Source organism: Pipistrellus hanaki (assembly GCF_964339955.1).
Source record: "Pipistrellus hanaki genome assembly, chromosome: 2".
NCBI classification, from domain to species: domain Eukaryota; kingdom Metazoa; phylum Chordata; class Mammalia; order Chiroptera; family Vespertilionidae; genus Pipistrellus; species Pipistrellus hanaki.
The window spans coordinates 111,368,574-112,522,006 of NC_140504.1; the positions used below are offsets into that span (position 1 = coordinate 111,368,574).

At 40.6% G+C, this 1,153,433-nt stretch overlaps 4 protein-coding genes, 1 long non-coding RNA gene and 2 pseudogenes across 7 annotated transcripts in view; 4 read left to right on the forward strand and 3 right to left on the reverse strand.

Annotated features, from left to right (window-relative positions):
- LOC311617111 overlaps window positions 1–895 on the reverse strand; it is a 36,412-nt gene extending 35,517 nt beyond the window's left edge. The window contains exon 1 of the long non-coding RNA XR_014794057.1: window positions 406–895. This is a non-coding gene — a long non-coding RNA (uncharacterized lncRNA). The remainder of the gene's footprint in view (window positions 1–405) is intronic.
- Window positions 896–1,055: 160 nt separating this feature from the next.
- FOXF2 (forkhead box F2) lies at window positions 1,056–7,213 on the forward strand. Its single transcript, XM_084873316.1, has 2 exons — window positions 1,056–2,645; window positions 6,318–7,213. The coding sequence occupies exons 1-2, from the start codon at window positions 1,472–1,474 to the stop codon at window positions 6,482–6,484; spliced, it is 1,341 nt and encodes a 446-aa protein (XP_084729442.1). The 5' UTR covers window positions 1,056–1,471; the 3' UTR covers window positions 6,485–7,213.
- A 78,418-nt stretch (window positions 7,214–85,631) lies between these two features.
- On the forward strand, window positions 85,632–100,154 carry LOC311615438 (leukocyte immunoglobulin-like receptor subfamily A member 6; annotated as a pseudogene). Its single transcript, XR_014797033.1, has 9 exons — window positions 85,632–85,665; window positions 85,785–85,820; window positions 86,012–86,270; window positions 86,416–86,708; window positions 86,926–87,220; window positions 87,473–87,756; window positions 96,791–97,077; window positions 97,231–97,536; window positions 99,345–100,154. The product of XR_014797033.1 is annotated as a leukocyte immunoglobulin-like receptor subfamily A member 6 (transcript).
- Window positions 100,155–105,922: 5,768 nt separating this feature from the next.
- Window positions 105,923–125,491, forward strand: LOC311615449 (paired immunoglobulin-like receptor B; the record flags this gene model as incomplete). The annotated part of the gene is given in 16 exon segments (XM_084870844.1): window positions 105,923–106,427; window positions 106,546–106,581; window positions 106,743–107,027; window positions 107,172–107,474; window positions 110,037–110,169; window positions 117,030–117,121; window positions 117,338–117,550; window positions 119,491–119,669; window positions 119,673–119,748; window positions 119,751–119,804; window positions 119,946–120,251; window positions 120,473–120,720; window positions 120,983–121,728; window positions 122,095–122,159; window positions 123,210–123,326; window positions 125,424–125,491. Coding segments are annotated over 16 exon segments (2,976 nt in total). The 5' UTR covers window positions 105,923–106,372.
- Window positions 125,492–254,778: 129,287 nt separating this feature from the next.
- Window positions 254,779–258,685, forward strand: FOXC1 (forkhead box C1). The gene has a single exon (XM_084872831.1). It carries the CDS (start codon window positions 255,291–255,293, stop codon window positions 256,929–256,931), a length of 1,641 nt encoding a protein of 546 aa, XP_084728957.1. The 5' UTR covers window positions 254,779–255,290; the 3' UTR covers window positions 256,932–258,685.
- Window positions 258,686–268,294: 9,609 nt separating this feature from the next.
- On the reverse strand, window positions 268,295–877,556 carry GMDS (GDP-mannose 4,6-dehydratase). Its single transcript, XM_084873318.1, has 11 exons — window positions 877,255–877,556; window positions 731,498–731,542; window positions 717,233–717,320; window positions 715,634–715,743; window positions 605,126–605,318; window positions 604,209–604,313; window positions 567,870–567,997; window positions 381,073–381,191; window positions 362,408–362,504; window positions 268,951–269,019; window positions 268,295–268,734 (listed from the first exon to the last, which is right to left on the reverse strand). Exons 1-11 carry the CDS (start codon window positions 877,354–877,356, stop codon window positions 268,672–268,674), a joined length of 1,119 nt encoding a protein of 372 aa, XP_084729444.1. The 5' UTR covers window positions 877,357–877,556; the 3' UTR covers window positions 268,295–268,671.
- Window positions 801,729–807,182, reverse strand: LOC311617422 (PEST proteolytic signal-containing nuclear protein-like; annotated as a pseudogene). Its single transcript has 2 exons — window positions 807,084–807,182; window positions 801,729–802,612 (listed from the first exon to the last, which is right to left on the reverse strand). The product of its transcript is annotated as a PEST proteolytic signal-containing nuclear protein-like (transcript).
- Window positions 877,557–1,153,433: the final 275,877 nt, after the last annotated feature.

Sequence of the window (1,153,433 nt, forward strand, 5' to 3'; positions counted from 1 at the left end):
CCCAGAAAACATACCTTCCCCATAATTTTGTTGGTGGACAACCTGAGACTGAGAATGTAAATTTAGTTGCAGTAACACACCCCATTCTGGACGGAATATAAATACGGCTATCTCACCCATCTCAGCACCAGCCTTCTTTTTGCATTTTTTTTTTTTTACAAAGCATCAAGTGAAAAACACAAAGGAAGTGCAAACAAATGCAAAATGAGTCCTATTCGACCTGACTTCCAGCTTCTCTAAAGTTTTCTCTATCTAAATCCTTCTTCTCAAAGTTCAACAAATGCTCATGATTGCCCCAAGCCATAACCCTGGGGCGATAGGGCTCCCAGGCTCCTCGCCCCCGTCCTCCACTAACAATTGTGGAGCCGGCAGGTCCCGTCTGAAAAGAGAGGACTGGCACGTTACCTTGGACTTCTGGCACCGCACCCTGGCGTGCTGAGTGCTGCAATGTCTAAATGAAGTTGATAGATGGTGTCAGTGCGGGCACCGGAAGAAGACAGCTAAGAAGGCTCCCAGCGGCGGGCGGCGGCACCAGTGGCCGCACCACCCGGCCGGGGACAAGCGAAGAGGAAGAGGAGGAGGAGGAGCGGGAGGGGGCAGAGTAAGGAGAAAGGGGAGGGTGGGGGGAAGGAGGAGAAGGGGAGGAGGAAGGAGAGGAGAGGTAGGTCCAATTCACTAGTGTCAGCTAGTGTCTGGGATAAGCGGCCAGGGTGCTGTAATGGGCAAAAGGAATATTTCTAAAAATCATAGGTGATCGAGGTTTGCTTGGGGTGGGGGTCATCCTAGCAAAAGGGAGAATAGTCTGTGATCGTCTCCTTTTAAAGAGTGTGTGGGGAAGAGGGAAAGAGGCCTAGAGGAATTAAAAGACCGAGTGGGACCCGGTAGGGCCAGAAAGGAGATAGGAGAGGAACCCGGCCGCCAGGTTGGAGGGGGGGGGGGGGGGGTTTGAGGGCCTAGGAGAGCGTGCCCTCCCCCAGGCGGCGGCGCGAGGAGGGGACAGGGCGGGGTAGGGGTGGAGGGAGGAAAAGAGGGAGGGAGGGAGAGAGGGAGGGCTGCCGTGGGGAGCGGCAGGAGGGAGGAAGTCTAAGAGACAGAGCGAGGAGCGCTCCTGAAGGGAGGCATCGGGTTCGTCCCCCGGGTCCCCGCACAGTCCCTGCTCGCGGGCTCAGCTGCCCGGCTCCCGGCCACTTCGGCTCTGCAGCCCGGCAGGCCCTTGCGCAAGGCAGGGCACGGGGCTGGGGAGTGATGCACCGGGCGTTGTCTCAGGCCCGCCGCCGCCGCCGCCGCGGCTGCCAGGAGCCCCAGCTGAGCTGAGGGAGTCGCCACCGAAGCGCTGGCTCGGAGCGGTCACGGCTACAGCCCGGGTGGCGGGCTAGGGCGCTCGCAGGACTTCTGGGCCACCCCGGCTCCGGCGCCTCCGCTCCCGGCCCCGGGCCCGCCCCCGCGGCCCGGCCTCTCTCCGGGGTCCCAGATGACCACCGAGGGCGGCCCGCCGCCGCCCCCGCCGCGCCCGCCGCCGGCTCCGCTCCGCCGCGCCTGCAGCCCGACCCCCGGCGCGCTCCAGGCCGCCCTGATGAGCCCGCCGTCCGCAGCTGCCTCCTCAGAGACCACCTCGTCGTCGTCGTCCTCCTGCTCTTCCTCCTCTTCCTCCGCCTCCAACCGCGCCAGCGCCTCCGCGGCTGCCTGCAAGAGCGCGGGCGGCAGCGGCGGCGCGGGCGCCGGGAGCGGGGTCTCCAAGAAGGCGAGCTCCGGGCTGCGGCGGCCGGAGAAGCCGCCCTACTCGTACATCGCGCTCATCGTCATGGCCATCCAGAGCTCGCCCAGCAAGCGCCTGACCCTCAGCGAGATCTACCAGTTCCTGCAGGCGCGCTTCCCCTTCTTCCGCGGCGCCTACCAGGGCTGGAAGAACTCGGTGCGCCACAACCTCTCGCTCAACGAGTGCTTCATCAAGCTGCCCAAGGGCCTGGGGCGGCCCGGCAAGGGCCACTACTGGACCATCGACCCCGCCAGCGAGTTCATGTTCGAGGAGGGCTCGTTCCGCCGCCGGCCGCGCGGCTTCAGACGGAAGTGCCAGGCGCTCAAGCCCATGTACCACCGCGTGGTGAGTGGCTTGGGCTTCGGGGCCTCGCTGCTGCCCCAGAGTTTCGACTTCCAGGCACCCCCGTCGGCGCCGCTCGGCTGCCACGGACAAGGCGGTTACGGCGGCCTCGACATGATGCCCGGGGGCTACGACGCTAGCGCGGGGGCGCCCGGCCACGCACACCCGCACCACCACCACCACCACCACGTCCCGCACATGTCACCCAACCCGGGCACCACCTACATGGCCAGCTGCCCCGTACCCGCCGGGCCTGGGGGTGTAGGCACGGCCGGGGGCAGCGGCGGCGGCGGGGACTACGGCCCGGACAGCAGCAGCAGCCCCGTGCCTTCGTCCCCTGCCCTGGCGAGCGCCATCGAGTGCCACTCGCCCTACACGAGCCCAGGGGCGCACTGGGGCTCTCCCGGCGCCTCGCCTTACCTCAAGCAGCCTGCCGCCCTGACGCCCAGTAGCAACCCCGCGGCCTCGGCAGGCTTGCACTCCAGCATGTCCTCCTACTCGCTGGAGCAGAGCTACCTGCACCAGAACGCCCGCGAAGAGCTGTCAGGTAATGGATCGCGCCCGCTGGGGGCGTCGCCTCTAGGCCTCCGGGCTCCGAGGCTACTGCAATTTGCGGAGGATCGCGGCAGCCTGGGGGGACTGAAGGCGCTGGGGGAAGTTGATGCCGGGGGAAGCTGGCACTTTATTCTTGGAGAGGAGAGGATTAGGTTCATGCAGTCCTCCCCTATACCCTTGGCCCAGAGTTGGGCCTCTAGAATTTTCATTCCTGGGAGGATGGTGCAAAGCCAACAGCCTAGGTTCTCTGGTGACCTTATGCATCTCAAGTCTCAGGCTTGACTTAGCTTAGAGAGAAAGCATGTGGTTTTGGAGGACTTTGGCCAAGGAGCTGTATCTGCTTCCTCTTGTCATTGGTAAATTTTGTTTGGTTATATTTTCGCCCAACAGTAAATATCAGAAGGACAGTTCTGTATCCTGAGAGTGTAGGTTGGGAAGAGTTGCAACTGAGCAGGTGTTGCAAGGAAGAGGACAGAAAGGAAAGCAGCGGGGTGCCAGGATCTTTCACAGGCTGTTGAGTCTCCAGCCTCCCCACACAGACTGAATCTCTTGACCCACCTTGGTGACACTTAGGTCTGTCTTAGGGTCAGCAGGACCTGAGGTCCACATTATGACTCCCCTAAGAAATGCCTGCCTCTTAGACACCACTTGTGTTGCTGATGTAAATTGTGTTTGTCAAGGAATATGAAAATTTATTGACTTGCTAAAATGGTCAGTGGGAGGGGACAGATAGGATGGGGAAGAACTTTGAATATTTAGCCAGGTTTATCAAGAAACTGGAGATAAACTCTCTTATATTAACCTCCCTTGGGGCACCGGGCTGCAGATTAAAATCGGGCTGGGCTGCCCATCAACTGGTGCTCTGGTTTACATTTGCGTCCCCTACCCCCAATTAGAAAATGAAAGGAAGGATAATGCATACGTTATATGTTCGTGAATTGTGTGCCATTAGAGCATCAGGGGAGAAGGGAAGCCCAGAAATGGGCAAAACATGTTGATTCCCTGAATGGTGAAATTTCCCAAATAGGCCTTTTAAATGCGGGTCTCAGAGGTTAACTAAACAAAGACAGTCTCGGCAGGACCACACCGGAGAGGATTTTAGCCTGACTTAACCCACTGAAAGCAGAGTCTTGTTCAATTTTATGGGAATTTCTACAAGTAACCAATACAGACAACCCCCCACTCCCACCAGCTCTTATTTTTTTAATCCCCGCGGACTGGCTGTCAATCACCGCCCACCCCCGGTTGTTCACTGGTGTCCTGGCAGGGCCTACCCAACCTGAACTCAGGCAATGAGGCTTCGCAGCCGCAGAGAAGTACCTTAAAAATAAAACAAAAACACTCAGGAAAGAGATTTCTGATCTTTCTGAGTGGCCATCCTCTCCCACCCCACACACAGGGGGCACCCAGAGGCCCCAAGAAATGCGGGAGCGGGGAACACATCTCTGTCTTGGAGAGAACAGAGAACGGAGCAAGCGGGCCTCGCCTACCCCGGGAGCCTCCTACGACCTCTATGAATGCCAGGGAGGCCATGGCTCGGCCCAAGCCAGAACCGGACGCTCTGCACCTTCCTCCCTGGCCTCTGGCTCCCATACCTCTGGACTATTACCCGCTGCCCCAGTGCTTGTTGGCATCTCTAAGGCAGCGGTGCGCGGCGGCCTGCGGCCTGCGGGGTGGGAGTGTGCCGCCTTACCCGCGGCGGCGGCCTACTGAGAGGCCAAGCGCGGAGCAGCGGGGAGGTCAAGAAAGGCCAAAGCTGTGGGGCCCAGGCGCACCCTGACCCCAGCCCGCGCGCGCTCACACACACACACACACACACACGCACGCACGCACGCACACACACACACACACACACAGGCGCACACACACACAGCACGATCTCCCCAGCACACACACGCAGGGCACGCCCTCCCTCTGGGGATAGGGCAGCCAAAGCCCGTGTGCTCAGAGGCTCTGCACCCTTTCTTAAATCCTTTGAGCCTTTCTGAAAGGGTTGAGGGCTTTTATAGTACCTCCCATCACCTGAACGCGCGGGCCGCGTTCTTGCCCAGAGGTGTGAGCGCTCAAGGGTTCAGCTTGGGCCAGCGCTGCTCCGAGCAGGGCGAGCGCACCTGTGTGCCGAGCCACACGCGCACAGCGGGGACCTGTCGCTGCTGTGAGAGCATTATAGCGCATGTTTGGCAACATTAGATGTCATCGGGCAATAGCATAGGCCGAGTTGCCAGCTATTTAGCAACCTGGCTTCTCATAGAGCTGGGATGCAGCCAGGCCCAGGCGATGCGAGCAGGCCACACGCTCACAGGCGACAGTTTGATTTTCAAGAACGCAAAACCGGAATCAGGTCTAGCACCAATGTGCACCTTACAGTTCCCACACTGCATGGGTGACTAGAAAGGCTCGGGCCAACAGGCTTAATCCAACTTGGCCCAGAGACAGGCTGGTACGAGAGGAACCCAGGTCCCAGCTCCAGACTGACACCCCTTGCCCATTGCACCCAAAGCTCTCACGCAAGGAGAAAGCAAAAGTAAAGGGCGGCGGCTGGTTGGCGCCCAGTGGCTTCACTCTTGGACAAGGAGCAACCCCAGGGAAGAGTAGTGCAGGCCTTCTCTGTCCTCTCTGAGGGCCTCCCGGCACTGCTAGAAGCCTTGAGTAGCAGGGTCTCCAGCTGAGCTCTTATGGAAGGTCTTTTTCTTCCTGGAGTGTTGGTTTTCTAGAGGAAGTATAAGGCGTTCAGGACCTAGGAAGACAAAGATGTATGCTTTCTTTTCCCAGCCTTTCTTTAGCGCTGGGTTGTTTTCTGTCCCTCCTTCAGGCACAGGAAATATCCCTGCTGTGGCCTGCTTTTCTGACCAGGCCAGTTGGTTGGGAAACAAAACGTGAGGGCGACACTAATGTTTCTGGTGTGGGGGGTTGGGTTCTGGAAGAAGCCCTGTGCTCAGAGACCTGGTACAAGAGACTGGGTCAGATTGTCCCAGTGTCCCTGCTCCTGTGAGTGAATCACAGACTCCAGAACTAAAAGGGGAATTTAGGCACAGAACCTGGTGAAGCCCTGGCCCATGTGACTCAGTTGTTTACAGCACCCTCCCATGCACTGAAAGGTTGCCAGGCACTTACCTAGCTTTCCGGATTGCAGTTGGACCCCCAGTGAGAGCCCATACAGAGGCAACTGATGGATCTCTCTCTCTCTCTCTCTCTCTCTCTCTCTCTCTCTCTCTCTCTCTCTCTCTTTCTCTCTCTCTTTCTCTCTCTTTCTCTCTCTCTCTCTCTCTCTCTCTCTCTCTCTCTTTCTCTCTCTCTCTCTCTCTCTCTCTCTCTTTCTCTCTCTCTCTCTCATCCCCTCTCTCTAAAATCAGATGATGATTTTTTTAAAAGAGAGAGAGCCTGATTTATAGGGAGAACAGGCACTCTGTGGCTCTGTATTTGTGGGTACATCAAAACAAAACTTAATGGTTCCAGAATTGTCCTATGACCTATTGTTTAAAACTTTGAGAAACTGCCAGAGCCAGGTTTCCTCTACCAGTTTTATGGAATATACCTTAATAAGATTCCAATTAAATTACCAATTAAAATATCAATTAAGTTAAAATTTGAAAGTTAACAGGCTCCAGCCTCACCTGGGCAAATTTGTTTCTGAAAAGAGTTTTTATTTTCTTCCTTCTTTCAGTGGGACTGCCTCGGTACCAGCATCACTCTACCCCAGTGTGTGACAGAAAAGATTTCGTCCTCAACTTCAACGGCATTTCTTCTTTCCATCCCTCTGCTAGTGGGCCATATTATCACCACCACCATCACCAGAGCGTCTGTCAGGATATTAAGCCCTGTGTCATGTGAATGGAGGGAGGCAGGCCATGTCAAAGCCACTTTCTCCATGGGGAGAGGGGTGGGGAGAGGAGGACTGAGGTGGACTCACATAAAGTGCACCCATAGCTGTAAGTAGCACACCATTCACTTAGAATCCCCAGGCCTGTGTGTTCACTGACACTTACCTACTATTGGTAGAAGGACAAGCCCTGGCATGGTAATGTCCTAAATGTATGCAGGCTCCAACGAGGGGAAGAGCTGAGAGCTTACTAAGCCAAGATGGTAAAAAGTTACCACATGAAAAACATAAGCATGTAACTCTGGGATCTTCATTACCTTCAGAAATCAGGGTCTGAAAAATGCAGACAAGTTGTCTGTGTGTTTTTCTTTGTCTATAAAAATGTATGTGCTTTTCAAAAAGGCAGTGCTAAACACAAGATTTCAAGAAAGCTGCATCTCATTGCCTACCTAAGGAAGGAGTTCTGTTTCGCTGAACACTACCTTTGGATATAGATGCCAAAGAACAGTATTAAGAAAGTATTTAGAAACGATGCATCTTGTTTAAGAACATGGTTTTCAGTATTCTGACAATACAATGTTTTTTACAAGGTTATTTTTTACCACGGTATTTTAAAGATTTTTATCTCATGTATACTCACACTTGTATTTTAAAAGAAGGATATATTTGCACTTATGTATACTTTTACAGTTTGCCAAACTATTTTGATGTAAAATGTTTTCAATAAAATGTATGTAACAAACAGTCATTTTAGGGAACTATTTCCTCCGAGACATCCTGAAATCGCCAGGTTGTCTCCACCAGGCTGCAATGCAACTCTACACTTCTCCCCAACAAGGTGTGTAATTGACATGGTGTGGGGTCTGCACCTTGAGTAACACAGGCCAGATTCTGATTGTGGGTCTTCTCAGAAGAGAAAGAGAAGAAGGAATCTTTTCTTTTCTTTTCTCTCTCTCTCTCTCTCTCTCTCTCTCTCTCTCTCTCTCTCTCTCTCTCTCTCTCTCTCTCTCTCTCTCTCCTTCTTTCCTTCACCCTAGCTCTTTCTGACTAAACAAAAACCAGAAGTTGAAAGGAAGCTAAAAGAAAACTAGGCAAGATAATGAAAGGCAAGAGCTTGCTGGATTTGAAGCAATGAAGTGCCCCTTTTGTTCTCTTTCCTGTGCTCGGAGAGTTTGTCTTTTGCTCTTTCCTTTTACTTACCAGCATGGAGTGACAGGCCAGGCTGAGCAGCCAGCGATGATTAGGTGCCAAAAAACACGACCTGCTTCCCCTTTTCAAGCCAAAGGTTTGAGTGGATTCGGAGCCCACTTTGTTAGCAGTTGGTGGTCAGATCCTAAAGAGCCCAGAGGGGGAAGGCAGTGGGCAGAACCCAGCATCCTGGTTTCTTTTCCTTCCTTGGAGAGGAACAGAACCTGGCTCTTACAAGATGTCCTGTACCAGCTCTCTGTCTCCACCCTCCAATGCAGAGCCTTGCTCACCCTGCTTAGCTTTGGCACCCACTAACCTACACTCTTCTCTCCTTTATGCCCTATACTCCCTCCTTCCTTTTCACAAGGGATTTGATGTTTTCCCTTGGGGATCCCCTCACAGCCCTTTTACTTTCTTAAGCAGCCTCCCAAGGCTAAGGGCAAGGCTGTAAAGCTATGAATGACAAAGAGAGAAAAAGGGCTCGCTCAGCAGGCAGACTTGTTCTTACATAGCCCACCTCCTCTGGTGTGACCAGGCGGTGGTGGTGGTGGGGAAGGTAGAGCTGAGCAAGCGTCTCCCACAGTCACTCTTTGGGTTTCCTCTCCAACACCGGGCTGGGTTTTTGTTTTGTTTTTGCTTTCGTTTTTGAAAACTCTCCTCTGTCCCTGGTTCTCTAAGAGGTCTTTCTCCCAAACAATTACCAGGCATTTAATACCATTCAGTAGATATCTGCACACAGATTTTTATATTCCAAGTGAATTTCAAGCCAAAGAGTCTCCCTAGTCAAACCTCTTGTCTTAAAAAGGCTTAACTATCTTCCTAATCCTTATGCTTTTTTTTTTTCTGTATTTCACAAAATTAAGCAGTGACTTAAGCTTTTTTGTGTGTCTCCATTATCATATTTGCAGTTAAATAGGGCTTTTTTTCTTTTATACTGAGCTACTCAGGGCCTGCTATAAATTATGAAGTCAGTTTCAGAGTTTGCTCCGACCACAGTGCTGTGTTTACATTCCTTCCGAGGCTGCCGGCATGGTCGTAATTTATATCCTAAACACTTGAACGTAACTTGTTTATACAGAGAATGACAGGACCTCAAAGACAAAACTCTGCGTCTCTTAGTGACCGCATTGGAAAGGCCAGCACGCCCCCTAGTGGCGTGAAGAGACACAGCTCCTTTTCCCCCTTTCCCACTTCAGGGTTCTTTCAAGATGCCTCAGACCCATTTTGTGGTGCTTTTTCCATAGCCCTATGATGTAGGGATGTTGATCCTATTTACAGATCTGCACTAGGTTATGGCTATCAGGGGTGTCCGTTTATTTTATACGGTTTTCCCAACATCACATATAAGAACTTTGCATCTGACATCGCAGGCATAAAGGCGGCCTTCACTCTGAAGCAGGAGTTCTTAACCAGAGTGTGCATAAAATCACTTGGAGGGCTTGTTAAACATAGAATCCCAGGCCCACCCCTGTTTCTGGTTTAGTCTGTATAGGACAGAGCTCAAGTTAGTATTCCTAATAAGATCCGAGGGGACACTGATGGTGGTCCAGGGACCACACTTTGAAAACCACAGTCTAGAAAGGCAGTTTGAATTAAAAATATTTCCAGATTCAAACGGGTGGATGTTAAGGCTTATCTATTAATTAGTTAGGCAAAGATATAAAAAGGTTTTTCTAAAATAGCTTGCTCACCCAAATGTCTCTGTGATTGATTACTGGCCCCTGGGGAAATGCAAGGCCTAAATTTGAACCTTGCACCAGAAAACAGAACTTCTCTGTTTTTATTCAAATCAATGAAGCCTCTTATTTTATTCTAGTAAACTCTGCAAAGAAAAGTCAGATAGGCTCTAGCTGGTTTGGCACATTGGTTGGAGTATGGGCCCTCAGACTGAAGGTTCGATTCCTGTCAAGGGCAGGTACTTCATTTGCACGCTCCATCCCTTGCCCTGGGTGCCTGCAGGAGGCAACCAATCGATGTGTCTCTCTCACATCCAAGTTTATCCCTCTTTGTTTCTCCCCCTTCCTTCCACTCTCTCTAAAAATCAATGGAAAAAATACCACTGGGTGAGGATTAAGAAACAAAAGGAAAGAAAAGTCAGGTAAAAATCATTGAAGTCTGCCTGCCTCAATGGAGCAGTAAGTCAAGGTACTTAGACCCAGCAATGTCAGAATCCTCAAGACAAAGGAGGTGGTGAGTTTAGCAGGTGAGAAAAGAAATACTTTCATTGGTTATAAAATCTTTTGAGGGCAGAAAAGAAAGAAGGCAAAGAAAGGGGTGCTGCAGTCTCACAGTCTGGGTGTATACAAATGATGATCCCTAGATACACAAATAGGTAAGGCAGAATCATGGCGGGGAGGAAGAAAAGAAATAAACAGAGGGAGAGATATGGATGGGGGAGCAGCAGGAGGAAGGAGGGAGAGAGAAGGACAGGTGAACAAAGAAAGATAAAGAGGAGGGAGAGAGGAAATGGGGGAGAAAGGGAAGGAGGAATGGAAGAAGATAGTGGAGAGAGGTAGGAAGAGAAGAGGAGCGAGGGAGAGACAGAGAGATCTAGAGGGGAGGAATCCAAAAAATATCTCAAGAGTTACTGTCCCAAAGTTAGCAAAGCAGCCTTTGAAGCTGGGCTGCTGTCCTCTGAGGCCACAGTTATCTCACGGAGTCTCCAATGCCAGGCACTGGTTGAAAGGGGAACGTACTTTTGTTTTACTTGGCTTCTGCTTGGATTCTGGGAAAGTAAGAGAATTCTCTATCTATGCATGCTCAAAGTTTCTGAACTGCTGCAGCAACTTCTAGAGAATTTAGGGAGAATAAGAGTTAACATTTTAGAAAGTGGGAAAAATCTTCAGGCCCATAGAATATGCTACTGTGCTATGTAAATAGAATTAATACTTTCTTCCTGAAAGACAAACTCTCTTCTTTATTAATTACTTTGTATCAAGGTGATTAATTCAAAACAGGCCCCAACTTATTTAGAATGGAAATATATTTTAATATATTTTATCGCAGCGGAAATACATTTTACCAAACCTGCTTCTATGAAACACTATCTGAGCAAGGAAAAACACTACAGACATAGACACTGGGCCAGGGACAGCCACAGCATAGTTGTCACAATCATCTGGGAAAAAGAAAAGTCCTGGAAGTCCTTTTGGAGTTCAGAGCGTCCTGAGTCCACAGCAATCCAACTAATAAATATTCAGCTCCCAGTTCCTAGGGGACCTGTCCATCCTGGCCCTGAGTCACCAGTCCTGTTGGCATAAGTTTGTGCAAAAGACCAGGGGATGTCTGAGGAGCAGCTGGGAGGCCAGTGCCCTTAACAGTGCTCCTTCCGGAAGGCTCCATCCTGCCCTTTCAGCCTTGGAGCGGCTGTCTCACAGATAAGAAGACACCCAAGGGGCCTTGGCTAGAGCCCAGCAGAGACTTCACTCCCCAGAAAATGCACATCACCTCCCAGGACTTTGAATTTGACTGAGTGTGAGCCCCAGGACATGTGGAATGGAAGACCTTTTCCTCTCTCCCCTGGTAATCTGTAGGGTTGCCCTTTCATCTTTTTCTCCTGAAAGGAAGCTCTTGTCTACAGAGAAAGTTTAGTTTATCTCCCACTTCACCCTCTTATTTATACCCCAACCCCGCAGTCACTGGGATCTCTAGCCATTGTCATTTGTACTTTATCCAGGACCTCCCCACTCCCATTTCTTTCTTTCTTTTTTTTTAAAACATATTTTATTGATTTTTTACAGAGAGGAAGAGAAAGGGATAGAGAGTTAGAAACATTGATGAGAGGGAATCATTGATCAGCTGCCTCCTGCACACCCCCCACTGGGGATGTGCCCACAACCAACGTACATGCCCTTGACCAGAATCGAACCTGGGACCTTTCAGTCCGAAGGTCAACGCTCTATCCACTGAGCCAAAAAGGTTTTAGCCCCACTCCCATTTCTTAAGCCTTCCCCAAGTGTCCCTCCCATGGCATGAGAAGCCATTATTGTCATGCTTACAATGCTTCCTTATGGAGGAGATGGAGGTGAGGCTTAGAGAAAGCCCTCAGCAGAGGCCTGGTGAGGCAGTGGTACTTGTCCCCTTGCTTGAGTGGCCTGGAAACTAGGTTTTGTTTCCTTCAGCCAGAAAGACTCCAGAGCCCCAGCTGCAGCCAGCCTGCACTCTTTTGGGCAAAGCCTCTGAGGTGGCTCCCCAGTCCCCTGTGAAAGGCCTTATTGCTCCTGAAGCTGATCAGACAAACACCCTGCGTCCAGGATCACACCTCCCAAAGATAAGTAAGATAGGGAGAAAGCTGTTTTCCTTTGGAGCTGTTTCCCATAGTATTATCAGCATTGAGAAGCAGCTCTGGGTGGGTTCCCATTGCATCAGCACTCTGCTAACTTTCATGCAAGATCCGTCAGTTCTTCAAATCCTATATAATGAAAGGGTAATATGCAAATTGACCTCAAAGACAGAACAACCAGGAACAACTTGTCACTATGATGCACACTGACCACCAGGGGACAGACACTCAAAGCAAGAGGTGGTCAGTGCACTCCCACAGGGGAGCTCTACTCAAGTACAAACTGAGCTGACAGCTGTGAATGCAGGGGTGGTGGCAGGAGCCTCTCCCGCCTCCTTGGTAGCACTAAGGATGTCTGACTGATGGCTTACCACATGTGTCAAACACAAGGCCCGCGGGCCAAATCCAGCCCGCCAGGCCTTGCAATGTGGCCCGCACCGCGCTGTCATCACTGCACTCCGCTGTCAGTTTATGACATTGTCAGTTTATGACTGTTCATTAAACCATTCGGCCCCTCGATTTAGGCTGGATTTTAGATTTTGGCCCCTTCTCTGATTGAGTTCGACACCCCTAGCTTAGACCACTGCTCCCCGGGGAGGAGTGAGCCTAAGCCATCAGTTGGACATCTCCTGAAGGCTCCCAGACTGAGAGAGGGCCCAAGCCAGGCTGAGGGACCCACCAGTGCACGAGTTTTCATACACTGAGCCTCTAGTAGTCTTATAAGGTTCATATTGCTAATGCCACTTCCTAGATGAGCAAACTTGTTCATCACTACACAGCCAGTAACAAAGAGGGTCAAAACCCTAACCCAAACCCATTGAACTTTATGCATCTGAATGGAGTGGTCAGGAGAGGCTGGGATGGCAACTGAAGTGGGAAAGGCTTTGCTGAAAGGATAGGCATGCCATGCCCAATGCACCAGGGTGTCCCTGCCATCCACCCTGGTGAGGCATGAGATGCACACAGCATGTATCAGGGACCCATGAGTCAGAGCATCCATCCAGGGACCCACAAATCACCCAAGGCTCAGTCTATACCACTGGAACCTCGCTGCAAGCCTGGAGGAGACAGGGTCTGCAGGCCCCTGGAGAGGGGCCAGTGCTTGCTAGGACTGCCGTTTTCCTGGATGTCCATGTGCATTTAAAGCCAGGCCTTCTCCCAGGGTAATGCCCCTGCTGATCTTGCAGGACTCTGGCAGGCAGAGACTGAGTCATTGAGGGATTTTAATTTGGAAAACAAGATTACAAAAGAAAAAGAGAAACCACAATTCTATTAAAAATTACATGTAGAACAGGCTGCAGTTACAACTTTCATTTTCCTCCCCCACATTCAGTGCTGACATTAGATGAGGCTTTGCAGAATTCCCCAGCTCTGCGGGCAGGACGGGGAGGTTTGGTTCTGGGACTTCTATTTCCTTTACCTTCAAAGCCCAGGTGAAATGTTAAATCTGACTGAACTACTGGGGCAGGAGAGAGCATGAAGAGACTTTTTAGAATAAATTAGGGTACAAGGATGCTCTCGAAGAAATAGGCATTAAATAGCTAAGCAAGTGTGCCCCAGTGAAAAAGAACTGGTAAGAGAAATTGAAATTTTTTTTTTTTTTTTTTTGACTGTGGAGGAAGGGTGGAAGAGCTCAACCCTTTTTGGACTGTGGCGGGAAGACCACCCTGTGTTCCTGCCTCTGCAGTTTTTAAACACAGCCCTGGAGTCTCAGGGCAGATGCTCAGCAAGGGGCGGCGATGGCCTTTGTTGTCCTGTCTTCCTGCCAGTCCTCCTCCTAGCCCACTGCCTCTGTCACTGCTTGTTTGATATTTTCAAATCCGGCTGAGGCAGATGATGGGGCCACAGGAGGAGAATCCTTCAGGGCGTCTTGTTTGGTTTGGAAATATATAAATGTCTGCTGCATTTCCTCTGAGAGGGGAGAGTCAGCGCCTGTGGGAGAGCCCTGCCCTCTGGCCACAGCCCTGCAGGGACCTGGCTCCGCTATCCCTGCTCTAGGGCCCAATTCCCCAGGCGCCCCCTCGGCACCATGAGAAACTCAAGACCAACCCAGACATTCCCCACGACCTGTTTACAGTCCAGTGATGCAGCTTGTCACTCTATTTTTAAAAAATATATATATACTTCTTTATTGATTTCAGAGAGGAAGGGAGAAGGAGGGAGAGATAGAAACATCAATGATGAGAGAAAATCATTGATTGACTGCCTCCTGTATGCCCCCTACTGGGAATCTATCCCACAACCCAGGCATGTGCCCTTGGCCAGAATCTAACCTGGGACCCTTACAGTCCACAGGCTGACACTTTATTCCCTGAGCCAAGCCGGCTAGGGCTTGTTACTCTCTTTAAGCAACTGCAGCAATTGTCCATGATCACAGAAACCTCAACTCCTGGGAAGATCATCAGGCACTATTTATTTATTTATTTATTTGTTTGTTTGTTTGTTTTTATGGATTTCAGATAGGAAATGAGAGGAAGAAAGAGTTAGAAACATCACTGATGATTGGCTGCCTCCTGCAGTCCCCCTCCTGCAAGGAACTGAGCCCACAACCAGGGCATTGTGCCCTGATAGAAATCAAACCTTGACCTCCTGGTTCATAGATTGACAGTCAATCACTGAGCCAAGCCAGCTGGGCTCGTCAGGCATTAACCTCCACTGTGGGACATGTGTTTTCCATGGAATTGAGTGCTAGTGGTCACCACTGACGAACATAGCCTTTAAGAATGAAGAGCATATCATTAGGCCACTAACTCCTCTGCTTTGTGATTTATGAAGCAGCAAATGGCTGCACAGATTGATTAAATTCTTCAGCTTTCTTTTGGCACATAAGCATCCCCCAAAGCTCTTGAACCTCCCTGCACTCTACAGGCAGCTGTGACCCTCACCACGTTACAGCCTGTGGCCAGGTGGACTTACAGCAAAATGCACACCTCTCCTTGGGTCCCAGGCACCTGATAGTAGATCTGAGAGATACTCACACCCACCTTCAGAGCATAGCCAGACTGACAGAGGAACGTGGGAAAGCAGGAAAGGATACTGATTAACTGATATGGAGTGGGCTTTGCTAAGTCAGAATATTGATTGATGTGAGAGCTTGTAGTCTAAGGAGATTTGATTGTGTAAACACATGGCTCACCATTGAAGCTTCCTGCATCAGGCATAGGCCTGCCTCCTCTGGGAAAAAGCATAGCCCAGCTTTACAGGTTGTCAGGAGTTTTCTGAGACCTGCCCTGGACAGGTTAGAAAATGGAACATTTTTTCCTTTGTGCCTCTCTATATGAGGGAAATCTCATCCTGTTATAATTCTCTGTGCAGATAGCTGACATGGGCTGTGGCTGATCATTCAAGTGTATGGAATTGACCCTTATGAACAAGTCAGGGTCACTACACTGAGGTTTTTGCCAGAGATTATAACTTTCATCTCTGCTGTTCAAATCTTAGCAAAAGCTATTTTGTTTTCATTTTAAAGATTTAAATTGATTTTTGAAGAGAGATAAAGGGAAAGGGGGAAATAGAGAAACATTGCTGAGAGAGATACATCAATAAATTGCCTCCTGCATGTACCCTACCAGGGACCAAGCCTGAAACTCAGGCATGTGCTCTGACTGGGAATAGAACTGGCAACTTTTCCGTGCACAGGTTGACACTCAACACACTGAGCCACACCAACCAGGACAGTAAAAGCCAGTTTTTAAAAAATAACATTTATAAGAGATTACCCGGCAACACACAGTCTATCGATTCTACATTCCATCCTTAGCTCACTAGCCCATCAGAAAGCTAAGAACTTGGGAAAGAATTTTTCACACATACAAAGTTGCCCCTCTGTGTCATATTTGAGCATTAGCCTGAAGCCCACACTGAGAGACCTTACAGGGAATAGCTACTCATTCTCACTAGAATGTTTACTGGAGAAAGGTTGTTAAAAATATGTCCTGCTCCATCGTGGCATCCTTTAAGTACCGATTTAAGCACCGGTTCTAACCAAGGGCTCTGAGTCACATAAATGATGGTCACAGCTCGCTCTTAGCTCTGGCCATAGGAAAGTTTTTAAACTCAAGTCCACCCTCACCTCTCCATAACCATGGAGCTCTGTTTAGTATTCCTTTTGCATTCTGGCTCTACCCATCTTTCCTCACCTGGCTTCCTCTCTTCAGTTAAATGCAGGGTGGGGGCAAAAGTAGGTTTACAGTTATGAGTACATGAAATACAGTTTATTCTTGTATTATTATTTATTAACTAGAGGCCAGGTGCATGAAAATTCATGCACTGGAGTGGGGGCAGTCCCTCATCCCGGCCTGCCTCCTCTCACAGTCCGAGAGCCCTCAGGGCAGGAGGCAACCTGGCAATCAGGAGAAGGTGACTCCCGCATCACACCTCTGCTGCTGCCACTGCTGGCAGTGCAAGCCTTGGCCAGCCCTGGTTACTTGAGCCTCGGGTGACCCTGGGTGGCTGGTAGCTTCCATCCAAGGCTTTCCTGTACCTTGGGCATTCACAGGGCAGCCACCATACGAGGCTTGCCTGCACCTCGGGCCAGCCCTGGGCAGTTGGAGTACTCAGCCTGGGGACCCACTAGAACACAGCAGCAATCTGGGCAGCCTCTTGTCTGTGTGGTCGAGGGGAATGCATTACTGTAGGGAAACCGCAAGTCATTGATTTGAGGCTTCAAACACAATCTTGTGGCTTTGGGATTTTTTATGAGAATCATAAAAATAAATACATTTTCTTTATCTATAGAGGCAGAAGCCATTGAACTGTATTATAAAACTTGAGGCCTGGTGCATGAATTCGTTCAGATGGTTGGCCAGCTGGCCCCGCCCCCTGATTGGAATCCCAGTTGAATTCCCAGTTGAGGGGACAATTTGCATATTAACCTTTTGTTATATAGGATGGCAATCTCAGGAGTGTGTGGGTGGGTGCGAAGACAAGCCTGGGCCTAGCTGATGCCAAGTGCTGGGCCCAGGTTCTGAGTCTTCATGTTACCATTCAGGTGAGGTCAGGATGCAGTCCTCACTCTCTGAGTTTATAACAAATCTGGCCAGTTTTGAGGAGAGAGGAGTACCAGATGTCCTTATCTGGATCGCCCAGTAGCCAAAGTTAACTTCCTGAAGTTGGAGACAGGACACTGTTGTTCCACTGTTGTGCTTGAACACAAAACAGATCCTTCTGTGTAGGAGCTGACAGGTGTGCCCAGGGGACAGTCATGAGAAGAACCAAGCACTAAGACATAGCAGCCAGTTCACACATAATATCTCATTTAGTCCTCAGTGAGCCTTAGGATTTAGGTCTTCAATCTATACCAATAAAAGGGTAATATGTTAATTAGACCGGGAGACCTTCTGGACAAGCTTTCAGACTAAGTGTGGGGCCAAGGCAGATGCTGTTAGGGGAGATCAGGCCAGAAGGGAGGGCAGTTGGGGGCCAGGAGGCCGGCAGGGGGGAGGGTGCAGTTGGGAGCAATCAGGCTGGTGGGCTGGGGGCAATTGGGGGTGATTAGGCCAGCAGGAGGGGAAGTTGGGGAAAATCTGGTTGGGAGGGAGCAGGCCAGCAGGCAGAGTGGTTAAGGGTAATCAGGCAGGCAGGCAGGCAGGTGAGCAGTTAGGAGCCAGTGGTTATGGATTGCAAGAGAGATGTCCTGTGGATCGGGCCTAAACTGGCAGTCAGACATCCCCCAAGGGGTCCCAAATTGGAGAGGGTGCAGGCCGGGCTGAGGAACACCCCCCACACCATGCACAAATTTCATGCACCAAGCCATTATTTATTTATTTATTTATTTATTTATTTATTTATTTTAATATATTCTATTGATTTTTTTACAGAGAGAAAGAGAGAGGGGATAGAGATTCAGAAACATCAATGAGAGAGAAACATCAATCAGCTGCCTCCTGCACACTCCCTACTGGGGATGTGCCCACACCAAGGTACATGCCCCTGACCGGAACCGAACCCAGGACCCTTCACTCTGCAGGCTGACATGCTATCCACTGAGCCAAACCTGTTTCGTCTGGGCCACTAGTTACTTTACTAAAAGGGCAAGAGGCTAGAACTGATGAAGTGATTCAACCTGAGGCAATAGGGCAGCTTAGCAAAGACACAGGAGAGTAAGCGGGGTCTCCGCTTTGATTTTGAAAGTGTGTCCATTGCCCTTTAGAGGTCCAATGAGGGAGCACAGTTTTGAGATCTTGGAAGAAAAATCTGAACCATTCTGGTAAAATAACAAGATCTCAGAGCATAAGCATCAATAGTTCTCAACCAGTGGGCAAAATTTTGCTTGTCACACTGCAGGGGCGGATGCTCACTATGGTGGCTAGTGGATAGGCTCCAGGTGCCGGGAAAAGTCCCGCAGAGTGCAGGCAGCCTCACAGCAAGGACTTACTTACCCAGGATTTCATACAGTTGACAGAGGTTAAGAAACTCTATGCTAAAACTAAAGCTAAAGATGTCAAACTTTATAACTGTTTCAACACTTTTTAAGAAGTCTTATAAATTTTTAAGAAGAGCATGCTTCTCTACAGTCACTTTGTATCCCCCCCAGTTAAACTTTATGTGTCTTTTGGTGACTGGTATACTCCTTTTAGCAGCTATCATGGGAGATCTTATTGCCCAAGTAAGAGTACTTGCAATACAATCTACCTAAAGAAATATTCCTTGTTTTGCTTCAGATCTACACTCCAAGATGAAGGAGAATATTCGAGTGAATTTGGATACCTCTAGGCCAGGTCTGCACTGCACAGCAAGAGAGAGGATGGGATACTTAACAAGGCAGCAGGGCACTTCTTGTGCAGGAAACATACTGACTTTGAAAACATCTAATAAATGAAAGCAATTAGATGAAATGAAAGCAATTATTAAACGTTAGGGACGTTTAATAAAATGATCCTCCCAGAGTTCCCTGGGTTTATCATGTATTTTAACATCACTTCTTGATGGCAGCAAGTTTATCATAATTCCACAACTCTCAGATGCAGGCTGAACAAACCCAAGGGACTCACGAGGGTCTCAACATAGTGATGGCTCATCCTCCCCCAGATGAAGAAGGAGATGTGTGTAACAGGACTGCCCCCTTCTTTACTCCAGAGCATTCTTACATCTGGCAATACTAAAAACCACAAGTCAAACACAGAATAACTCAACTAGCTAACAAAGAAATGAGCAAGAGCGTCTCTGGCAATCTATTGTAAATTGCTATCATTTCATTTCTCTTCTTATTTTCCATTAGAAAGTTTTCACTAATTCTGGAAGTACCATTTGACTAAGAAGAATATACACAGATTAATTATTAGACATATAACAAGTTCCTCAAAAGTTATTGCTTTTATTCGTTAGTATAAAAATATTTTTGAAATAACATTAATTAAAATTTGCAAAAAAGAAAACAAACCACTTATAACACTGCACTTTCAGGAATTTAAACAATAAATACAAAAGCAGTAAGAAGGGCAGAGTGAGCCTGTACCTGGAGCAGGCATGGCTTATGGAAGCCCTCAACTGCAGTCTGTGTGGACCTATAGGGTGTGTTGATTTTCACAAATCCATATTATTACATAAAATCTCCTAATTTTTAAATATTGTCTCATACTTTTTAAGGTACTGTGCTGGCTAAATAAAACACACCGATAGGTTAAATTCAAATGACAGCCAACCAGTTAGAAAACTTTAATATATAAGTTTGCACCCAAATATGAGTGAAGAGAAGACATTGGTGTGAGTTTATATATTTTTATAGCTTTATAATCAGAACACATTTGAAATAGTTGCAATAATATTAATGGTTTTAGGCCTCTGAACTTATTAAAAGGCTACTGAAATAATAATGTAGTTAAAGAAAATGTATTAGTGATCATACATTTAATCAGAAAAACATGTATTAATCCACCATAGTTGCATGCATGTAATTTATAACTCATCTTTACCAAGAGAAGTGTCTGGGTAACATAAGTGCAAATCAACTGAGGGTGAAATTGAGGAGATTCTTGGACAAGCAATGAAGTCACTATGACACTAGACACAACTGCAAGGACCACTTTTGAAGGATAATTATATTCTTAAGAATAAGAAAAATGTGCCCTTTTAATGCTAACACTAAAGGAATTAATTTGTGACACATATCATAAGTGGAAATAACTGTGGACCATTGTATGCCCACTTCTGCAAAGAGATTTCCACCTTTACAGTAAGAGGAAAGGTTGACAATTTCAAGCACAGATATCAGAGTGTATATGCCATAACTTGGAGTTATGTGTTTATTTATTCATAGCTCAAGGGCTAATATCTATCCATTCATTATTGTTTGAGCATCCTAAATCTTAGGAATATAGAGATCAACAAAATTAACATAGTCCCCACTCTCATAGAGTACATGGCCCAGTGGAGGATACATAACATAAACACAAGTATCCAAATCTATAGATATAAAAAGCCAGTGACCAAAACACCAGAACGACCAGAATGACCGGTCACTATAATACCCACTGTGGCCAGTGAACTTGTCCAAGTGGGAGGGGCAGCTGGCCAACCTCCGGCAGACCCTATCCCCACCCGGCCCCATCCAAAATCAGCCCCCCTGCAGCCCCTCAACCCAGCCAGCCCTGATGGGCCCCTACCACTCAATTGGCCTGCATCCTCTTCCCCCAGCAAGCTCTGCCTTGATCTTGCCCACCCCCTTCCCACTCCAATCAGGGGCAGGACCAGTTGGCCAGCCAATCAACCATGGCTCCTCACCCCAGTTGGTCTGGTCCTAATAGGGCCCTAATCGGGATGGTCCAGCAGGCCAACCTCCGCCATCTCCTCCTCCCATCAGGCTTGTTCCCAATGCACCCTGATTGGGGCCAGGTGGCTGGACCCCACTCATGCACAAATTTGTGCACTGGACCTCTAGTGTCTATAATTGTAAAAAAGTGATAAGCACAATGAAGATGTTAATTGGCCTATGGAAATTACTGTGGGTTCTTTCTGCCATAAGCAATCTGAAAATACTTGGGGGGGAATCAAAACAATTGACTATTAGTCTATGATTAGCAGCCAATTCATAGCCCAGAACTCTTGCCTGAAGCAGTAAAGACATTAAGGTTCTTAGGGGGAAAACCTTGACAGTATGAAGGTGAGAGCATAGGAATATTTAAATGCTGTAATTAAAAGCAAATATACATTTGAAAGGAGTAACTCATTACCACATTAAGACAGAGTTAGGATGCCCTAATCAGACCATATCAAGGACAGTCACTCCTCATAGCAGTGACCTTGCACATCAAGGGTAAGGAGGCAGAGCCTTGGTAAACCCAAACAGTCTGGTATTTCATAATAGACTGCTAGTTCCTGAGGGAGACTGTGAGATCATTCCCCATCCTCAGTCTGAGAAGACCTTCATTGACCCCCAGATGATTTATTAAGTACCTGCTCTTCCGAGGCAATTTCAGCTTGAGCTTATGATCTTCCATCACCACAAATGATTTGCTACTGAGAACACATAGACAAGCATGACTGTAAGACAGGAGCATCAGCAAATGGAGGTTTATTTTTCTTGCTGTGCAAGCTTTGAATAAGGACTTGTCAGTGAGGGCTATCAGTGTGAGACCAGCAGTGTCCTAAAGCTAACTCCTATTCTGTTGGAGAACTGAATGCCAAGTTTTCTTTGTCATTTTTTCCCATCTTCTTTATGAACGGCGGGGAGTGAACAGAAGTGGGAATCAGGCTGTGTGGTTTTCACAGGCAACACAAGTCCTTTTTTTAATTATTATTTTATTCATAAGGTCATTATATTTAGTTTTCAAAGCAGAGATAAGAGGTGATCACAAATTAATCCATCCACTCATGAGCTGGAACTCCAAGTCTCTAGCTCCAGCCAGCAGGTCAGCAGACAGGGCTGGGGGCGGGGGACCAGCACGGGTGGGGCTCCTCCTCTCTGAGGTGGTCTGGCATCAGGAGGGCCTGAGAGCCTGCTCAGTCTGGGCATAGAGAGATGTGAGTGTCGTGAGGTCAGGACTCTTAGTTGCTGGGTTCATCCTCATCGCCCCCAAAGCAGCTGTTGACTTCCACCTCGACCTCGCCATCCTTGTTGTGGTTCGAAGTCCGAGCTGGGCTGGGCGGGGGCCTTGGTCTCCACGCAGCGCTTGGCCAGGGGAGCTCACCTGTGTGTGGACAATGTGCACTCCCGGCACAGCCTTTGCTCTTTCCACTTCCTGTAATCCCGGAGGCGTCCACTGTCACCCATCTCAAACAGTGTATCCTCCCTAGCTGACGTATTGCCAATCACTGCATGGTCCTGGCGATGCTGCCAGAAAGCGTGCAAATAACACGTCTGTAGACAGAGAATACAACTCAAGGAGCGGAGAGGAATGTGAAGCGCAGACAGCTGCCGACACAGATCCTCACACAGGTTGTGAAGACTGGCAGTGTGCAAGTCCCTTTCATACAGCTGGGGAGAGGCGATATTCGTGGTGACAAAACCGGTGAGTTGAAGACCAAAGACTTGAGCATATCTATTTGTTCATCAGTAAAAATGGGAATGAAACAGGCTGTTGTGAAGATTAAATAAGATAATTTAGTAAAAGGTCATTTACTCTGTTAATTCAGATAATTCATAGTAAATGCTCAATACATTTAGTCATGTTTGTGATTTCCTGTTCACCTTCACTGACTACTTCTGTCTGGGCCTGTCATGAAAAGCAAAGGAGAGAGTGGGTCAAGAGGTCTCTCAACTTCTTCCTGGCCCTGAACCTCTGTAACCAGAGGACAAAAACCCATTTCAGGGGCTTTCAGAACAGAAATCTCCTCTGAAATTATAGGGCCCAAGTAAGGATCTCAAGTAACAGAACAGAATGGGGGCATGGTTCAAACTGTATTTGATGCCAAGGTTTGGTACAACCCCAGATTCACATGATCACAAGTGCTTTGGCTGATGCAGGTGACAGAAAGAATCTACTTTCACCTGGAAAGAAAAATGAGTAATTCACAAGTTGTTACATATAATTTTATGTTTACACTATTCACAAGTATTGAATACTTATATGTGCTAGATATCATAGTAGGTGTTTTATATACATTTAAAAAATGCTTTCCAAATAACTCGGTCAGGTAGATTTTTATGAATAAGGAAAAACAAGGCTCAGAATGGGCAAGTAACTTGCCCAAGGACACAGAACTCTTATTTCCATTCTCATTGGGGGTAGCCTGGAGTTGCACCCAAGCTTGTGAGACTTCAAAGCCCATTCTCTTTTCATCATACTACATGTTCCAAATATCAGTTGATTGTTTTTACAGGAGGAACTTTTATTAATGTGCATAAAACTACAACACCCTGACTGACAAGTTACATCAAGGAGTCCATGTGAGTGAGGGGTCAGGCATTGCATGAGCTACCCAGTCTGCTCAGACCAGGCACAGAGAAGCAGCCAGGGGTCAGCAGTGTTTCGGGGAGTCACTGTCCATAGTGGTAAACAGGAAGGCAGTTGATGCTGACTGTACAGCAAAGAAAAGCCACTCTCAAATTTCTACCGCCTGTGGCTTCCCATAGCTGGAAAAACCAAGCCTGCCACTGTCATCTACCACCAAAGAGAAAGGAGCCCTGAGGCCCTGGAAGATGGACCACCCATGAGAAGTCTAATCAAGATCAGGCTTCCCAGCACTGGAGAGGACAGGGTGCACCAAGATGAGACAGCCATCACTGTGAAATGCTTTCCAAGCCTCCCCTCTAAGCAGAAGTCCAAGTCTATCACTCTAGCCGGGAGAGGGCTCTATAGGGTCATTTAACCAGGTCCTACCCCTGCAGCCTTCAGGGAACCTCCACGTGAGGCACAAAGCATGGTGTCTTCCAAAATGCCCAGCTTTCCTTCCAAAATGCCCAGCCTCCAGCTCTACACTGTAACTTATCCTCCCAGCCAGAGTCCTATAAGAACACCTAAATGACCCTTACAGAGCAGCTATTCTGTAGCTGGCACTGCTGCCACCCAGAGGTGGGTTTCATCAGCTGGTTTTTACAGATTAACTAAGTGAGGCTCAGAGTGGTAGCTAGCTGCCATGGCCACAGAGCAAGTTAAGTGCTGGAACTGGGCTTCCAGGCTATGACTGTGGGATGCACCTTGCTTTCTCACCTTTACACCAAGGGAAAACAGATACAGACAAAAGCTAAATAATAACAAAGGACAATCCAAAACCAAAGGCATGCCCAGGGCTTGGCCCAGTACTTCTCTGAAATTCCTGCAGCGCTGAGCATCCAGCTGATGGCATTTGGGGAACCCATTTCAAGGGTTTATTTTGCAGAAAAGGAACATTTCTGTTGCTCTAAGCTCTTTCTTATCTTCATTGGTACTGCTGACAGCCTTCCAGGATTTCCTCTACTATTGCCCACCCTGTCCATAGCTAAGCAACATCCTCAGATGCCCTAGGTCCTCTGCATGGGGCCTCCTCTAGTATTGAATAAAAGCAGTGAAAGTGAACATCCTTTCTTGTTCCCAATCTTAAGGGAAATGCATTTACTAGTTGTTTTTATCCATTGAGTATGGTGCTGGTTGTGGGTTTGTGCTATATACCCTTTATTACATTGAGGTATGTTCCCTCTATTCCCACTTTGCTGAGAATCTTAGTCATAAACAGATACTGGATTTATAAAATGTTTTTCCCCCCAGAATTTATTGATATGATCATGTGATTTTTATCTTTCATTTTGTATATGTACTGTATCACATTTATTGATTTGTGGATAATGTAATAACCTTGCATCCTCATAAATCCCATTTGATCCTGCTATATGATCTTTTTAATGATTGTCAGATGCAGTTTTCTAATATATTCTTTTTTAAAAATATATATTTTATTGATTTTCCACAGAGAGGAAGGGAGAGAGATAGAGAGCTAGAAATGTCGATGAGAGAGAAACATCAACCAGCTGCCTCTTGCACACCCCCTACCGGGGATGTGCCCGCAACCAATGTACATGCCCTTGACCGGAATCGAACCTGGGACCTTTCAGTCCGCAGACCGATGCTCTATCCACTGAGCCAAACCGGTTTCAGCATCTAATATATTCTTGAGGGTTTTAGCATCTATGTTCATCAGGGATATTGGCCTATTTTTATTTCATTTTAGTGTCTTTATCTAGTTTTTGGAATAAGGATAATGCTAATTATCCTACTAAAATGACCTTGGGAGTCTTCCCTCTTGACTTTTTTGGAATAATTTGATAAGGATAAGTATTAGTTTTTCCTTGATTGTGAAGCCATCTGGTCCAGGACTTTTGTTTTTTGGGAGTTTTTTTTAAATTACTGCTTCATCTGTTGCAGTCTGTTTATTCAGTTTCTGATTCTTTCTGATTCAGTTTTGGAAGATTGTATGTTTCTAAGAATTCATTCATTTCATCCATATTATAAAATTTGTTGGCATATAGTTGTTTGTAATATTTTGTTACAATCCTTTGTATTTCTTTGGTGTCACTTCTCTTTTATTTCTGGTTTTATTTATTTGGGTCCTCTTTTTTTTCTTGAGAAGTCTGGTTTAAGTTTTATCAATATTGTTTATCTTTTCAAAGAATCAGTTCATGATTTCATTGATCCTTTTTCTTTTTAAATCTTATTGGTCTAAACATTGCATTTGGAAGATTTTTTTCTTTTTTAAATAGAATTTTATTGATTTCAGAGAGAGGAATAAAAGGGCAATAGAGATAGAAACAACAGTGATGAAAAATAATAATTGATTGGCTGACTCCTGCACATCTTCAAGCCCACCACCAGGTATGTGTCCTGACCAGGAATTGAACCAAGGCCTCCTGATTCATGGGTTGACACTCAATCAATGAGCCACACTGGTAGGTGGTTTCATTGATTTTTTTTAACACTATTTTATTTATTTCTGCTCTAATCTTTATTATTTCATTTTTCCTACTCATGTTTGTTGTTCTTTTTTTTTTTTAGATTCCTTTAAGTGTAAAGTTAAATTGTTTGATATTTTTCTTTTTTTGAGATAGATCTGCAGTGCTATGAATTTCCCTCTTAGGACTGCTTTTGCTCTGTCCCATAGATTGGAATTGTTGGGTTCTCATTTTCATTTGTTTCAAGATGTCTTTGACTTCTTCCCTGATCTCATTGTTAACTAATTTATTGTCTAGTAACATATTATTTAGCTTCTATGTCTTTGTGTATTTTTCAGTTTTTTCTTGTGATTGATTTCCAGTGTTTTGTTTGCTTTTATTTTAAAAAAATATATATTTTATTGTTTTTTTTGTTTGTTTTTTTTTTTTACAGAGAGGAAGGGAGAGGGATAGAGAGCTAGAAACATTGATGAGAGAGAAACATTGACCAGCTGCCTCTTGTACACCCTCTACAGGAGATGTGCCTGCAACCAATTCCCTTGACCAGAATTGAAGCTGGGACCTTTCAGTCTGAGACCGACGTTCTATCCACTGAGCCAAACCAGTTTTGACTAGTTTGCTTTTAATATTGCCATTGATTACAGAAAGGAAGGCAGAGGGAATGAAAGATAAAAGCATCAATGATGAGAGAGAATAATTGATCAGTTGCCTCCTGCATGCCCCACACTGGGGATTAAGACCACAACTCAGGCATGTGCCCTGACCAGGAACAAACCATGATCTCCTGGTTCATAGGTCAACACTCAACCACTGAGCCATGCTGGCCAGGCTGATTTCCAGTTTTATATGGTGAGAGAAGATGCTTACTATGATTTCAATCTTCTTAAATTTATTGAGACTTGTTTTGTGTTCTAACATGTAGCCTATCCTAGAAAATCTTCCATGCACACTTAAAAAGAATGTATATTCTGCTGCTTTGAATAAAATGCTCTGAAGATATCAGTTGAAACCAACTGATCAATTATGTCATGAAGGTCCATTATTTCCTTGTTGATTTTCTGCCTGCAAGATCTATCCGTAGATATCAGTGGGGTCTTAAAATCCCCTACTATGAATGTTTTACTGTTGATCTCTCTATTTATGTCCATCAATATTTTATATATTTAGGTGCTCCAATGTAAAAAATATTTACAAGAGTTATATATTCACATTAGTTATATCTTCCCTTTATTATTATGTACTGTCATTCTTTGTCACTTATTATAGTCTTTGTTTTAAAGTCTTTTTTCTCTGATATAAGTATTGCTACCCCAGCTTTTTTCATTTCTATTTGCATGAAATGTCTTTTCCCAACCCTTTAATTTTAGTCTGTGTGTATCTCTCATTCTGATATGGATCTCTTGTATACAGAATATACGTGAGTCTTGTGTTTTTATCCCTTCATCTATTCTATGACTTTTGATTGGAATACTTAAGTCATATACATTTAAAGTAGTTATTGCAAGAGACAGATTCTTTATTCTTTATTCTATGTTCTATTTTTCTTTTCTCTTTCTTAAAAAAAAGACCTCTTTTCTTCTTAAAAACAAATCCTCACCTGAAGATATGTTTTCATTGATTTTAGAGAGAAAGGAAAGGATGGGAGAGAGGGGAGGGGAGGACTGATGTGAGGAAAACATTAATCATTTGCCTCCTACATGCACTCTGACTAGGAATCAAACCTGCAACTTTTCAGTGTATTGGATGATGCTCTAAACAACTGAACCACATTGGTGGCCAGGGCCTTAAAAAAGACCCTTTAACTTTTTTTTCTAAAACTAGTTAAGTGGCAATGAATTCCTTTAGCTTTTTTCTCGTCTGGGAAGCTCTTTATTTCTCCTTCAATTTTAAATTATAGCCTTGGTTTTAGATCCTTGCTTTTCATCACTTTGAATATTTCATGCCAATCCCTTCTGGCCTGAAATGTTTTTGTTGAGAAATCAGCTGACAGTCTTATAGGCATTATCTTGTATGTAACTAACTGTCTTTCTCTTGGTGCTTTTAAAAATCACTTTTTGTCTTTAACCTTTGTTGATTTAATTATGAATTGTCTTGATGTGGGTCTCTTTGGATTCATCTTTTTTGGGATCCAGTGGCATAGTCTCCTTGATCAGCTAGCAGGGTGCTCTAGGTATTTCCCTTATATGGCATACATGGGCCCTCCAGTTGTAATTGAGTCTTGATTGCTATTATCTCATTTGTGGGCTGACCCTCAGGCTGGCTGACTGTGAGGATCAACCTGAACCACAGTGCAGATGCTGACTATACTAAGTGGAATTCACTTCATCAATGTCTGGTTCCTGCCAAAATCTCCCTGTGGATATGCTGCTTATGAAGCTATAATAATTGGATCCTGTTTTGATGCTGGCCACTGAATGTGTTAGTCCTGGAGCCTCCTGGAGGGACTCTGGTGCAGGCCAATGTCAGACATTGCCTGTTACTGGCTCTGGGCAACTTGTTTGGAGCTACAAGGTGACCCACAATTTGTGGCTACTTCTACTGGGCCTGGCTATGAGCTGGAAGGACCTAACCGTGCACCAGGGCTGACTTTTACCAGCATCAAGCTCAGGGGCAGGTTAGCAAAAGTTCCAAGTCATGCCGAGATCTGCCGTCACCTGCCTTCACCAGCTAGCTGACTGTTAGGCTCAGGCACTGAAAGAGCCTCAGTCACTGAAAGGTGGTACTCAAGTTGCATGAAGTAGGTTCTTAGTGAGTCACTAGGTAGGGGTGATTAGCATTCACCAAGTTAATATACATGCAAACTCTGTGCCAGTACTGCGTATGTAGTCACTTAGCTAAAGTTCCAAGGTATACCAAGTCTAGCTGACCTCCTCTATAGACATAGAGTCAACAGAATGAGCTCAGCAAAGTTTATTAGGCCCAAACTGACCAAGATTTAGCCATATGAAGGGAAGGTTTTATATTGGTTGGGCAAGCAAGAGTAAATCGCCCCTGTGCTAGAGCCACACACTTTAATCTGTCCAAGATTCTGCCATGAGGCTGGGGCTAGTGGATCTCCCATGAGGGAGAGGTGTTGGTCATGCTTGGGGGAAGGTGAGAAGAGTGTCTCCTACTCTAGAACCACACTAAGTCTGTTCTGAATTCTGCCCAGACCTCTGCAGAGTGGAGCCACCAGGGAGCAGTAGGGTGATGCTTCTTGGGAGGCTGGAGAATAGGGTCAGCAGATCTCCTGTGAGGGGATGGTGCCAGTCAGATTCATGGAAAAGTGAAGGAGTGGCTCCCAACACAAAGGTACAGAACTCAGTCACCTAAACCCCCTGAATCTGCCCAGACCTCTATACCTTAGCCCAGGCAGCTGACTCCTTAGCAGGGCTCAATCTCCACAGGGTGGTTTGAGAGTAAGTCCAGAAGGCGAAGCTATTACTTTCCTCCAGGCTGGTGCCATATGGAGGGCAGTGGGCCATCCAAGAAAAAACATGTGGTGTGAGAGAGGGTCTCACCACCAATATTCTGGATGTTGTCCCTTCAGGTCTGTCCCCAGAATCACAAACCTCAGTCTCTCCTTATGTGATTCTAGTCCATTCTGCCCTTTGCTTAAGCCCAGGGCAAGTGGCTGTGAATGATATTTTGTACATTAGGCCTTTAATGGTGTCTCAAGCTGACTCCCACTTGCGGGGGCCTGAGTTGGTGGGGATCTCCCTTCTCTGCATTTAGCACCAGAAGAGAGATGAAACAGGTTCTTGGAACAGGCAGTCGGGGATTGAGAAATATATGAAATAAAGAGAGCCGACACAGAAATAGATTCAAAGCTGGGTCCCGGGTGGGTCACTGAGACCTGAGTCATGCAGCACATTTATTTATTTCCAAAAGAATAAAGGGAAGTTTCCCTGAAAAGCTTAGGATCAAAGAAGGTTTGGATGTGCCCAGGTCCTATTCATTCCCTCATTCCCAGTATTAGGACTGGATTTAACATATCAAAGCCTGTGTGGGCCAAGGTCCTATTCAAGCACATGGATAAAGATAGGAAGTCAGTACTGATAAGTCTCCCACCATTTGTGGGGAGGCCTTTTCTGAGAAACGGCCATGCTAGTCACTTCGGACTCAGCTGACATCAATTTAAAGAATATTCATGTGCATTCCAGGGGGCCCTCTACACCAATTTCTCTGTGGTATACAGAATCCCTATTATTTTTCATATCCATATTTTATGTGGGTACCTCTTCCCAGCTTTGGTACTCTTGAATGGGGAGTACAGCTTGAGATTGAGACCCCACACTCCTCATAGGAAACCCCCACAGCTGAAATAGCCCTCCAGAACCTCAGTTGCTACCCATGGGAGTGGGGCAGCCCTTTTTTGGTCTCTGCCCTATCTACCAGTCTCAATGTGGCTTCTCTCTAAATCCTTGGTTATAAGACTTCTCTTAAGCTAGTCTTCAATTGTTTATTCAGGTTGCTTGTTCTATATTTTAGTTGTAATTCCAGTTTGGTCCTCATCATTCCACCCCAATAACCCCAGCCCAACCCTAGGCAACTACTAATTTGCTATCTGTCTCTATGGATTTTTCTGTTCTGGACCTTTTCATATAAATGGGATCATATATTATATGGGGTGTTTGTTTTGGGGGGTGAGTTTTTTGTTGTTGTTGTTGTTTTTGCATCTTAAAATTTATTAAGAAAGCTAACAATCTGAACAGGAGGGAACATTTTTTTTTTTTTTAAATAACATCTACAGGAAAACAGCCAACAAGGCACAGAGTGATATTATGCCTCCCTACATCAGAGAGCAGCTGGAAAGGCAGCCTGGGAGACTTATGCTAACCAGGAAGGCTTTACACCTCCTCTGAATTCCTGAATTCTAGACTTCATTATACAAAATGCCACTTGAAACATGCATCAAAATCCTCCATTGAAAACATTTTTTTTTCAAACCTGAGGCCCCTTAAAGAGGTGCATTTTGATGGCTTCATAGTATAGAATCTGTGCCAATCATGGAGGGAAGCAACATCCAAGCATATGGGATGTCCACACTCACACCATCAATCACAGGAGCCACCTCTGTGAAGGCACTAGGAGTGGACTAAACCAAAGGGTGCACTGAACAATGGCAAAAAGGCACAAGGCCCTGTCCAAGGTAATCATTTGAATTTTGGTTCATTTAGTGTTTTCCTTTACTTGTGAAATCAAGGACAATTGATTGAACTTATCTTAGAATGAATGTCTGGAATAAGAATGGAAGATTCATTTCACAGATCTGCTGTTTTCATGTTCAGTAACTTAAAACATCGGTGGCTTTTATAAACATCTCTTCTAGTAGATCACTGAGTCTATAACAGCAGGGAATTCGCCAAGAAGAGAGGCTGCATAGAATAGACTCACTACAGAGTTTAGCTGCTTCTTGTTGTGGTCAGCTAATAACACTGTTCTAGTTCATTAAATTAGCATCTCATGATAAATATTTTTACTGTGAAGACTACATGTTTACAGACACAAAGGCATTTTCAAATCCAGTAAGTGGTGATTACAGGATGTAAACAGAGCTATGAGCTAGAAACTTCTCAAGACTCTTTAATTTCAGAGTTTCTGTCTATAGATTTAAGGATTTCATCAACAAGGTTGAGCATTTGGGTTCCAGAAACCAGCTGCTTAATGGAGGTGTGCCCGTTGTTTGTGACCATGAGCAGGTTCTGCAAGGCCACGTCCCTGTTCTGCTTCACCACCATCAGGCTGGTGCTCTGGTTCAAGCAGGGCCATTCTCTAGCTTGAGGTTTTAGATCTGCCCTTAGAGCAAGCTTATGTCTTGTTTGTTTCAGGACATGACTTTATGCCTTTACTGCACATTCAGTCATCAGCTCCAGGTTCTGCTCCACCTGCTGAACCGCGATTCCAGGTTGTAGTAGTCACTCTCCTCCTTGATCATTTCTGCTTCTAATTTCCACTAAAATGTCCTTGTCATTTATGTTTGCATCTCAGAGAAGCTCTGCACCTCCATCAACTTTCTTCTTAGCTTTAAATTCTCATCTTTCGGTGCTTACTAACTTATCTGTAGCATCTGAAGGTGCCTGTCCTCCAGAAACACTCTATGGGCTGCAAAGTCTATGCTTGGGCTCGCCACTGGAGAGACTCCAGAATCAGAGTCACTCAGTGTCCGTGGGGGCAGGGCTGGTCCTGCCAGCTCTGATGGGCTGGAGAAGAAGGAAATATTATGTGCTGTAGGGTGATGAGCTGGCTGAGACCCTCGAAGAATGGGTCTGCTCCACAGCAGGTAGGCCCCATTACACCCATCCTCCTCCTCCTCCAGGAGGTTGTCAACCCCTATCGGGTCTTCCAAAAACAGCTACTAGTATTCCAGGCTGAAGTTTACGGGTAGGATGCTAGGGATCTGTAGTTGTGAGTGCCTTGTGGCTTCCTTTGAGTGAAGTCTACCGTGTTGGCTATATCCTCTTTCTATTTTTTGATTTTTAGAAAAAAATAATTTTAATGTTTTTCTTTAACCTCCTATATCCAAAATATTAACATTTCAAAATGTAACCAATATAAAAATTATCAAGGAGGTATTTTACAATTCTGCACTAATTTAAAAAAATTCTTTATTGTTTCAAATATTACATAAGTCTTCCCCCCCCCCCCCCCATTCACCTCTGGCCGGCTTCTCCCACCCCCACCACATACCCTAACCCCCCTACTGTCTATGACCATTGGTTATGCTCATATGCATGCATAGGAGTGCTTTGGTTGATCTCTTACACCCTCACAACCGCACTCCACCCCCCACCACCACCTTCCCTCATAAGTTGGACAGTCTGTTCCATGCTTCTATGACTCTGGTTCTATTTTTCTATATCAGTTTATGTTGATCATTATATTCCACAAATAAGTGAGATCATATGATATTTACCTTTCACTGATTGGCTTATTTTTCAAATGCTCTCTAGTTCCATCCATACTGTTGCAAATGGTAAGAATTCCTTCCTTTTTACAGCACTGTAGTATTCCATTGTGTAGTTGTATCACAGCTTTCTAATCCACTCATTTCCGATGGGCACTTAGGCTGTTTCCCAACCTTAGCTATTGTAAATTGTGATGCTATGAACAAAGGGGCGCATATATGCTTTCTGATTGGTGTTTCAGTTGTCTTGGGATATATCCCTAGAAGTGGGATTACTGGATCAAATAGAAATTCTATTTTTAATTTTTTGAGGAAACGCTGTACTGTTTTCCATAGTGGCTGCACCAGTCTGCATTCCCACCAGCAGTGCAGGAGGATTCCTTTTTTCTCTGCATCCTTGCCAGCACTTGTTGTTTCTTGATTTGTTGATGATAGCCATTCTGATAGGTGAGACGATACTGCATTTTTGTTTTGATTTGCATCTCTAGGATGATTAGTGACTTTGAGTATGTTTTCATATGTCTCTTGGCCTTCTGTATATCTTCTTTCAAAAAGTGTCTATTTTGATCCTTTGCCCATTTTTTGATTTGGTTGTTTATCTTCCTTTTGTTAAGTTGTATGAGTTCCTTGTAAATGTTGGAGATTAAACTCTTATCAGAAATAGCATTGGCAAATATGTTTTCCCATGGAGTGGGCTTTCTTGTTGTTTTATTGATGGTTACTTTTGCTGTACAGAAGCTTTTTATTTTGATGTAGTCCCATTTGTTTATTTTCTCCTAGTTTCCATTGCCCTAGGAGCTATATCAGTAAAGACATTGCTATGACAAATGTCTGTTATTTTGCTGCCTATGGATTCTTCTAAGACTTTTATGGTTTCCTATCTTACGTTTAAAACCTTTATTCATTTTGAGTTTATTTTTGTGTATGGTATAAGTTGGTGGTGTAATTTTATTTATTTATTTTTTTGCATACATCTGTCCAATTTTTCCAACACCATTTATTGAAGAGATGGTCTTGACTTCATTGCATGCTCTTGCCTCTTTTGTCAAATATTAATTGAGCATAATGGCTTGGGTCAATTTCTGGGTTCTCTGTTTGGTTCCATTGGTCTATATGTCTGTTCTTGGGCCAGTACCAGGCAGTTTTGAGAACAGTGGTTTTGTAGTATACCTTGATATCTGGTATTGTGATCCTTTCAACTTTGTTCTTTTTCCTCAAGATTGCTGCAGCTATTCAGGGTCTTTTTTTATTCCAAATGAATTTTTGGAGAGTTTGTTCTAGGTCTTTGAAATATGCTATTGGTATTTTAATGAGGATTGCATTGAATTTATAGATTGCTTTTGGTATTATGGACATTTTAGTGGTGCTGATTCTACCAATCCATGGTTTATTCTTCCATTTGCTTATGTCTTTCTCTATCTCTTTTTTCAGCATCTTGTAATTTTCTGAGTATGGGTCCTTTACTTCCTTGGTTAAATTTATTCCTCGGTATCTTAATTTCTTTGTTGCAATGGTAAATGGGATTGGATTTTTAAGTTTCTCTTTCTGTGATTTTATTATTGTATATAAATTAAGCCATAGATTTCTGAGTGTTAATTTTGTATCCTGCTACATTGCCAAATTCATTTATTAATTGTAGTAAATTTTTATGGAATCTTTAGGGTTTTCTATGTACAATATATGTCTTCTGTGAATAATGAAAATTTTACTTATTTTTTCCAATGTGGCTGCCTTTCATTTCTTTCTTCTTGACTGATCGCTATGGCTAGCACTTTAAGTACTATGTTGGGCAGGAGTGGTGAGAATGGGCATCCCTGACTGTTCCTGTTCTTAAAGGAAATGGTTTTAGTTTTTTTCCATTGTGTGATGTTGTCTGTGGGTTTGTCATATAAGGCATTAATTATGTTGAGGTATGATCCCTCTACTCCCACTTTGCAAAGGTTTTTTGTGTTTTTTTTTTGTTTGTTTGTTTTTTTGTTTTTGTAAATCAGGAAAGTGTGTTAGATTTTGTCAAATGCCTTTTCTGTATCAATTGATACGATTACATAATTTTTGCTCTCAGTTTGTTTATGTTATGTATCACATTTATTGATTTATAGATATTGTATCATCCTGCATCCCTGGAATAAATCCCACTTGGTTATGGAGTATGATCTTTTTAGTGTAATGCTGGATGTAATTTGCTAGAATTTTTTCGAGGATTTTAGCATCTATGTTCATTGGGGATACTGACCTGAATTTCTCTTTTTTTGAAGTGTCTTTATCTGGTTTTGGGATTATGGTAATGCTGGCTTCATAGAAAGAGCTTGGAAGTGTGCCTTCCTCTTGAACTTTTTGGAATATTCTGAGAAGGATAGATGTTAATTCTTCATTGAATATTTGGTAAAACTGCACTGTAAAGCCATCTGGTCCAAGTTTTTGTTTGCTGAAAGTTTATTTATTTATTTATTTATTTATTTATTTATTTATTTATTATTACTGTTTCAATTTCATCAATAGTTATCAGCCTATTCAGTTTTTTTTATTCTTCCTGATGGAGTTTTGGAAACTTGTATTTTTATAGGAATATGTCCATTTCGCCCAGGTTGTCCAGTTTGTTGGAGTAGAATTGTTCATAGTATTTTTTTTTTTTTTTTTTTTTTTTTTTTTTGCAATCCTTCGTATCATTGTGGGGTCAGTTGTTACTTCAACTCTTTCATTTCTGATTTTGTTTATTGAGTCCTCTCTATTTGTTTTTTGGTGAGCCTGGCTAGAGGTTCATCAATATTGTTTATCCTTTCAAAGAACCAGCTCTTGGTTTCATTGATCTTTTGAATTGTTTTTTTTGGTCTCTATGTCATTTATTTCCACTCTGATATTTTTTATTTTCTTCCTTTTGCTTGCTCTGGGATTTTCTTGTTGCTCTCTTTCCAATTCTTTAAATTGCAGGGTTAGATAATTTATTACCATTTTTTTTTTTTTTTTGAGGTAGGCTTGTAGAATCATGAACTTCTCTCTAAGGAATGCTTTCACTGTGTCTCATAGATTTTAAATTACTGTGTTTTCATTATCATTCATTTTCAGGATGTTTTTAATTTCTTCTTTGATTCTTTGGTAACCCAGTCATTTTTTGTTTGTTTGTTTATTTGTTTGTGTGTGTGTTTTGTGTTTTTGTTTGTTTGTTTGTTTGCTAGTTTTTATTATGAGAATGAATGGGAAGGGAGTTGGAACAAAATGTGCTTAGCTATCTTCTGACTGACACAGTGTCTAAATAACGTTTCTTTTTCTTTTTGTTTTTTTAAATAAATCTTTATTGTTCAGATTATTACAAATGTTCCTATTTCCCCCCCATAGCTCCTCTCTACCTGATTCCCATCAGCCCCCTTCTCCCCCTTCCCCCCCACCCCCCCCGCCACTCCATACCCTTACCTCCAGCCACTGTCCTCATCCATAGGTGTAAGATTTTTGTCCAATCTGTTCCTGGACCCCTCACACCTCCTTCCCCCTGAAAATTGTCAGTCAACTCCCTTTCTATGCCCCTGGTTCTATTATTTTTTCCTTCTTCTTCCTCTTCTTAAAGAATACCCTTCAACATTTCATATAATCCTGGTTTGGTGGTGATGAACTCCTTCAGCTTTTTCTTGTCTGTGAAGCTCTTTGTCTGACCTTTAATTATGAATGATAGCTTTGCTGGTAGAATAATCTTGGTTGTAGGTTCTTGCTGTTCATCACTTAGAATATTTCTTGCCACTCCCTTCTAGCTTGCATAGTTTTTGTTGAGAAATCAGCTGACAGTCATATGGGTTCTCCCTGTAGGTAACTAACTGTTTTTCTCTTACTGCTTTCAAGATTCTCTGTTTGCCTTTTGTCTTTTGCCCTTTGACACACAATTATGATGTGTCTTGGTGTGATTCTTTTCGTATTCCTCTTATTTAGAGTGCTTTCTGGTAGTTTTTGCACCAGGTAGGGAAACTTTTCTGTTATTATTTCTTCAAATAGGTTTCTAATATCTTGCTCTTTCTCTTCTTCTGGAACCTCCATAATTCGGATGTTGGTATGCTTGAAGTTGTCCCAGAGTCTCCTACACTATCATTATTTTTTTGGATTATTTTTTCTTTTTCTGGTTGGGTGTTTTATGCTTCCTTGTATTTCAAATCTTTTATTTGATTCTTGGAGTCCTCTAGTCTACTGTTGAATTTCTGTATATTATTCTTTATTTCAAACAGTGTATGCTTAATTTCTAACTGGTCCTTTTCCATTTTTTATTTATTTATTTATTTATTTATTTATTTATTTATTTATTTATTTTTGGCATTCTCATTAAGATCCTTAAGGGCCGAAACCAGTTTGGCTCAGTGGTAGAGCGTTGGTCTGCGGACTGAAGGGTCCCTGGTTCAATTCCAGTCAGGGGCATGTACATTGGTTTCAGGCACATCCCCAATGGGGGATGTGCAGGAGGCAGCTGGTCGATGTTTCTCTCTCATCAATGTTTCTAGCTCTCTATCTCTCTCCCTTCCTCTCTGTAAAAAATCAATTGCCATATTTTTCGGACCATAAGACGCACTTTTTTCCCCCCAGAAGTGGGGGGAAAAAAGTCCCTGTGTCTTATGGTCCAAATATAGCCTACACATATACTTTAAAAAAAAAAGTTTTTTTACTTGCCCGGCTCTGTGTGGTCTCTGTGTGCTTGCCCGGCTCTGTGTGCTTGCTGCAGCCACTGTCCATTCCTTCGTGCCCAGAGTGTCTGCCCCGCTCTGTAAACCCCGAGTGGTAGAGGATTTCCCATGTATGGTAGTCAGCCTCCATGCCCTCGCTGCAGCCATATCTCCATGTCAGCCCAGGTGCGGTGTACGGTAACTGCGTAATCCAAACCGTAATCATCGCCTGTACCCCTTGCTGGCCCGTACTCCATGCCCGGAAGAATGCCGCGTCTATTCCCCCAATCATTCCTCTCTGCCCTCTGTTGCCGTGCTTGACTACTGGGTAGGCGTACTGTAGATCTCAGCAGAACCTTTACCATAAATCTTCAACTTTATTCTAATTTATTACTGAAGTCTCTCGTTATTGTGTTTTACAGTACATTTTGTCTTTTGCTGACTGTATTTGTTAATAATGGTTCTAAATGGTTCTAAATGCTGCTGTTTACTTTACAGGGTTGATTACATGTGTTTATGACTGTGATGTTGGGTTTTAATGCACATAAAATATTTTAGGACACTATTTGTTTCAGAATCTTTTTTTCTTCATTTCCCTTCTCTAAAAACTGGTGCGTCTTATGGTCCGGTGCGTCTTATGGTCCAAAAAATACGGGTGTGTGTGTGTGTGTGTGTGTGTGTGTGTGTGTGTGTATATATATATATATATATATATATATATATATATATATAAATTTTATATATATATATAAAAATATATATATATATATATATATTTTTATTTAAAGATCGTTGAAGGTCTCACTAAGTTCCTCAGAGGTCTTACTAAGTTTTTCAGAGGTTTTTAGAAGATTCGTGAGTAACCTTATAACTGTGGTTTTAAACTCTATATTCAATAGTTTGCTTTCCTCTATTTCTTTCATTTGTGACATGTTTCTTTGCCTCTGCATTTTGGCTGCTTCTCTGTGTTGATGGAGTGGCTTTGTGTAGAAGGTGTCTTATAGGGCCTAGTGGCTCAGCCTCCCTAATCACCTGAGGTGGACACTATTGGTGCACCCCTTTGTGAGCTGGGTGCACAGTTTTGTTGTTGTTAATCCTTGAGTGTTGTTAGTATTACTGGAGGAATTGACCTAAGGTCAACTGGCTGTGAGGACGAACTGTCTATAATGGAAGAACTGCTGTGTTTGAGATACCCTTATGGAGCAGAACTTGCTTCAGTGGGGCTTTGGTGCTCACTGAGTCTGCCTCTTGAGTGTGTCACTTATGGATGTGAGAAGTTGAAATCTGGTATCATCTCACACTGCCCCCTAGGTACACTGGCTCCTGGATTTCCAAGGAGGTGCAAAGTCAGCTACTGTCTGAGGCCACCTGGCAGGAGATACAGCGATATCTGCAGATTTCTCCTCTTTGGAGTTTGGAAGTTTTGGAGCTCTCTGACCCAACTACAGTTTGTTAGGTTAGGCTGTAAAAGGACAGGCTATTCATATGAAAAAGCCACTGCTCACAGCTTGGGTGGGACGGGGTCTCAGGGAATCACTTGGACGTAGCAGACAGCAGTTGCTGCCTGTCAGCTGTCTCTGCATTTCCGAGTCTTCGTGTCTCCACATCTCCATGTCTCCCTGTCCTCACATCCCACACCCTTGTGCAGTAACAATGATATCTGCGAGCACCTCTATGAGAAAGCCACCCTCACTTTCTGACCCAATGTCAGACAGTACAGTTCTCCCTGTAGGAGTCTGGGTCCCCAGAGTCTCGTCAGAAACTGGAGTTCAGAGCAATCGGGAGCTTATATCTTCCTTCCAATTAAAACACACACACACACACACACACACAAAAAAAAAAAAAAAAAAAAAAAACCCACAAACAAAAACAAACAAAAAAACACCAACAACAACAAAACAAAAAACACACACAGCACACCCAGATGCCAGCCTGATTCATGCACCTCCGTAACTCTGCTCTTCTGCACCTCTGAACCTCAATGTGCCTTTTTCTTTCATTCTAGTTTGAGAACTTCTACTCAGCCAGTTTTCTGGATGATAGTTTTTTGTCTTTTAGTTGTAGTTTTGGTGTGGTTGTGAGAGGCAGCATGTACAGGTGGTTACCTATGCCGCCATCTTTGTTTTTTCTCCAGTCATTGTTTAATAGCATGCTATTTGTCCTCCAAGTGTTTGATTTTTTTTTTTGCATTGTTTTTATTGTAGTTGATTTCTAATATTATGCGATTTTGGTCTGAGAAGATGCTTCATATGATTTCAATCTTCTTGAATTTGGAAAGACTTTGCTTGTGACCAATATGTGGTCTATCTTTGAAAATGTACCATGTGCATATTGAAGATGTATATTCCATATCTTTGGAGTGAAATGTTCTAAAGATGTCAATTAAGTCCATCTGATCTAGTGAGTAATTTAGAATTGCTGTTTGTTTGTTGATATTTTGTCCAGGAGATTTATCCATTAATGTTTGTGGGTTATTAAAGTCACCTACTATGATTGTATTGTTGTCAGTCTCTCCCTTGATTTCTTCCAGAAATTTTTTTGTTTTGTTTTTTTAATGTATTTGGTACCCCTCCTTTGGGTGTATATATGTTTAACAGAGTTATATATTCTTCTTGTATTCATCCCTTTAGTGTTATGAAGTGCCTTCTTTATCTCTTGTTATCGCCTTTATTTTGAGCTCATTTTGTGTGATATAAGTATTGCTACCCCAGATTTTTTTTTTCCATTTCCATTTGCCTGAAAGATATTTTTCCAGCCCTTCACTCTCAGTCTGTGACCCACCTTTGTTCTTAGGTGGGTCTCCTACAGAGAACATATATATCAGTCATGTTTTCTTATTCATTCAGCCACTCAATGTCTTTTGATTGGAGCATTTAGTACATTTACATTCCAGGTTATTATTAATAGGTACTTGTTTGTAGTGATTTTTATTTTTTGTGCTGGTGTTCCCTCTTCCCTTTTTATTTCTTTTGTTTACAATAGTCCCTTTAGCATTTTTTTTGCATGGCTGGCTTGGCAGTGATAAATTCTCTTGGGTTTTGTTTGTTTGTTTGTTTGTTTGTTTTTATCTGTGAAGCTCCTGATTTCCCCTTCAATTTTGAATGATAGCCTGGATAGACAGAGTATTCTTGGACTCAGTCCCCTGCCCTGCATCATTTTATATACTTCCTTCCATCCATTTCTAGCCTGATTTGTTTCTGTTGAAAAATCATTTGATAATTTAATAGGAGGTCCTTTTTTAGGTAACTCTGTCTCTCTCTTATAGCTTTTAAGATTCTCTCTTTGTCATTAATGTTTGCCATCATAATTACATTGCATCTTGGTGTTTTTTGGTTCATCTTGTTTGGGACTCTCTGTGCTTGTGTGATTTTCTTCTTCCCAAAATCTTGGAAGTTTTCTGACATTTTTTCTTTAAGTAGGTTTTCTAACCCTTGCTTTTCTTCTTGTCATTCTTGGCACCCCAATTATGTGGATGTTATTCCATTTTATGTTGTCCCAAAGCTCCCTTAAGCTCTCCTCCTGCCTTTTAATTTTTTCTCCACTTGCTGTTCAGATTGGATGTGCTTTGCTGCCCTGTGTGCTAATTAACTAATTCAGTTCTTTGCTTCTTCTAGTCTACTGTTGAAACCTTCCATACTGTTTTTTATTGTATCTAGATCACTCTATATTTCCTCTTGATGCTTACATAAGTTGTTGATTTTTTTCATCTATTCAGTTTATGAACTGTGACCCTTCTTTTGGATTCTTTTTCTCAAAAATAGCATGCCTCCATTTCGTTTAGTTCTTTTTCTGGTGATTCCTCCTTTTCTTTCCTTTGGGGGTTGTTTCTTTGGCCCCCAATTTTGCTTCCACTGAAGGATCTAGGTATTAAGTCATACTGGGCCTGTGACTGCAGATGTGAGCTTGGCAGCGGGTTACACAGTCACCAGGCCCAGTGTAGATGTGTCAAACTTGGCAGCAATTTGTGCAGTTCTGGGGTTGCTGAGTAGGGCTCGGCTGCTCACATTTGGGTACAGTATTAAGGGTTCTTTGTTGAGCTTAGTGGTGGCTAGTGTGGTTGTGGCATCTGGGGTTGCTGCATAGTCTGTGCTGTTCATGTGCAGATGGGGTGCCTGGAGTTGCTGCATCAGGCTTGGCTTCCAGGGTTGCTGTGTAAGGCTTGCCTCTTCATGTGCAGACAAAGTACCCAGGGTTGCTGTTTAAGGCTTTGCTGTTTTCTCGCATGATCACAGAGCTTGTTGTTGCTGTGTAAGTCTTGGCTGTTCATGAGGTTGCGATGCCCAGGGCTAAAGCATCTTGCTGGCAGGAGGGGAGTGCACTCCAGAACTCACAGGAGCCTGTAGCTGGGGATACTGGAGTCTCCATGTTTGTGGGTCTGTAGCCAAGGCAGCAGGTCTCTGACCAGAGGGGCTGTAGGTTCCTGGGTGATGTCAGAGCGACCCTTGATGAAGGTGGGATTGGGTTCCCATTCACAACAGTTCTCCCCTTTAAGATGGCATGGCCTCTGTGGCAGAACCGGCTACCTGGGAGAGGTTGCAGTGGTAGCAGAGGCTGCCTGGCTAGCGGAGCCTGTTCCACCAGCTCCCAAAAGTCCTGCAGAATCTAACTGTCTTTCACAAACACATACACATGCTTCTATGAATATTTGTGTAGAATAATCTGTGTGGACATATATCTTTATTTATCTTGGGTAAATGCCTAACAGTGGAATTGCTGGGTCATTTGGAACTTTGTTTAATCTTTTGAGGAACTGCCAAAAGTTTTCAAATGAGGCCTCCCCATTTTATGTTCCCACTAACAAGGCATGAGAGTCTTTATTTCTCCACCTTTTTGTCAACACTTGTTGTCATTTATCTTTTTATTTAGAGCTATTCTTCTGGGTCTGGAGTGGTATCTTATTTGCATTTCCTTAATGGTTAATGATGTTAAGCATCTGTGCATGTGCTTATTGGCGTTTCTCTCTCTCTCTCTCTCTCTCTCTCTCTCTCTCTCTCTCTCTATATATATATATATATATATATATATATATATATATATACAGTGGTGCCTCACACAACGAACTTAATTCGTTCCAGGAGCAAGTCTGTTATGCGAAAAGTTCGTTATGTGAAACGCGTTTTCCCATAACAATACATGTTAAAAAAAATAATTCGTTCTGTAGCATAAAATATGCTAAGATGACATAAAAAAAGATAAATTTTTTGTTATTATTTTTATTTAGATACATCTAAAAACATAATTTAAAAAAAAAACACACATTTTTTTAATTTTAAGACAGACTAAGTAGAGTCTACCGAATCTTGCACATCTTCATCCATTTTCTGCTTTTTGGCCGATGGTTTCATGAAAAACCTGTCCAAAGTTGTTTGTTTTTCTCTTTTCTCCAACATCTGCCGGAAATAACGAACAAGAGTATCGGAGTAAAGATCGTTGATCCTGTTTGCTTCAGCTGAATCCGGATAGTGGGCATTGGTAAACTCCTGAACTGCTTTCCATTTGACCAGGATGTTCTTGATGTCAGCAGTTGGGATTGGTTGATTGTTTGATTGTTGCTCCTCGTGTCCTGGCAATTTCTTCTCCTCTTTTGTAATGAAGGTTCTGCTCGGCATTCTTTTCCAGAAAAGACCCGTTTCATCGGCATTGAACACTTGTTGTGGGCAGTATCCTTCATCCTTAATACATTTTTGAAAGTTAATAGAGAACTTTTCTGCTTCTTTCTTGTCAGCACTGCCAGCCTCACCATGCATAGTAACGCTGTGGATTCCACACCTTTTCTTAAATCTAAAAAACCACCCCCTGCTGGCTTTGAATTCTTCTTCATTATCTTGATTGCTGCTACTTCCAGGGACGTTTTTCTTTAGATCGTCATAAATTCTCTTGGCTTTGTGACAGATAATATCTTGGGTTGTTACGTCACCTTTCACCTGCCTGTCCTTAATCCAAATCGCTAATAGCCTCTCCATTTCCTCGTGGATTGAAGACCTATGTTTTTCATGAAATAGTTTTGATACTCCTTTGGCTACTTTGGCTGATTTGATTGCATCCTTATTTGTCAAAATGGTGAAAATGGTGGTCTTGCTGAGGCCAAACTCTTTGACGAGGTCACACTGTTTTACCCCACATTCACTCCTTCTAATTATTTCCTGTTTCATTTCAACAGAAATCACCTTCCTGCTTTTTTTAGAAGCCATGATATAAAAAAATATTGAGTTTAACTTAAAAGGACGACTGCCGTGATACGTGCGTGATTTAATTCGTAATGAAGAACGATTGCCGCGATACGTGCTTAAGTTAAGCGCAGTGACTAACGACTGCCTGCAGTGCCTGCGCGGAAGGATGCAATACATCGGCAGCGATCGTGGAAGCTTGGGCGAAGCAGTCGTGGAAGCTCGGGCAAAGTGGTCGTGGAAGCTCGGGCGACTTCGTTGTGTGAAACGAAGTTCGTTGTATGAATCATGAAATGAAGTTCGTTGTGTGCAGCGTTCGCTGTGCGAGGCGTTCTTTATGCGAGGCACCACTGTGTGTGTGTATATATATATATATATATATATATATATATATATATATATATATATCCTATATAATGAAAGGGTAGTTTGTAAACTGTCCACTTGAACAGAGTTTTCCTGGGAGTTCAACCAGGGGGTGGGCCAGCCAGGTGAAGAGAGGGAGGCCCCAGCCAGAGGCAGGCAGCTGGAGGAAGAGAGGGAGGCCCTGGCCAGCAGCCAGAAGCTGCTAGGGACCCTACCAGTGCATAAATTTCATCCCCTGGGCCTCTGGTATATATATCTTCTTTAGATAAATGTCTATTCAGATCTTTTGTCCATTTTAATCCTTTAATTACATTGCTGTGCTTCTTTATATATTCTGGCTATAAGATCCTTATTAGATACATGGTTTGAAAATATGTTATCCTGTTCTGTGGATTGTCTTTTCACTTTCTTCAGGGTATTATTCTCAGCACACACAGAAGTCTTTCATTTTAATAAAGTCCAATTCATCTATTATATATTTTCTCATATGTGCTTTTAGTGTCATATCTAACAAGGGTTTCTTTATCCCCCAAATCACAAGATTTATACCTATATTATTGTCTAAAGGTTTTATAGTTTTAGTCTTACATTTATGTTTTTTATTTATTTTCAATGCATTTTTATGTGAAATAGGGGGTACAACATTATTGTTTTACACCATTCAATGAAAAGACTGTTATTTCCCTCAATGAATTTCCCTTGGTGGAAATCATTTAGCCATGATTGTAGGGTTCTCGACTCTGTTTCTATAGTCCATATGTTTGTCCTATGTCCTGATTATTGTAGATTTGACATATAGTTTTAAGTCAGGAAGTATAAATTCTCAAACTTTTTTTTCCCAAGAATATTTGACTTCTCTGAGTCAGTCCTTGCATTTCCATAGGAATTTTAGGATCACCTTGTCAATTTCCGAAACAAACCCAGCTGTAATTTTTATAGAGACTTCATTTAAACTGTAGATCAATTTGAAAAGTATTAGCATTTTAACAATATTACATCTTCTGGTCCATGAACATGGGCTGTCTTTCCATGGTTTAGGACTTCTTTACTTTCTTTCCACAATGTACTATAGTTTTCAGTGTACAGATATTGCACTTCTTTTGCTAAATTCATTCTTAAGTATTTTATATTTTTAATTCTCTTTTAAATAAAAATGTTTTATTAATCTCACTTTCAGATTATTAATTGCTTATATATAGAAATGTAATTGATTTTTGTATATTGCTCTTTTACACTAAAATCTTGCCTGAATTTCAAGTAAAAAAAAAAAATAAAAGAAAGAAAGTAGAATGTATTATGAGGAGATTGAAGAGCAATTTTGTATTTATAGATGAAGAAAGGACTTTGGAATGAGTCACTGAGCAGAAACTGAGACAGTCCTGTTGCAGCAAAAGAATAGAAAAATTCATGCATTTATTTGTTTATTCATTAAACGTGTATTTATTATGGAGCTACTATGAGCCAGTTTGCCTGGATTTAAGTACTAGTTGTGCCACTAAACAGAATTGCTAAACCTGCCTATGACTCAAATTCCCTTATCTATTCAGTGGGAGAATAGTGCCTATCTCCTAAGGTTTTTTGTTAGGAGTAAATGAGACCCTAAATAGCACCTGGCTGAGGATAAGTGCTTTGCCGGTCTTAGCTATTGCTTTTTATTCTTGCTAGACACTACACACAAAAGTGGACAAAGACAAAAATTCATGAAGCTTGCATTTTAATGGCAGGGAAGGGTGACTAGGAGAGGAGACAAATAAAGAATTAAAGCAAGTAGTGATAAATATTATGAAAAATAAACAAAGCATGGGAGAGAAGAGGAGGGTGGGGCCAAGCATTTCAGGTGGAGCCAGGCCTTTCCAATGAAGGCAGGTTAGGTTTCTTAGGAAAAGTGACCTAAGAGTAGGTCCTGGAAAGGGTGAGGGAGCCAGCCCAGGAGCAGGGTATTACAGAGAAAGGAGCAGCCACTGCAGAGCCCTTGAGCAGGAGCATGTTTGTCATGGAGGGGTTGAGGGACAAAATTAAGGCCAGGGCAACTAGAGCTGAGGCAGAAGGGTGAGGGAGTGAGGCAAAGAAGGGACCTAAGTTAATGTCCTGCTGGGCTTTGGGAGGCAGGGAAAAGTTTTTTATACAGACTTCCTATCTCACTAGGTAACAAACCACACCAAAACAAAGTGGCTTACACCAACAATATACTATTTTCCACAGTTCTGAAGGCTGCCTCCCTCACTGGGTAAGCTGCACTCAGCTGGGAACTGGGTCAGGGCCAAAAAGCCTTGTACATGGGAGTTCTCATGACTCAGTTTGTCTAAGTCAGTGCCTCCATCCAGGGCAGCAGGAACATTCCAGAAGGGTAGGCTTTAAAATTCAAACATCATTTATGCTAAAATCCATCATCAAAGCAAGCTCCAAGGGCCAGCTCAGATCCAGGAGGTGGGAGAGCAGGCCTCCTTCAAAGCTCTGCACCCCATCTTCCATCTACATGGGGAACTGCTAGATGTGGTGAGTGGCTGGTTCAAAGTATGTTCTAGGGAGTGGTATGAGCAGCCCTCAGTTTCCTTGGAGTTAGGTCAGATATAACCTGAAGTCAGGCCATCTTTTCACCTAGACATCGTCGGTGGCAAATTATGCCCAGGACATTTTTTCAGCCTTTCATGGATCAAAGTGGCACTGTTTGCATGGGGCTCCTTGAAGAACATGTTGTTTCCTAAACCTATTCTTTCCTTTTGAGGTTTTGACATCTTGTATTTTGCTTTTTCCCCTGAGCGTAGTGGTCTGCACTGTGCTATGGAAGTGATTCTGAATGTTTGGGTTGGAAGTCTGGAGAAATCCTCACTGCTAAGACAGACAGGAGCTGTGGTGATTTCTGGAAGGGCCTGTGCTGCTTCCTAATGAAGGACTCCCTGAGACTTCTGTTTGATCTGCTTCAGTGCAGCCTGAGTGGGAGGAAAACAGATCTGGTGTCTTGACTGCCATCTAGTGGTAGTGCCTTAGGTGATCAGATTAAATTTAGGTTGGTGTAATCCAAATTAGAATATAGAAATTGGTTGTTTCTGTGTTTTAGTTATTGTGAATAATATTGCAATCTATATATCTTTACAGATAAATATTTTCAAAAATTTTAGGTAGATACCCAGAAGAAGTATTGCTTGTAGCTCTATTCTTAGTTTTTTGAGGAACCTCCATACTATATTCCATACTGGCTGAATCAATTTATACTCTCACCAGCAATGTATGACAGTTCCCTTTTCTTCCCACATCCTCTCCAACACTTGTCATTACTTGGCTCATTGATAAAAAACCATTCTAACAGGTGTGAGGTTGAAACAACCTAAGTGTCCTTCAATAGATGATTGGATAAAGAAAATGTGGTGTATACATAATGGAATACTACTCATCCATAAAGAAAAAATGAATTATTGCCACTTGTGACAGCATGGATAGACTTTGATAATATCATGCTATGGAAAAGGACAAGAACCATACGGTTGCACTCATATGTGAAATATAAAACAGACAGCAAAACAATGAACATACAAAACTAACAAACTCATAGACACAGACAACAGTATAGTGATTACCAGAGGAGAAAGGGAGTTTTTGAGGAAAAAAAGAGTAAAGGGGGTTGGATAAGGTGACAGAAGGAGACTAGACTTTGGGAGTGATCACCAATACAATATACAGATGATATATTATAGAATTGCACATTTGAAACTTATATAATGTTATTAACCAATGTCATCCCAATAAATTTAGTTTTTTAGAACATGGAAATTGTGTTTAGAATTTATATTTAGGTTTTTTAAAAAATCATCTATTTCTTTTAAAAATTACTTAACATTTATATTTATTGCTAAGAGTATTACAGAGGCAGTACAGAACAGTGGTTGATAACCTGGGCCCTAGAGTCTGACTACTGGGTTTGATGCCCAGTTTTGTCACGTAAGAGCCTCACTGTGGCTCAGTGCCCTTGTCTATGAAGTGGGTTGGTAACAGCTGTGCAGATTACTGACTTAGTTCACACTAAAGCACCCAGAACACTGTTTGCACAGAGTGCTAAAAAAAGTATTGGCTATTACTGTTAACTAGGCCAAGTGCATGAAAATTTGTGCACTTTTTTTTTGGGGGGGGGTGGAGTTCCCTCAGCCTGGTCTGCACCCTCTCACAGTCCGGGAACCTTCAGGGGATGTCCCACTGATGGCAGGGAGCAGGCCTAAGCCTCAGTCTGGCCTCCCTCTGCAGGAGGCAACAGGGTGGCCAATCAGGGGACAGTGCCTGCCAGCATGGCCCTGCCCTCCCCATTACCCATCCACCATCAATCACCCTACTGATCACTCCTCCCTCTCCCCCCAATTACCATCCCCTTCCTCTGTCCACTGACATGTGCCTTGGTTGGTCTGGTGCCACCTGCACGCCGGCCCCACCCCAACCCCCCACCAACTGGTCATTCTGCTGTTTGGTTGATTTGGTATTTCACTTTTATTATATAGGATGGTCTTTAAAGTCCAGGGGGAGCTTCTGTGTGGAAATGTAAACCTTTACTGGCATACTCCAGAGATCATGAATCAGGGCTTGGTTAGGGAGGTGAGGAGGAAAAGAAAGACAGTGGAATCACATGGGACAATGACAAGCCGTATTTGTGTGTTTACAGTTTTCAAAAGCACTGTTACCCACATTATCACCACCAGTAATGAGGAGGAAAAGGAGAAGAGGCTTTCAATTGCCAGAAGCCAATTCCAGCACGTCATAATTACAAGAGTTTTATCAAAAGATTGATAAAACTTGGGGGTTCAACAAGGGCTGAGTCACATATGTAATTACCTGTTGGAATAGCTAAAAGGCACTTAACCCAAACCTGAAGAGGATGATTGCTGGAACCTTTAGCTTCTTTAGCTGAATCTCCTATGACCCCCAATGCCTTTCAAAATTATCTTTCATTTTGGACTCCTATTTAATCTAAGCACAGTCTTTCTTCAGATTGCTGAACCCTTTGTAATGCTGGAAAAGAACCCTGGCATTCAATGAAGGCAGATCTGAGGTGAATAGATATCTATTTCCTGGGTGTCGTCCTTCCCTTGTAGGATTGCTGTGTGTGAGCTAATACATTTGACAGTTACCATGAGAGCAAGAATGTACTGCATTGTTAGAGATTCTGTGCCCATGAACCTGTGTTTTCAGGGAAGATGAGCTGAATCCTTTAAACTAAAAAGAGTTGGCATCTGTTAACCCTTGACTCCCCCAATCCTCATTACCTGCATGAATGTCTGCTTTTTATAAACAAACAAAACAAAAAAAAACCACAGTTGTAATCATTTATGAGTTGTTGTTGTTACTGCTTTTAGGACTATATGTCTTCCAAGGGCAATAGATATAAGACAGGTTTTTCTCTTTTGGGGCAGAATACTAGTTTTACTACACAATTAAAGCAAAATTGAATATTTTTAAAAATATATTTTATTGATTTTTTACAGAGAGGAGGAGAGAGGGATAGAGAGCTAGAATTGTCAATGAGAGAGAAACATCGACCAGCTGCCTCTTGCACACCCCCTACCGGGGATGTGCCCACAACCAATGTATATGCCTTTGACCGGAATCGAACCTGGGACCTTTCAGTTCACAGACTGATGCTCTACCACTGAGCCAAACCGGTTTCGGACAAAATTGAGTATTTTAATATAGGAATAAGGTAACTCCACTGTGTCTCTATAGGCCAACTTCACTCTTTAGAACACATTCATCTCATGTACTCAACCATCTCTGATTTAATTGTTTTATCTGTCTTACATTTTAAATGTCTACTGAATAAATCTATGGGGGGAAAATAGCCTGAATCAATAATGCCTACTGTTACAAATGTCTGATATAGATTATCATAATGAAGTGTTGTTCTCTGTCCACTTGGCCAAAAACAAAAGGCTCTTGCTTACATCAAACTCAATATCCAATAGGCTATTGTTCTTTGCATGGAACCTACTCCAAAATGAAGTCATTCTGGTGGGACAGTGAGAAGAATGTCTCAGGCCTTGGCTGATTTTCAAGGAACAGCCCCTGACAACTCAGACCCCTTCAAAAACTGCTAAGTTTAAGGAAATAAGAGAATCTATCAGTTTCTTTAAATATACCTTGGGGATTAGGAATTAATGATTATGTTCCCCAATCACACTACAGCTATCACCCACTCTCTCAGAATACTAATACTACCTTACTATCTGTCCTCTAGGTAGAATATTAAGTACATTGTATCATCAAAGACTTTGCAAACATTATTTCATGTAATCTTCCTTTCACGTCTTTTGGCTTAGAGCCCAGAGAATTTAGGCAAATCTAAAGTTTCACAGTGAGTGGAAGGAGTAGAATTCCAAACTCAAGCATTTAGGAAAAGTCTCTGTAGAAAACTGTAGGGGAAAAAAGAAGCTCAGACATTATCCTGTTGTGTGAAAACATTCCCTCCTCCTTCGTGTGTTACTTATCAAGTACAGAGAATGCTCACACTCCTGTTGGCCTCATCTTTCTTAGCCTATCCTCACCAGGGCACATATCCTAATTTTGAACACACAGCATTTCAGGAGTGAGAAACAAGAAAACTGAACTACCGACCAGAACAAAAACTCCCCATTAACCTCTGCACAGTGACACACAATTTAATGAAACATCTTTTACATATGTTGCACAGATAAGAGATGTTCTTTAAAATTACATGTTCTAATGTAGGACTATAAAAGGAGTGCTATGCCTTAGCCAGTTTGGCTCAGAGTGTCAGCCTGTGGACTGAAGGGTCTTGGGTTCCATTCCAGGTCAGGGCACATGCCCGGTTTTCAGGCTTGATTCCCCAGCAGGGGGCGTGCAGAAGGCAACCAATCAATGATTCTCTCTCATCATTGATGTTTCTATCTCTTTCTCTCCTTCTCCCTTCCTCTCTGAAATCAATTTTTTTTTTAAAAAGTATATACATTTTAAAGTGTGCTATAATATCAGGACTCTATTCTTATGCACAAAACAAGCAGAGTTTGTTCTGCACACATCTTATTTTGGTATAATGTGCTCCTTGATGCCATCTCTGGATGCTCATTTATAGACAATTAGGGGCCAAGAGAGAGTCCCCAAGAGCAAGTGGCTGCCTTGAGCAGATGCACAGGAAGACAAGCTGGCCATGCATGCAAGCTGAAGACATGCAGTCATCCACATGGAGGGGACTATAAAATCTTAACTCTGCAGTTGACTATATTTCATGGAAAATATCATTATTTCAGTAAGAAATGCTATTTCTCCCCCATAGAATTCTTGCAATGAGGGAAAAGAACAAAACTAAAAGTAAAATTCAGAGCCTAGATTTTTTGATAATATAGATAAAACACTACCTATATGAATTTTCCATAATTCAGATTTTGTATTTACTAAAATTTAAGAAATAGGAGTTTAGGATACCTTTCTGCACCCTAGAGATCAATCCAGGAATACTGAGCCAGAGCCTTGGAGTCAGCCAACCAAAGTTCAATCCCATTTTGTTGTCTTGAGCTCTGAGGCCACGTTCCTTTGCCTCTCTGGACTGTCTTCTCCTCAGTGGAGAAATTGGAGCTATGATACTCACCTCACCATTTGGCCAAAGAATCAATAGAATATCATTTGAAGTTATTCCTTTCATTCATCTCATCTACTTTCAACAATAAGTCCATAGAACTCCACAACACATTCCTGACAAGAAAAAGGTTAGTGGGGGATGGGGGGGGGGGGGGAGATGGTGGCCGAATAGACAGACTGGTCATGAGTCTTGTCCCAGAGCAGAAAGAAAGAACAGCAGAAGGTAGCACAAGGAGTATTTGTTGGCAAGTTAAGGGACAGCTATATTCCAGGAGAAGGTGGGGGACTGCTGGATGGGGTTTGCCTGACCGGGCAGCCCCCACTGCTGTTGGATCCCCTCCTGGAGTTATGGGCTCGACACGGAGACCATGCCATCTTGAAGGGGAAAGTGGATGTTATTAGAAGCCTGAAAATCTACAACTGAAGCACTCATCAAACAACTGCAAACTCCAGAACACCAGTCCCCAATTGGTGCAAACACGCAGATTCAGAGGAGCTCTACACTCCACCACAGAAAGAGCTTCACAGATAAGGAGTTCATCACCACCAAATCAGTATTATATGAAATGCTAAAGGATTTCCTTTAATAAGAGGAAGAAGAAGAAAAAGGTAAAGATAAGAATTATGAACAACAAATACATATCTATCAACAAGCGAATCTAAAAATCAAGTGAATAAAAAAAAATCTGATGAACAGAATAAACTGGTGAATATAATAGAATAGGGGGCATAGAAAGGGAGTAGACTGACAATTCTCTGGGGTAAATGGGTGTGGGGGTGCGGGAAGAGACAGTATGAACATCGTACACCTATTGATTAAGTCAGTAGAGGGGAGGTAAGAGCAGAGGGTGGGGTGGGAACTGGGTGGAGGGGAGCTATGGGGGGAAAAAGAGGAACAATTGTAATAATCTGAATAATAAAGGTTTATTTAAAAAATAGAAAAGAGAAATACTCATCAATAGTTCTGAGTAAGGAACTGCTGGGAAATTAATTTTTCCACATTAGGTTAGGTGTGTATAATCAGCAGTGCTCAAAAGAATGATCTGAGCCTGGCCAGTATGGCTCAGTGGTTGAGCATCAACCTACCAGTATGAACCAGGAGGTCACAGGTCACAGGCTTAATCTCCAGTAAGGGGCATGCAAGATTAATGATTCTTTCTCATCACTTATATTTATCTCTCTCTCCCCCTCTCCCTTCCTCTCTGAAATTTGTTTTTTTTTTTTTTTAAAAAGAATGATCTGAGCAAATGCTGATAAGGATGCAAAAAACCCAAAGCTATTGTGTGCTTCAGGGAATGTAAAATGGTGCATCTGCTGAAGAAAACTGCATGATGATTATTTTTTAAATTAAGAAAAAATATTACCATATGATCCAGCAATTTTATTTCTGGGAATTGTTAACTGATGGTCATTGGTGCCAATTCAGTGCCAGTAGGAATTCCCAAGGTGGGGTGAGGTGAAAAAGGAATCAATGCAAACAGCTCAGTTATGACATAGCACTGCTGTGAGGACAGCTCACTAGTGTTGCAGCTCAGTTACTAATCAGCACAGCTGTGGGACAGCAAGGCTGGGAGGTGGCCCTGGGGGGAGGCATCTCTTGGGTGCTCTGATTGGCTCCACCAGCTCCAGTCTTCTCTGTCCTACTCTGCCCTGCTCTATTCCACACCACGTTGCTCTGATCTGGTGAGACTTAGGTATTCAAGCTCCAACTCCAGCTGAGGAAACCCAGTCTTCTGTCTTTAGTAAAAAGGGAAAGTGCTCTCTGAGCCAGAGGGGAGGTGACTTAAAAAGACAGAAGTCCCTACTCCTGATCTCTGATTGGCCTGACCTCATGTAAATGAAGACTCCAAATCCCCACAGTTTGATATATCCATAAAGCACTGTCCTGATTGGTTGAAATGGAGCCACCCTGGTCAGTAAAGTTTCTGATGTGGATATATCTGTGCAGCTCTGATTGAATGGAAATATGACTGGTTGAATATGTGTTCTATTAGTTGAAATATGACTCCAGAAATTATTTTATACAGGTTGGCTTGGATGGCAGAAACACACTGCAGGCAAGAAGTTCAGTGTAGGTGACAGGCAGTTCAATGTGGGAAGTAGGTAGTTTAGTGCAGGCTTCTCCATCAAGCATGGCTTGTGTCAGAAGTTCCTGTATAGAAATGGCTGGTAGGAGCTGTTTTTAAATTTGAGCCCAGATAGCCACTAGGAGCCCTTCTTGGTAAGTATCTTCTTTCTCAGAGTCCACAGTAATTAAATTAAATTAAAAGTAGATCTAAAGGAGATATTTGTACACCCATGTTTGTAGCAACATTATTCTCAATAGCCAAATGGTGAAATATTTCAACTCTATCAGCAGATGAATGATTAAATAAAAGTTGGCATATACATACAGTGGAATATCATTCAGCTTTAAAAGGAAAAGAAATTCTGATATCCTATATAATAAAAGCCTAATGCAAATTGTCCCCTTGGGCGGTCATTCAACTGGGAATTTGACCACCCGCTATGATGTGCACTGACCACCAGGTGGCAGCGTGGAACTTGGCAGTGCTGGCAACAGGCACCAGTGGAGGTGCTGCCGGCCCCAATGGGCCTGGATGAGAGTGGGACTGCGGCAGGTGACCGGGTGGCACCAGGCCAAGGCAGGTGTGAGCGGGACCCAATCGCCCACAGACAGCAACCAGTGGCGATGGTGGAGGGCCCTATGACTCAGGCAGAGGAGAGCACACAGGAGCCAGAAGGCCCAGGTATTGCCCAGGGCCCAGACTTCAGCTGGGATCTGCCCTTCCATGCCAGAGGCTCACGCTTCAATTGCTGGCAGGACTAGGGACCACACCCATGCATGAATTTCGTGCACCGGGCCTCTAGTATTTTATAATGGATGAACTTTGAAAATATTATGCCAAGTGAAATAAACCAGTCACCAAAAAAAGCATACATTGTTTTATTTCACTTACACAAAGCTTCAAGAGCAGTCAAATTCAGAGACAGAAACTAGAATGGTGGATACCAGGTGCTAAGGGAGGAGGTATGAGGAGTTAGCAGTCTGTGGGCACAGAGTTTGTATTTGGGATGAAGGTAATGGTAGCACGGTTTGAATGTACTTAATTCCATAGCATTGTGTATTTGCTACAATTTGGTTAAAATGATAAATTTAAGTTGTTTGCCACAATAAAAGACAATGACCTATTGTACAGGAGAGGGAATGCCCACTTCTCAGAGCCCTGCCACGAAAAGGCCATTCTTCTTGGCTTTGGCCTGGGCCATGACGATAACTCTGCTTTTAACTGGGACCCCTTGGCCAGGTGAGCTCTGTGGTGCAGTGGGAGTCTAAAGCTCTGGATAGCACAGTAAAGCCTGCCATCCCCTGCACACCACCCCAGAATTATTTTCATGAGGGCAGATAGCCAAGATTAACCTCAGAAATAAAACAGGAGCAGATAAGACATTGAGAAAATGATAGGAATACACACTTTGCAAACAACTGGATTCAAGAGAACATGTGCAGTATAAACATTGGAAGGAAGCCATCTGTCTGCTCCAAACATGAGGTTGGAAGAGGGGGAAATACTCTCCTGGTTTTCTGGGGAAACTTGACTGTGTGGCAGAGGGAGAACTGTCTTCTTTTCTTCCAGCTTTATTCAGATATAGTTGACATATAGCACTTTGTAAATTTAAGGTGTACAAAGCACCACAATAGCGTTAGAAGTACCTCCATCACCTCGTACAGTATGATTGTTTCTTTTTTGTGGTGAGAATATTTAAGATCTACTTTATTAGCAACTTACAAGCATGTAATACAGTATTATTAACTATAATCACCATGTTGACATACAACATGGAGCAACAAGAAATTATTCGTGTTATAACTGGTATCTTTAAAATGGTTGGGTTTTCAGAGCGATAGTAAAAGGGAACTTTTCTTTTGTAGCACAACATCGCCATCTCATGGACAAAACTTAGGTGATGCAAAGTTTCTCTAAACTGAACACTCCCTAAAAGCCTCTGCCAGGAGCTTTTTTGCATCCGCCAGAGCCGTCCAACTCTGTACCTTAATGTCCAATATTCTCAGAAGTGGTCCAGAGAGAACTGTTCCATTGTTAAGGCAAATATTTAAGGCAAAGATCCAAATTTCATGATGTTTCCACTTTGTTCTTAAGATTAAAATGTCAGTTTTGGAATTTGAATTTCAGATGAGGGTCTGATCACTAGCATTAGTTTTACATTGAAGACTCCCACAAAAGTAGACCCCACAGAAACATTTGATCCTGCCTATAGGAAAAGGCAAAAGTTAACGGTCAGATGAAACAGTCTGCAAAGAAAAATACCCCTTCCAAGTCAAATCGAAGCTCTCTCATTTCTTACTTTTAAATTTCATTAGGATAGCTCCAGTAGTTTCTGATGTGGCTCCATGCTGTTATCCAGTGCTCTTCGTTTAAAATAACTGTGTAAAAATTTACTTTGGAAGTATGGGATATCTTGGATGTTTCTCCAATTCAAGGCTTAAATGGGGAAAGTAATTTTTTAAATTATATATATTTAAGGTGCACAACAATTATTACAATCAAGTTAATTAGCATAAGTATCTTCTCACAGTGATCTTTGTGTGTCATTGAAATCTCTCTCGGCAAACTTCCAAAGTCAGTACAGTGGTACTAACTACAGTTGTCACAATGTATGTTAAATCTCTGGACTTGTTTGTCATACACAACTGCCAGTCTGTGCTCTTAACAACCATCTCCCATTTCCCCACCCCTCTGCCCCTGATGATCACATTTTCACCCTCTGCTTCTATGAGTCTGACTATGTTGAAGTTCACATATAAGTGAGATCATGCAGTTTTCTATGTCTGTCTATTTGCCATAATTTCCTTCAGTTTCAACCATGTTGTTGCAAATAGCAGGACTTCTCTCTTTTTTAAATCTTAGTATTTATATTTTTAATTATTCTTTCATCCATAGATATCATTTTCATGTCGTGGTTGTTAATAATGTTGCAACAAACATGGGAGTGCAGATATCTCTTCAAGGTACTGATTTCATTTCCTTGGGATATATACCCAGAAGTGGATTGTCTCTGGACTCAAGGTGTTTGCCACTGGGGTTACTCTATTAAAAAATGAGACATGGTTGTTGTAAGGTAGTTTTACTTACTTGCAGCAAGTAAAGAAGACAAGAGATTCGTATCCAAAGCTCTGTCGCCTTGACACCTTGAAGGGGGGCTTAGCCATGGCTTATATACATATTTGGTCAATTTTATATTGATTTCTTCTTTGCAGTTGGCTACTTTTATCCATTGTGTTCTGTACAGCTGCATTTGCAAAATATTGTGCTATATTTTAACATTTAGCGAGAAATAGCTCTTAACACTTCCCAGACCTTGAAACCCTTATCTTATCTAACAGGCTGCTGGATCATAAGGTAATTCTATTTTTAATTTTTTGATGTTTCCCAGAATAGCTGTTTCCCACCAAAAGTGCATCAGGGTTCCTCTTTCTCTACATCCTCATCAGCATTTGTTTTCTTTTCTTTCTTTTTTTTTTCTTTTTTCTTTTTTATTTTTTATAACCATTCTGGCTGTTTCGGTTTGCATTAGGGAAAATGACTTTTTAAAGTGAGTCTTGGCACTCATTAGCACACATTGCTCACTCCAGCTATGGAGCAATCACCCTGCAAGCTCCTAGAGATGCAACTGTAACTGAAAACAAAGACCTGGCAGCCTCCTTGAGAAAGAGATGAGGGGGATTTGTCCTCCTGCCTGCTTCCCTCTGCAGGATAAATGTGGCCCAAACAATTTTCTTGTTGATTACAGGAAACAGCCTAGGAGGGTGGGGGACTTGTAGTGTCTTGTGAAGGCCTGGCCTTTGAGGACCTCAGATGTGGGATTCCGGGGAGGGAGGAACAACATTTCTGGAGATATTAAAGGATCACCTGTGCCCTTGAATTACTTCAGTGATTCTCTTGTTCTAGCTGGTTTTGTACCCAGTCTCTCTTATCCTGGCTTCTTGAGTCAAGGGAAGTGAGTGCAGGTGAGACAGAATCTTCTGATTTCTGCCTCTCCGGCCATTGAAATGGTAAAAGCTCCATGTGTCCCACAGCAGGACTCCATGTAGCATCATTAACCCTCCCTCTCTATGGGATCATTCCCATCAACAGACAAATATGCTTTCTCCCATTTTCTTACCACCTGTTCCAATTGTCTGCTCCTGTCTGCAGCAGAATGTGGATCATGGCTGTTTGCAATCTCTGTCCTCACTTCCTGTTTATTAGAACTCTCTCCTCCACCACCATTGAGGCCCAGGACCTTCTCAGCAGCTCCTGACACAGCCAACAAGGCCACTCCCTTTTAGAAACCTTTCCTCACCGACCTCTAGGACTCCACCTCTCCTGCTTTTCCTCCCACCTCATTCACTCCTCCTTTGGGGTCTCCTTTTATCTTCCTAACCAATAAGTATTGGAGAGCATCCTGGATCAGGCCTCCACCCATCTCATCCAGGTCCAGGCCTTTAATACAATCTAGATGCTAATGACACCCCAATACCTTTCTCTTAAACACCTACTGCCTCCCTGCACCTCTGCTGGTATGCCTAATAGACAACACCAAATATAGACTGCCCCAATCCAAACTCCTGGCCTCACCTACAAAGCCTGTGCCTCCCAATGCCTCCCTCAGAACAGTACCTGCTCACTCCCACCGGCCCAGGCCTAAATCCTCAGAATTATCTTCAATATCTTCCTTTTCTCACACATCACATCTAATCCATCAAAACATTCTTTTAAGTTTATTTTCATAACAGACCTGAATTAAACTGCTTTCACTATCACTACCCTGGCCAAGGACCTGAATTATCACCAGGACTCTTCTCCTGGTCTCCCGACTCCTTTGCAATGTATTCTCAGCATGGCAGCCAGATCATATCACCACCCTGTTCAAACCCTCCAGCAGCTTCTACTCTCATGCAGAACAACCCAGAGCCTTTGCTTTATTTACAAAGTTCAACATGAGATGTTCCTGAGCACCACCTCTCAGCTCTCCCTATGTTACCTCTGTCCTTATCCCACTCTGTCCTCCATCCATTGGCTCCCCCCAGCCACATCTGCCTCTGTGCTATTCCTCCACACATATTGGCAAACCTCCAGCAGGGGCACACTTGTCTTCAGGTGTGCCCAGCTCACACTCTCACTAACTCCAGGCCTTCACAGAGCCTTCCCTGACCACCGACTTCCCACCCCTTCTCTGCTCTGTCCTTTTCCCCAGCAGGCATTCCATGGTGGGTTTCTATTTAGTTCTCTCCTATTGGGATGCAATGTGCTCTATCAAGGCAGACAGACACCTCTGTTTCTCTTCGCCTCTCAGTGATGGGGAGGAGTCATGGCTCCTGGTAGAAACTTGATCAACATCTGCTGACAAATCAATGGGTGCAACATAGGTAATGGAAAGCACGTGGCCTTTGGAGCCAAGGTAAAGGTTTGAGCCCTGGATTTGACTTTTATTAGTCAAAGATTTCTAAGACACAACACCAAAAAACACAATCTATAAAAAAGCAAATTAATAAATTTGATTTCATCAAAAGTTAAAAACATCTGCATTTAAAGAAAGACTATTTTCATTCATTTATAATTAAAATACTCAATAAAATGAGTACAGAAGGAAAGTACCTCAATAATAAAGGCCAAATATAACAAACCCTCAGCTAATGTCATACTCAATGATGAAAACCAAAAGCTTTTTCTCTAAAATCAGAAGCAAGACATGAGTGACCACTCTCACCAATTATTCAATACAGTACTTGAGGTCCAAGCCAGAGCAGTCAGGCAAGAGAAAGAAAAGACATTCAAATTGCAAATAATGAAGAAAAATTGTCAGTTTTTGTAGGTGATGTGATTTTTATATAGAAAACCATGAAGATTCCACCAACAAGCTATTAAAAACATTACAGGAATACAATAAAATTACAGGATACAAAAATCAATGCATAAAAATCCATTTCATTCCTATATACTAACAATGAAATTTCAAAAAAAGAAATGGGAAAAAAATCTATCTGAAGTTGCAATGAAAAGAATTATATGCCTAGAAATAAACTTAACAAAGGATTTGAAGGACTTTTACACTGAAAACTACAAGATATTATTGAAAGAAATTAAGACAGCACAAAGAAATGGAAACATACTCTGACCATGCATTGGAAGAATCAACTCACTTAAAATGGCCATATTATCTAAAGCAATATACAGATTTAATGCAATCCCCATCAAAATTCCAATGGCATTTTTCAAAGAAATAGAACAAAAAGCCATCAGGTTTGTATAGAACCACAAAAGACCCTCAAGCCAAAGCAATCCTAAAGAAAATGAATAAGCCAGAGGTATTATGTTTACTGATATAAAATTATACTAAAAAATTACAATAAAAAAATATATTGGCAGAAAAACAGACACACATACCAATGGAACAGAATTGAGAGCCCAGGAATTAATCCACATACATATGGGCAACTAATTTTTCAACAAAAAAGACAAAAACATACAACAGAAAAATGAAAGCCTTTTTAATAAATGGAGTTGGAAAAATTAGAAAGCTCCATACAAAAGAATGAAACTAGAGTTATTTGACACCACATGAACAAATTAACACAAAATGGATATAAAAACTAAATATAAGACCTAAAACAATATAATACATACAAGAAAACATAGATATTAAATGTACAAACCTTGGTCTCAGAGAGAATTTTATGAAATTGACCCCAAGGTAAAAGCAAAAATAAATGAATGGGACTATGTCAAACTAAAAAGCTTCTGCACAGCAATAGAAACCATTAATCAAACAAACAAAAAGGCAAGCAACCAAATGGGAGAAGATATTTGTAAACAATACATCTGATAAGGGGCTAGTATTCAAAATATATAATGAGCACATACAGGTCAACAACAAAGCAATCCAGTCTACAAAAAACGGGCAGAGGACTCGAAAAGACACTTTTCCCAAGAAGTCAAACAGATGGCTAAAAAATATATGAAAGATGTTCCACTTCACTAGCTATAAAGGAAATTTAAATCAAGACCACAGAGAGATATAACCTCATACTTGTTAGAACGGCTTTCATCAATAAATCAAGAAATACAAGTGTTGGAGAGGATGTGCGTGTGTGTGTGTGTGTGTGGCGGGGGGAAGAAACCATCATACATTGCTGGTGGCAATGTAATTGGTATAATCACTATATAAAACAGTATGAAGGTTTCTCAGAAAGTTAAGAATAGAGCTACCATATAATCCAGCAATCCCTCTTCTACGTATCCACCCACCCCACACCCCTAAAAAAATACCAAAAACATGTATTTGCAAACACATATGTAGTCCTATGTTCATTGCAGAATTATTCATAGTGGCCAAGTCATGGAAACAAGCACAATGGATAATTGGATAAAGGAGAAATGGGGAACATCTGTAACAATGTCAACAATAAAACAAACAAGCATGTGACACATTTATATAACGGAATATAACTTAGCCATTAGAAAGGGTAGAATACTGCCATTTATGACAACCTGGATGGATCCAGAAAATATCATGCTAAGTGAAATAAGTCAGACAGAAAAGGTCAAGAACCATATGATTTCACTCATATGTGGAATATAAAATAGAAATCAATAGATAAACAAAATACTCATAGACACCTACAATAGTATTTTGATTACCAGAAGAGAAGTGGGGGTGAAGAAGGTAAAGGGTGTCAAATATATGGTGATGGAAAGAGACTAAACCATCAGTGGTGAGGACACAATGCTATATGCAGATGATGTATTATAAAATTACTAGGGGCCCAGTGCATGAAATTCATGCATGGATAGGGTCCTTAGTGGCTGCTGACTAGGGCCTTCCTTCATTCTATGCCACCCCCTGGTGGTCAGCACACATCAGAGTGAGTGATCAAACTCCCGGTCTCCAATTGAACTCCCAAGGGAACACTTTGCATATTAGGCTTTTATGTATATAGATACACATGAAACATATATGTCACTCCAATCAATTTAATTTTTAAGAAAGACTTATGAAAATGACAAAACAACCACAGACTGGAAATTATATATGTGCTAAAGGACGTCCCCAAACTCAAAAATAATAAACAGAAAACCTAATTTATGAAACTGGACAAAATACCTAAACAGACTTCCACCCAAGAAGATATAAGTATGGTGATATGCAATGAAAAGATTTTCAACAGCATTAATCACTCTAGAAGTGCAAATCAAAACCACAGTAAGGAAGCACTACATACCTGTTAACCAATTAGACTGACCATAGCCAGTGTTGACGAAGAAAATGAGGAGTTGCAACTCTCATACTGTAAAAGATTAAAAAAATGGTGCTTTTACTTTGGAAAAGGGTTTGATAGTTTAAAAATACCTTTAATTTTTCTTTTTCTCTATTTTTTTCTTTACTGATTAAGGTATTACATATGTGTCCTTAACCCCCATTGCCCCCAACCCCCCATTTGTGCCCTCACTCCCCTGGTGTCTGTCCATTGGTTATGCTTATATGCATACATATAAGTCCTTTGGTTGATCTATCCCCTTTACTCCTACCCTCCCCTGCCTTCCCTCGAAGGTTTGACAGTCTGATCAATGCTTCTGTCTCTGGATCTGTTTTTGTTCATCAGTTTATGTTATTCATTATATTCCACAAATGAGTGAGATCATGTGATATTTATCTTTCTGTAACTGACTTATTTTGCTTAGCATAATGCTCTCCAGGTCCATCCATGCTGTTGCAAATTGTAGGAGTTCCTTTTTTTTATTTTTATAGCAGTGTAATATTTAATTATGTATATGTACCATAGTTTTCTCATTCACTCATCTGCTGATGGGCACTAAGGCTGTTTCTAAATCTTAGCTATTGTAAATTGTGCTGTTATGAATACAGGGCTTCATATATCCTTTTTGATTGGTGTTTCTAGTTTCTTGGGATATATTCCTAGAAGTGGGATCCTGGGTCAAATGGGAGTTCCATTTTTAGTTTTTTTAGGAAACTCCATATTTCCCAAAAACAGTTGACAGACAATATTGTATTAGTTTCAGATATATAGCATGGTGGTTAGACTTTTATATACTTTACAAAGTAATCACCCTGATAAATCTATTATCCATTTGATACATAGTTATTAAAATACTAGAGGCTCGATGCATGAAAATTCATGCACTGGAGGGGGGATCCCTCAGCCAGGCTTCCCTCTCTCACAGTCTGGGAGCCCTCAGGGGCAGGACAAAGTGATCAGGGGAAGGCAACACCCTCATCACACCTCTGTTGCTGCCACTGCCGGAAGCACAAGAGTCAGCCAGCCCTGGTTACCTGAGCCTTGGGCGGCCCTGGGCAGCTGGGAAGCCACCATCTGAGGCTTGCCTGTGCCTTGGGCTAGTCCTGGGTGCCTGGGAAGCTGAGGGGACTCAGGGACTCTGGAGGCAGGTGTGCAGAGCAACCAGGCCCTCCTGCCACTCTGGGGGGGGCTGAGGGGAATGGGTGCCGCCATCTTGTGGCTATGGGTACTGCCATCTTGGAGTGTGAGACAGTCAATTGGCATATTTCCTCCTCATTGGCTGAGGGAGCCACCATCTTTGTGACGGCATGAGGGTCAATAGCATATTCCCTCTTTATTAGATAGGATTGTTGACTATATTTCCTATGCTGTACTTTATATCCCCTGTTTTTATAACTGGCAATTTGTACTTCTTAATTCTTTTACCTTCTTCACCCATCCTCCAAACCTCTTCCAAATTTAAACATATACCTATCATATGACCCAGATATTCTACTTCTAAGTTTTTATCCTAAGGAAATGAAAGCACATATCCCCCAAGGCTTGTACATGAATGTTTATAGCAGCTTTATTTGTAAGAACTTCAAACTGAAAATAAATTAAATGTTCATCAGTGAGTAGATAAATAAATAGTCATTTACACACATAATAGAATACTACCCAGCAGTAAAAAATAAACAAACAAACAAATAAATAAATAAATAAATAAATAATAACTATTGATTCTTGCTACAAAATTGGTAAATTTTGAATAATTACAGTGAGTGAAAGGAGCTGGAACCCCTAGTCTGTCCCCCAAAAAAGAGAGAAAGCAAAGCATGGGTTGCCTGGCTGTGGGAGGAAACTGGGGTTGTGGTGGCTAGGGGACTGCAGAGTCACAAGATAATGAGGGGGGTGTACACCTAGACTGTGGTGATGGTTTCATGGGTATATGCATGGGTCAGAAATTATCAAATTATACATTATAAAAAACATGTGCAACTTATTTTATTTGACTATACCTCAGTAAAGCTGTTAATAGCCTTGGCATGTGTGGTTCAGTGGTTAGAGTGTGTCCCTCTGACTAAAGGGACTCAGGTTTAATTCCCAGACAAAGGCACATAACTGGGTAGCAGGTTCTATCCCTAGCTCTAATGTACTCACACTAATCTTTCATTCTACTCTCTTTTTTTCTTCTTCTTTGTTTTATTTTGTATCGGTTTTAGGTGTACAACTTAGTTGGTTAGATATAATCATATATACTTTACATAGTGTTCCACTAGATATTTCCAGTATTCCATCTGGTACCATATACTTATTTATAAAAATATTATTGACTATATTCCCTATGCTTTACTGGTACTAACATTCCTGAGACTATTTTGAAACTACTAATGGGTTCTTCTTCTTCTTCTTCTTCTTCTTCTTCTTCTTCTTCTTCTTCTTCTTCTTCTTCTTTTTAAATATATTTTATTGATTTTTACAGAAAGGAATGGAGAGGGATAGATAGTCAGAAACATCGATGAGAGAGAAACATCAGTCAGCTGCCTCCTGCACACCCCCCACTGAGACGTGCCTGCAACCAAGGTACATGCCCTTGACCGAACCAAAACCAGGGACCCTTGAGTCCAATGGCTGATGCTCTATCCACTGAGCCAAACCAGTTAGGACATAATGGGTACTTCTTAATCCCTTAACCTCTTTCACCCATCCACAACCCACTCACATCTGGCAATCATCAATTCACTTGCTGTGTCTGTGAGTCTGTTTCATTTTTTTGTGTTATTTTATTTTTGTTTTTTGGATTCCACATATAAATTAAATCATTGGTATTTGTCTTTTTCTAACTAACTTATTTCAAATAGCATAATACCATTAAGGTCTATCTATGTTTTCACAAGGAGTAAGATTTCATTATTTTTTTATGACTGAGTAATATTCCATTGTATTATGTACCAGCACTTTTTTATCCACTTTTCTATTGGTGAGTACCTGGGTTGTTTTTATAGCTTGGCTACTTTAAATAATGCTGCAATGAACATAAGGGTGCATATTTAATTTTAAATTAATGTTTTGGGTTTCTTCAGATAAATCCCTGGAAATGGGATCATTGGGTCATAGGCAGTTCCATTTTTAATGTTTTGAGGAAACTTCATACTGTTTTCTAAAGTGGCTGCACCAGGGGCATTCCCACCAACAGTGCATGAGGGTTCCCTTTTCCACATCCTCCTCAGCACTTGTCATTTGTGGATTTATTGCTGGTAACCATTCTGACAGGTATGAAGTGACATCTCTTTGTGGTTTTAATTTGCATCTCTTGACAATTAATGTTGTTGTCTCATGGTCCTCTTTCTTGCAGCACTTCTAAATCATCGTATGGGAGCAGTGAGATACGGCTTCCATGCACCAATCTCATACTGTTTCCCAGAGATACTCAGCCTGGCCTCCTCCAAGGGTGATTCTGGTCAATGGAGGGGACATGGGATGGTGGCATGGTGGGTTAGAGATGATGAGAGGAGAGGAGCCCTCAGTCCATAAATGGCAGCTCTCCAGTGAATTTAAGGTAAAATGTGTCAGTATGGTTATTAAGGCAATGATTTGAAGATCTCAGAAGAAGCTCCATGAAGGCTAGATTAGGAGATTCATGCAGAAAGAATCCCTGCCTGCTACTCTTTTAGGGATCAGCCTTGCCCACCTGGACCTCTCTGGGCCACAGCCACAACCCCTCCCCAGGTGAGAGATCCCTTAGTAGTCCTTCACAAATGTGAACTTAAGCACTCAAACTTCTGAGGAGTGGGCAGTGGAGTTCAAGGTCCTAAGCTCTGGTGAGAATCTCAAGTTATCAAACATTTAGCATGGCTCTGGTGGTGACAAGTCCGGCTCCCTCCCACAGCTCTGGTGGTGGTTCACTGCATCTACAGCTCTGCATAGTCTCAGCTGCTCCAAAGCAGGGCCAGTAGGTTCGTGGGCCTGATACCTGCCCAGGGCCCCTTGCTTAGAAGGCCTAAAGGTGAGCTAAGTTCAATGGTATCCTTTTCTGCAGCTGTAGCAGCAGATGAGAAACTCCTATTTAGTCCTCTCATTGCTGATACAAGGGTTCTGTTCATTACCGCATGCTATATGTAAATTGCCTCTGTCTGATAAAATATGCTTACAAACACTGACATACACTCACTCACATGGTCTGTTTCATCAGCTCAGGCCCGACATAGCATATAATCAGGTGGTTTAGATGCTGCTGGTTAGCAGACCACACTTTGAGTAGCAAAGCTCTAAAATATACTTATGGAAGGTGTATATAACCTCAAAGAAGGTTTAGGTCTGTCTTTCCAGTTTATACATTGCTCCGTCGTTTAGTGACTGTGTGATCCAGAGAGAGTTACCTCATCTCTTTGAGCCTCAAATTATTCCAAGTACCCAAGATACTTTACCTATAATTTTTCAAGCAAAGTATTTTCACTCTGATAGTCTCATTTTAACTACCACTCTGTGAGTGCAGTGAGGTAGATATTATGATTCCCATTTTACAGGTCAGGAATCAGAGGTTTACAGAGGTGAGCCTTTGTTCAATGCTACTAGCAGGTAAGCCACAACGAGGACCTGGACCTTCATTTTTGGACCCTGAATCTCTTGCTCTTTCTTCACTAAAATATTTACAGTGTCTATTACACATCAGGTTCTTCTCTTTACATTAAACCAACTAATGAAGACATTTGCTTTACAGTGAAGATTTAAATTATGCTTCTTCTACACACACTAGATTGTTTTTCTTCATATTGAAAAGCTTTACTTTTTTATCAAAATGATCAATGTTTATAGTTTAAAGAATTCAAACAACACAGAAAAGTACAAGAAGCAAGTACAATCTCACCATTTTAGATGTGACCTCTGTTAACATTTGAAAGACTATCCTTTCAGTCTCCTCTTTATGATTTACTAGTGAGGGCCCTCGGGAGGGTCCCTCAGTCTAGCCTGCCCTCTCTCGCAGTCAGGAAGCCCTCAGGGTATGTCCGACTGACAGCTTAGGACTGCTCACTGGTGGGAGCGGTCCTAAGCTGTCAGTCGGACACCTTTTTGTTTTTTATTTTTTTTATTGTTTAAAGTATTACATATAGTAGTCCATATATCTCCTTTTTCCCCCCATTGACCTTCCCCCAGCCTCCCCTACCCCTGTCACATGCCCTCATCCCCCCACCCCCATTCTCTTGTGTCCATTGGTGTGCTTATATGCATGCATACAAGTTCTTTGGTTGATCTCTTTCCCCCTCCACCCCAACACTCCCCAGTCTGACATCTTTAGTGCTGTTGTGGAATAGGGAGAGGTTCCTGCCACTGCCTCTGCACTTGCCAGCCATGAACCTGCCTTCTGGATGAGCAGTGCTCCCCCTGTGGGAGCGCACTGACCACCAGAGGGAAGCACCTGCATTTAGCGTCTGCCCCCTGGTGGTCAGTGCACATCAGAATGACTGGTGATTCCACAGTTTGGTAGATTTGCATATTAGCCTTTTATTATATAGTATGGGAGGCCAATTTGAGGGGAAGCAAAAAGGAAGTTCCTTTCATCAAAACATTCTGAGAACCTCTGTGTATTATATTCTCCACCTAAGGTCACAGAAAGCAGAGGCATTTTAAAGGCTCATAAAACTGCAGTCACAAATTGTGACAGTATAAACAGTGTTGCAATAAGTAGTATTTTGTACATAAATTTAAAAAATTTCCTTAAGAGAGATTGAGAAAAATGCTAACCAAATAGGCAGACCTGTCATGCACTTCATCCCAGGGCCAGAATGGAAATACAACTAAATTGGAGGACATTCACCTGGAATTACTAATTGAGGTCCAGTTGAGGTGGAGACACATATCAAGGAAGAACAGAAAAACACCTGGAGACTGCTAGGAAGGGTAAGGTCACAAGAGAAGTGGATCCCAGTTCCCAGGGGCATCAGGCAGGCAGGCTGAGAGAGGAGGCAGTGCTGGGCTAAGGGAGGGTCTCTTCCCTCAGAAGATAAAGGGCTAGGTACAGGCTGGGCTCCATAGCCCAGAGCACCAAAGCCACAAACCATGGCCCACATAACATCCAGCCGTGAAATGTGGCAGGGTTGCTGGCCAAGGTGGAATCTGGAGCTGGCTGACCAGAGCCAGTCAGAGAGAAAGCTATAGTTGTGTTTTTGTTTTGTTTTGTTTTCTCTAAATCCAGGACACAGGAGTTTTCATTTGCAACTACTCACCTGGACTTTGGTGTATAGAGGAAGGTGCAGACTTGAGGTGTCTGAGGAGAGGTTGAAGTGAGAAACAGGGTAGAGAGATATGGAAAAGCAGTAGCCAGGAATCCTGCATTTGGTCATTCATACATGTCCAAATGGTAAGGGCCATTTTTCCTGAGAGGAGCTATCCCCTCCCAGTGGCCTCAGGACAATTGATACAGCCTGTCCCACCCTCAGGATCCCAGAATTTTGAGCTTTTCAGAGGAAACAAAAGCAGAGGCCAAGCTTATGGGTCTGAACAATCTCAAGGAGCCCACAGTGACTGGATTGGAAGAGGGCCATCCGCCCCATTATTCTGGAAATCAGACTGATAAAAACTCCAGATTCATGGCCTACCCCATTAGTATTCAAGGACATGGATCTCTATCCAGCCAAAGACAGAGTAATATTTTGATCCAGTCACAGAGGAGGAACTCTAGGGCAGGAAAACATACCCACCATATTTTCTTAAAGCTAAACAGCACCTTCCTCACCTAAAGCTCTTTCAGAAACAGACTTTTGATTAAGATTGACAGCTGGTAGACAGGCAAAGGTGGACAGAGGTGGAAAATAGGGAAATGGGAATTGCTGACCCAGCCTTGGGCCCCATGCTGCTAACAAACCTACTTTAGAGGGCAGATTGGCTCATTCTGCTTGCAGCCAAGGCCTGTGCAGACAGACACAAGCAGTGGACTGGTGGGTCGCTTGGAACTTTGAGTAAGTTGCCAAAAGCCAAAGGACAGTGTCTGACACTGGTTAGCTCCTAAGTACCTAGCATAAAGTCGAGAACTGGCAGACAGGACAGAAGAATGGGTTCCAAAGTGAGCTCCCCTGGAACATAAAACTTGGCCAAAACTAATACCACTTCACTTTCCCCCCCCCCCCCTTTTACCTTTTGTTCTCCCTTTTTTATTTTTCCCTTTAGTACTTTTTCTCTTTCCATTCTTTTTTCCCCTTTTAAAATGTATCTTCTTTGTTTATCTACTTTATTGATTTGATACTATTCTAGTCTCTGTTGTTCATATATTTAATTTTCTTCTTCCCTCTCCTGCTCAGTTTTTCTTTTCTTTTTTTACTAGTCAGTTTTCTCTTTCTCCTGCTTTCATATCTTTTTAATTTTTTTCTTATTTTAGGTCTATCTGCTTTCTCCTCTATTTTGATTTTCAATTTTTTTTCTTGTCTTTTCTCCCTTCTTTATTCTAAATGGTTTTCATTCCCCTATTCCTCTAATTCTTATTTTCTTTATTTAAGCTCTGCATCTTTATTTTCTGCTTCTTCTTTTCTTGTATTAGTTTATGCTTTTGGTTATTTGTTTGTGTGGTTTGGTTTGTTTTCTCCCCATATTTTTTATTTCTTTTATTATATCATCATTGTTTTCTTTTCTCTTTCCTAATTCTCTCTTCTCTCATGGTTGCTTTTGTTGGTACTGTAGTGGCCTTGTTTAAATTCTTATTTTATTTCTTCTGTGCCATGTTTTGTTTCGTTGCATTTTGTTCTGTTTGATCCCATGATGTGTTTAGGAGTGAGCCACATAGTCAGCCACACTGGGAAGAGACTCCATCCACAAATGCAGCAATAACATTCAAGACACAACTACAACAGAATAATCCAAATAACTCAAATATGGTACTTTCCTAAAACACCCAGCTCAGGATATTTAAGAAACTGCATCACTGGGTCCCACAAAATACTTACTATATATTGTATGATACCCCACAAAGACTTGGAGGCATAGCAGTTAATACATAGAAACAAATTCAAAGGGAGAGCAAAAAGGGGAGACAAAGAAACAACCTCCAAAAGGAAGAAAAGGAATAATTGCCAGGGGGAAAAATGAAATAGAGGCAAGTAATTTGTCATATAAGGAATTCAAAGTAATGTTTTTAAGGATGCTCAAACATCTGAGTGAGAATTATAAACAACCCAATGAGAATTATAAGGAGTTGAATGATAAATACACCAACATGAAAAATAATCTAAAGACTCTGGGACAAGATGGCGGCTGAACAGACGGACTTGTTCTGACCGTAGTCCAAGAACAGATAGAAGCAGCATCTGAGTAGCTCAGGGAATATTGATTGGGAGCTAAGGGACAGCAGAACTCTAAAGGAAGATAAGGAAGGGTCCGCTGGACAGGATTTCCTGACCAAGCAGCCAGTGCTGCAGCAGCAGAGACCTCTCCCGGAGCTACGGGCTCAGAGGGAAGGCTGAGCCATCTTACCAAGAAAGGAGGATCTTATCTGAGGCCTGGAAAACCCACAGCAGAGGAGACCATCGAGCAGCTGTGATGCACCAATTGGCACAAACACGTGGATTCGAGGGAGTTCTTCAATCACCCACGGAAAGGAGAAGGAATACCACATAACCAGACATCCTGAAAAGAGAGACCATGGGGAGACAAAAAAAATAAAATAAAAAAAATAGCCCGCACATGAAAGAAAAGCAGGCATCACCAGAAAAGGAAGTAAATGAGTTAGAGGCAAGCAACCTACCAGAGCAAGAATTCAGAGTAATGATCATAGGATGGCTAAAAAGAATGGAAGAGAAATTTAATAATATGAATAAGAAACAAGAGGAAATGAAGAAGAACCAAGAGGAATTAAAGAAGAACCAAGAGGAAATGAAGAAGAACCAAAAGGAATTGAAGAAGAACAAAGAGGAAATAAAGATGAACCAAGAAGAAATGAAAAATGACATAGTTACTATGAAGAACTCAAGAGCATCAAGAGTAGACTAGAAGAAGCAGAGGATTTCATCAGTGAGCTAGAAGACAAGATGGAAAAAAACTACCCAATTAGAGCAGCTTCTGGGGAAAAAAATTAAAAAGCAGGAGGAGAGCCTAAGGGAAATTTGGGACAATACAAAACAAAAAAATATTGGAATAATAGGGGTTCAAGAAGGAAAGGAAACTGAGGAAGACATAGAAAAAGTATTTCAAGAAATAATGACAGAAAACTTTTCTGAGTTAGAGAAGGAAAAACCCACACAAATCCAAGATGCTCGCAGAGTCCCAAGCAAAATGAATCTCAGAAGACCGACGCCAAGGCACATTATAATTAAATTGGCAAACACCAATGACAAAGTAAGAATCTTAAAAGCAGCCAGAGAGAGACAGAAAGTTACATATAAAGGAACCCCCATCAGACTAGCAACTGATTTCTCAACAGAAACTCATCAGGCAAGAAGGAAATACAAAGTCATGCAAAGGAAGGGTCTGAATCCAAGAATACTGTACCCAGCAAGGCTATCAATCAAAATTGAAGGTGTAATCAGGAGCTTCATAGACAAAAAAAAAAGACTAAAGGAATTTATCTCCACCAAACCAGCAATGCAAGATATACTAAAAGGTCTACTGTAAAAATAAAGAAATAGGAAGTGAAGAAAGAACACAAGGGTATAGAATAAAAATGGCATCAAATGAGTACCTATCAATAATACCTTTAAATGTAAATGGATTAAATGCTCCAATCAAAAGACATAGGGTAACAGATTGGATAAGAAAACAGGACCCATATATCTGTTGTCTACAAGAAACCCACTTCAGAAAAAAAGACGCACACAGACTGAGGGTGAAGGGATGAAAAAAGGTTTTCCAGGAGAATAAAAATGAAAAAAAGCTGGGGTAGCAATACTTATATTTGACAAATTAGATCTCAGAGTGAAGGACATAACAAGAGATAATGAAGGCCACTTCATAATACTAAAGGGAGCAATCCAACAAGAAGAAATAACCCTGGTAAATATATATGCACCCAATACAGGAGCACCCCAATATATAAAAAAAAAAAAAAAACTGCTGGAGGACATTAAGGGAGAGATTAATAGCAATACAATCATAGTAGGAGATTTTAATACACCACTGTCACCCTTGGACAAATCATCTAAACAAAAAATCAGCAAAGAAATAGCAATCCTAAATGACTCACTAGACCAGATGGAATTAATTGGCATCTTCAGAACATTCCACCCCAAACCCACAGAATATACATTCTTCTCAAGTGCACATGGGACATTTTCAAAGATAGACCATATTTTAGGACATAGGCAAAGTCTCTTCAAGTTCAAGAAGATAGAAATCATATAAAGCATATTCTCAGATCATAGTGGCATAAAACTGGAAATTAACTACAATAAAAATAATCCAAAGAAATAAAACACATGGAGACTAAACAGCATGTTATTACACAAGGACTGGGTTACCAGAGCAATCAAGGAAGAAATTAAAAACATCCTGAAAACAAATGACAATAAAAACACAATAATCCAAAATCTATGGGACACATCAAAAGCAGTTTTGAGAGGGAAGTTCATATCCCTACAAACCTATTGCAAAAAACAAGAAAAAAAATGGTAACAAATTATCTAACTCTAAAACTCAAAGAGTTAGAAAAAAATCAAGAAGAAAAGCCCAGTGTAAGCAGAAGGAAGGAAATAACAAAAATCAGAGCAGAGATAAATGGCATAGAGACCAAAGAAACAATACATAAGATCAACAAAACCAAGAGCTGGTTCTTTGAAAGGATAAACAAGATAGATGAACCTCTAGCCAAGCTAACCAAGAAACAAAGAGAGAGGACTCAAATGAACAAAATCAGAAACAAAAGAGGTGAAATAACAACAGACCCCACTGAAATATAAAGGATTGTTACAAAATACTACGAACAACTCTATTCCAACAAACTGAACAACCTGGAGGAAATGGACATATTCCTAGAAAAATACAACCTTCCAAAACTCAATCAGGAAGAATCTGAAAATCTCAATAGACCAGTGACTTGGGAAGAAATTGAAACAGTCATCAAAAAGCTTCCAGCAAACAAAAGCCCAGGGCCAGATGACTTCACAGGAGAGTTTTACCAAACATTCAAGGAAGAACTAAAACCTATCCTCCTCAGACTATTCCAAAAAACTGAAGAGGAAGGAACACTTCCAAACTCCTTCTATGAATCCAGCATCACCCTAATACCAAAACAAGATAAAGACAACTCAATGAAAGAGAATTACAGGCCAATATCCCTCATGAACATAGATGCCAAAATCCTCAACAAAATTCTAGCAAATCAGCTCCAGCAGAACATCACAAAATCATACACCATGACCAAATAGGATTTATTCCAGGAATGCAAGGATGGTACAATATCTGCAAATCAATAAACATGATACATCACATAAACAAGATGAAAGATAAAAATCATATAGTCATATCAATTGATGCAGAAAAAAGCATTTGATAAAATCCAACACCCTTTCCTGATAAAAACTCTCAACAAGGTGGGAGTAAAAGAATCATACCTCAAAATAATAAAAGCTATATATGATAAACTCACAGCCAACATCATACTCAATGGGCAAAAACTAAAACCATTCCCTCTAAGAACAGGAACAAGACAGGGATGCCCACTATCGCCACTCCTGTTTGACATAGTACTGGAAGTACTAGCCATTGCAATTAGACAAGAAGAGGAAATAAAAGGCATCCAAATTGGAAAAGAAGTAAAGTTATCCTTATTTGCAGATGACATGATATTGTACATAAAAAAACCCAAAAGACTCCATTAAAAACTAATTGACTTAATAAATGAATTTGGCAATGTAGCAGGATACAAAATTAACGCCAAGAAATCCATGGCATTTCTATACACCAACAGTGAAATTACAGAAACAGAGACTAAAAAAGCAATTCCATTTACCATCGCACCAAAAAAATTAAGATACCTAGGAATAAATTTAACTAAGGAAGTAAAGGACCTATAAGTGGAAAACTACACGACACTGAAAAAAGAGATAGAGGAAGATGTAAGGAGATGGAAGAACATACCATGTTCATGGATTGGTAGAATCAACATCATCAAAATGTCCATACTTCCTAAAGCAATCTATAGGTTCAATGGACTCCCCATTAAAATACCAATGGCATATTTCACTGACCTAGAAAGAACTCTCCAAAAGTTCATTTGGAACAATAAAAGACCCCGGATAGCCACAGCAATCCTGAGAAAGAAGAGTAAAGTTGGAGGGATCTTAATACCAGACTTCAAGCTGTATTACAAAGCCACTGTACTGTTCTCAAAACAGCCTGGTACTGGCACAAGAACAGACATATAGATCAATGGAATGGAATCGAGAACCCAGATATCAACCCAAATCACTATGCTCAATTAATATTTGACAAAGGAGGCACGAATATACAATGGAGTCAAGACAGTCTCTTCAATAAATGGTGTTGGGAAAATTGGACAGATACATGCAAAAGAATGAAACTAGTTCACCAACTTACACCATACACAAAAATAAACTCAAAATGGATACAGGACTTAAACATCAAACGGGAAACCATAAAAATATTATAAGCATCCACAAGCAGCAAAATCTCAGACATATGCCAAAAGAACTTTTTCACTGATACTGCCCCTAGAGCAAAAAAAGCTAAAGAGAAAATAAACAAATGGGACTAAATCAAAATAAAAAGCTTTTGCACAGCAAAAGAAACCATCAACAAAACAACAAGAAAGCCCTCTGTATGGAAGAACATATTTGCAAATGTTACCACTGATAAAGGTTTAATCTCCAACATCTACAGACAGCTTATACAACTAAATAAAAGGAAGATGAGTGATCCAATTAAAAAATGGGCAATGGACCTAAATAGAATATTTTCAAAAGAAGACAGAAGGAAGGCCAAAAGGCACATGAAAACATGATCAAAGTCACTAATTATTCGAGGGATGCAAATAAAAACAACAATGTGGTACCATCTCACACCTGTCAGAATGGCCAACATCAACAAATCAACAAACGACAAGTGTTGGTGAGGTTGTGGAGAAAAAGGAACCCTCGTGCACTGCTGGTGGGAATGCAGACTGGTGCGACCATTGTGGAGAACAGTGTGAAGTTTCCTAAAAAAAACTGAAAATGGAACTCCCATTTGACCCAGTAATCCCACTCCTAGGAATGTATCCCAAGAAACTAGAAACACCAATCAGAAAGGATATATGCACCCTTATGTTCATAGCAGCACAATCTACAATAGCTAGGATTTGGAAACAGCCTAGGTGCCCGTCAGCAGATGATTAGATCCAAAAACTTTGGTACATCTACACAATGGAATACTATGCTGTCATAAAAAAGAAGGAATTCTCATCATTTGCAGCAACGTGGATGGAATTGGAAAACATACTGAGTGAAATAAGCCAGTCAATGAAAGAGAAACACCAGATGACCTCACTCATTTATGAATAATAAAGAACATTATAAAATGATGAACCAAAAGATAGATATAGAGACAGTAAAGCAACAAGCAGACTGTCAAATTACAGCGGGGAGGGTAGGGAGATCTGGGGGAGATAATAGATCAACCGAAGGACTCGTATACATGCATATAAGTCCAACCAATGGACACAAAACTCTGGGGAGGGAGGATATGTTTGGGAGGGTGGGATGTTAAAATATGTACACAGATAATAATTTAATTAAAAAAAGGTAAAAAGAAAAAAAAATAATAATCTAGAGGAAATAAAGAATGACATGGCTTTAATAAAGAATGCCCTGGAAGACTTCAACAGTAGACTAGAAGCTGAGGGAAGAGTCAGTAACTTAGAAGACAAGGTAGAGAAAAAGCACCCAATCAGAGCAGCAATGGAAAAACAAACAAACAAACAAAAAAAAAACACACACACACACACACAAACACACACACTAAAAAAAAGAATGTAAGGGAGCTTTGGAACAACATAAAACAAAATAACATCCATACAATAGGGGTGTCAGAAGGAGAAGAATCTGATCATTGAAAAGAAAACCTGTTTGAAGAAATAATGACAGAAAATTTCCCTGACTTGGGGAAGAAAAATGTCACACAAGTCCAGAAATCACAGAGAGTCCCAATCAAGATGATCCCCAAAATACTCACAACAAGGTACATCATAATTAAAATGGCAAATGTTCAAATCAAAGAAAGAATCTGAAAGGTTGTGTGTGTGTGTGTGTGTGTGTGTGTGTGTGTGTGTGTGTGAGAGAGAGAGAGAGAGAGAGAGAGAGAGAGAGAGAGAGAGAGAGAATTACTCCCATTAGACTATCAACTGATTTCTCAGTAGAAACACTTCAGGGCAGAAGGGAGTTCCATGAAATATACAAATTAAAGAAAAACAATGCACTGAACCCAAAACTACTCTATCATTCAAAATTTAAGGTGAATTTAGGAAATTTGCAAACAATAAAAGGCTAAAGGAATTCATTAACACCAAGCCAGTAATGCAAAAAATGCTAAGGGGACTGTTGTTAAAAGAGTAAACTTAACCAAAAAGGTAGAAGACTTGTACTCGGTAAACTACAAGACATTGAAAAAAGAGAAAGAGGAAGATATCAACAAATGGAAGAATATACTGTGTTCATGGATTGGTAGAATCAATTTCATTGAAATGTCCATACTACCCAAGGCAATCTATAGATTCAATGCAATCCCTATTAAATTGCCAACAGCATATTTCACAGATCTAGAACAAATACTCCAAAAATTTATATGTTACCAAAAAAGACTCTGAATAGCTGTGGTAATCTTGAGAAAGAAGAACAAAGTTGGAGGGAATACAATGCCAGATACCAAGTTATAATAGAAAGCCAATGTACTGAAAATAGTCTGGTACTGGCACAAGAACAGGCATATTGATTAATGGAATAGAATAAAGAACCCAGAAATTGATCCAAAACATTTTGCTCATTTAATATTTGACAAATGAGGTAAGAATATATGCAAGAATATTCAGTGGAGTCAAGATAGTTTTTTTCAATAAATGGTGTTGGGGAAATTTGACAGATACATGCAAAAAAAAAAAAAGTAAAAGAAACTAGACCAATTTTACATCATACATAAGAATAAACTCAAAATGGATAAAAGACTTAAATGTAAGTTGTGAAACCATAAAAATCTTAGAAGAAACCTTAGGTAGCAAAATCTCAAACATCTCTTATAGCAATATATTTGTGGATACATCTCCTAGGACAATGGAAACTAACGAAAAAACAAAAGAGACCACATCAAAATAAAAAGCTTCTGCACCGCAAAAGAAACCATCATTAAAATATCAAGAGAGCCTACTGCATGGGAAAACATACTGTATTCTCCAATGATACATCTGATAAGGGGTTTATATTTAAAATATATTGGGAACTCATACAACTTAACAAAAGGAAGACAGACAATTCAGTTAAAAAAATGGGCAACAGCTGAAACCAGTTTGGCTCAGTAGATAGAGCATCGGCCTATAGATTGAAAGGTCCCCAGTTCGATTCTGGTCAAGGGCATGTACCTTGGTTGCGGGCACATCCCCAGTAGGCAGCTGATCGATGTTTCTCTCTCATCAATGTTTCTAGCTTTCTATCCCTCTCTCTTCCTCTCTGTAAAAACTCAATAAAATATATATTTTTTAAAATGGGCAACAGACCTAAATAGACAATTCTCCAAAATGACATCGAGAAGGCTAAGAGGCATGTAAAAAAATCCTCAAAGTCACTAATCATACAAGAGATAAAAATCAAAAGGACAATGAGGTAACATCTCACACCTGTTGGCTACCACCAAGAAATCAACAAAGGACAAATGCTGACAAGAATGTGGAGAAAAAGAAGCCCTAGTACACTGCTGGTGGGAATGTAGACTGACACAAACACTGTGGAAAACAATATGAAGTTTACTCAAAAAATTAAAAATGGAACTTCCATTTGACACAGTGATCCAACTTCTAGGAATATATCCTAAAAATTCAGAAACACCAATCAGAAAGAATATATTCACCCCTATGTTCATAGCACAATTTACAATAGCTAAGATTTGGAAACAACCTTAGTCCCCACCAGCAGACAAGTGGATAAAAAGCTGTGGTATATTTACACAATGGAATACTATGCAAGTGTGAAAAAGAAAGAACTCTTACAGTTTCAAGAGCATGGATGGACATGGAAAGTATTATGCTAAGGGAAATAAGCCAGTCAGAGAAAGATAAGTATCATATGATCTCATTCATATGTAGACTCTAATGAACAAAATAAACTGAAAAACAAAATAGACAGAGAAGCATGGAACAAACAGTCAAACCCCGATGGATGGGCAAGTGGGAAGAGAGCAACCAAAGAACTTATATGCATATCCTATATAATGCTATATATCAAAGAGGTAAAATGAAAATTGTCCATCACTCCAACACACAAGATGGCTGCCCTCATGTTGTAAAAGATGGCCACCCCATGTGGACACAAGATGGCTGCCACAAAATGGCTGGCAAAGGAGCACAGTTGGGAGGAGTCAAGCCTGAAAAGGAGGGCAGTTGGGGAGAACCAGGCCTGCAGGGGAGGGCAACTGGGAGTGACCAGGACTGCAGGGAAGGGCAGTTGGGGGCAACCAGGCTAACAAGGGAGGACAGTTAGGGGTGACCAGGCTGGCAAGGGAAGGAAATTAGGGGTAACTGGGCCAGCAGGGGAAAGCAGTTGGAGGCAACCAGACCTGCAGGGGAGGGAAGTTGGGGGCGACCAGGCCATCAGGGGAGGGCAGTTATAAGCAACCAGCTTGGCAAGGGAGGGCAATTATGAGCAACCAGCTTGGCAAGGGAGGGCAGGTAGGGGTGACTGGGCCATCAGGGGAGGACAGTTGGAGATGACCAGGCCTATAGGGGAGGACAGTTAGGACAACCAGACCAGCAGGGGAGGGTAGTTAGGGGTGCTCAGGCTGGCAAGGGAAGGAAGTTAGGGTGACTGGGTAAGCAGGGGAGGGCAGTTGGGAGTGACCAGGCTTGTAGGGAGGACAGTTAGGGGCAATTGGGCCAGCAGGGGAGCAGTTAGACATCAATCAGGCTGGCAAGGGAGTGGTTACGGGATGATCAGGCTGGCAGGCAGGAGTGGTTAGGGGCAATTAGTCAGACAGGTAAGCAATAGGTTGTGAGCCAGCAGTCTTGGATTGTGATTGCTGGTCACCCCAACTGCCCTCCCCTGCAGGGCTGGTTGCCCCCATCTGCCTTCTCCCAACTCATCTGTCTGGATGTCCTCCCCTTCAGGCGTGGTTGCTCCCAACTGCCTTGCCCCCAACTCATCTATCCTCGATGTCCAGCTGCACAGTCAGTGTGTGGAAATGGTGGCAGTGCAATGGGGCTGCCAGCATATAGGGGACCAGGGGCCATGGGAAGAGCTGGGCAGGGGCGAGGAGGAAGGGTCAAGATCCACTCCTGTGCCCACCACAGCCTCGTGGCCCACAGTTCCTTTCAAGGTGCATGAATTTGTTCCCTGGGCCCCTAGTATTTATATTAACCCATGGGCACAGAAAGTAGGGTGATGAAAGCCTGGAGTGGGGGTTGGGGAAGGCTGGAAGATGCCAATGAGGGAAAAAGGAGACATCTGTGATACTTTCAACCATAAGTATTTTTTAAAAAGAAATGGAGAAAAAAAGTAAATAAAATTAAAATTTAAAAATTTCCTTAGGAGGAAATTGCACTTTAGAAAAGGTATGAGAATTTATATTTCCACAGATTGTTCATGAGAGTTATAGTACCTAAATCATACTGTAGCAGATTTTATTACCCCTTTCCTTCTTATTATTCTGATACACAAAATAAAACTGTTTTTATTTTTTAATTTGTTCATTAAGGAGGTTGAACATCTTTTCTATTGTTCATTGGTTAATTTGTAAGTTTCCTTTTTTATTCTCTCCAAATTTTAATTTATATTTTAAGTTGTGTAGGTTTTTTTTGTTGTTGTTGTTTTGTTTTGTTTTGGGTTTTTTTTGTCAATGAGAAATGCAATCCTTTACCATGTGGGTTGTAAATATCTTCACCAATTTAGTTTCAACATGCTTACTTTATTTGGCTATCTAGTAGTTTTAAGTTTGTACATCTTAAAATTCCAAGAACCAATTTCAGCATGTAATAATTACAAGAGTTCCATTAAAAGGTTGATGGAACTTGAGGGGTTCAACAAGGGTGAGCCACATATGTAATTTATCTGTTGGAAAAGGCTAAAAAGCACTTCCCCCCAATCTGAATAGAATTGTTAGCTGCCAGACAGCTCAGGGCATTTTATTGCCTCCTGTTGGCCAAACACCTGAACAGCTGTAGGCTATTCTCCAAACTGATAATGCTTCTGTATTCTATCCTTTGATATCTTACCCCTTGAAGTGTATATTTCCACCTTGCCTTGGAACAAATTGTGTTAGAATAAAAGCACAGGTCCTTGGTCAAGGTAGGAGTCTTCAGTTCCTTTTGCTGAAGCTCCTCTGACCCCCAATGTCTTTCAAAACTATCTTTTGTCCTTGAACTCTTTAATCATCTTCACGTAGCCTCTTTCTCCAGAATGCTGAACCCTTTGTAAGATGGACAAAAGAACCCCAGCATTATAGTGCCCTAAAGAGGGACACCAACATTTAAATACATTGGGAATTTCTGACAGGGTTATTTGAAAGATTTTCCCCAACTAAGATTATAAAAATATAACCCATGTTTTCTTATAATTTCTATATTTACAATTAAATCCTCAATATCTCTGGACTTTATTTAACTTAAGGAAGGCTCTACTTTTATTTTGTCTAAATCACTAGTCTGTATAACACCCCATATATTAAATAATTAATTTTTATTCAAAGATAATGAATCTTTAAATATTTATTTTATATTGCACTTCCAGTAACATTAGCTTTTGGTGTGTGGATGTGGGATTTTTGATAAATGTTTAATTGTGTAACCATCATCACAAACAAGATATAGAATAGTTACCACCCCCTCAAATGTTCTCTCACTGGTCCTTTGTTCAGACCCCACCCATCCCTAACTGTGGCAACCACTGATCTTTTCTCAGTTCCTGTCGCAGTGCCTTTTCTAGGGTGTCATCTAGGTAGGACACCACAGTGCACCTCTGAGTATGGATTCTTAGCAGAACACATTTGAGCTCCATTTGTTGTCTTGTGTGTGTGTGTGTGTGTGTGTGTGTGTGTGTGTGAATAGTTTTTGTTTTCACTGTTGAGAAGTATTCCATTGTACCAGTTTGTTTCCATTCACTAGCTGAACAGCATCTGGGATGTGTTCTGTTTTTTATGATTATGAATAAAGTTGTATGAATTGTGTGTTTGTGCCCAATGTGATGGTACTAGGAGGCAGAGCCTTTGGGAGATTAGGTTATGAGGATGGAACCCTTGGGAGATTAGGTTATGAGGATGGAACCCTCATAAGGGGGATTAGTAACCTTATAAAAAAGGACCCAGGGAGCTCTCTCACGCTTCCCTCCTGGAAGGATGCAGGGAGTATGTGGCTGTCTATGAGGTGCCAGACACTGAGTCTGCCAAAATCTTAATCTTGGACTGCCCAGCCTCCAGAATTGTGAGAAATTAATGTCTGTTTTTCTCTGATCTGTGGTGTTCTGATATAGCAACCTGAGTGGACTAGGACATCTGCCTATACCATTTTGTGAGAACATCCGTTTTTATTTCTCTTTGGTAAACACTGAGGGGTGGGCTTACTGGATCACATGGAGCACTTCTTAACTTCACAGGAGGCTGTCTCACTGTGTCCACTGTGGCTGCACTACTTTGCATTCGCAGCAGCAGTGAGGCAGTTCCTGCTGCTCCCCACTCTCATCAGCACTCGCATTTTCAGGTGTTGTTTTTTTTAATTCATTCTGACAGTTGTATAATGGGGCTCTCATTGTGACTTTAACTTACATTTCTCTAGCAACTAATTTATCATGTGCTTATTAAATATTCATATATCTTCTTTGGTGAAATGCCTTTTCAAATCTTGTGTCAATTTATTAGGTTGTTTTCTTATTTTTGAGTTGACTTGGTAACTTCTTTTTTTTACTCTCTATCTTATTTTATTATTTTAAAATCTTTATTGTTCAGATTATTACGTTGTTCCTCTTTTTATCCCCCATAGCTCTCCTCCACCAGATTTGCACCGCACCCTACCCAATGCCCTTAACCCTGCCACTGTCCTCATCCATAGGTGTATGATTTTTGTCCAGTCTCTTCCCCCCACACCTCTCCCCCTTGAGGATTGTCAGTCCACTACCTTTCTATGCCCCTGATTCTATTATATTCACCAGTATATTCTGTTCATCAGATTTTTTATTCACTTGATTTCTAGTGAAACAATGCAAGCTGCTGTAGGGCCTTGAGCCTTCTTTTGGATGTTCTGATTCTCTCTGACTCAGCTGCAGTTTATAGGTAAGTTTAGATTTCAAAGTACCAGGCCATTCACATGCAAAAGCCTCTGCACACAGCTTGGGTGGGGCGGAGTCTCAGGGCAAAACAAACAGCAATGGCTTTCCCTCAGCCCTGCCTTAAGAAGTCCCTGGATCTCAGAGTCCTTTGGTAATTGCTGCAAGCTCCTCTGAGAGAAAGCTGCCCTCAAGTTCTGCCCACTTCCAGACAGTCCACTTTCTCCCCATATGAGTCTGGGTACCCAGAATCTCACCTGGTACTGGAGTTAAAAGCTGTTGGGAACTTGTGTCTCCCTCTAGCTTGAGAAAGCCAGCCATGTACTCAGTTGCCAGCCATGTACTCATTCCGTGTGCACGCCTCCATACCTCTGCCTTCCACACCTGCTCTGAATCTCAGTGTCTTTTCTCTTTTCTTCTAGTTGCAGAACTTTCACTTAGCCAGTCTTCCTGTGTTTCTGGATTATGACCATTTTGTCTTTTAGTTGTAGTTTTGAAATTGGTGTGTAAGGCAGCAAGTTCAGGTGTTTACCTTTGCCACCATCTTGGTTTCCTCTCCTGATAACTTTCTTATACACTACAATTTCAAATTTCACATTTCTGGGTCCTCTGTTTCAGTCATTTAATCTACCTGTCTATTCCTGCCCTGAACCACACTGTTTGCATTACTGTGACTGTTTTATTACAGTAAGAAGGTATTTCATTCATATAAGACAAGTCCTCCTTTAATTTTTTCAAAATATTCTGTTATTTTCAAATTTTTATTACCATGTTTACTTTAGAATAATTTTATGCATATTCTCCCCAAATTATGCTTAGATATTTACCTGAAATGATAATGAATTAAATAAAATTATTTAGGAAAAATTATCCTTTTTACTATTGCCTTCCAATTCAAGAAAAGACAGGTCTTCTGGATTTATTCCCCCCCGCCCCCCAGATATTTGTATTTAGTCTGTTTTAATAGGCAGCACACAGCAACATCAGAGAAAAAAATCAGAAATGAAAATAGGACACAGAACATTTTGGCAGAACTCTGATTCTGTTCCAAACTGAACAGGCTTGGGACTGACCTGTGACAATGATGTTCTTTACATTTGTCCTATGTTAGATATTTGTAAAATGTACAGCATTAAATTTGAGGATTAGAAAGCAAACAGCCCCAGTTACAGTTAAGACTCCACTTCCTTGTGCAGCTCATAACTCTTTACAGTGAATGAAAACTCTTTCAGTTCTTTTTTCACCCAAGGGAGAGCTGACCTGTTATAGAAGCATTCTAAAGGAATCTACATGGCCACTGTGGATTGCAGCCATCATCTGTAGCTACACATTTATGACACATTAAAAAATGTCACTTTCTTCATTTTTAGAATAAACATAAGCCCATGTGAACATTTTTTTTCCTTTTGAAAAGCACTATTTAGCTTGATGTACAAAAGAATTTTTGTGAATAAAAATGCAATTCATCAGCCCACCTGCCAAGCTGTCTGAACTCTCCTTAAGTGATCAATTGATCAGTTCTATTTACAGGTTTCTCTTCTTGACATTACCAAGCCTAGCCTTTGCTTCATTTTCAATACACTGGTTTCTATAATAGACAATTTTGAAGGAAGAAAATGGATGTTGTATATCTGACTTAAAATCTTTTAAAGTTTTAATAAGAGTGTTCCCAGCTTCTATGAAGAAGCTTGATCCCACCCTGGCTGGGTGGCTCAGTTGCTTAGAGCATCTGCCCATCTACCAAAAGGTTATGAATTTGATTCCTAGTCAGGGCACATACCTAGGTTGTGTGTTCAATATCTGATCAAGGCCTCATGGAGTGGGGGACAACAGCAATAGAGTGAGCTCCCTGATGACAGGGATTTATTCTCAAATAATCCACCGTATCCACCTATCAAGTGCATGCCAGTGTCTAGCTCTGAGGGATTGAAAAGAAACATGGCCATGGTCTCAACCCTCCATGACCTTTTCTTTTAAAATTATTGTGGTATTGCCAAAACCAGTTTGGCTCAGTGGTAGAGCATCGGTCTGTGGACTGAGAGGTCCCGGGTTCGATTCCTGTCAAGGGCATGTACTTTGGTTGCTGGCACATCCCCAGTGGGGGGTGTGCAGGAGGCGGCTGCTCGATGTTTCTCTCTCATTGACGTTTCTAGCTCTCTATCTCTCTCCCTTCCTCTATGTAAAAAATCAATAAAATATATTTTTAAAAAATAAAATAAAATTATTGTGGTATAATCTATATCATATAAAATTGACCATTTAAACCATTTTTAAGTATACAGTTCTGAGACATTAGGTAACTCACATTGTTGTATAACCATCACCACCATTCATATTCAGGACTTTTTCATAATCCCAAACTGAAATGCTACACATATCAAACAATAACTTCTCGTTCTTTCTCCCCCAGCCTCTGACAACCACTGTTCTCTTTTCTGTGTCTATGAATGTTATGACCTCAGGCAATACCTCATATAAAAATGGAATCATACAATATTTGTCCTTTAGTTACTGGCTTATTTCACAAAACATAATGTCCTTTTGTTGTAGCATATATCAAAATTCCCTTTTAAAACTGAGTAATATTCCATTGTCGGAAAATACATTTTTTAAATTCATCTATCAATAGACACTTGAATTGTTTCTACTTTTCCTATTGTGAATAATACTGCTATAATTATGTGCAAATATCTGTTAGAGACTTTGCACCCAATTCTTAAAAGTGGAATTGCTGGGTTGTTGTGTTTTTCAAGATGGCAGTAGAGTAGGTGGATCTTTCTTGCACCTTCTCCCTGAACCAAACTGGAAGTAAAATTAAATTGGAGAACATTCACCCTGAACTGCCAACTGAAGGCAAGCAAATAGGATACTTTCAACAAGGAAGGGCAGAAACCACCTTGAGACTGCTATGAGCTCCTTATATAGTTTGGAAATTAACCCTTTATTGATGTATCAATGGCAAATATGTTCTCCCATGCAGTGGGCTCTCTTTTAACTTTGTTGATGGTTTCATTTCCTATGCTTTCCCTCCAATGCCTCCCACAGATTCTCCTCAGGTAACTCCAGTCCCAACCACCCTCCCTCCACAAAGCCTTGGTGAGTAGCAGTCTCAAGGTGTTTTCTGCCCTTGCATAGTTAAAATGGCCATATTATTCAAAGCATGGATAATGGAATCCCCATTAAAATATCAATGGAATTTTTAAAAGAAATAAAACAAAAAAATCATCAAATCTGTATGGAACCATAAAAGACCCTGCAGCCAAAGCAATCCTGAGAGAAAAGAACAAAACTGGAGATATGACATTCCCTGACTTCATGTTATACTACAAAGTGACAATAATCAAAACAGGATCTATTTCTTGCTTCACCATGGAAACCAGATGCGGGCTCTGGGAAGGGAATGTTCCTTTTTCAGTGGGGCAGCTGTGGTGAGATCCCTGTGACCTGGAGGGCCCACCTCCCAGGGCCACAGCCTGTGTGTCTGTCTGTGGCCTCCTCCATCAGTACAGTAGGGTGCAGAGAGAGGAGACACCATGACCCCCACCCTCACGGTCCTGCTCTGCCTCGGTGAGATTGGGGGGGGGGGGCAGCCCTGCTCTGTCAGGACCCCAGGACTCAGGGGGCTCATGGGGAGGAGGGTGCTGATCAGGGTTCAGAGCAAATCTCTCACAGGGACTCTCTTCCAGGGCTGAGTGTGGGCCTCAGGACCCCAGTGCAGGCAGGTGAGTCTCCCCAGGTGTCCCAGGTCCCACTCCTCACTCTGGAAGAGGAACCACACCACAGGCAGCCTGGGATGGAGAAGAGAAGAGCAGTTCTGGGCTGACAAATGGGAAACATCAGGGAAAGTTCTTGGCTGAGAGCTGGGGACTGAGGGTGGGAATGTCTTAGAACCCAGCTACTGGTTTCCTTCCAGGGACCCTCCCCAAACCCACTATCTGGGCTGAGCCCCGTGACCATCTGGTGTTAGGGCACCCCAAGGGCTAAGGAGTACCATCTAGAGAAAGAGAGAAGCCCATGATCATTGAAAAAACAGGAGCAACTGGAGCCAGGGGACAGGGCCAAGTTCTCCATCATATGCATGACAGAGCGTGATGCAGGGAAGTATGGCTGTCTCTACCACAGCCCTGCTGACTGGTCAGAGCGCAGTGACCCCCTGGAGCTGGTAGTGACAGGTGAGGGGACCCTCAGGGGTCCCAGCCTCAGGCTCTGCCCTCAGGAAGGGGGTCTGCTCTCAGGCTGTCTCTCTCTCACAGCTCAGCCCTGGGGAACCTGAAGGAGGTGTGAGCTCATTTAACATGCTATCTCCTCTTCTCCTAGGATCCTACAGCAAACCCAGCTTCTCAGCCCTGCCCAACTCTGTCGTGACTTCAGGAGGGAATGTGACTCTCCAGCTTGGCTCATGGTAGGGATTTGACAGGTTCATTCTGACTAAGGAAGGAGATCACAGGCTCTCCTGGACCTTGGACTCACAGCCACAGTTCAGTGGAGAGTCCCAGGCCCTTTCCCTGTGGGCCCCATGACCCCCAGCCACAGGAGGACGTTCAGATGCTATGGCTGCTACATGAACAGATCCCACGTGTGGTCATACCTTAGTGAGTTCCTGGTCTCAGGTAAGTCTCATTATTGTCTCATCCATGAATTGAGGCACCAGACTCATTGTTGGCATCTTTGCTGGGAGGGGAGCCCTTGTGAGAGATGGCGGGGGGCAGGGGGGAACAGAGGCTCCTGGACCAGAGACACAGAGAGAGACAGTGAGGCCTGGCACCAGGAGAGACAAAAGGGTTTATGGGAGGAGCCACTCCTTTAATTCACATCTGGCCTCCCCAGGTGAGTCTGGGAAGCCCTCCCTCCTGAGCCAGCAGGGCTCCATCGTGGCTTCTGGACAGAGCCTGATCCTCCAGTGTCGCTCTGATGTTGGCTATGACAGTTCGCTCTGCACATGGAGGGGGACAGGACCTCTCCCAGAGCCTTGTTCTGCAGCCCCAGACTGAGCCCTCTCAGGCCCACTTTCCCCCTGGGCACTGTGAGCAGGTCTCACGGGGGCCGGTACAGATGCTACAGTGGATAAACCTGTCCTCTGAGTGGTCAGCCCCAAGCAACTCCCTCGACATCTTGGTGGCAGGTGAAGAGCCAGTGGGTCCAGTCAGGGACCCAGACTCTGCACAAGCCCTGCTGGGGGTCTCAGGTGGTGAGACCAAAATGAGAGTGCAGGCCCCAGGGAGGGAGAAAGACAGAGAGGCAGGAGGTGTTAGGTGATAGGGGGAGACTCAAAGAAATAGAGACACAGAGAGGAGGGTTCTCAGAGAGAGGCCTGATCACTCTCAGGGCAGAACAAGGTGAGCAGGCAGCGCTCACCCTCCCTCCATCTCTCTAGGATGGCTGTCTGACACACTCTCCCTCTCAGTGCAGCCAGTCCCCAGGGTGGCCTCAGGAGTGAATGTGACCATGCTGTATCAGTCACAGAGCCAGAGGGACACTTTCCTTCTGTCCAAAGAGGGGGCAGCCAATCAGAGCACCAAGCTTGGCAGTACCAGGCAGAGTTCTGCATGAGTCCTGTGACCTCAGCACACGGGGGAACCTACAGGTGCTACAGCTCATGCAGCTCCTCCTCCTACCTGCTGTCACACCCCAGTGAGCCCCTGGAGCTCCTGGTCTCAGGTGAGGGCCCCTGAGCCTGTCTGCTGAGCTGTCAGCTCAGAATCCCATCCCCAGAACAAGCATGGGCTGGAAAGGAGTGGAGATACACTAGGGATGGTCACCCAGAAGATATTTATACTTCAGAGACCCTCCCCAATCCCACATGCATCTCTTCCCCTCACCTGAATCCTGAAGGTGCCAGGTGGGCAGTGAGAGGGTTTGAGTGGCCACAGTGTAGATGCAGGAGGAGTTTGAGTGAGGTGGGGACTCCAGGGTCCATCCCAGATTCTTACCCTTTTCTGACCTCCTTCTCAGGAACCTCTGGGACCCAGAACCCTACCCACAAGCCCCATATCCACAGCTGATAAACCCCTGGGTCCCCTCTGCTCAGAGGAAGCTAGAGCACCCCAGGGCGGTTCTGAATCTCTCAGAGGACCAAATGCCCTCCTGACACCTAAGATAGACTTGTGTCCCAGGGGAGGGATGCAGGGGGTGGCAAGGATTCCAGGAGAATTTCAGAGGGACTACAGGCCTCCAGGGACTCTGAGAATTCACCCCTCCTCCACCACAGAATCAGGCCTAAGAGGGGGAAGTGAGGCAGGTAGGGTGGTCATGGCAGAGGGAGATGTGGGGGCCCAGTCTCAGGAGGGAGAGCTGTACTCAACTGGGGAGAAGGCAGCATCAAACCCTCACCCATCCTGATCCTTAGGAGGCTTTGAGGATTGGACCCCTCTGCCCCACAGAGTTGGGCCCACAGAGGCTTAAATGAGGGTCTCTGTGGGGAGGTTGTGGGTGCCTCCATGGGGAACAGGGCCTGAGCTATGAAGGGGTTTATATCCCTCAAGGGACAGTGACTTGGACACACATTCCCTGTCTGAGCCTCAGTGTCTCCAGGTTTAAAAGGAGAGAATCCTTCTCCAGAGTTTAGATTTCCTGTTGGTCCTGGTCCTGACCTCCTGGAAGAGGGCCTCACAGGGAAGCCCCCAGGACGTGATGTTATGGGGCCTGTCCCCTCTGTCTCAGTGACAGTGATGCTGTACAGGGAGGGACAGGCAGGACAATGGTCCGAGCACCCAGTCTTCCCCCTCAGCTCAGGCTCAGCTCAGAGGCGGGATCAGTCCTGGGTCAGCTCCTGGCACTGCTGCTCTTGCTGTGGGGCTGGGCGGTCCCTTCTCTCCTCTGAGTGTCGAGTTCTTGTCTGCTTATCCCTGATCCCATCCTGCTCACAGGCTGCTGGGAGATGAGGTGATATAAGGGCCTCACAGAGCTCAGGAAGGCAGAGCCCCCAACCTAGCCTGACCTTCCCCAGAGAGCATCAGGGTGTGCAGGGTGGAGATGGAACTGAGAGAGACTCAGAGTCCACCCCTCACTCTGCCCCTCCTGTCCATGTTGTGCTGGGGGCGAGTAATGAGAAAGGACCCTCAGCTCCAGGTGAGACTTGGGCAGGAGCCTGCAGAGGAGCCTGGAGTACAAAGCTGGTGTCCCCCTGGCAGGGGGAGGGGGGACAGCATGAGGACAGCACAGGGAACTCACAGTCCTGGCTTCCAGCCCCACCCCGTCCAAGCGGGGTGGCCTGGGGCACTTGGTTAACCTCTCTGAGCCTCAGTGAAATGGGTGGTGGGGTCAAGCAATCCCTGGTGCATGACTGATGTGAGGTGAGAGGAGACGAGTGACAGACCCCAGCATGCACCTCAAACACAGTAGGTGCTCATTCAATGGCATCACTGCCTCATTCATGATGTCACTCATGTCCAAGGTCCCGAATGGAACATGAACATTCTGATCAGAGTCTCAGTTGCTCTGTTCTTCTGCTCTCCCTTCTCCTCTTCCTCCTCCTCCGACCCTGATGTCAGACCAAAGGCAGGACATCAGGTGGGTAGGAAACGGGGTGACCTGGGTCACAGGATGGAGAGGGGTTCAGAGCATCTGCCACAGGAAATCAAATAGATGGAGAAGGTGAGTTGGGAAAAGGATTTCTCCAGAAGCTCAATCAGAAAATGTAGAGAGAAAACACTCAATGTCAGCACAGGAATATGTATCTAAGATAATCTTTCATTATTGTCAATGCCATGAAATAGGAAACTTGCACACAGTGTACGTATGTTAAGGTAAGGTTCCCTCATTTTCAGTGGAATCACAGGGCTGGGCCAGGGGAGAGGGTTTGTTTCTAACCTCCCAAGGCTGACACTGTCCCTCTTGACCAGCCCAGAGAGGGGCTCATGTCCAACCTCCTTCAGGGACCACACACCCAGAGCCCAAGGACAGAGGCCAGCAGATCAGGTAATTCCTGCCCCAAAGTCCCCAAACATCCACATTCTATGGCCCAGCTCTGCCCCTAACTCTCCTGTCTCCACCCCCAGCTCCAGCCCAGCTGTGGACACCCAGGAAGAGCACCTCTGAGAGGAAGAGACAGCTGCTCTGGATGGGGGTGTTACAGGGTTTTTGGGACATGATGGGGGAGGGATCAGATGGGAGGGTGTGGGGCCAAGAGTGAGAAGGAATCAGATTGTACACTACCTGACCTGGCTCTGCACCTCACCCTGGGTTAGTGGACCATTGGGGAGCAGGCATGGCCTGCAGCCCTGTGATTTTGGGGATCTGCTAGGAGACACCCCCCTGTTCTGCCCCAGCAGATGCTGCTATGAAGGACCAGCCTTGGGAGAGCGTGGAGCTGGACCCTCAGGTGAGACCCCTTGCTCCTGTCCAGGCCACCTGTTTAATCCAGTGGACACTTCCCTGTCTCACCTCATCTGGGTCTCAGCAGCATCCACACTGACCTTCCCTCTGGACCCCCAGGTCGTCCGGCTGTAACTCACTCCTGGTTTACCTGTAACCTCATGGCCCCTCCTACAGGGTCTCCTGCACGCCCCACGCCCCCCACCCCCTGCCCCCCCTCCCCTTGCGGATCCAGCCAGAAACCCAGGTATGTGCCCTTGACTGGAATCAAACCAAGGACCCTTAAGTCCTCAGGCCAATGCTCTACCAATGAGCCAAACCAGCCAGGGCAATGGCAGAGATTTTACGGCTGAATCAGCAAGTTAGAGCCAACTATTTCTGGTTGACAAGAGGTTAACTTTATTTTTTTATTTTTTTTCTATTAATCCTCACACATGGAGATACATTTTCATTGATTTTGAGAGAGAGAGAGAGAGAGAGAGAGAGAGAGAGAGAGAGAGAGAGAGAGAGAGAGAGAGAGAGAGAGAGAACCACAGAGAGCTTCTGGAAGCAAGAAGAAGCAGGGACACTTTCTCAACCCCGTGCAGCCCAGTGAGACTGACTGTGACCTTGTGACCTCCAGAACCCAGAGATAAGAAATTATCTCCAGAACCCAGAGATAAGAAATTATCTTGTTTAAAGCCATGACATTTCTGGTCATCTCTTACAGCAGCAATAGGAAACCAACACAGACACTTCTGCTTCCTCTTGGCTAATGTTTGCATCGTATATCCTTTCATCGTTTTGCTTTGAACTGATTGGCACCATGTATTAAAGTGAACCTTGCCCTGGCCCAGTGGCTGAGTTTGTTGGAGTGCCATCTGGTGCACCAAAAGGTTGTGGGTTGAGTTCCAAGTCAGGTCACATACCTACATTGTGAGTTCAATCCCCAGTCAAGGGTGGGAGTGGGAACTAACAGATTCTCTCTCTCTCTCTCTCTCTCTCTCTCTCTCTCTCTCTCTCTCTCTCTCTCTGACTGCTATTATGGCAAGGCATGCTCTGCATCTTCCATCTCTGGACTGCTTCTCTTCTATCTTCATGGTTGGAGTAGTCCTGTCAATTCCTCTCCATTGCCAGAATCCACATGGTCTCAGAGTTGTTTTCTGAAAATATACAAACATATTCTCAACCAAAAGTTAATAAAAGAATATTTTCTATAAATTTGACTTGGGATCCTTTTTCATTTTTTTGCCCAAATGATTTTCCTCTAGCTTGTTCTGACACCATCTGTGTTTTTCATGGGTGTCTTGCTATTAATCCAGAACTGAAATATCATTGCTGACATGTACACATAAGGAACTGTTTGACTTTGAAATTGGGTCTCAAAAGAACTGTTGGCCCAGAAAGAAACTCACTACAGACTGATTCATATGCTTTCAGCATAATGATTATTGCTTGTCTCATTTTTTATTTTTATAAGTATATTTTCAGTAGGACATGATCTCACTCATCTAGGAGAAATGGTGAACAACATAGACTGATGAACAAGAACAGACCCAAAGATAAGGAGCCATGGGTCAGACTGTTGGACCTCAAAGGGAGGGTGGGGATAAAAGGGAGAGATCAAACAAAGGACTTACGTGCACACATATGAGCCTAACAAGTGGTCAAGGACAATAGGGGGGTGGGGGCTTGAGTAGGGAGGGGTGGGGGATTGGAATGGGGGGTTGAGGACAAATATGTAATACCTTAATCAATATATATATATATATATATATATATATATATATATAGGAACTTATATACTTATATGCATAGCCCATGGATACAGGCAAAGTGAAGACCTGGGAGAGTAGTTAGGGGCTGGGAGGAGGGGATAGAGGAGGAGAAAATTGGATATATCTGTAATACTACCAACAATAAAAAATATAATTTAAAAATTAAAAAATAAAAATATCATATTTCTATCCTTAAAAAATATTTAAAAAAATATCTGCCATTTAACTGCTTTCAGCATTTATATTTAATATGATTATCAGCATGTTGTTGTTAGGTGTCCCATATTATTCGTTGTTTCTGCATGTCACCCCTGTTATTTGATCTTCTGTTTTTTCCCTTACTGTTCCTCTTTTTAGTTTTTTTTAGTTTTTTGTTTGTTTGTTTGCTCTCTTTTTTTAGTATTCCATTCTAATGTATTTACTGGTATTCTAATTATAACTCTGTGCATGCTGTTTTTTGAAGGGGCTGTGGTATTACAATATAGATACCCAATTTCACAAATTCTACACAGAGTTCACATTTTACTTCTTCAAGTAAAATGCAAAAGCTTTACAGCCATATAGCACTTTATGCTATAGTTGTGACATGTATTACTTCTACATACATCACACACCCCACCAGACTTATTATTTGCTTTCAGCAACCATGCATATTTTTTTAAACATTAGAAGAGAAAAATATGTTATGACGTTTACTTAGCTATTTATTTAGATAGTTTTGTTCTCTGTTTATTCTTGAATTTCCAAATATCCCTCTAGGATCATTTCTTTTCTGCCCGAATAACTTATCACCGCTTTTAAGCACATCTGCTGGCAATAAATTTGCTCAGTGTTCCTTCCTCTGAGAATATTTTGCTTCCATTCCTGAAGAATACATCCAGAGGAATTCCAGGTTGGCTCTTCTCATCTCCCAGGACTTTAAAAATTATTTCACTCATCTAGGGGAAATGGTGAACAACATAGACTGATGAACAAGAACAGACTCAGAGATAAGGAGCCATGGGTCAGACCATTGGACCTCAAAGGGAGGGTGGGGATAAAAAGGAGAGGTCAGCCAAAGGACTTATGTGCATACATATATGCCTAACCAGTGATCAAGGACAATAAGGGGGTGGGGCATGAGTGGGGAGGGGTGGGGGATTGGAATGGGGGGTTGAGGACAAATATGTGATACCTTAATCAATAAAGAAATTTTTAAAAAATATTCCAACCACAATGGTTTCTGATTAGCAATCTGTAATCACTCCAATCATCTTTCTTCTGTATGATATGTGCCATTTTTCTCTGGACCTATGCAATATATTTCTACTAGCTTGACAGTTTGATCATGACCAATGTCGCCATGGACATGAAGATATATAACTGGGTTCCTTATGCATGTAAATGTATGACTTTCAGCAAATTTGTGAAATAGCTGATTATTTCCTCAAACCTGTTTTTTTTTCTTCATTGACATCATTGTCCTTTGTTGGGAGATCAATAACATGAATTGTGGCACAGGTCCCTGGGTCTGTCTGTGTCCATGTTGAAATCTGGGTTGCCTTCTATGTGGGTGCTTGCCCAGTGCTGGAGATGGAATTATCAGTGTGAGGGAGGAGCTCTGCTCAGGGGAGAAGGGGCCCAGAGGAGGCAGCAATGACTCAGAGGTTTCAAAGAAGAGCCATGAAGAAAAAGATGGTGCTGACCTACAGAAACAGGAAGTCAGTGAAGGGAAGTGTGTGGGGAAAGTCTACAGTCCCAGTGGGGCCCTGCTTTCCTCTGAGAAATGGAGATCAGTCTCCTAGGCATCTCCCAGGCCTCCCTCTTCCCTGGGGTGTCCTCCCTGGGACGGCCCCACTGGCTCCTCCAGGCACCAAGGAGAGTGGAGCATCCTTCACTTCCTCAATGGAGCACTTCAAAGAGACCATCAACTCACTCTATGTTCCTCATTGAGCGCTTCTGAGCAGTGCCCCCCACCCACCACAGATTCAAGATGTCTCTTCTGTGTCATCCAATCAGCCTCCTTCCCGGTACTCCAACCTAGACCCTACTTTTTTCCTCTTATCTCTTCTCCCCACCTCCTGAGGATCCTTCCTATAGCCCCATCTGGTCTGAGTCTGTCTGCTTCACACCTTCCACCAGTTTCCACCTTCAAAAGAGATCCAAGTTGTACATCTGATATTCAAGGCTGTGAATGGTCAGGTTGAGCTAAACTCACCAGCCCCCACAAATAGGACTCTCCCTCCACAACCCAACTCACCCAGTTACCCACACTCCCCTCCACACCAAACCACACTCCGAAATGGAGCTGTTGGAAAATTCTATGCAGTCAGGTGATTCAGTTGGTTGGAGCGTCATCCTGATATCCCAAGGTGGCAAGTTCAATCTCTGGTAAGGCCACATAAAAGAATCAAGCAATGAATGCATAAGAGGAACACACTCTCTCTCTTTCTCTTTCTCCCTCTGAACAAAGCCACCTCCTTTCCAACCTGTGGGACCAAGACCCATCCTGTTTCATCTGACTCAACTGAAAATAGACTTTGTGTTAAAGGTTTGTGTAAGAGTTATACGCAAAAACCACATCAATAACTTAAGACACTGACCAATAGACCATCCAGAGGCCAGGTGAAAGTTGGAATTTTATTATCAATAGCATTAATAATAAATAGAGCTGTTCTGCATGAAATTTTCATAGAGTGGTGGCCTTTCTAAATCAGAAATATTTTTGTACAATCTGTTAATTCAAGTTTATCCCATTGACTTGGAGCTAAAATCCCAAATATTTGCGTGGTTCACTAGACCTGTATGACTAGCCTTCACCTTTGCCTGACTGCTCTCACTTCTGACCACAGCTCGAGATTTTTTGGTCAAAGAGGATCACCCACCAGCACCACCACCTCTGGGCTTCTCCTTGCTCATGCCTTGGGTCAGTCCATGCCTGAGAAGGACACCCAGAATGTGGGTTGCATGGCATCTACCTGTCATTAAACCTCATATCTCATTTTCTTTATTCTCCCAATGGGTATATGAGATTGTAACTGAACTCTTTGTCACCTAAATATCTGTAACATCTGCTTCATTCACCTCTGCCCCATGAGTCCAGGGAAGGGATCCCTGATCTTCAGCTACTCGAAGGCCTGTAATACTGTCTAATTGCCTGACCAATGACGGCCCAGGGTTATTACTCCGTAATACTAACAAATTGCCTGAGCAATGACGGGCCAAGGTTATTTCTCAGTAAGTACTGCTTGATTGCCTAGCCAGTGGGAAAAGGGAAGAGAATTTCACTGACAGAGGTTCAAGAAAGGGAAGTGTCCAGAGGTCTAGAAAAGGCAGAGTCAGAATTGGGCCAGAAATTGGGTGGGGTTCTCTCCTGCCCTGTTCCTCCACCCTCCTCACCTGGGACAGCTGTCTTCCTCTGGATTTGCATTTGGCATGAGGTGGAGGCAGAACCTGTGATGTCTGGTGAGACTCGGATTAATCTCAGAGGTCTCACAGCTTGCTGTCCCCTACGGCCCACACTTCAGGGAAGTGCTACTTCCCTTCCTGTGAGGTCACTGATGAGGAACCAGTGACTTATCATTGGGGAGTGGACCTTGTCACACCTCATTTTTGCCTTTGTACCCAGGCTTTGTGGAGTTTATGTTCTCTGCACACTGGGGACCATGTGAGGAAGCACCCTGACCCAGAACCTTCCTGCCTTTCTCAGCCTCGGTAAGCTCCAGGGAAAGGAGGGATGGGGCAGACACAGCCCGTGGCCGTCACTGGGCTGACAGAATGGTGAAGGGAAGGGAGAAAACGTGTATGTGTGGAGTCTCAGGAAAGACAAGGGCATTCCCAAGTTCACACAGACTCTGTGAGAGGGAGGGGCTACTGATTCCTTCTGCTCTGCCCTGCACCCTGCACCATCATGTACTAGGACCAGGTTCACCCTCTGGATTGGGGTTGGAAAGAAGGTGGAGGCAGAGTATGGGGTGTCTGCTGAGACTTATATCTGGTCCTGAAGGTTCTTGGACCTGTTGAGTCCTCAGTCATCCTTCAGGGAGAGCAGAGTGAGGCTGATGAGGAAACAGGGACTTGTCACGTGGAACCAGAGTTCTGTCACATCCTTGCATCTGCTTGTCCTGCTGGGCTCTGTGGACTTTATCCATCATCAATGCCACTGGGGACCATGGCAGACAGCACCACAACCTTGACCTTCATTGTCTTCCTGGGCCTTGGTGAGTTTGTGGAGAAAGGAGGAGGGATGGGGACCTTTCCCTCCCAGGTCCTGACCTTGTGAGACCCCAGGACCCAGGAGATTAAGTTGGTACTGGACTCCTCAAGGAGGAGACATGCTCAGCCCCAGGTCTGTCCCCAGTGCTCAGGGGCCCAGACCAGGCCTGGGGCTTCTGTGTACGATTGGGGACAGTTCTCACAGGGACTCTCTTTCAGGGCTGCGTCAGAGCCCATGCAACCAGGTACAGGCAGGTGAGTCCACCCACACTTCCCGCTGTCCTCCTGCTTCAGGACAAACCCCCAGGGCAGCTTGGGAGACACGAGGTTTGGAATAATGGTGAACAAGCTGGAGAGGCCTGGACATGAAAACTGGGGAAGGTGGGAAGAAGAACGTCACAGAAATTTCAGGTCTGATTCCTTTCTAGGAGTCATTCCCAAACCCTCCATCTGGGCTGACCCAGGTCCCATCATCACCGAGGGGAGTCCTGTGACCATCTGGTGTCCGGGTCTCTGCAGGCTAGTGCCTACATTCTGTATAAAGAGAGGGGCTCAGAGCCCTTGGATACGAGGATCCCACAAGACTCCAGCAACAAAGCCGGTTTCCTCATTGAAGTCATGACATCACCTCACGCAGGGCTGTACCACTGTGCATATAACACCACTGGGGACATACTGTCAGAGCCAAGTAATCTTCTGCTCCTAGTGGTGACAGGTAAATGAGACAATGGGTCCCCTCCCCAGTGTGGGCTCCAGATCACAGGCAGAGGTTATAAAGTGTGGCCTCAGGGGACCCCACCACTCATAGTCCACAACTGGGGCATGAGAGTGATGGTCTCTTTAACACAGACCCTTTCTCCTCCCTCAGGATTCTATGGTGCACCCTCCCTCTCAGCCCAGCCAAGCCCTGTGGTGGCCTCAGGAGGGAATATGTCCCTCTCCTGTAGCTCACTGTTCACATGGGGCACATTCCATCTGCTGAAGGAGGGAGGGGCTGACCTGCCCCAACACATGGAAGCAGAACCCAGGATGCATGCTGGGACATGGCAAGCCATTTTTCCTCTGGGCCCCATGAGCCCCTCCCATGGAGGCACCTACAGATGCTATGGTTCTCCCAGCTCCAAACCCAACGTGTGGTCACAGCCCAGTGCCCCTCTGCACATCGAGGTCACAGGTGAGGGACAGGTCGGGTGTTTCCGACTGTTTCCTGGGTCCAAAATGACAGTGCTTTGTGTTAATTGGGACCCTAGGCTCAAAGGGGTCAGAGACACTGGCCTTTTGGGGAGAGACCCACAGGCGGGAGGCTTAGGGAGGGACATGTAAGACAACTATTTGTAAAGTTGAGTAAATGCACAACCCTTCAGAGAATTGCACACCTAATCTTGTAATTTGTGAGTAAGTGGTGTGATTCCCGTAAGTTTTCTAAATGGTAGTAAGAGCACATAGGAAAGCTCTTGTTTGGACACACTTATATCATGACCTGTGAGCCTCCCAAAGACTCTCTTCCTGTGGGTTTTTCAGATGATCCTCTGATATAAAATTATAATCCCCAACAGTCAAAGGAAATCCCACCTCTTTATTCCCGATGACATACCAATTTTTTCACTCCAGGTCTCATAGGATGGAAAGACGGACCAAAATGGGCCACTACTTCCCCTCCGGAAAACAGCTTAATTCACACCCAAAGTTATGTCAAGGAAAATCCACTTACAATTTTGCATTTTATATTGGAAGCCCTATGGCCACTATGTTCCTATCCATTCTCCTGTTTCATTAGGGTTTACTAGGAATGCTCTCTTTCCTGACAGATGCACGTCCCCCCATAATTATCTTTTCTCTGACCTTTAACCACATGACACACATTACAAAGGCTTCTTGGTGTCACCCATTTGGATATTAACCCAACTGTGGATCATCCATGTGCATTTTCTGAAGGTGACATTTACAGTTTTTGCATGGGTCACTGTAATGAGGAGAAGTCCATAATTTTTGTTTATATCTCAAGTTTTATAGCAAAATAGGGTAACAGATTGACAAGATTTCCAACTTTTGGGTGCTCACTCAATAATTAAATTAGGGGAGTTTTCTCTGTGACTGAAAGTTTTAGCCAGACGTGTGGACGTACTTGGTTATGACCTTTGTTGTACTTTGAGATAAAGCAAAAACTCACACCATTAGCATCAATATGCCCACATTTCTCATTTGGAGAACATATCTACACTGTATGTATTCATTTGTATAATTGTAGAATAAATGAGTTAAACCCTAGTTGGTTTGGCTCAGTGGATAGAGCGTCTGATATGGAATGAAGGGTTAGGCCCAGGTTCAATTTTGGCCAGAAGTACATATCCGGGTTGCATGCTTGGGGTGTGCAGGAGGCAGCTAGTCAATGATTCTCTCTCATCATTGATGGTTCTATCTATTCCTCCCTATCCCTTCCTCTCTGAAGTCAATAAAAATATATTTAATAAATAAATAAAGGAGTTAATGAAAGAATAAATAGATGAACAATCCAGGTGACGATGACTATGCAGAACCCAGAGAGGAGATGCCTGGGTGCTGTCAATATAAATTACTAAGTGGATTTGCCTCAACATAACTTTGGGTGTGAATTAAGCTATTTTTCGGAGGGGAAGCTGTAGCTCATTTTGGTCCATCATTCCAATCTATGGGACATGAAGTCCAGATAGCTGCTCCATGTGGGAATCTCTCAGCTATAGGGGAATAAGCTCAAGGGGTCTTGAGTATCAGGCTGAACACAGAACACACAGCTCTTAGTTATTTCTGAATTGGGATCATTTTTCTACCACCCTCAGTACTTGGGCACAGCTAACTCTGATAAAGGTGACTAAGAGCAGGTGCTGAGTTCAGACATCACAGGGACGCTGATGTCAGTGGGAGGTGGGAATCATGGTAGACACCAGAACCCTGGAGATTTGGGTCTTCCCTGACCTTTGTGACCTTTGTATCCACATTTTCCAGCCTCCAAACCCCAAGACTACACAGTGGAGAATCTCATCCGGATGGGTGTGGCTGGTTTGGTCCTGGTAGTCCTTGGGGTGCTGCTATTTCAGGCTCGAAATGACACCAGAAGAACCCATGATGCAGCCAGGATGTGAACACAGAGCTAACAACGCACCATTCAGAGTGGGGCAGCCCTGGAGCCCATCTGATGACCCCAGGAGGTGCTGAAAGACAATGTGAACCATAATTGGGGAAACTTTCTGCTGAGAATGACCAGTCGAGAGGACTTGGTAGGTTTGGTTTGGGTGCAGGAAAACTTGGGCCATGTCCCAGTAGAAGATGCCTCTTCCATCCACATGGGGTTCTGTCTCTTGCTCCCTGTGCTCTTTGACTCTCTTCCACTGCCCTTCCATTCTATACCTCTGACATGAGGGTCCATCTCACATGGCTGGTTTGGATTCACATCTATACATCCCTTCATGCTGGGTCACATCCATCCCAAGAAATTGTGGTATCTTCATAACCCTGGGATTGTTTTTAAACCAAAAAGAATAAAGTAAAACAAAATAATAAAGCCCTGATACCTGTTCCACGTGGTTCTGCCCATTGCACATCTCCACCCCTCCTACCATCTCCAGGTGGCTGCTTCTTTGTATCCTTACTTGAGAACTTCTGTTTATCTAGATTTCAGGTGGTTTTGAATGCTGATTGTTCTGTAGTTTATTGTGATTTTGCAGTGATCATGGGAGGATTTGAGTACATCCTTTACTTTTCCGACTATCTTGAGCAGAAGTCACAATATTTTGATAATAAATAAGTAATTTTGAATTGTTTGCATCATTGTATTTAATAATATATAAGGTTTGTTTTAAGTTGCTTTTCAAAAAATTTCCAAACCCATTTTAAATTGATTCAGATTTGTTTGTTTTATACACTTACATCTATCAGTTTGGAGGTCACACATGCATTTTCAATATGAATAATTACCACCATTGTTAATACAGTAAACAGGTTTGTATGCCAATCACTATCTGCAACAATAACTGTCCACCTGGAGCAATAGGATCACTGTGCCTCGGTGTTTCTACCCAAGGGTCATTGCTGATACCAGCTGCATGAAAGGCTCTGCAGCAGATGTGGCCACAGGGTTAGGAGAAGATTACTTGAGAAAGTTGTCCTATGAACGTGGATATGAACTTTTGAAAGGTCCACCTTTACATAGACCAATTTCCCTAAAAGGATAGGCCTTGGAAAGATCACTGACCCCCAATCCGCCCCCCCCAAAAAAAAATCAAACTAAAAAAATCCTAATCTGTAGCAGCACCTGGATCTGCCAGTGACCTTGATGTTACGATGGGTGTGCCAAGCCACCATGGCCATGGGTGAAACTAAGAGAGGGCCGTAAATGATAGAGAAAAGAGACAGGGGAATAAAGTTGGGGCTAGGTGGGATGCTGCTCTCTCTGATGGAGAAACAGCACCAAGTCCTGCAAACCAAGTTTTTATTTTATAGCCAGATTCCAGGAGACAAAGTAAGGGCGTAGTCAAGATGTTTATAGTTGTCCCTTGGGTTTGGAATATACTCAGTTACATGCACCTGATCAAGCTGTGTTTACTTGTTTTACCTCCTGCAGCCCATATCACTCAGCCATGTGGGCCCACAGGTTCAGACAATAAGGTCAAGCTTACAACTATAGCCTTTGGCTGTAATTGTGCTGGGACTGGCACATGCCTTTGCGAGGAGAGGATAATGCCCTCTCATTAGTCCCAGACTTGAACCTATCCGAACGCTGTAGCCACTCTCCACACATAGGTCTTCATCACTATTGAATTCAGGACAAACTTTTTATTGGCAACTGCATCACCAGACCATTCTCATGAGCTAATGCTCCCCACAGTAATGTCTGTGTCCCTGAGCTGTGCATATGTGCATATAAGTCACCCAGTTAATTTCTCCTCACCAACCCAGCCACCTCCTCCTTCTCTGAGTGATTCCATAGTCTGTTCCATGCTTTCATGTCTCTGTTTTATGTTTCAGTTTATATTGTTCCTTAGAATCCACATACAAGTGGGATCATGTCATAGTTCCCCTTTCTCTAACTGGCTTATTTCACTTAATATAATAGTCTCCAGGTCCCTAAATGTTATCTCAAAGGGTAAGAAATCCCTTTTTTTCTACAGCTGCATACTCTTCCATGATGGAAATGTACCAGGTTTTTTACCCACTCATCTACTAACGGACCCTTGGGCTGTTTCCAGATCTTGGCTATTGTGAATTGGGTTTCTATGAACATAGGAGTGTCTATGTTCTTTTTGACTTCTGTTTCAGGGCTTCTTAGGATATCTTCTGAGTGTGGAATCAGTAGAATAAAGGCAGTTCCATTTTTAATTATTTGAGGAAACTCCACACTGATTTCCACAATGGCTTCACCAGTCTGCATTCCCACTAGCAGTGAACCAGGTTTCCTTTTTCTCCACATCCTCACCAATAAATGTCATTTGTTGATTTGTTGGAGGTAGCCATTCTGATGGTTGAGATGAGACCTCCCTCTGTTTTATTTTGTGTCTCTCTGATGATCAGTCACTGCACCAATTTCATTGATTACTGTGCTTTTCCAGCTCTTTCCTTTCTATCCCTTTCCTTTTCATCCATTAGCATTCAACTGATTTCCTATTATGAACCATGCAGGTGCCCCTGAAGAGGTCCCAGCTGGCCCTTCCTTGACTCCACACTCTGCCTCAATCCTGCTGTTTCCTTGTCATAGGCCACTACACTCTTCCCCAGCTTGGCCAGTTCTTCCTCAGAAGTGCAGATCTGCGACTCTTGACTAGTTCCTTCGACTCCAGGGATGTGACCACCTGGGCCTCCTCAGCGCCTTTTCTTCTGATTTCCCTGAGTCGCTCATGCAGCTAGACTTACTTCTTATGCAGCCCATTAAGGAGACCCTGTCCTTGCTGTTTCTGAGCCTATAGTTTTAGCAGATTAGCATTTGCCCTTTGAAGTTCATCCTGAAGACTCTGGCCCACAGCATTCTCTGTTGAAGAGTATATCTTTCTCCCAGCTGGAATGGCCCAGTTGTTTGAGCATTATCCTGTGCACCGAAAGAGTGCTGGTTCAATTCCAGGTCAGGACACAAACCTGGGTTATGGATTCAATCCCTGGTCAAGGTTCATGCAGAAGGCAACTGATCAATGCTTCTCTTTCACATCCATGTTTCTCTGTCTCCCTCTCTCCCTCCTTCTTCCTAAGCATGTCCTCGGATGAGAACTTTTAGAAACAGATTAACCTCTTTCTTCTTAACCTCTTTAGAAACAGATTAACCTCTTTCTTCCTCTTGCACATTATTCTTTTCTCTCTTTAGGTCAATGGTGTCATTATTAAGGGCATCTAGCTCCTTAAAAACAGAGAAATCTGAGAGCAGGATTGGGTCCTATGTTGCTTTTTGGTAAACTAGCCCTGTCTGGTGGTGGCAGCATCTCAGAAGTAAAAATGAAAGGAAGATCAATGCCCTTTATTAACATATGATTTACTGTGTGAAAAGCCAAGGAAAACATATCCTTTGAAAACTTCCCACAGGGTCACATAACACTCAAAGGTAGGCTAATCAGATAGAAGCTAAACTTGTCTTCAGGAAAATCTCACAAACTTTCAATCAAGACACAAATTTGCTCTAACCGGTTTGGCTCAGTGGATAGAGAGCATCAGCCTGTGGACTCAAAGGTCCCAGGTTTGATTCCAGTCAAAGGCATGTACCTTGGTTGCAGGCACATTCCCAGTAGGGGGTGTGCAGGAGGGAGCTGATCAATGTTTCTCTCTCATTGATGTTTCTAACTCCCTCTCCCTCTCCCTTTCTCTCTGTAAAAAAACAATAAAATATTAAAAACAAAAAACAAACAAAAAAAACACACACAAACTCATCCATGTCCTTATCAGTGTCCAGGAATATGCCTTCCTCTTTAGCTTTTCTGCGGGGGATCCAACCCACGCTTTCCTCTTAGCAGTTGGCACAAGGCTGGAGGCCAGGACATGAGCACATGTGCTTTCTTCAATGTGCCCTTCACAAGCACATGGCACCTACAGACTCATCTCTATGAGCTTTGCCCCATGGCCAACACCACTCAGCTCACAAATGCTTCCAAGGGCAGTCACAGGCAGCTTCGAGGTGAGTGACACTGGTTTCCTTTTAGCACAGAGAGAAATCCATGTATGAGGCTTAAAACGATATAAAATGGCACCATGCCTGTCCTTGTCTTCAGACTTTACAGCCCATGGGAGCCCATTGCAGAGGTCTCGCTGTCCACCAAGGGAAGTGTTTGTGAAGGAATAACCAGGTTCAAGCTCCTCAGAGTACCTGCAATGCATCCTGGGTACATGCACAAGGCACAGAGCAATGAACAATTGCCCTTTGCTCAGGATACCTTTGCCTTCTGGGTCAGCTAAAGCCCAAACCTTCCCAGTGTTAGATCTGGGAGCCTGATATATTCAGGAAAGCAGCAGCATCAGAAGTCAACACCCTCAGGGATGGCCCCCACCACTCTATCTGTAGCATTTTCCATATGAAGGGGTCCCACTTGATGACTGTGTCAGGGAGAGCTGGGCCAGCACAGCCATGGTGCCCTATCCTGTAGGGGAGGGGAAGGAATAACAGGAAGATAGGAGTGGGGTGAGGAGGAAGGAGAGGTTGCATGGGAGGCAAGGCCTTCCCTCCCATCACGCCCTGGGATTTCCGTTCACGTCCATTCCTATTGTATGCTCCCCTCCCACATGCCTGCTTCTCCACAGAGAGTCCCTCCCAGGACTGTCCTGATGTTCAGGATACAAAGAGGTATTGAGTGAGATCAGCCCTGCCCCACGGTCTCCTCTCTCCCTAAGTTAGCATCTGACTGTGATGTGCCCAGCAGGGCCCACACCAAAGGTGAACCTCACTCACACCTGGACAGATGCCCATGCCTGGCTAGAATGGATTGAATCCATTTCACACACACACAAAGGACATGGTTCAGTGCTGAACATGGGCTGGGTCTATTGGCAGAGAGACACAAGTGCCCATATCCAAAGCATGAGGAGGGAGCAACCCTGTCCCAACTTTCACCTTGAGTCTAGATCCCCTCGGTGTGTGTGGCCACCCTGGGTCCCTTTCTTGCCCACACAGAGGCGGAAAACTCCAGGCTAATGACTTCTGGCTGCATCCAGGCACAGTAGCTACTCAAGGTTGACCCCCTTTGTCTATTCTGCTTCCCTCTCCATCTGCGGAACTTCCACTTCCCTTTTTGGGCATTGAGGATGACCACATGTTTCAGAAACAGTGTGCATAGCCTTTTTTTAGTATTAGGAGCAGATGGGGATTTATACGTGGGCTTAGCAATCATCCAATTCTTGCAGAGTCCTGAATAACACCGCTCAGGGCTCACCTCACAGGCTTAGTCAGGTGTGGAAATAAACCAGGGTGGCCCCCACCAGGTCCCAGAGCACCGACCTCACAACCACTCTAAGGAGTTGGGTTCTTGAGGACATGCTGCATGAGAAGAAACTGGGACTCAAGAGATTGTATATTAAGGGTGAAAGTTACACACCTGATGGACAGTGGAGGACTCTACATAAGAATCAGCCCAGCCAACATGGCTCAGTTATTGTACATCTATCAACCATTCCTGGTCAGTGCACATGCTGGGTGCTAGGCCAGATCCCCAGTGTGGGGCTTATACGAGACAGCCTATTAGTCATTTTCTCTCATCATTGACATTTCTCTATCCCTCTCATTTCCTCTCTCAAATCAATAAAGATATGAATATATATTTTCAAACTTGTTGGGGGGTAAAAAAGGATAAAGAAAAGTATGGGAGTGGTGCTCCCTCCACTGGACATGGGGCCCGCTGGGAGCAGGACTGCTATGTGCACAGATATGTGTGGGAGCTGTGGTTCATACCAGCTCTGCCAGTTGCAGGCGGGTTCTGAGGGCAGAGGGAGCTCACAGGTGTCCTTAAAACTGAAGGTGTGTGTGTGCCAGGTGAAACTGAACTCTGTCTGGGCAAGAGATGTGCTCCCTGTACAAAGCAAAGGGCAGTACAATGACTCCTGATGGCAAACTCCACAAACCCAGTACTTGGGGAGAGGAAACTTGTGCTCGTGGGGACAGTGGATGGTTCCTGCCAAATTCCAGAGCAACCATCAAGCTAAGACCATTGGGCCCTGAATCTCTGTAATGACGTGACCCTCCAGGAGTTAAAGTCATTGAAGAGTAAGTAAATTACAGAGGTTGTGTTCTCTTGTAACCTGATCGAGAAATTACTGCTCAGTTCACAGAGGAAGCAGGTTGGATACCTGTATAAAAAAAAAAAAGGGAGGGGGTTTCCTCAACAAATCAAAATCTAGATCAAATTACTATCCTTTATTGTCTAGGATAAACCATAGCCCCAGGGGGATAGCTCTGCCTGAGGAATGAGGAGGCCTGAGGGGAAAGTGACCCTGAGGGTTGTTCCCAGGAAGGAGGGGCTGGAGGCTATGGCTGAAAAAAGGGAAGTTCATGAAGAAACATTTGAAAGAAAGAAAACCCAGATTCTGGGGCCACAGGGCTTCCTTCCCTCATTGCCCTGCATTTCCCTCTGTGCTCACTGTCACAGGGACATACCCCTGAGCTGCACAAGGAGAAGGTGAGCGTGTCCCTGCTAATCTGAGCTCTGCAGGCCACAGGGACCCATGTCTTCCTGAAGTGTCTCCAAGGCCCATGTGGCACTGTCCATGGTGAGGACCACAGGGAGGTGCTGATAGAGGGGCTGAAGAGGAAGGAGGCTCCATGGGGGAGGCTCTGACAGAAAAGGATGTGGTCTGGGTCACATCACCAGCAAGGGGCATCTCCAGAGGCTCCGGGTTTATTTCCTGCTTCACCATGAAAATGAGAGCCAGGCTGCTGGAGAGGCTGTGTCCTTGCCTGCTGGCTGCTAATGTAGCAAACCCATGACTGGAAGGAATGGACTCCAAGTGACCATCACTGGTGTGCCTCGGTGTCCATCCTGCTGGCCCAGTGGCCTCCTCCATCTTCTCAGCTGATGCCTCTGGGAGAAGATACCATGACCCCCATCCTCAGGGCCCTGCTCTTCCTCGGTGAGATGGGAGAGGGGAGGGGAGCCCTGCTCTATCAGGACCCCAGGACTTGGGGCTCATGGGGAGGAGGGTGCTGCTCAGTGTTCAGGGCAAATCTCTCACAAGGATTCTCTTCCAGGGCTGAGTGTGGGCCTCAGGACCCCAGTGCAGGCAGGTGAGTCTCCCCAGGTGTCCCAGGTCCCAATCCTCCCTGGGGACAAAGACTACCCTCCAGGCACCAGGGGCAGGATCTGTCTAACAGATGGGGGGCATTTGGGACTGGGAGCTGGGGACCAGGTGTGGGAATGTCCTTTGATCCAGCCTGATTGCTTCCAGGGCCCCTCACCAAACCCAGTCTCTGGGCTGAGCCAGGCCCTGTGATCCCCTGGGGGAGCCCCATGACCCTCTGTTGTGAGGGGAACCCAGGGGCTGAGGAGTACCGTCTGGATAAAGAGGGAAGCCCAGCACCATGGAAAATACAGAAGCCACTGAAACCCGGGGACAAGATCCAGTTCTCCATCTCACACATGAGAGGGAGTGATGCAGGGAGATATCGCTGTTACTATCACAGCCCTGCTGGCTGGTCGGAGCACAGTGACCCCCTGGAGCTGGTAGTGACAGGTGAGAAGCCCTTAGTGGTCCCAGCCTCAGACTCTGCCCTCAGGAAGGGGGTCTGCTCTCAGCGTGTCTCCCTCTCACAGCCCAGCCCTGGGGGACATGATGGAGGTGTGAGCCCATTTAACAAGCTGCCTCCTCCTCTCCTAGGATTCTACAGGAAACCCAACCTCTCAGCTTTGCCCAGTCCTGTTGTGACCTCAGGAGTGAATGTGACCCTCCTGTGTGACTCAGGGCAGGGATATGACAGGTTCCTTCTGACTGAGGAAGGAGATCACAGGCTCTCCTGGACCCTGGACTCACAGCCACAGCCCAGTGGGCACTCCCAGGCCCTGTTCCCTGTGGGAACCTTGACCGCGAGATACAGGTGGATGTTCAGATGCTATGGCTCTTACAGCAACAGGTCCCAGGTGTGGTCACACCCCAGTGACCCCCTGGAGTTGCTGGTCTCAGGTGAGCAGCCCTGGCGCCGTGCTTTCTTTGCTCCTCAGCTCAGGGCCCTGTTCCTAGGAATGTGGGTGACAGTAATAAACAAGGAGGGGAAGGAGGTTCCACAGAGCAGGGTCCAGCTCATGAGAGAGTAGAGACAGACAGGCACTCCCACTCCTGAACTCATTTCTGAACCTCAGCAGAGATGAAGGGTAGCACAGGCGAGTGAGATGTGAGTGAAATGAGCAGGAATGTGAATAGACTGAGCAGAGAACACAGACCAAACCACCACTCACCTCTTAATGTCTTCATCTCAGAATCTGGGTCCCTGTAGTCCCAGCCCCACTGGACTCTACGCTATAGAAAGAAGCATCCTGCCCATCTGCATCACCCTGCACAGCCCCCAGTGCTCACCTGAGAATAAGGAGGGACCCTGAAGGGCTCGTGGGACCTGGGGCCTCCTGCCCGGACTCTGTGCCCTCACCTCTGCTCAGGGTTTCTGTGCACAGGGGTCTATTATGGCTCTTTTTAGAGAACTTTCAGGCAATACTTCCATCTATAAACTCACTATTTAACTTACATTAAATGGAGTCCATACTTAAATGTAAACATTTTATTCATATTTTCTATGAGAGTAAATTAAATCCAGACATTTGTTATGGAGAATAACTTCTTGTTTATATAAAATCTTCTTATCACACACATTTTCAAATAAGCTTTATGAAGGAATTTTAGATACATTTTAACAGCTATTTGTAAAATTTAGTAAATGCACAGCAACTTACTAGAGAATTGCACACCTAATATAGTAATTTGTGAGTAAGCAGTTTGATTCCTGTACATTTTCTAAATGGTAGTAAGTGCACATAGGAAAGCTCTTTTTTGGACTTATTTATATCATGACCTGTTAGCTTCCTGGAGATACGCTTCCTGTGGACTGTTTTTCAGATGATCCCTCTGATATAAAATTATAATCCCCAGCAGTCAAAGAAAATGCCACTTCTTTATTCCTGATGACATACCTATTTTTCTCACTCCACGTCCAATAGGATGGAATGAGGGACCGAAATGGGCCACAGCTTCCCCTCCAGAAAACAGCTTAATTCACACCTTATGAATTTACAAATTTGTGTTTAATATTGAAAGCACTATGGCCACTTTCTTCCAATCTATTCTTCTTTTTCATGAAGGTTTACTAGGAATGTTGTCTTTTCCTGAATGATACACATCCCCTATAATTATCTTTTCTCTGACCTTTAACCACATGATACACATTACAAAGGTTTCTTGGTGTCACCCATTTGGATATTAACCCAACTGAGTGACGTAGATCTTCCATGTGCATTTTCTGAATCATGGAGCTGACCTTTAGCATTATTGCATGGATCACTATATGAGGAGAGGTCTATAATTTTATTTATATCTTGGGTTTTATAGCAAAACTAGAGGCCAAATGCATGAAATTTTGTGCAAAAGTAGGACTTTCTTTCCCTGGGTTCTGGCACCAGCTTCTCTCTAGCACCCAGGACCCAGTCTGACTTCCCTCTGGCTACCTACAGGCACCTGGGACCCAGACTTTACTCGGTCCTGGCTTCCTCCAGCAGGATGTTCAGAATGATGTCCAGTGTAATTAGCATATTGCCCTTTTATTATTATAGGTAGGGTAACACATTGACATAGTTTTCTACTTTTTTGTGCTCACTCAATAATGAAATTCAGAGGGTTTTCTCTGTGACTTAAAGTTTTAGCCAGAAGTGTGGATGTCCTTGGTTATGACTTTGTTGTACTTTGAGATAAAGCAAAAACTCACACCATTAGCATTCATATGCCCACATTTCCCATTTGATAAATATGAATACCACTGTAGGTATTCATTTGTATAATTGCAGAATAAATGAGTTAAACCTTAGTTGGTTTGACTCAATGGATAGAGCAAGGCATATGGACTGAAGGGCCCCAGGGTTGATTTTAGTTAGGGGTACATGCCCATGTTGCAGGCTCTTTCCCCAGTAGGAGGCATGCAGGAGACAGGCAATCAATGATTCTCTCTCATCATTGATGTTTCTATATCTCTTCCTCTCCCTTCCTCTCTGAAATCAGTAAAAATATAAGTAATAACTAAATAAAGGAGTTAATAGAATAATTAATAGATAAACAATTTCAAGTGAGGATGAAAATGTGGACCCCAGAGAGGAGAGGCCTGGGTGTGGTGGGATAAAAAGGACACAGCCCAGTCTTTCACCCCTTCGTGCTCCTAAGATTCAGGAGCCCTTGACACCACCCCTCCTCCAAGCTGTTGAGAATAGGGGATCTTTCAGCTTTAAGGGAATAAGTTCATGGGATCTTGAGTCTCAGGGTGAACACAGAACACACAGCTCTTAGTTATTTCTGAATTGGGACCATTTTCCTCCCACTCTCAGTACTTGGGCACAGCTAACTTTTATCAAGATGACTCAGAGCAGGTGCTGAGTTCAGACATCACAGGGACACTAATGTGAAGAGGAGGTGGAAACCAAAGTAGACACCAGAACCCTGGATATTTGGGTCTTCCCTGACCTTTGTGACCTTTGTATCCACATTTTCCAGCCTCCAAACCCCAAGACTACACAGTGGAGAATCTCATCCGGATGGGCGTGGCTGGCTTGGTCCTGGTAGTCCTTGGGGTGCTGCTATTTCAGGCTCGAAATGACACCAGAAGGACCCATGATGCAGCCAGGATGTGAACACAGAGCTAACAACACACCATTCAGAGTGGAGCAGCCCTGGAGCCCACCTGATGACCCCAGGAGGTGCAGAAAGACAATGTGAACTATAATTGGGGGAACTGTCTGCTGAGAATGTCCAGTTGAGAAGTCTTGGTAGGTTTGATTTGGGTGCAGGAAAATGTGGGCCATGTTCCGGTAGAAGATGCCTCCTCCATCCACATGGGGTTCTGTCTCTTGCTCCCTGTGCTCCTTGACTCTCCTCCAGTGCCCTTCTGTTCTCTATCGCTGACATGAGGGTCCATCCATATGGCTGGTTTGGATTCACATCTATACATCCCTTCATGCTGGGTCACATCCATCCCAAGAAATTGTGGTATCTTTATACCCCTGGGATTGTTTTTAAACCAAAAAGAATAAAGTAAAACAAAATAATAAAGCCCTGATACCTGTTCCACGTGGTCCCGCCCATTGCACATCTCTACCCCCTTTACCATCTCCATGTGGCTTCTTCTTTGTATCCTTACTTGAGAACTTCTGTTTATCTAGATTTCAGGTGGTTCTGAATGATGACTGTTCTGCAGTTTATTGTGATTTTGCAGTTATCATGGGAGGATTTGAGTACATCCTTTACTTTTCCGACTATCTTGAGCAGAAGTCATAATATTTTGATAATAAATAAGTAATTTTGAATTGTTTGCATAATTTTATTTAAGTAATGCATAAGGTTTGTTTTAAGTTGCTTTTTAAATACTTTCCAGACTTGTTTTAAATTGATTCAGATTTGTTTGTTTTATACATTTACATCTATCAGTTTGGAGGTCACACATGCATTTCCAATAGGAATAGTTTCCACCATTGTTAATATTGTAAATGGGTCCATGTGCCAATCACTATCTGCAATAACAACCGTCTACCTGGAGCGATAGGATCACTGTGCTTTAGTGTTTCTACCCAAGGGTCACTGCTGATGCCAGCAGCATGAAAGGCTCTGCAGCAGATGTGGCCATAGGGTCAGGAGAAGATTACTTGAGAAAGTTGTCTAATGTACATGGAAATGAACCTTTGAAAGGTCCACCTTTACATAGACCAATTTCCCAAAAAGGATAGGTCTTGAAAGGATCACTGCCAAAAAAAAAAAATCCTAATCTGTAGCAGCACTTGGATCTGCCAGTGACCTTGATGCTATAGTTGATGGGTGTGCCGAGCCAGCATGGCTATGGGTGAACCTGAGAGGGGGTAGTGAAGGATGGTGAAAAGAGACAAGGGAATAAAGCTGGGGCTAGGTGAAATGCTGCTCTCTCTGATGGAGAGACAGCATCAAGGCCTGCAAGCCACGTCTTTATTTTATAGCCAGATTCCACCAGACAGAGTTAGGGCTTAGTCAAGATGTTTACAGTGTTCTCATGAGTTTGGAATCTACTCAAACACATGCACCTGATCAAGCTTTGTTTACTTGCTGCACCTCCCGCAGCCCATATCACTCAGCCATGTGGGCCCACAGGTTCAAACCATAAGATCAAGCTTAAAACTATAACCTTTGGCTATAATTGTGCTGGGACTGGCACGTCCCTTTGCCAGGAGAGAATAATGCCCTCTCATTAGTCCCAGGCTTGAACCTGTTCAAAAGCTGTAGCTGCTCTCCACAGATAGGTCTTCTTCACTGTTGAATTCAGGAAAAACTTTTTATTGGCAACTGCATCGCCAGTCTATTCTTATGAGCCAGTGCTCCTCATACTAATATCTGTGTCCCTGAGCTGTGCATATATGCATATAAGTCCTTTATTCTAGTTAATTTCTCCTCACCAACCCAGCCACCTCCTCCTTCCCAGGGAGATTCTGCAATCTGTCCCATGCTTCTATGTCTTTAGATCTGTTTTATTCTTCAGTTTACATTGTTCCTTAGAATCCACATACAAGTGAGATCATGTCATACTTACCTTTCTATAACTGGCTTATTTCACTTAGTATTATACTCTTCAGGACCCACAAAGCTGTCTCAAAGGGTAAGAAATCCTTCCTTTCTATAGCTGCATAGCATTCCATCATGTAAATGTACCAGCCTTTTTACCCACTCATCTAATGATGAGCCCTTGAGCTGTTTATCGATCATAGTTATTGTGAATTGGGCTTCTATGAATATAAGTGTGTGTATGTTCTTTCTGACTTCTGTTTCAGGGATTCTTAAGATATCTTCTGGGTGTGGAATCACTAGAATAAAGGCAGTTCCATTTTTAATTATTTGAGGAAACTCCACACCGATTTCCATAATGGCTTCACCAGTCTGCATTCTCACTAGCAGTGAACCAGGGTTCCCTTTTCCCCACATCCTCACCAAGTATCATTTGTTCATTTGTTGGTGATAGCCATTCTGACAGGTGAGATGAGACCTCACTATTTTTTATTTTGTGTCTCTCTGATGATCAGTCACTGTACCAATTTCATTAATTATTATGGGTTTTCAGCTCTTTCCTTACTATCCCTTTCCTTTTCATCCATTAGCATTCAACTGATTTCCTGCTATGAACCATGCTGGTGCCCCTAAGGAGGGTCAAGCTGGCCCTTTCTTGACTCCATACTCTCCCTCAATCCTGCCGTTCCTTGCTGTAGGCCACTACACTCTTCTCCAGCTTGGCCAGATTTTCCTCAGAAGTGCAGATCTGCGACTCTTGACTAGTTCCTTCAACTCCAGGGATGTGACCACCTGGGCCTCCTCAACACATATCCTTCTAACTGTACGTGGGTATAGCAATCATACAATTCTTGAGGAGTTCTGAACAACACCTCTCATGGTTCACCTCACAGGCTTTGTCAAGTGTGGAAATAAACCAGGATGGCTTCCGCCATGTCCCTGTGGCACAGATCCCACAACTACTCTAAGGAGTTGGGTTCTTGAGGAGGTGCTGCATGAGAGGAAACTGAGACTCAAGAGATTGTACGTTGATGGTGAAGATCACACACCTAACAGACAATGGAGGACTATTTAAATAAATATCAACACAGCTGGTGTGGCTCAGGATAAGATTGACACATGATGTGTGAACCAAGAGGTTGAGGATCCATTCTCAGTCAGGGCACATGCCATGATTTCAGGCTAGATCCCCTATATGGGGTTTGTAGGAGATAGCCAGTTAGTGATTCTCTCTTATCATGGATATTTCTATATCTCTCTCCCTCTCCTTTCCTTTTTGAAAAAAAAAAATTTTTAAATAAAAATTAAATAAATAAATGAGAATCAGTTTTGTTCCCCTAATCAGAGCAATAACACACTTATTGTCACTGATTGTGAAGACAGGGATCCGGGACCAGAAGGAGAGATCTTCCTGAGAAATAAGGCACTGAAGGGAGGAGGGACTCAGAGACCTGTTCCCAGGCCCCTGGGGTGGTTGCAAGGAAGGGGAATTAACCAGGGGCTGGGGTAGGAAGGGTACCACACTTTGGGCCCTCCCCTTATTTTCCTGCATTTCCCTCTGTGCTCACTGTCACAAAAACATTGCCCTGAGCTGCACAGGGAGAGGGTAAGCTTGTCCCTGCTGATCTGAGCTCTGCAGGCCACAGGGAACCACTTCTTCCTGAATTGTCTCCAGGGCCTGGATGACATTGTCCATGGTGAAGACCTCAGGGAGATGATTGATGGGCTGAGGAGGAAGGAGACCCTGGGGAGAGGGGAGGAGGCTGACGGGGTCACCTACCTACAAAGGCCTCTCAGGAGGCTTCAGGTCTATTTCGTGATCCATCATAGAAATGAGAGCTAAGCATTGGAGAGACATAGTTCCCCTTCCTGTGGGTCCTGAGATGACAACCCTGAGACAGGGATAGCCAGCCTCCCAGTGACCACACCTGTGTGGGTCTATTTTGATAGCACCTTGGTCTCCTCCATCTGCATAGCCAGGAATCGAGGGAGGAAACACCATGACCCCCATACCCTTAGGTCCACTTTGCCCCGGTGTTATGTGAGGACTTATTTTTCAAGACGGCCTCTGGAATGAATAGAAAATCTGAATCATCATTGAAGTATTAAAAATTTCATCTGAAAAGTAAAATCATCGCACATAATTAACTCCAGGCCCACCAAGTATGCAGTGAGGTCTTCTGAACAATCCTGGGACATTGGACACTGGTGTCACAGACACTGTGACAGAGCAAGCACATTCAGATCGGCAAGACAAACGTCGGAGAAGGATATTTCGAGTCAAAACCCACACAACAAGCTTTTAAAACTGGAAGAAGAGCCTGTCGTGATGGCTCAGAGGTTGAGTGTCGACCTATGAACCAGGAGGTCACAATTCAACTCCCAGTCCAAGAACCTGCCTGGGTGGTGGGCTCAATCCCCAGTGTGGGGCATGCAGGAGGCAGCCAGTTATGATCAGTTATTCTCTCTCATCATTGATGTTTCTCTCTCAACCCTCTCATTTCCTCTCTGAAATATATAAAGTTTTATTATTTTTTTCAAATTTGTTGGGGAAAAAGGAAGAAGAAAAGTATGTGTGTGGCACTCCCGCTGCTGGACGTGGGGCCCGCTGGGAGCAGGACTGCTATGCACACAGATATGTGTGAGAGCTGTGGTTCAGACCAGCTCTGCTGGTTACAGGCAGGTTGTGGGGGCAGAAGGAGCTCACAGCTGCCCTTAAAGCTGAAGGGTGCAGGAGTTGAAACTGAACTCTGGGTAAAGACGTGTTCCAGGTACAAAGCAAAGAGCAGCACAGTGACTCCTGGTGGCAAACCCCACAAACCCAGAGTCACCTGAAGAGAGGAAACTTGTGATCGTGGGGACAGTGGATGGTTCCTGCCAAATTCCAGAGCAACCGTCCTGCTAAGACCATTGGATCCTGAATCCATGTAGTGCTGTGACCCTTCAGGAGTTAAACTCATTGAAAACCAAGTAAATTACAGTGGACATTCTCTTGTAAAAAAGAAAAAAGAAGGAAAAAAAGAAAACACCTGATTGAGACTTTACTACTCAGTTCACACAGGAAGCAGGTGGGACACAAGTATTTAAATAAAGGGGTTTAATCAACAAATCAAAGCTCTAGGTGAAAATATAGCTTTTAACTGTCTAGGACAAGCCATGGCCCCAGGAGGAAGTGACCCTGAGGCTTGTTCCCAGGAGGGAGGGGCTGGAGGCTGTGGCTGAGAAAAAGGGAAGTTCATGAAGAAACATGTGAAAGAAAGAAAACCCAGATTCTGGGGCCAAAGAAAGGACCTGTTTCCTTCCCTTATTGCCCTGCATTTCCCTCTGTGCTCACTATCACAAGGACATCACCCTGAGCTGCACAAGGAGAAGGTGAGCGTGTCCCTGCTAATCTGAGCTCTGCAGGCCACAGGGACCCATGTCTTCCTGAAGTGTCTCCAAGGCCTGGGTGGCATTGTCCATGGTGAGGACCACAGGGAGGTGCTGATGGAGGGGGTGAGGAGGAAGGAGACCTCATGGGGAAGGCTCTGACAGAAAAGGATGTGGCCTGGGTCACATCACCTGCAAGGGGTGTCTCAGGAGGCTCCGGGTCTTTATCCTGCTTCACCATGAAAATGATAGCCAGGCTGCTAGAGAGAAGCTGTGCCCTCACCTATAGCCTCTAAGTGACCACACCCATGGGTCTGTCTGTCCATCCTGCTGGCCTGCCATCTCCTTCATCTTCTCAGCTGAGACCACAGGGAGAAGACATCATGACCCCCTTCCTTAGGCCCTGCTCTGCCTCAATGAGATGGGAGAGAGGAGGGAGCCCTGCTCTGTCAGGACCCCAGGACTCAGGGGGCTCATGGGTAAGGTTACCAGACGTCCCACTTTTGGTGGGACAGACCCGATTTTTAACAATTTGTCCCGCGTCTCGCTGCGTTTTAAAAAAGTCCCAATTAAAACGCCGCGGGACGCGGGACGCGGGACAAATTGTTAAAAATAGGGACTGTCCCACCAAAGCAGGACTTCTGGTCACCTTACTCATGGGGAGGAGGGTGCTGCTCAGTGTTCAGGGCAAATCTCTCACAGGGACTCTCTTCCAGGGCTGAGTGTGGGCCTCAGGACCCCAGTGCAGGCAGGTGAGTTTCCCCAGGTGTCCCAGATCCACCTCCTTACTGGGGACAAGGGCCACCCTCCAGGCAGCAGGGGCAAGATCTGTGTGACAAATGGGGGGTGGGGGGCCATCTAGGACTGAGAGCTGGGTACCATGGATTGGAATGTCTTATGACCCAGCCTCTGATTCCTTCCAGGGATCCTCTGGGCTGAGCCCCTCCTCAAGCCCACCATCTGGGCTGAGCCAGGCCCTGTGATCCCCCGGGAGAACCCCGAGACCAATCCCTTAGGTCTCCTGACCCCTGTGTCAGGAGAGACCTAAGGGATTGAGGAGTGCCGTTTTGAGAAAGAGGGAAACCCATCAACATGGAATAGCCAGAAGACATTGCAGCCTGGGGACAAGGCCAATTTCTCCATCACACACATGACAATGATGCAGGGATATATCATTGTTATTATCTCAGCCCTACTAACTCGTCAGAGTGCAGTGATCCCCTGAAGCTAGCAGTGACAGGTGAGGGGACCCTCAGGGGTCCCAGCTTCAGGCTCTGCCCTCAGGAAGGGGGTCTGCTCTCAGGCTGTCTCTCTCTCACAGCTCAGCCCTGGGGAACCTGAAGGAGGTGTGAGCTCATTTAACATGCTATCTCTTCTTCTCCTAGGATCCTACAGCAAACCCAACCTCTCAGCCCTGCCCAGCCCTGTTGTGACCTCAGGAGGGAACGTGACCCTCCACTGTGCCTTAAGGGAGGGGTTTGGCAGGTTCCTTCTGACTAAGGAAGGAGATCACAGGCTCTCCTGGGCCCTGGACTCACAGCCACAACCCAGTGGGCAGTCCCAGGCTCTGTTCCCTGTGGGTCCTGTGACCCCCAGCCACAGGAGGATGTTCAGATGCTATGGCTGCTACAGGGACAGGCCTCAGGTGTGCTCACACCCCAGTGATGCCTTGGAGCTGCTGGTCTTAGGTGAGTCCCATTATTGTCTCATCCATGGATTGAGGCACCAGACACATTATTGGCATCTTTGCTGTGAGGGGAGCCCCATGAGAGAGGATGGGGTGAGGGGAGTACAGGGGCTCTTGGGTTAGGGGCACACAGAGAGACAGTGAGACCTGGGATCCAGGCCAGGAGAAGGGGTTTATGGGAGGAGCAGCCCAGGTCATTCATGTCTGCTCTCCCCAGGTGAGTCTGGGAAGCCCTCCCTACTGAGCCAGCAGGGCCCCATAGTGGCTTCTGGACAGAGCTTGACCCTCCAGTGTTGCTCCCATGTTGGCTGTGACAGATTTGCTCTGTCCAAGGAGGGGGACGGGACCTCCCCCAGAGCCTGTCCTGTAGCCCCAGGCTGGGCCCTCTCAGGCCCACTTCCCCCTGGGCCCTGCTTGGGGTTTCACGGAGGTGAGAACAGAATGAAAGTGCAGGCCCCATCGAGGGAGGGAGAGAGAGAAACAGGGTGTTGGAGGGGAGAGGTGAAGACTCAGAGAAACAGAGACAGACAGAGAGGAGAGTCCTCAGAGAGAGGCCTGGTGACTCTCAGGGCAGAACAAGGTGGGCAGGCAGCCCTCACCCTCCTCTCTCTCTCTAGCACACCTGCCTGACAGACCCTCCCTCTTGGTGCAGCCAGACCCCAGGGTGACTTTAGGGGAGAATGTGACCCTGTTGTGTCAATCACTGAGCCAGAGGGACACGTTCCTTTGTCAAAGGAGGGGACAGCAGATCTTCCCCTGCATCTGAGATCAAAGTACAGAGCTTGACCATACCAGCCAGAGTTCTCCATGAGTCCTATGACCTCAGCCCAAGGGGGCACCTACAGGTGCTACAGCTCACACAGCACCTCTCCCTACCTGCTGTCACTCCCCAGTGAGCCCCTGGTGCTCCTGGTCTCAGATAAGGGCCCATGACCCTGTTTGCTGAGCTGTCAGCTCAGGGTCCTGTCCCCAGAAGGATTATGGGCTGAAAGGAAGTGAGGGGCTCTAGGGATGGTCACCTAGAGGAGACTGAGACTCAGAGACACCCCCCTCCCCCTTCACTTGGTCTAGAAGGTGCCAGGTGGGCAGTGGGAGGGACTTAGTGAGGACTCCATGAGATGGGGGCTCAATGGTTACCCCCAGAGTATCACCCTCTTCCTGTTCTTCCCAGGACCACTGGGACCCAGCCCCCATCATACGTGGTCCCCTTTGCTCAGATGGAGACAGCACCCCAGGCAGTTCTGAGTCTGAGGATCTAATGACGCCCATGCACTGATGGCAGGCTGTCCCAAGGCTGCTTGGGTTGGGGACAGATTTCAGGGAATGCCAGGCCCCAGAGGCTCTGAGAATTGGTCTCCCCAGCCCAGAGAATCAGGCCACAGAGGTGAGAGGTGATGAGTACTTCCAGGGAGACAGGAAGTGAGCCATGAGTGGGTTCAAGCCCCTCTGATGTCTCTCACTTGGACACACCATTCCCTGCCTGGATCTCAGTGTCTCCAGGTGCAAAAAGAGAGAATCCTTGTCCAGAGCTTAGATTTCCTGTCCATTCTGGCCCTGACCTCCTGGGAGAGGAGTCTCACAGGGAAGCCCCAGGACGTGATGTTATGGTGCCTGCCCCCTCTGTCTCAGTGATGGTGACACTGTACAGGGAGGGACAGCAGGACAAAGGTCCAGGCACCCCATTTTTCCCTACCCCCCTCAACTCAGGCTCAGCTCAGAGGAGGGAACAGGGTGGATCAGCCCTGGGTCAGCTCCTGGCTTTGCTGCTTCTGCTGTGGGGCTGGGCGGTCCCTTCTCTCCTCTGAGTGTCAAGTTCTTGTCTGCTCACCCTTGGTCCCATCCTGGTCCCAGGCTGCTGGGAGATGAGGTGATATAAGGGCCTCACAGAGCTCAGGAAGGCAGAGCCCCCAACCCAGCCTGACCTTCCCCAGGGAGCATAAGTAGTAGAAGGGTGGAGAGGGACCCAGGAAAGACCCAGAGTGCACCCCTCACTCTGTCCCTCCTATCCGTGCTGTGCTGGGGGCAGGTAATGAAGAAGGACCCTCAGTTCTACAATAGATGAGACATGGACAGGCCCCTGCAGAAGAGGAGGCCAGAGCTGGGGGCAGCATGAGGACAGCACAAGAAACCTGCAGTCATGGGTTCCAGTCCCAGCCCTGCCCCTTCCAGACTGGGTGACTTGGGGCATGTGGTTAACCTTTCTGAGCCTCAGTGAAGTGGGTGGTGGGGTCAGCAATTCCTGGTGCATGGCTGATATGAGGTGAGAGGAGATGATTGGCAGACCCAGCATGTGCCTCACACACAGTAGGTGCTCATTAATGACATCATTATCTCATTCATGACATCATGAGGGCGAATAAGAGCCCCCAGGACCTTTCATGCCTGATTCCTTTCCAGGAGATGTCCCCAAACCCTCTATCTGGGCTGTCTCAGGCCCCATTGTCACCAACAGGAGCTTTGTGACCATTTGCTGTCAGGGGTCTCTGCAGGCTAGTGCCTACATTCTGTATAAAGAGGGGGGCTCTGAGCCCTTGGAGACGAGGATCCCATAGGACTCCAGCAACAAGGCCAGTTTCCTTATTGGAGTCACGACCTCACACATTGCAGGGCTGTACCAGTGTGCATATTACACCCTGAGGACATATTGTCACGTTGGAGTGACACTCTGCCCCTGGTGGTGACAGGTAAGGGAGACACCATGTCCCCTCCCCATTATGGGCTCCAGGTCACAGGCCGTGGAATAAAGTGTGGCCTCATGGGGACCCCACCTTCACAGAACACACCTGGGGCATGAGGGTGACTGTCCCTTTAACACAGACCCTCAGGATTCTATGGTGCACCCTCCCTCTCAGCCCAGCCAAGCCCTGTGGTGGCCTCAGGAGGGCATGTGTCCCTCTCCTGTAGGTCACAGGTCACATCAGGCACTTTCCATCTGCTGAAGGAGGGAGGGGCTGACCCGCCCCAACACATGGAAGCAGAATGGAGGAAGCATACTGGGAGGTGGCGGGCCATCTTCCCTGTAGGTCCCGTGAGCCCCTCCCATGGGGGCACCTACAGATGCTATGATTCTCCCAGCTCCAAACCCAACTTGTGGTCACAGCCCAGTGTCCCTCTGCACATCGAGGTTACAGGTGAGGACAGACCCAGGTGCAACCCCATCTGTTTCCTCGACCTAAATAATTGACCTGAGCTGTGTGTCCACTAGGCCCCAGCATCATGTGGGTCAGTGACACTGGCCTCTTGGGGACAGACCCACAGGCGGGAGGCTTGGGGAGGGATATTTAAGACCACTAGCTGCATCTCAGTGGGCAATGTGGGGTGTCCTCTGGGTGCCACTATCCCCTCCTCCCAGGTGTGCACAGGGAGCCTGCCCTCTTGGCCCAGCCAGGCACGCTGGTGCTGCCTGGACACAGCCTGACCCTCCAGTGCCACGTGGAGGCCAGCTTTGACAGATTTGTGCTGACCAAGGAAGAGGGGCTCACACACCCCCAGCGCCTCAACGGGCAGCTCAGCCCCAACTTCCCCCTGGACCACGAGAACCACACCCACGGGGACTGGTACAGATGCTATAGTAGACACCACTTCTCCTCTCTGCCCCCAGTGCCCCCCTGGACATCCTGATGGCAGATGAGGAGCCAGCCCTGCCCCTGTTCAGAGTCACCTGGGGGTGATGGGGCCCAGGAGAGGGTTCTGGAGCAGAGGCTGAGCTGGGCAGAGGTATAGGGGAGGGAGGGAGAAAGGGGGTGAGGTTATGGAGATAAAAGATACCTTCCAGGGGACTGAGAGGAGCTGAGAGAACTCTGGAGAAGGACAAGGTCCCTCAATTCAGGGTCAAGGGCATGAGGGGAGGAGTGGCTCTCAGTACATCACAACATTCCTCTCCCCAGGAATGTACACCAAACCCTCCCTCTCAGCCCAGCCAGGACCTTCAGTGGTCAGGGGAGCAACTGTGACCCTGCAGTATGGGGCTGAGATCTGGTTGGACACCTTCCACCTGCACAGGGAGGGGTCATTGGATCCTCCCCAGCACCTTTGTCTGCAGAACACATATGTACCCTCTCAGGCCAACTTTACCCTCAGTCCTGTGACCTCAGGCCACCAGGGGACCTACAGGTGTTATGGCTCACACAGCTCCTCCTTATACCTGCTATCACAGTCCAGTGACCCCTTAAAGCTGGTGGTCTCAGGTGAGAAACCCAAGCCCCCCCCACTGTCCTCATGTCAGTCAGGCCCTCGTCCCCAGGGGACCTTGGACTGCAATGGGCTGAGGGAATGCCAGGTGGAGGGTCACCCAGAGGGTACTCTCACCTCCCAGAGGGATGGAAAGAGCCAGAGTCACTCCCATCTCTGCCTATTCCTCATCCTCCTCCCTGAGGTCCAGACATGCTCCCATGGACAGAGGGAGGCTGGTGAGCTTGGGGCTGACAAGAGGAGAAAGGCCAGAGGCACACATCCTGACCCTCCAGTCCCCAGTCCTGTGGCCCCAGCCAGACACCAAAACAGGAGTGTGACCTGCAAAGGCCAGATCCCCAAAAAGGGCAGGACCCCTGCTGGGGCTCAGCCTATCTCCCAGAGGGGTTGGGGGGTGGAGATGCTCAGGGCACCAGGGCTCTGAAGCTGACAGGTGACAGGCACGGTGGTCATGCAGAGGGAGATGCTGGGGAACCACCAGGGAGGAGCAGCCCCCACCCCTCTCCTCCCTTCCTGCTTTAGCAGCCTCTGAGGATGGGTCCCCAGTGGGAAGTCAAACCCGCAGAGGACTAAGTGAGGGTCTGGGGGGAAGTGGTGGGTGAGAGGAGCTCAGTGTTGGTCTTGGCTCAGCCACTTCCTGGGTAATGGCCTGAGAAAAGTTCCTTTTTCTCATTGGGACCAAGTTCTCCAAAGGCTCTAGGACACTGTGTGTGCATGTGTGTGTGTGTGTGTGTGTGTGTGTGATTGTGTGTGTGTGCATGTGTGTGTTTGTGCCTTCCACAGAGCAGCTGTGGAGTCAGGAGAAACCTCAGCCCTGGCTGAAGTCCCAGCTCTACCCCTGCCCACCTGTGGGACCTTGAACACATCTGATCCTCTGAATCCTAGTCCATGGGCTGTGGGCCAGGCCCCACCACCCTCAAAGGGAAGACCCTGAGCATGCAGCCTGCCCTGGTTAGAGCTCAGGAAGGACCAGTCCTCCCTCCTGCCCTTCCCATAGGCACCCCAACTGCACAGGTCCCACTGTGGGAGGCAGGGTGGCTGTCAGGCTGCAGCGTGGGACAGGGATCTGGGCTGGGATGGAGAGGGGTGGGTCTACCTGCAGGTACAGGGACAGCATCAATAATAATAATAATAATAATCTATAATAATAAAAGGTTAATATACTAATTAGACGGGATGTGTTTTTGGAGGAAGCCTGGACTATCAGTGCCCAAGGGAAGCCAGTGCCGTCAGCCAGGGGAAGGAAGGCCTGCTCTTGCATGAATTTTGAGCATCGAGCCTCTAGTAAAAAAAAAAAAAAAAAAAAAATAATAATAATAATAACGCCCTGACCAGTTTTGCTCTGTCAGTTAGAGCGTCAGTCCTTAGGACTAAAGAATTATAGGTTCAGTCCCCTATCAAGGGCACAAACCTTAGCTGCAGATTCCATCCCCCACCCTGGTCAGGGCACATGCAGGAGGCAACAAGTCACTTTGTCTCTCTCACATCAATGTTTCTCCCCCCCCCCCCCTCTCTCTCTCTCTCTCTCTCTCTCTCTCTCTCTCTCTCTCTCTCTCTCTCTCTCCTTTCCTCCTCCCTGACTTCCACTCTCTCTCTAAAGATCAATGGAAAAAATATCCTTGGTTGAGGATTAAAACAATAATAACAGTAGCAACAACACACAGGGATCCCTCTGTCCCGGGTTCCAGTCCCAGCCTGCCCCGCCCAGGCTGGTGACCTGAGGCATGTGGTTAACCTCTCTGAGCCTCAGTGAAATGGGTAGTGGAGTCAGCAATCTCTGTCACATGACTGTTGTGAAGTTAGAGGAGATGAATGACAGACTCCAGCATGGGCCTCTCACACAGTAGGTGCTCAGTTATTACATCATTGGCTCATTCATGACATCACATGTGTTCAAGATCTTGACTGGAACCTGATCATCCTGATCAGGGTCTCGGTGGCCCTGGTCCTGCTGCTCTCCCTCCTTCTCTTCCTCTTCCTCCTATTCTGGTGTCAGAGCAAAGGCAAGACATTAGGTGAATAGAGGTGGCATTGGTCACAGGAAGGGGGCCTCAGAGCACCTGCCACAGGAAAACCAAACAGCTGGAGGAGGGCAGCTGAGTGGATTTCTCCAGAACCTCAAATCAGGAAATGTGGAGCCCTAGCTGGTTTGGCTCAGATAGAATGTTAGCCTGCCCCAAGGATCCCAGGCTTTCCCTAACCTTGCTCCCCCTTCTCCCTCCCCCCCACCCTAATTTTCCTGTCTCCTCCCCCAGCTGCAGCCCAGCTGCTGACACCAAGGAGGAGCCCCTCTGTGAGAGGAAGAGACAGCTGCCCTGGGGGAGGGGCACAGGGATTTCAGGAGGCGATGGGGATGAGATGGGCTGGGAGGCTGTGGGGTCAGGGCTGAGAAGGACTGAGACCCACACTGTGTGACCTGGTGCCTTTCCTCACCCTGGGTTAGTGGCCCATCTGGGAGCAAGCGTGGCCTGCAGCCCTAAGATATCAGGGACCTGCAAGGAGACACCCCCTGTTCTGCCCTAGCAGATGCTTCTGTGAAGGACCCTCAGCCTGGAGAGATCATGGAGCTGGACCCTCATGTGAGACCCTTGGGCCTGTCCAGGCCACCAAGGACCTTCTGTTGCCTAATTTAATCCAATGGACCCTTCCCTGTCCCACCTCACCTGCTTCTCAGAAGCGTCCAAACTAATCTCCTCTCTGGGCCCCCAGGTCGTCCTGCTGTGACTCACTCCTGGTTTCCTTGTGACCTCATGGCCCCTCCTATGGGGCCCCCTTTGCTGGCCCCTCATCCTCTGTCTGAGCTTGTGCAGCCCCAGGTCTCAGGAGGAGGCGGGAGTGAGTGACACACCCACAGGTCCCTAGGACCCTTTCATTCTTTCACCCTGCAGATGTGACAGGCTCACTGTATATCGGCTCCTTTTAGAAGCCACAGTGCAGCCCTAAGCCAAGCTGTCTCCACACACCTAGAGCTCACCTTGGGCGAGGGAGACAATATGCAAACAAGCAGATAGTGTCCCAGAGAGCAAAGTGCTGTGAAGGAACATAAAGCAAGAGGAGGGGATAGAGTGCATGGTGGGGGGGCAGGGAAAGAGTGGGTGCAGAGGTCCTGAGGCAGGACCTTCTTCTTCAGGAGGAGGGGCCATGAGGGTGAAGCCCAGTGAGCAAGAGAGGCATTAGGATGAGAGTCAGAATCACAGAAGCATCCAGAGGCCCCAAGGCTTGGGAAGGCCCTGCAGGTTCCACCAGGAGAGGGACCCGGTCTATTTAAAGTGTAAACCATCTCTCTGGCAACATGTGGATACGTGACAGGAGGCACTGTCTCCAGCAATATGGGCAGGATGAAGACCCCCAGGGAGTGACGTACACCCAGGTGAATTGCTCAAGGTCAAGACCCAGGCAGGGAATGGCCACCTCTCCTTCCTCTCTGTCAGAGGAAGTGCTGGACACAAAGGGCAAAGAAGCAGAATAGGACAGACAGATAGATAGTCCGTGAGTCCCATTCTCTGCAGACCTCCAGGTTTCCCCAACCCCAATCAAGTGTCATCTCAGCTCCAGGCTTCACCTGACGCCCCCAAGGATGTGACCTACACCCAGCTGAACCTCTTGGCCTTTAGAAGGTAGACAAGTGCACCCCCATCCTCCCCATCAGAGGAGCCCCCAGAAGACCCCAGCTTGTATGCTTCTCTAGCCTTCCACTAGCCCAGGAAGGACCCAGACCCCACACTCCAGGGAGGGGCCTATGGAACCCCAGAAGCCATGGGTACTAGTGACTGCAACCAGACGTGTTCCCCAGCAGCTCCTGGGTCCCTCTGGGAGTCACCTGGTTCTTTAAGCAATATGCCTACATTTTGGAATCAAAGCAAGACTTCTCAATAATCAAGGTGTGAACTTAGAACAAAACAGAAGCAAGAGAACGCTTTAAGTGAATGATGGGCAGCAGCTGCCTACTGCAGCTCTCCTCCCTCCCCCTTCCCGCCTCTAGCCTCACTGACTGACCTGCAGGTCCCCTGGAGCCTAGAAACCCCTACAAGGCTGTGGCTAACCACGCTGCTGTGGTCCTCTTCCTTCAATTATTCCATAGGGCCTCCTGACAACTCCCATGTTAACTGCAGATGCAGATTTCGAGGTGGAGGCAGAGTATGTGGAAGCACCTCCTTCTAAGACCAACCTGGAATTATAACAAATGAAGGAGCAATCACCCTGAATAACCACCTGGAGACTAGCTGAGGAGGAGTCACAGAGCCAAGGATTTACAGAAGAAGCTACATGGTGTCTGGCAGGAGGGGCAGGCACAGGAAAAGGGCCGCCCTGTCTCACAGGCAGGGGCTGACCTTGGCCTGCACCAGTCCCTCCCAAGAGGCCCAGAACCAACCCACCAGTGACCAGCCTCAGAGGACATCAGAGCAGGACCCAACTAGCCTCACCAGTGGCACATCCAAAGGGAGATCTCCAGACAACAGACCTGCTGAGGCGAATGCCGCTTCCTGTGGTCAGTGTCTGCCCAGCAAGTTGCAGGCCATGTTTGGGGCTAAGCCCACCAGTCAGCCTGCCTGAGGGCTGATCCCACGCACAACACAGCCATTAAGACTCAATTACACGGGGTCCGAGCGGAGAGCCCTTCGTCCTGGGAAACCGAGTGCAGTGGAAAGGGGGCCACCCCTTGCCATTCAGCAATGCAAATTCCTGGGGAACCTGGTGCTGAACCATTGGTAGATGACCTGCTTCTGGGTCAGGGTTTCGCACTTAGCAGAGCAGGTCCCTTGCTTTGATCTATTGAAAGTCAGCCCTGGTTTGTCTTGTTCTGGCCTCTCTCCTTCCCCAGGGCTGCTGGGTGGGCGGTTGAGGAAAGGAAGTAGGAGGGAGGGGGGGGGGGGAGGGGAGGGGGGGAGGGACCGAGCACATGCGGAGCTGAAGGTGGCGGAGCTGAAGGTGGCGTCCGCTTCGTTTCCTTCCTTTCCCTCCTGGCACCCGGACCTTCGCCTCCTTTGGCGACCCTGCCAGGGCCTTCGGGCTCCAGGCTGGGACGGGGAGGTGGGGGTGGGTGACGGGGGACACGGCCCCTTTCCCAGGGGGGCTGAGGGCTGGCTCCCTCCTCCCATGTTTTCCTTCCCCTCCGAGGAACCCACTAACCAGCACTACCAAAACTGCCTCTGCAAGGCGGCCTCAGGGACGGATCTTTGCCAGGCTCCAGTCGACCAGATGGCCGGGCTGGTACCAAGTTTTGAGCAGCAATGGAGAACACAAGAGATTAGGTCAACCAGATGGCCGGCCCAGACTTTTTCTCTCTCTGGGAGTAGGTCAGAGTGATAGGGTTGACTAGTTGTCTGTGCAGATTGAAGACAAGGGCCTGGTGATTGGGGGGGGGGGGGGGGGGAGGGGTTGGGGGGGGAGTCGGAAGGTGGAGAAGGGGCATGCTGAGAGCCAAGCCAGGGGCGGGGGTGAAGCCAGGGGTGGGGGCAGGGAGGGGCCGAGCTCAGCCCGGGACTAAGAGCAAATAAATATAAATGTTGACAGTGTGTGTGTGTGTATTTTTTTTTTTTTTAAGACTCAATTACAAGAGGAGGGCCCACATAATCCACAAAAGGGACATCCCTAGAGCACCCAGCTTAGGTGATCAAAGCGAATAGCCACTTGGTCTCACAAGACACCTACCACATTAGGCCACCCCACCAAGCTGAGAGTCATGGCAGATCTAGCTCATACACAGAAACAAGCACAAAGAGACAACCAAATAGGGAGACAGAGAAACAGGCCCCAAATGAAAACTACAGTAGAAATCTCCAAAATAATAATAATAATAATAATAATAATAATTAAATAAAATGGAACCAAGTAGTTTATCAAATATAGAGTTCAAAGTAATGGTTGTAAAGATGTTCCAGGAACTTACACAAAGTTATAACAGCACACAAAAAAAAATTTTTTTGAAGTCAGAAATGAAGAATACAATACAAGACATTATGAATGCACTGGCCTGGGCTAGGTGATTCATTCAACTAGAGCATTGTCACATACACCAAAGGCTGTGGGTTCAATTTCTATTCAGGGAACATACCTAATTGTGGGTCTGGTCCCTGGTTAGGGCATGTACAGGTGGCAAACAATCAATGTCTCTCTCTCTCTCTCCTTCTCTCATTCCCTTCCTCTCCCATAAAAATCACTTTTAGCCTTGGCTGGTGTTTGTAGGTAGAGCATAGGCCCCTGAACCACAGAGTCTCAGATTCAATTCCAGGTCAAGGGCATATACCTGGATTGCAAATATGATCCCCAGCCCCAGTCGGGGCATGAGAGGGAAAAAACCAGTCGATGTGCCTTTCTCACACTGTTTCTCTCTTCCCCACTCCTCACCCCCAACCCCCACCATTCCACTCTCTTTGAAAAGCAATGAAAAAAATATCCTCTGGGGAAGATTAACAAAAATAAAATAAACTTTTAAAAAGCATATCCTCAGTTGAGGATTTTGAAAAAGAATACACTGGAAGGAATAAACCATAGGTTAAATAAAGCAAAAGATCAAATGAGTGGTTTGGAAGACAAGGTAGAAAAAAACAATAAGAACAGCAAAAAGAAAAAAAAGAAAAAAACAAAAAGAATGAGGATAGCTAAAGGGACCTTTGGGACAACATGAAGTAGAACAACATCAGCATCATAGGGGTTCCAGAAGGAGAAGAGAGAGAGCAAGAGATTGAATACTTATTTGAAGAAATACTGACCAAAAACTTCCCTAAACTAGTGATGAAAAAGACACAGAAGTTCCAAACAAGAAAAACCCAAAGAGGCCCACACCAAGACACATTATAATTAAAAGGGCAAAGGTTAAAGACAAAGAAAGAAACTTCTTAAAAATACATCTTTATTGATTTTAGAGAGGAAGAAAGAAGGTGAGAGAAACATCAAAGATGAGAGAATCATTGATCAACTGCCTCCTGCATGCCCCACACTGGAAATCAAGCCCACAACCAGGCATGTGCCTTCATCAGGAATGGAATTATGACTTCTGGTTTATAGGTCAACACAACCATTGAGCCATACTGGCTGGGCTTTAAATATTTATAGCTGAGTATCTTGTCTGTGTAAATGTATGACTAAACAAATTTGTGAAATAGTCACTATCTAATTGTTCAAATCTGTTTTTCTTCATTGACATCATTCTCCTTTGCTGGGAGATCAATAACATAAATTGTGGCAGGTCCTTGAGTCTGTCTGTGCCCATGTTGAAATCCGGGTTGCCTCCCATGTGGGTGCTTGCCCAGTGCTGGAAACGGAATTATCAGTGTGAGGGAGGAGCTCTGCTCAGGGGAGAAGGGGCCCAGAGGAGGCAGCAATGACTCAGAGGTTTCAAAGAAGAGCCATGAAGAAAAATATGGTGCTGACCTACAGAAACAGGAAGTCAGTGAAGGGAAGTGTGTGGGGAAAGTCTACAGTCCCAGTGGGGCCCTGCTTTCCTCTGATAAATGGAGATCAGTCTTCTCAGCACCTCACAGGCCTCCCTCTCCCCTGGGGTGGGGTCCTCCCTGACACCTCCAGGCACCAAGGAGAGTAGAGCAGCCTTTACTTCCTCATTGGAGCACTTCACAGAGACCACCAACTCACTTCATTGACCCCATTGAGCCTTCTGAGGAGTGACCCCCCCACCCTCCACAAACTCAAGATGTCTCATCTGTGTCATTCAATCAGCCTTCTTCCTAGTCTTCCAACCCAGGTGCCACTCCCTCTCCACTCCTCTCCTCTGCCCACCTCCTTAGGACCCTTCATATAGCCCCATCTGGTCTGAGCCTGCCTGCTTCACCCCTCCACCAATTTCTACCTTCAAAAGAGGTTGCACATCTGATATTCAAGGCTGTGAATGGTCAGGTTGAGCTAAACTCACCAGCCCCAGCAAACATGACTCTCTCTCTCCACATTCCAACTCACCCAGTAACCAACACTCCCCTTCACACAAAACCACACTCAGAAACTAAGCTGTTTAGGAATTCTGTGCAGTCAGGTGAACGTTGGAGTTTTATTATTAACTAGAGGCCCAGTGCATGAAATTCATGCACAGGGGTGTGTGTCCCTCAGCCCAGCCTGCACCCTCTCCAATCTGGGACCCCTTGGGGATGTTTGACTGCCGGGCTTAAACAGGCAGTCAGACATCCCTCTCACAATCCTGGACTGCTGGCTCCCAACTGCGCACCTGCCTACCTGATTCCCCCTAACCACTTCTGCCTGCCAGCATAATCAACCCCTAACCACTTTCCTGCCAGCCGGATGGGCCCCAACTACCCTCCCCTGACAGCCCAGTCACCCCCAAATGCCCTCCCCTGCATATTCCCTCTTTATTAAATAGGGTTTTTTCTTTAACATATTGGACAGCCCCAACTGATTTGGATCAGTGAATGGAGCAATGGCCTGCAGACTCAAGGGTCCCAGATTCGATTCCATTCAAGGCCTTGGACTTTGGTTGGGGGCACAGACCCAGTGGGGGCTGTGCAAAAGGCAGCTGATCAATATTTCTCTCTCATAGATGTTTCTAGCTCTCTATCCTTTTCCCTTCCTCTCTGTAAACATCAATAAAATATATATATTTAAAAAAGAAACATTTAAGATTCCTTCATATTGCTTGGCTGGTGTGACTCAGTGGCTGAGAACCCAGGCTGGGCTGGGAGGGGATTTTTGTGTGGGTCCACATGCCTTTGCCAGCCTGAGTCCCCAGGCTGGGGGCATGGCCAGATCACTGCATGGCTGCTGGCCTGAGGCCACTTGGTGCTGGAGCATTCCCAAGTGGCTGCAGGCGGGATAGAATGTCCCTGCATCACTATGATAACGTGGGGACATTCCTGCCCCACCCTCAGACACTTGGCGCCTGTACTCATAGGCTCCAAGTGGCCAGGGGGCATTCTGGGACCTCTGCCACTCAGGGCCTATGGGCCTACCAGCTATAAACAGCCTGGGTTAGGATGATGTTCCTGTTGCCTGGGAAATCCAAGCCTCCTTCCTACTCTCTGTTGCCATAGCCATCTAGATTGGGTTTATTTACATACTCGCTCTGATTGGCTGGTGGGTGTGGCCAGTGGGCGTGACTTGTAGGTGTAGAGGGGTGATGGTTAATTTGCATATCACTCTTCTATTAGGTAGGATAGAGGCCTGGTGCATGGTTTGACCTGAAGGGTGTCCCGGATCAGGGTGGGGGTTCCCTTGGGGCATGGGGTGGCCCATGGTGGTTTGCAGGCCAGCCATGCCCCCTGGTGTCTGGAATTTATTTACCTTCTACAATTGAAACTTTGTAGCCTGGAGCAGAGCCAAGTCTCCTGCTCACTCTGTGGCTGCCACCATTTCTGTTTGGATTTGTTTACCTTCTATAATTGAAACTTTGTAGCCTGGAGTGGAAGCCTAGGCCAGCAAGGGCAAGCAGAAAGCTTGGCTTCCTCCATTGCCTGGGAAACCCAAGCCTCCCTCCTGCTCTGTGGCTGTAGCCATTTTGGTTGGGTTTATTTGCATGCTTGCTCTGATTGGCTGGTGGGAGTGGCTGGTGGGCATGGCTTGTGAGTGTCACAGAGTGATGGTTAATTTGCATATTACTCTTTTATTAGGTAGGATATATATTCAAATATGGCAAATCTGTAGAATCAGAAAGATTAATTATTGACTATGGCTGTGTGGGAGCAAGGACTAACTGTAAATATGTACCACACACAGAAACTTTTTGGAGAGATGAAAGCATCATAAAATTGGACTGTAGTGATAGCTGCATAACTTTATAAATTTACTTTATAAAGTCATTAAATTATACTTACAATAGGTAAATTTAAGGTATGTAAATTCTATTTCAATAATTTTATTTTTAAAAATATAAAAAAATTATAAAAAGAAACTGAATAACAGGTACATGAAATTTCACGAGCTAGTCTAGGTGAAAAGCACACTGAAGTTTCTTGTGTTTTTTTCTGACTTACATTTTTATTTTATTTTTAAATTCTTTATTATTTAAAGTATTACATATAGTATTACATATGTCTACTCCCCCCCCGCTTGACCTCTCCCTGGTCATCCCCACACCCCAGCACATACCCTCATACCCCTAGTATATGTGTCTATTGGTTATGCTTAAGTTTTAAGCCAGATAGGAATCAGAGCAATAATAATACCTGGTGCTGTGATTACAGAAACAAACAAACAAAAACAAAAATAAAAACAAAACAAACAAAACAAAAAACAAGGACTGTACCAATTTAAGGTAAATTTAGCAACCAGAGTAATTTTGGTTGGCCATAGAGAAGGATATCCAAAGTTTTTATGGGAAAAATAAATCTTTTAGCCCTGGCCTGATCGCTCAGTTGGTTTGAGCTTCACCACTGAACCAAAATGTTGTGGGTTCCATGCCCTGTCAGGGCACATGTAGAAGGAAGACCATTAATGTTGTTATGCTCTCATATGGATGTTTCTCTCTCTCTCTCTCTCTTCTTCTGAGTCTCTCTCTCTCTCTCTCTCTCTCTCTCTCTCTCTCTCTCTCTCTCTCTCCTCTCTCTCCTTCTAAAATAAAAAATGTTTTAAAAAAAAACACTATTTAAAAAATATAGGAAAAAAAACATATCCTCAGGTAAGGATTTAAAAATTGTAAAAATAAGCCAAAACCGGTTTGGCTCAGTGGTAGAGCATCGGTCTATCGGTCTGTGGACTGAAAGGTCCCAGATTCGATTCCGGTCAAGGGCATGTACATTGGTTGCGGGCACATCCCAGGTAGGGGGTGTGCAAGAGGCAACTGGTCGATGTTTCTCTCTCATCTATATTTCTAGCTCTCTATCCCCCTCTCCTCCTCTCTGTAAAAAATCAATAAAATATATATTTTTTTAAAAAGATGAAGCTAACAAGTGAATTCTAAAATAAATAAATAAATAAATAAATAAATAAATAAATATCGTAAAAATAAGTAAATAAAGCTTTTAAAAATATTTTTTATTGATTTTAGAGATGTATATTGGCCACCTATGTTTCTCTTTGGAGAGTGTCTATTCAGGTCCTTTGCCCTTTTTTTAATTGGAGTGATGGTCTTCTTTTTGTTAGGTTGTATAAGTTACTTGTATATTTTGAATATTAATCCTTTATCAGATGTATCATTGCCAAATATATTCTCCCATACAGTGGGCTCCTCTTTCATTTTGTTGTTGTGCAGAGCTTTTAATTCTGATGTAGTCCTATTTATTTATTTTCTCCTAAGTTCCCTTCATCCTAGGAGATATGTTGACAAACATATTGCTATTAGAGATGCCTGAGATTTTGCTGCCTATGGTTTCTTCTATGATTTTTATGGTTTCACAACTTACATTTAAGGCTTTTATACATTTTAAGTTTATTCTTGTGTGTAAGTTGGTGGTTTAGTTTCTTATCTTTTTTTTTTTTTTTTTTGCATGTATCTGTCCAATTTTCCCAGCACATTTATTGAAGAGATTGTATTGACTCTCTTGTATATTCTTGCCTCCTTTGTGAAATATTAATTGATTGTAATAGCTGGGGTCACTTTCTGGGTTCTCTGTTTTGCTCCATTGATCTATCTGCCTGTTCTTGTGCCAGTACAAGGCTGTTTTGATTAAAGTGGCTATGTATTACAACTTGATATCTGATATTATGGTCTCTCCAACTTTGTTATTCTTTCTCAAGATTGCTGCAGCTATTCAGAGTCTTTTTTGGTTCCATATAAATTTTTGGAGTACTTCTACATCTGCAAAATATGCCATTGGTATTTAATAGGGATTGTATTGAGTCTGTAGATTCCTTGTGTAACATTTTAATGATGTAATTCTACTAACCCATGAACATTGTTTCCACTTGTTTATATTCCTCTATCTCTTTTTCAAAGACCTTTAATTTTCAGAATACTAGTCTTTTACTTCATTGTTAAAGTTTATTCCTAAGTATCATAATTTTTGTTGCAATAATAAATTGTATTTTTAGTTTTTTTGAGAATTCATTATTGGTGTATTAAAATGTTATTGGTGTTAATTTCATATATTGCTAGATTACTGAATTCATTTATTAAATCCAGTAGGTTTTTTATAGAGTCTTTAGAGTTTTCTATATGCAATATCTGTCAACTACAAATAAAGACAGTTTACTTTCTCCTTTCTAATTTGGATGATGCCTTTTATGTTTTCTTCTTGTCGGATTGCTGTGCCTAGGGCTTTCAATACTATGTTGAATAAGTGTGCTAACAGCAGACATTTCTGTCTTATACCTGTTCTTAGGGGAAATTGTTTTCATTTTTGCCTATTGAGTATGATATTGGCTTGTAGGTTTGACATATATAGAGTTTATTATGTTGAGATATGATCCCTCTACTCCCACTTTGCTGAGTGTTTTTATTAAAAATGGGTATTGGATTTTGTCAAATGTTTTTTTCATCACCAATTAATATGATCATGTAATTTTTGTCTTCCAATTTGTTTATATGATGTATCACGTTTATTGATTTGCAAATATTATACCAGCTTTGCATCCCCAGAATAAATCCTACTTGGTCATGGTGTGTGATCTGTTTAATGTAATGCTGGGTCTGACTTGCTAATATTTTGTTGAAGATTTTAATATCTATGTTCATCAGGGATATTGGTATATAGTTCTCTTTCTTTGTAGTGTCTTTATCTGATTTTAGAATTAGGATAGTGCTGGCCTCATAAAAAGAGCTTGGAAATGTTTCTTCCTCTTTAATTTTTTTGAATAGTTTGAGGAGGATAGCTTTTCTTTGAAGGTTTGATAAAATTCCCCTGTAAAGCCATCTGGGAGTTTTTTGTTTGTTTGTTTGTTTGTTTGTTTGTTTGTTTAATTATTATTACTGCTTCAATTGCATCAGTTGTTATTGGTATAGTCAGGATTTCTGATTATTCCTGATTCAGTTTTGGAAGATTGTATTTTTTTTTTTCAGGAACCTGTCCATTTCATCCAGGTTGTCCACCTTATTATATAGTTGTTTACAGTATTTTTCTTACAATCCTTCATATTTCTGTGATGTCAATTGTTACTTCACCACTTTCATTTCTGACTGTTTTTATTTGGGTCCTCTCTCTTTGTTTCTTGATGAGTCTGGTGAAAGACTCATCAATCTTGTTTATCTTTTCAAAAAAACAGCTCTTAGTTTCATTGATATTTTGTATTCTAAGTCTCCATGCCATTTATTTCTGCTGTGATCTTTATCATTTCCTTTCTTCTACTTACTCTGGGCATTCCTTGTTGTTCTTTTTCTAATTCTTTAAGTAGTATGGTTAATTATTTTATGATTAAAATTTTTTGAGGCAGGCTTGTATTGCTATGAACTTCCCTCTAGGACTACTTTAGCTGTGTGCAAGAGATTTTTGCTTGTTATGTGTTCATTTGCTTTGTTTGCAGGAAGTTTTTTATTTCTTTCTTAATCTCATTGGTAGCTCATTCATTGTTTAATAACACGCTATTTATCCTCCATCTGTTTGAAAGTTTTTGAGTGTTTTTACTGTAGTTGATTTCTAATTTCATACCTTTATGGTCTGAGAAGATGCTTGATAGCATTTCAATATTCTTGAACTTTTATAGACTTGTTTTGTTACCTAACATGTGGCCTTTCTTTGAGAAAGATCCATGTGCACTTGAGAAAAATGTATATTCTGCAGCTTTGGGGTGAAATGTTCTGTAAATGTGAATTAAATCCATCTGATCCAGCATGTCATTCAGAGTCACTATTTCCTTGTTGACTCTTTCTAGAATATCTATCCAATGAAGTTAGTGGGGTATAAAAGTTCCCTTCTATGACTATATTGCTGTTGATCACTCCCTTAAAGTCATCCAGAATTTTTGCTATATATTTACATGTTCCTATATTGGGTGCATATATGTTTACCAAGGTTATATCCTCTTGTTGGATCAAACCCTTTAGTATTAAGTAGTGACCTTTACTGTATCTCATGGATGCCTTCATTTTGAAGTCTCTTTTGTCAGAAACAAATATTGCTACCCCAGCTTTTTTTATTTGTTTGCTTCCATTTGCCTGGAAAATTTTTTCCATTTCTTCACTCTCATCCCATTTGTCTTTTTTTTTTCTGGTGTGGGTCTCTTGTAGACAGTATATAATTGGATCATAGTGGTTTTTTTGTGTGTGTTTTTTGTTTGTTTGTTTGTTTTTATCCGTTCAGCTACTCCATGTCTTTTGATTGGAGCATTTAATCCATTTACATTTAATGTTATTATTGATAGGTACTTATTTGTTGCCATTTTACTAGTGATCATTTATGTCTTTATTTCTCTCTCTAATTCTTCTTATTATAACAGTCCCTTTAGCATTGCCTGCAGTGTTGATTTGGTGGTGATTAAATTCTTTAGACTTTTTTGTCTGGGAAGCTCTTATTTTATTATCTACTTTGAATTATAGCTTTACCAGATATAGTAATCTTGGTTTCAGATATTTCCTTTTATTGCTTTGAGTATTTCATGCCATTCCCTTCTGGCCTGTAGAGTTTTTTATGAGAAATCAGCTGGAAGTCTTATGGGAGTTTCTTTGTAGGTAACAGTTTGCTTTTTTCTTGCTGCCTTTAAGATTCTCTCTTTGTCTTTCATTTTTTGGCATTTTAATTATGATATGTCTAGGCATGGGCCTGTTTGAGTTTTTCTTGCTTGACTTTTTCTTTCACCATATGAGGGAAGTTTTCTGCCATTATTTCTTCAAACATGTTCTCTATACTGTGCACACTTTTTATAACTTCTGGTACTCCAATAATATGGACTATGTTACACTTCACGTTGTCCCTTAAACTGTCCTCATTTTTAAAAATTCATTTTTCCTTTTGCTGCTTTGATTGGGTGTTCTCTGCTACCTTGTCTTCCAACTTGCTGATTCTATTCTCTGCTTCATCCAACTTACTATTTATTTCTTCTAGTATATTCTTCATTTTGGATATTTCTTCACTTCTGAATGGTTCTTTATTATGGTTTCTATATATGTGTGTGTATGTTTTCATGCTGTTGTATCTCTCACTAAATTCCTTAAGCATTCTTATAATGATTTTTTTGAACTTTATGTCTGATAAATTGCTTTCCTCTAATTCATTTAGCTCTTTTTCTTGAAATTTCTCCTGTTCTTTCATTTGGGACATGTTTCTTTGTCTCCACACTTTGGCTGCCTCTTTGTTTTTGTTCCTGTGTGTTACATAGATCTTCTATGATTCCCTATCTTAGTAGGGTGGCATTATGTAATGCGTATTCTGTAAGATCCAGTGGCACAGTTTCCTTGATCACCTAAGTTAGGTGCTTCAGGAATGTCCCTTGTGTAGGTTATGTAAGTCCTCCTGTTGTACTTGAGTACTGATTGCTATTGGCCCACTCATGTGTGAGGTTGACCCTCACACTGTGAAGAGCAACATCAACCACAGTGTACAAGCTCCTGAGGAGTCGCTGACTCTATGAAACAAAATTCTAATCAGCAAGGTCTGGTGCCTGCTGAAATATCCCTTCTCCCTTTGGATACGCCACTTTTGAAGCTAATTGGATCCTGCTCTGATGTTTTCTGAAGCTGGCAAGTGGGTATCTGTGTGTCTGGGGCCCCTTGGGATGAAGCGAGTTAATATCAGACACTGCCTGTGACTGGCCCTGGGAAACTTGTTTGAAGCTACAAAGAAATCTACAGTTTGTGGCTGCATCTTATGGCATTGATGTTCATGGGAAGGACCAAGCTGCTTACCAAGTTCCACTTCCACCAGTACCAAACCTGAGGGCAAGTCATCAAAAGACCCAAGGCACCCAAGATTCACCTCTGCCTTCCTCCACCTGCTAAGAGAGTTTTTGGCAGAACTCAAGTTGCATGAGGTAAGTTCACCAAGTAGGGGAGACTCCAAGTAGGGGAAAGTGGTATTCAGCATATTGATACATGTTCAAACTTGGTGCTAATGCTGGGTTTGAGGACACTCAGCAAAAGACCCAAGGGATATCGAGTGTCTCTGTCCGCCTCCTTGTGCCCACAGATCTTTGTGGTAGGGTAAAATCTTAATGAATCATAAGGGTAAAACCTGCAGAGTTTATCAGACACAAATAGACCAGGATTTAGCCATGTGGAGGGAGGCTTTACACTAGTTAGTCATGTGAGAGAAAAATGGCTCTTACGCTAGAGATACACAACTCTGTCTGTCCCAGATTCTGCCACGACCCAGAGCTCAGCAGAGCGGACAGCCTGTACTTGGAAGGTGTGGGTAGTGAATCTCCAGTAATTGGGAGCACCAGTCAGGTTTGGGCAAAGGCAGGAAAAGTAGACTGTGCCCCAGAACCACATAACTCAGTCCTTTTCAGATTATTCACAGACATCCTAGGGAGCCTGAGGCTCAGCAGGTCTGATCCACCTGGAGTTGAAGTGTAGAGCCACCATAAACCCAGAGGGTGAAGCTAATGGATCTATTGAGAGGGAATGATGCCAGTCAGGTTCACAAAAAATGGGGGAAATGCCCTCCCAGAAGCCACATAACTCAATCATTTTTTTTTTTTTTTTTTTTTTTTTTTTTTTTTTTTTTTTTTTTTTTTTTTTTTTTATGTCAGGGTCCACATAGTACTGAGCTAGATAAAGGACCCATTAGTTTTTTTTTTTTTTAAATAAGTTTTTATTTTTCATATTATTACAAATGTTCCTTCCCCCCCCCCCCCACCATTGCTCTCCTCCACCAGGTTCCCACCCCACCCTCTGCCCTTTCCCCTCTCCCCATTGTCCTCATCCATAGGTGCACAGTTTATGTTCAGTCTCTTCCCACGCCCCCCTCTCCCCTTTTCCCCAAGAATCGTCAGTTCACTCCCCTTCCATATCTCTGATTCTATTATATTCAACAGTTAATATTGTTCATCAGATTTTTTTAATTTCCTTGGTTTTTAGATTCACTTGTTGATAATTACGTATTTGTTGTTCATAATTTTTATCTTTGTTTACTTTCTCTTCTGAAAGAACCCCCTTCAGCAATTCATATAATTCTGGTTTGGTGGTGATGAACTCCTTTAGCTTTTTTTTATTAGTGAAGCTCTTTATCTGGCCTTCGATTCTGAGTGATAGCTTCGCTGGGTAGCTTATTTTTGGCTGTAGGTTCTTGCTATTCATCACCTTGTATATTTCTTGCCATTCCCTTCTGGCCTGCATGGTTTCTGTTGAGAAGTCAGCTGACAATCGTATAGGTGCTCCTTTATAAGTTACTACCTTCTTTGCTCTTGCTTCTTTTAATATTCTCTCTTTATCTTTTGCTCTTGGAATTTTAATAATGATGTGTCTCGGTGTGGTCCTCTTTGGATTCCTTTTGTTTGGAGTTCTGTGCACTTCCTGGACTTGTAAGTCAAATTCTTTCACCAGGTGGGGGAAGTTTTCTGTCACTATTTCTTTCAGTATGTTTTCGATATCTTGCTCTCTCTCATCTTCTGGAACCCCCATAATTCTGATGTTGGTTCGCTTGAAGTTGTCCCAGAGGTTTCTTACATTATCTTCAATTTTCTGGATTCTCTTGCCTTCTAGCTTCTGTGGAGGAGTGTCTTCTGGCTCTTTTTGTTCCAAATCTTTGACTTGATTCTTGCGATCTTCCCTTCTGTTTTTAGGACTCTGTAGAATATTTTTTATTTCAGACAATGTATTCTTTATTTCTTGTTGTTCCCTTATCATTTCTTGATGGTCTCTTTTCATATCCTCATAGGCCTTATCCATCTTTTCTAGGAAATTCTTGAAAAACCTTATAAGCGTAGATTTGAACTCTATATCCAGACGCTTTTTGTCCTCCATTTCTTTCGTTTGTCATAACTCAATCATTGATACCCCCTGAGTCTGCCCGTACTTCAACTTCCTGACCCAGGCAGCTGACTCCTCAGCAGGGCTCAAACTCTGCAAGATGGAGGGAGAGGAAGTCCAGAGGTTGTAGCTGTTGCATTCCCCCAGGCTAATATTATAGAAGAGGAGTCCTCCACCCAAGAAAGTTGAGATCTGTTGTGGGGGAGAAGGACATAGCACAGGGATCCTGGCAGCTAACCCTTCAGCACTCTCCCTAGTGAGCCACAAACCCCAGTTTCTCCTCATATGATTCTTCCCTCTCTTCATCTGAGATCAGGGTTAGTGGCTACAAATGAGATTTTGTGCATTGGCCCATTAAGACGGCACCTATGTCTCTAGCAGAATCCTTTCTCTTCCTGGTAGGCAGAATCTCCATTGATTTTCACAGTGAGATGTTATGTGGTCACCCCTTCCTGGCTCTGGTTCTCAGGGAACCCACTCCTTAGAGTGTACCTCTGCAGTTAAGTGTCCCTCTAGAACCTCAACTGCCACCTGTGGAAGCAGAGTCAGTGCTTTTCAGGTCTCCACCCTTTATATTAGGCTTCTTCTATAAATTCTTGGTTATAAGACTTCTGTTCAGACAGTCTTCAGTTGGTTCAGTCTTCAGTTGATTATTCAGGTTGATTGTTTTATATTTTAGTTGTAAATCCAGCTTGATCCTGGAATCAGGTGAGTGTACCTTCCACCTACTCTATAATGGTTTTAATTTCATCTTGACTTCTCAGTTTCCAGAGATGATGAAAAAAGTGAGTACCAACAAGGCCTGCTTTCTTGCTTTAGGTTTTAGGGTTCCCCAGCCACCATTAGAGATGTTTACAGATGGCTTTGGCTATTTGTCAATTTTGTTGTCCAGCACCCATTCTTTCCTCCTCTTTGTGTTTATTTCCATTTTCCTGACTTTTATGCTTTTAGTGTATTTGGTATATTTTTATGCATGTTATTCATTTACCCTTTCCACTCACCTAGTCCAATCTAATTGCAGAGGACCCTGAAGAAGTTTTCTTAGAATGGTGGGCATTTTGGGAATCAAGTGGGTGCAATGCAGGGAAAGAAGCTGGCTGTGAAGTTCCCATGAGCAATCACCAGCCCTTTATCTGAGCCTTTCTCTCAAGATGAATCCCCCTTTCTCTTCTCTCATGCTTTTTCCCTAGAACCAAATCTTCTTTCTTAAGGCCCAACACCTTCTTCCTTAAAATATTTTTTTTACTAAGACTTTCTCCCTCAGCCATCCTACCTGGAGAGACTCAAAGATTTCCGACAGTGGAAATTCAGATTGAATTTTTCACCTTCTCTCAAGTGTAACAAGCATAAGAACAAAGAAAAGGACCTACTGATTTGACATTTCTGTATTTTACTAGAGGCCCAGGGCATGGATTCCTGCACCAGTGGGGGTCCCTTGGGCTGGCCTATGAGGATCAGGCGGAAACCAGCTTCCAACATCCCCTGAGGGGTGGTGGTAGCTATTGTTGCTATTATTAAGGGTTAGTCTTTGCTCTGACTTCTAAAGTATTGCTCATAACAACAGCCTAGTCAACAGATGCACTGGGCAACCTCAAGCCTATATAACATTTCTAGAATTCAAGACATTTCTAGGCCCATGAACAGCCAAGCATTGATACATTTCCCCCCACATCCATGCCCAGAATTCTTTCTAGTTCACAGACCAGATCTTTGTTTTCTTTTGCAGTGAGTTGAACTAGCAGAAGCTAGAAAACTATAGCTATTTTATAACAATGGTATTAAACAGCTATTGAAAAGGAAATGTTAAATTATTCTATTTTGATTGCTTGTTAGTTTATGAAATACTATGTGACAATATAAAATTCTGGAGAATGAAATTCATGTTTTGCTCTCCCATAATTTTATAAAGATTCCATTGCAATCAAGACATCAAGTCTACATGCTGCTTGCTTGGGAGGGATTTATATCCCAGGACTGAGAGAGGTTTCCTAAAGACCACCTCTCTTCCTGCCTTTGTGAAAATCTATTCTGGGTGGTCAATTCAAAGATCTACAGAGGTTGCCCATAACAAAGGAAGGAAGCAACTAGAAGGCCAAGTCCATGGGTGGCTATCCAATCACCTAGTGCCCATTAGGAGAGAGGTCATGAAAGATACTCAGCTGTCTACTAGTATGCATCTAGCTACTTCTCCATGGTATACTTTCTCTTGTAGATGTAGATTTTAATTACAAGAGCTAAGTTCTGCATGAGACAATCAAAACATGTTTGTAAACTGTATCCAATTGCAAAGCCCAGTTTGTGGCCTCTGGCCTGAACTTGCTGAGAATATTGTGTGCCATGCCTGGAAGTTTCCCTCCGTGGCCATGCTTTAAGATGGTGACATAAGATGGTGACAGTCCCTCACAGGGTGGCTGCATGGTGCATCTAAGGAGGTCAGGCCCTTGTCCTCTGAAGATTCCCATGTTTTGGTGGCAGCAGTGTTGTTGGACTACCAGAGACCATGCCCATTTGGAACAGGGCCACACTGCTGACTAGAACAGCCTGCTGAAGCTTTGGGGCTCTGTAAACTCCTGTAACCTTTGCAAAATCCTTGGAAATAGCTCTATGAATGACTGAGATGGCTTTTCTACCAAGTCAGCAGAATAAGAACCCAGGGTTATATTTGATTTGATTTGATTTGATTTGATTTGATTTGAAAGAAAGAAAGATAGAAAAGTGACAATTCTTACCTATTTGTGTTTGTATCTTTATAGTCATACAAAATATCACAGACTGGGTGTCTTAAACAACAGAAATTTATTTTCTCACAGTTCTGGAGGCTAGAAGTCTGACATCAATTTTTAATGGTTAAGTTAATTGTATATAATTCTGTTGTCAAATTTGGTTCCTTCCAAAGCCTTTCTCCTTGGGTAGAGTCTTGGCCCTGTGTCCTCACAAGATCTTCCCCTGTGTCTGTGTCCTAATCTTCTCTTCTTACAGGAACACCAGTCATATTGCTTTAACTTAATTACCTCTGCAAAAACCCTCTCCAGTACAGTCACATCTGAGGTACTGAGGGTTTAGGACTTCACCATATGGGGGTGGGGTGAGGAACACAATTCAGCCCATAACACAAGGACATGGGGATCTGTGTCCACAGCCATGAAAGCCTTTTCTGTTACACAAATTCAGATCGTGTTGTTTCAAATTCTATACCAGCTAATTTCTTAAGGTTTTAGGCTTCTGAGCTTGCTCCCCAGACTTCCATACAATGGAGAGGCCTCTTCAAAACTTATGGCATATTCACAACAAATGTTTCCCCAGTAAAATGTTCATAGTTCTAAGGCTGATCTTATCAAAAAGCTTTCTCAGCACAAAGCCTTCTGGATTTACATACAGGACTCTGGAGAAAGCCACATGGTGTCAAGGAGAAGCTGGACTGGAGCCTCCTCTTTTGGTAACCAGATTGATATCTAATCCCCTTTATAGTCTTGTTTTTCAACTTAAACTGTATATTCCCCAAGTCCTCTGCTGAATAAATAAATTGAATTAGGGGTGGGGGTATTCAACTTTGAATAATGCTGGCTCACATCTGTGAAATTCTATATGGCTTTGTCTAGGACTTAGACTAGTTATTTCTGCCCAGCAATAATGGTTTGATTCTCACATTAAACTCATTAGTTTGATAGAAGGCCAAAAAATGCAGACTCAAGAATCTAAAATGACTCCTTCTCCTAAGCAAGGCCCTGGCAAAGCCAGCTACCTGTGGGTGATGGGCAAGGGCCCTGGATTCTAATTTTGTGGTCTCCCTGAGGAACAAATGTTTCTCTGTGTCTGTTTCTACTTTGATGTAGAAATAAAAGTACTTATATATCATAGATGCTTTAGAATAAACATTTTATAAGGAACATATGTCCAGATATTTTGAACTTTGATACCATTACAAATCAAGAAAATGAGGGACACAAGCAGGCCAGGGACACTTAGTGGAGCCCAGTCTTCCCCCATGACCTGCACATATGCAGCCACTACATCAGCCCTGGAGGCTGAGCCCTGTGGCAGCGAAGTCCTGACACAGACAGAACTCATCCTCATTCCACAGGCAGCACTTGTAAGAGCATAGCCTATGGCAGAATTTCCAGGAAATGAGAAGGACGGTCTTTTCTGTGAACTGCAGGCCTGATCCTCCCTGGGGTCTCCATTCATGCATTTCTGTGAATTAAGGTGGAATCTTGAGGAAGGGGCAGAAAGCTGCTCAAGTCAAGAGCCAAGATGTGTAAGTGCCTTTTATTTGCAGGCTGAGCAAGACTGTGTGCAGAGTGGGCCAGGTCCTGGTCTCCAGGCCTGCTGACCGGATCCTGGTTCTTAGCTTGGGCGTGGAGGTAGGGACAGAGATTGACAGGACACAGGGTGAGGATGAAAAGACGAGTGAGGAAGCCTCAAGCCTCCCGATCCCAACAGTCTTCCAACCAAGTATCATTTTCCCTTTATGCTCCTTTCTTCTGTGAATCTGTTGCAGCCCACAGCTGCTGCTATAGGCAGGGCTAAGACCACATACCTCAGAAACCTACTGATCTGTGCTTGAATCTATTGAGTGTGTAATATTAAGTATTATGCCCCATATTGACTCTCTTTCTCTTTAAAACGAGGCCAACTGCACCTCTCTCCAGCATTGCCATGTGGATTAGTAAAGTATGTAAAGAACTTGGTGCCTAGTATTGTTATTATTGTGCTTTTTGAAACTCCAGTGTCAGTTTACCACATGATAAGCTCATTAGAGAAGAAAAAGAAACACCTTGTCTGTCCCTCAAGGCCTCTAGAGCCATACCTTCCTATGGGCGCTGCCCTGACAGCCATGCCATAGATGGCAGAGACCTCTCACTCTTTCCTAGTTCATCTTAGGAAGCTCTGCATGGCCACTGGCCTTGGTCTGAGCACAAGAGCCTGGAATAAAGAGGCCCTTGGAACAGGGAGGAGAGGCACCCTCTGTGTGCACATGCCTGCATCCCAGAAAGGAGAGGCACAATTTTTAAAGCATTGACACCAGAACCTGAGATTCTTTCTTTTATGAAAACCCACCCAAAGCCAATAGGGCACTACTTACCAAAGACCATCCTCCCTGTTCTACAAATGAAAGTCAGATTTCCCAAAGTAATGCTTAGGGAACCCTAGGGAAAAAAAGTTTAATCTTTAATCGGTTCTCATTTCCCAGACTGAGTTTATCTTTAAGGAGAAATAATAAAGGCTGTTAATGTTTGTATCCATAGAGACTATCAATGTCTGGCACATAAAAACCATAGTAACAGTACAACAAATGTTTATTGAATGAACCTCTATTCAGATTAACATCAAAGTCTTTATTTTATCATCCATAAAATGGGTATATATATATATATATATATATATATATATATATATATATATATATATGGCTAATATGCTGTGTCCAACCCTCTGATCAGTTGTTATGACGTGCACTGACCACCCAGGGGCAAATGCTCAACACAGGAGCTGCCAAGCTGCAGTGACTTGACAGCGGTGGTTCTCGAGTAATGCACCCTGAAACTAGAGGGGAGGAAGCCCGATTCCTCACCAGGCCATGTGATTCCACCTTCAGCCGTTGGTTATGTTGTTGTTGGAACACTGTCAGCCTCAAATCTAGTTTACTGCACACTTGAATTTGAGTTTCACACCTTGTTCATCAGCAACTTTTCAGAATGCCCTCTTGCATTCTGGGACCCATCAGGGGATGTCAGAGAGCTGGTTTCAGCCCGATCCCCACAGGCCAGACTGAGGGACCCCAACTGCCAGAGGCACCCCACTCATTCTGCAATCCCAGGGATGGACCACAGGAGGTTGGCTCCAGGGCTTGTCTGGTCCATTTCACCCAGTCCCACCCCCCCATCTCAGCCACCTTCTAATTCATTTCCTTTCAATGTGCACGAATCTGTGCACTGGATCACTAGTACTTAAATATTAGGATTTCCTTCAGAATTTAATCTACAAGAAAAGTGTTTTTAAACATTTGTGGGTCACAGAATCAATTTAGTGAATTGTGGCCAGCACTGTTTTATAATGAGGTAGAAAATAATTGGACATAACAGAAAATGTGATTGGAAATATCAAAGTAAATGGTCTGAAGTAAAAGTATTTTTTATAAACCTATGTTTAGTTACATATATGCATGAGTACTGGGTTGAAATAAAAAATGTATTTCTTAATGTTTATTGTGAAACAAAATGTTGAAAGTCACTGTGTGGGAGCAGGCTCACCAGCCAGCTCTGGGAAGATGACATCCGAGGCCCATGTTGCTCTTCAGAGCCTGTCCATCCTGGGAGCAGCAGTACAGCTTTTCTCAGGTGTGTGGAGCTGCTACTGGAGTGTTGCCACGCCCTCCAGAATGCATTCATTTTATCATATTGCCAAGGTTTCACCTAAAGAACAAGTTTCCGAGTGAAAAGTCCAGAGCCATGCAAGTCTGACTTTTGTTGTTTGAATGTGAAAACAAAACAAAACACACAATTAAGACTAAATTGGTCCTTCCAGAGCTCCAGAACCTTTTAAGAGGAATTATAGAAGGCCTGCAGGTCCCATATAAAGTCTTAGATCCAAAGAAAATACCAGGAAGAGGAAAAATGAAGCTGGAAATTCAAGAACCAAGAGCTCCTATAATAATAAAGGTCTGGGAGTCAACTGAGCAGCCCCACATACAAGTTCTGCTTCCTTTCAGGAAAGTGCATTTTGTCTTGACTGGCTCTAATTGTTCAAATGTCCTCCCTTTCATCCAATACAACCTCGCCTGTCACCTTCAATCATTCTTCCTGAAAGCTAAAGAAAAATAATTTCTCTATAAAGTCCCCAAATTGACTAATTCTAAAAAATTTATTGATAAAAGAAAAAGTTTGATAGCCAATGGCTTATATAATCCTCTGGATTAATCAAGCTCAAATATTCTTGAGGGACTTCATCATCATTCACATAATTCTTTGGTCAGCTTATTTTTGTCATTGATTTGATTTTACAGAAAACAAAATGAGTCACAAAGCCAAACTATTATATGAATGTAAGGGAACCAAATACCCTTTAATAGAAACATTACTGATATTACCAACATGCAGCCTCTGTCTCCCTTATAAAGAATTGAACCTCTGGGATCTGAGCAGAGAAAACCTGTCTCCAGGTGGGAAGGGGTGCTGACAGCGTCCCCCCACCCCCACCCCCATGGGCACCATGTTGATTTATGCAGAAACTTCCTCTGGTCTCCAGACAGGTACTACCCCTCCATTAAGACTCCACTTAAGCAGGTTCAAAAACAGTCTTCACTGGGATGTTCTGAGCACAGCCAATGTGCATTATAATTTGCAGCAAAAAGGTTATTCCAACTATGTTAAAACAAAAAGAAAAGCAGCCTTTGGGCACTTCTGTTGGTGTCATGGAGTCTCAGAGTTCTCAAGTCTGCCTGGGACCCTCCTCTCCAACATGGAGCATCCACATTAACCCTGGGGAATCTTGATAAGGAAAGCACCTCCCTTTACAGCTTTCAAGATTCCACCTTGGGCTCCAGGATTTCTCACTCAAGCCCCTGAGTCACTTCTCCTTTCTTCCTCCCTCACTAGTTGGGTTGACTCCTCATGAGCCTTAGCCAAGCAGGACCTGGGTTTTATCCCCTGGTAACCTCAGGATCCCAGTGTCCACCCAGCACTGTGGTCCAGCAGTTTTGTCACTCCATGTCAGTCCTCCACAGAAAGTCAGAGATTTCCTTCTCGTAGTTAAACAGTACTACTTCAGTTCCTATGCCCACTCAGAGAGCCCCATTAGGTACTCAGTTATTTTTTGAAGTAGAGATGAATTAGTAAACACCAAACATAAAGAATAATCAGTCTGAGGCCACCCACTCAGGTGTCCCCAAAGGCCCAGTCCAGTATCTCTTCCATCCCAACCCCACCAGTCTAAATAAAGGTCATCAGTTCACTCCAAAAACTTTTCTGGGACTAAGATTGGCCTCGTGCTGTGTCCCAGGGTCCCAGACATTCTGGTGGAGTCAAGGGTTGGCTCCCTGCCTTCTCAATAGCATATCAGCTACTAGATCTAGAGAGAATCAATGGCAGAGTCTGCTTAGAACATAGTTTAGATACTCATTCATACACAAACACAAAGCAAAGTACATTCTGCCATTGACTTCCCATAATATGCTTTTTACCCTAGTATATCATTTCCATAGGACTTTCCTGGATGTGCATGTTATTTCTATCCTAGTGTTGGAAAGAACTCGGAGGTCCTATGATCACACACTATCTTTTCACAGGATGGTTATACAAGCCAAAATAATTCAGCTTGTTACTGAAATAACAAAGACTATGCACTCTGAGTACTAACATCTGCCCATGGTCTTCCTGATGTACCACCTGGAGCAGTTGTAAAATATGGCCACAATTCTTCATTCTTCCTTCCATAAAGATGCAGGGCCTATCCACTCACCCTTTAAAGCTGAGTTGGCTTCTGGCTGCTTTGACCAGTGGACTATGATGGAAACGATGCTATGTTTTAAAGTTAGGTCATAAAAGTCCATGTGGTGTCCCTTTGATTGCTGGAACACCTGCTCTTAAATCATTGAGCAAGAGTATAAGAAGTCCTACTGAGCTGCACATGTAGAAAACCAGGAGTACATCCTCTAGTCATCTAGCCCAGAAGAGTCAGCCTTCCTGCCATTCCTCTACAGCATGAATGTCAGACCATCCAGATCACCCCTTTTATCAGCAGATTACCTGCAAGTGACCTCAGCTAATTCCACTGAGCAGAAGAGCTTGCCTGCTGATCCCTGCCTTAATACCTCACTCACAATGATGTAAACTTAAAAAAAAAGAAAAGAAAGAAAGAAAGAAAAATAAAAATGTTGTTATTTCAAGCCATGAGGTTTTGAAGTAGTTTTTGTGCATCAGTAATTACTAGAACACTGCCTGATTTCCTATATTAATTTGCTAAGGTTGTGTAACAAAGTACCACTGAGTGGCTTAAATAAGATTTATTTCTCAGTTCTTTAGGCTGGAAGTCTGAGAACCAGGCATTGGCAGCTATTTCTTCTGAGGCCTCTCTGCTTAGCTGGTAGATGACCACCATCTTCCAGTGAGCTCACATGGTCTTCCTTCTGTGTGTCTCTGTGTTCTTATCTTCTTCTAAGAACACCAGTCATATTAAATTAGGGCCTACCCTCATGACTGCATTTCATCTTAATTACCTCTTTAAAGACCTTATCTCCAAATAAGGTCACATCCTGAGGTGCTGGGGGTTAGGAGTTCAACATATAAATGTGAATGTGGCACAATTCAACCCATAACACCCTTATAGTGTCTGATCACTAACTCCATGGTAGAGATATGGGGCTATCCCCACACCTCTCTGAACACCAGCCATCTTACAATTCAACTAAGTTCTGACACTATATACCCAGAGATAGAATCAAATTCCATAGGTTAAGGGTTCAGTCCTACAATTCTGCACACCACTCCTCCCATACCCAGTGCATATCATATGCTAATCGCAAGCTCAGGTTGATACCTGTGCTTCTGACCTACTGGCTGTGAATCAGAGGTTCCCATGATTCCCTCCTGAGGTTTGATTAGTTTGGAGAACAGCTCACAGAACTCTGAAAACCTATTTACTTACTAGTATTAAAGAACAAACACTTAACCAAGTAAATATGAAGATCTAAGTGTTTTTCTTAAGCAATTCAAGAATCAGGCAGCATCCTATTTAGCAAGCAAAGAGGTGCTTTTAAGGAACTGTACAACGTGGAAGGTTTTTATAGGCAGGAAAAGGGTGGGGGGAAAAAGTTTTTAGTAAAAGGAAAATAAAGGGTTGTTTCAAGCCAGGACTTTTTTTTGAAGGGGGTGGGGGGGAGTGTTAGGGAACAGTAGAGGTGTTAACATCTTTATATATAAAAGCCCAGCAACTGAATGGCAGAATTGCCAGAATGACCAGTAGACCAGTTGCTATGATGTGCACTGATCACCAGAAGGCAGATGCTCAACTCATGAGCTGCCCCCTGGGAGTCAGTGCACTCCCATGGTGGGAGCAGGAGCTGACCAGGATGAGCAGCACTCTCACAACGGGCTGATCCCTGCAGGCCATGACGCCCTTCACCAGTGCACAAATCCATGCACCAGGCCTCTAGTACAAATTATAATAGTCACATTCCTGGGAGAGGTTAAAACTGCAATTAAGCCTTGATTTGTTTTTGTAAAGGCAAAGGATCCCAATCTGGGCCTATTTCTTTTTTTAGCACGAGATTACTGGCTTATTACAAAAGGATATTAAATGATACAAATCAACAGCCAGATAAAGAAATACATAGAGCAAGATTCCAGACAAAGGAGCTTCTGTCCTCATGGGTCTGTGTCCCAATGTGGTGGCATGTAGGTGTGTTTTGGTCCCCCAACCTGGAAGTTCTCTGAATTCCACACATAACAGGATCAGGCACAAACAGATGGAAATGATGTACAGGGCAGGGCATGGGGCAAGGAGACAGAGCTTCCATACCCTCTCTGAGCAGGCCACTCTCCCAGAATCTTCATCTGTTCACCAACCTGAAGCAATCTGAACCCTTCCTTTTGGGTTTTATGCAGGCTCTGTTACACATGCTAGACATTAAATCATTGGCCATTGGTGATTGATTTGATCTTTAATCCTTCTCCCTTCCCTGAAAATTAAGGCGGGGGGAGGGGGAGGAGGGGAACTTAAAGTTCCAACCCTCTATTCTGACAACTAGCCCCCAACTTTAAGTGCTTTCCAAAAGTCACCTAGTTAACATAAACCCAGTTGTGGTAGAAAGGGGTTTATTAATAAGATGTCCATTTTACTTTGATTACTTTAAAGCAATTTCAGGAATGAGGAGAAGAGACCAAATATTATAACAAAAAATGTTCCAATTGTTCTTATACTCAGAAAATTCCAAAAAATTTGGGAGCTGTAAGCCTGGTACTGTGGACAAAAACCAACATATATGTATTATAATAAATCACAATCTCACAGCCTTCTTAAAAGAAAAAATGGCCCGTATACCATTCCCACCCTCAAATATTCAGTTCTCACTGCTCTAATAGGAACAACTTGCCTAAGTCACTCAATATGAATACATCCTAAATGAGTTGAAATTAAATACATAGACAAGAATGAAAACTGGTATGATTATGTGAACTCTTTTTTTATGTACAATGGGAAACCAGGGCTTACCTCCCATGATGGTGGGAATAAGAAAAGCTTCAGTGCTGACAACTGGTCAAACAGGCTATAGTCCTCACTCACACTTGTGATGCTGGGACCACTGGACGAACAGTCAGGCTTGGTGGGCAGGTACCATTGGGAGGTCCAAGTCCACCAGGCTTTCTCAGGCACCCACACAAACCGCTCCCCTGTGAGCCTGAGTCTGCAGCCAGGCTGTTAGTTTAGGCACAAATCCCACCTGCTCAAACACAACAGACACATACTCAGTGTTTCATTAAGGAGCTTGTATTTCACTCCCGACTCTGCGAGAACCTGTCATCAACTCTGGGTGTGACGCTGAGGTGGGCAGAGTGGACAGCAGACTGGTGTGCTCACCTTTCACTCTCCTGGGCCTGGACTCGAGCCTCAGCCCCAATTCCACATGCAAACATGGCCTTGGCAAGCAGATCTGCAGCATGCTTTATGTAGAACAAGAAACCATAGGCAATCAGCTCAGTTGGTCGGGCTGCAGAACTGGTCCAGGCCCGACTGCAGGGTGTCCGGGAGGAGCAGGGAGGGACTTGGCAGCAGCTGCAGGAGTGCCTCCCCTTGGCCTTTGTGAGGCCATGCAGACCAGTGCTGTGTCCAGCCCTAAACCCTCCTGCCTCCAGCTCCTCTTGGTAAAATCTCTGATTCCTCTGTCAGGCAGCCTCTCAGCATTGGACCTGTCGCAGTAGTTTTCAATAACCAACCCTCCCCAGGTGGCTCTGCTGCTGAGCCTCTGGGTCTGCCATATCCTCACAATGCTACCAAACTGCATAACCAAGTGAATTTGAGGGCTATAATCTCAGCTCCATGTCATGCCATGGTCTCTCTCTCTCTCTCTCTCTCTCTCACCAGTAAACATATCCTCAGGAGAGGATTAAAAAAAAAAATTGCTGCCCAGCCAGTGTGGCTCAGTGATTGAATATCAATCCATGAACCAAGAGGTCACTGGTTTGATTCCCAGTCACTAGGTTGCCAGCTGGATCCCTAGTAGGGGGCATGCAGGAGGAAGCTGATTGATGTTTATCTCTCATTAGTGTTTCTATCTCTCTATCCCTCTCCCTTCCTCTCTCACTAAAATCAATAAAAAATGTATTTTTAAAAATTAATAAGTGATTTATGTCTCCTGATTGGATCCTGGCTGACTTACCACCTCAAATAGCTATAATTTCCCCCCTGAAAAGCAGCATTTGTTTTCTAGATCCTGAGGAGGGAGACCAGGCCAATGAAGGATGTGGAAATCATGCCATATTGGGCATCATGTAGAATCAAGGGCAGTGGAAGGAAATGTTGGCCAATGTGATCTTCTGCCTTTGCATTCCTGATAGCTGGCTGTGGAAATGGGCTTGGACCTGTTCTGCTGGACCCAGAAGTCATATAGAGAGATTACCTACAGGCAAAATCTATGGGAGTAAGAGAGGGCCTATCCCAATTCAACGTAAGTAAGAACCTCATAATCATTCTGATTGTTTGGGCATAAAATACTCTGCTTCCACCAGGCCTGGGTCTGCCCTAGCTGGCTGAATAGGGGAGTGCAGGCTAGATAACTGCTTGGAGGAAGTTATGGAGGGGGTGGGGTATAATGAAAAAGATTTCTAAGAATCATTATTCTGAAAGATTTTAACAAATAAAATATAGAGCAGAACATTGCAAAGATAAAACAATAAGAAAGAGCCAAATAATAACATTAGACACCTTTACTGAAAACCTGGGTCTCCATGTCATTGTCACATGGTATAACTAGTAAAGTCATTATTAAAAAGTTTCTCTTCAGTTTTTAATATTTTGTATAATATTTTTAACTGAATAAAAGCAATGTGTGAATAATTACACTGAAATCATAGTTATATTGGTATTTTACATATATTTAACCATCTGAGTAAGTTACATTTTCAACTAGGGTAAAAACAGTATTGCCAGTATGTATATATTGTATAGTTCTATAATTTAATTTTCACTTTAATCATAAAACTCATTTGCTGTTTTTTATCCTAGGAACCCAAGGGCTGTTTAACGTAGACATTTATGGTGCACTAAAGTTACAGTGAGACTATTTAAATAGTTACATTAAGTGCACATAAATTTATGGTTCTATAAATGTCTTCCTCTTGAACTGTATTAGATATAGTTCTCTGGAAGCCTAGCTAAGAAATTCAAACCTATTTTCATAACTAGTTTCTAATCAGCAAGTAACATTTTTATCTTCATTGCTCTAAGTTAACGAGCCTAACAATTACACAGAAAAGTTCTGACTGATCAATCCAGTATTTTAATAAATAGCTATTACTTGTCTCTTCCAGCCTCCCAATAGAGCAATGAGAAAGACAAATGTGGCCCTGCCCCCACAAAGGGAAAAAGTCATGTTTCCTCATATAAGAGGTACACTGAATCCTGAGGGTGATGGGGGTGTGGGAGAGTCTGGGAGGAAGGTGAGTGAGCAAGGCCTCCTTGAAGAAGGGACATTTAAGCTGTGTCTGGAAAGTTGGAGACAAGAGGCAAGGGAGTGGGAGGAGGGGGTGAATATTGTTCCTGGTGGAGAAGACATCATGTACTCACTATGTAAGAACATGGCAGGAGCAAACATTTAAAAATTAAGGGCACAAGGTCTTAGGGGAAGTGGGATGGGGAGGAAGTCAGGAACCAGATCCTTGTGGATCTCACAAGCCACATTATAGATTTGGAACTTTATATTTAGCTTAATCATCTTTATTCTTTTTAAAACAAAATTATCTTTATTATTGAAAAAATTACAGATTCCCTCTTTTCCCCCATTGTCCCCTCCACCCCACTCCTGCCCCACTCCCGGCCTTCACTGCACTATTATCTGTGTCAATGGGTTATGCATATATGCATATAAATTCTTTGGTTAGCTGAAACTGGTTTGGCTTAGTGGATAGAGCTTGGTCTGTGGACTGAAAGGTCCCAGGTTCGATTCAGGTCAAGGGCATGTACATTGGTTGTGATCACATTCCCGGTAGGGAGTGTGCAGAAGGCAGCTAGTAGATGTTTCTCTCTCATTGACATTTCTAGCTCTGTATCCCTCTCCCTTCCTCTCTGTGGAAAATCAATAAAATATATTAATAAATAAATAAATTAATTAATTAATTCTTTGGTTAATCTCTTTCCAACTCCCCTCCCCGCTTCCCTCTGAGATTCAGCAGTCTATTCCATGCTCCCATGTAATAATGATGAATACTGAAAATCATTCTTAATCTTAATGTCATAACCCATCGAAGTGTGTGTGTCTGAACACATGTGAACACATGTGAACAGATGTGAATTAGTGTATATATTTATTGGGTCTAGATGTAAGAAATATTTCTTACCATTCACCCTCATCAAAATGTAGAAAATAGTACTATATTATGTTTGCACTAAGAAAACATAGAAGGCTTTTAAATCACAATGATATGACCTGTCTACATTATAAAATTTCATCCTGGTGGCAGAAAAGAAATGCACTGGTGAGGAGTGAAACTAGAAGCAAGAGAAGCACCTGCAGTTGAAAGAGTTCATTCTGCCTTAGATCTGGGGATGGAAGAGATAAACCTGAAAAGCATTTGGAAAAAGACACACAAAGATTTGACCATAGAGTAAGTGTGCAAAGTGAAGGACCAGAAGAGTCATATCTGCCATCTGGGATCCTGGCCTGAGCAATGGCTTGGATAGTGAAGCCATCTTCCACCAAGGGAATCATGTGAAGGCAGCACATGGGTCTAGGGCGAAAAGGGCTCTGTTTAAAAATGTCCAGTTTGAAGTGTCTGCAAAACATCAATATGGAGATGTTGAGTAAGTAGCTATATGTAGAGAGCACCTAGGAAAGGCCCCTGAGCTGATTGTCATCTGAATCCAGCGGTGCCCAGCAGAGCCATGTCCTGGAAACATACCTTCCAGAGGCAGATGTGTTGTCAACCTGATCTTCAGCTCAGTTGCCAGGGGGTGGGTTTCAATATCTAAATCTAGCCAAGTATCAGGAACAAACACAATTATCTGGGCCCACTCAGAAGTGACGATTACAAAGAAGCCACAAGAATACACATAATCTCCTTTGTTTTGGGCTTTAGTAAAACTTCCTGGTATTTTGCTGTATAAAATAAATGCACTGTATTGGCTCTGGGTCACTGTCTCTCCGTCAGAGGACAGCTGTCTCACCCAGCCCCAGCTTTTTCCTTCTATCTCTGTGTCTGTCTCTTTCTTTTATTTTCTCAATCCCCAACCACCCTCTACTCAGGAAATGGACAGCTCTCTAGCAGCGCTGGATGCAGAAAAGAGAGAAATATTTATAGCTGGATATATGGATCTGGAGCTTAGGAGAGAGGTCAGGATTGGGAATGAATATTGATTCAGGCATTTATTCGGCAAATATTTCTTGAGCTCTACCCATGTACCAGGCACTGTTCTATGTTCTAAACATACTTTAGTAAGCAGTCGTTAGCACTGCCTCCTTGGAACTTAGAGCAATTGACAATTAAATGAAAATCTAAGTCAAGGGAGTGGATATGCTTGCTGAGAGCAAGAGTTTTAAATAAAATTAAATAGGTTTAGAATTTCAAAATATAAGATTGAAATAAGAGTAGCTGAGAGACACAAAATAACTTCCAAATAGGTAGATGTGTTCTGAGCCTTATCCAAAAGCAGATAGAAGGAGCATCTAAATCAAATGACACCCACCTGGAATGGCAAATTGGACATAGATAGTGAGACAATTTGCAGTCAGGAAGGGCAGAGGACACCTGGAGAATGGTAAGATCGAGGATCAGGGCTGGAGAGAGTTGAGAGACCTCTGAGCCAAGAGAGTCAGAAGGAAGCTGCATGGCACCAACTTCTCATCCCTTGGGGACAGGCATAACATCCGACTATGAAAACCAAGTCAACAGGGCTGCTGGTGGCAGGGGATTCTAGATCTAAGTCCACAGCCCATAAAAGGCTGAGCCTAGAGGGGGTGGCCTGAAGAAATGCCCAAGCCACACGGTGCCAAGGGGAGAGAAACTTGCAGTGGTGCAGTTGTTTACCCTCTTTTTGGTCTTTGCTTTAATTCAATAACCCCAATTCATAGGACCTTTCAAATACAAAAGTCACCTATGACTGAGGTGCAGGTGGGAGTGTGGGCTTGCAGAGTCTGGGGAGAGGCTGTGGAGGAGAACAGGTTGGGGAGAGGTGACTGGGAGTCGTGCACTGGGACATTCCTGACACTTGGGACCTAAGCAGCCATTTTCTCTTGAAGAGCTAGCTCCTTCCAGCACTCTCCAGACAACCAATACAGCCACAGCCAGATTACACCCTGAGTGGTACAAAGGACACAAAAAATCTGAATAGCCCCAAAGAGCCTTCAGGGAATGGGTTGAAGAGAAGCCATTCAGTCCTGGAAAGCAATACAGTAACCTCCCTAACTATAGCCCTTAAAGAAACAACCACTTTAGCCGAAACCGGTTTGGCTCAGTGGATAGAGCATCGGTCTGCAGACTGAAAGGTCCCAGGTTCAATTCCGGTCAAGGGCATGTACCTTGGTTGTGGGCACATCCCCAGTAGGGGGTGTGCAAGAGGCAGCTGATCGATATATCTCTCTCATCGATGTTTCTAACTCTCTATCCCTCTCTCTTCCTCTCTGTAAAAAATCAATACAATATAATTTAAAAAAAAAAAGAAAGAAAGAAAGAAACAACCACTTTAGAGATTAAGATTGACAGGAGGCAGACAGGCTAAGTGGGCAGATTGGTCTTGCCTACTGGCAGTCAAGGCAGTGGAGAAAGAGATAAACTGAGGATCAGTGGATCTCTTGGAACTTTAAAACAGTGCTAACTACCTAACAGGAAACTAATAAGTGGCAGATAGTACAGAAGAGTGAGATCTTAAACCAGCCTCCATAGGGCATTAAAACTCAGCTGAAACAAACAACATTTCACTTCCATTTTAATCTTTTATCTAAAATTTTTTCTTACATTTTTTTTCTTTTTGTTTGTCTCCTTATTTTTTTTATTTTTCCTCATTATTTTTTCTTTATTCTATTTTTATTGTTATTTTTTCTTATTTTTATTTGTATTTTTTTATTATTTATATTTTTCTTCTTTCTCTTTCTTTTCTTCTTATCCACTCATCCTCTTTCTACCTCCTCTATACTAAACCGAGATCCTCCCCATATTCATTCAATTCCTTAACCTTACCTTCTGTATATACACTCTTCTCTACAGATTCTGCCCCTCACCCTCTTTTCTGGGTGGTTGTTGTTTACATTATTTGGTTTATCTGTTTGTTCTGTGGTATTTTCTCCCAATATGTGTGTGTATGTTTGTGTGTATGTGTGTGTGTGTATACATATATTACGTATATGTATATGTATATGTATATGTATAATTTTTTCTTATTCTTCCTTTTCCTTCTTTTTCTTTTCACACTTACTATTTTTTTCTTTCCTCTATATAATTTTTACTCTCTTTTTTATTCCCTAATTCTCTTTTCTTGGGTATTTACTTATATTGGGATTATTAATTTCATGAATACATTCATTTGTTGTTTCCTTTGTGTCATGTCTTGTTGAGTTGTATTTTGTGCTGTTTGGTCAACATGGTAGAGAGCAAGCCACATAGCCAATCACCCTGAGAGGATACTCCACCCAAGAATGGGACAATAACACTCAAAACCCACCTAAATCAAGAGAACCCAAATATCCCAAGTAGGAGGCATCCTATATTGCCCATCCTAGAAGACTGGAGAGATTGTATCACTGGGTCCCACAAAAACATCTACTTACTATATAAGACAAACTAAAAAAATCTGGGTGCAGGGGATGGAGAGGCATAGCAATTTAATATGATATATAGAAACAATCATAAAGGAACAGAAAAATGGGAGAAAAAGAAACAACCCCCATTTGAAAGAAAAGGAGAAATCACCAGAAAAGGAAATAAACAAAATGGAGGCAATCAATTTGTCAGAAAAAGAATTTAGAGTATTGGTTATAAGGACACTGAAAAGGATGGAAGACAAATTCAACAATGTGTGTAGGTATTAAGATGAAATTAAGAATAATCAAGAGAAAGTGAAGAATGACATAGCCATAATAAAGAACACAATGGAGAGTTTTAACAGCAACCTACAAGAAGCTGAAGACCACATCAGCAAGTTAGAAGACAAGATAGAAAAAAAAAAACACATAATCACAGCAGCAACAGGAAAGGAAACTTAAAAAACAGGAGTATAACTTAAGGGAGCTTTGGGACAACACAAAATGAAACAACAATTTCATAATAGAAGAACCAGAAGTAGAGGAAGCAGAGCAAGAAATAGAATACCTGATTGAAGAAATGATAAAACTTTCCTGATGTTGGGAAGAAAAAAGCCACACAATAAGCATATAGAGTCTCAAATAAGATGAACCCAAAAATACTAACACCAAGACACATCATAATTAAATTGTCAAACATAAACAACAAAGTAAGAAATCTTAAAGGCTGCTAGTAAGAAACAGAAAGTTTCCTACAATGGATCTTCAGTTAAAATATCAACTGATTTCTCAACAGAAACACATTACTAGAAGGAAATGGAATGAAATATTCAAAGTGATGCAAAGCAAGAGAGTGAATCCAAGAATACTATATCTAGCAAGGTTATCATTCAAAATTAAAGGGGAATTCAAGAGCTTCACAGACAAAAAAGAACTAAGGTAGTTTATTTACTACCAAGCCAGCAATGCAAGAAATGCTAAAGGGACTGCTGTAAAAAGAACAACAGAAAGGGAAGAAGGAATACCAGCATAAAGAATTAAAAAAGCAACAAACAAGTACTTATCCTATCTAATAAAATAGTAACCCCCCAAAACCTTTCTCCCCATACTCAAATGCAAATTAACCTTCACTCCACTATACCCACAAGCTATGCCCACAAGCCAATTAGGAGCAAATATGCAAATAAACCCAACCAAGATGGCTACAGCCACAAAGAGCAGGAGGGAAGCTTGGGTTTCCCTAGCAATGGAGGAAGCCAAGCTTTCTACCTGCCCTTGCCAGCGTAGGCCTCCACTCAAGCGTACAAAGTTTCAATGATAGAAGATACACAAATCCAAACAGAAATGGCAGCATCCATGGAGCTGGAAAGAGCAGGAGGCTAGGGTTGCCCAGGCAATGGAGGAAGTGAAGCTTTCCACACACCCTGGCTGGCCCAGGCCTCCACTTAAGGCTACAAAGTTTCAATTATAGAAGATGCATAAATCCCAACAGAAATGGCTGTTGCCATGGAGTGAGCAGAAGGCTTGGCTCTGCTCCAGGCTACAAAGTTTCAATTGTAGAAGATAAATAAACCCCAGATGCCAGGAACTCCACTTGAGTCGCTGGGGGCATGGCTGGGCTACAAACCACCACAAGTCCCTTGCCCAGGCTGCCCTACACCCCAAGGGAACCCCCACCCTAATATGGGACATCCTTCAGGAAAAACCAGACAGCCCCCACCCATGCACCAGGCCTCTATTTTATCAAATAAAAGAATAATATCCAGATTGACCATCACTTCAACACACAAGATGGCTGCTCCCATGTGGTCAAAGATGGCTGCCCCTATGTGGACACAAGATGGCCGTCACAAGATGGGCAGTCGGTCATCCCTTGAGGGGTCCCAGATTGGAGAGGGTCAGGCTGGGCTGAGGGACATCCCCTCCTCCCCCATGCATGAATTTTGTGCACCAGGCCTATAGTCAATAATAGCCTTCAATATAAATGGATTAAATCCTTCAATCAAAAGACTTTGGGTAGCTGAATAGATAAGAGAACATGACCCATATATTTTCTGTCTACCAGAGAGCCACCTCAGAACAAAGGACTCACAAATACTGAAAGTGAAGGGATGGGGGAAAATTTCTCAGGCAAATGGAAATGAGAAAAAAAGCTTGGGTAGCAATACTTATATCTGACAAGATAGACCTCAGAGTGAAATCCATAACAATAGATAAGGAAAGCCACTTCATAAACTAAAGGGAGCAACTCAACAAGAGGATATAACACTGGTAAACATACACTGAGTAGACAGATTATTATGATCTCAGTACAGTGTATATACTGTACACTGAGTGGCCAGATTATTATGCGTTCAGAGATCATAATAATCTGGCCACTCAGTGTATATGCACCCAATACAGGAGTACCCAAATACATTAAATAAAAAAAAATAAAAAAAAAAACTTCTGGAAGATATCAAGGGAGAGATCAACAACAATGCAATAATAGTAGGGGAATTTAATACCCCATTGACACCATTGGATAAATTCTCTAAAATAAATAAATAAATAAATAAGCAAAGAAACATCAATTCTAAATGACTCACTAGGCCAGATGGAATTAATTGACATCTTCAGAACATTTCACCCCAAAGCCACAGAATATACATTCTTCTCAAGTGCACATGGAACATTCTCAAAGATAGACCACATATTAGGACACTGGCAAAGTCTCTTAAAATCTGAGAAGATAGAAATCATATCAAGCATCTTCTCAGATCACAATGGCATAAAATTAAAAATCAAAGACAATAAAAACAATGAAAAAAATCAAACACTTGGAGGATAAATAGCATGATATTAAGCAATGATTGGATCACCAAAGAGATCAAAGAATAAATAAACAGCATCCTACTAACAAATGACAATTAAAACACAACAATCTAAAATCTATGGAACAGAGTGAAAGCAGTCATAAGAGGCAAATCGTAGCTCTACAGGTCGACCTCAAAAAAACAAGAAAAAAAGAGTAATAAATTACCTAACCCATCAACTTAAAGAACTATAAAGAGAGCAACAAGAAAATCCCAGAGTACACAAGAGGAAGGAAATAATAAAAATCAGAGGGGAAATAAATGACTTAGAGACCAAACAAACAAACAAAAATACAAAAGATCAATAAAACCAAGAGCTGTTTCTTTGAAAGGATAAACAAGATTGATGAACTTCTAGCCAGGCTCATCAAGAAGCAAAGAGAGAAGACCCAAATAAACAAAATCAGAAATGAAAGAGGTGAATTAACAACAGACCCCACAGAAATACCAAAGATTATAAAATAAAATAAAAAAAATATTCTGAATAACTTTACTCCGACAAACTGGACAACCTTGACAAAATGGACATATTCCTAGAAAAATACAAGCATCCAAACTCAATCAGGAAGAATCAAAAAACCTGCATAGGCTGATAACTACTGATGAAGGTGAAGAAGTAATCAAAAATCTTCCAGAAAACAAAAGCCTGGGGCCAGTCAACTTCACAGGGGAGTTTTATCAAACATTCAAAGAACTAAAACCTCCTCACACTATTCCAAAAAATTCAAGACAAAGGCACACTTCTAAGTTTTTTCTATGAAGCCATCATTACTCTAATTCCAAAACCAGATAAATACAATACAAAGAAAGAGAACTATAGGTCAATATCCCTGTTGAACACCGATGCTAAAATCCTCAACAATGTAGCAGGATACAAAATTAACACCCAGATATTGATGGAGTTTTTAAACACCAATAATGAACTCACAGAAAGAGAAACTAAAAATAAATAAATAAATAAATAAATAAATAAATAAATAAATATTTTAAAAATCCCATTTACCATTGCAACAAAAATAAATAAATAAATAAAATACCCAGGAATAAACTTAACCAATAAAGTAAAGGACTTATACTCAGAAAATTACAGGACACTGAAAAAAGAGTAGAGGAAGATAGAAGCAAATAGAAGAATATACTGTGTTCATGGATTGGTAGAATCAATACAATGGAGTTAAGACAATCTCTTCAATAAATGGTGTTGGAAAAGTGGAAAGAAGAAGAAGAAAGAAAGAAAGAAAGAAAGAAAGAAAGAAGGAAGGAAGGAAGGAAGGAAGGAAGGAAGGAAGGAAGGAAGGAAGAAAGAAAGAAAGAAAGAAAGAAAGAAAGAAAGAAAGAAAGAAAGAAAGAAAGAAAGAAAGAAAGAAAGAAAGAAAGAAAGGGGGAGAGAGGGGGGGGAGAGAGGGGGGGGGAGAGAGAGAAAGGAAGGAAGGAAGGAAGGAAAGAAGGAAGGAAGGAAGAAAGGAAGAAAGAAAGAAAGAAAGAAACTAGACCACCAACTTATACCACACAAATACAAATAAACTCAAAATGAATAAAGGACTTAAACATAAGATGGGAAACCATAAAATTTTTAGAAGAATCCATAGGTAGCAAAATAGCAGACATATGCATAGCAGTATCTTTACCAATATAGCTCCTAGGGCAATGGAGAAAATAAACAAATGGAAATACATCAAAATAAAAAGCTTCTGCACAGCAGAAGAAACCATCAACAAGACAAGAAAACCTACTACGTGGGAGAACATATTTGCCAATGTTATTTCTGATAAGGGTTTAATCTCCAAAATTTATAAGAAACTCATACAATTTAACAAAAGGAAGATCAACAATCCAATAAAAAAAAATGGGCAAAGAACTTAAGTATATATTTTTCAAAAGAGGATATACAGAAGACCAAGAAACACATGAAAATATCTTCAATGTCACTAATTATCTGAGAGATGCAAATCAAAATGACAATGAGGTACCATTTCATACCTGTCAGAATGGCTATATTCAATAAATTAACAAACAAGTGCTAGCGAGGATGCAGAGAAAAAGGAACCCTCTTGCACTACTGGTGGGAATGTAGGTTGGTACAGTCACTGTGGAAAACAGTATGGAGTTTCCTCAAAAAATTAAAAATGGAACTTCCATTTGACCCAGTAATCCAATTTCTAGGAATATATACCAAGGCAATAGAAATACCAATCAGAAAGGATATATGCACCCCTATGTTCAGAGCAGCACAATTTACAATAGCTAAGATTTTGAAGTTGCCTAAGTGCCCACCCGCAGATGAGTGGATTAGAAAACGGTGGAATATCTACAAAATGGAATAATATGCTTCTATAAAAAAGAAGAAAATCTTACCATTTGCAACAGCATGGATGGATCCGGAGAGTATGATGCTAAGTGAAAGAAACCAGTCAGAGAAAGATAAATATCACATGATCTTACTCATTTGTAGAATATAACAAACATCATAAACTGATGAACAAAAATAGAACCAAAGACATAGAAGCATCGAACAGACTGTCCAACCTATGAGGGAAGGTGGGAGGGTGAGGGTGTAAGAGATCAACCAAAGGACTTGTATACATGGATATGATCATGACCAATGGACACAAACAGTAGAGGAGTGAGCGCATGTGCTGAGGGGGGTGGGAGCAGCTGGGAAGAGGTCAATGGGGGGCGGGGGGAGGTAACTCGTGTAATACTTTAAATAATAAAGAATTTAAATTTAAAAATAAATGAATAAATAACAAAAGCAAGGAGGAGGAGAAGGAGAGGAAAAAGAAGGGTAGCTGGCACAATAGACAATACATAGAAAAACTAGCACCATGTTCTGCCCTAATTAGCAAAGAAGAAAAATAGATGCAAAGAGGAGGATGTGGGTGTCAGAGTCTACGCAAATCCAATTGAAAGGACAGAGCCATATCTCCTGCTCAGGAGCGGTGCTCAGCTCTCATACTTCCCAGGTAAGAATGAACAAGAACACAGACATGAAACTCTGTGAGTCCCAAGAGACAAAACTACTTATAAAATGTCAATTTTTAGTATAATTATCATCATAAAAGTCATGTCAAAGAACCCACAATTGCATATACTTAAAATGTCACCACTCAGAATTATCTTTGTGTCAGAGATAGAAACAGGACAAAGGCTATGCAAAAAGATAAAATAGTAAAATTTGAAAAGAGAAGAAACTGGAAAATAAAGCAGATGCTTTTTCCTGGCTTTCCTAGCAAACTGTAGTTATTGGTATTGACTTGTTGATATGATGACTTATTTGCTTGTCTCTGTTTGAAGGTGTTCAGAACACATCTCTGATATCAGAGCCTCACAAATTGAAGAGACCCCAGTCTCTCCTGATTGTTGGCAAGTTTCAGGGAGTCACAAACAGCTTTGAGCCAGAGAGGGTACCCCCGAGACCATCCATTGTGAGGTAGAATCCTAGATCCCAGGTATGAAGGATTGTGAAGCATCTCAGAAATGTAAAATGTTTTACTCTCATTATTATCAGTTTACTGTGATGATTGGAGGAAACTAAGGAGAAATGACAACTTAACAGCAGTTTAGGGTCCTGGATTTCATCCTGGAACAGAAGAGAAAAAGGACATTAATAAAAAACAAAACAAACTAACAAAAAACAAAAACGAAAGAAAAGGTCTGCACTTTAAAGTATTGGACCAACATTAATTTCCTGAATTTGATCATTATAATATGTGTACTTGAGGTGATAAGAGTACTGGATGCTAAGAGTGAAATCTGGGTGCAGGATATCTAGAAATTCTCTCTACCTTTTCTTCTTCATTTTCTTTTCTTTTCTTTTCTTTTTTCTTTTTTGCAACTTTTTCCTAAGTCTAAAATTATTTTACAACTTTCACTTTCTACTGAAATTCAAAGAAATATTTAAAACCACTAAATAAAAACCTAATTGAGATTCTCTAAACCCTCAAGACAGGTCTTAGAGTCTGAATTTCTTATAAAATAGTTATGGTAACTATTTTATAATTTCATTGTTTTGGTTCTTGTGATAAGCATAGGTGAGGATAAATTCACATCTGCAGCACCAGTGTAAGTGTCAACACTATTTTGTCACCTTAATTGCACAACAAACCATCCTACCGGTCACTCTAGGGAAAGGCTAGACTCCACACATGAAACTATCTTTATTTTATTGTTTTAAATTTACTGCCTATTATTCCAATAAAAGATTTTTGTATACTTGATTTTTAATATATTTATCAAACTATTCTCCACACTTAGTCACTTTCTTTCCATCATTTTCAAATGATCCAGATTAGTATATAAGCTATCTAATTTGTGAAATATTTATAAATGCACAAACCAAAACCCTTATAACATCCATCCCCAACTGCTACCAATTCATTGGGCAAAAGCATATTATTGACACAATGCATGGTGAGAAAAACATGTGATTGTCTCTTATTGAAATAATATCTTAAGCAATGAAATCTGACTATATCATCAGGAAACACTTGCTCTCCTGTCCTCATCATTCTATTATTTGCACTGTGTTGTAAGTGAAAGAGTTTGCCAAAATCAGCATAGTCAGTTAGAAAAAAAAAAATCCTGAGTATTTGGCTCTGGAAATCTTTTTGTACTAGATCCTTGCATCTTTTTCCCAATTCAGGACTTGAGTGATAACCACAAAGGATCTGGGGACCCTCAGCATTAGGGAGCCTTTTTGCCTAATTTCCCATATGTAAGTGCAATACATCCCTGCACAGTCCACAGGGATATCTGTGTCAATAGAGAAAAAATGATATTGATATCTCGTGTCAATAGAGAAAAAATGAGTTCCACAGGGCAAAATAGTACTCAGAATGACTGATTGAACAGAATGGTTTCATTAAAAAGGACAATTTACTCAACAAACCCACCAATAAAGGACTTTCAAAACACTAATGAAGTAAGATAGGGGACTGTGTCATTTGAGACTATGAATGTACTAAAGCAATATTCCCTGGAGACCACACCTTCCATATGAATCCCTGAGTGCTGGGGGATGTGGCTTTGGTATATCAGCATGTCCAAGCCATAAATGAAGGAAGATATCAACTGACCTGTAAACTGTAACATGAAGTTTACTTTACAAAGCTTTTCAGGGCTCGAGTCTCAGTTTTCTAACTAGCAGAAAGGGTCGGTGCTGCACATTTGACATGACTCATACTGTGGGATAACCTTGTCCACTCAGAAACTTGTCATTTATTTTTTATTGAAACTTACAAAAGTGAATCATTCTCAGCAACTTCATCTTTAACATCATGGCTCCTCAACGGACAGGCAATGTGCTCAAGGATGGTGGAGAAAGGTGCCAATGAAGATGAAATTGTGTTTAAGCATGTTATGGAAAAGCTATTACAGTCAATAGTTCATATTTGAATCCCTAAAAAGATTCATTTAGTTCTAGCTGTGTAAAGATAGTCCATTCAGAGTACAAGTGCATAGCATTTGTTGAAAATAATACCAAATAAACTAGACTGTCAGAAATGGAAAAATAGGGCACTAACTTCATCCTATCTCCTCCCAGACATCCAGTCTTGTTGAATGAGGAAGAACGAGGGTTACCTGGATCCTTTAAATCAGACTTGGGGTACAGAGAGCCCAAAAGTTCCCAGGCACTGCTGGGACAACAGGGGGCGATGTTAGTCTGCACTGTGGACAACCCAGCCACTTGCTTGCTGCTAAGAGAGCTTTCTAATCCTCAACTGCTACGCTGGTTCAGCAGATAGGACTGGAAAAGAAAGTGAGCACAGATAGTGCCCTAAAAGTGCAGGGGAAATTTTCCTGCTGTCCAGACATGAGGCATGGAACACAAGGGGACATACCGACATTCCCCCCCACACACCCCCAATCAGTTTACTTTGGTCAGTTTAAACAAAGAAAACAAATCACGGTTATCAAGGACATAAGTTAAGGTTACATGTAAATACCTGAGAATGGTCAGTAGCATGAGATTTAGGGATGGAGAAGGGCATCAGGACTGTGGCTCCACGTCAATGCATCTGATCCAGTTATCCCTCTATTCTGAATCAGAGCCTTTCTTCTCCTTTTTCTTTCTTTCTCCCCTCCCCCCCCCCTTCCTTCCCCTTCTCCTCCTTCTCTTCTTCCATCTCCTCCTTTTTTTTTTTTTCTTCATTTATTTAGAGAAACATCAATTTGTTGTTCCACTCATGTATGCATTCATTGATTAATTTTTATATGTGCCCTGACAGGGATCGGACCTTCAACCTTGGTGTATCAGGATGATGCTCTAACCAACTGAGCTACACAACCAAGGTTCTTTTTTTTTTTTTTTTTCTTAATGAGCCTGCAATCTTAGTCTTCAGATATCATTTATTTTAATGTGAATGTCTTCCTCAGCCCCAACCAGCTGAAATTATATTTAATGGGATAGGACACAAGATGAGTTTTTTAGTGTTTAAGGGAGGTCCTATCTACATAAAAAGAGGTTCTATGGAAAGTAATCTCATAGGGTGATCTGGTCATTATATGCTTTTATTGTTGACAGTATTACTGATGTTTCCCCAATTGTCTCCCTGCCCTTGGCCACCCTGCCCCACTCCAGGTCTTCACCATACTATTGTTTGTGTCCACAGGCCATTCATATCTTACCTAATAATAGAGAAACATGTAAATTGACCGTACCTCTGCTATGCCCACAGCCAATCAGAGTGAATATGCAAATTGACCCAACAAGATGGTGGTTAATTTGCATACATAACTGGGTCACTCCCAGCCGGCCATCCAATGGGGGTGGAGGTGGCAAGCCTCAAGCCTGGGGCTTGGGAAGGGGCCGAGCCTGCAACCAATCACAGACCTGGAAGTCAGTGCTGGGTTGCCCAGATGCAGCCTGGCAACCCAGCACTGATTGCTCAGGTGGCTGAGACCCAGAAAGGGAGTCAGGTCTGACCTGCAGCTTCAGTGGAAGCTGTTGATCAGTGTACTTACCTCTCTCTTTCTCTACCTCTTTCTGATCTTTGCCATCAGCCAGGCATTTCTTTCTCTCCTGTCCTCTGTCTTCCGGGAGGGCTGATGTTAAGCCCTGCCTCTTTGATCAGGTCCAGAGATAGGCTTGAAGATGCTGACTGGCATAGGAACCAACCAATCAGAACCAAAGGTGGGTGCTGTGGGGAACCAAACACTGATTAGCATAGAAACTGACCAATGAGAACTAAAGGTGGGTGCTGTGGGCAGCCAATGGCTGCCTAGGAGATGAAGCTTTTGATGTTGATTGGCATAGGAACTGACCAATCAGAACCAAAGGTGGGTGCTGTGGGGAGCCAATGGATGCCTAGGAGTTGAAACTTTTTATGCTGACTGGCATAAGAACTGACCAATCAGAACCAAAGGTGGGTGCTATGGGGAGCCAATGGCTGCCTAGGAAATGAAGCTTTTGATGTTGATTGGCATAGGAACCAACCAATCAAAATCAAAGGTGGGTACTGTGGAGTACCAATGGCTGTCTAGGAGGCAGAGCTTCTGACGCTGACTGGCATAGGAACCAACCAATGAGAACCAAATCTGGATGCTCTGGGGAGCCAATGACTGCCTAGGAGGTGGAGCTTTTGACACTGTCCAATGAGAACCAAATTTGGGTACTGTGGGGAGCCAATGGCTGTCTGGGAGGCAGAGCTTTTTATGCTGACTGGCATAGAAATTGAACAATGAAAACCAAATCTGGGTGCTATGGGGAGCCAATGGCTGCCTAGGAGGTGAAGCTTTTGATGCTGGCATAGGAACTGACCAATCAGAACCAAATTGGCCAGCAGAGGAGGGCATTTGGGGGCAAAATCAGGCCTGCAGGAGAGGGCAATTAGGGGTGATCAGGCTGGCTGGCAGAAGCAGTTAGGGGCAATCAGGCAGGCAGGTGAGCAGTTAGGAGCCAGTGGTCCCAGATTGTGAGAGGGTACAGGCTGAGTTGAGGGAATGCCCCCTCTGTGCACAAATTTCATTCACCAGGCCTCTAGTATGCTTATAAGTCCTTTGATTAATCACTTCCTATCCTGAACACACCCTCTCCCCTCTGAGATCTGTCATTCTATTCCTATATCCATGCCTCTGGACCTATATTTTTGTCAGGTTATTTTGTTTATTATATTCCACATAAAAGTGAGATCATGTGGTACTTGTTATTCTCTGACTGGCTTATTTGCTTAGCATAATAATCTCCAGGTTCATCCATGCTATTGAAAAGGGTAAGAGATCCTTCATTTTTACAATATAGTATTCTATTGAATAAAGTACCACAATTTTTTTATTCACTCATCTACTGATGGACAATTGGGCTATTTCCAAATCTTAGATATTGTAAATAATGTTACTATGAACTTAGGGGTGCATATATTCTTTCTGTTGGTGTTTCAGAATTATTAGTCTAATTCCTAAAAGTGGGACCACTGAGTCAAACAACAGTTCCATTTTTTAACTTTTTGAGAAAACTCCATACTGTTTTTCCATAGTGCCTGTACCAGTCTGCAACCCTAGTACAGCACTGTACTAGGGTTCCCTTTTCTCCACATATTCATCAGCACTTGACATTTGTTGATTTGTTGATGGTAGCAGTTCTAACAGATCTGAGGTTAGACCTCATTGTCATTTGAATTTGCATCTCTCTAATGATCAGTGACTTTGATCATTTTTTCATATGTCTATTGGCCAACTGTATGTCCTCTTTAAAGAAGTGTCTATTTAGGTCCTTTGCCCTTTATAAAATTGAATTGTTTGTCTTTCTTTTAAGTTGTACGAGTTTCTTACATATTTTGGAAATTAACCCCTTATCAGATGTATCATTGGCAAATATGTTCTCCCATACAATGGGTTCCCTTTCATTTTGTTGATAGTTTTTTTGTTGTTGTTTTTGTTGTTGTTGTTGTTGTTGTTGTTGTTGTGCAGAAGCTTTCTATTTTGATGTAGTCCCATTTATTTATATTTTCCTTTGTTTCTTTATCCCTAGGAGATGTATAGGTGAAAATACTGCCTATGTTTTCTTCTAGAATTTTTATACTTTCATGACTTACATTTAAGTTTTTTAACCATTTTGAGTTTATTCTTGTTAATGGTGTAAGTTGATGGTTTAGTTTCGTCTTTTTGCATGTATCTGTCCAATTTTCTCAGCACCATTCATTGAAGAGACTCTCTTTACTCCATTGTATGTTCTTGCCTCCTTTGTCAAATATTTAATTGACCCTAATGGTGTGAGGTTTCTATTCTGATCCATTGTTCTATATGTCTGTTCTTGTGCAGTATCAGAACTTGTGCTTTAATTACAATGGCTTTGTAGTATAGTTTGATATCCAATATTGTGATACTTCCACCTTAGTTCTTCTTTCTCAAGATTGCTGCAGTTATTTGGGGTCTTTTGTGCATATGTTTCATATACATTTTTTAAATATTTGTTCTAGATCTGTGAAATATGCTATTGGAATTTTAGTAGAGATTGTGTTGAATGTACAATATAAATTGCTTTGGTTAGTATGAACATTTTAATGATATTAATTCTTCCAATACATGAACACAGTATGTGATTCCACTTGTTTGTATCTTCTTCTATTTCTTTTTTCAATGTCCTATAGTTTTCTGGTCTTTTACTTTCTTTGTTAAGTTTATTCATGGGTATCTTTGTGTTGTTGTTTCAATGGTAAGTGGGATTTTTGTTTTAAGTTTCTCTTTCTGAGAGTTCATTATTGATATGTAAAAATGCCATTGATTTTTGGGTGTTAATTATGTATCCTGCTACTTTGCTGAATTCATTTCTTAAATCTAATAGTAGGAGTCTTTTGGGTTTTCTGTTTATTGTATTATGTCATCTGCAAATAATGACAGTTTTACTTTCTCCTTTCCAATTTGGATGCCTATTAATTTTTCTTCTTTAAATTTTTGGAATAGTTTGAGGAGGATAACTGTTCTTATTTGAATATTTTGTAAAACCTGCCTGTGAAGCCATCTGGTCCAGAACTTTTGTTTGCTGGGAGTTTTTCTATTGCTGCTTTAATTTCATTAATTGTTAGCCCATCCAGGTTTTCTGATTCTTCCTGATTGAGTGTTGAAAAATTGTATGTTTCCAGGAATTTGTCCATTTCACTCAAGTTGTACAATTTGTTGGAATATGGTTGTTCATAATATTTTCTTACAATCATTTCTATGTCTGAGGTGTCTGTTGTTACTTTACCTCTTTCATTTCCAATTTTATTTATCGGTATTCTCTCTTTTTGTTTCTTCATAAGTCTGAGTAAAGGTTCATCAATCTTCTTTATCTTCTCAAAGAACAAGTTCTTGGTTTCATTGATCTTTAGTATTGTTTTTTAGTCTTCCTGTCTTTATTTCCACTTTTATCTTTATTATTTCCTCCCTTCTACCTACTCTGGGCTTTTCTTGTTGTTCTGTTTCTGGTTCTTTTAGTTCTAATGTTAGATTTTTTATTAGAGATTTTTCTTGTCTCTTGAGGTAGGCCTTTAATACTATGAATTTCCTTCTCAGAACTGCTTTCCCTGTGTACCATAGATTTTTTTAATTTTATTTCCAGGAAGTCTTTTATTTCTCACTTCATCTCATTGGTAGCCCATATTAATAACATGCTATTTAGCCTCCATGTGTTCGAATATTTAAAAAATATATATTTTTTAGCCCTGGCTGGTTTGGCTCAGTGGATAGAGCATCAGCCTGTGGACTGAAGAGTCCCAAGTTTGATTCTGGTCAAGGGCACATGCCTGGCTTGTGGGCTGGGTCCCTGGTGGGGGGCATGCAGGAGGCAACTGATCAATGACTCTCATCATTGATGTTTCTATCTCTCTCCCTCTCCCTTCCTTTCTGAAAGCAATAAAAATATATTAAAATATATTTTAATTGAACTTGAGAGAGAGAGGGGGGGGGAGGGAGAGAAACATCGATGTGAGCATGAAACATTTGCCTCCTGCAGGCTCCCCACTGGAACTCAATCACTCAAGCCCACAACCCAGGCATGGGCCCTGACCATGAATTGGACTAGCAACATTTTGGTGTGCAGGATGATACCCAACCAACTGAACAATACTGGCCCATGCAATGTTTGAAAGTTTTGAGTGTTTTTATAGTAGTTGATGTCTAGTTCATGCCATTGTGATCTGAGAAGATACTTGAACATATTGAGACTTATCTTGTGTCCTAACATGAGAATGTCTCATGTCCACTTGAGAAAACTATATATTCTGCAGCTTTAGGGTGAAATATTCTATAAATGTCAATTAAGTCCATCTGATCTAGTGGTTCATTTAGGGTCACTGTCTTCTTTTTGATATTTTTATCTGGAACATTTATCCAGTGATGCCTGTGGAGTAATAAAGTTCCCTATTATGACTGTATTGATGTTGATTTCTCCCTTAAAGTTCTCCAAGAGTTTGTTTACATATTTAGATGCTACTATATTGGGTATATATATATGTTTACTGGGGTTTAATCCTCTTATTGGATCCACCCCATTAATATTATGTAGTGACCTTCTTTGTCTCTTATGACCTTTTTGGAAGTATATTTCCTCAAAATAAGTATTGTTATCCTGGTTTGTTTTTCTGTTTCCATTTGTATGGAAATGTTTTTCTATCCCTTCACTTTCATCCTGTGTGAGTCTTTTGTTCTGAGGTGGGTCTCTTGTAGACAGCATACATATGGATCATGTTTTTGTATACATTCAGCTACCTACATCTTTTGATTGAAATATTTAACTCACTTACATTTTAGGTTTATTAATAATAGGTATTTATTTATTTCCATTTTTATTCTTTATGCTTTAGGTTCCTCTCTTTCTCTATTTATTCTTATTACAGCAGTTCCTCTAAAGTTTCTTGTAATGTTTTTTGGTAGCAATAAACTTTTTTAGTCTTTTTTATTTTTTTGGTCTGGGAAGCTTTTTATTTCACCTTCAATTTTAAATTATATTATTGCTGGATAGAGTAATCTTGGATTCAGGTCCTTGCTTTTCATTACTTTGAATACTTCATGTCAATCCCTTCTGGCCTGAAGCATTTCTATTGAGAAGTCAGCTGACAGCCTAATGGGAACTCCTTTCTTGGTCACTGACTATTTCTGTCTTGCTGCCTATAATATTCTTTCTTTTTCTTTACCATTTGACATTTTAATTATGATGTGTCTTGGTGTGGGTGTCTTTGGGTTCATCTTGATTAGGACTCTCTGTGCTTCCTGAACTTATGTAACTTTTTCCTTTACTAGGTTGGGAAGTTTTCTGTCATTATTTTTTTAAACAGATTCTCTATCCATTACTCACTTTTGTCTTTCTCTGGAGCCCCTATGATAGGTGTGTTGTTTCATTTCATGTTGTCCCAAAATTCCCTTAAGCTGTCCTCATTCCTTTTAAGTATTTTTTTCTTTTTCTTGTTCTGATTGAGTGGGTGTTTTTTTTGTTTGTTTGTTTGTTTTGTTTTTTTCCTTGTCTTCATTGATTCAATCCTCTGCTTCTTCTAATCCATTATTAATTCCATTCTAGTCTTTATTTCAGCTATGTCATTATTTACTTCTGACTGGTTCTTTTTCTTGGTTTCTATGTTCTTTCTCATGCTGTTGAGCATTCTAAAAACCAGTACTTTATACTCTGTTTCTGATAAGTTGCTTGTCTCTATTTTAAGCTCTCTTTCTAGAGATTCCTCCTATTATTTCATTGGGGGCCTGTTTCTTTGTTTTCCCATTTTTGTTCTTTCTTTGTGTTTGTTTCTTTGTATTGGATAGGATTACTATGCCTCACAGTCTTGATGAAGTGACCTTCTTGTGGGACCCAGTATGTAGTCTCTTTGTTCTTCTGAGCTGTGTGCTCTAGGAATGGCCCTTGTGTGGGTTATGTGGACCCTCCTGTTGCATGTGGGTCTTGATTGCTTTTGTACCACTTGAGGATGGACTTGGCCCTCAGGCTTGTAAGCTCAATCCTGACTCTATTGTGCCAGCTGTTATACAAGTGTTAGCAAAATAAAACAACACAAAACAAGGCCAAACTGAAAACAACACACACACACACACACACACACACACACACACACACACACACATAACATCTGACCTGAGACAGGCTGGTAAGCCAGGACAAATGGAATAGAAAAACTGAGACACAGTTAAATGGCCAAACAGTTCACAGCCATCTAGTGACTTGCCAAATCCTATTTTCCCTAACCAAGGACAGTTAAGAGTAAATGGTTTATACTTTTCTCCAACCAGAGAGTAAATAGCTTAGGTCACCCTACTCAGGAAGACAGATAACAGAAATCCAAATTTGCTATAAATTTCACTTATTTTGTTAAACATTGTTTCACTCAACCAGAATGTGAGGACTAAGAAGGCAGGAATTTGTTTATTTTATTCAATGGTGGATCTCTAGAGCCTAGAGCATGTCTGGTACACTGTTGCTCACTTATTCATTCACTGGGGGATGAATAAATATTGAATGAGTCACACAGATCAGGAAGGGTAAAAGCTCACCAGAGGACGAAGAGAGATTTTGAGAACCCACTGGTCATGCCATACATGCTATTTCCTAGTCTATTAGCTAAGAGTGGCCAGAGGAGTCCTCCTGTAGTGTTTTGATCCAGCAAGTACCCATTAGTATCATGAGATCATTTCAGTGGCTGTGACCATTGATATAAAAATTATTTTAAAAATAAAATAGACTTTTAAAAATTAGGGTACATTATGTACAATAATATAAGTATTATTTCATGAAATTTCTGTTTTCAGTGGGCATACACATATGAACTATTGCAATATAAAATATATTGCTTATCATAGCTCTCAGTCAACAACATTTGAGAAACCTGTTATAGATGCCCCCTAGAGTGGCTAAGATAATCTTGTTTGAATGGTTCTACAGAGAACTATTCCACAGCTTTCTGGAACTCCCATTATATGCATGTTGGTGTGCTTCCATGTCCAATATTGCTCTGAGGCTCTGCTCATGTTTATTTATTCTTTCTGTTCAGATTTCATAGTTTTACCTATCTACTAGTATCTTCCAAGTTTGCTTACTCCTTCTTCTTAACAATTCATATCTACTGTTGAGCTTCTCTATTGAACTTTTCAGTTTTGTTTTTCCACTCCAGAATACCCATTTGGTTCTTCTTTATAATTTCTACTTTTTAGTGATATTCTCTATTTATCTTACTTTCCTTTAATTATTTAAACATGGTTTTCTTAGTCCTTTGAACATTTTTATAATACCTGTTTTGAAGTATTTATCTACTTAGTCAATGTCTGGGGCCCCTCTTAGACAGGTTTTTCCTTTTTCTTCACCGCATGTTGGCCACATTTTCTTATTTCTTTGTGTGGCTCATAATTTTTGTTGAAAATTGAATATTTAGATAACATATTGTAATCAAGATACTGATTTTTTTGTTAACTTGGTTGTTTGTTTAATTGGTTAGTGATTAGGCTGAGCTAAACTAGTATGCAGTTTCTGATGTTCCTCCTCAGATATTTTTTCTTGCTTATGCCCACTCCCCTTTAAAAAAATATCCTCAACCAAGAATTTGTATTTTTCTGTTTATTATACAGAAAGAAAGAGAGAGGCAGAGACAGAGAAAGAGAGCCATCAATTGATTGCCTCCTGTATGTGCCCTGACGAGGATCAAACCCATAACCTAGGTATGTGCCTCAACCAGGAATCATACCTGCAACCTTTTTATATATAGAATAATGCTCCAATCAATGAGCCACAGTCAGGGGCTCCCTGCTTATGTCTTTTAAGATGACTTCCTAGGAGTCACCCTGGGTCCACATAAGCAACTTATTGGTCAAAAGTTGTGCTTAAGCCCCCTAGCCATTTAGATTTTCATCCTTTATTGTGTGATCTGTGTGTAACTTGGAAACATTGTTACAGTTCTTATGATGTTGTTCTGTCTTCAGCTTGGGAATGGTAGCTCAGAGTATCTATTTCCTGAAAAGGTGCGGCTTTGGGCATGCATAGTCTTCCAGACAACCAGAAATAAATGATATTTCATTTACACCTGCCTTCCTAGGAGTCACCCCTTTTGTTTAGCCAATGCTTGGTCAGAGGTTGTGCTTCAGCCCTTGTTGATAGGACTGTGTGTAGTGTGGGGAGTGCTTTCATGTGCAGACACAGAGAAAGGGATGATGGTCCCTGGTCTTCTCAGGAAACCTGTCTCTCCTGAGGCAAACTGCAGTCTAGATTGTGAGCTAGGAAAGTGAGCCCTATGCTCTTTGCGCCTCCTGCCTGGGATAGACTACATCACACAGAGCTTGAATTGGGAATACAGAGAGCAAGCCATGTCTCAAATGCTACAGACACTTACTATTCTTATGGAGCTTCAGTAGATTTTCTCAAATGACTTTCCCTTTGCCAAGTGCCTTTAGAATAATAACTACAAGCTTTAAATGCTTGTTAGGTTGTGTTTGTTTGTTTGTTTGTTTATAATTTTATCAGTTAAATGGTTGTTTCCCTGAAGTCAGGTTTTTCCAAGTTCCTCACACCATCATTCTGGATGTCCTGCCCCCTGGTCTTTTTTTATAATCCACACCAAGGCATTACTCTATGAAAATAGCTTTCTATGTGAAATTCAAAGACACTTGTGCATGGCGATATCCTTCTACCTTTCAGCCTTGGAATGGGGTCCTTTCAACCTAAAATCTCAAAGGACCAACTCAAAGAGAAGCCACAGGAGAAGAGGAGAAATTCAAATACCAAGCACCTGTTTGGGAGTGGTAGTACCCACTCGTGGATAATCCTGTTCAAGACAAACAAATATGTACTGATGGAGTCATACACATCAGTTCCCATAGCTGTTACTTTCCACCAAAATGTAAGGACCAAGGTAGGAGGGATGTGTTTATTTTATCCAATGCTGTATGTCCAGAGCCTGGAACAGTGCTTGGTACAAAGCAGGGAACCCATTGACTGAATGCAGTTCATGGCCACCACCTTCAGCTATGAATGGGGACAAGATGGTGATGAGGCCAGGATTCTATAGGAGGTCCTGTACCTTCTCATTACATGGCTGTTTAGCCCACTCTCTCATTTATCATCACCCCAGCTCCAGTCCAGAATGGTTCCCACCCAATCCCAAGCAAGTTGGACAAAGTGCCTGTGATGTAGCCAAAAACTGACAGAGCTTTTTTGAGAATCATCCTTGAGACAGATGATTCCTCATCACTCTGTCACTCTTGCCAGTGTCCCATCTGTAAGAGGGTAAGACATGAGGAGTGAGGTCTATTTTGACTCCATCCCAGGGAACAGGGAGTCTATCCAACACATTTTAAAAAATAATCGTTTTGTGCCGAAACCAGTATGACTCAGTGGATAGAGCTTGCAGGCTGAAAGTTTCCAGATTCAATTCCAGTCAAGGGCATGTAACTTGGTTGTGGGCACATCCCCAGTAGGGGGTGTGTAAGGGGCAGCTGATCAATGTTTCTAACTCTCTATTCCTTTCCCTTCCTCTCTGTAAAAAAAAAAAATCAATAAGATATATTTTTAAAAAATAATAAAATAATAAAAAAATAATCATTTTGTGTCACGTATAAATGGTGAAGGGAGGAAAGTCTCTTTCTATTTTATGTCTTAAGCCTTGTAGCCATCCCAGGGAGTAAGGAATATCAGATCATACTTAAGATGAGGAGATGAGGCTTAGAAAGGAAGTACAATCAGCATTCTGTATCCAGTGTATCCAGTGGTTCTATATTTTTGGGTTTAACCAATCATGGATTCAAAATATTTGGGGACAGAGAAAATGGCAGCCAAACAGATGGACCTATTCTGCGCCTAGTCCCAGAACAGATAGAAGGAGCACCTGAGAGTCGCTCGGGGAGTGTTAGTTGGCAAGCTAAAGGGTAGCCAAACTCTAAGATAAGGTGGGGGACAGCTGGACAGGATTTCCTGACCAAGTAGACTGCACTGCGGTGGAGACCTCTCCAGGAGCTAGGGGCTCAGAGGGAAAACTACCCCATCTTACATAGAAAAGAGGATCTTATCTGAGGCCTGAAAAACCCACAACAGTGGAGACCACCGAACAGCTGTGATGCCCCCAATCAGCATAAACACGTGGATTCAAGGGAGTTCTTCAATAACCCACAGAAAGGTCAGAGTTTTCCAGGGATAATGTGAGGGATCTGGGTCCCCATTGCGGCAGCGGTGGCTGTAGTGGCTGTGCGGCCAGGGCTGCTCCAAAAGTGGCAGCGGCTGCAAATAAAATCGCGCGCTACAAAACCCACTGTTGGGTCTGGCATGATCTTTCCAAAAATTGGGATTTTTTTTTAAAACACCAAGGGACACGGGACAAATAGTTAAGAATTGGGACTGTCCTGACAAAAGCGCAGCATCTGGTCACCTTGGCTCAGACCCATCCTGCGCCTGTTCCCCGTCATCCCCTTGCTTCGGAGTACTAGGCAAGGATTTCGCAGTTTGGCATATCCTGGGAGACTGCAGGGGGAAATTGCCTTCCTGGAAACAGGGGATCAGAGTGAGAAGAGACCATCTGGGAGCCAGCATTTAGGCAGCCCACCTCAACAAACCATAGAGAGTGCCATAGAGAAGGAAGGCTAGAGCAGCCAAAAATATGGGGAAGTTAATCCAGAAACACTGCCACCTAAAAGCTGAATTACAAACTGACTTTTTTATTATTCCTTTTAATTAATCAAAAATAAATGGATGCAAATAACTAAGAAATAGCCCACTTAAAATTAAGGACTAGCTTACAAAACTGAGGTGCAGTGGAACACAGGGTACTGCAATACTGTCTGGACTGAGAAACAGGAGTGCCAAATAGAATAACAGAGGAAGTGAATGACCTTTATTTCTGGACATTTTTATGGTAATTTTTCTATTTTTTATTTTATTTTCATTTTTTTACATCTTTTAGTTAAGAAACAATTTTTTTTCTTTTTTCTTCACTTGATTTTACCTTTTCAATTATTACATTTTTTAGTTTTGATAATCATTATTATTACTGCTATTTTGCATTTTGTTTCCTTTTTCTTTTCTTTCTTTCTTTTTAAGTACCATTTTATTTTCTCTTTATTTTACATTGGGATTAGTGTTCTTCATTCTATTTTCATCTCTACTATAGCATCATTCAACCCTATCTCAACTCGACCTGTACGCCATCACTCTACTCCTAACCTTTCCCCTTTTCATGTCCTATTTATCTTAACCCTTTCCTGCTTTAGTTTTTCCCTATTCTTTCTGTATACCCCCTGTTAAAATTTTCACCCTACTTATATACCTAATTTCCAACCCCTACTCCAAGTGCATACATACCATTCTCTTAGCTATCTTAACTAAACAAAAACAAGCAAACAAAAAACTGTTTTCCTCTCAGTCCTTTTGCTGTTGTTTGAGTGAATGTTGATTATAGTGAATGTTTATGCCTTTTAGTGAGATTGATTTGCTTATTCTTTTGTTGTTATTGTTGCTTAGTATTTTTTAATTGCTTTGTTTTTTCACTTCTGTTTATCCTTGCCTTGCTTGATATTAGTGGGTGTTGTAGTTTATATTAATCTCCAAGTACTGTTACTGGCATTTGCTGGTTGTTCTATTGGAATTTTCTCCACATATAGTTTGTTCCCCCTTTCTCTCTTAGTCTATATAGTCTCTCTCTCTCTCTCTCTCTCTCTCTCTCTCTCTCTCTCTCTCTCTCTCTCTCTCTTCCTCTTTCTCTCTTTTTTTCCTGTTTCCCAATTTCATTTCAACACTACTTTTTTCTTCCTCTTTCTTTTTTCCTTTCTCTTTTTTTTTTTTAACTTTTCTTCTTTCTATCTTATCCATTAATTTGCCTTTCTCTAGTTCTCACCTTTATTAGAGGTTATTAATATCGCAAATATATTTCTCTTCAGTGCCTTTTGTGTTGTACCTGGTAATGTTGTATTTTGTGCCTTTAAATCAATGCAGGGGAAAGAGAACTACATAACCAGACATCCTGAAAAGAGAGACCATGGGGAGGCAAAGAAATAGCCCACACATTGCCGAAGCCGGTTTGGCTCAGTGGTAGGGTGTCGGTCTACAGACTGAAAGGTCCCAGGTTCGATTCCGGTCAAGGGCATGTACCTTGGTTGTGGGCACATCCCCTGTAGGGGGTGTGCAAGAGGCAGCTGGTCGATGTTTCTCTCTAATCAACGTTTCTAGCTCTCTATCTCTCTCCCTTCCTCTCTGTAAAAAATCAATAAAATATTAAAATTAAAAAAAAAAGAAAAGAAAAAGAAATAGCCCACACATGAAAGAAAAGCAGGCATCACCAGAAAAGGAAGTAAATGAGTTAGAGGCAAGCAACCTACCAGAGCAAGAATTCAGAATAATGATCATAAGATGGCTGAAAAGAATGGAAGATAAATTTGACAATATGAGTAAGAAACAAGAGGAAATGAAGAAGAACCAAGAGAAAATGAAGATACACCAAGAGTAAATGAAGGTGAACCAAGAAGAAATGAAAAATAGCATCACTACTGAAAAGAACTCAATAGAAAGCATCAAAAGTAAACTAGAAGAAGCAGAGGACCAAATCAGTGAGTTGAAGACAAGATGGAAAAAAATACCCAGTTAGAGCAGCTTCTATATAAAAATTTAAAAAGCAGGAGGAGAGCCTAAGGGAACTTTGGGACAATACAAAACAAAACAATATTAGAATAATAGGGGTTCCAGAAGGAAAGGAAACTGAGGAAGGCATAGAAAACCTGTTTCAAGAAATAAAGACAGAAAACTTTTCTGAGATACAGAAGAAAAAATCCACAAAAATACAAGAAGCCCACAGAGTCCCAAGCAAAATTAATCCCAAAAAGACTGATGCCAAGGCACATTATAATTAAACTGGAAAACACCAAGGACAAAATAAGAATCTTAAAAGCATACATTGAGAGACAGAAAGTTATATATAAAGAAACCCCCATCAGACTAGCAACTGATTTCTCAACAGAAACACATCAGGCCAGAAGGGAAGGGGATGAAATATACAAAATCATGCAAAGGAAGGGTCTGAATCCAAGAATACTGTCCCCAGCAAGGCTATCAATCAAACTTGAAGGTGAAATCAGGAGCTTCACAGACAAAAAAAAAAAGACTAAAGGAATTTATCAACAGCAATGAAAGAAATGCTAAAGAGTCTACTATAGCTGAAACCAGTTTAGCTCAGTGGATAGTGTGTCAGCCTGTGGACTAAAAGGACCTGGGTTCGATTCTGGTAGGGGGCATGTACCTTGGTTGTGGGCACATCCCCAGTGGGGGGTGTGCAAGAGGCAGCTGATCCATGATTCTCTCTCATCGATGTTTCTAACTCTCTATCCCTCTCTCTTCCTCTCTGTAAAAAATCAATAATATATATAGTCTTCTATAAAAATAAAGAAATAGGAAGCAAAGAAGGAACACAGGGGTATAGAATAAAAATGGCGTCAAATAAGTACCTATCAATAATAACTTTAAATGTAAATGGATTAAATGCTCCAATCAAAAGACAGGGTAATGGGTTGGATAAGAAAAGAAGACCCATATATTTGCTGTCTACAAGAAACCCATTTCAGAAAAAAAAAAATGCACACAGTCTGAGGGTGAAGGGGTAGAAAAAGGTTTTACAGGCCAATGGAAATGAAAAAAAAAAAAGCAAAAACAAAAGCTGGGGTAGCAATACTTATATCTGACAAATTAGATCTCATAGTGAAGGACATACAAGAGATGATGAAGGCCACTTCATAATACTAAAGGGAGCAATCCAACAAGAAGAAATAACCCTGATAAACATATATGCACCCAATACAGGAGCACCAAATATATTAAAAAAAATGCTGGATGATATTAAGGGAGAGATTAATAGCAAAACAATCATAGTAGGAGATTTTGATACCCCACTATCACCTTTGGACAAATCATGTAAACAAAAAATTAGCAAAGAAATATCAATCCAAATGACACTAGACCAGATGGAATTAATTGACATCTTCAGAACATTTCACCCCAAAGCCACAGAATATACATTCTTCTCAAGTGCACAGGGGTCATACTCAAGATAGACCACATGTTGGGACATAGGCGAAGTCTCTTCAAATTCAAGAAGATAGAAATCATATAAGCATCCTCTCAGATCATAATGGCATAAAACTGGAAATCAACTACAATAGAAATAATCCAAAGAAATCAAACACATGGAGACTAAAAAGCATGCTATTAAACAAGGACTGGGTTACCAGAGAAATCAAGGAAGAATTAAAAACACTCTGGAAACAAATGACAATGAAAACACAACAATCCAAAATTTATGGGACACAACAAAAGCAATCTTGAGAGAGAAGTTCATAGCTCTACAAGCTTACTGCATAAAACCAGAAAAAATGGTAATAAATTATCTAACTCTACCACTCAAAGAGTTAGAAAAAGAGCAAGAAGAAAAGCCCAGTGTAAGCAGAAGGAAGGAAATAATAAAAAATCAGAGCGGAGATAAACGACATAGAGACCAAAGAAACAATACAAAAGATCAACTAAACCAAGAGCTGGTTCTTTGAAAGGATAAACAAGATTGACGAACCTCTAGCAAGACTTAACCAAGAAATAAAGAGAGAGGAACCAAATAAACAAAATCAGAAATGAAGGAGGTAAAATAACAACAGACCCCGCCAAAATACAAAGGATTGATACAAAATATTATGAACAACTCTACTCCAACAAATTGGACAACCTGGAGGAAATGGACATATTCCTAGAAAAATATAACCTTCCAAAACTCAATCAAGAAGAATCTAAAAATCTCAATAGGCCAGTAACTTTGAAAGAAATTGAAGCAGTCATCAAAAAGCTTCCAGCAAACAAAAGCCCAGGGCCAGATGACTTCACAGGAGAGTTTTACCAAACATTCAAGGAAGAACTAAAACCTATCCTCCTCAGACTATTAAAAAAATTCAAGAGGAAGGAACACTTCCACACTCCTTCTATGAAGCCAGCATCACCCTAATACCAAAATCAGATAAAGACAACTCCATGAAAGAGAATTTACAGGCCAATATCCCTCATGAACATAGATGCCAAAATCCTCAACAAAATTCTAGCAAATCGGCTCCAGCAGAACATCAGAAAGATGATACACCAAGACCAAGAAGGATTTATTCTGGAAATGCAAGGATGGTACAATATCCGCAAATCAATAAACGTTATATATCACATAAACAAATTGAGAGATAAAAATCATAGTCATATCAATTGATGTAGAAAAGATTTGATAAAATCCAATACCCTTTCTTGATAAAAACTGTCAACATGGTGGGAGTACAAGGACCATAACTCAACATAATAAAAGCTATATATGATAAACCCACAGCCAACATCATACTCAATGGGCAAAAACTAAAACCATTCCTTCTAAAAACAGGAACAAGACAGGGATGCCCATTCTCACCACTCCTGTTTGACATAGTACTGGAAGTACTAGCCATTGCAATTAGACAGGAAGAAGAAATAAAAGGCATCCAAATCGGAAAAGAAGTAAAATTGTCCTTATTTGCAGATGACTTGATATTGTACATAAAAAAACAAAAGACTCCATCAAAAAACTAATAGATTTAATAAATGAATTCAGCATGTAGCAGGATACAAAATTAACACCAAGAAATCTATGGCATTTCTATAGACCAATAGTGAAATTATAGAAATATAGACTAAAAAAAGCAATTCCATTTACCATCGCACCAAAAAAACTAAGATACCTAGGAACTTAACTAAGAAGGTAAAAAACCTATATGCGGAAAACTACACGACACTGAAAAAAGAGATAGAGGAAGATGTAAACAGATGGAAGAACATACCATGTTCATGGATTGGTAGAATCAACATCATCAAAATGTTCATACTTCCCAAAGCAATTTATAGGTTCAATGCACACCCCATTAAAATACCAATGGCATACTTCACAGACCTAGAAAGAACTCTCCAAAAATTCATCTGGAACAAAAATAGACCCCAAATAGCCACAGCAATCCCGAGAAAGAAGAATAAAGTAGGAGGGATCTCAATTCCAGATTTCAAGCTGTATTACAAAGTCACTGTTCTCAAAACGGCCTGGTACTGGCACAAGAACAGACATATAGATCAATGGAATAGTATAGAGAATCCAGATATCGACCCAAACCTCTATACTCAATTAATATTTAACAAAAGAGGTATGAACATACAATGGAGTCAAGACAGTCTTTTCAATAAATGTTGTTGGGAAAATTGGACAGATACTTGCAAAAAAATGAAACTAGATCACCAACTTACACCATACACAAAAATAAACTCAAAATAGATACAGGACTTAAACATAAGATGGGAAACCATAGAAATACTAGAGGCATCCACAGGAAGCAAAATCTCTGACATATACCAAAAGAACTTCTTCACTGATACTGCCCCTAGGGCAATGGAAGCTAAAAAAAAAAATAAATAAACAAATGGGACTACATCAAAATAAAAAGCTTTTGCACAGCAAAAGAAACCATCAACAAAACAAGAAAGCCCATTGTATGGGAGAACATATTTGCAAATGTCATCACTGATAAAGGTTTAATCTCCAACATCTACAGACAGCTTATACAACTAAATAAAAGGAAGATAAATGATCCAATTAAAAAATGGACAATGGACCTAAATAGAATATTTTCAAAAGAATACAGAAAGAAGGCCAAGAGATACATGTAAAGATGCTCAAAGTCACTAATTATTCGAGGGATGCAAATCAAAACAACAATGCTGTACCATCTCACACCTGTCAGAATGGCTATCATCAACAAATCAACAAACAACAAGTGCTGGTGAGGATAGGGAGAGAAGGGAACCCTCGTGCACTGCTGGTGGGAATGCAGACTGGTGCAGCCACTGTGAACAGTATGGAGTTTCCTCAAAAAACTAAAAATAGAACTCCCATTTGACCCAGTAATCCCACTTCTAGGAATATGTCCTAAGAAACTAGAAACAAAAATCAGAAAGGATATATGCACCCCTATGGTCATAGCAGCATAATTTACCATAGCTAAGATTTGGAAACAGCCTAGGTGCCCGTCAGCAGATGACTGGATCAGAAAACTATGGTACTTCTATACAATGGAATACTATGCTGCCATAAAAAAGAAGGAATTCTCATCATTTGTAGCAACCTGGATGGAACTGGTGAACATTAAGCTTAGTGAAATAAGCTAGTCAATGAAAGAAAAATACTACATGATCCCACTCATTTGTGGATAATAAAGAACATTATAAACTGATGATACAGATAGATAGATACAGAGTCAGTAAAGCATTAAACACACTGTCAAATTACAGAGGCAAGGTTAGGGAAAGATTGGGGAGATAAGAGATCAACCGAAGGACTTGTATGAATGCATATAAGCATAACCAATGGATGCAAACCACTGGGGGGTGTGGGCTTGTATGGGAGTGGGGTGGGGGCGGGGGGCAATGGAAATATAATACCTTAATTTAAAAAATGGAAAAAAGAAAAGAGAAATGAGAAAAGAGTCTGGCTTCTTTCACATTAAGGGAAAGGGGACTGGAAGGTGTAGTCTTTGTAAAACTCAAGTCTCAAGCAGAATTTCTCTAATGATTAGCATGATTATATGTAAGACTAAGCAGAATCTATTAGCCTGAATTAAGCAGCAGTTTTAGGAGGTGGACGGAAGCACCAGATTTATGGAGCCCTCCCTGCTACCCAGCCCTGCTGCCTCTCCCAGGGTGCCCCCAGCCCGGGGGTAGGTTTCCCAAGGCCTCTCCTGGACTGGACTGGCATTACAAACACCTGAAGTAGCTCACAGAAGAGGGAGAAGGCAAAGGTGGGAGCAGCCAGCAGTAAGCCCACAAGGGCCAGGGAAGCCCTGCAGCAAGTATGTTAGTTGGTTCTCTGTCATCGTGGAGTGAATGTCCAGAGAGTGGAGCCTGTGAGCAGGACAGTTGTGTTGTGAACCCTTAAGGACTGTGACATGGCTGGGTCCCAATTTACAGTGATTTATAAACTAATAATCACAATCTTCATTCCCCAACAAAATAAGAAAGGTGATTTGGTTTCTTAGAAGCTACAACCCTGCTCGGAACCAGGCCAAGCATCCGTTCTAGTGCAGCCTTCAGCCCAGGCCAAAGTCATGCCAGCTGCAGGCGCGCACCTGTGCACCCACTAAATGAGAGTGGCAGGCTCTCCACATTCACAGGATGGAAAACCATCACATTTATTGTCTGCTCTTGTGTGGTATTTCAAGTATAACTTTGAATGTGTGCAGATTTTTAAATGTTATTCATTCATTTGGGTTTTCATTCATTTGTGTTTTTCCTTTTTCTTTTCTTTTTTTTTTTAAACCAGGCTGATTCTGAGCCAGACTGCATCTGTCCACATTGAAAGAGACCATTCTTTCCTCACTGCTCCCAGTCCTGGCTTCTCCCCCATACACCCTTATTTAAGTGAAACCCAAGTGTTTCCTTTTTCCGTAAGGCTCAGCCCTGGGCTCGAGAAGGCCTCCATGAGTCTTGAAGTATTAACACAGGTCTCAAGGTGGAAAACCATCTGTCAACAGTCTCCATATTTACAACCAGAAGGCCAACCTGGTCTCCTAGTGAAAAGCCATTATTCAAACCACCAATAGTGTCAAAGAGTTGCTAGATCTTTGGTTTTCTCTTCCAAAAATTCTCTTCAGCTCTGAAGACACATAATTTCCTCTGCCATTTTGTCTGATGATCACTCTGATTAGGGCGTTCCAGGGAGAAGGGGCCCATAGCACACGTTCTCTCTGCCTGAGAGAACTCCCCTGAAGGAGCAATCCTGGCAGTTCCCAGAATTACCCTCGGTTCTCACCACTATAATCTGAAGCCAGAGCTCCATTTTTATACACCAATAATGAACTCTCAGAGAGGTCTCAATGAATTCTAACTTGCTTTCAAATTTGAAAAACTTGCAATGCCATCTAGAGCAATCATTTTTTTTCTTTTTCTTTTTTTTTACTGAAGCCTGGCAAAGTAATTAAATTAGTTTTGCTGGCCTAGTAATTAAAAAATCATACACTCTAGGATCTGCTTCAAAGCAAAGAATGCAAGGGGAAAAGAGGAATGGAGAGCATCAGAATGGCTGGGAATTGACTTTCTAGTACAAATTACTCACTAAGAGCTCTTTCAATTAGGACAGAATGAGAGATTGAGCTGGGAGATCTGGGATGCAAAGAAAGAATTCCCAGGGACAGAGAATGTCGCTGGCCATTTCTCTCGCTGTCCTGGATGATGATGGGTCCCATGCTGCCTTCTGCTGCCTCCTCAGGGCATGCACCAAGAGTGTCCACCTCAGGTAACTGGGAAGCTGACCCATTGAACCATATAGGACAATTAGCACATAAAGCCACCCTACCAACTCAGGTAAGCAACGAAAATGAGGAGACATGAAACAGATCACAAGAACAAACAACTGGATACAGAGTTCAAAACCATGGTTATAAGGTTTTTTAAGAATTTCCTAGAAAAGGCCAATAAATTTAATGAGACCCTCAAGGATATAAAAAAGGACTAACTAGAAATTAAACATACACTGACTGAAATAAAAAATTTATACAGAGACCCAACAGCAGACTAGAGGAAAGCAAGGTTTGAAATACAAAGAAGCAAAGAACAATCAACCAGAAAGAAAAAAGAAAAAAGAATAAAAAAATATGAAAATAGTGTAAGAAGCCTCTGGAGCAACTTCAAGTGTACCAACATCAGAATTATGGGGGCGCCAGAAGAAGAAAGAGAGCAAGACACTGAAAACCTATTTGAAGAAATAATTACCGAAAATTTCCCCCACCTGGTGAAAGAAATAGATTTATAAGTCCAGGAAGTGCACAGAAGCCCAAACAAAAGGAATCCAAAGAGGATCACACCAAGACACATCATAATTAAAATGCCAAGGCAAAAGACAAAGAAATAATATTAAAAGCAGCAAGAGAAAATAATTACCTATAAGGGAACACCCATATGATTATCAGCTGATTTCTAATCAGAAACTATGCAGGCCAGATGGGAGTGACAAGAAATATTCAAAGTGATGAATAGCAAGAACCTACAACCAAGATTACTCTACCCAGAAAAATTATCATTCAGAATTGAAGGTCAGATAAAGGGCTTCACAGATAAGAAAAAGCTAAAGGAGTTCATCACCACCAAACCAGTATTATATGAAATGCTGAAAAGTATTATTTAAGAAGAGGAAGAAGAAAAAGGTAAAGATAAAAATTATGAAGAACAAATACATATATATATCAACAAGTGAATCTAAAAATTAAGTGAATTAAAAATCTGAGGAACTTAATAAACTGGTGCATATAATAGAATCAGGGGCATAGAATGGGAGTGGAGTGATTATTCTCAGGGGGAAAAGGGTATGGAGGTTATAGGATGAGACTGGACAAAAATCGTACACCTCTGGATGAGGACAGTGGGGTGGAGGTAAGGGCAAAGGGTGGAGTGGGAACTGGGTGGAGGGGAGCTATAGGTGGGGGGGGGGTAAGGAAAAACAATTGTAATAATCTGAACAATAAAATTTTATTAAATTAAAAATAAAATCTACTCTTCTAAGAACTTTCAAGTATATAATACAGCATCATTAACTATAGTCACAATGCTGTGTATTAGATCTCCAATATTTATTCATCTTATAACTTGAAGTTTATACTCTTTGGCCCCTTATTTCCCACCCCTCAGACCCTGGGAACCACTATTCTAGGTTTAGTTTCTGTAAGTTTTGCTCTTTTGTGATATAACATAGTGTTTGTCTTTCTCTGTCTGATTTATTTCACATAATGCCCTCAAGTTCCATCCATGTTGTCACAAATGGCAGAATGTTCTTCTTTCTCTTGACTGAGGGGTATCCATATATATCACCCATTTATCACTGCAACAACAACAACAAAATAAGATACCGAGGAATAAACTTAACCAAGGAAAAAGATCTGTACTTGGAAAACTATAAGACATTGAAAAAGAAATAGAGGAAAATACAAGGTGGAAACACATGCTGAAATCCTCAACAAAATATTATCAAATTTTATCCAGCAATACAAATGGAAACATATGTTATGTTCATGGATTGGAAGAATTAACATTAAAATGTCTATACTACCTAAAGCAATCTATAGGTTAAATGCAATCCCTATTAAATTAACAATGGCATACTTCACATAACTAGAATAAATACTCCAAAAATGTATATGGAATCATAAAAGATCCCGAATAGCCACAGAAATCTTGAGAAAGAACAAAATTGAAGAGATCACAATACTGGATATCAAACTATACTATAAAGCCATTTTAATCAAAACAGCCTGACACTGGCAGAAGAACAGGATGAGCACAGTGTCTCCATCAAAGGGCCTGGATTAAGGCCAAAAGTTCTGGAGCTGTGCCCAAATGATGTGGTCCAGGTGACTACCACTGCCCCTGCATATCAGGTCCCATCCTGAACGTAACTGCTCCCATCCGTGAACAGTACCTTGTCGCCTGTTACCTCTGTGCAGTCATGAATGGGTTCCTCCATCATCATCTGGAAGCAGGCTGGCAGGGCTGATGGCCAGAGTCTTATGAATCCAGACACAGGGCTGGTCCAGGAGAAAAGCTTAGCTCCTGGCCCAGAGTCTGCTTATCTGCCTCCTTCGCCAGCAATGCTGTGGTGGCCACTGCCTGGAAGCACGCTGGCCACCCTGCTGCCACAGGGTCCAGTCTCTTATATAGGCAACAGGTCTCTTCCAGGGACCTAGAGTCTGAGTGAGAACCTCTTTGGCAATGCCTCTTACCTCACTCACATAGAGGTAGAAGGGCTTCTCGATGTCTGGCAAGGCTAGGGCAGCTGCTGAGATGAGAGCCTTCTTTAGCTCCTCAAAGGCCCATTGTTCCACTTTGGACCAGTTCAACAGCTGCATTCCCCCAGTACGTGTTCATTCCGAGGACCACAGTCCTTCTTGATGTCCAAGGAAAACAGGCAGTTTGTCCGGTGGCTTCCTGGGCTGATGTATGGGTCCTATCGGCTCTCTCAAGACTAAATAGGGTGTCCCAATGCCCATCAGGAAACTAACAGGCTTGCCTCTCCTAGCTAACCTGTCAGGACATTCTCTTTATAACTTTTATAAAAATCTTATCTTCCAAAAATACATAACCATGCCTCAAATTTTAAAGAAAAGGTAAGGGAGGGGGGAGCAGGTCCAGTACCTGTTCCCAGGCCTCTAACAGCTTGAAATTTAAAATGCCACATTTTTCCTACAGATACAGATTTATCTGCATTTCTAAGCCCTCCTTTACTCTCCCCCCCATGAAAATTGTCCAAGGAGTCGCTGGGGTTAAATCATACAAATAATTGTTTTCACATTGTTTTAACACAATTCTAAATAAATTATAAACCTTTGTGATGAAGTCTACTTAAGTCTATAAAGTCTTAAGATGAAGTCTATAGACACACATGACTGAAACCAAAAATGATTCCCAAAGTTTAAACAACCGAATGTACAAATACAAGATGCAGGTGCAAGCCCAAATTCAAGCTTACAATGTGATTACAAATGATAACATCAATGGCATATGAGAAAAGCAAAACAAAACAAATTAATATGGCTATCACTTTTTCTACATTAAGAGAAAAATATATGACTTGGCCTACTTCTTCACAAGAGGCACACTATAAATTCCCAACAAATTTACTTAGGTCTGTATGAAACAACCTGGATAGGGCTCAAGCATCATATAAATTCCTCGTCTGACAAATGAGAATAAATCAATCCTTGAGATCTTTGATCATTACTGCTTGTTCTTAACAGATGTAATACAGTTTAGCCTGCCATATTCTAGGCATTTGGTTGCTGCAATTAACTTTTCCTAATTCAATTTATACTTTGAACTTTTAAAGCTGGCAAATCAAATATATTTGGCATTTTTTAGATTAATAACATTACATTTCTAATACATCCTGCTTACTTAGGGTAAAGTTTCAGCAACAGATCTGGTCACACATTTTTTCAAATCTCAAAAAATTTTTTCCTGAAGTTCAAACAAAGCACTGAATAATCTCTTTCCAGGAGAGCAAATAGTCTTGCCCTCTCCGGCCTCCCCTAGACCTCTCCGCACCAGAGGCAGTTTACTAAGATTTAAGACAATGTCAGAAAAGGAATGAATTTTGTTCATAGGTCAATCACAATTCATACTTAAGTAGCTATATGACTCTGCTTAGCTGATACCAATGACAAAGACTAAACATTGTAAGCAAGGCCATCTGGGCAGCTTCACCATGGAATCACCTGCCACTCCCTGCAGATCACTGGAGTAGCATTCAAATGCAAATCAACACATTCTTTAGCTGAAGACTCCCAGCCCTTCATGTAAACTTGTTAACATTAACATCTAGTTTCCACCTCACGGCGGGGAATTTCAAAAGCTGCTTTCAATGACTTGAGAAACCAGTTTTAATTTATCTCCCAGTTAATCTCCACCATTTTTAAAACTCATTCTGTACACAGAAAAGAGTTTTAAGCACAGCCCAAAACTATGTGCACTCGTTTTGAACTTGCCTTTTCCCTTTACTGAGCACAGAAATTCGCCCTTGAGCTCTTCTCCCGTACCCGATGCCTCCACGCCACCCCAGGAACCCCCCCCCCCCCCGCCTGGGCCCAGGCCCCCGGAGCGAGGCTGCTGCCACCGCTGCCCCAGCACACTACTCAGGTGGCCCCCAAGGAGGAAGTGCGGGTCACCCCAGTGGCTTCCCGGCTCCGCCTCCCCTTCTCCAGGCAGCCAGCAAATTAACCCAAATGCCTGCTCCCTGAGCGAGGCCACCACTGCCCAGCTGTGCTCCAACGTGCAGACTGAGCCCTGCGGGAGCCCCCCCCCTCCAATCCAACGCCGTCAGGGGGCCCCGCACCACCATGCTGGCCACACTTCACTGGCTCCATCCTGGGGCGCCATGTCGCCCGCAGATACCAAACTCAGACCTGGGAAAGGCTCACTTTCGGTAGGTGAGGCAACAGCTTACGCCACTCACCTCATCCTGGAAGAGGCTATCATCCCTCTCCTCATGTGAGGGTCCCTCTAGGGCCCTCCTGGGAGGTCAGAACGTCTTCTGACCTCCTGCCCGTGGCCTTCATGGTGCATCCACCAGGCATATTCGGGCACCAATTCCATGAGGGGTTTTATGTCCCTCCAGAGTGCACACACAAGGACACACACACACACACACCTACCGCGGCCAGTCAGACTCTCCAGATCGGGGTCCCTCATGTTCCTGGCTGGGGATCCCGGACGAGCCCCCATATGTTACGCCCAGACTTCGTGATCCCCAAGAACCACCAGGGAGCCGAGTCCGATGCAATAAACAAAAGAGCCTTTTCCATGCTAGCATGAGCTCTGTCCCACTCACGCCAGCAGCGTGGCGGAAGAGAGAGCGAATTTCGCCCAGTCCAGGGGTTTTACTCCGGTCAGTGGTAAGGTCACTGCCTCAGCTAACCCTGATTGGTTGGGTGAGGGCTAGGGTTCAATTACAGAATGGAGGATAACTCCGCCCTGCCCCACAGTGGAGTCAGGAGCCCATCCTTGCCCCACCCTGCCCTCTCAATAACCTGTTAGATATTTAATTTTCAAACCATCTTCTGTGGTTATCTTAGGTCTCTGGGTTTGCAAGACTGCCACGCAGGCCTTCCCTGAGCTTGTCAGGTTAGCATGTGGCTCTTTTCTTTCACAGATATAATCTAAGTGTCCATCAATGGATGAATGGATAAAGCCAATGTGATATAAAAATCCCATTAATTTCTGGATGTTGATTTTGTATCTTGCTACCTCGCTAAATTCATTTATTAAGTCTAGTAGTTTCCTAATGGCATCTTTAGGGTTTTCTATGTATCATGTCATCTATAAATAATGAGAGTTTTACTTCCTCTTTTCTAATTTGGATGCCTTTTATTTCTTATTCTTGTCTGATTGTTGCAACTAGGACTTTCAGTACTATACTGAATAAGAGTGGTAAAAATGGACATCTCTATCTTGTTCCTATTCTTAAGGGAAACACTTTTAGTTTTTGCACTGAGTATGATTTTGGCTGTATATTTGTTGTATATGGCTTTATTAAGTTGAGGCATGATTCTTCTATTCCCACTTCACTGAGAGTTTTTATCAAAAAAGATTTTTGTCAAAAGATTTTCTGCATCAATTGATATGATCCTGTGCTTCTTATCTTTCATTTTGTTTATGTGATGCATCACATTTATTGGTTTGTGAATATTGTACCAACCTTACATCCCGAGAATAAATCCCACTTGATCATGGTGTATGATTTTTTTAATGTGTTGCTGAATCAAATTTGCTAATATTTTGTTGAGGATTTCCAGCATCTGTATTCATCAGGGATATTGGCCTGTAATTTTCTTTCTGGGTAGTGTCTTTATTTGGTTTGGTTTTATATAATAGCCGTCATTGCAGGTGTGAGGTGATATCTCATTGTGGCTTTAATTTGCATTTCTCTGATGATTAGTGATGTTGAATGCCTGGAACTGAAACCTAACATTGTCACTGGTAGTAAAATGTAAAAAGAGCTAACCAAACTTGATAGCTCTGAATGGTTGGAGCTATTAACTCATCATCTAGTTGAGATAGTGGTGGTTGAGGTAACTTTAATTTGTTAATCATATGTAAATTCTTGTTGATTTTCTGTTGTTGGAACTTCCCGCCTAAGAGATGTCTTTGTCTCAGAATCTCAATAAAAGGAATGGTAAAAGGTCAGAGCAGAGGTTAGTCTTCCCACTAGAGGTGGACTTCCTGCCTGGCCCCCATTTTCCAAATTAACTCTTTTCCAGTCTTTTCATTTTAGTGTGCGGCCTTCTCCAGAAACCGGACCCTGAGTGGGCCCTGAACCACGTGGGTCATGTTAAGGGATCCCACAGTTGAACCTTTTCAAGAACCCATTAGCCACCTACATGTCTTTTTTGGAAAATCTTTCTCTTTTATGAATGGGAACCTTAGGACCATGGGCTCCAGGGCTAAACTAAACTAGCAGCCCAGCCGGAGCACTGCTTTTTAAGTGCAGGCTGCTTTGAGACTCTAATAGAAACTTGTACTCAAGCCTCTCAGAGACATGACCCACACATACCATATGGCGGTCCCAGAGTGTCTGAAGTATTCCCCAATTTAAGGTTAGAAACCAAGTCCCTTAGGAGCCACCAGGAACTCATGCTGGGAAATTCTCTCTTGAGCTGGTGAAGGCATTGGTGCTTGATTGCAGGCTTGTGCTCAGGCCATCAGGAACATGCTGCTATCTGATGAAGAAGTTAAGAGACAGTTTTAGATGATGAGAAAGAGAAACTTGGGGAGAAATTTTGGGCATGGATGTTGAGCATCCAAAGGTCTTTCTACTTGTAAAGATCCAGATCTTATCTTGACATTAAATACCCTTACTCTGATCTTAAACAGATCTCCCTCAAAAACTTTCCCACTGTCCTAGAAAGATATTCTCCCTTATAAGCCATTAGGTTTGGTTCTTGGAACAATATCATTCCTGAACTTCCTGAGGTCTCTGCACTGTGCCATGTTTTTCTCCCTAGCACAGCAAGAACCACCTACATTGCACTTGTCTGCTCATCTATCTGTCTCTCCCATTAGACTCTCATGTCTGGAAAAACAAGAGCATCTCTTGATTCCCAGAATGTGTTGCCTGATAAAAGTATTGGATGAATGACTGGCTTTGGACACTCAGAACCTGACCCTGACTCTCCTTGAGTAAACAGATGACTTCAGAGTTCAGGCAGTAACCTGAGTACAGAGAAGGTAACAGCACTGAGACCCTTTGCAACCATTTATACAAATAGCAACCATGCCCAGTTTCCCACAGAACCTAAGCAGAGCCCATAGGAATAGAACCTTTGGAATCAGCTTCTTGAGAACCAGTCACCATTAGAGAATGAGGTCCTACTAATAGTGGAGCTTCATCACCCCAGCAGAATGCTCGCACCCCCAGGTGGCTCTTTGAGAGTCAGCAATAAGTAAAAGCCTGATAAGAAAAGTATTGGGGTCTGGTTGGAACAAGTTTCTCTAAGGATCCTAGCCCAGTCCTTCTCTATGGGTATTATCACGTAGTTCAGGTCCATTTATTTTTATTTGGTTTTGGTTCATTTTACTACACCCAATCCCTGGAAATATTCAGATCATCATCTGCACCTTGTGCTTTGCATCAGCTTTGTATAGAGTCTGCTTTGTATTTAACAACCCTGCATAAATTTTCAAAGATATTTTACATATATCTAAAATGGTCATGTGGCCCAGCCAGCATGTCTCAGTGGTTGAGTGTTAACATATGAACCAGGAGGTCATAGTTCAATTCAGGTCAAGGCACATGCCAGGGCTGTGGGCTCAATCCCCAGTAGGGAACATGCAGGAGGCAACCGATCAATGATTCTCATCATTGATGTTTCTAACTCTCTCTCTCTCTCCCTCTCCCTTCCTCTCTGAAATCAATAAAAGTCTATTTAAAAATAAATAAATAAAATAAAATGGCCATGTGTATAGCTTTTATTTTTCACATCAGGTAGGACACTGCTTGCTTTGTTCACTTAATATTATGTCTTGGAGCTCTTTCTGAATCAGTACATCTGAAGTTCTTTTTATGGCTTATTCTTTTTCATGGTTGCGAAGTGTCCCTTTGTGTGGAGTTATCATAACCTATTTAACCTGTCCCCCAATGGTGGATGTTCAAGTTATTCTTAATCTTCTGCTGTGGTAAGTAAGATTGCATATTCTTGTAAAATTATACCTGTAGGATATATTCCTAAAAGGATTGCTGCATCAAGGGGCATGTGCATTTTTTGTATGGGTGGCAATGTCCCAATTATTCTGCACAGATGTCAAGCCAGTCCACACTTTTGTTAACAATGTATGACTATGCCTGCCATCACTCACACATGATATTTATCACTTGTTTAATTTCGTTTGTTTAAGTGGGGGGAAAAAATCTCATTGTAGTTTTGACTGCTATATGAAGTATATTATTTTTTTTCTTCCTTTTAAATGTATCTTTATTGTTGCAAGTGTTAGAGATGTCCTTTTGTTTGTTTGTGTGTTTTTTCCCCATTGACCCCCTTCTCCCCATACTTGTTCCTTCCAGGCCTTCACCACTCTAGTGTCTGTGTCCATGGGTTATGCATATATGAACATAAGTTCTCCAGTTAATCACTCCTCTTCCATTCCTTAGCCCCCTCCTCCCCTCTGAAATTTGTCAGTCTATTCCAGCTTCTCTCATCAATGATGAGTGAGAATCTTTGATTGCCCATCTCCTGCAGGTCCCACACTGGGGACCAAGCCCATAACCTGGGCATGTGCCCTGACCAGGAATTGAATCATGACATCCTGGTTCATAAGTCAACACTTAACCACTGAGCCACACCATCAGGGCTCAAATCATTATTCTTAAGTGAAATTAGTGAAGACCTTAGTTTCAACATACTCCCCAAAATAGGTGTTTGTATGGGAAGACATTTTGAGGCCCTTATAATTAATGATAGTGGCAGAATTATTATCAGTTACTATGCTGAGCATTTGACTTTTTGCTGGTCTTGCCCTTCATCTCACAATTGAGAAGAATTGATCTTAAGTGCCCTGGAGTATGGAGAGAAAGAGCAGCAGCAGCATGTAATCCCTGGGATCCACTGCCTCTGCACCAGCCACACAAGACTGCTGCATGTCCTTATACTCTCCTGTCTCAATCATGGGGCTAAAGACCCTCCAGAATTAATATGAAGTTTTCACCTCACGAGTGACCTGAATCAGGATAGGAGTTGTTCCTCAACAGTCTTTTCATTGGCCAATGTCTTGCATCACCAAAGCCATTTTAGAAGAGTTGTAATAGCCCATTGGGATATCTTGAGAATCCTCAAACAATGATTATGTGGAAATCAAAGTTCCATTTCCTGGAACAGAGACTGTCTCATGAAAAATAGCATCTGATGTTTCACAGACTTAACTTACATTAATATGCCATAATGACTATGGAGGAGGAATATTCATGATTTGATCCTGAGTGAAAACAAGATTTTAAAAATAGCAGAATATGCACTAAAATCTCAAGTTTTTAATACATGTATATACAAAAAAGAAAAAGAAAAATTACTAAAAAATTTATAATGATTATAGCTAATAGTGGGTTATAAGTGATCTTTTTGTTTTGTTTCTGAAAATATTTTTTAATAAATGTATTCTAAATTTTTAAAAACTGTCATTTAAAATAAATAATAGTGGTATCTCATAGGTGGTCAAAGGATGGCAGCTAATGCTATTCTATTAGAATTTTATCCTCTTTAGACAATTTTCCAGAAAAACAATCAACTGGACCTTAATATGTCCACATGAGTAAAAAGTGTACTATCATCCTACTGTATTATTTATTTAAAGCTTTATTAAGTATTGGACCTAGATATTTCCCCTACATAGCCAGTGTTTTCTGTTTTTAGTTTTCTTATTGCTCACCCTGTGATATGATCAAGACTCCTTTAAAAATAAAGAAATCTGGGTAGGCAGCTCAGTGGGTTAGATCATTGTTCTGATATATTAAGATTGCAGGTTCAATCTCTGATCAGGGCACACATAAGAATCAACCAATGAATGCATAAATAAGTGGAACAACAAATCTCCCTCTCTCTCTAATCAGTTTTTGTTTTGTTTTGTTTTGTTTTGTTTTGTTTTGTTTTGTGTTGTGTTGTTTTTGCTTTTTAAAAAAAGAGAGAAAAACTAGGTAGGTAGCTTGAGATCAGCCAGGAACAGATATGCCACTAGTTTTAATAGTATCCTCCACACAGCTCTCATTTCTCCGAGGCCTATCTCACTAGATAAGTCTGATGTTTCTGTTGGATTTATCCTCAGCACTGCTCACAGCCTGGGGGCCCACTCCCACTACTTGTTGACCCACATTTTAAAAACACTCCTGTGATAAGACCATCTAGACAAATGTAGGAATATGCATACATACCCTAATCCTATTTTGTTTTGAGGAGTTTGTAAATTTTATTTTAATTTATTTTTAATTAAATTTTTATTATTGAAAGTATTATATATCTTCCCTATTTTCCTCCATTGACCCCTTCTAACCCGCCCCCACCACCCGCTCCAGGCCTTCATCCCTCTATTGTCTGTGTTCATGCACCTAATCCTATTTTGAAAGCTGCAAAATAGGTGGGCACAGACATTTGACATTCCTTTGTCAGTTATCATAAATAACTGACAAGAGAGCACATGAAGTTTGCAGATGCCTTGCTTTCCAAGACCAGCTCTCTGCCCTCCACAAGCACAGCGCATGCAAGCCATAATGAGGGCCTGTGGACCTGTCCTGTAGCTGCTTTTGTATACAATCTGTACTCTGTTTCCCAAATACATCTCACATTGATTGTGTCTGCTATTGTTTCAGAAGCAGTGGTGTTAGATCAAGTTCCAGAACCACCTTAGGACCTAAAGAGAGCACAAACCCTCCAGGTCAGGGAAATTCACCTGTATAAGTCACTTAGATACCATTTAAAGATAAATAAACCAAGATATAACAGATATTACTAAATAATTGACCTTCTCTTAAAGAACAACTTTTCTGTGGTCTGACGTAATGACGATTTGGTTTTTAAAAAAGAAGGAAATGAAGTAATTTGGTTCTCCTCTCAATAACAACTGTGCCATTAATAAAACCAAAACCGAAAATAACCAGAGACCTCAAAATTGTTCTGAGCTCATGTGTCTGGGACACAGCAGCAGGTTTCAGGGCACTTGGGTGGTCAGTGCCCATGCAGAGGAGGGAGGCAAACCAAGGGGAAATCCCAGGAGGAAGTGTGCTGTCCAGACAGGGCGGTGTTATTTAGGGACATTATGAGGAGTTATTTGGTGATAATGAGTTGCACTTAAATCAGGCCATATTTCTGGGAGAATTCAAATGTCCTCTAAAGAAGCTCGTGAGCTTTTTTAAAATATTAAGTGAAGTATTTGGGGCCCATTTTGCAATAGAAGTAATACATTTTCCCACTGTCTGCCAAAGCACAGAGTAGATTTGATAATTATGTTTCATTTGAGTAGTCTGCAATTGCAAGACTGTTCATTTGGACAACATGTATCGGTGGACTACAGATAAAAATGAATGGTTGATCTCTGCCAAGTTTTTTTTTCCCTTCTTTTTCCTTTAAAAAAAACCCAAACAAACTTTATGTTCATTGGTCATAGCTTTGGAAAACTAATTTCTTTGTGTCTATTCAATAATGGAGCAAAAATACTTTTATATATACCTTACCAATTCCTTAATTTGTGAAAGCAATGAGTAGACATAGAGCAGAGGAAGAGCAAGAGCAGTGCACTTTGCATCAGCCCTCTCTTCCTTTGTCCTGCCAGCTCCAATTCTCACTGCTGACCTGGCCTCCCTGACAGGGGAGAAACTGCTGTCATGTGTATGTTGCTGTCTCTGGTATCAGGTGAACTTTGTAGCAGGAGCTTAGTACACACTGTAGACTAATTTCCTAAGATGAGTTTCTCTTTGTTGGTGCAAAGTTTTGAAGCAAATGCCCAAGATGCTGTCCTCGAAATCTCCATGGGCCGTGGCCATAAATGATCCACTGGGACAGAGTCTCCTGAAAAAACATGGGCTTGTAGCTTCCTATACCAAACTTCCTGCCCCACTGGGACCTTTAATTTTTCTCAAAGCAATGACTAATTTCTGCAGAATCATCGCTGTGAGGGGCTGCTTGGGAAGTGCTGAAATCAGCTGAGCTCCAGCCTCAGAGCCCACAGTTGCCAGCTCTGAGCTTCACACAAATGTGCTTTCTGTTACCTGGAAACCCCAGTTGGGCTCGGGCTGCCTGTTGCTATGTCCAATAACGAAGGTGGGGATGAATCATATGAGACATTTATTGATAAGGCTAGCCAACCAACAAGACAGGACTCTTACAAGCATTCAAATTCTGTCTTCCAGCAAGGTGCAGGGACAGGACTTTAAAGGGGAAGGGGGATGCAACTGCATGCAGTCCTGGAGGTCCACAGATGTCAGCTATTGTCCCGTGATGAGACAATATTGATGAGATGATGTTTTCACCCTCTCTTAAAGGAGGGGGTGGTGGGTAGGGGTGTCAGTCTGACCATGCTTATCAGTTCTGCTTACTGGATTCACAGCTGAGTCACCTCCTTAATTGCTTTGCACAGGCCTTGTAAAGGAAACTTAAGAAAAACTTAGCCCTAGCCAGTTTGGCTCAGTGGATAGAGCATCAGCCTGCAGACTGAAGGGTCCCAAGTTTGTTTCCAGTCAGGGGCACATGCCCAGGTTGTGGGCTTCATCCCCAGCACAGGGCATGCAGGAGACAGCCAATCAATGTTTCCCTCTCATCATTGATGTTTCTGTCTCTCTCTCCCTATCCCTTCCTCTCTGAAATCAATAAATATTTTTTTAAAAAAAGGAAAAGAAAAACTTAGCCCCCATTCACATAAGTATATGTATTCTAAGATTTAAAATAATATGATTATTTTTTCAGATTAATTCAGGTGCCCCTTATTTCCCTCTCTAGATAGTTTGGTTGATATCTATCAACTTTATACTAGACTAAATTTTATTTTTAAATTTATTGTATTGCTGTAGTGCCACTAATTTTACCCCTGCTACACAGTCATTACCCCCTTTTAAGTCTGATGAGTTGACATGCACTAGAAAAGAGAGGCATACATTGAATACAGTGACAAATTACAATAATGAATAAAAAAAAATAAAGAAGATTTCCTTTGCAAAGAAGCTTTCCCTTTTAACAGACTAGGAAAGAACCAAACAAATTCTGTATTAGTTTACTTTAGCTTCATTTCTCTAGTTAGATTTATTACTCAGTATACTTATAATTTCCTTTTAAGATGTTTCTTCTACAACTTTCACAAACATTTCTTCGTTTTTATCTCTATACATAATGCTTTCTACTACCAAACAACTTCTTTTCTATTCCCTTCTTAAGTATTCCTACTCTAATACCTTTTCTTCCTGATATATCACTTTTTTTATATCCCTTCTCACATTTTTCTTTAACTTGCACAGACCCTCTGCAACTTCTGCAACTTACACATACCTTCTCCAACTTTCCTAGTCCCTTTCAGTTTGTCTTTCTTTTTCCTTCAAAATGGATCTCTATGCCTTATGCTTTTTATTATGCCAACACTATAAATTTTTTCCAATTGGTTAATAGAAAAATTCTATATATTATCAATAGGTGTCTCAACTCCTACTCTACAAAATAGAAAAGTCAGTTCTAGTCAGTCCATTGCCAGCTTCAGAGCAGTTGGAGTACTGAGAAGCTCATCTCAGAGCCCTATCTATTTCTCCTTCAGTTGGCCCATCTTCCTTGCTCTGCTTATGTTTATCTAACTGCCTGCCACATCCCTCCCCCCCCACCAAGGATCTTGACTCTGACTTCTTTCAGGGAAAGGAGGTATCTGGTCTTTTAACTGCTTCCTGCTGATGGGGGACAGAGTCCTTTCCTTCAGAGCCATGAGATCCTTGCTCTCTGTCAAAGGGATGATGAGGCCTGGGCACAGGAGGTGGCACATATATATATTAAATATATATATATGCTTTGTTGGAATCTTGAGAATGCTTACTCTCAGGGTAAAGAAGCCATGCCACACAGTTGCCATTAGGCTTTGCCTGCAAAACCTACAGAATTGGGGTGCATTCCTCAAGTTGGGTCCCCACAGGTGTCTTGAGGTTCCCTTCATGCCATCTCTCAGGAAAGTAACCTTTGCTCCTTACCTGGAAAGACCACATGACGAAGCAAGGTACCAGGCTATTTATTCAAGGGGCTTATTGGCTTCAAAGTCAACCTTTATTCCTTAGTGCTCTCTCAGGCATGACATTCCAGTAAAGTTTTGGTTAATTAAACCACAATTGGAAACTGACTTCTGTCCTATTATGAAGAAACCAGATTCTTATTGGATTTATGCAAACCAGCACATTGACATGAGAACAATAATGCTTACTCATTAAGAGTTTCCAAACTTTGGAGAGATCAGGTGCAGAAAAAAATATAAATGATATAATACTTCTTATCAAGGTACAATTTACCAAACTTCCTTAAAAAAAAAAGGAAAGGTTTTTTTTTTTTTTTATGTCTGAAAAACAAGGTTAAAAATCAGTAAAAATTACAAAAACAAACAAACACACACACACACACACACACACACACACACATATGCACACACACACACAAAATAAATAACACATACAATTATCCTTAGTTCATTCAGGCCTATAATCAAATCCTGGTGTGTTTTTTGTGTGTGATTTTTTTCTGCTAGTATTTATACAAATTCAGATACTCTATAGAGTTCTAATAATTTTCACTCAGTTCAAGGAGATGATCTGAAAGTTTATTCTCAGAGAAATGTAGCTTAAAATAAATGAATCTTATCTATGGATCTTTCAGATGTCTTACAGTGCCAGGGACTTAGAGATCTTACAGTGCCCGGGATTTACAGCCTGAATGTGTCCCTGAAGGCTGCCAGGTAGGGTTGCCAGTGAACACCCACAAACAGAAATAGAAACTGAAGGTCTCGGAGATAGACCAATCAGCCAGAATGCAGCCCCGAGGGCTGCCAGGTGGGGTTGCCAGTGCATTTCCCATGATTTTTGATTATTCAATACCCACAAACAGAAACAGAAGGTACCTTAAATATGCCACTCCTGGCTTACAGTGCTTGAGACGTACAGATAATAAGCATGCAAACAGAATGCCAATTCAACCAATAGCAAAGGTGCCTGAGAAAACTTGTAAACACTTAAGGAAAGTCCTCAAGTTAAATAATTCGGCAGCTGCGAGGGAGTTTCCACAGGTGCCTGCAAGAAGTTTCCCAAGTCCAGGCAACCACCCCGAGTCCTTTGGCACTCCCTAAAGGGTCTTAATTTAGGACTCAGAGGAAGGTGTCACCAAAATATGTTACCGGGAAAACCCTCGGTTAGGTTCAGGCTGCCTGTTGTTGTGTCCAATACCCAAGACAGGGTTGAGTCATATCAGGCATTTATTGAGAAGGCTAGCCAACCAAGAAGACAGTGCACTTAGAGCACCAAGATGGTGGCATAGATAAGCACTTGTACTTGCTGCTTCCCACAACCATATCAAAATTACAACTAAAATACACCATCACAACTATTATCCAAAACCATGGGAAAGCTGGCTTAGTGAAAGAACTACAACTAGAGAAGTAAAGAAGAAAGCACATTGAGACTGGTAGGAGGTGCGGAGATGCGGAGGTGCAGAGGTGCAGAGGCGGAATGGGCTGGCACCCTGGTGTGCCGCTTTTTTAATTGGGAGGGAGATACAAGCTCCTGCTTGTTCTAAGCTCCAGTGCCAGGCGAGACTTTGGAGGACCCAGACACATACAGGGAGAGACTATACTATCTGACATCAGGGCAGGAATGCAGGGTCAGTTTTCTTTCTGATAGAGGTGCTTGCAACATTCATTGTTCTTGAGCTGGGACCTCCCTGGTACAGGGCGACTGGCAACCATTGCTGTTTGCTCCACCCTGGAGATTCCCTAAGACCCAGCCCCATCCAATTTGCAACCCTACCTACGCTGTGTGCAATGGCTTTTGCATATGAATGGCCAGTCCTTTTTCAGCCTAAAACCTGTCAAACTGCAGCTAGATCAGGGAGCCCCAAAGCTATCAAAAGAAGGCAAAGGCCAGCACCCCAGCAGCCTGCCTTGCTTCACAGCGGGCCTCATCTGAGCACTTCCAAACCCCATACAATGAGGAAGAATCTGAAGAACTCTCTGTAGCTCCTGCTGGATGGCCCCAGGCAGTGACTGACTTTGCACCTCCTTGGAGATCCAAGAGCCAGTGTACCCAGTGGTCATTGTGAGACCATACCAGATTACAATTCGTCGCATCCATAAGTGACACAGTCAAAGGGCAGACTCAGTGAGTACCAAAGCCCCACTGAAGCAAGTCCTGCCCCATAAGGGTTTCTCCCGCATAGCAACTCTTCCATTGTAGACACAGTTGGTCCTCACAGCCAATGGGCCTGGAGGTAAACAAACATAGGGAAGCAGCGAAAATGCAGAGACAAAAAAACATGTCACAAATGAAAGAAATGGAAGAAAGCAAACTACTGGATAGAGTTCAAAACCACAGTTATAAGGTTACTCAAGAATCTTCTAGAAACCTAGTGAGACCTTCAAGGATCTTAGTGAAAATGCCAAAAAAAAAAAAAAAAAGGAAAAGAACCAGTCAGAAATTAAGCATAGACTGACTGAGATAAAGAATAACATACAGAAATTCAACAGTAGACTAGAGGATCCCAAGAATCAAGTCAAAGATTTGAAATACGAAGAAGCAAAAAAATACCCAACCAGAAGAGAAAAAAAGGATCCAAAAATATGAAGATAGTGTGAGGAGTCTCTAGGACAACTTCAAGCGTACCGACATCCAAATTATGGGAGTGCCAGAAGAAGAGAGAGAGCAAGATATTGTAAACCTATTGGGTCGGCAGCTAAGTAATTGCGGATTTTTTAAAGAAAATCAAAGACAATTTTTTCATGGAACTAAATAACTTTATTCTGTAATGTATTGCCCATTTTGATCAATGACCTTTTGCCATCTTTCAGGCAGCATCATAATCCCACGTTCAAAAAACTTCTGTTTTTTATTAGCAAAAAACTGAATCAGGTACGATTTGACATCATCATCATTATTGAAATTTTTACCATTCAAGGAGTTTTGTAAAGATCGAAACAAAAAGTAATCAGATGGTGCAAGGTCAGGACTATATGGTGGATGTGGCAAAACATCCCAACCAAGCTCCATTAATTTTTGCCGAGTGACCAAAGATGTGTGTGGCCTTGCATTGTCATGATGGAATACAACACCTTTTCGATTTGTCAATTCGGGCCACTTTTCTTCAACTGCATTGTTTAATTTCGTTAGTTGTTCAATGTAGACATCAGAATTGATCGTTCGGTTGGGTGGTAAGAGTTCAAAGTAGACAATTCCTTTGTAATCCCATCAAACTGATAACAAAACCTTCTTTTGATGAATATCAGCTTTTGATGTTGTTTGAGTTGGTTCACCTGGCCTGCTCCACGATCTTTTCCGCTTGATATTGTTGTAAACAACCCATTTTTCATCGCCAGTTATCAGTCGTTTTAAAAATGGATCATTTTCATTACGTTTCTTTAGCAAATTGCAGCTGCTAATGCGTTGCGTTAACTGTGATTCTTTCAGTTCGTGAGGAACCCATGTATCGAGTTTTTGAACATAGCCAAGTTGTTTTAAGTGATTTTCAATGCATGTATGTGATACATGAAGCTTCTCTGCAATCTCACGTGTTGTACTGTGACAGTCCGAATTGATTATTGCTTTGATTAGGGCGTCATCAACTTCAACTGGACGACCAGAGCGTCTTTCATCTTTGAGTGAAAAATTACCAGAACGAAATTTGGCAAACCAATTTTGACACTGCTGTTCTTTTAAGGCTTCGTCACCATAAACAGCACATAACTTTTTATGAGCTTGTGATGCGTTTTTCCCTTGCGGAAATAAAAAAGCAAAATATGACGAAAATGTTCCTTTTGATTTTCCATTTTTCAACGAACGCCAAACAAAAACTACAAAACAGATCAAAAAACTTTTTTTACTGATTAACAGCTGAATAGCCAACTATCAAATACAAAATGTGTTTTACATTTGTACTACGTCTGCAAACCTAAAAATTCAACTGAAGCCATATGTGTGTGTAACCCGCAATTACTTAGTTGCCGACCCAATATTTGAAGAAATAATGACAGAAAACTCCCTCTACCTGGCAAAAGAAATAGACTTACAAGTCCAGGAAGTGCTGAGAACCCTAAACAAGAGGAATCCAAAGAGGACCACACCAAGACACATCATAATTAAAATGCCAAAGGCAAAAGACAAAGAGAGAATCTTAAAGGCAGCAATAGAAAAACAGTTAGTTACCTACAAGAGAGTACCCATCCATATGACTGTCAGCTGATTTCTCAACAGAAACCATGCAGGCCAGAAGGGAGTGGCAAGAAATATTCAAAGTGATGAATAGCAAGAACCTACAACCAGGATTACTCTACCCAGAAAAGCTTTCATTTAGAATTTAAGGTCAGATAAAGAGCTTCACAAACAAGAAAAGGCTAAAGAAGTTCATCACCATCAAATCAATATTGCATGAAATGCTGAAGGGTATTCTTTAAGAAAAGGAAGAAGAAGAAAAAGGTAATGATAAAAAATTTATGAACAACAAAGCAACAACAAATACATATCTATCAACAAGTGAATCTAAAAATCAAGTGAATAAAAAATCTGAGGAACATGTAATTGAACCAGGGGCATGGAAATGGAGCAGACTGACAATTCTAGAGGGAAAGGGGGTATGGGAGTGCAGGAAGAGATGGGACAAAGATCTTATATGTATGTATGCAGTACCTATGGATGTGGACAGTGAGGTGGCGATGACCTGTGGTGGGGTGGGAACTGGTGGAGGGGAACTATGGTGAGAAAAAAGAGAGACATTTGTAATAATCTGAATAATAAAGATTTAAAAAAAAAAAAAAAGACAGGGCAATTACAAGTATTCAAATCCTGTCTTCCAGCAAGGTGCAGGGGACAAGATTATAAAGGGGAAATGGAATGCAGCTATGTGAAGTCCTGAAGGTCCATAGAAGTCAACTATTGTTAAGAGATGAAACGATATTGATTAGATGATAGTTTAACTCATGGTTGGTCAATCTGACCATGTTTATCAGTACTGCTTGTAGATTCACAGCTGAGTTACCTCCTTAATTGCTTTGCACAGGCCTTGAAAAGGAAACTTAAGAAAAATTTAACCCCCTATAATAAAGCAGTAATATGCAAATTGACTGTCACGCCCTCACACAAGATAGCCAACAGGGAAGGGGAGTTGTGGGCAATCAGGCCAGCAGGGGAGGTAGGGGCAACCAGGCCTGCAGGGGAGGGCAGTTGTGGGTAATTAGGCCAGCAGGGGAGGGCAGTTAGGGGTGACCAGACCAATGGGGAGGGCAATTGGGTGGGGCCAGGCCTGCAGGGAGGGCAAGTGAGGGAACCTGGGCCTGCAGGGGAGAGTAGTTGGGGTCACCAGGCCAACGGGGAGGGCAGTTTGGGGTGACCTGGCCAACGGGAGGGCAGTTGGGGCAGACCAGGCCTACAGGGGAGGGAGGGCAGTTGGGTGGGGGAGGGGAGGCAGGCCTGCAGGGGAGGACAGTTGGGGGCAATCAGGCCAACAGCGGAGCAGTTAGATGGTGTTCAGGCTGGCAGGGAAGTGGTTAGGGGGTGATCAGGCAGGCAGGCAGAGGCAGTTAGGGGAAATCAGGCAGGCAGGCAGGCAAGCAGTTGGGAGCCACAGTCCCAGATTGTGAAAGGGATGTATAACTGCTGGTTTAGGCCTGACCCCTGCCCAAATTGGCCTCCAGTTCACATATAAGAAACTTAACCCCCTATTTACATAGGTAAATGTGTTCTAAGATTTAAAATAATATGATTATTTTTCTGATTAATTCAGGTACCCCCTGTCATTTCCATTGAGTGAACCAGGATTCCTCCACTTACTAGTGATATATTCTGGGAAAGTGGATGGGGAAGTATTACATGCACCTCACATGGTTACTGGGCAGCCTGAGTAGGCTTTGTGCTGATACACTATCTCTGTACTATTTTAGAACCTCTGGATAAAATCTTTGTTAGAGCCCTGGGCTCAGCTGTGAGCACACAGGAGTGAGCCCAGGGGCAAACCAAGCCACATCATGACCACAGTTGCTACAAAGGAAGGTAAGGTATTTTCATGATTATTATTCTAGAGAAGAAAGGCTGCTCAAAGTCCTCAAGGCCATGTGTGGCTTGGAGCTCTCTCTACTACTACAAGAACCCAAAGAATTCACTTAACCTCTCTGAATTTCAATCTATACAACGTCAAACTCCAGATGTGCCCATGTATGAAATTTTAAACTATGTACACGATGGTGTTATCTCAATAGCCAGATGCTTTGTTGAACCTGGAAGTATTATGCTAATGAAATAAGCCAGTCATAGGAAGATATATGATTTCATGTGATTTTACTCATATGTGGAATTTAATGAACAAAATAAACTAACAAACAAAATCAAAACAAACTCATAGATACAGAAAAACAGTCTGAAACTGTCAGAGGGGAAGAGGTTTGGGGGGATGAATGAAAAAGGTGAAGATATTAAGCAAAAAACAAAACCTCATAAATACAGACCACACTATGGTGGTTACCAGAGGGAAGGGGGATGCAGTAGGAGTGGAAGAAGGTAAAAGAGGCATAAATAGTGATGGAAGAGATATGACTTGGGGTGCTGAACACATCATATAATATACAGATGATACATTATAGGATTGTACACTTAAAACCTATATGATTTTATTAACCAATGAATTCAATAAAAAGGAAGAATGCAGTATAGAAAATATAATGTACAACTTATTTTAATAGTTCCAGGTACTATTTGTTGAGGAACTACTAAGTTCCAAAAACTAAACTAGGTACTTTGCTTAAATATTATTTCTAACCATTATAAACTTGTGAGGCAGATACAGTTACCTCCATTTGTCCTTTTCCTATGTCAGTCCTATGGATTAGAGGTTTTATGGAGATAAAACTGAAGCCACCTTGGGTCAAATTTGACAGGGGAACTGGAAGGCAGATCTGCCCAACTCCAAAATCCACTCTGCCTTCATCGCTCAGAACCTGTTTCCTCATTGGTATCATGAGAATAGTGCCATCTTTGAAATGTTAAGAAAATAATATACATCGACCAGGCGGCCACAAACTCAAGGCCTCTGTGACTGGTTTAACAGAAATATGTTTGATTTGAGGAACACAGTACTTTAAAATTTTTTCATCTGAATCAAACAGGCAAGTGATGTTCTCTTCAGTTAAGCACCAATCCCTCTATGCCCTGTGGGACCCACCCAGCTGATTCACTTATTGGCCTTTCCCACTGGCCCCTAAAGCTACATGTATATGTAACTCCCAAACAGTGGAGTGGTAAGGGAGGAAGTGAAGAGGTCACATTCTGATCCACAGTGATCCAGGGGAGCAAAAAAACATAGATGAGGGATCGCAATAGGAAGGAATCGATTCCAGATCCTCAACTCACCTGAGCTAATTCCCAAGAACATATCCAAGCTGAGAGTTCTTGTCACCTTCTTCCACTTTACAAAAGAGGATCATCTCTTCTCCTTCCCACAGGACTTCAGGAGCCAACCCAGGAAGCCTTTGTTAATAATAAAACAGGCAAAGGACTTTCTACTTCCCCGAACTTTCCCCAGGATTTTCCATCTCATGCTCTGTGAAGGGTGAGGCTGGTTGGACAAAATGTGGGTTCCATTTCCAGTTAAGGGGGGAGGGTATAAACAGATTGGTGTTTTTTTTCTCACATCTATATTTCTCTGTCACTCTCTCTCCCTTCCTCTCTATTAAAAATCAATAAAAATTTATTTTTAAAAAAATAATAATAACTTTACTTCTTAATTTCTTCAACTACGGGTAAGAGGAGGAGTCCTGGGAGCCAAATTCCTAGGACAGATGAGGTCCATAAACTGAAAACTGCTGAGGAAATAAGCCTGAAATGAAAAAGGAGGAGGGAACATGTGGCAGAGGTGCCTACTCCATCACTTGGTATATTTATTATATTTTTTTATTCCCTTGGCTCTGGCGTCTGGGGCCTCACTGATGAGGAGAAATTGCCCCTCCCAGGGTCAGCCAATTCTTAGGGATGGTAAAGGACTCACCTGTGAGTGCACCTTTCATATGCAAGCCAACCAATCCAGAGCCCACAACCCCATCACCTCCCATATGCCCCAATCACCTCAAGGCCAAGTACTAGACTGCCCCAGAGCCCACATAAATTATTCAAAATAGCCCTTCCTAAACCTGCCTACCCTACCTTGCTCAACTTTTCTGTTGATACCACAGCAAGGAATGGCCCATGCACTCCTCCCATTCTGTCTGCCTCATGTCCAGCACTAGTGCTTCCTCGTGTGGCCCTACATAGGACTTGTGAATAATAAATTATTTCCTTAATGGCAAGTATCTCCTGACCTGTTGGCCTCATAATACCTGAATAATAATAAAACCTACATTTTAAAGCACATAGGATCCAATCTATCTTTGGTCATAGGACAAATATTCTCTCCCCCCCACTTTTTTTTTTTTATCTTCAACTGAGAATATGTTTTTATTGATTTTAAAGAGAGGAAGAGAGAGAGAGAAAAACATCAATCAGTTGCCTCCTGTATGCACCCCGAGTGGGGATAGAACCCACAACTTGGTATGTGCCCTGACATGTAATAAAAATAAACCCTATAGCCTTTTGGTGTATGGGATGGTCAATGCTCCAATCAACTGAGCTACCAGGCAAGGGCAAAAATTCCCTATTTCTGGGTCTCCAATGAAAAGACCATAATCATCCAATTAATTGAGTAGCAGTTGGCAAATATGTTGAGATTACTTCCAGTGCACAATCAGTTTTCTAGGCAATATGTTGGTAAAAAGAAATAGACCGGTCTCGGGCCTCAGAAGCTTACAATCTGATTGTTTCCACTCCTGTTGTTAAAAGGACATTGAGATGTCCTTCCCAGGGCCCTGTAACCTACAAGGGCATTTCACAAAGTGTGCTCCATGGAACAGTAATTCCAGGAAATGTTCAGAGGGAAAGAGCTCAGTAGTCAAATGCTTTGGAAAATAATTTAATATTGGCATATTAAAATCTGGGAGAAAACCAATTGGGAAGTTATTTGTTGCTGTAACTGTTTGTTGTTGTTGTGTTGTTTTCTTGTCAAATTGTATCTGTGACAACTATTCAAAGCTATTGACTGCCCATGAAACTCTTTATCAGAACATACTTCAGAAAATACCAGCCCAGAACATACTTAAGAACCGTTCCTTATATAAGTTATGTGGAAATTTCAGAATTTAGGGCCAATACACCATTTACCCAATTAATAACTTAGTATGCTTTGTTATTTCTGAATATATAACTTTATGCAATAACCATCTCATAGACAAAAGATGGAAAAAGCAATGCGGTAGAAGGTGTTAGTTGCCTCAAAATATGCCTTCTCCCCTTACTCAGTCACAGAATCCTGATTTTATTGTGAGTGACAACATGCCTAATTAACAGGCTACCTTTCCCAGCCTCCCTTGTAGTTAGATATCTTCAAGAAACTACAGTAATCAGTGATGGTGGGATTTCTGAGAAGATTTCTTAAAGAGAGTTAGCTCAGTTAGACCATGAGCCTATTTTGCCCATTCTCAGCTCTTCAGTCCTGCTGTCCAGAATGTAGATGTGATGGCAGGAGCTCCATCAGCCATTTTGGACTTCAAAGCTACCTTAAAAGCAAGAGGTATGCACTGAGGATGTATGAGCAGGAAGGCAGGAGAGGCCTGGTCGCTGCTGATTCTGAGAATGGGTCACATCAGCTTAGGAATGCCTGGATGTGCTTTCCATAACAAAATAAACACATATGTTTAAATCACTGCTATATGAGGTTTTCTTTTGTAAGCAATGAAGCCAAATATTAACCAAGGAAAAGAGAGTAACCACTTGAGAGAGTGGTACAGGATTTATTGACCACCTTTCCAATAAACTTCCACCTTCCCAGCTGTTGCTCCAAGGAACACATGATCTATTACCTACAGCAAAATTCCCTTTCCATCCAGGGATTTGTTGTCACCCCAGAATCTTAGCCTGTGGCCCTTTGTCCTTTCTGCAGGACAGAAATTGTTTTCTTGCCAGATTCCTTACAGAGTTACACCATGTGAGCCTTCACTGGTCATTGCTTTTCATGATGTGAATCTATCCTGTAAATCTTATTCTCACTTTCTTGTGATCATCTCCATTCTGGATGGAGCCTCTCACCATGAGGTTGCTATGTCATTCAGAGGTGATATTTTCTCCAGGTTCCTCCATCTGTCAGGAATTGAGTTTCCAGTAAGAAGAAGTTTCTTTTAGATTCAGTAAATTGATGTAAGAAGAGAAGCAAAACTATTTTGATGAGAATATGTTTGCTTTTCCAGATGTCTATACAAATTCAAAAGCTGTTTATTTACAGCTCTGTGTACAAAACAAAAATGAAGGAAGGACCACCATCAAGAAACAAAAGGCTTTTCCAGAGTGAAAATATTGATTCTTCTTCATCTTAGAGATAATGTCATCTTAAGAAAATTCTAAAAGGTATATTTTCTTATTTTAAGCTAACAACAACAAATAAAAGAAATGTAAGAGTTGAATTTTGTGAAAATTATCCAATTTTTTAAACTGTTATAACAAGAAGAGGAAATAAAAGGCATCCAAATTGGGAAAGAAGTAAAGTTATCCTTATCTGCAGATGACATGATATTGTACATAAAAAAACCAAAAGACTCCATTAAAAAAACTAATTGACTTAATAAATGAATTTGGCAATGTAGCAGGATACAAAATTAATGCCAAGAAATCTATGGCATTTCTATACACCAACAGTGAAATTATAGAAACAGAGACTAAAAAAGCAATTCCATTTACCATCGCACCAAAAAAATTAAGATACCTAGGAATAAATTTAACTAAGGAAGTAAAAGACCTATTTGCGGAAAACTACACGACACTAAAAAAAAGAGATAGAGGAAGATGTAAACAGATGGAAGAACATACCATGTTCATGGATTGGTAGAATCAACATCATCAAAATGTCCATACTTCCTAAAGCAATCTATAGGCTCAATGCACTCCCCATTAAAATACCAACGGCATATTTCACTGACCTAGAAAGAACTCTCCAAAAGTTCATTTGGAACAATAAAAGACCCCGAATAGCCACAGCAATCCTAAGAAAGAAGAGTAAAGTAGGAGGGATTTCAATACGACTTCAAGCTGTATTACAAAGCCACTGTTCTCAAAACAGCCTGGCACTGGCACAAGAACAGACATATAGATCAATGGAATCGATCTGGCCTTCTTTCTCTATGGCTCTAGCTGCCAGGTGCCAGCTGGCTCCCAGACTATCTCTTCTGGCTCTGATACCCCCATTTCCAGGAAGGCAATTTCCCCCTGCAATTTCCCCAGGATATGCCCAACTGGGCAGTCCTTCCCTAGTATTTAGAAGCAAGGGGGTGAAGGGGATCAGGTGCCAAGGTATCCAGATGTTCCGCCCTTGGCGGGACAGCCCCGATTCTTAACAATCTGTCTCATGTCCCTAAAAAAAAGTCCCGCTTCTGGGGAAGATTACGCCAAACCCAGCACTGGGTCTTGCAGGGCAGGATTCTCGCTGCAGCCTCAGCCTTCTTGTGGCGCAGCTCGGCACTAGGGCCACTCAGGTGCTCCGCGGCTGCAGTTGCTGCCGGCGCAGCGGGGACCCAGAACCCTCACACTATCCACGCAAACTCTGACTTTTCCATGGGTGATCGAAGAACTCCCTTGAATCCACGTGTTTGAGCCGATTGGGGCATCACAGCTGCTCGATGGTCTCCTCTACTGTGGGTTTTCCAGGCCTCAGAGAAGATCCTCCTTTCCTGGTAAGATGGCGCAGCCTTCCCTCTGAGCCCGTAGCTCCGGGAGCTGATAAAGGTTTAATCTCCAACATCTACAGACAGCTTATACAACTAAATAAAAGGAAGATGAATGATCCAATTAAAAAATGGGCAATGGACCTAAATAGAATATTTTCAAAAGAAGACAGAAGGAAGGCCAAAAGGCACATGAAAACATGCTCAAAGTCACTAATTATCCGAGAGATGCAAATCAAAACAACAATGCAGTACCATCTCACACCTGTCAAAATAGCCAACATCAACAAATCAACAAACAACAAGTGTTGGCAATGTTGTGGACAAAAAGGAACCCTCGTGCATTGCTGGTGGGAATGCAGACTGGTGCAACCACTGTGGAGAACGGTGTGGAATTTCCTCAAAAAACTGAAAATGGAACTCCCATTTGATCCAGTAATCCCACTCCTGGGAATATATCTCAAGAAACTAGAAACACCAATCAGAAACGATATATGCACCCCTATGTTCATAGCAGCACAATCTACAAGAGCTAGAATTTGGAAATAGCCTAGGTGTATTAGTGCTGTCCTTAGGTAGCAGGGCCTCACACCACTGCCTGCCATGAGGCATGCAGGCACATCATCACCAGATCATCTATCTTTTGGAAGAGATGCTAGAAATCCAAGTTTTAATTTTTAAAAATTAATTTTTAAAAATTAAATCCTGATTTTTAAAAAATAATGACTCCGGATGTTTGGTAGTACATGTGGATCCAACACAACACATTCTCAGAATGGACTCCTAGTTTGCAACCTCTGGGTGAAAGTCAGGTCTCCTTATGATATGTGGACATGGTCAGGCCTGCTCACAGAAAGTCCCCAGCTGACTATAGAGGCAAACTCCTGGACCCAGAAAAGGGAAGGCAACCCAGCACTAGCATACATTCCCCACAATGCCCTCATACCAAGCTCAGGTGACATGCTCTCTGAGGAGCTGAAGTTTTGCCTTCTATGGTTGTATATGTGGCTTCTGGTACTGATGACATTGTAAATAGATGATGCATGAGCACACAGGTCAGCATTCCTCCCAACTGCCAGATGACCCATGCCAAGAAGTCTGCCAAGGAGCCTGCCAAGGCCAGAGAACTTAGGTCTGAGAGGTGCTCAGGGGCAGAGCCCTCATTTATATACTCTTTTCACTATTTTTTATGTCCTTGGAGAGCAAACTAGAGTAAAGCAACCTTACATTAACTAAGTCCTATGTCCTATGCTTGCCCATCCCTAAATCTGAGCCCAACTTCACAACCTGGAACAGGAGGTGGCTTTAAGTAATCCTCACTCAGGCTGTTTCTTTCCCATTAAAGTTCTCTGGGAACACCCTATGGCCCCATCAAAGGCCTGTGGGCAATACCTATAGCCCCCAGGCACCTACTCCCCACTGTGGATACTGCGGGCCTTGCACAAACAGTTGGCCCACATCAAAACAAGCAGCCTTGACAAACAACCATGGCCCTATCCTTCCCCAGTAATGAGCTGATGACTAGAGCCTCAATTTTCTAGAGCAGTCTCAATCATGAATGATGGGTTCCTTCATTAGATCATAATGGATGTTGTTGTTCAGGAATTTCCTCAGTGGATGTAGATACAGGGGTCCTCAAACTTTTTAAAGTGGGGGCCAGATCACGGTCCCTCAGAGAGCTGGAGGGCCGGACTATATGAACTACTAATTCCTACTGTAACACCTCGGCTGCGCTCACTGCCCAAAAAACCTGGCGGGCCGGATCAGACTCCTCTGCTGGCCGCATGTGGCCCACGGGCCGTAGTTTGAAGACCCCTGATTGTAGAACATTTTCTTTCTAATAGCCAGAAAAGCAGAGTCTTAGGATTTAACAAACCGGGGCAAGTCCCAGTCTTTCCCAACTTGTGTCCCTGAATGTCACTTCTACTGGAGTCTCAGGTTTCTTGCCTGTGGAACAAATACAGCAATCCCTTCCCAGGGTTTTTTAAGAATCTGGAAAATGCAGGGAGGGTAACTTAGCACTTGTGCTCACTAAGTCTCTCCTCCCTGCACCTGGAAGTATTAATCATGGTCCTTAGTTAGAAACTCAATAAACACAAGTTCCCTTCCCTAATCCCTGCCAATAGATTTATCTCAACAAAATTCCCCACTGGTCACTCAGGGCAGAGCTCTGTGAAGGCCTGGGGTTTGCCATGTGATGTCAGGATGATGACCACCTATCAACACAGCAAGGAGCCTGGGGTCCTCCCTGGGCCTCTGGGTCTGAACGCTCCCCACCCTGGGCCTCTTCCCCTTGTTCCTGTCCTCCCTGTAGGTGTGGGAACTGAGGTTCCTATCAGACCCAGAATGTTTCACTGAGGGAGTGGGGCAGGGACTATAAAAATCACAACCTCTGAGTTCCCAGGCCCTGTGTCAATTCACCAGCCACGTCACCCCATAGCCACCGCGCCTGTGGCCCAGCGTCCCCTGGGTCATGTTAAAAGGACAAATCTCGCTTTCAGAAAACAGGAAGCTGACTGTTCTCCCACACTGGCTCTGTGAGCAGCACAGGGAAAAAGAAGAGGGGAGAAAGCTTGATGCCATTTCTACCTGGGAAACCAGAAGATTCAAGTCTTCCTGATTTTGCTCTATCAGGAAGAAAGCCATAATCCACTGCAACCTCACCCCCACCATAACACTGACTCCCCACAGACCCCAGAGGCCCAGGGTTCCAGACTCCATTTGTTTGCTTTCAAAAAGGAAAAGACTCCAGGAACACCCAAAATTCTCCTTTCAGAAGCAGCAGGCCCGGAAGCCTTGTCTGAAGCCTGTCCTCACACCCAGATGGCGCTGGCCCATCCTGCTCCCTGTCAGAGATGAAAGGCTCGCCTTGTTCTGATGGGAAAACAGGGCTGTGGCTCCCCACTATTGGAAAATACAGTCTGGATGATTAAAGTGTGCATTTTGACAGGCTTTGTGGAAGACATTCTGGGTGAGGTTTGAAGAAAGCAGGCTGCCAACGCACTGTCTGCCAGCCATGTTTTCTCTGAACTTCTGGCCCCAATGGAAAAGGATATTAAAAGTTCATTTTTAAATTTTAGTCATGATCCACAATGCTCAAGAGTCATGGCCTGGGGTTTAGAAAACCTATCCGTGAAAAAGATCTGAAATGCTATAGTTAAGGACTCCTTCCACACATAAGCACCAGAGGTATAATCAGGATGGCAAAAGTGCTCTGCACAACAGTGACTTGTACAGTTACACATATCTAAAGTCAAGAGTTCATATCTATACCTCAATGTGCAAATTACCTAATTATTTCTCAGGACTCTCACACTTGCACATGAACCCTGACTTGATGGGCCTTTGTCTCTCAAATTCTACCATACTGTCATTCCAATTGTAATAATCCACGGTGCTTTTCCTGTGTACTTCTTTGAGGCCAGTTTATAATGTGACATGCAAAATAATCAATCCTGACAATAAAATAAAGAAGGGACATTGGAGAAATAAATGGCCTAGCTCAAAAATCAATCATTTCTCAATGGATAACTTGATTACTGGTAACTTGGGGGAAAACAAAGCTACTCGGGAATGAGCAGCTAGTGTCTCTCATTGGTCCCATGGAGAGATTCTAGTGAAAACTGTGACGACAGGAAAGCAAGCAGATCCCACACAGTCTTGTTTGACTCTCAGAGCTTTCTTCCTTCGTTTCTTCCTCCCTTTCCTTCCTTTGTTTCTTTTTTTATTTTCTTTGTTTTTAATTTGAATTACTACTTATATTAGGTACAGTCTCAAATTCATAGAGACAGGAAACAGAATGGGGTTGCCAGGGGCTGAGGGCAAAGGAGGGCAGTTGTTTAATGGGCCCTGCATTGCAGTTTTGCAAGATGAAGAGCTCTGGAGATCTGGTGTACAACAATGTGAATATACTTAATACTACAAATGTACACTTAAAAATGATTAAGATGGTAAATTTTATATTATGTAAATTTTACCACAATAAAAAAAAAGAGTTGAATTAGTTGCTAACATTTAAAAATCAAGACATCACACTTACACATCTCCATTTCCCTCTCCTGGCCTATAACTGGACAATGAAACTGTACTGGGCCCACCATCCCGCATGGCAACATGCTGCGAGCGGCTGTCCCCTACATAAGCTCCACTCATCCCAGCCGCCACAGCAGGCTGATTTTAGGACCCAGGGCTGGAACAAATGGGACATATTCTACACATCTGATTCAAAACAATTAAGTTGCAAACATTTTATATAGACTTCAGAGTCCTATGAGAAAATTATGTAAAATGCATTCTTAGTCATGCTGAACAATAGATTAGGGAAATAGCAAGTGAAAGAGACCACGGGTTCAGTGGGAGAGCTGCATCAGTGGCCAGCACCCACACTCATCCCCATCTCGCATTGGCCCAGCTTCCCTCTGATGGATGCTGTGCTGGGCTGCTGCTCTCCCAGCTTCTGCAGAAGACTGGAGCTAGGTGCTAGTACTTACCTCCTGCAGGGATAGAGGGCCATCATCCTCCTCCCAGGACACTCACCACCTGGGCCTCCTCAGGCCACTGTGACCAGAGCCCTGAAAGGAGACCAGTGTACGATGGCAGAATGCATCCTTGTCCACCTCAGGCTGCAGGAGGCTAGGCCACCAGAGGCTGACTTTGGGGAAGATTTGTGATGTGAAAATCTCTGCCATGGAAACAAAGTTGAGTTATATGCCATCAATCATGAGCTACTGAGAGGCTCTAGAAGTGACAACAATCTGAGACAGCCAGACCCCACCCCCACCCACCTCCAACCCAGGGCAGCCGCACAAGCTCACCCTCCTCTCTGGATCTAGAGCATTTCCCAGGCAAGGTGTCTGCAAGAATCCAGAGACAGGTCAAAAGTTCCAAAGGAGGAAGAATATCAGAAAATGGGCACCAAAAGGAAAGGAATAAGTAGTTATAAAGTTGAGTTTTGGAAATGCCTCAAAACCCAACACTGGTTTTCAAATTGTGTTCTTTATAGGGTAAGAAAGAACCATACTAAGTAAGGACAGTGAGAGCCTTGGATACCATTTGTGTCTAGATGTCCCTGGGAAGAAGAAGCAGTGAGTCCTGAGGGAAATGAGGAAATAAGTGCCAAGAGACAAGTCCAGATGCCCAGCACTCAACAATGGCTCAACAGTGACATTGCACTTTTAGAAGGGAAGCTAGCACCTGGGCACAGAGCAACCAGATTTTAGAAACCATCTGTGTTTTTTGTCTTTTTTATTGTTGTTGTTGTGTTTTTTTTAAATTTATATTTCATTATTTTATGTTGAAAAATCATGGTTTTAAACAACTTAAGGACAGAATCACAAACAGAAATGTATAAGATGTGAGAAGGGCAGGAGGGATTGAAACACTAGCCATGTTTTTTTTTTTTTTTTTTTTTTTTTTTAAACCCTACTGTTCTGTTTTCTGCATTTCTTTGCTGGAATTTATTACTAACCCAAGCACAACAGATAATTGAGTGGGGTATTCAACCATCTTTCCAAAAACAATAATGCCACATGTCCAAAATTCCACTGTTTAAAAACTTCATATCCAACAAATCGTTGAGTCCCTCTATGGTAACCATCTCATACCAAATAAATCCTGCTGCTGTCACAGAATGGCATGGTTCTTTCCATTTCTTATGTGGGCTTCGAACAGACCATAAATCCACTAATGAGTTGCTCATATTCTGACCACAGTTCTTTCCACAAAGGTTAGGCAAGGTATGATAAATTTAAGCCTGATGGCCATGCACAGGAAAAACCATACCAATTCCCTCTTTATAAATTGAGGATGAGACATTAGGGGGAAATGCCCAGCAATGTCTCACATCCAGATTCATTGACCATTATTAGCTGTTTGGACAAACAGCATGTAAAGTTCATCCTTCCAGGGTTCTGGTCTAGTCCACCAGTAACTAGCCATGACTGGCTCAGGTGCCAGCCCACCGAGATTAGTTCCTACAGACCTCCTGCAGTAACACTCCAGGTGATCTACAAAAGGCTGGGAAAGAAGATCAGATAGTGTCTTGGAAGAGATGGGCAGAAAAGACTGAAGAGAAGTTGATGGAGAAGAGAGCAGACAGATCAACCTCCCATAACCCGAGGGAAGAGGGACTCCCCCCACTCTGTGCTTTGAAAGCAGAATTCAATCTTTCCAATTTCTAGAAATGTCACTGCCTACTTTTAACATCTCTGTTAGACAGAGTGTGGTCTGAAGTACACTCTCTCCCAAGATGGAAAGAGACCCTGTGTTAGGCAAGTCTTCACCTGGGAACTGTGTACCTTACTACCACATTAAAGGCCCCTGGACAGGGGAGAGCACATTACTATTAATTCCTGCTCTTGTGACAAATGTAGAGAAGCAATTAGAGGATGATGTGGGAAAAGCAAAGATTCCAGGAAAGGCCTAGGTGTATCAATGAATAGAGAAGTACTTATAAATATATGATGTAATAGAGTCACACACAAAATTTCTTTAACCTTATGATACACTGGGTGTCTACAGAGAGGATAAGCACTGTATGCTTGCAAGATAACAAGGCTTTCTTTATTCTGTAGGTGCCAGCCCTTAGTTCATCCTTAAAGGAGACCACAGACAGTGTGGAGCACCCCAAGTTCAGAGGAACTGAGACACTGGAAATCTTCCAGAGAAGAGCCACAAAGTTGAGTTACAGGCTGTGAAAGTTGAGCAATGAAGGGAGGGTCAGAAGCATGAAACAATGAGTAAGTGCAACAGCTATAAGTCAACCAGGGCAAGAAACAACCTAAAAATAATCACAAAGCCTCCCCCATGAAGAAGGTTTCCATTCTCCTGAGAACCAGGACCTGGGAAGTTGCAGACCATACCTGGGCTCTTGGCCAAAGAACCAACAATATATTTATAACCTGCAGTTTTCTGGGGTCTGTGATGGTTCCCCTGCCTGTATTGGGATTATCAAAGTCAGCTGTCATAGACATGGTCCCCTGGAGGGGTGGCAGGTCAAGCAGAAGCAGTCCCAGGAGCAGTGTGAGGGGCCTCTTATTGGTATTGGTGTGCTCACATCTCCCTGTCTCTCCTCTCATCAAGCTCTGTTCCTTTTCTCTCCTCCTTTCCTCTCTTCCTTGTGGCTTCTTTCCCTCTTTCTCACTGCAGTGGTCCTTGGTGACCTTCTGTTATGTCAGCTTCCCCAGTCCAGGAAGAAAATGAGACTATAAAACAAACCACCGTTGAGGTCTGAGTGACTTTCCAGATTAACCTCCAGGATTAGACGGTATATAGTTGGAGGGTCTAGCAGATGATTGGTGGCCGTGGGAGTCGGTGTAGGTCACTGCCAGCCTCCTCCAGCTCAGTGCTGCCCTGCGAGCTGTTCTCCAGCCTGGACCACTAGAGCAGCACAGGCCCATGTTTGGTATGGTGTGTCAGTCCTTCTCTTCCACTCAACCAGCCTGAAATTATCCTTCCCTAAAACACATTTCTTACTTTAAACAAAACAAAAATTTAAAAAAATCTATCAGCAAGAAGACATAGGAGACTCACTTGCCATTTTCTGTCTTTGAAACAGATGATCCAAGGAAAGGGCTTTACATACACTAATGAGGCCATTACTTATCAATGATTATGGTTTAGCAATGAACCACTCATGCTTCAGCTAAAAAAGCTCTCCTAAATTTTCTACTTTTTTAAAAAGATAATACTGTATTGATTGAGAACGGTACAATCTTATATTAAGTGATGAAACTAGTGTAGACAAAACTTCCTTAGCCAGCGCACTGGAGGAAGAAGTGTGGAGGGATAAGGGTCCCTCTGGGCTAGAAGGGCAGTCCTGTTAAGTATCATCATGCTGCTGTTCAAAACAGGGACACCTTAGGGCCCTCACACTCTGGGAAGCTAAGATTCCCCCAGAATCTTCCTAACTTGTATTCACTTTCCTGCCTTAGGAAGAAATTGTCATAGACATGACAATCATTCTATAATTTAAATTTGGTCAAGGCTGCAGGTCCATTTGCTATGGTCTGTGGTCATCTCTGATGTAAGAGCACAAGACAGACTATCTGCCGACCCCAAACATAGAATGGGGATAAGTGGGAGAGCAAGCAAAGCAGCCAAAATTTCATATTTGGTTGGAGTGTGTGTGAGTGTGAGTGTTCCTTAACAAAGTTTTGAGCTGCCTCTACTACTTTGTTTCCTTTATCTGTCCTGCAGCAATCCTATCCCACCCCCAAAAAGCCCAAAGTGCTTTTCTCCTTTTGTCATCTGGATGCCAGTCCTATAGAGTCTGTAGCTCAATATGAGGGCCTACCACTCACCAGGGGGCAGTTGGGCAAAGTTGAAGAGAAATTCAGGCACATGGTGGCTAAGGGCTGATGTCCTATGGGACCATGGAGAGTAAGTAGGTGACCCCAAGGACCTAGAGAGGACATTGACTTCTGGAGGTGCCCAGGACATCTGATAGCTCAGGAATCTGAGTCCTGAAGATCCCAGGTGGACACCATAGGCTGAACATTCCCAGGGATCTTTCAGTCACGGAAGGGCTAATTCACCCTATAATGCAGCCAAATGGGGGCAGGGAAAAGTGCCCAAGCCTGGCATAGAAAATACTTTAAGCAAACAAACAAAAAATAATTACCTGGCTCCTGGGCAGCCTGCCAGCGTGTCTCCAAGGCAATGCAGCTCTCCACAGGAGTCCTTCCTCTTTTGGTCTGCTCCAGATGCTAGCCACCACACTGACTCCCACTCTTTAAATGACTCTGCATACCTAGGTCATTGGCCTCACTGAGAATGTAGCTTTTAGGCTGATGTAAAGGATGAGGGTGCTCAGCACCTCAAACCAGAACAGGGACATCTGTTCTGGATGCAGAGAGGAGAAAAAGCTCAAGACCTGGGAGGTGGGGACTCAGTGAGTGGAGGCAAACAGAACTTTCGCTTGGGCAGGTGAAGGCTGTCAGGATCACTCCTACACTGATGAGAACTCAATAATTCCACACTGAAAGGGATTCTTAAATAGAAATAAAATATGTGAACATGTACATAATGAATCAAGTGCAAGAATTTCACAGAAACTGGTCTTAACCTCCCCAAACTGGGAACAACTCAGGCATTCCACAAAAGTAAAATTAATAATCAATAAGTGTAAAGGAATGTTACAGGCAGTGAAAATAGTGAAGTATAGCTGCTTGAGGGAGAAGCATCAATCCCACAATCATGATGTTGAAGAGAAGCAAGACTGAAAAAATAGGCAACACGACTCCATTTACATAAAAAATTCAAACAGGCCAAAACCACACAAAACATACATTGTTTAGGGATTATATGCAGGTGGTAAAACTATGAAAAGAAAAACAAGAATCTCCAGAGAAGTGAGATAAAGGTTTAATTGGGAGAGCCCATGGCTTGCTCACCAGGGGTAGATGAGGTTGCGAGATATTGCAATGCTTTATCTTTTATGCTGAGAATAGCTTCACTAAGGGGAAGGAAGAAAGATCATTGAATTTGGAGACAAATCCATGGGTCTTATTCCCACCTCTGACAGTTTTAAACCCTTAAGTTAGTCATATAACCTCCCTAAACCCCAATTTTCCTACCTATCAAATATCTAAATGGTAAAATGGAAATAATAACTCTTACCTCAAATGGTTGCTGTGTAGCTAAAATGAGTATATTTTTTTAAATGCTTTAAATCCAAAATAGCAGCATATACATGGAAGATGTAAGTTTATAAACTCCTATCTCACAGTTTTACCTGTGATATTGATTTGTTAGCTGCCCTCAGTACACATCTGTTTTGTGCTTGCAAGGTGCCTGACATTGTGCTAGTCACTATGCAAACTGCAGTAAGCAAGAGCTGACTTTTCACTGAGGATATTTGCATCAATATGTAAAAGTAAAACTTGGATGCATCAATAGATGAATGGATAGACAAAAAGTGATGCATCCAGACAATGGAATGTTACTCAGCTTTTAAAATGAAGGAAATTCTGATACATGCTATGGCATGGATGCACCTTGAGGACAGTGTACTTAGTGAAATAAGCCAGTTACAAAAGGTCAAGTATTATATGATTTCACTCATACGAGGTTCCTAGAGTAGGCAAATTTATAGTGACAGAAAGTAGAATGGTGGCTGCCAGGGGCTTTAGGGAAGGGAATGGGGAGTTAGTGCTTAATGAGGAGATCAGTTTTTTTGTTTTTTTTTTAAAGTTCTAAAGATGGATGGTGTGATGATTGTACAACAATATAAATGTACTTAATGTTACTAAATTGCACACTTAAAAAGGTTAAAATTGTAAAGTTTATGTTTTGTATAGTTGACCACAATTTTAAAAATGGTTAAGATAGTCTTTAAAAAGTGAACATAAGCAAACACTGGAGGGCAAACAAGGATATCCACCATCATCACTACTATAATATCATACTGAGATGCTAGCCAAAACAATTAGAGATGAGAAAGAAATGTATAAAAATTGAGAGGGAGGTGAGATTCTCACTGTTAATAGAATCAATCAGTAAACCTTAAGACAATCAACCAAAACTACTACAAGCAATACTTCAGGAAAGTGGAAGCAGAATCAACACCAGCATATACCATATCTCTGCATTTTCTGGTGGTCACGGCCCCATGATCATGTTGCCTGAGCAGGGAAGGGCAAGCTGATTTCTAACATAATACTCTCTCAGCTGAAAGCCTTGTGCAATGGAATAGGTACACAAATGTCTCAGTAATAAGACAGAATATTAACACATAGAAATCAACAGCTTCACATATGCCAACAACTCCCTTTTAAAAGATAGTGAGAACAGCAACACCTTTATGGAAGCAATCACAAGGACAAAACATATAAGGGAAATTTAATAAGAAATGTAAAAGCCTTTACATAAAACTTCAAAATCTCATGAAAAATGTGTGAAAAAGGACCGGTCAGAAATTAATCATACACTTACTGAAATAAATAATAATTTTCAGGGATTCAACAGTAGAGTGTTCTGATAATCAAATAAATTATTTGGAATGTGAGGAAGCAAAAAACAGCCAATCAGAAGAACAAAAAGAAAAGAAAAAGAATCCAAAAATAGGAAGATAGTGTAAGGAGCCTCTGGAACAACTTCCAGTGTACCAATATTTGCATTATGGGAGTGCCAAAAGGAGAAGAGAGAGAGCAAGATTTTGAAAAATATCTATTTTCCTATTTGAAAAATAATGACAGAAAACTTCCCCTACCTGGTGAAAGAAATACACTTAAAAGTTCAGGAAGCACAGAGAGTCCCAAACAAGAGGAACCCAAAGAGGCCCACACCAAAGCACATCATAATTAAAAAGCCAAGGATTAAAGACAAAGAGAGAATTTTAAAAACAGCAAGAGAAAAGCAGTTAGTTATCTATAACAGAGTGCCCATATGACCATCAGCTGATTTCTCAACAGAAAACTTTAAAAAGCCAAGAAAGGAGTGTCTCACATACACCCAAGCTCACTCAGATACAGCCAAGGCAAAAGTAATGAATAGCAAGGACCTACAACTAAGATTACTCTACCCATCAAAGCTATCATTTAAAATTGAAGGCCAGATAAAGAGCTTCACAAACAAGAAAAAGTTAAAAGAGTTCATCACCACTAAACTAGTATTATATGAACTGTTGAAGGGTATTCTGAAAGAAAGAAAGAAAGAAAGAAAGAAAGAAAGAAAGAAAGAAAGAAAGAAAGAAAGAAAGAAAGGAAGAAGAAGAAGAAGAAGAAGAAGAAGAAGAAGAAGAAGAAGAAGAAGAAGAATATGAACAATAAAATGGCAATAAATAATATCTATCAACAATTGAATCTAAAAATCAAAATAAATGAACAAAAAACCTAATGAACAAAATATCGTATTTTTCAGACCACAAGACGCACTTTTTTTCCCCCAGAAGTGGGGGTAAAAAGTCCCTGCATCTTATGGTCCAAATATAGCCTACACATATACTGTAAAAAAAAAGTTTTTTTACTTGCCCGGCTCTGTGTGGTCTCTGTGTGCTTGCCCGGCTCTAAAATGGTTCTAAATGCTGCTGTTTACTTTACAGGGTTGATTACATGTGTTTATGACTGTGATGTTGGGTTTTAATGCACATAAAATATTTTAGGACACTATTTGTTTCAGAATCTTTTTTTCTTCATTTCCCTTCTCTAAAAACTGGTGCGTCTTATGGTCCGGTGCGTCTTATGGTCCGAAAAATACGGTAAACTGATGAATAAAAAAGAACCAGAGGCATGGAAACATAGAATAGACTAACGAATCTCAGAGGGAAGGGAGATGGGAAGAGATTAACCAAAGATCTTATATGCATATATGAATTACCTATGAACACAGACAAAAGGTGGTGAAGCCCTGGGATAGGGCAGGAAACAGGTGGAAGGGGGCAATGGGAGGAAAAAGGGGGACATCTATAATTCTCTCAACAATAAAATTTTTTTAAAAAATGCAGAGAAAAATGAAAAGGGGCCAGCATTAAAAAGTATCAAACATACTCCAAAGATATAATCATTAAAACTGAAAAGAGTTAGAGCCTTGGCTGGTGTGACTCAGTGGCTAGAATGTTGGCCGTCAGACTGAAAGGTTGAAGGTTTGATTCCCAGTCAAGGGCATATTCCCTGGGTTGCAGGTTCCCTCTCTGGCCCCAGTCAGAGTACATGTGGGAGGCAACCAATCAATGTGTCTCTTTCACATTAATGTTTCTCTCTCTCCCTCTCTCTCTCTCTCTCTCTCTCTCTCTCTCTCTCTCTCTCTCTCTCTCTTCCCCTCCCTCCCTTCCACTCTCTCTCTAGAAATCAATGAGAAAGGAAAAATTATCCTCAGGTGAAGATTAACAACAAGAAAAGGGTCAGAAATAGAATCAAGTGTATATGTGAAATAAATTTATAACAGAGGATACATTTTAACTTTGAGGTTGTAAAGATGGACTTCTTAAAAAAAATGTAACCAGGCAGCCAGTCAGAAGAAAGATTAACTGGACCCATTCCCTACAGAATATACCAAACTAAACTCCAAATATATCATAAACTTACGTGTAAGAACATGAAACCATAAAAGTACTGGAAGCCCTAGCTGATTTGGCTCAGTGGATAGAGCATGGACTGAGGGGTCCAGGATTTGATTACAGTCAAGGGTACATGCTCGGGTTGTGGGCTTGATCCCCAGTAGGGGGCATCCAGGAGGCAGATGATCAATGATTCTCTCTCATCATTGATGTTTCTATCTCTCCCTTCCTCTCTAAAATCAATAAAAATATTTTTTTAAAGTACTGGAAAATTCCAGGCCTTTATAACCTTGAATGGGAAGGTCTTTTTAACTGAGACTCAAAAAAATCAGTGGTCATTAAAAAAAAAGATTCAGGGATTGGTTAATCAAAACACATAAAAATAAAAAGATGTCTATATGGCAAAGACATCATGGGCAGTATGAATATAGTGATATTAGGGAATTATTATTCATTGTTTTGGGTGTTAATAATGATACAATTGTATAAGAGAATGTCCTGGGTTTTAGTAGGTGCATGCTTAAGTGCTTGGGTTTCATCTTACGTGTGTAGGGCTCATGTTCACATATGAATGTGCTCACACAACCACAAGCTCACACAAATACAGCCAAGGCAAAAGTGGTAACTGCTATCAATTGTTAAATTTAGGGGTGGATATATAGGTGATTGGTGCACTGTTATTTCCATGATTTATTTATTCATAATAGAAAGTTGAAAAAATATCATAAGCTAAGTCAAAAGACCAATGACAAACTAGGAAAATGATTTGTAATTCATATCATAACAAGGTTAATCTTTCCATCCATAAAAAGCGTCTATTGATTAAGAAGAAAATTTCCAATAATGCAAAGGAAAAGTGGACAAAGGCAGGACTAGTTAATAGAAAAAGATATATGAAACATGACCTTGCTGGTAGGAAGGAAAATGGTGAAATGACAGTGAACTGGTATTTTGTACCTATCAGAACAATGCATTTGCTTTTGATTTAGCCATCCTGACTTCTAGGCACTTAGCTATGGATACCTGCATACATATGGAATAACAGACGTCCAGGTTGAATTATTGAGTCATTGTTCATTATAGTGAAAGACAGGCAGCAGCATCTCCATGGGCTGTTACATGAACCTGGGCACGTCCAACACAGAACATCAGGTGGCTCTAAAAGAGAAGCTCCCTTTGGACTAAGGAAACATCAACAGGATATAATGTTAAGTGAAAAATATAAGGTGCTTTTGTTTATAAATAGGAGAAAGATTAGAATATATATTTCTTTTTCTACAATGAAACACTAGAGGGACACAACATGCCTCTTCCCCTTCCCCTTCTCCCCCTCCCCCCCCTCCCAAACACGCACCCACAAACTAATTAAAGTCGCTCCATTTCGGCTGTGTTTGGGGAACAGGAGGACAGCGACCCCCCGGGGAAGACTTCTCGGTGTCAGCCTTTTTCCGCCTTTTCTCTATGTAGCCATGTTCATGTACTGCCTATTCAAACAATAAAAATTAATTTTTAAAAGTCCTCAAGAACTCCAGAGTTTCAAATAAAAGATTTCTTAAATGGTGATGATACTTGTTTTATAGATTATTTTATGACTTGTCTGGTCAACAACTTGATTCCCAACATTCTCCATGACCTCGGTCATCTCTTTTAAATTGTACCAGTTAAGAGCCAACCACTTACCTGGTGAATGCCATCCCTGTGCAGAGCTAAGCTCAATAATTCAGTATAACAACAGCAAGTCATTTCTTCAGGTACTAGCAATGGGGACTTGCTCTGAGTAGTCCCAGCAGCTCTCCCACGTGGTTCTGCTTGTGCAGACACAGCCTGGCTTCTCCCATATGCCTCTGGGTGCTACCCATCTCAGTAAGCTCATAAATTCCCCTCTCCAGATAATTCATAAACAAACACAAAGGTGAGAAATCGCGCTGTGCAAGAGGCTGGCTGTTGTTCCAGACAGTGGAACTCAGCATTGCTCCACATGTGTCTCACCCAAAACCCAACCCAAAACACACCCCACCCTCTGAGCCGCCCAGATGCCAGAGGCCACATGTGCTGACTATTCTTTCGGTCTATTCATAAGGGAGACCAGCCAGCGTATTTGAAATGGCTGCACTATGTGCAGGAAACTCCGAACCATTTGAAACCCACCACCCTCTCCCAGAAGCTAGTTGCTCAGCAATTTGGAAAATACTATTGAAAATAGTACTTTGCAGATGTAGCAGGGTTGGGAAGACATTCTGGACTGCTATTCCAGAATGTCCTAGGGAGTTGCTGTGGGGAAGGGGGCTCAGGCAATTCTGCTGAGTGTTTCCCAATCTCCCGACACTCTCTCTCTCTCTCTCTCTCTGTCTCTCTCTCTCTCTCTCTCTCTCTCTCTCTCTCTCTCTCTCTCTCTCTATATATATATATATATATATATATATATATATATATATATATATATATATATAATTGATTTCAGAGAGGAAGGGAGAGGGAGAGATAGAAACAGCAATGATGAGAGAGAATTGATTGGCTGCTTTCGCATGCCCCACACTGGGGATCAAGCCTACAACCCAGTCATGTGCCCTGAAGGGGAACCTCCTGGTTCCTAGATGGGCACTCAACCACTGAGCCATGCAGTGGGCCCTACTGTGTGCTTTTGTGCAGTTGAAATCAGCTCAGAAGAGAAAAATTGTGCACCCAGGGTGGGGGTCCCCCAGCTCAGTGGCAGCACATCGGGCCTCTGAGCTGTGGTCTGGACCATTCACCCTAGTTGGTCACCAGCTCAGGGTGAACCATTCCCAGCATTCTGATTCCAGAACAGGCACAGACTGCCTGTCCCAGCAACACACCAGTGTCGAAAATTTTTCTTCTTCAATTTTTCTTCTAAGTCCTCTGGCCTTTCCCTCCTGTGTTTTTGGCTTCTTCTGTTTTCCTCTCACAAAATAAAATGACACAGGGCAATAAGATATTTAAATACAGAAAGTGAGAATTCAGTGTTCCCCAAATCAGGCACTGTTAGTGCCAAGTTACCATTCAGAGTCTCGAGGAAAGCTCTGGGTTGTGAAAGGGCTATGAGAACAGCTTAGTCCATTCTTGCTCTGCAGAACCAGCACCCCCGCTGACTGGTGGCACAGATCAGTGGACTGTGGGAGGGGTAGGGACACCCAGAACAGCGCCCCTGCATGGGCACACGGAGAGCAATGCCCCTGTGTGGACATGGAGAACAGAGACCAGGCTGGCTGTCACCTACCTCTTACTCTGACTGGCCATAAGGATCTGCTTCCATCCTCTTGTTTACAAGAGCAAGTCCTTTCTCCAGGGCACTCCATGCAGGTTCTCTGTGACTAGAGAAGGCAGGGCAGAGGTCAGGATGGGAGACCCCTGAGTTAGATCATTCATGAAAAGAGATCAAGCCCCGCAGGAGCTCCCTTCTCTCCAGCTAAGACAAAAATGTCTGAGTTAAGACAAACATGACTCAGAAGTCAACCTTCACTCCTGCTGTTGCCTTAGCAAGGCCTTCAAAGAGCCCTTTCTGATTTGGTTCATACTTCTGGTTTTGAAGTAGTGGCATATGAGTGCATTTGTTTATGCTTAAAAATCACTGAGGCCTGAGAAGTTTGTCCCGCCTTAATCACACACATACAACCAAGCACAGAGCGGCTTTCTCCAGGGAAAAGTGACCTCTTGATTCAGGGTTTGTATCAACCCGACTGGCAGTATAGGCCCCTGTGTGAGCGAATGTGTGAGTGTGTCAAGGTGGGGCTACGTGTTGAAAGAACTTGTGAGTGTGCAACTGTGTGTGTGAGTGTATATTTGGTGTGTGTGTTGGGTGTGAGTGTGTGTATGTGTACATGAGAGAGAAAGAGACAGAGCGAGAACATCTCTTGTGTTACATTTTGAATTACTGGTGAACTGGAGCCAACCAATTCAAATGAAGAATTTTTTTCACTGGCTCAATAAAGGCTTAATAGCTCTGGCAGAAACTCTCCAAAATAATTTACCTTTGGGCATACATGGCCCGGCACCAGACAAGAGGTTTCACCTCCAAAGAATTTGGCGGAAAGTTATGAGCAAGTGAATAAAGCGGCTGTGAAATGCAACTCCACTGCTCCCTCTCACTAGCCTGCTCACTCCTGCTGACCGTGGGAGGCCACACTGCGGCCTCTGTCCAGGTGCAGCAGCAGGGCGTGGCAGCTGCAGAATCAAGTCCCATAAAGGTTTCCGTGAGCCTGTGGTAAGCAACCTTTATGAAAATAGTGGAAATAGCATAGATTGTAGGCCTGGTAGAAAAGTCTATATACATGTCCTAAAGCTATCTCCTCTATAAAGAACTTTACATGCCTAAAATACCATGGTAATCCTTCCAATAAACTACACACATAAAAGAGCATTTTTGTCATTAAACTCGTGGTAGAAATTTGTAATGTTCCAGAACATTTGCCAATGCATAACATGAAATAAATGGAAAGTGAGGCCCTTCCTAGATAATATGTGACCCCAAAATGCTGGCAGCTGAATGATGTGGGTGAAGCACAGCAGTACATTTCCCTGGCTCCCAGTCTGACCAATTCTTCACTTCCATGTGCATGTGCCACTAGTTCCCCAAATGATAAAAAAGAAAAATGATTCTAAAAACAGAGTACAAAAGTGACCTCATATCTACTCTGTTTTATGGAGTTGTCAACTGTCATTTCTTTAAACCATTTAACAAAAGTTTATTGAACATCTGTTCCAAGGAGACAAAGGTGGGTTAGGCACAGACACTGCCCTGTGTGACAATCAGAGTGAGCAATAAAGACCACTTTTCCCACTATCCCAGCATCGCTAGGCACTGTCCGGGGCGCTTTCATTTCAGCCTCAACCATTACAGTTAGCTCCATTGACAACCTTCTGTCCTGAATATGCCACAACGTCAGGGTTACTGCTCAGAGCCAGCAAAGAAAGTTCCAGTGTTGGGCACGGAGTATTTGAGAACTGGTGACTGTAATTGTTCCTATTTATACTAATAATAGAGGAATATGCAAATTATCCAGGAGGCCAGTAACATCATAAGGTTTTAGCAGGGTGGGCGGGGCTCCAGGGCTACAGGGGCGGGACTCTGGGTCTGGCGCAATTTTGTCCCTCTCAGGCATGCTCCCCCAGGCCCCACAGCCAAATCCTGACGCGGACTGACAGGCAGGCCAGGAGAGCTAGTGGGGCAGGGGCAGCAGGGACAAAGGAGGGGCGGAGAGGCCAGAGCCAAGTTCTTGGGGTCTGAGGAGAGCACCTGCCAGAAGCCCGGACTGCAAAGAAGGAGGAGGAAACGGCCACGGAGTGCTCTTCCAATTCCCTGCACGGACACCCTACCTCAACCTCCACACCCCCAGGGGACGGGGAGGCTTACCTGACAGGGACAAAACCCAGCCTGGGGAGTAGCGCAGCCTGCACCTCCGGCTCCCAATCTCTTACCCGCCACCCCCGCCAGGGGCGCCCATAATAATAGCATGCCAGCGAGGACCCATCAGCGCCCCCAAGGTACCCTGACCCACAGCCCGCCACTGCCAGGCCCCCTCCAATGGGGCCAAGCACGCCTCTCCTCCCTACAACTCCAGACCCGGGTGCAGACAGGCCTAAGCGGCCCCCCAGCGTCAGACATCTCCTCCCCCCCCACCCCCACCCATAGCGGCAGAAGAGCACTGAACCTTGCAAAGGCCCTGGCCAAACCCGCTGTCCTCGCCCTGCCCTGGCCCAGCCTCACACCCCTTCACCTCCGGGGCCCTGCTCCGCTCCAGGAGATTGGAACCCCGCCCTGAGCTCCTACTGCTGCAAAATGGCCACGTGCAATTTAAAGAATAGCACCAAGTGGGGAGGTTTCACTACTCCCCCTTTGGCCTTGCACCCCACTAGTGCCTTGCCACCCCCTTGGCTCCCTGCTGCCCCTGCCCCACTAGCTCTCCCGGCCTGCCTGTCAGGAGGTTGCCAGGTGTCCTGCTGCAGGAAGCTTGGTCCTGCGTCAGGGGGTGGGGGTGTGGGGAGCAGCTCCAGTGAAGTTTAGTGAACCCCGGTCGTCCGCGTCAGGATTTGGCTGTGGGGCCTGGGGGAGCATGCCTGAGAGGGACAAAATTGCGCCAGACCCAGAGTCCCGCCCCTGTGGCCCTGCAGCCCCGCCCACCCTGCTAAAACCTCATGATGTTACTGGCCTCCTGGCTAATTTGCATATTCCTCTATTATTAGTATAAATAGGAACAATTACAGGCCCCTTACTTCCCCCCCCCTCCTCCAGCGCCTCCAGGGATGACCACCGCTAGGGGGCTGCTGGCCAGAGCCTGCCCCTCTGAGGCCTGCAGAACCCTCTGCAAAGCTTCCATAGCTACAGTCCCAGGAAACAATCATGCCCTCCTCCCTAATCAGCACCTGCCACCTGCGAGGGTACCTGTGAGTTTAAAAATAGCAATCCCTTCCTGTTTAGACATCACTTACTTGAAGAAACATTTCTAGGTTTATTAGCTTAGAACCTCCTCATGACAACCCAGTGAGGTAGGCGGAGAAGAGATTACAATTCCCATGTAATATGCGTATGTATTCAAAAATGAAGCTCAGAGAGAAAAAGTGTCAAGCACAGTGGTTCCTCAGGTGCAGCACATGCTCTGGGGTGGGCGATTTGATTTTAAGTGGGGACAATTTGAGAATGAGTTAACAGTGAATTTTTTGCATTTCTTATGGTTCTAGGGAGCCTCATCTACAGGGATCCTGATAATAAAAGGCTAATATGCAAATGACCAGATGGTGGAATGACCACCAGGGGGCAGACACTCAATGCAGGAGCTGCCCCCTGGTGGTCAGTGTGCTCTCACAGGGGGAGCGCCGCTCAGCCAGAAGCTGAGCTCACAGCTGGTGAGCACAGTGGCAGTGGTGGGAGCCTCTCCCACCTCTGTGGCAATGCTAAGGATGTCCAACTTATGGATTAGTGGGCCTAAGCCATCAGTCACCCATCCCCCCAGGGCTCCCAGACTGTGAGAGGTGAAGGCCAGGCTGAGGGATCCCCCCCCCACCAAAGTGCACAAATTTTGTGCAGCAGGCCTCTAGTTTAATTATAAATGCAAGATCCTCTTGCAACAGAATCAGAACCAAATCTCATTGATGGCTATTGCCTAGCGCCTAGCACGTGCTTGGCACATACTAGATGTTTAATAATAATGATTTCATGCTTTTCTCATGTATAGAGATGATCAATACTGAGCTTCAAACTAAACAAAGTAAAAGAGAGATGTTGAGAATTTTTAAAAGCTATTGTCATTATTCAGTTGTTGTGCTGTCTCCATAAGAAATGGAAAATTAAGAGGAAAAGTCACAGTAGTCCAACAATAATAGTACACGATGGCTATCAGTTCCCATGTGGTTAGCCGGGTTCAAAGAGCAGTGTGCGTCTGGAAAGCACTGCCTGAAATATTTGTACTTGGTAACTAAGGTTGAGATCAAGCATGTCAAACTCAAAGGTGAACACGGGCCAAATAACCAAGGTTTAAGTTTATGTGGGCCGCAAAAAAAACAAAAGCTTCAATTTTCATAGAAACACAGGTTTATTTCAATAGAGACATGCAGAATACAAAGGGCTGAAATGAGTAACTGTTAACATAAAAATAATAGAACATTTTAATAAAAATTAATATTTTTTCTTGAACATTAACTTACCAGACACTGAATAACTGCACAAATTAATAAGCATATGCAAATAACCTATTTTTCTTGTTCTTGGAAAGCGAAATATATCCTGTTGGGCACACACCAAACAAGTCAGTCCAAGACTAATGACATGGCAATCAGCTGCTAAAATATTTGCTGTTATCATTAGTAGAGAGAAATGCTGTGCCTGTGTGTAAGGCGTGTAAAGGAAATGAATGCAACATGATTATGGTAATCAGTCATTAGCATATGTTGTAGTTCATTATTAATAATTATATAATAACAGGATATTGTAAAAATTAAGTTATGAAAATTTTATTAAAAATTTTCTTAAATACTGTTATATTGTCTGGGATGCAAAAATATTTGTTGTGGGTCGCATGCAAGTTTGACATGCTTGGTTGAGATGATTATTGATGCAACATTAAAAACAAGATCCAAGAGAAGTCACTATAGTTTCTCTTTTCTTTTGGCAACTCAAAGTCCCATTCATTGCCCTGACTGGTTTGGCTCAGTGGGTAGAGTCAATCTGCGAACTCAAAGGTCCCAGGTTTGATTCTGGTCAAGGGCATGTACCTTGGTTGCGGGCATATCCCGAGTAGAGGGTGTGCAGGATGCAGCTGATTGATGTTTCTCTCTCATTGATGTTTCTGACTCTCTCTCCCTCTCCCTCCCTCACTGTAAAAAAATCAATAAGATATATATATATATATTTTTAGAAGTTTTCTTAATCTTTGCATTACCCACCCCCACTTATTGCAGCCTCTCTCACAGTGGGTGCTCAATAAATGCTTCTCACACAATCACATACAGAGAGCAGTATGTCCATGTCAGTATCTATTGGGTCGGCAGCTAAGTAATTGCGGGTTTCACACATATATGCTTCAGTTGAATTTTTAGGTTTGCAGACATAGTACAAATGTAAAACACATTTTGTTATTTGATAGTTGGCTATTCAGCTGTTAATCAGTAAAAAAAGTTTTTTGATCTGTTTTGTAGTTTTCGTTTGGCGTTCATTGAAAAATGGAAAATCAAAAAGAACATTTTCGTCATATTTTGCTTTTTTATTTCCGCAAAGGGAAAACGCATCGCAAGCTCATAAAAAGTTATGTGCTGTTTATGGTGATGAAGCCTTAAAAGAACGGCAGTGTCAAAATTGGTTTGCCAAATTTTGTTCTGGTGATTTTTCACTCAAAGATGAAAAACGCTCTGGTCGTCCAGTTGAAGTTGATGACGCCCTAATCAAAGCAATAATCAATTCAGACTGTCACAGTACAACACGTGAGATTGCAGAGAAGCTTCATGTATCACATACATGCATTGAAAATCACTTAAAACAACTTGGCTATGTTCAAAAACTCGATACATGGGTTCCTCACGAACTGAAAGAATCACAGTTAACGCAACGCATTAGCAGCTGCGATTTGCTAAAGAAACGTAATGAAAATGATCCATTTTTAAAACGACTGATAACTGGCAATGAAAAATGGGTTGTTTACAACAATATCAAGCGGAAAAGATCGTGGAGCAGGCCAGGTGAACCAACTCAAACAACATCAAAAGCTGATATTCATCAAAAGAAGGTTTTGTTATCAGTTTGGTGGGATTACAAAGGAATTGTCTACTTTGAACTCTTACCACCCAACCGAACGATCAATTCTGATGTCTACATTGAACAACTAATGAAATTAAACAATGCAGTTGAAGAAAAGCGGCCCGAATTGACAAATCGAAAAGGTGTTGTATTCCATCATGACAATGCAAGGCCACACACATCTTTGGTCACTCGGCAAAAATTAATGGAGCTTGGTTGGGATGTTTTGCCACATCCACCATATAGTCCTGACCTTGCACCATCTGATTACTTTTTGTTTCGATCTTTACAAAACTCCTTGAATGGTAAAAATTTCAATAATGATGATGATGTCAAATCGTACCTGATTCAGTTTTTTGCTAATAAAAACCAGAAGTTTTTTGAACGTGGGACTATGATGCTGCCTGAAAGATGGCAAAAGGTCATTGATCAAAATGGGCAATACATTACAGAATAAAGTTATTTAGTTCCATGAAAAAATTGTCTTTGATTTTCTTTAAAAAATCCGCAATTACTTAGTTGCCTACCCAATAGAAGCCAGGAGACAAATCTCAAGTAGTACTGAGAGAAAAGGAGGTAGAGCGTCATTTCATTTACCAACACAATGGAGAGATTGAGTCAGTCCTCACTGAGGCCTGGCCCCCATTGCTTTCATCTGCCCCCCACGGGAGCAGCTGTGAACCCACACGCCAGCTCAGCTCCTGGGCTGCAGAGATGCCTGCATATTCTGTACACCTCCAGTCTCTACAGTAGGTGTTTCCCAAGAGGGCGGCCAGACAACCATGGTCTGGGAGATAATTCCCTGGTCCACAATGTGGAATTTTAAAATGTACTTTAGCACCTAACAGCTTCACGAAGGCCTGTGATAGGGGAACAAGTTTGACATTGCTCAGAATTTCCAAAATGTATGCAAGTGCATAATCCACGTCACTACTGTTCTGTGACACTCACTTCAGGAAATGTGCCCTAGAGAGACAGCTTCATAATCTCACTTTGGAAGCCTTCTTTATCATTAAAATATAAAAAGGACATTTGAAAGTGATCCTTTACTTGAAATATTTTTTCCCCAATAGAGCTCCAAAGGTCAAAATCACCAACTAGCTCCAAACAAAATAATCTATCCTATTATATTGAATGCACTCATCTTCAATAGTTCAACAATGGTAGAACTCTGGTCTTTAGAATATCCCCAAACTCTATCACTGGGCCTGACAGAGAAGGGTTATACCAGGGCCAGTCACACCCAGAAATGCAGCCAGTATTTGATGACTGACCTTCCTTGGCCTGGTGCAGAAAGATGAGACAGAAAGAAATCATTAACTTCTAATGGAGAGAAGGGTAAAGAGTGATGTTAAAAATAATGAGTCTTTATTGATAAGACTGTATAAATGCAGTTAATTTTTATGTGAATTAATTTTGTTCTGACATTAGATATGACCAAAAATTAAATTCCTAGATAATATAACAATCACTAGCTGGAATCAACAGATCTTAAAAATATACATTGAATTTATCAATATATAGTCAATAATCATTACTCACAAATTCCATATTTGCAAATTCTCCTACTGGCTAGAAGTTATTTATAACCCAAAATCAATAGTCTCATTGTTTCTCCGGTTATTCAAGGACATGTGCAGAGCAGTGAAAAGTTTAAGCCGCCCCACACCTTCCCAACTGAGGATGAGCAGGGCTCTGGCTCCTCGTTCAGCTCTCACCCTGCAAACAAGTGTCCTATTCACAGTCTAGTTAGCGCCCCAGCCATGAGTTCAGCTGTGTAGAATATGAGGTGTCTTTGGACAGAAACACACATAAAGCAAGGTTATGTTCTGATCCGTTAAGGAGAATGTAACCAGAGGCTCACAGGAACCCAACCCTGCATTTCCTCCAGGAGCAATGGTCCCATATTTGCTAATTTGGAGTTCATGGTAACCTTATAGAGCTTAGCATCCATGGATAATGAGAATCAACTGTAGTAATATTTGGGGAGGAAGAGCAAAGTTTCCTTTGAGGAAGGCTTAGTGGATAGAGCAGGATCACTGCAGGAGGGTGACAGGCTGCCTGAGTTTGTGCTTCATGGTGGGAAAATGCAGCACTAGAGAGAGGCAGCCAGCACCAGGAAGAATGAGCACACAGGAAAAGGTGTCCTCTGCAGCAGTTTGCTGACTCAGCACCATGCGTGAATCCTTTTACTTACTCCTGCCTTCAGCAAAGTTTTCTTTCAATTCCTGGTTGAAACAACCAACTTTGCCCTAGAAGAGAGAATTTATTCACAGCTTGATTCTGCTACTCTGAACGTAATTCTTATCTGAGCTCATTTACAGTTGAGATCTGTGTATAAAATGCAACTGTTATAACTTCATAAAAATCTGCTGATGTGATCAAACATTTTTTTCAGACATTATAGTGTCACCCTTTTCTCTGAAGAGTGCCAGGAATGGATGAGGCCTGATTGGCTCTTCTCCCCAGCTGTGTCACCCATAGCCTGTGTGGTCGGTTTGGCATACTGCTTCCACTGACGTCAAAGAGAGCTCGACACCACATAGGGTCCCCAGGACAAAGCTCATGGCAACATCAGTTGTTGCAGTTCAACCATCATGCAGTTTCAGAGCCCACAGTGGCCCACGTTCTGCTCTGAAGAGAGAAGAGTTCAGCATCTGTTCTCCTCCTTCTTCTCCAGCACACATGCTGGGCCCCTCCACATCAACATACACACAATGCCTTCAGCAAGATTAAGTTCCTTCAGTCCTTGAAAAGGTGCATGCTGCTGGAGTCAGCCCATGAATAGAAGGTTACAGGCAAATAACTGATTTTACAGTGTGTCCAGTGGGAAATGCATGCCTAATGCAGCCTGATGGTCAGGCGCCCGCCCCAGTGCAGCATGCTTAGTCCGTGACGCGATCATTCTATAGCTAAAAAGAGATACGTTTGCAGACTGGAATAGCACATTTTTCCTTTGAACTGATGACAAGATCCTTGGGCGATTTTTGAGAACTGTGCCGAATATATGCAAGGAGCAAAGTGATTCACAAGGGATTTTGCTTGGCTTGTGCAAACACATTGGCACAAGAAAAACAGGCATGAACGCCATCTCCTCAGCTCCATCTGACTCCAGAGGAGCTTTTCCTGCCTGGGTGAACGTTCTGGAAGCCCCCTGACAAAGCTGCTTTTAACACATGAACACCTCCAAAGAATGGGTTGCCTGTGGTAACCTGCCATGTTTGTAAACACCTCATGGTCAAGCCAAAGTTAGCCAGACCCTGAAGTCCATGTCCAGAGGAGCTGGCCTCTGAGGGCATGCCAGACTGGAGCCCTGCATCGTGGAAAGAAGTCCCAGTGGTGCCTTAACCAGTCCTGCCCTGACCTGGCCATTCCAAAGAGGGAAAAGAGATACATGACAAAAAAAAAAAAAAGAAAGAAATTACTTTCCTTTCTTCCTTTGGAGTTTTAATATAAGCAGATTCCTTGAGTACTGGGGTACAGTCATAGGAAAGGAAGCATTCCTCATCTGATTGGTTTTCGTTTTGCTGTCACTTAAACCTTCTTGGTCACTGAGGGCCATGAAGGTTGTAAAGCTTCCATAGATGACTGCAGACCTGTGTGTGTGTGTGTGTGTGTGTGTGTGTGTGTGTGATCTGATTTCCTTTTAATATTTTTGTTTTGCTGTTTTGGGAGAGAAAAAAAAAACACAGACAAAGGCACAAAAATTACTGTCTGGCCAAAGAAGAAATTGCTGACAAGCAGAGGGTTATTAACCTAGATAGCAGCTTCCTTGCAGCAGCTCACCTGTCTGCAGAGCACCTCACCAGGCCACCAGGGGAACTTGCCTTCTGGCTGGGACTCTCCCAGAAGGTCTGCTGAGTCAGCCCCATTCTTCCCCGCTCCCTGACCTCCCTCCCACTGTCTCACCCCCCCCCCCCCAAGTTACAAGACTATCAGCGGCGTGAAAATCAAGAGAATGAAGCTGAAAGAGTGCCTGGATTTACAGTCTCCCTTTGAACATAACTGGACACTTCTGATTAAAAAATAAACTTTCAGGTTGTTTTATGAATTCTCTATGATTCAAAAAGTATAGGAAACTCGTGAAGGGTTAGTCCTTTATAAAACCCCTTTTTAAAAATTGTGGGGAAGAGAGAGAGAGTCCTATTTTCTCTTTCTTTACGAAAGGACTTGAATTCTGTTGTATAAAAACTGCCTCCCTGAAGACCATGGAAAATCTGCCGGTGGAAATGAGACAAGTTGCTGAGCGCTCTCAACAGACAACTGAGCTGAGAGTAACCCACAGCCAAAGAAAAACAACGGGCTTTATGTTCTTCCAGAACAAATCACAGCTTTCCCCAGCTCATAAAGACTTTTTATGTAGCTTCACTCAGGCAACACTTGGGCAGGGAGGGTCTGCAGAGAGATAACCACAAGCCTGGGACAGCAACTGCCCGGGTGCAGCCACCACACATTACCAAGGAGTGTCTCCACCTGGCACCCTGTGCTTCCCTGGGAGCTAGGGGGGAGGGGGGAGCAAACCATAATGCCACAGGGTCCACCAGACGCCTCGCTCCCTAAAGAGTCCGTCTCACCACTGAAGAAAGCACAGGACTTAGAGGTAAAATTCAAAATATACCTCAAAAACCTCCCAACAGAATCCCAGCCTTCTCACATTAAATCGTCCACATGTACCACCACCAGCACCGGCTGCAAGCACTGCCATCCCATCCTCTGAAAATGTCTGCGTGCCCCACGCCCAGCACAGCTGCGGGGGCCAGGCCTGCGAAGGAGGCCCAGGAGCAGCAGCGCTGAGTCCAATGAGCCCAAGACCAAGACCAAGTTAATGCACTCATAGGCGAGCGCGAGCCTCCCACCATCCAGGGAACTGTTCAACACAGTTATGATGCTGTGTTTTATTTATTTCATTAACACATCAATATTATTCTCAAATACTAATCACTATTTGTTAATTATTTAAATGAACTCATCTGGCCACTCATCTTTTGAACCTCTCAACATAGAAAACAAGGTGATTTAAACCTTTCATAGTTGAAGTATTTCCAAGGGCCAGACCTTAAGGTAACAAATCCGAACCCTCAGGACAGTTAGAAAATATCAACTAGCTGGGTGGGCGTGGGGTCTCCCCAAGGAGTGGCTGCTCCCCAGCTGCAGCTTCATTCCCTGGAATGCCTTGGGGCAGCCCCTGCTGGGGCGGCCAGGCAAGGGGAGGCTCCGCCAGGCCTGGGCACCTGTCTCCGGCACAGCAGCCTCTGTGCCTGCTCTGCCTGCTCTGCCTGCTCTGAATTCAGATGCTCAGTGTGGTGAGCCCGCCACTGACAGAGACTTTCTAGCAGGTGCCAGAGGTGGAGAGCTTTAGGGAACACAGAGGTTTGATTCCTTCAGTTCACTACATCTGCCAGGGCTGCTCCTCAGGATGCCACTATCCCCTCCCCCAAACAAAATGCGGGACAGCCTTCTTCAGGAGTGACCAGTTAAAGGAGCATGTGGGCGGAAGTGCAGGAGGTGCAGCCCTCACACCCACACAGAGCTGGGGAACCCACCATGCATCCTGGACACATTCTCTTTTGCCTCTCATTCATGCATTTGGGTTTGGAGTTGGATGGGCCAACATAAAAAGCAAGATAATTCAAGTTCATTTATGGATTTTTGCCCTCCTTGGGGAAACAGACCCACCAAACAGACCTGAATTTGACAGTGAGACTCAGCTGCTCCTTTAATGAGCTGGAGTCGGTCTAAGAAGGCAGCAGTAAAACCCATGTGGTTACACCGCCCTCCAAATCCACTGGGAAGCTCTTGTCTGGCGAATATTTAGTCATAAAGCTCAAGGACCTACACTTGGCAAACTCTTCTCCCCTTGCTGGTGTGAACCTCCCATGGCATCTTTGAAGCCCCTTAGTGCACTTCCCGTTGTTGCCACAGGATGGCAATAGAGATCCATCACAGTCCCTGCAGACTGTTGTATTAAAGACCCACAGTCTGGATTCCTAGAGGAAAAAATAAAAATAAAAAGCCAGCTGAGGATAGGAAGTGGGAAGGAGGGTAGGGAGAAATTCGGAAATATATTATTATGGATTCAAGAAGTAATTTCCATCTTCAAAACTGAGGTTCCAGTCTAGTTTACTGGGACTCATGAGAGAACACTTAGCATCAATACATAAAAACTCATAACTAAAGTTGCAACAAATAAATACAAAATATGAAATCTACCTTTAATTTTTAACTAAATATAAAAACCATTGAACACATTAAGTATGACTGAAACAAGCTGATCGTGGATATTTTAAAATATATTTTATTGATTTTGTACAGAGAGGAAGGGAGAGAGATAGTTAGAAACATCGATGAGAGAGAGTCATCGATCAGTTGCCTCTTGCAAACCCCCTACTGGGGATATGCCCGCAACCAAGGTACATGCCCTTGACCGGAATCGAACCCGGGTCCCTTCAGTCCCCAAGCCGATGAGCTAAACCGGTTTCGGCTGATCGTGGATATTTTAATGATTTCCTTTTTGTAAATGATAAAGTGCAACGGGAATTGTCTGGGCTGTTTGTTATTGAACATAGAAAACTTCTTGATCCTCCTCACCCTTTCCTCAGAACCTCTCTTCTGTTTAAGGCTGACATCACCTAAGAACTCAGCTCTTCTTCCCCAGGTAACAGAAGCCAAGGGACTGCATCCTCATGAAAATTCATCTCTTCATCTCTCACTGGGGAGACAGCCATTTGCCCTGGAGCTGCCTAGGCACCCAAACACACACACACACACACACACACACACACACACACATCAGCCAAGCATAGCCCATCTGCAATCATCTCAGCTATCTCCTTCACCTGCCCTTCTTTCATAGCACCCAGCCTTTTCCCCTTCCTACACCTCCCCCACACCCAAGCCCAATAGATAAGATTCATACAAAATGAGAGGGAAATCAATACTTTCCAAAGCTTTTTTCCCATTATCCATCTATCATTTTATTTTCTTAAATTTATATTTATTGTTGAAAGTATTACATATGTTCCCCTTCTTTCCCCCAATGACCCCTTAACCCCACACCAACACCCTCCAGCCTTCACCACACTATTGTCTGTGTCCGTGGGTCATGCATACATGCATATAAATTCTGTTAATTTCCCCCTGACCACCACCTTCTCTCTGAGATTCATCAGTCTGTTCCATGCTTCTATGTCTCTAGATCTATTTTGTCCATCAGTTTATTTTGTTCATTAGATTCCATATATGAGTGAAATCTCATGAAACTTGTCTTTTTCTGGCTTATTTCACTTACCATAATACTCGTCATGTCTCTTCATCCTATCTCAAAGGATGAGTTCTTTCTTCTTTTAAAGCTGCATAGTATTCCATGGTGTAAATGTACTTACATTTTTTTTTTATCCACTTGTGTACTGATGGGCACTTGGGCTGTTTCTAGATCTTAGCTATTATAAATAAGGATGCTATGAACATATGGGTGCGTATATTCTTCCTGACTGGTGTTTTGGATTTCTTAGAATATATTTCTAGAAGTGGGATCACTGGGTCAAATGGCAGTTCCATTTTTAATTTTTTGAGGACACTTTATACTGTTCTCCACAGTGGCTGCACTAGTCTGCATTCCCACACCAGCAGTGCACGAGGGTTCCCTTTTCTCCACATCCTGGCCAACACTTGTTTGTTGATTTGTTGATGTTAGCCATTCTGACAGGTGTGAAATGTCCTTTTAATTTCCACCTCTGGTAATCAGTGGCTTTGGGCATTTTTTTTATGTCTCTTGGCCTTCTGTATGGCCACTCTGGAAAAGCTTGTTCCCCTGAGCTGCTCCACTCCACCTTCATGTCAATTTGCAGCGCCTTCATTTTGTGAATCAGCAAATGTTATTTAAATGATTTACCATTTTAAAGGTATGATAACATCAGAGCAGAGAGAGATAAAGGGCTTTATGTGAAACTCAATACCATGGTCCTGGGAGTAGCTGAGCCTGTGCTTCTTTGCCTTCCCAGGGGCTTTAGACCCCTTGTTTATCTCTTCCTCTCACCAAATACTTCAAGCCATTTATACCTCTTCTCCCACTGACCCCACTTCTTTTCCTTCCCACCTCTTTCTCTTCCAGCCTCCCCAGGAGTCCTCTGCCTGCCCCACACTCTACACTGGAATTTCCAGGCCTGGCTGCCAGTTGGATTTTTTAGAGAGGCTGCTCATGATGTGATAATGGACCTCAAATCGAAAACGGGCTTTTCCAAATTCTGTTTTCCCACTTTATAATTTATAAACCTGTATAACCAAGCATGCACTAAAGAAATGGTTAGATAAAAGAGTCACCCCCCACCCTAACAGTCACTTGCATTTTTTATTTTCTTTGATGTTCTTTGTGTGAAAGGGTCCAGCAGTGGGTTTGTCACAGTCCACAAGGGCCTCGTGATTATGATTCTTCGTGATCATATTAAACAATCTTTTCATTAATGGACATCAAATTTGCTTCCAAAAGTATCTTCAAGAAGTTTTTGCTTTGAAGTTTGCACTATTAAAAACCTCTTTTGTGTTTAAAACCCAATTTACACTGGAGTAGACTGTATAACTTATGTATATTTACAAGTCAAAATCTTAATTGCAATGCAATTCGTAAAGGGTTTTTTTTTCCCAGACTTTATAGCTCTCTTTGTTTCCCACGGTAACACAATTTTTTCTAAAGCTCAGTGAGCCGGTTCATACACAAACGGCTGCCAACAATGAGGTGCGGGCCAGGGCTCTGAGAACAGCGTTTCCTTGGGCCCTTCCAGCCCTACCCATGTCTCCGTGATGCTGTAAGTCTCTTTATTTGCAGCTTCCTTTCTCAGCAGAGTCAGACGTTAACTCCTAACTCCTGTCAGCGTGCGCTGGTCAGGGTGGAACTCCAGTGATGTGGCACTCCCTGGCACTTCGGAGCAGCAGCATGCTCTTTCACTTGCTTTTTATAATCTTCATTCCTTAAGTTCCTGCATCTACAGATTCCTTTTCCAAAAGCATGTCCAAGGTTCTTCACTGAGATCAGCTCATAAAAATCCCTCTCTTAACTTTTAAGTTAAGAGATATTATTCTCTCCTTTGAAAACAAGGTAAACTGAGGTAAGGCTAAGTACCTGGTGCCGGACCTCCTGAGGACACTTAGAGCAACAGGCCTGGCAGTGTGTGGCCAGAGCCCCGGGGCCCCGCTGTGTGCCTGAGGCCTCCGCCAGGCATGGAGGAAGGTTTCGTTTCTGTCAGAGTTCCTTTGCAGAGCCTAGCCATTTAGTTCCATTGAAGTAACCCGGGGGGATGTTATCTTTATTCCCTGTGTATCATTTGGGCTCCATTTCAAAAAGAACTATGGCCTTTCCGAGTGTGTGCTGAACGTGGACAGAAACTTAACCGGAGAGGCATGTCCTCAGCATGGAGATGGAAATGTTCGTGGAGAACACCCACTCTCAGCTCAGAGAGGGGAGGGCAGCGGCAGGCTGAAGTCAAGTGGCCCTCCTCCCCAGAGAGAGCCGCCCACCAGGAAGGGGCCGGACCCAGGCCAGGCAGGTGGGCTGCAGACTCCTGCCGCCCAGCGGGTGTGATGGCTTCTCCTCCAGGACCGCCTTTCTCACAGGCTTTCCCCCTCTTTGGTGGCTGAGATGAGAAGGTCCCAGAGGTTCCCAAACAGTATGGGTACTGCTGCCGCTGGCTGGGACAGCCTCTGTGCCTGTGTTTGGTGGGGCAGCTGGACACAGAGGCCTCATCCTCTCCTTCCCCTCTGCCCTGGAGGAGGCTTGGTGCCATAGGCCACTTCTCCACACACAAGGTTTCCGTGGCATCCACACCATGGCCCTGAGCTGGCTGGGCTCCACACTGGCCTGCTGTAGGAGAGGGTGAGGGGGTGCGACCTCTTCAACGCTCTTCCTCCATCTGTGACCTCTTTGCCCCTCATCTTCCTTCCCCTCTCCAGCGGCACAGTGTCTCTAATGGAGGAAATGGGTGCTATAGAAGCAATTTGCACTGAAGTGTAACAAAGCTCACTTACCTTTAAAAGTTTTTTTAAAAAGGACACATACTTGAACGAAAACAATCTTCCCCCTCAACACACACACACACACACACACACACACACACACTCATCACCACCACACACACACACATACACACATACACACACACAGCCATCAAACAGAAGCTTTGTCTCTGCCTCTCAGCACAGCTGTGGGCTCCCATCAGAGTTTCATACTTAACCCAACCAAGTGGACAGGGGAGCTTTCCTGCATTGTCATGTGGCCTCTTTGCCCCCATATAATCATTAATATGACCTTTAATTTTTATTTCATTAATAAGACAGTTAATAATTATTTCAACCTGTGAAATAATTTATACCCACAATCATGCTTCTAAGAGAAAGTGGTATCAATAAAAGACCCATCAAACTTTTACTTCAAAAATTTGGTCCTGGGTTCAATCTCTTTCCTGAGTCCAGCTCCATTCTCTCCCCATGCCCCACACTTCGAACTTTAACTAAAATATTAAATAGCCAGAAATGGGGCACAGTGGGGGAAGATGAATTGAATCTATCAAGACTTACATTACAGTGAATTATTCAACATTCAATCTTTCCCTAAGAGAAAGGACAAATTATGCATCCGTCATTTTCTTACTCCATTGAATATGGCCACTTAACAGTCTTTGGTGGATAACACTGAAAGCTATGCTAATATTGGAAAAGCAGATCTGGGCACATCAGAGATATTGAAGGGACATTGCCAAAATCTTTGAATCCAGTGCTTGACCTGTATTTAATATTTCTCTGATCTGCTAGGAGACACTTTTTGGATTCTAAATACCTATTTAAAAAATGTTTGGCACTGTCAGAAAACAAAGAAAAACTCTCTTTGTATGAGATTTACTGCCAACACCATTCTATAATTGAATCTCCCTGCTATCAGCAAAGCTGTATAGATATCATCAAGAAAGCTGATGTACAGACCAGCAAGAGAAAGGAAACAAGAGCAAGAAAAATGTTTATTTTTTCCAGTTAATGCATAGTCAAGGGAAAATCAAACATGCCAAACTTAGGGGAAATATAAAACACATATTTTTCTAAATTTATTTAAAACTAAAAGAAAATGTTACTGCAATGCACTAGACCTCTGCTTTAAAAATATCCAAAGACAAACTAAAGTGGGCAAAGTGTTGGGATCTAAGCCTGAGATAATTCCAGAAAAAAGTTGATATTGATGACAGTGATGTTTACTAGAAATCTAACCTACATCCAGCAGACAGTTGACAAGGTGATGACATTAAACAAACGTGGGACTGAGTTTGCCTCCATATGAAGAGGGTGGAGCCCTGTCAGTTTTCCTGTTATGTAGAATCCCTGCCCGGCTCCTCCCAAAACATTTTCCCAGTGACACCTTTGCCTGCCTTTGGATGGGCACCTCACTAAAACAAATACACCTAACAATGACCTTTGGTAGCAAGAGCTCATAAACGCAACAAAGAAGACTATGCCCGGTGCTCCTTAGCACGGCACCAGGCACTCTGGAATTACCACACACAAAAGCAGAACAGTCTGCCTCGATGGCTGGGCCAGAAGTCAGCAACTTTTAGAAACTTGATCTTTCTTGGCACGTGACTAATTTATGAGTGGTCCTCTCCCTAATAAGTCACAGTGTGTATATATGTTGTCTACTTTAGAAGACAGAGAAGTAGAAAACCAAACTATGATTACAAGCACACTCACAAATAAAAAGAGAAGGTCTCCTCAGTCGATACCAACACCTTATAAAAGTGTCATTTAACCTTATCTAATCTGGAACCTGTTTCATCATTGGCATAGCCCACAATGCAAACCTTTGTGCTGGAGAAGGAAGCACGGGGGCGGTGGGCGTGCCCTGCCTCTGCTGGAGCTGCCTCGGGACTTTCTGCTGCCCAGCAGTCAACGCAGACCTCGCAGTCCCAGGGACAGTGGGTGAGAAAATGATGGATGGGCTGGGGTACAGTGAAGGCAAAAATGGCTAAGAGAATAGTTTCCTTTTCCCATCTGTTCAGGAAGGACGTCAGTGAGATAGACTAAACAAGGCCCTGGGTCGGGATTCCGTGTGTGAACACAGCAGCCCAGCCTTTAAGAGAGCCTTCCTCCGCAAGCTGCGGGGACAGACAAAGGCAGACCAGACGCCCACAATGGCTGGTCTGAGGAGAAGCAGGACAGTCCCAGACTGTCGCCGTGATAGCGTGCGGGGGCTGGGCAGTCCTGAGGGAGTCTGGCCCATGGAGCCCGCTGCCTGCTGTGGCCACCAGCTGATGGGACCCACTGGCCAGGACTGGATACACCAGGCATTCCTGGGAAGATTTGGGAAGTCCTGGCACAAGAGGGTCCTCTGGGCACCACTGAGGGGTCTAGGACACAATGTTGTCCTGTCCCCTGGGTGAGCAGAACCCTTGGGGCCTGAGAGGTAGCCCCACCCTTTGACCTCCACTCCTTGCCCTGCTCCTACTCCCTCCTACCTCCCCCCATCCCCACACACAGGACAAATGCCTCCACTGCACTGGATGCCAGGGCCTCCATAGGACTTCAGGTTGAGGAGCCAGGGTGACCTGCGGAGGGAAGGCTGGCCTAAACTTGGCAAGTCCTGGGTGGGAGCCTCCACCTGAGAAGGAAGACCTCATACCATCTTTCCTCAAGGGAGCCTCAGTTTCCCCCTGTGACATGAAAAGCCTGACTGCCAAGCAGTCCCCTCAAAAGATCCTGCAGGTTACCAAGCCCGAAACCCAACCCTGCTGCCCAGTCCCACCCCGGCATCTTGTGACGGGAAGGCAGGAGAATGTTTGTTTCCTCGAAGCACTCTAAGCTTTGCTAGCCTGCCACGTGCTATGTGTCTAGTCCCTTTGAAAGCAGGGACAGGGGCTGAGGGGGACAGGTCCAGCATGGGGGAGCGGGGGGAGGGAAGACATCCCTAGCCTGTATTTCCTGGACAACCTTCCTTGGGACAACTCAATAGAAGGGAAGCCCTGGAGAGGAGCCCTCAAATGTCATTCAAGATGAGAGCAAGCACATCAGCTGGCAGACCTCTACTTGTTTGCATAGCAATGCCCGAGCCCACATATATAGCATTTTCCTGTCCATGAACTCAAGTTGTTTCCCCTGCCATCACTATTGCCAGCATCTCTAGAAATATGTGTGTTAATATACCAGCCCAGTGCGATTCAAGTATGTTTACACACAGGCAGTAGCTCCAAGCACTGATGGGGTGGCTATTAGTATTTACTTCACAAAGATATCCAGCAAAGTGTATGCTCCTCTATATGCAGCTGTTAGAATAATGTTGAACTTAAAGACAGTCTCCATGCAGTTGTTGATTAAATGGATTAGTCAATGTACCATTGATCTGAAATTCATATTTTAACATCAAAATAGAGATGAGACCCCTGATGGTGTTTAATAGTTTAATATTTTCCTTCTCTTAGTGACAGAGCAGAGTAAAATGGTGAAGGTTATGCAATCTTGGGCAAGCTACTTATTCTCTTTAAGCTACCCACCCTTTATCCTCCCCTCCTATGTCAGATGCAGATAAGAGTATCCATATCAGGGATCTGGCGAGCATTCAATAAAATCATTTCTTAATGGCAACATAAATGTTCCATGCACCCCATTTTTGTCATTTAAGGGTCTGTGGTTAACAAGAGAGGAATGTCACATCAAACAAATTCGCCCTTGGTGAGTATTCACACTCTGCCCCAAACCAAGTGTCTGCAGGGGGAGTCAAACTTTGGGGAGAACCAAGAGTTGTCCCACTTGGTGAGCGGAGAGATGTTGTAATTCCAACTGGGGTACTTGTGACCCCAAGCAAAAGGGGACCTCAGTAAAAGTCCATTCTGGGTTGGTTTTTCTGTTACCCTTAATTTATAGTTTAATTCTACCCGGGTTTCCCTGAAAATAAGACATCCTCCGAAAATAAGACTAGTGCATGGAAAGATAAGACATCTCCTGAAAATAAGACCTAGCGCAACTTTGGGAGAAAAAATTAATATAAGTCACTGTCTTATTTTCGGGGAAACAGGGTAGTAAACTATTGGCCTTAAAAATTATGAGGGCAACCAGAACTACATACTACAGAGCAAGTACCCTTTTTCCTTTCATACATTTCTATTTAACATTCTGTGGAAATTTGCCTCCCTATTTGCCATAGTTTATCTTTTCTTATATCTCTGCTTCCAAACTAAATAGCACTAATCCGAATGCATACCTTTGCAGGCCAACGTCTAGCCTGTGTCTGTGTCTACAGTGTATGTAAATATTGGCAAGTCTCTCCGTGGGCAAAGCTACAATGTGCACTGTTGGTGTTGTCCTATGGTGTCTCTGGGGTGTGTAAATGTGTGTGGGGGTGTGAGACCGCACTAGCAGCCACCATCACTACCACTCAATAGTCCTGTTCTCTAAACCAGTTCTTTGGGGGTTCAGTTTTTCATAATTAAGACTAAGGAGTGGTTAAAAAACAGAAGTACATTTTCCTGGAAACCAGCAGTTTTCATTTGCAACTTTTATTGGCAAATCTGGCTGCCAGTAAATACATTCCTTGGCATCTCCCAGAATGTAATTCACTTGATGAAGCAGCCCTACTTTTTCTGTAATGTGCACATCAATTAAAAGGGGTCGCCTGTAAGGAATGTAGTCAGTGGCTGGCTTTCAGTACCGGGTCATCTCTGGCTCCAGGAACCAAAACGTCCCTGGTCTGTGTCCAGGAGTCCTAGCTGGTCTCCCTACAGGATTTCAAGACCACTATCCCCTCCGGACACTGGTAGGTTGCAGGGTGTGAGAGCAGGAGTCAGCCCCTGCGGGGTCTCACTCCAGCAGCATGGTGGTCTCCAGGGATCTCTCTCTCTCTCAGAGCCCTTTTCTCTGGGAAGGCCTGGGGCGTGCTGGGGGTCTCCCATCATCGGCAGAGGGGCAACGAGATGAAGCTGCGGCCGGCAGGGGGCGCTCGGAGCCCGAGCAGGGCCGGGTGTGGGTGTCCAAAATGACTGGCGGACTCGCGACCCCAGAGGTGTGGGACTGGACAGGAACCGGCGCCCCCATCCCAGGGCTGTGGAGTGGCCTCGGGACTTCCCACCCCTCCCCTTTTCTGCCCTGAGCTCACAGGGAAGAAGCAGGAAGCCTGTGGAGGACAGAAGGGGCCTCGGCCACCGGGCTACCACTTCCAGCTGCCAGCGCACCGAGAACAAACCGCCCTCCGGGGGACCTGTTGCGCGGAGCAAGTTGGCCAACCTTGTCCCGGTCCCGAAGGGCGCAAACCACTGGCTCCCTCGAAGGTGCGGCTGGTTCACACCAGGCCCGGGTGCCCGCACCTCACGCACACAGGCTCAGCCGCGTCTGGTGACGCCCGGATGAGGGATGAGGGACTTGGAGAGGCGCCTCTCCGAGCCTGATCAGGTTCCCTTCCCGGACGTCGAGGCTCAGACTCAGTCAAGACCGCTCTGGGGTGGGAGAAAGGACCGGCAGCGGCTCCGGCGTGCAGGCCGGTGAGAGACGACACTGGACCCCGGGGAAGGGCCCGCCGCCCGTAGGGCACGTGCCCAGCAACCAGCAAGGTGCTGCCGGCCTCACTCCGCCTGCGGGTCCAAACTGCCTGCGGGTCTGACCGCCGATCAGAGCTAACAAGCCTTAGCCCAGGCGCCTCTGTGCGGGAGCGAGCGCTCTGCCCTCGTCCCAGGATGGCGTCGGCCCCTCTGTCCTCGACAGTCCGCACCCGCCTCGCCCGCAGCCCCTGCTCAGCGCCCGCAGCCCCGGCGCCTGAGCCGCGCTGGCAGGATTCGCGGCTTGAGGGCGCCGGCCCCGCGCGGCGCGTGTCGCCAGGAGTCCAAGTCCCGAAGCGGGGAGGCGGCGGCGCCTCTGCCTTTCGAGGCCCCGCTTTGGGCTTTGCCTGAGTCAGCCGGAGACCAGGGTGGGAATAAACACGCACACAACTAATCTGTTCCGATCACCCCGCCCCTTTACAAACAGTAAGCTTTTCCCTGATTATTAATGAATGGAGACGGTTCAGATCGCCTTTTGCTGATACCTGTATAAAGAAAGCCCCCGTCTTTCTAGCCAGGCACCAAAATTGAAAGATTTACTTCCCCCAAGCCCCGTGGCTCTTTCTTGCTGGTCAGCGCGGCTCTGAACCCCCAGGAAAGCTCCGAGAGACTGGCTTTCCTCAGAGCCAACAGGTGGGCCGACACCAGGGGATAACCACGAGCAGATGTTGGCACGTTCTCTCCCTCGTAAGTAACTAGCGGGATGGCCCGTGTTGGGGACTCGGGGATGTCATTAATTAAACCCATCTTATAAACTTCCAGGGCGGGTTCTCAACGAGGCCGACTACCCAGCTAGTTAAATCATGGAGACGGGCAACGGGCAACATGGATCACTTTGTCTTTAAAACAGAATCAAAAAGTAAACGCTCTTTTTATTTATTGTAGGAATTATTTTTCTGCGAAGGAGGGGGCTGAATGAGAGGGACTGCCGCCACAGAACCTCTGCTCAGAAACCCCCAACTAGGCGAGAAGAAGGAAATCCATCGGATGCGGTCGCCCAGGCTTTGGTTCCCGCCTCCTCACTTAGCTGAAGTAACGCTGATGACAAACGCTACCTCCCAGGCTGACAGCTTGATAACCAAGAACCGTTACTGGCACCAGGATGTGCCCCCTACCCCTGGGGTTCTGGTCCACATAAATGAGGCCGCAGGGGAAACTGGAGCACTTCTCTGAAAAACTCAAACACAACCCAAAACGACTTGCCCCAATTGTCTGTGATTTCAGTCTAGTGAGGAGTTTTCCATCGCATTGTCCTGGCAATTGCCTCAATCTTCCCATTCCTCTCAGAGCAGGAAAAGATAAGCAGGAAAAGATAAGCTAGACGGCTGTGGACTCGCAGGCTCCTCCTGTGCGTGCAGAGCCCCCAGAGCTCACTGCACCATCTGGAGTCGGAGAAGCCCTTCCCTCACCTTCTATGCAGAGGTTCCTTTTCCCAGAGCTCCTGGGTCTAGCGCCTCTCATTCCTAAGCAGCACCAGCGCGCGTCCTAGACGCCCCCGCCTCGGGTTGGCGTCCTGGGCACACACAGCTCTGCCGAGAGGGCGCATAAGCTGGCCGCGGGCGGCGGGAAGAGGGTCTGGGCAGGCCATGGGGCGATTTGGCCGGCCAGGGCTAAGGGACACACTGGGAAAAGTTCCCCAAGGGGTCTGTGCACTCTGGACTGGGCTAACGCTCCAGGCGAGTAATTTCCTGGACTGACCCCCTCCCCCTTCTGCTCTTACTTGAATTGAAAAGGAGCGCCTGCCTCCCAGCGACCTGCGTTAGGGCACCATCTCTACCCCACCCACCCACACACACACACACACACCACACATACACACACACACTGAGTCCAAGTTCCCGAATCCCCGAATCCGGCAATTCCCTAATCCGGGCACGTCCCCCTCCTCGTGTTTTTCTGCTGTAAGGGCCCTGGAAAGCCTTGTCTTAAATGTCGCCATGACGTCACGCCCCTCCTCAGAGCAAAGAACCCTATGTTGGGCCCCTGGGATTTAACCCCGCCAGGCCGGTCAGGGAGGGAATGGGGGTCGGGGATTGGCCAAGCGACAGTCCCACCGAACATCTATTACCGCTGTCGCCTGCGGGCATTTCTGCCAGTGAAGTCAAGGGTTGTGGGGGAAACGAGTAACTGAACTAACCCGTGGAGAAGGAAAAAGGCATCAAAAACTTTAACCTGGAAATAAAAAGTTTAACTCATACCCCCAAAAACTTCATATTCACACCTTAATGTTCAGACAACGCCTCTAGCAACAATAATTACTTGAAATACAATCAAACCGTTTACTGGAGGTTTGCTTCCTAGTAAGCTTATAAATACAAATGCAAACATCTTTTCCTGGCTAATGTCCAGAGCTAAACCAGTGGAAAACTGATCTTTATAAAACTGTACCCCTCTATTTTTTCCCCTGCATGCCAGAGACTAATTTCACAACTGTAACTTTTATATCTGAAGCAGGGAGCCCAGACCTCCACTTCTATTCGATTTGCAATTTACATAACAGGCTGTTTACACTCTCCCGCTCTGGGAGAGAAGGGGAGACACTACAGAGCAGGGCTGTCTATTGCAAAACCTGCCCCTTAGGCATTTCCCACATTCGGAAAATGAGCGAGTTGCCGTCGCTGTCTGCCCATGGACACCACAAGCACCGGAAAAGTATTTTAAAGACCAAATCCACCAAATGCTGAGGTGTTTAGGAAGAACACTTCCTTAACTGGCCTCCGTGCTGAGGATAGAGAGCCCCATACAGACCGGCCAAAGGAGCTAAGTCAGGCTATTGGGCTACGAATTCCTTTTACAAGTCTGGGGGTTTCTCCTCCCTTATTCTCCCCACAAGTGTTTAGGAATCACCAAGAACTGAGTCTCCTGCTGGTAAATCAAGTGTTTCTTCCAACCCATCAGCAACTTGGCCTTGGAACACCCTGGAAAAGTAGTTTAAGTGGCCCAAAGTGCAAAGCAGGTCAGGAGGCAGTGGCCTCAGGAATCGGAGTTTCTGGGCAGCCCTCCTCCAGGCTTCTTCTGGAAGGAGCAGGTCCTCCTCTTCTCTCCACCAAACGCCCATTATGAAAGACAATATATATTGTTTAATGTTCAAGAGACACGAAGCTGTGCTTGCAAATCAAGTCAGCACTCTTGGCATCAACCAACTGAAGCTGCAATTAGATATTTTGTGCAGAGGAAGCTGAGATTCCAGCCGGGAGGCCAAAAGGGACTCCCAACACGTCCTTGCAGTTAAAGATGGTCAGAAATCGGGCGAGTGGAGCTATTGCATCCTGGTACTTGTCTTCACAGTCTCCTACACTTGCCAGTTTCTGCAGCTTCTGGTCAAGGATCCAGTTAGTGCTCAGTCTCCAGGAGGGCCTTTTCTGGGGGTGCCCAAATACAGAATCGCGCTGCCAGCAGAGCAAGGCCCATATCTTTCCTGCCCCTTCATTCCTTCCCCTCTCATTTCTCTCTTCCCATTCTATCCCACTCAGCAGAAACTTCACATCTCAGGCATGTTCGCAAGGATGCGCCGTCTGTACTTATCCCTCTTCCCCCCAATCCTTGAGCCCTTTGGGGGTGATTCTGAGCATTTCTCCCAAACATCCGTTATCTCTGCGAGTCCGCAGCCCCGCGTGTGAGCGGATGAAGACTGAACCGGGACGCGTTAAATTCTTGGATTTATTTATTTGCTCCTTGTTATTACACTTGCTAATGTCACTGAGCCCAAAGTCTGACGACCCCTCCTCTGAGCTGGGCAGGGCAAGAGAGGATGGCGCGCCACGAACCAGAGGGACCCCGCTCTCTCCCCAAAAGGCATCGCCGGGAAGCCTCCTGGCTTCAGCAGCCCGCAAGCGCCCTGGGGCAGCCAAAGGCTCTAGGGGGGCGAGGAGCAGGGCGTCCCGAAATTGGGCAGCCGCAGCCTACCTGGGCGAGCCACCGACGGAAGCTCCCGGCAAAGCCCCCTTTCCTCCTGTTTATACTGGGGAGGAGTCGCGGGGACGGCGATGTGGGGAAGGTGGGGAAGACAACTCCTTCCCCACCATACACAGAGCACGCCTGTGACTGAGCCCACACAATCTGTAACTCCGCTCAGGACAAAACCTCCAGGTGGGGAAAAACTGGAGACGTCAGTGAACTCAGTGAGTGCACGAGGCGATCGGGAGAGGAGGAAAGTGGCGAGAGAGGAAAGGTGAGGGGGAGAAATAGGAGGGCCCGGGAAATCCCAAAGCTGGAGCAGGCCAGATCGGCTAAGAAATGAGGGACAGCCAGCGCGCGTTGGAACTCCAGGACTCGGCGGTGACATCTGTGAGCAGTGGACGGAGGAAGGGTCTGTGTGGGGCCCGGGAGGGCTCAGGAAATCTGCGAAAACAATGGACGTCGGTGCGGAGGGCCGGGGTGAGAGTCGGTGCCGGCGCCGGGCGGGCGGCGGAGGGGTGCGAGCGCAGGCCGGGCCCGGGCAGGGACTGGGGCTCGGGACCCCGCCGGCCGGCTGCGTGTGGCCAGCGCGGCGGTCCTCCCACGGCCCCGCGCGGCCGGCGGGCTCGGCCTCCCGCTCACTCAGAGGCGGTTCTCGCTCCCCATTGGCTGCTGCCGCAGCGGGAGGGCGGGGCTCCGCTGCCCGGAAAAAATGTAACTGCGTAAAAAAGTCCTCGCCTGGGTGACGGATGCTCAAAAGTTCAGAAGTTTTCCAATGCTTCCTTAAGCGGCCCGCGCGCGAGAGACTGAAAAAAAAAAGAAAAAAAAAAAAGGTGACGCGGGGCCCGGGAAGGCGGCCGGCGCGGCCCCCCGCCCTGGTGATCTGGCCGCCTTCGCCGGCGGCCCGGCAGTCTCCGGGAAGGAGCCAGCGGTGTGGCGAGAAGGGCGCCTTCTTGTTTTTCCTTCAGTTCGGGCTCTTTTTTCCGTTCTCGCCTGGAAGTGGCTCCGCGAGTTCCTTCAAGGCCGTTTGCCGCGTTCCGGTCCGGCCCGCTCCCCTAGCGCCGGCCCCGAAGTGGCCGGAGGCGCCTCGGGAGCCGGAGCGAGCGCAGGGAGAGGCCGCGCGCAGCTGGCGGCCCCGGGCGGCGGCGGCCCGGCACCCGCTCCGCGAGGCCCGGACTCGGACTGCGCGGCCGGCGCGGCGCGGCCGACCTGAGCGAGGGTGGGGGGCGGCGGGCGGCGCGGGGCGGCGGCGAGCTGGGGCCATGCAGGCGCGCTACTCCGTGTCCAGCCCCAACTCCCTGGGAGTGGTGCCCTACCTCGGCGGCGAGCAGAGCTACTACCGCGCGGCGGCGGCGGCGGCCGGGGGCGGCTACACCGCCATGCCGGCCCCCATGAGCGTGTACTCGCACCCGGCGCACGCCGAGCAGTACCCGGGGGGCATGGCCCGCGCCTACGGGCCCTACACGCCGCAGCCGCAGCCCAAGGACATGGTGAAGCCGCCCTACAGCTACATCGCGCTCATCACCATGGCCATCCAGAACGCCCCGGACAAGAAGATCACCCTCAACGGCATCTACCAGTTCATCATGGACCGCTTCCCTTTCTACCGGGACAATAAGCAGGGCTGGCAGAACAGCATCCGCCACAACCTCTCGCTCAACGAGTGCTTCGTCAAGGTGCCCCGCGACGACAAGAAGCCGGGCAAGGGCAGCTACTGGACGCTGGACCCGGACTCGTACAACATGTTCGAGAACGGCAGCTTCCTGCGGCGGCGGCGGCGCTTCAAGAAAAAGGACGCCGTGAAGGACAAGGAGGAGAAGGACCGGCTGCACCTCAAGGAGCCGCCGCCGCCGCCCCCCGGCCGCCAGCCTCCGCCCGCGCCAGCGGAGCAGACCGACGGCCAGGGGCCCGGCCCGCAGCCGCCGCCGGTGCGCATCCAGGACATCAAAACCGAGAACGGTACGTGCCCCTCGCCGCCCCAGCCCCTGTCCCCGGCCGCCGCCCTAGGCAGCGGCAGCGCCGCCGCGGTGCCCAAAATCGAAAGCCCCGACAGCAGCAGCAGCAGCCTGTCCAGCGGGAGCAGCCCCCCGGGCAGCCTGCCGTCCGCGCGGCCTCTGAGCTTGGATGGCGCGGAGCCCGCGCCGCAGCCGCCGCCCTCGCAGCCCGCGCCGCCGCCGCACCACAGCCAGGGCTTCAGCGTGGACAACATCATGACCTCGCTGCGGGGATCGCCGCAGGGCGCGGCCGGGGAGCTGGGCTCGGGCCTCCTGGCCTCGGCGGCCGGGTCCTCGCGCGCGGGCATCGCACCGCCGCTGGCGCTCGGCGCCTATTCGCCGGGCCAGAGCTCCCTCTACAGCTCCCCCTGCAGCCAGAGCTCCAGCGCCGGCAGCTCGGGCGGGGGCGGTGGCGGGGGCGGCGGCGCGGGGGGCGCAGGGACCTACCACTGCAACCTGCAGGCTATGAGCCTGTACGCGGCCGGGGAGCGCGGTGGCCACTTGCAAGGCGCGCCTGGGGGCGCCGGCGGATCGGCCGTGGACGACCCCCTGCCCGACTACTCTCTGCCGCCGGTCACTAGCAGCAGCGCCTCCTCCCTGAGTCACGGGAGCGGTCAGGAGGCCGGCCACCACTCTGCAGCCCACCAAGGCCGCCTCACCTCGTGGTACCTGAACCAGGCGGGCGGAGACCTGGGCCACCTGGCCAGCGCGGCGGCGGCGGCGGCGGCCGCAGGCTACCCCAGCCAGCAGCAGAACTTCCACTCGGTGCGGGAGATGTTCGAGTCGCAGAGGATCGGCTTGAACAACTCTCCAGTGAACGGGAACAGTAGCTGTCAGATGGCCTTTCCTTCCAGCCAGTCTCTGTACCGCACATCTGGGGCTTTCGTCTATGACTGTAGCAAGTTTTGACACCCCACCGCCTCAAAGACGAACTGAATAGAACCCCAGCGCAAGAACAACCAAAAGAACCATCAATGCAAAATCGAAACCAAAAAAAAATTACAATTAAAAAAAACTTGAAAAATATTAACCAAATCAGCGAACAGAATCCCTCCAAAAGTTCAACTCACCAGCACACAAAAAACTATTTTCTTAAAAGATTAATTGAGAGCCACCTCCACTTTGCCTTATCTAAATAAACAAAACCATAAACCATTTTACACAGAGACAGCAAAATCATGGTTTATTAAAGGACAGTGTTACTGCAGATAACACGTAAGTTTCTTCTTGCTTTTAAGAGAGCACGCTTTCCTTTTCCTCCTCTCCCCCATGCCCTTGCCCTTTTCCTTCCCTCACCTCTCACCTGTAAGATATTGTTTTATCCTATGTTGAAAGGAGGGGAAAAGTCCCCGTATATGAAAATCGCTTTCTTTTTATTCATGGACTTGTTTTTAAATGTAAATTTCAACATAGTAATTTATTTTTAATTTGTAGTTGGATGTCGTGGACCAAACGCCAGAAAGTGTTTCCAAAACCTGACGTTAAATTTCCTGAAACTTACTTTGTGCCTTTTTTTCATTATAAGAAGGGAAACTGTATTAATCTTATTCTATCATCTTTTTCTTTTTGTTGAACATATCCATTGTTTGTTTATTAATAAATTACCATTCAGTTTGAATGACACCTATATGTCTGGATATTTCAATACAGCCTTAATTATTATAAGAAAAAAATATTTCAGAGCTTAAAACACTAGGAATTACCTGTTCTCCTCCTAAGTTTCTGAAAAAATGGAGAAACACTATTTCCTATCAAATTTCACATACAAGTCTTTTTTGGTTTACTTTTCCCCTTACAGCATCTGCAAAATTGTACTATATAGTTAGCTTGCTTTGTGGCTAGTTAAAACGTATTTCCCTAAACAGATCTGAGTTGGCACATACACAAATACATTTTCTCAGTAATGACAGAACATGATTTGGAAATTGTATGCCCATGAATCAGCAGTCTTTACCACAGTGATACCTGTGTGTCCAGAGAGGTGAACGTGCCTCCAGATAGACACACACATATTTGGCTTGTGTAGCACATAAAAAATAGGATGTGTATTATACATCCCTGTGAACCAAACACAAGATAGATTTTTTCCTATTTTTCACTCCTTTATTAGAGGAAAAATAAACCATTTTAAATGTATGTATATAAGACATCCACATTTACAATCCTCTATGTGTTATGATGAAGGATTATTTTTTTAAAAATGTACTGTGTGTTGGAAAGGGGAATTTAATCTTTGGGAAACTATTTTAGAAGATATGTTCGTAGAGCAATTATTTTTTGAAAAGGCTATAAAGCAATAACAAGAAAGGAGAGAGGGGCAGTGTATTTTAGTCTAGGGTGTTGTTTTTTTTTTCAATCCAATTTTTCTTGCTAATTTACAGTTAAACGTAGGGGGCAATCGGATTGGCCCTCCCCCTTTGTAAATAGCCCAGGAAATGTAATAAATTCATTATCTCAGGGTGATCAGCCCTGTCAATCAGACTTTAGGGAGATGGTGATTTGATTACAGACATTCAGGGCCTTTCAGTTTGTTTTCGAGATAATACAGTTTCCTGCTATCTGCCGCACCTATCTAGAGGCAACACTTAGCAGTAATTGCTGTTGCTTGTTGTCAAAATTTGATCGTTGTTAAAGGATTGCTGCAAATAAAAACACTCTAATTTCAGTCAAAAGTGCTTTCCATGGCCTCTGATTTACTCGGGTCTTTTTTGCTCAGAGTTGTAACTGAATAGCCAGGGAAGACCGCTGCGGCGCAGGGCACGGTGTCCCTGGTCAGGCTGCGGACTGGCCGCACTGCTGCTGTGAGCCCCCGCGGCCGTCGCAGCGCTAAGTCCCCGGCTGCCACGCGCTCCCTCGAGGGCCCCCGCTTTGCGTGGAGGATGAAAGGAAAGGACCCATTGACAAGGCTCGTAGAGTGTGCGTTGGTCCACTTTGACGAGCCGAGCGTGGAGCCGGCGTCTGAGGACAAAGGGTCTGGTGGCCGGAGCTGGGTGTCCAGGCCCGGGAGGAAAGCGGCAGCAGGTGACCAGACGTCAGCCGTCCCTTACGCCTGGGTGACCCACCTCCAGACCAGGCCGCTCTACCAGCGGAGACGGCTCCTTCTCTGACGTGCCTGGGTCAGCTTTTGGAACCGGGACGCCTGCCGCTGTCGGCCGGCTTTCCGAGGGGCGACGCGGCCTCCGGACGCCGCTCCCCCCGCAGCCCGGCAGCTAATTAGCGGTAATTACCGCCGCGGCCCGGCGCTTGTTTGTGTTTGGAGCTCCTTCCTCTCCACCTCGCCCCCGCCCCGCCCCGCCCCTTCCCCGGCTCCTCGCTGCCTCTCCTGAAACCTGCTGTTTGGGGAGAAAACAGAGCCCACGAAGACCTGGGCTGGGGGCGCGGGTGGGAGCGCGGGCGCCGGGCAGTGCTGTACGTGAGGCGGACGGCCCGGCGCCCAGCTGGGGAGCCGCGGGAAGGCGGCGAGTTCTGCTCCTCACACTCTGACCACCGGGCACAGCGCTTCCCGTGCACACTGCTCACCGCCTTTGTTTTGAAGACACACGTATAATTGGGAGCTCACCCAGAGTGGGAAGGTCACAGGACTCCGTTGCTCCCCCGCCAGCCCGCAACCCAGGCAGCCACGGGTTTGCAGGAGGACCAGGCCGGGGCCCCTGGGCCTGGCCGCGCGGACCTGCCCGGTTCAGCGCTGGGGCTCTAAGCGAGCCTCCCCGGCAGGGCTGCGTCCCCTCGGAGTGTGAAGTCAGTTGACAGAGGCCACAAATCACTTCGCAGTGGCAGAGGAGGGAGTCGCTTGGCCGAAAGGATGAGAGGCGTGCAGGCGGGCCCCGGTTCCGAGTGCCCTCTGTCCACGTGCCCGCTACCCTCTGCAGCCCCGACCTGGGGTTTGTGGCCCGAGGGCATCGAGGCTGCAGTCAGCCTGAGGCCTAGATGTAGTCTTGGCCCTTGAAATATCAATTCTGCTGCCCAGAGCCTTGGGTCACAGGACATAGAGGCGGGCTCGCAGGAAAGGTTGGCCCTGGCGCCCCAACGGAGCGCTGGTGGCCTGAGCTGGAGTGGAAGCGCTGGGTGAGTTCTTCCTGGTCCCGCCAGGATGTGGATTGGGCTTCGGAGGCCCCTTGGTCCTCCTTTCTGGGTCTCCAGTCCCTGTGGCTGGAGAGGAAACCAGTAGGAGTATTCTGGCATTAGTGGACCAAGGGCAGCGTTTAAGTGCTTGCATGGGGAAGGCTTCTGAGTTTTGCCTCTTGGTTTCCAGCGTTTGAAAATTAGGCATGAAGACATATGTGTCCAGGAAGGTGTGTGTGTTATACCTTTATAGCAAAGGTAGTAATTTCTACAGGAATTGCTATGTTTGAGTGGAAGGTCAAATGTTCTACTCATTATTCTGACTTTTGAAACCACAATATAATGGTTTCTACTATCACTATATTTGCACTTGGATTCTTATGTCCCATTTAAGAAAAACCAACTCCTGCCAGACTTATTTAATCTGGAAGAACTACTGATTCCTTAGTGGTTTGCACGTTTGATCCGTACTTTTCAGTAATAAGGATATGTTTTTCCTGTAAAGTATTAGAAGAAAACTCCTTGGTATTTTAACTAACAAATAGTACATTTTGAAATTAGCTGGCAACACGAAATGAACAAGACCCAACGATAGGGACTTGGCTAATTTTGAAGTTAACCTCTGTACGTGGCTTGAGGATAACATTTTGTCATTTATGTGGCAGTGGGCACATTTATTTTCTTAGCAAATGCCAGCGTGATACGTGCATCTGAAAGTTTGCATTTGGCATATTGCATGGTAGGAATGCTTGCTGCTTCCAAAGTTGTGTAGTTCGCCGTACTTTCTTCATGCGATTGCAAGCAAGCATGCATTTTACTATTTATCATTCCACACAGTTTGTGTCATTAATAATCAATGTTTGCAGAGAAATAAGGCTCAATTGTGCTGGTGGCCCATAAGCTCTTGGCTGTTTCCTGTGGGGTCAGAAACAGGGGTCAGGAAACAAGAATGCCTTATAGCCTTGCTGGGCTCCCCTGAACTTTGGTAGGTAAATAAGGGACATAAGACCTTTTCTCTCCCACTCAGCTCCCCAGAGGAGAGTCAGTTTTTAAGGTGGAAGGCCATTTGTTTTGTTCTTAATGATGCAAAACTCCACAGAGGTCCTGACCTCTCTACTGGTCCAGGCTGCCTGGACAGACGGTCCAAGAGGGCCCAGAGGCATCCACAGGGGCTCCAGGCTTTGGATACCAGTGTCTTCCTCACTGTTGGTGGCACTTGAAGCAAGGCTGGTTGAAGTCACAGTTGCTTTCTACCTCCATGCAACATCCGGAGTTCCTGGGGAGGGATCCCATTTCCTTCTGAGACCAATTCCCACCACTGGATCCTGTCTGGTGTCGCAGAGTGTTCTCTTCAGACTCCTCTAGACTCATTTCAGAGCTGGTTGATGAAGCCATTAGCCCTTCCCACCCAGTCATAAACAAATGTCACTTTAGGGGCAAGATTGATGGTGGCCATGTAATAAAGCTGGCCAGGCAGAATACATTCTGCAAGGGCAGTCATTCTGCAGCAAGCAGTGCTCTGGGGGGAGGCAGGGAGAATAGGGATCAAGAGATATTGTCAGAGTGCTCACCCCACCAAGTTGTAGGGGGCAGAGAGCAGGGAGTCCTCAGCTCAAGAGAGCTCCCAAAAAGCAAAGATAATTTATTTAGACAGTGGCCACAGGTATGAACCACCTCCCCCCACCCCAAAGATTTGCCATAGACCCTCAATCCAGCTTCAGAAACCCCACTTTTCTGAAAGCTCCTGTTTCAATTTATAATGAAGCCTAGAGGTTCCTTGCAAACAGCTTTTATTAATGGCTTCCCTTTGGTATTTGGGCTCTATATTCATAGCCAGAACTTTTGTGGCCGGATACCTCTCTCCACCTCCCCTTTCTGAGTGTGAATCCAATATAGTCATTAAGTTTTGTGTCTCTTTGTGTCTCTGTCCCTCTGTTCTCTTCTTTTTCTCTGTCACCTTTGCTCACCATTCTTTCTCCCTGGTTCCCACATAAGCTTAAGGCACTGAAGTTTCTCCTTATGTCCCACTCCAGTTGAGCCCTGGCCTACAGGCCCAGGCAATGAGAGCTCTGGGTGTTGGGCTGGATGCAGCGGACCAGAGCTTATTCCCAGTCCTCAGAAAGACTCGGTGCCCTAAGGGAGCTGGATTGGCAGTTTCCAAGTCTGAGTCAGCCTGGGAAAGGAGCAATACTTAATTAAATGAATTCCAACTCCAAAATCCATTCAGGAGAATCAAAGCAGCTTCTCCACCACGACACTCTAAAAGTGATTAGGAGTGGAAAATTGAGCAAAGTGTACCATGTCCACATTATTGGAAACCAAAATATGGTGTGGAGAGCAAAAGGCTGGACTTAGGACCTTTGTTGTGCCCCTTTCCCATCAAACCCTGGCTCCAAAGAAACCCTCTGTTTTATATTAATTTTTTTTGTTGTTTACTTTATTTTTCCCCTCACTGATTTTTAATTTGCAGCATATTGAGCATATTATAGGAGATGCAGTAGGATCTGGAATTTCTATGCATATAGGCCCTGGTCCTCCAGACAGGAGAGAAGGGTGGGGCATCCACACAAGCACAGCACAAGAGCAGAGGTGGGTTCTGCGTGGCCCTGACAGGGCCTAGCATGGCTGACAGCTCATAATCTCCCCACCCAAAAGCTGGGTGACCCCAAAAGCCCCAGGGTTGCTTCCCAGGACTCTTGCTCTTCCAGATGGTACCTCTGTTCTCCCAATGAGCATCATCTTTCTCTGGTCAGTCTTTAGGTTCCTCAAAGCCCACCAGTTAGCACTGTTGGTCATATGAACAAAACTGCCCTCCCCCCCCCAGCTGTCTCTGCAAGTTGCTCCTAGGGAGACTCAGTGAGCTGCCCATTTGCCCACTAAATCAACACAGCTTGGTGCTACTTGGGTGGGCAGGGGAGTGCAATTTGGGAGCCCAGGTTTAGAGCAGTGGGTGGGCAGCCAGGGCCAGGCAGTGCGGCCTGGATGGTGGAACTCCAGGCAAGCCCAGGAGCACGGAGGTGCCTCGGCACATAGGACATTAGGGCCTAGGGACCCGAAGGAGCTCTTCTGGGACTCAGAACTGGAGATTGTGGAATGAGGGGGCTTACAGGGTTTTAAGTAGAGAGAGACAGAGAGAACTTCTTCCCCCATTACCTACCCCAGGGAAAAAGCAGGAAAACCAACACATTTAGCGCCATTAACCCTTAAGGCCTCTGCATCTCCTTCAGCATAAAAGTAGGTCAACGGTACAAGTGCTGGGTTAGGGTCTTGTTAATGGCTATAGATGTGAAACCGGACATGGGTAGTGAGTGGGGAGCATGTATTTAGGCAGCCATCAGATTCCTAAAAATCTGCCAGGAGAGGAAAACGAAAACTTTGTCCTCTTGAGTAGAGCAAAATCTGCATCCTGATGGTGCTCAGGGAGAGCCCTGGAGGCTGCACAAGCTTTTCCCCCAAGCCAAGCCTGTGGCGCTGGGCAGCCTTCCTGGGGCTCGCAAAGCCTGCAGCGCCCAGGGGGCCTTTCTGGAGCCTGTGCCCTCCGGCGGCCCTAGCTTCCTTGCATTTCTAATGGGGATCCTCATTATAGCTCTGTTGGAGGACACCCGCCTTTAGGGTTGGCCAAGGGGAAGAGTGTGCATTAACCAGAATGGAGGTGCCACCAGAGCCTCAGTCCTGTGTCCTGGGGAGAGCCAGGGGAATTTGACCCCACCACTGTTCCCATAGCCAAGGGCTGTCTGTCTAAGTGCGAGAAATTCTCAGATAGAACTCGGTGGGGTGCTGCCCTGGGTCGTCAGTCAGTCCTCAGACTCCCTCCCCCCCTCGCCGCATCCTGCATGCCCACTCCCACTCCCTCTCTGGTTCCAGGGAATATCCGGGAGTGCAGGGCAATGATGTACAGTGTTTGGTGATCGGGAAATAATGGGACATTGCTCTGCGTTTGCCACCTGGCTTCTCTGCGGCCTGTGATCCACTCAGTCCTGAGGAAAGAGTCGGAGCCAGGGGCCTCAGGGTGCGGGTGCCGCCTGGATCACACCTCCCTTTCTTCCTGGCGCTGCCGCAGGGGAGAAGTGGCACAACAGGAAAGCCTCGCCAGAAGGCCCGTCCCTGGCGGCTTCCTCACCATAAAAAGTCAGGCTCCAGCCGAGGTCCTGACCCCTTCCAAATATATATTCCCGCGTCGGCTGCCACTCCAGCCTGGGCCTCGGGCGGTGCTACTTCCTCACAGGTTAGTTGGCCCCAGGGCCTCCCGTCAGGCTGGTGGGAGTCGGGAGCCCCAATTTCAGTTGTTGCCCCAGGTCACCAAAGCTCTCATGTTTTGGACCTTAAGCTTTTCTAAGTGTCCATCCCCGCGCACACCCTGAGTGCACCAGAGCATTGGCAAGGCCAGGACTATGGCTGTGGAAAGTGTTTTTGTTGTTTTGTTTTGTTTTGTTTTTCTTAAGGATACCTGACACCTGTCCATCCCCTCCTCAGCTCCCTGCAGGTGTGCCTGGCGGGGAGGCGAGATGTCAGCGCCCCTAGACATGCGGGGGCTTACTGCCCAGCCTGGCGGAGGGAGGGCGCAGGGGGCTGCAGTTTGCCAGTCCGGAGACAGGAGACCGGGAGGTCCGCCCAGGGCTCAGAGTTAGGGAGGGGGGCCGAGGGTCACCGGCGGCCTCCGCAGTCGCCTTAGGGCCCTGCAGCACCACAGCAAAGCGGTCCCAGTGAACATGGCCTGACTCGAGGGGCTTGCACACAGGCAGGCTCCTCAGTTCCAGAGTTTAAAGATCAAAAGGGGCAGCTAAGAACCTGGCGTCCAGGGCGTCAGTTGTGTGTGACCCCTGACCCCGGACGAAGCGGGAGGAAGGGCGGGAGACGGAGTAGGCGCAGGCTTCGGCCCTGGGGTCAGCCCGCGGTCGTCGGCCTCCCAGCAGAGACTTTGGCTGAGGAAACCCGTGAGGGTGGAGTGGGGCCCAGGGTGGAGTGGGGCCCAGCCATCGTATTCCTAAAGAGGCCTTGGAAGGCCTCGGGGATAAAGCACACGCTGGAGTAGCGAGGGTGCACTCTGGCTGCCTGCAGAAAGGCCCGCAGCTTGGGTCTGCGAGAGGGAGCGATGGCCACATAGGTTTGGGACATCAAATGGCCGGAGGTCCAGTCTTGGTAATAATCCTGATGTCACACACCCTCAAAATGTGCTTCCCGCTTTCGGAGCGTGCAGCAGAGGGAGCAAGGAGGTCACAGGGAGGTCCTGGCCTGGAGCTGCTTGGGGAAGGGCAGCAGCACCCCCATGACTTCTGGGAGAAATCCGGCCCAGACCCTGTGGGTTGGAAAGGACACTGTGGACTGTGGCAAACCTCCCGCTGCAGAGGGTGGGCTGGCCTCCACAGAGGCTGCGTGTCCCGGTTGTCACTGCTGTTTTTGAAAATTCCCAGTGACTAAAACCCACAATTTCTGGAGATGTCGGTGGCGTGTTGGACTATGTTTGTAACACATGTGCACACAGAGACAGGATATTTTTTAAAACCCAGTGTACTGAAGGCTAGGTCATGAAAAATAGATGAATGTGAACTTGGACTTTTGGGATATATCTTAAAACTGAGAATATCATAATACTTTCAACAATAAAGATTTAATTACACACACACACACACACACTCACACACTCACACACACACATATGAGAATACCTGATTGGAATCCCCACAGCAAACAAGATGCTGGGGATGCTTTGAGGCTTTTTGGGGGGCTTACATATTTATTTGTAAAGTTTAAGGTTATTTTGAAATGAGATTTCAAAGTGCTATCTCCTGCCACAACCTTTAATAACACAGGGAAGATCTCATTTGCCAGCAGCCAGCCAATGTGGCCCAGGTTGTAGGGAATCTTGGTGGTTGGTGTTGGTGATTAAAGGAGACAAGAGGAGCCTGAAGCAGTTCCACAGCCTGAAATCAATGTCCTGAGGAGCCGGCTTACAGGGAGCACCATCTCCCAAGCTCTCTCCCTAAGGGTCCTGCAGTCTGCTACCGGCTTTGGTTCTCAATAGCTGTGGAGGTGTGCCAGGCTTATTATGCCTGACCCAGCTCCCTTCCAATTCCCTAATGACAAAGGGCAGCAGACAAAGCCCATGACAGTCTGGCAGGCAAGTCTGATGGGAAGTGAGGCTGCTGGGTGTTGTTGCTCACCTGGGGCACCAATGCAGGGTTGGACGGCTTTGCTATTGTATTTGAGTGCACTAAAATTATAAGTGTCTGAGTTTTTAACTTAAAAAATGGAGATGGAACATATTTATCCCATCTAAAATGAATAGCCAAAGCTGGCAGAGCAGAAAAAAGGGGAAAATAAGTTCACTGAAATTGAATTGATATTTAAGATAAAATAGTCTTGAAGGATGTCCAAATGAAACTCAGCACAAAAAGACTCAGATTTGTTCTGTTTTCCTCCTTGAGGTTTAGAAACCAAGTAGACCCCCACTTCCCCATAGAGAGAAGATTGCAACAAAAAATACTCTGTGTCTTTCAGAAACTCATTCTCCAGACCATTTTGGGAAGAACAGTTTAACGTTATGGCTCCACTGGACTCCCATTACACCCCTACCTAGGATCTGTCCTGGTCTTCACTGAGGAGCTCAGTAGGCCTTTAGGCTAACAAGTCACAAGACACTGAATTGAATGGGGTCACTGCAAGCCCTAGAATGGTCTCTATGCCTGGGTCTGGGATGAGGTGGAGGGTTCAGGGGATCAGAGGAGAAAAGGAGGTGTCAGTCTGTCAGGTCAAGGCTAAAGGGAATGTGTGTGAATGTGTTTATCTGTGAGTATGTGTGTGACAGTGTGATAGCAGGTTTGTGAGTTATGTTTGCAAGTGAGTGAATGTGTGTGAGACGGCGTGTTGGTAGGTGTGTATTTGTGTTTGTGAGTGTTTGGGTGTGTGTATGAAGTCTGTGAGTGACATTGTGTGAGCATGTAAGTGTGAGTGTGTGTGTATGTGTGCCCACCAGCCTGCCTCATCCTGAAGGCCCAGTCTGCCAGGGACCATCTGTTTCCAATTAGCAGCATCCCGATTGGGAGAAGGCCCCATCCTGGGGCAGCTTCTGAGAAGGGGGCCGCTAGCTAGCTCAGGCCACCCTAGTTCTGCTCCATCAAAGCTGAGGCTGGCCCTGACTAGTATGCTGTCACAGCAACTCTGGGCAGCCACACAAAGAATCCTCTTTCCTGCCGCCAGCCTTCGGAGCCTGGGTCCTCCCCAGACCGTAAACCTGCTAGAGAATACATTCAGAAACAGCTCGCCTGCATTCACAGGGTATGGGAAAGGCTGGAAGTTCTTTTGCTATAAAGTTTTATTTTATTTTCCTTGGAGGGAAAGTAAGGGGAAGAAGAGCCCTGATTTAATTTGTTCTGTAGCAAAATATGGCATTTCATGCAGAGGTCTCCACCTGTATGCAGTTCCTTGCTTGCTGCTGCAGATTCCATATGTTTGTGTGTTCACCTGCCATGGCTGTGTTCACACTGACCATGGCTCAGGAGCCCATGCCTGTGGTGCAAGCCAGGCCACCTAAATGATGCACTCAGTGAAACTGGTCCGTGATCCTAGGCCTAGACTTAAAACTCCTAATTATAATTTCTAATTAATGCTGATATAGTTGAAGGGCACAGGACTTGGCATATATTAGGCACTTAATGTAAATTGGTTGAATGACTAAATCAAAATTAGATTTAAAAAGTGATCTAGCACTGAGGAGAGGTTAGAAGTGCATATTGTGTAAGATTCTAGACCACAAGGGAAAGCATGGGCTCACAGACCTCTGGATAACCCAGGGGCTTCAGCTGGAATGTTCCAACAATATTTACTTACCTTCAAGTTTCTTCTCCTAGCCCCCCTCTATTTCTGAAACCTTCCTTTGAGATGACTGGAGCCCCGTGGGTTCTAATTATAGTCAGCAGAGAGCAGAGCAGTGTGAATGCCTCCTTTCTGCAGGAACTGGGTTTCCAAATGGACTGGAGAGAGTGGCTTATTGTCACTGGGAGGGAGACAAATGTCCAGGCAAAGACTTAGGAGGACACATGGCAAAGTCAGCCTGGGCCCCGCAGGGGCTGCCGGCAGGGGCTCTCTCAAAAGCCAGCAGGCCTGCAGGGAGATATTTCACTTCAAGCCTTGGATAGAGGTTTTCTGTTTTGTTTTGTGGCCCTTATAGCTGCTTTTATAACTTGCAGAAAACATGGACATCAACTCCTCCTGCTGGTTTATAGAAAGGCCATTTTTTTAATCAGAAAAAAAGAAAAATCAGTTGAAAGCCTCACAATTTCAGCTAATGACATAATTTCAAGTAAAGTGAACATGTGATTAAAACATCTTTTTGATTTCGTAAAACCGTTCAGAGAAGGCCTCGACAAAGGAAGAGTGGGCCAAACGGGAGCAATGCGTCCTGTCCCGGCTGCTGCAAACCCGATCCACCGCGGGCCGCTGGCAGGACCACTTCGCAGTGGCTGCCGGGTCTCTGGCAGCTCTGGAAGGGCGCGCCCCTCCTCCTCCCTGGACCCCTGGTGCGGCCCCAGGGGCTGGTTCTGCCGGGCCAGGGGCCGGTGGCGGCTCGGCGGGGCGGCCACGCTCACGCTCAGGCATTGGGGTTGTTCCTCATGAGCTCCACGTCGGCGTCCACCATCTCCCGCACCAGCTCCTGGGATCCGAGACAAAGGGTGGGCGCTGAGGTGGGGTTTCTGTCACTCTCTCCTGGCGACACCTCCACCCTGTGGCGGCCTCCCTTGCCCCCTCGCCCTCCGACCCGGCACCCCCGGCATCCAGCTGCGGGCCAGGTGGCCGCCTTCCCGCGGGGCCCATCGGACTAGTTCTGCGGCCAGGGAGCCCGCGGGTCCCGCCGCGCGGGGACACTTACATCAAAAGCCACCCGGGGCTTCCAGTTCAGCTTCTGTTTCGCTTTGGTGCAGTCTCCTTGCAAAAAGTCCTACGGGTGGAGAGAAAGAGGGAGAGAGGGAGACAGGCGTGGTCAGGGTGGCGGTCCCGAAGTTCAAGGCTCCCGTTTCCCTCCACCAGGTCCCCGCGGGGCCACCGCCTGGGCTCTGGGAGCCGTGAATCTTGCGATGGTCCGTCTAAGCCGGCGCTGCCCCGGGGGAGGGGACAGCCGGCCGTGCGCAGCCCGCGTGTCCCCCGTCCACAGACGCCCCGTGATTTAACGGCATGTACAGGAGGCTGACAGAGACACTAATGTGTGAACTGTTTGGAAACACTACGGTTCTCAGGCAAGAAGAGGGAGAAGTGAGTGTCACTGTCCCTCAGCTCCTCCCGGAGCCGCCGGACGCCGCGCGCCCGCCCCTGCCACCAGCTCGCCGCGGAGCGGGGATGTGGCTGGGGACTCGCGCCAGGCGGGCGGCCGCCCTCTTCTGCCCGGCCACGGTCACTCCGGCCGCGGTCCTTCCCGGCGGCTCCCTGCCTCTCTGGCGCCCGCGGTTCATACTGCCACCCGGCACACCCACAGGCACATAAAGCGAAACCGAAGCTTCCCGAAGCAGCCCTGCCTTCCAGGGGCAGTGCACACAGCGTTTCCTCTCCCGTTCGTTCCGGTCTGCTCCATAGAAAGGCTCCTCTCCACCCACTAATGATGCGCACCGCACCGGGCAGTTTGCAACGCTGCCTTGCTCGCCTCCCTCTGCAGTGTCACCTAACCACTCCGCTGCAGGATCAAGTTAATTTTCAAACAACTTCCAGCTCCAGTGGCAGAGGCCTGGTCCGCCATTTGCTTGATACTTAAGTTTCTCCTCCTATCGGAGGGGGTCTTATCAAAATACTAAAAAGTATGAAACAGTGTGCCCATGGCTCTGGCAGTCTGCTCCCCCAGCCGCCAGGGCAGAGCGGAAACCAAGCACACCAGGGCTTCTGAGAGTTTCCATCCATTTAAAACACTTCCTTGGAAGGAAAGCTTGCTAAAAGAAAACCAGAGGAGAATAAATTAATCCTGCATCTCAGCCCTCACTCACCAATTTCTTATTACAACTCTCTAAAGAAAATTGAGATGAGGATTTCAAGATGATTTGCAAAAAGGGAGGGCGGAAAGAAGGAAAGAAAGAATGAGATGGAAAGAAGAAAAAAGAAAGAAAAGTACTTGGCCATTTTGGGGGTAAGATAAACATTTAGCTTTTCCATATACAAATGTATTTATCAAATTACATTTTTGAGTACTCAAAAGTATGAAAAACAGGAGAATGTGAAGGCAGTATGAAAACAGTCCAACTTTAAACAAGATAAGTATCTCATGAAGACACCACTTTCCCTACACGTGATATTAAAGAACAACTTAAAACCAAGTTATAACAGATAATGGAGCTACAGCTGAGGGCCTCCCCCACAGACTTTCCTGGGAGTCCCCTGAGAGGAGCAGGCTGGGTGTGTTGTAGACCCACAGTGGGCAGGCCACCCTACAGGGCATCTGTGCATTCACCTTCACTGGAAAACTACTTCTGAATATCTATACTGTTTGCTTGAAATGGTATGCTAACAGGGTACATTCAACAACTCTCATTCTCAACCATCCATCATTACTTGGGGTTGAATAAATCAAACTCCCAAAGGCTTTCCATTTTATAATACACTGAAGTACCGATTTCCTCTCCGGTGTATTAATAATAGTGAAACAAGTTATTTCTGCTGGCCCAGGCGTCCATGTACAGATTCTTCAATAAAAGTAGGGTACAAAAATTAATACTTAACAATTTAACACAGTGCTACATGGAAATGGATATATAAGTGGAAAAAACAAATCAATTTATTTCTCTTTCTCTTCCTTAAATAAGCTTGTCTGTACTTCTACCATACTTCTGCTTTCCTGTGAGAGACACAATGATGTTCATTCTTGTTCCCCAGAGGGAGCTGTGAGAGGCAACATGGCCCTCGAATTCTACAGCAGCTACACAGCCTGCAGAAACACGGTTATTGTTTAATCACGAAATGCTTATTGTAAATCAACTAGCGCTGCATAGGATGCAATTCATGACTCTGAACTTATAGTTAGCAAAACCTTAAAACCAACCCTGGCTTCAAGTAATCTCAGTAGGCTTGGGAAAGGGACCTTTGTATTGTAATTATGTTTCCTGTATTTTTCTACAAGTAGCTCATAATATAAAAACAACTAGGGAACTACAATTAAGGAAAAAAGAAAAATGGTTTTCAAAAGCTTAGAAACAGACATTGCTACCATGCACTGTAAAAGTATTTCATTGAAACCGGAGACGCACCCAGTTAAACTTCCCAATTTAGTTTTGAGCCCAACTCCTACATTCCAGTCTAGCAGCTTACTTTAACCTCCTGCCAAGGCTCTGTCTCCCTGAAATTTAATTAGACCAAAAGACCTTGTGAAGGAAAAGGATGAGGTTCCATCAAAACAAAACAGCGGCTCACTGTGCCAGCTGCAACTGAGCTGACATCTAGACCATCCATGCGCTGTGCCCAGTCAGCGTAGGGGAAGACTAAGGACACTTCACTCCTCCCGAAGGACTTTACTTGTTCCTGTGGCATCCTTCAAAGAAAATGTAAAGTGAATGATTTAGTCTGTAAGGTTTGGGGCGCAGGGGGTCCTTAAAAGGGGCATGGGAAAGGCCAGGCGTGGGAGTGCACGTGGCTCTGATTGACAGGGTGGGTGTGGAAACGCTCCTTTAAATAAGTCTTCTGCTAGCCCCAGAGATTGAGATTTGGAAGCTGTGTTCTTACAATGACACCAGGAACTGCTCTCCTTATAGGACTGTGTGGAGCCAGGGGGAGGGGAGAGGAAAATAAGGCTGAAACATGTTTTACTTTTAGACTTCACAAACCCTCTCCGCTAGGGTGTGATCAGCTCCTGGGGATTAGGGAAGAGTGAACTCATCTGCTGTGCTCTTGTCTTCTTTTCTGAAAGCTCAGTTCCTTTTTGTTTATGGGCTTAAAGCTACAGGATGACAACGAAGGCAGAGCTGAATTAAAGTGATGATTTTATGTGCAGTTTCCAAAGTGGACCTGAGCACTGGGTGGTCTGGAACCTTTCTGTAGAAAAGACAATAAAGCTCTGGGAAAAATTTAAAGCATTTCTATATGAATATGACATTTCCTGAACTCCAGCTTCTGGTGTCTTCACCATTTCCATTGCTATGCCTTAGGTGAGCTATATGGTTTCAACATGTGATTTATTATTGTCAAATTCAATTAGGGTTAGCTGAGCATTTCATAGCAGCCAAACAGCGTGAGCAAGAGAAAATGGATGTGTCCAGATGCCCAGAGCCTCCTCTTTTTTCTCAGAGTCCCTGACTACTGTCGACTTGTTTGACCTTTAGGAATTGTCCTTTAACTCTTTGTCCAGGCATAAACCCCAAAGGCCAAGGCCGGTGGTCAAAGCAGCGAACAGCAGCCCAGCAGAAGGAAATGTTTTGCTGCAGCAATTTTTCAGGCTCTCCTGGCTTATGTTCTTGTTTCAGTGAACTGATAAAGGGCCAGACTGAATCCTGGAAAAATCATTAAGCCAGTTTCTGAGCCCACAGAGTTAACACAGAGTCCAGAAAAGTAGAGAGCATGCCGTGCCACTATCTTCTACTCTGACTATAATTTCCTCTCCTCACATCCTGGCACCTTTTCACCTCCATCAAGATAACAACACATCTTTAAATGATGCTGGCTAGTTTTCTTTCCTTCCTCCCAATCTTATTTTATTTTGATTATTATTTAACACATTTAATCCCTTTGAAACTCACCCACTTCTGAAATCATTGTAGGGAATGTTATTAAATAGATTATATCACATATCTTTTCAAAGTTCACAGTCTCATTTTTTTTTCTTCCTCTTTCACTGAGGTTGCATTGGGAAAATTTTAATATTTATTTCAAATTATGTGTGGGATACCACATTTCCTACAGGTCTGCTTGTAAAGTTTGCAAAGGACATCTGTTTAGGTGAAGAAACATTTTTAAGAGTGTGAGCTCTTTGGGCAGGATGTTAAATTTCTAATGTGCACACAGAGATGGACTCCGTGCTGTAAACAAGGAGATGCACAGACAGGAGGATGTTAATGAGGAAGATTAAGACTGGGGAGAACCTGCTTAACACCGTCAAGAAGCCAAGCTCTGCAGAAAGGAGCAGCACTTTGCATTCATTTCTTTCCTGCCACTTTTCTTAAAATAGCAAAATTGCAGACTAGCTCAGGCTCCAAGGAAATAAAAGAATGCCAATGAATTTGGTTCTTGATCTAGCTTTATGATAATGGAGAGTGAGCAGGAAAGATTTACTTTAGTGAAATGCTTCTTTTTAGATAGACAAAACTACTAAACAACAACAACCCATACCCCCAAAACTTCAGTAAAATGGAAAAAGTTTCAAAGCACATCCCACCCACTCAACATTCAAGACATGCAACTGAGAGTAATACTGGGGGGGGGGGGGGGCCAAGGGTGAGGTAGGGAGGCTGGGGGAGGGGTGGAGAGAAGAGTCGGAAAGTTCCCTAAGAAACTTTGCTATATAATGTTTCATTGCGCAGCTTAAACTCCATCGCTCACAAATGAAACCTCCCTAGAGGGGGTGAGTCTTGGAGCAGCAAGAAGCACAGTGGCCTTAATAACAGTGATGAGCACTTCCCTTCTTTCTCCCTTTACTGCTGTATTTCAGCACAAATTGAAGTTGAAGCCAGGCATCTCCTTTAATGACAAGGGGCAATAAGAGACACGGAGAAAACAGCGGGCCTGTCTGGTCTGCTCAGGAAGCCGGACTCAGTGGGACTGTCCATCAGCAGGGCTGACAGAATGCCGTCAGAGCACGGAGCAGGAACAATGTGAGCTCAATCTGAGGGAAATGGAGTCAGTCAGCACCAGCTCCAACAGCAATCGGACAGTGCAGATAAAGTGGCAAAGGGAGGAAAGCGGAGTGTGCAGGCTCTGCATCCTCCCCGTCCTCAGTTATCTGGCAGTAGCCACTGGGAGCCGGGGCACAGGGCTTCAGAGGGATGCTCTGGACTGAAACCCTGGCTTAGCCCTCATGTAGTGACACTATCACCTCTGCTGGTGGCCTCACACATGAGCCCCATCAGTTAGAACTCAGAATGTGCTGTCCTGACCTCCTAGGAGTGCTTGAGGGGGGTCTCTAGATCCTGTGACCCCCTGGCTTGATATCATTTTTCCTTGCTGGGAACCACTTATTTGCAATTGGTAGAATTTGTCAATTGGTAGCCATTTAAGAGCTACCAAACAAAGGAATAGAAACTCATGCACATGTGCACCCCGGACGTTGATGTAAAGGCCTGCCTAACACGGTAGAGTGTTCTTGGAAAGTGAATGAGAACATTATCTTCCTCATGTGTCCACTTGTAAATAAAGCCTAATGTGGTTTGCAAAAAGTATTTACTTTACAAAAGGAGAACCTGGTGAATGACATGTTCATTGCAGCCTCCATGTAGATAATCTTTCATTCACTTGTATTTTTAAAATGTAGTTAGCATAAGAAGGGAAATATAATCAGGCAAAAAGGGCTCTATAATACATACTGACAACACAAGTATATAGGGGAATTGTAGGACACAAACACATTGACTTCCTTTTAAAAATATTCCAGAGAAAGTCCTTTTGAGCAGACATGCTTGAGATGTGCAGAGATGAGGACAGGGGTCTGTTCCCTTCTGTGGACACACAGGCTGCATACAGATGCCACTACAGCCCAGCATCTGTTCCTGATGGGACAGAGGAGCAGGGCATCCCTGGAGCAGAATCCCAGGAATACACTGGCCAAGGGCGCCTTCTGGCCTACAGACCTTGGGGCCTGTCCTGTCCACCAGCCTTGGGCCCAAGAGCTGAGCAGAGAAGAGCATCTCTCAGAAGCTGTACCTCATATCTTTGGGGGAGCTCTCTACTCATAGATGGTGTTTAATAGGTTGATTTAAATAAAATAAGCAAATGAGATTGGGGGGATGTAGTCTTGCGCCATACACATTTATGTGGTGCTAGATCTTTCTGTACCTACTCTGCATCTATAATTATAATTGTAGAGTTGAATTTCTTGGTCCCTGGTGCTCACGGGAGTATCAGCCTGGGGAAGGCTAAGTGAAGTACCATGGTGACCAGGGCCCCTTGATTCTGTTTCTCCCCTGATCTTCACCCTGCCCAGCTGACAAGGCGCTGACTAACAGCCGCAGAGCAGGGCCAGTTAATGAGGGGAGATAAGACTGTTAGTGACCTCAGTGTTCCAGGCTTCAAAGCCAGCACCATCTTTGTCGGAAATTACTGGTTATGTTAATGACTGGATCAGGGTGTAAAGCTTTGCCCTGTTGGTAGGAGGTGGCACAAACCCTGAGGAAAGGAGATAAAGCACCTGTAAGTGGACTGATTGAGATCATTGTGACATAATTGGCAAGTGGCAATCTGGAGCCTGAGAGGCAGGCTGCTCCTCTTTTGCCACTTAGTGCTTTTATCCTCAGAGCATTTCACATACATCAGCTAATTGTCACACTCACACTGCAACTCAGGAGTTCTGCATGTTCAGGTGCCCTCTCTGTAGGATGAAAGCACCTCACAAAGTGACTGAGGGGTGACAGCCACGCTGTCCTTGGCTTACCTGGAGCCTGTACCAGAGGGAAGGCCGGCTGGGGCCACAAGTCACCCCCAGACCATAAGATGAAGGCGAGTTTCTTTAAGCTTGTTTCCTTCCAGTTGCTTAGGAAATCTGCCCAGCCTTTAGAAAAGCTTTCCCACTCCTTTTGAACATTAGTTCTAAAGAATATTGTAAATAATATGAGTGCTTCCGTAATATTGATGGGTTATTTTTTTCCTTTGGGGTATCCCTCAATTTATATAATAAATTAGGCCATTCAAATTCAAGAAACTGCACTTCAGTAATCCTCCCTCCTACCTCTCATCCTGCCATTCACCATCCTTCTCCCCAAAACAGAAATGACACGACAGGGTCATTCACACGTACATCCGTATGTTCACTCAGTACTCATTCCCTCAGTAACTTCTTAAACTGAAGGACTAACCAGACAATGCATCACATCCAAATTCTTGATTTTAGGTTGTTTCTCTGGGCACTTTCATATCTAAGGGAAAATTAAGACAGCTACTATGACATTGGTTAGTAAGACTTTTGAAAAATCAAGAAGAAAAAAAGTGAGAATTGAGATGAATTTTTAGGTTTCCTATTATTTTATTTATTCATTCAGCTGGTTTCTTATTGTCACAGTTAATAGAGAGTTTTACCAGGCTGTTGAGTATCTGTGCTACATGTCTACCTCGCATTCTTTCTTTCTTTAATACCCTATACCTGTCTATAGAGATATTTAAATGAAATAATTTGATTAATGTCATAAAGTAGGATTTTGGGCTGAAAGCCAGGATTTCTGGTGCTTAGTCCAGCACGCCTAATGCTCAATAGGACAAACCCTCCCTTGAAAGTACTTAAACAAGATATTCTATGCTACATTAATGAGTAGCAAACAGATTTCTACTTAATGTAGACATATAGAAACATCAACATGCTCCAATGCTGAATAGAAGGGATGGACAGAGAAGAACATACACTGCATGATTCGAATGTAGGAAGTTGTAGGACAGGCAGTCAAGTTGATGGTGATAGAAATTTGGTTGGGGTAGAGGATTAACAGGGAAGGTGCAGGAAGGAACTTTTGGGTGAGTTTTTATACTGATAGGTGTGTAGGGTTCATGAGTGTATGTATTTGTCAAAGTGGATCAAACTATACAGTTAAGATCTGTGCATTTTACTTCACATCAATTACATGTCAATAATAAAAGGTGAGTCAACACTATGAACACAGAGACATCACTGGAGAGATCTGGCTTTATGTCATGGCTCTACCACTAGCTGTGTGACCTTGGCATCCTCTTATAGGGATGTTGTGAGAACTCAAGGTTACCCAGAGAATAGCTAACAGTGGTTCACTGTCGCTGCATGCAGGAGTTCTGTAAAGGCTAGCTATTGGTGCTTTGCTCATTAAGTTGCAGGAAAATTTAATTTCTTGTAGTAACGATATGAGTGAAAATGTAATATTTTAAATGGGTTGTCTTATCTTTTTTCTTTTCTAGTTATATGATACTTTTACCCTGCACTCCAAACCAACTCTATTTCAGATCATTATTTTTTGAATAATGATAAACAGAGTATACAGGACTTTGCATTCTGCTTTCCTTCAATTATTGTAATCATTACGCATGCTCCTGGTTGTTGCCAAACATTTACTGCTTTAGATGCTGGGGAAGCTACTGTGGACAAGATGTGGCCTTTCTTGTGAGTTTGCGTTCTAGTAGGGAGAGACAGCCAAGAGCACAGGACACACGAATAAGACCATTTCAGCGGTGGAGGAGTGCCAGGTAGAGGACTTCAGAGGAAGTGAGATCGATGAAGAGTGGGAGGGTTAGAGGAGGGTGGGGAGGCTTTCCTAAAGAGGTAACATTTGATCACAGATTTGAATGACAAGAACAAGACCTGGGGTAGGAGGGTCTTCGGTGCAAAGGCTTTAGGGAGCAATTTACTCATCTGAGTAGCAGAGAGAAGGCCACTGTGTTGGGACATGTGATCGAGGGGGGTCTAAGCAAGCCAGGCTGTCATAAGACTTTATTCTCTAGTTACCAAATGTCTCTTGAGAACATGTGGCTGGTAGGGCAGTTATAAACCAGCTAAGTCAACTTGACGGAGCTAAAAACTCTGATTTTCTTACCCTAATGTAGATTTTGAAAGTAAGAATGGGACTGACTTCTAGCTATGTTTTAAAAAGGGTGGATTACTTAGTTTTGCCCAACATGCTCCACCTCTAATGCACAATTCTTTCCTTCCTGAAAACTTGTCACTCTTTGATGTGGTCTGAGCTGCCCAATCTAGAATCATCTGTTACTCTTGAAGGGTTGAGGTCTGGGACACAGAGCTCAAGATTCTGGGGCCAGAGGTCAGGGGCCTGTCCTGCTGCTCTGGCACCTCCTGGGGTGTGAGGTGGAAGCACTATTGCTCATATGGCCGAATGAGGACACATTGAGCTTCCTGAGAGATTCTGAGACTGTGTCCACCTTGCACCTCCTCCTGCATTAGCAGGATCCTGGCTGAGTAAAATGGTAACCACAAACTTGCTGACAAAGGAGCCTCTCTCTTCTCTACTAGCTCTCAAAGGACTGGACACAGCACTGACACTTGCTTGGGTGTTTGAAAGGCTTTTAAGCAAATCCTCTCTCTCTCTCTCTCCCCCTCTCTCTCTCTCTCTCTCTCTCTCTCTCTCTCTCTCTCTCTCTCTCTCTCTCAGTGTGTGTTGTATACAGATCTACTCATCTACAGAGAAAGACCTGCTTTACTTCAACACTCAGGCCTCTCTTGGGCCTTTCATTGCTAACTGAAAACTGCAGGCATATACTTTCTAGCCATTATCAGACTCACTCTGGGTGCTGTGCTGGGAGAGAGATGGGATGCGAGGACAGGGGACCAGAGACAATGGTCATAGAGGTGGGGAGGGATGGTGGCAGTGGGAGTGTTGAGAATGGGAAGATGGAAAGAAATGGATAAACTTGGAACCTATTTGGAGGCCCAATGGAAAGAGGACTTGCTGATGGACTAGATATGGGGTGAGGGAAAGAGAATTCATAGAAAACTAATCGGATTTTGGTTTGAATGAGAACCTTTTTATTGTTTTTAAATACACTGTATGAATTTACAATGTTCCAGCAAAGTATTAGAATAACATTCTATCACAACCCACCGGCATTTGATACTATCTTCTTTCTAAGGAAACCTTTTATTTTTATGATTATGAAAGAGACTCTTTTAAAAGAGTCCTTTTATAACATTACCTATGATCTCTTATACCACTTCACAGAACACACTGTCTGGTTTTGAATCTTGACTTGATGCCAAAGCTACTTAGATGAGGAAGTCCCATAACACAGAGAAAGCCACCCAATGTCCACAGACCAGCTTTATTCTTGGGAAAGGCAGGTGTGGGAAAGGAAGGTGTGGGAAAGGCAGCTGCAGGAAAGAAAGTCACCTGTTCCCTGACCCTCGCTAGTAGACAGCCTTGACCATGTCTTAGGACAAGCAAGGGAAGAGTTAAGTCACACTGGGTCCACTCTGCTTTTAATCTATGACTGCTGTGGGAGGAAGTCCGAGAGGCAGCCTTTCACATGACATCATAAAAGCCTGATTTATCACCAGCCACCAAACATCTAGAAAATCATAACATCCTTTTAGGAAAACACAGTGGAAAATAATCAGGCTGGCTTTGATTAAAGCTCTGGTAGGGACTCCCAAGTGTGACACTGTGCACAGTGACCTTGGGCAGGTGCCCTGCCAGCTCTCAGGGCAGCCTGCGCTGACAAGGCCAAGAGGCCCAGCTCCACAGTTGCCCAGAATGAAGTGTGGCCTCATGTCTGCAGATAAAGCAAGAGCCCAACCCACACTCTCTGGCTTGCCAAAAAGACACTTCAGGGTGTATGAGGATGCTTTGGAAGTCACAGCTCTGTCCAGATATGAGAAATAATTGATGGCAGACTATATAAATCACTCTTGTTTCATAATCCACCACCACAGAGGAAATGCCAGGCACCTGGATTTGCTCCGCTCTGCCCACTCCTGAGACTGTGCTCAGGACACTGCTCGGCAGTTAGCAGTAAGCCGCTGCAAGTCACTCTTTAAAAAAAAAAAAAAAAAAAAAAAAAAAAAAAAAATATATATATATATATATATATATATATATATATATATATATATATATATATTATTGATTTTTTACAGAGAGGAAGGGAGAGGCACAGAGAACTAGAAACATCGATCAGCTGCCTCCTGCACACCTCCTACTGGGGATGTGCCCGCAACTAATGTACCTGCCCTTGACCGGAATCAAACCTGGGACCTTTTAGTCCACAGATTGACGCTCTATCCACTGAGGCAAACCAGTTTCGGCTGCAAGTCACTCTAAATAACTATGGGGAATAAGAGTTGACAGAGAAGAGCCGGGACTGGTTTGGCTCAGTGGATAGAGCGTTGGCCTGCGGACTGAGAGGTCCCGGGTTCGATTCCCCTCAAGGGCATGTACCTTGGTTGCGGGCACCTCCCCAGTGGGGGGTGTGCAAGAGGCAGCTGGTCGATGTTTCTCTCTCATCGACGTTTCTAACTCTCTGTCCCTCTCAATTCCTTTCTGTGTAAAATCAATAAAATATAGTAGTTAAAAAAAAAAAAAGAGTTGACAGAGAAGAGTCACCCCAAAGTGTCAGAGGAAATAGAGGGGTGAACTTTCTGCCACAGGGAACTGGCCCAGGAATATTTGCATCTCTACATTGTTCATCTTGCTCAGTAATTTGATAAAACCACCAGGCAGGAACTTTGTCTTCTTTGATGTGTGTGATGTGCTTTGCAAATAAACACAGGAAAGAGAGACAAAGGCAGACCGGAGTCTTAGATGGTTCTAGAATTCTGGTCACACCACTCCTACAAAGGCCCGTTAGCATAGATGTAGGACAATCTCTGCAAAATGACACCAGCTGTGACGTGTTAGGATCTTGAGTTTGCAGAAGAGCGATGCTCTGAAGACTGAGCCAGGACTGACGAAGGGTGGGCATGGGTTGGAAGGATGTTTTACTGCTGCATCTCACACACAGAGTCTGTGGGTAGGATCATATACTCGTGTGAGTAGCCCCATGAAGGCTCCTGGGAGGTAGGAGCTCAGTGTGGCCTGAGGAGGGAAGAGCCTCTAGGCCGGAGGAGCTCAGAGCGTGGGCCCTGACATGACCAGCCTTGGAGAGCGGCCACCCGCTGTCACCTAAAGCAGCTCTGACCACACCGCTGTCCATCATCCCAAGTTTGATTTATTTATTTTACATATATTTTACTGATTTCAGAGAGGAAGGGAGAAGGAGAAAGAGATAGAAACATTAATGATGAGAGAGAATCATTGATTGTCTGCCTCCTGCACATCCCACACTGGGAATCAAGCTCGCAACCTGGGCATGTGCCCGTGATTGGAATCGAACCTGGGACCCTTCAGTCCACAGGCTGCCACTCTATCTACTGAGCCAAACCAGCTAGGGCCCAAGTTTGATTTCTTAACTGGAAAAGCCTGCCTGTGCCTGATCTCCCCCAGATTACATCCAGGAAACAGGAGGTTAAGCCTCACTGTGGCTCTGCAGCTCGAGCTCTCCTCATCTGGACACCTGGAACCAGCCAGACCAGGAGAATCTCAGGCTATTAATTTTCGAGGCTTCCAGTGCCATCAGGAATGGCCATGACGACACCTTTGTATTTATGAGCAGCTGACACACCAAACAGGGTCCACCTACTCAGAAAGGATTCTGTACTCTGTTGCCTTCAAAACCACGAGCCCAAGAGATGCTCAGGACTCTCCCCTGGCAGATCCGGGCTTCGGGCGGATTCTTCCAGGAACCACTGCTTTCTAGGATGGCAAATTACAGCAAGAGACTTCTGACATGGGAATTTTGTGAGCTTGGGAAAGTTCTGAAGGACCTTTGCTCAGAACACCCTTTTCTATGAAAAGACTTCAACTCACAGAATTCAAAAGAGCTGTCTGGTCTTGTTTATGCCGCTGCTATGATAGCTACTAACAGAAAATAGAGAGGCACCATTCCTCAGGGGGCATAGCTTTCAGTCCCAGGGCCTCGGCATGAAGGAGACCACTTGCAGTGATACAGAGGAGGGAACCGCAATCCAGCAGGGTCCAGAGCAGATACTCCCTAACCTGGGTCATGAAGCATGAGTGAGAGGTAGGAAGGCAAAGTGAAGGGCATAGAATGTTAGAAAATCTTCCAGAATTGCAGTTTGGGATGGCTGGGGGCAGGTGGAGTAAAATTCCCCCCTCTGCTAGGTGCAGACCCCCAGTCACCCACAGTCAGAGTTTAGCCTGAAATTTGAACCTAGCTGAGTCCCCATTCCACCATTTATTAGCTGAGGTTCAGTTTCCTTGTTTATAAACTTGTTCAATTTTATCCACTGATAATACAGATTAGCAATAATATAAGTGCTTAGAACAGTGCCTGATTTTGAGCAGTTACGGCTCAATCAGGGCCTGAGGATCAAGCAGGATCCCTCAGATGGATACTGGAAGCCTTTGTGCCAATTCTCCAATGCCACTGCCCACCATCCCCGCTCAGAAACCTCCAATGAGAGCAACTGGCAGCGTCTTTCACACACTCTGTTCCCATAGCCTCCGATATTCTTGTTCCTCCTCTTTCTTTATTTAAACTATACCCCAAGAAAAGCACATAGGGTTTGGGAGTCACAGAAACTTAGGCAGAAATTCTATTGTAGATTCACCACTGGCTAGATGAGTCTCAGTCACCTTTGTACCACAACCTAGAGCTGTGGCAAGGATATGGTGTGTTGAGCGGTTGTCACTAAGGTTTCCACATATGCCCATTATCCTTCCCCCTAAAATCCATCTTCAAGTTTCAGCCCTCTCCCTACACCCTGAACTGATTCCAACCTTCTTCTTGGTTATACCTACTCTCCCTTTGCATTCCCACAGCACTGGCAAACCTGCCAGCACAGCTGTCAAGGAGATCAATGAACAGGCAGCTCATGCCTACTCTGGGTGCTGGCAGTAGACCTGCCAGCTGGGAAGAAGCTAGGTCATGATAAGAGCCACAGTGAAAATAGAACCGTGTAAGGAGGTCAAGAGTGTTGACAAGGTAGTGGTTAAGCAGCCATGATTGACAAGGAGGAGCCATCTATAAGCAGCGACCCAGGGAATGTGTTGGTGGGAAGGGCGTTGACCCTCGGGGCCGAGGGATGGCTGGCCAGAAACCCCAGGATTTCAGTCATCCCTGAGGAAGGGCCCAGGGAAGCTGCTTCAGGTGGGGTGAATTTAAGATGCTTCACCAGGAGACCATCTTCCTCTGGGTACTCATCAGATACCTCTGCTCATACGTGTCCTTAGGAACCTGTTGGCTGTGCAGGGGCTGGTGATTGGATTGCCTGGGAAAGGGCTGGAGCCAGAGCAGCATAGACACTTGCTGTTAACAGTTCCAAAGCCCAGAGGCCTAGAGGAAGCTCACTCAGATCCCCTTACAATGCTCAACATCCACTCCCAGTTCCTGGAGGAGGGGGTGGGGTCTGACATATTAAGTTTATCAGGGATAACAAATCACTGTCACATGTTAGCAGAAAAAGATGGAGGGGAACATGCTCTGCTCACTGACGGCTCATGGAGCACTGCTGGAGGCTCTGCTGGGTCACAAATGGAGGCTTTCTGGAGAATGACTGACGTTCCTCCTGTCTGAGGAGGTGGATGCCTCAGCTGACAGACAGCTGGGGCACCTCCTTGCCCAGCACGGGCCTGCCGGACCACGGACTGTGGGAACTGAAGGCCTACTCTGATCTTTACCAGGTGACTCAGCCCTTGCAGCACATCTCTGCCTAGAGCTCTGGGAAAGGGCTCAGGATCCTGGAGCTTGGAGGCTAAAGATGGAAGTGACCCCAGCAATGCACCTTGCACAGCTTCTCTCTTCTGCCTCCTTTTTTCTCTAGTCCTCTCCTGAAGGATTCGTGTTTAGGTAAAGGCTTTGGACTATTGGTCCACCTTCTGTTTAATATTCTGCATGCGTCTCTGGAGGCTCACCATCACGAAAGGGAAAGAGATGCTGTCAGCAATGCAGCACACCCTCCTCACCCAACGGTGCACACGCTAGAAAGTCCTGAGAACCAGGATGAGGACCTGCCTCACCTGCCTCTGGGATCTCCATTTCCTTTCTCAGCGGTCTCTGTGCCCTGGCACCTCAGACCCCTGCACTCTTCTTTCCCTCTGGCCTTATTCTCTCTGCTTGCCCCTGATATTGGTGGGCAGTAACAAGCTTCATTTCTGTGGAAACCTGACTAGTTTCAGCCTTTAAAACCAACCCAAAGTCACCTGTACAACAACAGGTCTGCCTGACAGTTTGGTTTTGGGGGTAAAAAATGATTTCTTCCTTTTATACATTCAAGGTACTCCCCTCTCCTAGAGTTAAGGCCAGTCTAGCCCTGTCCTCTAGGCTAGAGGGATGTCTTTATGGTGACCAATTTTAAGCTATAAATAAAGTCTGTTTTCATCCTTATGAATAGAAACACAGTGTAATGTTTTGACTTGATAAACCTGCCTTCATGATGTTTGCAGCAACCACGTGCACTGGCAGGAGGAGCTGGGACCAACAAGTTCTGTTCCTCAGAGTCCACCAGGAAGTCAGGGGACTTGGCAATGCCCAGAGTGCTGGGGGAGGTGGGAAGGGGGTGAAGGGATGCTGGTCTCCTGTGTTAATGCTCAAGGATCAAGGAACGGCTGGCCAAAGGCATTCCTTACCTTTAATTCTCACCCCGCACACAGAGCTTTTCATTGTTTTTCTGTCATTTCATTGGTTCCAGTTTTGAAATAGCTCCACCCTCACCTTTGTCCCAGGTTTCAGTCTGCATTGTCCCTGCTTGCTTGGCAGCTGCCGCCCAGTGCCCACAAGCAGCTCAGCCAAGGCACTGCGCACTGCACATTGCACTATGAGAGCCATTCCCTCAAGCCCTCTCCATGGACAGCCCTGCTTTGTTCTGCCAGTGTCCTCTCAATGTGCCCTTCTGGACCTTTTCTCTAGTTGTCAATTAGTTTATTGCTCTCTTGTCTGCCTCCCTGGAATGTAAACTCTGTGAAGGACTGGAATCACCTGTCTTATTTACCTCTCTCTTCAGGGTCTAGTACTGCCTGGAACACAGCAGGCATCCAATAAGTCTGTGTTGAATGGATAAAGGAATGCTTAAACCTGAAGTCAAAACATTCCCCACCCCCCACTTTATATTCCTATTCCCCTACCTATTGCATTGTTTCTATTACCCTCCCCTTCCACACTCGACCTCAAAATTATGGTCACCTTTAGCTCCTTCCATATTTCGCCCTCATTATTCATTCCCTAATCTTTTCCAAAACCGTTTGCCCCCAGTCTTTCCTTTCCTGGCCTTTAGCTCGCATGTACTTGGCTGATGAGGGTACTCTTCTTTTTCATAAACCACCCCTTCCTGCTCCATGGCACCTTCTCTATTGGGATGCTGCTTGCTCATCCTGGAGTCCCATGTGACATTCATCCAATCAGAAGCCTTTATTACAGGCCAAATAAATCCAAACTCTGACCCACACTTTCAACATCTTTTACAATTTGATCTCCACTTACTTCTCCAGGTTCTAGCCACACCTTGTACCCAGGGTAAGTGGGAGTAACCAGGAAGCTCACAGGTGCTGAAGACCCTCTTCTCCCTTCCCATATCTAGACTCAATGAAGAGGCTAAATCCAATGCCTATATAGCCCAGGTTCTAGATACTGGACACACACACACACACACACACACACACACACACACACACAGCTAAAAGTCATGGGTCTGGAATGGGGAGTTCAATGCACAAGTCAGGTCAGGGAGAACTGGTCAGTCCATCCCTTAAGCAGACCAACTGCTGGCTCCCTTGGGTGTGGGAGGTCATGCCTGTTGTTCCCTTGGCCTGGCTGGGCAGAGGGGATTTGAGTAGGAAAGGGCTTTGCATAAAGGTGACAACCTGGTCCGGGAGCTGGGAAGGCGCCAGAGGGAGAGAAGCCTGACCCCTCCTCTAAGCGGCCCAATGTTCTACAGAAATAAGGACCAGGACTTTGAAGAAGGGGCCTATGTAATGGGTGATGGTAATTGGCTCTACTCACTAATGTGTAACTCTCTACCAAATCCTTACAATTATAGAAGATATTATTTGTTATGTGATATGGGAGGTGGAGGAAGGAGATCCTGAGCAAGAGTGCAGAGTTCAGTGGAAGCTGGAAACTCCCGGAAGCCAGGTGATTTGCAGGGATATTGGGTACATGAGTCAATCACTGTGATCAGTATGACAAGAACACCAACAGGCATCATTAGGCAGGGTAAAAGGGAAGAGAGGCAGGCACTGGCTCTGTACTGGAGATGGTACCTGGGATGGGTCCCAAGGAGTTCTAGAAACCTCGCATCAGCGTGGGAAGCACAAGCCGCTCCTTGTAACACCCTTCTCTGCACCTGACCTACCAATGTCGGACCCTTTTCCTCAAGAACCAGCTGGGAAGCGTCTCCTCCAGAGCTTGCTGGCCCCAAGTGACCTGGTTTTCCTGTGAACTCAGGCAGCTCTGATCCTCACCAACACAGGTTCTTCCCACAGCCTTGATGCACAGGCCCTCGGCCCTTACAGCACGTTCCCGAGGGGAGAGAAATTCATCATTATCCACCCCATTCACTCTTAGTATGTGTTTTGCCTACAGTGACTACTGAAGACTTATTTGTTGAAAGAGTGACCACATTCCTTGTTTCAAGCCCTCTTCCTTGATTTGATGAGAACAGATATAGTTCATCTATTTTCAAAATGTTTCTACTACCATTTTGTGGAAGTGACAGTAAACACAGTGCAGTTATTCTGAGTGTAAGAGAATCATAGGGAGTTCATTTGGATGGGATTTCTAACAGGTCTGCACATTATAGGGTCACGCTTCCTGCCTCGAGCACTGTTGAGAGCTGGGGTGGAGCTGCGTGGCAGTGTGGAGGCTCTAAGGGCCATTCTTACATGACTAGTGAGGGCTGCTCCCTTGGGCACAGTGTCATTTCACAACTAGCAACACAATGTGACTGAATTTATGGGAGAAAAACATAGAAAAAGAACCACTTCTGCTAAATCCCTGTTCCTTGCTATTGTAGTAAGAAATAATTTTGAACACACGTTAAAAATATACAATTACATTTCCCTTTATACAAGGGAAAGTGTGGCTATTGCATCCTCAATAAAAATGCAGTTACTTTGCATAGAGAATTTTCAGATCTGTTAGTTTCATAATACTTTAATTCCTAGTTAGTTTAGCTAATTACCACTCCCAAATGACAAAACACTATATTTATTAACAATTTTAAATGAAATATTTTTTTTGCAAAAGGTGTGTTTTATTGGTCTAAGTGTAAAAGCACTGCTACCCCCATTTAGTTTTCCTGCTGGCTGAAGCAGACACCTCTTGACAAAAGTTCTACAACCTGGACAGTCTCCTCAGAGCTCTTCTTTGAATTCATTGCTCTAAATTTCTAGACATACTAATGGCTGTACAGGTAACACTATACAGAATAAAAAAATAAAAAGAACACAAGCTTATTTTATGACAACCTTTTAAAATACACAAATGTAGTAACAATTTTTTATTGTCAAAAGTATTAATTTATAATACTGTCTACAAAGTGCTATCCACATGCAAAGTTCCCGATTACTCTGAAACTCACTGGCCAGGAGGTTGGTCTCACAGGTGTGGGAGGGGCACATTAACCATTTCTAGTTACAGGTCCTGTTTTAGGATGATATTGTGGTGCACTCTCAGGACATAGACCTGGGCATTAGGAAGAAATGAGGTTGTTGCTCTGTGGGGTTTTATATGGTCTTGCTACAACAGGTATGTGTCATCCACTCTTAACAGACAGGAAAACTCAGTCTCAGAGGTCAATTTGGAGGTCAGAACATCTGATCACTTCCCTGTCTTTAAATCTAACACATACTTATGTCACAACATTATATATGTTTGAAACACCATGCATCTATCCTTTTGCAGAGTACATTAAGTAATACATTTTAATTTTCCTAATAATAATTAAACTGAAATCCCAGAGGAGCAGAAATCCTCTATGATTGCATCTTGTCACATGAAAGTGTGTTACACAAGGTACGGAGGCTTCAGGTCCAGATGTTTTTGCCCTGATTACTACACCTCCTCTAGGTGCAGGCCAAAGGGCAGTCTCCTTCTGCTGCAGTACACCTTGCTTCCAGACAACAGCCAGTAACCCCAGCTTTTTCTTTCCAAACCATCCCTTCTTTGTTTTGAAGACAAGTCTATTGAATCTTTCTCTAATAAGGACACATTTACCATGTGCCAAGAATATTGCTTAGGTATTCTGGTCCTAATGGCTCTTTAATGAAATACTCCTCACATGTCTAACTTCTCTATGTGGGTGACCAGTTCCTGGTCTCATAGTTTTCCCAATGCATCCCTGAGAGAGCCTTGAAAAGAACAGACTGGAACTTTCCAGCATGGTAAATTTGTACTTTACCTTCTGAAAAAGATCAACAGTACCCACCCAGCTGTCTGACCTTGGACAGTAACACCTTCTGTGGCCTGTTTTCATGCAAAGTGGCGGCGGAATTGGATGTAATGGCCGAGGCCTCTCCTGGCTCTGCAGCTCTGAGACTGCAGCCTTTCCCTCCTTCATCTCATTCTGTGAAGACTAGTGTCAATAATGCCCATGCCTGCACTTGCAGCACAAAGAATGGCAATCACCAAAGCAGTAGAGGCCCAGTAAAGATGGAAAGGCTCACCTATGCACATGCTCTAACGACTCTCCTTGGCAGCATTCTTAAGGGTCAAACTCCATGCCAAGAAGAAATAACCCATAATTATACATTAATTTCTTTTTTTTAAACTTGGAAGAGGCTCCTTTAAATGCTGTGACACTCTCACAGAGTGTCCCATCAGATGACTCATGACAGTGGAACCTACTTAAGAACCTGTGAGGTATGCTATAGTCCATTAGTAACCAGGTCAAACCGGAAGCACTCATAGGATTCTCTTACAATTCTGATTTCATTTCTATTACCAATTAGGATAAATTACAAATACAGGGTGGAAAGCCCATCTTAACTCTTGTTGTCTACTGATTAAATGGTTTTTAAAAAATAATAACCATCTTCTTAGTTACAAAAAAGTGAACAAATGAATGAAAGAGAAAAATATTCTGCAATCCTGTCACTCCTTCTGGGGAGGCAGGGCCAGCTTCCTGGCTTGTGACAGAATCAGATCAACATGAAGACAGATGAGTAGCTTTCTTAGGCTCTTCATGGGACGAAAACTAGGCTTCGCATTCAACAGGTGCACGTTCCTTTTTGAGTACCTTCTCTAACTAATGATGGCCATCCTGGTTTCACCACCACTAGCAGTGTGTACACTTCCCTAAGGTTTCATTGGGCAGGGAGCCACTTTGGGTCTGGTGGCCTTGAGCCTCCTATGGCACGTAAGCAGCAACCCACACTTACCCCATGGCTTATTCTCATCGTGTTTATCTCACACCTGTCATACAGGTTAGAAACACTTGAAGACAAGGTCACAAAGCCAGACTGATCTCAGAGACCATGCTGGACTAAGTAGCTAAGGCCCAGAATGGTGTTCTTGTGTGCTATCCTTAGCACATGCTCTTTTTTAAAAAAAATATATTTTATTGATTTTGTACAGAGAGGGAGGGAGAGAGATAGAGAGTTAGAAACATCAATGAGAGAGAGTCATGGATCAGCTGCCTCTTACACACCCCTACTGGGGATGTGCCCACAACCAAGGTACATGCCCTTGACCGGAATCAAACCCGGGACCCTTCAGTCCCCAAGCCGACGCTCTATCCATTGAGCAAAACCGGTTTTGGCAGCACATGCTCTTTAATTTGCATTTCTCAGCAAGGGACAGACAGGAAAGAACTCCCTTCTAAGATCCTCTGTGAGCCTCAATTTCTGGGACCTGAGTCACCAAGGTTCCAACTATGCGATATGCACAGCTTCTTTTAAGAAAGAGCAGTTGTGGATGTCTGGGCTTAGAACAGACTTGGATCTGAAGCTGGATTTAGTTGAGGCCAGACTTGCTACCCCTCCCAATCCCTGACCTCGGAGAAAGTGAATGCAGGCATGGGGCATTAGTGTTTTTGGACAGGGCAGACATTGTTCAAGGTCTCATTCTGTCTGTCTATATCCTGTTTTTGGAGGTATATAGGCTGCTACATACACACATAGGAAATGCTTTGGCCTTGTTCTGCCCTTTGCTAGGTTACCCATTTCTATTTAAGCTCCCCCTTTTATCTTTCAGGTTTGCCTGACTTTGCTTTGAGCCTTCTGGTTCACTTTCAGTCATTCAGATTACCAATCCATTGGATTCTTGGGCTTTCTGGACTCATTCCTTGGTTCATGCCACTCATATTGGTCTCCCCTGGGTCCTCATGCTAGTCAGATGCTCTCTTCCTGTGACCCTCATGATTTTATCCCTGATGCACTTACCTGGTGTCAATTCTCATTTATGATCTTGACATATTTGTTTAGTTTGTCATATCATTCTTATTGGACTTTATGTACTCTAGGGAAAGTTTAAAATTTTCTTTTTTCTGTGATCAAATATGGTGCTCTGCTTATAATGGGCCTTCAAAAACAAATGCTAAAGACAGATAAGTGGAATGATCCTATGTTAATGAATTAGAAGATTTAATATTGCTAAGATGACAATACTATAAAAAAATGTAGCATCCAATGCAATGTCTACTAAAATCCCAATGGTGTTTTCTATAGGAATAGAGGCCCATTTTAAAGTTCACATGGAATTTCAAGGGATTAGAAATAGACGGAAGAATCTTGGAAACAAAAAACACAAAGTTGTAATTCTCACACTTTTTGATTTCAAAACTTATTGCGAAGCTATTGTAATCAAAGCAGTGAGGTATTGGTATAGAGGCTGATGAACAGATCGATGGAATAGAATAGAGATTCTAGGAATAAATATTTACATATTTGGTCAAATGATTTCGACAAGGGTACCAAGACCATTCAATGAAGAAAAGACAGTCTTTTAAACAAATGATGTTGGGAAAGCTGGATATCCACACATAGAATGGAGATGGACCCTTACTTTACACCACACACATAATCAACTCAAAATAGGTCAGACCTGGAGGGTGAGCAGATAAACTCAGAGGTTACCTTTTCTCAAGGTCACATCAAAATCACAACCATCTGAAGACTAGCTGACCAGAATTCCTATAACTGAAGATATAAAGAAGCCCATTGGGACTGGTAGAGGGGTGGTGACACAGACCAGGCAGGTTTATACCCGTGGCGTGACAATTAAGAAATGGGTGGGTTATATTGGTTGTGGAAGTCCCCCCGATGCCTGAGGGGCCATAGCCCCAAATTGGGCTCCACATTCTGATGCACCAGTGCCAGGAAGAGGAGTCCCCATAACATCTGGCTGTGAAGAATAGGGGAGATTGCATCCCAGAGAGACAACAGACTATGTGAAAGTGAGAATGCTGTTCTTAAAGGGACTGCACACAAATGCACTCCCTCCAGCATAGGGGCAACAGCTCAAAAAGTGCCAGGAATATACAGGAAGGAGATAAGTTGATTAATTTCAGGGTGAGGGCTGGGAAAATAGAGATCAGGGTAACTCTCTCAAGGACAAAATCATTGGCAGGTTCCATTGTTCCTTCGTGTTCTCTCCCCAAGCTAGCCCAGTACAGGTGGACGCCAAATCTGTGCTCTCCATTAACTCGACTAACAGCATTCATCCTGCTCCTGTGACTTCCTAAGATCTCATGCCACTCAATTCTCTCCCCAACAGAGTTTCTTCTGGGGGCTTTTCCACACAAGCAACCTGCCTTGACTCATGGTGCAGACTTTCTCCCAAATCCACAAGGCCCACAATTCAGCAGAATCTTTCACAAGTCTACAAACCCACATAAGAAGCAGCCGGCCACAGCTCACACTGTGGGACCATCTAAGGGTCGCAAGCCCAGAATAAGTAGCAGCCAGCCTTCACTCAAAGGTTAGTCTCTCCCAAGTGACTCCAAGTCCAGCACATATAGCAACCAACCACCTATTCTTTGTAGCACCTACCAAAGGTTAGTCTCTCCCAAGTGACTCCAAGTCCAGCACATATAGCAACCAACCACCTATCTCTTTGTAGCACCAGTGGCTGACTTGCTCCATGCCCAAGAGACACACCCATGGCCAGCTTTAGACCACACCTGAGCCCCACCCAAACAGCTCCACACCCAACATACCTACAGTGCAAACCCAGCTGTCACCAGACCCCCGTGAAAGTGACTCCTGCTCTGGCCCTGGGTGGGTGTCTCAGTTGGTATCTGAGCCCTAATTTTTGTAGTATAACACTTAGCACAGTGCTAGCTATATCATGGGACTCAACAATGAGTTAAAAGAGTACAGAAGTGAATATATAGATTCTGATTAATCTTTCCTTAAATTTCTAGAGCTACTCATTCAACTACTTCATGTTCAAACTGACATATGTCTATATGTATGTATATGTATATATTTCTTTAAAAAAAGATTTTTAATTGATTTTACTTTTATTTTTATTTAAAAAATATTGTTGAAAGTATTACATATGTCCCCTAATCCTCATTGACCCCCACTAGCCTGCCCCTACCCCAGGCCTTCACTATACTTTATTGATTTTAGAGAGAGAGGAAGGGGAGAGAATGAAAGATAGATTTGTGGCCTCTTGTGCACACCCAGACACAACCGGGGCATGTGCTCTGAGTGGGAATCAAACCAGCAACCTTTGGGGTGCACAGGATGGTGTGTGTCCAACCAACTGAGTCACATGAGCCAGGGCTTTTCTTTTTTCGGTGAAGAATTTTTCTGTTTCTATAAAATATATACATTAGCTTTTCTTCTTCTTCTTTTTTTTTTAGGTTGAAACTCTATAATATTTTTTAAAATTTATTTTGAAAAAGAAAGGGAGGAAAGGGGGAGGGAGAGTGAGAGGAAGAGAAACATCAATGTGAGAGAGGAACACCAATCAGTTGCCTCCTGTATTTGGCCCTACTGGGGATTGAACCTACAACCTGTTATATCTCTTACCTTTTATCCTGTTCTCCAGGCAGATTTACAACCACTAATCACAAGTTCAGGCTCAAATGAGGTAACATATGCAAAGAACTTTGTAGATAATGAATCAGTACATACAGTAAAGCAGACTGATTGGCTTATTAGAAAACATCCTTTCTGATCTGGGTTTGGCTCCTGGCTATATACTGTGGCCTTTTCTATCCATGTAACTGAGATACTACTGAGTGAAGAGCTGAGGTCTACAGGGTACAGTACACTGGGCTGAGTGGTCCTTTATATGGCTACTCACCAGGAAACAGTCTCACAATTACGTTTACAAGGCACAAGAACAGACTGAAGACTGGCTCCTCAGAGGATATGCTAGAGGTTCCTCAGGGGGCAACAGACACAGGGAAAGAGGTACAGGTGAGCAGTGCTGGGACCAGGGAGTGACACAGGAGACAACTCACTGAGGCCCTCTGCTCCATTCAGCACTCTATCTCACCGAAGTCATAATTACATTCTATTATATACCAGGCTGACCACAGAGAAGAAACTTGTTTTGAGGGGTGAAAAACCATCATGACACTGTTAGAGACTCGAATAATTACAAATGCTGAATTAATTCTTTCATGTAATGGTCACGTGTCAGTGTGATTGTGGATGGCAGGCCACCCTTCTCCCTGTGGAGCAGGTGGGAACTGCTCCAGCTGGCCCTTCATCTATCCCATTGGTTGTGGTAAAGTGGCTCATCCACAGGATGTGAACTGTCCAACCACACGGAGCTCCTCTGGTGACGGGGACACTGAGAGGGTTGGTGTGGCCACAGGAGAGGCATTGGCTCCCGGACCCTGGTTCTCTGGCTGACTCAGAGGTATCTGACCAGGACACTATCAGACTCCTGACAAGAGCATGGAGGCTGGGTGACATGCCCGTGGACATGGAGATCTCTGCCTCATGGTGATGCGGCATGAGAGGCAGAGTGGGGCTGGCTTGCCTGGCACAGGTGAGCAGATAGGGCCCACCAGTCCCCCATTGGCAGGCGCACTCATGCACTTGGGCAGGTGCTGAAATAAGACAGGCTGAGCTCAAAGATGCTGGTGGAGCCTCCAGATGAAGGCTACAATGGGGATCATAACAACTAGATGAGCCAGTGGATAAGTGCTACATGGTGACTCGTGCACAATAAAAACATCAGTTTTCTGTATTATTTTACAGCATCGACTTGCTTAGGAATGCTTTCAGGCAGGTCATGGATACTGTGCATTGCTGAAAACAGACCAAGGCATTTATGAACTGGTATTCACATGGCCCTTTCACTACCTGAGTGTGTGAAATGAGACCACTTTTCCTGTCCTTAGTACTCCTATAGGAGCAGCAACCATAGGGTGCTGCAAAATGTTTCAATCAAGAGTGACAGTTGAGGGCAGGCACTCGCGTTCACTTATTCCTGTCCCAACTACTTTCTCTGTCCCTTGAGAGTTAAGCAAAATTCTCTTTCATTAATTTTATTCTTTGCTCCTTAAAAATATTCTTGTAACAAAGATCCACGTCCAAGCAAACAACTCACATAATAATTAGAGTGTCTCCCTGCTGCCTTTTTAAAAGTGTGAGGTGAGCTCTGTGGACAGAGGCATGCCCGCCCAGGGCCAGGACGCCAGGCTTGCTTCAGCCGTGGGGCAGGTGCCCCAAGCCGAGCCCAACCATTCTGGATAATTCTGGTGAAACAGTTCAGAGGATGAGATTTCAAAGGGTGTGTGTTTGCAAATAAATATCCAAATCGTGGTCTAGAACACGTGCCCTGAATTCTAAAGTGAAAGACATTATTTTGAGGCCTGTTTCCCTTTCATTCGGTAGTTCATCATGAACTGATTTTGAAAATATTGCTGTCCTTCATGTTAAAGGTGCACATGGTGGTTTCCTTATGGGGATTTAGTGGAAATGTCAGTTATTACCCAGCACACTTCCAATTCATTTACTGTTTCAAAGCTGAAGCCACAATGTGTGAAATCTCGTTTCATTTAGCTTTTCCACCGCAGAAGGACAGTGTGCTTTGCTGACCGCTGGCCCTGCATGTCCTGCCTCAGGGAGAGGGTAGAGATATGGTCACCTGCATGAGGGGGGCCGGTCACAGGCAGCAGGTCTGCTCTCATTCACCCATTGCCTCATCTACTTTATGGCACACTCAATCATGTCAGCATACTGATCATGATGAAAAAAGCAATTTATTTGAAAGATTAATTAAATTAGTTTTTATTTTACTTTTTTGTTAATCCTCACCCAAGGATATTTTTTCCCATTGATTTTTAGAAAGAGTGGAAGAGAGAGGGAAAGACAGAGAGAAACATCGATGTGAGAGAAACACATTGATTGGTTGCCTCCTGCACAAGCCCTACCCAGGACCGGGCCCCGGGAGAATCCTGCAACCAAGGTGACTTGCCCTTGAACAGAATTGAACCTGGGACCCTTTGGTTCACAGGCTGATGCTCTCTCCATTGAGCCAAACCAATTAGGGCTTAAATTAGTTTTTAAAAAATAAAAGTACAGGCTAAAAAACAAACAAACAAAAACATATGTGGTCATAATTTATCATCTCAAAACCATAGAATCTGGAATATTTAAAGCATCTGAGAGATCTTCAGATTGATGTTCCTCTTTAGATCAGAAAGTGGGGCACTCACCCCAGGGAAGTCATTGTCCTGACCCAAATCCCCTTGGCAGCATGGTGCTGCCATCCAGCCCAGCCTGCTGTTAAAGATGTCCAAGGACCGAGGATGGGGAGGCACAGTTAGGCTTGCTTAGGGGAGAGCTTTGGTCTGGGTGGGGCCTGAGAGTTGTACTTTGACATCTAATGACTCATAGGGGTGAGGGTTTGGAATTGTTAGAGGAAATAAATTTAGAAGTTTCATGGAGGCAGTTTTGGTTTTAATAGAAAAATATAAGAGTCTAATAACCTCAGCTTTCTGAAGGTGGGATGAACTTCCTTGTGAGCTGGTGACCAAATCTTCATCAGGAGCAAACAGACCCTGCCCAGCCTCTGAAAGGCTCTGTGGGGACCTGGGCGGTTCTGTGGGGACCTGGGCATTGGCAGGAAGCCAACAGATACCACTGTTCAGCTGGGCAGGAAAATGGGGATCGCATGCTGGGAGTACTTTTAAGGAAGGTTTCTCTCTCTCCACACCCTCCTCTTGCTTTTTCTTTCTTTTACAACTTCACTGTTGCTTATAATTCACCCATTTCAACAGTACGATTCAATGTTCTTTAATTGCTCTACCAAGTTTTACAACCATCACCAAACATCAGTTTTTAACAATTTGCCCCAGTAGGATCCTATAGGGGCAGTCATTTTAACTAAAGCTCATCTCTAGTGAGGTGCCAATATCATGCCCACCAAATCATGATGTATGCATCACAGCCCGAGCACCTCACAAAACAAAACAAAACAAAACAACAACAAAAAACAAGGATGAGAAGGGGCTGAATGAAGAGGAAGAGATTGGCAGATGAGTGACAGAAAGCCCATTAGTGAACCAAAGGGCTAGTTGCATTGTGGTGGCAACAAGAAAAGAGAATACTCCTTTTTCATTGGTCCTCAGCTCTATATAAGATTCCAGCTATAATAAATCTGTTTAAGAAAGTGGACAAACATTCTCACAGTTTGACATAGTGCACTTTAGGGGGCCTTTAAGAATACTTGATCACTTGAAAAAGACAGTAATTCAGGAAACTAAAGCTAGCAATAAAATGAACATAATTGTAATGTCCATTTAAAAAATAGTAATACCCATTTTAAACCACTTTTAACATGTTAAAATCGTCAGAAAAAGGGAATCCTTACCAAGCCGGGGCTCCTGTGGTGTTTTTCGAAAGGCATTGTCAGTGCCCTTCTCGTGGACACTCTGAACATTATGTGGGCATGTGCTAGCTCTGTACCCTGAACATGCATCACATTGCTGCTGACCCAAACACCTGAGTGCTCTTTATTTCATTTTATGCTTTGTTATTTTCTATTACAGTTGACAGTCAATGTTATCCTGTATTAGTTTCAGGTGTAGAGCACAGTGGTTAGACAATCATGTACTTTACAAGTGCTCCCCTGATATTCCCAGTAGTCACCCTGCTTGTGCTCTTAAGGCTGGCTGGTAAGTGACACCATGAGGAAAACTACGTGCATGCTTTTTTTTGTGGACACGCTCACATTTCCTGGCTTCGGCATGCCTGGGAAGCCCCAGGTAATCAGCCTACACAATCATGGAAAGGGTAAGGTAAAGCCACCAATCCACGTGCCAATCAAAATCCAAGGGCCCTTCATGGGACGGTAATATATTTTTTAAGGTTATGTCTCAGACTTCAGGTATGAGAATGTGACCATCTTACTTGAGATTTAATTCTTTATACAAAACTTGGAAGTGTGGGCTCAGAGTCACTAGGTTTCTAGCACCTAACATCTGAGAGGGAAAAAAAACAACACAAACTGCCTGGGAAACCTAAGAAAGCCATTCCAGTTCCCTGAACCTGAAAATATTGTAACACAGCATGTAAGTCTCAGGAAAGCTGAGGGGAAGAGAATGTCAGGGGTCCCAAGTGGCACTTCTAGTCGGATAAGATGAAGATGCATGTTCCATCAAAGCTGTAAATTGTGGGGATATACTCTGCTTTGTTCACCTCTTCAGTCAACTGGATAAGAACGACCTCTAACCAGGCCGGCAATGAATTCTATCTATTCTGATTATTAGCTGACTGGTTCCTGAATTCAAATTATCTACTTATTTTGTAAGATGTCGGCAATATGACATTATATGGGAGGAGAGCAAATATAAAATCCAAATTCTGCTAGAGTCTTTTAAAAATAGACACAACTACAAAATCCGGGTGGGAAAAAATATCCGTGCACAGCACGTGGAATTGTTTTGAGAGCTGCCAGAAGACAAGCATATCAGGACCTCTCATTCCTTCAGCACAGCTCCATGGATCTGTAAATCAGTGATGGTCACACCAGACAGTCTCCCTTTTCTCCCATCTTGACCTTGAGATATGGTCTGAGGAGACCACAAGTCCCAGCAAGCAGCTTTCAGTCTGCACTTGAGCAGTGCCACATAAAAGATGAAAGCAATTCCAACAGGCACCATCTGCAGCAAATGCCACGATGCAACCCCTAGACTTCTGGAACATTACTAGGAATCCTGTAACTGGCCCCATGTTTGGGCACAGGCCTCACTGACATCTTTCAGTGGGGATAACTTCTTAAGGGCTGTTCTTGGACCCCTGAGTGGAGGGCACAGCAGTGCTGTTAAGACCTTACAGTCATCAGTGAGCGATGATCCGGGAACCCGGGAAGGCTCTAATAATAAGTGAGAACTGTCATCAGGGTACTCAAACACTTACCCAGCTATACATCTTCAAAGCACATTACAAACATTAATTAATTAATGTACACTACACGCCTGTGATGTCGTTAAGTATTATTATCTCCACCTGACATATAAGGAAACAGGTTAAGTGGCTTGTTTGAGGCCACACACAAGCCCCGAACGGGGCTGGGAACTTACATTAGAAGCCTGACTTGCACCGCACCCAGGTGTGCCAGTGGTGTGGTGGCTGGCTCACTGGCTGTCGGAACCCTCCAGTCCGAGAGAGAAGCCTCTGACTGAGGGCCTGTGGCCGCAGTAGACTAGCTGACCCGTGTCAGAGGAGGCAGCCCCCAGGTGGCTGTCAGACCCTGTCCACCAGGCAATGGTGATGCCACTCCTTATTACCAGAATAGTAAGGGTTTGACTGGGAGAACGGAAGAGCCAGGTAGCTGTACTCTGGTTAACTCATCACAGGGTCTGATGCAGGGGGTGGTGGAGGCCAGTCTGGCTTCATATTCCTTCATCATAGGGGAAACACAATGACAGGTCTAGCTAAGGGAATGTGAGCAGATAGCCACCCTCTCTTAGCCAAGTGTCACATCTAAAGAGTGGGCATTGGAGGGAGGAGAAGATGGAAGAAAAGAGCAAGCATGGACAGGGCGGGCCCAGTGTCTGAGAGTCATTGAGAACAAGGGCAACATTTTGGGAACTGCACTAGGAAATGGGGGAGAAAATTGAGAGTGAAGAGAAACACCACAGAAGGGAGACTGAGACCGGGGAAGAACTACCCTAGCACCTGGAGGTGGGCACAGGGGAGAAAGCTGGGTGGCAGACAGGAAAGGGGGGGACTGGGTCAAAAGAGAGAGGAAAGCCAGCACTATCTTGAACACCTTATGAGTATCCAGAGCTTCACAAAACTCACTCATTTAGTCCTCAAATCAGCTCTACCAGGTGAATATCACATTATTTTTACCTTCATGTTAGGAATGGGAAATTGAGACACCAACGGTCTATTTTCCCTACACACCTCTCTACCTCCAGCTCTTGCTTACTCTGCACCAGACGCACTGGCCTCTTTGCTGTTCTTCAACCAGCAAAGTACCCCTCACCACAGGCTGTGCACTCATAGAGGACCCTCCTCCGAACATCTGCATGGCCTGCCCCTCACCTCCTCAGCACTATGTTCAAAGGTCTTGTTCTCAGAGTGGCCTTCCTGATTGCCTTTTCCTACTTCCTTTTTCCTCATAGCACACATCCCCCCTAATATAGTCATTTATTTATTGTTCCCATGTCCTCCCATTAGGAGGTAAGCACCCTACATGCAAGGACTCTGCACCCACAAGGCCAAGAGCAATACTTGGCACACAATGAACACCAGTAAGAACGTGTTGGACAAATGCTTCATACTTGCATGTACCACCTATCATAGTTTCTTAACAATAATTATGCTAACTGTCGCTTACACAAAAAGTAGTCCAGCAGTTTTTCACTTTGGCAATTATTTTTATCAAATGAATCCTGAAATGTTACACATTCTTACTCCATAAGACCTACTTTGGATCTTAATAATATTTTTCAGATCAAGAATCTGCTTTTTCTTACTTGAACCTTGTCAGCCTTCAGTCAAAACCAATGAGAGCTGGGGCCACAAAGAACTCTGAACCATGCATGCATTTCCTTTATCCCCATGACCCGCCTCATCTGTCAGTCCCACTTAACCACTGACATGTCACCAAGGATGATGGCCAGGTGTGTTCTTCTGACTTCATTGCTCAGAGGACTGGGTCTTCCTTCCCTCTCCTTCCCTCTCCCAACAGGGAAAGGAATCCTTTCTTCTTGGAGGGACCTGGGATGACTAGTGTCCATCTGAGAGCTCTCATTCCACTGTGTCTGCTCAATTCTTCATTTACAAAACAGTATTGAAGGGTTGGTGCCTCGTGTAAACTATTCCCTGATCAGCTGCAGCTCTGACCTAACAATTTGAAGAAAAATACTAATATTTACACGTAATACTTAATTTAGCAAATCCCTGTATACAGTACAGAGACTGTATACATGGGTGGAGATTTCTTTAGCTCACTGATATCAAAGGTATAGGGCAGTACAAACATTGTGAAATTGAAGTTAAAACAGTCCTAACTGTAGGACTAACATGCTTTACTTCAATAGTGTTCATCATAACTGCTTATACACGACATATGTGCTGTGTAAATATGCACATCCTTCTACATACCCTGTCAGCTTTCCTCATCCATAACTCCTATGGATGGAGGAGGAGTCATGGAATTGGCAGTTGGTTGGTTGTTTTTAACAATGTATTCAAAGGTGGCTTAAACTTTCAAGGGCACAACGTGTATAATCATAATTACTTTAAAGGGTTTTAATTCCATGTCCTACAGAGACCATGGGCCAGCCTAGAAATGGAAAGTGATCATGAAATTCTATATAATAAAAGCCCAGCGACCATAACGGCATAACAATTGAAATGGCTGCTCAAACAGTAGCTATGAGGTATATTGACCATCTCTCAGTCTCCCTCCATCCTCCACTCCCCGTAGGCTTCGATTGTAGTATGGCGAATGGGGAACCATGGGGAACTGGGTGGATGGTGGCAGGATGGGACTGGGGACTGGCGAGCAGGTGGAACGGCCGACCTCTTGGTTCCTCCCTCCAGCCTGCATGCTCCAATCACAGCATGGTGAATGGAGAACCACGGGGAACCCCGTGGGTGCCGGCCTGGCAGGACTGGCGAGAGGGTGGAAGATGGCCCTGATCACAGGCTAAGTCTAGGGACCCTACCCACATATGATTTTGTGTGCTGGGCCTCTAGTATGAATATTAAAGGGAAAGGGGGGGGGGGGTAGACCCTTGACTTTTAGTGCAAAGAATCAGACTTATCTTAGTCTCACTTTGTATTACTTTAACCCATGTTTCTTCTATGGTAGGGGTGAGTATCTGGTAAGGAAGCACAGGGTGCAAAGTATGCTGTTGTTTTTGGTGCCTTGGTTTTCCTCTTGTATTGCAACTCAAGCAGAACGCCTCCATTCTCTTTTTGGTGACCATATATTACTGGTCTGCATTTCATCTGGACATGTGCTTTGCTCAGTGGCTGCTGAGTGAAGCATGAAGTAGAGGCAAGTGAACACAATAATGCAGGTTGAAGGAGAGGGGAGGGAAATACACATACATGCCTTGATTCATACATAGTACAGCTCTAGAAAAACAGAACTTTTATACACACAATCATGTCTGAAATGTCACGAGGAAGCTTGCTCTCTAAAATAAATCTCACTGAGCTAAAATAGGACTACTTTCTAAATATCCTCTTTAATTGTATGTTTCGGTTTGTTATAACAAGTTGAGCTATATAACTGGTAGATTATTTCCTTCTGAGGACCTTATTTCTACTTTCAGTGACCTACAGGATTAAACTTGCCATCCGGGGAGTCAGCCAAATAGACTATCAATGGAGAAGTGATAATGTCACTTCCATTCAGGGAGGGTGGGACTCTACAGAGGGACTTTCACATGTTCTGCTATGATTCTCATAAGCCACAGGTGGTAGATATGTAGTAAGTAAGTAGAGTAGACATCTGTCCCATGTTATGGATAAAGGAACAAAAGCTTTGGGGGATTCCTCCAGTCAATAGCTAAGAGCTCCTAGAACTGGAAATCAGATTTGTATCCCAAGGGCCTCTGATCTGTGCCACAGTGAGTGGTTCTCTTTCTACACTATGGATCTGGTGGACTAGGGCTCCTCTCTGATTGGTCCTGAAGATGCACCAAGTCCAAGAACATTGTGAGACAAATACAGTAAATGTGAAGCATTGAAGAACTGCCCTTTCTTCCCATTCTCTCTGTCTTATTCTAACAGAAAGGTAAATCTCTGCCATGATTAACTTAAGTTTTTGTCTACCTATTTTGTTTCAATTATAAAAAGTTCTTGCAGATTTAAAAATGATCCAAAGGTAAAGTCAAGAAATCTTCAAAAACCTTAAGCAACTTGAGTTTATAATTGCATAATCAGCTTTTTTTATGGTGTTGTGATCATTAATGGAATTTATTGAGTATCCATAGAATGCACAGAAACCATACACTTTTAATTTTTTAATTTTTCATTTTTATTAAATTATTATCTGTGTACATATCTTACCATTGCCTCCCCCCCTCCCATACACACCCTCCCTCCCCAGAGTTTTGTGTCAATTGGTTCTACTTATATGCATGTATACAAGTCCTTTGGTTGATCTATTATCTCCCCCAGGTCTCCCTACCCTCGCTGCTGTAATTTGAGTCTGCTTGTTTCTTTACTGTCTCTATATCTATCTTTTGGTTCATCAGTTTATAATGTTCTTTATTATCCATAAATGAGTGAGGTCATGTGGTGTTTCTCTTTCATTGACTGGCTTATTTCACTCAGCATTATGTTCTCCAATTCCATCCAGATTGCTGCAAATGATGAGAATTCCTTATTTTTTATGGCAGCATAGTATTCCATTGTGTAGATGTACCAGAGTTTTTGGATCCAATCATCTGCTGATGGGCACCTAGACTGTTTCCAAATCCTAGCTATTGTAGATTGTGCTGCTATGAACACAGGGGTGCATATATCTTTTCAGATTGGTGTTTCTAGTTTCTTGGGATATAATCCTAGAAGTGGGATTACTGGGTCAAATGGGAGTTTCATTTTCAGTTTTTTGAGGAAACTCCATACTATTCTCTACAGTGGTTGCACCAGTCTGCATTCCCACCAGCAGTGCACAAGGGTTCCTTTTTCTCCACAACCTCGCCAACACTTGTCATTTGTTGATTTGTTGATGTTGGCCATTCTGACAGGTGTGAGATGGTACCGCATTGTTGTCTTGATTTGCATCCCTCGGATAATTAGTGACTTTGAGCATGTTTTCATGTGCCTTTTGGCCTTCCTTCTGTCTTCTTTTGAAAATATTCTATTTAGGTCCATTGCCCATTTTTTAATTGGATCATTCATCTTCCTTTTATTTAGTTGTATAAGCTGTCTGTAGATGTTGGAGATTAAACCTTTATCAATGGTAACATTTGCAAATATGTTCTCCCATACAGTGAGCTTTCATGTTGTTTTGTTGATGGTTTCTTTTGCTATAAAAAAGCCTTTAATTTTGATGTAGTCCCATTTGTTTATTTTCTCTTTAGCTTCCATTGCCCAAGGGGCAGTATTAGTGAGGAAGTTCTTTTGGCATATGTCTGAGATTTTGCTAAACAGGAACCATATACTTAAAAAAAAATTTAATAAATCTTTATTGCTCAGATTATTATAATTGTTCCTCTTTTTTCTCTCCATAGCTCCCCTCCACCAGGTTCCTATCCCAAACTCTGCCCTAACCACCACCTCACCCCCGCTACTGTCCTCATCCATAGGTGTACAATTTTTGTGTAGTCTCTTCCCACACCCTCCATTCCCCTTTTTCCCCGAAAATTGTCAGACCACTCCCTTTCTATGCCCCTGATTCTATTATATTCACCACTTAATACTGTTCATCAGATTTGTTCATCAGATTTTCATCCCCTTGGTTTTTAGATTCATTCGTTGATAGATATGTATTCGTTGTTCATAATTTTTCATATAATTCTGGTTTAGCAGTGATGAACTTCTTTAGCTTTTACTTTTTTTATTTTTTTTATCTGTGAAGCTATTTATCTGACCTTCAATTCTGAATGGTAGCTTTGCTGGGTAGAGTAATCTTGGTTGTATTATAGTTTCTTGCTGTTCATCACTTTGAATATTTCTTGCCATTCCTGCCTGGCCTGCATAGCTTCTGTTGAGAAATCAACTGACAATCGTATGGGTGCTCTCTTATAGGCAACTGTTTTTTGCTGCTTGTAATATTCTCTCTTTGTTTTTTGCTCTTGGCATTTTAATTATAATGTGTCTTGGTGTGGTCCTCTTTGGATTCTTTTTGTTTGGGTTTCTATGTGCTTCCTGGACTTGTAAATCTATTTCTTTCACCAGGTGGGTATAGTTTTCTGTCACTATTTCTTCAAATAGGTTTCCAGTATCTTGCTCTCTCTCTTCTTCTGGGATCCCCATAATTATGATGTTGGTACTCTTGAAGTTGTCTCAGAGGATTCTTACACTATCTTCAACTTTTTGGATTCTTTTTTCTTTTTGCTTTTCCGGAGGAGTGTTTTTTGCTTCTTGGTATTCCAAATCTTTGACTTGATTCTTGCAATCTTCTGGTCTGCTTTTAGGTCTCTGTATAATATTTTTTATTTTTGTCAGTGTATGGTTAATTTCTAGTTGATCCTTTTTCATATCATCGAGGGTCTCATTAAATTTATCAGCCTATTCTTAAAAGTTCTTGAAAAACTCTGGTTTTAAACTCTATATCCATCCTTTTGCTTTCCTCTATTTCCTTCATTTGTGGCCTGCCTCTTTGTCTCCACATTTTAGCTATTTCCCTGAGTTGATGGAGTTGCTTTGTGTGCTAGGTGTCCTAGCAGGGCTCAGTAGCTCAGCCTCATGTTACCTGTGGTGGACACTCTTGGTGCAGCCCTCTGTGGCTGTGTGTGCAGTTTTGTAGTTAAGCCTTGATTGTTGTTGGTATCACTGGGGGGAGTTGACTTCCATGCCAATTGACTGTGAGGATCAGCAGTGTCTCCACTGGGAGGGCTTCTGTGCTCATCTTGGATGGGGTGGAGTCTCAGGGTGGAGCAGACAGCCTTGGTTTCCTGTCAGCCCCGCCCTAAGAGGGCCCTGTGTCTATGTGTCCCGCGGCAATGGCTGCATGCACTTCTGAGAGAAGGCTGCTCTGGAGATTCGCCCACTGCCAGACAGTCCAGTTTCTCCCCGAGTGAGTCTGGTACCCAAAGTTTCACCCAGAGTTGGATTTCAGTGCAGTCGGGAGGTTTTGTTTCCCTCCTGAACGAGAAAGCTAGCCTCGTGTTAGCTGCCCTTCCTCTCTGCACGCTGTGAGTAAGCCAGCCATGTATTCAGCAGCCAGCTCTTTCCACATGCATGGATCTCCGCACCTCCACAGCTCCTCTGAGTATCAGTGTTCTTTTCCCTTTCCTTCTAGTTGTAGAATTTTCACTCAGCCAGCTTTCTGGTGGTTCTAGATGATATCCACTCTGTCTTCCAGTTGCAGTTTTAAAATTGTTGTGCAAGGCCGCAGTATAGGTGTTTACCTTATGCCGCCATCTTGGTTTCTCCCTGGGGTATACTTTGCATTGGTCCCTTGCTGGAGGAGTTGTTTGATAGGCATCTTCTATAATGTCTAACACTGATTTATGACACATTTACATTTTGGGTCACTAAGATCACAGTGTCCTTGTAACCTTGGCACAAAGTTACCATCTGGAATGATGATAGAGATCAGGAACTGACTCTACCTCCTTTCTCTGACAACATAAACTCATCTATGCACCTTCTGTCTAGAAGTTGATGTCATCAGCTTTCCCAGCTGGTCAACAGCCATTTATGGAGCACCCTCTAAGGGAAGGGCATTGTGTTTTTTGCTGAGCACAAGTACCCTTGGATGCCTCACAGAACAACAAATTGGAACTAGCTAGATGAGCAACACCAGTGAGTAGGCCTGAACACACATTAACATAAGCCTAGTTGCAGCCATGCCCACCCTAGGCCCCTGCCATTGACTCAGCCAGGACGAGCATCTTACAGGGAGCATGGGGGATGGTAGAGATGAAAAGCAAGTTTGCTCAACAAGCTGCTAGATGGTCAGACTCAGATTGATCAAAGTCTGCCATTTTGCCTTATCTATTTAGAACCATAATTCAAGAATGAAATTGCCCTAGGTTCTCCTACCCACCATTAAATTCCATTCAATCATAGTAGGCAAAATGCAGTCACGCTCAAGCAGCCAGATGTTATCATTACAGACCTTTCTTTATAAACCAATGCTGAAATTTGAGTGGTTGATGAGACCAGCTAAGCAGTTGTACCTTTGACCCGACTGCATTAAACTTGCCCTATCAATTTAAGCTTAGTATAAACACCATTTCCCAGAGCCCCTCATGAAGTCGGCGGTGAGAAGAAGCTGACTAAGCCTAAACATTTTTTAACAGCAATCTTGTCTTACAACACCAAGGGGATTTACTGGGTATCTGGGGCTTTATAAAACCATATGGACATGCTGAAAGAATTAAAATCCTTTAAAAATGAAAAATTGATGATGACAGTCCTTTTTGGAGACCAGTTGGTATAATGGCAGCCTAGGAATGGGTAGGAGAGTTGGTCTGAAACACTTTTGCATTTTTTAAGTGACATGTTTTTATTGGTTTTTCCTTTTTTCTCAACTCTTTACACTGAGGTGGCCATTCCAATAAAAAATTTAAAAAAATGTGTGCCACTTGTCAGTACCTTCAATATTTTAAGAGAAATTAAACATACTTATTATTCTGGTTAAATTTCCTTCTAATGAAGATTGGGGCCCTATCTACATTCAAACATCTTGGATAATGCTATCATAAAATATAAGAATACATTTATGATTTGCAAATAAATATACTTCAATGTAAGGCTATTTTAAAAGAGAAGACCTATCTAGTAAGCATTTATTTATTTATTTATTTATAAGAGTTTTTATTTATTTATTTATTTATTTTTTAATAAATATTTGTTGTTCAGATTATTACAATTGTTCCTCTTTTTTCTCCCCATAGGTTCCCTCCACCAGGTTCCTACCCCATCCTCTGCTCTTCCCCCCGCACTGTCCTCAACAATAGGTGAATGCTTTTTGTTCAGTCTCTTCCCACATCCCCCACTCCCCTTTTCCCCCGAGAATTGTCAGTCCACTCCCTTTCTATGCCCCTGATTCTACTATATTCACCAGTTAATACTGTTCATCACATTTTTTTTCCCCTTGGTTTTTAGATTCACTTTGTAGCTCAGCTTCCAAATAAGTTAGATATTGCCACTTTCTGTAAAAATAGAACACTGGTAAGCAAATAAATATGAATAGAAGATTGATAAATTCTAATACAAGTTACTCTGATAAATATCTTAATAAGATAAAGCATTTTGAATTATAAATCTTAAAATAGGCAGAAAATATAAATATTTTAAGAGAGATGGAGTGGGAGAAGAAATGCAAACATCAAAACAGAATATCTCCATTCAGGAAATAATGCCATCAACTTAGAAACAGGTTTTTGTCTTGTTTTGTTTTGTTTTTAACTTGTGTTGCTTCTAGCAATATATCATCTGATTTTTGCCAAATCTGACAAATGCCAGGGTGTCAGCTCAGGCCCACAAAATCAGCCAATTATCAGAAGGGATTTTCATGTAAACCTCACATACACTGGGACTGGTGAAGAGCCACAGACTAATGGAATATGTGTGTGACTCAAATCAACACTGAAGAAACCAGCTAGTGAAGGAAGAATACTCTATAACCTTAAAATCTACTGAGGCCTAACAAAACTTTGTCCAGTGTCTTGCTCCCTGATTTCAAATATTATACTTTTAAATTTTTCTTCAGAAGGAGATAAAGAGCAAGCACTGAAATAGTTTCTTGGGAAGACTGTCAGTTTTTAACAGTCATGAGTCTCTCTTGGGTGTGGCCACACCTGGGAAATTGTGCTCTGAGGGGTGGCATCTAATCATCTTTCGGGCTCTGCACTTTTGGCTCTGCACTTCCAAGGTATGCCTTTCCTCTGGGATGCAATTCAGATTCTGTGACCTTAAGGCTCTTCCCATCTTTAGGATTCAATAAATGTAGGAAACATTTGTTTGGAGATAGATGTACTTCTGAATCCCACCTTCCTGTGTTACTTAAATAAAATGAAACAACATGCATTGTGTTTTGCTATCTCAATGGGCATATTAAAATGACATCATCACATTCCCTAGCATTTCACAGTGGGTTTATGAAGCCTGCACTTAGAAGCCAGAGATGTCAGAGCCTGTGTGATGATGGCCCAGTGAATGCAAAGACCACAGAAGTCCCCCTGCCCTCTGCCCCCACTGCTCAGGAGTATCTGCTCAGCATTAGAAAGGAGGGGTAAGGTTAAATGGTGTTTTTTAGACTCATCAAGTCTCTAGGGAAGAATAAATGCATGGCACTAGACACAATGAGTCTGAGGAGGCCTCCATGGGCGCTGGCTGGCCTTCTGGGATTACAGGGCAAGAGGGCGATGATCTGGAAAGGAGAGGGTGCTATATGTTTCTAAGGAGGAACAAAGACAAGAAGGGAATGCTGTGTGCACAGGTGTTATGCATAACTCTCCAGAGCAATACTTTTTTTGCTTTGAGTTGAAAAAGCTATATCAATATGAAGAGTTTTGTTTGTTTGCTTTTTCCACCTAAACTAAAAGTGAGAGGAGAATACTTTGGGAAAGGTTCTGGTAACTAGACAGCCCTTTTCCACCTGATGTAACACATGCTGGAATGTCAGAATTGCAAGTTTCTGAGGTATCATGATTGGTAATTTATCCTTAGTTTTTCTTAATCAGCAGCTCAGATATTTAAATGCAATTAATTTATCCATATTGGGATAGGACAGAAAAAAAATATATGAAGGTAAAAAATTGAAATATTTTAAAAGTTGGTTTTATAATTAAAAAGAACATTTACAATGAGGAAAATGAACTACTTATATTTTCTAAACATAATTTCCCTAAGGTTCAGTAGGACTAGAGAGTTTTGTCTTCAGCTATATTTTTAGCGTTCATTCTACATTCCATGGTTCTGAAAGCTGAAGTCATCTACAGGTCAAACCATGGCCTGGGGTGGGTACCTTGTACTTCTTACAAAAACGCATCTTTGCTGAAAACATGAGAACTCTTGCTTTGAGGCTGGGCTCAGTGAACCACTCCTCTGTACAAGTTGCTCATCTTTCCTCGCTCTCAGGGCTGCTCTGCTGTCACCACATAGCTGCAGGGCCTTTTGAAATTCTAGACAATGAGGCTCATTTCAATGTTACTCACCTCCCAGCAACTCTGGGGCCTTCCAAAGGCTTCAGTCTCTGAGCTGGGGGTAGAGATGGGATGGCAGCATCCTGCAAACCACAGTGACTGACAAAGGCCCAGCACAGGCAACTGCTCTGAGGTGTCAATCAGGTGCACTGCGTTTACCCTCTCTAAGCAACCTGTGACCTACAGATGCCATCCAGGGAGCCTGGTGGCAGGCATATCACTCTCATTAACAAGTTTTCAGGCACATTCATGTTCGTGCTTGTGCTCAGTGGCTGCCTCTCACTCTATGGCCTGCTCAAAGTAAGGAAAGCTTTCCTCTTGGGCTGCTTTTCTGTGAAACACCAGAGTGAGGAGGAAAATGAATGGCATGCTGCTGGGATCAGGCCAAAAGCAGCAGTACCACCAACACCCCAACCACCACCAAAGACTACTCCTAATAAAGGGCACCTTTATCTTCTAGCCTTAAAGGCACAAATGTACAATATATGAATTTAAACCACTAAATAAACAAATAGAAACAATGAATGAATGACATCATTCTGATGATATTTTTAGAAGCAAGCATTCTGTTAATTTCTAAATATGTACAATATAAATTAAAAGTAGGTAAAATCACAGATCCAGTACTACCACATACTCCCAGACTGCGCTTTTTCCTGGATTAGACAATGCTCACGAGTCTCACAGTACAGCCACACTCAGGCCTGGCTCCAGAGAGGACAGGTGTGGGTGATTGAGAGGTACTGGCAAATTTGAAGCCATTGCCAGGCTATGTTTTCTGCAATGATAAAGGTAGTCTGGTGCCCAAGTCATGATGAATAAATGAGAGAAAATGGGATGAAAGAGAATGAGAAGGAACTGGAGGGCAGAGGATGGTGGGAGGCAGGATAAAAATGAAGAGAAGAAGAGGCAAGAGCAGAAGAAAAGGGGGTAGCTGAGTCCACAAGAGTTGATTCGGTGGCCTCCATGTCCATTGATGCAGGCACAGGCATACATAATATAAAGGGATCTGGAGTTTTGAATAATTCTTGAAATACAGTAATCATTCTTAGAAACAAAAGCATCTGTGAATTTCCAGGTTTATGTGTAATATTATAATTATCTAAATCTTTTAGAGTAGAGTAAAAAAAGGCATTTCACAATTCTTGGTTTCCTTAGTACGCAAAATCAGATGCTAAAAGAGAACTGAAACGGTTAAAAGGTCTCAGAAAAGGACAGACGGTAGAGTTTCCACATGGGAATGTAGGGAGACCTATGCCACCAGATTGAGTATCTTCCAGAAGGTAAAAAGGGCCTCAAGAGGACTGAAACACCTCACCAGGCCACGAGGCAATGGTGAACCAAATGTCGGGGGTTAATTTCTTTTTGGGTGTGTGCCTGTCCCGGGTTGGATTCCTCTGGCCCTTTCTGGGTGGCTGTTCTGAGCACTGCTGGTTAGAAGCTGGAGGTCCCTCAGAATCCTTTCTGGGCACATCAGGAAACAACTTCCTGCTGGGCCCACACTCCCCACCACGCCCAGCCAGACATCTCAGCGGGGATTCAGGACAGACCACCTAATTCTTAATTCCATATTTTTAAACACAGCATGAAACAAACCATCGATCAGCCAACAGCAGCTGGCAGAGGATCAAGCGGGCCCACCGTGGCTTGAACTTTGGTGAAAACAAATGAGGGTTAGGGTTTCAGAGAACCTCTCCAGTTTCAGGCCATTACTAATACTGATTTTCTCTCTAACATCTCAGGCTGCCAGGAAGACAAATGCCACACAAAACGCAGGTTGCTGGCTTCCCAGGAATTACAGGGCCAAGAGTCAGGGCACTGCCATCTCTCTCTGCTCCTCCCACCACTTTGTTTGGCCTAAGACTCCAAGTTTCTCATTGTGACTTTTCTTCAGTTAGAGTGTCAAAGGACCTTTCTTTCTTTTCTTTTCTTTTTTTAAAAAAAATATATTTTATTGATTTTATACAGAGAGGAATTGAAAGGAATAGAGAGTTAGAAATGTCGATGAGAGAGAAACATCGACCAGTTGCCTCCTGCACACACCCCACAGGGGATGTGACCGCAACCAAGGTACATGCCCCTGACCAGAATGGAACCCGGGACCTTTCAGTCCGCAGGCCGATGCTCTATCCACTGAGCCAAACTGGTTTCGGCTCTTTTTCTTTTCTTTTTTTTTAATGAACTTTAAATTTTAGAACAGCTTTAGCCTTAAGGAAAGTTACACACAAAGTACAGAGTCCTCATATACTGCTTCTTCCCCCATTCCGTGCATACTTTCCCTATTATAATCTTGCATTTGAGTGGTATATTTGATAAACAATTGATAAACCAATACTGACACATTTTTAACTAAAGTCCATAGTTTACATTGAGTTCACTCTTTGATTTGTACAATTCTGTGGGTCCTGACAAATGTATAATGTCATGTATCCACCACCACAGTATTGTACAGAAGAATTTTTCTGCTTTAAAAAATCCTATGCTGCCGAAACCGGTTTGGCTCAATGGATAGAGCGTCAGCCTGTGGACTGAAAGGCCCCAGGTTCGATTCTGGTCAAGGGCATGTACTTTGGTTGCAGGCATGTCCCCAGTAGGGTTTGTGCAGGAGGCAGCTGATCGATGTTTCTCTCTCATCGATGTTTCTCTCTCTGTCCCTTCCTCTCTGTAAAAAAAAAAAAAAAAAATATATATATATATATATATATATATATATATATATATATATATTTAAAAAAACAAAAACAAAAAACCTATGTTCAACCTATTTAACCCTCCTTGTCTGCTGCTGAACACTTTCCAACCACCGATCTTTTTACTGTCTCTATTTCTGCCTTTTCCAGAATGTCATAGTTGGACTCATACCATATGTAGCCTTTTCGTATTGGTGACATGCATTTAAGGTTCCTCCATGTCTTTTATGTAGTTTGGCAGCTCATTTCTTTTTGTGCTGGATAATATTGCATTGTGTAGATGTTCCACAGTTTATCCATTCTCATACTGAAGGATATCTTGCTTGCTTCCAGTTTGCAAAGATTGCAAATGAAGTTGTTAGAAACATTCCTATGCAGCTTTTATGTGGACATACCCTGTTTCCCCGAAAATAAGACAGTGTCTTATATTAATTTTTGCTCCCAAAGATGTGCTAGGTCTTATTTGCAGGGGATGTCTTATCTTTCCATGAAGAATAATATGGTACACATTTATTGTTAAATGAAAATAAAGGAAATTTATTACCTGTATACAGTACGGTAGTACGGTAGTTGTCAACACAAACCAGACAAACTGTGAATCCTACAGTATCAAGAATTTACTCATTTGTTCAATGACAATCATGTCATCGTCTTCTGGAACATCATCATAACAATCCAATTCCTGAATTTCCTGGTGAATTTCTTGTGACTCCATTTCTTTCAGAATCAGTGGACCAAATCTCTCATGGTTAGCCTAGGGGGGCCTTATTTTCGAAGGGATGCCTTATATTTCACTCAGAAGGAAATCTGGAAGTAGGTTTTATTTTCGAAGGATGTCTTATTTTCGGGGAAACACGGTAGTTTTCAACTCCTTTGGACCATGTAATGAGACTATGTTTAGCTTTTTATGAAACTGCAAACATTCGTCCAAAGAGGAGGCACCATTTTGCATTCCTACCAGCAGTGAGTCCCTTCTGTCCCAGACATTCTTGCCAGCATTGAGTGCTTTTGATTTTCATTGTTCTACTTGTATACAATGGTATTTTGTCATATTTTAATTTACATTTCCCCAATGACATGTAACATTAAGCATCTTTTCATAGACTTATTTGCCATATGTGTATTTCTTTGGTGAGATTTCTGTTTAGATACTTTGCCCATTTTTAATTGGATTGTTGATTTTCTTATTGCTATAATTTTAACAGTTCTTGGTATATTTTGATATCATCCTTTATCACATATGTGTTTTGTTAAGGGTTTTCTCTAAGTTTGTGGCTTGATTTTTAGTTCTAATAGCTGTATTTTTCAGTAGATGATCAGGATTTTCTCCCATGCTATCTTCTAGAAGTTTTTTGGTTTTGAATTTAACACTTAGCTCTATGATACATATTGAGTTAATTTTTGTGAAGGGGACAAGATCTTTGTGTAGATTTTTTTTCTTTTTGCATGTTATCCCAGTGCCATTTGCTGAAAAGACTATTCTTCATCCATTGAAATGCCTTTGCTCTTTTATCAAAGACCAATTGAATGACTACATTTGGTGTGTGTGTGTGTGTGTGTGTGTGTGTGTGTGTGTGTCTATTTCTTGTTCTCTATTCTTACTACTGATCTATTGTTTTGCCAATGCTATGCTATCTTAATTATTACAGCTTTATGGTAAGTCTTGTAATCAGGTAGTGTCAGTTCTCTAACTCTGATCTTTAGTACAGTGTTGGCTATTTCAGGTGTTTTATCTTTCCATATAAGCTTTAGAATTAGTTTGTCTATATCCACAAAAATATTCTATACTATGTTCCTTCTTTATGAAGAAGGGCTTTAAACATCAATTCTTGCAAGGTAAGTCTACTGGAGACACATTTACTTAATTTCTATTTGTTTGAGAAAATGTGTTTCTCCTTCATTTTTGATGGATAATTTCACTAGATACAGAATTCCAGGTTTTTTTTTTTTTTTTTTTTGTGTGTGTGTGTGTGTGTGTGTTTTAACACTTTAAATATTTCACTTCACTCTCTTCTTGCTTGCCTGGTTTCTGAAAATAAGTCTGACATAATTCTTACTCTTATCCCTCTAAAAGTGTTTTTCCCCCCACTCTAGATTATTTTGAGATGTTACAATATTTTTGTTATCTGCAGTTCGAATATGACATACCTAATTGTAAATTTTGGTATTTATTGTACTTGGAGTTTTCTGAACTTCCTAAATCTGTGGTTTGGTGTCTGTCATTAATTTTGAGAAACTACAGCTAGTTGTAATTCAGATATTTTTTTCTATTCCATTCTTCCTCATTTTGATACTCCTATCATGTCTATGTTACAATTTTTGTAATTGTCCTACAATTCTTGGATAGTTTAGTTTGTTTTTCTCCCCCATTTCTTTTTCTCTTTGCTTTTCAGTTTTGGAAATTTCTATTAACATATCTTCAAGCTCATTCATTCTTTCCTTCACCATGTTCAGTCTACTGCTGAGCCCATCAAAGATACTCTTCATTTCTGTTACATTGCTTTTAATTTCTAGCACTTCCTTTTGATTCTTTCTTAGAGTTTCCATCTGTCTGCTTATATTTCCCATCTGTTCTGGCATGTTGACTACTTTTTCCATTAGATTACTTAATATATTCATCATAGCTATCTTAAGTTAAAGGTGAATAATTTCAAACTCTTTTCTATATCTGATTCTGCTGCTTACTTTGTGTTTTCAGACTGTTTTTTGTCTTTCAGCATGCCTTAAAGTTGAAAGCCAGACTTGATGTAGCAGATAAAAGGAACTGAGGTCAACAGCCTTAAATATGAGGTTTTATGCTTAGGTAACCATGTTTATCATTTTCTGTAAGTATCAGAGGCTAAAATTTTCTCCAATTCCTTGTTTTTGTTTCCCCTTTTGGCCATGGGTTTCCCTATAGAATCCTTTTTAGTCTGAATCTTACAATTCTTTCAGATGAAATCCCCATAATAATACAGGAGCCTGTTGATGTGGTGTTAAAGTGTGAAGGAAGGGAAAACATTCTATATCTATAGTCCTATAATTAGTTCTTTTTTTTTTTTTTTTTTTTTTTTTTTTTTTTTAACTTTAACATTTTTATTTTGTGTAAAAAAGGGCAAATTTAGTGAATTATTTTCATCTTGTACACAAAGTTATAATTTTAATGCTTTCACATTCATGCTGGAAATTTGCAATTTGGTAAAAATGAAAGGAACATAAATTTCTCCGAAGAATTTTTCACGCCATTATATACACTTCCTGAGAAAGTTTCAAATACTTTCTCAATGATCACAAGTTACCAAGAAAATAAAGGATTAAATTTGCTTTTCCTGAGTCTGTGTCCCTGGGCTATGACTTTTCACATGTGCTTTTCAGCTTTCCTCCTCACTATCTTAAGTAAAATAAGAGGACTTAAAGTGGTTGGAGTTGATATGGTACCTTCCCTCACATCAGTTAGACTCTGGCAAGTCATTTCCCTTGAAGGAAGAACTTCATTATGGAAAGCAGAGAGCTCTGAACATATTCCAAAACAGTTACTTTTCTTCTCCCCCTGACAAAAGCATGAGGTTATTTTTCTTTGATCTTCACCCTGAGGATCTAGGACTCCTGAAAGTAAAACTCATGAAAGTATGGGGCCCTCCTAATGCTGAGTCCCCAAGTGTTCTGATCTCTCAGGCTAGTCCTCGCTTAATCTTTAGCAACGAGTCAGCCACCCTTCTGTGTTGTCGCCTGATGCTGGTCCAGTGGAAGTTTCTTCTCTCAAAAATCTCAAATTCTCTCTATTCTCATATCTCTCTCAGAATTCTGAGGGCAGCATTTTGCCCACTGACCTCAATTCTCTGATGAATTTAAGAAGAATTGTTGATTTTTAGCTTGTCCCACTTGCTTCTTGTGAAGACTTTTCATTACTTACATGCTGGAGTGGAAACTGGAAGTGAGTTCAGTAGATTAAAAAAAAATCTTTTATTGTTGAACATATTAAAGATTTCCCCTAATCCTCCCCGCCCCCCGCCCCCCAATTGACTCTCTCTACCCTACCCTTGTCCCCCTCATAAGTGGACTTTTAATTATTGTGCTCTTCAACTAAATGTGACTCAGATCAAACATGGAAAGGAAAAACACATAAGGCAGGCACATTATAAAAATCCAGGCAGAACATTTTAGCTTGGACTCAGTCAAAGGTAAGCAATTAAAATAGATTTTTGAAATTATTTTTCTACATGATTTTCCTGTGCCAAAATATATTTCCAGGCATTTGTTTTCATTACTTAAACATATCATAAAATTACTTAACTATTTTTTTTTACATAAGCAATGAAACATGGTCCAGTGAGCATTGTCAATTAACACTACAAAAACGTCATTATTTGCTTAAAACAAGCATCCTCCACAGCATAGTCTCATATCCATTCTAATTTTTTATAGCAAAGCAACACATTTTCTACATCAGTTTTGTTTACCAAAACAGCACTAGACAAAAACAACGACAAAAACTGCTTTTCAAATGATTTATATAACCCCAGTTGCGTGTACATACACACACTCTCTCTCAAACACATAATATTCTTTGTCGAATACACATGAACACACTAACTATGAAAACAAAGAATGACACCATTTCTGCATATGTGTCCTGTGTCAAGAGCAGACAGACAGTGGTTATCAAGCAAGCCTACACTGCTGTCCTAGAGAGCCACACCTCAGAGGTGCAGTGCCTTCATGAAGCCGGTCTTTCCACTGGATGTGAGCCTGTGCAAGGAGCCTGTGATGCCCTCTTCCACAGAAACATGTGGACTGTTCCAGTCCATGGGGGCGGGCAGGAAAGAGTTTTAGAGTATAAGTAGAGACTAGGACAATATCTGTATTTATTTAGAGATGACAACAGCATTGAATAATTCAGGTCAACTGAAGCAAGAGCGGAGAAGAGGAGTGTTTCCACCAGTTGGCATGGTCCTCTATCCTATCAGAACAGGCCAGTGTGGCCTGGTTAAGGTTGTCTATTTGTTCAGATTTATTCTTTGCTCCCCATATTTGATCACAAGGATTGACTATAAAGTAATGACTGAACATTAATTGATATAAAAACGGCTCATCTTGATGTGCTATATGCTTCACTCATGCAAACACCTCCAAGAGGGAGTTTGGCCACTGTAAGTTGTTATAATTCAGTGTGCACCATATTTTGATAATGTACAGAGAGTGTTTTATTGCAGTCAAATAATATCTTGAGCTCTCACAACAGCAAACTACAGGAACTTCAAAGGAATTCCAGTGCAACTAGAACCATCATTACAAAACAAATTTTAGCTTTATTGTTAGCCAGACCACAAAGGGGCAGGGATTGTGCCAAAGTAAATGCTTTTGAAATCTCCTCTATATATTACCTCTGAACAATTAATTGGTCTCCTGGAGACAAGGGGGGGGGGAGGAAAGAAAACAAAAGATTGACAATGGAATATACTGTTCTTGGATGTTGTAGCATGGATAGTCATATTGCACAAATACTTGTGCCAAATTGATCATTAATTTCAACTAGCTGCTAATTTTACAGACTAAGCTAGGTGTCATAAACTAAATTATACTCACTCTGTAGATCATATTTTTAGTTTGTTACAGAGAGAAGATTCTACTGCCTAAGAGAATCTATTGTGTTTAACACCCAGCTCTTCGACAGACCATCATCACCGAGCCTCTGAAGGTGACCTTCATGCGTGAAGCATTTTCTGTGGCAAACACAAATTCCTAACATGTGGGCCCTTTGCCAACTGACTTGGCTCCTTCAAAGGGACAAGACTTAATTCTGGACAGTCAGGTTGGTGAATAAGACAGGTAGGTGAGCTACAGGGAATAAATGGAGGTTCGATCCATATTAGGAATGAACTGTTTCGGGGTCTCAACCCCAAATATCAGAATTCTTTTGCCTAATAGTTATTTCTCTTTTCACATGTTCTGTCTTCTGAAGTACTGAATGGCCTCAGACTCAGATCACATTTTGGCTCTTTGATTCTTTACTGTGGCTCAATTTATGATATCAGAAATGGTGCCTGTCTCAGGCCCTCCTCCCTGGGAGCTGTACTGAATCTGTATTCCTTTACATTAAAATGTGACATTTCATTTTGATAAGGTCCTTTGAGATTCTCATATTAAAGAGACTTACACAGGCAAAGTATCATTGATGCCACATAGTCTAGATGCAACATCTGAACTGTCAGAATCACAGAACCATTTCCCTGTAATCACCTTTTGTTTCCTAACAGGCAAACTACAGTAATAAGCCTGCAAAGAGGTCTACTCAGGGCAGGTGCTCAAGTGTGCTTATCATTTCTGAAGCTAATGGAAATAACCTAAAGGCTGCTTTTCATGACAAACCACTCTATGATGGTTCCTAAAGAAAAATCACAAAAGTGAGCAGAGATCATTTAGCTCTTGGTAGGCTCTCTTTGCAGCTCACATTTACTGTTGCCTCTTCAGGAGGAAGGCTAAAAAAAGCAAAAAGCAAAATGCACACAAATGTGCTGGCACATCTGCTTCATGGAGAAGTCCTGCCACCTGGACGTGCTGGTATTCATGACAGAAGCTCTGCCTGACTCACATGCAAGACATCACACCACAAATTCTGTCACATTGTTGAATAAGTCACTCACATTCCAGTCAGCTATGTCCTCGCATATAGGGTTCCAAATGGCACAGAAAAAGAGCACTGCAGCAGTCAGCATCTGATATTAGGAGGAATCACAAAAGGATCCAGTGTGGGTCTGATGAGGAGCAAGAGTTGGCCACTCAGATAGGCAGAAGAGCTGTCTATCTGACAGAGAGGGCTCCCAACAGAAGTGCTCATGAGACCTCCAAGGGGACCAATCCAACCACAGTCTAATAGCAGTGCACCTTACACAAGTCACTTGATCTCTTTAGACTTTAGTTTCCTCACTTATAAAATGGGAGTAATAACAATAATACCTAATTTCACAGTGTTGTTGTGAGGATGAAATGAAATTATATCCAAATATCAGGATGTGGAGTAATTGGAACTCACAGGATACAGGGCAGAACAAATTTGGAAAACTGTATGGTGGTGTCTTAAGTTAAAAGTATACTTCCCATTCACATGGCAACCCCATTCATAAGTATTTATTACCCAGGAGAAATACAATCATAGGTCTACACAAAACATACGTGAATTTTCACAGCAGCAATGTTTTATCATTCCACAAGGAAACAGCCTGGCGCCCTTGGGCAGCTGAATGGGTGAGCTGTATACACTAATATAGTGGGTTACCACTCAGCAGTAAAGGAACAACCTATTGACATGTGGAAGAACATGATGAGTCTCACAGCCATGATGTTAGGAGAAAGAAATCAGATATAAAAGACTAAAAATGACTGATTTGATGTATATGACATTTTAGAAAAAGATACAGTGACAAAAGAAGAAAATGTGGAGTGATAACCTCAATTGTGTGTACTATCTGCAGAGGGATCAGTAAAGAAATCCTTGAGGAGAGGGAAGTGTTCTCTGCTTGGTTTATGGTAACAACTACACAACTGCCACAGTCATCAACCTGTGGTGACTTTTATGTACATTACTAGAAGCCCGGTGCATGAAATTTGTGCACTCAGGGAGTGGGTCCCTCAGCCTGGCTTGCACCTCTTGCAGTCTGGGAGCCTTCAGGGGACGTCAGACTGTGGCAGAGGTAAGAGAGATTCCTACCACCCCCGCTTCCCTCACCAACTGTGAGCCTGGCTTCTGGCTGAGCAGCACTCCCCCTGTGGGAGCACACTGACCAGCAGCGGGTAGCTCTTATGTTGAGCATATGCCCCCTGGTGATCAGCATGTGTCATAGCAACCACTCATTCCTCCATTAGGTTGATTTGCATATTAGCCTCTTATTATATAAGACTAGAGGCCTGGTGCATGAAATTCGTGCACAGGGGACTGAGTCCCTCAGCCCAGCCTGCACCCTCTCCAATCTGGGATATCCCTCTCACAATCCAGGGCTGCTGGCTCCCAACTGCTTGCCTGCCTGCCTTTCTGATTACCCCTAACCGCTTCTGCCTGCTAGCCTGATCATCTCCTAACCACTCCCCTGCCAGCCTGATTGATGGCTAACTGCTCCCCTGCCAGCCTGTTTGCCCCTAACTGCCCTCCCCTGCAGGCCTGGTCACCCCTAACTATCCTCCCCTGCAGGCTTGATTGCCCCCAACTACCCTCTCTTACAGATCTGGCTTCTCCCAACTGCCTTCCCCTGCTGGCCATCTTGTGTCCACACGGGGGCAACCATCTTTGACTGCATGGGGGAAGCCATCTTGTGTGTTGGAGTGATGGTCAATTTGCACATTACTCCTTTATTAGATAGGATAGAGGTCTGTTGCACGGGTAGGGGCTGGCTGGTTTGCCCTGAAGGATGTTCCTGATCAGGGTAGGGGTTCTCTTGGGGTGTGGGGCAGCCTGGGTGTGGGGCCTGTGGTAGTTTGCAGGCCGGCCATGCCCCCTAGCAACCCAAGTGGAGGCCCTGCTCTCTCAAGCTCCATGGCTGCCACCATTTTTATTGGGATTTATTTATCTTTTATAATTGAAACTTTATAGCCTTGAGTGGAGGCCTGGGCCTGCCAGGGTATGCACAAAGCTTGCCTTCCTCCATTGCCAGGGAAACCCAAGCCTCTTGCTCACTCTGTGGCTGCAGCATACTCACTTCTGATTAGCTGGTGGGCATGGCTTGTGGGTATAGCAAAGTGATGATTAATTTGCATATTACTCTTTTATTAGAGAGGATACCGCTGTGGTCAGGAAACTGCGGCTCGTGAGCCACATGTGGCACTTTGGCCCCTTGAGTGTTATTCTTCCACAAAATACCATGGCCTGGGTGTTTATTTTGAAGAAGTGGCCTTAGAAGAAGTTTAAGTTTCAAAAATTTGGCTCTCAAAGGAAATTTCAAGGTTGTACTGTGGATATTTGGTTCTGTTGAATAATGAGTTTGCTGATCACTGGGATACCTCATTAAAGCTGGGTTGGGGGTGGAAAAAACAAGTACCGTACCTAGCACTGCATGAACGCACTGGGCAAACATTAATCCTCCTATTGGTTTGTCACTTACAGTACACTCACAGCCCTGCATCTACCTGTGCTAACACTGCCTCTCTTCTTTCAGAAAGTCTGACACAAACCTATGGCCCTGCCCCTGGTGTTTCTCATTATTTACCTACCTCAAAAAAACAAAAGGCAGTGAGACTTGCACTGAAGCCTATAAAGTGCCTTGGGACACTTGGATACAAAGTGAAACAGGGTGCCAGGTGTTGTTACTACTCTTTTCAAGTATACAAATAGTAAGGCTCTTTGTCTGCTAATTGACTTTAGTAATCAAGAAAAAAAACCTGTTTATTCTTAAAAGGCAATTAAAAGGCCATTTGATGATAAATGCCTCATCTCCAATTATGTGTCGGAATCCCAATGCTCACATCTTCAGGCTTCTGCCATGGGCCTACATTCTGAGAGCACGAGGCCCAGTGATGCTCCACTCTCCTTCCCGGAGTGTGAGCCTCACCAGTGGGCTGGGACAGGTGTGAGGGGGTGAACATTGGACAGGAAGATGGGTGAAGGAGGGAAAAGGGAACAAAGGGGCATGGACTTGGGCATTTTAGGTTCAAAATTTCTTAGCTTTACTAAATAGTAATGTCCTTAAGTTTTTAAAGCTAACAATTTATGACAACCTTCTTAATCTTATCAGTAAGCTTTTAAACATCCTCAATGAAGACTTTCTTAGGCACATATTCCAATCTTAATTCCTCTTTCCAACTCTGGGTGATCATTTTCTGAGACAAGATGTGACTGCCCGCTGGGGACTTCGGGCCAGTTCCTGATGACCATGGGTCTTGCCCGGAGGTGTCAGTACAATAGGAGTGGGTAGCTCACACTCAAACCCGAGAGGAGAACCAGCGATTCCCAGCCTCTGCACTCTGAAACCCGAGATGCCAGCTCCTTTCCTGTACAACAGCACAGAGAGCTCAGTTAGTGGTGTTATGACTTGTCTGGTTCCCACAGAAGGAGGAATCCTGCCAAATGTGTGTAATCTGCGCTGAAGTATGCAATCAGGGAAACCACACCCAGAAGCAAGTGCAAGGCTGAATAATTAAAATGATCTCGCCTGCAGATGAGATGGAAACATGGTTAGGGGTGGGAGAAGCTGATGAAGGGGCGTAAACAGGCCTAATGCTTTGGCTATCATACCCTGCACAGCATTTTCTCCTCAGACTCCTGGAGCCACATGTCTTTCTCTAGGCCTCTAATTTATCACAGCTTTCTCTTTGTATGTGTGTCATTTAAGGCAGTATCTGCATCTATTTAAGGCATCTAGATAAATAGATCTTACTGACTGATTTGCATTTATGTCATAAGCCCAAATGGATGGCACTTCTGTGCAAATGATCTTTCTTCTAAGGTAAGTATTGTGTCAGTTTTTATGATAACACTCAGTAAAAGTGCATGATATAATAATGTAGGCAACTTTTGGATTGAGCTGCTCCATGTTTCAGGGCTGCCTTCATTATACAAATGGTTGAAACCATTCACTTTCTGCCCTGGCTGGGTAGCTCAGTTGGTGTGTCATCCTGATATGCCGTGGTTACAGGCTCAATCCCTGCTCAGGGCACAAACAAGAATCAACCAATGAATTGTATAAATATGTGGAACAAGAAATCAGTATTTCTTTCTCTTCCCTTCTTTCTCTCTCTCTTAAATCAAAAAAACAAAAATAAACAAACAAAAAATCCCATTCATTTTCTGAGGTATTGGTAAGATAAAGGACTAAACAAATTAATGTATCATTCTAGGATACAAATTTTTAAAAAGATGAGATTGAGTAAAACTGAAATTCATTTTTTATAGTCAGATAATAGCTACCAGCAGCGCCATCTGTTGAAATATCACAAAACTTCACTTCCTAATCCCAAATAATGTTTACTTTAAATAAGGCAACATAAAAACAGTTGGAATCACAGGTAAGACTAGAATTTTATAGGGTTTTTGTCCATCCCTAGTTTTAAGAAAAATCATGACTATATTTTCCAAGAGGAAAAGAGCTATTTGTAAAGCCCTTACCTACATCAGAACCTCCCAGTGTTTACTAAGCATCTCATGGGCAGAACTTTTCCATGAATAGAAAGCTCAGGCCTCAACATTGATGCATTTCCCGAGGCTTTACTGCCAGGAAGGGAGGATGAGAACCACCGCACAGCACATACTACACACCACACAGTCTCCCTCACACATCGGCATCAGTGTCTCAGAGACAGTGGCCCAAGCTTCCATTCCACAGGGAAGTAGAACATGGCCCAGGTTCTAGGTTCAGATTTTGCCCAAGGTCAGACAGGTGGTGAGCACATAGGTCAGGACCTTGGTTCTCTGAATTTCAGCACAGAGCTCTCTTCATTTCATTCCAGATCTCTCCCTCAGTGGTATGAGGCCAATACTAACTCATCCATCCAACAATTATCACACAGCTCTGTCCTGGGTGCTCTTCCAGGCAACAGGGAGACAGCAGTGAGCACGCTGAGCAGAGACTCAGCCATACAGATCTGAGATTCTAGCGGGGAAGAGATGCAAGGAGTGGAGGGGAGGCTGTGATGGGGGTTGCCCTTTTACAGACGCTCCACTGACTGTGACATTTACACAGAGCTGGGGGAGTGAAGGAGCGAGGGGGGACAGGGAGTCTGAAGGGCCAGTGTGGTTGAAGAGGGGAGTGGAGGTGAGAGGGCAGGGGCTAAACTCATCGAGGCAGGGGAGAAGGGCAGACCATGGGGAGCCCAGTTGGCTGTGGGAGGACCTGGGGTTTCATTCGGAGTGAGATGGAAAGCCGCAGGGAGGGGTTTGAGGGAGAAGTAACAAGACCTTGCTGATTTAAGTGTCACTCCGGCCGCTTTCTTGAGAGTGAGCTGTAGGAGCAAGACTAAGAACTGTGGGGATCCTGTCGGAAGAATTCCATCAGAGAAGGGTGGCTTCATCCACAGAGGGATAGGGAGGCCATGAGCCATGGCTGGATTCTGGGTGTGTATTTCCAAAGGAGAATGAACAGAGTTTGCTGATGGCATATGAGAAAGAGGGGAGTGAAAGATGACTGGGGTTCAGTAAAAATAATCACTATATTTGTTGAGTTTTTAAGGCATCTAGATAAATAGATCTTACTGACGGATTTGCATTTATGTCATAAGGATCTTATTTCTACTAGTCTCAGACACTCTGAAAGGTAGGAGTTACTCCCACTAGACAGATGAAAAAAAAAAAAAAAGGCTTAGAGTAATTTGTAGCTGGCTAAGGTCACAGGTGGGAAGTGCTAAGTAGAATACAGGTCTAATTGCAAAGCTCTCTTTCTTTCTCCCACTGGGATCAGCCTCTACTTCCAGTCCCTCCTATTTTCTGAAATACTGCATGTGTTTCCACTTTCAGGCCTCTCAGTGATGATTTTCTGAAATCTCTCTAGCATCCTCACACATACCTGTAGTGGCTCAGTCACAAACCCACCACAGTACTTACCAGGTCTCTATTTTAGATACAGCCCGACTGGGAGAGTCTGTCCATGGACTGTATACTCCTATGCAGAGCTTAGTATTTCTGAGATACTGCTGTAAGATTCTTCATTAGGGAATCAGTATCAAGTAACATTGTGATTCTATAAAGTTAAGAAATGAACACTTTTGAAGTGTATACAGATTTTCGGGTAGTACTTTTTCCAGTTTTTGGCATCTAGTCAAGGAACATGTGTTTATATATATATATATAAAAGTCAGCTCTCCATATATACACACAAGCTTTGGAAGGTAAATAAGTGATAGGACTTCAACATGCTGTCATCTGCACTGGACATCACCCAAAATCAATGTTAGAGAATGCATATATGTATGGTCATTGCTGTAAATACAATTTTCTTATAAATGGTGCATTGAAAAATGACAGTCTGCAACTATACTTTACCATTATCAATACTAACAGCCTATTACACAGACAGACAAGTATTTGGTCTTATGAAGCCGAGCTGTGAACTGTGTCAGATACATATGTTCTAATCACTAAAGAGATACAAGGAGGAATGAATTGTGTGGGAACCCATATTTCATGCTGAGGTGAGCTGGATACATCACAGAAGGACTTGTCTACCACTTACTTCCCTCTCGTCTTCATTTGACTCTGCTCCACGCCCAGTGACTACAAACATGAGCCAAGAGAGCCCATAAAATCACTTAAGTGCAGGCTTTTAAAACTAAGTTGCAATGAGTCCTTAAAAGCTTTCACTAGCTATTATAAAGCAACTTTTTACTCTCTGAATGAACTGCCTAATGACTAATGTCATCCAGCAATGTAGCAATCAAGGGCCCCTCCTCCTGAGTCACAAATAGTGCAGAAGTGAATAGAGGTATAATTTAAAAACTACACCCACATCTTCGAATCAGATACATTTGTATCTTCTGATATAGACATTGGATAACAGTAGTAAACAAGTCCCTGGCAACCCTGCACAGGCAAACTGGTAACTCCAGTGTGGATCCTGTCACTCGTGGACACACAGATCTTCCTTTTCTTCTGCCCATCTTCACTACTCCACATTCCCAGTGTTTTGTCCAGGTTGCCTTTTCATTGCTTACCAGACTGATTGGAGGGCTGTCTTAGATCAAAAACCACTGGAGCAGGGGATTTATATACCACAGTGTCATGCAAGTGGGGCCCTCCAAATGCCTTCTGAGAAATGCATTAATCAAAAGAGAGCCATGATTTTCTTAAGTCAAGTGGATCTGACCCAATCTTAAATGAATATTCAAATTGGCTTCTGAAAGCCCACAGAGCAGTTTGAGACACCCGGAGTTCGGTTATACACAGAACATGACCAAGTAGTAAGGTTGCTTTTTAAAATGAAATGAAACTGTTGATTTTCACGTATGCAAATGAACCAAGCAGTTTCTTCTAAAGAAATCATCTTGGAGTCTAATATTACTCATACTAGTCTTAGCTCAAAATATTTCTGGAGTGTCCCTTGAAGAATTCCTCAACAGTGAGTCTACACATCACATTCCAGTCTACAATGGACTAATATTAGAGCATGCAGCATTTTTGTTGTTATTGTTAATACTCATCCAAGGATTTTTTTCCCTATTGATTTTTAAAAATATATATTTTATTGATTTTTTACAGAGAGGAAGGGAGAGGGAGAGTTTAAAACATCAATGAGAGAGAAACATTGATCAGTGGCCTCCTGCACATCCTCTGCTGGGTATGTGTCTGCAACCAAGGTATATGCCCTCAACTGGAATCAAACCTGGGACCTTTTAGTTTCTAGGCCAACCTTCTAACCACTGAGCAAAACCGGTTCAGGGTCCTATTCCTATTGATTTTTGAGAGAGAGAGAGAGAGAGAGAGAGAGAGAGAGAGAGAGAGAGAGAGAAAAGAGAGAGACCTATTGGTTGCCTCCTGCATGGGCTCCGACTAGGGCCAGACATCAAACCTGCAACCCAGGTACATGTCCTTGACCTGGAATCGAATCCATGATCATTTGGTGCATGGGCTGACACTATAACCATCGAGAACATCAATCAGGGCCATACAGTATTTTCAAATTGTTCTACTTTATTAAAGTTCATAATTGAAATACAATAAGGAGCTGTCATCCTTATCTTTCTTCCTATGTGTCATGTGTCCTTTTACATTTTTTCTTTGTCACTGGTTTTGTACAATTTGATTATGAGGCATTTCAGCTCGGTTTTCTTACTATTGTATTTTGTGTGTTTGGGATTTATTGAGCTTCTCAGGTTTGTGTATTTACAGTTTTCATGAAATTTGAAAAATTTTTAGTCATTGTTTCTTTAGTTATCTCTTTTGTTCTCCCGTCTTTTCAGGGACTCTAATGACATGTCCATTAATGCACTTGAAGTTGTCCTATAGAACTGACACTCTGTTCCTTTTTGTGAAAATCCTTTTTCTTTCTTTGTTTCATTTTGGATAGTTCATTATTACTATGTCTTCAAGGTCTCTAATCTTTTCTTTGCAATATCTACTTACCATGAGTTCTATGCAATATAATTTTCATGAAGGACAGTGCAGATTTCATCTCTACAAGTTCACTTTAGGTGTCTTCTTAATATCTTCTTCTACCTAATGTTCTAAACATACAGAACAGGGCTCTAAAAATTGGTTTAATGTCCCTGCCTCTAACATAACACCAGTTCTATATTGATTTTGATTGATTCTTTTTCTCTTTATTATGGGACATATTTTCCTGCTTCTTTGCAAACTTGGTAATTTTGATTAGATACCATTATGAAACTGACCTTGTGTGGTGGTAGATATCTTTATATTCTTCCACTGTTAAGAATGCTTGGGCTTTGTTCTGGGACACAATTTACTTACTTGAAAACAGTGTCCTTTTGGGTCTCCCTGCCCTGTCACCCTGAGTCTCATGCGCTTTTCTCTTGGCCCAAATCCAGCAACTGGACTCTGTGGTTGAGGAGAGCTGAGGAGAGCCTGTGGTTCCATGAGCAGTCTGAACCCAAAAGAAAGACAAGTGTATACTTTTTTTTGGGGGGGGGGGGAAGGAATTGGAGCTTTGATAAGGAAATGAGAGGACATGATTTAAGTTAGATGTTGGAGCTACAGGCAGTCAAGTCTATGCACACAGAGAAAAGGGAAGAACAGGAAAGTAAGACAGGCAGAAGTAAACACATGTCACAAAAGGATGATTTGAATTCTCTTCGTTCAGCGCTGAGAATTCCTAGTGTTTTAAGCAAAAAGAAAAGAACTGAAATGAAATGTAGCAAGACCTTTTTACACTGAAGAGTGACAGCCCTGGCCTGGCCTACTAACACATACCTGTAGTTTGTCTCGAACAAGAGCATTTCACAAGGAGGCAGCCTGCCACTCCTGCCCCGCCTGCCCTTCCCACTGGCCAGCTGTCTCCCTGGCTGGCTGCTCAGGGATGGGCAACAGAAGTTGCTAATCCTCGTAAAACCAACTGAAGAACCATTTTCCCCTGGCGATTTTCTTGTGTTCTTTGCTAATAATGGTTCCTTTAATTTGCTTTCTTTCTTCTCCACTTAAGTAAACATTCCTCAAGATGATGCGCCAAACCTTCCTTTTTAATAACAGGCATGATGAGTATCAGCAAGTTGGCTTATCACCCACTTCACCAGCAGTATTGCTATTGCTCTTTAAAATGTGCTGAAGTGGGAAGATGGGGTGGGGGTGGGGAGGAATTATTATGCTCATTTCATAGATGATGAAAGTGAGGCTCAGAGGTGTTAAAGAGGTGACTCAATCCAAACTATAGAGCGAGTAGCTGAAGGAAGTAGGCGAACATCCAGGCACCTTGCTGCGTAGTCCACTGCCCTCTACTCCAGAAAGGGCTTCACCCCAATAAAGTGAAAGAGTGTGAGCAGTTATAGCAGTGATTACTGTAAGAAGATTCAGATATAATGTCCATTAGGGTCTTGTGGTGAACCTGCAGCCCTGGGGTTCCCTTTTTTTTTAAAAAAAAAAAATATATTTTATTGATTTCTTACAGAGAAGAAGGGAGAGGGACAGAGAGTTAGAAACATTGATGAGAGAGAAACATTGATCAGCTGCCTCCTGCAGACCTCCCACTGGGTATGTGCCCGCAACCAAGGTACATGCCCTTGACCGGAATCGAACCTGTGAACTTTCAGTCTGCAGGCCGATGCTCAATCCATTGAGCCAAACCGGTTTTGGCACTGGGGTTCCTTTTAAGCAACCACTTTTGAAAGATAGAAGTAATGATAGTTGTCTGGTAGGGGTGCAGTAAGACTTAAACAAGCTGCTGCGTGGAAAATGCATGGTAGTGTGTCTGCCACACAGCAGGTGCCCAATAACAGATATGCCACTGAGGACTGCAACAGCCGCTTTGCTGTGTGAGCCTCACACCACCAGCCAGCAGGTGTGAGTGGCTGAGATCCTCACACACTCCTCATTAGGGTTAATTACATCTCTGACGATCCCCCGCCCCCTAGGCTTTGATGGCAGGTCTCACACGAGTTCTACATGGCACCACTTCTACGACTTGGCCTGTAATCCATGGTAGCACATTCACAGCTGTGTCAGCGAGAAAGGCGCGTGGGAGGAGCCTTCCTGGGGGCACCTGTCCCGGGCCAATCTGGGAAAGGGTTCTGGTTGGGAGTTTTTCATTCCATTTGGCATCCAGTTTAACTTAGGGTCTAGACCAAAGGTTTCCAAGTGTGAGGGAACCTCAAAATCATCCCAAGGCTTGTTAAACAAAGGGTCTGGGCCTCACCCCCAAAGGTCCTGACTAACGGAACAGGCATCGTGCCCTGAGCCCTGAGCAAGCTTCTCTACCATGTTTGCAGATGCTGCTGCTGTTGGTCTGCAGACCATGAGTTGAGAACCACTGGTTTATAGCATGGGGTTGCAGGGGTCTGTGGTTTTTGCATTATTTTTTGTTTAGGATTAATTTATAAAAAGTTGTTTTTAGGTTTTTATTTTATTACTTGTTTAGTCTCTAGGACTGAAAGGTGACCAGTCATCCCAGTTTGCCTGACTGCTTTTTCTTCGAACAGTACCACTTACTGCCATTTTGACTCCTCATGCAGCATAAACAGAGATGCCCAGTAGGAAGTATCCCCAGAAAGCAGCACACTGAGGAGAGAGGCATCAGGGATAGACAGATACACTGCTTTGTTCAGAGCCACATGCAAATGCTGTTTATGCATCTGTTCTGAAGAGAAAAGGGGACAAAGACTTGCTCCCAGAGCCACACACCAGACCCTAGCTTCCTCCCTCAGCGGGGGCTCTGGGGCTGCATCCAGTGCCACAGCCTCCCGAGGAGATGAAAGGCTGCAGTTCACCCTGGTTATGCACACTGGAGCGCTGTGTGTATGCGAATGTGCACACTGCAGCATGGAGAGATGATAGATGTGTGAAGTATTCCTGCCCACAAGGCCGGGAACGGGTGGCAATGCCCAGGAAGTTAGAACGGAGCTTTCTGAATGTCATCTGGTTCCCGGCACTGCCGTGGTGGGAGATTTAGGAAAGCACAAGCGGAGTACCAGGAGGAACCCTCCCTGCAAACCAGGCAGTGAGCCTTTCCTCTGCTTCCAGGAAGAGTGCACATTCTGTGGTAGCTTCTTTCATCTCTGGGACTCTGCTTACAAGAAAAATTCACAAAATGACAGGTTTCCTGAAAAAGGAAATGCTATGGTCAGGAGATGAGGTGAGTCAGAGTTGTTGCTTTAAGTCTCGTGGACAGAGTTGGATCTGAGGTGGGAAAGCAGTTTGAGTGACAGTGCCCAGCACTAGTCCTGCTGGCCCCATGCTCCCTGTGAGGGCTGGGACATGGGATCACCAGAGGAGGGCTGCCTGGGGCACTCAGGCCCGGCTCGCTGTGCTCTGTCGTGAGTGCATCCTTCCTCAGAAAAAGCATTGTGAATGCTTTCTTGTCACCTGGCCTAATGGAAATTTCAAAAGCCCTCTGAATAGACATGGTGCCTAGGATCACGGAGTGACAGAAACTCCCAATCTGGGCTTCATGTGAAATCAACGGTAGCTCAGAGTTTAAGAAGAGTTAGTCCATGTGCTCTGTGGGCTCCCTCTCATCCATCTTGGTGTCTGTGTACTATCAGAAAGCACCCAGACTGCTAGAGAAGTCATCTGAGGTGTCACAGAGGTAACACTGTGTTGTTCTTCATTAAGGAACTGGTCAGGAAAGAAATATGAGAGAGAAAAGAAAAACTGCATCAGACTGGGAAAAATGAACCCCCTGGTTGATGATTTGTGGATTGAAAGAACAAGATGAGAGTAGAGAGAAGGAAAAGAAGCCAGAGCTGAGAGGCTGAGAATGGGACAACAGAATCCAGGGCCTGGGGCAGCCAGTAGGGTCTGCAGAAAAGGCTACATGGCGAGAAACCTGGTGGCATGGCCAGAAAGGGAAAGCCACAGCCAGGGAATTCCTGGCCCTTCCTGGGGCTGCCTAAGGAGTCCCCAGGTTTCAGGGCTTGTCCTGTTATCATTCTGGCTGTGGGCAGGGACGGTTCCTGCTGGAGGTGGCAGGGGAGATAATTCATTCCCTCACCTTTTCTGGCTCCTGGAGGCCCCAGCATGCCTTGGCTTGTGGCCCCTCCCTCACTGCAACTCCTGCTTGTTATCACATTTTCTTGGGTGGCTGAGCCTCCACCTCCCTGTGCACTGGCCAGTGCCCTACACCAGGGAACAGCTGAGGAGGTTGCACAGCCTCCTCATAGGTGAGGCCGGCCCATGTCACCAGGCTCAGCCCTCTTGTCTGCACTGAAGAGGCTCATGTGGGCCCAGTAACAGTTCACATGGTGCAATGCTTCTGTAAAAAACTTCCCAAAGTTAGGTATTTTTGCATTCTTTTCTATAAGAGAGACCCCCAAATATAAAAACTCCCACAAAAACTATTTGTCCATCTATTTAAAAAAAAAAAACTCTCCATCGGAAGCTACTGTTTAATTTGAAGTACTTTGTTTTTGAGAATGTGACAGAATTACTACAATGAATAGACATGCAGGAAAAGGAATAATTCTTTAAGGAAGAATCTTCATGCTCCTACTAATACATCTGAGTATGAAATGTTTGATTTATTATTCTAGAAAACTCACTTTTATTCTAAACTACTCTAAAAGGTTTTATTTTTATTCTGAATTTTATTATTATGCTTCCTGAAAAAAAAAAAAAACACAAAAAACACAGCAGTCATTTAATTTCATTTTCATGTAGTCATGAAAGAAGAAAATTAAAAACTGAAAATTTGATGTTCAGATCAAATGGAGCTCCAGGGAGGAAGAGCATGAGGTGAGTTCCATAAATTCCAAATTATTTGTTTTTCCCTTGACGGGAAGGAAAAAGTAGAATCTAGAGTCTCCTGGCTCCTTGTCGCTATGAAGGGAGTCCGAGGCGGTACAGGAAGGATTCTACATCACATTTTAAATTCTCATGGGAGGCCAAAATATTTAATTGAAGACTGCCCAGATATTTTGATTTGAGGAGGAGACAGAGCACCCGTCTCTATGTCTTGTGTTTTGAAATCTTGTATGAGAAATGCTCCATATGACAGAGGTGCTAGCACAAACCCAGAGGCCCCTCCTCTCCACCTGCACAGCCCCCTGCAGGTCTCACTGCCTGTAGTCAGACTTCAGGCACATGTGTGCCTGAGACACATAGTCCATCCCATTCGGTTCTTGAAATCTGAGACTGTTACTGTCCTTTATGATAACTGACAGAGGCAGGAGTCAAGGAGAGGGATTAGTGCACCATATCCTACTCATAAAACAGGACAGCAAATTCTGGGGAAACTGCCAGGGTACCTGGCATGACCCTCAGAGTAGGGCACCTGGGGGAGGACAGAGTAGGCTGCATCATTCTGTTAAAGGAATGAACTCTGTTTATTCTGTTTATTAAGCTGTGGGTTATAATTAACCAGCAGACCCCAAGTATTCACATGAATCATATTTATTATTCAAAACCACAGGTAAGCCCCCCTTTCATTGTGAACATTCCAGGTGTTTTCTTCCCATGGGGAACAAAAAATAGAAGCCTTGTCCTTCAATTCCTGCTTCTCTATAAAGCACTCTTTTCCTATAGATTAAATACTGCCTGCTGACAGGTTAGCAAGTGTAAGATCCACATCTACTTTGCTAGCCTCTCTCAATCTTCCACAGAGCAGCTTCATTCCCACCTAAGGCAATTTTTAAACTTAAAGACAAGTCTTTACAATTCAAAGAATATATATTCAAATGTATGAGAAATTAGTAATATCTTAGGTTCTCTTATGTTCTTTATGACAAAATTAACAAATAAACAACTTATTCTATTCCTTTTCCACATATTAGGCCATCAAATCTAAGGTCATGGGGGCAGAAGTCTTATTACTTTTAATTTTTATGTAAATATTAATTATCAGAGACCCAATATACAAAGATTTGTGCAAGAATGGGCCTTCCTTCCCCTGACTGCAGGCACTGCCTGTGCTCTGGTGGAACCGCCTTTCCACCCCTTCCCACACTACCCAGAGGCCCGGAGCGGCTGGGGTGGTGCGGAACACCTGTGTCGTCGCCATGGCAAATGTCCTGCCCAGCCCCAGCTGCTTGGAGACTGTGTATGCAAATTAACCTGCCAACTTTGTTGGGTTAATTTGCATACTCACTCCTGATTGGCTGGTGGGCAGTGCGAAGGTACAGTCAATTTGCAGCTTACTCTTTTATTAGTGTAGATGAGTAACAAATACATTTACTTATAAATTTCTTCCTTTTCAGACCTCTAGAATGTTTCTTCCATTTCTGTTAGCATATATTCCTATAAAATAAATGATGTTGTTTACTGATGATGGTTATGACCAATAATTTTATTTAGAGCAAAAACATGTTCTGATTCAATGAGAACAGTTTTCCCAAAGTGGTTGAAAGCTGATTTACAACACAGGAATTTACCTTCTATAGGGAGACCTGCTGTTATGAACTATCAGATGTCCAAGAATTTTGAGGAGGGGGTGGTGGTGAGAGACTCTTCTTAAATTACAGCTCTCTGGAGTATCAGCGACCTTGAAACTGGGATCCTGCTCTAACAGCAGCAAGATTCTAAGGAAGGCGCCACAATGCAACATGGTCAGTGCTGTTTTCTCAGTGATGCCTGACAGTCTCAGCTTTTTAACAATAGGAGCCTGTAAAGGTATCCCTTAACCCAGGAAAACCTGTGAGAGAATCATACATTCAGAGCAGTAGGAACTCCAGGGCTGGCTCCTGGTTTTATAGATGAGGAGACCCAGGCAGCAAAGCTGGACAAGCACAATTAGCTGGTGGCAGAGCCAGGCCTGGAATATTACAGTGCCTTCCACTCTGTTATCCACAATCTTCATTAAAACAGGTTATCAAGTGTAAGATCCACATCTACACTTAATTTTGTCATCACAAAGAAGGCAAGTGCCCTAGTTCTTTCAGATGGCTTGCTGATGGCTTGTCCACTCAAGAGGCTACTGTACTGAACTACTTCCTAACAACATAGATCCTGGTCATGTTCTGTAATTTCGCTGTGGAATGGAACAGGTAGGAGAGTCGGAAAAGGGCACTAGAAGGGCTGCACTTGATGTTACCGAGCCTTCTTCCCTAGGGAGGAAGAGAAAAGACTCCTTGAGAGAAGCCATCCCTGAAGGGAATAGCATTGTCCATCAGGGGGCCCTTATGTGTGTGTGTGGGGGGGAGGGGGGGGTGCTAGCTTTCTGAGCTTTCCAGGCATGGACAGGTTGGCTGGTGCCCTTAAGCTGTGAGCAACAGTCCTAAGTGAGCTCAAGAACACTGGATTGCAAACAGACACACAGTCTTGCTGCCCTTATGTTGACCCTGGGGATCCCTTCGCCTGAAAGATTAGTTTGTCTCTGTGACAGCTCTGACTCAGGCCACAATGAGGAAAGACAGTCAGTTGTGTGGACTGTGAGTGCTGGTGTTTGTGGTCCAGTTTGCTATCCTCGGAGATCTTCCTGGCGCAGGAGGATCAGAGCCCACACACACCAAGGCAAGGGGAGAGTTAAACTGAATGCATGCCCTGAGTGACAGCAGCAGCAGGATAGTTGAGTTGAGAAAGCTGAAATCTTTCCTAAGCAAAATAAAGCCAATGCATGAGTTCTTTCTGTGATAGCAGCTCCTGAGCTGACAGAGCGGGTGGCCTGCAGGGCGCAGGGACTGGTGGGGGGAATTTGAGCAGGTAGAGAGTCTGCCCAAGGCTTTCTTCTCTCTCCTCTTTTCCTCCCTCCCCGTGTCCTCTTCCTCCCAAAGAACAGGTGTGTTAACTGCTAGTTTGTAAATATTCTGCAGGCAGGCAGTTGCTACCTGAGTTCACCTTTCTTATCTCCAGTCCCACCCTAGTCATACGGAACATATCCAAACATGTCTTGTCATACCAAAGAGGAACCTGTAGCTCAAATATTTAAAAACTTTCACTCAAAATAGTTTTTAAAAGTTGCTTTTGTATACAACATTTTCTGTATTGGGTGGAGGTCTATTAGAAACAATTCTGTATAAATAAATACAACCCTCTTCCCTACACCCACGCCGCTTGCCAGCCCCTGAGCGAGGAGGCGGGTGTGGACCAGGAGCTCCTAAGTATGGCAGTGCTATTCGAGTGGCCCACCCACCGGGGACAGAACTGCATCTCTGAGCACTCCTGTGGCTCCCCCTGAGCTTACAAAAGGTACAATCCTAAGGCTTCCCAACCCCCCTCCCACCCAGAGGTGCTGATAGGTTGTGTTCCATGATTTCACTCTTAAATCCAGGTTCAGGATTTGAAGTCATCAAATTTCTCTTCCTCTTTTCTCCCACCTCTGACATGGGTTCTTGTAGAAATTTGTGGAAGACCCAGTCTTCCGTGAGAGAAATGTTTCTGAACAGTGGTGCACCTGACCTTCTATAGCCCATCAATCACAGTATCAATCACCTGCTGTTTGTCACAGTGACGGGCACTGTGGAAGATATAACAGCGAGACAAGACAAGGTTCTGGACTCCAACAAGTGAACGTGTTTGCTAAGGGACTGATGCTATAACCAGCCCAAACAGAAAGATTGTCTACAGGTTGAATTTGAGCTGCTGGCTGTAAGTACACAGGGCCACGGCGGAGGAGGAGCCTTACAGGGAGGGCTGTCTAAGCAAAGGCAGGAAGTCTCCAGGAGGGACAGCTGTCCCGGTGGAGAGGGGACAGACCTGCCCGGTACAGAGAATGTGTGTATGACAGGGGCAATGGCGTGTTGGTGTGCTCCAGAGGCAGGCAGAGAAGTGTGGCTGCGTGGGGGGGGGGGGGGTCGTGGGGGTCACTGCAAGTACCAGGCAAGTAAGTGTTTGGGAAAGAGGAAGGTGAGTGCACAAGTTCTGTCAGATGGCTTGCTGATGGGAGAGAACTGAAGCACTGTGAGCAGCTAGAAAGAAACTTAAGAAATCAAATGAACGTTCAGAAAGGAAGAGGGCTTGTCAGATGAGAATAAAAATATCTGCTTCATGGTGCTGCTGATGTGAAATGCCAGTGCTCAGCACTGTGCCTCGTCTATAACAGGTGCTCAATAAACACTACCTAATAGAACCATCACTCTTGTTATGATCTCCATGTATGAGAAAGGAAATAAGCTAATAGAAAGTCAGCTAAACAGCCTCTGCTTGCAGAAAGCTGGCTTTCTGGATTGATATTAGAGCCATCCAGCCATGAGAGCAATTCTACCATTTGAGGGGTCGAGTAAAAATGGCTTTGGTGTTAAAGCATTTACTGATAGCACACACTGTTCCAATGCTAGACTAAGTCTAGGCAGAAGTCTTTACATCAATAGCTCAATGACTTTTGAGGAGGAGACACTAGTTCTTTAGACAATTCTTAACTATTACTAAAAGGGAAAGTGATGAATATTTAAATTCAATTCAAGCAGGATATACTGGTGCTGACTCTGTCTGGCAAAGCCCTGGGAGTACGAGTGAAACAACACACCTCCTGGACTTCAGGAGCTTACAGAGCCACAGAGAGACGCAAGACCAGCGATTGGGACACAGGTGTGCCATCCCTTCTGTGAGCACTTCAGGGAGAACCTTGGGACTTACATTTTCAGCTTTTAGGAGACAGTGTGACCTGCGTAACCCACAGCTTAGCGTCTGCTCTGGCCTGTCCAGGAACGACCTCACTTACACCTGTCTTGGTGTTATGCCTGACCAGGGGGTCCTTCCCCCTCTTAGAATATGGGTGGTGAATACATGCTAGCCTAGCCTATCTTTCTGAATACCCCAGCAATGTCCAGTAGCACTCCATGACCAAATACATTCACATCTTTTCAGAAAAATTAGTGTCTTCAGCATGAACGGGCAAAAAACTAAATACCGTAAAGACATTATAAAGAACCTGTGTCCATTCAGGCTAGAGTCTGCTACCAAACGGCTCATAAAACAAGTCCTAATTTTCTAGAGCTTTCTGGAATTTGAAACCCTGAGTAAGGGAGGGGACTGTGCAGGGTGGTAAGTACCACCTGGTGAAGTGCAGGTGTCACAGAAGAATGGAAGAGAGACACCTTGCTCAACCAAGAAAAGTGATGGAGATGCCCAGAAGAGAAACCAGCACCCTGAGACCTGACACTAGGCAGAGGAGAACTTCGCTCAAGGACACTTTAGGAATTGGGAAGGTGGAGGGAAAGGCTGTCCCATCAAAGTCCTGGGAGATGTCAGACAGGACAGGAAGGCCCTTAGGAGCATTAGCCAGAGGAACATGGGAAGATTTTTGCTTTAAAAAGAAGTGTTCTGGCTACTCTGAAGCTGTTGACTCTGAGGATGGGCCAGGGACACAAGGGGAGGTGAGGGTGGCAAATTGCAAGGGTGATGCCCTCGAGGGATGTTCAGGAGGCAGTGTCCAAGGCTTGGGGACTGAGGAGATGTGGGAGGCATGAGGGACAGAGAGAATGCAGGGAACACCCAGGTTTTCCTGCCTGTTTGTTCTAACCTGAGGCCCTGGGGAAATACTTGTCTCTTTCCTCATGCCTTTCTTTCTTCTTTTTATGTTAATCCTCACCTGAGGATATTTTTTACCCATTGCTTTTTAGAGGAAGTGGAAAGGTCAGGGAAGGGAAAGAAAGAGAGAGAAGAGCGAGGAGCAGGGAGAGAGAGACATTGATGTGACAGAGACACATCAACTGGCTGTCTCCTGAACATGACCCAACCAGGGCAGGATTGAACCTACAACCAAGGTACGTGGCTGTTACGGGAAATTGAACTTGCGACCCTGTGGTGTGTGGGGCCACGCTCTAACCATTGAGCACTGTCAGCCTGGGCCCCCATGCTTTTCTCTATTTTAACTGATGAAAACAAGACTGAGGTCTGTGACTAAGATATTTTCTTGCCCACATTTTCACTTTAAGGCAATAAATGTTCATTATTAGTAGAGAACATATGGAATATGTAGGACATTAGGAAAGCCCCTTAAAGGCCCATCAGCAAAACTCAACGTTAACATTTGTTCTAGATTAAGACCCGGAATACAGGAGAGATTTCCTTCCTACTTCTTCTTACTCGTGAGTAGGTTCTCTTACATGGTTATAATCACAGTTTGTACATTTCTTAATACTGATTTTTTTTTTTCACTCAACATTTTATCTCAAACATTTCCCTGAGTTATTCATGGTATGAATAAATGCAATTTTAGTGATTTCTTTGTATTGTGTCAATTTGAAGTATCATACACAATTATTTTTGGTGATTGGACACTATGCTGTCCAACAGCTCTCTAACCTAAGAAAGTTATTTTAAAGGCAAACTCTAGTGCCAGCATTTTAGGGAAGTAAAGAGGCACTTGGCATCTCTCACTGGTTCCTGGATCAGACCCTCCCAAATCAACCTTGCTGCCCACTGGACGAGGCATGGAAACAGTTATAACTGGTGGTTTGTGGATAACAGGGTAGTATTTTAGCAGTTAAGTGAATCTCAAGTTTCACTACCTCTCAAATGTTGTTTACCCAAAATTTCAATAGTATTACTGGTTGGGAATAGAAGGAATTAAAATTACATCTCCATTGTGCCTACCAGAACCATGTCTCTGCTAACCATACTTTTTATGTGACTTTAAAAAAGCAAAATCAAGTCATAAGGTTTCAAGGTCAAAATATAGGCTGACAAGATTGTGATTTTATAAAATATCTATCTTTCCATTTATCTATCTATTACTTAAAAATAGGTCTAGGTCTCATAGAAGGGGGAAGAAAGACTTTAAGGATCAATTGCATCACCATGCAAATGAGAGGAGTAACGAGAGGACAGCTTGCTCAAAGGCTGTGTCTCAGAGCCTTCTACCTGGTCCGGGGGAGAGGCACCGCAGGAAGTGGCCTCTGTGTCCCCCGAGGTGGCCCTGGCACAGACTGACCACAAGGCTCTGTGGAGGGGACCTGTGTGGGGGCTCAGACTGTCCACACATAGCTCGGGGTGGGGAACCCGCACCAGGTCCCCTGTCCTTCCCACACACCCCACTCTTCCGGAAAGACATATGTTGTTAGCATCCAGATGGGAACTCAGAACATGTGCTTTAATAGAAAAATGATTTTATAACTATGTGTAGCTTTGTAACTAGGTATAGTTAAACTATTTTTATTAGTATTTTAGACACATTACTGAGAACATATGCTTTTGTTGGGTAGGGCTGGGGGCCGAATATCATCCTATATAATAAAGAGGTAATATGCATATTGACCCTCACACCTTCACAAGATGGCTGCCTATGACCAGGGGTGATTAGGCTGGCAGGGTAGGCAGTGAGGGGAATCTAGGCCAGCAAGGGGGAAGGGACAGTTGGGGGCAACCAGACCAGCAGGGGGGGCAGTTAGGGGCAATCAGGCTGGTGGGGGGGGGCAGTTAGGGGTGACCAGGCCTTGTTAACCTGTTAACCGGGTTCCCTTTTTAATTACGCAACGTACAATGGGCACATACTCTTTCACTAGGACGTGTCAGTATGTCACACCCAGCGGACGTAATTTTATATTATTATTTTTTTTTATTTATACTTAATTAAAATAAATGAAATATATATTTTTTCCTTTATTTATATATAAAGCACAAAGGAAAATACAAAATTACAAACAAATAGAAAAGAATACCAACAAAAAAATGGAAACATCGAATTAAAAAATTATAAAATTTACCAACAATTATAAAGATTACAGCTAAAGCCGGTTTGGCTCAGCGGTAGAGCGTCGGTCTGTGGACTGAAAGGTCCCAGGTTTGATTCCGGCCAAGGGCATGTACATTGGTTGTGGGCACATCTCTGGTAGGGTGTGTGCAAGAGGCAGCTGGTTGATGTTTCTCTCTCATCGATGTTTCTAGCTCTCTATCTCTCTCCCTTCCTCTCTGTAAGAAAATCAATAAAATATATTTTTTAAATAAAAGATTACAAAAAATATATAGAGTCCCTCTCAGGGCGCAACATATATTTCAAGGACGTATTCATATGTCCTACTCGTTCCCGATAGTGTTTATGTTTGACGTATTTATAGGTCCCACTCGGTTAACAGGTTAATATGCCCTTAAGCCCAGCACAAGAGCATCATTGCCACCAACAGTTAGGGATGATCAGGCTGGCGGGGGGGTGGGGGGGGTGGGGGGGATAGTTAGGGGCGACCAGGCAAGCAGGTAGGTGAGCAATGGTGGTCCAGAATTGGGCCTAAACCGGCAGTTGGGCATCCCCAAGGGGTCCTGGATTGGAGAGGGTGCAGGCTGGGCTGAGGGGATCTCTCCTCCCTCCCCTTGCATGAATTTGTGCATGGTGCCTCTAGATTAAAATATATCCTAAGGGAGAAAAATATCTTCAGGTGCCACCTCTGTTACTGCACTAAAGAACTCACAATATAGGCTGAGCCTTTCCTATTCACACAGCAATTCCAGTTTCTTACAAATTTTCTGAAGCAAGTATAAAAAAATGAAATAAAAATAAACAAGTATATTGTCCATCCAATTTTACTGAGGAACTGCCCAGAAGTACCCAGTAGGAAAGACCCCTTCTAGGGCTGGGAGGGCCATTTGCTCACCATCTGCAGAAAATGTGGGAGCAAATGGGGCACCCTCACCACTGCACAGGTGGGAAGGCTATAGCTCTGCAGCGCTGGGCATGCCAGTCTGGGAGGTAGCATGACCAGCTGAAGGCCTGCCTAGCGAAGGAAAGGCAGGAGAGGGAGGGCTGAGGAGCCAGCCTGCAGTTGGACCCTCTGGGCACTGTCAGCACAGAGATAGCAACAAGGGAAAAACAGGCCACTTGAGATAAATACATGTGCAGTGAAGCCCAGTATTAACAACATTATGGTTCAGGTATGAAAAGTTATTGGGGAGGAAGTCCCATTGTATTAGACAACTGGTCGGTCCATAAAGTGGCATAGATCATGGGAAAAACAGGTTTGGCTGTTTTGCAAACTGTGCCTGTTATAAAGTCCTCAATAGGAATTTTCTTTTACATGAAATGCTGGTGGTCAGCTCTGAGAGTCCAGACACACTGACAGGAGGACAGGGACTGCTAGGGAGGCCTGCGGGCCTTGTTAATATGCCCTCAAGCCCAGCGCAAGAGCATCCTTGCCACCAACAGTCACATCTAACTACTCTGCACCTCAAAGCTTTAATTCTTTGTTTTCACATAAACCAGCTCGAGAAAACTTCTTCCCGTGGTAAAATGTGTGGCAGCACATGCTGAAAGGACAGACTTACTGCCAAGTGATGTGGTAGTGAGCGCAGGACCCTGCCACATGAGGATACATCTCCAGACCACGGGGAGTGTTGGGCCATCTGGACAACCCCTCCGGTGGCCTGTGCACACTCACAGCACCTAACTCTGCAGGGGAACAGGGCAGGTTGTATCCTGTGCATGCATCACTGATCTGCCCTGAGTTTACAGTGTCCGGCTATTGTGGGTGCAAGCACACCCACTGCAACAAAGAAAGCTGCACTGAGAAAGGGCCAGGGAGGACCTTCACAGAATCAAATTGTCAGCTGGCTTTCAGTACCACAGCAGAGGGGACTTGCTGAGTCATGGACAGCAGGTGTCCCTGAAGGCCAAGGGGCAGGAGGCAAAATTTTCATGTGACCTAGACACAGGACCCTGGAGGAAAGATGAAGGCTTACTGGGGAACGACAGCCTAGCAGACATCTTGGTCACCACCATACAGTGCACTGTTTGTGATCTCAGGCAAGCCACTCGGCCTTTGCCACCCCAGTTTCCCCATCTGAAACGAGGGGGAAGATAGGGCTCTGGTGGCTATGGGAAGTGACAACAAGGCTCTGTGCTGGAGAGGCCAACCCCATGCCTGCGACAGGGCAACAGAGGCCAGCACCTCAGCAAGAGCTTTGTCGCCTGTCCCTCGAAACTGGGAAAAGCACATAGAGCTTTAAGCTGATCTCCACAGGAGCACCCAGACAAGGACAAGTGCTTTGGGCTGAGGCCTTGGCTCCACCCTGCTTCCTCTGGTAAGAACTCGATTTTCCGAGCTGCCGTTGCACAGCTTTGAGACACTGCTTATGCCAGAGAATAAAGGGGGAAAAGGAAATCACCAGGAATTTATGCTATAATTCCCCTTGAGAGTTAGGATTGAGAGTTATATTTTGGGGAGAAAACTATTTCTTCTGTGAATGAAAATGATCTTTCGGTTGGAAACCGGCCTGGCTCACCTGAGCAGAGCACTCCAAGCAATGGCTTTGGGCTTAAGGGCACAATTATTTCTGGAAAGAGCCAAGAAAAAGTGCACATGCACATAAAAGGACAACAAAACCTCAACCTATACAAGCTCACTTCATGTAAATGACTTGAGATTTTAAAAAGTTATTTTCCTATTACCCAAACCCCAAAGTCCAAGCCCGTGCTGTCGCTGAGGCCACAGAGCCTGATTGCCAGCACAGCTGTGGGACTCAGGCTGCACCCTTCATGCCCACTGAGCGGACTCTGTCTCTGAAATTTGATTATGTCCCCACCCTCCACTGGACAGCGAGAAACTTCTGCACATGTGCATATTCCTGATATGCTTAACTGTCATGGCCGAGAATGCAGCAGATCTAGTCATTAACTTGGTAAAGAAAATCAATCAAACAGAAAATCAATCTTATCTGCAGCATTCACTCAGTCATCAGCACTCAGTGGCCACGGGCTCTGTGCCTGCCACAGGATTAACAGGCCACTGGATCAGACCACACAGAGCGCCAGCCTACAGCATCAGAGAGCAATGAAGGGCAGTGCAGGACAGATGAGGCCTCACCACAAAGCACGCAAAACACGTCTGCATAGACATGTGGAAGTAAGCCCTGGAAGTTCTGGGATGTAGCTCACTTTGAGCTGGAGCTCCTGGAACATGGGGCTGGGGAATCTAAGGCTGTCTGCACACAAGATCTTGATTTCTAAATTTCTACCATTAATTTAGCTTTAATGAGTAAGCTATCTTCTAAAGCTGCCAAGTTCAGGTCCTAAGAACATCTACCTTCCAAGGGACAAAGACCGTCCTGTTGTCTTGTGCCGGGGAAGGAGTCAAGCTTTCCCTAAATGCCCAGGTGAGTTTGTGAAGGGCTTAACTACAGACAGACCTGTGACGAGCTGAGCACACATCAGCAGAGGATACAAATAAAATGTTAATCACTCAACATGAGCTTTTAGAAAATAAAACAGCCTACACAAAGATACTCAGCACAGCTGGAACTTGGGACCAGAGAAGGATGGGGCTAGGCTTCCCACTTCAATTTTGGTTTTCTCAGCATCGATGACTGGGAAGGAATGATACTCCCTGTAATTATATAAGAAATGCTGGGTTCTCAGCATTTCCCCCCTGGGAAAAATCAGCTTTCATCTGATTCTTGAAGAGGTTAATGAAACCAAAAATGTCAGGGCCAACTAAGCTATCTGTGTCCCCGTGAATGCAGACCAAGGGTGTGGCTATTCCACCTGTGGACGCGGCCTGGCTCGAGGTTGGCTGCCTCCGTGGGCCCATAAAGATTCCTAACTCCCAGAGGACATGGTGGCTCAGCTGGTTTTAGAATAAGTCCTGGAAAAATGTCTATTTTAGTTTCCTTATTTTAGTTGCACCAGGCTTGAGAACCATAGCTGGGGTGGCCACTGTAATTCAATATGCCTGTCATTCTGCTTACTGCCTGGGTAGAAGTAGGTCTCTGGACACTGCTCTAAGAACAGGAACTAGTGCATCCACACCAGTGCTTGCCTTTCCAATCACAAGGGAAGTGCAGCAAGTGGGAATAAGTGGGGAAATCCATTTGTCATAGTTTGCACTGCAGCCACTGCACACACACCTGCAGCTGTGAGGGTTCCTCTACCATCTTAACACGTTAAATAGAAGTACAATGTTTTGACCCACTTTGCTTACCTATGTGCTGTCAGTCTGCCTTCATCTATGAGACTCCTGGCCACTTATGTCCCCCACCCCTTAAGTGACTTGAGAATCTTTGGGAAGAAAAGCCATCTTTTTAGTCAGATTCCGGGCAGTATGGACCAAAGGTCCTGTTAGCCATATGGGATGAGTGGGGGAAAGTGCCTGTTAATAAATGCCACTGTGACCATTAGGCTAATATGACATGCGAGTCAGCAGGTGTCTGCTGGATGGCTCTGTTGGACAGTCACTCACAGAATATGCCCTGCAAACTGGTTCAACTTCTCACCTGAGTGTTTGCTAATACCGACTCACTTCTACTGTTTGTAATTCCATGACCATGACCTACTCCTTAATCCTTTCCAGCATTGAGAAACAGACTTGAGGACAGATAGGAAGCCCTAAGAATTCAGAGGTCTGGGGCATCACAGCATGGAGGATGTTGATTAATTCAGATTAATCCCAACTCCTTGTTTGAGGACTTTTCCTTGATAAAAATCACATCAATTTATACTAATATGGTATCTTTGATCATAGAACTCACCGTGTTTCACAGACAATGATTCAACCTCCTAATGCTCTGGTGAAGTTTGGCACAATCACTCTCCATTTAGAAGACAGGGAACTGAGATGATGTATGAAGATGAAGATGTAGATGTCTAAGCACACAACTGATGCTTCTATCTTAACTCCTAATTACTGACCAAAATGTTCTTCCTTAAAGTTTATTTTGGATGAAGGCACTAATATCATCACCAATGGTTTACATAAACAACCATAGCTGCAAATATCCACCCCTAACCTATTACCCACAGTGAGAGCCAGGGTACAGAATGTCACAGATAGAAGATGCAGAAGATATAGGACTTGTCATCCACTCAATATTTCAAAACAAATACATGCTTTCCTTTAATTCTTCATGCAGACCACAAAACATAATGGTGCCAGAAATAAAGTTCAGCTGCCTGGAAAAATTATAAAGATGAAGGAAAGAAAAAAAGAAAAGAGGTTGAGTTATTTTAAAAAAAGAGTAACATCATAAAAAATGCAGAAAAGGAAAGAAGAGCTCATTTCTAGAAAGCAGTGAGTTGTTTGGTTTGGATTGTAGTAGAGGCTGGTAGAACAATCAATACAAGTTTAGTTAGCTGGGGGAGGGCTGAGGGAATCAAATGGTTGACAAACACACAGTGACGATGGGGATAGTGGAGCAGGTGTACCAGGTTGTTTCCCTAGAGAAAGCCAGAGAGCAATTAAACTGTGAACATAAGACTTTATGGACCAGTCATCCATGTGAGACTGGGACATCAGAAGAAATGTGACTGTGTGTGTGCTCCAATGGGACAAACCGTAGATTGTTTTATATTTGTCAGACAAACCAAGATGACAGGAGCCTAAGTGCTGGCCTTCTCATGAACATGGTAAAGAAAGCCTCGATGAAAACCATTCCCATGGCATGGCTAACGCTGCGTTTGGAATGTCCTGGCTTTGCTGATGGACCCCAGTGTGTGTTGGGTTATCTTTGCACTTCCTTTCTGGGATCAGTTGGTGGCTGCTCAGCACTAGGTGCAAGATTAGGCCACTCCCTCCGCCCACCTGGGATCAGGTGCTCATCACTGTTGTTCAGTGTCTCCTTCCTTTGACTGCTACTGCCCACTGCCCTCCTTCACCAGCTGAACAGGAGACAATGCACCTGTTAACAGCTGTCTACCTCTAGGGAAAGTGGGAGGTGCTGATTCACAGAGAGAATATTTCCCATCAGCATGCTTCCCCGCCCCCACCCTAACACACACACTGTGCTTAACAGATGTGCCAATTGTGTGGAAAGGGCTTCTCATTATCTCAGTTTGGCAGCTCACAGCATTAAGACTTGAAAAGAACTGTTTTGATCCACATTCCTTCTCTTTTCCTTTCCTATTCATCTGACCCATGGACCCCTTATAGTTCTTCATATACTTACTACATGTGAACATTTTTAGCAAGAGAGCCATACTCAACCAGGCTGCTTCTCTTCATCTGAGAACTATGGAGGTAAAGAAGATTATTTTAGATGCCTGTGTAGAAAGTATGCACAGAGCCTACTCCAGGGCATTGCACTGAATTTTTTACTGACACAAGCTCACAAAAAGGATGACACTGCAAGCCTTACTAGGAAAATCTTCTCTGTAACCCACACACACTTCAGAAATTTAAACAAAACTGTTCTAAATGTCAGTTACTTACCTCATACAATCATATATTAGAATTTTAGTCTGTACTTAACAGAAGAAAAATGATGAAGATTCCAGTGAAGAAAGGAACAGAGAGCATGCCATTAATATCTGGCAGACTTTGCTCCAAATGTTAGTCACTGTAGTAACTCACTGATCTACACTTCTCACCTTGTCATTCACTAAGTTTTGGAGGTGGAACAGCAGAGGAATATGTGAGATGAGCAACGTTGAAGCAACAATGAAGTGTCTCTTTGCTTTATGACACTTCACATATACTAGTGCAGTCTCAGAAAAGGTAAAAAGAAAGATGGTAGCTACTGATGGGGGCATTCCTCATTAGTAGCTCAAAGTTTAAAATATCCCCATTTGGCAGGTGTACTTCCTCAGACAAAGCAGCCTGGGATGCATTCTGTGTGCATGCTGTTACTGTGCCCTGCTTTCAAGACTTCCAACGTAAGGATCTCTTCTGGGGGTGTTCAACAGTGTACCCACAACACACCACCGGCACCTGGCTCTAGAGTCAGACTGTAACATCTCTGTTACCACTGCTTCCTAGAGAGGCACCAGGAAACAGCTCCGGTGCCTCATTTAAGATACTTGGGATAGAGTAAAAAGAAAGTTGCGGGGGGGGGGGGGGGGGAGGGAGTAGGGGGGAAAGTGGGGAGACAGTCAGAATTTAAGAAAAAAAGAATATTAGAAAAGATGAAGAGCAAAAAGAGCGGAACATCCACAAAAACAGGAGAAGTTAAGGGGCAGAAAAGAACTTATAAAAAGGGAATATACAGACAAAGGGATAGATACAAATATGAATTTTGTTTAAAGATTGAATGCATAGATGTGAATTATAAACTCAACACTCATCTTGTCATAGAATCTCATCTAGAAAGAAAAAGAGAAAAAATATTTTTATACCTTTCTTGCTATTTAGAATTTAAAGTGTGTTACATGGGCTTAATTGATTTTGTGCCCACTGGAGATGGTTGGAAAGCATAAGGATGGTTCTTTTACTGCGGGCCAGGTACCATCCAAAGCCAGCAGATGCCATTCCTGCTTGCAGGGTCCCAGGTGGGGACAGCAAGCACATCACAGTACATGGGGCCAGTACTTCAAGAGGTCTAACTGCCTGAGGAAATAGGAGAAGGTTCACCAATGGGCTGACATTTGTATAGGGCCTTTAGACTCACAATTCATTTACGTGTTTTTTCAATATGCCTATTGAGGTTAGTGGGAAAATATTCATTGTTGTTAAAGTGGAAACACAGAGAGTTTAGGAGCTTTAAGAAGATTTAAAACAGCACTGGAAGCAAACAGTGTTGAGACTTATATCTTTTAAATTTATAGTGCAAGCCAGCAGTATATATCCAAATTGTCACTATACCTTCTTTTAAATTTTAGAATTTCAATAAGGGAATTTGGCACTCTCTAATCTTCCAAAAACAAAACTAATTCACAAACAGATATTTCTTTTCAACAGCCTCTTAACTTACCTTAGAGAAAATTTGACATATTCCCAAAAGTTCACCAAGTGTGTTAGATGATCTCGTTAGGAACATTTTCTCTACTAATCTATTTTCCAAATAAATAAATAAATAAATAAATAAATAAATACCCAGGACTTAAAAGGCAGCATCTTTCTAATGGCATAATTGCACAGCATTCATTTCAATCTCAATGTTTCAAGTGTATATTTCTCTGATACATCATCTGTATATTGCATGTGTGCTCACCACTCAAAGTCAAATCATCCTTTGTCACCATATATTTGGCTCCATTTACCCTCACTACTCCCCTAATCCCCGTTCCCTCTGGTAACCACCACACTGTTGTCTATGCCTGTGAGTTTCAGTTTTATATCCTACATATGAGTGAAGTCATATGTTTCTTGGCTTTTTCTGTTTGACTTATTTCCCATAGCATAACATTCCCAAGGTCCATTCATGTTGTTCAAATGGCAGAATTTCATTTTTTCTTATGGCTGAGTAGTATTCCATTTTTAGTATGTAGCATGTCTTCTTTATTTAATACTCCATTGAAGGGTTCTTTGGTTGTTTCCATGTATTGGCCACTGTGAATCTATACTAATAAAAACCTAGGTAGCCCTCATGTCCTGGCATGACACCCTCACATCATCACAAAATGGCCACCCTCAAGGTGTCTCAAGATGACCACCACAGGATGGCTGCCACAAGATGGCTGGCAGGGGAGGGCAGTTGTGGACAACCAGCCCAGCCGGGGAGGGCAGTTGGGGGCGACCAGACTGGCAGGGGAGGGCAGTTGGGGCGATTGGTCCAGTAGGGAAGGGCCATTGGGGGTGATCATGCTGCAGCAGAGCAGTTAGGTGTCAATCAGGCCAATAGGGGAGTGGTTAGGGGCAATCAGACAGGCAGGAAGGTGAGTGGTTAGGACCCAGCAGTCCCGGATTGTGAGAGGGATCCCAGATTGCAGAGGGTGCAGGTCAGGTTGAGGGATCACCCCCCCCCCCCCACTCCTGGTGCATGAATTTTGTGCACTTGGCCTCTAGTAATGTTATAATGAACACAGGGGTGCATATATCTTTGTGAATAAATGTTTTCAAATTTTTTTTGGTAGATACCCAGAAGAGGGATTGCTGGGTCATATGGTAACTCTATTTTTTGAGGAACCACCATACTATTTTCCATAGTGGCTGTATGAGTTTATATTTCCACCAGCAGTAAATAAGGGTTCCTTTTTCTGCAAACCTCTCCAACATTTATTATTATTTGTCTTGTTGACAATAGCCATTCTAACAGGTGTGAGGTGGTGTTTCATGGTAGTTTTTGTTGTTGTTGTTGTTAATCCTCACCCACGGGTATTTTTTTCTGTTGATTTTTAGATAGAGTAGAAGGGAGGGAGAGAGACAGAGAGTGAGAAATATTGATGTGAGAGAGACACATCGCTTGGTTGCCTCCAACAGGTGCCCTTCTGGGGGCTGGAGATAGAGCCTACAACCAAGATACATCCCCTTGACCAGAATAAACCTGAACCATTCAGTCCAACCACTGAGCCAAACTGGCTAGAGCTCATTGTAGTTTTGATTTACATTTCCCTAAGTGATAGTGAAGTTGAGCATCTTTTAAAATATCTGTTGGCCATTTGTATGTCTTCTTGGGAGAAGTGTCTGTTACATACCCATGACTATTCTGTAACAACCAATTTGTACTTCTTAATCCCTTCACCTTTTCCACCCCCACCCCCCCAACTCCATTCACATCTGGCAATAATCAAAATGTTCTCTCCATCTATGAGTGTATTTCTACCCTGCTTCTTTATTTTTAAAGATTCATTTGCTGACAGATATCTATTTATTGCCATTTTATTGTTCATAATTTTTATCTTTTTTTTTTTTTTTTCTTAAGGACTCTAACACTTCTTATAATACTTGTTTGGTGGTGAACTCTTCTAGCTTTCCTTTGTCTGGGAAGTTCTTTATGTCCCTCTATTCTAAATGATAGCTTTGCTCTTTAGAGAAACCCTTGGTTGTAGGTCTCTGCTTTTCATCACTTTGAATATTTTTGCCACTCCCTTCAAGAAATCAGTTGACAGTCTTATGGGAGCTCCCTTGTAGGTAACTAAATGATTTTTCTCTTGCTGCTTTTAAGATAATCTATTTGTCTTTAACCTTTTGAATTTTAATTATGATGTGTCTTGATGTGGGCCTCTTTACTTGGGACTCTTCTTGCTTCCTGGTCTTATGTGTCCTTCAGCAAGTTAGGGAAGTTTTCTCTCATTACTTTTTCAAATAGGTTTTCAACATCTTGCTCTCTCTCTTCTCCTCTGGCACCCCTATGATGCAAATGTTGGTATTCTTGACATTGCCCCAGAGGCTCCTTACACTATCCTCATTTTAAAAAATTCTTTCTTCTTTTTTCTGTTCTGCTTAGATGTTTTTCACTTCCTTATATTCCCAATTGCTGATTAGATTCTTGGCCTTACCTACTCTGTTGATTCCCTGTAAATTACTGTTCATTTGAGTTAGTGTATGCTTCACTTCTGACTGGTCCTTTTTCATTTCTTTGATGTTCTCACTAAGGTCCTTGAAATTCTCATTAAGTCCCTTGTAGTTCTCATTAAGTTCCTTGAGCATCCTTACAACATTGTTTTGAACTCTGTATCTAGTAGTTTTCTTGCTTCCATTTAATTTACTGTATTTTTCGGACCATAGGACACACTTTTCCCCCCCCCAGAAGTGGGGGGAAAAAGTCCCTGCGTCTTATGGTACAAATATAGCCTACACATATACTGTAAAAAAAAAGTTTTTTTACTTGCCCGGCTCTGTGTGGTCTCTGTGTGCTTGCCCGGCTCTAAAATGGTTCTAAATGCTGCTGTTTACTTTACAGGGTTGATTACATGTCTTTATGACTGTGATGTTGGGTTTTAATGCACATAAAATATTTTAGAACACTATTTGTGAAAAAAAAAGAATCTTTTTTTCTTCATTTCCCTTCTCTAAAAACTGGTGCGTCTTATGGTCCGGTGCGTCTTATGGTCCGAAAAATACGGTAGGTTTTTTTTTCTGTTTTTTTTCTGGAGATTTCTTCTGTTTTGTCATTTGTGACACGTTTCTTTGTCTCCACATTTTGGCTGCTTTCTTGTGTTTGTTTACATGTATTATGCAGAGCTGCTGTGTCTTCCAGAACTTGGTAGAGTCGGCAGTAGTATTAGGTGTCCTATAGGGTCTAGTGGCACAGCCTCCCTGATCACTCAACCTGGCACTCCAGTTGTGCAACTACTCCTCCTGTGGCCTATGTAGACCCTCCTGTTGTAGTTGAGTCTTGATTGTTATTAGCATGTCAATGGCAGGGATTTACCCTGCCTCCCCAAGCCAATCTTATGCAAGGACTATCTGCCACCACTGATCAGCTGTGCAGGGGCCCTCCCTACAGAGCTGAACGTACTTCAGTTGGCCTATGGTACCCACTGAATCTGCTCCTTGAGTGTGCCACTGTGGAGGTGGTTGGGTGATGTTTTGATGTGGTCTGAAGCTGGCTACCAAATGAACTGACTCTGGGACCTCCTGGGAGATAAAAAACTGTGCTTAGAAGTCAGGCCGCTGCACCCCCACAGCCATTGAAGACAAACTTCACACACCCAAGGTCAGTCCCCACAGATAAGGTGGAACTGGAATTCTAACCCACTACAAAGTAGTGTGGGTTCTGCCCAACCCACTCCGCAGGACAAAGACTGTATGACTTCTTTATATATATATTTTGGATATTAACCCTTTGTTGGAGCTGTTGTTTGCAAATACCTTCTCCCATTTGGTTGGATGCCTTTTTGTTTAGTTGGCAGTTTCTTTTGCTGTGCAGAAGCATTTTAGTTTGATATAGTTCCATTCATTTATTTTTGTCTTTACTTCCTCTGCCTTTGGGGTCAAATTCATAAAAAGTTCTCTACGGCCAATGTCCATAATAGTACCTATGTTTTCTTCTATGTAATTTATTGTTTCAGACCTTATATTTAGGTCTTTGATCCATTTTGAGTTAATTTTTGGTACACGGGAACAGACCAAAGTCTGATTTTATTCTTCTGCATGTGGCTTTCCAATTTTCCCAGCATCATTTATTGAAGAGGCTTTCTTTTCTTCATTGTATATTCTTTATTCCATTGTCAAAAATTATTTGCCTATATACATGTGGTTTTATTTCTGAACTCTCAGTTCAGTTCCAATAGTCTATGTGTCTGTTTTTTTGCCAGTATCATGATGTTTTGATTATTGTGGCTCTGTAGTATAATCTAAAGTCAGGTAGTGTAACAGCTGTAGCTTTGTTCATTTTTCTGGGGATTTCTGTAGCTAGTCAGGGTCTTTTGTGTTTCCATATAAATCTAATGATTTAAAAATATTTTTCTTTTATTGATTTTTAGAGAGAGTGAAAAGGAGAGAGAGAGAGAGAGAGAGAGAGAGAGAGAGAGAGAGAGAGAGAGAGAGAGAGAACCATCAATGTGAGAGCAAAACAAGGACTAGCTGCCTCCTGCACACCCACTCTGGGGATCAAGCCCACAACCCAGACATATGCCCTGACCAGGAATGGTACCCACAATCTTTTGGTGCTAAGGATGATGCCCAATCAACTTAGCCACAATGGCCAGGGCTGATAATTTGTTTGATTTATTCAAAATGTCATTGAGATTTTGATTGGGATTTCATTAAATCTGTATACTGCTTTGGGTAATATAGACATTTTAATTATGTTGATTCTTTCAATCCATGAACACGAAGTATCTTCTCATTTCATTCTGTCTTTTTCAATCTATTTTAATAATGTTTTGTAGTTTTCAGTATATAGGTCTTTACATATTTTGGATATTAACCCCTTATTGGAACTGTTATATACTTAAGTTTATTCATAGGTATTTTATTCTTTTGGTTTCAATTGCAAAAGAAATTGTGTTATTTTATTTCTTTTTTTGAAATTTCATTGTTAGTATATAGGAATGCAGATTTTTGGACAGTGACATTGTATTTTGAAACTTTACTGTATTTGTTTATTATTTCTAATAGTATTTTGGTAGAATCTTTAGAGTTTTCTGTATAAAGAATCATGTCACCTGCAAAAACTGACTTCATTGTTCCCAATTTGGATGTCTTTTATTTCTTTCTCTCGCCTGATTGCTCTAGCTAGGGCTTCTAGTACAACGTTGAATAAGAGTGGTGATAGTGGACATCATTGTCTTGTTCCTGATCTTAGAGGAAAAGCTTTCAGTTTTTCACCATTTAGTATGATATTAGCTAGGAGTATGTCATATATAGCCTTTATTATGTAGAGGTAATTTCATCCTATATCTATTTTAGTGAGTTTTCAATCATAAATGGATGTTGTATCTCATCAAATGCTTTTTCCTCATTTATTTTAAGATCAAATGATCTTTATGCTTTGTTTTGTTAATGTGGTATATTACATTGATGGATTTACGTATGTTGAACCATCCTGTGTTCCTGAAATGAACCTCATATGATTGCAATGTATTTTTAAATTTTAAATTATTTTTTATTGATTTCAGAGAGGAAGGGAGAGGGAAAGAGAGATATAAACATCAATGATGAGAGAGAGAATCATTGATCGGCTGCCTCCTGCATGCCCCCTACGAGGGATCGAGCCCGTAACTCAGGCATCTGCCCTTGACTGGAATCAAACCTGGGATCTTTCAGTCCACAGGCTGAGACTCTATCCATTGAGCCAAACTAGCTAGGGCTGATGTATTTTTTAAAATATATTTTTATATTTGATTTCATGGTATTTTGTTTAGGATTTTTGCATCTGTACCAGTATTTATAAGAGATATTGCTCTGTAGGTTTTTGTGTTGTTGTTTTTTTTTTTTTTTTTTTTTTTTTTTTTTTTGTGTGTGTGTGTGTGTGTGTGTGTGTGTGTTGTCCTTGCCCTGTTTTGGTATCAGGATTATGTTGGCCTCATAAAATGTGTTAGGAAGTATTGTCTCTTCTTCAATTTTTTGGGAAGAGTTTGAGAAGAATAGGTGCCAGTGAGAAGAGAAGAATATGTTTTAAAAACACACATTTAGATTGATCTTGGAATGACTGTTAAAGACCCATGTTTATGAAACAAACAAATCTCTCTTATGAAAGTAAGTTCTTTCCTATTTTTGATTTCATCTTTTAATCTCTAAAACAACTGTGAACTGTTTAAAAATTTAAATCAAACATGAAACTTTAACTTACTAGAATAAGAGAAGGGACAATTCCAGAATTTGAACCAGTTAGAGGTTAATAACATGTTCCACAAGACAGACTGGTTGTCTCAGAAAGAACAGTGGCTACATGGAGCATAAGGATAACATGTGGCTGGTTTTTAAGACTTAAGACAGCAAGGAAAGGAAGGTAAAAACACGGGAAGAAAAAGAAGAAAATAAAAGAGGAGGAGCAGCTGGCTGGCTGCAGACAGGCTGGGGGTGTGGAAGTGGGGCCTGAGTATTGCTATCTCTGGGCAAAGGGATGGGCTGGCAGGAACATGTGTGGTGAGGAGCCTTGCTTCTCATTACTCCCCTGCTGAGCTCCCTCTCTCCACAGGAAGGGGTCCCTGCATGAAGGTTCATTCCCAGGACACCTCCTGTCCTGACCTGGAATGCTCTCTTTCAAACCACAAATCTAAAACCCTACTCTAAATCTCCCTTTCTTCAGGATGCCTTTCTTGTCCCTTTGCCCGGTGTTCCCTCAGACTTAAGAATGGTGTGTTCTCATTTATAGCTGCCCAAGTGCATGTTAATGGTATTTTTTTTTTTGAGTGTGTATATTATGAAACGTTAAACTGACAATTAACTGGAGTCCTCCATTTCTTATTTCTCCTCCAAGTGATTAATAATGTGCTTTCCAAACAAGAGAAAAAAACACTGAACTGACAACGGTTCAAAGTGGTTAATCCAGTATTCCGTGCCAACAGAATACCCTGCGCTCCAAGAACACTCCAGCCTCCAAGGCACACAGCTCCGCCATCCCTTCATTTTATCTGTGAAACTTGATTCACACTTCTGACCCCTGGAATTGTAAGATAATGCATCTGTGCAGTGTTATGCTACTACATTTATGATAATTTGTTATAGCAGCACTAGGAGACCAACACAGGATTTAAATGGCATAAGTGCCATCCAGGCTCCCAGAAGTAAGAACAAAGGTAGGTCTTTCATCCAGGTTTCTGAGGGAGTCTTGAAGGGTTTGGCTGACAGTGAACTTGGATATGGCTGCTCTCTGGCCTGTTATGGATACTTAGGCACCAGGGCAGCCACAGAATTTATTGGATCTCAGGGCCTGCTACATCTGCTAGGGACATACAATGCAGGCCAAATCAAAACAGAAGGTCACCAGTTCAACTCCCCATCTTCCACCATAATCATCATTTCTATCATCAGGTCAAGAAGAATAGCTGTGTACACATGAAGCAATGTAAATACAAAGCAAAAGAAGTATTTAAGCCAGCCAATGTGGTTCAGTGATTGAGCATCAGCCCATGAACTAAGAGGTTGCTGGTTCAATTCCAGGTCAGGGCACATACCCAGGTTGTGGGCTCTAGCCCCTGAAAGAAACATGCAAATTGATGACGTTTCTCTCTTGTTGATGATGTTTCTATCTCTTTATCCCCCTCCCTTCCTCTCACTCTAAAAAAAAAAAAAAAAGTACTTAAATAAAAGAAAACCTCAGGAGTGGAAGAGCTCAAGTATCCTTTCAGATCTTTCAGATGCCTCTTGATACCCAATGATTTGACAGAGGTGTAATGATAATAATTAATGATGATGACAGTAATAAAAATGATAAGATGCAGGGCAGAGTACCTTGTATTTACAAAAGCTATTTGATCTTTAGGAACCCTAAAATACTTTGCACCTTGACTTCCAGGACACATCAGTTTGGAATCAGGCCTCTACTTACCTCTGAAATTCAGTCTTGCCTGGATTGAAATGGAGTAATCATTTGTCAGTTAATATAAACTCTTTGGCATTCCCCCTTTAAATCTTGAAGGCAGGGAATAATTATCCTATGGTAAGAGATACTTTAGTCTGGCCCTAGACCCTGGAATACAAATCCTTAATTTGTGAACACTGAATTCTTAACTCACTTTTTCAAAATGTGTTTCTGAAACCAACCTCCTGGAATTCAAACTTGCCTAGCTTTATGACTAGGCTTCATGATCTTCTCTCCTCTTTGCCTCTATCCCAAACATTCTCTTTTGGGGTACCCATCTCAGTGCTTCAACTCTCAGCACCTGCACACTTGGCCCCGACACCTGACCTCTTCCTTCTATACCAGACCTCCAGCCCCCACTCCTGCTTGACATTGCTACATGGCTATCCCTGAGGCACATGAATTTAATAGACCTCAATGCCTTCCCCTGAAAACTGTGTTCTCTCCCGCCATCTCTCTTATGGGTCATGCCATCACTGTTGGCCCACCACCCTTCACTCTTCAGCCTCTACTCTAGGGGTTCCTTTCCATTCCTGTCTTTCACATATGAGCATCCAATTGGATCCCCAATCCTGTGGTTGCTCTACAATGTCCCGATGTCTGTCATTGTTTTTCTCGCTCCACTGTTCTGGTTCAGTTAGCTCCTTGTTAAACCTGTGATTAAATATTATATTTTAAATGTACATGACGAATGTACTATCTAAAGGACTTTTTTAGTAAATCCTAAAAATTAGAGAATCTTAGTATCTAGACATCTGCTCATGTCTTAGTTTAGATATCCTTGCACCAAGTTTTCACAACCGACTTATCCAAGAAACTGGCAAATTGATCACAGCATTACAAAATGTACAAACTTGATTTTGCTAGTAAGCATAGTGCCTATTTTAACAGCAGCTGAATGAAACTGGGTATTAACTGGCAGGCCTTGCACATGAAGTGTGATTGTTGAGGAGGTGATTTGAGCATCCGGGCCAGGAAGTGAACCTCCTCTGTGGATATCCACCTGAGGGGTCTGAAAAAGCAGTCAAGTGGACTCTCCACTTTGTTGGTGGGCATAACAATAAATGAATAAATCAGTTTGTCATGAGTCAAGGATGAGGAGAGTGAGGCAAGAGGAAGCTTCTAGGGCAAGTCAAAGACAGATAGGAGCCCAAAGTTGGTATACATGGATTACATTTTAGTAGACTCAGAATATTTGGTATCTACAAGTGAATAATGTGCTAGGAGGAAAAAACCAAACTTGGACAGGAATAGTTAACTTTATTGGAATAGGGTGGAGGTAGAACACCATGGATAGTATTATCTATGAAATCTCCTTGTATATTTTTAAATTATAATTATTTTAGAATGTAAATATGACTTGATAGAACAGAAAAACATCGCTGAGTTGTTTAAAAAACAAGCAGCAAATAGGGATTTCTAAAATTCCAGCACATAGATCTCACTGGCTGGAAGAAATGAAGAGGGGGAAGATGGTCACATTAGTGATGGACAGTCTCCTATAAGCACTTCTATTCGTTCAGTGACTTGCATAAGAGCTAGTTAATGTAGAAGCTGAGCTCAAGTACTAACTTACTAGTATTCTTAAGGAAAGCAGCTAGAGAGGCTGAAACAAATTTCTGAGATTTTGGAATTTATTTTGCAGATGTTAAGAGGCCAACAATACAATTACAAATGAGGCTGGTCATTACCTGCACAGCTTTTTTAAAGAAAGAAGGTACAGATTTTGTAGGAATTCCCTATTGGCACAAGGAATGAAATCATCTATATTAAGAACAACAGCAAGATTTTAGGAAACATACAAAAGGTATTTTAAAATAAGAAAATGCATTAGTTATATATACTCATAAAGATTTTTTACCCTGTTTCCCCGAAAATAAGACAGTGTCTTATATTAATTTTTTTCCCAAAGTTGCGCTAGGTCTTATTTTCAGGGGATGTCTTATCTTTCCATGCGCTAGGTCTTATTTTCGGAGGATGTCTTATTTTCGGGGAAACATGGTAGTTGTTAAAGACATGCCTCTAATCTGGATCTAATAATAAGAACCTTCAAGGAAAACCAGAAGGAAGTTGGGGGCATGATAGCACACAATCACCATTTCAGTAGCTGTGAAATATTCTTGAGGGGACATACACTGAGGAAAGAACACAGGCTTGAGGAGGGATACTATTCATGCCTGGAGGTTTTGTACTGGATTCTATGAAATATATGGAAAACCAAAGAGAGTGAAACTTAAAGCTCTCTTGGTTAAGTCCCAGGAAGAAAAGGGCAGGAAAGGCCAATGTGATTAAGGAAGGACATAAAGATTACCAGGAAGAGCCCAAGAGGGAGGCTCAAAATCTATAAACAGTGATTCGTAGGAGAAAAAAACAAACTATTCATAAAATACAAGTAGTAAGAAGTTCAGAAATTACTTATAAAAGAGGAAACACTCTGATGGGGTCCTTAGTGACAACACTGCACATGCTGTGGTCTGACAAGCAGAAATGCAGGGATGTGAAAATTGGAAGGGACCTCCCAGAAGGAGCAGTCCAGCCTCTCCTTTTCCACCTCAAGGAATGCAGGAAGAAAGACCCTCCCCCTTATTTGCTCTCTCTGTGTCCTCTTATCCAGGCTCCCACCAGTCACACAAAGAACAAAGACAAGTCGGGGTAAAGGGTAGGACTAGAGTCTTAGAGGTCAGAAGAATCAGGATGGGGAGAGATCAGCTGGCTTCTCACAGAACTGGGGAAGTTGAAGGATGGAGTAGAGAGGATCTAATTTCTTGCTACATGTGGGGAAGTGTGAGAATGTGGTGAGAACAGGGAGTCAAAGGGGACAGTTTCAGGACCCCAATACACAGCGATGGAACTGAAGGAAGTTCTCACTGGTATTTATACAGGTCCTCTGATGACAGATCAGGTTCCTGAGGTCTGGAAAGTGTTATGTGACATTATTCTAACCAGGGCTATGAGACAAAGGGAGCAACTATGGGCCAGTGAACTTAACATCATTTACAGAAAAATATTAGGAAAAGTATGCAGAGGGGACAAATGGACAAGCATATGGTAATTTGATTAGAAACAGGACACAAGTTTTTACTGAAGGAAGGTGCTACTCTAACTAGCTTGTTAAACTCCCTGAAAGTTATTGTTTTCTCAAGTCTAGATTTGAATTTATGATTTTTTCCTAATATCTATAAAGGGAATAAACAGGAAGCATCTAAGTAAATAAAATAAAACCAATCACAATTGAGGACATTAGAAATACAACAGCAAGAAAAATGAATGTGGAAGGCAAACAATATAGCAAGAAGAAATGTAGTTCACATCATCTATTAGAATTGTAGTTAAGATATTTTTAATGAAAAAATACACAATTTTTTAAGTCTGGAACTGTGTCCCCCATGCCATTTCCTAAAATGCTCTGTAGAGATTTAAAAAAAGAAAAAGAAAAATGGATTGAGCATTTGATGTGGTTACAAATTTGGCAAATTAGGCTGAATACTTCACTAACTCAACCTTTTAAACTCTCCAAGTTAAACATCCTCAAATAAAAGGAAGATACCCTTTTGATTAAAGTAAGTAATAGGGGAATTTTTAAAATGTTTTTATAAAACAAGAATAAAAATAATCAAAGTACCTATTAACATTTTCTAGTAGCTTTGATAGTACCTTTTATTGGTTAATCTATATAATTCACCAATGATGCGATTCTATTTTTCAAAAGATACTAGTTTTAACTAACTGATAGAGACCCCTATATCTACAGTCTCCACAAGAGCAGGGGATGTGTCTGTCTTATTCATACTCTATTCCCAGGGTCTAACACAGTGTTTGGTAAATAATGAATGAATGAATGAATGAATGAATGAATGGCAATAACAGCATGGGCCCTGGCTGGGTTGCTCAGGTGGTTAGAGCATCATCCCAATACCCAAAGGTTACAGGTTCAATCACAGGTCAGGGCACATATAAGAATCAACCAATAAATATATAGATGAGTGCAACAACAAGTCAACATTCTCTCTCTCCCTCTCTCTCTCAAATCAATAAATTAAAAAAATACATCAATGTTGGGTATTTTACTATGTGCCAAAGACTGTTCTAATGAGCATTTTGTATATTGATATGTTAATTTTAAACAACTCTTTAAAAGTTTTATTATCAAACCCATTTTTAAAGATACAGAAGCACTGAAAAGTGACTTGCCTAAGGGTACACAGTTAGTGATTGACAGTTTCTGAACTCCTGCTATTGGTCCTGCGGCCTACGTGTAAGCACAACCCTACTTCTCTACAAATAAATGCACAATGCAATGAATCTAGGTGTAAATGTATGCACATATAGAAAACTATGTAAGAGACAGGAGTTTTAAGAGGACAGAACTTAAATATTGGTAATGCCATCACCAAATACTGCAATTCAGGGCAATGGGAAATTTAAAGTCTAGTTTTCAGGATTAAGCTCTCCATAGTAGCAATATTCCTAAATGTTCAAAGGAAACCCGGAGGTTTATAGGTAAAGAAGCAAAAAAAACATGACTCTGTTCAGTTCTAATTGGATGCCAGAGTCCTTAGATCAGAACAAAAGCCTTCTTTTCCTATTGGTACTTAAGCAGGATTGAAGTGGAGGCACCAATGCGGACAGAAGTTTCTGGTGCTGTGCAAACATGCTCTATAGACTCTCTGCTGGCCTCCAGGAGGAAAAGAGCCTTTCCGAAGACTAGTCTGCATCTTATTAAAAAACAACCTAAAGCACTATGTCCCTTTACTCTTGCTTTAGGGTACTGGTGTTCTGAGACCTGATATGTCCCTCACTTTTTTCTTTTCAAATGTTTTCTCTCTCTCTCTCTCTTTTTTTTTTCTATCAGTCATTTTGGAACCTTTTATGCTAAGGAGATCACGTTTATACCCTGGGCTTTGGAGTTCTTGTGTGCTGAAGAACTTGGTATACACATGATTAGACTCATCAGAAGAACACACTTTTACAGAATCTAAGGATGAATGCATGGAGCCTTGGGACTGGTGAGAACTTCGACACTGAGTGGGAAGGGCACAGTGCAGATGTGGGAGAATTCCATCCTGCACTACACCAAGTGCTGCTGCACCTCAGAGGAGCTCGGCACTTTCCAGGACTCATGGCCAGTGACTCTCTAAATGTGTTGGCTATAAGGCCCACACCTAGGTGAGAGCTCATTTACAAGTCAGTGTTCAGTTTTGGTCACCTTTCCACTGGAGGAGTCCTATTACCCCCAAGGCAATTCAACAAAAGTCTGTAGATCTGATCCCAGTTTTGGGAAAACTCCTTGTTCTGAGGAATGAAGTTAAAAGTTTAGTCTCCTTGTACAAGAGAAGCTTGTCCAATAGAATAACTAGTTGAAGTGGAGGGAACAAAATTAATGCATCCTAAAGGCTTAGAAAGATGACATGCAGGTTAACATCCAAATTTAAGCAATAAATGAGAGCATTGGGATGGGAGCTAGATCAACAAGCAAATAAAGGGAGCATAGGAAATAAGACACCACTCTTATGCTCAAACAGCATTAGTGTGAATGGAGTTGCAGAACAGGTATGATAATGACATTTGAATGAACAAAGAAAGGGGGAGGGATATAGCATCAGGACAGGAAAGAGGGGTTGACAGGACAGACTTCAAGAACTGTCTTGTTAGTCCAAGGGTCCTTTTCCTGTTCAGCAAATTCTTTTGTTATGTGTACTTATCAATCCCATGCCTTGCCAAGTGAGAATGACAGACAGGCCATTCTTAATGACTTCTGAGCTTCTGAAACTATTTTGGTGTCAGAAAGAGAGAGAGCCATATAAAATTGTTATAAGGATTGAGCTTTCTGTTGGCTCAGTATATTTTCCACTCTGAGATGACAAATTCTGTTAGCATAGAAACAGCTTTGCCTGTTTATGTTATCTGTGCAAAGTTCCAGAAAACTGACACCTTGCGGCACCTCTTAGGACAGGGAAACAACGCCAGTGTGGCTGGGGGCTCCTTGGGGACCTTAGTGCTATGTCAGCAGGGTGTGCTAGGATCTTCCTCCCAAAGAGACAGAGCAAGTCCTCTGTCCTCTCCTGGGCATACCGGCCCGCATCAGCACAGGGAGCCTTTGTTCCTGGTGCCAGAGGACCCGCCACGCCCATGCCAGGACAAAGCTTATACTCTAGCCCTGTCTTTGCCCACTGCTTACTTAATCTTTCCTTTTCACTTCCTCCTGGGTGCAGGGCGCATGACATTTTTTCCTTTGTTTGAAACAAGACAGTTTAAAGGGTGGTTACTGATGACACAGGCATTTTCAGTCTTTCTTCACTGGGGTTTTCCTAATCTTTGAGGGGTTGTCCAACACACAGGAATTTGGTTCAAAACACAGGTAAAACAGGTTCACAGGATTTCATTTTCAGTTAATGGGTATGTCACTAGGTAACCATCACGTCTGAGCATTTCTCTGAAGATGCCATTTCTGTTATCTTTAGGTATATGTAACATGTTGAGTTTTGGTCACCATGGAAGGTGAACCTTATTAAATTGTTAAAACGACAACACCACACTATAAGGTTCTATAAATCTAGGAAAGGAGGATGATCTAACAATCTACAGGTCATTTTTTAACACAGAAATCTCTATATTTAGAAATCCACCCATCCATCTACCCATCAATCAACATTTATTAAGCACCTACTTTGTTACAGTGGAAAAGTATTTTAAAAAGTCCTTATCCTGAGTTTGCACTTTGTAAAGGGAGAAAAACATGTAAACAAATGAGTATAATAAGTTATAATAGATGTAATAATATAATTATGGATCAAATATACTATCGATAAGAAGGAAGGAGTATATAAATCAGCAGTGCAGTATATTGTCTAGAAAACAAATCAAAGAAAGACAGTAGTTGAGCTGCGTGGTTCAATTAGGGCTTACGTTTGTGTATGCACATGTGCCAGTGTGCACTGAGGAGGCAGGCAGCCTTCCAGACCTCGAGACCCTGCAGACCATGGAGGGCCCTATAAGTGAGATATCCTGTAGGTACTTGGGGTCAGCCACCAAAGCAGGGGACTAACACAATGACAACTGCCATATGATATGAGTCTCTGTTTTCATATACTCACCAATTCCTTAGGTGTGTTTTACCCCTGCTTTCCTTTTTAAAGCAATGGATTTAGTGATGAGAACAACTCAAATTCAATTCACTGGGCTCTGGTTTGGAGCAAGCTCACTAAAAGACACCAGAATAGCCTGATGGGGAGCTTGAAGGTTGGCTTTGGCATCCAGTGAGCATTTTCCCAGACAGCGGCCAAGTGTGGCCACACACCGGGTGGCCAGGAAACCTTACCACTTCAGTTGGTCGGTAGTATTTGAGGTCCACAGTCACATGAACTTTGCCGGTCTCTTTACATCTGCCCACTTCATTTTCATTCTTTCCTTCCCACCTGTAAAGAAGATAAACACTTAATCAGCCTTTAATTGCTTGGGAGCATTTGGCCACAGTGTGATCCCTCAGGCCAGCCCAGCCCAGCCCAGCCCAGCCTTTTCCTTGCAGCAGTAGGTAAGCTCATTAATGACAGGAGCCCAGGCTGCAGTTAACCATGTTATTAGGAAATAGTGACTTTCAGAGCCTTTTGCCTGCCAGCCTGATCACCACCTTATTACTTCCATGCCAGTCTGATTGATGTCCTACTGCTCCCCTGCCAGCCTGTTTGCCTCCAACTTCCTTCCTCTATTGGCCTGGCCACCCCTAACTGCCCTCCCCTGCAGGGTTGATTGCCTCCAACTGCCCTTCCTTGCAGACCTGGTCCCTCTCAACGGCCTCCCTTGCAGGCCTGGTGTCTCCCAACTGCCTTTCCCTGCTGGCCATCTTGTGGTGGCCATCTTGTGTATACATGGGAGCAGGATCTTTGACCACATGAGGGCAGCCAGCTTGTGTGTTGGAGTGACGGTCAATCTGCATATTACTCTTTTATTAAATAGGATAGAGGCCTGGTGCATGGGTGGGGGCCAGCTGGTTTGCCCTGCAGGGTGTCCTGGATCAGGATGGGGGTTCCCTTGGAGTGTGGGGTGGCCTGGGTGAGAGGCCTGTGGTAGTTTGCAGGCCGGCCACGCCCCCTGGTGACCCAAGCGGTGGCCCTGGTATCTGGAATTTATTTACCTTCTACAATCGAAACTTTATAGCCTAGAGCGGAGCCAAGCCTCCTGCTCACTCTGTGGCTGTTAGCCATTTCTGTTGGGATTCATGTATCTTCTATAAGTGAAACTTTCTATTCTTGATTGGAGGCCTAGGTTAGCCAGGGTATGTGGAAGACTTGGCTTTCATTGCCAGGGAAACCCAAGCCTTTCAACTGCTCTCTGTGGCTGCAGCCATCTTGACTGGGGTTAATTTACATACTCACTCTGATTGGCTGGTGGGCATGGCTGGTGGGCGTGACTTGAGTGGAGTGATGGTTAATTTGCATATTACTCTTTTATAAGGTAGGGTTCCAGCCTTTATGTAAATTTGCTTAAATGTCACACACATGAAAACTGATAACTCAGATGTATCTATAATTACATTTTTTTTGGAAACCACACACGAACATATTTCATATTTAAGTTGCTAAAGCCTTAGGAAAACTTGGAGAACATTCCATGACTGGGGAAGGAGTGTGTGGACAGGAAATGGGTGAGGTTAAGCCAAGGTGTCTAGATCAGGAGAGGCATACTGTTTCTGTAAAGAGCCAAAACGTCAATATTTGAGGCTTTAAAGATCACATACACATAGCCTCTGTTGAACTTTCTTCCTTTCTCTCCTTCTTCTGCTTTCTATACTTCTTCCTCCTTTTCTATCTTTTTACTTTGCAGCATCTAAAAACAAAAACAAAAACAAAAAGACCTACCCTAGAACTATAAAAATCTCATTAGAAGACAGTAAAAATCAGGCTGCAGGTGGGGTTTGGCCTGGAGGCCACAGGTTGCTCACCCTGCTTTAGGGGGTGAGTTAATGTATAGCCTTCCCCTCAACTAAATCTCCTTTCACACCAACAGCTTGCATCTTTGGACCAGCATTAATTTCCCTGTCTACTGGTGATTCTCTTTGATTGCTCCACAGTCATATGGTAACATGTAACATTTGTAACAGTAACTGAAATGGAAAAGACTAACAGAAGGAATCTGCAAGTTATACCTGAGTTTGAGGTTTCCTGGGCACATGAGCTCCCAGCATGCAGGCCTTCTCTGTCTGAATGCTGTCTGCTGGGCTGCCACTTTGCAAAGGCTATGTACAGTCCAACCATCTATAAGGGCATGGCACTGCCTCAGTGAATAATATAGCTGCATTGAATAATCAACTGCAACCAGGAAATGGCTCAAAGCAGGACTGAGTTGGCAAAAACCACTTTCTAATTTCCACTATATGAGGACAGTAAGCAAAAGTTTCGGCTAAAGGCCAAAAACCATTCAGTTACAACAATACATGAAGCACTTGTATTAACAAGTAGAAGGTAGCAGCTAACTTGTCCTAACAAGTAATGTTATGACTCAAAGCAGAGCTCCATGTTCATGAAATGATGATACCTTGACAGGAAGTAAATGATATAACTAATTAACAGGGATTGCTAACCACTAATTTAGATCAACAGCTCACTGAGCAGGAATCCTGTATAATTCAATTTAAAAAATAAATTGTTGGGTTCTAATAAGCATTAAAAAGATCTAAAGAATAGCAGACTTAAGCACATTAAGGCAAGAATGGGGGCTTTTAAGATTTCCAATTAGGGACTCCTTTAAGGAGTACCAGTCACTGGGAACATCCAGTTGAAAAAACACAGCTACCTATAGCAACCTGAAAATGACAAAGCTCTCAGAAATTATTTTAAGAAACACTATTTCATTAGAACACAGATATAAAGATAGACTACAAGAGGCTAAAATTTAGCAAATGACATAACTAGTCCTGGAGAATTATTAGGTTCTGAATAAAGATGGCCATTTGCACACACTTTTGCACCTTCCAAGATTTCTTTCAAAAAAGGCATAGTCTTAAGGGCTAAAAGAACAGGAGAGAAAAGAGGAACCAAATCCTGGAAGGTGGACAGCAGCTGAATGAATGTTTAAGAACTTAGCAGGAGCCCAGAAAACAGACTCCAAAGCCAGCGGTGGTAAAGCCAAGAATTAATCTAATTTACACCTGCAGGAGCCCCCAAGTTTTTAGGAAGTGTGAGCTGATTACAGCTCTACTGGAGACACAGTCTGATGCCCAGTTACCTCTGAGATACCACAGCACTTGGCAGTGCCTCACCCTTTCTGGAGAAGAAGGTCCCAGGATTGAAGGGTGGGATCACCATGCTGAAATCAGGGAAGGATTAAGTATGTAAACTATATGTGGGGGTTGCCTAGCAACCTAGTGTGCTGGCTGGCAGGCTTGTCTCCTTGCAGGGAGGAGACTGGAAATTCTTCTCCAGTTGTCAGAGGTTCTTCACCTAAATGTCCAAGTCTCCATATAGTGACACAGTCAACAATCTCCATGTTTTCAGGAATTCCCAATTCAGTTTAAAAAAAAAAAAAAAATATATATATATATATATATTATTGATTTTTTTACAGAGAGAAACGGAGAGGGATAGAGAGTTAGAAACATTGATGAGAGAGAATCATGGATCAGCTGCCTCCTGCACATACCCCCACTGGGGATATGCCCTCAACCAAGGTACATGCCCTGACTGGAATCGAACCTGGGACCCCTCAGTCCACAGGCCAACGCTCTATCCACTGAGCCAAACCGGTTTCGGCCCAATTCAGTTTTTAAACATGAGCAGAAAACCAAGATTACCAGACATGTGAGCAAAACCACAGATACGAAAGACATAAATCATAACAAAGAAATTGAAAAACAGCAACTTAAAGGAAATAGAACAATCAAGAAAGATAATTTAAAACAAAACAAAACCATAAATATGTTCAGAGACATAAGGAAAGATATCAAAGAAACAAGATATTATATAACAAAAAATAATTTAAAAATATTTTTGAAATTAAACACAATTCAGAAATTAAAAGTTCAAGAGAAGATTTTAAGGCTATAGTTGAGGAAATGTCCCAGAAAGTAGAAAAACAAACAAACCTGTAGATAAGAAAAAAAAAAAAGAAAAAAGGAGGAAGATAAAAAATCAGAAGATGGCCTCAAGAGGTCAGTATAATGGGCTTTCCAGAGAATATAGAAAAAACAGAGCAGAGCAAATAATTACCTAAAAACAAATCAAGAAAATTGATCAGAGCAAAAGAATGGGCATTTTCAGACAAAAAGGGAGCCCCCTCAAAATAATGGATGGGATTAGACTTGAACTTCATTAAGATTTTGCTTCAACAAACAAAGGAATTTTTTTTAAAAGATGCCAGAAAATAGGGAATACAACTCAGGAGAATGGCTAACAGAACCCTCCAGACAAACATGAAGGCAGGTCAGGCCAAAAAGTTCCTGAAGGCCTGCTACAGAAAGACAGGACTGATAGAATAACTCACAAGCTGGAGCAGAGTTTGGGGTAGTTAGTGATAAATATATAGAAGATAAGGCAAATGAAGTAAGATGACAATTATTAGCTTTTCGGTAAAAAAAAAAAAATGACAACTGTTCAGAAAAGAAAATGTAATTGTGGTTTTACTAGATTGAATAACATTGATCAGTCATGATAATGTAACACTAAGCTAACCTAAATTTAAATATAACAATAGAAAAAAAAATAATGTGACAATAGAATATTAAGAGAAAGGAGGGATGGGGCAAGAGAAGGAAAAGAAAAAGAGGCTGCAATAAAAATGTTATTTAGAAACATGGAGCTAAATGCCAGTGTAACAGAGTGCAATGGGGTTTCCAGAGAGAACAGAAAAACAGAGTAGAGCAAATACTTAGCTTCAGGTAAGCAAGGACAACTGACCAAGCAGAAGAGCATATATACATTTGCAGGTGGAGAGGGCCACAGAATTTTTCAAGTAGCAGAGAGGAGGGAGGATGGAAGGGAGGAAATTGCTGGGTTTTCTGACAATTCCTGTAGAAGGATTGGAATTTAAATTATGTGCTAAATTAACTGGGAAAAACAAAACTAACAATGAGGGAGAAACTCATTACCATCAAGAACATTACAGAGCGTTACAAACCGAAGGCTGACTGACCAAGGCCCCCCCCCCCAACTGCTCCCTCCACATTGCCTGCCAGGACTCTGCCCACCAAGCAGCAGCTCTGCCTCAGGGTTTCTAATCGGCCCACCTGCCCTGAAAACCCAGTGCTTCCTGCCCCCCACCTCCTCCTTCCACTCTGCCTTCTGAACAATCACAGACATGCCTGCTGCCATACCCTCCATAGAGGAAGTCACCCTGCAGGCAGATAAAGGAGCTGACTGGGAAGAGCCAGGCACACTGCAGACTGCAGGAGAATGGGTGAGAGGTGTTTGCCAAGGGAGAAGGGTCTTGGAGACCAGGTGATGGAGGGAACTGAAACAGGATCCTAGGGTTTGGGTCCCTTAGAGAGTGGCTTTGATGGAGGCCTTGGAGCAGAGACAGAATGGCCTGAGGGGAAGAAGGAAGGAGGTAAGTGGGGAGACAGTGAAGAGAGGCAGCTCTTCCTACATTTTGGCACAACAGAGACAAGGGGAAGGGCAGGGTCTGGAGTGAATGAGTATTTGTGGAGGGGTACATTTTAAAAAGATGGTTGGATTTGAGTGTCAAGATACTGATGGGAAGGAGCTGTGAAGAAGAACTGATGGCAGAGAGGGATAACCCAGAGTTTCCTAAGAAGGCAGGAGTTTCTGCTCCTAGAAAGAAGTGAGGGGTGAAATAGGAGAGAGGAGGATAGGATATAATTTTTAGGTTCAGGGAGCACTGTTTGAATCACAAGACCTACTCTAATTTCTAAAAGTCACCATTGTGCAAAGGTGTATGTGTGTATGGAACTTAGGTGTGTATAGGTCTTTTGACTCACTACTGAATGGAAACTCCTTTGCTTCTATTTGCTCCTAGTCTTGTTCCATTTCATTAATATTAATAATGATAACTTTATTTACTTATTTATTTATTCATTTTATGATAACTGTTTTTAAATGATGGCTTTTGGCTCTTACATTGCAGTTAATAAATAATCAACTATAACAAAAAATCTAAAATTTAAATCCATTATACACCGTTCATGTAGAAGACTATTCAGGTTACTTGTTAGAGTAATAGGGACTTTTCTTCTGTTCTTTCCATACAATGGGCCCTTTGTAAATGTCAGCTGACAAATCCCCAAACTCAGAGTCAGGTGACAAGTCCAATCTGTAGTTCCCATGTCGGGTGAAAAGGAGTTTAGGGAGCTGAACAATTTATAAAAGATCACATGGAGAAGGGTTCAGATGACACACATATCTCACAAGGTAGAAATGAGCAGAATAGGTAGGGAGGACACAGTCAATTTTATGGGGAGGCCTCCCAAACATCTTCTGTAAGAGTTGTCAATTGGCCAATATTTCCCTTGCTTTCTTCTTTCTATCAGGATCACTGAGAAACTATTAGAGAGGTTCTACTTTTAAGTTCTACTTATGTTTCATTATTAGGAAAAAGGACTCGTGTAATTAACTCAATGGTTGGAAAAAGAAAAGAAGACCAAAGGTTGTTCTCCTTGGCAAAGAATGGCAGTGGAAGGGATTCAAACACATGGCAGCTTCTGCATGAGCCCTAGAGTTTCTGTGCTGTGTTTTTCATGGACCCCTAACCGTGCTCTATCCACAAAACCTACCATTCTTTCTAAAAGACAGCACTGGTGCAAAGAGGTGTGTTTATGGAACTGCTGTATTTTGATAGATTTTAACTCAGCAGAGATGTCCCACTCCCAAGAATGTAAGTGGAGTTTTTCCTGCTTTACGGAGTAAAATACATTGAGGTCTTACTAGGGGCTCTGGTGGGAAGGTGGCGATTTCAGGACTAGTGCTCCAGTTCTGTATGAGAGTCTCAGCCATAGTTCAGGGCCTTCTGTTGTCCGTACCGTCCCATTTGGCCAACTTTATCTATGCACTCCCCTTCCTTCTCCCTCCCACAAATCTGTACTGAGTACCTACTAAGTGCTAGGCACTAAACTAAGCTGAAGCCAATGACACAGGCATGAGTAAGCAAGACATGGTCTTGGTCCTTAGACTTGTGAGACCAGTGGCCACCACGATGGAGTGTATTAATAATAGCAGAAGGTAGACAAGGTGCTATTAGAAGACCAGCAAGGATACTCAGCAGGACTTGGCTGAAGGTAAGGTGTGAGCCAGAGGAGGATGCCTAAGCTAAGACCTAGACAATAAGTGTGGGGAAGCAGAGGGTACAGTAGGTGTAGTTATCTCTTCATGCACACCAATGTGGTCAGGCTGGTTTAACCCAGCTTACTTGCTTGCCCACTGCCCACATACAGTTTAATAACTCCTGCCTTCATGCCTCTTCTCATGCCATTCCACCCAGTTGGAATGCTCTCCTTCTTCATAACTCCCACTGTGGCTTGTTTAAGTCTACCTTTCTATGGATACCACTCCAGTCTTCATCTTGGTGCTATTGCCTCAGTACTGATATAAAAGAGTTGCACAATAACACAATCTATTTGTATATGTTTGTAAAGAATGTGTTCTTATCATCGCCCAGTTAGAGCCCACGCATCTCAAAGACTAGAGAATGGCCTTTCATTCTCTTAGATGAGTTTGGCTTTGAGAGAGAAATGAAGTGGGCAGAGAACATCAATTGTACATGACACATAGTGAGGACTACCTCAGCCTCCAAGACACGGAAGACATCAAGACTCAAATTAGATTCTGCACTTGCTAATAATTCAAAACCCACTGCCTTAGGAAAGGGCCACATCACTGTAGGCCATTATATTCTGTGTTTTTGTTTTATTTTGTTTTGTTTTTTATGGGTTAAAATCCCAAGTATCTTAGAAGTTATAAATATAAAATGATAGTAGGGCTTAAATTTCCAGAGAGAACGAGGAGGGCACAAAGCAAGGAAGAAAGAAAGGATGGCGTGAGGAGGGGGGAAATTCTTTCAATGGTAAATTGAAGTTTATATGAAAACACCAAATCTTTTTATTACTAAATGTTAAGTATATACTTTCGAAGAGTATCTCCAAAAAGTTCCCATGGTACTAGGAATAGGCTATCTGCAGGCTTCTCACAGTGTGATTTCCTAGCTCCAGTGTCAGATCTACCTAGCGGATGACTGTCTGGGAACCACTTGGCAGCTTAGATTTCACTCACTTGGTAGGGACATCAAGGAAACAGGTAACAAGCTGAGAACGTGAGAGGTGGAGCTATCAGGGGCTCCCAGGCCATAGAACTGATGCCGTGATCCTCTGTCAAGGAAGAGATGCTGGGTTCACCTGTGCACACCTTCAGGTGTGAAATCCCCAAAAGAGAGATGCATGGCCACATGATTTCCTTCTCCTAACTACCCACTAAAGACTCTGAGAAGTACATCATGGGTAAATTTGTTCCTCAGAAATGCCTGACTAGAAGGATATGCTTTTCCCATGTGCAATCTAGCCCAGCCTTGAGCCCAGCCATAGGAATGCAGAATCCATAGCAAACCTCCACATACTGCTTCCTCTTCTCACAGCCCTCTTCTGAGCCTCCAAGGCCAAAGCTCAGAAATCCTACCCATCACAAAACATTTCCCTATCAGGGAAAGAATACAATGAACACAAATATCATTATGTCAGCCAGGAAGACTTTAGAAACACTAAAGTGTTTCTTTTAATATATATAATAATTATTACCCTTGTTGCTTTTACTGAAAATGTAGATACAGTACCACAAACTATGATCCTTATTTCACTTGTCTGGCTCCACCCCATGCAGTAGACAGTCGTTCTTACATGGTTGCCGGCTACTCTTACAACTCTTTTTTCAAAATCTAACAAGATGAATGACAGAAAATTAGTCAAGACAAGTATTCACCTGCTTAGTTTATGCTACTATCACTTTAATTGTAAAAGTGCTTCCTTTTAACATGATTTAGTAATTAATTAATGAGAAAGAGAAAAGCAAAACAAAACACTAATGGAAAATAAAATCAACAATGCACCCTCCTTTGAACACGCAAACACACACCCTGCAATGTTCTTAGAAGAAAACATCTGTGGTAATGAAGGCACCTTCTCAATACTAATGATCAATTGGGAATTTATTGTCAAACATGATCTTAACTTTCACCAGGATTGCATGTGGGGCTGAGTATCTTCCACTAACCCAAATTCAAATGAATGTGCTATCTTCTGATAAATTCAAAGCAAAAATCACTTAAATGGTGTCAAAGACTTCAAGAGCAAATATTTGTGCCAATTATAAGTATATAGATGGTAACACATTTTATAAGCTTTTCCAATGAAAATTACAACAGACATTATTTTCAAAACAGTAGCAGGAATGAGAAGTGACCACAGATCTGAAAAAGCTTAAGTGAGCATGTTCAGATATTGACCAGTGTGTCTAATATGAAAGGCATGCAATACGAGGTTAGCCCAAGTCCATAAGTTCAGAGAAAGTATCTCTCACCTTCCTTGAAGCACATACAATACAGCAGGTGAAAATGATGGCAGGAAAGTAAGTTTTCTGTCTCACTTGATGGCTCTACCAACCAAGTTCTTCTTCACTCTCTATATCCAACTGTTCACCAAATCCTGTTCTGTCTTCCTTGGGTCAGTCTATCCTCTCCATTTCCATGCCTTTGTTTCAACTCAGGTCCTTATCATCCCTCCTCAGTAGCTCCTGGGATAGGAAGCACGGTGGCTTCCCAGAGCTGTCACCACCATGTGAGAGGGAACCATGCTAGAGGAGTTCCTGCTCACCTAAAGTGGGGAAATTAGGTTGACATTGGAAACTCCTGGAAGGATGTTCTGACAGTCGGCCTTTCAGTCTCCATTGGGGCTCAGGGAATAGATATAGAGTACCCATTGCAAGCCAGCTGCTGTCAGCACTGAGGACACACTGGTGAATTAGTGGACACCCGTCCTACCTCCTTTCTTGTAGCTAAAGGCTCCAGGATTGGATGGACTCCTAGAACTAGGAGCAGTGCCACTGGGCAGGATGGGATATGCTTCCAGTGACAGACCAAAACAACACGTAGTGAAAATTATCCTCCACAGATCCTTCTAATCTCATGTTTTCATCAGAACTTGGGCCTTGGATGTTCAAAAGCCAAGGATAAGCATCTTGGGCTCTCTTTGCATTATGTTGGGGCTTCTCCTTCCTGAGGCATGCAGGCCCAGGGTTAATTGGGCAGTTGTTTTCTTATAAGGTGTCTTCACTGTTTGCATGCATGCCATCACCTTGCAAAGCTTAAGGTGATGAGAAGTACAATATAGAAGGCCTTTTATTTGAAGGATGAGAAGTACAATATAGAAGGCCTTTTATTTCAGAGAAATGCAGTCGTAGACCCTGGCTCTACCACTCACTGCTGAGCAACCTTGGAGGGTACTTTACTATATCTCCTTCCTCCTCCATGAACAGTATCACCTGCCCTGAAATGAAACTGAATGGGTGTGCAGCACATGGCATACTCTTGGCTAAAGTGAACATATTATTTTGTCTACCTAGTACCACTTTTTTGCCTTTATTCGAGAAATAATATTCCCATGTTGGTGGAGGCCCCTGTTTCTTCCAAACATAGAATTCTCTCTCCCTGACAACAGGACATGCCTCAAAGCATGCCCCATGCCCTGGTTTCAGTGATTGGTCTAGAAGTGATCATGGGACCCAGTGGGGACAGCTAGGATCCTTCCTTAGGATTTCTCTTAAGTGGAGAGCTATCAAAAAGGGTTGTGGTCCTCTTTGACTGTGTTAGGTGTGTCCTCAGAAACACTATCAACGACATGCTCTGTCACAGGGACATGCTAAAGGAATGTAGATTGCACTGCAAAAGCAGTAGAGCCAAAAAGGTAGGAAAGAATGACAGAGTTCCAGATCCCAGATCTCCCCTGAGGCCAATGGAAGTCCAATTTCAGTCCCTGAAGAACAAAAGAATTCTGATGAGAAAAAATGCTCATGCAGTTTTCTCTCCTTCCTAATATACCAATAAATACTTTTCTCTCCTTCCTAAAATACCAGTAAATACTTTCATTATGCTAAAGTCTTTATTTTATAAGCATGAATATTTCATTAAGAAATAAGAATTTATATATTCATCCATCACAATTTTTGGAACTTAACAGTTTCCAATAACCTAGTGATTGCCCACCCTGGTGATTTCTTGAGACCCTATCCCATCCAACTCTTTCAGGGTCTGTTACACAGAGTTAGTTTCACCTATACTGTGGACTTCCTTAAAATTCTCAAAGGTCCACAGCCCTTAAAAAGCAGTGACTGGCCTCTGTGTGCCATGCATTCTTTGCTAAACAGCTGTAAGCCTCCATAATCATGGTAGCTGGACTCAGTTTGAGGCACAATCTCTAGAAGGCAGCCCCAAGCCAGCATAACACTTTGTAGGTCCCACCAGGTGGTCCTGAGCCAGGCCCTGGCAGGAACTGACCTTGACGTGCAGTGCAGTGGATACCAAGAGACCCCAAAACTAACAAACTCAATGGCCAGGTTCAGATCACACCAGAGCATCACCCAATTAATGGCACACACAACACAGCCAAAGGATGGACTTAGCAAACACCAGAGTCCTGCAAAGTGAATCACACTCTATGGTGTCAGCCCCTGTCTAACAGCTTGTCTGCTATAGTCACAGAAAATCCTCACAGCTGGTTAATGAATCCCACCCACTGATGTGCCAACAGCAACCAAGGTTCAAATAAAACAAGAAGTCACAATAACCCACACAAAGGATACCCCTGGAGCACCTGGCTCAGGAGACTAGGGAGACTGTGCCACTGGGTCCCACAGAATAAGACAAAACACCAGAAAAATAATGAAACCAAATGGAGGCAAGCAATCTACCAGATACAGAGTTGAAAACACTGGTTATAAGAACACTCACTAAATTTAAGGTAAGAGTAGATGATGTCCTCGAGAACTTCAACAAAGAGATAGAAACCATAAAAAAGAACCAGTCAGAAATGAAGAATACAATAACTGAAATGAAGAATACATTAGAGGGAATAAAAAGAAAATTAGTTAAAGTAGAGGATTGACTCTGATTTGGAAGACAAGGCAGCAAAAAGAAAAACAAATTATAAAGTGAGGATAGTCTAGAGGACCTCTGGGGCAACATCAAGTATAACAACATTTACATCAGAGAGATACCAGAAAAAGAAGAAGAAAGAGATTGAAAACTCATTTAAAGAAATAGTAACTGAAAAGTTTCCTAACTTAATGAAGGAAGTAAACATATAACACCAGAAAGTACAGATTTCCAAACAAGATGAACCCAAAAAGTCTCACATAAAACACATCATAACCAAAATGCCAAAGGTTAAAGACAAATAAAGAATCTTAAAAGCAGTAAGAGAAAAGCAGTTAGTTACCTACTTCCATATGACTGTAAGTTGGTTTCTCAACAGAAACTTTGCAGGCCAGAAAGGATTTACACAAAACATTCAAATTGGTAAAAATCAAGGACCTACACAACCAAGACTACTCTATTCAGTAAGGCTGTCATTTAGAATTGATGGAGAGATAAAAGAGCTTCCAAGATAAGAGAAAGCTAAGGGAGTTTATCATCATCAAACCAGTATTATAAGAAATGTTAAAGGTATCTTTAAGAAGAAGAAAGGTAAAAATATAAGTGATAAAATGTCAATTGCTACATACCTATCAATAATTACTTTAAATAAGTGAATTGAATGCTAGAATCTAGGTGGCTGAATCACATAGGTGGCTGAATGGATAAGAAAACAAGACCCATATATATGCAGCCTATAAGAGACTAACTTCAGATAGAAAGATACACACAGACTGAAAATAAAGGGATAAAAAAAAAGATATATCATGCAAATGGAAAGGAAAGAAAGCTAGAATAAAATAGAAAAAAATAGACTTTAAAACAAAGGTTATAATAGGATACACAGGAGGACATTTCTTAATGATAAAGTCATCTATCCCAAAAGAGGATATAACCATTGTAAACATCCAATATAAGGGTATGTAAATATATAAAGCAAATATCGGCAATAGTAAAGGGAAGGATCCACAGTAACACAGTATTAATAAGAGACTTTAACACCCATTGACATCAATATATAGATCATACAGACAAAAAAAATCAATCCTGCATAATAAAAGGCTAATATGGAAATTTCCCCCTCTACCAGGAGTTTGACAGGGGCTGCAGCCAGCTGTCCAACCACCTGCAGCCCCTCCCCCACTCAAACGGGGGTTGGGGGTTGGCTGGACCCCACCCATGCATGAATTCGTGTACCAGGCCTCTAGTAAGTAAATAATAGCCTTAAATGACATTTTAGACCAGAAAGATTTAATCAATATTTTAGGACATTTCACCCCAGAGCAGCAGAACATGCATTCTTTTCAAGCACACACTGAATGTTTTCCAGGATACACCATGTGTAAAGCCACAAAACAACTCTCAACAGATTTAAGAAGATTGAAATAATTTCAAGCATCTTTTCCAAACAATGTTATGATGCTAAAAATCAATTCAATAACAAAACTAAAAACACACAAACATAAATAACACACTATTCAACAATGAATGGATTAATAATGAGTTCAAGGAGATATCAAATGATCCCTTGAGACAAGTGAAAATTAAGACACAAGGACCCCTAATCTATGGGACACAGCGAAAGAGAAAAATTAATAGCCATACAGGTGTATTGGAAGAAACAACAAATAACCCAAATAATCTAGTATTACACTTAATTTTTTTTTTTTTAAAGAAAAGCCAAGAGTGAGTAGAAGGTATAAAATACTAAAGGTCAGAACAGAAAGAAACAAAATAGACGTAAAAAAAAAAAAATACAAAAGATGAATGAAACAAACAGCTGGTTCTTTGAAAAGATGAATGTAATTGATAAGCATTTAACCAGATTTATAAAAAATATATATACAGAGAAATGACACAAGTGAAAGAGCATAATGACAACTGACACCACAGAAATATAAAAATTATAAGGAAATACTATGAACAATTACATGCTAACAAATGTAACATGGAAAAAAAATCCTATAAATATATAATCTTCTAAGGCTGAATGAAGAAGAAAATGTGAGCAGATCAATAATTACTAATAAATTTCAATCAGTAACCAAAAATCTCCCAAGAAACAAAAGTCCTAGTCTTCACAGCTGAATTTCACCATTCAAAGAAGAACAAACACTTATACACAAATTATTAATTTATGATAAAAAAATATCAGCAACGTGGGAATAGAGGCAATGTACCTCAACATAATAAAGGTAAATTATGTCAAAGCCACAACTAACTTCATACTCAATGGTGAAGTTAAGAGCATTTGTTTTTAACGATCAGTAACAAGTCAAGAATGTCGACTTTTACCACTTATATTTAGCATAGTATTGGAAGTCCTTGTTACAGCAATCAAAGAAGAAAATAAAGAAAATTCATCCAGCTGGGACTGGTTTGGCTCAGTGGACAGAGCGTCGACCCGCGGACTGAAAGGTCCTGGGTTCCATTCCGGTCAAGGGCATGTACCTTGGTTGCGGGCACATCCCCAATGGGGGGTGTGCAAGAGGCAGCTGATCGATGATTCTCTCTCATTGATATTTCTAACTCTCTATCCCTCTCTCTTCCTTTCTATGAAAAATCAATAAAATGTATATTAAAAAAAGAAAAAAAGAAAATTCATCCAAACTGGAAAAGAAATAAATCTGTCATTGTTTTTTTTTTGTTTGTTTGTTTGTTTTGCAAATGACACAATAACAGAGACAACACTAACGACTCCACCAAAAAAACTATTAGAACTAATAAATTAATTCAGTAAAGTAGCAAGGATACATAATTAAATTAAAATCCACAACTTGATTGCATTTTATAAAAACAACAAGGAACTATCGGAAAGAAAATTTAGAAAACAATCCCACTTAAAATTGCATAAAAAATACCTAGGAATGAGTTTAACTGCTGAAGCAAATGATCTTTGTACTTGGAAAATTATAAGACAATGAAGAAGAAACTGAAGTAGATACAAATAAATTGAAGAATCAACCATGCTCTTGAATTATAAGAATGACACCATTAAAATGTCCACAAAACTGAAAGCAATCCATAGATTCAATGTAATCCCTATCAAAATACCAATGACACTTTACTTAGAACTAGAGCTAATAATCCTAAAATTCACAGGGAACCACAAAAGACCCTGAATACCCACAGCAATCTTGAGAAAGAAGAACAAAATTGGAGGCATCACACTATCTGATAGCAAACTATACTGCAGTAATCAAAACAGTATGATACTAAATTAAAAACAGGCATAGAATAGACAGTGGAACAGAATAGGCAGTGTAGAAATAAACTCATGCCTACATGATCAATTAATCTATGACAAAGGAGGCAAGAATATACAATGGGGGAAGGACCGTCTATTCAATAAAAGGTACTGGGAAAATTAGAGAGATACATGTTATAAAATAAAACTTTCTCATACAATATACAAGAATAAATTCACAATGAATTAAAGATTTAAATAGAAGTCCTGAAATCATAAAACTCCTAGAAGAAAACAAAGTCAATAAACACTTTTTAACATTGCTCCTAGCAATGTTATATATATATTTTGATAACTCTCCTCAGGCAAGGGAAACAACAAAACAAAACAAAAACAAAAACAAAAAATCCAAATGGAATTACATCACATTAAAAACTTTTTGAATATGGGAGGAAAACATCAACAAAACACTAAGATAACCTACTGAGTGGGAGAAGATATTTGTTAATGATACATCTGATAAGGATATAACGTATATAAGAAACTCATACAACTTAACACCAAAAAAACCCACAACCTGATTTAAAAATGAGCAGAGAACCTGAATAGACACTTCTCTAAAGAGGGCCTATACCTGAAAAGATGCTCAACTTTACTAATCATCAAAGAAATGTATGCTAAAACCACCTCACATCTGTCAGAATGGATATTATCAATAAATCATCAAACATTAAGTATTCGTTAGGAAGTGGAGAAAAGGTAAGCTTCATGCACTGTTAGTGGGATTATAAATTGGTGCAGTGGTATGGAAAACACCACAGAGGTTCCTTAAAAAATTAAAAATAGAACTAACATATGACCCAGCAATTCCAATTCTGGGTATTTATCTAAAGACATCCAAAACACTAATTTGAAAAGAGATATGTATTCCTATGTTCACTGTAGTATTATTTACACTAGCCAAGATATGGAAACAACTTAAGTACCCACTGAAAGAGCACTGAATAAAGAAGTGATATACATATAAAATGACTATGAGTCAGCCATAAAAATGTAATATTACCATTTGTGACAACATGGATGGAGGACCTAAAGGGTATTATGTTAAATGAAATAAGTCAGACAGAGAAAGACAAATACCATATAAGCTTACTTATGTGAAACCTAAAAAACAAAATGAATGAAGAAACAAACAAACAAAAAAATTCATAATTACAGAGAACAAAGTGATGGTTGCCAGATGTGAAGAGTTGGAGAGATGGGTGGAAAAGGTGAAGGGGATTAAGAAGTACAAATTGTTAGTTATAAAAACAATCATGGGGATGTAAAATACAGTAAAGGAAATTTAGTCAATAATATTGTAATAACAATATACTGTGTCAGACATGCACTAAACTTATCAGGGGTAACTTCTTAAAATTATATAAATGTCTAATCATTATGTTGTACACCTGACATTAATATAAAATTAAATTTTAAGTGTAATTAAAAAATAAAACACTTATTTAAAATGTTTAAAATGATAAATTTTGTTATATATATATTTTACCATAGTAAAAAATTTGACACAAAAGAATCTTCCATGTATACTGTTTCCCACAAATTTTTCAACTATTGCAACAGAAATCTGCCTTCAAAATTTTCTAATGCAACAAGTGAATGTAGTAAATGAGTATAAACTAGACCATTTTCATATGCAAAAATAGGTTTATAATACAATAACTAAGAAATACTAATATAAGAATAAACTCTGTTTCATGTATTCATGACTGTAAACCCTCTTTTGCCCAACCCTGTACAGTGTAGGATTCACTCAATTGGCAAAACTCCAATCAGATATGATGGTTAGTTGGTAGCAGTTTATCATGGTGAATTTCCTGATTTTAATGTTTGTATTATATTTATGTGAGAAAGTGCCTGTGTTTATGGGAAATACACACAAAAGTCCTGTGTGATGGGGCACCAGGCTGGCAAGTTACTCTCAATGGTTCAGAGAAAAGAAGATTGTTTGTAATGCACTGAAACTTTTCTTTAAGTTTTCAATGGGTTTAAAAATCTACATATGCGAAAGCATAAGTGACAATTATGACTGGTTGACTGCTCTACTGATCAACTGGTCACTATGACAATGCACTGACCACCAGGGGGCAGATGCTTAATGCAGTACCTGCCCCCTGGTGGTCAGTGTGCTCCCACAGCAAACCTCCCACAGCTGGTCAACATCCTGAAGTCCCTCCTTCCAGCCAGCCAGCTCAAATTGGCTGAAATTGCCAGCACTGAATTCGTGCACTGGGCTTCTAGTTTTAAAATGTAAATAGAAAGTATTAAAAAAAAGATTGTGTAATATTATCATATTGACAGGTAAGAGTACAATTAACTACAGTAATATCATAGTATACCATATCCTGCATAATAAAAGAATAATATGCAAATTAACCATCACTCTGCTACACCACAAGCCACGCTCACCAGCCAATCAGAGTGAGTATGCAAATTAACCCCAACCAAGATGGCTACAGCCACAGAGAGCAGATGAGAGACTTAGGTTTCCCTGGCATTAGAGGAAGCCAAGCTTTCTACACACCCTGGCCAGCCCAGGCCTCCACTCAAAGACACAAAGTTTCAATTATAGAAGGTAAACAAATAAAACTGAAATGGCTGCAGCCCTGGAGCAAGCAGGAGACTTCACCCTGTTCCAGGCTACAAAGTTTCAATTATAGAAGGTAAATAAATTCCAGATACCAGGGCCTCCGCTTGGGTCGCCAGGGGGTGTGGCCAGCCTGCAAAGAACCACAAGACCCTCGCCCAGGCCACCCCACACCCCAAGGGAACTCCCACCCTGATCAGGGACAGCCTTCAGGGCAAACCTGCTGGCCCCCACCCATGCACCAGGCCTCTATCCTATCTAATAAAAGAGTAATATGCAGATTGACCATCACTCCAACACACAAGATGGCTGTCCCCATGTAGACACAAGATGACCACCACAAGATGGCCAGCATGGGAGGGCAGTTGGGAGGCACCAGGCCTGCAAAGGAGGGCAGTTGGAGGCGATCAACTCTGCAGGGGAGGGCAGTTAGGGATGACCAGGCCAGCAGAAGGAAGTTGGGGGCAAACAGACTGACAGGGGAGCAGTTAGACATCAATCAGGCTGGCATGGGAGTGGTTAGGAGGTGATCAGGCTGGCAGGCAGAAGCAGTTGGGACAATCAGGAAGGCAGGCAGGTGAGCAGTTAGGAGCCAGCAGTCCTGGATTGTGAGAGGGATGTCCGACTGCCTGTTTAGGGCAGTCGAACATCCCTTGAGGGGTCCCAGATTGGAGAGGGTGCAGGCTGGGCTGAGGGACACCCCCCCACCCCATGCACAAATTTTGTGCACCAGGCCTCTAGTATAAAATATAATAAAAAATTAAAGTCTTTCAAAAGTAAAACTATTTAAAATATAAAAAAAGATAAAAGAAATTTTGAAAAGATTGTTCAAATAGTGACAAACACTTCAAATAAATAGAGTTGGATATGTGATAAATAAGAAAGTCCCTGCTCCATGCTAAAACTCCCTACATTGCTTTACAAGAGAATAAAAAGGGAAAAACACAAAACCAAGGTAGAATAGCAAGCATATATACAAACCTGCCAGAAAATGTTTGATGAATGACCTAAAATCAGCCTCAGGTATACTTACACAATGGTTTTTCCAATATGCAAAAATGACTTCTCTACAAATTCCCGGACACTATGGACTTCTCCAGTAGCTATGACAAAATCCTCTGGCTCGTCATTCTGCAACATCAGCCACATAGCCTAGAGAGAGACAAGTAAATCCCAGTTAAAGTTGCAGCCAGCTACCACTTGGGAAATATAATGCTATCAAACACATGTAATTGTGTATGGACATTGTTAAAAGATGAACTGAAGCACATTAATATATTTTTTAAGATTTTCTTTGATCATACCTTAATTTGAATAGAGAAGTGGTTAGGAGTGCTTCACCAACAAGAGCTAGTGGCAAGGTTTTTATAGAGTAGACACTGAAGTGAAGCAAAGCAATGCAAAGAAATTATTTGACTGGCTATAGCTCATGCAGTTGCCTTATTTGGGAAAGGCAAGTTAACTCTTTTTGATTGGTTGGTCTTAAGTTTCATTTTCATAGATTTGAGTGAAGTGACCCAGGCTTAGGTTAGTTTATGTGGCCTGCCTAAGTCTAATAGTCTCCAGGTTTAAATACTTTAACCTACAACTAGCGCTGGGATGTTGATCTGTGAGTGCCCTGTGTGGGGCCTGGATGAGGTTGGTTGATCTATTTGGAAATGTCTTTTGTGTGAAGTGTATCCTTGGGCATGTGGAGGTATTATTGATTTGAGAAAATGCTAAGTAACTGATTTACTATCTGAAAAATTTAAAGTTCTGAAAGTTTAAGGTCTCTTGCCAAAAAGAGGTTTTAAAGCTAACACCTTAATTTTAATGGAGAAAGGGAATGACAAGCCCTTCCCACCCAGAACAGGTAATCCAATTCCAACCAGCAGCTATGTTTAAACAAAGTGTCCATTTACACTTGAATGGCTACACCTTTTGATAGCCTAAGGGCAAGTTTACATGTAAACAAGTTTGCTCTCAATTCCCAGGGCAGAAAAAAAAACAAGGTTTAAAATTATTAGATTTTAAAATTTATTCTTAGAAGTGTAAAAGTTTATTAATTAAAAAAAACCCACAACAACAGCAAAAGGAGATTGAAAAACCTGATGAACAATAATAGCGGTTCATTGTAGTAGAGTCGGTGATATGGGAGGGGGGGAGAAGGGAGGGAGGAAGAGACACTGTGCACCTATGGATGAGGACAATGGGGGGTGGGGAGGGGGTGGAGGGTGGGGTGGGAACCTGGTGGAAGAAATGAGGAACCTTTGTAATAATATGAACAATAAAGATTGATTTAAAAAATAAATAAATAAATAAATAAACCTACAACTAGCATATAATACAATATTCTCACCACTAGAGTAGTGGTTCTCAAGCCATGATGTGCATCATGTGGGAAATAAATGTATAATAAATATTTATTATATAATATTTGCATATTATATAATAAAAAGCTAACATGCAAATTGACTGACAGCAGAATGACCGGTTACTATGACGCACACTGACCACCAGAGGGCAGATGTTCAATGCAGAAGCTGCCCTTTGGTGGTGAGTGTGCTCCCATAGGGGGAGCACTACTCAGCCAGAAGCTGGGCTAATGCTGGAGAGCTTAGCCATGGTGGCAGGAGCCTCTCCCACCTCTTGGCCATGCTAAAGACGTCCTCCTGCTGGCTGAGGCCCACTCCCTGGACCTAAGCCAGCAGTTGGACATTGCATGAGAGCTCCCAGACTGCAAGAGGGCATAGGCTAAGCTAAGCGCCCCCCCCCCCCCCCCCCCCCCCCCGTGAATGAATTTTATGCATTGGGCCTCTAGTTTCAGTATAAGATGCCTGGGCCACAGTTGCTGAAGTGAGCTTAGTAGAGAACATGTTTTAGGCATTTTTGCCTTTAACACCCAAGGTGATTCTCATGTAGCAAGTCCTCAGACAACAATTTAGACTGGAACAAGATATTGAAGAGTATCTGTGGCAATTCTTCTTTCGTAAGCAGAATTACCTTCATATCATGGATGGAAGGGAAAGAAAAGAGTTTTAAAGATAGATGTTTATCCCCCAAATAGAACAAAATTTCTTAACAATGTGGTGATATCAAAAAGCAAAATAATCTAATTATTAATGGACTTTAGGTCAAGATGGCAGCATAGGTAAATATGGTACTTTTCTCCTCCCACAACCACATGAAAATTACAATTAAACTAAAGAACAACCATCATTCAGAAAAACACTTGAAATCTAGCTGAAGGAAAGTCATACAACTAGGGATTTAAAGAAGAAGCCACATCAGGACTGGTAGGAGGGCCAGATATGCAGAATGGCTTGTCCCACCCCCACTTGTAAAAATTCAGAGGAGTAACTAGGCTGTAGAGCTCCCTCCTGAGCTGTGAAAAGCATAGGCCCACACTAGGATCCCCAGCCAAGGGTTCCAGTGCCAGGAAGAGAAATACCTCTACAACTCTGGCTGTAAAAACCAGTGGTTAGCACTGCAGCCCACAGATTGAAGGGGGTTCAATTCTGGTCAAGGGCATATAACTAGGTTGCAGGCTCAATACCCAGCCCCAGTCATGGTGCATGTGATAGGGAACCAATTGATGTCTCTCTCACATTGATGTTTCTCTTTCTGTCTTTCTCCCCTTCACTCTCTCTAAAAATCAGTGGAAAGCTATGCTCAGATGAGGATTAAAAACAAACATAAAGAAAAAGATAATGACTGAATAAGACAGAGGGCTCTTGGAGTCCTAGGCAGATCCTCTTAAAGGGCCTACTTGTGAATTTACTTTGATTCACTCCCTTTGAGCTCCAGATCAAGAACTGGGGTAGCAGCTCAAAAGGCATCAGGGACATTTGAGAAGGAACTGAATTGTTTGTCATCAGGGTGAAAACTAGGGGACATATTTCTCCCAGACAGAAGTCATTGTTCCTTTGAATGAGTCCTACCTCCATGGAGCAGGAAGGTGAGCAGCATATTTGAGTCTCCACCAAACCTGGCTATCACAGTTTGGCCTCCCTGGTAATTCCCTGAGGCACCACCCAACCCAACTTCCAAGCCCACCCAAGATGTTTCCAGTAGGTTTTCCACAAGAATGGCCTGTCTTGGCTCATGCTTTAGAGTCTAAAGTCTAAAGTTTAGACTTTCCCAAATTTTCTCCTAAAAGCAGCATCTGGTCTCAGGAAGCCCTGTACCTCTCGATAAGTGACCCCAAGCCAGACACTAGCAGTGGCTGGCTAGGGTTCACAGCTTGACCTCTCCTGGGCACCTCCAAACCTAGTACAAGTGGAAGCCATCTGAAGATCACTTTGTAGCTCAAGACTGGTGGCCCCAGGTATTACACAGGTGGTGGCTGACCTTGGGTTGCAGCTCCCGGGAGGCCCAATAGCCAGAACACCCAGTGGACAGTTTCAGACCATGTCAAAGCACCATCACCCAACCAACTTCATAGTGATACACTCAAGGGGTGGACTTTATGGGCACCAGAGCCCAGCTGAAGTAAGTTCTTCTCTGTGGGGTTGGTCCTTGCAGAGCTGATCTCCACAGTGGTTGGTGGTCACAGCTAGTCCTGGTAGCTGATTGGCCTAGGGGTAAATCCTTCTCATCAAAGTGCCATATGGTGGGGGGAAGCACCTGGAGTGCCCAACGTGGGTGATTAAGGCTGTGCCACTTGACCCTTCAGGAAAACTACTACATTAGGCCACTCTACCAAGCACAGGAGATGAAACAGATCTACCTGATACATAAAAGCAAACACAGGGAGGCTGCCAAAAAAAGGGGAAACACCTCCCCCAAAAAAGAACAGAACAGACTTCCAAAAAAAAGAACTAAACACAAGGAGATAAGCAATCTACTAGATGCAGAATTCAAAACACTAGTTATAAAGATGCTCAAAAATTTAAAGGAAAAGTAATTAAAGTAGAGAGAATTTTGGCAGCATAAATAAGGACATGGACACCATAAAGAAGGACATGGAAACCATTAAAAAAATACAGTTAGGACTGAAGGAAACACTAACTAATATGAAGACTAATATTAAGGGGAATCAACAATTGAGTAGAGAAAGCTGAAAATCAAATCATCGATTTGGAACATAATGAAGCAAAAACACCCAATCAAAACAACAAAAAGAAAAAAAAATATTCCAAAACAATAAAGGTAGTGTAAGGAGCCAACATTCAAAGGTACCAACATTCACATAATGGAGGTGCTGAAGGAAGAAGAAAGAGCAAGAAATTGAAAATGTATTTGAAAAAATAATGATGAAAAACTTCCCTAACTTGGTGAAGGAAATAGACTTATAGGTCCAGGAAGTGCAGAAAGTCCCAAACAAGATAAATACAAAGAGGCCCAGGATAAATCATAATTAAAATGAAAAAGGGTTAAAGACAAAGAGAGAATCTTAAAAACAGCAAGAGGAAAAAAGCAGCTAATTACATATAAGGAAACTCCCAAAGGACTGTCAAGCTGATTTCTTAACAAAAACTTTGCAGGCTAGCAGGAATTGACAAGAAATATTCAAAGTGATGAAAAGCAAGGGCCTACAACCAAGATTACTTTACCCAGCAAAACTATCATTTACAGTTGCAGGACATATAAATAACCTCCCAGACAAGAAAAGTTAAAGGAGGTCATTACCACCAAACCAGGATTACATGAAATGTTAAAGTGTCTTCTTAAAGAAGAAGACAGAGAAGAGATAAAATATGAACAATAAAATGGCAATAAATACCATTGCCAAGTGAATTAACAAGTGAATTAAAAAAACAAAATCAATGAAGAAGCAGAACAGAAACATATTATAGATACAGAAACTATTTTGAGCATTGCCAGATGGGAGGGGAGATTCTGGGAGTGGGTGAAAAAGGTGAAGGGGATTAAGAAGGACAAATTGGTGCTTATAGAATATTCATTTACACATATATAATAAAAACCTAAGCAACCTTTATGACTGGAAGACTAGCTGGTAACTATGACTCACACTGACCACCAGGGGGCACAGGCTCAACACAGGAGCTACTCCCACAGTCAACCTCCCATGGCTAGACAACCTCCCATGGGCCCTCTCCCTGGTCGGCTAGCCCCAATCAGGACTGGGCAAGATGGCCCCAATCAGCACTGATCACTGGCCAGGCTGAGGGACCCCACCTATGCAAAAATCCGTGCATTGGGCCTCTAGTAGGGATATAAAATATGGCATAGGGAATCTATACAATAAAAGCCTAAGCGACCATTATGGTGGAATGACCGGTCACTATGATGCACACTCACCACCCAGGGGCAGACACTCAATGCATAAGCTGGCCCCTGGTGGTCAGTGCACTCCCACCACTCAGCCAGAAGTTGGGCTCATGGTTGCGAGCACAGCTGCCATGGCAGGAGCCTCTCCTGACTCTGTGGTAGCACTATCAAGCTGTGGCAACACGTGTAGCAGGCCATGATGAGCATGGGTGGCATGGTACCCAACCCTGATTTGGGCTCCTCCCTGCCTGCCTGCCACTTGGCACACTGCTACATCACTTGGGGGATGTCCAACTGCTGGTTTAGGCCTGACCCCGGTGCCTTTCTCTATAGAAAGCAGTCAGTTTGAACAACTCAGTGACTCAGGGAAGCACAGGGAACTCAGGGTGAGCCTGCCTCCATTCTTGACTCACCCACTCGATGGTGTTCACAGGACAGACTGTGGTGGCCTACCCCATGCACATGCAGCAGCTGCTAAAACTCAAGCAGCAGGCTGTGCATCAGCAGAAGGCCATCCAGCCACAAGCTAGCAGGTAGACATCCCTCGAGGGGTCCCGAAGTGCGAGAGGGCACTGGGCCTCCAGTATCGTCAATAATCCCATATAATAAAGAGGTAATATGCAAATTGACCACCATGCTCTCACACAAGATGGCCACCCATGTGGCAACAAGATGGCTGCCCCTATGTGGTCACAAGATGGCCACCACAAGATGGCCAGCAGGGAAGGGCATTTGGGGGTGACTGGGCTGGCAGGGAAGGGAAAGCAGTTGGGGGGGATCATGCTTGCAGGGGGAAGGAGGGCAGTTGTGGGGGACCACGTCAGCAGGGGAGAGCAGTTAGGGGTGACTGGGTCAGGAGGGGAGGGCAGTTAGGAGTGACCAGGCCTACAGGGAGGGCATTTTGGGGCAACTGGGCCAGCAGGGAAGGGCAGTGGGGGCAATCAGGCTAGCAGGAGAGGGCAGTGGGGAGCAATTGTGCTGGCAGAGGAGGGCAGTTGGGAGTGATCAGGCCAGCAGGGGAGGGCAGTTGGGGGCAACTGGGTTGGCAGGGGAGCAGTTAGACGTCGATCAGGCTGGCACGGGAATGGTTAGGGGGTGATGAGGCTGGCAAGTAGAAGCAGTTAGGGGCAATCAGGCAGACAGGAGGTTGGGAGCTAGCAGTACTGGATTGTGAGATTGGGCCTAAATCAGTAGTCAGACATCCTCTGAGGGTTCCCAGATTGGAGAGGGTGCAGGCTGGGCTGAGGGATATCCCCTGCCCCAGAGCACAAATTTTGTGTGTCAGATAAGTACTAAATTTATCAAGATGATCACTTAGTAAGTTATATAATGTCTAATCAATTAAAACTGAAACTAATATAATATTGTATGTCAACTATAATTTGAAATAATGATTTTAAAAAAATTAAAAAAATTAAAAAAACAAGTCCCAAGGGGAATTAAAAAAACCCCTACCATTTATATGCTGATATTGTTTAAATTGGATTCCAAAACCTGAGATTCAACAATTGATCTATAAGTCCATTTCTTTATTTGTAAAACTGAAAAAAAAATGCCACCTACTCAAAAGATTATTAATTGTGAAGAGATGATTTCAAGCAGGGAATACTGAAACCTAAACATAATCTTGGACTTCACAAGTATTTCAAGACCTCAAGAACTCCACCACTGCTCTTTTTCATAAGTATAACTAAGTCTACCATGTTACACAATGGATCCTGATTTCCAGTTGCTCAAATATTTGAAAGATCCCCAACTTCTATGAGTAGTACAGCTATCCTTCAAGGAGCAACAGCTAACAATTCACGTACTGCTCTTCTGCGTCTATTTGTAAATATTTTTTCTAGAGGGTTCACTGGTTACCAATCCCACATTAAAACAACAACAACAACAACAACAAAAAACAAAACAAAAAGAAAGAAAGTATAGCAAAACCCTGTAAAATAAATCTCTGCTAAATTAAAAAATAATTATTAATGCAAAAACAATCATGGAATGAAGAATACTACCCCTTTTATAGAGTTTTCTGGGAGGCAATGAGAAGGTGTATACCAGCTTAGGTTTTCTTTCACCAGGCAGCATTTCAAGGTCAGGTGCTCAATGGGACCTTCGATAAGCACATTTTTTAACAGGAATAAGAAGGCCAGTGAGGCAGCAATATAGCCACATGTTTAAGATACTAACTGTGGCCACCATCACAGCTTGGCTACATTCAGTTATATCAGCTTTAATCAATGACATACAGGCCTGGAGTTTCTATAGCTTGGAACAGCAGTTAAGTTTACAGGTTTTGTTTATACAGATAGAAGATACAGATTTAAAATAAGTACATTTGGTATCTGACAACGACATGTATCTTTAAGAAAAATCCAAGTAGGACACAAGTAAATGTGTGTGTGTGTCTGTTTTAATCACATCTACTCACTTTTCAAAATATAATAGGTAAAGATAGTAGGCAGTTCATTATAATGCTATGCCCAGTATTAAAGGTGAACTCTTGTCCTAACATTTAAAGAAAAATATTTTTGTTGGTGTCTCCCTAGCTACTATTGTATAAGCTGAAAGTTAGTTTGCTGAATTCAACAGGGTAGTTTATTTTCGCTTAAAAAATTAATTCTTCTTTATTCTTTTGAATTTGTGGCAAACTTCTAAAAATAAAAATATGTAAATATTTCTCTTTTACTTGAAATTACTTCTTGGGACTATTTTGTATTTTTGGCCTATTACATGATAACTTTAAATCATATTTTGAGTTTATAAAAGATGAGACTTTGGGCAGTTTTACATGCCTTGGAGATGTGGCAACTGGATGAATCAATGGCAACAGATTCACATCAGTGATATACTAAAAGAAACTGATGAAATTGTCTTGGCTAAGAGATAGTTCTGTCCACATTAATGAAATATCAGGTTTCACTCTGCAGTAGGTCATAACTAATGAATTACAATACTTACCCGAGGATATGCATATTGATTTTTAGGAGAGGGGTTAGAAAAAAGAAAGAGAGAGAGACATTCATAGTTTATCCCCCTTACTAGCTTCGACCAGGAAACCTTTTTTAATGTACAGCACTATGCTCCAACAAAATGAGCTACCTGACCAGGGCTAATCACAGTACTTTTTAAGTTTTATACAAATTAGATTAATAATAATAACAAAGTTTTATCAGTTTATTATTATTACTAGAGGCCCAAAGCACGAAATTTATGCATGGGTGGGGGATCCCCTCAGCCCAGCCTGCACCCTCTCCAATCTGGGACCCCTCAGGGGATGTCCAACTGCCAGTCTAGACCGGCAGTTGAACATCCCTCTCACAATCCTGGACCTCTGGCTCCTCACTGCTCACCTGTTTGCCTGCCTAGTCACCCCTAACTGCCCTGCCACACCGGCCTGATTGCCCCCAACTGCCCTCTCCCTGCTAGCCTGGTCACCCCTAACTGCCCCCCCCCCGCCCCCGCTGGCCTAGTCAACCCTCACTGCCCCCCCACCCATCCTAATCAATCCCAACTGCCCCTTCTACTGGCCTGATTGCCCCCAACTGCACCCTCTCCGCTGGCCTGGTCACCTCTTACTGCCCCCCTGCTGGCCTGGTCGCCCCCAACAGCCCCACCCCTGCTGGCCTGGTCACCCCCAACTGCTACCCCTGCCGGCCTGGTTGCCCCTCACAGCTCCCACTCCCCCTACTGGCCCGCTTGCCCCATGCAGCCTGCTATTTAGTTATTGAGTCAACCCTCACTAACCTCCCTGCCGGCCTGGTTGCCCCATACAGCCTGCTTGTTCAGTTATTTGGTCGTCCCTTGAGCCAGCCTTGGGCTGCTGGGCATCTACCATCTGAGGCTTGCATGTACCTTGGGCTGGCCCTGGGTGGCTGGGGGGCTGAGGGGACTGGGGGACTCTGGAGGCAGGCACCCCCGTGGGGCTGAGGGGACTGGGTGCCACCATCTTTGAGGGCATGACAGTCAATTAGCGTATTTCCTCCTTAGTGGCTTTGGGCACCGTGCCATCTCTGTGAATGTGCGATGGTCAATTAGCATATTCCCTCTATATTAGATAGGATTTTTGTTGATCTTCATCTGAGGATATTTTTCCATTGATTTAAAAAAAATATTTTATTGATTTTTTTACAGAGAGGAAGGGAGAGGGATAGAGAGTTAGAGACATCGATGAGAGAGAAACATCTATCAGTGGCCTCCTGTACACCCCCTACTGGGGATGTACCTGCAACCGAGGTACATGACCTTGATCAGAATTGAACCTGGGACTCTTTAGTCTGCAGACTGACGCTCTATCCACTGAGCCAAACCATTGATTTTTAGAGAGAGTGGAAGGGAGGGGGTGAGAGAGAAATCAATTGGTTGCCTTCCCCATGCTTCCTCACTGGCACTGGGGATGAAGCCTGCAACAGAGGTACATGCCTTTGACTAGAATCGAACTGAGAACTTTCAGTCCATGGGCCAATGCTCTATCCAGTGATCCAAACCAGCTAGAGCTCGATTAGTTTTTTAAAGGCAAGGAGTAAATGTTCTCTCTATTTGAGTAGTCCACACAGCACACAGTCTACAAGTTTTGTAGCTCTCAAACCTCCAAGGCCACTGCACACTGTTATCTGCTCCAGGCTAAGATTAAGATGAGGGCTGTGGTCTGAAATGCAGCCCGGCTCTGCCACCAAGCCTTGTGCCTGGCACCCTCCTTCGTTAGGCTCCTGGGGAGGTGTCTCCCTGAAATGGGCACTGGCTCCAGCAGAGGCCCGACAGATGGCATCTGTAATCTGTACGTGCAGTTCCTGGGGTCTAGAAGGCCTCTTCCCTCGGCTGTGTGGAAACTCTGATCTCTCCTTCTAGACCATGAACAAAAGTCCCAAGTCTAGTCCTGGACACGAGTTCCTGTGATGCCCCTGAGTTTCACTGCCATCCATGGCACATGGTGCAGATGGGTGCACTGGGATACAGCCTACTCTTTGGTCACCTTCCCTCACCTCTCTCCAGTGCACCCATGCCCACACACACACACCAGCTAGCTTTGGCTTTCTTCAAAATGCTTTCAAAATTTTTCGGAAAAATTAAATTATGCTTCTGGCTAGAATTTCTATTTGAACATTTTTCTGAGAGATTAATATATACACTTGAATGTGTTTTACTCAAATTTCCATTCTAAAAATAACATTTCAAATAGGTCTTTTAGGACAGCTCAGCTTTATTTTATTTCTTCTAAAATGCTATGTTGTGCTAGAATACTTTTTAAAAATCATATTTTTAGGCATGTGAAAAAAATAACGGCTTGCTAAAAATAAAAGGAGAAGATATGATTACTGGTTAATAGTAGATTCCTTTGTGTAGTGGATCACTTTGTTCCTCAGCAGGAGCCTGGGGATCAGTTGGGGCCTCACTTTCACTAGGGTGAGTGCCAAGCATCTGCTCTTTTCTTTTCCAAAAAACTATCTGCAGCCTCTGACCTATCAATTTCTAGGCATTTCCTCTACAGTCTATATTGTACCAGACTACAGTCTGGGAATGGAAAGGGAAAGGATATACAACTCCAGATTTATTTGTTATTACTAAATAGTTTACTGGTTATACAGAGGGAAAGGGCTTTGTTTAAATTTCCATTGAGCATAATTAATGGTTATTGACTGGTAAATGAAGAACAGGTGACACTCCAGATTGGAAGATAAATGATCTTGTGTTCTGGTGTGATAATGGGTTAGTAATTTGCCACAAAGCCCGGGCCCAGTGCATCCCATCGTAATGCTGGGTCATGTCCAGGACACAAAGGCCCCTGTGTGAGGAGCACTCAGCCATCCCCTCCTTATACAGCTGCACACGGTGATCTGGTCTACTTATTCTCTGATGAATGGCACAACTGAGGCAAAAGTTCACCACTTCTCACCTTCCTGTTCACATGCTGAGCACATGACCCATAACACCACCAGGGCACAATCTGTGATCAAATTGCCACTCAGCTTTGGCTGCAGAAAGGATTTTTGAGGTTGCATGTTTTAGACGTTAATTCTCTCTCTTTGTCTCTCCAGAAATGAAGGAGGAAAAAGACGAAGAAGTCTTTTCATATCCTTTTAGAGCCTTTAAGGATCTGATGAACTTTTCCATTTCCTCACATGCTTTTTTACTTTCAGCCCTGCACTGATCATCTGCAAAAGAAAAAACATCTCCTGCTTCTTAATCCATCTCACAGGGAGGAAAAACAATTAGTTAAGCAATTTACCAATGCTTCAGATTCTTCAACACAGAATGTCACTTCAAGTCAAATGAACAGCACAGTTTTCAAATCATGTCTCACATTCATTTTGCTTTTAAGGCCTGTGAAGTTTGGGGGAAATCTGACTCCATACCATTGGCTTGACAGCCAAAATAGATACGTATAAATATTAGTTAACTTTGGACATGTGCTCTCTTGTAACTACATAATTAACCTATCCATTCTACAAATCTAATTTAGAGAAGTCAAAATAAAGTTTTGAGTTAAGAAATTTCAAATAAAAATACTCCTCTCCAACAAGCTACTATTTGGCCATTAAAACCATGAATGCGGAAGTGGGCAGTGAGGGTCACTCCTTTTTCCTTGACTTGGTAGCTATGGAGGCTGCTTGCAGCTGGACCAGTGAAGGAGAACACCCAGAGTATATCACACAGCCCACTAACCACACCTGATTCCATGCATGCCTTTTGGGGTGTGATGTGTGTTTGTCTTAAAAGTTTGAATTCTGCAATTGCTTCCACCTCACCATTAACTTCCAGTTTAGTATCCAAGCTGCAAACACTGATTAACTGAGCTGTCATCCATGAATAACAAGATTTGTTAATCAAGGTTATGTTTAACTATGTTATTTGACTGCTGCTTTTTTAGCCCTGCGCTTTTGTGCTGCATGGGCTACTGTCATATGAATTATCTTAAAGGAGAAATATTTTGGGTTAGAATATCTATGAAATAATTTTAGTAAGAATCATAGAAACTTGAACAAATGGAAATTAAAATTCCCATAAAGGATGCCAGGTGTGGGTCCACTTAAATACATTTTATCTGTAAGCGTTGCTCAGTAATGAAGACTACAGCCTGACATTTACAATTTGCACCAGCAGTTCTGTTCTGTGGCACTGCATAGGTAGGTCTGAGTGCCAGCCTGGGAGAGTATCCTATACTATAACACAGTTGGGCAACAGGTACCAAATGACCAACAAATAAAACTGTATCAAGAAAACCATCTAGCATAAAATAGGCCCTCTCAATCCTTTTATTTTCCACAAGGGCAAAAAATACCATGGTTTGTGGATTCCTCTGATGAAGGGCTCCTTGAACATTTTAAAGATACAAAGGTACTGAATGGGAAAAATTGTTAGATAAATAAAAACACCAAAAGTAATAAAACACAATTTAGAAAGCTATGTAGCTCTTGCTTCTTGCTTTTGCTGTTAATGTATCATCTGCATTGATATCATATGTACTAAAAGAAAGAGGCTACTTCAAAATCTGCCTGGCCCCTACCTTTTTATTGTAGCCAGGCACACCAATCTCATCCCAGAAACACTATAAACCTAAAGGCTCTTAGTCTTGTGTTAATAATTCTGAATAATTTTTCCTGGATTACCATCTGCTCTTTGATATGCAGATTCAAGTTTTTTATTTATTTCTTCTATTAATCTTTGAGTGTATTTTGTCTTTTCTATTTGTTCCATTTCTTTTTCAGGAACACCAATTATGCAAATATCTCTTTTCTTCTCCATTCTATGTATATTATATCCTATCTGCTCATGTTAATGTTTGTTCTATGGATATTATTTTATGTGATTTCCTCCTGATGTTCACCTGATTATTTTAGTAACATGTATTTTAAATTCATTGCTAATGTGGCTTCAATCTCTGAAATAATTTTTTTTTCTCTTCCATATCTTTCCTGATTACTTCCAGCTTAAGGCTTTCATTTATTTTATTTAAGGTAGGGGTCAGCAAATTTTTTCTTATAGGACCAGATATTAGATATTTTAGACTTGTAAGCCATACAATGCTTAACAAAATTTCTCAGCACTGTGCTACAAATATGGCCACAGACAAAATAGAAATAAGCAGATATGACTGTGCTCCAATAAAATGTCATTTACAAAAACAGGCAACTGGCACATGGCCTGCAATTTGCCCACCTTTCTTTCTTTCTTTCTTTCTTTCTTTCTTTCTTTCTTTCTTTCTTTCTTTCTTTCTTTCTCTTTCTTTCTTTTTTAAAAAAAATATATTTTATTGATTTTTTTATAGAGAGGAAGGGAGAGGGATAGAAAGTCAGAAACATCGATGAGAGAGAAATATCGATCAGCCGCCTCTTGCACACCCCCTACTGGGGATGTGCCCGCAACCAATGTACATGCCCTTGACCGGAGTCGAACCTGGGACTCCTGAGTCCGCAGGCCGACGCTCTATCCACTGAGCCAAACCAGTTTTTGGCTGCCCACCTTTCTTTTAGCAATATGAACAGAAACATGTTGCCTGTAATTTATTTGAATCTATGGAGAACAGTTATCTGAGCACAAGCTACATATTTTTTTCTCTGATGAATACTTCTTGTAATATGTGCTATTCATCTATTTTACTAAGTGCTCCTTTTCTTCTTCTAGGGACCCTCTTCCCCACTCCCACCTCAGACACAGACCATGGGTAGTACCTTTCCAGTTACTATTCCTGCTTGAACATTACTAATAATTGCTGGAGAAATCACATAAGAAAGAGCAGGGAAGTGCACAGAGACAGCCTATAGCTTGTGTTCAAACAGCTCTCAGAACCTTCTTACCAAATGCTATACCGTCTGGTCCAGGACACAGCTGTCCTCAGCTTTCAGTACTCAGATGGTTAACGTGGCTCACAGAATAGCCATAGTCACATGGCTACTATGGAGCCATCTGGCAATGACCACCTTATTTCCACCTTCCCCTCAGATCATAGTCTACACTGCCCTCACCCAGGAGGCTGTGACACAGGCAGGACAACTGGTTTCTCCTTTAGTAGCGTGTTCCTGGCAGTACTGTATGGGAGTGGTTATCGATAAATATAGTCTCCATTCTTGTGTAATGTCATTTTGTGGTCCTCTTATTACTCCACATTCATTTGAGCAAAATCTATAGACTACATACATGTATGCATGCTCAGCATAGTATATTATCAATGTACAAGGAATTATTTTTAAGCAATTATATGTGTCCCAAAGTTATGTGACCACATACATACTGTGTAAAAGAACCTCAGTGAAAAATGTGCATACAAATAAAGGATGTTTCATTTGTTCAGTGCAGCTTACTAAGCCATTTTATTGCTCAGGATTCTGTGAGTTAGTTCAGCAGGGATAGGGGTGTGGGGGAGAGAGGCATAGTGGCTCTTCTGTGCTCCTTGTGGAGCTGATCGAGGTGACCTGGGTTGGAACTGCAGGACCCAGATGGCCTCCCTTCACAGGTCTGAGCCCTGGGTGGTACTTGCACTCCAGTTCTCACATGCCTCCATCCCCATGGTCTCTCACTGCGCCCTCGTGCAGACCAAGCTTTCTACAAAACAGAAGCTGCATGGCTTCAGAAAGCATCAGTCTGAAGTGACCTGATATTGCTTCCTCTGCATGCTACTGGTGAGAGGGTCACCCCAAATTCTAGAAATGGGCATAGACTCACCCCTTTATGAGGAAATGGTAGAGTCACACTGCAAGAGGTGTGGGGGATGGGAGGGGTTCTGCAGCCATCGCTGGAAAAACCCACCATCTTACGATGAGTAGAACAATAGTTGATTGATTCAGTATGGTAATGAATAATTTTGTCTTTAACTTAAACATTGCTTCAGCTTGTGGTTTCATGTAAGTTTCTGCCTACCTTTACCACCATGCAGTGATAGGTTTATATGGGGGCAACAATAATTCAGACTAACACCTGGAATATGGAAACTCACTTTCAGGTCACTAGACTTGGACAGATGTTCTAACTTGGCCCCAACATCATCACTGCCACAACATACTTCCCAGAAGTGCTTGTTTCCTGGAGCATGCCCAGCCACCTACCTCAGCCAGGTGTTTCCCATTACCTGCACCCACTCGCACACCCAAGTAAGCCGTTCCAGAATTAGGTCCTGGCCCAGTAGCTCTGGGTGTGCAGCAGGAAGTTACTTTACATTCATGACCGCCTGACCGTCCATCTCCCGACTCATGGGTCCTACTATGCTGCCTAAACACGCTCTTGGGAAGCCAGCTCCGCCTCCTGTGTGACCCCTCCAGCTGGTCCTGACCACCTGGCTCTGCCTCTCCGTCTGACTCTCACCTCTGGAATCCAACTTCTGAGCTGGCTCAGGGCTCCCTTGAACAACAGGTCCTGGCTTTGCCATAGATCTCAGATTCTGTGTTGATCACCATCACTACCAGTAAATCCAGTAAATAAGATCTATACACCGTATCATGTGCTTGAAGAGAGACAATGGCAGCATTTCTCAAGCTTAGTCTAAAATGTGCTGCCAACAGAAGTACGACGCAGCCATGGACATCAGTGTTAACTTTCTATTAGTACACTAAAAGAGTAAAAAACATGTGAAGTTCAAGCTAATGTTTTACTTAACTTAATATATACATTATAATTTCAATATAAAATATTATCAAGACATTTTACAGTATTTCCTCATGTACTAAGGATTCAACACCCAGTGTGTATTAGAGGTTTGCAGCACATCCCAGTTCAGATGGGGCCCCATTCAAGTGCTCAGTAACTGACTGTGCTGCGTGGGAGTCCAGCTAGAGTCAGCCTCATGGAGGGAAGGCGAGGCGGGCCTGTCATGTAAGGCGCTGCCTGAATCCCGTCTGCTTAACCTGCCAAGACAGTGCTGGGCTTCCTGGAGGAGGCTCCTCCTCGTGGGGCACAGCTGGAGGAATCCTCCCACTCCCTCCTGCGCAATCGTCTCCACCTCCTGCCTCTTCCGGTCGTGATTTCATCAGGGATGCCAACTGGGAGAAAGAGGGCTTGGGAAGTAGCATAACTAGCTCCTAATTTATGATCATTTATGACATTTGAATGCTAGCCTTGTTCATGTCTAAATGGACATGATACCACACCCCCAACCTCCCAACTGGAATACCTGGGGGGCAGAAACCCCAAGAACCTCCCAGGGGAGTGCTGGAATGCAGTGCTGAGGAGTGGGGCAGAATCTAGACTGCACCCACTCGCACACCCAAGTAAGTCTGAAAGGCCATAGCAGACACTGCTCCTCCAGCCCAGGATCTGATTCAGCAGATTTGGGCTGGGGCCTGAACTTCTTAATTTCTAACCAGCTGCTCAGGGAAGCTGATGCTGGTTGGGGGACTACACTGACAACGACTTGTTGTGGTAGGAGCTCAGACTCAGATTAGATCACCTGTGTTTAAACCTCAGCTCTGGATTTCCTGGGTAACTTCTGGCACATCTCTTAATTGTCCAGTGCCTCAGAAAAATGAGAGCAATAACAGTCCATACAGGATTGCTTTTAGGACTAAATTAGTTAATATATGTAAAGTGCCTGGAGCAGTGCCTGATACATAGTAAGTGTTCAAGGACTATTATTTATCATGATGATGACAATGGTGATTATATAGCTTGCCCGGGTTAGTGGTGCCTGAGGATCCAGTTCATCTCTATGACCAAGCTCTGGCAATGTGTACTGCACTGGGAGGGCGACTGAAAGGGTGGAGTCAGTTTAATCCTCATTCTGTTGGAGGCTCAGAGTTTTATAGCTGGAAGGGCCTCAGAGACGTTCTCATTCAATTCACTTTAAAGACAAAGCAACTGAAACCAGAGAGATTTCATGACTCATCTAAGGTCACACAACAATTTAGTGGTTGAGCTGGACCAGAGCCTTCATTTCCCTTTAGTATTCTTTCTATTGCATCACATTAACATACATTTTCTCATTAGCTGTGACTAGGAATGCATTTTCTTGTAGAAGCTCTGTTATAAGTGGTTATTAGGAATAGCTGCATGGACTTCTGTGGACTAACCGGGGACCTGATCCGTCTGTCAATAACTATATATGGAATGTCCGCTGGTGCCAGGTCCTGCACTAGAGTCTGCAAATATGTCAGGTGGAAATAAACAAGTAAACGCTGTGCCTACTTGGGTTATGAACTTCCAACATTTATACAGGAAAAGGATTTTAAAAGTCTGACATCTGACATAAGTGAGAACTTTTGAGACGTAAACTCCAAATAGTATCCAGAAGACATCAGGCATGGGAGCTTTCCAAAACCTCCCTCCTCAGCAAGATTATCCCTGTCACTGCTCCTGCTCAACTCCCTTAATGCGGATGGACACCTGACATATTCTGGGCCCATCAGAGTCTAAAAAAAGTCTGTGATTGGAGACCTAGACCCTGATGAGTAGGACAGCACTGAGCCTTGGAGCTATATGGCACCACAGGCAGTCAGCGCGCCCTGCTAAAGCCAGGGCAGGCCTGCAGAAGCAGCATTATAGAGCTGTGCCTGCGAAGACCCATCTGGCTACAGGAGCAGGAGAAGGGATACTACAAGGCTTGAGGGGGCTATAAGGGAGAGATGCGCAAACACACAGGAAAGCTGGTTTCAACTCCCAGTTCCTGGAAGGATCCCTATACTCTTTTTATAAATCCCCCCTTCCTTGAATTTGAGTCAGGTTCTGCTCCTTGAACAAACAAGGTCAGATGAAGACACCTGGAGACCAAGCAATACTTCTAGAACTTCACAGAGTCAGCATGTGTGGAGCCAGTCATCTTCCAGGCTCTGTACTCGGAGCTGAGAAGGCAGTTCCAAGGGGAAAGACACCACCTGGTTCCCCAGAATCCACAAGATGCTGCCATGTTGTCAACCACAACTACAACAACACTAGGCTGATGGGGGTGGATGCTAGCAGTAAAGGAGGCATAGGAGCACGAGGAAGACAACACACCAGTGGAGTGGGAGAGCTTCGGAGGCCTATCAATCTGTTCTAAATCCCAAAGCGCGCTGATGCTGCCCACTCTTTAGCCCCCTGAAGCCTGCAGGCTGGGACACATGCCCCTTTTCTGTAACTGGGAATTGGTGTCCTGTTCAACTCATGTCCAATGTGTTTCCCCAGAATGCACTCATTCACAAATCTCTGTATTTCAATTTAAAAGTCATTCTCTCTCAAGATCTTAAAACAAGGTTGGAACAGTTTGAGATTTAATTGTTCTGTCTTTAAGTTTTGGTTGCTAAATATAAAATACCCCAATCTAAACAGTGCATAAACTTTGTTCTTCTGTGAGGTCAAATTGCTCTTATTGACTTGGTCTTTCCCATGAGCATGATGTCTCTGTTTCAAGTATTTCTTAGATGCTGACTCTGTAATGTTTTTGATTGGAAGATATGAAAAAGGAAGCCCGTTATATTTAAGAAAACACTTATTATAATAGTAATATTTGCGCCTAGTGATATAGGAGAAAAGAATTCCACTGTATGTAAAAATAATAATTTAGAGACAATTTCACCTCCATTAAGGACTCCTCCAAGTTACTGGAAATTAAACAAAGAGATCCTTTATGTCTACCAAATTAAAAAGAAAATCAAGAGAGTGCCCAAACATTCAATTACTTAAAAAACATAGAGATGGTGATGGTAGATTTTTTTTTCTATATAACTCTAGATGAAATCTAGAAAAAATAAGCTATAGATAAATTTAATTATTTTCTAGATATTTAAGCTATCAGTATTTGAAAATTATAAAATGTCCAAAAATTTTTTTTAGAGAAGCTAAACTGAAATTATAGGAGTCTGGAGAACAAATATTTATTTTTCGGTTATTAAAATTTTCAGAAGTCTGACAAGTATCAATGACTGCTTAAGGTCCATTATTAACAATAAACAATTGTCTATTACTATACAACCCCATGAGTAATGTCAACTAGCAAATGCTAAAGGTTGAGATGGAGGAGCAGGCTTTTCTGTACTACAGCACAACATTCCTCACATTCATTTCATATAACTGACAATGTCTTCATTGTTGTCCTGAACACTAATTTAGTGTTGTATTTTTTTGCTTGTGTCAATGAGTGTCAAAATATTGTTCTTTTAATACATGGAAGTATTTGCATAGAGCTTTATTACTGATCTTTAGATGTTAGCCAGAGGCAAAATAACACAGAGAAGCTCCAGTTGGGAAATCTCACTAGCAATGAAAGGCAAGAGTCTTGAACATATTTTGTTTTTCTGCCAATTTTTCTCTCCAAGTACACAATGGTTTATTGACCCCACAATTGGTGAAATTAAAAGCAGTGTCAGACACCACTTCAACTATAAGACACAAGGATTCCATTTCCCTAAAAATGAAACAGAAAGTTTTCAAGGAGAAATACAAACACTAAAAGGAAGTTCTAGGGTCCTGACATGAATTAAAATACAATACCACGGGAACTGATTACAGAAAAGCCAAGAAACACAGTGCGCTTCAACAGTGAACTGAGAAACATATGGGCCATTTTTGTTGTTATGCTTTCCTGCATCATCTAATCATTAAACGCTCAATTGCCTGTAACTGTTTGCATTTATCCCAGTTATTAAGAAAAATAAAGCCACCACATTTTCTGCCTCTTCAAAGTTGAACAGTACATAAGCAGGTATCTGATGCGGTTTTGAGTTCCTTTTTTCCCCTCCCTAACACCAATTATCCTGCCGTTGTGGTAGTGTCTACCAAAAAAAAAAAAAAGACAAAATGCCCTTTCACAAAAAAAACAGCAGGCTCCAGCTGATGGTTACTCACTACGAAACTGAAGGGCTGATCCCTGGCTGTGGTGAGGAAAGAGCAGTCCCAGAACTCGGTGCCAGGACAGGCTAGTAAAGGCCACGCTCGAACCGCGAGAAGCCAGACCAGCCTTTCAAGTCAAGTGTTGGCTTGTAGACATATAAGTTAATCAGCCATGAAATAAGCACCACAATGTTCTTATTGATCACAAAGGGCTCATGACGCAATCTTGGCTCCATTCTTTCGGCCTCCAACTCTCAGAGAAAGAGAGCACCTTGAGGGGTGTTTACTCAGGCGGGTGTTCACTTCAGAACTGGAACCTTCCTGGGAAGATATGCAATGTGCGGAGTCTCCAAAGTGAAGTGCACGAAACCCATCGCAATCACATACCTATTCATTTTGTCAAAGAACACGAGGGTGTTCTTATTGCATTTATTAAGAGTAAAAGGGTATTTAGAAAACTTCAAACTAATAATATTTAAAAAATAAATTTAAATTGTCCCTCAAATTTTTTCTTCACCGTCAGTTACTACATAGTGTTGATAGTTCTATTTTTAAATCCATATTATTGATCTAAAGGATAGTTATTGAACATTTGCTCCAAAAGTCCTAAGTGAAGAAGCTGGTTATTTTAAATTATGCAGGTGGAACATATAGTGTACCTTTCTGCTCTTGAGAATAAGCCATGTATTAATCACATTTTCTGCTCACTCTGCACCAAATCTTCAGTTTCTAATTCTACTATATCTTTCTAAAACCACAGTGAGAAAAGCAAAGTATGTGAGGATGACTTGTGCTCTTGGAGCTTTAAGACGTATTCTAAGATGCTGCTAAAAGTGGGCCATCCACTGGTGTGACAATACACAATGATTCCTCTCCCACTAAGCCAGCCCTATTATTCAGAGGTAGTTTTCCTCCAGAATGAATCCTCTTAAATGAAATGAAAAAGAACAAATTCAGTACACAGCCAAGGGAGAGGACTATGAAGTGAGCTGAAGAATCAAAGAATTAGGTCTGTAAGAAAAACATTCAGTCAATCAATTCTCTATGGGCATGGGGATATAGTCCTAGTGTCTCCCCATGAGTAAACCAGCCTCCAAGTGATAAACCCTCAACTCCCCACGCACTGTCCTTGCTATCTGGTTCGGCTCCAGACGCATGTGTCCACATATATTACAGAGCTGGGTCAGTGAGGGAATGACAGTCACACAATTGCTCCTGCCTTTCTTTTTCCTTTCCCATAGAGTGTGTGATTGACTCCAGGACAAAAACAGATGAAAAAAAAAAATCAAGTATTATATTTCTAAAAGTGACATGGACTGCAGGTCTGCTCTAGGGGAGAACAATGGAATATCTCAGTCATCATGAAGCCTGGTGATCTACAAAGCAATGAGAGTCTATTTCTTAGTTTCCAGGACTCACCTTTGTTTCTAAATCAGTGTTAATTTGAAACTTCTCTAGAACTACTAAGTAAAAGGACAACCATTAGACATTTGCTCTTAAGAGTGAACAGTGCCCCCCAACTGGGGGGCATAGATGTCCCGATCACTTGGAGGAAACAGTGCCACCTGCTGAAACTCCCATCTCTTTAGCTGAGCGTAATCCCCAGTCCCTGTCCCCCAATTTGGAGGCTCTGGAGGAGAACAGAGCCATACATCACAGAACTGCTGGTTTCTTATCTGATTCACCACTACTGGAGGTGGGAGCTACGAGTGAAGAAAAATGTTTTGTTATATATTTTTAAAAGATCTTGTTCCCAGCAGTAAACACAATGCTGGTAGGAACCCATTCTGTGATCACTTGTGTACTTTTATGTAATGGGAGCCTGTGGTGTGAGACTGGATACAAAAATACATACAACAAAAACCCAAACCGTATGCAGAATGTGAGAGCTGAGAGGATCACAGCATCAAGACATGAAGCCTTGTGTGTTTATTCTTCTTTCCAAATGAAGTGTTTTTACAGGAATGTAGGCAGCCATAGAGCACAGTCTCATTGTTATACAGTGAAAAGGACTCAGATGGAAGTCCTAACGCCAGTCACTCACCTCATTGCATTAGGTGACATTTTCAAAGCACTTCGTGATCTATTAAATATTATTGCCATTTTAAAAGATAATATTTTTGGAGAAAATTCCAGGGTTAATGCCTAAGAGATCAGTGCTTCCTAACGATCACTGAGATATGATGTGACAATTCCACAGACCATTCTCATGCTCAGCATAAAAACACGCATTTTTCAGAGCACTAATTCTTTTTATTTTTAAGTGTTTTAGAATGGAATCAGGGTTTCAGCATTTCCATCCTAGGAATTTCTGATTCATTGCCCAAAACAGGTCAATTATATTCAAGTTTTAAAAGAGCCTAAAAATTCTGATAATTATATTTGTCTTAATGTGGGGTTCTGCTATTTCAAAAAAAATAAATTTGCATTATACAAGTAGATATTTCAGAGGAGCTTTAAGTCTTTTTTTTTCTTAATAGTTAGCTTCATTAATCACTGTTAGATAGTGTTCCTTTGTTTAATAGTGTTCCTAAATAGTAAACAGCTGTTGATAGAGGTATTTTTCCAACATGATTTCTCAATGAAGAAGAAAAATTCCTAAGTGGAGTCTGAACTGGGGAATAATAAGCAGATTTAAACAAATAAAATATTTAAAAGAAAACAACTAAACCAACAAAAGCAAACAAACCTTTATAAACACATTGGTTAACTGGAGAGTGATTTTTGGAACTGGATTCTAATTTAAGCATAATAAGAAGTCTAATGCCATTTTTTATTCAACATCATTTTCCTAATTATCTTGGTCTAAGTGTTTCCAAACTTTATTGTTTATGTTGGCAGAAAGAGCTCCCACCTCCACTGTCTCCCTTCCTAGAGTGGGGGATGGTGTTGACATGCAGGTTAGGTGGGAACACAACCACTAATAGGCAGCAAGAAGGCTGTGGTCTGAAAAGTACCTTCAAACTGATAATACACTAACAAGAGAAAATCAAAGACTGAATCAAGGCAGAGCCCCCATGAAAATATTCATTTGCCATAGTTTTGATGAAAATAATCAGAAAACTTTCTCTAACATTTCTTGTTACATCCTTGTCTTATTTTACAGATGGAGAAACTGAGAATGCTAGAGGGAATGACCTGCGAAGGGGTCAGGCGGCAGCAGAATGAGGAACAGAAGGCAGATTTCCTGATCCCTCTGCCAGTTTTCCACCCAACCCGCCCATCTAAATGAACCGGCAGAGGCTTAGTTTTGATAAGCAGTTCCATGAAAACACACTTTGTGCCAGGTTCTCTCCAGTGCCCAAGACACTCCCCTATGGGGAGCTGGGACTGGGGCCCTTTAACTCCTTCAGCACACACTGACTTAGATGCAGCCACAAAACCAGGGCCTTGGGCAGATACTTCCAGGACTCAGCACAGGTCCTTCCGCCCTGTCGCACTTTGAGCCTTCACACCCAGAGCTGAGGATTTTTAAGCCTGTAGCCTGAGTCCTTTGAAACATCCATGGATCCCTCATCAACAACTCTACTCAAAAGTCCAGTGCAGATGTCCACTCAAACGGCTCAGCCTGGGTCATCTCATGAGAACTGTGGAGATGGAGTGGGGAGAGGGTCCTCACCATTACAAAGGACAATACATGTTTGTTACAGACAATATCTCTCAGTGCATCAACATGTTTGATTCTGTGATTTTTTTTCTCTTTTTTTTGGACAGAGAAATTAGGGGTTAGGAAACCTAAGCTTTTGTGTATTGACTTACTAGAAAGTGCACAGTAACAAAGATCAGAGAACTTTTGAGAGTTAGCAGGTTCATCTGTTTTTAATGGATAAGAAAATGGGGGTCAAACAAGATGTTCCAGGTGGCTAGAGACACACCCAGCAAAAGAGCCCACACCTTCCATTGTCCAGGACAACCCTCTTTCTAGCTCACTATGTATAGCTCACTATGTAGGAGATGGAAATATCTTGAGAATCATAATGTAAGCCAATGAAGAAATGATGTAATATTTGTGTATCTGCTTTTACAAAAGAATTAGGAATAACTTTTTAGTGAACAAAAGTGTTTTGAAAAGTGATTTATCTTTTTTTAAAAAATCTTTTATTATTGAAAGTACTACAGGCCTGGTGCATGGCATTCCGAAATTCCTGCACTGGGGGGAGGGAGGGTGTCTCTCAGCCCAGCCTGCACCCTCCCCAATCTGGGAACTCTTGGGGGATGTCTGACTGCTGGTTTAGGCCCGATCCCAAACTGGCAGTTAGACATCCCTCTCACAATCCAGGACTGCTGGCTCTCAACCGCTTGCCTGCCTGCCTGCCTGATTGCCCATAACCACTTCTGCTTGCCAGCCTGATCATCCCCTAACTACTCAACTGCTCCCCTGCTGGCCCGATCGCCCCCAACTGCCCTCCCCAGCCAGCCATCTTGTGACCACATGGGGGCAGCCATCCTATGTGAGGGGGTGATGGTCAATTTGCATATTATATCTTTAATGATATGTTCCCTTTTTTCTCTCATTGACACCTTATGGCTTGCACCCTACCTTAGGCCTCCACCACCCTATTTTCTATGTCCATGAGTTATGCCTATATGCATACAAGTTCTTTGACTGATCTTTTCCCACCCACCCATTTTCACCTTCCCTGTGAGACTCAGTCTGTTCCATGCTTCTATGTCTCTGAATCTATTTTGTTCAGTTTATTTTGTTTATTACATTCCACTTACGAATGAGATCATGTGATACTTGTCTTTTTCTGACTGTGTTATTTTGCTTAGCATAATACTTTCCAGGTTCAAAGGGTAAGATATCCTTCATTTTTGACTTCTGCATAGTATTCCATGGTGTAGATGTACCACAGCTTGTGTATCCACTCATCCACTGATAGGCAGTTGGGTTGTTCCCAGACATTAGACATTGTACATTAGTTTTGATTGGTGTTACAGGTTTCTTAGGATATATTCCTAGAAGTGGGATCAGTGGGTAAATGGAAGTTCCATAATTAATTTTTTGAGGAACCTCCATACTGTTTTCTATAATGGCTGCAGCAGTCTTCATTCCTACCAGCAGTGTACTAGGATTTCCTTTTCTCCACATCCTGGCCAGTACTTACCATTTCTTGATTTATAGATGGCAGCCATTCTGACAGGTATGAGGTGAAATCTCATTGTCATTTTAATCTGTATCTTTTTGATGATCAGTGACTGAGCATTTTTTCATGTCTCTTGGCTATCTGTATGTCCTCATTAGAGAAATATCTACTCAGGTCCTTTGTCCTTTTTTTGAATTGGATTGTTTATCTTCCTTTTGTTAAGTTGTATGAGTTCCTTATATATTTTGGATATTAACCCTTTACAGATGTATTGTTGCCAAATATGTTCCAAACAGGGGGTTCCCTTTTCGTTTTGTTCAGTTTTTAATGCTGTGCAGAAGCTTTTTATTTTGATGTAGTCCCATTTGTTTATTTTCTCCTTAGTTTCATTTGCCCTAGGACAGTGGTAGGCAAACTCATTAGTCAACAGAGCCAAATATCAACAGTATAATGATTGAAATTTCTTTTGAGAGCCAAATTTTTTAAACTTAAACTTCTTCTAATGCCACTTCTTCAAAATAGACTTGTCCAAGCCATGGTATTTTGTGGAAGAGCCACACTCAATGGGCCAAAGAGCCACATGTGGCTCAAGAGCCACAGTTTGCCGACCATGACCCTAGGAGATGTATCCAAAAACATATTGCTATGAGAGATGTCATAGATTTTGCTGCTTATGGTTTTTTCTAGTTTTATGGCTTCACGGCTTACATTTGTGTTTTATCTAGTTTGAATTTATACTTGTGTATGGTGTAAGTTGGTGGTCTAGTTTCATTTTTTTTTTTTTTTTTGCATGTACCTAACCAATTTTCTCAACACCATTTATTGAAGAGACTGTCTTGACTCCATTGTGTGTTCTTGCATCCTTTGTCAAATATTAAAGGAGCATAGGTTTTGGGTCGATTTCTGGAGTCTCTGTACTGTTACATTGGTTTATATGCCTGTTCTTGTGCCAGTACTAGGTGGTTCTGAGTACAGTGGCTTTGTGGTATAACTTCATATCTAGTTTTTTGATCCCTCCAACTTCCTTCTTCTTAAGATTGCTGCAGCCATTCAGACTTTGTTTTGGTTCCATATACATTTTTGGAGTATTTGTTCTAGATCTGTGAAATATGCTATTGGCATTTTAATAGGCATTGCATTGAATCTATAGATTGCTTTGTGTATTATGGACATTTTAATGATGTTAATTCTACCAATCCATGAACATGGTATATTCTTCCACATGCTTATATCTTTTCATATCTCTTTTTCAAATGTCCTGTAGTTTTTTTGAGTACAAGTCTTTTACCTCCTTGGTTAAGTTTATTCCTAGATATCTTAATTTTTTTTAAAAAATTATTTTATCCTTTTAGCCCTTTGCACTCCGAACCATTCTGGACATTGGCTACCAGCTACTCGACGCTACTTTGCGGCAGACACGTGCGTTGAATTAACTCAATTCCCCGTAATCACTAATAAACTGCAATGTCCCCCCTGAGAGGGGACATCCGAGTGATATGCTAGAATTCCGATGTCCCCTGAGAGGGGACAGCGGAGTGCAAAGGGTTAATCTTTACCTAAGGATACTTATATTTTTTGATATTTATTGTTTAAAGTATTACATATGTCTTCTCCCCCCCCCCCCCACCCCCCACCACCCCCATTGACCTCTCCCTGGCTACTCCCACTCCCTAGCATATGCCCTCACTCCCTAGTATCTGTGTCCATTGGTTATGCTTATATGCCTGCATACAAGTTATTTGGTTGACCTCTTAATACCTTTCCTACCCTCCCCTGCCTTCCCTATGAGGTTTGACGGTCTATTCAATACTTCTCTGTCTCTGGCTCTATTTTTGTTCATCAGTTTATGTTGTTCATTATATTTCACAAATGAGTGCGATCATGTAATATTTATCTTTCTCTGATAAATTATTTCACTTAGCATAATGTTCCCATGTCCATCAATGCTGTTGTGAATAGTAAGAGTTCCTTCTTTTTTACAGCAGCATAGTATTCCATTGTGTAGATGTGCCAATATTTTTTAATCCACTCATCTGCTGATAGGTACTCAGGCTATTTCTAAATCTTAGCTATTGTTAATTGTGCTGCGATGAACATAGGGATCCATATATCCTTTTTGATTGGTGTTTCCGATTTCTTGGGATATATTCCTAAAAGTGGGATTACTGGGTCAAATGGAGTTCCATTTTTAATTTTTTGAGAAACTTCTATAATATTTTCCACTGTGGATGCACCAGTCTGCATTCCCACCAGCAGTGCATGAGGATTTGTTTTTCTTCACATCCTTATCAGCACTTATCGTTTGTTGATTTGTTGATGATAGCCATTCTGACAGGTGTGAGATGGTACCTCATTGTCATTTGGATTTGCATCTCTGTGATGACTAATGACTTTAAGCATGTTTTCATGTCTGCTGGCCTTCTGTATGTTCTCTTTCAAAAAGTGTCTATTTAGGTCCTTTGCCCATTTTTTTGATTGGATTGTTTATCTTCCTTTGTTAAGTTGTATGAGTCTCTGTAAATTTTGGAGATTAGACCCTTATCGGTGATAACATTGGCAAAGATGATCTCCCATGGAGTGGGCTTTCTTGTTGTTTTGTTGATGGTTTCTTTTGCTGTGCAGAAGCTTTTTTATTTTGATGTAGTCCCATCTATTTATTTTCTCCTTAGTTTCCATTGCCCTAGGAACTGAATCTGTAAAGATATTGCTACAACTTATATCTAATATTTTGCTGCCTGTAAATTCTTCTAATATTTTTTTTTATGGTTTCCCATCTTATGTTTAATTCCTTTATCCATATTTAATTAATGTTTCTGTATGTTATAAGTTGGTGGTCTAGTTTCATTTTTTTTTTGCATGTACCTGTCCAATTTCCTCAACACCATTTATTGAAGAGACTGTCTTGACTCCATTGTATGCTCTTTCCTCCTTTGTCAAATATTAATTGAGCATAATGGCTTGGTTCTATTTCTGGGATATCTGTTCTGTTCCATTGGTCTATATGTCTGTTCTTGTGCCAGTACCAGGAAGTTTTGAGAACAGTGGCTTTGTAATATAGCTTAATATCTGGAATTTTAATCCCTGCAACTTTGTTCTTTTTTCTCAGGATTGCTGCAGCTATTTGGGGTCTTTTTTTTTTTTAATTCCATATTAATTTTTGGAGACTGTCTTAGGTCTGTGAAATATGTCATTGATATTTTAATGAGGCTTGCATTGAATAGATTGGTTACTTTTGGTAGCATGGGCATTTTAATGATATTGATTCTTTGTTTGATCACTATGTGGAACAGGAGTGGTGAAAATGGGTATCCCTTTCTTGTTCCTGTTCTTAGTGGAAATGATTTTAGTTTTTAGCCATTGAATATGGCTATAGGTTTATCATATAAGGCTTTTATTATGTTGAGGTATGTACCCTCTATTTCCACTCTGAATAGGTGTTGGATTTTGTTAAAGCTTTTTCTGCATCAATTGACATAACTATGTGATTTTAGTCTCTTCAGTTTATTTATGTGATATATCACATTTATTGATCTGCGGATATTGCACCATCCTTGCATCCCTGGAATAAATACCACTTGGTCATGGTGTATGATCTTTCTAATGTAATGCTGGATCTCATCTGCTAAAATTTTATTGAGGATTTTAGCATCTATGTTCAGAAAGGATATTGGCCTTCAATTTTCTTTCTTTGTAGTATCTTTATCTGGATTTGGGATTAGGTCAATACTGGCTTCATAGAAAGAGCTGGGAAGTGTTCATTTGTTTTGAATTTTTTGGTATAGTCTGAAGAGTATAGGTTTTAGTTCTTCTTTCAATGTTTGGTAAAACTCCCATGTGGGAGCTATCTATCCCAGGTTTTTGTTTGCTGGCAGATTATTATTATTATTATTATTATTATTATTATTTCAATTTCCTCCATAGTTATCGGCCTATTCAGAATTTTTTATTCTTCCTGACTGAGTTTTGGAAGGTCTTATTTTTCTAAGAATATGCCCATTTCTTCTTGGTTGACCAGTTTGTTGGAATAGAGTTCTTCCTAGTATCTTTTTACAATCCTTTGTATTTCTGTGGGATCTGTTGTTATTTTAGCTCTTTCATTTCTGATTTTGTTTCTTGGTGAGCCTGGCTAGAGGTTCATCAATCTTGTTTATCCTTTCAAAGAACCAGGTCTTGGTTTTACTGACCTTTTGTATTGATTTTGTTGTTGTTGTTGTTGTTGTCTCTCTGGGATTTATTTCCATTCTGATATTTATTATTTCCTTCCTTCTATGCACACTGGCCTTTTCTTGTTGCTCTTTTTCTAATTCTTTAAGTCCTGGAGTTAGATAATTTATTACCAGTATTTCTTGTTTTTTGAGTTAGGCTTGAACTACCCTCTGAGGATTGCTTTCACCTTGTTCCATAGATTTTGGATTGTTGTTTTCATTTTCATTTGTTTCCAGGATGTTTTTTATTTCTTCTCTGATCTCTTTGGTAACTCAGTAATTGTCTAAAGACATGCCACTTAGCTTCCAAGTGTTTGAATTTTTAAAATTGTTTTCATTGTAGTTGATTTGTAATATTATGCCATTGTAATCTGAGGAAATATGATTTCAATATTCTTGAATTTGAAAAGACTTTGCCTGTGCCTCAATATGTGGTATATCTTTGAAAATGTCCCATGTGCATTTGAGGAGAATGTATATGCAATAGCTTTGGGGTGAAATATTCTAAAGATGTCAATTAAGTCCATCTGATCTAGTGAGTCATTTAGGATTGCTGTTTCCTTGTTGATTTTTTTTGTCTAGAGGATTTATCCAGTGTCAGTAGGGCACTAAAGTCCTCTACTATGATTGTGTTGCTGTCGATTTCTCCCTTGATATCTTCCAGTAATTTCTTTTACATATTTGGGTGCTCCTGCATTGGGTACACATATGTTTTCCAGAGTTATAGTCTCTTGTTGCATCGATCCCTATAGTATTATGAATTGGCCTTCCTTATTTCCTGTTATGGCCTTCACTTTGAGTTCTATTTTGTCAGATATAAGTATTGCTACCCCAGCTTATTTTTTTTTCTTTTTCGTTTGTTTGAAAAATATTTTTTTATCCATTCACTTTCAGTTTGTGTGAATCCTTTGTTCTGAGGTGGGTCTCTTGTAGACAGCATATAAACAGGTCATGTTTTCTCATCCATTTCAGCCACTCAATGTCTTTTAACTGGAGAATTTAAACCATTTAAGTTTAACGTTATTATTGATGGGTACTTTTTTGTTACCATATTTGTTCTTTATGCTTGTGCTCCTCTTCCATTTCTATTTCTTTTTTTTACAACAGTCCCTTTAGCATTTCTCTCCCCCTACCTCCCTTTAGCATTTCTTGCTATGCTGCCTTGGTAGTGATAAACTCCCTTCACCTATTCTTTTGTCTGTGAAGCTCTTGATTTCCCTTTCAAATATGAATAATAGCTTTGCTGGACAGAGTATTCTTGCTTTACATCACTTTGTATATTTCATTCCATATCCCTCTGGTTTGATGTATTTTTTTTGAGAAATCATTTGATAATCTAATGGGATCTCTTGTATGTATTTCTCTGTTTCTCTGTTGTATTTCTTTAAGACTCTTTGTAGTTAATGATTGCCATTGGAATTATGAATTGTCTTGGTGTGGGTCTTTTTTGCGTTCATCTTGTTTGGGAGTTTCTGTGCTTGTTTAACTTTTTTCTTCCCCAAATCAGGGAAGTTTTCTGTCATTTCTTCAAATAAATGTTCTAATCCTTGCTCCTCTTCTTGTCCTCTGGCACTCACATTTCATGGATGTTACTTTATTTCATGTTGTCTAAAAGCTCCCTTAGATTCTCCTGTTGCTTTCTACTTTTTTTCCTCCAATTGCTGTTCAGATTGGGTGTGTTTATCTACTTTGTATTGTAACTCGCTAATTTGGTCCTCAGCTTCTTTTAATCTACTGTTTAAATCTTCTATTGTGCTTTTTATTGCTGCTATATCATTATTCATTTCCTCTCGATTCTTACATAAGTTGTTGGTTTTTCTCATCCAGCCAGTTTAGAAACTGTATGACCCTTACTCTAAATTATTTTTCTGACATATTACATGCCTCCATTTCATTCCATCCCTTTTCTGATGACTTCTTCCTTTCTTCCCTTTGTGGATTGTTTCATTGTCTCCCCTTTTTTTTCTCTCACTGCAGGCACCAAGTCATGTGGTGGCTTTGGCTGCAGTGGCAAGCTTGGTGGGAGGGTCACACACCACACACTCTGAGACTCACTGGAGGGCCCAGGCATCAGGTAGTGTGGGGTCTGTGGCTGAAGAGGCAGGCTTGGAGGAAGGGTTGTGCATTCCACAGCTCACAGGAGCCTGTGGCTGGCAGGCTGGGTATACAGATGAGGAAGCAGGTCTTTGGCCAGAATGGCTATAGGCTATGGTATGGTGTCTGAGGCCAGTCTGGGAGGTAGTGAGGCTGGGCTCATAAGTCACAGCAGCTCCCCCCTTCAGGATGACGTGTTGGTATTTTAATTTTTTTTTTTTATGGCTATGGTAAATGGGATTTTTAGTTTTTACTTTCTCTTTCTGAGACTTCATTATTGGTATATAAAATGCCACTGATTTTAGGGTGTTAATTTTGTATCTTGCTACATTGCTGAATTCTTTTATTAAATCTAGTAGGTTTTTGCTGGATTTTTTAATGTTTCTATGTATAATAACATGTCATCTGTGAATAATGAGTTTTGCTTTCTCCTTTCCAATTTGGATGTTTTTTATTTCTTCATGTGTGATCACTATGGTTAGAACTTCCAGTACCATGTTGAGTAACAGTAGTGAAAGCAGACATCCCTGCATTGTTCCTGTTCTTAGGGAAAATAGTTTTAATTTTTGTCCATTGAGTATGATGTTTGCTCTAGGTTTGTCATATATGGCCTTTATTATGCTGAGGAATGACCCCTCTATTCCCACTTTGCTGAGAGTTTTTATAAGGAATGGGTGTTGGACTTTGTGAAATGGTTTTTCTGCATCTATTGATACAATCATGTGATTTTTGTCTTTCAATTTGTTTATGTGATGTATCACATTTATTGATTTGTGAATATTGTACCAGTCTTGCATCCCTGGAATTAATTCCACTTGATCATGGTGATGATCTTTTAAATATATTGCTAGATCCAACTTGCTAATATTTTGTTCAGGGCTTTAGCGTCAATGTTCATTGGAGATATTGACCTGTAGTTCTCTTTTTTTGCAGTGTCTTTATCTGGTTTTGGAATTAGGATAATGCTGGCCTCATAAAAAGCACATGGAAGTGTTCTTTCCTCTTGGATTTTTTTTAAAAAAAATAGTTTGAGAAGTACAGGTGTTAGTTCTTCTTTGACTATTTGGTAGAACTTCCCTGTGAAGCCCTCTAGACCAGGGCTTTTCTTTGCTGGGAGGTTTTATTTTATTTTATTTTATTTTATTTTATTTTATTTTATTTTATTTTATACTGCTTCAATTTCCTCAATTGTTATTGGCCTATTCAGGTTTTCTGATTCTTCCTGATTCAGTTTTAGGAAATTGTATTTTTCTAGGACTTTGTCCATTTCATCCACATTGTCCAGCTTGTTGGCATATAGTTGCTTATAGTATTTTCTTACAATCCTTTGTATTTCTGTGATGTCAGTTGTTACTTCATTGATTTCATCTTTTTAAAATTGTTTTATTGATTTTTTACAGAGAGGAAGGGAGAGATATAGAGAGATAGAAACGTCGATGAGAGAGAAACATCGACCAGCTGCCTCTTGTACACCCCCTACTGGGGATGTGCCTGCAACTCAGATACATGCCCTTGACCAGAATAGAACCTGGGATCTTTCAGTCCGCAGACCGACGCTCTACCACTAAGCCAAACCAGTTTCTGCATTGATTTCATTTTTGATTGTAATTATTTGGGTCCTCTCTCTTTGTTTCTTGATGAGTCTGGCTAAGTATTCATCAATCTTGTTTATCTTTTCAAAGAACCAGCTCTTGGTTTCATTGATATTTTGTATTTTTTTTAAGTCTCTACGCCATTTATTTCTGCTCTAATCTTTATTATTTCCTTCCTTCTACTTACTCTTGTAGTTTCTTATTCTCCTAATTCTTTAGCTGTAGGTTAAATAGTTTATTTTTTTTGTTTTTATTATTTTTTTTAAGGTATGCCTGTAATGCTATGAACTTCTCTTTCAGGACTACTTTTGCTGTGTCCCAGAGATTTTGAGTTGTTTTGCATTCATTTTGTGATTTTTCTTTTTTAACAAAGCACTGGCAAAGGGTCTAAGAAAGGGTTTCCAAATACAAGGCCTGCAGGGCACCCAGTGGGCTCACCCTGGTGGCTGACACAGAGAATACCCATTTCTAGAAAGGCAATGTGCACTTCACTCCAGTAGACGGTTCCCATCTGAAAGGCTGGAAAACCAAGTGCTATGCTAAAAAAACACCCCCCATTTTGGCTGTTAGCTTTAAAAAATGTAAAACTTTGCCTGGACTAAACACTGCATGGCAAGTAGCCAGCCGGATCTGGTCCAGTGAGGTCTGCCTGTTTAGTGACCCAGCCTAACCAAAGGCTGATAGAAGGGTGTTTCCTTAGGAATCTGACAGAAGTGTAGAAGTGAGTACGAATCTTCAAACCTTCTTTTCATACCATCACTGCAGGGCATACTGACCTTGATTCAATTCATCAGAAAAGTAAATAGTCAAACTAGAAAATTTAGTTTGCTAGTTTACAATATAGATATCATATTTTAGAATACTCATGTTTTTCCACTTTTCTGAAATTCTTCATATAAAAAATGTAAACCACAAAGAGAATATAATTTTAAAACTGGAACCATATTTTGTAGCCCGCCACCCCCCCCCCCCCCAAATTTCATTAAAGGCACAAGAGAAAACATCCTTTGTAAAATAACAAATATAATTACAAAATAATTAGTTGCAGAGGTTCTACATGATAAAAATAACAGCAACCCTTAAATTCCAGTTATCAAAATCAGGGAACTCATTATTTGGGAAATAAAAATGCCAGTTCATTTAACGTAAATTTTAGGTTAAAAAAAAAAAAAAAAAGACAGCCAAGCAAAATCCAGTACTATTTCCACCCTACGTTCTCTCCCCGCTTTTGAATATATTTCCAATAACAAATGAGAAAGACAGAAAGTGCTGCTGCTGGACCTCCCTTGATTCTTCTCGGAGCTGCCACCTTTCCCAGTCACCAGACTGACCTCTGAGTCAAGCCAGATGGGACTGAGAGAGACATCAAGCAAGTGCTGAAAAGGTGACTTGAGTATCTGGCAGCTGAGTCTGGAGCGAGTTTCTCTGCAAATTCTCTGGGGGCTGCTGCTTTCCAATTTCTCAGGAATGTTTCATTCTCCTCATCCCTTTGCTGAATCTCTCTCTGGAGAGGTCAGGGAAGCCTGTGACATCCCCGGAGGGCACTGCCGGACTGAATTAGCATGAGATAACTTTGGAGTCTCTTCCAAACATGAAAACACAGGGAGGGAATTTCATTAAAAGTAGAAGAAGAGGGGATCCAAGTTAATCCCAGCTCTAAGCTGCTGAGAAGTACGTTCAGTTTGCATCTGACGCTCCACTCTGTGACAGAGTTCACCAGCTCTGTGCCCGCGAAGCTGGGAGTGTTCAGGTTGACCTCAGCTGACCGAACCTTTCTTTCGCAATGAAGGTAAAAAGTGGGTTTGGTGGTATTAAAATAAGTATTTAGCTTGTTTATGTGTTTCTATATAAAGCAGTAAGATTCCAAGGTCAAAAATAAACATTTCAGTATTCAGCCTTTAAATATCTTTTAAATTAGGAAAGAGGAAACTTTAGTAGGTAACATGAATCATTAACCATACGTATGTGTGTAAACACTGGGATATCTAATTTAGCAAAGCATATAATGTCCTAGAGACAGGCTTTCTATTACATCTGCTATGTTTGAGAGGACACATTGTAAATATTTAGTGATAGTATAATTAATGAGATATGTTCAAAAAATACAACAATGACCATTTCATTTGTTTTAAAAATTTTAATTGGAAGGATAGCTTTGGAAAAGGTGTCAATGTAGCCTGTCTATAAAATATGACTCATAAAATATTAAAGAATTCAAACTCGGATGCTTATCTTGGAGTTCTTCTGCTTCAACCAAGGAAAGACTATGTTTACTAACTCTGATGAATGTTTCTTATTTGCTACTTCATTATGATGTATACTATGCTTTGTTTTGATTTAAAAATACCTTGTTTCTTTTTAATATTCACAATTTGTGAAAACTGGCCATCATAACTACTATAAGCCAGTATTCACCTATTGAATATTTTGTAGACTAAAAGCTATGCTATGCACTTTTAAACATTTTTGTGCACTTTTATGAATTTTTTTTCCTTTGGATTCCTTTTGCTATTCCTTGACTATTGTAAGATATAAAATATATGAAATAATATGGCTGGATGAGGAGTAATGGCTTAATTTAATTACAATACATTCTACGATAAACTGCAAAGTATCCAGTGATAAAAATTATTTGCTAGTGTATTATACTGTACATTAGGTGATCTGATGTAATTAGTGCCTAGGAAAGTCCTCTGTTGGACTTGGGGATTCTGTGTAATAGGCCCAGCTACTTCACTACCATCATATACAATAGCACCAAATATACTGTACTAGTATGTCACAGAGAGGAAAGGAAACAGACTCTCGGTTTAAGAGCACCCAAGGCAGCAGAAAGTATCTAATGTAACTCATGAGGAGATACATTCCTGAGTGTCAAAGGTCGGTTAAGAAACTTTCTAACTTGGGGGAAATGAAACATATATTGTATACTTGGGCCTGTGGTGATGCCTTCTCAGCAATATTTAAACTGAATCTATGAACATTCAAACAACAGGGGAAACACAATGAAGGAATTGATTGGCATACTATTATTCCCTGCCCTTTTTTTAACCCTTCCTGGGCATTTTGGGATGGCTGTGGGAGTCCGTGAAACCCAAGGTCACAGAACTGTGCTTTTAATTAGCCGGCAGGAACACAAGTCCAAGCTTACATCTGGTTAGTTTTAAGCTTTAGAAAACCAAATAGATTAGCTTAGACATGAAATTCAGATACTATTTAGGGAACACAGAGGATAAATCTAACTTTTTGATGATTTCTATCTTTTATTATGAATGCTGAATAAAATCTTAAAATGTTTTGTGCCTAACTGTTTCAGTTTTTAAAGTAGTAATTATTCACTTTATTTGGATCACAGATCCTTTTGAGAATCTGGTGAACAATAAGGAGGATACCTCTTCACTGAAAATTGTATGTGTGAGGCTGCACAGGGGCACAATTTGGCCTAAGACTTTAGGTGACTCACAGTTATCACCTACAGGCTATCTTCAAATGTAAAGGCTCGAAAACTTTGATTTACAGAGGTAACACTACAATTTCCACTAATTTTCTCTCATTCATGCTTCCACCCAGCACATATTTAGTGAGGATCAAGCTTCAAACATAGTGTGGAACACGAGAGAGATAGGCCACAGTCCTTGAAGGGAAGGTCTCAGCATGAAGCAGATGCGGGCTGAGACTGTGGATACCCACATGACTCTCCAGAGTGCTCCTGGGCGGCCGCCTCCTCACTGGTGCCTGAGTCCTGCCTGCATCAGGGACCCTTCGCACTGGGAGCCAGACAATGGCAGCAAACAGTGCAGTCTTTGTAAATGGTAAAACACTGTGCAAATGCTAGTTGTTGATTTTATGAAGTCAAACTTGCCTTCCTGTTCTGAGAGCCAACCATTGAGTAGTAAAGTGAAAGTTTATACCAGAAAAGTGAAAATCAGGAGGAAGAAAATTAATGAGAAGCATCCATAATGGTATTCCTAATGAGAATGGAAGATCATTTTACCAAAAGTTTCCAAACAACTGTTTTGAAAAGATTTTTAAAATGGTGATCTTTTAATAAATAAAGCTGCCAAGGTAATAAATGAAGAAGCATTTGCTAGAGTGTGAGGAAAGGCTCTGATTGGCTTAATGCACTCTTTATTTGGTTCACAGGACACATAAATAAAATGATTAAACTAAATGAAATAATAGAATAAGTAAAAGGCTTATAAGACACAGTCACTTTGATCCTCACTCATTCCTCACGCCCACCCTGGATCCCTGCCTTGCCCTGGCACCCCTGCCCCGCCCTGGCACCCCTGCCCCGCCCTGGCACCCAGGACTGTATTCCTTTGGAGCTCAGAGAGTTAAGCTGGAAAATAGGATGAATCTGGAACATGTCAGCAGCAAGACTTTACACACACTATATTCATTTTCAACTGTGTCTTCCTCTGTCTTCTTTTTCTCCTAATTTAGGGTTCAGAGAGAAACCACAAGGAAAGTCTGGGCACGGGACGGACCCTTGGTAGAAGCCCAGGCCTGCTGCTCAGTGCCAAGAATGCTGGGCCAATCACTTCAACTATAAATACAAGATATCAGGAAATAAGGGAGAAAATGAGTGTAAAGTAGCTGCAACAATGGCTGTCACATAGCAGATCAATAAAATAGTAGCAACTGAAGAATACAAGAAAGAACAGAGGACAAGCAAAGAAGCTTTGTTGACTTCCAACAGCAACAGAAAGGACAACCTTGCAAGCAGACACCTCGTCTTAGTAAAGGTTAGTTGTATGTGTCCTGGAGAACAAGTGGTGTTGATGAAAACAGCGCAACAGTGTTTTCAAGTACACTGCCCTTCAATCACCTCCAGAATCTCATGCTATTTTCAGTTGCAGAAGGAGAAAACAAATTGAAAACCATAATCAAAACAGAAACATTATTATTTTTTTAAATCTCTGATGGTAGAACAAAAAAGGAATATGCCAAGGAAAAAGTAAAATATGTTCTTTATAATTGGGAAGTTCTTGTGTCTATGTAGAGAAATTCTTGTACACAATTTCCTGAGTCCTTTCATTCTGTATTCAGTGAAAATAACAATTCTCTAAGTTGATATTTGGAATTTCTGTGTCACTAAGAAAAGGCCCCTTTCAAATACAGAAGGGGCCTCTAAAGAATGTGGATGAGTATTGGGACTGTACTCTCAGAAGCAGTTAAACATTTCAGAGATATATTCAGCTCTTGAAATGAAAGAAGCCTGTGCAGAGATTCAGAGGACAGAGACGCTGATTGGGGTACAGCGTCACCCACTCTCCTGTACTAGATTATCTGCTGAGCAGAACACGAAGCATTATACACCACTGGGTACTCATTTATAAGAACTTTGAAAATAGGCTGGTGAATACTGGAAATGCCTAATGGGGAGGAACTGGTAAGAGGTCTATTAGCTGCCTAAGGTAAAACTAAATGTGAAAATAGATGCAAATATCCTTCTCTTCCTCTCAACTCCTCTTCAAGTGGCAGTTTGTGAGTAACAACTAGTTTATGGAAGGAGGGTTTTATAGATTACCAATATGTTCCTGTTTGATATTTCTCATGTTTAGCTAGGAGATATGTTTCAAAGCAAAATGCAGGTAAAAAGGTCCCTTAAGGAAGCTCGTGATGATCACCAGGTGGGATTAATAATGGAAAACTACATCTTCTTTTTCTGCCAACCCCTAACTGCAAACACTGGGCTCAAACAGCAGGGGTTAATACAAATGGCTCAATGGATGATGAAAAAATGTAGGGGAAGGTCAAGGGAAAAATAGAGCAAGAGCTCTATACTTTACTCAGGGCAGTTAGGAAACTCAGTGAGGGCCCACTACCTAACTTTAAGTGCACTATGAGGGAAACAGCTGTTATTTGGTTAACCAAGGTCTCTCTCAATAGTCATGATATTCCTTGGAAGGTATTGGCAAATACTGAAGTAATCATGCCTCAAATACTGCTCCATTCTTTTATAGAGATGATAATAAAAGCCCTGTCCATTGCTCAGAATGGTTTAGTGCTGCAGTGTCAAACTTTGGACATAAAATGCTCATTTACACTAATCCATTTCACCAAGGGTTTCTGGGCACCTCAGGACCACATCTCGAAGCAGAGTCATACCAGTGAAGGAAGAGGGCTGACACCTGGAAGGGTATGACATCAGAGGAATGTCTGAGTGTACAGGGATGGGCAGGAGAAGTGAGCAGTTTACTCTGAAGTCAGTCAGCTGTTGACTCAGAGCTACTGGGGATGCTGGCCCAGCTCTCAGGAATGCGTTCTGAGTGGTCAGTTCCTCTTGAGAGCATGTGGGGAAGAAACTCGACTGAGGGAGTCATGTCTTATTCCAAGGATGAGTTAAGACTTTATTCTCCTTGAAAAAGATAGAGAAGATTTTAACATGAATGGGGACAGAATGTTTGTAAGAAAAATCAAATCCATTATCAGATTATGAGTATCTTAGAGTTCATGTATTTCCTATTGGGTGAAAATTAAAACCACTACACACGATACATTTTTGAAAAGTAGAACTAGACTGAATTTTTGAATAGTAGCTTTAATTTAAAGCAGAGAAATGACTACATCTATTAAAAATATACATTAGAATGATATATAAAAATTAATTAAAGGAAATCTTGAAAGAAGAAGGCCATGGCCATTGTTGCTTCTTGCAAAATTTCCAAAGAACACTGAAAATGTTGAAGACAAGGCCTTGCAAATAAATGAATCAAAAACAAAGAATCCTACTACTTTTCTCTTCTCTTAGTTGCACTGTTAATATAAATATAGCTGCAGAATAAAGGACAGTATATCATCTGGTGTGGAGAGATATACTGTCTTCTTAACTCACTTGTGCCTCATCACTCCTGTCACGGCTTCCCCTCCCCCGCCTGTGGAAATAGCATCTTGTTTTATAGCATCGATCCTGTGGGCTCTCTGCATCCATGGGGGCGGACAGAGTAATGAGCTGATGTGAGATATGGAGTAGATCCCACAAGTAAGAGAGGCAGGCTCTCCGATGAATTACAAGGGTTATTCCTTCACAGCTGCAGATAGTTTTCATATTTTGTAAAACAAAGCACTATGCGATCTCTCACTAGGCTATTAAAAGTGGATTAGGGCCCATCAGCATCCCCAAATGATGGCCGAGTGGAAACGTGCAGACACAGACAAACACAGGCCTGAACACACACACTGTCCTCTGTCTCACAGAAATCGAGGAAAGTTATTTTAAGCTGTGGCTCACATTAAAAACATATGTATAGCAAGTGATGGTTCTGAAAAGCAAGGTAATTCAGGGCAGGGTAGAAATTACTGGACCCAAACAAAAAAAGAAGTAGCTTCCGAAGTTTTCTTTGTGCTCACGAAGAAGCAAATTTCCACACTGCATTCCTGCAGTTATCTTTACCAGCAGCTCTGATTAAATCACAGGTGTGTATGATATTAGAGAATCAGAAAACCTCAGTGACCTTGGGTTAAGAAAAGGGGACTGAGTTTCAGAGAGATGAAGGCAGAGCAGCTGGCCTCAGGCAAAGCCAGGAGGGACTCAGAGAAATGTCTTTGGGACCAGTTATCTTTGGCTTCTTCCAAAGAACAAGTCAATAAAAGACAACTACTGAATTAAAATCCACAACACCTAACATGATCATTAAAAATAAATAAATAAAACAACCCAGGGACCCATGAGTGAGGTTCTTCAGAAATACCAATTCTTCGAGGGGTGGAGAATTCTGCTAGGAAGCTCCTGCCTAGCTGAAGGTCCATGGAGTATTGTGGCCAGTGTTCTACTGAGCATTCAGGGCATGCCTTGCTGTTCCATGGCCTTCATACTGCCACCATTCTGGGATCACAGGGTAGCAGGGAAGCAAACCAGCTCATCTCAAGAAAGCATCTCCCTCAGTCTATGAATCGTCTGGTGCATAATCTGCAGCAGACAACACACATTTGTCAAGAAGAGACTACCTTTCCTAAACCATTCACAGGAGGGCAGGAAAAACATTCCATCCATTTATTTATTTCCTTTGAGTTTGAAATGAAAGAAGCCTGTGCAGAGATTCAGAGGACAGAGATGCTGATTGGGGTACAGCCTCACCCCAATGACAGGTGCTGCCATTTTAAAAACAACAACAAATTGCTTTATATAGATTGCCATTGAAATTGAAGGTATTCCTGTTGTTACAAAGCCTTACATTCCACAGTATTTGAGGAACCTTAGGTCCTTGAAACTCAAAGAATGGCCTGTGGACAAGCAACACTGGGACCACCTGAGAGTCCATGTGTGGAATTTCAGGTTCTACCTCAGACTTATGGGATTAAAATCTGCATTTAATAAAATCCCAGAAGCTTGGCCTTACCTCTTTCTATCAGGCTACTGAACCTGCCTCTGGGGAGCCTGTTACCACAAGAAATAAATGTAGGGGTGAAGATTGACACTCTTCCCCAGCAAGCGCTGCAAACTCCTAGGGGGATGTGGTCAGGACTCATCAACAAGGAAGCAACAACAGGGAACATTCGTAGGTGGTCATCTGGCAAAAGGTCACAGATGGCAGGTGTCAGACCATTAACAGTGTGAAAACAAATGGTTTAGACACAAACTCTAGTCACCTCTTACCCTGGGAAATCTGGTGTAATGATAACAAAGCCAATTGCTAACGAACACCTACCAGCCCGGCACCATGCAGGCATGGCACATCTGCCTCAGTCCTCACACAACCACTTTAATAGGCTGCGTTGCTCCTATTGGGTAGAGGAAGAGATAGAGATCAGATGCATTACTGTCCCCATGTCCTACCATTCCCAATTAGCCTGGAAGTGTGTTCACTATATGCTCACTTCAAAGGTGACGTTCTTTTCATGACTACATACTGCTTCCTTCAAGTTTATGCTGCTATGGGGAATGTGTGAAAAGTTTTTTTTTTTTTTTTAATTTTGATGTGTCAATTCTACAAAGAAAAATAATCTTTGTATTTTTACTGTCTTATTATTTCTTTTGAATGTAGTTCCAAACTTACTGCTGAAGGCTGCGGCACCTTGTTTTGAGAAATTTAAATATATAATACATATTTATTTTAAAAATGCATACATATATGCAAATATGCATACACACAAATATACATGTACAGATACACATGTTCATATACAGGCACATATCCACACATGTGTACATACATACATATCTATCTGTCCACACACGTATGCATCATCTCTGTATGGGAGATCTTGTTTCAAAGTTGGGTGCTACACCATGAGTCAAAAGAATATTCTAAGATCATAATGACATTAATATTTCTAGGAAAAAAGAGAACTTGGAGCAAGTCTCTGCTCCTGAAATGCAATAATGTGCAGTCGACAGCCATCACAGGGGACGGACTGGAGTTTAATTGGATGTTCTTTGGATGAAATCCACATTTATAGAACACTTTCTCTTTGGGGGATGGTGAAGGGATAGCTAGAAGGTATAAAATGCCTTCCTCATTTTAAAACACAGTTCTCTTCAGACTGTTCCCTGTGAATAATGAACCAGGGAATTAAAAGCTTTAAACCTGTTAAAGAAGCAATATTAAGTTTGGTATAAATATAGCTGAAATAATCCAGACAGTTTTATGACCTTACACCCCAAATAAAGGTGAAATACTGAATTCTTTCCCTGGAAATACTGGTAAACATAGCTAACAGATGGAAGAGCTGAATGGAAATTTCAATAAAGAAGGCCACAAAGAAGCATTTGTAAGCTCAGGGGTGCACACTTTAAATAAAGAAGCTGAAAAATGGAACTTTGTTTTATTTTGATAGCGTGCCAAAACAGTACTGCATTCCTTAAAAAGCCGAATAAAGGATTGAGTGAGACTGGCCTTCTCAACACCTCGCGAAAAGCCCCCTTGGGTCTCATTTTGCCGGGATGACTATTTATATGACAGGTAAGGGAATAATATTGCTGGATTCAGTTACACTCAGGGCTCTGTGACCTCTGGGTCAAAAGAGCAAAAGCAAAAGTGACAATGTAGATAATTGCCCATTTAGGATAATGGCATACTGATGGAAGCCGATGATTATAACACCTGAAAGATAAATGAGCCGATGTTAAAAGTTCAGGGGAGATAGCAGGCAAGTGGACCAGGCCGCCCAGGAGTGGCCAAAAACCGTGGCATTCCAGAGGGGCAGGTTTCCTGACCTGGAACTTGCTACAGCGTGGAGTGTTCCAACATCTAAAATAGGTTAGTTTGTAAAACATGCCATAAAACAGAAATTCAGCCCCTGCCCCAAACTGCAGGATTAGAGTAACATTACTTAACGTAGCCCTCCATTAATTTTCACAGTAACCTCTGAAGGCACAGACTTGCCCCAAATCCATTATTTCTGTCTGTCACTGGAGGGAACTTTCCCTTTCTGCCAGCCAGGAAAAAGCCTGCTGACGTTCGCAGTTCAGACCTCAAAGTGCGTCGACAGCAGTGGCCTGGCCAGTGTGGGCCAGGGCTGTACCAGCTCCACAGGCAGAACTTGGCCCTTTGGATTTTCCTTTTTCCCCCTGTACGGCAGAAAAATGCCTGAGAATGTTTTTCCAACCCCAACATCCCTGTTGCCCTCCTGGTTCAGGTTTCTTATTGCTGTGCCTGGCCTTTCAAAGGGCCTGTCCTGTCACCTTGTAGGCTGGTGTGGCCTCCCAAGCTGTTCCTCAGACAGGCCTGGCCAGGGCCTCATGGAGAAAAGCTCTGCTCTGTTTACAAGTTGGTCAGAGGTGGGATACTATGATCCACAAGCCTTCTTAGATCCAGGGGCTGCTCTTCCCTGGCAGGTCTCTCTAGCAGTCCCTGGGACCCAGCCTTGACTGCTAGAGAGACCTGCCAAGGAAGAAATCCACTTGATGGGAAACTCCAGAAATAGGTCACTCCTCCTCAGTGTTTCCCTCTCCTTTTTGGGCCCCATCCCCATCTGTCTCTGATGGCCCTAACCCCTGACAACAGCCTCCTGACCAAAGCTTTTGGAGCCAGAGGACTCCCTTTGTTTCTGGAGGAAGTCCCTGAGGCCCAAGGTCACATATCTGGTGAGGTAACAGTCTGGGATTCCAGCAGGCCCTCTTCCTCAACATTCTCTCCAAAGGCAACCAAAGAACCCCAAGTAGCTTGAGAAGCTTCTAGAGACTGTAATTGTGGAAGGAAACTTTTGACCCAGCCCACATTTTTCCAGTGGGAGACAGTGCATCTAACCCCTGTGGAGACATCCACATGTCTATGTAAATAGGAAAGTTCTCAGACAGGAAATGTCCTCAAAATGGTCCTTTGTTGCTTCCCTTCCACCCTGAAGAACAGAGTATAAGCAGCTGGCCAAGCATAATTCAATATTGTGTGCTAATCTGTTCCTCTAATTGATAGTGGTAAAATAAAAACATGACTGGTCAAATTCAATTTCTTCTTTAATTTATTGAGGGTCACAGATGACTTAAGCTAAGTGTCTGTTTGTAATTGTTCAGCATCCTAAAAGGAGCTACCCCTACAACTATGGTCTTGGGTACTTATTCCTGAGCAACAGGTTCAAGCAGGCAATTACTGAACCACCTGGAAAGAATCACTTTACAAGTCCCGTTTCCATTGCTGATTTTAATTCTGAGTTTTATCTTTTGAGAACACATCCCAGCAAGTAGCTCCCTAAAGCTACACACAAATAACTACAACTTCAGAGGAGCTGGTGATGGGCTTTGAGAATATAAAGAGAGAAGCATATTTAATATACTCCCTCCATCTGCAGCCTGTTGTTGACATATCTGAAAAGACAGTTTAGTAACTGCATTTGAGGATATATGAAAATTTTATTTTCTCAATAATTATTCCTAATTGTTTGGAAATGTTTGCATTTGGGCAAATCATTACTTCTCTGAATCACATCTTCTTCATCTGAAAAATGAGGATAATATGTGGAAGCACAGAGGTTCTTGTTAGGATTAAATTACCGTACTTAGCACAGTGAGAGGCACATAATATATTTCGTGAAAGATAACTGCTATTGTCTGAAAAGCATATACAGTGGCAGAGGCATCTGGAAGCTTCCTGCGTATTGTCCCCATCGGCCTGTGAGAGGGGAGGGAGAGAAAGGTCTATACCTCTGCCTTAAAGCTCCCTGTATACTCTACAGCCATCAGATACAAACAATCTTCTTTTCCTCCCTCCTCCCCAGCTGTGGAATCCTGGCAGGGGGCCTGGTTGGCAAGAATGGGCTGTGCAGAACACCAGGCCAGGGGACCAGGAACCCCTCCCTGCTCTGCCCATTCTCCCATGAGGACCAGCTCAATACATCTCCCTGTCATTTTTCCACACTGTACATCTCAGCCATATGATTCCAGCAGCTCCAGGGCCTGACAGGATGTCACATTTAAGACCAGGCTATCCTGTTCTGCATTATTATACACCCAGATGGTTTTTCTTTTTAATCAGAGACCAAAATGCAACCTCAGACTTATGAGTATACAGTGATGGAGAGATCTGACCTGGGTTAGACACAATGCAGCCTCATTTCTCCATAGCTTGTTTTTTAATGTATAAATGTTAAACAATTATATCAAGAAACTAAACTTCAAATTTCAAAAACCTAGAACCAGATTTTTCTTTTCCTTTTTTCTCCTTTTTTCTTTTCCATATCTCATTGTACATACAGTCTGAGTTTGCAGAATTACCTGCAGGAAGTGAGGTTCTCCCTGCAACTCCAGCAGTTGGCCAAACTGGTCCATGCTGTGAGATCAAGTTCATAATTGATCTCACTGGGAAAGGCCTTAATTCATGAAGAGGAGGAAATCAGAAATGGCACATGACAGCTTGCTGGTTTGAAAAGCTCCTTGCTAACCAACTGTGAGAAAATGATCCCAAGGGACATGAAACACCTCACAAAGGAGTCCCTGCTTCCTGCCCTTTCTCCCGGTGTCACTGCTGTCTACTCAGGTCCCCTATGAGAGACAGAAAGCTCCAGGGGCTACTCCTTCTGTAACTAGTGGTCTTGGCTTGTTATTTAGCCAGATGCCCAGTCTCTGGTGTCTCCCTGCTGATTCGCTCTGGCATGGATTTTGCCATTGTGGCACCATGCCTGGGCATGGGTTCCTGACCCTTTGCTCCTAGGGCTACTGCACAGCCTCCTCATAGCTTCCTTGTGGCTGGGCTCTGAATCAACCTCTAGATCAGGGGTCCTCAAACTTTTTAAAGTGGGGGCCAGATCACGGTCCCTCAGAGAGCTGGAGGGCCGGACTATATGAACTACTAATTCCTACTGTAACACCTCGGCTGCGCTCACTGCCCAAAAAACCTGGCGGGCCGGATCAGACTCCTCTGCGGGCCGCATGTGGCCCGCGGGCCGTAGCTCTAGATGGTCTGAGTTCTCAAGTGTGGGCCCAAGCTCTCAGGCCTGCTTCCCTCTGCTGTCTCCTGCAACCCTCATTCCCAAGCCAGGTCATCTCATGAGAGATGTGCTGGCAACTCTTCCTCATGGACTTGAACTGACTGCACTCTCCTTTCAGAGAATAAAACCCACAAAACATCCTTTCCTTTCAACTTATGCTGAAAGATGAGTCACTGGGTTCCAACCTTCTTGCCTTTTACAATTTTATCGTATTGCAAGAATAATGATTTAGAAGTAGCACAATCTTCTCAGAATGACTGTTTTTCTTTTCTGACAAAAGTTGATTTTCAGAGAACCCCAGCTGTACTAAAATATTGATGAGCAGGGGCGGAATGGGCTAACTTCAAACACCAACCCCTGTCACCACCCTCACTGCCAAATTCAACAGGCTGCACAGCAACAGGCTGTTGTGCTTGGACCAACAGGACTGAGAGTCTGGAGGCAGGCTGGAAAGACAACTGATTTTATTATGAGTAAAATTAATTCAATGGAATTCTATTGAAACTGCATGGGGGAAGAGAATTTGGCCTGCCTCAGTCCAATTTTTTCATTTATTTCCTTATTCCAACTTAGCCCAAAAGAAATTTCTAGCAAAGACCTAGTTACATGTATTTAAAAAGCAAGAAGGAAAACCAAAACACCCCAAACCTATATATGTTCTCAGTCACTGTTTCTAAATACTCATAACTAAACAAACACGAATCTTCAATCCAGCTTGTGATCATTGGCTTTTTTAATTTATCTTGGTTAAGAACGATTGGATAACTTTAAAAAAAAATCTCATCAGAGGCCACAAAATGCTCTAAAACTTTAATCTTCTAATAATATCTTTCAAGTCCAAGCTTTAAGACCAACTTTGTTAGAACCAATAAAAACGAATTTAGAGAAAATGGGACCATCATCAAACACACATTTTGTATCACCCATCGAAGGATGAATGCTCTGTATAGAGAGACTTTGGATAAAAATGTCTCATGGTTAAATGTCCGATCCTTAAAGTTTACTGACTTTACTTACTTTAATTTGATCTTGGCCAAGAGAAATATGAGGAATTACTAGGAAGTAATGAAGAGGGGCAAAATAACAATGCAGATTAAAATGAAATGAAATGTTTATAAAATAACTTTACTAAAGGCCTACAATGTTCTAGGCACCAGGCACTCCTGCATTTTAACTTGTCTAATTCCCAGAACAACAATGAAAAGGAGATGCCATCATTTTCCTGTCAGAAAGGTGGGATCAGAGACGCTTGACTGGAAGAGTAACTGAGGACTTGGTCTCTCAAATCAAAGTTCAGACACCTCTAATGTCCTTTCTTTGTGGAGTCTTGTCCCTGAGGTTATGGGTGCTAGTGTATGAGTGCATCACCTTGCTCATATGTTAACTGTTTACTGTACATGTTCTGAGGGTAGCAGGTGCCTCTCTCACCACCACATCCTCAGGGCCTGTCATAGTAAATGGCAGATGAACATTAACTATGGAGGTCAGGACCCACATGTTTAAAAGCATCTAAAAGGCAGGGTGCCATTCTCTTACTCTTTGGAATACAAAATCTGAATAAAGTTGTGAATAAAAATAATAAGATTCATTTTTCCTTGAGAAGAGCCATGATGTTTTACACAGATAATGATAAGTCTGCTGAAATAAATACAGCCATCTTAAGAGGTAGCAACCGTATTGCACTGAAAGTTCCCAAAAGAGAGAAAAGTGAAAACATCAGTACAAGCTCTCAGACACTGCAGCTCTTTCACTCATATTAACTATAAATACACAAAAGAGAGATGAGTGAAAACATGAGAACAAGCTCTCTGACAATGCCACTCATATTAATGAGCTAAAGATACGCACACAACAAAAACGTAAGGCTCTTTGGTGCTTAGTGAGTTGTGAGCATGTTCATTAGCTTGGGTGGTTTACTTCTTTCCCCTTCCGCCTGAACCTATGACCAACCTGGATTTGTAATAACTGGGTAGATGGTAGGCTGCATGTGATTCTCTTATTAAAAGAACAAAAACACAAAAACTTCTCAACTGTAGTTAGGGTCCTGACACCAAATATTATGGAATTGCCCTATCTGGTTTGGCTCAGTGTAGAGAGTGTTAGGCTGAGGATTGAAGGGTCCCAAGTTCGATTCTAGTCAAGGGCACATGCCTGGGTTGTGGGCTCAATCCCCAGTGGGGAACATGCAGGAGACAGCTGATCAGTAATTCTCATCATTGATATTTCTATTTCTCTTTTCCTATCCCTTCCTCTTCGAAATCACTAAAAATATACTTTAAAAAATTAGGGTATTAAATGTGCTGTAACAAAAATTGTAATTTGCATGTTACAAGTGGGCAACTTATGATTGCCATTTAAAACCCCCTCCATACCCACTGCATTTCTAAGCATAATGATATGTGACCAAGACCAGAAAAGTGCATTTATAAGTTTCCCAGCTCTCTTTCCCCTTCACCTGCCTGAGATGCCCAGTGATCTGGTCCCAGGACTACATGAACTCACTGCAAGGAATGCTTGCTGACCAGGAGGGCAGAGGCGGGAGATGGAAGAAGGAGGGGAAGTCAGACATGGAGTGGGGTGGGTTAGAGCAGGGAGTTTGGACTGGGGCAAGATATTCTGGTGGCACTGGGTAGACAGGTGAAGAGGGATTTTAGGGGTCACTGCTTTGACACATGACCGTACCCTGGGCCACCTACTCTGAAGATGCAGAAATGAATAAAATTACTTTTTCCAGTGAATGTGTGTGGGGTTGGAGTTGTGCTTCTTTTAGATGTTTGACTGCACTCAGCCTAGTTTCCTTTGCGTTAGATGTAAAACCGACAGACTCCATTCTCTGTCTGTTTCAACTTTGCCTTTGCAGAACTGAAAAATGAACCACTGAATCTACCGACACCAATTAAAACTGTGCAACTCTACTCTAACATTACCATTCAGAAAGAAAAAGAGTTTTCCAGAACAGTTTTAATATCCAAAAAATCTGTATTACAGCATACACGTTTCTCTAAAAAAGCATAAAGAATGACATTTTAGTCTAATAAGGTAAGGATCAAAATTTTAAAATGTGCTGAATAAAGCTGCATTAATACTCAAAGTCCTAAGAATTTGACCCATTATTTTCCAGCAGTCTTATATTAGCCAAACAGTGTTAGGAATATAACTCATGAAGTTCTTTGTGTGGGCATAAGAAATCCAGATGGTTTATAATTGGAAAAGTGGATTAGAATGTTTTTATTTGTACTCTTAATAAATCTTCAGTATGAAGTATAAAAATAGAATAAAAGCAAAACTATATAGGTGGTAGGTTAAAAAAAACCCTCTATAAGTAGCAAGAAAAGAGTTTTATCAGATGAAAGTCATAATCTTAAATACAATTGCGATAGGCTGTATCATTAAGCCTCCTGTCCTTAAAGAGAGTAATTAAACCACAACTGTGGCTGCCATGGAGACATTCTGAGGACTTAGTCTGTATGACTTCCTTGTTCATGAGGACAGCATCAAAAAACTATACTAAAAAATGCTTTAAGTTTTAACAATGTGGATAACATCTCATTCTAAAGAAATCAGTTTCTAAGAAAATGGCACAGCTTGATTGTAGTGGGGAGGCCTGCTGCTGGTCTGGGAGGCTGTGCAGCAGTCCACTTTGACAGGGTGCCCTTGTACTTGCTTAGGTGCTGCGGGTTCCCATAACAGCCAGGCCCCGAAATGCCATGTCTTAGCACCACCAGGCCTACCAGAAACACTGTCCCTCCAGAAGTCATTTAAAATTTCCTAGTAGCCCAATAAAAAGAAACAGGTGAAATGAATTTTAATAACATATTACTTAATCTAATAACCAAAATATTACCATTTCAACTTTCAATTTAGATGAAAATTATCGAGACATTTGACAGTTTTTGTACCCAGCAATCTAGTGCCTAATTTACAGTTACAGCACTCTCAGTTCAAGTGCTCACAGCCACATTGTAGCTAGTGGCTAACGTTGAACACAGCCGAGTTCCCTCTTTACTGTTGCTTTCCTTGATTTAATTCCATATTTAAAGACAGTTTTCCTTGGATTTTCTTTGGAAGGACCTTCCAGGGAATAGGGTCCTTCCATCTTTGGGATATTTCTATTTCCTAGGGATTCAGTGGCAAACAGGAAAAAAGGTCGAGTGGTGCCATTCTGCTGGGAAGTAGGCACCGGTGCAGAGGCAGGAGGAGACACAACCAGTTAGGAAGCACACTGTCCCCAGCAATAACCGTGAGGAGGGCAGGACCTGCATAAAATTAGAGATCCAGACCTCCATTTTCTTTCCAGCAGGGCACACCATACTCTCATTTTGAAGTTTCTTCATTTTATAACATTTCAAGACTGCCTGGCTTTATTACAAGGGAAAAGTAAATCCCACCATGGTGTAATGTTTGTGTGGCTGAGGGTGAGCAATGGGGTGGTGGGCACAGAGGCTGGCAATTCCACAGCTGGTGGGCAAGCATGGTTGGTGCTGCCACATTACGTGTGCTAAGGTATGAATCCAAACTGTGAGCTGGATTGTCTGAACTAGTTGTCCAGTGATTGTTATGGTCACTGGCTGAGTAACAGATTTCCCCAAAACTCAGTGGTCTAAAACATTTATTTATTATGCTCATGAATTCTGTGGGTCAGCAATATGGACATAGCTGCTGTGTGGTGTGGGGCCTGCGCCGGAAGACACAGACTCGGGCTGGACTCATGTTAGAGGTAGATCATTCCTTTATCTGGAGGTCAGTGCCAACTGTCTTCTGTGAGCCCAGGGCCTCTCTATGTGGGCTAACTCGGGTCTTCTCATAGGGTGACAAGTGGATCCTGAGGGTGAGGTGGGGCTGTATCCCATCTCTGCCACATTCTATTCATGGAGGCATTCACAAAACCACCTAACTTCCAGGGAAGGGATAAGAGGGCCCACCTCTGGACAGATAAGCGACAAGGTCTGCAAAAGCATGTGGGACTGCGGACATTGCTGTGACCAGTCTAAAAATATGATGTGCCACACCAGTGACCACGTGGATCACCTCTGGGTTTTAAAAGAGCTCCAGTCTCTGCACACCACTCAACACCCAGGTACTCCCATGAACAGGTGAAAACTTACTTTGTGACAAATGTTCCTAGAAATAAACCCAAATGCAAGTGATGATAAAGGATGGGGAAAGGCCCAGCAGCAGTGGTTCTTAGCTGAAAAGCTGAAGTATTGGATAAAGGAGGAGCTGCTGAATATGACACTGGTCAAGGAGAAAACTCCACCTGAAACAGGTGTGCCACTATTGCAGCATGATGCTACAGTGCTGGCTGAGAATGCGGACACTGTGAAGGTTTTGCACAGTCTGTTTAATGATGTTCAAAGTCATACTATTTATGCCAAACAGAAGGGTGCTATGTTAATGACTCTACAGAACTGGTAAAATAATGAAGCATTAGTACAGCTAAATTTGTTAAATATGGCTGTCCGTGAGGTTGATAACTATGGTTCAGACAGATGGACCTGGTACGTCCTGGACAGATAGCATCCACTTGGCACAGAACCTCAGCTAAGGGTGAGGAAGAGAGGAAGTGGAGACCGTGGTGGGCAGCTCAATGAGAACCCAAGAGCAGGGCTCAGGCTCTGGGAACTGAAGAGAAAAACTCCAGAAAGAGGTACTGTCACCAAACTTGGGCAAGCACTACAAAGCCCCGAGGAAGGCCCTGCTCCCTGGGCAGGAGGGTGACCTGGCATCTCATATTCTTGGCCCACACAATGGTTTTGGTCAGCAAACCGAGCCTTAGCCCTTGTCTGTGGTGGCCGTGACTGCTCAGGTGCTGACTGCTGGAAAACTGGGCCAGGCACTAAGAGCATGCTACCCTCTAACCAGAGATTGTTCTGTTGTGAATGCAGGAGGTCTGGCATCTCCCAACGATACAGTTACATATTGCAATCATTACAATTGAGAAAATATGTCAATAATTTGTGGCATTTTTATATTCTGAAAATTATAATTACTTTGGGTAGTAAGAAAGAACAAAAATGAATATGGATTAATTAAAACAAGAAAAAAGGTAAGTTGAGGCTTTAGTTACACTAAAGTGTCTTCCATTATTTCATCTGCTCCAGACTCCTAGCAATGTGCCCCCAGCAAACACAGTCCCACAGTTATTCCTGACTCTCCAAACTTTTCTGTGTTAAAAGTTCCCACTTAATGTAATGAAAGGCCTATAAACTTGAACATGTTTTCTAGATATGCCATAATCTCTCCTGGGCTCAGGTACCATCATATAAATCAGGCCCTTAAGTTATCATTGTTGCAGTAGCAATAAAAAAATAATAATAAAAGTACTTGGAGGTCAGAAAATGTCAAGAACAGTCAGAAAGATGAGAGAGACACAACACAGTATAAATACTAGTTGGACTGGAGAAATTCAAGCATGTACCTCCAAGTGTATTCCAGCAGGAGGTAGCTGCCACTGCTGTTTTATTTAATGAGTTTACACATAAATCCCAGTTGCTAACCATGTGATAAGTCCATCTCTGCAAGGAGAGGCCCAGGCTCTATGGGCATTCAGGCCTGGCTGCCACTAATGGGGACTGCACTTACAATTGGGGGAAAACCAGATCTTGAGATATTCCTTTGTATTTACGTGTGTTTTTTTCTTTCTTTTTTTTTTTTTTTTTTTTTGTGTGTGTGTGTGTGTGTGTGTGTGTGTGTGTGTGTGTTTAAGTTAACACATTTACTGGTTTCACTAGATTTTGCAACAAAATTAATGTGTAATGTCTTGAGACGCAAACACAGGAAAAAGAAAGGAGAGCAAGCCCTGGTTACTTGAAATATTTTTAATGGGATGAAGGTGTAAAGACATTTTCCTGAATTACCAAAGAGAATTTAGATTCTAAAGCAAAAATAAAGTCTAAATAAATTTTATAAGCAATCTGTAATGAGTAGATAGAGAAACGATTTCTTTGGAATATTTTTAATAGGACACACACTTTAATAGTTATTTTTTAAAATTTATTGATTTTACATAGAGGAGGGAGGGAGGGAGAGAGAGAGAGAGAGAAGAGAGGGAGAGAGAGAGAGAGAAGAGAGAGAGAGAGAGAGAGAGAGAAAGAGAGAGAGAGAGAGAAACATAGACTTGTTTCACTTATTTATAGATTCGTTGGTTGATTCCTATATGTGCCCTGACTTGGTATTGAACCCACAACTGGGGTATATGGGAAAGATACTCCAACCAACTGAGCCCTACCCGGCCAGGGCTAAACTTGTTAAATTCAAAGTTTTAGTGGCTCACACCATTTAAAAGTGGAATGTGTACAGGACTGAAATACAGACTTCTTCTACTTGGTACCAAAAGCTCAACTGGGGGAAGGCAGTGTGGGACAGAGGAGAGAACATAGCCTGTTGGCAGACAGGTGGGGAGCCCAGCCCTGCCACCTGCTCACCTTGCAACCTTGGCAGGTTACTTACCCTCTCTAAATCTCAGTTACCCAGATGGCAAATTGGAATATGAGTCCCCAGAGGTTAGAAAAGCAATAAGCAAAGGCATGGCAAGCTAGCCAATGGCACGCATGGAAAGAACACCATGATCAGGAGGCAGGGACCAGGCGACTGCTACCAAGATCATAGTCAGGAGGATGACCGGAGGTCAGAGCAGAGGATGCAGGGACGGGGGAGAGGCTCAGAGGATCCAGAGAGAAACCACACAGGTAAAGAGTGCCTCCTTCACACTGTTTACTCCATTAGATTTCTCAGTGTCTTCCAAATTAAAGCATATCGGGTCTAGTAATAATTAATGTCGTTTTTAAACATTCGTTTAAAATCTTGCTTGGTGTTGACTTGTATTGACATAACCTTCAAACACGTGGTATCTACAGAACATGTGAAGTGCAATTAACAAGTTTTGCTTGAAAAAGTTTGTGTTTGGTTTGGTTTTTGTTGCAAAACTAGGGCTAAGAAGATGGCGGATGAAGAGCATATTCGGCACTGCATGCTTTACGAGTTCCAATTAGGAAGAAAAGCAAGTGAGGCTGCAAAAAACATCTGTAGTGCTCTTGGTCAAGATGCAGTTAGCGCCAGAAAATGCCAGCGTTGGTTTGAGAAATTTCGCGAGGGAAATTTTTCGTTAGATGACAAGAGTGGTCGAGGCCGTGTGTCCAATTTTGATCAAGAAGCTCTTCAAGCTCTTTTGGTGCAAAATCCTCAAATTACCCAACAAGAGCTTGCGACAACTTTAAATTGTTCACAAAACACAATTTCCAATCAATTGCGTGCACTTGGAAAAGTCCAAAAGTTTGGAAAATGGGTTCCTCATGAGTTGACCGACAACAACCGTAATCAAAGAGTCACAATTTGCAGTTCGCTCCTCTCTCGTCAAAACCGTTTGCCGTTTTTAGAGCAAATTGTTACCGGAGATGAAGAATGGGTGCTGTATGTTAATTTGAAAAGGCGGCCTCAATGGTTGGACAAAGATGAGGCTCCGCAGCCCACGCCAAAACCTGACTTGCATGCGAAAAAAGTGATGTTGTGTGTTTGGTGGAATTTTAAAGGAATTCTTCATTATGAACTTTTACCATCTAACCAAACCATTACAAGTGCAGTGTATAGTGCCCAACTGGAAAGGTTAGCCCAAGCTTTAAGAGAAAAAGAACCCACGCTGATTAATCGGAAGGGCGTAATTCTTCACCACGATAACGCACGACCGCATACTGCAAGAATCACTGCTGAAAAACTGCGCCAGTTGGAATGGGAAGTTCTCCCTGAACCTGCATATTCTCCTGATATTGCCCCTTCCGATTACCATTTGTTTCGTTCTTTGCAAAACTTTCTTCTTGGAAAAAAATTTAATAATGAAGAATGCCTCAAAAATGCATTGACCGAATTTTTTGCATCAAAATCACAAGAATTTTACAACAGAGGGATTAAAATGCTTCCTGAGCGTTGGGTACAAGTAGTAGAAAACAACAGCAACTATATTATTGATTAAATTTTGTTGTATTGTTTAAATAAATTAGATTTAAAAAAGTATTAGAAAACGACATTAATTATTACTAGACCTAATATTTGGGGCTTTTCTTATTGGTTCCTAAGAGGCCTTGGCCAGTTCATTCACAGGCATGGCTAACTATGTGGGGGTAACATCTCAAAAGATTTGATGGGACTGAGAGAAGACAGAAAGAGGCAATTTCTGATACTTCACCAACGATGGAGAGAGAAACAAGGGCTACAGGGCTGAAATCACTACTTTAGGGACCAGGAAAAGAGCTCTGTCAGAATGCTACACACCTGTCACTGGGGCCAAACCTCAATCTAGCTCTTCAAGAAGCATCAAAGCTCCATTTGCCTCAAATGTTGGTGCAACTTGGCAGTCCGTATTTTAGGTCAAATAATTTTCACTTTCAAAAACCACAGGTTTGATTTTTAATAAGCTGCCTTAGATTTCTGTATTTTCTTTCATTTTCTTGGATTTGTTAGTTAATAGAATGCAATTCTAATGCTAACCACCCAGAGATAGACTCCATAGATTAAGGGGCACAGCCTCCAAAAGACTGTCCTCACTTTCGATGCCACTTACAAGTTTGGGGGTCCCATAGCCACTTCTGACTAATCATCCAGAAATCAAAAGCGTCTCCATGATCCCCTTTCAGGTTTGATATTTTATTGGACTTAATCACAAAACTCAGGAAAGCAGTACATGCATATTAACAGATACAAAACAGAATCAGCCACATGAAGGGGCATGGATATGGCCTGGGAGAGTTCCAAACTCAAAGCTTCTGTGTCTTCAGAATACAAAACCCTCCTGGCACATCTATATGTCACCAACCAGGAAGCTCCACTGAGCCCTGGTGCCAGAGTTTTTACTGGGGGTTCGCTATGTACATGATTGGTTCGAGTATCAGCTATATGGTTGAACTTATTCTCCCACTGCCTTCTCCCTAGAGGCCAGGAGGTTGGGCTGACCTCAGATGGCTGAGCTCTGAGCCTCAATCATGTGGTTTATCTTTCTAGCATGTGAGCAACCCACCTTAAGAGGCTATCTCGGACCCATCAGGAGTCACCTCATTAATATAAACAGGTTTGGTCCAGGGGGCCATTTTCTTATTGCATCTTGCTGCTGGTAATGTAGCTAAGTATTTTTTTTAAAAAATATATTTTTATTGACTTTTAGAGAGAAGAAAGAAAAGGGTGAGAGACAGAAACATCAATGAGAGAGAAACATCCATCAGTTACCTCCTGCACACCCCCTATTGGGGATTGAGCCTGAAACCTGGATATATGCCCTGACTGAGAATCGAACTGCTGACCTCTTGGTGCTTGGGTCCATGCTCAACCCCTGAGCCATACAGGGTGGGCATAGGTAAATATTATGCTAGCATTTAATCTTATTCCTGTTGAAATAATATATTTATATTTACTTATATTTAGCAGCTTCTATACTTAAAGTTATTTGTTATCTACTCTGATATATTTTAATATTTTCCCCTATTTTGTATCCATAAAGATAATTTTTCCATTCTTAAATACACAACATTGCATTCATTGTTACTGAAAATTCTATTATTTTTTAATGAAATGTTTCAAGGTCACCCAGATAATCTTACTCTTTCTGCCAACAATCTTATCAATCCTACATACTTGTTGATAAAACAAGACATAAAACTATCACTCTAGTACGACAGCTCAGAAATAAACTTTCAGGATTTATTCAAGCCCCTTTTTGTCAACTAGAAGATAAATCAATAATTGATAATAATAATAATAAAGAACAAGAGCTCATATTTACTAAATATCTTCAATGTGTTAGGAGGCATAGTCAATGAGATAGATACTATCATTGTGGAGTTGGGTTTTAAACTCAGTTGTCTGACTCAAGCATCTAAACTCTTAACTCACTGATATTTTATTTGTTTTAATGAAGGTGATTTGCCAAGCAAATTATCTATATCAAGGTTTTCAATAACTGTAGTTATAACTAAAATTAAATCTGAATTTTCACCTATATCTGTATATTATGAGAAACATGTGGTTTTAAGCATATTTCCATTCATTGACAATAATCCTGATACTTGGGGATTAAGTGTATAGAAGTTCTATTTGTTCATACCTGCTGGCTCCCTTTACCTCTGTGGTAGGTTGAATAGTGGTCCCTCAAAGATGTCCTTGCCCTAATCCCCTAACCTGTGAATATGTTACTTTATATGACAAAAGTGATTTGCAGATGTGATTAAGGATCTTCAGAAAGGGACATTATCCTGGTTACCTGGTGAGCCAAAAGTCATTGCAAGTCCTTTTAGGGGAAGCATAAGGATCAGAGAAGGCAGAAAAAGCAATGTGAGGATAATACCTAGGTTGGAGTTGTGCTATACATTTTGGGAGAAGGGCCACAAGCCAAGGAATACAGGCAGTCTTCAGAAGCTAGAAAAGGAAAGAAGCTTCCAGAAGACCTTATCTGCTGACACCTTGAGTTTAGTTTATAAGACCCATTCAGACTTCCAACCTTTAGAACTGTATGATAAAAAATTTGTGTTTGCCTTTAGTCAGCTTGGGCTGCCATAACTAAACAGCATAGATTCGGTGGCTTAACCAATAGACACTTATTTTTGTGCAGTTCTGCAGGATAGAAGTATGAGATCAGGGTGCAGCATGTTCAGTTCCTGGGGAGGGCTCTTCTTGGCCAGTAGATGGAAGCCTGCTCACCATGATTTTCTATGATGCAGAAAGCAAATGGCACCCGCTGCCCCTTCTTCTTCTGGAGGGCACTAATCCCATCACGAGGGCCCCACCTTTGTGCATGTATCTAAATATATTTATCTCCCAAAGAGCCTATTTCCAAATATCATCACATTGGGGTTAGGTTTTCAACACAAACTTTGGGGGACACAATTCAGTCCACAGCTGTGTTCTCTAAGCCACTAAGTGTGTGGTAATTAGTAACAACAACAATAAAAATTAATATATTTCTTTCCCAACTTCTTTCTCTAGATAAATGCAGTTAACAGCTTACCATACTATCTATAATAATAATAAAAGCATAATATGTTAATTAGACCGGACAACCAAACAATCTTCTGGATATCCTTCCGTATATGACCTCCAGGATGAAGCTGGGGTTGTGAAGGCCTAGCCCCTTGCATGAATTTCATGCATTGGGCCTCTAGTAGTTCATATTACTCTCTTGTATGCTTGAAGGTTGCTAAGAAAGTAAATCTTAAAAGTTCTCCTCATAAGGAAAATTCATAACTGTATGGTAATGGATGTTAACTAGATTTTTTGTGATTTCACAATATACAGGGTGGGGCAAAATTAGGTTTAAAGTTGTTTGTATGGAACATAATACAATAATTAATAAATAAAAATAATATAAAAATAAATTGTGTTTTGAGTACTCACTACTGTAATTCTACTTTTGCCCCACCCTGTATACAAATATTGAATCATTATGTTGTACAATTAAAGCTAATGTTATTAGCTAGCAAATCTCAGTAAAAACAAAATAAAAAAATCTTACTTCCTGTTCCTAGAACATAGTATGCATACAGATGAAGATCAAATATATTTTTAACTTTAATATTGTGTATAACATATTGTCAAAATATATTTATTTCTAAATTAATTTTTAACTAATAAAAGATTACATGTAGATAATCTAAAAATTAAATAGTGCTAAAAATAATACAGACTCCCAGTTCTCTGCTCCTCCCAATAGTTAGACCCTTCAGAGCCCCTCTCTACAATTATAATAGTTTGCTAAATTATGTGTCTATTCATCTCCTGATGAATCCATTTTGGGCATTAACTTTAGACTTTCTTACAGCTGCAGAGGATTTTTAGTATATTTATACACTTTTCCACCCTACTTTCCAAAGTAATAACTTTTTAATTTTTGGTTAAATCTATATTCATAATACCATTAATTTAAAAATAAATATTATTCACTCCCAAATTAACTAGTGGATCATGATGTCAGTTCCTTTCTTAAAAATTCTTCTCATCTTACCACCATACTTTAAAAAAATGTTGTGTTTTTGTTATTTAATTAGTTTTCCTTGTATATCTGAATCTTCCTACATCTTTCAATTCCTATAAAACATTTCAGTTTAATTGTCCATGCCCCCAAACTTGCCAGAATACTTATTGGTTGCTTTTAATTTTTCTCCTGGAGACATACTCCTAAAGCTCTCCATCTTTGATTACTTTGTTCTAGACCATTGCTGTTGTCTTTCTGGAACTTCCTTTGCTGTAATACTGAGAATTCCCTTCCGCTCTGTTTGTGTTGGATCCCTACTTCCTGAATCCTATGCTTTCATCTTTCTTGGTTTACTTCCTTGTTTGGGTAGACCATATATTCCAGGAGCTTGCTTAGAAAACTGTGTGAAGGAAAATTTCGTTGAATGTGATTCATGTTTGCAAATGTCAGTAATATTCTGACTGTGTTTAAAATTTCAGATTGAGCCAAAACCAGTTTGGCTCAGTGGTAGAGCGTCGGTCTGAAGACTGAAAGGTCCCAGGTTCGATTCCGTTCAAGGGCATGTACATTGGTTGCAGGCACATCCCTGGTAGGGGGTGTGCAAGAGGCAACTGGTCGATGTTTCTCTCTCATCAACGTTTCTAGCTCTCTATCCCTCTCTCCTCCTCTCTGTAAAAAATCAATAAAATATAAAATTTCAGATTGAAAATCATTTTAAAAAATTATAAGGCTTTGCTTTATTGGCTTCTCATTCTAATGTTAGAGCATACGTACACAATGCCATTTTTACTTCTGATTTTATTCTTGGTTATTTGCATGTTCATACTCCTGAAAGTTTTAGGATCTTCTTTTTAATTGCAATGTTAATTCCAAAATCACAGTAATGGTCTTTAGAGTGGGCCTTTGTTAATCCATTGAGTTGTACAGTTTTTACAATCTGAAGATTCATATTCTTCAGGTCTGGAAAATTTTCTTCAAATAGCAATTCTTCTATTTTCCATTTTCTCTCATTATGAAATTCTTATTAGATGCTTTTCTTTTCAAAAAATACTCTAATTCTTGTACATTTAATCTTCCTGTTGGGTATGCTCCAGGGCTTAGTTCTTAGTCCCATTTCTCTAGCTTCACTCACTCTGATAGCAATCTCTTGCATTCTCAACTTCTTTAAAAAAAAATTTATTTATTGATTATGGTGTTACATAATTGTCCTCATCCCCCCACTCCCATCCCAAACCCCTCCCCATGTATGCCCACCCCCCGTTGTCCATGACCTCTGGTTAGGCTTATATGCATGCACACAAGTCCTTTGGTTGATATCTCCCCTTTGCCCCCACCCTCCCCTACCTTCCCTCTGAGGCCTGACAGTCTGATTGCTGTTTCTCTGTCTCCAGGTCTGTTTCTGTTCATCAATTTATGTTGTTCATTATTTCCCCTAGTTGCATTAGATCATGTGATACAAGGAATTCCCTTATAATGACAGAAAGTGAGACATGCCATAATGGTTATGCTGAGAGGCAAATGAATCAGTCTGTAGTGAGTTCCTTTCTGGGCCAACAGTTCTTTTGAGTCCCCATTTCAACGTCAAACAGTTCCTTATGTGTACATGTCAGCCATGGTATTTCAAGTCTGATTGGTTGGCAAATGGTGTTGATGCAGTTCTGACTAAATTGGCTAATTGAAATAAGCAAATATTCTAGAAAAATTGATTGCACTGTACAAAAAGCTGTTTCTAAAATATTAACAAAATGCTTATGGGCAGTTCATCTCATGGTAAAATTTCACAACATGTAATGAACTTAAAGCAGTCATATTTTAGAGCACATGTGTCAAACACAAGGCCCGCGGGCCAAATCCAGCCCGCCAGGCCTTGCAATGTGGCCCGCACCGCGCTGTCATCACTGCACTCCGCTGTCAGTTTATGACATTGTCAGTTTATGACTGTTCAGTAAACCATTCGGCCCGCGATTTAGGCTGGATTTTAGATTTTGGCCCCTTCTCTGATTGAGTTCGACACCCCTATTTTAGAGCAAATAATTAAAATGTAAAAACTATCAAGACTACATTATAAAATTTCAAAAGCCACCTAATATTTAAATTAAAAAGGGGATGATAGTGGAAAATATCATGTAAGGAAAAATATCCTGCGAGTAAATTATATCTAGAAAATTTGTACTTTAGAAAATTAACTTTCATTTGAAATGCTAACAACAAGATACCCATGAAAAACATACATGGTGTCAAAAAAAGCCAAAGGAAAATTATTTGGGGGGGAAAAAAAGGGATCCCAAGTCAAATTTATAGAAAATATCCCTTTATTAACTTTTGGTCGAGAATATATTTGTATATTTTCAGAAAACAACTCAGAGACCATGTGGATTCCTGCAACAGAGAGTGCCCCAGCCATGAAGACAGAAGAGAATCAGTCTCAACTTCTTGAAGTTGCCTCTCGGGGCACTCGGAGGCATTTTCCTAGATCATAAATTCTCAGATGTTCCATGTTCTTTGGTAGTTTCAGAACCCATGATAAAATGACTATGCATTTGTGATGAACTTTTCTACTCTAGAATGATTTAAGAAACTAGGAAGGTGCTCCATGGGTATAGGCATGGGTTAAGGTAAGCCTAAGAGTTCCTGCTGTCTTTAGAATAGTTACAAGAAATTCAGGTAAACTTAAATTCAGGTAAACTGAAATTCCTACTTTAAATGAATTTAAATTCCTTTAAATTCCTTTAAAGTAGGTCTGAATCAGTGTGGGACACCATAAATGACCTTTTTCCAAAATTCATGAAATGAAAACCTGATGTATGTCTGTACGATGTCCATCTGAACCACCCAGGTGAAGGTTGTGGGAAACCTACATGCAAAGATGATGGATACAGAATATCATGAAGGCAGCTAATCTTTTTACTTTAAAATGTCAAAGGAAGTTAAAACCTATTCTGGGGGGTAATTACTATCCTTTCCCCTCCTGCACCTGCAGATTTCTGGGTCTCTCCTTCTGCTTAGTATTCTTTTTTAAAATTAATATATTTTTATTGATTTCAGAGAGGTAGAGAAATAGAAACATCAATGATGAGAGAGAATCATTGATTGGCTGCCTCCTGCACTTCCTACACTGGGGATTGAACTCACAACTGAGGCATGTGCCCTGATCTGGAATCATAACCTCCTGGTTCATAGGTTGACGCTCAGCCTCTGAGTCACGCCGGCCAGGCCTTAGTATTCTTAAATGCACATGAATTCTCTGCCTCAAGTGTTCAAGACTTAAAGTAACAGCTTCTGACAGCTCAGAGGTGTTTCTACTCAGCTTAAATCATAACCTGCCTGGGTCTGGTAGGATAAGGGATCCCTGGAGATGACAGAAAGTAGAATCATAGAAAGAGTTTAACAGTCTCTGTGGAAATGGCTTAGTTTTTAAGGGACAGGAGATGAAATAGGTACTTCTTAACAAAAGGTGGGGAAGTGAACAATACTGCCAGGAGGGCATGTTTTAAACAGAATAAAAATGAGACAAAACAACAAAAGACAGCATTTAGATCTATATGAGTTCATCCTACTATTCTGAAGTGACCTGGTAAACCACTTTTAAATCCCATAACCACATCTAGTTAGTCTCTCCCCCCCCCCTTTTTTTTTAAATGATAAACCAATGGACATTCCAACAATTAAATAATTACATTTTAAATCATATTTCTTTATATTAATAGCTACTCTAAGGATTTCTCAATCTAAGATACTCCCTAGGACACCAGTTCATTGAGAGAAACACTGGGAAACCTGAGGTGGCACCAGCATCTGGATGAACAGACACATGTCTATCAGCCAAAACCATGGGGAAAGGCGGTGGCATTGCAGGGATGGCTCTGTGTTAAGAAGCTGAAAACATGAGGTAGACACCTATGATTATTCCATGTCTAAAAATTAGAGGAAAGCTACTGAAAATAATGTGCCTGGGAAGAATTTGGCCTTAGTTTGATTTCTTAAGAGTAGGGTTAACATTGTCTTAGGTTTGACAAGAGAGGAATTCTGAGCTGTTGTACATTAATTACAGTGGTCCTGAGAGTGACAGAAAGAGGCTTGAGTAGTTACCCAATTAATAGCTGTGGGCCAACTAATAGACTGCTCACATTCCTGAAAGTAAGTTGGAGTGTGGTTCACTCCTGCAGGACTACCAAATGCACTGCATCTTGTACATGTGTGCACTTTCAGGACTGCTGTCTATAACCAATTGAAAGTAGTAAATATTTCTTACTTACAGACTTTGCACCCATCATAAAAATGCCCCCCTGCGTCACCCTTTCCCTCCTCCTTATCTGTAACCAATGTAAATTCTTTCAAGACAGTTGACATGTTATTTCCCAAAAGAGTCCATCAACCACAATAGAGTGGACAAATTTGTCTTTTGCACCCAGCCCTGCTACTTGTTAGACTCCATGCTCTAGGGCCTGTTCTCTCCTGGCAAGCATTTGGCTCAGTAAACCCTGTCTTTAGAAAGGCTTTCAACTGTGGGTTTTGTTTGTTGTTTGCTTAAGATATCAAATAACATTTTCAAAGTTTCCTATGAACTCTAAAATATTAACAATAGTCCCCAAATCACTTTATATATTGAAGAACAGCTCTATGTATTTAGTGAAAGGATGTTCACACATGTACCACAATAGGACACATTTATCTTCCTTACCCTGAGTACATAACATTCCTTTGGAACCTTTGAAAGGGAGATAGAAATGTCCCATTCCAGGATAAATGTGATCAGATGTTAATAATATATTAAATGTTCTAAATTATATAAATCAATGTACTTTTATATAAACACTAGATGCCCAGTGCACAAAATTTGTGCACTCAGCCCAACCATCACCCTCTCACAGTCTGGGAGCCCTTGGGGAATATCCAACTGACAGCATGGAGCAGGCCTAAGTCGTTAGTTGGACATCCTTAGAGAGGCTCCTGTCACCACCATTGCCCTTGCCAGCCATGAGACCGGCTTCTGGCTGAGCAGTACTCTCCCTGTGAGAGCGCACTGACCACCAGGCGGCAGCTCCTGTGTTGAGCGTCTGTCCTCTAGTAATCAGTGTACATCATAACGATGGTCAGTTGATTTGCATGTTAGCTTTTTATCATATAGGATTTCTATATGCTATTAAACACTTTGATGTAGTGATTTCTTTGATTTTTAAGGAATTCTCAGTGACAGCTAAAACCTATGAGGTTTCAGAATTACTTTACTGCACACAATGCCAGGCTAAATGCTTACATGACAGTGTGGAATCTAACAACTGAATTTCCCTCTGAGTATTCCAATATCTTTTTTCATATATACTGTATATTTCTACACACACACACACACACATCTTTACACACATATATATCTTTAAAATAAACTATTAGAAGATATAGATACTATATTTCCTTATTAGAGAAACATATAAAATCTGAAAGAAAACTTTTAGATTTTAAAATAATAATCATGCAGTGATAAAATTAAGAAACATCTGAAGATCAATTATGTATAAACATGAAGCCCACATAAATGTTCCAATATCAGAAGGAGCTTTGTAATATAAAGAAAATGTCAATAGATGTTCTTCCTTTGAAAGCTGTCCATTCATTCACATGTTATAACTCAATTTAAGCATCTCTGATTTAAAGACATGCAATAAATTTTTGCAATGTGACATTAGAGAAGCACTCAGGCACATGCTGAGAGTTTATCACAGATACACAGTCTGCATTTACAGTACCCTAGTTTCTATACCAGTGGAACCAAGGGTGGGAGAAAGACAGGGCCTGGTCAGTCCCCTTTTTCCTATGCCAAGTCAGCTGAACAGAAAGAGGCAATAGAGCTATGACCTCAGTCAGAAAATGTTCCTCTCTGAGCATGTGCCCAGTGCTGCGTGCATGCTCCTCCACTAATAATCAGTGCTGTGTGCGCGCACTCCTCTACCAATCCTCACAGTGCTGTGTGCACGCTCCTCCACTAATCCTCACAGTGCTGTGTGCACACTCCTCCACTAATCCTCACAGTGCTGTGTGCACGCTCCTCTACCTAGTATCACAGTGGGGTATGCACACTCCTTTACCAATCCTCACAGTGGTGTGTGCACGCTCCTCTACTAATAATCACAGTGCTGTGTGTTCCTCTACCAATCCTCATAGTGGTGTGTGCACACTCCTTTACTAATCTTCTCAGTGGAGTGTGCACGCTCCTCCACTAATCATTACAGATAGCTCCAGAAAGTAGGAAGCATTGTATTAGTATATCCAAATTTAATCACCACTAGCTCAAATTCTGCTGTGTGGAAAGGTGATTTAAACTGTACAGCAAAATGATAAATGTGTACCTGGTAAGAGAAATCCTCCCACTCCCCTCTGCAATTTAGGTAAAGAACATTTGATGCACACTTGTTGGTATCTGTGCCGACTTTCTAAGAGTCGAAAGCTCTTCCTCAAAAAGTATTCTGGGATGCTCTGATATAAAAGAAGGTACCACCATCAGCATCTTCCTAGTTACTAACATTGAAAACAGTCACAGTGTCATGCACTTAACACACATTGCATTCAATCCCCCTTGAAATCCTATGAGATAAGTACTATTCATGTTCACTTGGCAAATGGGGAAACTGAGACAAAAAGAATGAAAGTGGGGCCCCAGCTTTTCATCACTGGGAAATGGTAAACTGGTGCCTGGTTTCAGGGCCTCTGGCTCCCAAGCATATGCTCTGGAATTGTGCTCCACAGTATGTCATTCACATGGACTACAAGACAAGTTGTGCACTTGGGGGCACCAGTGGGCACAGCCTTCAGGCCCCATTTTACTTATCAGACCTTGTGCCTTTGCGTCTACCAGTGCAGATTGGTAACATGTGAAATCCTTTCCCCCATGACAGGCAGGACACTAATTTTCTGGCTCAGCTTCATCTCTGACTCATTTTGGGATATTAATGCTAAGAATGCTGCAGTTATTTCCTGGATTTATATACTCAAAAGTGCTCTTAGAAAATGCCCTCCTGCAATTCTTTTGCAAAGCAGTCAAAGGACACAAGTTGTCACATTTTACCTGTTCTGACTTCAATCTTAATTTGTATCAGCTTCAGAAAATACACCTTCTATAGTTTAAGAATATCATTAAGTGCGAATGCACACAGAAGGAGACTAGTCTTGCCTACCTTCAGATATATATATATATATATATACTTCAAATTACTCAGCAATGCCTCTCTCACACACACAAAAGCACTTACTTTAAGGGAAAAGGTTTAAGAATTTAAAAAACTATTATTGTAAAATGCAATTCCACAGCACTGTTCTGATTTCCCAATACGTGACAGTAATATATCATTTGAAAGAAACCAGATCTTTGGGGATGTAGGATTACATCCTCTTGCACTTAGTTCTTCAGGTAAAGAAAGAACCTGTAGAATCACTGAGCTTGTGCAAACCCTTCGTGTGGGTGGCTCTGGAGCAGCACCAGGGTTTCTGGAAGCTTGGTGTGAATGAGGGACATGTGCACAGGGAGGAGCAGGAGTCTCTCTTTGATCAGAAGGGCTTTATAATTCTCCCTGCAGCCAGACACCCACTGAATCTTCACAGGAAAGTACAGGTCCTCTTGGCATGCTACGTGTCTGGGGGTTCTCCAAGTGGACGTCCCTAAGTGCCAAACAGCACCAGGCACTATAAGGTTCTGCTCTGCCCGGCCTCCACACAATCAGACCCTACTTTCTGGTTTTGGCACCGTGCCTCCAAGAGTAAGAGACAGCTTTGTGGACACCTACACTGGGGGTGGGAACTGCAGGCTATGACACATCGGCAGCAACACAAACCTGCATTTTGCCTGTTGAAAAACATGCTTCTAACTATAGAAAGCAGCTGTATGAATTTAGTAAGGCAGGAAACTGGATGCAAATACCTTAGATACCCCCAATTTTACTTCTGTCTTATGTGTGATGTTCTGGGCCAGTCAGTACTTCATGAGCTGGGAAAGAGGTGTTTTAGTCACCAAGACTTATTTTTAAATATGAACTTTCACACCTTCATACCTAACAATCCTCAGTCATTGTTCAGCTCAAAGATGAGCGAGGGAAGGGATATGCAACCAAAGAGCTGGAGCCGGAGAAGAAGGAGAAGGAGAAGGAGAAGGAGAAGGAGAAGGAGAAGGAGAAGGAGAAGGAGAAGGAGAAGGAGAAGGAGAAGGAGAAGGAGAAGGAGAAGGAGAAGGAGAAGAAGGAGAAGGAGAAGAAGGAGAATGAAGGAGAAGTGGAAATGAGGAGGGTGGGGAGTTGACAGTGGGTCCTTACTCTTGGTCCAGGCCAGAGCTCCCCACAGGCAGAAGGAGCTGTCCCTACCTTCTTGCCCTCAATGCTCAGGTAATGAAAAAAATTTCTCAGGATTTAATCCCTAATGATAAAGGTGTGTGACCTGGATGTATTGGCTCAGACTGTAGACTGAAAAGGCCCTAACTGTGAGCAAGGAAGTGCTTTTTAACAAGGGATCAGAGTCACAAAGGACTCTTGGTTGCAGGTCTTCTTTATTGTCCAAATAGACTAAGGAAGGCAAAAATATAAAACTTTGATTCTCCTTCTTTAGTCACATTTTAGAATAAAGACATGTCACATGACCTTACTTGGAAAGGAAAAGGAAAGCAAAGGGAACAGGTCAAGAGATTTCGACTAAGGGTTTGGGTGGGGGGAAGAGTAAAAATTGGAGACAGATTCCAGAAAAATAATTCTTGCATACATGTATATGCTATTCATTTAATGCTATGTGTTATCATTAACACACAATCACTGATTTCAGAGTTACATCCTACTAAACAGATTCACTAGTTTGGGGACTCCCTCTTTGAACAGAGAAGAAAACCAATCCACTATTTCCAATACCTCCCACCCCCCACACTTATAATAGACATTCGTTTAAATGAACAAACTATCCAAGGTTTAGGCTATTAGGTCATTCACACCTTCTTGCCAATTCTTTTAAAAATATAATTAAAATCACAACCTGTGGAGAGTCTCAGTAACTCAGAACTTTGCTGGCGGGACAGAGAGGAGGAGGCCGGAAGAATGGAGTAAAATGGTCTCACATGCACCTGCTCAGGGCCAACCTTTACCTCTTTCCCCAGCCTGCCCTCCCTTCCATCTTAACTAGGGACCTTTGGACCGGTGGCTGGCTTCTGGAAACCATTCCTTTTGAACAGCAAGGTCTCCAGACTAGGTTTTCAGAATAAATCAGGAATAGTCTAAGTAATATGATATAGGAAAATAAGGAGTTCCTGCTCCAGAGAACCATTGGCATGAACCGGGAAATTGCACATACCAATTGTACTGATTTGGTGAATTCCTTGAACTGCCTAGGGTTCAGTTTATTCATTTCTAAAAAGTGGATAATAACATCAGTTTGTCTTAGAAGGGTCACTCTGAAGTCCACAGGAGGGGCCGCCTGTAAAAGGTTAGCACGGTGTGCTTATGGTTCCTGCCAATGTGCACTTCTGTGTAGTAGTCACTGCACAGTAACCTCCGACTCCGGGGACCTGGTGGCACAGATACAGCCACTCCAAACAGCTGCGGTACATGTGTAATTTTGCTATGAGGGCACAGACATAAGACTAGGCCTCCAAGAACAGTCATGCCACAGGATGCTGAGGTATGGGAACAAACTTCTGAGGAAGAGCTTCCTAGGGAGAAGCTCTGGAGATTGGTAATTCCTGGAAGAGCATGTCCTAGTTTAGGGCTATGGACTTCACAGATCTCCGCAACAGGAAGCCACCACTTCCTAACTGCTCCAAAAAAGGTATGTTCCCAGTCTACTTCCAAGCACTCTTTGGAATCCTCAGCCTGACTATGAGCCCCAGTGGTCAGCACAGTCTGCCCCAAGCTTAGAAAGCAAAGTTCTCTGTGAAGCATCCCCATTCTTCCAGACCCGTGTTAAAATGACCTTCTGGGGAGGGGGAAATAGGCTTTTGGTGAGGAAGCTAAGCACAGTGGCCTTTGGGGGACACAGTACACATTGCTAGTTTGTTCCTTTGAGTTTTAAAAATGAAATCCATACTATTTATATGAATGAGAATGGTCCCTTGTTAGAGAATACTAAGCACATAGATTATTGTTGCTCAAGTTGCCAATTCTGGTAGCTATTTGGTAGATAAGTAATTAGTAACAGTTTTGTTGGTCCATGGATATCAGAGATTCACAGCCTCTGAACAGAACCTTAATACAGAGTAAAGGTTTATAGCTACACAAGCCTGTCCAGCTGGACGGGAAACAACCCACAACATTTTCCATGTAAAACCCACTCACATGATGCATTCCTCACCCGACCTCCCTCCTGCTGGAGAGGCAGGGCAAGAAGCAGATGTCTGCATGGGAATTTTCCCAGGGCTTAGTTCAAGGAGCTAAAGCAGTGAGCACACCTGAGCAAGTGAGGCCTGGACAAGGCGAGCATCCCCACATTTCTGTGAGACTAGTTCACAAGCACAGAGGGCCACAGAGTGGGGAAAACAAAGGCACTGCCAATCTTTAAAGTTGGTATTCTATCCACTGCTAATGTTTAACTTTATCAGCTTTCAAGAGGTGACAATGAAGAGCTATGGCATTTTTAGTTTGAGTTTTCTGTGACTATGTGTGTATCTCAGCCCCTCCCCCACATGTAAATGACATTGGATACTAGAATGCTCAAGTAGCACTGACCTTAGAAGGCAAGGCACTGACCTTGCTAACAACAAGCTTTGGATTTGGATATTTCAACCAACGATGTGAAACAAAGGCTTGTATCCGTTTAGCTGGAGGAATGAAAATGTGGAGTCACACAAGGAAAAAAGGCTACAGCAGTTTCAGTTGATCATTCCAATGCAAATTAAAATCTACTTTCTAAAATATTTCAACAAAGACACAAGTCTTCATTTGATAATCTGAATTGTATGTACCTTAATGAATGTATAAATATCGTTAGCCCAGGGCCTTGTATACAGTTGGTACTCAATAAATGTTACCTGATTTAAACTGAAGGACAAGACAGAATTAGGTGAGATGAAAAAGAAAAAAGGGTTTCTACAAAGCAAGCATTTTCTATCATAGGCATATCTCAATCTAATAGGCAGGAAGTATATTTAAAAAAAAGTTTTTGCTTCAGGTCTAAAGATTTTCCTTTTCAACTATAAAACAGCTGAAATCATGTATCCTCAGTCCAACATAATTTCACGCCTAATTTATGGAAATAGAATACCAAAGGGCTCTGAAAGGGAGAGGGAAGGCAGGAGGGAAGGGATAGTGTGACATTAACACAGGGACCTGCTACTCGGTTGTTTGGCCAGAAGAGAGGCCTGGCGATTCTGCCCTACAGGCAGCGTGGTGAGATTCCAGCAAAAACATGTGTTATGAAGGGGGGTACTCGGCTGAATGAACTTACTGTTACCTCCTCACCCCCCACCCCCCCCAACATAAGTCTTCTTTTTCCTGATACTGTCTGAATTTGAAACATCTAATTTAATCCGTTGGAGGGCCAGTCTTCCTTTTATTTCCTGTCTGTGCCGAAGCAGTCGCCTGTTTCAATTACGTCTTTCTCCAGCTCCTACATAGCTCCTGCTCCAGCTGGCTCAAAGTGCACTTCCTTGGAAGGTAAAACGCACTAACTGCTGATCGGAGACTGATAGCTGGAGAGCCACAATATTTAATAGCTGTACTGATAAGGAGGGTTAAAAAAAATCCATTTTTGAGCCTAAACAAAAGGATATTATGTAGCTGCATGTTCAATTAAGACCTAGTTAAATTCTTTTTTCCCATTATGTGCAACTTCATACAGGCAGCAGCAGACATAATTCATAGTGTTATGGCAAATTTCATCAGCACTGTATGTTTGAGAAATGTTCCCCTCCTGCTTTTCAGTTAGTTACTGCTGATCTGGGACCAGCTTGGTGCAATTATTTCAAAGAACAGTACTGTGGGGTTGATACGGTGTTCCTGCAAAACCTTGGCTGGCTAAAAATAAGACTGTTTTGTAGTTGAGAAGGCAAAAAAGTCTCTGAACTGTAAACACCAGTCAATGTATTTCTTTTCTGCTTTATGAAAATTGCAATTTTTCCCTCTTCTCCATCCCTCCTCACTCATAGTGTAGTTTAATTACAGTTTAATCTCTTTCAGCAAGCTGCTCGGGAGGCCTTATTATTCGACCATAGCATTACCAAGGCTAAGGCTGCAAGTTATGGCACAAGGTAGAGGCTCCTCTTAGAAAACCTAAAATCCCTCCTCCCCTGAACAAACAAACAAACAAATTGGTAGATAGGTAAATAAATAGTCACTTTATTTCTAATTCACATTGCAAACTTTTATGAGGCCCCAGAGATGCCAGCACAGTAATTAAAGAAATACCTATGAGGTGTTGATCAACACTTACCCCGTTTAACTCTGCTAGGTCAATAAATCTGAAGGAAAACTTTTAAGTTAACAAGATTGTTTAGGCCTCCAGTTGCTGAAAAGTATTTGGTTACAAGGAGGGGAAATGAGGTGGAGAGAGCGGAGCCACTCCGAAGTAAAACACCACCTCTCTGCACCAGAGGTAGACATATAAGGAGTTTGTTGAAGCTGAAGGGGTGAATAAGGTCAGTGAATTATTTTTGCTGCTTTAAGCTCAGGTGTAATTTAATGTCTGATTTGTGTTTCATATTTTGAAAGAGTGACTACAATCAGAAGGTTTCAATAAAAGGAAAGATGTAACTCCACCATTCATTAGGAGAACAAAACAGACAAGAATACAACCAGTACACAGGTTTGAGACAGAACCTGAACCATTACCTTGTCAACCATTTCCTTCACTGTCTTCATTCTTTAAGTGTTTTATGGTCAGTCGATTAGTAAAATCATCTTCTCTAGAGAAGCAGGAACAATAAGAACCTTTATTTAGCTCCCCAGTGCGGGCTGGCTACTTGGAGGTTTAGTTTCTCACACTCACTTAGTTCTAATACGAGCCTTTCTCTAACCTCTTGACCTTCCTTCCCTTCGATTTTAAATCATGGCCCAATGGGTCATGGCTGCATGGGGCCTGCGGCTTGCTGCACCCGGACCACCTCAACCATCTCTGAGACTGCTCCTCTTACCACCAGCAATTGTGCCCCTGCCACCTCCACTTCGCCACTACTCTGCTTTTCTCTCCATGATGCCTGGGATTTTATGTTGAAAGAGCTGCTTTGTGAATTCCTCCAATGAGTCACAACTTCAGGTGTTTGATTATCCTTGCTGACTAGTTACCCTGCTACCAGAGAACACATTTATCTATTATTTATCATGAATTGTATACTTTCATTTGAACTGATAAAAATTCATTAATATACTAACCTTAACAGAAAAAAAACTCAATAAAAAGAAAAATTTGAAAATCTACTAGAAACTCACTTCCAATCCTTATCCATAGACATTGTTTACATGGCAGAAATGTGCTGATTTTATTTTGCATTTTTCTAAAACTCTTTAACATCATTTACTCATTTCCACTGGCAGCTGAAATATATTGCCTTAATATTTTCTAAGTTAAAGTCATCTCTGCCAAATTTTGAGGCAGAGAACTCTAGGGACTCAATGAAAAAGTTTTCCAAGGCTTCAACAATGTGTGAGAAAATTGTGATCTACAAGAATCCTGTAGCCAACCTGAAGAAGTGGGGTGGCTTTCTGCTCCAGGAGAGATGAAGACAGGCACCTCCCTGCCATAAGAATGTGTACTCTCCTGTTTTATCTCAGTTTTGGAAATGACAGTCTCTTTTCTGACATATGGAACTTACAGCTCTCTCTACATAGTTCTACATTTTCATAATGTAACTTAATAGTGTAACTCTTTGAGATGGTTCAAAGTTTAGTGATTGATTTGATTACTAGTAAGCGCTGACATAAGAGGTGGTCTGAAGTGATTCTTTATTGTTCTTGTTGGATTCTATATGCACCTGAATTTTATAAGATACACTGTTTTCTAAGTAGGGGGAGCATATATTATTAAAAATACATCCCTTTGTATTATGGGATCCACGTACATGCCGTTTTATACTGTTCTATGCTGTCACATATGCATTCCAACAGTGCTCCAAGGATGAACTGGAAACCCAGGAGGTCCCTTTAATGTAGCCTTCAGTGCAAAACTGTTTTTCTAATAATATGAAAACATTACACCTTTGCCACCATTCTTTCATGAGCTTATAATTCTCCAGACACTACCTGACTTATGCAAGAGGCTGCTGAAGCAGATAAGAGAACCCAATTGTCTCCTATTCATTGAGACAAGAATGAGATTTTTAAAATGTGAAAACAGGTCCCTTTTGTCAGTATATTTTTTGTGTGTGGAAAATAGTTATTTTTCATAAAAATACAATGTTATTTTTAAAGAATTAATAGATATCTGTCAAATAACAGCTTTATTTTATAATATGGTAAACTTTGATAGATATAACCCACATAAGCAAAAGTAATTTGAGATCCTCAAAAATTTTTAAGACTGTGAAGGGGGTGGGGCAAGGTTCTGAGACAAAAGTAGTTTGAGAAGAAACTCTGATATAGGGTATTTAGAGTGTGTTCTCTTTGGGGCTAATCTATGGTACAGCTTCACTTTATAGGAAAATGTAGACATATGTAATTGGGGTCTGTGAACAAAAATGTATCTCAATAACCAACTCTGCTCCGGGTCCAAATTCATCTGTTACTTTTGAAAAAGTATTTACCTATTCAAAGATCAACTTTCAAAGCTTGGAAGAGAGTTATTTCATTAATAAAATAGGTCTTAGTATTTGCCACTTAAAATATCAAAGACCAACAAAAATTCTTATAAATTTAGAACTCTGTTCTTATAAATTGAGACCTTAGTTTTGGATCCAAGAAGCCAATTCTTTTGGATTAGTGATATATTGTCAATGTCATTAATTTAGAAAAAGTCTCTGAATACAGGAATGGGTGCTTCATTCCTGATCCAAGGAAACTGTGAATGCACATATCACCTTAATTGAGACACAAGTCTGGGAAGCCCATTTGAAATTTAACAAATTAGGGCTTTGGAAATACTATTTCCAACTATAGCCATTTTATTTTTTGGTTCTAAAGCCTATTTAGGTATTACAGCCATTAGTGTTTGTCAATGACATAAAGGATTTGAATTTGTCTTCGTAATAAGTTTAGGATTGTTACACTTCAAAATTGGAAAGAGTCTCTGTTGATATTTTCATACACTGATACCTATAATCGAAGCATAAGATTTTCTTTAAGCAGTAGTTATCTTTCAAAAAGAGAACAATAAATTCCACTCAGATTCACAAATCAGCTAATAGTTCTTTAGAGCTGAGAGACACTGTTTAGTCTCAATTAGCTGTCAAAGTTAGAACAAAAGAAATCTCAGTCTGCAAGCTCCAGGCATGGTAAGTGCCCTATATAAGAGGACCATTATTTACCTTTTACCATATTCTTACTGTACCTTTTCTATGTTTAGATACACAAATATACTTTGCTACAACTGCTACAGTGTTCAGTCCAGTAACATTATCTGAAGGTGTGTAGCTCAGGAGCAGTAGGCTACATTGTGGAATGTAGTGAGCTGTCTCATCCAGGTGTATAAGTGCCCTTGTGATGTTCACAGTAATGAGGGATGAAATTGCCTAATGATACATTCCTCAGAATGTCTCCCCATCGTTAAGCCACATATGATTGATTTAGGAAAAAAATCAACTAACTTTGTTGAGAACTTCAAGATCATAGTTTTCTCCAAACATTAAAAAGTAAGAATAGCTGGAGTTAAATTGAAAAAAAATTACAAAATACATCTACCTACTTATGTAACTATATTACCTCTCCTTCAGGTACCTATAATTGAGGGTTAGGTCCTTATCTTTGTCATTTTCAAAGATGATTTTACACAAGTATTTTCCATGAACACATCTGGTGTTTCTTTACAGCCTGAATTTACTGAATGTTGTAGCTAATGAAGGAAGGACTTATGCTTTTTCAACATAAATTCATTTTATTTCCTCCACGCTCCTCCCTCTCTACTCAAAGCTGGTGAGTTCTTAAACCAAAATGGTTGGTCAGAATCCAATCAAGAATATAAAAGCAACTGAATAAATAAATCCATGAAGTAAGTGTAAAATATCAGTGTCCAGACATCCGAGATGTATGCGGCTACTATGAAACGTCCACAGCTGTACTGGCCTGGCACTCACGTGGTCCCTCAGATTTAACAGGACCCATTACCAGTTAAGAGTTTTATTTGCTTAATAAATTACATTCTAAAGCACAATAGCCTAGGTTCATAGCTGTAAAATCGCCAAATATTGTCAATGACCACTCTCTGGTCATAAATAACAAAATAATCTATGACTCATTGGAGTTCTGATTCCCAGGGCAATTCTTTCTCGCCATTACTCAAAAACTCAAAAAAGTGCCTCTCCATGGCATTTTATGGAGGTTATAAATTACTCACAGGAGATGACATCGGACAGATTTGTAGGCAAGTAACAGGGACCAGCCAGCCAAATGTGTAAATTAAAAAACTCGTGACAAAGGAGAGGGCGAGAGAAAGAACACTGAAACCAGGAGAAAAGGTCCTGGTTAGGCACACAAAAAGAAGAGGGGAATGGAAGGTAAGTGATGCAGAAACCATTCACAGAATGATTATGCTGTTGGGGGCAGTGTATTGAACTAATTGAACCATCACCTGTGACTTTGAAGGGTGAGACACAGGCTAACCTTGAAATATATTTTATATTCACAGTCTTATTTGACTGCAACAAAGGATAAATCCAAATATCTAACATGTGGCACAGAGATAAATCTTGGACAGTTAATTTTTAATAATTAATATCAATTTTCAAGTGTGGTTAATAGTTCTTTCATTTATGCAACTAACGCATCATACTGAGCAGTTGCTGTTTGCTTGCTCTAGGCCAGGGGCTGGGTGTTAAAACAATGAGACAGTCCACTGGAGAAGCTCCCAGTGCAGTAGACACTCACAGCTGAGAGCAGAGGAAGATGATTACATCACAACCCTTCTCTAGGCTGACACAGGCCCCGGACATGGGATGGCGTGGACTAAGGGCTTCTAACTCAGCTGGGGTTGGGAAAGGCACCACAGGAAAAGTTGTGTTGGGCAGGCCAAGTGCAAGGAAACTGAAAGAATCAAAATGGAGAAACAGTTTCCCTGGTACATTAAATGAGGTGAATAAAGAGGCATAAAAAGCCTGGTCTGTCCAGGGAACAGATAGTGAGAGGTATGGGGCGAAGGTAAGAAGTAGTGAGCACGAGGGGTTTCCACTGCCAACGAAAAGGATGGACATTACCTTGGAAGCAAGCAGGGCAATGACAAGATCAGAATGGCATTTTGGAAGATGATTCTTTCATCACCGTGGCTAATTTCAGCATACCATTTAGTGATCAAGTCAAGCATTTAGCTTTTAACAGAATACTTATAAACTAAAAATGTATCTTTATGTGAATTAATTATGAAACTAGAACAGACTTGGCCTTATCCTTCTTACATGTACAGTTATTTTCTGTGGACATGGAAGGTGTCCACCTCACAATGACAGCCAGGCGCACACTGAGATTTATTGCTCTTCATGTGTATTGATGCCCCTCTCCTTTCATTATGCTTCCTCCCCTTCCAGGATTTTAGAGTCATCTGTGATGGTGTTGGGAAGACTTGATAACATGAGATAGAATCTTGCTGGTTGGTTTGTCCCATGTTACCAGGGCAGATTTAAAAATACTTGGTTTCTTGATTATTTGGACCGACTGCAGAGACAGTGCTCCACTGGGCAAACTCTCAGGTCCCCCTGAGTTTGAAATGAGAAATACATCCCATTTCATAAAAGTCATCTAAGAACAGACATGTTGACAAATAGGTCTTGTAGGTATTATTAGGTATTACTCATGTTTATGTTCCTTACAGCTCTCAGTGGTATTCTACACATAGTAGGTGGTTAAATACACCTTAAGTAAATAAAAGAAATGAATATTGCTTTTAATTACATTTTAAAAAGTCTTTAACATACAAAATTTTATATGTACAATATAAAATTTGTATGATTGACTAGATTTTTTTTTAAACTAAAGAGCTCAGTACTGCTTATGGGCACTTAATGGAGAGAAATACCTTGCCTCCAGTTATATTAGATAGCATAGGAACATTCACAGGCACTACACTTGTGCCTTGTTGGCAGATGCAGTATAGCTAGCCCTTTTCTGATGCTGTGTACTGTAGGGGCTCAATGTCTGAGCATTGCAGCACACTGGCTTATGTTCCTGTTCTGCTGCCTGTGAATTCTCTGAGTAAGTTTGATGTGTCCAGAGAATTCTCTTTGGATGTATAACACAAACTGATTTGAAATTAAGTACTTAATTTTAAAATGCTTTGCTTCCATAATTTTAGAATTAAAAGCTCTGATATTCATCCATTTTATTCATCTAACCATTGATTACTGAGCAACTATGTTCCAGGTACATGCTGGATATATAAATATAATGATATCTTTTTACTGTCATGAAAACCAGTCAAGTACCATGTTTCCCCGAAAATAAGACATCCTCCGAAAATAAGACCTACTTACAGGTTTACTTCTGAGTGAAATATAAGGCACCCCCCTGAAAATAAGGCCCCCCTAGGCTAAACATGAGAGATTTGGTCCACTGATTCTGAAAGAAATGGAGTCACAAGAAATTCACCAGGAAATTCAGGAATTGGATTGTTATGATGATGTTCCAGAAGATGATGACATGATTGTCATTGAATAAATGAGTAAATTCTTGATACTGTAGGATTCAGTTTGTCTGGTTTGTGTTGACAACTACCGTACTACCGTACCATATACAGGTAATAAATTTCCTTTATTTTCATTTAACAATAAATGTGTACCGTATTATTCTTCATGGGAAAATAAGACATCCCCTGAAATAAGACCTAGTGCTTCTTTGGGAGCAAAAATTAATATAAGACACAGTCTTTAACATACAAAATTTTAATTATAATTCCTACTAAAGAGAAGGGAACTCAAGGTATTTCTCTCCATGAATGGTAAAACATGGATCTGTGTGCAATGCTCTGGATCTGTGTGCAAAACTCAAAGAAGTAAAATTTAGTTGAGAACCTAAGAGAATGGAGAGGCATTACCCAGGCAAGATGAGTGGGAAGAGCAAGGAACACAACTGAAGAGTAAGGTGAGAGAGTGTTCAGTACTCCTGGCCATTCATATAAAGAGACTGAACAGGGAGATCTGAGTTAATAAATTGGGACCGGATGATAACTTATTGAGGACTTTAGAGTTTCTGTAGCTAATGGTGAATTGAGAAAGGTACAGAAAACCAAGGGTTCCCAGTGTTAGCAGATATAGAACCCTCTAAGAGATTCAGTAGGGAGGTATGAGGGAGAAAAAGAAGAAAGAGCAGAGGAAGGGGAAGGAAAGGAGAGGAGAGAAAGGAGAGGAGAGGAGAGGAGAGGAGAGGAGAGGAGAGGAGAGGAGGGAAGAGAAAGAAGGGGAGTAAAGACACGAAAAAAGGGAAAGAAAGGAGAAAAGAGGATAAAGAAGGGAAGACAGGTCAGAGGCATTAAACAGGGAGGATGACAATTAGAGTTCCAGTCCCCAAACCCAGGTGGCTGACACAAAAGCTACATGTGAGAGGATAGGGCCCTGCCTATAATGTGAGTGAGCAGCCAGATCTGGACTCATTGTGGTGTAAATTCTCAGACTCACCAGGAAGAAGGTAGACTGTTTTGTTTGTTTGTTTGTTTGTTTGTTTTAAATCTGGGTTTTTAAAATCTGTTTTTGAAACAAACAAAAAGTTCCAGTTTGATATAAAGTTCTTAGACTCAGTTCACAAATAATTCACATTGGGAAGATAACTCTTTTCCTAGAGCTTCACAGTAACTGTATGCTTCTAAAATAAGATGTTAAGAATCAATATATATTTTCAAGAATCTGGGAAAAGAATGAAACTGCCAACTAGTAAATAAACTAATCATTTTGAAAGTTTCTTTAGATGAAAGCTCAGAAGTGAAGTTATTTTAGGAACTATTATGCCCATGTCATCTCTAACTTCACTTGACTTGAGAAAAAGAAGGACTTCTTCTTCATCTGAAACCTTCACATGATGCCCGAGGCTACAGAGGGAGCCATCAAGTCCCTAAAGAGTGCCTGGGAGTAATCAGTTATTGGTAGCTAGTAAAGCATGGCTGAGAGAACAGAGAGCTCCAGAGACTTCCATAGGAGCATCTTTCCAAGGATCACACATCCCCATTAGACCTAAGATGTCCAAACAAGAAGCAATGTGCTGACTTCTTTAGTAATGATATCTCTACTAACTCATGCTCTCATGTATGATTTAAAACAAAAATGTTTATATTTTTCTTAGCATAAGTCAACTAAATACAAAATTCTTCAGCCTATTGTTTTATCATTGAAACAAAAATATTATAAAAATAGAATAATTTCCATGTATTATTTAATATAAACAGTAGTATTTGGTTTCATATATATAGAAATGTATAAAATACACTATATAATAAAACCCTAATATGCAAATTGACCAAATGGCGGAACGACCAGTCGCTATGACATGCACTGACCACCAGAGGGCAGATGCTCAATGCAAGAGCTGCCCCCAGCCCACAGGCCCCATTGCCCCACAGAGGGAGGCAACCAGCTCAGCTGCAAGAGGTGGAGCTGGCTGGCAAGTGGGTGGTGCCAGGCCAGACAAGGCAGGTGCCAGCAGGATTCCCTGATCACCCCATTGGTTGCCCCACAGATCTGCCCTGATCGCTGGACAGGCCTAGGGATCCTACCCTAGTATAAGTCAACTAAGTACAGAACTGTTCAAATTTCATGCATCAGGCTGCTAGTGTAAATTATAAAATATAACTGTTTCCCATTAGCAAATTTTAAAATTCTGGCATTAGGAAGCTAATCAGACTCTTGGTCTGGTTACATCTGCCTAGGCTGCCAAGGTTTCCAGGTAGCATTAAGATGGGTTTTCATTCTACACATTCATAGGACTGCCAAGAGCAGACTCTGGGACTTTTTCACAAAAGCAAAAAGCATCCCAATTTCAAAGGACTGTGACTAGAAGGGCCCTTCTTTTCTTTCCGAGAAAAAGTACACATTTTGGGACCAGAAAGACTATCAGAGCATTATGAAATGTTTTCAACATTAATACCCAAGATAAGGGTGCCCAGAGGGGGAAAAAGCGCAGCTGGCTTTGGAACATTTGGGGACCACCCAGGCTGTATCTATAAGTCTATCAATGGTCACTCGAGGTGGAAGAGGAAATAACCAGGCAGATACTTTGAAGACTTAAATAGTGTAAGAGTCACTGATATAAATTAAGAACCTGTCATTCCTGCAGTTTTAAAGACTCTCCAGTGGAGGATGAGATTTAATTTTAAAGGCATTTTATAAAAAAAATCACGAGTGTGTGTGTGTGTGTGTGTGTGTGTGTGTGTGTACTCAAAGTTCATGTATATGAAACAATTCTGTTTTATAATTATCTTTAAACTTCTCATACAAAAACAAATTAAACTACTGGCATTAATTTTATTATTTTGTAAAATTTCCTGATACTTCAGTTTCTGGTATTTCAGTTTCCAATTAAAATGAGAGGATGAACAATTCTGTACTCAGTTGACTTATACTAAGAAAAAGAAACGTATTTACTTTAAATTAAGTGTGAAAAATCAGGTCAATTTCAGAAATAATAGCAAGCATGCAATAAGATATCATAAATTCTAAGACAAAATATACATAATTGCATTATGAAATGTTCCTGTCTAAGATGAAATGCATTCTGCTGTGGGTTAAACCCTCATGTACACAGCACATCTCTTTCAAGTTAAAAACCAGGGCTTTTCTGCATGCTAATGCTTTAGATCCGTGGTCGGCAAACTGCGGCTCTCGAGCCACATGTGGCTCTTTGGCCCCTTGAGTGTGGCTCTTCCACAAAATACCATGGCCTGGGCAAGTCTATTTTAAAGAAATGGTGTTAGAAGAAGTTTAAGTTTAAAAATTTTGGCTCTCAAAAGAAATTTCAATCATCGTACTGTCGACATTTGGCTCTGTTGACTAAAGAGTTTGTCGACTACTGCTTTAGATCATTTAAGATGATTTTTTCCCAATGCATGCATTGCCTGCAATAAAAGAGCAATTCATTTAATTAAAAAGTTCAGCAATTCATGTTATGTATGAAGGGAGTGTATAGTATTAGTCACCCTATAAATAATATCTTTAATCCAACAAGTTATCATATGCAATCATGTATAAAATAAAATAAATATTAGATAACTTCTTTATATTTGAAAAAAAAATAGTTGCAGTTGAAGAATTCAATGCCTTTATTTTTGCTGTTAAATTCTAAATGAAGCTACTTGTGGACCCAGCCTTACTGATCACATTTTGAAAGATATCTGGCACAGGCAACACCTTTACACCGTACTTAAAAGGGAACATTCACTCCACTAAGTAAATAAGGCCATCTATTAGAAAACTAAGATAAAAAGTCTGGATTTTTATCTGTGGTTTTTTTTTCTTTCTTTGTGATGGCTCATATGCCTTCAAACATCACTTACTTAAAAAAATTGGTAAAGTTGTCAAAGAAGATTTAAAGTTTCCATTTTTCTTTTCATACCCTTTTCTCTGGTCATGCTAACTACACCAAATAGATGCATACAGACATTTTCAAGTTGTTAACGTTTTCCTTTTGCCTTTTGACATTAGGACGCTGCTTCAATGGGAGTTTCAGTGGAAGGTAGTGACAGAGTGTTGGAAATCCAAGGAAACTGCCAGAGGAAAGCAGGTCAGGGTGGGGTCATTAGAGTTTAACATCTGACCAACAATTTTTCCCTTTTCTTCTAATGCAGTGTCTAGAAAATTAGTCATTTGTAAAGTAGCAGTGACCATATATAAGAATAGCAGCTTAAGTAAATATATAAGCTTGTGTGTACACATATATTTAATCCATTCTATCCTTCACATATGTGTACACACACACACATACACACACACACACACGATGCTACTGATAGATTACAATCTAGAACATGCCTTCCTGTTCTAATACAAATGGGTCTGCATTTTCTTTTAACTTGGCAAGGTTAAAAAACAGACTCGTCATAAGTGTGTAATGTCTTGAACCAAAATAGACTTCCTTAATGATTTGTTTTCTCCAATTTCACCACAAAATGTAATGCAGCTAACAAAAGAACTATTCTTCCCCCACATATAATAACATGTTATTCAACAATCATGTAAGAAAGCCTATACATAAGACTGCCAAGGATCTGAAATTGAGTTTCTAACTGAAATGTTTGGGAAGGAAAAAAATTTTTTTTTAAGTTTCACTCCAAGGCTTTGAGTGAAGTGATATAAATATCTAAGGATATACAGTTTTGCTTTACTACTGTAACATGCTTACAGAAGTAGTTATGGTTTACTTTATAACATAGGTCACTGAAAACATTAACAGTAAAAACATATAAAAATACAAACATGTTCTCAGTAGGCCATTTACTTTGTAGCAGAACAAACAATTTAATTGCTCTGTCCCTGCGAGGGAAAACGGATCCTGATGGAGCCATGTAGGGAGGACGCCTTAGATTTCTGGGGTGCTTACAACCTGAGGCCGTTCACCCCAACTCTCTTTAGACATTACCTTGGAGAGAAGGGAGAAGCCTCATTACAGGATAAAAGGCCACCTATGTGCTAAATCCTAAAGGGGGTTATAATAATGTTTTCTTTCTCTCCTTCTTACTGCAAAGGAAAGAAAAACTATAGTGCTGTAAAAAGCTCACAATGCCAGGATGGTGTAGCTCAGTAGTTGAATATCAACTTATGAACAGGAGGTTCAATTCCTGGTCAGGGCACAGGCCTACGTGTGGGCTTGGTCTCCAGTGTAGGGTGTGCAGGAGGAGGCCAATCGATGATTCTCTTTCATCATTGATGTTTCTGTCTCTCTCTCTCCCTCTCCCTTCCTCTCTGAAATCAATTAAAAATAAATAAACAAATAAATAAATAAATAAGCAAATAGCTAACAAAAGGGGAAAAAATGAATCCACTATCTCCTTTGCTGAAATATAGAGTTGGTCTAAAATATCCATCAGAGTCATTAGCTCACCAGAAAATGATAGAAACGACAGAAGATTAGAAAATATAAATACAGCAACTGAATGCACAGTAATGCATTAGTACATGATTTGGGTGTCAATATAATAATAGATATCACTATTATCAAAAATGACTGCATCTCCTGAATCTGTTACATTTCTAGAAAAATAATTGGGTAAATTAAAATGTATTAGCTAAGAGAAGGCATAACTAATGATTTTAAAAATCAGAGTATCAAGGACAGTTTATTGTAATGATTATAAGAGGTTTCTCTGGGTGGGTGATGGTGAGGAGACTAGTACAAGCATGCACACAGGTTATTATATACATACATACATTTGTGTCATGTATATTACACATATCATATATCCAGCACACATATACTAGATCTTCAAAATGAGTGCATTAAGGACTCAGGTGGGAAAGCCTGGTTTTCAATCCCAGATCCACTATTTACACCTATGGGTAAGTGACTTCACTCTTCCTGTCTCAAACTGGGAAACACCTCACCTTCCTGGGTTTTCACTGAGAGATAAAAAACCAATGCAGGGAAGGCCGTAGTGTCTTACCCTGCATGCAGTAGATATTCACTCTAATAAATTAAAGGTAGATATATTTAATGGATTTCATTATTTCTTGTAAAAAGCACTGGCTGTGTCGAGGCCAGTTTGGATCAGTGGATAGAGTGTCGGCCTGCGGACTGAAGAGTCCCAAGTTCGATTCTGGTCAGGGGGTCAGGGGCGTGTACGTTGGTTGAGGGCACATCCCCAGTGGAGGGTGTGCAGGAGGCAGCTGATCGATGTTTCTAGCTCTCTATCTCTCTCTCTTCCTCTCTGTAAAAAATCAATAAAACATATTAAAAAAAAAAAAAAAGGCACTGGCTGTACCCTGTCACAGCAGGCAGTTTTCATGGATCAGGCCTGCTCCTTTGATAGATATTTCTTTACAACCATTTTAAAACCAGCACTTTGGGTTAGGTTTTTCATAGAGATAAGATTATAGCAAGCAGAAACTTTGGGGGTAATGTTAATCTTATTGTTCTACTGTAATAATGAAAACATTAAATAAAAGAAAATAGCATGCTATAAATTAGAAATCTTCATGCTAAGTAGGAATCACCTCTGAGATTTTGTGTATTTTAGTAATGTGCACAACAACAAGGACATAGAGCACACAAAATGTCTGTCTGCTGTTAAGAAAGAAGTCCTCAGGTACTATAACCATTCTTTAATGAAACTACATATTTTCCAACCCGATGATGCAGTTTATAAGCTATATTACCTTTGACAGTGTTAATGAAATGAAACTTACAGCATAAAACAAATTGAAAATGGGAAAAAAAATAATTCAGGGTAGTTATCTGCTATTCATGTGATACTGAAAGAAGAGGCATGAATTTTATTATAAAAAATAAAATGTGGTTAAAGAATGCCTTGGTAATAAAAATATACACATAAAAGTACTGGATTTCACAATCAAAATGCAATGAAAATGTTTCTTCTTTGGCAGTCAAACAAAAATTCCAACAAAATAGTTTAAATTCCCTTCACAAAGTTCAAATGTAGCTATTGGGTATTAACTTGCAAAATAAGAAACACTATTTTGGTATAGATATCCAACCAATAATTACTTATGTACCCTATAAAATTTAGCATTTTTTTCCCATTTAATGTGTTCAATATTCAATTATTGTTATCGCAGTCTAACATCTACTTACTAAACGTAATTCCATACAGATGAATTATAATCTCATAGAATTCTACTTAAGTTTCAATGTAAACAAATCACCAAGAGATATAAGTGGTATTCACAATTATTTTTAAGAGAGAATAGTGTTTTAGGGCAGGGATGTTACTTATGCATTAAAGAATAAATTCATTTAATTTCTAAATTTCTGACAAGAACTGTATAATTTATATAATGCTCTATAACATAAAGTCTGTAGCTTTTTTTAAAAAAATCATGCATTCTTCTAAATTTACATTTTACAGACACAAGTTATCCATAGGATTTCTCTGCCTGTGATCCTTAGAACACTCTGGCTGGTCACTAGGTTTTCCTGCATACCTGGATAAGGGCCTCAGCTATGAACCTGGCTCTGGGCTTCTAGCTCAGACCCCTGATATTAACTTACTTTGTGACTTTGGTGAAGTTGCGCAGTCAGTATGTTTCAAACAGGAATTTACAAAAAGAGTTATGGAAAGTACTGAAGGAATGTAACCTATGTGTGTTACATACATATGGACACACACATTACATGCAATTATAGCTATCCCAAAGTGAAAGATGTCCTGAGAGAGGCAATTATTACAGCAAACATGACAGGAAACTTTCTTTTTCATTTCTCCAGGAAACATAGATATTTATTTCTTGTCTCCTGGTAGAAACAGGAAAGTCTCTAGCATTTTGGAATTAGAGGTTCCAAGAAGAGTCTGTGCTGAATACTTTTAACCTGGTTTCTTCCTAGCTGGGATGCTCCACTCAACCCTGGCTGTGGGGCTGCCAGAGCCTGGGATGGTGGACAGTGGACAGGCGCAGCTGGCGGCAGGTGGGCGGCACTTTGGGAGCAAGGCTGGCAAAGCCAAGACCAGCAGGAGTGAGGAGGGAGAGACTGACATTTCTTTGGTAATAAAAAAGCAATTTATATAAAGTATAGGAGACTTGGTGAGAAAGTAAAAGAGGTAATTGTTCACATTCCAAATGTTTTAATATATAAACTGTGTAACCATCACTCATGAACAGCGCAGCTGCTAACAATTTTTTTTTTCTTTCCTCGGGATAAAATCATGATGAAGCCAAGAGATGTTTCTCTAGTGAATGATAGTCTGAAATTCTGATCAGAACATAACTGTGACATAATAAATTTAAGAATTCAGGAAAGCTGGTAGTCTGAAATTTGAAAGAAGAGCCAGTGTTTACCCCTACTAGAAAGGACCACATTTTAGCTTTCACTACAGGGCAGGCTTAGTTTTAGGGAGAGGGCCAGCTCTGCGTGCACATCTGTTTCCAGTGTGGTGCTGGTATGCAAACTATTGTCTACTGGAAGTGTGCAGTGGTAGCATTAGCCAGGGTTAAAGACTGGGTCAATTTGATCAAGAAGCTAAAATTAGCTTCTGTGTGTTTTCCTGAAAAGAAAAAAAAATACTGTAAAGTTCTTTGTTTTCCTTTAAGTTCTGTTCTCAGATTTCAGTTTCTGGTGTGTAAACTACCAGGAAACAGGTCTATGACAAGTGGTTTCTTGTTCATTGCATTCTGTATAATGAAATGATGCAACACGTTACCCGAGCTGAATAAGGCATGGAAAAAGCACACATGTGCCCCGATCCCCATTTTCCCATTTATTAACATTACAAAATTATTTAAAGTGAGTGCATTTGGAAATGCAAAACCATAGCTGTGTTTTCAAGTATGTGATGGTTTGGCAAAGCCCAAACCTATTAAGAAACTCATCATTCTGGGTAGTATTGGGGTAAGTTTTTGGTCATATATTCCTGGTTTCATGACAGTGCTCTGATTATTTTCAGAGGAAGAGATTTCCTTATGAGTGAAAATAGGGGGAGGGGGGAAGTCATATAAAAACTCCAAGCCAGTAATAATTTGACAAACTCTAAGAGCAAAAGAAATCATAGAAACAAAATATGCAGTGATGTGCTAATTCAACAAAAATATCAATTAGCTTAGATAAGCAAAATTACTTAGAAAATTATTTAACAGTTGGATAGATGAGAGAAAAGAAAGGAGGAACAGAATTATCTGTTATGTTTAAGGCTTTGTGGTGAATGCACAAATCAACCCAAAGCAGAAGCATACTTCCATTCTCAGAAATTTGCTGTTTCTTAGATAGTAAGTAAATTATATTACAACGATCTATTTTTACTTCAGTAAAATGCCTCTTTGCTATTTTAGCTGCTTAACTATTGTTAACTTTTATAATTATCTATAATGTAATAAAATATAGTTTAAAATAATTGATAATGTAATATTTCCCTGGTAAAGAAAAGTCTGAGAGAAAAAAAATAAACAAGTTTCCCCCCCAAATACATTATGTGATAGGAAAAGATTTCAACCTCGTTATTCCAATGTGAAATATTATAGTTGGGTCATAATTACCACAGGATTTCCTGTTTTCTAGACAGACCCTCCATCTCAGTGACTTTTTGTACTTTATAAATTTAAAGCTAGTTAAAAAGATTTGGTATGCATACTAGAAGTATGTAAAATATTTGGCAAAACAAAATTCTATAGAAAATTTACTTATTTGTAAAATATATGTAAAATTACCTGGTTTTTATATTTAAATACCCTCTAAAACTTAACATAAAATAGAATTACCTACAAAGCTATTCTTTGTCTATTTGATCAGATATTACTGGAAAAACTACTCATTATATATTTTGACATCAAATTTATGAAATTCTATATAATCTTTAATTTCTCAGCACCCCTCTTCAGTTTAAAATTGACCCTCTTCTCAGACAGTTATTTTAACACAGGGGAATAGTGACATCAAACTGTCTATTCCCCAAGTTTGTAGTTTCTCCATACTATCTCCCTAATTGTATCACCTTGAAATAGCTGAGTGCATCTGCTCTGAAGATATTCTAGGGTTTATAAGAACTGCCCTTGCCAGGCTCTCTCCCCTCCCTCTCTTGCCAGCTCCCTCCTCCTCCTTCTTTTCCTGACACCTGAATGTAGATAATTCCTAAACTTATGACTTTATCTTCCTTCTGGTCTTTTTCCATACTGTTTTTTAGTAAATTCAACTTCTAATATGGCTTCAAATATCTATGTTTCTGGTGTAAGGAATTTTAACATGGATAGAAGACCCATGGGTGGACTTCAAGGGCCTGTTAAACTCCTGAAATTATGTTAGAATGTATGAATAATTATGTGCATTTTGTTAAGAATCTTAAAATGTTCATTGAAAGTTGTCCATGACTAAAAAAGAAGGCAAAACAAAAACTAAAAACTTCCTCTCCTCACCATGCCTAGAGTCAGTGTCACCAATCACTCAAAGGCAACTCCATCTAGTTATATGCCATGTCCTGAGAGAGCTGATTCTCCTCTGTCCCCTTTTTGGTTAAAATATTACCAAATTCCACCCCTGAGACATTCCTCCTCGCTGTTATCCAACAACTTCAATAGCTGTGAGTCCAGAGGCTTCTACATAATGTTCTTCTCTGTCCCACCATCACCCTGTTAGGCCATGATCCTTGAATTATGTGATGACTTTGCCTCCTAACTGTCTTCATACCCAGAACAGCCTCTGTCACACAAGTCAAGTGGTGACAATTCCTAAAGATAATGATGTGGTATATATACACAATGCACTACTCAGTCATAAGAAAGGATGAAATAGCACCATTTGCAATAACATGGATAAACCTTGAGAAACTATGCTATGAGAAACAAATCAGACAGAAGAAACTAAGAAATATGATATCACTCATAAGTGTGATATAAAACTGAAACTCATGAACACAAATAGCAGTGTGGCAGTTGCCAGAGGGAAGGGGGTGTGGGAAGATGGGAATCCTAATATAAGGTGACAAGAGAAGATTTGACTCTGGTGGTGGACACATGATGCAATATGCAGATCTTGTAACATAGAAACCCACGCCTGAAACCTATATGTTCATGTTTACCAAGTCACCCCAATCAATTTAATAAATAAAAAATAAACAAACAAAAAACAAAACTGATCTCTCAGCTGTTAAAGTGCATATACATTTTTGGGACACCCTGTATGTATGCAAATATGCACATGTATGTATGTATGTATATACATATACACACACAAATTAAATTAAAATATTAAATTTTTTCTATTTAGTTACATTATTTTATAACTAAATATAAAATAATTAAATATTGCAAGTATTTTTCCCTAAAAATTATTTATCGCCCTAACCCATTTTTTCTGTGATTTGTCTCATGATGTAGATGGGAGAACCACCTTACATTTCAGTTACTGTATCTGTGGGCATGTGGTACTTTTTAATTCTTTAACACTCAGCACAAGGCACCTCCTGTGTGCTGTGTTTCTGGAAAGCGCCTCCTGCCCTGGCCTAACTCAGGTTTCCTTGTTATGTGTTCCCACAGCACCTCCTGAGAACCTTGGTTTTAAGAGTTGTCTTACATGGATCTGTATTGCTGGCTTACTTATTAGTGTCTTCTTTCAGACTTGCACTATACAGTACAGTAGCCACCAGTCACAAGTAGCTTTGCAATTTATATTTAAATTGTATAAAATTAAAAATCCAGTTAGTCACAATTAGTCACATTCCAAGTACTCAAAATCCACCTGTGTCTAGTGGCTGCCACCTGGGACTTGTGGAGATAAACTCATCAGCAGAGAAAGGCCTACTGAAGAGAGATGCTCTTGTTCAGGATTTCTCAACCTGGGCTCTAATGACATGTTGTGTCAGATAACACTTTGTCCTGCAATACAGGATGCTTAAACCTGTTAACCGAGCGGGACCTATAAATACGTCAAACTTAATATCGGGAACGGGTAGGACGTATGAATATGTCCTTGAAATATATGTTGCGCCCCCAGAGGGACGGTATATATTTTTTGTAATCTTTTTTTTAAAAAATATTTTATTGATTTTTTTACAGAGAGGAAGAAAAGGGGAGGGATAGAGAGTTAGAAATATCGATGTGATGAGAGAAACATCAATCAGCTGCCTCTTGCACACCCCCCATTGGGGATGTGCCGGCAACCAAGGTACATGCCCTTGAGGGGAATCGAACCTGGGACCTTTAGGTCCGAAGGCCAACGCTCTATCCACTGAGCCAAACTGGTTTCGGCTATTTTTTGTAATCTTTATCATTGTTTGTAAAATTTATAAGTTTTTAATTCGACGTGTCCATTTTTTTTTTGTCGGTATTCTTTTCTATTTTTTTGGTAATTTTGTATTTTCCTTTGTGCTTTATATATATAAATAAACACACACACACACACACACACACACACACACACACACACACACATATATATATATATATATATATATATATATATCATTTATTTTCATTAAGTATAAATAAAAAAAAAATAATATGAAATTACGTCCTCCGGGCGTGACGTATTGACACGTCCTAGTGAAAGAGTACGCACCCGTTACAGGTTGTGTCATTAAAAAGGGAACTCCCCGGTTAACAGGTTAACAGTGTCTACCTACTAAGTATTAACAGTATCCCCCTCCCATGTGATAAACAAAAATGTCTCCAAACATTGCTCTTGATTGATAACCAATATTCTAGACGTTAGACATCTCAACAAACAGGAATAGGTTTATTCAGCTTTGCATTCCATATAACCACATAGAGTGCTTGGTGTACCACAGGGTTTAATGTGTGTTTAGGAATGAGGGGAAAAAAGGGAAGAATAGCCTAAGAAATGAGTATTTCTTCACTCTAACTCTTCTAGTAAAAAAAAGAAAAATTAAAAATACCTTTTTTATATAGAAGATAAGTAAATGATAAACTATATCTGATATCTATTCAGAAATAAATCCTTCACAATTATTATTAACAATATATTTATATATTTTTATAGTTGATATAAAATTGAATCCCGTGCCCGATACCAAGGCATCTAAAAAATAACAAGTGGAGATAACGATTAGATTCTCTGAAAATACTCCATTTTTTACATTGATATGTGAACATTTACCCAATTACTCATATCTAGAAAGTTATTTGCCAAGGTATTATAATTTTGAAAGTCATCCTTCAAACACAATTCCATAAACATCACTGTGGTGATCATGTTGCTAAATAGACATAGTTTAATATTTCCAAATCAGAAGGAATCAGCAGAGTTGTTCTGTTAAGGCCTTTTAAAAACTATTTCCTGATTGGCCAACAATGCAGTGCTGGAGGAAGCCAGAGGGCTTTCTTGACTCTGAATCATCCACTGGTCACAGTGCTACCTGACCTTAGGCCAAAGCCTTCTTGTTCTGAAACTAAAGGAGAAACCAGTGGTTGTGTCCCTTCTGCCACCTTTGACAGGAAACATAGGCAAGATAGCCTTTACTCTGGGTGCCACTTACCAGTGCCGCTTAGCAGTATTTTTAGTAAAATGAGGAATCATTATGATAATTCCTGCTTTATGGGGATGAGTGAAGGGAAAGTCTATAAACTGGTAAACACTAAACAGATGCCAGCTTCACTTTATATAAGTATTTTCGATACAGTTATAAAGTTTTTAGCCAAAAGATTAGGGAAGAGCACAGATTGATGATTAGGGAGGCATCCTATCTAATAATCTAATAAAGAGGGGATATGCTAATTGACCCTCACCCCATTGCAAAGATGACAGTGCCCACAGCCAATAAGGAGGAAATATGCTAATTGCTGTGCCACCCTCAAAGATAGCAGTGTCCACAGCCAATAAGAAGGGAATATGCTAATTGACTGACCCACAGTCAAAGATGACAGCGTCCACAACCAATAAGGAGGGAATATGCTAATTGACTGTCATGCCCTCAAAGATGGCAGCAGCACCAGCAGCCCAGTCCCCTTAGCCCCTCTGGGGCGGCAGAGGTGCAGCAAGGCTGGGGCCACCCCCAGGCAGTCCCAGCTGCTCTGCGCACCTGCCTCGAGAGTCCCCAGTCCCCTCAGCCACTAGCTGCCCAGGGAGCCCGAGGCTCAGGCAACCAGGGCTGGTGGAGGCTTGTGCTACCGGCAGTGGCAGAAGCAGAGGTGTGATGGGGGCATTGCCTTCCCCTGATCACTAGTCACCTCCTGCCCTTGAGAGCTCCCAGACTGTGAGAGGGGGTAGGCCGGGCTGAGGGACCCCCCGCCCCTCCCACACCCTAGTGCATGAATTTTCATGCAACGGGCCTCTAGTAATTTAAAAATATATTTTTATTAATTTTTTTACAGAGAGGAAGGGAGAGAGAGATAGAGAGCTGGAAACGTCGATGAGAGAGAAACACCGGCCAGCTGCCTCTTGCACACCTCCTACCGGGGATGTGCCCGCAACCAACGTACATGCCCCTGACCGGAATCGAACCTGGGACCTTTCAGTCCACAGACCAACGCTCTACCACTGAGCCAAACTGGTTTCGGCTGGGCCTCTAGTAATTTAATAAAACAGAAATAAACATGGTGGAATACCATGTTGCAAGGGAGAGTCAATCTTTCATTTCAGCTTCCTGAGGATTCAGCTGAACAAAGACATTGGGGACCTTCTCAGGATTTTGGTTAAATCCTGAAAGCTCTGTAATGACCTGCAGAGATTATTTATTTGAGGAGTTAGACTTCACTTGCAGAGGTATTTGTGAGGGCAAACTAGCATATTGAAAATGAGATGTGTGATGTGTGGAAGCTATTCAGGCCCAGACTAACCATCAATTGCAGGGTCTCCAAGCAGCCAGGGTGCAAGGGCCACAAGTCAGTTCTGGTGACTCTGACTTGCACCATTTCTATCTCTGCTGAGAGTTTTTTAAATAAACAATTCTAACAAAGAGTTTCTTTATAGTCTGGGTCCTAGAAGAGATAGCTAGAAGTAGGTTTTGAAACTAACTTCAGATATGTAATAAATCTGCGAAAACTACCATATTACATGGTTGGGGTAGAGCTAAATGAAGACTGGAGCGCAAAAGAGAAAACTCCTTAGAGGTTAATTTTGACCCCAGAGTTGAAGTGACGACTTTTTTGTACTCAAGCGATCATTGCCTATCTTGGCTGCCAGGACTCACTGGATGTTCAGGATGAAAAAGCAGAACAGTGGAAAAGAAAGGTAAGAGAAGAGAGAGCCAAAGATTCTCTGGCCTTAAAAATAGTGCACCACCTGAACTATGAATATCCAGTAAGAAAGGGAGCCCTCACACTGTGGAAAGCACAGTTGCAAAAACCCTTTAAAGCAAAAGTTAATTTCCACTTCTCTTTTTCAGGAAAGCTTCCTCTAGTGCAGACCCTACAAGCTCCATGGAAAGGTCAGCCATGGACATACAGTGCCTGCAGTGAGCTTCAGAGGCCACATCTCTGTGGCCTCTTTCCAAATCACACCCTCAACCAGCAAAACGTGCGGACCACACAGGAAGGAAACTCTCAGCTACTGAAGACCATTAGCCGCACTGAGTGGAATCGCTGTCAGTGTCAGGTTGGCCTCCAAGCACTCACACAAAGGGCGGAAAATCATTGGCGCCACTGAATCTCTGCCTGGCTCAGGCAGTGGTGCAGAATGTGAAAAGCGCCTTCTTTCAAACCTGCAAACCGGAATGGGTAGAGGGTGGCAGAGACCCTCAGACACATCAGTCAGCAGGGGAATCGGCCCAGTGTCACCTCCCTCTGGGCTTTAAGGCCCGGACTACAAGTGTCAGCGACTCTCAGGGAAGGGCAGGCCCCATAACAACACTGAGCATCGGATGTCCTCCCTTCTCTTCATATGGAAAGCTCATCTCAGAGGTGTCAGGATAAAACATGAGAGCAGCATTTGTCCTCAGAGACAACCATGAGTGATTCACTGTTTCACACAATGAGAGGAGGAGGACACTGTAATAAAAACTTTATAAGGTGAAATCTAAATCCTGAATGCAGTACACATTTTTAAAAACCTTTTTTTTTTTTCCCTTCAGTTTTCTTCCTTTCTCTTCTCCTCCCCTTCCTCAGGGAGCATAACACACTATAATTAAACGGTAAATTACTTGAGAGAGAAATGTTTAGATTCATGACAAATCTGTGTGCAGAAACAAAACTTCACAGCCCACTCACATTCTGGATAACCAAGTTCTCCCAGCAAAGTAGAAAACTATAACCAACATTGTTTAAAGATCAATTTTCATATGAAAGGGAAGTGGGTTGAGAAATCTTCATTATTCAAAAGTGAAGTAATTTTTGGAGGCTCATTGAATAAGAAGTAGTTAGATTCTCTTAATTTCTAGTCAATGTCTAAACAGGAAATATGCTCCTCTTAAAAATCACAGTACATTCATTCAGATCTTAGAACAACTGCAGTATCCCTGCTCATTAAAAACTAGACTTGTACCTACAAACACAACTGAATCAAGACAGAGGTTAGGTTTTAGCTAAAGTTTATTTAAAAGGTTAAAAATTATTATTAATAGTCAATATTTGGAAATTTGGTATTTAAAATTGAAAAGGAGAATGTCAAAGATTTGCAGGTTTGAAGATTTAAAAACATTTAAATGGATAGATATTTCATTTAAAATATTCTCAGTGGTGGGAAAAAAAGCTGGGTTATTTTAAGTTCCTGATTTCCATCTGGTAGGACAGACCCAGACCTGCAGTGCAGTATGGCCCTGAGCGATTGCTCTGGGGTCCCAGGGCTCCTGCGGTGACTGAGGGTCACAGGCACCATGATACATCTTCTGTCCGATGGCCCCAGTTGGGATCCATCTTTTCTGAGTGCATGACATCTGTGTGGAGAGTCAGCAACTCCCTCTTTCATTTAATAATAAAACACAACAAAATCCTTCATTTAGAGTGCTTTTGTGAGATTTAGTTTAAGCACCAGAATTCATTTGTAACATACTTCAAATTTGAATACAAGATCACTCTGTTCTTACAGAGAATAGATTGAAAAGTAATTTCTTATTAAGCTATGTCATATGCAATAATTCCATAATTTTTAAAATCAGATATTGCATTCATATATTTAAAATCTCAAAAATTACAAGGCATACACTGAGCTGTCTTCACTAGTACCTAAACGCACCCCCCAGTCCCTTTACTTTCCCCAACCAGGCAACCACTGTAACATTCTTATTCTCCTCACCCACCTTTATAATGCTACATTATACATGCTGCTATTCAGATCTTTCTTTTTTACTTTACGACTACTTAGATGTATTTCTATTTCACAGAGAATGTTCTTGTTCTTTTCTACAGCTGCAAACAATATTATAGACTTACCGCAATTTATTTAACTGCTTTAATTTAGACATTAATAAGTTCTCTATTGATGGACATAGGTTTCCTTTCTCCTGCTCCCTAAAAATAATTACAATCTATACTAATAAAAGGGTAATATGCTAATTAGACCAGGAGACCTTCCGAATGTCCTTTGGGACAAAACCATGGTGGTGGAGCCAAGGCACATCAGAGGCGATCAGGCCAGCAAGGGAGGGCAGTTGGGAGCAAGCAGGCTGGCAGGAGGGGCAGTTAGGGACAATCAGTCTGGCTGGAGCTGGCAGTTAGGGATGATCAGGCCAGCAGGCAGAGTGGTTAGGGGTGATAAGGCAAGCAGGCAGGTGAGCGGTTTGGAGCCTGTGGTTCTGGATTGCGAGAGGGATCTGAAATTGAAAAGGGTGCAAGCCAGGATGAGGGACACTCCCTCCCTCCAGTGCACAAATTTCGTACACCCGGCCACTAGTCAAATAATAATAAAGAACAGGTGTTTTTGAATTTTAAAATCTTGTTCCATGGTGCTAAGTGCTGTTTACCTAATCACTTGGGTTTAATTTTTTGGTCCTTGAGTTTGAGCCAAAATTGAAATCTGTAATCTACCTATTATAAACAATACTATATCCTATTTTTTTATTTTTTTATTTTCAACAAGTATTTATTAAGTATCTACTATTATATGTCTAGGTCTTGGTACCCTCTAGGTATCAAGAGGAGGTAGGAGTAGGGGCAGGTAGAGACGATTTTTAAAAATCACCATTGTTCATTATAATGCCATTAAAAAGACAAGCCATACAAGACAGCTCAACATGGGTTCAGAGCAGTCCATGACCAGGTGTCAAAATAACAGTTGCATGGGTTTAGATGTTCTTAAGTTAGTTAAATTGTTTTTATTTATTTAAGATAGCATATGATTTAGTCATATATTTGAGTTCAACTGTCCACTCTGGTATTGACTACCTGTATGATCTCGTCAAGTTCTTTTCAACTTTACTCAGTTTCTTTGTGTATATGAAGCGGGTCTTCTTCTATTTCACACAATTACTATGAGGAGTGAATGAGATCACACTACTTACTTCCCGAGAGATAATGGGGCCTCAATACATGACAGAGATATTCCTGAACTCTGGTAGATAGATGACCCCTGATTGGATAGAAGTTCTTTTCCCATATTATCTTTTAAAGATATACATGATATATAAATAGAGAAATAGGATCATAGCAGGTGTTAAGTGCTGAGATGAAATGAGATGTGATATGGGCACAGAACCCAGTATAGGGTAGGGGACTACTGTCAGGTATATTTCACTGAGGATATGATGTATAATCAGCTGAAGGACATGAGGAGTCAGGCAGGTGAAGAGCACCTAGGGGCCAATTGCTGGGGTAAGGCTGGAAGTGTCTATCCTGAACTTTCCTGAGTCTGGAGCAGCATTCTACTCTGTCCTTGCAGTAGTGGTCAGACTCTTAACTAGAACTTCAGTTGCATTCTTTGGGGGTAGTTGTTGAGGTCTGAGAATTTTTATCTTGCTTTTACAGAAAATAATGTGAAACAAAGGTGAACTAAAATGAGATATGTCACTGTCACATAATAATTTGAGTAATATTCACATTTAAATCACTAAATTAGATTATGTCTTTAGTTTTGATGAATGTATTTTATAAGTTCTTATACTTTTGCTTTTTTAATTCAAATATTAAGGGGGCATTAATGTCGACTGAATTGTGAGGAATCATGAATCAAATTACATGTAGTCAGTGCTTTTTTATCACAATGATTCTTAAATATATCATTTTGGTAATACAGTATAAAAGTATTATATCAAGAACAGAAAAGGCTAACAATTTAATGTTCTTGAGGGTCATTAGGGATTCTTTCATTTGCTTTATTTTTAATATATATTTTTTATTCCCTACTGCAGCAATTTTCAACATTTTTCATCTCATACAACGTATAAACTAATTACTAAAATTCTGTGGCATACCAAAAAATATACTTTTGACTGATCTGACAAAAAAAAAAAAAGATAAATTTAGATTCACTCACACCAGACATCATCTATTGTTGTGTTGGTTATTATCTTTTTTTTTTTTTTTTTTTTTTTTTTTTTAATTCAAGGGAAAAGAGGTCAGTGCCCCTGAGTAAATAGTCAGGTATTGTGTTTATTAAAAAGTCTTGCAACACACTAGTGTGCCACAGCACATGGTTGAAAATCGTTGTCCTTTGTCTTACCATCTTTTATAGGTAATCTCTTTTCTCAGTGTTTCTCTTGTATCATTGAAAGAAAAATGCTTAAAACTGAACTTAGATTTTGACATATGAAAACCAGTAGAGACCAAATTAAATGCTCAGCTTCAAGTGTATATGTTACAATGACACCACCAACTTAATATTTTGTGCTATTTCACTAAACTCAGGAAGGAATCTTCATTGCTTGCTCTAATTTCTGTTAATATATAACAGGTCTATCAGTATTTTCTATTACATTGTTAAGTAAACACATATCATTGAATCTGAAAGCACTTGGAGAGTGCTGCTGTGTATTCTATGACAGAATAATTTTCTTGCATTCGTAGAATAAAATCTAGCTATTTTAGTTTACAGAAAAATATTTTTAATATGAAAACCTATAAAGGGAAGATTGGGTAAAATCGTTGATGAATGGGAGAAATAAAATTAATTGTTTCTTCAATGAATTTTGTTGAGTTCTCCCTTTTCTTCTTATAAAATTCTCTGGACTCTTGCAAATCCCTTTTTTCTGCCGCCAAATTCTCATTCAAAACAGAGGACACCTGAATTACATAAATCTAGATCACTAAGTTACATTTTCTGTGCAGAGCAAGAGCTTGACAGGAAAAAAGTAATGAAGAAGAATAGCATAGACAGAGGGATTTAATGATATCCAGCTGCAACTCTATGTTACTTGCTGATAAGACTTTATTTTAAGTTTACAATAGAGAAAGTTTAGGAAAAAGCTAAAAATTCATATACAGGAAGTGAAAGTCTTTATATTTCATTTGTTCAATTTCCCCTAACTCTTGTAATTATGTTCATACAAGGCATAATTTTCAGAATGTTCAAATGTGTCATTGTAAGACTTTAAAAATAAAATTTAAATGGAATTCAAAAGTGTAGAAATATTGCACCTTAGGGAAAGACACTTAACCTCTTTGGGCTCACCACATGCTCAGATGATAAGATAAACCTGGGAAAGCCCAAAATGTTAAATGTTTACCATCAATGTATGTCATTATTAGGGTGATTTCTCTGTACTTTCAAAAGGGTAGGTGGTGTCATTTCTTAATAACACAGTAAGTTACCATAAAATTAGATAAATACAATCTCTGAAGAATGGAAAAACCTAAACAAATTACATTTCATTGAGAATTCCAATTCCAATACTATTTTAACTTTTAATCTGTTATTTGCATAGATGATGTTTAATGGCATTGTTCAAAGTGCTGAACTTTGTAAGGTAAGAAATGCAGTATGATTAACCTTTGGGTAATAAAGAAAGTTACTAAAAAAATATTGGTGGAAGCAAAGCAATTATGACTCTTTAAAGAACTACAAGATCTGAAATGTGAATACTGCTTTCAACAGATTTACAGCTATGGGAGCCAAAGAGTTAAAATGAAGGAGAGATGTTCTTTCAAGCTTATTAAACCTTCCTGTCTGGAGTTCCTTTCCCAGTGAGAGGGAAAGGCACGGTATGAATAGCTGGTGCTCTGTGCACTTTCCCACAGGTCTGAACAAGATCTCCAGCTCACCCTCTACCTCTCAGAGAGGAAGATGTACATGGGGGGCAGCCCAGGCCTCCTAGGGAAGGAGTTCAGACTGCAGAGATACAACTCAGGCTGTCCCACATGGCTTTGTGGCCATCCACAGATGGCTCCGAGAGGCTTGATCAAAAACAGCATTGCTTTTTTTGTAAGGGCTAAAGGTGCATGAAGGTCAGGGGCAGGTACCTGTCTGGAGGCTATTGGTGCAAACCTCCCACTTGCTGAACTTAGAGGCAAGTTCCATCCTTTCAGGAAGTCTCCAGATTCAGAAAAAGCTAATAAAAGGGAAAAGGAGGAGGCTTTGCCTTTCTTTTCAAACTCTGCTCCTACAACATCTCACATTACAAATTTGCAAACTAATTACTTAGAGCCAGACATATTAAAAAATTTACCCATACAGCTAAGTGAATACAGAAAGATTAAAAATAGAGTACTTGGCTCCAGACTCAGATAGGGCTCTGAATTTAAAAGTCTAATTAAGGCGAATCATGTTTGCTATGCAGTTCTCTCAAACACTAGCATTATTGAAATTGCTCCTAACGACTTAATTGATTTAACCAAAATATCAAGTAAAGATTAGGCAGTAATTAGTTCAGCCTGCAGAAGCTAGAGTAGTAGAGATGAGGAGGTTTTCTATAATGGCTTTGGCAACTTTTATTTTATACATAAATTGATCTCTGTGAAATTTCAGGCTGAACAGTCTTATATTAAACAGACACATTAATAGAAATCAAAATAAAAAACAGCTGAAATGCTAACTGACATGGGGTGATTTCTTGATTAGTGTTAAGGTTAGTTTGGGGCATGGAGAAATTCCTTTTCTGCCTCTTTCCTCTGAGCTCCTCTGAAAGGAGTAAGAGGAAGTGGCAGTATTCTGTGACTCATCCTCTTAGCAGCATTCCAAGAGTGATTGACTTAATATAGCTCATAAATCACCTAATGCAGAAATAATCTCAAGATCTGCATGTAAACACAGCTATTAAAATATTACAATTACACTATTTGCTTAGTGCTCATAAGGTATTTCTCATCATAAGGTAAACAGTTTTTTCCAAGGTGGGGCATTTGAAGTAGCATCTAAATTACATGGCCACTTAAGAATGCTGAACTTAAGCAAAATATCATATCATTTAAGTAGAACAACAAACGCATGACTAAGGAAAGGGACTTTTCTACCTGTAGCTGACATTTTTCTGCTTTCAATTTGCTGTACTAGTTTGGGAATCAAATTTATCTAATTTTATAGTTGGTTGTTACACTGGTTGGTAATTATTAATCACAGAAAATAATGTTCAGGTCAGAAAAAAATGAGCATGTCTTTTGAATACATTTATTTTAAGATTTGCTTTGCAACAGCCACAGGACATTTGTTTTTAAATAAAAAGTGAGCCAGGGGACCCTTTTGGTAATACTTATTTTTGACTCACAAGACTTAACCTTGTTTAGTGTGGTAATCTGTAACTGTAAGCAATCTTCTTCCAGATTACTACTGGGTTAAACACTGTAAACCATCTACAATTACTAGCATGATCCCTAACCTCTGTAAGGTGGTAATCCAGTATTGCTTGTTAGCTGTCAAATTTATTTCCCTTTGGTGAAATATACCCTGGATTTAATTAGCAGTCATTCTTGATACTTTATGGAGCTGAGCCCAAGCACTGTGGCTTTGACATTTAACCCCTGACCCTCAAATATTTACCAGCTTTTAAACTGGTTGTGTACAATTATCCCTTCAAGTATATCTCAGATCCATCATTTCAACCACTCTAGTCAATTCCAAGTCAAGTATACTGTTCCAACCGATGTTGTGATTTTCACCCAGAGACTGGAAATAAAACCATGTTGTTGCACAATGAGCTCTGACAGGAAAAGCTGAAAGCACTTGCCATTAGAACCTACCTATGGAAGGAACAGGGTGGGCGACTAGTCATGAGTCACAATGATGAGTGTGACAAGCAGGCAGCAGGTTGAGTGCCTGTATGTTTCTTTTTTTTGTGTGTGGCTCTAGTGAGCTCTGAGCCATTTAGAACCAATCTCATCTTTAGCTCACAATGAAAGAAATATTTTGGGAACTGTTTTTAGTCCTTAGTTTGAAATCAACTTTACTGAAGTATGATTTGGGAAGTATATTTTTAAAACTCCTCTCAAGTCTCCTATGCAGAAGACACCTAAATGAAAACAGCACCTTAGAGGCAGGGACTGAATTTTTCTACTTTCATTTAAAATTCCCACAGCACGTAATATACAAAACAAGTACTCCATAGATGTCAGGGCTTTCAGAAATAGATTCTAATCCAAACGATTGGGAAGAAAAAGCCCTCACAAGGCAAAAAATAAATGTTAAAAGATAAAGCAGATGTTTTTCTATTGAGACATTTCCCAACCTCACAACTGCAAGATGCAGCAAGGCCTTCACTTCGGGGACTGGTAACACCACCGACATTCTCTACCTGCTTGGCCAACTTCCCCTGCACACGCCATGTATCTGGCACGTACTAAGCTTTCAAAGACTACTTTGAATGGGTATGAAATAAAGATGGCAGTCCTAATGACAGTTCTGCCCAGATAGATGTGCCAGCCCCAGACGTCAGACAGGTTTGTGCACTTTGGAAGAATGTTACTGGAAGTGATAAGAGTCAAAGACAGGAAAACAGAGCACCTATCACAGAGCTCCTCCCACACCCCTCCCTCTGCCAGAGAAGAAGAGTGAGAGAACTGTTTGCTGCTAGTGGGGAGTCCATGAGCTGAGTCTAAATTAGGGCCAGATGCTCTTTTTGGCTACTTTAAGAAACCAGAGTCTGGGGCAGCTGCACTTCCAACTGGAGCACTGAGTGGAGGCTCTGATGTCCAGCTGATCCAGAGCCTGTGTTCTTCTGTAAGGAGCCAATACAGGCCTGGGAGTCAGCCGGACTTACAGAAAGTCTGTACAACAACCACAGTGTGTGGTCTCCGCACAGTCTCCACAGGCTTGGTTTGGGGAGAAGGCCTCGGTGGCAGTTTGGTGCTGATGGGATTCGATCAGCAGCCACTTCCTTTGTGCGGGCAGCAATTGCCACAGGATGCAGCTACACTATGCTGTTTTAATTTATATTTGCATAATACAAATTAAAAATACACAGTGCATAATACAAATTAAAAGTAAATAGTGCAGACTGAAATTGATGAGTTAAACGTCTTTTGTATTTCTCTAAGGTTGATAACGGACAGACAGTATACAGAATTTTGTTATCAGAAACTAAACAAGTTATCCATTTAAAAATATCTGAATTTTTTTTCAAGTTTTGTTAACTAGTGTTTTGGTGAAGTAAAAAACAAACAAACAAACAAACAAACAAAAAACACACAAATCTTAAATATTGTAGTAAAAGGATAAAGTTGGTAAGTCCTGGGCACTTACCTTTAGGGAGTGCTAAAGGGCTGGATGTGGCTAAAATAAAATGGACTCCCTCCCATATAATCCCTTGTTTCAGAACATCTTGGAATATTTCAAGGTGTTCTTTGTTTTTAGTTGGTCTGAGTTCAAAGATGAACTGTATGCAGGGAGGAGGTTGACGAAGCATATTTTGCCACTTGTTAGCAACATGATACTGAAAATATTATGTTCCTTCTCCCAATGAAACTTACATGAAACTCAACAAATCACAATTAGCTGATGACCAAATACTAAGATTTTTGCAATTATTGAGTCTTTTTAAAGACCAGTGTCACAGCTAATTAGAAATCACCAAATCTTATTAAAATGTCACTTTAATTTCTCAAACAAAACTGGGATTGTGGAAACTGTTAATATTAGAATGGTGAAGAGAACAAATGAAAAATTAATGTCTCTAGTTTTGTTGCAATGTCACTGCCATAGAAATATCTGCCTGTGTGTGTGTGTGTGTGTGTGTGTGTGTGTGTGTGTGAAAGAGAGAGAGAGAGACGCACACTATGAGAAATTATGCTCACAGGGGTGGTTACAGAGGCTGGAGGACCTAGGATAGATCCATCACTCCCTCATAGCCCCCTGTCCAAAAAGTTCTGCAGCCCTAACCTCTGAAGTATTTCTCTAAAGATTACTTCCTCTTCATTTTCCCTACCATTCATTGTGTGAATTCAGAGCCTTTCTCAATCTGGTCTAGATATTAATATAATTCAGAATGGCATTCAAGCTTGGGTGACATAGAAAGACCTCCTTCTCATGCTCATACCTTATTACTCTCATTCTCTAAATTCATGTACTTATGGCTCCCTTCAAAAGAAAATGTTATTTCAGACTTCTGAAATTCCTGTACCTGCTATTCCATCTATGTAAAATGTCTTCCTTACCTTCTAACTCTACTTATTCATTAAAACTCAGGAGAAAGATCTGCACCTCTAAGCAGTCTCCTGTGGTGGCTTTGCTGCAGTGGCCCGAGTGTTTTCCTACCTTCTCTCTTCCTAAGAAAAACTCATTATGGTGTGTGTGTGTTTATCCTCACCTTCTGCCTCAGGGAGGCTGACCACAGCTCTAGTCTAACACAATCAGAGCAATCCTGCTCATTGGACTAGCACAGGACCCCAGGAGGGGCATAAAACTTAAAGCTAGCCAGTGCGATGGGACAGGAGTGCTGGGGACTTCTGGGAAACCATGGAGCATCACTTGTTTCTCCAGAGGGAGAAGAATGTGGCCCTAACTGCTCTTGGCAGCAGGCCTACACACATCTCAGAGAGCAGCTTAAGGGCCAAGTTGTACACTGTGCACAGCAGAGAGGGCACAGCCTGGGCCCTGGACAACTCCGGATAAGCCAACAGTTAAGCCCAGCCCCCTTTGAATATCAAGTCATGAGCAATAATATGTTTCCTTTCAGTTAAAGCTAATTTGATTCAAATTTTATGACAACTGAAGCTAAAAATACCCTAATTTGAGGGGTATGATTGGGGAGGTGGTAAACTAGCTAATGATCCTTGTCTTCAAAGTTTGCAATGAGGCACAGAAGCTCAAATTGTGTGTGTGTGTGTGTGTGTGTGTGTGTGTGTGTGTGTATATATATATATATATATATATATATATATATATATATATATTTTAAATATATATTTTATTGATTTTTTTACAGAGAGGAAGAGAGAGGGATAGAGAGTTAGAAACATTGATGAGGGAGAATCATCAACCAGTTGCCTCTTGCACACCCCCTACTGGGGATGTGCCCGCAACCAAGGTACATGCCCTTGACTGGAAAAGAACCTGGGATCTTTCAGTCTGCAGGCTGACACTCTATCCACTGAGCCAAACCGGTTTCGGCTCAAATTGTATATTTTTAATTTAAAAAAATCTAGCTCTCCAGGATGGTTGAATTCTGCCTTGGTGTCAGATACTGGACAATATAGATTATAAACCACATGCTCATGTGTCAGTATCAATGACACAGCCAAGTGGACAGCCCTCAGATTGGCAGATCCATTCACGTTTATAGCAGGCTATGATCACATGGGCCAAAAGGAGACATCTGTCAACACTTCTGAGTCTCCTGACTCCAATGTTAGAAAAAACAAAACAGAAACCTACATTAATGTACAACTAAGATAGGAAAGCAACAGAATCACAATGACTAGTAGCTCTCTCCAATGCATGGGGGTAAAGCCTGCCCTAGGGAGAATGAGGCAGCCACTGACACTGCTGTGCCCACCAAATAGGGCCCTTCCAAACAGTGCATGGGGAGCAGGATCCCAGCTTGTCTCAAATGCTGGTGAGCTATAATGTTAGCTTTCTATTTAGACTTTCACCCTCAGACTTTCTTCTCACTGTTTGTAGGTTTTACTTTCAATAGGACTACCAGATGATCCCAACAGCAACAACTATGATTTTGAATATCTACCATGCACTGGGTACCACAGATTTAATTCTCACACTAATCCTGCTTACATGGGTTATTGACCACAAAGTCCACAACATGTTAAGTGGCAGAGCTGGGTTTGAATGCAAGTTTGTCTCTAAACCTTATACGTTTTCAAGTCTGGTATATTGCCTAAGAAAAAGAGTCTAACAACAAAACAAAACAAAACAAAACAAAACAAAGCAACCACCTGCAAGTAGAATAAAGTTTTCTCAAATCAAAAGATGAGGCTTAGTTTTTATGGAAGGCTGATGAATTGGCATGCACTTCAGCCACATGCTTAACAGTCCAATTAGGTCTTTAAAAACAGCTACTCTTACAGGAAATCAATCTCAAACAGTTTTTACCTATTTCAGAATAAAAAGTAAAATTCTTACTATATCATACTTCTTATATTTAATGCAAATTTTCAAATTTATACATGCTTATCCTACCTAATAAAAGAGTAATATGCAAATTAATCATCACTCCCCTATACCCACAAGCCATGCCCACCAGCCACACCTACCAGCCAATCAGACAAGTTTGCACATAAACCCAACCAAGATGGCTACAGCCACAGAGAGCAGAGAGAGGCTTGGGTTTCCCAGGCAATGGAAGAAGCCAAGCTTTCCACCTGCCCTTGCCAGCCTAGGCCTCCACTCAAGGCTACAAAGTTTCAATTATAGAAGGTAAACAAATACCAACAGAAATGGCTGCTGGACACAGAGTGAGCAGGAGGCTTGGCTCTGCTCCAGGCTACAAAGTTTCAATTGTAGAAGGTAAATAAATACCAGATACCAGGGCCTCCACTTGGGTCTCCAGGAGCATGGCTAGCCTGCAAACCACCACAGGCCCCTCGCTCACGCCCCAAGGGAAACCCCACCCTGATCTGAGACACCCTTCAGGGCAAACAAGCTGGCCCCCACCCATGCACCAGGCTTCTATCCTATCTAATAAAAGAGTAATATGCAGATTGACCATCACTCCTACACATAATATGGTTGCCCCCATGTGGTCAAAGATCCCGCCTCCATTTGGACACAAGATGGCCACTACAAGATGGCCAGCAGGGGAGGGCAGTTGGGAGGCACCAGGCCTGCAAGGGAGGGCAGTTGAAGGCGATCAACTCTTTAGGGAAGGGCAGTTAGGGGTGACCAGGCTGGCAGAGGAGTGCAGTTAGGGGCAAATAGGCTGGCAGGGGAGTAGTTAAACATCAATCAGGCTGGCATGGGAGTTATTAGGGGGTGATCAGGCTGGCAGGCAGAAGCAGTTAGGGGCAATCAGGAAGGCAGGCAGGCGAGCAGTTGGGAGCCAGCAGTCCTGGATTGTGAGAGGGATGTCCAACTGCCCATTTAGTATTGGACCTAATCGGGCAGTCGGACATCCCTTGAGGGGTCCCAGATTGGAGAGGGTGCAGGCTGGGCTGAGGGATAGGCCCTCCCTACCCCCCCCCCCCCCCCCCCCAGCATGAGTTTTGTGCACCTGGCCTCTAGTACATATATAAAGATAATTCTCATAAAAATGTATATAGGCTATAGCCCAATAATATTCTGGCTTATAATTATATTTATTGAACCAGCCATTTCATTGCTTATGAATATTAAGGGGATATTTAACATAACTGATATCTTTTCAAATGTGTCTTTATTATATTCTCCTTAGGCTATGAACTATCTGTTCACCTCTCAGCAATATTTATGCATGATGCCACAGTGGTGCAAGCTTGGACCTCAGGCCTACAGTGGGGTTCCTGGGATAGCCACTCACACTGTGACTTCCTTAATAATATGAGCAGGGAGTTAAAGGAGAGTCTAGATACCATTACTTCTAATGTCCTTTTATCTCAAAAATTCTTAAAGTGAATAAAAATAAAAATAAAAAAACTATTCCAACACAGGGTTAAAGTGAAACATAGTTTATAAAATCATGATGAATAAGGTTCTCTCCATAAAGAGTATAAAAGATGGGAAAACTATGAGTCTGGAAGGAGTGATGAAACAGAGATTAGAAGGTATAGGGGATTCCAGAGAAAGAGAAAATTCTCGATCTCTCTTGAAATTCTAGAATATAAACACTGATTTCCTCCACTGAACTATTAAATTTGCAACCTGTGTTTTAGAAAAATAGGGCTTGGCAAGTCAGAGCACAAGGATGAAGAGAGTACATGAACATTAGAGATGTGTCCAGAAACAAGGTCATACCTGCAGCGAAGCAAAGCCCAAGGATTGCATCTGAGCAGATATGTTTTAAAGTGTAGAACATTTACTGGTATAACCCATATATTTTAGGATGTAGCAAATTTATCAATTTTGACTCTACTAATCCAAGAAAGCAAAAACTCTGGTAAAACAAATTATTCTCTCTCTCTCTCTCTCCCTCTCTCTCTCTCTCTCTCTCTCTCTCTCTCTCTCTCTGGGAGGAAAAGCACCTGACATCATTTTTGACTCCTTGTATAGGTTTAATAAGCATCATTGAAAAGACTGTAAATGTTTTCAAAGAAACCTAGAAGATGGCCAAAATGAAAATGGGAGCAGTGATGAAACTTCCATTCTTGGCAATGTTCAAAAGATCAAAATCGCAGAAGTGTATCCTGGCTGCCCTCATGTATTTAAACACCACTGCAATTAAATTTTGCATCTACATCTACATCCTTAGTTCTCATCCACAGTTCCCATGCCTGCTAACTCTCTCCACACTAATGTTTGCCAGCTCTCCATCCCTTCATGTGCAAGATGAAACTCAATTTCTTCTTCTTTTTTTTTTTTAATACATATATTTTTATTGATTTCAGAGAAGGAGAGAGGGAGCAAGAGACAGAAACATCAATGATGAAAGAGAATCATTGATTGCTGACTTCTGCATGAACCCCCTGGGAATTGAGCCCCCAATCTAGGCCTGTGCCATGACCAGGAATCAAACCACGACCTCCTGGTTCATAGGTCAATGCTCAATCACTGAACCAAGCTGGCTGAGCATGAAACTCTGCTTCTTTTGGCTGGATATGCATCAACCTATTTGTTTACTATGACAAGTTATGAACCATCAATTCCCTGTTCAATCTTAGAATTGGAGTCATTCTTGATTAGTTTTCATTAGTCTTCTTCTTTGTCCTGATATTAATAGGTTGTTAATCCTACAGTGTTTTCCTAGGTAACATCTCTGCCAACCAGGGCTGAAATTCTGATTTGTGCTAGTCTGAGTGTTCTGGTAGACCAAGGCAGACAAAGCCACTGTTTTGAGAGTTTACAGTGTAAGGGGAAGATAAGCACTATGAAAGGCAAAAAGAGTGTGACAAGATTTATGGCAGACAAGTAGAAGATACTATAGGAGTGTATAGTATGAGCATCAAGACAAGCCTTGGGAGTTGGGAAATTCTCTGAGGAAGTGACATTGAAATGGAGAGTACAAGGATGCAAGGTGAAAAGCAAAAGGCAGTCCATGCACTGCTAGTTCAATTTTACTGCACTCCATATCAAATCTTATCAATTTCCATTTTCCATGACTCCCAACAGCCTACAGAGTGAAGTGCAGCATTTTTAGCTTTGTATTTAAATCCTCTTGATTGGGCACCAACTTATCTTTCCATTTGCATTTTCAACTTCCTTTCAGAATGCACTGCTTAAACAGACCACTCCACCACCTATTTCCTGAACACATAGCTTCTATGCATTTGTTCATCTGTTTCACTCACCTGGAATCCCAGGTGTCTAATTGCTATGTATCTTTCAACACCCAGCTCAAATGGCACCTTCCCTAAAAAATATCCATAGACCTCTGCCACTACCACCCCATTGCAATTTTTCACTTGTCTTGAAAGTGAGCTCCCATTGATACTGGTACCCTCTTTTCACCTTTACTACTCGCTGCCTTAGGTTATTTAAGCATTTTGACTTACCAAACATTTTTTTTTTTTTTTTGAGTGCCAATCATGTGCCTAGCTGAGTGCTATAAGCAAATGTTTGGAGGAAAGATGGTGAATTACATTTTGAGGTAGATTTTGAGCTACTGAGTAGAATGAGACTGTCTAGAGCAGTGATTCCCAAAGTGGTCTATATCGACCCCCAGGGGTCTATGACAACCTGCAAGGGGTCTACGTCAGCGAAAAAAAAATTTGGGGGCCCATGAAATGAAAATGGGGGTCCACAATAGTGGATCTCAACATACACTGATAGTACCTATTTACTTACATCATATTATCTTATAATATAAAAACATATAAATTATTTATAAAAGTACCTATGAAGTAAAAAATTTATTATATATGTTTATAAAATTGTGTAAGTTGTAGGATAAAAACCTGCACATAATGATATACCAGTATCATCTTGTTACAAGCATACGCGCAGTAAACATTCTTGCCAATTTTTGTCTCAAAGCTTCGCGAACTTGCACCGACTTGTTCAATTCGTCACTCTATAAATATGAATGTGAGAAAAATACGTTCATTCGTTTCCTGAATCTTGAATAGGAAAGTGCTGAGAAAACATTTAAAAAAATATAAACTGGTAGTTTATCATACAAATTATAGTGAATCAGTGTTATTTTGTTTGAGAATGCCAGAGAAAAGTAGGTATATTATTTTTTATTAAATTTTAACACTAAACTTCACTAGTTAGAAATTTACAAAAAAATCAATATCAGGTAAGTAGGGGGTCTACCCAAAACCGAAAAACATGGCAAGGGGTCTACGGCACAAACAAGTTTGGGAACCTCTGGTCTAGAGGGCAGGTTGTTCAGGTTTGGATGCAGGGAGAGGTCTGGATTGGAGACAAAAAGTGGAACTATAATATACATGGCTGTAGAAACCACAGGAGGGAAGCAATGCTCCAAGGAGGGACTGTAAAGTTTAGCCAAGAGAGTTGGTAGGGGGGAAGGATGTGGACATGTTTTCTTATACTAGAGCAGTTTTTCATCAGTGCTGGGTAGTTTTTCTTATGGCGCTGTCCTGTGCACTGTAGGGTGTGTAGCATCAACCCAATAGACTTCATTGCCCAACAACAGTTGTCTCCAGAGAATTTCCCAACTCCCAATGTCCTGTGGGGGCACAAGCACCAATGGCTGAGAACTACTGGCTTAGACCTGTAGTTCTCAGCCATTGGAAACTGTTAAGTGCAGTTTCTAAGTATGTTTCTTTCTTTCTTGGATTTAGCCACTTGTTGATTAATCATCGAGCACATACTTGGTAAGCATCTGTTGTGTAGAAGGCACTGTGTTAGCACTAAAGGCTGATCTTTACTAAATACATAGGAAATGTTATATTTTAGGGGGAAAAACTGGTAATAGGTGTTCATAAAGGAATATAATCACTGAAAATGTGCAGATCAAAGTTTCCCATTCATACATCCACAGGCCACATGTGTCAATGAATAAAAAATGCCAGACAGTAGTAATATAGCGACCTGATGTATGATGATCTTTCTCAAAGCAGATAACATAGGGCAAAGGAGCAATAACAATGTTATTTCTTTTACTCTCCATATTCAGAAAAGTTGGTTTACTTGTTAGTAAGCACAAGAGCATTCATGCTGATTATTTGTGAATAACTTGTGAGTATCCAGTAAGTATTCTCAGCTTAAACATACTTTTTTTATTATAAAAACAAATCCCAGGATTGCTGTTGATGTAGTTTTTCCATGAATATGACTTTCTTAAATTTTTATTACAACCTCCTCATTCTAAAAAAAAAAAAAAGTACACCATTAGAATCCTATTATGTCTACAGAATCGACAGTTGCATTTGCAGTTCATGGCTCAAATTATATAAAACAGCAACACTATCAGCATCAATGATGACAGAATTTTGCAAATCCCTTTTCTAACAAAGAACTTTTTAAACCCTGCTTTGGGAGCCTGAATTGTACAGAAAAAGTGGGTGGGTTCTTTGCAAAATATAAAGTTTGTTTTTCAGAAGAAGGAAGTTAAGTCTCAGAGAACTATTGTACATGAAGGCACTTGCTGTGTGACCAATACTATTTGTTGCCCTGCAAATGATCCATGTGGATCCAATGTATTGATAGAATACCAAAGGTGCCCCATTTCTCATGGTGTATTTTCTTCCCACTTTTCCTCATTCATACAGATGGGCCTTCTGCCCCAAATGAAGGTATAAGCTGGCAGCAAATGGATGACAAACTTCTAAATACTTGTGCCAAGCTGCTATTGAATGTAAATTCATTCCAAGACTGTGTTAAAAATGGGCCCCTTTCTGGTTCAGCTGAGGCTTCTATTACCCAAGTTCTGTTCATTAGAAACTCATTACAGTGGACATAAGTGTCAAAATACGCATTGTGGTCAGCCCACAGCCAAACTTTTATCTAGGCCTCTAAGTGTGCTTTTTATCTCTGTTCGTTTTCAATTAATTTACAATGCCGGCTTGTTTATCAGAACTGGAACTGGGCCAGGCCCTCAGTATATTTGATGAGTCTCACAATAACCCTGAGTGCACCTGTTAATTTTGCCTCTGGGTAAACAGTTGAAAACTCCTCAGCTATTTCCTCAAATTGGGCGAAAACAAAGAAACATGAGATTTTTTAAAAATGTCTAGATTAGGGAATTGGAGATGCATTAATTTAAAAAGGGAACAGGGTCAAACTAGGGGCTAGGAGGCTAATAAGCACAGAGCTCACAGCTAAAAAGCTCCCAGCAGGGTAAGAGTTCACTCAATTTATCCTGCGATCTATTCCAGACGCAGCCAATGATATATTATTGGATCCAGACCTGCGACTGCTTCCTAAGACCAACCTCACTAAGTGTCACCGCCTGCCCTTTGAGAAATATTGCTGTTATACAAACCTGTTCACGGGGAGGCTTTACTCAGCTGGCAACCCTCTAACGTGCGCTTTATGATGCTCTCTCCAGATCCCTTCTCCACTGTGGGAATGAGGCTAACAAGCACCGTGCAAACCGCAGAACACCCAAGTGGATCCTCCTCGCAGAGGTTTTTAGAACTTTATTATTACATGGAAAGCCAATCCCAGGGATCACGGACTATAAACAGCAAAGGCTCTATCAGGCAGGCTGTCCGAGGTTAAGGACTCTGATTTACTGAAGGGGTTGTGGGAGGGGATGTATCCTCAATCCAATGCTCCTTACATGTTAAAGACAAAACAGAATCATGGAACATAAAACAGCCTAGCTAAAATATTTAGAAAACACATTTGTTCCCAAAAAAGAATGGAAAGGCTGAATGATTAGCTATAATTAAGACATGTCTTCTAACCTTTTAATTATTATTAATATATTTATCTGATAAAAGACTGAGAAAATACATATATTTTATTGCATAAGAAAATAAGTTTTAAGTGTCTGCTGGTATCATTTAAGCATTTAAATATTTAAACAAGGTTAGTAAATAATCAATAATACTATACTCATGCTAAGGGGTTTTCTGGAAATAACATACTGTATTAAAGTTAGGAGCTTCGGGGCAGGAATTTGCTAATTGCCTGTGCGGCTATCTAATTGTTTGAAAACACACACATTGTAAAGCAGAACCCACCCTGAATGGCAGAATGTAGGTATTTAATAAGGAGAATGCCTTTGTAGGGCTATAAATACAGGACAACTAATAAGAAAGTGGTCACCAATATTAAAGTGCTATGGAGCTTTACCTACCCTTGGTGTTTACCACAAAACACCATATTTTTAAAAAAATAATTATTAAAAAAAGAAAAGCTGCACTTGAGAGCTATCTAGGCATTGTATCCTTTTAATGAAATCATTTTAGTGACTGTCCAAGGTGATTGTACTTTGTCATTTTTATAACACATGGATATCCCTCTAGCAAGTGCTGCTTCTGTTTCTTATTGAGAACCATCACCTTTCATTTGGGGAGATTAACACTTTCAAATGAGAACAGAATGGTAGGCACTCTGCAGGCTGTGCAGAGCACACCCCACTTGCATGCTTAATCGCCACCTGCACTGTGTCTGTGACAGCTTGTCCCACTCCCCCCCCCCCCCCCCCATTGCAGCAGACAAGACTGGCAGGGAAGCTCTGCTGACAGTCTTGCAGGTCCTTTGGAAGGAGGGGGTGGAAAGCACGTTTCTAGGCGCACAATGTGCTGTCTTCCAAGGCCCTGAGATATGTCCCTTGGCCCTCGCATAATTCACACACTGCAGCAGAGGCAGCCAATAAAGACTGGTGGGCAAGTGGTGGGAGTGTCACAATGCCTATGATTGAAGGCATAGGTGTGTAGTATGTGTACCAATTATTTAAAATAAAACAACATATTAAAACTCCTTTTGGTCAAAAAAATTTCAAGTGCATTTTCTGTAACAGAAGCCTTTTGCTTAATGGATAAACTAAGAAATGGAAATATTTTAGTGTCCTTTTCATTCTAAAATCAGCAATACATCCTATGCTCGATAGCAAACCAGTTTAAAGGCAACATTTCACTATTGTTATACACAAGGTTTTCCTTTCATTAAATTTTTTTCCCCCTTGTAATTCATGCTTTGATAATTTTGCATTTTTTATATCTTATTCTCAGTTTTACTCTTGATTTTTATTATTAACTACCCTCAACTACTTTTTCTGTTCCAGAAGATGGTAGAGGACTGTAGGAAGTGGCATCAATCTTCCAGAATGTTTATCATATACAGAATGTCCTCATTGGCAGGAAGGGCACATGCAGGTGGGCCTTGCTAGGATTCTTTCAATTTCTTTTCTTTCCTCCTCACCAAGTACAATAGGAAACTTCTGAACAGTATGCAAGACATTGCAATACTGCCAACACCGAGCACACAGCATAGTATCTTTTCGTAAAAGTTGTCTCAAGATTACACAAGGAGATAACAAATGCATGTATGTGTGCGAGTGTGCTCACCACATACATGACCTAGGACAAAAAGATTATTTCAGGCTGACCATATCTGCTATACTTACAGCTACAGAGTCTACCAGGATATTTAAAACATTAACTCAGATTACATTAAGGAGATTAATTTACTAAAGAGAATACTCATAATTGGGCAATCATTTTTAGCAGTTCAAGACTCAGAGAATCTGGGATGGAACCAGAAGCATTATCAAGTTAGATATACTACAGGTGGTGAAAATACAAATCTTATGTGGATCAAACCTAGCTACTCATTTCAGAAAATCCCCTGAGCTGAATGAATGAGTCATGCACGTAGGTCCATTTAAAAAAATTATTTCCCCCACTCTGATATCAGTGCCAAATCCTTCCCCAACTCAGTCCTTTCGAACCATTCAGAGGCATACAATGCCACCACTGTTCTCAAAACACAGACACGGTCAAAAGTGGAATAATATAATGATGCCATTTGAAGCAGGGCAGCTAAGGTTGTGTCAGCATTTCCATTATAAAAATCTCTTTTCAAGGATTAATATCTCAGTTGTAAAAGTTCACGCCCAGGTAGGCTTAGGGTAGCAGGAATAGTTTCATTCTATAAAACTGGAAAATGTGCTTGTTCAAAAACTTGTTTTTGATGTGCACCATTTTTTTTTAAAAAAAGCAAACACAAACACACAACACTCCACAACTTAGAGAAGATGTGTGCGTGTGGATGAGGCCACGGCCTTGAGGTGTTCCTTCGTGGCTGTGTTTTATAAAATCAAGGCAAAAACATCATGCACCAAATTGGAATTTCAGTTTAAAAAAGTCAGATTTTGTTGTTGTCTCATGACAAACTTCCAATATCTTCTGTTAATACCATCCTCCCGCATGCTCTAACCTGCACCCATCTTTCTAGAACAGAGTTTGTCCCCCCAGGGGCATTTGTCAATGTCTAGAAACATTTGCTGTTGTCACACTGGGGTTGTGTTGTGCTACTGGAAAGTGGAAGCAAGGGGGATACTACTAAACAGAAAAGATTAAGTTATATGGCCCAAAATGTCAACACTGTGAAGTTGAGAAACTATTCTGCAAGCTACTTCTGAGAACCACATTGCAGAGCCATCCTCATTCAATGTGAGTATAGTAGGTATTTGAAAGCTGTCCACAGCTTGGTTTCTATGCTCCTAGGAAATTCACAAACAAGTAGGGAGTGGGCCTCATTCACAAACGACCTTATCCCCACTGTCCTGAAATGTTCATTTCTGTGTTTCACTTCTACGTTTACAGAAGAGGAGACACTTCAATATCTCAGATTTAATTATGCTGGACTACTTCATTTATTACTACACTGTCTTACTAAGATTGAGTATTTACAAACCCACAGAAATCAGAATAAAAGAAAGGAAAGAGAGATGAGAAATAAGTGGCTCTGTGCCAGAAACTGGTGCTTATTTTTTATGTTTTCATTAGAGAGGACAAAGTACTGTTGGGCCAGAGTGCATAGCTGTCTAAAAAACCCAAGAGTGTCTAGTTTATAGTAGGTACTCCCCTGACATTTAAAAAACACTCACTTAATTTACCTATGACAGATACTAATGCCCTTATTTTATCTGTTATCTTGTGTCAGGACAGATGTTAGGAGGCTCTATATGCTTTGATGATCTACCACGGGAACTGAGCAAGGCAACCACAGACCATGTATATTCAAAGAAAATCCCCAATATTTAGCAATTAGTGTCAATATCTTCTCCAGGTGCCATCCATTTGCTAAAACCATCAATATCAAGTAACATATTTTGGTAATTCAAATGTCAACTTCTAGTACTTCCTTATTTCTACCATGAGGGGAAGGTCTATTTAGTAACGAAAGAGTAAAAAAGCTGGAGGCTGGACAGATATAGCAGTTAATACAGCATAATAGACTTCTATTCAGGACAGAGACAGACTACTGGAGAATCTAGAATTCTCAAGTTCAGACAAGGTTGACACCATTCCCCCAAAATGCCATGGTCAGAACACTGCTATGATTTTCTTTATCTATTATCTTGATAGTTGTCATGAAGAAGTGACAAATAATATTAAATGTTAGAGGAAAAAGAACTGAATGATAACGTTAAGCAAAATATGCAATTAGAAGAAGCTAGAAAAAGAATACTTCTGTTAACCAAAAATACAGTGTGATAGCGGGAGGCCAACCAGCAGACTGATAGACAAACACTATTTTCAGGTAAAAATTTATAAAAATTCACCCTTTCAAAATATTAAACACTTAAAATGGTATTTAAATTTATCTTTCCAACATATTCTTTTTTCACTATACTACTACTGTTACTATAGCACACATGCACACACTCCTACATATGTGTTCATAGATGAGTGCATGTATATTATAAGGAGATTTGGGAGTTGCAGGATTAGATTTATAACAAACATTCATACAGAATGTGTCTGTGTATCTATCTCTCAACTCCAAAATATCTCCACAATAGTTTCAACATCTTGAATTCGAAGCCGTTGAACAATGAACAATGGAACATTTCTGGGAATCCAAAACTCCCCGTAGGTGCACAGTCTGCCTCCCTTAGAGGATAAGGCTTCTATTTCAGAGTGTAGTGAGGGGGCATCAGATACGATCCTTGTTGGTGTGATAGTGAGTAATGGTAGTGGGTGTGTGTTTAAAATGCTTTAACTATTGTCATCTCCTGATTTAGATGAACAAGACGCTGAAAATGACAATCTTCTTTATAGTTCACCTGGTCCTGATGCCACATCACAGAAAACTGCACTCTAATAATCTACCTGCTAGTGATGGTTTCTATCTATCCCTCCTTACAACTCAGCACCCACACCCTCTCCTTTAACTTCTATAAATCAGGAAATTCTTCTGTCCCTTAAGAACATTATTAGCTACCATATGGAATGCCCAACTTCACTGCTGATGTAGATATCAGCTCTTCACTTGGCTGAGAGCTAATCTACTTGCACAGATTGCATTTTACCATTCTGCAGTGGTAGTGGACTACACTAAGTCCATGTCAGGGGTGCCCCAGCTGTGCTCGGGACAGGGGACCCTGGCATGCTGCCTAGAGCATGACAGCTGCAGCTCATTTTTACAAAAATGCAACAGAGAACCATCACTTATTCACAACAAGGTCAATGTGGAGAGACCTCCACCCTGGATCCAATAGCTTGCCTAGAAGAGCTTAACTTAGATGAGTTTTTTGTTAGGCTGAGTGGCTTTGATTTTCTTCCTATATGTCTCACCCCTGTGACCAAGTACCTCACTGTTGGCACAGCCACACTTAAGTGGATAGACTCATTTCTTAGGTCATCCTGGAAGCAAGGGACATCACAATCTAACACACCGGTCGTTAACCGGTGGTCTATGAGGTCTGAAAGGTTGGCGACCGCTGGTCTAGGCCATCAACAGGTGAAATCAGCCCCACAATGCACACAGCTGTAGCACCTGCTAATGGATTTCTGACCCTTCTGAGTTCAGGGTGCTTCCCAGATGGAGTGAACATGCTGTCTCCTCACCTGGCAGCCTTAGCTCTCAGAGTGTAGATTTATCCTTGAGACACTGCCGAGGCTGTGTCTTATAAAAGACCGACTTCATTGCCAGGTTATGAAGTATGAAAAGGACCAGAACTTGGAAATGGGACAGAGGAAAACATGCACACAGCATTCACTGTAGTGAATGTAACTGGGTACTGCTGTCTGCACATTTCAAAAACATCCCTGGAGAGTCCTACATGCTGAATGTCCTCACAACATCACAGTGGGAAGAATGGGATTACTCACTCAGCTACCAATATCCATGAACAATTAGTGAGGCTGGGACACGGAGACAGTGACCTCAGAGTGCTGAGGCTGGACTTGGGCTGGGGAGTGGCATCCATTCCAGTGTCTTCAGGCAGCACTGTGAAAACGGCTGTCTGGCACTGGCTAACCGTGTCTTGAGTTAGGGTCACAGTAGGGCTAATTTGCAAAGTGTTTCTAAACTTCTTTTTATACTGGGGTATAAAACATGTATTTCAATTACTCATCATGTTTTACAGCACAACTGAGCTGTGGTCCAAGTGCAGACTTCTTGGTTTGTTTATGCGTGGCTATAAATATAGCTGCAACCACTTTGACAATCTACAAGTTGTCACTGTGATTTCTGTGATTGCAAGAAAATACACTGAGGTGTCCATCTCTAATCATCACCTTGGAAAATTCACCAGATCGTTTTTTTGTTGTTGTTGTTTTTTTTTGTTTTCACCAGATCGTTTTTAAGAGAAACTCCTGCCACATCCCCCACAGGCTCGTGCTGAATTTATGAACATGTCAGACCACGTAACAGTAAAGTGTGTATATTTATGAAGATCGATGTCACACTATATAAGAGTAAAGGTATACAGCTGAGAGTTGGGAGTCTTGTATCTTATTAGCCTATGATTCCAAATATCTCATCATATTGAACAAAACATATAAAAATAGACAAAAAGAGCCTAATGTAAAATCTTCAAACAATAATGAAATCTAGAGAAAAGTGTTTAGATGTTACCCCTCATTTCTTGCAAAGTAAGCTCATATTCAAGTTTAGATGGACCAGGTTAACAATCACTATTTTTACTGTTAAAATGCCCCAGGGAAGTTATAAACGCACCAAGTATGCTGTTAACCTTCCTTTATATTGTGTGCAGCTGTATGGCTTTGTACCAGGGACCAAACTTCCTCACTGGGCCAGCAACGTGAAAGAGGCTTTTTTCCAAAACCTTTCAATAACAATGCTTTGCTTGTCACTAGATTTCCATTTTGTTTTTTCTACTATTTCACACTAGTATTTGGTTTACATTTTACTTATTCCAATTACTTTCTTTGGTTGTTATTTTTGCTGAGGAATGCATTATATATTACTGAAGAGAAATAATAATTAAAAAAACAAAACAGAAAAAGAAACACTATGGAGAGAAGAAGAGTAAATGCAAATGTTTATTTCCAACACCCAGGTCAATGCTTTCTCACCTTCCACTTTCCCTCTCTCACAAAGTTGAAAGAAACATGTTTTAACATTTCTGTAGACCTTCCTGGTGTCATTAATATTAAAGATTATCAATTGATCTTAGGAGAATTCAATGAAAATGAATATTTTTTTCTTATTGTCTACATGGGAGGTTAAAATCTATTCAACTTTTTAAAAGAGAATTTTAATGGCTTTAGATCATTTACAAGCGTTGGCAGACTACATTAAAAGAGAAAATGTCAGCCACATTTCAGTGCATTTCTTTTTAAACATAAAACTAAGATGAAATTCACACTGTGGTCAGAGTCTCAGGTCTGAGAAGACATACTTTGTCCTCCTGGTTTATGCTTTACGCATGTGATACTCAGACCTGTACAAACATGGCAACTCAGTAGAGCCCTGGCAGTGATTAACTGACTAGCTTAGTGTATGTGGGTGTTTTTTTTTTTTGTTTGTTTGTTTTATTTTTGTTTTTACATCCAGACACAGCACTTACTTAGGAGATCAACAGTGGATACTGATATACCTAATCAGAGAACAAAACTTCAATTAGAATCCCTTGTGTGGTTCAGTTCTGGGGTTGAAAAAGCTTTCTTCACGTGCCCCTGCTAACAAGAAGGCAATCAATCAACTGATTACTAATACTTCTCTTGAAAGAGAAAAAAATAAAATGAAAATTTTCTTAGGCAGAAGGTCAAATTAGGCTAGGCTTCAATATGTTGTATAAAAAAATTAATATAACAAATTTGATTCAATCTGGTATAAAATTATATCTGCAATGGCCACCAAAAGTGCAATGAAATAAGTCTAATTGCCTTAACTACTTCATGCTTCATCATGATGCTGAACTTCAAATACTTACTTTTTTTGTTTTTGCTTTTTAAATTACTACAACAACAACAACAACAACAACAAAGGAATCCTAAAGCTTTGTTTCTGAAGGGACTGTCAATGGCCACACCCCTCAAGGTGAGGGCTGGGTAAGTGCTTACAGTTCACCATCCCTGCCTTCTTACTACGTGGATGGCGGAGTGCCCCTGTACCCTCTCAAATTCTCTTCTGCAAAATAGTGGGGACTGCTCAGATGATTTCTATAGCCCTTATATTATAAAAAGGTCACACTGGAATTATGAATTATAACACTTCATTGTATCCAAAGAATAAACATCATAATTTACTTATTAAATGACTTCCAATATATTCAATCCTCATTTTAAGGTAAGTAAAACTTAGGTACACATTTTAAGAGATTAGAAAATTTTGTTTAAAATCATTGCTCTACAAGCCTAGAATGTAGATTGACCCATACGGACCAGAAGGCTGTCGTGCTCCCACTGGGTCATCCAGACCTCATATTCTAGTGAGGAAGAGAGAATGGTAAAGCAAGCAACAATTTAAAAAAAAACCCACCCCAAAATAAAAACAATACATATTAATGTTACAAAAAGAAATACATGAATTTAAAACCAAATCACTGACCTCAGACTTTAATTGTATATAATTGAAAATAATAGGAATAGATATAATGCAAATTTAATATATAAAGAAAATGTTATAAGTTCTGTAATTTTTTAAATTAAAAAAAAATAGCCAAAGCAATCTTGAGAAAGAACCAAGTTGGAGGTCTCATGCTCCCTGATTTCAAACTATACTACAAGGCTATAGTAATCAACTGGCACAAAAACAGATATGTAGATCAATGGAACACAATAAAGAGCCCCAAATTAAACCCTAGGTTATACTGCCAATTAATCTACAACAAAGAAGAAGAGAATATACAATGAGGTAAAGCAGTCACTCCAATAAATGGTGTTGGGAAAACTGGACAGATACATGAAAAGAAGAAGAAGAAGGATGAGGAGGAGGAGGAGGAGGAGGAGGAGAAGGAGGAGGAGGAGGAGAAGCAGCAGCAGCAGAAGCAGCTATATCACTTTCTTACATAATTTACAAAAATAAACTTTAATAAATGGATTAAAAGCCTTCAACTATAAAATTGCTAGAAGAAAACATAGGCAGTAAACCCTGACATCAATCTTTGCAATATCTTTTTGGATATGTCTCCTCAGGCAAGGGCATCAAAAGTAAAAATAAACACATGGAATTAAATCATACTAAAAAATTTCTGAACCATCAACAAAAAGAAAAGACAACTTACTGAATGGAAGAAGATATTTTAAGTCTGCAGGCCGACGCTCTATCTACTGAGCCAAACCGGTTTCGGCTGAAGAAGATATTTTTAAAAGATATTTTGTATATTAATCCACTAAAGGGTAAATATACAAAATATATAAGGAACTCAATATAAGACAATCTGATTAAAAATTGAGCAGAGGAGCTGAACAGACACTTCTCCAAAGAGGACATAGAAATGGCCAACAGAAATATGAAAAATCGCTCAAAATCACTAATCATCAGAGGAATGTAAATCAAAATCAACTTATACTTGTCAGAATAGTTATTATCAAATAGTCAACAAATAACTAGTGTTGAGGATGTGGAAAAGGGGGAACCTTGGTACATTGTTGGTAGGGTTGCAAATTGGTGTAGCTTCTTTGGAAATATTAGGGCAATTCCTCAAAAAATTAAAAAGAGAACTACATATGATCCAGCAAACCTACGTCTGGCTATTTATTATAAGGAAATATATTCTACATTCATTGCAGCATTATTTACAATAATCAAGATATGGAAGCAACCTAGGTGTCCATCAATAAGTGATTGGATAAAGATGTGTTGTATGTATAAAGAAATGAAATCTTGACATTTGTAACAACATGAATGGACCCAGAGGTATCATTTTCTAAGTGAAATAAGTCAGATGGAGACAGACAAATATTGTATGATTTCACTTATATGTGGATTTAAAAAAAAAAAAAAAAGCAAAACCACACAGACTTTTAGATACAGAGAGAAAAGAGGAGGACATAATTGAAAGGATGAAGGGGAATAAGAGGGGCAAACTTCCAGTTATAAAATAAATAAGCCCCAGAGATGTAGTGTTCTGCAAAGGGAATGCAGCCAGTAATATTGTGATAACTTTGCCCAGTGACAGATGGTCACTAGACTAATCATGGTGACCACATTATAAGATACATAAATGTGGAACCACTATGCTGAAACTAATAAAAGACATTATGCCAACTATACTTTAATTAAAAAATTTTAAATTCTCATCACACAAAAAAGTTTATCCATATAACAAACTACTGCTCAGCAATAAAAGGGAATAAATTACTGGTATATGTAACAATAGGAATGAGTCTAAAATGGGTATGCTAAGTAAAAGAAAGTAGACTCTGAAATCTACCTGCTGTATAATTGCATTTACATGGCATTCTGTACGAGAAGAAACTATTCAGCAGAAAACATAGTGATGACAAAGGGTTAGAATTGAGGGAAGGAGAAGAAGTGAACTATAATGAGAAATGGGAACTATTGGAGTGATGGACTGTTTTGTATCTTAATTACGGTGATGATCACATGATTAATATAGTTTTAAAAAATAAAGAACTATACACCAAAAAGGATGAAGTTAACTGTATGTAGGTTATACCTCAATAATCTAACCAAAAAAGAGCACTAATTTTTCATTAATATGTGTATATTGTCCACAAAAAGGATGAGAAAAGTCTAAGTTCTAGTGTTGTCATCTGTGAATAAGAAGGCCTGATCCTCAGGTTTGGATTTTTAGGACTTAATTAAGAAATAAAATCAAATGATATTTTCAGAAGGTTAAGTAAGTTAAGTGCTCCGATTTGCTGAGCCACACAGCCAGCAAACACAGATGGGAAGGAGATAGAAACAGGAACTTTTCAGCTTCTGTCACAACTGTACCACCTGGGCAAGCGCCTTTCCTCGTCCTGCAGTATTGGCTGCTGGTAATTGAGTGGTACTCAGTTACTGATCCTTGCCCAGAGCCCACCATCAGGACGATGAAACACCAAAAACATAACTTAAAACAAGATCTCTTTCTGCCTTCTAGGTGGTGTACTGCTAACCTAGGTAGGATGTCTGCTATAAGCAGACCACTAGTGAATCATTTTATCAATGCCTGCAAGTAAAACGCACACAGAATAAGGCACCCTTAGTATTGGAAGGACCCTAATACTAGATTGACATCTTTAAGGTTCTGGGCTGAGCATTCATTCATTGAGTTAATGCACATTCTAGGAGAAAAACAGTATTTCTAAACATGGGAAATGATACAACATATTTAAAGAAAACAAACATTAAAAAGTTGTATAATGAACAAATAGGACCAAGAATTCCAGGGCAGTATGATGTTATTTTGACCTCTGCAACAACATAGATGCTTTCTATTTTCTCTATTAAGTAATAGTCTCACACATGTGAAAATGTAGCTTTCAAGTTTCTGCTTTAGGTCAAAACATACAGTAAAGTAGTTACTAAGAAATATTTAAAATGACCACCGAATGATGTTAATTCCTTAACTCAGTCACCAAAAGGATCATTCTCTGTTCACCTCTGTGTCACTTAGAACCTAGCAGTTGAAAGGTTGAATAATCTCCAAAACTGATGCCAAAAAGGCTCAGAATGTTACCCAAGCAATGATATCGCTTGTAGTCACGGGGACCAGGGAGCAGGATCCAGGAAAGGCCAGCTTAGTACATCATGGTGACAAAGAGTGGGGTAAGCATCCTGGGCCTGTCATGCTTTTTAGAGGGAAATCAAGAGAGCCTGATTCTTGGGAGAATAGCAGCATTTAGAGCTGGATTCCTCTGATTTCAGGACCTAAAGCAGAAATCAGTGTCTAAAGGTAGAATTTCTCCTCTAAAATAGTGAAAAAACAAAGAGGTGTCTACAAGTCCCAAGGAAGGTGCCCATCTGGCTGGGAGTCATTGCCCTCCTTTTGCCCTGGGCACTGTCCCGGGCCTCTGCTACAGGAGGCCAGGGTGTGAGGCTGGACAGGTGCACTTCAGTCAGGTCCTGAGTGAGTCTGGAGGCTGGGAAACACACTTGGTCCCATGGGGTTTGTCTTTTGAAAAGTTAGACTAGATGATAAAGACAAAATGCATTTTATATATTATACTAAATATTATTTTTGTTAAAATTCAAATAGAAAAGTAGGCATTATTCAATAAGTACAAGAACAGAACAAAGAAACTACATAAACCTTAAAATTATAAGAGTTTCAGAGAGAACATTTGCTCCAACCACTTTCCCAACCATCTTAAGTTTTAGTTATACTTTACACCTCTGAGTATTTCACTGTAATTTATTGAAAGTAACTTGAACAGGAAAGAACAGATACCCTGTTTCCCCGAAAATAAGACAGTGTCTTATATTAATTTTTGCTCCCAAAGATGCACTAGGTCTTATTTTCAGGGGATGTCTTATTTTTCCATGAAGAAGAATACGGTACACATTTATTGTTAAATGAAAATAAAGGAAATTTATTACCTGTATACAGTACGATAGTACGGTAGTTGTCAACACAAATCAGACAAACTGTGAATCCTACAGTATCAAGTATTTACTCATTTATTCAATGACAGTCATGTCATCATCTTCTGGAACATCATATAACAATCCAATTCCTGAATTTTCTGGTGAATTTCTTGTGACTCCATTTCTTTCAGAATCAGAGGACCAAATCTCTCATGTTTAGCAATAGCACTATCTTTAAATGAGTACTTCTTGTCAAGGTAGCCTGCTCGCAGTGCATTTGCAATGCAACTGCCAGTGATTTTCTCCCATAAATTCTTCACCCAAGTCACAACTTCTTGCAGTTTAGGTTTCACAAAGTTTAAGGTAAATTAATATTCATTCTGAGACAGAGCCTAGGGGGGCCTTATTTTCGAGGGATGCCTTATATTTCACTCAGAAGGAAACCTGTAAGTAGGTCTTATTTTCGGAGGATGTCTTATTTTTGGGAAACACAGTACTTCCACACTAAGAATTCTTATTCTGCTTAAAGCAGACCAATGAAAACAAAGTTTTGTTTGATGAGGTAAGCTCATTTATTTATTTTAGACGCTGTGGGTGATTCACCAGTATTGAAAGAGAAATAAAAATTATTTTGTTTAATATTTCAAACTAAAATGGTGGCTCTCCCTTTACACAAACACACCTTGAACAGGAGACAATAGGAAAGGCAGAGTATTCTGCTGTTACCGCTTCAGGTTTCCAGTAGAGCATCACAAAATTATATTAGCGACACAATGTTGCAGCGTGAAGTGCTGAGTACAGCACAGCCATTACAGAGAATTCGCTGAGCATGCCAAATGTGTATCTCCACAAAGTCCCCTGTGACTAGCAAACACAATAACCTTTCATAAAAGAAGTATGCGATTTTTATATTTCTACAACCAGCGAGAGGGTGCTGATTAGCCTCTGTCAGCCACACCTAACAAGATCCTGGATTGACAACATCAGATACTTTGAAAACTTCAAACATTTTATTCACATAATATTTTCCTAGGTAAAAAATGGTGGATTTATTACTTCGCACCCCTGCAATCTAAAGCAGAAATCTTTAGGCTAAAATAATGGGCACAATATAAAATCTATTGGGGAAGAGATCACAATGTTATAACATTAAGAAAAAGTCTTTTCAAGCTACGTTCTCTCTTTCAGATATAAACTTGCATGAACAACTTACACAAAGCACTGAAAAGAAAAAAAAAATCCCTGATGTTAGAGAAGTAAACTGTTGAAGTTATAGATAATTTATTATGAGTAGTAGCTGCTTAGAAGCTAATGACATCATTCTACTTTTTAACATGTAAGAAATGATGCTTATATTTTTACTCTGTAGAACAGAAAGTAATATTGTTTAGAGAATCTGACTTTAGACATTAAGTTCAAAAGGTTCTGCCTGTTACCTGTTGCTTCAATGACCTTTACTACCTGTGTGACTGCAAAAGAGGTGGCAGAGATCTGGACAATGAATTCAATGTATCAATGGGCTCTTAAGAGGTGTTACAATCATATATAACCATTAGTTTCTTTTAGTATTATATTGAGGAAAACTCCCCATAGGAAAAATTCTAACAAGTAAAAAAGAAAGTGTTTCAGGATTTCACCTTAGAGTGTATATTTTTTCAATTTTTTTTTAGCACATTTTTGTGTAGGGAGAAACAGCATCCACAAATGCTTGGCTATAAAGCTTTAAAGTATTATGTAATGTGTCCAAATATTAATTCCTAATATAGGACCTCCAAACAAAGGATATTATTGTGTGTATTTTGCAATATAAATAGGCGAAGGAGGAAAAGCATTATATTCAATATCTCTAAATTTACATAAAGTATCTGAATAGCTTTTTTTAAAAAAAGAAAAACTTTTAAACAGCATGAAATAGGCTATTTATTATTAGTAATTTAAAGACTCTGATACTGCTTCTTTTAAATTTTATGAATTAAATTCATTTTTGTTTTTCATTGTCCATAAATAAAGTTTTATTAGAACACAGACATATCCATTTATATATTACCCATGACTGCTTTTATCCTACAATTTCAGATAGTTGCAACAAAGATTGTATGGCCTGAAAGCTTAAATTATTTACTATTTGGCCTTCTCAAATTCAAATGAATTGATTTTTATCTCCTCTACACATTTTGAATATAAGGAAGGAGGTGAATATCTAAATATGTAAATTATCATAACAATGAGGCACCTGTTTTGGTCTATCATTAGAAGACCATTTTGGAGGAACCACAGTGCTAAAATAAAACAGGCACTTCATTACTAGCTGTTAGGAATGTAAACAGGCTCATGTTCTACAAAGCAGTTTAGGAACAAGCATCAGGTGCCTCAGCAATGCTTTCTCTGCTGTAAAGAATTGGACCATAAGAACATACCACAATTTATTCAACCATTTCCCTACTGATAGCTATATGCATTATTTTCAAGATTTTACTAATTAGAAACAATGGCATATATAACATTTTTATGAATGATGTATTTAATATTTTTATGTATTTAACATAAATGATCAACTGATGCTAAATCTATGGGAGTCCCATTTTATGTGGAACAGAGTATTTTATATGATCTCTGAGTTCCGAGGGTATAAATCTAAAGGTGGGCTTGCTGGGTCACAGTTAATGCATATCTTCAACTTTACTAGATATTGTCAAAAATGTTCTCCAAAATAAGAACAGTTTATTCTATGTCAACATTTTTCAGGCATATTATTATTGCCAATTTAATGGAAAAGAATGGCACCTCTCTGTTATTTTCAACTGCCTTTCCTTAATTGCTCATAAGATTCATTATCTTTTTTTTTTTTTTTTTTTTTTTTTTTTAAGAATAGTTTACTGAATTTTAGAGAGAGAAAAGGAGAGGGAGAGAAACATCAATGTGAAAGTGCAACACTGATCACCTGCAGTTACATGGCTGCTTCAGCTCATAAAATAAGAACATCTACACTAATAAAAGAGAAAGATGCAAATTGACCATAACTCTGTGATACCCACCAGGCAATCAGGAGTATGCATGCAAATTAACCCAACAAAGATGGAGGGTTAATCTGCATATGCAGGTGTGGAGCTAAGACTAAAGATTGAAGACTGAAGAGGTTTGGCTTCTCCACTGTGGCCTGAGCAGAGAAGCCTTGAGGTTTCACTTCTCCACTGCACCCTAACAGAGAAGCCTAGCCTGGAGGCTTGGCTTCTCCACTGGGACTGTAGCGGCCTGAGTCCCGGGTGCTGGAGGAGAACTGCTGCCGGCAGCCAGGTGAAGAAAGGCCTATTGTATGAATCTTCATGCAACAGGCCTCTAGTCTTAATATATATGTCTAAAAAATGCAGTAGTTTCATAATCTATAAATCACTTTTTCTTTGCCACTACTGTAAAATATACACAGAAGTAGGCAAAACTACACTTACAGTTGTTCGTATGGAAATAACATAATTAAATAATACAATAATTAATAAAAATAAGAATAAACTGTGTTTCATGTAGTCACACCTATAAACCTATTTTGTCCCACCACTGTATTTATCATTACAGTGCAAACACTTCACATACATGTGTATTCCTTCACTCTGGTGCATTTTAGCAACATAAATCACTAACCTATAAAGTTACCCACAAAATAAAAGAATAGGTTTGATAACATTTTCTAGTTTGTGCACAGCCTTTAAAAAGACATTAACCAAATTACAGCGGGGAGGGGAGGAAGATCTGGGGGAGATAATAGATCAACCGAAGGTCTTTTATACATGCATATAAGTACAACCAATGGACACAAAACTCTGGGGAGGGAGGGGATGTGTGGAAGGGAGGAAGGGGGGGCAAAAAAAATCAATAAATTAAAAAAAAAAAGACATTAACCATTTTCAAACAAAGCCAATAAAGTAGCAGGAAAAAATGTGGTCATATTCAAGTAAAAAATTACATTATCTAAAAGGGATAGGTCATAATATTGCATTTATAACATTTCTAAGTAATTTAAAAAAATTAGCAATGTCCTATTTTCTAGTTAAATAACTGTTCAAAAACAATCACTAGAAGATAAAACATATAGATATCAGAGTTATTTATATAAACTTTTCTTATTTATGGTATTACTACATCAAAACAATATTTGATTAATCTTTCAAAGCAGGGATTTGGGAAGATATTGTTAACTTCTGTGTAAGAGGAAAAGATAGGAATTTCAATTTCATATATTTTTACATAATGTAGTTCCTAATAGCACTCTTAAAAGTAGTATATATTTAAAGAATCATGACAAAGAAAAGTGATGAATTGATAAAACAGCATTCAATTGTTTTCAAAGATTAGAAATAGTAAATTATTTACTTTTATTTTAAATAAACATTTTAATTATCAGACTGCTAGTCAAGTTTACAAAGCAATGGAGCAATCTATAATGCCATTAAAATTTTCTTTGTAGCAAATACCCAGGGTTGGAAACAAATTTATGATCCCCATCCCTGGTCTTCATTCATTTAGTAGTGTTTACTAAATGTGGCAAAGGTAGACTGGCTGGTGATGAACTCAGGATAAAATGGAAAAAATGTGAACCTTGACCTTTTTAACACCACTTAAAAATCAGAACCAGACCCATCAGCACACTAGCCCACTGCCGTCAGCCTAACAAATTGGAAACCTGATCTCTGAGTCCTCTGAGCAGAGTACACTTGCTAAGAGGCAAACTCCTGGTGTCTCTCTCTGTGGCCTACTCCCTCCAGACCAAATACACAAAAGTCAAATTTCTTATGGTATTTAGAATTTACAATAATGTTGGATGTAAGAAATATTTCTGAACTATTTCCTTTGCCTTGTTTTCAAATTCCTTTTGCCAAACATAATATAGAGGATGTAAATTCTGAACAAGAGAGAACAACAGAAACTCTACCATCTGTGCTCATCGGCTCCTCTCCTCAATACCTCTCTTCAAATTATTATCACGTTAAATCAACCAAGACATCCTAAATTAATCAGTCTGCACTCACCACAGAAGACAGAAACTGCATTCTCAAGAAATATATCTCAGCTAGGGTTTCCCTATAACTTTTCTTCCTAGGTTTGTCCTTGATTGCAGAATCTTTTCTTTTAGATCTCCTTTTCTACTCTCCAACCTGGTATATTTGTAATAGCAGCAAAAGTAGTAGGGAGATCAGAACTATTTGGCATAATATCTAAGACACAATTGGGTTGTATTTATTTCAAAGAAAAAAAAAAGATGACTGAAAATACCTGTTTTCCTTTAATTTTTCAAACTGGAAAACCTGGAACTAGGTAAAAATTAGGTAAAACTTTACAACAAATTCAGCTTAAGGTGATAAAATCCATGGGGTAAGAAAAGGAGATTAAATGACATTAAAAAATATCCCCGTCTTCATTTGATTAACTTTAATCTAATTATAAAAAGTCACTGCTCAGTTCCCTACCAAACAAGGAGACCTCAGAAGATTTAAGTAAAAAGAATAAAAAAAAAAAAAATAGAGGTTAGAGAAGCAAAAATAATGCCGCATTAAAGCACTTGGAGACCAATGGCTTTGAACCTGGTCTCCACCAGTCATTCCAACCAGTGAGGCTGTCTGCAGAGCTTTGGGCTCTTGTTAACAGAGCCCTCATTGTTTTCAAAGGCAGTTAGAAAAATGCTGCTTTATATCTCCTCACACCACAGGCTCCGTGCACAGCCCTGAGAAAAGGCGGCCGAGAGTGTACAGTCCACAGGAAGAAAAAAATGCATGGGTATATACACAACTCCTCACCCCTCACCACCACCACCACCACACACCCCCACCATTCCCCCTCCGCCATACAGAAAAACACATTTTCTGCTATAAAGTACCTCCAATTCAATTCCTGGCTCCCAAACTGTGGTAAAGGATGTTATGGTGGTGCATAATTTATAACTGGACATTCCTGATTCATGTGGGATTTGGGGCATTTCTTTGCCTTTTACCCACTGCCTCTCCATTTCCACCTCAAGCCCAGGGAGGTGAGAGCCATCAGGCAGTGGGGCTGATGCCATCGGGCAAGGAGGAGATAAACACTGCATTTTTGAGAGTGCAGTTATTCCACACCTGTTTAAAATGTTTATACAGTAATTAAAGATTAATGCTTATTCCAGACCAGATAAATATTAGACAGTGCATGTGTATATACATGAATGAATCTGCAACGCTGCAGAGAACAAAGCTTTTATTGTATGGTGCTTTCCTAGTGAAGGGTATAAGCTTTAAAGAAGCCCGAGCTTCACAGAGTTTATATTATTGAGGAGAAAAAAGGCTTAAAAATGTTAAGTGGTTGGAGCTACTGAGTGCCATATAGCAAGTAGGTAGTTAGCAATGAGTATGAGCTAATTCTGCTGCTAATCATTTGGTTTTCTAGTTATTAAAGGGCAGGCCTCAGTCTCCTCCTGCCCAGTAGTCAGCTCAATGGGTCCCTCTAACTTGCTTACTGAAGTTCAAAAATCAAAACCTGCCGAGGTCTCAGCAAAGAAAACATTTGCTGGTGTATTAAATTACTGACTATAATAGATACAGGTTTTGTTCCTTCGTTTTGAAAAGGTAGAGCAATGAGCTGTATTTGGTTCACTGCCATCCTCAGGAAAGAGTGAAGCCCACTATGTGGCAGACACTCTGTCGAGGAGCCCTCGGGGCAGCCCTAAGTCCCTGTGAGCAGGTTGCTGCATGGTGAATATGGTTTGCCAGTGTCCTTTTCAGAAAGAAAAACAGCCAGCCCATCACACTCACTGAAAGATAACATTAATGTATTTTTCAATTTATAATACATTGATAGTTTTATTAACTTTTTCATTAACACCAAATAAATTCATAAAAGAGTAAGTGTTATGTTTCAGTTTATGCAAAATCATGCCTCTGACACATTGTGTGGGTATATTCAGCCATATTTCTCAATTTACTTAAAGAAATTCTATCCTGTTTCCTCGAAAATAAGACAGTGTCTTATATTAATTTTTTCTCCCAAAGTTGCGCTAGGTCTTATTTTCTGGGGATGTCTTATCTTTCCATGCACTAGGTCTTATTTTCGGAGGATGTCTTATTTTCAGGGAAACACAGTATATAGTCCTTCCTTCCTGATGATATTCATTCTGGTGAATTCTTTAATACTTAGAAAACCTACTTTGAGTTGTAAATTGTGACCAAATTTTAAAATTAAAATATTCTCATATTGCATTTTTAAGAAGAGTATGCTAATAGAGTAAAACTAAGGATTACTTTAAAAAGTGGTTAAATAAGTCTCATGAAATAATCTTTACATGTTTTCTATAAGAAAAAAGTTTTTTTCTCTTTTCTTAAATGTAATGACAAATTTATTTATACTATTATTGAGTAATACAACTAGACACAAGTTTTAAAAGATAATAAGGTTATATCTGAGAGATGTGATACAGTTTGTGGGCCAAAATACAGGGAAGTAATTTTGACAAATCCTTGGATTTTATAACACTGTGCATTCACATAACTGGGGCACTTTACCTCCAACACCCAGCTAAGTTTCTGATACCCAGCAGCCTCCAGGATAAACCTGCCAGCCTCCTCTAGGCATCGCGCAGGTCCCACCATGGAGATCTCTAGATTAAGTGGACATGCATCAAAGAATACAGATACAGGGGAAATGTCCTTCCACAGCTTGAGTAATTTTGAATTATTAGTAAGTAAGATGTTTAGTAAAAATGAGACAGTAAATAAAAAGAAAATTCTAAACAAAACAAATTAGAATAAAACTCACTGAGAGTATGGGGGTTCCAGAAGATGAGAGAGAGCAAGATATCGAAAACATACTGAAAGAAATAGTGACAGAAAACTTCCCCCACCTGGTGAAAGAATTTGACTTACAAGTCCAGGAAGTGCACAGAACTCCAAACAAAAGGAATCCAAAGAGGACCACACCGAGACACATCATTATTAAAATTCCAAGAGCAAAAGATAAAGAGAGAATATTAAAAGAAGCAAGAGCAAAGAAGGTAGTAACTTATAAAGGAGCACCTATACGATTGTCAGCTGACTTCTCAACAGAAACCATGCAGGCCAGAAGGGAATGGCAAGAAATATTCAAGGTGATGAATAGCAAGAACCTACAGCCAAAAATAAGCTACCCAGCGAAGCTATCACTCAGAATCGAAGGCCAGATAAAGAGCTTCACTAATAAAAAAAAGCTAAAGGAGTTCATCACCACCAAACCAGAATTATATGAATTGCTGAAGGGGGTTCTTTCAGAAGAGAAAGTAAACAAAGATAAAAATTATGAACAACAAATACGTAATTATCAACAAGTGAATCTAAAAACCAAGGAAATTAAAAAAATCTGATGAACAATATTAACTGTTGAATATAATAGAATCAGAGGTATGGAAGGGGAGTGAACTGACGATTCTTGGGGAAAAGGGGAGAGGGGGGCGTGGGAAGAGACTGAACATAAACTGTGCACCTATGGATGAGGACAATGGGGAGAGGGGAAAGGGCAGAGGGTGGGGTGGGAACCTGGTGGAACAGAGCAATGGTGGGGGGGGGGAAGGAACATTTGTAATAATATGAAAAATAAAAACTTATTAAAAAAAAAAAACTCACTGAGAGAAGAAAACTATGGAGAAAACACATCTTCAAAAAATACTGATAAAAGAATGTTTGGAGATGGAAGAAACACTATCACAAACTAGCTGCTGTAACTGTAGGCATCCCTGCAGGCCTGGGGGTAGGTGTTTTTCCCCTATGAGACAGTTCTTGGAGGACAGGGTTCTAAATGTTAATTTTATCTCCCAAAGGCTGTTCTGTTATCAGTAGATGTTTGCCTGCAAATTTATTCATCAGCCAATTCTAACCTGGAAATAGTTTTCTATACTGACAAAGTGACAGTGGGGATAATATACAAAGGACTGAAGAAGACAGCAGTGATCTGAGTTGAATGCCCTTAGCTTCATAAACTGAGCACACATCATCTTAAGATTATCTCAAACCCAGGCAATAGAAAATGATGGAAGGAACTTAAGAACACTATTGTACAGAGCACTGAGCTGTGCATTTTTACACCCCTTACCTCATTTAGTAATTTTTAAGACTCTCTGAGTTAAAGAATTTTACAGATAATGGAATTTATCTCAGAGGTGTCAAAAGTGGCAGAGCTGGGATTCATTCCTAAATCTGTGAATTAAGTTGAGGGCTTTTTCCATACACTCTGCTGCAAGTGTTACATATATATATATATATATATATGTTGAGTACCTATAGAATGTACAAATTCGGTACATATAATTGTGTCTAGATACTTAATACTCAGGTAATGTGGCTCCATAACTGAAGTCTCATAAAGCAATATTTTTTTTAATATATTTTATTGATTTTGTATGGAGAGGAAGGGGAGAGATAGAGAGTTAGAAACATCAATGAGAGAGAGTCATCAATCAGCTGCCTCTTGCACACCCCCTACTGGGGATATGCCCACAACCAAGGTACATGCCCTTGACGGGAATCGAACCTGGGACCCTTCAGTCCCCAAGCCGACACTCTATCCATTGAGCCAAACTGGTCTCAGCTCATAAAGCAATATTTATATGTTACTTGGGATCAGAAGTACAAAGGTATGTCCAGGAGAAATCAGTACTGAGAAAGTAATATGGAACATGACTATAGGTAAAATAGATAGGTCCTAAAAGTTCTTATCACAAGGAAATTTTTCTTTATCTATATAAGATAAAAAATTTTAACTAAAAGTATTGTGGTAATCATTTTTCAATATCTGGGTCAAGTCATTATGCTGCACATCTTAAACTTATACATTACTATATATCAATTAAATCTCAATAAAATGGAAAAAAATCAGGAGATTAAGTACATTTTAAGTTTAAAGTGTTCATTTTAAATTAATTATTCCATTCATATCTACTTTCCTTCTGAAATGATTTAAGATAGCTTACAACGTGAACACCTAAAATTGAAATAACATCCTATACAATAAAAGCCTAATATGCAAATTGTCCCCTCGACTGGGAACTTGACCAGAAGTTCGACCACTTGCTATGATGTATACTGACCACTAGGGGGCGATGCAGAACATGGCAGGTGTCTGCATGGCACTGGCAGCAGGCAGCAGTGGAGGTGCTGCCGGCCCCAAAGGGCCCTGATGAGAGTGGAATCACAGCAGGATGGTGGAGCAGGTGAGTGGGCAGCACCAGGCCAAGGTTGGTGCAAGCAGGGCCCTGATTGTCCTGCCAATCACCTCACAGACAAGAACCAGCAGTAGCGGGGGCGGGGAGGAGGGACTGTGGGCTAGGGGCCGTGGAGGGCGGGGCCGCTGCTCAGCTCCCAGGCATTGAGGTAGCTGGGTGGGGCCCAATAACTCAGGTGGAGGAAGGAGCATGGGGGACCTGCCTTTCCATGCCAGATGCTCCTGCTTCAAGGACCAGCCAGGCCTAGGGACCACACCCGTGGATGAATTTTGTGCATCTGGCCTCTAGATAAAAAGAAATGTCAGAATAGGGACTTGAAACCATATTGTGATAGTGGGAGGGAAGCACATAAACACCAACCTTCTCTCAGTCTCTTGCAGATGAGGCAACTGAAGCAAGAAAGGCAGCTGCTGAATTGTATAGCTCGTGCTGTTCGAATACAAGGAAAACACTCATCTTCAGGGATGCTTTTCTCTGGCACGAGTCCAGGAATTCTCACACATGCACACTGAGTTACACAAGTGGAATGTTTTTCAAGGTGTCTTTATAGAAGCTAAAGTGTTTCTTTGGTTTTTGTCTTCTGTTTTTTTAAGTAGCACCCCTAAATAGAAAGCAAAGGCACACTGAATTCTAAGGCAGCAGGCCGTTTGGGTGAGGAGACAGTAAAGCAGTTTCCTCTGAGGCCAATACTGATTTACAAGTGGAGAGGTCAGCATGGTGTCCTCCTCTGAACAACAGTAACTGCAGACTCATGGTAGAAGCTGGAGGACTTTCAAAACCTCGCTCCTTGATAACATCTGGTATGTGAGTGTTCTGAACTGTGGATCAGTGTGAGAGCCACGCAGTAACATTTCTGACATGGTGAGGAACACTGAAGAATCTGTGGCCACCTTGCTCCTGCTTCTCAGCAGGGGAGGAAAGTAGGTAGCAAAAATGCTCACAGGCAGAATAAAAAATTTAATGTTGCAACAATAAAAGGCTGAGGAGTACAGAAAACACTGCAGGAAAGAGACTGCGCACTAGCATTCAGTGGGCCATTTCCCCTCACACTCTGGAGGGCACCTGCTCAGGACTGGGACATCTGTCTTCCCCCACTGTTGTCTGTTTACCCCCTCCCTGCTCCCATGCTGCTGTCACTCCCTCTGAAAGGGGAGGCAGCCATCTGACTCGTGTGCCCAGGAAAGACTCCTCTGCCACAAGGTCATGCTGTGGGGTGAGGTGGTCACCGATTACATGTCTGCCACCAGGTGCCCCTGAATAAGTGGTGTTTTGCCAGGCAGAGGGGAGAACAGGCCCAGGGCAAGCAGTCACTCCTACTGTGTTTCTGCCAACGTGCCCTATTGGCACTTGAAAGATTTAACTCTGGCCACTTCCTAGTGGTGTTTCTAAAGGAATGAGCAGTGACATCAGTGCTTGTTTCCTTTAGTCCCTCCTGCTCCTCAGTGGCAGGTGATAGCCCCGTCACTCGTAGGACAGGCCTGTACACAGAGGGACATTTGGACAGTTGGTGGACAGTGACTAGGAAAGCAGGGCACACCTACAAGTGCCCAACATGGAGAAATCAGGACACACACTTCCCCAGTGTGCTCTCTCAACAAATACACTTTTGTCACCCTAATCTCAATCTCTCTCCTGTCCCCAACACACACATACACACACATACACACAGCACAGCTGCAAACCAACCCAAGCCCAATCAAAACTACGGCTTTGTGTGTGACCCTGGAAGCCTTGGCATGTCTTTGTGTGCACAAGCTCCGCACTATCTTTTCAGAGAGGAAATGACTCCCGTGCCAGTTACCTGGAGTTAAGCACTTTTAACTACATGCCTCCTGACAAACTCCAATCAATGGAATCACTACTCTCATTACACCTAAGACATGCTGTGGAGTTTAAGAAGTCATTTAGGAACAGTATTCAAAACAGATGTAAAACACATACTATTAGTTTAATTAACCCAGATTAATAGTTTTCTTTTTCTTTATATCACTTCTTATAGCAGGCAGACATGATATATTCAGAGGTTATACCAACCAGTACATATTTGTAAGCAAACATAAGCATGAACGGGGCCCAGGGAACTGAAAATGTCTCCTGTTGAATATGCTGGATAAATCAACATTGAGTTGGCACAGAATTTACTGCCTTGAATACAAAACAATCCCAGGTTTGGGTGGCTTCCCCTATGAGCAAGTAAACTCCTATTTTCTCCAAACTGGACATAGCCGTCCATGTCTTTATCCCTTATACCCCTGAAACACACATCTAAACCATTATCTAATGCAGTGTTTTTCAACCTTTTTTGGGCAACGGCACACTTGTTTCATGAAAAAAATCATGAGGCACACCACCATTAGAAAATGTTAAAAAATTTAACTCTGTGCCTATATTGACTATATATAAAGTAATTCTCTTGAATAGGAATCAAATAAACACAAAGAAAGTATTTTATAATTACTTTATTATGAAATATTAAGTAAACAAAATAGTGAAAAATTATAAAATTCTTGTCTTGTTTGCACCTACGGCACACCAGGCAACATCTCGCGGCACACTAGTGTGCCGCGGAACAGCGGTTGAAAAACGCTGATCTAATGACACTGCAAGCACCCAGAGGAGAGTTACCAAGTCCCCCTAATTAAGAAAGGGTGGCCAGGGAAGGGGCAAAGAAAATGAGGAACCAGGAGAACCCTCCAGCTTGGGCTTGTTGGTGACTTCTTGGCCTCACTGTTTGAGACTCTCTGGCATTTTTATTGCCTGTTGTCTCAGTGATAATGTGCAAGCACAGAGATAGTAAGACCCTAAGTAAATATATTCAAACAAAGACAAAGAATAAATCATTAGAAAAAATGGCAGAAGAACATTAATTATGAAGTAACACATAGAGAATGAAAAAGTTTAATTTAAAAAATTGCCACCAGAGTGTTAACTAAGGCTATTATTATATCAATTGAGTACTTTGGGAAATACAGACAGATAAATGAACTATAAATGACATTTCATGAAATACATGCTAAAAGAAAACTTAGGTAAGGTGGACATTTCCTATTCTTCTCTGCTATAGAACTGCTTCATGAAACTGTGAGAGAATTAAACTATGGATTTTACAGAAGAAGAGCACAACTACCCTCATCTCAGATTTACCTATTCCACACCAAACACAAAGCAATGCTGGCTCCAAGCTGTTGCAAATACTAAGGAAGCCAATTACAAACCATTCTTCTAAGGATTGAAAAAATAGTTACAAACAGATCAATTCTTCTCTTATTAGTCATGAAATACTTTCTACAAAAACACAGTTCAGGCTAAGATTAACAACATGGCAAGCCATCTGTTCTGTTCTCTTTTCTGAATGGGAACAAAAAATATGACACCAGAGCCAGCCGCCAAGGATGCTGCCAGCACTGCCCTGTGCGATGCAGGGAGCACCTTCAGGCATCCAGATCACTCCTTGAGCAAATGAAGTATTTAAGTATAAGTAGCTAGCAAATCACACACCCTCCACTGTGATAGGACAATTATCTTCGCAGAGTCCCTTTTACAAACTAATCTCTCCCTTGCCCTTAGTCCTATCTTCCCCTTATACACTGTCTTCTACCGTACCAGTGAAAACAATTCCCTGGGAGGGACTCAGCATGCCCGCTGGCCTAGATGCAGTGCTGAGCTAAATGAGGACATCCACCAGGCTGCATGCAGTGATATCTTACTTTTCACAAAGGGAACAGAAATTTTAACTGTAATAATTCAATCCATATTATTGATAATAATCCAATACTTATTACTTATATTCTTTTACCTATGACTTGCATGCGTGTGATATATCTGAGTAATAACCAAGAAAAATTGAAAGGTTGAAGAAGAAACATATTTATTTGTAAGAAGACTCTTTAACAAGTTTCTCCCCAACTGCTCTGTCAGAACTCTTTCTGCAAGGACATGATAGTCCTATGAATAAAACAGCTCACATTTGCTAGCTACATGCGACGATATTCAAAAGGGGTACGATATATCACCCAAGCAGCTCAGAAACTGGCTAGTCACATTATTTATTATGAGCCACACATGTGACAAATTATTTAACTCAGTTGATCCTAATAAGTCAAAGAGCAAGCAATTAGCTAACTCAGTCAGAGGGCTGTTTGTGGCAATTTATAGATGCGCTCAAGCTGTCCCGGCACTTCAAAGCCCCATTAAGGGGAAACCTTTTAATGACTCACTCGGGATGACAAGTATTACACAGCACATATGGCAGCCAAGAATGTGGCAGCCGATTCTGTTTCAGCCTCTCCGGCCTGCACGGGCCCCAGCAGCTGTTTGCCTGTTTCAGTCTGGGCTCTGCTGTTGTGTGCGGCACAGCACAGGTTCAGGCTGCACAGTATGTCCAAGAGCAGCACATGCCATTACATTCTTGCATCACGCAGGTTTCTGGGAACTGCTGAAATCCCCATCATTTTATGGATCTGAGTGAGTTATTTCACAGGAGAGGAAAGACAGAGAGACACTTTAGACAGTGAGGGGCAGCCCTGGTAACGAATGCAAGTCACATATTGTAACTCAAGGGTCTTCAAACTACGGCCCGCGGGCCACATGCGGCCCGCAGAGGAGTCTGATCCGGCCCGCCAGGTTTTTTGGGCAGTGAGCACAGCCGAGGTGTTACAGTAGGAATTAGTAGTTCATATAGTCCGGCCCTCCAGCTCTCTGAGGGACCGTGATCTGGCCCCCACTTTAAAAAGTTTGAGAGCCCCTGTAACTGTCTCACTTTCTTATAGGAAAAATAAGGATAGCCTATCTTAAAGAGGTGTTGTGAAAGTATCTAAATGTTAGTTAGGTGCCTTGGAGAAGAAAAGGGTTATCTCTAAATCCTGATGATGCTTATTATTTATGACAACATTATCTGTGCATGTCAGAGGCTGTTCTGCATTTTTACTTCCTCCCACCACTTTTCATTAAGATGGTTTTCACTTGGGCTGAACCAATATCCACATCTTTAGTTCCACTGCCAGCCTCCTGCCCACCTGTGGAAGAAGAATGTGGCCCACAGCTCCACTGCTCAGTGGAGAAGCTCTGAGCAAGGGCTGCCCAGAAGGACACCTGAACAGGGGCCGCTTTCCCCTGGAAACACAGCAAACCAGTGAGACACTTAGAAATGAAGTGTCAGCTGCTGCACCTCATCTTCAGACAGCACTGAAGAAACAAGCACGGAGGAAGAAGGACTTAGAGATAAAGGCTGGAGAAGTTTACTATGTGAAAAGCTGAGAGGCCTGAACACCAAAGCAGCATACTGATTTTTAAGTGAAAAAGATCCTACCTCTTTATATGTGGCTTCAAGTACCTCAGTTAGGTCAGCCAGGTAACAGACTAACTGAACTGATAAGAGAGCTGGGGACAATAGGAAAACAACACCCTGGCTTGTTTGGAGGGGCCACAGTTTACTAAGAAAAGGCAAGTGTCAACCTCTTCCAAAGTACAAGCAGCCACAAGGATTCACTAAATCCTCTTACACCGTACACTTGCTTATTCACATGAAACAGTCGATGGACTATGCTTTTGTGTTCCCCAAAGGTCCCCACTGTATAAGAGCCATGTTGTAATTTCAGCTCCAAGGAGGCAGGCGGACAAACAAGGAGAAGGAACTACTGTCTCCTACAGGGCACAGACTTGTGCCACCCCACAGGGGACACCACCCAGGTCTGGGTGCTGTGAGTTACTCTGTTATTGACTCTAGTTGTGCACATTGGCCTGATGGAATTTCAAGTTTGTTATTTTGGTTATATAGAAAAGCTTGATAGAAGAAATTCAAGAGGTAATATATATATATATATAAAAAAAAAAGTGGAGAAGTAGACTTTTTCATTTATAATTATGCTTTAAACTTTCAAATCTCCTTTTCAATACCTTCAGCAAAACTGGAATCACCTTATATCTGAGTCCTAACAATATCCTGATATTATGGGGCAATCTCTCTATTATATTATTTTGAACAACTAAGTGCTGTGTTGGGATGGCAGAGAGAGAGGAAAAGCATATTTTTAAGTAACACAAATCAATCCTACTTTGTATGGTTCAAGGAGTCATGTGAAAAAAAAATCTATTTAAAAAGAGAGGTAAAAAAGCTGTTCACTGGAGACGGTGGCTTGGACTAGACTTTCTGTGTCAGCATCAGCAATGGGCTCCATAGCCCTGCAAGAAAATGACATGCTCTGGAAAACAGATGACTCAAAAAGGTGTCAAATATGTGTTTGAGAGTATTGAATAAAATTGTTTTACAAAATATGAATAGAACAAAAACGTATTTCTAAATTTCCCCATGCTATTTAAAATATGTATATGCACTTAATTTAGTAATTAAACATTTATAGTAATTTGACCATTTGTGCACATTCCTAAATGTTTAAGTATTCAGTTGGCTTAGAACATTTTTTTAAAAAATTTCTTCTCTTTGGAAAATATGGAACTGTCTCATATTTGAGGTCATCTATTCTTGGGCACATGTAACTTAAAATAAAAATACAAAATTGTAAAATAGTGTATGACTGTCAAAAAAAAGTTCTATTCAAAAAATTTATTTCAAACTAATGAATTTGACCTAATTTATGAGAGCATTAATTTTGATGTTTATGATTCAGATTTTAGTTATAGAAAATATGTGAATATCTTTAAATATATTTATTTAATATATTTAAATAATTAAATAAATAAATGTGAATATCTTTAAATATATTTAAATAGCCTTTTTTCTATTTATATACCTATACATAAATACACACACACACACATAGACTGGAAGGATCTGTATCAACACAATTTTTGAGTGTCAGAATTAAGAAGGTTTTTAAATGTCTAAAAATGCTACAAGACATATTATAAAGATTTTAGACATTTAGTTAACACACAGACACACCTCCACAAAATGAATCTCATGGGTCTCTATTACTCTCTCAAAACTGCTAAACACCAGAATTACATAAATGAATAAAAAATCTTAAGAAATTTTCAGAGTATAGAATCTTTATTCCTATTATTAAAATTACTGCATTGTATCTCAAGATGTCCTAGTTTTTTTCTTCCAGTACTGTCAACTACTTTCACAATTTCTATTTGCCAAATGTACCAAAGTGAATTTTTGACAAAGTAAAATTTGCTCTATTGAAATAAGAATTGTTAATTTCATGTTTTAAAATATATATGCAAAACCTTAGGCAGTCTTCTATTATATCTCAATAAAAAAATAAAGATTAATTCAATGTAAGACTAAAGATATGATCTGTGTTTTGTTATGCTCAGGAACTGAATGTGATAAGAAAAAAAGAGGTTTTTGAAGTGAAACATAAAAGAGATCTTTTATTGATTTATATAATCTTTAACCTAAAAATGTAATCCTTGTGATGGAATAAGCAGACTCTGAACATAAATGTGAGGATTAGTTAAACCTATGGCCAGGCTACTGGGAAGTTGTGTGATGTTGGGCTGGGAAAAAGTGGAAGCAGTTAGGAGTGAAAACCCAGGATCCTGCCCAGCTCTTGGGCCTCTCCTGAATCTCTGTGATCTTGATCTCCTTCAATGAATGTGGGGACAATACCACTAACTAGAGCAGCGGTTCTCAACCTTTCTAATGCCACGACCCTTTAGTACAATTTCTCATGTTGTGGTGACCCCAAACCATAAAATTATTTTAGTTGCTACTTCATAACTGTAATTTTGCTACTGTTATGAATCATAATGTAAATATCTGTGTTTTTCGATGCTCTTAGTCTCTACAGCAGCGGTTCTCAACCTGTGGGTCGCGACCCACAGATTGAGAACCGCTAGCAGGGTCGCCAAAATGCAAGAATTATGGCTAAAATGCTAGAGTAAGACAACCTCCTGCAACTACTTTGTATTAGAACCTGGTCCTTCTGAGAGCAACAGAAAGCATCACCTCAAGCTCTGGTTTCTAACATGCTGATCTTCTTTTCCCTTCAAGGTCACCCCAGAAAAGTCACCCTGTGGGAACCTACCTACATTCATGTGACTTTTCTCAAACCTGCATGCAGACCTACAGGCAAGTAGTCTCCTTGTGCAGCAGGCCCCAGCTGTTCAGTAGAACTACTGATAGAATTCAGGGGCCTAACAAAAAGGTCACGTTCTTTCATCGGGACCCTATTATCCTCTTTATACTTGAACTCTACGTAAAAGCAATTTTGGAGGGAAATGCAATTAAGATATATCTAGGATGGGGTATTAGTAATATACTGAGAGAAATTTAAAGACTAAACTGGTCTTAGGGACACTGTTTCAGAGGTCACTTGGCATGACAGAACTTCACTATGTTTGTCCCAGAGGAATTTCACATTTTTTGAGGGATGCTTCATTTGGGGGGTAAATTACACAGGTTATAAGATCAATAAACAAAATAGTTTTGCTCTGTGGAGCAAGATTTCATAATTTAGGGGTCAGCCATACTTATGTGCACATTCCAGTTCATCTGACCATGTCTATATCCAGTTCCCAGTAACTGTAACTATAACACAAAATTGTCTCTTTAAAAAGTCCTGCCATGTGGTTCAGTTAGTTGGGCATTGTCCCTTGAACCAAAGGTTGCTGGTTCAATTCCCATAAAGGCAGATGCCTGGGTTATGGGCTCAGTTCCCAGTAGGGGGCTTGTAGAGAGCAGCCAATAGATGTTTCATTCTCACATCAATGTTTTTTTCTTTCTTCCCTCCCCCTTCTTCTCTCTAAAAATCAAAAGAGAAAAAGTCCTTAGGTTAGCTATGCAAAACAGTCTACATTAGCTTATTCCTCAGGGACATCCTTTTGTTTTTATAACCATAGATATTCTAAGGGGCCATGTGATGGGTTAACCATAAAAAATGTATGAATAAAATTTAATAGACTCTTAAAGGGTGAATATTTCCCCAATAGATATAAAGTCAAAAGAGCATATGCAGGTTTGAAACAGCCCCAACTCTCTTTCTAATTATATTTGGACCCAGAGCTATCATCATATTCATTATCACTTACTGTAATTGACTTCAGTGAGCATGTTTAATTTTTTAATATATAGTTTTTATCTTTATCTGAGGATATGTTTACTGATTGATGAGAAAAAGAGAGAGAGGGAGAGGGAGAGAGAGAGAGAGAGAGAGAGAGAGAGAGAGAGAGAGAGAGATCAATTTGCCTGTACATGCCCAGGATCAATCTGCAACCTAGGCATGTGAGCATGTTTCCTTGTCACACAGTGGATCTTGGAGGTCAGAGTTTGTGTGTATTCATCTTGTCATCCATCTTTGGTGCAAATCAACAAATTCTCTATAAATGGCTGGTATTCAAGAAATATTTGCTAAATAATTATAACAAGTTGTGAATGAAGAAAAAGAGTTAAAAGGAATTCAAGAATGTTTCTAAACTTTAGTTATAAACACAGAAAAGAAAATTAGCTAGTTATTTTCTATTTAAATAAGTATTAAGTACAAAACAGAAAAATACTTAGGTATGTGAGAAGGACCACTTGACAACATTGCTTCACCTCATACCACAACTGCATTGCTTCAGATACTGATACTGGCTATTCTGATCAATGTCCAAACAGTTGCTAGAGTTATTTCTGCCAGGCTAACCAGAAGGTTATCCATGGTATCTTCCACGGTATCTTTCAAGGCAGAGGTGGGCAACAATATGGTGGTTTCAGTATTTTCCCAATTCCAGCCATGCTCCACTAATATATTCAGACAATCATCAGCAATAAAGGTGACTTCCAGCAGTAGAAACCACGTACCACATCCATTTGGAATCTCAGACACTGCCTATGACAGCTCTTCATGTATTTGGGGGACATTGAAATCCTATCTAATAAAGAGATAATATGCAAATTGACTGTCACTCCAACACACAAGATTGCTGCCCTCACGTGGTCAAAGATGGCCACCCCCATGTGGACACAAGATGGCCAGCAGGAGAGGGCAGTTAGGATAAGATGACCAGATCATCCTGCTTTTGGCAGGGCAGTTCCGATTTCTAACAATTTTTCCCGCATCCCGCGGCGATTCTTTCCAAAAATCGGGACTTTTTTACAATACCGCGGGACGCAGGAAAAATTGTTAGAAATCAGGACTGTCCCACCAAAAGCAGGTCACCTTAAGTTAGGAGGGACCAGGTTTGCAAGGGAGGGCAGTTGGGGGCAATCAGGTCGGCAGTGGAGGGCAGTTAGAGGCTACCAGGCTGGCAAGGGATGGCAGTTGGGGGTGATCAGGCCAGTAGAGGAGGGCAGTTGGGGCAACCAGGCCTGCAAGGGAAGACAGTTGAGCGGGACCAGGCCTGCAAGGAAGGGCAGTTGGGGATGATCAGGCCTGCAGGGGAGTGCAGTTAGGGGTTAACAGGCCAGCAGAGGAGGGCAGTTGGGGGTGACCAGGCCTGCAGGAGAGGGTAGTTGGGGTGACCAGGCCAGCAGGGGAAGGCAGTTGGGGGCAACCAGGCTGGCAGGGGAGGGCAGTTAGGGGTGACCAGGCCAGCAGGGGAGGGTTGTTGGGGGTGACTGGGCCTGTAGGGAAAGACAATTAGGAGCAACCAGGCCTGCAGGGGGGCAGATAGAGGCAATAGGGTTGGCAGGGAAGGGCAGTTAGGGGCGACCAAGCTGGCAAGGGAGAGAAGTTAGGTGTGACTGGGCCAACAGGAGAGGGCAGTTAGGGGCAATAGGGCGAGCAGGGGAGCAGTTAGGTGTCAATCAGGCTGGCAAAAGAGTGATTAGGGCGTGATCAGGCTGGCAGGCAGAAGCAGTTAGAGTTAATCAGGCAGGCAGGCAGGCAGGTGAGCAGTTGGGAGCCATCCGTTCTGGATTGTGAGAAGGATGTCTGACTGCCCATTTAGGCCCAATCCCAGGACATCCCAGGGGTCCCAGATTAGAGAGGGTGCAGGCTCGGCTGAGGGAAACACATACACACCCCTCTCATGCACAAATTTCGTGAACTGGGCCTCTAGTGAATAAATATGTATCCTTGTGAGACAGTGATAGACAGTAGAAAATTGAACTGGAAAGAAGGGTATAAACTGTTGATGAGATATAACTGTTGAAATCAAGAATGAAGAAATAATAAAATAAAATATCTCATTATCTTGGAAATATTAGACTGAACCAAAAGTAAAATAATTCATGAAGTATATTTCATAGATGGAAAGAGAAAATTTTAGAAATAATTTTTTTTTCTGTTCTCAGTAAAGAAGGCAACCATCTATTAAATAAATAAATAAATAAATAAATAAATAAATAAATAAATAAAAAACAGCTAAGAGGAAAAAGGTAGTACAGAGAAACCAAATAAACCAAACACATGAGAAAAGCAGTCTTTTCTTCAGAAATGGATCCAGATGATCAACTTGGATGTATATTCAGAACACAGAGGAAATGAATAGGATGAAACAAAAGAAGTGACAACATTCTGCACTACATTTAACCCATCTACAGCCAAGCCGTTGTCTTGAAAATCAAACTTACAAGACCAAACATTTAAAATACTCATTAAGTAACTTTAAAAAACCAAACAACCAAGACTGAAGATAAGATGGCTTACTTTCTAGGAAAAGAAGTCTGAATACAAGTTGAAGTAAAGAGATTCTGTACAAAACACAAAGTACATCATTATAATCTCTGCCATGTAACCTTGCAAGGGCAATATTGATATGGCCCAAAGAAGGAAATCTGAAGAAATAATGAGTTCATCTTAACCTGCAAAGATCTGATTAAAAGAAGAGCCACATAAATGAGACAAATGTATCTATCCCAAAATGCCTGTTCTGTTTTCCAGTGACCCTCTCATCTCTCTTTCTCATTGTTTCATCTGGACTGCTCCAACTTCCATCCCTTGAATCCTACTGAGTTTCTGGAAATAACAGGATTCAGATTACTCCAGTGATCAAGAGCATCTGCTTCCCTGCAAGATGCACAGCGGGATGAAGCAAAAGACATCACTTAAGATCTGGCAAGTTGACCGACAGTCAGAAAGAGATCTGGCACGAATTACTAGTAGGAGGAGGCCGACATAACTTTTGAGCAGGGACAGAAAGAGGTGTGTGATTCCAACTTTTGCAGATAAACAAAAAGTTCAAGTCTTTTCCCAGTAAAGGAACTTTCACTTACAAAAGACACTCAAAATGATTAATTTTTTCAAACTTGAATATAATTAGGTTTATTTATCTTATTTTACACTTAGAACTTCTTTTCTAAATCAACCAAGAGAGGCACTGGCTTAAAAACATAATGCTGCATTTTCAAACTGGAGCATACAATTTTCACTGTTGAAATTAGGCATAGCAGCCTGGCAGCAGGGTCTGAGAACCCTTCACAGGCCTTAATCCCTCAGAGCTGGAGGCAGAGAAAATGTATGCATGATACTTTCTGTGAGGCTGACCAAAGAGTTATTCAAATGGCTTTTTTCTTTTTTTTTTTCTTTTAATATATTTTATTGATTTTTTACAGAGAGGAAGGGAGAGAAATAGAGAGCCAGAAACGTCGATGAAAGAGAAACATCGACCAGCCACCTCCTGCACATCCCCCACTGGGGATGTGCCCGCAGCCAACGTACATGCCCTTGACCAGAATCGGACCTTTCAGTCCGCAGACTGACACTCTACCACTGAGCCAAACAGGTTTCGGCTCAAATGGCTTTTTTCAAATGAATATATGGCATTAACCAGAAATACAAATACTGATTACAATTAAAATCATTCCGTTTAGTTGAACATATACATATGTGTGAATACATAAGCATATATACATATACCAAGATATAACTAAAAGACTGGGATGAAATAAACCACAGTATAAACAGAAATGCTCTTTGGGTGCTCTTAAAACAGAATGACAATTTGACTAAAAAATTCCATATTTAGCAATTAGAATAGTCATGACTTAGGAACACTTAAAAAGAAGAAAGAAAAATAATGAAATGAAGAAATTCTATATAAAGACTTAGGAGGAGGAAAAAATTCTAAAATTCAGCCTTCAACTCAACACCATTAGCAATATCTGGCAAGTAACCCACAATCATAGAGAGTTAGTGACCAAGAGAATCCTAACATGCCCTCGCCAGTTTGCTCTGTGGTTAGAGCATTGGCTCGCAGAGTGAAGGGTCTCAGGTTTGTTTTTTGTTAAGGGCACATCCTTGGTTGCAGGCTTGATCCCTGGCCCCAGTTGGGGCACATGTAGGAGGCAACCAATCAATAGGTCTCTCTCACATTGATGTATTTCTCTTGGTCTCTTTCCCTTCCTTTCATTCTCTCTCTAAAAAAACAATAAACAAAGAATCGATGGAAAAGATATCCTCTCATGAAGGTTAACAGAGAGAGATAATCCTAACACAATTTTTATTGCTGATTCTTAAGATAAGCACTAATATGGCTACAGATAGGATCTTTAAATTTGTTGGCTCTTGAATTCATTATCTGATGATGCTCAAGAATGGATTTATAAGGGTAGGGCAACTTGAAATAATAGGAAAAAGCATGGATTAACCAACTCAGTTCCCTGTCTTTAGACTTATATACATTTGTGCTTCACTCCAGGTTTTTCCATCTATAAAATAAAACTAATAATATCTATCATGCATATTATTGTGAGGATTAGATGAAATAGTATGTCATTTAGCCTGATTCATAGTAACTCATAAAATGGTAGCTATGCTGGCAGTAGTGGTTGAATCCATTACCCAGAGAAAAGGATCATTCTTTTTATATTAGACAATTTGTGACATTAAAAATAAATGCAGCCCTGGCCCATATGGTTCAGTTGGTTGGGTATCATCCTGTATACCAAAAGTTCCTGGTTTGATTCATGGTCAGGGCACATGCCCAGGTTGCAGGGTTGATCCCTTGGTAGGTGATATGCAGGAGGCAGCCAATCAATGTTCCCCTTTCACATCGATGATTCTCTTTCTCTCTTTCCCTTTCCCTTCCTGTCTCTCTAAATAGCAATAAAAATATTTAAATAAATAAGTAAATGCATACATCATACCTTTATTAAAAATACAATTTTATAAAATTAATTACAATAGTCCATTGGTCTATTTTTTTTTAACATATTGATCAATGAATTTTAGAAGTTAATAATAATAAAAAAATTAAACACAAATTAAATATTATGAAGAATAATTTAATAAAAAGATCTTTGCACATATATTTAAAAATAGATTTTATCTATCTAGTCTAAAATCTGAAACCCTGCCGGGACCGGTTTGGCTCAATGGATAGAGCGTCGGCTTGGGGACTGAAGGGTCCCGGGTTCGATTCCCGTCAAGGGCATGTACCTTGGTTGCGGGCATATCCCCAGTAGGGGGGGGTGTGCAAGAGGCAGCTGATCGATGACTCTCTCTCATCGATGTTTCTAACTATCTCTCTCCCTTCCTCTCTGTACAAAATCAATAAAATATATTAAAAAAATAAAATAAAATCTGAAACCCTGTCTTAACTGAAATATGTAGGTGTGTCTTTAGCTTGCATAGACACATGCAGATTAAGGATCAGATCTGAGACCTAGAGACTTTTCCTCCTACCAAAATATGTACAAATTATTTTGTATACCAAGCCAAATGATTTAAAACAATTTTGACATTTAAATTAAGATTTAAATTTTATTGTAAATCTAATTTAAATATAAAATATACTGAAAAGAAATTTTGACCATGTTTTCTCATTAGCCAAATAAAAATTAAGACTCAAGCACATTATTATATACCTATTTAATCAAAGCAAGCTCTGGCTGGGTGGATCAGTTGGTTGGAAGATCGTACCCTTACACCAAAAGGGTAATTCAAGTTCTACTTCTATTTCATTTAGAATTAATGGAAGGAACATAGTCCCCTCCATAAAATCTAGCATACAATCTTCAGTGAGCAAAGACTTTTTGATATAATGGAATTATAACTAGAGCAAGAGCTTCAATTTAAGAAAGAAGTCATGATCAGCCTACATGTGGGAACCTGGATTTCTGTCATTGTCCTACCACTTGCCTCTTTTTTACTCAACAACTTGTACCAAGAACCCAATCAAATATCTACATGAAAATCAGATCAATACGATAATTCATTAAGCTCATACAGTTGACAACTTCCTTTATGAGAAGCATCCAAAGATGAAAACACTGCCACCAAAGCAAAACATAGCATAGGAAAAAAATGTATATGTAACTTAAATCATCAAATTTAATAAATATACAAATATACAAATCCCAGAGCCTGGGGAGGAAATGATGCAGCATAAAAGAGGGAAAGCCTACAAATAGGACTGGTGGGCAGCTATGTCTTTACCAGAGTGGCATTTTTGCCAACTAGACTCTTGGCAGCCTTTAGGGGGCTAAACAAATAATTTTCCAAATACGGTATGGAGAATGTGAAAAAGTCACAGACATCAGCATTTATATCTGAGGCTAACACAATGCAGTCCACAGACTGCCATCAGCCTGCACCAGGAAGTGATAACTGAAGCCGTGGAATGCAAATAATCCAGTGGTAGACAGTGTCACGCTCATTTGTAAATGCTCCCAGTCCCCTCTGGCCCTAAGCGTATACCTCACTTGCTTTTTAGGGGCATGACTCATGGGCAGTATGTTTTTAAAAAGGAGTTAAAATGTGAGAGCACCACATTTTAATAATAAGAGTTAAATAATACGTTATGATTTACTCATTAAAAAACGTAGATTAGGCTACAGTTTATTGTGCTGCTCCACCTCGAAGCTGATCACTTCTCAACTTATTTAATAGAAGTTTCTCACCTACTGGTAGTGGCCCAAGATTTATCTATTCAAGCCAGAGAGTTCTATCATTTATCTCTAAGCTCCCTACTCAATGTGAAATTTTGAAATGCATATTTAACAGAAGGAAACTCTGTTGGAAATAAGTGAAAAATGAATATAGAACTCTGACAAAACAGAAAATATTGAAGCAAGCTAGCACCTCTCCTCTGAGAAGGTAAAAGGATGTTTCAAATTATTTATGTATTTGAGAGGATAAAGCCTTTGTTATAAAGAAATAGGGCACAGAGTACTTGACCCAGAAACACCACATTGGACTTCTGATTCTAGAAGAGAGTGAAACTCTGTAATTTATTAGAAAATCCTGCATGGAAATTAATTTACAGCCTAGTTATCTCCATGCTACAGAGATAAATATAATTATTTTTCATGTTGAAGTTGAAAAAGAAAAGCTATCTTAGAATAAGTGGATTCTCCCACTCATTCTCTTTCTACTTGTTTATCTTAGTCATATATCACATTAATGTGTCTGCAAATCCAAGTAGAGAAGTCAAGTGTTTAATCTAAGTTTATGTCACTTTCTCATACCAAGGAAGAGGAGGAGAAATGGTGGAATATATCTAAACTGACACTGGCTGGAGACTACAAAGGCAATGGAACAAAGCGGTGTTTTCATCTGTTAAAAACACCCTAGTGTTCCTAGTTTAAAAAGATCACAGTGAAAAGTGATGAGGCAATATCATGATTGTTTCTTGGCTTAAGAGGCTCCCTAGGTATCAGAAGGGCAAATACATCCCATCTCACGGTTTGTGGGCTGCCTGTTTCCATCCTCTCCACCCTCCAGTGCTACCACTCACCGGCCATTCCCTAAGACATGTGTCCTCTGCTCTGGAGAATGAAGCACACAGATTTTGTTTAAACCACTCCACTGGCAGGCCAGCCTGGGGCACTGCACCAGCATGCCATCCAGCCTCGGGGAGATGGACCAGCTTCGCCAAAACAGAGCAGAGTGCTGAACTCACTGGGCCCCACTGACAAACCAGACTGTGCCTGGTTCCCAGACTGCTTTGATTACTGCTGTCTGCAGAAAGGAGAAAGACAGGATGAACCAAAGTGACTTATCCGGGAATCACAGCATGCTATTCAAAGTGAATGTTTTTGTAATTTATAAAAAATTTCCTGCTTGGTCATTTGTCTGAGAAAAGAAAAATTAAAATAGTCCTCCCACCCTCTTCCTAAAAAGTAAAACCAATGCCAAGAATGTCCCCTAAAGCTAAAACATTAATTTTCAACTACAAGAACTTAACATACCACCATCAAGTTTGATCTCAATCAGAAATCCATCAGGGACTATGTTTTTAAGAATTATAAAATCATTTTTTCCCAGTTGTGTAGTTCTGTTGGAATTTGTCTGTAACAAGCACTAAAATATCAATGACAAAAGGATGACCAGAAATGACACAGATTTTATCTTTAGTAAATCAAATAATTTCATCACAAATCAGAGATGGGAAGGTAAAGATAAACTAGAGACCCTGTTATGAACGCAACCAGGCTTTTTATAATTAAGACAGTTCATTTACAGTGGCCTCCAAATCTGATAGCTGCTTTGTTAGCAACGTCCTCAATAAGAAATGTACTGTTAGGATTACTTGCTAGCCCACCTCACTCTGACCATGGAGTTGTGCAGTGAACAGTGACCACTTTGAGTTGTGCTTTGGCTACTTCATTTCAATTAATTGCACTTTAAAAAAATCAAAATTAAGAACATAAATAATATTTATTTTATCACACTTGTCAACGCCAATTACTGAGGGAAAAAATTAAATTTTGCAAGTCAGAGGTAGTACCATTTAAGTGCTGTAATAAGAGATTAGATTGACTCTTTCAGCATATGATAAACCTGATCACATCAGCTTCTGGCTTTAATTTGAATAAATGATTAAATCAGTGGAGCTCATTCTTATTGGTTAGCAACTGGAGAAAGTTTTTCTTTTTTTTTTTTTTTTACTATTTTTTCTTAGATGTTTACTCTGAGTTGTGGTATTACCTTAAATTATTGAGCACTGCCTTAACTGGTTTGGCTCAGTGGATAAAGCGTTGGCCTGCAGACTGAAGGGTTCCAGGTTTGATTCCAGTCAAGGGCATGTACCTTGGTTGTGGGCACATCCCTAGTAGGAGGTGTGCAGGAAGCAGCTGATTGATGTGTCTCTCTCATCGATGTTTCTCTCTATCCCTTTCCCTTCCTCTCTGTAAAAAAATCAATAAGTTTTTTTTAAAAAAAATTATTGAGCACTTACTATGTTTCAGGCTCTGCACTTACATGTACTTTCTCATTTTCTTATCATAACAGTCACATGAAATAAGTACTTCTATCCACCCATGTTACCAGTAGAACACAGGGGCACAGAGAGGATAGTAACTTCCTCTGGATCAGAACTCATGGCAGTCTATTCTAGGCTTTATCATTATTATTTTTATATTATTAAAATTATCATTATTTTTTACCAATTAGTTAGCAGCTACATTTTTTCAATAAAACTTTTTTAGTAATCCTAACAGAAACTTTGCAGGTGAATACTATCATGACTGTTTTAGAGCTGAGATCACATACTTGGAGAGATTTATAAAATTATGCTGAAGCTTGTGAGCAGCAGGGCTAGAACCTGAGGTGATCACAGGGGAGGAGGCCCTGGGTTAAACATGTTATAGAATGACCTGTTACCAACTGCTATATCTCTATTTCCATTAGGTAAAAAATTAAAAACTTTTATTTTGTGGTTTATGTCTGCCTCTCCAAACTGAGAAGGGTTGGGACAGTGGAGGTGGTACTGAGTGTCTACATTGCCTAGATCCAGAGTTTTATTTAATTTAGTTTTCTTTGCTTTGCTCTCATTATTAGTCATTCCTTTCTCCTGGTTCTGTTCCCTCTGCTCTTAAGATTTTTCTTTTTAAACAACATTGAAACCTTCCTCCACCCCTCAGTAATTTCTTCTTTCTTTTTTTCACCCATTCCTTGAAAAACTAGTCTACACTACCTTCCATAAGTCCCACTCATTTAAGCTTTGTATCTGGCTTTCACATCCATTGCACTTAATTGAAAAATGAAATCCCCCAAACATCAGTCAATCACATACTTGTCTTTCCATAGCACTCACCTCCTCTGTGAATCTGCCCCCTCCTTCCATTTCTCTGCACCACTATCTCTTCCCTCATTATCTCTTAGACCATTCTTCATCTGAGCTTTTCCTGGTCCTTAAAAAAAAACATAGCCATGTCCCCAGGTTCTGCACTCATACAGTTTCACTACTGTTACTCTGTACTCTCCTGAATATGGGATTCACTTTCACAGCTTCACCCACAGCTCTATGCTGAGCGTCAGATATTTCCCTGTGGCCCCGTCCTCTCTCCCAGGTTTCAAACACCCACTGGACTTTGCCTCTCTATATACTCTCGGTGTCTTGAGATAAATATATATTTAAAAAATCATCTTCATTGATATATAATTTACATACCATACAATTCACCCAGTTAAACTGCATATTTCAGTGGATTTTAGTATATTCACAGAGTTGTAGAAACATCACCACAATCTAAGTTTAGAACATTTATTATCCCCCAAAGAAACTCCACATACCCACTAGCAATCATTCTCTACCCTTGGTTCCCAGTCCCAGGCAGTCTACTACTCTACTCTATGATGCAACAGATGGCCTATTCTGGACATTTTATATAAATGGAATCCCATAAGATGCTGCCTTTTAGGTTTGTCTTCTTTCAGTTAGCATAATGTTTATGAGTCATCCATGTTGTTCCATGAATGTATTTCATTTATCCATGTTGCTCCGTGCATATACAATGAGTAATATGCCATTATATGGATATACCACATTTTACCTGTATGGATTTTTGGGTTGTTTCTACTTTTTTGGCTGCTAGGAATAGTACTGCCATAAATATGCATGTACACATGATTTTGTGGACATTTGTTTTCATTTCTTTGAGATATATATCTGTATTTACATTTTGAGAAATTGCCAAACTCGGGTGCAATAGCTGAGACATTTTACATTCCCACTAGTGAAGAATGAGGGTCCCAATTTCTTCACATCCTCACCAACACTTGTTATGGAGCTGTCTTTTTGCTTACAGCCATCCTGGCAGTTTTGATTTGCGTAACTTCAATGATTAAGGATGCATCATGTTATGTGCTTGTTGGTCAGAGGAAGAACTTTGGAGAAATATCTATTTTAATCCTTTGTCTATTTCTAATTTAGTTGCTTGTTTTTATTATTGAGTTGTAAGAGTTATTTATAAACTAGAAGCCCAATACATGAAATTTGCAGCCCTCAGGGGATGTTTAACTGCTGTGAAGGTGGAAGTGGCTCCCAATACCAGCTTTGCACTGGCCAGCCCTGAGCCTGGCTCAGGGCTTCTGGTTGAGCAGTGCTCCTGCTGTAGAAGCACACTGTCCACCAGGGGGCACCTCCTGCATTGAGTGCCTGCCCCCTCGTGGTCAGTGCAAGGCATAGCGACCAGTCGTTCTGCCATTTGGTTGATTTGCACTTTAGCCTTTTATTAGATAGGATTCTGATTCCTTATCAGATATATGATTTGCAAATGTTTTTCTCTTGTTTTTTTTGGGTGGCTTTTTTTTTTTTATGACCCTGTACTATAAAACATAAAAATTTTAATTTTGAAAATGTCCAATTTATCTAATTTTTTCTTTTGTTGCTTGTGTTTTAGGTGTCATATCTAAGAAGACTTTGCCTAACTTAAAGTCAGGAAGATTTTTCTCCCATGTTTTCTCCTGAAAATGTTATAGTTTTGTTATATTTATGTCTATAATACATTTTGAGTTAATTAATTTTTGTGTATGGGAGGTTCTTTCCCCATTGAATTGCCTTGGTACCCTGTTAAAAACGAATGGCTATAACTGTATGGGGTAATATTTTAGAAATCAAACCTTACTTCCTTTCCCCAAGCCAATTTCTGATATTTAAGAAATATGGCACTGCCACCAGTCCTTCTGGTCTGATATGTGAAGTCACCTTTGATTCTTTCCTTTACCTCCTATGCACAAACATGTGTCAAGACATGTGGTTTCCACCTCTACAAATTGTTTTCATTTATTTTTTCTTTTAAATTCTCAATGGCATTGCCCTCGATCGAATGCTTACCTACTGTTGATTTCAGGACAGTGAGATATAAATCCATCTCTAACCTGACAAACCAAACTGTTCTTAGAGCAAGCTAATATAGCTGCCATGTTCAAAGTAGAGAGACTGATTGCTGGAATATGTAATAAACTGGTGCTGTAAATGGCTGTGCTAGAGCAAGGGCTCACTCCTATGCTTATCCTAATACCTGAATTTCTAGAATGGATTATATTAATTTGAAAAATATGTTATCAGCAATCCTGGATGATTAGAAAACCCCAAGTTATTTAAAAGAAATGATCCATTTGGTATAAATAGTTGAACTAATTTAGTAAGATAGGCTAATTTTTTTTTTAAACTTTATTAAGGAATAAATAAATTAGATCTCTAGAACTCCACATTTTAAAAAACACTTTGCTATTTTGGGGCCAGGATGTGGGTTAAGTACTAAGATTGTAACTCTGCCGTTGTGGTACCAAGAGCAGCAGCAATGCAGTTACCTGAGAAGTTGTTAAAATGCACATCCTACAGACCCGCTCAGACCTACTGTGTGAGAAACTCTCGGGGTTTGGGCCTGAAAATCTGTTTTAACAACACTTCCAGTTCATTTTTGTACATGCTTGAAGTCTGAAAACTCTGGTCCAGGATGACAGTGACGACTAACCTGGAAGCTGGGAAATGGCATCTGTATCAGAGGTTACACGACTACTTCCATACCTTTTCGAGATGCTGGAATATAGTGAACCAAAGGAATTTCACACACTCAACTGACTGTCGACATTCAGGAGTTGTGTCTAAATGATTTAGCTACATACATAAATTGTTGGAGTTAATGGTTAACTTCTGAAGGTATTAGGTTTTTGAAACAATTCAAAATTTAGTGTTCTCTGCAGAAAGAAACAACAAACCCACAAACTACAAATAATAAACTTGCTTATTTTAATATCACAAATTCCACATAATAGAAGCAACATAGTAGAGATATAAATAACAAATATAATTCAACTATGCTTAGATTTAAATATTATACTTCTTTTCTCTTGAGAGAGACTGAAGTATATACCTAAAGAGAAAAGCAAGGACAAACATGCAACTTTTACCTAGAAATATGTCTTCCCTAGACTTTTAAATCAGTCAGCCTTTGGTGTCTAGAATCTTCCTGAGTGTATTTCCATAACACATCTTTTTACCAAAGCTCACAAACACTCCACTTTTAATTAACTTTCTAACCCCCTATTGCTTAAAAATAACTTTTGGATCTGACAGATAGACTCAAACTGAGCAGGGTGGCTTTAAGTTCAGTTGTGTTTGTAAAAGGGAAGTGTTACTATTTCTTTGCCCCCTGTCCTGTAAATGTGAACAGATGATGCCTTGGCCTACTTTGATTAGACATGCACTCCCACTCACAGCTGCATCTCTCTGCCCTTCCTGCAGGCCACTCCTGGATAGGACATGCGATTCTGCCTGGGCTCCAAACCTCCTCCAGGCCACTGCTGCCATTTTCCTCCAGCTGCTGGAGTTCCACACTGGCCTCTTGTTTACAACAGTGCTGCAATGAAAGCCAAGCCAAGAAGAGAAGCCCCAAGGAGAGTGACCAAAGTACAAGGCTAAACACTGATTTTCAGCTTTAGCCTCCCCACCCCACTCACCAAACCCTCCCCGCCATACCTCAATTAGAAAATGGAAGCAGGCCCAGGCAGGGGAGAAGGGAAGAGCACCAGGAAGAGGATTATAAAGGATTCTCTTCTTTCTTTGATTGTTTCCCTGTCCCAACCTTCTCCATCCTCTTTTTCATTTTCAGTTGCCATTTTGGGCTTTCTTCACAAATTGAGTCCTGTTTTCCAAATTGGCCAGAGAAAAGTTTTTGCCATGTTGAAGTCATTTCCAGAGCTAAATCGGGAAACCTGAGGCAGCGGGCACTCATACAGCTGGCTGGAATGTGGCTTGCAATAAAAGGCAGTGTGAATAAGGTGCATTGAAGCTAAATTGGATTCATGTGAAGGGCCATTTATTCAGAGGGGAGTGGAGACGGAAGAAGAGGAATTAATGAATATAAAAAATTAAATTAGCTCAAACAACCCTTTAAAAAATATACTGAAAAACAGTTGACCTCATGAATCTTTGTATAAACCTGAGACCTCTGGGTTCAGACCATGGAAGCTCACTGATATCTCTCTCCAAAGGGAGTCCTCTGGGAGGAAGGGACCCTTGAATTAAATACAGAGGAGCCTGAAAGTGGCTGAGAAGAATCTGGTTTCTACTGACTGCCATCAGGATAGAAGCACAGTTGTGAAAATCAGTATGTAGCCGAGAGACAAGATGTCACCCTAACTGATGAAAATATTTAATTAACTAATCACAGAATACCTGACACAAAAATAAACATATCTTTTCATCTTAGCTATCACATTTTTCTTCAATAAAATAAAGAGAAATTATGACCTATCATGTTCTTAAAAAATTATTGATTGATTTATACGCCTAATGCTTTAATTGACTGCAATAGTATTTTACTCACACTTCTAATCTGATCCTACTGTCACGCTGAGAAAAGCCATGGGAAGTCCAACTGGAAGAATGAGAGTAGTAATAAGCAAAAGAGTTTTATAGACTTGTATCAATATTGTCCTATTACAATTATCTGGTTTGAAAATTTTTTATGCCTTAAATATCCATCTAATTTTAGTATTAAAATATTAATAAAATGGGACAGAATAACATAGTAAATAGCTTAAATGCTGATGAGTGCTCTCTTTAGTTTCAAAGTGGGAACACATTGACCTAATTTTCAACTAATCTTTCTCTTATTATGGAGAAAGTAAGATGTTACACCTATTGTTTTACTTCCATAAGGAGATATCTATTAATCCCAAGAAAAATATACCTGCCAAAAAGGACCCTTGTAAGAAAACTTCTAGGAAAGAAATTTAAGCAATAGGATTGAGACTTTGCCCTCCAATTAAAGATATGCAGCTACTAGTATATCCTTATTTACATCTTTGCCAACCAGAGTGATTCCATTCCAACCAATCAATACACTGCTTTTTGAACCAATCAAACTGTGAGAATTTGGAGTCCTCATTTCTATGAGAACAAACCAATTAGGGCTGGGAGTGGGGTCAGGAAAGGCTCTTCTCTAGAAAGCCAGCTTTAATTCTATCTCCACGAGGCTCTCATTCAGTTTCCATCAGAGCGCGGTTCCCCTGCTGGAGGTGCAACATTACTTGGGGCTGCAACACTGGAGCTGAACTATAACCCTGAAGCACTAAACACCCAGTTCTCCTTCCCCAGGCAGCCTTCCTGGGAGCTAACTCACAGCCATGATGGTCTACAGTTGAGCTGTATAATGATTGAGCTATTTAGATTAAGTAAAGTCCCCAAATTGGGGACAACTGTCAGCATTGAATTGATGATGCCAAACTTTTGTCGACACTAGCAAGGACATGAACATATACCAAGTACCAAAGGCTACTGTGCCAAAAACATTAAAGAGAAATAGTATAGAAATTTTAAAAAGTTTTTTAAAAGATAAATTTCTATGCAAAAGATTCTGAGCTCCATGGAGTTTGAGGATTAAATCTTACAGTCCTCTCAAATATGCCCTCAAATGCCTATTGATACTGGGGTCATAGCAGTAGGTATTCAAAATATACTATTAATACCCTCAAAGTAAATACCAAACAAAAGACATTCTTTCCTCCCTATTAAGCTCTATAATCAAATTTGATATTTCCTCGAATTGATTGACATGCATCCCCATTTGAAGGTGGCACATTCCAAATCTGTACAAAGGTCAGAGAGGTTCTAGGAGTTCTTACAGCACATTGTTAGGGTCTGGTATTGGGAGTAATTCTATTCTATGGGCTATGAGTGTGAAGTGTCCTTAAGGGGCCACCTGGTTGCCAGCCATTTTTTCTGACTTCTTCCCAGGTGAGTCTTCCATCAGCCATACACTGAAGAGGTAATCTAGAACATTGTGTCTCAGGAAAAATAGACTGTTTCCAAACTACATTGCTCTTTATTTTTTTAGAACTTTGTGTTACTTATCATTCTTCCCTGCCTAAGATGGCCATGATAAGGTTAAGAAAACATTCCCAAGACTGCCATGTGGGATGAGGCAGCCTAAAAGCAGACCCCAGGTCTGTACAGCCTATTAGTAACCACAATTTTACTTTAATTAAAGTGAATAAAATTGAAAATTGAGCTTCTCAGTTGCACCAGCCACACTTTGAGCTCAAGCCAAGCACGGCTGGTGGCCATTGTTCACACAGTGCAGATATGGAGCATTTCTAAGATGGCAGCAGTGCTGGATAATTATTCCTCTCACCTTCTCTGACATGAATTCTAGCTCCTACACAGCAGAAATGAACAACAAAATGAGCACGCATGCTGATGATCAAGAGTCTGTTTAGCACTAGTGTCCTGGCCAATGGGCTCTTGCACAGTTCTGTTTTTGCTCCACCTTATTTCTCTATGCATTTCCAATCACAACCACCAGATACAGAGATTCAAAGCTGATCTAGCTTTAAAACACAGAGGCAGAATTTGCATTAGCATTTTCTACCATTCATTTCTTCCTCCATTCATCCTTTTACTCAATTATCATTTACTAAGCCACAGGACAGGAACTAAAGGCTCAAAGATGCCCAATCTCAAGGAGCACAGTCCAAGGTAGGCAGAGCAAAGCCATGACCTCAGAGTAATATCATAGGTATAGCAGAACTAAGAGAGCAAGGGGCTGGGCTTGGAAGGACAGCTCCCTGAGGGGCAGGAGCTGCAGCAGAGCTCCTCAGCATCAATACTATTGGCATTTGGAGCTGGATAATTCTTTGTCATCCTGTGCATGGTAAAATGTTTAGTGGGTTTGACCCACTAAAAATGATAATCAAAAATGTCTCCAGACATTGCCAAATAACCTCTTGGGGACACAATGATCCCTTTCAAAAACCACTGAGCAAAAGGGCTGTTAGGACACATTCCTTTATTTACTCAACAAAATTCATGGGACACCTACTGAAAGCTAATTGGTGTGGATAACAAAATGAAAGGATGAGATCCTCTTGTTAAATAGCTTAACATTCTAGTAGAAATTCGAGTGACTAGGTGGGGTGAAGGTGAGGGGAATTTCAAATGTGGGAACAGCATGTATAAAAGTATAGAGGGATGAAAAACATGAGAAATTTACAGACTGGTACATGGGTTGATACTGTGAGGAGAGAGGGTGTGAATGGCAAGAGAAACTGAGCTAGGGAGGCAGACTGAGATTGTGAAGGTGTTGGTATGTTTTATGTAATTGTATCAAATCTGGATTTCATTATGAGAACACCTGAACAAGGGAACAACAGGATTCAGATATTTTGGATGGCAGTGTAGACTTTATGCCATCAAAGTGTGATCTACAACCATAAGTACCATCAGGTACCTACACACAGCAGGTTATGACCCTTTTCTAGGTAAAGACAACATGGTTCCAAGTCATAGGGGGCACTAGTGGGAATGAATATGGAAACAGGAATTTGATTGATATTTTTGGAAGTGGAACAAACATGGTTCTGAGACTCACTGTGGAGTTACGGGAGGAGTATGAGGAAAGACCTTTAGGATGATTTCCCAGTTTTGGATAAATGTGGCTATGTATGTGGTAGTCACATAAATAAAGGTGGTAGATTCTGCTGGTGGTATTAATCTGAGCTGTGGTTGGGAAGTACTGGTGGGTGGTGAAAGGGAATGAGCAGCCACATGGTAGTGAAGAAAAGGAGTAACTCAGAATAACAGAAGAATTAGGTTCAAAGAAACTTACTTTGAATCACTACAATAATTTTAAATTTTAACTCCATTCCCACTGGAATGATCCACAAATCTTTGTCTCTTGACTCCCATTGAGCTGTCATAAGCCTTTTTCATATGAGCTGTAATGGATTCTGTCTACTTTATCGGATGACCTATACACAAGGCCTCAGGACACAAGGCTGTGCCTCAAAGACACACTCAAACACCACGTGGGTATCCAAAGGCTGGACCAAGCTGCCCAAGGATAGGTCACACCTTTCCTTAAGTTTCTCACTGTGCTCATCACTTTGCCTCTGCTATCCACTGACTAACCTTCCCTAGAAAGTACCCTTTCACCAAAAGGTCAGGTGATTGGCATAACAGACAGTACAAAGTAGTTGATGGGTAGAGATTCCCAGTCATTCATTTTTGTTAAGTTATCTGTGAATAAAAAGGTTTGGCTTCTTCCATAATTATGTACAACTTAAGGAAAGTCACACATCTGAAGTCGATGACCAGATAGGAGGGTGGCATTTATAGAGAGCAAAATTTGCCCTGGCATTGCATTAGTCAAGGTCACAAAGTGGAAGTGCCAGGTGAATGCAAGGTGCCCAGTAAAATTTGAATTTCATACAAACAATGAATAATTTCTTAGTAGAACTATTCTCATGCAGTATTTGGAAAACATTTATACTAACAATTATTTGCAATTTACTTACAATTAAACTAACTGGGTTCCAATAATTCTATTTGTTAACTCTGGCAGCTGTACCACAAAAGGACTGCTTCTCATTTCATAAACACTTGAGGGCAATTCTGATCATTTACCATCAACAGGTGATTAATTAAAGCTACACAGAACGCACACATTCACTCATCCAGCTTGACTCAGGATCAACTGTGCACAAAACCCTGACAGGCACAATATAGGCACATGATCCTTGCCTTTAGAACAAAGCCCAGGGAGGGAGATGAAGCACAAAAGCAAAAATGAGTATTACAGAGGAAAAGGTGGTGTTGGTAACTTGCCACACAATCTGAAAGAGGAGAAAGCCCCCACACCCTGGGCATAGATGCTTTCCTAGTCAGGCCCCACTGAGAACCTGAATGGAAGGCAGGATGGATGAGGGAGCGAGGGCAGGTCACACAAGGCCTGGACTATTAGGCCAAGCATGGGGGCTTCATTCTACAGAACCCCCAGCCAGAGCCCTGAGGAGGGGTTGTTATTAAGCAGTATCACTGGAACTACTAATGTCCCAACTTGACAAAGCTAGCCTACCCTAACCTACCTTATTAGTCTGATATACCCTAGAGGTTTGTGTGCACAATTATCCATTGAAAGTCTTAGATTATTTGGTCACAAATCATAGATATGCCAGGAATACAAGATCTATCTGAACATGCACCCCATGAAAGTATGTAGGCCCTGAATCTTAGGGTGAGAACTCCCTGGGTGTGGAGGAGGTATAGGCAGGCCAGGACTCCGGTGCAGATTCCATAAGAACCCTGCTGAGACCTTTTCCAGTTTATCAGAGAACTCAGAAGACAGACATGTCTGTAAAGGAGATGAAGCTCTCCTGAGGTGAGTCATTAAGAAAGGGAAACTCCAGAATATTGCTTTTAAATAATTTCTTCCTTTTTTTTCCCCAATTCTTACTAAGCCTGCCTAAAGGTCCATAATTGTAATTACAAATTAAAACAACATTGTATCAAAGTCACTAAACAATTCTGACCACAGAACAGATGCTTTTATATATTGAGAAGAATTTTAAGACCATTTTAATAATGTTTTTTTAAATATTTAAAATATTTAAAATGCTCATGAAAGAAATGACAGGAAAAATGCAGCACATTTTCTCTATCTCCTTCTACAACATGAATTGTAGAACAATTAAAATTTATTACAATATATTAAAATTTCAAAGCTTTTCCATATGAATTCAAGTACCAAAAGAAAAAAGAAACTAAGAAATTGTTTTCGGGGATTCATTTTTAAATTGAGCTTGGATTATTTTTTTGTTCAAGAGAAAATATTTATGCAATAATGCCATAAATATTTTCTCTTGAACAAAAAGGTATACATAAAAAGGTATTATAAGGAATTAACATAAAAATGCAAAGAATTGACAAGTAGCTTAATTTTTGAAAATACCAAGAAAGTGATTTAGTAAAGAAATTTTTCTGTTTGGCTTGACTGCTTCATGTTTAGAATTCTCACAAGTTACATGCATTTTACATTTTGTTTAAAATGGCTTATGGCTTTAACATTGCCTGACTTCAGGCATACTCATCCACATAAGAAGTTTGGGAATTAATAGGTCTGATTAAACCTATAATTTAATCTAGAAACAAAGCTCAAAGGGGAATTGTATTGTATTAAAAACACTATGAATAAAATGTGCACTAGTTAAAAAAAAACCCAAAAGTAAAACCAAATACCAGTATTAAATTCTTAGAAAACACTAACTTATAAACACACAAACATGAATTTATAATGACCTGTCTTACTAATGAAATTACATTTAGTAAAGGAAGTGAGTGTGTATGTGTTGACTTCTAATTTTTCAGTATTGTGATTTATCAAAATCACTCATCTAAAAAGAATGTATATAGGTCTGCTTGAGGTGGCTCACATATTAGAGCATCAGCCCTTGCACTGAAGAATGGCAGGTTCACTTTCTAGTCAAGGGTTGCAGGTTCGATCCCTGGACATGTGTGGGAGGCAACCAATTCATGTGTCTCTCTTGCATTAATGTTACTCTCTGTCTCTCCCATTTCCTCCCTCTCTTCCAATCTCTCTAAAAATCAGGAAAAAATACCATTGGGTGAGGATTAAAAATAAATAAATAAATTAATTAATTAATTAATTAAATTAAGTAAAATAAATGGTATGGGAACAAGCCTAGACAGATTATTGTATAATATGTACATACAAGCAGAGCATAAAGTTTACCATAAATAATGACTAAAACCTTCTTTATGGTCCCAATTTTGCATCCGTAATGTGTATCTTTTGATGAGCATTAAAGAAATATAAATTTTCAGAAATTTATTTGGAGATGTCTGAAGGTTTCGAGCTATATCATTGTGAGAATTTGGCTGCATTTTGCTGCAGGACAAAAGTGACAAATGCTACAAACAAGTAAACAAGGAGCAGGTTGCTGGTAGATAGCAACGGTGAGAGGCAAAGGCTGGGGAGGACAGCTGAGTTTCAGCAGCAGGACCACATCACACACTGGGGCACCAAGCCAGTGCAGCACATGGTGTTAACCTAGCGAAATGTGTGGATGAGTTACAGGTTCATAGAAGGCTCGACCAGAGGGACAGGATGTCTTCAGGGCAGTGTGCCCCTAATTGCTGAAGTGGGATGCCTTTTGCCAAGTACTACATTGCAAGCACGTTTGGTAAGCAATTCTTATGACATGTTGCTTTCTTAGGCAACTGGATGTTTATACATCAGAACGTGGCCATTTAAATTCCAGGAAAGTCTGACACACTGTATGAAGCACAGTGAGAGAAGGAGCCAAGGATGTATGATTTCAAAATGGGTATAAATAAAAAAGACATTGCTTTAAATTGTTACTGTACTGGGACATCTCACAATTTCAGATTACCCAGTGGTGAGTGTTTTTGTAAAATGATCTTCTGCTCCCTAAGTTTAGAAGTACACCTTTTTGAAAATCAACTCATTGTGATTTTTCTACTCCCCTCTCCCATAACACAGTTCTGAGTTTATACAAGTGACTCTCATTGCCTAAAGGGGAAGATATTTTGAAGTTCTGATTCATATGTGGAGAGACAGTTCTGGTATATGACAATCTTGAGATTCCTCTGAAAAAGCACTGATCCAATGCACCAACTGGGGATAGGCTCAGCACCAGCATTCTGGATCCAATACTGAGTGATTTCTTTCACCAAAAAAGAAGCCCCTTAAAACACAAAAGTGTCTGATACCCTGTTCAGGCTTGATTTATACCAAGGTCATCCCCTGCCCACCCTAGACAGGTGCCCCCTGCTGTCTGATTTCTGCTCAAGGTGCATAGTAGACAGCATACCCTGCCCCACAAGAAGATCCTCAAGGCCCTTCCCTTGCTTCTGTCCAAAACAAAACTTACAGAGAAAACTTCTGAATTATTTTTTTACAATTAAAATTATAAGATACTTTAGAAACTTAGCTGGTTTGGTTTCTGAACTGATGCTAAGTTCCTGGGGGTGGGATAATTTTTTTCTGAATAGATGGGCAGTAAGTGTTGGGTAAATGAGTGAATGGATGGATGACTTCTGCCTGAAGGTTCCAGCAGCAGAGGCAGTGTGTGTCCCACAACAGGTTAACAAGTCTCCTCACTCCCCAGGAAGCCCACTCACCCTGTCACTGTTTTCAGCAGGTGACATTTATTGATCATGAAGCAGAACCACTTCTGAAACTTGAAGAAGGAATCTTTTTTCCTAAGATGAATGGATTTGGGGGTGTGGCTTGTGTGTCTAAATGTTAAAATTACACATAATATCTTCACCCTGGAGAGAAAAAAGGTGACTGCCCTAAATCTCCTTCAGGAATTCCCCTAGGCAATCTGGAGACCCAGAAGTTATCAGGTGAAGCACCTCAGTCTTCTTGGAGACAATTCAGAACAACATGTCAGCCTAATCAGGCAAGCTTGGACTTGCCTCTCCCCAAAGGTCACGAGGAAAACATCAACCATTCCTGCTAAACCTTGTTTTCCGAACCCCTTCCTCTGGGCTGCAGCTGTGCCCCTGGGACCTGGGAACTGTCTTCTTCCAAGGGCAGTCATCAAGTACACTCCACACTGAGTCAGGGTGAGGCAATGGAAAAGCACAAGACAAAAAGTCACAAGAAGAGCTAGTGGCTCCCCACACCAAGTGACCCCAGTTAACCATTCACTCCCTCAGATTCTGACTCCCTATTCTATAAATTGGGCAAAACAATAGTGCCTGGAGAGTATTTACTTGTCTGTTCATTCAACAAACATTAAGTAAGCATCAACATGATTCTGATAACTAAAACAAGTGTTCTGTGAGTTTCAAAATAATGAACAAGATGCAATGGGAGCTTGCAAATGGATTCTTAAATCAGGGGGTCAGAATAACCTCCTAGAAGATTCACACTTAAAGTGCAAGTGCTGTGAGAATCAAATCTCTTTATCTATCCATTTATTAAGCACTATGGCTAGCCTATCATGAACTAGAAAGTGGCCAGTGGCTGGGGATTTAGAAGCGAATAGGACAACTAGGCCCTACCGAGATAAACTTGCTATGCAGTGGAGGAGGAAGATCACCAGAAATTACACAGTTAATGACTGAATTACAATTGTGACAAGTGTCATGAAAGAAAAGAACTGAGATCATGCATAAAAAAATGCTTTAGTCACATTTCTTTGCAAATGTTCCTTTTTATTAAGTCTTGAAGTGGTAATGGAAGAACATAAGTAGAGGGAAAGCTTCATTCCTTCCTCCTTTCTCTCTCCTGTCCTCTCTCCCTGTCTACAGAGCTGGAGAGACATCTATTATGAGCAATACTCACAGTGTTGGATTTCAGTGCTACCAGTTTTGAAATTTTCCCCCCTGAATGCTCTGACCCAATACTAATGAACTGGGATAACGAACAATATCTGACTTTTTGACCAAGAGGAAATTGAAAGCACTGTTTCTGTGCCTCACAGCTCATAGAGAGCAGGTGAAGTGAGTGGTGGTTACATTCTCAATGTGGCAACATGGGATAAAGGTGATCCACGAGATTCCTAAAGAGTAGCCACCATTAAAGAGAGAAGACCTTCACTAAGAAAGTTCAATAGTACTGAGGCTGTATAAAACCAAGAGAGAGAAAATGCTTGGGCTATTCCAGAAATTTATGGGAAAAAGCAGGAGTTTTAGTAAGTTCACTATAAAATATATTAATTTCAAAGTCAAATAGCCACCTCCAAGGGCTTCAGTAGAACCTTAGCACAGACTATTGTGTAAACATGACCTAACCGTTATTGGAAACGGCAGCAGCGGGGACCTGGCAGCAGCGGGGACCTGGCAGCAGCGGGAAACTGAGAAAAGAAACTAGTCACCTGTGGTTAGTCCCCAGGGGTTCACACAGCCACCCACACATTTTTTAGCTAATGTGGAAGGTTTAGGTCACTTTATTCATTAACTAGAGGCCCGGTGAACAAAATTTTTCACAGGTAGGATCCCTAGGACTAGCTGGTGAGCAGGGCTGGCCTGGGCCTTCCTTTCCTCAGCTGCCAGACGCCAGCCAGGGCATTCCTTCCCCTGGCTACCAGCACCCAGTCCCACGCCCCCACCCACACCCACGTGGGCCTGGCACCACCCACGCCTGTCACCTCTTACCCCTGGTTTCCTGATCCCCATCAGGTGATTGGGGCTTGGCTGGTGGGAGGGTAAGGACTGGGAGGGTGGCACGCCAGAACCTTCTTTTCCCTGGCTGCCAGCAGCAGGCCCTGCCCTCTGCCCACACCCACCTTGGCCTGGCGCTGCCTGCATTCGCCACCTCCTACCCCCAGGTCTCCATTCCCCATCAGACGATTGGTGTCTGCAGTTGGGGGGAGGTTAACTGGCAAGCCCTGATCAGGTGATCAGGGTGGTCAGTGCCCATCACAGAGACTGGTCATTCTGGTCGTTCCGCCATTCAGTTGCTGGGCTTTTACATACATATACATTATATATATATATATATATATATATATATATATATATATATATATATATATATATATATATAAACTGTCCCTAGGAAAGACAGCTCTGAGGAGCGTGGAGCCCTATTTGTGCCCTAGTGGCCCAAGTCCTCTCAACAGTCAGGGCTTTCGACTGGGCAATGTAGGTGGGGAGGTGACCTCCCATGTTATATATGGGGTAGATGACCACCCAAGTGGAGGCAGTTCCTGAACAGATGCAGTAGATAACTGCTACAATTTAACAATCTAATACTTTTGTCATGTGGAGTCTGCAATGAGCACTGCCAACAATGCAAAAAGGAAAAACTGTCTGGCATTTTAGCACATAGCCCAGAGCAGCAGTCAAATCCATCTCTTTATAACAACCCCCTCAACTTTAAATGCTGAGCATGCATTATCATTAAAATATGTTCATAAAGAATTCATGCTAGTATAATGCCAAATTTCATAAATCACAGTATTTTAAAAGTAACATATACTGAAGTATGATATACAAATAAAAAAGTACACATAAAAAAAGTACACATATTATAAACATGGCTAGATGTATTTTCAGAAAGTAATTATGAAGTTTTATTGTTAACTTCTAACAATCTTTAAAATTATGTGACAAAATGAGACAACAGTGGAAAGAAAAAAACAGTAGCTGAACAGGTAATTTTTTTAAAACTTTAGTTCTGGCTGTACAACATTGGATAAATCATTGACGTCTTTGGTGTTCATTTCCACATCTAATTGGAGTGGACAATGTCTAAGTATACTTTCCAGACTAAAATGTTATCCACTGAAATGTAGGCTGCCTAACTTCAAGAAAATGCTTCTGGATGATATCACTTGGAGAGTGCTTCAGACGACTCATTTAGACCAATATACTATAACAACACACTTCTATAACAGAAAGAAAGTTAGGTTATGCTGGAACCTTTTTTCCTCCCTATGCCATTTCCCTCACTTTATGTGCTTATTACTGAGCTATACACTGAAGAAACTAAATGAAACACAACATACTAATACCTGCCCTTGAGGAATTTGCATTCTGTCTGGACAGATAGACACACAAACAACTAAGTAATAAATCATTACTATGGAGGCTGCATGAACTGAGAAGCTAAATTGAGGAGGTGGCTTGCTGTGGGTGCTGAGAAGATTACAGTACAAAGATAAAAGAGAACAATTTTATTTAATGATGAAAACTGAAGAAATATAAAAGATTAGGTTTGGAAAATTGGGTGGAAGGAGGGGAGATTTCTTTACAATATCACATACTATGTCATATAACAATTGCCAGTGGGATCAAAGTGTATAATTAAAATCTGTGTACTGAGAGCTGAGTGCAAGAGTATTTAAAATAGACACTAGAAAAGGTTTGTTTCTCTAAATTTCTCAATTCTTATAATCCAGCCTTCACTCTAGAGATACATGGACCTGGGTCTTCCACCCTCATACAGAATTAGTAAAATTTTAGTACATAATAAAAAGCAATGATAAATAGAAAGGTCACATATGGACTAAGCAATAAAGCATGAAATAGCAATCTTTCTGAGACATCAATTATCTGAACTAATAAAAATGTAAGTTTGAGGTAAATTATTTTTTTCCAGATTACCTACTAAATAAGTAAAGGGTCCTTGAAGAAGGTCTTTAAAACACCACTATCATATTGCTAGGTCATTAAGAACTCCAACTGATCTACTAGACCTAAATAATCTCAATATAAATATGTAACTTCATCATCTGGAAAACAGCTGAAATTTTTATTTCTGAGCAATTGCATAGGTATGCTAGAAGTCTATTTAAGTTTATGCTTCAGATTATAAGGTAAAGAATATTAAGAAGTGCCCTGGCCAGTGTGGCTTAGTTAGTTGAGTGTCATCCTGTACACCAAAAGGTTGCAGATTAGACTCCTAGTCAGGGCACGTACCTGGGTTGCAGGTTCAATCCCAGTCAGGACCCGTGAAGGAGGCAACCGATCGATGTTTCTGTCACATAAATGTTTCTCTCTCTCACACTGATATTTCTCTCTTTCTCCCTTCCATTCTAAAATCAATAAAAGAAGATATCCTCAGGAGAGGATTTAAAAAATAAAAAAATAAAAAAACTAAGAAGCTACATATGACCACTTACAATATTAAAAGAGTTTAGTAGACTTAAAAAAATCCTTAAACATGGATATGGTTATATATTTAAATATCTGGGTAAAATAATAGATATAAAAAACAATCAGATTACTTCAGTTGAAACCAAAACTCAAAAATCTCTTTCATAGATATACGATTCATTACTCAAGTTCATAAAAAACAAAATTTTCAGATATAGAATGTAAACATCAATATAGCATTGTCAGCAAGTCTACCATTCTTAGAAAAGCTAAACTTTCCATTGATAAAAGTTCAATGTTAATATAAAGATATGCTATATAAAATAGCAAGCTCTCACAAAGAAAAACATTTTTTTCCTATTGAAGTATCCCAATTATTCACACCAATTATCTATTTTAGATTGTACAGCAATCAAAAGATTCACTATGTTTTGCTTATTAAGTCTCTAAATAGCTGATTTTCAGATATCCATTAAAGAAAGTATACATATTACCAAAGGAAAAAGATTTATGAATTATTAGTCATTGATAGTGCCTTTTCTTTTTTCCCAAATTTGGAATCAAATCACCACAGTGGTAAATATTAAGTTTAAAGTCCTAGAAAAGCATGGCAACTATGTGTGTTTTTAAGTGATATCATATCTTGTTTTCCATTTCAAATACAGTGCTTTGTTTGCACATATGGAAAGTTAGTTGATGTCGCATATTCTCTTCCACAGGATCTGCTCAATGGTGATTTTAATCAAGTGCCTGTTTTGGGGTGGTTATATGGAATCATGCAGAACTAAAGGAAGAACCCAGGGTAAATCCTAGTCCAAAAGCTATTCCGTCTAATTCAGCTTTCTGCGAAAAAAAAACCCCCACAAAAAACAAAACAAAAAATAAAACACCTTAAATATGTTTTATCTGCACAGCTTCTTTGGTCTAAAAAGTTTATAAGCTCAGTGTGAACCAGGCATTAATTTTATTATGATATTTTTTACAATGAAAGCTCTTTTGTCTCCTCAATTAAATAAAAATGTTTGGGCTATTGTGTTTTCCGTCCATTTAAACACTGTACACACATTGCCTGGTAGATAGAATTTTTCCTCATTGCAAAGCTTGTTTTACTCCCTTCACACTAGATAAAACCCCTCGAATGCACTGACGGGCGCCTCCTCCCCCTCTGTGTCCTCCCAACCTTGGATGCCTTTCCTGTCCTCCTCCAACATATTCTTGGGTGGGCAGAAACCTGGGAGACACAGCCACTAGGCAGTCTGCTACTCTCCTGAAGCACATCTGGGCTTTATATCAGGCCTTTAATTAATCCTCAGTGAAAGCCAAGCTGTGACATTTTGACTGGGTAGGCTCCAGTCCCGGACAGGTCTTGATTTATTGCGACTGAGTCTCAACCAACATTGATTTATTTCAGTGCTGGGGAGGAGGGCAAGCCCAGAACAGAAAAGCGCTGTTGAATGCAGAGCACGTGATGTCAGGACAGGACCTTCAGACTTCTGAGGGCGGCAGGACAAATGGTTAAGAGCAGCTCTGAGAAAGCCATTAAAAAAAAAAAAATCTAAGATTTAAATAACATAAAATTGTACAAAACTAAACAAACGTTATACTGGAGAGAGAATGGTTCCTGAACTAGCTGGCTGACTGGAGCAAGGTGGGGAACCAAAGCCTTAACTCTGGGGGCAGTTCCCAAGGGGCATCAGTGTTAATTGGAGCCTCATTTGCATGCAGGGAGTGGGGTCCAGTCTGCCTTCTTTTCTGACTGGGAGGAAATCTCCCAGGATGTCTTCTCTCCTCCACTGATTAAATAGGGTAGATTTTCCATGCTTGCTTTTTCAGGCAGACAGAGTAAGTCAAAAGAAGGGACAGTTAGTTGATTAGAGAAAGATAAAAAAAAGTTAGTCAACGTGATAATGAACCAACTTGTCCCATCATTGGAAGGCTATCAGCAATACCCTCTCCAGGCTGAGGCTTTGACATGGTGCTGCCACCTTCTTCTGCACAACCACATCCAGATAGTGACCCCAGTGCCAGTGGAGGGTGCGCCGGTGAAAGTCCAGTGATGCTTCTCCACAGCTTCCCCTAAACGACAGAGTGCCCAGACAGAGAGCAGGAGCTTCTGCCACAGGGTCTGCAACTGCAGACAGAGTCCTCCTCCCTCTGGAGGGCAACAGCCTGAGTGCAGGGATTTGCCCAGTGTCAAGAGCACATGGGTGACAAAGGAGAACTGTCAAAAGTCATTAGAGGCAAAGCTGAGCTCCCTGAAGAGGATGGTAGGAAAAATGGGTTCCAAAAGGAGAGGGAGGGAATAAAGCCAGCAGAGGCAGATAGAGGGGCCTCGAAGTGGGTGACATGAGCGCACATGTCTCCTTTCGAGCCTCCTTTTAGTGGCAAAATGGGGAGAGAAACACTCCTTCTACAGGGCTGTTTCAGGAGCCAAGGAAACATGGGCAAAGCTCTCACCACATCAGACAGGGGGCCCTGGTGCTGAAGACACAGATGCGGAGACGGGGCACAGGATAGAAGGTCTTCACGTTCACCTGTGTGGTATAGCACCGATGTGCATTACAGGTGTTGATAAGTGACAATGGCCCTAAAGCAGGGGTGGGAATCCTTTTTCCTGGCAGGGCCATTTGGATATTTATAACAACGTTCTCAGACCATATAAAATTATCAACTTAAAAGTTAGCCTGCTATATTTGGTCAAATATTTAATGAACTCACCCCTAATGCCTTGGCAGGGCCAGACCAAATGATTTCCCAGGCCTTATATGGCCTGCGAGCTAGACACTCCCCACCCCTGCCCTAAAGGGTGCCCCCTGAGCATGTGTGCAGGAGGCTCTAAGAGGCCATGGCAGGGTCTGCAAGGGCCACCTATCATACATGGAAAAGGACAGTATTCACTGCCTCTTTCTTCACAGAGCCACATGGAGAGCTGTCCCTAAAGACACAATAATTACCTACAACAGCTGTGTGACACTGTGATAGAATTGGTTTAACTGTCAGACTTGAGGTAAGTGACAAATAGCAAAGCTATGTAAGCAGCACCTTACAGAAGTATACCGTCTTTCAGTGCTGGCTTCATGACACAGGCCATGCAGGGAAACCATCTGGTGGGTCTCCGCTAATGGTTGATGGCCAGCTTTGAGGGGTAGTGTGTGAGAATTCAGCAGGCAATTTCCAATCATTGGGTGAGCCTTTCACTTTGAAATCCACAGAATCCTTGAGATTCTTAGGTAAGACTTAGGCCACAGGAAAACATTAATTTCTGTAAGTTAAATGACCACAGTTGAAATCCTTTTGGTCACTGAAGCCAACATATTTTAATTTGTATGGTTTTTTTTTTAAAAACCTAAAGTCAAAGTTATTTGAATGCATCTATTCATTGATTTTGAAAATCAAAATTTTTATACTTTATGATATTCTAGTTTCTCCAAGAGATTTTGAAGCTTTTGGGAGGTAGTAGAGGCTCAGGTGAGAGATGCTGTACACATACAAGACCTGTTCGATATAGATATCCTGGACCTGCACACCAGGGATCCCTGCAGCATCCTGAGCTGGGAGCAAGGGGAAGAGTTCTGTCCTTGGGACACACAGGAAACCAGCAGGGCTGAAGAGGTCTGAAAAGAATGTTTCCTGTTTCCTGTGGGTCCAAGGCTACCTACAGCACAGGCTGCAAGGCCCTTCTCATTAGCCGCTCATCAGCCCAATAAAGTCTGACACAGCAGGAAGGGACAGGGGACCTCCTACAGGGCTCTCTCCATGCACAGCAGACCCAGATTCATTGAGAATGTGGGAGTCAGGCAGAATGGCATGTGTCCCTTTGCCTGACCATGCATGTGAGTGCTTAGACACATCGGAAAACCACTGGGTTACATGCTGCCAGAAGCCATCATTTTCTCTGTCAATCTGTGAACATGCAGATGAGGTTGAGGGTAATATGTCCATATATCTGTACCTGCATGCTCATCTTTACCTTTATTTTCTGTTTTACCTATGTGGTTTCTTTCCCATTTGACTGCTGGCTCCTAAGGCAAGACAACAATGTGCAGGCTAGTGCACGTGTACATGTGCTTCTGCATCCACGTGGGCATCTACATTAGCACCCACTGCTCCCACACAAACTTGTACATGAGCTCTTACAAATCCATGCCCACACAGTACTGTGTACCCACTTTCAAGTGGAATTTAAACAAACAAATAAAAACAAACCTGGCACAAAGCAACATATTGTAACCTACAAATAGAAGTAATTTTCTAAAAGTATTTTAAAGGTAAGTTTTGTTTCAGAAATTGAAGACTGGATTCCTGCTCTAGACCCATACAGTGATAAAATGAGGGAAGTAATATGAACTCTCCTAGGAATGTTCTATCTTGAAAAGGGTCTTTTAACTAAAATAGGCAAACCCCTTTCTTATAGAACACAGTGTATCTATGTTCCCAATGAACAGGCCAATAATTTCATGCAGTGAATGTCAGGGACTTGTTCACCATTGCCAGGCCAGCTGGTCAGCACTCACAGGACCGACTTCTTCCCTCTGAGCCAGCTGGCCTCTGTGGGAATGCACATTTTACAAAAACACAAATAAACAAAATTTGAAATGAATATGGGGTTGTAAGTAACATGCTATATGCCTATATTAGACATAAGAGCTGGTTAATAAGTGAGCTATACCTTTTCTTATATTTTTCTTATATTTAAAGTTCTATCCACAACTTCTCTTTGCCATGTAGTTTACAAGTATTGACCAGTTTTGCTCTGGATTTCTTTTGGTAAAAATTATGTATTAGAACAACAAATTTTCTATGAGATGCATGCAACTGGGTTATGAAATAAACTTAGTAAAGACTTTATCATTTTAATATAATCACCCCAGCTAATAGAAATATCCAGAAAGGAGCAAAGAAATCATGGCATGTTCAGCCCTATTTCTCTCTTCCTCTGATCACCACTCGGATCCTACGACAGATCCTCATAACCTCAAGCATGTGTTGTCTGCTCCTGGGCTCAAAGATGACAACCTACCTAGACAGGGAGAAGTTTGCATTTTGCCATGGGGCATTTCCTCACATGCAGGTGCACATGTGTGGGGATGCTGTGTAGTATCCTGATTCTCCATATTCATAAATAATAAAGGTGAGAGCAGAAATTTAAGACTTGGAGGCCCTGGGTTAAAGTCCCAGATCTGTCCCAGACTAATGGCTGACCTTAAAGACCATAATGACTGGCAACATAAACTGAACCATTAAGGATTTAAATGTTCCTCATTAACTTTTATTAGTCTAAATTTTAACTTTTTCTCTTCCTCTTAAAATTAAAAAATAAGCATTCCCTTCAACTTTGCACTTCCAGCAGCATTCAGGCTAAGCAGGGTCTTGGAGGGGTCACAGACTAGTGAAGGGAAAAATAGCATCCATAACTGAATGCCCAATGCAGTTACTTTCAATGTCTCTACACCCTCCATAAAAACCAGGAAGTCAGGTTACACTTTTAAACTTATGAGAAGAATCAGAGATTTCACAGTCTGTTATCTTAGTACTTATAATTCCTCACCACTAAAAAGCACCTAATTAAGATTTTTTTTTTTTTTGCGGGGGGGGGGGGGGGTCTTTCTTCTTTTAGTCCTTCCTACAGTGCTTAGGCAGTAGGTTAAGCACTTTAAATGTATTATTGTAAAATTTGTTAAATGTTGTGCCTACATATTAATCAATAGGATATCTACAAAAAAAGAAAAACAACTACCATGGAGTCTTCCTACCCATAGCTTGCCTGTGCATCTGATCTGCCATGTGATTGATGATGTGTGTGGAAGGAAGGCAAGGGGTGGGGGTACATGACAAATATTCCAAAAACCTTGATTTGTTTTGTTTCTAGAATGACATTGCATTAAAAAGTAGCATTTTAGAAATAGAATATAAGTGCACATTTGGTATAGAAAATTTCCAAAATTTACATAATATTATAAAAATGCAGAATTTCATCTCCTTATACACAAAGGAACAATAAATAGCCAATGCCCAGGTAATCTCTGAGAGCACAGAAAGGCCAAGACAGCATCATAAACCACCTGTCAAAAGCAGATGCCCTTACTGCCCTAGACAGTTTGGCTCAATGGTAAGAGTGTAAGGCCCTCAGACTGAAGGGTCATGGGTTCAATTCCAATTAAGAGTATGTACTTTGGTTACAGGTTAGATCCCTGGCCTAGGTCAACATGTGTGCGGGAGGCAACCAACCAATGTGTCTCTCACATCGATTTTTTCTCTCTCTGTATCTCTCCCTCCCTTCAATTCTCTCTATAAATCAATGGGAAAAATATCCTCAGGTGAGAATTAATAAAAAGAACAACAAAGCAGGTGCACCTCACCTTCGTCACACAAGGTAGGAAAGGAGCACAGAGAGCCTTCGGTTATAAAATTTGCTTACTGTGATTATTTATTTTCAATTTCATCCTTTACAGTTAATTGTTATCTCATTGTATAAGAAAACTAATTATTATATATGCACAATGGAATATTATTCAGCCATAAAAAGAAGGAAATCTTTCCATTTGCAACATCGATGGGCCATGAGAAAATTATGCTAAGAGAAATACTAGTAAGTGAGACAGAAAGACAGATAGTGTATGTTCTCTCTTATGTGTAGAATCTAAAATGATAACTAACCCCCTTCCTAGCTCCCAGATACAGAAAACAGACTTGGTGGTTGCAGAAGGAGGGAGGGAGTGAAGGGTGGATGAAATGGGTGAAAGTGGTCAAAAGGTACAGACTTCCTGTTATAAAATAAAAAGGTTCTGGGATGTGATGTACAGCATGGTGGCCATAATAAATAAAGTTGTATTGTATATCTGAAAGTTGCTAAAAGAAAATAATCTTAAAAGTTCTCATCACAAAAAAAATATTTGTTGACTATTTATGGTGATGGATGCTAACTAGACTTGTTATGGTGGTCATTCTGCAATGGTATATATAAATGTCAAGTATTATGTCATACACATAAAACTGTATCTCAATTTTAAAAAAAGAAAAAAAAATTAGTTATTACAAATCAACCCTTTAAGAAAATGTGTATTGTAAATATGTGTTGATTATTTTCTTAGTCACCTCAGCTTGCTGGCATGTAAAATTGGTAGCCCAGGATCTAACAGATATTTTTAAAGTAGTTTTTCTTCATCAAAGAATTAAATGCTGTAATTCTTTTTAAAAGCCTAAATTCCAGTTAGAGGAAATAAATGCTATGTCAAAAGTGACAACAATATGCAATTTTTTTCACCTTGGAAACCTTAGACTTGAAAGCAGCCCACAGTATAACTTTTCCATGACTCCCGCTGAATTCTGAGACCACCAGTGTAACAGCACCACTCAGAAAACCGCACGCCTGGCCATGCTATAGAACAGACTGGCTGAGGAGCAGGCAACAGGCCAGATGGTTCTGCTGAGGGAAGCACTTTTCTCCTTTATAAAAACAAAAAAAGCCCTAATAGGTCAAACACAAAAATGTAGATATGGTAAAATGGAAAGCTAACAGGGAGAGTTGTATAAATGAGACAAGCATAATTTTGCATTGTTTGCATCCATATCTGTAAATGGGTATAAGGGAAAAATGAAGGCAAAATAAAACAGTAGATTTCTACTGGATCTGAACAATTTTCTCAATAGGGAGAAGAGCCATTAGCAATCCTTAATTAGCTATGGAGCCAACATTTTGGAAACCAATAGCCCAAGATTTATGTAAAACAGAGCATCTATGAGTTAAATACAGAGTCCAAAGTAACTATAGCCACTCTGAGTTTTTGTACATCCAATTATGTGTTTCTTCACAGTGCAAATGTGGGTGGAACAGTGCATGGTGAGTTAGGAAAGATCCTACTGAAATGCTTAACTAAGCCAATCCAATTCCTTTGAGCTTCACTAGACTTCTAACATCCAGAGACCTATATCATGCATAATTAAACAAGCAAACTGGTAATTCATTAGGTCTAATTTAATAGATGATTCATTGGCCTGGACAATGATGCTTTGGTTTCACAAAGGCTCTTGCAGATAGTTAACTACATGAACCTCTCAGCTGCCACTGACAAAGGCAGTGGAATTCAAATCACCTGCGCCACTTCTTCAAACTTCTTCAGTTTTTATGAAGATAAGGATCAAATGAAATTATGTGTGTATTAAACCTGTACTTCCTGTAAAGAGTTGGTATCTTCTTCAAATTATATGATTGTATAACTATTAAACTTCAGAGGAAGTTTTCTACTTAGGATGTAGAACTGAACTTTTAACTCTGGCTCTTCAAATGTTTTAAAACTTCTTTCTAATTCAATTTCTCATTGAATAATTTCTCATTAGTAAAAACGGTAGGTTATTTGTAGTTCTTAATGAGGGGTAAAAAAAAAGGCTTTAAAATCTTACAGGAATGACTAAATATACCAACAATCAATCCAGGAGGGCTGTATGTAAGAGTAAGAAGACAGGACTAGACCCACTGTTCACTATGAGGCCAGGACTTTGGGCTTTTCTTTTCAAAGCTAGCTTTTTCACATGGGAAATGCAAATATTAATTTCTGCTCTCCTAACCAGAGTCTGAAATTGGTTGGGAGAGTCAAATCCAAAGAAGTAAATGATAAAGCAAACACAAATACAAGAGGATAACCTTTAATGCTTTAAAAAGAGGTCTGATCAAAGCTTTGTATTTTGTTTTCTAACTGGACATTTAAGATCCAATGAAAATCAGCAAGTAGTTCTGAACCTAAAAGAGACACTATGAAAAAAAAACACAGGAAACTAAAAAGCTCCCTATCCTGATCTTTGCCTTTGCACTGATGAAAAGGAGGAAGGTGTAGTGGCCACATCCAGGTGAGTATTTGTATTGTGTGGATGTAGTTACAAAATGACTTAAAAGGCTAGGGCCTCTGTCACCTTCTAGGAATGCAATCTGCCTCCCCTAGGCTACACCCAGGTAACCACACACCACCCTGGGGCTGACACACAGCTCTCCACTTCGGAGTCAAAGCTGGGGCAGCCTAGGAACAGGGGGCTGTGCTGGGGACCTGTGAATACTGTGCAACAAGGGAGGAATGAAATGGCACATCAGAACCCAATGATCCTGCAGAGTGTTTCTCTTTTCTTCTAACTGTACAGTTTGCATAGATTTTCTACAGCTACTACCAAATAGCTCTAGGAAACTTTAAGTTCACTTTTACACATAATTAAGAAAAAAAAAACACCATTGCTATTAGAAAATGATCTGCTCCTAATGTGTGTGTGTGTGTGTGTGTGTGTGTGTATGTGTGTGTGTGTGTATGTGTGTTTGGTAGCAGGGAGATATGGACTGGGAGTAGGATGGAGAAGTGGGAAGACATGGCTGAAAGTTTTCTAGAATGATAAATCTGTGGTGGAAATCTCTATCTAGAAGAATCCTCTATTAAAGGAGACTGGAAAATTGAGAAGAAGTGATAATCACACAAATAAGAGGTTTTGAATGAGCAGATGGCAATATTATAAGTCACACTGAGGGGCATTTGATTTTGGAAACTAATGTTACTTTTGTGATTTTAAAATGTTTATTTTATATATCAGGGCAAGTGTATCATTCTATTTTTTTCCATGTGCTCGGTTAGCTTCCTGTAAAAAATAGGAATAAAGTCTACTCACAGTAGAATCTAGAGATATGGGTAACTTACCACAGCATGAAAATATAATGGCACTTTTCAGTTTTCCTTTGTGGGCTGCATGCAACAAGAGAGAACAATGTTTGAAAACATGTTGCTGCAATCAAGTCAATCCATTTCAACTAATAACAAAATCAATAAGATCATATTCAGTGGGAAATGTCTTAGGTAAGAAAACAATCTTTTGATGACAAGAGCAACAAAATCCATTTCATGTATGCATATTCATTTTTAAAAATTTTATAAGGAAATGCTCAGATAAGGAGACTCCATTCAATTCAAGTGTTTATTTGGCTTAAGGAGCATTCTATTTGGGAAAGCTTTTTTGCTTTGTTGATTTGGATGCAAAGGAAACAATAACACATGTTTGTGTTAAGGGGTCCCTGGGCCACACCTGTGACTTGGAACCTGGGCTCCTGAGACAGCAGCAAGGAGCACTGGAAAGGTCTGAGAAAGTTACAGAGCAGGGCCCTGTGAGGACAAAATCACAGAATTTTAGTAAATGATTTATTGCAACAAAGCATGGAGAAGCAGGATAAAGCCAAAAAGTACTTTAGAATGAACTTAAAAATGAGGATTTTGAGGAGAGATAGATACAATTTTCTGGGTATTCATAGGCATGGGTTAAATGAAAGTAAAAGAAAGACTACCTTGATTGCAAATACTTTTTTGTGTGTCCTTTTTAGAGTGCATTAGTGTAAAAATGAAGAATTTAATATTAAGGATATATAACTTCTACAGGCAAAATCATAATAAATTTAGGTGATGTCATATTTTACAAAAGACGACTACATCTATTTCACACATAGAGTGTTGTTATTAAAGTTAAATAGCCAGTTTAATTGGGGATGGAATTGCACGATACCCTCCATATGTATGTGAACGAGCACCAGGATCTAAGAGGAAAAAGAAGTTTCTTACACTGTTTCCAAGGACTTTTATTTTCAGAAATGGAACCATGTTTTCTTAAATACAAGCAGTCATTTACTGATCCACAACAGGGTGATGACACTCAGTGTCAAAGGGAATGAGTACAGGGTGGAGTACATACTTCTACCTTAATGTGGTTAACTGCTCCCCATTAGAAAGTAAATGTCATTTACACAAAATTTCATAGTCTGCTTCCACAGGTGTTATATCTACTGAATGTGCAACTCCACTTAGCTTATTTTCATTGTCTCTCCACATACATGCACTTCATATCTTCGGCTAGAACCGCTTTTCCAACTTAATCTCAGATGCTCAGTTTTATATTTTTTGAAATTCAACCAAAAGTATGATCTAAAAATGCACCCACCTCCATGTTTCTAAATTATCTGTGGATGGAAATTTGATGAATAGTCCATACCAGAAGCATGGATGATTCTGGCTTCATTTATTAAAACAACACTTTAAAGAGGTCCCTATGCTTTCTGGGAAATGAGGGTGTGAGCACTCCTGGGTGTGTGAGCACTCCTGGGTGTGAGCACTCCTGGGTATGTGAGCATTCCTGGGTGTGTGAGCACTCCTGGGTGTGTGAGCACTCCTGGGTGTGAGCACTCCTGGATATGTGAGCATTCCGGGGTGTGTGAGCACTCCTCGGTGTGAGCACTCCTCGGTGATCCCACTCCTGGGGTCCTGAGTACTCCTGTGAACCCACCCTGGCCAGAGGAAGTCAGGTACCATGACTTTCTGCATTTCTGTTAAGTGAGGCCTTTCTGAAGATTGGATTCTGGTACCATTAATACTTGAGAGAACTCAAACACATTAAGAAATTAAGCTGGTCTCCTGAATATGAAAAAGAGGTTTGTCGATGATGTTGCAATAAGCAAGCTTTTCCTTAAATAATATCTCAAACTGTTTAAATGGCATCTTTTACCTCCAGCTCAGTGTGAATTAAAAAAGATATAAAATGTTAGCAGCAGACCATATGAAACTTGATGAGAATGAAAGGATTGGGAAACACTGGTCAGTTCTTCCTAGATCTGTCAACAGTCTCCTTCCCTGCTGCCAGAGGCTCCCAGCTTTCGAGTCTCTGTTATCAGCTGAGAACTGAGAGCTGTAATAAAGGTTAACTCATTTAGAAGCTACAGACAGAGAGAGTTAGACACTTAACCACCCATTTTCCTCAACACACCCTTTGTGTTGCTGCTTCATACAGCCAATTTAACAGCTTCTGAGAGATCTGATAGCTGTTTTACAGATGCTTGTCTTCCCCTTGGACTATGTATGGTAGAAAGCAAAAAGTGAGAGAAGCTTAATTTTCTGTCTCTGTGCAAAATGGGAAGTTACCAAGATCCCACTGCTAATATACTTATTCCCCTCACTTCACTGTAAATTAGTGGTTATGAATGTGGCTCAGGTATCAGGGGAGGGCTGGAGTTAGGGGCACATTCACCTCTATGGCCATGGTGTTGGGTGAGTATGTTATCTGAACACTCTAACCCTCAGTTCCTTCTTCCATAACATGAGGACATACTCTCTACCTTTCAGGATTGTTGTATATATTATTATATGTACTTATAATGTATATAAAGTTCTTAGTAAAGTTTCTGGCCTATAATAAATTCCCAATATTCAGCATTTGACAACTATTATTTTTATTTCTAATGGTAGCTTTTTAAAAATTAATCTGTATTCCCTGCCATTCTGCCCCCCATAGAAATAAATAAAGAAAAAAGAGAGAAAGAAAAAGGTGTGTGTGAGGGAAAGCAATATTAAAATTCAGATGATTCTCCATCCTCACCCAATGATCCAAGGGTCCCCTGACAGCCCCTGGACTGTCATATCTCTTCAGGAGCACCCGCATGGTCAGCTGTTGGCAGTATGGCGTTTTACTGAGTGCTGGGAAGAGCTTAGACTTAGGTCACTTGATTACCTGCATATTCCAAGTACAAGGGACCATCTTATTAGTAGGTAAAAGCTTAAAGGCACTTCCAGTCCAGTTCTTATAAGTATTTTCTGGCTCCGGTTGTGTTCTATCAGCTAGTTTGATCAAGGTGGGATCATGATGGGGCCTTGCTAACCGAACTGCTACTGTTGATTTATTTAAACACATGGTGCCATTTCCCAGCTCTGTCCTGCTAGATGTTAATACTTATTTTTTATTAAAATGGTAGGAAGGTTAGATAACTTTGAGAAAACTTCTATTAACCAGAGCAGGTGGTAGTGCAGATTCACATATCTTAGGTTTTGAGAAGTCAGTCTTACATAAAAGACACATGCTTATCTTTGTGCAATATAGCATTTTGCAGGATTACTTAGCTTTGGAACCAAGTTTAGAAACTGCCATTTGCAGCCACTAGAACAATGACCATGATTAGTACTCAATAGAAGACTCCCTGAAGGAACAGTGTCACTCAGGGAAGTTAGAGGTTCTCTAGTTTGCAGTTTTTTGGTGCTGCTCAAGCAATACTGACCACATGAATGGGCTTGGATCTGGTATACAGTCCCCATTGTGTTTTCTGAATATGCAGAAAGAGGGAGGCAGGCATGAAAACAGGTTTTGTGCTATCATAATAATTTAAAAAGATAAAAATATTTTAAAAGTTTGAATTGTCAACTGACTATATCCCATAAAAATGCAAAATTTTTATAATCTATGTTTGTGTAAATTGAGTACTTATAGCTCTACCACAGCAATTTTTAAATACTAATATTTGTTTCTCAGAATGCAATAAAAATGTTCATTACAGAATCTGGGAATTTACTGTATGGTAAAAGAAATTCAATTACTCTGTTTAAAATGTTTATATTAAAATATTGGAGAAGATGTAACTACATATTACTTAATTATTAAATATAATATAATTTAATATAGTTTTTATATTCTTCATTTCAAAATAAAATACTTCCTATTCAAATATTTTAAAAATCATTTTGATCTAGGGAACAAGGGTATAAATAGATGTTGATGGTTCTGACTCAGCAACAGGAAGTGGTTTTGTATAAATTGTTGCAAAAATGTTTACAAGGTGAAGGTAGATTCTAATCATGTAATGTACAGCACATTAATGCTAATTTTTTACAGGGCTGTTATTATGTCCTTTCCACAGATGTGCAAATTGAGATATAAAAGCTGGCTAAGGCGGAGGAGTAAACTGCTGACAGCTAGGTCACTTCCACCCCCTGTGTCAAATGCTTTACTCTTCATCATGGGAATTCACTCATAAGTAACAACGTGGAAGGTTCTTAATCTAAAGACACCAGTACAATCTGCCTGTGTGAAAAGAGAGGAAGTGTGCAATTGCAACATGCGCAGAGGAGACACCCATAAGAGCTGCTGGACTTGAGCTCGCCAAGATGGCCCATTCAAAGCTGACTACAGTGCCAGAATGCAGATATATGATAAACAAACAATGCTTCTCTTTTTTTATTCTTATGCTTTTTTATTTTAATTCTAGCAACATTTTACTACATTTAAAAATGCAGTAAAATGTTGCTAGAATTTTACTGCATTTTTAAATGTAGTAAAATTTAAAAATGGTATTTCTTAAAATGAAAATAGCAAACTGAATTTTTACTTAATGATAGTTTTTAGAAATCAAGAATCCATCATTGAGAACTATAAAAATACCCTGACATCATCAACATGTGTCACTGTCAGAACCACAAGGTGATCACTAATACAAAAAGCCCACTTGGACTGTGGAACAAATCAGGTCTTCAATGCCCATGAGAGCAACTTGATTTTGTATGTCTCTCTGTAAAATTTGACAATATTTCACTTTACCAAAAGACCAGAATATCTTGCTCTTTAATTTGGCTTCTGGGTATGCTGTATTGACACGATCTTGTGAAGGAATCTTCAAATGACATCATTTGGGAAGACCTTTTTGAAGTATTTGAGCCTAAATATTTATAAAATACCTTTATTTCAAATGAATACAGATGTGGGCCCTTTGTACCCAAGTTTTAGCTACTCAGGGGAGCATTGGTAGCCTCCCCATTTTGGGAGGCAAATGAGAGCAGAATCCTTCTTCTAGATACACTAAGTTCACAACAGATTTCCTCATTACTTATATATTTATTTAACAGTCTCAGGCACTTTTTTTTTTGTAGATATTTTAGCCTATTTTTAAAAATGTCACTTTTTTGCTTTCCTGATTTAGAAACTTCATACATATCCATTTCACATATATGGAAAATATAGAACTATAAGGAAAACAATAAACATAACTGGTAATAAACATTATTAACATTTTGATGTTTCTCTATCAAAATATATTTCTGAGTTCCATATAACCTGTTACTCTACCCCATTGCAAAAGTATAAAATAAAATAGAATGAAACTTGACCTATTTGTTTCCTGAACTTAGAGAACCAGAGTTTGAATAGAGGGATGCAAATACAATCTTCTATGTAGCCCTAAGTATAGTCAGGTAGCTAGAAGGCTACACATCCAAATGCTATTATTGAAGAAATATGTATTTATTTTTACAAAACCTTCCTCATATTTGTACATAGGTAAGGCCATATATTATAGGTTAAACAAAAGACATTTTCAACTTCTCCTGTTAGCATCTCCTTTCTCTACTATCTTATAATTTCTGAAACTGTGGTCTTATATTTTTCTTAATGTAATGCTCTTAAAATATATCTGACTAATGTCATAAAATGCTTCTTTGTAATTACAGCTCGGAAAAACATATTTTAATGTAAACATTAAGTATTAAGCATATTTAATGTTGTGCTATTCAAAATTTTAAATAAGAACTATTTTTTGTCCATAATATAAATCAGTAATAGGTGTTAAAATACAAATTTTTAATTGTTATAAACAAAGACAGTCACAAATGCGAAGCTAACCTCTATTTTAGCCAGTGAACTACTTGTTTGCTTTCCTTTGTATGTTCAGTTTCTCTCTGAATCACATCAATGAACAAGGAAGTCAGATCCGGTTTCCCAGAGACAATCATTAAGGACAGAAATAGTCTCCTGAGCACAGGAAATCTGTATGTACCTCAACAAGGACAAGTGGGCTCCAGGGGAAATAAAAATGTCACTATCATGCTCATTCAGGTCTGGCCACAGAACCACCAATGATATCTAAAGCATACTAGTTAGAGAAAGATAAAATGTTCCTTCAAAGAAAAATCACTCTCCTTACATATGTATAACTCAACCCAAAATTTAATGTGCAGTATATAAATCTCATTATTCTGCAGTAGCATCTTCAACATCTCTCTGTGTCTCTCTTTGTGTAATGGACAAAGTACACTGGCATGCAAAATCAGTTTATTGCTCTATACACTTTAGGAAGTGAATAGAGCAATAAACAGACTCATAAGCAGCAGAAACCAAAAGCTCTTTAAGAATATTACTCTTAGAGTAATTTAATAGAACAATGTAAATCTGAATGTCTTAGATTATAAAAATTGGAATTAGACAGTATTTCTTGAACATCTGAGAACTAATAATAATGCCATTGTAATAACCTGGTTATTATTTAATAGGAAAGGATGAAAGGGAAGACTGGATTTAGGTGTGCCATTTATACAGCTTTGCCAAAAAGCTGTATTTAACATTATCCAAGTCGGTTCCCTGCTGATGGATGGGGGAAGGGGATGGACAAAGACAGCTTAAATGAATACCCAGTAAGGTCTGAGTGATGTGGGAAGGTGCTTGTCTGTCAATCACACCTGAAAGCAAGTCAGTGGCCAAGATGGGTGAGGCCAATGCAAGCAGACAAAACTTGATTATTTAAAGTTTCCAACCAAAAGAAGTTCCCTTTCTTTCTTCTCTCTCAGGCACACCTGGTTCCTGGCTCTCCCTTGGCAGGGGGATACTTTCCCCTGTGTCCACATAGTGCACAGCCTTGTTGGACTCCACACATGGGCTAATAGACTTTAATTAGCTTCGATACTGAGCCACACCCTGTTGAAACATGGAATAGAAGCTCTGGACACTGGTCTTTTTTTGGCTTTGCTGGAACCCCAGCTGCATCTTTTCCAGAACTATTTTAAGGCAGGGGACTTAGGAACCAGAGAAATTTAACTCTACCCAAATAAACCTTTCATCCATATCCCATCCTCCTGTAGGGGCCTCTGAAAATACTTACTTCAGTGATGCCCCAAGAAGCTACACCTTGCTCCCATGAGTGACACAGGAGTTTAATTCTCTAATAACAGTACCTTTATACCAAAAAATATTATTTCACATTTGTATGTGTATTGGGCAGAGAGGAAAGAGAAGGTGCAAAAAGTGGGGACTTATAAAAAATCTTTGGAAGTGAAGGACACCAATGAAACATTTTTTCATCTATCATCTAAAACAATGACCAACACATTTAAAAAAAAAAAAAGTCCTCATTCAAGCAACATTCGGTATAATCTATATGTACTGCTGAACAAAAGAGCCTTAATTGAAGTCAGTATGAGCTTAAACATATCTCATTAGCAAAATTTTATGTGCTACTACTTCTACCACTGGAGGCCTGGCATTAAAGCACCAACTGATACAGGTATTTTTAAGAACATGAGTTAGTTAGTTCCTACCTCTACATAGTCCTTGGCGTGGCCCCAGTCTCGTTTGGCGTCCAGATTTCCCAAACTAAAACGTTCCAGCTGTCCAAGGTAAATTTTAGCTACTGACCGGCTAATTTTTCGAGTAACAAAATTAGCTCCTAAAAAGAGACAAAAGATGTATTATCAGTAGAGTGCATTTGACATCTAACAGTTTGGTGAACCAAATGCAACCTCAGCCTCTGGGCATTCCTTTCATTCCTCCCCTCTTCCCCCTCTTAAAATAATAAAAAAGAAAAAGAAAAAGATCATTAACTGTCATTTAGACAAGTTAAGAAGCTCTAATTCTAAGTGTCACCTCAGCTCTATTTTCATAACAAACATTTTTCTTTGGGGGACTTATGTCTTAACATTCCTAATACATTGCTGCAATATGCGACCCAGGCATTAGGCCAAAGAAAAGCTATCCCAATGCCAGTTTTTAAACAGAAAATTCAAAAGGGTTGTATAAAGGGAAATGCCAGAATGGAAGACAGACATCTAAGACCACCCTGATTTTTTAAGAACATAAACATCATATATTCCTATTAATAAAACTATTCTGGGTTCATGGGGAGAGGGAGAAGAGTGTAACAGCCTACAGGGTGTATATCTGGTTAAAAGAAACAAGCAAAGAATGCATTTAGGTTGTCAATAAATGGTGATCACTTTTATTTAGAAACTTGAATAGCCATCCAATTACAAATTATGCTCCAATTCTAAATTCAAGTTTCTTTGTACTACACTTACTGCAATGCTACCTTCCAGCTTCACTTAAGTGTTATATATAGGAATGGGCTCCTGAATTCTTTATAAATATTTTGAAATGAATGAATAAAACAGTTCATAAATTTAAAAAAGTAATGAAATTGTTTTAATGTTTTAAGGTTTTTAATGAAAGTCTCTACCTACTTTTAAAAGATCACAAAAGAGACATAATTAAAAGACACTGCTGAGATTATTTTATCAATGCCCCTGTATCTAGGTGAAGTTATCTCAAAACACCAAGTAATGCCAAGTTCTCCAGGTATTAACACACATATGAGCTAGTCAATAATGGCTTCCCACAGTTTAGATAGATTATTATCATAATTTATCACATTTCAATAACTTCAGCTTTGTTCTTTTGCAGATGAAGCAGGAAGGTTAATGTTATGATGAAAACGTTTGGCTTCTAGAGAAATTGGCACAGGAATAAGGGGAATTTTTCTAAATAGGTTTTCTAAATTTTGGCAAGAATAAGGCCTAGTGCAAGTTCAAACCTATACTGGATTCACTTACTACACACACTCGGTATATATATTTAAACCAATGCCATGTCTTTAAAAATGACAGGAGGAGATCAACCAAAGAACTTATATGCATATATGCATAGCCCATGGACACAGACACTAGTGTGATGAAGGCCTGGGGGGAGGGGCAGGCTGGAGAAAGGCAAAGGGGGAGAAAAAGAGAGACATCAGTAACAGAGTCTACAATGAAGAAAAAAAAAATGACAATGAAAATCCACATTTTCAGTTTCTCTTAGCAGTTTACAGAGCACCTTAAAAAATCCAAAGTTTCACCTTCCCACAGCAGTTTATAAAACACCAGACCTGGTTCAAAAAAGCCTTTCAAAATGAAGAAATATTAGATACAATCCTTTGTAATTTATTACTGATTAGCACTATTTATTTTCTATTGATAGTAACAATTACATTGATAATTAAATGCTGGTTTCTTTATGTATTTCTATTTTAATGGCAGGACTATTCCTATCTAATAAAAGAGTGATATGCAAATTGATCATCACTTCAACACACAAGATCATGTGGTCAAAGATGGCTGCCCCTAGGTGGACACAAGATGACTGCCACAAGATGGCCAGCAGGGGAGGGCAGTTGTAAGGAACCAGGCCTGCAAGGGAGAGCAGTTGTGGGCTATGAGGCCAGGAGGGGAGAGCATTGGGGGGGGGGGGAGGGGGCGAGCGGACCAGGCTGGCAGAGGAGGAAAGTTGGAGGCAACCAGGCCTGCAGGGAAGGGCAGTTGTGGGGGATGCACATAGGCTTGCAGGGGAGAGCAGTTGCAGGGGACCAGGCCTGCAGGTGAGGACAGTTAGGGGTGACCATACATGCAGGGGAGGGAAGTTAAGGGTGACCATGCCTTCAGAGAGGACAGTTAGGGGTGACCAGGCCCGCAGAGGAGGTCAGTTAGGGGCAATCAGGCTGGCAGGGGAGCAGTTAGGCATCAATCAGGGTGGCAAGGGAGTGGTTAGGGGGTGGTCAAACTGGCAGGCAGAAGCAGTTAGGGGTAATCAGGAAGGCTGGCAGGCAAGCAGTTGGGAGCCAGCAGTCCCAGATTGTGAGAGGGATGTCCGACTGGCCATTTAGGCCCAATCCTATTGGGATCAGACATCCCTCGAGGGATCCCAGATTGGAGAGGGTGCAGGCTGGGCTGAGGGACACCACCCCTCTACCCCCATGCACGAATTTAGTGTACCAGGCCTCTAGTACTAGATAAACTTGTGATGCCCAACCATTAGAGGAAGTTCCCAAAATAGTTCAGATTATTCTTTCTGACAGTAAACTACTGTTTAGGAGTCCAATGGAAGCATGAGAAGTTCAAAAAATCTACTTAGGCCCTAACCTCATGTCCATTCTTTCAACATATTTTAATGGGTCACCTACCAAACACTGAAGTGCCAGGTTAGGGGGTCCAGGAGTGAAGCAGCAGCCACTGCTCTCAAATAGCACAGAAATTGTAAGAGAGACAAATAAATCCATACTGCCAAAAATTAAGTAGCAGCTTTGCAAGGTCAGGGCCTGTGACCCTGCTGCTGTTATGGTCAGGAGACACCTACTAGAAAAGGAGCCTGAAATGAGGCTCCTAGTGAGCTCATGAAGGGACTAAAGAAGTTGTGCTATAAGGACAGTGGTCCAGGCAGAAGGAACAGCACATGTAAACACAGGGAGGCACTTTGCTCTTTAACCTCTTGCCATAGCCTGGCAATGACCACAACCATGACATCTCGGATGATGGCTGTTGCTATTAGCACTGTACTAATCTATGTAGATACAGAAACTCATGTAATTTTCAGAGCAACCCACAGCTAAGAATGATTATTATCCCCATCTATCTATATAATAGAGGAATATGCAAATTAGCTGGGAAGCCTTAATGTCAAGACCAAACAATAGGGACCTGAAGCTGAATGGTGCCTGGCTTAGGCTAGGGACCTCAGGCCGCGCCCCCCGCTCTGCATGGATTCACACGGGACCTCAGGCTGTGCCCCCTGCCTGGCAGGGCTTCATGGGGGACCTGAGACTGCGCCCCGGAACCCAACACTGGGCCAGGGAACCTGAGGCTGCACCCCCCACCTGGAGGGGCTTGACAGGGGAGGTGGGGACAATAGGATCTGGGTCTCCTGAGGTTTTGGAGTGCATGCAGGTGGCAGGCGGGGACTTGACTCTAGGTCCCATGGTGTGCCCCAGACTCTGACAGGAGAAAGATTTTTATATAGATTTTACTAATTTTCTTTCATCTCTGACACTTCTATTATTAAAAAACAAGGCAAACAACAATATTAAAATATTCCCTCTAATTCATTCCTTTTTAATATGCATGAATTTCATGCACTGGGCCACTAATCCTATATAATAAAAACCTAGGTGGTGTCATGCCCTCGAGTAATGTCGCCACAAGATGATCACCATGAGATGGCTGCATGCACAGCATAGGCGGGGCCCAGTGGCTGTTCCATGTGGGGAGTCTGGGGCTCCCGTGGCTCTGTGGTGCAGAGGAGGAGGCCAGTCCCAGTGTCTCTGACACTTTGCATAGAGGAGGTGGGTCATGGCAGGATAGGGCAGTTAGGGGCAATCAGGCTGGCGGAGGAGGGAGAGGAGTTGGGGATGATCAGGTCCCCAGGGGAGGGAAAGGAAGTTGGGAGCAATCAGGTCGGCTGAGGAAGACAGTTGTGGGTGATCAGGGCAGCAGGGGAGGGCAGTTGTGGGCAATCAGGCTGGCAAGAAGCGGATAGGGGGTGATCAGGTTGGCAAGCAGAAGTGGTTAAGGGCAATCAGGCAGGCAAATGGTTAGGAACCAGTGGTCTCAAGTTGTGAGAGGGATGTCTGACTGCTGTGTTAGGCCTGATGCCTAAGGGGTCCCAGATTGAAGAGGGTGCAAGCTGGGTTGAGGCAAACCTCCCTCCCCCACCCACTGTGCATAAATTTCATGCACTGGGCCTCTAGTTTTTAGATAAAGAAGCTAAGATTCAGTGAAGCTATGTGAATTGGCCATTCTAGAGGAGAATTCAGATCAGTGTCTGTGTGACCATCAAGCCAAGGCTCTCTACTAACCTGGATTCAGAATGGCATACTACACACGTACAGCCTTACTGTTGATAAAAATATCTCTTACATTTGAAACTGAAGACAGACCATGTGAGTCCATATCAGTAAAACAGTCTTGCAACCTCTTCAACACAGAACAGGAGGCCAAATGGCTCCAAACACCACCACATCTGTTCAGTGTCCTTGGACCTTTGTATCTCACTCTTATTATATATATATATATATATATATATATATATATATATATATATTCTGTTTCCCCCCAAATAGGACAGTGTCTTATATTAATTTTTGCTCCCAAAGATGAGCTAGGTCTTATTTTCAGGGGATGTCTTATTTTTCCATGAAGAAGAATACGGTACACATTTATTGTTAAATGAAAATAAAGGAAATTTATTACCTGTATATGGTACGGTAGTACGGTAGTTGTCAACACAAACCAGACAAACTGTGAATCCTATAGTATCAAGAATTTACTCATTTATTCAATGACAATCATGATGTCATCATCTTCTGGAACATCATCATAACAATCCAATTCCTGAATTTCCTGGTGAATTTCTTGTGACTCCATTTCTTTCAGAATCAGTGGACCAAATCTCTCATGTTTAGCAATAGCACTGTCTTTAAATGAGTACTTCTTGTCAAGGTAGCCTGCTTGCAGTGCATTTGCAATGCAACTGACAGTGATTTTCTCCCATGAATTCTTCACCCAAGTCACAACTTCTTGCAGTTTAGGTTTCACAAAGTTTCCAAGCTAATTCCTCTCCATTCTATTTTCAATGTAGTCATTAATTTCCATGTGCAAATTGTCTTTGAATGGCTTGTTTTTTGCAATATCAAGAGTCTGGTGATAGGCAGTCATTCCTGTGGGAATCATTATCTGATATATTTTTCTTTTGTGAAGAAATGTCTTCATGTCTTTAGCTTGGTGAGTGCTGGCTGCATCCCAGACTAGCAGATCTCTTTGACTCCCTCACATAACAAGCGGCAGCATTAAATCGACCCACTTCCTTATAACTGCTTGTGTGGCCCAGGCTTTTTCAGTTTCAAGAATAAAAATGCCCAAAACACGTTCAAGCTTTTCCTTCTTGCCCTTAGAAATGATTAAAGGTGGTATTTTAGTGCCATCCAGACGAATTGTCAAAATACAGGAAACAAGTGCACTTTTGTAAGCAGTGGAGGGAATGTACACTAAGGAGGCACCCCACTGTTCAATTGTTGTTTGAGATGATTGGCCCCTAAACACTGCAGTTTCATCCATAGCAATCATGTTGGAAAGATTGTATTTAGAGAAGTCAGCATCATCATTAAAGGACTCGAATGCAAGTGCTCGCGTAGTAACTTGAGTATCTTCCAACCTAAAAAATGTTGTAGATCTTCTTAAAGGCAGTTCACTTCACTGAAAGAAATTATCCACCCAGTGTTGTGATGCTTTGAAGTCTTCAGGGGCTATGTCAAACTGTGGTGCCATTGCAAGGGCAAATTCTTGAATCTGAGCCCTATTCACAACCAAAGCCTTTGCTCTCCTGTCAACAACTCATTCACAGATCAGGTCTTCCAGCTCAGAAAATAATGGTTGCCTACCTGATCCACACTTGTGCTTTTTAGCATTTCCCTTGTCCACTTGTTCAATGAGGTTACCATACTCTGCTCACCATTGTCGGACCAATGGGATACTCAACATCTTATCTTTATAGAAAGCAGTAAGATTTTGGCCCCAAGAGTCTTCCACAATTCCTTTCTTATACTGCATGGAGTAGCTTTTTCTTTTTGCGCTCATTTGTAGGGGTAAAAAAAGGAGTTGGTGTATCAAGGTAGGGGGAAGGGGATCACTTAAAATGACATGGGGGGATCAGAGTGGGGAATCAAAATGGCACAGGAGAATCAGAGGGGGGATTACCATTTTAGTAACCCCTTTTGATCCTCCTATATCATTTTGATTGCCCCCTCTGATCCTCCTGTGTCATTTTAAGTAATCCCCTCCCCCCACCCCTGTGCCACTGAACACCTTCACCAGACATCCCCCCCCCCCCCACCCCTTTATCAGACATTTACCCCTGGGGCCTGCCTGGGGACTGTCACTGGGCTTGCTGGGGCCTGGATCTGGGCTGGAGTAGGTTCTGCCACTGACTGAGAACCTTCAGACATCATGAGGGCGGCCGTGAGCATCAGGTAGTGCCACCAGAGACAGACCAGCACTCAGCACCTTCTCCGCATCCTGTCCGCACTAATTTTCATGTTCTTCTACAGGCATCTGCGAAAGTCTCCTCCTCTCTCCTGCCCCGTGCTCACTGCTCATTTCGACTTCCGCTCTGCCTCCACACAGCAGTGATGTCAGGACTCCGCCTAATGTCACTGGTTGCTAGACGCCAGTCGGGGTGGCCCTAGCGACCAGTTTACGGTAAATTAATTTTCATTCTGAGACAGAGCCTGGGGGGGCCTTGTTTTCGGGGGGGGGGGGGGGGGCTTATATTTCACTCAGAAGGAAACCTGTAAGTAGGTCTTATTTTCGGAGGATGTTTTATTTTCTGGGAAACACGGTAGGAGTCAGGGAACCTTTCTTACCTGGATACAAACTCTATCTTGCATACATAGTCAGATTTATTTAAAGTTTATAGTTTTTTTAACTTTTATTTTTAACAGCTGTATTGAGATATAACTCACATACAATGAATTTCATCCACTTAAAGTATCTAAGTCAATGGCTTTAGTATACTTAGAAATTGTGTAGCCATCACTACAATCAATTTTAGAACATTTTTGTCACTCCAAAAGGAACCCCTAATCATTTAGCAGTCTTTCCCATTTTCCCCCAACCCTCCTGGCCTTAGGCAAGCACTAATCTATGTTTTGTCACTATAAATTTGCCTATAAGAAACACTTCAGATGAATGGAATCATATATGTGGTATTTTGTAACTGGCTTCTCTTCCTCAGCATAATATTTTCAAGGTTTAGCTATATTACAATACTAGTAGCCCTGTGCACAACTCTGTGTGCCAGTAGCTCACTGCAGCCTCCAGTAGCTCTCTGCCTGCTGCCCCACCCTCTTGTAGCTCCCTCCACCCCCCTTCTCCCTGCCCCACCCCTCATAGCTTGCTGCTCTGCCCCCTCCTGTAGCTCTACTCCACCCACTTGGAGCTAGTAGCTCCCTGCTGCCCTCCTGTAGCTCTTTGCCCACTGCCCTGTCCCCCTATAGCTCCCCCTGCCCCTCTCCCCCCCCTCATAGCTTGCTGCTCTGCCCCCTCCTGTAACTCTCCTATGCCTGCCTGTAGTTCCTGCCTCACCCTCCTGCAGATCCGTGATCTGGTCATTATGTGGTTGGTCATTAGGCCTCATAATGACTAATTAGCATATTCCTCTCTTATTATATAGGATAAATCGCTATTTCATTCCTCCTTTATGGCTGAACATGTGGATATGACACATTTTATTTATTTGTTCATCAGTAGGTCTTTTGGCTATTGTGAATAATGCTGCTATAAACATCCATGCACAAGCTTTTGTTTGGATATTATGTTTTAATTTCTCTTGGGTTCATATCTACGTATAGGTGGAATTACTGGATCACAGGGCAAATCTAGAATTATTGAGGAACTGCCACATTCTTTTCCAAAGCAATTATACCATTTTACAGTGACTGAGTTTTTCATCTCTTCACATCCTCCCTAACACTTGTTATGCTTTATCTTTTCTTTTTAAATGTTTTTATTGATTTTAGACTGGACATGGTTTATATTTTTGTTTTTAATGTGTTTATTGATTTCAGAGATAGGAAAGGAGAAGGAGACATAGAAACATCAATGATAAGAGAGAATAATCAAGTGGCTGTCTCCTGCAATCTCTCTACTGGGAATTGAGCCCACAACGCAGGCATGTGCCCTGACCAGGAATAGATCCTTGACCTTCTGGACGACACAAGTAGAGCTGGTTTCTCTTATTGATAATACTCATCCTAGGGGATACTGAGTGTTATCTCTTTGTGATTTTTTATTGTTTTTCTCTGATGGCTAATGATATTGAGTATCTGAATGTTCATGTGCTTATTGGCTACTAGTTTGACTTTTTTGGAGAAATGTCTATTCATATCCTTTGTCCATTTTAAAATTGTGTTACCTGACTTTTTATTATTTGAGTTGTATGAGTTCTTTACATATTCTGGATGAAAGTACTTTATCAGATACATAATTTACAAATATCAGTTATATTTTCATTTTCTTAATGGTGTCTCTGATGTACAAAGGTGTAGGAGTTTTTTTTTAATATTATAATGAAGTTAGATTTATCTAATTTTTTTTTAGTAGTATGAACTTTTGGTGTCATATCCAAAGGGTTTTGCCTAGCCCAAGATCATGAAGATTTTCTCCTAAATTTTAAAATAAATTTTATTGATTTTGTTTCTACATTTAGGTCTTTCACCCATTTTTCATTAATGTATGGTATGATGAAAGGGCATACTTCATTTGCATGTGTGAACATAGCTATCCTAACACTGCTATAAAGATTATTCTTTCTCCCTTTGATTGTCTTGACATATTTTGTCAAAATTCAATCAATTCTCAATGTGTGAGTTTATTTCTTACTTTAATTCTATTCTGTTGATATATGTATATCTATGTTCTCCTTATGACAGAGCCACAAATTCTTGATTATTACAGCTTCATACAAGTTTTAAAATCAAGAAGTGTGAAGCCGAAACCGGTTTGGCTCAATGGTAGAGCGTCGGTCTGCAGACTGAAAGGTCCCAGGTTCGATTCCGGTCAGGGGCATATACATTGGTTGCAGGCACATCCCCGGTAGGGGGTGTGCAGGAGGCAGCTGATCAATGATTCTCTCTCATCAACGTTTCTAGCTCTCTCTCTCCCTTCTTCTCTGCAAAAAATCAATAAAATATATTAAAAAAAAAAAAGAAGTGTGAATCTTCTGACTTTGTCCTTCTTTAAGCCTCCTTTAACTATTTTAAGTCCCTTAAATTTCCATATGAAGTTTATGATCAAATTGTTAATTTCTACAAAAAAAGTCAAGTGGGATATTTTTTATAGGGATTGTTGTTAAATCTGTAGATCAATGTGAGGAATACTGCTGTTTTGGCAACATTATATCTTCCAATTAGTGAACACAGAGCATCTTTCCATTCATTTAATCACTTTAAAATTTCTTTCAGGCTGGATCAGTGATTGAGTATTGACCTATGAACCAGGAGGTCACAGTTTGATTCCAGTTGGGACACATGCCCAGGTTGCATGCTTGAACCCAAGTTGGGGATGTGCAGGAGGTAGCCTATCAATGATTCTCTCTCATCATTGATGTTTCTATCTCTCTTTCCCTCTACCTTACTCTTTGAAACCAATTTTTTTTCTTTCAATAATGTTCAGTAGTTTCCAGAGAGTAAGTTTTGTACTCCATTTGTTAAATTTGTTGCTAAGTACTATTCTCTTTAATCTCATAATGTAACTTTTCTTAATTTCATTTTTAGATTAATTTTAAAAATTATTGTTGCTACCAAATGTTTTACTAGTTAATTCTTAGGAGAGAATTAAATGAAGTTTTAAAAATGCACTCTCTTTATCATACAAGACTGCTAATTTTAAGAAAGAATTATGTAAAACTAGAGAACTAGTATACTGGGAAGGGGAGTGTCCCTCAGCCCAGCCTGCACCCTCTCCAATCTGGGACCCCGGTGGGATCGGGCCTAAACTGCAGTCAGACTTCCCTCTCACAATCCAGGACTGCTGACTCCCAACATCTCTCCTACCTGCCTGTCTGACTGTCCCCGAACCGCTTCTGCCTGTCAGTGTGATCACCTTCTAACCACTCCCCTGCCAGCCAACTGCCCTCTCCTGCTGACCTTGTCGCCCCCAACTGCCCTCCTCTGCCAGCCCATCCCCCCTAACCGTCCTCCCCTGCAGGCCTGGCTGCCCCCAATTGCCCTCCCTTGCAGACCCAGTCACTCTCAACTGCCCTCCCAGGCTGGCCTGTTTGCCCCTAACTGCCCTCCCTTGCTGGCCATCTTGTGATCACATGGGGGTGGCCATCTTGTGTGAGTTTTTTTTTTTTTTTTTTTTTTTTTTTAAATATATTTTATTGATTTTTTACAGAGAGGAAGGGAGAGAGATAGAGAGCTAGAAACGTCGACGAGAGAGAAACATCGACCAGCTGCCTCTTGCACACCCCCTACTGGGGATGTGCCCGCAACCAATGTACATGCCCTTGACCGGAATCGAACCCGGGACCCTTCAGTCCGCAGACCGACGCTCTACCACTGAGCCAAACCGGTTTCGGCTTGTGTGAGTTCTTGACAGTCAATTTGCACATTACCTCTTTATTACATAGGACTATTATACATAAGGGCTAACATCTTAGAAGTCACCTTGTTCAACTATTGCAAATGTGCAGGTGAAGAAAGAGAGAGAAAGAGAAGCTGAATAACTGTCAGGACAAGTAGCCAAGCCTGGCCCCGGCTTGCACACCTGGAGCTGATTCCACTAACCCATAGTGCAATGTAGGAGGCATCCTTTCTAGATTAGATAACTCAAGTGGCTGTGCACTGTATCACATGTGGGCAATGGAACTCCCATAATTATTTTAAATACATATTTGGTTTCTAAGAGTCTCAAAGTAGAAGACCCCACTGGGAAGAAGACCAAGGAACGAAAAGCTAGCCAATGAGGTGACCGAAGGCCAACAGTCAGTTATCAGCATAAATCATTTAATAACTCTGGAGTTATAGTTTCCTCTATAAACTACTATTATATATACATAAGAAAGAAATCAATTAAAAAGTTTAGCCCAGCTGATATGGCTCAGGGAATTGAGCATCATCCTATGAAATAAGTGATCCCAGATTCGATTCTTTGTCAAAGCACATGGCCAGGTTTTGGGCTTGATGCTTAATGGAGGACATGCAGGAAGCAGCCAATCAATGATTCTCTCTCATCTTTGAGATTTCTGACAAACCCTTCCTCTCTATCTAAAAATCAATTAAAAAAACACACACAACCATATTTTTTAAAATAGAGTTTTGGCTGTAATATTAGTTCTAAGATTGAGATTGTGAATTTAATATCATTGACATAATGAACAAAACTTTCTCAATACAGCAAATAGGAAAAATTGCCACATTATAAAAGTACCAATATGTGCTGGATAAAATTTACTAGTAATTATAATGTATTTTAAGTGCCCAGGTGAAGGGGAACTCCAGAGCATCCATCATGGTTTACACCGAAGGTTCTATGCTGGGAGCAGAACTGAAAGCCACTTTCAGGACCTGAACACAAGTATCAGTTTTTGATAGCCAATCTGAGGATTCAAAGATGAGGTCTTCCAGATAGAATAATGGAAACAGCTACACACCATGTGAGTCACTGATCATTCTGTTACTGTTATCAATACTATTATTTTAAACAAGTATTTTAATTTTATAGTTGCCTTGTCTATAAGATAGGATAATAATCCATACTGAAGATATAATTCAAAGGCTGCAGAGTACTACATCAATGCCAAGTACCTCTATTAGTTATAAATGAACTTGGACATTTTCACTGTGATAAATCTTTTAAAATAGGAAGGCTTTTTTATTTTGCATATCTCTTTACATGATCATCTCCAAAGTTAGCCTAAGGCTGAAAAAAGATTAGAAGAGCTACATGAGGCAGTCAAAAAGAAACAATTAATATTCACCCCTATCATTCAAAATAGGATTCTGTAAAAAGATGGTAAGTATGAAAGCAAGCCTTCATAAAAAAGTAAGTTTCTAAATAATTGTAGTGTAGCAAACACCAACGTAGTCCCAGCCCCAAGTTTCTCCCACAGAGATGCCTGTGCAAGTTCTTATGGCAGGCATGCCCTCTGGTGGTCAGTGCACATCATAGTGATTGGTCAACTGGTCGTTCTGCCATTTGGTCCCTAGGCTTTTATTATAAAGAGTCATCTTAAGGCTACTTTATCTTTTATGAGCACAGTAGGCAAATACAGTTTCCAATTGTAAAATATTAACTTAAAGTTGATAAAATAAGTTTCCTCTCTATTTAAACTCTGCAACTTTGTCTCAGTTAATAAAATTAGCTCTCTGGATTGCAAGGAGGAGGGCAATGGTGGAGGTAAAAGATGGTGTAGCGGGGATAAATAGTGATGAAAAATAAATAAAAGAACGTCACTGAAAGCAAAAAAATAATAAAATAAATAATATATAAAATAAAATGGTAAAAACAAACATATCTCTGGGGTAAAATGGTAAAAACAAACATATCTTTTTTTCCTCACCCTAGAATATGTTTTATTTTTTATTTTATTGGTTTTAGAGAGGAAGGAAGAGGGAGAGAGAAATATTGATGTGAGAAACATTGATTGGTTGCCTCCCAATATTCTAGATAATTTACTTAGATCCATCTAATTTTTTTCTCAGTAGTCTAATATTTAAGGTAGCTATTTAATTATTTATTTAAATAACCATTTTTATATCTAAAATTCTTTCTTTTTTGAATCTGTCTAGATATTTTTACATTTTGTTGTTCCTTACTTATTATGATTTACCATTTTTAAAATTTAAACATGTCTTACTAATTTTATATTCTGAATTTGACAATTCCAGTATTTAAAGTTCTTGAGGGACTAGTTTTTTGTTATGCAGCTGACTTTGATGGTTGTTCCCTTGTGCATTTGGTGACAAGAAGAGTTCATGTTTACTAATCTGAATCTGCTAGAGACAAGAGGACAGCTTGAGGAGAGTGATTTTGTCTTGAAAGGGTCTGCATTGGTAATGATGTCAGCCAGGAGATACTAACCCTGGCGACATTTCACCCCTTCCACAGTTTCCAGGTGAATACAGTTATGTTCTTCTATGCTGTTGCTATGGCCAAACCTAAGCCTTCTAATTAAAGGGATGGGAAGATGAAGACAAATTTAGAAAAATAAATGTTTTGCTCTGCACATCTGGATATAATATGAACAACTATGATACACCACATATTTATTTTTATTTTCATGTTAAACATTCAGGAAATTTTGATTTTTACTAGTATGTTATCTATGGAGTATATCTGTGTAATGAATATATACTTATAAAAGTGTATGAATAAACCTGAAATTTGTCTCACTGTTTTCTCACACTATTTCTCTGGCTCAAGTACAATTATTTGTAATAATTTTTTCACATATGAGGAAAACTATATTTCTCTTACTTATGAAATTATGGAACACAAGATCACCTTGTCTCTAGTTCTTCCTAAGGCCTTACTACCTTTAAGGACAGATAACGAAGTCCTGCTGTTAGACCATCCCAGCACCAAAACCCAGGAGGGGGCTCAGATACAAGACTAAAGCCAAATTTCTAATTTCCTGGCTTTGTTCTTGTGTCAAATCCTTACATCAATATGTGTGTGTGTCTCACACACATATTCCTTGTGATTTAAACTTTCTACTGTAATATCATGAAACATACCAACATAATATTCCTAAAGTCATATTTCTTCCAAAAACTAAGAAAAAGGAGAACTGACAAATCTTATAAAACTCATGCTGTAAATGATCAGCATTGAACTTGAGGACAGGAATAGTAGCACATTTATGGAAATTAAAGGATTAGCTCATCCGTTAAATCATAACCTTTACCACAATGCATTATAATTCTGCAGAATTTTACTGTTTAAATATAAAATGCACCACTGGACATCTTATGATGATCCAGTGGAAACAAAGAAACACTGAGGGAGATAGAGTAGGTCCAACTAGGGACAATTCTCCTACTTATCACATTGAACAAAATACTTATTTTTCAAAATATATATATTTATTTCATTATGGCCCATAAGAAGCTCTGACATGTGGCAAATTGTATTGTGTGAATGTGTATATATGGACACGCAATTGTATACGAGCACATACATACAGGTAAAATATATCCTTGTCAGCACCCAAATAATAGTGAAGTAACCACAATTTATCAAATGAAAATTCTATTCCCTTGCACAGTACTTCATCCAAAAGCTTTTGATTTAAAGGTTTTTTAGAGTTAAAGTGCAATGACAGTTTGGACAATATTCACTGTAAAACAGAAATTATTCCAATTTATCCTGAACCTCACATGAACTTCTGCATTGGAGTCCTATATTTTCCCCCTGTGGTGATCTCTGGCCACCCCACTGAGAACTGCCTGGGCCATGGCTTAGTGTGGACAGTGTAGAAAGAATAGACACTGGGAAGGTCATAACTGACTGAGCAGACAACCAAGATCAAAGAGCTCATTCCTCATTTGCTCACCAAGTCCTGCCAAAAGCAACACGTCATAACTGCAGGCATGCTGCAAGGAACCTTGGGCTTATAGAGCACCACTCACAATGTGCATTTGTTGGAATAGCTACCACCTTTTGGCAACTATTCATAAATGTGTTTTAAAGAGAAAGGTTTAAATTACTTTGTTATTTGCATCAAATGCTCGATTCCTTTCCACTTAGAGATCATTCAAATTAATAAATCCTCATTCTAGGGTTTCTCAACTCTGGCATTGTTGACATTTAGAGCTAGATAATTCCTTTTTTGCTGGGGACTGTCCTGTGCATTGTAGTGTTTACAAGCATCATTGGTTTACCCACTTGATGCTAAGAGCATCCCCCACTCCATCATGACAACTGGACATTGTTAAACTTTACCGGGGAGAAATGCTGCCCTCCTTGAGAACCACTGCCTCAGTCAAACCAATCATCCCTGACAAAGATAAAACCTCATCAAGTTAAAACAAATATATAATAAGTGCTAACCTTACCTACGGATGCACTGTGATACTTTAAGTCTTTCTATTCATTTGATATAATGATCAAATACAAGTAACAAACATGAAGTATTGAAGTCAGGCTGAGACAAGGTGAGTGTTCCTATTAATTCAAGGGGAATGTATGAGCCTGGCCTCCCCAGAAGGATGCAGGTGAAAAGCACACATTTCGGAAACATTGATAATTCGAGTCCTGAAACTGGCTGAGACCACCAAGAGAGGGAAGTGAGAGAGAAAACAGAAATGGTCTAAGAACTAACCCACTCATACTACAACATTTAGAGGTCAAATAGATGAGGAATCAGAGAATGAAGACCCACAGAGGAGAAAGCAGTGAGGCTGAAGGGACACAAGAGCACAGAGGAATCCTAAATGTCTGGGAACTGCATGATGGATGTTATTAACTACCACATCTGCAAGTCAGGGAGGAAGACAGAGGAAGATGGAAAAATGACCACTGGTTCTGGCAGCATCAAGGTGACTAGTGACTTTGTTCAGAGTGCTTCAGAGAAATGTGAACAAAAAGTCTGATGGGTGAGAGAGTTCAAGAGAGAATGTAGAGAGGAGCCTATACAACTCTTTTTAGGACTTTTGCTATATGGTGGAAAAGGAGGCTAGGTTGAGAGGATTTATTTTAAAACAGGAGAAAAAGCAGCACCTTTGCATGCTAAAGGAAAGACCTAGTGATACTAGTAATCGAGAGAAACTGACCCAGGTGAGAACTTCTGGTGTCGCATCTTTGAGAAAGTGATTACAGGAGCTAGTGGGTGAATGGTGGGCTCCATATCAGTTCATCCATAGGCATAAGAGAGCACAGATGTAGATAAAGAATGCAGATGTTCCATCTGAGGGTTCCCTTCTTCCTTCAAATCTTAAACATTCCACAAAATATTCTCCAGATCCATCACGTCCATCCTCACCAGTTAGCCAAGCACACTAATTCCAAGTCTCTATCATTCTGTCCGCAGTCTTTAGTCCCTTCCTTTTTATATTATGATCCATCACTCAGCCATTGGGTTGCTAATGCCCATAAGCCCTTTTCTATATTTGCTGTTCCACTTTCCATACTATGCAAAACCTCAAATCAACTTCTCTCATGGTCTTTCCTTCCATGAGGTAGCCTCTGACTATAGGAGGAAAACAACATACCTGTGATGCTCTCTAACTCCAGCTAAGTTCTTGCTGCCTGATAACTATTTTACATGACCTGACAGTTCCCAGTCAGGTTTCCCTCCTATACCTCAGGGAATAGAACCTTCACCTCATTCAAGTCTCCTTTACCTCAGGTGACATGATTTTTTGGATATCACTGCTTGGTGAATAGGCTCATAATCTATCCAGCTGCCTTTAAGTTCCCTTTGACTCTTTTCTCATTCACATATTCCAGTCAACTTCAGGTCCTACTGATTTACTCAGACATTCCTCCAGAAGTCCCCAATCCAGCCTCTAGCAGACTGTGATTGGTGACTGCCCAATTTATAGATTCCCTCAAGGGCATTCTTGTGCTTTCCTTCTTTGCATGATCCTAATGACAACAGCCCAATTCGTCTCTTTAGCTACACTGATTTATTCAGGACCATGAGCCTAACCCAAGCTGATCCCAAGATTCAAGCTCTCCTCACTATAGTGGCTGGTTGAGGGATGGAAACTGGATCAAGGCAGACCTCAGAGCCTTTCCCCAGACCTTTTCCAAAGAGAGTTGAGGGAGAAAATCTATTTTCTTCAGAGTAGTGAGATTGAGCTGACAGTGACCCACGTTCTGGCTGTATGGAAAAGAGTGGAATAAAAAGATGAAGCCAAGACAAGAAGAAAAGTGGAGACAAGAGACAAAGAGAGAAAACTCTAAAGATATCTGAATTTCTGACTTATTGTCCCTGAGGTCAGACTAGATATATCCCTGCCACTTCCACATGTGGGTAATATCCACCCAATTCTCTATCTTTAATTATTCTACTTAAGCCTAATGTAAGTTTGGTCATTTGTAAAACGAGATTCATCAAATACATAAGCTCAAATTCAGTGGAAAACTCTGGTCCAAACCCTTACCTTCTTGTTGGGATCACTGTCATCCCTATCAGATGCTCTTCCAGTCTTGAGTCTCTTTTCCATCCAATCTGTTTTAAACCTATAGTTCCCAAATGCAAAACCTCATCACAACCCTCTTTCTTCAGTGGTAACAATATTATGTGTTATCTGTCCTCTGCCACCTTCTAGCTTTCCCTCCTGCTTCTTTTACAGCTTAGCATTCTCTCCAGCCCCATCCAATGTATGAAGGTCCCTCAGCAAGGCTGAGTCCCTTCTTCTTGGTACAGCCCCTCCTCTCTGAGAAACATCTGTAATCCACATGTTGCTACCTACTGTTCCACTTCAAGTTTCACCTTAATGAAAGGATTTCCTCGAGACCTACCCTTACCAAAGGGTGAGCTGTCTCTTCTTTATGCTCATCCATCACTTTTTGCATATGTGTACATGTTTTTATTATACTGCATTGTAAGTTTTAATTTACTTATCTCAACTGTGAAAAATTTAAAGCCAAGCATTATATTTTTCATCTCATTCACCAGTGTCTAGTACAGTTCCTATCATATGATAGAATTTCAATTCACATTTTCTGATAGGGAAAAAAGAAGGTATGGATATTCAACAATTTAAAGAGTAAGATATCTTTTCATTGGTAATTAAGTACATAATAAACTTAGTTCTTTTATTCTTTTACCAGAATTCCAGATTCTTAGTAATGATTAAACTCTTAAACTTGTATGTTTGTTTTACAAGCACTGACCAGTAAGTATAACAATAACATCACAGATATTAGTAAATGACAAAAAAGATTATCTGATCATTCTTGGCAGTTTGTCTCTCTTCTGACACATCTTAGTAAGAATTTCTCCATGGTCTCCATGTTTGTCAGGACCTCTGTAAACTAGTTTTACCTCTATAGTAAGAGATATGGGTGAGGAGAGGAAAGGGAAAGAAAATAAATATAATGCAGAATAATCAAACTTTCTAACATGAGAAAATATATTCAATTTATATAAGAATGAAAACCACATGGGAATAATAAAGAGATAAGTATATCATCTTGAAATCAACACTTTTTTATAGAATTTAATAAGTAATATTAAAAAGGACTTATTCCACATCATTCTATATTATGCTTGGGCTCTATTTCAAAATTTATATAGAGTGATTTAGCAGAATGACAGCATCTGTACTTCTATTTGCCAGTGCTCACACTTAAACTTCTTAAACTACGTTTCTTCTTTAGCTCCCACTTAACTCAGAAACATATTAACATTTGAGAAGTAAAACAGGGCCACTTCATATAAATTTCATTGTCATAGTGATTTAACAAAAACAACAATATTGGCTTATTGACATCCCCATGTAAAGACCAAAGGTAGAACATCTTTAAAAGGCTTTTGATTCACATTGTTCACCTGATAGAAAATTGGGACAAGACACTTTCTATAAAATGAGGCAACTGTATTTCCTTCCTTAAAAAAAAATCTTACTTGGCTCTCATGATAGAGATTTCCTTATTCTCTCCTATCATAGAAAATTAAATATTCATAATATCTTAAGAAAGAGAGAGAGAGAGAGAGAGAGAGAGAGAGAGAGAGAGAGAGAATACATAATAGTTCTTTCATCCAAGAAGAGCAAGTTGCCTCTTCTATAATAACTGTTGCTAATACTTGACTTTTACTTCAGTTTATGTAACATTTTTCAAGAAGGGTCAGAATCCAAGGGCAAGAAAAACTAGAAATAAAGGATGACTTCTAAGTATTGATTGCCAGTCAGTAAATACCACCTTAATTGTTAGTGTGGAATACATGCATGTTAAGGAATAGAAAAACATAAAGAAGGTAAAATATGACTTCTTTATTTGTTAGTTTCTTTCCTCTACCACTATCTATGCCTTCTTGGTACCCCTTATCTATTGGAGCAGTCCATGGAACCCGATAAGCACACCAGCATGGTAAGAGTCATCTCTGAGGCACACTAGAGCAGGGACAGGGACTGTGCCTGTACTACAATAGGAAGCAAAGCACAAGCTCATTTTCAGGAAATTTAGGGAATAATTTATTTAAAAGTTTTTATTGATTTTAGAGAGAGAGGGATAGAGAGATAGAAAGATAGAAACATAGATGAGAGATAAACACATGCCCCCTACTAGGGATGGAGCCTGCAACCTGAGCATATAAATATCTCTTAATGGTTCTGTTTCTCTGAAAATCCTAATATTCAGTGCTAAATAAGATGCTTTAAGACATACTGACATTAGACAAAATATGCAAAAAGATAAACTATTACACAATTTTGTTGTTGTTATTTAGAAAGTTTCATCTTGAATTTTAGATTCTGCATATATAGCTCTTAAGGCCCATTTGTGATTTGCATGAAATCAATATCTGTGACTTGTAAAACCTAGTATGCATCAAATCGGTTTATAAGAAGAAATATTGTTGCTATCAACCAAAAGATAGATTTAACAATCATATAAATACATAAACAATATAAAGGGTTCTAAAAATCAAAGGTAGCTATCACTCAGCAATAGAACTGATATAGCATCCCCTGGACAGTCTCCATAAATTCAAAACCAAGGAATATAGTCTCTGTAAGTTAAGAATGAGTTACAATATATGATGCCCCAGTTTCTATGTCAACTACAGAAAAAAATTAAGGTGAAAGAATTTGTTTCCATATTTTCCTTCATCATTCATTTTTTCACTAATTAAATTTAGAGTTTAGTGAGACAAAAGAAAAACCAGGAAAGAAGAAACAGTAAAATGTCAAGCAGGAAAAAGGTCCTCAGGAAAAAGATAAGAGTCAAAAAGGGGGCTAATATGATTAGAAAAGCTCATTCTAAGAAATACAGTGTGACTGGTGAGAGAGGAGCCGACATAATATAGTGGATAAACCCAGAACTTTTGGGTTCCCATCCTGTGCTCTTCACTTACCATGGAAAGTAATTTAATTACTCTCAATTTCTTTCTTCTCACCTATAGAATGGATGTAACCATAGTTTCAGAATAGTTTAATTGTGGGGATTAAAAGAATAAGAGTACCCTGCACAAGGCAAGGGCTAAGCAAGTTTTAGCTGTTCTGTCACTTATTGTTATTAGTATCACTAACATGTTAATAGGTTTTCAAAAATGAAACTATTCTCTATGGAGCACTTCATACTTCTCAAGAATAATTTGTGCCTTAAGATTCCAGTCTTAGAAGCTTAAGATTTGGCCCAGGAAAAAGGGAATTTGCTAAAACATGATGCTAGTATCAGAGGGCTTGGGGCTAGTGGCCACAGGGCATGCTCACTCATCAGCTGGAGGAAGGAGCCTTGTAGCAGGACAGCGCCTTGGATGCCAAGCAGGTAAGAGTTCAGAGTGAAGGGGAACCACTCTCAGCAGTCCGGCCTTCAGATCCCGAAGCACATCTCACTGAGAGCATTCAACTCCTGGAATCCCACCCCAAATCTATTCTGGAAAAGGATTTCAACTTCCATAACCATCCATGTTAATTCACAGAGCAGAATTCAGCTGTGTCTACAAGTCCTCCTGTTTATTCTTTAGAGAGATATACCTGTCAGTTTTTTGGTTTTTGTTTTTTGTATATGGTATATTAGCTCATTTTAGTGCTGGGTATAGATGCCTAACTTATATTCATTTTTTTATATCTTCCTTTGCTCTGCCTTATATTTGCCTCTGATAAGAAATCATCCCCTTTGAAGGTTTAAGAAACATTCCCAAATGTATAGCATATCAGATTAAATGCCTATCACAAACTTAAGAGCATATAGTCCTATGGACGGCTATCTCCAAGAACATATACCACTACTAAGGTTCTCAACAACATTCATTTTGTCTTTCTTTAATAAAATCCAACAATGCTCCTCTGAAAAACTCCTTCCTCTTCCTTAATAAAAAGTTTTGCTCCTTTGTGCAAATTCATTATTAAGATTTTAAGAGGCACCTGGGCCAGGGCTGAGCTGTTTCCTGTGTACCTCAACACAGCCTTCTTCAATACCTTGTGGGCACTGGGGCTTCCCCTATTTCATTGATAAAACTCTCCCTCATACCCACCTTTCTCAAGGCCAGGAAGTGTTTCTTTGTGATCAGATTGTAGTTTCACTTCCTTAATTGCATCCCATTATAGGCTACTTATCCTCATGCATATCCTGCTTCAGAGCCTTTTTAAGAAATCTAAAACTTACTCAGCATTTAAGAAGTTTTACTGTAATGATCTACAATTCTGGCAGTAATGAACCAGGTTTAACATAAATTTTGGACATTCTGGGAATTTGTACTCTACCATTATTAGGTTCTGTCCAGACCAAGAATGTCTGTATAACAGTACCCGAAAGTGCTCATTAAACCAGGATAGTATGAAGATGGCAAAAGAAACTGTTGAGAGTGGCTGAACCCCAATTCTAACAATATCCAAGTACAATGCATTATATGTATTTAGATAACTCAATGCCCCAGGATCCAGGAACCTGGAACTATAAAAAAGACCAGAAGCAGCATTGAGGGTCCAACTTTGGACCCCCAACCTACCGATTTCCAAACAAATTTGGAGTTCATGGGAAATGTTAAATATTCTTAAGAACAGTGGTCTCAAATTCTCACCCTCCTAGCATTAAACTACTTCAGGGAGGAACACAGTCAACAGCATTCTCCATAGGAACTCTAATGCTGCTCAGAGTTGCACAGGACCTGGAAGTCTAAGGGACAATGCACTTTCCTCAATGAATTGGGTTTTACAAACAAAAGTGGGGGAGATGCCCCTTCCTAACTTGGGTCTTATTTGTAATGTGATCCTTAAAGGAGTAACTCTTGCATCCCTGAATCCCTAATCTCATAAATTTCTTAAAAAAAAAAAAAAAGTCTATACACCTATACTATTCTCACTTTGCCTTGTCTCTCCTTTCTCATACCTAGTATGTGACTCAACATCAGAAGGTGGTCAACCGTGCTCTTCAGGTTACACTTAGTCTGTACTTGCTGTAAGTGTGTTTGGGATTCTGATAAAAATGTCCAGTGCCCTCTCATCCCCCCTGCTCCCCCCGTTCCCCCCCCCCAAAAAAAACCACAAAACAAAAAACACACACACACACACATACAACCACACTATGATCTTAGCTTGTTCTCTTCATTGTGACCCTTGCAGGTTGTTCTGCCTCATGGTTTTGCTCCCAGAAGTGCAACGTTACATTTTGGTCTAGGCTTATTCACTGGCCAAACCCATTCCTCAAGCACTAAGCCATTTTTAGCTGGTTTTATGTATGGCTTTGGTTCCTTCCTGAGCTTCCAGAATGCTGCTGCCTGTGGGTCTGGAGTGCTGTGGCTCATTTGTGAGCTTCTTTTTTCTTTCTTTATAACCAGTATTTTCTTACAAAATAAGTTTTTTTCTACAAAGGATGAGCATAACAGATTAGTATGAGTTTTAAATCTTCCATCTAGAACAGGGATAGGGAACATCCAGCCCTTGGGCTGTAGAAGGCCTGAGAAATGATTTGGTCTGGCCCTGCCAAGGCAACTGCAGGCAATACTAGAAATTCAATAAATCTAGGAGCTTTTTTTCATAACAACATACATTTTTATTAAGTTAATTATAGTTAGTAAATCTATACTAGTATATATAAAAGCCTAGATGACTGAATGACCTATGATGTGCACTGACCACCATGGGGCAGACACTGAAGATGGGAGCTGCCTCCTGGTGGTCAGTGTGCTCCCAGAGCCAACCTCCCCTGGCTGGCTAACCTCTGTGGTCCCTCCCACTGGCCAGCCAACCCTGATCAGCCACACACTAATTTGTGAACTGGGCCTCTAGTAATGTTATAAATATCCAAATGGCCCTTGGCAGAAAAAAGGTTCCCCACCTCTTATCTAGAACAACTTTTCTGCTCAGAGTTTAGTATTTAAATTAACTCTGTAAATTAAACATCCCATAAACAACGGAAGTGTAGACCGTTATTTCTGCAGATACTTTGTGTTCGGTATAGTGTGAATTTCTTTAGCACATCTTATTTACCTTAATTACCAGTTTCCAAGCTCTGAAAGCTCAACTTCTTAACTTGTTCAGGAAAGATAATTTGTGTCAACTTGACTATTATTTTTCCCTTTTATTAGTCCTTTTTATAATTATTACATTTTAAATTGTGGGGTGGCAAAAATTAATGCTCCTCTTCCAGGTACATTAGTATTAGCAGTGGCTGTAATAATAACATTGTGCTAAAGACCTCCCTTACATTATTTCTATTAATGTGCAAACAACCCTAAGTAAAGACTGTTATCCTATTTTATAGATGAGAAAACTGAGGCTCATAGAGACTGAGAAACTTGGCAAAAGCCACTCATTTGTAAGTGATAGAACCTGGGCTGAACCCAAGTTGTTGACTACTTCTGTGTCCTTAGCTGAACCAGAACAATTAAAAGGGGAAACAAAATTCCATAAAAAATAGTAAAAAGAAAGCTTTGACTCAAACTAAATTTGGGGAGGAAAATGATATTTTGAAAAAATAAATTGTAATTTATCTTATAATTTTAAAAATTTAAATTATAATTATACTTAATTTTTTTCTTAGTAAATCAAAAAGTGGTTTTTTGGTTTGTAATTATTTTGATAAGACAACATTTTGTACTTCACATAAGATTTTTATAAGACCATTAATAAAAATGTCTGAATCATTTTAAAAAATACTTGGAGGTTTCATTAATTTCCCCACGGGTGTTTCAAAGGCCTCTGCTGTTTAGCCACATCCTTCCATATTCATCATCATCCTTGTGGACTTCCCTAACTTAAACATGTTCCCTGGTTTAATTGCCAGAACCTTGTTTGTAAACGGTTCTTCCTGTGACTCCAGCAATTCTCCAATACTACTTACAGTTTTTCTTTTTGCAGCTCATGGATGTCTCAGTGACTACTCTAATTCATCTGTAAACATCATTAATATATTCTCAATTTTCGGTTTAGAGCCATCAGTACTTGGCAGGCCTGCCTGGATCCACATTTCTCACAGTCCTACTCTCATGCCAGTGGCCACACCAGAATCCCACAAATGGGATTCCAAAAGCGTCTTTTACGAAGGGAAGAAGTAAGGAAATTAATGTTCTAGGACTCAACACTGAAAATACAGGAAGAGGGAAGACAAGAGGAGGGGAAAAAACAAACAAACAAATGATCAAAACCCACCAGGTACTATTTTCATCTTTGTCACATATGTTCTCTTGTATTCCCTTCACTATGAACCCATAGGTAAGTGTACTGGCTCTGATCCTAACCATGCATCTGGCAGGTAGGCATTATTATCAATGCAGAAGAGAAAACTGAGGCCTGAGTAAGTAACATGGCCAAGCTGAATCCATTTAGGCCTGGATGTGAGTGGCTTAGCACACTCTTAACCACTGTGTGCCCTGCCTGCTCATACAGCATTGTGGGAGCTGTGTTCTGTGAGACCAGACAGTCATTAGTTTGGTTTCAAATGTAAATATCACAGAAATTACAAAACATTAAAAAATCAATTTAACAATCCCAGAAGCCTCACCGTAATAGGTGGGAGAAAACATTGAGGTAATAACCACCTCAATGAGACCAAAGATTGCTTCAACAATCTTTCATGTTTGAGCAGTTACACCTCAGCTCTGGGCAAAGAATAATACAGGCCTACAGTTCTGTGCTCTCTAAGTGTGAATGTCATCCTTGAAGCACACAGTCTACACACCAAATGATGTCATTTTGTATCCAACCAGAAAGGCCACCTAGAACCTGGCGGGTCCCAGGTGAGTGGCCAATAACTTAACCATTGATACAGACCAAATGGTGTTGTTCAAAACCTACAATGCTCAGCTGAACTTAGACATGAAATTACTTCATCCCCTGATTTCTCAATGGCAGCTAAAATTTTACTTTTTCCCTTTCAAATTAAGGCTATGATGCTCACCTTAGAAAACCGCAAGATACCTTTAATAGCTAAAAATACAAATAAAATCTTGGGCTGTTAGATACTGGTTTGCTTGTTTCTTCATTTATTAGTACAGCAATATGATTTGATTTTGCTACTTAGACTAGCAAATACTTAGTAATTTGTAAAAAGATTATTCACATGACCATACATAGAGAAAGGATGGAGAGAGAGGCAGACAGGAAGAGTTAGGGGAAGAAGAATACTTTCTACCTATTGTTATTAAATAAAAAAAAGTTCCAGTTATTTAATTTATGTAATGAATTCTATTATCTTCTAAAGTACTAAAATATCTATGAATCAGAATAATTTTATTTATTATTTTTGTTGTTAATCTTCACCTGAGGATATATTTCTCCATTGATTTTTTTTTTAGGGAGAATGGAAGAGAGAGGGAAAGACAGAGAAACATTGATGTGTTTTCTATTGGTTGCCTCAGGCAGGAGCCCCAACCAGGGCCCAGGCTGGGAAGGAGTCTGCAACCAAGGTATATATTCTTGACCAGAATCTAACCTGGGACCCTTTGGTCCACAGGCTGATGCTCTATCCACTGAGCCAAACCAGCTAGGGCTGAATAATTTTTTAAAAAAAATTATCCAATAAAGTGACCTTCTAACATTAATATTACTGTAATGTTATGCACATGAAATCTTGAATCTATCTTAATGGTTGTCTTATAGCAAAGCCAGAGCATGTCGCTATAACTTATTCCCAAAGGAAAGCTTTGTTCTTGTTATAATTTATAACAAAAGCTGATCATGCTCATTTATTCTGGAGGTGAAGGGAGAGTCATGGGCCCACCTGTAGACCAGAGAGTCACTGAAGTGAGACTTGTCCAAATGATGAGGAGAGCCCTGAGATGATGACTGTTATCCAGGCTCCCGAATGTGGACAAGGCCTGCTGTTGACCAGAATATTTAAGGTCTGAAGAGTTTCACATGGAGGTATTTAAATTAGGAGGTTTTCCTCCCTTTTTCAGTGAATGTTTGCTAAAATTCTAGGAAGGATTCATTGCACAGTGAAGAGATATGTAAAAAAAGAGAAGATCCTGATCTCATTGATGACATCTCTCTAATTTGGTGGTAACATCAGAGCAGTGTTTCTCATCCTTAGCATACTGACATTTCGGCTGGGTAATTCTTTGCTATTGGGGCTGTCCTGTACATGCTGCTACCATCCCTCATCTCCAGTTGTGATAACTAAAAATTTCTGCTGATATTCTCACATGAGGAGCAAAAATCACACTCTCCCATCCTCACTTTTCAAACCCCCATTGAGAGCTACTATTCTTCAATATAATCTTATCTTTAAAGCAATGAATAAAAAACAATTTGTATTAAAAATGAAGAAAATTATTCAACATTTTACTATGCCTTAAGTAATTAACATTTACATAAATTATGTTTTTAAAATTGTGAAGATTAATTTATGATGGTAAATATAGTTAGCCCTAGCCAGTGTGGCTTAGTTGAGTGTCATCCCCGCAACAAAAGGTTAAATTCCCAGTAAGGGCATATGCCCAGATTGTGGGTTTGGTCCCCTATTGAGGTGCAAGACAACCCATCAATGTTTGTCTCTCATAGAGATGTTTCTCTCTCGCCCTCTCTCCTCCTATCTTGTTAAAATCAATAAAAATATTTCTTTAAATAAAAAGAAAATTAGGTGGTCATAGATGTTTACAAAATAAATATATCTGGACAGAGTTTCACAATAGTTAGAGCACCGGCCTGTGCACCACAAGGTTGTGGATTCCAATCCCAGTAAAGGAAAGGTACCTGGGTTGCAGGTTTGATCCCTGGCCCAGGTCTGGGTCTATGTGGACTCAATCAATCAATGTGTGTCTCTCCACCACCATCCTCCTTTCCACTCTCTCTCCATTCTATCTCTAAAAATCAATGGAAAAAATATTCTCATTCCTTGGATGAGGATAAAAAATAATAAATAAATACATAAATAAATAAATAAAGTGAAACACTTTAAGAAGTAAAACAATTGGCAGCTAGGAAAAAAGTTTAAGTCTAAAACTCAAAACCCTAAGTTCATGAACTTTAGGATGTCAGATTCTCCCAGCCAGGTGAATACTGTATTTAGAATGATATATATGATTTCGTATGAAGCCCATATTTAAAGGAATGTGCTGTGTTATCTAAAATAGCTCAATTTCTAAACAACAGCAGTACACCATCCATTTGTGGTAGTCAAACTGTTAATTATGGGTACATGTAAAGTACTTTATAACTTCTTATTGTCACATTATTTTCAATGTATTTTTTATTACTTCTATTTCTCTTCATTGTCAACTGCTTGGTCATAAACAAGAGAAGTTGTTTCATATCATATTTACATTTTAATGTTATAAAACTGTTTATTATAATTATTTCTGTTAAACATCTAAAAATATGGCCTTTAATGAAACTAAATAATGTCTTTTAGAAAAGATAAGAACAATTGCGACTATTTCCAACTTTTCCATCTGCTTCATTATGTGTTATGAGTAACCTGTGCTGCCTCAAGGGGGCTTAGTTGTTCCAGTTGCTATTTCTATAAATATGAATATTAACATCATTTTTCCCTTCCCCAGAATTATTTCGAGTCTCAGTGTGGACAACTGTTAGTTTTGTGACCTTGGACAACTCAATTGCATCATTTCTTCATTGATGAAATAAGTAGGATAGAATGATTTTTAAATTCCTTTCTCTTATAAATTTTAAGGTTACTTAGGGAAAAAAACATGCAGGTAGATGCTATCTATTCCCTTAAAGCTCTTTCAAACAAAGAATATAAAGAATACATTTTAAAAAATATGCCTCTTAAAAAATTAGAATAATAAAGTATATATATATAATTTTATATACACATAAAGAAGTGTATAAGTGAAACAAGTTAGTCAAATGCCTCTAAAAGTATCTTTAGAGCCCTAGTTGGTTTGGTTCAGTGGGTAGAGTTTTGGCTTGCACATCAAACGGTCCCAGGTTCAATTCCAGTCAAGAGCATGCACTTTGGTTACAGGTTCTTCCCAGGCCAGGGCCCTGGTCAGGGCTCATGCAGGAGGCAACCAGTCGAAGTGTTCCTCTCACATCTGTAGGAACCTAAGTCGCATTCTGCACTCATTTTTAAAATGACAGTCACATTATAAATTTTTAAAAAAGCTCACTGATATGTGCTATTGTCATTAAAGTGAGGAAATTAAGGCAAGTTTATTTTAATTTTTCTACTAGAGGTCTGGTGCATGAAAATTCATGCACTGGAGTGGGGGTGGTCCCTCAGCTTGGCCTGCCCCCTCTCACAGTTCGGGAACCCTCAGGGGTAGGAGGTGACCTGGTGATCAGGGGAAGGTGACACCCCATCACACTTATGCTGCTGCCACTGCCTGCAGTACAAGTCTCAACCAGCCCTGGTAACCTGAGCCTCAGGCGGCACTGGGTGGTTGGGCAGCTGCCATCTGAGGCTTGCCTGTGCTCAAGCTGACCCTAGGTGGCTGGGGGGCTAAAGGGACTGGGGGACTCTGGAGGCAGGCACATGTAACAGCCAGGCCCACCTGGGGGCAGGCCCAGCCTTGCCATGCACCTGCTGCCCTTGCAGGGCTGAGGGGACTGGGCACTGCCATCTTGTGGCTGTGGGAGCTGCCATCTTTGAGGACAGGGCATCCAATCAGCATATTCCCTCTTTATTGGGTGTGGGCACCTCCATTTTTGCAATCGTGTGAGGGTCAATTAGCATATTCCCTCTTTATTAGATAGTATCAACTCAAACTTGAAGATGGGATCTCTCTTTTTTTGTTCATTCTTAATGATCAGACAAAAGGTTTTTTTAATTGCAATATTATTTTATTTACAACTAGCTGTACCCAGCCACACATTGCTGTAGCTCAGTCTGGTTAAATGGAAAAGAAAGAAAAGAGAAAGCACAGATTTCTAATATGTTTAATTTCACAATGCTTGTGGGTATACAATATTTTTTGTTGTTCCATTGTCTGTGCAGATCTGGAGATTGTCTGGTTAGATCTAAACCACACAATTCTAAAGATTGACCCTAAATTTTGGTGATGGTGATTGCAAAAGCCAATCAAATTGGAAACTGCAATCTCTTAAGTTAAAATAGCATATCCAATGGAATCACAGGAATGAGAGGAATGAGGTCATCTTCACAATACAGCATGATAGTCTCACAGAAAGATTTTCAATAAATATTAAAGTAGAAGAGAGTCAATAGTTAACCCATTCATAAACAGAATTCCTGGGCATTTTGGTCAGTCTTTTGTGCTTATTAAAATTTGGCTTTCAAAAGAAATTTCAATCGTACTGTTGATATTTGGCTCTGTTGACTAATGAGTATGCCAACACTGTCCTATATCAATGGATTTTTTCCCCAGGTAATGATTTCAGAATGTTAATTCTGTGCCAACAGCAGATGATCCAGACTACCTTTAGCAATACTATAAGCTTCTTTCAACAAAACAAGTACCTTAAAAAGAAAATCAAAAAGGACTGGAATGGAGAGAAGTCAAACTGAGGAGCTAGAGAGGCTTGTTCTGAATTCTACTACAGGTCGTTGGTCAGTTCTTAGTTTATCTGTTTTCACACATAATGACCAAAATGCTTGGTCAAAATGTGCTATCAGTGGGCTGAAAACAGAGCTGGGAGTCAGTAAGAGGGAAAGAACTTGCACTTCTCTCCTTACATCCTACTTTACTGTTCATTTTTCTTTTAAATAATAAAGAACTACTGAGTTTATTTATTTATTTGCTAATCCTCAGCAGAGGATATTTATTCCATTGATTTTGTTGTTGTTGTTGTTGAGAGAGAGTGGAAAGGAGGAAGGTAGAGAAGGAGAAAACAAGAAGGGAGGGAGGGAGAGAGAGAAAAAGAGAGATATGAATGTGAAAGAGACATTGATTGATTGCCTCTACAGGTGGGCAGGGATGGGACCTGCAACCCATTTTTCTGAACTTGACTAAGGACCAAACCAGGGACCCTTCAGTAAGACAGTTGATGCTCTAATCATTCAGCCACACAGGCCAGGGCTAGAAGTTTTAATTTAAATTTTATTTTTAAAAAACAAAGTGATTACCATCAACAAAGATAACAAATAGTTCTTATCAGATATACAAGTAGAAGATTTTTGGGGGGTATTTTTAAATTTATCTTTTCATTATACAACTAAGAATACCTTTCCCTACCCTAAAAACAACTGAATTTTATTTATTTTTTTGAAGGTAGAAAGGTTAAAGGGAGAAAAAATATGGAAACCCAAACTGTGCGTATAGACATGTTCGTGACTTACAAGGCAGGGATCATCTAAACAGATTTCTTAAGCATCCCCCATACCACATGCTATAAGCAAGAATCACCGTGTCCTTCCTCTTCCTTTTTCCTCTAAGGACTTTCAGAACTACAAAATTAAGTTTAAAATTATTCTAGCTGCTTATTCATTGTTTTCTTTTTGAGAAAAAGAGATGACAAACTGGGCCTTTAAGCTTTCAAGTCCCTTCCTGGGAATTTTTTTTTTTTTTTACATATCTACATTAATAAAAAGAAATACACAAATTGACAATTCCTTTGCGACACCCACCAGCCAATCAGGAGTGAGTATGTAAATTAACCCAATAAAGATGGTGGATTAATTTGCATACACAGGTGCCAAGCTGCAAGGGTGAGAAGCTTGTGTTGTCACCATGGCGATGATGCATGTGTTCCGCACTGCCCCAGCTGCTACGGGCAGCATGGGAAGGCGGAAAGGCGGCTTTGGGCCAGAGCAAAAGCAGAAAAGGGGCTCCAGGCCAGAGCAAAGGTGGTGCTGGCAGCAAGGGGAATGAAGGCCTATTCTTGCATGAATCTTCATGCATCGGGCCTCTAGTACAATCTATAATAATAAAAGCATAACATGCTATTAGACCAGGTAACCGAACAACCTTCTGGACATTATTCTGGACAAAGCTGTGGTGGCAGTGGCTGAAGCAGAGGTAGTTAGGGGGCATAAGGCAGGCAGGAGAGCAGTTAGGGACAATCAGGGAGGCACGTAGAGTGGTTAGGGGCAATCAAGCAGGTAGACAGGTGACTAGTTAGGACCAGTGGTCCTGGACTGCAAGAGGGACGAACAACTTCCAATTTAAACTGGCAGTCAGAAATCCTCCAAGGGGTCCTGGAGGGTGCAGGCCGGCTGAGGAAAACTCCCCCACCCCCATGCACAAATTTCATACACTAGGCCTCTAGTTATAAAATAAAAGTTTTTATTTTATAACTTTTTATAAATTTTTATTTATAAAAATTTATTTTATAAATTTTTTATAATTTTTTATTTATAAAAATTTATTTTATAAATTTTTATTTTATTTTATAAATATGACAGTAAAGTTACCTTAAAAACCTATCACTTTCATCTTTTTTCATGTTAGTATTTAATTATGTGGCTATATGATCACACAATGTCATTGAAAAAAGTTATAAGCATTAGTGGTTATTGGACATGACACAACTTACAACATGGACTTCACAATTATTCTCAAGCTAAAAGGCAAAGTGATAATGAAATTTAACAAAAATTCTTTTTAAAAAAAATATATTTTATTGATTTTTTTACAGAGAGGAAGAGAGAGGAAGAGAGAGTTAGAAACATTGATGAGAGAGAAACACTCCATCAGCTGCCTCCTGCACACCCTCAACTGGGGATGTGCCCGCAACCAAAGTACATGCTCTGGACAGGAATCGAACCTGGGACCCTTGAGTCTGCAGGCCAATGTTCTATCCACTGAGCCAAACCAATTAGGGCCAAAAATTCTTAAGTTGTACAGATAATTTTAAGTGGCAAAGAATGCACATGTTTTGTAAAGATTTTTAAAATTTCTTTATTGATTAAGGTATTACATATGTTCTCATCCCACCATTAACACCTAACCACCCTCCCCCTCTCATGCCCTTTCCCCCTGTTGTCTGTGTCCATTGGTTAGACTTTATGCATTTATACAAGTCGATTGGTTGATCTCTTCTCCTTAACCCCACCCTCCCAGACCTTCCCTCTGAGGTTTGACAGACTGAAAGATGATTCTCTGTCTCTGGATCTGTTTTTGTTCATCAGTGTATGATGTTCATTATATTCCATAAATGAGTGAGATCATGTGATATTTATCTTTTTCCAACTGGCTTATTTCACTTAGCATAATGCTCTCCAGTTCCATCCAAGCTGTTGCAAATTGTAAGAATCCCTCTTTCTTACTGCAGCACGCTACTCCACTGTGTAGATGTACCACAGTTTTTTAATCCACTCATCTGCTGATGGGCACTTAGGCTGTTTCCAAATCTTAGCTATGGAGAATTGTGCCGCTAAGAATATAGGGCTGCGAATATCCTTTCTGATTGGTGTTTCTAGCTTGAGATATATTCCTAAAAGTGGGAATCATTGGGTCAAATGGGAGTTCCACTTTTTAGTTTTTGAGGAAATTCCATACTGTTCTCCACATAAGCTGCACCCATCTGCATTCTCATAAGCAGTGCATGATGGTTCCTTTTTCTCTGCCTCTTCACCAGCACTTGTCCTTTGTTGATTTTGCTCAGAGTTTTTATCAAGAAAAGGGAGTCAGATTTGTCAAATGCTTTTTCTGAGTCAATTGATATGACTATGTGATTTTTGTCTCTAAATTTGTTTATGTGATGTATCACATTTTTGGATTTGTGGATATTGTACCATCCTTGCATCCCCAGGACAAATCCTGCTTGGTCATGGTATATGCTCTTTCTGGTGTACTGCTGGATCTGATTTGCTAGAATTTTGTTGAGGATTTTGACATTTATGTTCATGGGGGATATTGGCCTATAATCCTCTTTCATTGTGTTGTCTTTATCTTGTTTTGGTATTAGGGTGATGCTGGTTTCATAGAATGAGCTTGGGAAGTGTTCCATACTCTTGAATTTCTTGAAATAGTCTGAGGAGGATAGATTTTAATTCTCCCTTGAATGTTTGGTATAACTCCCTGTGAAGCCATCTGGCCCCGGGCTCTGTTTGCTGGGAGCTTTTTGATAATTGCTTCACTTTCTTCCATAGTTATCAGCCTATTGAGGTTTTTAGAATCTTCTGATTAAGTTTTGGAAGATTGTATTTTCCCAGGAATATGTCCATTTCCTCCAGGTTGTCTAGTTTGATGGAGTAGAGTTGTTCATAGTATTTTTTTTTTTTTAACAATCCTTTGTATTTCTGTGGGGTCTGTTGTTATTTCACCTCTTTCCTTTATGATTTTGTTTATTTGGGTACTCTCTCTTTGCTTCTTGGTGAGCTTGGCTAGAGGTTCATCAATCTGGTTTATCCTTTCAAAGAACCAGCTCTTGATTTCATTTATCTTTTGTATTGTTTTCTTGTGTGTTTTTTTGTCTGTTTGTTTGTTTTTGTCTCCATGTCATTTATTTCTGCTCTGATCTTTATTACCTCATTCCTTCTGCTCACTCTGAGCTTTTCTTGTTGCTCTCTTTCTAATTCTTTAAATTGCCGAGTTAGATGATTTACTACCATTTTTTTCTTGTTTTTAGAGGAAGGCCTGTAGAACTATAAACTTCCCTCTCAGGATTGCTTTCATTGTGTCAGGATTGTTGTGTTTTTACTGTCATTAGTTTCCAGGGTGTTTTTAATTTCTTCTTTGATTTCATTGGTAACCCAATCATTATTTAATAGCATGCTATTCAGCTTACAAGTATTTGAGTGTTTTTTTTTTATTGTTTTTATTGTAATTTATTTCTAATATTATGCCATTGTGGTCTGAGAAGATGCTTGGTATGATTTAAATCTTGAATTTGGGGAGACTTTGCTTGTGACCTAATATGTGGTCTATTTTTGAAAATGTCCCATTTTGCACTTTAAAAGAATGTATATTACACTGCTTTGGAGTGAAATGTTCTGAAGATTTCAATTAAGTCCATCTAATCTAGTGAGTCATTTAGGATTGCTGGTTCTTTGCTGATTTTTTGTCTAAAAGATTTATCCATTGATGTCAGAGGTGTATTAAAGTCCCCTACTATGATTGTACTATTGTTGATTTCTCCCTTGATATCTTCCAGAAGTTTTTATATGTATTTGGGTGCTCCTGCATTGGGTGCATATATGTTTACCAGGGTTACATCCTCTTGTTGTATCTATCCCTTTTGTATTATGAAGTGGCCTTCCTTATCTCTTGTTATGGCCTTCACTTTGAGGTCTATTTTGTCAGATATAAGTATTGCTACCATAATGATCACTGTCTTAAATGATCAAATATTTAAGAATTGCTTAATTCTGTCATATCCATGGTTCTTCCTTTCTGATTGAGTTCCTCTGAATATATTCCAATTTTTCAAAATAGTCTATAAAATGTGACATTCATTATTAAGCCAGGAGTCTAGATCTAGACTGACTGGAGGAGGAGACTGTAGCCCTCTCCTGTTCTCCTGGGAAAATATAAATCTTTGAACTGCATTAATATAAATTTAGTAATAGTTTCTTGCTGTGATGGTTGATAATGAGTCAATTGAAATGCTCCAACACTTCTCATCTGAACTGTGGTAATAGATGACAAGCAGAGTTTGGTATAATACAACTGTGAGGGAGGTTGTGGACCCAGTGTGGTTGTGGACCCAGTCCAGATCACACAGCTAATGACAGCGCCCATCGGAGCATCCAGGTTTTCCTATTCTCCAGAGCTCTTTCCTCTCTCACTGAAGTGGGCTGATGATACAATGTTCTTAGAACTAATCAAATATGTATTTACAATTATGGTACTAAATCATCAAAGTGACTTTTTTCACAAGACCCTGTAGACATTTCAGTCAATGATGGACCACATAGACAGTGGTCCAATAGGACTGAAATGGAGCCGAAAATTTCCCATCACCCACTGGTGTTGTAGCATAAGACATTCAAATATCTGTGGTGGATGAGACTAGGGTAAGCAAGCACACTGAACAGACAGTCATATAAAACCATACTACATACAATACTTATAGTACATAATATTTGATAATGAAAATAAATGAGTGTGCTACTTATTTATGTACTTACTATGTACATTTTATCAATATTTTAGAATGCACTCTTTCTAAAAAAAGTGACTTCAGTATATTTTAAAATATACTCTAGGAAGATAGTAATTTCTGGATGCCTAAATGGAATATTTACAAAAACCATTGAACATCCAACTTATTCAAAGTTAAAATTTGTAGATTCCACAAGCTGAGTCTACATAAATAACAGTGACTTCCAGATATAAGAATTTGTTTATTAGTTATTCCTTTTCATTCACACAAAACTTCCTAATATTTAGGTTCAAAATATGCTTGATAAGACCTACCAATGAACATGGTAAAACTGGAACAATGTTCAGTTTTCCTCATCAGAAAACAAAAACAAAAACAAAAAAAACAAAACAAAAAAAACACCTAAAAAATGTAATAAGTAATTAAGGCTAGATTTTCCTCATTTACCACTTCTGAAACCCATACCGTGTTTCCCCGAAAATAAGACATCCTCAAAAAATAAGGCCTACTTACAGGTTTCCTTTTGAGTGAAATATAAGGCATCCCCCGAAAATAAGGCCTATCTCCAGACTTTTGATATTGCAATAAACAAGCCACTCAAAGACAATTTGCGCATGGAAATTAATGACTACATTGAAAATAGAATGGAGAGAAATCAGCGTGGAAACTTTGTGAAACCTAAATTGCAAGAAGTTGTGACTTGCGTGAAGAATTCGTGGGAGAAAATCACTGACAGTTGCATTGCAAATGCACTGCGAGCAGGCTACCTTGACAAGAAGTACTCATTTAAAGACAGTGCTATTGCTAAACATGAGAGATTTGGTTCCCTGATTCTGAAAGAAATGGAGTCACAAGAAATTCATCAGAAAATTCAGGAATTGGATTGTTATGATGATGTTCCAGAAGATGATGACATGATTGCCATTGAATAAATGAGTAAATTCTTGATACTGTAGGATTCACAGTTTGTCTGGTTTGTGTTGACAACTACCGTACCGTATACAGGTAATAAATTTCCTTTATTTTCATTTAACAATAAATGTGTACCGTATTCTTCTTCATGGAAAAATAAGACACCCCCTGAAAATAAGACCTAGCGCATCTTTGGGAACAAAAATTAATATAAGACACTGTCTTATTTTCGGGGAAACAGGGTAGTAGTTCTAAAGAGACATTTTTCACAGTTGATATATTAAAAGGCAAAATATGCATGCAATTTTTTGTTGTTTCATTCAAATCTTATGTTCTCTTTTCCACTGATATATTTACTAACCTCTTCGAGGACTCTCATGATTGAAGAGAATACCATTCACAGCAAAGAGATTATATGCTTCACGGAAGTTCACCACAATCCAGTAGGCATATAGTTTCGCTGCCCCTGTTGGAATAATTTTTGAAAAGCAAATAAAAGACAGTGATCATTACAAAAGACAGTATCTTATTATTAAAAAGCAGTGATTTTTATTGATCTTAAACAAGTAACAACTTGCAAGAATTACAATCTATAATTACCAAGATAGAAAAACATGGGTCAAATGCCAAATACAAAATAAAGGTTCCTTTGCCACTTAGTCAGGTGTACAAGGAAATATTTAAGAATTACTTAATTCTGTCATATCCACGGTTCTTCCTTTCATAATCTGATTTCAACTATAGTGTGTGCCATCTATCAAGTAGACCTTCTTAGATTTTTTTCCCTTTTTCTTAGTACTAAGGAATTAGAATGTGAAAAATATGGGATCTTAATATTCTAGCTGCTTATAAATTTTATCACTGAATTCTATTTTTTGTTTGTTTTGTTTTTGCTTTTTAAAGGTTTGAACTCAGGGATACTTTCATCAGGAGATAAAAAACATGAAACCATATGACTTCAGCACAACAGTTCAGAAAAAGGAATCATGTTTGGTCCAATTTTCTTTTTTGAGTGATCTGTATGAAAGGGTTGAATGAACATGAATTGGTGAGGTGAGGTGATAATTTTACTCTGGAGGCAATGGCAGCAAACACTGTAGTTAGCAATGTATAAAGGTATGCTTCTCAACAAGTCTAGTCACTTTAGTCTATCTTAATGTGAATCTCACACCCAAATGATTTCAGCCATGAGACATGAAGAGAATTAAAAAAGAAATACACATGCCAGCACCCATAGAGAGCACAGAGCATGTGCAGGTGGTGTGTAGGCATTCTTACCATATGGTGATCGAGGGTAAAAGGGAGTGGTCTCCTTCTGGGGTATTTCTTGCACTTTCCCATAAAGTTCACTTGTTGAGGCTTGATAGAACTTCACAGAGTTGATAAGGCCACAGGTCTTAATTGCATCCAAGAGCCTTAAAGTGCCAACGCCGTCAACATCTGCAGTGTATTCAGCCAGGTCAAAAGAAATCTGGAGACAGCAGAAGACAGTGGGTACAGTAAGGGAAAGAGCAACAAAGATGCTGATGACTAACCATTATTTTTTTTACAGTATCACACACATAGAAAAGTTATGTTTGTGAGAAAATATTTTCTAATAGAATAAAAGTGTGGATAGTATCTATTTCTAACACCAAGTAGATGGAAAAACCTTAAGAAATAAGTATCTGTTGTAAAATGAGAAACACTAGAATCACACCCCTCACGTCTTAATTCTAGGTTGCAGTCCCAGGGCAGTGTTTTTCAAACCTGGACATCACCTGGGGTGCTCCTGGAAAATAAAGACTGGCCCAGTCTCTAGGGGGAGGGCTATTTACATATTAGTCTTTTATTATATAGGACTAGTGGCCTGGTGCATGAAATTCGTACACAGGGGAGGGCGGGTGTTCCACAGCCTGGTTTCCAATCTGGGACCCCTCAAAGGATCTCCTACTGCTGGTTTAAAGGGATCAAACTTAACCCGGCAGTCGGACATCCATCTCACAATCTGGGACTGCTGGATCCAGGCACTCACCTGCCTGCCTGCCTACCTGATTGCCCCTAACCACTCTGCCTGCTGGCCTGCTCACCCCCAACTGCCCCTGCCACCCAGATCATCCCCAAATGCCCCCCTGTCAGCCTGCTCACCCCCAATTGCCCCCCTACTAGCTTGCTCACTCCAAACTGCCTCCCCCCATCCCCCTGCTGTCCTGATCACCTCCAACTGACCCCCATTGACAGCCTGCTCACCCCCAACTGGCCCCCATGCTGGTCTGCTTGCTTCCAATGGTCCCTGCCGTCCCATCCTGGCCTGATCATCCCTGGGGACCCAAGGTCCGAGCCCCTCTTTTTTTTTCAGCACCTCCTTGAGCAGAGGCCAAAGCCAGCTGGAATCAAGTATCTAGGGTTTATTTATCTTCTATAATTGAAACTTTGTAGCCTTGAGCAGAGGCCAGGGCTGGCCTGGGCTAGAAGCTTGGCTTCCTCCATTGCAGGGGCAACCCATGCCTGCTGCTTGCTCCAGCCCTGGGGCCAGCTGCCAGATTGGTTGGGTTAATTTGCAAACTCACTCCTGATTGGTTGGTGGGTGTAGCTTGTGGGTATAGCAAAGTGATGGTTAATTTTCATTTTTTCTTTTTTATTAGTGTATCATAGATAGATGTTACTTTCTTTTAATATAGTTAACACTAACATTTTGTTCTGTGGCCTTATTTCACACAATTGTTCAGCCTTACATTCTTTATTTTAATTAATCAATTTACTGGCTAAACTTAGTTTTCCAAAAGAAGTGCCTAGGTGCTCTATACCCCATGTAAAATTTGATTTTAATTTTGTTTTAAAATGGTCTTGCAGAGAATGTTGGATTATATAAAGTTCCTGAACCATATTTTCTTTGCTCTACTCTCTTCCAGAGTCAAGGTTTTTTTTTTTTTTTTTTTCATTTCTTCATTTAAAATGTACTGTTGAGTGCCTATCATACGTTAAACAGTAGTGGGGAAAGGATACCATGTCCCTGTCCTCATGAGTCTTCTAGCCTAGTGAAGCTATCAACAAAAATCAGTTGGTGACAATTATTATGGAAATAATTAAGGGTAGAGGAGGGATATATTTAGAGATTCAATTGAATATGGAAACATACTATCAAAAATATTTTCACTTCAATGTTTTTATGTTTGTTTAGTTTTCAGGTATTTTTAGGAACTAATGTTGAATACAATGGAAAAGCATTAACCTGAAGATGAACAGTTCTTTCAGTCACTATTACTTATAAATCTAAAATATCTTGTGATGAAATCCTACCCTATAATGTGAAGGATTAAATGTTGAAAAAGTTCTAGGCAGTATATGTCTATTAAATCATAAATTCAAGTACATTGAAATAAACATCAAAGACTTCTTATCTCAAAGACTATACAAGAGATTTTTTTAAAAACACTTAGAGAATACAATCAGATTTAACAGCTAACTTGTTAAGTGTCTAGCACCTTCAAACCACTGTATCTACAAAGGAATCCAAACTCAATATAGCATCTTTGTCTTCACAAATGAGACAGCACTTTAAAATAATGCCTAAGATATCTATTCATCTTACTTGGTGTGGAAAAATTCTTTGTGTATAGGTTATTTTGAAAAGTTGGAATTTTTTCAACCTACTTTCCAACTAACGAGTCATGAAAATAATATTAATATGAAGGGTCCCTGTCTATATCTGTAGAATTTTGGCTAATAGAAGACCATATTCCAGAAAATAGCTTGATAACAAACACATGCTTCTAAGCTAACATACTTGGAAAAGAGTTTCAGAATGAAAATCAGAGTTTATAAACAGGATGATATACTGCTTAGTCACAGTAAATCAAGGTGTAGAGAAAACATGAAGATAATATTGTTGCTAGATAATTATGATGATGACACATATTTTTGTGGCATCTGGACCCCACTAATGATTTTAGATATTATCTTATGAACATCCCTTAATCCCTTGAGACAAGGAGAGAACATATATTCTTTTAGTTCTGCAAAAGGGAAATCAGGAATAAAATAATTTAGTTAAAATTTTACAAAGTCAAAGCACAGCCCAGTTATCTGCCCAAGAAGCACCTGTCCATTAAACTTTAAATCTTTGCATAAAGCACTGTCATTTTCACCCCACCCATTCCCCTAAAGAATCTGTGACAAAAACAACAGCAAAAATTTCAAATGTCAGCAGCAGCAAATTCCAAGGACATTTCTTAGAACATGACTTGCCAGAAATGAGGAGCCACACAGGACTTTGGTCATAAAATATTTGCCTTACAATCTCAGAATATTAGTTAATCTGCAATAAAACAGAACTTACCAAGTTCTTAAATTTTGAAACCCGCCTTGCAATAGGGAGGGATAAAGTCATCTCAGGGCAAAAGTAACACCTTTCAAAGGTAAGGGAAATCACTCCCCAGGATTAGTGCAAGATCCCATTATTTAAACTGCTATTGCAACCAATTCCTATGTATTATGACCCCTTTTCCAAAGCCATGTTTGTCCAAGAAGATGATTTTACCCTAAATTCCTGATAAAGATCCAATGTAGGTATTTTTATTTTGACATGTAGACCTCTACCACATGCAAAAGTAAGACCACACGGCATGGTCACACAATACCCTGCACTATATACTACACGATTAAGTATTCTTTAGCTACAAATCAGTGTATGACCAAAAAAGCTCTTTTCTTTGAGTATAAAAGATTCAGAGGTGACTGAAATTAAAATTAATCTAGATGTATGTCTCTACACTTTAAATTTATTAACCTTTTAAGAGAATGTCCATTGCCCAAAGGCTAAGGGGTAAACTCCTTCCAGGACACCAACAATTTAGAAAGTTTTTGTTAGTCATATCAAAGGATAGATGTAGATTTAAAGCAGCAAAATTTCCAAAGCAATTTTCTATGCGTCAGCCTCAGTGGAGATCAGAAGCCATGGAGGCCAGCCAGAAGCCACTGTTTATTATCCCCCATCCAGATATCTACTGGCTAAAACTTCAAAACAACTCTAAGTGTGAGAACAGAATTTAGCTATTTTAAAATTTTTTTTCTTTTTTTAAATTTCTTTATTGATTATGGTGTCACATAATTGTTCTCATCCCCACATTCCAATCCCAAATCCCTCCCCACGTATGCCCTGCTGTCCATGACCACTGGTTAGGCTTATATGCATGCACACAAGTCCTTTGGTTGCTCTCTTCCCTTTGCCGCCACCCTCCCCTACCTTCTCTCTGAGGTTTGACAGTCTGATCGCTGCTTCTCTGTCTCCAGGTCTGAAAGTATCATAGTGATTGATTATAATATTAACTATAATATTTTAATTTAAAAATTAAAGTTTTTCTATCTTAAGTTCTTCCCAGGGATAAGAGGTTATACCAGGCAACTCTGACCTCCCATGAGCTATCAGACACAGGGGACTTGATTTAAAACTCCCCACTCTGGGTTTGGCCCAAGATTGTTATTGACTAAAAGCTTTCTAAAATATCAAGGGGCTTCATGGTTGATACCAAAGTTCTAGACATTGGCACTGCCACTCAGGGAACAGGAAAAGAAGGCAAAGAAATCCTGAACACTTCATCCACTGACATTTCATAAAATTGTGTGAGGAAAGTATTGAAGTGATGGAAATAAGGACTGTAAAAACAGCCAGGAATACAAAAAGATCCTAATTTGAGGCAAGCTTAAATGGGTTTCTGGTGTTTGGATTTCTGCTCTTTAGAAAATTATTTGAGCTAATGTTTGGCATTAGCTGCTGAAAACTGTCTATAACATAAAGCAATTGGAATTAAACTAATAAAATCTTACACCATTTCAATGCATAGATTTAATAATTAGATAAGAGTGATTTGCAATGAGTGTATAGATAGTTTATAAGTGAGAGCTTCTAAGTACTTAAGAAGTACTTTCGGGTGCTTATAAACAAAGCCCTGTTTTAAGTAGTTTGAACATTCTTGCTAAAATCTTGTTTGCAATATTAGTTTGCTTAGTGGAAGGTTTTTCAGAGACTGTTATGGTGAGTTTTAATAAGCCATGTTCTGGAATTGCTCAAATCTTGACTCAATGGGAACTGGATTAATAAGGTTTTAAATTCTCTCTAACACCAGGCCTTATGCAAGATGTTATGTATTAGGGAGTTCAACTACATGGTTAACACTAGATAGAGGCAAGAAAATTCTCATCAGTGTCAGTCTACTAGGCCATTAACCCCACAGGAAACAACTTACCTTTCGATGGCTGCAACTCTTTAAAAGAAAGAGGAGAGGTAAATTTATGTAGCCTGGAGTGGACGGAGATGGGAGTTAAAATCCTAAATCCACTGGCATTTTGATATGTAAAATCAAATTTAACGGTTTTGTAGGACTGTTATCTACCATAAATTTTGGTCAGATTAGGAAAGCGTACGTGAAACTGCCTATCACTTTACTCTCCTTAATAGTACCAATACTTTATTTTCTTGATTTTTCATGAATCCATCTAAAATATTACCATTTGTTTTCTCTGTTCCTAAATTGTGTTCAAGCTCACTGAGAAAACCAGAGATAATAGCAATTGGCACACTCTTCCAATAAATGTACGGTTGCCAAACTCAGCCAGCTGCAAACTCAGCTGGTTCTCCACGATTGGGAAATCCTTTGGAAGGCACTGCACTCAAAGAGGCACCACACTTCTTTAAATACTCCTTCCCTTGGTTTCTGAACACCTCCAACTCCTTTCTTCCTGCTTCTCTCATCACTCATTAGCTGGGCTCATACCCTTAACTCTTGGTATCCACAATGCCACCTTTATCTTCCCCCCAAGACTTCACTAATAACCTCCAAATCCTCATTTCTAATTGAATTATCTTCTGTGCTCCAGACAAGCATGTTTACCTGCCAGTGGAATAGCACTGCCTGAACTTCTCCCATCATTCACTCAGTTAAATGTACAGAAATATAGAAATTATCAAATCCATTGGCTCCAGGGGGTGAAGGAGAATTGGGTTCTAAATTTCTGCTCACAGCAATACATTTAATAACAATTCCCACAAAACAGATATTTTTACAGGCAAAATAAAAAATGAATATTTTAATATTGTATTTTTATTCTGTTTTATTTATGTACTAGAGGCCCAGTGCACAAAATTTGTTCATGGCGGCAGAGTGGGCGGGCTCAGTCCAGCCTGCACCCTCACTAATCCAGGATCGTTTAGGGGATGTCTGACTGCCGATTTAGGCCCAGTCCCTAATCCGGCAGTTGGACACCTCCTCTCACAATCTGGGACCGCTGGCTTTCCTAACCACTCACCTGCCTGCCTGCCTGTTCTCTCCTAACTACTCTACCTGATGCCCTTAACTGCTCCCCTGCTGGCCTGGTTACTCCTAACTGCCCTATCCTGATGGCCTGATTGTTCCTAACCACCTCTGCCTCAGCCCCTGCCATAGTTGATTTGTCCGGAAGAACATCTGGATAGATGTCCAGTCTAATTATCATATTACCTTTTTATTAGTGTAGATACTCTCTATAACTGACAACACACTTTTAAACATCATTCTACTGTCTGCCCACCAATAATTTTCCAAAAAGTTAGGAAAGGTATTTAACTTTCCCCTCAAATAAATCAATCATCACAAATTACATCACTTTGACCTTTAAATTAATTTACATGAATCCAAAGTGTACACAGTTTTCAGTCACAAAGTTCAAAGCAGTTAAAGAGCTATTTCCAGGGCACACTGCAAATATTTTGCGCTCAAATGTAGAAGTGTTTTGAGCTATATTCTTAGTATAAGTTCTACGTAAGAGGAAAATACCAAACTGATGTTTTATAATTTAGGGATAGAAAAAAAGTAACAGGAGATAAAAGAAAGTTTCATATAGGGTAGTCTTCATACTCTTAAAAACATAATAAAAAATAACAATTTACTTTAAAAACACCACAATAAATTTGAACAAGTTTTGATGGGGTGAAGTAATTGTGCAACAATCTCATCCTTCAATAGTTTGAAGGTATGAAATGCAGTATGAAATGAATGTCTCAGATTCCTTCAGGGGTGCAATTATTCCATAAAACCACATCCTTAAGAAACATATAAATCTATATCTATATCTATATCTATATCTATCTATATATTTTTTAACACCAGACCAAAAGCAAATAATGCCATCCTAAAGAACCATGAGCTGTCCCCTAATTTAAAACATGACATTCTTTCACAGTTCTAAGCATATGCCCCCCTAGAGAACATTATCCCCCTGGTTATGTATAATGAAAAATTCTATAAGAAATATATCCTTTGAGTTAATTAATTTCCTCTTACCAATTCTACCTTTTACATTCATGTTCTCTTGAATGTGAGATTATATAGTTTGGTACTGTTTCCTTAATATGTTTTCAAATTTTTGATTTTATCAAAATTTTTCATTTCGTGGCATTTGAAGTTTAAAGCCATCTGCACTGTTTAAGCATCTAGTCCTCCAAATTTGATGAATGGTATTAGAAAGTGCTACATTTTGGGGGGAAATATTCAAACAATGGTAGGATTCTCAGAAAAGCAGGTAAGTCAGCTGTGACAATGTGGATGTTCTCATCTGTCTGCCTGCCTTATTGCCCCTAACCACTTCTGCCTGCCAGCCTGATCACCCCCTAACCACTCCCCTGCCAGCATGATTGATGCCTAACTGCTCCCCTGCCAGCCCTATTGCCCCTTACTGCCCTCCTCTGCTGGCCTGGTCACCCCTAACTGCCCTCCCCTGCACGACTAGGGCCCCTCCTCCCCCAACTTCCCTTCCCATCAGGAATGGTTTTCCCCAACTTCCCTCCCCTGCAGGCTTGGTTACCCCCAATTGCCCTCCCCTGCTGGCCTGGTTGCCCCCAACTTCCCTCCAATGCAGGCCTGGTCCCCCCAATTGCCCTGCCCTGCAGGCCAGGGTCCCCCCCAACTATAATCCCTTGCAGGCCTGGCCCCTCCCAACTGCCCTCTCCTGCTGGCCTGATTGCCCACAACTGCCCTCCTCTGCTGGCCATCTTATGTCCACATGGGGGCAGGATTTTTTACCACAAGTGGATAGCCATATTGTATGTTGGAGTGATGGTCAATCTGCATATTACTCTTTTATTAGATAGGATAGAGGTCTGGTTCACGGGTGGGAGCCAGCTGGTTTGCACTGAAGTGTGTCCCGGATCAGGGTTGGGGTTCCTTTGGGGTGTGGGGCAGCCAGGGTGAGGGGCCTGTGGTGGTTTGCAGGCTAGCCATGCCCCCCAGCAACCCAACTGAAGGCCCTGGTATCTGGAATTTATTTGCCTTCTACAATTGAAACTTTGTAGCATGGAGTGGAGCCAAGCCTCCTGCTTGCTCTGTGGCCAGCAGCCATTTCTGTTGGAATTTATGTATTTCTATAATTGAAACTTTGTAGCCTGGAGTGGAGGCCTGGGCCGCACATGGCAAGTGGAAAGCTTGGCTCCTTCCATTGCCTGGAAAACCCAAGCTTCCCTTCTGCTCTCTGTAGCTGTAGCCATCTTGGTTAGGTTTATTTGCATACTCACTCTGATTGGCTTGTGGCCGTGGCTTGTGGGCATAGCAGAGTGATGGTTAATTTGCATATTACTTTTTTATTAGGTGGCATTGCTTGGAAAAAGACAAACATATCTTATAGATACTGACTAAAAAATAAGAAACTTAGTTTTCATTTTCCTTAAGCCATATCTGTAGGCCAGAAGCAAATGGATCAATTTAGAAAAATTACCAAAATATTTTAAATCTTGAATGAATCTTAGATCTTCTAGTGCTTCAAGCTCTTCCTACAAGCTTTGCCATAAGTTACTTCAGCTCCTATGCTGATCCTGCATGCCTCCAAGACACACACGTCACCCCCTCTATGGTGTTCACCTCAGTGTCAGACAACCTAGTAGGCCACTCAGTTTCATCTTACTTCACCAATTACTATATAAAAAGCAAGTTGTTCACTCGTAGTCAAGCTTATAAAAATTGAAAACAGATTAAAGTGCTTGCCATTATTTTATTACTCTCATTATTTATATTCAGTATATCATTTAATTTTTACAACAATTCAATGAAGTATATATTAATATTCTAATCTGATAAATAAGAAAAATGGTTAATTTTTTATTTAGTGCCACTTCTTGACTGACCAGTCACATTTGAAAATATATTTTTGGTCTTTTATTCCCAAACTAAACTCCCACATGTACTTTCACACATCCTGAGGTTACTATACTCTGCCTTTCCTCCCCGATACTCATTTAAAGAAACCATAGATAAGAAATGGCCAACCTAAATCTCAACAGGGAAAGGTTGTTATTCAGTCCTTTGCTAGATTTATGACAAAATCAGAAAGTGGGGTCTGGGAACATTATCTTTAGCTGTACAGTGAAATTTAGGAACTAACTGTCTGGAAAAGCACACTTCTGAGATCTTGGGTCCTATATCTATTTGCTAGCAAAGTTATAGTAGAATCTAAGACTCTCAACTTGAAGTCCTAAGAAATTTTTTGAAATGCCACACAGATATGCTTTTAAAAAGGTGGAGGGAATCTATTCACAAATGCATTACATTTGAGCCCTGAGAATCTATCAATTGTGTCTCTATCACTGATTTCCAATAGTACTCCCATAACTATTTTGATAACTAAGGGAGATCATTAATCATAAAAAATCTGGGGGCTGGGTGAATACATAAAATTCCCCCTCAACTATCTGATTTTCCACAACTTACCATTACTTTTTTATAGATTAAAAAATGATTCTATTATGTAGAATTTAAAATTATTTTTATGAAAACTGACAGTTAGAAACAACTCATAGATGCATAAAAACACAAAACACCACCATTTAATCACTAGATTCCAAGGATTAATAAAATATAGGGAATTGGTTATATAACCTCAGCAAGTTTTTACAAAAGTTCTAAATGATTTTAAGAACCACATTAGGGGATTTTTCATTATATTAAGAGATGAGGGAAAGGTGTGTGTGTGTGTGTGTGTGTGTGTGTGTGTGTGTGTGTGTGTGTGTTATACAGCAGAAGAAAATCATGATCAGGCTATTTTAAATCTGAGAAGTTACAAGCCCACATCTAAATAAATGACATAACACAGACATCAAACCAGAAAGAGGGGTCTCTGTCATTGAGAACAGGACATTTTATCTCTTGAAATTATAGCATGATAAAGTTTACTTTTATATATTGCTTTTGCATCCTGTACTCTTACTAAATTTATTTATTAGTTATGTTTCTATATATTAACATCAAACTACCAGAAAGAGATATTAGGAAAACAACTTCATTTAAAATTGCATCAAGAATAAATACTTAGGAATAAGCTCAATAAGGAGGTTAAGATCTGCACACTGAAAACTACAAGACAATGCAGAAAATTGAAGATGAAAAAAATAAATTAAAAAATATTCCATGCTTATGGATTTAAAAAAGTAATATTGTTAAAATGTCCATAGGGCCTAAATCAATCAACAGATTCAATGCTATCCCTCCGTAAATTCCAATGGCATTTTTCACACACACCCACACAAAAAATAATTTTTGAATGAAACCACAAAAGACCCAGAATAACCAAAGCAACCTTGAGAAAGAAGAACAAAGCTGAAGGCATCACACTGCCTGACTTCAGACTATATTACAAAACTACAGTAACCAAAGCAGTATAGTATCGGCATAAAAACAGACACACAGATCAATGGAACAAAATATAAAGTCCAAAGGGAACCATTCAAATGCAAAAGATTAAAATTGGAACCCTATCTTACACTGTACTTGAAAATAAACAAAATGGATTAAAGACTTAAATTTAAGACCTGAAACTGTAAAATTCTTTAAAGGAAACATAGGAGTAATACTCTTGACATCATTCTTGACACTGTTTGATCTGAGAAGCAGGGCAACAAAAGCAAAAATAAACAAGTGAGATTCTATCCAACTAAAAAGCATCCGCACAGCAAAGGAAACTATCAACAAAATGCAACAGAAACTTACAGAATTAGAGAAAATATTTGCAAATCATTTATCTGACAAGTATTTAATACTCAAAATATATAAAGAACTCACTCAACTCAACAGAAACACAAACAAACAATGCACTGCAATTAAAAAGTGGGTAGAGGAACTAATAGACATTTTTCCAAAGAAGCTATACCAATGGCCCACAGGTACCCAAAAGGTAATCAATGTCACAAGCCATTAAAAAAAAAAAATTAAAACCACTATAAGCTATCACCTCACATATATTAAAATAGCTACCATCAAAAGACAAGAGAGAACAAGTGCTGGTGAGGATGTGGAGGAAGGCAGCCCTGTGCACTGCTTGTGAGAATGTAAATTGGTTCAGGCACTATGGAAAATAGTATGGAAGTTCCTAAAAAAATTAATAATAAACTACCACATGATCCAGCAAGCACCCTTTTGTGTATATATATCCAAAGAAAATGAAACAGCATCTCAAAGTGATATCTGCACTCCATGTTCCCTGTAGCATTATTCAAGATACAGAAATAACCTAAAATTCTGTCAACAGATGAATGGATAAAGCAGATGTGAGATAGATCCATACAAAGAACTCACACAATTCAATAGAAAAACATAATGGAACATTATTCAGCCAGGAGAAAGAAGGAAATCCTGCTGTTTTCAACATGGATGGAATTTGAGGGCATTATGCTAAGTGAAATAAGTCAGACATAGAGAGACAAATACTGCATGTTATCACCCTACATGGGGAACCTGAATAAAATTCAAACTTGTAGAAACGGAGAGTGAAAATGATTGTCAGAAGCAGGGAGAATGAGGAAAATAGGGAGAAGTTAGTAAAAAGATACAAACTTTCAGATATAAAATGAATATGGTCAGAAGATTTGGTATATAGCATGGTGGTTCTATTGTATTTATTGTATAAATAAAACATACTAAGAGAAAATTAAAAAATGATAAATATTGTCACCCAAAAGTTAAAAAAAAAAAAAAAAGCAAAGTGGAAATGCTGCACTATATGTTACCTTGAACAGTACGTAAGTGTTTGAATTTCTCTACATCCTCGCCAGTACTTTGTATTATCCGTATTTTTTATTACAGATAAGTGGGTTTAAAGTGGCATTAAATTAAGGTTTTAATTTGCATTACCCTGATGGATAATAATGTTTTCATGTGCCTAATGGCCACTAACAATATATAAAAAATACCAATGGTTTCTGTATGTTGATCTTACAACCTGAATGTTCACTGAATTCATTTATTAGCTCTAATAATTTTTATTGTATTCTTTAGAATTATCTATAAACAATGTAAAATCATATTATCTGCTACAAGAGACAGTTTTACTTTTTCATTTATAATATTTTCTTTCTTTTTCTTGCCTAATTACTCTGCTTGACCCTCCAGCACAAGGTTGAAAGAAGTGGAGAGAGCCCACAACCTTTTCTTATTCCTTACTTTAGCAGGAAAGCATCTACTCTTTCACTATCCTATCTAATAAAAGATTAATATGCAAACTGACCATCCCTTCAACACACAAATGGCTGCCCCCACGTAGTCAAAGATTGCTGCCCTCAGGTGGACATAGATGGCCGGCAGGGGAGGGCAGTTCAGAGGTCCAGGCCTGCAGGGAAGAGCACTTAGGCGGTGATCATGCTGGCAGGCAGAAGTGGTTAGGGGCAATCAGGAAGCCAGGCAGGGGAGCAATTTGGAGCCAGCAGTGTGAGAGAGTTGTCCGATTGCCCATTTAGGCTCAATCCCAGTAGGATCGGGCCTAAACAGGCAGTCAGACATCCCTCAAGGGGTCCCAGATTGGGACACACACCCCTGTGCACGAATTTCAGGCACTGGGCCTTTAGTTAAATATAATATTAGCTGTATATTTATTATAGACTAGGGGCCTAGTGCACGAATCTGTGCATCTTGAAAGGATCTGTGGGCCAGGAGGCTGTAGTGGACACAGGGGAGGATCTCAGCCCATCCTCTGCACCACAGCCTGGCCCCTCCTACCAAGGCCCTGGGTCCCCTGTCTGCTGGTAGCCCCACTCCCTCTACCACTGCTCTCACTGCTGACAGTGCCAGCCCTAATCGCTCTGTGCCATCAGCCCCTCAGGAGCTGGGGGAGATGGAGAAGCCCTCAGGGTTGATCAGTGCCAGCAGCTGCCACTTGCACCTGCTGACAGTGCTAAGATATAGGGACTGGTGCTGGGTGCTGGCAGTAGTGCAAATGGTGATTCTGGCGCCTGCAGCAGGTGCGAGAGGTGGTTGCTGGCCCCAATAGCCCCCTCAGGAGCAGGGGGAAGTGGAGAAGCCCTGAGGGGCGATTGGCGCTGAGCACCAGGCAGGACCACAGGAGCAGTGTGCAGGAGTAAAGAATTTTTAGTAACCACCAGATGCTTGCCCCGATGACAGTGACCAGTGTCCCTCCTTTGTCTGGCGCCCCTGCTCACCTGCTCCACCATCCCACTGCAGCTGACACCCACCATGTTTTACTTGCACCCCATGGTGGTCAGCACAATTCATAGCAACCCACAGTTCCACAGTTAGTTCTATTTGCATATTAGCCTTTTATCATATAGGATGACTTTTTTTTAGTTTAAGTTCTCTTATATTCCTAGTCTGTTGTTTTCATCATGAAAAAGAGTTGGATTTTTTCAAATATCAAGTTTTCTGTTGGTCTGTTAACAGATTATATGGCAGTTGTCCTTTATTCTACTGCTATACTATATAACAATCACATTTTGTGAATTAAACTAACTTTGCATTCCTGCACTAAATCCCACTTGGTCGCAGTGTATACTCCTCTATATTTGCTGGATTTAGTCTGTGAATATTTTGTTCAAGATTTTTGTATCTGTTGTTTTTCCCGTGACATCATTATCTGCTTCTTGATACTTTAAATTCCAAGTTTCACCTAAATATTAAGCTGGCCACAGTCGAAAACACTGCTGAGGCGTTTATCTGACCAATGCTATACATACTCAGGATATTTATCTGAAGAAAATTATATTTTGAGAAATTACCCTTGGGAATAATATAAGTACATATAAAAATTATTTGTCAGGTTCTACAGGCATAATTTATACATGTCAATACTTAATATATATGCCTCAAGATAATAATTTAGTGATAATAAATAGCATATATATATATACACACATTTATATATCAATTATCAGAGATAAAATAAAGAATTCTAAACATCAAGATTTAGAAACTAAAATAATATGAAAATAGTCTTAATTTTATAAACTTTCTCAATTCTACTACTTAAATTAGGGTAATCAGACTGCTTCCAATTTAAATGTGTATATATATATATATATATATATATATATATATATAGTCTTAACTTTGCAGAAATATTAAAAAATTATAGATAATACATTTTTCAATGCTTTAATAATGAAAAAATATTACAATGAATTCAGATGAATATATTATTTAAAAATCAAATAAAAGCTGCATAAATGTCTAAAGAGAAGTTTTGCAAATTCGAAATATAAAATTATCTGAAAATACATCTGTTCACACAGGAGGAAATTTTGTTTAAACCATACATAGATATATTTGTTTTCCTTAAATCACAGATGGAATGTTACTTTAAAAAATGTAAAGGCCTGAGACTGAATATGTGTTTACCTACTAAGCTTATCTGGAAAAATAAAACAAATCACTTAGCTCTTCTACCCCCAGCTGAGATGGTCTTGTGCTTCCTCCTTTGCCCAGCTGTTCCTTGTGCATTTGGCTTTAATCAGGTACAGAGCAGGAACTCAACATCCTGTTGCCTTACTCTGATTAGGAGGAGTCAATTTCTACAAATTGGCAAGTTTCTGCTGTTAGTGATGAATCAGTTGCTTTTAAGTATTTGAAAGGGATCTAAAGCAGCATCCTAGCCTATTGCTATTTCCTGATCTATTTATAATCAGCCACTCCAAGAACCCAAATATTGAAAATTTAGGAATACAGCAAAAAAGAATGGATAACTACCTAATATCTGAAATAGTAACAGTAGTAATCAATGGCTATAATGCTAATTGTAGAAGTCTAAAGATCATTAAAATATTAAATCAGCAAGCTAAGCAACCAAGGTACTCTTTTCCTAAAAATCAAGAGACATACAGTGAAAATTTAAAGGCTGGGTCCAAAAACTCAAGGACTCAGTCTCTAGAAACAGTAAGTATAGAATTAGAGATATAAAGAGGGAAAAAAGGCCCTAATTAATATAATAAGTGAAATATGTATGACTCACTTGGACTCCAGGCCTTGCCTTAACTTCGATTCCTAAAACTCTAGTTATACATATAAGCTACTGAAGTTACCAACACCTTGGAGGAATAGAACATAATTACACCCACTAGTGATGATGCCCCAAGTAAATTGCCATCACCACCCATTCAGGACATAGCTCTACACACCACCCCACACCCCACTACACCCCACCACATCCCACCCCACCCCACCACGCCACACCACACACCACCACACCATACCATACTATACCATACCACAATACACCGCCTCATTCTGGAGCCCAGCAAGGCTGCAAGGTGATATGAACTATGTATACACCACCCAGCAAATAGGGTGGCAAAAAGCCAGACTTCCTCAGCTGTACTACCTTAATTTAGTGATTGTGAAATGACAAAGTCTCATTAAGACTTGGCCACTGTCTCTTTCTCAACAACATTACATTGCAAATATGCCAGCCCAAAATCAAATGGCTTTATGTAATCCTATCAAGCCAAAGATGAGGAAAGTTGGACTTGAGAATGAGGAAACGCTTTTCATAGAAACTTATCTGTTTTATGGCCTGACAGGCTCTCTAACCTAGCAAGGTAGCAGAGTGTGGAAAGATGGCACAGATGACACGAGTAAGCTGCATCCAGCCAGGAAATGCAATGCCAAAAGAACAGGGACTGGATCTAAAGAAACCAAAGTGGAACCAAATTTAGAGGCCAAGAGCACAAACTTTGTGAACAGGTAGGGTCCCTAGCAGCAGCCTTCCTTTGTTCCACGCTGCCCCCTTGTGGTTGGTGCATGTCATAGCAAGCAATTGAACTCACAGATGGTCAAACTCCCAAAGGGACAGTTTGCATATTAGGCTTATACATATATATATATATATATATATATATATATATATATATATATATATATATATATATATATATATATCTGTCTGTCTGTCAAGGGGCAGGGGTATGGCTGGAAAAAAAAAAAGGAAGCAAATAGGACAACCAGAATCAGCAAGCCTTCTAGATCCTAAATGTAAACAGGTGAATAAAAGGAGTAGCTCCCACCCAGATGGCATCGCTTAGAGTTTAAGTATCAACCTATGAATCTGGTTGTGGACTCAGGTGTGCTGGAGGTAGCCGATCAATGTTTTTCTCTCATCATTGATTTTTCTGTCTCTCTTTACCTCTACCTATCTCTCTTAAATCAATAAAAATATATTTTTTTAAAGCGTAGCTCTCGACCAACTCCATAACCAGCAGAAACTTATATTCTAAAAGCCAATGGAACATTTTTGTGGAATTTTCTGGTACTCTTGTATTTTTTGAGATTCATAATATAAAAAGAAGTATAGTGATAGTCATTATTAAAGTAATACAGAGATTCAATCATTTTTAAAATTTAAATTTTAAAAGTAAGGTGGAAATCACAAATGAGATCACTTGTTAAATCTGCTAACAATTATGCAGATTTCAAAATCAAAGTCACAACCAGGTTTATCTCTGTATAAAACCAAGCTTCATAGCAGGCCTGGCCCCTCACAACTGCCCTCTCCCACAGGCCTAGTAGCCACCAACTGCCCTCTTCTGCCAGCCCAGTCACCTCTAACTGCCCTCCCCTGCTGGTCTGATTGCCCAAAACTGCGCTCCTCTACTGGCCATCTTGTGGCAGTCATCTTGTGTCCACATGGGAGAAGCCATCTTTGAACACATGGGGTGGCCATCTTGTGTGTTGGAGTGATGGTCAATTTGCATATTATCCCCATATTAGAAAGGATTATATTGAAAACAATACTCAAACACACATGTAAATTACATTAACATGAAAACAGTGGCAGCTACCTAACTATATACGTATGCTATCAAGGAAAAGTCATTTTGATTTAGACAATAGAATAAAGGTTCTTCTGACATCTACACTAATAAAAGAGAAACATGCAAATTAATTATCACTTTGCTACACCAAGCCATGCCCACTAGCCAATCAGAAACTAGTATGCAAATTAATCTAACCAAAATGGTGTCCAGCCACTGAGCTGGAGCAAGCAGGAGGCTTGGGTTGGCCTGGCAGTGGAGGAAGCCAAGCTTCCTGGCTGGCCCTGGCCTCCACTCAGGGCTACAAAGTTTCAATTATAGAAGATAAATAAATCCCAACAAAAATGGTAGCGGCCATGGAGCAGGAGCAAGCAGGAGGTTTGGGTTTCCCCTGGCGATGGAGGAAGCCAACCTTCCTGGCTGGCCCTGGCCTCTACTCAAGGCCACAAAGTTTCAATTATAGAAGATAAATTCCAACAAAAATGGCGACCGGCCATGGATCTGGAGACAGCTGGAGGCTTGGGTTGCACCTGCAGATGGAGGAAGCCAAACTTCCTGCCTGCCCTGGCTTCTGATGAAGGCTACAAAGTTTCAATTATAGAAGATAAATAAATCCTTGATACTTGATTCCAGCCAGCCCTGGCCTCCGCTCAAGAAAGCACTGGGAAAAAAAGAAAAAGTAAAAAGGGGCTGGGACCTTGGGTTGCCAGGATGTGATCAGGCAAGGATGGGATGGCAGGGGTTGATGCGGGTAAGCAGACCAGTAGGGGGGCCAGTTGGGGTGAGCAGGCCATCAGTGGGGGTCAGCTGGAGGTGATCAGGACAGCAGTGGGGGGAATTTGGAGTGAGCAGGCCAGCACGGGGACAGTTGGGGGTGAGCAGGCTGGCAGGGGGATGCATTTGGGGTGAGCAGGCTGACAGGGGGGCATTTGGGGATGATCTGGCTGGCAGGGGCAGTTGGGGGTGAGCAGGCCAGCAGGCAGAGTGGTTAGGGGCAATCAGGTAGGCAGGCAGGCAGGTGAGCGCCTGGATCCAGCAGTCCCGGATTGTGAGAGGGATGTCCGACTGCTGGTTTAGGTCCGATCCCTATAAACCAGCAGTAGGAGATCTTTTGAGGGGTCCCAGATTGGAAAGGGTGCAGGCCGGGCTGTGGAACACCTCCCCACCCCCCATGGACGAATTTCATGCACCAGACCACTAGTCCTATATAATAAAAGGCTAATATGTGAATAGCCCGAACTGCAGGACAACTGAACAACTGGTCACTATAATGTGCACTGACCAGCAGGGCTCACACAGAACATGGCGGGCATCAGCCATGGTGGGATGGTGAAGCAGGTGAGTGGAGGTACCAGACCAAGGCAGGGTGCCAGTCGCTGTCATTGAGAAAAGCCTCTGATAGTTACTGAAAATTCTTTGCTTCTACACCCCAATGGTCTCACCCAGTGCTTACACCTGCTGCCAGCTCTGGCCCCAATCACTAAGCACTGTCAGCAGGTGCAAGCAGTGGCTGCCAGTCTTGATCACCCTTCAAGGCTTCTCTACCTCCCCCTGCTCCTGAGGGGTGACTGGGGGCCAGCAGCTGCCTCTCACACCTGCTACTGGCAATGGCCCCACTTGCACCTGCTGCCAGCCCCAATCACCCCTGAGGGCTTCTCCACTTCCCCCTGCTACTGAGGGGTGATTGGGCCATCAGCCACCACTTGCACCTGCTGACAGCACCGGCTCCGCTTATACCCGCTGCTGGTTTCGGCACCAATCGCTCCATGATATCTTGGGTGTGACTGGGGCCGACACCATCAGCATGTGGAAGCGGCTGTGGTAGGAGCAAGGCTGCCAGCAGACAGGGGCCATGATGGGGCAGCTAGGAGGGAACATGGAGGATGGGCCAAGACCTGTCCCTGTGCCTACTGCAGTCTCGCAGCACACAGTTCCTTTCAGGGTGCACAAATTCGTGCACTGGCCCCTACTGTGTTTTCCCAAAAATAAGACATCCCCTGAAAATAAAACCTAGTGCATCTTTGGGAGCAAAAATTAATATAAGACACTGTCTTATTTTTGTGGAAACAGGGTAATTTTTACATAAAGTTGAACTCATTTTAAGTGCCATTAATTAGGATTGTTATAAGCTACAAGGGGACAGGACTTCTGCTTTGTCCTCATGATAACTATTTGCTGGGTAAACAGACTTCAGTGCTGTAATTTTTAGATTTCAAAAGGTAAAAACTTTGTTTAAAAGGGTGAAGTGGACCTTGGCAAACGCAGATGTGCAGGCCTCCTCAGAGAGCCTTGGATAACTCAGGCTACACAGATAACCCAGGAAGCAAAACTGCAACACAATAATTTCACTTCAGGAGTGAGAAATAGACAGTGTGAAAGACTCTCTCAAATTAAGTATATAAAGAAAAGGTGGATTTGAAGAAAGCACTAAACTAAAAGTCCATATAGTCAGTAAGCAAAAAGCATGAATAAATAACTTGAATGGTAGACAAAACTATTCAAAAACTAGCTAAGCTACCATTCAATAGTATAGCAAACTTAAGATATTTTCAGACAGAGATATGCAATTTATAATTCACACAATTTCACTGAAATTACTACTAAAGGACCTATTTTAAGAAGAAGGAAACTGAGTTCAAAAATCAGGAACAGGATGGAAGAAATAAGAGTAAATAAATTGATTGATGCAAATAAGTCTAAACAGTTACAATCTATGTTTAAAACAAAAATAATAACTAATTTGCAGAATATGCAAACAGGGCAGAATTAAATGACAGGACAATACATGGAGCATGGGGACAGCAGATCAGCATTAGAGTTCTGAGTAGGTAGTGAGAACCATTAATTACACTTAGACTTCATAAAGTATAAGTCTTAAAATTAAGCCTAACAGCAAAAAGGATATAAGTGGCAAGTATGACTTCTGAACTAGTAGCTGAGGAAAAGGAAACAAAAACTTCAAACTAAAATAAGTAAGGAAATAGAAAAAAAAGACAAGCAAAAAAAAGATATGATAATCATGAATAAGGAAAAATGGGTAAGTCCACAACAATAGTGAGAGATTTTAATAGTTTGTGGAATTGTTATAATCTTCAATGTAGTCATTTAGGACAAAAAGAAATAAGTGAGCCTAACAAATTAATGGAAAAAGAAACAGAAAAAAGATATTAAAATTGATTTCTTTGTTTTGGTTTTGAAAAAAAAATCTAATTTGTTTCCATTTACTGGAAGAATTAATAATCAAACTATTAGTTCTGTAAATATGAGGATGTGTGTGTGTGTGTGTGTATAAAATGGCCCAGAAAAAAAAAAAATGGAGCTTAGAACCTACCGAAAATAAATATTTAGAACTCTTAAAGTTTATATACACATAGGCAGGCAGACATACACAAATACACAAGAATTTCTTTTTGTACTTGAAAAATTTTCCAACTAAGTGCTTACTTAATATTGTATATGCTGTTATTAGCCCAATAAATTCAACTAACTTATTGCATGAATAATTAGTCTGCTGGCTGAAAAGATAGTACTTTCTACCTTGTACTTTAACCTGTGGATCTATAAATGAATAAGTGAATGATCATCCTATCTAATAAAAGGATAATATGCCAATTAACTGTCATTCTGTCACAAAGATGGCAGTACCCATAGCAGTTGGAGTGCTAGACATTGGTGGAGTTGCCTGGAGACGAGCCCCAGCATCCCGCATGCCCTGGCCCACAGAAGCTGGCCAGGGCACATGGGAGGCTGGAATTGTGGAATTCTGAGCTGAGGGACACCCCCCACCCCCCAGTGCACAAATTTCGTGCACTGGGCCTCTAGTTCAAGATGAATAAAGGTACACACCATGTAGCCAGTAGCCAGATCAAGATGTTCTCTGGCAATATAAAACCACTTTTTAATATTTGAAAAATGAAAAAATGGGAAGGTTCATCTTAATTCTTAACAAAGTGACATAGAAAATATTTTTGTTTGAATAACTGGCTCTGTCAAGAAGATCATTTCACGAGTCACATGTTAAATTATCAAGTTTCCCTTGCTCAAAGATGTTGTCTTTATTTTATTTTTTTAGGTTATTAATTAACCTATAAGTTTTCTTTTCTTTTTTTTTAATTTTTTAAATTTTTATTTATTTATTTATTTTTATTTTTTATTTTTTAATTAAATTATTATCTGTATACATATTTTAACATTGCCCCCCCTCCTATATATACCCTCCCTCCCCAGAGTTTTGTGTCCATTGGTTGTACTTATATGCATGTATACAAGTCCTTTGGTTGATCTATTATCTCCCCCAGATCTCCCTCCCTACCTGCTGTAATTTGACAGTATACTTGTTGCTTTTCTGTCTCTATATCTATCTTTTGATTCATCAGTTTATAATGTTCACTCATTTATAGATAATAAAAAAGATGTTGTCTTTAAAAACAATTTAAAAAAGATTTTAAGTTACAACATGGTCCTCAAAATTTTGGGACATAAATACAACCAAAATTTATTTTAAAACTGCTTTGCACATGTTGCTCAAATGTTCAAGTTTTCCTTTTTTAATTTTTTAATGTAAAATGTGTAACCCTCAGAACAATCACTTTAAGTTTAATTAGCACCACCAGGCTGCCAAACAAAAACAGTGCTCAAAAGGCAAAGGGAAGTGGACCACCAGTTGTCCCGGGGCCATTACACCCTTTCACTTTCTGGTTGTGGCTCTCTCTATCTGAGGGTATAGAAAATCTCTCCCTACTCCTCTCATTTCAAACTCAGATGGCCTTGGTTCCCAAGAACACCTTCACTCCACATTCACTAGCCTCTATCCTTTCCTTTGCTGATTGCTGGCAAAGCTTATCTATCCCAAATACAAACATCATCAGTATGCAAATGGGTTTATGAAGTGGAAAATAAGGATAATAAGGGATTTTTTTCAAATAAAACATTTTTTTTTTCTAAAAGGCCTTTGCAATTTATATGTGAAACATAAAAAGGAGATTTTATACTAATAGTTTTTTTTTGCTTGGTAAATGAGAATATACTATTCAAAGCAACCAGCATCTGGAATAGTCATTTTTATTTCCTACTTTGCTGGCTATAGGTGCAAACTTATTGTGAAAATTCATTTTGTCCTTTGTACATCTGTACATGTTATCAGAAAAATGTTTAATTTTAACATTAACATTTCCTATAATCCTCACTACCACTCTCAGTATTCCCTATGAATGCTTCAGAAGGACTGGTTTTAATGTTGCCGATGAATACATTGCAAAGTGAACCTCACAGAACCCAGTGTTGGTGCCCACCAGATTAAGTGAGATGTTAATGCATATTGATCAACTCTAAATTAGCTACTTTATAAAATGTCTGTTAAATCTTCATTTGTTTATTGAATGTGGTCTATGAACAAGCTTTTTACTAATACTGAGATATAATCAAGAAATAGGAAATGAGTCCATAAATATTTCCAAAGAAAAGTATGGACTATATAAGGAATAAAATGATAATAAGATAGAGAAAAAACCAGACTAAAATTAAATAATCTCAGGAACTATGGAATGCACATTAACATGAATATAAGCTAAAATACCATGGTAAACTAGGAGCTGACACCAGAGAATATAGTATGAATTAAGATGATTTAGTCTAAAATGACTGCACTAGGTGACCTGTTGGTCCTTTTAGAGCTGGAATGAAGAGAAGGGCAGTGCTCCTGAGGAAGACACAGGGTACTGGACAAGGCTGGGCAGGAGTTGGCAGGTGTTGAGCAAAGGGTTTATCCAGGTTAGCCGGGCTATGTGGCAAGAACAAGTGAAGGTGAAGGGAGGTAAAAGGCAGTCTAATATGAAGAGATGAGCAGGCAAAAAGCTGTGATGGGAATAATTTGTTCTGTTTTCTTCTCCTTGGATTTCTAGTATGCTTGGAAGGAAGCTTAGATGATTTTTTTTTCTTAAAGTTGAAGATTAAGAAAGATGATTTATTTGGAAATATAAGATGTGCAGACATAGAGAGGGTTATTCTTTTACTTTTAATATATATTTTTATTGATTTCAGAGAGGAAGAAAAAGGGAAAGAGAGATAGAAACATTAATAATGAAAGAAGCTGCCTCCTACATGCCCCACACTGGGGATTGAGCCCGCAATCTAGGCATATGCCCTGACCAAGAATTGAACTCAACCACTAAGCCATACTGACAGGGTGAGAGGGTTACTCTTATAAGAAAATAAAACCCAGGAGAAAACTATTAGGGTCTGAAATAAAAATAGGAATGATGAACATAATAGGGATATTTGGCATATTCATATGAACAAAAACAGAATTTACTGATGTCCCAAAGACAACCACAAGACAGAATTCTTCTGGAAACAAATGTAAGGAAATCAGAGAATAGCAGAGCATATAATTGTTACTGGAAAATCAGTAAATGACACGTCATAATACAGACTTGATAAGTCATAAATGTATGCTTCATAAAGTTTACAAAAGCCCTTTTTATTAACAGTGCACTTATACATGAAAAGCAGAAACTTTAGGAAATTATCTGCAAAATCAAATTAGCTTTCCACAGTGATACAACTAATGAACTGATGCCACAACAGAGTCCTTTGGTTCTAACTTTCACACTAGGAAAATCTCTGGTTCCTATACTTCTATGAACAAAGGTTTCAAAAAAAAACTTTTAATATTTCAGGAAAAACAATTAAGTTATGGGGTAGGGGGGGGGGGAAACACACTCTTAAAGATAGCTCCTAAAATGGACCTAGAAAGAGGTCTAACTGGTAAAACAATATCTTACACAGTTTAATAAGTTCTGCTGCAGGTCTCAATTTTAGCTGCCTTTAACAGATATCTTTAAATATAAAATGATTACATTTATTCAAGCAAGGTCTCATTCTGTTTAGTATAATTAGTTTGTATAAACTTGTTCAGGATGTGACATAGATATAAAACACCCTTGAAAGTGGAAAGAAGCACAGATAAGGGGTAAATCAATTGAAATTAAATATGTTTCAAGTTCTTAATGGAGAAAAAGTACCTGTATTTTTAAATTCTAAATCACTTATCCTTTGCAATTATCTCATCTATAGAACTCCCAAATCAATTTGACTGAACTTTCATTTATGCTTTAAATAGGGAAATAAATGATACATTTCTAAATGTAATTAATTGCAACAAAAATTCCTAGGACACCCCATGTAAGTCAGAGAGGACTAAACAATACATCTTAGCAGCTTAGGACAAAAGGTCATTTGGAAGGGATGTGCTTTTAAGGGTTTACAAAAGCTTGGTCTGCAGTCCTGTAATAAAGAGGAAGCACATCTCAGCAAAGGAAGGATGCCCACTTTAAATAAGGAAATGGGTTTGCAGGATGCACACATGCTGCTTTCTATTAATGAGAAGCACAGTCTACAAAACCATTCTCATACTGCTTTAGCTTTCATGTAGAATACCTGCAGAGAATGCCTAATATAAACAAAACAAGTAATATGTCCAGGCACCATTTTATTAAATGATTTATGCATTCTAATAGAGGCTAAACACTGATGACTATATTCCAGTTAACAGCTATAATTACTGGTGTGATGACTGTACACCAGGATCAACGCCAATAATGTTGGGAAGAGAAGCACACTTCATAGGTTTATGAGGATAATTAGGAAACATAGATGGCTTTGCTATGGGTTGTTTTTTTTTAACCAATGGAAATAAGGCAGAGATTTCTTGAGACCTTTATCATAACTTTTTTTTAAACATTTTATTGTGGATGTTTAAAACATGTAAAGTTTTATCTCCTTCAAGACACAAAATAAATCTAATCTATATTTTAATAAATATTAATTTAAACTTAATTTGACCTTCACTTAATTTGGATTCTTCCATCTCTCTCTGTTTCTGTCTCACCTCTCCCCAAATCTGACCCTAATCAGATATTCCTTCTCACCATCTACTGAAAACCCTTGGGGTTCTTAGCACCTCAACTTAGAAGTATGCAAAAGCAGATAAATTAATTACTTAGCAAATCTACTACAAGTTGTCCATAATAATGGTAATTTCCATGAACTACCTCAATGATGCAGGGAGATCAGATTACAAACTACACCTTTAATTCCTCACAATCTCTCTACACCATGTAAGTTGCAAATTTTCTAAAACTGAAAAACACTTGCTCATTGTATAAGACTTGTGTCAAGCATTACTTCTATTATGAAATGTTACTCAATTGTATTCTGGTGGATCTGGGATTGACTCCTGCTCGACGATATAACAGGCTGAATAAGTATATGTTTGGAGTTTCACTTGTTTCCTCAAAAGAAAAAAGTTTATCTGCAAGAAATTTATCTGGAATTTTAACATCAAAATATTTCAAAGATGTCACTTTAATATGTGCATAATTTTAAATTTTGTGTCATTTTTATTACATACTAGGGTGTGAAGAGGCAGCGTAAAATATTATTTCCATGTTCCAGGTCCCTTGAAGATTTTAATGTGGTCCTGGGCAAACCTCTAGTATAAAATAGATTGCATGCATTTTATCTCACTGTTGAGCTGTATTTCTCAACATAAGATAAAGAGCACCAGAAGGACTGTCCAGAGAGGTGGACAGTTTGAAGAAGAAATAAAATGGGATGCTTACACAGGGACTGTGACAAACTCCAAGTCACTCTTACAGCACAGTCTGCATACCATGCACCAGCTTCCTTACTGCTATCTACTGTGCACAGCCTCCATAAGAGTCTGTTCCTGTTGTCCAGATTTCCTTAACAGATGATTTCATCACAGAGAGTACACGGGAATACTCACATCAAATGTGTGAACTTAGAAAGCTGAGAAAAATATCACTGAGTCTCTTGAAGTTGGTGCTTGCAAAGTATCTCAATGGCATCCTACATAAAAAAGATGTAATATGCAAATTGACCCTCATGCCCTTGCACAAGATGGCTGCCCCCATGTGGTCAAAGATGGGTTCCACAAGATGGCCAGCAGGGGAAGGTAGTTGTGGGCGATCAGGTCAGCAGGGGAGGGCAGTTGGGGGGAACCAGGCCTGAAGGAGAGGGTAGTTGGGGGCAACTGTGCCAGCATGGAAGGGCAGTTGGGGGCAACTGTGCCAGTAGGGGAAGGCAGTTGGGGCAGATTGGGCCAGCAGGGGAAGGCAGTTAGGGGCAATTGCGCTGGCAGGGGAGCAGTTAGGCATCAATCAGGCTGGCAGGGGAATGGTTAGGGGGCTCTCAGGCTGGCAGGCAGAAGCGATTAGGAGCAATCAGGCGGGCAGGCAGGTAGCCAAGCCATTGGGAGCCAGCAGTTCCAGATTGGGAGAGGGATGTCTGTGGGATCAGTCCTAAACTGACAGTCGGACATCCTCCGAGGGGTCCCAGATTGGAGAGGGTGCAGGCTAGGCTGAGGGACACTGCCCCCCAGTGCACAAATTTTGTGCACCGAGCCTCTAGTTTTGCTATAATAGTCAAAAACAGAAAATAGTTCAGGTATCCATCCACAGAAGAAAGACTGAAACAACCTGGTATCCTATATAATGGACTATTGCTCAACAGTAAAAAGGGACCACTACTGATACATGCAACAGCATAAACAAATTCCCTAACATTATGCTACAAGTAGGGGAAGTCAGGCAGAAAATAATATAAACTATCTCAATCCATCTATGTTAAGTTCTGGAACAGGGCTTACTAAGAAAGAGTGCAGTGATTATATGCATCTCCATAGAGGTTTGGTTATATGGTGTTCATACCTATCAAACTATTCAAGGGTATGTTTAATACCTGTGTATTTCACTGTAATTAAGTTTGACCTAAAATGTTTTAAATTTATTTAAAAAAAAACGCAACACGATGTATATAGCGAATTACACTGATGTTAGAAACTTACTTTGAAATTCAAAAAGAATAAGGTGGGTTCATGGAATAATAGACAGATGAAAAATTGATAGAACAGTCTCGATGTCGCTTCTTTGTATTCATAGTTATGGGGATTCTGTTCAGCTAGTCTTCAGGCGGTTCTCAGTGATGGTTGTTCTATAAATCAGTTGCAATTCTGATATGGTCATTTTGAGGTGAGCACAGCAGTTAATCACCCCATTGCCTTGGCCCTTTACTGTTTTTATTTCAGTATCTGAGAATTTGTAAGGAGAGGATAAGAGAGGACACACAACTTCAAATGTTGCCCCAATTTCTTTCTGTTTTTTTATTAATCCTCACCTGAGGACATCTTTTCCATTGATTATTTTTAGCGAGATTGGAAGTCTCAGGGATGGAAGGAGAGGTTGGAGAGGAAAGAAACATCAATGTGAGAGAGACATATTGGTTGCCTCCTGCATGCACTCTGACCAGGACCAGGGATTGAACCTGCAACCCAGGTATGTATTCTTAACCGGATATCAAACCTGAGACCATTCAGTGGGTGAGCCAACTCTCTTACCACTGAGCCCCACTGGCCATGACCCAATTTCTTCTTTATATGCTCCACATATAAAATATAAAAAGAATACTTTCTTATCTAAAATTCTCCCAAGAATTTAAAGTGAGCAGAGTTTGTACAATAGAATTGATCACAATGAATCTTGAAGATTCTAATGCTCCCCAAGGATCGAAGACATATGTGCAAAGAAGTATTTATAACACTCACAGTAGCTGTTCCCTTGGAATTATTCCTTTCTGATGGAGAAGTCATAAATATTTTTTAAACCAGCATATTTTCCAAATATGTACTGGTGCCAAACAAGGCATTGTGCATTATACAAACATAGTGAAATTGCAGTAAAGTGCTTCACTAAAATGTGGATATACTGCTGGTCAAAATGCATTGCTTGAAAACAGCCCGTATTTCCCTTCAATGAAAAAAGCCTAGAACATGACCATTATCCTTGTGACTTAATATTAACATAATAACAAGGCTTTATTCCAATTCCTTTAACATAAACAAAATGAATTATTGCTGCATCAACTCTCTCACACAGAAAATTGATTATATGACTTTCTATCCTGGGGTCACACATTCAAATGCTCACAGAGGCAAGAGAGTAATATAAATAATTGTGGCAGCCCAAGATTCTGCATTTGGGTGAATCTCTTTGGAAAGCAATAAACTAGAGACTTCTTTTCCATTTCTGTTACTTTATCTCAGAACTAGAGGCCTGATGCACAAAATCCGCGGACAGATAGGATCCCTAAAAGCTGCCAGCTGCTGGCCAGGGCCTCCCTTCCCTGACTGCCAGCTGGGGCCTTCCTTCATTCCTCACCACCCCCTGATAATCAGCACACATCATAGCAAATTATTGAATTCCCTGCCAGTGGAACTCCTGAGGGGACAGTTTGCATATTAGGCTTTTATATACAGTGGTGCCTCCCATAAAGAACGCCTCGCACAGCGAACGCTGCACACAACGAACTTCATTTCATGATTCATACAACGAACTTCGTTTCACACAACGAAGTCGCGCGAGCTTCCACGACCGCTTTGCCTGAGCTTCCACGACTGCTTCGCCCGAGCTTCCACGATCGCTGCCAATGTATTGCATCCTTCCGCGCAGGCACTGCAGGCAGTCGTTAGTCACTGCGCTTAACTTAAGCACGTATCGCGGCAATCGTTCTTTATAACGAATTAAATCACGCACGTATCACGGCAGTCGTCCTTTTAAGTTAACTCAATACACTGTATCTGGATTCAGCTGAAGCAAACAGGATCAACGATCTTTACTCCGATACTCTTGTCCGTTATTTCCGGCAGATGTTGGAGAAAAGAGAAAAACAAATGACTTTGGACAGGTTTTTCATGAAACCATCGGCCAAAAAGCAGAAAATGGATGAAGATGTGCAAGATTCGGTAGACTCTACTTAGTCTGTCTTAAAATTAAAAAAATGTGTGTTTTTTTTAAAAAAAATTATGTTTTTAGATGTATCTAAATAAAAATAATAACAACAAATTTATCTTTTTTTATGTCATCTTAGCATATTTTATGCTACAGAACGAATTATTTTTTTAACATGTATTGTTATGGGAAAACACGTTTCACATAACGAACTTTTCGCATAACAAACTTGCTCCTGGAACGAATTAAGTTCGTTGTGTGAGGCACCACTGTATATATATAGATACAGTCCTTAAACAGGAATGCAGCCAAGCTCAGTGCTGATCAATTTCTTAAAAGAAGTTAAAAATTCATTCATTTATCAATGAATGCCAACCTTGTCTATGTTCCAGTTATTTTAGTCACTTAAGTTAGTGAGCCAGACAGATACAGATGCACACCTTCATAGTTAATAACAAAAAAGAGAGACAACTATCAAGATAAATAAGTAGACCCTGGCTGGTGTGGTTCAGTTGGTTGACTGTTGTCCTGTGCACCAAGAGATCACAGGGTTGATTCCAGGTCAGGGTACATGCCTGGGTTGTGGGCTTAATCTCCAGTAGGGTTATGAAGGAGGCAGCCAATTAATGTTTCTCTCCCTTCCTCTCTCTCAAAAAACAAAACAAAAATAACAACAACAAAAAAAACACACAGATAAATAAGTAAAATGTATAAGCTAGTGGCAAGTACTTAGGAAGAAAGATAGTGAGAGAGGGATAATGTGTGTGCTCGGGGAGGAGTGTGTGTGCAGCTTTAGATGGGATAACTAGAGATGATCTCAATCAGAGAACCTACAATAATATCTGAGTCCCTTGAAGAAGACAGAAGAAAGTTAAGAGGATATCTGGGGTAAGAACACACCTGAGTTGTGAACAATGAACTTAGAGCATTCCTGGCATATTAAACTGAACTGGAGTGAAGGCCAAGTGGCTAAGAAGCAAAGTGAGTATGGGAAAGATTGGTAGGTGATCTTAAAATCTAAATACTTTCCTAGTATATGTTATCTTCATATTTTTAAATACTAAAAAAACTACTCACATACTTAGAAATAGTAGGCCTTTGATAATCATTTTAAGACTTTGAAAATATAATTAACTTTTTAATAAAAGGAAAAAAGTCAGCTATTTTTGTCATTACCTAATTTCTTCTAAACTCTTCAATTACATTGAAAATATGTAACTTTACAATCAGAACTTATTATTGAAAATGTGTGAATGCAAATATCCACAAGGAATAGGTACAAAAGTTTGAATCTTTCATGATCAATGGATGGAATAAAATCCCAGCAAAAGATAATATTCAGTTATTTTTCATCTATGAGTTTCCTACCTCTAATTTATTACCTGGAAGAAGTACACTGTGAGCTGCTTTTCTGGTGGTGATAAAAGTTTGTATGGGAGGCATACATCTATTTAGTCCTCTGTCTCTTTGTAACCAATGTGAGGCATTTGAAAGGAGAGGTGGCCAGACCAAGGATGCCTTAAGAGACAGTACATTGAATTGGCCTCTTATCTTTTTGATACAGAATCTTATACAACTGGAAATCACAGAGCCAAATCTATCACCCTTCTCTGGAAATTATATAGAATTTCAAGTATATAATCTATATTCTAATTCATTCTTGATACAAGCTTATTTTGCTACCTATATGTACCAACTGTCTCTGTTCCTCCTTACTAATACTTATTTTTCTCTTGGCATGATGTATATATGACCACATTCCTTAAGTTTCCTTAGATACTTTTCTGAAGTTCTAGAATCCATCCATTCATTAAATTTTTATTAAGTACTAGATGTTATTTTAAAGGCTCTGTATATACCTGAGAACAGAACAGAAAAAGATCCCTGCCCTTAGGGAGGAAGTAAAAGTACATATATAGGCCAATAAGATAAAAATAACTAGTTCACAAAAAGTCAGATTTAACTAACCACATAATTAGTAGCAAGATTTCCACTCATCACTATAAAACTGCTAATTCACTGCCAGTGAAAATGTCTTCTTCAGTGCAAACATCTGGAATAAAACCCATCTCGACAGACACAAAATATTTCCTCTTACTGATTTACTACACAACTCACTGACTCCTAGAAGAGAATACTGAGAAAAATTTTAACACCAATTTGAGATGTTTTCAAATTTCATTTTCAAAAATTCTAAAGTAAAAGTCATAAAAAATGAAAGTAAAATAAATAAAATCCATGTAAGGTGATTAAGTTGCTGGTATTAACTAAAAGGAAATAATATATTAAATCCTCCAGTCAATTGAATAAATAATCAGGTAAGAAAAGAAGATCAATGGTTTTGCAACAAGTTATTCTTTATCCTATATTGTTTAACTGATATTTTCTTCATTTGTAATTTGAGCCAAACTATATATACAAAATCATTCAATCAATGATTCATTAATCAATGAATAACTACAGAAAAGAAACCATAAACCCAATTATGTGGTTAACAGTAAAGAATTCAGTGAGAAGTTCCCATAATATCACGTTATACTGCTTTTACACTGATAAACTAGAACAATATTTACTTCCCTAAAAAATTATCATATGCATAATTCATTTATTCAAAATGTCCAAAGCAGGCAAAACTACAGAGATAGAAAATAATCAGCAATTGACAGGGGTTAGAGAGGTTAGGAGAGAAATGAAGATGTATGGGTTTACTTTTGGGGGTGATGACAATGTTCTAAAATTGACTGAGGTTATGGTTACAAAACTGTGAATATACTGAAAACCATAAAATTTTACACTTTAAATGGGTTAACTACATGGTATTTTAATTATCCTATATAATAAAAGTGTAGAATGCAAATTGTCCCCTCAACCTGGAGTTCAGGGAGTGAGGCCAGCAGGGGAAGGGAGGGAGGCCCCGGCCGGCAACCACTAGGCATGAATTTCATGTACTGGGCCTCTAGTATCTCAATGAAACTGTTATTAAAAGTATAACAACAACCAAAACTGGTTTGGCTCAGTGGATAGAGTGTCAGCCTGCGGACTGGAAGGTCCTGGGTTCGATTCCGGTCAAGGGCACATACCTTGGTTGTGGGCACATCCCCAGTGGGGGTGTGCAACAGGCAGCTGGTCGATGTATCTCTCTCATCGATGTTTCTAACTCTCTATCCCTCTCAATTCCTCTCTGTGTAAAATCAATGAAATGTATTTTTTTTTTTTAAAGTATAACAACCATTCTTATCTTAGGGTGGCATTTGGCTCACAGGCCATAGCTGGTTAACTACTATCTACAGTAGCTGTTCCCAAAATGTGGTCTGGGAATCTCTGAGGATGCCCAAGACACTTGGCTGCAAAGTCAAAATTCTTATTATTAATACTAAAATGTTATTTGTCTTTTTCATTCTCATATTCTCACATGTATACAGTGAAGTTTTCCAGAGGTTAATGACAGGTGGTATGAAACAGACCAAATGCAGAAGCAGATGTCAAAATCCAAGCAAGCTTTTTTCCTGCCTGACCATATGGTGGTGAAGTAGCCACTATGAGACCAAGCAGAAGAAGGCTAGGCTGACAGTTGAGAGGAAAACAGTGGAAGCTACCAACCCTGAGGGCACTGTGGAGTGGCTGTCTCATCCCTAGTCTCCTCCTCTAAGCTTCCTGCCACAGGAGAAAAATAAATTCATCTATGCTGTTTTCCAAGCTTCCATAACTTGAGGCTGATTAAATTATGTATGTCTACAGTATTCCATCTCTCAAAAACTCATATATAGAAAACTGTCAATTCTCAGCTAGCCTCAAGGAGGTGACTCACTGTGGAGGGATGGCCTCATAGAAAAATAGCCGAGAGGTCAGTCAACTGCTCTCCCCTATACCAAGCTTTCCTTCGTTGGTGCTTCTGAGTGCTATGTTGATCTGCATGGGTGCCTTTTACCCACCTTCCAAAGGTCAAAGCTTAAACATTCTTCAAGGCCAACCTAACTAAAGAATCACCTTCTCAAAAGCATGTCTTCCTTTATTTCTGACAGAATCCCAACTCACATTTTACCTCCCACATCTGTGCCTCAAACAGTGTTACATTTTATTCATTCTTTGTCATGTCATACTTATCACAGGACTTTGAATAAAACAAAGTTAAATTTTGTCAATGATAGCAATATTACTGCTCATAATCAAGTTTGTAGGAAATAGCAAATATCACAGGATAAAGCTAACGAGTACTCAAAGATCTCCTCTCCAGCCCTGGCCATGTGCTCAGTTGGTTGGAGTATATTGGAGAGTTTGATTCCTGGTCAGAACACATACCCGGGTTGTGGGTTCAATCACCAGTTTGGGCATGTGCAGGAGGCAACCAATCTCTCTCTATATTATTTATTTCCCTCCCTCTCTCTCTCTCTCACACACACACACACACACAATCTCTCCCTTCCCCTCTCTGTAAAAAGAATCATCTCCTCTCCATGAGTAATTTCACATCTTTGGCCAGTTTGGTCTAATGAAGTGTCTCAGCCTTCAATTTGTTGTGCTATTAAAAGGACAGTATTCTGCTTTTATCCAATTTGAACTTAATGTATTTGTGTGCCTAATGAAAATCAAGTGAACCTTAACTCCCTGGGGCGGTCGGGGCTTTTCCTGGGAAGGAGGGGAGTGCAAGTGGGTGTCAATGTGGGGGGGGGGGGAGAGAGAAAGGAGACATATATAATACTTTAAACAATAAAAAAAAAAGTTAAAAAAATAAAGTCAGTGAAAGAAATCATAGAGACTTAATTAAATGGTGAAATAAAGCATTTTAAAGAAGGACTTATTACCCTTCTGCATAAAGTATTTTAGACAAATTAGGTTTTGGATAGATTAAAATCTAAACATATGCATGTAACTGATTATGAAGTTGTATTTTTATAAGTGTACATCCCCACTCCTTAATGTTTGATAACTAGGAACAAAATCACTGCTTTCAGTGCCTTATGGCTGAACATCAATCAGGTTGACTAGCTACTGACACCTATAAATCCAAGCTATGTCCAACATGAGAAGGTCTGTCTCAGGGATCCCTCAGTACTTCCTATCTTCTAGGCTGCAGCAGCTGTCTATAATAGGCACATAGATATTCCTGGCATTATCCATTTGCCTATTCCAAATAAGCAGCATTCTAGGCAAAATGCCAACAGTTTAAAACAATAAAATCATATATGCTAATTAATGATAATTCTTTTCCTATAAATGGCAGGAAGTAAATATAGGATATACTGAGGATAAGGAGTTAACCTCATAAAGAGTATTCTAGAGGAAAAATAATTAGTAATAAATAAATAAATAAATAAATAAATAAACAAACATTTTTAAAAAGGTGCTTTATAGCAAAGACCTGGAGGGGTAGGTAGGGACTTGGAGGAGGGGGTAAGGAGGAGAAAATGGGAGATATCTATAATACTATCAGTAAATTTTTTTAAAAAGTTGCTTTAGGGAAAGATTTCAGAGCCTAGATGCTCAATTTCTACCTCTGGTATACCTGAAATAATTTTCTTGAGGCAAGAAGATATTGAGGTAAAAACATGCACCCTTGAGCCGAAACCAGTTTGGCTCAGTGGATAGAGCATCGGTCTGAGGATTGAAAGGTCCCAGGTTCGATTCCGGTCAAAGGCATGTACATTGGTTTCGGGCACATCCCCAGTATGGGGTGTGCAGGAGGCAGCTGGTCGATGTTTCTCTCTCATCGACGTTTCTAGCTCTCTATCCCTCTCCCTTTCTCTCTGTGGAAAATCAATAAAATATATTTAAAAACAAAACAAAACAAAAAACAAAAAACATGCACCCTTGAGATTTAAAAAAATGGACCCATCATGATCATCAACAATATTTCTGTAATAAAGGTACCCCACTGATGGAGTTCTCACATCAGGCAATGTGCCACTCTCCACTGCTCACAGCACACACGTTCTGAGGGCTGGGTTTTTTTGTTTTGTTTTTTTGTTTGTTTGTTTGTTTTGGGGGTGGGGAAGAAAAATGTAGGAAACAGATAAAACTCTGATTGGAAATTTACAAACAATACAAAAAGTAAGCAAGCCAGATTAACTTCCTACTCTGTGTCATTAGTCAAAAAACCATGCTATGCTGCTGTGACAAAAGCCTTAAATCACACATTCCCACTGAAACAGGCTCTTACATTTGCTGGCCCCTCATAGTTCGGTCTGTACTCATCCCAGACCTCTGCACAGGGGCTGTGTCCTGACAGGCACCTCCCTAACATGGTAGGATGGGCAGCACCGGAAACTGGCTTTAGGAAAGCCAGAGCACAAATTTGCTGAGAGGCTGGATTCCACCTGTATCAAGAACAAAAAAGCCCTGAACATCTGAGACAGTATCACTGCTCAACTACATTGTAAAAAAATTTCTGCAAGTTAAATTGTGATGTGACAAGGGTGGCTGCATTTCCTGGTGAGGAGGATCTGACTGTCCTGGGACTTGGTTCTGCTGCTCTCTAGTGTTTACAAACATGGATGCTGGTGTCCCTCTCCACTGCAAGCTGCTCACCTGCACAATATTTCTAAAGTAGCTTAAAGTGAAGACAGGAAGATAACAAGTAAATGAAGACAGGAAAGCAAGGAAAGATAGAAGAAGGGGAAAAAAGTGGCAGAAAAAAGCAACCTGAGCAGTACAAAAGTGATTTACAAAAATAAGTGCTTTAAGCACTCCTTGCTACAATAGATCTAGTTCACCTGCCTAGTGAGCCATTCCTTTAAAGTTAACTTTGAACCCTGAAATGAAGGGGGATGGGGAAGCCTGGCTCACCAAAGAACTCCTTATAAATGAAATCCTGCAGTTGGATTCAGGCACTTTTTACTGAAGACCAGCCCCTTCCTCCTGACACAATGCTGTTTTTGTCCCCATTCCTGCATAGGCTGCATAGCACAGGGCGAGCATGCTGAAAAGCAGCTGTTTGCTGACAGACTGAGCTGGGAAGCTGAAGTTAAGTGAAGTGGTTAACCCACATCCCTTCCCCACTGATAAAGTGCTTTGATAAGCAAGCTACACTGGCAAAAGCTAGAACGACTGTCAGAACAGCCACTCTCGGGAATAAATGCAGGCTTGTTTGGTAGACGCTGATGCTTTCCTGTCCTTAGCATTCACTCATGGTCTCCAACTTCCACTGGGCCCGTGTGCTTCAGCATTCTCTAAGCTTGACGCAAGAGCAAGTCTTTGATATGTCAGAGCAATATCCTGTTCACATGGGGAAAACACACACACACACACACACACACACACACACACACACACATATATATCCTGTAAGGAAATTTCTCTTCATATAGCTTTTTCTCAAAAGTATTCTCCCTAATTCAAAATCCTATTTATAAGCACAGCCATTAAAGAAAACACTCCCACATAAATACAGAGATATGCTCATTGGATCACTAACTACTCAGTAACACGGGGACACAGATTTTTCTCCATTTTTTTTTTTAACAAAATAAAATTTGAAATTTAAAAATGTGATTAATTCGGAGTTTGACCTCTGAAGTACTCTGGACATAGAGTGGCCAATTAAGTGTAGAAAGCAGGGAGACAGATCCCACACTAACCTTAATGAATACTTCCTTCAAGAACATGTCCCTCATTTAAATTTCACGTTTCTTTTCATGTGTCTTCCTTCAAGAACATGTGTCCTCACCGAAACTGGTTTGGCTCAGTGGATAGAGCATAGGCCTGCAGACTGAAAAGTCCCCGGTTCGATTCCGGTCAAGGGCATGTACCTTGGTTGTGGGCATGTCTCCAGTAGGGGGTGTGCAAGAGGCAGCTGATTGATGTATCTCTCTCATCGATGTTTCTAACTCTCTATCCCTCTCTCTTCCTCTCTGTAAAAAATCAATAAAAAATAAAAGTAAAAAAAAAAAAAAAAAAAAAAAAAGAACATGTGTCCTCATTTAAATTTCTAGGCTTGGGGCAAGTATGTAAGTTAAATGGTTTCTTACTACCTAAGTAAGAGGACACATCAGACAATATTTTCCTCTCTTTATAGGGAAAAAGAAAAAATGTGACAAGGCCTGGATGTCACATCCACAAGACTAATTAAATCAAAGGCTCAATAATGATCTAGTCTAATGTGAATATTTAACAACATAACTAGTAGCAAGTCACATGCATAGTGCCCATTGGGGTGAAATCCTACTCAAGTGAATATAATTCTATAAGCATGCCATTTAAAGACAGAGTCAGTGACTGTGTGAAAATAGAGACTGGTTACTAATCAGAATATGTGTTAGAAAAGTTATGTGATCTATTTCATGTATCTCTCAGAAAAGATTGTTCTCTGTAATAAACAAGTTAATAATATTATCTTTGCATTCATTTATTTGTATGCTCTTTACTTCCATAGATATACATTGATTTTTAAGGTAAAATATATCAACTTGTGAGAGCTGTGGAGAATTCTGTGTGGTGGAATCAATGGTGATGGAAAGCTGCTTTGCTTGCAGAATTCTGACTCCCTGCCCCTAAGGCAGAGAGCCGACCAATGCTCAAAATGATATGGCAAAAGGTACTTATATACAAAAATGTACACATACATGAATGCCTGTATAAACAAAATTTCTACTAACTGCAAAGCCTCCTATAAAAGATGAAAAAAAAATAGAGAAATCAAATGCCTAAAAGACTACTATAATATGTGGGGCATAAAAAAGTAATGAATGAAAAAAGAAATGAAACACAAGAAAGTATGACTATTTTAGTTGCCTCTAGAGTTTGGTGCATTAAAGACCACAGGTAATAATAACAGCACCCATGACATTGCTCTTGGACCATTTAACTTAGCTATCTTGCCTGAAACATTTTTACAGAGCCATTTTGATATTAAGGCCATTTGAACTGGATGTAAAGAGAAACAAACATTTGAATTGCCAACTTTTAAAACATTATCCATTAACATGTGCTACAGAGAGCTGATCCTATCCCTGATCCTCACCTTCCCATCCTTAGGCCTGAAGGAGAGATAGGGGAGCAGAGAGAGGTGGGGACCAAGTGTACAAGTAGGGACCAATACTGAACAGTTTGCTTAATATATATTTTTAAACATCAATTTTAAATTTTAATATGACTTTGTAAAAAGAGATTGCAAAACTATTAGAAAAGTTCTAGGTAAGAAGGTTAGAAAGGATGCCACAACTAGCAGTGTGGACAGAGGGCAAGGACAGTGAGGAATGCCTTTAGAAAATGAAAGTGTGCCCCAGTAGAGGGGACAATATTACTCATGACTGTGATCAACTTGACCATGTGGCACTTCCAGTAATTCAGGTGTAATGTTCTATCCCACCCAACCAAAGCACATAAACAGAAGGGCAGCACTTAAAATTTGCATAAAATACCCTGATCAACTAGTAAAATCTTTTTTCTGAAGGACATAATATGAAATAACAGGAAAAATCATTACAGAATGAATTCAAATTTTAGAAGAGGTGGTAAAAGAAAAATCAAAAATTAACTGGCTTGAATGTCACATGCGCTTACATTTGTTCTAAAACTCTATCAATCATGACTTAGACTAGTAAACCTTCTTAAAGTATTTGACAGTAAGAAAAAGATTAGCCTACTAGAAGCACCCACATGGAGAGGAAATCATCCTGGCCCCTTTTCTTCCTCTTAGTGTGTCCTTTGTTGGTATGTCCTCAAACCTCTGTTACATCTCCCAGTATCGCACAAATCCACTCTTTTCTCCACTAGACCTACCCTAAACAGGTGTCCTCCTATCCTCCACAAGGTAGCCAGTTACATTGACAAGATATACATCTCTTATCCATAGCTTACAGCATACAAATTACATGGGAATTTTACTCTCAAACAGACTTATGGTTTTTTTTTTTTTCAAATGAGATTGTAATTGGAAGAAGTCCAGTGTAGAATATATGAACCTGAATTTTGAATATGAACCCCAGATGATTCTAAAGTAGGTGGTCTTCAGAAACTATTCTGATGAGTGCTGGCCTAAGAGATTTGAACCCTATCGTTTTCAAAACAACTTATAAACATAGGGAATTTAATATTTGTAAAAGAGCCAGAGCCGTTTTTAAAAACGATTTTAATAATTTGCTTTTCACACAAACACACATAGACATACATACAACAAAACATTTAGATTATAATTACCCTTCACTTTGCTAAATCATCACTCATATAATATACCACTTTCTATAAGTTCCCTTGGCTCACTAGAGTAGTAACAAAAACAGCATTATAGCTTGAATAGAATTTGTGGAATTCTCTGTGGTTTGATCAACTCTCATGGGTCAAAAAGAGTGGCCTGAGGACAAAGGGTTATGGCACACACACAAATTTATAGCCATTACTCAAAATATGAATCCATGGAGGCAGAGAGAACATGGCCCACAGGCACAGCTGTCCTACTTCATGGATGGCTAACTGGTTTCACAAGTTGGACCTTCTTACTCTCTAATATCCAACCAGCCCTTGTTTCTGTGACTTATCAGGGCTCCTACAAATCTTGGTTAATTCAAGAAATCCTACCAAAAAAAGTATCTGAGTATACCTCATAAATTCTTAAATTTCCTCTCCCCATATTTCTCTCAACAATATTAAAACCTTGATAAGATGGATAGAGCTAAAGAAAACAAAAGCCAGACATTGGGAGGGACAGAGAGCTACAGACAGACAAGGTAAGTAGTATATAGCCTATACCTGAGCTGTCCAAAATGAAAGCCACAAGCCACTTGAGGCAAATGATCACCTGAAATGTGGCTACTGACCTATGTTTAACAGTATTTTGGATATACTGGATTAAATTAAATGTCCCATTAAGATTAATTTTCCTGTTTCTTTTTGCTTTTGTGTGACTACTAGAAAATTTTAAATTATATATGCTGCTCACATTATATTTTTAGTTTAGTCACTTACATCTGAGATAAAAAAACAAACCTGTCTTTATGTAATACATTGTCAAAGCAACTACAGGAAAGGTCATTTTTAATAGAAACACTTGAAGTATTTCCTGGCTAAGTATGTCTGTTAATAATTTCATATAGTTGGTTTTTGTTTTGTTTGTTTTTTTCCATTTAAGTTTGAGACTTTTATAGCCTATAGATATATATATTTTTTTAATCTGTTTTGTGCCTTTGCTAGCTTCACAATTCAATTAGAAACCATCTCAAGATTTTTGGTGCCTCACAAAAGTTAATGGCTTAAGAATCATCTATACATGCCCTACCCAGCCAGTGTGGCTCAGCGTGGACCTATGAACCAGAAGGTCGCAGTTTGATTCAGGACAGGGCACATGCCTGGGTTGCAGGCTCTGTCTCCAATGTGGGGAGTATAGGAGACAGCCAATCAACTATTCTCCCTCATCACTGATGTTTCTCTCTCTATCTCTCTCCCTTTCTCTCTGAAATAAAAAAAAAAAAAAATATTTTAAAAGAAGAGAGAAGGAATAAAGACTTGGTTAATTCTTTAATTCTGAGAAGTGCTGGCCTAAGAGATTTGGCCAAAAGGAAAACCAATATGGTGGCATAGAAACGTCTATACTTGCTGCCTCCCACCACCACACCAAAATTACAACTAAAATACAAAAAAACTATTATCCAGAACCACAGGAAAATTGGATGAGTGGAAGTACTATGCCTGGAGGTAAAGACGAAAGCTCATTGAGACTGTTAGGGGGTGCAGAGGCACAGAACGGGCTGGGCTGGGCTGGCACCCAGGTGTGCATCTTTGTTAATTGGTAGGGAGATTGCCTGTGTAGAGGCCACACAGAGGAGTGAAGGGTCCTAGCCCCACACCAGACCCCATCCCAGGGTTTCAGGGCTGGAAAAAGAAGTCCCTACGGGGCTGTAAGAACTATGGACTGTAAAAAACAGTGTGAATCGGGGCTGAGTGACACAGAGGCTGCTGGAGACCCAGCTGCTCCTCTTAAAAGGCCAGCATGAGGAATCTAATTTACAAGCTCCTGCTTGTTCTGAGCTCCAGTGCCAGGTGAAACTCTGGGGGACCTAAACACATTCAGGAAGAAACTGGACTGTCTGGCATCAGGGAAGGAATGTGGGGGCAGCTTTCTTCCAGACTGGGGTGCTGCAGCAGTCATTGTTTCCATGCTGGGACCTCCGGGAGCAGGGCTGACTGACAACCATTTCTGTTTGCTCCATCCTGAAGATTCCCTGAGACCCTGCGACCCCAAGTTTACAAGCCCACCCAAGCTGTGCACAGAAACTTTTACATATGAATGGCCTGTTCTTTCTCAGCCTAAAATCTGTAAAATAAGCTGCAGCTGGGTCAGGGAGCCCAAAACTATCAATAAGAGGTTCAAGGCCAGCACCTGCAACAACCTGCCTTGCTTCACAGCTGGGCATTGTCTAGGTAACTTCCAAACTCAATACAAAGAGGAGGAATCTGCAGATGTCTCTGTAGTTCCTGCTGGATAGCCCCAGGCAGTGGCTGACTCTGCACCTCCCTGGAGACCCAAGAGCCAGTGTACCCAGTGGTCCGTGTGAGAACATACCACATTACAACTCTTCACATCCATAAGTGACACACCCAAGGGGCAGACCCAGTGAGCACCAAAGCTTCACTGAAGCAAGTCCTACTCAATATGGGTGTCTCCTGCACAGCAGCTCTCCCACTGTAGTCACAGCTGGTCCCCACAGCTAATTGGCCTGTAGGTCAATTTCTCTCAGTGACACCAACAACAATCAAGGCTCAACTATAGCCCACAAAGGGGTGAACCAAGAGTATCCACCTCAAGTGATTGGGGAGGCTGAGCCACTGGGCTCTATAGGGCACCTACTAAACAAGGCCATTCTTATCAACTCAAGGAGACTTAGCAGCTACCCAATACATAGGAACAGACACAGGAAAGCAGTCAAAATGTGGAGACAAAGAAACAAGTACAAAATGAAAGAAATTGAAGAAAGCAAACTATTGGATATAGAGTTCAAAGGCTTACTTATAAGGTTATAAGGTTACTCAAGAATCTTCTAGAAACCTCTAAGGAACTTAATAACTTAATGAGACCTTCAAGGATCTTTAATGAGAATGCAAAAAAAAAAAAAAAAAAAAAAAGGAAAAGGACCATTCAGAAATTAAGCATACACTGACTGAAATAAGGAATAATATACAAGGATTCAACAGTAGACTAGAGTAGGGGTGTCGAACTCAATCAGAGAAGGGGCCAAAATCTAAAATCCAGCCTAAATCGCGGGCCAAATGGTTTACTGAACAGTCATAAACTGACAATGTCATAAACTGACAGCGGAGTGCAGTGATGACAGCGCGGTGCGGGCCACATTGCAAGGCCTGGCGGGCTGGATTTGGCCCGCGGGCCTGTATTTGACACATGTGGACTAGAGGATCCCAAGAATCAAGTAAATGATTTGAAATACGAGGAAGCAAAAAAACGCACAACTGGAAGAGCAAAAGGAAAAAAAGAATCCAAAAATATGAAGGTAGTGCAAGGGGCCTCTGGAACAACTTCAAGCATGCCAACATCTGAATTATGAGGGTGCCAGAAGAAGAGAGTAAGATATTGAAAATCTATCTGAAGAAATAATGACTGAAAACTTCCCCTACCTGGTCAAAGAAATAGACTCATAAGTCCAGGAAGCACAGAGAACCCCAAACAAGAGGAATCCAAAGAGGACCACACCAAGACACATCATAACTAAAATGCCAAAGGCAAAAAAAAAAAAAAAAAAAAAAAAAAAAAAAAAAAAGAGAGAGAGAGAGAGAGAATCTTAAAAGCAGCAAGAGAAAAATAATTATTTACCTACAAGGGAGTACCCATACTACTGTAGCTGATTTCTCAACAGAAACTATGCAGGCCAGAAGGCAGTGGCAAGAAATATTCAAAGTGATGAATAATAAAAACCTACAACCAAGATTACTCTTCCCAGCAAAGCTATCATTTATAATTGAAAGTCAGATAAGGAGCTTCAGAGACAAGAAAAAGCTAAAGGAGTTCATCACAACCAAACCAACATTATGTCAAATGCTAAAGGATATTCTTTAAGAAGAGGAAAAAGACGAAAAAGGTAAAGATAAAAAATTATGAACAAAGTGACAACAAATACATATCTATCAACAAGTGAATCTAAAAATCAAATTAATAAAGAATCTGATGAACAGAATAAACTGGTTAATGGAATAGAATCAGGGGCATGGAAATGGAACAGACTGATGATTCTCAGAGGGAAGGGGGTCTGGGTGTGCTAGAAGAGATTAGACAAAGATCTTATAGGCCTATATGCAGTACCTATGAGCATAGACAATAGGGTGGTGATGGCCTGGGGTGGAGTGGGAACCAGGTGGATGGGAGCTATGGGTGAAAAAGAGAGGAATATCTGTAATAATCTCAACAATAAAGATTTAAATAAAAATAAATTTCTGTTGTTTATTGGGCAAAAAAACCAAAACTTATAAAAGGATTAGTAAAACACCTAGAAAAAGAGCTTTGAGATATATACCTATCATTGTTACTAGGTCTTGAGTTAATAGTCTACTTGGGTTTTCTTGAGTCAATTTTAATACTTTATATAATTTGTATTTTCCTGAAATTCATTTCACTAATTTTTCTATATCTTCTATCATATTTTTCCATATGTTCTTTCATATTACATGTAATAAAATAGTTGAATAAAGTAGCACTATTTTGTTCATTACCTGATAGATTTTTTCATACTTGGAGAACAATAAAGAAATACCGCAATAATTACAATACTGAAAGTATCCTCCCAAAATTAATCATATTCCTTACATTAAATGTTGGCTTGAGGAATTCGTTTTACAATGATCAAAAATATGCTTTCTACTTGTACATACTCAGAAGTGTGTGTCACACATAAGGATGCTTTCAAACAAATAAGAATTACTAGAAATTCTGACAATCTGAAGTACAAATTTCACCTTTTAGTCATGTTTGGATAAATTCCAACACTAAAAAATCAAAAGCAGCCTGAATATATACTAAAATTAATACCCAATTCACACACTAGATTATAGTCCCCTCATAATGGACATTTGATATTATCCACCAGAACACAAATCTCTGGCAATGCTTTTTAGGTGATCTTGATCAGCTTGAGCTGTATTCAAATTTTAGCATAAAGCTCTTGGAGTACGTAGCCTTGTAAACTCAACCTAATTTTATGAAAGAATGAACTGGAAGAATGAGGAAAAGGACTGTGGTCCCAAAGGTATCTCTGACTTTGTAAAACAGATTTGCATGCAGTTCCTCTTAAATAGCAAGTAAACTGGCATCATTTTATTTAAACTCAATTAGATCCAAGTCATTCACATAACACTTAAGAGTAAAATCATATAAAGTAAGATTATATACTTTGAATATTCTTAAAATGCATTGTTACCCTATAAAGAACATTCTTTCTGGCAAACTACCTCTAGTTTTAGAAAACTGGGTATCAAAATCTGAAAACTATCATTCCAGATACTAAAGATAAAGCTATATCAATGTTTGCTAAATGCTTATATCATTGTGTTTATACTGAATAATAACAATAAAATTGTATAGTGTCCAGTACAAAAATTCATAGTGTGCAATAAGTCAATGACCATTCCTCAGGTTTACACATTCTCATCTATACTAATAAAAGGGTAATATGCTAATTAGACTAGATATCTTCTGGACATCCTTCCAGACTAATCCACAGTGGCTGCAAGGGCCGAAGGCAGGCAGCCATGGTGGCAGCTGTTAGTGCCAAGGGCAAGTCACTGTTGTTAGGCAGGCTACCGCAGAGGCCAGCAGTGGCAGCAGCAGCGGGGTGATAGTGGTGCACCTTCCCCTGATCACCTGACCTTCCTTCAGAGGGAACCCAGAGGCAGCAGCAGTGGCTGGGGTGATGGCGGTGTGCCTTCCCCTGATTGGCCCGGTCATCTCCTGCAGAGCAGCTTAGGCCTGCTCCCCTAAGCCATCAGTAAGACATCCCCTGAGGGCTCCTGGACTGTGAGAGGGAGGAGGATGGGCTAAAGATACTTCTTTTGCCTTTTGCATTCAGATCTATCATCAACCTACAATTGTTGTACTTGATGAAAGATTATCTTCCATATGGCCAGGCAGTTGACAAAATACCATTTAGTGAAAAGCTGAGTCTTTCCCCACATTTCTCAATACTGTGTTCCATTAGTCTATTTGTTACTCTCAGGGAAAAGCCTCAGTATTTTAATTTATATGACCTAAAATAAATCTTAATAACCAACTAAGCCGTTCTTCCCACCACGCAATGCTTTCTTCCAAGAGTATGTTGGCTATTTTGTTTTGCTTGTTTTCTTTTTCTTTTTTGTTTGTTGAATTGGCTATTCTTATCCCTTTGAATTACTATAAATTTTAGAATTAGCTTATCAGTTTGACACACACATATACCTGCTGGGATTGCACATAAATCTATACATGAATTGGGGGGAGGGGAGATTTAGATTGTAAACATACTGCATCTTCCCACATCTGGTAGGAGGTACAATTACTTTATCCACAATATTGACTTTGTATCCAGCAACATCCTGTTATGAATGAACCTGTGCCCCATCCCCAAATTCTGAATGTTGAAGCCCTAACCTCCAATATGATATTTCAGAGGTGAGACAATTAGGAGGTGTTTGGGTTCAGAACAAGTCACCCCGAGATGTGTCTCTGTGGTAGACACATTATTTTAAGCTAATGGCCACTGAAATCCTGGGGGTGCAAGATAACCTTCTGCCCTTCCCTTTGACTGTCTACTGGAAGAATTTAAATCATTGGCCTCGCCCACAGTAAGTTATCACCAGAAATAACTTTCTATGACTTATCTATAGGACAGGGTAAACTATAATAGTTGAATGTCTGTTCTTTTCATCATCCTGTAATAAGCTTCCTCTATTCTGAAACCTAAGGCACCTTACCTCACCCTCAGCTCACAGAATGCCACATATACCTCCTTTTAATTTTCTTCTCCAGGACCCCTTGTGTACGTGAGGTCCCTGGCTCTCATATATTTGAAGTTCCCAGATCACAAATTTAATTAAATATGGTTCTTTTCTCTTGTTAATCTGTCTCATGTATATGGATGTATTAGAACAGTAGGGTAAAATTTCTTCTCCCCCTCCCCCCCCAGAGGCAAGTAGGGTAAGATGAGGTCATGAGGTTCCTCATGATGAATTAGTGCCCTGAGAAGAGGCACCACAGATTTTGCTTTCTGTCTTTCTCCCTGCCATGTGAGGACATGGTGAGAAGGCAACTATCTGCAAGAGAGAAACAGAATTGCCCTGAGCATACCTTTCAGCCTCCAGAACTGGAAGAATCCCATTCTGTCATTTACCCACCTAGTCAGCACTGTTTTGGTTTAGCAGCCTGAATTGGATAAGACATATGGCGCTGAGAGTGGCATGTTGCTCTAACAAATATCTAAAAAGGTGGTAGTGGCTTTTTAAATGGGTTATGAGTACAGGCTGGAAGAGTTTAAAGCGTGTGCCAGAAATACGGATATTAGGGGTGAATCTGGTAAGAGTGAGGATCATGTTATTGGAAAATGAAGGAAAGATAAACCTTATTGTAAAGTGCAAAGAACGAGGAGGAAAAGTATTTTAGTGTTTTGTGGAAGGCAGAGTTTGCCAACAAAGAAATTAAATTTTTAGCTAAGTAAGCGCAAAAATCTGAAGGAGCAACATAGTTCTTCCTGACTGCTTATAAAAATGCAAGAAGAGAAGGATGTATTAAGAAAGAAATTGTAAAAAGAACTCAAAACTTGAATATTTGGAAAATTATCAGCCTATCCATGTTATATATGCTTAGTATGTTCTGAAAAGCAGATAAAGAGCTGACAGGATTATATGCACATAAATGCTGCCTGTTTGACCTGAAGGGAATGGAGATGTAACAAAATAGAAAAAGGCTGAAGGAAACTCCATACTGTTTTCCACACTGGCTACACCAGTCTGCACCAGCAGTGCAGGAGGGTTCCTTTTTCACCACATCTTCGCCAACACTTCTCATTTGTTGATTTGTTGATAACCATTCTGACAGATTTGAGATGGTACCTCATTGTCGTTTTAATTTGCATCTTCCAGATGATTACTGACTTAAACCTGTTTTCATATGACTCTTGGCCTTCTTTTGAAAAGTGTCTATTTATGTCCTTTGCCCAGTTTTTGATTGGATTGTTTATCTTACTTTTGTTAAGTTATATGATTTCCCTATAAATTTAGGAGATTAAACCCTTATAGTACATACCACTGGCAAATACGTTCTATGAAATAGGCTCTCTTGTTGTTTAGTTGGTGGTTTCTTATGCTGTGCAGAAGCTTTTGATTTTGATGTAGTCCTATTTGTTTATTTTTTCCCTAGTTTCCATCATCATAGGAGCTGTATCGGTAAAGATATTGCTACAACATATGTCTGATATTTTGCTGCCTATGGATTCTTCTAAGATTTTTATGGTTTCCCATTTATGTTTAAATCCTTTATCCATTTTGAGATTATTTTTGTGTATGGTATAAGTTGGTGGTCTAGTTTCTTTTTTTTTTTTTTTGCATGAATTTGTCCAATTTTCCCAACACCATTATTTGAAGAGGCCATGTTGACTCCACTGTATGCCCTTCTTTTTAAAAAATAATTTTTTTTTTATTGATTTCAGAGAGGAAGAGAGATGGAGAGAGAGATGAAAACATCAATGATGAAAGAGAATCATTGATTGACTGCCTCCTGAATACCCCCTACTGGGGATCTAACCCACAACCCTAGCATGTGCCCTTGACTGGAATCAAAACCGGACTCTTCAGTCTGCAGGCTGATGCTCTGTCTACTGAGCCAAACCAGCTGAGTTCTGTTTCTCTGTTCTGTTTCATTGGTTCTATATCTGTTCTTGTGCCATTACCAGGCAGTTTTGAGAACAGTGGCTTTGTAATACCATTTGACCTAGTAACCCCATTTCTAGGAACATAGCTCAAGAAATCAGAAATACCAATCAGAAAGGATATATGCACACCTATATTCATATCAGCACAATTTACAATAGCTAAGATTTAGCTAAGTGCCCATAATCAGATGAATAAATTAAAAATTTGTGGTACATCTTCACAATGGAATACTACTATGCTGTAAAAAAGAAGAAACACTTACCATTTGCACCAGCATGGATGGACCTAAAGAGTATTATGCTAAGTGAAATAAGCCAGTCAGTGAAAGATAATCATATGATCTCACTCATTTGTGGAATGTAATAAACAATATAAACTGGAGAAACCAAGATGGCAGCATAGGGTAGACACCTGAATGCAACCTACCACAACAATTTTGAATTTAGAACTGGAAAACAGGGGAAACATTGCCCTGAAGCACCGGATGGCTGGCTGAGAGGAGGCTCTACCATCTGGGAAGGAGAGAAGGCACACTGAACCTCAGGAACTGTGAAGGTGCAGTGAACTGCATGCTCGAAAAGGAGGCTGCCCAACTTCACTTCTGCTTGCTTGTGGAGTGTGGAGAGGGTGGGCCGAGTTCGCTACTGGCTTATTCCCTGTGCGTGGAGAGGGTGGACAACTAATGCGCAGCTAGCTTTCTTATTCGGGAGGAAAACAGAACCACCCTATTACTCTAATAGACCGCTCCAGACAGGAAGAGGCCAGACTGTGAGGCAGTGGGCAGAGATCTCTCAGAGGTGTGTGAAGCCAGCAGCCATTACCAGAAACCAGACCCTCGTAGGGAGGGGCTGACCAAAGCTTCTGTGCACCACCCTGAGACTCTGCCCCATACAAGCTGAGCACAGAAGCCCTTCCAGTGACTAGCTTTCTTGTTAGCCGCGCATTGGACTCTCCTAGGGAGGGACAGACAGGAATCCAAAGCTTGTCTGCACCTATACCAAAGAGGTGTGTGCGCCTGCAACCAATCTTGCGAGATACACCAAAGCTTGTCTGTGCCACCCCGAGACTCCGCACCATCCAAGCTGAATACAGAAACCTTCCTAGCTGAGACACTTCTGATCCTCATAGCCAATTGGCTTGGAGAGCAACACTTCCCAGTGATACCAACAACAAGCAAGGCTTAACAACAAGACTGCACACACAGCCCACAAAGGGCTAGCCCAGAGGTTCCCAAACTTGTTTGTAGACCCCTTGCCATGTTTTTCGGTTTTGGGTAGACCCCCTACTTACCTGATATTGATTTTTTTGTAAATTTCTAACTGTAGTGAAGTTTAGTGTTAAAAACTTGAAATAAAAACACATGTTAAGTTTTATACATTTATTTATTGAATTTAAATTAAAACTACTCAAAATAAAATTTTGTATCTGTTATATAAAATATACGTAACATAAAATTTAATAAAAAATAATGTATCTACTTTTCTCCAGCATTCTCAAACAAAATAACACTGATTCACTATAATTTGTATGATAAACTACCAGTTTATATTTTTTTAAATGTTTTCTCAGCACTTTCCTATTCAAGATTCAGGAAACGAATGAACGTATTTTTCTCACATTCATATTTATAGAGTGACGAATTGAACAAGTCGGTGCAAGTTCGCGAAGCTTTGAGACAAAAATTGGCAAGAATGTTTACTGCGCGTATGCTTGTAACAAGATGATACTGGTATATCATTATGTGCAGGTTTTTATCCTACAACTTACACAATTTTATAAACATATATAATAAGTTTTTTACTTCATAGGTACTTTTATAAATAATTTATATGTTTTTATATTATAAGATAATATGATGTAAGTAAATAGGTACTATCAGTGTATGTTGAGATCCACTATCGTGGACCCCCATTTTCATTTCATGGACCCCCAAATTTTTTTTTCGCTGACGTAGACCCCTTGCAGGTTGTCATAGACCCCTGGGGGTCGATATAGACCACTTTGGGAATCACTGGGCTAGACCAAGACTGTCCACCTTAGGTAACTGGGAAGCTAACCCACTGAACTATATAGGACACCTTAGCACACAAAGCCACTCTACCAACCCAGGGAAGCTGTGTGAAAATACCGAGACAACAAAACAGATCACAATGAAAAAAATGGAGGACAAGAAGCGACTGGATATAGAGTTCAAAACCACAGTTATAAGGTTTTTCAAGAATTTCCTAGAAAAGGCCAATAAAATAAATGAGACCTATGAGGATATAAAAAGGGATCAACTAGAAATAAAGAATAGATTGTCTGAAATAAAACATATTATACAGAGTCCTAAAAACAGAATGGAAGATCGCAAGAATGAAGTCAAAGATTTGGAACACAAAGAGCCAGAGGACACTCCTCCCTAGAAGCAAGAAGATAAGAAAATCCAGAAAGGTGAAGATAGTGTAAGAAACCTCTGGGACAATTTCAAAGGAACCAACATCAGAATTATGGGGATCCCAGAAGAAGAAAGAGAGCAAGATACCGAAAGCATATTGGAAAAAATAGTGACAGTAAACTTCCCCCACCTGGTGAAAGAGACAGACTTACAAGTCCAGGAAGCGCACAGAACCCCAAACAAAAGGAATCCAAAGAGGACCACACCAAGACACATCATAATTCAAATTCCAAGAGCAAAAGACAAAGAGAGAATATTAAAATCAGCAAGAGCAAAACAGGTAGTTACCTATAAAGGAGCACCCATACAATTGTCAGTTGATTTCTCAGCAGAAACCATGCAGGCCAGATAGGAATGGCAAGAAATATTCCAGGTGATGAATAGCAAGAACCTACAGCCAAAAATACTCTACCCAGCAAAGATATCACTCAGAATCGAAGGCCAGATAAAGAGCTTCACAAATAAAATAAAATACGCCGGGACCGGTTTGGCTCAATGGATAGAGCGTCGGCTTGGGGACTGAAGGGTCCCGGGTTCGATTCCGGTCAAGGGCATGTACCTTGGTTGCGGGCATATCCCCAGTAGGGGGTGTGCAAGAGGCAGCAGATCGATGACTCTCTCTCATCGATGTTTCTAACTCTCTATCTCTCTCCCTTCCTCTCTGTACAAAATCAATAAAATATATTTAAAAAACAAAAAACAAAACAAACAAAAAAAATAATAAAATAAAATAAAATAAAAAGCTAAAAGAGTTCATCACCGCCAAACCAGAATTATATGAATTGCTGAAGGGGGTTCTTTAGGAAGAGGAAGAAGATAAAGATAAAAATTATGATCAACAAATACGTAACTATCAATAAGTGAAACTAAAAGCCAGGGAATTAAAAAACCTGATGAACAATATTAATTGGTGAATATAATAGAATCAGAGAGGTATGGAAGGGTAGTGGACTGACGATTCTCGGGGAAAAGGGGAGTGGGGGATGCGGGAAGAATCTGAACAAAAACTGTGCACCTATGGATGAAGACAATGGGGGGTGGGAACCTGGTGGAGGGGAGCAATTGGGGGAGCGGGGAGAAAGAGGAATATTTGTAATAATCTGAACAATAAAGATTTATTTTTTTTTTTAAAGAACAATATAAACTGATAATAAAAATAGATCCAGAGACATAAAAGCATCAAACAGACCTCCCATCCTCAGAGGGAAAGCAGGGGATGATGGTGGTAAGAGATCAACTAAAGGACTTGTATGCATGCATGTAAGTATAACCCATGGCACAGATAGTAGGGGGGCGGGAAGTAAGGACATATACTTGGAGCGGGGGTAGAAAGGGCCAGGGAGAGGTCAGTGGGAGAAAAAGGAGATAGATGTAATATTTTAAACAATAAAGAATTTAAATTAAAGAAAAAGAAAAAGGCTGGAGGACTTCTTAGATTTGACAGGAGGTAAAGATGCTGTGAACATCCACTACTCTTCAAAAAGCAGGAAAATGAAAGCAAAGGAGTTTCAGAGATCATCGGGACCACCATCTGGTTTTCAGCAGTCCAGGGAACCTCTGCCCAAAGCCTGGGGGCTAGAAGGGGGGTGGGCAGGGCCACTTTGCAGAACCATGGGAATGGAGCCGCCTGGAGCCTTCAGGGCAGAGACTGGTCCAGCAAATGGAAAAAGTTCCCCCTAGAACCTATGGAGGCGCGTGATGCTTCCTCCCCAGTAGACTTGGAGGGACAGTTCAAACCGAACAATTATTTTTAAGGCCTAAGATCAAATGGAATTTGCTTCTCTAGGATTTGAATCATCATCATCTCTTTCTTCTTCCAGTGTCTCCCTTTCTTAGTTGGAATGTCTATGCCATGCCTCTTCCACCACAGCACTGTGGAAGAATATAACTTATCTGGAATTTTGCCACAGGATGAATCACACCTTGAATCTCACTCATACCTGATTTAGATGATATTTAGAAATGAAATAAACTAAATGTTTGTATCCTCCCCAAACTCCTGTGGTGAATGAAGCACTAACCCCCAATGTGATGGTATTTGGAGATGAAGCCTTTGGGAGGTAATTAATTCTGTTTAGAGGAGGCCATGACTGTGGAGCCCTCATGATGAGATTAATACCTTTATAAGAAGAGATATTTCTCACTCCACTCCAAGTGAGAAATCACCTTGTACAAGCCAGAATGAGGGCTCAAACCAGAAACTGTGTAGCACCTTATCTTGGATTTACAGCTTTCATAACTTTGAGATAATAAATTTCTGTTGTTTACACCACCCGACTATGGTATTTTGTTATATGAGGCAAAGTTAAGTCAATTCTTAAAATCTATAGATTATTTTTCATTTTCCTTTATCATATTCAGCTGCATAGAATAGGGGAGATTTCATCCTTTCCAGACTTATATTTTAACTGTTTGCATAACTGCACTGGAGATGTCCTGCCTCATAAGGTCAAATAGACATGATGCTAATAGGCAGCCTGGTCTCACTTCCTATGTCAGAAAGGTTTTCATAATTAAGTAAAATTTCTTTGTAAACCTTTTTAACTTTATTTTAGCTACCCTCTGTTAGGCAGACCACCCTCACCCCAACCCCTAAAAAATGATGTCCTAGGTTTAGAAACCTATGGATATGTTACAACTTATAGTGTATTTGCATGTGTGATTAATTTAAAGACCAGGAAATGGTGAGAGTGTCCTGAATTATCCAGGTGGAGAAAATGTGACCACAAATGCTGAGGCTAGACCAGTGATTCCCAAAGTGGTCTATATCGACCCCCAGGGGTCTATGACAACCTGCAAGGGGTCTACGTCAGCGAAAAAAAAATTTGGGGGTCCATGAAATGAAAATGGGGGTCCACGATAGTGGATCTCAACATACACTGATAGTACCTATTTACTTACATCATATTATCTTATAATATAAAAACATATAAATTATTTATAAAAGTACCTATGAAGTAAAAAATTTATTATATATGTTTATAAAATTGTGTAAGTTGTAGGATAAAAACCTGCACATAATGATATACCAGTATCATCTTGTTACAAGCATACGCGCAGTAAACATTCTTGCCAATTTTTGTCTCAAAGCTTCGCGAACTTGCACCGACTTGTTCAATTCGTCACTCTATAAATATGAATGTGAGAAAAATATGTTCATTCGTTTCCTGAATCTTGAATAGGAAAGTGCTGAGAAAACATTTAAAAAAATATAAACTGGTAGTTTATCATACAAATTATAGTGAATCAGTGTTATTTTGTTTGAGAATGCTGGAGAAAAGTAGGTACATTATTTTTTATTAAATTTTATGTTACGTATATTTTATATAACAGATACAAAATTTTATTTTGAGTAGTTTTAATTTAAATTCAATAAATAAATGTATAAAACTTAACGTGTTTTTATTTCAAGTTTTTAACACTAAACTTCACTACAGTTAGAAATTTACAAAAAAATCAATATCAGGTAAGTAGGGGGTCTACCCAAAACCGAAAAACATGGCAAGGGGTCTATGGCACAAACAAGTTTGGGAACCTCTGGGCTAGACCATAAGCCACAGCAGCCTTTAGAATCTGAAGGGAAAGAACACAATTCTCCCCTAGAGCCTCTAGAATAAACAATACTCTGCTAATCCATTTTGGACTTCTGACCTCCTGAGCTGTAAGATAATAAATTTGTGTTGTTTTAAGCCATTAAATTTATAAGAATTTGTTAAAACAGTAGTAGAAAACATACACTACAGTAGATTTTGTAAGTTCCATTATTATCAAATAACTATCTGCTACTGGTAAGGAAATATATAATTTATGTCCTTTAATTAAATAATATGCTGAAATACACTAATTGATTTTAAAATGTTAAATACATTCCTGAAATAAACTCAATTGGCTAAATGTATTTTCCTTACTATATATTGTAAGCTTTGGTTGGCAGTTACTTTGTTTATAAATGTTTTCTATGAAAGTTCACAAGTGAGATTGGTCTGTAATGTTCCTTTCTCTTTAATATTCTTGTTAATTGATACTATAGAAGTGATGCTGCTTCATAAAAGGAGTTGGGAGTATTCCCTCCTTTCATGTTCACTGCAATTTGTCCACTTCCCCTTTTAGTTCTGTAAGCTTCTACTTTGTAGTTTGACTTTAGGTTGCAAAGTACAGACATATTTAGAATTATCTCTTCCTATGAACTAAACTTTTATCACTGCTATACCTGTAGCAGTGAATTCTGCATTAAAGACTCCTTTCTTTCTTATATTAAAAAAGACTTCCCCAAATAAATTACATCTAAGCTGGTAGTTAAAGGATATGGAGAAAATTGATAGGCCTGAGAAGGTCCTAGAAGCAAGAGAGAATATAGTGCTCTCCTGGAACTAAAATATCTTTAGTATCAACTACTGCCTCTACCCGAAACCCCTCCCTTGCTTACTATGAGGGTCCTATATTTGTTCTGGTATTTATTCTGCTGTGTAGTCAGGAAACACATTGTTTAGTTCCAGAAGGTAAATCATAATTGCTGCAAGCCAGTTATGACAATTCCATTTCCCTGGCCAAGGATACGTGAGGAAACACCAGGAAAAGGTTTTTCCCTCTAATAATATATTCATGGAAGAAAACCTGGATGTCGGGAGCTATAGCAACCATTTTGTGATAATGAGGGAACTAGCCTTAAGAGTAAGCTAGCATGATAAGGTTGCCAGGCCAAAAAGATGGAAGGAACCTCTGTCTACACTGACATTGCTGACATGGCCCTGTGCCCAGATTTCCTGTTATGCAAGCTTATAAACTTTTCATTGTTCAGAGGGCTTTTAGGTTGAGTATTCTGCTCCTCAATGCTAATGCATCCTGTTATACCACTTCTTGATTTTTTTTTAAATAAGAGATTGCTGAAGAACACTTAATTTCAAAAATAAAACAATCTTTGCAAAAAATGTTTACTTTCTCCCAAAATATTATTATTGATATATATATGCATTTCACGAGAGTTGAAAATATTAAAAAATTTAACTTTTAAAACATCATAAAAATATATTACTAATCTATAATCCTTAAAAATAATCGTTTTACAATGAGGGAAAAGGGGAACATACTTTCAACACTAAATACATATATTTTTAAGTAATGGTTTTATAGGAATCCTTTTTTAAAATAAAGTTTCCATGGCTGGTCATGATGAAGTGGAAATACAAATAAATACAAATAATACATAAGCCCGACTGGCATAGTTCAGTGTTTGAGCATTGAGGTTATATTTTGATTCCCGGTCAGGGCACATTTCCAGAATGCAGGCTCGACCCCTAGTAGGAGGCATGTAGGAGGCAGCTGATCAATGATTCTCTCTCATCATTGATGTTTCTATCTCTCTTGCCCTCTATGAAATCAATCAATTAATCAATCAACATATATATCCTATATAATAAAAGGCTAATATGCAAATCGACTGATGACCAGTCACTATGATGCACACTGACCACTAGGGGGCAGACACTAAATAAAGGAGCTGACCCATGTGATCAGTGAACTCCCACAGGAGGAGTGCAGCTCTGCCAGAAACCCTGAGCCAGGCTCATGACTGGCGAGCACAGTGGTGAGGGCAGGAGACTCTCCCACTTCCATGGCAGCACCAAGGATGTCCAACTGCCAGGTTAGGCCTGCAAGTCCTGTATCCATTTTGAATTTATTTTTGTGTATGGTGATCTAGTTTTATTCTTTTGCATGTATCTGTCCAATTTTCCCAACACCATTTATTGAAGAGACTGTCTTGATTCCATTGTATATTCATGCCTCCTTTGTCAAATATTAATTGAGCATAGTGATTTGGGTTGATAATTGGATTCTCTATTCTATTCCATTGATCTATATGTCTGTTCTTGTGCCAGTACCAGGCTGTTTTGAGAACAGTGGCTTTGTAATACAGCTTGAAATCTGTTATTGAGATCCCTCCTACTTTACTCTTCTTTCTCAGGATTGCTGTGGCTATTCAGGGTCGTTTTGGACACACTTCTTTAATTAGGGACCTGGCACTGGGCAGGCGTCAGCGGTGCTTCCTCCCCAACCATGCTCAAGTGGACCCTTGCAATTTCTAAACCGAACTCTGAGGGTCTCCTTGGGCAGCAATGGCCCTAAGCCCACCAGCTCTCCCTCGATCCTGCCAAGGCTTGTGTCTCACACTTGCTTCTCACACTTGCTGAAAAACTTCTCAGTGCACTTGCCATAGTAATTAGTTCAGGCTGAAAGGACTGGGGGCTCCGGAAGGTCTGAGGGGACTGGGCACAGCCATCTTGTGGCTTTGGGCACCACCATCTTTGTGATGGACTGATGGTCAATTTGCATATTCTGTCTTTATTATATAGGATAATATATATAATAATAAAAGTATAATATGCTTATAGACCAGATTGCCAAACAGTGGAACAACCATCCAGACAACCTTCCAGATGACCATTCAGATGACCATCCGGGAACACACTGTGACATCCACTGGTGCCAGGCCAGCTAAGGCAGGTGCAATGCGATTGGTCAGGGGGCCCGGCCATTGCCCCATAATCACCCAACAGAGGGAAGCCCAGGCCAATGGCCAGCAGGGTGGTCAATTGAGGGGGCTCCATGATTGCCCCAAGGAGGGAGGCTCAGGTCAGGGACCAATGCACTGTGGCATGTGGGCGAGGCCTCTCTCTGCTAGGAATGCCTGGGTCCCTGGTGCCAGAAGGAAGCCAGTGTAGGCAGCCAGGGGAAGGAAGGTCTACTCTTGCACAAATGTCGTACATCAGGCCTCTAGTATATACATATATATTTACACATATATAATATATATTTTTTCCTCCCTTCAAGGAATTACTTGACTAATCAAAGCTTTTCACATTTGATTTGAAAACCTAGTATCTTTTTCTTTTAATCCTCACCAAGGATATGTTTTCATTGATTTTTCAGAGAGAGGAAGAGAAAAAGTAAGAGCGAGAGACAGACAGATATAATCAGGGATCCCTCTCGCAATCTGGTACCGCTGGCTCCTAACCACTCACCTGCCTGCCTGCCTGATCGCCCCTAACTGCCTCTGCCTGCCTGATTGCCCCTAAACTGCCTCTGCCTGCCTAATCACCCCTTGCCAGCCTGGTTGCCCCAACTGCCCTCCCCTGCCAACCTGATCTTACCCCCAACAATCCTCCCCTGCTGGTCTGATCTCGCCCCCAACTTCCCTCTCCTTGCCTGCCTGATTGCCCCCAACTGCCCTCCCCTGCTAGCTTGATCTCATCCCTAACTGCCCCCCCCCTTGCTGGCCTGGTTGCCCCCAACTGCCCTCCCCTGTCAGCCTGATCTTGCCTCCAACTGCCCTCCCCTGCTGTCCTGATCTCACCCCCAACTGCCCTTCTCTGCTGGCCAATTTGGTTCTAATTAGTCAGTTTCTATGCCAGTCAGTGTCAAAAGCTCTGTCTCCTAGGCAGCCACTGCCTCCTCACAATTGACCCAGATTTGGTTCTGACTGGCCAGTTTCTATGCCAGTCAACATCTCTAGGCAAATCAACGGGGCCTGATCAAAAAGGCAGGGCTGATCGGCAGCCCCAGTGAAGACCTCGAGAGAAATGGAGGCAGGGCTGCTGGCCAGGCTCGGAGGGAAAGAGAGAGGCAAGTGCAGGTCAAAAGCTGCCTCAGATGCTACAGATCAGCCCCTGCTTCTCTCTTCAGGTCTCTTTCCCGGCCTGATTCAAAGCCCTCTCAGCAGTCACTGCTGGGTCACCAGGCCTGCGGCCACAGTAGTCAGCGCTGGGTCACGATGGCAACTCAGTGCTGACTTCTGGATGGTCAGCCTTTGGTTGTAATAGGTCGTTACACCCTGGCTCTTTATTATAGAGATAAACATGTAAATTATATATTTTTAATACAGTTTAATCATGTCTGCACTCCTTTTCCAGATAAATCTCTAACTACAAAACCTCACATACCTTAATCCCCACTAATGTTGAGTCACTCATGTCTATTTGTATTACCCAGTTTTCCCAAGAAATTAATAACACCACTAATACCTACTCTCAAAATTATATTAATGCTTCAAACATAAATTTAATCACATCCCTTCCATTAAAACCTGCCTGATCTCCTCACACAAAATGTATCACTTTAATAATCTCCTCAAGTAAAAGTAATGGCATCAGTGTGAAGAATGTGGAAAAATCTTTTATGGCATTCTTTTTATGTTTTATGATACAAACTAATGATTGAATATCCAAGTAGAGAGAGACCATTCAGTAAAACTTGCTGCAATGATAGAAATTTTCTATATTATTGTTGCCTAATAGCCACACATTGCTAGCCATGGGGAAGTAAATTACAGCATGTGGAATACAGTCAATAATATTGCAATAACTATTCCTCTCTGAATGTGCAGATGGGTACTTGATTTATCTGGGTGATCACTTCATAAATGTCTGATCATTATGTTGTATACCTGAAACTAATATGATACTGTATGTCAACTGTAATTGAAAAATAAATAAAATTATAAGGTCATTCTTCACTCATCTAAACATTAATAAGTCAAATTACAAATATAATAACTACTTTGTTAATAATACAACTCACCAAGTTTGAAATTATAATATATTGATTTCTTCTTAAAAACAAGTTATTAGCATTATTAGTCTAAAACCTACATTTAGAGAAGGGTCACAATGGAAAGGATCAACTAGCAACAAATAGACTGGAGATTTTAAATGATCAACACTGGCTCTGTGATGTGGAGTAAATTAATTTTTCTGAGTCTTAGTTCACTTAATTATAAAATAAACATATTAATAGTCCTTTTTCACTTGTTAGAGATATATTCACAAATCCTGTAGCTCTAAATAAACTATAGGTATTATTGCTACAAGTTTTCTCTATAATTTTTTTTTCAGAACTTTTAAACACTGTGCTTGCCTCCAATGAGCCAAGGATACAAGCTACTACACACAAGCCCAGGACCAAAGTTTCAGGAGGGTAGAGAGTTCATCTGATTCACTACTACCTCCTCCATGCATAACACAGTACTGGAATTTAAATAGTTCTGAATATGTATATCTTTTTTACTAGAAGAAAGAAGAGTATTTTAATATCCCTCAAAGTTGGGATCAGCCTACTCTTTTGCATCATTTCCTGCTCTAATAATAGACTCTGATACTTCTGATATTTCTTAAGGAATTATCTAAAATGGTAAATATTTCTTCATGTTTTGCAAACTACAAATAAATATATGTAAAAACATTCATACTTTGAGATTTAAAAGGCCAAGTAGTCAAAAAGCACAAATATTCACAATTATAAACAATTTTCCCCCATAATAGAAAACTATGCTAAACACACACACACACACACACACACACACACACAAACAAACAAACAAAAAAAACACACCCAAAACAGCCCTAGCAGGCTTGGCTCAGTAGATAGAGCATCAGCCTGCAGTGAAGGGCCCTGGGTTCAATTCCAGGAGAAGGCACATGCCCAGGTTGGGGGCTCATCCCCAGTAGGGGATGATTCTCTCTCATCACTGATGTTTCTACCTCTTTCCCTTCTTCTCTGAAATCATATATATATATATATTTATATTTAAAACCATAACAAATGCTACATATAATTCTAGTACTACTCATAAAATCAAAACATAATATCCTATATAATAAAAGTGTAATATGCAAATTATCTCCTCAACTAGAGTTCTTCCAGGTGTTCAACCAAGCGGTGGGCTGGCCAGGGAAAGGGAATGAGGCCCCGGCTAGCAGCCAACAGCTGCTAGGGACCCTACAAGCCTCTAGTTAATATAATATATAAAATGTTTGAGAAAACTCTAAGTCTGTGGCTAAAACCCTTCTAAAGCTGGTTCTGTTAGGCATGTTCTAAGTTCAAAAAGGAAGCTGATGCCACAATGGCTGTCAGAAACGTACAAGTCACAATGCAGCTCAATGGGAACAAAGACCCATGGAACCCAGTGTTTCAGCAGCTCTAAATAAAGTCCCACCTGTCATTATGTCAAATGATTTGGCCCACTTCCATGACAACACAAAAGTCACTTTTGTTGCAAGTCCAATGTGCTGAGAGAATGAGTGGGGAAAGGCTGTTTGAAGGTTAGAAATACTCTGACCAGTTTAAACAGAATATCAATAAATAAAACTCCTTAATGCCCTAAACATTACTGGTTAAAATAGTCATGAATTAACAGATGTTACTAGTATAACTACATGGCCAGGTGATAAACAAATTGAGTTATATAAATAGGTGACTGCAAATAAAGAGCTCAAGAATGAATAATTAATTATAGACCATGTGGAAAAGATATCTCGCAAACTTAATACATCAACAAATGGCACCTAATGAAATGGTTCATAATACAAAGAGTAGATCTCATATTTTCCATCACCTGAAACACAGACCTTGTCATAAATTATGTTTTCATACATCAAACTGATAGTGAAAGGGTAATTCAAGCTTAGGGAGCTTCTTTAGTATTCTACATTTAAAAATTAAACTGTTTTTAGTTCATCAAAATTCTATAAATGTAATTACTTCATTTTTTCAGTTTGTTACAATTTAGTCAAAGTATTTTAAAAATGAGGCTAAGACATACCAAGGCTAATAAAATGTTTTTAAAAACATCAAACACCTAAGATAGGAGAGTTTGAGGGAAGGAAGAAAAGAGGAAAGAACCAGAGGCGGGGGCAGATGGGGACAGGACAAAGAAAGAGAGAAAATAATGCATTTTGACGAATTACTCTTACCTCCAGCAAAGTAGACCTTTGCTGAGTACTTTCCCATTATCTTCCTCCCTGCGGCGAGCTGACAGATACTTTGTCCATGAGTGAGGAGAGTCTGTTTTTCCCCCTTTCCTAAGGCCCTGAGTCCTTTCCTCCTGCTCCTACCCACCCTTGCCCCAGTACTCTAGTCTCCACAAACAATTTATCTGGCTTTATAGCCCATCATGCTCTCCATCTACCTGAGGCAGGCCAGGTCTCTCAAGTCCTTCCATCCTGGCTGTCTGAATTTCCACCTCCAGAAACAAGTTTCAGAGTACGTTAAGAAGCACTGGGGCTGGTCAGCTCAGCTGGTGGCAAGAGTCTTGCCTCACTGGCTTTCAGAAAAGGTAGGCTGATTTCACACCAGGTAAATCTTTAGGAATTTCACGTAATTCCTCTTATAGAGTGTATTTTATGGAGGGGGAGGCATTCATTTATATTCCTACTAGAGGTCCGGTGCACAAAATTCATGCATGGGTCAGGTCCCTAGGCCTGGCTGGTGATCAGGGCCAATCGGCGCCTTCCAGCTGCTGGCTGGGGCCTTCCTTCTGGCTGCTGGCCAGGGCCTTCCTTCATTCCTCACCGCCCCTGGTAGTCAGTGCACATAATAGTGAACAGTCAAACTCCTTGTCCATTGAACTCCTGAGGGGACAATTTGCATATTAGCCTTTTTATTATATAGGATAAACTTCACAATAATCCTATGAAGTAAACACCAATATTACCTCTTTGCTATAGATAAGGAAACTGGGGCACAGAAAGGTTGTGACTGGTCCAAGGTCATGCAAGCCAGACAGTTACAGAGGCAGGGTTTGAGCCCAGGCCTTCTGGCTTCAGAACCTATGCTCTGCACCATTTTACCCCACTACCCTGACATTCTCTTCTCTGAAACTCTCTTTAGAGTGCATAGAAGCAAATCAAACAAGGAAATATAAAAAATAAAATTTGGGTTTAAATTACTTACTATTAAAATCCTTATGATATTTACTTATCCCAGATAGATATTGAAACTTGGCAAAATATTCTGCCCCAAAATACAACAATTGGGAATAAGAATAATTTTGAGCTAAAAGTACTTGAAAAACATCAGATGCAAGAAGAGCACTCCAACCACCTTTTAATCTGAAAGCAGGAGGAAAACTCCCATGAAAAAGATGCCCTCCAGTTACCAAGAGGAAAAAAGCACTCTCATCACGAGAGATGGAGAGTGAAGGAGAAGGAAGATTTGCACAAGCACCTTAATGTTAAAGTAACTTTCATCTTCCTTATACATTAGCTACTTTTCTGCATTGCCTCTCTTTGTTCAACCTAGTATATAAACACATAGGCGTAGCCACTTTTCTGAGTCTTTGTTTTCCCAAGGGGTCTTCCGTGAACATGTAAAATCTGTATACTTTTCTCCTGTTTATCTGTCTTATGGCCATGTAATTCTCAGGCTCAGCCAGAAATCATAAAAGAATCAAGTTGTGTCTCCCATACAATTCAAATCTCATAAGAAATAAATGAAAGGAAAGCAAAACAAATCAAAATAAAACAATAAATTCATGAAAAATCCAGTCTCTTGAAGAGAAGATGGTTATAATGTTTTATACCTCTCTGTGTTTCAGAGTAGGCAGCAAAACCAATCAATCAAACAATTTCAAATGGCTTTAGATCAAAACAAGGAAGAAAAAATATAACATATGACATTCATAATTATATAAATTTCCACATCTAGGAAAAGAGAGACATAATTTGATAGCATTTATGCAGTTAACATGTTACAGACCACAGAACTTCAGTCTTTTCAGGGTGGTACAGAAATGTTTCAAAACTAGAAAGATGTCAGACCGCACAAGTAGAAACACTTGTTGGATTACCGGAGGCATCTGCATTGAGCCATCCTACCTAAGCTGAAATATATGCACATGGCAAGATGCACTAGGAAGTATGCACAGTGAGGAGTTGTTGAGTGACTGTCAGAAACAGATGAAAGCAAGAGGTATATTTACATATGAAAGGAAGAAAGATTTATATTAAAAGGAAAAAATCTATTCTTTGTTACTCAAAAATTATGACTATGAATAAATATGTCTCAGGCAAACATTTTAAAAAATAAGAAATGCCTAGCAATATCAAAGGCTGCATGTAAACTAGAAAGCCTGTAACTAAAAATATTCTATATATTGTAGATAAAAGTAATTCAGTCAAAAGTTCACAAATGCCCACCATATACTGGGCCAGTATACACTAGGCCAGTGTGGCACAGTGGTTGAGCAGTGACCTATGAACAAGGAGGTCACTGGTTCAATACCCAGTCAGGGTACATGCCAGGGTTGTGGGCTCAGTCCCCGGTGTGGCAGCCAATTGGTGATTCTCTCTCATCTTTGATGTTTCTGTCTCTCTCTCCCTCTCCCTTCCTCTCTGAAAGCAATAAAAATATATTTTTTTAAAAAATTAACAACAAGTGACAAGTGCTGGCAAAGATGTGTAGAAAAAAGGAACCCTCGTACACTGCTGGTATAGCCACTGTGGAGAACAATATGGAGTTTCCTCAAAAAACTAGCAGATAAGTGGATTAAAAAAAAACAGTGGTACATCTACACAATGGAATACTACGCTGCTGTAATAAAGAAAGAATTCTTACCATTTGCAATAGCATGGATGGAACTGGAGAGCATTACACTAAGCGAAATAAGCCAGTCAGACAAAGATAAATATCACATGATCTCATTCATTTGTGGAATATAATGAAAAACATCAACTAACGAACAAAAACAGATCCAGAGAGTATATCTATCAGACCATCAAACCTTAGATGGAGGGTAGGGGATGGCAGGGGTATAGGGGAGAGATCAATCAAAGGGCTTGTATGCATGCATATAAGCCTAGCCAATTGATACAAACAACAGGGTGGTGAGGACATGAGTGAGGGGTGGGGGGGATACTGGGGGGGGGGGGATAAGGACACATATGTAATACCTTAATTTATAAAGGAAAAATAAATAAATAAAAATACATAATTTTGCCCTGGCTGGTGTGCTCAGTGGTTAAAGCATTGACCAAGCAATTAAGGGTCTCCTGTTTGATTCCCAGTCAAGGGCATGTACCATGATTATTTGCAAATTCATCCCCAAACAGTCAGGGTGTGAGTGGGAGGCAACCAATCAATGTGTCTCTTGCACATCACTCTCCCCCTCCCTCCCTTCCACTCTCTAAAAATCAACGGAGAAAATATCCTGGGATGAGGATTAACAAAACAAAACAAACAAACAAAAAAGCAGTAAAAAATACATAATGTACAATCACAATATACCATTGTAATTGCTATAATCATGGTATAAAGGAAGTGTTACAGGTACTCCAAGCAATACTTGTACAGAGGCACTTATATATTATGATGTAGCTGGAACTAGGTGGATGAAGTTATATGAAAGGGCCCTTTCAATTACATAAACACTGAATAAGAAAGATTATTATCAAAGTGAAGTACACTCATATTTCAACAGGTGTCAGAAAACTGTTCCCAGGTTACCAACTCATACTTTTTCAAAATAAGCTCATATCTTAGCAAGTAATCCATGAAGTTATGGCTTTAACTCTATTGCCAACAATTTAACAACAGCCAGTTTTTAAAGCTGATATGTATTTTAAATGCTAGAAAACTGAGAGATTTTTATAGAGAAAATGGAATGTAAAAAAAAGTATGAATACAACTTTTTACCACCCCAAGAATATTACTTATAGTTATTTTTGCATAAGCATGTATCATAATCATAATGTGCCTTCAATTTTTATATCCTTCTCTATTATCATCCATTTTGTTAAATGTCTTATCCAGGTACACTCATCTAGCAGGTAACAGGGTTCAGCATTGAATTCAGGCCGCCTGCCTAGAGGTCATGCTCTTACCCAACCACATACTGTTTCTCAAAAAATAAAAAGAGCCTCCCTAAAGAGATTCTTGGGGACTATAGTTCAGACTATCTAGTCGCTATTAAAATCTGATTGTAACTAAGAGAGCTGAAATTTAATTGTATTATATATTACCTGTTGCAGAGGAAAGCTCTCTGTGTTCATTCATATGCCATCTCTTAGTCATTAATCAGATGTCAACTTATATGAAGCAACTACGCTGGGGACACCATTTTTGTGCCATGGATCTTTGGCAATCCGTGAAGCCTATGATGCTTTCTCAGAAGAATGTTTTTAAAGATACAAAATATACATAAACTTACAAAGGAATCAAATTATATTGATGTACCATTATCAAAATATTTTGAAAGGCAAATTTATTATATAACAATACATGACCTTTACTTAAAGTCTAGCAATTTGATGGAGGAAGACAAAACAGCTGAGGCTGGAATCCTATATAATAAAGAGGCAATATGCAAATTGACCACCAGGCCATCACAAGATGACAGCGGCCATAGCAGGGGCAGGGCTGGCTGCTCTGTGCGTCTGCCACCGGAGTCTCCTCAGCCCCACTGGGGGCCTCGGGTCCTTCTGCACTCCCCCACTGACTGAGGCTCAGGCAAGCAGGGCCAGCCTAGATGCAGGAAAGCCTTGGAGGGCAGTTGCCCAACCACCCAGGGCTGGCCTAAGGCACAGGCAAGCTGTCAATGGTGGCTGCCCAGCTGCCCAGGGCCAGCCCAAGGCTCAGGTAACCAGAGCCGGCTAAGGCTTGTGCTGCCAGCAGTGGCAGCAGTAGAGGTGTGATAGTGGCATTGCCTTCCCCTGATTGCCTGGGTCGCCTCCTGGCCCTGAGGGCTACCGGACTGTGAGAGGGGGCAGGATGGGCTGAGAGACCCCCCCACATCCAGTGCATGAATTTTCATGCACCAGGTCTCTAGTAGTAATAAAATATACTAACTTCTCAGCCAGTGCGGCTAAGTGGTTGAGCATCAACCCATGAACCAAAAGGTTACTGGTTCAAATCCAAGTTAGGACACATGCCTGAGTTGTGGACTCAATCCCCAGTAAGAGGCATGCAGGAGGCAGCCAATTGATGATGTTTCTCTCTCATCAATATTTCTATCTTTCTATCCCTTCCTCTTTGTCTAAAAATTATATATATATATATATATATATATATATATATATATATATATATATAATATACTATCCAAAATATGTTTTATATATGTTTATAGACAATATTAATACTAAATATCTTTTAAAATAGATAACAAAGAGAAGAAAAGGCTATATGACAGAAATCAGGTGATCTCAAAAGCCAGTTCTAAGTGCACTGGTGGCACTCTAACCCACTTTTTCCTGTCCCAATTAACTTGACCTCACAGTCACTCTTGGACCCCCAAAACTCCCTGGCCCTGGGCTTCTAAGGGTTCCATATTTATCTGTATCTCCTAACTTTCCTAGTGCTCCTATCTCTGCTTATTCCATTAATGATTTCCAATTTCTGAGCACAAACATGTCCAATGGTTTCTTATCAGAGTATGCATTACAGAACCAGTATCCCATGGAACACTGTTTGGTAAAATCTGCAGTGGCTATCCTGGTATTCTCCTCCAACCACAACACACTATGTTACTCTTATATGATGCTTCCTCACTCCTGTCTACTCACAGAACCATGCCCTTGCTTCAGAAACGACTCCCTCAGATCCCAAATAACAGATTGCCACCAGGGAGACGCAAAGATCGCTTACTCTTTTCTTCAGTTCATTGTCCACATATGCACAGATTTTCTTAAAAGTCTGATTTTCCAGCAAATGGACCCCAACAACCTCACATCCCAGATGTTAAATGAGACAAAACCAGAAAGAAAAAAAAAAATACAAATCCTAAACTCCCACTCAATTGCATACAATAGCCAAATTAGAAATTTCTAGATATAGTGCATAGAGAATGTTAATAGTACACCCCCCCCCCAATCTTTCTTATTCTGAGTTAACTAAGATATCCAAGGACTTGTATTATTCCTTTAGTGAAAGTGCAAGGAGAGTCAGACCTGAGTGAGGCACTCCATAGTTCCTTTCCCTGAACCCACCTACCATAAAAGACAATGAATTCCTTGAGGACAAAAATCATCTATACTAATAAAAGGGTAATATGGGTAGAATGGGTCTATCAGACATCTTCCCGATGTCTGACTTCCTTCCAGGCAAAGTCATGGTGGCGGGTGCCGAGGCAGAGGCAGTTAGGGGCAATCAGGCCAGTGCGAAGGAGCAAGCATTCAGGGAGCCATCAGGATGGCAGGGGAGGGCAGTTGGGGGCCGATTAGACCAGCAGGAGAGGGCAGCTGGGGGCAATCAGGTCGGCAGGGGAGGGCAGTTGGGGTGAGCAGGCCATCAGTGGGGGCAGTTGGTGTGAGCAGGCTGGCAGGGGAGGGCAGTTGGGGTGAGCAGGCCATCAGTGGGGGCAGTTGGGGTGAGCAGGCTGGCAGGGGAGGGCAGTTGGGGCGATCAGGCAGGCAGGCAGAGGTGGTTAGGGCAAATCAGGTAGGCAGGCAGATAAGCGGTTAGGAGACAGCAGTCCCAGAAACTGAGAGGGATATCCCAGATTGGAGAGGATGCAGGCCGGGCTGAGAGACACTCTCCCTCTGGTGCATGAATTTTGTGCACTGGGCCTCTAGTATACTAAATAGATAGCCCAAATAACTGCCTTGTAAAAACAGGAGCTCAGTAAATACAATATTAAGTGAATAAAGAACCATAAAATGAATACAGGAAACTGAAGATGTGCCAGAGGCTGGACTTAAACAAAGAAGAAGCATCCCACATTTCTTAACCATTCAATTGAAGACTAAGAAGCTATGAAAAACAATAACATATGAAATACTTTAAAAAAAAAAAAAAAAAAAAAGAGGAAACTAACTAAAACTCTAAACCTTCAAACTCCAAACCCCCATCAACATACTACCATATTTGAAATTTCCAAGATGGCAAATGACAAGTGTTGAGATAAAGACTGAATATCACCCCCAAGATGGTCCAATCAAGCTGTTCATAACTATATGTAGTATTTTTAATGTAATATTGGGTAGTTCACACTACATACCCAGACCTCATTTTCATTATCACCATTAAGGACCCACGGGGGAAATCAGTAAAAATTACAGTAAAGCTTCCTGTTACTGTGTAAAACAATTCTGAACCATGTCCACCATGGCCAGTAGTGAACCTGCATTTGGGGAGAGGGGCAGTAAAAATTAAAGAAAACAGACAAGAGAATATAGCTGGAGCCAGGTGGATCACTGCACCTGGATGAAGAAATAGTGACACAGCCTGTAAGCCAAATCTTTACTGTTATCTTATAGTCAGAGCAAAACAAGGGAGTGGTCGAGATGTTTACAATGCTCTTGCAAGTTTCAAATCTACTTAATTACATGCACCTGAGAACTCTATCAAGCTCTGTTTTGGCAGCACTTGCTGTACCCCCTCAGCCCACATCCCTTGGCCACCTAGGACCACAGGGTCGGACCATAAGGTCAAGCTTACAATCATAGCCTTTGGCTATAATTGTGCTAGGAGGGCTTTGCCCTCCAAGCTGGGATTTGTATGTGGTTTTGCCACAAGATGACCATGCCCCTTCATCAGTCTGAGACTTGAACCAATCCAAATGCTGTAGCTGCTCTCCACACAATTCGTTATTAATGGAGAAATCAGCATAATGGACTAGAATATTCATGCCAGGCAGGATGGGGTGTGTGTGTGTGTGTGTGTATGTGTGTGTGGTATGTGTGCGTATGTGGGGAGGGGCAGTGTATAGAAGGGATGGTAGTGTGTATGTGTATGTTTGGCCAGGGATAAATTCTTGCATTTAACTTTTCCTTTCAACAATAGAAAATGCATGCCAAAGGACAAAGCTGACATTCATTTATTTAAAAAGACAACTTAGCCAAAACCGGTTTGGCTCAGTGGATAGAGCGATGATGGTCCGTCCAATACTGAAAGGTCCCAGGTTCAATTCCGGTCAAGGGCATGTACATTGGTTGCAGGCACATACCCAGTAAGGGGGTGTGCAGGAGGCAGCTGGTTGATGTTTCTCTCTCATCGATGTTTCTGGCTCTCTATCCCTCTCCCTTCCTCTCTGTAAAAAATCAGTAAAATATATATATTTTTAAAAAGACAACTTACCTAGTTTCTACAGCATAGATCCCCTAAGACCATGGTCAGCAAGCTGTGGCTTGTGAGCTGCAGTTTGCCAACCACGGCCCTAAGACATTTAAAATTTTAAAGGGGAAAAAACCTCCTCTTCTCCCAACCCTCAATTCCGTTCTCCAAAATTCCATCAATTGCTCTTCAAGATACATTTGAAGAAAAGGCATCTAGAAAGCTTTGCAATGTCTAAAGACCTGTGTTTTTGTTGTTTTAAATATAACCAATTGATCATGGAATTATCATTGCTCCAAAATAGGCTGTACTTTCCAAATCTCTTAAAGCTATTCGGTACATGCACTGTAAATTTTGGTTTCATAGCAGTAGGGAGTGAATTGTGGGAGTTAGGTTTTATTTTTGAGTGACCAATTTCTGCAAAGTAAAGTTAAAGGAAAGATACTGGAAGTCATCCAAGATCAATCTTCTCTCAATTTCATTATTTTGGGACAAGCAGCAGATCCTTCACACTGCATGGAACAAAATCAATAAAAGCCAAAAACAACAGGCACCTCTCTTTCAAGATCATTTCATCAGGACTTAGCAGAGGCAAACACAATGAAGTATCTGTAAGCTGCTAGAATAACATTTCCACTTTGTTATTCACAGTACTCCAATCTGAACTCTATCTTCCTGTTTCAAATGCCATTTCAATATTTGAAATCTCTGTAGCTGGTAAAATCACAAACACATCTGTGACTTTCTATTCCCTTAAATTAGATGAGTGTGTAACCTTTCTCTATCTTGGGTTCAGATATTCTGCATTAACATACTGTTTTCTTTTTCCATATATTCTTTTTATCCATCTGAGGCTCAGTGACCCTTCCCTGGAAATATCAACTATCGGTTTTGTTTTCAACATTGGAATGTTTAGATTAGACAGTCAGTGCACAAGGAAAATTAATATAGCTACCACCTGCCACAACTCATGTTAAATTCTGCACATGCCACTCCTGTGCTGAGCACACAGAGCATCTCGGGAATAGCCCTGGGCTTGGGGAGGCATCTTTTCTAAACATATCTGGTTACACTTCATCATCATGGCATCCTGGGAGGGCAAAGCACCAATCTCCAGGATGCAGAAAAGTCACTCAGCAGACACATGGGAAAGTAAAATATTTAGTATTGAAGAAATGGTGTTCAACTTCAGATACCAATCCTATATGATCTTCAGTAAATAAGTAAACTTAAAAATAATTATATTGGGAACTCTGAAATCATACTCCCCTCCATAATCCTTAAGAGGGTCTTTCTCAAAACAACATTGGACAAGATGTCCCTGTTGATCCTCACTTTCCCATTTTCTGGTTTCAACACAGAATGTGCTCTTGGGCTTTTGCATCATGATGGAACACCTTTTGGCTTTCACACTATTCATTTAGTAAGTTTTTAAAATATGGTAAATTCCATATAAAAAGCAGGAAAAAAAATTGTGAAAAAAATAAAGGGAAAAGGTAGGCTTCCTGGGTAGTCTTTGGTTAGTTATTAGATTGAACAATTTAATACTACTGATATTCAACTATTTGGGGGCTACAAAATGACAATTTCCTATGTATCAATTGAATAATTAATAGAAGCCTTGATCTTCTTTGAAATTGAGATATCTCCTTTTCAATATATCTATTGAATGGGGATGCATATAGCAGTATCACAATTATTTCAACATTTTTTACTAAAGTTTTCCTTACAAGGTATATTAGTAAATGTCAAAAGCCCATATCCTATTTTTAAAAATTCTTAAAGATGAAGAGATCAAAATAAAATCAGGATCTTGCATAAAGAAGAAAAAAAACAAAACAAAACAAAACAAAACAAAACAAAAAAACTCAGGACAGAGTAATGAGCCCTGCATAAAGACTATCTGTCTCTGGCTACACACTTTCAACTGACAATCATTGATGCCAGCTCAATGCCAATAAGAATCCCCGTTTGGGGTGCAGTGAAGAAGGAAACTTTATTCAATGCACAATAGCTCAACTGTGATAGAGCACTCTGTGGAATGAGCAGAGCCATGCAACAGCTCAATTGTGATACATCAATCTGGAAAGAGCAGGGCCATGGAATATCTCAACTGTGATATAGCATGTCTGTGAAAACAGGCTGGCTAGAAGGCAGCCCTGGGAGAGGCCCCTCTTCCATTAGACAGTTCTTCTCTGCTCTGCTCCTCAATGGTCTACTCCTTGCCAATATGATTTCCACTCCACTTGTCTGCTCTGCTATACTCCTTTCTGTGCCAGTCCACTTTGACCTGCACACATCTGCTCCTCTCTGCTCTGGTGAGACATCTTTGATGTTTGAGCTCAGCCAGGGAGATGCAGGCTTCAGTCTTCAGTGTAAAGGGAATGTGCACTCTCAAAGCCAAAGGAGAGCTGGTTTATATGGACAGAAGTCCCTGTCCCTCCTAGATGTGTCCTCATGCAAATGAGGACTCCAAATCCTCACAGTTTGATTGGTCCAGAGGCACTGTCCTGATTGGTCAGAATAGAGCTGCACTGTTTGGTTGAGGCTGTGCAGCTCCAATTAGATGGGGAAAGCTTAAATCCTATTGGTTGAAATAGGATTCCAGGAACTCATTTATAAAGGCTGGCTCAGATGGCAGGAACACATTTCAGGAGACAATTCAGTACAGGCTTCTCCTTGAAGTGTGGTTTGCATGAGAGGCTGCTATATAGAAATGGCTGCTAGGATCTGTGTTTTTTCTGGTGTTTTTTTTGTTTGTTTGTTTGTTTTGGTTTTTACCCAGTTAGCCACCAGGAGCCACATTTAATAGGTGTCTTCTTTCTCAGGATTCACAATGCAGGCTTTGCATATTAGTGAGGGCTTAGTGCCCAAGGGCTGCTAAGTGCCTTCTCTGAATAGCTCAGTAGAAAGTACAGACTTTAGCAAATATTCTACAAAAAGCCATCACAGTCTTCAGCACCTCTCTTTTGGATTCCTCCAGACCACACTTCTTGCTTGTTGGTCCATTTCCATCTTCCTGATTTGGACTATCCTCAGCCTTCAGCCCTCACCTCACCTAATCATTTGGATTCATCAACTAGTTCTGCAGCTTACTCCTCTGATATTGGTAGCCCTCGAGGCTGAAAATACTAGCATTTGTCTCTCATTAATAAGGCTAATCACAGCCCTAGCTGGTTTGGCTCAGTGGATAGAACAATGGTCTGCAGCCTGAAGGGTCCCAGGTTTGATTATGGCCAAAGTCACATGCCCAGATTGTGGGCTCTATCCCTAGTAGGGGGTGTGCAGAAGGCATCCAATTAATGATTCTCTCTCATCACTGATGTTTCTATCTTTCGCTCCCTCTCCCTTCCTCTCTGAAATATATATGTTTAAAAATAAGACTAACCACAATCTCAAAGAGCACAGACTACAGACCAGATTCCATATGAGGGAGCAGGGGCCAAAATGTACCTATATGCTCTCATAATATCTTAAGAGTACTGTTTTAAATTAGAGTCCTCTTCTCTTTTTAGAGAGTATTCACCATATAAAATTTAGGTTAGGATTGTGATCCCCCATTTTCATCTGTCCTCATAAGGTCTTTATACTAGTAGGTCCAAAATTTATGTTTTAAAAAATCTTCCTTCTCCCAAACAAAATAATATCCACATATCCACAAAGGAGATCTCTCAAACATACTATCCACTTCAAAAGTGTCTCACACCTAGAGATAGGATGAGTGAAAATGGCATTAAAAAATAAAATGAGAGTCAAGGACAAAAAGGTGGCAAAATAGATGGAAGTGTCCAGAGCCTTGTCCTGGAGCAGACAGAATGAGCAGCTGAAACAAATAACATCCACCCCAAACTGGCAAAGGAGACTCAGCTGGTGAGACAATTTGCAGCCAGGAAGGGCAGAGGACCCCTGGAGAAAGGAAAAATCAAGGTTCTGAGCAGGAGAGATCTGCCAGCCCTCTGAGCCCAGAGCATCAGAGGGAAACCGCATGGCACCGAACCGCATCTCTTGGGACAGGCACAGAGTTTGACTGTGGAAAGGAGGTCCACAGGACTGCTGGTGGCAGGGGATTCTAGATTCTGGTCCACAGTCACAAAAGACCAAGCCCAGAAGGGGCAGCCTGAAGGGCTGACCAGAACGCGCAGTGTTGGCACAGGAGCTCACAGAGGCACAGTACTTCCCTCTCTGTGGCCTGTGCTTTGCTTCCTTGAACTTAGTTCATAGGATCTTTCGGATATGGACACTCTCCCATGGCTCAGATGCAGGAGAAGGTATGGACTTGTGGAGTCTGGGGAGAGGCTTGGGAGAGGAGAGGGTCCAGCAGAAGTGGCAGTGAGTCTGGTGCTAAGTCATACCAGCCCTGGACCTGGGCAGCAATTTTCTCCTGAAGAGATAGCCCCTCTCTCCTGGCTCCAGGCAACCAATACAGCCACACTCAGAATATACCTTGAATGGCACACAAAAAAAATTTTTTTAATCTGAATAAGCCTTGAGAGTCCATAGGAACTGGCCTAAAGAAAGGCCTTCAGTCCTAGCAACAGGAAACTTAGAAACCACATATAGTACAGAAGACTGGGATCTTAAGCCAGCCAAAGGATGACACTTCAGTTTTTCATTTTTATTTTATTATTATTTTATAACCTTTTAAAATTTATTTTCCTCTTTTGTTTGTTGCTTTATTTTCTATAAGAAGCCTAGTGGATGAAATTCGTGCATGGCAGTTGTCCCTCAGCCCACAAGTCCACAAGTCCATACCTTCTCCTGCACCCTCTTCAATCTGGAAGCCCTTGAGGTATGTCCAACTGCCCTTTTAGGCCTGATCCCTCTCACAATCCATGATTGCTGGCTCCCAACTGCTCGTGGCCCACCGGAGGAGCCACAGTCAACTGAGGAACAGTAGTGGTCATGACATGATATTTAGAACCTTTGGTGAGAACACTAATGGGTAGACAAAGAAACTCCGAAGAAAAGAAAAGGTGGAATTGCCAGAAAAGCAGTTAAGTGAAAGAGAGGCATTCAATATGTCAGAAAAAGAATTCAGAATAAGGGTCATACAGTTCATAAACTGAATGGATGAAAAAATCAACAACTAATGTAAGAATCAAGAAAAAATTGAAGAGTGATATAGCTGCAATAAAAAGCACCATGGAGCCAAAAACGGTTTGGCTCAGTGATAGAGCATCGGTCTGCGGACTGAAAGGTCCCAGGTTCGATTCCGGTCAGGGGCATGTACGTTGGTTGCGGGCACATCCCCGGTAGGGGGTGTGCAAGAGGCAGCTGGTCGATGTTTCTCTCTCATCAGTGTTTCTAGCTCTCTATCTCTTTCCCTTCCTCTCTGTAAAAAATCAATAAAATATATATTTTTTAAAAAAGCACCATGGAAAGTTTCAACAGTAGGCTAGGAGAAGCAGAGGACTGAATTAGCAAATTAGAAGACAGGGGAGCAAAACACACCCAAACTGAAATGCAATTGGAAAAAAAATTAAAAGACAGGAGGAAAGCCTAAGGGAGCTATGTGACAATATGAAACAAAGCAACATACAAATAATAGGTGTGCTAGAACAACAGGAAGAGGAACAGGGGTTACATAACCTATTTAAAGAAATAATTTAAAAAAAACTTCCCTTATACAGGGCAGAAAAGGTCACACAAGCACAGAGAGTCCCAAACAAGATGAACCTAAAAAGAACCACACCAAGACACATCATAATTATGATGACGAATGTTTACGACAAAGAGAGAATCTTAAAGACTGTAGAGACAAACAGAAAGTTAGTACAATGGATCTCCTTTTAGATTATTAAATTATTTCTCAACAGAAACACATAAGGCCAGAAAAGAATGGAAGAAAACTTACAAAGTAATACAAAGCAAGGGACTGAATCTAAGAATACTCTATCTAACAAGCCTATCATTCAAAATTGAAGGGTAAATAAGAAGCTTCACATACAAAAAAAAAAAAAAAAAAGGCTAAGGGAGTTTATCCCTACCAAGCAGCAATGCGAAGAATGCTAAAGGGACTAGTGTGTAAAGAAGAAATAAAAAGGTAAGAAGAACACAGGCCCAAAAAATAAAAATAAGGTACCATTCAATAATAAGTTTAAACATAAACAGGCTAAATGCTCCAATAAATGACATAGAATGGATGAATGGATTTAAAAAATGAGCCATATAAATGCTGTCTACAAGAGACCTACTCACAACAAGGGACTCACACAGAGTGAAGGGATGGAAAAATACCTTTAGGCAAATAGAAATGAAAAAAAAAAGTTGGGGTAGGAATACTTATATCTGACAAAACAGAACTCAAAGTGAAGACCATAACAAGAGATAAGGAAGGCCACTTCATAATACTAAAGGGATTGATACAACAAGAGGATAAACATATTGGCAGCCAATGCAGGAGAACTCAAATACATTCAAAAACAAAAACTCCTGGAAGATATCAAGGAAGAGATCAACAACAATACAATCAGAGAACGGGACTTTAATACACCACTGAGATCACTGAATAAATCCTCTAGACAAAAAATCAACAAAGAAACAGCAATCCTAAATGACTCACTAGATCAGATGGACTTAATTGAAATCTTCAGAACATTTTACCCCAAAGCCACAGAAAATATGTTCTTCTCAAGTGCACATGGGACATTATCAAAAATAGGCCATATATTGGGTCACAAGCAAAGCCTCCCCAAATTCAAGAAGATTAAAATCATATCAAGCATATTCTCAGCACATAATGGCATAATATTAGAAATAAACTACAATAAAAACAACCCAAAAAACCTCAAACACTGGGAACTGAATAGCATGCTATTAAACAATGATTGAGTTACCAAAGAGATAATAAAGGAACTGAAAATCATCCTGGAAACTAATGACAATTAAAAAAAAGCCAACAATCAAAAATCTATGGGACACAATGAAAGCAGTCCTGAGATGGAAGTTTATAGCTCTACAGGCCTACCTCACAAAACAATAAAAAACAATAATAAATCATCTAACTCTACAACTTAAAGAATTAGAAAGAGAGCAACAAGAAAATCCCAGAGTGACCAGAAGGAAGGAGGTAATAAAGATCAGAGCAGAAATAAATGCCATATTTGCTGTCTACAAGAGACCCACTCACAACAAGGGAGTACAAAAATACAAAAGATCAATGAAACCAGTTAAGAGTGAACCAGAAAGGACATCCCTTTCATCAGAGACTTCCTAACACTCTCACAAGGAAAGAACCAGCCTTGCAGTTAGTCATAAAGAACCACAATAAAACTCATCAGTCAGTATGAATCTAGCAAACTTATCAGTTTTTTGAGGTTATAATAGTTTTTACTAGGCAAAGCAAATTAACATGCTCACTTTTAGAAGTTTGCCTCTTCTACTACAATGTTTATACAATGTCATGGGATCCTTTTTTTTTTTTTTTTTTTTTTTTTTTGTTCTATATGATGAAAGTATTCACTCTTCCTTTAAAGAAGCAAAAAAAAAAAAAAAAAAAAAAAAAAATTAAAAAAAAATGTTTTCTTGTCTTAGAAACCTTTAAGACAACCCCAATTCCACTTCCACATCTAAACCCATCTTTTTTCTTTCCCTTCTATCCATCTCCCCAAGAATCTGTAACAGGGGTTATTCTATTTCATTTCTCTCTCGCTTTTTCTTTCACATATAGATTTTTAGGCAGGCAGTTTAATCAAGGTTGTTTTCTCACTTAGTCAAGAAAATTACTAAAACATAATGCCCTTAATTCAAGAAGAAATCATCACATAACCTTTCCTTTAAATGTCTATACACCAACAATTTTAGCAGTCATAGATTTTTCTAACTTCTCTTTATCACGTGTCCATCTCATCAGAAGAGGGACAAAACCTACCATGAAATGTAAGACATTTTTAAGTCAAACAGGCCTGCATTCAATTCCAGGATCTCCCCTATTTAGCAGGCTTTGGTTGATCCACCCAGATCAACCAAAAACAGGCATTGACCCATAAACATGCTTCCTTTTCTTCTAGAGTTAACACCTAGAACATTCCGCTAAGAAGAGTCTAAAACTCTCTGTGTAAGACCATTCATCAAGCCATGTGCATCTTGAGGCACAAATCACTCCATATGAGCATTGACCTTTCTGCCTGCTAGCAGAATCCATGAAAACCTTACCTGAGCTCTCTTACCTCTTTCCCTCCCTCTACTAGAAACAACACTTTTTTTGCTCTTAAGACACAATTTAGAGAAGCATCTAGTCTTCCACAATAGAAAATTATGCCCACATATCTAGGGTTCCCATCATTATAATACAATGGAGACACTTCACTAAGCTCTAGGCCCTTCAAGGAACACTAGCAAGGCAATATATCCATTTAAGCCATGAGATGATAAAAAATCAAGAGCAACCAGAGTAATAGGTTCCTCCTCAAAGCTGCTATCCTGCAGCGACCTCAAGGGCTCCAAAAATGGCTTCCAGTAGTGAGAGCTGTTTCCCAGCATTTACATATTTTTCAATTCATATAATAGGCATCTTAAAGACAGTGCTGATAGACTTTATTCTGCTGATGCACAACAGTTAAATGTGTTTTATTTCCCTTCTGGGCTGTGTGCTGGCAGGGAATAAGACAATGAAGAGGTAGTGGTATACATTTCCAGGCCTTTTATGGTCAAGACTATGAAAGAAAGACTTTGACTGGAGAATGTTTAGGCTGATGATAGTAGTTTTCATTTTAGTACATTATTGTTGCCATGTATTTGCTGCTGTCTGGATTAATAAAAAAGCTCTGAAATATCTGCTTGTGTCCTTCAAGAGTTTCCATAAGAGAAATAACTTGGAAAATCATAATATTGCTCCAAATAAAATATTAACATAAAAAACTTGTTGAAATGTTGAGTTAAAAAACTAAAGAATTATTACACTGATATAATTTATGAGGGTCTGAGTGTCTTGGCCTCATAAAGGCTTTCCCATTCCCACTACAAGCCTATATTTGCTATTGTTCTTCATACAACATTAATGCCACTAATCAGAATGAATTGGTTTGGGGGATGCTCAGAGTTCGGAAAGAACAGATGAGAATGACAAGGAAAGAGCACTCTATGAGTCAATCCTGGATGAAATACATATAATAAAACTATATCCAGCCCTTAGAATTTTATTTAAAGAAATTAAAAGTATTTCTTTTTGGTGTATGAAAAATGTAGATATATTTTTCCTTCTTTCTATCCTCCTAATTATAGTCTGATTCCTAATGGAAGGATTTGGCCTTATAATTGCAATACATTACCAGTAGTAGAAACTTGTAGAGTTAGCTCAACATTGGTAAAATAATCTTTTAGTATCCATGAATTCTCTCTAATTTTAGTGCAAATATTCTCACTAAGAAAACCTTCAACAGAAGAGACTGAATTTGTATTCAGGCTCTTTATTTCACCTTCACTTTTCAACCTTAAGGGCAGGTTGCCATACTGATCCACAATATATGGAAACTACACACTCAGTAAATGCTATGCTTACTCAATGGGACACTGTGATGTCCCCTGAGTGCCACTGCCTTTCCTATGGACCTGGAAATAAGTCTTGTATCTGGAACTTTCCATGATCCCAAGACCTAACACAACCTGACTGTTCTTAAATATTGCCAACGTCAGAGACATTTTTATTTTTGCCAGAATTTTAGAATGAGTGAAGTTATCGATATCACCTGAGCTTTGTATCCTAATATTCTTAGTGATATTAATGCATATACTCTGATGACATATTTTATTTATACAAGTAAGGTCTTTGTTTTTCCTAAGTCCAAAAGAACTGAAAAAGGAGTTTTGCACTTAACAATTAAGTCAGTTTATCTATTTTACTTGCCTGCAAAGTAATATAATATATTTATACACTGGATGGGAGCAAAGAGAGGTGGTTAGAAATAAGGCCAAAATAGAAAATCTATACTTATAAAAGGGTAATACGCTAATTAGACCAGGTCAACCAGCCATCTTCCGGACAAAGCCATGGTAGTGGAGGCCAAAGCAGAGGCAGTTAGGGTAAGGTGACCAGACATCCTGCTTTTGGCGGGACAGTCCCGATTTTTAACAATTTGTCCCGCGTCCCGAGGCGTTTTAAAAAATTCCCAATTTTTGGAAAGAATGCACAACAAGCTAGGGAACATGGGAGAAAGGGAAGGTAATATAAGGTTTCAGTGGCCATGTGGCTATTTAGCCAGGATATGAGTTTTATAATATTTTTGTTAATTTTATAATGTTAAACTTTAATAATAACAAATAGTTGTTGAGAACTGATTATCAAGAACTGCTTATCAAAGTTCGCAACGACAAAAACATTTTGTAACTCTCTCAGATGATACACATTGTACTGCGTGCTAGTAAGCTAGTTAAACAAGTGATGGCATTACAAATCAGCTATTCAGATAATTTAGGTAAGTAATTTACTTATTTATTTCATAAATACATAAATTTTCTTGAATTTAGCAGACAGTACTCGTATTATTTATATTTTATAGTGGCGGCAAAAAGTCTAGCACTGGCCTTGAAAGGGACACTTATGACTTACATTACAATTAAGTGTCGAGACTTTGAAAGCCATTTTATGTGTGAAATATAATTTAACAAATTATTGTGAAAAATTTCATGACCTTTTAAACAACAATAGCAGTCTACTAAAAAAAAAAAAAAAAATTCACTCAAATTAGAAATATGCCAAAGAATAAAATACATAATTTTTTAAATTATTATATTTATAAATTATACTTATGTTGAAATTTTTAAAAATATATTACAATACTATTTTTGCATTCTATGAAAATTTTTGTTGCTCCATATAGACCAAATTTTTAATCAATACACCCCCCTGCCCCCAAGTCAATGGTGTCCCACGTTACCAATGTTAAAATCTGGTCACCTTAAGTTAGGGGCAAGATCAGGCTGACAGGAGAGAGTAGTTAAGGGTGAGATCTGGCTGGCAGGGGAGGTAAGTTGATGGCATTAGGCAGCAGGCATGTGAGTGGTTAGGAGCCAGTGGTCCTGGATTGCAAGAGGGATCCAAGATTGGAGAGGGTGCAGGCCGGATTGAGGGATACCTCCCCACCCCATGCATGAATTTTGTGCACCAGGCTTTTAGTAGTTATAATAAAATGCTGTGATATGAAACCTTAATTTTATAAATGTGAATGCTATGGAAGAAAAAAGTCAAGTGTCTTGCCAAGGTTACAAGGCTAAATTAGTCATAATAGCAGGGATTGGGGAAGTGGGCAGGATGGGGGGAATGTAGTTAAGAGCAGTTTGTGGATGATCTGCTATTTAGTTAATGTTTCTGGAAGTGAACTAAGTGACTCATTTTCAAAAATAAAGGATGGTGAGAAGTTAACTGGCCTGTAAAATTGCAATAACAAGAATCTGCTTTGCCTGTATCATAACCTTGGTCTAAAGATAAAAGGAGATAGATAGCACCTGGGAAAATGTTCTAAAAACCATAAAACACCTGTAAATGTAGTGTTCCGCCTACCAACCTTAATCTGCCTAATTACGCTGTCAGCAAAGTTATCTGCTTTCTTTTAACCATTAATTCACTCAAAGAACATCTGTTTATTAGACACCTATTATGTGTAAATCACTATATGAAGAACCAGCGCCAATATTAAAACAAGATAAAAGAACTCTCATTCTTCAAAGAGCTTATAGGTGAATTTCTAACATAGTAATCTAGTACAGAGATCAAGCATATGAATAAATGGCTCTCAACCATTTCCGGTTCCTAATACCTTAGCCCTACCTTCATATAATGAACAAAGGTTAACTATGTCAGGATCATAGAAAACCAATGACATTTTCATAGAGACACTGCTATAAGACTGTGAGAAAGGACTAATTAGCTTGAACCTGCACTGCTATTGAATTTGGAATGAAAAAAAAAATGAAATTAAAGTCAACCAGAAGGCTCTAACAACAGTCCATTGGTGAGACAGGGAGGAAGACCTTAACGAAAGCAATAGCACCAGGAATAAAACACAAGTGCGAATAGGGGATCACTTTCAGTAAAAACACTCTAAACTGAAGAAGGGAAAGTAAATAGCAAAAAGTAGAGAAGAAAGAAAAAGAGAAGCAGTACATGAAGCAGAAAAGATGTGAGAAGAGAGGTTTCAGTAGAAATTACTTTTTTTCTTGAGTGCCTGATTATTTTGTACTCTGTGCTGCTCAATGCATTCAAATCTCTATACACAAAAGTATTATGGTAAATTAAGGAAATATCTGGTTCAAAATCTGCTGGCAATAACAAGAGGAAAAGTATTAAAAATTCCTACATTTAGAAAAAAATAAATATGTGAAAAGCTATAAGTAACATATTCATTTTAAAACAGGCCAGTAAGTCAGGACAAGTAGAATAGGGAAACTGAGACAAGCAGCTGAATAAAATGGCCGAACAATTTATAGCCAGATACAAAAGATCATCTCCCTAGAGTTAACATTTAGACCTCAGTTGTATTTCAGCTCCAGGCTCAGAAAAGCAGCAAAACCAGGTGGGCAAAGACTGGAGGACCAGATGCAATGACTTAACAACCCCCTGCCCTAGCACTGGCCATCAATGGAGCCCAGGATCCTGAAACAGCTCACCTGGAAAACTGATGAATGTTCTGCCAAAATACTCCCCGGGAGACCTGCCTTCTAAGATTCCCTCCGAAAAGAGAGAGATAAAAACCTCAAGACAAAGGTCCCAGCCTGCTCTCTCCCTCTGGGAAACAGCCCTCACCATTTCCTGGTCCCTTGCCCCCACAGGCATGCTTCTCCTAAATGCTAAGAGTCCCATGAGACTTGTAACAGAGGAGCAATGGGCAGCTGCAAGCTCCTCCCAGGTTAATCCCCTGAACCTGTCCCCAAGGGTCCCTTTTCTCTGAATTCCCAGAGAGCTAAGGCCCCCAGTCTAGGTTCTTCTGTTGCTTCTTCTAGCCTAAGCCCTTTCTTGTTTCACTGTCCCCAGATTTAATAAACATAGCCTTATAGTTACCTGGATTTGTGTTGTAAAATTTTACCTACACGAAGTTAAGAACCCACACACTACCAGCTTAACAATTTGTCCCACGTCCTGCGGCGTTTTAAAAAAATCCAAAAGATTTAAAATATTCTTTCCAAAAATCGGGACTTTTTTTAAAATGCCATGGGACGCGGGACAAATTGTTAAAAATCGGGACTGTCCCGCCAAAAGCGGGATGTCTGGTCACCTTACCCTAGGCTGACCTGCCAAAGGTCAGGTCCCCTGTCCAGTAACAATTTGATAGTTATAATTAAAGTTATTTACCACCAAAACAACTTATTTATTAGGCCATCAAGTAATGACTACACAGATAATACTCCTAATAATGTACATCACAAACACCAACAAATCTCTTAAATTTCCAAAACAACATTCAACCTGAACAAATAAGAACAGATTTTTTTTTTAAATCTTAAGTTCAGTAAATGACCTGTTTTACACTGTTTTCTAGGATTTCAATCACAAGCTAGAACAACAAATTAAAAACAAAAAAAACAAAACAAAAAAACAACAACCTGTTTCTCAATAGTAATTATAATGGTATAAAAAACAAAAGTTTTTGGAATGATATTTTGATTTATACTGACACTAGTTCAAATTAAAACAAATATTTTAAAATGTCTGAACTCTTACTATGTTTATAATGGCATAAAATAATTTGAACAATCCTCCAAAACTGAAGTGGAATATGTGCTTTAGACTATCCAAGAAAGATTTAGCTGAAGTTTCAAGGTCTCATCAGTTATTAGTTCAAACTATCAGCCTAACAGAACTAAAAGGAAAAATGACACTATATTCATTATGTAATTTAAGTACAAAACACTGCCATGATAAATATTTGGAAATTCCAAGCTTTTATAAAAGCACATTTTATGTACAATATCAGCATTCATCCCTTTAGGGTGTACAATGTGGGCTGCCTCTGGGGGAAATTTATCTCATTTCATTTTCATTCTACATTCCACTTTTGAGTTGCCAACTAAATTGCTTCTTGGTTTATAGTATAGAAGACTTCATAATGTTTAGCTGGAATTGCTTACTTTTAAAGTATGCTGATAGAAAACCCAATGTGGTCTGAAATATCCTCACCAGATGTTTGGATGGATCTGAAACCAACACATATCAAAAGGAGATTCAAAATACCATTAGCTGTATGATACATAGCCTCATACATTTAACAAGTTCAAGTAATGAGAGCACATTACAGCATTTTCAGGGAAACTGAACTTAGTTCTTACATTTTCTATTGCCAGGTGCTCAAATTTATCCAGTCTTTGTCTCTCTCTGTCTTTCCCTGCCTCTCTTCCCTCCCCCCCCCCCCCAACCCCGGTCTTCTTTCTCTTTACTAATAACATCAGGATCTCCATAAGTGTCAGGTGATAATGAGCTACAAATATAGTTTAAGTACATTTAATATGACTGGACAATGGGACAGTTAGATATGGTTAACAAAATAGGCTTTCCACAATATTGATCTGAAAACCAGAACTTTAGTTAATCAAACAAAGAAAATGGTAGTCTTATTCATTTCCACACCAGTCAGGCCACAACTTCGTGTAAAATGTTCAATTCCAAGCATTACACCTGAAGGAGGATGCAGATAGATAGGCTGTAAGAGCAGACAAGAATCAGGATGTTACAGAATCTGAAATCCACACAATGGGTAGGACAACTACAGAAAACAGGGTGGTGTGCCCATGAGGAGAGGGTCATGGCTGAGGCAGAGAGGGTCATGGCTGAGGCATGTTTGCATGGGAATAACAATCCTTTCCAATTAAGAGAGTAGAAATATAACCAAATGATTGGTTTTGTTTTACGTAAATTCCTAAGGCAAACACCAGAAACAACTAATGCAAAACAAACTACAGGAGACAGTATTTCAAACAGAAATGTCTGAGGATGAAAGGGATTGCCATGACGAACAGTAGCGGTAGCTTAGTCTGCTCTCTCAGAGTAGACTTCTTCATTCTTACTGAGTGTCCCATGCACGTCTATACAACTAAGACTCTGCTGTTCTCTGAACCATTTCCCTTCTTGACCAGCTTGCAAAACACAGCTTTCATCATTCTAGCTCAGACACACTCCCTTTCTGCAATTTTCTGTGATACTACCCATCCCTCCAAACCCCTCCCATCCTTAGAAGTAATCATTTTCTCATCCAAGATCATGCAGCACTTTTTGTGTGCTTCTACTGCAATATTTACTGACACTAAAGTATGGTAATAGGAGATAATTTTTTTTCTAGCACCTACTTAATGCCTGGTCGAATGCTTGTCATGTTATAGGCAACAGATGTGTTCTGAAATGTGTATAATAGTCAAATACCAGATGCAGAGTCAGGCTGGGTGATTTTAAGACACTAGAGTCTATAGTTCTAGGAAATGTAAAGACATTTCTAAGGCCTCTTATCAGTTCTACCACTGATATCCCTCCCATTGAGCATTAAAGAAAAAAATACTACAAACACACCCTAAAATGAAACAAAACGACTCAGAATCCAGTGCATTTCTCCAAATAGTAAAAACAAAGAGTTCATCCCGAATACCATAGGTAGAAGCTGGTAATTACACATCCTAGCAATAAGACCAACTTTTAAAAAATATATATATTTTTTATTGATTTCAGAGAGCAAAGGAGTGGGAGAGATAGAAACATCAATGATTAGAGAGTATCATTATCTGCCTCCTGCACACCTCCCACTAGGGATCAAGCCCACAACGTAGGCATATGCCCTGACAGAGAATCGAACTGGTGACCTCTCAGTTCCTAGGTCAATGCTCAACCAATTTAATATAGATATAAATGATATTCTAAATAGAGCAGAATGTTTGACCTTAGCTGATGTGGCTCAGTTGGTTGGGCATCATCCTATGTACTGAAGGGTCACAGATGAAATTCCTGGTTAGGACACATGCCCGGGTTTTGGCTCAATCCCAATTAGGGGTCATGTAGGAAGCAGCCAATCAATGTTTGTCACATGGATGTTTCTCTTTCTCTCTCCCTTCTTCTCTCTCTAAAATAAAAAATATATTTAATGGGACACTGTAATACTTTCAACAATAAAGAGAAAGTATATATACATATAACTGCTAAAGAAAGATACTGAAAGGTTCAGAAAACGTGTATTATCAGACTATACAAATTTATAAAACAAAAATTCTTCATTATCATATTTTCAGGGCTATATATGAACCTGCTCTTTAAATATGCCAAAACTACAAAAGTAAGGCAAAACAGGAAACCCATAGTCTCACCACCAACTCTTTTCCAATGTGACCAGTTTTTCCAAATGTAACTAAATGGACTCAGAATCAAATTCAAACATATTTAGCCTATGCTACTCCATCAGGCCTTTAGAAATCTCTATGCTAAAAGAAAACAAGTCTACAAGATCACAAAACATTCTTTCCTATGTAAAAGACGACCAAAAACAAAACCAACAAAAACACGGAAATATATACAAAACTTTTTGGTGTATTTTTCTTTTTGCATTATGTACTACTTTTTATAAAATAAGAAAGAATAAATGATGAGGGGGAAAAACATGGATTTGCTTTACAAATAACATCCAAGGCTCCCTACTCAGGCCTATTCTGTTCACACATGTCCTCAAAGTGGAAACATGTTTAGAAAACATGCTGAGCACATTAGAAATGGATAATGTTGGAAATGATTGCAATTAGACTGGATACTATGAAACAGAATAAAGCTTTTAAATTTGTATAATCACTACAACTGGAAAAACTCCATTTAGATCTATAAGATGGCAACTTATAAAAGGTAAATCTGAAATCCTCCACTATGTCCAAATATTGAACTATAAAAGTAGAGCAGCAGAAAACACAGCTAATGGGCCAAATAGCTGAGGAAAAACTTGGGTATTTTATTGTCACTCAATAGCATGGAATGACTACCAATAAAGCAAATATGATTCCAGACTGCACAAAAGGAGAAGATGATAGCCTCGGAGTGGCACATGGTTTTCTCAACCCACATTCTACAGGGACATTAGTACACTGAGCACTCAGAAGAAATGGGAGATTTAGGCCATATTCATAATCTTAATTGGAAATTATATAAAAAGAGGGATAGGCACTTTGGGGTAGTTTAGTGGTCTGGGAGAGCTAGAATCATGGATGGAGATAGAAAACAAGCAGATGTGAATTTACTAGAGACCTTTCTGACAAGAAAGCAGTCCAAACCAAGAGCAGGCTGCTAGTAAAAGCAGGTAGCTCCATGCCTGGGAGTTTTCAGACAGAAGCATAAATGAACTTATAGTCAGAGAAACTATAAAAAAGATTCTTGCACCACATAAAAGATAAAATTAGATTCCCTGTAAAATTTCTTCCAACTGCTAAATTCATGATTTGTTAAGCCAACTATGTATAGTACAGGCACAACTATATAAATTAAACACTGAAAATAAAGTAGATTCTCTATGAAATTTTCTCTTGAAATAAGAAAAATGGTTATTTCCTTTAGTAATTTGGAAACTGCAGAACAGATGGCATACTCCCTCAAAAACACCAAGCACATGCATCTCGCTTTACAACACAACACAGAAGGTCAGACATTTTACAGGAGACACTTATTCACGGGTTAGTATCTCTGAAGTCAGCCTGCGCCTTACAATCCATATCACACAGCTGCGGGCAGACAGAGGATGGTGTGCTGTGTAGCTGTCAATGCCTAAGTATGTGCACAACTGGTTATCACTGCCATGCTGTCACTGTAGGTAGTGCACACCGTACGTGTAAGTATATTCTCATTTAGCAATAAAACAAAAAGTGATTGTACACCAAAGGAAATAAAATACACACTGGGCACAACTTTAGTATTAACTTAAGCAGATATTTGTCATTAGAAGAATGTCTACAATTCTATATCTCCTTACAAAGTAACCAATTTATTTTGTGTACAGTTTATTTGTGATATGTGCACAAGAGTAAAATCTGTATAAATATATGTCTCAATATCTAATTAAATTTTCAATAAATGCAAAAGTATTTAAAGTGCTAAGAATTATATCATAGTTTAATAGAAAAGCTTATCCTTCCTCAATGATACATAAAATAATGACGTATCTGAAAAAATAGTGGTGTCTTAGATTCCAAAACTTACAATGTGTTTCTTGCAAATCTGGTGCATACTTTATACCACACAGCCCTTTACTTTTAATTTATTTGTCATTTAGTAAAATCTCAGAATAACTCAAGCAAATGTCTGAATGATTTCAACAATAAACCTCATGTACTGGATGACTTTGTGTTCATTTGCTTAACTCAACCAAATGTATGAATTATTTCAACAATATACCTAATGTACTGGATCACTCCTTTTAAAGAACGTAAAAGATTCCTAGCAACTGTGGAACCTAATAGAGAAAATATGCTACCCAAAAGAGAATGTCTCAAACAAATCACACAAAGCACCCCCCTAAAGGGTTCAACCTCAAAAATAATTTAAGATTTATGTTCAGAGAAGGACACTGCAGACAAAGTTAGCATAGCAGTGACAAACTAGAAAAATGTATTTGCAACATATAGAAGATTTATAGTAATTCCTATAAATCAGCAATAAAAATTGCAGAAGAGCCGAAACCGGTTTGGCTCAGTAGCTAGAGCATCAGCCTGCGAACTGAAAGGTCCCAGGTTCGATTCCAGTCAAGGGCATGTACTTAGTTGTGGGCACATCCCCAGTAGTGTGCAAGAAGCAGCTGATAAATGATTCTCTCATTGATGTTTCTAACGCTCTATCCCTCTCTCTTCCTCACTGTAAAAATCCAATTAAAAAAATACATTTTTTTAAAATTGCAGAAGAACTGAACAAATGATAAGAACATGTATTTCAGAAAGAAATTTAGAACACGAGAATATCTAATAACTATTTAAAGAAAATTTTATCTTATTATTAATCAGATATATGTAGCTATATTGTAAAATTGTTCTCTATGGAATAAATGAATAGATTTTAATATTTAGTATAGCAAAGAAAATTTATCAAAAAGAACCCCCAAATAAATTACTTTATAAGTTAAATATTCATTTTTACAGTTAAAATAATCAAGTTAAAAAATCAATAAAATATATTAAAAAAATAAAAATAAAAATAAAATAAATAAAATAATCAAGTTAATTTGTTTTTTAAATTAAGATTTTTACACATCAGGTTATCATGGAGTAGCATAATATCTGTCCAGAGAAATAAAGTATACTTTATAATTTCTAGATAAAAATACATATATTTAACTCATTTTTCTTTCCTTACCAGAAGTTGTTTATATTTAAAAAATACACACACACACACACACACACACACACAACACATATATAAACTTTGACAAAGTTTAAAGCAAAACCCAGTAAGGGTAACACTCATTGTGTCTGTTTCAGAAACAAAAGATTTAATGTTAATGATGTAGAAACCACTTGTGTCTGTTTCAGAAACAAAAGATTTAATGTTAATGATGTAGAAACCACTATCAATGGTTTGCCAATGGCAAGTTGGGTAACAGATGTTACTAGATCAGGTGCAATTCAAAATCATTAATAGCAATGTATAGTTATTTCTAATAAATATTTCAACAGGCTTGATAGCTGTAAAGTTCACATGTTGTTCAATAATTCTAGGACTAATCAAAAGCAGGGAGCGGTGGGAGGGTTCCAATAGCCTGGGAATAGTAAAAACCTATTTGACCTGTGTCAAAGGAGGGAGGTTCCCAACTCAGACAGATGTATAACAGTTCTAAAGTACTACAGTTATCTCACGAAAAGCCCAATCAAGTCACAATGAATATATGCCATAAAAAACCAACATCAATTTTATACTTAATTGTGTGCATAGATATCTAGAACCCATTTAAGTTAGTGATTTCAAGTTTTATATTTTAAAATGTCCATATATTTAAGAGTCAAACAATAAGTTTTAAGGTTTTTTTTATTTATTTTTTTAACGAAAGATAGTTACTAAAGACAAACACATAGTGTATACATATTGATGGACAAGTGAATTTATTTAAGGTTTCATCTTAATGTTAGTATGCTGTTTAAAATACAAAGAAAATAATGCTATCTGAAAGGGAAAAAATGTAAACTATAAACTTTGCAAGTTCCAGGTAATAAATGGGGGAAAAAATTGCAAGAATATCTAGAAGTCCAAGAGGTTTCTACAAATCATTAAATTTTTGAAATCTCAAAATTCTGTATTTTTATATTCTACTAGAGGCCCGATGAACAAAATTCGTGCACAGGGGTGAGGGGATGTCCCTTAACCCAGCCTGCACCCTCTCCAATCTGGGACCCCTCGAGGGATGTCCGACTGCCCTCTCATAATTGAGGACTGATGGATCCCAACTGCTCACATGCCTGCCTTCCTGATTGCCCCTAACCGCTTCTGCCTGCCAGCCTGATATCCCCCTAACCACTCCCATGCCAACCTGATTGATGTCTAACTGCTGCCCTGCCAGCCTGTTTGTAACTAACTTCCCTCCTCTGCCAGTATGGTAACCTCTAAGTGTCCTGATCAACCCTACAGGGTTGATCAACTCCAATTGCCCTCCCTTGCAGGCCTGGCCCCTCCCAACTGCCCTCCCCTGCCAGCCATCTTGTGGTGGCCATCTTGTATCTACATAGGGGTAGAATCTTTGACCACATGGGGGCAGCCATATTGTGTGTTGGAGTGATGGTCAATCTGCATATTACTCTTTTATTAGATAGGATAGAGGCCTGGTGCATGGGTGGGGGCCAGCTGGTTTGTCCTGAAGGGTGTCCCAGATCAGGGTGGGGGGTTCCCTTGGGACATGGGGCAGCCTGAGTGAGGGGCTTGTGGAGGTTTGCAGGCCTGCCACGCCCCCTGGCGACCCAAGCGGAGGCTCTGGTATCTAGAATTTATTTACCTTCTACAATTGAAACTTTAGTTTGGAGTGGATCCAAGCCTCCTGCTTGCTCTGTGGCTGGCAGTCATTTCTGTTGGGGTTTATTTATCTTCTATAATTGAAACTTTGTAGCCTGGAGTAGAGGCCTGGGCTGGCCTCGGTGTGCAGAAATACTTGCTTCTTCCATTGCCAGGGGCAACCCTTGCTTCTCGCTCTTTCCAGTTCTGTGGCTACTGCAACTTCTGTTTGGATTTATGTATCTTCTATAATTGAAACTTTGTACCCTTGTGTGGAGGCTTAGGCCAGCAAGGGAAGGTGGAAAGCTTGGCTTCCTCCAAAGCCTCCCTCCTGCTTTCTGTGGCTGTAGCCATCTTGGTTGGGTTTATTTGTATACTTGCTCTGATTGGCTGGTGTGTGTGGCTGGTGGGCATGGCTGGTGTGTGTAGCGGAGTGATGGTTAATTTGCATATTAGTTTTTTATTAGGTAGGATTATTACTGGAAGATATATACATAAACCTCCATTGGAATAATGCCTGGTTTATTGCTTTTAAGAGAGAACAAAACAGATGGTTCTAGTCACTCTCTTTAATAACTTTCTCTGTTTATACCTACCTACCTGAAGGGGGTGGCAGCATGAGGGATGGCTAAGAGGATGTATGCTGCAGAAAAGAGAAAGAGGGTGGTAGTTTTAAATAAAAAATGGCCAGGTAGAGCAGCACGGGGTGAAACTAAACGTAAATTATATTTGGTTTTAATGTAAGAGTTTTAATGTTTTATTAGTAATAAATCTACCTTCCCCCTCTAAACTGCTGTCATAACATGTATTGGTGGCCCCTGACAAATTCTTGAAATCTCTGACATCATTGTTACACAGGAAAGGCTCTGAAAGAATTTCAAGCAATCCATTCATATATCATACTTTGACAAAGCAAATGAGATGCAATGGGTAGAGAAGATTTAGCTCTAAACAAAGAATAAGAAAGTTTTAACTTCAGTTCCAATTCTACCCTACATAACCTACCTCTGACCCGGGACAACTCAAAGCAAGGAGAGTTAGTTATCCATTATGTAAAATGAAGGAATTAGATCTTTCAGTTATAAGAAGGTAGTCACCAGTCTACCTGGTTAAAATTCAGACAACAAAAGAAATTCAAATAAATAAGTCGTTGTCATCAGTTATAGCCTATAACTAATTTTCAGGCATTTTCTAAATTTACTACCATAGCTTAAGAAAAAACAAACAAACAAAACAAAAAGCTTTAATAAGCTACTTTCAAAAGCATAAGAAAACAATATAAAGCTGATTAAATACATTTTTATATTACTAGTAAAAACAAATAAGCTAGGATTATATTAAGAAAATTGCACAAGTTATTTTTATAACTGCTGCTTAGATAACAAAAATTTTGTCACAAAAAACTAATATATCTGAAAAAATTTTAGCTTTCGTTGAAGATGGCAAAAGTTAAAAAACAATCTAAGAATTCATATGTAATTTATAACTTTGTTTTTGTGTTAATCCTCATTCAGGGATATTTTTCCATTGATTTTTAGAGAGAGTGGAAGAAAGGCGGAGAAACAGAGGCAGAGAAAAACATCTATGTGAGGGAGACACATCAATTGGTTGCTTCCCACATGAGCCCCCACCAGGGTGGGGGATCAAGTCTGCAACCAAGGTACATGCCCTTGTCTGGAACTGAACCCCTTCGGTCCAAGAGCTGCTGCTCTATCCACTGAGCTAAACTGGCTAGGGCTTTAGAACTTCATTTGGGAACAAATTCTGAAACTTTTAAGATAACTGCATATAAGAAAGTTGGAGAAAATTCTAATTTTTACATGATTGCTTGAATTACACTTATAGCAATCTATGAGCAAAACTTTTAAGATTTCCACAAGTCATATAAGAAAACTTAATAAAAAGCGCAGAGAAAATATTTTAGAAATATGTTATTTGGGCAAGGCTGATAGTAAGTTCTAAAAACCAACCTAAAAACACATTTGCTACCTTAAATGCATAAAATGTCACTAAAGAGAAAACAAATCCAGATGAGTTAAAAATAACTAAATCTATGCTATTTATTAATAATGTGATGTTGGAGGAAACTTTCAATTGAGAATATAATATTTAAATGTTATAAAAAATAAATACTATAAAATCTAAAAGAAAAGACATGGTTTTATTAGTATGTAGTATTTTTCTCTGACTTTTATAAACTCTATAAATAAATGGTAATTCTTTATTCAAATAATAAATTAACAAAAAATGTCTTAAAATGAAAACTTTTGGGGTTATTTTGTCAAATGACTAATTTGGGTTGTGCTAGTGCTATTATAATGTTATTTTTTAAAGTTTCACTTTTTGTTTTTTGAAATCATTGACTATATGTAACCACTACATTTCATATTATAAAGTCCCATTTAGCACTTAGTAGAGCAGCCAATACTGATAAGTGACAAACTCTATTATTATCCTACAAATCAAACATACACTTTAAACTTAACAAACCCCTTCCCCAACCCCTGACCTTGCAAAAGCAATAACAATTCATTAAATATAAATTTATGGCAAGTTGTACTGTAATGAAAGTTACTTACAATATTTAGAAGCTTAGTTTCCATAATTACAAACTGTATATTCAATATAGTCAGGGCATAAACTAGGTTTGTTTACTTTTCCCTGATGAATATATTTGGGGCACATAAGATTCAATTGAAATTGTCTAAAAGTTTTAAGAAATAAAGATGTAACTACTAAAGTGAAATGTAGAAATAAACATATTTTTATTATATTTTCTTATATACCTCAGAACTATCTTATAAAATGCACATAAATAAAAAACTAGCAGGCATTTTTCAGAAAACCAACTTAATTTATTCATCCAAATTTCTTATTTTACAGAAAATATTAACATACCAATTTTCTCTAGATATGACATAATGACATCCCCATGGCTAGAGTGTGATTGCTTGAGCTACACTTATAAGTGATCCCTACACAGAACTTTAGTCTGTATTTTCTGACAAATATGGGATAGAATGCTTTTCCCATCCCAGAGTTTCCACTATTCTATATGAAAATTTTAAAAAGGTATAAGCCAGATTTAAATGATTTCAAATATTTCTTGAGAAAATCATCATGTACTAAAATCTTTCCATTGATTCTCCCCCAAAAGTTTGCTTTTTAAGATAAATTTTTTAAACTTGTCAGCCCTAGTTTTTATTAACATGTTTAAATTTGACAAAATGCATAATATATATTGGCAAGTATAATATCATTGCAAAAAGCAAAGCATAGAATTTTAGGTTGAAAGAGATTTTAGAGATCATATAACCTAACTCGTCCCTATTTCCCAAAGTCTCACACACTATTTTAGTGATAAGGAAACTGGGCCCAGAGAAGTCATATGTCTTTTTTTTTATAAGTTTTGCTTTACATGACTAAGAAGATCAGAACTCTGATAAGTCTAATTCCTTTTCTTTCTTATCATAATGAAATACCTGTACTGGTATTTACAGTGTTTTACATTTCAATATATGAATCACAGTTATAAAGTCAATGAGGTTGGAACAGTAGATCATATAATTAAAACTAAGCTAAAGAAATAATACATATAAGTTGTTAATATAGTTAATCCTTAGCTTATGAGTCAACCTTGTAGTTATCATTTAGATTTAATACAAATTTCTAAGAGATAAATAATTTGAAAATTTTCAGACATCAGCCATGTTTAAGCATGTTTTCTTAATGAATTAAATAATCTGACAATCAGTATTTTCATCATTATAGTGATATTTCATTAAAATACCTGCATATGTTACAAACTATTTTATTTAATTTTATGAACTTATATTTATAAAGGTCTAAAGTCCACAATACAATTTAAATGAACTATAGATTATTCAGTAAAGGATCTGATATGTGGCCACAAATATATATTTAATACAGATTGAAGACTGCCATTAAAAAGTAAATGACAGCAACAAAATCTATAAAACTGAAAAATCAAGCTTCAGGTCACAGAGATAATACTTTTTTAAAACACCCCCAAAAAGCATGTGACTAGAACACTACACAATTATCATGTGCTAATATCTGGAACTAATATTACTAGAGTGAAGAGAGTAAAATGCCCCCCCCCCAAAAAAAAAAAAACAAATAAAAAACAACAATAAAACAAATGAAATGTTCCTGAAAAGCAAAGGCCAGCATTAAATCTATGAACTTGATTGTTGTTGTTGCATGCATAGAAATGTAAATGTTATCCAAAGAACTGATTTCACTAAAAATTTTCAATTGTATTAGTATTTTCTTTAAGAATGTATGAAAATGAGTAAGATGAGTCAAAACTCTTTGTAAACTTCAATTTTATTATAAAATATATAAATAACCTATAATGTTTCTATTAAATATTTCATGAGCCAATGAGTTGAGATTGACACTTCTCAACTAAAGAAATGTGAGTGATCAGAAGTCAAACTTTACTAAGAGGTTTTTGTCGAAAATGCTAAATAAAATGTATGCTACATCATAATTAATGAGTTTATCCTGTTTTGCAATTTAAAAATATCTGACCAGATAACTGTGTAACTAGGATGTTTATGTTGTCAGTGAAAATACATCTTTACACAAATGATCTATTTATAAATTCTTTCAGAATTAGTGTGGAAAAACGAACATAGACATCACACACACACACACACACACACACACACACACACACACACAATTCTATGAACCTTGCCAAAAAAGAAAACTCCAGAAAAAAATGACAAGCTAATCTTTCATACATTGGAGACTTTTGTGTTTTATGGATTGTCTCTGGATACTATTCCAATCAAGCTTCATCACCAAGAGTCATCACTATAAAATATGTTCAGTTTCTTAAGTGGAATCCTCAAAAAGAAACTGAGAGGGGAACAGGGGATCCAGGAACTAGATACAAAAGAATGTCCCACAAAATAAGAAAGCACATCAAATATATATAAAATAATCCCCCAAGTGTTCAATCCAAAAATAAAAATGTTCTGTAAAAAAGCAAAAGGAATTTTAAAGAACAAATCTAAGGCCAAAATTGGTCATCAGGACATTTATACTACTAGTAAATTAATGTTTCCACTGATTATTAAACTTCAGAAAAAACAATGGTCAGAAAATATGCTTTGGGATTACAGTCTCTCATCTATTAGTTTAAATAATTTAAAAGTATTTATATTTTTAAAATTATTTTTATCAGATTACTTCAAAGAGCAAAATTTGGGCAAAATAAGAAAGAAAAGCTAATAATTACAAGCACAAACACTATAGTTCCAAAGAAGAGAGTGTACTCTATTTTACTCATCAACTGGAAAGCTCCTTAATTAATTACATGAAAGTTAACACAATTAGGAAAAATACCCAACATGCAAGATATCATTATATTATTGTGGAAATTTTCAAATAGCTATGATTTAGTCATTTTACCAATATAAAGCCATCACAAGTTAAAATTGGTTATAAGATGCCAAAAAAATAACTGATATAAATTCTACTTTACTAGTTTAAAAAGTGCATCTAAAAGTATTTGCAGAGTGCAATTCTTTCTAAAAGCCATCTAAAAAATTATAAGCAAAATTTTAAAAATTTAATTATTAAACATTTAATTGTTTACATAAAATATTCACAGCATTTTCACAAGGAAAATTTATATGCCAGTGCTAATAATATTAAGAAAAAAAGTTTTAAACAATGTTCTTCTGTTGAATTTGCCTGCTTCAGACATGATTCTTTGAAACCAAGCTATTGGAGGAAATGGTGTTGCAATATTGTCCTTTTTATAAAAACTGTGGTAGTGAAAAGGTCACATAAATAATCTGCACGATACTATCCTATTAAGAAAAAGTGCAGAGTCTAAAACTAATGACTGCCAAAGAGGAATAAAAAGTGTAAGAGAAAAAGTATGCTTCACCTGCAAAACATCTTGTATTCTGGTTAAAAGTTGTTTTTAGGATATATGTTAATGTAAAACAAATTATATGTATTAATATCTATTTCTAAAACAAATATAGTTGATACTTTAAATGATCTATAAAGAAATTTATATATAACTGTGACTAATTCACAAACATTAGGTCTCGGTTTGAAGCATTACATGATGTTGAAAGTTCATCTTATAAAATGCCATTTAATTAATGAAATTGAAAGTCCACACAATTTAAGATAGCTACATATTTAAATAAAATTCAAATGTTGATTAGTTCAAATTTTTCTCAGTTCTTATGTTTACACAGCTCATACTCCAAAATATTAAGAGTAACACAGGCCTGTGTGTGCATACAATACAATAGATTATTTCAAAAAGAAAAACAGAACCTATATATGTGTGTATCTTTTTTTTCTACCGATATATAACAGAGTATAATCATTCAATCATTAATAAGTAACAAGCAGCAGCCGAAATATGTTTTATGCTTCATTAAAACAACATTGAGGCCCATTACAGTGAACAGCAAATGGGGCTGGAAACCGCCGCACCCCTGGCAAACCACAGTCCCCCCTAACCTCATTTGCTGGGAGCAGCTAGAGAGTGCACAGCAATATGCTCTCAAGTAAGCCTTTATTAAGTATGAGAAATAAATTATATTAAGTGTTATTTTTTGAACCCAGAAATGAGGGGAAAGGTTGTTAAGATATCAAATTTACTAAAAAAATAATTATGTGAGAAATAAGTTGCTGTCACAGAGAGACTTGCCAGACATTGCACTTGAGCAAGTTGTTATACACACCTTTGGAATCAATTCTGTGACACAGAGATTAGCCTGTGGAACTATATCACCAGAGAGTTGATCAGAAAAAAACTAAGAGGGTAAGGGAAATGTTTCCCTGAACTCTATTACCATTACTCTTGAGGTATTAAGGAGTTCTTATGCTTCTAAGTATAAGATACTGACATGAATCGATAGTACAGAACATGTTAGAAATTGTTTTCATAACATGCTCCCATATCTCAGATTTCTGATACATATGATTTCACTTCATTAGATCCTCATATATACGATTCTACCAAATTCAATTCTAAAACTTGAAAATTACCTTGAAATTTGTGGGAAGCCATAGAAAGGTCCTGGGAAACACATACATTAAATATTAACTACAATGACTGTCATTTTTTATAGTGCTTATGTCATTATTTAGGAATGGTAATTAAGGCACAACATGACTTGTTAATTGCAAACGTAGTCTAAAGAAATACATTTATACATGTGCTTAAAAGCAAATTCGGAGAGGGGACCAGACCATAACAGACTGCAATTCTATTTTCTAAATTGCTGACATTCAAGCAAATGTTCTCATGGAATGTTTGCCTGCTTTGGGGACTGACATTTCCTCTTTGTAACTTGCTTAACAAGGAGACGTGCAGGCCAAGCTCTCCAGTCCACACAGGCAAGGCAGTAGGCCATTACTTGCTGCTGCCACTTGTGCAAGGTTTCTTTACTTCCCCCTTCCCACCCGCTGCCAGCTCTTTGCTGGCTCTTTATTTTGACATGCACATTATCTTGGCTGATTTCTATCATCTTACAGGAGTGGATGACATACCTTAAAAGATTAAGCTGCCTCACCTGGGATTTGTCCAGAAATTATAGCTTCTTGTAGCCTTCTACATTCTCCTATACTCTTGTGTTATCAATAGTGGCTTTCTATTTTATGTTTAGCCACAGAACACAGGCAACTCTGTTAATAGAAGTCAGTTTATATTGTCACTCGTCTTTCATTACAACTACAAGGTTGACTTCCGCTGTCTTGTAACACTTTGCTGCCATCTACGTGTAGAAAAGAGCATAACACTCTTCTAAGCAGCAGAAACTTCCTCATTCCAAAATGAATCAAGTCTCTCTAGACAGATAATAAGGGGAGTTTCAGGGATAATTTACTTCTCCACAAAAATGTAGAAGCTTACCAGAAATTTCTATTTATTTCTCTGTGAAGCAACTTTTTAAAATGGTAAGAGTACTGAGATGCATTATTTAACATAAAGACAAACCAATACTTTTTCTATTATTATCATTATATAAATTTCCTTATAAAGTTTAGTTAATATTGCAACTTCTGCAGTAATAATTGAAAAAAAAGGTAACAAGAAAAGTGGAAGTTTTAAGTCACTTAAATAATTATAATAAAGTGAATTTCTGCAACTTTACAATCTAAATATCTTGCTAAATGATTTAATGAAATGATCGCTAAGCTGAAACATTTTCACAATATTTAATATAAAGTAAATGTAAAGCACCCAAGTAGAAAACATTTACCTACATTATTTAAAATACAATAACTCAACTATCATGACCTAATAGTCAACTAATCTCTACAAACACTCAAGTGCTTCTTTTCCAAGGAAGATGAGAACTATATTGGAACACTAGAGAGTCTTTCAACCTCCAGTCCTCACAAATGTAGATGTCAAACAAAAAAGGAGAAAAACATTCCACTGGGAACCTTAGGCAAAACAAACATACAAACAAACAAACAAAAAAAACCTTCCTCTACTAAACTATTAAATAATTAATTACATAGTAAAGGTAAAGATTGATATTTCAAATCAGGACTAATGATGTGTTAACAGTCCTAAAGAATGCCCCTTAAATGCTTATTTTGTCAATACTACTGATTTCTAAAACACTTTTTACTATTAAATAAACCAGCACCAATAAAATATATAGGAGTGGGAGTAAAAAGGAGACTTAGGAAAAGGTTTTACTCTGGCAAAACAAACAAAACGAAAAGCTTACTTGCTGCTTTCCCTCTACCAGTTCACCATTTACAATAACTACATAATTACTATCAACACTATGTACTTAACCTAGTATAACAAGCAAAACCAAGCCTGCATGCAGATTTACTTGTAAATAAAACAAATTTAAATTCTTCATGAATGATTTTTTATTAACATCCCTAAATAATGTACACATTACATGAACATCACAACAAAGAATAACATAATAAAATCTGCTAGAAATTTTTCAAAATATGAACATATAAATTAAGGCAATTTTCTTATAATTTATTTTTTATTGGTACTGATAAGGTATCCAATCAATGATGAATAAGTTAATAAAAAATTATGTATTAAATTTCTTTGAAATAGAAAGATTTCATTTTATCTCATTATACCAACTTTAAGGATCCAACTTTAACAATAAGAATTTTATAAATTCCACTTGTATTAAGAGGAAAAAGGATCATATTTGAGACCAAAATTTATTAGGTGTTTTAAAAGAGCTGTTAAGTTTAAATTCTTAAATATGCAGTTGATGTTATTTCTTGTGTGGCTGTGTGGTTTGTTTTGTTGTTGTTGAAAGGGGGATAGTCACTAATCTTTTCAAACACTCAAGTGCTTCTTTTCCAGGGAAGATGAGGACTATATTGGAACACTAGAGGACCTTGTAAGAGAGCTAATAACTAAACAAATTATTATTTATGTCTACATTTTAATGTCTGCAGTTATATCATATTCTAATCTAATTGGGAATCCAAAATCACTTTCCATTCATCACTAAAAGTCTAAGACAAATAGTTTCACTCACAATACATTCATTAACTTACTATTTGTGTTCATAAACACACCTAGAAATTGATATTAAGATAAACATGTATATTTAGCTATTATATTTGCATTAATTTTAGCTTAATTGTTGCAAAGCTAAAATAATACTTTGGATTTTATTTGGTAAACAAGTCACTATTGTAAGTGGATTAAAAGTACAAAACCTAACAAATATACCTTTGTGTGGTCCACTAATTATAAGTAAAATTCCAGACATTATTAGCTGTTATCAAAATTACAATACCACCTAGATCTAATAAAACCAAGCAATCTGTTTGAACAGGGAGAGGAGAACTTTCATAGAGTGTTCTCTCTCACATAAATTCTTAATGGACTATAAAGAACTTTTAAAGTGGTTTTAGATTTGAATTCAATTGCTCCAATCCATAACAGACTTCCAAGAAGAATTTGGGCCAGATGACACATGTGACCCACCAGTCCTGTACAATCCCACTTCACCCTCATGGATATAAGACTAAAAATGCTAAATGTCTTACTAAGAATCATAGGCATGAATGTGCCATATTTACATTAGTGCAGCTTATGCATTGTAAGCACAAACATCAAATTATTAAACAAAAAGATTTTGTATTGTTTGCCTTATAATAAACTAGTCACCAATTTTATTAAATATCATAGATACCGAGCTTGCATGATCAATCAGAAAGACATGGCAGTTTGGAGAACAAAAACAAGCAAAAACATGTCATCCAAGCTGTCTATCTATGGAGAATGAAAATACCCTATATTTGTTCCATTCACCCTATCCACTTTATCCGTAAGAGAACTAATTTTCCCAGAAATAAACACATTACTGCATACATGGATATTAGGTCTAAATGCAAACACTCCTTATTAATAGTAATGTTCTCAAAGTTATACTCACTGTTCTTTACCAAGTAAAGCCTTCTACCCATAAGTACCTGCATAATTTCAACATTAATAATTTGCTAACAAATTAGAGTGATTTTATGTTGCTCTGAGCACATTTAAGAATTGCCTATGAAAATATAAAAATTAATTTTAAACTTCATAAAATACATAAGCCTGTATTAATTCATATATATAACTAAGAAAAGTAAGTTATCTTCAGAAACCCAACATGAAATTATAATGGATATATACTAATATGTGGACAAAAATTTATTTGCAATGTTACAATAAAAATATTTTTAAATCTCAAACAGATTAACTGACAGTATAATCATAAAACAGTCTTGGCAATTTCTTTTTAAAAAGTAAGTATATAAATAGGAACAAATTACTCATTTTGGTTATTAAGCTATTGATTCTTCTGGTTACATTCAGAGCAATTATTTGCCTCCCACAGTTTTTAAGGAAACTTACTTACACACCAGGACAATATAAGGGCTCATTATAAAAACTGTATATTGAATTGAATTGAACTCTCCTAACAAAAAGATGGTGATTTTTCCTGATGAGTTCATACTATGGATTTTGATGCTCCCTATATACTAATTTTAGTTTAGTATTACTGACATGTTAACATTACACCTTGCACTGATGTATTTGGGGATCTTCCTAGCTGTGCAAACACTATTCATATGGTATTAATTATAACCAGTTCACTCCAGCAAGGAAAGAACAATGTTTTTAACTCAAACCTAAACATTACCTCACTGTATGTAATAAGTAGTGGGAATGACAAGAGAGGTAAAACCTCAAACATGGGAGTCTGTGTTACCTTCCCTCATATTTCAATGACATATAGCGCCCCCCACCCCCCAGTCTTCTCTGATTAGCAGTAAGACAAGAAAACCAAGCAACCTCAGATGTGGGTTCCAGCCTAGATAGTGGGCTCTGTGGTTCATCAATGGAGTTCCAGGCAGTCCTTTGTGAAGTAAGGGCCAGAGCTGGCTCATTCATTGCCAAGATTTCCTTTACCTCAGAATTCTATGGTCCTTTTAATAAAAAACAAAAACAAAAACAAAACAAGGCTCCAAAAATCCTTTTCCCCTTCATAGTATGTCATAACAAGTTAAAGTTTCAGTGACAGGAATTAGAGACATTTAAATGTGAAAAATATTCTTGCATAAAATTTCAAACTGCAGATGCTGTGAAGGGCAGGCCTCTCCACTTTGACTCACTGTGTTACCTTAGCACATTCATTTCTCCAGATAATTTCCTCATGTTAGCCTAAATTAGGAGCTGAGAACACACAGGGTTTGTGGAGAGTTAGGTGGGGCAGCAGAGCAGCCAACCCTCAGCTCCTAGGACATTTCTTTGCTGCCCTACTTTATTCCCTTGAGATGGACTGTCAGCAACTCCCAGAACTGCTGTTGCAAAAAGGATAGACAGAACAGCCTTACTGGGAAGCTGGCATTTAAGGAAAATTAAAAAAAAAATTAAGAGAAGCAAGCGGATACCGAGGTAAGAGAATTACCAGCAAAAGCAAGTACAAAGGCCCACAAGACCCACAACCGCAGGTGGGTGCTCATTTTACAGATGAAAGGATGGAAGCTTAAGAAGTCTGAGCACTCTGCCAAAATCTAGCATGTGACAGGGCCAGGATCTGAAGTTTTAGGATGTGTACTGGGAATTCCAATGTGAGCCCATGATAAGGGAACTCTGGCCTGTACTGCAGTGCCTCATGAAAACTGTCCTCCCTTCTGCCCATGACAGAGTAACCTACTCAACACTCATCCTAGCATTCTGCATCTGTAAGTTTCTGTGCATCAGGCCCTGGTGAAAGGTAGCAGCAGAGTGGATGAGAAGTTAGGTGAATTCACACAACTTGACTAAATGAACTCTAGAGGTTAGGTGAACTCGCACAACTTGACTAAATGAACAATTGTGTGGGATGTGGGGCTAGATTTAAGAATGCTCTGACAGTTCCCTTTCTAACAGCAACATCTATGCCCCTGCCTACTCCTCATTTTCCTACTCTACTCACACCTCCCTGTCAGGCTCCCCAGGATCCAAAATAAATACAGGAATAAGCAAGGACACAGAAGAACAGTCCTCTCTGCTGTTTGCTCTTGGCAAACTGCGGCTCACGAGCCACATGAGGTTCTTTGGCCCCTTGAGTGTGGCTCTTCCACAAAACACCACGGCCTGGGCGAGTCTATTTTGAAGAAGTGACATTAGAAGAAGTTTAAGTTTTAAAAAATTGGCTCTCAAAAGAAATTTCAATTGTTGTACTGTTGACATTTTAGCTCTCTTGACTAATGAGTTTGCCGACCACTGCTCTAAGTTTTTAATAGGCCATCCCCTTGCTATAATTACACAGTAAAGGGTCACATTGTTGCAATTTTGTTTTGTTCTATAACTGGGTTATTCAGGTACTAACCAGATGTTCAACCTAGGCACCTACCCTTCCCAACCATAAGCAATTCTCCCAGTACATTTAGTCACCTACTTTCCTTCCTCAATTACAGCAGACACAAGAGGTTTAGGTTTCCTGAAGATAAATATGGGAATAAGCGCTCCAGCTATAAATTTTATCTCTCAGGACCAACCAGGAAAATGTCACTGGAGATGACAACTTTGTAATTTTAAGTCCACTACTCTTCAATTTTCATGCATCTTTTTGTTCCTAGCTGCATTCCTGTTCTGGCTTTTCTGTCTCATCTCTGCCTGATTCTGATTTTGCCTGACCACTACTTAGTCAGCTATGCTTCTTGCCGACTAGCTTTCTAAGCTGGAAGTACCACTATGAAGACTATTTAGATTCAGCTCCTTTCTGCTTCCATGTTCAGAATTTGCTAAATGGACCCATACAACTGGAGTAGAAAATCCCACATCACTCACTCAGCTATGCCCCAATTTACCTTCTGGGCACTTATGCCTCCTCGCTATCATAAAACAAAACTAAACAGATAATTTACATAGAATTGACAAGGAAAGTAAGAAAGATAAAGAGTTAGAAAATGAAAGAAAAATATAGAATTATTCAATTTGAATAAGAGAAAGTTAAAGGAAGACTGAATAATGGTTTTCAACACTGAGAAGGAATTAGAAAATCAGAGGAGTAAATAACTTTATCTATAAGAGACACCAAAGGAAGAATAAGCTTAAGAAGAAACTTAGATATGAAAAGAAAGAAATTTCCAGTCCTAAATTGGACACTAACCAGTTTGTGACTTTGATCAGGCAATTTCATTTATAAAATGAAAATTATATTAAATTCTGCCTAAAGTTCCTTTTAACTCTAACATTTCATGATTGCATTAATTTCGTTCCTTAAAAAAACTTAAGGCAATTCCAACATGGCGTTAGGAGAAAACAGGGAATAACATGGAACCACATTTACTATGGAAAAGATCTCGTTCAACACTAAGACTTCAAGAGTGATGCAAGATGATCAAAGAAGTTAAAGGGATGGTGGACACATCAAAACCATGACAGTGAAGGATGCTGAAGAAATAAGAAATTTAAGATAGAAACTATTTAAAAAACATTAATTTATATAGGGGGGGAAAAGAACAATAAAGTAGGCTCCAAAATATTTCACCATCAAAATGAACAATACTATAAACTAGATAATTGTTTCCTAGTTGCATGATGTCATCATGTGAGGTTTAACTACTTTTAATAATGAGTGCATTTCAGTCACCCCTCACTTTTTCCCACATAAGATCAAATCAGCCTCTCAATGGCCTATACTTCATGAGTCATAATATTTCTGTTTATGATTCACAAAATGTCTTCAGTCAGTATTTCCCAGACAGCTGTGAGTTTATTCCAAGAACCAATTTCATCTCCATTGGTTTCCTACAGGAAACCAGACCAACTTCCTATTATTTTATTTTCCTTACTTTTAGCATATCATAGCCCACATCAAATTAACTGGAAGTGAGAGTGATAGAAGACTTCATTCTTTGCAGAGAGAAGCCAACACAAACAATGCCCAGTCTAGAAGTCACAGATTCAAAAGTAAACAAAAAATGTGCTAATATTAGAACCTTCTTTCAGAAGAGTTCCAAACTAAATAATAAGAAATATGTTTTAATTAACCTTTTTATAAGCATTCCACTGTCAGAAAGAACTTTTGTTTAAAAACTATTGTCTATGAATGCAGTAAATCCAACAAAGCTGACTAATATAAAGAAATCAATTATAAAAAACAAAATATGTATTTTCTATCCTATTCCCTAACAAACTACCAGAACAGGCAGACACAGCCCAGTGTATAGAGTCTGGGAGTTCTGGGGACAGAGAGACATCTCCAGAGCATCCTAACAGTCAGTCCATCTTCTCCAGCTGCCCATGCCAGCCTCTGCCCACATCCACTCCTCCATGACTAATGATCAATCTGACTTTACACTACAGCAAAAATAGTGGCAAGAACATGGACTTTTAAAGGACCTCTGACAGTGAATTGTATTCATGCTATTTTCCTAAAACACTAGAGTGTCCGAGTAGTATTTACTCTCATGGACTACATATGCTCAGAAAAAGATTCTGAATGGGAAGAATTTGGTATAAATATTCTAGAGGCCCAATGAAAGAAATTCGAGCACGGGGGCAGGGAGTTTTCCTCAAGCCTGCCTGCAACCTCTCCAATCTGGGACCCCTCAAGGGATGTCCGACTGTCCAGTGGGATTGTGCCTAACCTGGCATTTGGACATCCCTCTCACAATCTAGGACTGCTGGCTCCCCACCGCTTCCCTGCCTGCCTGCCTGATTGCCCCTAACCACTCCCCTGCCAGCCTGATCGACACCTAACTGCTCCCCTGCTGGCCTGATTGCCCCTAACTGCCCTCCCCTGCTGGCCCAATTGCCCCCAACTGCCCTCCTCTGCAGGCCTGTTCCCTCCTAACTTCCCTCCCCTGCAGGCCTGGTCCCCCCCAACTGCCTTCCCCTGCAGGCCTGGTCCCTCCCAACTGCCCTCTCCTGTAGGCCTGGTCCTTCCCAACTGCCAAACCCTGCTGGCCTGATTGCCCAGAAGTGCCCTCCCCTGCTGGCCATTTTGTGGTGGCCATCTTGTGTTCACATTGGGCGGCCATCTTGTATATTGGAATAATAATCAATTTGTATATTACCACTTTATTATATACTAGAGGCCCAGTGCACAAAATTCATGTATGGGGGAGGGCGGTGTCCCTCAGCCCAGCCTGCACCCTCTCCAATGTGGGACCCCTCGAGGAATGTACAAATGGGCAGTCGGACATCCATCTCACAATCCAGGACTGCTAGCTCCCAATTTCTAGACTGCCTGCCTTCCTGATTGCCCCTAACCACTTCTGCCTGCCAGCCTGGTCACCCCCTAACCACTCCCTTGCCAGCCTGATTGATGCCTACCTGATCCCCTGCCAGCCCGTTTGCCCTTAACTGCCCTCCACTGCAGGCCTCATCACCCCTAACTGTCCTCCCTTGCAGAACTGGTCCCCCCCAACTGCCATTCCCTGCAGGCCCAGTCACCCCTAACTGCCCTCCCCTGCAGGCTTGATTGCCCCCAACTCCCCTCCCATACAGGCCTGGTCCCTCCCAATCACCCTCTCCTGCTGGCCTAATAAGCCCACAACTGCCCTCCATTGCAGATCTGGTCCCTCCCAACTGCCTTCCCCTGCCGGCCATCTTGTGGTGGCCATCTTATGTCCACATGGGGGCAGGATCTTTGACCACATGCGGGCAGCCATCTTGTGTGTTGGAGTGATGGTCAATCTTCGTATTACTCTTTTATTAGATAGGATAGAAGCCTGGTGCATGGGTAGGGGTGGGGGCCAGCTGGTTTGCACTGAAGGGTGTCTGGATCAAGGAGGGGTTCCCTTGGGGCATGGGGTGGCTTGGGTGAGGGGCCTGTGGTGGTTTGCAGGCTGGCCATACACCCCAGCGACCCAAGCAAGGACCCTGGTATCTGGGATTTATTTATCTTCTATAATTGAAACTTTGTAGCCTAGAATAGAGCCAAGCCTTCTGCTCGCTCTGTGGTGGCAGCCATTTCTGTTGGGATTTATTTATCTTCTATAATTGAAACTTTGTAGACTGGAGTGGAGGCCTACACTGGCAAGGGCAGGTGGAAAGCTTGGCTTCCTCCATCGCCAGGGGAAATCCTAGCCTCCTGCTCTCTCCAGCTCCATGGCTGCTGCCATTTTGTTGGGATTTATTTATCTTCTATCATTGAAACTTTGTAGCATTGAGTGGAGGCCTAGGCTAGTAAGGGCAGGCAGAAAACTTGGCTTTCTCCATTGCTGGGGAAGCCTAAGCCTTCCTCCTGTTCTGGGTGGCCATAGCCATTTAGGTTAGGTTTATTTGCATATCTGCTCCTGATTGGCTGATGGATGTTGCTTGTGGACTTGGCTTGTGGGTGTAGCTGAGGTAGGGTCAATTTACATATTACTCTTATTATATAGGAGTATATTGGATTCTACTTAGTTTCCTTCTTTTCTTATCATTCTGATTGAATGGGTACAATTTTAGACTTTAAAAGCTCACAGAGTCATTAACTGATAAGAAACAGGGTTTTACCATGTCAAATTCCAAAGCTGAGACATAAAAGAAAAAAGGCCTAAGAAGAATGCATTTAATGCAGATATTACATTAAATATATACCAAGAAACCTAAACACTGGAGCAGTAGTTCTCAAAGTGAAGTCCCAGACCAGGAGCAGCCTCACCTAGGCAGGAAAGTCCTAGAAGAAAAAGTCCTTAGACCCCACTCCAGACATACTGAATCAGAGGCTCAGGGGAAGTGAGCTTCATCATATTCTCTCTTCCATTCCCAAGAAATTTCTAGAAAAGACTCTATTCAATTATATTTCCCTCACAACCCCATAACTTCTAGACCCTCTGTATTCTGGCTTCTCTTCCAGGGTATTGCTAAAATGCTCATTTTAAAAGTCCCAATCATCTCAAAACAATGTCTATTCCCTGGGCCTCCCTCTCCTAGACATATATGAATTTCCTAGCACTGTGGACATTCTCTCCTGTGTGAAATGTCCTAATTCTTTTACTTCTGTGACACAATTCCACCCTCCTGCCTCTCTATCTCCCACTTGCTATCATTGGGAACTACTCTTGCTCCTTCCACAATACAAATACAAGCATATCTCAAAGGTTCATTCTTCAGTCTTCTATTCCTCTTTTTTCAGCTGCTGCTTTGGCATCTCAAGAACATCCAGAAATGAATTTACATTTCTATACCCAAAATCTCTCTCAAATTACTCTAAATAACCTCACGACTTGTTTCCCCTGAATGTTCTTCCAATACTGCCAATGGAATGTATCCAAGAGGGAACTTCTCATTTCCTCTATCAGATTCTAACAGTTCCTCCCCAACACCTTCATCATTCCCATTTCTCATTCCACCATCTTCATCAGCTTCCTATGTCTTCTGAAAACCTACTATAAAGAATGTCTGGGAAGGCACATGAGCATTTCTTTAACTATTGTCAGCTGAATCCAGTGGAGTTGGCAGAGCCAAGGAAAGATACCTTTTGCCAGAGGTAGATATGTTGTCAGCTTGACCTTCAGCTCAGGTACCAGGGGATGGGATTTATTATCTAAATCCAGCCAAGCACCAGGAACAAACACGATTATTCATGCCCACCCAGAAGTGATGATTACAAAGAAGCCCCAAGAATGCACATAATCTCCTTTGTCTTGGGCTTTAGTAAAACTTACTGGGTTTTGATCTATAAAGTAAACCAGATGTATGGGCACTGTCTCTCCATCAGAGGACAGCTGTCCCACCCAGCCCCAGCTTTTTCTTTCTATCTCTGTGTCTGTCTGTTTCTTTAATTTTCTCAATCCCCAACCACCCCTTACTCAGGAATTGGACCATTCTCTAGCCACGCTGGATGTGGAAAAGAGAAAAATATTTACACCCTACCACAAGCCTTAACTATAAAACTCACCTCTGATTCTATTTTTTCTCTGTTCAAAAGCATGTGAAGATTGCACAAACGTAGCCCAACTTTCTACCTAGCCTTACCTCACATTTCTCCTCAACAAACTTTTTGCTCAGCTAATCTAGAATGCTCATCCTCTCTAATAAGAGTTATATGCAAGTTAACCATCACTCTGCTACAAAGATGGCAGAGCCCATAGTGCAGGGCAGGACAGTAGCAGCAGCAATGGGGAAATGGGGCTGGTGTCTTCCCCTGACCAGCCCAGTCACCTCCCGCAGAGGAAGGCCAGACTGTGGCTTAGGCCTGCTCCCCGTAGGACATCTCCTGGGGGCTCCCAGTCTGTGAGAGGGGGCAGGCTTGGCTGAGGGACACTCCCCTCTCCCCATGCACCAATTTTGTACACCGGGTTTCTAGTCATGTTATAAACATGTTCCAAGTTTCCTCATTTCTGACTCTTGGCTTTATATTACTACCTCCATTTTAAATATCTGTTTCCACTAACTATGATTATAAATTTCACTCCCCAACACCTCTTAACAACATGCATAATTCCCTCAAACTAAAGTTCTCCTTCACCTGTCTCTATAGACCCAAATATTTATTGCCAACCTCTGTCACTTGCCACCATGCACCCCTACAAAAGGTGAGACCCTCCACAACAGAAATGGGTTTTACAGATCTTTGTGTACTGCACTTGACCATGAATGCAAATATTTGTTCAAGGGCTAAATGATATTAAAGCCAAAGTTCATACCAAGTACCATTTCTGCCACTTAACCAGCCTTTGAGAGTAGGTGAAACACAGTACAAACAGATAAACTTCACATACATAACAACTTAGGAGCAATCGACTCAATTTCCTATGCTTTCTAAACTTACTGCAACATTAGGCTCACTTCAAAGTAAGGAAAGTATGTCAGATTTTTTGAATTACAAAAACTTTTTAAAAAAAGATCGGCTCACTTATTACCAAAATGGAAAATGGGAGGCTTTCTATGAATAAATCTTTATAAAATGTCCTGCATCTCATACCATGTCAGTTTACAGTTTTCAGAGATGATAAACTATCTGCAATCCCAAAAGAAACTTCTTGATCTGAAGGAGTTAAATAACAGAGCATTCATTCCAAAACATTCTATTTTGTCTGGAAGATACTCTCAAGTTTGATCAGGAAGGCAGAGCAGCTTGATAAATTATAATGTGAAAGATGCATTGATTACTTCAGTTAGGGATAAGTAATTCATTCCTGGAGTGATAAAGAGTCACTGCTTCTCTAAGGACAGAGGGGTGATAATCTCTCAACACCTGGGGTGCAGGATACTCTTTGGAAATGAGAGGAAATGTTTAAAATCATTTAGAACAGTTGCTCTGTTCTAATCTTAATACCTTTCACAAATCAAAGCTTAAGCCTGGATATAGTACAGAATCATTAGAGATTAAGAAAGGAGTTAATTTTTTCCCCCTAAAAAACAGACAAGAAGTGTTTTTATTGATTGGCATGTAGCCACCCTTCAAGGTCAGTATTTTAGAGAAAAAGTATAAGGATTTACACTCAAGTTTTAAATTTGATATCAGTTATAAAACACAGGGCTTACCACTGTGTTTCTCTATGTTCTACACCTGGTTTCATTTTATCTAATTCATAATTTCTCCCTTAAAATAGCAGAGATATAAAACATGCATACAGCTTCCATACTGTCCTAACTTGGGATATGGAGAAATAGCAAATAAGTAACAAATTACCATAAATACTTTCTGAAATAAGACTGCTGAATTCATTAATCAAACAGCAAAAAATACTAATAGAGTTTCTGGGATGTTTTAAGTTAGAGTTAATTCGCTTTTATTTCAAAGTTCCAATAACTATCCTGATTAAATAAGTATCTAAATAGACATCACATCATCCCTGGGTTCAGATTTCACTCACTCAATTGAGCACCAGACTTCAGCACCAAAAACTTGACTGAAACTAACTGCTAGAACCCTAGGGGTGGGCTGCTCAGGTTTACTGCAATTTGTTCCAGAATAAAAAAACTACCAGAGAAAATAAATCAACATTAGCTGTATCATACTGGGGTAACAAAAAGCTAGTAAGATTTTCTTCCAATGATTTTTACTACTTATAAAAAATTTAACTTCATCAATTTAATATATTATCAAAACTCAAAAATAGTATTTTCTCAGCCAATGATATAACTACTATCAAAAATTAATATTAAAATAGAAGTTTTATTAAGTTTTTCCAACCTTTAAAAAAACAACAACACCTCATCTACAATGTAATTTCAAATGCAGAAAATACATCCAAGTGGGGCTTATAACCAAAAAACCAACCCAAAATAAATGAGTATTGCTATTTTAATGTTAGTAGTAAGGTTATATTATATTGATCAATAACAGAGAATGTACTTAAAAATATATTAATATTTCTATTAGGATTAATACTTAAACTAACATTAATGATAAAACTTAGGACTATGGTTGTATTACTGCATTAGAAATAACAAACAAAAAATAAAACACAGACTAAATTCAGGAGCACAGCCAGCAAAACCATGACAACAGAAAGGGCTTACTTTGACATGGCTCTGGGCGCCAAGGTTGTAGATCTCGGTGGGCTTTACTTCATTGATGATCTTTACAAGGCAGGTGCTGTCAGTGAGATCACCGTAGTGTAACTTCATGTCTTTAGGGTTCAAAAACATAGCATTAGATAGAAGAAAATGACATAAGCCCAATTTTTTAAAATATCAAAATTGAAATGCATATTCTTAAAGTCTATAAACCAGACTGGTTCCAGATCAGCAAAGACTTTAAAAAGTGAAATATTCGTATTTGTTGCTTGTGTCCCTACAGGATTTATAAAAACTCAGATTAACTTAAAAAAACAACATTATGACAGATGTTATATAATTAACTACAGCTTCCAGGTGGTTGTAAGGTATGTTACCTAAGAGTGAGATTCAGACAAAAAAAAAAAAAAAAAAAAAATTGCCCTAATGTGGATACTATCTAAAAAAAATCAAATACACTAATAAAAGTGAAGACAGCTATGTTCTTATACTGTTATCTAACAATTTTCAAGTACTTCATAAGCATCAATCCTTTAACCATCTATGAAATGTGTGAAGTATGACATAGGTGATTAAAGGACAACTAGCCTACTCTAACCATAAATCTAAGCATATCCTTACATTGACTTCATTAGTCAAGGACACACATATATGGATGATTTGCCAACTTGACCTTTTCATAATTTTTACACAATATTGACTTATGTCTGGATCCAATGGCAGTGCCATCCTGTATTTTGCATAAATATAACAATTTTAAGATGGATTAATAAATAACCTAAATATTAAGATTTACTAAGGACAATGAGGTCATCATCCTAATGATGTCACTATCTGTACAAGTAACCCAAGGCTCTGAAGTAAATATGAAATCACTTATGGTTTAAAGCTAACTAGATTATCCCTGCTAGCTGGAAAAACTGGATGAGTAAAATAGGATAAACTAGGAAGCTAAAAAATGCCATGTCCTAGTCCCAGCTCTGTCTTTTACATGGTATATAGCCTTGATAAAGTGACATCATCTCCGCCTCCATTTCCTCATCTGTAAAATGGGAGTCATAAGAAAGATCACATGGGAAAACACAGTGACTGTGCCAAGTAAATCCTACAAATACATACGGGCAATTTTAGTAACAAAAATAACAAACAACTGTAAATACTGACAATGATCTACACAGCAATTAAATACAGTTTTTACTGCCATTTGTTTTGGGACCTGTCTTTTAAAATTAAATAAATGTACAAAGATTGTTTAACTTAATTACATTAGAACAAACAAAAAGTAAGAATATTCCAAAACTATGAAGCTGATCTTACTTGAGGGGATAAGAACACCTGAAGCAAGTGGTCAAAGGTATGTCTTCTGTTGGTTTCTAGAGTGGCAAGACCTGACCAACATCCTTGTAACAGACTCACCAAGATGACACTGTGGCCTGAGGCCAGAAATCAACAAAGGGTTTTCAAAAATTGCAGATATCATTCAATACAGGTAATTTAGGATCAATAACTACAACTTCATAGGCTTTGAGAAAAAGGACTTTAGAAAATATCTCATAATATAGTCTGTTAGAGAAAGTGATTTTAGAAATGACAATTACTTACTTCCTTCAATATGAGCCTGGGGGTTCTTATACAGATGTTCAATTCGGCCAGTATTGAATGAACTGGATCTCCGTACAATTCCATGAACCTGCATTTTCAGTGTGGGAAGATATGAATAAATTATAAATGTACAATAAAGACTAATGAGCAACTCAAGAGTTCTTTTGATAATGTTTAGCTTTGCAAACTATATATACATACATAAATACACACATATATATGTGTGTGTGTATATATATATATATATATATATATATATATAATTTATAAAAATTATTTTTGCATTATTAAAAATTCCCATGCTTCCATTTCCACCAACCACTGTACTCCAGCCACAGTGCTCTACCTCCACTTTCATCACTGTTTGTACTGCTAATCTCAAAAAAAAAAAAGTAATCACATAGTTACGTGATTTCACAGCAAGTGTTCAGTGGTAGATACTCAGATGTCTCCTTTTATAAACACACATACAGCCTTACTGTTGATAAAAATATCTCTTCCATTTGAAACTGAAGACAGACCATGTGAGTTCATATCAGTAAAACAGCCTTGCAACCTCTTCAACACAGAACAGGAGGCCAAATGGCTCCAAACACCACCACATCTGTCATCTGTTCAGTGTCCTTGGACCTTTGTATCTCACTCTTTATATATATATATATATATATATATATATATATATATATATACACATATATACATACACACATACATACACACACATACACACACACACACACACACATATATATATATATATATATATATATATATATATATATATATATATATATATATTTGGGCCCACAAATATAATCAGAGAGCAGTTGCTGTGTGGGAAAGTAAGAAAGCTAATAGATTGGGAGGGAAAACTTATTAAAGACTTACAGAAAATTAAAATAAAGAGAGGACTTTTTAAAAAAAATTGATCATTAAATTAACCATGGTAAGTGTGAGGGGGGAAAAGTAATTGAATAAAAATGCATACCTGTCTAATACTGAGTAAAAGAATATTTGTATCTGATATGTAAGCTAAATTGTTCAAGTTCTGGTACCTTTCCTTCTTGTGTCAGGATTGCTCCCTTTGTGTTGCCAGTGCTAACACCAACTATTGTCACTACCTGTGCAAGTTTCAGTTTCACTGATGGCAGTTTAATTTCTTCATTTATTTCAGAGTTGTTCCTTCTAATGCTTGGTAGTATCATTTGTAGCTGAACACACTTCTATATTTTAATTTAATTGTTTTCTGTCTATTCCAAACAAAAACTAATTCTTGGCATGACTCAAATATCCCAAGTGCAGCGGGAAATTATAAGCACATAAGACTTCTTTCAAATAGAAAAAATATGCCATCATCATTTTACATGGCATACAGAGAAAGTGACATCTACAAAAGGATACCACACTCCCACAATCAATAATTCTGTTGGTTAGTTGCTTTATAGTCAAAGAGAAAAGCATCCATACACTTATTTGCCAAAAGAACTATACAAAAAAATTTGGTAAACTTGAAAATATTTTAAGAAGGACATATCACAACTTTGGTTGACAAGGTGATAGAATTTAGAAAACATTAATTGAGATGAGGGTATACATATCTATTTCTTAATATAAAAGTGAAGAAAATAACATTTATATTAAACTTGGGATTTATTCTACTTGAAGGTCTCCAATTTTTCCAGTTATTATTAACTAGAGGCCCAGGGCATGAATTCATGCATGGGTGGGATCTGGCCGGCCAACCCCTAAGGGAGCCATTGGGGTCGGGCCAGTGGAGGGAGGGGATACAGGAGGTTTGCCAGCCAGCCTGCCCCCAATGGGTTGAGGGGCCAATTGGGGCAAGGATGGTGGGGAGAGGGACTGTGGGAGGTTGGCTGCCGGCCCCACCTCCCAAATTGGGGCTCAACCAGGGCTGTGCCAGTGGGGGGGGGGGCTCACAGGAGGTTGGCCGGCCCCACCCACAATGGGGGCAGTGATTAGGGGAAGGGACAGTAGGGGGGAAAGGCCACTGGTGGTCAGCCAGATGACCCCACCCTTGATCGGGGTGTTGAGGACAACTGGAGGCTGGGCCAGCTGGGCAGAGGGGCCATGGAAGGTTTGTGGATGCCAATAGGAGCCCTTATAGGGCCAGTTGGCCGCTGCAGTGCACGTCATAGTGACCAGTAGTTTCAGTCATTCCGGTCGTTCCTCCATTCCAGGGGCTGGCTTTTATATATAGACTACTGGCCCGGTGCATGAAATTTGTGCACTTCTGGTGATCCCTCAGCCCAGCCTGCACAATCTCGCAGTCTGAGAACCCATGGGAGATGTCTGACTGATGGCTTAGGCCCACTCTTATGACTGGAGCAGTGCTCCCCCTGTGGGAGTGCACTGACCACCAGAGGGCAGCTCCTACATTGAGCATATGCCCTCTGGTGGTCAGTACACATCATAGTGACCAGTCCTTCCACCATTAGGTCAATTTGCACATTAGCCTTTTATTATACAGGATTGCAAAGTTGAACTGCTCTACAAATTTAATGTTTATTAGAAAGCAAGTTCACAAATGTACTTATATATAGAAAAATTTGTGTTTACCTCCAAAATTATTTCTGAAATACAAATTTTTCAGTTTTATTTCATTGGATACATAATAATTTATTTATTCTAAAAAGAGATAATTTAAACTTGACAAAGAAAAACACAATAAAATATGGCTATGTCTATTTTTTCTCTTGATTGGTTAATTCTGGGTAAGTCACATATTGGAACAACTCAAAGAGAAATGCCATATACAAATACATGGTATATAAACATATAAGCTCTGATTTTCTAAAAGTAAATAATATTGATGGATTCAGTATGAAAATCAGACAACTGCACAAAGTTACAGCATGTTAATAATACAAGAGTGACAATAAAGTATTAAGCACTAGTGTTTTTTGTGTGTCCTTTACTTAATACCAAATAATATGTTTTAATTTTCCCTCAGTCCCACATTTTGGTACATGTATACAGGGAAAGAAAGACCGGCCAAATGCTTATTCCATGATAGCAAGTGTTGTTCTAAGAACTATGAAAGCTAAGTCTGTCCACTTTTGAAACAGGTAAAATGCAAACTTCAAGACAAGCCAAAATCTGTGCAAACTGGATAATCTAGTTAAGAATTTGAGATTAGTGGCTTTCTCGTTACGGAAGAGATGTAAGTAGGGTTTTTCTTGTTTTGTTTTTATAAGGATTTTGGGGAAAAGAGATGATGAATTAGAAAACCAAAGTGAAAAGAAAAATGAGCTGCATGTGACTCCCTGTAAACTTAGTCATTATTAAAATATGGCAGTTCAAAAAAATATAATTCTGAAAAACTGAGGTCTTAAAATAAATGGAAGTGATTATTTTGACAAATTAATTTCATGTCCCATTTAACTAAGAGATGAAAAAGAAAATTCCAAGCTCTCTCATTGTCAAAACAAAGTTTGTTTGACTTAAAAACCTAATCTGATTAGGCAATACTTAAAGAAATCCTTCCTTTCTTCTTCCCTTCCAGCCTTCCTTCCATTCCTCTCTTCTTCCAAGCAAGAAATCCATTTGTTTGTTTATTTACTTAGTATTTCATATAGTCAAAAATAGAAAATTTTTACCACTAGATTTAAAATTCTTCAGTATCTAGATTTTTCTTGGATGCAATAATGCCTTCAGGTATGTTTAATGCCACTTGTTTGTTTTTTTTGTAAAAGTATAAGTTTGGTGGGTAACATCAATAGCTAACATGTACATGGCAATGACTATGTGTCAGACACTGTTGTTTATAGATATTAAAATACCTGATCTTCACAACAACTTTTTATTACTGCTCCAATTCTACAGAGGATGCTGCCTGAGTAACACAGCTTATAAGCAGTCATGTTAAAGGCTGGGCGGGGCTCTGGCTGGGAGGCTCAGTTGGTTGGAGCATCATCCTGCATACAAAACGGTTGTGAGTTCGATTGCTGGTCAGGGCACATACCTAAGTTGTGGGTTTGATCCCTGGTTGAAGTGCACATGGGAGGCAACCTACTGATGTTTCTCTCTCTCTCCCTCCCTCTGTCTCTCTCTAAAATCAATAAACATATGTATACTCTGGTGATAATTTAAAAAAAGAAGAAAGGATTGACATGGTCAAAAATGCTAAAACTCCTTATGGTTTCAAAATGAAACTATAAAAAGCTTTCTTCACCATAGATTCTAGGATATCCAACAACCCAGAAAAAAATATTTCAGAGATCGTCACAGATCAAGAATGGAATAGTAGAAACTCCATATCCTAACAAATAATTTATGAAATAAAAATTACACAATCTTTTATATCCTATTTTTGTTCTCCTGATCTCCCTAGTTATGATACCTTTCTTGGAAGTGAAACCCACAATTCACCTATTCTTTAACTTCTTATATGTGTTGATGTAGTTGTCACCCAGTTATTTAATATAGGTTTTTCACATATTCAAAGATAAATTTTAGCTTTTAAAGAGTTTAATTCTGTCCTTCATTTCTCTTGTTTCTCTCTGTATTTGTACAGTTTACATTCAATATTATTTTGCATTAGTTTCAGGTGTACAAAATATGCTGCTGGCTCATAGCAAATAATGACTCTAGGAAAAGCACTGGAAACTAGAACTCAGTTTCGTAAGAAGCTTCACTTATGTCAGTTTTCCTTGTTCCCTTATAATGGAAGGAATATAATGTGCACAGGACCAGGAACCTAGGACATGTAATATCCTGCCTTCCACTAATGCTAAGTATAAGTAGTGAACTGGACAAAGGAGCCTCTACAAAATCTGTAGCAGCACCAAGCACTGTGTGACTCTATTACTCCCATAACCATGAGCCTCGTAGACCCCACAGAGCTCCTCTGGACTGTCTATCACAGACTGTCCAACTGATGGCTTAGTTCCGCTCTTCTAGCTGAGCAGTGCACACTGAATCATCATGATAACCTTAGGGAAAAGAGTGCCTAACAGCCCCATCCATGGGAAGGAACTAAGCCTTAGAAAGGTCCAATGACTTCAATAAAAATTAGGGTGCATCTATTATTCTTTGGCATTAGTGTTTTAGGTTTCTTTTAATATATACCCAGAAGTAGAAAAATGGGGACATATATCAGTTCCATTATGGTTTTCATTTGCATTTCTCTTGAGGTTGCAGGCTTTTCATATGTCTATTGTTCATTTAAATGTTCTCTTTGGAGAAATGTCCATTAGGTCCTCTGCACATTTTTTAATTGGACTATTTGGGGGTTTTTTGTTTTGTTTTGTTTTGTTTTTGGTGTTGAGTTGCATGTGTTCTTTATATTTTTGGATATTTACCTCTTATCAGATATATCATTAGTGAATATCTTTTCCCACTCAATTGGATGTCTTTGTCTTGATGATGGTTTCCTTTGCTATGCAAAACAATTTAAGTGGGATGTAGTCCCATTTTTTTACTTTCCTTTATGTTTCCCTTACTAGAGGAGATAAATCAGAAAAATTATTGCAATTAGAAATGTCAGGCCCTAGCTGGCTTGGCTCAGTGGGTAAAGCATCAGCCTGCGGACTGAAGGGTCCCAGGTTCAATTCCGGGCAAGGGCATGTACCTTGGTTGCAGGCACATCTCCAGGAGGGGGTGTGCAAGAGGCAGCTGATCGATGATTCTCTCTCATCGATGTTTCTAACTCTCTATCCTTCTCTCTTCCTCTCTGTAAAAAATCAATAAAATATATTAAAAAAAAAAAAAAAAAGAAATGTCAGAAATTTTACTGCCTATGTTTTCTTCTAGGGGTTTTATGATTTCAAGTCTTACACTTAAGTCTTTAATGGATTAAGTCTTTAATCCATTCCAAGTTTATTCTTGTATGTTCTGTAAGAAGGTGGTCTAGTTTCACTTTTTTGCATATATTGTTCAATTTTCCCAACACCATTTATTGAACAGACTGTCTTTATCCCCCTGTATGTTCTCATCTCCTTTGTAAAGTATTAATTGATCATATAGTCATGGCTTTATTTCTTGGTTCTCTATTCTGTTCCATTGATCTATGTATGTTTTTATGTTAATACCATGCTATTTTGATTACTATATCTTTCTAGAACATTTTGGTATTAGGTAGTATAATACCTCTGTCTTGGTTCTTTCTCAAGATTGCTGTAGCTATTGGGTATTTTTTGTGGTTCCATATAAAATTTTTATTTATGTTATAGTTCTGTGAAATATGCCTTTGGTATTTTAATAAGGATTACATTGAACTATAGATTGTTTTGGGTAGTATGGACATTTTAATAATGTTAATTCTTTTTACCCATGAGAATGGTATATGCTTCCATTTATTTCTATCTTCTTCAATTTCTTTCCCCATTATTTTATAATTGCCCAAGTGCAAGTCTTTTTATCTACTTGGCTAAATGTATTCCTATGTGGTGTTTTGTTTTTTTTCATTCAATTGTAATTGAATAGTTTGTTTACTTACTTTCCCTTTCTAGTGATTAATTATCCTATATAATAAAGAGGTAATATGCAAATTGACCCTCACACCCTCACACAAGATGGCCACCCCATGTGGTCAAATATGGCTGCCACAAGATGGATGGCAGGGGAGGGTAGTTGTGGACGATCAGGCCAGCAGGAGAGGGCAGTTAGGGGTTACCAGACCAGCTGGGGAGGGCAGTTAGGGGTGACCAGACCAGCTGGGGAGGGCAGTTAGAGCCAACTGGGCCGGCAGGGGAGGATAGTGGGGGCAACCAGCCTGTAAGGAGGGCAGTTGGGGGAGACCAGGCCTGAAGGGGAGGGCAGTTGAGAAGGACTGGGCCTGCAGGGGAGGGCAGTTGGAGGTGACCAGGCCTGCAGGGGATGGCAGTTGGGGGCAATCACGCTGGCAGGGGAGCAGTTAGGCATCAATCAGGCTGGCAGAGGAGTGGTTAGGGGATGGTCAGTCTGGCAGGTAGAAGCAGTTAGGGGCAATCAGGCAGGCAGGCAAGCAGTTGGGAGCCAGCAGTAAGAGGGATGTCGAGGGGTCCTGGATTGGAGAGGGTGCAGGCTGGACTGAAGGATACCCCCCTCCAAGTGCACAAATTTCATGCACCAGGCCTCTAGTTAATATATAAAAATACAGCCAATTTCTAAATATTTCTTTTGTATCCTACTACTTTACTAAATTCCTTTATAAATTCTAGTAGTTCTATATATTCAATATCATGTCATAAGAAAATAATGACTGTTACTTCCTCCTTTCTAATTTGGATACCTGTTATTTCTTCTTGTTGTCTGATTGTTGTGGCCATGGCTTAGACTACTTTGTGAAATAATGGTAGTGAAAGTAGACATTCCTGTCTTGTTCCCGATCTTAAGAGAAATGCTTGCAATTTTTGCCCTTTGAGTATGTTAGCTATGGGTTTGTCATGTGAGTCTTTATTATATTGAAATATGTTCTATTCCCACTTTGCTGAGAAATTTCATTATAAATGGGTGCTACATTTTATCAAATGCTTCTTCTGCATCAACTGATATGATCAAATATTTCTATCTTTCATTTTGAATATGTATTGTATCACATTAACTGATTGCCAGATATTGTACTAACTTTGTGTACCAGGAATAAATCCCACTTGATCATAATGTGTGATCTTTTTAATGTATTGCTGAATTCAATTTGCTAATATTTTGTTGAGGGTTTTTGCATCTATGTTTGTCAGGGACATCGGCCTATAATGTTCTTTTTAGTGTTAATTTGGTTTTGAAATTAGGATAATGCAGGTCTCCTTGTAAAATAAGTTAGGGAGTCTTCCCTCCTCTTGAATTTTTTGGAATAGTTTGAGGACATGTATTAGTTCTTCTTTTAATGTTTGGTGAAATTCACCCATGAAGCCATATGGTCTATGACTTTTTTTGTAGGCACTTTTTTTATTATTATTATTACTGTTTCAATTTCCTTAGTTGCAATCAGTCTGGTCAGATTTCTTGTTTTGTCTTAATTCAGTTTTGGAAGATTGTATGTTTCTAGGACTTTATTCATTTTTTCCTGAATATCCAATTTGTGGCATAAAGTTGCTTGTAATATTTTCTTATAATTCTTTGTATTTCTGTGTTGTTATTTGTTAGTTCTCTTTGATTCCTGATTTTCCTTGGGTCTTGTGTTTTCCTTGATGAGTCTAGTTAAAGGTTCATCAATTTGTTTATCTTTTCAAAGAACTAGTTCTTGGTTTCATTGACCATTTGTATTATATTTTAGACTCTATTTTATTTCCACTCTCATCTTTATTATTCTCTTCTTTCTATTCACTTTGTGCTTTTTTCTTTTTCAAGTTCTTTTAAGAGTAATGCTATTTTGTCCATTTAAAAATTTTCTTGTTTCCTGAGGTAGTCATATAATACTATGAATTTCCCTACTAAGACAGCTTTTATTGGTGTCCCATAGATTTTGGGTTGCTGTGTTCTCGTTTTCATTTGTATCAAGGTATCTTTTGATTTCTTCCTTGTTCTTGTTAACACATTCATTGTTATTAACATGTTATTTTGCCTCCGTGTGTGCTTTTCAGCTTTTTTCTCTTAATTGATTTCCGGTTTCATACCATATGGTCAGAAAAGATGCTTGGTCTGATTTCAATCTTCTTAAATTTATTGAGACACATTTTGTATTCTAACATGTGATCCATCCTGGAAAATGTCCCTTGAAAAAAATGTATATTCTGTTTTTTGGGATGAAATGCTCTGAAACTATCAATTAAATACACCTGATCTAGTATATAATTTAAGGCCACTATATGTTTGTTGGTTTTGTCTAGAAAATGTATCCATTGATGTCAATGGGTGTTCACATTCCCTACTATGACTGTAGAACTTTCAATCTCTCCATTTATGTCCATGAAAATTTGCTTTGTATATTTAGATGACCCTATGTTGGATGCAAAATGTGTACAAGAATTATATCCTCTTGTTGGATTGATCCCTCAATTGTTATGTATTGTCCTTTTTTGTCTTTTATTATAACCTTTGTTTGAAAGTCTGTTTTGCCTGGTACAAATATATCTACCACACATTTTTTTGTTGTTACCATTTCCATGAAGTATCTTTTTCCATCCTTTTACTTCATCCGTGTGTCTTTTGTTCTGAGGTAGTCCTTTTGTAGACAACATATAAATAGGTATTTTCTTTTTTTAAAAAAGAAACCTCAAGCCGAGACCGGTTTGGCTCAATGGATAGAGCATCGGCTTGGGGACTGAAGGGTCCCGGGTTCGATTCCGGTCAAGGGCATGTACCTTGGTTGCGGGCATATCCCCAGTAGGGGGTGTGCAAGAGGCAGCTGATCGATGACTCTCTCTCATCGATGTTTCTAACTCTCTATCTCTCTCCCTTCCTCTCTGTACAAAATCAATAAAATATATTAAAAAATAAATAAATAAAATAAAATAAAATAAAAGAAACCTCAAGGATATGTGAGGTTTCTTTTCAAATTGATTTTAAAGAGGAAGGAAGAGAGAAAAACATCAATTGGTTGCCCCATACTCACCCTGACCGGGGATCAAACCCATAACCTAGATATGTGCTCTAACCAGAAATCAAATCCACAACCTTTTGGTATATGGGACCACGCTCCAACCTGGCCAGGGTGGGTCTTGTTTTTTAATCCATGCAGCTATACCATGTCTTTTGATTAGAGATTTTAATACATTTACAATTAAATTATATCCATTCTATTCTTTATAAGTTTGTTCCTCTTTTCTTTATTTTTTTAAAGAGCAAATATATAACATTTTAAAGGGTGATATTCTATAAAACCTGACAATTCTTAGTGTTTTCCTCATCATGAGTGGCACCTATAGATATTGTATAAATAATGAACTAGAGTTAGACCCATTCTCTTTATGCTTTCCTTAATATTTAATCTCGATAAAAATTCAAGAAACAATCAAGATTTAAAACTGCAACTTTAAACCTTCAAATAGAGTCTCTTCTCATTGAGAACTAGTCGAGGGATGAAGCATTCCTTCACTTTTTCACGTGAAAATAGTTCATTCAAAACATGACTAGATGGGAGGATTTCAGGGGCCAAATTAGGTAATTATGTCCAACAGCTTTGTATCTAATGTGTGAACTCATACAAGGTATTTAATATAGACTAATCAATCTATTAATATATGACATTCCTTTTCAAGTTGTTTGCTGATGTATGTTTTTACTTTAAGATTAGCCAACCTTTTTATACTTTTACTTTGTTGGTTGTTGTTTTCTTTTTTACTAAAAAGGAGTAAAGAGGTATATTTAATTGTGTTATGTTAACTTTCTACCGAGTTTATTCTTGCCCATGCAGGCCCATCATCCTACCCAACCACCCATCTATTCTTCAACTTGCCTCCCTTCAGCTGACTGTTGCTTCCCCATTTTCACAATAAAAGACTGACCTTGCTTGCTAGCTAGTTAAAGTCTGCCCCTCTGTTTTCTAAGAACTCAGCTTCAGTATTGCCTATTCATAGAATTTATAGCTCTTCTTCTCAGTGTTTATTTGCTCCTGCTTATACATTGCTGCCCCAAAGAATATTGTTTGCAGTTACTTTTGAGCCTAGCGATATTCCTTATACAAAGTTCAGATTCAAAATCATATGAAAACTCAGAGAAGCAAGTCCCCACAAATTATCTTATGATTTAATGATCTCATCTGAATCTTTAATTTGCACTCGTTCTCAAACTGTAGTACCCAGGAGGGCAGCATCAGTTACAACTAGGGACTCATTAGAAAAGCAGATTCCAGCTGAGATTGGTTTGGCTCAATGGATAGAGCGTCGGCTTGGGGACTGAAGGGTCCCGGGTTCGATTCCGGTCAAGGGCATGTACCTTGGTTGTGGGCATATCCCCAGTAGGGGGTGTGCAAGAGGCAGCTGATCGATGACTCTCATCGATGTTTCTAACTCTCTATCTCTCTCCCTTCCTCTCTGTACAAAATCAATAAAAATATATTTTAAGGAAAAAAAAAGAAAAGAAAAGCAGATTCCAGACCTTTGAGTCAGCCATCTGTGTTACAAAGGGCTCTGGAAGATTCTGATGCACATTGAAAATTGAGCACATGCTGAATTAGAAGTCTATGCCCATCCAAAATTGCTGATGTTGACCCTGTCTTGTAGATACGTATCCTATTCTTATCCTATGACATGCTATTTAATAACCCTGTTATTTTGCTCATGGTCTTGAGCAACCAGGCACTGCTGACTAATAATTCTGGAAATTTTCCAATGTAGCCTCTTCAAAAAATCACTCTCATATTTACTTTGATCTAAAACAGAAAGATAGAGCCTGTGCTACTAGCAATACTTATTCCTTTCAATACTTATTCTCCAATTTTATCAATCTCTTCAAACTGCAGACAGTAGCCTATTAAAACTGAATACATTTTTGGTAGAAACCTCTTTACCTCATTCCTACATAACTCACATTTCATTTCTGGTTATGCTTTGTACCTCTGTATTGTCTATATATTTCTTTATATCACATTAGGGAATCTCACTCCTCAACCTCTCTTCTCTTGCCAATCATTGTTCCAATGACTCATGACACCCACTGACTGTGACTTGCCAACTGGGCCTTCTATTGTCTATCTTTATCAGAATCTGATCTGCTCTTAAAATTTCAAATTCCAGTGGAAGACAAATACTTGAGAATGTTTACCATCCAGCACATCCAGAGGAACCAACATGACTGATCACTAGTCCACAAATCTGAATATTAGTCAACCATTTATCACAGAGACCAGGCCCAATCACCAGTCCACCACCTATCCTAGAAACTGTCCACCAGCTATCACAGACATCAGGCCTGTCACTAGTCCACCATCTATCACAGACACTAGGCCCCATCACTTGTCCACCACCTAACACAGACACCAGATCCTATCATTAGTCCAACACTTGTCACAGAGCCCACCATACCTCACAAGGCCATTCCTTTTTCTCTGGACTAGCTACAGACACTCTTTATTCCCACCTTCCTCATCTCAGTCCCCTGTGCCCACCTTGTAAGTAGACCCTAACATCAATGCAGTCAGAGCATTCCTTCTGATGTACCACCTCTCTCTTCCACAACTGTGATGACAACAATGTGGTTCAGGGAACACTGCCTAGAAATAGGGCATCTTAGCATACTGAGTAATTTAGGCTGAAGGAGTTTTAGGAAATGGCAGAAGTAGGATGGCCACTCTGATCTTCCCCCTGCCCTTTCCCTTGAAGCAGTCATAGAGCCCTCATGTAAAAGGTGATTTCTCTACACACAGAGAAAAGGAGCATTCTAATATCCAAAAACAAATAGGATTTGGTTTCCCCCAGTGTACTACACTTACCTTGCAATTCTCAACCTACCATACTTCTCCATGACTGTCCCCTCTCCATCAAACCTAATATAAAAATACTTAGGTTTCAATACTTCATATCTTCAGTTCCTCATGAAAGCTTCCTGTTGTATAAAACTTTTATTAAATAAATTTGTTTGCTTTTCAATTTAATTTTCAGACCCAGCCAGGGACCCTAGGAGGCTGAAGGAAAAATTTTCCCTCCTCTACATTAAACAGACAAAGACAGATTTACAGGAGAAACTTCTGCCATTTTCTCAGACTCCTTCATCTAAAATATCCATTATGTCAAGGTGCCAGATTTTCAAATAGCATGTTCTGAGCTCATAAATTATTACTCAGCACCTTCTCTTTTACTCATTACACAACCCAAACACTAACTCCTCTCTAGCTACCAAAGACACCTTGTTTGTCCAAGGTCTCTCTGTCACACCTTTCCTTTTAGATTTACTGAAAGATTATGTTAATCTACCCTGAATAAAAACCATTCTGGTCTGGCTGGTGTGACTCAGTGACTGAATGTCAACCCATGCACTAAGAGGTCACCAGTTAGATTCCTGGTCAGGGTACATGCATAGGTTGCAGTATAAATCCCCAGTAAGGAATGTGCAGGAGGCAGCCGATGGATCAATGTTGATATTTCTCTCTCATTTTTGTTTCTATCTCTTACTCTCTTTTCCTCTCTCTCTAAAATCAATAAAAGTATATATTTTTAAAAAGTCTGCACCTAAAAAAAAAAAACTCTTCTAAATGACATATAATCTATTCTAAAATCTGTTGCTCTTTAGAATATGTGTCTATCACTCAATTATAGTAGGAATCTACATATATAAACATATGTGTACATGTATAATACACTCATAATTACATGGCCTTATTCTCATATTATTACAAGATGCAGAAATAGCTATTAGATAAGGGTACAAAAGGTACTAAACATACCTGCCATTACTTCTTTTTCTTTCTTTTTTTAATTTAATTTTATTTTATTGTTTAAGGTAGTACAAATAGTAGTACATATGTCTCCTCACACACACCCCACCACTGACTTCTTAAAGTCTAAAAGTCAAGGCTCTCAGAAAGGATTATGAGTTAAAGTAATAAGTTTCCTTCAAATCCTTTTGATGGTTAGATGCCAAGTTCCTTGTTGGTGTTTGCCCATTTACATATAGAGCAATGCACTTCCAATTGGGATAAACAGAGAATCCAAAATGATTAATGTAAAAACTCCCAAATCAGGCCAGCGCATATGGATCACTCTGCAGGTTTTTGTTCTCTGTATAACATGAATTTATATAGATAAGCATATCTGAAAACTGGTTTCTATAAAGGTAAGGCATACACACAAAGCTGTATCAAATTTAAAATACAGTACCCTTGCTTCTTTTAAAGAAAGCAGGCATTGTTGAAGGAGAAGAAGGAGGAGAAAAAGAAGATAGCAATAAAATGATGATGATAGTAACAAACCCCAAAGTTTCAGCTTCCATAAATTATATGGCTACCTTTCAGAAAGCAAAATCAGTAAGTGTTAATTTTTCATTTAAGTTTGCCTGAGATCAACTTGGTTTTTATTGCTCTGTGTAATTTCCGAATTAAGTGACTTCACTGTGAGTGGAACTTTTTTATGTAACACATCACATCGTAAATTAACCCTAATGATGTTATAGCTGTTAGCTTACACAGGTTGCTGCTTTATCTGAGAATGTGGGAAGCGTGCAGAGCAGTTAAACACTAAGGAACAGGGGAAGCCACCAGTGCTCACTAGTAGATAAACAGCACAATGAGCTGGCATGGTTACAAGCCAAAAGGCACATTCTTCCCCTGATAATGATTTGTTATCAGAGTTTCAGTGGAAAACACACACAGGAGGACGGCAGCAGAGGAAGAGGGAGGCCACTGTGTCCGAGTGACTCCACCAGCCTGTGCTTGCTCACTGAGTCACTCACCTCATAGCCTTTCTCCAGCAGGAACTCAGCCAAGTATGAACCATCCTGGGAAGAGAAGGAAAATTGAAAAACATCAGTCCCATCATGGCCAGTCAAGAAGGCAGCCAAGACATGGAGTTTTGAGGAAAGCATTTAAGAGGCTCTATAAATTTAAATTATGAATCATGGCAAATAAAATAAAAGTAATACAGATAAAGATGGTAAACACTAAAAGGTGCCCCACAGTTGACAATACATTTTCATAATTATTTCATCTGAATGCACAGTAAAGTGTTATCATTGTCATACAGAGAAATAAGCTAAAATCCAGGGGGTTAACATGGGACTAAAGAAAGAACATGATGCTTCAGAAGGAGATGGATTTAGAGTTAGGTTTGGCCACACTAGCATCTAAAACAGCAAATTTCAACTAATGTACTCCAATAATTTTTAAAACATGCAATATCTAACTATTTAGTTTGGGTCACCAAACTCTTTTCCCTTAGATTGTCAAATAAAAAAATGGCAACAGCCAACACAATAGCCATCCTGTATGAATGAATCAAAATTATACCTATTTTTTGACACATCAGCAAAAGTATTTTTGCCACAGAATTTAAACAATTTGTTTATATGCCATGAGATAAAAAAGCTTAAAAACCACGCATGTAAAATATACAAAATATGTGAGGCAAAGTAGAAAGTCTTGGTAAAACAAAACTCTAATTCTGAGAGTTGCTAAAAGGTATCTTTGGGGAAGGGATGAGAAAGTGGTTACAGAGGTTTGAGGAGAGAGCAGGGTGAGTGTGAGGAGGAGGCAGAGAACACCAGGGTATTGACATCATAGAAAAGACACCTTGGTGGATAGGAAGAAGGAGAGCGCCTTTGTAGGGAGGCCTTCCAGGCATAGTGAGAAGTTGCTTCTAATCCAAGGATTCTGTAAAGTCACTACAGAAAGGATTTTGAGGTGGAGGTCAGGGTGTGAGGGTGGTAGACATGTTCAGATTTGTATTATTATCACTAAATAGCTGTGTTCGTGCACACAAACTTAAAAGAAAATTGTTCATCTTTTTAATAAAATAATAAATACTTAATGTGTATACATCTTAAACCATGCAGTTAATCTCTACATTAAATGAGGGTGTCTAGCCCAGCCAATGTAGCTCAGTAGGTTGAATGCTGACCTATGCACCAAAAGGTTGCCAGATTCCCATCCAGGGCACATTCCTGGGTTGTAGGTTGGATCCCTGGTTGGGGCATGCACAAAAGGCAACCAATGGTTCTCTCTTTTTATCTTTCTCTCTCCCTCTCCCACTCTCACTCTCACCTTTTGTCTTTCTAAATATGTCCTCTGGTGAAGATTAAAAACAAAAAAAGTGCCTAAGGGTGTCTGACTAAACACAGGGATTTCAACCATTTTTTTATAATTCATTTAAAATTTTCTAGGTAAGAGTGGTCCATTTAAGTAATATATTCCATGTGTCACTGGCAGGTACAGAAAGTATGAGAAATCGCCATTCTAGAGGTATTACAAAAAGTCACCAGCCTTGCTCAGAAAATGAATTGCACAGACGTTTTGAAAGCAATCCTGTAACTGCTCTTCTATTTTTGGTCCAGTTGGGTCCTCTCCATCCCATCCAGATGCCCAGAAAAATGGGAGGCTCCAACTAATAGAAATCTGTTTACTCAAAAATAGCTGGGAATATTCAGGTCTTCTTTGATTTCCTCTGTTTAAAAAAAGCTTAGCCCTAGTCTGTGTGGCTCAATGGTTGGAGCATTGGCCTGTGTACTGAAGGGTCATAGGTTTGATTCATGATCAAGGGCATGTGCCTGGGTTGCAGGTTCAATCCCTCATGCGAGAAGCAAGCAATGGATGTATGTCTTTCACATCAATGTCTCTCTCTTTCCTCTCCCTGCTTCTACTCTCTCAGAAAAGCAATGGGAAAAATATCTTCAAGTGAGGATTAAAAACAAACAAGCAATAAACAACAACAAAAAGCTTAAAATAATCCATTTAACTTCAAAAGTTCTTATCTAATATACCAGGAAAAAGAAAGGTTCTTATTATTACCATTATTTGATTTGGAGACACCTACAAGTTCTGGAAAATGATAGAACTGCCCAGAGACTATTTACTACTTAATTCAGAAGTCATGCATAAATTTAAGCAAGATGACTAGGCAAGGCATACAGGGAATATACTCTGTGGCTCACTAAAACTTCCAGTAGATTTTCTTCTGACATTTTGATGTAAATATTCTGGTTTGGCAGACTCAAGTGGAGAAAAAGAAAAGCAGTTTAGCATATTCCTTTTCCTTTCAATCTTAAAATATACACAATTGCATAATTTTTATATATCCAATATACAAACTAAATCAGATAAGGGGGTTAAATAATTCTGACCAGGACAAGCCAAATCATTCTCCATGATCATCGGAAATGTGAGAATAGTCAGTACTCTTACAAAGTGATCAATAAGAAAACAGTTTAATAGAAAAAGCATTTAGAGTAAGATGACTACTGTTACGGTAAGTGGGAAAGCCTAAGAAGTATGCATTTTTGTTTTATTTTGTTGGTGTTATCATTTTGAAGCAACACCAAACATTTCACATTTTATAATTTCTCTTGGAATAAAAAGTTAAAATGCTTTATGTTCTAACACAGTTGCACTGAAAGTGTTAGTTTTCTTGTATTTTTTGAGACAGAGGTGAAAGTGCTAAAGGCCCATGGGGGCAAGAGAGCTCTGATTATGTAGAAAGCTGATGTGAAACAGACCTGACAAGACTGAACCCTGTCAATAAGGTCTTGTTCTTCTCACCCAGGCCACATCTCAAACTTTCCAACTGTGCTGGAACATTCTGAACCAGTAGTGGCATGTGCTTCCTCCTCACTTCCTTGGCAGGCCTCCCAAGTGATAGGGCCTGGGCAGCACAATGAGTGGGAAGTAGAACACAGCGAGGTCTCCTGGTCTCTGTCCCAGGGAGCCCAGTGGGCCTCCCTTCGTCCTCTCCCCAGGTCCCTGAGGGGACTCCGCTTGGAGACAGGGAATCTAAACAGATAAGCATCCCCCAAGCCAGAGGGATTACTGTTTCTAACTCCTCTAGAAGAACAAGGTTGTTAGACTAATGACTAATGCCATGATAACTGAGAACCTGCAACCAATACTGAATTCTCACATCCAACTCCTCAGAAAGCAAGGAACTCATGGACTAAATTTCTAACTCATTCACTATGAACACAATTAGTCTGATACAAATTCCAGCCAGGGTTCAATCCCTATTACAGAAAACTTTAATTGGAGAAATAATGTCCCAATTGTGACTCTTAAATTTAATTTTGCACGTGGTTATTAAGAGTATCCATTTCATATTAAATGCTACATAGTTTTAAGTAATCACCATGGCTTTAACATTTTCAAGACAGAAATATTTTCTCATTTTTACAAGAACTCGGCCTAGAAGGCAAGCTGCCACTTGGCATCTGAGATAACTAAGGCACATGGAGGTTAGCCAACTTGCCTAACATCACACTAGAGACGAAGCCAGGATGGGAATCCACATCTCCCATTACTCTGACCTAGAAAACAGCTTCCTTCCTCACCTTCTTCTCTACTAGGACATACCAAAACGCATTTGAACTCAACAAAATAAGAAAATAAGCGTATTCATTTTAAACCAAATTGATTTAGTCATTTTCCATTACAGAGTATTTTTATGGATTTAACAGTGCTTCTAATTTTAATCAGGTAACCCAAACTCAGAGATGTCTTGTAATTTTGGAACTCTCCAGAGTTCAAAAGAGAAGATAGGGCATAGCGTCTGAAATTTCTCAGGTCTCATTTAGGTACATGCACTACTTAGGGAGCAGTGTGGTGTTGTTTGCGGGTAAACTTTAATTGGTGGTGGGTGTATGTATTGGCCTCTAGAGCCAAGGGAGCAGGGCCACTGCCCAAGTTTCAAAAGGACCAAATTTAGGTGTGCCTGGTATATACTGTCCCCATAGGTATCTCTGTTCTTCGCCTTTCACAAGTACTCAGAAATGTTCCAAATAAACAGCCATAAAAATTAAGAGAAATTCCATCAATTAATTGGATAGTCTGTTTTCTTGGTATTGAGTTGTATAAATTCTATATATATTTTGGAAATTAACCCCTTATCAGGTGTATCATTGGCAAATATGTTCTCCCATACAGTAAATTCCCTTTTCATTTTGATACGGGTTTCTTTTGTTGTGCAGAAGCTTTGTAGTTTGATATAGTCCCATTTGTTTATTTTTTCTTTTGTTTCTCTTGCCATAGGCATTGTATCAGTGAAAATTCTGCTACATGAGATGTCTGATATTTTGTTGCCTACGGTTTCTTCACGGATTTTTATGGTTTCACAGCTTACATTTAATTCTCTTATCCATTTTAAGATTGTTTTTGTGTATGGTGTACATTGGTGGTCTAGTTTCGTGTTGGTTTTTTTTGTTTGTTTGTTTGTTTTGTTTTTGCATGTACCTATAGAATTTTCCCAACACCATTTATTGGAGACTGACTTTATTCAAATGTATGCTCTTACCTCCTTTGTCAAATATTAACAGCATAATGACACATGATCTCACTTATATATGTGGAATCTAGTGAACAAAATAAACTGATGAACAAAATAGATCTAGAGATGCAATAGACTGATGTATATCAGAGAGAAGTGGAGGGGCATAGGAAGAGATTAACCAAAGAACTTATATCATATACGCATAACCCACGGACACAGACAATAGTATAGTCAAGGCCTATGGGGGGAGGGGGAAGAAGCAAGGTGGAGGGGTCAATGTAGAGGGGGAAAGGGACATCTGTAATACTTTCAACAATCAAGACAAAATTTAAAAAAAAGTAGGGGGGCCATAATTCTACAATTAGTTAAATCATATCTTGGCTGCAGTATGAAAATTACCTTAGACTTCACATCTATAAAATGCTGATGAAAAACAGAAGTTTTCCCCTTCTCCCAATGGCCACAGAAAACTGAAAAAGCATAAACAACCCTCATCTCAAATCCACATCCAAACATGCGTAGGCCAGGGAGACTATCTTCCTGCAGAGAAAAAGACTAGCATTTCTCCTCTCTCATCAAACATGGGTGAACTTACAGCCCAGAAGGACAAATTAATAGGATACTTTCTTCTATGCAATTTGTGACTGTGGACCCTCTGAACTGCATACTAAATTATATTGTATGTTTCTGTTTAAGCATCTTTTCCCAGCTTCTTTGAATAGACTAAGTATTGGATTAAAGAAATCATGCCATAATAAAATGAATTTCTTTGTTTAGTTCATCTCAAGCATAAGGAAATAGAACATTCTTCAGTAAGAAAAGAAAGCACTACTTACACTACCTTTTATGCTCTCGAAGGCTATGCATTCTAATTACTCTAAAATAAGCATCTTTTCAGCTACTTGCAATTACAGTATAAAAGCAAACTATATCTCCAATAAGAAAAATGCAAACACCTAAGTAAATAACAAAGGGTGCTATTTTGACTTAAAAATAAAGTTTCCAAAAAGATTAGCCACAGTAGTGTGAAAAGCCCAGAGGCAGACTATATTTGAAAAGTGTTTTAACCTGGCTCATGTTTGTAACACAAATCATTGAATAAAATTTCTGTCAGACTCACAGAATTCAAAAGACCAGAGGGATTAATTAATCCAACTCTCTCATTTTACAGATCAGGAAATTGAGATACAAAAAACAGCAAAATGTTTAGTGTACAGTCACAGTTAGAAAGCAGCACACACAGTACCCCCACAAAGAACAAAAAGGAACAATAACAAAAAGCAGGTCTCCGGATCCTCAGACTTCAGAATTTTTCACTATATATACAGAGAAAAGATCTAAGATGAAGACACTGGTTGAATGTCTACAGTTCAGAACCAAGTAAAACATACCTTGCATTACCAAGTGAAGAAAAAGAACATAGCCACCAATTATCAGGAGAGTGATAATTAACTGATTGACTGAAGACAAGAATACCATCAATATTTAAAACATATATATATATATATATATATATATATATATATATATATATATATATTATATCCTATCTCCTGTATTCTTCAAAGTTGAAAATTATTTTCTCATAAATGCTGCCGTCAACAAAAGACTGACTTCTACTTCCTTGAAGTAGCCTCCTAGTAGACAGGAGCACAGCAATTTAGAAACATGATCAACAAACCCAAAACAATAAAGAACTGATGGTGTCCAACAGCTGAGATACTCTTTCTGTAACACCCCTTCACTCTGAATGTCTGCCAGGGCGAATGTGAGCCCTTCAAGCGGGTGCTCAGTGGTTGTGCACACACCTTTTACACATACAACAGGAAGAGAGAGCGGCTCTGCTGCCAAACGCTACACATGCCAGTAAATCATGATGAGCTGAAAGGTCACCTTACATATTGGTAAACCATTGCCCTGAATGTTTCCCCACAAACATGCTCAATTTCAAAAGACTGGAGCCAGTGTGGCTCAGTTGGTAGGAGTGTCTTCCTATACATCAAAATATCATGGGTTCCATTTTCAGTCAAGGCACATGCCTAAGTTGTGGATTTGATTGGGGCATGTGAAAGAGGCAACTGATTGATGTTTCTCTCACATTAATGTCTTCTTTTCCCTCCCTCCTTTTCTCTTATCTCTCTCTCTCCACTTTCTTTCCTTCCCCCTCTCTCCTATCCCCATCCCCTCTCTCTAAACATAAATGAAAATGTGCTTGGGTGGGGATTTTAAAAAGAAAAGAAAAAAGACAAAAATATTTACATGTGAAAAATCTCACAGAGGAAAGAAATTACCCAAGTTTAATTTTAGAAAATATTTTCCCCCAATTTGATGTTAAACAATTGATGTTTTTCTTTCAGTTTGGGATTAGTATTGAGAAAGAAAAGTATTTTTTATATTTGTGACCATATTTTATAACTTCTGAAAAGTATTCATTCTTATGTTTTATACAGTTTTCTACTAGCTGTATTTTGCTAAGTGATTTGTTCTTATAAGTATCTAGAACATATGTAAAATTGACTAATTTTTATCTCCAATAAAAGCCACTCAAAAATATTTTGAAACAGGTTAGCAGATGTTCAGTGGAAGAACTTTCATAATAACCTGGTTTAAAATGCACAATTCCTTCTGTTTGCAAATGGTCATTGTGAACTCTGAGTTTAAAAGAGGGCAAGCACCACAATGTAAGCTCCAGGTACATTTGTACAACCCAGCATTCTTAACACCATTCATTCCACATAGTAAAGCAAATTTATGTAGTAGTTTAGGCAAATGCAATAAAGAAAATGGGATTAAATGTTAAAATAACAGAGCAGAAAGTAAACAGTTTTTAATAAGGTATAGAAAGATAATTTTTTAACTGATTGGGAGGACAATGCACAAACATATTCCAAACAGTCCCAAATTTTTTTTAAAAAAACCTCAAAAGTAAGTCCAGAGACATTTATTAATAGCCTGCATGTGTGCTGGGTGAACATAATACAAAGACACATCAAGGGTGAGCTAACCTATTCATCTCCACATAAATAAAAGCATGTTTAAAGAACACTTTATCCAACTGACTTACTTTCTTATTTAAATGTAAGCTCCCTTAGCCTCACATGTTTTTCTGTCTCCCACTCTGCCATTCTTGATACTCGTGCTGAAATGTTTTTTCCTCAGAGGAAAAAAAGTCCTAAAATGACCTATTATTAGTACAAAATATGGTGATAAAAGTAACAATAATAATAAAGATAAACACTTGTGCAGCATTGAGGATATAGCAGGCATGTTCCAAATACTTTATTATCTCTACTTTACAAATGAACAACCTGAGGTAAATTGAGACCAAGAAACTCCCCAAGGACTTGAAGTGTGTTTGTGTGTGTGTGTGTGTGTGTGTGTGTGTGTGTGTGTGTTTGTGAATTATTTCTATAGCAATTTGCTTCACTAATGGGATCAATCACTCCATAATGACAGGCCTATAGGTGTTTTAACATAAAATGTGGTCTCTTTAGAATTTATTAACAATGCAAAGTATCCCAGATTAATGAATATTAAACACTCCGTTGGGTCACAGGTGTTATAGAACAGAGGACAGGAAGGAAATAAGAGATTTAGTCCCTGCCCTATTGCTCTGAGAAGTTTCTGGGAAGGCAGGCATTTCCTAGCCTTATAGTTATTTCACAAGCATTAGCCAACCCACAGAAGGACAGGATGAAAATATTAACCTGTATAGCTAATCAAGATGTTTTACTATCAGGAATACCAGTAGAAGCATTAGCCATGGACAGAGGGTAGTGAGGCTATGTATATTAAAAAGAAAAAGCTATCAAATACTACTATACTTATCTATTCTCTACTAGAAGTGCCCTGGAAAATAAACCACCACATTTGAGCATGAAATCAAGGTGGGAAAAACACTAAAAATACAAGAAGCACAATCCTGTGGAAATCCTCCAAAAGATCCGCCCACTGTCCAAATAAGTGCTGGTGTGAATAACTCCTTTCACTTAAAAATAATATATTAACTGAAAGTTTTTAAACTTGGAGATTCAATTACATTGACACAGATTTATATAGAGCTATAGAGAAGTTAATAATAAATTACTGGTGAATTTTATGCTTAAAAATAATTTCTTGGCTCCACCAAAAAAATTTTAGAAATGATAAATTAGTTCAGTAAAGTAGCAGGATACAAAATTAATAGTTAGAGGTCAGTTGAATTTTTGTCAACCAACTACTGGCCCAGTGCATGGATTCATGCACATTGAAAGGAAATTAATTAGAAGGCAGCCGGTGGGGAGGGACTGGGTAAGACAGCTGGACATGCCCTGGAGCCAACCTCCTGTAGTCCCTCCCTGGCCAACTACACCTGGGGTGGACCTGTGGCTCAAAGGGCATCTGCAGTCACCACAGCTGGGCAGTAAACCAGATTCGGAGTGACAGTGCCCCATCAACAACATAACCCATGACCAAAGGTGAAATCATACGGCCCCATGAGGAATCAGGCTCTCTCCTCTCTGGTTCCATGGTGCATACCCAAGAACCACCACTGCCAAGTCACCACAATTTGGCAGTTCCTCTGTTGAGCATCTGCCCCCTGGTGGTTATTGCTCATCATACCTACTGGCCAGTTGCACAGTTGGATGGTTGCTTAACCTTTTATATCCTATCGAATAAAGAGAAAATATGCTAACTGACACACCATGGCAAAGATGGCAATGCCCACAGCCACAAGATGGTGGCACCCAGTCCCCTCAGCCCTGCCTCCAAGGTCCCCCATGCCCCTCAGCCCCCAAGCCACCCAGAGCCAGCCCGAGGTGCAGGCAAGCCTTGGATGGTGGCTGCCCAGCCGCCTAGAGCCACCCAAGACTCAGGCAACCAGGGCCAGCCGAGGCTTGCCCTGCCACAGTGGCAGCAGCAGAGGTGTGATGGGGATATCGCCTTCCCCCGATCACTGGTCATCTCTGGACCCTGAGGACTCCCAGACTGTGAGAGGCGGCAGGCTGGGCTGAGGGACCCCCTACTCCAGTGCATGGATTTCCATGCACTGGGCCTCTAGTATATAGATAATGAACTACCATGTTTCCCCGAAAATAAAACATCCTCCGAAAATAAGACCTACTTACTTCTGAGTGAAATATAAGGCATACCCTGAAAATAAGGCCTCCCAGGCTCTGTCTCAGAATGAAAATTAATTTACCATAATCAGATAATGATTCCAGCAGGAATGACGGCCTATCTCCAAACTCTTGATATTGCAATAAACAAGCCATTCAAAGACAATTTGCGCATGGAAATTAATGACTACATTGAAAATAGAATAGAGAGAAATCAGCGTGGAAACTCTGTGAAACCTAAACTGCAAGAAGTTGTGACTTGGGTGAAGAATTCATGGGAGAAAATCACTGACAGTTGCATTGCAAATGCACTGCGAGCAGGCTACCTTGACAAGAAGTACTCATTTAAAGACAGTGCTATTGCTACACATGAGAGATTTGGTCCACTGATTCTGAAAGAAATGGAGTCACAAGAAATTCACCTGGAAATTCAGGAATTGGATTGTTATGATGATGTTCCAGAAGATGATGACATGATTGTCACTGAATAAATGAGTAAATTCTTGATACTGTAGGATTCACAGTTTGTCTGGTTTGTGTTGACAACTACCCTACTACCGTATTACCGTACCGTATACAGGTAATAAATTTCCTTTATTTTCATTTAACAATAAATGTGTACTGTATTCTTCTTCATGGAAAAATAAGACACCCCCTGAAAATAAGACCTAGCGCATCTTTGGGAGCAAAAATTAATATAAGACACTGTCTTATTTTCGGGAAAACAGGGTATCAGAAAAAAAATTAGAAAATAATCCCACTTACAATTGTATCAAAGAAAAAAAATATCTATAAATAAACTTAATCAAGAAGGTAAAATACCTATACTTGGAAAACTATAATACAGTCAAAGAAAAAAATTGAAAACACAAATAAATTGAAGAATTCACCATGCTCATACACCATACCCAAAGCAATCTATAGATTCAATACAATACCTACAAAAATACCCATGGCATTGTTCAAAGAACTAAAACAAATAACTCTAAAATGGTTCCATAAAAAACACCAAATAGTCACAGTAATCTTGAGGAAGAAAAATAAAGTTGGAGGTATCACATCACCTGATGTCAAACTGTACTACAAGTCTAGAGTAAGCAAAACAGCATGGTACTGGCATTAAAACAGACACACAGATCAATAGAACAGAACAGAGAGCGCAGAAGTAATCCCACACCTATATGGTCAATTAATTTCTTACAAAGAAGGTGAGAATATACAATGGAGTAAGACAGTCTCTTCAATTAATGGTGTTAGGAAAACTGACAAATTCATAAAGTAAAATGAAACTAGACGACTTTCTTATACAGATATATATTTTCTTATACATATGCAGAATACAATCAAAATGAATTAAAGATTTAAATGGAAGACCTGAAACCATAAAACTCCTAGAAGAAAACATAGACAGTAAACATTCTGACACTTCTTAATAACATTTTTTTTTACTATGTCTCCTCAGGCAAGGGAAACAAACAAAAAAAATGTTACTTTATCAAACTGAAAAGTGTTTGCACAGCAAAGGAAACCATCAACAATACAAAAAGACAACTGACTAAATGGGAGAAGATATTCACCAATGACATACCTGGCAAAAGTTTATTATGTAAAATATATGAAAAAAAAAACACAAAAACAAAAACAAAAAACAATGTAACACCAAAAGACATACAATCCAATTAAAAATGGGCAGAGGACCTGACTAGAACCTTCTCCAAAGAGGAAAAACAGATGGCATGTATGTATGTGTGTGTGTATGTACATTATACATATATATATATACATACACATATATATATAATATGGGTATATATATATATATATAATCATTATGACCAAACAACTGGAACAACCAGAACAACCCGAACAACAGCTCAGCTCACAGATCCATCCTTGCAGTCCACCAGCCTGGCAGCAGCCACTCACTCCCTCAGTAGTCCTGCAGGTCCAATCTCCGGAGAACAGGCCAGTGCCGCTGGCCTCCTGGAATTTGGTCTCAGGCACCATAGCCTCTTCCCTTCCCTAAATGCTCCGCAAGGAAGGATATAAAAGCAGCTGCCAGGTGACTCCCGACAACTGGCAGGAATGTCAGTGGGACAGACCAGGATCCTGGGCCTGCAAGAGTGTTCCATCACCCACCTGGAGGGCTGATCACATCCTGTCCTCTTCCCACCCCACTTGGAACCCCGCCCCCCCAAACAAATTCATGCACCGGGCCTCTAGTACACATTTTTAAAAATGTTCAATGTCACTAATAATCAGAGAGATGCAAATCAAAACCACTATTAGGTATTACCTCATATCTATCAGAATGGTTTTCATCATTAAATCAACCTACAAGTATTGGGGAGGATTCAGAGGAAGGGAACCCTAGTGCACCACTGACAGGAATGCAATCTGGCGAAACTACTGTAAAAAGCAGTATGGAGTTTCCTCAGAAATTTAAAACTACAACTGCCCTGTGACCCTGTAATTCCACTTCTGGGTATTTACCTAAAGAAATCGAAAACATGCATTCAAATAGATAAATGTACCACTCAGTCAGCGTGGCTCAGTGGTTGATCATGGACCTATGAACCAGGAGGTCACAGTTGGATTCCCCATCATGGCACATGCCCAGGTTGAGCTTGATCCCCAGTAGGGGTTATGCAGAAGGCAGCCAATCAATGATTCTCTCTCATCATTGATGTTTCTATCTCTCTCTCCTTCTCCCTTCCTTTCTGAAATCAATAAAAAATATATTTTTAAAAAAGTATATGTGTACGCCTATTTTCAATGCATTATTTACAATAGCCAAGATATTAAAGCAACCTATGTGTCCATCAATAGTCAATTTGTATAAAGAAGAAATGGTACATATATACAACGAAATATTACCCTGCCATAAAAAAAAGAAACAAATCTTGCCATTTGAGACATGGATGGACTTAAAAAGTACTGTGCCAAGTGAAATAAGTCAGAGAAAGACAAATGCCATATGATTTCACTTACATGTGGAATCTAAAAAACAAAATAAGTATACAAACAAAACAGAAACAAACTCCTAGATACAGAGAACAAACTGATGGTTGCCAGATGGGAGGGAGAATTGAGAAGGAAGGGATTAAGAAGGAAGGGATTAAGAAGTACTAATATTTAATTACACACTAAAACTTGTATAACTAGTTATGGGGATATAAAGTCCAGCATGGGTTATATAGTCAATAATCTATACTAATAAAAGGGTAATATGCTAATTAGGGCGAACGCCTTCTGGATGTCCATCGGGACAAAGCCCCAGTGGCTACAAGGCCTGGGGCTCACAGCAGCCATGTGCTCAGGCAGCTGTGAGCCCTAGCGGCTGTGAGGCCTGGGGCTCTGGCAGCCATGGGGTCAAGCAACCATGAGCCCTGGCGGCTGCAAGGCCCGGGGCTCAGGCCTCACAGCTGCAAAGGCCAGCAGTAGCAGCTGCAGCAGGGTGATGGGTGCAGCGCCTTCCCCTGATCAGCCAGGTCATCTCCTACAGGAGGAAGCCAGACTGTGCCATCAGTAGGACATCCCTTAAGGGATCCCAGACTATGAGAAGGGATAGGCTGGGCTAAAGGACTCACCCCCAGTGAGTCATTTTGGTTCTCTGGGCCTCCAGTCTATAATAATAAAAGCATAATATGCTAATAAGACCGGCAGCCAAACGACCTTCCAGATGTCCTTTAGGACAACGTTCTGGACAAAGCTGGGGTTGTGAGTGCCAAGCCCCTTACACAAATTTCATGCATGAGTCCTCTAGTACTATAATAACTGTGTATGGTGCCAGGTGGGTACTAGATATATCTGGGTGATCACTTTGTAAGTTATATAAATGTCTAATTGCTATTTTGTAGGCTTGAAACTAATATATTGTATATCAACTATAATATTTTTAAACAATTAAATAAGTTATTTGGAGTAAATGCGTATATGTGCATTTATATGTATATATAAATTATAATTGTAAAAATTTTGAAAATGGATATCCTGCCCTAACTGGCATGCTCAGTGGATAGAGAGTCAGCCTGTGGACTGAAAGGTCCCAGGTTCAATTGCAGTCAAGAGCATGTACCTTGGTTGTGGGCACATCCCCAGTAGGAAGTTTGCAGGAGGCAGCTGATGGATGTTTCTCTCTCATTGATGTTTCTATCCCTCTCCCTTCCTATCTATTAAAAATCAATAAAATATATTTTTTAAAAGAAAAAAAAATGTATATCCTCTCTTTCCTTTTCCCTTTCTCATTCTCTCTCAAAGTGACATACCATACAATTAAAGGCTATTTCTTTGCAAAGGGCATGCTTACGTAGTTGTAATCATCCATTTGATTTATAGAGGAAATGATTTTTTTGTAGGTACTTACACTAAAACAGAGCAGCATTTTGTCCAGTGTTCAAGGCCAAGATTAGTTAAAACACACACACACACACACACACACACACACACACAAACAAACAAACAAAAAAAAAACACCTTAACTTTGGAAGAAAAAAACTTTGGACTGAAAAGAGAAGAACTATGAAATTTTATTCTTTACCTGATTTAATAACATTTCCTTGTGCATTTTGTTTTATGACTTATGTCCTAATTCAGGGAGGAAGACAAAACAAATGTCCTTTTGTTTAGTTTTAGAAAGGTCATATAAATAACAAAACTGATGTCTATATCTTTTCCTATTTCAATGTACATTCATTTAACAGGTTGCTACTAAAATGTCACTGTTGATGACACCAGAGTTTAACTATTTACAAATGACCTCACTCTTTTTACCCCAATTTCATTCAGAGATCTAATTAATTGGCACAATCTAGTTAAGACTGTTCTTAAAATATGTGAATACTATGATGGAAATGTCACTTACACATTCCCTGATTCATTTCAGACCTACTCTGCAATTAGAGTCCCTACCACCCTGAAGACATTGTAAGCCACTGAAGAAAGATATAAAATGAGAAGAGTGATTTGCATAATTTCGAATCAATGAAAAACAAATGAAGCATTTATACATGAATGTAAATGGAGACATTTATAAGCATCTACTCAGAAAGCTGTGTAGCATAAAACTAAAAAAGCTAACTAATATTCAGAGCCCAAGGACAGATAAACAATGGAGTGTTGCAGGAATGAGTATAAATCAGAGTTCATAACAGTCACAAACAATGTTTATTTCACTGAGGGGTGTAGTCTGGGAGTAGGTTCAGCTGGTAAAACTCAATTTTGTGGGCTGGGTTATCTATTTGTTACCTTCTATTATCTTTTAACTAGAGGACCGGAACACAAAATTCCTGCACAGAGTGGGGGGAGAGGGGTGTCCCTCAGCCCAGCCTACACCCTCTACAACCTGGGACCCCTCGAGGGATGTCTGACTGCCTGGTGGGATCGGGCCTTAACGGGCAGTCGGACATTTCTCTCACAATCCAGGACTGATGGCTCCCAACTGCTCTCCTGCCTGCCTTCCTGATTGCCCCCAACCACATCTGCCTGCCAGCCTGATCACACCGTAACCAGTCTCATGCCAGCTTGATTAATGTCTAACTGCTCCCCTGCCAGCCTGTTTGCCCCCAATTTCCTTCCTCTGCCAGACTAGTCACCCCAACTTCCCTCTTCTGCCAGCCTGGTCACCCCTAACTGCCCTCCCCTGCAGGGTTGATCACCCTAACTGCCCTCCCTTGCAGGGCTGGTGCCTCCCAACTGCCCTCCCTTGCTTGCCCGATCACCCACAACTGCCTTCCCTTGCAGGCCTGGTGCCTCCCAACTGCCCTCCCCTGCTGGCCAACTTGTGGTGGTCATCTTGTGTCCACATGGGGGCAGCTATGATGGTCAATCTGCATATTACCCTTTTATTAGATAGGATAGAGGCCTGGTGAATGGGTGGGGGCCAACTGGTTTGCCCTGAAGGATGTCCTAGATCAAGGGGGAGGTTCCCTTGGGGAGTGGGGCGGCCTGGGTGAGGTGTCTGTGTTGGTTTGCAGGCCAGTCACACCACCTGGTGACCTAAGTGGAGGCTCTGGTATCTGGAATTTATATATTTTCTACAATTGAAACTTTGTAGCCTGGAGTGAAGCCAAGCCTTTTGCTTGCTTGGTGGCTGCCACCATTTCTGTTTGGATTTGTTTACCTTCTATAATTGAAACTTTGTAGCATTGAGTGGAGGCTTAGGCCGGCTAGGGCAGGCAGAAAACTTGGCTTCTTCCATTGCCAGAGAAACCCAAGCCTCTCTCCTGCTCTCTGTGGCCACAGCCATCTTGGTTGGGGTTAATTTGCATACTCGCACTGATTGGCTGGTGGGCGTGGTTGGTGGGTGTAGTGGGGGTATGGTCAATTTGCATATTACTCTTTTATTAGATAAGATAGATATAGTTAGCCCAACCAGTGTCACTTAGTGGCTGCGAGTTGACCAATGAACCAGGAGATCACGATTTGATTCCCAGTCAGGGCACATGTTCGGTTGTGGGCTCAATCCCAACTTGGGGGCATGCAGGAGATAGCCAATCAATGACTCTCTTTCATCAATGATGTTCCTATCTCTCTCTTCCTCTCCCCTCGTCTCTCTCATATAGGAAGGTAGATAACTAAGCAGAACCTGAGACCAATTTATCTAACCCCAACTACAGTGTAATTTCCACAATAATTTTCCTTCTGTCACAATAAAAGTGTTTCATCAAAACAAAATGTCACAAAGATTTTTTTAAAGGTTTGTAATTAAATAATAAATATATATATGAAACATATTGTTTGGTGCAAAAAATACTTTTTAAATAAGTACCATCAGTTATTTTTGCAGTAACCCACTATTAAGAATGATTACCTAAAATAGTCCCTACTTCAAACAAAAGATCCTTTGTATGCATGTACAGTAGTCCCCCTTTATCTGCCATTTCACAGACTTTCCTATTGTTTCAAGATGGAAAAGAAAATTGTATATTGAAATAAATATTACAGAAATATTTGTAAAGCTCATCCATGAGTCTACCAATAACTGGCAAGAACTCAAGATCACTGCCTTCTCTGTCTTCTCTTTCATTCAGTAAGTCTATAAACCAGCATTGATTCATAGATTTCCATGTGTAGATGGAACAATTTTAACTTGGAATCTATGACACTTTTCAGAGCTTGCTTAAGAATATAGTAGAAGGAAGCAATAAGAGAAAAACCAGTTTCTTGTTTTCAAATTCTAGTAAGTGTGGATAGTTAAATTAACATAGCTGCAGTGTTACCTGTTGTGACAGAAATTGATTTATTCCTATACATCTAAAATTCTTCTTTGACATATGTAAGACATTCAAAGATATCTATGCCACAAATCTGGTAGTTTAGGCCACAAATTTACAATATTTCTTTGCAAATGTTTTAATCTTTTGAGATAAGAGTATCTCATGTGTGTACCTGGTAGCAACTCATAAGTCACTAGTGTACAGCTAAAAGAAAGTACTTAAAATTCTTCAAAATTCAGATAAATTATTTGATATTGTTAGAAAGAGCTTGTATTCTTTTTGTTTTGTTTTGTTTTGTTTTTGTTTTTGTTTTTTAAATATATTTTATTGATTTTTTACAGAGAAGAAGAGAGGGATAGAGAGTTAGAAACATCAATGAGAGAGAATCATCAACCAGCTGCCTCTTGCACAACCCCTACTGGGATATGCCCGCAACCAAGGTACATGCCCTTGACTGGAATCGAACCTGAGACCCTTCAGTCCACAAGACAACGCTCTACCCACTGAGCAAAACTGGTTTCGGCAGAAAGACCTTGTATTCTATAGGCAATTGTTTGGTGACTTAATTATATGCTTTAAGATTTTGTTAAATATCTTTGTGTTTTCTTATAATTTTCTAATAAATCATCAGTAACTAAAATGACCTAAAAATGGTCATCACCCTGGTGGAGTAGCTCAGTTAGTTAAAGAATCATCCTGATACTCAAGGTTTCAGGTTTGATTCCCCAGTCAGGGCACATATAAGAAGCAACCAAGAAATACATAATTCATTAAAACAACAAATTGATGTTTCTCTCCCTCTTTCTCTTTCTTCAAATCAATCCTCTCTAATAAAAGAGCAATATGCAAATTGACCATACCTCTGCCACACCCACAAGCCAATCAGGAGTGAGTATGCAAATTAACCCTACCAAGATGGCTATGGCCGCAGAGCAAGCAGGAGTCTTGGGTTTCCTGAGCAATGGAGGAAGCCAAACTTCCTGCACACCCTGGCTGGACCTGGACTGAACTCAAGGCTATGAAGTTTCAATTATAGAAGATAAATAAATCCTAGATACCAGGGCGTCCGCTTGGGTATCTAGGATTTATCCAGCCTGCAAACCACCACAGGCTCCTCACCCCTCCTCTGCCCTGATCCGGGACACCCTTCAGGACAAACCACCTGGCTCTCACACATGCACCAGGCCTCTATCCTATCTAATAAAGGAGTAATATGCAAATTGACCATCACTCCAACACACAAGATGGTTTCCCCCATGTGATCAAAGATGGCCGCAGAAGATGGCCAGCAGGGGAGGACAGTTGTGGGTGATCAGGCCAGCAGGGGAGGCCAGTTGGGAGGGACCAGGCCTGCAAAGGAGGGCAGTTGGAGGTGATCAAGCCTGCTGGGGAGGGCAGTAGGGGTGATCAGGCAGGCAAAGAAGGGAAGTTGGGAGGGGGAGATCCAGGCCTGAAGGGGAGAGCAGTTGGAGGGGACCAGGCCTGCAGGAGAGGACAGTTAGGGGTGAGCAGGCCTGCAGGGAAGGGCAGTTAGGGGCAATCAGGCTAGCAGGGGGGTAGTAAGGCATCAATCAGGCTGGCAGGGGAGTGATTAGGGGGTGATCAGGCTGGCAGGGAGAAGTGGTTAGGGGCAATCAGGAAGATAGGCAGGTGAGCAGTTGGGAACCTACAGGGATCGGGCCTAAACGGGCAGTCAGATAGCCCTTAAGGGGTCCCATATTGGAGACGGTGCAGGCTGGACTAAAGGACACACACACCCATGCATGATTTTTGTGCACTGGGCCTCTAATTCAAAGATAAAAATTGTTACATTTTTTGTGCATTAATTCAAGCCATTTTACAGATAGATGAAGTTACAAGTTCACATTCTGTTAAAAGATTTAAATTTGTTAGATATTTAATTCAGATCTCTGGCATCAAAATGGTTAAATTCCTTTCTTACCATTGAGAGAAAAGGTCTAACCAAAGCCACTATAGATTTGTCAAAAATACTCTTTAGTACTACCCACTTTATTTTCTTTAAATTTTATTTTCACAACAAACGACTTTTCTGTTTTGCTCAGGTGGAGCAAATTGTAAATGTCAGACATGGAATTTCCTGGTCTCTTTGTCTTCACTGCTCTGATCAGAGTACTAGTTTCTGCATCTACTCAATTCTGCAGCAGTAAAGGGCCCTTGTTTTACATTTTAAAATTGGTCTACACTTATGTTTAACTAGAAAAATAATTGTGTTATAATTAAAATTACAAACATTTTGACTTAAATATCAACAATGATATCTATGTATCACTGTAAGTCATGCTTTTTGCATAATATATTCAAAGAAGTACATTACACTGTTAGCTAGAATACAGATAAAAATCTGAGGTGAATAAATTAGTGAATAAATGACTATATTTCAGTTGATATATTTCACAGCAAGAACTATGTGAAATATATCAACTGAAATATAGTCATATCAAAACAAGAAAGTTGTATTTAAATATATTTTATATTGCTTCCATTTTTTTAAATTCTGTTCTTCAGCTGTGAGAGACACATTCAATAACTACCAATGGCTTATTGCTACAATTTGGGCATAGCAGTGACATTTATTAACTTATGTGTCATTCATAACAGCTCTTTATTTACTCTAATTATACTCCCATTACAGACAATGAATCTTAGGCAGAAACAATTAAATAATGGATACTTCTTTTAAAATCACAGTTATTAACCAGGTAGCCTATCTCCAGAGACTTGTCCACTCCCACTCTGTCCAAAGATCAACCAAGGCACAGAGTTTAATGAGAGATGACATAAGAGATACAAGGTGTGTTAAAAATATCAACCAAACTACTTTAAAAGCAGGGAGACAAGACTGAGAGGAAAGCATTGAGAAAGAGTGGAAAGACTTGAGTTAAAGATAAATGCTATAGATGGAAACAAAAGCTATTTGTGGCAAGGAGGAATGGGTGAAACAAGTGCAAGCAGAGTGCTACTTAGGCATAAATGGACAAAGTGATCAGCTGTTCAGTTATTGTGGAGGGTAAATAATGTGCCCTCCCAAAGACACAGTCTCATTGCAATCACTGGAATCTATAAATGTTATCTTATATCAAAATCAGTCTGCCAATAATGTAACAATAAACTTGAAATGAGGTATTATTTTGGATTATCTGGGCCCTGAATCCAATCACAAGTGTCCTTATAAAAGTAAGCACAGAGAATTTTTACACAGATAAATGAGAAGTCACACAAAGAGAAGGAGACCGTGTGACCACAGAAACAGGTAGTAGTGATGCTACCACAAGTCAAGGGATGCTAGCAGTCATCAGAAACTGAAAGAACCTCTAGAGAGAGCACTGTGTTGACAACAACTAGTCCCCAGAACTATGAGATGATAAATCTGTTGTTTTAAACCAACCAACCAGTTTGTGGCAATTTGGTACAGCAGACCTAGGAAGATAAGGACCTCGCAAAATCTTGAGCAAGTAAATGTACCTTGTGAGTCAATAAAAGAGGAATCTAGAAATCAGCATTTCCCAATTTATTTAATGACAGAATCCCCCACTCCTCTGAGGGATAGAACTAGTGGTGAAACACATCATCTATAGATATAAAAGCCTAATATGCAAAGTGTACCTCCGGACTTAGACCCACCTGGAGTTTGATCACTCCCTATGACATGCGCTGACCATCAGGGGGTGGCATGGAACAAAGGAAGACCCTGGCCAGCAGTTGGCAGCTGGGCTAGTGACCCTACCCATTCATGAATTTTATGCACTGGGCCTCTAGTTGTTAATATCTGGCAGACCTAGAATTCCTCTAACAAAATGTTGAAAATCCTGGCCTAAAACACATTCTGGAAAGCAGGGAATTCAGGCAGAGAAGTATAAATTGTATTCAACCAATATAGAAAGAACCACTAAAGATTTTTGATAAATGTTTCAAGAAGGTAGTCATTTGGAGTGATGTTACTAAAGACACTATGAACCTGGATTCCAGATGACTCAAAGTGACAGAATACACTGCTTTGGGAAATACAACAAGAACTAGCTATGCTAACTGTCCCAGTTAACAATACAGTAGGTTTACTGGAATCTGCCCTGATGAAACCACAACCTCCCAAAAGTACTTAAGTCTTCTCAGGGACACTGACAAGCTGAAGCAGCTTTGGAGAGTGACAAATGAAAAGTGGCATAAAAAAATAAAAGGATTGTTCCCAGAGAACAATAGTCAAACAAAATAGCAGTACTTTCAAACAACTGAAGGGCTAAATAAAACAAACAAACAAAACAAACAAGCAAACAAACAAAAAACGAAGTATAAAGGATTCAATAAAAACAACCTTAAAATATTAAAAAGGGTGGTACTGGCTCAACACAAAGCCTTCCATGGCATTTTACAGTAAGGAGATACTCTTGGGGAGTCAGGATAACCAGTTAGGAGGAGAAAATCCACATTGGGTAGGAAACTGGTCCAGAAAACCGACAAGCTTCCTCCAACTCTAAGATTCCATACCCAGAATGGGCCACAGACTGATTTGTCACACCCACATGCATAGCTGGAATAACAACTGAATAAACAGTATGTTAAACTAAGGATGAAATAATAAATCTAAACTAGTAAAAGGGTAACATGCTAATTAGACCAGGAGACCTTACGGACATCCTTCCAGACAAAGCCATGGTGGCAGGGAGGAGGCAGAGGTGGTTAGGGATGATCAGACTGGGAGAAGAGGGCAGTTTGGGGTGATCAGGCTGGCGGGGGTGCAGTTGGAGGCGAGGAGGCTGGCTGGGGGCAGTTGGGGGCGAGCAGGTTGACAGGCAGAGTGGTTAGGGGTGATTAGGCAGGCAGGCAGGTAAGCATTTAGGGGCCATCAGGACATTGCATAGGAATGTCTGACATTGAAGAGGTGCAGGCTGGGCTGAGGAACCCCATCCCACTGCCCCATGCACAAATTTCATGCACCAGGCCACTAGTATTTAATCATCTCTATAGCACAGGCACTAACCCACAAGAATGGTTGCCAGTTTATGTGCATACAGGTGGAAACCTAAAAGATAAATTGTAGCCTTCATAAAATTGCTAACATTGAGCTGTAGTTGAATATATATTCTGGGTAGCCAGTGATACAGAGGGAGGATGACAAAAATCAACAGCACATATGAATTGACAATAGGACCCCAATCTTAGGAAACCACAAGATGGAAAGGAAAAATGACCATATAGCTTAGAAATCAACTTCCATACACTGGACATCTGACAACAACCTACCAGCAGCTACATTCCCAGCCCCAAAGCTGTTGCCCCACAGTCTCCAAATGTCTGCTTGGCAACTTTTGCAAATACTAATCCATGCCAGAAGGTCTGGGTTTACTTCTGGTTATTCTCTGAAACTGTAGCTATGTCCCTCTCCTTTTTCCTTCTCTCCCCTCATCCTCTTACCCTAGCATAAATTTGGATTCCACTGGTTTGAGGCTAATAACATCCATTTGGTAGCAACTGTCTATTAGGTTAATGGACAACAATGAGCATTTGTATTTTCTTACAAGGTGGAGGTAAATTATGACACTTGAACAAAGACCTTATTATCTAAATTTTATTGCATGTTTACTACAAACAAGTTTCAATTTTATGGTGTAATTTTTAGGCCTTAAGACATAGAGCAGGAAAATACATGTTCATATTTAAAGGGCTTTTTTTCTAAAACCATAACAATGTCGGGCTGAATTGTGTCCCCCTGCAAATTTGTATATTGAAGTCCAAATCTCCAGTACCTCAAATTGTGACCTTTGGAAATAGGATTATTGCAGATGAAATTAGCTAAGATCAAGCCATATTAGAGTAGGATAGGCCCTATATCTGCTATCTATAATAATAAGAGCATAATATCTAATTAGACCAGACAGCCGAATGTCCTTCCTGGCGTTCTTCCAGATGTCCTTCTGGAAAAAGTCCTGGTGACTGCAAGGGCTGAGGGCAGGCTAGCTGTGGCAGCAGCGGCTAGGTGATGGGGGCAGCACCTTCCTCTGACTGCCTGGTCACCTCTGCCGTCAGTAGGACATCCCCTAAGGGCTCCCAGACTGTGAGAGGGGATAGGCTGGGCTGTGGGACACCCCCCAACCCCAAGCGGCACGCGCCCAGTGCACAAATTTTCATGCATTGGGCCTCTAGTAACTTATAAAAAGGGGAAATTTGGACACAGGGAGAACATCATATGAAGAAGAAGGCAGACACTGAGTTGATGCTTATAGAAGCCAAATCACCAAATATTGCCCAAAAGTAAGGGGTGAGGCCTGGAGCAGATTCACTCTCATGGTCCTCAGAAGGAACCAACCCTGCTGACCCCTTGATCTCAGACTTTTAGCTTATAAAACTTTGAGAAAATAAATTTCTGTTGTTTAACCAACTCACCTGTGGTACTCTATTGTGGCAGACCTAGCAAACTAATATAAGGCCCAAAAGAATGAGGAGTGGCAAATAAAAGGTCAGACAGTCCTGGGGTGTAACAGTTCAGATAAAAGAGTTTCTGCTCCTTGCACTTCTAGTTAGCTGTCAGGAAATTCCAGGTTCAAGGCTCACCAAGCCCTTTCTCCCCTGCTCTGCCTGTAGGCCACACTGCCCTTTAGGCTCCATAATCCATCCTGCTTGAGCTTCACACAGGCTGTTTCCTCCTCCAAAATTCTCCTGATCATCCCTGTTTCTCACTTGTCCACTCAGTATAACTTCCATAACCCTAAATGTCAGTTCAACAATCATTTCTTCAGAAAATCCCTCCTGATCTACTCCACCCTGAGACAGATGCCTGAAACACGCCAAGCACACAGTTCTCTCCTGCATAGCTAAGTCACATGTCTCATTATGAGTCAGTGACAATGCTACATGCCTTCCCCACTGGACTGTAGGGCCCAAGAGGACAGGCCCTACACATCATGACGCACACACTCAACATGCTAACATGATCATCACACAGCAGCACACATTTGCTCAACAAAGTAAAACTCAATTTTGGCCTTCTAACCTAACAGGTCTTAAGCCCCAACAGATTGCAACTTATATGTCAAAACTTTCTTATTGATCAACTTGGCCTCTTTGTCTAAAAACACAAAATACAATCACTGCCAATTAAAGAATACTAAAGACTTTATTGTTGTTGATTTTAAGCAAGAGAGACAAACAAACTGGATTTGTTGTTCCACTTATTTATACACTAGAGGGCGGACCACAAAATTCATGCACACAAGGGGGGTGGGGGGAGAAGGAGAGGGTATTTCTCAGCCCAGCCTGGACCCTCTCCAATCTGGGACCCCTCGGGGAATGTCTGACTACCAGTTTAGGCAATTGGACATCCCTCCCACAATCCAGGACTGCTGGCTCCCAACCACTCACCTGCCAGCCTGCCTGATTGCCCCTAACCACTTCTGCCTACAAGCCTGATCACCCCCTAACCACTTCTCTGCCAGCCTGATCAATGCCTACCTGTTCCCCTGCTGGCCCGATTTCCCCCATCTTCCCTCCCCTACTGACCCAATTGCCTCCAACTGCCCTCCCCTGCCAACCTGCCCCCCCCCCCCAATTGCCCTCCTCTGCAGGTCTGGTTTCTTCCAACTTCCCTCCCCTGCAGGTCTGGTTGCCCCCAACTACCCTCCCCTGCAGGCCTGGTCCCCCCAACTGCCCTCCCTTCCCTGTAGGCCCAGTCATCCCCAACTGCCCTCCCCTGCTGGCCTGAAAGCCCACAACTTCCCTCCCCTGCTGGCCATCTTGTGGCGGCCATTTTGTGACCACATAGGGGCAGTCATCTTTGTGCGAGGGTGTGATGGTCAATTTGCATATTACCTATCCTACTTAATAAAAGAATAATATGCAAACTATCAATCCACTACACCCACAAGTCTTGCCCACAAGCCATGCCCACCAGCCAATCAGAGCAAGTATGCAAATAAATCCAACCAAGATAGCTATGGCCACAGAAAGCAGGAGGGAAGCTTGGGTTTCCCAGGCAATGGAGGAAGTCAAGCTTTCTGCCTGCCCTTGCTGGCCTAGATCTCTGCTCAAGGCTACAAAGTTTCAATTATAGAAGGTAAACAAATCCAAACAGAAATGGCGGCAGCCATGGAGCTGGAAAGAGCAGGAGGCTAGGGTTGCCACTGGCAATGGAGGAAGCCAAGCTTTCTGCACACCCTAGCCTGCTCAGGCCTCCGCTTAAGGCTACAAAGTTTCAATAATAGAAGATACATAAATTCCAACAGAAATGGCTGCTGCCATGGAGCAAGCAGAAGGCTTGGCTCTGCTACAGGCTACAAAGTTTCAATTGTAGGTGATAAATAAACCCCAGATACCAGGCCCTCTGCTTGGATTGCCAGAGGGTGTGGCAGGCCTGCAAACCACCACATGCTGCTCACACAGGCCACCCCGTGCCCCAAGGTAACCCCCAGCATGATCTGGGACATCCTTCTGGACAAACCACCCAGCCCCCACCCATGCACCAAGCCTCTATCCTACCTAATAAAAGAGTAATATACAGATTGACCATCACTCCAACACACAAGATTGCTGCCCCCATGTGGTCAAAGATCCTGCCCCCATGTGGACACAAGATGGCCACCACAAGATGGCCAGTAGGGGAGAGCAGTTCGAGGGACCAGGCCTGCAAGGGAGGGCAGTTGGGGGTGATCAAGCCTGCAAGGAAGGGCAGTTGGGGGGTCCCAGGCCTGCAGTGGAGAGCAGTTGGGAGGAACCAGGCCTACAGGAGAGGGCAGTTAGGGATTACCAAGCTGGCAGAGAAGGGAAGTTGGGGTTACCGGGCCTGCAGGGAAGAGCAGTTGGGGGAGACTCAGGCCTACAGTGGAGAGCAGTTGGGGGGACCAGGCCTGCAGGGGACAGCTGTTAGGGGCAAACAGGCTGACAGGGAAGCAGTTAGGCATCAATCTGGCTGGCAGGGGAGTGGTTAGGGGGTAATCAGGCTGGCAGGCAGATGTGGTTAGGGGCAATCAGGAAAGTTGGCAAGCAGTTGGGAGCCAGCAGTCCTGGATTGTGAAAGAGACCCCAGATTGGAGAGGGTGCAGGTTGGGCCCACCATCCCACAACTCCTGTGCACAAATTTCATGAACTGGGCCTCTAGTTTATTATGTAGGATTCATTGGTTGACTCTTGTATGTGCCATGACCAGGGATCAAACCCACAACCTTGGCATATCAGAATGATGCTCTAACCAACTGAGTTACCTAGCCAGGGCTATAGAGCTTTCTAATGAGCTCTCGCTTAGGGTGTTTCTCAGATTCGCAGCTACTGTACCCTTCAACCCACCTCACAGTGCCATGGTCTCCCTGGCTCCATTCCATCATCATACATCCCGAACCCAAGGGTAAATGGGCTATTCTACTCCTACATGAAACTTCTACAATGAAATTTAAGCAGAAATGCTACAAATAAAATGGATTAACACAGAACTGTCTGGCTTCAAGGTGTGGGGAGCTGTGGAGGGATTTAGGAGAGGGAGTGTACCTGCTGTCCACTTGGCCTCCCACTCTCCTCTGTGCCATACCCTCTACCCTCAACCCCTCAGCAAATCTTAATGCATCTCCTGGAAACCTGGGGCTCTTCAAAACAGCTTAGAAATCATTAGCCCATCTGATTAAAGGTAAATTTCTAGTAAAGAGCTCAAAATTCTCAATTAATATCAGATCCATTTCCCAAAACCTAATCAGATAAAGATGTTTTTAATATGGGCATTTCATACCCTAACTCCAATCTTTCCTGCCATATAAATTTTTTCATTCATTCATGTGTCAAATACTTGTCGATGTTCCAGGCATAGGGTTACAGAGATAAACTTTATCCTTCAAGAAATGAAGATGCAGTAAATGGGAGAAATGTATCAATATATGTAATAAGAACAGTGATAAAAAAAAATAACAGGCAATATTTATCACAAGCAGGACTTATATAAATATTCTATCATCATCTTTCTGAACATCTCTAACAATCAGTAGAGTCTGATTGTTATCCATATTTTTAAGAGTGAGGAAACAGAGTCAGCTCACACAACTAGAAAAAAGTAAAGTATAAATTTAAAAACAGATGTTTCAATTATGTTGAAGATGTATTTTACCCCCATTTTTGTATCTGCATTATTTTAAAAAGTTAAGACATGGAAATAAGCTAAGTACCCATTGATGAATAAATGAATGAGGAAGATTTGATACACACACACGAAAATAATTCAGACATAAAAAAAGAGGAACCCCTGCCATATATAACAAAAGGGGTGGACCTTGAGGGCATTATGCTAAGTCAAATAAATCAGATAAAGATAAATGTTGATTTCATTTATACATGGACTCTTAAAAAAAAAAAAAAAAAAAAAAAAAAAAAAAGCCAAAACCGCTTTGGCTCAGTGGATAGAGCATCAGCCTGCAGACTGAAAGGTCCCAGGTTCGATTCTGGTCAAGGGCATGTACCTTGGTTGCGGGCACATCTCAGGTGGGGGGTGTGCAAGAGGCAGCTGATCGATGATTCTCTCTCATTGATGTTTCTAACTCTCTATCACTCTCTCTTCCTCTCAGTGAAAAATCAATAAAATATAGTTTTTTAAAAAACTAACCCAAGTTCATAGAAAAAGAAATTAGACTTTCAGTTACCAGAGGCAGAGGATGAGGAGAGCAAGATTGGATGAAGGTGGTAAAAAGATACAAATGTCCAATTATGAGATTAAAAAAAAAGTACTGGGAATGTAAGGTAATGACTACACTTAACACTACTATATGATATATATGAAAGTTGTTAAGAATATAAACCCTAAGAATTCTCAGCACAAAAAAACAAAACAAAACATTTTTTTCTATCCATATGAGATGATGGACTAAACTTATGGTAGTCACTTCACATTATATGTAAGTCAATACATTATGCTGCACACCTTAAACTGATACAATGTTGTATGTCAGTTAGATTTCAATAAACTTATAGTCTTTTATGTGATGGTCAGTTAGGTGCAGCCACAGGAGAGGCTCAGAAAAAAATTTAATAGTCTCAGGTCCCAGTAACAGGAGGAATAGCTCACTGGGCAGAGCCTCGGGATGATCAAGAAACAAAAAACAAGAGCCAATAGGGCAAAGGCTATAGCCTTTATTAAAGCAGTTGGGCAGATTAGGTTTGATTACTTTGAATAATTTTGGCAGGTTCTAAATTTTTGGAGTGGACCCTACATGCCTTAAACCAGGTTCTGGGCTAAGGCAAAGAAATACTATCTCATGGTTATACAGGGTCAGACACAGGAGGCCTGGCTCTGGATTAGTTTGATATCAAAAGCTTGCTTCCAGTTAGGATTTTTACCATTTCTATGAGTTGGCTGGCAAGAGAAGGGGCAGTCTCTCCCTAGCCAGAAATATTTTTAAGAAATTAAAACGTCATCATATTCAGAAAATTAAAATATATAAATACACCAAACTATGTGACTTCGTGCCCTAATCAGTGTGGCTCAGTTGGTTGGAGCGTTGTCCTTTAATAAAAGGTGGTGGGTTTAATTCCTAGTCAGGGCACATACCTATGTCACACGTTTGACCCCTGATCTCTCTCTCTCATTCCCTCTCTCTCTCTCTCATTCTCTCTCTCTCTCTCTCTCTCTCTCTCTCTCTCTCTCTCTCCCTCCCTCCCTCCCTCCCTCCCTCCCTCCCTCCCTCCCTCCCTCCCTCCCTCTCTCTCTCTCTAATTCTTCCTAATTCCTGCCTCAGAGGAGACACAACCACAAACCTGGAATGTCAGAAAAAGCAGCAACTTAAAGTAGGTAAAAAGGAGTAGAAACTTCAAAAAGGATAAAAATCAAAGTGGCCTTTCCCATAAAAGGACTGATTCATAAAAAGGTAAGCTGGCCAGTTTGTAGCTATGGCCAGGCTCCTGGGAGAGCACAGCAGAATGAGAGTGGGGGTGAGGCCCCTAAGACCATGGTAAGAATCTTCAATTTCTAATTGGGAGTATAATGGCAAGAAGTATGAATAGATGTGCATTTTAGTTCAGTTTCTTAAGACTACTGTTTAGTCTAAGTATACATATAACAGACAAACTGAGTACCCAGAATATATCCAGAAGTCCTAAATCAATTTAGAAAAGACAACCCCATAGAAATACTGGCAAATGCATGAATAGGTATATTATAGAAGATGAAACACAAATAGCCAGTAAACTTTGTTAGCAATCAGGAAAATGCAAATTAAAGCCACAGTGAGATAACACTTTACACCCACTATTATCCAAAGTTTAAAAATCTACTAAAGTTTGCCGGGACCGGTTTGGCTCAATGGATAGAGCATTGGCTTGGGGACTGAAGGGACCCGGGTTCGATTCCGGTCAAGGGCATGTACCTTGGTTGCGGGCGCATCCCCGGTAGGGGGTGTGCAAGAGGCAGCTGATCGATGACTCTCTCTCATGGATGTTTCTAACTCTCTATCTCACTCCCTTCCTCTCTGTACAAAATCAATAAAATATATTTTTTTAAAAAATAAAAATAAAAAATAAAAATAAATAAAAATAAAAATCTACTAAAGTTTATTGTTAGCAAAGATGTGATAGCAAAACATATTTGAGTGCATCGCTGGTGGGATTATAACTTAGTAAAACCATTTTTGCAAGATAAGTTCACTTAACCTGAACCCCCTTTTTAGTCCTTGCTAAAATATTCCCCAACTTTTAATCTTGAAAATTATCAGATTTACATAAAAGTTTATGAAATAGTACAGTAAACAACCATAATTCTTTTGCCTAGACTCACCAATTATTTACCAATTAATAGTCTTCCACACTTGTTTAATTTCCCTGAATAATGTACATAAACACTAACTTTGTGTCATTTTGGGGTGGTGGGGAGAGGGGTGCGAATTGAATGTCAGTTGCAAACATAATGATACTTCATCCTTAATAATACTTCTTTAGCATCCAACTCAGCCAGGCCTGCACCTTCTCCTTAATGATACTTCTTTGGCATCCAACTTCTAAAGATATTGCAGTTCCTTTATGTGACTTCAGTACCGTTAGTATACTCAATATTCAAGTTTCCCAACTGCCCTCAAAATGTTTTTGTAAAATTCTCCTTTTCCATCTAAGATCCAGCCAAGGTCTGTGCATTGCATAGTGGTTAAGACCAGTAAACTTTACACCTGTGACAAAGCAGAGCTTAAGGGAGTGAACAGGAAATGAAGCCTAGTGAACAATGAACTAAAAGCCAGAAGACCAGCAAAGGGCAGAGGGGGGCGGGAGAGTTTAGAAAATTACCCCAGTTCAGAAAAAGGAGGTTAAGTTTCTAAACAAGAATAGTGATGATGAACGTAGAAAGATGGGCAAAGTCAACAGTTATAGAATGTAAGAAAGGAAAAGTCAAGTTGACTAGAGCAGTTGGTGGAAATATCTGGTTTAGTAAGATTGGAAATTAATTACACTACATAACCTCTAATAACCCTGTAGTTCTAAAAAGTTATGATTCTGTGATAATATCAGAAAAACCTGGGATTGTGGCTCCTTTAAATATTCCACTGTAATTAACTTCTTCCTTTGCTTTTACATTCTTGCACACTCAATGATATTTTTTAACCATCCAAGGTGAAAAAACTATATTTGTAATATGAGTGTTTGATTTTTTTTTTATCTTGCTGCTTCAACTGGACAGTAGGCTCTTGCAAGGGCATAAAAAGGTACTCACCTCAGAATATCTTTTGCTACTGTGCTATGCATACAACAAGTGATTATTATTTTTTTTTTTCCGTAAATGTAGAGTCTAGATCAGAAAGAGAGTTAAATGCCATAAAGAATCTGCCAAGAAAGCCTTCCCAAAGGTGACTTTTGGGCTAGCCTTTGGAAGGTGTAAAGGAACTTAATTAGCAGGGAAGAGGAAAGAGATAGTCTTGGTAGAGTATATAAGGACTTAAAAGAGAAAGCCACTGGTATATCTGGTGTACCATTAACTGAAACTGATGGACCCAAATGCAAAAGAAAGTAGAGTTCCATTTTGCCTTATACTTATTGAGCTAATTCTTAAATTCAGAATGTCTACCTTTCCTTGATATATTAGAATCAAAGACAGTATTTTGGGATTATGTAAAAAGCCATTCAGAAAACTCTTCAGGTTTGATGAAATCTAAAGTAAGTTACCACTTGGCCAAATTGCAGAAGTAATGCTCCAAAATAAATTATGAAGATAATCAAAAGGATAATCCTTAAAACTCTGACACAGCAGCTCTGCCAGAATTAGAAAACCAATCTCACACACGTGTATGCTAAGAGTCCCTAATTTTGGGGCACATATCATTGTTTGCTAGCCCAGAAAAGATGCATGAGATTCTGAACCTACAGTTTCCAGTGACTTAGTCCAAAACTATTAGATATTTTTAAAATATTCCAAAAGAAGAAGAGAAGACCTAGACATAAGATTTCTATAACTCTGACACCCTAAAACTAATTCTCTTTAGTTCAACATTAAGACATCAGAAAGCTCTGCATCATTCCTAGGTCAATCCACTGGAGTCCCCTACATTTATCAATTTATCCCTCTCTCCCACCTAAATGCTTGCCATCATCATATATCAAATGAGAATAGCAATCCCGTACTTCTCACAAAAATATAATTCTTAAAGTAGATCATGCTACGGAATACAAAACTTTCCTCTAAGAGCTTAAAAAACATATAAAGACTAACCATGTCTAGTAAATAAATGCTTTAGAGAAACTCCCCTGGGCATACTAGATAATTCAGCAACTTAGAAATTAAAAGTAGTTACATTTCATGCATAATGAAACAGATGTGTTGCTAACAAGATGTCTTAATAAAATATTTAAAGATTGACTCACATTTTAAATATGTTAGGAATATTCCCTATTTAAAAGAATCCTGTGTAAAAGCTTCTATAAAGGCTGTTGTATATTAGACATTCTCAAAATGGGTCACCTCTACCATAGAACTAAGCTCCCTGTTTCAGTCCAGTATTTTGAAACACATTTTTACTATTCCTGGAAGCACTTTCACATTTTTGTCAGATGTTGAATGAGCAACAGGGTAAATAATGTTTCAAACGCATTTTTAGAGCAGTAAAACCTTAAGTTCCTTGCTAAAGAGGTGATCCAAAATAAATTAAATCCTGTGTGACTAAGCCAAGTGTGGTAAATTCTGATTTGTAGTGTGAAAACCTCCAGTTAATAGATCTATTCAGTGACTCAACATGCACTTCAAAGTCATAAGTAGGCAGCACAGTAAAAATATAAGACTTAAAACCATCCCCTGGTCTCTGGGCTTGTGTTCACATCTGAGAAGTTGGTAGATGGCAGTAAGGTTTCTTAAAGACTTGTCACACTCTGGTGTATCATCAGTTTTGTCAGAGGTAAAGTTTAGGGAGCTGTGCTTCAAGAAAAGCACAAAGCTGAGTAAGTCCATGGGAGCAACATTCATGTTTGTGTAGAAAACAGGTTAAGAAACTGCTCATGTAGATTATACTGGAACCCCTCAAATGTAACACCTATAGTGGGCCATCCAAAGCACCATTGCAACAGTTGTGAATCATAAAATTAGAATTCACTGGTGCGGAAACAAAAACCTTGACAATATATGATTTAAAAAAAAAACACACCAACAACAAACTGCTCTTTTGCTTGCCTCAGTTTAAGGATGTTACAGGCTTTATATTAGAGTAATTAACAACAACAAAAAGTAGGTAATTATTTTTTTATTGGGGAAAAAAATCACTCAAGATCCAGTGGTTTGGTTTGAAGAGATAATTTGCTTAGTTAACTTCATTAAAATGAATATAAGGACAACAAGATGTGTTACCTTTTAATTTATTAACTAAACTGCTACCAAATATTGGGTCATTTAAGTGTTTCCTTCTGTTTGGAAACATATATGTAGACAGTATAACCACCACAAAACTGGGAAGAACATGCACACACAGTGATGTGTACATAAGGATTATGTCGGTCACCTGAATGTGGTCCCATTAAAAAATGCAGTGCGGAGTGCAGCAGCTGTCCCAACACCAGCAGCAACGGGGCTGAAAATGTTCCCACGCCAGCTCTCCTGAATCTAGTCTATTTTATGCTCTTGAGTGGATTCAAGGAAACAGAATTACTATTTAAAAGTACATTTACAAAGAAGCCTTTAAAAAGTGTCAAAATAAATTACTTTAAAGTGTTTTTTCACCAACACACCTCCAGCTCTCCTTTTCCTATTTGCTGTTCCACAGAACCCAACTGTGACTATATTTAACTAATTTTACAAGCTGTGGGGAGATTGAGCACACAAGGCAGACCCCAGCCAGAGCTGTGTACATTAACTAAGTCCCAAGGTTTTCTAGTTTAGGAGTTTTCTTTTCTTTCTTTCTTCTTTTTTTTTAAATATAAGATAATTTTTTATCTTAAAATTATCTTATATCCTGAGAAGAAATACTTAGAAGACCCCCTATCTAGATTTGTATGTATGTTGAGTCCTGAAACTTATTTTTATTAATAACAACAGGTGTTCAAGGCAAACACTGGCACAACACAGTAATGTTTGTGTTTTATTATTTCTCAAAAAAAAAAAAAATGCTGATTTCCAACCCGCACATACTAAAGAAGAATAAATAATTTGTCTAATGATTTTATTTTATAAACAGGTATAAAAATATTAAGTATTAGGTAGAAGCTGACTATGAATTAAAAACTTCATGCAGATTTGCCTGAGGGAGTTGAGTGGAAAGGGTAGATGGAGGGGGAAAGGGAACATCTGCAATACTTTCAACAATAAAGATACATTTAATAAAAAATAAAATTTTTACAAAAGCTTCCTAAGATTTGAAATAAATTACTAGGGGTCCTCCGAGGGGAATCCCTCTCTCTAAAGTCCACTTTTACCACTAATAAAAAATTCCAGGGAACTCCAGCATGCAACTAGCTTTATTAATAGTTAGGTTACATTGTCCTGTGGGAAAATCACTTGCTGCTTTGGACTTTAGTTTTCCCATCTATAAAATCAGAACTGTAACACAAAAATAATCTCTGAAATTATTTTAACCTATAAAAAGCAATTATTTCATATTAACAATTCATAATTGAAACTAAGAAATATTGAATAGATTGATTCTTTGTGCAAACTTTTTAGTATATTGGCTATATATATTGAGTCTGATCACTCAGCAAATTTTAAAGTGCTGATGGCTAATATTTCTAAGTATATCAATACCTCTTTCATTAATTATTATGTAATAGCTAATATATGCCACCTCATTTCCACAAAATACAGATCACAAAGTTTGCAGCTTCTAATTAGTGTGAATATTTAGCAATTTTGAATATGAACATGATTGGACTGCTTTTACACCAAGTTTCCCTTAGAGATGGTTGAATAGTTAGTAATATATTGGGATATTTTGAGACTATGTATTTGTAATGTTTTATCTATAGGGGAAAATTAACTTTAAAATATTTAACTTTATTTTTTTAAAATATATTTTACTGATTTTTTTACAGAGAGGAAGACAGAGGGATAGAGAGTAAAAACATTGATGAGAGAGAATCATTGATCAGCTGCCTCTTGCACACCCCCCACTGGGTATGTGCCCGCAACCAAGGTACATGCCCTTGACCAGAATCGAACCCGGGACCTTTCAGTCCACAGGCCGATCTCTATCCATTGAGCCAAATGAGTTTCGGCTATTCAACTTTATTTTTACTGAAGAGCGACAAACAGAAATATAACTTTTAAAAATAACTGTCATGTAAGTATGAATGAATCAGAGTGAATTGTGAAAATACTAGTAAATTTCACAGTATATATGTAGGGCAGCCTTCTGCTAGATACGTAATCTTGTGTGAGTAAGCTGCATCATTTCTTTGAGACTATAAAACTCAGAAGATTAATCCTATCAACGTGTGAGATAATATATGAAAAGCTTAGCATAACCTTAATTCACAATGGTCATCATCATTATTATTACTTGTAGTATTATTTATTAAACACTGCCATTAAAATACATAGAAAAAGTTGTGTACAATATTATTAATCTAAAACTGCATTTTCCAAATTTTAATCAATCTTTCTTATTCTTTAAGAATTCTAAAATGTATGCATTATTTTTAACTTTTCTTTCTAAAGTGATTTTGCTTTGTCTTTAACCTTTTTCTAAGCAAATGTCAAATAGAAAATGGGGTAATTTTTTCCTAAGATTAATTAAATATGTAACTATTACTTTAAAATAAACTTCTCAAAATATTTATGTTATCTTTCCAACAGCTTTGAGAAACACTGAATTAAACTTGCATTTCCAACTTAAATTTCACATCTTTTATCAAAAAGTCCACGATATTTAAAGGCCACACACAAGTTGACTGGTCAATGTCATGAATAAAATTTTATAATAAAATATTAATGTTGTAAAAAAAAAATACCTAAATCTAATATTTTCTCATAATCTGGCTTTATCTCTTTAAGAATGCTATTTAAAGTCTCTTTATTATGAAAAAAAATTAAATTCAAGAGTACATTCCTAAAAAGGCTATTTATAACCAATTTAATGCACTCAAAATACTTTATTGGTCAATTTGGAAAGTCTCTGAAAAACTAAGAACTGATTCTGGTCAATATAATTAGATGAGAGAGCAAAAGATAAAAATTATTATTTTGCAGATGATATAATTGTATACCTAAAAAACATGATGCAATTATTAAGTCACCTATTTATAAAATTATTATTCAAAATCAAGTGCTTTCCGATTTAAAATATAATATGTAAAAAAATTATACAGTGGGAAATATCATCTTTATACTAGCAACAAAATCTGAAAACCTAAAGATAAGGTTATAAGATATTAATAGGAAACAAATAAAAATGCATTAAACTCTTCAAAGATGTATAAACAGAAGGTATTTTTATTTTTATTTTTTTATATATTTTATTGATTTTTTACAGAGAGGAAGGGAGAGAGATAGAGAGCTAGAAACGTTGATGAGAGAGAAACATCGACCAGCTGCCTCTTGCACACCCCCTACTGGGAATGTGCCCGCAACCAACGTACATGCCCCTGACCAGAATCGAACCCGGGACCTTTCAGTCCGCAGACCAACGCTCTACCACTGAGCCAAACCGGTTTCGGCAACAGAAGGTATTTTTAAATACTGAAAAACAATCAATCCTTGCTCTTGGATTATAAGATTCAACATTATAAAGACATCTGTACCCTAATTATCCTTAAATTTGATTCAATACCAGGTTATAGGCTTTGGACAGAAGAAATCAAAATTATATGCTAAAATCAAATAAGTGTGCAAGAATAACCTGGAAATCCTGAAAAAGATTAGTAGAAGGAGTAGAATGCTGTCATTAAAGTTATATATTATGAAAAGACAGAATGCAAGTAGAGAGACAATAATGATGCAATCAAAACCTAGATATAGTCCCAATGCACACAGAAATGTAGTATAAGATAAAGTATTTTCAACCAATGAAGAAAATATAGATTATTAAATAAATGATGCAGGGAAATAGTAATTTAAGAAAAATTAAAGCTATAGCTCTACTTCAATCTTTACACAAAAATAAATTTCAAGCACAACAAACAAAAGTTAAAAATGAATGCTTAAAAATACTAGAAAAAGGATGCATAAGTGTATTTACAATCTTAGAGCAATGAATAGATGAGGGGAGAAACCAAGATGGCAGCACCTAAACGGCTGCCTTGCACAAAAACACCTAAACTGCTGCCTTGCACAAAAATTTCAAAACTACAACTAAAAGACAAAACGGACATCATCCATAACCACAAGAAGGCTGGCTGAGTGAAAATTCTACAACTAGAAGGAAAGAGAAAAGCATACTGTGACTCAGAGGAGCTGCAGGAGTCAGAGGTTCTAAGATGCACATGCATGCAGAGAGGACTAGCAACTGAGTGAGAGGCTGGCTTTCTAAAGTGGGAGGAGACAAAAGCTCCTGACTACACTGAACTCCAAGACTCTGGGGACCCAGACTCATTCAGGGAGAAACTGGACTATTTGGCAGCGGGCGGCTTTCTCTCAGAGGTGCTTACAGCGATGACCATGGGACACTGACTAAGGGGCCTATAAGGTCAGGGAATAGGCCACACACAAGCTGACTGGTCAATGTCATAAATAAAATTTTCTAATAAGAAAATATTAATGACAGGTCACTGATGGGAAACCAGTGCTGTCTGCTCTGCTCTGAGACACTGCTCCATCCAAGCTGAGTACAGAGGCTTTTGCAAGTCCTGTCTCATAATGGTGTCTCCCAGCGTAGACACAGCTGATCCTCACAGTCAACTGGCCTGGAGGACAATTCCTCCCAGTGACACCAACAACAATCAAGACTTAACTACAACAAGACTGTGCACACAGCCCACAAAGGGGTGCACCAAGAGTATCCACCTCAGGTAACTGGGAGGCTGAGCCACAGGACCCTATAGGACACCTAGCACATAAAGCCACTCTATCAACACAGGGAAGCAGCCAAAATGCGGAGACAAATAAACAGATCACAAATGAAAGAAATGGAGAAAAGCAAATGACTGGATATAGAGTTCAAAATCACAATTATAGGGTTTATCAAAAATTTTCTAGAAAAGGCTGATAAATTTAGTGAGATCCTCAAGGATATGAAAAAGGACCAACTAGAAATGAAGCATACACTGACTGAATAAAAAATAATATACAGAGATCTAACAGCAGACTAGAGGATAGCAAGAATCAAGTCAAAGATTTCAAATACAAAGAAGCAAAAAAAAAAAAAAACACTCAACCAGAAAAACAGAAAGCAAAAAGAAGCTAAAAATATGAAGATAGTGTAAGGAGCCTCTGGGACAACTTCAAGCGTATCAACATCAGAATTATGGGGGTGCCAGAAGAGAGAGAGCAAGATACTAAAAACCTACTTGAAGAAATAATGACAGAAAAATTCCCTCACCTAGTGAAAGAATAGACTTACAAGTCCAGGAAGCACAGAGAATCCCAAACAAAAGCAATCAAGAGGACCACACCAAGACACATCAGAATTAAAATGCCAACGGCAAAAGACAGAGAATATTAAAAGCAGTAAAAGAAAAACAGTTACCTATAAGGGAGCACCCATATGACTTTCAGCTGATTTCTCAACAGAAACTATGCAGGCCAGACAGGAGTGGCAAGAAATATTCAAAAAGATGAATAGCAAGAACCTACAACCAAGCTATCATTCAGAATGGAAGGTCAGATAAAGAGCTTCACAGATAAGAAAAAGCTAAAGGAGTTCATCACCACCAAACCAGTATTATATGAAATGCTGAAAGGTATTCTTTAAGAAGGGAAAGAAGAAGAAAAAGGTAAAGATAAAAATCATGAACAACAAATACATATCTATCAACAAGTGAATCTAAAAATCAAGTGAATAAAAAAATCTGATGAACAGTATTAACTAGTTAATATAATAGAATCAGGGGCATAGAAAGGAAGTGGACTGACAATTCTCGGGAGGAAAGGGATTTGGAAGGTGCAGGAAGAGACTGGATAAAAATCGTACACCTATGGATGAGGACAGTGGGTGATGGGGTAAGGACAGAGGGTAGAATGGGAACCAGGTGAAGGGGAGCTATGGGAGAAAAGAAGAGTAACAATTATAATAATCTGAACAATAAAGATTAAAAAAAAATTTTTTAAAGGAATAGATGAAATAGAACACAAAATCCAGATCATTAAAAAAAAAAATAAAAATGTGATTACTTGATGGACTACAGAAAAATAAAAATGTTCTGTAAATCAAAAAATACCAAATAATTAAAAGGCAAGTGAGAAATGGATGAGGGAAAATCTATATAACAAAAAGAGCTAATGTCCTCATATACAAAGAATATTACTAAGAAGAAAAACAAACAAATAGTCCAGTAGGGGAAAAAAGCATAGTTATGACTAGACAATATAACAAAAAAAATATAAAATGGGCAATAAATATATTTCCAAAGGTATTGAACCCTACTCAAAATAAACATAAATCAAAATGAGATATCAATATCATGCTTTTTATCTAGTTACATGTATGTGTGTGAACAAAAATGTTTATTCCAGCAAGGGGCAAAATTGTATGAAGAATGAGTGTAACATTCATGCAAATTTTAAAAGAATATGTAGTAGTACATGCATAAAAATATTTCTGAAAAGATGAACTAAAAGTGTACTATAAGGGGAGAATACAGCACTAGGGCAAACGTCATGAGAGGGACTTGCTATACAATTTGCTTTTTTGCCTTGTCCATATAATGGTTTTGAATAAAACATAAGAAAGCATTTACTAGTATTAAGGCTGCTTTCATGGTTATTAATGTAAGTATTCTCTATGTTTCCCAAAGATGCATGCAACTTCAAGTCATAATCACATTTACTGAAAAGTTAAATAGAAGGATTTGATATTTCACAAATTTTAGACACAAAAGTAGTAAAAAACTAAGTGTAGTCTTTCCTCTTGAGATGTTGGCCCCATTAACATTTTTTCTGGAATTAAAAGGAAAAATAAAATGGCTTGTGAATATACAGTGATCCTATTTGGGAAATCTTTTACCTATTTCAGAAACTCTTTTCAATTTCAAAATGGTATATTAATTAAGTTTTCTCTTCTGATTGTTGTTAGTACTTTTCATTAACACAAAAAAATAATGTTTAAAAAGCACTCTTATACTCAACATTAAATTAAAATACTGGGAGTGGTACGTATCTATGATAGAATTCTGATTCTGGACCTTAAAACAGAAAAGAAAGTCAATGGCCACAAGTATGCACCAACTTTTTCTCCAACTTAGGTTCAGTAAAAGATGTTTTTTCCACCTAAACTTAGACTACTCAACTTCCAGATACTTGATGTCTGGTGGCACCCAAAATTATTTATCTTGATTAATCCTAAATTTATATTATTAGACTAATAATTAAACATATAAATAAATGTATGCACTGAAATACAATTATATTCATGATCAGAGTAAAAGCTGAATTTTTCAAAATATTTATCACTTAAGGACCTGAATGTCTTGCCAAACCCAACCTTACAATAATTTTATCTAGTTAAAAGTGAATTTTATCTAAAGATGAATTCAATAAAAGCTTATAATTGATGAAACCAGTCAAATCCCAGAGTACTGAAATAGGCTGAAAGGTTAAATGATATGAAATATATTCAAGAGTTTACCTACAGTTTTGTTTTGTTTTTTACCTATTTCATATAGTTCAACCTAATATTAAATCTTAAAAAGGCTGATTAATCAATTTTTTCACAACATTGCTTCAATTGTTTGAACTCATAATATATGCAATCATATTTTAGTTTTTATTCCAAACCAAGGTGAGGTTCTTCCTTGTGGGATGCTTAGTCTCAGGTCTCCCCATAATACAGGCACAAGTACTCAGTAAATGTCAATGTAATAAAACAAAACAAACAAACAAACAAAAAAACTAACTGCTTTAGGTAAGGCTTTATATGCCTAATGTAACATAACTAGAGGCCCAGTACACAAAATCATGCATGGTGGGGGTGTGTCCCTCAGTCCAGCCTGCACCTCTCTAATCTGGGACCTCTCACAATCCAGGATTGCTGACTCCCACCGCTCACCTGCCTGCCTGCCTGAACAGCCCATAACCACTTCTGCCTGCCAGCCTGATCACTCCCTAACCATTACCCTGCCAGCCAGATCAACACCTAAACTATTCCCCTGCTAGTCTGATTGCCCCTAACTGCCCTCCCTTGCCAGCCTGCTCACCCCTAACTGCCCTCCCCTGCAGGCCTCGTCATCCCCAATAGCCCTCCCCAGTAGGCTTGGGTCCCCCCCAACTGCCCTCCCCTGCCTTCCCCTGCTGGCCTGGTTGTCCCCAACTGCTCTTCCCTGCAGGTCTGGTCCGACTCTCCCAAGTGCCCTCCTCTGCCGGCCTGGTCACCCCTAACTGCCCTCCTCTGCTGACCTGATCACCCACAACTGCCCTCCCCTGCAGGCCTGGATCCCCCCTACTGCCCTCCTCTGCTGACCTGGTCACCCCTAACTGCCCTTCCCTGCCAGTCTGACCACCCATGACTGCCCTCCCCTGCAGGCCATCTTGTGGTGGCCATCTTGTGTCCACATGGGGGCAGCCATTTGCATGTTGCAGTGATGATCAATTTGCATATTACTCTTTTATTAGATAGGATGCAGTCCTAGCTGATTTGGGTCAATAGATATGAGCAAATCCTGTGGACTGAAGGGTCCAGGGTTCAATTCTGATCAAGGGCACCTACCTTGTTTGTAAGCTTAATCCCTGGACCTGGTCGGGCCTTGTGTGGGAGGCAACCAATCAATGTGACTCTTTCACATAGGTATTTCTCTCTCTCTCTCTCTCTTCCCCTCCCTTCCACTCTCTCTAAAAATCCATAGAAAAATATCCTTGAATGAGAATTAACAAATATGTATGCATAACTAAGTTTACTTTTGCTGTTTCCCAGTAATTATATTTAACAGATGAAACATAACAGAAAACAAAGCACAAAAGGACAATGGTTTTTTTGTCTCTTCAAATTAATAAAGAGATCAGAAAATTGGTCAGTTTCCAAAAATTAAGTAGGTTCACAGACTGACTTGAAAGGCAATTATCATTTGGGTGAATGTCTTCTGTGGCTAAATCTTGTGACCAAATACCCACAATTTATTTTGGACCTCTCTCATGAATGGTTTCCCTATTTAAAAGGAAGCACTTGCTTGACTCCTTATCACCAACACATGACATGAGAGCTCTCAGCCTTTCAACTAATTGAAAAAAGAGAAAATTCATGTGTCCCAAGCAGCAGATTAGAACATAACTCGCTTTAAAATTTTCAAATACAGGCACCATTTTCCTAGGAGTTCCTTATTAATGGAGCTTGTGGGGATACCATTTCCTTAAGAAAAAATGCATTGCAAGAATAGCCATAATGCTAATTTCCTCTCCAGCAACAGTTTCAGCAAGCTGTTTTCCTTGAAATGGAGGGTAAGATTCATTGTTTCTATTGAAAGGTATTTTAATGAGGTTGTGAAGAATTTATAAATGTGAATTGAAACTTATGTATATGAAGTCAAATACAAAGGTCATAACTTGAAAAAATTATTTTAAACCAACCTATTAACAAAATCAAACTGAGCTAAAAAGATTCAAGAAGGTGGGATATTTATAAGTTATTGCCAAATGTTAAGAAAAGTCTAAATAGATGATTTAGTGTTTTTTTTTTCCTTTAAATCTTTTCAGTCAATACCACTTTCTGCCCCAGAGCTTGGAAAATTAAATATACTATTCAGTACCTTAAAACTGATTTCCATGCATCTGCAAGTTGTGTGTCATTTGAAGGATAAATACTAGGGGCAGAGAAATTTCTAATCACTCAAAAAACATATTTTTGAGGTAACTCAATTATATGTATGTTCCTATTACTGTAAACTGAAAAAAAAAATATTCTTACTTTAAAAAATAAAGCTCATGGCCAAAGCCGGTTTGGCTCAGTGGATAGAGAGTCTGCCTGCGGACTGAAAGGTCCCAGGTTCATTCCAGTCAAGGGCGTGTACCTTGGTTGCAGCACATCCCCAGTGGGGGGTGTGCAAGAGGCAGCTGACTGATGTTTCTCTCTCATGGACGTTTCTAACTTTCTATCCCTCTCAATTCCTCTCTGTGTAAAATCAATAAAAATATATTTAAAAATAAAAAAATAAAGCTCATTTTTTAAATTAAGGAAACCTAATCAAGATTTCTGAGCCCTAGAAGGGAAGGGACCAGCTCTACAGTGTTATTCCATAGCATATGCTCAATGTAAATGTGAAGTAAATGAGAATTCGGCACACAACCAAATACTGACTTTCGTAATAAACTAAAAAGTCTGTGGTTTATAAAACTATAGTATTAGAACATATCTCTGATAACTATTAAAATAAGACTATATTAACACTTTAATTTTCTAAAATAACAAAATACTAAAAATTTCACAATGTTACCAACAACGTAAATTACTTTTTCTTATCCTACTCAGGTAAGGAATACAAAATATATTACAAAACATCACTGTAAAAAATATATTTGGGGGTAAATGTTATTTTTGTCTCTGTGCATGAGAGTTTTCTAATTTCTATCCTGAATGTGCTTCCATTTTCTTTACACATTCCAAATATCAACTCATACCTTCTACAATATCCTATTAAAATGACAGGAAAGCATAAAAGAATACTCAAGGTTTTAAATAACAGAGCTAAATACCACAGCTTGCATACATTGCTGATCTTATAGAGGAGAATATCAAACGATCACCAAATTATTATTATTAAAGGAAAACACAGAATTAATTCCTTTTTTTTTCTACCGGTATAAATAATAAATAAATTTTTATCGCTTCTAATTTCAGAGGGATTTAGCTTTTTGGAAAGTGCCATAATGAGCGATAAACCCACTAACAACTCTATTTGTAACAGCAGCACAGCACAGATTGTCTTTGTAGATTCAATCCATTCCAAAGTAGAGCTTCTCACACTCTACTGTGTATCCAAACAATGTGATGTTTTGTTAAAATGCAAGTTCTGATCTCAGGGATTGGGAAGAGCCAGAGATTATATGTCTAACAGGCTTCCAGGGACACTGCTCATCTGTGAACTACACTTAGGGCAGGAAGGTTCTGGAGAGACCTCCCCTAATATAAGTGTTAAAGTGTTCAGGTGCATTCAAATTCATTGTCTTCTTTCTGAATGGAGACATTAAAATTTGGTCATTTTTGTGGTACAATGGGCGCTACCACTCACAGATGCATCTTAAATGACCCAGGAAACAAGACTGTGGTAAAAACTCGAGTGTTGCCTCAGCCCCCTGACCAAGGACAGTGCTCTGACTATAAGATCACCCATCCCACAGCAAGTCTCAGCACAGATGTTGTCTTGGTCATCTCATCGTGTAAGTATTTTTGCTGCCAAAAGGAAAGACAAACTTGCCAAAAAAAAAAAATGCACTACACATCTTGCATCACTCAAAGATGAATGGGAACACTTGCAAAAGTATTTCACCATGAGCCTGTTTTGTGAGAGAGCCACAAGGGGAAAAAAACAGGAATTTTTAAATTCCTTTATTACCCAATACAATTATGGTTTCAGCCTAAACTAATGCTGGCACTGTTGAGCAGGATTCCTTCATTCCACACGGGTCAAATGAGAAGCAGAACAAATAGACTGTCTATGTTAGTCTTTCCATGTGTATCTAAGAGAGACATCTCTGTTTGGAAATGGGCATTAAAACCTGCCTGGCTGATACAGTTCTGATTCACTATTGTCTTGAAGATGGTAGCTGAAACAAAAACAAACCTCAGCCCCTAAACCACATCAATATCTTCCTCCTCTTTGAAAGCTCCATTCTTTCTTGTTCAGCTCCCACAGTGGCCTTTTTATCACCTGGCTGGTTCCAAATTTTATTTCCCTTTCTCAGTACTAGTAATATTAAAAAACACATGCACACAATGACTTACATGTATCCATAGTGGAAACACGGAAATCAACAGTCTGTCTCAGTTCACATTCAAATAGCTCTCTGGGAGGGAGTACTTAGTGAACAATAAGAAAACACTTCCTGGATTATGATGAGAATAGAACCCAAAAGTGAAGTATAACTGTGTTCTGTGACAATTGTGGTGTTCGTTTTCCTGAAAAAATGAATTGAAAGTATGAAGCAAAATTTCCAATCAACCTCAAATACATACTATCTAGACTATAACAGTACCTAAACTAAACTAAAACTAAAATGGTACCTCCCACATAATAATGCATCAAAAGACCTTAATGTGGGAACTTCCACACTTGGAAAGAATCACAGATCACACATGTCCCTCCTCATTTCCATTGGAGGTCTGTGACCTTTTGACTGCTGCTAAGATCATTGCTCTGACCTTCCTTTACCAAGGGGGAAAATAGCAGAAATAAGGGCTTAGTAAAATCCCTTCCGATTACTCCGCTTAACCTCCACTCAAACTAGTATATCCAGACAAGCTAACTACAGTTTTTCCTTGTTATACTGGTATAAATGATGCTTCTTTCCCTCACTATGCCCATCTTAACTAAGTCACTGTCCTGCTGGAGGCAATAAAGTCCTTTACAAATCTATAGCAACCAACGACCAGTCACCAGGAGGCTGCTGGCAAGGTGCAGGCCTGTGGGTGGGGCTGAGTGCGCAGCAAGGCACACACCAGTGAGTGAGGCTGCATGCACTGGTGACGGGCCTATGGGTGGGCGGGGACTTGACTCTGGGTCCCTTGGCTCGGCGCCAGTGGAACTCAGGGGAGTTCCACAATGTGGCGGGGACTGAGGTCTCACACAATTTCCCTCACTGGGTCACTGGTCCCATATAATAAAGAGGTAATATGCAAATTGACCATCACTCCAACACACAAGATGGCTGCCCCCATGTGGTCAAAAATGGTCGGAAGGGGAATGCAATTGTGGGCAATCAGGCCAGCAGGGGAGGGCAGTTGGGAGGGACAAGGCTGCAGGAGAGGGCAGTTAGGTGTCAACAGGCCTGCAGAGGAGGGCAGTTGGGGCAACCAGGCCTGCATGGGAGGGAAGTTGGGGGAAACCAGGCTGGCAGGAGAGGGCAGTTAGGGGTCAATATATATTCATTTTCTCTCAACAGTGCAGAATTGTGACATTTTACAAAATACAACCAAAATCTCGCTACCACCTGTTAAGTTAAACCAAGCAAAACTTTACAGATATATTAAATGTAAGGGAAAAAAAAGTTTAAAAGTTCTTTGTATACATATGCAAATATATACTTTTACAGCACCATGTGTTTATCATCACAATGCACAGAAGTGTAAATGAACAAAAAAGACAATAAAAAAATTCTTTGACTACAATTATAATCTAATCCTTATACAGTTGATAGGAGGAAATATGATCTACTTAAGTACATATTAATATATCTTTAAATAAATTTTAAGGCAAAATACTGTATTCCTCTCCCCCACCCCCACCCAAAAGAAAAGGTATAATAGCTTTATCTCTACAAATTGCAGCGTTCTTAAAAATCCTACATCTGGACTCTGAGAAGAGAGAATTTTGGACTGTGACTCTTCACCAGAAGAAGAATGACAACCACAGCTGACATTCATGGAGAGTATCCAGGTGCTGTGCACTCAGATAAGAAACACAACTTCTTTCATCTGATCTTCACTAAGGCCTAATGAGAGAGCACCACTAAGATCCCAGCTAGAAATCATCTCAGGTAAAAAGAAGTCAACCCATGTCTGATGCCAAATTCAAAATTTATTATTTTATATTTTAAATGAAGTCTTTAAAGACAACTCCATTTGCTAAACCAACACAGATTATAGATATACTAATAAATATCACTCCCTAAATATGTACTGTTAGTAGTTCTTGCAACATGAATAAACAAAGACCATACCTTGCAGCTCTTTGAAATATTTTTTAAGCTTAAATTGATTTGTTATCAACTCCTTCAGACTCTCAGAGCTGCAAAAAAAAGACCTCAAACAGAACTGAAGACAGTAATGCATAACTCGTGTGTTCTGACAAGACACTAACCTCTGGTGTCTGTCTCCACTGCAAAATGGGAGTGAGTCAGCACTGAAGCAGAAACAGCACCGCCAGTGGCATTTTCACTGACAGCTACCTAACATCTAAGCACATGCTGAAAATGGAACTTATAAAAAGATAAGAGATATGAAACAGTGTCCTGGAGCCAACTCTGTAATTACAAAAAACCACTATTCCATGAGACATTTTTAATAAACTTTGTCAAAAGTATTAAAAGATAATTTTAGCATATAATCTTTAATTCTATGTATATGTTAGTTTCAACTCATGGACTGAAACAAGCGATTTAAATAGTAATAAAAACATGAAAGGCAATAGGTATTCACAGAGCACTCACTATACCCACTATCCTGAACATTAAGAGTACTGGGACACAATTTATACACAAGGCAGATTAGAACAGTACCCTCGGGGAGTTTCGAAGTGTTTCTTTAGGATTTTATTTCCACTTGGATGTACTTGAGGATCTGGAAATTCACATTCAACATCATAATAAAACTGTGCTATGAAGCCCTGACCCAAAGGTGACTGGAAAGACCCCCAGTTACCACCATGACCCTTGGACCAATTATCCGGGACAGAAAAAGAATCCATTTCAGCTAGCTGGCAAAAAGATAAAGCACCTCAATGGAGAAACCAAAGAATCCTTTTACACAAAGTTACCATTTCCCAAACTCTCCCTAAAACACAAAGAAGGGTTGCGTTTCAAAGGACTTCCTGGTTGTGACTCAGCTGCTAGAATCAAAAGAAAACCAAGACCTCCACCAAGCATGTCACTAATGACAAGAGTCACTGTCAATAAACTTAAAACTAAGATTTGCCACAGATAAGCTATAAGACAGCTAATTCACTCAAGAAAGTCAGTCAGCTGGCTCTGTTGTGTGTGTTTTATACTACAATATAGTCACCTAGAAAAATAACATTCTGCCAAGGAACATCTTAATGACAGAGGAAATTGTCTATTCCTTATAAGGTCACTGCCTTTAGAGGCACAATCTCTTGAGACTAAATTGGCCCTACAGCCACACCACACAATATATATTCTAATGCTAATTTAAAAAAAATAAAATAAAAGAGGTCCATTTTCCAAGGATGAAAAGCACACCTAACTAATTGTGGGTGTCTGGGCTCTTAGTCATGGTTCTGCCTAAGCTGTATAACCTTGTAATCCTAAACAAGTTAGTGTAGAGAGGCCAGTTTCACACTAGTGAAAAGGAACTGATTGGACAAGTTCAGTGGTTCTCAAATTCTCCTCTCATGGAACACCAATTTTCCACAAAGTAAGACTGGTTTTCATAGCTAAAATCAAATATTAGACATTTGTTCCCAAAGTCCTTTCCCATAACTTTTTTTCTTATACCTCAGCTTGAAACTATCTGTTGCTATGAGCAAGCAGAAATTGATTGCTAACAGATAAGAATAGGTTTGTTTTGTATATTACAACCTCATGTATTTAGGGTTGGAATTTTAAACTTAACACTTAAAATAATTATATTTATTGCTAGTAAAATTATTCCTAGTTCAAATGACAGAACCAAAGACACCAGGTTATTCATGTTCTGACACACACCCACACACAAACACACACACACACACACACACAAAGGCACATGCACCCATACACACTCACACACATAGCTTCCTGATGCTCTGCTACATGACCAACTTTGAGACTTGCTAGATTAGTAACATCTAAAAAGCAGTTTTGAACTGAGAAGAGCCAGCAACTATGGATGTGTCCTCCTAACTCACACTGCATCCCAGGGGCCTGAAATTCCTTCCTGCTCTCTAGGTTCTGGGACGATTGCAATTTCACGTCATTCCTGCCATTCTGTGCTTGCACCCATCCATTTCTACCATCCAACATGTTCTATGACTACATCTAAGAATAAAAAAATTAGAGGACCAACAGCCCAACAGGCAAGCAGCTCAGCTCCTCAAGGTTCTTTACCTGGAGGGGTGACCCAAACTTCCATTCCTGAACCATCATAGTCCTTCCTGGATTGGGTTGTAGTTTTTCATAGACCTTAATAGGGCATGATAATACTAAGCAATGTTCTAAGGGATCTTCTGTATTCCTTCTCTCCACTGTGGAGTAGTATTGCATTCTTCCCATAGTAGTCAGGATCAATTACTTCAGCTAACACCTAACTCCTTCTTTGCCTGTGAATGAGAGGCATGAGGAGCTCAAAGTGATCAGGTGGCTATCTTAACTTCCAGTGCAATGGGATCATTGCTGTAACTCCTGGTGAAAGCATTCTTCCCTCTGGAACTGAGACCTCTAGGCTGCATAGTCATAAGAACAGGTATGAAATATGTTGCTAGTAGGTCATTAGATTATTTTAATAGTGAGTGGGTGCCACTTCCATTTCATGGCTTGATTCCTGGACCTGTGAACTCTGGATATGGAAGAAATGGCAGTGCATGGTGGTCTCTGAATCAGAATGTACACTGCATTCTGGCGAACATGGCCCCAGTCCTGCAAGGCACCTAGCTAGCACTTTGAGTCTTGAGAAGGGCATTCCAGCTTTTCTAGCAAGCCAGCTGCTTCAGAGTAGTGGGGACATGCAGAATTCATTGCATTCCATGAAATCTGGCCCACTGCTGCATTTCTTTTGCTGTTAAGTGAACTCATTGGTCAGAAGTAATTCTTTGTGTAATACCAGGACAGTACTCTTAATCCATGAATTCAGAAGCTTTTTGTGCAGAAAAGACTAATCTAAATCCAGAGTAAGTGTATATTCCAATAAATGTTGCCCCTTCCACAAAGGAAGAAAGCAGTCCAGTGTAATCAATCTGCAACCAGGTAGCTGGCTGATCACCTGGGGGAGTGGTGCCATGCCAGGAGCTCAGTGTTAGTCTCTGATGCTAGAAGACTAGGCATTTAGTGGTGGCCATGGCAAGTTCAGCCTTAGTGAGTGAAAATCCATGTTTCTGAGGCCATATGTAACTTCTGTCCCTACTCCTACTGTCACTTTGCTCATGAGTCCATTAGGTAATAACTAGGGTGGCAGAGAAAGAAGCTGACAAGTATTCACAGAAAGGATCATTCTATCCACATGATGATTAAGTCTTCTTCTGCAAGCTGGGGGAGAGAAGGCAATGTCACAGAAGTAGGATCACAAGTATTTAGGTTTCTTCTTCATGTAGCTTCTTTATGCCTTCTAAGCCATCTCAGGCCAATCTTACATATACCACTTCCATCAGATGATGGAGTGCTTCTGTGCATGCCCAACTCTACTGCCTGGTGAGTCAGATAACACCCAGCTCCAGTTTCATGGTAACTTGGTAGGCCTGTGGGTAGGTGTTCAGTCTCTACTAAGGTCCAGTAACAGACTAAGGGTTGGTTTTCATATTTCTCAAAAGGAGAGGAGTTGTGTGTGGGAGATGGCAAGGCCTTGCTCCAAAATCCTCAAGACCTATTCATCTATATGGATCTGCCAAAGGTGATAGCACCTTATTTTTTTAATGACATTTCAAGTTCCAGTGGACCTGTGCATCACATGACTCAAGGGGTAGAGCATCTTGCATGGAAGACTGAACCTGTTGTAGAGCTTCCTTTTGTTCTGGGCCCCACTCAAAACTAGCAGTTTTTTTGGGTCACTCAGTAAATGGGCCAGAGAATACACCCAAGTGAAGTATATGTAATCTCCAAAGTCCAAAGAGGCCCAATAGGTGTTTTGCCTTTTATTGGTAGTAAGAGGATCCAGATGCAACAAATTCTTCACCTTAGAAGGAATATCTTGACATTCCTCAGACCACTGGGACCCTAATAGAAGATGCCTGAATTTTAGTTAGATTTATTTCCCACCTTCTGACACCCAAATTTTGTACCAGTAAGTCAGAATAGTTGCTACTTTTCCACTAGATCCAATCAGAATAATGAAATCAACATAATGGCCAGTGTGACTTCTTATGGAAGGGAAATGCAATCAAGATCTCTGACAACTAAATTATGATGTAGGACTGTACAGTTGACACACCTCTGAGGTAGAACATTAAAGGTGTATGCTGGTCTGGCCAGCTGAAAACAAACTGCTCTGGTGATCCTTACAGATCAGGAGAGAGAGAAAAAAAGAAAAAAAAAAAAAGCAATGGCCAGATTAACAGCTGAATACTAGGGAATGTGTTGGTAGCAGCTGCAACTGGATTTACTCCCTGGCTAAGCTTATAATAATCAATTGCCATTCTACAAGATCTACCTGTCTTCTCCACAGACCAGATAGGCAAGCTGAATGGGGACAAGACTCCAACCACCACCTCTTCCTCTTTCCAGTTCTTGATAGTGGCACTACTTCCTACAAGGCCTCTAGGAATGTAGTGTTGGTTTTGGCTTACTATTTTCTAGGCAGAAGCAGTTCTAGTGGCTTCCACTTACCTTCTCCATTTTAAGAACCCTTATTCCACAAGTCAAGGAACCAATGTGGGCCTTCTGCCAGCTGCTGAGTAACCCTATTCTAATTATGCATTTCAAAACTGAAGAAATAAGCACAGGGTAGGCTTGGGGGTCCACTGGACTAACTGTGTGTTGGACCTAAGGTAAAATTCCATTTATCACAGACTTCCATAAGGCCCTACTTTGAATAGTAGACCACAGTAACAATTTGGGTGCCCTGGTATTAGTGCCAAATCAGAACCTGAAAAATCTGATTATTTCCTTTCCCTAACACACAGTTACCATAGTAAAGGGTTATATGTCAGATTCAAAGATGGCGGCCGGCAGGACGGCAGTGAGGAAGTGTGAGTGAGGGAGCAAAATGGGAGTGTATGGACAAGTGATGTGTGTGAGTGAGGAAAGCTAGATCTTTCAGGACCTTTGGGAGCTGGCGGACCGGGCTCACCCTGCTGGACAGTATCTGCTACTACTGTAATCTCTATGGGGGAGACCACCCCATCTTGAAGGGGAGAGCGGCTGTGACTGGAAGCCCAGACTCACCTCCACCCAGAGTACTCTCAGACACCATCCAGGATCCTACAGCTACTCTGGACAGGGACCTGGCTGCTGATCCACGAACAATGGGACTCTGGCCTCCCCAGTGAAGGGCTCCTGTGAGTTCCAAGGGCACTCCCTTCCCCCCAGCCAAATGCCTTAGCCCCAGGCAATGTGACCACACACTCACGTTCAAACAGCCAAGCCTTACACAGCAGCCCTAGGCTCTGGACCACTCCAGCAGCCATGTAAGCAAGTCTCCGCAAACAACCACCAGAAGAGCAGCCACCACTAAAGAGCACTTAAATAGCCGAGCCTTAAGCAGCAGCCTTGGGCTCAGCGACCATGCACAAACAACTGAGCCTTGCATAGCAGCCTCAGGCACTGCTACCGCTCTAGCAGCTATGCAAGCAGCCACTACCCAAGACCACTGGAGGAATAGCCATAGCCCATGACCACGGGAGAAGGAGCTGCCCATGACCATCCAAAGAGCAGCCGCCCCGCGACTGCACAAGGAGTAGCTGCCACCTGCAACCACCTAAGGACCACCTGAAGAGCAGCCTCCAACCTGTGAACGTGCAACCTACCACCAAGCCCAATGCTGCAGCCCCGTAGAACTCAACACCTAGATCCTTTGGTGAGAGCAAAAATTAGAAGATAAAACAACAATCCCCATATGAAGAAAAAGGAGAGATCGCCAGAAAAAGAACTAAGTAAAACAGAGGCATGAACTATATCAGAAAAGGAATTAAAAATAAGGGTCTTTTAGTTCATAAACCAGATGGATGAGAAAATCAAACACTTATGTAAGAATCAGAGGAAATATGCCCTAGCCGGTTTGGATAGAGTGGATAGAGTGCTGTCCTACGAACTGAAAGGACCCAGGTTCCCTTCTGGGCAAGGGCACATGCCTGGGTTAGGGGCTCAAACCCAGTGCGGGGCTTGCAGGAGGCAGCTGATCAATGTTTCTCTCTCATCATTGATGTTTCTATATCTCTCTCCCTCTTCCATCTTCTTTGAAATCAATAAAAAATATTTTTTTAATTAGCAGGAAATAAAGAGTGATATAGCTACAATTAAAAACAATATGGAAGCTTTCAAAAGTAGACAAGGAGAAGTGGAAGACCAAATAAGCTAATTAGAACACAAAAAATCAAAACACATCCAATCTGAACTGCAATTGAATTAAAAAAAAAAAATTTAGAAGACAGGAAGAGAGTTTTGGGAAAACATGAAATGAATCAACATACATGTAATAAGGGTACAATAAAACAAATAAAGGAGCAAGGGTTAGAAAACCTAGTTGAGAAAATAAGTCAGAAAAAGTCCTCGATTTGGGGAAGAAAAAAGTTACACAAGCAAACAGAGTCCCAAATATAATGAACCCCAAAAGACCAACACTTCATAATTACAATGGCAAATGTTAATGACAAACAGAGAATCTTTAAGGCCGCAAGCGAGAGACAGAAAGTTACCTACTAGGTAGCTCCCATTGGTTTGTCAGATGATTTCTCAAGAGAAAAACAACAGGCCAGAAAGGAATGGAAAGAAGTATACAAAGTGATGCAAAGCAAAGGACTGAATCCAAGAATACTCTATCCAGCAACGCTATAATTCAAAATTGAAACAGAAATCAGGAGCTTCACAGACAAAAAAAAAAAAAAAAAAACCTAAGGGAATTTATCACTACCAAGCCAGCCAGCGATACAAGAAATACTAAAGGAACTGTTGTAAAAAGAAGAAAAATAAAAGGGGAAGAAGGAACACAGGCACAAAAAATAAAAATGGCTACAAGCAATTAGCTATCAATAATAACTTTAAATGTAAACACCCTAAATGCTCGAATCAAAAGACATCAAGTAGCTGAATGGATGAGAAAACTTGATCCATATATACCATGTTTCCCCGAAAATAAGACCTACTTACAGGTTTCCTTCTGAGTGAAATATAAGGCATCCCCCGAAAATAAGCCCCCCACCCCCACCCCTCAGGCTAAACATGAGAGATTTGTTCCACTGATTCTGAAAGAAATGGAGTCACAAGAAATTCACCAGGAAATTCAGGAATTGGATTGTTATGATGATGTTCCAGAAGATGATGACATGATTGTCATTGAATAAATGAGTAAATTCTTGATACTGTAGGATTCACAGTTTGTCTGGTTTGTGTTGACAACTACCGTATTACCGTACCGTATACAGGTAGTAAAATTCCTTTATTTTCATTTAACAATAAATGTGTACCGTATTCTTCTTCATGAAAAAATTAGACATCCCCTGAAAATAAGACCTAGTGCATCTTTGGGAGCAAAAATTAATATAAGACACTGTCTTATTTTCGGGGAAACAGGGTAAGCTGTCTACAAGAGACCCACCTCAAAACAACAGACTCACACAGACTGAAAATGAAGAGAGGGAAAAATAACTTTCAGGTGAATGTAAATAAAAAAAAAAAAAAGCTGGGGTAGCAATACTTATGTCTGACAAAATAGACCTCAGAGTGAATACCAAAATGAGAGATAAGGAAATCCATTTCACAATACTAAAGGTATCAATTCAAGAAGAGGATATAACTCCAGAAAACATATATACACCCAATGAAGGATCACCCAAATACATAAAAAAGTTTCTTGAAGATATCAAGGGAGATATCAACAGCAATACAATCATAGTAGGGGACTTTAATACCCAATGACACCACTGGATAAATCCTCTATACAAAAAAAAAAATAGGCGAAGAAATATCAATCCTAAATGACTCACTAGATCAGATGGAATTAATTGATAGCTTCAGAACATTTCACCCCAAATCCACAGAATATACATTCTTATCAAGTGCACAAGGACATTTTCAAAGACAGACCACATATTGGGACACAGGTAAAGTCTCTTCAAATTCATGACGATTAAAAACATATCAAGCATCTTCTCAGACCACAATGGCATAATATTAGAAATCAACTACAATAAAAATAATCACAAAAATTCAAACACTTGGAGGCTGAATAGCATGCCATTAAACAATGACTGGGTTACAAAGAGATAAAAGAGGAAATTAAAAACATCCTGGAAATGAATGACAATGAAAATACAACAATCCAAAACCTATGGGACATAGTGAAAGCAGTCAAGAGAGGAAAGTTCATAGCATTACAAGCCTACCCCCCCAAAAAAAATTTTTTTTAAAGGAAAAGAAAAACTGGTGATAAATTATCTAACTCTAACACTTAAATAATTAGAAAGAGAGCAAAAGGAAAGCCCATTGTAAGAAGAAGGAAGGAGATAATAAAGATCAGAAATAAGTGACATAAAAACAAAATAAATGATCAATAAAACCTAGAGCTAGTTCTTTGAAAGGATAAACAAGATTGATGAACCTCTAGCCAGGCTCACCAAGAAGCAGAGAAAGGACCCAAATAAACGAAATCAAAAACAAAAGAGGCGAAATAACAACATACCCCACAGAAATACAAAAGTTAAAAAAAAAAAAATACTATGAACAACTCTACTCCAACAAACTAAACAAACGAGAGGAAAATGAAATATTCCTAGAAAGATATAACCTTCCAAAACTCAATCAAGAATAAAAAAAATAAAAATAAAAAACTACTAGCTGAAACTGGTTTGGCTCAGTGGATAGAGCGTCGGACTGCGGACTGAAAGGTCCCAGGTTCAATTCCAGTCAAGGGCATGTACTTGGTTGCGGACACATCTCCAGTAGGGGGTGTGCAAGAGGCAGCTGATCAATGACTCTCTCTCATCGATGTTTCTAACTCTCTCTCTCTCTTCCTCTCTGTAAAAAATCAATAAAATATATTTAAAAAAAAAAAAAAAAAAAGTCTAACAAGAAAAACAGTCCGATAACTAAGGAGAAAATTAAAGCAGCCATCAAAAAGCTTCCACCAAATAAAAGTCCAAGGCCAGATGGCTTCACAGGAGAGTTTTACCAAACATTCTAAGAAGAACAAAAACCTATTCTTCTCAGACTAACCACCCCCCCTGCTGGCCTAGTCACCCTCAACTGCACCCCCCGGCAACCCTCACCGGCCTGGTTGCCTCCAACTTCCCCCACTGCCAGTCTGGTCACCCCACGCAGCCTGCTTTTCAGTCATTTGGTTGTCCCTTACTAAACCCCTAGCCAACCTTGTCGCCCCAGGCAGTCTGCTGATCATTATGGTTACTGTGATGGTGTCCTGGACAATTTGCATATCCCTCTATTATTAGATAGATATATAAAAGGCTAAGTTGACTTGCGCATGTGTGAGTCATATAAAGATCTCACTGGTGCCAATTGCACATGTGTGCCTCAATCCGTCATTGTCGATCATGAATTTGGTTGACCCTTCTATTACAGTGAAAGGGCGAATAGCAATATTAAAATATTTCTTCTAATTAATTTCCTTTCAATGTGCATAAATTCATGCACCGAGCCACTAGTAACATAATTTTTGCTGTTAGCTGCCAGTTTCTATGCTATTACTCTGTAGCAGGTCCTCTGCTAAGGAAACATTACAATTATAATTATCTTTTTAAATTTTAAACTTCAAAACAGCCTATCAGATCATTCATATTTTCATTTTACAGATGAAAAAACACTCAGAGAATTCAAGTAAATTATGCAAGGGCTCTTATCTGAATTTCAAATTCAGACCTGACTCTACTAGTAAATCCTAGAACCTTATTAATACTAGTAATAATATCTACCTCCCACAAATAGCTGCTATTAATTTCTTCATCTTAAACAAGAGGACATGAAGATTTATGTGGATAAAGATTTTAAAATAACTTTCATGGGTCACAGAGTCAATAAATAGCAGTTTCAAATCTAGAACTATCATATTCCAAAGCAATGTTTTTCTACTAAGTTATTTTATCAGTGAGCTTCAGTTTCTTCATCTGCAAAAGCAAGACCAATATTGACCTTTTTCTCAGTTTCTCTAAGACCCTGCCACCTTGCTAGCCTGCTACATCTACTGGATAAAACCCAACCCTACCACTCCATGGTTTCCTCTTAAGCCTCTAATTTACATTTTCTGTTCCTAACTCAAAGCAGCTGACTTGGGCCCAAAAAATCCCAATGTTTCTACAAATAAAGATTATCAATCTCAACTGTCTCACCTGCTGTCAGCTATGGAATCCTATCTAATAAAAGGATAATATGCAAATTAGCTGTCACTTCATCACAAAGATGGCGGTGCCCATAGCCACAAGATGGTGGCACCCAGTCCACTCAAGCCTCGTCTACTCCCCCAGTCCTGGTGGGACTGCCACTGAGAGCGGGCAGTGTGAGTGGCCTGGCGGAATGCTTGCTTCATCACCATGGCTACAGAGAGCCTCTGAGCAGTGGGCGCAGTCAGGGTAGGATGCTTGTTTCATTGCCGCAGTGATGTGCCTGCGAGGCGGGTCTCTGGGGGACAGGGAGGCTGGCCCACAGCCTCCGCTGACAAGCGCAGGCCCAGAGAGGAGACAGCGGGCCCATCTCCCATAGAAGCAGCCCGGATTCCCCCCACACTCCACACCCCCAAGCGCCCATGCTCTCTTCCGCCTTGTGGAAGCCACATGGTTCCCAGCCTACTGTGCACAATATCACGCGATAGGCTACTAGTTACAAATAAATGTGAAATAATTAGCACACTGTATTTGTATATTGTTAAGAGAAAAGATACTCTGTATAAAAATCCTTAACTATGCTCATTTCATATATACTACAAATTTAAATCTCTATTATGCTTTCTATTTTCTTTGCTGTAGTTTCTGAAATTAAATGAATCAGCTATATTTTCAAATACTAGCCAGAACACATCAACTGCTTATTTTAAAATAATCCCTGAAAATGGAGGAATATAGATTCTAAATAAGGACTCTTTCTAAATATAAATTTAATACAACCACTGTAGGCAAAATTAAAATTATTAAATGAACTATTTCTGAATATTTAGAAGAAAAAGGTTCACTCTCAATTTTCATGGATTTATAAATTTTTACAGTCAACAAAAAAACAAAAATAATAATGGGTATTTTTAATTCTACTAGATAATTGACAAGACACAATGTAAAAAATAGGGACTATAGCATGAGAATACTGAAAGTTTTAAATCACAGTAAGAGTATTTTTAAAGGATGCTGAGATTCAGAGAGAATCAGTAGATTTCATTGTAGACTTCGAATCAAATTTCCAAAGGGAGTGGGGGAGACTAAAAGTCATTCACTTTCTTAATATCTGGAATAACTTCAACTGTAGGCAGTGTTACATTTCCCAGACATAAATCAGGGACAAGTTAAGAACTGTTTTGCACTTTGAGAAATTGAAGAATGAAACTGAAACTAACATTACTATAAAAATAGTTACCCAAAGGCCAGTTGATATATATTAAAAACCTCACAAGAAATAGCTCACTCAACAATAGTACATTAGTACATGCAATAGTTTAAAGCAACCAAGCAACAACAACAACAAAAAGTTTAAAATCTTCTGGGCACCAAGAAACTAATGATCAAAATTGCAACTCAATGAGGCCACTGAGAGTAGCTTATTTTTCCCTTTACTATCATAAAATAGTTGCCAGGACCTGTTATTTTTAACTCACACCCCCTCTAGCCAAACACCAACCTCAAATACAGACTCAGGAAACAAACTCAGAAAGAGCTGAGCCCTGTCTTCACTTGGCAATGCCCAACTCCCAATGTCTGCCTGGGGAGATCTGAGCTAGTTTAGAAAGTGCTACCTAGTGGTATAACAGAAAAGAGGATACCACTTTTTCCATGTAATTGTAAGGAAATCTTATTACTTCCAAATTGTTTTAAGTCTTTTACCCTTGTTAATGTGTATTCTAAGTTAAGTAAAAAGCACAATTACAGTAAAGACTCACCCATTTGTATAGTTACCTTTTTATCGAAGATTTAAAATTCTAAAGGCCAATACTTACCAGACTGACAAAAATTATTACTATTAACTATCTATCATTAAAAAATAAACCATTGCCGAAACCGGTTTGGCTCAATGGATAGAGCGTCGGCTTGGGGACTGAAGGGTCCGGGTTCGATTCCGGTCAAGGGCATGTACCTTGGTTGCGGGCATATCCCCAGTAGAGGGTGTGCAAGAGGCAGCTGATCAATGACTCTCTCTCATTGATGTTTCTAACTCTCTATCTCTCTCCCTTTCTCTCTGTACAAAATCAATAAAATATATTTTTTTTAAAAAAATAAATAAACCATTAAAATTATAAATACACATTGATAAGAGAATTCAGGAACTCACGAACCTGATTTAGGAGTATGCATTTTTAATCTAACGCTGCCACACGAGTTTCAAGGATCTTATGAGCTTAATAAAATGGAGTGATGAGGTCTTACACACATTCAAAATATAATAAAATAACAGTCAAAGAAAAATAATTTAAGTAATATGTTTAATATGGGTGCTAAATTTACTGGGATAATCATTTCATAGGTTATATAAATGTCTAATCATTGTGTTGTACACCTGAAACTAATATAATATTGTAAATCAACTAGAATTAAAAAATAAAAATTCTTTTGAAAGATAATAGAGCCAGTCAGAGAAAGATAAGTATCCATTTATAGAATCTAATGAGCAAAATTAACTGATGAACAAAATATATCCAGAGACACAGAAACATGGAACAGACTGATGAATTTCAGATGGGTGGATGAGGAGTGAGTAGGGAATTTATATGTATATGTATATATGTATATGTATATGTATATGTATATGTATATGTATATGTATATGTATATGTATATGTATATATATATACACATATATATATATACACATACATATATATATATATATATATATATGCATAGCCCAAGGACATAGACAATGGTATGGTGAAGGCCTGGAAAGAGCAGGTGGTGGGTGGAAGGGGTCAATGGGAAAAAAAGGGGGGATTTCTGTAATACTTTCAACAATAAAGATAAATTTTAAAAAATTTTCTACATGAACTTTGCAGGCAAAGGTATGTTATTAAAAACAGTACGCATTGTAAAAATAAAAGATAATAGAAAAAGTAAAAAGGAAGGTGAATAAAATAAGGATGGTAACTAAAATTGCAAGAGCAGAATTTAAATTCCCACTAAAAGCTGTGAAGGAGAAAATCGACACAATAAAAAGAAAGAAAAACAATTCAAATGGACGACAAATTTAAGATGCTTTTTCAGATTGTAGAATTAAAAACAGATATCTTTCAAACAATGTAGAATATATAAGAGAAAAGACAATATATGTAACAAAAAACAAACCTCTCAACCATCCACATCAGAAAATAATATATTGAAAATGAAAAATAAGAATTAAGAAACATCTCCAAATGATCAGTTACTGTTACAATGATCAGTATAAATGAATTTAACTCCTCTCTATTAATTATTTTTTTAAATCTCTCAAATTTAGAGGAGGGGGAAACAAAATACTGCCTCTCAAAATAACAAGATTGGTTATATATCATGCAGATGAAGGAAAGAAAAGGAAGGAAGGAAGGAAGGAAGGAAGGAAGGAAGGAAGGAAGGAAGGAAGGAAGGAAGGAAGGAAAGAAATGTTAATATAAGACAAATTAGATTTTAAGACAAAGCATATTAGTGGAAGAGACAAACAAAAGAACTTATATGCTTATATGCATACCCCTTGGACACATGCATTAGGGTAGTGAAGACCTGGGGTGGGGAGGAGGTAGAGCTTTGGAGGAAGGAGGTAAAGTGGGGGTAGGAGATGGGGGGGGGGAGGAATGGGAGGTATCTGTAATACTAGCAACAATAAAATATTTTTTTTAAAGAAAAGGGTAAAAAAAGATACAATGGCCATGAACTTTTTTTCTGTGTATCAAATATAACTACATTGAAAGAATAAAAGGAACTGAAATAATAAGAAGCAAAAGTTATAAGAAGTGCATTAAAATGTAGTCCTATAAAATCTAACAACATTAAAAAAGCATGTACCTCTCAGTAATCCACAGGAAAAAATTACAAAGTTCAGAGGATTGAAATTACATAATTGATAAAGTTAATGGACTTGTATATATATGTAAGATAGTCTGTCTGTTACTGGAAATTGTCTGCCTAAGGGCTATAGGTATATCCCTAATTGAATAAAATGATGGCTAGGCCTGAGCACAAGCAGAGTCCTTACTCTTGAGTTGGGCTACCACCTGGTCCTCCAATATTTCCAAATTATTATCTCTTGTCTCGTCTTTTTCATTTGTGTGCGGCCCTCCTCCAGATCTTGAACCCTAAACCACGTGGGACATGGGTCATTCACAACAAAAACCTGACAATTCATAACCAATATAAACAGCACAAAGCCAGTCTTAATTTCCAAAGCAATAATAATAGTACCAATTTTAAACAATCAAAAATATTAGAAACTTTAAAACACAATGGAATACTATGCTGCCATAAAAAAGAAATTCTCATCATTTGCAACAACCTGGATGGAATTGGAGAACATCATGCTGAGTGAAATAAGCCAGTCAATGAAAGAGAAACACCACATGACCTCACTCATTCATGGATAATAGAGAACATTATAAACTGATGAACCAAAAGATAGATATAGAGACAGTAAAGCAACAAGCAGACTGTCAAATTACAGTGGGGAGGGTAGGGAAATCTGGGGGAGATAAGAGATCAACCGAAGGACTCGTGTACATGCATATAAGTACAACCAATGGACACAAACTCTGGGGAGGGAGGGTATGTATAGGATGAGGGGAGGGGGGGCAATGGTAACATATGTACACAGATAATAATTTAATAAAAAAATAAGGAAAATAAAATAAAATACTATATTAGGTAATTCCTGGGAAAAAAAAAAAAAAAAAAAACCACACACAAACCAAATCTGAAATCATGTTATTTCCAAAATAATAAGATTACTACTTATCAATACTTAGGAAATATAATCAGATATACTCTAAAGAAAATGTAAAGCCCTAAAGTCTTTCACAAACAAAAACCTTCATGTCAACTTATCTATAGTTTTCTTTCAAAAGGGTGGTGGCCCTAGCTGGTTTAGCTCAATGGATAGTGTCGGCCTACAGACCAAATGGTCCCAGGTTGGATTCCACTCAAGGGCACATAGCTGGTGGCAGCTCCTCCCTGGCTGGGGCCCTGGTCAGGGCTCCTGAAGGAGGCAACCAATTAATGTGCTTCTCTCACTTTGATATTACCCTGTCTTTCCCTCTCTCTTCAACTCTCTGAAAAGTAAATATAAATGGATTAAATGCTCCAATCAAAAGACATAGGGTAACTAAATGGATAAGAAAACATGACCCAGCCGGGACCGGTTTGGCTCAATGGATAGAGCGTCGGCTTGGGGACTGAAGGGTCCCGGGTTCGATTCCGGTCAAGGGCATGTACCTTGGTTGCGGGCATATCCCCAGTAGGGGGTGTGTAAGAGGCAGCTGATCAATGACTCTCTCTCGTCGATGTTTCTAACTCTCTATCTCTCTCCCTTCCTCTCTGTATAAAAATCAATAAAATATGTATTTTTTTAAAAAAAAAAAGAAAAAAGAAAAAAGAAAACATGACCCATATATCTACTGTCTACAAGAGACCCACCTCAGAACAAAGGATTCACACAAATTGATAGTGAAGAGATGGAAATAAATTTTTCAGGTGAATGGAAATGAAAAGAAAAAAAAAAAAAAAAAGCTGGGGTAGCAATACTTGTATCTGACAAATTCCATATCAAAGTGAAGGCCAAAGGAAGAGATTAAAAAAAAAAAAAAAGCCACTTAATAATATTAAAAGGATCAATAAAACAAGAGGATATATCTCTGGTAAATATATATGTACCCAATACAGGAGCACCCAGATACATAAAAATAATTTTAAAAGATATTAAGGGAGAGATCGACAGCAATACAATCATAGTAGGGGATTTTAATACCCAATGACACCACTGGATAAATCATCTAAACAAAAAATCAGCAAAGAAACATCAATCCTAACTGACGCACTAGATCAGATGGAATTAATCGACATCTTCAAAACATTTCACCCCAAAGCTACAGAATATACATTCTTATCAAGTGCACACAGGATGTTTTCAAAGATAGACCACATATTGTGACACGGGCAAAGTCTCTTCAAATTCAAAAACATTAAAATCATATCAAATATCTTCTCAGATCACAATGGCCTAAAACTAGAAATCAACTACAATAAAAACAATGAAAGAAATCAAACACGTGGAAGCTAAATAGCATGCTATTAAATAATAATTGGGTTACAAAGCGATCAAAGAATAAATAAAAAGCATCCTGGTAACAAACGACAATGAAAATACAATAGTCCAAAATCTATGGGACATAGTGAAAGCAGTTTTGACAGGGAATTCATAGCTCTTCAGGCCTACTAAAAAAAAAAAAAAAAAAAAAAAAACAAGAAAAATTGGTAACAAATTATCTAACCCTACAACTCAAAGAATTAGAAAGAGAACAACAAGAAAGGCTGAGAGTAAGCAGAAAGAAGGAAATAACAAAGAATAGAGTGAAAATAAATGACAGAGACTTAAAAAAAATCAAACAGTCGATAAAACCAAGAGCTGGTTCATAAAAGGGATAAACAACATTGATGAACCTCTACCCAGGCTCACCAAAAAGCAAACAGAAAGGACCCAAATATAATCAGAAATGAAAGAGATGAAATAACAACCAACCCCACAGAAATACAAAATATTATGAAAAAAATACTATGCACAATTCCATTCCAACAAACTGGACAACCTAGACCCATGGTCGGAAAGCTGCTGCTCATGAGCAACATGTAGCTCTTTGGCCTCTTGAGTGTGGCTCTTCCACAAAATACCACGGCTTGGGCAAATCTATTTGAAGAAGTGGCATTAGAAGTTTAAGTTTAAAAGATTTGGCTCTCAAAATACATTTCAATCGTTGTACTGTTGATATTTGACTCTGTTGACTAATGAGTTTGCAGACCACTCACCTAGATGAAATGGACATATTCTTGGAAAAATACAAGATTCCAAAACTCAATTGGGAAGTATCAAAAAACCTGAATAGGACAATAACTACAGAAAAAAATGAAGCAGTAATCAAAAATTGTCCAGCAAACAAAAGCCCTGGTCCAGATGGCTTTATAGGGGAATTCTACCAAACATCCAAAGAAGAAATAAAACCTACCCTTCTCAGACTATTCAAAAAAATTCAAGAGGAAGGCACTTCCAAGCTCTTTCTATGAAGCCAGCATTACTGTAACCCTAAAACCAGATAAAAACACCACAAAGAGAATTACAGGCCAATATCCCTAAATGAACATAGATGCTAAAATCCTCAACAAAATTCTAGCAAATCAATTTCAGCATTTCATTAGAAAGATCATACACCATGACCAAGTGGGATTTATTCCGGGGATGCGATATCCACAAATCAATAAATATGATACATCACATAAACAAATTGAGAGACAAAAATCACATGATCATATCTAATATAGGAGCACCCAGATACATAAAAATACTTTTAAAAGGTATTAAGGGAGAGATTAATATCAATAAAATCATAGTAGGGGATTTTAATACCCAATGACACCACTGGATAAATCATCTAAACAAAAAATCAGTAAAGAAACATCAATCCTAAATGACGCACTAGATCAGATGGAATTAATCGACATCTTCAAAACATTTCACCCCAAAACTACAGAATATACATTCTTATCAAGTGCACACAAGATGTTTTCAAAGATAGACCACATATTGTGACACGGCAAAGTCTCTTCAAATTCAAAAACATTAAAATCATAACAAACATCTTCTCAGATCATAGTGGCATAAAACTAGAAATCAACTACAATAAAAATAATCCAAAGAAATCAAACACATAGAGACTAAACAGCATGCTATTGAACAAGGACTGGATTACCAGAGAAATCAAGGAAGAAATTAAAAACATCCTGGCAACAAATGACAATGAAAACACAACAATCCAAAATCCATGGGACACAGCAAAAGTAGTTTTGAGAGGGAAATTCATATCTCTACAAGCCAATTGCAAAAAAAAAACAAGAAAAAATGGTAACAAGTTATCTAACTCTACAACTCAAAGAGTTAGAAAAAGAGCAACAAGAAAAGCCCAGTGTAAGCAGAAGGAAGAAATAATAAAAATCAGAGTAGAGATAAATGACATAGAGACCAAAGAAACAATACAAAAAATCAACAAAACCAAGATTGGTTCTTGGAAAGGATAAACAAGATTGATGAACCTCTGGCCGGCTAACCAAGAAACAAAGAGAGAGGACGCAAATAAACAAAATCAGAAATGAAAGAGGTGAAATAACAACAGACCCCATCAAAATACAAAGGATTGTTACAAAGTACTACAAACAACTCTATTCCAACAAACTGGACAACCTGGAGGAATTGGACATATTTATAGAAAAATATAACCTTCCAAAACTCAATTAGGAAGAATCTAAAAATCTCAATAGACCAGTGACTTTGGAAGACACTGAAACAGTCATCAAAAAGCTTCCAGCAAACAAAAGCCTGGGCCAGATGGCTTCACAGGAGAGTTTTACCAAACATTCAAGGAAGAACTAAAACCTATCCTCCTCAGATTATTCCAAAAAATTCAAGAGGAAGGAACACTTCCAAACTCCTTCTATGAAGCCAGCATCACCCTAATACCAAAACCAGATAAAGACAACACAAGCAAAGAGAATTACAGGCAAATATCCCTCATAAACATAAATGCCAAAATCCTCAACAAAATTCTAGCAAATTGGCTCCAGCAGCACATCAGGAAGATCATACACCATGACCAAGTAGGATTTATTCCGGGAATGCAAGGATGGTACACTATCCACAAATCAATAAACTTAACACATCACATAAACAAATTGAGAGATAAAAATCATATAGTTATATCAATTGATGCAGAAAAAGCATTTGATAAAATCCAACACCCTTTCCTGATAAAAACTCTCAACAAGGTAGGAATAGAAGGATCATACCTCAACATAATAAAAGCTATATATGATACACCCACAGCAAACATCATACTCAATGGGCAAGAACTAAAACCATTTCCTCTAAGAACAGGAACAAGACAGGGAAGCCCACTCTCACCACTTCTGTCTGACATAGTACTGGAAGTACTAGCCATTGCAATTAGATAGGAAGAAGAAATAAAAGGCATTCAAATTGGCAGGCGAGAATTCTACCACTGAACAACCCATAAAAGGCATTCAAATTGGAAAAGAAGAAATAAAATTGTCCTTATTTGCAGATGACATGATATTATACATAAAAAAAAACCAAAATACTCCATCAAAAGACTAATAGATTTAATAAATGTATTCAGAAATGTAGCAGGATACAAAATTAACACCAAGAAATCCATGGCATTTCTATATACCAATAGTGAACTTACAGAAACAGAGACTAAAAAAAGCAATCCCATTTACCATCACACCAAAAAAATTAAGATACCTAGGAATAAACTTAACTAAGGAGGTAAAAGACCTATATGTGGAAAACTACAGGGCACTGAAAAAAGAGATAGAGGAAGATGTAAACAGATGGAAGAACATACCATGTTCATGGATTGGTAGAATCAACATCATCAAAATGTCCATACTACCCAAAGCAATCTACAGATTCAATGCACTCCCCATTAAAATACCAACAGCATATTTCACAGACCTAGAAAGAACTCTCAAAAAATTCATCCGGAACAAAAAAAGACCCCGAATAGCCCCAGCAATTCTGAGAAAGAAGAATAAAGTAGGAGGTATCTCAATACCAGATTTCGAACTGTACTACAAAGCCACTGTTCTCAAAACAGCCTGGTTCTGGCACAAGAACAGACATATAGATCAGTGGAATAGAATAGCGAATCCAGATATCAACCCAAATCATTATGCTCAATTAATATTTTACAAAGGAGGCAGGAACATAAAATGGAGTCAAGACAGTCTCTTCTATAAATGGTGTTTGGAAAATTGGAAAGATAAAACAAAAGAATGAAATTAGATCACCAACTTAACACCATACACAAAAATAAACTCAAAATGGATACAGGACTTAAACATAAAACAGGAATCTATAAAAATACTAGAGGCATCCACAGGCAGCAAAATCTCAGACATATGCAGAAAGAATTTCTTCACTGATACTGCTCCTAGGGCAATGGAAGCTAAAGAGAAAATAAACAAATGGGACTACATCAAAATAAAAAGCTTTTGCACAGCAAAAGAAACCATCAACAAAACAAGACAGCCCACATATGGGAGAACATATTTGCAAATAATACCACTGATAAAGGTTTAATCTCCAACATCTACAGACAGCTTATACAACTAAATAAAAGGAAGATAAATGAGCCAATTTAAAAATGGGCAATGGACCTAAATAGAATCTTTTCAAAAGAAGACAGAAGGCCAAGAGGCACATGAAAACAGGCTCAAAGTCACTAATTATCCAAGAGATGTAAATCAAAATGACAATGCGGTACCATCTCACACCTGTCAGAATGGTTAACATCAACAAATCAGCAAAGGACAAGTGCTAGCAATGATGCGGAGAAAAAGTGCACTGCTGGTGGGAATGCAGACTGGTGCAGCCACTGTGGAGAACAGTATGGAGCTTCCTCAAAAAACTGAAAATGGAACTCCCATTTGACTCAGTAATCCCACTCCTAGAAATATATCCTAAGAAACTAGAAACACCAATCAAAAAAGATATATGCACCCCTATGTTCATAGCAGCACAATCTACAATAGCTAGGATTTGGAAACAGCCTAGGTGCCAGCAGATGATTGGATCAAAAAACTATGGTACATCTACACAATGGAATACTATGCTGCCATAAAAAAGAAGAAATTCTTATCATTTGCAGCGACCTGGATGGAACTGGAGAACATTATGCTGAGTGAAATAAGCCAGTCAATGAAAGAAAAACACCACATGATCTCACTCATTTATAGATAATAAGGAAAATTATAAACTGATGAACAAAAAGATAGATACAGTGACAGTAAAGAAACAAATAGACTGTCAAATTACAGTGGGGAGGGTAGAGGGATATGGGGGAGATAAGAGATCAACCAAAGGACTTGTATGCATGCATATAAGCATAACCAATGGACAAAAAACTCTGGAGAGGGAGGGCATGTATGTGAGTGGGGGAGAGGGGGTTGGTAAGGTGTGTACACATATAAAACCTTAATTTAAAAAATGAAAAGAAAAAAAAAAAGAAAATACCTTAGTTCTCAGGTTTAGCTCAGGTGGTGTTTGGGAGGGTCTCAGACTGCCTGTGTTTGACAGCAGTTCTGGAGACCACGCAGGTCACGATGGCTTTGTGATTCCTAAATCCCTCTTCCCAGGTCCTTTTTCTAACGGAAGTTAGGTTGCCCAGATGTGACACTCATTTGGTTTAGGACTCACCCATAAGGACATGACATATTTACACGGAAGAGCTTTTGCATTTAGGATACCTGTGAGAAGGGGAATCAGTGGTGAAAGGAACCAATGGCAGATTTGAAACCTCCAGACAGGGAACCTGCTCATTTCCCTCAGTGGCGGGCCTGGGCATGCAGGAGGCTTGGCTTCCTTCATAAGAAGCCTCCCGCCCACTCCACTGGATCTGTGGCTCCAGCCCACACTGCCATCTTTGTGGCTATGGGCGCCAACATATTTGTAACAGAGTGATGGGTAATTTGCATCTAATTTTATTAGATGGGACCATTTGCTCAGCAATTCAAAAATCTTACTTATGTTATTGCAGTGTAGGATTGGGTCTATCCCTTAAGAATAGCAAAGGTGCTAATTAATGGAATCTGGCATAAGTCTACCTATTCAGTTTAGCTGATTCCTAAAATCAGGCCAAGGGCACTTTAAAGATTTCCATTAAAGTATCTGAATATCTGAAACAACCTGGATAGAGTGGAACTGTAACAAGTCCTTACAGTTACTTCTATGGAAACAATGTGTTAGCCAGCCTTCCTATAATAAACTAAACAGGTGAGGAGAAGTTCAGCTCTGTATTTGGTGTCCCCAACAGCTACCTTCAAGCATTTTCTATAATACACACTGAAAACCATTGTTTAGTTTTGTTTACTAATTTAAAAGGAAAAAAATCCATTCTGTTAAGTAAGAACTAAAAACCACACAACCACCTACATAGATGGTATATCAAGATCTGACTAATCAAGGCGCAGGAGTGAAATCACTAGTGGATAAGTACTAATACTGGTGTTCTGGTGGTTGAAGCCAAATGGGCAATTTAAAAAGTCTTTACTTTGGTATTTCACAATTCACAAATAAATATATATACTTGTACTGTATATATACTTATATATAATGTTATGTATATGACATATTTGATAATTTAAAATAAAAGTGAACAATAATTTTTTTTGAGTTTGACAAATTTATTGGTATTTTAGTAAAGACACTTATCTCAGTTATTTCTCTCTCCCCACTTGACCATAGGCTAATATTTCATTTTTAAGTCCAGAAAAGAATATGCAGTAGAGGGATTTCATTTTAACAATAAAATAGAAAGAAAAAAAAAAGTTTGCCTACTTTAAGCAAGTTAAATTCATGTATCTTAATATCATTAGAGCAAGTAGTTAAGAACTAATAGTTCTATATACATTTGCATTGTTTTACTTGGGACTTACTCTAATAAATGAAAGTGAACAAAGTGTTAGGAATATATACAGGCTGCTTCTCTGGAGTTACTACTTTTTAAAAGAGCTGAGGGATTAGTTACTACCATTAAGACAGTATGAAGCTTCCTGCAAATTAAACATTGTAGAAGTTTTCAAGTAAATCATTGTATTGCATCTTTCTTTTATCCATGACTATGACTTTAAAGATGTTTTTAATCATCACATTAAAAAAAATTCATATACAATACAAAAATACAAAAACAAAACAAACCCTACAACACATAGCTCTAACAAAGAATATGTGGTCAAAGATTCCATAAAATGTTTGAAGATGTATTTTCTTTCCTTGTATTTTCAATATCGAAAATGTGCTTTTGAAAGGCCATTGGTTAATATGCATACACTTAAAATAAACCATTTTATTGTATTAAATAAGAATTCCTGTAGTTAAGCACAAATCAAAATGGAATTCACAAATTAGTAACTTAAATGGTATGGCAGTATTACAGAAAGTGCATCTTTCTCATTTTGCATCTTGACACAATGTTGCTTTTTTGCTATCTGTTAATCTTTTAAAAAATAAAAACAGCCAAACATTTAAGTATTATGTACATTTAAAAATTTTGTTGGTGGTTTGTATTTTAAAAGAAACAGCTTCCTATGCCTTGCCTCAAGTCTGGTGAAAATGCCTTGCCTCAAGTCTGGTGAAAATGCTTACAGGAACTAAGCTAATAATAAAAACCAAGAGAAGCACATTCAAAATACAGATTTCTTTGGTAGTGAACAGTTGTTCTTTGTAGACTAATGCAGGCAGGCAGGACCCATTAAGGCAGTGGTTCTCAACCTTTCTAATGCCGAGACCCTTTAACACAGTTCCTCATGTTGTGGTGACCCTCAACCATAAAATTATTTTCATAGCTACTTCATAACTATAATTTTGCTATTGTTATGAATCGTAATGTGAATATCTGTTTTCCAATGGTCTTAGGAGACCCACAGGTTGAGAACCGCTGCTGTAGAGCCCAAGACCATTGGAAAACACAGATGTTTACGTTACAATTCATTAACAGTAGCAAAATTACAGTTATGAAGTAGCAACAAAATAATTTTATGGTTGGGAGTCACCACAACATGAGGAACTGTATTAAAGGATTGCGATTGCCGCATTAGAAAGGTTGGGAACCACTGCATTAAGGTGAAGTGGACTGTATCAAATACTCAACAGTTTACATAAAATTCGAACTTTTTTTTTTTAAAGAGTTACTAAGCCTCTGTATCCACTGATAGTAATGCAATATCTTGTTTGACTTGAAACAAAATAAATGTCCATTAGGGAAAAAAGCTACATTTTAATTATATCCAATTCACTTTCACTCAATACTCCAGTAACATTTTCCTCCCAATACAGTACTCCCTCTTTATAAGGCTGTTCCTGGGAGCCAGAAAGTTTAGGTTAATAAAGGAGTTAGTTAGAGTAATTGCTTGCAGTTTAAACAGACAATAACTTTTTTGCTTCCCTCTTAATGTGCTAATTGTTGTGTCTAAAACAATATGCAATTCTTACAAAAGTACCATTTTGATTTTTTTTAATTATCTGTAACTTTGGAAACTAATCACACAAAACTACAAAATTAGCAAATGTCTTGAAATATGTATATAAAACATAAATTACATCTAATTTCAAACTTTCATTTATTAGTGTACCACTCAATCTAAAAAAAAAAAAAAAAAAAAGACGGCTCCAAAGATAGTCTTATATCATTCTTTTAAAATGTCCCTTTTATTGATAATTTTACACCCACCCACCCCCCAATTTCAAAATATATCATTTAATTGTCTTGGTCATGGACATTTCCAAGATGAGATTTTATATTTTGCTCCCATATCAGAAAACTCATGCTTTCCTTTATTAAAGGAGTTTGGTCCTGTTAATGTTGGTGTATCCCTTCCAATATTCTTCATCCTCATCTTTGCTTCTGGAGGCATTTCCTCTGGTTCACTATCTTCATCTTCAGTAAAAGCTGCTGCTACTGAAAGTGTTTTTAGGGCAAGAGTTGGAAAAGTTTCTTTAGGTTTACTTGATCCAAGTTAGATGGATATGGATGAGGCTTTCTTTGTCTGACTATCTATGGCACCAAAGTTGGAGATCTTTGTAAGCTTTGTTGGGAAGTCTGCAGCTTCTTCTTCAGCTGATCACTTCTCAGCGCTGTGACTGGAACTTTCCCCTCCATTTCTCCAGAGGCTCCAGCTCGCTGTGGCTTCTCCCAAAACAATAAATATTTTTATAACTTTGCCAGCTCATTTAAATACCCTAGATTCCTGCTTTGTATCTTACTACACATCATGTCTGCTTTATTAATTTAGCAATGATATTTGTTCCCAAGTCAAGTTCACAAAAGAACAGATGAAGTTGGGTTCAACTGGTTCTCTCCACAGTGGGGCAGGAGAGAAGAGCAGCTAGCTGGTCAGGGGGTAAAGGACAGACCTTTCATGTTTTTAGATTCTACTTGAGCTCCACCTTATTGGTCTAAGACAAAGTCACAGTGACTAGCAAGACCTATAAAATACTTGTGAGGCAAGTTCCATTCTTTTTATTCATCACTAGACAAGCATTCATAGTTATTTGGATTTGACTCACCTATGGCCCCATTAGTCACAGTCACAAGCCTGACTCTCATCCAAGTATACCTAAGCTACTCATTGGAGAGGTACCAAGCTGTTACACAAAATACCAAGTGGAAAAAAACACAGAAATTATCTCGCATTTTTGTATCATGAGAGCTACAGTGCTATGTGCTTGCTATCCATCACTTCATTTAATCCATTCACAAGCCTATGAGGGCAGTGCCATCATTATTCCCATTTTTCAGAAGAGAACACTGAGGTCAGAATGAAGTTAAACCTTTACCTATTATATGATGAAATGTGAACTCTTTTAAGACAGTAAAGATTTAAACCGTGGGCTGGCTGTGATTTTTATCTGCCTTTCTTTCACTGTAATTGGTGATATCACTAATGGATATATACTACTATTCTATAAAATGACATCCACATTAGGGGAAACAAGCTGAAATTGCTTTATTCAAAGGAATTATTATTTTTAAATATTCTCAAGCCCAGCCAGTATGGCTCCTTGGTTGAGCATCAACCTATGAACCAGGAGGTCATGGTTCCATTCCTGGTCAGGGCGCATGCTTGGGTTACAGGGCTCTATCCCCATTGTGGGGCATGCAGGAGGCAGCCAATTAATGGTATTCTCTCATCATTGATGTTTCTCTCTCTCTCTCTCTCTCTCTCTCTCTCTCTCTCTCTCTCTCTCTCTCTCTCTCTTCCTCTATGAAATCAATAAAAAAATATTTTTAAAATGTTTTCAATATGGTCAATTATTAAAAAGCAGAATATTCTAGACTGAAACCAGCACCCTCATTTTAGAGTCACTGAATTCAATTCTTGCCTCTAAAAACAATGCCCACAAGGTATTTGCTCAGTAAAGCATAAAAATAAGGTCTCCAAGATTCTTGCAGAGCTTTCAGATTAGTATTGACATAAACAGCACCCTAATCCTGGTCGATTCATAACTGACAAGCTAACTCATTATACACTCAGGCTGGTCTTTCTTAGACTGACAGTTTTCCCCATTCTCAGAGGCAGCATACCCATCTCTTAAGAAGAGGGAGGATATAAAGTGATGGTGGTCGCCTGGCTGGTGTGCTCAGTAGTTGAGCATCAGTCTATGAATCAGGAGGTCACAGTGGGATTCCCAGTCAGGGCACATGATCAAGTTGCGTTCTCGATCAACAGTAGGGGGCATGCAGGCAGCAGCCGATCAGTAATTCTCTTTCATCACTGATGTTTCTCTTTCTCCCTCTCCTTTCCTCTCTGAAATCAATAAAAATATATTTTAACTAATAATAAAATGAAGTGATGGGGGTCATAGTGTAAGGGGGCACAAAAGCTCCTGCACTATATACAACTGAAATATGGATTTGATTATTTTACCCAAATGTTCAGAATTCTCTCCTCAAACACAAAATTCAATTTAGCTAAAACTCATCAATAGTCAAACAGAAGTAATTTTAGCTTTTCCATATTTAATATTTACTTCCAACCAAAAGTAATTGAAAGCTGCCTATAAAAAATTATATCAAGAATCTTCTTTTAGTCTCTATAGAGGCCTCATTGAACTGTCTAAAATCATTCTATAAAGGTCACAAAATCAATTGCCTCTTTAATTCCAAAATAAATACTCTACCTTGATATGTATTGGGTTCATTACTGAGGTAGGAAAAGGTAGTAAGAAGTTTCATTTTTTTTTTAATATATTTTATTGATTTTTTTACAGAGAGGAAGAGAGAGGGATAGTTAAAAACATCGATGAGAGAGAATCATCGATCAGCTGCCTCTTGCACACCCCCTACTGGGGATGTGCCCGCAACCAAGGTACATGCCCTTGACCGGAATCGAACCTGGGACCTTTCAGTCCGCAGGCCGAAGCTCTATCCATTGAGCCAACCGGGTTTCAGCAGAAGTTTCAATTCTTATTATTTGCAACAATAAAGTACTTTCCAGGTAATTTCAAAGATAAAGAATTCAACAAATAGTTATTTACCTATTTACAATGGTTGAGATTCTTTTCTACATGATGCAGGGGTATCTAGATGAGCTAGTCTAGGTTCTCAAGTTTAATGCCCAATAATAAGGATAAGCCGATAATCAATTATGGTAACTGGAATATACCGCAGGGGATTCTAAGGCTATGGAAGCTCATCTGGTAAGGAGGAACCAGGAAGTCTTCCTTAAGTACCTGACTTTGAGCTGGGCTGTGACAAACTGAGAGAGCAATAGGGTGGGGCCCCAAGCAGAAGGACACAATTCCCAGGAGGAACAATGTAGGTTTGTGAGAAAGGTGAGATAGGGTGAAAGAACAGTCAATCATCCATATGGCCAAACCTGTGATATACAGAATGAGGTAAAACTGTGATGACATTACAGAAGAGCTTGAATACCAGGCTAAAGCATTTACGTTTATTCAATGTCAGCAGAATGCTCTAAGAAAACAGCCCTCATCTATACTAATAAAAGGGTAATATGATAATTGGACTGGGTGACCAGATATCTTCCAAACCTCCGACTTCCTTCTGGTCAGTTAGGGGGCGACCAGACTGGCAGGTGGGGCTGTTAGGGGGTTGCCAGGCCGGTGGGGGGGGGGGGAGGGAGGGGGCAGTTAGGGGGTGACTAGGCAAGCCGGCAAGAGAGCAGTTGGGGGGAGACCAGAGTAGAAGGGGGGTCTTTAGGGGTGATCAGGCCAGCAGGGGGGCAGTTGGAGGGTGACCAGGCAGGCTGGCGGAGGGACAGTTAGGAGGTGACTAGGCAGGCTGGCAGGAGGGCAGTTGGGGGGGGGGGGGACTAGGCAGGCAGGCAGGGGGGCCAGTTGGGGAGCAGCCAGGCTGGCAGTGGGGCAGCTGGGGGGCGATCAGGCTGGCAGGGGGGCAGTTGAGAAGAGACCAGGCAGGCTGGCAGGGGTGAAGTTGGGGGCAGCCAGGTTGGCAGGGGACAGTTAGGGGGCAATCAGGCATGCAGGCAGACAAGTGGTTAGGATCCAGCAATCCCAGACTACGAGAGGGATCCCTAATTGGAGAGGGTGCAGGCCAGGCTGAGGGACACCCCCTTCTGTGCACGAATTTCATGCATAAGGTCTCTAGTATTTATATAAACTAGTGGAGAAGACTAATTCCAGTAAAATCAGTGGCATTGCAAATCCCAGGTGAGGGTCAATGAGAACATGGACAGAAACAGTAGTGCTGAGAAAGACTGCTCAGAAAAAAAATGGCAATAAACTGGTCTGATGGGGGTGGGGAGGATGAGCATAACACCACTCAAAGGGATCCAAAGTTTTAAGTCTGGGTAGCAGGGAATAAATCAAGCTAATAGCAGGAGTTAGGTGAATGGGTGGGTGGTCAGAGTGTAGATGTTTCTTTTTACTGGTGCTGACTTCAAGATTTAGGGAGAACACCCAGGTGAAAATATCAAATGGACTAGAACACTGAACAAATCTTACCTTTGGAAGGTTAATTTTCCAGTTCATAATGGTGATTCCCCAATCTTTATGACTGTCAGAATCAACTGGGGAGCCTACTCAAACCAAAGACTCCAGGCCCCACCCTAAGAAAACCTGACTAAGTAAACCTGGACAGGGCCCAGAAATGCATGTTATTGAGAAACCAAGAATGGGAGCCACTGCTCTGTGGCATGCTGCTCACTTTACAGTTCATAATCTTCTGCCTTTACAGTTCTGAATATACTTCCAGAACATATTCACTCTGATGGCATTTGCAAAATATGAAATAAGTACACTTCTTTGGAGGACTGGAAACACACTTTCACATCTGAAAATAATTATTTCTCAGTCTGTATCCCACTGGTTACAGGGAATGGCTTTGATATCCTACTACTTAAGTGATGGTTTAGGTCTATAAATATCAACCACTACAACACAGAGATCAATTTTGCTCAAACTTTTTATAACCAAGCTAACTCCTGACTCCATTACTACTGAGCTGATGACAGTGTGTAGCAAGCAGTTCTCTTTTTAAATGGTGGAGCTCAATGAGATTATGGGATAACTTACATAATCAAATATAAATCTTTCACAAACTTCAATAACTTTAATATGTATTTCAATATACTTCTTTTTCTCTCCAAATCTTCCCACTACTCCAATCTCCATTTCTCCTCAGGTTTAAGATAAAGGGGAGATCATGAAGCTCAGGAAGGCAATTTGGCCAACTGAAAATATTCAACAGGCAACTTTTATTAAAAGCATAAAATGCACCCAGCTGTGTTTCTTTAGTTGTTTGCATCAACCTATTAACCAGGACAGTGGTCGGCAAACTCATTAGTCAACAGAGCCAAATATCAACAATACAATGATTGAAATTTCTTTTGAGAGCCAAATTTTTTAAACTTCAACTTCTTCAAACACCACTTCTTCAAAATAGACTCACCCAGGCCATGGTATTTTGTGGAAGAGCCACACTCAAGGGCCAAAGAGCCACATGTGACTTTCGAACCGCAGTTTGCCGACCACGACGGAACCAGGAGATCATGGTTCTATTCCCGGTCAGGGCACATGCCCAGGTTGCTGGCTCAATCCCTAATGGGGGGTGTGCAGGAGACAGCGGATCAATGATTCTCTCTTGTCATTGATGTCCTCTCTCCCTCTCTCTCGGAAATCAATTTTTAAAAATAAAAATAATAAAATAAATTAATTAAAAAAACCCTAGCCAGTTTGACTCAGTGGATAGAGTGTCAGCCTGTGGACCAAACGGTTCGATTCTGGTCAAGGGCACATGCCTTGGTTGCAGGCTCCTCCCAAGCCCGGCCCTGGTCAGGGTGCCCGCAGGAGGCAACCAAACAATGTGTTTCGCTCACATCAATATTTCTCTCTGTCTTTCCCCATCTCTTCCATGCTCTCTAAAAAAAAAAAAAATCAATGGAAAAATATCCTCAGGTGAGGATTTAAGAAAAAGAAATAAAGATAAAATAAAAGTACCCTTAAAAAAAAAAAAAAAGACAAAATGCTTTTTATTTTATATCTTATTCACAGTGATAATAACCATAGAGGGAGAAAAAGAGCAAGATGGAATGAAACACTGATATTACAAGCCATGGGAATTTTAAAAAATATTTTTAAAATATTTTTATTTATTTCAGAGAGGAAGAGAGAGGGAAAGATAGACAGAAACATCAATGATGAGAGAGAATCAATGATCAGCTGCCTCCTGTACATCCCAAACAGGGGATCAAGCCAGAAACCCAAGCATATGCCTTGACCCAGAACTGAACTGTGACTTCCTGGTTCATAAGTCAACACTCAACCACTGAGCCATGCCAGCTAGGCTTCTTAAATATTTGTAATTAAAAAAAGCAAACTTAGGCCCTGACTCGTGTGGCTCAGTTAGTTGGATGTCACACCATGCACCAGGAGCTGACCAGTTCAATTCCTGGTCAAGGCACATGTCCAAGTTGAAAGCTCGATCCCAGAGGGAACGGGAAGTGGGAGCATCACGTGTTAGAGGCAGCTGATTGATGTTGCGCTCTTATATTGATGTTTCTCTCTTTCTCTAAAAATCAATAAACTGTTCTTTAAAAAAAAAAAAAGCAAACAGTTTAATACAAGAGTAACTCTAACACCATTTATTGTTGGTTTTCTCTCTTGATTAAAAAAAAAGGTAAAAGACTATTACACATTCACTTTCTAGACATTGTACTGCCCAGCCCATGTGGCTCCACAGTTGAGCATAGACCTATGAACCAGGAATGGGCTCAATCCCCAGTGGTAGGATGCAGGAGGCACCTGATCAATGATTCTCTATCGTTACTGATATTTCTATCCCTCTCTCCCTCTCTCCTTCTACCTTCCTCTATCAGAAATCAATAAAAACACGTTTATAAAAATAGACATCGTGCTGTCTTTACACAGCATTTCTTTTGTTTTCCTTTTTGTTGAATTTGTTGGGGTGACACTGGTTAACAAAATACACAGGTTACACAGGTTTCAGATGCACAATTCCACTATGTTGTATGTTCACTACCCTAAGTCAAGTCTCAATCCATCACAATTTTTAATTTATCCCCCCATACTCTCCTCTACCTCCCCTACCATAACCCTTGACCAGCCTCCACACACACACACACACACACACACACACACACACACACACTCCAACTCTGGCAATCACCACACAGTTGCCCATGTCTATGAGCTTTATTTTTTCTTTTTCTTTTTCTTTTTTTCTCAATCCCTTCACCCTTCCCCACCCAATCCTCCCAATTCCCACCCTGAACAGCTGTCATTCTGCTCTACAAGTCTGTCTATTTTGCTTATTAATTCAGTTTGTTCTTTAAATTCCACAGATGAGTGAAATTATATGGTATGTGTCTTTCTCTAACTGGCTGATTTCACTTAGCATAATGCTCTCTCTTGGTCTATCCACACTGTCTCAAAGGATAAGATTTCCTTCTTTTTTACAACTGAATAGTATTCCAGCATTTCTCTTCGAATTCTTACAGCTACCTTATTATGTAGATTATCTCATTACCCTCATTTCTATATATGAGAATGTCCATGCTTGAATAAGTTTTTGTTCAGGTTCTCAATCCCTGAAGGGACAAAGCTAGAATTCCCAACCAGTGATACCTGATGCACTGTCCTCTTGGCCATGATCCTAAGAACCTGGCACTTAATTGGAGAGAATGTAAAGGTAGGAGGAATAAAGCTTATCTTTGAAATACTCCATTCATGGTTTCTTCTCTGGTCTCTTCTGTGATCAAATTACCTCCCCTCCCCTTATACTACATGTACTGTCTGTATTTTCTCACACACACAAATGAGCTCCCTCAGGAAGGAAACACATGTCATTCATTCTCCACTCTCTGGCACTTATCGCTCACTGCCTGAAAGATAGGTTCTTAACAGTGCTTTGAATGAACACAGCCAAGTAATTTGCTAGGGACATACCACTGGCTCTCACAGCCTGCATTTCCATAGCCCTAAATGGGTTTTGAAAATTTAGGAAGGCATCCTGGTTGACTCAGCCATTGGGAGATGCTGCTGCTTAGAGGGTGGAATCCTAGAGGTACTTCAATGCCTGGGACGCACAGCCAAAGACAGTCTTGTGTCCCTCATAACTTTCAAAAGTCCTGCTCTATATTTCTGTTCAGAAAAAGAAAAGCAACCAAAAAAGAACATTTTTTCGTTATCTGAGGATAGAACCTAACAGGATTTTACATAAGCAGAAAATAAGTGTTACAAAGTATGTGTTAAAGAAAACTACTATTTTATTCCAAATTTAACCAAATTGAACCATTTCCAAAGAAATGATACCAATAGCATGCCCACAGCATTTACTGAGTTGGCACTGCCACCCAGGGATTTTTGCCATTTGTAGCCCTCATATCTGGGATTCTATATTAGGTGCCCATATGAGTGCTTCCCCAATGTCCCCACGCTGCAGCATCTATGTATTTATATACAGAAACACACGTTCTCCTTACAACATACTTTCCCTTTATTTCTTTTTTGATTGTAGTGAAAACATTATATGGATATTAAAAAATAACATGTCAGTTAAGATGTTATCCATGAATTTCATCTTAAGATTGTAAAAGCATCAAATACACATGAAATGGCAACAAAGACCCCTGAAATCGTGGAAATTTAGTGAAAGTACTAAAAAAGAAAAGTGCATAAATATTACTTGTTTTCTTCTCAACATGATGCAAGGCAAGCTAGGTAGATAGGTAGGTAGGTAGGTAGGTAGGTAGTTCCCCACCTTATACAGACATCACCTCCGCTTTGTGAGCAGTTTGAACTGTGTACATATGAAGGGAGGCACCTATTGATCAAGGCACTTGTGTATTCTATGCTTCAGTTCTTTTCATATCAAAAACTTAATTTAAATACTCACGAAAACTTCTAAAAACAAGCAAAACTAATTTTAAAAGTTTTAAAGCAAAAGAAAATAGCATTAAAATATTTACAGTGCAAAAAATCTTGGAAAACTTTTAAAGAAAATATAAAAAATAAAGTTGAGAAAAATATGCTTCACAATTCTTGTTTTTGTTTTGTTAATTCTCACCTGAACATATGTTTCCCATTGCTTTTAGAGTGTGAAGACTGGGGGTGGGGTGGGGTGGTGGTGGTGGTGGTGTGTACAGAGGGCGATCTATGTGCCCTTGCCTTAAAATTGAACCCATGACCCTTCTGTCCTCAGGCCAACCCTCTAACCATTTAGCAACCAGCCATGGTGCTTCCTGATTCTTAAAGGTTAATTCCTTATGGAATATTTTTTAAACACACACACATAACTGCTTAAATCCAATAAATAAATACTACATCTGAAAGTATTATAATACTAAACTATATCTTTAAGCATTTTCTACCAATTTTGCTTCATTGCCAACTTGCTCTGTATCTCTAATTTTTTTATCATTATGATTAAAATATTTTATTTTTATAACAAGCTACCAGTATAAATAAAAGATAACTAAAATTAGAAAGTACTAAACATGCCCCAGCCAGTTGGCTTAGTTGGTTGGAGCATCATCCCATACACAAAAAGGTTTCAAGTTGGGATGTGTCTAGGAGGCAACCAATCAAAGTTTCTCTCTCACCCAGATGTATTCTCTCTCTCTCTCTCTCTCTCTCTCTCTCTCGCTCTCGCTCTCGCTCTCGCTCTCGCTCTCATTCTCAACTCTCCCCCTTCCTCCCTCTCTAAAATCAATAAAAATATATCCTTGGGTGAGGATTTTTTAGGAACTATTACACACACACTTGTTGTTGTTTTATTCCCTAATCATGAAGGAGGGGAAAACATATATACAGCTTCCTCTACACTGTTCGAAAACAGTAATAGTTGTGTGTGTTTTTTTTTTAATCACATCAATTTCCTTGACAAAAATTAATACCTTAACAAAGATTCATTGTTTAAGACTCTTGGTTACCACATGGCTAACTATATACAGAACAGGAAATTCAGTGTAGTCTACTGAACATATATCAAAATTTCAGACACAGTAAACACTGCTTCTGACCAACTGCAGTGAAATTATGCTCATGTAAATGTTACTTTTTACTCACAATCACTCCTTAAACAGTCTTTGGAATTATCAGCATTCACTTCACTAAAAAGGACAGGAAAATATTATGTATACTAATATCAGTAAAGACTTTCATTTCATTTATGAGGTAATTATACTTACCTGGAGTTAACAAGACTAAACAAAACTGTAGAATTTTAAAACATGTATTCAAAAACTTAGTTCATCTTTTCTTCAGGATATGTTCAACTGAATTTCAACTATTTTTCCTTTTCCTAGTCTGTAACAGAACTGATAGTACCTTTGTTTAAAAATGTTGAAACAAGAAAACTGGGCATTAATTTTTTGAAGAAGTGCTTTATTTTACACTATGCCTTAAGCTCATCAGGAAAATAAAATCCTAATTTCAGGAAATCTGTAATTGAAAAATAAGAAATACAAGGACCCTCTCCCCCACCCCCACCCCCCCCTGCAAAAAAAAAAAAAAAAGATGCTGTGATGCTGTGTCTGGATCTGGATCTGCTGGGGGGGGGGGGGGGGAGAAAAAGAAAAAGCATGTATCCCATGAGTTACTTTTACTTAAAGTTTATTGTACATATATTCTAAAATAAAACAAATACTTTACCATTCTAATCCTTTTGTCTAATGTGAGTGGAAAGCTACTGAACAACTTCCTTCTCACTGAATAAAATGGGCTTTTAAATTCTTCTTGGGCAATAATAAATTCACAAAAAAGTATGTGTTGATTTCTCAGGTATTGTGTGTCTCTCAATTTCCTACAGAATAAAGGCATAAAATAAGAAATATAAATCATGTTTACAGTTTAAATTTCAGAAGTGAAATTAAATACCCACTTATCTTATTTGTAACTGTGGACAATATATGAAAAAATAAACAGATTTAAAAATTATCATGATATTCTAAAACGACAATGTGGGTAAAATTGTTTCAGCCAAAAGTAGAAATAATGTTCAAGCTTTCGTGTAAATCTAAGCAAAACAGAGCATTTGTATCTAAAAATTTATAAATGCTAGTCAGTGACACAATTCAAACAGGCAACATTTTGCTTTAACAGTCTAAGGTTGTGTGGGGAAAATAAACAGTTCTCACAATGGGTTTTACTAAATGGTCTCTGAAGCGCAAAGCAGCAAAACTTCAGTGCAATGATCAAGTACTAACAAGTGCCGATGCTATGTATTGTACTTGAGCCACCTGGTGGTTTATTGCCCTCACTGCACTAGGCACACAATCTTGGATTCTACATTGTTTTACTTTTGGTGACAAGACCCAAGAGACTTTGAACTTACCAAAATTTAGTAACAGTGCGGGTCACAATGCACAACTCCACTCAGAATCATTGTAAAAACTTCTCTGATGCTAAACTTGGACTTTGCTCCTGAGAGTGTACCCTAGCAGTTGTCTTTTAAACAGTGCTTGTCACCTACACTAACTAAGTGATGAATCCAAAACAAATTCAAAGTAACTGTAGACCAGTGTTTTTCAACCTTTTTTGGGCAAAGGCACACTTGTTTCATGAAAAAAATCACGAGGCACACCACCATTAGAAAATGTTAAAAAATTTAACTCTGTGCCTATATTGACTATATATAAAGTAATTCTCTTGAATAGCAATCAAATAAACACAAAGAAAGTATTTTATAATTACTTTATTATGAAATATTAAGTAAACAAAATAGTGAAAAATTATAAAATTCTTGTCTTGTCTGCACCTACGGCACACCAGGCAACATCTCGCGGCACACTAGTGTGCCGCGGAACAGCGGTTGAAAAACGCTGCTGTAGACCACAACAGACTTGCCTGTGGCTTATTTACATCTTGCCTGAGGTCTGAGCAGTTCAGAACAGAGCAAATACGTATAACTTCTAACAGGACACTGTCCTGTTGGCAATAGATGCTCGGAAATACCAGTTTAAAAACAAAAAATGTAAAAAGGTATATTCTGTTAAAAAGAGGAAACTTACAGAATATCAATCATTATGACTCTCTGTTTCACATTAAATTATGTCAACTAAAAGAATTCTCAAAGAGATTCTTAAGGTGCTCGAGTTTTTATAAAAGTAGAATATGCCTAAGGCAAATATTTATCTTAAAATATAAAAGCCTACCAGCTAGAGAACATTAGACAACAGGCATGATAATTCTAATGATGATAACAGTGAGGATTATATAAAATTTGAGTTTAAATGGATATTTGCCCAAAAGTCAGGGAAAATTTAAGCCTTTTAACTAGTAAAAGGGTCAGGGAGGTGAATGTGTCCAGCAGCAGTCCAACACCCTTCCTAAGAGAAGCAACTTCCTCCCTCTATGTTATCCCTTCAATGAAGAGCCAATAAAACTCAGCATGAAAGGAAAGCTATTAACAAACTTACATATGCATTATAACCACTATTCCCCATTAATGATTTTATTGGGAGGTGTACTAGGCATGGCTTCAGAGGCTCCTCATCTTCACTCCAAGTGCTCTATGTTGCTGACTCATCCCAGTGATTCAAGGCAGCACAATTTGCCTGTGGAAACACTGAATGAATAGAAGTCTCAAAGGATGGCTGTATTCCTTTTCTAGCTGAGGTTCTTAGTGGAGGCTAGGCTGCTATTAAAAGACTAGTTTCCTGAGGAAAGTAGATAGTTTTGGGAAAAGACCATTTGGCTGAAAGGTAGAGGCTCTATTGCCAGCTGTTTCTCCAACTCCCTGTGTGGTCTTGAGCTAAGTTGCTAAACCTGACCACGTCAATGGCCAGGTCTATAAAAATGACTACATTTCCCGTAAAAAGGCCTGCCTGGTTCTGCACCATTTGCCTTCATAGGGGAACACAGCAGCTTGAGACGCTCTGGCTTTGCTGTGAACACATCAAAAGGTGAGACATGGGCTCAAGACCATGTCATGGAACATTTCTTCAGTACAAATAAAAGTGTCCCATTTCCTTGAAGTGCTCTAACAAAGGACAATATGACTTTAGTTTTCAAGATTTCCTAATTCTATCCCTAGCTGGTTTGGTTCAGTGGATAGAACATTGGCCTCTGGACTGAGAGGTCCCAGGTTCAATTACAGTGTAGGGTACATGCCCAGGTTTTTGCCTCAATCCCCAGTAGGGGGTGTACAGGAGGCAGCTGATCAATGATTCTCAACATTGATGTTTCTCTCTCTCCTTCTCCCTTTCTCTCTGAAATCAATACAAAAATATACCTGAATATTAAAAAAAACACACACAATACTTCCTAATTCTAGGTGCTACCAGGCAATAATCGGTACTGTGAAAGAAGCAATGGCACTGCTTTTTCCTCTTTAATGCTATTTTTAATTAGATATAATTGACAAATAAGTTATATTAGTTTTAGGTGTACAATGGGAGTCAAAAGATGCAAACTTCTAGTTATAAATAAATAAATCATGGGGATGTACAGCATAGTACTGTGGTTGACAATACTGTATTACATATTTGCAAGTTGCTAAGCCAATAGATCTTAAAAGTTCTCAACACAAGGGAAAAAAAAATGTTGTGCCTATTTGCAGCGACAGATGTTAACTAGACTTACTGTGGTGATCATTTCACAATATATACCAATATCAGCATTGTTTTTCTATGACAAAGTAGGGAAAAAATACTTTGCATAGAAGTTATCTTTCTCTTAGTCTCTTCTCAATCTGCAAGGCTAAAAGTAGATAAAAGTTTCAATTGTTCAATAATTTCTTCAAGAAGTTATTAAGAAATTACAAGGGTATTAGTGAGAGGAAGTGAGCTTTAGAGTCAGAGGGCCTGGGCTCCAATCATAGCTCTGACATTTACCATCAGAAAGAACCTTCCTGTGTCCATCAGGAAATATTGCACATGACCCCACATGCTCATCACCCATATAGCCCTGCTATAAACTAACGTACTTTACTTCTGCTTCAATTATTCAATTTTCAATCTGTTTATTTTTCCTTTCTACAATATAAAAGCATGATAGGACTCTTCAATGACTAGTAGGTCCAAGGTTATATCAACTTTTAATCCTGCCCCAAAGATCACTGAATTAGAAATATGAGAAATGAGGGAACTGCCCTGGCCGGGTGGCTCAGTTCATTGGACCATAGTCCCATATATCAAAAGATTGTGGGTTTGATTCCTGATCAGGGCACATACCTAGGTTGCAGGTTCCATACCTGGTCAGGATGCCTATTGCAGGCAACCGATCAATGTCTCTCTCTCTCTCTCTCTCTCTCTCTCTCTCTCTCTCTCTCTCTCTCTCTCTCTCTCTCCCTCCCTCCCTCCCCCTCTCCCTTCCTCCCCCCCCCCCTCTCAAAAACCAATACAAATATATCCTCAGGTGAGGATTAAAAAAGAAAATGAGGGAATTAAGCAATAAAGAAAAGTAGAGTCAAAACCGGTTTTGCTCAGTGGATAGAGTGTTGGTCTGCAGACTGAAAGGTCCCAAGTTTGATTCTGGTCAAGGGCATGTACATTGGTTGTGGGCATATCCCCGGGGGGGAGGGGGGGGGGTGTGCAGAAGGCAGCTGGTCGATGTTTCTCTCTCATCAACGTTTCTAGCTCTCTATCCCTCTTCCTTCCTCTCTGTAAAAAAAATCAATAAAATATATTTTTAAAATAAATAAAAATAAATAAAGTACAGCTTCGGGTAAGAACTAAGTAAGGAACATTTTATTTTACTTATATAATGTATTTTACAGAATCAGAAAATTATGATTGACTGTGTAAAACTGGAAAATATTACTATTATAACTTCTATCAATATATCACAATAGACTTCCCATCAATTTCATGAAAAACTAAGTATTAAAAAATAAACAAAGTAAGTATTGTACACATCTTGTTGTCTAGAATACAAAGAGCAAAGGACATGGATCCCATAACAGAAAAATTATTAATGGTCTATAAGTTGCCTTTAGTCTGTTTATGACAATTCTCAGTTAAAATGGGAAGAAACAGAAAAAGCCATTTATGGAGTCTATAATTCAGGTAGACATTTTCCATTACTGCCCTAAAGAGAGAAAATATATTCTTATTCACAAAGTTGAATCCCTAATTTCTAACAACCTATTCATGTCAAATTCAATTTCAATTTTTTAAATATTCAAAACTGCAATTTGAAAAGGAAATTTCCTATATCATATAAAAAAACTTTATAAAATGGAATACTGTTCATTTTTTATTGATCATATTGCATAAATAATCAGTCTGATATATTTGTGTTTTTAACTTTCCTGTCCACAATAGATGGTGTTGTTTATTTAATAACTGAGATTTTCCTAAAACCAATTTAATGAAAAAATTCTAGTTTTATGGATGGCAACAAAAATTAGTATTAAAGTAAAATATCACCATTAGACTTTAACAGGAACCCAAAATAAATTAACTCCCTGGTAAAACAATGTTAAGTCAATTAGAGAGCTTCATAAAATGTAAATTATGGAAGATGTCACTCCAATGGTTTCCCATGTCAACTGGAATATTGTTAACTTGATATTATGTTCTACAAAATTCAACATAATCCATCTCCTGCTTACTTTTTGCCTTCATAGGGCTCTCTTCTCTCCCTTCTGCCTTCTAACCTCACCCTAACACCTCCTCCAAGGCACTGGCTCCTTCTTTCCATTTTCAGTTTTATACCTTCTCAAAAGGCCATCTTACCAACAATCTAAGCAATATCCCAACACCAAGCCCAATTTATTCTTTATTCCTAAAATCGTATTCATGGTATTTATCATATGTTGAAATTTTCTTCAGTTATTTCAGTCTTTCATTCAAATATAAAAATCCTTCACAGTAGGACTATAATCTGCCTGTTCACTACTTTTCAGCAGTACCTAGAAATAATACCAAGCACAGAGTACATATAGCAAGCATGAGCTGTAAAGTCTGAGAATTAAAGGCTTTCCAAAAGATAAACGGCAAAGAAAAAAATCAGAAAGTATATATAGTAAATGCTATTTTACCCCATAGCAGATTAGAAATCCTTATATAATAAAGATGTAATATGCAAATGGTCATTAAACCTTGGAGTGTAATGATGGAATGCTTAATGACAGGACCACAGATCAACAGGAGGGTGGGGCAGTGAGCTACAATCAGGTGGCAGAGAACTATAGGAGGGGCAGGGCAGCAACCTATGGGCGGGGGCTGAGGGGAGGAAACTACAGGAGGGCGGGGCAGCAGGTGGAGAGCTACTGGAGGGTTGCAGCAGACTACTAGCAAGCTACTGGCACACAGATTTATGCACAGGACTACTAGTATTATATAATTATATTACACATATTAATGCTGTCATTTGTACCTTACTCTAGGTACAAATAACTCTAGAATACATTCATTCATTTATTATATTAAACAAATATTTATTGCACACCTTCTATGTGCCAGACAGCATTCTAGGGTTTCCAGCAAGAAGTATAATCCAAGTCCCTAAATTTGGAAAGTTTACACTCGAAACAAGGGAAATAGAATCAATAAATACATGTCAGATTATAAAAAGTACTATAAAGAAAAATAAAGCAGCCTAAACCGATTTGGCTCAGTAGATAGAGCGTCGACCTGTGGACTGAGGGGTCCTGGGTTCAATTTCGGTCAAGGACATGTACTTTGGTTGCAGGCACGTCCCCAGTGGGGGGTGTGCAGGAGGCAGCTGATCGATGTTCCTCTCTCATCAATGTTTCTAATTCTCTATCCCTCTCCCTTCCTCTCTTTAAGAAATCAATAAAATATATTTTTAAAAAATAAAATAAAAAAATAAAGCAGGAAAAGGGAGTATATAGGAGGACATTGTTATTTAAAATAGAATTTAGAAACAGCCTCATGAGAAGATAGCAACTTATCAGACGTGAAGGAAGAGAGAGAGCAAGCCATGTGAGTATCTGAGCTAGAAAGATCCAAGCACTTGGGACAGCAAATGCAAAGGCCCCAAACTGGAGTGTGGTCATGTATCTATCCATAGAATAACAAGGAGGCCAGTGTGACTGAGGGGAGCAGGGGGCGAGTGGTAGAAAATAAGGTCAAAGAGGCAGGAACTATTTCCTGAAAAGCTTTAGCATGCCATAGCAGGCCTTTGGCTTTTTCTGAGTGAGATGAGAAACCATTGGAGGATTTGGGGAAGGGGATGATATGATCCGCCTTACAATTCATAGAAAACATCACTGAGATCAAGGGTGAGAGCAGGAAAACTAGTTAGGAATCACTGCAGTAGAAGTGAGGATCTTTGCTATGGATTAAGTGCTTGCAATACATAGTACTTACTTTAATGACTTAGAAACCTTTGTTTTTTACAAAGCTATTTTATAAATAAGATTTCTAGGCCATTAGTGTGCTATTAAACTAAAAAAAATTATATATACAATGCAAATCTAATCATAAGAAAAACTGAGTGGCTAATTAATATCAAAGAAAGTAGACTTCAAAACAAGGAATATTGCCTTGGCTAGTATAACTCAGTTGGTTGGGCATCATCCAGTGCACTGAAAGGTTGCAAGTTGCCAAAACCAGTTTGGCTCAGTGGATAGAGCGTCGGCCTGTGGACTGAAATGTCCCAGGTTTGATTCCAGTCAAGAGCATGTACCTTGGTTGTGGGCACATCTCCAGTGTACAAGAGGCAGCTGATCGATGTTTCTCTCTCATCGATGTTTCTAACTCTCTATCCCTCTCTCTTCCTCTCTGTAAAAAATCAATAAAATATATTATTTAAAAAAAAGAAATGTTGCAAGTTCAATCCCTAATAGGAGCTGTGTTTAGGAAGCAGCAGATCAATGTAATCTAACATGGATGTATTTTTCCCTTTTTTCTTCTCTCTAAAAATTAGTAAACATATATTTTTAATTTAATTTATATGTTGTCAATATTTTTCTTTTAAAAGGGGGAGGGATATTATCAGGGATAAATAGAGACATTTTAAAATGATAAGCAGGTGATTTCATCAAAATAATAAAAGCATAATACGCAAATCGACTGAATGGCCAAAGGACCACGCTATGACATCCCCTGGTGCCAAGCCAGCCAAGACAGGTGCAATGTGATTGGTCGGGGCCCCCAACATCACCCCATGATCACCCCGCAGAGGGAGGCCCAGGACACCAACAGGCAGGCTGTGGTGGGTGGGCAGGGCCTTCCTCTGTGGGTGCAATCCATCATGGAGCCCCAGCCAGGTTGGCAGGTCCTACCTCTTTAGAGCGATCAATCATGGGACTCCCAAACTGTGAGAAGGCACAGGCAGGGCTGAGGGACCCTTCCCTCTCTCCCTCCTCTCCCTCCCCCCCACAACCCGCAAGTGCAAATGGACACACAACAACCCAAAATCTCTGGCACACAAATAAAGCAGTCCTGAAAGGGAAGCTCAGAGCACTAAAGGCATATCTAGGGGGGAAACACACACACACACACACAAGAAAAATTAATATTAAACTATTTAACTCTACAACTTAAGAATTAGAAAGAAAACAGAGTAAGTATTATAGAAGGAAAAAAATAAAGATCAGAGCAAAAATAAATGACATAGAGAATAAAAAAACAATACAAAAGATCAATGAAACCATGAGCTGGTTATTTGAAAAGATAAACAAGATTGATAAACCATTAACCAGACTCATCAAGAAATAAACAGAGAGCACTCAAATAAATAAAATCATAAATGAAAACAATGAGGTAACAACTAAAATTACAGAAATACTGATAGATCCTCCCTTCCTCCAGTTGATGGACAGACATAAACCCCACCTGTGGCCAGACATTCCTGAGCTCTGAACCACCAATCAGCACCTGCCAAATACCCTAAGCCCCAGATTCCTAATTCCCTAGGTCCCTAATCACCAATCAGCATGTGCTGAGTGCCCGTCCCCTATCCTTAAAGGTGCTTGTATCCCGCTCCTTGCTCTCTCTGCTCCTCTCTCTGGAAGCAGCCGGCAGGGTTACCCTTCACTCCAATAAAGCCTGTGTCCTGCCATCCCAGTCTCCAGCCCTTCTCTATTTAATCTATCATATACAAAAGATTGTAAGAATATACTATGAACTATATGCCAGCAGGCTGGACAATGTGGATGAAATGGACAAATTTCTATAAAAATAAAATCTCCTAAAAGTGAATCAGGAAGAATCAGAAAACCTGAATAGGCCAATAACAACAGAAGAAATACAAAAAGAAAAAAGAAAAAGAAAAAGCACTGGTCTGAATGGCTTCACAAGGAAGTTTTGTTTTGCTTTGTTTTTGTTTGTTTTTTTGTTTTTTTAATATATATTTTGTTGATTTTTACAGAAAGGAAGGGGGAGGGATAGAGAGTTAGAAACATGGATGAGAGAGAAACATTGATCAGCTGCCTCCTGCACACCTCCTATTGGGGATGTGCCTGCAACCAAATTACATGCCCTTGACCAGAATCGAACCTGGGACCATTGGGTCCGCAGGCCAACACTCTTTTTACCAAACCGAACCAGTTAGGGCTTCACAAGGAAGTTTTACCAAATATTCAAATAAGAACTAACTCCTATAATCTTTAAACTATTCCAAAAAATCCAAGAGGAAGGAACACTTCCAAGCTCTTTTTATGAGGCCAGCATTATCCTAATTCCTATACCAGATAAAGACACTACAAAGAAAGCAAACGACAGGTCAATATCTATGATGAACACAGATGCTAAAAACCTTAACAAAATATTAGCAAATCAGATACACCAATATATATAAAAGATCATAGACCATAATCAGTGGGATTTATTCCATGATGCAAGGCTGGTACAATATTCACAATTCAATAATCATGATAAATCACATAAACAAATTGAAAGACAAAAATCACATGATTATATCAATGGATGCAGAAAAAGCATTTGACAAAATCCAATACCCATTTTTTATAAAAACTCTCAGCAAAGTGGGAATAGAGGAAACATATCCCAACATAATAAAGGCCATATATGTCAAACCTACAGCCAACATCATACTCAATGGGCAAAAACTAAAACCATTTACCCTAAGAACAGAAATAAGGCAGGGATGTCCACTTCCATCACTCTCATTCAACATAGTACTGAAATCCTAGCCACAGCAACCAGACAAGAAGAAGAAATAAAAGGCATCCAAATTGGAAAGGAGGAAGTAAAACTTTCAATATTCACAGGTGACCTTAGGCATATGGGCATTTCTTTAAATATTGTCAGCTGAATCCAAGGCAACAGGCAAACCCAAGTCTTGGATACACATTTACCAAAAAGGCAGATGTGTTATCAGCACTGACTCTTACCTTTGCCCACGTGTCTGGGAGAATGTTTTGATTTGTAAATTCAGTCAAGTACCAGGAATGCTCAGGCCTACTCAAGAATGCAAATAGCCAAAACCAGTTTGGCTCAGTGGTAGAGCATTAGTCTGTGGACTGCACATCCCCAGTAGGGGGTATGCAAGAGGCATCTGGTCCATGATGTTTCTCTCTTATTGACATTTCTAGCTCTCTACCATGTTTCCCAAAAATAAGACATCCTCTGAAAATAAGACCTACTTACAGGTTTCCTTCTGAGTGAAATATAAGGCATCCCCAAAAAATAAGCACCCTCCCCCCCCCCCAGGCTAAACATGAGAGATTTGGTCCACTGATTCTGATAGAAATGGAGTCACAAGAAATTCACCAGGAAATTCAGGAATTGGATTGTTATGATGATGTTCCAGAAGATGATGACATGATTGTCATTGAATAAATGAGTAAATTCTTGATACTGTAGGATTCACAGTTTGTCTGGTTTGTGTTGACAACTACCGTACTACCATACTGTATACAGGTAATAAAATTCCTTTATTTTCATTTAACAATAAATGTGTACTGTATTCTTCTTCATGGAAAAATAAGACATCCCCTGAAAATAAGACCTAGCGCATCTTTGGGAGCAAAAATTAATATAAGACACTGTCTTATTTTCGGGGAAACAGGGTATCTCTCTCCCTTCCTCTCTGTGAAAAATCAATAAAAATAAAAAAAATAAAAAGAATGCAAATAATCTCCTTTTGTCTTGACCTTTTGGTGAAACTTCCTGGTATTTGGGATATAAAATAAACTGGCTGAATTGGCTCTGGGTCATTATCTCTCCAGCAGAAGAAGGCAGTGGGCCCATCGGTTCCCAGCTTTTTCCTTCTATTTTGTGTTTTGTCTCTGTCTTTCTTTTATTTCTCAATCCTCAGCCGCCCCTACTCAGGAACTGGACCCACTCTCTAGCCATGCTGGATGAGGAAAGAGAGAAATACCTACAGGTGACATGATACTGTATATAGCAACCCCTAAAGAATCCACCAGAAAAAAATATTAGATATAATAAATGAATCAGGCAATGGAGCAGGATACAAAGTTAATATCCCAAAATCGATAGCTTTTTTACACCCCAATAATGAATTCTCATCAAGAGAAACTAAACAAACAATCCCATTTATCACTGCAACAAAAAATTACTAAGATACTTAGGAATAAACTTAACCAAAGAGGTAAGAGACCAGTACTCAGGAAATTACAGGACATTGAAAAAAGAGATAAAGGAAGATACAAACAAGTGAAAGAATATACCTTGTTCATGGATTGGTAGAATTAATATGATTAATATGTCCATACTACCCAAGGCAATCTATAGTCAATGCAATTCATATTAAAATACCAATAGCATATTTCACAGATCTAGAATAAACACTACAAAAATTTATATGGATCTAACAAAGACCCCAATGGCTGCAGCAATCTTAAGAAAGAAAAACAAAGTTAGAGGACTCACAATACCAGATATCGCATTATACTATAACCACTGTAATCAAAACTGCCTGATAGTGACAAAAGAACAGGCATATACATCAATGGAACAGAAGAGAGAACCCAAAAATCAACCCATGCCATTATGCTCCAATTAATATTTGACACACAAAAAAGCAAGAACATACAATAGAGTCAAGACAGTCTCTTCAATAAATGGTGTTGGGAAAATTGGACAGATTCATGAAAAAAAAAAAAAAAATGAAACCAAACCACCAACTTACACCATACACAAGAATAAAGTAAAAACGGATAAAAAAAAAAAATTTAAAAAAAAGACAAATATAAGTTGTGAAACCTAGAAGAAACCATAGGCAGCAAAATCTCAGACATCTCTAGAAGCAATAGGTTTGGGGGACACATGTCCTAGGGCAGTCGTCGGCAAACTCTTTAGTCAAAAGAGCCAAATATCAACAGTACAATGATAGAAATTCCTTTTGAGAGCCAAATTTTTTAAACTTAAACTTCTTCTAATGGCACTTATTCAAAATAGACTCGCCCAGGCTGTGGTATTTTGTGGAAGAACCACACTCAAGGGGCCAAAGAGCCACAGTTTGCAGACCATGGTTCTAGGGCAAAGGAAACTAAGGAGAAAATAAACAAATTGGACTACATAAAAATAAAAAAATAAAAGAAAAATAAAAAAAACTTCTGCACATCAAAAGAAACCATCAACAAAAGGGAAAGGGAGCCAACTGTGTGGAAGAACATATTTGTCAATGATTCATTTGATTAAGGTTTAATATCCAAAATATATAAGGAACTCATACCACTTAACAAAAGAAAGACAAACAATCCAGTAAAAAAATGGGCAAAGGCCCAAGCCAATTTGACTTAGTGGATAGAGCGTTGGCCTGCAGACTGAAGGACCTCAGGTTTAATTTTGGTTTGGAGCACATGCCCGGGTTGCAGGCTTGATCCCCAAAAGGGGACATGCAAGAGACAAACATTCAATTATTCCCTCTCATCATTGATTTTTCAATCTCTTTCTCCCTCTCCTTTCCTCTCTGTAATCAATAAAAATAAATAAAAATAAAATCAAAACTAGAAAAAAAATGGCAATGGACCTAAATAGACACTTATCCAAAGTGGAACATACAGATGACCAAGAAACATGAAAAATGCTGAAAGTCACAGATCATCTGAGAGATGCAAATCAAAACTACAATGAGGTACCATCTCACACCTGTCAGAGTGGCTATCATCAACAAATTAACAAATGACAAGTGCTAGTGAGGATGTGGAGAAAAGGGAACCCTCATACACGGCTGGTGGGAATGTAGACTGAGCAGCCATTATGGAAAACAGTATGGCATTTCTTCTAAAAATTAAATATGGAACTGCCATTTGACCAGTTCCAGAAATATATCCTAAGAGACCCGAAATACCAATCAGAAAGAATGTATGCACCCCTAAGTTCACAGCAGCACAATTTACAATAGCTAAGATCTCGAAACAGCCCATTAGTAGATGAGTGGATAAAAAAGCTATGGTACATTTACATCACAGAATACAATGCAGCAGTAAAAAAGAAGGATCTTTTACCCTTTGAGACTGCATGGAGGGAAATAAGCCAATCAGAGAAAGTATCACATGATATCACTCATATGTGGAATCTAATTAACAAAATAAACTGATGAACAAAATAGATTCCTTGACATAGAAGCATTGAACAGATTGTCAACCCTCAGAGAGATGGCAGGGAGGGTAGGTAGGGAAGTGGGAAGAAATCAACCAAAGAACTTGTATGCATATATGCATAACCATGGACACAGACAATAGGGTAATGAAGGCCTGGGGTGGGGGATGGGGGCAGGCTAGAAGGAAACAGTGCGGGGGGGGGGGGGGGGTGTAAGGGGGAGACATATGTAATACTTCTAACAATAAATATTTTTAAAAAACTACAATCTTCAAAGATTGTGTATTTTTGCCAGAACCAGTTTGGCTCAGTGAATGGAGCATCAGCCTGCGGACTGGAAGTTCCCGGGTTCAATTCCAGTCAAGGACATGTACCTTGGTTGCGGGCACAAACCCAGTGGGGGCTGTGCGGGAGGCAGCTGGTCAATGTTTCTCTCTCATTGATGTTTCTAGCTCTCTATCCCTCTCCCTTCCTCTCTGTAAAAAATCAATAAAAGTATTTTTTTAAATTATGTATTTCTGTATAATGGAGAAAACATTAGATATGTATAAGTATTACATAGAAAATTCAACACAGATGGATTTGAAAATTCAGATAAACAAATAGAAAAAAAATCTTTTCATAATTATAACTGTGCATTTTCTCTCCACAATTGGATATTATACATATGGCAGTAGTAATCTTCCTTTTTTCATTTAATATGAATTGTAAATATATTTCTAATCAATCTGTCTCATAAAAGAGAAATATGCAAATTGACCATACCTCTGCTATACCTACAAGCCATGCCAGCCAGTCACGCCCACCAGCCAATCAGAGTGAGTATGCAAATAAACCCAACCAAGATGGCTACAGCCACAAAGAGCAGGAGGGAGGCTTGGGTTTCCCCAACAATGGAGGAAGCCAAGCTTTCCGCCTGCCCTTGCAGGCCTAGGCCTCCACTCAATGCTATTATACAAAGTTTCAATTATAGAAGGTAAACAAATTCCAACAGAAATGGCTACAGCCACAGAGCAAGCAGGAGGCTTAGCTCCGGTCTAGGATACAAAGTTTCAATTGTAGAAGATAAATAACCCCAAATACCAGGGCCTCTGCTTGGGTCACCAGGGGGTGTGGCTGGCCTGCAAACCAACACAGGCCCCTCAACCAGGCCACCCCATGCCCCAAGGGAACCCCCACCCTGATCCAGAACACCCTTCAGGGCAAACCAGCCAACCCCCACCCATGCACGAGGCCTCTATCCTATCTAATAAAAGAGTAATATGCAGATTGACCATCACTCCAACACACAAGATGGCTGCCCCATGTGGTCAAAGATTCTGCCTCATGTGGACACAAGATGGCCGCCACAAAATGGCCAGAAGGGGAGGACAGTTGGGAGGGACCAGGCCAGCAGAGGGGGGAAGTTGTGGGGAATCAGGCAAGCAGGGGAGAGCAGTTGGAAGGGATCAGGCCTACAAGGGAGGGCAGTTGGGGGAGACCAGGCCTGAAGGGGAGGGCAGTTAGGTGCAAACAGTTAGGGGAGCAGTTAGACATCAATCAGGCTGGCAGCAGAGTGGTTAGGAGGTGATCAGGCTGGCAGGCAGAAGCGGTTAGGGGCAATCAGGAAGGCAGGCAGGTGAGCAGTTGGAAGCCAGCAGTCCTGAATTGTGAGAGGGATGTGCAACTGCCTGTTTAGGCCTGTTCCCACCAGGATCGGGCCTAAATGGGCAATTGGACATCCCTTGAAGGATCCCAGATTGGAGAGGGTGCAGGCTGGGCTGAAGGACACCCCCACCCCTGTGCACAAATTTCATGCACTGGGCCTCTAGTATAATTATCTAAAAAAATTTTTTTAAACAAAGGTTTACTTGAACATTGGTATGTTCATATGGTTTAACCTAATAGATTTAAAAGAACAACACAAATCATCTCAACTGGTGATGATTTCCTTGTTAACTATAGACAAGCACTTATAATCCTCGGCCTGAATTTTGGTGTAATAATTCAGCTGCACTGTTCTCACAGAACTATTCCTTAGGAGCCGAAACCGGTTTGGCTCAGTGGATAGAGAGTCAGCCTGTGGATTAAAAGGTCCCGGGTTCGATTCCGGTCAAGGGCATGTATATTGGTTGCGGGCACATCCCCAGTAGGGGGTGTGCAAGAGGCAGCTGATCGATGATTCTCTCTCATTGATGTTTCTAACTCTCTATTCCTCTCTCTTCCTCTCTGTAAAAAATAAATAAAATGTATTAAAAAAAAAAAAAAAAAAAAAAGAACTATTCCTTAGGAGACGTCCTTAGCTTCATGTGGACTGTGTGTTTGATCCAAGCTCTTTTCAAGTGTTTTTTAACTCTGAGCTCAACCCATTATGCAGATGTTCCAAGTGGTAGTGAGAAAAAAATGTCAGATTGGCACAAAAAAATAGTTAAGTATTCCGAGAATGAAAAAGATAAAATCTTTTTCAATGATTAAGTCTTATAGTGTAATTTTAGGAGGAAAAAAATTTTTTAAATAGTAATATTTGTTTGCCCTCAATTCAGTATCTACTATGACATACTTTCCAATGCTATTAGAGTCAGCCATTATTATTGCTAATTAATATAATCTTATAGCAAATAATTACATTATGGCAAAGTGCCAAGTTGCACCTTGGATCACAGTAACTTAGATGTGGACTTCACATAGTCATATAAGACTACTGCTATATTCTCAGCTCCCCCCTCTCTCTCTCTTTCTCTCTCCCTCTTCCCCCAGCCCTCATATATACAATATTCTCTAAATGGGAGTCCTTGAATGTCTGTTTGCAACTCAAATATTTGTTTAACTACCTTGTAATTCTCTCTGTATCCTTGTACTGAGAGAACAAAGTTAATTGATGAAAACCAGGTATGGTAGGAATAGCCATGACAGCCCAGAGGCTGAGATTAGACTTGTGACTCACATCCTTCACAAAGGAAGAGAGGTACAGAAGGAGCTACTGACTGTGGTACCAAGACTATTGTGGTTAATCTCCATAGAATACACTACTTCTGATCTGAATTCTTCTCACTCAGAATAAGCTGTGCTCTTAGTTCTGGTTGGAGCAAAGGGTGATATGAAGAAGGTCCCTGAATCATCTGCACAGGCCTGGAGAAGCAATCTGGCTTTTAACACCTGACAGATTCTGCAGAGAGTCAGCATGAGTCGAGTAGCAAAGGCCTCTGGATGAGGACTGTGCACCCCCTTTGCCGTAAGTATTCTGCTATATTTTAATTTGAAGGGTTTCTAAGAAATGTTCTTGGTTTGTCTTGAATGGTTCATACTCGTTAACTTTATAGGAATGTGTGTTCATAGGAAGCCTGTTAATCAAGTTGCCAATATAAATTACTTTTCCTTCTTTTCTGAAGGCTTGTCCAATTAATAAAAAGCTGATGCTTATATACTAACATTATTTGAGGCCACTGGGGGACTGAAGGGAATTACATTTATTGATTCAATGTAGACTTTACTGTCACTTTGAGGACATTTATTCAATTTTGAAATGAAAAATGATGGTAAAATTGGAAAAGAATATGTAAGAAAAGAAATTCATGAAAAACAATTCCCCAATTTACAAAGAATACTGCCTTCCCTGTCAGACTTTGCTGCCAGCTTTTATTTAAACATGTGTGCTCCTGGTGGTGCGAGTCGGCGTGCAAAGTTCTGTATTCGCAGGAAACCAGGGCATTTATTATAGAGTTCCTGTTATTGACTTACTCTTAGACAAAATGCCAAATCTCTTTAGACACAGTACAGTGGCCCCACTGTGGACGCTCTGTGTGAGCACTATTATGACATTTAGGCTGCAATTTTTGTTTTATGTGTCAAGACTTTTTAAATGACTTTTAAAACATCCCTACAGCATTTTCTGTAATGAATTTGGAAAAAATGGTTGACTCTATAATGGATTTTTTTGTGTTTTTAAAATTAGCATTTAACTGGTCTACCAAAGAAATATAAGTAGTGTAGGTTGATTGCAATGATTCTGTCCTGTTTCCTTCCCAGATAGTAAGTACACTTTGTTATAAAACCTCACAGTGGCCCTTTTGGGTAGAAGGTAGTAGGGTAGAAAGCTGGGAGGCACAGTGGGGGAAACATTTTCACAGTAGTACAAGAAATAAAAATGCTAAAAATGATGATTCTATCAAAAGAAAGACAATCTAAGGAACTGGTTTTATCACTGGTTTTGACACTGTGTCAGGGGCTGTTATACATAGTTACTACAAGGCCGAAAGCTATAATGATCACTTGTTTCCATAACAAAAATCAAGCCACAGAATATATTTTTGACAAAGAGCTTTTTCTAATATAAACTTTTTTTATAGGTAAATAAAAATAGTAATGATCAGGATGTATTGACCATTTACTATTTAACCATTAGGTACTGTTCTAAACTCTACTAACATATGTTTTCTCATTTAATTCCCTGAGCAATCACCAAGATGGCTGGATCTCCATTTTGAAAATACAACATAACTTGGCCAAAGTCACACTTATAATAATTGTCAGAGCTGAAGCAACCAACTCAGAGACTGCATGGTCTTTGGTGTGACACACCATATTATTCATCCTCTGCTTAAGCCACCATTACATCTAAAACTCCCTCATTGAAAAGTTCATCTCACAAATCCAATCAACACTATAGCAAATCCCATACATTCTGCCTCCAAAATACATTCCAAATCTGCCAAATTTTTGTAAGTCCTGAAGAATGTGGTCCTTGCACACATCAGAGAGCTTACCAAGGATATTCTTACAGTGGTGGCTTTGCTTGCTGTTCTTTCCTGTGTCCTGTCCCCTAGATCATTACATGGCTGATTTCTCTCCATTTAGTCTAAGTCTTTGGGGATTTTGTTTATTAAGGAGGGCTTTTGCATGTGTGTGAGAGAGAGGTGTTTTTTATAGTTGTTGTTGTTGTTGTTGATTTTTAAAGAGAAAGGAAAGGAGAGAGATAGAGAGATGGAAACAATGGAGAGAAATACTGATGAGAGAAACATGGGTAGGCAGCCTCTCCCATACCCACAAAAGGAGATTGAGCCTACAACTCAAACATGTGCCCTGACCAGGAATCAAACCAGGGACCTCTCGGTTCCTGGGTCAACACTCAACCACTGAACCACACTGGTCAGGCAAGAGAAGGTTTTTAACAACAATATCAATTTCCTTAATAGAAATATAATATTATGCATGTGCTGTGTTACATCATGAATCAGTTTTGGCAGATTCTCTTTTTCAAGCAAGTTAGTCCATTTTTCATTGAAATAGTTTGATGATAGAACAGAACTTAAAAAGCACAGATATCCAACACTGAAATCAGATTTCCCATTCAAAATGTGGTTTCTTTTGTTATTTGATAGTTCTAGATTCTCACCTCAGGTGCACTTCACTGACTGGCAGACTCCAGGGATGCCTCTAAAGAAGCACAAAACAACACCAAAAATTGTGCCACTTCCCTTGAGGGACAATCTTATCTCTTGCATAAATTCCTACATCTTTTTAAAAGTGCTTGTTTGTGATTTCCATAGTAAATAAGGGTAAAGAACTATGCCAAGTCCAAATGGTCATTTTTACCAACTTCAACCCCAACCAGCCCATTATCATCTGGCCCACCACATATTCACAGACATCCTTGTTTATCTAAGTTACAAGATGCAGAAGAGTGTGGATCTCAAATTTTAGCCTGCAGTTGGATCACAGATTATTGAGCCACACTTTTCAGAGTTTCCTTCAGAAGGTCTAGGAGGTGGCCCTAAGACTACAAACTGTGAGATTGATACTTACCGTATTTTTTGGACCATAAGACGCACTTTTTTTCCCCCAGAAGTGGGGGGGGAAAGTCCCTGCGTCTTATGGTCCAAATATAGCCTACACATATACTGTAAAAAAAAAGTTTTTTTACTTGCCCGGCTCTGTGTGGTCTCTGTGTGCTTGCCCGGCTCTAAAATGGTTCTAAATGCTGCTGTTTACTTTACAGGGTTGATTACATGTGTTTATGACTGTGATGTTGGGTTTTAATGCACATAAAATATTTTAGGACACTATTTGTTTCAGAATTTTTTTTTCTTCATTTCCCTTCTCTAAAAACTGGTGCGTCTTATGGTCCGGTGCGTCTTATGGTCCGAAAAATACGGTATGTTGCCGATCTGGGAAACATATTTTGAGAATCTCTGTTTAAAGTTTTTCCAGGCTTACCTGTTTGGGATGAATGCAGCTCAAATTCCTCAATCTGAGGATTTCCTTACTTGGGATCTGAATGAGTGTCAGCAGGGGCCATGAGGGAATATTTATAAACCGCCAGAAGTTTGCTAGGTGGCAGTGTTCACAATCAGGCACTAAGGTCAAAGGCGACCACAAACACATGTTGCTCACAGTTAGGAGTAAGTGTAAGGTAAGCTGACGTTAGTCAGTCCACGGCTGGTATTGCTATTAATTATTAGGTTAACAATAATCAAGGACCTACGTTCCTTCTTTCTTGCTTCTATCCTCAAGTTTCCCTCATCATCCAAAATTGTTGGAGCTCCAGACATCACATCCACATACCAGGTAACAGGAAAGAGGAAAAGTAAGGGCTATAAGAGGCATTTCTCCAAATTCCCTTTAACCAGTCTCTCCAGAAATCACACAAAGCACTTCCAGTTATACTCATTAGTAACTGCTAAGGAAGTGAGAAAAAGGCATCCTTTAAGCACAAAGCTGATTCCAAATTAAATAAGGATTGTATTTGTAAACAGGAAGAGAAGAATGGTAAACAACTAACTGGCTATCTATGCCACAATGAGAACAAATATTGAGCTTATAATTAAGAGTTTCAAATTGTAATCAAACTTACAAAACATATGCAGACTCAAATCGCCTATTAGCTTATCTGCTTTGTTCCTAGAACTGCTTCATTCCTAGCAGGTATTCAATAAATATTTGCTGAAGGAATGAACACTGCCCATGAGAACAATTTACATACCATTATTACATACCATCTATATATATATAGAATAAAAGTGATTCTCATATGAGACCCTCCTTCTCTTCTGTGACGGGAGGTCTGGGAAGGTTCTCCTGGGACGACTGCAATATTCACATTGTTGAAAACAATTTTCTTAAGGACTAAGACTTACACAGGTAAACTCCTCTAGGTAGGAAACATTTGAGAACATTTCTCTAAAATAAAGTCTTGGGAATCAAGAAGGCAAGCACATAGTTTGCCAACTGAGTAGCTTTCTTCCAGGAATGTGAAAGACCTGGGTAAGGAGAGGTGAGCTGGTGAAGGTAGACAAGTATTCCCTTTCCCAAATTAGAAAGAACCATCCATTATCTTAAAAATGACCTATTCTGTCTGCAGCTGTATCACAACATTTAGCTAGCTTAACAGCATTTACTATTCCCAGTTTTTTGGATGATAAAATTGTCACAAAGAAAGGCTGAGCAACTCACCTAGTGATAAATATTAAATCCATAGCAAAATGAAAAAGGAAGCTACTATTCTTGATCCCCAGGAAACCACTTCTCCACTTACCTTACTTAGCATATTAGTAAAGGACAAAATGAAAAAGGAAGCTACTATTCTTGAAAACTCAAACATTTTCCTATAGATTGATAGCAGCTTAAACTTTGGAAGAGCTCAATGTAAGCTGAAATACCCAAAGGGAAGCAAGCACTTTAGAAAATATCATATCCTAATTATGGTAACTTGAGAAACCATATTTCTAGAAAAACCATTTTTTACTATTTTCTTCAGTAAAACGTGCACATTTCTGTTAAATTACTATCACTAACTGAATTCAAAGCTCTACAGAGTGGACTACGTTAAGGCATTTGAATACTTGCTGCCACCTCCTTACTTAAAGAAATAGATGATGTCTTAGGTTAAGGTGATCCGACATTCTCAATATCATAGATGATGAGTATGTAGTAGCTGTGAGCACGGACACTAACCTGATCCTGCAGTCCAAGGATCAGAGCAAGGACCTCACTAAACTAAATCTGAAGCTCAGTTTTCAAAACTCTTTCTGTCACTTCAAGATTACCACTACTGCCCTAACTGGTTTGGCTCAGTGTATAGAGCGTCGGGTCAAGGGCACATGCCCAAGTTGTGGGCTCAATCGCCAGTGTGGGGTATGCAGGTGGCAGCCAATCAATGATTCTCATCATTGATGTTTATATCTCTCTCCCTCTCTTTTCCTCTCTGAAATCAATAAAAAAAATATATTTTTTAAAAAAAAGATTATCACTACTTTTGAATCTCTTCTCCCTAGCTGTTAGTGACAGACCTGCTCCTTAACAGTGCAGGTCCCTGACCGAGTGTTCACCCAGCTATTGCAAAGCAGAAAAGGAAAAAAAAATTAAGATAATGTCAGATAAGCCCATGGCTCAGTAATACTCAGGTATCTTATAAAATCTTCAACCATTCAGATTACTTCCTAACTATTCTGATGTTGAAATATCCTTTCCTCCTTCTTCTTCTTCTTTTTTTTTTTTTTAAATGATGGCAATGTTTACTATTGGTCTATGGTAGCGTTTTTGTGTGGTTGGTTTTAGTTTCATTTTAAATATCCCTAGGTGACAAAATAAGAGCCCCAGTTTTGTTAACCCATAATTAACATATATTTGGCAAAAGGGGGTAGATGCTGCTAAACCTTCCCTTCCAAATGGGATGTTTCTCATCTCCTCAGCTCTGGGACTAATTACTGAACTTCTTCCCCCTCCAGAGGGAGCAGTCCCTGCACAACAGACCAGCTTAACCAAGACCTCCTCAATAACAGGCAGGTGACAATGCATATACATTCTGAGATTCCACAAGTGTCAAGTAAAACAATAACAGCCATATTCAAATTTGTATCTTTAACACACACATACACAAACATGTACTATTTTTTAAAAATTAATTTGAGAAGAATGTCTACTGCTTATATATACTTATCATCAAACATGCATTGGTAACTGGTTCTAAAAAATAAGATAAAGAAACTTTAAAATTAAGAAAAATAAATAAATTAAGAAAAAATCTATCTTGGGGTTTTAACGCATGATTTATCATAATATCTAACACAATGCTTAAGACAGATTCTTAAGCTATTTCAATAAAACAAGGGCTCCATGAGCTAAATGCCTGTCTCAACACTACTGCTGTCAACCACATAAAGACCGACAGAACATATGCTCCTTACCCATCAGGACCCAAAAACCTAGTTAATATACATGAAAGGATTCTTTTTTTTTCTTTTCTTTTTTTTATTTAAATATATTTTATTGATTTTCCACAGAGAGGAAGGGAGAGGGATAGAGAGCTAGAAACGTCAATGAGAGAGAAACATCGACCAGCTGCCTCCTGCACACCCCTTACAGAGGATGTGCCCGCAACGTACATGCCCCTGACTGGAATCGAACCTGGGACTTTTCAGTCCGCAGACCGACACTCTAAACTAGGGGTGTCAAACTCAATCAGAGAAGGGGCCAAAATCTAAAATCCAGCCTAAATCGCGGGCCGAATGGTTTACTGAACAGTCATAAACTGACAATGTCATAAACTGACAGCGGAGTGCAGTGATGACAGCGCGGTGCGGGCCACATTGCAAGGCCTGGCGGGCTGGATTTGGCCCGCGGGCCTTGTGTTTGACATATGTGCTCTAAACACTGAGCCAAACCAGTTTCGGCCATGAAAGGATTCTTAAACAAAGTATCTTGAACATATATAATGGTGACATATTCTGTTATATACATAATTAGTGGGGGGGGAAACAAAATTTGTTCATTCCACACTAGAGAAACAAGAAGCTTCATATAAATGAATTTTCTAGCTACTGAAGGTGGATAAATTTAGATCCTCAATTCCTTTTTTATTATCATTAACATATGTGTATAAAACATTTCAAATATACATTTCTTGTTTTCCACAGATGGCATTTTGAAAAAGCAAGGTCTGCGATGGGAGTGCTGGGTTAGTGTTCCTAGCGCAAGGTGCAATGTTGCCCGAGTTTTTTTATATAACCCTTACCTTCTCCACTTACCTTACTTAGCATATTAGTAAAGGACTAAATGAAATAGTGTACATAATGTACTGTGGCACTTAGCCTGGCACACAGTAAATGCTTAATACATTTTAGCTATTACTAAACACAAGTGCAGTGGTTAGTGTTTGTTAACAACCAAGTTTCCAAATAAAATCCCAAATGTGTTTATCCATCCCTCCCAGTGCAGCTCAACCCCAGTAATGAGCCAATGGATGGATGCTTTAGGAGTGAACAGGAAACCAATGAAACATGAAAGGAAGTCAGCTGAGGATTTTCTGAAGAGATTTTTTTACTCCTAAGAAAGAAAGAAACAGAAAGAGACTGGGACAGAAGCATCTCTTAAACCTTCATATATGGAAACAGCTGATGAAAATGCTTCAGCCATCTTGCATCCTCTCATATCACATGTGGTTCAGCTCTTTCAAAATACTTGTCAACAACCTAAAATAGCATTGTTTGTTTACTGTATTTTTTATATGTCTTACCTCCCTCAACTCCAGTGGTGGGAAAGTTGTCTTTTGGGGTGCACATATAAGTTCCCTCACCAGAGTACTTAATTACTGATAACAGGGGATCCACTGGCTCCTTCTGGCTTTGGATGGGTCTGAATATAATAATCCAGAGGCCCAGTGTACGACACTCATGCACGAGGGGGAGGGGATCCCTCAGCCTGGCCTGTGCCCTCTTGCAGACCAGGACCCTTGGGGGATGTCTGCCAAGGGGTCCTTAGTGCTGCCAGGAAGGCAGGACAGGCTCCCACTGCCGCTACGCTCACCAGCCTTGAGCCTGGCTTCTGCCTGAGGGGCGCTCTCCCTGTGGGAGGGCACTGACCACCAGGAGGGCAGCTCCTGCCTTGAGTGTCTGCCCCCTGGTGGTTAATGCACATCATAGCGACGGGTAGTTCTGCTGTTTGGTCAATTTGCATATTAGCTTTATATTATATAGGATGCTCAACAAATATAAGTTGAAGAAGTAATTAAAATAATCTTATTTCATGACAAGGATATTTGACAAAGTATCCGTTTTTCCAAATAACATCTGATTTTCAAATTGTTCTAATAGCATCATCAATTACCCTTTCTCCTATTATACAATCCTCTAATTTGCATTTTAAACTTTAGACAAAACCCATTCAATAGTGATATCTGACCTACATGTTTTCTCATAGGGCTTTAATGAATCCCATGCTCTCAATAAAGCAATAGATAATTTTTTTAAAACTCCCCAAAAATATGCAAGGCAAAAAATAATTATTTTTCATGTTAAACGCATCTGTGTTATAGGATCATAAAACAGACATTAGTGAAAATAAGTCCAAAAGATTACTAGAAAATTCTAAATTCCCATAAAATATCCATTCCATTTGGAAACAAGACTACCAAGTTAACAACTTGAATCTTTTAAGTAAACCATCGCAGGAACTTAAATCAAGTACCATACTCTTGTAAGACATAACACATAAGCATTCCAAAATACAATTTTCCTGTCACTTTTCCCAGTTTAACCACTTAAAATTTAGTTAAATTTTCAATGACTGATCATTTGACTTATGAATGACAAAAAGGCTATGTAATAAAGCTGACAAGCTCAGAGGAGCCGTAGAGCAGGCCTGGCAAGTTCAGTGACCAACCTGACCACAGCAAAGTCTAATCACAAATCTCTAACAGGACAGATCAGGTCAAGTAGCCACATTCCAGGCCTACAGTTGCCATAGCAAAGGTCAACCTTTACCTTAAGTGAGTCCTGCCCACCACTGTTCTTATATGCATCAAGATAATATAGCTTTGAAATGTCAATTTTCTTTTCAGATCCCTTGAAGACACAAATACTGGCACCAGAGACTATGAGACTCCTCATTCTTGTTGCCAATACCACCTCTGTGTACTACAAATGTTAAGAACTATGCTGTACTTGCCAATATATTAAAAGAAAAAAAAAAGCACATATCCCTCCATTTTGCATTTGTGGACAAAAAAAGGGGTTCCATAGAAAATAATTGCACAAGATGATCATAAATCCCTAACTGGCAGGTCATGGTGGGTAGTCATGACCAAGGCATCATATAACTTCTTTAGTAAAAGGCTTGTTTTTGCCTTCAGTAACTCCATGTTTCTGTGCATCTAGGTTAACACACCTCTTTTCAGACCCCTCTTTCTAAAGCTTGACCACCCATAAGAGAGCACATAATCTTGTTTACCATCCTATTATATGATCCCCTTCTTGCTTTCTCCCACCTGGATGTAATCTTCCTCAGTTCCCTCCTTAACTCCAAATGCATCAAAAACCTACAAACTGTCCTTCTCTGGAGCATGAGTGAGATCTTGCCTTGGGCAACTGCAGTCAGTTTGTCTCATATAATAAACTCATAATAATTTTCTAGCCCTGGCCAAGTAGCTCAGTTGGTTGGAGCACCTTCCCATATGCTAAAAGATTGTGGGTTTGATTCTTGGTCAGGGCACATACCTGCCTACAGTTTCAATCCCCAGTCAGGACCATTCAAGAAGCAGGGAAAAGATGTTTCTCTCTCATATGGATGTTTTTCTCTCTCTCTCCCCACTTCCTCCATCCCTAAAGTCAATAAATGTATCCTCAAATAAGGATTAAAAAAAAAAAAAAAAAAAAACTCTATAAGTTTGTCAACACTTTTCATCCAAACATAGAGATTTTCTCACTTTGCTTTCTCCCTCCTTAATCTACCTTCAATAGATTTCACATAACCTCCTCCTTACATTGTCTCCTTTGATTCTCCATGTATAAAATAAGCTATAAAACTGCATTCTCTGGAGCATTTTCTCAGTCCTCTAAGATCTTCCTTCTGGGCATGTCCTCAAAATTTGACTGGAACAAACATAGGTTTGCATGTTTCTTTGTCAACAAACCCTTCCCTTTTGAATTACAGTTCATGTAATTAAATAAATAGAATTGTATAGGAAATTTCAATATTATGGTACCTACTTGTTTTTCATTGAGAACATGTGTTGCAGTTCTCTGTAATTTAACTGATTAAAAACACAAGATGTGATATTTTGTGATGTAATAAATGTAAGTTATACTACATCTAACATGAACTTTTTTAACATCTGAATTCAATTATAAAATAGTAAAACCTCAACTAGCGAACTCTTTACATGGCTTGAATGTTCTTTTCTTTTTAAAATATAATTGTATTGACTTCAGAGAGGAATGGAAAGAGAGATAGAAACATCAACGATGAGAGAATCATTACTCAGCAACCCTAGGAGGCAGCACCTGGGAGACTACTGCTCAGAGAAGGCTAGGAAAGAGAAAAGAGGCCTCCTGGAGGCTGCAGGATGGACACACAAAGGGGCCTTCCCTTTGTTTTCATACATGTGTGCAATCCCATCACCTCTGAACCTGGGAGGACAATCAGTGATAGGCTATGGAGGTGACCCTCCAGTTGAGACAGGGAGTAGGAGTGGCAGGCTGAGTTTCTGAATAATGTTAAATGCTGTACAAAATGTAGAAGCAAAGGCATTTGAGGTGAAGGGAAGCTAACTCAGCTCTCTCCAATAAGGCATGTGGATCATCACTGAGAATAAACATGAGTGAGGCTAGAACTCAAGCTTATGGGGGAGGGGTGGGGAGAACTGCACTCCTACTGTTCATAGAGTTTGGGGTCAAATTAAACATCCATACAACCATTTGAAGAATATTTAGTAAGCTTTGAATATGTGTAAAACACTGAGAAGCAGTATCAAGCATAGACTCTTGATTTTTTATTAAAAGATTTTCAAAATAAAAATAAACCTGTTCTCAAGCACCTTGGAAAAATAACTGATTCCAGATATGGAGCTGGAAAATACATGGATAGTCTCGTCACACTAGAAGACTACTAAAGAACTCAGAGGCCAAATGAATCAGGTTCTCCTGGCCATAAATTAGGCAATATGAGCAAGATACAATGGACAAAACACATCAAAAATATTTAATTCCATGAGTTCAGGGTGATACACACACACACTCAAAATAAAAAAAAATGGTCACAATTGGAAGATGGTATAGACCCGTGGTAGGCAAACTGCAGCTCGGGAGCCACATGCGGCTCTTTGGCCCCTTGAGTGTGTGTGGCTCTTCCACAAAATACCACAGCCTGGGTGAGTCTATTTTGAAGAAGTGGCGTTAGAAGAAGTTTAAGTTTAAAAAATTTGGCTCTCAAAAGAAATTTCAATCATTGTACTATTGATATTTGGCTCTGTTGACTTATGAGTTTGCCAACCACTGGTATAGACCAACTCATTTACAACTGGTAAAGAAAAAGAATTGGTAATTTATTTTGCTTTTCCTACACCCCAGGGTAAACAAATATTTATAAGCTTCTCTTTTTAGAAGCATTTCAGCTAAACAGTGAAGAAGGAATTACAGAATTCAATTATCTCCTCTAATAAATTACAATCTCTAATAAAATAATAGCTCCTTGTGAAGATCTCAAAGGCTGCTATTAGAAAAAAAAAAAGAAATTATATGCCCCCATTTAAAATATATATAAATACATATTTTTTTCTTTTTTTTTATTATTTCAGAGAAGAAGGGAGAAGGAGAAAGAGACATATCAATGTTGAGAGAGAATGAATCATCAATCAGCTGCCTCCTGCATGCCCCCACCAGGGATCAAGCCTGCAACCGGGATATATGCCCTGACCAGGAATCGAACCATGACCTCCTGTTCATAGGTCAACACTCAACCACTGAGCCACACCTGCTAGGTTGCCAACCCCCCCCCCCCCCCGCTTTTTTAAGATTTTTTATTTATTTTTAGAGAGAGAGGCAGGGAGAGGGAGAGAAAGAAACCCTGACAAGAGAGCATAAACATCAACCTGCTCATCCTGAACATACCCCACCTAGGATTAAGATCCAGCCCCCAACCCAGGCATGTGCCCTGACCTGGAATTAAACTGGCAACCTTTCCTGCATGGGAGGATGCCCAACCAACTGAGTCAGGCTGTCCAGGGCAACATTATATGCCTCTTAACGGAAGTACGAGGACAAACTATGAAGTACTCTTGTCATCACCACCCACCCTCCAAAAAAACCAAGAGTAAACTAGATCAAGCCTTAAATCTAAACACCTATGTACAGGAAATACAAGGAATAAAAAAAACAAAAACACATCACAGGAATGAAATCAGCCAATGTCAAACTATGTAAACAAGACACAGAAAATGGCAGGGGTGGATTGGTGGGGGAGGGGGGAAGAGTTAAGGAAAAAGGAAGGGAAAGGGAAAGAGAGAGGGAGAGGGGGATAGGGAGGGGAAGGGAAGGGGGGTAGAAAATAAGGACTGAAGGAAGGGAAATGAGGGAGGGAAGAGGAGATTAAAAGACTGCAGAGATATCAATCAATTTATATATGTACTTTATTTGGACCCTGATTTAAAAAACACACAAAATATTCAAAACAATTATGAGACATTTGGAGAAATTCCCATACTGACAGATATTTCATTATATTGATTGCTATTAACTTATTAAATTATGGGGCAGTATAGTTGTGTGGTTTTTTTGAGAGAATCATTTAAAGATATATTGCTGGTCCTCAAATAACATCACTTCATTCAAAGTGGCTTTATTATAGCGTTGGTAAGATGCTGTGGGAACTTGTTTATATCAATTAAGCTATGGTTTCATCATACGTCATTTTGAGAGGGTTAACTTAAAATGCAGGCAGATAGGGCAGGGGTCCAGTGGAAAACCAAGGCAGGTGGAACATAGGCAGGGGCAGACACGGCAGTTTGAGCAGCCTAACCACAGGAACCAACCATGCTGAAATACTAAAATGTTTCTGGACTCAAAGCGGGAGGCATGGGAAACTAGGGAGGGCCTGCAGCAACAAGATGTACAAGCACAAACAAAAAAAGTTCAGCATAGGAACAGAGAAACAATACATAGAGACAGGGAAAGTTCAGGTCCTGCCCCAACAGGTTTGGCTCAGTGGATAGAGTGTCGGCATGCGGACTGAAAGGTCCCGGGTTCAATTCTGGTCAAGGGCAGGTACCTTGGTTGCGGGCACATCCCCAGCAGGAGGTGTGCAGGAGGCAGTTGATCTATGTTTCTCTCTCATCCATGTTTCTAACTCTCTATCCCTCTCCCTTCTTCTCTGTAAAAATCAATAAAATATATATTTTTTTAAAAAAAGGAAGTTCAGGTCCATTGCTGGGCAAAAACAATTAAATTGAGGGAATGAACCAGGCATGACACAGGTAGCAAATATATACCTCTGGACTACAAGGCTTTAACGGACAGTCCACTATTGGGTCTCCCTCAATATGAGGGAGTATGAATCTGCTTGTAATAAATTTTCCACATTTTTGCTTAAATCTTCTGGTCCTCGAAGCTCATTCTTTGGGGTCTCAAGACATGACTCGGGGAAAAACACCTCAGCTCACCATTCTGGTTATCAGCTTCCTTAAAAGTACCAAAAGCTATCAATAACATTACTAATATACAGAACTTAATGTATACTACAATAGATAGATACACCAATATATATACTGTAATACTAAAATGCCCAGAATTTAGTGTAAAAAATATGGTGGGAGAGGGTCATGGAAAAATATAGAGCTACACATAAAATAAATTTTGCTACAAGTTGATAATTGTAGCATATAAGCTATAGATATGTAGCAGCTCATTATACTACTGCAATTTCTACTTTAGTATATATTTTAAAATTTCTTTAATAAAACTGTCTTTAATCATTTTTAATAAGACAGAATATAAATAAAAATGTAAAAGATTTAGAATTATTAAAATGATTTTTAAAGAGGATTTTTTTAAAGTATATGCTACTTAAAAGGACAGATCATTAAAAAATTTTAATTTCTAGCCGGGACCGGTTTGGCTCAGTGGATAGAGCGTCGGCCTGCGGACTGAAGGGTCCCGGGTTCGATTCAGGGCAAGGGCATGTACCTTGGTTGCGGGCACATCCCCAGTAGTGGGTATGCAAGAGGCAGCTGATCGATGATTCTCTCTCATCGATGTTTCTAACTCTCTATCCCTCTCTCTTCCTCTCTGTGAAAAATCAATAAAATATATATTAAAAAAAATTTTAATTTCTAATTTTATAGTATTAAAATTCAGAAATGTGGATAATGTTTTAAAATTCTTTAAAGAAAATAATGCCCTTTAATCATTTCATAGATTTGTGATAAGTTATTAATTATAAATTATCAAAGTGATACTGTTATTTATGATAATTTTTTGAACTTTTTAAGAAAAACATGATCTCCACTGGCTCCAATTAGTATGAAACGGACTCCAACTTAATCAGAGCAACCTGAATGTGCCTCCAGAGACCTGTGAACCTCAGATTACATGGAGGGGTATGTAAGTGTGTGTGTGTGAGAGTGTGTATGTGAATGTGCATGTGTATCTGTGCATGTGTGTGTGAGTATGCACTTGTGTGCACTTATTGCATTCATGTGTTTCTAGGAAAGAACCAGGCTTGAGTCAAAAGGGTATGTAACCCAAGAAGAGTTTAAAAAAAAAAATGAACTCAGATGTGCTTGTTGTCAATTCTAATACATAAAATTCTTCTCTCTAAAGATAAAACAGAATCACTGAAATCACACATATCCCTCTCCCACTACATTTAACACATGTTCCAAATATAGTCAACTGCTTTAAGTGGGCTGAACAAACTTTGACTGTTTACCACCTTGCCTTTCTTTTCTTTGTGCAGGTGCCCCCACTGGCCTGACCCCTCCCCAGTCGCCCTCTACCAACCAATTCCTACTCCTCTTTAAAGAAACTGCACTCAGCTATCATCTGCTCCCAGATGTCTCCCACTCCTACCACGGTGCTCCTGGACCCAAGTTCAGTATTTACCACCACTCTTACTGTGCACAGGGACCTATGCAGGTAGTGTCTGTCGCTGCCAGGATACTGGGAGCCCAAAGACACACCTGCCTTTGGCTGTTCCCCACCCCCTGCAGAGAGATGTCCATTAGAGGTGCCACTCCTGCCCCATGGATATAAGGACTAAGTAGGTAAGCAGCTCAGCAGTAGAAAAATATAGTAATCATTATAAACCAGTTTCTCTGAAGCTCAAGCTGTGACACTACCTAATCCACTAAAAGCCTCCTAAACTTTTTGCTTCACCTCCCTCCCACCTGATTCTACCTTTTGCTTTCATCCTACTTTTCTTGTTCGCACCAACAATCCCAACCCCATTATTACAAAAGATGCTCTTCCCCTTTAGTTCTCTCTTCTGTCTGTATTTTTTACTTCCACGCACCTTAATCTCAACTATACCAAGAGCTGAAGAGAATTGTTTCATGTGTTATCCCAGAATATAGGCCACAGTATATTTTTAATATACTGCAATGTTCTTATAATATTCATATAATAGAATATAGTAGCACATTGCTTATAATACCATATTTTAATGTTGGGTGAATGTTATAGTTATATTAGTGTGATGTTTGATTTATATTTGTAGGATTTAAAACAGTGTGAGAATAATTATTTGTGTGATTTAAAATAAGATTGAAATATTTATTTTTATGAGTGAGTCATGGTTTAAGTGTGAATTGTATTTCTGATCTTATTTTGATTTGATTTTAAGTAAAAGAAATTATTTGAAATGCGTTTAAAGGCTTAGTATAAGTCACTCCATTTAGTGTGACTTGAATCCATTTTGTAAAACTTAAGTTTTAAAGTGACTCTGATCCCTGACTGTGTGAACGCCCTAACATGTGTTTATCTGGAAAGTTGTAACTGTGTGAACGCCCTAACATGTGTTTATCTGGAAAGATGTAAAGCGAGGCAAAAAGTACCTGGAGACCCCCGATTAGACACACTGAAGACCCATTGGTTACACCCAGAAGGAACAAGGGAACACCCAGAAATGGCCATAAAAGAAGGGACCTAGACGCACTGGTCAGAGACCACAAGGCCTCCTCTACCTGCCGTGCCCTCTCCGCTCCCTTGTCTCCCTGTCCGAGATACTGCGTGAAGCTCTGCCGAAGTGAGCTGTCCCTGTGCCTGTGAGCCGAACCTCTGAGGCCTCGATCGGGACTGAGACACTGCCGCGGCGTGTTCCTGTCCAGTGTGTGTGTCTGTCGGCGCGGATCTCCAGGTGACCTGCCTAGGCTTCTGGAAACCACCAGGTCTCTGGTAAATAAACCGTGTGTGATTCGGGCATCTTAATATTTGTCTCTGTGTTTAGTTTATGCTTGGTCAAATTTAATTAAGTACTGTGGGCAAACCCCTATAAGTCCAATCCTTTGGCTGAGGGAACCCAGTCACCGTGCATACGTTCCCACCTGACGGTGAGTTGGAACAGTGAAGACTTATATTTCTAATTTGGTGTTTAATTTTAAAGGGAATATATATTTTCACCAACCTGCTTTTTAACTAAGCCTTTATCAGGGTAAAGCAGGAGAAAGATATCTCAACCCTGAATTAAATAGTACACACCAAACTACTGTTACAAAAATTTGGTGCCCACACCGAAACCGGTTTGGCTCTGTAGTAGAGATTCGGTCTGCAGACTGAAGTGTCCCAGGTTCGATTCTGGTCAGGGGCATGTACGTTGGTTGTGGGCACATCCCCGGTAGGGGGTGTGCAAGAGGTCGACGTTTCTAGCTCTCTATCTCTCTCCCTTCCTCTGTGTAAAAATCAATAAAATATATTAAAAAAAAAAAAAAAAAAGTTTGGTGCCCCGCCGGTGTGGTTCAGTGGTTGCGTGTCAACCCGTGAACCAAGAGGTTACCTGTTTGATTCCTGGTCCAGGCACATGCCTGGGTTGTGGGATAAATCCCTGGTAGGGGGTGCAGGAAGCAGCTGATCAATGTTTCTCTCTCATTAATGTTTCCATTTTTCTATCACTCTCCCTTTCTCTCTCTAAAGTCAATAAAAAAGATATTTTTTTTTTAAATTTGCAAATGGCTCATAAAATGATGATACCCTTGTAAGGATTAAATATGCAAAGATCTCAGTACATTCAGGGCTTGGCACATACAAGCACTCAGTATATTTTAGCTGCTGTTATTGAAACAGCAAGGAATCAAACCTGCAACGGAGGCACATGCCCTTGACTAGGAAACAAACCCATGACCCTTTGGTCCATTGGCCAATGCTCTAACCTAGGGGTGTCGAACTCAATCAGAGAAGGGGCCAAAATCTAAAATCCAGCCTAAATCTCGGGCCGAATGGTTTACTGAACAGTCATAAACTGACAATGTCATAAACTGACAGCGGAGTGCAGTGATGACAGCACGGTGCGGGCCACATTGCAAGGCCTGGCGGGCTGGATTTGGCCCGCGGGCCTTGTGTTTGACACATGTGCTCTAACCATTGAGGAAACAGGCTAGAGTTGGCTCCATTCTGGGGGGTTGGGAGGGGGAGGGCTGTTACTCCCATGGCCTTCAGGCTAATTGCTCCTGCTTTAATCATTAGAGAAACTCTGCTTGGAGTTTGAGCTTTTACAAAAACAGCCTCTCTCATTTTCTTTTCCCTTGACATAAAAATTCTCTATTTTCTTAAAATGGATTTGAGGATTGACACTCCCCTCTCCTCCCACACACACAGCACCATATTCTCAATTTGGTGCCTTCTCAATCAGTAAATTTCCTTTTTCCAAACTCTGACATTTTGAGATTTGGCCTTTTGAAGCACCAGACACATAGACTCTTATCTGGTAACATTCCCTCTGGTGCTATAAACTCCCCACGCAAAGCCTGATAAGTCATTTTCTCACTTATCCTTTCTTTTTTTAAATTCTCACCCAAGGTAGGGAAGGATGGAAGGAGAGAGTGAGAGATAAATATATAAGAGAAAAATGACTGGTTGCTTCTTGCATGGGTCCCAACTGGGTGAAGCATCCATCTTACATAAAAACTGCTGTTTGAAATTTTAACCCTGCTATTTGGCTTCTGTAAATGCTTGCTTGCTTAAATAATAAGGAAAATGAGACTACTCCCACTTCAGAGAGGCCATTAAATCTTCTGTTATGCCCAGATTTCGTGATCCCCAAAAACCACCAGGGAGCAGAGTCAAATGCAAAAGCAAAAAAGCCTTTATTTGGGCTAGCCCAAGCTCTGTCCCACTTACACCGAAGCAGTGGCGAGACGGAAGAGAGTGAGCTTCAACAGATCAAAGGGTTTTATAGGGGTCTGGGGAGGGGTGGTGATGTCATTGCTTTGGCTGACCCTGATTGGTTGAGTGAGGGCTAGGGTCCAATTACACGGTGACATAGTTATACAAAATGGAGGATACAAGATGGAGTCAGGAGTTAGCCGAGCCCTGCCCTCTCACTTCCCCGGACAAAATTATCAACGCTGGCACCAGGCCAGGCCTTTGGTTGAAGTCTCAAGGCCCCAGCACATAGGGGCCCCCTAAGAACTTGTAAAAGAGGCCGGAAACACTCCATGTTTGGGAGACAAAGAAAGTAAAAACATATAAATAGGTAAAATTCCTCCATGTTGGAGCCCAGAATTTGAGAGATATTTTCCTCTGGACCCGCATATAATAAATGTAACTCCAAACTCTCTGAGCATTGCTTGATTTATTCCAGTTCTTTGTAACATGGGGATCGAACCCTCAACCTTTTGGTGTGCCAGCCAATACTCCACACTGGCCAGGACATTTCTCCCTTTTTAAAAAACATCTGCAAAGATTGGAATGGAAACCTCAGTGGGGATAAAGGAAAAAACTTAAAGGATTATAAAGAGTTCATCTGAATCCCAAAATATTCAGAACAATCCACTGGAAATTGGGAGGTTAAAGGGAAGGAAAGTGATAAATAGCAACCAAAAAAATCCCATTTTTCTATAAGGCAAAACAACATAAGTTCCCTCTCAGCTTAGTTATAATGATGAAAACAAGGGAGAGAAACATCTTGACGCACAGAAAATGCAAGATGAGGCAAACCAGATAGATCAGATCATTGAGACATTACAAAATATTTTAGTTATATTCTGTTTATTAGGTTAAGAGCCCATTTTTGCCAGAAATCAATGATTAATATTTGCAAATAATTACACATCCTGGGATGAAAATAGGTACTTTTTATACTCAGAGAGTACAGGACATTTATAGTATCTTACTTTTATCCTTCCCATGTGTTAATTCTTCAACATATTTTAATACACACTTTTGTAATTTTGAGTCTTTTGTATATTTTAACATGTATATATTTTAGCGTATCAGATTATAAAATGACACACAATTTACTGTAAACTATGCAATATGCCAACAACCCTACAAGTAAGTGTTAATTATCCTCATTCAATAAATTGAAACAATGAGATACAGAAAGGACAGTTTATTCAAGGTTACAAGATCCCAAAATCTGACCTAAAACTTGAGCTCCTAGTCTCACACCATGCTGCTTTCCATTCCACTTTCCACATTCTGTGCATTCTTCATTAGCATGTACTTCCTGTTAATTACCTTCATAGTTGAAATGTTATGGGCAAAAATAGAATATTGGGTGTGAGGTTCTCCCTCCTCCCAACTGGTGGGCGGAGTTATGACATTACTGGCATCTGACATTCCTCCCCTTAAAAAGACCCCCAGACCAGCCATGTGCTGCTTTTTGCCTCCATGTCTAGGAGGCAGCCCGGCTGGGTCTCTCTCCCCTCCCCACTCCTTCAATTCTGATTTCTCTACCTCCATGATGAAATAAACTTTACTTTAAAATGTCTTGGTGGTCAGTTTCCTGCGCCTCAAACCTTACATTGGGGACTAGCTATAGTTATAATATTAAGTGTGGCTGCCTTATCCTGATTAAAGAAAGGGCATTCTGCCCTAACTGGTTTGGCTCAGTGTATAGAGTGTTGACCGGCAAACTGAAGGGTTCCGGGTTTTTGATTCCAGCCAAGGTCACATGTCCCGATTACAGGCTCAATTCCCAGTAAGGGGCATGCAGAAGGCAGACAATCAATGATTCTCTCTCCCTCTCCCTTCCTCTCTGAAATATATATATTGAAAGGACATGCTAACCTGACTGGGTGTTGTACACCCCCCAGGATCTGGCAGTCAACCTTAGGCCTGGGAGTCAATCATGGAATAGCATTCTCATTCAAGAATTGCCAAATATGGACAGATTATTGCCCTTATTGCCCAAACAATGGAGTTCTGCCCCAGCACACACAGCTCTCTCATACTGCCAGCAGTATGCAATATTGGAATAAATGCTCAATCCTGTATCTGTTTAATTGGCTCAAGTAGTGACAGGCAGCCTGGACCCACTGGTTATCCAGTGTGAATGAAAAGAGCCACATGCTAAACTGACAAGCTCAGGGGAGGCCTGCAGCATGCTGTCTTGCAAACTCAGGGACCTAAAATAACCACAAAAGATGGTTTGAAAATTAAATATCTTACTACAAACAGGTTATAGTGGGTAGTCATGTCCTAGGCCGATATTTTCCCTGACAAAAATCAACTTAGATCTTCTTTACTGAGCCCATTTGCCTTTTTTGCCTCTAAGATAACATATCTGTAATATGTCTGGGTAACTTGTAACTTCCTTTTTACCCTGGACCCCTCAAGGCACAACAAATGGCCTCGAGATATTCCCTCATTGTTATTGTTATCAAGTTAATTGTCAACTGTTAATTACATTAAAGTATCCAGTATCCACCTCTGTAAAAGAAGCACATGCACATCATTTCACCTTTTACCCTATCCCAGAGGTTTCCCTGCTTTGCTCTGTTCCACCTCCCTCATCTATCACCAATGAATTTCATGTAACCCACCTATGTCCCTCCTTTGATTGCAATGTATAAATACAAATGTAACCCACCATTCTCCGGAGCATTATCTCAATTCGTTGAAGTTCTGCTTCCCGGCATATGTCGACAGTTTGGTTCAAATAAACTCACAAAAATTCCTTACAGGTTTCAATGTGTGTGGGGTTTTTTATGTTAACAAGACTCACTGAGAATGTGAGACTGACTGTCTTATGAGTCCAACTCCACTCAAGAGAGAGGTACCCTCCTACCTCGGTGGCTCATCCCTGTCAGTCTGTCAGCTTTCAGAGTCCATCACTCTCACCAAAATGAAAACTCAGTAAACATAAAAGACAGTACTGCCTTCTCGTCATCGATTTTAAGAGACAATTATTTGTTTGAAGCAAAAGAAATAGTCTACATTTGAGGCAAGACAATAAGAAATAGGACATTTACTTGGCAAGTAGATCGGGAAACTGAGACAGATAACTAATTCAAACTGGCCTTATCCAGCACTCTGCCTTACTTGTCTCTTCCCTTACACAACCAACTCCTTAAGCATTAAGCCCTCAGGACAATGAGGTACTGAACAGCATCAAATAATCTCAGGAACAAAGTCTCAGGTCTGTTGACCACACAGACTGAGTTTTGGTCAAACTAAAGCTACCATCTAGGCGTCAGTTATGTTTCAGCTCCCAGAGGAGCAGCAAAACCAGAAAAGCAACACCAAGGCTGACATCAGGACTAGATGCACAACTACTCCCCTACCTAGCATCAGCCAGTCAGTAGAGACCACGACCCTGAACCTATAAGCGCATTTTGATGAATCAACATGTTAAAGGACATACCTAGGAAACTGATATATATTCTACTGAGATCCTCCCCTGAAATGTCTATCTTTAGAAAACAGACACAAACCCTTAAGACAAAGGACCCAGTGTGTTCTCGTTCTCTCTCTCTCTCTCTTCCTCTCTCTCTCTCTCTCTCTCTCTCTCTCTCTCTCTCTCTCTCTCTTTCTCTCATGCCTGCATCTTCCTTCATCAGACATGTATCTCTCTGCTCTCTTTCTTCTAAGCTCTAAGAGCCCTTCTTTTGCCTTTATAACTTGCTTTCTGAGTCTACACAGTCCAGCCAGCTCACTTCTGTCTGTGACTTTCTCTCTGAAAGGCCAAGGCAGCTTTCTGAGCAGCCTGTTTGTATCTTCTCTTAGAGTGTACTTCTTGTTTGCACATGCTAAATAAACTTCCTCTTGTGTTAAGAGTTCTTGGCTCTGAATTCTTTGTTTGCCAAACTCTAGAACAGAGGTTGTTGAAACAAGAGCCCAGATCGCTGCAAACACATCTAATCAGCAGCACAGAAAAGTTGATTCTGGGTCTACACTGCTACCCCATATGTATCCAAATCTCACAAAGTTCTCACAGAGGATTATCTGAAACATATGGAATACATTCAACTCTGACACTCAGATATAGGTAACATAGTCACAGGCTTCCAGTGACTCCTCTGATATGAAGAAATGGGGAGATAAAGACAGGGGTAAAGATAAATACTCCTGAACACCTATTTGGATTTTCTGTACTTTAAACATTTGATTAACTCACCTCAATCTGGTTCCCCATCCCTGTGATAGAGAAAAAGAAAGGTCAGGGCCTGGGCACAGGTAGGTAGTTTTATATAAGGAAGAAAGCAAAAAAGGAAATAAATAATAAGCTTAATAAACTAACTGGTAAGCTAAAGCAGGACAGCATTCCATGCTGGGAAACTACAGCATAAACAGACTCCAAGCTCCAGGAAGGAACAGCAGCAGCAGGTGTCCTGGGAGCTAGGGAAGGGACAGTGCAGGGATGGAGCAGTAGGGAGGAAGGAAATACCTAGTCTGGGGCTGGAGTGGGCAGACTATGCAGAGGGCAGCCCTACTTTTACAGCCGCCAGATGGAGCAGATACTATAAGGGGCATACAACAAAACGGATATAAAGTATACCATGGTCATGACAGCCTGCCTGTCAGTTATGACAAAGTAAAAGCAGCTACTCAGCTCTCAGATGAAAAAGCTATTCCACTCTCACTTAATAGAGGCCATTAGCAAGTATACCAGCATAGATCCAGACTCGCCCAGAGGGGAAACAGTGATAGCCACACACTTCGTTAATCAATCTTCCTCTGACATTCAGAAAAAAATACATAAAGAAATTAATAGGTGTGGCTTTCTCTGTCTTCCACAAACAAGATCAAGTTGAGGGTAAAGAAAAAAAAAAGCACACCTCAACCTTTTGGCAGCGCCTTAGGAGTGGCAGATTGACCTCAGGGAAGGCCCAAGGTCGCCGCCCCAGAAGTTGTGGGGAGAGGAAGTATGTTATTCCTGTAGGAGCCTGGATCCTGGAGCAAACAGTGTCCTGGAAGGGGCCGCCAGAGCAATGACCAAACACCAGCTAAGACACACCTTGACCCATGTGTGCGAGAAAGGGGCACTGGAAAAGGAACTCTCCATGTCCCAAAGGGGAAAGGGAGAGAGTCCCTTCAGTAAATGGTGCTAGAGGGCTGAAGAGGTCCATGGTTCTCAGGAGCTCCCAAAAGAAACATCAAGATCAAAGGGGGGGGAAACCACAGGCAGTCCTTGATGTAGCAAGTAACCTATTCAATTTTTAATTGATATGGGAGCCACTTACTCTCTTTTAACTTCTTATTTTGTTCTTTTGTCTTTAAAAAACTTGCTTCATTGTGAAGATAAAGGGAAAGCTCAGGTCTAAATGTTTTACTGAGCCTCTCCTGTGAGACATGTTAGTAAATCATAGATTTTTAATTATACCTGAGTGTCCAATGTCCATTATTAGGAAGAGATTTTTTTTTTTTTTTTTTTAGCTATACTAGGAGCTATTTTAAACCTACCAGGGGTCCATGGTTTATTTCTGGCTAGTCTATATACCCTTAAAGAATTCCAGCCTTACATAATCCCCACCATCCCGAGGTATGGTACCAAGTAGAACCCCAGGTTTGGGACAGCTAAATATGCTCAAAAAATAAAACTCTCTCTTAGGAACCATATTAAATAATCATGTGCTAGTAAATGCCAGTACTCTCTCAACCAGAAGCCAAGGGAGGCATCCAACTCTTCATAGGTAAATTTTTTAAACATGTCCTTATAGTCAGTTCCATGTCATTCTCCATGGAATACTGCTACTTTACCTGTATTAAAACCTAATAGGGAAAATAGAATGATACAAGACCTTTGAGTCATAAATAAGACAGTCTTTCTCTTGAATCCTGTGGTATCTAACCCATACATTATTCTAGCCCAAATATCAGATGACACAGCCTGGCTTACTGTCTTTGACCTTAATGATGCCTTCTTTTGCATCCATCTACACCCAGAGTCCCAATTTTTATATGCCTTTGAATGGACTGACCCAGCCACTAATGTAACTCAGCAATTCATGTGGACAGTCCTGCCACAGGGCTTCAGGGACTGCCCATATTTATTTGGCAACACTGATGCCAGAGAACACAGAGAACTTACTTTAAATTCTAGGGCTCTCTTACAATATATAAATGACATACTCATCTGTAGCCCCACACTGGACTTGAATTAAACAAAAACAACAGCCAGGTCCTCTATTTCTTGGGAGAACAAAAAACACCCTGCTAAGGCCCAAATTTCTAAACAAACAATAACCTATCTTGGCATGTCCTTAGCCCTGCTCAGTGAATGTTATCAGTCCAACATAAAGAGGCTATCTTTATCTAAATAAGAAAGCAGCTCAGAACATTTCTAGGCATGGCAAGTTCCTATTGAATCTGAATACCGGGATTTGGAGTGATTGCTAAACCACTAAGAGACTCTAAAAGGCTCTGACACTGAGCCGCTTGCATGGGCAGACACACAACAGCAGGCCTTCAAAAAAATTAAGTATTTGATCACAACAGCCCTATTACTGGGGATTCCAAATCTCCAAAAGCCATTTGACTTATTTGTAGTTGAGAAACAAGGTGTGGCCTCAGAAGTTTTTATCCAGAGGTTAGGGCCAGAAACAAGACCAGTGGCCTACTTTTCCAAACAATTAGACTCAGTGGTAACAGGATGGCCAGCATGTTTAAGGGCCATTGCAGCCACAGCACTCCTAGTAGAAAAGGCCACAAAATTAACACTGGAACAGCCATTATAGGTCCTGAACCCACATCAAGTTCAAGGGGTTCTAGAAGTTAAAGGCTATCAATGGCTAATAGGAGGGCACCTCACTAGACAGATAGCAGGCCATACTCCTAGATTTCCTTGAGGTGACTTGTATGTCAAACTCTTAATCTAGCATCCTTCTGCCTGTGAAGAAAAAAGAGAAAATTTTACACTAATACATAGAAATAATAAAAGACATTTATTGAAGCAGACCTGATCTAACAGACCAACAATTAGGCAATCCAGATAAAGTACAGTTCACTAATGGCAGTAGTTTTATTTTATTTCATTTTTTAATTTTAAAAGCTGAATATGCAATAATAGACCTTTATTAGGTCATTGAAGTCCAGGCATTGTCTTCTAAAACCTTGGCCCAGAAGACTAAACTTATTGCCTTGACTAAAGCCCACTACAAGTGGGAAAGGGACAAAGAGTCAATATTTACAAAGATTCTAAGTATGCCTTCCCCATCCTGAAAGCCCATGCAGCAATAAGAATGGGGAATCTTGCTGAAACCGGTTTGGCTCAGCGGTAGAGCATCGGTCTGTGGACTGAAGGGTCCCAGGTTCAATTCCAGTCAAGGGCATGTACATTGGTTGCGGGCACATCCCCGGTGGGGGGTGTGCAAGAGGCAGCTGATCAATGTTTCTCTCTCATTGAAGTTTCTGGCTCTCTATCTCTCTCCCTTCCTCTCTGTAAAAAATCAATAAAAATATATTAAAAAAAAAAAAGAATGGGGAATCTTAACAGCAAAGAAATCCGCTATCCAACATGGCCCTCCTACAAGCAGTATTACTTCCTGCAGAAGTAGCTGTAATTCACTGTGAAGGGCATCAAAGGGGAAATACAGCTATTACAGAAAATAACCTACCTAATACTATAGCAAAAAGGCTGCCTTACAATTGGCTCCGCTGCAAACTGGTCTATCCTATATAATAAAGAGCTAATATGCAAATGATCACACCCTAATGGCTCAGACACTCAACACTGGAGAGAGAGGAATGGGGACCAGCCAGGAACAAATGAGCTCCTGAGAGAAGAATGCGGACCAGCCAGGCTGTGGCCCAGGAGAGGGACAAGCAGTATGCCCCACAGTCCAGGGCGCCAATGGCTGGGGCTGAGGCCCAGGCAAGGGACAAGCCACCCGCCCCACAGTCACAGGCACCAGGGCCTGTGCCTGAAGCCCTGGAGAGGGCCAAGTTGCCCAACCATGGTCCCAGGTGCCAGCACGTACAGCTGTGGCCCGGACAAAGCTGCCTGCCCATGGTCCCCTGTGGCTGCAACTGGCCCGGGTCCTGGGTGCCTGTGGCCAGCCAGAGAGAGGGAAACCCAGGTCCTGGGTGCCTGTGACCGGTCAGAGGAGGGAATACTGGGTCCAGGGTGCAGGATGAGGCAGAGGCAGTTAGGGGTGATCAGGCCAGCAGGGGAGCAGTTAGAGGCTATCAGGCAGGCAGGCAGGTGAGCAGTTAGGAGCCAGCAGTCCCGGATTTCGAGAGGCAGTCAGACAACCCCCGAAGGGTCCCAGATTGGAGAGGCTGCAGGCCAGGCTGAGGGATACCCTCTACCCACCATGTACAAACTTTGCACACTGGGCCTCTAGTTTCCACATAATTCTGTCCCCCAACAATACACACAAAAGAGAAAATTACTGGGGTCAGAAATAAAAATATCAACTAAATCATAAGCAATAGTGGAAATTAAGTTACTGATTATTCCTCCCTCAAAACTCTCAATGAGAAATCATTCATGGGCTTCATAATTCCTCTCATTTAGGCAGAGATGCGATGACCTCACTAGTTGATGGAATTTTTATAGGACTTGGGCTGCACAGACTATAAAGAAAGTTTCAAAGGCTTGCAATTTATGTTATACTAATAATCCTAGGAGGAAAATTAGATCTCCTACCCTCTTAACCCTCATTCAAAGACAGAGGGCCAACCCAGAAAAAGACTGCCAAATAGATTTTACTCAAATGTCACTTTGACATGGAAATAAATACTTATGATAGTTTACTGACACCTTCACAGGATAGGTAGATGCATACCTTACTAGAACAGAAAAGGCCCAGAAGGTTGCTAATTTCTTACTATAAGAAGTCATTCCCCGATGTGGACTTCCTAAGTCTTTCCAAAGTAATGATGGTCTTTCTTTCTTTTTTTTCTTTTTTTTAACCCTTGACTGGAATCAAACCTGGGACCCTTTGGTCTACAGCCCAGCACTCTATACACCATGCCAAATCGGTGGATAGATAATGGTCTTTCTTTTGTTTCTAAAATTACTCAACAAGTGTCCTCTGCTTTGGGTATACAATATCATCTCCGCAATAGCTGGAGACCCCAGGAAAAGTTGAAAGAGTCATTCATCAGAGATCTGAGTAGAACTTAGCTATCTCTCTTCTTAGACTAAGAGCAGCCACAAAAGCTAATCTTAATTAAAGCCCCTTTGAAATATTATATGAGAGGCCCTTCCTAACTTCTAACTGTCTATCACACACTGAAACTCATGAACTTGTCAAATACTTAAGCAACTTAAGAAAAGTACAAAAAAAAACCTATCTGAATCTGACAATCAAATTCTGCCCAATCAGGGTTCTGTCCCCACTCGAATTAGCCCAGGTGACCTAGTCTTTCTCAAAACTTGAAAAGAAGACTCTCCCACTGACCAATATCACTGAATTATAAGGTGCACACACACGGCAAGAGTCAGTGCTGCAAAGGCAGAGTGCTGGGACAAGGTGGAGTCACTGGCGGTTTTAATCAGAGGAGGGATATTACCAGATGGTCATTTCAGCTAGAACTCACTGGCAGCAAATGAATGAAAAATGGAGAGACTAGAGATAGACCAGGTAGGAGGTGACTGCCACAGCCCAGGTAGCATAAGGTGACCTAGTTGGGGCAGCAAGAAATAGCAATGCAAACTGTTAGGATATAAAATCAATAGGACCTGCTAGTAAAGACAGGAGGGTAAAGGTAGAAAAAGAGAAAAAGATAACTCCATGGTTTTTTACTTTGACTCCTTAATATATTGTGATGCTGCTCTGAATCAAGATGAGAATCAACAGATAATGATTAGGAGGAAGTGAAAGCACACATTCATCTTTGGACATGTGGAGTAATAAATAATACCAATGAAATATCTACATTGAAATATTGAAGCATTTGGAATTAAGGGTCTGGAACACAGGAAACAAATCTGAGTTGGAAACAGTGCTTTGGGAATCACAAGAGAGGAGTACCTACAGCTCTAGGCACATAAAGTGGGTAAGTGAACTAAAAGAGCTAGGAATGGGATCTTAAGATGTACCAACTTCCAAAGGTGGGAAGAAGAAGAGGAGGAGAAGGTGAGGGGGAGGCAGCACTAACAGTGAGGTAGAAAATACCAGCATATGGTAGAAAGTCAAGAAAAAGTGCCTTGCAGTGACATCAGGTGCCAAGTAATCAAGCAAGACAGGGATTGAAGTTACACTGGGTTAGCAATGAAATGTTTTTGATGATTTTAAATAAGATTTTAGGATGTGATAGAAAAGTAATCAAGTAGAGTACTTAAGAGAAGAAAGAAGATATAATGACTTAAGACACTTGGCTGTGAAAAAAGGTCAATGGGAATAATTAGAGGGATAGCTTTTCTGAGAGCCTTTGTAGAAGAACTCTAGAAACTGCCCATCCCTACTGACACAGTTGAAGTTTGATGTTGGAAATCTTGCAATACTCCAAAAAGTAGTAAAGTATTTTCAATTGGCAACCAATTGCTTCTTCATTTTAAAAAATCTTAATATTTCTTATAAGAGAAATACAGTTATTGTTCAAAGGGTTTGTCAAGTAGTTTTAGCTATTTTACATATATTATTCTAATTACAGGAGCAAAAGTGATCAGTGATCAAAAACATTTTTTACACAAGTCTGGTTTTGTGTCTCAGAACAAATGCTCATAAAGAAAAATATCATGATCCCCAGCCGGTGTGGTTCAATTGGTTGAGCATCATCCTGTTCACAGAAAGGTTGCTGGTTCAATTCGAAGTCAGGGCACGTGACTAGGTTGCAGGCTAAATCCATGGTCTGGGTGCACATCAATGTTTCTCTTTCTTTCTCCCTTCCTCTCTAAAATCAATAAAATATATATAAAAAACAAAACTAAACAAAACCCCAAACTCTTAAAAAAAAACAAAAAAAAAACAACATTTGTGGACTATCATCAAATACCTTAATAAAACATGTTTATTTGGACATGAAAGAAGAATTAGTGAAGTATTCCTGTCAAAATCATAGCCTATCTTCAAGAAAAGAATTCTGGGGCAAGGTAGACTAATGTTCAGAACAGTTAATAATAAAAAATCAATGTGTACTTATTATGTGCCAGGCACTGTGTCCTTAACACGCCCCATGAAGTAGGTACTGTTATTATCCCCTTTTTACAAAAGAGAAAACTAAGGCACAAAGAGACTGAATACCTGCCTCACCGCCACAGAACCAAGAATTGGGAGAAAAGCCATCTGAACATCGGTGTCTCTATACAATTTCAGCCTTTCTCATATCGATTTTATTGAAGACAGGTGGCAGAACAAATAGCCCCTTTACCATACACTTTTTCTGTGAAAGCCCTGCCCCTGCAGGAGCTCCCTTCTGCAGTTCATTCTGGGTGCCACTCTGTGTGTCATGTCATCTGCTAGCCCTCAGGTTTTAATGAGGCCAAAATGGTGCTACATTAGGTTTTCCAGCTTGCATCCGGATCAGTGTGTTTGCTATAGACCAACACAGGTGGCCAATACCACACCTTACTTACACATTACACTAAGAATCTAAAGGGCATGATTGTTGAAATTCAAGCATAAAGTAGAATAATGAAATGTTTCAAGGTTGAAATGAGAGGGATGGATTCAGGAAAGTGACAGTTTTCATCTGAACCATTACCTATAATATCATTAATGCTCCTTCCACAACTATGTAAATACTATTACATTATTTGCTTTTAAACTCTCCTAAGGTACAACTGCAATCTACAAGGCAATCAGTCACTGGAGGACAAGGACTACCATTACAGCTCACCTGCCCCTCTCACTTCCTGGCATGTGAACTCTAATAATAAGCTCGATAACAAGTTATTCCCACTCCTCCTTTGAAGGCCTAACTGTGTGTGTGTGTGTGTGTGTGTGTGTGTGTGTGTGTGTGTGTGTGTGTTGGGGTGGGGGTTAATATGTATTGTGGCAGGTGAGGAGTTTCTATCTCCACTCAGTGCTCACCCTGTTCTATGTACTTGCCAACAATATACTTGATTTCTCTCAGACCTGGCCTTGGATTTAGAATCCTGGTTCTTGGGTAGAAATAAATAAATCCTGTGAATTAGAGTCTTTTTACTCAAATGTAGTCCACAAACTTTGAAAGAATATGTCAGAGCTATAAGAAACCTATGAAATCATGATCACTAGCTGAATTAAGAAGTTAGTTTGCATATGATCACTGTCCATAAGAATAAAAGTCTGGGAGGAGAGAGGAAGAAACTTTCCCTTGCCCCTCAATAATAAAATCAGTATGAGAGTAATGAAAGGAATTAACCAAAATTAATTACATATGTACATATGAGAACCCCATAAACATAAGAGGTTCAGAGACAGAAATGTAAAATGGTGTACATATAGTATTCTGTACTGAGGATGAGGTAAAGCACCTTGTGGCTTAAGAGGAAAGGAAGGTCATTTGCAGGATGATAAGAAAAACAGATGTTCAGTAGTCAGACCTTTGCTCTGCCTTATAGGGAGGTCATAAAAAGTTATCTCTGGTAATAATTCTTATTATGATCAAGGCCCCTAATTTCTATTCTTTCCGGGAGAGGTAAAAGTTTCTTATGAGCCAGCAGGGCCTTGATTGCCTTCAGCTCAAAGTAATTCACATATCAAAGTGGCACATCTTGGGGAGGACTGTTCTAAATCTTTTAAGTACAACTAAATTTTGCCTTTACTCTGTTTTATAGTTAAATTTAAATATTAATAAATCAAGTTAATAAAGTGATTTCATAGGGACATCATTAACAAAAATGAACTGAAAAATATACCAAGAGCAATACTCCCAATAACAAAGGTAAACAACAACCTCTCAATCAGGATGAGCAATAAACAAATACGAATATCTAAAATTGCAATCTTCAATCAACATCACAGAAATTCTTTTAAGTTTTTACATATTACATATCAAAAATCACTGAACTCTGATTCTATTTGCATTTATTTCCCTAAATTATATCATCTCACTGAAAATATAAAACCAACAAAAACAAATAACATTTAAACTAAAATACACAAGCATATGTCTATGATAATAGTAATAGAAGCCAAAAGGTGCTACATGAGCTACCTAATTAGAAATCTTGAAGATAAGGTTTTCCTCACCCCTGAACCCACTGCTGTGCTCCACAGTTCGCTTAGTCCTTGTACTCAATAAGTACTTGCTGACTCCTAAGGAAGCTCTCAGGAAAGATTCCACATCTATAATAATAAAAGCATAATATGCTCATTAGACCAGACATCCTTCCGGACAACCTTTAGGACGAAGCTGGGGCTGCAAGGGAAGCCAGGGTCCCAGGTGCCAGTGGAAAGCTGGTGCTGGCAGCCAGGAGAAGGAAGGCCTACTCTTGCACAAATTTTGTGCATTAGGCCTCTATTCCACTATAAAATCTGTACCCTCTTCCAGTCCATTAGCATTTGCTGAAAACCAATAAAGCAAATAGAAACACTTTAGTTAAAACAGTGAAAAAAAGATAATGCTGCCAGTGATTAGTTCTGAGTGGTGTGATGAGGGATGTTGGTTGGGGTTTTCTTCCTTGACATTTTATACCTCCTATTATTTTCCGATTTTCTATAGTAAACATGTATTATTATTTTTAATAATTGAGAAAATGTTAAGGAAAAATCATTTCTTCTTCAAGTCACTATAACAATTCCCTAAAATGAGTGGTTCTCTACCGGAGTTCACTTTTGAATTACTGGGGACATTTATAAAAACAGTCGAAGGCCCACACTAAATTATACAGGGGGAAAACCAAGACTTTTCCAAGCTACTCAAGTGATTCTACCATGCAACCAATACTGAGAGCTATTTAGGCTTTACAGATGATTCCTATTTCAGCTGCAAAGATGAGTTTCTTTTCTTTTCTTTTCTTTTTTCTTTTCTTTTCTTTTTTTTTGGGAGGGTGGGGGGGTGGGGGTGGGGGTGTAGTTTCTTTGGAGAGGGTTGAAATCAAAGATCAAAACAGCAAAAAGAGCCCTAGCTGGTTTGCTCAATGGGTGGACCGTCGACCTGTGGACTGAAGGGTCCTGGGTTCAATTTCAGTCAATGGCACATCCTGCTTGGATGCTCATTCCCCAGTGGGGGGCGTGCAGGAGGCAGCTGATCTGTCTCAACAATGATGAGAGAGAATCATTGAGAGAGAAAAAGAGAGAGAGAGAGAGAGACAGAGAGAGAGAGAGAGAGATCAATTTGTTGTTCCACTTATACATTCAATGATTGATTTTTGTATGTTCCCTGACCAAGATCAATCCTGTCCAGGGACTAACTCTGACTCACTCCCACTGAGCTCCAGAGCTGGGGCACCAGTTTGAAAGGCACTAGAGACATATGAGGAAGAACTAAATATCCAGCATCAGAGCAAGAGCTGGGGGGCAGCTTTCTCCTAGAGAGAAGTGATGGCAGAGATCATTGTTCCTTTGATAAGCCCTTCCCCCACACAGCCAGCAGGAGGGCACAATATCTGAGACTCCAATAACCTGGTGATTGCCTGAGGTATACCACTCCAGCCAACTTTCCAGCCCACCCAAGCTGTTTTGTGGCTATTCCATACAAATGGTCTGTCTTGGCTCATGCTTTGAGATTTTCCTAAAATCTCTCAAACAAGCAGCATTGGGTGCCAATGTGTCCTAGACTTCTCATTAAGTGACCTCAGGCCTGGCACTAGCAGCAGTCAGTCTTAGTTTATAGTTTGGCCTTTCCTGGGCACAGGAAACAGCCATCTGCAGATCACTTTGTAGCTCATGCCAGGTGGCCCCAGGCAGAACACAGGTAGGGGGCTGATCTCGGCCTACACATCCTGGGAGGACTCCCAACCAGCACATCCAGGAACAGCCTCAGACAACATCTAAGCACCATCTCCAAAAGTAACACACTCAGGGGGCAAACTCAGCAGCCTTTAGAGCCCCTGAACAGTGTTATTCCAAGGTAATCAGAGGTCAGAGGTCAGTAGTCAAAGCCAGTCCTCATGTGGTAGGCAGTGGGACTGGTGCTAAGTGTCTGAGCAGTGGGGTCAGATCAAACCTGACTTCACCAATTCGGTACTTGAATTCTGGCTAGGAAAGAATTCAGACAAGACCCAAACTGTAAGAGAACATTTATTTGGTAAATCACAGAGGTAAAAAAGTAATTCCTAGCCGACAGTTGTGGCTCAGTAATTGAGCATCAACCATGAACCAAGAGGTCACTGGTTCAATTCCCCAGGTCAGGGCATGTGCCTGGATTGCAGGCTCAATCCCCAGTAGGTGGTGTGCAGGAGGCAGCCAATCAATAATTCTCTTTCATCACTGATGTTTCTATCTCTCTCCCCCTCTCCCTTCCTTTATGACATCAATAAAAACATTTTTTTAAGTAATTCCTTTAAAAAATGGGTTTAGGAAACAAATTACAGAGGTAAAGGCCCTTGGAACTTGCGAATGAGGGAACTAACTTGGTGGGGGGTAAAAGGGGGTGTTAGAGAAAGGGGAAAGGATAGGGAAAGGCCCAGGCATGCTCCCAGAAGGGAGAGCTCACAGGGTCCTCCTCCTAAGGGCTTTAAAGTTGGAGACTTCAGGGGAGGTTTCAATAAAATATTCAGTAGTTTTCCAGGTGTGTCCATTCAAGGTTATGATCTCTACTGATTGATTGGCCCACATCAGGGCAGGAGGTCATTATTCATTGCAGCTTGTCCAGATGTGAGCAGAGGCTGGTTTTGTTGCTTATCTAGGCCTGGAGCTGAAATGCACCTGAGGCATAGATATTATCTCTAGGGAAGAAAGGTCAGGGGGTCCAAATCACACAACCAGCCACATGCTAGGGGAAGAAAAGTCACCTAGGTGGCGAGGTCCCACCCTATAATATATTGTCCATTGCTAGGCACCTGGGGCTTTCCACCCTGATGACCTTCTGGAACTAGCCCATCATCCTTGCTCTGCTCATGGCTGGCTAACTGCCTACCACACCTGCAGCTGATCAGGGGGTAAATTCCACCCATTGATATGCCAACAACAATCAAGACTCGACTACAGGAGTGTTGGGGAACACACGAGACTGGGGTGAAAAGTTTGTAAGGAGGACATTCCGAGAAAAGGGAAGTGTGTGGAAGGCCACCTGTGCTGCTTATCAGAATCTGATTTAGGGGAGTGCCCCTAATTATTCCACAACCTTTCCAAACAAGTCTGTGCACATGCAGACCCCAGGTGTTTAATGGAATCCTTAAGCTTAAATATTTGGGTGTCCTTGCTTAAAGGACACTACAAACACATGTGTCCTCCCAATATTATTTACCCTACTGATTGTATCTAAAAGATAAACTTTATCTCAAACTGCTGCTACAGTAAAAGCCTAACAGGGCAGGCAATCGAGACTATCTGGTTGCTTTAATCAGTCAATCCTTCGCCCTGTATTTCACAGCAAACATTGTGTCAGAGTAATCCATTTATCCGTTACTCAGGGTTTGCTGGTCAGCCCCGGCACAAGAGGAGGGTGCACACAGCCTACAATGGGAGAGCACACCTAAAGTGACTAGCTAAGGTGATAGGGGAGGCTGTGACACTGGACCCTACAGAACACCTATAACATTAGGCCACTACGAAACCTGTGAGATGTATTGTAGTAACTCTACCTGATATATAGAAACAAACACATTTTGGGAGGCCCCTCAAATGAGGAGACAAAGAAACATGTCCCAAATGAAAGAACAGAGCAAAGCTCCAGAAAAATAACTAAACAAAATGGAGATAAGCATTCCATTAAATGCAGAGTTCAAAATACTAGTTATAAGAATGCTCAATGAAATTAATAAGAACCTCAACAGCATAAAAAAGGACCAGTCAGAAATGAAGGATATACTAACTGAAGAATAATCTACATGGAATCAACAGTAGAGTAGATGAAGCCAAGAAGCAAATCAGCAATCCTAGCTAATAAAAGAGTAATATGCAAATTAACCATCAATCCACCACACCCACCAGCCACGCCCACCAGCCAATCAGAGCAAGTATGCAAATTACCCCAAACCAAGATGGCTGTGGCCACAGAGTATAGGAGGGAGGCTTGGGTTTCCCTGGCAATGGAGGAAGCCAAGTTTTCCACACACCCAGGTGGGCCCAGGCCTCCACTCAAGGGTACAAAGTTTCAATCATAGAAGGTAAATAAATTCCAATAGAAATGGTAGCAACCACGAAGCTGGAAGAGCAGGAGGCTAGGATTGCCGTGGGTGATGGAGGAAGCCAAGCTTTCTGCACACCCTGGCTAGCCAGGTCTCCACTTAAGGCTACAAAGTTTCAATTATAGAAGAAACATAAATTCCAAAAGAAATAGCTGCCACCAGGGAGCAAGCAGGAGGCTTGGCTCCACTCCAGGGTACAAAGTTTCAATTGTAGAAGATAAATAAATCCCAAATACTAGGGCCTCAGCTTGGGTCACCGGGGAGCATGGCCAGCCTGCAACCTGGCCCCCGACCCAGGCCACCCCACACCCCAAGGGAACCCCCACCCTGATCCGGGACATCCTTCAGGGCAAATCAGCTAGCCCCCACTCATGCACCAGGCCTCTATCCTATCTAATAAAAAATAATATGCAGATTGACCATCACTCCAACACACAAGATGGCTGCCCCCATGTGGTCAAAGTTTCTGCCCCCATGTGACACAAGATGGCCACCACAAGATGACCAGCAGGGGAGGGCAGTTGGGAGGGAAGCAGGTCTGCAAGGGAGGGCAGTTTGAAGGCAATTAACCCTGCAGGAGAGGGCAGTTAGGGGTGACCAGGCCAGTAGAGGAGAGAAGATGGGAGCAAACAGGCTGGCAGGGGAGTAGTTAGACATCAATCAGGCTGGCATGGGAGTGGTTAGGGGGTGATCAAGCTGGCAGGTAGAAGCGGTTAAGGGCAATCAGGAAGGCAGGCAGGCGAGCAGTTGGGAGCCAGCAGTCTTGGACTATGAGAGGGATGTCCGACTGCCCATTTAGGCCCAATTTCACTGGGATTAGGTCTAAACGGGTAGTTGGACATCCCTTGAGGGGTCCCAGATTGGAGAGGGTGCAGGCTGAGCTGAGGGACATGCCCCCCCCATGCACAAATTTCATGCTCCAGGCCTCTAGTTTTAAATATAAGGAAGCAAAAAAAAAAAAAAAAAAAAAAAAAAAAAAAAAAAAAAACACCTATCAGAACAAGAAGAAAAAAAGAAAAGAAAATAAGGATAGTGTAAGAAGCCTCTACAACTTCAAGCGTACTAACATTTATATCATGGGGGAGTTAGAAGGAAAAGAGAGAGAGCAAAAAATTAAAAACCTATTTGAAATAATAATGATAGAAAAATTCCCTAACTTGGTGAAGGAAATAGACATACAAATCCAGGAAGCATAGAGTCCCAAACAAGATAACCAAAGGAGGTCCACACCAGGATACATCATAATTTAAATGTAAAAGGTTAAAAACAAAGTGAGAATTTTAAAAGCAGCAAGACAAGGGAGCTCCTATAAGCAGCTTATTTCTCAACAGAAACTTTGCAGGCCAGAGGGATTGGCAGAAAATATTCAAAGTGATGAAAAGCAAGGACTTATGACCAAGATTATTCTAATCAGTAAGACTTTCATTTAGAATTAAAGGACAGATAAAAAGTTTCCCAGACAAGGGAAAAACTAAAGGAGTTCATCACCACCAAACAAAGTATTACATGAAATGTTAAAGGGTCTTCTTTAAGAAGAAGAAAAAAAAGACCAGCCTGGGCTAGATAGCTCAGTTGGTAGGAGCATTGTCCTGATATGCCAAGGTTGTGGGTTCAATCTCCAGTCAGGGCACATACAAGAGAACCAATGAATGCATAAATAAGTGGAACAACAAAAACATGTTTTTCTCTCTCAAATCAATAAAAAATATTAATCGAAATATCCTATCCTATCTAATATCCTATCCAATAATAGAGTAATATGCAAATTAACCATCACTCCATGACAAAAATGGAGGCCTCCATAGCCACAATATGGCAGCGCCCAGTCCCCTCAGTTCCACTGCTAGAGTACCCGTCCTGCCTGTCCGCAGGAGGGGTTTTTGATCCGCCTCAGACAGGACAGTCAGAGCCTGGACAGCAGTTAGCCAGCGGTGGCAGCGGGGAAGCCCCAGAGTCCGGACAGCAGGGCACGGAGGCTTCTGTAGCAGCAGGGAAGCCCCTGACCGGTTGCCACTAAATACTCTGCCTGCCTGATCACCCCTAACCACCTCTGCCTGCCTGCCTGCCTGCCTCAGCACCCCTAACCACTCACCAGCCTATCTCATCGCCCCTAACTGCTTGCTGGGAGGTGTGGCCAGCCAGGGGGAGAGGCTGTGGTCATTCTAATCTCTGGTCATTATGTTCGTTCCGCCATTTCAGTCATTGGGCTTTTATTATATAGTATCCTCACTGCATTCTGAAGTAGGTTTATTGTTTCCTAGCATAGATAAGAGTGATGTAGAGAGATGCAGAAATTTGCCTGTGGCCCCCAATAAGTACTGAGGTCAGGATTCAAATCCATGTATAACTAACTGGCTCTCTTCTTCTTTAGGAACAGATATCTCTCAGTTCCAAGGCTGAGTTTGAATAGTATGCCAAAATCATTGCTGACAAAAATATTTGCATATTAACACAACCCTACTGCAATTAAATAGAGGGGAAAACTGTCAAGTTATAGAGAAAAAATAAACTTCCAAAGTATACTCAGTTGCTCTACCTGGATAAAACAAAACTGTAACCCAGTAGGGCCTACATGTGTCTCTGCTATTACACTTACTACAGCCATCAGCCAAGGTGCTATCAGAACCACACTTCTGCCTCTGCCATGACCACCCTTGTGACACTCCAAGAGCCATAGCAACTTCCCTTCAGAGTCCTGCACAGCAGGCTTACACCTGAAATCCCTCCCAAATCCAAACACCAGTCCATATCCTACTAAATCCCAGTTTCCATTATACAGGCTATAAATTTTAAATTCAGAAAATGAAAGAAAATTTAGATGTCTTTACTCTATACATATATTTATATCTATTTCCTAAAAAGTGTATTTAAAGAGAAGAAAAGCCAAAGCCCATAAAGGTTAAGTGATCTGCACTGTTCAAAGAGCTAAGTAGTAATTTCAGGTTTCTGGGACCCAGCTCTAAGCCCTCCAGTAACCACTGTGCTATACACAGAGCACCTTCCAGCTAAGCTCCCGACCATTTACCTGTTCTAGATAAAAGAATTCCTTTTAAAATATCTCCTTGTTTTTAGCAATTAAAATCAAAACACACATAATAATGGTATGGCAAAGTATAAATTTTGGATCATACTTAAATACTTTAAAATCTGCATGTTCAAACATCAGTAAAGATAAAAGTACAACTCAATGAAAGAATATACTATAATATATAAGTAAAAATTATTCAAAGCTTTCTAAATTAGTCAAAACAGCAAAATGGATGAAGAGGTTAAATAAAAACAAAACAAAACAAAACAAAAATACTATTGTCCGTAAGCTGAAATCACACAGAAGATCCCCAAAACTTGATTTCAGTTTCAGGTTCAAGTCAAAGTTAAAACAACACGAAAACAATTTGAATATTCTTTCCAAGCATACTAAAGAGACTAGTGACAGCTGGGATATTCTTTCCACCCACACTTAGAGAGTAAGAGACTGGTGAAGTTCCCCTCAAGTATTTAAAACTTACTGAAAGATAGATAAAATCGATTTGTAGAAAAAAAAAGTTTGCTGTAAAACAGGATGCCATGTTACATAAGCAGCAACCTCATGCATATCTTGATTGCATCATTTTTCTTGTACTTTATTTAGTACTGTGTTGTTTTGTATAGTAACATGCTCCACAGGCTTGTAGCCTAGGAGCAATAGGCTATCCCATATAGCCTAGCTGTGCAGTAGGCTGGACCATCTAGCTTTGTGTAAGTACACTGTGATGTTCACACAACAACGAAATCTCCTAAGGGCACATTTCTTAGAACATAACCCTATCATAAATCAATTCATAACTTTACAGGTTCAAAAATTAGTTATAAAATCATAAAACAGCCAAAACTGGTTTGGCTCAGTAGATAGAGTGTCAGCCTGCGGACTGAAAGGTCCCGGGTTCGATTCCGGTCAAGGGCATGTACCTTGGTTGCAGGAACATCCCCAGTAGGTGGTGTGCAAAAGGCAGTTGATCGATGTCTCTCTCTCATCGATGTTTCTAACTCTCTATCTCTCTCTGTTCCTCTCTGTAAAAAATCAATAAAACATATTTTTTTAAATCATAAAATAAATATTAATTCCAGGTTGACACTAACTCGCCATCAGGGCCTATACTGGGAATGTCATCACAAAGAATTCATCAAATTCTTCTTCACTTGGGCTAGAATTCTCTTGTACATACAAAAATATATCTGATCAAATAATTGGTAAAGTCTCCAATTGGAATAAATGTTAAAGGCTAAAAATACTGCTTTTAAGACAGAAAAACGAAAATAGTAGCATCTTTAACCATCCTTCACAGAATACAAGACTATGCAAAGGACTTTTTTCTATGTCAAAAAAGACTAGCCCTGGGCAGTTTGGCTCAATAGATAGAGTTGTAGGCTCAATCCCCAGCCCTGGTGGGAACCAATTGATGTGTCTCTATAATCCAACTTTCCACAACTGCAAAAAATAAAATAAAATAATAATAATAATAATAACTCTTAAATATGCTTTGTTTTTTAAATTTGATATACAATGTATTTACTATTCAGAATTTACTTGTTGATACTAATTACAAACTTAATAGAAAATAAAATTACTGGGGTTTACATTTCAAGTCTGACTTTGCAATACACTTAACCTCTGTGTTCCTTGGGGATAATAAGAAAACCATCTCAGAGGAGTGCTCTGTTGCTTCACAAAGTTAATAATTGTAAACCCTTTGAACAGTGCCTAGCACAAAGTAAATGCCCAATACATTAATCTATCATGATCATCATCACTATCATCAACATCTAGAACATCAATGTTACAGTGTTACCAGAACTTGATGTTACTAGAACATCAATGTCATAAGGATGGTCATTTCTGTCTGTCTTGTTCACTGTTGTATTCCCAGTTCCTGACACATAGTTGACACACAAACATTTGTTGAGTGAATTAATTATGGTTACTAGTACTTCTATTACTAAGTAGAGAGTGACTTGCATCAAAATTAATTGCATACTGGTTGGTGGGATGCGTCATCCTGTGCACTAAAGAGTCTTGGATTCAATTCCCAGTCAGAGCACATACCCAGGTTGTGGGTTCAATACTCGGTCCAGGCACGAACAGGAGGCAACTGATCGATGTTTCTCACATTGATGTTTCTTTCTCCCTTTCCCTTCCTGTCTTTCTATAATAATAATAAAAAAAAAAATATCCTTGGGTGAAAATTTTTTAAAAATGTAATTGCCTATAGTAAAAAATTAGGTATGGAAAAATAACTGCTCCCTGGAAATTTAGAAGAGACATGAAATAAAGAACTTCAAGAGATAAGAGGGGAGGCTACTCTCAAGTTAAAGAAGCATCGTATCAGATCAAACTAACCTACCAGAAGAAAAGACAAGTCAAAAGTATTTGCTGGCCCTGCAAGTAGCTCAGTTGTTTAGGGTGTCCTCCCAATATGACAAGGATATGGGTTGGAACTGATCAGGGCACATACAAGAAGCAATCAATAAATATATAAGTAAGTGGAACAATAAATCAATGATTCTCTCTCTCTCTACATATCAATACTTTAAAAAAAAAAAAAAAAATATATATATATATATATATATATATATATATATATATATATTTATATATATATTTGCTAAGGGCAATTTGCAGCCAAAAGACGTTAAGGTCTTCTTAGACAGGCTTCTTTGTTCATAGAAGTGCAAGAATCTAAAACAGGAGCTCGGCTAGCGTAGCTCAGTAGTTGAGCATTGACCTATGAACCAGGAGGTCACAGTTCAATTCCCTGTCCAAGCATATGTTCAGGTTACGCGCTCGATCCTCAGGAGGGCGCATGCAGGAGGCAGCCAATCAATGATTCTCTCTTATCGTTGATGTTTCTATCTCTCCATCTCTTTTACTCTGAAATCAATTTTAAAAATTGTTTTAAAGAATCTAGAATAGGGGACTTCTACAAGTATCCTAAGGAAGATCTAATCTGGGCCATAGCAGCAAGGACAAACCCCACTCTAGTAAGGAAATTAGCATTAGAGAAAAAAAGTAACGTATCTAAGGACACAGCAAGTGAACTGGGAGCTGTAACTCTCAAATTAGTGTGCAGTTAAAACACTTTTTGTCATATCCTCAAGGAATCACAATCCGTAAGGACACCGCACAGATACCATCACTCCAATCCTTTTCCTAGGCAGACATTACTAATCAATCATGGGCATCACCCTTGAACTGGCTACAGTCTTGGCTCCAGGATGCCATGTAGCCATTACCAATCAAATGGGCTGGTTTTAACAGACCTATCACATTTCACTAAATCTCCATTACACAGGTGATGATTCTGATACCTATATTTGAATGTAGAAATTTGTGGGAAGCTGAATATGGCTTACAAAGTAAAACCAAAAGAGACAATGTTCCTATCATCTATAATAATAAAAGGGAAATATGTTAATTAGACTGGATTTCCTTCCAGACAAAGCCAGGGCCAGAGGGAAGCCCAGGTCCTGGGTGCCTGCAGGCAGCCAGAGGGAAGCCAGTCTGGGTCTCCGGTGCCTGCAGGTGGTCAGGGGGAAGCCAGTTCGGGTCCCAGGTGCCAGAGGAAAGCCAGTGCCCGCAGCCAGGGGAAGGAAGGCCTACTCTTGCACGAATTTTTGAGGGTGTGTCAGTCAATTAGCATATTCCCTCTTTATTATATAAGATTGAAACATAAAGAAAACTGGAGGGGAGAGGAGAGGAATGGTACTTACTGCCAATTCTCAATTACCATTTTCTAACATTCTAAATTAATCTATATTTACATATCTATATATCTATCTATATATATCTAAAAGGCTAATATGCAAAGTGTCCCTGTGGGAGTTCAACCAGGAGGCCAGGAGTTCTATTGCTCACTATGACATGTGCTGACCACCAGGGGGCAGCACAGAATGAAGGAAGGCCCTGGACAGCAGCCAGCAGCCAGGGAAGGGAGGCTTTAGCCGGCAACCAGAAGGCCCTGAAGGGTCCTGATCGCTGGGTAGGCCTAGGAACCCAACCATGCATGGACTTTATGCACCGGGCCTCTAGTTCGGAAATAAAAAGGATGAAGTCTATTAAGATCCACCGAGTCTAGGGAATCAGGTTATCCATTTTACATATGCTTCCTTTAAAGGCCAAGATTGTTTTATGGTAGCTACCATGTTTACCCAGAAATAAAACATCCTTCAAAAATAAGACCTACTTACAGGTTTCCTTCTAAGTGAAATATAAGGCATCCCCCGAAAATAAGGCCCCCCAGGCTCTGTCTCAGAATGAAAATTAATTTACCATATACTGGTTGCTTGGGCGCATGGAAATTAATGACTACATTGAAAATAGAATGGAGAGAAATCAGCGTGGAAACTCTGTGAAACCTAAACTGCAAGAAGTTGTGACTTGGGTGAAGAATTAGTGGGAGAAAATCACTGACAGTTGCATTGCAAATGCACTGGGAGCAGGCTACCTTGACAAGAAGTACTCATTTAAAGACAGTGCTATTGCTAAACATGAGAGATTTGGCCCACTGATTCTAAAAGAAATGGAGTCACAAGAAATTCACCAGGAAATTCAGGAATTGGATTGTTATGATGATGTTCCAGAAGATGATGACATGATTGTCATTGAATAAATGAGTAAATTCTTGATACTGTAGGATTCACAGTTTTGTCTGGTTTGTGTTGACAACTACCGTACTACCGTACTACCGTACCGTATACAGGTAATAAATTTCCTTTATTTTCATTTAACAATAAATGTGTACCGTATTCTTCTTCATGGAAAAATAAGACATCCCCTGAAAATAAGACCTAGCGCATCTTTGGGAGAAAAAATTAATATAAGACACTGTCTTATTTTTCAGGGAAACAGGGTAGAATAAACTCAAAAGAAACTAATGAAATTAGGGAAAATTAAAAACACAAAATAGGCTATAAAATTAAAGTAATATGGCTTAATTAATCCGACCTTAATAACTTAGAGTCCAACTTTTTCATCTAACACAAGACTTGCCAAAAATCTGTCTTCCACCAAAGATAAGTTAATTCTTCTTGACCATGACTGATATTCAACTATTTACAGATAAATGCTTTGTTCTCCAGGCATCATGGTGCAAAACTCTAGAACCTCGAATTGGTACTAGTTTAAATGGCTGACCAGATCTAAACCACTTCCTAAAAAAAATCTAGGCCTATCTGCAGGTGCAAAGGACCACACCATGTCACATTCTTCCCAATTTAGAACACCATATTAAACTTACTATCAAACACACTTGATAAAGGATTCTGCAATTCCCCCAACTTCCTTGCTCTCCTGGCAGAGACCAGCTTAAAATGAATATTAGAAAAGGGAAAATCCACAAACACTAACCATTCAATTCTCTACATCTCCACTTACCAAAAAGTGTGCTTTTGCTGTCAATTAAAGAATAATAAAAGTGTCCTAGGAAGATGACTCTGTCTTCTTTTTAAAAATCTACAATGGAACTTACTTAGCATCATGTTATTCTGAGTCTTTTGTTTAACAGTTATCCTGCTGAGAGTTTAATACTAATAAAATGTTGCACTCACCTATCCACTTTGTCTTGACTATCAAGAAGGTCAAAGCTGAATTTCATGCCCACCTGACATAAAACATCCTCAGCTTTGGAATTTGGTATACTATCTCCATCTTTCTATTGCCTTCATTTCAGACTCCTATTTCTTTTCTTCTTTTTATGTTTCTGCTTGTTTGCTTGTTAATCCTCACCAAAGGATATTTTCCCATTGATTTTTTTTTTTTTTTTTTTTTTTAGAGAGAGTGGAAAGGTGGGGAGAGGGAGAGGAGGGAGAGAGAGAGAGAGAGAAACATCAATGTGAGAGAGACACATCAATTGGTGGCCTCTTGCATGTGCACAAACCCAGGCATATGCCCTTGACCAGGAATCGAATCTATGACCCTTCAGTGCATGGGCCAATGCTCTATTTCCTCAGCACATCAGCCAGGAATGATAGTGCTGTGTTTTGTTATTTTTCATTGAAGTCACCTCAGAATTCTTTGGGAAATGAGCAAAGGATATAAATAATTTAATAATTTAATTTTCTTCATTATTACTATTTTTTTTTTCCTCAGTGTCCCCTAAAACTCTCCCTTTTCTGTACTCTTGTGCATGCTGTTTACCCCAAATACAATCCCTACTATTTCTAGCATTCAATGACATCTCCCAGGCTCCTGAGGTTAAACGAAGCATTCATTTTGTTCCTAACGTACTTTTATAATACTGATTTTTTCTCCCATATGCACTGTCTTTTCAAGTTCCTCAAAGTCTATGAGATCCTAATGGAAAGGGAGTACATCTTACATACACTGAGTGGCCAAATTATTAGGATCTCTAAACGCATAATAATCTGGATATATATATATATATTAGAGTCTGGGTGCATGCATGAATTTGTGCATGGGTGACTCCAGCCAGCCTGGCCAGGGGGAGGGGATATGGGCAGTTGGCCGGCCTGCCTGCTGGTCGAACTCCTGGTTATAAGGACAATTTGCATATTAGCCTTTTATTTTATAGGACTAGAGGCTCATTGCACAATATTCATGCAAGAATAAGCCCCTGGCTTCACTCCCAGCTGCCCAGGAGCTGGCATGTCCCCGCTCCTAGGCCTTCCAGGAGCCAGCAAGTCCCCGCTCCTGAGTCACCCAGAGCCAGCAGGTCCTGGCTTCTGTCTGGAGCATCACTCCAGTAGCTCCCTACAACGCCCCCCTTCCCTTCATAGCAGGCTTCACATGGCTCCAGTCTGCATATGCAAATTAACCTCCATCTTGTTGGGTTAATTTGCATACTCACTCTGATTGGCTGTAGGCATAGCGAAGGTACAGTCAATTAGCATTTCTTTCTTTTATTGGTGTAGATATACACTGAGTGGCCAGATTATTATGTGTTCAGAGATCATAATAATCTGGCCACTCAGTGTATATTTATATTCCCAGTAGCATCAAAACAAGCCTTGTATGTGGCAGATACACAGTAAAGACATGTTCTGTTAATGGGAAGGGTATGTTAGCATTTTTGAAAGCTCACTGGGTGAAACCATGTGGGAAGTAGGCTGAAAAGGAGTTTCTATCTTAAAGCAATTTACAAACCAAAAAACTAAGATAATAAATTGCCTATGTAGCCAACAGGAATGGCATATATGTAAATACACATAAAGTTCCTGGAATGGCTACTTCTGGCAGGATTAGTCAGTGTTCACAAAGACTTTTAGTGGAGTTAAAAGGAATAGACTGTGAGGATATGCAGTCACAGTTTAATGACTCCAAAGATGTACAAGGCAATAGTATTCAGAGAACAGCAAGTACATTTCCATGGATATAAAGATCGACAAGCATCATTAAATAATGGAGTGAATTTGGGGGACAGCAGACAGAGGGCCTATAGGCAGCAATGCAAAGCTAGGGCCTGGTTTGTGTGTGTGTGGTTTTTTTTTTAAGGTAATTTAATTAGATAAAATCTTTGGAAATGATGCACAACTACTGTGTCAACAATTGATAGGAACAAGAAAGCTAGACTATGAGGCCTGACAATAAGTATTAGTGATGCCAGTAAGTACTGGCTTTCTGCACTCATCCTCAGGTGGGTGTGTAGGACAACCCATTTAAGAGCCCATCTGGCACAATGGCGACAAGAGCCCTAAGGCCACAGCAGTGGCTTTCACCTCACCTTCTTGAATCTTAAAATAAACAATCCCTCTCTCTCTCTCTCTCTCTCTCTCTCTCTCTCTCTCTCTCTCTCTCACACACACACACACACACACACACACACACACACCACACAAACACACAGAGCTGTAATTTCAATTGTGTGGCTTATCACAGAGGCAGTATAACAAATTGCCTCAGAGCAACTCCTAGGTTCAAATCTCAGCTCTGACACTATTAGGTGTGTACTTCCAGGGAACATATTTAACTTTACTTAGCTAGATAAAAACTGTACCTTCCTCTTAGATAAATATATAAAATGTTTAGCAGAATGAGTAGTTCAGTAAGCTCTCACCCAAATTATTTTTTAAATGGACAATAAGGTATGGATTTTGAGACCCCTTGTATTTACTTCACAGTCCTCTGGAAATCCTTGATACCCAAGTTGGGAGTTGCTGTCTTAGAAGTATATTCTATCTGTAAGGATTTATGTGACAGCTACAATGTTCAGCATTGTGCCACAGCCTACAGAAGCCAACACAAGACCCAACAAGTAAGGGGACAACGCAGAAGGTGGATGTTGGAAGGACAAGGGATTGTTGCAGAGATTAAAAGGAGACTGAAACTCAAGCAGGAGTTTAAAGTTGGAAATGCTATGGAGAGCCAAAGAGGTCTGGTCAGGGAGTACCATGCTGAACATGTGCTTAAGGAAGACTACCCAGTGGTAGCCTTTAGAGCAAACTAGAATAGAGGGCACATCTCTCAGAAACAACCAGGAGACTGGGCTCAAATCTCTAAAGAAGGTTCCATTCCTAACCTACACTGATTCATACTGCTGGTCACTTACACTGAGTGGCCAGATTATTATGATCTTTGAATACATATGTATGTACATATATTATTATGATCTCTGAACGCATATGTATGTGTATGCGTTCAGAGATCATCATCATCATCATCATTATATATATATATATATATATATATATATATATATATATATATGTGTGTGTGTGTGTGTGTGTGTGTGTGTGTGTGTGTGTGTGTATGTTCAGGGAGAGAGAGGGAAGGGCTGTGCATGAATTCTTGCATGGGTGGGGTCCAGCCAGTCTGGCCAGGGGGAGAGGACATGGGCGATTGGCCAGCCTGTCTGCTGGTCGAACTCCTAGTCGAGGGACAATTTGCATATTAGCCTTTTGTTATATATGATATACACTGGCCAAATTATTATGCGTTCAGAGATCATAATAATCTGGCCACGGGAGGGGGAGGGGGGGATTGGTAAGATATGTACACATATAATAGCTGGCCATTCAGTGTAAATTGGTTTAGGCAATACCACTGGTTACATTAACAGCTTAATTAATGTCTTTATAATACTTAGGAAAAAAAATTTACCTAAAACAGCACATGTAGGCTTAGTAAATATTTGAACTTCAGATTCAATCTAAGAAATTGGAAAAAGGGGAACCAACTGCATAAGAGTCCTCAGCATTGGAAAAGGATAGACAGTACGTAGGCCAGGCCCTTGCCTGAATTTAAGGGGTCCCATCCTCAACCCCAAATCCTTGATCTACCCACCTCTCTTGCCAGTTTTCAACCACTTGTTTATTTGTAATTACCTTAAACATAGTAAAATGCATAAATAACCAGAAATCAATCAGATATCCAGTAGTTAAAACTTTCTAATCTTTTCTGACTCTCCATCTGGCCAATTTCAATTTTTCTCTAATGCTAGAGCTTTGAGAGCAGGAGTTTGAATCCCAACTGGGCACTTCCTAGTTGTGAGATGTCAGGCAAATCAAACTCACATACTTCGTTTGCCTATCTGTGAAGTGGGGATAACCTGTCAGAAAGTAGTTGTGAAAACTAAATTGTTAATATCAATCAAGTGACTAAAACATAATAAGCACAATATGTATTAGTTATTATTATCATCTTTATTACAGAGTAATATTGGCTACCACTAGATCCCGAGGAGTACAGCTATCACATTTTTTTCAACAAAAACACACGGGCAAAACTATTTCATTGTCACTGAATCGCACACAGACGCAGTGGTCAGCCCCTACCTGTTGCAACACCTTTAAGAGATGAGGGTCACAAACTGGCCTGCACATGAGGCTCCAACATGCAGGACTGCTCCTCCTGAACTACCTCAGCTCAGAGCTCATTTCTCTGGAAACAGAAACCTAGCATTTGTGAACAGAAATCTCAGAAGTTCATGAAATTTTAAAAAGTTTTTGTAATATATGCTTTCAAAAAAAAAAAAAAAAGTATTTCCTGGTCTGTGACCCACAGCACTACTTTGTCGTTTTCTCTTTTCTATCTAGAAATCTGTGAGACTGAACCAAAACTGCAAGAAACTTCCTCCCCTGCTAACCAAGCATTAGCAGGTAAGCGGCCCTAGGTGACTCCACATACACATCTTTACAGATAAACGGTCCTTCCCTCCGCCCCCGGCACTAGAGTCCGGTCGCCAAAGAACTGAAATCTAAGTGCATCCTAGAGGGCTTGTAAAGACGCGGGCTACCGTCGCCTGTGGACAGGTGAGAGGGTCGCCTTGCTCCGCTGTGGGGACCACATCCCGTGCAGGACGCGCGCTCCCACACCCGGGAAGACCAGAGACACTAACGCAGTGAGAACACTTCCACAGCCACATCTGTCCGCGACCTCTCGGGCAGCACCCGCCTTCCGATCCGCCCAGGAAACTGTCCCCGGAACGCGGGCAGCCCCGGCCGGCGCGAGGTGCACACGTGCCCGGCGGCAGCAGGCCGGGCCAGCCCCGCCTCGCACTCACCTGGCCGGTGATGCCGGTGATGAGCGCCACCTTCCTGGGCTTGCCCATCTCGCCATCCCCGGAGCCCCTGGCGCTGGGGTAGCGTGCCGGAGCTTGTGCCATATCCCCGCGAGGCGTGCAGCAGAGAGCAGGGCGGAGCGACAGCGAGTGCAGCCGAGGCAGCAGCGCCAGGAGACGTGGGAGTGTAACCCGCGTGCAAGTTGCCTCGCCCGGCTGCAGGGAAGAGCGAGCCGCGCGGCCAGCGCCACAATCTGACAGGGAGCTCGGAGGCGGGTGGGAAAGGCAGGGGGCGGGCCCAGCGGCGAGGCGACGCGGCGGCGTGGCTGCAGCCAGGCGGGCGTGGCGTCATCCCGTAAGCCCGCGACGTTCCGCGGCGCCAGCGACAGGCCCCGCCCCCCGTCAACGGCCTTGGGGGGAGGGGCGGGGCACCGGAGGGCGGGGCTTGCCGCTGGGCTCTGAGGCCTCTGGCTGTGGGCTAACCTGCAGCCTCAGGACAGGAAGTGATACTGGTCCAGCTCCTGGCTTGGCCCTGGGCCAGGGAGAGAGCGGGGTTAGCCGTCAACATCTCATCCATCACTATTTCTCCCTCGGTGGAACCCCACGTCCTCTCCTTCTCCGTCTGAATCTCCCAGGAATCCTAATGAGAACCCGAGGATGCAGAGAGAAGCTATAGGCAGACCTTTCTGTTAGGAGAAAGCCTGGAGTTCCAAATCTGGGTGTCACGGGGCCTTGGGTCAAGGCTTTAATAATAATTTCTGGAAACTTGCTGCAATGTTTTTTTTTGATGAGTCTGATTTTGTTTCTTGAAGGTCACTCACTAGCTTTACAAGACCCCTGAATGGGGATCACAGTTGTGGGGAACAACTAACCTCACCTCTAGCCTGGCTTTCTGGCTCTTTTCACATTTCCCAGAGTTCAGAGTACTGATAAGACACGAAGTCTCTGGCCCGCACACAATAAGGAAATGTTGAAAAAAATAATTCACACAATAAGGAAATATTGAAAAGAATGCGGGATCAATAAACCTGAACATGGCTAACCTCAAACAAAAGTTCAAATACAAGGTGGTGGCCTAGCTTGACGTCTATTTAATTTGGCTTCTGTGGGCAGCTGTGCATTGAGCCAGGAAAGGAGCAGAGATGACTGGGACACTGTAAGGACAGCAGGTGTGTGTAACATAAGCAGTTGACTAGAATCCAGGGAGAATACAGAAACTTCCTTATCACTATTAATCTACATATGGCAGGCAAGATCACCACTTTAAATTGCAAATTAAGTAATTAAGAGAGTGTTCAATCTAACACACAAATCAGACCTCAAATTTCAAAATCAGAAAATCTGAGGAATAAATTAAAAATCTCTTCCCTGCCCTGGCCAGGCAGCTCAGTTGATTACAGCATCCTCAAATGTATCCTCAGGTGAGAACTTTAGAAAACAATCTTTATCCCCTAAGTGCCTCAGAAATACTCCTTAGCTTCATAGATAGGCTTGTCTTTGATTTCACACCTTGCCTTTCCTCTCTCCATCCTATACAGAGAATAACTGAATAAGTGTTACTTGCAGTAGCACAAGGGACCTCTGAGTGGTGAATGAAAAAGCCCTGTTGTAGAGATTGCACCCTTCAATTTAGGGAAAATCACTGTAAGCAAGTAATGTCTTTGAACTCTACTAAATTACCTTAATAACTTATTTTTATTTAATATTAAAATGCTTTGAACTTGCAAATAAGTCATTTAACATTTTCCTAAAAATTGCTGGAAGAAAGTGGATACTCAGAGAGGACATGCCAAGTTTATCCTGTAGCTGTGAGACTTCCTATCACGCTACTGAATACTGCACACTTGCCTGTCCTAGTAAGAAGAATGACGGTTGAAGATCCATAGAAAGAAAATCAATATCATAGGGCCTACAAATAAAATAATTACAAAATATTAAGGTAAATGATAGTTCGGAATACAGTGGAAGGTTTTGAAAAGGGGGGTATTTCTCTTTAAAAGTTCTCTTTTAAAAAAAGGTAATAAAAGGACAATATAGGCAGTCCATGGGTTATGTCAGACTTGACTTATGTCATTTCATGGTTTCATCACTATCTCCCATTTACAGTATTTATAAAAAAAAAAAGTTCTATCATTTTGATCTATGTACATATGTGCTTTATCTTTTTTATTATTTACTGTATTTACCGCAAGTAAAGGTCAGGAATTGCTAACTTTCTTTTAAATATTTTTTACTGTTTCACTTTATTACTGCTGTGTATGTGCTCCATGTGAGGTGATGTAGGTGCTTATGTAGGTGGGTTTCTGACTTACAGCGAAAATCAAGTTACATCATACCGTAGGAATGGGTCTCCAGCCCGAGGACTGCCTGTGTTGGTTTTGTTAGGTTGTCATTAGAAAATACCCAAACATGGTGGTTTAACCTACTAAAGTTTATTTCCTCAGTTCTGAAGACTAAAAGTCCAAGATCAGTATGGTTTCTTCTGCAGCCTCCCTTTTTGTCTTATATGGGCCATCTTTATGTTCACAATAGAGACCCATTGCATGAAGATCTGTGCAATAGGCCTTCCTTCCCCTGGCTGCCAGCACCAGTTTTCCTCCGGCACCTGGGACTCAGGCCTTTGCTTGGCCACAGCAGAGAAACCAAGCCTTGAGGTTAGGCTTCTCCGTTAGGCTTCAGTGGAAAAGCCAAGCCTTTTCAGTCTTCAGTCTTCAGTCTCCAGTCTTTGCTCCGTGCCTGCATATGCAGATTAACCCACCATCTTTGTTGGATTAATTTGCATACTCATGATTGGCTGATGGGCATCATGGAGGTACAGTCAATTTGCATCTTTCTCTTTTATTAGTGTAGATGGCAGTCTCTATATGTGTCTGTGTCTAATTTCCTCTTCTTATATGGAAATCAGTCATACTAAATTAGGTCCCACCAAAACCTCATGTTAACTTAATTACCACTTTAAGAACCCTATTTCCAAATAGTCATATCCTGAGTTATTGGGGGTTAGGACTCTGACATGTTAATAGGGGGGAAGAGGGGAAATTCAATCCATAACAGGCAGCTGGAGGGAAAGAGAGGTTTTTGTTTGTTTGTTTGTTTGTTTGTTTGTATGTTTATGGCGGGAGGTGGGCAGAAACTGGGCTGATTTTTCTGGTGAGATCCTCTTCCTGGTTTGCAAAAAGGCTATCTCAATGCTCCTCACTTGGTGAAGAGATAGACATCTCTCTCCTATCTCCACTTATAAGGGCAGTAATCCCATGATGAGGTCTCCACTTGGATGGTCTAATTACCTCCAGACCGCCACCACAAAATACAACCACAATGCAGGTTAGAGCTTCAACATGTGAGTTTGGGAAGGACACAATTCAGTCCACAGCATCAAACATTTAGTATAGTGCTTAATATACTGAATAAGTTTTTTCACATCTTTGTTTCCCATTTCTTGAATTGAGTAGAGGCTCGTTATTCAAGAATAATGCCTCTGCTTTCCCCTTTGAAACATCTCTTCTCTTCTTTTTAATATTTTTTTTTTCTTATAGAACACTTGCTAATCTTTTACCTCAGTTTGGAAAATAAATGATAATGGTTAGCATGCATTGAGTGAGCATGTAAGATGAGCCATATCTTATTTAATTCTATGAGATAAGTATGATAAGAATCCCTGTTTTGTAGAAATTGAGAATCAAAAAGGTTAGTAAACTTTTCCAAGATCACATTGCTAGTGACTGGATATGGTAGATACCTGTTCCATATTCTATTTGAGAAAGCTGAAGTGTTAAAACCCACATTTCCCAGATCATTTTGCATCTAGCATTTTAGAAGCAAATTTAGTTCTGGCAGTCAGACATGTTTCCCTTAATCTGATGGTGGAAGTGAATGGATGCCATCTTTTCACTTCTTTTCACACTGACCTGAGAGTTTTTGGCAACTAGACTCCAAGTTTGGGTCTAGTCACAAGTTTCATGAGTACACAACCATTAGGGATGGTGGCATCATCAGTTTTCTAAATTCTAGCATAGAATTATATGGCTGGCTTAGAGGTATGTCTTTGACATCAATAGACCAGGCTTCTGCTCCTCCTCTTCTTAACAAAGATTTTTTTTAACTGAAAATTTTATTAAGACCATTGTAGATTGTAAGAAATAACACAATGATAGCCTGAGACCCTTTAACCTAATTTCCCCCATGGTCACAACCACAAAAACTATAGGGCAATATAACAAGTAGGATATTGACATCGATACAATACACCAATCATATTCGGATTTCCCATTTTACTTGTACTCATCTGCGCCTGCATGAGTGTGTTCAGTTTATACTGTTTTGTCATATATGTAGGTTTATTCATCTACCAAAGTCAAAATACCAAATAGTTCTGACAACACAAGATATCCTTTTACAACTTCATCCCTTGCCCCTGACACACATTAATCTGTCCTCCACTTCTAAAGTTTTGTCACTTCAAATGTATTATAAGTGGAATCACAGTTTTCAATCTTTTGGAATTGGCTTTTTTTTTTTCACTCAGCTTAAATTTCCTAGGGATTCATCCAAGCTCTGTATATCAATAAATTGTTTATTTATTGTTGAATAGTGTACATTTACGACGTGGACATACCATAGTTTATTTAGCCATTCAACCATTGAAGAAATTCTGAGCTGTTTCCAGTTTGGGGCTATGACAAATAAGCTGCTATGAATATTCATACACAGGTTTTTGTGTGACTGTAGTTTTCATTTTGCCTAAGAGTACCATCACTGGAAAGTATGGTAATTACACGTTTAGTTTTCTAAAAAACTGCCAAATTGTTTGTAACTGAATTTCTTACACTAAATTCCTTTCTATTTGAAATGCCTACAGTGGTTTCTGTGTCCCACTCAAAACCTGACATGGCACTACAGACAAAATACAAACTCCAAACTAAGGGCTCTTAACCAAGATTGAAGGACCAATAAATGGTTACTTGTATGTATAAGTATAACTAATAGAGACACATTATAGCAGGTAAAATATACAGTGGAGAACTAGAGACTGCCCTCCACTTCAGAATTTATATCATCGTGTTTCTCATGTCAAAAGGTGAAATTTAATTCCATGCCCTTGAGTTTGGGCTGGAATTATTCAATGTTTGCTTTGACCAATAGAATGTGATAGAAATGATGTTCTGAGACTTCAAGGCTATCATAAGGAGTCTTGAAACTTCTTCCTAGGTCTTTTAGAATCCTTACTCTTGGTAGTTCTGATGCAATGTGTAAGCTATCTACCATACTGAAAGGGCGATGTGGAGAGACCACATAGAGGGGACAGATGAAGAGAGCGGCCTGGTTGTCTTAGATGCCAGCTGAGCTCAACCTTCTAGCCTTTCTTGCTAAGGCACCAAACTGTGTATGAAGACTTTTTGGACACTTTTAGGCCATACTAGCCACCTTTGAATACTACTGGATGATTCCAATTGACTTCACAAATAGCTGAAGAATTGCCCAGCAGAGCCATGCTCTAATTACTGACTCATAGAATCATAAGCAGTTTGTCAGACAATAATCAGGCTTGATAGGGTTGGGTGTCTTCTTTGAGAATCAGAGTACCATCAACACTAACCTACAATATCTCCTATGGTAGTTTAGGAGAGAGGAAGGGACTCAATAGCTGAAAAGTTTCACCTATCACATCTCATTGGTTAGGGTTGCATCACATGTCTATGTTAGTCCTTCACTAACAAGGGAAATAAAATTATCATAAGTTTAGACTAATAAATATTCACCCCTAGTGCTCCTTTCCCTAAATACTTGCTGAGTACTCCTTTTGTTTGTAGTCAAACCATAGTGTCTACCATAATGACTATCTGCATCCACAGTCATTGTTCCAGGACCACACTTGATACTCTTTTGTCTCAACTATCTTCATTTCTCACTGACAGCTGCAGGTTCTGTCCCCACCAGTACTCATTACACTTCAGTAAGGTTCCTAAAGGAGCAAATACCTTTTTTTCAGAGCTTACAGTTTGCTTTTAGAACTTGGAGGAAATTATCTCAGAGGTGAATCTGAGGATTACTTAAGGGCTCCATCTATGTTGGGTCTGAGATCTCCATCCATGTTGGTATGGGACTTCCTTGGAAGCTAGAAACTGGAAGAAGATACGAGCAACCAGAGGCACATGCTTTATTGCAAACAAAGCAGCCAGCCACCAGCACCTTTTATACTAACTCAAACAAAAGAGGCTTATTGCCAATTAGTGACTTCAGTGTCACATAAAACAGGTGGGTCATATAAGAATGCACCTGTACAGTGTGTATATTGATACTGCTGAGTAACTTCCTTTATGCATGCATATGGCAAATGGGCCTATAACATTTGGCGTGGTCTGGTCAGGGCCCTACAATGATAAAGGCACAACCCAGAACAGAGCCCACATACTCTTCAGTCCTCCTTTTATCATTAAGTAAATTCCTTAAGGCATGCCTTCCTGAGTTGAAGGAAGCTCTCCTTTGGTGGGAAGGAAGGGCCATTTAAGAAATTCATTGGCATAAAAGTTCTCTTTACTATTTCTCATAGGTCTAGCAAATTTTCTAATGCATAGACTTTGTGGTTATTGCCTTTATAATGCTTGTGTGTGTTCCTATTACCTATATAGATTGGGCCTTTAGCCAAGACCTCTATTTGGTATATAAGCACTAGAAGGAAGATTGGAAACCATTACTAGTTGAAGTAGACTCAGCCCGGAGTAGCTTAACATTTATGACAGCATCTTGAATATGTTAAACATGGAAGTACAAAAGGGTCAAGTTTCTCTGGAGTTAGAGTGCTTAGAATTAAAAAATGAGTCTGAGATCTTAACCTTGAGGTAATTTGACATATTATAAGGATCAGACTAGTAGCCAGGAACTGGCAAATTTCCATAGGCAGTCAAGAGTGTTTTATTTTCTAATCTAATTTAAAGTAGTATAATGTATTATGTTATCTCTAGTGGTTGTGTTATTGGATAATCATTTGCTATTGAGCGAGGCTTTAAGAAATATTGTAAAGAGAGGAGTGAGCATGTATGTGTTCTCAGATCCAGAAAGGACAATGTTGAAAATAGAAGCCAAGGAAGACTTAAAGCTTCACACACTTTCTCCCCTTCCATGATGCCACTAATATAAAAACAATGTTGTATGCCTTAAGTGGAGATTATAACTAGATAGTCCATCAATGATTCAAAGACTATGCTCCTTGAGACTTTCTAAACTAAGAAACAAAGATTAACATAGTGAAAAACTTTCCCAAGGAATGAACTCTTCTAGCTCAACAATTATTATTTCAATTACAAAAATTGAAGATTAAAAAACAAAAGAGGCAGAGGCAACATGATTTTAGGCACACATGCTTTACTAGAGATACAGTGTACACAGGACTCTGAACCCATATTTCTTATCCCCATTTGCTTGAAGAAAGAGAGCTCTTAGATGGCAAAGTGTAAGTGTGAGAATATAAGAAATACATGTCTTCAATTATTTTGAATACTTTCCCTCTTTTCTAAAAAACTTGTCATGCTGTGATTTCATTAGTGGAATGTTATAACCCAAAGTTGAGGTGGCGAATTTTAGAAAGTCCTTACAGACTTTAGAGCTATTACAACACTTTCTGATTTTGTTTCTAAAACTCTGCTGTTTGTGCCATAAATTCTGGGAAAGGATACCCACATAATTTAATTTTATTCAAAAGAGAAATATACCCTATTACCCGTGTCCATGGGCTATGCATATAAACATTTAAGTTCTTTGGTTTATTTCTTCTCGTCCCCCCAACCCCATATTTAAGTGTGTCAGTAGAAGTTGGGAGTGGGTGGGTGGATAAAGGCTTGGAGGAGGGGAATTAAAGGAGGGGAAGTTATGGGATATATCTGTAAAAACATAAACAATAAAAATATATTTAAAAAGCAAAACAAAACAAAATAAATGAGAAACATAGTTGGAAAGTTGAGACTTGCATTTTTCTAATCAAAATCTAATAGAGTTGGATTTTACTAGTATAAGATTTTACTTAAAAATTTTACTACTTCTATCTTGATTATTTCCTGAATTGAAAAGTGATATAAAAAAAGGGAGAGCAGTTGGAGGCGATCAACCCTGCAGGGGCAGGCAGTTAGGGGTGACCAGGCAGGCAGAGGAGGGAAGTTGGGGGCAAACAGGTTGGCAGGAGAACAGTTAGACATCCATCAGGCTGGCATGGGAGTGGTTAGGGGGTGATCAGGCTGACATGCAGAAGCGGTTATGAGCAATCAGGAAGGCAGGCAGGCGAGCAGTTTGGAGCCAGCAGTCCTGGATTGTGAGAGGGATGTCTGACTGACTGTTTAGGCCCAATCCCGGGCAGTTGGACATCCCTCGAGGAGTCCCAGATTGGAGAGGATGCAGGCAGGGTTGAGGGACACACCCCCCATGCACAAATTTCATTCACTGGGACTCTAGTGAAACCATAAAAATCCTAGAAGAAATTATAAGGCAATAAAATCTCAAACATCTCTAGTAGCAGTATGCTTACTGATACATCTCCTAGGGCAAAGGAAACTGAGGAGAAAATAAACAAATGGGACTACATCAAAATAAAAACCATGAACAAAATGAAAAGGGTCTCTAGCCAGTTTGGCTCAGTAGATAGAGTGTCAGCCTGGGGACTGAAGGGTCCCAGGTTTGGTTATGATAAAGGGTACGTACCTCGGTTGCAGGCTTCTCCCCAGCCTGGGCCCTGGTTGGGGCGCATGCAGGAGGCAGCCAATCAATGTGTTTCTCTCACATCAATATTTCACTCTGTCTGCCCCTATATCTTTCACTCTCTCTAAAAATAAATGAAAAAATATCACTGGGTAAGGATTAAAAATAAATAAATTAATAAATAAATAAATAAATAAATACATAAATAAATATATAAGAAATGTATTACTTTTTTAAAATGAAAATGGAGAGGCAAGATGGTGACTGGCAGGAATATAGGGAGGGAGAGTGTGTGTGAGAGAGTGAGGGAGCGATAAGAGGTGTGTGGACGTGTGTGTGAGTGAAATAGGGACAGTTAGATCCTGCAGGTCTTCCAAGGGGCTGCCAAACTGGTCAGTGTTAGACAGCAAAACCCTGCTGCCACCTCAAACACTCCAGGGAGGACACCAGTGGCACAGAGACCACACCATCTTGAAGAACAAAACTGCTTGAGACTAGGATCCTATCCTTGCCACCACCCAGTCTGGTCTCAGTAGCAAACTGGGACACTAGAGCCTGTCTGGTAGAAGACCTGAGACCACAGCTGCAGACCCAGGGAAACCAAGACTTCAGGCATCCCAGCTGCAGATTTCTGTGAGTCACAAAGCCAATCGCCCTTCCCCAGCAGTGGCATAGGATCTGCCAGACTCTGGCTACACAATAGGGCTTTCTGCACACTCAGCAGCCCGAGCTTGACCTGACTTTGAGCCTTGATGTCCAAGCTGAATTTGGCCCTAAGTGTGCATCTTTGGGGAGACTGTTTTCTGTGACCAGATCCCGCGCCCACGCAGGGCAGGGATACAGCGCTGAATTTGAGCCTGCACTTGCAAACTCGAGGAATTTGTTTTCCACGACTAGGCTCCACACCTAGGCAGAGAGACTGAGTTGAATTTGAGCCTAGCTGCACATCCCTGGGAAGATTGTTTTCTGCAACCAAATCCCTTGCCCACATAGGGCAGGGAGACTGTGAAGAATTTGAGTCTGGAAATGTAAACTCGGGGAATTTGTTTCCGTGCAACTAAACTCTGCATCCAGGCAGGGAGGCTCAGCTAAATCTGAGCATAGGTATACAACCTTGGAGAGATTGTTTTCTGCAATCAGATCTTGGGCCTACACAGGGAGACAGCGCTGAATGTGAGCCTGAGGGTGAAAACCCAGTGAGTTTGTTTCCCATGGCCAGACCCTGTACCCAAGCACAGAGACCTCACTAAATTTTAACCTGGATGCAGGAACTCGGGGAGGTTGTTTCTCTCGCTCAGGCACCATGCCCAGGCAGGGAGGCAGTGTTGAATTTGAGCTTAGGTATGCAACCTTGAAAAGATGTTTTCCATGACCAAACCCCACACCCATGTGGTGAGACAGCCCTGAATTTGAGACTGGGGGCAAGAATCCAGGGAGTTTGTTTCCTATAACCAGAACCTGCCACCCAAGCAGGGAGACTGCGCTGAATTTGAACCTGAATGTGTGAACCTAGGGAGTTTTTTCCCCAAAACCAGACCCCGTGCCCACACAGGAGGGCAGCGCTGAATTTGAGCCTGGGTTCAAGGACATGGGGAGTTTGTTTCCCACAGTGCTCACTCATGTAACCAGACTCCACACCTACACTAAGTGGAAGTGCCACCTGACTTTGATTCAGGGCAAGTGTATACAGAAGGCTGTTTCCTGAAGGGCAGAAGTGGACCTCCTGCCCACAGAGTGTGACTAAGCAACTCAGTCTCACAAGCAGATCAGGGACCCTGAATCTCCACACAAGAGGCAGCAATGAGCACCAGTGACTAGACTCTGTTCCTCAATGCATGTGCCTGGGATCCCTGATTCCCAGTACATTCACACTAAGAGCCAGGGACTCCAATTCTTGGTTCATGTGCACACAGGGACCCTGATTCTCAGTGCTTCGTAGCACCAAGCAACAGAGACTCTGATACCGATTTGTGGTGCGGACACAGGGAGCCTTGGATTCCTGACACGCAATAGGGGGTTTTGATTTTTGACATACACCAGTGGGTTCTCTGTTTCAGCATGGCACAGGCAGGGTCCTTGATTCTAGGTGAGCACATAAGGCCACACTAAGGGCATGTGACTCTAACCCAGGGTGAGCATGGCTCCCACAGCAGCCACATGTCTTGGTGTCAGATCTCTTCAGGGACATTTGGGGGGTGCAAAACTCCCACTACACAAGGCTCAGGCTTCCACAACTAGACATTTGAACCTTCTGGTGATAGAATGGGGAGACAATGAAACAATCCCCAGCGGAAAGAAAAGGAGGAATTACCAAGAAAGGAAATAAATGAAATGGAAGCATGCAACATGACAGAAAAAGAATTCAGAGTAATGGTCATACAGTTCATATACCAAATGGATGAGAATATCAACAACCTATGCAAAAATAAAGAAGAAATCAAAAGTGATATAGCTACAATGAAAAATGCCATGGAAGGCTTCAACAGTAGACTAGAAAAAGCAGAGGATCAAATTAGTAAGTTAGAGGATAATATACAAAAACAAGCACAATCTGAACAGTAACTAGAGAAAAAAATTAAAAATTGGGAGGAGAGCCTCAGGGAACTTTGGAACAATGCAAAACAAAATAACACATGTATAATAGGGCTTCAAGAAGGACAAAAAGAGCAGCAATGATTAGAAAATCTTTTGGAAGAAATAATGACAGAAAACTTCCCTGATATGGGGAAGAAAGAAATTACACAAGTACAGTCACAAACAAGATGAATCCCAAAAGACCCTCACCAAGAAATGCCATAATTACAATGGCAAATGTTTATGACAAAGAGAGAAACTTAAAGGCTGCAAGAGAGACAGAGAGTTACCTGCAAAGGATCCCCCATCATATTATCAAATGATTTATCAACAGAAACACATCAGGCTAGGAGGAAATGAAAGGAGATATACAAAATGATGCAAAGCAAGGGACTGAATCCAAGAATACTCTATCCAGCAAAATTGGAGGGGAAATCAGGAGTTTCGCAGGCCAAAAAAGGCTAAGGGAGTTTATCCCTTCCAAGCCATCAATTCAAGAAATGCTAAAGAAAATGCTGTAAAGAGAAGAAACAAAAAGGTAAGAAGGAACACAGCCTAAAAAAATTAAAAATGGCTACAAACAAGTACCTTTCAATAATAACTTTAAATGTAATCGGACTAAATGCTTTAATTAAAACACATAGAGTGTCTGAAAGGATAAGAAAACAGAACCCATATATATATGCTGTCTACAAGAGACTGACATCAGAACAAAGGGTTGTTTAAAAATACTATGAACAACTCTATTCTAACAAACTAGACACATTCCTAGGAAATACAATCTTCCAAAACTCAATCAGGAAGATTCTAAAAATCTCAATAGGCCAATATCTATGGGAGAAATTGAAGCAGTCATCAAAAAGCTTCCAACAAACAAAAGCCTGAGACAAGATGACTTCACAGGGAAGTTTTACCAAACATTCAAGAAAGAATGAAAAGCTATCCTCCCCAGACTATTCCAAAAAGTTGAAGAGGGAGAAACCCTTCCAAGCTCATTCTATGAAGCTAGCATCACCCTATAAAAAAAAAAAAAAAGATAAAGACAACACAATGAAAAAGAATTACAGGACAATGTCCCTCATGAACATAGATGCCAAAATCCTCAACAACATTCTAGTAAATTGGGTCCAACAGTACATCAGAAAGATCATACACCATGACCAAACAGGATTTATTCCAGGGATGCAAGGATGGTACAATATCTGCAAATCAATAAACGTGATACATCACATAAACAAATTGAGGGAGAACAATCACTTGGTCATATCAATTAATGCATAAAAATCATTTAACAAAATCCAACAACCTTTCTTGAGAAAAAATCTCAGCAAGGTGGGAAAAGAAGGATCATACCTCAAGATAATAAAAGCCTTATATGACAAACCCAAACCCACACTCAATGAGTAAAACTAAAACCATTTCCCCTAAGAACAGGAACAAGACTGAGATGCCCACTCTCACCACTCCTGTTTGACATAGTATTGGAAGTACTAGCCATTGCTATCAGACAACAAGAAGAAATAAAAGGCATCCAAATTGGAAAAGAAGAAATAAAACTGTCCTTATTCACAGATCACATGATACTGTACATAGGAAACCCTAAAAACTCCCTCAAAAATTATTAGACTTAATAAATAATTCGGCATGGTAGTAGGATACAAAATCTATGGCATTTCTATACACCGTAGTGAATTTACAGAAAGAGAGGCTAAAAAAGCAATCCCATTTACCATTGCACCAAAAAATTTAAGATAACAAAGAATAAACTTAACTAAGGAGGTAAAAGACCTATATGCAAAAAATAAATAAATAAATAAATAAATAAATAAATAAATAAATAAATAAATAAAAACTACAGGACGCTGAAAAAAGAGATAGGATAAGATATAAACATATGGAAGAGCACACCATGTTTATGGATTGGTAGAATCAACAACATCAAAATGTCCATATTATCCAAAGCAATCTATAGATTCAATGCAATCCCCATTAAAATACCAATGGCATATTTCACAGACCTAGAAGGGACTCTCCAAAAATTCATCTGGAATAAAAAAAAGACCCCAAATAGCTGCAGCAATCCTGAGAAAGAAGAACAAAGTAGGTGGGATCTCAATACCAGATATCAAGCTATATTACAAAGCCACTGTTCTCAAAACTGCCTGGTAGTGCACAAGAACAGACATATAGATCAATGGAATGGAATAGAGAACCCAGAATTCAACCCAAACCACTATGCCCAATTAATATTTGACAAAGGAGGCATGAACATACAATGGAATCAAGATGGTGTTTTCAATAAATGGTGTTGGGAAAATTGGACAGATAAATGCAAAAAAAAAATGAAACTATATCACCAACTTATAACATACACAAAAATAAACTCAAAATAGATTAAGGACTTAACCATAAGACAGGAAACCATAAAAATACTAGAGGAATCCACAGGCAGCTAAATCTCAGACATATGCCAAAGGAACTTCTTTCTGATAGTGCTCCTAGAGCAATGGAAACTAAAGAGAAAATAAACAAATGGGACTACATCAAAATAAAAAGCTTTTGCACAGCAAAAGAAACCATCAACAAAACAACAAGAAAGACCACACATGGGAGAACATATTTGCCAATGATAAATGTTTAATCTTCAACATTTACAGGGAACTCATGCACGTTACAAAAGGAGGATAAACAATCCAATAAAAAAAATGGACAAGGAACCTAATTGGAAGCTTTTTGAAAGAAGACAAGAGGGAAGGCCAAGAAACATATGAAAACATGCTCAAAGTCACTAATTATTTGAGTAATGCAAAACAAAACAATAATGCGGTATCATCTCACACCTTTCAGAATGGCTATCATCAACAAACAAATGTTGGCAAGGATGCGGAGAAAAAGGAACCTTCGTGCACTGCTGGTGGGAATGCAGATTGGTGCAACCACTGTGGAGAACAGTAGGGTGTTTCCTCAAAAAACTGAAAATGGAACTCCATTTGACCCAGTAATACCACTTCTAGGAATATATCCTAAAAAGCTAGAAACATCAACAAAGGATATATTCACCCTTATGTTCACAGCAGCACAATTTACCAAAGCTAAGATTTGGAAACAGCCTAAGTTCCAATCAGCAGTTGAGTGGATTAAAATTCTGTGGTACATCTACACAATGGAATACTATGATGCACCAAAAAAGAAGGAATTCCTACCATTTGAAACAATATGGATGGGACTGTAGAGCATTTTGCTAAGTGAAATAAGCCAGTCAGAGAAAGATAAATATCACATGATCTCACTCATCTATGGGAAATAATGAACAACATAAACTGATGAAAAAAGCAGATCCAGAGACAGGGAAGCATTGATCAGACTGTCAAACCTCAGAGGGAAGGTAAGGGAGGATGGGGTTAAGGGGGAGAGATCAACCAAAGGACTTGTATGCATGCATATAAGCCTAATCAGTGGACACAGACAATAGTGGGTGAGAGCATGAGAGCATAATAGGGGGATGAGGTCAATCAATAAAGAAATTAAAATGAAAAAAAAATGAAAAGGGGACCCACTATATGGAAGAACAGATTTGCCAATGATATATCTGTTAATATCCAAAATATATAGGGAACTCATACAACCTAACAAAAGTAAGATAAACTAATTTAAAATGGTCAAAGGATCTAAATAGACACTTTTCCAAAGTGGATAATCAGATAGCCAATTGACATATGAGAAAATGCTCAAAGTCACTGATCATCAGAGGATGCAAATTAAAATGAAAATGAGCTATCCCCTCATACCTATCAGAATGGCTATCATTAACAAATCAACAAATGCCAAGTGCTGGCAAGAATGTAGAGAAAAGCAAACCTTTGTACACTGCTAATGGGAATGCAGATTGGTGCAGCCACTATGGAAAACAGTATGGAGTTTCCTCAAAAACTTAAGAATGAAACTTCCATTTGACACAGTGATCCCATTTCTAGGAATGTAACCCAAGAAACCAAAAACACCAAGTAGAATGAATGTATGCACCCCTATGTTCATAGAAGCACAATTTACAATAGCTAAGATCTGGAAACAGACCAAGTGCCCATCAGCAGATGATTGGATAAAAAAGCTGTGATACATTTATACCATGGAATAGTATGCAGCAGTAAAAAAGAGGGATCTTTTACCCTTTGAGACAGCATGGGGGGACCTGGAAAGTATTATGCTAAGCCAGTCAGATAAAGGAAAATATCACATGATCTCACTCATATGGAATCTAATGAACAAAAATAAATTGATGAACAAAATAGACCCAGAGACATTGAAGCATGGAACAGAGTGTGGAATTTCAGAAGGAAGGCAATGGTGGATTGTTCGTAGGCAAAGATGAACCAAAGAACTTGTATGCAAATATGCATAACCAATGAACACAGACAATAGAGTGGTGAAGGCCTGGGTTGGGAAACAGGGGCAGGTATGAAGGGGTCAATGGGGAAAAAGTGGGACATACATGATGGTCTCATCAATAGATATTTAAATTTTAAAAAAGCAAGTCATATGAACATCCCAGATTCAAGGACTGGAGATAAACTAGAGCATGAATATTCAGAGGTGTGGCTCATTAAGAGAGTCATTTGTGGACACTAACTGTTAAAATCTAAAATATGTTAAGCTAAAAAATTAGCATGATTATTTCATATGATTTCAAAAACTGTTACTCATAGGCATGTTACTGAGATGGCTATCCAGATTCCAAATGGAATTTTGACTTGGCAGTCAATGCTTTGTTGGTGCATTATCCACTGATCCTATCTAATAAAAGAGTAATATGCAAATTGATCATACTTCCACCACACCCAACCAATTAGGAGCGAATATGCAAATAAACTCAACCAAGATGGCTGTGGCCACTGAGAGCAGGAGGGAGGCTTGGGTTTCCCTGGCAATGGATGAAGCCAAGCTTTCTGCCTTTCCTTGCCAGCCTAGGCATCCACTCAATGCTACAAAGTTTTAATGATAGAAGATAAATAAATCCAAATAGAAATGGCTTCAGCCATGGAGCTGGAGAGAGCAGGAGGCTATGGTTGCCCCTGGTGATAGAGGAAGCCAAGCTTTGGTAGTCCTGGCCAACCTAGGCCTCTACTCCAGGCTACAAAGTTTCAATTATAGAAGATTAATAAATCGTAGATACCAGGGCTCCACTTGGGTTGCTGGGGGGCATGGCTGGCTTGCAAACCACCACAGGCCCCTCACCAAGGCGGCCCCATGCCATAAGGGAATCTCCACTCTGATCCAGGACACCCTTCAGGGCAAACTAGCTTACCCCCACCCATGCACAAGGCCTCTATCCTATCTAATAAAAGAGTTATATGCAGATTGATCATTACTCCAACACATAAGATGGCTGCCCCCATGTGGACACAATATGGCCACCACAAGATGGCCAGCAGGAGAGGACAGTTGGGAGGGACCAGGCCTACAAGGGAAGACAGTTGGGGGTGATCAAGCTTGCAGGGAAGGGCAGTTAGGGGTGACCAGGCTAGCAGAGGAGGGAAGTTGGGGGCCACCGTGCCTGCAAGGAAGGGCAGTTAGGGGATGTGGGGGGTACCCAGGCCTGAAGGAGAGAGCAGTTAGGGGAAAACAAGCTGGCAGGGGAGCAGTTAGACATTAATCAGGCTGGCAAGGGAGTGGTTAGGGGGTGATCAGGCTGGCAGGCAAAAGCAGTTAGGGGCAATCAGGAAGACAGGTAGGTAAGCAATTGGGAGCCAGCAGTCCTGGATTGTGAGAGGGATGTCCAAGTGCCCATTTAAGCTCAATCCCTGTGGTGGGATCGAGCTTAAATAGGCAGTCAGACATCCCTTGAGGTTTCCCAGATTGGAGAGGGTGCAGCCTGGGCTGAGGGACCCCCTCTCCTCCCGTGCATGAATTTGTGCACCAGGCCTCTAGTTATTTAATAATTCCAAACATGTATTTTCACTCTGAAATTGCACAACTATGGAAAAGCATGGACATTAATCCTCACATTATCTTTGATAGCTCAAGACCTAAGAGTTCAGATCCTATCACAAGAAAGAGTCTGCTGAAAACTTCTGGAAAGGGTTTTTCTTCCTGAAAAGAAATAGACAAAAATAAACTTATTTTTCTGTGTTTTGGTTATTATGTGAAAATATGATGCCTAGAATCTTGTGACTATGAGGAAATAGTCAAAAATTGTAAAGAAACAACTGAGAACCTTGACATAATGAGGAGTTAGAACAACCAGTCCAGAAATTTCTTATCTCCAGCTTCTTATGTGAGACATTAAGCTTCTTAATTTTAAACCACTCTAACTGAATATTCTGTTACTTACAACTCAGTGTATTCTTATTGATACACTAGAGGCCCAGTGCACGAAATTCACTGGTAAGGGTCCCTGGCGGCTGGTCATGGCCAGCGGGTACTCCCTCCCATCCTTTGTTCTTCCCTGCTCCCTGGCTGAACTCTGGAAAGAACTCCCGGTGTAGGGGACAATTTGCATACTCCGCTTTTTTTATTTTTTATTTTTTATGTTAGAATGAGGTTTAATAGCAAGTTCAGTGAAATCAGATTTGTATGAAATCAAAACATTCTTCTTGACTCCTGGCTCTCTGCCTCCCTGGCCAGCCTGCCTTTCCTCAAACCCGCAGCCAGTCTTCTCTTGCTTTTCTCACTCTGTTATTCTATCTCTGGATTTCTCTGCGGGTGACCTGTTGGCTGCCCAGACGCTGTGGGCCACAGAACCTGGTCCTGGGATCATCTCTGCACAATGTAACAATTGTGCTGCGCTGGGCTGGGGGCGAGAGAGCTGTGGAGAGAGCCAGGACCAGCACGCCCAGGGGTTCACCCTTAGTTCTTAGTGCACTTATTCTCATCACATTTATCACATCCAAAGTATTTATAGGTTCCCCTTCACTGCTGCAGGCCTTGAGCCCCTGCAGTCTCATGTAGGCACTCCTCTGCTGGGGCTTCTCCAAGTTCCCCTCCTGCCACCTGTGCCAGACCACATTGTCAGGATTGGCAGTGACCTTGGTGACTGCACGTTTAAAAATGCAGCTGGTGAACCTCATTGGATGTTCAGTCCTTTCCCCACATCTCTGCTTGCTCATGGCTACAACCAATTGTCTCTTCTTTGCTAAAGTCTGGGCATCATGCTTCTCTGGAGCCTTCCCAGAGAAGGCTGGTTTGTGTCCATGATTGACCCAGGCTCCCCTATGGCTGCTGAGCTGTGTTGCTGGGCCACTCCTGACATGCAGACAGTCTGTGGCTTGCTCCAAACTGCCCATACTCTGCTTTTATTATATAAGATATCTCCAGGGCACCCAGCAGTGGAGAGCAAAGGAAGCTGGTAGTGACAGAATGCTAATGGCTACTAAAATCATATACTAGTAATCACTCGTCACACTGACAGGAAAGTTGGAGCCTTTGGGGCTCATGGTTGGGAGTGTACTCTTTTAACTATTCTTCCTAAGTCCAGGTAGCCTAAGAAAACAAGTTTGTGGTTTTGTTTCCTTAGAATTTTTTTATCCATCTAACACTTAAATATTTGCTCCTTTTCTAAGGTGGGCTTTATGTTGGAGACCTAAGATTATATTTAAGAGAGTTTATCAATAGTTATAAGAAAAACTTGGTGTTGCCTCCATCAGTTCCACCAATTGTTACTGAACCCAAAATTAGAGTCAAATGACCTTTATGGGATAGTGTATTATTCTCTTAGGGTTGCCTTACTAAAGTACCTCAAAATTGGTGGCTTAAAATAAATGTATGCTCTCACAGGAGGCTGGAGGTCTGAAGTCAAGGTGTCCTCAGAGTCATGCTCTCTCTGAAGGTTCTAGAAGAGGCTCTTTCCTTGACTCTCCCTTGCTTCCAGTAGTTGCCAGTAGTCCTTGGTGTTCCTTGGCATGAAGATGCATTACTTCAATCTCTGCCTGTCATAATGAGGCATTCTCACTATGTGTGTTTATGCACAAATCCCCCTCTTTGTATAAGGATACCAGTCACTTTAGCTTTAGGGCCCACGCTATTCTAGTTTGACCTCATCTTCACTTGATTACAGCTACCAAGATCCTATTTTCAAATAAGGTCAAATTCACAGAAGCCCGAAGTTAGAACTTCACTACATCATTTTGAGACCCAATTCAATATATGATAAGCTCGTTTAGAGAAAAATAAATAAAAAGTAATAAAACATCCATTTGAAGAAATGTTCAACTTAATACAAATTAAAACAAGATACTATTATATCATAAAATTTTGAAGAATTTCAGATTGCCTACTCCGTTTGGAGAATGGGCTGAATTCTTGGGCACTTTTATGCATGATAAGGGAAAATATAAACGATTATTGTCTTTGTTTAAGGCAGTTTAGCAACATCTGTTGAAACATACCCTCTGGTCCAATATCTAGCATATTGCAGGCATGCAATATTTGTTTGTTGACTTAATACAGGATTACTTTAGGCCCACAGGGGTGGGGGATGTCTAGCCACAGGCCTTGTAAAGCCCTTGAAATCATTTGCTCTCGCCCTTCCTAAGGCATTAGGAGTGAGTTCATTAAATGTTTGAGCAAATATAGCATGCTAATTTTTAAGTTGATAATTTGGATGGCCTGAGAATGATATTATAAATATCCAAATGCCCCTTGGCAGAAAAATGGTTTCCTACCCCTACTTTAGGGAATGGAAATAGCATGGACATTACTGTCAGATGGAGTTCGATTTTATCCCTGGCCTTCCTATTATTTACTAAGTAACTTTTAAGCAGTTTACTTAACTTCCTTTTGAGCCAACTTTCTTTTCTAGAAAATATGTAATGGCACAAAAACTCAATTTATTTAACATGATCCTTTCTCCTTTCTGTCTGTTCACTCTCTTCCTTTATTATTAAGGCCTTATGACATCAGATTCTGATGAGCATCAAACTGTCTTAAGAACAAAGCCTCAGGTCTATTGAACATAGCTCCAGTCAAGCTAAAGAAAACATTTTGATTTCAGTGTGATTGCCAGGTTATAAAAGAATGACTTTATTCTCTCCCAAATGATTTATCAGGCCACTCCATTTCTTCAGTTACTTGATACAATTTCTTTTTACATTCTCCTTCCTCATCATCTGATCACCTCTTTATCTAAATCCAGCCTTCTCAAATCTACTCTTAGGTTCTTTCCTTTTGTGCTGCCATCAGGTCACTAGTACCTTATTTAGAAAGATATTCGCCAGAGATTATAGAAATGTCTCCTATTACATGTTTCAATGTAAGAAACATTTAAAACTGTAGGGATTTTTTATGTGTTTATTTGAGGCAAAATTGATGACAATTGACAGGAAGCAAGATCTTAAATGCTCTGGAGAATAGAAATTTTGCAGTTTATTCTATGCATTTGAGAATAAGAGGGAAATATCACATGAAGGTGGGGAAAAGCAAGACAAGGATTGCATTATAGAATAGTTAATATTATATGGTATTTTGACAGTGGTTATGTCTTAGTTCAAAGGTGTATTAACCTAGATGCACACACAAAAAATTGTCAGGGCTTGCTTAAAGCAAAAATAAACCTTTTATTAAGAAGTTATATGCCTGGGGCATGGCTACCATTTATGACCTTCCTAGTTAAGAATTTATGATCAGATTACATTGTAAAGTTATTTGCCATAGTACTCCATTTTTGCCCACAATTTCCCTTTTTGTCATAAATTAAACTAAAGGATGCATCGATGACCAATCTTTTGGTCAGATCTTGTGTTCTCACAGCATTAGGAAGGCTCATTTCTAGGAAGTCTCAGCATCAATGTTGTGTTTTTTAAACAGTGGACCATGGAGTTTGGAAATTCCATAACCATGGAATGTAACTTGAGGCTGATTTTTTTCCAAAAGGGAAGGGCAGGTATATGAAAGGCAAGTCAGGTCTTATGGCCTTCACTGCTAGACAAAATAACAAAACAAAAAATAAAATAAAAAGTCTTCCACACTGGATGATTTCTATCCTGTAAACCATCATGATCTGATTTTTGCCATATCTCATTTTTTTGTATTTTTTTTATCTAGGATAACATTTACATAAGCCATAAAAAGAGAGCATTAATAGTTATTTTATACATGGTCAATAATAATAAACAATTGGATTATATAGAGAAACCCAAATAACATGTATAACTATTATTATTATTATTATTGATATCATTAGTGTACAGATAAAGACAAATAAAATGGTTTTTGAATTCAACATCAATCTGTAAACATACAGGCCTATTGATGTCTTGGGATAGCTGTCTGCCTCTGGTGTCAGTAACTTTTCATCCTTGGTAAGTCTTTGATGTTTGTAGATAGGAGGAGATGTCCATATACTCTTACCATACAACCCAGCAATCACACTCCTTGGTATTTTCCTAGATAAGTTGAAAACTTACTGATAACTGAAACAGTGAACTGATGTTTTTTTTCCTAGGATGATGTCTTGCGATGCTGAAGAATAAACTCTGTGGACCAGAAGATTTGAGCAAAAGTGTGGAAAATTTCTTACAAGTAGATTCAGACTCCCTGCACGGGAGGTGTCTCATTAAAGAGAAAATAAACAAATGGGACTACCTCAAAATAAAATGCTTTTGCACAGCAAAGGAAACCATCAACAAAACAACAAGAAAGCCCACTGAATGGGAGAACATTTTTGCCAATGTTATCACTGATATATTTTAATTTCCAACATTTATAGGGAACTCACACAACTTAACAAAAGGAAGATAAACAATCCAATAAAAAAAAATGGGCAATGAACCTAAATAGATACTTTTAGAAAGAAAACAGAAGGAAGGCCAAGAGACATATGAAAACATGCTCAAAGTCACTAATTATCCTAGAGATGCAAATCAAATGACAATGTGGTATCATCTCACACCTGTCAGAATGGCTATCATCAACAAATCAACAAATGACAAGTGTTGACAAAGATTCAGAGAAAAAGAAACCTTGAATTTTGGGAAACTAGCAACTGCAACTGCAATTGCTGGTGGGAATGCAGACTGGTGCAGCCACTGTGGAGAACAGTATGGAGTTTCCTCAAAAAACTAAAAATGGGCCGAGACCGGTTTGGCTCAGTGGATAGAGCGTCGGCCTACGGACTCATGTGCCCTGGGGTTCGATTCCGGTCAAGGGCATGTACCTTGGTTGCGGGCACATCCCCAGTAAGGGTGTGCAAGAGGCAGCTGGTCGATGTTTCTCTCATCGATGTTTCTGACTTTCTATCCCTCTCCCTTCCTCTCTGTAAAAAAATCAATAAAATATATTAAAACAAAAACAAAAACAAAAAAAAACCTAAAAATGGAATTCCCATTTGACCCAGTGATCCCAACTCTAGGAATATATCCAAGAAGCTAGAAACAACAATCAGAAAGGATATATGCATTCCTATGTTCATTGCAGCACCATTCACCCTAGCTAAGATTTGGGAACAGCCTAAGTGTCCATTAGCAGATGAGTGGATTAAAAAACTGTGGTATATCTACACAATGGAATACTATGCTGTGGTAAAAAGAAGGCATTCTTACAATTTACAACAGTATGGATGGAACTGGAGAGCATTATGCTAACTGAAGTAAGCTAGTCAGAGAAAGATAAATATCACATGGTCTCACTCATTTATGCAATATAATGAACAACATAAACTGATGAACAAAAACAGATCCACAGACAGGGAAGCATCTTTCAGACCATCAAACATCCGAGGGAAGGTAGGGGAGGGTGGAGGTAAGGGGGAGAGATCAATCAAAGGATTTGTATGCATGCATATAAGCTTAACCAACGGACCCAGACAACAGGGGGTGAGGGTATGTGGGTGGGGGGGTTTGGGGAGGAAAATGGAGGGATGAGAACACATATGTCATACCTTAATCAGTAAAAAAAAATTAAAAAATAAAAATAAAAGAACAAGAAAAAAAAAAGAATATTATGATGTTTGCTAGAACTTTGATTCAGCTCTTCTGAGCATCAAATCCTCAGGTGTTACAGAAGAAATTTTGGGGTAATCCTACAGAGTCCTCCGAAGAGGCAATAGTAAAAAAATATGGAGAATAAGATGCTAAAAATTACATTCCAGGAACAGAAATTCTGGAAGCTGAAAAGAAGAAGAGAATGCTAAAAAACGATGAACATAGGTGGGAAAGTGCAAGTCTTAGAGAAGAGGCTGATGAGGATGGTGAGTTGACATGCACCACTCTTGCGATGAAGAACGGGAGGAAATCTCCAAGAAGTTGGACAGCATGCCCTCAGAGAAGTGGAAAACAGAGCTGCAGGCCTCAGCACCAGCCAAGTTTTTACTCAGGAAGATATCCAGACAATCTGGCCCAAATGAGGAAAGAACTCAACTCTGCCTCAGGGAAAACCCTAAAGAGAAAATACATTGAAATAGACAGGGATGAAGATTGCAGGAATGAATTACTCTCTTTCAGGACATTGAATGCTTTACCTTCATAAAAAACAAGTTAGACAAGGAGATAAGACTAGCAACTGCAATGGCTGTAAAAAAAAAAAAAAAAAAAAAAAAAGAAAAGAAAAGAATTTGTGAGGAAGAAAATGAAAATGAATCAATTTTTCAGTTCCACAAATAAAAAGAAAAAAAAAACTTTATGATGATGGGCTATAATCATAATGTCCACTCAAAAAATAAGTATTCATTCTAAGAAAAGCAGTTGCCACCATGAGATGCACTTTTGGAAAAGAGAAAAAGAATGAGTAACCCAGATAAGCAAGTTTTCCATTCCAACGAGAATTTGTGTCATTACTCTGAAAATTAATAAATCAAGAATGTTTATATTTAAAAATAAATCAACTAAGACATAAATTGAACCAAACATTACTATTGCTTTTTTTTTAAATAATAAATCTTTATTGTTCAGATTATTACAGGTGTTCCCCTCCCCCCCCCATAGCTCCCCTCCTGATTCTCCACCCCACCCCATGCCCTTACTCTTGCCACTGTCTTCATCCATAGGTGTAAGATTTTTGTCCAATCTCTTACTGCACCCCTCAGATTCCCTTTCCCCTGAGAATTGTCAATCCACTCCCTTTCTATGTCCTTGATTCTGTTATATTCACCAGTCCATTTTGTTCTTCAGATTTTTTATTCACTTGATTTTTATTTTTTATTTATTTATTTATTTTTTCATCCATCATCTTTTTTTTTAATTAAATTATTATCTGTGTACATATTTTAACATTGCCCCCACCATACATACCCTCCCTCCCCAGAGTTTTGTGTCCATTGGTTGTACTTATATATGCATGTATACAAGTCCTTCGGTTGATCTCTTATCTCCCCCAGATCTCCCTACTCTCCCCGCTGTAATTTTACAGTCTGCTTGTTGCTTTATTGTCTCTATATCTATCTTTTGGTTTGTCAGTTTATAATGTTTTTTAATATCCATAAATGAGTGAGGCCATGTGGTATTTCTCTTTCATTGACAGGCTTATTTCACTCAGCATGATGTTCTCTAGTTCTATCCAGGTTGCTGCAAATGATGAGAATTCCTTCTTTTTTATGGCAGCATAGTATTCCATTGTGTAGATGTACCAAAGTTTTTTGATCCAATCATCTGCTGATGGGCACCTAGGCTGTTTCCAGATTCTAGCTATTGTAGATTGTGCTGCTATGAACATAGGGGTGCATATATCCTTTCTGATTGGTGTTTCTAGTTTCTTGGGATATATTCCTAGGAGTGGGATTACTGGGTCAAATGGGAGTTCCATTTTCAGTTTTTTGAGGAAACTCCACACTGTTCTCCACAGTGGTTGCACCAGTCTGCATTCCCACCAGCAGTGCATGAGGGTTCCTTTTTCTCCACAACCTCGCCAACATTTGTCGTTTGTTGATTTGTTGATGTTGGCCATTCTGATAGGTGTGAGATGGTACCGCATTGTTGTTTTGATTTGCATCTCTCAGATAATTAGTGACTTTGAGCATGTTTTCATGTGCCTTTTGGCCTTCCTTCTGTCTTCTTTTGAAAATATTCTATTTAGGTCCATTGCCCATTTTTTAATTGGATCATTCATCTTCCTTTTATTTAGTTGTATAAGCTGTTTGTAGATGTTGGAGATTAAACCTTTATCAGTGGTAACATTTGCAAATATGTTCTCCCACACAGTGGGCTTTCTTGTTGTTTTGTTGATGGTTTCTTTTGCTGTGCAAAAGCTTTTTATTTTGATGTAGTCCCATTTGTTTATTTTCTCTTTAGCTTCCATTGCCCTAGGGGCAGTATCAGTGAAGAAGTTCTTTTGGCAAATGTCTGAGATTTTGTTGCCTGTGGATGCTTCTAGTATTTTTATGGTTTCCCGTCTGATGTTTAAGTCCTGTATCCATTTTGAGTTTATTTTTGTGTATGGTGTAAGTTGGTGATCTAGTTTCATTCTTTTGCATGTATCTGTCCAATTTTCTCAACACCATTTATTGAAGAGACTGTCTTTACTCCATTGTATATTTGTACCTCCTTTGTCAAATATTAATTGAGCATAGTGATTTGGGTTGATATCTGGGTTCTCGATTCGATTCCATTGATCTATATGTCTGTTTTTGTGCCAGTACCAGGCTGTTTTGAGAACAGTGGCTTTGTAATACAGTTTGAAGTCTGGTATTGAGATCCCTCCTACTTTACTCTTCTTTCTCAGGATTGCTGTGGCTATTCGGGATCTTTTATTGTTCCAAATGAACTTTTGGAGAGTTCTTTCCAGGTCAGTGAAATATGCCGTTGGTATTTTATTGGGGAGTGCATTGAACCTATAGATTGCTTTAGGAAGTATGGACATTTTGATGATGTTGATTCTACCAATCCATGAACATGGTATGTTCTTCCATCTGTTTACATCTTCCTCTATCTCTTTTTTCAGTGTTGTGTAGTTTTCCGCGTATAGGTCCTTTACCTCCTTAGTTAAGTTTATTCCTAGGTATCTTAATTTTTTTGGTGCAATGGTAAATGGAATTGCTTTTTTAGTCTCTGTTTCTATAAATTCGCTGTTGATGTATAGAAATGCCATAGATTTCTTGGTGTTAATTTTGTATCCTGCTACATCGCCAAATTCATTTATTAAGCCAATTAGTTTTTTAATGGAGTCTTTTGGGTTTTTTATATACAATATCATGTCATCTGCAAATAAGGATAACTTTACTCCTTCTTTTCCAATTTGGATGCCTTTTATTTCCTCCTCTTGTCTAATTGCAATGGCTAGTACTTCCAGTACTATGTCAAAGAGGAGTGGCGATAGTGGGCATCCCTGTCTTGTTCCTGTTCTTAGAGGGAATGGTTTTAGTTTTTGCCCATTGAGTATGATGTTGGCTGTGGGTTTATCATATATAGCTTTTATTATGTTGAGGTATGATCCTTGTACTCCCACCTTGTTGAGAGTTTTTATCAGGAAAGGGTGTTGGATTTTATCAAATGCTTTTTCTTCATTAATTGATATGACTATATGATTTTTATCTTTCAACTTGTTTATGTGATGTATCACGTTTATTGATTTGCGGATATTGTACCAACCTTGCATTCCTGGAATAAATCCTACTTGGTCATGGTGTATGATCTTTGTGATGCTCTGCTGGAGCCAATTTGCTAGAATTTTGTTGAGGATTTTGGCATCTATGTTCATGAGGGATATTGGCCTGTAATTCTCTTTCATTGAGTTGTCTTTATCTGGTTTTGGTATTAGGGTGATGCTGGCTTCATAGAAGGAGTTTGGAAGTGTTCCTTCCTCTTGAATTTTTTGGAATAGTCTGAGGAGGATAGGTTTTAGTTCTTCCTTGAATGTTTGGTAAAACTCTCCTGTGAAGCCATCTGGCCCTGGGCTTTTGTTTGCTCAAAGCTTTTTGAGGACTCTTTCAATTTCTTTCCAAGTCACTGCTCTATTGAGATTTTTAGATTCTTCCTGATTGAGTTTTGGAAGGTTGAATTTTTCTAGGAATATGTCCATTTCCTCCAGGTTGTTCAGTTTGTTGGAATAGAGTTGTTCGTACTATTTTGTAACAATCCTTTGTATTTCGGCGGGGTCTGTTGTTATTTCACCTCTTTCGTTTCTGATTTTGTTTATTTGAGTCCTCTCTATTTGTTTCTTGGTTAGTCTGGCTAGAGGTCCATCTATCTTGTTTATTCTTTCAAAGAACCAGCTCTTGGTTTTGTTGATCTTATGTATTGTTTCTTTGGTCTCTATGTCGTTTATCTCCGCTCTGATTTTTGTTATTTCCTTCCTTCTGCTTACACTGGGCTTTTCTTGTTGCTCTTTTTCTAACTCTTTGAGTTGTAGAGTTAGATCATTTGTTACCATTTTTTCTAGTTTTTTGCAATAGGCTTGTAGGGATTTGAACTTCCCTCTCAAAACTTCCTTTTCTGTGTCCCATAGATTTTGGATAGTTGTGTTTTCATTGTCATTTGTTTCCAGGATGTTTTTAATTTCTTCCTTGATTTCTTTGGTAACCCAGTCCTTGTTTAATAGCATGCTCTTTAGTATCCATGTTTATTCACTTGATTTTTAGATTCACTTGGTAGGTATGTATTTGATATATTTTTTTGTTCATAATTTTTACTTTTACCTTTTTCTTATTTCTCTTCTTAAAGAATAGCCTTCAGCATTTCATGTAATTCTGGTTTGGTGGTGATGAACTCCTTTAACTTTTTCTTGTCTGTGAAGCTCTTTATCTGACCTTCAATTCTGAATGATAGCTTTGCTGGGTAGAGTAGTCTTGGTTGTAGGTTCTTGCTATTCATCTCTTTGAATATTTCTTGCCACCCCTTCCAGCCTGCATAGTTTCTGTTGAGAAATCAGCTGACAGTCATATGGGTACTCCCTTGTAGGTAACTAGCTATTTTTCTCTTGCTGCTTTCTCTCTTTGTCTTTTGCCCTTGGCATTTTAATTATGATGTGTCTTGGTGTGATCCTCTTTGGATTCCTTTTGTTTGGGGTTCTGTGCACTTCCCAAACTTGTAGGTCTATTTCTTTCACCAGGTAGGGAAAGTTTTCTGTCACTATTTCTTCCAATAGACCTTCAATATTCTGCTTTCTCTCTTCTTCTGGCACCTCTAAAATCTGGATGTTGGTATGTTTTAAGCCATCCCAGAGGCTCCTTACACTATCCTCACACTTTTGAATTCTTCTTTCTTTCTGCCTCTGGTTGGGTGATTTTGCTTCCTTATATTCCAGATCTTTGGTTTGACTCTTGTGGTATGTTGATCTACAGTTGAGTTTCTGTATTTTCTTTATTTCAGACAGTATATGCTTAATTTCTGACTGGTCCTTTTCCATTTTTTGTCATTCTCATTAAGGTCTTTGAAGGTCTCACTAAGCTTCTTAGAAGTCTCATCAAGTTTCTCAGCAGTTTTTAGAAGATTCTTGAGTAACCTTATAAATATGGTTCTGAACTCAGTGTTGTCTAGTAGTTCACTTTCTTCTATCTCTCCCATTCGTGACATGCTTCTGTGTTTCCTCATTTTGGCTGCCCCCTGTGTGGATTGAGTGCTTTATGTGGTTGATGACCTATAGGGGCTAGTAGCTCAGCTTCCCCAATCACCTGAGGTGGTCACTCTTAGTACACGCCTTCGTGTACTAAGAGCGCAAAGTCTTGGTGTAATTAAGCCTTGATTGTTGTTGGTACATTGGGAGGAATTGACCTCCAGACCAATTGTCTGTGAGGACCCACTGTGTCTATAAAGGAAGAACTGCTGGAGATATGCTTTTGGTGCAGGCCTTGTTTCAGTGGGGCTTTGGTGCTCACTGAGTCTGTCTCCCGAATGTGTCACTTATGGGTGTGAGGAATTGAAATCTGGTGTCTTACACTGACCACTAGGTACACTGGCTTCTGGATCTCCAATGGGGTGCAGTTCAGCTACTGTCTGAGGCCACCCTGCAGGAGCTACAGTGAGAACCACAGTCCTCTCCTCCCTGCTTGGAGCTTGGAGGCTTTGGAGCTTTCTGTACCAGGTTTTAAGTTTGCTAGGTTATACTGCCCTAGAGAAGGCCATTAATATGCAAAAGCTGCTGCTTAGAGCTTGAGTGTGTTTGTAGATTGTTTTGGGAGGAGTTTCAGGGCAGAGTCTCAGGGTGTCACTAGGCTAGGATGTGGCCAACAGCAATGGCTGCCCATCAGCCATCTCTGCCTCTCTGCCTGCATCCCCATGTCTCACGCCCCTGCACAGCAAACAATTATTCTTGCATACAGCTCTGCAAGCAAGCCATCCTCACTTTCCAACCTGGTGGCAGATAGTCTAGCTTCTCCCCAGAAACTGGACCTCAGAGAGATTGGGAGCTTGTCTCTCTTCAGGTTGAAGAAAGCAATGCCCACCTCCAGCCAGGATCCACTGCTTGCCTGTATTGCTTGGGAGTCCCCGTACCTCAGTTTTTCAGCACTTGTGCCCTGAATGCTCTTCTCTATCTCAGTCTAGTTGTAGAGCTTCCTCTCAGCCAGCTTTCCTGTGGATCTGGGTGATAGATGTTTTGTCTTTTAGTTGTAGTTTTGTAATTGTTGTGCCTGGCTGGAGTTTAGATGCCTACTTATGCTGCCATCTTGGATACTGTCTACTATTGTTTTTGTTTTGTTTCTTTGTTGTTGTTTTTTTGTTAATCCTTACCCACGGATATTTTTTTCCATTGATTTTTAGAGAGAGTGGAAGGAAGGGAGACAGAGAAAGAGAAACATTGATGTGAAACACATAGATTGGTTGCCTCCCTCATGTGCCTGGACCATTGAGTGGGGATTGAGCTTGTCATTGAGGTATGTATCTTTGACTGGATTCCTTAAGTCTTGGGCCAATACTCCAACCATGGAGCCGAAACTGCTAAGGCTGCTACTGTTTTATTCATTTCCTAAATTAAGACTCTTACTGGAGCCCAGATGGTGTGCTTAGTGGTTGATTATATACTTATGAACCAGGAGATCATGATTCAATTCTCAGGGCACATGCCTGGGTTGTATGCTTGACCCCCATAGGGGGCGTACAGGAGGCAGCCAATCAATGATTCTCTCATCATTGATGTTTCTCTCTCTCCCTCTCCCTTCATCTCTGAAATCAATAAAAGCATATATATATTTTTTAAAATGTTACTGAGAATTCTCTTTAATATTATATATCTTCCAAACCAGTCCTAAAAATATCCATAAAATTTATCTGCAGAGGAAAGTTCATATATTTAAATTAAGCAGCAAAATTTCAGATAAATAATATTGTTGCATAAAATATAAGTAAATAACTCTGATCTAAAATATGAAAATTAATACTTTAACATGTTTTTATTTTGTGTTTCTGATTAAATATATGATACTATGATTTATAATAAATATATAGTCATTTAGATGACCAAAATACATTTCCCATATATATTTGGTCTTTATCCATGGTTACTGGTTCACAACTCCCCAAATCTTTGAAATTTTCTGACCAGAAAAAGCAATAGGAGCATCTTTTTTCATAATATTTGGTATATTGATCCTAGTTCCTGAAATAGCTTCAGAGCCATAAAGATAAAATGGGTATTCTGTTACATATAATAAACCTCTTTCCACCACAACTGGGTTGATGAGATGACTTTTGGAAAGCACTTAATGGGTGCTGGCTTCCAGAAGAACCAACCATGAGTGAAGTTTGGAATTTGTCATCCCAAATGTGGCTGCAGCCCCAATGTGGCCTCCTGTGAGCTACTCTAGCAAAATGATCAAACTCAAGATAGAGGCCACTGTAACAAGTTGATTAGAAGAACAGGTAACAACCTGGTGTCTAAAGTTGGGGCAAGAGGAGCAGTTGTATGGGACTAGGCCCTAAACCTAAAGGATCTGATGCTGCTTCCAGGTAGATTATGTCAGAATTGAGTTGAATTGTAGGACACCCATCTGGTGTCCAAAAATTGCTTGGTGATGTGGGAAAACCCCTCCTTCACACATTGAAATTGTGTGAACAGAATCTTTAGTTGATGTCAGAGAAAAGAATTTGCTAGAATAGCCTTGGTCCAAAGAAATGTGAGCTTATTACGATTAAGAGTAAAAGGGAGTGGGATGAAAAACCTTTGATCCTTGGATGACTACAAGTCACAGAGAAATAAAATGCAGCCATGGCCTGTGTTTCTCAGCAGTTTGAGCATTGGTACTAGCACCAAAGGGTCTCAGGTTCAATTCCTATTCAAGGGCAGGTACCTAGGTTGCAGGTTCCATCCCCAGCCCCAGTTGGAAAACATGCGGAAGGCCACCAATCAATGTTTCTTTCACATCGATGTTTCTCTCTCTCCCTCCACCTGACTCTTTCTCTTCCACTCTCTCTAAAATCAATGGGAAAAAAATTCTTGAGTGAGGATTAAGGAAAAAAAAATACTAAAAGAAATAAAATGCAGTCATCATAGTAAACTTGATATAAAATCAAGTAGGTTTGGCCCTGAGGAAACAATTCTATTCTTCTTTTAATTAGCCTGGGAACTAAACTTTTGAAATTTGCAGAGTCTTGTGTCAATGCTTGCATATCCATTGAACTTTCAGCTAGAACTCTGATTACTCTCTGAAATACTAAAGTATGAATATTTATGTATCCAAATCACATGACATCTACCTGGCATCCATCATCCAGACTATCTAGTATCTGTCTGATAACCATGCTGGACCAATCCTAGGGCCAAGCATGCAGGATTGATTATGGTCTTCCTTTTTTAAATTTTTATTTTTTAATCCTTACCCAAGGATATTTTTTTCCATTTATTTTTAAAGAGAGTGGAAGCAGGCAGAGAGAGAGAGAGAGAGAGAGAGAGAGAGAGAGAGAGAGAGAATGAGAGAGAGAGAGAGAGAGAGAGAGAGAGAGAGAGAGAATGAGAGAGAGAGAGAGAGAGAGAGAGAGAATGAGAGAGAGAGAGAGAGAGAGAGAGAATGAGAGAGAGAGAGAGAGAGAATGAAAGAGAGAGAGAGAGAGAGAGAGAGAGAGAGAGAGAGAGAGAGAGAGAGAGAAAGAATGAGAGAGAGAGAGAAGCATTGATGTGAAAGAAATACATCATTGGTTGCTTCCTGCATGTGCCCCAACCAGGCTGGGGATCAAGCCTGAAACTGAGGTACATGCCCTTAACTGGAATCAAACCTGAAACTCTTCTGTCAATGGGCAGATATAGGAGAAGCATGGGACTTGGTTGGAATGTCCGTAAGGAGGATTCTTTGAAAGGTTGGGGTCCACTGCGGGGACCTTGCCAAAGGCAGCAGCCCCTGCCTTGACTTTCCCAAACAAGTCTGATCCCCTGGGTGTTTTGCTAGGGTCTCTGTTTAGTCTTTTAATCCCAACCTTGTAGAAGCATGTGCTTTCTCAAGGATGCTTACCCTGTTAATTGTATCTAAAGGTTAATTTTAATTCAAGCTAGCCTATATAATAAAGAGGTAATATGCAAATTGACCATCACTCCAACACACAGGATGGCCATCCCCATGTGTTCAAAGATTGCCATCCCCATATGGACACAAGATGGCCACCACAAGATAGCCGGCAGGGGAGGGCAGTTATGGGCTATCAGGCCAGCAGGGGAGGGCAGTTGGGAAGGTCAAGGCCTGCAGAGGAGGACAGTTGGAGGGGACCAGGCCTATAGGGGAGGACAGTTAAGGGTGACCAGGCCAGCAGAGGAGGGTAGTTAGGGGCAATTGGGCCAGCAGGGGGGCAGTTAGATATCAATCAGGCTGGCATGGGATTGGTTAGGGTGATCAGGCTGGCAGGCAGAAGCTATTAGGGGCAATCAGGCAAGTAGGCAAGTGAGCAGTTGGGAGCCAGTAGTCCTGGATTGTGAGAGGGATGTCTGACTGCCCATCAGACATCCCTAGAGGGGTCCCAGATTGCAGAGGGTGCAGGATGGGCTGAGGGACATCACCCCCACTCCTGTGCATGAATTTCGCGCACTGGGCCTCTAGTTGTGACAATAACAACTTGAGGCAGGCATTCGAGGCTTTTTTTCTCCTTATGCCATGAGCCCTTTAGCTTCTCTTTCACAGAAACATATGTCAAATTAATCATTCATCCGTTGTTCAAAGTCTGACAGTAGGCCCCGCCAGATAGATGCTCTATCCACATAGCCAAATGGAATAGAGTAGGACTGATTATTTTCAAGAATGCACTTTTTACCATAAGAACTCTTAACTTTTCTTTCTCCTGTGGAACACTTCTGGGGTCTTGCCTAGCTGTGTTTTCAGTTTGCAAACTCAGAGACCCTTGAATAAGTCTTTATCATTTTTTTTTTTTTTTTTTTTTTTTTTACTGTTGACAGTCAGCTGTAGTATAGGCAGCTGTGGTAGAGTGAGTAGGCCTGGATGGCCACTTCAGAGGGCTGGGCCATATGGGGGCTGTACAGAGGTCATTGGCACACTGGGATTTACAGGTGCCCCACAGACTTTAACTAGCTCACCTGGATGTGCAGTGCCATGTCCAGTGTGGGGAGGTGGACTGAGGGCTGTAACATCGTCAGGCTTCCTGACAGCAGGACCTGCAGCCACTCCCTTGCCACTGATCCTGATACCAGTAGACAGTCAGGGAGCACTGAGGAGATTCCCCCATTGGCCAAGATGGTGCAGGGGGAGGTTCCTACATTGAGCATGCCAAAGACTAGAAAGATGAATGTATAGAACCTGAGCACTCCACTTACATATGCAAAGTTTATATTAACTTCTTTGGAATCCAGCATAAACCTTTGATAGTATTTAGGAAAAAAAGAATGAAATAGCAAATGGAAAGAGTTTAAAGTGAATGGAAACTCTTAGTTAAACATTTCACATCTTCCTGTCTTTCTCTGCGTCTTGATTCAAAGCTCTAGTCTAAGGCATGTAAACTATGGAAATTAATGTTTACTATAAAAGCCTTCTTGGATTATACTAAATAAAAACTGAGTCCTTAAAGAATTTAGAAATTATTGAGAAAGAAGAGCACATTAGAAGCTACCAGCTCTTCCAAAGCATGATTGTACATTTTCCTTCTTTGAACATGCCCAGAACACATTGGGAAGATGTTCAATAAATGCTGACTAAATTGAGTGTTGATGAGAAACAGACAGTGCTGTTCTTTTACTTATTAGTTTTATTTTATGGGAATAGTTTAAAAATTTATCCAGTTAGATTATCACATTTAAGTTTAGGAATGTTTTTCTCCTTCTTTCTTCTTCACTCTATTTGTGGCAACACTTTCAACTTATTGTATTCAATATTCCTCCCAGCATAAAATACAAAGATTAGTAACCAAAATTGATATAAAAATGTAAAAACAAAACAAGTGCTCCTATTAATAATAGTCTTTAAAATCATCTTGTCAAGAGAAAAGATTCCTTTAGTTAGTGTTCTCTTCAAGCCCAATAAAGGGCTTTGACAAAAATGCTGAGCAGTTTTCTTTTTGTTAAAGTCCAAGAAAGATAAAAGAAACCTATATTTATACTTTGAACATTTTCTTTAGTTAACCTTCACTCACTAAATATTTGTGTCTACTATATACCAAACGCTCTAATAACTATTAATGCTGGGTTAGCTGCAGGAGCGAGCTACTAAAGGAAGTAGTTTAATATGAATCATTACAGATCTTTGATGTAAAGTAAGATAACCCTAAAGGTTGATAGGTAAAAAGGAAATGGAACTAAGTAAAACTCAAGATGCTCTCTATCATTCTAATTCTTACTCCATGCTGATCATAAGTAAAGAGGGGAAAATATCAGTCATTCTGACTTAAGCGATTAGGGGCAATCAGTGAAATTAAATGTTAAAAGATCATAAATTTTGATTGGGTGAGAAAAAGCCATGACACTATTCTATTACCTATCCTTCCAGTGGTGAAATTAAGTGAAGTATGATTAAACATTAGTGAAAAATAACATAATTGGATTTATTGAATCAGTAATTGGCTGTAATTCTACAATAATGATGAACTTAAAGGTGAGTTTTCTATCATTTAAAAACCCATCCTACCTAATAAAAGAGTAGTATGCAAATTAACCATCACTCTGCTACACCCATCAGCCACACCCACCAGCCACGCCCACCAGCCAACCAGAGCAAGTATGCAAATAAACCCAACCAAGATGGCTACAGCCACAGAGAGCATGAGGGAAGCTTGCGTTTCCAAGGCAATGGAGGGAGCCAAACTTTCCACCTGCCCTGGCCAGCCCAGGCCTCCACTCCAAGCTACAAAGTTTCAATTATAGAAATACATAAATTCCAACAGAAATGGCTGCTGGCCACAGAGCAGGCAGGAGGCTTGGCTCCACTCCAGGCTACAAAGTTTCAATTGTAGAAGGTAAATAAATTCCAGATAACAGGGCCTCTACTTGGGTCGCTGGGGGGCATGACTGGCCTCAAACCACCATAGGCCCCTCCCCCAGGCTGCCCCACACCCCAAAGGAACCCCCACCCTGATCTGGGACACCCTTCAGTGCAAACCAGCCAGCCCTCACCCGTGCACCAGGCCTCTATCCTAATAAAAGAGTAATATGCAGATTGACCATCACTCCAACACACAATAGCTTCCCCCATGAGGTCACAAGATGGCTACCATAAGATGGGCAGCAGGTGAGGGCAGTTGGGAGGCACCAGGCTTGCAAGGGAGGGCAGTTGTGGGTGGTCAGGCAAGCAAGGGAGGGCAAGTGGGAGGCACCAGGCCTACAAGGAAGGGCAGTTGGAGGTGATCAACCCTGCAGGGGAGGGCAGTTAGGAGTGACCATGACGGCAGAGGAGGGAAGTTGGTGGCAAACAGGTTGGCAGGGGAGCAGTTAGACATCAATCAGGCTGGCATAGGAGTGGTTAGTGGGTGATCAGGCTGGCAGGCAGAAGCGGTTAGGGGCAATCAGGAAGGCAGGCAGGCGAACAGTGGGAGCCAGCAGTCCTGGATTGTGAGAGGGATGTCAAAGCCAAGGCTGAGAGAGGTGGGCTCAGGGGCCAAATGCAATGCCTGGAAATAGTTACACATTTTTATCACCAAAGTAATTAATAATATTTCCACTTTTCAACACTAAAATAACTGCAATCAAGAATGCCCAAAATTTACAGTATTTGCTTGGAGCTAATCAGGTGCTAAAGATCCCAGGACAGCACTTGTTTAACTTAAAATAATATGATCTACAGAGAAGGTCAATAAGGAGTCAAAAAGTTCTCAAAGGTGTTAACCACAAAACACCACTTTGAAGAAGATTGTAAACAATTATTTGAAATAAAATTAATAATAATTTTCTTTTATCAAAGAAAATTCTTTTTTTATTTTTAAACATATATTTTTGTTGTTAATGGTATTACAGATATTTCCTATTTTCCACCCCAACACCCCCTTCCTCCCAGCCCCTAAAATCCCCCTGTCAGATCTTCACTACCCTATTATCCATATCCATGGGATATGCTTATTAGTGTATAACTTCTTTGGAGGCAAAAGACCTGTAATCAGAAAACTACGGGATGTTGAAAAAAGAGATAAAAGATATAAAAGATATAAACATGTGGAAGAATATACCTTGTTCATCTATTGGTAGAGTCAACATCATTAAAATGACCATTAAAATGACCATACTACCCAAAGCAATCTACAGATTCAATTAAATTCCTATTAAAACAACAATAGCATATTTCACAGATCTAGAACAAATACTCCAAAAATTTATATAGAACCAAAAAGGACCCCAAATAGCTGCAGTAATCTTAAGAAGGAAGAACAAAATTGGAGGGATCACAATACTAGGTAGCAAGTTATAATACAAACCCACTATAATCAAAACAGCCTGTTACTGGCACAAGAACAAGCATATAGATCAATGGAACAGAACAGAGAACCCAGAAATCGACCCAAGACATTATGCTCAATAAATATTTGACAAAAGAGGCAAGAGCATACAATGGAGTCAAGACAGACTCTTCAATAAATGGTGTTGGCAAAATTAGACAGATATATGCAAAAAGATGAAACTAGACCACCAATTTACACTATATACAAGAATAAACTCAAGATGGATAAAAGAAATAATGTAAGTCATGAAAGCATAAAAATCCTGGAAGAAACCAAGGCAGCAAAATCTTAGACATCTCTCATAGTAATATGTTCACCAACACATCTCTAGGGCAAAGGAAACTAATGATACAATAAACAAATGTGACTACATAAAAGTAAAATGCTCCTGCATAGCAAAAGAAACAATCAACAAAATAAAAAGAGAACCCACGGTATGGTAGAACTTATTTGAAATGATACATCTGATAAAGGGTTATTATAATATATATGGAATTCATATCACTTAACAAAAGAAAGACAAACAATCCAATTAAAAAATGAACAAAGGACCTAAATAAACACTTCTCCGAAGTGGACATATAGATAGCCAAGACACATATGAAAAAATGCTCAAAGTCACTGATAATCAGAGACATGCAAATTAAAATAACAACGAGGCATCACCTCACATCTGTCAGAATGGCTATCATCAACAAATCAACAAATGCTTGCAAAGATATGGAGTAAAGGGAATCCTGCTACACTGCTGGTAGGAAGACAGACTGGTGTAGCTATATGGAAAACAGTATGGAGTTTTCTAAAAAAATTAAATATGGAACTTTTATTTCACCCTGTGATCCCACTTCTAGGAATCGATCCTAAGAAACCTGATACACCAATCAGAAAGAATGTATGCACCTTATGTTCACAGTGGCATAATTTACAATAGCTATTATCTAAAAACAGCCCATGTGTCCATCAGTAGATGATTGAATAATAAAACTGTGGTACATTTATTATACCATGGAATAGTATGTAGCAGTAAAAAAGAAGAATCTCTTACCTTCGAGAAAGCATGGGGGGACCTGGAAAGTATCATGCTAAGTGAAATAAGTCAGTTGGAAAAAAGACAAGTATCACATGATCACACTCATATGTGGAATCTAATTAACAAAATAAACTGCTGAACAGAGAGGATCCATTGACATGGAAGCATGGAACAGAGTGGGTAATCTTGGAGGGAATTTTGGGGAGGGTGGGTGGGTAGAAGGTAATCAACCAAATTGCATAATCCATGGCCACAGACAATTTAGGTGGTGAAAGCCTGAGGTAGGGGATGGGGGTGGGCTGGAGAAAGTTAATGGGGGCAAAAAGGGTACATATGTAATACTTTCAACAATAAAGATTGAAAAACCAAAAACAAACAAAAAAGCCTCAAGACAAAGGATCCATGGAATGTTCCTGCTAGAGCACACAGATAGCTTGTATATCTGCTCTCTTTCTCCTACACTCTAAGGGTCCCCAGAAGACTTGCAAACAGGACAGTAGCAGCTTGTCCCAGGATAACCCCCTGTCACCGTGACTTTAACTTCTCAGTGTTTTTATGTAGTCCAGCCTGGCCACTTCTTTCTTATAATGTTTCTAAAAATCCAAAGGAGCCCTATCTAGTCTCTCTCCTGTTGCTTCTTCTATCCTAAGCCCTTCCTTCATTTTAGTATCCCCAGCTACAATAAATGTGCACCTGGACTTGGGTTATACACTTTTTCCTGCACAACGTTAAGAATTCACACACAACTGCCTGCCCAAGGTAGACTTGATTCAGGCCTGGTTCTTGTTAGGTAACAGAAGAACCAAAGTATATTATGCTAAGTGAAATAAGTCAGACAGAGAAAGCTATATATTGTATGATTTCACTTATGGAATCTAAAAAACAAAATAAATAAACAAAATAAAATTGAAACCCATAGATAAAAAGAACAAGCTAATGATTGCCTATGGGGAGAAGAACAGAGGATGTAAATTTTTAAAAATTATGGATGAATAAATAAATAAATAAATAAATAAATAAATAAATAAATAAAATAGATAAATGTAAAAAACATATTATGATCAAAGGGAAAAAATAGAGATGGAGACATACAGCCCTAGCTGTTTTGGCTCAGTGGATGGAGTGTCATCCTGCGGACTGAAAGGTCTCAGATTCAAGGCCAGTCAAGGGTACATGCCAGGGTTGCAGGTTCAAACCCCTGTAGGGGGGCGTACAAGAAGTAACCAATCAAAGATTCTCTTTCATCATTGATTTTTCTATTTCTTTTATCTTCTTATTTCTTCTCTAAAATCAATAACAAATATATATATATATATATATATATATATATATATATATATATACACACACACACATATATTTTAGAAGGAGACATGTAGAAGGTAAATGAATGGAAGACAAGCACATAGGGTGAACACTATGTGAAGATTGGAATTTTGGTGCCATAAGCTAAAGAACTACCAGATGTTAGGCAAAAAGCATAAAATAGATCCTTCCCTTGTTCCTTCAGAGGCCTCAGTTCTATTTTAGCTCCAGGCTGAGAAAAGAAGCAAAACCAGACAAAGGCTGACTTGGGACTAGCTGCATTGACTAATGACTCCCTTCCTTAGCCCCAACAAATCAGTAAAGACAATGATCTTGAGAGACTCACCTCGAAAGTTGATCAATATTTTACTAAGAGAGGAGTTGAAGATGGCTGCAGACGGGAAGGCAGACTGCAATATAGTACATGAGTGAGAGAACAGAAGGAGAGTGTGTAGTCACATGGGGAGTCTTTATTTGTGAGTTGAGGGACAGCTATATTTCAAGGGACTGTAGGGGATTGCCAGACAGGGTTCCCCTGACCAGGAAGCTTCCAATGCTGCTGAATCCCTCTCGGAGTAACCAGCTCTGACACAGAGACTGTGCCATCTTGAAGGGGAGTGGGGATGTTATAGAAAGTCTAAAAATTCTGGGAATCTACAACAACTCTCAGTGAACAGCTGCAAAACCAGGAATACCAGTCCCCAAGTATGCAAATATGCGGACTAAGAGGAAATCTGCACTTTCTCACAGAAAGGTCAGATTTCACCTAGGATAAGAAGAGAGAACTATAATACATAACCTGGAGAAGAGAGATCATGGGGAGACAAAAAAACACAAACAAAACAAAACAGCCTGCATATGAAAGAAATGGAGACATCAGCAGAAAAGGAAGTAAACGAAATGGAGGCAAGCAACCTGTTGGAGAAAAAATTCAGAGAAATGATCATAAGGTGGCTGAAAAGAATGAAAGATAAATTCAACAATATCTCTGAGAACCAAGAGGAAATGAAGAAGAAACAAGAAGAAATAAAAAGTGACTTTGTTGCTGTAAAGAATTCAATAGAAAGCATCAACACTAGACTAGAAGAAGCAGAGGACTATATCAGTGAGGTACCGTATTTCCCCCAAAATAAGACATCCTCCCAAAATAAGACCTAGAGCATGGAAAGATAAGACATCCCCTAAAAATAAGACCTAGCGCAACTTTGGGAGAAAAAATTAATATAAGACACTGTCCTAGAGCATGGAAAGATAAGACATCCCCTAAAAATAAGACCTAGCGCAACTTTGGGAGAAAAAATTAATATAAGACACTGTCTTATTTTCGGGAAAACAGGGCAGAAGACAAGGTAGGAAAAAATACCCAAGTACAGCAGCATCTAGAAAAAGAAAATTAAAAAACAGGAAGAGAGACTAAGGGAACATTGGGACAACAAAAAATGAGGAAACATTCATTTAATAGGGATACCAGAAGAAGAGGAAACTGAGTAAGGAATAGAAAACCTGTTTGAAGAAATAATGACAGGAAACTTTCCTGATATAAAGAAGAAAAACTCACACAAATCCAAGCTCACAGAGTCCCAAACAAAATGAAAACCAAAAGACCAATGCCAAGAGACATTATAATTAAATTGGCAAACACCAATGACAAAGTAAAAATCTTAAAAGCGGCCAGAGAGAGACAGAAAGTTACCTACAAAGGATCCCCCATCAGACTAGCAACTGATTTGTCAACAAAAATACATCAGGCAAGAAGGGAATGGAATGAAATATACAAAGTCATGCAAAAGAAGGGTCTGAATACTGTACCCAGCAAGGCTATCAATCAAAATTGAGGATGAAATCAAGAGCTTCACAGACAAAAAAGGACTAAGGGAGTTTATTACCACCAAACCAGCAATGCTAAAGAGACTGCTGAAAAAGAAGAAATAGAAAGTGAAGAAGGAACACAGGGGTAAAGGTTATTAATGGCAACAAGTAAGTACCTATCAATAATAACTTTAAATGTAAATGGATTAAATGCCCAAATCAAAAGTCATAGGGTAACTGAGTGGAAAAGAAAACATGACCCATATATCTGCTGTCTATAGGAAACCCACCTCAGAAAAAAGATGCATACAGACTGATGGTGAAGGGAAGGAAAAAGTTTTTCAGGAGAATGGAAATGAAAAAAAAAAAAAAAAAGCTGGGGTAGCAATACTGATATCTGACAAATTAGATCTCAAAGTGAAGGACATTAAAAGAGATAAGGGTAGCCAATTCATAAAACTAAAGGGTGCAATCCAACAGGAAGAAATAACTCTAGTAGACAGATACACACCCAATAAAGGAACACCTATATCCATTTAAAAAAAAACAAAAAAACCCAAACATCTGGAAGATATCAAGGGAGAGATAGAAGGTAATACAATCATATTAGGGGACTTTAATACCCCACTATCATCATTGGACAAATCCTCTAAACAAAAAATCAGCAAAGAAACATCAATCCTAAATGACTCATTGGACAAGATGTAATTAATTGACATTGTCAGAACATTTCACCCCAAAGCCACAGAATATACATTCTTCTCAAGTGCACTTGGGTCATTTTCAAAGATAGACCATATATTGGATCAAAGGCAAAGTCTCTTCAAATTCAAGAAGATAGAAATCATATTAAGCATCTTCTCAGATCACAATGGCATAAAACTGGAAATCAACTACAATAAAAACAATCCAAAAAATCAAACACATGGAGACTAAACAGCATGCAGTTAAACAATGAGTGGGTTACCATAGAGATCAAAGAATAAAACAAACAAACAAACAAACAAACAAAAACATGGCAATAAACATGGCAATAAACATCATGGCAATAAACATCAATGAAGACATGATAATGCAAAATCTATGGGACACAGCAAAAGCAGTCTTGAGAGGGAAATTCATAGTTCTGCAGGCCTACAGCAAAAAATTAAGAAACTATGGTAATAAATTACAAATTCTACAACTCAAATAGTTAGAAAGAGAACAATAAGAAAAGCCCAGTGTAAGCAGAAGGAAAGAAGTAATAAAGATCAGGGTGGAGATAAAGGACATAGAAACCAAAACAACAACAACACAACAATAAAACTAACAAACAAAAAAAAGATGAACAAAACCAAAAGCTGTTCTTTGAAAGAATAAACAAGATTGATGAACCTCTAGCCAGGCTCACCAAGAAGCAAAGAGAGAGGAACCAAATAAACAAAATCAGAAATGAAATAGGAGAAATAACAACAGATCCACAGAAATACAAAGGATTGTTAAAAAATACTATGAACAAGTATATTCCAACAAACTGGACAACCTGGAGGGAAAGGACATATTCCTAGAAAAATACAACCTTTCAAAACTCAACCAGGAAGAATCTAAAAATCAGGTAAATAACTATGGAAGAAATTGAAGCAGTCATCAAAAAGCTTCCAGCAAACAAAAGTACAAGGCCAGATGACTTCACAGGGAATTTTTTAAAAATCTTTCATTTTAAAAAAAATATATTTTATTGATTTTTACACAGAGAAGAATTGAGAGGGATAGAGTTAGAAACATCGATGAGAGAGAAACATCGACCAGCTGCCTCTTGCACACCCCCCACTGGGGATGTGCCCTTAGCCGAGGTACGTGCCCTTGACCAGAATCAAACCTGGAACCTTTCAGTCCGCAGGCCGATGCTCTATCCATTGAGCCAAACTGGTTTTAGCTTCACAGGGAATTTTTACCAAACATTCAAGGAAGAACTAAAAGCTATCCTCCCCAGACTATTCAAAAAAATGCAAGGGGAAGGAATACTTCCAAGCTCATAGTCATATCAATTGATTCAGAAAAAGCTTTTGACAAGATCTTGAACCCTTTCTTGATAAAAACTCTCAGGAAGTTGGGAATAGAAGGATAATACCTCAAGATAATAAAAGCCTTATATGACATACCCACAGCCATCATCATACTCAAAGGGTAAAACTAAAACCATTTCCCCTATGAACAGGAATAAAAGAGGGATGCCATCTCTCACCACTCGTGTTCAGTATAGTATTGGAAGTATTAGCCATTGCAATTAGACAAGAAGAAGAAATAAAATACATGCAAGTTGGAAAACAAAAAATAAAACTCTCCTTATTCACAGATGACATGATATTGTACATAGAAAATCCTAAAGACTCCATCAAACTTAATAAATGAATTCGGAAATGTAGCAGGATATAAATTAATGCCAAGAAATCTTTAGCATTTCTATACACCAATAGTGAACTTACAAAAACAGAGACTTTAAAAACAATACCATTTACCATTGCACCAAAAAAATTAAGATACGTAGGAATAAACTTAGCTAAGGAGGTAAAAGACCTATTTGTGAAAAACTACAGGACACTGAAAAAAGAGATAGAGGAAGACATAAACAGATGGAAGAACATACAATGTTCATGGATTGGTAGAATCAGCATCGTTAAAATGTCCATACTACCCAAAACAATCTTTAGGTTCAATGCATTCTCCATTAAAATACCAAAGGCATATTTCACAGACCTAGAAAGAACTCTCCAAAAAATTCATAAGAAATGAAATAAGACCCTGAATCGCCACAGCAATTCTGAGAAAGAAGGACAAAGTAGGTGGGATCTCAATACCAGATTTCAAGCTATATTAGAAAGCCACTGTACTCAAAACAGCCTGTTACTGGCACAAGAACAAACATATAGATCAATGGAATAGAATAGAAAACCCAGATATCAACCCAAACTACTATGCTCAGTTAATATTTGACAAAGGAGGCATGAACATACAATGGAGTCAAGACAGTCTCTTCAATAAATGGTGTTGAAAAAATTGGACAGATACATGCAAAACAAATGAAGCTAGAACACCAACTTACACCATACACAAAAATAAACTAAAAATGAATAAAGGACTTAAACATAAGACAGGAAACCATAAAAATACTAGGGTTATCCATAGGCAGCAAAATTTCAGACATATACCAAAGCAATTTCTTCACTGATACTGCTCCTAGGGCAATGGAAACCAAAGAGAAAATAAATGGGACTACACTAAAATAAAAATCTTTTGCACAGCAAAAGAAACCATCAACAAAACAACAAGAAATCCCACTGTATGGGAGATCGTATTTGCCAATGTTATCACTGATAAAGGTTTAATCTCCAACATTTACAGGAAACTCATACAACTTAATAAAAGGAAGATAAACGATTCAATAAAAAAGTGGGCAATGGACCTAAATAGATACTTTTCAAAAGAACACAGAAGGAAGACCAAGAAACATATGAAAACATGCTCAAATTCAGAAATTATCCAAGAGATGCAGTACCATCTCACACTTGTCAGAATAGCTATCATCAACAAATTAACCAACGACAAGTGCTGGTGAGGATGCAGAGAAAAAGAATCCTAGTGCAGTGTTGGTGGAAATGCAGAAAGGTGCAGCCACTGTGAAGAACAGTATGAAGTTTCCTCAAAAAACTGAAAATGGAACTCCCATTTGATCCAGTAATCCCACTTCTCGGAATATATCCCAAGAAACTAGAAACACCATTCAGAAAGGATATATGCACCCCTATGTTCATAGCAGCACAATTCACCATAGCTAAAATTTGGAAACAGCCTAAATGCCCAGCAGCAGATTAGAAAACTATGGTACATCTACTCAATCGAGTACTACGCTGCTATAAAAAAGAAGGAATTCTTACCATTTGCACCAGCATGGATGGAACTGGAGAACATTATGCTAAATGAAATAATCCAGATAATGAAAGAAAAATACCACATGATCTCACTCATTTACGGAAAATGAAGAACATTATAACCCGATGTACAAAATGATAGATACAGAGGCAGTAAAGCATCGAGCAGACATCAAATTATAGTAGTAAGCCTGGGGAGTGTTGGGGAGGGAAGAAGGAGATAAATGGAAGGATTTGTATGCATGCATATAAGCACAACCAATGGAGACACACTGGGAGAGTGGGATGAGGGCACGTGATAGAGGGTAGGGGAGGCTTGGGGATCATCCTTGAGGGGAAAAAAAGGAGATATATGTACTAACATGTGTAATACTTTAAACAATAAAATAAAATAAAATTTCTGGTATCCACGAGAAATTTCCACCTTTAAAATAACACAGCATAGCTCTCTTTAAGGGGCACTCTACTCCTTTCCTTATCCTCTTCCCCGATGACCAATTTTCCTTCTCTCTCTCTTTTTCTTAAACTTTAAGGATCCTTCTTTTTGCCTCTGTAACTTGTTTCCTGATCCCATTTATTTTACAGCTCACTTCTACCTCTGTGACTTTCTAAATCAATTATTTCTTATAGTTTGAAAAAAATAGATGAAATCTGAGTTATACAGGAATAAAATAATGAAGAAACTATAAGAGCTATTTGATAAGAAGAACAAAAATAAGGATAATAGGTAAATGAGAAGGGGGAGAGAGAAAGAAGAGGGGAGAGAGCTTAAGTTTGAAAAATAATAGCTGAGAACTTTTCTAATGCGAGGAAGTACTTTGACATGCAAGTTCACCAACCTCATAGAACACCCCATTTTCTCAATGCAAATAGACATTCTCCAAGACACATTATAATGACTGTCAAATATCAGTGATAAAGCAATAATCTTAGAGGCCAACAGGAAAAAAAATGAAGTAACTACAAAGGAATCCCCCATTAAGCCAATAGCAGATTTCTTGGCAGAAATTCTACAAGTCAGGAGGGAGTAGAATGACATATTCAACTGTTGAAAAATTAAAACTGTCCCTAGCTGGTTTGGCTTATTGGCTTGAGCATCGGCCTGTGGAATGAAGGGTCCTGGGTTTAATTCTGGTCAAGGGCACATAAACAAGTTGCAGGATCAATCCCCAATGGGGGGGCGGGGTGGGTGTTCAGGAGGCAGATAATTAATGATTCTCCCTCATCATTGATGTTTCTATCTTTCTCTACCTCTCCCTTCCTCTCTAAAATCAATACAAAATATATTTTTTAAAAAGTATAGGGAATAGAATCAATAACCTATATATATATAAACCTAAGTGATGGTTCGACCGTTTGACCAGTAGCTATCACACATACTGATCACCAGGGGGCAGATGCTCAATGCACAGGCATGGAAACGGGAATAGACTGATGAATTTCAGAGGACAGGGGAGAAAGGGAAGGAAGGAAGAGATTAATCAAAGGTCTTATAAGCATATTAGAGGCCCAGTGCACAAATCCGTGGAGTTTGTCTGCCTGGCCTGTGGCTATCAGGCTGAATCTGTGCACTGGGCCTCTGACATCCCCGAGGGCTTCTGGACTGTGAGAGGGTGCATGCCAGGCCGAGGGACTCCACTGGTGAACAAATTCGTGCAAAGGGAATCTAGTATTGGAATAATTATGTATGGTCAGATGGATATGAGATTTATCAGGATGATCACTTAGTAAGTTATGTAATATCTAATCACTATAATGTCTAATCACCTAAACCAATATAATAATGTATGTCAACTGTAATTAAAAAAACAACAACAACCTTGCCAACCAAGAACACTTTACCTATAAAAGAGAAATGAAAGCCTTTCTAGACAAACAAAAGCTGAAGGACTTTACCATCACTAGAACTGCCTTGCAAGAAATGCTTAAATAGTTCCATAAGCTGAAATGAAAAGACAATAATTAGAAACATGAAAACATATGAAAATACAAATGCTTTGGTAAAGATGAAAAGTCGGCAAAATGTAACTCTATGTTAGAATGATGCATTAACCATTTATAGTATAAAGTTTAAATAAAACTATTAAAAATTACTATAGCTAGTATGATTTGTTAAATACACAGCATAAAAAGATGTAAATAGTCATACACATTTAACATTGCAATTCCATTGCAGAGTATGTCTCTGTTCAAATTGCAGGGCAGAAAGGACTGTTTTTCAGTCTAGGACCAATAATTATGACTTTAAACCAAATAGGGTCACTGGAGATAAAGAAGTTCATGATATAATAATAAGGAAGTCAACATATTGAAAGGAGTTTTTAGGGGTAAAATAGACAGGATTAGGAAGTTCTAGAAATATAGAAGGTCCATGGGGGAGGACTGCAAAGCTGGGGAGCTGGGAGCTTCCAAAAGGCATATATTCACAGAATAAAGGTAGAGAAAGACACTGCTTCACAGAATAAAGGGAGAGGAAGACACTCATTCACAGAAGATAAGGGGAAAGCCACAAGAATAGAAAAACAAAAGGGATAAAAAGAAAAAACAGATTTTTGCAGAGAATAGAGAATTCTACCACAAGAGGGGGAGAAAAAGTGGTGAACCCCATGTGGGGTTTGAGCTCTGAAGCTACTATAATGACCAATCAGAGGGAATATCAGGACACAAAGAACTGCAACCTTGCCAAAAACGATTTGGCTCAGTGGATAGAGCATCGGCCTGCGGACTGAAGGGTCCCAGGTTCAATTCTGGTCACGGGCATGTACATTGGTTGCGGGTACATCTCTAGTAGGTGGTGTGCAGGAGGCAGCTGATCGATGTTTCCAACTCTCTATCCCTCTCCTTTCCTCTCCGTAAAAAAATCAATAAAATATATTTTAAAAAAAAGAACTGCAGCATTTATAAACCTTAGGAAAGAGGGACTTAGTGGGACTTTGGAACCCCATCCTTCACGTGGGAGTCTGTGTTTATTTCCCAACAAATTTCCACCTTTTCCTATATCACCTTTTGTCCCTGGCTTCATTCTTCAAATCCACTTGGAAAAGGACCTGGGAAAGAAATTACCTTTGCCTCCTGCCCAGAGGAGAAACCTAATGTGTTTTAGTTTAATTTCCATGTTTCAATAACAATAAACTATAACAATGGTAAATACATTATACAACCAATATTGAAGCGCCTAAAAACATATTAATAGTAAATGATAACAGATCTGAAGGGAGGGATAGATAACAATATAATCATAGTAGAAAACTTTAATCCCCCATTATCAACAATAGATAGATTCTCCAGACAGAAAACATTTGAATTGAGACATGCTTTAGTCTTTTTTTTAAAAAAAATATATTTTATTGATTTTTTACAGAGAGGAAGGGAGAGAGATAGAGAACAAGAAATGTCGATGAGAGAGAAACATCTACTAGCTGCCTCTTGCATACCTCGTACCAGGGATGTGCCCGCAACCAATGTACATGCCCTTGACCGGAATCAAACCCTGGACCTTTCTGTCCGCAGACTGACGCTCTACCGCTGAGCCAAACCGGTTTCGGCAACATACTTTAGTCTTAATAGATGCATATAGAACATTCCATGTATCAGCAGCAGAATCTTCATTTTTCTTAGGAACACATGGAATATTCTCCAGGATAGAATACATGATAGGAACCAAAACAAGTCTTAGCAAATTTGAGAAAACTGAAATCATACCAACTATCTTTTCTGGCCACATTAGTATATAACTAGAAATCAAAATCAAACACTAAGCTGGAACATCTACAAACATATGGAAACTAAAAAACACATTTCTGATTAACCAAAGAATCAAAGAAGAATTCAAAAGAAAAATGATCTCAAAACAAGTGAAAATGGAAACACAACATAGCAAATTCTATGGGATGCTGTAAAGGCAGTTCTGAAAAGAAGGTTTATAATAATAAATGCATACAGTAGGAAATTAGAAACATCTCAAATAAAACTAACTTTACACCTAAAGGAATTATAATTATAAAAGGAAGAACAAATTAAGCACAAAGTTAAAAGAAAATGAAAATAATAAAGATTAGAGTGGAAATAAATGATACAGGAATAAGAAAAACAATAGAAAGGATCCATAAAACTAAGATTTGGTTCTTTAAAAGATTTTTAAAAATAGACAAGTCTTTAGCTAGAATAACAAAGGGGGTAGAAGAAGATTCACACAGATAAAGTTAGAAAAGAAAGATACTACAGAAATACATAGGATCACTGAGACTACTATGACAATTATATCCCAACACATTAGATAACTGTGAATAAATGGATACATTCCTAGCAACACAAACTACCAACATTGAATCCAGAAGAAAAAAAAAATTTGAACAGACCAATGACAAGTAAAGAGATTGAATTAGTAATCAAAAGCCTCCCAACACAGAAAACAGGACCAGATAGCTCTACCGGTAAATTTTAAGAAAGAAGTAATGCCAATCCTTCTCAAACTCTTCCAAAAAATTGAAGAGGAGAAAACACTTCCCCAAATTCATTCTATGAGGCCAGCATTATCTTGGTATCAAAGGTAGGTAGATAAGGACTCTACAATTAAATAATCTGATAGTCCCTGATATATCCCTGATAAATATAGATGCAGAGAATTATAAAAAAATATTAGCAAACCAAATTCAAGAACAGATTAAAAGAATTATACACCATGACCAAGTGGAATTTATCCCTGGGAAGCAAGGATGGCTCAACATACACAAATCAATATATGTAATGCATCACACTAATACAATAAAAAGGTTAAAAATCATATAATTATTGTAATAGATGCAGTAAAAGCATTTGAAAAATACATCCTTTCATGATAAAAGCTATCATAGGTATAGAAGGAACATACCTCAACATAATAACAGACATATACAACAACCCCTCAGCTAACAATATACTCAATAGTGAGAAACTGGAAGCATTTTCTCTAATATCAGGAACAGGAAAAGGATGTCCACCCTCATCACTCTTACTCAATGTAATACTGGAAGTCTTAGCTTGAACAAGTAGGTAAGACAATGAAACAACAAAATAAAAAACACTTAAATTGGAAAGAAAGAAGTTAAATTGTTGCTATTTGCAAATAATACAATTGTATACATAGAAAATCCCAAAGACTCAACCATAAAGCTGTTGGAACTAACCAACAATCATGGTAAAGTTCCAGGATATAAAATCAATATACAGAAATCTGTTGTATTTCTATCACTAGTGATTTTCAACCTTTTACATCTCAGGGCACAACATAAATTAATTACAAAAATTCTGTAGCACACCAAAAAAATACTGTATTTTTTGTCAATCTGATAAGAAAAATAGAATCATATTTTGATTCTTCCACACTGGACTTGCTGTGTTGGTGTTTGTTATTTTTTTATTTGACAATCTAAGGCACACATGTCAAACACAAGGCCCGCGGGCCAAATTCGGCCAGCCAGGCCTTGCAATGTGGCCCGCACCACGCTGTCATCACTGCACTCCGCTGCGTTCCATCACAATGACGCGCGGTGACATAGGAGGCTTGTGATCTCGCCGGCCGCCTCGCCGGCCGCCATACTTGCTATCTATTACGCATGCGCATAGATAACAAGTCACGCAAGATTCAGGAGGCGTGACCTATAGTCCGGCATCCGATGTGGTTGTGCGGGTGGCAGAGCAGAGGAGAGAGTGAGTGTGCGGGCATAAAAAATACACAGCAGAAGCTGCCAGTTCCTGGCATAAAGTGCAGGCATAAAAATCGCAACAGAATCTGCTATCTGTACCCAGCCAGGCATTTATTGACTGACTTTTTTTTTCTCCACTCCATCTGCCAAATCAAGCTATCCCTGTGCAGTTTTCAACTTTTTCCTTCTAACGCAGATTTCCAATAAACTACATCTTTTACTGCCAATATTGATCCCAAAATGTCCAGGAAAAGAAAAGTTGACGGTGAAGGCAGACAATTTAATGACAAATGGGAAAATGAATACATGTTTGTGCTTAGAGAGGGCAAACCAGTGTGTATATTGTGTTATGAGACAGTGTCGGTGATGAAAGAGTACAATATACATCGTCATTTTGACACCAAACATAATGTTAAGTATGGCAAATATACTTTGGAAGAAAAGCATAAAATTGTTAAAGAACTAAAAGGCAAACTACAATCACAGCAGCAAATGTTTACAAAGGCTACAGCGAAAAATGATGCTGCAGTGAAAGCAAGCTTTATAGTGGCTGAAGAAATTGCCCGTACTTCAAGGTGTTTTTCAGAGGGTGCCTTTTTGAAGCAATGCATGCTAAAAGTGTGTGAGCAAGTATGCCCAGACCAGATACAGAGTTTTCAAAATGTCAGTTTGTCAAGAAACACCATTGCAGATAGAGTTCAAGAACTCTCAGGAAATCTATCATCACAGCTGGCCGAACAGGCATGCAGTTATCTCGCTTTTTCACTTGCTATCGATGAAAGCACAGACAACACTGATACAGCGCAGCTGTCCATCTTTATACGTGCTACAAAGACCGACCTCTCTGTCACTGAGGAACTTTTGGATGTAGCTGCTATGCATGGGACGACGACTGGTAGAGATATATTTGAGGCTGTGGAGAAATCTATAAATAATTTTAAATTACCCTGGGAAAAGTTGGTGGGGCTAACTACCGATGGCGCACCTTCAATGTGCGGAGAAAAGAAAGGCTTGGTTGGACTAATGAAGGAAAGAATGCAAAAAAGTCACTGCCACACACCCTTGATTACTTATCATTGCATTATCCACCAAGAGGCTATGTGTGGAAAAGTTCTGGACATGAATAACATAATGACCACAGTCATTAAAACTATTAACTTTATACAGGCACGTGGCCTGAATCATCGCCAGTTCCAGCAGTTTTTACAGGAGGTGGGCGCAGAGCATGGAGACGTGCCATACCACACAGAAGTAAGATGGCTGAGCAAGAGCGCAGTCCTCAAAAGATTTTTTGAGCTCAGAGAACAAATTGCTCTTTTCATGGAAAGTAAAGGAAAGCCCTTGCCTGAACTGTCGGATCCCGCCTGGCTATGTGATTTTGCTATGATGTGTGACATATGCGAGCATCTCGCCCAACTGAATCTGAAGCTGCAGGGACGCAAACAAGTCATCACGAAGATGTCTGACATGATCACAGCATTCCAGCGTAAACTTCAACTATGGAAGTCCCAACTGGAACAGGACAATCTTGCCCACTTTCCCGTTTGTTTGAGTATCTCAACCACTATTTCTGGTACTTTTCCTTGCAGTCGGCTGGCTACCAAAGTTAGCCGTTTACTAAGTGAATTTGAGCGGCGCTTCTCTGATTTTAGAACACAGCACTCAGGCTTTGACATCTTTGCCAATCCTTTTACAGTTGATGTCAACAATGTGCCCCATCACTTTCAGATGGAGATAATCGAGCTTCAGTCTGACAGTGGCCTGAAATCAAGGTTTCAGGATGTTGAAATTGAGGACTTCTACACTCTACTGCCCCCTGACTCAATGCCAGAGCTCCGACTTCATGCTGCCCGTATTCTATCCATGTTCGGGAGCACCTATCTTTGTGAACAGATGTTTTCAATAATGAATCTGAACAAAAACAAGCACAGATCACGCATTACCGATGACAACCTCCATGCTGTTTTGCGGGTTGCTACAGCCCAAGAAATAAAACCGAACATTGACTCATTGATCCGGGGAAAACGGTGTCAGACATCTAGCCAGAAAACAAAACAATGAGCATTTTAGGTACATTCCAATATTATTGTTTTGCTTGATACCAATATTACTGTTTTGCTTGATAGCATGTGAGTTGGTTAACAGCACTGTTAAGGAAAAGATTGTTCCGCTCATTTTAAATTCACATTTCTGGTTAACATTGTCAGTTTATGACTGTTCAGTAAACCCATTCGGTCCGCGATTTAGGCTGGATTTTAGATTTTGGCCCCTTCTCTGATTGAGTTAGACACCCCTAATCTAAGGGAAAATATGTCAGTCACCCTGACTAAATAGTCAGGTATTGCATGTTAAAAAAAATAAAAATTCTTGCAGCACACCAGTGTGTCACTGCACACTGGTTGAAAATCGCTGTTATACAATAATAAGTAAACATTTAAAAAGCAATAAAGAAAAACATCCAATTCGGATCTATTAGAATGGTTATCATCATGAAAACAAGAAAGTAAGTGTTGGAAAGGATGTGGAGAAAAGGTGCACTGTTATTGAGAATGTACATTGATTCAGCTTCTGTGGGAAACAATATGGTGGTTCCTCAAAACATCTTATGTTTTTGGAAGTTTTTTAAAATAAATATTTTAAAGTTGCATTCATGTAAAATTTTTTTTACACTTGGGCTCTAATCTACTTTCATATTTTATGCTTTTTATTCATCTATTTAATGTTTTTGTTTTTTTTTTCCCTCTCTTGCCTTCTTTTGGCATATTTTTATCATCCTATTTGCCTTCTTCCTAATTTATATATTATTGTTGCAAGTATTAACTTTATCTTATTTGTTGACCACTGATTAGGCTAACCAGATATTAATAACTGTCTTTGCTCTTTATTCTTATTTGTACATCAGATATTCCATTGTTATTTTCTTTTGCTTGAAGTATATTCATTAACATTTTGAAAATATACGATTGGCATTTATTTTCTTTTAACACATTATTTTTTGATTTCCATGGTCGCTATTGGGAAGTTTGATTTCACTAAGTATTTTGAATGTAGCTGATTTTAAAATGTTCTCTATATTTCACATTTTTTATTAGGATTTATTTTCTCATTGTGATTTATTTGAAGCTAAATGATAATTCTTTTTACTCAACAGGCTTCTTGAATTTGTAAATTGGTGGTCTTTCATTAGTTCTAGAAAATTCTTATTCCTCTCTTTTATTCTCACTTTGCTTCTTTAGAACTCCAATTAGGCATCTTAGAGCTCAGTTTTAACACTTTTTCCATATTTTGCACTTTTTTTGTTTCTTCATGCTACAATCAGGATACTTTATTCTGACCTATCTTTCAATATACTAATTTACTCTGCAATAGATTTGAATCTTTTGTTAAATATATCCAACAAATTTTTAAAGTTCAGTTTTTCTATTTCCATTTAAATATTATTATACTAGAGGCCTGGTGCACAAAATTCATGCATGGGTGGAGTCCTTAGGCCTGGCCGGTAATCAAGGCTGGGCCATTGGGGACCAAAGGCCCAATGGAGTCAGGAGAGGAGGTGACGGTCACTAGGCTAAGCACGGAAGAAATGGGCGCCTGATGCTGACACTGCCTCCACATGGTTCCCACCTCACTCCTTCCTCCTTCCCTTGCTGCCATTACCATGGCTGGCAGGTGGTGGGCCAATTGTGGCCTGCTGGCTGTGAGGAGGGACAAGGTGCAGCAGGTTGGCTGCCAGCCCTGAGGAGGGAGCCAGCTCTTGGACCCCCTGGGCAAGGGACTGAGTCCCCCCCCTCCACCCCCATTTCTCTGTCCTAGCCTGGGCCTGGCCCCAATTAGGCAATCAGGGCTTGCTGGCTGGGTGAAGGGACTGCAGGAGATTGGCCAGCTGGGGGAGGTTGGTTGTGGGAATGCACTGACCACTAGGGGGAAGCTTCTGCATTAAATATCTGTCCCCTGATGGTCAGTGCACATCATAGCGACTGGTTGTTCCAGTTGTTTGGTTGTAACTGTCGCTTAGGCTTTTATATATATACTAGAGACCCCATACACAAAATCCATGCACAGAGAGGTTTCCTCAGCCTAGCCTGCACCCTTTCCAATCTGGGACCCCTCAGGGGATGTCCAACTGCCAGTTTAGGGGGCCTAAACTGGCCGTTGGACATCCCTCTTGCAATCCAGGATGACTGGCTCTACACCACTTGCCTGCCTGCCTGCCTTCCCCTAACCCTTCTGCTTGCCAGCTTGATCACCCTTATCTTGTCCCCCTGCTGGCCTTATTGCTCCTACCTTGCCCCCCCTCCACCTGCCTGATAATCCCTAACTGCCTCTACCTGCCTGCCTGATTACCCCCAACTGCCCTCCTCTGCTGGCCTGATCTTGCCCCCAATTTCCCTCCCCTGCAGGCCTGATCTTGCCTCCAATTGCCATCCTCTGCTGGCCTGATTGCCCCTACCGTGTTTCCCCAAAAATAGACATCCCCTGAAAATAAGACCTAGCACAACTTTGGGAGAAAAAAATTAATATAAGACACTGTCTTATTTTCGGGGAAACAGGGTAACTCCCTCTGCCTTGGCCTCCACCACCATGGCTTTGTTCAGAAGGAAGTCATATGCTTGGAAGATGGCCTGTCCATCTGGTCTAATTAGCATATTACCCATTTATTAGTATAGTTAGATTATATAAGATAGGATTGCTTAAATGGGGTGAGGGAGCCTTTTCAGCAGGAAAAGATGCTCTTGACAGACAAAAACACATAATCCCTATGTCTGTACTGATAGCCAGCTGTATGCACTATACGGCCAAACTGGTTATTAAAAAATTGAATCACTTTCTTACACCTTACACCAATCAACTGCTGCCCTTAAAACCCCACCTCAGCCCTCACCTTAGGTTCTGCCTTGGCAATTGACCCAGATTTAGTTCTGATTGGTCGGTTTCTATGCTAGTCAGCATCAAAAGCCCCACCTCCTAGGCAGCCATTCGCTCCTCACAATTCATCCAGCTGTGGTTCTGATTGGTCGGTTTCTATGCCAGTCAGCATCTCCGGCCCTATCACTGGGTGTGATCATAGAGGCAGGGCTGATCAGCAGTTGCTCCAGGCAGCTGGAATGCAGCTGAATTGCTGATCTCTGGGAGAGAGAGAGAGGCTTGGCTGCTGGTGAGGGAGAGAGAAGGGTTTAATCACCCTGCTTCTTTCTCTCAGCTTTGCCAGCAGCCACTGCCACTGCTATTCAGCCCCACCTCTCTCTCTCTCTCTCTCTCTCTCTCTCTCTCTCTCTCTCTCTCTCTCTCTCTCTCTCTCTCTCTCTTTCTCTCTCAGAGGTCAGCAGTTCAGCCCGCTCACCTGCTGTGTGCACAGCCTGGTGCATGGCCGTTATGGATGTTAATACCCTGGATTTTTATATATGTAGAATAGAGGCTCACTGCATGAAATTCATGTGCAGGTATGGTGCTTAGGCCTGGCCTGAGATCAGGGCCATCTTCCCTGGCTGCGGGCCATTGGCCCTGTTCCCCACAGCCACCCACCCCCTGTTCCCCATTCACCATTGGGCCATCGGAGCCTGCCGGATGGGGGGAAGGGATGGAGGGGTTGGCCTGTGGGCTGGGTGCAGCCCCCTGGTGGTCAGTGTGCATCATAGTGACCAGTCATTCTGCTGTCCAGTCCTTTTGCATATTACCCTTTTATTATATAGAATATACATAGCCCATCAACATGGGCAATAGAATAGTGAAGACATTGGGATGGGTGGATAGGGACTGGGAAAGGGAAGTAAGTGGGGGGGAGGGGGAGAATGGGAGACATCTATAATGCTATCAACAATAAAAATATATTTTGAAAAAAGATACTCATCACATTTCTAATCACATGTTTAATGTCTCTTTCCCATTTTTCAAGCTTTAAGAAGGTAGAAACGCAATCTTGTTTCTTTATGTGTTCCTAGCACCAAGGACAGTGCTTTACACATAATAATTATTTGTTGAAAGAGAATGAATGAATAAGGACAACTTTCTTTTTCTGGTAACTCTTATTCACCTATCAAGGATCAAGGCTAGATGTTATATTCTCCAGATTGGGTTACAGTCAAATCTGACACATCTTTGGATCCCTAGGGCCTAGTTTGGTGGATTGACTGGATTTTCCTGTGCTGTTGGTATTTTTTAAAAAAATATATTTTATTGATTTTGTACAGAGAGGAAGGGAGAGAGATAGAGAGTTAGAAACATCGATGGGAAAGAGTCATCGATCAGCTGCCTCTTGCACACCCCCTACTGGGGATATGCCCGCAACCAAGGTACATGCCCTTGACCGGAATCGAACCCGGGACCTTTCAGTCCCCAAGCCGACGCTCTATCCATTGAGCCAAACCTGTTGTTGGTATTTTTAAGGACAATGGGTAAACTACAAGAACCTTGGAGGAGGGGGCTTATAACCATGATTTATGCTGTTTTCTATTCATTAATTTAAAAATATTTATCTCCTACTAAGCCCAGTTAATATACATTAAACACCTGGTACATAACTAGTGCTATACAAGTAGAAAGTCTGACCACTTGCTATTATTACTCACAGGACCTTACTTTCCTAGCCAGGTGGGAGCTCCTGCTGCCAGAAATGTGTTTGACTATAACCTAGACCCATAAGGGGAGGGGGTGAATTAAGACCATTCTCTCCTAGATGAATCCCAGCTTAAGCTTGTGGCTCTTCAAGGCTAACACCAAGGAGTTGGGCATGCAGGTGAGTCTATGGGTGAATAAGTTGGTACAGTGCTCAGGGGTCTGGCACCTTATGCAGCTGCTCCCTCCACCCCCCACTCCCACCCCCGGGGCACCATGGGAGGAACCCCTGCCAGCCTGGGGAGTCTATTCGCCAGTGATTGGCCACATAGCTTGATGGGCCATGGAGAGGAAGGAGCTTTCGGGTCCCGCAGAGGGGCACTTAGCAGCAACCACTACCAAGGCCATGGTCTGGAGGAACTAGGGCAGCATGTGGTGTTGCAGGAGGAAGATGCTGAGTCTGTGGGAAAGGAAAAGTAAGCAGGCACAAGGAAATGTGTCAATCTGCTCAGGAAGCCCAAATCTCAGATTTTAGATTTAAACTATGATTGTTTAAAGATTCTCAGATCAGATAAGAGAGTGTACATGTGTGGTGCCTTTCTGGCACTAATAAGGTTTATGTCATACAATTCTGTTGAAAATGCTAAAAAAGAGTTTTTGCTCTTGTTGAGTAAAAGCAATCTATATCAGACCTGTTCAAAATCTCAGCATCTCTGTTCTCCAAAGAGAAGACACGTTAAACTAAGGAGGCCTCATTCAAGGAACTGCTGCTGTTGTAATTTAACCTAGTTATGGATAACAGGAAAGGAGCAAAGGCATGCCACTGTGCAGCTTTGCCAGGAAGCTTCAGTTTAACATTCCCCAGGAAGCCACCTGTCCATTTCCCACAGATCACTGAAGGAAGGGACTAGACAGGGGAAAAACAGATGCATGCCCAGTAAAGCCCATGTGACATGGGGAAGATACTTATTTGTCAGTCTTCCTCTCTGTAAAAAATCATAAAATATATTAAAAAAAAAGATTCTCAGTTGAAAAGGGATCACACTCCTGGAGTCTTGCTGTAGTCTTGTTACAGGGCTGCTCCTCAGGATTTGCTTCTATCTGTCACAGTTCCCTATTTTTTGTTCTCAGAGTTGGGTAAGACTGTGGAGGTTCAGTGGGGCTTCTAAGTACCTGGTACACTGGTAACTCCAAGGAGATGCAGCAAGTGAATTATTACAGAAAGTAAACCCCCCCAGAGACTTTCGCTTGGTAATTGCATCTGCTCAGCTGTGGTTCTCAGAATATGGTCCTAGACAAGAAACACTAGCATCACTAGGGATTCTGGTCCCCACAGCAATCTGGTTGTAATAAGTCCTCCATGTGATTCAGATTCTAAAGTTTCAGTATTGTGTGAAAGGAAAAAGGGCTGTAACCACACAGGATGGTCAGGTTACAAATTTCTAATAGGTGATAACAGGGGGTAGGTTGGAGGGGGGGGTGTGTGTGAGAAGTGGGGCGGGGCAAGGAAAGGGGAAAGTCACATTCTAGGCCTACAGCTTCCTTAGCACAGGTCAATCTTACTTTAGTGAGCCCTGTTCATGACTCTTATGCATCAAAGATGATATACTTTTAAAATTTCAGAGAAGATTTTCTTTTTTAAGACCCCTCAAAGGACCAACTGCAGGCATCAGAGCACAGAACCACAGGACACCTCATTGCTATCTTATTCCCTGAATGCCATCCCTATGTGCTGTAAATGTTAATTGTTAACTACTCTGTTCACACCAATGTAAAAAAAAAAAAAAAAAAGAAGCATGGTTTTCCATTTTTCTTTTTATCCAGTCCTAGAGATTTCCCAGTTTTGCTTTCTCTTACCCTGTTAATCTACCACCAAGGGATTTCATGTAATCCTCCTTACATCTTCTCCTTTGAGTCTAATGTATACAATAAGCTTAAAGCTGCTATTCTCCAGAACACATTTCCAGTTCTTTGAGATCTTGCTTCTGGACATGTCCTCAAAATTTAGCTGAAATAAACACTTACAAAATTTTACTTACGTTTGGATGTTCTTTCATTGACAGTTGTCACTTTAATCTCTTTTGGTACTGTTTCTTTGCCTGAAAAAGTTCATTTTGTACCCTTCCAATGATATTTAGATATTCATACTTAGATGTTTCTCCAAAACCCTCTTTTAAGAATAGAAAGAACTCAATAAATTTCAGCTTTTAGACAGGGTTTGGTAAGCCCCAAATTCAGTTTAGAACTTGTTTTTATATAGCCCTAGAAATAGGAAAGGTTTTACATTTCTGAAAGGTTGTTAAAAACAAACAATAACAAACAAAGAAGAATAGGTGACACAGTATTGCTCTCAAAAGGTAAACTAATTACTATCTGGCCCATTAGAGAAAAACTGCTGACTTCTTCTTTTAAGTGATGACACAGGAACCTTATTCATTTAACTTACTCAGCCATATTGTTTCTGTGATTGTATTCTACATCCAAATCCATGGGCAGAATCTATGTTTTCCTCAAAAGCAATGCTATGCTTTGCTGTGCTTTTCTGTTAGAGACATTGAAATTATGCACTGCTTTTAAGACTGCTTATGCTCTGGTTGGAGACGAACAGCTACTGGGAATTCACTCTTACTGGACAAATACTTATTGAGAAGACACAAAGCTGAACAAAGTTAAATTTGCCTTGAGTGCTTAAGAATGGGTTAGAAAAGTCTGACACGTAAATGGATAGCTTGAGAGGAGTGCCGTATGATGGGCTTTAGGAGCACAAATAAGGGGACATTTATTTAATATTCCATTATACTATAATGATTATAGGGATGTACCCTCACTTATTTATCCTGTGCCCTGATGAAGATATTTTGGTTGTTTTTAATCTTTGCTTCTTTCTATTAAAACAGTGCTGCCATGCTACCTTTGTACATAGTTCATCCTCATAGGACACATTTCCAGGAGCAGAATTGCTTGCTGGTTGAAGACTCTGTGCTGAGAGACTGAACATGCCAAGGGACTATGGCCCAACCATTGTCTATGTGAAAGTAGAGCTCTGGCCCACAAACGCAGCAACCAGCCCAGGAAGCCTAGCAATACTCTCTGCTGCAATTGACCAAAAATGGCCAGGACTTGATGAATAACTGACAGCTTCCCTAACATTTGCCCCTGCTTCCAATTGAGGACCAATTAGAGAAATACAAATTTGCACCTGTAATCAATTCCATGGGATGCTCCACTTGTAGTTAGCTTATCTCCAGTTTCTCCAGGCCCACAGCTGCTGATCAGGGCACACCTGAAGACTTCCCTTTATTCCACTATAAAGTTTTTCCTCTCCTCTGGCTGTCTTTGAGTCTCTGCCAAACACAAGCAGTGGAGGATGCCTCCTTTCCTACAGCAAGTTCTGGATTTATAGGCTTTGCTTGTCTTATCAGGTTGGTCTTTGTTTATTTCCACAGTTACAGTGATGGTCCTTCTGAGACATGGCTGCACTGGTTGTGCCATGGGCCCAGTGTTCAGCCAGGTGTAGGGCCCTGCTTTTGTAGCTCCCAGTGACAGCATGGTAATTAGCACTGGTTTTCAACTTAACTCTATCTGCATTAAGTTCTTTGGCTGTTAAACCTCAGGTTCTGTTAGTGGTTCCCAATTTTGGGGCATTCTTGGTATAGTCAGGTCATTCTGTTTCATCTCTTTTTTCCCGAATTTTGTGTAAATGTTTTGTATTGCTGTGTTGTCATAAGGAGAATCACAAGGTAGAACAAAACATGTGCCCAATAAGCCTATTGTGGGAGCTGACCTCCAGGCGGTGTGTTTGCAGTTCTCATGAGATCAGCATAACCCTGGGACAACTTTGCTATGTGTCACCAGTTAAACTGAATAAAGTTCTCCTGTCTTGATTTTGTGTCCTGAGAACTTAGCTTTGATTCAGAGAGAGTTTTCTCCCTGTTTTCTGCCTTCTGGGGGCTTAGAATGTGGGGTCTGTATTTGGAGGCAGCCAACTATCAGGCAGGGGTCTAAGACATGGAGTACACAAAAATGTTTCTACCAACTGTTGACAGCTCTTATGTGGTCTTCTTAAGTCTAAATCCTCTCCTCTACCTATAGAAACTCCTGCTTCTTATACATACTCTCTTTATAATGTTCATTCTTGTGCCTATTTTTCTAAATGGTGTAACTTCACCACAGGTGATTTGGACCTTCACTGGCCGCTCTGGAGAACATTTGTTTTTAACATCATGATTTCTTTGGGAAGAAGACAGGGAATAATATTTCTCAGGCTCAATGGGCAGCATTTTTGGTTGGTATGCAGAAACCTCCAAGCAAAATTCTGAGTAAAACATGGATTCATTAAAGATTCTTTGACCAAAGCTAATGAGAAATTAGGCAAAATGAAGCAAGAACAAACTACTCATTTTGATATCAGCTCTCCCTTCCCTGATTTCCCTTCTGACTTCTTCCTTTTGTGCCTCAAACAAGCCCTCCCTCCTCTTCCTCTTGTCCAGACTCCTCACCTTTTCCAAGTAACTTTCCCAACATCAAAGTGACAGTTGCCTCTAAATATCCATCCCTCCTATGAGTTAGAATTTGAACCTTAAAACTGAGCTGAATTAAGAACTATAATAAAAGATTTTCCTAAACTCAATAAGATCAATAAGTATTTGCAGAAGATTGAATAATGCTTTTGGAAATATATGATTTAGGATTACCTGACTTATATCAAGTTGTATACATGTTGATCAAGATTTCAGACAATGAATCCTGGGTGATAAAAGCTGATAGACTGACCTGGGGGGGGTCGGGGGGGGAAGGACTTATAGGATTCCTCTTTCCTCAGTAAACTTGAGGTTTAAGGAAAGGCCAAATATGTATGTTAGAGTTTGTTAAAAGTCATACCTGAAATATTTCCAGTACAAAACTATTGGACCATAATTGAATTATGCAAAAATACAAAAAGATGAAACTATAGGAGAATTTTTGTATAGATTGAAAATAGGGGTTAAATTAGATGCTGACAGTACTGCAGAGTGCTCATTTCATTTTGACAACAGAGTTGAGCCTGAAATTGAAAATCTAATCTGCAAACAGAAATTGGAATGGGAACTAGCCCTTTAGCTGGACTACAACATCTGCCAGAACATTCTGAAGGGCCTTTAGATAAAACATGAGACAGGATCCAAAGTAGACTTGCCTGGAAAATCACACAGCTAGTGAACAGCAGTCTTGAGGAAGCTGTCCAGGGACCAGAGGGTGAGTGAGTCCACTATCCCAACCACCCACCCACTGATAAGGACACCTGTAGATCTTGGAAAAATATTCTCTCTCTCTCTCTCTCTCTCTCTCTCTCTCTCTCTCTCACACACACACACACACACACACACACAAATAAAGACAAAGAAAAAAAACCCCAATTTAGATAAATGAGGGTAATCCAAAGAGGGAAAATGATTAGCCCTTTTTTCTCATTTTTAAACACTCAAGGTGAATTATCTGTAAATATAAAAGTTACCCTTATCAGTTTCTGGTAGTTTCTTTTACTACCGGATACCTTTGGTCAATCTTTGCTCAGAGTAAACAGACTATCAGGTGGTAGCCATTTCCAATAACTCACAGTTTTTTCTATCTCCTAGCTCTTAGCTGTAACCCTCCTGCCTTCAACTGAAAAGCAGTCCTTTCTGCCCTGTGATAGAACCCCTGCAATTTCAATGGAGAGGCTTACTCTGCAAGTGGAGGGAATATTTTTTGACATCACAGAGGACTCATTTAGTATTACGATAAAGTTGTATTGGCTCGGACCATAACTGATGCCCCTGTATCACATTTGACATAGACTCCAGATAAGGCCCAGAAGTCATGCAGGTTTGGGAAAAATTTGCTTTATTACTTAATGGAACACATTGAACTGTTAAGAGAAAAACAGAACATATGATATTGTCAATAGTAGCTAGTATAATGTGTATACAACATCCCAATAAAAATATTGTCAATATTTGGTATCATTACATTTAGTGTAAAACAAAGAAACATGAGAGCCCAGTAGTCAGCTGAGAAAATTTCCTAACCTGGCATTCTGAGAAAGAGGTTTATATTTTTATTAGCTGATAATTGTGGGAATGTCTCACTAGGGTTGATTACAGCAAGGTTGGTTTTCTTCTTTGTGATGCTGTGGGACAACATGGCCAACTCTTAGCACTTACTTCAGACACTCCACAGATAGTGGGCCTGTCTCATCTGGAAGGCCCAGCACTGACTTCTCAGCCCAGCTAATTGTTGCTTGAAGAGAAGGCAGTCCCAGTACTGTGCCTTCTACATATTGTCCCTGCCACACCAAAATCCAGACTTTGCATAGAAAAAGTTGGTATGTCAATGTTGGAAAATTATTCATAAAAACAACAAAGCAACACTATGTAGGCAAAACAGGATGGGGCAGGCAGTATCCAGCCCACCCTACACATAAGGCCATGGTACTTTGCAGACTGCATTCACAGCTTTTGGAGGCTTGGAAGTTTTCCCAGGTGCACTTTTCTTCTTCTTCCCTGATATACTTCCTGTTCATATTTGTGAGTTAGTCTTCTCTAGGCAAGCTGTGTTTCCTATGGGCCAGTCCTGTCTCTGCACTTGCTCTTGCTTTGTATTCTCTGTGTCTGCTCCCCAACCCCAGCTCCCAGAACCACCGGCCACCCAGTCACTCAGGGATACTCTGCAATCCTCTTAGTCTCCTTTACGTTCCTCTCACACAATCAGTCACCAAGTCTTATCCATTTTGTAGACCAAATATTTTCACATCTATCTCTTTATCCCTAGACAACACTGGCAGTTCCAAAGAGGAGTTTTATCATTTGTCTGAGTCTTGTCTGAGCATGTTCCTTACAAGTCTGTCCTCCACCCAGCCACCACAATGATGTAATTGTCACATAAACTCAACCAATATCTCCCCCATGGAAAGCTTCCAGAATGCCAACAGGGAAAAGTTCACGATAGAACCCCCACCTTTCTCACCCAGCCTGGCCTCCTGACATCCTTTGGGTCCCAACGTATATTTTCATGGGGCCAGAACCTTGTACACTCACACAGTATGTCATCTCTCCACCTGGAATGCCACTTCCACCCCTTTGCCAGTCTCACCTTTAAGGATTGCTTGAGGGTCCTCATAAGTAAAAGGCCCTCCCCTGGATTCCCACTGCACCTCAAACATTCATCAGTCTGATTATGTCTTGTATTATATTGAATATATCTGTTTGCTGTCTGACTTCTCATTTGTCAAAAAGCTCTTTGAGGGCAGGACAGGTAGCTTATCGATTTTTAAATTCCTGGTGCTAGCACAGGTCCTGGTATACAGCAAAAATGATTGTTGTTCAACACCATTGATCTGATCTCAGTGTCGCTTCCCCTATAGCTGCTGCCCTCCTGGACTTCATATTTCTTCCTTCCTTCCTTCCTTCCTTCCTTCCTTCCTTCCTTCCTTCCTTCCTTCCTTCCTTCCTTCCTTTCTTTTTTTTAAAATATATTTTATTGATTTCTTACAGAGAGGAAGGAAGAGGGATAGAGAGCCAGAAACATGGATGAGAGAAAAACATCATCAGCTGCCTCCTGCACACTCCCCACTGGGGATGTGCCCGCAACCAAGGTGAATGCCCTTGACCGGAATTGAACCTGGGACCCTTCAGTACATAGGCCAATGCTCTATCCATTGAGCAGAACCAGATTTGGTGGTCTTCATGTTTCTGAAGAAGTGCTTCTAAAGTAAGGCCATCTAAACCTGTAAAATTTATGAGAGTTTATTTGAGACAAACATGCCTAGAAGTAGATCTCAAAAGACTGAAAAAAATGCTTCCCAGGACAGTCACTATATATATATATATGGAATTAAGGAGAGAGCATAAAAAGAGCATAAAGAAGATTACATGATGGAGAGAGAAAGCAATTCAGGGATTGAATTACAAGATATTTAATAAGATTATGTGCTTTCTTGAGGGTTGTTATGCTTTTAGGGATCTAAAAAAGAGGTATTTCAAAGGCTTGTTGATCTAGATGCAAAAACAATCAATGGATAAACTTTAAGCAAAAAAATAATTTTAATAGATAAATTTTAACATAAATTACAGGCTAGAGTCTATTTTTCTGAGAGTCTTTTTAAAAAAAATATATATTTTATGGATTTTTTCACTGAGAGGAATGTTTCAGCTTTCTGAGAGTCTTTATGCATTTTTCCTAAGTGTCATATATCCCATGATGGAGTTTATTCTCTAGCAATTTGTTGACAAACTACAGCCTACAGGCTGAGTCTGGCCTGCCACTCATTACTTGAGTCAAGAATGGTTTTTACATTTTAAGAAATGGTTAGCTAAGTACCACATAATATCCTTAGTTTTGCCTCTTGGCTCTCTCACAGACTAAAATATTTACCATCTGACCCTTTAAGAAAAGTTTTCCAACTCTCCTCTACTTTACAGGGACAAAGAACTCAATTTAGCCTTTCAACAATGCCTACTAGAAGAAGAATGTATAGCAAACCTGAAAACTTTGGTAATAAAAAAGATAGAAAATTCAAAGACAGCCTGAGTATTTTAATGTTTCTAACTCCCAATGTGGACTTGTTTTTCTTTCATGCATTTCTTGCTCTGAATGTTTGTAGGGGACTACCCATTCCAAAGCTCTTTCCTGGGCAATGTAGACATTGGTTCTTTTCTAATTGGGAGACAGATAAAGTATATATTCACCGGATAAGTAAGAATTGGAAATGAAAGACTCTACATGGAGCCAAGAGAAATAGATGGATCATCAGGGTTTTCCAAGGGAGTTCACAGTAGTCTCTGCTAGGATGGAGTAATATTTTTGAAAGTTTCAAAACACAGATAAGATTACTCATTTGTATTTTTTGTGAATTACTGCTGAAACAATCAGAAGTGCCAGTCAGGTTTAGGCTGTTCTGGTATAGCCAATACCACCACCTGCTGGCATAATTGAGGAAGACTATTTGGGTCAACATTATCTTTTTTTTTTTTTTTTTTAATAGCAATTGTATATTTTATTTCTGTTGATGGCTATTTACATAATAGTTTAAAAACCCTGTATGGTATAGGATGAAGCTGTAACTTCTAGTTTCAGCACAGTGCTAATCATATTTGCTGTTTTTGATCTTCTGTGACCAATAGCATCAAAAATGTTAGTATTCTAATGCAAAGGATTACAAAATGATCTTATCAATTCATGTAGGAGTGAGTAAGCTGATGATAAAGTATGTAGATTTAGAATAAGATCCATATATTTATGCATATACACTATATAAATGTATTCACACATACAGATATACTTTCTATATATGTGTGCATATATGTTCATGTGTATATATAACTTTTCAACATTGAACAATTTTTAGAAAATTGCAGATCCTGTTTTCATTACTTTCAAATGGCTTTAAAAAAGTTCAAAGGGACATAGGAACATTACAGTATGGATGATTTCCCAGATTGTGTGCTTGTCAGTTCTTAACTAATCAGGTATTAGGCATCTTTTTCATTCTTGCTTCCTCCCTTTCCCTTCCCCTTACTTTCTTAGATGAGCAGAGACAATGTAAGAGCAAAGCAGTTGGTGTTTGGCTTTTTAAATATTAGTGTTATGCCCAGACTTCATGATCCCCAAGGACCATCAGGGAGCTGAGTCCAATGTAATAATCAAAAGAGCTTCTTCCATGCTAGCATTGGGTCTGTCCCACTCACGCTACAGCATGGTGGAAGAGGGACCGAACTTCGACAGGTCAAGGGGTTTTATAAGGGTGGTGATGTCACTGTTTTGGCTGACCCTGATTGGTTGGGTGAGTGCTAGGGTCCAGTTACAAAATTGAGGATAGCTCCACCCTGCCCCACAGTACAAAATGGAGTCAGGAGTTAGACTCGCCCCACCCTGCCCTCTTATTCCCCCCTTGTCTTATGTGCATGAGTCAAATCATTGACTCAGCCTACTTCCTTTTAGGGCATTCGCTGTGATACTAAGGGTCTTGGTAACTGTATTTGTTGTTTATGCTGATTCTTACTCATGTTGTCAAGAACGTTTTTACTAGCCAGTGAGAAAGTCCAGCGCTAAATAAGGCTAGATAACATTATCTTTTATAGTAACAATGTCTCAAAAATAAATCATCTGTCAGGATGGTGCAGAGTTCCAGCATTTAAAAATCCAGTGTCTGTTCTTTTCTTTGCCAATGACTTACACAGAAATGTGCCTGTATGCATGACCCTTTAAAAAATATGAGTGGATATGTATTGAGATCACATATAGCTACAAATAATTTCCAATATACTTGTGAAAGTTATGGGAGTTATAAATCATTCTGGTGCAAAAAAAAAAAAAAAAAAAAAGTGAAGTGTGGTTTGCTTCAACTAAATTTTAATGCCCCATGGGAGCTGGGTTAGGATCCCACTCTTCTTTTCTTTCTGTAAATTCCTGGGCTTCCACTTAGGTGCTAACCACTGTCAGACACTGTCTTTTGGCTTTTAACATTATGATTGAAGCTGCAAGCGATCCACTAGTCCTGTGGTTGGCAAACTCATTAGTCAACAGAGCCAAATATCAACAGTAGAATGATTGAAATGTCTTTTGAGAGCTGAAAACTGACTTCTGCTCATGGGCCACGAAGTTTTAATCACACTGTATGTGTGAGCCCACACGTGGTATTTTGTGGAAGAGCCACACTCAAGGGGCCAAAGAGCCGTATGTGGCTTGCGAGCCGCGGCTTGCCAACCACTGCTCTAAGCCATGTTTCTGTCTGTCTCCACAGGCATTGGCTGCAAGCTAGAAGGGCTAATCTGCCCTCTTCGCTGTCTGCCAGCTGTCAGTCATATCACTCAGGAGTCTGTTTCTGACAGGGCTTCAAGTGGTGTTGCTGTTGTTTCGTTTTCAGGGAATATGATGGATGTTTTTTCCTATCCCAGAACTCACCCTGTGAGTGGCCCAAAATATTACTCTGTTCTTGTCTGGACAGAGATTCATTTATGAAGACCAATGGGTTCATCTAGGACCCTGGAGTTTTTATTATCCTGGTTCCCAGAATAGTGGAGCGGATGGCCCCTCTTCTAATCCCATCACCGAAGGCTCCTTGAGACTAACTGTTAGGCCTTTGACTTTGTTTCCTAACTAAAGCTCAAAATCAGGATGTGGAATGCTGTATCACCTGCCCTGAGACTGCTGGAAGGGGCTAGCTCTTCTGGGAAGAAATGGCTGTTTAGGTTTGGAAGCATATGACTGTCCCAACGCAGGAGTACTGGCTATTGCTTTTCCACATCTCCCTGCCTCTTCCCTCCTCTGACTCTCCTCAGGCACCTCAAGTCCATGATTCTCTCCCTGTGCCAAAGCCTCAGGTGAGTGATTGCAAAGGAAAACTCCTGTGTTCTGGGTTTAGAGATTAAAAAACAAAACAAAACAAAACAAAACCAACAATGAAACTGCAGCTTTCTCTCCCCACAGCCAGCACTATGTTGCTTTCTCCTTTTGCAGCACCGCCTTTCATGGGGGCCTTCATTGATAGCTGGGGTCTCAGCTTCAGACTCCCAGGCAGCGAGCAGCTCTGTGACTTTTCCTTTTCATAGTTGGATGTTACACCTGCCGCCAAAGGACGTGGCTCTGGACTGAGCTTCTGTTTTCCTGAGAACAGATTTTCCATAACGCAGCTTTCTCTCTTCCTCTTGGCCCATCGGCCTGCCACGCATCTTGAGACCTTGCCAACTTTCCTACCTGTCTCCAGGTATTTTCTGTCCTTCCTTGCTATACTGTCAACTCCTCAGTTAGGTCTCATTTGTTAATTTCAGGTAAATGTCTCCAATTTTGTTGTATTTCCAGTCTGGCCCTGGGACGAGATGCATGACAGGCTGTATATTCAGCCACCATTTTCTCCCCTTTGTCCATTTTTTTTCAATTGGATTGTTTGTTTGGTGTTGATTTGTATGAGCTCTTTATATATTCTGGATATTAACCCCTTGTAAGAGCTGTTGTTTGCAAATATATTCTCCCACTTGCTTGGTTGCCTTTTACTTTTGTTGTCAGTTTCTTTTTCTGTGCAGAAGCCTTTTAGTTTGATATAGTCCCATTCATTTGTTTTTGCTTTTATTTCCCTTGTCTTTAGGGTCCAATTCACAAAATATTCTCTATGACCAAGATCCCTAAGTTTAGTACCTATGTTTTCTTCTATGTAATTTATTGCTTCAGATCTTATGTTTAGGTATTTAATCCATTTTAATTAATTGCTGCACATGGGGACAAACTGTCATCTAGTTTCATTCTTTTGCATGTGGCTTTCCAATTTTGCTAGCACCATTTATTGAAGAGACTTTCTTTTCTCCATTGTGTGTCTCCTTTAAAAAATTATTTTTTCATACACTTGTAGTTTTATTTCTGGGATCTCAATTCTATTCCTTTGGTCAATATGTGTTTTTCTGCCAACACCATAATGTTTTGGTTATTGTAGTTCTGTGGTATAGTTTCAAGTTAGGTAGTGTGATATCTCTGGCTTCGTCTTTTTTCTCAGGATTGCTTTGGTTATTAAGGATCTTTTGTGGTTCCAGACAAATCTGGTGACTTTATTTTTGTTTTATTTCTTTAAAAAATGACATTGGAATATTAATGGGGATTGCATGAAATCTGTACATTGCTTTAAGTAATATGACCATTTTAACTATGTTGATTGTTCCAATCTTTCAATCTCTTTTAAAAATCATTTTAGTTTTCAGTATATAGGTCCTTCACATCTTTTGTTAATTTTTTTTTTCTGGGTATTTTATTCTTTTGGTTGCAATTGCAAAAGTAATTTTTTTTCTTTTTTTTTTTTTTTTAATCTGAAGTTTCATTTTTAGTATATGGGAAATCAATGTATTTTTGTACATTGATTTTATATTCTACAATTAGATGTATTCATTTATTGTTTCATATATATATATATATATATATATATATATATATATATATATTAGTGAACTCTTTAGGGTTTTCTATATACAGAATCATATCACCTACAAAAAGTGACACTTTACTTCGTTCCCAATTTGAATGCCATTTTATTTTATTTTTATTTATTGTTGTCAGTGTTATAGATTTCCTCCATTGCCCTCCTCCACTCATCAGCCCTTCACCCTAGGCCTTCTCCACACTATTATCTGTATCCATGGGCTATGTATATGTACACATGTTCTTTGGTTAATCTCTTCATGCCCTCACCCCTAGTCCCATTTACTGGCTCAGGTCTCCTCTGAGATGTCAATTCTGTTCCATGCAATTATTTCCCTTGCCTGACTGCAGGGTCTTGGACTGATTGCAGAACTATGTTGGATAAGAATGATGAGAGTGGACATTCTTGTTTTGCTACTGATCTTGGAAGAAAGGTTTTCAGTTTTTCACCATTGAATATATTGACTGAGGTTTGTCATATATAGTCTTTGTTATGTCAAGGTACTTTTGTTGTTAATCCTCACCCAAGGATATTTTTTTTCCATTGATTTTTAGAGAGAGTGAAAGAAAGGGGGAAGAGACACAGAGAGAGAATAATCAATGTGAGAGAGACACAATGATTTGTTGCCTACCACATGTGCCCCAACTGGGGTTAGAAATTGAGCCTGCAACCAGGTACATGACCTTCACTGGGAATTGAACCCAAGACCCTTCAGTCTGAGGGCTGATGCTCTAACTACTGAGCAACTGGTTAGGGCGAGGTTTTCTATTCCTATTTTCTTGAGTGTTTTAATCATAAATGGATGTTATATCTTATCAAATGCTTTTTCTGCATCTATGATAAGACCATATAATTTTTTATCCTTTTTTGGTTAATGTGGTGTATTAAATTGATATATTTGTGTATGGTGAACCATCCTTGTGCCTTGGAATAAACCCCACTTAACCATGATGTCTTTTTTTTTTTTTTTTTTTTTTTTTTTTTTTTACTGTATTGTTGTATTTGATTTGTTAGTGTTTTGTTTAGGATTTTTGCATTGGTATTCATCAGAGATATTTGCCTTTAGTTTACTTGTTGTGTGTTATCCTTGTCAAGTTTTGGTATCAGGGTTATATTGGCCTCACATAATGTGTTATGTGGTCCCAACGTTTTGTCTCTTAATTTAAAAAATATATCCATAGTGGAGAAAAATTAAGGAAAATAGGGTGAAAATTTAGCCACTTGTTGGCAGCTTTCATTAAATGATTCATGGAAAGTAAGTTTAATATTGCTGGCTAAAGTGAGGACCCAATTAATTGCACTTTAAATTTATTCCTCATAGTCATAGAAAACTATTATTTTAATGGAGTTACATTGATTTAATAATAAAGGTACTGATATTTGTGTTTGTATGTATGCTTTACAGAAAACATTTACTTCCCAATAAATGTCCTGGGAACCACATGTTTGATTTTGAAAATAAATTTAGCTGAATGTTTTTACTACAGTCTCTGGAATATGGCTGTATTTGACATCTACATTAGTATTTTAAGAATAAGGGCTAAGTGAAAGAAATATATATAAGCACCATTTGTCATAATAAGCCAAATGCTTTTAAAAGTGGGGGAGGGGGAGAAGTTGACTTAGGAAAACTTCATGAAAGCATACATTTTATGATTTTTAGATCAGTTAAAATATATAAATCTGCACAAAATTATAATACCACACTTAACATTTCCAACACATGTAATTTGAAGAGGAGCATAATTAGCCAAAGTCAGGTAAGTCTGTATTCCTAGGTGGAATTTTAGAATTTAAAGCTTAAAAATAAACAAACAAACAAACAAACAAACAAAAACAAATAGAAAAAACCCCAAAAACTCTCTGCCAAAATCATTAATTATAGATTTAGACTTTAACTTTTATAATATTGCAAATTGGGGTAGATAACTAAAAGTATGTTCATATGAGCACACAAATAAAATATTTTGGTTAAAAACAGATTTTTGGTTTGTATCCCTAAGGCAACACAACTTATTTTTAGCAATGCTGTCTTCTTGGACTTTTTAAGAATCTTGTACATTTTAAGTATATTTTAAGAATCTTGGAGAAAGCCCAGGGTTTCTTAGTGGTTTCTTCTAATTGGAGTGCTTGGCATTTGTACTTCTGTACAAATTAGTTGCAACTACTGCTCACTAAAATGATTATGTCCAGTTTTTTGAGCTGAGAGATTCTGTAACAACCACCTGACCCACCTGACCTAACCTTGTTTGGTTCCAGAAATGGAGGTCCTGAATGGTTAAGCAGTCTACATTATCCAAACATGTTTCTAATTGAGTCAGGAGTAGGATGAAAGTTAAATATTGTAGGGGTTTCCTAACTGAATGAGCACTAAAACATTTTTTATACTGTTTTTCACATATTAATTGGTCCACTTTGTTTCCACTATATTTAAAAATAGTCTTGTCTCGCAGTGTGGCTCAATGATTGAGCAACGATCTATGAACTAGGAGGTCACAGTTTGATTCCCGCTCAGAGCATATGACTGGGTTGTGGACCCAATCCCCAGTAGGGATGTGCAGGAGCAGCCAATCAATGATTATCTCCCATCATTAATGTTTCTATCTCTCTCTCCCTCTCCCTTCCTCTCTGAACTCAATTAAAAATATAGTAAAATCTATAATAATAAAATCCTAATATGCTAATTAGAGTGGACATAATTCCGGACGACATTCTGGATGAGGCCAGGGCTGTGAGGGAAACCCAGGTCCGAGGTGCCAGAGGGAAGTCGGTGCCAGCAGCCGGGGAAGGAAGGTCTATTCTTGCATGAATTTTGTGCATCAGGCCTCTAACAAATAAATAAAAATAGTCTTTTGGGTCTATAAATATATTTTTTATTTTCTGTTGATGTATAACATACAAAGTAAAAACCCAATAAGTCCATATGATTTTAAAATGAGAGCCTTACAGTAAAAGATGACTTCACAATGAGACCCTGATACTTCTTCCAGCAGTTAGATCTACTTAAGGATGAGGAGGATGTGTGCTGCTGCTGGGTGAGGAAGAGGAGGTCAATTGCTGAGATCTCTGTATACTCCTGAGTAATGCCTCCTGCTCTCTTTAGTGTCCATAGGACTGGTCCCAAGTGATGAGCCCTCCTAGTCATTTGTTTATTCGTTCATTCATTCCATTCAGTATTTGCTATGTTTATTGAGGGAATATTATGGCAACATCTGTGTTAAATGATATGTGGAAAGAGACAAGAGGAGATATGAAAGAAAAAAAGATGCTTTATATTTTTTAAATTATCATTTTTCTTCTTGTGTGTATTTTTAATCACCACCCCCATTTCAAGCAGACCAGACTCTGAGGTTTCCTTGCCTCTTTTTCTTCTCTTTGGCATCATTCCCTAGAGTTCTTTTCTGCTCAGAAGCAACAGAATGTTTTATTAGGGACTCCTGAGACATCTAGTTTAGATGCATATTTAGAAAAAGCAAACTTAGAAAAAGCTAGCATAATATGCTTTCATATGAGATTAATATGAATCAGCCCATGTGTGACTGGCTGTATTTTTACCACAACCCTTTAAATATATATGGCAAGTCTTTTTACCTTTTCAAAAACATCTTGTAGTAATATAGATTAACTTAAAAATTAATCTGGTGGATTGTAATAGACTTATGATTTCTCCCTGTTTATCTGAGATCATTACTGTAACTTTCCTACATTTTCCCCCCTATATTTTGGTGTTTACAAGTGTAAATTTAGTTGAGAAATATCAATGTGATAAAACTAGACAGCATAAAGATGCTGCTAATATCATAAAGTAAACCACAAAGTATTATAAATTAATATAAATACTTAAAAAAAAAACTATTTTGCTTAAAATAAATTAGAAATTTATTATCTCACTAGTGGCCTGGTGCATGAAATTTGTGCATGGGGTGTGTGTCGGGGGGGTGTCCCTCAGTCCAGTCCGCACCCTCTCCAATCTGGGACATCCCTCTCACAATAAGGGACTGCTGGCTCCTAACTGCACACCTGCCTGCCTGCCTGATTGCCCCTAAGCACTCTGCCTGCCATCCTGCTCACCCCCAACTGCCCCCCCCCCAGCATGATCATCCCCAAGGGCCCCCCTTCCAGACTTCTAACCCCCAACTTCCCCTGAGCTGGCCTGCTCTCTCCCACCTGCCCTCCCCACCAACCTGCTTGCCCCAATTGCCCCCTTGCTGGCCTGCTCACTCCAAACTACCCCCCCTCCCATGCTGGACTGATTGCCCCCAACTGACCCCCACTGACAACCTGCTAGCCCCAACTGGCCCCCCCTGCTGGCCTTCTCATCCCCAACTTCCCGTGCTCTCCCCCCGCTTCCCCCCGCCCCCGCCCCGCCTGATCACCTACAACTGCCATCTCATTCTAGCCTGATTACCCAAAACTGCCCTCTCCACTTGGCCCCTAACCACCTCTACCTCAGCCTTGCCACTATGGCTTTGTTCAGAAGAACATCTGGAAGGTCTCCTGGAAGGTCTCCCAGTCTAATTAGCATATTACGCTTTTATTAATATAGATGGAGGCTTAGTACACAGGTGGGGACCCACTGGTTTGCCCTGAAGGGTGTTCCTGATCAGGGTGGGGGTTCACTTGGGAGGGCAGGCCAGCCTGGGTGAGGGGCCTGTGGTGGTTTGCAGGCCATCCATACCCCCATGGGGTGAGGGTCCACGCTGGGGGATGTGGCCAGCCTGGGTGAGGGGCTGTTTGCAGGTTGGCCGTGCCCCTCAGTGAGGACTCTCACCCCGATGGTGGCATGGCCAGCCTGGGTGAGGAGCTGAGGCCATTTGCAGGCCCCTTCCTCTGCAGCTGGGTTGGGCGACCCAAGCCTCCTGTGCACTCAGGACAGCTCTATGGCTGCCACCCACAGGCCCCTCCTTCAGCAGCTGGCCAGAGCAGGCGACCCAAGCCTCCCTCACTCTCCAGCCTGCTCCGTGGCCACCACACATAGGACCCTTATTAGTCGACCAGCCCAAGGGGGTGGGAAGCTTGGCTTCCCCCATCACCAGGGGCTACCCAAGCCTCCCGCCTGCTCTGACTGGCTCCGTGGCCACTGCCATCTTTGTCCCACTAATTTGCATATTCCCTCCTGATTGGCTGTGGGTGTAACAGAGTGACAGTCAATTACCCTGTTTCCCCGAAAATAGGACAGTGTCTTATATTAATTTTTTCTCCCAAAGTTGCACTAGGTCTTATTTTTAGGGGATGTCTTATCTTTCCATGCGCTAGGTCTTATTTTCGGAGGATGTCTTATTTTCAGGGAAACGCGGTACTGTACTACTCTTTTATTAGGTAGGATAGAGTAAGAAATCTAGAGGTAGGCATTCAGTATCATTGTGAAAAACTTGGGTTCTTTCTAGTCTTCCCCACTACCATCTAAAGCATTGTAGGAGATAGAATATAATGACCCCCCCCCCCCCCCCAAGATATCCTCATTTCTAGAGCCTGTGAGTATGACCTGAAGTCATTTATTGCAGGAAGTAGTTTTATTTTTTTTATTGTAAATTTTGTCTGCATGTTTTAAGCAAATGAATTCATTGCAGAGTGGCATTTGCCATGGTTCACTATAAACAAATATTTATGTTACAGCATACAAACTGGTCCTGTGACTGTCTATAGACCAAATTAAGATGACCTGTAACAATCATGCTAATTATTCAGTGATAAGAAAAGGATGCTTAAAGCATTTTATATCTTAACATTATGTATTACTTATATCTAGACATATATAGACAGATGTCACTGAGTTGTACCTATGTTTTAGGAAATCTGTTGGGATTATAAGGATTGCTGTGCAATGTAGCTTAACTTTTAAAATCTATGTACAAATAGTGGGAAATAGGTTCAGTGTTTTTGCACAGAACAGTTGATTTTTGAGAACACAGTAATGATGTTAAGTGGGCGGTGCTAGGACACCCTGAACAGGCCCCTGATCTGCAGGTGTGTCACCGCCTTTCCCGTGTCTCACATTTCTTGCCCAGCCTATTGCAGCCACCTTCTGACTGGTCTTTCTGCTTCCATTACTGACTTTCCAGCCTCCTTGTCATAAAGCAATCACAGGGACTTTTAAAATTGTGGTAAAATATACATAACATAAGATTCATGAGTGTAATGATTCCTTTTTAAAATGTATTTTTATTGATTTCAGAGAAGAAAGGAGATGGAGAGAGAGATAGAAACATCAATGATGATTCTGTTTGATGGGGTTCAAGCCCAAAACCTGGGTATGTACCTTGATGGGAAATTGAACCATAATCTCCTGGTTTATAGGTCAATGCTCAACCAGTGGGCCACACCAGCTGGGCTGTAATGATTTGTGTTTTTGAAGATGGCTGGTGGGCAGAAATAATCAGGAAGCCATGCTTGTCACAGTACAGCACGATTAAAGAGGAAAATGCATGATCCACATCATTGCCTAGTTCTCTGTTCATCTTTCTTGGTGGTCTTTTATTAAAATTTAATTTTATTGCTTAAAGTATTACACATAGTGGTACATATATCTCCTTTCTCCCCGCACCCCCACCCCCCAAGGACCTTCCCCTAGCCTCCCCTATCCCCTATCGCATGCCCTTATCCCACACCCACAGTATCTTGCGTCCATTGGTTGTGCTTATATGCATGCATACAAGTTCTTCAGTTGATCTCTTCCCCCCACTCCCCTACACTCCACACCCTTCCCACTATAATTTCACAATTTGTCCATGCTGCACTGCCTCTGCATCTATCGTTTTGTTCATCAGGTTATAATGTTCTTTATTTTCCATAAATGAGTGAGATCATGTGTTATTTTTCTTTCATTGCCTGGCTTATTTAACTTAGCTTAATGCTCTCCAGTTCCCTCCATACTGCTGCAAATGGTAAGAATTCCTTCTTTTTTATAGCAGCATAGTATTTCATTGTGTAGATAGGGGTGCATATGTCTTTTCTTATTGGTGTTTCTAGTTTCTTGGGGTATATTCCTAGAAGTGGTATTATTGGGTCAAATGGGAGTTCCATTTAAAGTTTTTTGTTTTTTTTTTTTAAGAAACTACACACTATTCTCAATAGTGGCTGCACCAGCCTGCATTCCCACCAGTAGTGCATGAGGATTCAATTTTCTCTGCATCCTCACCAGCACTTGTTGTTTGTTGATCTGTTGATGATTGCCATTTTGACAGGTGTGAGATGGTACCGCATTGTCGGTTTGATTTGCATCTCTCAGATAATTAGTGACTTTGAGCATGTTTTCATATGTTTTTTGGTCTTCCTTCTGTGTTCTTTTAAAAAGTATCTATTTAGGTCCATTGCCCATTTTTTTTTATTGGATTGTTTATTTTCCTTTTGTTGGGTTGTATTAGTTCCCTATAAATGTTGGAGATTAAACCCTTTATCAGTGATAACATTGGCAAATATATTCTCCCATACAGTGGGCTTTCTTGTTGTTTTGTTGATAGTTTCTTTTGCTGTACAAAAGCTTTTTATTTTGATGTAGACCCATTTGTTTATTTTCTCTTTAGTTTCCATTGCCCTAGGAGTGGTATTAGTGAAGAAATTGTTTTGGCATATGTCTGAGATTTCTCTGCCTATGGATAACTCTAGTATTTTTATGGTTTCCCAACCTTTATCCATTTTGACCTGTGGCTGGGAACACCAGGTTGCATCAGCAACTCTGACCTGGGCTAGAGGTAGGGCACATGCTGGGTGACAGTTATCTCTATGTTAGGTGCAAAGCATTCAGAGACTAAAGGCTCTGTCTCTGCCGGGAGTGTATCACACACTGGGCTGTGGCTCTTTCTGTGCTGGGGGCAGGGTGCGCACCAGCAAAGTTTCTGTCTGTGCTGGAGGCAGAGCTCACTGTCTGTGCCGGGGTTTGGGTGTGCACCAACCAAAGAGTCTGTCTGTGCTGGTGGTGTAGTGTGCTCTGTCTGTACCAGGGGCAGGGTGCTTGCCAGACAAAGGTCCTGTCTGGGTGGGGGTGTAGCATGCACCCAGCTGTGATTCTGTATCAGGATCAGGATGGAGTGGGGAGTGAGGTACCCATGGCTTGCACTCACAGTATGGGAACCTGAAGTATGGGATTCTGGGATGCTGGGTTTGGGCTCCGGCTCAGAGGCACAGCTCAGGAGTTGTGTTCACTCACTGCAGATGCCTGGGACCCATGTCATGGTACCGCGCTGCTAACTGCTGCAGCACAGTGGTGGTTCCATGTGGGTTATGGCTGGCAAATGGCTCACTGAGCAGATCTGGGGGTGCTGTCCAAGGTCAGTCTGCTTGTTGGTGTGGTAGTATTCCTCGCCGTCATTGCTCCCTTCTACAAGATGGTGTGGGTTCTGTGCCAAAGCTGAGCTGGCGTGGGGGGTGTTCATGGTGGTAGCAGGGACTCCCTGCCTTGAAGAGCAGGTTCTGCCAGCCCCTGGGACTATTGAGATATCTATCTGTCCCTCAATCACCCACACACATACCACACATGCCCCTATCACTTCTTTACTCTGTCATACTCTCTTCCTCCCAGCAGTTCTGTCAGCTGCCATTTTGGATTTTCTTCTTCTTCTTCTTCTTCTTCTTCTTCTTCTTCTTCTTCTTCTTCTTCTTCTTCTTCTTCTTCTTCTCTTCTGGTTGAGTGGTTTTTGGTTCCTCATAGTTTAAATTGTTGAGTTGATCCTCAGAACCTTCTACTCCACTGTTGAATTCTTTATTTCAGTTAGTGTGTACTTAATTTCTGACTGGTCCATTTTCATGTCTTTGACATTCTCACCAAGATTCTTGAAAGTCTGAGTAAGTCCCTTGAAGCTCTCATTAAGATCCTTAAATAACCTTATAACCATTGTTTTGAACATTGCATCCAGTAATTTGCTTTCTTTCATTTCTTTAATTTGTGACATGTTTCTTTGCTTCTGCATTTTGGTTGCCTCCCTGTATTTGTTATGTAGAGCTGCTATGTCTTCTGAAATTGGTAGAGTGACCTTGTATAGTAGGTATCCTGTAGGGTCCAGTGGCTCGACTTCATAGTCACCTGAGCTTGGCACTTTAGGTACACTACTGTGTGGGCTGTTTGTATATTCTTGATGTAGTTTAGCTTTAATTATTGTTGGCACCATTGGGAGGAATTGAACTCCAAGGCAATTGGTTGTGAGGACCAGTTGCTACTACAGTGGAAGAGCTGCTGTGCAGAAGACATCCATATGAGTAGGACTTGCTTCAGTGGGGAGTTGATGCTTACTGAGTCTGCCTCTTGAGTGTGTCACTTGTAGATGTGTAGAGTTGATAGAAGCTGTCCACCAGGTGCACTGGCTCTGGGACCTTTCTGGAGGTGCAAAGTCAAACCACTGCCTGGAGAAACCTGGCAGGAGCTACAAAGTGGTTTGTAGATGGCTGTACTTGTATTGGGCTTAGAAATGCTCATGTGAGGCCAAGCTATGAAGCAAGGCAGGCTGGTGCTACTTCCAGGTCTTGGTCCTCTTATCGATAGGTTTGAGGCATGCTGGTTTTTTGTTTTTTTTTTTTTTTTTTTTTTTTTAGATATTTTAGCAAATTCTGAAGCCTGAGCTGGGACAGGCCATTCAGATGAAAAAGCTGCTGCAAACAGCAAGGGGCTGCAAATTGGATGTGGTGGAATCTCAGAGAATCACCAGGGTGGAGCAAACAGTGTGGACCAGGCTGATGGAAACTCAGATATGGCTGCCAGTCAGCTCTGTGATGGGTGAGTTCCACCTCAGGAACGATGACTTCTGTGAAGACCCCCATCTTGGAGAAAGCCATCGTGGAGTTCCTGCCCTGATGCTAGATAATGCAGCCTCTCTGTATATCCCTGGATCCCACAAAGGAGCCCAGTGCTGGAGCTCAGAGTGATTGAGTCCATGTAAGTTCATGTGCCAGCCCTTTAAGAGGAACTGCCTGGGGCACCAATGGCCTGTGTGTCACTCAGCCACAATCCTAGCTAGTTTTAACAGTCCAATGTTATGGGGACTTCTCTTCCCAGCAATGTAACCTTAGGATAAGGGTCTGGTGTGGAGCTGAGACCCCTTTTTCCTCACATGAGTCCTCTGCAACCGAGATATACATTAAATTTCATCATTGAATTCCTCCTCTAGAAGCTAAGACTATAAAAGCAAGAACTCATCCCTTTCTCCCTGGTGCCCAGAAGAAAGACTGGCATGAATCAACTCAGTGTATGCACTTTTTCTTTCTTATGAAACTAATTTACCCTCAATATCAAAATCTCAAAAATTTCATCTAGGCCAGTTGTTTGCAACCTTAAGAAATATCCAAATAAAATTCTTTTAAAGAAAAAAATTTCTCACAGAATCCCCCAATTTAAATGACTTATTGTTGTAAGACTTAAATATATATAACCATACAACAGTGCATAAAATCCCCTCACTTATAACATTTTTAACACTGATTTTTAGAGAGAGAGGAAGGGAGAGAGAGAAAAACATGGATATGAGAGCAACAAATCAATCTGCTGCCTCTGGCATGCCCCCTACCAGAGATCAAGTTCACAACCCAGGCATATGCCCTGACTGGGAATCAAATCAGCAATCTACAGAGCACAGAAGGATGCCCAACCAACTGAGTCACATGGGCCAGGACTTTACATATAAATTTCATGAGCACATTATGTAATTTTACATTATAAGTATAAATTTATATTTATAATAATTTACATATTAATCCTTTCAATGTGCATATTGAATTGACAATTAAGATTTGTTTATTTTTCCATTTTTAATTCTGTATAACCATTTTATGATCTTTGGAAAAGTGAACCTATTCTCTTATCATTTCTCTATTTAAACTACTAGAAAATTTCCCTGAAACACTCTATGTTGTCTGGTCTTCACCTGTATCAATTCATCCTTTAGTTTAGGGATGGACACATTATTAGCCTTCAGTCTGTTTTTGTAAATACAATTTCACAGGAATTGGCCACACCCATTTATTTATGCATTGTCTATGACTGCTTTCATACTACTGACCAAGCTGAGTGTATGCATCAAAAACTGAAAGCCCTGCAAAGCTTGAGATACTCACTCTCTGGTCCTTTACAGAAACAGTGTGCCTGCCCCTCATTTCTATGATCAGTCTGTTATCTTATGAGCTCACTTAAATGAAGGTAATACTTTTTACCACTAATGTCCCCATACAGCTGTGTGCAGAACTGGGTGTTGTTTTAAAATGAGGAGCTCATTTGTGGCAGGCGTTTGATGATTTGGAATGTGTTTACAGATTATGGACTATTGCTTCTGAAATAATTTAGACCACTTTACACTACCAGATGCTAGGTGTTTAGCACTAATATAAAATTAGAGGGGGCCATTTATTGGTTAAGACAAGCTAATTTATGGTTTATCTAATTTCCCCATTAATGTTATATAAAGCTGTTTTCTTGGTCTCTGAGAAAAATGAACATTATTTAATAAATTTTTATGGGAAAGCTACTAGAGATCCAAAAATGGATCAGATATATAATAGCTCTTGACTCCAAGTTTTGTGGAGCTAGAATTTGTAGGTCCAGTTTATTCCAAGATTTGGAATTCAAGATGTCTCTAATACCCCATGTGGCACCAGATTGCCTTATCTTCCACACTCCCATGTTTCTATTGAAAACTAATGCAGTGGAGGAAAGTGGTAAAGAAAAGAGGGCTTGAGAAAAAAGGTGGTTCCTTCTGTAGTTTGAAGAGAGGTGTTTTAAATACGGGCTTTGAAACTAGAGAGGGTATGTATTCATCTTTCCATTCAACAAATATGCACTGAGAATTTTCTACATGCTAAGTATTCTTCTAGATATTGGAGACCATTTTGAATGGGAAACAGATGCTTCCTACCCTTAGGTAACTTCCAGTCTAGTAGGGCAGATGGCTTAATGCAAGTGTGGGGGCGATATATCTGAACATCATGAGATTTTGCAATGAGATCTGTTTGGGCAGGCCCCGTTTAACATCTGTGTGCATCTTTACTCATGGTTTAACTGAGGTTAAATCATGGGGCAGTAAAAGCATCTTGGATGAAATCATATTTGAGTTAAGATCTTGAGTGTATGTAGGGTTAGGTAAACCAAAAGGACAGGAAGAAAATTCTAGTTATTGGAAAATTTTGAGCAATGAAAAAAATAAAAGTATCTATGGATATGTTGGTTATATATCACTGAGATATTTGCAGACTCTGCCTTTTACCTTTTTTTTTTTTGTTTTGGCCTGGGATCCACATTAAAATATCTAAATGTCTCTCTGATAGTTGCATACTGATGTTCAACTCACACTATTTTTTTTTAGCCAGCACAGAAGGAAGTTACCCTTTGCCACCCACATAGTTTCCACATAATCTCAAAAGTAAAAGAGAGAATGGAGAGAGAATCCAAGATGGCTGCTCGGGTAGACACCTAGCCGCAGCCGCACGCAACAATTTCAATAAAATACAACTAAAATATAAAATGGACATTACCCAGAACTACAGGAAAGTCAACTGACTGGAAATTCTACAACGAGAAGCAAGGAGAAAACCAGAAGGAAGCGCGGAGGAGCTGTAAAAGCCCAAGGTACAGAGACACGCGGCGCGCGCGGAGAGAACGGAGCCGGAGAGGAGGGAGGCCGAGTGCCTGGCTGGCGTTCCCTAGCGGGAAGGAGATAAACACTCGGACTGTGCTGGGCCCCCAACTGCTCTGAACCCCCGTTCTAGGCCAGACCCTGGGGACCCAGGCTCACCCATAGGGAGCTGGGCTGTAAGGCGGTACTCGGGGAAGCAGCGAAAGGAGGTCCCAGAGGCGCGCACACAGCGCGCAGAGAAGGGCTGGCCGGCTGTGCCGTAGGACTGCCCTGGCGGGAAGGAGACAGGCTCCAGACTGCTCTGAACGCCACCTCCAACTCCACTTCCAACTGAACTGAACCCCAGTTTCGGCCCATTGCGGGAGAGCTTACACTGTTTGGTAGCAGGCGAAAATCGAGGGCACCTTTCTCTCAGAGGCGCTTGCAACAAATACTGAAGGACCCTGAGTCTCAGGAGACGCATAGGGCGGGGCTGACGGAAGCCTAGGCTGTAGGCTCCACCCTGAAACCCCGCCCCATCAGGAAAGCTGCCTGCGAAAATGCCTAAACCAAATAGATCACAAACGAAAGAAATGGAGGACAAAAAGCGACTGGATATAGAGTTCAAAACCACACTTATAGGGTTTTTCAAGAGACTCCTAGAAAAGGCCGATAAAATAAATGAGACCTATGAGGATATGAAAAGGGATCAACAAGAAATGCTAAGGGATCAACAAGAAATAAAGAATACATTGTCTGAAATAAAAAATATTCTACAGAGTCCTAAAAACAGAATAGAAGATCGCAAGAATCAAGTCAAAGATTTGGAACATAAAGAGCCAGAAGACACTCCTCTGCAGAAGCTAGAAGGCAAGAGAATCCAGAAAATTGAAGATAATGTAAGAAACCTCTGGGACAACTTCAAACGATCCAACATCAGAATCATGGGGGTCCCAGAAGATGAGAGAGAGCAAGATATCGAAAACATACTGAAAGAAATAGTGATAGAAAACTTTCCCCACCTGGGGAAAGAATTGGACTTACAAGTCCAGGAAGCACACAGAACTCCAAATAAGAGGAATCCAAAGAGGACCACACCAAGACAAATCATAATTAAGATTCCAAGAGCAAAGGACAAAGAGAGAATATTAAAAGCAGCAAGAGCTAAGCAGGTGGTTACCTATAAAGGAGCACCTATACGATTGTCAGCTGATTTCTCAACAGAAACCATGCAGGCCAGACGGGAATGGCAAGAAATATTCAAGGTGATGAATAGCAAGAACCTACAGCCAAAAATACTCTACCCAGCAAAGCTATCACTCAGAATCGAAGGTCAGATAAAGAGCTTTACTAATAAAAAAAAGCTAAAGGAGTTCATCACCACCAAACCAGAATTATATGAATTGCTGAAGGGGGTTCTTTCAGAAGAGAAAGTAAATAAAGATAAAAATTATGAACAACAAATACGTAACTATCAACAAGTGAATCTAAAAACCAAGGAAATTAAAAAAAAAATCTGATGAACAATATTAACTGTTGAATATAATATTGTAGAATCAGAGGTATAGAAGGGGAGTGAACTGATGATTCTTGGGGAAAAGGGGAGAGGGGAATGTGGGAAGAGACTGAACATATAAACTGTGCACCTATGGATGAGGACAATGGGGAGTGGGGAAAGGGCAGAGGGTGGGGTGGGAAGGGGGGGGGAAAGGAACACTTGTAATAATATGAACAATAAAAATTTATTAAAAAAAAAAAAAAGTAAAAGAGCAGACAGGCCAGTTTGTTATTTGCCAAACTGTCTTGTACTCTGAGTTGTAATATATTGGCCTATTTCTCCTTCCCCCAAAGAAGGAAACTTTGCTCTCATATTTCTTTCTATGAGCAAGACAAATGGATACACATGTTTCATAAGAATTTAAAAATGCTTAATTTTAAGAATGCTCTTTAATTATACATTTTACCTTTTCGTAATTCAAATCAATTAGATACAGATGCCCTCAAATGAGAGTGGAAAAGTTATTTTATTCTGCTAGAATTTTTTTCAGAGGAAATGTATCATGAATGAGATCTGTTTGGGCAGGCCTTGTTTAACATCTGTGTGCATCTTTACTCAAGACAAATCACATGCAATCTGTTTCCTAAAGCTGGTATAAGAAGTTGGGTAGTTAGAGATGGGTATATGCAACTTGATTTCTTTAAAAGAACCTCTTTAGCCCTAGCTGGTTTGGCTCAGTAGATAGAGTGTCAGCTTGCAGACTGAAGGATCAGGTTCGATTCAGGTCAAGGGCACATGTCTGGGTTGTGGGCTCGATCCCCATTAGGGGGCGTGCAGGATTGATGATTCTCTCACCATTGATATTTCTATCTCTCTCTCCTTTTCCTTTCCTCTCTGGAGTCAAAAAAAAATATATTAAAAAATAAAAGCACCTCTTTAAATGAAATCTGTATTTAAGGTCCTTCTAACCCTTGATAAGATTGTCCCGAGTCCGTTAGCTCTACATTGCTGTGCATTCATCCTAGAAAGTGCACCTGGAAGCTGAGTGCAGAGAGCATGCTTTCAGTTTCCAGTGTATTTTCTGCAAACCTGCCAAGGTCCCTTGGGAAAGTCATTTTACATATTTGGGCCTTAGTTTTTCATCTAAAAATGAGGTGTTTGTACCAGATAATCACTAAAGCCCCTTCTTGGTGGAACATTCTGTCAATGAATCTAAGGAACGTGTTTCAAATCCCTGGACAGATGGCAATGGATTTTGGAATTTTATTTAATACAGAATTTTATGAAGAGAGTAGCATAATTACAAAAGCCCTTGAATGCTGGCTACTGTCATTTAAGTCAACTGTTTAGTAATAATGATCATTAATAATAATTCTATTTGGTTTCATTTCAAGGAAAATTGGGATTAAAGGAAGATTGTGAATTTGGATATAGTATCTAACAGATTACATCGCATAATTTCTCCCCCTCCCCAAGATCTTATCTGCAAGACCACTGCTCAGACCACATGGAGATTTTTACATGAGTATCATGTTACTCCCATTCATTAAGCATGAGAACTTGCAGCAATTATGTTAAAGTTTGCATGTGGGGGAACTTCAACACATTTCACCAGGGAATGGATACACAAAACCACCTTTGAACCTGCAAACCCAGCTGGCCAACATGCCACAGGTGAGAATGTGCTAGTGAGGGGGTGATGACAGTGCTGATGCCATTAATTCATTTATCCTCAGGTACTAAGGCAATTGTTCAGAGTTTCCAGGTGATGAGAGTGTGACCCTCCTCCTTGGCACATGTAGGCAGTGTTGGCCAACAAGCGTTTCCTTAGCCCCATTCTCAGTCTTCTGCCTTAAATACTTCTTTTCCCTCTTTCCATCTCATCTCCTTACTTCCCTACTTTTCCTTGCTTCTCAAATTTTTCCTCCTTTTTTTCAAAGCAATAAACATAAATAGATTAGAAAGAAATAGTATAAAAAAAGCACTATTTTAATATTTGACAATCACCAACATAGCAAGCATAATATAAAATGCAGAAAAACTAGTTGGCAGCTTTTAGTCAATCTGTATACCCGTATTTTCCGGCGTATAAGACGACTTTGAAACGAAAAAAAGTCAACCAAAAATCGGGGGCAAAAGACAAAAATTGCACAAAAATTACCTGCAGATCTTGACGGCAAAGTAAGTCTTTTCTTTGAAGTGGGGGGTAGTCTTATATAGCGAATATAGGCCTAAACCTATGTTTTAACTGTAAAATTAGGGGGTCGTCTTATACGCCAGAAAATATGGTACTTTCTTACTCTCCCCAAATGTGTGCACATAGGCTGTATGGCTATCTTTTCCTTGTGCCGTGTGGTAAGTATGAACCTTTGATCATAGAGGATGGCATAAAAATGAGTTACCAGATTTTTGTTTGCAGTATAAGTCTTTCCTGTTTGTGCCAGGAGCATCTGTCCCTCATTACACACACACCACAAATACACACCGCATGTATACACACATGGACACAACCACATACCTACTACACACCACATATTTAAATACACATATACCTAACACACATCATATACCTCTAATACATCACAAGACATACCCCCACAACCCAACTGCACACCATATACCTGTACATGCATGCAATGCATACATACTCAAACACACATTCCCTCTACATGCAAAACACATGCACCACAGTCCAACACCCTCCCCTCCCATATACACATGTGTACACACTGCACATACATGAACATGAACTTGTGTGAACACACCCACAGCTGGATGGGAAAAATCGGGCATCTCTGGAGAGATGCAGCCAAGAGGCCACAGGCAGCATGAATGCTCCTGGGTTTAACTAGTGGGAGGCTCTTTACAAACAGTTTTATAAAACGGTCTTTTCCATATTCTAAAGCTTGACAGACTTTAAATTATGAAAAGAAGACATATTTGCCAGAACTCTGTTATTTAACAATTTTCTTGGCTTCAATTTCTCATGATTAAAACTAAGGAAAATACCCCTCCTCCCCATATACATTCTCGCTGATGGCTGCTCCCATGCAGTTGGACACAAGTTGTGTCTAAGTTTGTGGCTATCAAGCAAGGAGATTTTTCTACCCTACCCAGCTGAGAAGGCCTTTTGGTTCAGCACCAACTTGTCTTTTGGCCATGCCATGAAAGAATAAAGAAGCCCAAGTGAGAAAACCAACATTTCCAACAACAGGCCAATAACCAGTTCATTGCAATGCTCTCCAGAGTGTTAGCTCTGATCATATAATTGAATTAATACTCCTCCCCCAGGAATTGACCTTTAGGCCACTTCACAATGAACATTGCACTTGCTTAGACCACATTCTACTTGCTAGGACCATTTTCTCTCCCCTCTGGAGTTTCCCAGAATCCACACCTTCACAGAGAATTCTCTTCCCAGAAAAAGTCTGCCTAGAGTCTTTGAAAACCCTCTGATTCGCTGTCTTTGGGGGCTGGCGCCATTTGGGGGCTTAGCCCATCTGGGTGTCCAGATGATCTAATAAATTTGTAATTCTTTACCCCTTTTGGCTTCATGCATTCCTCCTTTGGTGATCCTAACACAGAGCACCCCTCACCCCTCCACCAGACAAGGCAGTGTGTTTAAAGAATCACCATGGTGATGATCCTTTCTGAGCATGAGTCACTTCTGTGTCTCAGGGACTCTGGCCTGTCTGTTTTAGCACATTTTCACTGGGTGTGGTTCGCCTGCTAAGTGCAATGTGGCAGCAAGTTACTTGAAAACAGAAAAAAGCCAGATTTCTCCTCCCTGGCTCACCTAGGAACCATGTAGATGGAAAATTGTAAACAACTGCCCACCCACTGTCAGAGAGGTCTTTAAAAAATGTCAAAAATAGCCACCTCTAAAAGCAGCCGGTTCTCTTGTTGGTTCAAAAATGTTTGCTACCAAGAAGAGTGTTTCAAACATAAACCCCAGATAACAATTCCAAGCAGTTCACTCAGGGCTAGCCCATTGTAACCTCAGTAAATAATGATGATGATGATGATGATGATAATAATAGTAATAATAAAAGCTCATATTTTTAAAATAATTCATTTTTTATTGATTTAGGTATTACATATGTGTCCCCATTTCCCACTAAGTCCCCCACTCATACATTCACCCCCTTGTTTCCATGTCCATTGGTTAGGCTTATATGCATGCATATGAGTCCTTTGGTTGATCTCTCCCCCTTAACTCCACCCTCCCCTACCTTCCCTCTGAGGTTTGATGGTCTGAAAGATGCTTCTCTGTCTCTGGATCTGGTTTTGTTCATCAGTTTATATTGTTCATTATTTTCCATAAATGAGTGAGATCATGTGATATAGTATTTATCTTTCTATGACTGCTTGTTTCACTTAGCATAATTCTCTCCAGTTCCATCCATGCTGTTGCAATTGGTACAAATTCCTTTTTTTTTTTTTTTTAACTACAACATAGTATTCCATTGTGTAGATGTACCATATATTTTTTTTAATCCACTAATTTGCTAATGGGCACTTAGGCAGTTTCCAAATCTTAGTTATGTTATGTGGGGGCCTGATACAGCCGGGGATCTCCCTTCTCTGTGGCCAGCACTGAAAGAGAGATAAAATTAGTTCTTCGTAGAGGCAGCCAGGGATTGAGAAATAAAGAAATGAAGAGAATCGATGCAGAAATAGGTTTAAGCTGGGCCCCAGGTGGGTCACAGACCTCCTCTGCTGGAGAGACTGACGACCCCTGAGCCACACAGCACACTATTTATTCTCCAATACACAAAGGGGGGGAGGGGTTCCACAGGAAAAACAAGGAGCCTGGGAGGGGCCAGGTCCCAGCCACTCCTTTCTGCCTGACAAACACAAGCCAGGAACTAAGAACATCCCAGGACAGAAGTGTAACTGACATGATTCTGTCAATATCCCAGGCTCAGTCAACAACAATCTAAAGAATGTCCAGGTATTTTCCAGGGGGCCCCCTACAATGTTAGTTATGGTAAATTGTGCTGCTATGAACATAGGGGTGTATCTATCCTTTCTGATTGGTGTGTCTAGTTTCTTGGGATATATTCCTAGAAATGGGATCACTGGGTCAAATGGGAGTTCCATTTTAAGTTTAGTTTTTTTGTTTGTTTGTTTGTTTGTTTTTAGGAAACTCCATACTGTTCTCCATAGAGACTATGTTGTGGGGTCGAACCATGGGTTCAAAATAAGACCACCAGAGGCTGATAATTTATTTTAAAAAAACCAAACAAGGATTTATTGACTGGCCAGGGCAGTTGCAGGAGCACTGCATATAGGCGGACCCTACATGACTGCGAGGCTTTAGGGGCAGGTAGTTATTTTTAAAGGTTCTGAGAAGGAAAACCCCCATTCTACAACAAACTGTTGTTTGGAATTTTCTGCTGTTCTTCCTAAGATAAAATGTTGCTTTCTAGTTTGCTTTAGCCCGTTTGAAGAATGATGAAGATAAACTTAGCTGTCTGACCTTGCAGGCCAGAGACCAGATATGCCCACAATCTCAATACCATGCCAGGTGCACTTTTCTTAATTGGATAGAACAGCATTGTTTTCGAGGCCAGCATCGAGATAACCACTAAGTGTACATAGGGCTGGCTCTTTAATGAAAAAGAAAGTTCTGCCTGTAACCTTGCCCAGAACTTGAACTCATCCTCCCTAAAGCCCATTGCCCGATGAACAAAGCGAGTAAGTGAAGGTCGAAGTCAGAATAGTAGGGTTAAAATTCAAACAGTAGTTTTTACCCAAGTATGATTGCTACTATCTTTCAGCTGCACCAGTCTGCATTTCCACCAGCAGTGCAAGAGGGTTCCATTTGCTCTGCATCCTCACCAGCACTTGTCGTTAGTCGATTTGTTAATGATAGCCATTCTGACAGGTGTGAGATGGTACTGCATTGTTGCTTTGATTTGCATCTTTTAGTGACTTTGAGCATGTTTTCATGTTTCTTGGCCTTTCTTCTGTCTTCTTTCGAAAAGTATCTATTTAGATCCATTGTCCATTTTTATTGGATTGTTATCTAAAAGCTCATATTATTGAACATTCACCATATGTGGTTCCACTACTCTAAGCATCATATATGTATTAACTCAGTGCAGCCTCACACTTGCATAAAGTAAGTGCTCTCTATTATCCCAGAGGGGTAAGCACACACCTGCATCATGATCTTCTTGAGAGATCTTAGGCCTTTGCCCGTGTGAGGGAGGGCCCTGCTCTTTTTGTGTAACAAGTTATTCAGTGAGACTAGAGGTTTTCTATAAAACGTGCTCCTCTTAGAATAATACCCTCTAGATCCATCCTTGCTGTCACAAAAGGTAAAATTTCATTTCTTAATGGATGAGTAAAAAATTCCATTGTGTAAATGTACCACAGCTTTTTTATTTTCTCATCTACTGATGGGCACTTGGGCTGTTTGCAGATCTTAGCTACTGTAAATAGCGCTGCAATGAATATAGGGGTACATATATTCTTGTTAATCCTCACCTGAGGATATTTTTCCATTGATTTTTAGAGAGAGGGAAAGACAGAGAGAAATATCGATGTGAGAAAAATATATTGATTGGTTGCCTTCCACATGGTCCCAGGCCAGAGAGGAGCCTTCCACACAGTCCAGGGCCAGGGAGGAGCCTGCAACAGAGGTATGTGCTCTTGACTGGAATCAAACCCAGGACCCTTTGGTCTGCAGCCCGATGCTCTATCCACTGTGCAAAACTGGCGAGGGCTATCATTGATTTTTTTAGACAGAGTGGAAAGGACGAAGAGAGATGGAGCAAAAGAAATATCTACGTGACAGAGACACATCGATTGGTTGCCTCCCTCACATGCCCTGACAGGAGCCAGGAATCAAGCTTGCAACTGAGGTACATGTCCCTTGATAGGAATCAAACCCAGAATCCTTCAGTCTATAGGGAAACACTCTATCTACTGAGGCAAACCAGCAAGGCTATTTTATTTTTATTTTTATCTTTTAACTTTTTTTTGGTTGAATTTATTGGGGTGACATTAGTTAATAAAATTATGTAGGTTTCATGTTTACAATTCTATATCATCTGTATATTTTATTGCATGTTCATAATCCAGTGTCAACTCTCCTTCCATCATCATTTATCCTTACTATACTCTCTTCTAACCTTCATCCCCTTTTCTTCTGCTAATCACCATACTGTTGTCTGTGAGTTTTATTTTTCATAATTCCTTCACATTTTCCACCTTATATTATTTTGAATAAATGTTTGGGGTATTTTCGGATATATTCTCAGCAGTGGAATTGCTGGGTCATAAAGCGATTCCATTTTTAATTTTTTGAGGAACCTCCACACTGTTTTCCACAGTGGCTGCACCAATCTGTATTCCCACCAACAGTGCATGAGGGTTTTCTTTTCTCCACGTCCTCACCAACACTGTCATTTGTGTCTTTAGTGATGATAGCCATTCTGACAAGTGTGAGGTGATATCTCATTGTGTTTTTTTTTAATTATATATTTTATTGATTTTTTTTTTTTTTTTTTTTTTTTTTTTTTTTTTTTTTACAGAGAGGAAGGGAGAGGGACAGAAAGTCAGAAACATCAATGAGAGAGAAACATCAACCAGCCGCCTCCTGCATACCCTCCAATGGGGATGTGCCCGCAACCAACGTAAATGCCCTTGACCGGAATTGAACCTGGGACCTTTCAGTCCACAGTCCGACGCTCTATCCACTGCCAAACCGGTTCTGGCTCTCATTGTGGTTTTTTAAAAATGTGTTTTTATTTTAGAGAAAGAGAAAGGAAAAGAGAGAGAGAGAGAGAGAGAGAGAAACATCGACGTGAGGTTGAGTCATTGATTGGCTGCCTCCTGCACACCCTGTACCTCAAATTGAGCCTGAAACCCAGGTAAGTGCCCAGATCTGGAATTGAACAAGCAACCTTTAGGTGCATGGGAATACACTCAAGCAACTGAACCACACTGGTCAGGGCTCATTGTAGTTTTAATTTGTATATTTTTGATGATTAGAGACATTGAGCATCTTTTCATATGTCTATTGGCCAGTCATAGGAAGACAAATACCCTATAATTTCACTTACATGTGGAATGTAACAAACAAAACAAACAAACAAACAAACAAACAAACAAAATAGAAACAAACTCACAGATACAGAGAATAGACTGACAGCTGTCAGAGGGGTGGGGGTGGGAGCTGAGGGACAGGGTGAAATAGATAAAGGGATTAAGCAAAAAAACAGCCACTCAGAGACACAGATAACAGTACAGTGATAAGCAAAGGGAAAGAAGGGTGGGGTTGGTAGAAGAGGATAAATGGGGGATAAATGGTAACAAAAGGAGAATAAACTTTGCATCGTAAATACACAATACAATATACAGGTGATATATTATAGAATTGTACACCTGAAACATATAATTTTATTAAGCAACTAGAAGCCCATGCACGAAGATTCATGCTAGAATAGGCTTTCCTTTCCCTGGCTGCCAGCACTGCCTTTCCACTCCGGCCTAACCCCTTTTCACTCAGGCCCAGAGCAGCCTCTTTCTGCTCCAGACCCTCCTTCCCATGCTGCCAAAGGCCCTAAGATACTGGGGGTGGGGCCAAATGCCTGTGTTGTTGCCATGGAGATGACGCAAGCATCCCACACCATCACGCAGTGGCTGAGTACTCAAATTAACTGCCATCTTTGTTAGGTTAATTTGAATATCACTCCTGATTGGCTGGTGGGATAATTACATCTTACCTAATAATACAAACATGTTTGTATTATTAGGTAAGATGTAACCCCAATAAGTTCAATAAAAATAAATATAAACTTCCAAAAAAGAAAAGAATGCTCCTCAAGCCGAGACCGGTTTGGCTCAATGGATAGAGCGTCAGCTTGGGGACTGAAGGGTCCCAGGTTCGATTCCGGTCAAGGGCATGTACCTTGGTTGCGGGCACATCCCCAGTAGGGGGTGTGCAAGAGGCAGCTGATCGATGACTCTCTCTCATCGATGTTTCTAACTCTGTATCTCTCTCCCTTCCTCTCTGTACAAAATCAAAAAAAAGAATGCTCCTCAATTCATCTGAAGTGATTTGAAAACTGAAAGAAAGTAAGGAAAGATAAAAAGGAGAGGGAGTAGTGGAAAAAGGGAGGGAGGAGGAAAAGAAAGAAGGGAGGAGAAATGAGGGAGGGAGGGAAAGAAAAAGAAAGGAGGAAGAAAAGAGAGTAAGAAAGGAAAGGTCTCGTAATCCAATTCCAGGTTTGGGAGCTTGTTACTGTGGGACTTCTCAGAGCTTTTACTATTTCTCTGAGGAGGACATCACTTGCAACGTTAATTAACACCTGCCATAGGCCAGGAGGTTTGGGAAAGATATCTTAATATATGAAAACCCTGGGTTCATAACAACCAGTAATGACCTGAGGCTCAACCAGATGCCAGGCTAGGGAGCTGAGGAAGCTGGAACTGTGGACTCCTGGCAGCCTGTGGTGGCGGCTGGAAGGAGGAAGCTGTGGGCTCAAATGACCAAAGGACCGGTCCAGCTCTCATGGTGTGGTGGGATGGGACTTTGGAGGCTGAGGAGCCTGGTGGGGTAGGGGCGGTGAGCATGGAGCTTCGAGGGGCTGCTGAGGCAGAGGAGTGGTGTGGGGCAGGGGCATCAGAGATGAGGTGGACGAGCTGAGTTGGGCTGTTAGTGTGGATCTTCAAGGGGCAGCTGAGGTGGAGGAGTGTCACGCGACAGAGGTGGGGCAGGGGCTGTGAGCCTGGAGCTTCACGGGGCTGCTGAGGCAGAAGAGCGTCACAGGGCATGGGCAGCAGAGGCCAAGGAGCTGGGGCCACGGAGGTGGAGGAGTGATGCTGGGCAGTGGACATGGCCCTGATTGCAGCTAGACCTAGGGAACCTGCATGACTTAATTGTGTGCAGGGCTACTAGTATCTTAATAAAATTATTGGATGTGTGGAAGTGTGAAAAATGGGCAAAGTTATGAAAAAGAAATAAAAAGGCACTTCTGAACCTTGGTAGATTTTAGTAAATATGCACAAACTAACCAGCAATTTAATAAGCTATAAACCTTTGTCAACTTAAAAGGGTGGACATAACCAAGACACAAAAATTCATTCATATAAATAATCAATGCTAACAGTATAATTGTCTGTTATAACAAATTCATGTTGATGATGATAACGATAACTAGAAAAATGAAACTTATGTAATTTCATTCCCTAGCCACTCTCTGGGGTAGGACAGGGTTTAACAAGTTTGGACCGGGGGTGCACTCATTTGACAAGTGACCTATCACAAAGTTTTACAAATTGAGACAATTTGCACAGAAATGTGTTCTATTGCCCTAGCTGGTTTGGCTCAGTGGATAGAGCTTTGGCCTGCAAACTAAAGGGTCCCAGGTATGATTCCAGCCAAGGACATATATTCGGGTTGTGGGCTGGATCCCTCCCAGTAGGGAGCATGCAGGAAACAGCCAACAAATGAGTCTCTTTCATCATTTAAAAAAATTTAATAAATTTTTATTGTTCAGATTATTACAATTGTTCCTCCTCTCTCCCCCCCCCCCCCCATAGTCCCCTCCACCCGGTCCCCACCCCACCCTCTGCCCTTAACTCCACCTCCCTAACGCCCCCATCCTCATCCATAGGTGTATGATTTTTGTCCAGTCTCTTCCCGTATCCCCCACTCAGACACCCCTTTCCCACTGAGAATTATCAATCCCCTCCATTTTATGCCCCTGATTCTATTTTTTCACCCGTTTATTCTGTTTCTCAGATTTTTAATTCACTTGACTTTAAGATTCACTTGTTGATAGATGAATATTTGTTGTTCATAATTCTTATCTTTACCTTTTTCTTCTTCCTTTTCTTAAAGAATACCTTTCAGGATTTCATATAATTCTGGTGATGATGAACTCCTTTAGCTTTTTCTGATCTGTGAAGCTCTTTATCTGCCTTTCAATTCTGAATGATAACTTTGCTGGGTAGAGTAATCTTGGTTGTAGTTTCTTGCTATTCATCACTTTGAATATTTCTTGCCACTCCCGTCTGGCCTGCATAGTTTCTGTTGAGAAATCAGCTGACAATTGTATGTGTGCTTCCTTGTAGATAACTATCTGTTTTTCTCTTGCTGCTTTTAATATTCTCTCTTTGTCTTTTGCTCTTGGCATTTTAATTATTATGTGTCTTGGTGTGGTCCTCTTTGGATTCCTTTTGTTTGGGGTTCTGTGCACTTCCTGGACTTGTAAGTCTATTTCTTTTACCAGGTGGGGGAAGTTTTCTGTCATTATTTCTTCAAATAGGTTTTCAATGTCTTGCTCTCTGTCTTCTTCTGGCACCCCCATAATTCTGATGTTGGTACACTTGAAGTTGTCTTAAAGGCTTCTTACACTATCTTCAACTTTCTGGATTCTCTTCTCTTCTTGCTTCTTCAGAGGAGTGTCAGTTGCCTCTTTGTATTCCAAATCTTTGACTTGATTCTTGCATTCCTCTAGTCTGCTGTTGCGTTTCTATAATTTTTTATTTCAATCAGTGTATGTTTAATTTCTAGTTGGTCCTTTTTCATATCCTTGAGGGTCTCATTAAATTTATTGGCCTTTTCTAGGAAATTCTTGAAAAACCTTATAACAGTGGTTTTGAACTCTGTATCCAGTCATTTGTTCTCCTCCATTTCTTTTGAGATCTCTTTCCTTTTCTCAGCATTTTTGCTGCTTCCCTGAGTTGGTAGGGTAGCTTTGTGGGCCTGGGTGTCCTACATAGTTCAATGGGTCAGCCTCCCAGTTGCCTGATGTGGACCTCTTGGTGCACCCCTTTGTGGACTGTGTGTACACTCTTGTTGTAGTTAACTATTGATTGTCGTTGGTGTCACTGGGAGGAATTGACCTCCAGGCCAATTGGCTGTGAGGACCCGCTGTGTCTATAATGGAAGAATTGCTGTGCAGGAGACACGTTTATGGGGGAGGACTTTTTCCAGTAGGGCTTTGGTGTTCACTGAATCTGTCTCTTGAATGTGTCTCTTATGAGAGTAGTTGAAATCTGGTGTTATCTCACACCAACCACTAGATACACTAGTTTCTGGATCTCCAATGGGGTGCTGGTCAGCTACTGTCTGAGGCCACCCAGCAGGAGCTACAGCAAGAACTACAGTTTTCTCCTCTTTGCTTGGGATTTGGCAGTTTTGAAGCAGTCTGACTGGAGCTGCAGTTTATTTGTTTAAGCTGCCACAGGGTAGGCCATTTATATGTAAAAGCTGCTGTGTGGAGCCTGGGGGGGTTTGTAGAATGTGCAGGGTGGGGCGTCGGTGTCACTAAGCTAGGGCATGGCAAACAGCAATGGCTGCAGTCAGCCATTTCTGCCTTTCCGCATTTCCAAGTCCCCACATCCCAGCACACCAGAGCAGTAAACAATGATTGCTGGGCGCACCTTTGCAAAAAAGTCACCCTCACTTTCGGACCCGATGGCCAACCGACCAGCTTCTCCACGTAGGCGTCTGGGTCCCCCACATGACCCCAGAAACTGGATTTCAGAGTGATCGGGAGCTTGTTTCCCTATAGGTTGAAAAAAAGCCGTGCTCCCAGTCGCCTGCCACCAGCTTGATTCGTGTGCCTCCGTATCTCAGCTTTTCAGTGCTTGTGTTCCTTTATCTTTTCTTCTAGTTGTAAGACTTCATTCAGCCAGCTTTCCCGTGGTTCTGCGTGATAGACGTTTTGTCTAGTAATTGTAGTTTTGAAATTGTTGTGCGAGGCGGCAGATTAGTTGTTTACTTTTGCCGCCATCTTGGTTTCTATCCTCTCTCTCTCATCATTGATGTTTCTATCTATCTCTCTCCCTTCCTTTCTGAAATCAATTAAAAAAAGAAAGAAAGAAAAAAAGAAACTGGTCTGTTAAAGAAGCACTGGAAAATCACATGACACAATTTGTGTGTATAAGAAACTTATAGTTTTTCTTGCTACATTTTCTCAATACCAAACATTGTCTTTTGACATTAATGTATATACATAAATAAAGCCTAATGGGCACAAGGTGTTCAGGCCCATTTTGTTTCTCTTTGTTGACAAACATCATTGTATTCACATTAATTTGACTGGGTTATTTGAAATAACTGCATTCTATCTCAATCTAACTTTCTGCCTTAGCACATTTGTTGGGGATAGAACTTAGGAATCAAAGCAATAAGATGTCATGGGGACTCAATTATATATCCCAGAATACTCTCATGACAAAACACAAAGCTTCTTCATGTGACTAACTTCTAACTAAATTATTATGGTCTGTGGAGAAAAATACAATAGATTCATGTGTAGTTGCTTATACTATTATAGATACTAGTATAAAGAAAGTATATCCATGGAGGAAATGAGCTGTCTATCCACTTCCCCTCCCTACCTGCCCCAGTCAGGTAATATAAAAAACAAATTTGTATTTAAATGTTCACAAATTAACTTGTTTATTCCACAGTTTTGCCAAACCCAATTAAAAATAGTAAAAAAGAATGAACGATTATTGCCTAGTGGTCAAGTTATGCAAACATGCAACAGTTTCTTTTTTTTAAATAAATCTTTATTATTCATATTATTACAGGTGTTCCACTTAGCTCCCCTCCACCTGATTCCCCACCTCACCCCACGCCCTTACCCCTGCCACTATCTTCATCCATAGGTGTAAGATTTTGTCCAATCTCTTTCCGCACCCCTCAGACTCCTTACCCCCTGTGAATTGTTAGTCCAATCGCTTTCTATGTCCCTGATTCTATTATATTCACCAGTCCATTTTGTTCTTCAGATTTTTTTTGTATTCTCTTGATTTTTAGATTTTCTTGTTGGTAGGTATGTATTTGATGCCTTTTTGTTGTTCATAATTTTTTACCTTTACCTTTTTTTTCTTCTTCCTCTTCTTAAAGAATACCCTTCATCATTTCATGTAATCCTGGCTTGGTGTCTATGAACTCTTTTAACTTTTTCTTGTCTGTGAAGCTCTTTATCTGACCTTCAATTCTGAATGATAGCTTTGCTGGGTAGAGTAATCTTGGTTGTAGGTTCTTGTTGTTCATCATTTGAATATTTCTTGCCACTCTCTTCTGGCCTGCATAGTTTCTGTTGAGAAATCAGCTGACAGTTGTATGGGTACTCCCTTGTAGGTAACAAGTTGTTTTTCTCTTGCTGCTTGTAAGATTTTCTCTTTGTTTTTTGCTCTTGGCATTTTAATTATGATGTGTCTTGGTGTGTTCCTTTTTGGATTCCTCTTGTTTGGGGTCCTATGCACTTCCTGAACTTGTAGGTCTATTTCTTTCACCAGGTAGAGAAAGTTTCCTGTCATTATTTCTTTCATTAAGTCTTCAATATTCTGCTTTCTCTCTTCTTCTGGCACCCCAAAAATCCGGATGTTGGTACACTTTAAGCTGTCCCGGAAGCTCCTTACACTATCCTCACACTTTTGGATTCTTCTTTCTCTTTGCCTCTCTGGTTGGGTGATTTTTGCTTTCTTATATTCTAGATCTTTGGTTTGATTCTTGGGGCATGTTGATCTATAGTTGAGTTTCTGTATATTCTTTATTTCAGACTTTGTATGCTTAATTTTTGGCTGGTCCTTTTCCATTCTTTTTGGTATTCTCATTAAGGTCCTTGAAGGTCTCACCAAGCTTCTTGGAGGTCTAATCGAGTTTCTCAAAGGTTTTTAGAAGATTCTTGAGTAATCTTATAAATGTGATCCTGAACTGTGTGTCGTCCAGTAGTTTACTCTCCTCCATCTTTCCCATTCATGTCATGCTTCTGTGTTTCCTCATTTTGGCTGCCTCCCTGTGTTGATGGAGTGGCTTTATGTGGTTGGTGACCGATAGGGGCCAGTAGCTCAGTTTCCCCAATCACCTGAGGTGGTCACTTTTGCAATATCCCTTTGTGGGCTTAGTGCAAAGTCTTGGTATAATTAAGCCTTGATTGCTGTTGGTACACTGGGAGGAATTGACCTCCAGGCCAATTGTCTGTGTCGATCTGCTGTGTCTATAAAGGAAGAACTGCTGCACTGGAGACACACCTTGTTTCAGTGGGGTTTTGGTGCTCACTTATGGGTATTAGGGATTGCAATTGAGCACTAGAACTCTGGTTTCTAGGACTCAATGAGGTGCACTTCAGCTACTGTCTGAGGACAGTACTACAGCATGAACCACAGTCCTGTCCTCCTTCGATCTGTTTGCCCAGGTTACAATTTTGCTAAACTGCAACAGAGAGGGCCATTAATATGCAAAGTCCACTGCTTGGAGCTTAGATGTGTTGTGAGGGGCAGAGTCTCAGGGCGTCACTAGGCTGGGGCATGGCCAACAGTGATGGCTGCCGTCAGCCACCTCTTCGATAGTGTCCCCGCATCTCCCCAAGTCTTACACCACAGCACAGCAAACAATCTCAGCTCTGTAAGCAAGCCAGCCTCACTTTCTGACCTGATAGCAGACAGTCTAGCCTCTCCTCAGAAACTGGATTTCAGAAAGGTCAGGCGCTTCTCTCTCTTCGGGTTGAAAAAAGCACCACCCACTGCCAGCCTGGATCCACTGCCAGCCCTTATCACATCCTCTCTCTCCTACCTCAGTTTTTCAATGCTTGTACCATGAATTCTCCTCTTTCTCTTTCAGTCTAGATATAGGGCTTCCTCTCAGCCAGCTTTCGTTTGGTTTTTGGGAGATAGACGTTTGTTTTATAGTTTTTTTTGGACTTGTGCTCAGCAGCCATTTAGGAGTGTTTACCCACTCTGCCATCTTCGTTCCCTTTCTGCAATCAGTTTCTTGAACTCCAACATGCAAATCAAGTAGAGAAGTGACAACCACAGTCAGAAGACTCCTATCCCAACCTCCTCTCTGTGCAGAGTTGAGTTAGTCAATTAGCTTTGAAATTTTCCATTTCCTTATCTGCAATCAACTATCTACACTAATAAAAGAGAAACATGCAAATGAACCATCACTCTGCTATGCCAAGCCACACCCACCAGCCAGACAGGAGCAAGTATGCAAATCAACCCAACCAAGATGGTGGCTGGCCACGAAGCTGGAGCAAGTAGGAGGCTTGTGTTGTCCTGGCTGGCCCTAGCCTCTGCTCAAGGCTACAAAGTTTCAATTATAGAAGATAAATAAATCCTAGATACTTGCTTCCAGAGGGTCCTGGCATCCGCTTAAGGAGACGCTAAAAAAAAAAAAAAAAAAAAAAAAAAAAAAAAAAAAAGAAAGAAAGAAAGAAGCCAAAACTGGTTTTTCTCAGTGGATAGAGCATTGGCCTGTAGACTGGAAGGTCCAGGATTCGATTCCTGTCAAGGGCATGTTCCTTGGTTGTGGGCACATCCCTGGTAGGGGGTGTGCAGGAGGCAGCTGGTTGATGTTTCTCTCTCATCGACGTTTCTAGCTCTCTATCCCTCTCCCTTCCTTTCTGTAAAAAATTAATAAAATATATTTAAAAAAAACAAAAAGAAAAAGAAAAAGAAAAAAGAGGAGAGGCTGGGACCTTGGGTCGCTGGGGGTGTGTTCAAGCCTGGATAGGATGGCAGGGGCCATTGGGGGTAAGCAGATCAATAGGGGGGGCAGTTGGGGCTGAGCAGGCCATCAGTGGGGGTCAGTTGGAGGTGATCAGGACAGCAGGGGGTGCAGTTTGGAGTGAGCAGGCCAGCAGGAGAGCAGATGGGGGTGATCAGGCTGGTGGGGGGGCATTTGGGAGTGAGCAGGTTGGCAGGCATAGTGGTTAAAGACCATCAGGCAGGCAGGCAAGCAGTTGAGCAGCTGGAGCCAACAGTTCCAGATTGTGAGAGGGATGTCTGACTGCTGGTTTAGGCCTGATCCCTGTAAACTGGCAGTAGGACATCCTTTGAGGGGTCCCCAGATTGGAGAGGGTGCAGGCTGGGCTGAGGAACACCCCTCTCACCCCGTGCATGAATTTCATGCACCAGGCCTCTAGTCCTATCTAATAAAAAAGTAATATGCAAATTGACTATCACTCCAATACACAAGATGGCTGCCCCCATGTGGTTAAAGATTGCTGCCCCCATGTGGACACAAGATGGTCAGCAGGGGATGGCAGTTGGGAGGGACCAAGCCTACAAGGGAGGGCAGTTGGGGGTGGTCAAGTCTGCAGGGGAAGGCAATTAAGGGTGACCAGGATGGCAGAGGAAGGAAGTTGGGGGTGACTGGGTCTACAGGGAAGGGCAGTTGGGTGGGACCCAGGCCTGCAGGGGAGGGCAGTTGGTGGAACCAGGTCTGCAGGGGAGGGCAGTTAGGAGTGACCAGGCCTGCAGGGGAGGGCAGTCAGGGATGACCAGGCCTGCAGGGGAGGGCAGTTAGGGACAATTGTACTGGCAGGGGAGCAGTTAGGCATAAATCAGGCTGGCAGGGGAGTGGTTAGGGGATGATCAGGCTGGCAGGCAGAAGCTGTTAGGGACAATCAGGAAGGCAGGCAGGCGAACAGTTGGGAGCCAGCTGTCCTGGATTGTGAGGGGGCCTAAATGGGCAGTTGGACATTCCTCAAGGGGTCCCAGATTGGAGAGAGTACAGGCTGAGCTGAGGGACACATCCCCCTGTGCATGAATTTCGTGTACTGGGCCTTTAGTATATATATAAATGCCTAAGTGACACTTATGATGGAACAACTCGACAACTAGCTGGTATCTATGATGTGAACTCATCACCATGGGGCAGACTCTCAATGCAAGAGCTGCCTCCTGGTAGGCAGTATGCTCCCACAGCCAACCTCCTGTGGTCTCTCCCTCTGGCTGGCCCTGATTGGGACTGGGCAAGAGGCCCCTGATTGGCCCAGACGAATCCCACTGTGCATGAATTCATGCACTTGGCCTCTAGTCTATAATAATTAACTAAATATAAATAAAATAATTTAAAAAATAGGCCCTATCTATATCACAGAATATTTTTAAAGATCAAATTGATAATTAAGTAGTGATTATCCCACTCTATTCCAAAAAATAAAAAGAAGAATGTAAAGCAACTAACTCCATATGTGAAAGTGCTTTAAAACTCTCACTACAGGTACACAAAACAGTATTTACCAATTAATTCAGTGAAAGGAAAGAGTTCTAAAGAAGGCTAGAACCGTGGTTGTCAAACTGCAGCTCCCAATCAACATGAGGCTCTTTGGCCCCTTGAGTGTGTCTCTTTCACAAAATACCAGGGCCTGGGCGAGTCTATTTTGAAGAGGTGGCATTAGAAGAAGTTTAAGTTTAAAAAATCTGGCTCTCAAAAGAAATTTCAATCTTTGTTCTGTTGGTATTTGGCTCTGTTGAATAATGAGTTTGCCGACCACTAGGCGAGAATGTCATATTTTAACATTAGATACTGGAAAAAAACAATATAGTTGTAAGCAGCCCCCAGTCATTCTGAGTTTCTATTCTTTCTCCAGTATCACAACAATTTACACTAGAATGTTTTATATCTTGGGTGCTTGGAGGGCTTTAGGATTTAGCATGGGAAAGCTACAGGTTGCCTAATATGTTATTCTACCATTGTTCTGTGCTTATTGCAATGATAGTTTACCAATTAATTGATTATATATTTGTTTAATGTCTTTCTGCCCTATTGAGTTGTAGGAATCATGAAGGCAAGGTTTATTTCTATTTTGTCTGACACCTAGTAGGCCCTTAAGAATGTTATTTGAATATAGGAATAAATTAAGGAATGACTGAGTGAATCTTTCCTCTCATACTTTTTAAAAAAATATATTTTATTTATTTTTTACAGAGAGGAAGAGAGATAGAGAGTTAGAAACGTCGATAAAAGAGAGTCATTGATCAGTTGCCTCTTGCACACCCGCTACTGGGGAAGCACCCACAACCAAGGTACATGCTCTTGACCAGAATCAAACCCGGGACCTCTCAGTCCGCAGGCCGACGCTCTATCCTCTGAGCCAAACCCGTTTCGGCTCCTCTCATACTTCTTAATTGGCTGTGCTGGCAAGTAGGATCCATTAAGGAATGCTACCTAAGGTCAAAGGGAGAGTGGAAAAGGCCCAGAAAAGTACCAGGAAAGCAGAAAGAGTTCCCTGTCTTTGCATGTGCTTCTCCTGGCCAAATGCCCTTCCTGCTCTCAGGATAATTTACATATGTTCTGCTCATGTTCTGTTGAACTCAAATTATAGTATCTTGTTTTCCTTTCCAAACATAGAACCAGCAAGAATAGCTTTCTCAATAACTTTAGTCAGTGGAAAGACTGAGCAGTATAACCAAGGTGGTGAACCTTCAGGCAAATAAATCAAATTGATAAAGCCTAGAGTTTGTCTACATAACAAAAATACACGGGTATATACACATCATATATATATATATATATATATATATATATATATATATATATATATATGTACTACCCTGTTTCCCCAAAATTAAGACAGTGTCTTATATTAATTTTTTCTCCCAAAGTTGCTCTAGGTCTTATTTTCAGGGGATGTCTTATCTTTCCATGCGCTAGGTCTTATTTTCAGAGGATGTCTTATTTTCGGGGAAACACGGTAGTATATGTCTACATATGTGGATGGTTGAGTTGTGTTAAGGAATCAATAAGGAACTTACAAGTGGAGTAGATAGGATTCTAACACACACAGTAGCAACTGTCTTTCCCAGATTTTAATTAATATATAATATATGCATTATCTTTGATTTATAATGTATAGGAATATCAAGGAGATTTTAGTAAGTTGGGGCAGAGAATATCATGATAACATCTCTCTTTGGGTAAAAAACTCCTATTTCACTAAATTATTTTCAGCATCAATAATATTGAGTAATTATACATAAATAGATATAATTTTTGTCAAAAAATTCCCCAAATTGAGGTTGATATTCAATTTTTAAAATTTTATTTTTATTGTTGAGAGTATTACAGATGTCCCCCACTTCCCAACCCCCTTTGCCTCCCTACACCTGGCTTCTGTCCTAGCCCATGCCTTCAATGTCTGTGTCCATTGACTGTGCATATATGCATATACTAGTGCTTTCTTTAATCTCTTCCTGCCCTCTGACCCCTTTCCCTCTGAGATCTGTCAGTGAATGTCATATTTCCATGTCTCTGGACCTGTTTTGTTCATCAGTTTATTGTGTTCATTAGACTCCACATATAAGTGAGATCATGTGATATTTGTACTTCTCTAACTGGCTTATTTTGCTTAGCATAATGATCTCTAAATCTATCTATGCTGACTCAAAGGATAAAAGATTCTTCTTTTTTTTACACCTGCATAGTATTTCATTATTAAATGTACCACAGCTTTGCTATCCACTCATATACTAATGGGCACTTGGGTTATTTACAATTTGGATGTATTTTATTTTTCCTTCTTGTCTGATTTTGTGGCTAGGACTTACAGTACTATGTTGACTAGGTGGTGAAAGTGGACACCCTGTCTTATTCCTGTTCTTAAGGAAGATGCTTTTAGTTTTTGCCCACTGAATATGATGTTGTCTAAAGATTTGTCATATAGGGCCTTTATTCTCTTGTAGTATAATCCTTCTATTACCACTTTGCTGAGAGTTTTTATAAAAATTCTGTGATGAATTTTGAATAAGTTTTCTGTGTTAACTGATATGACCATGTGACTTTTACCCTTCATTTTGTTTATGTGAAGTATCACATTTACTGATCCTATATAATAAAGAGTTAATATGCAAATTGATCCTCATGCTCTTGCACAAAGATGACCACCCCCTGTGGTCAAAGATAGCCACCACAAGATGGAGGGTAGTTGTGGGCAACCAGACCAGCAGGTGAGAACAGTTAGGAGTGACCAGGACAGCAGAGGAGGGCATTTGGGGGCAACCAGGCCTACAGGGGAGGGCAGTTAGGGGCAACCAGGCTGGCAGGGGAAGGTAATTGGGAGTGACCAGGCCTGCAGGAGAGGGCAGTTGGGGGCAATCAGGCCAGCTGGGGAGATCATCTGGGGGTGATTGGGCTTGCATGAGAGCAGTTAGGCATCAGTTGGGCTGGCAGGGGAGTGGTTAGAGGGGGTGATCAGGCTGGCAGGCAGGTGAGCAATTGGGATTCAGCAGTCCCAGATTGTGAGAGGGATGTCTGACTACTGGTTTAAGTCCAATCCCAGATTGGAGAGGGTGAAGGCTGGGCTGAGGGACACCTCCAGTGCATGAATTCTGTGCACCAAGCCTGTAGCTTATTAATATTACCAGAGATCCAGTGCATAAATTCATGCATGGGTAGGGTTCCTAATGGCTTGCTGCCAGCCAGGGCCTCTCTTTCCCCAGCTGCCTGCCCTTGCCACTGGCTGGGGTGGGGCCAGCCAGGGGGAGGGGCTGTGGGAGGTTGGTTGACCAGCCCTACCCCCTGGTCAAACTCAGTGTCTAACTCCCAGTTGAACTCCTGGTTGAGGGGAACAATTTGCATGTTAGGCTTTTATTATATAGGATACCAGCCTTGTAGACCCAGAATAAATCCTACTTGGTCATGTTGTATGATCTTTTAAATGTATTGCTGGATCTAGTTTGCTAATATTTTGTTGAGGGTTTTAGCATTTATGTTTATCCAGGATATTAGCCTGTAATTTTCTTTCTTTCTTTCTTTCTTTCTTTCTTTCTTTCTTTCTTTCTTTCTTTCTTTCTTTCCTTTTTTTGTAGTGTTTTTATCTGGTTTTGTGATTAAGATAATGCTAGCCTCGTAAAAAGAGCTTGGGGAAGTCTTCTCTTTTCTTAAATTTTTTTGAATAGTTTGAGGAGGGCAGTTATCAATTCTTCTTTGAATGTTTAGTAAAAGTTATCTGTAAATCTATCCACTTCAGGATGTTTGTTTGATGGAAGTTTTTTGATTACTCCTTCAATTTCATTAGTTGTTATCAGCTGATATTACATTTTTAAATAAGAGATTAATTCTTTGGATATTGCGGTTTCCCAAACCAAGATAAAAATATCAGTAAGCAAATTAACCCAGTTGAATAAGTAAAGTTGTTACTACCTATTACTGATTTTTTGACAAGAGACATTTAATCTTCACCTGATTTCTTGCTAAAGTTACAGGCTTAACTTTTTTATTATTCTTTCTTTTAGAGACAAAACTACTAATTCTCTGAAGAAGTATATTGTATTAAAATTAACCAGGCAAAATCCCCTAAGAGTTACTGTCTTTGATCAGAGTACAGAACATTGCTGTATGTCAAAATGAGAAGTTTAAGATGTTTTTACTTATATGAATTAAGAAATAAGGGCTGTGTTGAATAGTGTAATGTAAATAAAAGACATTCTTGGATCATAACATTATAGGAATGCCTTGTTGAAGGCAAATGTCAGAAAAATGAAGATAGATTAAATGGTCCAGGAAGTGAGCCAACACTGGGCTGAGGAAGGACAAAGCTAGCCACCCTCATTTGATCCTGGCCTACTTCTCCCTAACATCCTTCCCACTCGTCCCCCATCCTGGTGGCTTAGAGAAATGGATTTTAACATGTGGCCAGTCTCCTATTTAGTTCCTGGCTTCCTAAATTTAATATTTTTCCCATCCACAAAACCATTATCTCAAATACTTCTGTCTTTCCTGAATAGTCAGGGGTAGATAACTGAGGCTGCTTATAAACCATTCTCTCTTGCATCCTATTGAAACATCTATCCACATGACAGGGCAGCAACATCTCATTACACAGATTGAAATGTCAGGAAAACAGATATTGGTTGTCAAGACAGCCTTGTGTACGAAGTGACTAGCAGCCTAAGTCTGAATTACTGTTGGCAAACTGCATGACTATTCTGTTCCAGAAATAGGGAGATGATAATCATGAAACTTGGAAAAATTGGTTTGGGCAAATGATAAGCTATGTGATACATTTTCTTGCTATGGAGAGTGGCATGCACAGAAGAAGAAAAGGTAATCCACATGATCTTTGGTTAAGAATGTGTTAACATCTGAAATTTGCTAAGATATATGTTCAGGGCTGAAATTCACATGCATGTGGCCAATGTACTCATTTCAGGAATGTGCGAATGAAAACAAAACTGTTTAGAAATTACCTTTGAGATTATGGCAGGAGTACTTACTATCCTGTGACATTTTATGTCACATCTAAAAATAGGTAAATGTGAAACAGAGAAAAAGAATACTTATTTGCCCCCAAAGAAGGATTTCTTGTTCTTTTTTTTTTCTTTTCTCTTACCAATTTGGATTTAATCATCATTAGCATGATTGATTTTTTTTTTCTTTCATTTTGGCAATTGGCAATGTGAACTCCTGGGTAAAGAGGTGTCGGTTTAAAATTATAAATTTCTCAAAGCAGTAACTTCATATCCATCTAGCCAATCCTTGGGTTCATATCTGACATTTCCAACCAGGACACTGACTTGGGCCAACTTTTTGGGTCAGTTTTCCAAGGTATGTTAGATTGTCTAGAGTCCATCAAAACACTTTTCAGACATGGATAGTGTTAGAGAGTGAGAATGTTGGAGTATGCTTTCAGAGAGGCCGTGGACTATCAGTGCTGACACTAGGCCAGGTCTTGAGATATGGTCTCATGGCCCCTTCCCAGCATGTAAGCCTTCTTTCAAGGGCAGAGCAGGACTGACACCGTTTGGTACTGTGTAAGTATCTTGTATAACTATGTCTCTGACATAACCCCTTTCAGAGAAAAACCACAAAATATATCAATTACCCAACCCACCCTTAAGTCAGCCAATAGAAATACAGAGGGAAGTAACCCAGCATAACTGGACCCTGGCCCTCACCCCACCAATCAGAACCAGCCAACTCAGTGGTCCGACCATCACCCCACTACCCAATCCTAAACCCTATAAAAGGACTACATTTTCAGAGTTCGGGGCTTTCTACATTCTGCCGCTGCATCGGTAGAGTCAGGGAGACCAGGCTTGAGTTTGAATAAAGGCTCTTTTGCTTTTGCATTGGACTCTGCTCCCTGGTGGTCCTTGGGGATCTTGAAATCTGGGCATAACAGATAGCTGCTGCTTCATCATCAGATGCTAGATGCTGTTCACTTTAGGCTCATTTAGGACTCTAATTGATGTGAAATAAAATTCACATATCTTTGATAAGTAAAATTTATTTTTACCCATTAATTCCTTTTTTTCCAAGTAAAAGACTTAATTTTTAAATGTATTTATAACACAACAAGTTCTCCTTCATCATCACTCCTGTTTGTTCATTATGACATGTGTAGTATGGTTTTGGTTTATACTGATTATCTAAGAACTCACCTGAGTAAAGAGCAGGCCATAGCCCTATCAGCCAGACAGGCTATGTGTTAACCTTTCTTATCAGAAAAGGACAAGCACAACTTTCATCTCCTCAAATATTTAGGATGCAGAGGCAATTTAGAAAAAAAAAGTGATTCAGATAAAAAAAAAATTAATGGTCTCTCTACTTTTGTGTATGCTTAAACATTTTCATAATTTAAAAATGTCTTAACAGGCTTCTTCATATACAATTGATCCTTTTTACTTGTTATTTTGTATTTGTGAATTCATCTACTTGCTAAAATTTATTTGTAGCCTCCAAATCAACACATAGGGCTTTTATGATCACTCATAGACTGGAACAGAGCAGCAAAAGCTCTGTCACCTGTTGCACGTGGTCCCAGGTGAGTTGAGCAAGATATGCTCCGCCTCCTAGGTTCAGCTCTCACACTGTCAACAAGAGGCCAGTTCATGGTCTAGTTAGTGCCCATTTTTGTGTTTTTTATTGGTGTTTTGCTGTTTCATATAGCCCCAAGCTGAGTGCTGTCTAGTGTTCTTAAGGACAAGAAGGTTGTGATGTACCTCAAGGAGAAAATACCTGTGTTAAATTAAGTTCATTCAGACATGAGTTATGGTGCTGTCAGCCATAAGCTCAATGTTCGTAAATCAACAATGAGTACTATTTATTAAAAAGGTGTCTTTAAACAGAAATACACACAAAACAAGGTTATATGTGGCCAGAGGCTTGGAGGAAGCCAACCCTGCTCTTCACCTGGGGTCCTGTGCTCAGTCTGGGCTAATTCGGCTAATTTGGTGTAATAAGAAGTATCCACTGCATGTACATATAAATGTATTCATCTGCACCTTACCAGCACTAAGGAAGTGCTGATTGCATTCTTCAGCACAGAAAGCCACTGGGAGTGCTGGCCCAAGATGTTTGGCTGTGAGCACATCATGGAAGTTAGGCTGCTAGAAATCCTGCCACCTATTCACTAGATCCATTATAGACATCACCTGATTCTATTCCCTAGCTAAGGCTTTTATCCATGATGTTCTTTAAATTTTGTTATTATTATTATATTTTTAGTTTTGGCAATTGGATGATGAATCCCTGGTGAAGAGGTTGTGTTTAAAATGACTATTAAAGTAAGCTCTGGCGAGGGTACCCTCACATGCCCTCCTCAGGGTTTCAGTGTCCAGTCAGCTGCTTTCTCTACACAATCAGGAACACACTCCTTTTCAGTGGTCAGACCTATTTATCCCCAGACCTGACATAGTACGAAGCACCCACAGAGGCCTGACTGAATGAATAGAGTACCAATTGAAAGTAGAATCATAGTATGTATTAATTAATTAATTAATTAAAATATTTATTGTTGAAAGTATTACATATGTTCCCCCTTGCCCCATTGACCTCTCCCACTCTACCCCTGCCCCCCACCCCAGGCATTTACTACCCTAACCCTATTGTCTATATATTTGGGTTATGCATATACCCATATGAGTTCGTTGGTTGATTTCTTTCCCCCATCCCCTACCTCCCCTTTGAGATTTCACAGTCTGTTCGATGCATCTGTGTCTCTGGGTCTATCATTACGTTGTTTCTTAGATTCCACATATGAGTGAGATCATGTGATACCGGTACTTGTATTTATCTGACTGGCTTATTTCGCTTAGCATAATGCTCTCCAGGTCCATCCATGCTGTTGCAAATGGTAAAAGTTTCTTTCTTTCTTTTTTTTTTTTTTTTTTTTTTTTTTTACGACAGCATAGTATTCCATTGTATAGATACACCACAGTTTTATTTAAAAAATATATTTTATTGATTTTTCGCAAGAAGCAAGAGAGAGGGATAGAGAGTTAGAAACATCGGTGAGAGAAACATCAATCAACAGCCTCTTGCACACCCACCACTGGAGATGTGCCCGCAACTAAGGTACATGCCCTTGATCAGAATTGAACCTGGGATCTTTCAGTCCGCAGGCCAACGCTCTATTCACTGAGCCAAACCAGTTTTGGCTACACCACAGTTTTTTAAGCCACTCATCTGCTGATGTACACCTAGGTTGTTTCAAAATCTTAGCTATTGTAAATTGTGCTGCTATGAACACAGGGGAGCATATATTCTTCCTGTTGAATGTTTCTGATTTCTTGGGATATAGTTCTAAAAGTGGGATCACTGGGTCAAATAGGAGTTCCATTTTTAATTTTCTGAGGAAACTCCATACTGTTTTCCACAGAGGGTTGACCACTTAGCATTTCCATCAGTAGTGTATAGGGTTCCCTTTTCTCCATATCCTTGTCAACAGTATATATTAATTTAATAATCCTACAAAATCAGTAGTGACTAATGTCTCATGTAACAGCTGGGAAATGATGCCTTCAGGGCAGAAGCTGTTTTAGATGTTTAGAGATTTACTGTTGGTTACACAACCTATAAAATGCACCAAAAATGTACCATAAATGTCTATAAAACACACATATTACTTGTGCTAATTATATAGTTTATATATTTTATTGGCTTGCAAACTTTCAACAATAACTAAACAATTGAGGTAAACTTTATTAGTGAGACACAGAATAAGAAAATATTGCCCAAGGGACAGAAAAGCAACCTTAAATGATAATATCCTTACTTGGGAATGATTTCACAAGTAAGGTAACCTATCAGGAGGCATTATTTTCCAGCTGTTCTCTGCAAACTTTACCATTTACATTATACGTTCTTGTTGTTGTTAATAGGAGCAATTAATTATAAGCATTACAGTTTATTCTGCATTTGGGCTTCATGCTTCTCAAGAGCTGATTTTTTAATCCAGGCAGTTGGAAAGGATATACCTGTCATTTTAATAATGGGAACTGAAAATTTAATAACATGGTATTAAACTAAGTATAAGTGAATAAAACTAGTTGTAGCTTATTTTATTTCCTACCTAATTCTGCCCTACTAATGAAATTTTTATTCAAAGAAATGCTGTATTATACTATATATACTGATATATATATTTTAAAGAATCTTTCAACAGAAACACAAAGAAAAATAAAGATAAATGTTGAGATACTTATATGGATTGTTGGTGTTATTTACATAAATATTTAAATGGATTGAATTCTCTTAGCCTGAAATATCCAGAAAAAAATCCCAGAAAAGTGGTGTTTACTTGGAGCATTTTCTTAATTCTTTATATAATTTGGTTATGTCAGTAGGTGTTTGAAAAAATGTAGAACTAAGTTTCATATTTATAGGCATAGCTCACTTTATTGTTCTTGGTTTATTGCATTCACATATACTGCAATGTTTACAAATTGAAAGTATGTGGCAACACTGTCTCAAGCAAATATGTCTGTACCATTTTCCAACATTTGCTCACTTCACGTCTCTGTGTCACATTTTGGTAATTCTTGTAATATTTCAGACTTTTCCATTATTATTATATTCTAGGGGCCCAGAGCATGAAATTTGTGCTTTGGGCGGAGGGGTGTCCCTCAGTCCAGCCTTCCCCCTCTCACAAACTGGAAGCCCTCAGGAGATGTCCTACTGAGGTGACTAGGCAGATTAGGGGAAGGCACTAGCCCCATCACTCCGCTGCTGCAGCCACTGCCAGTCACCACAGCCACCAAGGTGTTTTCATCAACACAGACTCCAGTCCCTTCACCATGAAAAAATGACAACATTAGGCATTTTCAAGATGTGTCTTTCATAGGATATGACCTTTCCCTTTCTTTTCTTTTATCTTTTCTTTTCTTTCCTTTTCTTTTCTTTTTCTTTTCTTTTTTTCCTTTCCTTTCCTTTTCTCTTTTCTTTTCTTTTCTTTTCTTTTCTTTTCTTTTCTTTTCTTTTCTTTTCTTCCCTCCCTCCCTCCCTCCCTCCCTCCCTCCCTCTTTTCTTTCTTCCTTTCTTTCTTTCTTTCTTTCTTTCTTTCTTTCTTTCTTTCTTTCTTTCTTTCTTTCTTTCTTCCTTCCTTCCTTCCTTCCTTCCTTCCTTCCTTCCTTCCTTCCTTCCTTCCTTCCTTCCTTTCTTTCTTTCTTTCTTTCTTTCTTTCTTTCTTTCTTTCTTTCTTTCTTTCTTTCTTTCTTTCTTTCTTCTTATCCTCACCTGAGAATATGTTTCCATTGATTTTTAGAGAATGTGGAAGAGAAAGAGAAAGACAGAGAGAAACATCAAGTGAGAGGAACACTTTGATTGGTTGCCTCCTGCATGAGCCCTGACCTGGGACCCAGCCAGGGAGGATCATACAACTTAGGTACATGCCCTTGATCAGAATCAAACCAGACCCTGTGGTCAGCAAGCCTAGGCATTATCCATTGAGCCAAACCAGCTAGGGCAGGATATGACATTTCTTAGCCCTCAAACAACGAACCTTCTTTTTTTCCTCCAGGAGTGAGGTGGAAAAAAACCTAGATCACCTTTTTGGATTCCTATTACCCAAGTTACTAAGAATATTACCAGTGGCATACATGGAGCTTAGCCAATGAGCGATCAGAAAAGGTATTTTCTCTGTAGTTCACACCTATAGCCTCCGATCTCTGGCTCCGCCCCTGCCAAGGCCTAAAGTCTCCAGACCTGGGCAGGGGCCCCCCAGCTCCCTCCAATCTCCAGCTCTGCCTCTGCCCAGGCCCCAAGCTTCAGCCAGAGGCTTGGGGCCTGAGCAGGGGACCTCCAGTTCCCTTATATCACCAGGTTCTGTCCCTGCCCAGGAGCACCCTGGCTCAGGCCCTTCCCAGGTTGCTCAGGACCCACAGGGGGTATGGGAAGGGTGGGGGGGGAAGAGAAGGGGCTACCTCGAAGTGACCTGGATACTGAGAGCTCCTGGGACCCAGGATGCTGGGTGCCTACATATGCAAATTAACTGACGGCTTAGTTGGGTCAATTTGCATACTTGCTCTGATTGGCTGTGGGCATAGCAAAGGTATGGTCAATTAGCATTTTTCTCTTTTACTAGTGTAGATGATGTTATGGTAATCTTTTATCAATGACATTTGATGTTACTATTATAATTGTTTTGGGGCACCAATAATCATATCCATATAACACCATGAACTTAATTAATAAATTACTTTTTAAAAATTGTCTGACCTTTATTCATTTATTTTTTAATTTAATAAATTTTTATTGTTCATATTATTACAAGTGTTCCTCTTTTTTTCTCCCCATAGCTCCTCTCCACCAGGTTCCTACCCCACCCTCTGTCCACCTCCCCCCCACTGTACTTATCCATAGGTGTACAATTTTTGTCCAGATTCTTCCCACACCCCCCACTCCCCTTTTCCCCCAAGAATTGTCAGTCCACTCCCTTTCCATGCCCCTAATTCTATTATATTCACCATTTCATACTGTTCATCAGATATTTTATTCCCTTGGTTTTTAGATTCACTTTTGATGCATATTTGTTGTTCATAATTTTTATCTTTACCTTTTTCTTCTTCCTCTTCTTAAAGAATATCTTTCAGAATTTCATATAATTCTGGTTTGGTGATGATTAACTCCTTTAGCTTTTTCTGATCTGTGAAGCTCTTTATCTGCCCTTCAATTCTGAATGATAGCTTTGCTGGGTAGAGTAATCTTGGTTGTAGTTTCTTGCTATTCATTACTTTGAATATTTCTTGCCACTCCCGTCTAGCCTGACAATTGTATGCGTGCTTCCTTGCAGATAACTATCTGTTTTTCTCTTGCTGCTTTTAATATTCTCTGTTTGTCTTTTGCTCTTGGCATTTTAATTATGATGTGTCTTGGTGTGGTCCTCTTTGGATTCCTTTTGTTTGGGGTTCTGTACCCTTCCTGGACTTGTAAGTCTATTTCCTTCACCAGGTGGGGGAAGTTTTTAGTCACTATTTCTTCAAATAGGTTTTCAGTATCCTGCTCTCTCTCTTTTTCTGAGACCCCCATAATTCTGATGTTGGTACACTTGAAGTTGTCTTAGAGGCTTCTTACACTATCTTCAACTTTTTGGATTCATTTTCCTTTTTGCTTTTCCGATTGAGTGTTATTTGCTTCTTTGTATTTCAAATCTTTGACTTGGTTCTTGCAAATCCTGTAGCCTGCTTTTAGGTGTTGGTATAATATTTTTTATTTCAGTCAGTGTATGCTTAATTTCTAGTTGGTCCTTTTTCATATCCTTGAGAGTCTCATTAAATTTATTGGCCTTTTATAGGAAATTCTTAAAAAAACCTTATAACCATGGTTTTGGACTCTATGTCCAGTTTATTCCCCTCATTTCCTTCATTTGTGATCTGCCTCTTTGTCTCTGCATTTTGGCTGCTTCCCTGAGTTGATGGAATGGCTTTGTGTGCTGAGTGTTCTAGCAGGACCCAGTAGCTCAGCCTCCCCAGTTATTGAGGTGGACACTCTTGGTGTGCCTCTTTGTGCGCTGTGTGTGCCATCTTCTTGTGGGTAAGCCTAGATTGTTGTGAGTATCACTGGGGGGAGTTGACCCCCAGGACAATTGGTTGTGAGGATCAGCTGTGTCTCCACTGGGAAAGCTTTTGTGCTCAGCTTGGATGGGGCAGAGTCTCAGAGTTTCATGTCAGCCCCACCCTATGAGGCCTCTGTGTCTCATTGTCCTATGGCAATGGCTGCATGCTCCACTGAGAGAAGGCTGCCCTGAGTTTCAGCTGCTGCCAGACAGTCTAGTTTCTCCCCAAATGAGCCTGGGTACCAGAACTGGATTTCAGTGCAGTTGGAAAGTTTTGTTTCTTTCCAGAAAGAGAAAGTTAGCCTCATGCTTGCTGCCTGCCCTCCTTGAGTGCCTCAAGTAAGCCAGCCATATATTCAGCTGCCTGCCCTTTCTGCACACACAGGTCTCTGCACCTCTGTCCTCCACAGCTCCTCTGGATCTCAGTATCCTTTTATCTTTTCTTTTAGATGTAGAATTTTCACTCAGCCAGCTTTCCAGTAGTTCTGGATGATGTCCACTGTGTCTTCCAGTTGCAGTTTTGAAATTGTTGTGCGAGGTGGCAGTATAGGTGTTTATCTATGCCACCATCTTGGTTTCTCCTAATAAATTTCTTATGTGTGTTCTGATTACTCCATGGATTGGCTTTTCCCAGTCTCTCTCCATCTCCCTTGGCCTCCCTATTCCCTGAGACACAACAATATTGAACTTAGGCCAATTAACAATCCTACAATGGCCCCTAAGTGTTCAAGTGAAAAGAGGAGTCACATATCTCTCACATGAAATCAGACTAGAAATGATTAAGCTTAGTATAGAAGGCACAGTGAAAGCCAAGATATGCTAAAAGCTAGGCCCTTTGTAGCAGATAGTTAAATTGTGAATGCATAAGAACAGTTCTTGAAGGAAATTAAAAGTGCCACTCCAGTGAACATGAATGATAAGACAGCAAAACAAACTTATTGATGATATGGATTAAGTTTTAGTAATCTGGATAGAAGATCAAACTGGCCCCAACATTTCCTTAAGCCAAATCCTCACCTAGAGAAAGGCCTTAACCCTCTTAAATTCCATGGAGGCCTAGAGAGGTGAAAAAGCTGTAAAAAAAAGTTTTAACCTAGCAGAGGTTGTTTCATGCGTTTTTGTTTGTTTGTTTTGCACTTCCATAATATAAAAGTTCAAAGTGAAGCAGCAAGTACTTTTGTTGAAGTTGCAACAAATTATTTAGAAGATCTAGCTAAAATGATTAATAAAGGTGGTTACACTAAATAACAGATTTTCAATCTATATATCTATCTATCTATCTCTATCTATCTATCTATCTATCTATCTATCTATCTATCTATCTATCTATCTATATAAAAGCCTTAGCCACTGTTATGAAGGAATGATTGAACTGACTGGAATGACAGAATGACTGGTCTCTAAACTGCACACTGACTACCAGGAGGCAGATGCTCAACACAGGAGTTGCCCCCAGCCTGCAAGCCCTGATCACCCATGGTGCCTGCAGGCCAACTTCCCAGTCCCTCCCCCTACTGGCAGGCCCTGATGGCCTGATTTGTGCCAGGCCCCTGGGCTGGGACAGGGAACTGGGGGTGGATGGTGGTGGACTCAGCCCCTTTCCCAGGGGGGCCAAGGACCGGCTCCCTCCTTGGGGCTAGTGGCCTACCTCCTGAGTCTCTCTCCCTGTCCCTCTCCCGGCCTGCAGGCCCTGATCAGTACACTGCCCACCCCTACAGTGGCGGGTGGCCCCCTCCCCCCAATCATCTGCTCCGGGCCTGCTGACCAACCACCTAGTCCTTCCCCTTGGCCATCAGGTCTCAATCACCTGATTGGGGCTGGCCCCTGGGCTGGGCTGGGGAACCAGGAGTGGGTGGCGACAGACATAGGGAGTGAAGGGAGGAGGAGGGAAAGAAAGGAAGAGATGGGAAGGTGGGGAAGCAGGGAACCTTATAGGCCCTGATCGTCAGCCAGGCCTAGGGACCCCATCCATTCAAAAATTTCATGTACCGGGCTTCTAGTGTAAACATAACAGGCTCATATTAGAAGAAGATGCCATTTAGGACTTTTCATAGCTAGACAGAAGTCAATTCTTGAATTCAAAGCTTTAGAGAACAGGCTGACTCTCTTGTGAGGGGCTAAGGCAACTGGTGACTTTAAGTTGAATGCTCAGTTACCCTTCCAAAAATTCTTGGGCCCTTAAGAATTATAATAAATATACTCTGCCTGTGATCTATATAAATGGAACAATAACGCTTGTATGACAACATGTCTGTTTACAACAAGGTCTATTGAATATTTTAAGCCTCTGTTGAGACCTGCTCAGAAAAATATTTCTTTCAAAATATTACTGCTCATTTACAATGTACCTGGTTTCTCAAGAGCTCTGATGGAGATGTAAAAATAGATTAATGTTGTTTTCATGTATGAAACACAACGTCCATTCTACCACTTACGGCTCAAGAAGTAATTATGACTTTTAAGTCTTATTATTTAAGAAATACATTCTGTAATACTACAGCTGCCATGGATGTTGATTCCTTTGATGGATCTGGGCAAAGTAAATTGAAAATCTTCTGGAAAAAACTTACCTTATAGATATGCCATTAAAAACATTCATGATTCATAGGAAGAAGTCAAAATATCAACAAGAATAGAAGTTTGGAAGAAGTTGATTCCAAGCCTCATGGATGATTGAGGGGTTCAAGACTTCAGTGGAGGAAGTAACTGCAGATGTGGTGAATATAACAAGAGAACTAGAATTAGAAGTAGAGCTTAAGATGTGACTTAATTGCTGCAACCTCATGATAAAACACATGAGGAATTATTTCTCATGAATAAGAAAAAAAAGTAGCCAAAACCGGTTTGGCTCAGTGGTAGAGCGTCGGTCTGCGGACTGAAAGGTCCTGGGTTTGATTCCGGTCAGGGGCATATACTTTGGTTGCAGGCACATCCCCGGTGGGGGGTGTGCAGGAGATGGCTGGTCGATGTTTCTCTCTCATCAACGTTTCTGGCTCTCTATCTCTCTCCCTTCCTCTCTGTAAAAAGTCAATAAAATATATTAAAAAAAAATAGTGTCTTGAGATGGAATCTACTGCTGGTGAAGATGCTGTGGAGATTGTAGAAATGACAACAAAGGATAGAGAATAATACAAAAACTTAGATGATAAAGCAATAGCAGGGTTTGAGAGGATTCACTCCAATTTAGAAATAAGTTCGGTGGGTAGAATTAAACAGTATTATAATGTACAGAAAAATGATTTGTGAAAGGAAGAGTTCATTTATGCAGCAAACTTCAGTTTTAAGAAATTGCCACATTTTAAAAAATTGCCACAGTCACCCAAACCTTCAGCAACCACAACTCTGATCAGTCAGCAGCCATAACACTGAGAAAAGACCCTCTACCAGCAAAAGGATTGTGGCTCGCTAAGAGCTCAAATGATGGTTAGCATTTAATTTTAATCCTCAGATGAGGATATGTTTATTGATTTTAGAGAGAAAGGAAGAGGGGGGAAACATCAATTAGCTGCATCCCATATGCAACTTAGGTGTGTGCCTTGATTGAAATTCAAACCTGAAACCTTTTTTGGTATACAGGACAATGTTCCAACCAACTGAGTCACAAAGCCATGGTGATAGCATTATTTTTAGCAATAAAGTATATGTTAATGAAGGTATGTACATTGTTATTATAGACAAAATGTTCTTGCACTCTTAATAGACTACAGTAAAATGTAAACATAACTTTTCTATGCACTGGCAAACTAAAGATTCATGTGAATTGTTTTATTGCAGTGGTCTGGAACCAAACCCACCATATCTCTGAGCTATGTATGTATGTATGTATGTATGTATGTATGTATGTATATTTATATCTCTATCTACATAGATATATAGAGGTAGATCTATGGTATTGATAGATAAATACAATTTGGATATCTATATCTAAGAATACACTTGAAAAGCCAAAAAGTTTTTGTGTAAAGTGAAAAATAAAGTAACTCTTCTTACTAAAATAAGACAGATGTTTAGAAAGTCTGAATAAGATTGGCTCCTGAGTTTGCCTTTCTAACTATGTCAATTGTTATTTTTCTGTTTCCAAAGAGAAATTATGCAACTGTTTAAGTGAATTCTTTTAAAAATAAGAATTATCATTGCCATAGACAATCAAAAGAAAGACAAACAATCCAATTACAAAATGGGCAAAGAACCCAAATAGACACTTTTCCAAAGGGGACACACAGATGGCCAAGAGACATATGAAAAAGTTCTCAAAGTCACAGATCATCAGAGGGATGAAAATTAAAATTACAATGAGGTATCACCTCATTGTTGTCAGAATGGCTATCATCAACAAATCAACAAATGACAAGTGCTGGAAAGGATGGGGAGATAAGAAAACCCTAGTACACTGCTGGCAGAAATGCAGAATGGCGCAGTCATGGAGAACAGTATGGAGTTTCCTCAAAAAATTAAATATGGAACTGCCATTTGACTAATGATCCCAGTTCAGGAATATATCCTAAGAAACTCGAAACACCAATCACAAAGAATGTATGCACCCCTATGCTCATAGAAGCACAATTTATAATAGTTAAGATCTGGAAACAGCCCAAGTGCCCATCAACACTTAATAAAAACGAAACAAAACTGTGGTACATTTACACCAGGGAATACCATGCAGTAGTGAAAAAGAAGGATCTCTTACCCTTTGAGACAGCATGGAGGGACCTGTAGAGTATCATGCTAAATGAAATAAGCCAGACAGAAAATGATAAATATCATATGATCTCACTCATATGTGGAATCTAATGGACAAAATAAATGTTTGAAGAAAATAGATCCAGAGACATAAAAACATGGAACAGACTGCAGACTCTCAGAGGGAAGGCAGGGGTGGGTGGGGGCAGGGGGGAAGAGATCAACCAAATACATATATGTATAACCGGTGGACACAGACAATAGGGTGGTGAAGGCCTGGGATGGGGGTTGGGAGTGGGCTATAAGGGGTCAATGGAAGAAAAAGGGGACATATCTAATACGTTCAACAATAAAGATTTTAAAAAAATATAAAGATGAATAACAATAATAATTTCTATGTATTGGCACATTGATGGAAATATGGCAAGCTTATGGTAATATATACACTATTAGCCATTTTATAGTCTGACTCAGAATTTTCACTGAAACAAAGATAAACAAAATGTTATAAATGAAGAGAAAATTTGACCATTTAAAATGAAAAAAAAAATTATTATAAGTACAGTATTCTATATAATAAAGAGGTACTATGTAAATTGATCATCACTCCAACACACAAGATGTCTGCCCCCATGTGGTCAAATATGGCTACCACAAGATGGCCAGCAGGAGAGGACAGTTAGGGGTGCTGGGCCAGCAGAGGAGAGGAGTTGTGGGCAACCAGGCCTTCAGGAGAGGACAGTTGTGGGGGACCCAGGCATGAAGGGGAGGGCAGTTGCAGGGGGGAGACCAGGCCTGCAGAAGAGGGCAGTTGGGGACAACTAGGCCTGCAGGGGAGGGCAGTTGGGGGGACCAGACCAGCAGGGGAGAGCAGTTAGGGGCAACCAGGCCAGCAGGGAAGGCAGTTAGGGGTGACCAGGCCAGCAGGGGAGGGCAGTTAGGGGCAACCAGGCCTGTAGGGGAGAGCAGTTGGAAGCGACCAGGCTGGCAGGAGAGGGTAGTTGGAAGGGACAAGGCCTGCAGGGGAGGGCATTTGGAGGCAATCAGGCCAGCAGGGGAGGACAGTTAGGGGCAATCGGGCTGGCAGGGGAGTAGTTAGATATCAATCAGGCTGTCAGGGGAGTAGTTAGGGGGTGATGAGGCTGGCAGGCAGAAGCAGTTAGGGCAAATCAGGCAGGCAGAGAGGTGAGCGGTTGGGAGACAGCAGTCCTGTATTGTGAGTGGGATCCCAGATTGGAGAGGGTGCAGGCTAGGCTAAGGGTCACCCTCCCCCCCCCCCCCCCCCCCCGCATGAATTTCATGCACAAGACTTCTAGTCCTATATAATAAAAGGCTAATATGCAAATCGACCAAATGGAGGAACAATTGGTTGCTATGACACACACTGACCACCAGAGAGCAGATGCTCAATGCAGGAGCTGCCCCCTGGTGGTCAGTGTGCTCCCACAAGGGGAGCACTGCTTAGCCAGAAGCCGGGTTCATGGCTGGTGAGCACAGTGGTGGTGGTGAGAGCCTCTCCCACCTCTGTGGCAGGGCTAAAGATGTCTGACTGATTGCTTAGGCCAGGCTCCTGGACTGTGAGAGGGTACAGGCCAGGCTGAAGGACGCCCCCTCCCCCCCTCCCCAAGTGCATGAATTTCATGTACCAGGCCTTTAGTATTTAATATTTTCCTGCTAAAAGTTACTCTAACCCCTCTGCCCTTAACTTCCTGACCTTTGTTCTGGACATGCTGCCTTATTACAATTGGTTCACTATTTAATACACTTTCATTGACAACCACACCACAAACTTCCACCCTTACCAATCTGGGATGCAAAGAAAATCAAAAGTTTTCCTTTGGTTGTTTGTATTTTGGAAATTAAACAGAAATAAACCTTAGGTCTTCCTCTTCTGCTGGTCCAAGCAAGTTACTGTTTTACTCCTCCTCCTCTTCCTCCTCCTCCTCCTCCTCCTCCTCCTCCTCCTCCTCCTCCTCCTCTTTCTCCTCCTCCTCCTCCTTCTTCTTCAGTTATTTCAGCAATAGAAATAGAGAGTTAAAGAAGTATGGATAGTTTTTTTTTGTTTTTGTTTTTGTTTTTAAATATTTCTACTAGAGGCCTGGTGCATGAAATTCATGCACTGGGGGTGGGGTGTCCCTCAGCCCAGTCTGCACCCTCTCCAGTCTTGGACATTTCTTTCACAATCCAGGATTGCTGGCTCCCGACCACTCACCTGCCTGCCAGCCTGATCACACCCTAACCACTCCCCTACAAGCCTGATTGACACCTAACTGCTCCCTGGCTGGTCTGATTGCTCCCAACTGCCCTCCCAGACTATCTTGTGGTGGCCATCTTTGACCACATGGGGTGGCCATCTTGTGTGAGGGCATGAGGGTCAATTTGCATATTACCTCTATTATATAGGATGAATTTCAGAGAGTAACGGAGAGGGAAAGAAAAATAGAAACATCAACGATGAGAGAATCATTTTCAGCTGCCTTCTGCACATTGCACACTGGGAATCAATCCTGCAACCTGGGCATGTGTCTATCACTGGAATTGAACCCAGGACCCTTCAGTCTGCAGGCTATGCTCTATCCACTGAGCCAAACCAGCTATGGCAAGTGGGGTACTCTTAATTATTATTATTATTATTATTATTATTATTATTATTTTTTTTTTTTTTTTTTTTTTGCCATAGACAAGCCTTATGTAACTGATGACTATTTATTGTTTGGCTAAAAGACAGATTTCAAGCAAGTACTTGTTTAAGTCAACCCATCAGGTTCCAAAATCTTGCCTGCTCACAGGTGATAGACTTCTGTGTGACTAAGCCTGTGGAAGGACAAGGAGAAGCACACACAGTACTTTTATTATAGGACTGTCCTTCTTACAACATAGCCGAGGAGCCTGTGGTTTGAATTATAGAGTGTCTTAGGAGAACTTCTGGCATCTGTTTTGACAATCATCTTTTAAAAATGTAGTCTTTTGTGAGCTTGTGACCCCAAATAATATGGTAAAACTAAAGCTGGTGACTCACATTTGCTTAAGTTGCAATAGTTATGTAACTAAGAGAAGAGAATAAATAAGATTGGACATTAGTTGAAATGTAATCAAATATAATATATAAAAAGGAAGTCCTATTTATTATTTATTTATTTAACAGTGAGCTGAAATGATGAACCCCCCTCAAAAAGATATGTATATGTCCTAACTCTCAGAACCTGAGAATGGGGTCTTATTGAAAAAAGGGTGTTTGCCGATGTGATTAAGTTAGGGATCTTGGGATGTGGAGATTATTTTGGATTATCTAGTTGAAGCAGCCTCCACCTTGTTTGTCCCATGTGAGTTTCTGTTATTTCCTGCCTAAGATGTTTTCCCCAAAGCCTCAATAAAAGGGGATGGCAGGGCCAGAGCAGGGGTAGTTCTCCCACTAGAGTTGGACTACTGCCTGGTCCCCCAAATTGAATTTCTTCAAGTCTTTTCTGACTTGTGTGCGACCCTTCTCCAGAACTCTAACCCTGAATTGGAACCCCTTTCACGCGGGCCTTAAAAGAGATTCCTATATAACCCAATGGTCATTCAGTGAGTTGGATATGAATTGGAAGTGAAGAAAGATGTCAACATCAGCATTTAGAGGAAAATGAGGAACTTTCTTTGTTTCTATCCTTAAATGCCCAAGTGAGACAACAATAACAACAAAGAAGCTCCTGCTCAACACAAGACACACCTGAAAGATCCATGCATCTGAACATGTGAAGGTGGTCAGATTGGAATGAGTAGGATAAGTTGAATGGGGAAGGACAGGAACAGTTGCTGCAGATCCAGCTTGGCACTTAATAAAGGTCCAATAAGCATGGTAGTGGTAGAGGAGTAAGAATGCAGCCCTTACACTATAGCCTGATTACAAGAGTGGAAGAAGCAGGGACTCCCAAGAAAAGGCATCACCCTTTCTCCTCCCTCTCCCCATTGCAAGAGACCCTGGCAGAGGTGGCCAGGAAGCTTAAAACAACACAACACTACTGAAAGCCATTATTGGCATGGGGCAGAACCATGGATTGTGAGCGTGACTTTATAAACTTACCCATCCTGGCAGAGCCCAGTAAAGAAAGATGAGCAATGTCCATGGCTTTAATGGCTTTTAATGATTCACTGGAAGAGGAGCAGAGCTGTGAGATCATTAACTTGTCTCCCTTCCAACCCAATAGAACCAGGTAGGGAAAAATGAGATGCCTTAATACTACAGTTGAGCTGTGAAGTCACAAATTTGCCCCAACCCCTTCCACACTCATTTTGGCAGTCTGGTAGAGTCACCATTTAAAAACACAAAGGGCCAGTGACCATTAGTAAAAAGGAGGTTGTGCTGAGAGCTTGCAAAACCGGTTCTCCAACAACCAACACATACCCCTACAGCAGTGATAGTGCCCCATAATTAGACAAGCTAGTCATAGAGGGGACAATCCCTAACCAGCTGGGTACACAGCATTTTCCTTAACTGAATTGATGTTGCATTACCGGGACCCCTGAAGTACAAATAGTGCAAGTAAGAGAAAACAAAAACTGTGCCAAAGCACCATCTACTTAAAAACAAAAGAATGTACTTTAGACGTAAACCTACTAAGTTGTTGAGGGCAAAACAGTATTTAAACAACTAAAGAGCTCACTCTCTTGAATGCATTGGCAGAGAAATAATCCAACAAATACCATGAACAACCAGGATAACATGGGAGCACAAAAGAAAATTTGCAAGTCTCCAGAAACCAAACTCAAAGCCATGAAAGACTGTCATTTAAATGACAGCGTTTAAAATTGAAGTTATGAAGATGCTTGATGAGATACAAGAGAATTGAGAAAGGCAGTTCAGTGAGCTTAGGAAGAAAATTAATAAACAAAAGAAGCATTTTACCAAGGATAGTGAAATATTAAAAAACAAACAGACAATGCCCCAGCCGGTTTGGCTCAGTGGATAGAGCTTTGGCCTGCAGACTGAAGGGTCCCTGGTTCAATTCCGGTCAAGGGCATGTATCTTGATTGCAGGCACATCCCCAGCGGGGGGTGTGCAGGAGGCAGCTGATCGATGTTTCTCTCTCATTGATGTTCTCTATTCCTCTCCCTTCCTCTCTGTAAAAAAAATCAATACAATATATTAAAAACAAAACAAAAACAACAAAAAACAACAACAAACAGACAAGAAAATTCTGGAATTGAAGAACTCAATAAAAAAGATGAAGAATGCCTTAAGAAAACTTTGGAAACAGCAGGTTAGATAGAAGAAATAATTAGTGAGCTTGAGGATAGAACATAGAAATGGCCCAGGAGGAGGAAGAGAGAGAACTAGGAGTTAAAAAAACAAAAAGAAAGAACTCTATGAGAATTTCCTGACTCCATTAAAAAGAACAACACTAGGATAATATTTATACCAGCAGAAGAAGTGGGGAAGAAGAGTTAGAAAGCCTACTCAAAAAATAATTGAGTAGAACTTCCCAAGCCTATGGCAAGAACTGGACTTTAGAAACGACGAATGTTAACAGAACACCATATTATAACCATGTAAAAATACCTTTTCCAAGGTACATTTTATTCAAACTGTCAAAAGTTAGTGATTAAGAAAGAATTCTTGGGAAGATAGGGAAAAATATTGTAACCCACAAAGGAAACCAGATTTTTTAAAAAAATAGAAAATGTTATAAACAAAGAGAGAATGGAATGAAATATTCAAATTACTGAGAGAAATCCACCAGCCAAAAATAATATATCCAGAAAAGTTATCCTTTAGATATGAAGCAGAAATAAAGGTTTTCCCAGACAAACAAAAGCAGATTGGATATATCTCAATGAAACCTGTATTACCAGGTTTCATTATGGTTAATGGCACATGCCTAAGTTGTGGACTCCATCTGCAGTAAGGGCTGTGTAGGAGGCAGCCAATCAATTATCCTCTCTCATCATTGATGCTTCTATCTCTACTTTCCTCTCCCTTCCTCTGAAATCAATAAAAATATATATTTGAAAAAATTTAAAGGAAAGAAAAGCATTTAAAAATTAGGTGTTTTTTTTTCTTTCTATTTTAATATGTTTTCATTGATTTTTAGAGAGTGAGGAAAGGAGAGAGAGAAACATTGATCTGTTGCCTTCCATTGTCTTCCATACACACCCTGACTGGGGATCGAACCTGCAACCTGGGCATGTGCCCTTCCCAGGGAATATAACTGGTGACCTTTTGATGCATGGGTTGACACTCAACCAACTAAACCACACAGGCCAGGATGGGAAAAAGCATTTTTTAAAAAAGACTATAACTTCTATAATTTAAACCTAATGGTAACAACAAAATAAAAAACCTGATCTGAGATACACAACATTAAAAAGAGAAACAGAGAGAAAATTATAGAAAACTACCACACTGAAATAGCAGATAGAAGCACAGGGAAAAGAATGGAGTTACAGAGCAATCAGAAAATGAAATTAAAAAATGGCTGAAATAAGTCCTCATCAATATATATATAAAATCCTAATATGCAAATTGACCAAATGGTGGAATAACCAGTCACTATGATGTGTGGTGACCATCAGGGGATGGGGACATGCAAAAGGCAGCTAATCATGATTATCTCTCATCATTGATGTTTCTATCTGTCTCTCTCCTCCCTTCTTCTCTGAAATCAATAAAAAAATATATTTTTAAAAAGAAGATGTAATACTTATCAATATATATGCACCCAACCTGGGAGCACCAAAATACATAAAGCAATTACTAACATACCTAAAGGGAGAAACTGACAAAAATGCAATTATATTAGAGGACTTGAATATCCCATTGACAGCAACATAGATTATCCAAACAGAAAGTCAATAAGGAAATATTGACCTTAAATGACACATTAGAGCAAATGGACATAATATTTATAGAGTTTCTATCTCCTAATAAGAGAATGTACATTCTTCTCAAGGATATACCATATTTGGGGCACAAAACTAGTCTCAATAAATTAAAAAAATTTGAAATTATATTGTACTAAACACGAGAGGACCAGTGCATGAAATTTGTGCATTTGGGGGGGTAGGGATCCTTCAGCCCAGCCTGAACCTTATCTCAGTCTGAGAGCCCTTGGGGGATGTCCAACTGATGGCTTAGGCCTGCTAAGATGTCAGTTGGACAGTCTTAGTGCTACCACGGAGGCAGGAAAGGCTCCCACCTGCACTTGCCAGCCATGAGCCTGGCTGAGGGCTTCTGGCTGAGCAATGCTCCTCACTGTGGGGGTGCACTGATCACTAGGAGGCAGCTCCTATGTTGAGCATCTGTCCCCTGGAGATCAGTGGACATCATAGTGACTGGTTGTTCTGCCGTTTGGTTGATCTGCATATTAGTATTTTATTATATAGAATCATTATTTTCCCACAATGTTATGAAACTGAAAATTAACAGCAAGAAGCTTGAAAAGCCTCAAATATGTGGGGAATAAATATCAAGCTATTGAAAAACTATTATGTCAAAGAAGAAACAAAAGATCAAATGATACATAGACACAAATGAAAATAAAAATATAACATACCAAAATTTGGGGGATATAGCAAAACTGTACTAAGAGGGAAGATTATAGCATTACAGGCTTACCTTCAGAAATAAGTAAAATATAAAAATTGTAACATGTCATCTTAAAGAACTAGAACAAGAAGAGTAAATGAAGCCCAAACTTAGTAGAAGTAAAAAAATAATAAAAATTAGAGCAGAAATAAATGAAATAAAGACCAAAAAGACAATAGAAATGCCCTGGCCAGGTGGTTCAGTTGGTTGGAGCATTGTCCTTACACCAATATGTTGTGGGTTTGATTCCCGGTCAGGGCAAGTACCTAGGTTGTGGGTTCTATCCCTGGTCAGGGATTAGACAGAAGGCAACCAATCAATGTTTTTCTCACATATCAATGTTTCTATATTCCTTTCTTTCTCATTCTTTAAAATCAATAGACACATATTTTCAGGTGAGGATTATAAAAAAAATTAAAACAAAGAACTGGTTGTCTGAAAAGATAAAGAAAATTGATTAATCTCTGGATGACTTATTAAGGAAAAAAGAGAAAAAATTCAAATAAATAAAGTCAGAGATGAAAGGAAAGTACAATAGAAACCACAGATATATAAAGGATCGTACAAGATTATTATTAAAGACAATATGCCACCAAATTTGATAGCCTATATAAAATGGACATATTATTAGAAATATATAATCTTCCTAGACTGAGCCTTGAATTGGAAAATCTAAATAGACCAATAACTAGTAAGGAAATTGAAACGGTAATCAAAAATCTACACACCAAAGAGAAGTCCAGGACCAAATGGCTTCACTGGCAAATTGTACCCAACATTCAACATTCAAAGAATATTTATTAATTCTCCTCCACCAATTCTTTCAAAAAAAATTGAAGAGGATGGAGTACTTCCAAACCCATTTTACAACGCTAACATTAAACTGGGTATCTAAATCAAGCAAGAACAACACACACACACAAGAAAATTACAAACCAGTATTTCTGATGAACATGGATGAAAGATATCTAAATCAATCAAGAACAACACACACACACACAAGAAAATTACAAACCAGTATTTCTGATGAACATGGATGCAAGAATCCTAAACAAAATACTATTTAATCAAATACAACAATACATTAAAAAAGTTAATACAAAATAATCAAGTGGGGTTCAGTCCAGGGGTGTAAGGATGGCTCAACATATGCAAATTAATCTATGGGATATACCACATTAACTAAATAAAGGCTAAAGATCATCTGATCATATCAATAGATATAGAAAAATCATTTAACAAAATACAACATCCATTTATAATTAAAACACAATAAAAGGGGTATAGAAGGAAATTACCTCAATGTAATTAAATGCCATTTATAATACTAATAGCATACTCAATGGTGAAAACCTGAAAACTTTTATTATATGATCAGGAATAAGACAGAGATGCCCACTCACCACTCTTATTCAACACAGTACTGGAAGTCCTAGTCACAGCAATCAGGTAAGAAAAAGAAGTAAAAGACATCTAAATTGGGAATGGAGAAGCACAACTGTCACTATCTGCAGATGACATGTTTCTATTGGTCTAGTAATAATTAATGTCGTTTTCCAACATTCGTTTAAAATCTTGCTTGGCGTTGACTTGTATTGACATAACCTTCAAACACGTGGTATCTACAGAACGTGTGAAGTGCAATTAACAAGTTTTGCTTGAAAAAGTTTGTGTTTGGTTTGGTTTTTGTTGCAAAACTAGGGCTAAGAAGATGGCGGATGAAGAGCATATTCGGCACTGCATGCTTTCCGAGTTCCAATTAGGAAGAAAAGCAAGTGAGGCTGCAAAAAACATCTGTAGTGCTCTTGGTCAAGATGCAGTTAGCGCCAGAAAATGCCAGCGTTGGTTTGAGAAATTTCGCGAGGGAAATTTTTCGTTAGATGACAAGAATGGTCGAGGCCGTGTGTCCAATTTTGATCAAGAAGCTCTTCAAGCTCTTTTGGTGCAAAATCCTCAAATTACCCAACAAGAGCTTGCGACAACTTTAAATTGTTCACAAAAAACAATTTCCAATCAATTGCGTGCACTTGGCAAAGTCCAAAAGTTTGGAAATGGGTTCCTCATGAGTTGACCGACAACAACTGTAATCAAAGAGTCACAATTTGCAGTTCGCTCCTCTCTCGTCAAAACCGTTTGCCGTTTTTAGAGCAAATTGTTACCGGAGATGAAAAATGGGTGCTGTATGTTAATTTGAAAAGGCGGCCTCAATGGTTGGACAAAAATGAGGCTCCGCTGCAGCCCACGCCAAAACCTGACTTGCATGCGAAAAAAGTGATGTTGTGTGTTTGGTGGAATTTTAAAGGAATTCTTCATTATCAACTTTTACCATCTAACCAAACCATTACAAGTGCAGTGTATAGTGCCCAATTGGAAAGGTTAGCCCAAGCTTTAAGAGAAAAAGAACCCGCGCTGATTAATCGGAAGGGCGTAATTCTTCACCACGATAACGCACGACCGCATACTGCAAGAATCACTGCTGAGAAACTGCGCCAGTTGGAATGGGAAGTTCTCCCTCAACCTGCATATTCTCCTGATATTGCCCCTTCTGATTACCATTTGTTTCGTTCTTTGCAAAACTTTCTTCTTGGAAAAAAATTTAATAATGAAGAATGCCTCAAAAATGCATTGACCGAATTTTTTGCATCAAAATCACAAGAATTTTACAACAGAGGGATTAAAATGCTTCCTGAGCGTTGGGCACAAGTAGTAGAAAACAACGGCAACTATATTGTTGATTAAATTTTGTTGTATTGTTTAAATAAATTCGATTTTAAAAAAAGTATTTAAAAACGACATTAATTATTACTAGACCTAATATATGTAGATAATCCTAAAGACTTCACCAAAAGGCTGTTATAAACAATAAACAAATAAAGTTGCAAAATCAATATACAAAAATCCATTGCATTCTTATAGAGCAACATGAACTATTAGAAAGATAAATGAAGAAAATAAATCCAATTTTACAATTGCAACAAAAAGAATTTAAATACTTAAGAATAAACTTAACAAAGGAAGTGAAAAACCTGTACACTTAAAACTACAAAACATTGTTGAAAAGAATTGAAAAAGACTTAAGACATGGAAAGATATTTTGTGTTTATAGATTGGAAAAATTAACATTGTCAAAATGAACATATTGTATTATCTAAAGCAATACAAAGAACTAATGTAATTCTCATCAAAATCTCAATAGCATTTTTCACAGAAATAGAACAAAAAAAATCATCAAATTTATATGGAACCACAATAGTCAAAAAGATCCTGAAGGGTGTGGGGAGGGAAACCAGAGGCATCACACTCCCTAATTCAAACTCAAGCTACAGTACTTTAAAGCTACAGTAATCAAAACAGTATGGTACTGGCAGAAAGACACACAGAACAATGAAACAGAATTTAGAGCCCAGAAATAAATTCAAACATGTAGAGGGCCACCTGAGAAGGCACATGGACATCCTTCAGCTGATCCTGAGGCACTGGCAGAGTCCATGTCCTGGTTACACCCCCACAAGAGGGCTGGGGGTGTTATTCAGTTTCTGACTTACCTTTGTCCAGGTGTCAGCAGGGGCGGGTCTAGATATATAAATCCAGTAATGCTAGGGCCTAGTTAAGAATGCAAATAAGCTCCTTTGACCCTATAGAATAAACCTGCTGCATGGCTCGGCTGCTTGCTGCCTTTCCATCAGAGAGGATTGCGCCCACCTAGTACCCAGCTTGATGAATCTATTTCTGCCTCTTGGTCTCTTTCTTTCTTTAATTTCTTAATCCCCAGCTCCTCCACTCAGGAACCTGATTGTTTCCTTTTCCATGATTGAGATGGACGCAGAAAACATAGCAGATATGTTAGCCCCCTGCACAAACATATCTGATCAACTAATTTTTCACAATGGAACTGAACACATAAAATGGAGAAAGGAAAGTCTCTTTAATAAGTGGTGTTGGGAAAACTGGAAAGCCACATGCAAAAAAATGAAACTATTCTGCTATCTGACTCAAAATGGATTAAATACTTGATCATAAGATCCAAAACAATAAGAAACATAGAAGAAAATATGGGTATTATACTTATGGATCTTAGGGGCCTCAGAGGGGTCCTATGAACTTGACCCCAAAGGCAAGGGAAGTAAAAGCCAAAGTAAATGACTGAGCCTGCATCAAATTAAAAAGCTTCAGCACAGCAAGAGAAATTATTAACAAAACCAAAAATAACCAACCAAATGGGAGAAGATATTTTCAAATGATACCTTTGAGATGGGGCTAATATCTAAAATATATAAATTACTCAAATATTTCAACAACCAAAACAACTAAAAATACAATTTGACTAAAAAATGAGCAGAGGACCTAAATAGACACTTTTCTAACAAAGACATACAAATGACTAACAGATATATGAAAAAAAATGTTTGGCTTCATTGACCATAAGGGAAATGCAAATAAAAACTACAATGATATACCACCTGACACTGTTAGTTGGTTATTATCAATAAGACAAGAAATAAGTGTTGTAGGAGATATGGAGAAAAGGGAATCCCTTGTATGTAGCTGGTGGAATGTAAACTAGTACAACCACTATGAAAACCAGTATGGAGGTTCCTCAAAAAATTAAGAATAGACCTACCATATGACTGAGAAATCCCTTTTTTAGGTATGTACCTGAAAAATTTGAAAATATTTTGTAAAGTTATATGTGCCCCTATGTTCATTGAAGCATTATTCACAATAGCCAAGACATGGAAACAATCCAAATGTCCTCTAATGGAAGAATGGATAAAAAAGAGGTGGTACATATATACAATGGAATACTATTTGACTGTAAAAAGATGAATTATTGCCATCTGTGATAACCTAGATTCATTGTGAGAGTATCATGCTAAGTGAAATAAGTCAGAGAAAAGGGACAAGAATCATATCATTTCACTTATATGTGGGATATAAAACAAAAAGCTACAAATGAAAAACAAAACAAGTAAACAAACAAACAAACAAAAAAAACACCCCAAACTCATAGCTACAGACAACAGTGGTAGTTTCCAGGAAAAGGAGGGGTGTGTGAGGAGGCAGAGTAAAGGGAGTGAAATACTTAGTGATGGAGGACTCTAGATTTCAGGTGGTGAGCACACAATGGATTGTTCAGGTGTCATATTAAAAGTTCTACACCTGAAACTTATTTAATGTTATTAACCAATGTTACTTGAATAAACTTAATTAAAAAATATTTAAAAAAAGAAGTCAGAGATGATTCCATGCGCTGGCTTTCCTTCACTGTGTTCTCACTGCTCAGCACAGCATTTGGGCACAGGAGGGTCTGTAGAGCATATTTGTAGGTCAAATGTACAACCCAAATGTATCGAGTTGCCTCAAGGTCATTCTCGACATGGTGACATCACTCAGAGAAATATGCACGGACTTTTAGAAAGGTGGGAGCAATATTAGGCCTTGGCCAAGGTCACTGCAGAGTTGCCTTTCCCCATCTCTTTTCTAAAGTCTCTCTGGTTGCTTCTTCCTCTCAGTCTCCCACGTTCATACTCACTCTTCTTCTGCTCTCGCTAGCCACTTCCCACAGTGCTGGTTCACCTCTCCTTCCTAGGTCCACCCCCACCTCCTTTTCCTTGGTAACTGAATCAGGCCTGTTTTCTGTGTTTGACCTTCTCTCCATCTCCAATCGAACCAGTGGAACATATCTGGAAACTGAACTTGACTGAGCAAAGTATCCTTTCTGGTTAAACAATGAGGAGGGAAACTATGCTATAATAATGAATTTCCTTTTATTTTTGTCACATCTGAATGAATACTATATATTTCTTAATTTGGGATATAGGAAAACTTATTTTATGTTCCCGTGTGTTTGCACCTGCTGTTTTTTATGCTTGGAAATCTTTTCTCTTCACTTCTCTCCAAACAACTTCACATTCACTAAGATCTCTATGCAAATCAAAATAACAATGTGGTACCATCTCACACCTGTCAGAATGGCCAACATCAACAAATCAACAAACAAGTGGTGAGGTTGCAGAGAAAAAGGAACCCTCATGCACTGCTGGTGGGAATGCAGACTGGTGCAACCACTGTGGAGAACAGTATGGAATTTCCTCAAAAAACTGAAAATGGAATTCCCATTTGACCCAGTAATCCCACTCCTAGGATTATATCCCAAGAAACTAGAAACACCAATCAGAAAGGATATATGCACCCCTATGTTCATAGCAGCACAATCTACAATAGCTAGGATTTGGAAACAGCCTAGGTGCCCGTCAGTAGATGATTGGATCAAAAAACTATGGCACATCTACACAATGGAATACTATGCTGCCATAAAAAAGAAGGAATTCTCATCATTTGCAGCAACCTGGATGGAATTGGAGAACATCCATGCTGAGTGAAATTAGCCAGTCAATGAAAGAGAAACACCACATGACCTCACTCATTTATGGATAATAAAGAACATTATAAACTGAAGAACCAAAAGATAGATATAGAGACAGTAAAGCAATAAGCAGACCGCCAAATTACAGCAGGGAGGGTAGGGAGATCTGGGGGAGATAATAGATCAACCAAGGGACTTGTATGCATGCATATAAATACAATCGATGGACACAAAACTCTGGGGAGAGAGGGTATGTATGGGAGGGGGGGAATGGTAAGATATGTACACAGATAATAATTTAATTTAAAAAAAAAAAAGATCTCTGTCCTGAGGCCCACTCCTCAATTAAGTGTTTCCCCGCGGCAGACCCAGAGGCACAAAGGGAAAACCCTTTGACTTGGAATAAGTCTGGCCTGGTTTGAATCTCAGTCTCACCGATTATGAGCTGTGTGACACCTTGAACAAGTTATTTAAGCTCGGAACATCTTACTTTCCCCCTTATAGAGTTGTGAGATGTATTTCAATGCAATCTTGCCTGGCTCTACAGCATAGTGAAGCATCACAAATGGACTAGGTGGTGCTGAGAGGACTGAAGCCTGGGCAGGTGGCCTCCAGCTAAGAGTAGCCTTCTGAGTTTATCTGACTATGTCACAGGACTATTCTTATTTTTGTAAATGAGCAGTGATGGGAAAAGATAGGGAACACTGAAGGAATATTTTAAAATATGTGGCTCATGGTAGGTGCTCAGTTAGTGTAGGTGCTCTCCCCTCCTGTTCCCTCCCACTTCTGAGCAAGCCTCTATTAACAGCATCAGATAGCCCAGCCCTGCACACAAGACTAGAGGTAATTCAGGGCTGTGATATCTATTATCATAATCATTACTATTTTTTTTTAAATTTATCTTTATTCTTGATCTATTATCATTATTTATTTGCATCCCTGTCTTCATATCTAGACTGTAATTTCTTCAAGCCCAGTGACTGCATTGCATTTATTTCTATAGCCCCTAGCATATTGCCTGCACATAGTAGGTACTCAGTAAATATTTTCTGAATGAATAGATAAATGAATGACAATTTCATGGAAGAATCTCACACTAAAATTTCCAGCTACAGACTTAGGAAAACCAGGATGAAAATACATTATGTTTCTTGCTTAATTCTCTCCACACTTTTTAGGGGTGAGCACAGCAATGCGTGTTTTCTCCAGAAAGAATGAGTTCATGCCAAGAACAAGGGCATAGGTCTATACTGGGCACTTCTGGGTTCTGCTCTCTGGGGGTGAGGGACAGAGAGAGTGCTCATAAGTGATAGCAGGAGCTATGCCTGACAAAGGAAGGGAGGATGGCAGGGTTTGCCCTTGTCAGGTTCCTGAGTTACTTCCAGTCCTGTGTGTAGGTCTGGTGTTTCAAATACCAGCAAATGTCTCCAAAGTGTCCCTCACATCCTAACCTCACTCTCAAGAATTACCCTTAATGCCGGGACCGGTTTGGCTCAGTGGATAGAGTGTCGGCCTGCGGACTGAAAGGTCCCGGGTTCGATTCTGGTCAAGGGCATGTACCTTGGTTGTGGGCACATCCCCAGTAGGGGGTGTGCAAGAGGCAGCTGATTGATGATTCTCTCTCATCGATGTTTCTAACTCTCTATCCCTCTCTCTTCCTCTCTAAAAAAATCAATAAAATATATATATATATATAAAAAATAACAACCTTGCCTATTTAAAAAAAAAAAAAAAAGAATTACCCTTAATGCTCTTAGTGAAAAGAAAACTCATCTTCCATGATGTGTCCTTACAAGGCTCTATGAGGAAACAAGTACCATTAAGTGGGAACCGCTCCCAGGTGAGAGGCCAGTCTTATATGACCTTGACTGACTCAGTGTCCCTAAAGGGAAGCAGCTTTCACATTCTCACAGTGCATTTGGCAGGACCCATTCAAGCTTTCAAGCTTACTCAATTGTGACTGTTATTGTGTCCTTTGGATTCAAGGAGTTTGACAAGTTTCTTATTCCTGGAGGCAGGAATTGTGGCAAGTTACTCCTGAGTCTTTGAGTCTCAGAATCCTCATTTGTAACATGTGCACAGAAGTACCTATTCTATTGCGTTGTTGATGGGATAAAATGAACAAATGGACATAAAGCTCTTAGTCCCTACTGATAGGGAATGATGACTATGAAGATGACTAGGCATCTGTTATAGGAATGTTCTTGCAAGACTTCTGGCGGACTTCCCTTCCGCCACTGCCACCTCTCCAGCCACCCCCCCTACCTCTCCTGCCCCTCCCAACTCTCCCGCTGTGGCGAGCAGGGCGGGGTGAGGAGCGGTGGGTGGGATGAGTGGGTGGAGCACGTCCTGCTGCCCCACCTCATCTGAGGCCAACATCGCTACCACCACAGCTGCATGCCTCACCCTGCACGCCCGACCCGCTGCACCCTCCACTGCCTCTGCCCCCAAGGTCGTGCATGCTGCTGTCACCACTGCTGTTGTGTGCCCCGCCCCACATGTGCTGACAGTGCTTTCCCTCCAGCAGTCACAGCCACCTTGCTTTCCACTTTCCTTCCTTCTTCTTTCTATGCTGCCTTCAGTCTTCACTCCTCCCTCCCTAGTTTATGCAATTTATCCGCCATCTTTGTTGGATTAATTTGCATACTCATTCTGATGGGCTGGTGGGTGTGGCTGATGGGCATGGCTTGTGTAGTGGAGTGATGGTTAATTTGCATATTACCCTATTATTAGGTTAGATTATCATTCCCCTTTGCCCTCCTTCATCACCCTAGCACCTGGGGCCTGGGCCAGTGCCCTTAGCAGGAGGATTTGAGCTTCAGCCTGACTTTCTGGTCCTCAGGACAAGTAGCACTAAGCTGACTGATTTTATGTTTAAGCATCTCATGAATGTTGATAGCAATGGGGGCAATATCCCACTTCTATTATTTCCTTAGGTATGTTTATTAATGCTATTATTCCTATGCTATTAAAGGAATTTATGTGTTTTCAACTTTAAATGCAACTTATTAAAAAATGAAGTTTTTAGAAGTTATGGTTCCAAGTTCTGGGCCCCCTGAGGAAGTGTACCTCAAGTAAGAGTTGCATCCCACCCAAGGTATGTGGTAACTAGTAGTGGGAAGAGTAGACATGGCAGGGCAACAGGGTTCAACTAACAGTGTTGGGGCAAAGCAGGTATTGAAAAGGTACTGACATGGCAGGCAGAACTGCCTTCAGCACCGTGACATGCTGTTTTGTCAGTGAACTCTTGACCCTCATAAGATAGACAGATGTGCTTTCTCAACTTTCAGTCCTAGCCCAGTCCCCTACTGCCCTCTTATTTTGCTTATATTGAGCAAACCCAATAGAAATACTGGATGGATACTTGTGTTATCGTGGTAGATGTGGGGATGAAACAATATCAAGAACTATGACTATGACAAGGATATTTAATGAAGAAGGCAGGGAGTCAGGGAATATAGGTGGATGACCAGGTATGATTATTTTCCCATAACACTTCATATTTGGCTTGGAAGTAAAGAATTCTAAGACTACTCCATGAATTGTCATGTGGTAGCTGCTACATTTTTCTTGGACAAAGCCAACTGTCCAAAATCTTGGATAACTGTCAGAAAGGAATGCAGTCTTTCTATATTTTTGAGTATCACAATCAGCTTTGTTCTAGCCAGTCAGACCACACTAACTCTGCCTTGTAGAAACAGCACTCAGCCAGATCACAACTGCTGACTCCAGAGAGCCCTGTACACTAATACCTGCCAGCCAGGCAGGCTTCCCTACCTTCTCAGCAGTTCAACCGATCATAAACTGGTCATATGGCTCCATGGGGCTGCCATGCAGATTGCGTGTTGTAGAAAAGTCCCTTCACTGTCTACAGATGCTTGGGAAGCATGAAGAACTTTCTAGATAGTTCAAACCCTAAGAAGTCTTCACTTTTCCTGAAATGATTGGCTATTTCAAATGAAAATACCCTCTTTGGCTAAAATTGTAATGTAGTCTCCTCAGTTCTCCATTTTTCTGATCTTATATCAAAAGAGACTTACTGCTTTTTATACATGGGGTGAAGCACCCACATTATACAATTCACCAGAAAATCTAGGGCATAAACTGGTCTACATGTGGCCTAATATAAAAGTGCCATTGGCCTAAGTTAGAAATAGTTGTTCAGATTTGGGTCTCCAGTTAATGTTCAATTTTATACATGTTTTTGTATGGAGGGGAGTCACCAGCTGAGTTAGAGAAGATTTGGGAAAATAGTCAACAGAGAAAAATAACAATAGTCAGCAACATTTATTGATTACATACTTTGTGTTGATTGTGAAATACTTAACCTCTTGACAACTTGTGGTTGACAGTGTGGAAGCTTAAGAATTTAAGTTCCCCACCCAGGATTTTCAACTGGAATGTGATGGAGTCTAGACTCCATCTAAGTTCAGTGGGTACCAGAGCTCCTGGTTGATGTGTCTTACCAATAATGATAGGCAACATGTTTATTACTAATAAACACAATGCTTCAAACAGCAAAGGAAAAAGTGTGGGTCCTGACTATGTATTCCTTTTAATGTTGGAAAGGCAGGTGATGAGAAAGTGGCTTCTTCTAGGCTCTTTGACACATCTGCTGGCCCACAGAAGGCCTGCCCTTCTTGGCTCCCCACTTCTCTTTGTCTCTTTCCAGAACATAAACTCCTCTAAAACCTTCCCTTGCAAATCCACAAACTTTCCACAAGTTTCAATAACTACCTGTGGCTTCTTTTTTAATATTGATGGGTAGGTGGGCCCTGGAGAGCTTGAAAAGGCCCCTAATTTTGCCAGCAGACTGAAGAAGGGAAACAAGTCACTGGAGACAAAGGGGCAGAGTCACGGTTTGGCGGCAGTGGGAGAGAAATAGTGTGTGACCAGGGCCTCAAGCCATCTGCGTTGGCTCTGGATGACAGTCTGCTCTTGCTCCATGGACTTTAATTGGCTGATAGAGTGATTGCTTTGGCTAAGGGTCCAATTAATACCCAACATTTGGGGATTGGTTTTCCAACCCCAGTTGGATGAGTTTCTTGGCAAAAAAGAGTAAGCACTGTAAATTCAATCCACTTTCTTAACTCTGCACCCACTCTATAATGTAGGGATATCACTCTGTCTGGTTAATTCCAGACAAGGCTCATGAGCAGATGGAGAATTTGAATTTTCAAATTGAAAAAAAAGGCATAAGTGAGTGTGAGTTTTTTACAGATACCTTGATATTCCATCTTGTGGAAAATATACCAAGTTCTAATATAATAGAGGGAGGCAAAATTGCAAGAGAGAAGTAGAGCTTATATAGGTCCACACTTGCTGAGAATGTGCTGACTGGAGCCTGCTGTGACTAGGAACCCACAGGGTTCTGCAGTAACTAGGAGAGAAAGTGCCTAAGATAGCAATGCCCTGATCACAGCCGGGAGGTGGGACTGTGCACTCCAGGATGATGGGAACACATATACTTCGCTCCTTCGGTTCAGATCCAACTCCAAAGTTTTAAGTTGTGTACGATTGATTAATCTCCTTAACCTAAGTAATAAATCAGGGGTGATAACACTGTCCTTTCAGCCTTGTTACAAAGATTACATTAAATAATATTGTGTAAGAACATAAGGACATTCAATTAATCTTTGCTCCCTTCCCTAACACCAGGGATGGCTGCGGCTGCTCAGTCTGACACTTTATGTGCCTTGATACTTTATACTTTCTTGGAGAACTACATATAATATAATACTTGCCTTACAAATAGCAGACACATAATAGCAAATTCCTAGTAAAACAAGCCTATGAGATGCAATTGCCCCCCCTCCCGGTTTAGCATCCTAGCAGACAAGCTGTCATAGATACTGAATTTCAATGTTTTTACTCACCCCAAGAATACCAGAGCTACCTTCTCATTGCTGCTTCCCTTTACAAGGGTTTGTATTGACTCATTTTTTCTTCTCTTGTTTAGCAGATAGATGAAGACTATTTGTCAAAACATCCTTCTATTCTATTACTTTGACCTGATTTTGAAAGCAGCACATCATTTTATTCAGGTTGCTGGAAGAAGCACTAAACCAGATGTTGAGGTGCCTGGGATTTCTGGAAGACATTCTTCTTTTCTCCAATGAGACACGTGATGCATGAAGTGGCGCTGCTGGCAGGGTGCCACGGACCTCCACTGCAGCACACATGCCCATTCACGGTACTGACCTCATGCTCCCACTTTGTCCAGAGGGCCAGCTACTTCAGGATCTGTCTGCTAATCATTCTTCTGTGTGCTACCCAGACTACCTGCTTTCCTGGCTTCTGTCTGCGGGTGGGTAATTCAGTAGCTGAGGGCAGAAGCTCCCAATTACAGGGAATCCACAAAGCACTGGAGTTTGTCAAGTAGGCCAGGCCAAGTTTGTGTCATTTGTTTTTGAAACGAAAGAAAACTCATTCAAGACTTTACTTTTATTCTTGACTTCTTAAATAATCAATGCAGTCAGAGAGCAGGATGTTCTGCAGGAGTGGTTACCAAGCCTGGACTTGCCTTGGGACAGGCAGTCCCTGGGTGTCAGATGTGTCAGTCAGTATCCATGTCTATGCATCTGTACAAGTAGTGAGCTTGGCTTCCTCTTCCCCTTGTTGGCTCACTAGCTGGAGCAAACTGTGGCTCCTAAGGAGTAAAAGAAGCATTTTATTCTACTTCCCACATATCAGTCTTTGGAAAACTGAGTTAAATAGAACGAAAGGCATTTATTCATACATTTATGTATTTAATCAATGGCCATTTATCAAGTATCCATTATGTGCCAGGCATTGTGGTGGGAACTGAGGAAAGAAAGGTGAACAAGACACAGTCCTTGTGCTGAAGCAGATTGAGATTGGGGGTGGGTTGGACGAGACAAACAAAGAGGCAACTGTGATGTAATTTGTGATGTGGTGTGTCAGGTAAGCATCAGGGAACATAAGAGACTCCATGGGAGTTGGAGGAACTTCCCATGAGGGAGCAGTGCCTTGGCCTAGACCTAAATGGTGAGAAAGCTGGTCCTTTATGGGTAGATGGATGGAGATGTGCACAGTGCAAGGAAGGGTAAAGGTGAGAGCTCCAGGAAGAATGGAAGAAGGTGAGCCCTACAGGGTGGTGGACTCTGAGGAGGCTGGGACATACTTGGGCTTTCATGGCAGCCAACTAAGGCCTAACCCAAATCTCTGCCTGGTAAGGGCCTCTGAGGTCAGGTTTGGTGGTTTGCTTCAAAATTGCCATCTCCAACATTAGTGGAGTTGCACTTCCTTTTTAGAGACCCCAAACTTCAGGGTCTGATGCAATGAAATGTTGTAGATCAGTCTTGTTGATGGTGGGAAAGAGGCCCTGTTCCAGCCTTCAGAAAAAGCAGTAAGGGAAGACCTGGAGTCTTCCTGGTAAGACGAGAGTGATGAAAAGTTCTGTAATGACATCTCTAGGACATTGCAGAACTTTTCAGAACTGTAGCCGAGTTTATTTTCACGGTCTGGGAATCCAGGATGTACAGATATGCTGATGCAATCATAGCCACAGTCTCTTCATGTGTGGTAAGTAGAGTGTGTGCTTGTCTAACTGATATTTTTAGATGTTCTTTCTTAAATGTATACCACTGACATCTTTCACCTTCAACCAATTTTCAATGAGTGCTAGGATGACTAACTATCACAATTTACTTGGGTTTGAGGAAGTTCTCAGATGCCAGACTTTCAGTGCTAAAACAAAGTTCTGGGTAAACTAGAATTAGACATTCCAAGAATGCCAAGCTTGTGCTAAGCACTTCCATGTTACATGATCACATTTACTCTTTAAAGCATTGCTTTGAGGTAGATAACTATTATTTCAACTTAAAAATAATTGTGAGAGATACTGTAAGTTTCCCCAGGTCACTGACATAGTAAGTGATAGAACCTGGATTTAAGTTGAGTTGCCTGGTGTAAAGCCAGTATGTTAGTTCTGTATTGCTGCATAATAAATTTCCCCAAATCTTGCTGCTTAAACCAACAAGAAAGGGTTATTAAGTCACAGTTTCTGTGCATTGGTGATCAGGAGCTTCTTTGTTGGTGGTCCTGCTTAGGGTCTCTTGGATTGCAATGCAGATTGGAGCTGAGGATCTGCCTTCAGTCTGGTGCCCTCACTTGGCTGTTGACAGTGTCCTGGAGACAGGGTGACTGTTTCCCTCAGAGTTAGTGACCAAAAGGAGAGGCAGGAAGAAGCCACAGTGTCTCTTATTTTCTAGCCTTAGGAATTACGAGTTGTTGCTTTTGGAACATGCTATTATGTTATCCAGGGCAGTCCTGCTCATTGTGGCCAGGGACTATACAGTGGGTGAATACCAGGAGGCAAGAATCATGGGCCACCTAAAGACTGGCCACCATGGTCAGTGTGCAGTTCACAATTCATGGCTGCCTTTAGGGTGGAAGGTGGGCCTTTAAGCAGAGCCTATAGGACAAGACATTGAAAATGTCTACATATGAGCACACACATTGAATGAAGTTAATGGTATACTGAAATTAGTGCACTTTCAAGATAATCTCTATTTCAGTAGGCTACATATTTATCCTAATAATGTTTCTAACACACCAAATATTTTTGTTTGCATTCTAATTATGAATGACTATTCCTGATTTTCAAAATGTTATACTATCAATGGAAATATTTTTATAATCAGAAGAAAATGTTTCAAATTTTTTTTTATGTATACACCAGTGGCTTGGTGCATGAAATTCGTGCATGGAGGGCTGTCCCTCAGCTCGGCCTGCACCCTCTCCAATCTGGGACCCCTTGGGAGATAACCAGCAGTCAGACATCTCTCTTACAATCCAGAACTGTTGGATCCTGACCGCTCGCCTGCTTGCTTAATTACTCCTAACTTCTTCTGCCTGCCAGCCTGATTGTCCCTAACTGCTCCCCTGCTGGCTTGATTGCCCCTAACCATCTCTGCCTTGGCTCTGCATCTGGGACCCAGGATTGCCTCCTTCAGCTGGCCACAGGCACCTAAGATTTGGGCTTCCCTCCTTCTGGTCAGCCATAAGCACCTGGGACCCAAGGAGCCAGCTTCGCCCAAGCTGGCTGCAGCCACAGGGATCGGTGGGCAGGTGGCTTCACTTGGGCTGCAGCCACAGCGCTGGTGCCTGGGACTGCAGGGTGGGCGGCTTCTCTGTTTCCTGGGCCACAGCCAGCTGCAGGTGCTGGTGCTCGGGAGTGCGGAGTGGGCAGCTTCTCTGTCTACCAGGCCATAGCCAGATGCAGGTGCTGGCTCCTGGACCACAGGCAGGTGGCTTCTTCGTCTTTCCTGAAATGCACTGTGGGTAGCTTCTCCGGTTGGCTGCGGCCTGGGATCATAAGGCAGGCAGCTTCCTTATCTTTCAGGCCGCAACCAGCCTCAGGTGCTGGCTCCTCGTTTCTCCACTTCTCCCAGGATGTGGGATGGGCAGACATCGGGCAGGTGGACATGGGGCAGGCAGCTTCTGCTGCTGGCTGCAGCCTGGGATCAGGGGCAGGCAGCTTCTTCGTCTCCGGGGCTGCAGCCAGACTCAGGCACTGGTGCCTGGCTTCTCTGTCTCCCCTGGGATGGAGTATGGGCAGTTTCTCCAGCTGGCTGCAGCTTGGGATCACAGGGTAGGTGGCTTCTTGGTCTCCCTGGCCACAGCCAGCCTCAGGCGCAGGCACCCGACTTCTCTTTCTCCTCCAACTTCTCCTACTCCCACAGGCCTGGAGCGGCTGGGGAGCAGGGCCGCCACCATCTTTGTCAGATTGATTTGCCTACTGACTCCTGATTGGCTCTTGGGGGTCATGGAGGTATGGTCAATTTGCGTCTTTCTCTTTTATTAGTGTAGTTGTTAATGCAGATTTGATGGGCACTGCTTGGAATTTTTGGTACCTCATAGGAAAGCAATCTCTGTTTAAATGTTTCAGAAAGCAAAATATATACTGTTATAATAGACACAATTATATATAGAACTAGAGGCTCGGTGCATGAAACTTTCGCAGTCCAGGACTCCTCGCTCCTTACCCCTGTCTGCTCACTGCTCCTTAGGGCTGCCATAGAGGTGAGAGAGGCTCACACCACTGCTACTGTGCTTGTTGTGAATCTGCTTCTGGTTGAGTGGTGCTCCCCCTTTGGGAGTGCACTGACCACCAAGGGGCAGCTTCTGCATTGAGAGTCTTCCCCCTGGTGGTCAGTGCACATCATAGCGACCAGTTGTTCTGGTTCTTCTGCTATAATGGTCACTTAGGCTTTTATTATATAGACTAGAGGCCCAGTGCACGGAATTTGTGCGTGGGTTGGGGGTGTCCCTCAGCCCAGCCTGCACCCTCTCCAATCTGGGACCCCTCAAGGGATGTCAGACCACTGGGATCAGGCCTAAACTGGCGGTTGGACATACTTCTCACAATCCAGGACTGCTGGCTCCCAACTGCTTGCCTGCCTGCCTTCATGATTGCCCCTAACCGCTTCTGCCTGCCAACCTAATCACCCCCTAACCACTCCCCTGCCAGCCTGATTGATGCCTAACCACTCCCCTGCCAGCCTGATTGATGCCTAACCACTCCCCTGCCAGCCTGATTGATGCCTAACTACTCCCATGCCAGCCTGTTTGCCCATAACTGCCCTTTCCCTGAAGGTCTGGTCACTCCTAACTGCCCTCCCCTACAGGCCTGGGTCCCCCCCACCCCAACTGCCCTTCCCTGCAGACCTGGTCACCCCCAACTTCCCTCCTCTGCCAGCCTGGTCACCCCTAACTGCCCTCCCCTGCAGGCCTGGTCCCTCCCAACTGCCATCCCCTGCTGGCCATCTTGTGGTGGCCATCTTGTGTCAACATGGGGGCAGCCATCTTGTGTGTTGGAGTGATGGTCAATTTACAGGTTATTCTTTTATTAGATAGGACTAGAGGCCCAGTGCATGAAATTCATGCACATGTAGGGTCCCTAGGCCTGGCCGGGGGTGGGGGGATTGGGGATGATCTGTGAGGTGACCAGCAGGGTGATCAGAGGGCCCCTGCTGGCACATTCCTTGGCCAGCCTGGCACTGCCCACTCTTGGCCCCTTCCCCCACTGCCACCACCAGTTGCCTCCGTTTGAGGGGTGACCAAAGGATGGTAGGAGGGGCCCGCTGGCACCTGCCTTGGCTTGCCTGGGGCCTGAGGGCCGGGGAAGCTACTGCATTGAGCATCTTCCCCCTGGTGGTCAGTTCATGTCATAGTGACCAGTCGTTCCACCGTTCGATTGGCATATTAGGCTTTTATTATATAGGATTATATATTCCATTGTATGTAAACATGTATATTTTGAAGTGAATTTTACCCAGTCCCAGTTTAGTATTGCTGGGTAGTCCATGTTAATTTAAAGAGGCTGAATCTGTAGTTACTTCATTTGTAAAACAGAGGAAGATAATGACCTCGTGCTTTCACTCCATAGAGCTGTAGTAAAAACAAAAATAAGAAACTGCATGTGAAAATGCTTGGAAAAATATAAAGTCCAGGACCAGGGGAAGGGGCTATTGTCAGCATCATTGTAGCTGCTGTCTCTGCAAGTGTATCAAGACCTTCCATAGGGCACTGCTGACATTCACAGAACTATGTCTGCAGCCCCTGGACGTCCTTCTCTGAGGAGTGTTAGCCACAAATCTTGCTCCAGTTGTCAGACACCTTTGCCACTGTGTTTTTTTAAGTTCTGCTTTCATGTGCTACCTAGAAGTTAACAGTTCTGTGTGTAGAGTCTAGGCATTTGGCAGGGTTATTTACTCATGTCTACTTGCATCTGCCTGGATGTAAGCTCAGAGAGGGCTAGGTGTGCACGAAGCCTGCCACCTGGTACTGGTGTGTACACATGGTTGGCACCAGTCCACAAGCGCCCGAGGGAAGCTAGTGTAGATGGTCCCATAGGCAGTAAATGGAACATGCATACAAACCTGTAACACCATTTTCACATTCCTTGCCACACTGCCAAGGCCAAAAACAGAAGGAGAACTGGGTTTCTTTGGCAAACATTCTTTTTTACTCCTTTTAGGACCCCAACCTGTCTGAAAAGTCTGGCAGCCATTTATGTGTCAACAACAGACTGTTTTATGGGGACAGCATGAGAAAATTCCAAGCTAAGACTTTCAGCTCTGTGCGATAAATGAATTGTTGCTTAATAAAGCACAGCTGAACACCTTCAACTGCCTTCTGAGGACGCCCACTTTTTTTAAATTTTTATTTCTATACCAGACTTTTACTCTATGATCTAAAGAGTGGTGTGTGGGCAAATGTTTAACAACCAATTCTACAAACGGAGAAAAGCACACACTCTGAATTGTAGCTTTTGCCAATTTCCCAGGTGTAAATATTCTCACCATGGCCAATATGGAGCTACTGACAGAATATTACTGAATGCAGTTCTGACCCTTTGCCCCTTGTTACTTCTGCCCCTGGCCAGTTTCTCAAACTTGACAAGCCCTTTACTAAATTAAGGTCTTTGTACAGAGTGTCCTTTTTGCTTAGAATTCTTGATCTGACCAATTCCTTGTTCTTCAATCTCAGCTAAAAGTTCCTAGAAAGGCCATTCGATTCTTGTAATTTGAAAACCTCCATCTATTTTTATCTTCCATAAAATCTTGTTCTTGGTTTATACTCTGTAGAGCAGTGTATGAAAATTCTAGTTGCTTCACATGCATGCCAACACTTGATATTATAAAAATTCAAAATTTTTGACAACCTGGTATAATGGTATCTCATTGTGATTTTAGTTTGCATTTCCTATATTACTAGTAAATTTGGGAATTAAAAATATGTTTATTGCTCATTTGGATTTTTTGTTTTGTGCAATGCCTGTTCAATTTGGTTGTCCATTTTCTATTGGATTGACTTATTTTTATTAATTTTTAGTAAAAACACTACATTCTATGGATTTAATGTTTGAGGGTTATATGTGTTGCCAGCTTCTTCTTTCATTTTTTAAACTTTGTTTTCACACAATCTTCACAATATCTTTTTATGAAAACAACAAAAAATTAATTTTAAGGTTATCAAATATTTTATTCTTTCTTTTAGTAACTTCTAGTACTGCTTATAAAGATCTATTGAAGCTAACATTCTCAGGTTTTGTTTTTCTGAAAATGAGACTACAAAGAAAGAAAATTATAGGCCAATATTCCTGATGAATATAGATGCTAAAGTCTTCAACAAAATATTAGCAAACTGGATCCAGCGATACATTAAAAAGGTCATACACTAAGATCAAGTGGGATTTATTCTGGGTTGGCACAATATCCACAAATTAATAAAAGTGATACACCACATAACAAAATAAAGGATAAGAATTACATAATCATATCAATAGATGCAAAAAAAAGCATTTGGTAAAATCTAGCACCCATCTATATATGTAAAAGCCTAAAAGACTGTTAAGACAAGAATTACCAATAGCTATGACATGCACTGACCATCAGGGGGCAGATGCTCAACACAGGAACTGCCTCGTTAGGTGACCCTGCTAGGGTAGTGACCCACAGGCTGAGAACTGCTGCTGTAGAACCTAAGACCATTTGAAAGCACAGATATTTACATTACAATTAATGATAGTAGCAAAATTTCAGTTATGAAGTAGCAAGGAAAATAATTTTATGGTTTGGGGTCACCACAACATGAGGAAATGTATTAAAGGGTCGTGGCATTAGAAAGGTTTAGAATCTCCATTCTAGATGAAGCCAGGACTACAAGGGAAGCCCAGGTCCCAGGTGCCAGAGGGAAGTTGGTGCTGGCAGCCAGAGGAAGGAAGGCCTACTCTTGCAGGAATTTCATACATCAGGCCTCTAGTTGATGATAAAAACTCTCAGCAAAATGGGAATAGAGAAATCATACCTCAATGGACAAAAACTAAGTGTTTCCCTTAAGATTGAGAACAAGACAGTGTATCAACTTTCACCACTCTTATTCAATATAGTACTGGAAGTCCAAGCCACAACAATTCAACAAGGAAAAAAAAAGCATTCAAATAGGAAAGAAAGAAGCAAAATTGTCATTATTTGCAGATGACATGATACTGTATATAGAGAACCCTAAAAAAAAAAAAAAAAAAAAAAAATCCAACAAAAACTTTACATTCTTGAAAAATAATATTTGACTAGGTAAAGAATTTTAAATTGATAGTAATTTCATTTCAGTTTATTGAAAAAAAAATTGCCTGGTTGGCATGACTCAGTGGTTGAGCATTGACCTACGAACTGGAAGGTCACGGTTCAGTTCCTGGCCAGGACACATGCCCAGGTTGCAGGCTTGATCCCTAGTGTGGTGTGTGCAGGAGGCAGATGATAAATGATTCTTTTGTATCACTGATGTTTCTATCTTTTTCTTCCTCTCCCTTCTTCTGAAATCAATAAAAAACATTTTTAAAAAATAAAAATATTCACTCTTTTTTTTTTAATGTTTATTATTATTGATAATTCAAGCTTCAATATAATTTATTCCCTTGGAAGGTTTTTGTCTTTTTCTCTTTGGCTCATATTTAAAATCTTTTTGTCTTTAATGTTCTACAGTTTTATTATGATATGTCTATTCTTAGATTTATTTTTATTTCTCACACAAGAAATTGATTTGGCTTCCTTAATCTGAGGGTTTAAGTCTTTCAATAAATGTGGAAACTTCTTATTCATTATCTTTTAACTATTTTCTCTTTTTCACTCTCTCTTATCTCCTCCTACTAAACCCCAATTAAACATAAATTATATATTTTTATTCTGCTTTTCATCTTTTTGTTTCTCTGGGTTGCATTTTTTAAAAACATCTATTGTTTAGATTTATTATTTTTGTATTTGACTTTTTTGAAATTTAAATTCTTTATTGTTTAATGTATTACATAAGTCTCCTTTTTTCCCCCCATTGACCTCTCCCCAGCCACCCCCAACCCCCAGCACATGCCCTCATTGTTCCTCATCTGTGTCCATTGATTATGCTTATGTGCATGCATACAAGTCCTTTGGTTGATCTCTTTGGATAATTTCATCATGTCATATCCATCTGCCAATTTAGCATTTTTTGTTTATTTTGTTTAATCTGCTGTTTACATGTCTGCTATTTAACATGTCTAATAAAAATGTAAACTTTATTGTAATTTTCATTTCTAGATGTTCTAGTTTACAAATTTGATTATCTTTACAAATATGTTTGGTTATTTTAAAAACCCTGAAGGAATAACATTTTTATTAAAATATTAAAATACCTATTTTATATTGTTTGATAATTTTCATATTTAAAATTTTACCTGACCTATTCTGATATCTATCCATCTATTATCTATGTATCTATGTATCTATGTATCTATCTATCTATCATCTAATACAGAGATGCACCACTTAAATTCGTCTGTAAGAAAAGAGTTGATGCCAGCTGTGGGAAAAATTAGGTCATCATGTAGCCTCTATCTGCAGAGAGCTGGCTCTTCTGGGGCCCAGTCCTACCAAAAGAAGTCTCTATGTTGAGGGTATCAAGGCCTGGCCATTTTGTCCTACTGTAGGACAACCCTACTGGACAATATTCTCACTAGTGCTCTTTGTTAGATTGGACAAGTAACTTGTCCAATAGTGTAACTATTATAGTGTAAAATTTTATTTTATTTATAGACTTACACTATAATTCAATTTCTTCACCTGGTTAATCTTGCTTTCTCTCCCTTCTTTTCACAGCTGCTGATCCTTACACATCTTATAACCAAAGTTCTGCAAAAAAACAATCCAAAATGTATGTATGTGTATTGTGCATTCCTGTTTCTTATTAATGATACTTTATTTTCTTCTGTCTCTACTTGAAACTTTATCTGTTCAAATCCTTTGAGAATTGTGTTGAGATTGGGTTCCTTTTGAGAATGTATAAGATTTTCTCTATCAGTTGCCCAATGTTTTAACCATCTTGGAACCAGTTTAATTTAAACTACTTGTATTTTTTTTAAATAAAAAATATAGTGTATATGGTTTACATACCCATGTGAATGGGGATTATAGTTATAAATTCTCAAAATAGGCATATTCCTGATTTTCTCTTTCTGTGCTGGGTTTGTTTTTCATTTGCCATTATATTAAGGCTGTAGGCTAATAGATCTCACCTTTATGTAGTATTTTCCAATCTTGAATGGGCCAATGGCTTAAATTCCCATTTTTCATGCCATCATGTAGCTCTCTAATGGAAGCAAAAGGTCATCAGAATTCAGTATGTAGTTTTAGGGTGAAGAAAGCTTTGGATTTTAAAAAAATTTTCTATGGTTTCACTTTGAAACTGGAAACTCATGGTTCTGGTTTTCAAAGTAAGACAGGCTCCTTACTTCATAACCCTCATGCTGATTCATTGAATTCTTACTTTCTTTTGTTTCATATTTGTCCAGGCTTCCTTTGTTTTTCTAATTGTGAAGTGGAGGTGCATGGGTCATTTAAGATTGCTAATCCAGCACACTGAAGGAGACAAATATCACAGAATACTGAAGTGGACCTTACATAGGAAGGCCAATAGTAACCCAATACAGAGAGTCTGTGTTGACTGTATCATCAGAAACAAGGGGAAGTTGTAAGTAGATAAACAGAGAAAGTAGAGAGCTGTTTGTGAGATCTCCACAGTTATAGGAAATGTCTCTGAAGATTCACAAATGTATCTTGAGAAAAATACTTGTGAATGTCTCCCCAAACCAGAGATATTAAAAGAAGGTGAAATATGACCTTTTCTGGCCCCGTCTATCCTCTTTCTCTTCTACTTCCTCCCTGGAGGAGCCAGAGGAAGCTTCACAAGGAGGGAACAGAAGCAGAACATTAAGCTTAGAAACAGAGAATGGAGGGACTTACCCCAAGGCCTACAGGAAAAATCTGGAAGATGTTTTAAATAAACTTCATAATTTTCATTATTATAGTGGAACAAATAAAACCCAATTGCAAAAAAAAGGCCATTCATGTTTATTCTTGCAACTCAATGTGAGAGGACAAGCTATGGTGTCTGCCTAATGTTTCATCTAGGTGAAGATAAGAACAAATTCCACAGAACAGCTTTAAATCAGGGGGGAGGGGATAAAGATATAATATTTCCTGGTTGAACCTAGTGAATCTGTTCTTTTAACACAGAGACTACCTAGCATTCTCACTAGGCACTGAGTAGTTGGAGAGAGATAAGAGGTTGGAGGGCAAACTTTTTGTTTTGTTTTTTTTGTTTTTTTTTTGGGGGGGGTATGAAGGATTTGAGTGCATTTATATCTTGTTGGAAATGAACCTATACAGAAGGAGGTATTGAACAGAAAAGAGAGAAAGGGGTAATAATGAGGGAAATTTCTAAGGATAAAGAAGGGGTGGGATTTAGTGTGCCTTAGATGAATGTATCAACCTTAGATGAAGAAGTGAGCCACTTTCACTGCTTAATTTTAAAAGGAAGAAAGAGGAAAGGATGGATGTGCCTGCAGTTTTATGGCAGAAATCTGAAGCTTGCTTTTATTTTATTTATTTACTTATTTATTTATTTTAATTCTTATCTGAAGATATTTTTTCCATTGATTTTTTTAGAGAGAGTGAATGGGAGAAAGGCAAGGAAACAGAAAGAGAGAAAGGAGAGAAAGAGAGAGAGGGAGACAGAGAGAGAGAGAGAGGGAGGGAGGGAGGGAGGGAGGGAGGGAGGGAGAGAGAGAGAGAGAGAGAGAGAGAGAGAGAGAGAGAGAGAGAGAGAGATTTTGGTTGCCTCCTGCATGTGCCCTGACTTGGGTCAGGGATCGAACCTGCAACCCAGGTACCTGCCCTTAATGGGCAATTGAACCTGCAACCCTTTGATGAGATGACAGACACTGTAACCACTGAGAAACACCAATCAGGGCTCAGACTTGCTTTTAAAGAGTGAAGGGCCAGGTAATAGGGTGGTGAGTTTTAGGTAAGTCTGACTAAAGACACCTAGGAGGATGGTAAAATCCACTCTTGACCCAACCAAGGCTGAAAATCAAGACTTCATAATGGAGCTCTTCTATACTGTTGCATGATTTCCTGCAGCACCATAATCCACTTAGAGAAGGGGCAGCTTTCACTCCTATCACCTAGGAAATTCTAAGGAACTTAGAAATTGTGTCAGGACCTGGGGGTCGAGGGCAGTGTATACATTTTCTAGTTGATATTACTCCTTCCCTTATTATTCTTGACTTCTTCAATTGAATCAGTTATTTGCTTTTCTCAATTACAACCCAGTCATGTGACTTGATTGGGAATGCTTGTTAGTCTTCATCTCTAATAAACACACATGACACTTCTAAAGAATGAACTATTTCTGAGAATGACAGGACTCTGAGATACCTAATCACTCTGGCTGATTCTTTCTCAAAGATGAGTGTTCTGTATGTTAACTATGGATGCAAGAAAATAAAAGGTCTAAATAAAGTGCTCAATGATGATGCCAAGGCAAACTTGTGCATGCATCAGAATTGTGTGTGTGTCGCTATTGGGTTGTGAGCACACAGAGTGCTGGGCACTGCTCTTATACTTCTTATTCAGCTGGTCTGGGATAGAGCCAGATAATTTAAATTTCTCACATGTTCCAGATGGTGCTGATAGTCCAGGACCATAGTTAGAAAACTGCCTTGCCGAAATAACAGGAAAGGTGATAACAAAGTAAAAAATGCATTCAAAGTCAAGTTTAGAAGGAACTCTATTCACAGAAGGTCATTTTTCTGGGTTCCTTGGTTTCTTTGAAAAAAATTTCTGATCACTTAGTTCTATGTTACACTTACTTAACCAAGTCTACAAGTAAAGGAAGACAAAGGAGACAAGATGATCTGGGGCCCAAAAGTGTGAAGGACTCCATCAGAATCATGCATCTCAGTGTCCTATGGACAAAGGGAGATGAAGAATGGCTAGTAGGTTCTTACTGGTGTCTGTATGTCAATATTCTAGATTTCAATGATCAATGAGAAAGAAATGTTACATCTCAGTAACCCAAATCAAGCAAAGACTTAAGTAAATCAGACTTGGTCTTACTTAGAAAAAAGTTAAAAACAAATTTGTATTAGATAATAATTGTTATTTAATAGTTTAGCTTTTTATTTAATAGTTAAGTTTATGAAAGTAGTGTGTAAAATATTTAGAGAAGTGCTGTGTTTAAAAATAATCAATGGACAATAAAATAGTTTAAACAATAGTGAGATTATTTTCCCCTCCACACATAAAAGCCTCTCAGATATTGAAGAAGTTTTAGCATCAAACAAGTTGGTTATTTGAGGAGGCAACTAATCTCTTCTATAGAGAAAAAAAATATGTATAGTATGCTCTCTATTTATCAAGAGATTCCTCTTTTTTATTGACAAATCTTTATTCCTGTGGTTACTCTGCCTGTTTGGTCTTTCTTCTTATTATTTTTTTTTTAAATATTTTATTGATTTTTACAGAGATGAAGGGAGAAGGAGAGAGATAGAGAGTTAGAAACACCCATTCAGCTGCCTTCTGCAACCCCCTACTGAGGATGTGCCCGCAACCAAGGTACATGCCCTTGACCAGAACTGAACATGGGACATTTCAGTCCACAAGCTGATGCTTTATCCATTGAGCCAAGCTGGTTAGGGCTTGGGCTTTCTAACACTTTCCAAGTAGCTCACTGCTGAAGTAATTCTTTTTCTTTTTTCTTTCTTTCTTTTTTTTTGTAAAAAAGAAAAGAATTACAACTTATTCTCTGCAATTATTGTTTCAATTCCATAAGAGAAGAAAGGAGCTGCACAGTTTCTATAATCTTGTAAAAGCATTTGTCCTGGAAGATGCTCCTTGACTGTGTGCCAGTAACAACAACTGTAGGGACAATCTTTAGTTAGTCCAAAATGAGCAACTTGAACCTTTCTTGTTTAATTTCTGCTCAATTATTCAGAATTGGCTCAACTTTAGTCATAGAATAAAGTTTATGAAAAGGAATTTCCATGTCCAAGAAAGGAACCAAGATCACTGAAAGGTCACAGGATGAAAATTGGAAAGAACCTCCCCCCTAACACACACACACAAATGAATAATCCTAAACAGATTTTATTAATTATTCATAATTAATTTAACATGATTTTTCAATTTTTTATTATTAAAGTATTACATGTGTCCATATCTCCCCATTGCCCCCCCCCCATTCTCATACATGCCCTCACCCCCCAGTGTCATGCGCCCCTTGGTTATGCTTATATGAATTTGTGGCTAACACTGACTGGCTTATTTCACTTAACATAATGTAATATACCCTCCTACCTTATTAACTCACAACAAACCACTGAATTCACACAATCATTTTGGGAAGACAGGTAGCAGGCAAACGTGGGAATTGCTGGCTCATAGCTTAGTGAGAAAATCAACAGAAACAATTGGCCCTCTGTATCCGCACATCCACATCCTTGGGTTCAACCAACTAGTGATTGAAAATATTCAGTTAAAAAGTATTATTATTATTATTATTTAGGTCTATAATGGTTGAGTATATACTGGATATATAGAGACTTTTTTTGTTATTAGCTAAAACAAAACAATAACAAAAATTTACATAGCATTTACATTGTATTAGATACTATAACTAATCTAGAGATGATTCAAAGTATACAGAAAGATGTGCTTGGTTACATGCAAATATGCAAATATGCCATTTTATGTAAGGGAATTGAGTATTGCCAGATTTGGTATTTGTGCGGATCATGGACCAATCAATTCTCTTTGGATACCAAGGGACTACTTGTAGTTGGTAATTTTCTCCTTCTCCTCCTCCTTTTCTCTTTCTCGGCTCCATCTTTTTTCTTCTCTTGCCTTTCCCTCCTTTTACTCACTTTCTTTTTTTTGGCTATTAAAGATTTATTGCCTTTCAGTACTTACAGATGATGTTTTCATAGGCTCTAATGAGGTCCCAGCAGTTTTTAACAATAACAGGACATTACTGTTCCTAAGATATATTACGTGTTTTCCCTCATCTTTCTCCCTTGAATGAAATGCTTAGAAGCATGTTAACCTCCAATTCCCTTTCCTTACTATGATAAATGGTCCAGTTACTTAATAGGGCTAACTAGTTTGCAATGACATAATACTTATCTGAATAAAATCTTAAAAAGATCATTTGTGTGCTTTTTAAAATGTATTTTCTGATGGAGTACCTGAACACATGCAGAACATCTATTTATTACCAGCCTCAGAAGTTCTCTCAAAGCCACCTTTCCTAGATATACATCCCGATGGCATCTTCTACACATTTCCTGATCCTCTTGGAGAGCAGGGCAGGGAAAATGCTTCCATGTTCCCCCTGTTTGGATTCTGGCTCTATTATGAAGACTTTGCCCAGCTGGCTGGGAAGGTCAGAGTTCCTCCAGTGGCCCAAGGGCTACTCAAAGCCATGGAAGTGTGTTTTATTTTTTATTAAATTTATTGGGGTGACATTGGTCAACATGACCATATAGTTTCGGTATGGGTTTCTATGTTGCAAGATCTGCATATTACATACCACCCCAAGTCAAATATTCACCTATCTCAATATATTAGGGCCCCCTTCTCCTGCTACCCCTTTCTCTGTGGCAACCACAACACTGCTGTTTGTGTTCATGAGTTTTAGTTTTATATTCCACATATGAGTGAAATCATATGGTAATTAGCTTTTTCTGATTGACTTTACTTCACTTAGCATAATATTTTCAAGGTCCATCCATGTTGCCACAAATGGCACTATTTAATCCTTTCTTATAGCTTGTGTATGTGTACCATATATTCCTTATCCAGTCCACTATTGCAGGGACACTTTGGTTGTTCCCATGTCTTGGCCACTGTGAATAATGCTGCAATGAACATAGGGGTGCACATATCTTTGCAAATACCTGATTTCGTGTTTTTCGGATACATAGGCAGGAGAGGGATTGCTGGATCGTATTCTTAATTTTTTGAATAATCACCAGACTGCTTTATATAGTGGCTGTACCAGTCTACATTCCCACCAGCAGTGAATGAGGGTTCCCTTTTCTCCACAACCTCTCCAACTCTTGTTTTTAATTGTCTTGTTGATAATGAACAATATAACAGGTGTGAGATGGTATCTCATAGTTTTGATTTGCATTTCCCTAATTGGCAATAAGGTTGAACATCTTTTTATGAAAATATTGTCTGTTTGTATGTCTTCCTGGGAGAGGTATATTTTCAGGTCCTCTGACCACTTTTTGATTGGGCTGTTTGCTTGTTTGGTGTTGAGTTTTATGAGTTCTTTATATATTTTGGAAATTAAACCCTTGTTGGAACTATTAGAATGGTGGTGTTTTTTATATATATTTTTTTATTGATTTCAGAAAAAAAGAGAGGGAAAGAATGATAGAAACATCAATGATAGGAGAGAACCATTGATCGGCTGCTTTCTGTACCTCCCCTACTGGGGATCAAGCCCAAAGCTTGGGCATGTGCTTGAACCCTGATCTCCTGGTTTATAGGTCTATGCTCAACCATTGAGGCATACAAACCTGACTGAAGGTTTGTTTCAAAAGGAGAGAACGTGGTGATGAGCAAGTGCCTCAGCCTGGCCTCAGTGTGGGCACTGCCACCAGTGTTTCCCAAACCCTTGTTTCCCTGTAGTGGCAGGGTTGGAGGCAAGTCTCCAGGTATTTCTCTTTAAAGGTTGGACAGATTAAAAGGGCCTTTCAGGAAGAGGGTTCAGGGCCAGCTTTGTATTCAGGCTTTCACTATGCCCTGAAATTATTGTGTTATAAAGGGACAGGTTGGGTCTCCAATGCACCAAAGAGGCCAGCTTGAAAAAACATTATGGGAGGGCCTGAATCATATGTTCCAGGCATAGAAAGTCAACAGTTTTCTGAGAAGCAAGCCGTCAGCACAGTCGCTGCAGCTTGTTCCCTGCTGTTTGCTGTCCCACATCCCAACTCCTCACTCTTGCCAGCCTGTCACTTCCCTGCTGGTGTTATTGAGGCTCCACTACTAAGAGCGTCTCTGCAGACTGTCTGCAAACAGCTCTCTGAGAGTCTCCCATTTGCGCATTCCTGCAGGAGAGAAACCGCGAGTTATTTCATGCAGTCTGAGATAACCCTCATTTTCCACCCTCTGTTTTCTGGGCAACTGCCTCAGCTCTTCGCACACACAAATCATGACGCAAATGAGTTGCAGGGAGAGTAGGGTCGCAAGGGTGTTGTGAGCCAGCATGGGGCTGAGGTCGGCTGCTCTCCACTCCCAATGGCCCTTTACCATGAGCGATTTGACTTTGTGTTGTGCGCATACAGACAGATCATGTATCATAGCAATGTACAATCGAAACCTATATGATTTTATTAACTAATGTCAGCTCAAAAATTTAATTAAAAAGCACATTTAAAAACATCTGACCTTGAGTACCAGCCTAGATGCTGCCCATTCCACCTGTGGCAGGGGGGGCAGCGTCCGCCTTGCTGTTTATAACTTCATTGCCCCGCACTCTTGTTTTTTTTTCCGTTTTTTTTCCCCATTGTTGTTGTTGTTTTGTTTTTTAGTTCTGTCTCTCCCTCCCTCCCTCCCTCCCTCCCTTCCTCCCTCCCTCCCCCCCCCCAAAAAAGGGTCAAATGGAAAACTTTATAAATATTCCAAATGGTGGAAACAGGAAGTGGAATGGAAATGATGTAGCAATTCACAGAAAACATGTATTTTCACTTTAGAAATATGCACTATTCATTTTGGAAGCAGGCTATGCCTCAAGTTGAACATAGGATCTCCCAGTGTCTCTTCTGACCTGGAACTTGTTAAGAGAAGTTCCCTGTGGTGTGCCCTTGGGTGGGGGTGGCACAGGAGCTCCGAAAAACACAAATGGTTTTTAGTGTAGAAATGCAAAGTGATGCCTTGTCAGAGCACCACATCCCAGTGTCTTGTGACTTTCTATAGTTATCAGTATCAATTATATCAATTTATGCTATCAGCATCAATTATATCAATTATATCAACCGTATTGATCCCAATTCCAATGATCTAATTTCTAAGCCATTCCCAAATTCTTCCTGTTAACTTTATTCATATCATAATATAATAATTACATATTATTATAATAATATAATAATTACATCTACACTAATAAAAGAGAAACATGCTAATTGACCGTACCTTCGCTATGCCCACAGTCAATCAGAGTGAGCATGCAAATTAACCCAACAAATATGGCAGTTAATTTGCATATGCGGAGGGAGGGAGGAGTAAAGATTGAAGACAGCATAGAAAGAAGATGGAGGGAAAGAAGAAAGCAAGGCGGCTGCTGAAGAGAAAGCCTTGGCGGGGCAAGGTGGACGGTGGCTGCAGGGTGGGCGGTGGCAGGAGGAAAAGCGTGGGGTGGTATTATTATTAGTTATAATAATAACTAATGCTTATGTAATGTTTGTTATGTTCTAGGCAAAATTGTAAATGCTTCACAAGTATCCACTCATTTAATCTTCACAACAAGCCTAAGTAGTGAGCATTCTTATTATCTTCCATTTTATAAATGAAGAAACTGAAGCCCAAAGGAATGATTCACTTTCCTGATTTATGTAACTTAGAACTGACAGAGCTGAAATTCAAACCTGGGTAGTTGGGTTCCAGGACCTATGTCCTTACTAGTATGTCTTTATTGTGGATTATCAAAAGACTAGAAAAACAACTACAAAGCTCAGTGTGAACAAATCAACTGTGTTCTTTATTTATTTATTTTTTATTGACACTATTTGCACTTCACAAAAATTTAAATGATTATGATGAAATTGTTGAACTATAAAGTTAAAAACTGGTATCTAATCATATGTTCCCTTATAACAGAAATGACCAGGAGACTTGAAAAAGCCAGAAAAGACACAGACAAAAGAGGATATGGTGCTGTGAAGAGGAAGGTAGGAAACAGAAGCAGAGAAGGCCATGTGAAGATGAAGCAAAGAATAAAGTGATGTGGCCACAAGCAAAGGAATGCTGGAAGAAGCAAGAAACAGATTTTTCCTTAAAGCTACTGGAGAAATTTAGCCCTATGAACATCTTGATATCAACCCAATGATAGTGATTTCAGACTTCTGACCCCAGAATGTGATTATCTACATTCTATCTATTAATTAAAGCTATAATCTTTCAAGTGCAGAGTGATAACAGAAGGATTAAATGCCTTAACTCTGTGATGCATTAGTCTAAATCAGTAGTTAGCAAACCTTTTGGTGCTTTCACTCTTAAAAATTATTGAGGACCCCAAAGACTTTATATTTATGTGTGGTATATCTACAAATATTTATCATATTATAAATTAAAAGTGAGCAATTTAAAAATATTTATTAATCAACATAAAAATAAAAATGTTGACATAAATAACACAATTTTATGAAAATAGTTATCTTTTCCAAATTAAAAAAAATTAGTGAGTAAAGTGGCATTTGTTTCTATTTTTGCAAATCTCTTTCTTTTATAGCTTAATAGAAGACAATTGGATTCTCTTACTTCCTTTGTACTAAATCTATTGCAAAATGTTGTTTTGGTTGAAATTTAGGAAGAAAATCTGGACTCGTGTATGTAGTTGAAAAAAAAGGAATATTATAATAGCTTTTTAAGCAATTATGAATATTCTTTGAATCTTTATAAGAATTACATGATGATTTAAAAATGTTACTTAAATCTGAAACTATAACAACGAATTTTTGGTACCTTTGATATACTTTTACTTTGAATGGGTATTTTGCCCATGAATTATTTTATTTATTGATTTACTTTACAGTGTGATAAAATATATATCTACACTAATAAAAAGGAAACATGCAAATTGACCATACCACTGTTACGCCCACAAGCCACTCAGGAGTGAGTATGCAAATTAACCCAAACAAGATGGCTGTGGCCACGGAGCGAGTAGGAGGCTAGGGTTTCCCCGGTGATGGAGTAAGCCAAGCTTTCTTGCTGGCGTTGGCCTCCACTAAAGGCTACAAAATTTCAATTATAGAAGATAAATAAATCCCAGATACTAGGGCCTCTGCTTGGGTCACCCCGGGGAGTGTGGCCAGCCTGCAAACCACCACAGGCCCCTTGCCCAGGCTTCCCCATGCCCCAAGGGAACCCCCACCCTGATCCAGGACACCCTTCAGGGAAAACCAGCCAACCCCATCTGTGCACCAGGCCTCTATCTTATCTAATAAAAGAATAATATGCAAATTGACCATCACTCCAACACACAAGATGGCTGTCCCCATGTGGTCAAAGATGGCTGCCCCCATGTGGACACAAGATGGCCAGCAGGTGAAGACAATTGGGAGGTACCAGGTCTGCAAGGTCAGCAGTTGTGAGTGATCAGACCAGCAGGGGAGGACAGTTGGGAGGGTCCATGCCTGCAGGGGAGGGCAGTTAGTGGCAATCAGGCTGGCAGGGGAGCAGTTAGGCATCAATTAGGCTGGCAGGGGAGTGGTTAGGGGGTGATCAAGCTGGCAGGCAGAAGTGGTTAGAGGCTACCAGGAAGGCAGGCAGGTGAGCAATTGGGAGCCAGCAGTTCTGGATTGTGAGAGGTATGTCTGACTGCCCATTTAAGCCCAGTCCTACTGGGATCAGGCTTAAACAGGCAGTCAGAAATTTCTTGAGGAGTCCCAGATTGGAGAGGTGCAGGCTGGGCTGAGGGACACACCACCATGAGGAAGTTCATGCACTGGGCCTCTAGTAACATATAATTAAGCTTCTTAACTATGTTTAAGTGCACTATTTAGTTCTGGTAAGTACATTCATACTGTGCAATTATCACCACGATCCATCTCCAGAACTCATTTCATATTGTAAAACTGAAACTGTTACCCATTAAATAAGAATTCCTCATGCAGTGTCCTTCCAGCTGCAGACAACCACCATAGTACTTTCTACTTCTATATATTTGACTACTTTAGGTACCTAAAGTAAGCAGGATCATACAGTATTAGTCTTTTTGTAGCTGGCTTATATCATTGAGCATAATGTTCTCAAGCATAATTTATCCATGTTATAGTATGTATCAGAATTTCCTTCCTATTTAGGTCTGAATAATATTACATTTGGTTAGCCATTCAACATTTAACAAGTGTTTGGGTTGCTTGCACCTTTTGGTTATTGTTAATAATGCTGCTAATGAACATGAGTAGACAAATACCTTTTGAAATCCCACTTTCAATTGTTTTGGTTATATGCCCAAAGGTAGAATTGTAAGATAATTCTATTTTTAATTTTTTGAGGAACTATTTTTCATAACAGGTGCACCATCTTACATTATCACCAGAAGTGTACAAAGTTTCCAATTTATCCGCATCCTCACCAACACTTATTTTTTGTTTTTGATAATATATGTATTATTCATGGTCCTTCATTCTCCAGAGCAGTAAAACCAAGAGGATGTGTGTGTTTATCTATCTATCTATCTATTTATCTATCTATCTATCTATCTATCTATCTACCTACCTAGCTATCATCTATCATCATCATCTCTCTATCTATGAAAATATATATATATATTAGAGGCCAGGTGCATGAAATTTGTGCACTGGAGAAGGTGATCCTTCAGTCCAGATTGCAAGAGGGATGCGGTGCATGATTGGGGCTGGGGAGGGATACAGGAGATTGGCCAGCTGGGGAGGGATAGTGGGCATGCTCCAGGGTGTGTCCAGCCCATCTTGCTCAGTCCCAATTGACCAGACCCCAGAAGCATGCTAACCTACTGGTTGGAGCGTCTGCTCCCTGGTAGTCAGTGCATGTCATAGCGACTGGTTGACTGGTTGACTGTCTGCCCCCTGGTGGTCAGTGAACATCATAGCAAGCAGTTGAGTGGCCTTAGCATTCATTAGCATATTACACTTTGATTGGTTGACTGGTCCACCAGATGACTGAACATTTAGCATATTAGACTTTTATTATATGCTAGAGGCCCGTTGCATAAAATTCATGCACTTGTGGGGGGGTGGGGGGAGTCCCTCAGCCTGGCCTGTGCCTTCTTGCAGTCTGGGAGCCCTTGGGGGATATCTGATAGGTGGCCAGCAGTCAGACATCCTTAGCGCTGCTGTGGAGGTGGGGAGAGGCTCCTGCCACTGCCACTGTGCTTGCCAGTTGTAAGCCTGTCTTCTGGCTGAGTGGGAGTGCACTGACCACAAGGGGGCAGATCCTTCATTGAGTGTCTGCCCCCTGGTGGTCAGTGTGCATCATAGCGACCAGTCATTCTACCATTCGGTCGATTTGCATATTAGCCTTTTATTATATAGGAGGGCATATGTATATATAATGTGTATATATGATGTTTATATATAATATGTAAATATATATTATTTATTATAAGGAATTGACTCATGCAGTTATGGAGGCTGTCAAATCCCACCATCTGCAGTCAGCAAGCCAGAAATCTAGAAAAGTCCATGGTATGATTCTAGTCCAAGGCCAGCAGTCTGTAGACTCAAGAAAAACTGATGTTTTCAGTTTAAGTCCAAAGGCAGGAAAAAATCGCCTGCTGTTCCAGCTTGAAGGTAGTCAGGCGGGAGAAATCTGTTACTTGTAGGAGGGTGGGTCATTTTATTCTATTCAGGCCTTCAACTAATTAGACAAGGCCCACTCATATTAGAGAGGGCAATCTGTATGACTGATTTATCATTTTAAATATTAATTTCATCCAAAAATTCCCTCATGGACACACCCAGAAAAATGTTTGACTAGATGTCTCATCACTCCTTTGTCCAGTCTACACATAAAATGAATCAACTGTGGTAGCCATCCTAATGAGTGTAAGCTCATTGCAGTTTTGATTTGCATTTCCCTAATGACTAATGGCGTGTAGCATCTTTTCATGTAATTATTGGAGATACCTTTTTTGTATATCTTTTTTGAGGAAACGTCTATTCAAATTCTTTTCCCATTTATGGAGAAGTCGTTTTGTGTGTGTGTGTGTGTGTGTGTGTGTGTGTGTGTGTGTGTGTGTATTTTTGAGTCGTAAGGATATTTGTATATTCTGAATATTAACTTCTTATAAGATATGTCTTTAAAAATATTTTTGCCCATTCTATGGGGTGCCTTTTCACTCTGTTGATTATGTCCTTTGATGCACAAAAGTTTTCAATTAATTATTTTTGGTAATAAAAAATGCATAACATAAAGTTTTACACCATAGCCATTTTTAAATGTGCAGTTCAATAATGTTAAGTATATTCATGCTGTTGTGCACCAATTTCTTGAACTTGTTCATCTTGTAAATCTGGAACTCTGCACCTATTAAATAACATATTTGTTCTTCCACCCCCAAGCCAATGGCAACACTGTATTATCTGTTCCTATGAATTTGGCTACTCTAGATAAAGCATATAAGTGGAATCATACAGCATTTTTTTTTTTGTGACTGATATTTCACTTAATGCTCTCAAGTTTCATCCATGTTGTAGCACAAGTCAGAATATTTTTTCTTTTTAAGACTGAATGATATTTTATTTTATATATATATATATATATATATATATATATATATATATATATATATAATTTTGTTTATCTGTTCAGTTGTTGATAAATGCTTTGGTTGCTTCTAACTCTTGACTTTTAAGAATAAAGCTGACTCTTGATCTCTTCATCGAACACTGTTCCCCCAGCTTTTTATCGTGTTTCTTCATTTTGAAGTACCTTTTCTGCAAGTTGTCACAGCAGTGAACATTTCTCTTCACTTCTAGGCAAACCATCAAATCATTACACCCTGTCATTCATTGGCCATTGAGCATGCCTAATGTTGTTGTGGCTGGTTAAGTGAAGGACTTCTGTTGAATAATGGAAATATATTATTTATTTTAATAGCATTCCTGAAAAGCATTGATAAATATACAGAGGTCTTTTAAAATGTTGAAACGTTTAAGCAGCAGTAAGCTGTGACATATCTTAAACATGGTACTTATTTGTTTGTTTATTTGTTCATTCATCTTCACATGTTCTCCCTCAGTGCTAGAAAAGCAACAAGCTAGGTGGATATAAGAAATATTAAAAATCCTCACAAGTTAGACAGATACAAAAACCTAAGTAAAACTGGAGCTAAAAAAAAAAAGTAAGCTTTCTGAAAAGAAAAGGAGGAAGGCAAGTCTAGTTCATACTGTGTTCTATGATTTAGATTTTTTTCCCTCAAGTAAGATATTAGAGAATCACAGAAAAAAACATCTAGATTTAATAATTTTCAAATCATTTTAGAAGTAATATGGCCTGGTTTATTCTAAGATGTGCTGTGTCATAACTTAAAAAAATATATCTTTGGAGAAAAAAAAATCATAAAAAAAAAAAGAATAAAGCTGCTATTTGCATGAGTCTGCAAGTATCTCTGGGATACTTTCAGTCATTTTAGATAGATACCCAGAAATGGAATTACTGCATCATATGCTAATTTTATTTTTAATTTTTGAGGAACTGCCATACAATTTTCCATAATGGATGTACCATTTTAAAATCCCACCAGTAGTGCACAAGAGTTCTTTCTCTACATACTTGTCAGCATTAGTTATTTTTTATTATTTTATTACATTTTATTTGTTTATTTATTAATCCTCACCTGAGGATATTTTCCCACTGATTTTTAGAGAAAGTGGAAGAGAGAGGGAAAGCTAGAAAGCTATACTGATGTGAGAGAAACACATCGATTGGTTGCCTCCTGACCAGGGCCTTGGGCGTGGAGGAGCCAGCAACCATAGTATGTGCTCTTGACTGGAATCAAACCTAAGACTCTTCGGTACATAGGCTGATGCTCTATTCACTGAGCCAAACCAGCAAGGTCAGCCCTAGTTATTTTTTAAATTAATAACTATCCTAAATGGGTATGAGGTGATATCTCATTGTGGCTTTAATTTGCATTTCTCTAATGATTAGTGATGTTGAACATCTTTTCATGTGCATTTTTGCTGTTTGCATATCTTCTTCTTTGCCTATCTTTTAAATTTGATAAATTTGACATATTACATTTTGTTCTTTGCCCCTTTGAGTTATTTGTGTATGTGTTTTTTTTATTGTTGAGTTGTAGAAGCTTTTCATGTTCATATTAGCCCCTTCTCATATATATGAGTTGCAAATATTTTCTCTAATTTTACAGTTTGACTTTTCATTCTGTTGATTATGTTTTGATTTACAGAAGTTTTAAATTTCGATATAGTACAATTTATCTCTTTTTACTTTTGTGGCCTGTGGTTTTGGTATCATATTCAGGAAGCTCTTCATAAAATGGAAAGTCATGAAGCCACTCCTCCCCCCCCCCCCAATGTTTTCTTCTAAGAGTTTTACAGTTTTAGATTTTTCATTTAAGTTTTTGATGAATTTCTAATAAATTTTTATATGGTAAGGTAAGGGTCCAACTTTTTTATGTGGAAATTCAGTTTCCCAGCACCATTTGTTGTAAAGATTCTACTTTCTCTCACTGAATGCCTTGGTGCCTTGTAGAAGATCAGCTGACCATATATGTGAGTGTTATTTCTGGCTTCTCTATTCTATTCCATTGGTCTGTATCTATCTTTATGTTACCCATGTATAAGTTTGTAGCATCACTTACTGATCACTTTCAAAATGTTGGTTCATTGAGTTTGTATATTTTCTAAATGTTGACATATTTCATTTATAATACTTAAAAAATCATATTCATTAGTATTGCCACCAAACTCATAAAAACATCTTTAAGTATTGGTAAGCTACTTATGGTGGTAGATACAAATTTTTCAAAGGTCCAATTTTTACTAGATAGCTCAAATTTTGTCATTTACAATGAGACTGATAGTTTTCTTCCTTGTAGTGAAAGGCTCAATGCCTTAATTTCCAAGTAATTTCTGCCAAGTACCCAATTTTGAATAACCACAGATAAACACTTAAACAATTTGACACAGTTAATAATTTCCTTCATTTTAAAGCCTTTTAAAAATTGTGTGCTATCTTATTCTACTGGTTTTCTTTCCTTCTTACTGACCACTCATTTTAACTTTTCCTGTTTGCTATTCCTGTGTTCTGATGGAGGGGCACACCAGTGTCTTCATCTTGGGTCCTCCATTTTTCTGCATTTACTTTCTACTTAGGTGATCTCATCCAGTTTTGTGGTTTTAGATGTCATCCAATGCTGCTTATCATCTATCAATCAATCAATCAATCAATCAATCAATCTATCATCTATCTATTTATCTGTATATCTATCATTTATCACCTATCTATCTATCATCTATCTGTCTATCTTTCTATCTATCTATCTATCTATCTATCTATCTATCTATCATCTATCATCATTTTCATCTTCCCAAATAACCCTAACCTCATAGGTAGATAGCTCCACTTGGAAACTTGTAGGTGTCCACAACTAAATGTCACCACAACAGAATTTCTTGATTTCATTTCCCCAACCTGTTTCTTTCTTATCTCAGTAAATGGCACCACCACTGTAGCCTTAAGTGAAAGCCATCTTGTGTATTTTCTCCCACATATTCCATGTCCAATCTACCAATGCCATTTGGCTGGACATTCAAAATACATCTAGAATCCTCATCACTTCCACCACCCTTATCCTTGACCACACCCTCACTATAGGAACAAGAATATTGGATACCTAGTATTAATCCCGCTTAAGAGGTTTCAAAAATATGCATTTCTAAATTTACTTTATTTCCTATCCTTAGTGTGATGCCATTAGTTTGCAGTATGATCTTTATAAGAAAGAGTCCTGAGTTGAATCCCTACAGGAGCAGCAGGGGGTGTCATACTAGGCTCTCTTGAACAAGAAGAGACTGCCATCACTGTGGGCACTCCCCAGACTGTGGACTGTGGGACTCAGGCACACCATCTTAAAGGGGAGGGGAGACTGGCCTTTTCTAGGAACTCATCAGCACCCCAACCCAGACTGACCTTTGACACTGCCCATGACCAAGCAGCCACTACAGCCAAAATCCTGCTACCCCACCCACAGACCATGGACCCTTGGACCTCCACCTCCAAAGGGCACTGCTCCCCAGCTGCAGAACTCCCGACACCACATTCACGCACAGGCATCCAGGGTACACCCTGCTGGATGTGATTTTATATAGACAAGGGTGCGCTCCCCCACAGTAGAAATTCTGAATTCCCTTTTATTGAATGCCCACAGACACCCCAGCTGTGTAACTTCAGCACCAGGGCCCCTCAGAGTGCGTCAGAGTTCTGCACTGGCAAATATACCACCATAGTTGCGCATTTCCAATGGGCAGGTACCCTGAACCCATCTATCCACAGGGCACTCATGGGAGCTGCTATGAGTCCTTGCTGGGTGTGATCTTGGACAAACAGGGACACACTCCCTATGGCAGTAGAAATTCTGAATTCACTCATCCTGGATACCTGCCTACAGACACTCCAGCTGTGAAACTTAAGCATCAGGCCACTCAAAGAGCATCAGAGCTCTGTGCTGGCAGAAGCACCACCACAGTCACGCATTTCCAAGGAGTAGGCACCCTGAACCCATCTATACACAGGGTGCTCTTGGGAGCTGCTGTGAACCCCTGCTTGGTATGATTCTGTCCAGACAGTAGAAATTCTGCCCCAAAGTAGAAATTCTGAATTTGCTCTTCCTGAATAACTGCCCACAGACACCCCAGCTGCATAACTTCATTGTCAGGGCCCCCCAGAATGCATCAGAGCTCTATGCCAGCAAATGCACTGCCACAGTTGCATGTTTCCAATGGGCAGGCACCCTGAGCCCATCTACCCACAGGGCGCTTGTGGGAGCTGCTGTGCGTTCTCGCTGGGTATGATCTTGGACAAACAGGGACGCACTCCTACCCCCCCCCCCCCCCCCCCCGCCGCCGTCAGTAGAAATTCTGAATTCACTCATCCTGGATACTTGCCCACAGACACCGCAATTACGTGGCTTCAGTGCTAGGGCCCTTCAGAGTGCTGTAGTGCCCCTTGCTGGAAAAACACACCATGGGTACCCCTGGGAGCTGCCACTGGGAGTGGGTGCCTATCCACTACAAGTGCAGCAGCAAGAGCTGAGTCTGCTCACACCACAACTACAGAACTCTGGACACCACAGTCACACCTTTCCAGGGCACAGACCCCCTGATCCACACCACCCCAACCGATGGTTCCTGGGTGCCACTGTAAGTCCCCACTGGGCATGTGTGATTTCAACCAAGGGTGCAAGAAGCCATAATTGGGACACCCCTCTCCATGGCTGCTGACTTCTTGACACCACAGTTGTACCTTTTCAGATTGCAGGTCTACATCAAGAGAACTCAAATAGCTCAAGTAGGGAGCTACACTAGATTACCAAGCCCAGGAGACCTGAGAGATTACACTAGTAGCACATCCCCAAAATTGGTAGCAAAGCAATCGAATCTACAACTAAAATGTTACAACAAAACATGAGGAGACAAAAAAAAAAAAAAAGAGCAATCCCCAAAGGAAAGAAAAAGAGGAATCACCAGAAAGGGAGTTAAATGAAATTGAGGCTAGCATTCAGAGTACCTGAGAAAGAATTCAGAGTAATAGTTATAAGGTGCTCAATTGGCTTAGAAATAAATTCAGAGTAATAGTTATAAGGTGCTCAATTGGCTGGAGGACAAATATACACAACTCAATGAGAATTATAAGGAACTGAATGAGAATGTCACCAACATGAAAAGGAACCAAGAGGAAATGAAGGACAACATAGCTGCAATAAACAGCACAATGGAAGGCTTAAATAGTAGACTAGAAGAAGCTAAGGACTGCATCATGAATTAGAAGACAAGGTAGGAAAAACACAAAAACACAGAAGCAACTGGAAAGAAGACTTAAAATACAAGAGGAGAGCATAAGAGAGCTTTGGGACAACACAAAGCAAAATAACATTTGCATAATAGGGGTACCTGAAGGAGAGGAAGAGAAGAAAAGAATAAAAAACCTGTTTGAAGAAAACTTCCCTGATATTGGCAAGAAAAAAAAGATATTCAAGTCCAAGGAGTACATAGAGTCCCAAGCAAGATGAACCCCAAAACACTGACACCAAGACACATGATAAGTAATTGGCAAACACCAACAACAAAGTAAGAATTTTAAAGGCTGCCAGAGAGAGACAGAAAGTTACCTAAAAGGGATCTTCTATTAGAAAATCAACTGATTTCTCAATAGAAACACACTAGGCTAGAAGAGAATAAAATGAAATATACAATGATGCAAAACAAGGGACTGAATCCAAGAATATTATACCAAGCAAGGCTATCATTCAAAATTGAAAGTGGAATCAGGAGCTTCACAGACACAAAAGGGCTAAGAGCATTTATTACCACCAAGCCAGCAATGAAAGAAATGCTAATGGGACTGCTGTAAAAAGAAGAAAGAGAAAGGCTAGAAGAAACACAAACAGTAAGAACAAAAATGATAACAAACAAGTACTTATCAATAATAACATTGAACATAAGGAACTAAATACACCAATCAAAAGACACAGGATAGCTTAATGGATAAGAAAACATGTCCTAGCCAAGACCGGTTTGGCTCAATGGATAGAGCGTCAGCTTGGGGACTGAAAGGTCCAGGGTTCGATTCCGGTCAAGGGCATGTACCTTGGTTGCAGGCATATCCTCAGTAGGGGGTGTGCAAGAGGCAGCTGATCGATGTCTCTCTCTCATCGATGTTTCTAGCTTTCTATCCCTCTCTCTTCCTCTCTGTAAAAAATCAATAAAATATATTTTTTAAAAAAAAGAAAGAAAAAGAAAACATGTCCTATATATTTGCTGTCTGCAAGAGACCCACCTCAGAACAAAGGATTCACACAGACTGAGAGTGAAGGGATGGAAAAACAGTTTACAGGCAAATGGAAAGGAGAAAAAAGCTGGGGTTACGATACTTATATCTGATAAAATAGACCTCAAAGTAAAGGCCATAACAAGAGATAATAAAGGCCACTACATAATACTAAAGGGAGCAATTCAACAAGAAGATACAACTCTGGTAAAAAAATAAAAGAACCCAATACAGGAGCACCCAAATACATAACTTCTGGAAGATATCAAGGGTGAGATTGATAGCAATACAGTCATAGTAGGGACTTTAATACCCCACTGACACCACTGGATAATTCAACTAAACAAAAAATCAACAAAGAAACTGCAATCCTAAATGACTCACTAGATCAGATGGACTTAATTGATATCTTCAGAACATTTCACTCCAAAGCTACAGAATATACATTCTTCTCAAGTGCACATGGAACACTGAAAAATAGACCACATATCAGGACACAGGAAAACTCTCTTCAAATTTAAGAAGATAGAAGTCATAACAAGTATCTTCTCACACCATAATGCACATGTGTCAAACACAAGGCCCGTGGGCCAAATCCAGCCCGCCAGGCCTTGCAATGTGGCCCGCACCGCACTGTCATCACTGCACTCCGCTGTCAGTTTATGACATTGTCAGTTTATGACTGTTCAGTAAACCATTCGGCCCGCGATTTAGGCTGGATTTTAGATTTTGGCCCCTTCTCTGATTGAGTTCGACACCCCTACCATAATGGCAGAAAACTAGAAATCAACTACAATAAAAAAATGGAAAAAAAAAAATCTAACACTTGATGGCTAAATAGCATGCTATTAAACAATAATTGGGTTACCAAAGAGATCAAAGAATAAATTTAAAAAAGCATCCTGGGAACAAATGTCAATGAAAACACAATAATCCAAAATCTATGAGACATAATGAAAGCAGTCATGAGAGGGAAGTTCATAGCTCTACAGGCCTACCTCAAAAAACAAGAAAAAATAGTAATAAATTACCTAACCTTGCAACATAAAGAACTAGAAAGAGAGCAACAAGAAAAGCCCACAGTAACCAGAAGGAAGGAGATAGTAAATATCAGAACAGAAAGAAATGACATAGAAAGAAAAAAAGAAAAAAAGAAAAAACAACAACAACAACAAAAAAACACACCACCACAAAATAATAAAAAAAACAACATAAGATCAATGAAACCAAGAGCTGGTTCTTTGAATGGATAAACAAGATTGATGAAAGTCTAGCCAGGTTCAACAAGAAACAAAGAGAGAGGGCCCAATAAACAAAATCAGAAATGAAAGAGGGATGCAACAACTGATCCCACAAATATACAAAGAATTGTAAAAAAATACGATGAACAACTCTACTTCAACAAACTGGACAACTTCAATGAAATGGACACATTCCTTGAAAAATAAAAGCTTCCAAAACTCAATCAGGAAGATTCAAAAAACCTGAATAGGCTGATAACTACTGATGAAATTGAAACAGTAACCAAAAAGCTTCCAGAAAACAAAAGCCCTGGACCAGATGGCTTCACAGCAGAGTTTTACTGAACATTCAAAGAACTAAAACCAATCCTTCTCAAACTCTTTCAAAATTCAAGAGGAAGGCACACTTCCAAACTCTTTTATGAAGCCAGCATTACCCTAATCTCAAAACCAGATAAAGACACCACAAAGAAAGAGGATTACAAGCCAATATCCCTGAATGTAGATGCTAAAATCCTTAACAAAATTCTAGCAAACCAACTCCAGCATTATATTAGAAAAATCATACACCATGACCAAGTGGGATTTATTATAGGAATGCTAGGCTGATACAATATTCACAAATCAATAAATGTGATACATCACATAAACAAAGTAAGAGTCAAAAATCAGATAATCATATCAATTGGTGCAGAAAAAGCATTAGACAAAATCCACTCCCTTTTCTCATAAAAACGCTCAACAAAGTGGGAATAGAGAGATCATATCTCAATATAATAAAAGCCATACATGACAAAACCACAGCCAACATCATACTCAATGGGCAAAAACTAAAACCATTTCCACTAAGAACAGAAACAAGAAGGGATGCCCGCTTTCACCACTCTGGTTCAACATAATACTGGAAGTGCTAGCCACAGCAATCAGACAAGAAGAAATAAAAGGCATACAAATTGGAAAAGTAGCAGTAAAAATGTCATTATTCACAGATGGCATGATACTGTACATGGAAAACCTTAAAGATTCAATCAAAAAATTATTAGACTTAATAAATCAATTTGGCAATATAGCAGGATACAAAATTAATGCCAATACATCTATGGCATTTCTATATACCAACAATAATATTATAGAAAGAGAGACTAAGAAAACAACCCCATTTACCATCACAAAAAAAAATTATGATACCTAGGACTAAATTTAACTAAGGAGATAAAAGACCTCTACTCAGAAAAGTACAGGACATTGAAAAAAGAGATCGAGGAAGACATAAATATATGGAAGAGCATACCATGTTCATGGATTGGTCAAATCAACATCATTAAAATGTCCATGCTACCCAAAGCAACCTATAGATTCAATGCACTCCCATTAAAATACCAAAGCAATATTTCACAAACCTAGAAAGAACTCTTCAAAAATTCATCTGGAATGAAGAAAAACCTCAAATAGCTGCAGCAATCCTGAGAAAGAAGTACAAAGTAGGTGGTATCTCAATACCAGATATCAAGCCGTATTACAAAGCCATTGTTCTCAAAACTCCTGGTACTGGCATAAAAGAGACATATAGACCAATGGAATAAAATAGAAAACCCAGAAACGGACCCAAAAAAACTATGCTCAATTAATATTTCACAAAGGAGGCAAGAGGATACACCTACTTTGTTCTTTTTTTTCAGGATTACTATGACTATTTGGGGTCTTTTTTTAATTCCAGATGAATTTTTGGAGAGTTTTTTCTAGTTCTGTGAAATATGCCATTGGTATTTTAATGGGGAGTGCAATGAATCTATAGATTGCTTTGGGTAGTATGGACATTTTAATGATGTTGACTCTACCAATCCATGAACATGATATGCTCTTCCATATATTTATGTATTCCTCTATCTGTTTTTTCAGTGTCTTATAGTTATTCACATATAGGTCTTTTACCTTCTTAGTTAAGTATATTCCTACTGTGTTTCCCTGAAAATAAGACATCCTCCGAAAATAAGAACTAGCTCATCTTTGGGAGCAAAAATTAATATAAGACACTCTTGTTTTCGGGGAAACAGGGTAGGTATCTTTTTTTTTTTTTTTTTTTTTTTTTTTTTTTTTTTTTGGTGGGGTGATAAATTGGATTTATTTTTTAGCCTCTCTTTCTGTAAGTTCACTATTGATGTATAGAAATGCCATAGATTTCTTGTTAATTTTGTATCCTGCTACATTGCTGAATTCACTTATTAAGTCTAATAGTTTTTTTTGTGTTTTTTTTTGTGGATTCTTTAGGGTTATTTTTATGTACAATATTAAACCATCTGCAAATAAGGACAGCTTTACATTTTCTTTTCCAATTTGGATGCCTTTTATTTCTTCTTCTTGTGTAATTGCAATGGCTAATACTTCCAGTACTATGTCGAACAGGAGTAGTGAGGGTAGGCATCCCTGTCTTGTTCTTTTCTTAGGGGAAATGGTTTTAGTGTTTGCCAATTGAGTATAATGTTGGCTGTGGTTTTATCATATATGGCTTTTATTGTGTTGAGGTATTATTCTTTTATTCCTACCTTGCTGAGAATTTTTATCAAGAAAGGGTGTTGGATTTTGTTAAATGCTTTTTCCACATCAATTGATATAACTATATGATTTTTATCTCTGAATTTGTTTATGTGATGTATCACATTTATTGATTTGTGGATATTATACCATCCTTGCATCCCTGGTATAAATCCCACTTGGTCATGGTGTATGATCTTTTTGATGTACTGCTGAATCCAATTTGCTAAAATTTTGTTGAGGATTTTGGCATCTATGTTCATGAGGGATATTGGCCTGTAATTCTCTTTCATTGTGTTATCTTTATCTGGTTTTAGTATTAGGGTGATGCTGGCTTCATATAATGAGCTTGGAAGTGTTCCTTCCTCTTGAATTTTTTGGAATAGTTTGAGGTGGGTAGGTTTTACCACACTTCCTTGAATGTGTGGTAAAACTTCCCTGTGAAGCCATCTGGCCCTGGCTTTTGTTTGCTGGAAGCTTTTTGATGACTGATCCAATTTCTTCCATAGTTATTGGCCTATTGAGATATTTAAATTCTTCCTGATTGAGTTTTGGAAGGTTGTATATTTCTAGAAATATGTCCATTTCCTCCAGGTTGTCCAGTTTGTTGGAATAGAGTTGTTCATATATTTTTTAACAATCCTTTGTATTCCTGTGGAGTCTGTTGTTGTTTCATCTCTTTCATTTCTGATTTTGTTTATTTGAGTCCTCTCTCTTTGCTTCTTGGTGAGCCTGGCTACAGGTTCATCAATCTTGTTTATCCTTTCAAAGAACCAGCTTTTGTTTTGTTTTGTTTGTTTGTTTGTTTTTTGTTTGTCTCTATGTCATTTATTTCCACTCTGATCTTTATTATTTCCTTCTTTTTGCTCACACTGGAATTTTCTTGTTGCTCTCTTAATAACTCTTTGATTTGTAGGGTTATGTATTTTATAACTAGTGTTTTGTTTTTGTTTTTTGGGTTTTTGGGGTTTTTTTTTGCGTAAGCTTGTAGAGCTATGAACTTCCCTCTAAAGACTGCTTTCGCTGTGTCCCATAGATTTTGGATTGTTGTGTTTTCATTGTCGTTTTTTGCCATGATGTTTTTTTTTTGTTTTGTTTTGTTAATTTTTTCTTTGATCTCTCTGGTAACTTAGTCATTGTTTAATAGCATGCTGTTTAGTCTCCATGTGTTAGATTTTCTTGGATTGTTTTTATTGCAGTTCATTTCCAGTTTTATGCCACTGTGATCTGAGAAGATGCTTGATGTGATTTCTATCTTCTTGAATTTGAAGGACTTTGCCTCTTACCCAATACATGGTCTATCTTAGAAAATGATCTATGTGCACTTGAGAAGAATGTATATTCTTCGGATTTGGGGTGAAGTGTTCTGAAGATGTCAATTAATTCATGTGGTCTAGTGAGTCATTTTGGATTGATGATTCTTGGATTTGTGTGGTTTTTTTTCTTCCCTGTATCAGGGAATTTTTCTGTCATTATTTCTTCAAACAGGTTTTCTATTTCTTGTTCAGTTTACTCTCCTTCTTGAACCCCTAATATGCGGATATTGTTTTGTTTTGTGTTGTCCCAAAGTTCCCTTAGGCTCTCCTGCTTTTTAATTTTTTTTTTTCCTAAAAGCTTCTCTGCTTGGGTATTTTTTCCTACCTTGTCTTCTTGCTCACTGATGCAGTCTTCTGCTTCTTCTAGTCTACTATTGATGCTTTCTATTGAGTTCTTTATAGCAGCAATATCATTTTTTATTTCTTCTTGTTTTTTCTTCATTTCCTTTTGGTTCTTACACATATTGTTGAATTTTTTTTCCATTCTTTTCATCCACCTAATGACCATTTTTTTCTGAATTCTTTCTCTGACAGGTTACCTGCCTCCATTTTGGTTACTTCTTTTTCTGGTGATGCCTGCTTTTCTTTCATATATGGGCTGTTTCTTTGTCTCCCTATGTTATCTCTCCTCTGGATGTCTGGTTATGTAGTTCTCTCTCTCCTGTGTTGACTTAAAGGCACAAAATACAACACAATCAAGTACAATGGACAAGGCACTAAACACAAATGTATTAATGATATTAATAATCCAAATATAGGTGACCACCAGAGAAAGGCGAATTATAGGATAGGATAGAAAGAAGAGAAAAAAAAGGAGTGCAAAAATGAAATTGATTAAAGGGGGAAAAAAAAGAAAGAGAGAAAAGAAAGAAAATAAGAAAGAAGAGTGGAACAAACTGTAGAAAACTCCAATAGAACAGCCACTAATCCCAACAATTGCTAGTAACAAGTACCTGGAGATGAATGCAAACTACAAACAACAACTAATATCAAGAGAGGCTAGGGAAAGTATAAACAAAAAACAAAAAGAAAAAGTAAAACAATCTCACAAACAAGCATAAAAATTGATATAATCAACAATCAATAAAACAACAAAAAAAGGACACACAGAGAAAAAATTTGAATAATGAAGAAAGAGAAGAGAGAGGTGTGTATGGACTTGCAGCAGGGGATTGGAAATAAGATATATAAGCAGGGTGAAATTTTAGCAGGGGGTAAAAAGAATGAATAGGGAAAATCTAAAGCAGGAATAGGGTAAGAGAAACAGGACAACAAAAGGAGAAAGTTGAGTGATGGCATAAATGTAAAGTTGAGATAGAGTAAAATGATGCTAAAGGAAAGATGAAAATAGAATGTAGAACACTAATCCCAAAGTAAAATAAAGAGAAAATAAAATGACACTTTAAAAAAAAAATAAGTAAAATAATAGTAGTAATAATACTGATTGAAAATAAAAATGTAATAATTAAAAAGGTAAAATCAAGTGAGGAAAAAAGAAAAAAATTAGTTTCTTAAGTAAAAGATGAAAAAATAAAAATAAACATGTGCAGTAGTGAAGGTCATTCACTTTCTCTACTGTTCGGTTTGGCACGCCTGTTTCCTAGTCAGGACAGTACTGAAGTTCTCTGTGTTTCACTGCTCCTCAGTGTTGTAAGCCAGTCCTGATTTTTAAGCAGATAGTATGTCTTTACTTGTTATATTCTTTTATATGTTTTTACACAAGAGTCAATTTGTGATTCAACCCCTGTGTGGCAGTGTTTTTGGATTGACCTCTGGTTCTGTAGGTTCTCTCTAGCTAGCGTTTAGATTTTGTTTTCCCTGTGGCACTTAATACCAGTTTGGGGGAGTGGGTTACCCCAGGGCTGGTTCTCTGATGGTTATTCCCCACTCTGATCTTCAGGTTCCAGAAAAAACAACTTTCCCATGCAGTCTCTTAGAGTGTTTCCAATTGGGTGATCCTATGTGTTAGGCTTAGTAATCAGAAGCAAGGATTTAAAAAAAAAAAAAATGGGGCGGGGGGGGGGGCGGGGGAGGGAGGAGAAGAGTTCTGGGGTAAGTATGCAAACTATGGGGCTGCTTGCAAGTTTATGCAGTCTTTTCCACCCCCTTGTGTCTAAGCAGCTGGCACACTTTTAAAATTTTTAGGCTGTCTTTTTGCAACCATATCAAAATGGGTTGCTTTTTAGAGTTCTCTTCTGTTAGTAGCTCTGCGGGCCCCCTTTCACATTCAGGGATCATGTCAGGCCCAACAGCCATGGATTTTTCTAGGTGCAGACTTCCCAGGTCCTTCAGTTCTCGCTGTGTGCACGTTTCTCTCTCCTGCTGGAACCACAGACCTCACCTTATCCCAGGCGAATCTGACCTTTTTGTGAGGAAATGTAGAGCTCCTCTGAATCCATGTGCTTATGCCATTTGGGGACTGGTGTTCTTGGGTTTGCAGCTATTCAGTGGGTGTCATAGTTGTAGATTTTCAGGTTTTCAGGTTTCCGAAAACATACACTTTTCCCTTCAAGCTGTAGTGGTCTCCATGTCCGAGCTGGTCACTCCCAGAGGGAAAGTCAGGGGAGGCCCATCTAGCAGTCCCCCACAGTCTCCTGGCGTATAGCTGTTCCTCAACTCACCAACAAACACTCCCCATGTGACCACACACTCTCCCTTTGTTTTCTCACTCACAGACTATCTTGCAGTCTGCCTTCCCATTGGCAGCCATCTTCTTTTTTTGTCTGTCTTTAACCTTTTGCATTTTAATTATGATGTATCATGGTTCATTTTGTTTGAGACTTTCTGTGCTTCCTGGACATGTGTATTTTCCTTTCACCAATGTAGGAATGTTTTTAGTCATTATTTCTTCAAATAGGTTCTTAATCCCTTACTCTCTCTTTTCTCATTCTGGTACCCCTATGATACACATATTATTATACTTCATATTGTTCCAGAGGTCCCAGGATTTTAACATTTTTTCTTTTTTTGCTGTTCTGATTGGAAATTTTCTGCTACCTTGTCTTCCAAATCTCTGATTTGATCCACTGTTTCACATATTCTTCTGTTGATTCCTTCTAGTGTATTCTTTTTAAAATATATTTTAATATTTAGAGAGAGAGGAAAGGATAAGTAGAGAGAGAAACATCAATGTGAGAGTAAAACATCAATCAGCTGCATCCTACACACCCACATTCAAGGCATGTGCCCTGACTTGGAATAAAACCTAAAACCTTTCAATGCACAGGATAATGCCCAACCAACTGAGCCACACTGACAAGGGCCCTTTAAGTAGTCTTCACTTCAGTTACTATATTCTTCATTTCTGATCAATATTTTCTATGGTTTCTATGTTTTTTTCATTCTGTTGTAGTTTCCACTAAATTCCTCAGCATCTTTATAACCATTATTTTTAACTCTGTATCTAGTAGTTTGCTTACCACCATATCATTTAGTTTTTTTGTTTGTTTGTTTTTCCCCTGGAGATTTCTCCTGTTCTTTCATTTGGAACATGTGTTGTTGTTTCCCAATTTTGGCTGCCTCTCTGTTTTTTTTTTTTATGTATTAGGTAGATATACTATGTTTTTCAGTCTTGGTATGGTGGCCTTATATAGTTGGTGTCCTATGGGGCCTATTGGTTCAGTGGCCATGACCACTTGTGCAAAGTGCTTCAGGACCCTTTGTAAGGGTTATATGTGCTTTCCTGTTGTGATTGAGCCTTCGTTGTTGTTGGCATATACATGGGTGGGTTTGACTCTTAGGATGGCTGGCTTTGAGGAATGGTCACAACTATAGGTTATAAGCTGCTGTGTAGGGGCTGGCTCCACAAAGTTGAATTTGTCCCAGCATGGTCTAATGTCTGCTAAGACCTCCCTTTGGATATGCCAATTGTGGAGCAAATTAGGTGGTGTTCTATTGTGGTATGAAACCAGATCTCAGATTTGTTGGATCTGGGGCCTCTTAGGAGTGACTATGGCACCAGTCAGTGTCAGATGATACCTGGAGTGACTTGGGGTTACATGTTAGGAGCTACAAAGTGATTCATGGTTAGTAGCTACCTGTGCTGGTCCTGGATGCCCATGGGAGGAGCCAACCTGTGAACTGAGGATGGCTGCCACCAGTACTAGGCCTGGGTCAGGTCAGAAAAAAAACCAAGGACCCCTAGGCCTGTCACTTCCTGCTGCTTGCTTGTTAGGCTTAGCCACTGAAAAAGCATTGTGTGGTATGCAAGTTGCATGATGCAGATTCTCAGGGAGCCACCAGGTAGGGGAAAGTGATTTTCACTAGGTTACTAGAAATTCAAACTCAGTCCCAGTGTTGGGTCTGAGGCCACTCAGCAAAAGGCCCAGGACACGCCAAGGCCAGCTAACACCCTGCTGACTTTTGTGGTAGTGCAGGGTTTCAGGGAGTCATCTGGGTTGACATAGTAGAGTCAACTATTATAGATTGACCTAGTAGTTCTTCAGGCAGGCTATAGAAGATTAAGATTTTTGCCATGTGGAGGGAGAGCTTAATACAAGGAAGATGGCACCAGCCTGTCACAGGGGAAGACAGCTCTGCCTTGAAGCCAAACAATTCAGTCTCTCCTCATGTGTCTCTGAACAGAACTCTTAGAGAGTCCTTCAAAATAATTGAAACATGGGCCCATCATAGACACCCATGACAGAGCCTCTGGTCTCTTACAAGTTGGGTAGAATGGGCATTAAATGAGTTGGTAAGGGTGGAGCCTCAGAGAGTTATCAGAGTGGAGCTAGGGTATCTCCCTAGGCTACTTACTACCCTGTGGGGGGGAGTGCTAATCTAGGAAAGAGGGTGCCCCTGAGCTGTGTGGTAAGAAGGCTTAACCCAGGGGTATTGGAGGCTGTCCCTCTAGTCCTCATTCCAAAGCCACACAACTCAGTCTCTCCCTGTATGACTCTAGCACCTTCTGAGCTGCCTCTGCTCTTTGAGAGCCCAGAGTGAGTGTCTGCAAATGGGAGTTTGTGTGCTGTCCTCTTAAGAGGACACCTGGGTTTCCAGCAGCCTTCTATCTCACCTGGCCAATGAAATCTCCACTGATTTTCACAACCAGGTTTTACATGGGCTACTCTCTCTGGCACTGGTGCTTTGGGCTCAGAGCACTGTTTGGGGCTGAGACCTCTCATTCTTCAGGGGGAACCTATGCAGCTGATATATTTCTTCAGATTCTCAACCACCACTTATGGGTGTGGGCCCAGCTCATTTCTCGTCTTCACCGCTCTTACTAGTCTTGATGTGGCTTTTTTATATCTTAGTTATATGATTCCTATTCAGCTACTATTCAGGTGGCTACCCAGATTGATTATTCTATCATTTATTTGTAGTTTTGATGTGGTTGTGGGAGGTGATTTCCACTCATACCTACCTCACTATCTTGAACTCTCTCGGATTTTTCATTTTTGAGAAAGTGTTATCTTGAAATGGCTAGTTTACATTAATTGAAGAGTAAACAGCAGGTAAGGATGTAGTAATAGCTATTTAAAACATTATCATGAAGTCTGGAGTTGTCTAGAAGGAGAAAGATGAGACAATAAGTAACTTGAGGGAGCACAGAGTCAAGAGGGTGCTTTTTTGGTATTTCTTTTCTGGGTGAAGGGTAAGAACAGTGGTAGGGTAAATACTTTTGTATTTCTTTTCTGGGTGAAGGGTAAGAACAGTGGAAAAATAGAGGTAGAAGGTACTTTAGAGAAACATTCTAGAAAAGAAGGAAAGAGGTGGAATAAGGTGAATGGGAGGGAATTATCTTAAAAAGAAGTAATGACATCTTTTCTGAAATAACAATTGTAAAGACATTAATAAGTCCAATAAAGGGGTGGATGAAAATTGAGGAAGGGAGTGCCAGATAGCTTCTGGCAACTCAGAAGGGAATATTATCTATTAATACAGTATATACAAAGAAGTTGTCACTTTAAAAATTGTAGGCAAAGCTACATATGGTCTTCATAGAACAGAAAAGAAGAGGAACTGACCCAAGATGAGTAAGTGGATTACTGGGCAAGACTGTGGTTCTGATCAAGATCAAAACTAGGAATTTGCAGTGGAGCCAGACAGCATGCATATGTCATTTTATTTAGCAGTATTTGGGAAATTGATGAAGAGGAATGGAAACAAGAGATAGGATAATTCAGGGATGGAATTAGCACAGGCCAATGAAAGAGAAGGTCACTGTAGCAAGAGTTAGAAGAGACTATTTACAGCCAGAATAGTTGAAAGACAGAGGCCTTGGGAGAAAGGGAAGGGGGGACTGAAGTCATGCTTAGGTTGAATAGCAGTGAAAGTGGGAGCTTCAGAAGGAGAAAAAGTGTTTATAGAGGAGAATTTTGTTTCAGCATCTTTAAGGTGGTACATTCTACCTAATAAAAGGGTAATATGCAAATTAACCATCACTCAGCTATGCCCATCAGCCACGCCCACAAGCCAATCAGAGTGAGTATGCAAATTAACCCTAACCAAGATGGCTGTGGCCACAGAGAGCAGGAAGGAAGTTTAGGTTTCCCAGGCAATGGCCTAAACCTCCACTGAAGGCTACAAAGTTTCAGTTATAGAAGGTAAACAAATCCAAACAAATGGCAGCAGCCATGGAGCAAGCAGAAGGCTTGGCTCCACTCCAGGCTACAAAGTTTTAATTGTAGAAGATAAATAAATTCCAGATACAAGGGCCTACACTTTTGTCACTGGGAGGTGTGGAGCGGTGGAGGGGAACATGGCTGGCCTGCAAATCACCACAGGCCCCTCACCCAGGCCACCCCATGCCCCAAGGCAACCCCCACCTTGATCCAGGACACCCTTCAGAATAAACCAGCTGGCACCCAACCATGCACCAAGCCTCTATCCTATCTAATAAAAGAGTAATATGCAGATTGGCCATCATTCCAACACACAAGATCAAGATGGCTGCCCCATTGTGGTCAAAGATTCTGCCCCCATGTGGACACAAGATGGCCACCACAAGATGGCCAGCAGGAGAGGGTAGTTGGGAGACACCAGGCCTGCCGGGAGTGAGGGGGCAAAAGGGAGGGACCAGGCCTACAAGGGAGGGCAGTTGTGGGTGAAGAGGCAAGCAAGGAAGGGCAGTTGGAAGTGATCAACCCTGTAGGAGAGGGCAGTTAGTGGTGACCAGGCCAGCAGAGGAGGGAAGTTGGGGGCAAACAGGCTGGCAGGAGAGCAGTTAGACATCAAACAGGCTGGCATGGGAGTGGTTAGGAGGTGATCAGGCTGGCAGGCAGAAGCGGTTAGGAGCAATCAGGAAGGCAGGCCTGGTGTCTCCCAACTGCCCTCTCCTGCTGGCCATCTTGTGGTGGCCATCTTGAGCAGTTTGGAGCCAGCAGTCCTGGATTGCGAGAGGGATGTCCAACTGCCCATTTATGCCTGATCCCACCTAAACAGGCAGTTGGACATCCCTCAAAGGGTCCCAGATTGGAGAGGGTGCAGGCTGGGCTGAGGGACACCACCACCTTCCCCCTCACCCCCGTGCATGAATTTTGTGAACTGGGCCTCTAGTTTAGAATATTATAGAATCTAATTTAATGAGAAATAAGTTGAGTTGGTAAAAAGTGAATGTCAATGAAAACTTCCTGGAATAAATAGGGCTTGAATTACTCCTTATACCAGAAATCTTTACACACTTTATGAATCCTTAGAGAAGCCAGTATTGTCCCTTCAGAGGCCACTGCAAGGAGAGTGTTTCCAAGTTTTAACCCTCCTCTGTCTGCTTAAATCAGAGTCCTTTGGGTTTGTTTGTCTGATCTATTAGACACTTGTAGGCTAACAATTGGAGAAAGTGTTAAAAAGCTTAAAAAAATGAAAACCACTGTCTTAAAGTCTAAGAGGTTTAGAGTGTGGTCTTTGTGGATATGTGGCATGGGTGTGAGTTCCCTGGAGAACTTCCTACAGATGCAGATGCTCCATAGTCACTTTCAGAGTGCCTGTTCCTTAGTTCTGGTGAGCCTCAGCAATCTATACACACATATATTTAAAGATTTTATATTTTCCATAGCACTTTTATATTCTTAGCAAAGTTGAGAGGAAGGCACAGAAATGTCATTTCTCTTATTCTTTCTGAACTACACATGCACATCTTTCCATTATCCACATCTTTCACCAGAGTGGTACATTTGTTGCAATTGATGATTCTATATGGTCACATTATAATCATATGGAGTTCAAGTTTACATTATAATTCACTCTTGGTGTACATTCTATAGGTTTAGACAAATGTATAATGGCATATGTCTGCCATTATAGTATCATACAGAGTAGTTTCACTAAGCTAAAAATCCTCCATACTCCACCTATTTATCCCTTCCCAGACAAGCCTTGTCAACCACTGATCTGTTTACCAATCTTCATAGGTTTGTCTTTTATTTTTCTTTTCAGAATGCCAGATAGATGGAAAATACAGTGTACAGCCTTTTCAGATTGTCTTCTTTCACTTAGTAATATGCACTTAAGGGAGTTGAAGGCATGTGCAGAGAGAAGTGACTCACTATTGAACTTAAGCTGAATAAGTTGAAAGGGTCTTGCCTGATTATGGACCATGGTTGGGCTGGATGAATAGACAGGATGTATGAGTGAGATGAAAGAATTGTTGCAGTTGTGAATTAGAGGGGTTAAGCAAGAAAAAGAAGAATGGTGGTCAGACAAAAAAAAAATGCTTTTAGTATTCTTAGAAACTGTTTTTCTTAAGATTAGGCTAATTCTTCAGAAAGTCTCTGAGGATAATAAAAGGAAAGAGGGACACTGTCAAGTCAATTAAAAATTGTTTATTGATTATTTACTTTTTACCCTGTTGTGTGCATGCCATTTCCACATTTTCTAAGAATTTTTAATTAAGAACTATACCATAATGTACTTCCCCAAGTACAGAGGAGGGAGGATAGTAAGAGGGGTGGTTTAGCAACAAGCCTTCTATTAGTACTGCTTCTTGGACATAAGGTTGTGTCTCACCTTTTGCAGCCACCACTCTGGTATGCCCTCCAGTCCAACATTTGGTATGCTTACACTGTGTGTGTGTGTGTGTGTGTGTGTGTGTGTGTGTATACCCTGAAAACATAGGACTTATGACCCTGACATCTTTGAGCAGATTTACAAAGACAATGATATAGCCAATATAATATCAACAGTGTCCTGGCTATTTCAGACCATGTAGCCAATGTTCAATACAAAAATACAATCATGGTACAATCAGGGGCAGGCATCACAGGAAACTGGCATTCCCTACACAGGCAAATAGATCACTCACTCTCCTGGTCTATCCTAATATTGTCAGTTCCAGAGATCCCTGTGCCACAGGTGAAAACAATGACTTTGCTTCCCATAAAGATTTTTCAGGCTATTTTCTACTCAAACTGTCATATATTGTTAATGTGTGAGGCTGAGGAGCAGCACATGAATACATCATTGTGGCTAATCTGACAACAGGGTGAGAGGAGTTAGACATGGAGGGGACACATTTGTTGGCTCTCTCCGTGGCTGGCCCAGCTGGAAAAGGCCCATCTTCTCCTTGTGTTCATTCCTTTTTCAACTTGTCCCCTATTACTTATCAGTGTCTACCAGCAATTGAGGATTAATGGCCTTGAATTGCCCTCATCATCATCCTCTGCTTAAATTATTTATTTAATCATTTTGTATTGAGAATTTAACCTTAGATAGGCAGGGGGTCCTTTTTCTCCCTTTCTTGGAAAGATTTCCAAGAGGATTGGAGGAGAACCAGAAAAACACCAATAAATTCTATTGGCTTTATGTATGAACTTGATTCATGCCTTAGGGCAATGATTTGGGGTGGGGGAGCAAGCTGGGGGAATGGAGGGAGATAGATTGAAGACAAAGGCTTGGAACCAAGTCAGGAGTCACATTATCTTGCAGTTCCTCTCATCCTTTCTTTCAGGTAGGATTTTACTTCTTTTTAGGAAAACTCGGGCCAAATTTGTGATTGGATTCTTTCCATCATGGAATCAGAGAATCAAGAAGAGAAAGAGGTGGCTGGCCATCTCCAATGCTGGCATCTCCCAGGCATGGCTTTCCACAGGAAGAAAGCCTGTTTTTCATGGTTTCTTGGCTTTCCCCAGTGTTAACTTCAAACCAGTTAAAATGGGAGCAAGGAAACACACAAATTTGGTACCTTGATGGGAGAGGTTCTTTTCTTGTCATGTTATTTCTGGGGCATTTGTTGAGGCAAATGCCCTCAATGGCTGAAGCCCTGTTCTTACCCAAACACATCTCTTGCACAGAGTACATTGCTCCAGATCACCCTCCAGCTTGGAGTGAAGCATGGGTCATCCCTTCCCTTGGAAAACTTCAGGACTTCCTCTTAACTTCTTGAAATAAACTCTTCATATTCTGTTCTATTCATTTCAAGGCTGTTTATCTTATATATTGAAATTGTATAGTTAAAACACATATAATTTGTTCTTGTATCATGAGTTCTTTAGAAAGAACGGCTTAATCTCTTCTGCTAATCAAACTTTTGGTCAGCTCTTTAGATTTTGATTCACTTAGAAATTGATATAAAAGTATCTATTGATAAAATCACCAATAACTTAGTCAATAGATTAACTTATTACAAGATATTTATTGAAAAATTGTTTATAAGTTCTAGGGCATTTGTACTTATTAAGTATTTTCTCTATTGGCCTGATATATAGGATAAAGTGTTAAGTGCTGAGAATAAAAGATCAGCCCAGCTGTCATGGCTAGTGATTGAGTGTCAACTTATGAACCAGAGGATTGCGATTTGACTCCTGGTCACGGCATATGCCTGAGTTGCAAACTTGATCCCTACTGTGGGGCATTCAGGAGGCCAATCAATGATTCTCTCTCATCCTTGATTTTTCTATCTCCCTCTCCCTTTCTCTCTGAAATTATATATATATCAAAGGACAGACACAGGACTTCTAACCCTAGACATATACCCCCAAAATGAGTAATATGTTCACCACAATATATATGCAAGAGTGTCCATAGCAGTATTGTTCTCAATAGCCACAATCTGGAAATAATTCAAATGTCTAGTGACAGAAAAGTGGATACATACATTTAATATATAACAACTTAAGGAATAGATTATGACCATGTGTAACAACCTGGGTGACAAAATGCTGAATAAAAGTAGACATCTCCAAAGAGTACATATTCTATAACTCCATTTATGTTAATTTCAAAATAGGCAAAACTAATCTATAGTGATAAAGGTCAGAAGAGTGCTTATACTTGGGGTGTTGGCTGGGAAGGAGTATGAGGTAGAGGTATGGGGTCCTAGTAATGTGTTTATCTTGATCTGTCTGGGATTACACAAGTGGAAGCATATGTAAAAATTGGTGGGACTATATGTGTCAGATGTGTGCATTTTGCTATTGTAAATTATGCCTCAATTAAATAGCTTAAAAGAAAAAGTTGAACAGTATAGAGTCTCTGGCTTCAAAGAGCTAGTAGACTAGTAAGAGAGAAAAATGTTAAAAAGAATCACTTCCATGCAATGTGCTAACTTCTGCCATAGAGAAATAACAAAAAGACACCAGTGGAGGCCCAGGAAGAAAGAGAAGGGTGAGATACACACTGGTTCTTTTGGGAAGAGGTTCGGGAGAGGAACAGCACAAGTGTGTTTGGTGTGATTCTGCCACTGTCACACCATGAAACTGCTTTCCAGACCACCAACCTGGGGAATGTTTCCCAGCTTTTTCTACTTTTTAACTTCTCTGTGGCATTTGATTTTTCCAATTGCTTTCATTTTTAAAACACTCTCTTGCTTAGCTTCAGTGACACTTGCTACTAATTTCTCTTTTTTTTGCCCATTATTTTCCTTTTTCTTTCTGATTCCCTCTCCTAGGTCTTGCCCTTTAAATGTTTTCATTGTGTAAGGTCTTGCCCATGGCCATCTTTCTCCTCCCCTCCTTGACTCTGGGCAGCCTTATCCATCTTTGCCCACAGTATTAGCTATTCCTCCCTTCCATGAGATTGACTTCAAATTTGGTGTTTCCAACCTACATTTCTAATCTTATCTTAAGAGTTGTATAGTACATGCCAACTCTTCATCACCACTCAGATGTCCTGCATACAGCCTAAAGCTTAATATTTTGAAAACTGAACTTTTCATATCCTTCTTCTCCCCAACCTGCTTCTTCTTTTATTTTCCCTCATCCAGCAAAAGTCCTTGACACAATCTTATTTTTTTTCTCCTCAGCTCAGTTAGATGATTTCTCTCTGTGCTTGCATTGTAACTTGCATATACCTGCACCATAGCACAGTCCACTCTCAATTCAGAGCAGTCAAAAAAAATGGTGGCCACCTCCAAAAAGCCCACTTGGGCTAATGCTTAGTGGAACACAATCAGACCTACATTCTTTCTTTTTTTGACAGGATTTGCAGTTGCTTCACAGTGTTCCTTTTCTTTCCCATAGCTCTGTGTGAACACTGGTATCTCGACTCCTTTCACAAAAACAGAATATTGAAAAGCATGAGATTTGACCTTGGGCATGATTGAATACTGGGCTGCAATGGTGTCATTTAGATTTTCTCTCTCTCCTTGCTTCTCCTCTCTGGCCATCACATCTGTTTTCTCATACCTACTGGTTTGCTCTCAGGTGGGTCAGTGAAACATCTGGTGTTACGTTACTTTTAAGGTTAGCAATTCCCACAGAAATAGAATGCTTTCTTCATCAAACTTCCCCAGACAGAGTCTCTTTGGCCTTATTTGGCTCATGAACTCACACCTGAGCCAGTCACTGAGGTCAGGGAAGTGGAGTGCTCCAATGTGCAGGTCTGTGCTCTGTGTGCACCTCGGGAGTTTGGAGGTTGAGCCAACCATGGAAACCATGAGTTTGGTTTGGGTGGCCCCTATAGGAAAAAAGAGGTGCTTTTACCAGAACAGAGAAGGAACGTTGGCCAGGCAAAAATAATATTTGTACATTGTAAGTCCTCTGGAGGAGGAGTTGGTAACTCCACAGGCTCAGGGCAATGCTCTAAGTTGGTAACAAAACCATAATCCTCTGGGTCAGCTCTCCTCTCTGGTTTCGTTTCTGACTCGCTCCATCTGTTAGTTTGTCTCTCCAATTGGCTATGCACTTCCTAAGATGGGTGATTTGCCAGGGGCATGGGCAAAAGAAGAAAGGGGATGTTAACCTGTATTTTCCATTTGCCCTCTATCTTTACCTGCCATGCCCTATCCTGTGTCACAGGAATGAGGAAGAAGGATGTGACCAGCCAGTTCTAGCAAGTCTGTGTGAATCATATGTAAGTCATGCAGAACAATGCCATTGAGTGGTCAGATTTCCCAGCACTGTAGCTCATACATCTTTCTTATTCCATGGAGTACCTGGCATTGACTCTGGCTCCCGCCTTTGCCCTTTACCCTTCAACATCATTCAGACTACAAATGAAAGGGGTGCTTTGAGAAGAGAAAAGAAAGAGCTACTGTTCTAAACCTAAGATGAATCGCATACAATGTACTGGAGTGTCTAATTGGCATGTGCCAGGACAGCCACACTGGCTCTGTGTTCATCTCTGTTCTCATTGGTTAGTATCTGGTCTTATATCAAGTATTGTTCATGTTTCCAGTCCTGGCTTTGTCACTAAATTAACTTGTGTACTCCTGCATGTAGTGACTCCTCCCTAGACCTCAACTCTGTATCAATAGAATTAGAAGGTGGGACACAAGCACTCCTTTTAGCTCAAAAAGTTATTTCTATGATTCTGGAATGTATCATTTAGAAGAAAACCCATCACACACATAATCTACAGATCCTATATTCTGGAGTTAATTTGATAAAATTCACACTAAATCATTTAAACTATCCAGTAGTTTACTAGTCCCAGATTTCCTGATGAGGGTACATGTCAAGTGGTGGGGGAAAGGTATACTAGTAATGCCACCATAATGAGAGGGTATCTTAAGACCAAGAAATAAAGCAGGCCATTCCATAGAATATAACAGAATTTATTATAGCGCAATTTACTTATGGGAAGATTAGTTAGATTATTCTCCTCTAAAGAGTCCCATTGCTGTATTGTTTTTATAATATAACCCACTTATTAATGATTGATAGGAAAAAGAGACAAAGAATGCAGTAGTGCCAGGGGCCATCTCTCCTGGTGGCAGATTCTATCGTCAGGTTGATATTCATCTCGGTTGTCATGCCATTTCAAATTTTACTAACAAAAAATAATTATGGCTACATTTTAAGGGACATAGATAATCATCAATTAGGAAGTTTTGATATGCTCGTTAAGGACAGTGAGGTTGGTCATAGGTCATGACACAGAGATAGAGATGGTTTTTGCTCACATCCACATTCACACAGCTTGAGAGGCCATGGTTTCACTCTCTTCTACTGATTCAATATATGCTGTTGCCTAACATAAAAATCAACTTTGTAGAAAGCTGCTGAAAGTTTTATGTAGTTTTAGCACACACCACACCTAAACTCAGCAGGACGTTGTTTCCTTGTTAGAAGACACATAGCAAAGAGTTCCAAATAATAGCTCAGTTGTCCAACGTATACTTAATGGATTAGCAAAGTTAACAAATGATATCTTACTTCTGGCTTCTTCTGCTGAAATGTAATACTTCCAAAAGCGAATGAGCTGTTCCCACTTGGTGACCTTCCTCCTTTCAGGGAATGAATGTATTTGCTCTTCTCAACCTAGGCTTTTTCCCCTCCCCACAGAATAAACCAAAACATCTGGAGATACTGTGGGGTCTCTTTCAAGAAGATTACTTGTTCTTTTCAGCCCTTACTTTTCTGGGAGATGAATCTTGACAACTTGAAATTAGAAGATGGTGTTATGGCTACATGTGAGTCCAGTGTGACTAACCCAGGGGAAGTCCTCCTGTCCTCTGTTTTTCCATTGTCTCTCCCCTTTTCCCTTCACCCCCCCCCTTCCACTTGCTTCTTTCCTTACAACCTTTCACTGAACTTTGAGAACGTACAGCACAAAAAAAGCTTTTCCCTCCTCCTCTCCCATTTCCAATGCAGAAAGAGGTCACCTGGAATTAGAATTCAACATTGCTATTACCCACTACCTTTCCTCTGGGGTTAGCCTGAGGCCAGGGCGGCTGGTTAATGGGGCAGGTTTGACCTTACCACTGGGTATTCTTGAAGGCCATTGAGCCCCTACCTCGGAGTAGGTGTAGTTTGCAGCTTGGAGACCTTGAAGCCAGGAGCAACTGGCTCCAGTCCCTTCCATAATAAAGGGCTTTGCAAATGCTGGTGTGTGTCATCTCTAATAATTCATTTATTTTCCCTCCAAACTGATTCCCCTCTGGTCCATGAAAGAAACTTGGTCGAGTGTATTAAGTGACAGGCAGGGGCTTTTTGCCAAGCAAAGTGCTAGGACCGTTTTCAAGCTGAGATGAAAGAAGCCAGCTGTAGGTCACCCACAGAAAGGAAGGTTACTTCTCAGGATACTCTCCTCTTCTGCTCCATGTTGAAAGCTGTTAACTGGGTTCTTAAGATCCAGCTTTCACTGATATTTGGTTAGAGAGAAAAAAAGATAAATAAACCCCCACGTGAGTTCTGATGGGCAAAAAGCACTCCAATTGACATGTGAAGCTGGGCCTCTGGGTGGAGAGTCAGTGAGTCATAGAACGTTGTAAGGAAAAAATATTTTGGGCAAGTCATATTTTTTCCCTTGGGATATGGACAATGGTGTGTGTGTGTGTGTGTGTGTGTGTGTGTGTGTGTGTGTGTGTGATGTCAAAAAACAGGGTGTTGGGGAGATAAAGAGAGTGGTGGGAAGACCCTAATGTAGTAATTGAGGTGGAGAAAGGTACAAGAGCCTCCCTTGTCTACTTTGGCTGATTTTGCTACAGGTGGAATGTGAAATATGAACTGTTTACACAGCTCATATTTCCATGTACTAGAAAAACAGAGAGGCTGGGCACAGAGTTATAACTGAGCTCCCTTCTTCTTAGCTCCAAACCACTTCTTTAAAACGGACCGTTAGATCTTGGAGGAAGCTGTTTTCCACCGACCTCGTGGTGCTGGAGCCCAGCGCATGCCAGCAGCTGAGAAAACAAACCAGAGAAAGGGAAAGTGTACTCAGGTTAACAGGCAGAGGCAAACGGGTCCGCTCCCCCACCGCTGTCACCTGGGGCTGGACTGGGGCTTTGGCAGCAGGGGCCAAGCTCAGGCCGCTGCGGCTGCCCCAGCAAGTGGAACGCGGAGATTTACAGCCTTCTCCTCCTGACTTTTCCTTAATGGAAACCAGAGGCATAAAAATGAGGCAGCAAATAACACCATGCGGGGAGGAGGGGGAAAAGGCTGCACTGTGAGTGGAGTGCACATTTGCGACACATGTATGCATCTGCCACGAAGGTGGTGTGACGGTGGACGGATGCTGGCGGGTGTGCAGAAAGCTGTCTCATAGCTCACCGGCTCTAGAACTCCCTGAGAAAGGTTTGGCCTTGGCGAAACCCCAGGGGGACCTCGTCAAGATTTTCCCTTTTTGCTTGGAAATCTTTGCCTATTCTAAGACACATTTCCTACGGTTGTTTCTGGCTTGTTTTTATTTCTTTGAAACGAGTTGGGTTAAAGACTACTTGCTGCCTAAAAATGCTGTTAGGAGTATATGTGTAAATGTGTTTCTTTTTGTGTGAAATGTTCATGCTTTTTCTTTTGAGTAGCCAGCAATTTGAGCTAATTTTAACATTCCTCTCCCTTATCCGTACTTTTTGAGTGGGAATTTTCCCCAGTGACCTGTGGTCCTTCCTAGTGACAGAATTGTCACTGTCACTTGACAGGACAATTCCCTGTCCTGCTTTAGAGTCACACATTTTTCCTCCTTTTTCCACACTCACACCTGGACTGCGATATTCGTTACCTAAATTCAGGTGGAAGAAATCAGATGCAAACAAAAATAGCCTAAGAAGTCATGCCTGACCTTTACGGGGAAAGGCCTAGATGTTTCATTAAACATTTATCACTTTTTTTTTAAGGGAAAATAAATGTTATTTTCCTCTCTTGGGGAATTACCCAGAAGCAATAAAATGCTGTTTTATAACTGAATATCCAAGTTTATATCTCATGGAATGAAGAAAAATAAATGTAAACTTTAAAAAATATGGTCATGGCCCATATATTTTAAAAAGTGTTGTCACCATGGACCAATGGAGCTCAAATATGTTTCTTTTATGTTTAACTATATGGAGTTGGTAGATCCCTCCCCACCAATATCAGTTTTGTTTTCCTATTTAACTGATTTTGGCTGTAGTGTTTGATTAAAAAAGCCAAAAAAAAAAAAAAAAAAAAAAAACCCAAGTGGTAATGGAATATTCTCTTAATTGAAATGTAAAAAGTTATCAATCTGAGACTAATTTTTAGGAATGAATTTCTTTTTCCATTTGCCCACTTGACTCTTTGCATTTTTCTCTGGTGACTTTCCTTTGGAGTTTATAGGCAGCTTCTTCTGTAGAACTTATTCTGGTGTGTGAGGGGATAAAGGAGGTATGGAGGAAGCAATTTTCCACACACAAAAAAGTGTTTTTTCTCAGTTCTCTCCAGAACTCACTTTTCTTTTCTCCTAGACACTGGTATGCTGGTCCATACATGTCTCCTGTAGACCCTAAATGTGTACTCTGGAAAAAACACAATTTTGCCTAGTTCACTATCTCTGACAATGAGAATTTTGAAGCTCTGTCCAACGATATGTTAACATGATAAGACAATATTTATTAAGCTGTATGTCTGTTCTTTTTTAAATATGTCTTTATTGATTTCAGGGAGATAGAGAGAGAACTAGAAACATCAATGATGAGACAGAATCACCAATCAGCTGCTTCCTGTATGCTCCCTACAAGGGATCAAGCCCAAAACCCAGGCATGTGCCCTGACCAGGAATTGAATTGAACACTGACCTCCTGGTTCATGGGTTGATGTTCAATAACTGAGCCCCACTGGCTGGCTTGTATGTGTTCTTACTTTAAGTTTTTCCAGGGCGAGTGTCACAGATCAGGCCACAGGAGCACAGACTAAAGTGAACAGGGATGGCCTCTTTTGGATAGAAAGCTTCCTCCCTTCTGGGTCTAGTTTTACCTTTTTCTCTTCCCTCCCTTCCCCCTCTTCCCCTTCTTTATCTCCACTTACTATTTCCTCTCCCAACCCCTTCTCTTTTTTTTTCTTTTCTCTCAGTACCAATTCAGCTCTCTTTCTTATATTGTGTGTGGGAATGCTGTCCTGCTGTTTTTAAAATTGGAATGCCTCTAGCATAGGTGAGTATGTGAGCCAGAGCACGGTCACTCTGTGGTATCCACCTGCTCCAGAGGTGTGTAGACATAGCCCCTGTTTGCCATGGGGTGGAGGAAGTTGAGGGAAAGAATCTGATCTCTTCCACAAATGGGGATTAGATATTTTCAGAAAAGGCTAATGAGATGTGTTGGGGGAGAGCATTACCAATTGAAGTCAGACTTTGGAGATGGACTTTAACTTCTGAAAGACTTTCTATTTTACCAGGTTTCTCAAAACATAATAAAACTCATTTCTAGTCTCTTTATATAAGGCTAGGATGGATTAGCATTTCAAAGTATTTCAATAGGCAAGAATGACAAACTAGAGCCAATGAGATAAAATATAATATTAATGGTTCTAAATACCTGCATTAGGTGAAAAGGACCAGTGGCAATGGTATATTAAATAACTGATATTATATATTTGCAATAGCCTGGGATTTTCCCAAATTTAGTCTGAGACTAAAAAAATGCATTACTGAAAAACCTAACACCCTTTAAACTCCAAAAATACATTTATAATATTCAGATCAAGGGAGGCAAGAGTTCCATATTATGGGAGCACACTTTAAGAAAGATATTAACAAATTTGGGGAAACCTAGAGACAAGCAAGGTAGGTGAAATGGAATTTGGAAATAATAAGTTTTAAGGAGTCATGAGAAAAAAGGAAAAGAAAAGAAAAACCAGGGATACTTCTCCAGAAGTGAAGAAGGAATTGATGGTGGCTTCTCTCAGAGGGAAGAATGCAAAAGTGTGGGCAGAATGCAGGTGTGTGGTAGAATGCAGGTGTGGGTAGAATGCAGGTGTGGGTGGAATGCAGGTGTGGGTGGAATGCAGGTGTGTGGGCAGAATGCAGGTGTGTGGGCAGAATGCAGGTGTGTGGTAGAATGCAGGTGTGTAGTAGAATGCAGGTGTGGGTGGAATGCAGGTGTGTGGGTGGAATGCAGGTGTGGGTGGAATGCAGGTGTGTGGGCAGAATGCAGGTGTGTGGGCAGAATGCAGGTGTGTGGTAGAATGCAGGTGTGTAGTAGAATGCAGGTGTGGGTGGAATGCAGGTGTGTGGGTGGAATGCAGGTGTGGGTGGAATGCAGGTGTGTGGGCAGAATGCAGGTATGTGGGCAGAATGCAGGTGTGTGGTAGAATGCAGGTGTGTAGTAGAATGCAGGTGTGGGTGGAATGCAGGTGTGTGGGTGGAATGCAGGTGTGTGGGTGGAATGCAGGTGTGTGGGCGGAATGCAGGTGTGTGGGCGGAATGCAGGTGTGTGGGTGGAATGCAGGTGTGTGGGCGGAATGCAGGTGTGGGTGGAATGCAGGTGTGTGGGTGGAATGCAGGTGTGTGGGCGGAATGCAGGTGTGTGGGTGAAATGCAGGTGTGTGGTAGAATGCAGTTGTGTGGGTGGAATGCAGGTGTGTGGGCGGAATGCAGGTGTGTGGGCGGAATGCAGGTGTGTGGGTGGAATGCAGGTGTGGGTGGAATGCAGGTGTGTGGGCAGAATGCAGGTGTGTGGTAGAATGCAGGTGTGTAGTAGAATGCAGGTGTGGGTGGAATGCAGGTGTGTGGGTGGAATGCAGGTGTGTGGGCGGAATGCAGGTGTGTAGTAGAATGCAGGTGTGTAGTAGAATGCAGGTGTGTGGGCAGAATGCAGGTGTGTGGTAGAATGCAGGTGTGTGGGTGGAATGCAGGCGTGTGGGTGGAATGCAGGTGTGGGTGGAATGCAGGTGTGTGGGTGGAATGCAGGTGTGTGGGCGGAATGCAGGTGTGTGGGTGGAATGCAGGTGTGTGGTAGAATGCAGGTGTGTGGGTGGAATGCAGGTGTGTGGGTGGAATGCAGGTGTGTGGGCGGAATGCAGGTGTGTGGGCGGAATGCAGGTGTGTGGGTGGAATGCAGGTGTGTGGTAGAATGCAGGTGTGTGGGTGGAATGCACGTGTGTGGGTGGAATGCAGGTGTGTGGGTGGAATGCAGGTGTGTGGGCGGAATGCAGGTGTGTGGGTGGAATGCAGGTGTGTGGGCGGAATGCAGGTGTGTGGGTGGAATGCAGGTGTGGGTGGAATGCAGGTGTGTGGGTGGAATGCAGGTGTGTGGGCGGAATGCAGGTGTGTGGGCGGAATGCAGGTGTGTGGGTGGAATGCAGGTGTGTGGTAGAATGCAGGTGTGTGGGTGGAATGCACGTGTGTGGGTGGAATGCAGGTGTGTGGTAGAATGCAGGTGTGTGGGCGGAATGCAGGTGTGTGGGTGGAATGCAGGTGTGTGGGCGGAATGCAGGTGTGTGGGTGGAATGCAGGTGTGGGTGGAATGCAGGTGTGTGGGCAGAATGCAGGTGTGTGGTAGAATGCAGGTGTGTGGGCAGAATGCAGGTGTGGGTGGAATGCAGGTGTGTGGGTGGAATGCAGGTGTGGGTGGAATGCAGGTGTGTAGTAGAATGCAGGTGTGGGCGGAATGCAGGTGTGTGGGTGGAATGCAGGTGTGGGTGGAATGCAGGTGTGTGGGCAGAATGCAGGTGTGTGGTAGAATGCAGGTGTGTGGGCAGAATGCAGGTGTGGGTGGAATGCAGGTGTGTGGGTGGAATGCAGGTGTGTGGGTGGAATGCAGGTGTGTGGGTGGAATGCAGGTGTGGGTGGAATGCAGGTGTGTGGGCAGAATGCAGGTGTGTGGTAGAATGCAGGTGTGTGGGCAGAATGCAGGTGTGGGTGGAATGCAGGTGTGTGGGCGGAATGCAGGTGTGTGGGTGGAATGCAGGTGTGTAGTAGAATGCAGGTGTGTAGTAGAATGCAGGTGTGTGGGCAGAATGCAGGTGTGTGGTAGAATGCAGGTGTGTGGGTGGAATGCAGGCGTGTGGGTGGAATGCAGGCGTGGGTGGAATGCAGGTGTGTGGGTGGAATGCAGGCGTGTGGGTGGAATGCAGGCGTGGGTGGAATGCAGGTGTGTGGGCAGAATGCAGGTGTGTGGGCAGAATGCAGGTGTGTGGTAGAATGCAGGTGTGTGGTAGAATGCAGGCGTGTGGGTGGAATGCAGGCGTGTGGGTGGAATGCAGGTGTGTGGGCGGAATGCAGGTGTGTGGGTGGAATGCAGGTGTGTGGTAGAATGCAGGTGTGTGGGTGGAATGCAGGTGTGTGGTAGAATGCAGGTGTGTGGGTGGAATGCAGGTGTGTGGGCGGAATGCAGGTGTGTGGGCGGAATGCAGGTGTGTGGGCGGAATGCAGGTGTGTGGGTGGAATGCAGGTGTGTGGGCAGAATGCAGGTGTGTGGGTTGAATGCAGGTGTGTGGGCGGAATGCAGGTGTGTGGGCGGAATGCAAGTGTGTGGGCAGAATGCAGGTGTGTGGGCGGAATGCAGGTGTGTGGGTGAAATGCAGGTGTGTGGTAGAATGCAGGTGTGTGGGTGGAATGCAGGTGTGTGGGCGGAATGCAGGTGTGTGGGCGGAATGCAGGTGTGGGTGGAATGCAGGTGTGTGGGCAGAATGCAGGTGTGTGGGTGGAATGCAGGTGTGTGGGTGGAATGCAGGTGTGTGGGCAGAATGCAGGTGTGTGGGTGGAATGCAGGTGTGTGGGTGGAATGCAGGTGTGTGGGCGGAATGCAGGTGTGTGGGTGGAATGCAGGTGTGTGGTAGAATGCAGGTGTGTGGGTGGAATGCAGGTGTGTGGGTGGAATGCACGTGTGTGGGTGGAATGCAGGTGTGTGGGCGGAATGCAGGTGTGTGGGCGGAATGCAGGTGTGTGGGTGGAATGCAGGTGTGGGTGGAATGCAGGTGTGTGGGCAGAATGCAGGTGTGTGGTAGAATGCAGGTCTGTGGGCAGAATGCAGGTGTGGGTGGAATGCAGGTGTGTGGGCAGAATGCAGGTGTGTGGTAGAATGCAGGTGTGTGGGCAGAATGCAGGTGTGGGTGGAATGCAGGTGTGTGGGTGGAATGCAGGTGTGTGGGCGGAATGCAGGTGTGTGGGTGGAATGCAGGTGTGGGTGGAATGCAGGTGTGTGGGTGGAATGCAGGTGTGTGGGTGGAATGCAGGTGTGTGGGCGGAATGCAGGTGTGTAGTAGAATGCAGGTGTGTAGTAGAATGCAGGTGTGTGGGTGAAATGCAGGTGTGTGGTAGAATGCAGGTGTGTGGGTGGAATGCAGGTGTGTGGGTGGAATGCAGGTGTGGGTGGAATGCAGGTGTGTGGGCGGAATGCAGGTGTGTGGGTGAAATGCAGGTGTGTGGTAGAATGCAGGTGTGTGGGTGGAATGCAGGTGTGTGGGCAGAATGCAGGTGTGTGGGCGGAATGCAGGTGTGTGGGTGGAATGCAGGTGTGTGGGCGGAATGCAGGTGTGTGGGTGAAATGCAGGTGTGTGGTAGAATGCAGGTGTGTGGGTGGAATGCAGGTGTGTGGGCAGAATGCAGGTGTGTGGGTGGAATGCAGGTGTCTGGGTGGAATGCAGGTGTGTGGTAGAATGCAGGTGTGTGGGTGGAATGCAGGTGTGTGGGTGGAATGCAGGTGTGGGTGGAATGCAGGTGTGTGGGCGGAATGCAGGTGTGTGGGTGAAATGCAGGTGTGTGGTAGAATGCAGGTCTGTGGGCAGAATGCAGGTGTGGGTGGAATGCAGGTGTGTGGGCAGAATGCAGGTGTGTGGTAGAATGCAGGTGTGTGGGCAGAATGCAGGTGTGGGTGGAATGCAGGTGTGTGGGTGGAATGCAGGTGTGTGGGCGGAATGCAGGTGTGTGGGTGGAATGCAGGTGTGGGTGGAATGCAGGTGTGTGGGTGGAATGCAGGTGTGTGGGTGGAATGCAGGTGTGTGGGCGGAATGCAGGTGTGTAGTAGAATGCAGGTGTGTAGTAGAATGCAGGTGTGTGGGTGAAATGCAGGTGTGTGGTAGAATGCAGGTGTGTGGGTGGAATGCAGGTGTGTGGGTGGAATGCAGGTGTGGGTGGAATGCAGGTGTGTGGGCGGAATGCAGGTGTGTGGGTGAAATGCAGGTGTGTGGTAGAATGCAGGTGTGTGGGTGGAATGCAGGTGTGTGGGCAGAATGCAGGTGTGTGGGCGGAATGCAGGTGTGTGGGTGGAATGCAGGTGTGTGGGCGGAATGCAGGTGTGTGGGTGAAATGCAGGTGTGTGGTAGAATGCAGGTGTGTGGGTGGAATGCAGGTGTGTGGGCAGAATGCAGGTGTGTGGGTGGAATGCAGGTGTCTGGGTGGAATGCAGGTGTGTGGTAGAATGCAGGTGTGTGGGTGGAATGCAGGTGTGTGGGTGGAATGCAGGTGTGGGTGGAATGCAGGTGTGTGGGCGGAATGCAGGTGTGTGGGTGGAATGCAGGTGTGTGGGCAGAATGCAGGTGTGTGGGCGGAATGCAGGTGTGTGGGTGGAATGCAGGTGTGTGGGCGGAATGCAGGTGTGTGGGTGAAATGCAGGTGTGTGGTAGAATGCAGGTGTGTGGGTGGAATGCAGGTGTGTGGGCAGAATGCAGGTGTGTGGGTGGAATGCAGGTGTCTGGGTGGAATGCAGGTGTGTGGTAGAATGCAGGTGTGTGGGTGGAATGCAGGTGTGTGGGCAGAATGCAGGTGTGTGGGTGGAATGCAGGTGTCTGGGTGGAATGCAGGTGTGTGGTAGAATGCAGGTGTGTGGGTGGAATGCAGGTGTGTGGGCAGAATGCAGGTGTGTGGGTGGAATGCAGGTGTGTGGGCGGAATGCAGGTTGATGGGCAGAATTTGGGCATCTGAGTAGAATGCAGTTGTGTGGTAGGTGAATCGGCAGAGTGTAGGTATGTGAGTAGAATGCAGGTGAGTTAGTAGAATAAAGGTGGGTGGTAGAATGCAAATACACAGGCAGAATGCAGGTGCACTGTTGAATTGTGGGCTGTTCACTTCTCACTGCCTCTCCCACCAAATGCAGCTGTAGAACCTGGACAAAGTGTGTGGAGCAGCTACCTGAAGGGTAGGAAGTGGAAGGTGGACTGGAGAAGAAGGCCAGAATTCAAAGTGTCATGGAACTGGCAAGATCACTGCCTTTTCCCTTCAGTTCTCCACTGCCTGTTTAGGATGTGGGTGTAGCTGCAGAGGGTTCAGCAGAGTGGGTAACTAAGGCCCCAGCTCTCTGGATGGAGGACAAAAGAGTGGGCCTCAGGAAACTAGGAGGTACTCACAAGAGCACGAAGAGACAGGAGTTTGAAAAGCAACGTTATAAAGTTGTTTATGAAGTCCTGGGAAGATAGAGCACCATCCAGGTCTGAGGCTAATCAGTGTAGCACATATAAGGGCAGATCTAAAAACATTGGGAAAATTTAAACAATTGAACTGACCTTGAAATCACAGACTAAAGATGGTGGGTGGAAATTTGCGGTTTGAAGCTACTCAGGTTGATTATCTGCTAAAACAAAAATATCAACATTTTTCATAAATTTAAACAGGACCCAGAGTCTCACAACATAATAGTCAAAATACCTTGGATACGACCCAAAATTACATGACATAGAAAGAATTAGAAAAATCTCAAACTCTCATGGCAAAAAGCAATCAGCAGACATTAATAAGACGACACCCAGATGTTGGAATTATAGACAGATATTAGAAAAGCTATTATTAAAATATTCCAAAAGGCAATTATGAACACACCTGAAACAAATGAAAAGATAAAACTGAAAAATATAGTAACTGAAATAAAAAACCCTCACAGGATGGGCTTATTACTTTTGTTTTTAACATAATGTATTTAATTGTAAGTGTATACAATTATATTTTTTAACAATAGCTCTTTAAAAAAAAACATTTACAAATTGCTGAAAATGTAAGAATCCGCTCTCATAAGTTGGTACAAGCCGGCTCACAGTACTACTGACATTCACCATGAACAGTGTATTTCAATGAACAGTAAAATATCCCACACTGTCGGGTTTCATAGAGAATTTAATATAAAAATGGGCACTGTGAAACAGCAAGCAAGAGATGAATACACATTCTAAACTTAGTTCATCAGTGGCTCAGGGAATATACTTTGGGAAATGCTCATCTAAACAAATATTTACCCCCAAGATGCTTTGATTATTCTGACTACATTTTAATCTCTCTTGCTATATGTTTTTACATTCACTCCAGTTCTAGGCCTCACATCTTTTCATTGTCTTTGTCTCATTTCTATACCCCTCCTCTGCAACTCATCTCTTGGCACAAAACAAGCCCCCATCACCTTTTCATAGACAAAAACTAAGTTTAACATCTGGACTAACGAGTAAAAATTTTGGAAAGGTCTACTTTCTTTCTTAACTAAAAGAGGTTTCTCCCACTGCTTTTTCCCAGACTTACAAAATTGTCTCTCACAATACCACACTCTTTGCAGTTATTAAATCACAGAAAAGATGGAGGCTGCTCTGTAAGCTTGGAAAGGCAAACCTCTGGGATAATGGTAGACATCAGTCCCCTTGCTGATGGGCAGATTTATCCCCACACCTCCCTCTGTGCTGACCTCTTCCCTCCTACCATTTAATTGCTAAATCCCATACTCTCATTAACAAGAAAGGGAAGAGCCAAGTAGTTAGAAATGATGTGATTCCCCCTCTATTCTCAGATGAGTAATAGATCACAGTTATGTTATCATCAGTGTCCCTGGATCTCATTTTGGAAACACTACTTTTTATTACTTTAGAATATGTTTATGTCAATAAATATCATCCCTAACTGCAGAAATTTGACTCAATAGCTAATTTTTCTTCATTTGCACACAGCTGTTTTACCTGTGTTGACAGTTTTCCCAAAGAAAAATGTTGCCCCTGGTGGAGTTAGAGCCTTGTTCAATTTTGCCAGCATTTCAAAAATAAATGGTGTGCTAGTGCGAAGTTGCTTTTCAGTGAACCGTATGCCTGCCAAAGCTGCAAGGGCTCCCACTGCCTCACGGATGTCAAAGAACTCTTAGAGCAGCGGTGTCTGAGGCTCAAGGCTGGCTGGAAAGAAAGTGAATGGAGGGGGTGACTGGTTTGAGAAATTAAAAACATGCCTATTTCTTATTGGGAACCAGTACTTAAAGTTAAAATGGTTGAAATAATTGAATTGAAAGCAGAAGCTGACTGCCACAGACGCCATCTCTCCATTCCTTTATGGGCTCTTAAAGTTGCAGTTTAAACTTCAGCAAGTTGGTTTCTAAGGAAGATTTGTTAACATACTTAGGGATTGCCAAAACTAGGCTGTTTGCTTACTGCATTTTTAATCAAAAGAATGAAATTGTCTATACACACACACAGTGTAATTGGTCTGTGATTCATCATCCTTGTCACTCAATATTATGTCTTTTTTCTATAAGTAGTAATACATTTTCTTCTTTCCAAGTGGGAATTTTGGGGCTGCTATACTTATCTACATTTAAAAAACCATCAAAATCAGCAGGGGTAAACATACCTCCAAATAAGTGAAAATTGATTCTTGGGGGAAGAGCAAAGAAACCTTCTCTTTTTATATGTAAGCCACAGGTCTATACATATAATCCATAAACACTATATCCGTGGTATTAAAATTTCATGGGGGATTTGTTAGAAAAAAGTGTGTAAAAAGTCTCCTTTAGAGAGATGATAATTATAAAAAAGCCCAAGCAAAAATGTGGTCACATTTTGGTAATATGCTATTTCGAACTGAATTAGTTTCAAAGTCTGTACTCCATTTACTCATAAAGATATCTTGTAGTATGAATTTCTAAATAATAGGTATTATCTGCTGGGGATGCATTCCAAGACCCCCAGTGGATGCCTAAATTGTGGATAATACTGAACGATATATATATTAAACTTTATCAAAACCTGATATATATATATATATATATATATATATATATATATATATATATATATATATATATCAGGTTTTGATAAAGTTTAATTTATAAATTAGGTAAGAGAGTCACAACAGCTAATAATAAAATAGAACAATAATATATTATAATAAAAGTTATATGAGTGTGGTCTCTCTCTCTTTCTCTTCCTCTCTCTCTCTCCTTCCCTCCCTCTCTCTCTCTCATTTTGAAAAGCAATGTGTTAATCCAGATAGCTACTAAGTGAGAACAGTAAAGTAGCATCTACAGCACGGACTTACAGGGCAAAGGGATGATTCACATCCTGGTGGGATGCTGCAAGATTTCATCACACTACTCAAAATGGTGTAAAATTTAAAATATATAAATTGTTTATTTCTAGGGCTTTCCATTTAATAGTTTAAGACTATATCTGTCCATGGGTAACTGAAACCTTGTATAAGAAGGTACTGCTATATATCAATTATTCTTATTGTTTTCCAATCTTAATGTGCAAAACATAACTTTTTGTTTCAACTAGCTTTGGTGTTGTTAATAGTTTGTAATATACACTCCATGTACGTTTACATTGATACATTAGCTATGTATATAAATACATAGCTAAAATGAATAAAATCAGTGTGATATATATATATTTTTAAAAGATGGCAAATCCTAGCCCATTTATTCTAGGCATTATTTGTAATTAGTTAAAAATGAAATTATCTTCATTATGAAAAAATCACATTGGAGTATATTATTAAAGCTTCTTGCTTTTTTGCTGCTGTTGTGGTTAAGAGCTAAGAAAAATCCTCTCTGTGTGTTTAGATTTTTTATTTTGTGGTGTCAGCATCTGTCCAAAAAGAGTTCTGTCTTTGAGACAGGACTGTCCAGGCGAGGCAGAAGAAAAACAGAAAATTCTATGGAAAAGAAAACATAAATCTGAGGTGTATTTCAAACAAAGAAACTAGCACTTTCCAAGGTCAATGAAAAAGAGTTTATCTTATTTTTCTCAGAAAGGGAAGGTTTGAAAGCTACCCCTTTGTGATTTCAGAGTCACAAAAGGATTGGTAAAATAGTGATAGATCCAATGTATACTTTATAGTAGCATGGAATTTAAAAACTAGGAACTCCTACAATATTATTTTATCCAAAGCATAATAAATATAGAGAGCAAGGTCACTGGAGTTGATGATTTAAACAAATACTGAAGTTCAAGAGACATCTAACACTGTGAGGCAAAGGTTGAGAAATGGCATTATTCTGTTCAGTGTTTTAAACACACTCCTCCGTCATGATTAACATGAAGATAAACCAAGTAAGACCAGCTTTGCATTTTTCTGTGGGTCAAAGGAAGTCACTGAGATACAGTTTCATGTCCTACTTTGAAAATTTGGGACTTAGCATTATCATGATTTTGGCCATGTTTTTGAGAGATCACACTGGAAGAGAGAAGTTGCTATGGCTCTCAGCCCACTTAATTCCTTAGGAAAGTACTAACGGGATCATTTCTCATGCCTCAGGGGAGTCCATACTGCTGGAAGACAGCTCTGAGCACAGAGCCAAGCTTGAGGGATTGAGTTTGAAGGCATCGGTGGCATTCACCTTGCAGATAGAGAGAACAGTCATTGAGTTAGCTTGTTAGAAGAACAAGTCCTACTATGAACTTCCCTCCAGTGTGGGCTGTGATTTTCTAAACTGACGGGGCATCAGAAAGTAAGAATTCTTGATGGAGATCAGTGGTGACCAACTTCACCTTCCTCAAAAGTATCCAAGAACCATTTGGGCTGGCTCCAGACTCTGGTCAAAACCTTTAAACTTGCCTCAGTTTCTGTTTAGTCAGATAAGCATTGCTTTGCTATCTTTTTCTTTCAGGTAATGATCAGTCCAGAAGGATTTTGCAAATAACTTAATATCTTTTTGGCTTGTTTCCTGGGTATAGGATCCAAATCCCTTGGAAATTCCTCTCCTGACTTCCTGGGAGACAGGCTAGAATTCTGTCAAGGAGGTGTTCTCTCTGGCTGCAATGAGCTTGGGTAAGCTGAATGTTGCTCAATTACCAATTGACTGGTGATATTTCAGGGAATTTAATGGTAATCATCACACAATGGGCTCAAGCACTTCAATTTCTACTTTACCTACTGCCGAGCAATTGTTGTGAGTGGGCTTCACTCCGCTCAGTCCCTGAGTTCCTTCTCTGATATTGAGCTGGTTTCTAAGGCAATAGTGGTAGCCAGCAGCTGCAGGAGTGTGATGCATTTTAGATTGCCTTCTGTTTGCTTCCCATTGTCTGAAAGCCTATGGAGCATCCTATCTAATAAAGAGGGAATATGCAAATTGACCATCACACAGTCACAAAGATGGTGGCACCAGAGTGGAGGTGGGGTTTCTGTAACACAAGATGGCTGTACTCACAATGGAGGCCAAGTTCCCATAATGAGTCTTAAGGAGCAATCAGCAGGGGCCTGAGGCTGCCTGGTGCTGGGCCGGGGCAGGGGACCACAGGCCACACACCCCCACCCCAGTACCAAGCCAGGGGATCTGAGGCTGTGTCTCTTGCCCCAGTGGGACTTGATGGCTGGGTCTGGATCCCACCCAATAAGGGTGGGGCCTGCCAGATCTGGGTCTTGAGGGATTTTGAGGCACAAATGAGGGGTGGGGACTTGACTCTGGGTCCCGAGGCACACCCCAGACTCTGATAGGAGGAAGATTTTCATATATATTTTACTAATTATCTTTCATCTCTGACATTTCTATTATAGAGAAAGGGCAAATAGCAATATTAAAATATTTCCTCTAATTAATTCCCTTTTAATGTGCACAAATTTCATGCACTGGGCCACTAGTTCCTAAATAAATACCTAACTGGCTCAGCTGCTGGAAATGGCCAGGTTCATAATCTGTTCCCAATGTAGGCACTCCTATTTGCTAAGCATTCCATAACACCTGCTTCTTTTGTTCCTGGAAAAAAACTGAGAGGCTTGAGCTAGATATTCTGCTCAGACAATAGAGATGAGCCCAGTTAATGAGTAACAGCTGCCACATCAAGGTTTACACTGGGTGGGCTGGCAGTTTCCACCCTCAGATTCATACCTGGGTTTGGCAGAAGAGCAGTGAAGTCTTTGATCCTCATTCAGTAGATATTGGGCTGAATACTGTTACTTACTGTCAGCGTGGCTTCCCCAAACCATCGTTTCCTAAGCTGAGTTTTCCATCAAACAGCATATCGAATCAGCCACATTATCTCCATTTGGCTTTCAGCAGCAGAATAGGTTAGGAGAGAAGAGAAAACCTGTCTCATATCTTCCCCAAAGCTATAGACCTGGCAAGTTTTTAAATGTTTGTAAGTTTAGACTTTTCTTTATAATTTCAGGCAACATAGGTAAGTAGGATTTTAAAACTGAAGTTTCATAGAGACCATATAGTATACTTGTTCTTAGTTTAGGTATCTAGGAGAAAGGATTACCAGATTTAGGGAATAAAATCATAGAAAGCACAGTTATATTTGAATTTAAGATAAACAGTAACTACTTTTTTAGTATAAGTAATATCATGGGATGTACTTGAACTAAAAGTTATTTGTTGTTTATCTGAAATTCAAATTTTCTGTGTGTCCTATAGTTTATCTGGCAAACCTCATAGGGGTTTATGAACATTGATTACACTGAAAGTAAAGTTTTCTTACTTGTTCTATATAGAATCTTTTGAGCATGCTTTCCCCATGCTTATGCTCATTGAATTGATGTATTGTATTAAGTTACTTAGGTGACTTGGAGCAGTATCCAATTATTATCTAATTAGGGAGAAACTACACGAAAGTATTGTCATGTAGAAAGGAAAGTTTACTTAAGTTGTGTGGGAGGGGAAAGGCAAGTATGAAAGTGGGTCTGTGGAGTTCAGGCATGGGGAGGGAGTGGTGAAGTGCCTAGCACAAATCTTAAGTGTAGTGCTTAAAAATAATATTTAGTCATCACAACTTTCTCTCCTTCTTGCCAGGCTTATGCCCTGTGTAACTCAGTTCAGGGAGTGTATTCTATCATGCCAGTCTGATTATGGCCAGATGTTCCTCTCACTGTTCCCTATATCGGATTGCTGTTATGTTATCTGAATAATGCTGAATAACAATATGTAACAAAACTCCTAATATACAGTAATCAAAATTGTCAAATTACAAGATCTGGGAAGCCCATGTTCATCTTGAAAATATTTTTCAATATCTTATACCCTTTTCTAAGGTCTATTTCATTTATCTTTGTATTTTATAACTAGTAGCCCCACATTCATGCTCGGGGGAGGAAAACATCAACTTCTGGGGAAATATGTTGATGTAGTTTTTTTTCTTCTTCTTTCTTCTGATTATTGCACATTATCTTCATATTACTATGGGAAAGAGTCCTTTTTCCTTAGGAAAAAAATTTGAGTTAGTAATGTGGAAACACCTCAAATACAACAGCGCCCTCCACTGTTCATTACAGGAAAATGTGTGCCTTTGTGATGTCTTTGGGAAGGCCAGGCATGCTAAAGGTCATTCCAATTAGAGGCTGATTCCATTGCTGTTTGAAGCACAGGCATTAAGTATCAGAGCAAGTAAGTGACTGGAATTGAGTCTCTCTCTCTCTCTCTCTCTCTCTCTCTCTCTCTCTCTCTCTCTCTCTCTCATGATATAAACAAATAACTCTAGGTGGTAAATAAAAATAGAGCTCTAAACCGTATTTCATTAAGACATCATTGCAAAGCATGTAAGTCCCTTTACTGTGATTATATTTTCCCTTTCATTTACATTGGAATAGAATCTGACAGACAAAAAAAAAAAAAGTTGCAGTTCTCAAAAAATGAAACAGGAAGCTGGCTCTGTATGCTGACTGGAACTACAGGCTTTGGGAACTTCAGTTTTCTTTGCAATTGAGGGATGGACTTAGTGTCAAGTTCCTGGTTGCAGCCGCCTGGAATGAAACGCTGTTTATTCTACCTGAGAGCTCCCTGTTAGCAGTGCCTTCTGTCCAATGTGATCACCACTCTGGCCCATCTCTCACCTCAGCCTAGAATTCTCACCTCATCTTCGACATTCCGTTGTGAGAAGTGTAAGGAACTTTCCAGATTATGTAGTTCAGCCTCTTAGTTTGAGGTGACTTGTTTAAAGTCACCGGTCATCCGGTCATCTACACATAAATATTTTATTTCAACTAGCTGCAGTGTTGCTAATACCTTATTCTGTTTCTTTTCTTTTTAAAAAAATTGATTTGAGAGAGAGAGCAAGAGTGAGAGCGAGAGCGAGAGCGAGAGCGAGAGAGAGAGAGAGAGAGAGATGTTGTTCCACTTATGCACTCATTGGTTGCTTCCTGTGTGTACTCAGACCAGGTTGAACCCACAACCTTGGCATGTGGGAATGACACTCTAACCAACTGAACTACCTGGACAAGGCACCTTATTCTGTTTCTAAACTTCCCAGTTTTGGTGGCAACATGAATTTACAAAGAGATGTTAAAAGACTGATTGTTGCTAAGGAACTTGGAAGGTGGATACTCAGGTTCCAGGCTAAGGCTACTGAGACACTTGGTTTTAGTGTTTTTTTGTTTGTTTTTGTTGTTGTTTTTTAAATATATTTTATTGATTTTTTACAGAGAAGAAAGGAGAGAGCTAGAGAGCTAGAAATGTTGATGAGAGAGAAACATCGACCAGTTGCCTCTTGCACACCCCCTACTGGGGATGTGCCTGCAACCAAGGTACATGCCCTTGACTGGAACCGAACCGGGACCTTTCAGTCTGCAGACCGACGCTCTACCACTGAGCCAAACCGGTTTCAGCTTGTTTTAGTGTTTTAAAGTCTGTTTTGCTCATGGAAATGTGTGAAGTATGGCCTAGACAAACAAGTGGTTGGTTTTGGTCTGTCAGTGAGTTTTTCTTTCATACACTCTGTGTGAACTGGAGGATAAATCATTGTGCTCAAGGCAGGTCTAGAACAAGTTTAGGGATTTTTACTGGTTCACGAGGATACTATTGAATCAAGGTAACTTCATGGCCAAATTATTATGCTTAACAACATGGAGTGATTTTTAATAATTAAACAATAACAGAGATAGGCTAATAGTATCTAAGATACATCATTTATTTTTTTATAACCCAAAGAACTCCAGTAAATCTCTAATTTAACATAAAAAAATCCCCCAAAACAGAAAACAAACTTGAGTTGCTTCTCTTAAAATGCAAAGGTCCTTCAAGCATCTTTGTAATGTGGGCCATGCAGCCAAAAGTTTTTACTAAATTATGGTAAAGAGAGCTAAAGAAACCGATTGTGTGTGGAGAGTTGCCTCTCAGAAATCTAATCTGGAAATCCAGTAAGAAATTCGTTGGCAAGTCATCCTTCTCCACCCACACTGTCGGATTTATTTTGTCACCAGTTACTGGGAAAGGTAGCCAAGGGGCATGTTAGCCTCTGGTTTTCTTAAAGGCTTCTTCTGTGACCAATTTCCATAAAGTTCATTTAGCAGTTCAAACTTTATTAAGACTCTTGACAAAAACAGCTGCTAGAATTGCAAAGGAATGTAATAAAAAACATAGGGTAAGAAACCACCAGAGTCTATAAAAGCATGTCCACAGGGGCAAAGTCCCCTTGGGGTACAAACTGATCTCAGTCCCTGACAATGCTGTAGGGTCCCCTGATGGGCAGACAGCAGGACACCAGACTCTGCACAAGCTCTGAGGCTTGGTCTGCTGCTGTCACTCGGCTGATAACCTAGTTACGGTCTAGGCAGGATGCCAACAAAAGGCTATCTGGAGAGGGGGTGGGGGAGGTTGTGGGGGGAGGGAGAGTATGCTAGTTTTAAAGAGTGAGGAAACACTGGGGCAAATTCATTTTATGTTGGTTTTATTATGCAGTAAAAAAATCTCCAGCACGTACTCATTTACGAAAAAGAAAACAATAAATGTTCAGCTGATTGTAGTTTCCATATTAGCACGAAGCGGCACAAATTGAAGAGAGCCAAGGTATCTGAGATATTAGAGAAAAGTTCAGGTTTGAATAGAAATGTGCAGTGGGAATTAGTGTTGACAAGCTACTGCTGTTAAGCTTCTTTGATTTGGAGGGAGGAACCATTGATGTAAACGTCATAACCCTAGATATTTCAGGGGGTAAATGGGGCCACAACCACTGGTATTGCTTTCCACATAAAAAAAAGTAATATATGGAAAATTATAAAATGTAACTTATTTTTGTGGTTTTGACTGAAATCATAAATTAAGCAATTGAGCGAGGCTGGTGTGATAATGAAGGAAAGGGATGATAAGTCTCTCTCAGCACTGCTGTTCCCCACCCCTCAAAGCCCCTAATGCACACACAATGAAGGAGGCTTCTTTTTTGAGACTCCTGGAGTCCAGGATCTGGGTTGTTATCTCCAAAACCAGGGCACACAGAGATGGGCACGATCAAGACTGACTGGTGGTTACATTTTTGGGAGTCTTGGACAAGTGCCTTTCTCATCTGAAAATGGGGAGAAGCACTCTTTTACTGTCTTGAGAGGGTTGTGAGTTTACTTGGAGGAAATGCTAAATTTGTAGAAATGTAGGTGGTAGTCATTTGAGCTCCTCCAGCTACCCAGCTCCAGGGCCCACTGACATCATAGTCTATTGGGTTGCAAATACCCGCTCCCATCTTCAACATGAGTGTTGCTCCTGGGTTATACAATACAGCAGCCATGCCATTCATTCACTCATCCATTCAATAAATATATGAGAGTTTACCATATGTGCCAGCCACTGTGCCAAGGGAGGAGAACTCAGAGATAAAGCCCCTGTCCTCAAGCACTTCATAGTTCAAAGAGTGATAGATGAGGACAAAACAAGTTCTGTCTTACAAGTGGGAGAACAGAGGAAGGCTGACTGACTCAATGTGGAATGTCTTAGAAAGGTTTGAAGATGAGGCAATGGTGGCCTGAGACCCAGATACAAGCAGGAGGAGTTAGCCAAGAGAGTGGGAGGCAGAAAGACTCCTGAGGCATAGGAGGCACAATGCCGGGTCAGGGAGGAGTGGCCGGGGTGGTGCCACTGGAGCTTGGGCTGGAGGAGGGAGAAAAGGCAGGGAGACGGTGGCTAAGAGATTTGGACATGGCATGGCTGTGCTCTATTTAGGAAGGTGACAGTCCCTTTCACAGGGGGGCTCTTGGCTTGTCCCCCATTTCGCTTGCACTGCCAACGAGGACCAGAGCCTCACCCTTCTCCAAAATCACTTTTGGAGATGTCTGCTGTCATCAGTTGCTGAATCTTGTTTAAAGACATGGCTTAATCATTCAAATTCACTGAGAGGGTCACAAACTGTATTTTCTCTATCCTTAGCTGAGAGATTGAGTCAAAGCTGGGAGAACCTTTCCCCTCAAATGCTGGAAGTTGTGAAGACACAAGGCTACACCTGTAGTCAAGGTCTGTCAGCAGCAGCAGGATGGACCCAGATCTGCTCTGGCTGACACAGAGGGTGGGAGTTGCTTGTGCACCACTGGGGGTGCCTGGGGACAGCAGCCTTGGGGCTGAGGTCATGCCACTTAACACTGGGCACTCGTGGCTCTGCCTTCTGTAGCCACATCTTTGATGGACATCAATCAGCATGAGTGAGGAGTCACAACCTGTGTGTATTTGCACACATTTATTTTTTTGTGGTTTTACAAAGATACAACACTATAATATTCACCTATATAAAGTGCACGGTTCAGTGTTCTTTGAAATATTACATTATTAACTTTTAAAAATTGTGATAACATTTGCCATTTTAACAATTTTTAAATGTAAAATTCAATAGCATTAATTATATTCATAATATTGCACTACCTTCACTACTTTTATTTCTAAAACTTTTTCATCACCCCAAACAGAAACTCTGTTTCAAAACAGAAATTTTGGCTGAAGTTATTAAGAAATAAATAACTTCCCCTGGTAACATTGAATCTACTTTCTATATCAATGAATTTGCCTATTTAGCTATTTCATTTAAGTGGATACAATATTTGTCCTTTTGTGTTTGGCTTATTTCACTTAGTATATCTTTTTAAGGTTCATCCATGTTGTAGCATATGTCAGAATTTTCTTCTTTTTATGCCTGAGTAATGTTTCATTGTATATATATGCCACACAACTTATACTTCATTTATTCATGGACACTTGAGTTGTTTCCACCTTTTGGCTATCCTATATATTATAATAAAAAGGTAATATGCAAATTGACCATCACTCCAACACACAAGATGGCTGTCCCCATGTGGTCAAAGATGGCTGCCCCATGTGGACACAAGATGGCTGCCACAAGATGGCCTGCAGGGGAGGGCAGTTAGGGGTGACCAGGCCTGTAGAGGAGGGCAGTTGGGGGTGACCAGTCTGGCAGAGGAGAGCAGTTGAGGGGGACCCAGGTCGGCAGGGGAAGCCAGTTGGAAGGGACCAGGTCTATAAGGGAGGGCAGTTGTGGGTGATCAGGCCAGCGGGGGAGCAGTTAGGTGTCGATCAGGCTGGCAGGGGAGTGGTTAGGGGGTGATCAGGCTGGCAGGCAGAAGCAGTTAGGGGCAATCAGGCAGTCAGGGGAGTGGTTGTGAGAGGAATGTCTGACTGCCCGTTTAGGCCTCATCCCAGTGGGACATCCCTTGAGTGGTCCCAGGTTGGAAAGGGTGCAGGCTGGGCTGAGGGACTTCCTCTGTGCACCTCCCCCCCCCCCCCCAGTTGGGCCTCTAGTTGTGAATAATGATGCTATGAACATTGATGTACAAGTATTTGTCCATGTCCCTGCTTTCACTTCTTTTGGGTATATTCCTCAGAATGGAATTGCTGGTCCCTATGGTAGTTTAAGTTCGGCTTCTTGAGGATCACCAGACTGTCTCCCATAACTGCTTACCATTTCCACCAGCAATGTAAGAGAGTTCTGACTTCTCTACATATTTGCCAATACACATTTTCTATTTTTAAAGATTATTATCAAAGTCATCCTAGTGGGGTGAGGTGGTATCTCATTGTGGTTTTGACTTATATTTCCCTAATGACTGATAATATAAAGCATCTTTTCATGTGCTTATTGGCCATTTGTACATCTTTGGAGAAATGCCTGTCTTCTGTTCATTTTTAAGTTGAATTGTTTGTCTTGTTGTTAAGTTATAGGAGTTCTTTGTGTATTCTGGATATTAAACCCTCATCAGATATGTGATTTTCAAATATTTTTCCCATTCTGTAGGTTTTCTTTTCACTTTCTTAATAATGTCTTTAGATGATTATCACTTTTTCTTCTTCCTTCCCCCAGACTCTGTTTCCACACTGCCTCTGCTCTATGAAAGCACATGGTTAGTGAGTTTGAAGGCACAAAGTTGTGGGTGTGAAGGTGCACAGTCATGAGTGTGAGAGGTGCACTATCAATGACTGTGAAAGTGCACAGTGAGTGAGTGTGAAGGTTCAGAGTTGTGAGTGTGAAAGGCACACAGTGTTCAGTGAATGTGTAAGGTCCATGATCAGTGAGTGTGGAAGGAACATGGTGTTCAGTGAGTGTGGAAAGCACACAGTCAGTGAGTGTGGAAGGCGTACAGTCAGTGAGTGTAAAAGGAACACAGCCAGTGAGTGTGAAGGCTCATGGTCAGTGAGTGTGAGAAGCCAAGGGGCCAGTGGAGACCTCAGTCTGGTTTTCTCAGAGGCCCTTTTTGTTCTGAGAGTGTTACTCTATAGAGTATAACATTCCTCATGATGAATTAATCATTTCACATTGACGGAGGCTACTTTTCAAAGTAAATATTCCAACCATCTCTTCACTCCTGGGCAAAGTCCTGAGCCCTGCTCATCGCATCTGCTTTCAGCATCACATGTGTCAGGAGGCCCACATTCCAGCAGAAACACCCCACGCAGTCCCAGAGAAATGCTGCTTTTAAACCTTCATCTCTCCACTTCTCCATAATAGGGAAGGGATGTGCATGAATGTTTCAAATTAAGTCAGGGTGTGGGAATCTAGTCCTGCAATATAATGACAGGAACCTCAAAGCTGGGGTCATTGTGAAGGAGGTTGTTGGTGTTTTCCATCTGAGTTCAAGACTGAACTTGGCGTTCTGTGCAGAATAGTCAGGTTTCATTATCAGCAGCCACTCCAATTATGAGACCTTTCTCAGCTTGTTTCATGCCCACACCTGCCACCCGCACTCTCCATCAGCCGCACCCAGTTTGATAGGTTCAGAGGACCATAAGGGGAAAAAAAATGTTCTCTCAGGACTGTGCCAGTGAAACTTGGCCAACATTTAGTGCTTTTTTTTTTTTTTTTTAAATAACTTTTATTGTGGAAAATGCTAAGCACATGCAAAAGAAAACCTGCAGGTACCCATCACCCAGTTTCAATGATATCAAAGCATGACGGGTCTTGTTTCAATTCTATCCTCACACACTCTACCCTACCTTGTACTACCATTTTGAACAAATTCCAGGCCTTACATAATTTCATTTATAAAGGTTTCATATTATATCTCTAAAAGATAAGAACTCATAATGTAAAGATATAAATCTATTATCACATGTTAACAATATTAAGAGGGATTCTTTTCTATTAGCAAATATCCTGTCTCATCAATTTCTAGTAGTCTCATCAATGTCTTTCAATTTGTTTGAGTCATAGATCAAAAGAAAGTTCACACATTACAATTGGACAATATGTTTGTTTGTTTCTTTCTTTTAAAAAAAATCCTCAACAAAAGATATTTTTCCATTGATTTTTTAGAGAGAGTGAAAGAGAGAGGAAAAGATGGAGAGAAATATCAATGTGAGAGAAACACATTAATTAGTTGCCTCCTGCACGTGCCCCAACCAGGGGCCAGGCCAGGGCCCAGGACGGTAAGGAGCCTGCAACTGAGGTGCATGCCCTTGACTGGAATCAAACCCAGGACCCTTGGGTTCGCAAGCTGACACTCTGTCCACGGAGCTAAACAGGCTAGGACCAATGTTTTTATTTTAATCTATGAGATTTTCCCACCTCCATCTCTTTCTCCCCCCAGCCTCCCTCTGGAAATGTACTTGTTGAAGAAACTGAGTTGTTTGTCCCATAGTTTCCCTTAACCTTAATTTTGTTAACTGCATTGCAATGGTTTACATGTTCCTCTATTAAATTGGTGGTTGAACCATCAATGCTTTTGGTAAGTGTAGAGATATATGAATGTTCACACCTTGAGGTATAGCTACCCTGGGTTTTAAATAAACCAAGTCTGGTCCTCTGGAGAGAGGTGGCATGGAGAGTATTCTGGAGAGTGGACCTCACCACAGCAGTGGCCCAGAAGCTGGTCTTCAGGAAGTGTTTGAAAATTGTGGTTCTGAGAGGAGATTGCTGAGATTAGGGGTATGAGGGAAGTTCAGGTAGAATATTCACTTCGTAGCATTTTTTAAAGCACTTAACATTTTTAAATTTTTTAAAATTTTTTCTTTATTGATTATGGTATCACATAATTGTCCTCATCGCCCCGTTCACATCCCAAACCCCTCCCCACATATGCCCCCACTCCTTTGTTGTCCGTGACCACTGGTTAGGCATATATGCATGCATACAAGTCCTTTGGTTGATCTCTCCCCCTTTCCCCTACCCTCTTCTACCCTTCCTTCCAGGTTTGACAGTCAGATCGATGCTTCCCTGTCTCCGGGTCTGCCTTTGTTCATCAGTCTGTGTTATTCATTATTTCTCCTGCATGCATGAGATTATGTGCTACAAGAAATACACTTATAAGAACCAAAAATGAGACAAGCCATAATGGTTATGCTGAGAGGCAAATGAATCAGTCTGTAGTGAGTTTCTTTCTGGGCCAACAGTTCTTTTGAGACCCAATTTCAATGTCAAACAGTTCCTTATGTGTGGGGGGTAAAGGGTAATGGGGGGATAAGGACACATATGTAAAATAAATATAATAATAGTAATAATAATAATAATAAAATAAAAAATAAAAAGACAGTGTGAGGTAACCTGAACACCAAGAATGCCTGATAATTTCTTTCCTGCCGTGCTAGCAGTCATCAGCTATATGGTAATATTACCTGGGGCAAATGGGGAAATATTTTGGACTTATGTTCCTGACCCTTCATGGGTGGGAGTCCTAATGTGGGCTGATCCCACACCTAATGTAGTCACCAATGATACCAAACACCTTGGTCATCCAGGAGGACCATGGGTAGGGCAAGGAAGTATAAGTTCTGGATCCTGAGGCAGTTCCATTATTATTGATTTTTTGAAGACCCTCCATACTGTTTTTACATAGTGGTTGTATCAATCTGCATTCCCACCAACAGTGCACAGGGATTTCCTTTTCTCCACATCCTCCCCAACACTTGTTGTTTGTTGTTTTATTGATGATAGCCAATCTGACAAACGTGAGGTAATATCCCATTGTGGTTTTAATTTGCATTTCTCTGATGATTAGTGATGTTGAGCATCTTCATATGTCTATTAGCCACATGTATGTCTTCTTTGGAGAAATGTCTATGCAGGTCCTTTGCCCACTTTTAATTGGATCTTTTGGGGATGTTGAATTGTATAAGTTCTTTATAAATTTTGGATATTAATCCCATCAAATGTATCATTGGCAAATATTTTTATTTTTCAATATGTTGTCTTTTTGCTTTGTTGATGGTTTCCTTTGCTGTGCAAAACTTTTTTAATTTGATGTAGTTCCATGTGTTTATTTTTTAATTTGTTTCTCTTGCTCGAGAAAATATAGCAGAAGAAAATATTGTTATTAGAAATGTCTGAGATCTTACTGCCAATGTTGTTTTTTTTTCTAGGATTTTTATGGTTTTGATTCTAACATTTAAGTCTTTAATCCATTTTGAGTTTTTTTGTTTTGTTTATGTGTAAGGAGGAGATCTAATTTTATATTTTTGCATGTATCTGTCCAATTTTCCCTCCACCATTTATTAAATAGACAATCTTTACCATATTGTATGTGCTTGCCTTATTTGTCAAACATTAATTGAGCACATAGCTGTGGGCTTATTTATGGGCTCTCTACTCTGTTCCACTGATCTGTATATCTGTTTTTATGCCATTACATTTCTGTTTTGATTACTATGGCCTTGTGGTATAGTTTGATATCAGGTAGTGTGATATTTTAAACTTTGTTGTTATTTTTTTTTTTATCAAAAATGCAGAAGCTGCATTTGAAGAATTTTAAATGAGAATATAAAGCATTATTTGTAAAATGCAAAAGTTATCTTAAAAATAAAAAGGGATAAAATGAAGACAGTGTATCAGACAGCTTGGCAAGTACTATATACATGGTTTGAAGACAGGGATGTGAGCATAAGACGTTCTTAGAAAAGTAAGGCCTTAAGCAGAGAAAAGACAGGGAGCTTTCTCCACTACCCGACATTTCTCCCTCGGGCTAGAGGGACAGAAGGGAAGAAGACCAGGGTGTTCTTTGGTCCTTGACCATGAACCCCATCTTGCTGGACCTGTTTGCATGCCATTCCATGTATTTTAATCCTCTACTTCACCCTTTTTTCTTTTTTTTTGTATGCAGCCCCCCTCATGCCTCACTGGAAATTGACTTCAATCATAAGATGAGACATGGGAGTTAGAGATGAAAATGCATCAGTTCTATTGTAAAGTGCAGTGTGGACAAGTAGCCACAGGACTTTTAAAATAAACAAACCTTCAAATGGCCACACTTCTTCACCAGCTTTAAGAAAAGTTTCAGACCTCCCCCCGATGGAGTTCAGAGCAGGAGATCACCAACCCTATCCGAAGATGGAGAGCCCAGGAGAGGTCATCTTTCCTTCTCCCAAATGAACAATTATACAAATATCCACATACACTCTCATTCTCCAGGGAGATGAGGGGGAAGGAGATGAGCTGAGAGCCTCCTCATGTTTTGCCCTGGAGAGGAATGTTGGAAATTCCATTCCCTCTAAGAAAACCTAAGGAGTCAGGAACAAATGCTCCTCTCTGATACAGCTTTTGTACTTCATTTGACTAAATGGAAATGCCCACCCTTTTCCTAGGAAACACAACATTAAAAAAATTATATATATTTGATTTCAGAAAGAGGAAGGGAGAGGGAGAGAAACATCAATGATGAAAGAGAATCATTGATCAGCCATCTTCCCCCACCCCTCCTCTGGGGACTGAACCTGCAACCCAGGCATGCACCCCAACCGGGTATCAAACCCCAATATCCTGGATCATGGGTTGACACTTAACCATTGAACTACACCAGCCAGGCAAAACCATATCTTTTAAATGCCTCATCCTGGCACCAAATCACACTACCATGTGGCTCTTTAAAGCTGACTGAGTAGTAGTAGTAGTAGTACCTGGCCTCTGCTGTGTTCAGACCCTACCCTTAGGAAGGGATGTGGTGGGAAGAAATAGAGAAAACCTCAAGGTAAGTGACAAATGTACATGACAGCTTGTGTGCAGCAATGACGATATGCTGAAGAAGAGAACAAAAAACTAGTAGAAAGCCCCACATTTCTATGTCCTGATCCAATTCAAATGCCTTTTTTCTAAGGCAAGTCACTTTTAAAGGGAAGGTCTGATGGACAATGAGATGCTAAGCCCTGGGAAATAGGGGTCCCATTGCACACAGTACCACCAAGGTGCAGCTCCTGTGCCTGCTGGAGGGTGTGGGGAAAGAGGGCTACCCTGAGAACTTAGGAGTGCCCAGAGGACCTGCTGGATATTATATTATATCACCTTATTAGGACATCAGGTGCCCACGTTTTAAGTGAGAAAAACCTGATCTGGTCCCAGGGTTGTAATTGAGGATCATTCCAGTCTTTAATTCAAGTATGAGTTGTGCTGTGCTAGAAATGAGAAATTCCATCCCTGTGACTTGTAACATTTTTTAAAGTATTAAAACTATCCTTCATAATATTTCAACTGCAATTCAAAATAAAATGTATATATTAAAAACATCTCTCCACTGCATACGTATATATCCCTACTGATCCATACCTATGTCCATGAGCCCTGAATCCATTACAGGCTGAAGGTGTATTAGCTCTAACCTCACTATTTTTCTTCAGTGGATATTTATCACTCTGAAAGCCTTTGTAAGTTCTAGTTGTCAATTGAGTCCCACTCTTATTACCTTTAAATTCAGTGAACATTTTAATTTAGTTAATCCATTGGTTTTGCAAGTCCTTGGGCTTTAACTTCTCATTCCTGATGTCCTTGATTTCTAGACCCCTGAGCTCTGGAATTTTCATTTTAGACCCTTGAGAATTTATAGGATCTGAGGACTCTTTGCTCTTCCTCACGTAGCCTGAAATTGAACCCCCTTTCTTTGTCTCATTGACTGTGCTTGCTAATTAATTTATTCATGTAAATGAAAAAAATCACAAAAGAAAACATACCAACTAAATAAGGATAGAGCAGAGACATAAAGGAGGAGTTTATGGTAATATCATTCTGATTGTTCAAAGAACATTATTTTCCCCCAAGGCTGTGAACAAAGGTTGTTGATATGTATAAATGGGCAGTATTCTGCTGAAATATCATTATTTATTTTAATTTTATGATTGCAACTTCTTAGATTAAGTCATTTTAAGGCATAAGTACAGAGGAATAATTATTAGTTAATTGAAATACATGACTGGTATAAAATTACCAGTTTAAAAATTAGTAAAACATATGAAGATCTTTCTTATTTTATACAAATTAGGACTGAAAGGTTATGTTGTTTTGGCCAGAGACCCAGATACAAAAATAGAGGGTAATTTAATCTCATATAATTCCCCAGTTCAAACTGTGATGATGGACATCCACTGCACTTATTTTAGCATAGAGTGGTTAACCTAAGCGCAAATATTTGATAGTAGCAATGTATGTAACAGGCCTGGAAATATGAGGCTTGTTCACTATTACTGAATCAACATTTGTAGCAATAAAAGCCAGAGAAGGAGGGAGAGAAGAAAGAGAAGCAGAAGGAGAAGGAAGAAAAGAAAGGGAAAATCCTTGGCATACTTTTTCATGAGCAGGCAATTTTTATGAAAATAGGGCTTGGATAAACTTTGGAAAGCTTGATTAAATCCCTGATAAGGTGCCCAGATGTTCTAATTAACTTTCTTGGGGGCTTTGTCATTTGAAGTTTATGTGTTTTGCTCAAGGGCAAAAGGTTGGGACGGTCCCAGCATCTGCTATTGATTCTTCAAAGAGGACCCTTTCTCCCCTCTGGACATGGAATGCCTGCTGGAGAGGCTACAAAGCGGATCAGCTTGATAGAGAAAAACTAGTCAAGTCTCAAAGTAATATTCCCACTCACTCTTCCAGGGCCAGTGCTCTGAGAAAGAAAGGATTACTGGGATCTCTCCACTGCAGTGATGGATAGGTGTGCAGACAGAGTGAAGACTGCCTTCTAAAACCTTCATGCATTTTCAAGTCAGCTCCTGGAAGTCTTGAGCAATAGGTAGATTCCCTTGAAAACCATTTTCCCATGATGGCCTGTTTGATGGACCAGGCTTTTGGGATTCAGAGATGAACAAAGAAGGGTCTCTATTCTTGAGGGAGCTTGTAGGCATTAGAGGGAGGTGTATGTAAACTGACCAAGACTGCAGGACATGGCAGAATCACAATGAGGGCCATATCTTCCTAAATTTTGGGAACCCTCAGCCTGGAAGCTGCTATCACCAGGTTGATAATTTCTGACCTCTAGGATTTTATTTTCTTCTCTTGTCTGCTTAGGCTACAGATCTACTTAATTCACTTAACTAAAGAAAAAATTTTCATTTGTTATTTGTCTTTATTCTGAATGCTCTAAATTTTGTAAAATATACAATTGAAAAGAAGAAATTATTTAGATCATATAACTGAATATATCAGCTATGACATTATTTTTTTAAAAGATAGTTCTTATTTGGGAATGGGTTCAAAGTATACCAAAGAAATTCCCTTGTTCTACCCAAAGAGCATCAAGTTTCATCATTGAATTTAGAGATACTTTACTTCAAATGAAGATATACTAGTAAATTGGTTTCAAAAATTAGATAGCCTTGATTTAATGTTAACTTAAAGATGGATTTGCTCCGGAATCAGTTGGTCTATCCCACTGTTCTTTTAAAAAATATATTTTATTAATTTTAGAGAGAGGAAGGGAGAGAGAGAGATAGAAACATCACTGATAAGATAGCATCACCGATCAGCTGCTTCCTGCACGTTTTCCACTGGAGATAGAGCCTGCAACACCGGCAGATGCCCTGGCTGGAAGTTGAACTGTGACCTCCTGGTTCATGGGTTAACAATCAACCACTGAGCCATACTGGCTGGGCTATCCCACTGTTCTTAGTGCTATATTGTCATTACATTTATTTAATGCTATAATAGAGTGTTATATCTGGAGGACAGTTTAGTCCCAGGATGCCCAATTATTTTTATTTAAAAATCCAACACCACTTGTTTGATAGAGGCTGCCTGGAATCCTAGGTTAAGAATTCTGAGTTCATGTTGGAACTCAGTATCATGATTAGTTAATGATGTCTGCCATGGATATGGAAATGGGAGGTTTGGAAATGCTTTGTATTGACTACTTTCCTCTTATTATGGACAAGGAAATATATACCTAGAACCACTGACTTACGAAAAGTTCCATTGTGAGCTAGTTGTAGAGCTTGAAGTAAAACTTGTGTTTTTACTCGAAACAGGCACCAGGAAGCAACAGGCAGCCTGGGTGTGCACACCACCCAACCCTAGCTTTGGAATGGCACATTGTGGGGTGGAGGAGCACTGTTGTGGCTCTAGTTGATTTACTACCCACTGGAGGCATTTTCTTGGAGGTGGATGGCTCAGGTGTAGAGGAGGAGGGATGTGCTCCAGTGTACAGGAAGGTGAGAGGATTATTTGCAGGAGTGACTGGTGATTAGTCACACTTGGTTCCAACCTGGTTCCACACCTGGCTTATCTTTAACACTGAATCTCTCAAGACAAACAATATAAAGGAGAGGAAAACATTTTGGGGTCATTTGGAAATACGTCACAGCTCAGATGTCAGAGGCAGCCAATGGAGCAGTACTGAAAGAAGAGTGGCTGGGGCCAGGCCTCCTCAGCTCCGACCTCAGCTCCTCTCTCCCTGCTGCAAACCTACTCTTGTACATTTCTCATCAGGTTCAGAGACCAATGTATTTTTTGCAGAAGTTCTTTATCCTGCAATATCTCCCAACTAGGTAGCTTACCCCAAAATGTTAAGAAATACTCAGAACGACAATATCTGGATTGAGCTAAAAATAATAGCATATTTGGGAAGAATGGAGAATTCCGTTGTGCATATTTCTATTCTAAGTAGCAAAATTTTATATTTAGAACAATAAAAAGCCAATGCTAGGTTCTGGAAAAAAAATTATCAGAAAAGCAAAGCAAACACCAACAAGTGCTTACTGAGTCTAAATTGGCAGTATTATATTTTACCTGATCACAATGATATTTCTGAATTCTATTCTGAGACTTTAAATTGAATAAATTAGATACATAATGTATAAATAAAGGTGCATGATGTGTTATTTTGATACATTTCAATATTGTGCTATGATTGCCAATGTAGTGACATTTATCACATCACAGTATTATGGTAGAGTATTATTGTCTACGAGGGGCCAGGTGCACAAAATTTGGGCACTGGGGAGGGGTCCCTCAGCCCAGTCTGCCCTCCTTTCACATACTGGGAGCCCTTAGGGGGTGTCCTACTGATGGTTAATCCACAGTTTGGCCTCTCTTTGCAGGAGGCCACCAGGCTGATCAGGGGAAGGTGCCAGCCCCATCACCCTGCTGCTGTAGCCACTGCCAATCACCACAGCCACCAAGGTATTTTCATCAACACAGACTCCAGTCCCTTCATCATGAAAAAATCACAAATTTCTTTAGGCATTTTCAAGATGTGTCTCATATTTCTTTCTTTCTTTCTTTCTCACTCTCTTTCTCTCTCTCTCTCTCTCTCTCTCTCTCTCTCTCTCTCTCTCTCTCTCTCTCTCTCTCTCTCTCTCTCTTATCCTTATCTGAGGATATGTTTCCATTGACTTTTCCCCCTTCCCTCCGATCACAGGCTTGGCCCCTTCCCAAGCCTACAGCCTCTACCCCAGGCTTTAGGCTTGGGAAGTGGGTACCCCCCAACCTCCAAGTCTAAAGCTTTCACTGGCAGGCTGGCTGGGAATGACCTGGGTGCTGTGGAGGTTCCTGGGACCCAGGTATGTATGCCAATTAACTACTATCTTTGTTGGGTTAATTTGCATACTCACTCTAATTGGCTGTGGACATAGCAGAGGTAAGGTCAATTTACATGTTTCTCTATTATTAGGAAAGATATTCATTATTCCGTGCATCAGATCTTCAAGGTATATTTACTAATACTTGTTATTGGTTTCTACCCTTAAATACCATCAATCTTACTTCCTGCCTGCTCCCCTGGTAACTACCATTTCACTCTCTGTTTTGAAATAAATTTTTAACAGGAAATGGCTCCCAACATTTCAGTTAATTCAAATTCAAATTGAGGTATTTCTGGTGTAGACACCACATGTGTTCTCCCTTCTGTTCTCTGTGACTTAGTTTCAATGTACCACTTAGTTGGCCACATCCACCCCCCCCCTATATGCCTAACCTTACCTACATTTCAGGCCCTGATTAATTTATTTCTCTTTTTTGAAGACCTGTTTAATAATCCCACCTTCTGAAGCTTTCTCCATTTTGAGCAGCCATCACATGTGCCTGCATTTGTTTTTATTTATTAATTTATTATTTATTTAATTTTTATTGTTGATAGTATTATATATATCCCCTTTCCTCCTCCATTGACCCCTTCTAGACCCCCAGGACTCCCCAGACCTTCACCACCTTATTGTCTGTGCCCATAGGTTATGCATATATGCATACAAGTTCTTTGGTTGATGTCTTTCCAACCACCCATCCACCCCCACCTTCCCTCTGAGTTTTTACAGTCTGTTTCATGCTTCTGTGTCACAAGATCTATTTTGTTCATCAGTTTATTTTGTTCATTAAATTCCACATATGAGTGAGATCATATGATAGATGTCTTTCTCTGTCTGCCTTATTTTGCTTAGCATTATGCTCTCCAGGTCCTTCCATGCTGTCTCAGAGGGTAAGAGATTATTCTTTTTTACTGCTACATAGTATTCCATGGAGTAAAAGTACCCCAGCTTTTTTATCTAATGAGGGGCACTTGGGCTATTTCCAGATCTTAGCTATTGTAAATTGTGGTGCTATGAACATAGGGGTGCATACATTCTTTCTGATTGGTTGTTTGGTGGTCTTAGGATAGATTCCCAGAAGTGGGATCTCTGGGTCAAATGGCAATTTTATATTTAATTTTTTTAGGAAACTTCACAGTTTTCCAAAATGGCTGCACCAGTCTGCATTCCTATTGGCAGTGAACTAGGGTTCTATTTTCTCCACATCCTCACCAGCATTTGTCATTTGTTGATGGTATCCATTCTCATAGGAATGAAGTGTTACCTCCTTGTTATTTTAATTTGCATGACTCTGATAATCAGTGACTTTGAGCATTTTCTCATATGTCTCTTGGCCATCTGTATGTCCCCTTGAGAAAAGTATCTATTTAGATTATTTGCTCATTTTAAATGGATTGTTTGTCTTCCTTTTGTTAAGTTGTATGAATTCCTTATATAGTTAGAATACTAGTGGTCAGGTGCATGAAATTCGTGCACAGCAGGAGGAGGTGTCCCTCAGCCCAACCTGCATCCTCTCCAATCTGGGACCCCTCAAAGGATGTCCTACTGCTGATTTCCAGTAATCGGGCCTAAACCGGCAGTCGGATATCCCTCTCGCAATGTGGGATTGGTGGCTCCTAACCGCTCACCTGCCTGCCTGCCTGACTGATTGCCCCTAACCACTCATATGCCAGCTTGCTCATCCCCAACTGCCCCCTGCTGCTGGCCTGCTCTCCCCCAAATGCCCCCCCACACCAGCCCTATCAACCCCAAACTGCTCTCTATGCCAGTCTGCTCACTCTCAAGTGCCTTCTCTGCTGGCCTGCTCACCCCCATTCCCACCCCACTGGCCTGCCCACTCCAAACTGCCCCCTGCTATCCTGATCACCTCTAACTGACTCCCACTGATGGCCTGCTTGCCCCCAACTGGCCCTCATGCTGGTCTGCTTACCCCCAATGGCCTTGCCTACCAACAGCCTGATCACTCACAACGGCCACTCTGTCCTGGCCTGATTACCCACAACTGCCCTCCCCTCTTGACCTCTAACCACCTCTACCTTGGCCCCCCCACCATGGCTTTGTCCAGAAGAATGTTCGGAAGGTCTCCTGGAAGGTCTTCCAGTTTAATTAGCATACTACCCTTTGATTTGTATAGATAGAGGCCTGGTGTATGGGTGGAGGCTGGTTGGTTTGCCCTGAAGATTGTCCCAGATCAGGGTGGGGGTCCCACTGGGGTGCCTAGCCAGCCTGGATGTGGAGCTGAGGGCTGTTTTCAGGCTGGCCACAGGCCCTTCAGGGTGGGCAGGGGTCCTGCTGGATGCCTGGCCAGCCTGGGTGAGGGGCTGATGACCATTTTCAGGCTGGCCATCCCCCCCTCCCCCCCCCCCCCCCCAGTGACTCAAGCTCCCAGACCCTCCTTTTTTTCCCCAGCACCTCCTTGAGCAGAGGCCAGGGCCAGCTAGAAGCAGGTATCTGGGATTTATTTATCTTCTATAATTGAAACTTTGTAGCCTTGAGCAGAGGTCAGGGCAGGAAGATTGGCTTCCTTCATTGCTGGGGGCAACTCAAGCCTCCTGCTCGTTCCAGCTCCATGGACGCTGCCATATTTTTTGGAGTTAATTTGCATACCCACTCCTGATTGGCTGGTGGGTGTAGCAGAATGATGGTTAATTTGCATGTTTCTCTTTTATTAGTGTAGATTAACCCTTTATCAGATGTATCATTGCCAAATATGTTCTCCCATACAGTGGGTTCTCTTTTCATTTTGTTGATTTCTTTTGCCTAGCAGAAGTTTTTATTTTATTTTAATATAGTTCCATTTAACTTATTTACTTCTTAGTTTCCCTTGTCCTAGAATATGTATCTGCAAACATTGCTATGAGAGATGTCTGAGATTTTGCTGCTTATGGTTTCTTTTGGGGTTTTTATGGTTTTACAACTTACATTTAAGTCTTTAACCATTTTGAATTTATTCTTATGTAGGTATAAATAGGTGGTCTAGTTTCATTTTTTTATTCACGTATCTGTTGAATTTTCTCAAAATCATTTATTAAAGAGATTGTGTTGACTCCATTGTAGATTATTGCCTTGTTTGTCAAATATTAATTGAGTGTAATTGGTTGGATAGATTTCTGAGGTCTTTCTTCTATCCCAATGATCTATATGCCTATTCTTGAGTCAATACCAGGCTTTCTAGTATAACCTGATATCTGATATTGTGATCCCTCTAACTTTGTTCTTCTTTCTCAAGATTGCTGTAGATATTCAGGGTATTTTTTTGGTTCCATATAAATTTTTGAAGTATTCGTTCTAGATCTGTGAAATATAGGGATTGCATTAAATCTTCAGATTGTTTTGGGTAGTATGGACATTTTAATGCTATTTATTCTACCAATCCATGAACACAGTATATTCTTCCAAGTTTATATCTTCCTCTATCTATTCTTTCAATGTTGTGCAGTTTTCTGAGTATAAGTTTTTTACCTTTTTAGTTGTTTATTCATACGTAACTTAATTTTTTGTTGTAATGGTAAATGGGATTTCTTGTTTAGTTTCTCTTTCTGAGAATTCATTATCATTGTATAAAAATGCCATTGATTTTTGGGAGTTAATTTTGTATCCTGCTACATTGCTGAATTTATTTATTAAATGTAGTAGGTTTTTGGTGGAGTCTTTAGGGTTTGAATTTTACAATATCATATCATCAGCACATTATGATAGTTTTACTTCCTCCTTTGCAATTTGGAAGCCTTTTATTTCTTTTTCTTACCTGATCACTTCCAGTACTATGCTGTTCCTGTTCTTAGTGAAAATGGTTTTAGTTTCTGCCCATTGAGTACGATGTTGGCTGTAGATTTGTCATATAGGGCTTTTATTATGTTGAAGTATGATCCTTCTATTGCCATTTTGCTGAGATTTTTTAAATAAAAAATGGGTGTTGGATTTTGCTGAATGCTTTTTCTGTGTCTATTCATATGTTCATGTGATTTTTATCTTTCAATTTTTTTATGTGATGTATCACAATTATTGATTTGCACATATTGTACTAGCCCTGCATCACTTGAATAAATCTGACTTGGTCTTGGTGTATAATCTTTTGAAAGTAGTATACTGCTGGATATGATTTGCTAATATTGTGTTGAGGACTTTAGCATCTATGTTCATCAGGGATATTGGCCTGTAATTGTCTTTCTTTGTAGTGTCTTTATCTGGTTACCTCCAAACTCTTTTTGGAATTAGATTAATGCTGGCCTCATGAAAAGAGTTTGGAGGTATTTCTTCCTTTTGGATGTTTTGGAATAGTGTGAAGAGGATAGATGTCAGTTCTTCTTTGAATGTTTGATTAAACTCCTTGTGAAGCCTTCCAAATCAGGGTTTTTGTTATCTGAAAGTTTGTTTTGTTTTGTTTCATTACCGCTTCTATTTCAACTATTGTGATTGGCCTATTCAGGTTTTATAATTCTTCCTGATTCATAATTGGAATATTAGATTTTTCTATGATTTTGTTCATTTCATCCACATTGTCCAGATTGTTGGCATATAGTTGTTAGTATTTTCTTACAAACCTTTTTTTCTGTGGTGTTAGTTGTTACTTCAATGCTTTCATTTCTGATTTTATTTATTTGAGTCCTCTCTATTTCTTAACGAGTCTGGCTAATGGTTCATCAATCTTGTTTATCATTTTAAAGAACAGCTCTTGGTTTCATTGATTTTTTTTTTTAGTCTCTATGTCAGTTATTTCTGCTCTAATCTTTATTATTTTCTTCCTTCTATTTAATCTGGGCTTTTATTGTTGTTCTTTTTCTAATTATATAAGTTGTAGGGTTAAACAGGTTATTATTAATTTTTCTTCTTTTCTTGGGTAAGCCTGAATTGTTATAAACTTCCCTTTCAGTATTCTGTGTCCCAGAGATTTGGGGTTGCCATGTGTTCATTTTCATTTTTTTCCAGTAAGTTATATATATATATATATATATATATATATATATATATATATATATATATAAAATTGATTTTTTACAGAGAGGAAGATAGAGGAATAGAGAGTTAGAAACATCAATGAGAGAGAATCATCGATCAGCTGCCTCTTGCACACCCCCTACTGGGGATGTGCCTGCAACCAAGGTACATGCCCTTGACCGGAATCGAACCTGGGACCTTTCAATCCACAGGCTGACGCTCTATCCACTGAGCCAAACTGGTTTCGGCTCCAGTAAGTTTTTAATTTCTTTTTTTGATCTCATTGGTTTAATAACATGCTATTTAGCCTCAATGTGTTTGAGTGTTTTTGGTGTAGTTGATTTCTGTTATTCCATTGTGATCTGAGAGGATGCTTGTTATGATTTCAAACTTCTTAAACTTGTAAAGATTTGTTTTGTGTCCTAACATGTGATCTATCTATATTCTGCAGCTTTGTGTTGAAATGTTCTATACTAATAAATGTTAATTAAATCTATCTGACCCAGTATTTCATTTTGAATCACTGTTTGCTTGTAAATTTTTGAGTGGGAAATCTATCCACTTTAGTCAGCAAGTTGTTAAAGCCTGTACTATAATTGTTGTTTTGTTGATTTTTTTGCTGTGCAGATTTTAATTTTGATGTAGTTCCATTTGTTTATTGTCTCCTTAGTTTCCATTGTCCTAGGAGCTGTATCAATAAAGATATTGCTACCACATATGTCTGATATTTTTCTGCATTTGGATTTTCTAAGATTTTTATGGTTTCCCATCTTACATTTTAGTCCTTTAACCATTTTGAGTTTACTTTTGTGTATGGTGTAAGTTGGTGGTATAGTATCATTTTTCCCCCCATCTATCTGTCCTATTTCCCCAAAATCATTTATTGAAGAGACTGTCTTGATTCCATTGTATGCTCTTGCCTCCTTTGACAAATATTAATTGAGCATAATGGTTTGGGTTGTGTTCCATTGACCTATATGTCTGTTCTTATGCCAGTACTAGGCAGTTTGAAAAAAGTGGCTTTGTAATATATTGATATTTGATAACTGGTATTGTGATCTCTCAACTTTGTTCTTCTTTCTAAGGATTGATGTGGCTATTCAGCAACTTTTTCTTCCATGAGAATGTTTGGAGAGTTTATTTTAGAACTGTGAAATATGCTGTTGGTATTTTAATGGGGAGTGCATTGAATCTATAGATTGCTCTGGATAGTATGGACATTGTAATGATGTTGATTCTACCAATCCATGAACACAGTATATTGGACATTTTAATAATATTGATTCTACCAATGCATGCACATGGTGTAGTCTTCCATTTGTATATGTCTTCCTCTATCTTTTCTTTCAATGTCCTATAGTTTCCCAAGTACTAGTCTTTTACCTCCTTAGTTAAGTTTAATTTCTACATATCTTAATTTTTTGTTGCAATGGTAAATGGGATTTTTCTTAATTTTCTTTTTCTGTGAGTTCATTATTTTTGTATAAGAAAACCACAGATTGTTGGGTGTTAATTTTGTAACTTGCTTCATTACCAAATTCATTTATTAAGTCTTGTAGTGCTTTTATTGAGTCTTTAGGGTTTTATATGTACAATATCATGTCATCTGCAAATGACATTTTTACTTCTTATTTTCTAATTAAAATGCCTTTTATTTCTTCTTGTTGTTTGATCACTGTGGCTAGCACTTCCAGTACTATATTGAACAGGAATAGTCAGAGTGGGCATCCCTGTCTTTTTCCTGTTCTAAGGGGAATTGGTTTTAGTTTTTGCTCATAGAGTATGATGTTGGCTGTAGGTTTGTTATATAAGGTTTTTATTATGTTGAGGTGTGATCCCTCTATTCTCACTTAGCTGAAAGTTTTTATCAAGAAAGGGTGTTAAATTTTGTCAAATGCTTTTTCTGTATCAATTGATATGATTATTGATTTTTGTCACTCAATTTGTTTATGTGATGTATATTTATTGATTTGCAGATATTATACCAGCCTTACATCCCTAGAATAAATCCACTTGGTCATGATGTATGATCTTTCTAATATAATGCTGGATCCGATTTGGTAGAATTTTACTGAGGATTTTAGCATCTAAGTTCATCAGGGATATTGGGCTATAATTCTCTTTCTTTGTAGTGTCTTTATATGGCTTTGGGATTAGGGTAAAGCTGGCTTCATAGAACGATCTTGGAAGTATGCATTCCTCTTGAATTTTTTTGAATACTCTGAGAAGGATAGGTCTTAGTTTTTCTTTCAATGTTTGTTAAAACTCACCTGTGAAGTTGTCTGGACCAGAACTTTTGCTTCCTGAAGGTTTTTTAAAATTACAATTTAATTTTCATTAGTAGTTATCAGCCTATTCTTTTTTATTATTATTCTTTCTGATTGTGTTTTTGAAGTTTGTATTTTTCTAGGAATATATCCATTTTGTCTAGGTAGTACAGTCTCTTGGAGTAGAGTTGTTCATTGTATTTTATTACAATCCTTTGTATTTCTGTGGGGTCAGTTGTTACTTCATCTCTTTCACTTCTGATTTTGTTTATTTGGTCCTCTCTTTTTTTTTCTTGGTGATCCTGGCTAGAAGTTCATCACTATTGTTTAATCTTTCAAAATCTAGGAAGTTTCCTGTCATTATTTCTTCAAACAGGTTTGCTCAGCTTCCTCTCCTTCTAGCCATTCCTATAATGAAGATGCTGTTTCATTTTGTGTTTTCCCAAAGCTCCTTTAGGCTCTCCTCTTGCTTTTTAAGTTTTCTTTCCAGTTTCTGCTGTGCCTGGATTTTTTTTCCTTATCTTGTCTTTTACTAGATGATATAGTCCTCAACTTCTTCTAGTGTACTGTTGAAATTTACCATTGTGTTCTTTATTGCATCTATGTCATTCTTCATTTTCTCTTGATTCTTACACTTGTTGAATTTGTCTTCCATTCTTTTATGCATTCTTATAGCCATTGCTCTGAATTCTTTCTCTGACAAATTGCTTACTTCCATTTTGTTTATTTTCTTTTCTGGTGATTCCTCCTTTTATTTCAAATGGTAGTTGTTTCTTTGTCTCCCCATTTTCTGTTTCTTTGTGATTGTTTTTAGTATTAGTTCAAAGTGCTCTGCTACCCAGATTTTTTGAGTTTGTCTTAAATAGCAGATTTTTTTTTGTAGTAAACAGTGATGCAATCTCTTCTGTCTTCTAGAAATTACCCCTACTTGGGGTATTTGGTTCTCTGGGTAGAGTTGGGTCTTAAGTGTTACTGTCCTGTATGTGGATGGAGTCTGCTCTCATGGTGTCTGGTTATGTGGCTCACTCTCTACCATGTTGACTGATCAGTACAAAATACAACTAGATAAGATATGATACAAAGGGAACAAAACATTAATGTACCCATGGCACCAACAACCCCAATATAAGTGACCACTAAAGAAAAAGAATTAAGAGAGATAAAAGAGAGCAAAGATGATATCTAGAAAAGAAAACAAAAGGTAAGAGAGAAAGGAAAAAGAAGAAAAGGAATGCAAAGCTGATTCTCACAGCCAATTGGCCAGGAGATCAATTCCTCCCAGTGATACCAACAACAATCAAGGCTTAGATAAAACAAGACTGTGAACACAACCCACAAATGGGTGCACCAAAAGTGTTCACCTCAGGTAATTAGGGAGGCTGAGCCACTGGGCCCTATAGGACACCTAGCACACAAAGCCACATTATCAAAGCAGCCAGAATGTGGAGACAAAGAAACAGGTCACAAATGAAAGAAGTGGAGGAAAGCAAAGTACTGGATATAGAGAAAGAGGTCAAAACCATGTTATAAAGTTACTCAAGAATCTTCTATAAACCATCAAAAAATTTAATAAAAATTTTAAGGATATGATAAAGGACCAACTAGAAATTAAGCATACTCTGACTGAAATAAAGAATAATATACAGAGATTCAACAGGATACTAGAAGATCCCAAGAATCAAGTCAAATATTTGAAATACGAAGAAGCAAAAAAATACTCAATGAGAAAAGAAAAAAGAATCCAAAAAGTTGAAGATAGTGTAAAGAGCCACTGGGACAACTTCAAGCATACCAACATCAGAATTATAGAGGTGCCAGAGAAGAGAGACAGCAAGATATTGAAAACCTATTTGAAGAAATAATGACAGAAAACTTGCTCTACCTGGTGAAAGAAATAAACTTACAAGTCCAGGAAGTACAAAGAATTCCAAACAAAAGGAATCTAAAGAGGACCACACCAAGACACATCATAATTAAAATGTCAAGGGCAAAAGACAAAGAGAGAATCTTACAAGCAGCAAGAGAAAAACAGCTATGTACAAAGAAGTACCCATACAACTGTCAGCTGATTTCTCAACAGAAACTATGCAGGCCAGAAAGGAGTGGCAAGAAATTTCAAAGTGATGAATAGCAAGAGCCTACAACCAAAATTATTCTACCCAGCAAAGCTATCATTTGAATTGAAGGTCAGATAAAGAGCTTCACTGATAAGAAAAGGCTAAAGGAATTCATCACCACCAAACCAGTATTATATGAAATGCTGAAGGGCATTCTTTAAGAAGAGGAAGAAGAAAAAGGTAAAGACAAAAACTATGAACAACAAAGTGACAACAAATGCATATCTATCAACAAGTAAATCTAAAAATCAAATGAATAAAAAATCTGTTGAACAGAATAATCTGGTGAATATAATAGGATCAGGGACATAGAAAGTGAGTGGCCTGAGAATTCTCAGGGAAAGGGGTGTGGAGGTGTGGGAAGAGACTTGACAAAAATTATACACTTATGGATGAGGATAGTGGGGGGAGGGGTGGTAAGGGCAGAGGGTGGGGTGGGAACCAGTTGGAGGGGAGCTATGGGGGGGGGGGAAGGAAAGAGCAACAATTGTAATAATTTGAACAATAAAGATTTATTAGAAAAAGAAATAAAACATAAAAAATAAATGAAATGGACAACTTGAAAAAGAAAATTAAAAAAATTAAATAAAATATAATAAAACTAAATTAAAAAAATAAATGTTTGTTTTAGCTGAGTTTTAATGCCCAATGAGGGGTGGTATAAGATCCCAGTCTTCTTTTCTGTCTGCCACTTCTCAGTTTCCTATTAGGTAATCAGCACCCTATTGAAATTCCAAGTATTTCACTGCTCCTCTTTTTGTGTCTATCTCCACAGCCTTGACTACAAGAAGGCAGGACCAATCAGCCCACTTAGCCTGTCTGCCTGCTGTCAATCTTAAAATCTCCAGCAGTTGTTTCTGACAAGGCTATACGAACAGAGGCTGCTGTTTCACTTTCTGGGCCTGAACAGCCTCTCTTCAATCCAGTCCCTAAGGGCTCTTCAGTGCTGTTTTATTTCTTTGTGTCTTTAGTACCACACTGGGTGTACTCTGGGTATGGCTCTATTAGCTGCCTTGAGGGGGATGGCTATTCAGGAGAAAAATGGCTGCTTAGTTCTAGAGAAGTCAGGAATGTCCTAGTGCTGGACTCCTAGTCACCTCTCCCTGATCTGCTCTCCTCCACAGCCTCTCCCCAGACTCTACCACTCTACACCTTCACCTGCACCTCAGCCATGGATGAATGGTTGTATTTGAAAAGTCCTATGAACTGGGTTTAGTGAATAAAAGCAAAGAGAAAACAAAGGCAAAACAACCATGCAATTGCTAGTTTCTCTTCCCTGCAGCCAACCCTTGCAGTACAGAAATGAAACCCTCCCTAATGAAGTGAGTCAGGTGGCAATCTAACACAGGCAGTTCTTCCGTGTTTAGAAATGATATTTGCTTATTTGTGTTTTGTTCTGTGTTTGATTTTTCTTTGGCTTTGGTTTCCTTTAAGCCTCAAGTTGTGGGTCTCTGCTGTTTTCAAAGGCTAGACTGACTAGTTCAGCAACTGCATGATTGCCATGCTCTGAATGGTCTTCCTTCCAAAAGCAGATCCGTTTGCTATGTGTCCAGTTCTTTGGCCTAGAAAATACAGTCACTTCCAGTTCACATTATACCCATCAGACCCAAAGGAATCCTGACTACAGAAAAAAATGAGACAATATGTTCTGTTGTGGGAGGTGTATCACTGTCTCTTTTGAGTTGACCTTTCTGTTCATACCTTAAAAAAAGTTATTATGTTAAATAGCATTTTTATTTATACATAAAAGATACTTTATTTACACAAACATTTGATATGCAAATAAGCAAAACAAAAAGAAATTGAAAAGCACCCATGATTTCATCATCTAGAGATAACCATTATTAGACCTTGAGTATACCCTTCTAGTCCTAGGATTTGTGGGTCCCTGGGCCTCCAATAACTTTTCTGTGACTACCCTGGAACTGACATTTTTCTCCATAACACATTGGTGTTAAAGGTGACTGATTTATAATTTTAAGATATTCACAGCAAATATTGGTTCATATCTGTTTTTCTAATTGTCAGAACATATGATGATAAATTCTTCATATCTTTAGTTGGGGTTCTCTGTATTTATATTTTTAAAAATATTTTAAATTTATTTTTAGAGAGAGGGGAGAGATAGAGAAACATCAAGGTGATAGGGCTGCCTCCTGCACACACACACACACACACACACACACACACACACACACCTTACTGGGGATGGAGCCTACAACCCGATCATATGCCCTGATCAGGAATCAAACTGGCAACCTTTTAGTGCATGGGATGATGCCCAGTCAACTGAGGCACACTGGCCAGGGTAGTATTTATGGTTTTAAAAAAATTTTTTTATCAGTTTATACACACTACTTTGAAATTTCTTTTTTTACTTAAATTATGCTATGAACATTTTTCTATGTTAATACATAATAAGCTACACCATCATTTTAAATGGAGAATGACAACCCATGTTCTGCGTGTATCATTACTTAGTATTTAACCAGTTGTCTGTTACTGAATAATTACTTAGTAGTTTATTTCCAGCTCCACCCACTACTCCTTGCAATTTTACTAAAAATCATTTTACTCAATCTTTTTTTGTCCTTAATATAGAATTCTTAGAGCAGAACTTCTAGGTCAAAGGGTATGCACATTTCTAAGGCTTTCAACACTTTTGCCAAATAGCCTTACACAGAAGTTGTTCTTACTGGCAATGTCACAACAGTTGTTCTTACTGGCAATGTAGGAAACTGCCCATTCCTATAGCTCACTCTTGCAAATGTCTATTTTTTGCAAGAAAATATTTTATTTATAAAATTAGAAAAGCATTTGTTCCTAATTTTTCATTTGCTAAAAAATTGAACTTGCTCTTTTTAAACAGGAATCCTCAGGTTCTTCACATCTCTGCTGTAAATGCCTGTTTTAAATGTAGTTTTAGTATTATTCACATGTGGTAAGGCCAGAAGATCAGGAGACAATCGCCTTTAAGCAGATAGGTTGTTCCTCAGAGTTCCCAAGAAGAGGGTCACATCACGCAGGACCTCACAGGGAACCAAGGCCTGTCAGGAGCAGAGGGGAACTGTGGAAAGAGCCTTACTGTGGTTTCTGGGGGAAGAAACAGATGAGGCAGGATAAGCAGGTCAAGATTGGCCAGACTGAATGATTTCAGCGGGATCAGGGCAGAGAGGCTGTCTCTCACTGTCAGGTAGCTGGCCCTGGGGCAACTAGGCAGAGGGCCAGTGGCCCCATGTGAGAGCCCACAGCAATGGTGTTTGGGGTGTGAGCTCTGGATCAGCTGTTTTGCAAATGCAAGGCCCACTCACAGGACAGTCCTTTGGTAACTCTAGGAACTGGCTAACCCTGCAAGATGTCAAGATATCTTAACACACCCCAGCCGGCATAGCTCAGTGATTGAGTGCCAATCTATGAATCAGAAGGTCAAGTTTCAGTTACCGGTCAGGGCATATCCTGGATTGTAGGCTTGATCCCCAATGTGGGACATGCAGAAGGCAGCCTATCAGTGATTCTCTCTCATCATTGATGTTTCTTTCTCTCTCTCTTCCTCTCTGAAATCAAATATATTTTTAAAATAATAAAGATATCCTAACACAGATGATCAAAGGCATGGTCAATACAACCTGACGCTGGCTCATTATAGATGGCATGTTTAAAGACTGCATGAGCATCTGAAATGATCCAGAGTCCATTGGGATGGCTTCCCTTACTGCACAACAGGCTCAGTTTGGAGAACAAATGACAACTCACTGTACAGGTTCCTGTGCACTGTGCACCCCTTATAGGACCAAGGGTATGCCCTTCCTTTTATACAGGGCTTACTAGTATGGATAAGATAGATTGTCACAATACAGGTCTTAAATGCGGGCAATGTTATCAAACACCTAACTACTATTTACCACAGGGATGCTCAAAATTGAAAATGGAATCTTACAATTTAGATTTCACTTGTCCTCACTATATATTCTGTTTTTCAGACATTTCTTTAAATATATATATATATATATATATATATATATATATATATATATATATATAATTTTATTTTATTTATTTATTTATTTTTTTTACAGAGGGATAGAGAGTTAGAAATATTGATCAGCTGCCTCCTGCAAACCTCCTACTGGGGATGTGCCTGCAACCAAGATACATGCCCTTGACCAGAATTGAACCTGAGACCTTTCAGTCTGCAAGCCAACACTCTATCCACTGAGCCAAACTGGTTTCAGCGACATTTCTTATACATTTTATTTTGCCAAGGCTCTTTGCCAAGGATAGTGCAGTCACCCTGTTGTTATTTGAGGCCAGGTTTGCTTTGAGCTTAGTTCCTTCAATTTCCCTCCTGCCTTTACCCAATCCTAAGTAAATTGACCGTGAATTGGGCCACAGAAGTCTATTTTGGAAGTAATGGATACAGAAAGATTTGTGGGTCAGATCTTTTCTTTTTTTTTCTTCTTTTTTTTTAAAAATATATTTTTATTGATTTTGTACAGAGAGGAAGGTAGAGAGAGAGAAACATCGATGAGAGAGAGAGTCATCGATCAGCTGCCTCTTGCACACCCCCTACTGGGGATATGCCCGCAACCAAGGTACATGCCCTTGACCGGAATCGAACCTGGGACCTTTCAGTCCCCAAGCCGACGCTCTATCCATTGAGCCAAACCGGTTTCGGCAGATCTTTTCTTTTTTCAAAAATTACAAGTTAATCCCAAACTATAGCAAGAATTCAGAGGGTTCAATAATTAAAAGCCAAATATGAGTCTCCTTGGGAAAAAAACCAATGTGGTCTAGAAGATATCTTTAAAATTGTAGAAGACTGTATAACTGCAAAATATTATAGGTACAAATTAGCTATATTTGATCTCTGGGTATTATTTACCCCAAGTGTCTTCATTTCTGTGATTTCCTCATACATATTGTTTAGAGAACATTTGGTTTAGTAGCTTAGTGTTGGGGTGTGAAGTGGTGTTGAGAGATGAGAGAGAGAGAAGCTTTTGTCATGCTTTTCTTAAAAGACATGAAAGGCTTATAAATTCAGACCAAAGATATGTTAAAAACCAACACATTTTGTTATATGAAATGTTTTGCTTGTCTCTTAGAATGATTGATGTAAACCTGAGAAGAATTTGAAATTTGAGTAAGCAAGCCACCAGGAATTGGGATCTTATCTAAAATGAGGCAAAAACTGCTGACCACTGTAGTTGAGAAATCGGGTTAGAAATCTGAAAAGTTGTTTTCCCACAAGATTTTTGATGCTTCTTAGTTCTGAATGGAAGAGAAATATGGCAAGAATGTACCATTGCTTTTAGTGTCTTTTTCCTTTCTCTGCTTTTGTGTAAAAGTGGGAATCCAAGGGATGAAAACAAACAAATTGCCAAGAGTCCCTCAAGGGGACCATGTTGGAGTTTCAGGGACATGTTGGTTTGGGTTGTGGGGAATGTCAAGGCCAGTTCTCTATGCTTTCCCCCTGTTCCCAGAACTCCTGCCTGCAGTGAATGTGGCACTTATTATTACAATGATGGCTTGGCAGGCTCTCCCCTCTAGAGACTTAAATTCAAATTCTAGCTTGGTTCAGTAGGGGGAAAAAGGCTGATGGTCTTGACCCCAACTCTTGTGGCATTAGTCCACATAACCCTTACACACACCACTCTGTGGAGTTGGTGAACACCCCTAGGAAAGTCCCAGAGCACAAATGGAAGAAGTGCTGTGTGGGAGATGCTGGCAGTAGCTTTGCTTTCTTCATGCTTGCCTCTAGCTGGAAATTAGTCCTCTGTGCTTGATGAGCATGTTGTTTTAGTCTCCCCTGCACCATGCCTCACCCATATGCACTAAGGACACTGGTAGGAATGAACACAGGATGCATGAGCTGCATATACAATACCCCCTCTGTACACTGGAGAGAAATAATAGAATTTATGTGCCTAGCAGTGAGTGTATAGGTGTGTGTGAATCAGTGTGAGTGCAGCTATCCTATATAATAAAGAGCTAACATGTTAATTAGTGCAGATGGCAGAATGACCTTCTGGAATGACCAGTGGGCAGGGGGTGGGGCTGTGGGCTGAGAGGCAGCCAGGGCAATCAGGCAGCCAAGGCTGCAAAGGCCTACTCTTGCACGGATTTTGTGCATAAGGCCTCTAGTGTGTATATAAGCCTATGTGCATGTGTGCACATGTGAGATGATTATGGTGATATGATGCATGAAGATTTGTGCAATAGGCCTTCTTTCCCTTGGCTGCTGGCACCAGTTTTCCTCTGGCATCTGGGACTCAGGCCTTCGCTCTGGCCACTGCCTTCCATCTTCACTCTGGCTGGAGTTTTCAGTGTTCACTCCTACTGTTCCACTCCAGCTAGAGTGCTGCTCCTATAGCTTCCTTCACCTTCCACCCTCCTCCTCATAGCAGGTGTCCCACCCCACCTAGCCACTCCATGCCTGTGTATGCAAATTAATGGGTTACTTTGCATACTTGCTCCTGATTACCTGGTGGGCATTGCAGATGTACAGTCAATTTGCATGTTTACCTTTTATTAGTGTAGATTAGGGGGATGAGTGGTTTCATGATGGAGTACAAATAGCTGTTTGTGCAAGTCTAACAAACTAGAATTCTTGTGTCAATCTTTCTTTTCTATCTGTATAAGTCAATTGTCGAATTTCACAAGCTTTTCCAACTGGCTTTTGAGACAAATTTTGTCAGCTTTAGTGAGGTTTCTGTTGTAGTCCACTCCAGGAGAAAAAGAGGGGAGGGCAGCGTTTCAATTGGAGAAAGAAAATAAGGATTTCTAAAACTGGCTCTGAGAATGCCCACTCAGGCATCTAGTTCTCCTGAGGGCATTGAGATAGAGAATTCTGTGAAGGTCATGAAGCTTGCCAAAGCTTTTTATTTGTTTTGGTGAGGAATCTGTTTAAAATCATATATGATTTGATAACAATTTGCTTTAACATAGCAATACTTTAAAATAAATGACCCTACTTATCACTATACCTTTTATTATTTTAATTTTAATTTGCTAAAAAAAAAAAAGTTGCTGTACTTCCTTCATTGATCATAATTTATTGCTATCTATTTGGTTCTCAAAATAATCTTTATTAAAATTATATTTGAGTTTATTTTATAGCCTAGTATCAGTAAGAAAAATGATTATAATACTCTCTCTCTCTCTCTCTCTCTCTCTCTCTTTCTCTCTCTTTCTGTGTTTTTCTCTCTATCCCTCTGTAGCACTTGATTAATTCCACTATTTTAGGCTGATGACATTTATTTAGGTTTAGTTCTTACTTGTCTCCAACTTTCAGTAACAAAATTATTCATAAAACATTTCTTTAGAAATTAATAGTCTTTAAATTTAGAGCCTCATAAAACTCACGATCTATTTAAGTTCATTAGTTTTAATTCTAGATGTGTTTCTGCCACTAAAAAGCTTCTTAAACTAATCATCATAATTGTATTGATTTGTTGGTTTTGATGAAATCCATTGGCGCAGCACACTGGAGGGCTGGTGATCTATATGCCTTCCATATCACCACTCGGAGTGAATGTCTGCTTGAAATACAGTGGTATTAAAATTACACTTTACTTTGATGAACTCAATTTTATGACTTTAACAAACAGAAAAGAATATTAATCACCATTCCATTACACCCACTCATGAATGTACACCCCAGAGAGACAGACCCAAGATGGGTGGTTCTGGATGTGTCATGCCCTCACTTGTGTAAGATCATCTGTGTTTCTCACAGTATAAACATCCCATGTGCTGAGTGTGATTATAGGGCTTAAAAGGAAATGGCTTCTGAACCTATGGCAACAACTTCATTTGGTGTTCAACCAAAGAACCAGCCCATACTATCAACAGTGAAGAAAATGCTGGAAGACACATCCAACATGGGGCTTTCTGAGTATTGTTTCAGGTTATTCTCTTAGCTACTGATTTTAAAACCTACCTGTGGGGGAGATGCAAGTCTACTACAATATTAATGATAGGTGGGTTGCATTTTCAGCAGAATCTGAATTTCCTGATGAGCTTCTCTTTCACATCTACACCAGTGATGTTTCTGTGACCCTTTTCTGAACCCAGTCTGCATGGAGCAAGTGTTGAGCACCAGCTAAAAAATCCTGAGGTGGAGAGGCTAGTGTATTCCAAAGTCAGGATAAAAGTCAGCAGTTTATCCATCTAAATGTGGTTCAGGGAATTAGTTTTTGAAGCAGAAAATAATTCAGTTCTGACACATGTACAATTCTCACAGAACCTCTATTTCAAAGGACCTTTTTTTTTTTTTTTTTTTTTTTTTTTTTTTTTTTTTTTTTTTTTTATAAAGAATTTCTAAGGTGCAGCCACTTTCCAGTCAAACCTGACCTCCACTTTTCAGTTTTTAAAGATCACACACCACAATCACATGGGATTTATTTCGGGGATGCAAGGTTGGTACAATATTCACAAATCCATAAACAAGCATGACACATAGCATAAATAAAATGAAGAATAAAGATCACATGATGATATCAATAGATGCAGAAAAGCATTGAATAAAATCAGCACCCATTTATGATAAAACTCTCAGCAATAGTGCAAATAGAGGGATCATATCACAACATAATAAAGGCCATATATGACAAACCCATAGGTAAATCATATCCAATGAGCAAAAACTAAAACCATTTCTCTTAAGATCAGAAATGAGACAGGGATGTCCACTTTCACCCCTCTTATTCAACATTAGAGACCTGGTGCATGAAATTTGTGCACAGGAGAGGGGGGGTCCCTTCAGCCCAGCCTGTACCCTCTCCAATCCGGGACACCTCAGGGGATGTCCAACTGCCAGTTTAGGCCCTATCCTGGGGATTGGGACATTCCTCTCACAATCCTGGACTACTGGCTCCTAATCACTCACCTGCCTGCCTGTCTGGTCGCTCCTAACTGCCCACCCCACCCCCCCTGCTGGCCTGATCATCCCTAACTGCCCCTCACTTTTAGCCAGGTTACCCCCAACTGCCCCCTCCCTGCCAGCCTGGTTGCTTCTAACTACCCCACCCCATCAGCCTGGTCATCCCTAACTGCCCCCTTCCTCCCCCCTCTCCCCCCGCCAGCCTGGTCACCTCTTACTGTCCCCCTTGCTGGTGGCCTGGTCGCCTGCAACTGCCCTCCCTGCCATGCTGGTCACCCCTCATGCCCCCCCTCCATCCCCCGCTGGCCTGGTTGCCTCACACAGCCTGCTTATTTAGTTGTTTGGTCATCTCTCATTAACCCCTCTGCTTGCCTGGTCATTGTGAGAGCATGAGGGTTAATTTGCGTATTACCTCTTTATTATATAAGATAGTACTAGAAGTCCTAGCCATAGCAATCAGACAAGAAGAAGAAATAAATGCCATCTAAATTGCAAAGGAGGAAGTAAAATTGTCATTATTCAAAGATAACATGATACTGCATATAGAAAACCCTAGACTCCATAAAAAAACAAACAAACAAACAAACAAAAAAACTACTAGTACTGATAAATGAACTAATTTTGTATCCTGCTAATTTGGTAAATTAGCAGGATACAAAATTAATAATCAGAAATTGGTGGGATTTTTTTTGTTGTTTAAAATATATTTTATTGATTTTTTACAGAGAGGAAGGGAGAGAGATAGAGAGCTAGAAACGTCGATGAGAGAGAAACATTGACCAGCTGCCTCCTGCACACCCCCCACTGGGGATGTACCTGCAACCAAGATACATGCCCTCGACCGGAATCGTACCCGGGACCTTTCAGTCCACAGACCCATGCTCTACCACTGAGCCAAACCGGTTTCGGCAATTGGTGGCATTTTTATGTACCAATAATGAACTCTCAGCAAGAGACATTAAGAAAATGTCTATACTATTTACTATAGCAATGGCAACAGAAAAAGCTACCTAGGAATAAATTTAACCAAGGAGGTAAAAGATCTGTAGTTAGAAAATTATAGGATATTGAAGAAAGCAAATGAGGAAGATACAAACAAGTGGAAACAATATTGTGTTCATGGATAGGAAGAATTAACATCATTAAAATGTCGATACTACTCAAAGCAATTTATAGATTCAATGCAATTCCTATTAAAATACTAATGTTGTATCTCATGGATCTATAACAAATATTCCAAAAATGTATATGGAACCACAAAAGATCCTGAATACCCTCAGCAATCTTAAGAAAGAGGAACAAAGCTGAAGGTGCCACACCACCTCATATCAAACTACACTGAGTGGCCAGATTATTATGATTACCTGACGTTTGTAGGCAAATTAGCCGTACAGTGCATCATATGGGATATGGAAGCCAAAGGCCTGTTTGAACACCTTTGCTGTCTGCAGTTACGAAGATAAAATGTATCCAATTCACACAGGAACATAAGGATTGGACAGTCAAGCATTGGAAAAAAGTCATGTTGTCCTATGAATCATGTTTCATAGGACCACATGCAGATGGCAGAGTGAGAATTTGGTGGAAACAGCATGAAAGCACGCATCCCACATGTATGAGTACAACCCTTCAAGCTAGTGAGAGCAGTGTTATGGTTTGGGGCATGTTTTCCTGGCATGATTTGGGCCCTTTAATTTGTGTGGAACAGCGTCCAAATAGCACAACATACCTAAGTAGCGTTGCTGATCAAGTTCATCTTATCATGTTGATGGCATATCCCAATGGAGATGGCTTCTTCCAATAAGACAGTGCGCCATGCCACGGTACTTGTATTGTGCAGGAGTGGTTTCAAGAACATGAGGGAGACTTTACCTTGCTTAGGTGGCCCCCTCACAATCACCAGATCTCAATCCAATTGAGCATTTGTGGGACGAAGTTAAAGAGTCATCAGGCAGCTGGTTCCACAACCATCAAATCTTACAGAACTGAACAGTGCTATTCATCAGGTATGGTGTCAGATTCCTCACACCACCTTTCAACATCTCATGGAGTCAATGCCAAGAAGAATCGTCACTGTATTGAAGGCAAAAGGTGGCCCAACCAAGTACTGATGGGGTGGTCACAATGATCTGGCCACTTAGTGTATATTACAAACCTTAGTAATCAAATCAACATGGTACTAGCATAAGAACAGGCATATAGATCAATGGAACAGAATAGAAAACCCAGAAATAAATCCACACCTTCATGCTAAATTAATATTTGACAAAGGAGGCAAGAACATGCAATGTGGTAAAGATAGTCTATTCTATCTAATAAAAAAGAAAAATGCAAATTGACCATACCTCCGCTATGCCCACAAGCCAAGCCCACCAGCCAATCAGGAGTGCGTATGCAAATTAATCCAACCAAGGCGGTTATTAATTTGCATATTTAGGCACACAGCAAAGATTGAAGATAGCATAGAAGGAAGCCAAGGGATGCAGAAGGGATGAAGCTGCAGGGAAGCAGGTGGAGCTGTGGAGAAGAGAGGGAAGCAGACAGGGTGGCAAAGAAGACCCAAGGAAGCCCTATTCTTTTTTTTTTTTTAATATATTTTTTTATTAAATTATTATTTTTGTACATATACCAATGCCCCCCATCCCATACATACCCTCCCTCCCCAGAGTTTTGTGTCCATTGGTTTTTCTTATTTGAATGTATACAAGTCCTTCCGTTGATCTCTTATCTCCCCCATATCTCCCCAACCTCCCCACTGTAATTTGACAGTCTGCTTGATGCTTTACTGTCTCGATATCTATCTTTAGGTTCTTCAGTTTATAATGTTCTTTATCATCCATAAATAAGTGAGATCATGTGGTGTCTCTCTTTCATTGACTGCCTTGTTTCACTCAGCATGATGTTCTCCAATTCCATCCAGGTTGCTGCAAACGATGAGAATTTTTTCTTTTTTATGGCAGCATAATATTCCATTGTGTAAATGTACCATAGTTTTTGGATCCAATCATCTGCTGATGGGCACCTAGGCTGTTTCCAAATCCTAGCTATTGTAAATTGTGCTGCTATGAACGTAGGGGTGCATATAACTTTTCTGATGGATGTTTCTAGCTTCTTGGGATATATTCCTAGGAGTGGGATTACTGGGTCAAATGGGAGTTCCATTTTCAGTTTTTTGAGGAAGCTCCATACTGTTCTTCACAGTGGTCGCACCAGTCTGCAATCCCACCAGCAGTGCACAAGGGTTCCTTTTTCTCCCCAACCTCGCCAACACTTGTTGTTTGTTGATTTGTTGATGTTGGCCATTCTGACAGGTGTGAGATAGTACAGCATTGTTGTTTTGATTTGCATTTCTCAGATAATTAGTGACTTTGAGCATGTTTTCATGTGCCTCTTGGCCTTCCTTCTGTCTTCTTTTGAGAAGATTCTATTTAGATCCATTCTCATTTTTTAATTGGGTCATTTATCTTCCTTTTATTAAGTTGTATAAGCTGTCTGTAGATGTTGGAGATTAAACCTTTATCAGTGATAACATTTGCAAAGATGTTCTCCCATACAGAGGGCTTTCTTGTTGTTTTATTGATGGTTTCCTTTGCTGTAAAAAAGCTTTTTATTTTGATGTAGTCCCATTTGTTTATTTTCTCTTTAGCTTCCATTGCCCTAGGGGAAGTATCAGGAAGAAGTTCTTTTGGCATATGTCTGAGATTTTGCTGCCTGTGATGCCTCTAGTATTTTTATGGTTTCCCGTCTTATGTTTAAGTCCTGTATCCATTTTGATTTTATTTTTGTGTATGGTGTAAGTTGGTGATCCAGTTTCATTCTTTTGTATGTATCTGTCCAATTTTCCCAACACCATTTACTGAAGAGAATGTGTTGACTCCATTGTATGTTCGTGCCTCCTTTGTCAAATATTAACTGAGCATAGTGATTTGGGTTGATATCTGGGTTCTCAATTCTATTCCATTGATCTATATGTCTGTTCTTGTGCCAGTACCAGGCTGTTTTGAGAACAGTGGCTTTGTAATACAGCTTGAAATCTAGTATTGAGATCCCTCCTACTTTACTCTTCTTTCTCAGGATTGCTGTGGCTATTCGGGGTCTTTTGATGTTCCAAATGAATTTTTAGAGTTCATTCTAGGTCAGAGAAATAATATGCCGTTGGTATTTAAATAGATTGCTTTGGGAAGTATGGACATTTTGACGTTGTTGATTCTACCAATCCATGAACATGGTATGTTCTTCCATCTGTTTATATCTTCCTCTATCTCTTTTTTCAGTGTTGTGTAGTTTTCCGTGTATAGGTCTTTTACCTCCTTAGTTAAGTTTATTCCAAGGTATCTTAATTTTTTTGGTGTGATGATAAATAGGATTGCCTTTTTAGTCTTTGTTTCTGTAAGTTCACTATTGGTGTATAGAAATGCCATAGATTTCTTGGTGTTAATTTTGTATCCTGCAACATTGCCAAATTCATTTATTAAGTCAATTAGTTTTTAATGGAGTCTTTTGGGTTTTTTATGTACAATATCATGTCATCTGCAAATAAGGATAACTTTACTTCTTCTTTTCCAATTTGGATGCCTTTTATTTCCTCTTCTTGTCTAATTGCAATGGCTAGTACTTCCAGTACTATGTCAAACAGGAGTGGTGAGAGTGGGCAACCGTGTCTTGTTCCTGTTCTTAGAGGGAATGGTTTTAGTTTTTGCCCATTGAGTATGATGTTGGCTGTGGGTTTATCATATATAGCTTTTATTATGTTGAGATATGATCATTGTACTCCCACCTTGTTGAGAGTTTTTATCAGGAAAGGGTGTTGGATTTTATCAAATGCTTTTTCTGCATCAATTGATATGACTATATTATTTTTATCTTTCAATTTGTTTATGTGATGTATCACGTTTATTGATTTGTGGATATTGTACCATCCTTGCATTCCTGGAATAAATCCTACTTGGTCATGGTGTATGATCTTTGTGATGCTCTGCTGGAGCCGATTTGCTAGAATTTTGTTGAGGGTTTTGGCATCAATGTTCATAAGGGATATTGGCCTGTAATTCTCTTTCATTGAGTTATCTTTATCTAGTTTTAGTATTAGGGTGATGCTGGCTTCATAGAAGGAGTTTGGAAGTGTTCCTTCCTCTTGAATTTTTAGGAATAGCCTGAGGAGGATAGGTTTTTGTTCTTCCTTGAATGTTTGGTAAAACTCTCCTGTGAAGCCATCTGGCCCTGGGCTTTTGTTTGCTGGAAGCTTTTTGATGACTGTTTCAATTTCTTCCCAAGTCACTGGTCTATTGAGACTTTTAGATTCTTCCTGATTGAGTTTTGGAAGTTTGTATTTTTCTAGGAATATGTCCATTTCCTCCAGGATGTTCAGCTTGTTGGAATAGAGTTGTTCGTACTATTTTGTAACAATCCTTTGTATTTCAGCAGGGTCTGTTGTTATTTAATCTCTTTCATTTCTGATTTTGTTTATTTGGGTCCTCTCTCTTTGTTTCTTGGTTAGCCTGGCTAGAGGTTCATCTATCTTGTTTATCCTTTCAAAGAACCAATCTTGGTTTTGTTGATCTTTTGTATTGTTTCTTTGGTCTCTATGTCGTTTATCTCTGCTCTAGTTTTTGTTATTTCCTTCCTTCTGCTTACACTGGGCTTTTCTTGTTGCTCTTTTTCTAACTCTTTGAGTTGTAGAGTTAGATCATTTGTTACCATTTTTTCTAGTTTTTTGCAATAGGCTTGTAGGGATATGAACTTCCCTCTCAAAACTGCTTTTGCTGTGTCCCATAGATTTTGGATTGTTGTGTTTTCATTGTCATTTGTTTCCAGGATGTTTTTAATTTCTTCCTTGATTTCTCTGGTAACCCAGTCCTTGTTTAATAACATGCTGTTTAGTCTCCATGTGTTTTATTTCTTTGGATTATTTTTATTGTAGTTAATTTCCAGTTTTATGCCATTATGATCTGAGAAGATGCTTGATATGATTTCTATCTTCTTGAATTTGAAGAGACTTTGCCTATGTCCCAAAATGTGGTCTATCTTTGAGAATGTCCCATGGACACTTGAGAAGAATGTATATTCTGTTGCTTTGGGGTGGAATGTTCTGAAGATGTCGATTAATTCCATCTGATCTAGTGAGTCATTTAGGATTGATATTTCTTTGCTGATTTTTTGTTTAGATGATTTGTCCAAAGGTGACAGTGGGGTATTAAAATCTCCTACTATGATTGTATTGCTATTAATCTCTCCCTTAATGTCCTCCAGCAATTTTATTTTGTAGTTGGGTGCTCCTGTATTGGGTGGATATATGTTTACCAGGATTATTTCTTCTTGTTGGATTGCTCCCTTTAGTATTATGAAGTGGCCTTCATTATCTCTTGTTATGTCCTTTACTTTGAGATCTAATTTGTCAGATATAAGTATTGCTACCCCAGCTTTTTTTTCATTTCCATTTGCCTGGAAAACCTTTTTCCATCCCTTCACCCTCAGTCTGTGTGCATCTCTTTTTCTGAGGTGGGTTTCTTGTAGACAACAGTTATATGGGTCTTGTTTTCTTATCCAATCTGTTACCCTATGTCTTTTGATAGGAGCATTTAAACCATTTACATTTAAAGTTATTAATGATAGGTACTCATTTGACGCCATTTTTATTCTATCCCCTGTGTTCCTTCTTTGCTTCCTATTTCTTTATTTTTATAGTAGACCCTTTAGCATTTCTTGCATTGCTGGTTTGGTGGAGATAAATTCCTTTAGTCTTTTTTTGTCTGTGAAGCTCCTGATTTCACCTTCAATTTTGATTGATAGCCTTGCTGGGTACAGTATTCTTGGATTCAGACCCTTCCTTTGCATGACTTTGTATATTTCATCCCATTTCCTTTTGGCCTGATAAGTTTCTGTTGAGAAATCAGTTGTTAGTTTGATGGGGGTTCCTTTAAATGTAACTTTCTGTCTCTCTCTGGCTGCTTTTAAGATTCTTACTTTGTCGTTGGTGTTTGCCAACTTAATTATAATGTGTCTTGGCATCGGTCTTCTGGGACTCTGCGAGCATCTTGGATTTGTGTGGGTTTTTTCTTCTCTATCTCAGGAAAGTTTTCTGTCATTATTTCTTGAAATACGTTTTCCATGTCTACCTCAGTTTCCTTTCCTTCCGGAACCCCTATTATTCGAATATTGTTTTGTTTTGCATTGTCCCAAAGCTCCCGTAGGCCCTCCTCCTGCTTTTAATTTTTTTTTTTTCTAGAAGCTGCTCTAATTGGGTATTTTTTTCCATCTTGTCTTATAGCTCACTGATACAGTCCTCTGCTTCTTCTAGTCTGCTCTTGATGCTTTTCTATTGTGTTCTTCATAGTAACGATGTCATTTTTCATTTCTTCTTGGTTCATCTTCATTTCCTCTTGGTTTTTCTTCATTTCCTCTTGGGTCTTACTCATATTGTCAAATTTGTCTTCCATTCTTCTTAGCCATCTTATGATCGTTACTCTGAATTCTTGCTCTGATAGATTGCTTGCCTCTAACTCGTTTACTTCCTTTTCTGGTGATGCCTGCTTTTCTTTCAATTGTGGGCTATTTCTTTGTCTCCCCATGGTCTCTCTTTTCAGGATGTCTCTCTCCTGCATTGATTTAAAGGCACAAAATATAACACAATCAGGTACAACACACAAGGCACTGAATAGAAATGCATTTGCAATATTAATAACCTCCAATAAAGGTAACCACTAGGGAAAGGCAAATTAGGGAATAGGAGAGAAAGAGGAAGAGTAAAAAGAGAAGAGGGATGGAGCAAAAGAAAAAGATAGAAAAAAGAGTGTCAAAATGAATTTGGGAAACAAGGAGAAGAAAAGGAAAGAGAGAGAGAGAAAGAGAGAGAGAGAGAGAGAGAGAGAGAGAGAGAGAGAGAGAGAGAAGGGGAATAAGCTGTATATATGGGGAGAGAATTTCAATTGAACCACTAACTCCAACAAATGCTGTTAGCAGTACCTGGAGAATAATACAATCTACAACATCCCCTAATTTTCAGCACAGGAAGGGAAAACAGAAGTAATAAAATAACAATGAACAAAAACCAATCAAATAAGAAAATACCAAGCAACAGCAACAACAAAAGAATAAGCAAAATACTCTCACTAAAAAGCATAAAAATACAATATAATCATCATTCCCCCAAAGAGCATCAAAAGAACAGTGAGGAAAAGATTTTTTTATTTTTTTTTATTTTTTATTTTTTGCTAGTTAATACAGCTCAGAAAGGGGTGTGTATGCACTTGGCACAGGGGATTGGAAATTAGGTATATAATAGGGTAGAAAGTTTAGCAGGGTGGATACAGAAAGAGTAAGGAAATCTAAAGCAGGAAAGGGTTAAGATAAACAGGATAGCAAAAGGGGGAAGGGTAGAAAAAGAATGATGGTGTAAAGGTCGTGTTGAGATAGGGTTAAACAATGTTAAAGGAGAAATGAAAATAAAATGAAGAACACTAATTCCAATGTAAAATAAAGAGAAAATAAAATGGCACTTAAAAAAATTAAAATAGCAGTAGTAAAAATGCTTATTGAGCCTAAAAATGTAATAATTATAAAGTTAAAATCTAGTGAGGAAAAAAGGAAAAAAAATTGTTTCTTAAGTAAAAGATGCAAAAAATGAAAATAAAAAAGAAAATAGAAAAAATAAAAAATAAATTTAGCAAAAAAAGTGTGCAGTTGTGAAGGCCATTCACTTCTGTTATTCTATTTGACATGCCAGTTTCTCAGTCCAGACCGTATTGCAGTTCTCTGTGTTCTGCTGCACCTCAGTGGCGATTCCTTAGTATCTTGGTTTTTGATCAAATAAAACTAATAATAAACACAGTCAGTTTGTACTACAGACTCTAGGTGGCAGTGTATGTGGATTGATGTCCCGTCTTTTTGGATGTTCTAGCCTTCTTTTTCTGTGGCACTCAATACCGGTTTGTTTGTTTGTTTGTTTGTTGTTGTTTTTTGCCTTGGAGCTGAATCCTGGATGATTTCTCCCTGCTCTGCTTCTCAGTTTCCAGAAAAGCAGTTTCCCCCTGCTGTCTCTTAGGGTCAGCCAATCTGGGTGATCTCTCCTTTGTAATCAGAAGCAAAGTGTTGCAGGGGAACCAGTCTAGGTGTGCGATGGACGACTCTGAGCGCACTTACAAACAGACTGCTTTCCAACTCCTATGTTCTCCCACCGTGTCGGATCAGAATGGGCTGCTCCCTAGAGAACCCCACTAGTAGCAACCTTGGGTATCCCCGTCCACTCTCTCGAATCATGCCAGATCCAACAGTGGGGGAGGGGTGGAAGCCCTATTCTTACAGGAATCTTCCTGCAATGGACCTCTAGTTCAATAATAAATGGTATTGGGAAAACTGGACAGATGTCTGCAAAAAAAATGAAAGTAGACCAACAACTTATACACACACAAGAATAAACTAAAAATGGTTTAAATATTTAAAATGCAAATTGTAAAACCATAAAAATCCTAGAAGAAAACATAGTAAAATCTCAGACATTCCTCAGCAATATTTTTGCTAATATATCTTCCTGAACTAGAGAAACAAAGGTAAAAATAAACAATGGGACTACATCAAACTGAAAAGCTTTTGCACAGAAAAAGAAACAATACACAAAATGAAAAGGGAGCCCACTGAATGAGAGAACATACTCACCAATGATACATCTAATAAGGAGTTAATATTCAAAACATATTAAAAAAAAGTATACAACTCAACACCAAAAAAACAATCTACCATAATTAAAAAATAGGTAAAGGGTCTGAATAGATACTTCTCCATAGAGGACACACAGATGACAATAAACATATGAAAATATGCTCAACATCTCTAATCATTAGAGAAATGCAAATTAAACCACAATGAGATATTACCTCGCACCTGATTTATCATCATTAAATTCACAAACAAGTGTTGGAGAGGATATGGAGAAAAGGGAATCCTCATGCACTATTGGTGAGAATGCAGATCTGTGTAAAGCAGCATGGAGTTTCCTCAAAAAAATAAAAAATGAAAATGCTTTATAACCCTGAGATTCTACTTCTGATAACCAAAGAAACATGAAATACTAATTTGAAAGAATATATGCAGCATTATTTGCAATAGCCAAGATCTAAAAACAGCCCAAGTACCCATCAGTAGATGAGTGGGCAAAAAGCTATAGTACATTTGCACCATGAAATACTATTCAGCTGTAAAAAATAAATAAATAAATAAATAAATAAATAAATAAATAAAATAAAAATAAAAAAAATAATAATAAAGGAAATCATACCATTTGTGACAACATGGATGAACCTAGAGAGTGTTATGCTGTTATACTAAGTGAAATACGTCAGTCAGAGAAAGACAAATACCATGTGATTTCATTTATATGTGGAATCTAATGAACAAGGAACAAAATAATTTAACAAACAAAATAGAAACTCATAAATGACATAGAATGAACTCACAGCTCTCAAAGCAGAGAGGTAATGGTGAGGGAGGCTAGGTGAAAAAAGATAAAGGGATAAATTAAAAAAGAGAAAAAAAATCTATCCTCCTTCTAGAAGGATGCAACCCTGCCATGCCTGGAGTTGCATTTCTAGCCTCCAGGACTTTGAGAGAACAAATTTGTGTTTTTGAAGCCACTTAGGTGGACATAATTTATTATGGCAGCCTTAGGGAACTAATACTAGAGTTTAGGACTGTGAATAGATTGTTAATAGGCTTTATTAAATTGTCAACACTATAAAAAGAAAAAGAAAAAAAAGGTGAAACACCAGTTAGAGAGGTTATCAGTAACATTTAAAAAGTTGTGTTTTGTTTTGTTTTTAAATTGATTTCAGGAGGACGGGAGAGGGAGGGAGAGATAGCAACATCAACGATGAGGGAGAATCATTGATTGGCTGCTTCCTGCATGTCTCCCACTGGGGATCGAGCCCACAGTCCCATCATGTGCCCTGATGGGGAATCAAACCATGACCTTCTGGTTCATAGGCTGATGCTCAACCACTGAATCACATCAGCTGGGCAGTAGCACTTAATGCATCTTAAATTGGTAGTCATGGGAACTTCACAGTTATTTTTCATTTATAATTCCTCGTTAGATGGAGATTTTTCAAGATCTTCCTCTCCTTTCATTTCAATATTTTCATTTGTGTCAGATAATGCAGAGTGAGAGGCATTTTCTTCTGGGTTTACTCAATGTGGAGACAGCTCCTCGTGCCCCACTCCCAGCACACAAAGCTGCACTGTGAGCAGCAGGATGGCTTAAGGTCTGGTGGACTCTGCCCCATAGCTCTGATCAATCTCAGATGTGCTCTGTGGAACCTACACAAAGCTTTGCTGGATGCTACCTTCCTTTCTCCTGGCAGATCCCACTTTCCTCTTGTTCTGTCTTCCCTGAACAGTGCTAATTAGGAGGAGACAGGAGTTGGAAGGAGTGGCAAGAAAGTAGTACAAATCATAGCACAAATGCATGCAACACGTTTAATAAAAGACATGTGTGAGTATGTTCATGGCAGAGTGATTTTTAATAATCCCAAATGTGGGAACAACCCAAATATTTTTTTAGAATAGGCTGGATCAAAAAGAGTGATATGTTTATAAAATGGAAAACTATACAGCAATGAGCAGGAACATTGCAACAACATAGATGAAACTCACAAACATAATGTGAGACACAAAAAAGGACATGCTCTATGATTCTACTTATCTAAAGTTCAAAAATAGAAGAAACAGATTTCTGGTGTTTAAAGTAAGTGTAAAGGCTACTGTTAAAGCCTTTGGTGACTGGGAGAGTGAGGGTTCTTGGCGGCGGACATCTGTTCCTTGATCTAAGAGTTGTTGATATGTATTCCCTTTTTGAAAATTCTCCAAGTGGTTTATTTGTGAGTGGTGAATATGCAACCATATTCATTCTGGACTTATCAAGTACCACCTCCTTCTTCTCACCCTCCAGTCTGGAGGTGCAGTGCCCAACATAGAGTACAGACCACAAAGGGGGGCGCGATTACCACCAGACACTTAGACAAGAGCGTGTCAGGGATTCCTCAGGTGTGCAGATCCAGGTGTACGGCACTGGAGGGCAACACAGGTCTTCTCTGTAGCCATGACAGCCTCTGGCAGGTCAATATACCCTGGCGGCTCCAGTCAGCGCTTGGCCACAGCTTCTCTTCAGACCCCATGCTGGTCAGGGTCTCCTCAGGAAATATAGGGCACCTTCAACTTACAATATTAGTATTTTAAGGAGGATTTAATGAGAAGACTATCTGCAAAGTTGAAATCAGGGTACAGGGAAATGAGAAGTAATAATAACTGCTAAGGCAGGCCATTACCACTTCTCAGCATGACAGGGTGGGGGTGGCTCCTGGTGACAGAACCTATGGAAAGGGCCACCTGAGAAGACCTGTAACTTTAGTTGCAGGGACACCACTGGTCAGAGCACTAGGAAGGTTGCTGGGGGGACAAATACTCTAACTTCACTCTGAATTGCCAAACCAACTGGAAATCAGAGGATGGGGATCCACCGGGGCCTCCCAAGCCCACAGCACTGGAAAAATGTAGAATGGATGTATAGGGATACACAGAGGGCAGGGCTGCTCTGAGCCGTAGACCGCGAACAGAGAGCAGCTGGCGGCTACAGCCACCATTCAGGCCCGCTTTGGAAGCCCACAGCTTTGATTGCAAAACAAAATGGGTTTCTCTTTGCTTAATTCATTAGCTTTAAATTCAATTTTATATGTTTTGATTACCTCCTCCTGGCTTGGGCAACCAGGCACACCTGCCCTCTGAACCCCCTACCTCCATCATGTCTTCTGGGGTCACATGAGTGCCCTGCGGCCTCTGGTGGAACAGCTGGAGCTGAGGCCGCGTGGAGGATCCAGATCTCAGGCAGCTGCCGAGCTTCCACAGGAGCCTGCAGGAGGCCCTGAAGTCGGAGCTCCTGCAGGAAGCAATCCCTGTCTGGGTCCTGTGCTTCCTCCTGAAGACTGTGGGAAAGGGGTGCGCTAAGGAAAGCCTTTAGCGCAAACTGGTGAGTGACTGCCTCCTAGTCTTGAGAAAACATTTTCCCTCTCACCAAATGACTTTTATTTTATTTTATTTAAAATGTTTTATTGATTGTTTTAAAGAGAGAGGGGACATCCATCATCCATCGGCTACCCCTTCACGCCCTGCACTGGGGATCCAGCCCCCAACCCATGCACATGCCCTGACCCTGAACTCAATCACTGCGTGGGAGGGTGCTCAACCAACTGAGCCAAACTGACAAGTGTCCAAATGGCTTTCTGATACTTCAGACCTTTCCTGGGACCTGGTCTCCTAGCCAAAATTTACAGAAATTGATGAATCAAATAAAGAAACTGGATGAGGAGTAGACTCGTAAATAATGGCCTATTTTGTTTGAAGTGCTTTATTTGTACTTAACACAAAAACCTTGCCATCAAATATGCAAAAATGAACCTTTCCTATGAGTGAATTATTAGTGAATTTTCTATGAGTGAATTATTTTCTATACTTTCAAAACTGTGTATGTTTTATTTACTGGGTGTTTACATTTTGAGAAGGAAAATATTTTTGTTTATTAAAAAATGAATATTTATAATTCGTTGTTCCTAAAATTTTTATACCGTTAGTAACAAAATTTTTTTTTTCTCATGAATTTGAAATTTCTAAATGAAGATATACCAGTGTAATATTGGGAGAGGAATAAGTTTTATTAATCAAATGATGTCTTGATTTTTTTAAGTGAGAAATTGTTTTATTTTTAACACTAAACATGGAGGCTGTTTCTAGGCAAATGAGGTTAGAAATATTAATGTGTTGAGTATTAGGTTGTCCCATTCTGTGTATAAAGCAGATGTAACCTTTGTCTTCTTAAGTTCCTTTACAGTTGTGGTTGCACTTTAAAAAAATGCCACATTATTTCCTGTCTTTAAAAAATGTTTCAAATGTGACTTACAGAGCATTGCCAATGATTAAAACAAAGTCATATGAAAATCTTACAACCTAAATGAGTTCTTAATGTGTTTTACTTTGATGTGTTTTGATTTAATTTGATACACTTTTAAAATGATACTTTATTTGTGTTCATAATAATCTCTGAAAAGCTTGTAATAAAATTTCTGCTTAATTTATTTTCAAAAAAAGAAAAATAAGTGTTTTGATTACCAACTTGTCAAAAAAAAAAAAGGTGCTGAAATAAGTTAAGAGAAATGGAATGAATGCCTTGCACACAATTACCCTGCTAGAAAACATAGTGATAAGATTTTTTTTCTTTTTCCAAAACCTCTCATCTTGAAGTTTGCTAAACACAAATATAACAAAATCTAGAACCTGCAGTGGAAGTTGTTGCGGAAGCTGGGGTTGGGTGGGTGAAGAGACAACTCTCAAAGTCCAGCGTAGGCACTGGGGCAGCAAATTAAGTGGCAGGACATTAGATCCCAGGACGTGCCTCCTCCCTAAAACTCCTCTGTGGCTCCTCTCCAGCACCACCCATCCAAGTCCAAGCTCCAGCGTCACAGTGCACGGTGGGGGCCTTCCGTTTATTTGCTTTCACCGAGCTTAGAATTAATAGTGCAGAAGAGACGGGAGAGCACTTCCATGGTCTTGGTTTATGTACATTTAAAGCATGAACTATTTTGTTGGAGTGTGACACAGACTTAGAAATGTGCCTACATAAGCAAATAGCTCAGTGGATTTTCATACCGAGGGCACTACCTGTACAGACATCGGGCCTGTGCGCCCTGGGCCATGGAGTCAGGCTGAGTGACGTGCGAGACGGTACGCGACAGCTACCACGAGGGCGAGTGGGCCATAAATCAGACAGGCCTCTTGTTCTGGTGCTCTTAGAAGATGATGGATTTGCTGAGGAGAAAAATTATCAGAGAGAAATGCCTGCTTAGAGTTCTGGAAGGGAAAGAAAAACAAGATGTGTAAGTGCAGGAAGTGTTATGCTATATTTTATAGGAATAGTGGCATATCGGTCATTTGTGTCCAACTTCCTCCTGTAAGAAGCAAGAACCATTTAAAACGTCACAAGTAAACGTCATTAATACCAAGGCATGACTTGCTTGAGTGCAGAATGGTACCATTTGGGATGATTTTAGTGTAAAAAGAAGATGTGTTTATGGAAGCTTAATTGAAATCTTCCGGTGGACACTGGGCTTAATAAAAATGTCTAGCTCTATTTTTGATATTCTGTTTATCACCTGAAATGCAGTAGAATGAGCCAGAATAAAAGTATTCCAGTATATATTACCACTACATCGAGTTCACTGTCACGGTGGGCCAGGGGCTCGACGATGATGAGCAGACTTTACAAGCATTGAATTCCTCCGGTCCGTTTGGGATAGTTAGGGTGTGCAGTGACCACAAATGGGGGTACGGCGGTGAGGACTGTAATAATGAGCCTTCTCGTCTTGGGGCTTCTACTTTCTGATTATGTTTTCCATATAGGGTTACATATTGGCTAGCAAATGCATCATGGTTTGGATGTAATAAGGGCAGAGTCTAGCTTCCTAGCAAGCCCTCACTTTCTAAAACCCAGATTCATCCAAAAACTTAAAAACCAAATAAATATTCTTCAAGTGATTACAGCATTCCAGTTGTCATCTGGCTTGTAATGACCGGTTTTCAGTGCACAGGGATGGCCCAGGCCTAGAATAAATCTCCCCCCAATCCTCCATGTCAGCACCGGCATTAAAGACCATAAACCATCCCGTGCCTCGTCTGTCAGCTGCGCCCACGTCCTCCGTATGAGCTGCTGGAAACCTGCCTCACGGGCCTAGCAATCCTGCAGCAGACTTTTAATGGTTACTTTTTCCTCAGCCAGATGAAAATGATTATAAAATACAAGGGTTCTTTTGATATGACCTATTCATAGCTGTTTTTTGGATGGAGGCAGGGAGGTGGCAGGAATTGTTGGCAAGGATGGGCAGGACATGGGCACTGCCTCCTGACCGCCCAGCACGCTGCCTGAGGTCTGGGTACCAGGAGAGGATCTCCCCCGGCCCTTGGGATATGCGTGGCCAGCCGGCCCGTGTCTCCCACACTGCTGTTGTGCTGTTGTCCCTCCTTTCTCTGGGAAAGAATGTTCAACATTCAAGCTATTCCAAGCAGCATCCTTGATGTCTCATTTCATGGGTCCATTTCACACCACAGTGATCGCTAGCTGTTAACTTTCATACCTCAGCTGCTTTTCTTGGCAGCTCCCCCTGTTTTGCTAACTGGACAGAATCAGGCAAAGGCAGCCTCCCCTGTACACATGGGAAAGGGCCCCATCTATCATCCCTCTGCCAGCCAGCGGGACGCCTGGCTGAGGCCTGGCAGGACCCGAGGGCAAGTGTCCTCCATCTGTCTCTTTCTCTCTTCCTGTGAGGAAAATACATAAGCACAGATTTAATGTACAACCTTTGGACAAACTTTGAAGCAGAATACATGAAGAGAGTCGGTAGGATTGAGTCAGCAATGAATAATGAGGAGGAGGAGCAGGTTTGAGAGCCGCCACACTGGTCATCCTTTCTCCAGGAACTTTCTCCGAGAACAGTTTCCGGCGGTTCATAGCACGGAGAGTGCCTGGGAGGACATGCTGTGCTCTCCACTTGTGCTCAACTCAAGGGGATAGAAGCACCAGCCCAGGCAACCTTTGTTGTGATTTGCTATGTCAAGTCTCATCAGAATTGACAAACACTATCTGATGCCAAACAGAATGGGCAAGAAGTACAACTTTAGCCTAGAATTTTCCCTAATTAGGGGTCCAATCCCATATGGGATGGCAGAGTTTAAAAGACAGAATATGGAGTAGAGAGAGGTGGGCAATAATTTGCATAATGGGTTCTAGCTAAATATAAGACAGGAGTCCCCCCACTACGGTCCCTGCTGAAAGAAGTGGGGACGATAAACCTTCCTTACTTGAGACTGCCCGCCACATCTCTGTGCTCACAGTCTGTGTCTGACCCTCGTCTTTAAGAAATGCTTTCCAGTTGGCCCAAGTTTGATTTTTTCATCAATTTTTACTGGAGGATTCCATATTTGACCATATATTCATTTAAAAATTCTCCAGGGTAAGAGACAGTCTTCGTACACGTCAGAAGACTTTAACCAAGAAATATTCCATGGACACTGCCTGCTGTGACTGCCTCAACTCTGTGGGAAGAGCTCAGCTTGACTTCAGCCCAAGGGGGTCAGAGTCAACCTACTAGTAGAGTGGCTGCTGAGTGAAGAGGAAGAGATAAGAAAAGATAACATGTTCGTTCACAATGCTTGTCTCAAAGGACTGGGCTAGGGAAAGCCATTGTGTGCGTTCACATGATAAAACACTTAAGAAATGTCAACCCAGAGTGTTATTTCCACATAAGAAAAGGGATCTAAACAAGTGACAAATGAAAAATAAGGAAGTGTTGTTCTGGAAAGTGTCGTAAGTAAAAAATCAATTTTGCAGAAAAAGTCACACAGAAGTGACAATTTATCTGTGACCCACATGCAGTCACTTTCTGGCAGTGTTGGGGCTTCTCTTCCTTCAGGGCTGCCTCCTGTGGAGGCCGTTCTCCTCAGCATCTCTCTCAGCAGCTCGCTTAAGAGCTGTTTCTCCCTGGCTCAGGGTCCTCTGGAAAGCAAACTATTAGCTTTGCTCTTCCACTGCCTACCTGTGGGGTGTTGGGAAAGTCACCCAGCTCCATGGAGTCTCAGCTGATTCATCTATGAATGGAAAAGATGTTAATCACCCCTTGCAGTTTCAGTGATAAATAAATCTGATCATATTGTGATAAAATGTGTGCATTTGAATGTCCCAGTTTACATCAGACTCTGACTAGATTCTATTCAGGGAAACAGGAAAGTGCCAAACCAGAAAGGCCATTCTGTCTCTTACACTTAATTTCTAGAGGCAAACACTTCCCATTTTTCCTAGTAGCATGTTTCTTATCTGAGGTCATAGATGGCAGCAATGGTTGGCATTGGGTGGATGGCAATGATCACACCCAAAGGGCACAGCTGGGTGCAGATGTAAACCCAAGCAGAGGAATGCTTACCCTGTGACACACGCGGTTACAGGAGATGACAGGGAAAGGTCAGAAGCATGGATCATGCTTCTTAGGCTCTGGAAGGATGCCTTCATGGAATAAAGACACCCGCTGGGACACAATGAAGACAGTGTGAGTGTCACCGGTGCTCAGACTCCAACCCAGGAGTGTGGCTGTGTTCTCACCTGCCTGGGACTGAGTCTGAGCCACCTGACACGTCACATGGTGTTGAGGCTGCACCTCAGATCCACTCCTGGCAGTGCATTCAGGGTGGTGGGGTGGCTGTCGAGTTCAGGAATTTCCAGTTTCCTGCTTTTTCAATTTTCCACTTGCTACACTCTTTCACACACTTTTTAACAGTTGACAAAAAGTAAGAAAAGATTTCATGGAACATGAAAATTGCATAAATTCAGTTTTCAGTGTCCACAGATACAGTTTTAATGGACTAGTAGAGCCACATCGTTCTCCTACACTGCCTGTGGCTGCCTTCACATGACCACAGCAGTGCAAGTCAGTGACAGAGGCCACATGGCCACCATCTGGCTTTTTACAGACAAGTTTTACCAGGCTCTGCTCTAACCAGTGTTTCTGGAGTGGTAGCATGTGTCAGAATCCCGGGGGGCCTGTGAAAACGCAGTGTCACCCCAGAATGTCAGATTCAGTGGCTCTGGGGCAAAGCCAGGAATCTGCATTTCTCACCATTGTCCAGGGACCACCTTGAGAGCCCTACTCTCAGCCACCCTGCTCTACTGCCTGCTCAGGCTGCTGGATGGTATGGAAAGAAGTTTGAAGTTCGTGGTGCTGCCTGATCTACAGCCACCTTTTGAGAAAGTGCCCCCGCTGACCTTTCCCCCTGGAGTGGTTGTGGTTCAGGCAGAAAGCGATTCAGAGATGCAGAACCAGACCTGCGTTTGTTCAGAGTGAATGGCTGCTCACACCCCATGTCACCACGCAGGGGCCATGCTCCAGGGGTGCAGGGTGGAGACACATCCTACCCAACGATGCCAGATGGCGCAAACAGATCTCTCTCTTCACTAAGAATGAATCCCCGGAGAACAAGGGACAGGTGAGCCTGCTCTCTGGGTAGCGCTGCTCTGTTCTCCAGCGATGTAGGCAGTCCAGACGGCACTGAATCAGCACGCCGCTGTTGGGGCCACCACCCTGGCTGCATATTTGCACATTTCTCTGCGGTAACTGCTCACCATCCTAAGTTAGTTATTCATGTTCCTGGTTGTGATCTTGAGGAATCCAACGAGCAGGACTAGAACTTCTGGAGAATGGCCAAGGCTCCAGTTCGGCATCCCTGGAAGCAGACCCTGAGGTCAGCGTGCCGGCCACTTACGGGGGAGTCTTCTCAAGAGGCACCTCTTTGGTGGTAGAGTGGGGCATGGGTTTGGAGGAGAGGGCAACTGAGCTGTTTCAGACATCACAGAAGCATAGCCTGCCCCAGGGACAGGGAGGCTAGGATGGCTCTTCCAGGTTGAGCAGAGGGGAGGCTGGGCCTCTGTCCCCCTGTCCCCTTCCTGCATGTCATTAGCCATCCATTCAAGCTGCACCCCTGCATCCCTTACAGTCTCTGTGCTCTGGAGACTCACAGCCATGTGGCTCACTCATAGTGCTTCCACTGCCAACTGTGGTTCTGCGGCAAGGAGTGGGGCATGCTGGCTGAGGGTTGCCGGATCAGAGGTTACATGTGTGTTCTCTCTTTAGCCAGAGACTTGCCAGCCTTTTGGTAGGAGACACCTCTGTGGAGAATCACTGTGCTGTCCCTGAGACTGGCCTCTATGTGACGGGAGGCAAGGAGGACACTGGGATCTTCAGAAGTTTTTCTACAAGAGAATCTGATTTCCAGGGGGAAATACAGCTTGAGTATCTGTGTTCAGGGGGATTAAAATCTGTGCCCCCTTTGGGTGGCCAGCATGGAGGAAATCTGTGCCCGCTTTGGGTGGCCAGCATGGAGGAAAGAAAAGGGATGCTGGATCTGTGTGTGAGCTGCTCGCTGTTAAGAGCTGGGCCTGGGCTGGCTGGTGTTCTGGAAGGTGCCTCTCTAGGTGAAATGGAAGAATGTATTTTTAAGAACTGCACCTTTGGGGTTCAAATTTAAGACATTTTAGGTGGCAAATAACACATAGGAAGGAACTGCCCTCCCTTGAAGACCCTATGTGGCCTGGGCAGCCCGCTTGGCCAGAGTATTGTGCAGGATCAAGCATCAACAGCACCACCATGTGGCAGTGGGAGCAACTGCAGTGACGAATGACGGTTTTCTCTCCAGCTGACATTGCAAGAGGACTGAGATCCTGCAAATCCAGTAAATGTTTAGAGTTTATGAACAATTCTGGGAAGAGGGCTCTTAAGAGAGCAATGTTGGAATTTTATATTTTGATTTATTATGTGATACAATCAAATGGATTTAACTAGATTTGTGCCTCAGTTTGTGATTCATGTCAATTTAAATAGTTTTGAAATACTGATACCGTGTTTTCCTGGTTTATGAAATGTTTCAATGAAAGCAATGCCTCAGTAAGCACTTAATTCAAAGTTTCTGTGCCCAGGTGTTATAAGGTCTATGCTTATCAATGAGAAAAACAATGTGAGGTAAATATTAATAGTTAAACTTATTAAATTCAAGTACTTTTATAAAATTCTGATAATATATTATTATATCTTTTCATACTTTCTTGGTATAAAGTTTTTCTTACTCTTATAAAAAGTTTGTGATTTTAGATTGTGTGATTTAAAAATGTTTTTATTTGGGAAAGTAAAGGTTTGGAAAACCAATATTAATTTCCCAAAATGTTTCTAAATTTTACTTATCTATTAAATTAAGTGTGTAGTTTACATAACATTTCTGAATCTATTCTCTTTAGAGCAATAACTTAAAAGAGCTTAGTGGCCACCGTATGATAATCTGATTCTTTTTCATGACTGGCCTGTGAACAGGCTATGTTGGCTTCTCTTTACACTGGGTAAAATCTGAGATAACTATTGTGATTCTAAAAAATAATACTGTTAAAAACAAACACTCACACAAAAGCAAACCAAAAAACCACAACTCTTCTCTCATCACTTTGAGTCAAAGAGTTTAATTTTAATCATTAAAAAGTCTATTTCAATAAAAGAGAATAATTCCAAACTTCTGGGTATGAAGGAACAGACTCTAAAAGATCTGTTCCAATAAATTCTCTCTTCTCTTTTATTCAGTGCTAACCATTTTATGTCTTTGAAATACTGCTCGTGGAGAGTTGCAAAGCCACCCTGGCCACCTGCCCTGTAGGTGCTGCCCAGGTACCCAGGACTTTGCCTGAAAATGTGGGCACCCTAGCTACTGCAGTTTTGTCCTCATCCCTCTGTTCTCTGGTGTCCCTTTCAGGAGTTCTTTTGTGGGTGTGCTATTTTTTTTTCTGGGTCTTTTCTCCTCTATCTAACAAAGATGTGTAATGTCACAAGGTCACACACTGAGCAATGTCACTAAATTTCTTGCCTCTACAATTTATAGCCTCACAGTGCCACTGCCTTCAGAGCTTCATACACCTTAGAAGTTTTGGGCAAGTTTCTTCATTTTACAGACGACTGAACTGAAATCTGTGGAATTTAAGTGGCATGACAAAAGCCAGAAATTTCTTCTCAAATGACAATGGAGAGAAGCTTTTATAAATCCATGGTGGGACAGACCCAGACTAAGCAGATATGAGGCTCCACAATTTGGGATTCCTCTTTAAAAAAAAAAAAAAAAAACACAAAATTAAATGTAAAATTGTTATCATTCAGAAAGATCAAACAAATCACAATGCATTACAAATATTCAAAACATATGAAATGCCACAAACAGCATTGAAAGAGAAAAAAAGCATCTTTATTACTCATTTATCTACCCAACTCTGTAATTATTACATTATATTTTTGGCTGCATACTCTTTGTCTTTTCCTGACACCAATCTTATAATATCATTTTTATAGAGACACTAATGAGGAAATTGAGTCTTTCCTATAGCACAATCAATCAAAGTTTGTTTCTTATGGGTCATTTAGAAATTTTTTTAGTTTTATTTTTTAGTTTTGCAACTCACTATTATCACTGTCATCAAATTTTGAATAACTCCTATCAACCTTTTTTTTATGTAAGCTGTAAGATTTGGAAAACTTTCCCACAGACTGGCTCTTAATTCCATGTATTTTCAAACCTTGTTTCTCTTCCTCTCCCCATGTACTTCCAGTGTCAAGTGCTACAGGACTTGTTCAGACTGGAAGATGACCTCTGACCCTGCATTTTTGGGTCACCACGCTGGGTGCATTGGCAGAATGGGCTCTGTGAGCATTCCTAGAGTCATGTCTGCACCAGGATGGCAACAATGACCTAATTGTTTCTGGAAGTTGTGTCAAACCATGTAAATCCATGTAAACACAAACCATTAAACCCAAATTAAACGTGAGCCATGCCATAGGTTCACACACACACACCTTGGCAAATCCTGGTCTCCAGGGCTGTCCTCTGTCCCAAGAGGCAGTAAATGCTATCTCCCAGTCTCTCAGCTCTTCCCTCAGAAATAGACAAATGCTTCCAGAAGAAGGAGCTGGGCTTCGTTCTGTCTTCAGTAATTCTTCACCATTTCCATAGCACCTGAGCCACAAATTATTTCTTTTAAATATTGTTTAAATTTAATTCATTTGGATGACATTAGTTAATAAATTTATATATATTTCAAGTGTACAACTCTCTCTATATATCATCTGTATATTGTGTATGTAGTACCAAAAGTCAAGTCTCCTTCCAACACCATTTATCCCCCCTTTACCTTCTTCTACCTCCTCCACCCTTTTTTCACTCTCCAATCACTATACAGTTGTCTGTATCTTTTTTAATCCTCACACAGGATATGTTTTCATTTATTTTCAAGAGAGAGAGAGGAAAAGAGAGAAGGAAGAGAGAGAGAGAGAGAGAGAGAGAGAGAGAGAGAGAGAGAGAGAGAGAGAGATTTTTTTTCTCATTTTTAAAATTAAGGTATTATGTGTGTACATAGCTTACCAATCCCCACCCCACCCCCACTCCCATACATGCCCTCCCTCCCCAGAGTTTTTCGTCCATTGGTTATGCTTATATGCATGCATACAAATCCTTCGGTTGATCTCTTATCTCCCCCATATCTCCCTACCCTCTCCGCTGTAATTCGACAGTCTGTTTCTTTTACTGTCTCTGTATCTATCTTTTTGCTCATCAGTTTATAATGTTCCTTATTATCCATAAATGAGTGAGATCATGTGGTGTTTTTCTTTCATTGACTGGCTTATTTCATTCAACATAATGTTCTCCAATTCCAACCAGTTAGCTGCAAATGATAAGAATTCCTTCTTTTTTATGGCAGCATAGTATTCCATTGTGTAGATGTACCACAGTTTTTGGATCCAATCATCTGCTGACGGGCACCCAGGCTGTTTCCAAATCCTAGCTATTGCAAATTGTGCTGCTATGAACATAGGGGTGCATATATCCTTTTTGATTGGTGTTTCTAGTTTCTTAGGATATATTCCTAGGAGTGGTATTACTGGGTCAAATGGGAGTTCCATTTTCAGTTTTTTTAGGAAATGAGAAAGATTTTTCAGTTGCCTCCTGTATGCAACCTGATGGAACCTGCAACCTTTTGATATATAGGATGCTTGAACCAGCTGAGCTATATGACCACGGCTGTGTCTATTTTTTTTTTTTTAATTCCTTCACCTAGCCATCCCAAACTCCTTTCCTCTGACAGCTGTCAATCTGTTTAGATGATGGAATACTACTCTGCCATAAAAAAGGCAGGAAATCTTACCTTTTGTAACATCATGGATAGAGATGAAGGTTATTATGCTAAGTGAAATAAGCCAATCAGAAAAAGAGAAATACCATGTGATTTCAATTATATGTAGGAATCTAATGAACAAAATACACTAATAAACAAAATAGAAACAGACTCATATACAATTTATTTCTACACACAATTTTGGGTTACAGTTTTGTGGTATACAATAAAAAATAACCAGGCTTCCTAGGAAACAAGATATATGGTATATAAACATCAGCTAAAACAATTAACAGTAACAACAGACTCACAGAGATTCCAGAGAGTAGAATTTTAATAGAAATGGAAAATAAAATATAATAGAAATAGAAATTAGAAAACATAGTAGAAATACACACTTCAGTATAACTATGCTTAAGCTGTGTTCAAGGATATAAGAGACAATCTTAATATTTATATAGAAAATTGACTATGCCCCCAAAATCAGAAACAAATTCCAAAACTGAAAAATTTAATAACCAAAATGAATAACTCATGTTAGATTTAATAGCAAATTAATTACAACTGAGAAGAAATTTGTCAAGTTGGAATTTAGGTTAGAAGAAAATATTTGAATAAAGTATGGTGAGACGAATAATGAAAAAAAATGCAAGAATTTGATAGGAGAGAGAGAGAATATGGTTTTAAAGTTTAACATCAGCAGAAAAAGGAAGAGAATGTGCAAAAGATGTTAAAACTTTCCAAACAATTTTTAAATGTGTAAAATAAAAACACACATTAAACTGCAGAAAATCTAGGAAAATAATATTATTGTTCATAAACTTCCAAACACACCTTTCCAATACTGTTTTGGTTGTACTCTCTTTGATCACATCTTCATAAGACAACAGTATTGTAATACCATCCTATATAATAAAAGGCTAATATGCAAATAGACCGAAAGGTGAAATAACCAAACAACTGAACAACCAGTAGCTATGACGTGCACTGACCACCAGGGGGTATGCATTGAACATGGAACGTAGGCCACAGTGGGATGGTGGAGTAGGTGAACAGGGGTGCCAGACCAAGGCAGGCGCCTGTTGTTGTCATCAAGGCAAGCCTCTGGTGGTTATTGAAAATGCTTTGCTCCTTCATGCCACGGTCCCACCCAGCACTTGCACCTGCTGCCAGCACTGGCCCCATTCACACTGCTGCCAGCACCGGAGCCACCACTCACACCCACAGCTGGCACCCTAGCCACCACTTGCACCTGCTGCTGGTGCCTGGTGAGGTCCCAATTGCTTGGCGCTGTCAGCAGGTGCTAGCAGGTGGCTGCCAGCCCTGATTGCCCCTGAGGGCTTCTTCACCTCCCCCTGCTCCTGTGGTTCAATAGGGGCAGCAGACCCTGTGGTCAGTGCACATCATAGCTACTGGTTGTTCAGTTGTTCGGTTGTTTCACCTTTTGGTCTATTTGCATATTAGCCTTTTATTATATAGGATGGTACTACAATACTGTTGTCTTATGAAGATGTGATCAAAGAGAGTGCAAGAAAAAGCAAAACTTGTTTTCCTTCCACTGATAGCACCAGCCCAGCTAGCACCTGCTGCTAGCACCAGCCCTAATCATTTTGTGCTGTCAGCAGGTGTAAGTGGGGCCAACACCATCAGCACATGGGAGCAGCAGTAACGGGAGCAAGGCTGCAGACAGGGGGTAGGGGATCAGGGATCACCATGGGAGGGGCCCAGCGGGGGCACAGAGGATGGGCTGAGACTCTCCCTTGTGCCTTCCACAGCCTTGCGGCCCACAGTCTCTTTCAAGGTGCACAAATTCATGCACTAGGAGCCTAGTTTTCTATAATGAGAATAGGAAAATAATTCATACTCTTCTAGCATACTTGTTTAAACTTTGGTTTTTATTACTAAAGGTTTTGAAAAATGTATTTTATTTTAATACTCATTGCTGGTCATATTATATAAAGTTATTGTCATAAAAATTTGGAAAAACTTTTATCATATATAAACTATAAAATTTCAGAACACCTGAGATTTTTTTTTATTACAATGACAAATCACAAATCCTCTCTCAATTGATGTTATCAAGTTTCATCAATGGTTAAAGTAACTTTTTGTGAGTTTTATGCTATCTTTATTAATGTAATTATTTTCCCTCAAATCAAAAAGACATTTAAAAATATTTTCCCAATGTGTTCATATAGTTATTACATCTTCATTGGTGAGATTTTTCCTATAATCCTACCCAATTTACTTTCTCTCAGAATTTATCTCCTCCTTTTGATGAATTATTGTTTTTGGAATTATATGGACAATTTTTGTTAAAATTCTATTTTGTCCATGGCAATAATTCTTATTGATTCCATTACATATATTTTTCACTTTTGTTTGTATCCTATTACATTCAATGAAATTTTTTTCTCAATTATTTAATAAATTTAATCTCTTCAATAGGAGATACAAATCCAAATAAATTCATAGGAATACATTCATATACATCCAAAATCCAGGCTCTACATTTTCTCATTTGTTTTATTTAAATCTTCATCTTTCTAAATGCAGGAAAAATGTATTCATATGATAGCCAATATGCCACTCTCATAGTGATTTTTCTTTTGATAGGTATTGATGATCTTATGCATGTAATTTTGCATAGTGCTAATTGGAGAAGTTTTTCACAGACTAGCTTCTGGATCTTCACAGCAAAACTTGTTTTTCTTCCACCACCTATAGCTGGATGCTGTAGGACTTATTCTTATTTCTGGCCCTGCACTTTCAAATATTGATGCTGTAGACACAATGTGTAATATAGACATTCCTAAAAGCCACTCTACATCAAAATAATTAGAATGACTTATGGTACAGGGAGTGCATGGAAATTATATGCATTAACCCCACTAAATCCAAACTAATTGTATCCTCAACTCAACTGTCCAGTAACTGGATTCCAAGTGGTCTGCAGCCAGTCCAATTTACCCTTCAGAGGAGAGAACATGATTAACAGCAAATAAGAATGGTAAAAAAAAAAAAAAAAAAAAAAAGACATTAATTTGTTGCAGTTAAACTATCTTACTTTTGCACATTTTATTATACATATGAGCAAATGAGCACACTGTTATGGGCCCATTCAAGGAACATTGCTCCTGTGGATACTTTCTGGAGGTGTCCATCCAGGCCCTTGAAAGGGGTCAATGCAGCGAAGGCCCTGAAACTTAAGCTTTGTTAGTTTTATAATAAATCTATTAAAATCTATTTATTCACTCATTTTTTGGTTGCCATTAATTTAAAAGTAATCCTACTATGGGAAGTATCAAGAAAAATAACACTGTGAGTGGGTAATGCCTGTTCTCTCTTTCTTTCTTTGGCTTCTCAGTTGCTCTTCAGCACTTTACAAAAGGCATGCCTCTTATTTGTATTGCTGGGTTATATTTCTCTAGGATAAAGGGACTATTCAAAATAACTGTGTGGAGAAAGTAAATGACTGTAATGATGATAACAAGTGAGGTTACTTCTAATTTTTCTTTCAATTAAGTTAAAAGGAAAACTAATTGTCATCTGCTGGATCATTAAAAGTAATTTTGATTATTGATCATTATGTAATGTTCTCTCTCTCCTATTATAATTTATTTTATTATTATTTTAAAATATTATTTAGATTATTGCAGATGTTCCTCTTCTCCCCCCACAAAGCTCCCCTCTACCCAGTTTCCACCCCACCCCAGACTCTCAATCCCCCCACTGTCCTCATACATAGGTGTAAGATCTTTGTCCAATCTCTTCCCGCACTCCCCACACCCTCTTCCCCCCTGAGAATTGTCAGTCTGCCCCTGATTCTATTATATTCACCAGTTTATTCTGTTCATCAGATTTTTTATTCATTTGATTTTTAGATTCACTTGTTGATAGATATGTATTTGCTGTCACTTTGTTGTTCATGATTTTTTTATCTTTACCTTTTTATTTTTTCCCCTCTTCTTAAAGAATACCTTTCAGCATTTCATATAATACTGGTTTGATGATGATGATGATGATGATACTTTTAGCTTTTTCTTGTCTGTGAAGCTCTTTATCTGACCTTCAATTCTGAATGATAGCTTTGCTGGGTAGAGTAATCTTTGTTGTAGGTTCTTGTTATTCATCATTTTGAATATTACTCGCCACTCCCTTCTGGCCTGCATAGTTTCTGTTGAGAAATCAGCTGACAGTCATTTGAGTATGCCCTTGTAGGTAACTAACTTTTTTGCTTGCTGCTTTTAAGATTATTTCTTTGTCTTTTGCCCTTGGCATTTTAATTATGGTGTGTCTCAGTATGGTCCTCTTTGGATTCATCTTTTTTATGATTCTCTGTACTTCCTGGACTTGTAAGTCTATTTCTTTCACCAGATAGGGGAACTTTTCTGTCATTATTTTTTCAAATAGGTTTTTAATATCTTGCTCTCTCTCTTCTTCTGGCACCCCCATAATTCAGTTGTTGGTATGCTTGAAGTTATCCCAATGACTCCTTGCACTGTCTTCATACTTTTGGATTCTTTTTTCTTTTGCTCTTCCAGGTGAGTATTTTTTGCTTCTTCACATTTCAAATTTTTGACTTGATTTTTTGGATCCTCTAGTCTAGGGGTGTCGAACTCAATCAGAGAAGGGGCCAAAATCTAAAATCCAGCCTAAATCGTGGGCCGAATGGTTACTGAACAGTCATAAACTGACAATGTCATAAACTGACAGCGGAGTGCAGTGATGACAGCGCGGTGCGGGCCACATTGCAAGGCCTGGCGGGCTGGATTTGGCCCGCGGGCCTTGTGTTTGACACATGTGCTCTAGTCCAGTGTTTCCCAACCTTCTCTCATGATGAGAATCACCTGGTGGAGTTGTTAAACTACAGATTCCTGAATCCCACCTAAGAAGTGCTAAACTAGAATTTTGGGGAACTTATAGGTAAAATTGTCTTAGAGCACTAGTTAAGTATACAATTTTACCTATATGTTCCCAAAAATTCTAATTTAGCACTTCTTAGGTGGGATTCAGGAATCTGTGTTTTAACAACTCCACCAGGTGATTCTCATCATGAGAGAAGGTTGGGAAACACTGCTCTAGTCTACTGTTGAATCTCTGTATTATATCTTATTCTTTATTTCAGTGCATGCTTAATTTCTGAATGGTTCTTTTCCTTATTTTATTTTATTTTTATTATTATTTTTTGCATTCTCATTAAGATCCCTGAAGGTCTCACTAAGTTTCTCGTAGGTTACTAGAAGAGTCTTGAGTAACCTTATAACTATAGTTTCAAGTATTTTGCTTTCTTCCATTTCTTTCATTTGTGACATGTTTCTTTGTATCTGCATTTTGAATGGTTCCCTATGTTTATTTTTATGTATTGGGTAGCTGCCAAGTCTCCTTGAGTTGATAGAGTGGCCTTGTATGGTAGTTGTTCAATAGGGCCAAGTGTGTCGGCCTCCCAATCACCTGAGGAGGACACTCTTGGTGCACTCCTTTGTGGGCTGTGCACATGGTCTTGTAATTAAGCCTTGATTACTGTTGGTATCACTGAGAGGAATTGACCTCCATATCAATTGGCTGTGAGGACCTGCTATGTCTACAATGGAAGAGCTGCTGTGCAAGAGACACCCTTATGGGGCAGGACTTGCTTCAGTGGGGCTTTTGTGCTCTCTGAGTCTGCGCCTTGAGTGTATCACTTATGGATGTAAAGAATTGTAATCCGGTATAGTCTCACACTGACCACTGGGTACACTGGCTCTTGAATCTCCAAGGAGGTACAAAGTCAGCCATTGCCTGGGGCCACACAGCAGAAGTTACAAAGAGATCTGCAGAATCCTCCTCTTTGTATGGGGTTTGGAAATGCCCAGAAGAGTCCCAGCTGAGAAGCAAGGCAGGCTGCTGCTGCCGGCCTTGGGCCTTCTTTTAATAGCTTTGGGGCTCCTTGACTCAACTGCTGCCTGTTTGACAGCTTTTAGGCTGAGTAAGAACAGGCCATTCATATGCAAAAGCTGCTATGCACAGTTTAGGTGGGGTTGTAAATTGGTTGGGGCGGGGTCTCAGGGAATCACCAGGGTGGAGCAAACAGCAATGGCTGCCCATCAGCCCTGCACTTGGGAGGTCCCAGCACAAGAATAATGACCATGGTGAGCACCTCTGTCTGAAAGCCAACTTCACATTCCTGCTCTGATGCCAGACAGTCCAATTTCTTCCTGTATGTCTCTTGATCCCCCAGAATCTCACCCAGAACTGGAGTTTAAAGCAAATGGAAGCTTGTATTTCCCTCCCAATTAAAAAGGTAGCACACTGGGTGCCTGCCTATTCCGTGCCTCCACACCTTCTACCAGTCTCAATGCACTTTCTTCATCTCTCTGATTGTAGTACTTTTCAACTTAGCCAGCTTTCCCATGGTTCTGGGTGATAGTTGTTCTGTCTTTTAGTTGTAATTTTGATGTGGTTGTGAGAGGCAGCAAGTACGGGTGTGTACCTATGTTGCCATCTTGGTTCTCCTCATTATGTGAATTTTTAAGTTCAAAGAATTGAGTGACATTGCTTCAACAAATCCTTTACTTATTATCTACTTATTTATATGACCTGGATTTCTTTATATTTACATATATCAAATCAAAAGTAGCAAAATTATTGCTGTGTTGTTTCTTATTAAAACAACAGTAGATTTTTTCCATGCATACATAAATCCAATTAAAAATTACATATAGACTCACATATTCACACAAAAATTTTGAAAGGTTTGAAATGGGTAGAGATGATTGGGTGTCCTTTGTAACATATCTTTCAGGTTATCTCCATCTTATTGTTTCTGAGGTATCAAACTGCAAATAGAAGAACCTGCGTGAAAAAAAAAAAAATGATTCTTGACCATGGAAGTGCAAATGTATTGTGTCTAGTGATGATGCAATTAATTACTGCACTGTGGATATTGACTAATTTTACATCTATTTGTAAATTCATCTCAACATTTCTAATTACCTTCGTGTGTGTGTGTGTGTGTGTGCTGAATTTTATTATGAACTCCTATTTAACTTCTTATTGGTTCCTTCATCAGTCAAAGATGTAAATAAAATCTTTTACATGTGTTCATTATATATTTGCATGAGATTCATGATGAGTTTATCCTTCATAAATTTTGTTAATATATTTATGTGACAGAAAACCTTACTTATATAATTTCTACTTTTGACATTTTTTGAAATTTTATTTTTGCCTAATAAATGGTCAGTTTGAGGGTTATAATTTTTTCATCAGAACATATTGATAGTATTTTTCTCTAAGATCCAGGGAAAATAACATGATTTGCTACTTCATTTTTTATTGAAATCCTGATTAAAAACTTAAATTTCAAAGTTGTGTGGCCCTGGCTAGGTAGCTCAGCACACCAAAAATGTTGTGGGTTCTATGCCTGATCAGGGCAGATACCTAGGTTGTGAGTTCAATCCATGGCCGGACATGTATAAGAGGCAACCGATCAGGCAGTCTCTCTCTCTCTCTCTCTCTCTCTCTCTCTCTCTCTCTCTCTCTCTGAAAAGAAAAGATGTATGGATGAAAACATGTTTCTGAAAAGTACCTATGCAGGTGTATTTGGCAGTAGAGATAGATAAAGAAGTCTTAGACTTTGGATTTGGCAACAGATCCTCTGCTCAGAACATCCAGTTGTCACCCTCCATCACTGTTTTTTGCAAACACAGATGACTTTTTTTTTAGCATTGATACACAGATCTATCCACAGTCTCCCTGAACCTAATGTTTCCACAAGCATGATGTCTGAAGTGATGGCTTTCTGATTTCCTATTACCAATAATTTTTCTGAGCATAAATAGTCCAGATCCCATCTGTTTTTCTATTTTTATATTTCTAGTATCTTTTGAGTGAAACATATTCTCCAAAACTATCCTCTCCCCCATCTTGTTGCCAACCCTAACCACTCAGAAAAAAAGGATAATAAACTTATAACTTAAAGAAATCAGAGATAGGGAAGCATTTGTTTTTGTCTGGAACCATTTAATTATATTTACAAAGTCATCAGAAAATTCTTCACATTGTGTCAACTCCACAACTAGGCAGAGAAAGCAAAACTCACCCAGGCTGATATGCTCCTAGGAGATAAAATGCTCCAGAGTTGTGGTCCCTGCAGCACAAAGGTATAAGATGAACATCTCTTCTGATTGGTTTTTACTTGGCTGAGGCAGGTGAGGAAGAAATGGCTAGCATTAGGTCCTATTCTGGGAATGTTTTTTTTTTTTTTTTAAATATATATTTTATTGATTTTTTTTACAGAGAGGAAAGGAGAGGGATAGAGAGTAAGAAACATTGATGAGAGAGAAACATCTACCAGCTGCCTCCTGCATACACACCCCTGGGGATACGCCTGCAATCAAGGTACATGCCCTTGACCAGAACCAAACCCAGAACCCTTCATAGGCTGATGCTTTATCCATTGAGCCAAACTGGTTTCAGCTGGGAATGGGTTTTAATGTGTAGTTGGGAGACAGCAAGAGAGCATCTTTGTGTTAAGTAAGTGTGTCTGAGGGAGGTGAGGCGATAGCACACAGAAAGGAGAGATAAGTATGGAGGAGAACCTGAAGGTGACCACAAGGGTCAACATCCCTGGGACCCAGACCACAGTCTGAATGTATGAAGAGTTCTCAAGCCTTCTTGGATAGGAAGAATCTCTCTATTTGTCAGTGTGACATTTGCTGCCAGGCACATGTCTCTAATCTAACTACATTCAGATTTGCTTCACCTCCCAATACTGCAATCTGAGTCTCTGTGAGCTCAAGACCCAGCCCTTTCCCACAGTTTTCTTCTGAATGCTTTTTGCCAAGTACTGGAGATCTCCAGTTAACTGAAATGGCTGTGCGGGCACCAAGTTCAGGTGGAGTGTGCTAAATATCATGTGGTTGGCCGAAAGCCTTATTGGCAGTTTTTTCATGCCAATCAAAAACAAGCCCATTGGCTAACTCCACTCAACACTAATGAACTTCCAGCAATCATACCAGTTATATTAGTTGGAGCCAAAGTTAGTTAGCTTTGATTTATAGCTAATGTACACACACACACACACACACACACACACACACACACACACACGACATCATTTTTATTACTGACATCCACCTATTCATGAACTCACCTGTTCACTAACCATGTAGAGATCTTTTACTTACTCCAAGAGAACGTTAATGTCCTACTGTATATTCTCAGTCTCTGGTAACACAAAATCAGATTCTAATATTCAAAACAAAGCTATAATTTACGTGATGTTTAAGAATAAGCATCTGCTATATTATATGCTTCAATATACATACTGGACACATCTAAGTGAAGAGGGTGTCTGCTCATGCTCTGAGCAGCGATACCCTGGTAAGTGTTTACATCCTGTTCTCTGTGAGTAAAAAGCTCTGATCTGTACAATTTGTCTATTTCCATGGTGTAAATACTCTCTCATAACTACCAAATAAACAAAAATAAAAAGATATATCTTGCTCGTGGATTGAAAGGATTAATATTGTTATAATCTCTTTAATACTCAAAGCAATATACAGATGAAATAAAATCCCTATTAAAATATCAATGGTATTTTTCTCAGAACTAGAACAATGAATCCTACAACATATGGTATTACAAATACCCCAAATAGCCAAAATAATCTTTAAGAAGAATAAAATGAGAGGTATCACACTCTATGATTTCAAACTTTATAATACAAAGGTATAATAATAAAAACATTATGGTACTGGCACAAAAACAGACACATAGAACAATAAAATAAAATATATCCCAGAAATAACTCCTCACTTATGTGGTCAATTAATCTATGACAAAGAATGAAAGAATATACAATGGGGTAAAGACAGTCTCTTCAATAATGATACTGAGAAAATTGGACAAATATATGGGAAAAATATAATTGGACCACTTTCTTACACCATATAAAAATAAACTAAAAATGAATTGAAAGCCTAAATGTAAGATATAAAACCTTAAAGCCAGAGTTGATGTAAGGGATAAAGGTGTTAGATAAAAACATAGGCAGTAAATTCCTTGACATTGTTCTTAACAACACCATTTTGGATATATCTTCTCTGTCAAGGGAAGTAAAGTAAAAAACAAACATATGCCTTCCCCTAGTGTCTTGATGAATTTTTGTTGTGTTTTGGGCTCAACTCTTAGCCATGGTCATCACATATTAAGTGCTTAATGATATTTTATGTAACTATCTCAAAGGTGGCTTTGTCTCTGTCTGGTCTTGCTATTTATCATTTGGGCCACCTGTCAGTGCACAGCCCAAAATGCCAGCCACATCTCAAAATACATCTACCCTTTTCCCACTTACTCATTTTTTCCTCTTGATTCCAACATTATTAAAACTCCCATTAGGAAAGGCTGTGGGGAAATTGTTACTTTAATAACTGAGTGAAGAATTGCAGAATTTTTCTCTTGGAGAGGGAATATATCTATGTCTAGGCCTTATGTCTATGTCTGTGTCTGTGTCTGTGTCTGTGTATCTATCTATCATCAATCTATGTATCTATCTATCTATCTATCTATCTATCTATCTATCTATCTATCTATTATATCTATCTATCTATCATCTATGTAAATGGGCATGTTTATTTATGGAGATGAGGTCTTGGACAGTAAGGACCAGCAAATGACAAAGAGATGGAGAAACTTCATGGTATCAAAAAAGAACAGGAATATTGTGCATTGAGAGCAACAAAAACAAGAATAACACAACACACAAAGGTGAAATGAAAAAAAATTGAAAGATAATATTTCTACCATGTTGGGAAATCAGAGATGATAGGGGAAAAGTCATCCAGTGAGATTTTCACTGAAGCAGATGTAAAAGAGGGATGCCTAACTTCTCATCTGAAACCATCTGCCATGTGGGTCCATCCACAACCCCTCTCCATCTTCTTTAATTTTGAGTAAAACTCTCCTATATGCCCATCCATTCATGTGAGTGGACTTTAGTGAAATCGAGAAAAAGGCCAGGCTTGGATTGACACAAAGCAGAGAGGAAGAAATAGTGACTGGAGGTGAGCTGTGAATGAGACTGAGAGGTCAGCAAGACAGGAAATTGGCACAAGGTGACCATGGGAATGTTACCCCACAGAGTTTGCAGAAATATTAGGTAGGGTCTTCCCATAGGGTGTGGGAAGGAGGCTCAGTGAATTCTATTTTAATACTAGAGGACCTGGTGAGTTCAGCTGACTCCTAAATTACACAATCTCCTCTGCTCATTCCTCTGGCCAGAAGTTGATGTAAGGGATAAAGAGAGCTAGACTCTTGATGCACCAAGTTTAGAGTCATGTAGACGCACACTCTGTAGACATATGAGATAGGCACCTCTCAGCTGTATTCACATCTTCCACCCCTACAGATATCAGGCACCGGAAATAAAAGATACATGGGTTCTAGTCTACTCCTTTAGGGAACTTCTCACATTAGAACAAGTACATACTAGTGCACATATATAACCTTCTCAGGCATCTTTACCACTATCTTTGTTATAAATAGTCTGCTTTTCTGTCACCTGTGACTGATGGGTCTGACCTGGCCTTGGGAGTCTGGAAGTTTAGAGGAAGGGACATTTGATCCAAGAGCCAAAGGATGAGCTGGTATTAGCAGACAAAGAAAGAAGAGGAGTGGACAGTGGTTCAACAAGTGATAGGCATTTCAAAGTTTTCATGGTTATTCCTGGCTCTATCTCTGGAATGACTAGATTAGAGTTAAGACATCCCATAAAATAGAATAATCAGCAAAATAGTGTGAACACCAGGTCTTCACATATTTAGCTCTGTACACAGATCCATATGAACACAGACCATAGCACAATCTTTCTTCATCCTTCCAGGAGTAGGAAACTGTGTGTGTGTGTGTGTGTGTGTGTGTGTGTGTGTGTGTGTGTGTGTGACATTTATCCACTTATCTTGCTTCCTTGCTGGACAAAGAATGAGGACAGGGTGGAGAGGGGAGGGTGGAACAGAAGGTGCTTTTGATTGCTTCTGGAACAGCTGCCTAGTAGTGGTTAAGAATACATGCTGTGTCAAAGTCTGGCTCTGCCAAGTTTAAACAATGTAAGCCACCTTGCCTCTCTCTAATTCCTGTTTTCTGTTTCTGGTAGTACCCATCTGATAATATCCATTCCATAGGATGGCCATAAGGATGAAATTAGTGAATGCAGGTGAAGTACCTTAGAACAGTTCTCAGTATATAATAAGTGCTTGCTAGAGACTGGTACTTACTACTATTTTGGGCATGGGAAGTGGTATGTCTTTGTTCATTTCCTTCTCATAGAACAAGTGGCATTGTTTGCCTCTGGATCAAAGAGCTAAGCCTTCTTCCTCCTTCTATTTTCCTGTCACTACGTGCAGTACCTAAATGTTGGGTGGTTTATTGTATAAGAAAATGAGCCAAGTGTTGCTCAAAATGGAACTCAAAATGTTCCTGGCAAGTTGCAAGATAATAAAGTCTCCAGGGCACCTACCAATGCACATATCTGAATAATCATTGAGATAAGAGTTGGGAATTTAGGTTGAAATCTTCATCCTTCAGGTCCTCAGTTTTTGAGTCTCTAATTTTCTTAGCTCTTATTTGTGTAATAATTCATATGTGAATGTATAAACAAAATTGCCTGTAAAAGTGTGATTCATTCCACAGGTAAAAATGTTACCTGCATTCATTTCTCACTTGGTGTTACTCTGTTAGGAAGCAATCACTTCTTCAAGAATTTCTTATGCCACATGAAGGAAAAGTGGTTGATATAATTTCTCTGAGCCTGCCAAGCATTTGGAGATGAAAGGCAATTTATAAATGTAATATATGATCGTTGTTGTCTATGGTGATTGACAGTCTCAAGCCGCCACAATTCAAAAGCAAGACGGCTAGTCCTGCGTGTGCCATTAAAAGTTCTGGAGCCAAAGGAAAATGAAAAGCACTGGCTTTCACTGGTGTAATTTTCTTTCCCAATGGCCCCAAGACAACTCCTGCTGGGGTGACTGAGAGG

Bases quoted from the DNA above. Each gene is read 5' to 3' on its own strand.
- FOXF2 (XM_084873316.1), top strand. From the start codon at position 1,472: ATGACCACCGAGGGCGGCCCGCCGCCGCCCCCGCCGCGCCCGCCGCCG. The intron at 2,646-6,317 runs GTAATGGATCGC...TCCTTCTTTCAG, and splicing joins CGCCCGCGAAGAGCTGTCAG to TGGGACTGCCTCGGTACCAG.
- FOXC1 (XM_084872831.1), top strand. From the start codon at position 255,291: ATGCAGGCGCGCTACTCCGTGTCCAGCCCCAACTCCCTGGGAGTGGTG.
- GMDS (XM_084873318.1), bottom strand. From the start codon at position 877,356: ATGGCACAAGCTCCGGCACGCTACCCCAGCGCCAGGGGCTCCGGGGAT. The intron at 381,192-567,869 runs GTAGGAACTAAC...GTCTCTCTCTAG, and splicing joins ACGCCAAGGACTATGTAGAG to GCTATGTGGCTGATGTTGCA. The intron at 362,505-381,072 runs GTAAGTATACCT...TCTTCTTTACAG, and splicing joins CATATTGGAAAAACCATTGT to GTGGGAAGGAAAGAATGAAA.